The 942,675-nt window shown below is 38.2% G+C and overlaps 2 protein-coding genes, 2 long non-coding RNA genes, 1 other non-coding gene and 1 pseudogene across 10 annotated transcripts; 4 read left to right on the top strand and 2 right to left on the bottom strand.

The window, feature by feature from the left end:
• Positions 1 to 22,840: 22,840 nt before the first annotated feature.
• CPA6 (carboxypeptidase A6) lies at positions 22,841 to 564,212 on the bottom strand. 2 transcript variants are annotated; one of them, XM_019453228.2, is made up of 13 exons: positions 564,084 to 564,212; positions 506,306 to 506,419; positions 427,969 to 428,059; positions 201,563 to 201,638; positions 105,905 to 106,029; positions 99,237 to 99,351; positions 96,921 to 97,022; positions 94,541 to 94,645; positions 68,488 to 68,598; positions 67,930 to 68,020; positions 30,735 to 30,937; positions 26,406 to 26,490; positions 22,841 to 23,474 (listed from the first exon to the last, which is right to left on the bottom strand). In XM_019453228.2, exons 3-13 carry the CDS (start codon positions 428,013 to 428,015, stop codon positions 23,287 to 23,289), a joined length of 1,248 nt encoding a protein of 415 aa, XP_019308773.1. In that variant the 5' UTR covers positions 428,016 to 428,059; positions 506,306 to 506,419; positions 564,084 to 564,212; the 3' UTR covers positions 22,841 to 23,286. The 2 variants fall into 2 exon arrangements, with proteins under 2 accessions (XP_019308773.1, XP_019308772.1); XM_019453227.2 differs by lacking the exons at positions 427,969 to 428,059; positions 506,306 to 506,419; positions 564,084 to 564,212 and adding an exon at positions 355,055 to 355,420.
• Positions 337,007 to 338,476, top strand: LOC109269316 (uncharacterized). The gene is made up of 2 exons (XR_002081018.2): positions 337,007 to 337,106; positions 337,606 to 338,476. It is a non-coding gene; the product is annotated as an uncharacterized LOC109269316 (long non-coding RNA).
• LOC128775392 (U6 spliceosomal RNA) lies at positions 535,610 to 535,712 on the bottom strand. Its single transcript, XR_008420116.1, has one exon. It is a non-coding gene; the product is annotated as a U6 spliceosomal RNA (small nuclear RNA).
• PREX2 (phosphatidylinositol-3,4,5-trisphosphate dependent Rac exchange factor 2) lies at positions 563,755 to 855,887 on the top strand. 5 transcript variants are annotated; one of them, XR_008419975.1, is made up of 41 exons: positions 563,756 to 564,347; positions 633,404 to 633,475; positions 634,856 to 634,978; positions 638,106 to 638,210; positions 644,458 to 644,559; positions 648,197 to 648,358; positions 662,466 to 662,599; positions 668,478 to 668,581; positions 679,503 to 679,652; positions 682,921 to 683,065; positions 687,585 to 687,685; positions 695,432 to 695,535; positions 696,173 to 696,222; positions 698,994 to 699,069; positions 701,011 to 701,083; positions 704,700 to 704,842; positions 704,943 to 705,035; positions 706,715 to 706,863; positions 711,373 to 711,458; positions 714,578 to 714,714; positions 717,211 to 717,328; positions 722,398 to 722,582; positions 724,860 to 725,021; positions 735,034 to 735,253; positions 735,795 to 736,002; positions 743,086 to 743,265; positions 745,533 to 745,627; positions 746,411 to 746,493; positions 747,466 to 747,556; positions 748,202 to 748,330; positions 755,962 to 756,003; positions 761,977 to 762,194; positions 766,608 to 766,710; positions 771,421 to 771,564; positions 781,429 to 781,543; positions 813,131 to 813,197; positions 813,464 to 813,654; positions 838,516 to 838,618; positions 844,566 to 844,633; positions 849,915 to 853,057; positions 854,919 to 855,887. XR_008419975.1 is itself a non-coding variant. In XM_053896466.1 (40 exons), the coding sequence occupies exons 1-40, from the start codon at positions 564,207 to 564,209 to the stop codon at positions 849,958 to 849,960; spliced, it is 4,818 nt and encodes a 1,605-aa protein (XP_053752441.1). In that variant the 5' UTR covers positions 563,756 to 564,206; the 3' UTR covers positions 849,961 to 855,887. The 5 variants fall into 5 exon arrangements, 2 of the variants coding, with proteins under 2 accessions (XP_019308769.1, XP_053752441.1); XR_008419974.1 differs by having other exon boundaries at positions 849,915 to 851,788; positions 852,107 to 855,887; XR_008419973.1 differs by having other exon boundaries at positions 849,915 to 850,910; positions 851,684 to 855,887.
• On the top strand, positions 802,978 to 807,645 carry LOC128775322 (uncharacterized). Its single transcript, XR_008419976.1, has 2 exons — positions 802,978 to 803,701; positions 803,935 to 807,645. It is a non-coding gene; the product is annotated as an uncharacterized LOC128775322 (long non-coding RNA).
• A 59,483-nt stretch (positions 855,888 to 915,370) lies between the features above and the next one.
• LOC109269277 (tRNA (guanine(6)-N2)-methyltransferase THUMP3-like) lies at positions 915,371 to 916,799 on the top strand (annotated as a pseudogene).
• Positions 916,800 to 942,675: the final 25,876 nt, after the last annotated feature.

Here is a 942,675-nt window from a genome sequence, read left to right on the forward strand (position 1 = left end):
TTTGTGTTCTTGACAATGGAGACTCAGGGCCCAAGATGGATTTCTTCCAATAGAAACTTCACTGAGAAGAGGATATTTAGTTTGAGATGAACAAGTATTTGGTAAGGACAAGAAGGACTCATTCCTAAGTTAGTGAGAGCATTATTTGCAAAGGTGGCACAAGAGACACAGGTTTCAGGAACAATGGAAGTCTGACATGATTGGAGCGGTGGTGATGAGGCTAAATAAGTAGACTGGCATCCAGTCATTGAGGGCTTTGCGTACCATTGAGATTATGGAGCATGGCTTTTCATTGTAACCCAACACATTTTGGAGCATTATTTTTTTAAATAAAAGAGTTTCCAAACAACTCTTTGTCTCTATTAGTGTTTATTTTTGAGAGAGAGAGCGTGATAGAGAGCAAGGGAGCTAGTGAGCATGAGCAGGGAGGAGCAGAGAGGAGAGAGAGAGAGAGAAAGGATCCAAAGAAGGCTCTGTGCTGACAGCAGACAGCCTGATGCAGGGCTTGAACTCAAGAATTGTGAGTGATCTGAGCCGAAGTTGGACACTTAACTGACTGAGCCACCCAAGCACCCCTCAGATCATTTTAAAACAGAGGTATGACATGATTGGCTTTTATTTTCTATTATCTGGTGATAATGTAGAGAATGGACTGAAATCAGAGAGAAGTTATGTGAGCCTTTTATTAAAAAGTTCTGGAACAGCTCACTTCTTTTAGTCCTGTAACCCCCTGCATATTCCCCATCTTTTTCTAAGGCTTCCCTTAGCTTACCCTATGTCCCCTTCTCACCTCCAAGAACCTCACACATCCACTTTCATGCCTGGCAGTTAGCTCCCTTCAACTCACATTGGGTGTGCTCAGAAATTTGCTGGTAGGAATATTTCTATTTAATTTGCTGAATTTTACAGTACTTTTAAAGTTGTAAACATGTTATTTTCTGGGAATTCATCCACTATTTTTTTATGTCAATATACTAGTAAGAATTTTCACTTGGCAGAATATAATTTATAAATCCACAGTATAAAAGGTAAATTGAGGGGCGCCTGGGTGGCTCAGTCGGTTAAGCGTCCGACTTCGGCTCAAGTCACGATCTCACAGTATGTGAGTTCGAGCCCCGCGTCGGGCTCTGTGCTGACTGCTCAGAGCCTGGAGCCTGTTTCAGATTCTGTGTCTCCCTCTCTCTCTGACCCTCCCCCGTTCGTGCTCTGTCTCTGTCTCAAAAAAATAAATAAACGTTAAAAAAATTTAAAAGGTAAATTGAAACAAGAAAACCCCACAAAATACTCTATTTGAAATAGTATTTGTGTATTCTAAAAAATCATAAGTATATTTTAAGAAATTAAAAATTACATTAACTATATTGAACACACACACAAAAAAAACCCCACAAAGATACAAGGTGTTTTATTTTCATTGTGATTTTAAGACCCTTGCAATTTTATAATGTATTCTGGGGAAGAGGTGATGGTGATTATTTTTTAAATCCCTTCTGGGAAAGTGTATTAGCTTCCTGTCACCACTGTAACAAATTTCTATAAATTTAGGGGATTAATTCAACAAAAATTTCTTCTACTATCGTTGTAGAGGCCAGAAATATGCAATAATTTTTACTGAGCTAAAAAGTCAAGATGTCAGCATTACTAGCATGTTGGTTCCTTCTGGAAACTGAGGGGACCTGTGTTGTTACCTTTTTTATGTTCTAGGGGCTCCCGTCTCCGTCTTCAAAACATATCATCCGGACCTCCACTCTCCTTATTGCAAATCTCTACCTCTGACTCTGAGCCTCCTTCTTCCCTCTTATAAGGCCCATGTAATTACATTGGGCCCACCTGGGTAACTCAGCATGCTTCCCTTATCTCAAAATCCTGAGCCTAATTACACCTGCAATGTTGCCTTAAAAAGGAACATTCACAGTGTCTCAAGATTAGAATGTAGACATATTTGGGGAGGTCATTTTTTTTAATGTTTATTTATTTTTGAGAGAGAGAGAGAGAGACAGAGCATGAGAGGAGCCAAGAGAGAGGGAGACAGAATCTGAAGCAGGATCCAGGTTCTGAGCTGTCAGCACAGAGCCCGATGCGGGACTCAAACCCACAAACGGTGAGATCATGACCTGAGCCGAGTCAGATGCTCAACCGACTGAGCCACCCAGGTGCCCCCTGGGGAGGTCATTTTTTAAAAAATATAATTTATTGTCAGATTGGCTTCATACAACACCCAGTGCTAATCCCAGCAAATGCAGGGAGGTCATTAATCAACCTACCACAATACCACTTTCCACTGAAAGCACAGTTCTTTTCTCCTTTGGATTTACTTGATTAGGGATCACAGCTGAGGGGGTCACAGTATGTTTTGGAATAAGTTTAGAAAAATATGTTCTTGGAGCTGGAAGCTTCTGAGTGAATCCTCCTTCTTCACAGAATGGCTCATCTTTGAATACATCAGGTGGGTTTGTTAGATTTATCTCTCACTAAATGCAGCAGACCTAATCTGTGCCCGACCCACACCCCCTCATCCTTCCCCCTTCCATGCATCACACCTCCAAACTGCAAAGTGCTGGTTGGTATCTGCATCTCTTTGCCTGAAAGTCACCCTATTCTTGGAGCCTGTTCTGTCTGCTCAGGGTATGCTGCAGAAATTAACTCCCCCAACCCCCCCCCCAGCGGCCATGACTATTGAATGGAGGTGGTTTATAAATATCCCAGGTCCCTCATTTGTTTATCGTAATTTATTTTGTTGACATATAATTCACATAACATAAAACTAGAGTATAAAATTCAGTGATTTTTTACATATTCACAATGTTGTACAATAATCACCACTAATTCCAGAAAGTTTCTACACTTAACAAAAGAAACCCATGATGGTTAACAGTTTCTCCTGAACCTCTGCTCTCCTCTCCCCTGGAACCACTAATCTACTTGCTGTCTCTATAAATTGGTATATTGTAGACATTTCCTTACATACACAATCATACAATATGTGGTCACTCATTTTTGGATGGCTGACTTCAAGGCACATGTTCAGCGCTGGTTCTCAGATATCCCCAGCAGGATTAAACCCTTGGCCACAGTGGTAATGGGTAATTAATTGGCTGCCTTTCCTTTCCTGTCTTACTTTCCTGCTTTCCCAATCCTTGCCTTTGTTAGGGTCTACTTCTGGGGGAATCCAAACTAAGATACCAAGTGTATTAACTAATCCGTTCATAAGATATACACTAAATATTTACTGTGTGCTTGGCACATTGCTCAACACTGAAGATACAGCACAAACAAGTCTGACATCGTCCCTGCTCTCATGGTGGGTGTTTAAGCAGGGAATAAAGGCATTAAGCAAAAGTCAGATGAATGTTATGAGGGAGTGGGTGAGAGAAGGCCTAATAAGGATGGGATCTGAGGAAGGAGAAGGAGTTAGCCAGGTGCAGAGGGTGGGGAAATGTTCCAGGCACATAGATCCACTGTAAGAGAAGCGTGAAGATGGTGCTTTGGGTACTGACAGAAATCCACATGGCTCTTGCAGAAAGACTTGGAGCATAGTTGTGTTAGGCACTCACATGTCCCTTTAAGGAGGAACTTGGTGTCCCGCTGTGGAGTGGGTGGTCAGCAGTCTACAGCTATGAGCTCCTTCAGGTGTGCCTCAGCTCCTGAGAGCCACCTTGCCCAAGGTCATGCCCTTCCTGGAGCTGCCTGCCTCTGGTGACTGGGTAAGACCGGGATATAGCAGCACAGCCATCTGGCTTGGCTGGCAACATTCCTCTGGTCAGTATTTGCCCCACAGCTCCTGGCTACATGTGTTGTGTCTGCGTTGCAGTTCAATTACTTCCTCAGTTCAACTCTGCTTCTGCCTGCTTTATTTCACAGGTGTTGATCCTTAATAAACATCTTACTCAAATACTGTATGCATTAGAATTTGTTCTGTTACTACTCCAGTAACAGGGAAACAGGAAGGCCTCGTGACTCAAGTAATAGTGCAAGGCTTCTCCTCGGACACCAAGGAAATGAGGATCTTTGAGACCTGATAGGGCCAGACTTCACATACGCTGAGCAGGAACAACTTTGAAGACCTCACAGAAGGATCTGCAGGTAAGTTTGCCTTTGAGAGATGCTGGAAGTCTTACAGCAACTCGGGGGGAGTGAAGATTGGTGATGATCATCAACATTTGGGGGGGTGCATTTAAAATGCATTTTATTCTTTGTATTTTTCTAAATTTGTCTCAAATGTTATTTGTTATACTGCGTATATAACTTGTTATAGTACGTATATAACTATGTAAACATTGTATATATCTATGTAAACTAACCCTACTAGTAATACGTCTGCTTGGATTTACATGGTCTTTTATCCCTGGATCCCCCAGGAATGTGAGCAAAAGAGAACATCATAGAAATATTTTTTTCCATAAAGTATAACATTAGATTACATACTGCTGGCATTTAAAATTTTATGTCCTGAGTAGTAGACTTTTAAAATGATAATTAGATGCTACTGGAGTGGGCACTTTGAGAAGCACTAAAATATTAAAAACTTAAATGTTTAACTTACATTCACTGGAACAGGGATCTACACTCCTCTGCCCTTACTTTAGGGTATGCCACTATAGTCTACTCTGTCCCCAACGTATAGAAACAGGAGCTCCTTCCCACCCTAAGGGTCCTGGCCTGCTACAGAGATCTGCCTTCATTGCAGGTATCTTGGAACATATGGGCAGTGGGGTGACCCTGGTCCCTAAATGACTGGAGGCTTGATGGCGAGCATTGCCACGAAGGCAGGGGCAGGTGCTGAGAGGCTGACTCTGTTTTCTACCTGGCACATCTCCCAGGTGCTCTCATGGTACCTCTCACGGCCATCCCTTCCTGAATCCCCTGGCCCCAGTGCCTCTTGACTTGGGGACCCAGGGATCCATGACCTAAAGCCTCCTTTCTTGTCCCTTTCTATAGTTACCTCCTCAGGTTCTGAAGGCTCCCCTGAGACCAGTATCCTTGTCTTCTCTTTGAGGGTGGGAGATGGGGTACTATCTTTAGGGCTTTACAGTGATTTCAGAGGAAATAAAAATACATGATAAATTCCCTGCTATATAGCAAGGTATGTTTGGAATGTGTGAAAATAAAAGCAACTTCATTTACATAAAGTTCTAGAACAAACAAAACTAAGGTGACAAAAATCAGAATAGTTGCCTCTGGAAGGGAAATTGACTGGAAAGGGACTTGAGGGTGCTTTCTAGCGTGAAGGAAATATTCTAAATCTTGCTGGGGTGGGGGTATATGTTTGTCAAAACGCATTGTACTGCATATTTAAAATCTATACACTTAGTTTTATGGAAATTTAAAACGTATACAGGATGGCAGCTCAAAAATGAAAGAGAAATGACTGTATAAAACTAATTTAGGTAAGATTCAGATTTCAAACTTTTTGGCTTTAATTTTCTGACTTAAATGGGGACAGTTATAGGAAAGGACTCATCAGTAGCATGCAGCTCTGTTAAGAGATATAAAAGCCTTTTTTAAAAAGTTTATTTATTCTGAGCTAGCATGCAGGCAAGTTGGGGAGGGACAGAGAGAGAGGAAGAGAGACAATTCCAAGCAGGCTCTGCACTGACAGCAGAGAGCCTGATGTGGGGCTCAAACTCACAAACCTGTGAGATCATGACCTGAGCCGAAACAGAGTCAGATGCTTAACTGGCTGAGCCACAGAGGTGCCCCAAAACATTTTTATTTTATAATATGTTTATAATTAATTATTTCTTATTAGAAACCCAGAACATTTTTAATTTTATTTTAAATTTTAATTAACTTATTCTTTTTAGGAGTGTATATTTTTTACAAGTGCCGTCCCCCACTTCCAAAGATTTCTTAACATCTCCACTGTGCTCTTTTTTAAATTTTTAAATTTTGTTTAATCCAAGTTAGTTAACATATAGCATAGTAATGCTTTCAGGAGTAGAATTTAGTGATTCATTACTTGCGTATAACACCCAGTGCTCATCCCAACAAGTGCCCTTCTTAATACCCATCGCCCATTTAGCCCATCCCCCCACCCGACACCCCTCCAGCAACCCTCAGTTTGTTCTCTGTATTTAAGAGTCTCTTAAGGTTTGCCTCCCTTTCTGTTTTTATCTTAATTTTCCTTCCCTTCCTCTGTGTTCATCTGTTTTGTTTCTTAAATTCCACATATGAGTGAAATCAAATATTTATCTTTCTCTGACTTATTTCGCCTAGCATAATACAGTCTAGTTTCATCCACATTGTTGCAAATGGTAATAGAAATCCAGAATCTTGCATGAAACAAAGTTGTTTGAACAGAGAGAAAAATTGTTTCTACATTTCATAAACTCAAGTTAGATAAGATTTGGTACACATTTCTCTAGCTTTTGTCTTCAGCTAACACCCAATATTTCCACCTATAGGGTGGCCACAAAGTGTGGAAATATAGGTGACTCTTTCCCCCATTGGACCATTTTAAGTGAACACTTATCAGTGTATGCTCTTGACAGTCAAGGGCAGGTCACTCAGAGACCAACCACCACATGACCACAGAGTGGTGAGAGACCAGTGGGATGATAATTTCTAAAACTGGATGAGGTGACATAGCTCTGTGGAGTATGCCAAATGCTGGCCAGATCAGAACACCCTTAAGTATGGATGCCAGAAAAACTCAGGACACAGGATGAAAAATTCAATTTGGATATCAGACAAGCAGCAAATAATCTTTTAGTATAACTATGCATGGGGATACTTCTATATCCCTTTCATAAGTGGGATGTACACACACACACACACACACACACACACACACACACACACACACATATATATACATGGGACATACCTGCAAGGGGCATAATTATACTACAAACTTTTTTTTAAATCTGAAATTCAAATTTAACTGGTGTCCTCCTATATTTTCATTTGCTAAATCTGGCAACCCTATGCTTGGGGTATGCTGAAAGGGCAGGTTTTTGTTTTGTGTGTGTGTGTGTGTGTGTGTGTGTGTGTGTGTGTGTGTGTTTGGTTGGTTGGTTTGTTTTCACTGAAAATCAGAGACACAAAAAAATTTGAGCATGTGTTCCTCAAACTTGAACTTGCATCCAAATCACCTGCAGAGCTTGTTAAAATAGACTATTGAGCCCAACTTTCTGATTGTCTAGGTCTGGGGTGAGTTCCTGTAAATTTTCATTTTTAACATTCCCAGGCATTGCTGATCCCAGGAATCACATCTGAGAACAGATTGGAAGCAATACATTACAGATATATGTGCAGTGATTGCTAGAAATACTGTGTGAATGTGTCCTATTCATTGTCATTCTGTTCAGCACACTAAACTATGCATCACTAATGAGGGGCGACACATCAAACATATCATGTATTGTCATGTAGTATCAATAAACTATTTATTATATATAGTTGCCTGTGTTGCCAGGCTTTATAGCCATTCTATAGGTAAGTGCCTTTGGTGTGAGTGGATTGCCTTTTAACGTGTGACATTAAAATTCCACATTAAAATTAGAACAGAATTAACGTTTCGATAAGCTTGTAAAATGGGAACATCAGAGAACCTTTGCTAAATTATATACCAAATAATTATTCAACAAGATGAGATCCTCAGGAGTTGTATTTGTATTTGATTAAACAGCACCACAATTTCCATAGCAAATTGTGTATTTGCATGCCTTCATAGAACCTCTGGAGTTTTGGAGTACCCACAATGGAATTTCTACACCATGACTTTTGCCAGGAACCTGGTTTTCTTGGAGGAAGATAAAAGACAGACTTGCTTGTACTTTTTGTAGAACTGGAACATAGTGAAATGTTCAAAAAGTAACTTTGAAGCTTACATTTTATATTTCTACTCTTGAAAGATTATTGGGTTTTTGTTTTTTAGCTTTCTTTTGTTAGTCTATTAAAATTGATTTGAATATCCTCTTTTGAAAGAGAGAAATACATAGGGAAAAAATGAAAGAAGGGTACTAGAATATTTTGCTGGGTGTCTGAGTTCTTTGGCCACTATTAGGAAATTGTTGATTTACCATAAATACACATAAAATGTAAGAAATACCCTAACAGATGTATATTGAAGTATATATGGGTGAAATGATATGATGTCTAGAATTTGCTTTAAAATACTGCAACAAGGGGCACCTGGGTGGCTCATTCAGTTAAGCGTCTGGCTTCATCTCAAGTCATAATCTCACATCTAGTGAGTTCAGGCCCCACATTGGGCTTGTGCTGACAATGCAGAGCCTGCTTGAGATTCTTGCTCTCTCCTGTCTCTCTGCCCCTCCCACACTTGTGTGCTCTCTCAAAAAAATAAATAAACTTAAAAAAAATACTGCAGGGGCACCTGGGTGGCTCAGTCGGTTAAGCGTCCGACTTCAGCTCAGGTCACGGTCTCACGTTCCGTGAGTTCGAGCCCTGCATCGGGCTCTGGGCTGATGGCTCAGAGCCTGGAGCCTGCTTCCGATTCTGTGTCTCCCTCTCTCTCTGCCCTTCCCCCGTTCATGCTCTGTCTCTCTCTGTCTCAAAAATAAATAAACGTTAAAAAAAATTTAAAAAAAATACTGCAACAAAATAAAGTTGGAGGAAAGATGAAATAAATTTGGCAAAATAAAATGTTCATAATTGTTGAAACTGGGTGTTGGGAGCCTGGGGGTTTTGACACTATACTACCTTTATAGTACAGTTTTAAATTTCCTATATTACATTAAAAAAATCTAAGGACTTAGCTTATATTCTCAGCTTTGCCACTAATTATATAAGAAAATTGTAATCAAATTACTTAAATATTCTGTGCTTCCATTTTTACAAATGATTGGATAGCAATTAATCAGCATGTAATAATTAAGCTAGTCTTATTGTATAGGTAGCATTCAGATGTTACTATCCAAATTCCCAGGGATGTTGTCAGATTACTGGAAAGTATAACGTACTTTTAAAAACTAAAACCAGTTTTCAGGTACTATTGTCACAAAATCTATTGTTGAAATTCTTTGAGTACAAATGCTTGGAGCACAGATCTGTGGTAAATGAAGGTTCCTGAAGACTTTTCTTTTGTGTGTGTTTTTGTCTGTGTTTAAGAATAGTTATTTAGGTTAGGTATCTGCTGAAATAGCAGAGTGGCTCAGACTCAAGAATACATAAAGGTAGGACAGGCAAAAAATTAAAAAGTAATATATTGCACATCTTGACTCTTTTGTGTTTTCAAGGAAAAAGCTAAGCAATCTTTAAGATTTCTAAATACCATCTGTATCTACTAACAAAGTAAAATAATTGAATTTGGACACTTGCAGTTGATTCCCCCCAAAAGGCAGGTAAATATAGAAGGAAAACTTAAAGGTCATGAATATGCAAGTTTATGTGTCTGCTGTGTGTGCACGAGCATAAAGAATTTAGAAATTTTAGAATGCAATCCAGGCATGACCATGTTCCTCATACAGAAGAGGGGAGATGGTTTCCCCCTTATTTGTGAACTTAAAGCCATGGGCATGGTTCAGGTCCAGAAATGGGTCATGGCCCGAAGGTCCGGGGCCTGGAGTGTGTGACCGCATGTCCAGCTGTCAGTGGAGTGGTACACTGAGTACCCCTGACTGGCACTGAAGACGCAGGAGCAAGTGCAAGCTAGGATGGGAATATGCCTGCACCCAGGGGAGTAGGGTGTACATGGGTGCTATATGAATAGTGTAGGGTGTACTTGCCCTTCTGAATTATTAGAAATTCTTTCCTGAGGTTATTAAGCTATTATTCCCTGCCAGAAGTTGTGTTCTGTGCAAAGAGGGTTAAAATTATTTCATAGAGTGGTGTGTTTAACAGCGTTTTCTCTGTTATGGACTGAATGTTTGTGTCCTCTCCCCTCCCATATGTTGAAGCTATAACCCACTGTACAGATGTATTTGGATATGGGGCCTCTGAGGAAGCAATTAAGGTTAAATGAGGTTATAAGGGTGGAGCTCCATCCAGTAGGATTAGTGCCCTTATGAGAAGAGACACTAAGGTGCTTGTATGCTTCCTCTCTCTCTCTCTCTCGCTCACCATCCCCCCGTCTCCCTCCCCATCTTCCCTCCCTCCTCCCCCTCTTTCTGCCTCCCCACCTTCTGCCTCCCCCATGTGCTCAGTGAAAGGCAAGCCAGGAAGAGAGGCCTTACTAAGAACTGAATTATCTAGAAGCTCGATCTTGGACTTCCAGCTTCCAGAACAGTGAGGAAATAAATGTCTGTTGTTTAAGCCACTCAGTCTGTGACAGTTTGTTATGGCAGCTTGAGTAGACTAATATAACCTCTGATAGCTACATGAGCACACTTCTTCCGGGTTGCACCAGAGAGGTCAACTTGGGTAGGAAGAGGTATGGAAAGGAATCTGGAGTTTGACACCTACAGCTAGCTGACCTTTGAACAATGTGGCATTGTTAGGGGACTGACCCTATTTGAAGTAAAAAAATCCTCACATGGGGTGCCTGGGTGGCTCAGTCAGCTAAGCATCTGACTTTAGCTCAGGTCATGATCTCATGGTTTGTGAATTCAAGTCCCACGTCTGGCTCTGGGCTGAGAGCTTGGAGCCTAGAGCCTGTTTCAGATTCTGTGCCTCCCTCTCTCTCTGCCCCTCCCCTGCTCGTGTGCTCTCTCTCAAAAATAAATAAACATTAAAAAAATCCTCACATAATTTTGACTCCCCTGAAACTTAACTACTAATAACCTACCATTGATTGAAAGCCTTACCAATAACAGTCAACACATATTTTGTATGTTATATGTATTATACCCTATATTCTTACAATAAAGTGAGTTAGGGAAAAGAAAATGTTAGGAAAATTATAAGAGTAAATGCATTTACAATACTGTACTGTAAAAAATATGAATGGACCCACACAGTTCAAATCCATATTGCTCAAGGATCAACTGTATTTGGAAAGGCAGGCCAGAGAAGGGTGCTTCAGCTGGGGATAGTGACGGAGGCTGTGGGATTTCCTGAGGAGTGAGAGGCAGCAGAGGGTAATGTCTATCCAGAAGAGACAGAGACGTCACCAGGAGAGAAGGCGTTGATGCCAACTTTACCTTCTTTACCATTTTGCTTGTGGATTACCTTGGCAGGAGACACTATAAATCACAGAATAGTTGCTCAATAAATCTTTAGATAAATGCACGAACTCCTTTGGGACATGCATTTTTCTTTGGCAGATGGCTTCATCACCACATACACAGAATGGTAAATGTATCCAATAACTATTTTAATCTTGTTGGTTTAGGCTGTTAGGAATAAATCTTTACTATCCTGGAGCATTGAATTGGGATATTTCCCTCCATTAAAGCCTATATTTAAATGATTTCCTTGTTCCTGTAGGAGAGATATTTTTTGAAAAAAATTTTTTCTGAGTTGACTTACTTTGTCAACAGTGTGCTATAGAAAAACAAACAAACAAACTGAATTTCTTGTAGTGAAACAAGGTGCCCAGTAGCTTGAGTGTGAGAAAAGTAGATCAAGGTAGAACCCTAATGATCATTTACCCATAATCAATGAAAATATCTATATGCTTTGATCAGATCAGTTTTTCCCCCAGTAAAAATATTTGCTTGTATCCCTTACCCTATGTTCCTACATATTTGTAAAATTTAGAAAAATTTGATTGGTATGGATGATGTGGGGCTCAAACTCTTCGCTAATAGTTTTCATATGTTACTTTCTTTAATCCTCACAATATACTTGTAGTACAGGTCTTGTTATCCCTGTCTTAGAGATAAAACCTAAAGGATGACTCCTCTGGAGTATCACTTACAGACCCAGGTCTGCAAATCAGAACCTGTTCTCTTTTCTAGAAGTAAAGGCAAACATACTCCTTGTCTCATTCTGTCCTCTGTTTTTACAAGAGCAATTACATTTGAAAATTTAAAAACTCCTTATTCCACAGCGTGCTTATGCCATTTTTGTTAATATTTTAGAAACAAAATACTACTTTGAATTGAAATCCAGTGATTAAAATCTACAAGTCACAGTATCCAGCAAATAATCACTGGGCTAACTATAAAATTAGAGTATAGAAAATTAAGTATGTCTTACTCAACATGTCTCCAGAGGCAAGGGAAACAAAAGAAAAAATGAACTACTGGGACCTCATCAAAATAAAAAGCTTCTGCACAGCAAAGGAAACAATCAGCAAAACTAAAAGGCAACCGACAGAATGGGAGAGATATTTGCAAACAACATACCAGATAAAGGTCTAGTATCCAAAATCTATAAAGAACTTCTCAAACTCAACACCCAAAAAACAAATAATCCAGTGAAGACATGGGCAAAAGACATGAATAGGCACTTCTCCAAAGAAGACATCCAGATGGCCACCTGACACATGAAAAAATGCTCAACATCACTCATCGTCAGGGAAATACAAATCAAAGCCACAATGACATACCACCTCACACCTGTCAGAATGGCTAACATTAACAACTCAGGCAACAACAGATGTTGGTGAGGATGAGGAGAAAGAGGATCTCTTTTGCATTGTTGGTGGCAATGCAAGCTAGTGCAGCCACTCTGGAAAACAATATGGAGGTTCCTCAAAAAACTAAAAGTAGAACTACCCTAAGACCCAGCAATTGCACTACTAGGCATTTATCCAAGGGATACAGGTGTGCTGTTTCGAAGGGACACATGCACCCCCATGTTTATAGCAGCACTATCAACAATAGCCAAAGTATGGAAAGAGCCCAAATGTCCATCGATAGATGAATGGATAAAGAAGATGTGGTATATACATACAATGGAGTATTACTCGGCAATCAAAAAGAATGAAATCTTGCCATTTGCAACTACATGGAGGGAACTGGAGGGTATTATGCTAAATGAAATTAGTCAGAGAAAGACAAAAATCATATGACTTCACTCATGTGAGGACTTTAAGAGACAAAACTGATGAACATAAGGGAAGGGAAACAAAAATAATATAAAAACACGGAGGGGGGACAAAGCATAAGAAACTCATAAATATGGAGAACAAACAGAGGGTTACTGGAGGAGTTGTGGAGGGGGATGGGCTAAATGGGTAAGGGGCATTAAGGAATCTACTCCTGAAATCATTGTTGCACTATATGCTAACTAATTTGGATGTAAATTTTAAAAAATAAAAAATAAAACAAGTTAATAAGATAAAATTTTAAAAATTAAAAAAAAATAAAATTCAGTATGGAAAACTGAACCATATTCTTTTTTTTAATGTTTATTTATTTTTGAAAGAGAGAGAGAGAGAGACAGAACGTAAGCAGGGGAGGGGCAGAGAGAGAGGGAGATACAGAATTTGAAGCAGGCTCCAGGCTCTGAGCTGTCAACACAAAACCTGATGTGGGGCTCGAACTCACCAGCTGTGAGATCTGACCTGAGCCAAAGAGCCAGGCACCCCAAATGAGCCATATTCTTATGTGCAACCCAATAGGAGTTTTAATAAAAGTTTTAATAAAATGCAGCACCAGAAATTGGTGCTGGTTAAGCAGGAAAAAAGTTTATTCTATAGATATTTATGAGAGAACCAACTCAAAGCTGAGTCTGGAAATGATATGACAGGCTTTAGAACTGGCTTGATGAGTTTAACCACAGCCCCCCAATGCTTCCCCATAAGCACTAGGGACACTGCTGCTGCCCCACCCCACCACTGCCATTTCTGCAACATGAACTTGCCTGCCATTTTTGCCATCACGTGGATTCTGTGTGGTGCCTCTTTTCTCAGGTTGCCTTCCTCTTTTCTTCTTCCTCCTCCTCCTTGAAATTTCCTATATTGTTTTTTAAAAATTATGGTAGGGATGCCTTGGTGGCTCAGTCGGTTGAGCATCTGACTTTGGCTCAGGTCATGATCTCATGGTTTGTGAGTTCAAGCCCCATATCGAGCTCACTGCTCTCAGTGCAGAACATGCTTCAGATCCTCTGTCCTCCTCTCTCTCTTCCTCTCCCCCACTCAAAAATTTCCCTTTCTCTCAAAAATAAATAAAGCATTAAAAAAATTGGGGTATGAACATTTGATATGAGATCTGTTTTCTTAACAAATTTTCAAGTGTACAATCCGGTATTGTTAACGGTTGACACCATATTGTACAAAAATCTCTAGAACTTATTCATCCTGCATTACTGAAACTTCATATCCGTTGAATAGCAACTCTCACTTCTGAACCTATTCTTACTCAGGGAGCCTAAATCACATGTCTGTGTTCTGCAGAAGATATTGGCAAACCACATTTTCTGGATTCTATCTTGGGAAGACAGGATTCTTAAGGCTTCATATTCCCTAGACATGGCAAGAACACACAGAGATTATAATAAATGTCTGGTACAGATTTTAATGTTTTCAAATAATGGTATATTTAAAAGAACATGCCCTAGTAATTTCAAAGACTTTGTTGAACACCACAAAAGCAAAACATGATCTTCAGCAACGGTTTTAAAACTCCTTTTCTGTCCTACCCATTGTCCTACTGACTGCAGCTGCCTCCTGCCCTCAAAGTCCCTGGGAGAGTTCCCATTCCTTGTCTAAGGATCCTCTTGCCCTCCTTTTGCTTTCCATCCTAATTCTCCTTTGCAAAAGCTCAAGAACTGGTCTAGTAAGGGTCTAGAACTGTCCTTGGAGGGGGGCAGAGGAAAGAGATTAAGAGAGGCAAAACTAGAATTATCAGAATTATCTTTGGCCCTTAAGGGAAGAAGAGGAAGGGGAGAACACAGTTTTGCACTAAACATTTGTATAGTCACTTTTACTAGTGATATTTAAGAACGACTTAAAATAATTAACTGGTCTTAACAAAATATGCAGATCACTGTAAGTTCTGTGGTTGAAATGTTGATTCTTATTCAAAGAGTCTTCTAAATGAAAGCAGTTTAGCTAAAGATAATAAATAAAAAGGAATAGACTCTCAAGTATTTTAAAGGGATGATAAAGACTAGTGTTCATATTTATGGGTCTAAAAAGAACATTATTTTGATTTCAAGTTCCCAGTACAAAATTAATTTGGTGGTGAGTGGGGTGGTAAATTCTATCAGTTATTATTATCATCACAAATGATTAGTCTATACTTGGACACTCCTGGTTAGCTCAGTGCTACCTCTTTAGGATGTCCTTATACACCTCACATGATAGTTTGTGACAGGTGCAGTGACACTTATTCCAAATATTCATTCTTTTATGAAATTCCGTTGACCCTGGCACAAAGCCATTGAATTGTCTGTTCATGTTTGCTGCTCTACCAAACGAATACCTTATACGATATTTCAGACCAATATTGCTTGAGATAGACAGCTGGATCTAAACACATCCAGCAACACAATTTCTGCTTAGCGGATATCAGTCTCCCTTAGAATATTGAATATAGCTTTATATTACTGAAGAATTCTACCTAGGATAGCAGGGGTCTGTGCTTCTGCCAAAAATATAGCTGTACTAGAAATTCAATAACTGAACCTAACACCGGTCATCGGTTGTTGCAAATTATTTTTTCAGAGCATGTACATTGGACTGCTGGCTCACTTTCATGCAGGGGCTGGGTGTTCCTGTTACCTTTTAATTCTTCCCAACTGGGAAATAATTTACTTTTTTTTTTTAAAGTTTATTATTTAGAGAGAGAGCATGCATGCACACACACAAGTGGGGGAAGGGCAGAGAGAGAGAGAATCCCAAGCAGGCTCTGCACTGTCAGGTCAGAGCCCGACGTGCGGCTTGAACTCATGAACTGTGAGATCATGACCTGAGCCAAAACCAATAGCTGGAGGTTTAACCCACTGACCACCCATGTGCCCCAGGGGAAACATTTACTTTTGAGTCTGAAACTTAGAACGCACTGTTTCAGTGTTATGTGGGGAGCTATTCTCTTAGTTCAATTCATAAATAACCTACAAGGTGAATAGTACTCCAGAGTCTATACACTACAAAGACTTGAGTTATCATTTGATGTGCTTCCCTCACCTACCGTGGGCAGGTGGAACAAGGATGGATGCCCTAGGCAGAACCTTCCTTAGCATCCACTGAGGATAGAGGAAGCAGTCCTAAAAGGCAGAACTGCAGAAACACAGCGGGGAGACTGGCATCACATTGGAAATAAGGAGTTAGAGTCTGCTCTAGAAAATCTTCAAGTTGCCTTTATTTTCATGTGAATTAATCAGATGTCTTAGCAGTTCTCAGTGCAATTTGTTTTGTGAAATATATTAGGTATTCAGTGTGGCTGTTTTCAGGTTTATTATGCAATATTCTGATTCATGAAAATATTCCATTAAATGCAATCGCTCATGTAATTACTTTGCTTAATCTAAAGCATACTTTAATTAACATTGCACAGAATTCTGATTTAATCAATTAGATTTTATCTAGTATAACTTAGCTGTAAATACTTTTTATGATGCAGCAGCTCAAAAGAATTATTGAGAGTAAAGGTAATATATGATGCTACCTAAAACTAACAAATTTCCTGTGTTAAGAAAACTAAATCATAATTTGAGCTATATAATTTTATTATTTGGAAAGTTAACTATAAAGAATAGATTATTATGTCTCCATTAATAGTATGTTAAAAACAATCTCATCAGGAGTGTTAGAATTTAAAAAATAGGCTTTATTGTTTTATGTATTCCCCAACAGTTAGGCTTGAGAACAAAAGATTAATCTCAAGCAAGACTGACCACTTTTTGGCTTTGTAAATAGGCTCATTAACATCAATATCTCGCGATACTTGTCCACTCCTCATGGGTTTTGTTTCGTCCCAAAAAGATATGTTGAAATTCTAACTGCCTGTACCTCTGAATGGGACCTTACTGGAGGCACCTGGGTGGCTTAGTAATTAGGCACCTTATTGGGGGCACCTGGGTGGCTCAGCCGGTTAAGTGTCGACTTTGGCTCAGGTCATGATCTCGTGGTTCATAGGTTCAGGCCTGCATCCGGCTCTGTGCTGACAGCTTGGAACATGCTTTGGATTCGGTGTCTCCCTTTCTCTCTGCCTCTCCCCGACTTGTGCTCTGTCTCTCTCTCTCTCTCAAGAAAGACTAAACATTAAAAAAAAAAAAAAAAAAAAAAAGAATTGGACCTTATCGGAAACAGGGTCACTGCAGATGTAATTCGTTAAGATGAGTTCATACTGAAGTAGGGTGGGCTCCTAATCCAATATGACTAGTGTCCTTCCAAGAACATGGCCATGTGAGGACAAGAGACACACAGGGGGGGAGGCCATGTGAGAGGAAGGCTAAGTTTGAAATTATGTAGCAGCAAGGAACACCAAAGATTGCTGGCAACCAACCAGCAACTAAGAAGAGGCAAGGAAGGATTCCCTATAGGTTTTAGAGGAGGCAGTGCCCTGACCTTCCTTGATTTTGGACTTCTAGCCTCTAGAACTGAGATGACAAATTTTTATTGTTTTAAGCCACCCAATTTGTGGAAACTTGCTAAGGCAGTCCTACAAAACTGATATACTCACTAAAACGATCTGAGAGTTACAACTTAACATAACCAGAATCTGTAAAATTGCTTTTAATAGTAGTGGGGATGGGGAAGTGTCTTGCGAAACTATTTTCAAAAATGCAGGTGCTGTTTTTAGTTTGAAGTTAACTTTTCCATTCCTAAGCAAGTATTGATATAAATAAAACACTTTTTGTTCTCAGCACCCCTCCTCACACATAGCACCTAGCAATGCGCCTTGAACATACATCATCCAACAGTACATTTTGTGACTTAGTTTTAAAAGATTAAAAATGAAAATAGCCTATAAATATTAAAATATCCACTTATAGAATTTGAGCTGTAAAATATATACAGTGCTACCGAAATGCAAGAGTAATCACTGAAAAGAATTTACATGAGGTTCATGAAGGCAAAATTTCATTCTGAATTGATGAGTGGATAATAGAGAAACTATATACCCAGCTGGTCTGTGGATTATTTAGCTTGTATATTTTCTGTTGACCTCTTTTCGGCTTTGAAAAAGAAATACTCAGCACCTGCACTATGTGAAGGGCAGAGAAAACTAAAATAATAATATAAATGTAAGTTCTTGATATTAACTTGCTAATCTACGCCATAGGGCATGGAATAGATGGCAATTAAAAATATAATACAAAATTGATTGGGGGGGTTATCTATAAGTTATTTTCTTCTTCCTGGATATTCAGGAGTTGTTTGTTGTTGGGTTGTTACAGGGGAGATCATGTTTGATGGGAAAGCATCAATAGACACCAGCAAATGGTCTGGATACAGAAAGCTAACAGACTGGGGGGAGCACAGCACGCTCCCAATCAATTGGGAGAGTTTCCTGGTGTCAAGGACTCATGATGGCCAGTGGATGACAGCAGGCAAATGTATGCCTTTTTGTCAGGTGCTTTGAGAAGTAGCACCTTTCCATCGTTGGGAGTCTTCAGATGTTTCGGGCCCTTCTGGTCATTCTGGACATTTTGGTTTTCGCCTGCTCTATGGGTAGAAATAATTAGCATAAAAACAACCCTCCAGTCCCAGGTCATTTGTGAGCATTTACCACCAGACTGGATGAACTGAAGTTAAAATTCCCAGGTATACTATTTCTTAGCAGGACTGAGCCTCAAACCTGCCTGAGATCCATTCCTACAAACATATAACTGGAACTACAAGATAAAAAGATATATTAGATTTGTAAAGCATAGAAAAGATTAGTATTTCCTGATTGTCTACTATATTCTAGGTTCTGTGCTAGGCATTTCACATATGATCTCATTTAATATTTCTCTTAAATTTAGTTTTAAATTTTTATTGAAATAATGTACATTTTATTAACATCAAAAAGACTGGGTGGCAAATAGTTGGGAGTTCACTTTAAGAAACACTTTTCCTAGGACACAAAGAAATGGAAAAACATTCCATGTTTATAAATTGGAAAAACAAACATTGTTAAAATGTCCATACTACTTAAAGCAACCTGCATATTTAATGCAATCCCTATCAAAATATCACTTTTCACAGAGCTAGAACAAATAATCCTAAAACTTTTATGAAACCACAAAAGGACCCTTAATAGCCAAAGCAATTCTGGAAAAGAAAAACAGAACTGGAGGCATCACAGTTCCTGATATCAAGCTATATTACAAAGCTGTAGTCATAAGACAGTATGGTCCTGGCATAAAAACAGACACACAAATCAATGGAACAGAATAGAAAACCCAGAAATGGACCTATAACTTTCTGGTCAGTTAATCTTCAACAAAGCAGGAAAGACATTAATAGACACTTTTCCAAAGAAGACATCCAGATGGCTAATAGACACATGAAAGATGCTCAACATCACTCATCATCAGGGAAATACAAATCAAAACCATGATGATGTACTATGTCACACCTGTAAGAATGGCTAAATTAACAACACAAGAAACAACAGGTGTTGGCGAGGATGTGGAGAAAGGGGAACCCTTTTTGCACTGCTGGTGGGAAGGCACATAGATGCAGCCACTGCGGAAAAGAGTATGGAGGTTCCTCAAAAAATTAAAAATAGAGTTACCCTTAACCCAGCAATTGCACTACTAGGTATTTATCTAAAGGATACAAAAATGCTGATTCGAAGGGGCACATGCACCCAATGTTTATAGCAGTGCTATCAACAATAGCCAAATTATGGAAAGAATCCAAATGTCCATCATCTGACGAATGGATATACATATTTATTACTCGGGGATAAAAAAGAATGAAATCTTGCCATTTGTAACAATGTGGATGGAACTAGAATGTATTATGCTAAGCGAAATAAGTCATAGAAAGATAAATATCATATGACTTTTCTCCTATGTGGAATTTAAGAAACAGATGAACATACAGGAAAGGGGGGAAAAAGAGGAGGGTGGAAAACAAACCGTAAGAGACTCTTAACAATAGAGAACAAACTAAGGGTTGATGGAGGAAATTGCGGGAGGGATGGGCTAAATGGGTGATGGGTATTAAGGGCATTTGTTAGGATGAGCCCTGGGTGTTATATGTAAGTGATGAATCGTTGAATTCTACTCCTGAAACCAACATTGTACTGCATGTTAACTAAAGAATAAAAAAAAAGTGTTAGAAAACTTCCAAAACAAACAAAAAAACACTCTTCCTTTAAAAGGAATATACTTTGTATATTTTTCATAATTAAAAAAAAAGCCAGTCAAATAATAACAAGGTTTATATTAAAAACAGTAGTCCTCTACTTCATCCTTCCTTACTCCCAACTCCCTCTCCTTAGCCCAATAATTCTTAATCTTTTACATTGTTTCTTCTAGAATTTACTTTCTTATGTCTAGGTAACATGCACAACCTGTTATTTCTTGATTTTTTTCTTTCAGTTTTAGATATTGTCTATTGACTTCCTGCTACAGCAGATGAAGATTTAACTCTCCTATACCCCTCCTTTCACATACAGTACTTCTTCCTCCCCTTCAAATATATTTATATCACTGTTTTTGGTTAAATTGATATTTATGGCTAAAATTATTTTAAATATATGAATATTGTTTATAGCTAAGTCATATAGTATATTAATTCTTCTTTTCTGTAGCCATTGTTTTCACCACAATTAACAGCTGCATTTTGTTATTATTTTCTTGGTTTCTGTGCTTTTATTACTAATCCATCCCCAGATTTTCTGATAGAAGTAAAAATTGCCTCTGAACATGTGTTCTGTTTCATGTTTATTTTGGAGAATTTCATCTGAGACTTTAGTTCTCCTTCTATTCCACTTTGGTGGTTCTTTAAGCCTGTTTTGCAGCTATTAGACTTTTGTCTTCACTGTTATCTTGAGATTTTTTCCCCATGCCTTTCTCCTGAATTCCTGATTTCTGAGATCCTATATCTTTTTCTTGGTTTAATCCCTCAAGTTTGGTAGAGTAGATCCCTCAGGATTTTCCCGAGAAAGGTTAATAATTTAGGACCTCAATTCTTTGAAAATGTTTGTATTTCACCCTCACTTTTCCTTATCATTTTGCTGGGTGTAGATTTTTAGGACAGAATGGCCCCTGAAAACTAAGGCATTTCTCCATTGTCTTCAAACTTCAGTGGTGCTGTTGAAAAGTCTCATGTTACTCTAGTCCTCTTTCCTTTGTGATCTTCCCCCCCAACCCCCACTCTTTCTGGAAGTTTTCAGGCTCATCTTTTCATCCTGAGAGGATTTGCGTTTCCTTCTACCAAATTCTTGGAGGGGATAACCAATCTGGGATTAGTCTGAATTAAATTCTTGGCTAGAGGTGTATCAGACCATTTAAGTAATCTGAATTTGGCCCACAAATTGGTGAGAACTGACCTATGATTCAGCTGTAGTTTCTCCCCTCTCTACTCTTGCCAAATTTTGAAATAGTCAATTGTCCCTTGAAGACAGTATGGGGGTTTATTTATAATTTACCCTTAAACTGAAGGTATAGCCCTTTGGAATCTTAGAATTCTGGTAGGAGGAGAATCTGTTATTAGACTTCCCACTTTGGAGTAGCCTTGGGCTTTGTTCTCTGTTCCCATCCTCCAAAATGCTGTGAAAATCAAAGTCTGCACTCACCTATTTTGACAGATGCTCTCAGGATAACAGTGTACCACTTATCTTTCTAGGTTCCTGCCTTCACTCAATGCCTAACTGGAGATTTTCTTACTTTCTTGTTTGATGTCTTAAAGATGATTAAAAAATTTTATTTTGGGGCACCTGGGTGGCTCAGTCTGTTAAGTGACTGATTCTTGATTTTAGATCAGGTCATGATCTCATGGTCATGAGATTGAGCCCTGTGTTGGGTTCTGTGCTGACACTGTGGAGCCTGCATGGGATTATCTCTCTCCCTCTCTCTCTCTCTGCTCCTCCCCTGCTTGCACTCTATCTCTAAAAATAAATAAACATTTTAAAAAATTATATTTTGTCCAGAAGTTTTAGTTATTTCCAGCAGTCCAGACACCTGTCCTGTCACATTCTTGAAAATGGAAATATCGGGGCGCCTGGGTGGCTCAGTCGTTTGAGTGCCGACTTCGGCTCAGGTCACGATCTCGCGGTCGGTGAGTTCGAGCCCCGCATCGGGCCCCTGTGCTGACAGCTCAGAGCCCGGAGCCTGTTTCAGATTCTGTGTCTCGCTCTCTCTGACCCTCCCCCATTCATGCTCTCTCTCTGTCTCAAAAATAAATAAACGTTAAAAAAAATTAAAAAAAAAAAGAAAATGGAAATATCACTTAAAAATTTTTTTTTGTTAATGTTTCTTTTTTTTTTTTAACGTTTATTTATTTTTGAGACAGAGAGAGACAGAGCATGAACAGGGGAGGGTCAGAGAGAGAGGGAGACACAGAATCTGAAACAGGCTCCGGGCTCTGAGCTGTCAGCACAGAGCCCGACGCGGGGCTGGAACTCACGGACCGTGAGATCATGACCTGAGCCGAAGTCGGACGCTTAACCGACCGAGCCACCCAGGCGCCCCTATGTTTATTTATTTTTGAGAGAAAGAGACAGAGTGCAAGAGAGAGAGGGGCAGGGAGAGAGAGGGAGTCACAGAATCTGAAGAAGGCTCCCAGGATACGAGCTGTCAGTACAGAGCCCGACCTGGAGCTCAAACCCACAAACCTTGAGATCATGACCTGAGCCAAAGTCAGATCCTAAACTGACTGAGCCATCCAGGTGCCCCATATATCACTTTTCTAAGTCTCAATTTACTCATCTGAAAAATGACGATGATAGTAGTATCTACCTCATATATTTGAGTAATAAATGAGATTATCAGTATAAAGTTCTTAACACTGTGTCTGGCACCTCAATTAATGTTTACTTCTTCTTTTTTTTTTTTTTTTTGTAAATGGTATTCTCAGAGTCTGAACATGAATGCTTTATCTTGCTGTATTTTTACAGGTATATGAGGCACTAATGCCAGTGATGAAGATGTGAAGCACCTGAGGTCTCGTTAAGTTGTATATTTATTAAGAAATATAGTTCATTTGAAAAGTTTCCATTTCAAATGAAAACCAAGAGATTACACAACATTAGTAGCCTAGATCTTAACTGAGAAAAGGAGATTTATTGCAGTGAAATCCTTAATGTGTACATTTCTTGAGACAATAGAGTTTGAAAATATCCCCTCTCCCCCTTAATCAAATAGAACTCTAAACGTATATAACATGGATGCTTCTCTTACAGCCAATTAGGGTATGTTCAATTTTTTTTCTTTTACCAATTTTTTATTGCCACAGAAATGTGAATTGCATGAGTAGGTCCTTTTAAAGTGCACAGATATGTTCATTCTAAGAAATTGCTCTTCTCTTTAAAAAAAATTTCCCCCACTGCCAGGTGGCTCTTGCACAGAATTAGCTCTCTCTCTGGTGGTTGCCCTGACCCTTGGGCTGTCTCAGGGACATTCCTTTAGTAGGTGTATTGTGATGTTCTTCACAGCCAGCATGGTCTCTGTACAGGTCGGTTTGATGAGCATCTCTGGGAGTAAAAATCCAAAATGTCCAGTGTCACGAAGTTCAAAAGCAAATGTGTAGGGTATTCCATTTTTGTAGGCCCAATCCATTGAGCTACCAGAGCTCACATCTAAAAATAAAAAAAAAAAAAAGAAGAGCCTCACTAAAGAGTCTGCATAACTTTCAAAGCTTATATGTAGTACTTGCTTACTAAGCTATCCTAAATCCTCACAATTAAATACTGTTTCAACAAGAATGATTTTAACAGTGGTTCCTTGGCAGTGGGCTCATGGAACTAAAAATCCTACCTGCCATCATCTTTGAGGATCTAGTGTAAGTAGTAATGCTTTTCTAGTGTGATGATCTCAAGATTTCTCAGCCTCAATTCCAATAACATTTATCTTCACCCACACTTCAGCCCCCACCTCTCCCCCTCTACAAACTAATCCCTGGCTCAGTTTCTTTGCTTTCACTCCTTGAGAGGAAGCTGGAGAAAGTCTTTGCTGTAAAATCACTCTAGTCACTGACAGCCTGTTCCTGGCTCCCTGGAGCCAGCTGCTCCAGGCTCCTTTTTCTAGACCTTCACTTAATGAAGTTTTCTCACGCTCTTATGGTCCTGCCCTTCACTTTACCATTGTCCCCAGGTCCACACAAGGTAATCAGCCCACCACCTCCTCTACTGACACCACAGCCCTCTGGCTTTCTTCCTTCCAGCTCAGAGGAGGAGAGGATGCTTGTTTTTTACAGGTGTCATCTTTTGATTCTATTCATCATGGTCTTCTCTGGTCTCGGGTCTTCTCTGGGACCTCGTTTCATTAATTAAACCACCCTCTCTTGCATCTGCATTGACCACAATATTCAAGCACTGATTTCCTATAGCACTTCCTTCTTATGCTATATACCATCCTCCTTGTCTTGGTCCTTTTGCTTTAGAATGCAAAGAGACTCTATATATGTTGCCTCCGTATCCTCAGCCACTTTCAATCTGGTTCTTGCCTCTACTTGTCTATGAAACCTTAGTTCTTGAAGGTCACCAATGACAGCAGGCCTAATCTCCTTTCTTGTTGTTGTTGTTGTTGTTGTTGGTGGTGGTGGTGTTTTTTTCCCCCCCTCTCAGATGCCACTTTCAACCTCTCAACAACATTTAGCATAGCTGATAATCCACTGGCAACTCTCTCCTCTCTCTGGCTCTTGTGACCTCACATGCTTGTGAGCTTGTCGGCACAGAGGTGAAAGTGCAGGCATTAGAGGCAGACTAAGGGCTCAGGCTGTATGTGTCCCACCACCTACTGTGACTTGTCTGAACCATAATCTCCTCTTTAGAAAACGAGATTATAATACCTGCTGCATGGTGGTGTTGTGGAAATTAAATGAAATAATGTGCTAAGGGACATAAGCCCCTATTATTTTGCATCTTGACACCCCAAAGTGCCTAGTATGTCATTTTTTAGCATAACAGGCTCTTAATAATTGTTTAATAAATTTTTAATAGAAGAATCTTTATATACTTTTTTCTTGAAATCAATATGATCCAGACTGACCTAACACTATTACTATTAAAAAACTTTTCAGAGCATGTTCATCTGCTCAAATGATACCACTTTTTATGCTGCTTCTGTCAGGACAAGTTAGAGATAGATTATTAAGTTAAGACAATTAAATGACTTTGCTGTTTCTCAGGCTCCTCTTGCTTTGGTTAAGGACAAAAGGTAGGCGGTGGCTTCATTGTCCCTCTGGATTAGAGTACACTGGAAGTGCAAATAGTAGTCATAGAAGCCAAAGTCAGAGTCAATATGTGCCAAGAGTTACGTCATGGTGATGTGACAGCCTCATTTCTATGGTAACAGATTGTTCTTGGTAAATATAACACCATGACTGTAACTTCATACCAAGCTTAAAAGGTGAAGTGTAAGATTTTTAAAAATTAATATTAAAAACTAATGTATATTATGTTGGTGATAATTAGGAATATGACTTTAAAAAAAAATGCTATCTTTCCTCCTTCAGCATGGCCGTACTGAAAAACAGTTCTAAAGAGGTCTGCATGAGACCAATGATCATAGACTTTGCAAAAAATTCTAATACATAAGACATTCTCATTATTAGGATAAACTTACATGATAAGCAATGTTAATTGACAAGCCAAGCTTTTCTTCTGAAGGCTCAAGAAAGTGAGTGGTTAGGAATATAATAATGGGTAGGTTAAAGAAATCAAGGAGAAATTTCGTACTTCACTGAAAGTGAGATTGGGTGCCACTCTCTATACATACACATACAACCTGTGTGTGTGTGTGTGTGTGTGTGTGTGTGTGTGTGTGTGCGCGCACGTGCGCATATGTAGACATTAAGATGTATATGATTTCATGCTAAATTTTCCAAGTCATATAATTAATGAATTTTAGAGTTTAAAAGACCATGAGAAATGACCTTGTCCAATTCCTCACTTAAAAGTGGTGGAAACTGAGGCCCAGGATTAGTATCTTGGCCAAGATTGTATCACAGTTAGCAGCAGAATTAGGACTAGAATCCATGTCTTCTGATTCTTCAAGTTCTTTCCATATACCCAGTTGTTCTTTATTTCATATAAAGTAAGAAATATTTTAATTACCTTTTAAGGGGAAATTCAGCTTTAGGTGTTATGTAAAAAACAGAATTTCCTAACAAGAATGGTGGAGGAAAGGAATAAAAGGGAAGCTCTTTTAGAGCTGAGATATTACTTCATTACCTTCTCAAGGCCCATTTCCACCCTTATAGTAGTTACAATTGCTTAAGGAGCCCACTTGGGCACTTTCTACTGTCATAAGATCTCAATTCAGCTTTGTAGTCATTACTACATGCTTAGAATATTCTCTGCTTAGAATTTATTTAAATTGGTACAATGATTTCTGTCATGCAGTGTAAAACTAATCAGATATAAACTCCCTCCATCTTCCTTGGCTAATTTGGTTGTCAAAAATTTCTCTTTAAAGGGGAACACACTTTCTGTTTTTTTAAAGGGAAGTCATCATACAGGATCTTGGTTCAAGAGATGATTCTAAAACAAAATACACAGGAAACTTACACAATGTGCTGGAGGCAGGTCCATATCTATATTGTACCCCATATACCGACCGAAGTGCATTCACAGCTTTATAAGCTGCAGATTCCTGTGAGGGAAAATGGAAAACTTCTATCACTTTCCATCACTGCATTGAAACCTTTGGAAACACTGGCATGTTGTCTGAGCATTATCAGTCATCAATTTGGAGAGCAAGGTTGGGCACATTAGGTAATAGCTATGTTTAATAATAATATTATTCTTCGACACGTGCTGCAGTTTACAATGTGTTTTGGAACACATTATTTGCTTTGACTGATGCTCACACCAGACCAGTGATCAGTAATATTTCCACTTGACAGACAAGAAAAGAAAGGCTCAGCAAGGCTGGGATTACATGGCAAGGAGCGGTTAAGTACCCATATCTTCTGATGCTGATTTAGTGTTCTGTCCTCTTCATTTTTATTCAGAGGCACTTGTTTTTATAAATTACAAAATACTTGATAGGGAAGAACGTCAGTCTTCCTCAAGGCTACATATGCAGTGTTTAGCAATGTGCCTATGTATAACAGATGCTTAATCAATATTTCTTGCATGAATGTTGAATAAGCATAGCTCTGCAAGAGTATCAAGATAATCTTATTGATCCTTAAGTACATACTTCAGTGGCTATGTACAAGGTATTTAAAGCACATTTGCATCAATTAAGAAACCCTTTAGTTCAGGAAGAGTGACTTCTCATATGCTATTCATTTATCCCCAGGGGAATGGGAATACAATTTCAGAATGCTCCATGACTTCTAAGGTTACATATGCCTCTGACGGAGCTCAGGTACTGCTAAGATGTAGAAATTCTGAGGTGGAACTCTTCCAATCAATGCCAAAACTCGGAAGAATAATCAACACAACAAAACTACTAAAATGTGAATATTCTAACATGAACTGAAAGGGTACGGACTACACTTCAAAACATTTTCAAATGGTATAGCAGCATTAGTTTCAATAAGGAGTCAGAGAAGTATTGTATGACCAGCAAGAGGAAAAGAAGTATGTTGAAACCAGTATACAACTCTCCCATTTCAATTTGCCTATGAATAATTTAATACATTAGTTGAAGTACTCTGGGCAACGGGGTGCCGTGTGTTGGCCTTGGCTGCAGCTTGCTGTCCTCATTCACCTCAGGGATGAATAAAGCAGCCTCTGCAGCAAATGCCACTTGTTGTGGGTATTAAGGGGCCAGGCTCCAGAACCTGGCAGACAATTTATTATTGATCTCACTGATGATGAATTTCTCCTCTCAGGAGCCAACAGAGAAGGAATGTAAACACCCTAATACCAAAAACCTTTATGGAGAATGTTCTAAGATTTTAACATCTTCTCCAATGGTTTTAGCAATATTCCATGGCAAGGGCAGATATTTCTACATTTAGAAGATTATTGCATTCTGCTGGTGGGGAGAGTTTTGTTCCTCATTATTCTGGAGGACTAAATTCCCACCCTGAAATCTACTAAGAAAAAAAAACACAACCTCTTGGCCTCTTTGCAAAAAAACCATAGGCATAGCTTTAGCCTTTTGAGCTCCCTGAACTTCTGCCACTCAGGTGCAGGTGCATGTTGGTGAGAGGTTTAGATAGGATCATTCCACAAAAAATGAAAACTTCATAACATTTTCCAAGAATTATTTTCCAGGGTTGTGTAGCTAGACACCTATCTGAAAGAGTTTAAGCAATTCCTCATTTCTTTATTGTTTCCTCTTTCCACTTGTCCCAGGCCTCACTTATTAAAAACATTTTTTTTAATGTTTTTATTTATTTTTGAGAGAAAGAGAGAGACAGAATGTGAGCAGGGGAGGGGCAGAGAGAGAGACACACACAAGAATCTGAAGCAGGCTCCAGGCTCTGAGCTGTTAGCACAGAGACCAACGTGGGGCTCGAGCTCATGAACCGCGAGATCATGACCTGAGCCCAAGTTGGAGGCTTAACTGATGGAGTCACCCAGGCGCCTCCAGGTCTCACTTATTGAACCTCAGCTAAATAAGGATTATGTTTTTTATTCATTTTTTTCCTCTTCTTTTCTTTCTGAGAGAGAATGTGTGAGTGAGTGGGGGAAGGGCAGAGAGAGACTCTCAAGCAAGCTCCATGCTCAGCGGGGCTTGAATTTATGACTCTGAGATTATGACCTGAGCTGAAATCAAAAGTCGGATGCTTGGGGCGCCTGGGTGGCTCAGTCGGTTGAGCGTCCGACTTCAGCTCAGGTCACGATCTCACAGACCGTGAGTTCGAGCCCCGCGTCAGGCTCTGGGCTGATGGCTCAGAGCCTGGAGCCTGCTTCCAGTTCTGTGTCTCCCTCTCTCTCTGCCCCTCCCCCGTTCATGCTCTGTTTCTCTCTGTCTCAAAAATAAACGTTAAAAAAATTAAAAAAAAAAAAAAGTCAGATGCTTAACCAACTGAGCCACTCAGGTGTCCCCAATTATTTCCATATTTAAAGCAGCTTAATGAATGACCTAAAAATGTTAGCAGAAACACAGACTCTACCATATTGATGGAAATGTTTTTGAACAATTTATTAGAATTTAATGGTCTCTGGTTAACATTCAGAGACTACCTAGTTTCTGAGAATTTTAATCTTGGCTGTAATGACTTAGCTTATAGGTAACCTGGTAACAGGATTTCCCAACAATGCCACTATTGACAGTCTGGACTAAATAACTCTGTGCTGTGGAGGCTGTCCCATACATTTAGCAGTATCCTTGGCTTCTATCCTCTAGATGCCAATAGCATCCTCCAGCCTTGTTGTGACAATCAAAATGTCTTCAACCTTGTTCAATGTCCCGTGGGAGGCAAATTCATTCTTGGTTGTGAATCACTGATCTACTCTTTATACGACAACCTCCAACCTAAGAGAAAATTAGAATAGGCTTAACTTCTGATAGCAAGCTAAATTCAAAATATGGAGAACATTCTCATGTAATAGATTTAATATATGGCATACTCCATATTATCTGTTGTGAGACCATAAATAGACATTGTGCCCAATTCAGAAAGGGGTGAATATTTGCCTAGAGAAGCTTTGTGTGATACAGGGTGGTTAAGCTGTCAAGTTAACAACAACAACAACAACAACGACGACGACGACAACAAGTCTGTTGACACAGAGTAGCTGAAGAATAGCATTCTTAAATAGAACTACCACCTTTACAAAATTCCTCAAGAAAGAGAATTTGCTCAGAATTCTTTCTTGGAAGGCCAAGAACAAAATTCCTTTTTTGGACAGAATACAAGCCTTCCCTCAGGCCTTCTTCCTCATGTTCCCCATTCCTTCCAGGTCCTGGACATCTAGATCTGGGATTCCTGCAACTCCAACCAACTGGTGAAGGATTTAGAGTTCAAGGTATAGGAAGAAAGGGGGTGCTTCTCTTTTATCAAAGCTTTTAATTCAAGTTTAACATCCATACAGAATAATATAACAATTTTAAGTTTACAGCTCAATGAATGATCACAAATTGCACACACTCATATAACCAGTATCCAGGTCAAAGAATAGAACATGAACAGCAACCCCAAAGCCCTCTCCCCTTTACCTCTTCCTTCTTCCTCACTCCTCACACTATATATTAGTTTGACCTAGTTTTGAATTTTATAGACCTTTAGATGCTATTGGCTCTGAACGAGACTCACTTTACAAAGAATTCTGCCCTACAGTGGATAGCTTGTTGGGTTTCTGAGATGAGGAGAGAAAGGAACTCTGCTTAATCACTGACAAGTAATCTAATGCTTGAAGGGCTGTTCATTCTGAGTGCTAACTTGTCAAATAGATGCCCAGAGACTTAGTACCATTAAGCAAAGAGCGCTTACAAATTAAAACTTGCTTTTAATTAATGAGAGTCAGACCATAATTTATGAACAATTATTTGCTCAATAAAATTAATTATAGCCCTGAACATGTGACTGAAGCTGTAATACTAATCAAATCCATCCTGACACTTTCCGTATAACCTGTGGTAAGAATGTAAATCGGTTTGAAATGATTGCATTTGAGAAGCAGCACAGCATAGCAGTTAAAAGCGACAATGTTGGAGCTAGATTTGGGGCTGAATCCTGGCTATGGCTCTTAGTAGCTGTATGTTGTTAGTCTAATTGCTTAATTTCCATAGGTTTCAGTTTCCTCATCTGTAAAATGGGGATAATAATAGTTACCTACCTCATATAATTATGAAAAATGAGTCAATACGTAAAGAATGCTTATTAGCATAAACACAATATGTGTTTGCTATACGTCATTACTGCTTAGAACCATGTTAGTGTTAGAAAAGAAGAAAGCCTGACACACACATATACATGGTCAAATACTTACCACACAGCTGAAATTGGGGATTGTTGCATATTTGTAAGAATAGGGATATAGCAACATCTGAGCATATGCATGAAAGGAGAGGTAAGCCCTAATGTGCTTCCTGTGTTTTCGGAGGAAGGTGGCTACAGCTTTCACTTCCGGCTCAGATTCTGGGAAAGGTCCACAGTAGGTATCATCGCAAGGGTGCATAGAAGCTCCTTCATCTGTAAGACAGAAAAGAAAATGGGGTGAGGGAGCGGAGAGACAAGAAGCAAGAGACACAAATGAGCATCGTTAAACTGATTTTTTTTCTTTCATTTCTATCAACATATGGTACTATTAAGCAATTCATCTAATTTCTCATTTATAGGCATCAGTTTTGAAAAATCCAGGGTGGTTCAAGCTTCAATGGCCTGAATAGGAAATAAGTACTGATTTTTTAACTGAGCCTGCATAAACTACTCTAAAGGGATGACTTTGTCAGTGAGAGACCTAATTCTTTATGATCCTCCAGAGCAGGTAAGGCTCCTGTTGTTATACCCACGACACCCTGCACTTTCCCTCTGTAACACTCGACATACTTGTAATTAGTCTGCAGGATTTACCTGTTTAGCATTCAACCAATATTTATACTGTTCTAGGTGCCTGGTATTCAATAAAAAACAATACAGAAAAAAAAAACCCCTGCTCTAATAGAAACTACATTCAGTCTGAATTCTTTATTAAACTCTAGGGCTCTGTGAAAGCAGGAACTGTGTGTCTTCAGCTTGCTGGGCACCTACAACTAGAACAGGAGTATGGCAAATGTTCAACAAATATTCGTTGGTAAGTGAATGTCAGATCAAAAGAAAAGGCTAGACATCTGCACAGGTGTCTGGTAAGATACACACATTGATTAATCAAGAACACGAAGGCAAGACAGAAATAATTCCACAAAACATGCCAAAACAATTTCTATTATATTTTTAGGCAAGCAATATCCAAACTGGTTTGTAAAATGCAAGAGGCTTCTCCAGCTATCTTGGGGGTAAGAATTTAGTTAAGAAATCCTCAACAGGGGCGCCTGGGTGGCTCAGTCGGTTAAGCACCTGACTTGGGCTCAAGTCATGATCTCGTTTGTGGGTTTGGGCTCTGCATCAGGCTCTGTGCTGACAGCTCAGAGCCTGGAGACTGCTTCAGATTCTGTGTTTCCCTATCTCTGCCCCTCCCCCACTCACGCTCTGCCTCTCTCTCAAAAATAAATGTAAAAAACCCGAAAAAAAGTTAAAAAAATCCTCAACACTTGAATTTAATAATTTTTGAATTAACAAATATATATCCCATAGGTCTATGATGGGGAGGAAGGAAAATAACATTCACTGTAACAATCACAAAGTAGTAAAGTCCCAAGACATTTTTACATTTAGAAAGAATTACCTTTTCTACAGTTATTTGCCACTGGCCATGATTAGCCCTCCCAAATGCCCTAGAAAACTGTCTTTTTCCATAAACAAATGGGAAATGTCTGGTGATTCTGTGAGATAGTCTAATTCTACTCAATATGAAAAGGTAACCAAGTCAAATCAGGATAAATCTTGAGGTGATTAAATCTTGTTTGTGTTACAGGTGAGTTAAGATGGGGAATTTATAGCAATTGTAGTTTTCCTCCTTTGAGTCTAATTCTGGACATGCCTTAGAAGCAAGTGGGATATGGATGGAACTCAGAATATAATATGAACACTATAGCTGATACTCTGAAAGGTACAGGACAAATAAAGGGACATTTGAAGAACACTGATGTAAAGCACTGGAAAGGAGAGCTCACAGACTGAACAACTAATTCCAGAGGGAGCAAAACTAATGATCCAGAGAAAAAGGATTTACAATAATCCTAATAAATATTCTCAAGGGCATATAGAAGGGCATTGGATACATTAATCAGGGACAAGAAGTTAAAAGTACCAATCAGATAGAATAGAAATAGAGAACTTAATTCACGGGTTGAAAGAATACGGTTGATGAGTGAATTAATGAGATGGAATATGTTTTGAAACATTCCCAGAAGGCATCAAAAAAGTGAAAGAAAAATTAAAGGAGTATGAAAAATAGAATAACTGTCAACATCTGATTAATACAGGCCCAAATAGAGAAAGAAATAAAAGCTAAATATTTGAAGAACTGCTAATTGAAAATTTCCCACAATCAAGGAAAGGTTGAATGGAATTATTGTATACAAAACAAGAGAGATAAAGAGGAAATGTGTCAACACTTTGACACACTAGGTTGAAATTTAAGAAAAGAAAACAATTCCAGAGAGAAAGAAACAAGTCATCTATAAGAAAAAGGGATTAGATTCACATTTGACTTTTTAATAGCAACACTAGAGTAATATTTCCAAAGTATATTTATAAACACATATATACTTATTGTTCTTACATTTTTATTTATATATTTAAAATTAATTAAATGTTTAAATTGAAGTATAGTTATACATATACTATTATATTAGTTTCAGGTATACAACATAGTGAATGGACAATTATATACATTATGAAAAGCTCGCCACAATAAGTGTAGTTACCATGGTCATCATACAGTGTTATTACAATATTACTGACTCTATTCCCTATACTGTATGTTCCATCCTATGAAACTTATTTGTTTCATAACTGGAAGTTTGTATCTCTTAATCCCCTTCGCCTAGTTTGCCCATCCTCCACCCACTCCTTTCTAGCAAGGGCCAGTTCTCTGTATTTATGAGTCTCTTCTGTTTGTTTTGCTTTTTAGATTCCCCATGTAAGTGAATTCATGTTATTTGTCTTTCCCTGTCTGAATTATTTCATTTAGCTAATACCATCTAGGTTCATCCATGTTATTGCAAATGGCAAGATTTCATTTTTTTACTGGATGAGTGCTGGTTCAATGTGTATATATACCACATCTTCTTTATCCATTCATGTATGGATGAACACTTGGCTCTTTTCCATATCTTGGCTATTGTAAATAATGCTGCAATAAACATACGGGTGCATATATCTTTTTGAATTAGCATTTCCATTTTCTTTGGATAAATATCCAGAAGTGGAATTGCTGGATCATATGGTATTTCTACTTTTAATTTTTTGGGGAATCTCCATACTCTTTTTCCATGGTGGTTATTGTCTTGAATAATGTTCTAGGTGCATTTGAAAAGAATGTGCATTCTGCTCTTTTTGGATGGAATGTTCTGCATGTATCTGTTAAGTCCACCTGGTCTAACGTGTCATTCAAAGTAATTATTTCCTTATTTTCTGGGGTGTTAAACTCTCCTATTATTATGCTATTACTGTCAAATTTTCCCTTTATGTCTGTTACTTTACATAAAATCAGCTTGCTTCTCTGTTGGCTGCATAGATATTTATATTAAGTGTCATATTATCTTATTGGATTATCATTATGTAATGCCCTTCTTTGTCTCTTGTTACAGTCTTTGTATCAAGGTCTGTTTTGCCTGATTTAAGTATTGCTACGGAGATTTTTTTTTTTGCTTCCATTTGCATGGTCTTTTTCCATCCCTTAACTTCCAGTTTACATGTATCTTGAGGTCTGAAGTGAATCTCTTATAGATGATGGCATATAGATAGGTCTTTTTTGTTTTTTTATCCATTCAGTTACCTTATGTCCTTTGATCGGATCATTTAGAGCATTTGCACCATTTACACTTAAAGTAATTATTGATAGACATATGATTATCATTTTGTTAATTGCTTTCTGGTTATTTTTATATTCTCTATTTCTTTCTCTTTTTCTCTTCTACTCTTGTGATTAATCACTTTCTTTAGTCTTATGCTCAGAATTTTTTCTCCTTTTTGTGTATCTATTGCAGGTTTTTGGTTTGTGGTCACCATGAGGTTCATATATAAAACATCCTAAGTATATAGCAGTCTGTATTAAGTTGATGGTTTTGAGTTTGAACACATTTTCAAAGCACTACATTTTTACTCCTCCCCTCCGCTATGTTTTACGTATGTGACATCATATTTTACATCTTTCATTTTTTGAATCCTTTAATTTTTTAAAGGTATAATTGATTTTACTACTTTTGTCTTTTAACCTTCATAATAGCTTTATGTGACTGATTTACCAACTTTACTATATATTTGCTTTTACTAGTAAAGTTTTTTCTTTTAACATTTTTTTTATATCAGTTATGGTCTTTGCTGCTTAAAGTCCTTTCACATTTCTTAGAAGGTCAATTTAATATTGATGAACTCTTTTAATTTTTGTCTGGGAAACTGTCTCTCCCTCAGTTCTGAATGATAACCTTGTTGGATAGAGTATTCTTGGTTGTAGGTATTTTTCCTTTCAGCGCTTTGAATATAGCCTGCCACTCCCTTCTGGTCTGCAAAGTTTCTGCTGAAAAATCAGCTGATAGTTTTACAGGGTTTTCCTTGTATATAAGTAGTTGCTTTTTTATTTCCATCTCAAGATTCTAATTTTTTTAATTTTATTTTTTATTTTTAAAAATTTACATTCAAATTAGTTAGCATATAGTGCAACAATGATTTCAGGAGTAGATTCCTTAGTGTCCCTTACCCATTTAGCCTATCCCCCTCCCACAACCCCTCCAGTAACCCTCAGTTTGTTCTCCATATTTATGAGTCTCTTCTGTTTTGTCCCCCTCCCTGTTTTTATTTTTGTTTAGCTTCCCTTATGTTCATCTGTTTTGTCTCTTAAAGTCCTCATATGAGTGAAGTCCTATGATTTTTGTCTTTCTCTAATTTCACTTAGCATAACACCCTCTAGTTCCATTCATGTAGTTGCAAATGGCAAGATTTCATTCTTTTTGATTGCCGAGTAATACTCCATTGTCTATATATACCACATCTTCTTTATCCATTCATCCATCGATGAACATTTGGGCTCTTTCCATCCTTTGGCTATTGTTGATAGTGCTGCTCTAAACATGGGGGTGCATGTGCCCCTTTGAAACAGCACACCTGTATCCCTTGGATAAATGCCTAGTAGTGCAATTGCTGGGTCTTAGGGTAGTTCTACTTTTAGTTTTTTGAGGAACCTCCATACTGTTTTCCAGAGTGGCTGCACCAGCTTGCATTGCCACCAACAATGCAAAAGAGATCCTCTTTCTCCTCATCCTCACTAACATCTGTTGTTGCCTGAGTTGTTAATGTTAGCCATTCTGACAGGTGTGAGGTGGTATCTCATTATGGTTTTGATTTGTATTTCCCTGACGATGAGTGATGTTGAGCATTTTTTCATGTGTCAGTTGGCCCTCTGGATGTCTTCTTTGAAGAAGCGTCTATTCATGTCTTTTGCCCATTTCTTCACTGGATTATTTGTTTTTTGGGTGTTGAGTTTGATAAGTTCTTTATCGATTTTGGATACTAGACCTTTATCAGATATGTCATTTGCAAATATCTTCTCCCATTCTGTCAGTTGCCTTTTAGTTTTGCTTGTTTGTTTCTTTTGCCATGCAGAAGATTTTTATTTTGATGAGGTCCCAATAGTTCATTTTTCCTTTGGTTTCCCTTGCCTCTGGAGACATGTTGAGTAAGAAGTTGCTGCGGGCAAGATCGAAGAGGTTTTTGCCTGCTTTCTCCTCGAGGATTTTGATGGCTTCCTGTCTTACATGTAGGTCTTTCATCCACTTTGAGTTTATTTTTGTGTATGGGGTAAGAAAGTGGTCCAGGTTCTCAAGATTCTAATTTTAATTTCTGACATTTTAGTTATTGGGGAGCTTGGGACCAACCTGCTTGGGTTCATCTTGTTTGGGGTTCTCTGTGTTTCCTGGAACCGGCTGTTTCCTTCCCCAGGTTAAGGAAATTTTCAGCTATTATTTCTTAAATGAGTTTTCTGTCCCTTTCTGTCTCTCTTATCCTTCTGGGATTCCTATAATGCAAATGTTACAATGCTTGATGTTGTCCTAGAGGTCCCTTAACCCAACCTCACTTTTAAAATTCTTACTTTTTGCTATTCAGCTTGAGTGCTTTCCATGACCCTGTCTTCCAGATTGCTGATGTGTTCTTTTGCATCCTCCTGTCTGCTGTCAATTTTCTCTAGCAGATTTTTCATTTCAGTTATTGTATTCTTCAACCCTGATTGGTTATTTTTTTTCTCTTTTCTATCTTTTCACTGAAGTGCTGAGTTCATTGACTCTTAAGTCTGGTGAGCATCTTTATGAACATTACTTTGATCTCTTCATCAAGTAATTTTCTTATCTCCATTTCATTTAGCTTATTATCTGAAGTTTTTGTTCTTTCAGTGGGAGCATGTTCCTCTGTCTCGTTTTGACTTTTGTGTTTATGTCTATGAATTAGGCAAAACAGCTACCTCTCCCAGCCTTGAAGGTGTAGCTTTGTGTAGGAAAATTCCCGTGTCACCTGTGTGTGCCTGGCACTTAGGGAAAGGGTTAGCATTGGGCAGGGAGAGATAAAGGGACCCTGGGGGAGGCAGGCTGCGGCTGTAAGTGGGAAGCTGAAGAAGGGGCAGGGTTTGGGGGGAAAAAAAGGATAAAGGTATTCCAAACCCACCTGCGCTAGATGCCATGAGTGGAGTCTCACAAACTTTGATAAGTTCCTAATAAAAAGTCAGGGACAAAAATCTTTGTCGGCAACCCACTTGGGACCCCTCTTAGTTTTGAGAGCTTTATACTTTCTCTTGATAAACTCTATCAGTTTGCTTACTGTCTGTTGTCTGTGAGATTCATTCTTTGATTCTGTGAGACAAGGACCAGTGTCTCTCCCACCCTCCTGTAACAGCAGGACAGCTTGAGCAGGCTTGGTTTGGGATGTCCTGGGTGCTCCACACTTGGGTGCCCAGGCAGGATGGCGGCAGCTGGTGGGGCATGGGCCAGGGGTGTCCCAAGGCTTTTCACATTGGGTTGCCCCATTGGGCTGGTGGGGCCCTGGGTGCTCTGGGACAGGGCTGTCCCAGTGGGATGGCTCCAGCAGGGGTGGGTGCAGGCCAGAGTACTCTGGGTGGGGTGGTTGGAGCTGGAATGGGTGTGAATATGGGAGCTGCCTCTGGGGGGATGGTTGAAGGTGGTGTAGACTAGGACTTGCTGTGGTGGCAGGCTTCCTAGAGCACCACGATCCTGCTCCCATCTGTACTATCAAGGTGGAAAGGAAATGTCAGCAATGGTGTTAGGCAGCACCTCTGACATCAGAAAGGATTTCAGTAGCTCCCCTATTGTTTGGCTGATGTTCTAGGGTTAGGAGATGAGTTTCCTTCCCTTATGTCTAGTTGCCTTCCAGACTGTTTTTCTGCTGTGCTCCAGTTGGGTGAATCTGCAGGTGGGCCCCTCAGCGATATCCCTCTCTGCTGAAGTTCACCGCACTGAGGCTGGGGTTCCTATCATTACTATGTCTCTATCTCTCCTTTGTTGTGCAGAAACTGTTTAGTCACCCCTCAGTTTTTCTTCAGGTGAATTACTCTATAGGTAGGCAAGAATTCAGTGTCCAACAGAGGAGCTGAGTTCAGGGTCTCCCTATGCTGCCATCTGAGACCCCTCCCTCCTTATTAAAAAAAAAAAAAAAACTTGCAGAGTGCCTGGGTGGCTGTCAGTTAAGTGTCCACCTCTTGGTTTCAGCTCAGATAATAATCCCAGGGTTGTGGGATCAACCCCTGTGTCAGGCTCTGTGCTGACAGAGCAGAGCCTCCTTGGGATTCTCTCTCTCCCTCCCTCTCTCTGCCCCTCCCCTGCTCACTCTATCTCAAAATAAATAAATAAACTTAAAAAAAACTTGCTGAACAGCTTAGGTGCTTTTTCTAGCCTGTCTTCCAGATGGTTGATTCGTTCTTTTGCATCTAATCTGCTTTGATTCTGTCTTATGTACTTTTCATTTTAGTTATTGTAATCCTCAGCTCTGATTGGTTCTTTTATATATTTTGTCTTTCTTTGTTGAAGTTCATCCACTCTTCTCTCATGTCGTGAGTACCTTTATAACCATTACTTCGATCTCTTTATCAGGTATATTAGTTCTTTTCTGAGATTTTGTCATTCTTTTTTAACATACTCCTCTGCTTCATTTTGTCTGACTTCCTAAGTTTTTTCTACATATTAGGTATGTTAGCTATGTCTCCTGGTTTTGAAAGTAGTGGCTTTATGTAGAAGGCATCCTATGAGGCCCACTGGGTCTACCCACCAGAACCAAAGCACTCCAGGGTATCTTCTGTGTGGGCTGTATGTGCTCTTCTGTTGTGACTGGGCTACAACCTCTGCCAGTGCACTGGTGGGCAGGGCTTGTCCCTGGTGTAACTGGCTGAGAGGCCCAACTGTAGCTGGTGTGGGTTTGCTGGTGGGTGGGGTTAGCTCCCTGCATATTGGGCTGAGAGACCTGGCCATAACTGCTGCAGGCATGCTGGTGGAAAGGGCCGGCTCCCTACCACCCCAAGGCAGGAGTCACTTTGAAGGGGTGCTGGCCCTGGCTGGGGCTGTCTGCCTGGTATGGTGGGGGCAATAGTGGGTTTGGGGGGATGCTGGCCCCAACCAAGACTGCCTGTTGAGTGTGGTAGGGCAGAGGCTGCTTTAGAGGGATGCCTCCTGGGGCAGTTGGGTTGGGTGAAGCAGGTTTGCAGGAGAATGCTGTGGCAGGGTGAATGGTACTAGCAAAGTAGATGGAAAATGTCAGAATTGGCTTCTGCTGGTGTCTGGCCATCTAGGCAGAAGCTGGAACACTATTCTTGTGTAGGCAAGCCGGATGTGATCTAGCGCAAGTCCATGACTCCTGAATCTCAATCTCAAGCTTCAAACTCAGGTATATAATAACCTTCTGGACATTTCTATCTACTTGTCTCAGAGGCTCTGAAAGCTCAAGATGTCCCTAGATGAAATCATTGTTCTTTTTCTTACCCACCAAATTGATCTTTTGCTATGTTTCTTAACCTGTGTTTCCCCTCATTCATCTAGTGGTCTATGTCAAAACTTAGGTGGAACAATTCTAGAAGTTTTCTTCTCCCTTGTCCCTCCCTCCAACTGGAGAACAAATTCTTTTGATTCTATCTGCTCATCTCTCTGTGGCCAATTCTGCCAACAAAGTTCAGGCTCTTGTCATTATTCCCCTACGTTATCAGAACAGTTCCTAGCCTTCAGTCTGGCCTACCTTGAATTCAGCCCTCTCAATATCATTGTAATATAAATAAGTCTGATCTTATTTATTCTAAAAACATAAATCTGATTTGCTGCTTAAAAGTCTTCAATGGTGGTCTTTTGGATAAAGTTCTGAAATCTTACTACCACTTAAAGGCAGAGATAGTGTGATCAAAATGTTTGAATTTGGTAGTGGTAGTTATTATAGTTTATCTTGTATGTTTTTCCTGTCTTAAAAAATTGGTGATTTTGTCCTATTGCTGTACGGATAAGTTTGTGATTGATAGTTTATCACTGACTATATAATTTCATGTGCTTTTCATGGCTTTATAATAGTTTGCAGGTTACCTAGTTCTCTCCTTCCTTGGAATTCAGGGAGTCATGCTCCTTTCCTCTGACCAAATGCTTATGGGATAAACTCCCTCATGATTTGATTTTGGTCAAAATGCTTAAAATTTCGCTATTAGTTTGCTCTAAAACTTCTGCCTTATAGGGGCACATGTACCCCAATGTTTATAGCAGCGCTTTGAACAATAGCCTAATTATGGAAAGAGCCCAAATGTCCATCAACTGATGAATGGATAAAGAAGATGTGGTTTATATATTCAATGGAATACTACTTGGCAATGAGAAAGAATGAAATCTGGCAATTTGCAGCAACGTGGATGGAACTGAGGGTATTATGCTAAGTGAAATAAGTCAGAGAAAGACAGATACCATATGTTGTCACTCATATGTGGATCTTGAGAAACTTAACAGAAAACCATGGGGGAGGCAAAGGGGGAAAAAAAGTTACAGAGAGGGAGGGAGGCAAACCATAAGAGACTTTTAAATACTGAGAACAAACTGAGGGTTGATGGGGGGTTAGGGTGAGGGGAAAGTGGGTGATGGGCAATGAGGAGAGCACTTGTTGGGATGAGCATTGGGTGTTGTATGGAAACCAATTTGACAATAAACTATATTTAAAAAAGTAAAATTTCTGCTGCCTTCACTCCTACTAAAATATTGGTCATTTTCCTGAGGTTCCATATTCCCTTGCCTTTAAGACTGTACATGCTGTTCCCTTCTTTTGAAGCATCTTTTTTTTTCCACAGTCTGATTTTATTTGTCCTTCAGTGTTTCAGAATTCAGTTACCACTTCCTCTTGGCATCTTCTCCAATGCCCCTATGATGGGTTAGGTGCTCCTAACACCCTTCTTTTTCCGCATTTGTCATAAAATTTAGTATCCAGTGTTAAAACTTATGCTTACCCATTTTCTGACTCAATTGAGCCTCGCACCATGTTTGACCAAGAGTGGATGCATAAAAAATAAACTATTTTATTTAATAATTATTATAAATGAGCTAAACTGTATAATATTAAGAAGGGCCACACCTCAATTTAATGCTGTTTGCCCGAGAAGCACATTAGACACTGAAATATTCTATAGCATTTTATGGTTTACTTTATAGATTGGCTTTCTGCCAATGTTATTTATTACAGATTAAGTATTGATTCAGCAGCAGAATGGAATATCACATTCAAAATTCTTTATGCCAATGTTTCTGTGTGAATTTTTGCCTTATTCATCTCTTATACCAACTTAAAAAAAAATCTAACCAGAATCCTGAATAGCAAGGCCTTTAAGATAGAAATAAATTAATTCAGGTGGAAAAAAAACCACTAAAACAATCTAATTTTATTTATAGCCTTTTGGGGGCACTATCCAGGCTTTACTAAAATGCAAAGAAACAGCTCACAAATATTACTGAATAGTAAGTCTCTTTGGGGTTTCAAGTAGCTGTGCTGGATACACAATTTGAAAGGTGCTGTCCAGATCTAGCCTCTATTACACAGATTCTGAGCAGAGATATCTGATGTACTAAAAAAGATCAAGATAGCAGAAAGCTAAAACACCAGGACACAGCATTTCAAGGAAACAAGTAAAAACCACCAAAATGATTTAATATCCAGGAAACAATGATAAAACAGATTTCTAGGGTAAAGGAACAAGAAGCATCATATTCATCCCTCTTTAGGTTTTAGAAGCATGAGAGTCCATAGGTTATTAGTTTTCCTTTAGTTTGCAGGAGCCAATATGTTATTTCTAAAGCTGAGACAAAATGCTCTTTCCCCATCTTTACATGCAGAACAACTGCAGAATATATAACAGATCTCTGCAGTGCAGAATGAAGAGATTCTAGTCTTGTCAAATAAAACAGCACACATCTCTGTTCTGAACGCTTCAGCAATTTAGCTTCCATACCATACATCACCTCTTTAGTTTTTGAGTATTAAGATGCAAAACTCTACAAGGACCTCATAAATCTAGAGGCGAGACAAGATGTGCACCTATGAGGAAATTCGAGGACAAGACAATGTAGGAAATGATACCATCATAAAGTATGTGGTGCAGACTGTGCACAGGAACACAAAGGAGGGAGGGAGAGCAGGGAGGCTTAGGATCCCTGCGGAGACCGTAATGGCAGAGACTCAATGGGATTCAAGATGGATGGAACTTGAAAAAATACAATTTTACTTTAAAAAAAAAAAAGGACAAAAAAATAAAGGCTTTGTTGCTTCTTTGAAACTTAGTCCTTCTGGGTGATAAAATGAGGTAGAACATAGTCTTAAAAAATTTTTTTTAATGTTTATATTTTTGAGAGAGAGGGAGCACACGCAAGCCGGGGAGGGGCAGAGAGAGGGAGACACAGAATCTGAAGCAGGCTCCAGGCTCTGAGCTGTCAGCACAGAGGCCGATGTGGACCCATGAACCAGGAGATCATGACTGAGCCTGAAGTTGGACGCTTAACCCAATAAGCCACCCAGGCACCCCTGAGGTGGAAGATAGTCTGTAGAGAGGAAATGGAGAAGGATGGGATACTAGAGGCAACAATGGACTGAACATGACGAGACTGGGCTCCAGTCAGAACTATTCTACTAATGAGCTCAGGGACAGACATTTCACTGGTCTGACAGCATTTGTCCTGGAATAAGGACCCTAAGCCTGGTTCTCACGTGGTGCTATCAGTTGTGGGAGTTGTCTCGCAGTAGCTAGTTACAGGCTATAAAATTAGTGAAAAAACTGGTTTGATGGTGATAAATAACTCTTAATTTATTCGAATATACTCTTGTAATGGGGGACAGAAAAGGTAAATTAGAGTGGGTGTGCTTGGACTTAACCACAGGTGGTGTGCAGTCCCCATCAATTGGGTGTGTGGTAGTAGGAAAAAAAGGCTGGGAACCGTGGAATTAGAAAGATTGCTGAGACTCTTTAGAGCATTGATAGTTTATGGTTCCAATGAAGATGAAAACAAATTCTAAATGTAATTCCATAATTACTTTTCCTAATGTCTCTAGATTCTGTGCTAAGGAAGTGAGAATAAAATTTAGTAATCAAAGTTGTGTTACTTGATTTCTGGTTTTGTTCTTAGAGGCAGTCTCCAGGAATGGATTGCAATTTCAAACTTAGTTTGCAAGTAAATTGTTTAATTCCCAGACCAAACTTCTGAGGTAAAAAGTTCCCTCCCTGCCTAAGGTCCTCCAACTACCTTCCAAATCTGCTTTTCCTTTTGTATTACAGATCTTGGTGTATGGTACCTGATTGCCAAAACCAGAAATCATTTACTCTATCCAATAGCCTGCAAACAACTGTTAGTGCCATTGTCTTAATTCCTCTTCAGTACATCTACCCCAACTACTACGGTCATATTGAAACTGTCCTGAATTATTACAAGGTTTTCACGGACTCCAGTCTCTTCTTTCACCTATATCCTCAGAAGTCCTAAATTAATTTTTACTAAAATACATATATCTTACCATGCAATTCCCATGCTTGAAACTTTTCACTGGTTCACCACAGACTTCAGGATAAAGGGGCTGGATTAGGGGCCTTCCCTCTGAACCCCTGTGGTAGGCTGAATAATGGCTCCCAAAGATTGCCAGGTCCTACTCCATGAATCTGTGAATGCTACTTTATATGGAAAAGGGTCTTTGCAGATGTATCAAGATCTTGAAATGGGGAGATTATCCTGGATTATCCAGGTAGGTCCTAGATGTAATCATAAACATTCTATAAAAAGAAATTTGACAATAGAAGAGAAGGCTATGTGACAGAAGCAAAGAGAAGCTGAGTCAGAGAGGGAAAATGCTATGCCACTGGCTTTGAAGGTGGAGGAAGAGGTCACAAGGTAAGGAGAACAGGTGCCTACTAAGAGCTGCAAGGCAAGGAAATGGATTCTCCTCTAGAGCTTCTTGAAGGACTATGGTCTTGCCACACCTCCAGCCTGGTGAAATCCATTTTGGACTTCTGGCCTCTAGAATTTAAGAAAATAAATTTGTTTTAAGCCATCAAGTTTTGGTAATTCGTAGAATGGCAATGGGGGAAGAGCCACTTGTCTGTAGCTTCCCCACTCTGACCCCAGTCAGAGTTTCTCTTTCCTTTCTCCTGTTTGTGTGACACTCATGCCTCTATTTATGAGCTTTCACTCAACGTCAAATCATAACAGGTTGTTTACATGCCAGTCTCCCTCACTGGATGCTGGTTCCCAAAAACAAGAATGGAAAATTTGTCCGGCATTGTGCTTTGCTCATAGCAGGGGCTCAATAAATGGTTGAGTGAATCAATCTGCCCTATAGCAAGGTCCCTCTTAGTCTAGCACATCAAAATTCCATTTGTGCTTTACATTTTAAGGTCAGTTTTATTATAATTTAAGGTTACAATAAAAGTTAAGACATTGCACCAGAGCCTGAACAACGTTTTTCTCTACCTTTCTGGCACACCCTTAAAACATGTGCAAATATGTACTTAAGAATTGTGCTTGAGAATGAGAATAAAAAGGGAATCCATAGGTTTGCATCATATTACTACATCTTTGATTGTTGCCCATGTACCTTCTGAATCTAGGGGATGTGAATGAGATGAATTAGTGCTATTTTCTTGCGGAACTTGCTGGAAAGCTACTCTGGAATCTCTCTTTCAGAAGTACGCAGGCTAGAATGGCATGCTACAACCTTATTCTAAATAGGTTCCAGATACTGTGTTCCAATTAAACAGGTCACATTAAAATATTTTTGCTCATTTACACTTTATATTTCTTTACATAATAAAACACGTTCTGTAAAATGTTTGAATCACTGTAAAACTCGACTTTTTCTCTCGATCTATTTCAGTCAACACCTTTAGTAGAGTTATCAAGAGAGATGATGGGGAGACCAGAGGAGTAGAGGGCAGTGCATTGGGTGTTTATTAGACAATACGTAATTAAGTGGGAACTCTGTGTTGACATTTCCTACCCCTACCCCATTTGGTAGGGGTGGTGAGTGTGGGCAATGAGGGATGGTGGTAGAAGGGTATGATTTCCTTATAAACTTATAAGCTGTCTCTTTTGGTACCACTCCCTCCTGTTTTACTAATTATAACTAAGCTAAATAAAAAAGCTAAATAATAAAGAAAGAGAAGAAGTCCTTTGAATGGTGGCAGTGCATTCTGGAGCTTGATTTTAGTTATGATTTTTAGTTTTTAAAGAAAAGAATGTTGACTTATTTTTACTGTTTCTGAAAGGCCAATGGATGTACATGGTTATGCCATGTAAATTGCTCTGTCTAGCCACCTATTTCTTTTCTCCAGAAGCAATCACTTTTACTACCTTCTTGTGTTATTCCAGGGTTAGTCTATGCATTTATAAACAAAAAGCCAGTTTTATTATCTTTTTTACACAAATAATATTCTTTATATATATTAACCTTAAAGCTTTCTTAGTTTAACTGTGTGTGTTTGTAATCCTGGAGATTTTTCCACGTCTGCACATAAAATAGCTATCTAATTCTGGCTGTTTTGTCCATTTCACTGTGTAATTATAGCCTAATTTACTTTACTAGTCCTTTGTTGATGGGCATTTGGGATGCTTCTAATCTCTTGTTATTATAAAGAGGGCTACAACAAACATCCTTATACTTATGTTATTTTCCACACATGTGAGTCTAGCAAGAGGATAAATTCCTAAAAGGAGAATTACTTAGTCAAAAAAAGATGTGTATTTTTAATTTTGGTAGACATTGCCAAATGTCATTGCACAGAAGTTGTACTCATTCACACTGTCAACAGGAATGTATAATATTGCCTGTTTGCCCATAGCCTTCACATTTTTATTCTTCCTGTCTTTTAAGAATATCAATAGGTCCAAGTTAGATGGTCAGAAAATGTATTTTTTATCTAAAGTGTCATTTAAACATAGATAGAGAAAAAGACATTTAAAGAAGAAAATTACAAACTATTTCTTCGATTTGAAGACACCTTCCAAAGTAGCATCCAAACAGGGTACCTGAATATGTTAGGTGCTCAATAAAAACTTATTGAATGACTCCTGTGACTATACACAGTTTTGTTAAATTCTCAGTGATACAGTAGGGTGGCCTAACTTAAAGTCTCATAGTGGCAACAAGATCATACATTTTAAATAGGATTTATCTCTGAAATTCACTTAATTATGCATCTTTTTAAAAATCATGTCACATGATTAGTCGTTTGGCTAACCACTTGTAAGCTATTAGGAAAAAAATAAAAGCAGAATACACACTATGAAAGGTAAATTTGTTCCTCAAAGTGGAATTCTAAACTCTTTTTTTTTTTAAAGACTATTTATTTTGAGAGAGAGAGAGAGAACACACAAGCTGGGGAGGGTCAGAGAGAATCAGAGACAGAATCCCAAGCAGGCTCCACACCATCAGCGCAGAGCCTGACACAGGGCTCGAACTCAACAAACTGCAAGATTATGACCTGAGCTGAGATTAAGAGTCGGTCACTTAACCTACTGTACCACCCAGCCACCCCAAGGTGGAATTCTAAAATTAAGTTTAGAAAACATTTAAAAGAAGAAAAAACACTCATCCTCCAGTTCTAGCATTTTAGTCTATTTTTTCCCAGTCTTTTCCCCTGTGTGTTAGTATATAAATGTATATATATCATACATGTGTGATACGTGCACATATACAATAATCATATATAGAATATACAGTGAAGAAATTACGTAGCCTGAATTAGACTCAGTATTATAAGCTTTTTACTATTTTTAAACGAAACTCTTACCTATTTTTATGGCTTCCTAAAATTCATCAAATAAACATGAATCTATTTAACCATTGCCCTGTGATTCAACATTTGGATTGTACTCAATATTTTATTATGGATTACATTGTGGTCAGCATCTTTTTCTGTTTCCTTTTAATATGTTTTCAAAATGAGATGCTCATACCCAAAGGTATGCACAGCTTAAGGTTCTGCTCTGACTTTATTTTGACTGTTAGTGTGTACCGATCTGATCTGTCCCAGTAGCTTCAACTACTCCCTATGTGCTAAGGACCCACAAGTTCCTATGTTTAGACAAGGCCCTTTTCATTACTCCAAGTCTATAACCGGTTACCTATTGCACATCTTCCCCAAGATGCCTACAAACACTTCAAATCCACTGCTCCAAATTGGACGCTTATTTTCCACCAAATCCTAACCTCTTACTAGATGCCAAATCTTGGTAGATGACACCTCTATCCACCAGTCACTCTAACCAGAAATAGAGTCATCCTACTCTTCTCTTTTCCTTCTGAACGTCCTTGGCTACATCCCACAGCAGTATAAGTGAATGCTGCGGTTTCCATATTTCTCTAGTGTGCTTTTCCTCCCCATCCTTGCTAGTCCCTCCTGGATTATGGTCCTGCTGTAGTTTACTAAACTTTGGCTAAACTGGTGTTCAAGTGATTCTCAGAGACCAGTTATTTTCTTCCCAGCTTTCAGAGCTTCCAATTATTCCTCTATTTAAGGCTCCCAATTATCTACTCTTTGTCAAACTTTTCATCAAAATACCCCTAACAGGAAAAATCAACAAAGACTCTAAGTCCTTAACATTTTGAAATCTTTGTTTTACCTTAAACATTATTTAAAAAATAAACTTCATTTAGAAAATAAAATTGTTAATTGTTTGGTCCACTCAATTATGCATTTGTTTGCTCTAACATAAAATAATTTTCCTTTTGAAATCTTCAAATTACACTGATATGTGTGCTATGACTTTTTGTGACTTTCTCTGTGATGTAACTCCACATACACATAACCTTCAGTTTGACAGGCATGACCTCTAGAATAAAATACGTGTCAGTGCAGCACTGGATTATGCTCTGGGAACTTCTCCTGCCTCGTCCCTCACCAGTCCTTCCAGTCATCCTGCCTTGCAGCCACGCAGGGCCACCTGCCACTGTCACAACACCCCATTCTATTTCATGCTGCATATTTTTCTCAGGGACACACCTGTTTCCCCTACCAGGAATGTCCTCTTGACTCTGAATCATTTCTGCTACTTACTTTTTGCCCTATAGTTTGGTCTACCCAAAGACAAATACATTTTTTATGAGACTGACCTGCTGTGCTAAGAAGGTACCTTCAAATATATGTTTTTAATATTTATATCTACTATTATTTCTTCTATGAAGATTTTTCTGACTTGATCGAGTAGAATTGGCCCCTCCTTCCTTTATATCTCCACTGGACTATTTTTATGTTTGTCTATACTGTATATATTTCTACGTAATATTTAAAAATTTTTTTTCACTTTTTTATTTCCCTTCCCTGTCCCTCCTCTTTCTTCTCTTCACCTTCTCTAACCTCAATGATTTTATTTATTTAATTTTTGAAAACTTTGGAATTGAACTTTTCTTTTTTTTAGTTTATTTTTTAATTTAAATTCAAGTTAGTTAACATAGAGTATAATTATGATTTCAGGAACAGTATTTAGTGACTCGTCACTTAATATAACACTCAGTGCTCATCCCAACAAGTGTCCTCCTTAATGTCCCTCACCCATTTAGCCCATCGCCCCTCCCACCACCCACCAGCAACCCTCAGTTTGTTCTTTGCATTGAAGAGTCTCTTATGGTTTGTCTCCCTCTCTGTTTTTATATTATTTTTGCTTCCCTTCCCTTATGTTCATCTGTTTTGTTTCTTAAATCTCACATATGAGTGAAATCATATGGTATTTGTCTTTCTCTGACTTACTTTGCTTAGCATAATGCACACCAGTTCCATTGATGTTGCAAATTAACCTCAATGATTTAAAACCCTGTAAGGACAGAATCTGTTGGATCTGTTTCTGCTTCTCAAGTGCCTAGCACAGTGCGTGAAATAGAATGCATGCAGTACTTTCTTTTCTTTTTTTTTGAATGAATGAATGGCAGAATGAATGGTGTTGTTGAAGTATCTGGTCAGGTTGCTTTCTAATGTCCCCATTAGAACACGCTGTCCCAGTTTTACTGTTACCATTGCTTAGGTTATCATATTAAGCATTTGGGGGAATAATTTAATAGATAAAATGCTATCTTATTTTAACATTGTTTTTGATTATTAGGAGGTTCCCCATTTTATCATGTTGGTTTATTTTCATGAATTATGACTTTTTTAAAATTTTTTTTTAACGTTTATTTATTTTTGAGACAGAGAGAGAAAGCATGAACGGGGGAGGGTCAGAGAGAGAGGGAAACACAGAATCCGAAACAGGTTCCAGGCTCTGAGCGGTCAGCACAGAGCCTGACGCAGGGCTCGAACTCAGGGACCGCGAGATCATGACCTGAGCCGAAGTCGGCGGCTTAACCGACTGAGCCACCCAGGCACCCCAAATAATGACCTTTACAAAATTTTAACTTCTAGAGTCTGGGAGTTTTTCTTCACATTTTATGTGGACTCTTAAAAATCATTTTTGTTATGTAAGGTTTGATTCTGAAGTGTTTATATCAAAATAATAGTAAAAACTGGGGCGCCTGGGTGGCTCAGTTGGTTGAGCGTCTGACTTTGGCTCAGGTCATGATCTCGCAGTTTGTGGGTTCGTGCCCCCTGTCGGGCTCTGTGCTGACAGCTCAGAGCCTGGAGCCTGCTTTGGTTTCTGTGCCTCCCTCTCTCTCTACCCCTCCCCTGCTCATGCTCTGTCTCTGTCTCAAAAATAAACATTAGAAAAAAATTTAAAAAAATAGTAAAACCTTTCTGCTATATTTATTGCAAAATTTTTCTTGCATGGTTGCTTATCTTTACTGTGGTTTCTTTTAAAAAACACTTAGTTCCACGTATGATAAAAATGAGGCCTTTTTGGTTTGATTCCCAAATTAGAAATACGTATTAAGATTTAGCATCAAGCTTATAATATTTGAATTTTTGACCCATGGCTGTAACTAATTTTTGTAAGTAAATATTGGGTTTTTAAGTATTAAAAATGGTGTCAGTCTCACATGCCCAGCTGGTGACAATGTGGGAAGCTGGTGGGGACTGAGGGCAGGTAGAGCTAGTAAGTGCATGAAGGTGTTCTAATTCAAAAGATGAAAAACCATTCTGTCTGCTAAACATTATATATTCTGAAGGCTGACTGTTTTGTAATCCTTGATCTGAAATTTTGGGTCTGAAACTTATAAAAGAGTTAAATTATAAAATGCTAGCTAGCTTCGCTTTATTATGAAGTAATCTGTTACTTTAACCTTTACATTTTTTTAATGTTTATTCATTTTTTTGAGAGTGTGCGCGCGCACGCGCCAGCGAGTGAGCGAGCATGAGCGGGGGAGGGGCAGAGAGAGGAGGGGGACATCCAAAATCAGGAACAGGCTCCAGGCTCCCAGCTGTCAGCACAGAGCCTGACGTGGGGCTCAGACTCACAAACTGCAAGATCATCATGCTCTGAGCTGAAGTCAGACACTTAACCAACTGAGCCACCCAGGTGCCCCTCTGTTACTTTAAAATTAAGAGGTAAGCATTAAGAAGTAATAAAACAAATACCAACCTAGTTATTATAAATGCCATATACTTAAAATAACTTGTGGTAGCTATTTTTTCTAATAAGTGGAATTTTCTTGATTATAAGTTTATTTTTATTATTTTTTATTTTTAAATGGCCAATATGGTTATGAGTAAGATTTGTGTGGTCAACTTCTGTTCTTTCATAAAACATCAGATAAAAATCGTTTTAGCTGTAACCAAAAATTGAAGTTTTTAAAAAATGGCAGATGTTAATTTAAAAACAGCATATGCTAATTTAGTTTGCTGTATGATTACGGTCTAATGGAAGTTTCGTAAGTTTTCTTTTCTCTTAACTCAGAAAAGTATACATAAGGGTTTTGGAATACGTCTTTAGCCAAGAATTTTATCCACTTACATATGTTTACCAACTTATATAAAGCAAAAAAGAATGTATGTAACTATAGTGAGCAATATAGTTTTGCTCATATTATCTGATGTTTGCCAAAAGAAGAATAAAAGATGTACGAATCAAATTAAAAAAAAAAACTTAGTTCCTTATACAATAAAGGTACATTTACATTTAGAATTTGGTATGGTTTATGCAAAGGTTGTCTAAAGATGTGGATAATAATATTTATAAGTTAGACTTTTTATATTTTGAAAGCAATGCTTTCAAATGGGAAAGTGTAATTTGAATAGAAATATCTGCCCTCAACAATCCCTTTGATACAAAGTAGCCAGAATAGTTGTCTTAAAAAGTTAGATCATGTCGCTTCTCAACTCAGATTCTCATCCCATTCAGAGCAAACTCCAGAGTTCTTAACGCTGGACCTGTAACATCTGACTTCTGACCACTTCTCTGACTTCATCTCCTACTCCTCTTTCCTACCTCACTCAGCTCCAGACAAATAGCCCTCCTTGCTCTTCCTTAGATACATTAAAGATGCTTCCAATTTGGAGCCTTTACACAATCGTTCCCTTTACCTGCTCTTTCCTCAGGCCCCCTTTGCTCTCAAGTCTCGTATCATCAGAATGTTCTTCCTATGCCACCTAAAAACACCTAACCCACACCTACCCCTGGCCCTCTCTATTACTTGCTTAGTACTATATATTTTCCACAGCATGTATAACAACCTGAATTTGTTTTGTTTAATGCAGTTTTCCCAATAACCAGCTCAGGAAATAGTAACCGAATAAATGAATGAATGAATTTAGTCATGCATCTGATAACTTTTGAGATAACTATATAAAATGTATTTGGCATTTTTTCTTACACTGTAAAAGTTTTTCTTACAACTTAAAAATAGTGCCATCATTAGTATTAGTTATTGCTACAGTTTGAATTCTTGTGTCCTCTCCAAATTCATATGTTGAAATACTAATGCCCAATGTGATGGTATTAGGAGGTGGGGCCTTTGGGAGGTAGATCACAAAGGTAGAGCCCTCATGAATGGGACTGGAGATCCTAGAGAACTCCCTACACTTTCCACTATGCACGAACACAGTGAGAAGGTGTTATCGATGAACCAGGAAGCCCTCACTGGACCCCAGAACTATTGGTGCCATGATCCTGGACTTCCCAGCCTTTGGAACGGCCAGAAATGAATGTTTGTTTTTACAGGACACCCAGTCTTTGGTGTTTTGTTATAGCAGCCCAAACAGACTAAGTTATTTTCCAGGCACCTAATAGCTTCTCCTGGACTGCTCAGGTGCTGCAGTTCACTAGGATTGTCTGTGGCTTGGGAAATGACAGTATAAAGGCAAGGTAACTGCCCATGAGTCTCCTGTCATCATTGAGCATAACAGAGCTTTTCAAACAATTACAGAAAGTGGTAGATAAAAAGAGTATCATTGCTTTTCTATTTCTGCATGTAAGAATAGCATTTAGAAGAGATTGTTTAAACACTTTTTTTTTAAAAAAAAGATTGTTTTAATAACAAAAGTGACTTCAAAAGGAGCTTGGATTAATAATAAGCATATGGATTGAAAGGAATTGAGACTCTGATAACAAAGAAAATATTTAATAACATTAGTGACCCGTAAGGAACATAATGCAATAATGCTTATGAGATGTTAAAAACAGTAATGAGGACTGAAAAATTCAAGGCAGCTAGATATAAATGAAATTTATGAAAAAAAAAATAACATGACTTGCCAAATGCAAATGATACAGCTGGAGGAAAATTATCAGAGAGATGTAGTTTGTTTTTGGTGAGCTCAGAAATTAAATAATGCTAAAAAGCAACCAGCATAGTAGAAAAAGAATTAGTAGATAAAAGCTTTAAAAACCTTTCTTGTATGTATGCCCAAGGCAAGACTAGAGGCCTCCTAAAGATGGAGCAGTATGGGAGGGTCACCTGGTGAAACAGATGCGATAAAATTACTGGACTTAAAAAGTCAGTACAAATGAGGGGCACCTGGGTGGTTCAGTCGGTTAAGCGTCCGACTTCGGCTCAGGTCATGATCTTGTGGTTTGTGGGTTGGAACCCCATGTCGGGCTCTGTGCTGACAGCTCGGAGCCTGGAGCCTGCTTGTGATTCTGTGTCTCCCTCTCTCTCTCTGCCCCTCCCCTGCTTGTGCTCTGTCTGTGTCTCTCTCTCAAAAATAAACAAACATTAAAAAAAATCAGTACAAATGAAAAAAATCAGTATCTCAGGAACTGAGGGAGTTATTCTGCCACCTCCATCATGCCTCACTTTAAAAATGTCATTTTTGGGTCACCTGGGTGGCTCAGTCAGTTAAGCGGCCGACTTCGGCTCAGGTCATGATCTCACAGTCCGTGAGTTCGAGCCCCGCGTCGGGCTCTGTGCTGACTGCTCAGAGCCTGGAGCCTGCTTCTGATTCTGTGTCTCCCTTTCTCTGACCCTCCCCCGTTCATGCTCTGTCTCTCTCTGTCTCAAAGATAAATAAACGTTAAAAAAAAATTTTTTAAAAAATGTCATTTTTATATGCTACTTAAGTGACTTTCAAAAAAATAAATTATTTGTAAATGGCTTTTACATTTTGTTTGTAACATCATTTTAAAAATTCAACAAAGATATTTACTTATGATGTTGGAATAGATTTATAAATAAACTGAGATATTGTCCCTCATATGCAAATTCTTATATATTTACCCACAAGAATGATCAGAAATAAAAATATATCGTTTTGTGTGTACACACTATCAGTACTAAACATTATTTAATCTGTGGTTACAAAAGCTCGTGGGTGGGTCTTGTTTCAGGAGTGAGAAGGGTAAAATAGGGAGGTGGAGTTTTGCATATAATCAATATCTAGATTAGAGAAAAAAAGGATGTAAGGATAAATTCACAAATGATAAAATAGCTCTTTTAAGTGGGTGTATTAACTGGAAAATATATGTTTGAACAGCAAGAGAAGAAGATAAGAGCTTTTTGTGTTCTAAGTCTTAGAAGGATTTTCAGTTTAGCTTTTTGATTCTCTATCCTAGAAAGAAGGAAGTTTGCAAAAACATGTTTAAGGTTGATGAGTTAAAGGGGCACTGAAAGGAATCGACACTGCCTTCTTCATACAAGTATTACTAAGGAAATAGAAATAATACGCTAATATGTCTATTAGGCACATTATTTTAAAAACCAAAATAGTATGAATGGTAAATGACTATGACAAGGTGGTGTAGTACCAAAAATGAAAACAAAGAACAAGAAAAATTGCACTGAATATCAGAAAAAGCTTATGAAATAATAGAATTTTTGGCCAAGGTAATAGATGGGGACTAGGAAATGAAATGACTAGAAAACCCTGTGCTGGCCAGGGTTTCATGAAAGGGCACAGAATCCACTTCAGCTAGTTTAAGCTGAAGCTGGTTTAATTTTTTTTTTTTTAAATAAGGTGTTAAATGACTTTCAGAACCATCAGCAAAGAAACTCTAGTTTGAGCCACCTTGGATGACTTCAAGAGGTATGATGCAGGTTACCAGGACTCCTCCCTTTTCAAAGAGGAGGAAGCAGTACATTCAGGTAAGAGTCAAGATGGGGAAGCTGCCTCAGATAAACCACAGACCTCCACAATGGTGCACGACAGCAGGAACAACAGAAGCCACAACAAAATGACCTCCATCTTACTTTCCACATTCTAAGTTTCACATGAGGGCACCAAAAGTGTAGAACCTAAATCATACTCAGATAGGGATCTATCTTTAAGTGGGTCTAGGAAATGCAGTCTATCTTTGTGGTCTCAACAGTGCAGGAAGTCTCTAGAAAGAGGTTGGAATGGATGGATGGACAGTGCCTATCCATGACACTCACTAAAGATTTCATTATAAGAGAAACTTAGAAAATATCTGAAGTAACAACAGAGAGCTGGATCAAGATAGTGGAACAGAAAAATCCCAAGTTCACCTTCTTCCGTGGAAACCTGGAAACTACAGCTACATATAGAACAACCCCTTTCTGAGGATAACCTGAGGACTAGCAGAACATATTTTATATAACTAAGGGTATAAAGAAAAAGCAACATTGAGGTGGGTAGGAGGGGTGCAGATGCTGTCTAGTTGGGGCCCACACCTCTGACCCAGTGGTCTGCAAATGGGAGAGATATCACAACTGTAGAGGCCCTTCCTGAGACATGGGGGGTCTGAGCCCCACATTTGTCTCCCAGATTGGAGGATCTGCATTAGGAAAATGAGCCTCCATAGTGTCTAGCTTTGAAAACCAGTAAGCCCTATTTCCAGGAGAGCCAAAGGACAGTAAGAAATTAAGATTCTGCTTTAAAATGTCATGTGCACAATCTCACTCCAAGGCTCAGCCCAGAGGTAGCAGTTTGAAGAGCTCATGGGTTATATGTAAAGGAGATTCGTTGACTGTGTCGGGGAAGGGCAGAGATATGTTGCGACTTTCTTTAGGGATGGAAGTGCTAGTGGATGCCTTTTTCCCCCCACTCCCTTCTACCTAGCTATCCTGGTGCTGGTGGGCACCATTTTTGACACTCTCCATCTACTACTGGCACCACTCACCCCACCCCAGTTTTCCATTGCAGACTCACCCTGCCCAACCTGCCTGGTAAGCGCTCCCCTAAGAGGCTCTCTGCCCTGCCACACTCAGCAGGCAGCCTTAGTCAGTACCGGTACCCCTCCCAAGAAGCCTCCATGATGATGGGCCAGCCTCCACACACTAGAGCACCTGCAACAGTTCTGATCATATCTCACAGATACATAGCCAGAGGCCTGCCCCACCCACCAATGCACCTGCAGCTGTGGCAGCCTACCTAGCTTTACAGCCAGCTGCCCTGGGGGCCAATCATACACACACCAGTGTACCTACAGCCACTGTGACTAGACCTCACAGACAGCCACACTAGGGGACAGCCCCACACACCAGCATGCTCATAACAAATGCAGCCCAGCCACAACAGGAGGGTGCATGCAGCCTACACAGAGAATACCCTTGAAGTACCTGGCTTAAGTGACCAGGGGGGGTTGCACAGCTGGGCCCTATAGGACACCTTCTACCTAAAGGCACTCCTTCATGACTGGGAGATGTAACTGATCTACCTAAAACATAAAAACAGAGAATTTGACACAATGAGGAGACAGAGGAATGTGTTCCAAATAAAAGAATAAGACAAAACTGCAGAAAAAAGGCTAACCAACATGGAGGAAAACAATCGATCAGATAAAGAGTTCAAAGTAATTTTTATAAAAATGCCCACCAAACTCAGGAGAATAATGGATAGACACAGTGAAAAATTCAACTAAGAGATAGGAGACATAAAAAAAGAAAAAATCAGAACTGAAGAACACGGTAACTGAAATGAAAAATATGTAAAGAGAATCAATAGCAGATTAGATGATGTAGAATGGATCAGCAATTTGGAAGACAGGATAGTGGAAGTCACCCAACTGGACCAGCAGAAAGATAAAAGAATTTAAAAAATGATAGTTTAAGATACCTATGGGACAACAGCAAGTATAATAACGTTTGTATTATAAGAGTCCTAGAAGAAGAGAAAGAGGGAGAGAAAATCCATTTGAAGAAATAATAGCTGAAAATTTCCATAACATGGCAAAGAAAATAGACATACAAGTCTAGGAAGTACAGAGAATCCCAAATAAAATGAGCCCAAAAAGACCCACACCAAGACATATTAGAATCAAAATGTGAAACATCAAAGATAAAGAATCATAAAAGCTGCAAGTGAAAAACAACCAGTTATGTATAAGGAAAACCCCACAAGAATATAAGTTGATTTTCAGCAGAAACTTTGCAGACCAGAAGGGAGTGACACAATATAGTCAAAGTGCGGAAATGAAAAAAATTTACAACTGGGAATACTCTATCCAACAAGGTTATCACTCAGAATTGAAGGAACAATAGTTTCCCTGGCAAGCAAAAATGAAAGGAATTGATCACCATTAAAATTGGCTTTACAAGCAATGTTACAGGGACTTCTTTAAATGGGGGGAAAAAGCCATGACTAGAAATAAGAAATAAAGGAAAAATTTCACCAGAAACAGCATATATAGTAAAGGTAGTAGATCAATCATTTATAAAGCTAGTATGAAGGTTAAAAGACAGAATTGGTTATATCTATGATAATGAGTTAAGAGATACCCAAAAAGATGTAATATATTATGTCACATATACAAAATGTGGAAGGGGGAGTAAAAATTTAGTGTTTTTAGAATATGTTTGAATTTAGGTGACCATCAGCTTAAAATAGACTGCTATAGACTGAGGATATTATATATGAATCTCATGGTAATCACAAGTTAAAAACCTATGATAGATACACAAAAAATAAACATAAAGGAATCCAAAGATAACATTAAAGAAAGTCATCGAATCACCAGGGAAGAGAGGAAAATAAGAACAGAGAAGAACTACCAAAACAACCAGAAACCAAGCAACAAAATGACAATAAATATGTATTTGTCAATAATGACTTTAAATGTAAATGGACTAAATACTCCAATCAAAAAGCATATAGTAACTGGATGCATTAAAAAACAAGACCCATTTCTGTGCTGCCTATAAGAGACTAACTACAGGCCTAAAAAACATACAGACTGAAAGTGAAAGAATGGAAAAAGATATCCCATGCAAAAGGAAGTGAAAATCTGGGGTAGCAATATTTATATCAGACAAAACAGACTTTAAAACAAAGGTTGTAATATGAGCCAAAGAAGGGCATTACCTAATGATAACAAGATTAATTTAACAAGAGGGGATAACACTTGTAAATATCTATGTACTCAACATAGGCGGACCAAAATACATACAGCAAGTACTAACAGAGAGAGAATGACAATAGGATAGAATAGCAGCAAACTTTAATACCATACTTATGTCAGTGGATAGATCATCCAGATAGAAAATCAATAAGGAAAATTGGCTTTAAATGACACATTAGACCGGACGGATATATGGATGGACACACACACACACACACACACACACACACACACACGGAACATTCTATCCAAAAACAGTGGAATACACATTATTTTCAAGCTCACATAGAACACTCACCAGGATAGTTGACATTAGTCTACAAAATGGGTCTCAATGAATTTAAGAAGACTGAAATCATACCAAGCATCATTTCTGATCACAGTAGTATGAAAGTAGAAATCATTCACAAGAGGAATACTGGAAAATAACACAACATGATACTAAACAACCAATGGGTCAATGAAGGAATCACAGAGAAAATAAAAAAAAAAAATACCTGGGGACAAATGAAAATAGAAACACAATGTTCCAATATATATGGAGCAAACAAAAGCAATTATTTTTATTAATTATAATTTTTAAATGTTTTATTTATTTTTGAGAGAGCATAAGTGGGAGAGGGGCAGAAAGAGAGGGACAGAGGATCTGACGTGGGCTCTGAGCTGACAGCAGCAAGCCCCATGTGGTCATGGGGCTGAGCCGAAGTTGAATGCTCAACTGACTGAGCCACACAGGTGCTCCACAAAAGCAATTCTAAGAGGGAAGTTTATAGTGACACAGGTATACTCCAAGAAACAAGAATAATCTCAAATAAACAATCTAAATTTACATCTACAGAACTAAAAAAAGAAGAAACAAACCTCAAAGTTAATAGAGTGGCAGTAAATAAAACAAACAAACAAAACAGAAAAAATTCAATGAAACTAAGAGCTAGTTTTTTGAAAAGATAAACAAAATTTATAAAACTTTAGCCTGACTCATAAAAAAAAAAGATGGCCTAAATAAATAAAATTGGAAGTGAAAGAGAAGTCACAATGAATATTATAGAAATACAAGGGAGAAGAGGCTACTAGAATAATTATACACCAACAAATGGGACAATCTAGAAGAGATGGATAAAAACCATACAATTTCTAAAAATATATGGTGTTATAAGACTGAAGCAGGAAGAAATAGAAAATGTGAACAAACCAATTACTAGTCATGAAATTGAAACAGTAGTCAAAACCCTCCCAACACACAAAAGTCCAGGACCAGACTGCTTCTACCAGGTGAATTCTACCAAATTTTAAAGAAAAGTTAACATTTATTCTCAAACTATTCCAAAAAATTGAAACTATACAAACTCATTCTATGAGGCCAACATTACCCTGATGCCAAAATCAGACAAATACATGACAAAAAATAAAATTATAGGCCAATATTCCTAATGAACATAGATGCAAAAATTGTCAACAAAATATTAGCAAACCAGAGTCAACAATACATTAGAAGGAATATACACTATGTTTAAGTGGAATTTATTACAGGGATGCAAGGATGGTTCAATATCCACAAATCAATCAACATGATACACCACATAAACAAAATGAAGAATTAAAATCATGGTTATCTTGGGGTGCCTGGATCGCTCAGTTGGTTAGGCATCCAACTATTGATTTCAGCTCAGGTCATGAACTCACAGTTCGTGAGTTTCAGCCCCATGTTGGGCTCTGTGCTGACAGTGTGGAGTCTGCTTGGGATTCTCTCTCTCTCTGCCCCTCCCCCTCTTTCTCTCTCAAAATAAATAAACTTTACCAAAAAAATCATAATTATCTCAATAGATGATGAAAACCCGTCTCATGACATTAAACATTCATTTATGATAAAAACTCTCAACAAAGTGGGTTGTAGTGGTGACATACCTCAAAAAATAAAATCCATACATGAGAAATCCAGAGATAACATTATACTTAATGGTGGAAAGCTGAAAGCGTTTCCTCTAAGATCAGGAACAAGACAATGATGCCCAATTTTAGCACTTTTATTTAACATACTGGTTGAAATTCTAGCCACAGCAATCTGACAATCAAAAGGAATGAAAATCATCCAAATTGGAAAAGAAGTAAAACACTCACTATATTTGCAGGTTCCATAATACTATATTTAGAAAACCCTAAAATCTCCTCTAAAAATGATTAGAACAAATGGAGTCAGTACAGATGCAGGATAAAAAATTAACATACATAAAAATAGCATTTCTATACATTAATAATGAACAATCAGAGAAATTAAGGAAATGGTCCCATGTACAATTGCATCAAAAAGAACAAAATACCTAGGAAAAATTTAATCAAGGAAATAAAAGACCTATACTCTGAAAACTATAAAGACACCAAAGAAAGATATAGAAGATATCACAAACAAATGGAAAGATAATCTATGCTCATGGATTAGAAGAATTAACATTGGTAAAATATCCATTCCTTTCAAGGCAATATACCGATTTAGTGTAATTCCTATCAAAATTCCAATGACCTTTTTTTGCAGAACTAGAACAAATAATTTTAAAATTTGTATGGAACCATAAAAGACTGGGTAGCCAAAGGAATCTTGAGAAAAAAGAACAAAGCTGAAAGTATCATGCTCCCTGATTTTAGTAAAAGGTGAAAGATTTATGCGATCTAAAGACAAACCAGAGTATCTCCCTGATTTTAAACTATATGACAAAGGTATAGTAATCAAAACAGTGTGGTACTGGCACAAAGGAAAAAAAAGATACATAGATCAACACAATAGAGAGTTCAGAAAAACCCATGCTTATCAATCAGTCTTTGACAGAGGAGGCCAAAATGAACAATGGGAGGAAGACAGTTTCTCCAATACATGTTGTTGGAAAAACTGGACAACTATATGCAAAAGAATGAACTGCTTTCTTGCACCACATATAAACATAAACTCAAAATGGATTAAAGAGTGAAGCGTTGGTGGGATAGTGGTGAGCATCGCTGTCTTCCAAAATAGATTGAAGACTTAAATATAAGACTGGAAACCATAAGTCTTCTAAAAGAAAACGTAAACAGTAAGGTCTTGACATTAGTCTCAGCAATAGTTTTTTGGATTTGTGTCTGTAGACAAAGGTAACAGAGGCAAAAATAAGCATATGGGACTATATCAAGATAAAATTCTTTTGTATAGTGAAGGAAACCATAAACAAAATGAAAAGGTAACCTACTGGATAGGAGAAGATATTTGTAGATATATCTGTGAAGAGGCTAATATCTAAATATACAAAGAACTGACATAACTCAGTACCAGAAAAATCTGATTAAAAACATGGGCAGAGGACCTGAATAGACATTTATCCAAAGAAGACACACAGATGGCCAAAAGGCACATGACAAGTGACTCAACATCATTTAATCATGAGGGAAATACAAATCAAAGCCGTAATATATCACCTCACATCAGTCAGAATGGATATTGTCAAAAAGATAGGAAATAATAAGTGTTGGCCAGAATGTAGAGAAAAAAATGGAACCCTTGTGCTCTCTGATGGGAAAGCAAATTGGTATACCCACTATGGAAAAGAGTATGGGGGTCCTCAAAAAATTAAAAACAGAAGTACCATAGTTATCCAGCAATTCTGATTTTGGGAATTTATCTGAAGAAAATGAAAACACTAATTTGAATAGATATATGCACCACTATGTTCACTGTAGCATTATTTACAACAGGTAAGGTACAGAAATAATCAAAATATCCATTGATAGATGAACGGATAAAGATGTGGTATGTATATTCATATATATAATGAATTATTACTCAGCCATAAACAAGAATGAAACCTTGCCATTTGTAAGAGCATGGATGGAGCTAGAGAGTATTATGCTAAGTGAAGTAAGTTAGGGGAAGACAAATACTGTGTGACTTCACTTCTATTTGGAATATAGAAAACAAAACAAATGAACAAACAAAACAAAGCAGAAACAGACTCATAGATATAGAGAACAATCTGGTTGCTGGCAGAGGGGAGGGGGTGGGGCTGGGGGAAATGGATGAAAAAGGTGAAGGGAATTAAGAGGTACCAACTTCCATGTATAAAATAAATAAGTCATGAGGTTGTAATGTACAGCATAGGGCATATAGTCAATAATGCTGTAACAACTTTGTATGGTGACCAATGGTAGCCAGACTTATGGTGATCACTTTGTAATGTATATAAATGTTGAATCACCATATTGTACACATGAAACTAATATTTCACGTCAACTACACTCCCCTCAAAAGCAAGTTCACCAAAGTGATGACATTTGAGAGGAAAAATAAAAACAAAACCAAACCAGAAAATTCAGTAAGAAAGAGTTCTTCCCACATTTTAGCATTCATTGTCAGCCCTCCCTAAATATCAGAAGAACTATTACAGAAAGTATTTAAACAAGAACATCTGGGAAAAGAGGTAGTAATACCTTAAAGCTACATACTTTATTTTGAAACTTTCATTTTGAAACTGTGATAGTACTGCTTTTGTGGTATGATTACTTGTAGGAGTCAGCAAATAAGAAAGTAAGTTGCCTGGTAGTGTGGTTGGTTCTATATGAGCAGGTACAGGTAGGATTGTTGCAGAGAATCAGAGTAATGATAGAAGGTCTTAAAACCGTCATCAAGAATTGAGGCCTAAACTAACTCCAACTGTGTTAACGTCTAAAATGATAGTTGGGTTTTCTGGCAATATGACAGAATTGTGACAGACACTGTGATAAAAGCTCCTGCTAGAAACCCCTCTGAATGTTCAATCAATCAATTTAAATACACATGAGAGTTCTGAAAAATACTCCCAAGGGAACAAACATGAAGAGGGGGCTGGAATGACGAGAGCTGAAGCAAAAGCTGCAGCTGTTCTTGGGGTATCTGTTGGCTCAGAGTCTTGTTTCATTCATGTGGTAGAGGCGGGGGATCAGGATTTGGATCTTTAATATGCAGGAAAGGGGAATAAGGCCCAGGCATTCACCTGGGACCTTCAAAGGGTAACACTTTCAATGAAAGTTGCAAAAAAAAGTCTGCCTCCATGGGAAGATACCAAGTTCTACCTGGAGGAAAATGTCTTCCTGGAGAATTCATAATCATATACTCGATATCACATGTAAAGTCAAACTACCTGCATGGTATGAAGTGGCCCAACATCAAAAATAGCACCTGGGAAGCTTCTTCTCCTCTCTTACCATATATTCCCAATTTCCCTGTTGTCTCTGTTGCATAATTGTGGTTAAAATAGTCCCAGTCTTATTATTATTTTGATACCTAAACTATTCTTTGCAACCACACATTGTTTAACTTTTTAACAAAGTGAAATGACCATTCACGACAAGCTGATCCCTAAAAGGTCAGATGTAATGGCTTAAAACAGGGGTTACTGGAGTCAGTCAGACTTGGCTTCTCACTGTGGCTCAACGCGTGGATAATCTGAAGTGAGTTTCCCAATTTCTTAGAACTTTAGTTTCTTCATCAGTTAAATAGGGATAATAATAGCATCTACCAATGAAAGAATAATCTTGAGCACTTAGCACATGCTTGGCTCATAGTGAATCATTAATAAATGTTAGGCATAATAGATATAAATAATAACAATTATATTAAAAACCAGTGAGCAAACCCCATATGATCTAAATTTCTAAATCTCTAGGATTCTATACCCTTAACTTTCTTTATAAGAAACACAACTAAGCATAATGACATATTAATAGATTCCCTAATTCTGAGCCAATCTTGCATTATTGGGATAAATCTCACTTGGTCTTTTAATTTATTATTATTATTTTTTTAATTTTTAGAGAGAAAGAGCATGTATGTGTGAGCAGGAAAGGGGCAGAGGGAGAGAGAGAGAATGCCAAGCAGGCTACATGCAAAGCCCTGATGCAGGGCTTGATCCCACGACCCTGGGATCATGACCCGAGACAAAATCAAGAGTTGGACGCTCAATCAACTGAGCCACCCAGGTGCCCCAGCAGTCACTTTTCATTCCCCTCTCTCCCTAGCCCTTGGCAACCACTAATCTACTCTTTGTCGCTATGGATTTACTTATTCTAGACATTTTATGTAAAGAAAATCTATAATATTATTTGTGAATGGGTTACTTCACTTACAATGTTTTAAGTTTTATCCATGTTGCAGCATGTTTCAGTACTTATTCTTTTTATGGCCAAATCATATTCCATTATATGGGTATACCATGCTTAACTATTCATTGCTTGATAGACATTTGAGCTGTTCCCACTTTTTGGCTATTATAAATAGGGCTGTTATAAACATTTGTGTACACATCATTGTATGGATGAATGTTTTCACTTCTCTTAGATATATATGTAGAAGCAGAATTGCTAGGTCATGGGGTAACTCTGTATTTAAAATGTGACTGATTTTAAGCAGTTTTCCATAGTGGCCACATAATTTTACAAGCCTACCAGCAAGTATTAGAATTCCAAATTTTCCATACCCTTACCAACATTTGTTATTGCCCATCTTTTTTATTATAGCCATTGTAGTGGGTGTGACGTGGTACCTTGAAGTGCATTTTCCTGATGGCTAATGATGTTGAGCATCTTTTTATGTGCTTTTCCCCCATTTGTATATCTTCTTTAAAGAAATGTCTGTTCAAATCATCTGTGCATTTAAAACCGAGTTGTTTCTTTATTTTTGAGTTGTAAGAGTTATTTTAATATTCTAAATAAAAGGTTCTTATTAGATATATCATTTGCAAATACATTCTCCCATTCTGTAGGTTGTCCTAATAGCAATTTATGTTTAGGCAACACTTGAATTACTCAGGGAAAAAGCTTAGGTATGGATGTCATCCAAACTCTTTACCTCTCTTCTGGATTTATTCCAGTTTGGAAGTAGTGCTCACAACATTCTCTATAAGGAGTGCATAGAGGAAGGAAAAAAACCCCACAATGCCCAGTAGAGAGTATGTGCTCAATTAACTTTGGCAAATGAATGAATAAAATTTATGTATTTATTCTTGGTTCCTACCACTACTCTGACTAACTGAATCCCTTTGCTGGATCCACTTTTAGAGCAATGATATTCATTTCATGGCCTGAAGGCCTGCAGGGGGAGCTATGAGGTATTGAAAAGATGTACCTGTTTCCATGTGGATGCTCTCAGCTGTCTGTCTACTCTACATTAAATGCACTGAAGTGTAACACTGTCATATGGGAGTCAACAGATTTTTCATGGTAAAAGGCAGTTTCACGTTCTACTCTTTAAGTTTGAGACTCATGGCCTTAAGAGAAAGAAACAGCTGTTTTTGTCAGTTCAATGTTGACTCTATAGTGTTTTCAATAGTCCTGGGCATTCTTATGTCATTTATACTGTGATTGTTTATTTGGAGCTTCATTTAGGGACTTCACTTACTTCTAGACTCTCGACCTAAGAGTGGTTCCCTCAGTGAGGTTCACTGTTCCTTGGGCCAGGCAAAAAACTGTGGGGAAATGGTTCTGATGCTGTGAGGGAAGAAGGTCACATCTACCTACTTGTCATATCAGTTGAATTCCCTTGGGACACCTTGGGGGAAGAGATGATCCCAGCCAGGCTGTCTGCATTCCCACATCACTTACAACTATCTATCAATGTCATTTTGCAACTTACATTTGACATAATCCCCTTGTACATCTGGAGTGTGGATTCACAGGAAGAATCATAATGATTCAAAAATGGGAAGAATCAAAGGAATTCTAGTTAGGACTGTGGGTAAAACTAAGAAATCAATGAAGGCATATGTATGAAGGAAACAAGCTGAGTAAAGGAAAAAGAACAATGTTTTTTGTAACTGGATATAAACAAGAGTCTAACTTTACACAGGCAGAGTTGGCTGACCTGCTAGTGTAACTGAGCTTAGCTACCCATCTAGTGCACTCACTCGGATGGGGTGACTGTGGGCATTATTTGTACGACATACATATGTATGCAGATACCTGCCAACGAATGAAATAGGACACACTTGGGGCACCTGAATGGCTCAGTTGGTTAAGCATCTGACTCTTGATTTTGGCTTATGGGTTCTGGTCCCATGTGGGGTTTTGTGCTGACAGGACAGAGTCTGCTTGGGATTCTCTCTCTCCCGCCCCCTCTCTCTGTCCCTCCCCCACTCATGCTCTCTATCAAAATACATAAACTTAAAAAAAAGAAATAGGACACAGTTATGAGCATGCAAAGCTGTCACATCAGAGAGGGGGGAAAAAGAGTTTGTTTGTTTGTTTGTTTGTTTTAAATAGTGGTCTTAGGGAGTTAATGTGAAAGAGCTTTTTGTCTCAGTCCAGATTGAAGAAAAAATTTTTTCATTGAAACATCCACCAATAATACCATTTTATAGTATTTATGTGATGCTTTTTCTTCTCTCATAAGTGGGAACACTTTTAAGGTTACCTTATGGCTCTTCATAGCAAAATCCTCCTGAAGGAGAGAAGTACTTTAACAAACAATGGTCCTGCGGTTCAGAGGTCAATAGACTGTTCTGCAGTTTTGGGGAGAAGAGATAGGTCACTGATAATTAGATCTCTGTTTGGAACCAGGACTGAATTAGGCATTAAACATATGTAAATTCCCTTAATTCCTGTAAGAATGCTATGAGGTAGGTGTTACTGTTATAAATTGATGGGTAAAAAAAATCACCCTAATCATTGAGTTAATAATGGTAGAATCAAACCATATCTGTCATATTCTAGAGTCATGCTCTTAATTGCCAATTTTAATTGATTAAGGGAGGTTGCCTGGAGAGGATATGTGGAAGGAGTCTAAGACCATGCCCAGTTGCTCTGTCTAACGTGAGTAGGATGGGAGGAGTGGTATCTAATGCAGAACCCAAGGCATCATAGAATGAGTGATTTGGGGGGACAGGCCTCACTTCTAAGGGACTAACAGAATACTTTCTGTTACACAATGGTCTATTATTTGAGGGAGCTAAGGAAGGACTCTGTGAAAGGAGAGTTCTTTACAACTGTCTTTTTTTTTTTTTTTAATAAAGTAGGCTGCGTGCCCAACCTGGAGTTCGAACTTACAACCCTGAGATCAAGAGTCACGTGCTTTACTAAGTCAGTCAGATGCCCCTACAACTGCCTTTTGATAATACGTTTCCATTTCCGTTCCCTCTCTCCTAGTGAAGGAAACCAGAATGTCACACCCCAAAGTACACCTCTTTGACATACAAATTGTTTTGAGCTAAAGGCAATTAAGCAGCAGCGAATGCAGAGAAAGCTCTCTACCTTGCTCTTTTCTGCCTAAAGAGAGGATATGAATTCTTTCATTGGAGACAGAGTCTTATCATCCCAGAGACAGCACCACAAGAATCTGCCAATAAACCCTACTCCGTTAGTTGCCTCCCATAAATTTACCTTCCTACAGCTTGCTGCTTTTGCAAAGCCCAAGGGCTTCCTTCATCCTGTCATCTCTACAAATTTACCAAAGATGCTATATAAGCTGGAGTTCTAAGTTGCCACTTCCAGTTACCTTTCATGAGGTTTTTTCCCATGTGACATATGCTGCACACGTTAATAAACTGTTTTTCTCTTGCTAATCTGCCTTTTTAAGAGCTTCAGCTGGAAACCCAAGGTGAGTAGAGGTAAAGTTTTGCCTCCTCTATACTAGCTATGGCTAATTATCTCCCTCTTCTCCCCCTCTCTAGTAGTACCTACATGCTTCTGAATTTTGCAAGTTTCCTTCCTTAAAATGACATTCTCTCTTTTCTTGAAACATATTAGTGAAGCATGGAATGTAGCAGAAATATAATTGCCATGTGAGTGACCAATCGACGTATGATAGGTAGATTCTAGACAAGGATTTGGTAGTTTTGATTGTCATAGACAGATGAAGGCAGGATCAGAGTAACTCTCTCAATGAAAGGATGAAAACATTTAACCAGAGTTATATTACAAACCACAGTTTCTGTTTTAGTTTCTGAATGTCAAATATTCCTCAGTTTTCTGCTTTTACATCTGTGTTTAAAGTTTCAATTTTCAGGATTGGGTTGAGAGATTTAAATTGTTGATATTTGCATAAAAATCACTTTCATTTTCTTTTGTAAAGTATAGCTACCATGTGTATATCTGTGTTTTTCTCTATTAGATTTTCACATAAAGAAAAACATTAGCCTTACACTGGAATCCTAATGGGCTCATCATTTTTGAGAGTGAAAGCTGTAGAAACCTCTGGATCTGAATCCCAGTTAGTTTCCAACTTACCGCACCATTTCACTTTCCAGTTACGATTGGCATCAACTCCACGGCAGCGAAACCTTGAGTTCCTTGACCTTGTTTTTCTCCAAAATCGATCCTAGATGCAATTAAGAAAACAGGTGCAGAAAAGAATACTTAAAAGGCTATCCACATACATTTAGTAGCTGTGAATGAATCACAGCACTGCAGGGAGAGTTCCTTGGGAACAGACAAATCCAGGGAGAAGAAAGAGGACTGAATTAGCAACAGAGACCCAGGTTCATGCTCCAATTTCTGTCACACACTTGTTAGCTTCTCTTGGCCTATTTCTTCACAGGCAAAACTGAATAAGCTGGACTAGTGTAGTGATTTTTCACAATTTCTTTGGAAGGAGAAATCTTTACTTACGTGAAATCTTATGCACAAACATATAAACAGAAGGTTGTTTCTATGATGGGAGAGAGAGTGGAGGTCCCTTTTGTAGTTCTGGAATCATTAGGCTGCCTACCAAGCTTCCTTCCTCTTCTATGACTGTTTTCTGTTTATTCCATTTCTCTTTTCAATTGGATAGGCAAAGCGACTTACACTGGTCCAGCTAAAGTGGTATCCATCAACGTTAAATACAGGCATGATATAGAAATACAGATGATTCAACATTTTTCTCATGATTGGGTCACTCCTATATGTTAGAAGAGCCTAAAAGACAAAGGTGATATTTTTCTTACAAACTGATCTCAAATACAGATTTAAAAAAATATATATGAAAATCCTCCCATGGGAAATACCAAATATGTTGGGTTAAAAAGTAACGAGCTAGGGGTGCCTGGGTGGCTCAGTCAGTTGAGTGTCTGACTTCAGCTCAGGTCATGATCTCATAGCTCATGAGTTCAAGCCCGGGTCAGGCTTTGTGCTGACATCTCGGAACCTGGAGCTTTCTTTGGATTCCTTGTCTCCCTCCCTCTCTGCCCTAACCCACTCTCATTCTGTCTCTGTCTCTCTCAAAAATAAATAAACATTAATTTTTTTTAAAAAAATAACAAGCTAATTGAACTATATATATACTCTGTGACATCATATACTTTTTTTTCTAATTAAAAAATTTAGTTATTTTTAAAAAGTTTTTACTTAAATTCTAGTTAGTTAACATACAGTGAGATATTAGTTTTAGGTATACAATACAGTATTTCAACACTTTAAAAAAATTTTTAATTTTGAGAGAGAGAGAGAGACAGACAGAGTGTGAGTGGGGAAGGGCAGAAAGAGTGAGACACAGAATCTGAAACAGGCTCTAGGCTCTGAGCTGTCAGCACAGAGCCTGATGCAAGGCTCAAACTTGGGAACAGTGAGATCATGACCTACACCAAAGTCAATGCTTAACCAACTGAGCCACCCAGGTGCCCCATGATTCAACACTTTCATACAGCAGCTGCTACTCATCACAACAAGTGCCCTCCTTAATCCCCATCACCTGTTTAACCCATCCCACACCCACATCATATATTCTTTATTGAGATTTTTGTCCCAAACTTTTTGTTACTTATACATTTTAGCAAAGGTAGCTAAACAGATTAATTGGGTAGCCTCTAACAGTATTTCAGGACTGGCTAAATTTTAGGCTGATGAAGAAAGCAATTATTCAGACATGCTTTTGTATAATCAGTTTTTTTTAAATATTACATTCCACTTTGGACAAAATAATTACCCAAATATTTTGGTGTCTTTACATGATATTTCATAACAAAAGCTATTTATACATGGCACTTAATTGCTTATGTCTAACTGGGACCAGACTCAAGTCTTCAAATTTATTGCACTGACACTGTTCTCTCCTGATTTAAAAAACTTTTTTTTAAATGTTTATATTTGAGAGAGTGACAGAGCCCGAGTGGGGCGGGGGGAAGGGGACAGAGAGAGAGAGAGGGAGGGAGACACAGAATCAGAAGCAGGCTGTAGGCTCTGAGTTGTCAGCACAGAGCCTATGAACCATGAGATCATGACCTGAGCCAAAGTCAGATGTTCAACAGAGTGAGCCACCCAGGCGCCCCACTATAAAAAGTTTAATAAACATTATAACATCTCTATCATTCTTATCATGGCTGTTTTGAAATCTTGCTCTTATGATTGGGTTTTACTTATATTGTGTCTGGCCCCAAGTCTGAAGATTCTGGACTACAGGTTTGGCCTCAAACAAAAAAACCGAATGTGCTAAGAATACAGACATTTTGAAATATTTTTAAAACAATTCTTTTTGGTGCCTATTTGTCCATGTATAGAGCATCTCAGAGAAACATAGGAAATTTGAAAATGGCTGCCTCTGGGGAAGGGACTCATGGGAAAGAGAATTACCTTTAATATTTTATCTATTTGGATTGTTTGAATTTTTACCATATTAAAAACACAATTCAAATAAGAGAATTCTTAAATTATGTATATACTGCCTTAGAAAATTTAATACTTAAAACTTCAATTTTTTTTTACATATAGTTAGGATTTCTGAACCCATCATAAACAGCATCTGCATTTATATAAGAATACTGTTCAGAGAATAATCCAATATATTAGAAACTATCACTATATTAGAAATAATGAATATAGGGATATGATTAGGAATATAAGAGTTATGGGAATGCAAACTGGCGTAGCCCCTCTGGAAAACAGTGTGGAGGTTTCTCAAAAAACTAAAAATAGAACTACCCTATGACCCAGCAATTGCACTACTAGGTATTTATCCAAGGGATACAGGTGTGCTGTTTCGAAGGGACACATGCACCCCCATGTTTATAGCAGTGCTATCAACAATAGCCAAAGTATGGAAAGAGCCCAAATGTCCATTGATTGGTGAATGGATAAATAAGATGTGGTATATACAGACAATGGAGTATTACTTGGCAATCAAAAAGAATGAAATCTTGCCATTTGCAACTATGTGGATGGAACCAGAGGGTATTATGCTAAGTGAAATTAGAGAAAGACAAAAATCCTAGGACTTCACTCATATGAGGACTTTAAGAGACAAAACAGATGAACATAAGGGAAGGGAAACACAAATAATATAAAAACAGGGAGGGGGACAAAACAAGAGACTCATAAATATGGAGAACAAACTGAGGGTTACGGGAGGGGTTGTGGGAGGGGGGATGGCCTAAATGGGTAAGGGGCACTAAGGAATCTACTCCTGAAATCATTGTTGCACTACATGCTAACTAATTTGGATGTAAATTAAAAAAAAATAAAAAATAAAACAAGTTAAAAAAAAGAATATAAAAGTTAAACATTTTTATTGAATATAATTTAAATATTTAGGGGCTTAACACAAGTTGACAAGTGCTAATACAATTTTCTCTTCTCCTTTAAGGCTCAATTATAATTTTTTGGCCACATAGCTTTGGTAGAACTTTTATACATGCTTGAATTTCTATTAACTGTCTAATGCTTCAAACCAGAGGAAAATTCCTGGTATATGATTGTTAATATCCTAGAATTTTGATTTCCTCTAATTAATGGAAGTTCCCCAATGCCTGGAGGAAGTCTACTGCTGGGGATGGCACAGACAGAGCTATATGGTTAGCTACATTCCTTCCATAAGGTTAGGCAGGTGTGGTTTCTGTGCCACACTAGTGAAGAAGAGAGAAGAGATGAAAGGAGAACTGAGGCAACAAGGCAAGGAAGAAGGTGTAGGAAAAAGTCATGGTAATTTCTCTCCCTCCCTGTCTAGCACTGGGGACTGTAGCTCATTTGTCTCAGTCCAAATGTGGGAAGTCTCACTTTTTCCAAGCATGGATCATGTTAGCACCTCAGCACCAGACTATGGTAGAGACCTGAACGGTAACTTTCTCATCTTATTCTGCCTTCTCCTCTTCGAATGCAAGTGCCCATCGTGCTTTTGTATTTAAAAGAATACTAACTTCCTTCTTAAAAATTACATTTTAAGCAAATAAAAAAAGAACAGAGAATATTACATCTATGTGACCAACTACATTTTGCCATATTTAATCTTTATTTTTTATTTTTTTAAAGTTTATATGTTTTGAGAGGGAGACAGTGTGCATGCGAGTGGGGGAGGGGGAGAGAGAGAGAGAGAGAGCGAGAGAGAGAATCCTAAGCAGGCTCCGTGCTGTCAGCATGAGCCCAATGTGGGGGATTGATCCCACAAACTGTGAGATCAGGACCTGAGCCAAAACCAACAGGTGGATGCTTAACTGACTTGCCCAGGCACTCCTATTAAATCTTTTAAAAAGAAGTTGAGATATTACAGAAAAAACTAAAGCTCCCTTTTTATCATACCCTAATCCCATTCCCCTCCTCCACCAAAGTAATCACTATTCTAATTTTTATGTTATCATTCCTGTACATGATTTTCTGTTTTGCCATGTATATCTATAGATATCTATATCTATATCTATATCTATATATATATCTCTATATATATATTCATATATATATATATATATATATATATATATCCTGAATATATATATATATATATTCAGGAACAGTATATAATATTGTATATACTTTGAAATTTCATGCAAATCATTATGTATCAATCTACAGTCTACTTTTCTCCCCAACATTTTTGACACTTGATTTATTCATTTTAACTGCACAGTGGTATGCTATTATAGATAAATCCACAATATATTGATTCCTCATTTTGTTGATGGAGAATTAACTTGCTTTGTTACAATATTGCAATGGACATTCTTGCACATTTCTCCTAGACATGTGTGGATTTTCCTTTTTTTAAATTTAAATTTTCATCAGTTAACATACAGTGCAATATTGGTTTCAGAAGTAGAATTCAGTGATTCATCACTTATATACAATACCCAGCGCTCATCACCAGTGCCCTCCTTAGTACCCATCACCCATCTAGCCCATCTCCCACCCACTTCCTTCCGTCAACCCTCAGTTCTCTAACATTAAGAGACTCTGGTAGTTTCCCTCTCTTCTCTAGCACCCCCTTCCCATAAGCTCATCTGTTTTGTTTCTTAAATCCCACATATAAGTAAAATCATATGGTATTTGTCTTTCTCTGCTTGACTTATTTTGCTTAGCATAACACATTCTAGCTCCATCCATGTCATTGCAAAAGGCAAGATTTCATTATTTTGGATGGCTGAGTAATATTCCATTGTATATACCACATCTTCTTTATCCATCCATCACTTGGTGGATATTTGGGCTCTCTCCATAATTTGGCTACTGTTGATAATGCTGAACATTGGGGAACATGTACCCCTTTGAATCTGTATTATTGTATCTTGTGGGTAAATACCTAATAGCGCAATTGCTGGATTACAGGAACCTCCATACTGTTCTCCAGAGTGGCTTTACCTGTTTGTGTCCCCAACAGCAGAGAAAGAGAGTTACCCTTACTCTGCATATCAGCATCAACATTTGTTGTTTCCTGTGTTGTTAATTTTAGCCATTCTATGGCTGAGGTGATACCTCATTGTAGTTTTATTTTTCCCTGATGATGAGTGATGTTGAACATCTTTTCACGTGTCAGTCATCTGGATGTCTTCTTTGGAAAAGTGTCTATTCTTGTTTTTCTTAACTGGGTTGTTTTTTGGGTGTTAAGTTCTACATAGATTTTGGACACTAACCCTTTATCAGGTATGTCATTTGTAAGCATCTTCTCTCATTCTGTAGGCTTTTAGTTTTGTTGATTGTTTCCTTGCTCTACAGAGGCCTTTTATCTTGATGAAGTCCCAATAGTTCATGTATCTTATTGTTTTTGGTGCAATTGAAAATGAGATTGATTCCCTGATTTTTTTTCTGCTGCTTCATTATTGATGTATAGAAATGCAACAGATACATCCATGTTGATCTCATATCCTGTAGCTTTGCTGAATTCATGTATTACTTCTAGAATTTTTTTGGTGGAGTCTTTTGGCTTTTCTACATACAGTATCATGTCATCTGTGAAAGTTTGACTTCTTCCTTGAAGATTTGGATTCCTTTTATTTCTTTTTGTTGTCTGATTGCTGAGGTTAAGACTTCTCATACTATGTTAGACAGTAATGGTGAGAATGGACATCCTTGTCTTTTTCTTACCATAGAGGAAAGGCTCTAAGTTTTTCCCTGTTGAGGATGATATTAGCTGTGGGCCTTTCATATATGGTCTTTATAACATTGAGGTATGTTCCATTTATCTCTACTTTGTTGAGGGTTTTTATCAAGAAAGGATGCTGTAGTTTGTCAAATTAAAAAAAAAATTTTTTTAATGTACATCCAAGTTAGTTAGCATATAGTGCAACAATGATTTCAGGAGTAGATTCCTTAGTGCCCCTTACCCATTTAGCCCATTCTCCCTCCCACAATCCCTCCTGTAACCCTCAGTTTGTTCTCCATATTTATGAGTCTCTTCTGTTTTGTCCCCCTCCCTGTTTTTATATTATTTTTGTTTCCCTTCCCTTATGTTCATCTGTTTTGTCTCTTAAAATCCTCATATGAGTGAAGTCATATGATTTTTGTGTTTCTCTAATTTCACTTAGCATAATACCCTCCAGTTCCCTCCATGTAGTTGCAAATGGCAAGATTTCATTCTTTTTGATTGCCGAGTAATACTCCTTTGTGTATATGTATGTGTATATATTTCTTTATCCATTTATCCATCAATGGACATTTGAGCTCTTTCCATACTTTGGCTATTGTTGATAGCACTGCTATAAACATTGGGGTGCAAATGTCCCTTTGAAACAGCACATCTGTATCCCTTGGTTAAATACCTAGTACTGCAATTGCTGGGTCATAGGATAGTTCTAATTTTAATTTTTTGAGGAACCTCCATACTGTTTTCCAGAGTGGCTGCACCAGTTTGCATTCCCACCAGCTGTGTAAATGAGATCCTCTTTCCCTGCATCCTTGCCAACATCTGTGGTTGCCGGAGTTAATGTTAACCATTCTGACAGGTGTCAGGTGGTATCTCATTGTGGTTTTGATTTGTATTTCCTGGATGATGAGTGATGTTGAGCATTTTTTCATGTGTCGGTTGGCCCTCTGGATGTCTTCTTTGGAGAAGTGTCTATTTATGTCTTTTGCCCATTTCTTCACTGGATTATTTGTTTTTTGGGTGTTGAATTTGAGAAGTTCTCTACAGATTTTGGATACTAGCCCTTTATGTAATATGTTGTTTGCAAATATCTTCTCCCATTCTGTCAGTTGCCTTTTAGTTTTGCTGTTTCCTTTGTTGTGCACAAGATTTTTATTTTGATGAGGTCCCAGTAGTTCATTTTCGCTTTTGCTTCCCTTGCCTCTGGAGACATGTTGAGTAAGAAGTTGCTGCGGCCAAGGCCAAAGAGGTTTTTGTCTGCTTTCTCCTCAAGGATTTTGATGGCTTCCTGTCTTACATTTAGGTCTTTCATCTATTTTATTTTTGTGTATGGTGTAAGAAAGTGGTCCGGGTTCATTTTTCTGCATGTCTCTGTCCAGTTTTCCCAGCTCCATTTACTGAAGAGACTGTTTTTATTCCATCGGATAGTCTTTCTTGCTTTGTCAAAGATTAGTTGGCCATACTTTTGTGGGTCCATTCCTGGGCTGTCTATTCTGTTCCATTGATCTGAGTGTCTATTTTTGTGTCAGTACCATACTGTGTCAAATGTTTTTCTGCATCTATTGACAGGATCATATGATTCTTTTTTTTATTATTAATGTGGTATACTGCATTGATTGATTTGTGAATATTGAACCATCCTTACAGTCCAGGTATAAATCCCACTTGATCATGGTGAATAACTCTTTTAACATAGTGTTGAATTGTTAGTATCTTGAGAATTTTTGCTTCCATGTTCATAAGGGATATTGTCCTATAATTCTCCTTTTTAGCAGGGTTTTTGGTTTTAGAATCAAGGTAATGCCAGTTTTGTATAATGAGTTTGGAAGTTTTCCCTATTTTTTGGAACAGTTTGAGAAGAATAGGTATTAGCTCTTAAGTATCTGGTAGAATTCTCCTGGGAAGGCATCTGGCCCAGGACTCTTGTCTGTTGGAAGAGTTTTGATTACTGTTTTAACTTCTTTCCTGGTTATGGGTCTGTTCAAATTTTATATTTTTTCCTGTTTCAGTTTTGGTAGTGTGTGAGTTTCTAGGAATGCTATTTCTTCCAGAATGTCCAGTTTGTTGGCATATACTTTTTCATAGTATTCTCTTTGTGTTTCTGTCATGTTGGTTGTGATCTCTCCTCTTTCATTCGTGATTTTATCTATTTGGGTACTTCCTCTTTTCTTCTTGAGAAGTCTGGCTAGGGGTTTATCAATTTTGTTAATTCTTTCAAAAAACCAGCTCTTAGTTTTGTTGGACTGTTCTACTGTTCTTTTGTTTCTATACCATTTATTTCTGCTCTAATCTTTATTATTTCCCTTTTCCTGGCTTTAGGCTTTATTTGCTGTTCCTTTTCTAGCTCCTTTGGGTGTAAAGTTAGGTTGTGTATTTGGGACCTTTCTTGCTTCTTGAGAAAGGCCTGAATTACAATATATTTCTCTCTTAGACTGCCTTTGATGCATCCCAAAGGGTTTGGGCTGTCATGTTTTCACTTCATTTGCATCCAGGTATTTTTTTAAAATTTTCATTCTTCTTTACTAGGATGTTGACCTCCATATATTTGAGGGCTTTCCACTTTTCCTCGTGGTTGACTTCAAGTTTCATGGCATTGTGATCTGAAAATATACATGGTATGATCTCAGTCTTTTTGTACCTGTTGAGGGCTGATTTGTGACCCAGTATGTGATCTATTCTGGAGAATGTTCCATATGCACTCAAGAAGAATGTGTATTCTGCTGCTTTAGGATGAAATGTTCTGAATATATTTGTAAATCCATCTGGATTGGTGTGTCATTCAAAGCTTTTTTTTTTCCTTACTGATTTTTTGCCTAGGTGGTCTGTCCATTGCTTTAAGTGGGGGGTTTTAACATCCCCTATTATTATTGGATTATCAGTGAGTTATGTTTGTGATTTATTTATTTGGGTGCTTTCAAGTTGGGGGCATATTTATAATGGTTAGACCTTCTTGATAGTTAGACCCCTTAGAGAGTTTATGATAAATCTAGGAATAGATTTTCTGGGCCATGGATTTATACATGCCTTCTGTTTTACTAAATGCTATTTCAAAGTTAGTAAATACTCTCATGAATGAGAGTTCCCATTGCTCTACAACCTTACCAACCCTTGATATTATTAACCTTTTAGTTAAAAAAAAAAATCTAATGGGTTCATGAAATTTTGACTTCACATTTCTCTCATTTCACATTAAATAAATTGAACTGTGTGTGTACACACACACACACACACACGTATGCAATTCTATAAATTGTTCATTTATGCCCATTAAAAAAATTAAATTCTTATTCTCACATTCTGGGTATTAATCCTTTTGTTAAAATGCATCATGAACATCTTCCTTTCTTGTAGCTTATTGGTTCCTATTTTCATCATATCCTTGTTGTACATAAACTTCTTTCACAATTATATGTATACAGTTTTAAGAACTCATCTCTGCCCTATGATCATAAAGACGTTACCCTGTATTTTCTTTAAAAAGTTGTTTTAAAGTTTGTTTTCAAATGTAAGCCTTAAACCTCCTAGAAATAATTTTTTATAGGATGTGAGGTTGGGATTTAGTTTTCTGCTATGGAAGACCAATTGTGCCACTGTACCCATTTGGATGGTTCACTTTTTCTCTAGTGAGTTCATGTTCCACCTCTGTCAAATGTCAGGTTTCATTTGTGCGTGGAATTGCTCTATGTACTTTGGTTTATATTCATTCACCAAAACCACACAATGGTTGATATAGAATCAGGGTCTGATAGGATATGTCTCCTCACATTCTTCAAATTTCCTTGGCTATTTTTGACCCTTCTCCCTTCACACTGATTTGAAATTAAGGTTGAGCACATTAAAGATGTCTGCTCTATGCTGTTTTTTGTCATTAATGAATGTTGAATTTTTGCATGTAATCTTTCTTCTTATATTAACCATAGTTGTTATAATCAATTTTAATTAGTAATTTTCTATTGTTAAATTATCCTTATATTTCTGGGATAAGCTCCTTTGGTTATGATATGTATTATATTAGCTGGATTCAGGTTGCTAATATTTACATCTATATTCCTGAGACCTATAATTTCCTTCCTTATTTTGTCCTTGTCTGGTTTTGGTATCAGAGTTATATTATTATGGGAGAAAACCATCTAGGCTTAAAGCAGAAATTAAATATTAAAAGAAGACACACAGGGAGGAGTGTATCTTTGCTTTGTTTCATTGGTTTCTGCACATTATCCTTTTCAAATCTGAGTTGAAATATTAGTTCATTAATTTGGAGACCTTATCCTTTTGTAATATATTTAAAACTACAAATTCCTCTTCAGTACTATGTTACATTCTATATGTTTTAATAGTTTTGTTTCCATTTAGTTGTAAATATTGAAAAATTTCCTTCATTTATTTAAATCACATTTTTAATTTTAAAACAGGCGAGTTTTCCTTAAATCCCATTTTCATAATTTCTAACAACTGCATTACAGTCAGAAAATATGGTCTATATGTATGGACTCTTTAGTATTTCTTGAACCTTGTTTTGTGACCTAGTGTATAGTCAATTTTTGTAAATGTTTCAGTTGGGCTTGAAAAGAATATGCAATCTCTAATTATTGGGAATGGATTCTATATGTGTTTATTAGATTAAATTTGCCACATGGTTTATATCTATATTCTTGCTAAAAATTTGCCTGTTTTCTTAATCACTGAGAATTGTGTTAAAAACATTTTAAATTTGTCATTTTTTTCTTATAATTGTCAAATTTTACTTGAGGTCATTAACATAGACTCATTTTAAAGCTCTTCATATCCAAATTACGTATTAAATAAGAAAGCTGTTTTCTAGTATTCTATTCTGGAGTGGATTTAATTTCCAAGACTAGCCAGAGCGTGTTCTTCTTCTGAGTGTCATTGTATTACATATGCTATATTTGTGATTTTTTATAACTCTCTAAGAATTACAGCTATTCTCCATCTGGTCAAAGCGGGAATGATCACAATGTAATGGCTGTTCAATCCTGAATAGGACAATTGAGAGACCTTCTTGCCTGAGTGCTTTAAGTAATAGGACATAGATCATTTCTCTTTCATGGTTTAGGTGGAGTTTCTAGAAAAAAGATGACCATATGACTATTTCCTATTATCCTAACATATGATAACCATAAAGTAGGGGGTGTGCTCTCTTTTTAATATGTGGGACTCTTTTTGGCGATAAATTTATACCACCCATACACACAGGAAAGGAGATGCCTACTAATCAAGTGCCATCTGGGCTAAGCAAGCTTAATTTCTAGACTACTATTGTTGCTGATGAGGAAGACTAGTAGTTGTGATCTGAAAGGCAGTCACAATGCACCACATGCCTCAGTGTGGCAGTATTTAGGTACTACACTCACCTCACTTCAATTTATTTAAAAATACTTTGCCAAAATAGATTTTAATTTGAAAATAAACAGAGAAGTTTTGAATATTATTTTGCTGGGAAAATATGTTTGGTATTAGGTTAGGGAATTTCTCAAAAGTGACAAAGAATGATTTCATATTCACCACTCGCCAAAACTATTTTGGTTTTCCCATAAATATATGCATGTCATATACCAAATTCATCAAATAAACTTAAATTTGAAGAAAAATTTCACAACTACTAAAGTCTTTGTATAGTGTGACAAAGTTGGGCTAAAGGGTTTCCCTCCTTTTCAGTTTTTGGATTTGATTGAATATTGCTTTCTTAGACTTACCCCAGGACAACTTGGAATGTCAGAGGTTTTTTTTTAATTTTAGAATTGGTGTTACTGGCTTTAAAAAAGATATCCTTTACATTTTTTACATTTGTTTTTGTTCTAGAATCACTACAGAGGACCTAAGAATAATAACTATATTCAACAAGGGCACACTGGGATAACAAGTCATGTTACAGCTGAGGCCAAAGGAAGGGCAGAGTTACCAGTCAAGCTGCAGAATAGCCTCATCTGGACTGAAGTAAAACTATTTAGGATGGAAATAGTTGTAATACCAACACAGGTGCATTTTAACACAAAGAAAGTATTTAAAATTTAATACGATGGAAATTAATTAGAGGAGTTTTCAAGGAGATTTTAAAAAGGGAGCTTGATCTATATAGATATTTGATGTCACACTGTGAGAAGCTCATTAAATACAAAATGGTAACTAAATAATAGTTTGAAAGCAAAATGAGCAAAAAGGTTCTGTGAATGAAGGATGGAGAATTGGAAAATCATATGCTAATCCTTTAAATTCCAGTTACTTTTATGCTTAATTTATACTCAGAACTACCCAGGGATTAATATAGCAGGCCAGTAATGATTGAAAAATCTATATTTTCTAAGTAAAATATAAATATTTGAAGTGCTCTGCATCACCAGGAAAACTATAATATCAGGTGCATGTCTGCTCTACTTTTTCCATTTACTACTACGCTTCATTTCTAGAGCTTTTATATGAGGTTGCCTAATAACAATGGTTAGTTATACTTAATTACTCAGGAACAACAGAGTAGAAGGCCACGACCAACTCTGTGGCATTATGGAAATCTATATCACAACTTTTTACCTACTAAAAGAAAGTACAGTTGTTCTCAGTTTGTAGGTCTCCAGTATACACAAATTTCAGCTATCACAGTTTAAATAACGTCAGTCCTCCAACAAGTGCAGTTCAAGTTTTAGTCACCACGGCTAGATCTTTCATCTACAAACACTATATAAATAACAGATGTGCATCAAGATCTGTGACCAATTATGCCACTTCTTTTAAAGATGGTCAGTGGGTGGATTGGTCACTGTGTGTCTGTTCTTCAATTTATACACCGACAGCAAAGTGTGAGGCCGTGTTTCCCCCTTTTTTCCCCCACCTACGTGGCATTTTACAAAAATGGATGATGGTAAGAGGGAATGGGTTAACAGATGAAAGTGCAACAAAAGAATAAAAAGTGATAATGTAGAGGTGAAATCTGAACCACTTTTAATGGAGCTATAGAAGAAATGGCTGACCACAGGAAATGTTGACATGGTCACCATTCAACTCTGGATATGCAACCAGAGGAACTTAATGGAGATAAACTTGCGGACAAATATGAGAAAAGTGCTTGTGATGAAAAGGGGGAAGATGATCCCAAAGTAAAGATGCTGTCAATATTTCACATTAAAGGAATTCTTAGATATCTTATGATTTGAAAGTGCAAAGGAAAAAAAAAATTGGAAGCTGATCCAAACTAAGAAAGGAATATGCCAATTTGCCACAGCATAAAAATGATGCTAACTTCATGTAAGTTATATAATGTGAAGGCAAGCACTATCCAAATTACCCATAGCTTTTTTGACAAAGAAACAATATTTTTAATGTTTTTAAGAAAAAATTTTTTTAACGTTTATTTATTTTTGAGACAGAGAGAGACAGAGCATGAACGGGGGAAGGGCAGAGAGAGAGGGAGACACAGAATCTCAAACAGGCTCCAGGCTCCGAGCTGTCAGCACAGAGCCCGACGCGGGGCTCGAATTCACGGACCAGGAAATCATGACCTGAGCCGAAGTTGGCCGCTTAACTGACTGAGCCACCCAGGCGCCCTATTTTTAATGTTTTAAGTCATGGTGTAATAAATACTAGTTTTACTATTTTTTGATCATTTCCCTATGTATTTAAAACAGAGTTTTTAAACTTTTGACAAAAATAAATAGAGGTCACAGGAGAAACCTAATTTTCCCCCATTGATTTTTAAGATGGATTTTTATTGCTTCAGCTTTCATGGTCACTTTTACAGTCCTGCACTACTTGGAAGAAAAGCAAGGACTGTCTGTAGAAACAACGTCCAGAACATTTTCAAATACTGGACAGTGGAGTAAAATGGATGCAATGGATTTAAACTTAAACTGAACATTAACATATCCCCTGCTATGTAGAAGACCTTATAAATTGAATAAAAGGGTGAGAGCTGGGTTGGAGGATGCAAAGGATTAAAGAGTAGATTGGGGAGGATGGGAGAATATGGTGAGTTAAAGGTACTAAGAGGCTGGTAAGCAAAATGTTGTCATTACTTGCAGTGGTAGTGAGCAAAGTCAGACAACCTGAAAATACAGATCATTTTTATAAGATACACTTTTTTTTTTTATCATGCAATTATGAACAAAGGCTTACTCAACTGAACCCATATTTGATCCAGGCTTAATAACCCTCTTAATTACTTATTTGTCCCCTGGCTTCGGGCACTTTTTTATACATACAGTTTAAGTCCTCTTCTCTAAAAGTTTTATTTTTAGTAATACATTTTTTTGAACCAAAACTTTGAGTTTTACACCTACATTTAAGGGTTTATATTTTTACCTTTAGTCACCAGCAAGACATAATGACACTGAAAGGGGTGGTTAGCCAAAGGAGTATTCCTAAGAAAGCTTTTTGATCCTTGGACAAAGAATCTTCCCATTCCGGAAAGCCTTCCCAGTTTAAAGACTTCTCCCACAACCACCAAATCTTCCTTAGAGCTCTGTCCTATACACACAACACACCATAGTCTCCAAATATTTCTACTTACCCTGCCCAGAATCATCTCCTGGTTCTTAGAAAATAACTCCCCCTTCTCTGAAAGTCACCATTCCTATTTTTGGCTATTTGAATTATCTACGTAGAACATCTGAATCACATGCCAGATTTTGGCACCAGGATTAGCCATCACTAGTGCAGCGTATAGATGGGTGGGAATGTGTAATGGAGGTGTATTTGTAGTGTATCGGGCTGGACCTGGAGGGCTGAACTTTTAAATTAGGTAGCAGCAGAGGAATATGGTGGCTGACCTAGGAAACTAAGAAAAAAAAATTTTTTTTTTTTAATTTTTTGTGTGTGCTTTTCACTTTCTGTGACAGGATCAAATTAGATCCACCTGTATACTATACTTCTTCAAAGTCCGGAAGAACTTTCCATTTTAGACTGTTTTTGTCTCAATTTGCCCTTGGATCATCTCACCAATTCTTGTTTTATCTTTGGTCTGCTGCTGAGTTAAATAGAATTCAACCACCTAGAGTACAGGTATTCTAAAATACCTGTAGGAATATATGACTCAAGCATAAACGAGTTTAGTATGAGAATGAAATGCATTCAGTTTTGACTGGGTTAAATTTGTTTTAAAAATATTTTTGTTTTGCTTAATATAGAAAATTTGGAAAATTCAGAAAAACATGAAGAAAATAAAAACCACCCATAATTCTTTTAGCATTTAGCATATTTCTCATGCATATATATTTCAGAGACAAATTTTACCACATTGAAATTATAATATCCATGTCTTTTATTTTTTGATATAGCAAGTCATGGACAGTTTCTTATATCATTAAATACTCCTCCAAAATATTTTTAAGTCAGGGCTAGCAATCATTTCCTTTATGCCTCCCTCCTTTGCTTTTATGCTTGGAAAAGTTTTCCTCAGTTGGAAATCAAATCTTTCTCTGAGTTACCTTCTAAAAATTCCATGAATAAAAACCCTGGCAAAATTTACTTAAGCAATATAGAATTGGAGGCAGAAATAAAGTGCTATGCATAATTCTGAGCCACCTAGGACCAGCCATGGCTTGAGATATCCAATCTGGGAGACAGAGAACTTCAAACTCTCAAAAGTGAACAAAACCCAAACTGCCTCATTCAGTTGGAGATGTTTTGAGAAATGAAGCAAATGAATGATTTTTTCCTTTGAAGTGTATGTATATAAATATGTAAATATATAAATATATGTAAATATCTATATATATAAATATGTGTACCTGTATATTTGTTTCCTTCTCCTTATAGATCTAATTTTCTTCCTTTGATGAATTAAGTATATGTATAGTTCCTCTTGGCCCATGACAAATTTAAGAACACTTTATTATGAACAGGTAGGGTTTCTTTTTTTATTTAAATTTCAGTTTATAGTGTATTGTTATTTTCAGGTGTACAATTTAGTGATTCATCACTTACATAAAACACCCAGTTCTCATCACTACAAGTGCCCTTCTTAAACTATCACCCATTTAACTCATCCCCTGCCCACCACCCCTCCACTAACCCTCAGTTTGTTCTCTACAGTTAAGAATCTGTTTCCTGTGGTGCCTGAATGGCTCATTTAGTTAAATGTCTGACTTTGGCTCAGGTCATGAGCTCACAGTTGATGGGTTTGAGCCCCGTGTTGGGCTCTGTGCTTGTCAGCACAGTGCCCATTTCGCATCCCCTGTCTCCCTCTCTCTCTGCCCCTCCCCTCTGCTCACTATCTCTCAAACAAAATAAAACAGAATAAAATAAAAGTCTATATTCTGGTTTGCCTCTCTTTCCTCCCCTTCCCCTCCCACCGCCCAACACAGGTAGTGTTTCTTAAAGCTCTTTTTTGGTCTCATGGTAAAGGAGCATCTGTAGAACACAATTCAATAGTAGGTCCAGTAAGTCTGCTTCCTCTTTTCCTTCCCCCCACAAAAACCCCCACAATACCATGTATAGAACGTCTGCTAACCCGGTATAGGCAAGCATTTAACAAAAGAAAGATTTTGCAATCCAAGCATACCTGTTTCCCTACGAGACATAAATATTTGTGATATGAATACTAGAAAAAAGGGAGAGGTGGCAAGTATTAAAATCAAAAGTGATGGCTCTATATTTTTCAACATAATTTTCAATTAAAAAAATAAAAACCCACAATCATGTATTTTGCACTTTAAAAATGTCTGCCAACCAGCAGTTATTTGAGATAATGAACTATCAGTTACATGTTGATAATGAATTCAATTTGAACAATTTCCAGAATAACAAAATAATCGAGCCTATCTCCTTATTTAAGCCAGGTAGTTTGCTTTTGTATCACTGTTTTCTGAGCTTTGTGTGTCCAAGATATTCATGGATCCATCTGCTAAATTAGAGTGGGAAGCAGAAGTGGAAGGGGCTCTCAGGGCATGGCACAGGATAATCGATCTGGCCGACAAAAAGGACATATGGAACCAGAGCCACATCTTTATACTTCTGGTGTCCATGGCATAGTGAGTCAGGTCACTTGAGGATTATACAGCAGGGAAGAAAGAGCCATGATAAAACTGCCTCTGATTCTCTAGGCAAGACATAGTACCTGGTTCCAGAGAATGGAATCCAGGAATTTGAGACCTGGGTATTATTTTCATAATAAATTTTTCATTTTGAGATATAATTGTAAGAATACAAAGAAATCCCACGTACCCTTTCCTACTTCCTCCAAATAGCAACATCTTCAGGAGCTATAGCATAATACCAGAATCAGAATACTAACATTAATCAAGACACAGAATTTTCTATCACCACAAGCATCCCTCAGGATGCCCTTTTATGGCCACATCCACTTTCTTCCCATCTCCACCTCTTCTTAACCCCAGCAACTACCAATATGTTCTCCAGTGCAATAATTTTATCACTTCATGAACATTATATGAATGAAACCACACAGTATCTACCTATTTGGGATTATTCATTCAGCATAACTCTCTGGAGATTCATTTAGGTTGCTTTGTGTTTCCATAATTTGTTCCTTTTTATTGCTCAGTAGTTTTCCATGGTATGAATGTACTAGTTTGTTTACCCATTTGGGCATGGAAGGCTATTTGGATTGTTTCCAGGTTTTGACTATTATAAATAAAGCTGCTATAAACATTTATGTGCAGGTTTTCGAGCAAACATAAGTTTTAATTTCTCTAGGATAAATGCCAAGAGCGCAATACTGGGTCATATGGTAGTTGCATGTCTATTTTAAAAAGAAATTGTGTGGAAGTGCTGAATCACTCTACTATACACCTAAAAATAATATTATACTGTATGTTAACTGGAATTTAAATAAAATCTTAAAACAATAAACCGTTAACTGTTTTTGAGAGTTAGCTCTATCATTTTACATTCCCACCAGCAATGTAGGACTGATCCAGTTATTCTATATCCTTCCCAGCATTTGGTGGTGGGGTCTCTCTTTCTCTTATTTCAGTCATGCTGATAGGTGTGTAATGATAGCTTTTTGTAGTTTTAATTTGAATTGTCTAATGGCAACTTTTTATGTATTTTGCCATCTGTATACTCTTTGGTCAAACATCTCTTTAGGCCTTTTGCCCATTTTCTCACTGAATTGCTTGCTTTCTTTGCATCAAGTTTTGAATTTTTATACCTCAAATCCGAGTCCTTTATCAGATATGTGGTTTGCATATATTTTCTCCCAGCTTGTAGTTTGTCTTTTTTGTCCTCTTAAGAGGGTCTTTCACACAGTACAAATCTATAATTTTGATTAAGTTTGATGTCCAATTTATCAACTTTTCCTTTATGGAACATGCTTTTGATGTCAAATCTAAGGACTCTTTACCCTAGCTTTACACCCTGGAGATTTTTTCCTTTTTCCTGAAAGTTTTATAGCTTTACATTTCAGTCAGTGATTAGTTTTGAGTTAAGTTTTGCATAAAGTATGAGACTTAGATTGTAGTTTATTTGCCTATGGAAGCCCACTTTCTCCAGCACCATTTATTGAAAAGGCTCTCTCTCCTCCATTGCATTGCTTTTCACTTGTCAAAAATCTGTTGGTCTATTTCTGGATCCTTTATTCTCTTCCATTTATCTCAGTCTATTTCTTCACCAACACCACACATTTTTGATTATTGTAGCTATGTATCTTGAAATTGGGTAGAATGATTCTTTTGGTTTTATTCTCTGGATTTTGTATTCTTTTTCTATGTTTTTAAGGTGAGAGCTTAGGTTGTTTTGAGACTTTTCCTAATGTATGCATTGAATGCTATAAATTTCCGTCTCCATGGCTTTAGCTGGGTCCCACCAACTTTAATATGTTACATTTTCATTCAGTTCAATGTATTTTTTAAAACTTAACTTGAGATTGTATCTTTGATCCATGGATAATGTAGAAGAATGTTATCTTCCAAGTGTTTGGATGTTCCTGTTATCTTTCCCCTTTTGATATCTAGTTTGATTTCATTGTGGTCAGAGAACAGTCTGCATGATTTTCATTCTTTTAAATTTGCTGAGGTCTGTTCTTTGACCCAGAATATATTCCTTGAATATTTGGAACATAGGCACTTGAAAATAATGTGCACTCTGCTGTTGGTGGGCAGAGCGATTTATAAATGTTGTTTAGATCCTGTTGGTTGATGGTGTTGTTGAGTTTATGTCTTTATTGATTTTCTAATGATTTCTCTGTACATTGGGTGGACTTGTATTGGGGGAGTGGACTCAGTCACAGTGGGTGGGGTGTCATGTCTTTGTGAGTTTACTCCAGGAGTGCTACCAGATTCTCTCAGTGAAGATCTGAGACAAATCTCCTCATCGTTTGAGTAAGAAGAGGAAAAACAAGTTTTGAAATTCACCAGAGTATCCTGTTCTTCTTAATAAGGCCTGCCTTGAGGGTAATCTAGTTAACCTGAGCCTAACCTGGTGGGGTTTTACCCAAGCATAACTGACCTAGGAAAGAGGAACACCCCACTCTGCCTACCCTCACTGTCTTGCTCTCTTGTCCTGCCTGACAGAAATGACTGGGAGCATGCAGGAGGTTACAACCCTCGGGGCTCGGGGGCAGTGGAGACAAGACTGATGGGGGCTAAGAATGCCTCCCTGCCACATACCCAACAGGCTACTACAGGCCTGTCATTTAAGGCAGTGCCTTATACCCAGTACATCATGCCTGGTTCACAAGTAAAAATTTTAAGGCAGACTCAGAGGCAAAAAACAGTTTGCATAGCCACAGAAAGCATGAGAACCAGTCTCAAACACACATAGATGTTGGAATTCTAAGACCAGGATATAAAACAATGATGATTAATATGCTCAGGTTTCTAGAGGATAAAATAGCATGCAAGGACAGATTGACAATGTTAGAAGAGAGATGGGAATTCTAGAAAAGAATGAAAAAAAATGCTAAAGTAAAAAAAAAAAACATGTAACATTGTGAACAACGAACTTGATAGGTTCATTAGTGGACTGCACACAGCTGAGGACAGAATTAGGGAACTTGTACTGGAGAGAGATCAATAGGAATTTCTCAAAGTAAAAAGGAAAGAGGGGGAGGGAGGGAGAGAGAGAGGGAAAGAAGGAAAACCAGAGCAGAACTAAGAACTGTGGGACAATATTAAAGGTGTGACACATTTGCAATGGAATACCAGGCGAAGAAAGAGGAACAAGATTAGAAGAAATAATGGCTATGAATTAAAAGAAAAAAGGACATTAAGTAATAGGTCCAGGAGGTTCAGAGAACACCAAGCACAATAAACACCAGAAAATCTGTACATGGAGGGAGTCTTGCTCCAATTGGAACAGCATGTGACTCTTGATCTCGGTGTCATGAGTTTGAGCCCCACATTAGGTGTAGAAGTACTTAAATAAACTAAAAAGGATCTGTACATAGGAATATCATCAACTGCTTGAAATTAAAGAACAGCAAAAAGGGAACAGGGTCCACTGGGGAAAACCACTCACCTACACAGGAACACAGATGGGACTACAAAAAGACTTCCCTTTAGAAACCATGCAACCAAGGATTGGAGTGGAATAAAAAAGCCACCAAATTAAAAACCTGTAGCCTCTGAAGTTATCCTTCAAAAGTTAAGGAGAAATGAAGACTCGCACAGATCAAAAGTTAAGGTATTGCTGGTACATCTGCCATGCAAAAAGTATAAAAAAATTTCTTCAGGGTGAAGGAAAATGATATAGGCCACCTCCATAGACACTCACCTACTTCCATGAATACATGGATTTAATGAGAAAAACAGGCTCCACTGAACATCCACGAAAATCTCTGACCCTGCCAGTTGTATTGCTTCCTTGTGTGTTGTTACAAGTGGATATCTACTCTCTTGGTTCGTACCTCTGGGGACACCCTTCAGTCTGGTACCCCTGTCCCCACCCACCCATTGACAAAAGACCAGGACAGAGGGAGCCTCAGAGGGAGGAGGTCTCTGGGACCAGGTTTCTGTGAATGGGGGGAATGAGCCTCAATCAGGGATGGGTGCCCCTATGCCTGAGATATGTGCAGAGGAGAGAAATGGTATGGCCCTGCCATAACCCTCTAGAGGTGCTGACTGAGGCCCAGCTCCAGGCTGGAATCAGCCTGTCCACTTCCCCCATGCACTGTGTAAAATAGTCTCCCTTTCTGTCCACCAAACAAGCAAAGGAAGGCAGTAGGGTCTTCTAGAACTTGGGCACGCCCTCCCTCAGTCCAACTGATGTCAGTCCTGGTTGCCAGGCACTGGTTTGTGTTGGAGATGGAACCCTCCTTGGGGTTCTAAGCAGTTACTTGTGGCCCATAGGACACTGGTGCTGGGAGGCAGAGCCACAAGGCCCTTTGGAGCCAGCTGGTGGCCACTGAAATGTCTCCCCAGCTGGTCCTGGAGCAGCTGTGGGCTGCCTTGCTGGTGATGTATGAAAGTATGCCACACATGCCAGGAGACTCTGGGTTTCTCTGGGTGATCCTCATATGCACTGCAGTGATGGTGTTCATAGTAAAGAGTGGACACAGTTTAAGAAGAGGAGAGGGGCTTCTTAGGAGGCAATATGCCCAGAATGAAGCATCTGGGAAAGGTGTGGAGGAGACAGGACTAAAGGCACAAGCCCGTGAAGCTCTCACACCACCTGGGTGGGAGGCCAGTCCTCTCCCATTACAACCCTTGCTCTGGCTGCCCTGAAGGATAAATCTCAGCTGGTTTTCAGAGGAGGACACTGTGCAACTGCTGAAGGAAATTCAAAAAAGCCAGCCCGTAAGACCTTCTCAACTAACTGATGAAAATCCCATCTTGGGAGCATCACAGGAAGATAGAGAACCTTGTGGGAGGAAAATAACAGAAGGCTCAAATGATAGCCCTGATCTGCATGGAAGTCTAGCCCTCCTGGTCCAGAAAACTGGCAGCTGAGGCAGAGAGTGCAGGACAAGGCAGAGGAGGAAGGAAGGCCAGAGCTTCCCAATCCAGAAGTACACCAGGATGCCAGTGAGGATGGGAGCCACTTCAAGACCGTAGGCCAGACCATGCTGAAGTTGCTGCATGTGCTGGAGCTCATTAGACATCACATAGAAGGTTGGGGCTCAGGACAGGGGGGGAGGAGAGTGGAAAATGGTGATGGCTCCATTCACCTGTCAGCAGTCCATCAGAAAATCCATGGCCATGCCACTGTGCCTTGGGCAGGTGTCATGTGGAGAACAAGTTGTCCAGAGAACTGATGGAGGAAAATCAGAGGATTGCGAAGCTCAGAGGACAAATAACAAGCCTCCAAGCTGAGGAAGTGTCTTTTCACATTGAAAATGCCTACCTGGAAAGTGAGATTCAGAAGTTCCAGCTGAAGCTCAAAATAAAGCTTGAGATGTGGGAAGAGCACATCCTGCATCTGGAGAGAAACTCGGCAGAAGAGAAAACACACCTCTTGGAAATGGAGAAGCAACTTCCCAAGGTGTACAGGAGCCTGAATGCCACCCGTCAAACCCTCAACCTCTACAAGAAGATGGCCGAGGACCTGGGCAGAGAATTTCAGAGAACCCCCTCCTCCTTCTATGAGGTCTTTCTGGGTGAGGAGAGGGATCACAAGAGCTGGAGGGTGGCTCTGACAGTGGAGAGAGAGCTCTACCAGCTGAGGACAGAAATCCATTGCCTCAGGCAGAGGCTGGCCCAGTTAGGTCCACAGTCCAGCCTGTCCCACAGGGATAAGCTGCCTCTGCTCATGCTCTTCTGCCCCCAGCCTCCCACTTCCTTTGAGGGTGGGGGCTCCCCTACATCTCCAGGAACCCCAGGAGAGTATGTGCTGGGAGGGCTCTGAGGCCTGGGATCACCTGCAGGTCTGACTCAGCTTCCAAGCAGCCATCAACACCTACAACCACAGCACAACCACACCTGTGCTTCTCCCTCAAGCCATACCCATTGTTCCTTTTAGTTCAGATCCACCCTATTATTTAACTGATACTACATAGTTCTTAGACAAGTTCCCTATAGCAGTATGACTGAGGTAGTATTTTTCAATAAATGTTAAATATAAAAAATAAAATAAAAACACCAAATTACTGATACTACTAGTACTGAGAGTTGATTTTATTAAGTGATTATATGCCAAGTGCTCTATTAATTCTTTTACGTGTATTATATCATTTAATTTTCCCAATAACCCATTATTGGTCACGTATTATTATTACTGAGGTTCCGAGAGGTTAAACAACTTGCCCCAAGATCACACAGCTAGTAAACTGCAGAGCTGGCATTCCAATCCAGGGTTGTCTAACTACTAACTGGTGTGTAAGTAACTTCTATGCAATATGCTATTCTATAAGGATCCCAGAAGGGCTTGATAAATTTTGTCCTAGTTCACATTTGAGTAAGGATGCAAATATTATAGTGGTAGCTGTGGGGAAAGTCCCACCAAAGTATGGTGGGCAGCCTCTAAGGGGTCTCCAGTGATTTGCATGTTTGGTATTCATATTCTTGTATAATCACCATGCCCCCCCCCCACCCCACTTTGAATATGGTCTGGTACTACTGACTCACTTCTAATTAACAGAATAGGGCAAACGCGATAGAATTAGTTTACAAAGTTAGTTTACAAAGAGGTTAGTTTACAAAGAGGCTGTTTTGCTCTCCCTCACTCTCTCATCTACCCTGAAGGAAGCCAGGTGGTGTATTGTGAGCTGCATTATGGAGAGGCCCACGTGGCAAGGAATGAACGTCTATTACTAATAGCCCTGGAGGACCTCTGGCTGCTAGCAGCCATGTGAGTGAGCTCAAAAACAGATCTCCCCCCACAAGCCTCGAGATGACTGAAGATCCAGCTGACATCTTGACTGCAGCCTGTGAGAGACCCTGAGCCAGAGGTACATGGCTAGTCACACCAGAATGGCTGACCCACAGAAACTGTCAGGTTATAAATGCGGTTTTAAGCTGTGCAGTTTGGGGAAAGCATTCAAGAAAGACAGAAAACAAAACAACGAACCCAAACTTTTGGCTTCTGATACCACTCCCTCTCAAGGGATTGAAATTCCAGAGAAATCAAGAGATGGTAGAATCTAGTAGATTGGGGTAAAAATTGTAAGAAAAGTGGACCTCTGTTCTGTTCACCATGTCTCTCTGAGAGGACATCATCTCACTTGACCCTCATATGCCAACAACCTGCAAATACAGGAGAAGACAACTGGCAGTGTGTCATGAGTCAGCCGAGAGAGGGCTGGACACAGCATCCGAGAGCCTCCTAGAAGGCAAAGAGCAAGCTCAGAAGTTCCCTGGTACCCCTAGAGAAGGCAAGGAAATGGGATGAGTTGAGAGCCTGGGACTTGGTCATGGGACTTCTGTGGTAGAGGGGAGGTGGCCTGTGAAAGAGACACTACCTGGAGCCCCTTCTTGGACCAGCAGCCTCCTGCTTATTTTGGGAGGCTGAGAATTTAATAAGGGACTGAATTAGTGTATAAGAGACGATGTTCTAATGCTTAGCATATTTAAAGTTATTTAAATCATTGACATCCCCTTTCCCTTAGTCCCCACTATCGCCATTAGTGGGAATGGTGGCTTCAAAGCAAGATGAGAACATCTCCTATAAGCCTGTAATGTGTAAATGTCAGTGCACAACAGTCACTGCTACCACCTTAGCAGCCCCACTGCTTTCACAAGGACACAGGGACAAGTGACACCTAAGGCTTCTTTTCCCAGTTTCTGGTTACTGCCCTGACTCGGATGGGATATTTAAGTGATTAAGTGGAGGAGCAGGTGGATGGCCATGAAGAAGAGTGAGAGGGGCATGGAAAGGGTAGCAGAGACATGGGAATTGCTAGACCCCCATGGTTTGAAGATGACCTGGTGAAAGAGGGATGAAGCTTTTCCTTACTCATCTTTGGTGAAATGGAGCCTAGACTTAATTGATGCTTCTTGCTCTTGCTCCAAAATCAACTACCCTCGATTGATCATCATTCTATATACCTCATCTTTTTTCTGTGGTTAAACTGTCCTCCTCCTCTTTGGAAACTTAGCTTGGGTTACGGGGCTGCCACATATGGCTCTACAGATTGTGCACTGAAAAAATCCAGGTGGTACCATTTATACCCAATGAGATGACTTGACAGGTCATCTCCCAAAAATCTTTCCACATCATTATTAGTGGATTCTCATTATTCCCATTAACAAATATTTGAAGATTAAATGCCAGGTGCTGTTCTAGGTTCCAAGGACTTAGCAATGAACAGGATAGAGTTTCTGCCATTGGCAGTGGTACAGGAAGAGACAGACCATAACCACATGAACAAATAAGTAAGCACATGTGAGGGTAAGGTAAATTGGGAGATACATTCTTATGTTCTTCAATAATACACAGGACCACAGTTTATAAACAATAGATGTTCTATATGTAACCATGTTTCCTCCTTTCCCTTTTGAAACGTAAGGCAGCAGACAATATGTTGTATGTACTAACAATGGGTATTTACTACAAGTTAATAGAGTTAATCCTTATTAGACTTTATATTTGTCCTACCAGGATATTTTAAGAAAATATGAATTCTTTAATACACTTAGTGGGAATAGTTAAAATTTTTTTATTATATCTTATTTATAAAATTAAATAAACTTATGTGGGTTTGGTAGTGGCAGAGAGGCAGATTTTACAAATTTAGTAAATCTTTGACATTTGTGAGGGACATTTTCCCAAGACTAGGAGTGTTCTCAAAATCACAAACCTCAGCAGGGCACATAATTTTCCCACAAAATACTGTGAAATAGAAGTAAAATATTTAAAGACCTTTTGTATTCTTAATGGTTCCCTATACACACAGGGCTAAAGAAATTTGTAGGGTTATTTTCTAGCTTAGAACCTTTATTTCCTTAGACTTTTTCACTTTTATTACCAGTACTAGTGGTTGATTTTCTTTTTAGAGTTTTAAAAATTACTAGTAAGTGTAAAAATAACCTTGAAAGTCATTGCATTCTTGATGATGGATAGAAAATTTCAAAACATATATCAAGATGTTGGTCCATGAGTTTGGCCCATGCATGAGATAGAGACCCACCTGATACACTAGCATCAGAGGACTTATGATTTAAATGAAGCCTTTGGATAATAAGAAATCACTATGAATCTTCAATCACTAGAGTTGCTGAAAAGCACTAAAACTGAACACAAAATCCACAGATGCCAAAGGTCTTTGGGATTACATTGCAGATCCATAGCAGGAGAGCAAAATGCAATCGCTTGCTCATCCCTTTATTGCTAAAGTATATGTGACATCATTGTGATAAGTGATGTAGACTTTTCCAACTTGGATAGTGTATGAGAAACTTCTCTGAAGCACCATAAATTGGATGTTTATCTTTTTGCAACATATCAGCTACCTGGCTAGTTTCTAATTTGTTTACGAATTCTTAAGTGCTCTGAAACTGATTCTTTCTCTTTAATGAGTGTTGGCAACTCCAACCTCTAAGGGCAGAGGTGAGGATAAACTGAGCCAGGTTATGAGAGGTCTTCAGAAACATGAAAGTGACCGAGCAAAATCAAGGTGTTATTACTCAATCAGGTATTGCTGGCTTCCAGTTGCTGGTTTTGCTCCTTGAACTGAATAAAAACACATTCGAAGCATCGATTAGCTAAAATGGACATTGTATAAAGGGTTTAACTTACTTCTTTTACAAACCACTGACAAAAGGCAGGACCAATCCATTCTCTTGCATGAATACCACAGTCTATCCAGACAGCTCTTTTGTAAGTTCGTGATCTTCTGCCCAGCTGAAAACAAGAGTGTTCATAGTAACCAAGTCAGGCTTTTATTTTTAGATTCACTGAAAAGCATAATTTAATAAGGTTTCAGAATAGTTCTTCACTATAGTTTGATTAATTAGGTAACTCACAAAAAAGATAAAGAGATTTCCTATCTTTCCAGAAGTGCAGGCTTGTTTATGCAGAAACCATGACTTTATTGCCTGAATTACCAATCAAATAACTGGAAAATACACAAAAAGGGCAATCCCTTAAATAGGCTTGCTTCTCCTTTAATATAATTTGTGACTGTTAAGTAAAATGCTAAATTCCCCTTCCTCCCAAGCATTCTAAAACAATCAGCTTCAAAATCCCAAGGAATATTTCTTTAAGTAATAACTATGTTTTATAGGTGGACAAAGTCAAATTTTATTACAACACAAAATGGAAAAGCAAAACAATTTGATTTGTAGAATCAAATGACAGATTTTTCTTTATAATCTTATTATATCAATATTACTTAAGTGTGGTTTCTAACTTAGTAATAAATAGGTAGCTATTAACATTATTTCATAGGGAATCTAGTTTTCATTCATTACTTTACTCAACTAACACTTCAGGAAATCCTTTGGGGATATTGTTCTTGACACTGGAGATTCAAAGAAGAAAAGACAAGGAATTTATATGCTGGTAGGGAGGGCAGACATGGGAACAATTAACCATTATGATGTGAAGATGCATAAGTTGCTTAGGGAACATGGGAGGTGTTACGTATAATTTTCTTGGGGAGTAGGAGAAGGCTTTTCAGACAAGAAACACTTAAGTACTTGAGTAAGACTTGGAGCTGGTCCAGAAGACAAGTTAGAAGAAAGCATCTCAAGCTTGGAAGAGAATCTGGGAACATCCTCTTTGAAGAATCAGCTTTTGGGGTATGAGTAAGAAATGGCAGGTGGACACAGAAGTGTATGCGTATGTGAAAGAGAGACACAGAGGAATGGACACAAGCACACTAACAGCAGTGATGGATGACAGTATGAGACGGGAGAGGATGGGGACTTGAAAGAAAGTTCAGTACTGAGGCCCTTACTGCAATAGTACAGGGAGAAGAGATCCAGAGATAAATTATGGCAACAGCAGGGAAGACAGAGGAGGAATTGGAGCAGATCCAAAAGATACCTAGAAGAAAAAATCGTCAGTTCTTGGTGGTAGATTTAAAGGAAGTGGTGAAAATAAGGCAGAGGAATTTAGGATGATGCTCATGTTTCTTAACTGCAACCACAGCAATGCCATTGTGAGCTTGAAGTAGTTTTGTGAATATTCAGATGAGAAGGTCAAGTAGGCAATGGAATATGAATGTAAAAGTCCAGAAGGTGGACTTCACTGAATATGGAATGATTATTGAGACCATAGGGTGGATGTGTTCATCTAGAAAGGTTGGTGGAGGGACAGCACATCTGAGCATGGAGCCCTAGGATGAACAGAACCCACTGGAAGGGCAGGAGGAGAAGAGCCAGTGAATGACCCACTGAATGGTCAGAGAGACAGGAAGAGAACCAATTAGGAGTCATTGCTGATCTCATCAAGACAAGTTTTAGAGGAGCTTTGGGGCCAAAGGCCAGTGAGTCTGAATGGGAAGTGAAGAAATAGAGACAGTGATATAGGGAAATCTTTTTTTTTAAGCTTTTCTTTCTTTCTTTCTTTCTTTCTTTCTTTCTTTCTTTCTTTCTTTCGAGAGTGTTCACGTGAGCAGGGGAGGAGCAGAAAGAGTGGGAGAGAGAGAGAGAATTCTAAATGGACTCTGCACTGTCAGTGCAGAACCAGATGTGGGCATGAACTCACAAATAGCGAGATCATGAGCCAAAGTTGGATGCTTAACCAACTGGGCCACCCAGGTGCCCCTATAGGAAATCTTTTTAGATGCTTGGCTGAGAAGGGATGGAGAGCTCTGGGTCAGTAGCTGAAAGAGAATGCAGGGTCAACAGCTGGGAAGAATGCATACCTGCTCACAAATTTATGTAGTTTTTCACTGGTTCACCTTGAGTAGCACCAGCTCACAAATAATTTTGAAGGCCATTGTTTTTAAGGGCATCAGTAACTCTGAATATGCCAGAAACAGCATTCTCTGGAATACTCAATGGTAAAAATTAAATATGGCCCAAAAATCTAAGGGAAATTTTTTCTTAAATTAAAACGATGTTAAGTATGAGACCCCGTGAAACACCATTTCTTTTCTTTTCCCCATAAGTCAAACGTGAAAAGGATGAATGTTTAATAAATATTTATTTTGTTAATAATTTATTTTTACCTTTAAAACAAAAAGAGACCTTCCCTCATATGATTTTCCAATAGAGAACACATGAATGAGGCCTGAATGAGTTTTATTCAGATGATGCATCCAATTTTGAATCTAAAATCAGATAAATAAAAACCATGTCAGACTTTCACAATTATGGAGCCTTCAGAGAACAAAAGCTAACAAAAGGCAATAATAGGTCTCAGAACTCAAAGGACATACATGACTATAAAGTTGAACAAAAATCAATTTTGTGTTTTTAATTTTCTTCAAGATACTTAAGACTATATTTTATTTTCTGTCTTTACAAATAGTAGCTTCATGTCTTTATATTGTTCCCCTTTTAGAGCATACCTTCTACTACCATTTGTCATTAATATCTTGATGGCAGAGATTTACAGAAAATTAATCAATGTGTTCTGGGTTCTTTTCAAGATAAAAGTTTATTTCCATTTTCCCCCTAAGTACTTAAGAGGAAAAGAAATAAATCATCTTCATGAAAACCATCCAAACTACTTGAAAGTGTCTATCAAAGTCCTATATATTGCAATTTGTCACTGAACAGAAGATGCTAAGAAAAAGGCATTGTCTTCTGCATTTAAAGGTTATCTAAGCCATCAGAGGGTATTTTTTGAATAATTTCCCTAAGAACAGTGATAGATTTGCATTGATCCAGTCACACACACTTATCTGTCATCAGGAGAAGGAATATTTGAGATGGATGAATAAGGCACTTAGAAATATGGATGACATTTCTGACTTAAAAGCTTTACTACGAATAAGGAAATCACACTGAAGTGTCCCGCTGTTCCATGATGTGCAAGAGAATCTGTGCTGAAAAAGCAGATTTTGAGAAGTATCATTTTCTTTCCTTTCTATTCTTATTGAGTCTAATGAGGATATATATATATATATATATATATATATATATATATATATATATCTTGTGTGTGTATATATATATGTATATGTATGTACATATCTACATAGATATAGTTTTAAAATTTGACTTTTTTCTAGTGCATGTTATAGCACTTCTGTGTTCCAAGTTATCTAAAACTTCCATTGCTTCTAATTTCAAGCTTCTAAAATACATGTTGAAACAAGAAACATGTGAAAATAATTTTGAAAAGAATAATTTTGAAAAGAACTATCAGGAGGACCAAAAATCCTCCTAAGAATATAACAGGATCTCATTAATTCTGTGTTTGACATTCCTTTGCTCAATTCAGGGGAAGCATGGAAAATGTGTGTACTTATTAATTTATTCATTCTGTCATCAGCTACCTATTTGGAGGTCTCTATTTGCTTGCCACTATGGATATAGTGGTGAACAAGAAAGTAATGGCCTGTCCTGGGTGGCTCAGTCGGATAAACGTCCGACTTCAGCTCAGGTCATGATCTCACAGTTTGTGAGTTCCAGCCTCTCATCGGGCTCTGGGCTGACAGTGTGGAGCCTGGAGCCTGCTTTGGAATCTGTGTCTCTCTCTCTCTCCCTGCCCCTCCACCACTCATGTTTGCTCTCTCGCTCTCTCTTTCAAAAATAAATAAACATTAAAAAAAATTTTTAAAAATGCATTTAAGAAATGGCCTGTCCTCATGAAACTTGCTTTGGAACTTGAGGACGACTAAGGCATTAATCAAATAATCCTAAAATTATGTGTATAAAAACTATGATAGATATTCTATCCATGTGCTGTGGGTACATGTAATAAGCTGGGGTTGGAGCTGGGGAGTTCTAATTCAATCTGGGAAAATAGAAATAGCCATCTTTTTGCTTGATCTGATATTGAAGGAGTAACTATTGTCCAGGTGAAATAGTCAAAGATGTGGTTGTGGGAATGAAGTTGCTATAGAATAAATACTAGGAAGAGTAAATAACATGTTAAAAGGCCCTGAGTTTCCACAAATGAAGCCTGGCCTGTGGGAGGTCCCAACCTGTTCAGACGCTGTGGGGCGAGCATCAAAATTCATTCCATCCCTCAACCAAATCATTGCCTTCAAACTCTGACTAGATCTACCTTCCATGCTTTTTTAGTTAAGGTTTTCACAACTGCAATTATAGCAACATTCCCTCGCTTTTACATTGCACTTCCATGTCCTCTGTGGGGTGGGTTGGGTAAAGCAAATGAAATTCAAATTATTTTGCCACTTTTTTTTAAAGGCTTAATAAAGGGATGATTGAACTGAGGTGGCTAGACAATATAAGAGCTATATGTATTCTTCATATAGCCCCTGCCTCTGTCTTTATGCTTCTCTCCCAATCATTAGACCTGAATGATAAAAATGCACTTATTAAAAAGAATGAAAGTTCCCTTGATTACATACTTCTTCTAAGGAGTGATAAACTTCATAATTATATCCAGAAAGGTATCTTCGATTTCTCTGGGTTCGCAAACTGCTTGCCTTTTCCAGTGTTTTCTGAAGATCTTCTATGAGGATCCTGGATTTGAAATGATAGACATGATGAAAATTGAATGGAGAGCATATAAAAATCAGGCAATATCAAAAGAAAATCATGCATCAGTGAAAAAGAATATAGCAAATAATGACATTTCTAAAAATACCAAATGTTGGGAAAGTACTCTCTTTTGGGAAATAGAAACTGTTAAATTGGGTAATGAAAATCTAAAATTAAAGAAGATGGTCTCAAATAATAATAATTACTACCATTTATTGAGCAGCTACAAGAACCGAATGATGGGTATGGGCATTTACATTTATTGAATACCTACTTAGGCACCGTGCTATGTATTTTACGTACACGAGCTTAGTTAACAAACCTATAAGGTAAATTTTACTCTTAAATTTTACAAATGGGGAAAATGAGCCTCAAAAGGGTCAAGAACTTGCCAATATCATCTGCTAGTGAGAACAGAGCTAGAGTTTGAGCTTGGGATGTGAACCTGGATTCTAGTCTTTAGACTCTAAGCGCAGTGTGACATTAGGAACACCAAAAGAAGACAAGGCAACACAATATGAACAGTTTTCAAAGGTTTAAAAAAAATGTTTAAATTTTTGCAAAATTGAGTTGGGGTATATTGGGTTTGCATTATTTTAAGAGTGGACAGACCTTCTAAAAATAAACAAGTGAAACTTGTTTCCACTCAAGATAAGAGCAATTCCTCACATTTATCACCAGAAAGTTAAGAAGTTCTGATGTGGATACATCTGTTTGTTTGGCAGCTCTTGGTAGAACCACTATTGTTCCCTTTAGAAAGGCAGTATTTTCCTAGGAGTTTCAGTGCAAAAAAACTATGCCTCTTAACTGATTCTTAGATTCTTTATCATTTATCATTTATCATTATTAATTGATAAATGACTTAACATATTACTGATCGCATAATGAAATACCCATTCAGAGAATTGTCAAAATAATTCTAATGGAGAATTGCTCCTACAAAAGATTTATTTTAATATTTTCTAGTCAAGTTTGCTAGCATTTTCACCAAAGTAAGAAAATTATCATGTAAAGTTTTTTAGTTTCAAGTTGTATGGAATCATTCCAGTTGGATATTAGCTCCTTTGATGAATAAACTCTTAGGCTTCTCTGTCTCCTTTTAAAATCTCCAAGTGCCATAAATGGAGTTAGTTTTTGGATTCCCTAATATTTGTTTAGTCATTTAGGCCAGTGATTCTTGAGTTGCATTGCTTTAAAGTCACCCGTGAGCTTTAAAAACTATGCCACACTGAGGTGCCTGGCTGGCTCATTTGATCTTGGGGTCATGAGTTGGAGCCCCAGGTTGGGTGTAGAGATTACTTAAAAATAAATAAACTTAAAAAAAATGCCACACTGGGCCCTGCATAGACAAGAATATCTGTGAATAGGTAGAAGTCCTTTTTAAAAGCTCACCTAGTGATTTTAATATATTGTTGGGATATTTAGGCTAATGATCTGGAAACAAATAATTTAGGCTAATTAAATCTGGAAACCCACTGGTATTAGTCCTCTCAGTTTCCATATTAAATACAAATGGAAGAAAAAAAAACAAATGGAAGAGAATATGAGAATATAGCTGACCCTTGTTTCCTTTTTCCTCTCTTGAGTGTCTGTGCTAGATATGGTTAGCTGCCTACTCTCCATATGGACTTCTTGTACTGCAAGGGCTGGGAACCCAAAAATTACTTTTTCTTGACTCTCTTGCAGCTAGGGTCCCGGGTACGAATTTGTGAACACTGGTAAGATAGGAAGTTAAGAAAGGCAGTGGCCATCTCCTGCTGTTGCTGTGACCATGTCAAGGTCAGAAATGTGACTGTTCAGGGAAAGTCGAGGTTGCTGGACTCAGCACTCCAGTGTCTAGTCACCAGCTTTGCAGCAAGAGAGGCAGTTATCATCACAACAGTGAGGGCTGTACTATCACAGCAACAGCTTCTGGACCTCTGGACTGTCGCATGAGGGAGAAATAAATTATACGTGATTAAATCCATTGTGTGTGGGGATCTGTTATGGGTTGAATGGTGTCCCCTTCTCCCTCAATTTGTATGTTGGAGTCCTAACCCCCAGCACCACAGAATGTGACCTTATTTGGAAATAGGATTGTTGCAGATGTAATTAAACTGAGGTTACTAGGATGTATTCTAATCCAATATGACTGGTGTCCTTATAAAAAGAGGCAATTCAGAGGCACCTGGGTGGCTCAGTCAGTTAAGTGGTTAAGTGTCTGACTTTGGCTCACGTCATGATCTCATAGTTTGTGAGTTCTGGCCCCACATTGTGCTCTCTGCTGTCAGCACAGAGCCTGCTTTGGATCCTCTGTCCCCCTCTCTATCCCTTCCCAGGTCACACACATGTAAGTGTGCAGTCCCTCTCCTTCTCCCTCTCAAAAATAAACATTTAAAAAAGGGGAAATTCAGTTTGGGAAAATGGAAAAGTTCTGGAGGTGTATGGTGCTAATGGTTGTATAATGTGAATGCACTTAATGTCACTGAATTGTATATTTAAAATGGTTAAAATGGTAAATTTCATATTGCATATTTTACCACAATTTTAAAAAATGGGGAAAATTACTACACAAAGACACAAGCAGAGGGAAGATATGAAGAGGCAAAGATGCCCATCTTACACACCAAGGAGAGAGGCCTGGGACAGGTCCTTCCCTCACAGACCTCAGAAGGAACCAGCTCTGCCCACACCTTCATTTCAGTTTTCCAGCCTCTGGAATCATGAGACATTAAATTTTTGCTTTTTAAGCCAGCCAGTCTATGGCATTTGTTATGACAGCCCTAGCAAACTAATACAGGTCTCTATTCAATGACTATACCTTAATACAGACCCTAAAAGACCAACCTGAAAGTTAAAATAATTGTGGTGTGGCAGGTCTAGCCTCATTTTCCTTGTCAAATAGTTGACACCAGCAGAATAATGAGAAGGAGATCAAAATGGCATTTGTAAGTGTCGTATTTTCTTAGTCCTTTGTGGTTCATGATTATCCCTACCCTAGGTGCATGTACTATAATGTAACAGCGACCAGAGCCACTGAAAACTTTCCAAGTGATGTCAACATTCAGTGTAAAACCATGTCCCCAAAGCTTCCAGGGTGGGTGAGGCTCAATATTTGAAATTCCACTGCCAATTTTTACAGGTATTTAATTTATAAAATGATTGAATTTTTTATGACAGAATGAATCATCTCATCTTTCATGTCATTGAAAGGGGCTGATTACCTAGGGGCCAGACACATGAGGTCACATTATCTCTTCCTTAAAGATGACTACAGCTATATATTATGTATAGTTGTACAGAGTTAATGATAATCTTTTGGAAATACCCCAGGCTACAATAATAAAAGTCAATTAAAATGATCTCTATCTACTGCCCTGTGGAATTTAATCAACTCTTATGTGTTATTATCTCGGGACCAACAAAATGAATAATTCTAAATGATTGTCCTCCATGAGGAGACAACTGATTTAAAATACTCATTTTTTAGACTCTATTCTCTGTGACATAAAGTGTGATATTTTATTCTATATCAGTTCCGCATGACCTATATTTAATGGCAGGAAATAGAGACTTGTTAAAATAACTGGTATATTCCTTTCTACTGAATTATAATTAATGAAGCATGTGAGTTGTTGCTGAGCACCTATAGATATAATTACTAAGCTCCTTCCTTCCAGGCATTCAGAGAATCAAAGCACGCCTTCAAAGTTATAGTGATGACTAAAATGTGTTCAATATGAACAATAGTTTTATGCACAGCTGTGACTCTACCCTGTTCTAGAAGGACAGAAAAAATACCTTTCTGCAAAAAGCATATACGTACTTTAATAAGGCTGTAATTATCTTTCTGGCAGGGAAGTATTTGTGTGGACCAGGGAGGAATGTCACTGTCACTCTGCACCCTGTGGCTCAGCCTTCCAGAAAGACTAGGGCTTTCACCGTGGACTCACAGAGCCACAGGCCCATCCCAGGCCTTACCAGACATCATCAGGGATCTTTGTGCCAGTTTTGATAGTACAACCACTTGCTAAGAAGTTGGAGTAATTGAGGTTAGTCATTTACAAATATGCTTCACAGCCCTGAAATCCTGAGTTTCCAAATGAAAGGCAGGTCACTCCTTCCCATGTCATTGATTTACTACACTGCACTTCTCTGCCCAGATCCTGCATTGACTTTCTATCTCTCCACCACTTCCTTTTCCCTTGTGTCTGCTGGAATCCTGCTTTCTCTGTAAATAAACTTCCTATATTCTCGTCTCTTCAGAGAACTCTCTCTTTTCATATTCTTGCCCTAATGGAAATGGAATTCTCTCAAGGACAGATTCTTTTGTGGCTTTCTCTTTCGCCACACCACCTATCATGGGACCAGAGGGAAGGAGGTCAGCATTCTCCTGAACCCCAGCATTCTCACATGCTTCCTCATCAATCTTCTAACTTCCAGAAAAAGCTCATCCTGCCTTCAGCATCATGCCATTCCTTGTTTCTTTCCTCTGACTCCTGGGTACTTTCTGATATTACTGTCCCAGGAGCACATCTGTCTCTCCACCTCTAATCTTGTCATCAGCCAATGAAATTCAAAACTGCTATGATGATTCTCTGGTGATTTAGTCCATCCATTCTCAATCACATCAGTCTCAATGATTTACACTCCATTTCAGCCATGACCTCTATGGCTAACACCTGAATCTTGTCACCAGCCATGAATGTTCTACAGCAGGACTCTTAATCTTACCCTACACTTTGTCAAGATTTTCTTCCCTCCATTTCCTTGTTGCCCTCAGTCATGCTGTATCTTCTTTCAATATAAAGATCATTATACCTCTCTTGATTCTTAAATTTGACTACATAATTCCTCCTAGACTCTTTTCTTTTCCTATCCAGATTTGATGCCATGGATGAATACTTAAGCTAGTATCTCACTAGGAACCTCACCTTCTTTGATCCTGACCTTTCTGTGGTCCTAATCCAACAAAATCTCAACTCTGTATGAGTGCTACAATCGACCTTCTTTGCAACAAAAACCCCAGCTTTTCTCTTGGTAACCCTCTTTAGCTCATTTCTTCCCTTTTAGTAGATAATTTTGCTTCTTATTCCACGTAGAAAATTTAGCCCTTAGTTATGATCTCTTTCAACTTGTTGACTCTCCTCTTTATAATCTTAACTAGACTCACATTTACCTCTTCAGTCTTCCCGGATAAGGCATCCTTTCTAGTGCTCAAACCCATTTCTCCATTGGTGCATTCTATCCTGTACCATCAGTGTGTCCTTCCCTACTGGTCCCTCCCTTCAGCCTACAGACATACAAAAGTTTCCCCCTACCCCCTAAAATCCCAAATTTGAAGCAGTCATTGATGCTGCATCTCCTCGTAGTCACTCCTCATTCTCTGCCTCTCAGCTTATTTTAACTTCTAGGAGCAGTACTCTGCTTCTTCATGTTCTCACCTCCTATTCACCTCTCTGTACTTTCTCTGTCTTCTGTTCCTGACAATATAATCCCACCATGAGAGTTACCAACACAATTTTCATTGCCAAATCCAAAGGAAACCAGTCAGTCCTTTTCTTGCTGGATATTACTGCACCACATGGCATCACTGATGTTCTCCCTCCTGAAAGTCTCTCATTTCTTAACTTCTGTGACTATCTTGCATTTGCTCCATTCTTACTATTTAATGATTCCTTAAAAAAAAAAACAACCAAATATCCAAATTTATTTGAATCTGTCTACTCAATCACCTAAGCTAGAAGATTTGAGGTTGTTTTCGATTTCTTCCTTTTCCACCTACATCCAACTAAGTGCAGAGTCCAGGTGGTTTTGCCTATTCACTTTTTTTTTTTTTTGAAAGCTTTCCTTATCCCACTACTCTGGTCCTGACTCAAGGCCTCACAACATCTTACTTGGACTATTGTAGTCTCCTATTGCCCCTCCACCCCTACTTACACATGGCTCCCTTGCTTACCTCTTTCAAGTGTGCAGAACCACATACTAGATAGCCTGAGCTCCTAGCCCTGTACATCAGACTTCCCACAACCTGGTCTTCTCTCAACCTCTCCAGCATTATTTGTTTCTACTCCCTGACTTGATTTTGTACACTAATAATACTGAGCCACTTCAGTTCCCTACACAGGTATTATACTGTTTTTTCCCTTTGCTTACACTGTCCCCTCTGCCTGTAAGTCCCAAGGCTCATCTTCTGCTTAGCAGTCACTGCTCCTGCAGAAAGTTTTATCTGCCCCTGCATTTTTATCCACTTTCTAAGCATTGCTAGGCTGCTCTCCATTCCTCAGAGAAGACCTTCTGTGTTTACAGTGATCACCTGGTGGTAATGGTGAAATGAGAGGTCAGTGTTGTTCCTCCCCACCACCACCTCGTTATTACACTAATAAGCTCCTCAAAGGTGAATATAACTGTGTTACATTCAAGTCTGTTTTCCCCAATTTGAAAAATAGTACCTAAAATGCCATTGTAGGCACTCAATAAAAACCTGAATTGAATACAGCTCTCATTCAGTTCAGTTTAGTACAAATGAATTAAACAAGTGAAAAAGAATGCTTACTTGTACTGGATGTTGGCTTCCTGTAAGAAGGCTAACAGGACTTGGGAACCATTTTTGGGAATATGAACATCAGTAACTGCTCCTTTTGATACATGGAAGATACTGCTGGGCTGCCACAGGTCCACCTATAGTGCAGGAACCAACCTATAATTCATATTCAGTTCAGGTGGGGAAAGATCCACGTCACGGCGTGAAACATGTCACATTTTGGATTTAGACTCAATGCTTTCACCATCAGGGTAAAATTCTTATTTGAATTTGGTCTCCAAATTATATCATATCCACATAGAATTTGATCATCATTTATAAGCAATAAAGACCAATATACAATAAAGTCACAAGGTAAAAATTAGATAAAATAGTTTTAAGTATACCTTTGATATTCTTGAAAATTATTACACAAATCTTTGAATAAGAAAGATATAAATTACCTTATATTTTACTACCCAAGCGAATTATGGTAGCTTGACAACAGCTATCAACAAAGTTTGATAACTTTAAATGGAACAGTCTCCAGGTACTTCTTCCTTCCCCAACACATGCCTTTTACCAATTCCTACTCAGCCTTCACATGGCAATAGAAACATCCCTTTGTCAGGTTGGACTTTTCAGCTAGGGTAGTCTCCTGGTCATAGTTCTTAGAGCAACTCATGCTTCTTTCATTATGTAATTTAATCCTATCAGAATGTAAGCTCCTGTAGGTTACCACCTCATTCTAAGTGCCTAGAATGGAGCCTTGTGCACATCAGCAACTCACGGTTGCATACGTATAGACTCCATGTAATAATTCACTATATGTTCACCACTTGCCCAGTGTTTTGCAGGAAAGCAGGAGCTGTGACTCTTTAGCTTACTGTAGTGTTTCCAGTGCCTTGTCTAATGCTCCATATCTGGTAGGTAGTGCTTTACATTCATTGATACAATTACTGAACGCATCTGGGAGGGAGGAGAGCCCTATCTTCTGCACAAGCTGAGAGCTACCTTTCGATTAGGCACAGTTCACCTTTAAAGTCATGTCGCATGGGATCTTCTCTTTCTATTTCCAGCCTTAGTCTGGTACAGGGCCTTGATCTCTGATCTGGTAAGATTTAGTTACTTTATCTTCTCTTAGGTGTCAGTGTCTTCATTCTTTTAGGGAACTCTAAAAGACCAAAAATACTTTGCGACTCAAGGAAATACACCTCTGGTGGTATAATTTAATCTTGAACAGGGCAGAAAGGCATTTGTTTTGGGGACAAAAAGTCTCTTTTTTTTGTTTTGTTTTTTTTTGTTTTTGTTTTTTCCCAAGCAGCTGACTCCTCCACTAAGCTGCAAGGGCAAATCTGACTCAGCTAACATGCTAGTCCAACAATCATAGAAAAACAGAAGTGTGGGGCTGGAAGGGATGCTGAGAGGTCATTTCATCCATCTGTCAGCCCTTGGGCAAGGATACATCGAGGACTGAACAAACCTGTCCCCAATAGACGCATCCAAACCACATCTTTTAAGTCTCCAAAAGAGGAGAGTCTAAAAAATCCTAGTTTAACTCATATCCATGTTTAACAAGATTGCAGATGTTTTTCTTAATCCCTTACACTGCAGCACAGTTTCATTTTTTCTTGTTCCACTCTTCAATAAGGAATGGCCGGTTTCTTGTCTTTGTGAGATCAAGTACATTGGTATCTTTCACTTTTCTTTATATGATAGATTTTCTGATCCTGTAATCATCTTTGGGACTTGCCTCTAAGCCCATTACAGAGACATATTTTTGATATTAAGGTTTGTTACATCCCTTAATGCCAGTGGAGGTGAGGAAATAGTGCTGTATTTGGAGGGTAGAGAGCCATAAGAACCAAAAATACTGTGAATAGCCACCCTGGAGATTAGTTTGTGTGTCATTTTCCAGGGTACATGCTAAAATAAGACTCCTCATCCAGTAGAAGAGAGTAGCTTTCCTATAGGAGGTTCCATTCAAGGAACATACCCCATAGCATGGCCTGGAGAAGGCTTCCTAGGAAATGGGTCTAAAGGAAACAAAACTAATTCGCAAAATCAGGAATTGTACTGTTGTGATATTAGGAAAATAAGTTAAAATGAATTATCAGCTTTTCTCCAATAATATTTTGGGGAGAGGGTTCTTGGATATATAATACATGGGTATTTAACCTTGGGTGGCAGGCATATGCTTATAACAAGATATAGGGACAGCAATACTCACGTGAGATTTTTCAAGTGCCACCCACTTTTTAGGTATTTCTAATTTTTTCAATAATACCTTGAGGTAGGAGCTAATGGTATATATATTTAAAGAATGAGAAGACTCAGATTTGTAGAGGTGAAGTCAATTTTCCAAGGATGCACAGCTCCAAAACAGTGACACAGGATGTACCCACACTCCAGTGCCCATATGTGCTGACTGGGTTAAGTGTCTTTGGGATCTTCTGAGAATACCCCCAGGAGAATAAGCAACATCCAACCTCCTTAGTGTTTGAGGGGGTTTGGTTGGCAGGTTTCACACCCTGGTTTTTCCTGCCAGGGGTTATTTGCCCTATAAATTGTATGTGGGTATTTCAAAGTTCAAATCAGCCCACTCTGGGCAGGTTACCATCATTTCCTTAGGGTGTTATCCCATCTGGATGAATGGTAAACTGCCTCTGAATGGCAAAGCTGGGTGACACTTTATGATGATGACAATGAAGGATCAGTAACCTTGTCAGGATGGCCTCAGATTGTATGCCAACTATCACAGGGTTTTGCTATAAACAACCATGTGATATTGCAAGGAGAGAACGCTCCTCTATGGAAATTTCTGGCCTTGGAATCTGGTGTTTGTTCCCATGTGTTCCTTTCCTCATATGATGACCAGTCACATACAGTCAGATCTATTTAAGAGGTGGAGGAAATTTAGTGTATGGTCAAAAGCATGGACTTTGGAACCTGATGGCCTTGAGCTGGAATGCCCTGCTAGTATCGGCCGTGTGACTTCAGGGGAGGTTTTTAACATTTCTGAGCCTCAAATTCCTTATCTGTATTGGGAATGTAATTAAAAAGCCTATCTACAGACTTTTCTGTAGGATGAGTTGGAAAAACAGAAGTGAAACACATGGCACGAAGTCTAGCACATAGTGAAAACTCAAAAAATATTAGCTATTTGTTGTTTTTTTTTTTTTCTTTTTGAACACATATGAAAAGAAAAGCTGGAAGCAGTAAAGTTCTACTTCCCATATTTCTGATTAAAATGAAGACGATGAGATTATTCCTTTATTTGGACATTAAAACCTGTAGATGGCTTTAAGGAAGAGAGGAGCCAATAAATACACCAAGAATATGAGTAAGGCTGGAATGTTTCCTAATGCAAAGTCAAACAACTGGATTTGAAACCACTGTAGCATGGATTCTGGAATTCTCTGGATTCCAGAGTCTGACTTCCTACAATTACATTTAGGCTCTCCACAGTTAGCATCTGTGTGATGTAGGGTGAATTCCTTAATCTCTTTGGGTTTCACATTCTTCATCTGTAAAATGAAGGTGATGATTACACTTCCTGGTTGTTGTTGTTATAGATTGGGATTATAGAGACTACAGAAAATGCAGTCATTAAGAGCATTAATTTTGGGATTCAAGGCAGGCTGAGCTTGAATCCTGGTTCTGCCAGCTTATTAGCTGTCTGACTCTGGGCAACTTACTTTAGCTCTCTGTGCTTGTTTCTTCAATTATAAAATGGGCTTATAAATACTATATGTCTTATAGATTTGTTAGGCTTAAACTAATACGTACGAAATGCTTTAAATAGCATCTGGTGAACAGGGGTCATTTGTTAAATGATAAATGATTCAAAATTCAAAAATAATTTCTCTGCAATGAAAAAATATCATATTTTAGTCTAGCACTAATTTCATGGCTCTTTTGGTTCTTGTGCTCTGTTTACTTACTGGCCTGGTCCAGCCTCCATGAAGCATCCACCTGTCTTTCAGGTGACTGATTACATACCTGGTTGAGGTATCACTGAAGGTGTAGTCAGTGTCCCCCAGCAGTTTCTGAATGAGTCCTACATGTGGATATGGGAAGACAGGTGGTATTTCTTCAGCTTGGGAACAGATGGCCTGCCTCCCAGCTGCTTGAAGTAACATAGAAGCATGAGAGAGGAAAGTCCTACTCTGTATTTACTCTTACTTTCTGTTGGTTTGGAAAAGTGTTAGGCACTTATATATCACATAAGAGGTTTCTAAGTAAGAAACCTCAATATCAAGTTTGTGGTCAGCTAATGTTTAATTTACATAATCATATTAATTACATATTAGCACACATAAAAATCTTAATGCACAGAAAACACTCTCTCTTATATACCCTTAAAATTGTCTTTTTGGTCTGGATCCACTTAACCTTCTTGAATCTTCTTTTAGGATCTCTATGACCTCTTAAGACGTTTTCTGACACCCAAGTTTAGGTCAAGTACCTTTGTTACCTGCTTTCGTGTAACTTTTAATTATATCTCATTTTTTACAGTGATTATATTAGTTTCCTAGGGCTGCTATAATGAATTGCAACATACCGGATGGGTTAAAACAAAGAGATTTAGTCTCTCACAGTTTTGGAGGTCAGAAGTCTAAGATCCAGGTGTTAACAGGGCAGCATTTCCTCTGAAATCTCTGGGGGAGGATCCTTCCTTGCATCCTCCAGCTTCTGGGGGCTCCAGCAATTCCTTGGCTTGTAGCCACATTATACCAATCTCCGTCTCCATCTTTACATGGTCTTCTCATCTGTTTCTGTATCTTCTCCTCTTCCATGTCTTCTAAGGATACTTGTCATTGGATTTAGGGCCTGAGTAATCCTGGATGATCTCATCTTGAGATCCTTAACTTAAGGACATCTGAAAACTCTTTTTCCAAATTAGGTCATGTTCACAAGTTCTAGAGACATATATTCTGGGGGGCAATTGTCATATTAATATTAATATCTGTTTTCATATTATCTTCATGAGAGCAGAAACTGTGAAATTCTCCCTTCCATATCTCCAATGCTTGGCCCCAATAGTGGCCCCATATCCCCAGTAGTGGCCACTTCAGCAACACAGTTAAAGAAATGCTTTTATTTTATGGTCATTGTTTGTCCTTGCTCTACTTCTTATGACTTGTTAACATTTCAAATAGCAGGGGGCTGCTGGAAGGTAAACTTAGCCAGAGAATATGGTCTCTGGTAAACCAGACATATGGTAGGTTGTTACAATTGTGGGACTCATTTTACCTAGCTTCATCCTCTCTCTCCTACAAAATGCTAAGTTATCACTTCCCTAAAGCACAGACCCAATAAATACAACAAAAGTCTTCAGGAATTTAGGCACTCATTGTTTCACCACTGAAGAAAGATGAAAATATGTTATTAACTAATTAGGAGTTAAAATAGTCATAAAAATTAGTGGAGGCCCAAGAGTGGGATAAGTCCAAATGAAAGCATTACTTATAAATTTCAGTATAGAAATTAATACTATAGCATGAGTACAGTAAAACCTTCGTTTGTGAGCATAATTTGTTCTGGAAACATGCTTGTAATCCAAAGCACTTGTATATCAAAGCGAATTTCTCCATAAGAAATAATGGAAACTCAGATGATTCATTCCACAACTCAAAAATATTCATATAAAAATGATTATAATACTGTGCTATAATACAAAATAATAGAGAAAAATAAATTAACCTACTCTTACCTTTGAAAACCTTCATGGCTGGTGTGAGGGAGACAAGAGAGAGGAGGGTTATTGTGTAGGACAACTTTCACTATCACTAATGGAATTACTGCTATCCATTGGCTCCATGGAATCTTTTTCTTTTCATGAACTTTAACAAGGAACCTATCCAATGACACTTGCTTTTGTGTCTTTTTGAGGATCTTAACGACATTGTATTGTCATTAAACAGATTTATCACTGCTATGACAGCCTTATTAGGGTAGTGCTTTTCTACAAAATTTTACACTGTTTCCCACATTTTACACATCTCCCTAATCTTGTTTGCAGTGAGAGATTCTTCTGCCTTTTTCTCCTCCTCTGCAGAAGAGATGCAGACATAGACTTCCTATAAAATATTGCAATTTCGGTCACTTTCATTTCTCTATGATTTCCTTCTTAACTTCCATCATAATCATCTCCTTTTTACCGCCTTTCTTTTCAACCTTTTTCTGCATGGGGCCATTGCATATGCTCGCACGGATGTTGACTACAGTACAGTATTAATAAACGCTTGTTATATACTGTATTTAATATAACTGGCAATAAGGCAGCAGAGGAAATGGTCTAAATCTGCAAGCAGCCTGACCTAGTATGAAGTAAAGCATTCCTAAGCTTACTCTTGTATGGAAAAGCAGAGGACTTTCCATAGGTGCTTTGAAGTGACAAAAAATACACTAGTGGCAGTTGTGGGCATCTTCCAATGTTCTGAAAAATCATTGATTTCTGCCAAGCACTGGAGCCTGAGACTGAGCATCCAAGCATGGAAGACGATCAACCACAATCCCAGAGAGAGAGAGAGAGAGAGAGAGAGAGAGAGAGAGAGAGAAAGAGAGAGAGAGAGAGAAAGAGAGAGAGAGAGAGAGATAGAGAGAAACCATTGGCTCAGTTGTGATCATGTAATGTTCTGCAGCACGTACTACTCGTAATGCAAGATATTGCTCACTTACCAAGTTAAAATTTATGAGAAATGTTTGCTCATCCTTCAGAACACTTACAGAACAAATTACTTGCAACCCAAGGTTTTACTGTTGTAGTTATCAGAAAAGCATTATACCAGTGACATCAGGTAAAGGTGGGAAGTTCTGTTTCGGTGTCCATGTTTTCCATCCAATTCTCTTCAAGGCTGAATGCTTATCATCATAATTGGATAGTAAGACTCATTTATTCAATAAAGCACACATTGGAAAAGAAAATGATTTTTAACATTTCCCTGAACTATTAATTGGTACATTCACCAATTTGAAAGGATTATTGAAGCCCATCAAAGATGGAATATATGGGTTGTCAAAAAAGATTTAATTTATTGGCTTGTTTCAACAAGGGGTAATCTCAGAAAGACAAAGAATTTAGGGGATTTGGGCTTTTGTTAGGTGATTTTGTGTAGGGTTTAAGGAACTCAGATTTTTCTCTGGGTTGAATGTTATCAGAATGAAGGGAATTCCGTAACTGAATATCTTGATAATTGTATCTAGAAGGTGAAAGAAACAACTGGGACTATAATTGATAAAGAAGCAGTAGTCATATTAGCTACACACAAAAACAAAACAAAACAAAACACAAACGAAAGAACCCAAAACAAGGGATGTTTTGTCATTTTTCTGGTTTGGTCTATTTTTTGTTTTTCCTGTGTTTAGACACGGTCTTATTTTTATCTTATTTCATGAAGAACATAGAATAGTCTTGTCTGATGCTGGTACTCTGTAAAATGGTTAACACAAGAATACCAAGGTCTGGCTATTCGTGTCAGCCTGGCTTCTGGCTGCCAGGAGCTGCTTTCCCCCATCTCAGGATAATTACTATTTTACTACATTCATGATAACTAATGGTATGCTAGATGAGGAGTGGGAACTCTGCATTATCAGGCCAGAGTGGCTTGGGGGGGTGATTTGAGTACTAGCGTCATTGGGGTTATGGAATGAAGGATGTAGACCTGTGATGGTTTGCCCAGGAGAAATTAGAAACTCAATGACATCTGACTTTGGCACCCTGCATCTTTCTGTAGCACCTGCAGATCACCACATTTTTCATATAAAAGAGTCGATACTACCTTAATTCCTGCCCTCTAAGTGAACATTTGAAGTCTTATAAATACTAAGGAAAGGTTCCTAACTGCTACACTAGAGACTCTGAGAATTTAGCAGCCATTCAGGAAGATGAAGGCAATATTGTTAGATGAAGGCAATATTGTTTCACTATATTTTGCTAGCTCAAAATAATTCTAAAGAATTAAGTTAGCATTTTTAGCCTGGTTTTGTAGAATGGATAAAAATAATCAGAAATTATCTCATGCATCACCTGGATATCCATTAACAAGGACATTTGAAGACAAGAGCCCCTGGACTGCATCTCATCAAGTAAGAGATTTCCCTCCACTTTCTATTGATGATTTATGGTTTTAGCATAGATAATTTTCTCATGATATGTGATTGCTACATCCAGAAGTATTTACTTTGGTGTACTAAACAAGAGTATGCTAATGCATTCACAATAAAATGTTTTTGGCTATTCTCTGGGGTTTAATACTCAGTGGAAAATCGCTTCAGAGTTTGTTATGCATTTATTTTTTCAGATGCTAACTCAAGAATTCTATTATTTATCTCAAAAATCAAACAAAACTCATCTTTGGTTTCATGAAAAAAAATTCTAACTTAGGAAATTAAAAAAATGGTTTCTTTCTGGCTCTTTGTTAAGTTTGCTATGTCATATTCCAGAGACTTAATTTTCTTAATTACAAATAAAGGCCTTAGACTACATTATTTCCAAGTTCCCCTCATACTCTATAAATTCTGTCAGACTCAGTGTGGTTTTCTGAATATAAAGGTTTACATTTCTCTAGGAAAATCTCTTTCAAGTTCACCCACATTTACCTTACTCTCAGAGTTAGAAAAAGACTCTCTCAGGGCGCCTGGGTGGCTCAGTCGGTTAAGCGGCCAACTTCGGCTCAGGTCATGATCTTACAGTCCGTGAGTTCTAGCCCCATGTCGGGCTCTGTGCTGACAGCTCAGAGCCTGGAGCCTGCTTCAGATTCTGTGTCTCCCTCTCTCTCTGCCCCTTCCCTGTTCATTCTCTGTCTGTCTCAAAAATAAATAAATGTTAAAAAAAAAATTAAAAAAAAGAAAAAGACCCTCTCAACAATTTTGCACTAGTATCATCTTTGAGTGATCAGTTATATTGACTTATTAGGTCAGTATGGAAAATGATATATAAAGAAAACTAATTTTTAAAAAGTTACTTTCAAGCATTTTTCTAAAGCAATTAGAAGATTAAATGGAAACCACATAATTTTTTTTCTATATTAGTTGTTAGCTGATGAAAAGATCAGGGAGGAATTCTCAAACTGGAGGGCCAAATGATCAAGCAACAGATCATCATCCTTTGAACAACCTAGAGGATTTATAGATTGTTCTGTCTCTCTGTTGTTTATGAGAATAGGCTGATTTCTAAAAATCAGCTATGGTAACTAGCCTACATCCTTTCACTCTTTACTGAGCACCTACAGTGTCTCAGCCATCAATCAAGCTATGTACTGAGGATGCAATGATGAGTAAGACACAGCGTGGCCTGCCAGGACTAAGCAGACATTACATGCTTAGTCTATAGAGGGAAGACACACTAAGGCTGTTTAATTACATTTGGGAAGTAGTTTGAGAAAAGTTTCCCAGGAGAGGTGTTATTTATACATAATACTGAAGGGTGAGTAGGAGTTAGCTTGGAAAAGGTGGAGGGAAGTGGGGATAAAAGGCATCATTCAGAGGCTTCCATATGAAACGGTTTGTGTCAGGAATGGAAGAGAAATCTTGAAGTTTACCTGAGCCCTGTGATCCTGGAAAACAGTGATCTCACGGCCCCTTTGTATTCTAGAATGGCTTACTGTAAGGAACCATTCTCCCCATATAAATTTGAAAAACCTCACAAATTTCCCCTTTATTTACCTATGACAAGCTCAGACATAGACCCTTAGATTCTCATTCTTTGCTTAATAGTTAGCTGAATTGTTTGTCCCCATTGATCAGTCTAAACAAAATGTCTGTTACTTTGACAAGTGTTAGTTAAGCTTTTCTCTTTCCCCCAGGCCTCAGAACTTTTACCCACCCTCACTTGCTACAGCCTTTCTGTAACAGTCCTTCCTGAGCATTAACTGACCTCAGTGAAACATCCTCTGATTTTACTGTCTGGTCAAGTCCCTCCAGCTTTCTGCCCACATTCCATGTGTTCTTTCTAGCCTTGTTCACACTTCCCCCTAGGAAGAAAAGCCCTTTTCTGCTAGAACTGATACATTAATTCAGCAAAGTTGCAGGATATAAAATCCTGTGCAGAAATTGGTTGCATTTCTATACACCAATAATGAAGCAGAGAAAGAGAAATCACAGAGCTAGATATAACAATCCTAAAATTTGTATGGAACCAGATAAAAACCCAAATAGCCAAGGTAATGTTGAAAAAGAAAAGCAAAGCTGGAGGCATCACAATTCTGGACTTTAAGCTGTATTACAAAGCTGTAATCATCAAGGCAGTATGGTACTGGCACAAAAAACAGACACATGGATCAGTGGAATAGAGAACCTGGAAATGGACCCACAAAAGTATGGCTAAGTAATCTTTCACAAAGCAGGAAAGAGTATCCAATGGAAAAAAGTCTCTTCAGCAAATGGTATTGGGAAAACTAGACAACGACATACAGAATGAAACTGGACCACTTTCTTACACCATACACAAACATAAATTCAAAATGGATGAAAGACCTAAATGTGAGACATGATATCATCAAAATCCTACAGGAGAACACAAGCAAGAATCTCTTTGACCTCAGCTGCAGTAACTTCTTACTTGACATGTCTCAGTAGGCAGGGGAAACAAAAGCAAAACAACTACTGGGACTTCATCAAGATAAAAACCTTCTGCACAGCGAAGGAAACAATCAACAAACTAAAAGGCAACCAAAAGAATGGGAGAAGATATTGGCAAATGACAATGGGATAAAGGTTATTATCCAAAATCTATAAAGAACTTATCAAACTTAACAGCCAAAAAAGAAATCACCCAGTTAAGAAATGGGCAGAAGACATGAACTGACACTTTTCCAAAGAAGACATCCAGAGGGCCAACCGACACATGAAAAGATGCTAAATATCACTCATCATTAGGGAAATACAAATAAAAACCACAATGAGATGGGAATACAAGCTGGTACAGCCACTCTGGAAAACAGTATGGAGGTTCCTCAAAAAACTAAAAATAGAACTACCCTACGACCCAGCAATTGCACTACTAGGCATTTATCCAAGGGGTACAGGTGTGCTGTTTCGAAGGGACACATGCACCCCCATGTTTATAACAGCACTATCAACAATAGCCAAAGTACTGAAAGAGCCCAAATGTCCATTGATTGGTGAATGGATAAAGAAGATGTGGTATATATAGACAATGGAGTATTACTTGGCAATCAAAAAGAATGAAATCTTGCCATTTGCAACTATGTGGATGGAACCAGAGAGTATTATGCTAAGTGAAATTAGAGAAAGACAAAAATCCTAGGACTTCACTCATATGAGGACTTTAAGAGACAAAACCAATGAACATGAGGGAAGGGAAACAAAAATAATATAAAAACAAGGAGGAGGACAAAACAGAAGAGATTCATAAATATGGAGAACAAACTGAGGGTCACTGGAGGGGTTGTGAGAGGAGGAATGGGCTAAATGGGTAAGGGGCACTAAGGAATCTACTCCTGAAATCATTGTTGCACTATATGCTAACTAATTTGGATGTATTTAAAAAGAATAAAAAATAAAATTAAAAAAGACACAATGAGATACCAGCTTACACCTGTAAGAATGGCTAAAAGTAGCAACTCAGGAAATAACAGATGTCAGCGAGGATGCAGAGTAGGGGAACACTTTTGCACTGCTAACGGGAATGCAAACTCTTGCAGCCACTCTAGAAAACAGTATGGAGGTTCCTCAAAAAATTAAACATAGAGTTACCTGATGACCCAACAATTGTAGTACTAGGTATTTATCCAAAGGATAGAAAAATGCTGATTCGAAGGGGTACATGCACCCCAATGTTTATAGCAGTGCTATCAACAAGAGCCAAATTGTGGTAAGAATCCAAAGTCCATTGACTAATGAATGGATAAAGTATATGTAGTCTATTTACAATGGAATACTAGGTCAGCAATCAGAAAGGATGAAATCTTGCCATTTCAACAATGTGGATGGTACTAGAGGGTATTATGCTAAGCGAAATAAGTCAATCACAGAAAGACAAATATCACATGATTTCACTCATATGTGGAATTTAAGAAACATAACAGATGAACATAAGCAAAGGGAAGGAAAAACAAGATAAAAACAGAGAGTGAGGCAAACCATGAGAGAATCTTAAATAAGGAGAACTGGGGGTTGCTAGAGGGGAGGTGGGTGGGGAATGGAATAAATGGGTGACGGGCATTAAAGAGGGCACTTGTTGGGGTTGATGGGGGGTGGGAGGGAGGGCAGGGTGGGAGGGAGGGCAGGGTGGGTGATGGGTATTGAGGAGGGCACCTTTTGGGATGAGCACTGGGTGTTGTATGGAAACCAATTTGACAGTAAATTTCATATATTAAAAAAAAAAAAATAAATAAAAAAAATAAATAAAAAAAAAAGAAAATGAGACACAGAATACAAATATCGTTTAAAACACAGCGGTTGAAACCACTTTTGCCAAGTGTAAATATTTAATTGCAGATTCTTGGGAGCTCCCTTAAGAGTTTATCTGAAACGCTATTTCTTTCCTCAAAAGAGGTGGTTTCAAAATGTCAGTGGGGGGGGGGGGGTGGAGTGGAATAACAATTTACAATAAAAAATAGTCTTTTCAAAAAAAAAAAAAAAAAAAAAAAAAGAGGGCACTTGTTGGGATGAGCTCTGGGTGTTATATATAAGTGATCAATCACTGGGTTCTACTCCTGAAAACAATACTACACTGTATGTTAATTTAAATAAATTAAAAAAAAAATTAGCTGAAGAAGCAAAAAAATCTGAATATACTTAAGAAAACTGAATTATTTAAAAATATATATCCTTCTTGACCCCTTAAAAAAACTAGCAGGTTCAGGGGAGCTCTAACACATATGCAACACATAATATCCAAATCTTATTTTAACTCTTCCACAGTTTAGAGAAATTAAAAATTTCCCTAAAATAATTTCATTAAGCTAGTATAATCTTATTTTTTAGTTAAAAAAAAATGTTGAGAGAGAGAGACACATGTACATGCAAGCACAAGTGGGGGAGGGGGAGAGAGAAAGGGAGAGAGAAGATCTCAAGCAGGCTCCACCCTGAAAGCCCCCAATGGGGGCTCAAACTCATGAACTGTAAGATCACGACCTGAGCTAAAATTAAGAGTTGGATGCTTAACTGACTGAGCCACCCAGGAGCCCCAGCTAGTATAATCTTTAACATGAAAGAAGAAAAAATGCAAGAATAGCATGAGTAATTATAAGCCAAGCTTACTTATAAATGTGGTGACAATCCTAAAAATGTGTATTAGCAAACTAGATATAGAAAGGTTCAAAAATCATGACTGAATACAGTTGTAGCTTAACATTAGAGAAACCTATTAATGTATTTCATCATGTTAATAGACTATTAAAAAACTATGATATCAATACATGCAGAAAAATCACTTTTCAAAATTCTACATCTATTAATTATAAAATATCTGTAGAAATTAATAATGAAAAAGTACATTTTCTGAACCTTTTAAAGGGCATGCACCAAAATCTTCAGGAAACATTTATACACAATGGTAGTGTCAGAACCATTTATTTTCAAGTCAGACACAAAGCAAATGTACTGTAATACCAATTTTTTAGACTCTCATGCTGAGGATCATTGCCAAGAATCAAAAGAATAAAGAACAAAAAGGCCAACAATCAGAAGGAAGAAACAAAATTTTCATTATTCACAAGCTACTATCTACAGAGAAGTCAAGAGATTCCCTACAGGTAAACTATGAAAATTCAAACATTAGCAGCATTTACAGATATAGTATCAATGTAAATATATATATACACATCAATGTAAATATGCACTTGTTGGCCTTGAAATATCTTTACTAAAATAACATTAAATGAAGCAGGTTACAGAATAGGAGGTGTAAGTGATGTCACCAAAATGGCCACATAGGAGATCCCAGTCTCTGTATTGTAACAAAAATCAACAATTAGACAGCTATACATGAACAAAAACAATTCTGGAAGAGCTCTGGAGTCCACTTAAGAAATTTTAGTCACACACTGGAACAAAACACCTGAGAATAACTGCACAAGAAGGAAGACAGCTTCATTTTGTGTGCAACATTCCATCAGCCAAGCTGGCATTGCTCAGGGCCAAGGGGAAACTTCCCAACTAGAAAGAGTTCTTTTATCTGGAAAGGAGAACTAGGGTGAGAAACCTGCTTCCCTACTCTTTTGGAACACTGCATGAATACCCTGCTTCAGTTTCATCCCACCCAGACTAGCAAAGCTGAGATGCAGATAGATGGCTAGGAACAAGAAAGAAAAGCAGGGGCTGTCAATAGCAGCCACACAGTGGGAGTGATCACAGTTCACCGTGACCTGCTCTAAAGACAAAACCAGTAGCTTTCACCACTGAAGAAGGAAGCAATGGCCAGCACAGCTGCCACAGACCTCTAGTAGATTTCACCTTCTTTCGTATCACAGGTATTCATGTTTGCTGATGCCAGCCAACCTGAGTCAGTTCCAACTTCTTCCTGCCTTACTAGAATCTGGGAAACACACTTTTTAAGATGGAAGTTTAGAGTGAAAAACACTTGGATTAGGAAAAAAGATTTCAAATACACAACCTAACTTTATACCTCAAGGAATTAGAAAAAAAACTTAAAAAAGTTTGTTTCCTTATATCCTAAATCAGCATATGGAGGGAAATGACAGAGATCAGAAAAATAATAGAAAAAATTAACAAAACCAAGAGCTGGTTTCTGAAAAAAATAAGTAAAATTGATGAAACCTTTAGATAGGCTAAGAAAAAGGAAAGAAGCATCAAATAAAGTCAGAAAGGAAAGAGTGGACATTATTACTAATGAGACAGAAATGGAAAAGATAATGAGATTACTATGAACAGCTACATGCCAAAAAATTGGACAACCTAGAAAAAAATGGATACATTCCTAGAAATATGCAAATTACCCAGAATGAATCATGAAGTAATAGCAAATCTGAACAGACCAATCATGAGTAAGGAGATTGGATCATTTATAAAAAACCTCTCAACACAAAAATGTCCAGGCCAGATGGTTTCACTGGTTAATTATACCACCCATTTAAAGAAGAATTCATGCCAATCCTTCTCAAACTCTTCCAAAAAATTGAAGAGGTGGGAATACTCCTTTAAAGGAGTTTAAACTTAATTTATGAGACTAGCATTACCCTGATACTATAAGAAAAGTATGAGTTGATATGCCTGATGAAATAGCTGCAACAATTTTCAAAAAAAAATTTAGCAAACTGAATTTAACACATATTAGATCATACACTGTTATCAAATGGGATCTATCTCTGAGAAACAAGGATTGCATACAAATCAATTAATGTGATACACGACAGTAGAACAAGAGATAAAAATTATATGATCTTTTCAATAAACACAGAAAAAGCAGTTGTTAAAATACAGCATACTTTCATGATAAAAACACTCGACAAATTGATATAGAAGGAATATACTCCAAAATAATAAAGGCCATATATGATAAGACTACAACCAACATCAGACTCAAGGATGAAAGGCTGAAAGCTTTTCCTCTAAGATCAACAAGACAAGGGTGCTCACTCTCACCACTCCTACTCAATATAGTTCTGGAAGTGCTATCCAGAGCAATCAGGCAAGAAATAGAAATTAAAGACATCCAAATTAGAAAAGAAGTAAAACTGTCTTTGTTTCAGGTGATATGAACTTATATAGAGAAAATCCTAAAGACTCCATCAAAAAATAATTAGAACAAATTCAGTAAAGTTGCAGAATATAAAAATCGATATGCAAAAATTAGTTGTATTTTTTATACATTAACAGTGAACTATTAGAGAAATTAAAAAAACCCATTGCATCAAAAACAATAGAATATTTAGGAATAAATTTAACAATGGAGATGTAAGATCTGTACATTGAAGACTACAAGATTCTGATGAAAGTAACTGAAGACATAAATAAATGGAAAGATTTTCTGTGTTCATGGATTAGAAGAATTACTGTTAAAACGTCCATACTCACTAAAGCCATCTATAGATACAAGGCATTTCTATCAAAATTCCAATGGCATTTTTCACAGAAAGAGAACACATCATAAAATTTGAGTGGAATCACTAAAGATCTTAAATAGCTAAAGCAATTCTGAAAAAGAATAAAATGGGAGGCATCATACTTCCTAATTTCAAACTATACAATAAAGCTATAGTAGTCAAATCAGTATGGCGCTGAAATAAAAACAGAGACATAGGTCAATGGAACAGAATAGAGAACCCAGAAATAAACCCACATATATATGGTCAACTAATATTTAATCAGGGATCCAAGAATACTCAATGGGCAAAGGATAGTCTCCTCAACAAATGATGTTGGGAAAAGTGAATAACCACATGCAGAAGAATTAAAGTGGACCTTTATCTTGCACTGCTCACAAAAATAACTCAAAATAGATTAAAGATTTAAACATAAGAATAGAAACCACAGAGCTCCTAGAAGAATACATAGGGAATGAGCCCTTGGACATTGATCTTGGCAATGACTTTTTGATCTGCCACAAAAAGCAAAGGCAACAAAAGCAAAAATAAACAGTGGGACTACATCAAACTAAAAAGCCTTTGCACAGAACAATCTACAAAATGATCATCCTACAGAATTGGAGGAAACATTTGCAAATCACATATCTGATAAGTGGCTAATATACAAAATATATAAAGAACTTACATAACTGAATAGCAAAAGGAAAACAAAACCCCAATGATCTAGTTAAAAAATAGGCAGAGAAACTGTGTAGATATTCTTCCAAAGATGACATACACATGGCCAATATGTACATGAAAAGGTGTTTGACACCTGAAGGATCTAGAAAAAGAAAAGACAAAACCAGAAATTAGTCAGATGAAAGGAAGTAATACAGATTGGGGCAGAAATAAAATAGAAACTAAAAAACCAATAGAATGGGTCAATAAAACCAGGAGTTGGTTCTTTGAAAAGATAACTGATAAAACTTTAGCAGACTCCTCAAAGAAAAAAAAATGGGGTCAAATGAAAATAATTGAAACAGAAATAACAACTGACATAGAAATACAATTATGAGAGATTATGAAACAAACAACATATATGACAACAAACTGGACAACCTGGAAGAAATGGATAAATCCTAGAAACATATAACCACCCCAAACTGAATTGGGAAGAAATACAAAATTTGAACAGACCAATTACCAGCAATGAAATTGAATCAGTAATCAAGAACTCCAGATAAGCAGAAGCCCAGGACCACTGACTTCACAGGTGAATTCTACCAAACATTTCAAGAAAAGTAAATATCTATTCTTAAACTACTTCAAAAAACAAAAGAGGAGGGGCGCCTGGGTGGCTCGGTCGGTTAAGCGTCCGACTTCGGCTCAGGTCATGATCTCGCGGTCCGTGAGTTTGAGCCCCGCGTCGGGCTCTGTGCTGACAGCTCAGAGCCTGGAGCCTGTTTCAGATTCTGTGTCTCCCTCTCTCTGTGACCCTCCCCCATTCATGCTCTGTCTCTCTCTGTCTCAAAAATAAATAAACGTTAAAAAAAAAAATTTAAAAAAAAAAAATAAAAAAAAAAAACAACAAAAAAAAACAAAAGAGGAAGGGAAGCTCCAAATCATTCTATGGGGCCAACATTACTCTGATACCAAAACCATATAAAGACACTACAAAAAAAGAGAACTAAAGGCCCATATGTTTGATGAACATAGATGCAAAAATCCTCAACAAAATATTAGCAAATTGAATCCAACAATACATTAAAAAAATCTTTCACCACGATCAAGTATGATTTCTTCCTGGGATGCAAGTGTGGTTCAATATTTGCAAATCAATGTGATACATCACATCAACAAAAGATAAAAAAACAACATAATTTCAATAGATGCAGAAAACTTTTTGACAAATTACATCCATTCATGATTAAAAAAAAAACCTCTGCAAAGTAGGTTTAGAGGGAATATACCTCACTAAATAAAGGCCATATATGAAAAACCCACAGCTAACATCATCCTCAATGGGGAAAAACTGAGAGCTTTTCCCCTAAAGGACAGGAACAAGATGTCCACTCTCACCACTTTTATTCAATGTAGTACTGGAATCCTAGCCACAGCAATCTGATGAAAAAGTAGATGAGAAAGTCTGATGAGAAGTAGAACTTCTTTACCAATTTGGTACTATAGCAGAAAGCTGCTTTCACAGGAAGGAAGGACCAAATCAGGTAAACAGGTAAATTGGGCTACAGACTGCTAGCTGGCTGTGTTGCAGGTGAAGCAGCCCAGAGCGGAGATGATTAACAAAAGTAAATGTGCCTTGTTAACTCTGAGGTCACATGTCCTACCTGTCTCATCCTTTAGGCTAGCTAAGGTAAACAGAGGTGGTGCCTCCTGTAGGCTGTAAACAACCTTCCGCCTGACTGCCCAGAGCCAATATATTTTTTTTAACCCAAACCCCTAACCCCAAGTATCTTCAAAACCCCCTTTCCCTCACATCCACAAGTTAATGTTCACAGATTCATTGTCTCTTTGTGCATGTCCATGGCCATGTTTGTAAGCCTTCTGATCCTAATAAAAACAGGGCAAGGACCCTTATTCGGGGCTCTGGTCTTTGCCTGAACATTAGCCATCTCTCACTTTTTATCCTGCATCCTGCTCATTTGCTGGCTAAAAGAGAACTTTAGACTTAGAGTCTACGACAATACACAAAAATAAACTCAAAATCAATTAAGGAGTTAAATGTGAGACCTGCAACAATAAAAAATCCTCAAAGAGAGCACAGGCAGTAATTTCTCTGATAATGGCCATACCAACATTTTCTAGGTATGTCTCCTGAAACAAGGGAAACAAGCAAAAATAAACTATTGGGGCTACCTCAAAAAGCTTTTGCAAAGCAAAAAAACCAAAACAAAACAAAAACACAACTTACTGAATGGGAGAAGATATTTGCAAATGACGTATCTAATAAAAGGTTAGTATCCAAAATATATAGAGAACTTAAACTCAATGCCAAAAAAATTCCGTTTAAAATTGAGAAGAGAGAACAGTCATTTCTCCAAAGATGACATACAGATGGGCAACAGACACATGAAAAGATGCTCCACATCACTTATCATCAAGGACATGCAAATCAAAACCACGATGAAGTATCACTTCATACATGTCAGAATAGCTAAAATCAAAACCACAAGAAACAACAAGTGTTAGCAAGGATGTAGAGAAAGGGGAGCCCTCTTGCACTGTTGGTGGGAATGCAACCTTATGCAGCTACTGTGGAAAAGAGTATGGTGGTTCCTCAGACAATTAAAAATAGAACTACCAATCTTCAAGCAGTTCCATTACTGGGTATTCACCCAAATAATATGAAAACACTAGTTTTAAAAGATATATGCACCCCTGTGTTTATTGCAGCATTATTTACAATAGCCAAATTATGGAAGCAACTCAAGTGCTCATCACTAAGTGAATGGATAAAGAAGAGGTGGTATTTATCAAGTGGAATATTAGCCATAAAATAATGAAATCTTGCCATATACAACAACCTGGATGGAGCTCGAGAGTATAACGCTAAGTGAAATAAGTCAGAGAAAGATAAACATCATATGATTTCACTCATGTGGAATCTAAAAAACAAAGAAAAAAGAGACAAACCAAGAAACATACTTAAATTTTTTTTTAACGTTTATTCATTTTTGAGAGACAGAGACAGAGCGTGAGTGGGGGAGGGGCAGAGAGACAGAGGGAGACACAGAATTCGAAGCAGACTCCAGGTTCTGAGCCATCAGCACAGAGCCCGACACAGGACTCGAACTCATAAACTGTGAGACCATGACCTGAGTCAAAGTTGGACACTTAACCAACTGAGTCACCTAGGTGCCACATCCAAGAAACATACTCTTAACTATAGAGAACAAACTGATGGTTAACAGAGGGCACACGGATGGGGCAACAGGCGAAACAGGTGAAGGGGATTAAGAGTACACATCATGAGCATAGAATTGAGTCAGTATATTGTACACCTGTAACCAATATGACACTGTTAAGTATACTGGTATTAACATAAAAAAATACCAATTGGAAAATGGGAAAATAAGAACAGGATATTAAAGAGAAATTGCACTCCCATATTCATTGCTGCATTATTTATAATAATATATGGAAATAATCTAAGTGTGTGCCAATGGATCCGTTTATATACGTATGGATAATTTTATCTATATACAAATACATAAAAAAGATTATAGGGGTGTCTGGGTGGCTCAGTTGGTTGAGCATCCTGAGCCTTGATTTTTGCTCAGGTCATGATCTCACAGTTTGTGAGATTGAGCCCTGCATCAGGTTCTGTGCTGACAGCATGGTGCCTGCTTGGGATTCATATTCTCTCTCTCTCTCCCTCCTACTACCTCAAAATAAATAAACTTTAAAAAAGATGATGTATATGTATCTATTAGTTATATATATGATTATATATAAAGAGGGAGAATATATACAACAGATATTATTTAGCCCTGAGAAAGAAGGAAACCCTACCATTTGTGACAATGTGGATGAATCTGGAAGACATCATGCTAGGTGATAGAAGTCAGAGAAAGAAAAATGCTGCATGATTTCACTTACATGTGGAAACTAAAACAACCAATCATAGAAACAGCAAGTAGAGTGGTGGTTATCAGGGGCTGGGGGTGGGAGAAATCTAGTGAGGTGGTCAAAGGGTACAAACTTCCAGTTATAAGATGAATAAGTTCTGGGGATCTAATGTACATTTTGATTATGCTTAACCATGCTATATCATGTACTTCAAAGTTGCTAAGAGACTAGATCTTAAATGTTTTCACCTCCAGAAAGAAATGGTAATTATGTGATGTGATGCAGGTGTTAGCTAATGGTATAGTGGTAATCATTTTGAAATATATATAAATCAAATCAACATATTGAACACCTTAAACTTTTACAAGCTTGTATATCAATTATATCTTAAAGCTGAAAATAAGTGTGACTATAGTATGATGCCATTTTTGCACAAAAAATGTATATTTAAGTACATAACAAATCGGGTGAACACAAAATTGGCGGGGAGGGAAAAGAGCAATAATTCAAACAAGGCCATTTCAATTCTATAAGAGAATGTTGATAACTAGCAGAGAATACTACCTTACTGCCATTTACAAAGTTTCCTTTATCACCTCCTTGTTCCTCTCAACTCTTTCATACATTCTGCTTGAAACCTGCCTGTTCACCAGGGACAGGCAACTGGTAACATTATGGGAAGATTGGTTTAGTCTCCTTTGTAATCAGGGAATTATATATTAAGTCAAAATGAAATAGCAAACAGATGTGAGATTTACAAATATTAAAAATTCTGACAATACCAAATGGAGTCTGGAGTGTGGAGTGATGTAAAATTTCTTACACTGCTCCTGAAGCACATTGGTAGAAACACTTTGGAGAGCACATGCCAATTTCTGGTAAAGAATAAACATGTATTTCTCATCAATTCCACTTGCAGGTATATATCCCAGGCTGTGTTTCCTAAACAGCTGATGCCCTGGAACAATCACAAGGAGTACATAGAGGGTCCATGGGATGTGTAAAATTTTCGAGAGAGAAGACTTCAGAATTAAGTTTTTCAGACCTACCTACCTACTTAAAAGCAGGTGGGTATTTCTTTTGATTTTTTTTCACTTGGCAATGTATCAAGGACGTTTTTCAAGTTACTGCATACAGATTACACTGTGTGGGGGCACCAGTCATTGATGAATTTGGATCCTTAGAAAACTAATGTCAAAAATGCAACTCAGGCACTCTCTGTAATATCTGAAGACAGATTTATTTGTAGCATACTTTTTCTTATATTCCTGAAACTCTTCCAAATTCAAAAGACATAGGCTTGAAGTGATGTTATTTCTGGTACTTGGGTTTTCCCACAGTAGGTTGTTGGTTGCCTATTACATGTTTCTTCTATGTGGCTTTTGTTTTGTTTTGTTTTGTTTTCAGGAATAGAATTTAGTAATTCATCATTTACATATAACACCCAGTGCTCATCCCAACTATGTTGCCTTTCTTTTTAAATGACCAAGCTGTTGGTTCTGTTCTGTTGTTGGAACTTTGCATCCAAAGTACTCTGCACTTGAATAAACCATATACATTCCTAGGGGATAATGGGAGGCTTCACAAAGTGGTGTAGCCCTGATTCTGTTTTTTACCTTGTTGTTGCTGACATCCCATTCTATCTTTCCTGGATTGTTCTGGATGATCTCTGAAGTCCAGGAAAAACCAATGATGATAAACACACATCAGTATAGCCTATAGGCCTTCTAATGCTACAGTGAATCCAGTGATCTGGAGGCCTACTCAATACTCAACAGGGGGATACTGGCTTTGTTAGTATCAATTGACAATTCAAAGAACCTTGTATTAAATACTCCTTGAGCTCACTGGATTTGGGACTGTGTGTGATTGCGTCCTCTTTTCATCCCTCTAAATAAATGTAGGCTCCCTTTAGCTGGCCTGGGTTCCATAGAGTTGTCATTATATTCATAATTTATTGCCCTCCTTCATATTTCTGGTGGTCAAATGGGGACCATGAAATTTTTTTATTGATCTGTTTTCTAAATGTCACGAGAAAAGATGAGTGTTTAATAAAGGAACAAGGCACAGGAGCATTTGGAAATTTTTGAGACCAAACACACTAGATTTAATAGATGTTTTAGATGTATATTTGTAAATTTAGGTGTTTGTACCACTGGGTGTTCTAACTAAACAATGAGTTATTCTAGGTTTAGCAGGGATTAGGGACACCTGGGTGGCTCAGGTGATTGAACGTCTGACTTCAACTTGGGTCATGATCTCGCGGTTCTGTGCTGACAGCTCAAAGCCTGGAGCCTGCTTCAGATTCTGTGTCTCCCTCTCTTTCTGCCCCTCCCTCGCTTGCACACTGTCTCTCTGTATCTCAAAAATAAGCAAACATTAAAACATTAAAAAAAAAAAAAAGGAATTGGGGTCCCTGGGTGGCTCAGTCAGTTAAGCGTCTGTCTTCCGCCTAGGTCATGATCTTGCCATTCCCGAGTTCGAGCCCTGTGTCCGGCTCTGCTGACAGCTCAGAGCCTGGAGGCTGCTTCGGATTCTGTGTCTCCCTCTCTCTCTGTTCCTCCCCTGCACGTGCTCTCTCAAAAATAAATAAAGATAAAAAAATATAAAAAAATAGGAACTGGACTTCATTCAGGTAAGATTTTCCTTAGACAGTAATAGAAATGGTGGTGCCTTTGCTACTCTTATTTATAGTTTAACTGGAACAAAAAAAAAACATTCAGTTGTGTAATTCTGCATGTTCTTAATGGGACTAGAGGAATGGATGACTGCTTGCCCTTAAAACCATACTTCCACCCTTCTATCTTGGAGTAAGTCATCTACCTGGGACAAGAAAATGGCTATAACAGTGAGAAGGTGAAGAACTAGAAAGATTAGTCATACTGACAGCCAAGTGTGGTTCTTCTATATTAATGATAACTTAATTGAAGAATTAAAAACTTCCAAGTGTTCAGGTGATTAAGATTTTTAAACCAATAAGCACACTCATTCTTAAAGTGATAGTTTCATTTGCATGACTCTAACCCCTGAACACTATTAAAAAATTATATTTAAGAAAACGAAATAAACGGCATAGAAATAAAGGAAGAGACAAAAGTATTTACAGACATGATATCATATATAGAAATACCTGAAGACTTCACCAAAAAACTGTCTGAATAAATAAATTCAGTAAAATTTCAGGATATGAAGTTAACATGCAAAAATCAGTTGTGTTTCTACATACTAGTAACTATCAGAACGAGAAATTAAGAAAATCTTATTACAATTGCGTCAGAGAGAGTAAAATATCTGGATATAAATGTAACCGAAATGGTAAAAGACCTGCACACAGAAAGCTGTGAAAATGATGAAAGAAACTGAAGATGGCACAAATAAATGCAAAGGCATTTCGTGCTCATAGATTAAAGTATTGTTAAAAGGTCATACTGCCCGAAGCCATCTACAGATTCAGTGTAATCCCTATCGAAATTCCATTGGCATTTTTCCCAGAAATAGAACAATCCTAAAATTTGTATGGAACCACAAAGCACTCCCAATAGAGCAATCCTGAGAAAGAACAAAGCTGGAGGTATCACACTCCCTGATTTCAAACTATACCACAAAGCTGTAACAGTATGGTACTGGCATAAAAACAGACCCATATCTTATTGTAACACGATGGAGAGCCCAGAAATAAACTGATGCATAATTTACATCATAGGGGCCAAGAATATACAATGGGGGAAAAAGTTCTCTTTGATAAATGGTGTTGGAAAAACTGGACAGCCACATACAAAAGAATGAAACGGGACCCAATTTTACAGCATACACAAAAATTAAAAAATGGATTCAAGACTTGAACAGAAGACCTGAATTTCCTGTCAGGGAATAGATGCACAATGAAAATCAATGTATCAGGTATAACATACCCTAACAGTATCAGGTAGCACTTGCCTAGGTCTATTCTTGCAATACCTTCCCCTGCTTCAGTGCCTGTCATGAAATCATATCAGATTCTCACTAGTACATGCTTTGAAAAATACATTGTTAGACAACTATCTGCACACTATGTCCATTTGTAGTATGTGGCAGAAAACCATTATATTACTGCTTCCCAAAGTTCAAGGAGCATCATACTTAACTGAATATTTTGACAAAATAAAGATTCCTGGGACCTATTGCTAGGTATATTGATTTCAAGAGTCTTAGGTTGGCTCAAGGGAATCTGCCTTTTTAAGAAGCCCACTAGCTAATTCTGAAGTAGTTGGTCTGAGGACCATGCTTTATCAAAGTCCTCTGCATTTAGGGACTGCTCTTTCAAATGGCCATTAATGACAATAATGAAAGTAACAATAGTTTTAAAGATACGGAAATTTTCTCTGCTTACTTTGTACATCAAGAAACCCTTAGTAGCACTTAAGTATTCATTTTCAATGACTCTTGGACAAAGTTTTAGAGGAAAACTCATTAGGCTGCAGAAAAGGGTTTGTATACAGCTAGTGATGCAGGGATAGGAACCAGTCCATTCCCAATTTGTCAAATCTGAATCAAATATACACATTATATGAATTTTTAGAAAATGTTCAAATGTAGGTACAGTGTGTTCTGGGATAATGTGCATTTCTGTAATTCATGTTGCTTCAACATGATTGGTAATTGCCTTAATCTGTTAGGGCTGCTATAACAGAATACCATGGACTAGGCGGTTTATAAACAACAGAAATTTGCACAATTCTGGAAGCTAGGAGTTTAAGATCAAAGTGCCAGCAGATTAGATGTCTCGTGAGAGCACTGTTTCCCGGTTAATAATGCCATCTTTTTATTGTGTCCTCACATGGTGGAAGAGGCAAGAGAGCTCTCTGGGGTCTCTTTTATAAGGTTACTAAGTCCCACTTAAGAGGCCTCTACCCTCATGACCTAACCAATCTCATCAATGCCCTACTTCCTAATACTATCACCTTGGAGATTAGGTTTTAACATGAATTTGGGGGTGGGGGACACATTCAGCAATAGCAGTAATGCACTGTAATATCAAAATAATACTGAATTTGGATTGGTTTATCCAGGATTTTCCCAGTGCACTAATCTTTTACACTGCCGGGCAACAGGAGCTGAGCATAAGATGCATTACTACAGAGGAACACAGCAAGGTACAAAGAAACTCAGGACTGTTCAGAATTCCATCGATATTTTCACTCTTGGCTGTGCTTGGCCACTGCCCTGCCTTAAAAGTCTCCCTTGGGTTTTGCTGATCCTTTTGAATGTTGCCCTTGTTACTACAAAGCTCAGTGGTCTCAACCCTCCTGTTACCCCTTTCCATCAAGCTACTATTAATTCCTGCAACAAATACCTATAGTTACTGTGCCTATATTAACTATGGTAGTTATTCATTAGGGATTTAACCTTTTAAAATATGTTAGTATTCGTTTTTTGTTGTTAGCATTCTGTAAGTAAAATTGCATAAGTTTGAGCGATCTGTTGCTAATCCAAATTTTCTTGCAAGCCCTGTCACGTGTCTTGTGTAATTTTGTAGAATGCAAGGTGTTCTGGAATACATATATTGCATTGGAGCAAAAACACCTATGTTATTTTTTTTTAATTTACATCCAAGTTATCATATAGTGCAATAATTATTTCAGTAGACTCCAGTGATTCATCCCCTACGTATAACACCCAGTGCTCATCCCAACAAGTGTCTTCCTTAATGCCCCTTACACCCATTTAGCCCAGCCCCCCACCTAACACCCCCTCCAACATTCCTCAGGTTGTTCTCTATATTTAAGAGTCTCTTATGTTTCGTCCTCTTCCCTGTTTTTATATTGTTTCTGCTTCCCTTCCCTTACGTTCATCTGTTTTGTATCTTAAATTCCACATGAAGTCATATGATATTTGTCTTTCTCTAACTTTGCTTAGTATAATTTGCTCTAATTCCACCCATGTTGTTGCAAATGGCAAGATTTCATTCTTTTTAATACTCCATTTTATTATACCATGTCTTCTTTATCCATTCATCCAGTGAAAGACATCTGGGCTCTTTCCATACTTTGGCTATTGTTGATAGTGCTGCTATAAACAGGGTATGTGTGCCCCCTCAGAACCACACACCTGTATCCCTTAGATAAATACCTAGTAGTGCAGTTGCTGGGTGGTAGGGTAGTTCTATTTTTAACTTTTTGAGGAACTTCCATACTGTTTTCCAGAGTGGCGGCAGCAGTTTGCCTTCCCACCAACAGTGCAAAAGAGATCCTCTTCTCCGCATCCTCACCAACATCTGTTGTTGCCTGAGTTGTTAATGTTAGCCATTCTGATTGGTGTGAGGTGGTAGTTCATTGAAAAACACCTATGTTCTTAAGAAAAATAGAAATAATCATCTATCTACATGCTGTTTGAAGTCATTGAGGTTTTTGTTTTTCTCCATGAAGAGGAATCCTGAAGAATGGATGGGTTTTGGCTTTGAGTTTGCAATCATTAAGTATTGTTTTTCTGCACCACATCAAGGGGTTTGGTTTATGAATCACCTAACTTCTTACAGTGGCAGATACACAATTCTTTCAGCTGTGCTTCAAACTGTATACCTATCAGTTGAATATGCTGCTCAATTTCTGTCTAACAAACATATAGTTAAAGACTCAAGAATCAAGCCTGGAACCCAAAACAAAAGTATGGAAAGAAAGAGATAGATTTCTTTGAGGGATCTTGAAGATCTGAGGTACTCCTTAGAGGCCTGGGGTTTTTGTGGCATAATACATAATGAGAAATTTTAAACCACCTTAACTATTTTTAAGTGTACAGCTCAGTAGTGTTAAGTATATTCACACTGTTGTGAAATAGATCTCCACAACATCATCTATACCCATTAAACAATTTCCCTCCCTGCTCCTCATTCTATTTTTTTTTTTATTTAAATTCAAGTTAGTTAACATACTGTATAGCCTTGGCTTCAGGAATAGAACCCAGTGATTTAGATCTTACATGTGACATCCAGTCCTCACCCCGCAAAGTGCCCTTAATTCCCATCACCCATTTAACCCATCCCCCACCCACCTCCCTTCCAGAAACTCTCAGTTCACTGTATTTAAGAGTCTCTTATGGTTTGCCCCTTTTTATATTATTTTTCCTTCCCTCCCCCATGTTCATCTGTTGAGTTTCTCAAATCCCACATGAGTGAAATTATAGGATATCTTTTTCTGACTTATTTCGCTTAGCATAATGCCCTCTAGTTCCATCCACATTGTTGCAAATGGCAAGATTTCATTCTTTTTCATTGCTGAGTAGTATTCCATTGTGTGTGTGTGTATGCACATACACACACACACATCACATCTTTTATCCATTCATCAGTCGATGGACATTTGGGCTCTTTCCATACTTTGGCTATTGATAGCACTGCTATAAATTGGAGTGCATGCATTTTTAAAAAAATTCCTGACCATTTGTCAAACATGGGGTGAACTGTGTTAATATCTAAAATCACTTTTAGTTTGCAATGTCATAAAAAATTCAGAGAACCAGGGGAACTAACTTGAACCAGACATGGGACAAATCCAGGAAGAGAGAGAAATATCTTCAATCCTAAGTGTAGAAATGTTGTCAGGACACACTATCAGAATCCGAGGTGTATTAATTCAAAAGTCCCAGCAAGGAACTCTTTGACAGATGTTAAGGGGGCCCTAGGACTTCAATGGCAACTCTGGAGCATCCACTGCTTCTTTCTGTTGTGCTTAGTGGTGCCATGGTCCAGCAAGCAGAGTACTAAATTAGGGGTGTGGTGCCCTGGCAACATCTTTCCTATTAAGTGGCAATGAGTGACTCATGAAGTCTAACAGCACTGCAAAGCTCATGCAACAAAAACAGATGTCCCTCATCCTCAGAGAGTTCTCTCCTTCTGAATAATCTCAGTGAACAATCCTTTGGGGATATTTAGATGACCTTTTTCTTGAGACATCATGCTGCTTTATGCTTTCCTAAATATCTGTATAATTACGTCAAGGCATCAAATCTGTTTAGTGTTCTTTGATGTGGATTACAGATCTAACTCACTGCTTCGGTCATGTTTATCTCGATACAGAACTTTAAACTTTCTTCCATTAACCCCCAACCTCCACCTGGATCCAAGCAGAGCTTACTCTTCCTTCTCCTCCTCACCTACTCTGCTACCTTTCATTTAACAATATAAATGGGGAGTCTTCTGACCTTTTCATCCTAGAAGCTTTTTGCAGGGATTTTAGAACCATTTTTCTAGCCAAAGATGGTGTTAAATTAAAGCCTGTTTGGTTCCATATTTAATTAGCAAGACAGACTTTTGCTTGTATACTTAAATCCCATTTCATGTTTTTTAGAAAGAAATAGTGACTTAATGACTACAGAACGTAATACTTTTTAGAATGATACTGTGTATCTGTAAGGTGCTGGGGTATATATATGTTTTTTTCTTTCAAATATGTAGCTCTTTTCAAAAAGCATTTGTTTAGAATGATATATATTTTAGAATGATATAGAAAAACTTACTGAAAAGGAACTCATTACTTTTTCTGTAAAACTCACTGCTCCTCCATGTATTTTTTGACTTGAGAGGCTTATTATCCACATTATAATGCACCCAAACCACCCAAGCTATAAATCGAAGTCACCTTTAATAGCGCTTCCAATTGGTCTCCAAGTAGATTCTCTCTCAAGTTCCTCTCTCAAAATCACTCCCATTACCTGAACCTACACCTTCAACATTTCCCTCTTGGGCTATTTCATGATGTTCCTGATAACCCTGGCTTTAGTCTCTCCCTTCATCAATCTGTTTGCTTCCACAGTTGCTACAGTTAGCTTTGTTAAATTCAGGCATCTACTGAGGGACCTCTAACGCAATCCATTGTGTAGAGGATAAAGTCCAAACCCCTTGGCAATGAGTCCAAGGGCTCTGGTAATGCACCTTATCAGCATCACCTCCCTGCCAGTTACCCCAGCTCCAGACACACTGACAGACTTAACACTCTCAGCCTCCACTCCCTGGCATACGTGGTTTCCTTTGCTGGAAAGTCATGCTTGCTTCCTTACTATCTCCCTTCTACTGCCAAACATAGCAAGTGTGAGGTATATATCTGGATTTTGTGGGGGACTTGAGGCTTATACAATTTGGGGGGCCCAATATAGGAAAAAGTACACAATTATGTATTCTCATAATTTTTTATAATTAAAAGTAGAGACAGGGCTTTGGAAGGGTGCCAGGCAAGTGAAGAAGTCTGAAGCTTCAGCTTGGTTAGTTTCCCGGTAAAACTGCCTCTGAATTATTGCCTAATGACTTTTATTGAACTATTGTTTATTAAACGTTGTCAGTCTGGCAGAGTGACTAGGATAGTATGTGTATATAAAGATTTGTTTAAAGATTAAAATCCTGCTCACCTCCAAAGTTAGCTCAAATGTCACTTCTCTACGGTTTTCCTTAATTTTTCCAGTTTATTTGCTGTTTCTTCCTTTTTCTAGAGTGCTTTGTAGACACATTTCATGTAATACTTTCCACACTACATGGTAATTGATTGTTTCATGTGAACCAGTATCCTCAAATTTTGGCCTATGTCAGAATCAGCTTGAAGAATTTGTTAATCTCACTCCTAGAGTTCCTGATTCAGACTGGGAGCAGGGTTTGAAGATTTACATTTTTAATGAGTTCCCAGGTGATGCTGATGGGCAAACTGTACAGAAGCTACATCCCAGTCCCATTCATCGTAAGCACATTCCTTGTTTGTGATCGATGCTTAAATATGTGTATACTAAACAGAAAAGCAATTAAGCAGATTATAAAAATTTAACTTTCTAGGGGTACCTGGGTGACTGAGTCAGTTAAAATGTCTGACTCTTGATCATGGCTCAGGTCATGATCTTGCTGTTTGTGAGATCTAGCCCTGTGTCGAGCTCTGTGCTGACAGCATGGCCCATGCTAGGGATTCTCTCTCCCCCTTTCTCTCTGCCTCTCTCCCTCCCTGTCTCAAAATAAACCAAAAATTAAAATTGAATTCTCCAGTAATGTGATTAACTATATTGAGTAATAATTTGTGGTCTTTCTAGTCTTTGATCACATTTTAAAAGGAAAGAAGGAAAATAAGCAGAATTTTAAAGATTCAGACTGTTCCTTAAATTACACATTCTATGTAGTACTCAGGGAAATGTTTATCAACACCAGATTCTTATTCTAGAGGAGGGCATATTATTTTTCTTATTGCAAAGATAACGACCAAAGAATTAAAGAGTATCTATAAGATGGTACTTGATTAAAGTTATACCCATGAGTTTTTAATATTAAGAACATGTTCTATATGGCCAATAAAAATACTTAGTATTAAATTCCATGGGGTTTAAGATGTATACAGTGATATTAAGATTTTGAAAAAGCAGAGGAAAATGACAGAGTGGAGGCAGAGTGGAGCATAATGTTAAGAAACTTTTATGAATAACAAAAGAAAATTTGTTCAACAAGGAAAAAGCTTTTTAAAAATTTAGGGCAACACTTGTACCTACAGGAAATAATCAGAAATACACTGCTTTTATTTATCTAAGGATTTAGTTTTCTGAGGAGTAAAAGGGAGAAAACAGGAGAGAAGAGGATGGAGGGCGAAGTAAGAAGATTTGAAAGATTATGAAGCCCATAATCTTATGAAAGATTTTATAGTATCATTTCGAGAAAGAATTACCACTTTCGACACCAGAAGTAACTGCTCTCACTAGCCTGAAGGGCTGAGATTACTAGGGATTAAGGACAAGGACAATCCAACATTCCTAACGTAGTGTGTTTCTCTGTGTGGAGCTGCAGTAGGTCCCGGAGGATAGGAAACGGGCACCATTGCCCAAAGCTCTGGATCCCCCTTTGGGACGGAACTTGGCATTGGCATTAAAATTGGAAATTGACAGGTAAGGTTTGGAAAGACCATAACCCTAATTTACCATTGGGACCCGTGACCTGGAACAAATAATTTTAAAATTATTTTTAAATTTTAATTTCAGTTTTAATAGCCATAGAAATTGGTTACATCTTGTATATAAAATAGAATACCCCATGGGTAAATTACTTAGTATTTATCTTGGTATGATCAAAGTTTTATGAGAGCATAGAAGTCAGTGAAAAGAATCAAAGCTTCTCTCCACTTTGTTCTGAAGCAGACTCTGGGACAGACCAGTTGTATACTGGGGTTTAATGACATTATTGCTGGGACAGACTGATAGCAATAAATGGTAAAGGATTCCTATGGCAAAGTGAATCTAATGGAAGTGGAATAATCTCCACAGGCTTGATCAAATTAAAATTTCCTCTTTTTTGAGTTGTAATTCCCTTACGGAAATCTTAAAATAGAGCCAGAGAACTGGCTTACACAATATTTCATCATGGAAAGGTGGAGAAGGAGCATGAGGCAGGCAAACCTTCCTGAGAATTCTCACAAATATTCTGCGGGAGGCTAGAGCTGGGCAATTTAAGTATAAGCACAATATTGTAAATTCCTGTTTTAAATGTCTGAAACTCTATACCTATCAAAGAGCAATTGTCTCCATTTCTCCCCCTGGCCTCTGGCAGCCACCATTCTACTTTGGCCCTGTGAAGTTGACCATTTTTAAATGCCTCCTATGTAAGTGGAATCATGTAGTATTCTCCTTCCGGGACTAGCCTAGTTCACTTAGCATAATGTCATCCACTATCATCCATATTGTTTCAAATGGCAGGATTTTCTTCTTTATGGCTGAATAATATCTCATTGTATACAGATATCACATTTTCTTTATCCATTCACCCATCGGTGGACATTTAGGTGGTTTCCATTTCTTGTTCCACTTCTCGGTTGTTGTGAATGATGCTGAAATGAACACGGAAATACAGATATCTCTTCAACATCCTGATTTCAATTCCTTTGGAAATATACCCAGAAGTGGGAAGCTGGATCACATCAGTTCTAATTTTAACTATTTGAGGAAACGTCATACTGTTTTCCATGGTGGTTGCACCAATTACCATTCCCACCAATAGTGCACAAGAATTCCAATTTCTCCACGACACTTACTATATTCATTTTTTTTTAAATCTGGTAATGGTTATCTTAACAGGTGTGAGGTGATACCTCATTGTGGTTTTGATTTGCATTTACCTGATGATTGCCTTTACCTGATGGTGAGCACCTTTCCATTCTCCACTTGGATATTTTATGTTGTCTTTGGAGAAAGGTCTATTCAGTTTCTTATTCATTTTTAAATTGGGTTATTTTTTGCTATTGAGTTATAGGAGTTCCTTATATACTTTGGATATTAACCCCTTATCAGACATATGGTTTGCAGATATCTTCTCCCATTCTGTAGTTTGCCTTTTCACTTTTTTGATTCTTTTGCTATGCAGATTTTTGGTTTGATATGGCTCCTCTTGTCTATGCAGGATAACTTTTTAAAGCTTTTAATTTTGAAATAATTATAGATTCACAAGAATTTGGAAAAAAAAATGAACAGAGAAGTCCTATGTTCCCTTCACTTAGAACAATACAATAACCAGGATAAGTAATATTTTACCAATTTTAGGTGATCAGAGTGTATGTATGTGTGTGTGGTTCTATTCAACTTTGTCACAGATGTACATCTGTGTAACTCCCATCACAATTAGGATATAAACTCTTCTGTCACCGCAGGGCTTTGTATTGCTAACCCTTTATAGCCACACCCATCACCTCACCCCCATCATCCTTAACCCTTGGAAATCACTAATCTGTTCTTTGCCTCTATAATTCTGTTATCTAAATAATGTTAGATAAGTGGAAAAATACAGTATGTAACCTTCTGGGATTCGCCTCTTTCAGTACAATTCCCTTGAAATACATGCAAATAATTACATATTTCAATAGTTACTTCCTTTTTACTGCTGTGTAGCATTCCGTGGCATGGATGCACCACAATTTGTTTAATTATTCACCCACTGAAGGACACTGAGCTTTCTCCAGTTTGGGGATATTATGAATAAAGCTTCTGTGAATGTTTATGTACAAATTTTTGTGTAAACAAAATTTTCGTAGAAAAAATGCCCAAGAATGCAATATCAAATATTGGTAAAAGACCACTTGACCCTTATCTAAAAATAATCTCAATTTCCATATTTAGTATGCAACATATATAACAAACTTTTATTTAAAAAAATTGTGACAGAGGGGGTGCCTGGGTAGCTCAGTCAGTTGATCGTCTGACTTCAGCTCAGTTCATGATCTCACAGTTCACGGGTTCCAGCCCCGCATCGGGCTCTGTGCTGACAGCTCAGAGCCTGGAGCCTGCTTTGGATTCTGTGTCTCCCTCCCTCCTTGCCCCTCTCCTGCTCACCCTCTATCTCAGAAATACACATTAAAATTTTTTTTAAAAAGAATTGTGAAAAAGCATGTACATTAAATTTTTAAAAAATGTTTATATTTCAGAGAGTGCATGCGTGCGCAAGTGGAGGAGGGACACAGGGAGACAGAATCTGAAACAGGCTACAGGCTCAACTGTCAGCACAGGGCCCAACATGGGGCTTGGACCCACCTGCTGTGAGATCATGACCTGAGCTGAAGTCTGGATGCTTAACCAACTGAGTCACCCAGGTGCCCCAAGAGTATGTACATTTAAATATTCTTTTCATGTATTAGGAGCTGCCTTTATGTACATCTGCAGACCACTGGGATTATGTGAAAATCAGTCATACTGCAGATGATGAAATGGTCTAGTGAAGAATTTCAGTTAGCATTTATTTTTTAAAAATTTTATGTAATTTTAATGTTTATTTTTGAGAGAGTGTGAGCAGAGGAAGGGCAGAGAGAGAGGGAGACACAGAATCTGAAGCAGGCTCTAGGCTCTCAGCTGTCAGCACAGAGCCTGACACGAACCACAAGATCATGACTTGAACCGAAGTCCGAACCTTAACAATTAAGTCACCCGGGGGGCCCCTGAGTTGGCATTTCTGATCACCCTCTATGATAAGCAGAACTTTAAAAATCAGACTTTATTCCTTTCATCTGTATACCTTACTTACAGCATACGAAAACTTTTTAAAATACCTCTTTCTTCCAAATCCTTCCAAGTTAAACAAATATGATCACGCGGTTTATAATGAAATCATTTCCCCCAAGCTCTTAAAACAACCAAGCTTTTGAGTGAAGAATTAGAACAAAGCAGCACATACATATAAGTAAACTGAAATTCATAAACAGAACAGGAGCTGGCTACTTACTAAAGCTTGCAAGAGTGTTGCTCACAATGTAGACAAATATTAATGGCTTAGTAGAGGTTTTGCCTATGGCTTAAGGGTCTGAGATGCCACAGGAATAGAAATATCACTTTATCCCCATGGCTTTTAGCAGAATGTTACTGTCTGTACTTAATATACAATAATTGGTTTAATACAAAAACACAGATTAATGTGAAACATGTATTAACACTTTTGAGTCAATTATAAATGAATTAGAAGAACAACCAAATCTGAAGGGCCCATTTCTCAATTACAGGGCAGAATAAAGGTAATTAACTTGGTTAAAATAAAACTCCACTTGTAGAGTTCCATTTTTTGTTAAAGTTTGTTTGTTTATTTATTTAGAGAGCGAGCATGCATGTGAGCAAGCATGAGCTGGATAGGGGCAGAAAGAGAGAGGAGAGAGAATCCCAAGCAGGCTCCACACTCTCAGTGCAGAGCACCATGCGGGACTTGAACTCCCAAACCGTGAGATCAACAGTCGGATGCTTAACTGACTGAGCCACCCAGGTGCCCTGAGTTCCATTTTTATTTGAACTTACGAGTAATAATAAAAGCTAACAACAAATTGAATTAAAGTATATAATTTTTGAGGTTGTAAAATTGTAAAAAGGATATTGAGGGTCATACTCATGGCACCCCTTTATGAAATACATGTGAATCGATATTATAATAAACAACTTAAGGAAAGTAACCTGTTAATACTTCATCAAATTTAATATGTTGTGAGTTTGGTGCTTTCTTGATTTTATCGGGAGGTATCAGTTGAAGATTTTTAAACCTGGCTGGCAGTGACTTAGAGCATTATCAATTTTAAGACATCCCAACTGCAGAGATGTTAAAATGTGAAAACAATGTGCATCTTAAAATAGGTAACACGTGGTCATCAAATAAGCACTTACTGAGCATCTTCTCTAGGAGAGGCACTGTCATAACTCCTGGGCATACAGAAATGAACAAGATACAGTTCATATGCTCAATAAGTTTGAAGCCTGGGAGGAGAAAAGTAGACCAACAATTTCACAGGTAAAGAGTAATGAGCTTATAAGTTCTCAAGTTAATTTTGTTTGAAACACAAGGAGAAACCTTCTGGTAACATCATTACATAAGGGATATTGATTATACCATAGCTAAAAACTACAACTTATGGTTTTATGAGCAAACAGGGAATAACCTGGAACAGTCCTTCATTTTTCAAGCACCTGCAATATCACTTCCCCACAGCCACTTTAAAGTTTGTCTATCTTTGAGACATTAGAGTTCCAAAAACAAAAATCATTTTCCTCTTGAGTATCAAGATTCAGAAATGAACCAATATTCAGCTCATTCTTTTCTCAGATATTTTACCATCCTGCAGCTGAAGTAAAATATAACATTTTAGTCCCAAAGGAGAACTACTAAAAATAAAGATAAAATAATGACTTGGTCTTAAAATAACCCCAAAGACAGTGCGTGTGCTCAATTCAAGTCCCCCCAACATTGCTGAGTAAACAACATAATCATTTGTGATAGAGACCATGGTGATGTGCAAACCTGAATCCTTCACTTTCTGCCAACCATGCTAGATTCCTGAAGAGTGGTGTGTGTGTGTGTACTTAACAATTGTGATGTATTGTGGTATAACAAAAAATAAATACGTGGTCTTTGTCCCTGGTTCCTGTCACAGAGTTCCTAAAACCCTTACAACATATTATCTTTTGTACGCTGATGAGGACTCATGGTGGGGGTGGGGTATAAACAGCTTCAGATAGAGGCTGGTTGCCAGAAAAATCAACCATGTGATTAGAGATTAGAATTTTCAGCCTCACTCCCTGACCTCTGGGGAGGGGAGAAGAGCTGGAGATCGAATTCAATCGCTAAGGGCCATTGATTTAATCAATCACGCCTCTGTAAAGAAACCTCCATTAAAACTCCTGAATGATGGGGTTTGGAGAGTTTCCAAGTTGGTGAACTTGCTTAAGGGCTAGGAGGGTGGAGTGTGTGCTCAGAGAGTGCACAGAAGGGCTCCCTCCCCCATCGCGTGTCCAATACATTTGGCTGTTCCCGAGTTGCAGCCTTTCTAATAACTTGGTAATTTAAGTACTTTCCTGAGTTCTGTGAGTCATTCTAGCAAATCATCAAACCTGAGGAGGGGGTCATAGGCACCCCTGAATTTGTAATTGGCCGGACAGAAGTGTGGGCAGTCTGGGAACTCCAACTGTAACTGAAGGTGGGCCAGTCATGTGGCACTGGGCCCTTAACCTGAAGGGTCTGTAGTAACTCCGGGAGTTAGGGTCAGAATTGAACTGAACTTCTGGACACCCCGTTGATGTTGGAGAACGGAACTGATACGGAAAAATGACATGTATTTGGTGCCAAGGAGAAAACCCACAAACAAATTGTATCACATTCACCCTTTTTTTTCTGTTCAAATGATGCATTTCTGTTGGAATTGCTTTGGCTAAGAAGTGGGAGGGTAAGTGGTAGGAGTCCCTGCCAGGCAGAGCCTTAAGAGCAGTGTTTGGTTCCCTCTCTCCCATCTGTCATGATGACCGGTATTCTAAACAGAGACTGGCTCCTTCAGCCTGGGTCTCAGAATCAGAATCAAGATGATGCCGAACAGAGAGCTGTGGATGAACTGTGAGCAAGAAATAAATCTTGTTAAGGCATAACTTGTCTCCACAGCATAACCTAGCTTATTGTACTAAAGTTCAAGTGATACTGGGGCACCTGGGTGGCTCAACTGGTTGAGAGTCCTACTTGGTTTCAGCTCAGGTCACAATCCCAGGGTCATGGGATTGAGACCTGCATAGGGCTCTGAACTGAGTATGGAATCCGCTTAACATTCTCCCCTCTCTCCTTCTCCCCGCCCAGCCCCTCTTCCCCTTCTTGTGCGTGCTCTCTCTCTACACACACACACACACACACACACACACACACACACACACACACACACAGAAAATAAAGTTCAAGTGATATGAGAAAAGCAATTTATTATAGCAGCTAGACTTTATGCAGTTGTGGGAACTGGGGAACGAGTGTGTCACAGGGTGTTGCCTCTGATCTCCTGGTAAGCCTGGAGCCACTGCAGGTCAGCAGGGCTGGAGGAGGGAGAGGACAAAGTGGAATCTTCCTGTCCCCTACTGCCTCGGGCCTCTACCACGTGGGTATCTGCAGAAGGAGCTGACATTCTATGTTAAAGACCTGCGAGTGCACCTACACAGAACTTGAAGAAGGTGAGGGAGGAGATTCACGGGACCTGAGAAGCTGTGGGCCAGGCTGCTGCCCCATGGACACAGTGAGGGTGAACTGCTACAGGTGCCTGTCCCCCAGCTCAGACCTCAGAGCCATCTGGCTCCTGCTTTACCTCAATCTTGCTTATCTTCAACAATTTTTTGTGGCCAATCCTAACTCAGAACTGGATGGGAATTCTGAGAAGTATAGTCCCAGCTTAGCCTCACTACACATACAAAAGCACCACTGCTATGAACACACTCCAGGGAAAAAAATCATGCTCTACTATAAGCTAGAGTTCTCTTCCCAAATCCTTACCTGGACTCAGACTTTGGCAAATCGAAAGGGGCCATTTTTGAATGTTCAACTCCTTTTGTTTCCATTTTCACAAAACTCAGACAAAAACAAGGCCAATGATCGGTTGCTCAGGCTCTTTGTCATAGGACCATATCTGATCCTGGTACTTGAGATTACCACTTGGACTATGGAAGGAGAATAAGGCTCTTTTCCTGCTAAGGCCTGAAGCTGAGCCACCTTTCTCTGTATGTCCTTACCCATTCCTGCCAGACCCTGCAAGCATGGGGAAAGACAGGATAATTCAAAAGAGCTTTAAATCCCGTTAAGTCCCATTTATGGTTCTTTATCTGTCCCCTTAAGTTTGTAACTCTTTGAGGGCTACATTTTATCTCTGGATCATAAAAGGATTCTTTGCTTTTGGAGATAGGGACAAATAGTGAAGCTTGAGCACCTCCAGAAGTCAGAGTGTCCTGAACAAACTTGATTGTACTGCAGTTAACCAATTGCCAGATTAATGGGCCGTCTCCATGTTCTCTGGAAAGGAAGCGACTAGAGCCCAAGACTTGTTGGATGCTTCAAGCCTGTAGGTTATTCTCTACAAAGGATCTTTGCATCTCTGCTCTCACCATGAGTTGCATGCTAAGAATTAGTCATATTTATTCTTAAACCAGTTTATTATGCTTATTAGACCAACAGGGTATGAGCGGAAGTAATGCGTGCAGCTCCCATTTTACTCCTTACAAATGTAGTTGCTGCCCCTTATGTATCTGTTGTTTCCAATAGTAGTCGGATTCACTCTGCAGTTTTTCCTACCCTATCAGAAACAGTGTCATTGTGAAACTTCAGAATGACCAGCACCATCTGGCAGCAAATCCCTCCATCCTCAGAGATTTGATCTCAGCTCTGCAGGGTGGCTGCTCAAAGCTCCTAGGGTACCAGTATCAGCCAAGGAGTGCCTTTTCTTGGGAGCCTTTCTGCAAACTTCTCAAGTCTGATACACTTGACCCTTGAACAACACAGTTGGAACTGCATGGGTCTACTTGTGTGTGTTTTATAAAAAGACTACAGTACTGTAAATGTATTTTCTCTTATGAATAACATGGTCTTTCTTATAGCTTACTTTATTGTAAGAATGCAGTATATAATACATGTAACATACAAAACATGTGCTAATTGGCTCTTCTTTAGACCACCTCATATCTTTTATAAACTCTTAATGGCTTCTACCGACCTCAAAACAAAAGTCCAAATTTTCATCCTTTCCTCAAGGTCCTGTATGAACTTTCCCAGTGCTGTGACTCTCAGATCTATCTTACTGCTTCTCCCTTCCATTTACTCTATATTCTAGCCAGACTAGCTTTATTCCTGTCCAAACACCTAAGCTCAGATAGGCAAATCTGCCTTTGCACTTACAATGATCATTGCCTAGAATGTTCTCTCTTCAGACCTTTGTATGACAAGTTATAACCTTATCACCTTCTTAAGGAGGACCTTCCTGAACTTTAAAAGAATCCCATTCTATTTAATCCTATTTATTTCTTTCACAGCATTTACCACAGTCTATAACTAGTTTACTTCTTCATTTATCTATTTTCTTCTCCATGTCTAGAAGATAAGCTCATAAGAGCATTCATTTTTTTTCTCTCTCATATTGATTACCCTACCTCTTTAAGTATCTACTGAATAAAAAGTAAATTTAGCTTTTGGTACTAAAATATGTAAATCAATTCAAATTGATTACCCTTATCCTTCAAAGGAACCCAGAAGCTCAAAGACCTAAATATAACATTTTTATTCTTCTGTGCCTACTCTGAGCAAATGGTCAACTATCTTCATAGGGTGGACCACTCATGTGCTATGGTAAGTCATCTTAGAAAAAGATCAGCAGCAGGGGGGTTAAGCATAGTTTAATGCAAGACCTTGTCAGAGCAAAAAAGAGCTGTTGCAAACTGTTCTACAATGTGTTTGATCCTAGCAACACACATCACAAGTCTTGTATGCTTACAGCTGTTCATCCCAATTGGTCACACTCCCATCATGAGCCTAAAAGGGTCTGTAAACATGCCTTGAACACTGGCTCAAAAGGAAAAAGATACAATTTTGTCAAGCGAGCAAAATTTTAATGCCAAGTCCAAGTCAATGAAATTGAAAAAACTTTAATGAAGCCCTGTCAAATTATAGTGACCCAACAAAAGCTTTACTATACTAACATGGACTCCCTTGCTTTTCAAAATATATCTGAGGCCCCCTTGCATCAGAGGGTTGACTATTACAGTGTCATGAAATCAATGTTTGGGCCTGATTTACTATATTATACTTTTTGAGAATTGTGGTTCGTTTTTGAAAAATGTTTATTTTTGAGAGAGACAGCATGAGCAGGGAAGGGGCTGAGAGAGAGGGGGACAGAGGATTCAAAGCAGCCTCTGCACTGACAGCAGCCAGCTGATATGGGGCTTGAACTCACTAACTGTGAGACTATGACCTGACTTGAAGTTGGATGCTCAACCGAGCCACCAGGACACCCTGAGAATTAGGTTTCATTAAGAGTCAGCTGAAATTTCTTTTTGCCCCTATATGTTGGCACAGTCTTGTTGTACCAGAGCTGTACCATCAATCATATTTTTCTAAACCATTTAACGTTTATATACATGTGACTTAAGATTGATAAAAAAAAATTTATCTCATCATGCAGGAAGTGATTTCCCAACTGATTATTCAAGTCTTCTACTTCTTCCACTGAGAGTATTTATCTCCCCCCCCTCCCCAAACACACATAAGTAACTGGGTAGAAGAAATTAACTAGGCAAGTCTCATCTGTAAATTCAATCTCAGGATGATGTTACCAGCCTGACCACAAAACCCCCACTGCTCCATGGCCACAATACCCTACAATCATGCCCTTCTGAAGTATAAGATTTAGATTTCTAAATTGTCTTCAGATTTCTGCTCATGTTCTGTCACTATCATTTTATAGGAACAGAATTGACTTTCTTCACTGTCAATATCCCAAGTCTATTCAAATTTTCCAAGTGTGGAAATACAGGCAAGCTTACTTATTTATTCTGTTTAGATTTCTAAGGCCTTGACAAAACTCAGTATAAATACCTTTTACATCACAGCTTACAACCACAGACATCATGCTTTGAGTCATTTAGAGAAAGAGACAAAATGGGAAATATGTAGTATCAAAAACAAATGATTCTATACTAGGACTTTCTATTGCTGATGATCTGGACCAAAAAATATCCTTGGTTTCCCAGATGTACTTTTGGCAGAACTCTGGTTCTAAACCATTGCACAGCGAGATGAAGAGGACGCTATAATTATGAAACAAATGATGCTTGTTTGACAGTGCTTGCTAGGCTCCATCATTTATGGCATTTAGTATTGCTCATCTGATTTACAGTCTCTCTCAGTAGGACAAAGCTACACTTTCTCAAACTTGGATTTCTCAGACTTCCTACCCTCTAGTATAGGTATGTGTTAGGAAGAAATACAAAGCTTTCAGAAGTATATTAGTTGACAGTACTCTGTAAGGCCTTTGATCTTCCTAGGGGGTACAGAACAATGGCGCCTGTGGAAAGTAAAAGGCTTTTTAAAAATTTTATTTATTTCTTTACAGAGAGAGAGAGAGAGAGAAAGCACGTGTGTGTGCCAGCCAGGGAGAGGCAGAGGGAGGGAGGGAGGGAGGGAGAGAGAGAGGGAGGGAGGGAGAGAGAGAGAGAGGGAGGGAGAGAGAGAGGGAGGGAGAGAGAGAGGGAGGGAGGGGGAGAGGGAGGGAGGGGGAGAGAGAGAGAGGGAGAGAGAAAGGGAGGGAGGGGGAGGGGGAGAGGGAGAGAGAGAGAGAGAGAGAGAGAGAGAATGAGAATGAACCCAGACAGGTTCTGTGCTGTCAGTGCACAGAGCCCAATGTGGGGCTTGATCTCATCAACATAAGATCATGACCTAAACCCAAACCAAGAGTCAGAAGCTTAACCAACTGAGCCCCCAGGCACCCTGGGAAAGCCTTTGTATCATGTAATAAACTATATTGTTAAATGGTGAAGAGAAGAGGCTCAGGGGTAAGGGGCTCTAGAATCACTGCTCATTCTCTTTTATAAGAAGAGGCTCACATGGAGGAGAAAGGGTGGAACTGGAGGAAGTGGAGTTTTGCCAACTTTTGAGCTGTTTCTGACTTTTTCACTTGAGTGTTGACATCCTAAGTGATCATCTCACACCAGATCCTTAGGCCAGGAAATGGACTGCTAGGGCATCTTCCATTTTCCTTCTAGATCCCCTTTAACCACCTGTTTTGTGATTCCGTGCTTTTATGCTACCCTCTGCTCAGTCCTAGACCCTTGTTCACCCAGACATTACAAATAAAAATATTTCTCCACCCATGTTCAAAGCAAATAATTATTGAGACATCTGGGGGGCTCAGTTGGTTAAAGGTCTGACTCTTGGTTTCTGCTCAGGTCATGATCTCATGGTTTGTGAGTTCAAGCACCACGTCAGGCTCAGTGCTGAGCCTGCTTGGGATTCTCTCAAAAATAAATAAATAAATAAGCTTAAAAAAATTAATTTGCTGCATCAAACCTTGATTATTTGAAACCACATTGTAAACATGCAAATATGGAAGATTCTATATAGTTGACCTAATAGTTTCTAAATCTCCTCTTTCAATTCTTATTGTAATTCATCTTAAATTTAACTATCTAATTTTTAACACTTTTGATGTCTCTACAATACCCTCAGATGTATAATTACTACAAATTACTGTAGAACAAAACTCCTAAATTTTAATCTTGGTGATTTAAAGCTCTCTGTTTAGTGAAAAAACACATACCAAGAAATCCACTAGGCATTGCCAAGGATACAAAATGAGAATAAGATTCCTGCTTTCAAAAAATTACAACCTAATTGAGAAAATGTATGTGCAAAAATAACTACAAGGCAGATACATTACTTACGTCTCCTTTGTGGCACATAACAGCTATTATATGTAAGCATTTATTACATGTCAGCACTTCACATCTCTTATCACGAGTCCTCCCAAAATCCTAGAACAGAGACCTTGGTATCTCCATTACAGACAACAATAGCAACAAATTTCTACCAGTGACAGGTGCTTTGTATACATGATCACACTTTATCCCCACAACAACCCTCATTTTTATAAATGAGTGCCAGTGATTTACCCAAGGTCAAAGGACTAGTCAGTGGCGGCTATGGTATGAATGTTTGTAACTCTGTCCCAAATATACAGGTTGGAATAGTAACACCCAATGTGACTGTATTTGACCTTTGGGAGATGGTAAGACCATGAGGGTGGAGCACTCAGGAATGGGATTAGTGCCTTTATGTAAGAGGCCCAAGAAAGCTCTTTAGACCCTTTCCACCAAGTGAGGACACAGTAAAAAGTTGGCAATCTGCAACTTAGAAGAGGCCCTTAATCAGAATGTGACCATGCTGGCACCCTGATCCTGGACTCCCAGTCTCCAGAACTGTAAGAAATAAATGTCTTCTGTTTACAAGTTACCTAGTCTGTAGGGTTTTGTTCTAGCAGCCCAAATAGACTAAGAGAGTGGCAGACCCAAGTTTCAAACCCAGGTCTAACTAAATCCAGTCTTTTTTTTTTTTTTTTTTTTAGACTATGCCATGTGCCTTCTTAGGAAAAAGAGCTCAGAGAAAGTAGCTCATCAGAGTTCATGAGGCTCTTAAGTGGCAATAAGGGCTAAAAGATTTATTTTACTTCAAAGTATATGCTTGCTTTCTTTTCCTCTTTCTCCTATTCCTTTCCCTTCCTGGACAATTCATCGCTAAAGTCACAAGGTTGGGCAAAGCAAGGTAGGAGTCCTTGTTTGGGCACGGGGTGTGAAAATTCAGAACCTGGGCAGGGTCATGAGGGTGTCTTCAGGACATTAAGGAGGATTTCCACATGTTCGGTGGTGGCTTGGCTAGGGTATTAGGGTCCAAATAGAGTGAGGAGGGCATTTGGGATATGTGTTTGTAAAAGCAGGTGAGTGGTGGGAATGGGTTACATACTAGGGAATGGTCAAATAAGTAAATGTATTTCAAGTAATGGAAGTCCGGTTTCTCAGTGCCAAAGGGGCATATAAACAAGGAAAAGGACAAAATAAAAACAGAATAAAATTAAAATAGGTGTTAATATAAACCTACAGTTTTCAATTTAAGTAGATACAAAAATAAATATTCATGTAAATATCAGAATGTATACATATGTTTATGCACATGTGTTTCCTAGCTCTGGTATTAGTGAGCTCACCTGGTACCCAGACCTTGGCTTCTAAATGCCATATTTCCCAATAAGAGGAACCAGGACTTTTTGAGAAATGGCTAATTCCAAGGCTGGGGCAAGGAAAAATACATCATCAGTTGATAACTTCCTTTTGTGCCAGAAAGAAAGTAGCTCAAAAAAATGAATCAACATGTCAAAAGGCAGAGAAGCCAACTTAAAGGGGCTCCCCCGGCCGAATATAGGACAAATTTAGCATCAATTTAATATGATAGCATGATAATAGATTCAATCTATTGAATAAAAATAAGCCATTAATTTCTATTAATGTAAATATGTAGACTGACAAATAAAAGTTTTATGAGAAATGGGACATTATAAAGTGCCTCCCTACAAAGTACTTAACGAGAAAAGAGTGAAGAAGTCTGGCAGACACCTTCTCAATCAATCAGGTAATCACAGTGACCCATCATCAGCCAAGGAACACACTGAAACTCGAACCAGCCGGGATAGAAACATGGAGAACACAGTAGCCTTCTCTGATATTCTGCCAAAGCAGCACAACCATATTCTACTCATGAGGAAACATCAGGCAAACCCAAACTGAGAAACTCTCTACATAATAACTGGCCTGGAATCTTCAAAAGTATCAAGGTTGTGAGGGTCAAAGAAAGCCTGATTTCAGACTGAGGGAAACTAAATCCAGTCATGTGATTCGGTCCCAGGTGCTTTTACTATGCAGAATGTTATTTATTGGGGGAAAACAAGTTGAGTGAGGTCTGAAGTTTCGATGGTGGAAAGGTACCGGTGTTAATTTCTGATCACGAGGGTCCTGTTAGAAAGAATGTCCTTGTTTGGAGGAAGTACACTCTAAAGTGTTCAGTGTAATGGAGCAACTTACTTTCAAATAGTTCAGGGAAAAGACCCTTCGTACTATACTTCCAAGTTTTCTGTAAATTTAAGATTGTTTCAAAATAAAAGAAGCAATTAGAAAAACATACTCTCACTTGTACTATTCTGCTTTTCTTTTCAAAGCAGATGTTACCACCATCTGGTTGGGCATAGAGGTATTGAGTATATTTTATGCTTAGAAAAGTCTTCATGGAGGAGATGGAATTTGGGGAGAATTTAGATAGGTAGAGAGGTCTAGATGGAAACTTTTTTTTTTTTTGAGACAGCGAGCGAGCACATATGCGAGTGAGGGGCAGAGAAGGAAAGAGAGGGAGAAAGAGAGAAGCCGGGCTCACCTGATGGAGGGCTGGAACTCATGAACCAAGAGATCGTGACCTGAGCCAAAGTCTGATACTTAATTGGCTGAGCCACTTAGATGCCCCAAGAAGGAAACTTTTTTATGTAAAAAAAAGCAGTGTGTTCAAACACATTTAGTACTTCTCCACCGCCTTACAAACTAAGTTTTTGAACAGGGAAGTAGGATGTAGAAAAGTTGCTAAGACAGGCACTAGAGTTAGACCAGGATTCAAATGCTGACTTTGTTTTTAATAATGTGACTCTTGACTGTGTGAGCCCCAGTTTCTTCATCTGTAAAATAAGAATAAAGCTGATGTTTGTGTGTTTGAAAATTAATGTAGTTATGTATGTAAAGGGTTTAGCATAGTTCCTGCCACACGGCAGTGCTTGCAATGATGATAACAAAGATGTGGACAATGACGATGTGAACCATGCATTAGAGAAGGTAGTCTGTGTACCATATGGTTTCACTCTTATGTGGATCCTGAGAAACATAACAGAAACCCATGGGGGAGGGGAAGGAAAAAAAAAAAAAAGAGGTTAGAGTGGGAGAGAGCCAAAGCATAAGAGACTGTTAAAAACTGAGAACAAACTGAGGGTTGATGGGGGGTGGGAGGGAGGGCAGGGTGGGTGATGGGTATTGAGGAGGGCACATTTTGGGATGAGCACTGGGTGTTGTATGGAAACCAATTTGACAGTAAATTTCATATATTAAAAATAAATAAATAAATAAATAAATAAAAAACAACAACAAAAAAAAAAGAAGGTAGTCTGTGTTGTGTAGAGGGATTGGGATTGGTTCAGAGTGACCCTGAAAAAGGTGGAGCAGTTAGGAAGATGTTAGCAATTATCCAGATGAGAGTAGTGGGCTGGCTGTTGGAAGAAAAGGATGTGAGCAAGTGAGAATTTGTTCCGGTAAATTCTACAGGTTTAAAACCATTAGATGCCAGGTGGTTGCTAGAAAGATAAAGACTCCTCTGAGATGCAGTGTCTGGCAGAAAGAGGGGAACCGTGTTAGTACTGATTAGGGAAACTGAAAGTCACTGTGGTTCCATGAAGGAGAGCCTTAAGTTCCAATTCTCCCCACCTAGGCCCTTCTGACCTCATTAGTAGAAACGCGTCAATAGACTTACGCCTTTTGGCTTATTATAGCTTCTTTCCTCCTGCTGTACTTGTTTCTTCTCCGTGTCTCTGTTCCTTGCACATTCCACTCAAGCACTCAAAGCCCTATACTTTGCTCAGGACTCGTTCAAAATTCGTGCTTTTTCCAGCCTGAAAAGGATGTGTGATCCAATCACCACTGCCAGTGCTGATGTTTGAGAGTACAAAAACTTCCCGATAAATTGTCCTTAGACCAACACCACTTTCAATGCAGCTCCTTACTCTGCGTGTGTTCATGAATTATACGTGCAGCTGGTATCATGCCTTCTTATAACTGATGTAATATATTGCAATGGTATGGCTCTTTCCTCTCTATACATTGTGCTTTACCCACACGGTGGCAAGTTCTTCTGGGGCAGATGTTGTATTCTCACAGCAACCACACAGTGATGAGCACAGAGTAGTTGCTCAATGAATGTTTATAGAACTGAATGGAGTAAAAAATTAGGTGAAAAAATACTAAAACCCAGTGCTAAACAGCATGTGAAATAATGCTTTCTTTAGTTAAAACAGGAACTGTAAAAATATATGCACTAAGCAACTGCTCCCGTGGAAATGAACTCTGCTGTCTGAGAACACAGGCCTGGAGCCAGCTTCCTGAGTTGCATTTGGATCATTGCTCTGCTGCCTCCTAGCTTTGTAATCCTGGAATTATTAGTAGCATTTCACACTTAAGATTTTTGCATTAAATTAGATCATTTTGTAAAATAAAAAAAAAAAAAAATCCAGAGTGCCTGGCAAATAAGAACTCAAGGGAGGTTAGCTATTACGATTAATTTTATCCCTAAAATTTTTGGATAGAAAATGGGAAAGTATAGCTCTGAAATTCTTTCAGGGAGGTTTTTTTTTTAAATTTTTTTTTCAACGTTTTTTATTTATTTTTGGCACAGAGAGAGACAGAGCATGAACGGGGGAGGGGCAGAGAGAGAGGGAGACACAGAATCGGAAACAGGCTCCAGGCTCTGAGCCATCAGCCCAGAGCCTGACGCGGGGCTCGAACTCACGGACCGTGAGATCGTGACCTGGCTGAAGTCGGACGCTTAGCCGACTGCGCCACCCAGGCGCCCCAGGGAGGTTTTTTTTTATTTGTTTATTTCTGAGATGGGGGGCAAGCAGGAGAGGGGCAGAGAGAGAGAGGATCTGAAGCAGGCTTCCCACTGTCAGCAGAGAACCTGATGCAGGGCTGGAACTCACAAACCGTGAGATCATAACCTGAGCCAAAGTCAGCTGCTTAACGGACTGAGCCACTCAGGTGCCCCAGGGAAGTCATTCTCACTAAGATACTTCAGCTGGGGAGCCTACTAGACTAGTCCATTCAGGCTTCAGGTAAGGAGAAGAAATCATTTTATATGGAGTTCCGTTTCTTGATTAGCATTACACAAGGCAGGCTGTGGAGCTCAGAGGGAGTGGGTACAAAGAGATCTGACTCAGCCTTAAAATCTCACTCCTGTCCCTTAGTAAGGCCACTTCTTCCCAACTTGTTTCTACACCTTCCCTCTAAAGGTGCAATTCTGAATATTTAGCCCATAGCTTTCAGGACTGTCTTTGGTGCTAATTTGAACTGATTTCCACGGCATTCTCTGGGGGCACAGTTAGAATGATTTATCCACTGCCCCTTCCATGACTGAAGCAGTCATCCTGGGGTGGAAGTCTATTTCGTATTTTGGGGTTTGGGGAGCTCATTGGTGAGCCACTTCTTCAAAGCTCTCAGTATGGAGGAGCATTTTATAGTGTTTTACTGGCTCAAATTACTTGTGTTGAATGTCCGTTAAGAGGTCCCAGGGCAGGGGCATTGCCTAAATTGTTCACAGCTGTACCTCCAGTACTCAGAAAAGCATCTGCTACATGGTAAGCGCTTAATGTTGAAAAAAATGACATGACTGCCCCCAGAAGAGTTTATAATTTTGGTGCCAAGACAAATTGTAGGTGTAGAAAACAGAAAAAAAAAAAAAAAACATGCAATTCGTCTCTGGCTCTAGAAGTAAAGCTAGCTGAAAACTATAGTGGTTAAACCCAGATTTCTCTATTTTCTGCCTATTATTCTCCTTTTACTCTCCCGAAGCTTTTTGTTGGGGGAGTGGGACAGGTAGCTTGTGCTTCCACTGTGATGCAAGCTAGTTAATGGGCACTAAAGCTATTTGGGTGTTTTGATGCTTTACAGAAAGGACTGCATTTAAGATGTTAGTTTATTTAATTGAGGCTTCCTACTTGTGCCTCAAGAATATACCCTTATATAAAGCTTAGTTCTTCTCTTACATAAATGAGTTCTCAAGGTCCTAAGAAGATCGGCATAGAGCTGAATTAAATGCACAGAATGCTCTTATAACCACCATATCAGTAAAATGATTATGCCCATTATCCATTAGAATGGATATGTCTGTTTTCAAGTACTATTCTTGCATAAAGTGAATTTTCTAATGTAAGAAGGCTTAATTCAGCTCATTTTACACATTAAGTATGATGCTGATGTATTTTAATTAGTAAAATCACCAATTCTATTTTTAAATGTAAAATGAGCCATAGTGTGGCATTATGCCCATCCTAATTAAACAATGATCAAAACAATCATTGCAAACAAGAGTAATGTTGTCCTTTAGAAGAATTTCAAAAGAATTAGTCGACTCAGTGTCAAAAAATATTTACTGAGAAATGAATTAAGAATCACAGTGTGGTCTTCTAAACATTTAGTATGTAACATTTGATCAGATCAGCCATGCCATATGAATTAAAGCTAGAGACATAGCTAAATCAGCATGACCCCAAAACATATTAAATATATTGGATAATGGAGAGCAGGTGAGAGACAATTAGAGAGAAGATCTGGGACAATGCCATGGTTTTCCCCACCCGCCCTGAGGGATTTGCTCTGTTAGGTACGCTGTAAATGACTGCAGAATCCCCTTCAAAACCCAGATGTACAGACTGTGTGTAAACACTTCAAAGGAGGAAGACTGGAAGAATAATGGGACACAGAAAAACAAAAATGATGAGGAATGTTCTGTCAGCATGTGATTAAAAAACCCCATACAGATCTGGTAGAGTGTACGTATTTCTGAAAATGACACTCACTTTGAAGTCTGTCCTTTAGTCAGTCCTCTATTAGGCTAAGGGCCTCCCTTACTGCTGACAAGATAGTTCAAAGGAAGCACCTTGCACTGCTTATGAGGGACACGGCTAGCACAAGACAACTCCAGAGACAGAAAAACAGAGTGGCTAATGGGTAAGAAGCCACAGTCCTGTACAAAAATACCACTCTCTTTGGTTTTCAAAGGAGAAAACTGCTTTGAAAAAAGACCTTTAGGACTGTAAATTCAATGGTGGTTACTTGCCAAATTGCTATCAGTGTTTTCCAAGGGAAAACAGGATGAACAAATCATTAGTTAGGATTGATCAAACTACCTGGGGGTCTACTCTAAAAATGTGGTTTGGTTTCTAATGCAGGTTTGCCTCAGACACCCTCTCAGGGAGAGGAGACCAGTCTTTGAAATGAAATGTCATCTTCATTTTGACGGAGTTTTCAGAGTATCAGGCTCCTCATGTGCCACTTTAGAGAATGCCTCCCGCAAATACTTAGATAACAAGGGTCACTGTGACAAGTGAACCCTTCCTCAGCTGTTGCCAAGGTGAAATTAAATTTTCAGAGAGAATTTCACTCATATATTGTTACAATTGACTCATGATTTTCATTTCTTTGCCTGACACCCAAATGGCTTTTGAAGAACCTTCCAGGGCAAAAGCAAATTCTCACCTCTGGATATAAAAGAGCTCAAATCTCAAGGGAGAGAAGAGCCAATCGTTCACAGTTCTCCTGCTTGGCATTCTCCCTGTTCCTCACTGTTGCTTCAATACTACTACTCTTTAGTTTTCTTGCAGAAGGAGAGCATCTTCCTCCAAAGATAATGTTATTTGGATGTATCACCATCTGCCTGGACTCACTGCTGCCTTGTACTGACCTTGCAGTCACTTTCCCTCATGCCCTGAGATGGGGCACCTCTTTATAGTCTCAGTACCCACCTTCAGACAACCTTCCACCTTCTCTACTCTCATGACCCAAATCTCCACTCATGGCAGACATCCACTTTAAGAACCATAGCTTCTAACACCTCCAACATCTTAAATTTCAGTTTCCCACTCTTGAACCACAAAATTTGTAACCACACTTTCACCAGTCTGAGTTTTAATCTCATTTAGATATCTAGGCCCTAGATCCCTCTACTTTCTCCAGACTTCCAGCTCCCTCAGCCCCCACTCTTTCTTTACCCAAACTGGACACTGTGGTTGTCAGCATTTACAATAATCTCACCAAAAAACTGCATGCTGTCGCACCCTCACCACCAAACCCCTAACCTTAAACCAATGCTTCAATTTACCTTCTCCATCTTTATACCCAAAGAGCCAGAGTTGCTGGAGAAATTTAGGGAATGTGTATAGTGGTTCCACTAAATGATCTCTAATCTCAGAACACTTAATGCTGCCTTTCAAGCCTCTTTCATATTCATGTACTGGAGATATTAAATGAGATCCGAAATTGCTGGGGAGGCACAGTTTGTTCTTTACATAAGAATGGCTATTGGTTGGAATAGAAGGGTGGCCACTCCATAAGCCACTCAGCAACCTATACAGTGGCCTGGCATGAAAAGGTAAGACCACCTGCACTGATAAGCTGAAACATGAGTGGGAATAATTAACTGGCATCAGAGGAGACAAGGAGGAATAGACATGTAGCGAGTAAGATTCATAGTAACAGTAGAGGTTCTTCTCTACCCACTTCTTTCTTCATAAATACGTGCTTTTATTATTTAGACAATAGGGTAAAGAGAGTGGACAAACCAGGGCATATGGGGGCGGGGGGAAGGATCAGGTGGGTGGGCATGTCCGGGGCAGATCCAGGTCTTGTGGGACCTGAAACTCATAGAATTTTGAGGTGTCCTCTTTTTAAAATGTACAAAATTAACACAGTCAAAAAAGCAAATTCAACTGCATTTAAAAATTGATGATTTGGGGTGCCTGGGTTGCTCAGTCAGTTAAGTGTCCAACTCTTGATTTCAGCTCAGGTTATGATCTCATGCATGGCTCATGAGTTGGAGCTCCACATTAGACTCTGTGCTGAAAGCACAGAGCCTGCTTAGTGTTTAGTATCTCTCTTCCTATGCCCCTCCCCTTCTTGCTCTCTACATGTCTCACAAAAAAAAAAAAAAAAATTTAAAAAAATTGTGGGTACTTTGTATTGAGCTACAAAAGTATGTAATCAAGTCACTTTCATATGGCAATCATTGACTCATTAATGAATAAAGTTTTGTCACAGAAACATCGGTTTCTTCAGGCTGATTAACTCAGTCAGTGGTAGTTTCACAAAACATCTTGTCTGGAACCACCAGACTAACCAGGCCAAAATGTGCTAGGTACACTACTTAGATTGGATATGATACATTGGAATAAATAAAACATATGGCCTCTCACACAAATATACTCATTGTTTGCAGAAGTGCTACAGGTTTATTCTTTGAAAAATAAATTCTAAACATAGAAGTTTTACTTCACTTAATATATATTGTGCATTTATAATTGTATGTGCTTCACTACGAAACATATTCCTAACAGCAGCAAATGTCTGTTTTGACTAGATGGTGAAGAGAAATAAAACTTTTGCTTACAATTACATATATCTGATGATATGAAGAATATTCTTTAGTATAGCATCCGGCTTCATACATTTCAAACCTTGTTCCTTTAAAACTACTTCTGGACCTGGGTGCCATGGGGTGTTTACATCATGTTACGTTTTCCTTTCTGCAAAGTCATTATGTTAGCATAGTGGGTAGGAGACAGCTAGTTGTGACCTTAAGTTATATCAACACAATCCCATTTAACTCAAAGTAAACATGCCCAAAATTTCACTTCCCTTTGGGTATTGGATTCCCTAAAGACCTTTGGCCTTTTCAAAGACAAGAGAAAATGAGAGGTGGAGAGAAAGTCTAAGTGAAATGAGACAGTAATCACAAAAGATTAGTGTTAAAAACCTTACTTTTCTGATACAAATAAAAGCACGTGAACACATGAAGGGGCCTATCCAGGTAAGAGGCCCTAAAGCTTATGCCTTATTATCTTTACAGTAAATTCATCTTTGCAATCTGGGCTGTTAAGTGTTGACTGGCATATAATCTGGAGGTTCCTAGGAGGGAAGGTAGGCTACACCCCTATACTAAATGAAGAACAGGCATCTTCCTAACCCTCTTTGAAGATGACAGGGTCTAAGCGGTATTCGAGATCTGAAGAGTTAGGACTAAAGTGTCTTTTGAGTCAGATGAAATACTAAAATTTTATGAGAGCAAAAGATAAGAAATTAGCTATAACCTGTTGCTAACTCAAGAGAGTAACAATCTTAGGAGAAACCAATCCCACTTAAACAATATGGATGAGGAATACCTGTGTGCTAGACCCACTCTGCATGTTTGCAGCCCAAGAGGCTGTAGCATTCTCTTAAAATTCTGACACCTGTTGGGATGAGCACAGGGTGTTGTATGGAAACCAATTTGACAATAAGTATTTAAAAAAACTCTGCCACCAAGTCATCTCAGGCCTCCTGGGATAAAAAATTTGTAGTCATAAATCGTCCACCCAGTATATTAACTTACTGGAGATGATGTTGTCTTGCAGAGAACATGGTTAGCAAACTTTCTCTGTAAAGGATCGAATAGTAAATTGTTTAGGTGTTGCGTGCCATAGAGTATCTGTTGCAACTACTCAATTCTGCTCTTGTGAAAGCAATAGACAAAATGCCAGTGAATGGGCATGGCTATATTCCAATAAAACTATTATGGATGCTGAAATTTGATTTGTATATTTTTCATGGGTCAAAAAAATATTATTCTTGAATTTAACTGTTAACAAATATGAAAACCATTTTCAGTTTGAAGGCTATACAAAAACAAGTGGCAGTTCAGATTTTGCTGCAGTCTATAGTTTGCTGATCTTCATTCTAAAATGTGTTAAGATTTAGGATTAGCCTGGTGACAGCTTTTTATGGACACTACTTTTCTGTTCTACATTTCTATGCAGAGGGCATTTCTCAAATTAGAGGTAAATCTGTGTATCGGCCATTTGGTAAGTATCATGCTAAAGATCTAAAACACATTTGTGGATTTCCTTCCTCAAAGTGCTCAAAAGCAACATTATGACCTTCCCTGCCCGTGACTTTCAATTGGTTAATAGTTTGAATTGGCTTGCTTATTGCTTTGGATAAAGAGTGTACATTATAAAGACATAGTACCAATGCAGCATCAGGGCCACAACACAGTTTGGTTGCCCAATTGGCAAACAGGCAGCACCTTGATTATCAGGATGGACTGGCCACTCTACCTGTCTGTACCTACTGGCCTCTTGTCATTGTCCTCCATATGGGTTCCTCTTATTATCATAGTCCATAAAGGCTCATTATCATGTAATCCAAAAAGGCTTTTGCACAGAAAGGTTTAGTCTCAGTTACTTATATTTTTAAGAAACATCAATTTGGTAACGGTACATAAATTAAAACATCTTTTTCATTACCTTTTAAAAAAGTATAACAAATATTACTCCTTTTATAAATCTGTATCTAAAGAATTTAACCTTTCCTTCTTTGATCAATGCTTAATTTAAGTTGAACAAAATAAATATCCTCAGTTTATCAGATTTGTTTAAGCATTTTACATTCCATTTATACATGTATTCAATGAACTTTACTTCAAATGCCTGACCAAACTTACTATCTAAACAAATCCTTTCTACATAAACAATGCAAATTAAACTTATGCATTATTCAAATTATAGACACTCTCAAGGTTTTCTAAACATTGTTATTGTTTATAAGGGTCAGTAAATATCCAACTTTCAACTTAAAATCCCATCAATTTTATATTTTAATTGGAATCCCCAACCCATCAGATTATCCCAATGATGATAAAACCTATACCTAAACTTAATTCCAAAAGTGCAGGTAATATGGATCTGCTTACCTTCAATAATTCTTAACTTTAAAGCTTCCTGGGGTAAAAGACTTTACCTTTTATTTAAGTCAAGGGTCAGTAAGCTCCATATAGTCTAGTGCCAAATCTGGTCTGCTTTGGTATAGCCTCAAGAATGGTTTTTACATTTTTAAATGGTTGGAAGAAAATGTATAAACAATGTTCCAGCATCCAAAAATAAAGTTTTATAGGAACACTACTACTTTCATTCATTTATTGTCTATGGCTGCTTTCAGGTTAGATGTCAGGTTGAATGTTTAAGACAGAGACGATTCGGCCTTCAAACCTAAAATATTTACTCCCTGGCCCTTTACAAAAAGTTTGCTGACATACCCATCCCCGACCCCCATCCAGTTTTTTAAGAAGATACAAGTCAAGCTGTGCTGCTTGAATTTCAAAAACCCAAATAAAGGATCATAGAACATTTTCCCTGAAAGTTATTTGGGGACTAAGGGCAAAGAGCTTCTTTTAAAAGCTCTTGTAAGAGAAGAGCTTCTTTCAAAAAGGTTATCATCTTCCCTCTTCCATTTGCCCAGAGAACAGCAAATGGTAAAGACTGAACATAGGAAGGGAAGGGAAAAACCACAACGTACTTTTTGGTATAAGGACAGAAAGATGCCCCTTGTCCCATACATCCCCCTACCTACCTGCTGTGATAGGAGGGATATAAGTCTGAGCATCCTTTTGGGGTTCTCTAGCAGCCAAAGAGCCACAGGGGCACTGCTCAAACTTCCTAGGAGGCAGTGCTCTGGGAGTGGCTTCCTATAATCTTGTTCACCCATCTTCTGTGTATTTTGATTTCTTGCCTTGACAGATGGTTCTAACGAAGTATTTCAGTGAAGTCTGTCTCTGGGCAACATGTCAACCCCCTAGTTTTAAGCTTAAAGTTTTAACTTCTGCTTTTCCTGTCATCATATCATTAAAAATATGTAATATTTGCATGTATGTTTTAAAATGCAAAATAGATGTATATTTGATTCATATAATTTAGACACATAACCTTTCCTCACAAACTATTTCTGCAGCATTTCTGAACCAGAAATCAAGTCATAATTAAGCACTATGTTCACTAGGTGAGAACAGAGAAGGTTCTGACCCTTTGGTTGCCATTGCCTTTCAGTAAACTCATGAAAAGAATAGTTGAAATGCCTCCAGACTATTATTTGGGGTCCATTTTTCATATTCCAGAAAATCTCTTAAAAAAAAGGAAACATATGGAGATAGAGAAAGAGCAATAGAGAGGGAAAGTTGTATGGAGAGGAAAAAGAAGCCTGGGGGATATAATCAATGTAATTCCTAATTATCAAACTGAAATCAAGGCAGGAATCCTGTAGTCCTTCCATTGTTTAAGTAATATTTTAAAAAGAGCTGTATTTTAAAAAGAAGTGATCAATGAATGGGAAACTCAAAATGCCTCTTTAAGTAGAAAATTATTCTCAAACAAAAATCAGAGCAGTTTGTGGATTCTGAATGTCAAATGCTTCTTACTTTTTGAGTTTTCACTCTGGCTCAGCCCCAAAGCGTGATTTGTTTGCCAAGATCGTGACAGAACGTGGAAGACAGAGTTACATCAGAGATCAGCGTTGGGGTGTCATGACTACTGGAAATGTCCAGAGAATCTTCATGTGCAATAGCTAGAAATGTGGTTTTATAATGTGTCAAACATTTTCTAGCCTATTTCAAATTTCTGTAAGCAATATTATTTGCTTTTTGTAACATTTGTGTGTGTGTGCGTGCATGTATGGTGAGAACATTAAGATCCACCCTCTTAAATTGCTGAAGTAGTTTTGATTGAATCTTTAAAAAAAAATAAAATGAAAAAGTCTTTTTTATAAAGGATTTGATCAAAACTAGTTCTGGGAAGCACAGCATCCTCACTTTGGACGGACTTCCTGTGAATGAAATGAGATACTTGCTAGTGAAAGAAAGCAACACAGAGGAAAACAGACAGTAATTCAATATCAGAGAAAGGCCTATGGGGCTGTAGTTTACAGAAAGTCAGATCTTATGAATCTCTGAAAGCACCTACCTGGAGAGGCAGGGTAGGATGTTTAATAAGGGATGGTTGGGAGCTTTTCTAAACATTTTCTGACTCTGAAGCCTACCTAACCTTGTGAGATTCTTCAGGAGTTTGAGGGGCCATTTTATCATTTTTATATGATATATGATAAGAGGAGGCTCACACAACGTTGTCAAGTTTTAAAAACATTTTTTTCTTTGACATAATGCCAAAAGAAGCATACAGTTTAAGGATTATTACATAGTGAAAATCCACGTAACCCCACCTAGATTAAGCAAAACCTTGTGCGCACCCTTAAAGACAATTCCCCTGATTTTTATAGCAAGCACTTGTTTTTTTTTTTTTCTTTTGAGAGAGAGAGAGAGAGAGACAGGGAGCATGAGTAGTTTTGATTGAATGGTGCACAAGCAGGGGAGGGAAAGAGGGAGAGGGAGAGAATCCCAAGCAGGCTCTGTGCTCAGCATGGAACCCGACACAGGGCTTGATCTCGTGACCGTGAGATCAAGACCTGAGCTGAAATCAAGAGTCAGGAGGCTTAACTGACTCACACACAGGCACTCCTCTGTTGTTTTTCACTTGTTTTTTTTTTTTTAATCATTGAACAAATGCTTTTTTAATTATCTCACCCATTTGATGCTTTTTCTTGATATTCTTGTCACTTTGGGGATTGACCTTTTCTGTTCTATTTTTTTCTCTCCATTAGCTTGGAAGTTATACCTTCTCCTGAAGAACACTCTTTAACATTTCTTTTCCCGAGTGTTGCTGATGACTTCTTCCAATTTTGTTTGACATATCCTTCCCTTGTTCTTGAAACATATTTTTGCTGGGTATATATTTGGAGGTTGGCTTCAATAAAGTTAATTTGTATGTTTGGATCCACAAAATGGAGTGTGCCCTAGTGGTCCAGCCCATGTCACAAATCTAAACCTAAGTCACTTTGCACTTACTTGTAATACCCTTCAAGGAAACCTAATACACACCAATCACAATCCTCCAACTCAGCCTTAGCTAGCTCATCTTACCCGAGAAAAGAGGACTTGATAGCCTAATAAAAAAAATCTCTGACCTCCAAGCCAAGCATGGTCCTTCCATGTTGCTCCTTCTAATGCTCTATGAGCTCTATGAAACTCACTTTTGCCCCAAATCCCTCAGGAAGAGCACCCCACTACTTGTGAGATAACCTACTGCTCCAATCCATAGATCTTTCCTTTGAAAATAGGACATTAAACTTCTCACTCAACTATTTTAGTTTTTACATTTGACAGCATTTACTGGTGTGGTTGTTCTGATTATTTTATAATTAAAATCTATCATTCCACTGACTTCTTGCTTACAGTTCTTCTACTGAGAAATAAGGTATTAATCTATTTGCTCCACTAAGTAGAAATATATTACATTCCCCACTCTATTTCTGCTGTTGCCTTCCTCCTTTCAAAGTATTCTGTTGGTTTTTGTAGTTTCACTATATTTTGGTGTGCATATCTTCCCTTACTTTTTAAACCTTGCTTTGGATTTTTAAGTTTGCAGACATGATACCCAATTACTTCATAATACTTCGTATTTTTTTCATTTTTTTTATTTCAAAAAATTTTGGGGGTGTGTGGGTAGCCTGGTTCATTGAGCATCCAACTCTTGATTTCAGCCCAAGTCATGATCCCAGAGTTGTGGGATCAAGCTCTGTGCTGACAGCATGGAGCCTGCTTGGAATTCATTCCCTCCTTCCCTCCTCCCTCTCTCCCCACCACTCATGCCCACTCCTGCTCCCAAAAGAAAACATTAAAAATTTTTAAATTTTAAAATTACAGTATACTTAATATACAGTGTTATATTAGTTTCAGGTGGTAATTGGACTGTTCAAATTTTCTATTTCTTCTTTTTTTAATGATTATTTTTGAGAGAGAGCATGAGTGAGTGGGGGAGGGGCAGAGAGAGGGGGACAGAGGATCTGAAGCAGGCTCTGTGCTGACAGCAGAGAGCCCAATGTGGGGCCCAATCTCACAAACCATGAAATCATGACCTGAGCCAAAGTTGGATACTTAACCAACTGAGCCACCCAGGTGCCCCTCTATCTTTCTGATTCAGTTTTGTGAGATTATAGTTTCTAAGAATTTATTCATTTGTTCTATATTGTCCAACTTGTTGGCATATAGTTTTTCATAATATTCTTTTATAATCCTTCATATTTCTGTGATGTCATTGTTATTTCTCCTCTTTCACTTGTAACTTTGTGTATTTGAGTCCTCTCTTTTTGATGAGTATGGCTAAGGGTTTATCAATTTTGTTGACCTTTTCAAAGAACCAGCTCCTGGTTTTATTGGTCTGTTCTAAATATATGCACCTCTATGTTTATTGCAGCATTATTTACAATAGCCAAATTATGTAAGCAACCCATGTGTCCATTGATAGATGAATGGATAAAGAATAGCACACACACACAATGGAATATTACTGAGCCATAAAAAAAATGAAATCTGGCCATCTGCAGCAAGAGGTGCATCCATATAGTGTCAAGTGAAATAAGCCACTCAGACAAATACCATATTATTTCACTCACATGTGGAATTTAAGATACAAAACACATCAACAAGGAAAACAAATAGACAAAAAAACTCTAGAGAACAAAGTGGTAGTTACCAGTGGAATGGTGGGTGAAGGGATGGCTTAAATAGTTGAAGGGCATTAAAAGTCCACTTATTATTTTATTCAATTAAGTTTTTTTTTTTTTTACATATTTTTTTAAGTATGAAATTTATTGTCAAATTGGTTTCCATACAACATCCAGTGCTCATCCCAGCAGGTGCCCTCCTCAATGCCCATCACTCACCCTCCCCTCTCTTCCACCCCCCATCAACCCTCAGTTTATTCTCAGTTTTTCGGAGTCTCTATGGTTTGGCTCTTTCCCTTTTTTTTCCTTCCCCTCCCACATGGTCTTCTGTTAAGTTTCACTCTTATCCACATAAGAGTGAAAACATATGGTATCTGTTTTTCTCTGTATGACCTATTTCACTTAGCATAACACTCTCCAGTTCCATCCACGTTGCTACAAAAGGCCATATTTCATTAAAAGTCCCCTTATTATGATGAGCACTGAGGAACGTATGAAACTGTTGAGTCACTACTGTACATCTGAAACTAATACTTCACTTTAATTATACCAGAATTGCAAATAAACAAATGAATAAATGAATAAAAACATGTAAGTGAAAGAGCAATAACCTCAAATGTTAGGTAGAGGTGGATTACAATTGTATGATTTACAAATTCTATCAAAGTTAAGTTGTTATCTATAATGAAAAATCCTGTAGTAATACACAAACATGACAAAGAAGTCAAAGCATTCTGGTATGAGAAGACACCAGAACAAAAAAATACAGGACAAGAAACAAGTAACGGCAAATCTACAAACAACAAAACAATTAACAAAATGTTAACAGTAAGTCCTTACCTATCAATGCAAATCAAGAAAAAATACTTTAAATGTGAGTAAAGTTTTCAATTAAAAAGATAATCTCTGCATGAATAAAAACAAAATCCAACAATATGCCACCTACAGAGACTCACTTTAACCTTAAATACAAACGTAGCCTGAGACTAACCAGATGGAAAAAAAAATTAAGCAAATAGTAACTTAAAAAAAAAAAAAAAAAAGAAAAGCAGAGGTAGCTACACTCACATTAGACTTTAACAATGTTTAAAAGGGGGCACCGGGGTGGCTCACTAGGTTAAGCATCTGACTTTGGCTCAGGTCATGGTCTTGATGTTCAAGAGTTCTAGCCCTGCATAGGGGCTCTGATCTTCTGTCTCTCTCTCTACCCCTCTCCTGCATTCACTCTCTCTCAAAAAAACATTAAAAAAATGTTTAAAGGAGACAAAGAACGTCATTGTATAATGATAAAGGATCAATACATCAAAAAGATATAACAATTATAAATACTTATGTGCCCAATATCAGCACACTTAAAGCAAACACTAACAGAGTTAAAAGGATAAATAAGCATAATGCAGTAATAGTTAATGCCCCCCTCTCAACAAAGTATAGATCATCCGGATATAAAATCAACACAGAAACAGTGGATTTGAATAACTCTATATACCAAATGGATCTATAGACATATACAGAACATTCTATAACAGCAGAATACACATTCTTCTCAGCTCACATGGATTGTTTTACCAAATTTATGAAATTTAAATCATACCAAGTATCTTCTCTGACCACAATGGCATGAAACTAGGAATCAGTAACCAGATGAAAACTGGAAAATTCATAAATACATGGAGATTAAACAACACTCTCCTGAACAACCAGTGGATCAAAAAAGAAATAGGGTTTGAGACAACTGAAAATAGAAACACAACACATGAGAATTTGTTGGATGTACCAAGTTCTTTCTGAGGAAAGTTCATGGCAAGAAATGCCTACATTAAGAAGAAACATTTCAAATAAACAACTTAACTATGAATCTTAAGAAACTAGAAAGAGAAGAAAAAATGAGCCCAAAATTCGCAGAAGAAAGGAAATAAGAAAAATCGTTGATTTTTTAAAAAGATAAACAAAGTTGACAAATCCTTAGCAAAAGTAACCTTGGAAAAAAAGAGAAAACGCCAATCAGCAAAATAATGAAAGAGGAGACATTGCAACTCACACCACAGAAATTCAAAGGATCACGAGGCTACTATGAATAACTGTATACCAATAAACTGGACAGCATAGAAAAAAAAAGGGAAAATTCCTAAAAATATACAACTTATGTAGACTGACTCAGGACAAAATAGAAATAGAAAATAGAAAATCTGGAAAGACCATTACTAATAAGAAGATTGAATTATTAATCAAAAATCTCACAACAAATAAAAGCCCAGGACTTATGGCTTCACTGGTGAATTTACTAAACACTTAAAGAAGAATTAACACCAATTCATCTCAAACTCTTCCAAAAAGGTCAGAGAAGAAGTAACATTCCCAAACTTATTTTATAGGGCCAGCATGGTCCTGATACCAAAACCAGAAAGGGATACTATTAGAAAAGAAAACTCCAGGTAAATATCCCTGAGAATTTGACGCAAAAATTCTTGATACTAGCGCACTGAAATCAGCAGCCCATTAAAAATATCATACACCACAATTGAGACATTTATCCCCAGGAAGTAAGAATGTTTCAAGATATGCAAATCAATCAATGTGATACATCACATTAATAGAGAGAAAAGAATCACATGATAATCTCAGATGCAGAAAAAGCATTTGACAAAATTCAGCATTTATTCATGATCAAAACTCAAATTCAGCATAGAAGGAACATATCTCAACAAAATAAAGGCCATATAACGACAAGCCCACAGTTAACATCATACTTAATGATGAAATGTTGAAAACGTTCTTGTTCCTGAGATCAGGAACAAGACTGGATGTTCTTTCTCACTACTCTTATTCAACAAAATACTGCAAATCCTAGCTAGAGCAATCAGGCAAGAAAAAGAAATAAGAGGTATCAATTGGAAATGAAGAAGTAAAATTGTCTCTATTTGCAAACATATGACTTCATACAGATAAAATTCTGACTCAAGAACAACAAAATGTTAGATTGAATCAATCCAGTAAAGTTGCAGGATACAAAATTAACATACAAAAATCAGCATTTCTGTATACTAATGTTTTTTTCTGAATATGAAAGAAATTAATCTCACTTATAATAGCATCGAAAAAGCAAAATACTTAGGAATACATTTAAAGAAATCAAAGATGACACAAACAGAAAGGTACAACATCTTAATGGGTTAGAATAGCTTACATTGTTAAAATGTCAATACTACCAAAGCCATCTATAGATTCGATGCAATTTGTACCAGGATTCCAATAGAATTTTTTTACAGAAGTAGAAAAACACTCTTAAAATTTATATGGAACAAGACTCTGAAGAGCCAAAGAAATATTGAGAAAGAACAAAGCAGGAGGCATCACTCTTCCTTATTTCAAGCTATACTATAAAGGTGTAGTCATTACAACAGTATAGTACTGTCATAAACAAAGAGACCAATGAAACTAAACTGAGGGCCCAGAAATAAAGCCAAGCATATACAATCAACCAATATTTAACAGGGTAGTCAGGAATATTCAATGGTGAAAAGATAGTCTTTTTAATAAATGGTGCTGGGGTAGTTGGATATTCACATGTCAAAGAGTAAAACTGGACCAATATATTATACCACTTGCAAAAATTAATCCAAAATGGATTAAGGATTTAAATGTAAGGGCTGAAGTCATGAAATTCCTTGAAGAAAACAAAGAAACACAGTTCCTTGACATAATCTTGGTAAGGAGTTTTTGGATACGACACCTAAAGCATAGTAACAACAAAACAAACCAAATGAGACTACAACAAACTAAAAAGTTTCTGTACAGCAAAAACAAAAAACCCATCAATAAAGTGAAAAAGAAAACTTATTAAATGGGAAAAAATATTTGCCAAACCACGTATCTGATAAGGGGTTTATATCCAAAACATATGAAGAACTTGTATCACTCAGTAGCACAGAAACAACCCAATTAAAAATGGGCAAAGGACTTGAATAGACATTTCTCCAAAGAAGATATATGAAAGGCCAATAGGTACATGAAAAGATGCTCAACATCACTGGTCATTAGGGAAATGCAAATTATAACTAAAATGAGCTACCACCTCATGCCTATTAGAATGGCTACCGTCAAAAAGACAAGGGATACCAAATGCTGCAATGGATAGGGAATAAAGAGAACCCTTGGGCACTGTTGGTGAGATTGTAAATTGGTACAGCAATTATGGCAAACAGTATGGAATATACTTAAATTAAAAATAGAACTATCATGTGATACAGCAATTCCACTCTGGGAATACACCCAGAAGAAACAAAAACACTAACCTCAAAAGACATCTGCATCCACATGGTCACAGTTGCATTATTTACAGTAGCTAAGACATAGAAATAACTTGAATGTTTATTGATGTATAAATAAAGGAATTGTGATGTATTTACATAAGAGAATATTAGCCATAAAAACTAGGAAATTCTACCATTTCCAATAACATGGATGGACCTCCAAGGCATTATGCTAAGTAAAATAAGTCAAAGACAAATACTGTAATGTGTCAACTAAATATGAAAACAAAACCAAACTCAGAAAAAGAGATCAGACTTGTGGTTACCAGAGGTGGGGGCATGGAGAGGAAATTGTGGAGGTATGCAGTCAAAGGACACAACTTCTATTTGTAAGTACTAGGGATGTTACATGTACAGCATGATGATTGTAACATTGTTGTATGATACATAAACAAGTTTTTAAGAGACTAAATCTTGAGTTATCAAAAGGAAAATTTTTTTATTGTATTTATATGAAAAGATGGATGTTAGCAGAAATGAAAGAGGAAATATTACAACTGATACCACAGAAATACAAAGAATCCTAGAAGACTACCATGAATAGTTATGCACCATAAAATTGGACAGCCCAGAAGAAATGGATAGCTTCCTAGAAATATATAACCTATCAAAGCTGAATCATGAATAAAAAAATCTGAACAGAACAATTACTAGTAAAGGAGCTAGAACCAGCAATCAAAAACCTCCAAGAAACAAAAAGCCCAGGGCCAGATGGCTTCACGTGTGACTTCTACCAAATATTTAAAGATCAATTAATATCTATTCTTCTCAAACTATTCCAAAAAATAGATGAGTATGGAACACTTCAAAATTCACTTCACGAGGCCAGCATTACCTTGATACCAAAACCAAAGTCACTGCACAAATTACAGGCCATGATAACATACATGCAAAAATCAACAAAATATTAGCAACTGAATTTAATACTGTAAAATGATCATATACCTGTTTTATTTATTAAAAATAATTTGTTTCTAAATAAATTGATTTTTCTTTCAGTTATCTGCTAATAGAAGTTTTGGGCTACTCTTTACAAGTTATTTACTATATTTAACACATTACACGTATGGATAATTTATATTACCAATAAAGAAAAAGCAAAAGTAGAAAAGATTGTAATCTCTTTTGTAAGCCTTTTAAAGTAATAGAACCATTATAAAGTATTATATACCATTTTTAAAAAATAACATTTTGCAGTTTATAGATCTGGTGAAAATCTTGAAAATTTTTATCTGAATTGTTATTATAATTCTCCTTATTAACCATATGGTATTTTAACGTGTATTTTGTGCCACTTGGCTTTGACTAAGAATTTTAAAATACAATTTCTTGTATTACATATACATATAACTATATATACGTATATAATTATATGTAAAAATACCAAGAGTAATTGGTAAGTGCTACAGCAGCCAAATAGCCATAGCAAAGAGCTAGTAGTGTGTAGCTAAAACATTAGTGCATCAACAATGTTTTGTAAACTTGGTGCTTTTACCAAGTTTCTGTAAAGCCAATGCTTTAACATCTGCTCTGCATGCATATGCTGGTTACACCTTGTTCTAGACAACATAATACACCTGAGTCACCTTGCCTTGACCACCCTGCCTCTTTTGTTGCTGCACCTCCTTGGGAGAAGTCCTGCTCCTGGGTGTGTTGTTTTCTAATACAAAACAACTAATCTGGAGTCTACACCCCCCCAGTTGTCTCCCTTATTGGGCTCTCAGACTCTACATCACTTTACATTTGTCCTAATTACCCCAGAGTCAGGTATCAGGCAACCAGGAACAGACTTTATGCCTCAGAGCCTGCTCAAATTATCCAAACAAGCCAACCCTACATTGATTTACACTGCCTGACCTTCTGCAGGAACGGAACAAAGGCATTTGCCATTGTACCTCCCAAATCTCCACCATGCTGACCCAAGGGATTCGCTGTGTACCCCCACTGCCCTGTAGCAAAATGTGTACGGTCTTGGGATCTATGCATATAATAAACTATGTTTTCAATCATACTTGTCCCTGGTTTTGATATTAAAATCTATTTAAATACTTATGAGCCAATGCTGATTTGCTCCTAAATAAAATCATTCCAGGGGCGCCTGGGTGGCTCAGTCGGTTAAGTGTCCGACTTCGGCTCAGGTCATGATCTCACGGTCTGTGAGTTCGAGCCCCGCATCGGGCTCTGTGCTGACCGCTCGGAGCCTGGAGCCTGTTTCAGATTCTGTGTCTCCCTCTCTCTCTGCCCCTCCCCTGTTCACACTCTGTCTCTCTCTGTCTCAAAAATAAATAAACGTTAAAAAAAATAAAATAAAATAAAATAAAATCATTCCAAAAAGTCAAACCACTCCAATTCAAGTGGAAAATGTTTGGATATTTATTTTAGTGATAGAACCTAGTGACAGATACCATTACCATGTTGAACAACTTGCAATCTTGAAAGCACCATGATGATATTCCAGAGGTTCTCACGATTGATAAATGTTAGGCTAGAGAGAAGTGCCCTTGCAAAATTCTGCTAGAAATTACAATTTGCAATCATATTATTATACAAAATGTTATGTCAAGAGCAAAGTATTTTTTAACTATAGGTTTAACAGACTGACCCAGAGAGGTAGTAGAAACTATGTATCTTAATCACATTTTTATCACAACAGTTATCAAACCCTGGCTAACTGAAACGAATTAGTAATAACACAAGGCAATATTTCTAAGGACACTTTTCTTAAGAGCATCAAAGAACCATTTTCTTTTAGTTGCCAATGCAACTGATATCAGATAATGTTTGGTATCATAAGAGTATAAGGGAGAGGGAGTGTTTATGCCAGATGAACATCTAATAATACCAATTTAGACATGTTAAATTTTTCTAATTTAATATAACCAAAAAGAATGTTTCCTCAAAGAACCTTTAAGAACAAAGAATTTAAAGAAAAGGCCATAAATAAATACTAAACTTTTGCTGATATTATAGTATTAATCAAATATTTTTTACATAACTGAACAAGGTCTAATACTTTAGAACTTTGCCAAACACCACTTTTTACAGAGAACAGTGAGGCTCTGAAGCATGTGTACACACGTATGTAATACAATCTTGAGAATTTCCTGCAATTTATGTAAGTGGAAAGAACTATTACAAGACATCTGTGACATAATTTATAGTTAAGTACAAGTCCTTATTTGGAATATCAGATGTCTCAGTCACACTTTTGCAAATGCTATATAAATAACGTGTAGTAGACTGGCTCTGCTGGCATATGTAACATACATTTAAACATCACATAAAAATGAATTTCTCACTTAGCAGAACTTCTCTGTAGTTCAACTGTTAATATTACAAACATCAACCCATACATATTTTTGAAATGCCTACTCCAAATGTGGATATATACCTTATTTACTATATTTTTATTTTTAAACTTTTAATTCCAGTATAGTTATTTAATAAACGGTTATAGTAGTGTCAGGTATATATGGGGATTTAACAATTCCATACATCACCCATTGCTCATCACAAGTGCACTCCTTGTTCACCATCACCTATTTCACCCATCCCTCTATGCACCTCCCCTTTGTACCATCAGTTTCTTCTCTATAGTTAAGAGCCTGTTTCTGTTAGCATTATACACTCTAGTTCCATCCACGTTGTGGCAAATGGCTATTATGCTAAGCAAAACAAAACAGAAAGACAAATATATGATTTCACTCATATGTGGAATTTAAGAAACACAACAGATAAACATAATGGGAAGGAAAAATAAGAAAAAAAGAGAGGGAGGCAAACCATAAGAGACTCTTGAATACAGAGAGTAAACTGGTGGTTGCTGGGATGGGCTGGGTGGGTGATGGAAACTGAAGAAGGCACTTGTTGGGATGAGCACTGGATGTTGTATATAAGTGATGAATCACTGGGTTCTATTCCTGAAACCAATACTACACTGTATGTTAACTTGAATTTAAATTTAAAAAAAAATTTTAAGTCTGTTTCTTGGCTTTTCTCTTTTTCCTTTGCTGGCTTCCTTCTTAAATTCCAAATGAGTGAAGTCATATGGTATTTGTCTTTCTGTGACTGATTTTACTAGCATTATAGTCCCTAGTTCCATCCATGTCATTGCAAAGGGCAAGATTTCATTCTTTTTTAAATTGCTGAATAATATTCCTTTCTGTAACTATACCACAATAAAAACTTATATAGTCCCCTACTATTAGGTATTATCATCAATGAGTTTATGTTAGTAATTGATTTATATATTTGGGTGCTTCCAAGTTGGAACATTTACAGTAGTTAGATATTCTGGATGAATAGACCCATTTCATCTTTTGTTAGTCTTTGTTTTAAAATCTAGTTTGTCTAATAGAAGTATGGCTACTCCAGCTTCAACATCAATTAGCATGCTATAGAGTTCTCCAACCCCTCACTTTCAATCTGCATGTGTCTTTAGGTCTAAAATGAGTATTGGGGTGCCTGGGTGGCTCAGTTGGTTCAGCATTCAACTCTTGGTTTGGGCTCAGGTCATGATCTCACAGTTTTGTGGGTTCAAACCTCACACTGGGCTCTGCAGTGACAGCATCAAGTCTGCTTGGGATTCTCTCTCTCTCTCCCCCCCCCCCCCCAACACTTGCACTTTCTTAAAATAAACTTAAAAAAATAAGTTTCTTGTAGGTAGCATATAGATGGATCTTTTTTAAGTCCATTCTGATACCTGATGTCTTTTGATTGAAACATTTAATCAATTTACATTGAGTGATTATTGAAAGATATGAATTTAGTGTCATTGTGTAGAGTTGGTGTTTCTGCTGATGTTCTCTGGTTTCTTGTAGTCTTTGTTGCTTTGGTCTTTTTTCCTTCCACTCAGAGAGCCTCCCTTAAAATTTCTTGCATGGCTGGTTTAGTGGCCACCAACTCCTTTAGTTTTTGTCTGGGAACCTCTCCTTCTATTCGGAATGACAGCCTTGCTGGATACAGAATTCTTGGCTGCATATTTTTCCCATTCACCAGATTTAATATTTCTTGCCACTCCCTTCTGGCCTGCCAAGTTTCAGTGGACAGGTCTGCTGCTAAGCTTATGAATCTACCCTTGTAGGGGAAGGACCTTTTGTCCCTAGATGCTTTCACAACTCTCTCCTTATCCTTGTATTTTACAAGTTTCACTGTGATGTGTTATGGGGTTGAGCTGATTTTATTGATTTTGAGGAGAGTTCTCTGTACCTCTTGACCTTGAATGTCTGTTTCCTTCCCTAATTGAGGTAAGTTCTCAGCTATAATTTGTTCGAATAAACCTACTCCTTTTTCTTGGTCATCTTCTGGGACTCCTATCATGGATATTATTTCATTTTATGGAATCACGGAGTTCTGTAAATCTCCCCTTGTGATCTAATAATTTCCTTTCCCTCTGTTTTTCAGCTTATTTACCATAATTTTATCTTTTATATCACCTCTTCTCTCCTCTTCTTCTTCAATCCTCATTGTGACTGTATCCAGTCGGTTTGCATCTCACTCATAGCATGTTTTAATTTCAGCCTGGCTAGTTTTTAGGTCTAATCTTACAGCAAGGGTTTCTCTGGTGTCTTCTATGATTTTTTTCAAGTCCACTTAGTCTCATGACTGTTGTTCTCAATTCTTGTTCAGATATATTGCTTATATCTGTTTTAAGCAAGTCCCTATATCTGTTTTGAGCAAGTCCCCGGTTGTGATTTCCTCTTGACTCTTCTTTTGGGGAGAATTCCTCCATCTTATCATTTTGGCTGAGTTTCTGTCAAATCTTATGTTTCCTGCACCTAACAGTACTACTGTATTAAAAAGGAGTCATACACTGTCCAGGGCCTGGTGCTTCAGGAAGTAGTTCTGGTGGATGCAGTGTGCACTCTGCTGTTGCATTTTGCCTGCTCTTTCCCACTGGTTAGGCCTCTGCAGAGCTCCTCCTTCGTTGTAGTGGGGGAGTCCTTGGACCTTTAACTAGGTGTGCTTTGATTTGTTGAAGTAAGCCTGGAAAAAAAGGGAGAGGAAGCCTGATACCCAAAAAAGAAAAGGTAAACAACACACCCCCCCAGAGAATAAAAAAAACTACAATGCTGGTTCCAAAGAAAAAGAAAGGGGAAAAAAATAAAAAGAAAATTAAAAAGCCTGGTCCAAAAGAGAAAGGAAATAAAAAAAGAAAAAAAGCTATGAGCCTGACTCCAAGAAAGAAAGAAAGAAAGAAAGAAAGAAAGAAAGAAAGAAAGAAAGAAAGAAAGAAAGAAAGAAAAAAAACGAATGAACAAACGAACTGCCGGTGTTGTTTTGAAGCACTTAAAGGAGAGGGGGAAGATGGCGGTGTAGGAGGATGCTGGGCTCACCGCACGTCCTGCTGATCACTTAGATTCCACCTACACCTGCCTAAAGAACCCAGAAAACCGCCAGAGGATTAGCAGAACGGAGTCTCCGGAGCCAAGCGCAGACGAGAGGCCCACGGAAGAGGGTAGGAAGGGCGGCGAGGCGGTGCACGCTCCACGGACTGGCGGGAGGGAGCCGGGGTGGAGGGGCGGCTCGCCGGCCAAGCAGAGCCCCCGAGTCTGGCTGGCAAAAGCGGAGGGGCCAGACGGACTGTGTTCTGACAGCAAGCGCGACTTAGCGTCTGGGAGGTCATAAGTTAACAGCTCTGCTCTGAAAGCAGGAAGGCTGGAGGACAAAGGGAGGGAGAGCTGCTGAGCCCCCGGACAACAGAGCTCAGTTTGGTGGGGAACAAAGGCGCTCACCAGCGCCATCTCCCCCGCCCATCCCCCAGCCAAAATCCCAAAGGGAACCAGTTCCTGCCAGGGAACTTGCTCGCTCTGCGCAAACACCCAACTCTGTGCTTCTGCGGAGCCAAACCTCCGGCAGCGGATCTGACTCCCTCCCGCTGCCACAGGGCTCCTCCTGAAGTGGATCACCTAAGGAGAAGCGAGCTAAGCCTGCCCCTCCAGCCCCCGTGCACCTTGCCCACCCACCCCAGCTAATACGCCAGATCCCCAGCAACACAAGCCTGGCAGTGTGCAAGTAGCCCAGACGGGCCACACCACCCCACAGGGAATCCCGCCCCTAGGAGAGGGGAAGAGAAGGCACACACCAGTCTGACTGTGGCCCCAGTGGTGGGCTGGGGGCAGACATCAGGTCTGACTGTGGCCCCGCCCACCAACTCCAGTTATACACCACAGCACAGGAGAAGTGCCCTGCAGGTCCTCACCACTCCAGGGACTATCCAAAATGACCAAACGGAAGAATTCCCCTCAGAAGAATCTCCAGGAAATAACAACAGCTAATGAACTGATCAAAAAGGATTTAAATAATATAACAGAAAGTGAATTTAGAATAATAGTCATAAAATTAATCGCTGGGCTTGAAAACAGTATAGAGGACAGCAGAGAATCTCTTGCTACAGAGATCAAGGGACTAAAGAACAGTCACGAGGAGCTGAAAAGCACTTTAAACGAAATGCAAAACAAAATGGAAACGACGACGGCTCAGATTGAAGAGGCATAGGAGAGAATAGGTGAACTAGAAGATAAAGTTATGGAAGAAGAGGAAGCTGAGAGAAAGAGATAAAAAAATCCAGGAGTATGAGGGGAAAATTAGAGAACTAAGTGACACACTAAAAAGAAATAATATACGCATAATTGGTATCCCAGAGGAGGAAGAGAGAGGGAAAGGTGCTGAAGGGGTACTTGAACAAATTATAGCTGAGAACTTCCCTGACCTGGGGAAGGAAAAAGGCATTGAAATCCAAGAGGCACAGAGAACTCCCTTCAGACATAACTTGAATCGATCTTCTGCACGGCATATCAGAGTCAAACTGGCAAAATACAAGGATAAAGAGAAAATTCTAAAAGCAGCTAGGGATAAACGTGCCCTCACATATAAAGGGAGACCTATAAGACTCGTGACTGATCTCTCTTTTGAAACTTGGCAGGTCAGAAAGGCTTGGCACGATATCTTCACTGTGCTAAACAGAAAAAATATGCAGCCGAGAATCCTTTATCCAGCAAGTCTGTCATTTAGAATAGAAGGAGAGATAAAGGTCTTCCCAAACAAACAAAAACTGAAGGAATTTGTCACCACGAAACCAGCCCTACAAGAGATCCTAAGGGGGATCCTGTGAGACAAAGTACCAGAGACATCACTACAAGCATGAAACCTACAGACATCACAATGACTCTAAACCCGTATCTTTCTATAATAACACTGAATGTAAATGGATTAAATGCACCAACCAAAAGACATAGGGTATCAGAATGGATAAAAAAACAAGACCCATCTATTTGCTGTCTACAAGAGACTCATTTTAGATCTGAGGACACCTTTAGATTGAGAGTGAGGGGATGGAGAACTATTTATCATGCTCCTGGAAGCCAAAAGAAAGCTGGAGTAGCCATACTTATATCAGACAAACTAGACTTTAAATTAAAGGCTGTAACAAGAGATGAAGAAGGGCATTATATAATAATTACAGGGTCTATCCATCAGGAAGAGCTAACAATTATAAATGTCTATGCGCCGAATACTGGAGCCCCCAAATATATAATTACATTATATATAACAATTATGAGTATATAACAATTACTCATAAACATAAGCAACCTTATTGATAAGAATGTGGTCATTGCAGGGGACTTTAACACCCCACTTACAGAAATGGATAGATCATCTAGACACATGGTCAATAAAGAAACAAGGGCCCTGAATGATACATTGGATCAGATGAACTTGACAGATATATTTAGAACTCTGCATCCCAAAGCAACAGAATATACTTTCTTCTCGAGTGCACATGGAACATTCTCCAAGATAGATCATATACTGGGTCACAAAACAGCCCTTCATAAGTTTACAAGAATTGAAATTATACCCATGCATACTTTCAGACCACAATGCTATGAAGCTTGAAATCAACCACAGGAAAAAGTCTGGAAAAACCTCCAAAAGCATGGAGGTTAAAGAACACCCTACTAACGAATGAATGGGTCAACCAGGCAATGAGAGAAGAAATTAAAAAATATATGGAAACAAACGAAAATGAAAATACAACAATCCAAACGCTTTGGGACGCAGCGAAGGCGGTCCTGAGAGGAAAATACATTGCAATCCAGGCCTATCTCAAGAAACAAGAAAAATCCCAAATACAAAATCTAACAGCACACCTAAAGGAAATAGAAGCAGAACAGCAAAGGCAGCCTAAACCCAGCAGAAGAAGAGAAATCATAAAGATCAGAGCAGAAATAAACAATATAGAATCTAAAAAAACGGTAGAGCAGATCAATGAAACCAAGAGTTGGTTTTTTGAAAAAATAAACAAAATTGACAAACCTCTAGCCAGGCTTCTCAAAAAGAAAAGGGAGATGACCCAAATAGATAAAATCATGAATGAAAATGGAATTACTACAACCAATCCCTCAGAGATACAAACAATTATCAGGGAATACTATGAAAAATTATATGCCAGCAAATTGGACAACCTGGAAGAAATGGACAAATTCCTAAACACCCACACTCTTCCAAAACTCAATCAGGAGGAAATAGAAAGCTTGAACAGACCCATAACCAGCGAAGAAATTGAATCTGTTATCAAAAATCTCCCACCAGACGTTTAAAGCAGAGATAATACTTATCCTTCTCAAGCTATTCCAAGAAATAGAAAGGGAAGGAAAACTTCCAGACTCATTCTATGAAGCCAGTATTACTTTGATTCCTAAACCAGACAGAGACCCAGTAAAAAAAGAGAACTACAGGCCAATATCCCTGATGAATATGGATGCAAAAATTCTCAATAAGATACTAGCAAATCGAATTCAACAGCATATAAAAAGAATTATTCACCAATTCCTGGGATGCAGGGCTGGTTCAACATTCACAAATCAATCAATGTGATACATCACATTAACAAAAAAAAAAAAAAAAAGAAGAACCATATGATTCTGTCAATCGATGCAGAAAAGGCCTTTGACAAAATCCAGCACCCTTTCTTAATAAAAACCCTTGAGAAAGTCGGGATAGAAGGAACATACTTAAGGATCATAAAAGCCATTTATGAAAAGCCCACAGCTAACATCATCCTCAACGGGGAAAAACTGAGAGCTTTTTCCCTGAGATCAGGAACACGACAGGGATGCCCACTCTCACTGCTGTTGTTTAACATAGTGCTGGAAGTTCTAGCATCAGCAATCAGACAACAAAAGGAAATCAAAGGCATCAAAATTGGCAAAGATGAAGTCAAGCTTTTGCTTTTTGCAGATGACATGATATTATACATGGAAAATCCGATAGACTCCACCAAAAGTCTGCTAGAACTGATACATGAATTCAGCAAAGTTGCAGGATACAAAATCAATGTACAGAAATCAGTTGCATTATTATATACTAACAATGAAGCAACAGAAAGACAAATAAACTGATCCCATTCACAATTGCACCAAGAAGCATAAAATACCTAGGAATAAATCTAACCAAAGATGTAAAAGATCTGTATGCTGAAAACTATAGAAAGCTTATGAAGGTAATTGAAGAAGATTTAAAGAAATGGAAAGACATTCCCTGCTCATGGATTGGAAGAATAAATATTGTCAGAATGTCAATACTACCCAAAGCTATCTACACATTCAATGCAATCCCAATCAAAATTGCACCAGCATTCTTCTCGAAACTAGAACAAGCAATCCTAAAATTCATATGGAACCACAAAAGTCCCCGAATAGCCAAAGTAGTTTTGAAGAAGAAGACCAAAGCAGGAGGCATCACAATCCCAGACTTTAGCCTCTACTACAAAGCTGTCATCATCAAGACAGCATGGTATTGGCACAAAAACAGACACATAGACCAATGGAATAGAATAGAAACCCCAGAACTAGACCCACAAACGTATGGCCAACTCATCTTTGACAAAGCAGGAAAGAACATCCAATGGAAAAAAGACAGTCTCTTTAACAAACGGTGCTGGGAGAACTGGACAGCAACATGCAGAAGGTTGAAACTAGACCACTTTCTCACACCATTCACAAAAATAAACTCAAAATGGATAAAGGACCTGAATGTGAGACAGGAAACCATCAAAACCTTAGAGGAGAAAGCAGGAAAAGACCTCTCTGACCTCAGCCGTAGCAATCTCTTACTCGACACGTCCCCAAAGGCAAGGGAATTAAAAGCAAAAGTGAATTACTGGGACCTTATGAAGATAAAAAGCTTCTGCACAGCAAAGGAAACAACCAACAAAACTCAAAGGCAACCAACGGAATGGGAAAAGATATTTGCAAATGACATATCGGACAAAGGGCTAGTATCCAAAATCTATAAAGAGCTCACCAAACTCCACACCCGAAAAACAAATAACCCAGTGAAGAAATGGGCAGAAAACATGAATAGACACTTCTCTAAAGAAGACATCCAGATGGCCAACAGGCACATGAAAAGATGTTCAACGTTGCTCCTTATCAGGGAAATACAAATAAAAACCACACTCAGCTATCACCTCACTCCAGTCAGAGTGGCCAAAATGAACAAATCAGGAGACTATAGATGCTGGAGAGGATGTGGAGAAACGGGAACCCTCTTGCACTGTTGGTGGGAATGCAAATTGGTGCAGCCGCTCTGGAAAGCAGTGTGGAGGTTCCTCAGAAAATTAAAAATAGACCTACCCTATGACCCAGCAATAGCACTGCTAGGAATTTATCCAAGGGATACAGGAGTACTGATGCATAGGGGCACTTGTACCCCAATGTTTATAGCAGCACTCTCAACAATAGCCAAATTATGGAAAGAGCCTAAATGTCCATCAACTGATGAATGGATAAAGAAATTGTGGTTTACCAGTGAAGAAATGGGCAGAAAACATGAATAGACACTTCTCTAAAGAAGACATCCGGATGGCCAACAGGCACATGAAAAGATGTTCAACGTCGCTCCTTATCAGGGAAATACAAATCAAAACCACACTCAGATACCACCTCACGCCAGTCAGAGTGGCCAAAATGAAGAAATCAGGAGACTATAGATGCTGGAGAGGATGTGGAGAAACAGGAACCCTCTTGCACTGTTGGTGGGAATGCAAATTGGTGCAGCCGCTCTGGAAAGCAGTGTGGAGGTTCCTCAGAAAATTAAAAATAGACCTACCCTATGACCCAGCAATAGCACTGCTAGGAATTTATCCAAGGGATACAGGAGTACTGATGCATAGGGGCACCTGTACCCCAATGTTTATAGCGGCACTCTCAACAATAGCCAAATTATGGAAAGAGCCTAAATGTCCATCAACTGATGAATGGATAAAGAAATTGTGGTTTATATACACAATGGAATACTACGTGGCAATGAGAAAAAATGAAATATGGCCTTTTGTAGCAACATGGATGGAACTGGAGAGTGTGATGCTAAGTGAAATAAGCCATACAGAGAAAGACAGATACCATATGGTTTCACTCTTATGTGGATCCTGAGAAACATAACAGAAACCCATGGGGGAGGGGAAGGAAAAAAGAAAAAAAAAAAAAAAAGAGGTTAGAGTGGGAGAGAGCCAAAGCATAAGAGACTGTTAAAAACTGAGAACAAACTGAGGGTTGATGGGGGGTGGGAGGGAGGGCAGGGTGGGTGATGGGTAATGAGGAGGGCACCTTTTGGGATGAGCACTGGGTGTTGTATGGAAACCAATTTGACAGTAAATTTCATATATTAAAAAATAAAAACAAAAACAAAAACAAAAAAAAAAAAAAGAAATTGTGGTTTATACACAATGGAATACTACATGGCAATGAGAAAGAATGAAATATGGCCCTTTGTAGCAACGTGGATGGAACTGGAGAGTGCGATGCTAAGTGAAATAAGCCATACAGAGAAAGACAGATACCATATGGTTTCACTTATGTGGATCCCGAGAAACTTAATAGAAACCCATGGGGGAGGGGAAGGGAAAAAAAAAAAAAAAGAGGTTAGAGTGGGAGAGAGCCAAAGCATAAGAGACTGTTAAAAACTGAGAACAAACTGAGGGTTGATGGGGGGTGGGGGGGTGGGTGATGGGTATTGAGGAGGGCACCTTTTGGGATGAGCATTGGGTGTTGTATGGAAACCAATTTGACAATAAATTTCATATATTAAAAAAAATAAAATTTTTTTTTCAGTGCACTTGGTGCATGGTGGATGTTGGTTGCGTTGGTCTTCTGGAGAAGAGGCCTGCTGCATTGGCTCAGAGTTAGTCTTGCCCCAGTAAATAAGTAGTTGCCAGGCATGGCGAGCGGGCAGAGTTTGGTGTAAGTGGGTCCTGCCTCTACTGGGGACTGTTGTGTTGCTCTTGCTCTTTCAAGTCCCATTGTGTTGGTGTTGGGGGAAAATGGCACCACCCCAATCTCTCATCCCTGGAGGGTGGATCTCCTCCCCAACCCCTGACATTCAGGCAGCCCTCACAGAATAGCAAGGGCAGTCAGCTTGCCCTGCACCACAACTCTCCTGCGTTTTTTCTTGAATGCACAGCTGGAATTCAAAACCCAAAGTCTTAAAAGACCTGGCAGTGTGTGCATTTGCTCTCCTCCTCTGGAGTAGAGCCTCTCCACACTGTGTTTGAAACCCCTTGTCCTGGAAAAACAGTCCAATGCCTGCACAGTGCATGGACTCTATGGTGTAGCACCACTAAAAGCAGCAAAGGTTATATTCCCTCTGGATGCGCCTCTATCCCCCGCTGATGAAAGGTCTTTGGCTGGTACCTGCAGGGTGTTGTCTTCGGGGAGCTAACATACCCTCTTCCAGAAGTACTTCAGGAAGGGGAATTTCTCTCCCAATGTACCCCTGAGATCCCTAATAGAGGCTATGTACTCCAGAACCAGCACCCTCCACCCCAGGAGCATGTGCCACAGCTCCACTCTGGGGAAAGTGGTGCACTCTCACAACCTCAGAGTTTGAGCCCCAGGTGCTGATTGGGGATTGTGGGGGGAGAGAAAAACTCACACTGTGACACTCAGTACTTCTTGCTCCCCAGTTCATGGTCCAGAGAGGTTTTCCTCTTGTGTAAACTCAATGCTACACTTTCTCAACCCTTCTCTTTCACTCCCCTTTGTCTCTCTGTAGAAAACATTCCCTCTTCTCCATGGCACCACTGTTTTTTCTCTCCCCAAATTCACTTCCACCCATCTTCCACCTGCCACACTCCCTCCCTCCAACTGTGCAGATCCTTCCGCCACTATGCAGATCAATTTCCCGGGTGTTCCATCCAAACGATCCGACCTCAATACAGCTGTATTTGAGGAATAAGGAAAGCCCAGTGTCCACCTACTTCTCTGCCATCTTAACACTTCCCCAACATTTTCTTTATCCATTCATCTATTGATTGGCTTCTTCTATAACTTGGCTATTGTAAATAATGCTCCAATAAACACAGGGGTGTATGTATCCACTTGAGTTAGTGCTTTTGTATTTTTTGGAAATATACCCAGTAGTAGTGTGATTACTGAATTGTAGGGTAGTTCTATTGTTAGCTTTTTGAGGAAGCTCTATAATGTTTTCCAAAGTGGCTGCACCAGCTTGCATTCCCAACAGTGCATGAGAGTTGTTTTCTCCATATCCTTGCCAACACTTGTTTCTTGTGTTTTTAATTTTCAGCCAGTCTGATAGTTGTGAGGTATTATCTCACTGTGATTTTGATTTGTGCTTCCCTGGTGATGGTGAGCATCTTTCCACGTTTCTGTTGGCCATCTGAGATGTCTTCTTTGGAGAACTGCCTCTTCATGTCATCTATTTTTTAATTGGATACATTTTTCACTTAGTTGTATAAGTTCTTTATACATTTTGGTTATTAACCCTTTATCAGCCTATTTGCAAATATCTTCCCTCATTCCATAGGTTGCCTTTTAGCTTTGTTGATTGTTTCCTTGCTGTGCAGAAATTTATTTTGATGTAATCCCAATAATTTATTTTTGCTTTTATTTCTCTTGCCTCAGGAACCATACCTAGAAAAATGCTGCTACAGCCGATGTCAGAAAGTGGCCCAATCTTTCTTGACAGTCAATTGATCATATAATCATGATCGATTTGTTTCTAAGCTCTCTATTCTGTTCCATTGCTCGATGTGTTTTTGTGCCCATTCCATACTGTTTTGATGACCACAGCTTTGTAATGTAACTTGATGTCTGAGATTGTGATATCTCTGGCACTGCTTTTCTTTTTCAAGATTGCTTTGGCTATTTAGGGTCTTTTGTGGTTCCACATAAATTTTCTTGGTTTTTCTAGTTCTGTGAAAAATGCTGTTGGTATTTTCATAGGGATTACATTAAGTGTGTAGATTGCTTTGGATAGTATAGAGATTTAGAACAAAATTTGTTCTTCCAATCCACCATCATGGAATGCCTTCTCATCTCTTTGCACCATCTTCAGTTTCTGTCATCAGTGTTTTATAATTTTCAGAGTATAGGTCTTTCACGTTTTTGTTTAGGTTTATTCCTATATAACTTATTTTTGGTAGATTCCTTGATTTCTCTTTCTACTGCTTATTAACGTGTAGAAATGCAACAGATTTCTGCACATTGATTTTGTAACCTGTAAGTTTCCTGAACTCATCAATTGGTTCTAGTTTTTTGGTAGGCTCTTTAGGGTTCTCTATATAGTGTCATGTCAGCTGCAAATAGTCAAAGTTTTACCTCTTCCTTACCAATTTGGATGAATTTTCTTTGTGTTGTCTGATTGCTGTGGCTAGGACTTCCAGTACTATGATGAACAGTAGTGAGAGTGGACACCCTTATCTTATTCCTGACCTTAGGGGTTTTTCCGCATTGAGTATGATGTTAGCTGTGTGTTTTTTTACATGCGGCTTTTATTACGTTGAGGTATGTTCCCTCTAAATCTACTTCATTCAGAGCTTTTATCTGGAATAGGTGTCGTACTTTGTCAAGTACTTTATGGATATATATTTTAAATACCACATTTAAAATAGTATTCTACTTTTTGATTTATATTTAGATTTTCCTAAAAGTGACCAAATCGTAGTATAAGAAGCTCCAGTATGTTGCTCGGATTCTGTACTGTATATTTGAAAGTTGCTTAGATAGATCTTGAAAGTTCTCATTACATGAGAAAAAACTGTGCAGTGATGCATGTTAACTAGATATTGTGATCATTTTGCAGTATATATAAACATTAAATCATGTACTTCTGAAAGTAATGTTATAGGTCAATTATGTATAACAAGTTTGTATCAACAAAAATTAGAAAATTCATGACTTGAATGACTATTGTATACTATGCTGGCAAGGATGTAGAGAAATAGGAATTCTCATACATTTATGGTAGGAGTGGGAATTCATAAAGTTTCGATGGAGGGCAATTTGAAAAATATCTATAAATCAAAGTACATATACTCTTTGACCCAGGAATTCCATTTCTGAGAACTTGTACTATGCATGTATTTGAAATGACTTTCCAATCAAGTTCTTCATTCCAACAATGTAATAGTGTGAGATTGGAAGCAATCTTAATATCATTAGAAGACTAACCAAATTCCAGTATATCCGTGCAAGAGAATTCTATGCAGCTATTAAAAAAAGAACAGATTTTTTGTGTTTTGTTATGGAAAAATTGTCAAAATATTTTAAGTGACAAAAGCAAGTAGTTGAACAGTATGGACAGTTATAACTTATGTCAAAAGTAAGAGGGGTGCCTGGGTGGCTCAGTTAAGTGTCCAGCACTTGATTTTGGCTCACTCCGGTCATGATCTCATGGTTCATGGGATCAACCCCTGCCTCAGGCTCTGTGTTGACAGCATGGAGCCTACCTGGGATACTCTCTCATCCCCTCTCTTCCCTTCCCCCCATTCATGATCTTTCAAAATAGACATTTCAAAAAAATTTTTTAAAAAGGAAGAAAAATGTCTATCTCTATATATCTATGTATTATGTGTTTCCTTCCTTCCTCCCTCCCTGGATTTGTATCTACTATTTCTATTGGAATCTGGTAACACTGATGGCCTCTGTAGGGGAATGGTGACTATAGGAGAGAAACAGGAAGGAGACTTTTACTATACATCCTTGAAACACTTTGAATTCTGAACATCCATTTATTGTGTTAGGTATTCAAAAATAAACACATCCCACTTTTTAGAAGTCCATTTGAGCCCTACAGATATAAAGACAAAAGGAATTACTCATTAGCAGAATAACACTGATGCACTGAGACCCAATACCCTAAATATTCATTTCCTTTAAAATAGAAACAAAAGCTGCTATCTACTCAAAGGCTTCTTTCATTTTCATTTTATCAAGTTCTGTGTGAAGGTATGGATGACGACAGTTTACCACCAAACCTTAGAAATGACACCAAAATTGGAACATAACTGCTTCACTCAGAAGTGGAATGGAATGGGGTCAGGACATCACCTCAGTCAGGTGTTAGGAAATTGTAGCTTCATTTCAGCTTCAAGAATAACTGTGACTCATTTTTTAGCAGAAAATGAGATAAAGCTCATCACAAACACCATTTGTCATTTCTTTACCTGCTTGGGAGCTGTGAGAATTAAATAAACTAACATTTTATAAAGAGCTTGGAATCCCTTGATAGAAAAGTGTTACATAACAGTTTTATAATCCTGTGCTTTCTGCATCTTTCTTAAAGAAAAAAAAGGTAACGTTCTGATTACAAATGAGAAACTGAGTTGATCTCTTTGGGCAGCCATACTGGCAAGAGTGCAGTTCCTATTTTTGAGGTTTGATCTGGGTTTTGTGCATTATATCTTTTTTTTTAAAAAAAGGTGTTTTTTTTTAAGGTTTCATTATTTTGAGAGAGAGAGATCAGGGAGGGACAGAGAGGGAGCAACCAAGCTCTGTGCTGACAGAGCAGAGCTTGATCCCACAAACAGTATCATGCCCTGAGCCAAAATCAAGAGTTGGATACCTATCTGACCAAATCACGCAGGCTCCATTGTACATTTTATCCTTATACAAAATGCTTTTAGATACAAGGATAGTTTTGTTTCTATGAATTATCCTCCTCAACTTTATGGGGCTTGCATTTTTGAAGTGTTTACAAATCAAGTATAGAGGGTCAATTTTGAGCTTACAATTACACGCATGTACTCTTAACCTCCCATGTTGAGATGGGTGCAGAATTTGTTCCAAACTGTTTTAATTTTAGCAATTCTTCTTAAATCCTTTGAGGAGAAAATTTAGAAATTCATTTAACTTATTAAATTGCAAACATTTACTCATGAAAGAGTTCTGTATTTTATTATACTTCTTTCAGGTTTATGGTTTTTCAAAAGGAAAGAAGGATATTACTAAAAGGAAGAATGGATCTATACATTTTAAATGGATATCAAATGAAACTAAGTCTCTAAAGCATGCCCATGGAGTTTTGTTAAAAAATCTTAAACAATAGGAGATTCTTTGAAGAGTAATGGAAACATTCTAAGATAACCTGGGGTTGTAGTATACATTCAGTAATCTGAACAAGATTCTAAGCAAATCAGAGTTTTCCTTCCACCCTCCTTTTGAGAATAACCAAGGTACATACTTGAATCCCTAAGTGTTAAGTTATCTCTAAAGCTATTCTTCTAACCTCAGATCCAACTGAACCTGTAATTGTTTGGTTTTGCTTTTCTTTTTCCTCCAAACTATCTCACAAGTCTCTCTCTTTTGGTTTCTATACCATCCTATCCCCTTGACTCAGTTATAGGTATCATTAACATTTTTCATCTTTTGGATTAAGAATGTACTATATACCTTCAAAAAATAAATCCTTTGTGTATGAAGCATAAAAGGCAGAATTACTATGTGGAAAGGGTATGTGAGCAGCAGTTTGGTTGGAAAGGGTTAAAGGATGGTGAGAAAATGTCAATTTTTAATATCAAAAAGTTGGGTAGTACAGAGTTACGGCAGAGAGAGCTACAAGTTTTTCAACATGGGTTATCCTTATCAAATTGGTTTGTGGTTCCCTAAAACTCACGGGTGAATGAGAACATGTGTTTGAGTAAGAAAGCCAAAGTTTAAGAACAGACTATACAAGAGAATAATAAAGTTATTCAAAGGCTCAGTAAGGAGAATGAACACATCTAGTTATGACAGTTGGTAAAAACTTCTGATGAGTGAACATCTGAGACTGGCCCTTTTGACAGGTAGATAAGGGAGTTATCAAAAGTAGGGAATTGACAGCCCATCCTTACCTCCTTCAAACCTTTGCTCAAATACCATCTTTTCAATGATGTCTTCTCTGATCATTTTATTTAAAAGTATATCTCATGTCCCCCCCCAGCCTTCTTCCCTACTTTATTTTTCTTCCCTACTTTACAACTATGACCATGATTGGCAAAAACAAAAACAAAAACAAATTACGAGTATAACTTATCTCAATTCATTAGAATAGGTTTCATGAGTACAGATATTATTGTTGCTTTTGTTTATTGCTGTAGCCCTCAGCATCTAGAACAATGCCCAGCACATGGTAGTCACCTAATATACATTTTGGAATACATTCATATATTGTATAAACAAGGCTTAGAGATGGAGACATATGGAACATTTTTGGGGAATAGTGGATAAGCAAGTTTGGCTATATAGTTAAATACGTGTAGGAGATAAATTTGAAATAAATCTGTATAGTTTCTACCAAGTTCTCTTTTTTCCCCCCTCTGGATGGCCTAATGAATATCTCTGAGCTATTTGGTCTCTAGGTCTAGTTCCTATTCACTGCTGTACCCCCAAGGCAGAGTTTAATTCACACAATGCCCAACATACAGTGTTGAATTAAGATCTATTGAGAGAGTGAACAGGTTTATAAATTCTCAAGCTATGCTAGTTTTAAACTTTAAACTCCTATGCTGTTCAGTGGGTTCACAGAGCTTATAGCTAGGAGTTCAAGAGATGGGTCAATCTTAGAGGTACCAGCTCTGTTAAAGTAACACCAGCTTGGTCAACAAATAGACCCAGAGTGTGGACTGGCTCCAACTCAATAGTTTTCCCTCATTTCTGAGACAGTTGTTCCTTGCTGGCAGATGGATTTCTGCCATGTGGTGATTTAGGGACCAGAGTAGAGTGGAAATGTAATCTAAGTCACTTTGCAAACCTGAGAAAATCTTAACAGATCTTTTTTGCTCAAAACCTTTTTTGGTCTTATTTTCTTGTGTTTAGAATCTAGAAGTAGTTTTTTTTTTTTTTTCCTGACCTTTTATACTCCCAATTTCTCATTTGCTTCTGCTTATAAACTGGTAAATTCCTGCCTGATCTTAACTCTTTCTTGTGATACTTTTCTATAAACAGTGAGAAGAACCAAAACATGCTAATACTCTGGGTATTTGCAACAAGTTTCCTTAGAGCTATAAGATCAGTAGGTACTTTGTCTTACAAGTTCAGCTGACAGTGTACCAAATGTTTTGTTTGCATAATACTAGTCTTTTCTTTCCAGATTGTTATATCTATGTTCCTTTCAGCTACTTCCCAACTGCTAAGCTAATGCCATATATATTTTTGTTTTTGTTAAGATAGTACTATAATGCACCATATCTTCAGTGTTAGTTGTGATGCTGCTGACAGGTAAAATATGCCATCCCAAAATAGGACTTCAGGAGTTTAGAACATGCCACCTTAAAGTATGCTGCTTTGATATATGGATTATTTTGAGCTGTAGGCACTATTAAATAGGAACTGCAGGGAGTGGCTTTTTCTTTACTCCCCTAAAAGGATATGCCATAAATACCCTCCCCCAGGAGTTTCATCAACAAGGGAAGACTGACTCTCATCACAGGAGAGATTAGAAATTGATACCACCACCAGATGAACTGTGTCACAAACTGTCATACCTCCTATTCTTCTAAATGCCCATTCATGGGAGATGCCCAGGAAAAAGTGAGTAACTCCAAGGTAGCTTAGAATTCACACTTAAGTAACACCTTAATAGAGAAAGGGAAGAGTGAATATAGGCCTCTGAGGGGAGAGTAAGTAAAGTATGCATTTGAGTAAACTTTTATTTGTTTTTCTTTTGGTAATTTTTTAAAAATTATGTAGTGTCTCAGCTAAGAAATCATAAAGGTAGAGGGAAAATTATTTTTCTCCCCTACAATGGTCAAATACAATAAAATGACTAAAATACAAGAGAAGTTTGTTCCTTAGATACATAACAAAGGTGACATTTGAGGGTGGACAACTTTTTCTTTATGTGGTAATTCAGGGATCCAGAAATTTTCCACATCATGGCTTCATCCTCTTGGGCCCTGTTATTACTATCATTCAGGCAGAAAAGGAAAGAGGATTTGGAGGGAAAACTTCTATAAAGTCTTGGCCCAGAAACAGCCCACATCACTTTTCTGTATATCCCAATGGATATGCCCAATTGTAGGGACATACATAAGTAAATGAAGGGGAAGTTGGAAATATAGTGCTAAGAAGAAAAAATGGAATTTTGTTTTTTAACAGTCTGCCATACAAAGGTCACTCCAGGAATCTCTGAAAGCCCAGAGTCCTTACAACCTAATAGGTACACCAACTTATAGATGTACAATTTTACACTGTTTATAAGGTCACATTTCACTATCATCTTTAATGTTTCCTTTCTGTGTGACTAACAGTCTAAATATTTGCAAGCTTTATTCTGCATTTGTCCTTAAGATAACTAACATTTGTGTTGCTGAAGCTTCTGTTTTATTGAAATTACCTAGAATTCTGATTATAAGCCTTCTTATCCATTGATGCCATTTTCTCACTTTATAGATATTGTCTAGAAACACATTCATAGGTTTGATGAAGAAAAAGATGCTAAATATTATTGGTCAGAGAATTAACTTTTATGGCTAATGTCTCTTACATTTCTCATCTAGGATTAAATCCGCTTGTGATTCTATGAGATGGACCTTATGTGTACAATTTGTTAAGGAATAAATTATTCTAGGCAATATCCTGAGTCCTGTGAAACTCAAAATTTAGTATGTATCATTTATCTTGACCAACACTCCTGAAAGAACTCAGGCAACTCTAAGAGATTTTGTTATTCTACAATCACTACGGTGGTTTTTTTTGCAATCTGTAAAGTGCTCTTCTCAGTATTAAAAAAAAAATGACAAACAGGATCTGTGATAAGTGGAATCAACCTTAGATTTGTTAAAATAGAAATATCATACTCATTGTCAATGTTTCTCCTCCAATCTCTGAGCATCTCTTCCATTATTCGTATTTTTATATTAGAAAAATTTTTAATGTTTGCTGTTGATTTAAATATACTAGGTTAAAACATGCTTAGTTGGTTAAAACACATTATTAGTCAAGAATATGAGCAATCTCCTCTAGACCAGCTCTAGCCTGCTGGTATCCAATAAATTCACCTACTTCTCAAAGATCACCAATACCTACACTGGGTCCATTTTTTCCCTCTGCTAGAATATGTTCCATGCCCTGTAACTTGTCTTTCCTCAAAATTATGATACAGATTCTTAGATCATAGTCCATTTTCAGAATGTGATGGAAATGTGAGAGAATAGAAGAACACTCATGATCAGAGAGCCTCAAAGCAAATGCAATTATCAGGAAAAGATCTAAAAATACAGTTGTGGGACCATGGGAATTTTAATCACTCTACATTTATACAGCTAGAAAAACAAAATGGTAGAAAACAGGAAACTTCTTTAATCAGGCAAAGCCTTTGTGGTTGTGGCTGATGAATATGCAAAAGGTGCTCTGAATTTTTTTTTAGGACACAGAATTGCCATATAGGCATCCCAATAGTTGTTTTTAGGTTAAAAGAAAGGAATTGATTTGTTAATCAAGTATATCAGAGACACACACATTTCTGATTATATAAAAAAAACAAATGACTCCTAAGCAGAACACCTGACCTCTGATTTTCAAGTTAAAATATTTGATAATTAGCATTATTGTATTCGTTGAATTTAGTCAACACCCTAAGGCAAAATTTTAAAGTTACATGAGGCTCTAATGTAAGATTGCATTTCTCAGAGATGGTTCCCTCCAGAAATTTGCCAGGCTCTTATAGAAATCCTACTTCCTCCATAAAACTTCCTTAAAAATTGAAGAGATGGGTAATTTCTCCCTAAATTGCTATTCCTTGATCCCTTAAACCCATCATTGTACAATAATTCTTCCTACCTATATTTCATTGTTTTGATCTTTTGCATATTTATTCAGCCATACATATGCTCTTGATTAGAATCCAAGTTAAAGATGTTTTTATAAAAAAAAGAGGTTAGAGTGGGAGAGAGCCAAAGCATAAGAGACTGTTAAAAAACTGAGAACAAACTGAGGGTTGATGGGGGGTGGGAGGGAGGGCAGGGTGGGTGATGGGTATTGAGGAGGGCACCTTTTGGGATGAGCACTGGGTGTTGTATGGAAACCGATTTGACAGTAAATTTCATATATTAAAAAATAAAAAAATAATAATTAAAAAAAATAAAGATGTTTTTATAATTCTAGGAAAGTAGATGGACGAATTAATTTGTTTGTTCATTCATTTATTCATTCATTCAAGATTTGTTGAGTTCCTACAACTGCCAGGCACCAGGGAAACAGGAGTCAGAAATTGATCCTACCCAAAGAAGAATGGTAAGTAGTATGCTTTCAGGGGTTCCCAATCCAGTAAGGGATGCACAATATGTAAAAAAGAGTAGAAATATGTATGTTCTAGCAATATGCTAGCACAAACATGGAAATGATCAATTCTCTCTGGATTTCTCTACTTTACAGATTAGAGACTGGAGGCATAGAAAAATTAGGTAACTTGTTGACACTCATGCAACTAGGACATGGAAGAGTCTGAATATGAACCCAGAAAGTGTATCTCCAGAGATCATGCTCCTATTAATCACCATGCTAACTGCTTCCCACATTTGACCTATTTAAGACCTCACATAGTTAATAAATGCATTTGGATGGTGATAGTCAATTCTTGTAGGTCATTAATACTCATTTACATTATATCAGTCATCAGGGAAGAACTTATTTCTCTACAAATGCTTGTGCATGGCAATCTACCCTAAAAACCAAGAGCACATTTTACACACTTTATGTTAGCCAATTTGACAATAAATTATATTCAAAATATAAAAATGGTTGTGGTCCAGGTTCCATTCTTGTCACCACCAATGACCTTTGAAAACAAATAAGGCAGTGGAAATCACTCCAAATTTATGCAGCTAGAAAAATATATGGTCAAAAACAGGAAACTTCTTTAATCAAGTAAAGGCTTTGTGGCTGTGGCTGATGAATATGCAAAGGCTGCTCTAAGTTCATGGGTTCAAGAAATGGCACCAAAGTATAGTTTGTATACTTGATAGAAAACTTGTTAGTCACTAAGCCCCTCTCTGCCCCTGAAAAAGGAACGAGCTCTATTCCCATATCCTTGATCACATGGTAATGTCCTTTAAAGTGGCAACGGTGAGAAATTCACATTTGGCAATGAACAAATCATTCCTTTAATCCTTGGTATTTTTCCAGGTGAAATTATGAGAATAAATACAAAGGGTAACCTTTAAAGAACAGGGAAAAAAAAACAAAAGGAAACCTGAGGGGTGGGTCAAGAAGGAGCAATAGTCTGTCTCAGCTGGCTACGTTCCTGGGGTCCTGACTGTGCACATAAACTTCTTTTAGCACCAACTGGAGTCACTCTATTCTCTTTCATCAATGCCTTTCTATTTACTATACACAATTCAGAGATCATTATGTCTCAGACCTGCAAGAAAATCATTTCAGTGGGGATGAAATAGGGGAAAAAAATACTGTAAGCATAAAGTGATATAAATGCTAGGCTATAACTGTCTGTAGAATTCAGTGGGGTCAAAGAATTCAAGAAGTGAATGCTTTAACCTAGTCTTTCAAGATGTCCACCAAGTGGACTAAGAGAAGAGCATTCCAGACAAGAGGAATGGCTTGAAAAAAAGGCACTTAGAGATACTACAAGTTTAGTGTAGCTAGGGTAATTAACACTGAGCCAAGTATAGTGATGGAAGCTGAGAAGTGTTTAAGAGGCAATCTGGGTGTGGTTTTGAAGGGCCCTATGGGTCATGCCCAATAATTTGAGGTCTATACTCCAGGCCAGTGATTTACCTCCCTATGTATTAAATCACCTAGGGAGCTTTTAAAAATATAACCAAGTTTCACCTGAGGAACTTAGTCAATCTCTGGCAGTGGGGCCAAGAGTAATCTTTCCAGAGGATTTGATGTATGGTCAGGGTTGGGAATTCTTGCTGACAATGAGGACACTTAAAAGGTTTTAAGTAAACATGTGATGTGGTCAGTTTTTTATTTCAGAAAGATCACCTTGTCTACAGAATGGCGAACAAATAGGAGTCCTATGTGAGGTGACAGAAAGGCAATTTGGGGAACTGGTGCAATTCAAGCTGAAGAAGATAAGGGCCACAACTGTGGCAATGAGAAAGCAGAGGAGAAGTGAAGTAGTTGCCATCTTCCATTCTGGATCTGGCAACAGACTAGAACAGCTATGTGGGTGGAGGATGAGATGGATTATAAAAATGACCACGCTTTTTCCTTCATGTTTCCACAACTTGCAATCACCTCATCAAGAACCAGAGTCTGTTTTTCCACCCCTTGAATCAGGACTGGCCCTGTGACTTACTTTGGCTGGTAGAATGTGGCAGAAGTGATGTTACTAGAGTTCCAACTTTGGTTCCAGGAACTTTGTCAGTTTTCTCTTAGTCTTGGATCCCCTGAGTAAATAAACCCAGGCTAGCCAGATAGATGATGAGAGACACATGGTCCAATTGTCCTGTCATCCCAACTCACAGCCTGCCAACCACTAGACATGAGTGAAGCAATTATAGGTGATGGCAGATATATGAACCATCCCATCTGAGATCACCTTGTATGGAAGACTGTGCTGGACCTAACCTCTTAAACTGTCTGGTTACAAGAACTTTAGGGATGGCAAATATCAAAAGCAACTACTTTAAAGTTCAAAAACTAGTCTCAAACTAGGTTGTTTAAACATCAAAATTGGAAAGTCTTACAAACAAAGGAAACATAATCAACTTAAAATACTATGGTATTGGCCCAAAGTCATGTCTACTTAGTTGAGTAAAGAATCACTAAGGTAATCATTGTAATAATGCCATGGAAGGTCTTGTACTTTTGAAAGAATGTTTTTAATGTATTCCTATTTTTCCATGTATTGTATTGTTTCTCTTAATATGTTTTGTTATTGAGTTTACTAATTATCACTAGGCACACAGAGAAAACTATATGCCACATCTCAAATTTGTGTTCCTGAGATTTAATCCACAACTACATTTGGACATCTGCCTGGATTATGAGGAACTTTTTCTCTTTCAAAAATCATGCCAGAGAAAGCAAAAGTAATGTTGGTTGATGATTTACAAAGGCTCTAACAAAAAAAAAAAATGGAAATGCTATTTCCTGCCTCAAAGTTTTTGTTTCTTCTTCATTTTTATCTTTCATTATCATTTATAATACTCTTGTGTGTGTTCAGGTAGCTCACCAAGTTACTGGCTGTTTAAGGCCATTGTATTGGATTTTCATTGCTTAATTACCACTGATGTAGCATTTCTGTTTTATCATCTCACCATTTAACCAAAAGTGGCTTGATTTTTTGTTCAGGGTGTCAAAGAGTTGAAATCAAGATGTCAGCTCAGGCTGTGGTCTCATCTGGGACTCAGGATCTTCTTACACTCTCCCTGGTGCTGGTGAAATTTATTTGCTTGTGGTTATACACTGAGGCCTGTCTCTGTTTTCCCTCTAGTCAACTGAGGACAGCTTTCAGCAACTAGGGCCTCCTGAAATTTCTTGCTACGTGGCAGTTCTTAGTACGATGTTTGATTTCCTCCAGGCCAGCAGGAGTGCATTTCTCTGATTTCCTCTTTTGCAACCAGCTAGAGGGAACATTATTTCTCCATGATTAGGTCAGACCCACTGGACAACCTCCCTGTTAAAAAGTGAAATGATTTGGTTCTCTAGTTAAAGCTCCAAAATCCTTTTATAGCAGTACCTAGATTAGTGTTTTATGGGATACCTGGGGGAAAGTGTATATACCAGGGCCAAGAACCTTGAGGGCCATCTTAGAATTCTGCCTACCACACCCATGATTAAGAGATCCTATAATGGCACCATCAGTTACTAATGAAAACGGAAACAAATGACTCCAGTAGAATGAATCCTATCACCCATCCTCTTCACAAGTTTCCCAATCAATAAACTACCCAGTTGCATGTTGGAGCTCTTCAAGGTGTAGAGACCACAAGTATTCCAAAGCTCCTGTAGATCCAGGTGTCTGACTTGAAAGAGCACGAAGGAGGATTACAGAACAGTCAACTTCAGCACAAGGCTGAGGAGGGGGAGTCATACCTGGGAAAGGCAGCTGTGAATTTCACATATAAGCAAAGGAGAAGGGACAATGCAGTTTTTCCCCAAGGAATTTTGCAGTTTTTGACATGGCACTCACTGGCACCTGTCAAACCAATGAATATTTTTGAGGCTATGTTTTAGTTTGAAAAAATGTCAAACTTTTAGGTACAGAAATTTTTTTTTATCCAATACTCTGATGTTAGAGCTGGAAACAAGCATCATTAGTTTTTCTTTTAACAGGATCTGTCAATTCTATATAGAAATTTTGTGGTCTTATATAAGGCCAACTCTGTTCTTTCCAAGCACAAAGAATTTGTGAAGAAATGTAGGCAGAACATAGTGTTCAGACTCTAATTTTGCTCACCTGCAAACTGTCTCCCTTCCATCATAACTTTATTTAAATCATGGCTATGCTCTTAATTAACAATTTAATTGGTTGGTGCTTTCTCATTCCATTTCTCTGGAGGCATGGTTTTCTGTTTAACTTTCTTGTTTTAATTCTTCAGCCAAACCATAAAATTTAATTAGGAAAGTAACCAGCTTTGTAACAGCGGTTCTAGGTCTAATTAGCTATGCTGTAACTGTATCTTCTCAGATTTCACTCAACATGGCATATACATTTTGCATTTGTTCATGTTTCAGATAAGATGCTGTGAATTTATAGCTTAAGCATGTAACCCCAATAACTTTTCCAAAGATGATTGGTTGTAGCCGGTGAAGTCAGAAAAATTAACTTAAAGCATCGATATATGCTATTAAACTAAGGGCCACTGAAAAGCCAGGATGTAGGGTGGTTACCTTACCATGTACTACTTTTATGTTGCTGTTCTATTGCTATAGAGAAAATTACCACAAACTCACCAGCCATTTACCATTTCATAGTTCTGTAGGTCCTAAGTCCAGACACAGTTGACTGGATTTTCTTTTCAACGTCTCACTGGGCTAAAAGCAAAGTACCAGCTGGGCTGTAGCTTCATTTGGACCTCAGGGTCATTTTCCAAGCTCAGATGGTTGAGGCAGAATTCAGTTCCTTATATCTGTAGGACTGACATTCCCATATCCTTGCTGCTTATCAGCTGGGGGTGGCTTTCATCAGGTAGGGTCAGTAGCATTTCTTATCACATGGCTCCCATGGATGGTTCACAACTTGAAAGTTTGATTCTTTTTTGAGACAGCAGGAGCACTTCTTTGACTTCTTCCTCCATGAACAGCTGGAGGAAACACTCTGCTTTTAAATAGCTCATCTGATTAGGTGAGGCCCATCTCAGGTTATCTCCCTTCTGTCTCTCAGGGAGATGACTATCCCATCACATTCACAGGCTCTGGCCACACTCAGAGGAGAGATTATGCAAGGTGGATACACCAGTGGGTAGAAATCTTGGCACCATCTTGGAATTCTGACTACCACACTGTGTTTTAGGGAAAGGAGGCAACTAAAAGCTCCCCTCCCCCTGGAGGAGGTGCATGGAGTGGGGGTGTGAGCAAAGGACCTGTTAACAACAGTACCAATTCCATCCCATCAGCTCCACAGGGCACAAGATGACAGACAGTCATATTCTTTGTTGTCTGCCAGCTGCTTTCTTTGCCTGGCCAGAAGTGCTGTTTTCAGTGGTTCAAGTGGATCACTCGATGACATCATTTGAATTTAAAATGACATCTAGTTAGCATGATGCTTTTAGAAAGAAATTTATTAAACTCAGTGCTCAAGTCTCAGCCCCATAAAACTATTTCTTTAATAAAAAGAAATGAAGAAATGTGCAGAAACAATTAACACAGCAGGCCTGAATCTGCTTTTGTTAGGTCTGCTTGCAAGTTTGGCCATTAGCTGGCATCTGGAAATTCAGGGTGGTAGGATACCTCCTGAAATCTAAGGAGTGGCTCATGCACACCCAGACTGCACAAACTATATAGTTCATGCCGAACACCTGCTTTGCTTTGGAGAATCCGGAATTTTGGTATGTGTTTGGCAGAGGGGGCCTACGTGACTAGGCCCGATAAAAACCCTGGACACTAAGTCTATAATGAACTTCCTTGGTGGACAATATTTCACATATGTTCTCACAACTCCTTGATGGGGGGGAACATCCTGTGTAACTCCACAAGGAGAAGCTTCTTGGAAGCCTGTGCCTGGTTTCACCTGCATTTCATGTCACATGCTTTTTCTCTTTGTAGGTTTTTGCTTTGTCTCTGCTATAATAAACCATAGCCATGAGTAGGATTATCAGCTGAATTTAAGTCTTACAAATTTCTGAACGTGGGGGTGGTATTTGCGACTCAAGGAATAAAGTAAATGAGAACATGACCGTGTGCAGATTGAGTCTAGGCTCCATGGCCCAGCAAAGTTGGCCTATTCCTCTCCACTGAGAAAATGATCAGAGTAAACAGATTAGAGGCAGGAGGCAGGAGGGCTTCACATGGGTTCTAGAGCGTTGGGCACTGTCTAGATGTGTGCTCCAACTCCACACTGTGACCCAGGGCAAGTTACTTAACCTCTGTCTTGCCCAATTTCTTTAGCTGTAAAACAGTAATAATAGTATCCACCTCACAGAGTTGTTCGAAGGGGACAATTTATACGAAGCAGGTGGACTTGGGACTGGCACATAGTGCCCAAGAGGGGCCGGATTCTCTGTGGTGGGGAGCCGCTAGAACATCATCAACATTCTGGTATTAATCCCTGTTCTTCCCTTCAACTCTGCTCCTCTCTTCCTCACCAGCCCCCTCTCCTTCCCTGTCTTTAGTTGTCCTCTAAAGCTCCTTTGCGTCCAAACCATGTCCCCTACTCCCTACTTCCTTTCCTCAAGGACTCAATGAACATACACAGCAATTTTTTTAAGTGTGTACAGAAGTGTGTCCAGAAAAGGGCACAATATCATGTATTCTTAGTGTTCAGTCTGACCTATGCTCAACATCTTTTTGTTCCATCTACTACGATTTACAAGAGATTTTAAGTAACCCTCCCAGCCCTCACTGATGTAATTTTATTGCTTTTGATAATGATATGGGATCATCACATATGTAACTATGCAATTTCATTTTTATAACTTTGTAAGGCCTCCCATGTAAATATATTTACAAATAGGGGGAGGAATCGTTTCACAGATGTTTTCTCCCAAAGTTTGGTTAAGCATATTTGTTCCATGAAATACTGGACTCCATGATGTAAAGTGGCTATTTTCCCGATAGTGTATCTAAAACACAATTTTAATGGAGACAGAAAATTCTATTTGAAAGCTGCTCTGCTTCTTTGCAAATGTTAAGTCCCTGGTGGGCTCTTTAGGTAGTGTTGAGATATTGCTGCTGAAAAGACTATAGTGGGGTTGATGATCATACATGACCAGAGGAAAGTTTGCGTCAGTATCCTGAAGCAGAAATTCCTTTGAGAAGATGAAGTTTAGGACATGCCTGGTGAGCAGTCTCTGGTATTGGATACAATCACTACAGTTTGGGGTGAGCTCCTGCATTTTCACTCTGAGCCCTCGTCATGAGACCCAACATTAAGTTGGACAGTGCATATGTAAAAGCTGGGAGTGAGGAGGAAGGAAAGAAGGGGATAAACTCAAAGTTCCAAACTTCATTTGCAAGTGCATTCAATATTTGAAGGAAAGATGTCAAAGGGAAAAATCAAGTCAAAAAGAAAAGACCGAAAGTTCGATAACTGCATCTCATGAAGACACGGAGACTATCCCTCCTCTCTCATATCCCTAACATCTTCTCCAGGTAGGATTGTCCTGCAGTCATCCAGGACATGTGCTTTTCTATCCCATATTGAAGATTAATGAGGCCTTCTTGGTAACCTGATTTGCTATCCATTAAAATGAAGCTAAACCACTACATATTTTGCAGTCTTGCCTTTGTTCTTCATAGGCATGGAAAAAAAAGCCCATCACCGCACTTCTCATTATAACTTTTTAGCTAAAGCTAACACTCAGTTATATGCAATAATATGGAAATGAGAAATTTTCTAACTCTAAAATTCACAAAATTCATCAAAGATTGAATAATCAGAGCCCTTCAACCTTTGCCAACAGAACTTTCTAATCAGACCCACTGAAACATACCAAAATTAATTAACTTGAATTTTTAAAAAATTTTCCTCACTTCTGCTTGAAGTTTTAATTAAAATGAAGTATAGATGATCAGCAGGAAAATTTTAAGAAGGAAAAGTAAAAGTGAAGCTCTAGAAAATTATAAACTAAATTTACCTATTCATTAAAAACAAAAAACATTTACTGAACTTGTAGGATATTCCTGACACAATACAGCAATGAAAAAATAGATAAAAGCTCTCTCACAAAGCTTACATTCTACTAAGGGAGATGGAAAATAAATGAACCCATAACTAGATAATGGGTCAGATAAATCATATTTTGAGTAACCTTAACTTATTCTTTAAAAAGCTCTTTCAAGTTCTCCCTTAGCATTTTCTTCCCTTGGCTAATAAACTCCACTTACTCAATTCCTGTAGCAAAGCCCTGTAAACACATTATAAGCATTATAAGTGAGCGGACGCTTTTTTACCTTAAGTTGGTGGCACATTTTCTTCAGTGCATTTGCTTCTTCTTCTGTACTGGGAATAAGTCTGATCACCTTATCACTATAAGAAAGGGGAAAAATGGTGTTATTCATCTTCCAAAACTAAAGATTTAGCCATCTCTATCTGCTCGCTTTTTTAACAACTGCCTTTGCAATTAAGAAGAGAAATAGCCAAACTGTGGACTAGACTGACACCAGCAATACCTGGACCAGCAGGTATTTTATCCAGTTATTGTTACTCTCTGATCACATTGGTCTTTTTTCCCCCCGCCTTAGAACTGTTTATTTTGGGGCCCCTGGGTGGCTCAAACAACTGATTTGGTTCAGCTGAGATTATGATCTCAGGGTTCATGAGTTCGAGCCCCATGTGGAGCCCTGTGTTGGGCTCTGTGCTGCCAGAGATGGTCCTGCTTGGGATTCTCTCTCTCCCTCTCTCTCTGCCCCTCCCCATGCTCAGCTCATGCACATGCTCTCACTCTCTCTCTCAAAGTAAACTTCAAAAAAATAATAAAACTATTTGTTTTTTAATCAGCTTTTGAAAATTACAAACTCACACTTAAGCAGAGAAAGTCCAAAAACACAGGGACAGGGGTAACAGGAGCAAGGATTTTCATGAATAGCTCAAAGATACTAAGAAAGCAATTTCTGATGACAAAGGTAAAAGCACTCTTTAAAACTTAATGCTGAGAAGGCAAGTGACTTTCAAGAAGAGAATTTATGAAAGCCATACAACATGGAACCTTTCTTCTGATTTGGATTCTTCCCACTGAGAACAGTAGAGAGAAGCCCATCTCTATGGGCCATCTTATTTCTGCAGTATGGAGCTTTCCAGCTGGCATGGGGGGACAAATTAGAGGGCCATCAATTGTTCAGGTGTCCCGCAAGATGCTGATGGCTATAAAAACTTTTAAGCGATAAAAATTTAAAATTGATTTTTACTGCCATTAAAATTGTACCAAAGCTGAGATGATATTTGAACACTCTAAAATTTCTTTCAGTAAAGATCCTGAATTGTCTGAGAAGACTAGATGAGTCATTCTCTATAGCAGTGACCTCCCCACAAGGTATGTCAAAGAGATATCATTATATCATGATGAGGACAGGTTGGAAAGCACAGCTCTAGTATATAATAATCACAACTGCTCAATGTTTTGCATATAGTTATTTATTAATGGCTGGTATAAAGATCATTGAGAACAATTGATTTCTAGAAATTTAAGTTTCCTGTACTAAATAGGTACAACCAGAATATTTTTCATAAGCCTTTATAGCATTTTACAATGACTGAAGATAAAGATTAATACCATATATACATGTACATATATATACATACAGCACAAAACAAAAACTCTAGCACTTGACCCACAACTTATCTCTCCAGCCTCAAAGGTATACTGGAACAAGGATAGAATTGGCATATTTTTCTATGATTTTACTACTTAGATGAATAGCCGTGTTCAAGGCTAGGTAAGGTTAATATGGAGGTCATTAGACCCCAAGGGAGACTTGCAGATTTGTTGGAAAATTATTCTTTAGGGCTTTGTGTTCATTTCCAATCACTTTAGCTTTGTTATCTCAAAGGATCCTGTTATACCTTCTTTAGGTCTATGAATTAAAAGGCCCTTGACTTGTTGATAATTTAGTATTTTTTAGGCACTACTAACCTAATGTCACTTAGGTTTCCTCAGAATCACACAAAACCACCTCTCAGTATCAATGTCATGCAGTCTATTTTCCCAGGAAAAAATAAAGTACAGGGAAAGAAAAAACCAAGTCACTGTGAAGCAGTTCCAAACATGACTTTGTAATTTAAATGTAATTCACACCTTTTCTCTTTCATTTCTGGTACACAGTTCTCTGTCCTTTATTTTTCCTGGCTTCATCATATTCTGACCTCTCCCACCTGACCCAATATAATTCTTGGCAGAGAAAGGCAACTCCGCTGGGTGATATGGTTGTTTTTGAGGGATGGATCATTTGACAGCTTGCTGAAAAACACCTCCATCTGGGCCCTTATCACCTCCTCAAGACTGCAAAGAAAGCAATCTGAAGCTGTTTTACAGCCATAGGAAGATTTCTTTTTCTTAAATGATGGATAATTCAACCTGGCAATTGGTTCTTCTCCTGTGAGATGGGAGGATAAAAGGATAAAAGATGACCACTTCTGGGACTATTTAATTCTGAGAGTGATTGCTCAAACCCAGCTTTGTCACCTTTATCACAAAAAGTTCACTTCATCATAACTTGTAGAAATTCTCAAGTGTGACTTGAGATATGTGTTTATTACTATTTGATTACTTATCAGAGAAAAAGGAGAATAAGGAAAGTTATTTAGGAAAACCCAATAAATTTCATATATTTTAAACCCGTAAGTTTTATTACACTAACCAGTAACCGAAACCAAAAAGAGTGCTCTATTCAGTGTGCAAAACTAAATGCCCCGCCCCCCCCCCCCCGCCCACCCCAAATGCCCCACTTGTTCAACCAAATAGCTTACTCTCCCTAGATCTGATAGCTAGTCTTTTTTGAAATGGCCAACAATAATCCAGCACTACAAACAGGAAAGTTTCAGAATGTAAAGTAGCTCCTGGAACTCAAAGGAAAAACTAGCTAAACATAACCATTAAAGATGGTTGGAGAGGCTTTCCTTAGAACTGATTTTTTTTCAACCACTAGGTGGCAACATCAATTTAAGACCCCCTTTGCTACCCTTTGGGATTGAGAGAAATCACAGGTCTGAATAGGGGCTGAGGTCAGAGAGCTGACTGGGTATGCACATGTGTTTGTAAATTGGGTATTTCAAGCTCAGGAAATCTATATAGTTTACTTAGAAAGCATAGGCACTTTCAATTTTAAGTATGTCATATAGAGGAAGGATATTCCAGACAGCTAATTGCCGAGTAATTCTATATTCACTCATGATATACTTCAATTTTGCCCCTTACCTCCCAGGACTAATTAAGTTATGTTGCTATAACGCTAGCACCAAGCTGCAAGTTGATTACTGATCCTTATGTACAGTGGCAACCATAGGAATGATATTAAACACACTTAATCAATGTAAAAAGCATTACTAAATGCATAATGAGAACATATGCATCCAGAGAAGAGTATTTAGCAAAAGAATACCTTCTCTACCTTTTTACAGTCTTCCTGGGCTTCAGTTTCCTCATCAAAGGAGTGAGCAGTGAACTAACTCATTTTCCTTTTCAAGTTCTAAAACTATGCTGCTCAAAGCTGATGCCTACCATATTTATTGCTATGCCTTGACTGCAACTCCTATGGGAGAAAGCCTGTTTTATGGGCTACTGGAGAGTCCACAGACTCCTTTTGAAAGACATAGATCTGAAACTCCAGATATTTCCTCCTGGATCCTGGCATAAACTTTCACAATTGATTCCATTATTAAACTCTAGATTTCTTTGTAAGTTATAGAGCCAATTTATAAATCTATGCTTGTAAAAATAAATTATAGCAGATACAAAATATAATTCCCCTCCCAGTTCTCTTTCATGCCAACTCTCCCATTGTCCCCTAGTGGCCACTGTTAATTTTTCTGTGATTCATTCCTGGCTGTCTTGCATTTTCACATGGGTATATTCACATACGATGGTTTCGTAACATCTCATAATTTGCTTTTAATTTTCACTTAATACGCAACTTTTAAAACACTTTTTAAAATAAACAGCTGGATTCTATGTGTTACTGTTTTATTTTAGAGTTTTAGGCCTATATTTATAAGGGAGACATTTTAAAAAATAAGCTTTTTATAAACAAACATGTTCTTTTTGAATCACCCTTTTTTGATTTTTGGTATCATTAAAAGCTAGCCTCACAGAATTGGAAATTTCTCAGCTTTGTAATATGCCTTGACAACTCGAATGGCACAGAAACTGTGTCCCTGATTGTTTTGTAGAATACACCCATAAAGTTACTCAAGGTGAATCAAACTTTTTGACAGTTTAGGGTCAGATATCTACCTTCTGATCTCTTAAGTGGATATTGGTCTATTCAGTTTTCTTCTGGGCTTTTTGAGTTAATTTTGCTAATTTACATTTCCTGAAAAACTTATATAAGTTATAAGATAAACATAATTAAAATGTCTTATATTTAAGGCATCTTCATCTGTGGTGTTGTCCCTTTCTATGTGCTAATTTGTGATTTATTTTTACTTTTTATTATTTTAGAGAGAGAGTGCACAAGTGGGGGAAAAGGGAAGAGGGGTAGAGAGGGATAGGAAGAGGGAAAGAGACAGATACAGAGACACACACAGAATACCTTAAGCAGGCTCCATGCTCAGCAGGGCTCAATCCCAAGACCCTGGGATCATGACCTGAGCTGAAATCAAGAGTCAAAGGCTAAACCAACTAGGCAATCCAGAGGTCCCTGTTTGTGATTTTAAATAAAAATTCTTCAGACTTGGGGTGTCTTGGTGGCTCAGTTGGCTGAGTGACTGACTTTGGCTCAGGTCATGATCTTGCAGTTTTTGAGTTCGAGCCCCGTGTCGGGCTCTGTGCTGACAGCTCAAACCCTGGAGTCTGCTTCGGATTCTGTGTCTCTCCCTCTCTCTACCCCTCCCCCTGCTCATACTCTGTGTGTCTCAATAATAAATAAATGTTAAAAAAAATTCTTCAGACTTTCTAAGGATTAATTGGTTTTTTTCTAAAAAAAAATCTTTCTAAAGATTAATTGGTTTTTTTAAAAAAGATCACTGTTTTGGGGTGCCTGGGTGGCTCAGTCAGTTAAGCATCTAACTTCAGCTCAGGTGATGATCTCACAGTTTGTGGGTTCAAGCCCCATGTCAAGCCCCTCTGAGCTGTCAGCACAGAGCCTGGAGCCTGTTTCGGATTCTGTGTCTCCCTCTCTCTCTGCCCCTCCCCTGTTCACACTCTGTCTCTGTTTCAGAAATAAACTTTAAAAAAAAAAATCATTGTTTTTGTCAATAAATTGTTTTTTGTATGTATATAATTTCTACTTGAAATTATAAATTCTATATGAATTCTGTCTTCTTTAGGTCTATTTTGTTACTCATGTTTTAATAGGTGAATATTCCATTGTGTGTATGTGTATAAATACACATATTACAATTTCTTTATCCATTCATTCATTGATGGTCACTTAGTTGCTTCACTATCTTGGCTATTGTAAATAATGCTACAGTAAACATGGGGTACAGATACCTTTATGAATTAGTGTTTTATCTCTTGATAAACACCCAGAAGTGGAATTGCTGGATCATATGGTAGTTGTAATTTTTAAGGGATCTCCATACTGTTTTCCATAGTGGCTATACCAGTTTATGTTTCCATCAACAGTGCACAAGGCATTCTTTTTTTCCACACCCTCACCAACATTTATGGTTTTGATAATAGCTATTCTAACAGAAGGGGAGTGATATTGCATTTTGGTTTTGATTGGCATTACCCTGATGATTATGTTGTGCACCTGTTCATGTGCCTGCTGTCTATCTGTATATCTTCTTTGGAAAAATATGTATTTAGATCTTCTGCCCATTTTTCAGTTTTTGGCTACTGAGTTGTATGAATTCTTTATTTCAGATACTAGCCACTTATGGAACAGGTGATTTGTAAATAATTTCCCCCATTTGGTAGGCTGCCTTTACATTCTGTGATGGTTTTCTTTACTGTGAAGCTTCATCTCATGTAACCCCAACTTGTTTATTTTTGCTTTTGGGGTCAGATTGAAAAATCATCACCAAGGGCTACGTCAAAGGCCTTATTCATTATGATTCCTTCCAGGAGTCTTATGATTTCATGTCTTACATTTAAGTCTTTAATTCACTTTGCATTAATTTTCACATATGGTATAAGATAGTGGTCCAGTTTCATTCTTTTGCATGTAGCTGTCCCGTTTCCCAGCCTCATTTATTGAAGAGATTGTCCTTTCCCATTGTATATTCTTGGTTCTTTTGTCATAATTAATTGACCACATAGGTGTAGGTTTATTTCTGGGTGCTCTATTTTGTCCCAGTGATCTGTGTATCTGTTTTTATACCAGTGCCATTCTGTTTTGATTACTACACCTTGGTGGTGTACTTTGAAATCAGAGTACGATACCTCCAGCTTAGGTCTTATTTCTCAAAATTACTTTGGGCTCTTTGAGGGCTCTTGTTTTATACGATTTTTAGGACTGTTTCTTCTATTTCTGTGAAAAATACAATTGGCATTTCAATAGGGATTGCACTTAATCTGTAGATCACTTTGAGAAGTATGGACATTTTAACATTATATCTTCCATTCCATGAGCATGGAATTTCTTTCCACTTATTTCTTAATTCTTTCATTAAGGTCTTAGTTTTCAACATACATCTTTTACCTCCTTGGTTAACTTGATTTCTAGGTATTGTATTCTTTTTGATGCAGTTGTAAATGGGATAGATAATTGTGGTTTTTAGTTTCTCTTTATTAAAGAGTTATTTTGAAGGATGTCAAAAAATTTTGTCTATTAAAAATGCTTAATTATGTTAAATTTTTGTCATCGCTAAATTTGACAATTTTTGATAGAATTTTAATATGCTTGCTATTATTTTGGATTTGTCAGTTTAATTTAAAAACTCTTAATTCATGTATTTTAATGAGTAGCTATAAATATTAATGACTACTCTATCTTCTGAATGGAATAAAGCTTTTATTTTAAAATGTTTCTAGAAAATCCTTCTATGGCTCATTTAATACTCTTAAAATTCCTTTCTTGCCAAATGATTGGGACAGTTTTGCCTATATCTTTCTTCTGCTTCCCCCCCCCCACAAATATGGTTCTTGCAAATATAATACTGAATTTTAAAAAATTTAACTAGTAAGATTTTTCTGACTTTTAAGTGGAAAATTTTACTCATTCCCATTAATTATAATACCTAATATGTGTGATTTTCTTTTTATAAATTTAATATGCATAAAAACATAAGGCACATACATTTTCTAGTATTAATACACTTTTACAGGAGATGGAGGTAAGATGGCGGTGTAGTAGGGGGATCCTGCACTTGCCTCATCCCTCAAACACAGCTAGGTAATTACCAAATCATTTTGAACACCCAAGAAATTTATCTGAAGACTGTGAAAACAAACTGCACAGCTAGGAGGAGAAATTAGACCATATTGTGGAAGGCAGGAGGTGCAGACGTGATCATGGGTGCTGCCGAGGGGAGGGGGCCCTGATTATGGAGTGGGGGGGAGAGATGCATAAGGGATCGCATAGAAAAAACACTTCTCCCAAACCACTGACCTGGACAATGAGACACTGATTATCATGAGCTTTTATGAGCAGCAGAGCTTAAAAAATGAAGTTTTTAGAAGTCCGCTCTGTGGCAGGTGTAGAGTTTGGCAAGCATAGGGGTGTTTTTGTGGAGAAAGAGGATAGAAGCCTAGGAGTAGACAGTGTGGTCTGAGGATACCCTGGGTGGCACTGGGAAAGACAGTTCCCTGTCTTGGAGTACATTTGGTAGAGGTTAACTGCATCTCAGGGGACAAGAGAGACAATGGGTGCCATCCCATTGCTCCATTCATTAGCATAGGAGCAGAGACACCTGCTGAGGGTAGCTAATCTAGACACCAGCTTTTTGTTGTGCTTTACCATAAACTCCAAGCCCCTGTGAATTTATGCAAGTGCCCTTCTGGGAAAAACCAGCACCGGCCACAGCATGACAAGACCTTCCCCCATAGGATCAGTGTGGGTCTGCATCATGCCAGATCTAAAGTTTGGAGTTCTGAAACTCCAGTTTATCTCCGGTGTTCTGGAGATAAAACACAGGTGAACTGTGCTGCCAGGTAGGCAGGTGGCCCGGACACAGACAGGGTGAAGGTAGGAATCTGAAGTTTGTCTAGGACACACAAAAGATTGTTTGCTCTTCTGTGAAGGTTTCCTGAATGGTGGTGGGTGCAAACTCCCTCTCCAAGGATGAGAGAGGGGACTAATGCCATTCCATCCCTGTATGTCAGCACCAATAGACTTTAGTGAGCAGTACTGCTTGCACAGTGGAGATTTGAGCCACTTACACCAAGCCCCATCCCCTGCACTCTGCAGGGTGCTTCTGTACTAGGGCAACTGTGCCTGACAGCCAGAGCAACAGCAGGCCCCTCCCCCAGAACAGCAGCACAAATCCCTCACAGGCACAAAACCTACTGACCATAGAGTGCTGCAAAACTTCATTCTAGTGGAAACAGGATCTAGCCTCTTGTAACAAGCAGACCAAAGTATACCTCCTTAAAACTTGCCACACATGGGACAAGGTCCAAACACTCCTCATTGTAGGCAAGGAGAAACTCTGCAGAGGACTGATCAGAAGGAAAGAGCAGCCAAAATGCAACAGCAGAATGCACACAGCATACACCAGAAACACTTTCTGAAGTGCCAGGCCCTGGACAGTATAGGACCTCTTCTTAATATAGCTATTGCTCTCAGGAGAAGGAAACATACCAGGTTTTCCTAACCTAAAGCAGAATGCCAACATGGAAGAATTCATCCCAAAAGAAAGAACAAGAAAAGGTCATGGCCAGGGTTCTAGTTAAAACAGGTAGAAGTAGGGGTGTCTGGGTGACTCGGTTGAGCATCCAATTTCAGCTCAGGTCATGATCTCACAATTCATGGGTTCAAGCCCCTCATTGGGCTTTGTGCTGACAGCTCAGAGCCTGGAGCCTGCTTCAGATTCTGTGTCTTCTTTCTCTGTTCTTCCCCCTCTTGTACTCTGTCACTCTCAAAAACAAGCAAACATTAAAAAAAAACCAGGTAGAAGTAATATGCCTGAGCTAGAATTTAAAATGATCAAAGATTCTAGCTTGGCTTGAGAAAAACACTGAAGATACCAGGGAGTCCTTTAGTACAGAAACAAAAGACCTAAAACGCAGACGGGCGGAAATAAAAAAATGTTGTAATTGAGATGCAACATTGAGTGGATATAATGACAAGGATGGAAGAAACAGGAACAAATTAAGTGATATAGAAAATAAAATTATGCAAGCTAATGAAGCTGAAGAGGGAAATATATATATTGGATCACAAGTGTAGATTTGGGGACTCAGCAACTCCATAAAGCATAATAACATTCGTATCATAGGAGTCCCAGAAGAAGAGAGGGAAGAAGAGAGAGAAAAGGAGGCAGAAGTTTTATTTAAGCAAAATATAGCTGAAAACTTCCCTCATGTGGGAAAGGAAGCAGACATCCAAATACAGGAGGCACAGAGAACTATCAAAATCAACAAAAGCAGGCCATCATCAACATATATTGTAGTAAAATTTGCAAAATACAGAGATAAAAAAAATCCTGGGAGCAGGAGGGAAAAGAAATCCCTAACTTTCAAGGGAAGACAAATAAGGTTCACAGCAAATTGATCTGCAGAAACTCGGCAGGCAAGAAGGGAGTAACATGATATATTCAACATGCTGAAGGGGAAAAATATGCAGTCAAGAATACTTTATCCAGCAAAACTGTCATTAAGAATAGAAGGGAGACAGTTTCCCAAACAAAAACTAAAGGAGTTTGTGATCACTAAGCCAACCCTGCAAGAAATATTAAAGGGGACTCTTTGGGAAAGAAAGACCAAAAGTGACAAAGATAGAAAGGAACAAAGAAAATCTCCAGGAACAACTTAACTGGTAATACAATGGCACTAAATTCATATCTATCAATAATCACTTTGAATGTAAATGGGCTAAATGCCCCAATCGAAAGATATAGGGTATCAGAATGGGGTTTTTTGGGGGGGGCGCCTGGGTGGCTCAGTCAGTTGAGCTTCTGACTTCAGCTCAGGTCATGATCTTGCAGTTTGTGGGTTTGGGCCCTGCATTGGGCTCTGGGCTGACAACTCAGAGCCTGAATCCTGCTTCAGATTCTGTGTCTCCCATTCTCTCTGCCCCTCCTATGCTCATGCTCTCTAATAAATAAACGTTAAAAAATTAGAAAAAAAAATAGTTTTTTTTTTAAAGACCCATTTATAGGCTGCCTATCAGAGACTCACTGTAGACCTAAAGACAATTACAGACAAAGTGAGGGGATAGAGAACATTTATCATGCTAATGGACGTCAAAAGAAAGCTGGAGTAGCCGTATTTATATCAGAAAAACTAGATTTTAAACCAAAGACTGTAACAAGAGATGAAGAATGGCACTATATCATAATAAAGGATTCTACCCAATAAGATGTAGCAATAATATTTATGCCCATAAGTTGGAAGCATGCAAATATATAAGTCAGTTAATCACAAACATAAACTCCTTGATAATAGTAAAATAATAGTAGGGGACTTTAATACCACACTTATAGCAATGGACAGATCATTTAAGCAGAAGATCAACAAGGAAACAATGGCTTTGAATGACACACTGGACCAGATGGACTTAACAGACATGTTCAGAAGATTTCATCCTAAAGTAGCAAAATACGCTTTTTTAAAAAAATCTATTTTGAGAGAGAGAGAGCATGAGCAGGGGAGGGGCAGAAAGAGATTAAGAATCTCAAGTAGGCTCAATCCCATAAACCACGAGATCATGACTTGAGCCAAAATCAACAGCCAGATGCTCAACCAATTGAGCCAACCAGGTGCTCCAGAGTACACATTCTTTTTGAAGCATACATAACATGCTCCAGAATAGATTACATACTGGATCACAAATCAGGCCTCAACAAATACAAAAAGATTGAGATCATACCATGCATATTTCTCTCTCCACAATGCTTGAAACTTGAAGCGAACGACAAGAAAAAAATTGGAAATACCACAAATACATGGAAGTTAAAGAACATCCTGCTAAAGAATGAATCAGTTAACCAGGAAATTAAAAAAGCATTTTGAAAAAAACATGGAAGTAAATGAAAATACGACAGTCCAAAACCTTTGAGATGCAGCAAAAGCAGTCATGAGAAGGAAGTATGTACCAATACAGGCCTACCTCAAGAAGAAGGGTCCCAAAATTTCCTGCTCTAATCATTATGATTTCTATTCTTCTGCTGGCTTTGGGGTTTCTTTGCTGCTCTGTTTCTAGTTCCTTTAGGTGTGAGGTTAGGGTCTGTATTTGGGATTTTTCTTGCTTCCTGAGATAGGCTTGGATTGCAATATATCTTCCTCTTAGGACTGCCTTTGCTGCATCTCAAAAAGTTTAGATTGTTGTGTTTTTTCATTTGCTTCCATAAAGTTTTAAATTTCTTCTTTAATTTTCTGTTGACCCATTCATTCTTCAGTAGGGTGTTCTTTAATCTCCATGCATTTGGAGGCTTTCCAATTTTTTTCTTGTGATTGATTTTAAGTTTCATAGCATTATGACCTGAAAATATGCATTGTATGATATCAATCCTTTTTTTTATTTGTTGGAGATTGTTTTGTGACCAAGCATATGATATATTTTGGAGAATGTTCCATGTACACTCAAGAAGAATGTGCATTCTGCTGCTTTTGGATGGAAAGTTCTTAATATATCCATCAAGTCCATCAGGTCCAGTCTATCATTCAAGGCCATTGTTCCTTTATTGACTTTTTGCCTAGATGATCTGTTCATTGCTTTAAGTGGAGTAATAAAGTCACCTACAATTACAATATTATCAGCAAGCTTGCTCAAGTTTGTGATTAATTGATTTATATATTTGGGTTCTTTCAAGTTTGGGGCATAAACATTTACAATTATTAGCTCTTCCTGATGGATAGATCGCTTAATTATGATATAATGCCCTTCTTCATCTCTTGTTACAGTCTTTAAAGTCTAGTTTGTCTGATAGAAGTATGGTAAAACCAAAGCAGGAACATCACAATCCCGTACTTTAGCCTATACTACACAGCTATAATCATCAAGATAGCATGGTATTGGCACAAAAACAGACACATAGACCAATGGAACGCAATAGAGAACCTACAATTGGACCCACAAAAGTATGGCCAACTAATCTTTAACAAAGCAGGAAAGAATATCCAATGGAAAAGAGACAGTCTCTTTAGCAAATGGTGCTGGGGAGAACTGGACAGCAACATGCAGAAGAATGAAACTGGATCACTTTCTTACACCATACACAAACTCAAAATGGATGAAAGAGCTAAATGTGAGGCAGAAACCATAAAAACCCTAGAGAAGAACACAGGCAACAACCTCTGTGTCCTCAGCTGCAGCAATTTCTTGCTCAACACGTTTCCAAAGGCAAGAGAAGTAACAGCAAAAATGAACTATTGTGACCTCATCAAGATAAAAACTTCTGCATTGCAAAGGAAACAATCAACAAAACTAAAAGGCAACTGACAGAATGGGAAAAGATATTTGCAAATGACATATTGGATAAAGATTTAGTATTTAAAAATCTATGAAGAACTTCTCCAACTCAGCACGGAAAAAACAATCCAGTGAAAACATGGGCAAGAGACATGAATGGACACTTTTCCAAAGAGGACATCCAGATGGCCAACAGACATGTGAAAAGATGCTCAACATCACTCATCATCAAGGAAATACAAATCAAAGCCACACTGAGATACCACCTCATGCTAGTTAGAATGGCTGAAATTGACAACTCAGGAAACCACAGATGTTGGCAAGGTTGTGGAGAAACAGGAACACTCTTGAGCACTACTAGGTTTATCCAAAGGATACAGGAGTGCTGATTCACAGGGGCACGTGCATCTCAATGTTTATAGCAGTGCTATGAACAATGGCCAAATTATGGAAAGAGCCCAAATGTCCATCAACAGACAAATGAATAAAGAAGATGTGGTGTATATATATGCAATGGAATACTACTCAGCAATGAAAAAGGCAATCTTGCCATTTGCAACAATGTGGATGGAACTAGAAGTAATTATGCTAAGTGAAATAAGTCAGTCAGAGAAAGGCAGATATATATGTTCTCACTTAGATATGGAATTTGAGAAACTTAACAGAAGACCATGGGGAAGGGAAGGAAAAAAAATAGTTACAAACCAAGAGGAAGGCAAACAATAAGAGACTTTTAAATACAGAGAACAAACTGAGGGTTGATGGAGGGTCAGGAAAAATGTGTGATGGGCATTGAGGAGGACACTTGTTGGGATGAGCACTGGGTATCGTATGTAAGGGATAAATCATGGGAATCTACTCCTGAAGCCAAGAGCACACTGTATACTATGTAGGTTAGCTAACAATAAATTATATTTTAAAAAGAATAAAGGAGCTAGAAAAGAACAAATAAAGCCTAAAGTCATAATAAGGGAAATAATAAAGATTAGAGCAAAAATAAATGATATAGAAACAAACCCCACTAGAATAGATCAATGAAACTAGGAGCTGGATTTTTCAGACTAAAATTGATGAACCTCTAGCCAAACTTGTCAAAAAGAAGAGAGAGAGGACCCAAATGGATAATCATGAATGAAAGAGATCACAACCCAAACCACAGAAATACAATTAGAAGAGATTATGAAATATTATATGCCAACAAATTGTGCAATCTGGAAGGAATGGATAAATGCTTAGAGACCTATAAACTACCAAAACTGAAACAGGAAGAAATTGCAAATTTTAACAGACCCACTACTTCCCAGGGAAATTCCCAAGAAATTCTTACCAGAATTAATATTTTTTTCTTAAACTTTTCCAAAAAGTAGGAGTGGAAGGAAAACTTCCAAACTCATTCTAGGAGGTGAGCATTACCTTGATTCCAAAGCCAGGCAAAGACCCCACTAAAAAGGAGAATTACAGGCCAATATTCATTATGAACATGGATGCTAAAATTCTCAATAAGATGCTAACAAATAGAATTCAAGAGTACATTGAAAGAAATGTTCACCCCAATGCAGTGGAAATTATTCCTGGGCTGCAAGGTGGTTCAATATTTGCAAATCAATGTGATACAACACGTTAATAAAAGAAAAGAACCATCTGATCCCGTCAATAGATGCAGAAAAACTTTTGACAAAATATAGTATCCATTCTTGTTAAAAAAGAAAGAAAGAAAGAAAAACTCTCAACAAAGTAGGGATAGAGGAAACATACCTGAACATCATAAAGGCCATTTATGAAAGATCTACAGCTACTATCATCCTCAATGGGGAAATCTTTTCCTCTATGATCAGGAACAAGACAGGGATATCCACCCTTACCACTGTTATTTAATGTAGTACTCAAAGTTCTAGCTTCAGCAATTAGACAACAAAAGAAATAGAAGGCATCCAGATCAGCAAGAAAGTAGTCAAACTTACTGTTCACAGAGGGCAAGATACTCTACATGGAAAACCTACAAGACTCCACCAAAAAAATTGTTAGACATGATAAATAAAATCAGCCAAGTCACAGGATACAAAATCTATTGCATCTATTCACCAATAATGAAGCAGAAATCAAGGAATCAATCCCATTTACAATTGCACCAAAACTCCTAAAATACCTAGGAATAACCCTAACCCCAAATATAAAAGATCTGTATTCTGAAAACTTTGAACACTTATGAAAGAAACTGAAGACGAGAAATGGAAAAAAAAAATTGCATGTTTATGGGTTGGGAAAACATTGTTAAAAGATCTATACTAGCCAAGACAATCTACATCTATAAGGCAATCCCTATCAAAATATCATCAGCGTTTTTCACAGAGCTAGAATAAACAATCCTAAAATTTGTATGGAACCACAAAAGATCCAAACAGGCAAAGCAATGTTAAAGAAAAGCAAAGCTGGAGGCATCACAATTACAGACTTAAAGCTATATTACGAAGCCATAGTGATCCAGAGAGTACATTACTGATACAAAAACAGACACATAGATTTAAAAAAAAAAAAACCAGAAAACCCAAAAATGGACCCATAACTATATGGTCAACTAATCTCTGACACAGTAGGAAAGAATATCCTTCAGTCTCTTCAAGTGGTGTTGGGAAAACTGGACAGCAACATGCAGAGGAATGAAACTGGACCACTTTCTTACATCATATACCAAAATAAATTCAAAATGAATTAGGGACTAAAATGTGACACAGGAAACCTCAAAATCCTAGAGAAGAACACCTACAGCAACCTCTTTGATGTTGGCTATAGCAACTTCCTACTAGACATCTCTGGATACAAGGGTAATAAAAGCAAAAATGAACTTTTGGAACTTAAGATAAAAAGCTTCTGCACAGTGAAAGAAACAATCAACCAAACTAAAGCACAACCTACAGAATGGGAAAAGATATTTGCACATGACAAGCTGATAAAGGGTTAGTATCCAAAGTCTGCAAAGAACTTATCAAACTCAATGCCCCAAAAAATAATCCAGTGAAGAAACAGGCAGAAGACATGAACACTTTTTCCAAAGATGACATCCCTGTGGCAAACACATGGAAAGATTCTCAACATCACTCATCATGCAGAAAATACAAATCAAAACTACAATGAGATACCACCTCACACCAGAATACTAAAATTAACACAGAAAACCAAAGAGGTTGGTGAGAACGTGAAAGGGGAACCCTCTTATGTTGTTGGTGGTAATGCACACTGGACAAGTCATTGTGGCAAACAGTATGGAGGTTCCTCACAAAGTTAAAAATGCAACTACCCTATGACCCAGTAATCACACTCCAAGATATTTATCCAAAATACAAAGACTCAAAGGGACATGTGCACCCTGAGGTTTATAGCACCATTGTCAACAATAGCCAAATTATGGAAAGAGCCCATAATGGCTCTGATGGATAAAGAAAATTTGGTGTATATATATATACAATGGAATACTACTTAGCCGTCAAAAAGAAAGAAATCTTGCCATTTTCAATGACATGGATGGAGATAAGGTATATCATGCTAAGCAAAATAGGTCAGAAAAGGACAAATACCATTTGATTTCACTCACATGTGGAATCTGAGAAAAACAGATGAACACAGGGGAAGGAAGAAAAAAAAGAGGAAGGGAAACCATAGGAGACTTAACTATAGAAAACAAACAGGGTTTCTGGAGGGGAGCTGGGTAAGGGATGGGCTAAATTGGTGTTAGGTATTAAGGAGGGCACTTTTGATGAGCACTAGGTGCTATAAGTGATGAACGACTAAATTTTACTCCTGAAATCAACATTACACTATATATTAACTAGAATTGAAATAAAAGCTTGATGTCAAAAAAAAAATACATGTATACACGTATGACCTTGTTAAACTTTTGAGAGAGCAAGAGAGAAAGTGGGGGAGGGGCAGAGAGAGAGGAAGGAGAATCTTAAGCAAGCTCCATACCATCAGCACAGAGCCCAACACAAAGCTTGATCCCATGAAAAGTGAGATCATGACCTTGAGCTGAAATCTTGACTGAGCCACCCAGGCACCCCTATTTTTTGTTATGGGTTCTTGCCTTTTCTCTTCTTGGAGTTCTCCACCAGCTTTTCCTATCTAGTAGTATGCCAGCTATGCATCTTATTTCAATTTAAGTGGTTTCTTATAAATTTTACAGATACTTCTTTCATGTGTAGAATCGAGACTTTGTACATTTCCTCCTTGAACAAGATCTCAAGAATTTTTTCATCTCCCCCCCTCCCTGTTTTCCTCCTCCTTTGCTCCATGCTTTTTTAAAAATCACCTAGGATTTTTGTAGCACATTTCGTCTAAGTGTGGCTCTCTGAATTGGGTCCCCTCAAAATTCGTATGTTGAAGTCCTACCTCCAGTATCTCAAAATCAGTATATTTTGAGATAAGGTCTTTAAAGAGGTAAGTTAAAATGAGGTTACTGGGATGAGGGAATTTAGGCACAGACATGCAAAGGGAAAACACCGTGAAGACATAGGAAGAAGATAGCCATCTGCAAGCTAAGAAAGGCCTCAGTAGAAATCAAATCTGATGACACCATGTTCTCAGACTTCCAGTACCAGAACTGTGAGAAAAATTTCTGTGCTTTACGTCACCCAGTCTGTGGTACTTTGTTTCCACAGCCCTAGGAAACTATTATATAAACTGAAGATGGCAGCTTAATGACTATGTCCTCAAGGAGACATTCCTTGATATCTGAATGACTTTATTCACTTTGTTTCTATATTTTCCCAAAGCTGAATACAGATCTTACCACAACACTTGTTGTGGTTATTCGTTAGGATCTTTATCTCCTGAGCTCTGAACTCCATGTAAGGAACTCCATGCATTTTGGTTTATTCTGTGGGAGTCCTGTGAGAGTCTCTATAAAGTGGTTTGAAGCTTGCCTTGTGGGGTCTAAGGCTAGGTTTGTGTTTTCACTCCAACTTCTAGATCATTAAGAGTGTAAATTAGGAGTCCTCACCCATACATTGGGAGACCTGGGGGATCTGCTTTTTAGTGATCTCCCATCACCCAAATCTCTAGGAGACTAAAACCTCCATTTCGCCAGCTGTAGGGAGTTTTTCTCCACACTTTGAAGTTCCCTACTTTCTCTATTTAAACTTTCTTGCAGCTCTCCATGTCTTCCCTGTTACAGGCATTAGAATCCCAGCCTCAGTCTTGACAGTCCCTTTTCATAGTCCTGACTCCCAGAAGCACATGGTATCAGCTTTTCCTTTCCACTTTAGCTTTGTTTTTTGCCTCCAATTGTTTTTGCGTCTGGAAATGTCCTTTTTTTTCTACAAAGTTACAAAGTTATATACTAAAACAAATGACAGTATGATAAAAGCATTTACTCTGGAGACAGTTGTCAGCAATAGCTGTGGACCTCGGGCAATGCTTTTCAACACCTCACACAGAGTAAGGACTATATAGATGTTTGGTATTATGAGATTTTTATATTTTTGTCAGATTTTCACTTTATCCAGTATTTATGCTTTAGGGTTCCTGACTACAAATCCTCAGTATTTTAAGTTCTATTATACTTTAATATGTTGATTGAAAAAAAAAGGGGGGTAATATTTTTTTAAGAGAAAACTACTTGCAGCAGACATCTGGATAGCCTAAGAATGTATGACTTGTCCACGGTCTCCCTTTGAGTTCTCATTTCACCTAGTACCCTATAACTCCATCCCATGTGGCCACACCTAATCCGACACCTAACTTAAAGGCACTCAGTGGAAGATCAGGTGGAATGACAAGTGAGTCCTGCCCAGTTGGGCTCACTCTACTAGACAGCGACTGACCCCTGATCTAGTCGGATCCTGTCTTTGAGTTTACACTTGAAGCAATGAAAAAATTAGCTTGCAGTATCAGGAGCAGTGGCAGTAGATACAGGTAATAGCTCAGTTATCACAATGATAAAGTTCTTAAGCAAGAAGCACAGGAACTGGACACGCTGCCCTTTGTGAATGTTTTAGGCTCTAGGGACCTGGTTTGGAAACAGTCTCCATTCTTGGATTGCTTATAATAAGCTTTTATCATCTGATCTATCTAGAGCAGGTCTTATTTTAAACCTAACAAATTTATTAGTGCCAAGAATATTTAAACTTAAGGGGAAAAAAACATCCAGTCTCCAAGTCACTGGATTTATCTTATCTATTTCCTCTTCAGGTAGGGAAAGAGAGGAAGGCTGGATTTTAATCTGTGCTCTATTACTTGACTGAATTGCTTAAAGATTTAGAGTCAAGGATTCCTAATTCTTAAGTTGGGGGAAACAGCAATATACTGTTGCATAAGGTTTTTGTTAGAATTATATTATTCATACGCAGTTGTTAAACTTACATTATGTGCCAGGCATGTATGGTGGTAGGTGCTAGGGATATAGCATTTTCTGCCCATGACGGGCTTACAGTCATAGTACCAATCAGACATTGTCTGGGAAATGCCTAACTTATAGCCTTTCAATGCATAGTTACTTTCGTTATTACTTCTACAGGAAAATTTTTTTCTTCTCCTTTAGAACTTAAAGAGCTGAAAGCAGATGGTTTTCCACATATGTTTCACTGAACAGTAGAAACAAAATACTTTTGTTACGGATCTATTTATCTTTTTTCTGTTATTGCTGGTGTTATTGTTTCTTGACCTTTCCATGGGTGTTTGAATCTAGTCATTGATCAGTTTCTTAATTTGTAACTATTTCCTCTCTTCTCAGGCAGCTCTTTGGCATTGAGAATCACACACATTAGATGATAATTATTTTCTGCAAGAGCTATTGACATACAAGACACCTTACCTAAAGTAAAAAGGGAACATTTCAGAGAAAGTTCTGTATACATGTTCTATTGGTGCAAGCTGTACAGTTCAATTTTTCAGTATTTCCAAAGGCACAATTTACCCAGATGAAGAAAAGGATATCTAAAGCTGTTCTTCAGGAGGTATAAGATTAGATGACTGCTGTGGATGCTGTTGGCTGCTCCTCCAAATCTATTTTCCCTTTCTTAGACTCTAACAGAAGGATGTGCTCAGATATTCACCCATCCCCTCATGAGGGATGGGTCCTGATCAGCCAATCAGAGCTTGTAGATCTCCCAGCAGCTTTTTTTTAGTGTGGAGATTGACATGTGTTATGAATTGGCCCAATCAAATTTAAGAGAAGGATTATTACTGAATAGTTGGGGGGTGTTTATTCATGCTCTTGTCAAATGTAAAGAAGGAAAAGAGGAACTCTGCTTGCCACTGGCAGCCGGTGATTAGGAAGGGTATGAGCTGTAGGGTCAATCAGATTCTGTGGACTACTGAGTGGAGAGAACACATCAATGTAGCTCTTGAGTTGTCTTGTTAAATCAGCCAACCGTTAAGCTAGTCCTACCTCTTGACTTCCTGTTATGTCAAGAAAAATGTTACTGCACAGGCCAATTTGAGTCAGGTTGTGTCCTACCCAAAAGCACCCTTTACAATAGTAATTTATTTTTAAGGAATGAGAAGGAAACTATGGAATAACTAAATTTACTGGTTTTCCAAAAAATTTTTTAATGTTTATTTTTCAGGGAGAGCAGAGAGCAAGCTGGGGAAGGTTAGAGAGGGAGACACAAAATCTGAAGCAGGCTCCAGGCTTTGAGCTGTCAGCACAGAGCCTGACATGGGACTTGAACTCACAATGAGATCATGACCTGAGCTGAAGTCGGTCACTTAATCGAGCCAGGCGCTGCGTAAATTTACTGTTCAAGTCTTCACAGGTGGAAAAACACATCAATGTTCTTTCCTCCCTCCCTGAATACCTTTCTCTAAAACACCCCTTTAATTTTGATGACCCCTCAAAAAGTGTGTGTGCTTTCAGAAAGGAAGACTTAGGATAATAGCTAAAACCCATCTCATATTCAAGAGAAATAGGTCAGTTTAAAATATTTGCTGTATTTTCTGAAAGCCTGTAGCCCATGGAAGAGTTAATAACAGGATGTTTACTTAAAAAATATCTCATGCCTAAGCATAAAGAAATCCTTTGTATAATCCCACCTAGATAAATTAATGTTCACATGTAGATTCTATATTATAAAGTGCTTGGGTCTCAGTGCTGCATTTCCTTTGTTGAAAGATTATGTTTTGATGCACATGAAAAATTTCATTAAAAAGCAATAAATAAGAGACAACTTGGCAGAGAATACTTTAGAGAGCTAAATAGATTCTTCTCTTCTCTGGTCATGGTTTATAGTTGCAATATAAAGTAGTTAAAACATCAAGAAGTTCCCTGTGGCAGTTTTCTTAGGACATAAAGATTTAGACTTCACTCTTGGATTAGATAGAAGTGAGGACTTTATTCTCTTTTGGTTGCTGTAGTATTTTAACAGTGGAAAACATACATACACACAGCCTTCAGAAGACTTACTGATGGACTTCACTTTCTAACAGACATTTTCTCAAGAGGTTTCATACCTACCATGGCATCTCACACATAATGGAGGATCAATAAATATTTGCTGAGTTGAATTAAAACTGACTTTCTGTAAACTGCATCATCTTTTAAATTTCTGAAATTGGCTTCCATGGTAAAGTTCTTTTCCTGTTACTACAGGTCAGAGAAGAAAAAAAAAAGCAATAAAACATAACCCACCATTAAATTAATTTCTTACAATATCTTCACTGTGTCTCAAGAATTTGCTATGTATTTTGTCAAATCATTATATGATTCTTCAAATTAGTTCTTGTAGTATTTAAGAATAGGGACTCATGGGGCGCCTGGGTGGCGCAGTCGGTTGAGCGTCCGACTTCAGCCAGGTCACGATCTCGCGGCCCGTGAGTTCGAGCCCCGCATCAGGCTCTGGGCTGATGGCTCGGAGCCCGGAGCCTGTTTCCGATTCTGTGTCTCCCTCTCTCTCTGCCCCTCCCCCGTTCATGCTCTGTCTCTCTCTGTCCCCAAAATAAATAAAAAACGTTGAAAAAAAAAATTTAAAAAAAAAAAAAAAAAAAAAAGAATAGGGACTCAATCTGAGAAAACTTACCCATGATGGAGAACAAAGCATTCATGCAACAGATACCTATGTGGCAATTACTGCAAACAAGTCTCTGGTGGGGAGGGAAAAGGAGAGGAGCTACAAAGCATAAGGAAAGAACTTTCAAAGGCGGGTGCATAAGGCATAAATATTATTATTGTAATATAAGGTAGCATGTGATCAATGTTTTATAAATTATATAGAAAATGTAATTTATTAGGTTTAGCTGGAATGATTAGAAAAAAGTATACATTAGGACTTTGACACTTGAAACTAAGATTTGGTCCCAAGTGAACTGGAAACCACTGGCATATATTAGTTTAGTGGTTTTCAAATTTAAATGTGCATAATATTCACTGCAGAATATATCTGCCAGCCTAATTTGTTGGGCAAAAAAATCCTAAAATCATCTTCCAGTATAAAACACTTCGCATGAAATAAGTCATACAGAGACCGTATGTTCTCACCTTACGTGGATCTTGAGAAACTTAACAGAAGACCATGGGGGAGGGGAAGGAAAAAAAAGTTAGAGAGGGAGAGAGCCAAACCATAAGAGACTCTTAAAAACTGAGAATAAACTGAGGGTTGATGGGGGGTGGGAGGGAGTGGAGGGGAGGGTGGGTAATGGGCATTGAGGAGGACACCTGTTGGGATGAGCACTGGGTGTTGTATGGAAACCAATTTAATAATCAATTTAATAATAAAAAATAAAAATAAAACTTAGCAATACTGGAAGATGCATGCTTGTGTGTGATATATCTTTTAATATGCATGGGTAGGGTGGCAATAGAGTAGGGGGAGGCCTAGGAGGCCAAAAATGCTCAGATAAGCTAACACTGAGACCAGTGGTTACCTGGCCTGATGGTATCATAACAGTCCGTGATGCACCAGAGTCTGCAAAAGGTGGGAATTCAAATCAGAGATAGTCATAGAAACTCTTAAAGATAATAACCTCAAGGAAAAGACGACTAAAAAAATGCCTTCTGAAAGGAGAGTAGAGAAACTTCTCAATTATAGATTTGTTGTGGACAGAGGAAACAAACGTAGAGTCACTGAAAATTTGAAACCACAAGCTAGGAGAGTACAGGGAAGGTGGCAGAGTAGGAGCATACTGACCTCACTTTGTCTCATAGACACACCAAGGCAACTACTGCATACATTGCACCTAACTGTGAAAATGATCAAAGACTGGCAGAACAGATCTTTCATAGCTAGTCATAGACAGAAGACCCCATCAAAAAGGGTAGGAAGGGTAGAGACACAGTTAGGAACCCAAACCCCAGTTCAACTAACCACCAATAGGAGGGACATAATAAATATAGAAAAACAAGGGGATCAGACCCCCCCACACCAATCACACTGGCCACCCACAACCCTGGGGTCCCACAGTGGGATGACAAGTCCCCATAACGTCTGACTTTGAAAATCATCAGGGCTTAATTCAGAGAGTCAGAGCATGATAGGAAACCAGGTCTCCACCTTTAAAGATCCAGCCCAAGATAGCACAAAAGCAGCAGCTTGAAAACAGCTGGGGTATACGTGAAGTTTTTTTGACTAATTTTATGGTCTGTGGCAGAGAAGTAGGGACCTGAAAATTTCTCTAGAACAAAAGTGTAGGGCTGGTGGGCTTTTTTTCTTGCCCTCCCCAGCATAGATAATTGGATGCTTATAGTAGTTAACATCTACATTACTGACATCCCCTGCTCCCCCACATTCTTTCTGAACCTGCCCCACCCAACCTGCTAGGTACTCCTTCCAAAGCAGTTCTTGCCCCATCATACCTGGCAAGCAATGTCAATTGAGACTGGCAACCCTCCAAAGTGATTCCTGCCCTGGGTATGGTGGAGGGGGATAACTCCAAACACTAGTGCCCTCACATTTCCTGCAGCTGGACATCTTAGCTGGTTACTCCATGAACAAACCCTTTGCTTTGGTGTGCCCACAGCTGTCACAGCTCTCAGGAGCAGTCAGGCTTAGTGCCAGCTCCCCCCACCAGTGAGCCCACAGGCCTCAAAAGCTCAGGGAACAAATCCTGTCCAGTGCGCCAGTAGCAAGGAAAGTGGGTCACTACAGCCAGCTGAGGCCCAGTCCCACCCACCATGCCCACAGCATCCACAGCTCATCCAAAACAGAAGGGTGCATGCAAGTCCACATGTGGGACACCTCATGAGTGTGTCTCCAGTTCTGATGATCAAGGATCATTGTGCTACAGGGCACCACAGGAACTCTTCAACACAAGACCAGGACACATAGTTGACCTGCCTAATACGTAGAAACAGACAAAACAAAGAGATAAAGGAGTAGGTCATGAATGAAAACAGGCCAATATCACAGAAAAAAAAAAAGCTAAACAAAATGGAGGTAAGAAATATGCCTGATAAGCAGTTCAAAGTAGTGGTTATAAAGACACCCCCTAGACTTGAGAAAAGAGTGGATTAACACAGTAAACACTTCAACAAAGAGAAAATATAAAAAAGAACCAGTCAGAGCTGAGGAATACTGTAACTAAAATGAAAAAAAAAAAAAAGATACTACAGGCAATCAACAGATTACAGGATGTACAAGAATGTATCAGCAATCTCAAAGACAAGGTAATAAAGAGCATTCAAGCTGAATAGCAAAAATAAAAAATAAAAAATGATAATAGGGTAAGGGACTACTGGAAAAGAAAAAAAAAAAATCAATAAATTTGCCTTATAGTGGTCCCAGAATAAGAGAAAAGGAAAGGGGCAGAAAACTTATTTGAAGAAATAATAACTGAGGGGTGTCTGGGTGGCTCAGTTAGTTAAGTGTCTGACTTCAGCTTAACTCAGGTCATGATCTCACGGTTCATGGGTTCTAGCCTCGCACCAGGCTCTGTGCTGAATGCTCAGAGCCTGGAGCAGATTCTGGGTCTTCCTCTCTCTCTGCCCCACCCCTGCTCATGCTCTCTCTCCCTCGTTCTCTCAGAATAAACATTAAAAAAAAATTTTTTTAAATAATAGCTGAAAAATTCCATCTAGAGAGGGAAGCTGACATTCAGGTCCTGAAGCCCAGAGAGACCTTAACAAGATAAACTCAAGGACAATCACATATAATAATGAAAAATGCAAAATCTGAAGAAAGAATTTTAAAAGGAATAAGAGAAAAGCAAATAGTTACGCATAAGGGAAACCCCATAAAGTTATCAGTTAATTTTTCAGCAGAAATCTTGCAGGTCAGAAGGGAGTGGCATGACCTATTCAATGTGCTGAAAAGGAAAAACGTATAACCAAGAATATTCCACCCAGTGAGGTTATCATTAAGAATAGAAGGATAAATCAAGTGTCCCCCCAAAAAAAGTTAAAGCTCATCACCACTAAATCAGTCTTACAAGAAATGTTAAAGAGAATTCTTTAAGTAAAAAGATAACTAGAAGTAAAAAAAAAGTTATGAAAGGAAAGTTACACAGTAAAGCAAACATATAGTAAAGGCAGAATAATCATTTATACAGCCAGTATAAAGATTAAAATGCAAAAGTAGAAAATCAATTATACCTACAAAAATTAATCAAAGGATATACCAGATGTAAATTATGACATCACAAACATAAAACATGGGCAGGGTAGTAAAAATATACTACTGGGTTCAAACTTAAGTGACCCTCAACTCAGTATGGACTGCTATACACACGTTATACATGTATCCCATGGTAAACACAAATCAAAAACTTATAGGAAAAAAAGAAGAAACCAAGTACAAAGTCATCAAACCACAGGGGAAGAACAAAGGAGAAGTACAAAAATATTCAGAAAATAATTAATAACAATAAGCACATACCTATCAATAATTACTTCAAATGTAAATGGACTAAATGCTCCTATCAAAAGATAAAGTATGGATTTAAAAAAAGATCCATAATAGATTGCCTTACAAGAGAATCACCTCAGACTTAAAGACACATGCAGACAGAAAGTGAAGGAATGGAAAAAGATATTCCATGCAAATGGAAACAAAAAAATCTGAAGTAGCAATAATTATATCAGAAAATATAGAATTTAAAACAAAGATTACATTAAGACAAAGAGCATTACATGATAAGAAGATCTATCCAACAAGACAATACTTTTATAAATATCTATATATCCAACATAGGAGCACCAAAATATATAAAGGAAATATTAGCAGACAAAGGGAGACAATGACAGTAATATAATAATAAAAGGGGACTTTAACACCCCACTTACATCAGTGGATAGATCAGCCAGGCAGAAATCAATAAGGAAATAGTGGCTTTGAATGACACAAGAGACCAGATGGTCTTAACAGATATATACAAAACATTCCATCCCAAAACAGCAGAGTATGCCTATTCAAGTGCATGTGGACCATTCTCTAAGAAAGATTATATATTAGGCCACAAAACAATTTATGAATATTGAGAGTATATCTTTCAACAATGTTATGAAACTAGAAATTAATTGCAAGAAGAAAACTGGAGAAAACCATCGTATGGAAGATAAACATGTTACTAAACAACCAATGGGTGAATGAAGTAAAAAAAAAAAAAAAAAAAAAAAAATACATCGAGACAAGTAAAAATGGAAACACAGTGGTCTAAACTCCAGGACATAGAAAAAGCAATTCTAAGAATAAAGTTTATAGCAAGACCAGCTTATACTAAAAAGAGAATCTCAAATGAAAAAATTAACCTTATAACTAAAGGAACTAGAAAAAGAACAAAGCTAAAATCAGATATACTAGAGTAGAAATAAATGGACACCCCCCCCCCCCAAAAAAAAGAAAAGATCAATGAAACCAAGAGCTGGTTCTTTGGAAAGATAAAATTCATAAACCTATAGCCAGACTCATGAAGAAGAAAAGAGACAACTCAAAATCAGAAATGAAAAGGGTGCCTGAGTGGCTCATTTGGGTAAGTGTCTGACTCTTGGTTTCAGCTCAGGTCATGATTTCAGATTCAGGAGTTCCAGCCCCACATTGGGCTCTGTGCTGGCAGCAAGGAATCTGCTTGGGATTCTCTCTCTCTGCCCCTCCCCCACTCATGCTGTCTGTGTGTCTCTAATAATAAATAAAAAAACTTAAATCAGAAATGAAAAAGGAAAAGTCACCAACACCACAGAAATACAAAGGATTATAAAATAATACTATGAAAGATAATATGCCAACAGAGTGGAAAGCCTAGAAGAAATGAATTCCTCGAAACATACAATCTTCCAGAAAAGAATCAGAAACAAACAGGAAATCTGTACAGACCAATTGCTAGTAAAAAAACAAAACAAAAAAACCAAAAACAATAAGTAATAACAAAATTCCAAACAAAAGTCTAGGACCAGATGGCTTCACAGGTTAATTCTATCAAAAATTAAAAAAAATTTTTAACATTTATTTTTGAGAGACAGAGAGAGACAGAGCATGAGCGGGGGGGGGGGGGGGGGGGGGGGAGGGGCAGAGAGAGAGAAGGAGACACAGAATCCGAAGCAAGCTGCAGGCTCTGAGCAAGCTGTCAGCACAGAGCTCGATGTGGGGCTTGAACCCACAGACCATGAGATCGTGACCTAAGCCGAAGTTGGATGCTCAACCGACTGAGCCACCCAGGCACCCCTATTCTATCAAAAGTTTAAATAAGAGTTAATATCTTTCCTCCTTAAAGTATTCCAAAATACAGAAGAGGAAGGAAAACTTCTAAATTCCGTCTGTAAGGCCAGAACTACCCTGGTACCAAAATTAGGCAAATACACTACAAAAAAAACAAAAAAAAAAAACCAAACAGACAAGTACAGTCCAATATTTCTCATGAACATAGATGCAAAAAAACTCAAGAAAATAGTAGTAAATTGAATTCAGAATACATTAAGAGACTCCTCAGTGGGATTTATTCCAGAGATAAAAGGATGTTTTATTATTTGCATATAAAAATGTGACACATGTCATTAAGAAAAGGAAAAATAAAAACCATGCAATCTCAATAGATGCAGAAGAAACATCTGACAAAAAAATACAACATCCTTTAATGATAAAAAATTAATCTCAACAAAGTGGGCACAGGGTCACATACTTCAACATCATAAAGTCTAGACATGAAAAACCCACAGCTAACATCATATTCAATGGTGATGAGCTGAGAGCTTTTCCCCTAAGATCAGGAACAAGACAAGGATGTCCACTCTCACCCCCTTTATTCAACATAGTACTGAAAGTTTAAGTGAAGAAACCAGATAAGATAGAAGAAGCATCCATATTGGTAAGGAAGTTAAACTGTCATGGGGCACCTGGGTGGCTCTGTCGGTTAAGTGTCAACTCTTGGTTTTGGCTCAGGTCATGATCTCATGATTTAGGAGTTTGAGTCCCACATTGGGCTCTGCACTGACAGTGTAAAGCCTGCTTCAGATTCTCCTTCTGCACCTTTTGTGCACTCTTTCAAAATAAATATGTGGAAAAAAGTTAAACTGTCACTATTTGCAGATAACAGGATACTATATATACAACACCCAAAGACTCTACCAAAAAAACTATTAGAACTGATAAATTCAGAAAAGTTGCAGGATACAAAATTAATAGAAATTTGAAGCATGTCTATAAACTGATAAGAAAAATAAAAACAATTCCATTTAAAATTACACCAAAAAGAAATAAGAGACCCCGGAATAAACTTAATTATGGAGGTGAAAAACCTGTACTCTGAAAACTACAAAACACTGATGAAAGAAATTGAAGATGACACAAATGGAAAGATAGTCCATGCTCATGGACTGGAATAATTCATATCATTAAAAGGCCCATACCACCCAAAGTAATCTACCAATTTAATGCAATCCCTATCAAAATACCGATAGCAGTTTTCACAGAACTAGAACAATCCTAAAATTTGTATGGAACCACAGAACACCCTCAAAAGCCAAAGCAAAATTGAAAAACAAAACTAGCGGTATCACAATCCCAAATTTCAAGGTATCCTACACAAAGCTGTAATCAAACCACTACAGTACTGGCGTCAATGGATGCCAGTTGGTCAATGGAACAAAATAGAGCCCAGAAAAAATTTCCATGATTATATAGTCAATTAATCTACGACAAAGGATTCAAAAAGATGCAACGGGAAAAGACAGTCTCTTCAACAAATGGTGCTAGGAAAACTGGAAGGCTACATGCAAAGAATGAAACTAGACCACTTTCTTACATCATACACAAAAATAAACTCAAAATGGATTAAAGATGTCCATGTGAGACCTGAAACCAGAAAACTCCTAAAAGAAAACAATGGCAGTGATCTTGGACATTGGCTTTAGCAACATTTTTAAAGATGTTTCCTAAGGTAAGAGAAACAAAAAACTACTGGGACTATGACAAAATAATACGTTTTGTATAGTGAAGGAAACTATCATTAAAATGAAAAAGCAACTTACTGAATTGACAGATATTTTCAAATCATGTATCTGATAAGGGGTTAATATCCAAAATGTATAAAGACATAACACCATCAAAATAAATCACCTCATTAAAAAATGGGCAGAGGACCTGAATAGGTATTTTTCCAAAGAAGACATCCAGATATTAATTTGGTAAGGATTGCATTGAATATGTAGATTGCTTTGGGTAGTATTGACATTTTAACAATATTTGTTCTTCCCATCCAGGTGCATGGAATATTTCTCCATTTTCTTGTGCGTCTTCTTCAATTTCTTTCATAAGCTTTCTATACTTTTCAGTGTATAGATTTTTCACCTTTTCGGTTAGATTTATTTCTAGGTATTTTGGGTTTTGGTACAATTGTAAATGCGATCAATCCCTTGATACCAGCATTCTTCACAGAGCTAAAACAAATAGTCCTAAAATTTGTATGGAACCAGAAAAGTCCCCGAATAGCCAAAGCAATCTTGAAAATGAAAACCAAAGCAGGAGGCATCACAATCCCAGACTTCAAGCTGTACTACAAAGCTGTAATCAGACAGTACCATACTGGCACAAAAACAGACACTCAGATCAATGGAATAGAGAACTCAGAAGCAGACCCACAAACGTATGGTCAACTAATCTTTGACAAAGCAGGAAAAAATATCCAATGGAATAAAGATGGTCTCTTCAGCAAGTGATGCTGGGAAACCTGGACAGCAACGTGCATAAGAATGAACCTGGACCACTTTCTTACACCATATACAAAAATAAACTCAAAATGGATGAAAGACCTCAATGTAAGACAGGAAGCCATCAAAACCCTCGAGGAGAAAGCAGGAAAAAACCTCTTTGATCTTGGCCACAGCAACTTCTTACTCAAAAGTCTCTGGAAGCAAGGGAAACAAAAGCAAAAATGAACTACTGGGACCTCATCAAAATAAAAGGCTTCTGCACAGCAAAGGAAACAATCAGCAAAACTAAAAGGCAACTGACAGAATGGGAGCAGATATTCACAAACGACATATCAGATAAAGGGTTAGTATCCAAAATCTATAGAGAACTTATCAAACAACACCCCAAAAAGCAAATAATCCAGTGAAGAAATGAGCAAAAGACATGAAGAGACACTTCTCGAAAGACGACATGGACAGGCCAACTGACACATGAAAAAATGCTCAACATCACTCATCCTGAGGGAAATACAAATCAAAACCACAATGAGATACCACCTCACACCTGTCAGAATGGCTAACATTAACAACTCAGGCAACAACAGATGTTGGCGAGGATGTGGAGAAAGAGGGTCACTTTTGCATTGCTGGTAGGAATGCAAACTGATGCAGCCCCTCTGGAAAACAGTATGGAGGTTCCTCAGGAAATTAAAAATAGAACTACCTTATGACCCATCAACTGCACTACTAGGTATTTATCCAGGGAATACAGGTATGCTGTTTCGAAGGGACACATGCACCCCCATGTTTATAGCAGCATTATCAACAATAGCCAAAGTATGTAAAGAAGCCAAATGTCCACCGATGGATGAATGGATAAAGAAGATGTGGTACATATATACAATGGAGTATTACTCGGCAATCAAAAAGAATGAAATCTTGCCATTTGCAACTACGTAGATGGAACTAGAGGGTATTATACTAAGCAAAATTAGTCAAAGACAAATATCACATGATCTCACTCATGTGAGGACTTTAAGAGACAAAATAGATGAGCATAAGGAAAGGGAAACAAAAATATAAAAACAGGGAAGGGGACACAACAGAAGAGACTTTTAAATATGGAGAACAAACAGAGGGTTCCTGGAAGGGTTGTGGGAGGGGGGATAGGCTAAATGGGTAAGGGGCATTAAGGAATCTACTCCTGAAATCATTGTTGCACTATATGCTAACTAATTTGGATGTAAACTTGAAAAATTAAAAAAAAAAAAAAAGACATCCAGATGGCAAACAGACATAAGATGCTCAACATCACTAATCATTAGAGAAATGCAAATCAAAACCACAGTGAAATACTACCTCACATCAGTCAGTTGGCTAATATTAAAAGACAATAAATAACAAATGTTGGTGAGGTTGGGGAGAATAAAGGAACCCTCATGCACTGTTTATAGAAATGTAAATTGGTGGGAGAGAGAGGGAAGATGGCGGCGTAGGAGAATGCTGGGCTCACCGCGCGTCCTGCTGATCACTTAGATTCCACCTACACCTGGGGCGCCTGGATGGCGCAGTCGGTTAAGCGTCCGACTTCAGCCAGGTCACGATCTCGCGGTCCGTGAGTTCGAGCCCCGCGTCGGGCTCTGGGCTGATGGCTCGGAGCCTGGAGCCTGTTTCCGATTCTGTGTCTCCCTCTCTCTCTGCCCCTCCCCCGTTCATGCTCTGTCTCTCTCTGTCCCAAAAATAAATAAAAAACGTTGAAAAAAAAAAAAAATTTAGATTCCACCTACACCTGCCTAAAGAACCCAGAAAAGGGCCAGAGGATTAGCAGAAGGGAGTCTCCGGAGTCAAGCCCAGACTAGAGGCCCACGGAAGAGGGTAGGAAGGGCGGCGAGGCGGTGCACGCTCCACGGACTGGCGGGAGGGAGCCGGGGCGGAGGGGCGGCTCGCCGGCCAAGCAGAGCCCCCGAGTCTGGCTGGCAAAAGCGGAGGGGCCGGACGGACTGTGTTCCGACAGCAAGCGCGACTTAGCGTCTGGGAGGTCAGAAGTTAACAGCTCTGCTCGGAAAGCGGGAAGGCTGGAGGACAAAGGGAGGGAGAGCTGCTGAGCCCCCGGACGGCAGAGCTCAGCTTGGCGGGGAACAAAGGCGCCAGCGCCATCTCCCCCTCCCATCCCCCAGCCAAAATCCCAAAGGGAACCAGTTCCTGCCAGGGAACTTGCTCGCTCCGCACAAACACCCAACTCTGTGCTTCTGCGGAGCCAAACCTCCCGCAGCGGATCTGACTCCCTCGCTGCCACAAAGCCCCTCCTGAAGTGGATCACCTAAGGAAAAGCGAGCTAAGCCTACTCCTCCTGCCCCCGTGCACCTTGCCTACCCACCCCAGCTAATACGCCAGATCCCCAGCACCACAAGCCTGGCAGTGTGCAAGTAGCCCAGACGGGACACGCCACCCCACAGTGAATCCCGCCCCTAGGAGAGGGGAAGAGAAGGCACACACCAGTCTGACTGTGGCCCCAGCAGTGGGCTGGGGGCAGACATCGGGTCGGACTGCGGCCCCGCCCACTAACTCCAGTTATACACCACAGCACAGGGGAAGTGCCCTGCAGGTCCTCACCACTCCAGGGACTATCCAAAATGACCAAACAGAAAAATTCCCCTCAGAAGAATCTCCAGGAAATAACAACAGCTAATGAACTGATCAAAAAGGATTTAAATAATATAACAGACAGTGAATTTAGAATAATAGTCATAAAATTAATCGCTGGGCTTGAAAACAGCAGAGAATCTCTTGCTACAGAGATCAAGGGACTAAGGAACAGTCACGAGGAGCTGAAAAACGCTTTAAACGAAATGCAAAACAAAATGGAAACAACAACAGCTCGGATTGAAGAGGCAGAGGAGAGAATAGGTGAACTAGAAGATAAAGTTATGGAAAAAGAGGAAGCTGAAATAAAGAGAGATAAAAAAATCCAGGAGTATGGGGGGAAAATTAGAGAACTAAGTGATACACTAAAAAGAAATAATATATGCATAATTGGTATCCCAGAGGAGGAAGAGAGGGAAAGGTGCTGAAGGGGTACTTGAACAAATTATAGCTGAGAACTTCCCTGACCTGGGGAAGGAAAAAGGCATTGAAATCCAAGAGGCACAGAGAACTCCCTTCAGACGTAACTTGAATCGATCTTCTGCACGACATATCATAGTGAAACTGGCAAAATACAAGGATAAAGAGAAAATTCTGAAAGCAGCAAGGGATAAACGTGCCCTCACATATAAAGGGAGACCTATAAGACTCGTGACTGATCTCTCCTTTGAAACTTGGCAGGTCAGAAAGGCTTGGCACGATATCTTCAGTGTGCTAAACAGAAAAAATATGCAGCCGAGAATCCTTTATCCAGCAAGTCTGTCATTTAGAATAGAAGGAGAGATAAAGGTCTTCCCAAACAAACAAAAACTGAAGGAATTTGTCACCACGAAACCAGCCCTACAAGAGATCCTAAGGGGGATCCTGTGAGACAAAGTACCAGAGACATCACTACAAGCATAAAACATACAGACATCACAATGACTCTAAACCCGTATCTTTCTATAATAACACTGAATGTAAATGGATTAAATGTGCCAACCAAAAGACATAGGGTATCAGAATGGATAAAAAAAACAAGACCCATCTATTTGCTGTCTACAAGAGACTCATTTTAGATCTGAGGACACCTTTAGATTGAGAGTGAGGGGATGGAGAACTATCTATCATGCTCCTGGAAGCCAAAAGAAAGCTGGAGTAGCCATACTTATATCAGACAAACTAGACTTTAAATTAAAGGCTGTAACAAGAGATGAAGAAGGGCATTATATAATAATTACAGGGTCTATCCATCAGGAAGAGCTAACAATTACAAATGTCTATGCGCCGAATACAGGAGCCCCCAAATATATAAAACAATTACTCATAAATATAAGCAACCTTATTGATAAGAATGTGGTCATTGCAGGGGACTTTAACACCCCACTTACAGAAATGGATAGATCATCTAGACACACGGTCAATAAAGAAACAAGGGCCCTGAATGATACATTGGATCAGATGGACTTGACAGATATATTGAGAACTCTGCATCCCAAAGCAACAGAATATACTTTCTTCTCGAGTGCACATGGAACATTCTCCAAGATAGATCATATACTGGGTCACAAAACAGCCCTTCATAAGTTTACAAGAATTGAAATTATACCATGCATACTTTCAGACCACAATGCTATGAAGCTTGAAATCAACCACAGGAAAAAGTCTGGAAAACCTCCAAAAGCATGGAGGTTAAAGAACACCCTACTAACGAATGAGTGGGTCAACCAGGCAATGAGAGAAGAAATTAAAAAATATATGGAAACAAACGAAAATGAAAAGACAACAATCCAAACGCATTGGGACGCAGTGAAGGTGGTCCTGAGAGGAAAATACATTGCAATCCAGGCCTATCTCAAGAAACAAGAAAAATCCCAAATACAAAATCTAACAGCACACCTAAAGGAATAGAAGCAGAACAGCAAAGGCAGCCTAAACCCAGCAGAAGAAGAGAAATCATAAAGATTAGAGCAGAAATAAACAATATAGAATCTAAAAAAATGATGGAGCAGATCAATGAAACCAAGAGTTGGTTTTTTGAAAAAATAAACAAAATTGGCAAACCTCTAGCCAGGCTTCTCAAAAAGAAAAGGGAGATGACCCAAATAGATAAAATCATGAATGAAAATGGAATTACTACAACCAATCCCTCAGAGATACAAACAATTATCAGGGAATACTATGAAAAATTATATGCCAGCAAATTGGACAACCTGGAAGAAATGGACAAATTCCTAAACACCCACACTCTTCCAAAACTCAATCAGGAGGAAATAGAAAGCTTGAACAGACCCATAACCAGCGAAGAAATTGAATCGGTTATCAAAAATCTCCCACCAGACGTTTAAAGCAGAGATAATACCTATCCTTCTCAAGCTATTCCAAGAAATAGAAAGGGAAGGAAAACTTCCAGACTCATTCTATGAAGCCAGTATTACTTTGATTCCTAAACCAGACAGAGACCCAGTAAAAAAAGAGAACTACAGGCCAATATCCCTGATGAATATGGATGCAAAAATTCTCAATAAGACACTAGCAAATCGAATTCAACAGCATATAAAAAGAATTATTCACCATGATCAAGTGGGATTCATTCCTGGGATGCAGGGCTGGTTCAACATTCGCAAATCGATCAACGTGATACATCACATTAACAACAAAAAAAAAAGAACCATAAGATCCTGTCAATCGATGCAGAAAAGGCCTTTGACAAAATCCAGCACCCTTTCTTAATAAAAACCCTTGAGAAAGTCGGGATAGAAGGAACATACTTAAAGATCATAAAAGCCATTTATGAAAAGCCCACAGCTAACATCATCCTCAATGGGGAAAAACTGAGAGCTTTTTCCCTGAGATCAGGAACACGACAGGGATGCCCACTCTCACCGCTGTTGTTTAACATAGTGCTGGAAGTTCTAGCATCAGCAATCAGACAACAAAAGGAAATCAAAGGCATCAAAATTGGCAAAGATGAAGTCAAGCTTTCGCTTTTTGCAGATGACATGATATTATACATGGAAAATCCGATAGACTCCACCAAAAGTCTGCTAGAACTGATACATGAATCCAGCAAAGTTGCAGGATACAAAATCAATGTGCAGAAATCAGTTGCATTCTTATACACTAACAATGAAGCAACAGAAAGACAAATGAAGAAACTGATCCCATTCACAATTGCACCAAGAAGCATAAAATACCTAGGAATAAATCTAACCAAAGATGTAAAAGATCTGTATGCTGAAAACTATAGAAAGCTTATGAAGGTAATTGAAGAAGATTTAAAGAAATGGAATCCTGCTCATGGATTGGAAGAATAAATATTGTCAAAATGTCAATACTACCTACCCAAAGCTATCTACACATTCAATGCAATCCCAATCAAAATTGCACCAGCATTCTTCTCGAAACTAGAACAAGCCATCCTAAAATTCATATGGAAACACAAAAGGCCCCGAATAGCCAAAGTCATTTTGAAGAAGACCAAAGCAGGAGGCATCACAATCCCAGACTTTAGCCTCTACTACAAATCTGTAATCATCAAGACAGCATGGTATTGGCACAAAAACAGACACATAGACCAATGGAATAGAATAGAAACCCCAGAACTAGACCCACAAACGTATGGCCAACTCATCTTTGACAAAGCAGGAAAGAACATCCAATGGAAAAAAGACAGTCTCTTTAACAAATGGTGCTGGGAGAACTGGACAGCAACATGCAGAAGGTTGAAACTAGACCACTTTCTCACACCATTCACAAAAATAAACTCAAAATGGATAAAGGACCTGAATGTGAGACAGGAAACCATCAAAACCCTAGAGGAGAAAGCAGGAAAAGACCTCTCTGACCTCAGCCGTAGCAATCTCTTACTCAGCACATCCCCAAAGGCAAGGGAATTAAAAGCAAAAGTGAATTACTGGGACCTTATGAAGATAAAAAGCTTCTGCACAGCAAAGGAAACAACCAACAAAACTCAAAGGCAACCAATGGAATGGGAAAAGATATTTGCAAATGACATATCGGACAAAGGGCTAGTATCCAAAATCTATAAAGAGCTCACCAAACTCCACACCCGAAAAACAAATAACCCAGTGAAGAAATGGGCAGAAAACATGAATAGACACTTCTCTAAAGAAGACATCTGGATGGCCAACAGGCACATGAAAAGATGTTCAACCTTGCTCCTTATCAGGGAAATACAAATAAAAACCACACTCAGATACCACCTCACGCCAGTCAGAGTGGCCAAAATGAACAAATCAGGAGACTATAGATGCTGGAGAGGATGTGGAGAAACGGGAACCCTCTTGCACTGTTGGTGGGAATGCAAATTGGTGCAGCCACTCTGGAAAGCAGTGTGGAGGTTCCTCAGAAAATTAAAAATAGACCTACCCTATGACCCAGCAATAGCACTGCTAGGAATTTATCCAAGGGATACAGGAGTACTGATGCATAGGGGCACTTGTACCCCAATATTTATAGCAGCACTCTCAACAATAGCCAAATTATGGAAAGAGCCTAAATGTCCATCAACTGATGAATGGATAAAGAAATTGTGGTTTATATACACAATGGAGTACTACATGGCAATGAGAAAGAACGAAATATGGCCCTTTGTAGCAACGTGGATGGAACTGGAGAGTGTGATGCTAAGTGAAATAAGCCATACAGAGAAAGACAGATACCATATGTTTTCACTCTTATGTGGATCCTGAGAAACGTAAGAGAAGCCCATGGGGGAGGGGAAGGAAAAAAAAAAAAAAAAAAAGAGGTTAGAGTGGGAGAGAGCCAAAGCATAAGAGACTGTTAAAAACTGAGAACAAACTGAGGGTTGATGGGGGGTGGGAGGGAAGAGAGGGTGGGTGATGGGTATTGAGGAGGGCACCTTTTGGGATGAGCACTGGGTGTTGTATGGATACCAATTTGACAATAAATTTCATATATTAAAAAAAAAAAAGAAATGTATATTGGTGGAACCATTGTGGAGGCAGAATGGAGTTTCCTCAAAAATTAAGAACAGAGGGGTGCCTGGGTGGCTTAGTCGGTTAAGTGTCCAACTTCGGCTCATGATCTCATGGTCTGTGAGTTCGAGCCCCGCGTTAGGCTCTGTGGTGACAGCTCAGAGCCTTGAGCCTGCTTCCAATTCTGTGTCTCCCTCTCTCTCTGACCCTCCCCTGTTCATGCTCTCTCTCTCAAAAATAAACACTAAAAAAAATTTTTTTTTAAAAATTAAGAACAGAAATACAGTATGAGCCAGTATTTCCAATACAGGGGTTTACCCAAGGAAAAGGAAAACATGAATTTGGAAAGATATATACACCTCTATTTTTATTGCAGCATTATTTACTGCCAATACATGGAAGCAACCTGTGTCCATTCAAGGATGAATAGATATAGAACATACAGCATACACACAATGAAGTATTACTCGGCCATGAAAAAGAATGAAATCTTGCCATTTTTTTAACATGGATGGACCTAGAGGATACTATCATAAGAGAGCTCAGTCACACAAAGACAAATACCATATGATTTAACCAATAAAGGGAATATAAAGAAAAAACTAATATAGAAGCAAACCCTTAAATACTGAGAACTGGTTGTTGCCAGAGTTGATGGTCGTGGGAGGGATAGGCAAAACGGGTCAAAGGGAGTGAAAAGTACATGCTTCCAGTAATGGAATGAGTAAGTCGGGGTGACAGAAAATATAGGAAATAGTCAATGAGATTGTAATAGCATTGAAGCTCCACTTGTGACAAATATAGCATAAGGTATAGAAATGTTGAACGACTGCTGTACACGACACTAACATAATGTCAAGTATGCTTCAATAAAATAAATGAAATACAACTATGTCTATGAATATGGATGGATCTTATGAACATAATATGGAGTGAAAAATGCAATGTACAGGAATAGTTCATGTATAATTTTTAATATATTTCAGAAATGTGACTGTCAAAGTTATATTTTAGCAATACGTGTATATGTAGTCATTTTTTTTTAAAGCAAGGGAATAAAAACTAAGGATAGAGATAACCTCAGAACAAAAAGGAGATGGAAGAGGGGTGTAATCAGGGAGGGGTATACGCATGGGAGGATTCAAATGTATTGCCAATGTCTTATATTTTAAACCGGGTGGTAGACAAAAGTTTTGCAATTATTTGTTAAGCCATATATATATTTATATTCTTTTTTACATACGATCTTTCAAAGAAAAACTAACCTGGGGTACTGGTGTAAAATGTTGATTCTCAGGCCCAGCACCATAAATTTTGACTCAGCAGGTCTCATAAGCATCCAAAGCAGATGAGTCTATACACTTCTTATACTGGTTCAGTATAAGGAGGAGGAGTTTCTACACTGAAAGAATAACTATCCTGAAGGAGCAATGAGAGTTGCTTTAATATTCTGAGGGAAAGTGACATCATTAAACTCTTCTTATCAAGATGCAGATTGAAAGAATGGGTGGTATCTTGAGGACAGAATGGCTGTTATTGTAAACCCATTCCAGTACAGCTACCTTGATATTGCAAGCATGTTTGGGGCGAAATAAATGTCAGGTAATGTGTATGAGCTTGCACAACTCTCAAGAGTTGGCTCATACAGAGCTCTTGTGATCTTGTTCTTGTTGCTAGATGTGCCCAAGTTCAGGTCTCTGTGCCAGACTTAAAGATATATTGTAGACTGTGAGGATTTCTAGGTTTTGTGGGGGGGGGGTCACTTGCCCTGATAAACTAGTAGTGTACAAGGGGAGTCTTGAATTGCACGTGTCAAAAGCAATACTTTGTGGGAATGCGTCTATATGGTTAGGCTGTGTTGCCAATTTAGTTCTCCTTCCACACAACACCATCCTTCACAGTCACACACCTCTGCTTTTCAGAATAAATACTAAACCTTATTTCATTCTATATCTTGCTATAATGCATTGCTGTAAGATTGAAAATATCATTCCTTTCCTTGTCATATCATATAAGTAGGATATTGAAAATAGATGGGAAAGTCTATATTCAGATACATCAAAGAGTGAAGGGAAGGAATGATAACAATTTACATCTAGCAACCTCACTTCCTCTATCACCTGTTAACAGCCAAATGTTCCTAAAGGTAAATCCCCAAAGAGAGCATTGGTAAAACACACTGAAGATGAAGGCACATATTTCATCCAGGCAACAAACTTTTGGTCAAGCTTTTATCTTATCTACTCATATATCCTAGAATTCAATTTAAGAAGGAAAAGGGTTGTGAAGGGGCAGTACATAAAAACAAAAGTATGAACTGAAAGATTAAAGCAGACTTTTCTGATAGAAGCCATCTGACTTGGCTGATTGGTTTAACAATGGAGTTTGCCTTTACCAATTAGGTGATATGTCACATGGTTTCCTAAATGAGCTGTGTCTGTAGGTGTAGAGAATATTATTAAAATATGTGATAACATCTTTTTGCCAAATACTATTGTGTTATATTTGCATAGATGTAATTAAGTTAAAAATATTTCAATTTTCCCAAGTCTTTGAGGATATCAGGTTAAACAAAAACAGGACAGGAGTATTATTTTCCAGAATTATTTTGGGGGAATGTGAGTAGAGAAGTTCGGAGAGGACTTCCTTAGGCATCTGGGCTGGTTTCCAGTTCTCTGAAAATATGGTAATGCCTGAGTGAGCAATCCTCTGTGGCAGTGTTGTGGGGTTGTCAGAAGAAAACCAGGGCAATACAGAAACATGTTCTTGTTGAAGGTGAGAGAGGGGCTCAGAGTTTCTCTCTAAAACTGTTCATATTTTGTCTGTTGGGTAAAGCAAATTGTTTGCTCAACTTGTTTCTCTGGGTGCTAGAGAGACAGTGGTGAACAAGGCAAGAAGTTTTCTGTTGTCATCAGCTTACATTATAGTCGGTGGGGGCGGGGAGACTAACAAAGAGTAAACAAATTAATACCATTTCAGATAGTAATGAGAGCTCTGAACAAAAAAAAGAGGTAATTTGAGAGAAACTAGAGTGGGGGTGCTATTTCAGATTGGGGGGTTAAGGAAGAGTCTCTGATTCAGCTCTTGGATTAAAATGTGGATGATCAACCTGCAGGGGATAATTCAGTGGAGGAATGATTTACACACAGCAATTTCAAGTGCAAAGGTCCTGAGTTGGAATATGCTTGGTCTGTTTGAGGACAGAAAGTCAGGGTTTCTGCAGTAGTTGAGAGAACGGGGCAAGTGGAAGGAGGCCAAGTTAGGGAAGAAGGCAAGAACAGATAGTGTGCCTTTTAGGCACTCTCGAGTGTTTGGCTTTTATAGTCAGCACAATAAAAGATCTTAAAGCATTTTCATCAGGAGAATGATATCTGGTATTTACTTTTTAAATGCTCACTCTGGCTGCTCTGTAGAGAATGGACTATTGGGGGAAGGAAAAGTTACGAGTAGGCTGACTGACACGGTATAGGACAGAGGTGGCTAAAGAAGTGGGCAAGAGGCTAGAAGCAGGATATATTTCAAATAGAGTCCACGAAATCCACTACTGAATTTACACAACTGATAGAAAATTAGGAGGACAGAGGACTCCTGTATTTTAACTATTAACTGAGATTGAGAAGACTGCAGACAGATTTGACAGGAAATTTCAGGCTCTTATTTCTTTCTGGACATGTTATATATGTATTTTTAATTTTTTTTTTTAACGTTTATTTATTTTTGAGACAGAGAGAGACAGAGCATGAACGGGGGAGGGGCAGAGAGAGAGGGAGACACAGAATCGGAAGCAGGCTCCAGGCTCTGAGCCATCAGCCCAGAGCCCGACGCGGGGCTCGAACTCACGGACTCACGGACCGTGAGATCGTGACCTGAGCTGAAGTCGGACGCTTAACCCACTGAGCCACCCAGGCGCCCCAGGACATGTTATATTTGAAGTGCTAGGTAACCTCAGTAAGTAATGTAAAACGGTCAGCTGAACACACAAGTTTGGGGCTTATCAGGAAGTTAGGACCAGAGATCTACATTGAGGGGTCATCAGCATGTGGTTAGTATTTAACACTATCATACTCATTTCACTTGTATAGCCTATGTACTGCATAAGCTGTTTAGAGAACAGATGAAACATAAATAGGATTTAGATCTCTTTGAAGTTATTTGCCAGACTTTCCCTTTTCTTAGTTATTCCTTCTGTTGACAAAATTAGGATTTCAGATTTCAATATAAATCATTTGAAGCACCGGAGATTTAGGTAGAGAACAGCATTGTTGCTAAGTCACTAGATACTCCGCATACAAAGAATGCTGTTTTGGTATCACAGTGTCTCTCCCCGTTTAGTTACAAATTTGAGTCTTGATCAAAAGGAAACTAAATCACATCTGGAACACTCACTACAAGGGGTGTGGGATTTTTATAGCCTTTGCTGGTCAGAAAGTGACCCTAGGAGGAGACTGGAATAGATGGTGAAAGAGACAATCCAGTGACTACCCTGCTGGTAAGAAAAATGTGGGCACTGGCTTTTAATGAAGCTTTAGTTCTGTAAAACATTTGAAGAATATTTATTGGAAACTTTTTATGTAGGTTTTCATTCTTATGGTATGTTTAAAAAAAAAAAAAAAGAGCAGCTACAGAAAGCTATGGAAAAGTGCCCGGGAAAGCTGTCATCCAGCTTTCTAAATTAGTCTTTTAATTGTTAACCAAAAGTAAGAGTTGGTGAAATGACAGAACTGGGGGGGGGGGGGGGGATATAATCAGTGAAATTGGGCAAATAAACCAGAATCTGTTTACATTCTTGTCAAATGTGTTGTTCAGTTTGGAAATTTTCTTTTTTGATTTTAAAATATTTTTTAAATTGGTAAATGCACTCATTTTGGTATGTGAATGGTCTTTACATCTTTGGATGTTACTGTGTTTTACTGCTTGAGGGATATACAATTAACACAGAAAGCAAAATTGGGAGTGCAACCTCCCATGTTCATCGCAGTATTATTCACAAATAGCCACAACACTAAAACAATCTAAGTGTCCATCAACAGTTGAATGCATAAAAACATGTGATACACAGTCAAAAAGGGGAAATCCTGCCATATTTGACAACATGAATGGACCTTGAGGGAAGTATGCTAAATGAAACAAGTCAGAGAAAAATATTGTGTAATATTACTGGTCTCTGGAATTTAAAAAAGCCAAACCAACAAAACAGTGATTGTCAGAGGTTGGGCGGTAGGGAGATTGGGGAAACATTGCTCAAAGGATACAAACTTCCAGTTTTAAGATGAATAAATTATGAGGATCTATTTTGTGTCCTGGTAACTATGATTAACAACACTGTTTTATACTTGAAAGCTTATGTGACAGTAGAACTTTAATGTCACCACCACAACAAAATGGTAATTAATGAGGTGAAGGATGTGTTAACTAACCTTATTGTGGTAAACATTTCACATTATAGAAGTGTTTCAAATCATCACATTGTACACCTTAAACTTACACAGAATTTTATGTGAATTACATTTGAATAGAGCTGGAAGGAGGGGTTCAACATGATAGTGTAGGACGACCCTGAACTTGCCTCCTCCCATGGACACCAAATTTACACCTACATATACAGCAATCCCTCCTGAATAAGAATGGAGGATGCACAATAAAGTATAGAGGGATCATACTTACTGTATCTCTGTCTCTCCTGGTGTTTTAACAATGGGAACCCCCAACGAGGGATGGGATACCACTGTAGGGGGGAGGGAGGAATACCACCATGGCACCCAGGTGCAGATATACCCACCCTGGGGTACACCAAAAAGCTTTAGCTGTTTAAAGGGCAATAAGACTGTGGTACCTGGGTGGCTCAGTCGGTTAAGCTGCCAACTTTGTCAGTCTGTGCTGAGAGCTCAGAGCCTAGAGCCTGGAGCCTGCTTTGGATTGTGTGTGTGTGTGTGTGTGTGTGTGTGTGTGTGTGTGTGTGTGTGTGTCTCCCCTCCTCATAAAAATGAAACATTAAAAAAAATAAAAAAATAAAGGGCAACAAGACAATAAGTGAAAGAAAGCCATTTACTAAACAAAGAGGACCTGCCAAATTGTGGGGAAAATGAACTCTCTTAATGACTGGAGATGCTACAGAGCATCATTTTTTTTGTCCCCCTTCCACCTTGATAATGCAGAAGGGAGCAAAGTCTCAGTGTTCTAATTAGCCTGTTGCCTAAGAAATCCTAGGTCCCTAGATCCCCACCTCCAACAGTGTCCACCCCTGCTCCTGGCATCCCACCAGGATGTCATGGTGTGGTGCACACAGGGACACCCCAAAGTGCACCTGCTACATGTCCACCTGTGTTGCTAGGGCAGCCCTGGCACAGAGCACCTGGTATCCTCTTGTCTGCACCCACTCCAGTTTCATCTGCTTTGCCAAGGTGGCCCCCAGGGCAGAGTGCCCTAGGACTCCAGCCTGTGTCTATTTCAGCCAGCCAGCAAAAGCCACCAGGCACACTGAGTCTACATAGAGGATGTTCCTAATAAAGTCCACTCCTTCAAGACTGAAGAGGTAGCAGTTTTGCCTAATTCACAAACACAGAAAGTCAAAACGAGGCGGCAGAGGAATAGTCTCCATATGAAATAAGAGAAATAAATGAAACAGAGATAAGCTATCTATTTGATAAAAAGTTCAAAGTAATGGACACAAAGATGCTCACCAGACTGAAGAGAAGACTAGATGAACTTAGAACTTCAAGAAAGAGAAAACATTTTTTAAAATAACCAATTAAAGTTGAAGAATACTATAATTGAAATGGAAAGTACACTAGAGTGAATCAACAGCAGACTAGAGGATGCTGGCAAATGGATCAGCAATCTCAAAGACAGGGTAATGGAAAGTAATAAAGCTGAACAGTAAAAAAAAAAAAAAAAAAAATGACAGGTTAAGAGACCTCTGGAACGTAAGCATACTAGCATTCACATTACTTGGATCTTAGAAAAATAGATAAAAGAGCAAGAAACTTACATGAAAAATATCTGAAAGTTTTCCTAACTTGAAAAAGGAAACAGGAATTGAGGTTGAGGAAGCATAGTCTCAAACAAGATGAAGGCAAACAGGTCCACACCAAGACACAGAATAATTAAAATGTCAAAAATTAAACATAAAAAGCTGGTTCTCTTACATTGACTGTCTAAGAGTCACTCTGGAAGAAGCAACATGTCCTCTTCCTCTCCACCATCTGATTGGCAACAACTATGCATGAATGCATCTCCATCCATGTTGGCCATGTTGGTGTCCAGACTGGCAATGCTTGTTGGGAGCTCTATTGCCTGGCACATGGCAACCAGCTCGATGGTCAGATGCCAAGTGACAAGACCATTAGGGGAGGAGAGGACTCCAACACCTTCTTCAGTGAAATGGGTGCTGGCAAGCATGTGTCCAGAGCAGTGTTTGTAGACCTGAAACCTATAGTAATTGGTAAGGCTGGCACTGGTACCTAGCCCTCCAGCTTTTCCACCCTGAGCAGTTCATCACAGGCAAGAAAAAAGCTGCCTGTAATTATACCTGAGGGCACTAGACCATTGGCAAGGAAATCACTGACCTAGTCTTGGATTGAATTTGGAAACTGGCTGGCCAATGGACAGGTCTTCAGGGCTTCTTGGTTTTCCACAGCTTCAGAGTGGAAACTGGCTCTGGGTTCACCTCCCTGCTGATGGAAGGTCTCTTTATTATGGCAAGAAGTCCAAGCTGGAGTTCTTTATTTACCCAGCCCCAGAGCTGTAGTTGATCCCTAAAAGTTCCTTCTCACTACCCATACCACCTGGAGCACTCTGATTATGCCTTCATGGTAGACAATGAGGCCATCTATGGCATCTGTCACAGGAACTTTGGTATTGAACACCCAACATACATAACCTGGTAGATTGGTAGGTCAGATTGGGTCTTCCATCACTGCTTCCCTCAGAATTGATGGAGCCCTGAATGTTGATCTGACAGAATTCCAGACCAACCTGGTGCCTTATCACCAAATCTATTTCCCTCTGGTCACATATGCCCATCATTTCTGTTGAGAAAGCCTACCATGAACAGCTTTCTGTAGCAGAGATCACCACTGCATGCTTTGAGTGGCCAAAAAGATGGAGAAATGTGACTCTCATCATGGTAAATACATGGTTTGATACCTATAGTACTGTGGCACTGTGGTTCCCAAAGATGTCAATGGTGCCATTGCCACCATTAAGACCAAGTATACTATCCAGTTTGTGGACTAGTATCCCACTGACTTTAAAGTTGGTATTAATTACCAGCCTCGCACTGTGGTACCTGGTGGAGACCTGTCCAAAGTACAGTGAGCTGTGTGCATGCTGAGCAACACCACAGCCATTGCTGAGGCCTGGGTTCTCCTAGACCACAAATTCGACCTGATGTATGCCAAACGTGCTTTTTTTCACTGGTATGTGGGTAAGGGCATGAAGGAAGGAGAGTTTCCTGAGCCTTGTGACAACATGGTTGCCTTTGAGGATTATGAGAAAGTTGATGTGGATTCTGTTGGAGAGGGTGAAGAATAGGAGAGGAATGCTAAAGTTAAAAATGTCCAAAGGTGCTGCTTTTACAAGGAAGCTTATTCTGTTTTAAACAGAGTTGTGCTCTGTTAATTTTTATGTAGCAGTATATACTCTCATATACAATTACTGATCTGTGCTTTAAAACACCCTTTGTTACAGACCCAAGCTGTCTATTTCTCTAACAGGTTTGAATAAAGTATTCCCTGTCTTAAAAAAAATTAAATATAAAGAAAATTTAAAGCAGCAAAAGAAAAAAACTGGTTACATGCAAGGAAAACCCCATAAGGGTATCAGCTGATTTTTCCACAGAAACTCTGCAGGCTAGAGGTTCGGGAAGATGGTGGCGCAGGAGGACGCGGGGCTCACAGCGCGTCCTGCCGATCACTTAGATTCCACCTACACCTGCCTAAAGAACCCAGAAAACCGCCAGAGGATTAGCAGAAGGGAGTCTCCAGAGTCAAGCCCAGACTAGAGGCCCACGGAAGAGGGTAGGAAGGGCAGCGAGGCGGTGCGCGCTCCACGGACTGGCGGGAGGGAGCCGGGGCGGAGGGGCGGCTCGCCGGCCAAGCAGAGCCCCCGAGTCTGGCTGGCAAAAGCGGAGGGGCCGGACGGACTGTGTTCCGACAGCAAGCGCGACTTAGCGTCTGGGAGGTCATAAGTTAACAGCTCTGCTCGGAAAGCGGGAAGGCTGGAGGACAAAGGGAGGGAGAGCTGCTGAGCCCCCGGACGGCAGAGCTCAGCTTGGCGGGGAACAAAGGCGCCAGCGCCATCTCCCCCGCCCATCCCCCAGCCAAAATCCCAAAGGGAACCAGTTCCTGCCAGGGAACTTGCTCGCTCCGCGCAAACACCCAACTCTGTGCTTCTGCGGAGCCAAACCTCCGGCAGCGGATCTGACTCCCTCCCGCTGCCACAGGGCTCCTCCTGAAGTGGATCACCTAAGGAGAAGCGAGCTAAGCCTGCCCCTCCAGCCCCCGTGCACCTTGCCTACCCACCCCAGCTAATACGCCAGATCCCCAGCAACACAAGCCTGGCAGTGTGCAAGTAGCCCAGACGGGACACGCCACCCCACAGTGAATCCCGCCCCTAGGAGAGGGGAAGAGAAGGCACACACCAGTCTGACTGTGGCCCCAGCAGTGGGCTGGGGGCAGACATCGGGTGGGACTGCGGCCCCGCCCACTAACTCCAGTTATACACCACAGCACAGGGGAAGTGCCCTGCAGGTCCTCACCACGCCAGGGACTCTCCAAAATGACCAAACGGAAGAATTCCCCTCAGAAGAATCTCCAGGAAATAACAACAGCTAATGAACTGATCAAAAAGGATTTAAATAATATAACAGACAGTGAATTTAGAATAATAGTCATAAAATTAATCGCTGGGCTTGAAAACAGTATACAGGACAGCAGAGAATCTCTTGCCACAAAGATCGAGGGACTAAGGAACAGTCACGAGGAGCTGAAAAACGCTTTAAACGAAATGCAAAACAAAATGGAAACCACGATAGCTCGGCTTGAAGAGGCAGAGGAGAGAATAGGTGAACTAGAAGATAAAGTTATGGAGAAAGAGGAAGCTGAAAGAAAGAGAGATAAAAACATCCAGGAGTATGAGGGGAAAATTAGAGAACTAAGTGATACACTAAAAAAAAATAATATACGCATAATTGGTATCCCAGAGGAGGAAGAGAGAGGGAAAGGTGCTGAAGGGGTACTTGAACAAATTATAGCTGAGAACTTCCCTGACCTGGGGAAGGAAAAAGGCATTGAAATCCAAGAGGCACAGAGAACTCCCTTCAGACGTAACTTGAATCGATCTTCTGCACGACATATCATAGTGAAACTGGCAAAATACAAGGATAAAGAGAAAATTCTGAAAGCAGCAAGGGATAAACGTGCCCTCACATATAAAGGGAGACCTATAAGACTCGTGACTGATCTCTCCTTTGAAACTTGGCAGGTCAGAAAGGCTTGGCACAATATCTTCAGTGTGCTAAACAGAAAAAATATGCAGCCGAGAATCCTTTATCCAGCAAGTCTGTCATTTAGAATAGAAGGAGAGATAAAGGTCTTCCCAAACAAACAAAAACTGAAGGAATTTGTCACCACGAAACCAGCCCTACAAGAGATCCTAAGGGGGATCCTGTGAGACAAAGTACCAGAGACATCACTACAAGCATAAAACATACAGACATCACAATGACTCTAAACCCGTATCTTTCTATAATAACACTGAATGTAAATGGATTAAATGCGCCAACTAAAAGACATAGGGTATCAGAATGGATAAAAAAACAAGACCCATCTATTTGCTGTCTACAAGAGACTCATTTTAGATCTGAGGACACCTTTAGATTGAGAGTGAGGGGATGGAGAACTATCTATCATGCTCCTGGAAGCCAAAAGAAAGCTGGAGTAGCCATACTTATATCAGACAAACTAGACTTTAAATTAAAGGCTGTAACAAGAGATGAAGAAGGACATTATATAATAATCACAGGGTCTATCCACCAGGAAGAGCTAACTATTATAAATGTCTATGCGCCAAATACCCGAGCCCCCAGATATATAAAACAATTACTCATAAACATAAGCAACCTTATTGATAAGAATGTGGTCATTGCAGGGGACTTTAACACCCCACTTACAGAAATGGATAGATCATCTAGACACACAGTCAATAAAGAAACAAGGGCCCTGAATGATACATTGGATCAGATGGACTTGACAGATATATTGAGAACTCTGCATCCCAAAGCAACAGAATATACTTTCTTCTCGAGTGCACATGGAACATTCTCCAAGATAGATCATATACTGGGTCACAAAACAGCCCTTCATAAGTTTACAAGAATTGAAATTATACCATGCATACTTTCAGACCACAATGCTATGAAGCTTGAAATCAACCACAGGAAAAAGTCTGGAAAACCTCCAAAAGCATGGAGGTTAAAGAACACCCTACTAACGAATGAGTGGGTCAACCAGGCAATTAGAGAAGAAATTAAAATATATATGGAAACAAACGAAAATGAAAATACAACAATCCAAACGCTTTGGGACGCAGCGAAGGCGGTCCTGAGAGGAAAATACATTGCAATCCAGGCCTATCTCAAGAAACAAGAAAAATCCCAAATACAAAATCTAACAGCACACCTAAAGGAAATAGAAGCAGAACAGCAAAGGCAGCCTAAACCCAGCAGAAGAAGAGAAATCATAAAGATTAGAGCAGAAATAAACAATATAGAATCTAAAAAAATGATGGAGCAGATCAATGAAACCAAGAGTTGGTTTTTTGAAAAAATAAACAAAATTGACAAACCTCTAGCCAGGCTTCTCAAAAAGAAAAGGGAGATGACCCAAATAGATAAAATCATGAATGAAAATGGAATTACTACAACCAATCCCTCAGAGATACAAACAATTATCAGGGAATACTATGAAAAATTATATGCCAGCAAATTGGACAACCTGGAAGAAATGGACAAATTCCTAAACACCCACACTCTTCCAAAACTCAATCAGGAGGAAATAGAAAGCTTGAACAGACCCATAACCAGCGAAGAAATTGAATCGGTTATCAAAAATCTCCCACCAGACGTTTAAAGCAGAGATAATACCTATCCTTCTCAAGCTATTCCAAGAAATAGAAAGGGAAGGAAAACTTCCAGACTCATTCTATGAAGCCAGTATTACTTTGATTCCTAAACCAGACAGAGACCCAGTAAAAAAAGAACTACAGGCCAATATCCCTGATGAATATGGATGCAAAAATTCTTAATAAGATACTAGCAAATCGAATTCAACAGCATATAAAAAGAATTATTCACCATGATCAAGTGGGATTCATTCCTGGGATGCAGGGCTGGTTCAACATTCGCAAATCGATCAACGTGATACATCACATTAACAAAAAAAAAAGAGAAGAACCATATGATCCTGTCAATCGATGCAGAAAAGGCCTTTGACAAAATCCAGCACCCTTTCTTAATAAAAACCCTTGAGAAAGTCGGGATAGAAGGAACATACTTAAAGATCATAAAGGCCATTTATGAAAAGCCCACAGCTAACATCATCCTCAACGGGGAAAAACTGAGAGCTTTTTCCCTGAGATCAGGAACACGACAGGGATGCCCACTGTCACCGCTGCTGTTTAATATAGTGCTGGAAGTTCTAGCATCAGCAATCAGACAACAAAAGGAAATCAAAGGCATCAAAATTGGCAAAGATGAAGTCAAGCTTTCGCTTTTTGCAGATGACATGATATTATACATGGAAAATCCGATAGACTCCACCAAAAGTCTGCTAGAACTGATACATGAATTCAGCAAAGTTGCAGGATACAAAATCAATGTGCAGAAATCAGTTGCATTCTTATACACTAACAATGAAGCAACAGAAAGACAAATGAAGAAACTGATCCCATTCACAATTGCACCAAGAAGCATAAAATACCTAGGAATAAATCTAACCAAAGATGTAAAAGATCTGTATGCTGAAAACTATAGAAAGCTTATGCAGGTAATTGAAGAAGATATAAAGAAATGGAAAGACATTCCCTGCTCATGGATTGGAAGAATAAATATTGTCAAAATGTCAATACTACCCAAAGCTGTCTACACATTCAATGCAATCCCAATCAAAATTGCACCAGCATTCTTCTCGAAACTAGAACAAGCAATCCTAAAATTCATATGGAACCACAAAAGGCCCCGAATAGCCAAAGTCATTTTGAAGAAGAAGACCAAAGCAGGAGGCATCACAATCCCAGACTTTAGCCTCTACTACAAAGCTGTCATCATCAAGACAGCATGGTATTGGCATAAAAACAGACACATAGACCAATGGAATCGAATAGAAACCCCAGAACTAGACCCACAAACGTATGGCCAACTCATCTTTGACAAAGCAGGAAAGAACATCCAATGGAAAAAAGACAGTCTCTTTAACAAACGGTGCTGGGAGAACTGGACAGCAACATGCAGAAGGTTGAAACTAGACCACTTTCTCACACCATTCACAAAAATAAACTCAAAATGGATAAAGGACCTGAATGTGAGACAGGAAACCATCAAAACCTTAGAGGAGAAAGCAGGAAAAGACCTCTCTGACCTCAGCCGTAGCAATCTCTTACTCGACACGTCCCCAAAGGCAAGGGAATTAAAAGCAAAAGTGAATTACTGGGACCTTATGAAGATAAAAAGCTTCTGCACAGCAAAGGAAACAACCAACAAAACTCAAAGGCAACCAACGGAATGGGAAAAGATATTTGCAAATGACACATCGGACAAAGGGCTAGTATCCAAAATCTATAAAGAGCTCATCAAACTCCACACCCGAAAAACAAATAACCCAGTGAAGAAATGGGCAGAAAACATGAATAGACACTTCTCTAAAGAAGACATCCGGATGGCCAACAGGCACATGAAAAGATGTTCAACGTCGCTCCTTATCAGGGAAATACAAATCAAAACCACACTCAGATACCACCTCACGCCAGTCAGAGTGGCCAAAATGAAGAAATCAGGAGACTATAGATGCTGGAGAGGATGTGGAGAAACAGGAACCCTCTTGCACTGTTGGTGGGAATGCAAATTGGTGCAGCCGCTCTGGAAAGCAGTGTGGAGGTTCCTCAGAAAATTAAAAATAGACCTACCTTATGACCCAGCAATAGCACTGCTAGGAATTTATCCAAGGGATACAGGAGTACTGATGCATAGGGGCACCTGTACCCCAATGTTTACAGCGGCACTCTCAACAATAGCCAAATTGTGGAAAGAGCCTAAATGTCCATCAACTGATGAATGGATAAAGAAATTGTGGTTTATATACACAATGGAATACTACATGGCAATGAGAAAAAATGAAATATGGCCTTTTGTAGCAACATGGATGGAACTGGAGAGTGTGATGCTAAGTGAAATAAGCCATACAGAGAAAGACAGATACCATATGGTTTCACTCTTATGTGGATCCTGAGAAACATAACAGAAACCCATGGGGGAGGGGAAGGGAAAAAAAAAAAAAAAAAAGAGGTTAGAGTGGGAGAGAGCCAAAGCATAAGAGACTGTTAAAAACTGAGAACAAACTGAGGGTTGATGGGGGGTGGGAGGGAGGGCAGGGTGGGTGATGGGTATTGAGGAGGGCACCTTTTGGGATGAGCACTGGGTGTTGTATGGAAACCAATTTGACAGTAAATTTCATATATTAAATAAAAAAAATAAAAAAATAAAAAAAAAAAAGAAACTCTGCAGGCTAGAACCAAGTGGCATGATAAATTCAAAGTGCTGAAGGGAAGAATTACAACCAAGAATACTCCACCCTGGAAAAGGTATCATTCAGAATTAAAGGAGAGATAAGTGTCCCACACAAGACTTGAAGAAGTTCATAACACTAACCTGACAAGAAATGTTAAAGGGATTTCTTGAAGTAAAGAAAATCCAAAACTAGGAGAAAACTATGAAGGAGGAAAAACCTCACCACTAAAAATCAAACCTATACTGAAGGAAGTAGATCACTTATAAAGCTAGTATGAAGGTTAAAACACAAAAGTAGTAAAAACAATTCTGTCAAAAAAAAAAAAAAAAAAACCAGAGGGGAAGAAAATGTGCTTCAAAATGTGTTTGAACTTAAGCAACCATCATTTTAATATACACTGCTATGTATGAAACTCATGGTAAATATGAACCGAAAGCCTGTAATAGATACACAAAAAATAAAAAGGAAATCTAAAAGTCACAACGGAAGAGAGAAAGAAAGGAATAGAAAAGAGCTATAAAAACTAGAAAATTAACATAATGGTAAGGAGTACATGCGTATCAATAATTAAGGTAAACGGACTAAATGCTCCAATCAAAAAACATTAGGTGACTGAAAAAAAAAATACCCATCTATATATTTCCTATAAGAGAATCACTTCAGACCTAAAGACACATGTAGACTGAAAGTGAAAGTATGGGGGTGGGGGGAGATATCTCATGCAAATGGGGAAAAAAAGCTGAGGTAGCAATATTTATATCAAACAAAATAGGCTTTAAAACAAAGGCTATAAGAAGAAATAAATAAGGGGGGCTTCCTGGTGGCTCAGGTCATGATCTCAAGATTGGGAAGTTTGAGTCCCACATTGGACTCCCTGCTGTCAGCACAGAGCCCACTTCGGGTCCTCTGCCCCCTTTTCTCTCTGCCCCTCGCCTGCTCATGCTCACTTGCATGTGTGCTCGCTCACTCTCTCTCAAACACTAAAGAGAGAGAAAGAGAAATAAGGATATTATGTAATGACAAAGAAATCAGTCCAACAATATAAAACCTGTAAGGATCTATTCATCTAACATAAGAGCATCTCAATTTATCAAGCAAATGTTAAACATAAAGAACTTTAACACCCCAGTTACATCAATGGATAAATCATCCTCCTAGAAAATAAGGAAACTGGCTTTGAATGGCACATTAGACCAGATGGACTTAACAGATATATACAAAATATTCCATACAAAAATCATAGAATACACATTCTTTTCAAGTGTACATTGAACATTCTCCAGGATAGATTACATGTTAGGCCACAAGACAAATCTCAAATCTAAGAATACTAAAATCGCATCAAGCATCTTTTCTGACCACAATGGTGTGAAACTAGAAGTTGGTTTCAAAAAAAAAAAAAAAAAAAAAAAAAAAAAAAAAAAAGGAAAAACCAAAAATACACGAAAGCTAAACAACATGGTAATAATAGTACTAAATAACCAATGATTCACTGAAGGAATTAAAGAGGAATAAAATATCTAGGGACAAATGACAATGGAAAAACAATGCTTCAAAATTGGGATACAAAAAAAGCAGTTCTAAGAGAGAAGCTTATGGCAATACAGGCCTATATCAAGAAGAAAAATCTCTAATATGGAATCTAATCTTATGTCTAAAGGAACTAGACAAAGAAGAACAAAACCCAAAGTTAGAAGAAAGAAAATAAAGATTAGAGCAGAATGAAAAAAAAAAAAACTAAAAGTCAACAAAACGAAGAATTGGTTTTTTAAAAAATGATAGAACAGCATGGAAGTTTTTTGTGTGTCTTGCATCCATTAAATACAGCCAGACCAACACTAAACCATCCTGCACACCTAGAAAACTGATGGGAGGATTAACACAACAATCTGCACAACCTGAACCACAGAATTCAGCAGGTACGTGGTGTGGATAGGTGAACTTGGGGAGCAAAAAGCTGCAGGAAGGGAGGTGCCTTTGTGGGCATAGAGAGGATGGTGGGGTGGGGGGAATATGGGAAAAGCACCCCTCCCCAAAAGCAGCTGGAAATAAAGTGGAAAATTGGAAACAGCTGCAGGGACTAAACTAAAAAGGGAGAAAGGAGAAAGGACAGGGTTTAAATTCCATTAAGACTGTAAACAAGGGAAGCTCAGAGAGTCTGCAACTCTGCAGCTCAATATCTGGCAGTGCTCTGGTGGGAAGGGCAAATCCCTAGGAACAGAGTGGGGTCCGGGAGGTTCTTGGGCCACATGGGGGAAAGTGGTTCCACTGTTGGAGGGACATTTGATAGAGACTGTAGAAGCCACCTGGTCCCATCAGACCCCAGAAAATGATCACATTCGCTGGTGCTGGAACAAGGTAGTTAAGGGTGAAGGCTGGTGCCAGATGTGTGTTGTGATTTTCCATAATCCCTGAAAAGCTGTTGCTACACGATCTCGCGAACTTTTTCTGGGGTGGTCTGGCACCTGGCCACAGTCTTGGGTCACTGGCAGCAGCAGGGTCCCGCAAGCATTCCTGGATGCAGCTGGCATTAGGCCATTGCTCGGTGAGACCCTCCCACAGAGGGGCAGAATGGGTCAAAGCCGCAGTCCTTCAGAAGTAAGGGGCTGGTGAAAACAGCTACATCTGAGACAAAACTTGGGAGAGAGGTACTGCCTGGGGCTTGGTCATGGACAGTGAAGAAGCATGGAGTGGACAAAAGCTGAAGACAGAGGATGGGTGTGCGACTGCTGATCGGGGAGAACAGAGTTCCGATATTAGAAACTGGGTAGCTGGGTGATGCCATTTTCACCACTCCCATGCATGTGTATATGCACCTACAAGCACAGCAACAATCCACCCCAGTAGGCTGGCATTGCCATCTAGTGGAGAAAAGAGCTATTATACTGAGCCCCGCCCGACTGGGCCAACCTCATTCTTCAAGAACACATCTCACCACCTAGTTTATGGACTATAAAGTGCTTCATAGTTGGACTTCTAAGGGAAACCAAGTAATTTCAGTCCTATTTCAATCTGTTAGCAGGTCTATCCAATTTTCTATTTTTTTCCCTCTTTTTACTTCTTATTTTTCTTGCATAGAAAAAAACATTCATTTTTATTTTCAATTTCTATTAAAATATTCTTTAATTTTTTACTATATTTTACTTTTGTGTAAATATTTTCAAATTCTATTTTACTTCCACTTTGTTTTAGTCTACTACAGTGTTTTCACTTTCTCAAATTTTCAAACTATTTCCTTTTTTCCCCTTTTTTTTCTTCAATACAGAAAGACAAAATTTGTTTTTAATTTTTAATAAAAATATCTTTAATTTTTCCTACTACATTATTTTTGTGTAAATTTTTTCAAATTCTATTTTACTCCCATTTTAGTCTACTTCAGTGTATTCATTTTTTCAAATTCTCAAATGATTTTTTTCCTTTTATTCCCCCCTTTTTTCTCTAATCTGTCAAACCACTTTCAACATCCAGACCAAAACACACTTAGGATATAGCATCATTTGATTTTTGTGTGTGTGTTTTTTATATTTTTTAATTTTAGTATTTTTTTAAATTTAAATTTTTTATTTTTCATTTTTCTACCTCATTAATTCCTTTTTTCCCTTCAAAATGACAAAATGACAAAATGAACATTCACCCCAAAATAAAGAGCATGAAGATGACAGCCAGGGATTTAACTAACACAGATACAAGCAAGGTGTCTGAACCAGAATTTAGTATCACCATAGTAAGATACTAGCTGGAGTCGAAAAAAGATTAGAATCCCTTTCTGCAGAGATAAAAGTAAAAAATAGCCAGAATGAAATTAAAAATGCTATAACTGAGCTGCAATCATGAATGGATGCAGCAGCAGCAAGGATGGATGAGGGAGAACAGAGAATCAGTGATAGGACAAACTTACAGAGAATGAAGCAGAAAAAAAGAGGGAGATTAAGGCAAAAGCACAATTTAAGAATTAGAGAAACCAGTGATTCATTAAAAAGGAACATCATCAGAATCACAGGGGTCCCAGAGGAGGAAGAAAGAGAAATAGGGGTAGAAGGGTTATGTGAGCAAATCATAGCAGAAAACTTTCCTAACCTGGGGAAAGATACAGACATCAAAATCCAGGAAGCACAGAGGACTCCCATCAGATTCAACAAAAACCAACCATCAACAAGGCATATCATAGTGAAATTCACAAAATACTCAGGCAAGGAGAGAATCATGAAAGCAGCAAAGGAAAAAAAGTCCCTAACCTATAAGGGAAGACAGATCAGGCTTGCAGCAGACCTATCCACAGAAACTTGGCAGGCCAGAAAGGAGTGGCAGAATATATTCAATGTGCTGAATCAGAAAAATATGCAGCCAAGAATTCTTTATCCAGCAAGGCTGTCATTCAGAATAGAAGGAGAGATACAAAGTTTCCCAAACAAAAATTAAAGGAGTTTGTGACCACTAAACCAGCCCTGCAAGAAATTTTAAGGGGGACTCTCTGAGGGGAGAAAAGGTGTGTGTGTGTGTGTGTGTGTGTGTGTCTCTATGTATATATATGTACACATATATATGTATGTATACACACATATATGTGTATATACACACACATTTATATATGTATATATACACACACATTTATATATGTATATACACACACGTATATTTACATATATACCCACATGTTTATATATGTGTATATATACATATATATTTACATATATTCACACACATGTATTTATATATATGTATATGTATATGTATATGTATATGTGTGTGTGTATATATAAAATGGAGAGAGAGAGAGAAAGACCAAAAGTAACAAAGATTAGAAAGGACCAGAGACCACCACCAGAAACTTCAACTCTACAAGCATCATAATGGTAATAAATTCATGTTTTTCAGTACTCACTCTAAATGTCAATGGACTCAATGCTCCAATCAAAAGACATACGGTAACAGAATGGATAAGAAAACATGATCCATCTATATGCTGTTTACAAGAGACCCACTTTAGACCTAAAGACACCTTCAGATTGAAAACAAGGGGATGGAGAACCATCTGTTGCTAATGACCATTTGTTGCTAATGGTCAACAAAAGAAAGCCACAGTAGCCATACTTATATCAGACAATCTAGACTTTAAAATAAAGACTGTATCAAGAGATGCAGAAGGGCATTATATCATAATCAAGGGGTTTATCCATCAAGAAGACCTAATAATTGTAAACATTAATGCACCAAATGTGAAAGCACTCAAATACATAAATCTATTAATCACAAACAAACTCATTGATAGTAATACCGTAATAGGAGACTTCAACATCCCACTCACAGTGATGGACAGATCAACTATTCAAAAAACCAACAAGGAAACAATGGCTTTGAATGACACACTGGACCAGATGGACTTAACAGATATATTCAGAACATTTCATCCTAAAGCAGTAGAATATACTTTCTTCTCCAGTGCACATGGAACGTTCTCCAGAATAGACCACATACTGGGACACAAATCAGCCCTCAACAAGTACAAAAAGATCGAGATCATGCCGTGCATATTTTCAGACCACAACACTATGAAATTTGAAATCAGCCACAAGAAAAAATTTGGAAAGGAAACAAATACTTGGAGACTGAAGAACATCCTACTCAAGAATGAACGAGCTAACCAAGCAGTTAAAAAGGAAATTAAAAAGTATATGGAAGTCAATGAAAATGATAACACCACAACCCAAAACCTCTGGGACACAGCAAAGGCAGTCCTAAGAGGAAAGTATATAGCAATCCAGGCCTTCCTCAAGAAGGAAGAAAGATCTCAGATATACAATCTAAACTTATGCCTTAAGGAGCTGGGAAAAGAACAGCAAATAAAACCCAAAACCAGAAGACAGGAAATAATAAGGATTAGAGCAGAAATTAATGCTATCAAAACCAAAAAAACAGTAAACAGATCAATGAAACCAGAATCTGGCTCTTTGAAAGAATTAACAAAATTGACAAACCACTAGCCAGTTTGATTAAAAAAAAAAACAAAACCCAAATAAATAAAATCAAGAATGAAAGAAGTGAGATCACAACACAGCAGATATAAAAATAAGAGAATATTATGAGCAACTATATGCCAATAAAATGGGCAATGTGGAAGAAATGGACAAATTCCTAGAAACATATACACTACCAAAAATTGAAGCCGGAAGAAATAGAAAATTTGAACAGACCCATAACCAGTAAGGAAATCAAATTAGTAATCAAAAATCTCCCAAAAAACAAGAGTCCAGGGCCAGATGGCTTTCCAGGGAAATTCTACCAAACTTTCAAGGAAGAGTTAACACCTACTCTCTTGAAGTTGTTCCAAAAAATAGAAATGGAAGGAAAACTTCCAAACTCTTTCTATGAAGCCAGCATTACCTTGATTCCAAAACCAGACAGAGACCCCACTAAAAAGGAGAACTCTAGACCAATTTCCCTGATGAACATGCATGCAAAAATCCTCAACAAGATATTAGCCAACCGGATCCAACAGTACATCAAAAAAATGATTCACTACGACCAGGTGGGATTTATACCTGGGATGCAGGGCTGGTTCAATATCCACAAAACAATTAATGTGATTCATCACATCAATAAAAGAAAGGACAAGAACCATACAATCCTCTCAATAGATGCAGAGAAAGCATTTGACAAAATACAGCATCCTTTCCTGATAAAAACCCTCAAGAAGGTAGAGATAGAAGGAGCATACCTCGAGATCATAAAAGCCATATATGTAGGACCCAATGCTAATATCATCCTCAATGGGGAAAAACTGAGAGCTTTCCCCCTAAGGTCAGGAACAAGACAGGATGTCCACTCTTGCCACTGTTATTCAACATAGTATTGGAAGTCTTAGCCTCGGCAATGAGACAACACAAAGAAATAAAAGGCATCCATATCTGCCAGGAGGAGGTCATACTTTCATTCTTTGCAGATGACAGGATACTCTATATGGAAAACCCCAAAGATTCCACCGAAAAACTGCTAGATTTGATTCATGAATTCAGCAAAGTTGCAGGGTATAAAATCAACACACAGAAATTGGCTGCATTCTTGTACACCAACAATGAAGCAAGAGAAAGGAATCAATCCCATTTACAGTTGCACCAAAACCCATAAAATACCTAGGAATAAATCTAACCAAAGAGGTGAAAAATCTATATGCTGAAAACTATAGAAAGCTTATGAAAGAAATTGAAGAAGCCTCAAAAAAAATGGAAAAAAGATTCCATGCTCCTGGATAAGAATATTGTTAAAATGTTGATACTACCCAAAGCAATCTACATATTCAATGCAATCCCTATCAAAATAACACCAGCCTTCTTCATAGAGCTTGAAAAAATAATCCTAAAATTTGTATGAAACCAGAAAAGACCCCGAATAGCCAAAGCAATCTTGAAAACGAAAACCAAAGCAGGAGGCATCACAATCCCAGACTTCAAGCTATACTACAAAGCTGTAATCATCATGACAGTATGGTACTGGCACAAGAACAGACACTCAGATGGACCCACAAATGTATGGCCAACTAATCTTTGACAAAGCAGGAAAGAATGGCCAATGGAATAAAGACAAGCTCTTCAGCAAGTGGTGCTGGGAAAACTGGACAGCGACATGAAGAATGAACCTGGACCACTTTCTTACACCATACACAAAAATAAACTCAAAATGGATGAAAGACCTCAATGTAAGACAGGAAGCCATCAAAATCCTCAAGGAGAAAGAAGGCAAAAACCTCTTTGATCTTGCCCACAGCAACTTCTTACTCAAAAGTCTCTGGAAGCAAGGGAAACAAAAGCAAAAATGAACTATTGGGACCTCATCAAAATAAAAGGCTTCTGCACAGCGAAGGAAACAATCAGCAAAACTAAAAGGCAACCGACAGAATGGGAGAAGATATTTGCAAACGACATATCAGATAAAGGGTTAGTATCCAAAATCTACAAAGAACTTAGCAAACTCAACACCCAAAAAAACAAATAATCCAGTGAAGAAACAGCCAAAAAACATGAATAGACACTTCTCCAAAGAAGACATCCAGATGGCCAACCGACACATGAAAAAATGCTCCACATCACTCATCATCCAGGAAATACAAAGCCACCATGAGATACCACATGACACCTGTCAGAATGGCTAACATTAACAACTCAGGCAACAACAGATGTTGGCGAGGATGCAGAGAAAGAGGATCTCTTTTACATTGTTGGTGGGAATGCAAGCTGGTGCAGCCACTCTGGAAAACAGTATGGAGGTTCCTCAAAAAACTAAAAATAGAACTACCCTATGACCCAGCAATTGCACTACTAGGCATTTATCCATGGGATACAGGTGTGCTGTTTCGAAGGGACAGATGCACCCCTATGTATATAGCAGCACTATCAACAAGAGCCCAAGTACAGAAAGAGCCCAAATATCCATCGATGGATGAATGGATAAAGAAAACGTGGGGTGTGTGTGTGTGTGTGTGTGTACACACACACACACACACACAATGGAGTATTACTTGTCAGTCAAAAAAGAATGAAATCTTGCTATTTGCAACTACGTGGATGGAACCAGAGGGTATTATGCTAAGTGAAATTAGAGAAAGACAAAAATCCTATGACTTCACTCATATGAGGACTTTAAGAGACAAAACCGATGAACATAAGGGAAGGGAAACAAAAATAATATAAAAACAGGGAGAGGGACAAAACAGAAGAGACTTTTAAATATGGAGTGTCATGATCTCATGGTTGGTGGGTGTAAGCCTCACAGAGCAGATCCCGTTTGGGATTCTCTTCCCCTCTCTGCACCTCCCTTGCTTGTTTTCTCCCAAAATAAACATTTTTTAAAAAACTTAATAGATGACTCAATCAGAAATGATACAGATGTTAAAACTGACAACACAATTATCTAAAGAATTGTAAGAGACAATGAGAAATTATCAAATTGGACAGTCTAGAAGAAATGGACAAATTCCCGAGAATATGCAATCTTCCAATGCTAAATCAGGAAGAAATAGAAAATCTGAACAGACTGATTATCAATTCAATTTTATAACTAGTAATCAAAGACTCCCCAACAAAAGTCCAGAATAAGTTGGTTTAACAGGTGAATTCTACCAAACATTTAAAGAGGGGATTAACAAGTATTCTTCTCAAATTATTCTAAAAATAGGAGGAAAGCTTCCAAATTCATTTACAAGGCCAGCATTACCCTGATACCAAAAGCAGAACAAGACACTACAAAAAATGACAATTATAGGCCAATATCCTTCATGAATATAGATACAAAAGGCCTCAACAAAATATTAACAAAGCAAATTCAACAATACATCACACCAAAGATCACCCACCATGATCAAGTGATATTTACTCCAGGAATGCAAGGATGATTTAGTATCTGATAATCAATCAATATAATACATCATGTGTATGTTAACATGGTATAACAAAATAAAGGATAAAAATCATGATCTGATCAAATGCAGAAATACATTTGACAAAATTCAACATCCATTCATGACAAAAACTCTCAACAAAGTAGGTTTAGAGGGAACATACCTCAACTTAATAAGTTCCATATATAACAAACCCACAGCTAAAATCATACTTAATGGTGAAAGCTGAAATATTTTTCTCTAAGATCAAGAGTAAGACAAGATGTCCACTCTCACTCCTTTTATTCAACATAATACTGAACATCCTAGCTGCAGCCATTAGACAAAAACCAGAAATTAAAGGCATCCAAATTGGTAAGAAAGAAGCAAAACTGTCACTATTTGTAGATACTACATATAGAAAACCCCTAAAGACCACCAAGACCCTAGAATTATTTCAGTATAGTTTCAGTAAGAAACTATACAGAAATCTGTTTTGTTTCTATATACTAAAAACAAAGTAGCAGAAAATGAAATTGAGAAAACCACTTACAATTATATCAAAAAGAACAAAATACCTAGGAATAAATTTAACCAAGAAGGTGAAAGACCTGAACACTAAAAATTGTAAGATATTGATGAAAAATGAAGACAAATAAATGAAAAGATCAAATCTGCTCATGGATTAGAAGATTATAATGTTCATACTACCCAAAGCAATGTATAAATTGCCAAAGCAATCTTGAAAAAGAACAAAGCTGAAAGTATCACAATCCCAGCTTTCAAACTATACAGCTATAGTAATGAAACAGCATGAAACACAAAAATAGACACGTAGATCAATGGAACAGAATATATCAGAAATAAACCCATGCTTACATGTTTAATCTGCAACAAAGGAGGCAAGAACATACAATAGGGAAAAGATGCTCTTTAACAAATTGTTGTAAAAATTGGACAGCTACATGTCAAAGAATGAAACTGGACCACTTTCTTACACCATTCACAAAAAACAACAAAAAAACCCACCTCGAAATGGATTAAAGACCTAACCATAAGACCAGAAACCATAAAACTGCTGACAGTAAACATGGGCAGTGATCTCTTGGACATTGGTTTTAGCAATATTTTTCCTGATCCATCTCCTCAAACAAAATTAAAAAAAAATATTGAGCCTACACCAAGTAAGAAGCTTTTATACAGCAAAGGAAAGCAACAAAAAGAAAAGGTAACCTACTGAACAAGATATTTGCAAAGAATGCATCTAGTAAGGGGTTAATATCCAAAAAAGATATATAAAAATCTTCTGCAACTCAACACCAAAAAACAAACTAAAAAATGGGCAGAAGACCTGAATAGACATTTTTCCAAAGAAGAAATTAATTGGCCAAGAGATACATGAAAAGATGTTCAGCATCACTAACCGTTAGGGATATGCAAATCAAAACATGAGATATTAACTCACATCAGTCAGAATGGCTAGAATCAAAAACAAACAAGTGTTGGCAAGGACGTGGAGAAAAGGGGACCCTTGTGTACTGTTGGTGGGAATGTAAATTGGTGTAGCCACTGTGGAAAACAGTATGGGGGTTCCTCAAAAAATTAAAAATAGAAATACCGGGGCACTTGAGTGGCTCAGTCAGTTAAGCATCCGACTTTTGATTTTGGCTCTAGTCATGATCTCACGGTTCATGAGTTGGAGTCCCACATCCGGCAAAGCATAGAACCGGCTTAGGATCCTCTCTCTCTCCCCCTCTCCTGCTCCCACACTCTCTCAAACACACACACAAAATAAAAATAGTAATACCACAGGACCCAGTAGTTCCACTTCTGAGTATCTACCTGAATAAAATGAAAACACTAACTTGAGAAGATTATTGTACCCATATGTTTATTGCAGCATTATTTACAGGAGTCAAGACATGGAAGTAATCTAAGTATTTATTAATAGACAAATGGATAAAGAAGATGTGGTATATAAACAATGGAATATTACTCATCCATAAGATGGATGGACCGATTATGAGAGTATTATGCTAAGTGAAGTAAGTCAGAAAAAGACATTCCGTATGATTTCACTTTTATGTGGAATCTAAAAGCAAAACAAATGAATAAAAATACTCAAATACAGAGAAGAAACTTGAGGTTGCCAGAGGTCAGTGAGGAAGGAGATTAGAGGTACACACAAACTTTCAGTTGTAAAATACATAAGTCACAGGAATGAAAAGCACAGTATAGAGATACAGTCAATTATATTGTATTAATTTTGTATGGTGACAAATGCTAAGTATGCTTACTGAGGGGAGTATCTTGTGAAGTATGTAATTGTCAAATCACTATGTTGTATGCCCAAAACTTATAGGTCAATAAAAAAAGGCTGAAAAAATTAGGTTCAAATATTAAATTTTTTTCATGCATAGGCCAAGATAGCTGGATAAAACTTTAATAGCTATAAATTTCTGTGTTTTCTCTGCTTAAGAATTTTTGGGATGTTGACAAAGATGTCTAGAACTTATTAAAAGTCATATTGCAGACCTATGAATGAAATGTGAATATGGAATTATCTGTTTTTGTGAAGAATAATTAGTCCTACAGTTAATTGCCTAAATTGATTAATCTGTGACTACTATGTTTGATGTATTTACTTTAATCCTAAAAATAAATTACAACGCTACCCAATAGCTTTTGAGTTTACTATTCTCAAGCTTTTAAAAATATATTCTCGTTTGATCCTCTTCTGAATTTCTAGTAAATGGCTAAGTTTAAGGTAGTGTATTATTTCTATCTTTTAAGAATTGAAGAAATGGTCAACCAAGGCAATGATTATCTGTATATACACAAAGCTTTGAGAATTAGGGCTGAATTTTTTCAAATGTTATTCAGTGTGTTGGGAGGAGTACTTTGTGGTTGGTCCAAAATTGTTCACTAGGTCTGTAATAGTTGGCATGACAACTGAATAGCTATAATCACCTGTGACTTGTCCCTTGAATCTGAACATTTCTAGAAAACAGGAACCATGTTGAAGGCTAAGCTCACTCTGACAACTCTTTCAATGGCAATGGTGGTGGATATTGTAAAGACTTAAAGGGTAGGCAAAGAAAAGTGGCAACACTTCAAACTGCCCATTGACAGAGAAGAGCACCAGTTGAAGGGAAATGAGGACAATGAATCAGAGGCAGCCAGGTTTTGTCATTTCCCATTGTGACCAAAGAACCAGCAGAGTCCTGAAGCCCTGGATCTGTCTTTGTGTCCTTTATTAAATGTATGTGGTGACTCTCTGAGGCCAGGTAGTTTAGGTCTTGGAGTTCCTTTCCTGGAGGAAAGACAGTTTTCTTTGTTGGCAGTACGACCATCTGGCTCTGTAAGTTTAACCAATTCTGGAACACTTCCACCAGGGGTAAAGAAATATCATTCTGTAATTACCACGTCAATTAGGAGGTTTCTGGTTCCAAATTAATAGGAAACCCACTTCAGACTGTACTGAGCCATTGTGGGAAATCACTTGCTTATAAATAAAAAGTCTAGCAATAGGTCAGCAACATTTGGTCAGGGCACCAACTTGATTTCTCTACAATTTTAGTGGCTCTGCATCCCTCATGTTCATTCTACCCAACTTCCCTTCCAGTCACAGAATGATTGTGGCAGGGTCAGGTCTTCCATTCATATACCACATTGTCTAAAAGAAGAGGTTACTTTTCTTTTCAAGCAACTGGAAACAAAAAAAAGTCCTTAACTAGATGCGGATCAGTTAAGATGGTGAGCTCACCCTTGAACCAATCATGGTGCAAGAATGCTTTGTGCTCACTGGTTCATGCTGTCAAGCCTCACTCCTGCAACTGGGGAGGTAGCAGTGATGCTAGAAGAGGCACCATAGAGCAATCTGGGGCTGCTTCACAATGAGGACATCCTCAGTGTTCATAGAAACCACAACATGACCCCATGTGCACCTGCTCTCGATGATCTTGTGGTCTTTTCCAAACTGCACAGAGGATTGGTGGGATGTCTGCTGGGGGCGGGGGGGGGGGGGGGTGGAATGTGGCAGGTTTTAATGTACAGGGCATTTAATGCACCAGGCAACTTGCAGTGGTGGGAGTGGAGAATAATCTTGTCAGATTCCTATAAGCCAAAGCCTTTTAGAAGAATATTCTGAGGATGCAGACTTTTGGCATTTAACAGTAGCTCAGGAGTGAGTTTAATTAAGAATAATCAGTAAGGGGATGTTATTATTAGCAGTCTAAAATTAACCACACAGAAGCACAAGAGTCAAAGAATTGTCACCTATGTTCAAAGGCAAAAACTAAAATCTATTGCTTTTCTATATCTCCAAAAAGCTTAATGGCTTTGAAATTATATAAGGACCTTTACTCTTCACTTCTTCAGGCTGCATTTTTAGTGCCTTCTTACCGGGCACTTAATTTTCTCCATTTGGTGAATAAAATCCTAGTGGATATAGACTTAAAAAAATTTTTTTAATGTTTATTTTTGCGAGAGAGACAGAGACAGAGTGACCAGGGTAGGGTCAGAGAGAGGGGGAGACACAGAATCTGAAGCAGGCTCCAGGCTCTGAGCTGTCAGCACAGAGCCCAGTGTTGGGCTCGAACTCAGGAACCATGAGATCATGACCTGAGCCAAAGTTGGACGCTTAACCGACTGAAGCACCCAGGTGCCCAGGATGTAGACTTTTTAATATATGAGTAGATGCTGGAAAGAAACAGACTTAACAAGTTGTAAAATTAAGTCTGGAATAGTGGGAGATTTCCAGAATATGAATGGCTTTATTTGTATTGTGCAGCAGGGGATGTGAAAAGAAGCTAGGGCTCCTGATGGCAAATAGCAGAAACCTCAACCCTTTTACTGGCTTCCCCTCCCACTCCACTCCATACCCTTCTTCCTTTTATAGTAAGAGGTGCATCAGGATTGAAGGCAACTAATCAAGAGAATTTTGTAAAGGATGGGTGCCAGTCTATAAAATCTGTGACAATGTCCTCTGAAGCTAGAAACAGTTCTGTGGGTATCATGAAATTATTCTGACACATCTAAACTGGCTTCTTCCTTTTCTACATTACCCCAGGCCTCAAGGGCTTACATTGATAGGTGGCCAGATCCATTTAATTTTCCATTTTTGCACTTTGGATTCTAGTCCTGGCTTTCTATTTCTAACTGTATGACTGGAGGCAAATGATTCCCTCTTTGTGATCTCTAGAAGATATGGGTAATGCAGCCTTTTCATTACAGCCCCATGAGTAGGATCAAATCAGGTAACACACACAATGGTAGAGAATTATTAATGTCTCAAACACCAAAATGGTCTGAAGTGTTGCAACAGTACATTCCTTCAATGAGCCTGAGGTTTCTTTTTAACAGGAATTCTTACTGCAGAGTGATACAGTTTGTCATGCTAAAAACAGAGCACAAAGATGCTTCTACTTTATAAAATTAGATATTGGAAAATAACACACCCAAGTATTTTGGCTACCATCATTCAAGTAGAATGGTAATTAAATCTCATAACAGGGATCCAAGTTCACCATTAGTGTGGTTTCTGTGATTTCACCTGCTCTAATGAGCTGGAGAGAGAGAACGCCCACTGTGAGATACATAAATGTCAAGAGGCAGGATAAATGGATTTTGATGGAAAGACATAAGGATATATGTCCCTCTTGAGCTTAATTCTAAAACCCCTTTGCAGTTGACCACGAAAACATTCAGTCTTTACTCTAAACTGCTTTAAAATTACATTCTGTTCTGCTAGAATTCTTCTGTTCAGCATTAATCAAGATCGATGAAGAAAAGAAAGTGAATCTCCTCTCAACCTAATCTTGCAGGAGATCACAGAGACTGGCTTTGATGCCCGTTCAGAAGTTCCTGAAAGAGAGGAGGATGCACTCAGCTGAAAATGACAGGGAGATCCCTATGTGACTCTGTAATGGGATCATTAAAAAAGGAGTGTTTAATCTCTGCAATCCCTGACATTAAAACAGACACTATTGTGTGAATCTGAAGGCAGAGACACTCACCACGAAGGAGCTCATGGTAGCAAAGATGAAGTATCTGAAAAGGACTTTTAATAAAAAAAATTCTCTTTGCACAGAATCTTTCCCTTCATTTATCCTTGGCTCTGTTTTCCCTTAGGTTATTTCTTATCCATCCCCTTCCTGGACATAAAATATCTGTAACTGATATTTTCAGCAGGCTTATCGGTTTTGGTGTGTGTTAGAATCCTCCTAGTCTCTGTGGAAGCAGAGAAGCAAACAGGGAGAGTAACTGGAGAAATTCTTATTACTACTATTTAGTTTTTTTCCTGCGTTGGTCAGGCTATAAGTGGGGTTGGGTGAGGAAAGTCTGGACAAGTAGGGCTTCTGGGATGTCCTTTGCTGGCCCTGGTCAATTAGAGGCAGAGTGGACTTTCCTCACACTCCTGACTTCAGAAACCATTTTACTTTCCCATGAACTCATAACCTTAAACCCTGTTGAAGTAGTTTCTGTTTGAGACACTTATTTCCAGGATCCCATTCTTCTCCCTCCAAATAGCTCCACAAATGCCATGGAACAGAAAACTTGCATCAGTACAGCAATTACTGGTTAGCCCCAAATCCAGGTCATTTATCACTTATTACTTATGCAGCACACACATGTACTTCTGCAGCACAAAAAACTCTGAGGACTCTTGGTGTTGCCCAGTTTTATTTTTTCAATATATGAGGTTTATTGTCAAATTGGTTTCCATACAACACCCAGTGCTCATCCCAAAATGTGCCCTCCTCAATACCCATCACCCACCCTCCCCTCCCTCCCACCCCCCATCAACCCTCAGTTTGTTTTCAGTTTTTAACAGTCTCTTATGCTTTGGCTCTCTCCTACTCTAACCTCTATTTTTTCCCCTTCCCCTCCCCCATGGGTTTCTGTTAAGTTTCTCAGGATCCACATCAGAGTGAAACCATATGGTATCGGTCTTTCTCTGTATGGCTTATTTCACTTAGCATGACACACTCCAGTTCCATCCATATTGCTACAAAGGGGTGATGCCCAGTTTTAAACCTGACCTTACAACATCCGTTTTGAATCGAAGGAACACTGGAGCTCAGGTCATCAAAATGGGTTTCAAGACTTGGCTCTATCATCCAACTAAAATGGTGACACCTCACCTGGGTAACAAAGCCTTGGGAGGATTGAAGGTGAATGGAAATGAAGGCTCTGTGTCAGTCAAATGCTATATAAAAGTGAGATTCTGTCTGGGTCTATAGCTATCGGGATTTTAAGGATGGTCTTTAGGAGTTTGGTGGAGTTCCTTTTTGGTCCAGAACAGAAATGATAAATGGAAATGTCCTTGTGTCTAGACCTCTGGATCTATGCAAAGTATCTCTTAGTTTGACCTCAAAGGCTGTCTGAGTTGGGGAAACTGAGATCCTATTATTCCATTTCCTCTTTCCTCTCAAATATAAAACCAAAATAGGAAAAACACTGCACCACCATCTATACCTATCTCCTGTGTCCCTACATTTGATTAGATTTCTTTTGCTTAAACACATGATTTTCCGATTCAGACCAGGAAGAGCAGAAATGCTGTCTCACAAGATCATGATTGCAAATCTGGACTGGGGTGAGGAAGATACAAAGAGAGAACGGATTTGGGGATAGAAGCAAAAAAAGCAGGCTTCCTCTTCTATTTCCCTCCAGACAGATTAAACAAAGTTGAAAAGGTAACTTCTAAAGACACTTAATGATAGAAAGTCACTGTGGTTAAAAAAAATCAAGTTCTTTGTTATAACAGACTTGTGATTGTGTGGAAATCAATCATTGTGTATTCTGGAAAATAATTCCATGTTGCTAGAGAATAAATTTAACCAAACAATTTTTAAATAGGACAGAACTAAAAAGCCAGTCAACCAAAGAGTATCTGTGTAATATGTCTAAAAATTTTTAAAGTAGCCTTCTTTCCTTTCTCTAAAAGGTGAGAAATATCAGAAAAGCTGGTTTTAGAAGTCAACAGAAGGTAACTGTTCCACTGGTCTTCCTTGCTAAGGGTAGGTCTGTTCCTCCTGTGATGTTTTACATTAAATGGAATCTTTGACAACCAACTTTACTTCTTGTAGGCATTCAGCAAATATTCATTGAACCAAAGTTTTCTTAAACCTTGGAGGATCTCAAGTATATGTTTGTGTCTGTCTCTCTCCCCATTTGTCCCTGTGTGGGTCTCTCTCTCTCTCCCTGGCTTGCTCTGGGTGTGTGTGTGTGTGTGTGTGTGTGTGTGTGTGTGTGTGTGTGTGTGTGTGTGAGAGAGAGACAGAGAGAGAGAGAGAGAGAGAGAGAGAATGAATGAATGAATATGAATTAATAATGGTAATACTCAGGGTAGTCTTAGCAGCTCTTCCATATACCTGCCTGGTTTCCCTCCTGTTCTGTCTTCCCTCCAAGTCTAATGGCTCAGCTGGTTCTGCAGGAGCTTCCAAGTGGACTTCTACTTGTCTCTCTCCTCAAGCCAATATATTCTCCTAGTAGGAGAATCGCCACTAATATGGTATCTGTGAAATATTCACGCATTCAGGCAGTATTTACTGAGTTTCTACTTCCTGCCAGCCACAATGCTAGGGTCTAAAGTACCCCCCACCCCCTCAGCAACCTTCCATCATGTATGGAATTATGTGATAATCAGCCTCGTCTCCTGCCTCCCTTACCCATCCTACGTGCTGGCTTTTCAGCCATAGCAGAGTCCTTTTTGTTTCAGGAGAGTGGTATGCTGATTCATCCTTTGTCTTTGTTCCCTCTGCAGTGAAAACCCTTCCCCATCTTGTTGGTCTGAAGTATTTCCTTCATCTTGTAACATCCAGCTAAGGGGCTTTTCTGTAAAGTTTCCTCTGATCTCTTTTTCTAACCTAGATGGAGGGCAGTATTGCACACTTTATTTCATAGTGCTACAGTAGTACTTTCCAGCACTTGGTTGAGCGTTACATAAGTGTAATACATAGGTCACATATACAGCACTGGATTGTAATACTTTCTGTCCGTGGTTGTCTCCCTGCCTGCAGGCCAAGCATCCTGAGGCCAGGAGTTAGTTCTAGAGCCTCTTGGCATGCCCAGCACCTCATAAGGTATGTAATATACATTTGTTAAAAGAAAAGCAAAATGGGCTTAACTTATGAAACCAGTTTCCCTGTGGATCCTCCTCCTGTACTTGCCTCTAAATGTTTTTTGGGGCCTTCCTGTCTTTTAACTCCACAGCTCTTTCCAATGCAATCTCAACTAATTCTCTTATTTCAATACATCCGTATGTTGATATCTCCACCAAATTTATCTCTAAAACCGCTCTCAAGTTCCTGCTCATTAGTTTGACTAGTAGTCAAACTACAAACTACTAGTAGACTACATAACTAGTTATCTCTTCCTGGATGTATCCCAGACATCTTAAACATAGTATCCAACAATAAGGTAATATTTTCCTCAAATCCACTTCTCCATTTTGTTAAGTGGTACCCAAAATCCAGACACCCCCAAGCCAGAAATCAGGGTTACATCTTTGAAAGTTCCTTCCTCAGCCATTCAGTTCATTACCAAATCTAGTGCCTTCTACCTCTAATTCAGATCTCGAATCATTCTTCATCACTAGTGCTCTTCCTCTGCTCTTTCTTGCCTGGTTTACTACCAAGTGTCCTAACTGGTTTCTCTGCTACTGTCCTGCCCACACACCACCCCACCTCAATCTGCTTTCCACAATGCAGGCAAGTCAACTCAAAAAAATGCAAATGGCATCCTGTCTCTCCTTGCCTAGAGCTATTCAGTATCTTCCCATTCACACGAAGGTAAAGTTAAGTCTTAGCATGGCCTGTAAAACTCTATGCCAGTAGGCCCCTGCTTTCTTCTCGAGGTTGTTACTGCACTCCTCACTCTTTATGCTCCAGACATATAGCCCAGAATTCTCCCTACTGAATGGAAACAGATATATACCAATTCATATTCAGATTTTACCAGTTACCAGGAAATGCAGATACTCCTGATTAAATTATGGCTGCCAGTCATCAAACTAGTGTAATTGCTATTTAAGAGACAAAGCAATGTATGTGTAACCGAGCGGTACCTAAGGTAGGAAAGGAATATACCAACTTATTTTAGTTAAAATTAGCTGTAATCATCTAGGATATAGTTTATCTTAGGGGAAAAAAAAAATGGAATAGATTAAGTCTTTCTCCCCTGATGCAAAGTACCAACATATCACTTTTCTTCAATGTTTCTTTCAAAGAGTCTCTTAGCACTTGATTATTGAAAATATAAATACTGGAGAACTTCACATCTTTGTTTTAATAAACCAAAAACCTAATTTTATTTGAAAAACTTCCCCAAGGACCTGTTGTGTGTTTCAACAAAGTATTCAACCAACTGAATGCTAAAGGACTTCATATGACCCAAATTGTCCTATTCATGAATTTCACCAAAAACAATTTTCACATTTATCCTAATCAATGAATCACATTATCAACATGCAAAACACTTTATAATACACTGCCTTTTGTTTTCATTTCATTTTATTGTGTAAAGATTTTTCCCAATATGTCAAGATGATTTTCAAAAAAATGAATTGGGAAAGATAGCAACCTTTAAAATATCATTTTTCTCTACTGTGGAGAAGTTTTATCACTATAGTGTTTTAATAATCCAGGTAGTAAGTAATTATAGGTGCTTGATTATTTCAAATCTAGTTCAGTGTCAGCAAAAACAAACCCCAGCTAGTTTTTTTGTTGTTGTTGTTGTTTTTTTTTTTTTTTTTTTTTGCTGCTTTTACTTAGAGCAGCAGTATAGCATCATATAAGGGCTTTGGATTTTGGTCTCAGACAACCTAAGTTTGAATCACCTGGCAGGGCAAATTTGGGAAAATAACATCTTTGTTCCTTAGGTTTCTCTGGATAAGATTACATATACTAGCAGAGTGATGAATTTAAGTGAGCTTAACTGTAGTATTTGACATGTGACAGGGGTTAAAAATTGCAGTTTTAATGAATTGTGATGATATAAAGCTTTTTAACTTCCTTTGATCTTATTCACAAAAGAAAACGCCACAAGATGCCTTTGGTATTCATATCACTGAGTAGTCGCAGTTAATATGAGGACTAATTCTATTGATTTTCTAAAGGATGTGGATTTTCTGGAAAAGATAGGTTAATTTTATCTTTGTTCACTTGTGAGTTTAGTGACTTTGACATTAGTACGATTGCCAATATAGATTAACATGCCTTAAAACTGTCCTAGAATCCTGGGATTATTGTGGACCTATGCAGCTTCCATTTATAATTCCATTTTAAAGGGAAAAAGCTTTTGGTATAGCTCTTAAATTCTTACTTATCTCTATAATCTGTCTCATGTTCCTGCTCACATATTTACAATTTCTAACCAGTCTGGGAAGCAAACACTAGAGTTCATTCTTGTCTTTACTAATTTACTCAAATGTTCATTAAGTGTGTCCCACATACCATTCTAAGCAAGGAGCAAACAGATGATCAAAAATATAAAATCCCTGACATTTCTCCGGGAGGCAACACACATACATAACAAGTAAATCATACAGGCTCCAAGACTGTGAGGAACATTATGGAAACTAGAAGGCAGGGAAGGTTTATACGGAGTATCAGAGGAGGGTCTTCTATTTTTAAATTATGGTGCCCTAGGAGGGTGTAATTGAGAAGGCGATACCTGCACAAAGACATGAGGGAGAGGAGTGAAAAAGCAACAAGAGCTCTGGGGGAGAAATTTCTGGGCAGAGGAAGAACAAGAACAAGGGCCGAGATGCATGCCTGGTGACTGAGGAATAAGGAAGAGCCAGTGCAGCTAGAGAGGAGTGAGCAAGGCGAAGAAGGGGGCAGCATTAGAGAAGCAGGGCCTGAAGCCATTAGGATCTCTGGCTTTTAACTCAAGGGAGAGGGTAAGTCACTAGAAGGTTTTAAATGAAGTGGTGTGATCTGAGTGGAGTTAAGGAATTTGTTCATGAAGCAGGAAGCCTCTTGCTCATATAGTTTCTGCAGCCCACCTTGAGGGCTGGTCTCCTCAAAACTTAAGCATCCAATAGGTTCTTTGGGTATCATGCAAACTTTGGGTTACTACAACCCAACATGGAGACTGTTTGTTCTATTACAATCCCAGAAAGTCTGGGGTAAAAGCAAGAAAAGCAAGTTACATAGAACATGGAATATACTCTAGAAGTTTCTAAGAAATGGAATATTCGAAACAGCAAGCAGGGGTCCAGAGAATAAATATCAGCTATGCATATCCCACCCCCTCACCTCCCTTGACAACTATGATTTTGTTTTCTATGAATCTGACTACTTTACGCATTTAAATGGGACCATTTTTCTTATGTTTGGTTTATTTTGCTTAGTAAAAGGTATTCAAATTTTATCTAGTCTGTAGCATTTGTCAGAAATTCATTTTTTAAGGTTGAGTAATAAAGTATATTGCATGGATACACTTTTAACTTTCAAAATCTACTCATTCAGCCCAACATGAACACCTTGGACATTCCTTCTTCCAGTCAGGTCACCACAACCTCCACAGACAATTTGGGGGGGGGGGGGCTTGCAGGAGGCCGGTAGCTCAAAATACAAAAGAGTTTCACTGAGTAAAGGAGTCCAGGATGACTGCAACTGTATGTAAGTTTAGAGTCAGAGTGGCATGGGAGATCGTTAGCCCTTCTTGGCTTAATGGCTTTCTGGAGTACATCGGGATAGTCAGTCTACAAAGAATGCATGAGGTGACCAGAAGCTGACAACTTCATGGGGCAGTCCATTCCAATTCTATCTCCACTTCAGGTACCAGCACTCATCTTTGAGTTTTGTGGAATAAGTTAATAACTTGTGATACAGCTCTAAAAGCAATGAGATCCCAGACTACATAGCTATTTCTAAGGGAGGGAACATTACTCCTGCACCTAATGATTCATTGCTTGTCTTTATGATAAAATTCTTTGTTGTGTTATTTTAATATACGTGTTAAGGGGACAAAATGCTATGCAGTAGGCACATTGGAAAGTTATTTGAGGTTAGTAATACAGAGGTACATCTCTCCTCTCCCCTACCAACCCTCAGAGAAAAGAAGTTTCTTGACCATCTCAACTAGAGTGGGGTTACACTGAGGTGAGAGGAAGAAGAAGAATGATGGGAGGGAAAATGAAGACCTGGTATGTTTGGAAGGATCTCCTCTGAAAAACGGGTTTGTGTGGCTGATGGCTACTGTTGATGACAGAGACTATTTCCTAACACCTCTCCAGAAGAAGTTGCATCTTCCTACTACCTGTCCTTTCTATGAAAAATTCTTTATTCAGAACATGGGGGGGGGGGGAGGAAGAACGTAAATGTATATACTGCACTGCCTCAGAAGAAAAGAAAAGCTCTGAACTTCAAGGAAAATATAAAACAAAGATGAGGTAATAATTGAAAACTAGTTAAGACCATTTTTCAGTTACAACATAGGCATAGATTTGGTTACACATATATAACTCTTTTAGCCTGTTATTAGCCAGTTATAAGAGTCTTACAATGAGACTCTTTGAACTGCCTGATACAGCAGGTACAATTTTTATGAATGACTTTGAAAGTCTCCATCAATGACCCAGCAATTGCACTACTAGGCATGTATCCAAAGGATACAAAAAATACTGATTTGAAAGGGTATGTGCACCCCAATGTTTATAGCAGCATTATCAACAGCTAAATTTTTGGAAGAGCCCAAATGTCCATTGACTGATGAATAAAGATGATGTGATATGTGTGTATGTAGGAGTAATATAGAATTTACTTGGCCATCAAAAAGGATGAAATCTTGCCATTTACAATGATGTGGATAGAACTAGAGTGTATTATGTTGAGTGAAATAAGTCAGAAGGACAAATATGATTTTACTCACATGCATAATATAAGAAAAAATAGATGAACACAGGGCAAGGGAAGGAAAAAGATAAAAACAGAGGAAGGCAAACCATAAGAGACACTTAACTAGAGAGACTATACTGAGGGTTGCTGGAGGGAAGGTGGGCAGGGAGGATGGGCTAAATGGGAGATGGGCATTAAATAGGATACTCGTTAGGATGAGCACTGGGTGTTATATGTAAATGATCAATCACTGAATTCTAATCCTGAAACCAATACTACACTGTATGTTAACTAACTTGAATTTAAGTAATATCTTGGAAGAAAAAAAAAGTCCAACAAAATATTTTAGGCTATTAAGCAATGGATTTGTTAATCCTCACTGTCTAGGGGGAAATGTAGCTTATACAAAGCAAGTAATGAACACCCTTCTCAAAATAAAGTAAGCATGAAAGGGCTTTTATGGGAAGGATGCTGGGGTATCTTAGAAAATTTAGAACAGGAATCAGGGTACCTTTAAAGTTCTTATTTCAAACATTCATAGACTATAATGGACTGTCCTACAATTGTTGGAACTCAGCTTCTAAGTTCAGATGTTCTCCATTCCAGTGACTAGCAGAAACCAACACCAATTCCACATTCCAAGGTGAGAGAATCTGATTTAATGGTTTTGGGGGAGATGTCAATCCAAACCTCTAACATTTGTGGGAACTGAGTGAAACTGTAAATGGAACCTCTCCAAGAAACAGACTCTTAGAGAGAACAAATTGATGGTTATTAGAGGGGAGGTGGGTAGAGGGATAGGTAAAATAAGTGATGGGGATTAACGAGTGCATTTGCTGTGACAAGCACTAGACATTGTATGAAAAGGTTGAATTACTATATTGTATACCTGAAACAAACACTATACTATATATTGACTAACTGAAATTTAAGAACTTTAAAAATGTGTAAATGTCAGAAGTTACAAATCAAGGTAATAAAGGTAAAATGTTCTATCCTCTTGACAGGCATACCTTCCTAACAAGCCTGGAAGTCCAGGTTCAAATTTAGAATTCTTGGATTCCATAGGGGTACTACACCCAAATGTAGCAGCAGAGAAGGTTGGCTACTAGACTGCTGCCCATCAGCTACATTCTACCCTTGGATTTTGGATACCCTACTCTGTATACCTGAGCTCCAAATACAGCCCACACAAATACCTGCCCCTAAATACCAAATAGGCCTATAGCAGCAAGGCTCCTGAAGGCCCTACAAGTACCTTGAGCTATTTGTGCATGGATCCCAAGGCCCTGGATTCCCAAAGGAATGGGCACACTGAGTAGGGTGGGAGGGGGGTAGAGCAGGAGGAGGAACAGAGGATGACACCCAGGGCATGGGCCCCTGTCACCCAAGTATAGGGGGTGTAACACTAGCTGTAATACCAGAGAAAAATTATCATCCTGGTTGTATTTGTGTTACAAATGGCTCATCCAATTACAAGGCTAGTTAAGTGCATTAAAGAACAAAAAAGAAACTTCATACTCAAACACTTAGTTTCCTGCACGCTTAATCAAAAGAAAAAATTTCTAGGTACTACCTAGCAAATGGGAAAACAAAACAGTAACACAATAAATCATAAGCAATTTATCTTCTTGCGAAGTTAAAACTGCTTATTCTTCACCACGCCCCCCCAACCAAATATTAGCAAAGGTTTCACCTCCACAGGTGAAATGGATTATTGGTAACAGCCTTATGGCTTTGTTCTACAAAATTTCTATTTCTTAGGGAAATGAAATGAACTACACCTGAAAATAGTTCAGATTAAAACTGTGCTAAGCTTTTATTTCATTACTTTCCTTTCCTGGGTCCTTAATAGGCACATCTGTGTGCGACTAAGATCTTCAGAACCTTGCATGAGTGATTCTCTACATGAAGTTGTAATTTCCTATTTTCTGACCTCAATTTCCACTGCTGAAATTGAATAGTAGGACACCAACAGAAGAAATGACACAAGAACATATCTCTTAAGAAATAGGGTGAATATCTCCAACAATAAAGACTGAAAACAGAAGATGGAAAGTACAGTTTGTACACTATTTTGAAAGTCATTTTAAAAATAGAGATGGATCTATTCAGATTAATCACACCTGTAGTTTCTCATTGCCTAAACAACCACGTCCAAATTCATTGAAATTTTTCTCCTTCTGGTCTGCTTTTTTAGCCTCTTGTATACATAATACTCTTTCTGTGACTCTGGTTTTATTACACCATTCCTCTTGTTTTGGAGCTTCCAGTGGGCCCCTGATTTTGATGTCAATGATTCTCAAGGTTGTAGGAAAGTTTGAATGTGAGCTTCAGAATCAAAAAACGGTAGTCCGAGTTCCAGTTCTGCTACTGACAAGCTGTGGGATTCTAGACAAGTTAACCCTTCCAGTCTCTAATTTCCTCATCTGTCAAATGGGGATAGCAATAGTGCCTATCTCATTGGGTTGTGATATAGATTAATTAATACAAATAAGCTCATATGGCAGTGCCTGGCAAGTGTTAAACCTTCCATAGGTGATGCTTAACATCACCCATCATCGGGGAAATGTAAATCAAAACCACAGTGAGATATCACCTTATACCTGTCAAGGTGGCTAAAATCAAAAGACAAGAAATAACAAGTGTTAGTGAGGATGTGGAGAAAAAACTGTTGGTGAGAATTTAAATTGGTACAGCCACTGTGGGGGGGAAAAAAGTGTGGAGTTTCCTTAAAAAGTTAAAAAAAAATAGCAATACCATACAATCCAATAATTCTACTATTGGGTATCTATCCAAAGAAAACATGAACACTCATCTGAAAAGATATATGCATACCCATGTTTACTGATTAATTACAATAGCCAAGATATGGAAGCAACCTAAGCATTCATCAATAGACCCATGGATAAGGAAGATGTGTGATGTTTGTGAACTGAATAACTAAAAGCATAATCAGACCCATAGAGAACTGGGGATTGGCAGAAGGGAGGGAGGTTAGGGGATGGGCAAAATGAGTGAAAGGGAGTGGGAGATACAGGCTGCCAGCTATAGAATAATTCATGGGAATAAATGACACAGCATGAGAAATATAGTCATTGATTCTGTAATAGCACTGGTAAATGGTAACTGCATCTCTGGGGAGCACAGCCTAAGGTATAGTTACTGAATCACTATGTTGTACACTCAAAACTAATGGGACACTATCAAGTTTACTCAAATTTTTAAAAAGTTCAAAAAAAAATTAAACCTAGGTAGTTAGAAATATACTCATCCTCTTAGGGCTTGTGCCCATCCCCATTGGCTCATCTCTTGCTATTCTCAGTCTTATACCTTGCATTTCAGAGCTACTGAACTACTTGAGTTCTGTGAACATGCTACACTATTCTGTGTAGGAAGGCAGACTCCTACTTCCAAGGTTTTTTTTTGTATTTAAGTTTATGAGAGAGACAGCATGAGTGGAGGGAGGGGCAGAGAGAGAGGGAGACACAGAATCCGAAGGAGGCTCCAGGCTCCGAGCTGTCAGCACAGAGCCTGACGTGGGGCTCAAACTCACAAACCGTGAGATCATGACCTGAGCTGAAGTTGGACACTTGACTGAGCCACCCAAGCACCCCTTTTTAAATTTTTTTCAAGCATACTTTCCTTTAAAGACCCAAACGACATGACCACTTCAAGAGTTCTCCCCCTTTCCCAGACACAAGTGACATACACTGCTACTTCTAGCCATAATTCACTGCTATACTTGCCCCGTGTAGAGAATGCAAGATTTGCTCGGCGAGGAGAATCACAGAAGTGGGAAGATTTTCAGCAAGTTCTCTAGAGTGTTATTTATTCCCTCAGGAAAACCAAGGACACCTCAGGTATTGGTGAGAGGCAGCTAAAAAGAGTCACTCTTTCCGGTGGTATCAGTATCTTTCCTGGTATCAGTCAGTGAAGCTGGGTAGACAACCATTTACCATTAGATAATAATGATGTATCATGAGCTAACCAGTTGTCACACTGGCCAAAAGAAGAATTTCAAACTTTAGTTTGTATGGTTTCCGTTTAGGCGTTTTATTATTTTTAATACCGTTTATTGTCAAATTGGTTTCCATACAACACCTAGTGCTCATCCCAACAAGTGCCCTCATTGTAAAAACATTGCCTCTTGGTGAATTTCCATTGCTGCTTTGAGGACTGCTGAAAAACCACTGGTTCAGTGTGCCAAGAAAAGTTTGATGGTGCCCAATATTTCAGATCAAGAATGAGGGCTTCATGTTCAATGATGTCACAGGTGGCTTGGTGACTGGGTTTTTGAGTCTTAGATTTGGAAAGGACCACAGAGCCCACCCTTCAGCCCCCAAGTCCCCCCTCCTCCATACAGATCACACAGGCCAGTGTCACAAAACCAATTATCAGAGCTAGAACCAGGACCCAGGTGTCCTAACTCCAACCCTGTGGGAATGAGACCGATGCCAACATCACCCAAATCTCTTCCAATTTCCCCACGAAAAGGTATAAAGGAATTTTAAAGTTGTGTAAGGCCTTAGAAGACTTTGGATCCACTTTCAAATTTCCTCTTCCTTTACACACTTAAAAAGCAATGCTCAGCAAGTTTAGGTGACTCATCTGAGGGTTAATCTCAGAGTTAGAATGAATCTGGGAGGGGTGTCTGGGTGGCTCAATTGGTTAAGCCATCCAACTTCTGCTCAGGTCATGATCTCACAGTTCGTGGGTTTGAGCCCTGCATCATGTTCTGGGCTGACAGCTCAGAGCCTGCTTCAGATTCTGTGCTTCCCTCTCTAACCCTCCCCCACATGCTGTCTCTCTCTCAAAAATAAACATAAAAAAAGTGAACCTGGGTTTAGATTTCTGAGTCTCCACCCAATTTCTTTGGCCATGGGAATCTGAAATTGGTTTAATCCCAACTGAAGACAAGATATACGTCAGCTTTCAGTGATGTGACACAAATGATGCATGCCTAGCCCTGCATGGCTCAGCAGGCTGCTTACTCTTAGGAGAGCTCAGTGGATGTTAGGCACTTACTAGTAACAGATGGACTAGGATCGTGGTCCCACCTTTCAGGCTGCTGGGAGGACAGGGGCTTCTCAAGTAACATGTGCAGCCAGCCATTGCTGTGACCACAAATCAAAAGGTTGTTCAATGGTATTGACATGCTTCTATTTTGCACCCACATAGAAGGCTCTCCAATATTTGGGTTAAGCTGGCACTGGTCATGCACACAGGATTTTTTTCCACATGTTTATATATTAAAAATCATCCTTTTTGAGGATTACAGAAGATTGTGGATATGCAATATCTGTAACCCCATTAAAAAGGTTTTGCTTAACATGCTTTCCCCCTATAATTATAAAGTTTATTCACTTTATGGCTGAGGTTTTGTGTTTTTTGCAATATACTGATCAAATATATTTTGTCACAGTAATCTCAATCGCTTTGAATGAATTCATCTGTATTTTCTGTATTCACTTCATCAAAGCTATAAAAATAAATTCACACTTCAAAGTTAATATAGGTTTTATATAGAAAGTATATTCTAGGAAAAATGGACATCTGTTGGAAGGTGTAATATCAGTTTGTTTCAGATGTTCATCTGGAGATTTATAACAAAATCCCCTGATATTCACTCAAAAATATTTTTAAGTGTCTACTATGCACCCAGCATTAGATCAGGGATTAAGTATGTAACAATGAAGTAAATAACTAGGAGAGGAAAGTAACACGTAAATTTACAACTAAAACATGTTTGCTAAAATGGAGGTGTTATGGAGTACCACAGGAACAAAGGAGAAAAGGGCACTCCTGTCTTTCTGGGAGGAATGTTTCCGAAAGCAGCAGTGTTTGAGCTAGAATAATGAAGGCTGCTTGTCTGTAGACCGCTAAAGGAGGGGGCAGATGTAGGTCAGGGTGGTCATGAAGGATTATTCCAGTGTTGGTGAAAAGGTGTATTGGAGACAGGTCCTTAAGAACCGGTACAGTTACCCATCAGCTTTCTTTCCCTGCTAACCAAAGATCTATTGCCCAAATCATCTAGCAAATCACTTAGAAAAGATCCTCTGAGTATCTGATTCACTTCAGTGCTAATTGCAAATTAGCTATTCACATTATCACCGTTTTTAAAGTTTTATTTAAATTCTAGTTAACATACAGTGCAATATTGGTTTTGAGAGAATTCAGTGATTCACTTACATACAATACACAATGTTTATTCTAAAAAGTGTCCTCAATACCCATCACCCATTTAGCCCATTCCCTGCCCCGCACATCAGCCCTCAGTTTGGTGTCTATCATTAAGCATCTCATGGTTTGGTTTCCTTCTTTCCCCCACCCTTCCCCTATGTTCATCTGTTTTGTTTCTTAAATCCCACATCAGAGTGAAATCATACAGTATTTGTCTTTCTCTGACTTATTTTGCTTAGCATAATACAGTTTAGCTCTATCCAGGTCAGTAAAGAGTGTCAGTTCCTCTAAAAGTTAAAAATAGAACTACTCTAAGATCCAGTAATTGCACTACTACCAGAAGATACTAAAATACAGATTTGAAGAGTTATATGCACCCCAATGTTTATAGCAGCATGATCAACAATAGCCAAAGTGTGGAAAGAGCCCAAATGTCCATTGACTGATGAATAAACGTGTGGTATGTGTGTATCCATTGTGTGTGTCATAATTTTGGCTCAGGTCATAATGCCAGGATCATGGGACAGAGCCTTACATCAGGCTCTGTGCTGAGCATGGAGTCTAATATTCTCTCTCCTTCTGCCCGTTTCCAGTTCACATCCTAAAAAAAAAAAGGAATGAAATCTTGCCATTTTCATATTATTAAGTTCTTAAGTGTGGTCAATATTGTTTAACAGTATGTAGACATCCAATTATTGTTTGAGATTTCTTTGTATGTGGACTAAAGAGCCGAGTGAATTTTAAATAAGGGTTAGATGGTTAATTTGATGAAGTTATATATGTACACCTACAGAGGTACAGAATCTTTCTACAATCCACCCCAAGAATAAGATGCAAAAATCATTTCCAACCTACCAAGAGCAAGATCAGACTCTATATTGAGGTAATCGAGTTCAACAGGAATTTCTTTGAATTTAGAAATACTAATTAGTGGAGAAACTAGATTACTAAACTAATAACTTCCTTCCCTTCCTCCTTTCCCTGTTGAACATCTATCATTTCCTATCACTATGCTAGAATCACAAGAGGGCAAGAACTCAAAAGGGATTAAAGAGTTTAACAGATATTTTGTGCTTCTTGCTTGTATTGGTGTCATGAAGAGCAGAAACTGTTCAAAAACAGACATAAGGAAAAAAAAACAAACAGTATGGAACATGGAAGCCAAGAGACCTAGGCTTTTAGGCGTCTCTAACAACTAATGATGATTATAATCACTCTTGGTCATAAAAGGTTAAATACTAGCCTTGTGTTCAGTTAGGACATGTTACATTTTAGAATGATTTCCTACTGAAATAGTTAAAACCAAAACATCAATGTTTATATTGTTTTCAGCTCCTAGAAAACTAGTCTATACAGAATAAAATTCTTTGAGGGGGTCTAAGAAAACTCTTCAATTACTCATCTAAGACACAAAATACACACTTATTAGCAAAGTTCCATGTAGTGCTCTTAAAATGAAGGTTGTTTAAAGATTAGATAACTGACAAGCCATTTATTACTGGTGTAGGCAAACCTCATCCTCCCAATATACAGTGCATACTGGATGAGAAACATTATACCAATCTTTGTATGTTGTCTACATGTCAGTCATGATTCTGAATGTTCTCAGAAAGAAAACACTTGTATGTTAATTCATCTATTTATGCAAACACGAACTAGCATGTTTTACCACTTTTGTCCTTTTTGTAATTCAAAATGATGGCTTGGAAGGTATCTTCAGTTTTATTTGGGGAGTAAAAGTAGGATTTTTCCTGTATGTTGACTTGAGTTCTTATTCTGAGCAGTGATTGCAGTTGCTGTGGAGCCCAGGGTTCATTTAAAACATTTTTGTGTGGTCAGCCTTGAAAGCAATCATCTTAATCTTGCTTTCAAACTCACAGTGGTGTCCAGCTCATGACAGGTGTTCATTGACTTTTTGTGGAATCAAAGTTTGCCTACACATTTGTCTTTCAGTTGTCTAACTCTATACCCCCCTCCTCCATCCTGGGTTTTGGGTCCCCCAGCCTCCTTTTATCTTCCTTCATCATGTTCCCTATCTCTCCCCACTGCAGCTTTCTTGGCAGGAGCTGCTTTTCATGAGGGTACTCCTCAGTGGTATCACATTGCAGTACCCACCTGTCTAAAACTAGCAGAGAGATGATGTTTTGGCTCCTTAATGTCAGCAAGCGTTCTATAGGATTCATTGGTGAGGCTAATGGAAATGATTAAGGATCAGGCTGTGATACGAAGTAGATTACATGAAACAAGATAAAAATCCTGCTGCCTCATGTGCCTTCATTCTGGCCTCATGTTTTATGTATTTGTGGCACCAGGTCTGCCAGTTGACTACAAGACTTGATGCCCTTGAATCTAAACTCACCAGTGTGTAGTCTGCTGCAGAAGCAGGAAGCTCTAGGAAGAGCTTTTACGTTTCTATTGCTAAGAAAAACACTTGACATTAGGGCTTCTTGTGCAGTCTAGAAGATTACCACCCAGGTTCCCTTCTGTAGTGGCCTTCAATGATTTTTTCTTACATATACCCTAAAAGAATTTTGAAGAACTATTTCTTCACACATTTTAAAGTTGGCATCTAGTATTTTTCATACAGTTAGCTACAGTGGATATAGTTTTTCAGTGTATTGTAAATATTGGTATTTAAAAAATGTATCATACTTTTAAATGTATCAAAAGGAATATAAACACCGTTTAACAGTGGGAAATTTTACATTTTTTCCTCTTAATTCTTATTTTCATTCCATTTCTTGTGCAAAATTTTCTCCTACCTGCAAATCTCCTCTAACACCCTTTTATACTTCTATGCACATTGGGGCAGCTGGGTGGCTCAGGTGGTTAAGCATCCAACTTTGGCTCAGGTCATGATCCTGCGGTCTGCACCAGGCTCTGTGCTGACAGCTCAGAGCCTGGTGCCTGCTTCAGATTCTGTGTCTCCCTCTCTTTCTACCCCTCCCCTGCTCATGCTCTCTCTCAAAAATAAACATTAAAAAATTTATATTTCTATGTACCTCAAGGCTGTTCATTTTACATTTTGGCCCAATCTCAATAAATGGTATCACTTCTATTCACAATCTCAAGCCAGTAATCTAGAAGTCATTCTTTTATCTTCCTTACTCATCCTGTCCATCAAGTCCTTTTTAACGCTACCTCCAGTATCAAACCAAATCCATCCAGATCTCTCCAGAATCCTGGGGTTCTACCAGCATTCTTGAGAGGTTTGTCAGAGAGCTGTGGTCTAACATCAGCGTGCAGGAGCAAAGACCAGAAGAACTTATCTTTCACTTATAAAGCATCATCGTTAAAATGCCATTAACACAGGCACCAAACCTGTCTGAAGTCCTGCTCAGAACACAACCGAGATACTTTATTCCACGTTCCATAAAGTGAGGTTTTTCTTTTTAAAATTGATGAAATGCCCAGTCTTCTTTAAACCAATATGCACTAATTGCTTCATTTGCTTCAAGCTTATGGGATGCCTTAAGCACTATAGAGCAAGGGATTATTTCACCAAGCTTCAAAAAAAAAAAAAAATCTTTTTTTAAATGTAATAAACTTTGTTTCAAAGGTTGTAGGTGATAGCAACTTGGAAGCTATAGCAGATTTGGCAATAAGGAACAATGTGACCAGGTGTGATTTGAAGGTATAGGCAGGTACACTAGATGGCTAATCAAATGAAACCCAATGAGAACTATAAGAAAGATGAATTTTGAAAAGAAAAAATGAGACACAAAACTTCTGTTCAATGAAAGAAGCAAGGATAGCACACTAGGTCTCAATTCTTTGGTCTTGTTTTTCTTATATCTATTTCTCTTATCTTATTTGGCAGGATGAAAACAAGATCCTCAACAGGCAAAATAAAGGATATTTGAGTTTTCTGATACTAGCATGTAAAACAATTTTGAATTTCATTTTCAATACAAAATGTCTTTCTTTTTTTATCCTGTGAAAACATTCAGCACTTACATGAAACGGAAAAGATTGAATTCATCAAAATTCATGTAACAAAGACATATTAAGTACATTTTATGCACCAGGCACTATTCAAGACTTTTGGAGTCTGGTGTTGACCAAAGACACTAAAATGGAGGCAAAAGACACAAATGGCTTTGTCCTGGAGAAGGTTTTAACAAAATTGTTGTATATAAAGCCTTCTAGCAAGGGTGGCTTTATGAGGTAGTGGTAAGTAAAGGGAGGATATTCAATTAGATAGTAACCATCTATTGGAGTTACTATATGCTATATTCTGTGATATATGTAGTATTTTACCTAGTTCTTAGGACAATCTTATGTGAGACTATGAACTCTACCCTATACTTATGAAATCTGACACTCAGAGGGGTTAAGCTTTATGTCATATAGCTAGCAGTAGAGCTAGGATTCGAATGGAGATTCATCTGATTTCATAGCTCAGGCTTAGAAGGCAGGCATATTACAAAGGCTCACTGAGCATTTTCCAGAAACACTGTGGAGAAGATGCCGACTTCAAATGGAAGATTATGCTAGAACTCCAAGGTTGCTTTAATGCTAAAGTCCCACAGGTGTAATTAAGATAAGTCAATTATTTGCTCAAGGATCTCAATTGAAAGACTACTCTTGCCCATTATCATATCTATAACAAGAATCTGACTCTAGTTAAAAGTCCACTGAAAAACGCAGATGGAGACCATACGACTGTTACTCTTTGCAGATTTACTGAAAGCTTAAAGCTTCTAGACTAAGTTACCACCATAGTGGTACTGGCTTTGGGTAGTTTTCCCACCACACTCCACTCATAGCTGAGTTGGTTGCTCTTCCTGCTCCTGCTGGGACTTCCCCTTGCCCCACAACCTAGGGGATGCCTGCCTATAGTTCTGGCAGCTGTGCTGGAGGTAGCTTTGCCTCTTTCTACTCATTCCATCAGGTCCCACAGCTTATATGCTATGTAAGTTCATCTAATTCAGTTCTTACTACCCTGTTCCCTGGTCTTTTTACCCCTCTTCCACTCCAAAACTGACTAATTGGCCCACTAATTCTCTGGGATCTGATTGCCTAATTAAATGTTTCCATGGGACCCTTTTCTTGGCCATTTGTCTTAAAGCAATTCTTAGCCCACTGGGATTTTTTTTTTTTTTCCAGTGACCATCTAATTTGATGTAAGAGATATTTGTAGAACTGGGGAGGGGCTTTGTGCAAGCTCTCAAATCACATGACTGATACATTGTCTACCTATAACTGATATTGCAGGGTATCCTTGCTCTGAAACACATTTGCTCCTTTGGCAGAGATCGAGGTCTTACTCATGTTAAGATCAGCAAAATCTTATTTTTCTGCTAAGAGCCACATTCCTAAATTATAGTGCTTTCAGAAATGGGCGTGACATAGGGTTAGAAGAGTTAGCAGAGGGTATGGAATAATTATTTAGTCTGCACAGATATTTCTTTTGGACAGTTCATAGGCAGCTAGGCTTTCACTTCCCACTGAGAGACATCCAGAGTCGGCATTTATAAAGTTTGACCCTCATTCAAACAATGTTTGAAAGAAATCAGATCTCATTTACTAAAATATCAAGCTCAGGCAAGTCTACATCTTCTTTTAAACTTAGTCTTAATTATTCTCTGTGGTTGTTTGGACACGTCGGATATTTTATTTAAGCCGATAGTAACTCTGCAGTAACTTCAAAAGGTTTGCCTTGTGTCAGACCACTTTGGGAAAAGGGTTACTGTATTGCCATTCACCTTTCAACTTGGACACTCAGCTATGTCATAAAAGTTTTATAAATTGCACAGAAATAACCAGCACTGGTTACAACAGGTTAATTTTAATTCCTTTCCCTGGATAGGCTTTTACATGCCTAGTGGATATTCCTTTACAGCACTGAACTTTAGCACCAGAAATAAAAGAAGTCTGTGTTAACTTGAAAAGTTCTAGTACAGTATATTCTTTCATTAAAATACATTGCTGTTTAAAATGCATCTAGTATAAAAGCCTTAGAATGTACAAGTTCTTACTCCTGACTATGAATAAGGATAACTTATTCCTGACTGAATAAGCCCAGCAAATTTTGACATTCCAATATTCTAGCAACAATTCCTCCCTGATACGTGGGGAAATGGATGAATAATATGTCTTACACATCTCCATCCCAGCAGGGCTACTGTACTGAACTGTACTGCACAACACTGAGAACATTCATGTTGAGGGGTATTAATGGTGACCCCTTCCCAGGAGTTGTGTAGAATACAATCTTTATAGTTTTTACTGAGAGCCTGGAATCTGACAAAATTCTTGCCTTGCCATGGGAGGTACTTACTAGTTCTGAATTCAGAACATCTGGGAAGAGATGAAGACTTTGTTATCCATGAGTTATTGATGAGAATTACTATTGTTCAATAGCAGCTACTTCACTCCTTCTTACCATTCCTATTGGAGCCCATCTCTTTATTCACTCTCAAAGCACCATTTTATCTTGTTGCAAGTGAAGAGGAAGATGTCCTGGGGTTGCAGAAATGGAATATGATCGCATTTTCCACTATACTGTATAGTAGGTGCCAAGGAACATTTTGTAAGCTGTCCTGGAAATCTATCAATAGCACTGGATTTATGTAGAAGCATAAAGAAGCCAACTCACGAATGTTTGGAATACAGTCTGCACCTTGATACATGTATGTATATGTATCATGTGCACATATATATGTACATGTGTTATTCTTTGGAAGTTCCTGTCATTGTTCTACTAGAGAGAAATAATCAAATGAACAGGGTGGTAAACATCTAGGAAAAAGGATAGCTATATAGAAAAAAAATCTTGACTATTTCACACAGTATACAAAAATTCCATGTGAACTGTAACTCAGAACAAGTTTTTTGAAAAAAAATAGTATCTTCAAATCCTTAGAGTAAGCAAAAGATTTCTTTAAAAAAAAAAAAAAACAGAAAAGTGCTAGACAAAAAAACTTCATGAATTAGACATTAAAATGAAAAAATTCATTTTAATTCATAAGAAACTCATCAAAAGGCACCACACAATAGGAAAGGATATTTTTACGTTTTTACTAATTATGACTACTACGTATTTCCAATAGGAGTTTAGATCCAAAATAAAGGACTTCTATAACTCAAGAATAATCCAATAGAAATATGAGCAAAGGACTTGAATAGGCACTTTATGAAAAAAAAGACATTCAAAATGGCCACAAACCACACCAAATAGCTCATCCATAATCAGAGTAATGCAAATTGAAACTCAGTGCAGTGCCACCGCAAATTCACCAGGATGGCTCAGATGAAAGGCAAATAATATCAAGTACAGCTCACCGTTGAACACAGGGATTACAGGGCACTGGCAACTGCACATTTGAAAATCCATGTATAAATTTTAACTCTCCCAAATCTTAACTAGCTATTGTTGTCTGGAAGCCTTACTGATTGATAACACACAGTCAATGAACACATTTTGTATGTTATGTGGATTATATGTTGTATTCTTACAATAAAGCTAAACAAAGTGTTTAAAAACTTAAGTGAAAATACATTTACAGTACTATTTTAAAGAAGTCTGTATAAGTGGACGTGAGCAGTTCAAACCTATGTTGTTTAAGGGCCAACTGTATTAGCTAAATTGTGCAACTACAATGCTTGATGATCAAAGTGTACACATAAACATTTGGGAAAACTTTATAGCATCTACATCCTCAAGGTACCCAATGACTCAGTAAGTTTCAGCATATACCCAACAGGACTAATCCATACATTCACCAGAAGACATGCAGGAATAGTTATACTAGTAATATTTGTCATAGCCCAAAACTAAAAACAACCCAAGGTCTATCAATAGAATGGATACATTGAGGTAGAATTAATGAACTACAATTACATGCACAAACATGGACACCTCTCCTGAACATAATGTTGAGTGAAAGAAATCCAGACATAAAGAGCAGGATTCTATTTACATAAAGTTCAGACTCAGGTAAAACTAATCAAGAATGTTCAAAGTTAGGATGCTGCTTATCCTTGGGGAGGATTGAGAGGAGCTCAAGGGAGCTTCTAGGTGCTGGTAATATGCTGTATCTTGGTCTATCAATTACATGGGTGTTTCATTTCTGAAGTCATTCAATTGAATAGGCATGGTTTGTGCACTTTGTGTATACAAGGCCAATAAAAAAGTTCACATTAAAAAAATAGCCCCAAACATTCCAAAAACACCAATACCATTTTAATAGGTATTCTATCCATCAGAGTTTATTAAAGCAATCCTTGGTGTTATCCTCCTTTTTACAGAAAGGACATTTTTGTTCAAACATATGTCTGTTAAAAAACCTTACTTGATATTTGGAAAAGAAAACATTCTTGAGACAAAATGTTTTTAGACATCTGTTTTGGATGGATTTCAATGCCTCCAAAAGTCTTTAGTGATAACGTGCTAAATTAAACATTTTCAATTTCAGATCATTAAGTTTACTACTGCTTCTTACTACTAAAAGATCAAATGCTTATGCTAATCAGTTTGATATTTGGGAGTTTAATCTTACCTACCTTCTTGTACATATGGAATACTGTTATGACTGTTATAATGTCCTTATCTGCTTATTCTATCATTGGTGGCATCTGTGGGTCTTTCTATGGATTAATTTTTCTCCTCATCAGGACTCATTTTCCTACTGTTTTGCATACCTGATACATTTGATTTGATAGCAGACATGGGGAATTTTGCTTTATTGGGTTCTGGATACTTTTTGGGAGTTACAGTTGACATGAAATATTAGTTTCAGGCATACAATATGAAACAATGCTTATATATGCTATGAAATGATTGCCACAATAAGTTTGTCTAGTCACCATCAATTACCATAAAAAGGTACAGAAAATTTTTTTTCTTGTAGTGCAAACATAATATCCATGCTCCTGGAAACCTTCAAATATGCTCCACCATACCATGGAGACTGTAGTCACCATGCTCATATCCATTCCAAGGGCCTGTTTATCTCCCGACTGGAAACCTGTACCTCCCTCTCACCCATTTTGCCTACCCACCAAACCCTCTCCCCACTGGCAACCACCAGTCTGTTCTTTGTATTCATGAGGGTTTTTTAAAATTTTTTTAACATCCCAGTGATAGCACGGTATTGGTCTTCCTCTGCCTTATTTTACTTAGAATACCACCCCCTTCAGGTCATCCAGGTTGTCAAATGGCGAGATTTCAATCCTTTTATGGCTGAAGAGTGTGTGTGTGTGTGTGTGTGTGTGTGTGTGTGTGTGTGTGTGTGTGTGTGTGTGTGTGAGAGAGAGAGAGAGAGAGAGAGAGAGAGAGAGACACACACACACCAACCTCTTTACTCATTCATCAACTGACTTAGGTTGTTCCCATTTTGGCTATTCAGTTTTTGTATTCTTAGACATATTTTTGAAGTTTTTTTTTTTTCCAGAAGCTGTGAAATTACTTGGAAACAATTAGATTCTTCTATAACTTTCTTTAAAGCTTTGTTAGTCCGGATTAGAGTAGTCTCTATTCCATAGCTAGTTTAGTTCTACTGAACGCAGACCCTTCTGAGTAGTCTTCTGATGTTATATGAATTACTGGGTTTTTCCACTCTGTCCTTTAAGAGAAGCTATTCTTGCCCTGAGATAGAAGAATTATTCTTTGATACCTTGCTGGTGGTTCTTTCCCCAGTGCTTGGTAGTTCACACACATGTATTAGTATTCTCTCTCCTCACTACCTTTCATACTCCTCCCTGTAAGCTTTTGCTGCCTTGAACTCCCAAGTTATCTCAACTCAGGGAGAGACTACTAGACTCCACCTGGGTTCCCCTCTCTATGCTGCTTCCTGGAAACTCTAGTCAGGAAGCTGGAGCAGTCCTAGTGCTGACTTCGTTTCCAACCTCTGATCACTGTCTTATCACCTGATATTACCTGCAAACCTTGTTTCAAAGGTTTTGTTTTACTTAGTTGTTTTTGGAAGGTTAGATCCAATCCCTGCTACTCCTTCTTCGCCAAAGGTAAAAGTTGCTATGCATTTTTAAACCTCATGTCAATCTTTGTACAACTCATCTATTAGGTCACATCATTTGACACCTGAACTATTGACTATTGTAATTTTTCGAATTACTTTCCCTGTTCTCCATCTCCGCTACAGGCAATTCAATCACTCTAACTCAGCCCCAGTAAATTGAATATATCATGGTTTTCTTCAAAAAAAAAAAAAAAAAAAAAAAAAGTGAAGACTGCCTTTGGCTTCAGAATGCAATTAAAATTTCGAGTCTGGCATGAAAGATCCTCCACAATCTGACCTCCATTTAGCTTTTCAAACTTACATTTTACCATTCCAACCAGGTTGAACTAAACCGGGATTCCCAGCACAGCTTGTGAATATCACATCTCTTTGCCTTGTTAGGATATTCTCCCCATAAGGAACACTCTTCTTTATGCCTATTCAAATTCTACCATTTTTCAATAAAGAGTTTAAGTCTTACTTCCTTTATGGATCCTCTAAGATTCTACTCCATGACTCCATGGTCATTCTCTGTCCTGTTTATGTTTTCTTGCTAAAAATGCCAGTATAAGTTTTCTTACTCCTGATAACCTGTCAGCTCTGCAATGCTTCAAGGAGTAGGCTGTAGGAACTCTTCAAGTTCTTCCCTCCCTTACCATTTTCTCTTCAGGAACAAATTAGCAGCTTCGTATGTGGAGTGATTTTGCAACAAGGTGAGTAATGCCAAAAAATGCCTGAATGCTAATGAAACCACATAAACACCTCAGTCTCTCCACAGCTCAAGACTCTCCTGATGCCTGGGAAATCTGAGCTCTAGGCAAGTCCCAATCATCTCTAACCTTAGAGAAGTAGCAGTTCTTGTTCATGGTCTCAGGAGCTATGGGCATCCAAAAAGCCGGTCCTTTTCAGTTGGGTTTCCAGATATGTCCAACAGTTCCCAGTAACCTAAAGAGAATCTATTCCCTATCTTCTGCGACTCCCAGCCATCCTCATGGTATAGCTAGCCCAGTGGCTTACTTTTTTGGTACTGTGTTTCAACATTTAAAGAATAGAATTGTTAACTACTATGATATAATATTTATGGTGCTTGTAAAAGGATTCACAGTGGTCACTCCCATTGCTACCACCTAGCCTTTTTTCCTTTTTTGCAGTGTTATGCCACCATTCCCTTGAGTTATGAGGTGGTCAAAGGGTACTGATCTCTCCCTTGACCATTTTTTTCAGTCTGGAATGTTCTTCCTCCAGACACAGGCATGGCTCACTTGCAGTTTATTCATAGCTCTAATTAGTCACCATTATATTGGAGCCACCTTCCCCAACCTCCTTTTCTATCTCCTTATCCTGATGGGTTTCTGTAAAGCACTTACAGCCACTTGATACATTTATTAACTTGTGGGTCTCTTCAACGTAAGTGGAGCCTATGTGCCTAGAATAATGCCTGGCACACAGTAGATGCTCAAAAAAGCACTTGTTGAATCAATGAATGGCTAGAACCCCTTTTTCTTTGGTCATGCTCTCATTCATACCAATAAGGCAAAATTCTGTCATGTTCTAGTCAACACAATCATTTTGGTGCCAGCAGAGCTTTACATGATCCCCTTCTAGTCTCCCTTCTCTCATCAGGCAGCATTCACATGAGTAGACAATATGAGTAGCTCAGTTCAACTATCTGAGGTATCACTATGACAGAAAATGAAGCCATTAGGATTTTTTTTTTGGTCACATTTTCCCATTACCCTGCTACTACCACCCATTGTCATTTAATTCTTCAACTCTCATAAAATCTGGTCCAGCAAACAATGATGTGAAAAAAATCATATATATATATATATTAATGTATATATATATATACAATATATATATATATTGTGTGTGTGTGTATATATATATATATATATATATATATATAGCGCCAAAATGGAACAAATGTGTACATATGGCCAAGAAGGAGGCTAGTGGTGGTAACAGGAATTATGAGCTTCTGGGCCTAGGGACTCTTCCCTAGCTGACCACAAACCCACTTTATATTGCAAAAGAACGCTGTTGGAGCCTTGCCTTTATTATGTAAGCTCTCAAGCAAAACTGTAATAAAACAAAACAGAACTTTATTCAATTTTGTGTTTACATGTTTAGTGATTGGGTTCCAAATAGGGATTTCACCATTTAAAACTGTATAAAGGAACAGTTTACATGTTGATGTTGTTCTTAGGGAACATGTTAGTTAAGGAATAAATTTATAGACACAAGTTAAATATAGAAGGGGAGAGGTTGGGAGAATCTTCTCAGAAGGAAATCTTAAAATTTAAGAGGTCAGGGAAGGGAAAATACATAGAACTGACTTTTATATAAGTGTGGGAGAGTTCAGAAAAAAATTGAAAAACAATTCAATTAAACTAAAACGTGGTACATAATGGATACCCACATGTAGTCTTACTTTGGGTCTTCAGAGGCCAAAGAATCTGATGGTTTACTCAAAGTTACCTATACCTGTCAGGGCTCAAATTCCTCCTTTCCTGCCTCTTAAAGGTGACGTCCTCACTCTAGTAATAAAGTAGCTCTTCTAGGAAACAAGATAGCAAATTGGGATACAAAATAAGAATTTTCCACAAGATGCGCTAATGCATATGAGAGTGCAGATTACAGTGACCAAGTCATCCTGGTTTGTCTGCTCCTTTCAAGTTTTAAGACTAAAATTCCCACAATCAGGGAAACCCTGCAGTTCTGGGCAAACCGGAATGGTTGTCACTCTTATAGATAACTACTTGTAGGATAAGCCCCGAGTTATCAGAAAAGACCCCAAAACTGTTTGCTTGGTTTTGTGAAGTCATTGCCTGATGTACCAAGAACAAAACAATGGACTTAGAAGATCTATGCTGGACTGGGGAGTTTTGGAGTCTGGTAGAGATCTTGCAAAGGTCCTACTTTTTGCTGTTTATGAGCCCTATGAGCTTCTGCAAATCACTGAACTGTTTTGACCTAATAGGGCTGCTGGTTCTAAGAACTATAGAAATGTAGGAGTACTTAGGACAGTGGTTGGTATTTAGTATCTACATAATTAATAAGCCGCAGTAGAGGATAGCTTTTTTTTTTTATCATGATCTTTATTGGCAAAGGCTCAGACTCTTTCATTCTCTATTACTGTGACCCAGGCTTGGCCAAGGTCAACTGATACCTGATCAAACAACTTCTGTACAACCAAGTATAAAAGAATGGCAAGAGAGGCAGAGACAATAATGAAGGGAACCCCCAACACTGATGCTGTGAACTGCCATGGGAAGGGGTGGTAATAAGGGCCCCAGGAGCAGACACATCTGCAGATTTGTTCTTAGTACTGCCGTTTGAAGTTCTAGTTGCCCTTTGAAAGCAACTGGCCCTGATGCCCTGCCAAATGGCAGGGGAGTTGCTAGAATGCTTTGTGGGTCCAAAGGGCCAGCAAGCAACATACTTTATGCTACCCCTCCACCCTGAGAGTACAGATGGAAATAGGATCTGGGCACCATAGCTGCTCTACTTCAGAGAGAACTGGGCTCCTACCCCACACCAGCTCCAGTAGTCCCACCAAGGCAGGCCCAACATACTGTGAACACCTCTTTTCAGTGCTCATTATAGCTCCAACTGTTTCACTAAAAGACACAGGCACAAATCATATCACTTCAGCTCCTGAATTTTGGGGCACTCCCAGTGCAAAGAACCTCAGGACCTCTCAGCCCACACCTGCTTTGGATTAAGAAAACTCACCAGAATACCCCTGAGGAGAGCACCCAGTGACACTCTACAGCCTGGGTCCTAGTTCAGCCCCAGTTGGCTCACAAAGCCCCCCCTCCCCCCGCCCCGTGTAGAAAGCTCTGGGAAACTACAGCCCACATTTTCTCAGCTCCAGCCAACCTGCCAGTGCACTCTCTCTGTGGAGTGCCCCAGGGCACTGGCAAATAGTGTCCTCTACATAGAGAGTCCTGGGACTTCCCAGTTTGTACCCACATCAGCTTCAGCAACCCTGCCTGCCAGGGTGCTCTCCTCAGGACCACACCAGTCTGCCCACTTCAGCTCCAGGCATCCCACCAGGGTGAACCCTGCGAGGAGTACCCCAGGACATCTAGCCCACACCAGCCACAGCTCCAGCCAGTTATCCAAAGTCACCAAGCACACAAGTGTACACAGAGGACGATGATACACAAGACCATTCTTTCAGGTTTAGGACAAGTAGCTTTTCCACCTAATTCATAGAAACATACCCAGAAAGTCAAGCAAAATGAGGAGACAGATGTATCTTCCAAAAGAAACAAGACAAAAATCTCAGAAAAAGAAAACATAAGCAATCTACATGATAAACAGTTCAAAATAATCATAGGGGTGCCTAGGTGGGTCGATTAAGGGTCAAACTTTGGCTCAGGTCATTATCTCACAGGTTTTGAGTTCAAGCCCCACATCAATGGTCTGTGCTGGAGCCTGGAGCCTGCTTCAGATTCTGTGTCTCCTTCTCTCGGCCCCTTCCCCACTCACACTCTTTCAAAAATAAACATGAAAAAAACCCAAAATAATAATAAAGATGCTCACTAGACTGAAGAGTCAATCAACTCAGTGAGAACTTCAACAAAGATCTGGAGACTATAAAAAATAACCAGAGTTGAAGAAAAACTGAAGTGAAGAATACACTAGAGGGAAACAAATTAGAAGATGCAAAAGAATAGACCAGTGACTTGGAAAACTGAGTACTAGAAAGCACCCAAACTCAAAAACAAATAGAAAAAACAATCTTTAAATGATGTTAAGGGAACCCTTGGATAACATCAAGCAAACAAACATTTGCATTATAGTGATCCTAGAGAGAGAAAGGGCAGAAAACTTACTCAAATAGCAGAAAGCTTCTCTAACCCAGGGATGGAATAGACATCCCACTTCAGGTAGCACAGAAAGTAACAAGAACCCAAGGAAGCCCACACAGACAGATAATAATTAAAATGGTAAAGATAAAAGATAAAGAGAATTTTTAAAGTAGCAAGGAAAATATTACATACAAGGAAACCCCATAAGGTGATCAGCTGATTTTTCAGCAGAAATTTTAATAGATCATGCCAGTCCGTTTTGGCCTACGAAAATTATATATATAACTCCCCATAACTTTCTCTAAATATGTATCACAAATGTGTATACACAAATATTTTGGAAAAAAGCAAAGGCCATAATTGTAACAAAAGTATGAAAAGAAAAATTTCACCACTAATGTAAACATACACTAAAGCTAATAAAGCAATCACTTATAAAGCTTGTATGAAGAGACAAAAGTAGTAAAATCAGTTACAAAATAAGATAAAATATGACAACATACATAAAATGTGGAGGTGGGGAGGAAAAATAAACTTTATTTACCATGTATTTGAACTTAATACAGATGGCTATATACTTAGGATGTTATAGATGAACCTCTGGTAACCACAAACCAAAAACTTATAATAGATGAACAAAAAATTGACATCAATGAAACCAAGCAGAACACTAAAATTCAATGACCAGAGCAAGAATTACAAAAATAATCAGAAAGCAAAAATGGGAAATACATATTTTAAATGTAAATGGCCTAAATCTTCCAAAAGACGTAAGGTGACTGAATTGTAAACAACACACCCAATACCCATCTCTATGTTGCATACAAGACACCCCAAACGTAAAGATACATACGGATGGAAAATGAAGGGGTAAAACAAAATATTCCATGTAAATTGAAGTGGAAAAAAAAAGGCATTGCATAATGATGAAGGGATCAATCCAACCAAAAGAATGTAACACTTGTAAATATTGATGCGCCCAACATCGGAGTACCTAAACACAAAGCCAATATTGACGTAAAGGACGAAATGGACAGTAATATAGTAATAGTAGGGGACTTTGATACCCCACTTACATCAATGGATTCATCATTCAGGAAAAGAAATCAGTAAGAAAACAGTATCTTTGAACAACACGTTAGACAAGACAGACTTCTATATACAGAACATTCCATCCAAAAATAGAATATACATTCTTTTCAAGTGCACATGAATATACTCCTGGATATAACACATGGTAGACCTCCAAACAAGTCTCAACACATTTAAAATAGAAACCATATCAAGCATTTTTTTTTCTTGCCACACTACAATGGTATGAACCTAGGAATCAATTCCCAGGAGAAAAAACTGGAAAAACAAACATGTACAGGGTAAACAACAGGCTGCTAAACCACCAAGGAGTCAGCCAAGATCTAAAAAAAAAAAAAAAACAAAACAAAAACAAAACAAAAAAACAAAAAAAACAAAAAACAAAAAAACAACCTGGGGACAAATGAAAATGAAAACACAGTAGTCCAAAATGTTTCAGATACAGTAAAAGTAGTTGTAAGGTAAACAGTGAGAAAAATTTATCTCAAGAAATGAGAAAAATCTAAAAACAATTTAGTCTTACACCTAAAGGATCTAGATAAAGTAACAAAACCCGAAAACAGTACAAGAAATAATAAAGATCAGAGCAGAAACAAATGTAGACACTAAAAAGATACCAAAATAGGAAAGACCAGCCCTTCATAAGTTTACAAGAATTGAAATTATACCATGCATACTTTCAGACCACAATGCCATGAAGCTTGAAATCAACCACAGGAAAAAGTCTGGAAAACCTCCAAAAGCATGGAGGTTAAAGAACACCCTACTAACGAATGAGTGGGTCAACCAGGCAATGAGAGAAGAAATTAAAACATATATGGAAACAAACGAAAATGAAAATACAACAATCCAAACGCTTTGGGATGCAGCGAAGGCAGTCCTGAGAGGAAAATACATTGCAATCCAGGCCTATCTCAAGAAACAAGAAAAATCCCAAATACAAAATCTAACAGCACACCTAAAGGAAATAGAAGCAGAACAGCAAAGGCAGCCTAAACCCAGCAGAAGAAGAGAAATCATAAAGATCAGAGCAGAAATAAACAATATAGAATCTAAAAAAACTGTAGAGCAGATCAACGAAACCAAGAGTTGGTTTTTTGAAAAAATAAACAAAATTGACAAACCTCTAGCCAGGCTTCTCAAAAAGAAAAGGGAGATGACCCAAATAGATAAAATCATGAATGAAAATGGAATGATTACAACCAATCCCTCAGAGATACAAACAATTATCAGGGAATACTATGAAAAATTATATGCCAGCAAATTGGACAACCTGGAAGAAATGGACAAATTTCTAAACACCCACACTCTTCCAAAACTCAATCAGGAGGAAATAGAAAGCTTGAACAGACCCATAACCAGCGAAGAAATTGAATCGGTTATCAAAAATCTCCCAACAAATAAGAGTCCAGGACCAGATGGCTTCCCAGGGGAGTTCTACCAGACATTTAAAGCAGAGATAATACCTATCCTTCTCAAGCTATTCCAAGAAATAGAAAGGGAAGGAAAACTTCCAGACTCATTCTATGAAGCCAGTATTACTTTGATTCCTAAACCAGACAGAGACCCAGTAAAAAAAGAACTACAGGCCAATATCCCTGATGAATATGGATGCAAAAATTCTTAATAAGATACTAGCAAATCGAATTCAACAGCATATAAAAAGAATTATTCACCATGATCAAGTGGGATTCATTCCTGGGATGCAGGGCTGGTTCAACATTCGCAAATCGATCAACGTGATACATCACATTAACAAAAAAAAAGAGAAGAACCATATGATCCTGTCAATCGATGCAGAAAAGGCCTTTGACAAAATCCAGCACCCTTTCTTAATAAAAACCCTTGAGAAAGTCGGGATAGAAGGAACATACTTAAAGATCATAAAGGCCATTTATGAAAAGCCCACAGCTAACATCATCCTCAACGGGGAAAAACTGAGAGCTTTTTCCCTGAGATCAGGAACACGACAGGGATGCCCACTGTCACCGCTGCTGTTTAATATAGTGCTGGAAGTTCTAGCATCAGCAATCAGACAACAAAAGGAAATCAAAGGCATCAAAATTGGCAAAGATGAAGTCAAGCTTTCGCTTTTTGCAGATGACATGATATTATACATGGAAAATCCGATAGACTCCACCAAAAGTCTGCTAGAACTGATACATGAATTCAGCAAAGTTGCAGGATACAAAATCAATGTGCAGAAATCAGTTGCATTCTTATACACTAACAATGAAGCAACAGAAAGACAAATGAAGAAACTGATCCCATTCACAATTGCACCAAGAAGCATAAAATACCTAGGAATAAATCTAACCAAAGATGTAAAAGATCTGTATGCTGAAAACTATAGAAAGCTTATGCAGGTAATTGAAGAAGATATAAAGAAATGGAAAGACATTCCCTGCTCATGGATTGGAAGAATAAATATTGTCAAAATGTCAATACTACCCAAAGCTATCTACACATTCAATGCAATCCCAATCAAAATTGCACCAGCATTCTTCTCGAAACTAGAACAAGCAATCCTAAAATTCATATGGAACCACAAAAGGCCCCGAATAGCCAAAGTCATTTTGAAGAAGAAGACCAAAGCAGGAGGCATCACAATCCCAGACTTTAGCCTCTACTACAAAGCTGTCATCATCAAGACAGCATGGTATTGGCATAAAAACAGACACATAGACCAATGGAATAGAATAGAAACCCCAGAACTAGACCCACAAACGTATGGCCAACTCATCTTTGACAAAGCAGGAAAGAACATCCAATGGAAAAAAGACAGTCTCTTTAACAAATGGTGCTGGGAGAACTGGACAGCAACATGCAGAAGGTTGAAACTAGACCACTTTCTCACACCATTCACAAAAATAAACTCAAAATGGATAAAGGACCTGAATGTGAGACAGGAAACCATCAAAACCTTAGAGGAGAAAGCAGGAAAAGACCTCTATGACCTCAGCCGTAGCAATCTCTTACTCGGCACATCCCCAAAGGCAAGGGAATTAAAAGCAAAAGTGAATTACTGGGACCTTATGAAGATAAAAAGCTTCTGCACAGCAAAGGAAACAACCAACAAAACTAAAAGGCAACCAACGGAATGGGAAAAGATATTTGCAAATGACACATCGGACAAAGGGCTAGTATCCAAAATCTATAAAGAGCTCATCAAACTCCACACCCGAAAAACAAATAACCCAGTGAAGAAATGGGCAGAAAACATGAATAGACACTTCTCTAAAGAAGACATCCGGATGGCCAACAGGCACATGAAAAGATGTTCAACGTCGCTCCTTATCAGGGAAATACAAATCAAAACCACACTCAGATACCACCTCACGCCAGTCAGAGTGGCCAAAATGAAGAAATCAGGAGACTATAGATGCTGGAGAGGATGTGGAGAAACAGGAACCCTCTTGCACTGTTGGTGGGAATGCAAATTGGTGCAGCCGCTCTGGAAAGCAGTGTGGAGGTTCCTCAGAAAATTAAAAATAGACCTACCCTATGACCCAGCAATAGCACTGCTAGGAATTTATCCAAGGGATACAGGAGTACTGATGCATAGGGGCACCTGTACCCCAATGTTTATAGCGGCACTCTCAACAATAGCCAAATTATGGAAAGAGCCTAAATGTCCATCAACTGATGAATGGATAAAGAAATTGTGGTTTATATACACAATGGAATACTACGTGGCAATGAGAAAAAATGAAATATGGCCTTTTGTAGCAACGTGGATGGAACTGGAGAGTGTGATGCTAAGTGAAATAAGCCATACAGAGAAAGACAGATACTATATGGTTTCACTCTTATGTGGATCCTGAGAAACATAACAGAAACCCATGGGGGAGGGGAAGGGAAAAAAAAAAAAAAAAGAGGTTAGAGTGGGAGAGAGCCAAAGCATTAGAGACTGTTAAAAACTGAGAACAAACTGAGGGTTGATGGGGGGTGGGAGGGAGGGCAGGGTGGGAGGGAGGGCAGGGTGGGTGATGGGTATTGAGGAGGGCACCTTTTGGGATGAGCACTGGGTGTTGTATGGAAACCAATTTGACAGTAAATTTCATATATTAAAAAAAAAAATAGGAAAGACCACTGAAATAAGTGCTTCCTAGAAAATAAAAGTGATTAAACATAGCAAGACTTGAAGAAAAAAGAGTACTCAAATGAAATCAGGAATGAAAGGAGAAATAACCAACACCACAGAAATACAAAGGATTATTAGACATGATGAAAAATTCTATGCCAACAAATTGGACAACTTAGAAATGGATAAGTTCATAGCATTTATAGCATCTTCCAAAAGTGAGTCAGGAAAAAACAGAAAATACGAACAGACTAATTTACTAGTAACAAAATTGGACTGGTCATCAAGAAACTCCCAAGAAACAAAAATCCAGGACCAGATGGATTCATACCTAAATCCTATTATATTTAAAAGGGGGATTATCTATTTTTTGCTAACTTTTTCAGAAAATAGAAGAGGAAAGAAAGCTTCTAAATTCATTCTATGAGGCTAGCATTACCCTGATACCAAAACCAGACAAACACACCACAAAGAGAAGGAGAGGAGGAAAAGATTACAGGCCAATATCAGTGATGAATACAGATGTAAAAATTCTCAAAAAAACGTTAGCAAAGCATACGTAACACATTAAAACAATCACTCACCACCATCAAGTGAGATTTACTCAGGGAGTGGGGGCGGGAGGGAACGGGTACAAGAATGGCTTAATGTTTACAAAAATCAATGTACTATACATGAACAAAATGAAGGATAAAAATTTTATCTCACGGGGCACCTGGGTGGCTCAGTCGGCTAAGCGGCCGACTTCGGCTCAGGTCACGATCTCGCGGTCCGTGAGTTTGAGCCCCGCGGCGGGCTCTGTGCTGACAGCTCAGAGCCTGGAGCCTGTTTCAGACTCTGTCTCCCTCTCTCTCTGCCTCTCCCCTGTTCATGCTCTGTCTCTCTCTGTCTCAAAAATAAATAAACGTTAAAAAAAATTTTTTTTTTTTTAAAAATTGTATCTCAATTGATGCATAAAAGGTATATGACGAAACTCAACCACTGTTAATCATAAAAACTCAAAGGTGGGTTTACAGGGAACATATACCTTAACATAATAAAGGCCACATGCAGGAAAACCCACAGATAACATCACACTTAATGGCCAAAAACAGCTTCTCCTCTAAGACAAAGAACAAGCCCAGGATTCCACTCTAACCACTTTTATGCAGCATAGTCTGGAAGCTCTAGCCACAGCAATGGTAAGAAATAAAAGCCACCCAAATTGGTAAGGAAGAAGCAAAACTGTCACTATTTGCAAATGACATGATACTATACAGAGAAAACCTTGAAGAATCCACCAAAAAGCATTAGAATGAATTCAGTAAAGTTGCAGAATATGGAGTTAGTACATAGAAATCTGTTGCATTTCTCAAGTAGCAAACAAAAATTCCATAATTCCATTTATAATTCCAAAAAGAATAAAATACTTAGAAATAAACTTAAAAAGACCTACTCTGAAAACTAAAACATTGAAAGAATTGAAGATGACATGAACAAATGGAAAGATATACCATGCTAATCGTTTGAAAGATCCTTGGTAAAGTGTCCACAGTATCTAAATCAGCTGCAGACTCAATGCAATCCCTGTCAAAATACTAACACAGCACTTCTCAAGGAACTAGAACATTCCTAAGATTTGTATGGAACCACACACACACACACACACACACAGACACACACACACACACACACAGACACACACACACAGACACACACACACAGACACACACACACAGACACACACACACAGACACACACACACAGACACACACACACACACACACACTGAATACCTAAAGCAATCCCAAGATCAAAGCTAGAGGTATCATAGTCCCAGGTATTTTCAGATATATTACAAAGGTGTAGTAATAAAATTGTGGTAGTGGCCCAAAAACAAACAGATCAATGGCACAGAATAGGAGAGCCTGGAAATAAACTCACACTTATATGGTCAGTTAATCTATGACAAAGGAGGCAAGAATATTCAATAGAACAAAGATGGTCTCTTCAATAAATGGTGCTTGGAAAACTGGACAGCTACATGCACAAGAATGAAACTAGACCACTTTATTATACCATAAACTCAAAATGGATTAGTGAATCTAAATGTGAGACCTGAAACCATAAAACTCCTAGAAGAAATATAAACAATAATGTCTTTGACATTGGCCACAGCATTTTTTCTGGAGGCAAGGCAAATGAAAGGAAAAACAAGGTACTGGGATTACAAAATAAAAACCTTTGGCACAGCAAAAGAAAACAATCAAAATGAAAAGGCAACATACTGAATGGGAGAACATATTTCCAAGTGATATATTTGATCAGGGGTTAGTACCCAAAATACACTATTCAACACCAAACAATCTGATTAAATGGGAAGAGAACCTGAATACACATTTTCCCCAAAGATGACCTACAGGTGGCCAACAGACACGAAAAAAATGCTCAACATCACCAATCAGGGAAATGTACATCAAAACCATGAGATCAGTTTTTAACTGTCTGAATGGCTATTATCAACAACAGATAAATGCTGGTGAGGATGTGGAGAAAAAGGAACCCTCATGCACATCTGGTGGGAATTTACACTGGTGCAACCATTATGGAAAACAAGATGGAGGTTCCTCAAAAAGTTAAAAATAGTGGGGTGCCTGGGTGGCTCGGCTGGTTAAGTGTCCAATTTAGTTTTGGCTCAGATCATGATCTCACGGTTCGGGAGTTCAAGCCATGCATTGGGCTCTGGCTGACAGCAGGGAGCATGCTTGGGATTCTCTCTCCCTCTTTGTCCCTCCCATGCTCACACGGTCTCAAAAAAAAAAAAAAATGTTAAAAAAGGTTGGAATTAGAGATACCATTGATCCAGTAATTCCACTGTCCAGTATTTACCCCCAAAACTGAGATCATTAATTTGAAAAGGTATTTGTATCCCAATGTTCAGTGCAGCAATTCAAGAGTCCATTGATATATGAAGAGGTGATCTATAGAAGATGTATACACACAAAATATTACCCAGCTATAATGAGATCGTGCCATTTTTAACAATATTGATGGACCTACAGGGTATTAAACTCAGTGGAATAAATCAGACAGTGAAAGACAAATATTGTGATTTCACCTGTATGTGATATCTAAAGAACAGAAGTCAGAAGCAGACCCATAAATACAGAGAAGAAACTTGCGGTTGCTACAGGGCAGTGGGTTGTAGAATATGTACAATGGGTAAAGGATAAAAGAAGTAAGGATAATGTGGAGTAAGTCCTATGGGTAAGAGGTATGATAAAAAGAATATACTCAATGATATTGTAATATCGTGTGGTGACACATGGTAGCTACACTCGTGAGCATAGCATGTAGAGCTGAATCACTGTTTTACTCATGAAACTAATGTAACTATGTGGCCAACTCTACTTCAATAGAACAATTTGGACTTTAAAGTCTACCAAAATGACAAAACACCACCAAAAGACAAAACACTTCTGAAGAGTTTCTCGAGAAGGGCAGCCCAACAGCCAAGGAGACAGAAAAGATGTAGGAGGACTTGACAAGTACTCAATTCCAGGAAATAATGAATCATTTGAGAAAGTTAACTCTAGAATCGTTTGCCAATTCTCCACAAAGAAAGGTAACATCCTTTAACTCTTGAGAGTTTAGGGCAAATAGAAGGTGGTACTCCTTAGGAGCAACCAGCTCACCAGGGCTCATTAACTGAAGATTTAAAGCCTAGAAACATGAACCACCTCACAAAGTTCTAGCTACCTTACTGTGAAATTTTCAGGCATGCATAAATTACAGGCTACACCCTTGAATCTGAGGTCTGTGTGGAAGAACACACATTTGTGATATGAACTTGAGAGTATGACCCAATCTTGAAATTCTTTCCTATCCCATCTTCTAGGATATTGTAGAAGTCTTGTCCTAGTTTGGGTTTTCCATTTGGATAAATGAATAAAAACAATCTTAACATTCATTTGTTTGACCATCCTTTGATCTATCCACCCATCCATTCATCCATTTCTAGAATAAACTCTTGTGACTCTGGTACTATGCTGAACATTAGAGATACAGAAAATGTAGTGTCTAAGGAAGCCCCCATATGCTAGTACAGTTTCCTCAGATTCAAATACACCACCCCATCCTTTGTTGCAATCCTACTCATTTTTTAAAGATCTTATAACTTAAGATCTTCTCTGAAGCAGTCCATAAATTCTGTACACAAAATCAATGACTCCATGGGATTCCCCTATTCTTCCATTTTTGGAAGTTACCCTCATGTCTAGGTCTGTTATAAACATTCATGTATTCACGTATTAGCTTTCGTACCCACCCACAACTTGAATGCAAGCTCAAGTATAGCAATTGTTATTCATGTTTATATTTCCTAGGTACTCAATGTTGATCGAATTTCCTAAAATTTCATTTTGTCAAGACTAGACTGGTCTTGTTAGAATATACTCATATTCTTTTTAGTTACTAATATACTGGAGATTAATATTGAAAGTTTTCAATGGTGACTGATTTACAGTAACATGATTATTAACTACTACCAAAAATTCAAAGTTTAAAATAGCCATCGATAATTATCACATCAGATAAACTTATGTCAAGAAATTTGGTTCTAGCAATCTTCTAGAGAGGTTGAGGCTTTTGGTCACATCTTCAAATGAGCAGATAAGTGCTTAAAGGTAGGTTATTTTAAACCACAAGTGCATGTGAAGCACTGTTAGTGTTGAAGAGTCTGAAGTTACGAAATCAAGAGTCCTATTATATTCTTAAAAGCAATGTAAGCAGCCATATCAACTTAAGATCTCAATAGAGAACACTGTAGAAAGGTTAAGAAATTCCTTCTTTAGTTAGGAGTTAAAAATACAATTTATAAAATACCATAGTAGAGCAACAGCCTTTTTAAAAAACTTACTTCAGTATGTATTTCACTTTTGGATACATTGCAGGGAATATGTCAATTACATATTCAAACATGGGATATATTTCAAGAGACAATAAAATGCCTATGAATACAAATGAGATGGAAAATCTATATTACATGGTTGATATGGTACAAGTTTATCTACAGTATTTTAAAAATATTTGTACAGTAAACCTACAGTACTTAACGATGAGTGACTAATGTCTAACTACATGGTATTCCCTGAATAAAGCTCTGTATATTAACTAAACGTATATTCTGATAACTCCATGTTAATACAGAAAGGAAACTTATGAAAACAAAACAGAAAATGTACACAATAACCAAGTATTTTTTAGAAATAAGCCTTGTTGGCTTCATGTATCTATTCAGAGTCCATGTTATAGATATGTGTAAGTACACAGCTCTATACTGTGATCAAGATTAGTGGTGCTCATCAAGATCTTTATTTTCATTTCCTCCCTTGGCATTCGACCTATTTTCAGCTCCTTCACATCTAGGTGGCCCGGGATGATCAGTCTGGTCAATCACATGTGGGTAGAAGTGATGTGTGCGTCTTTCAGACCCAGCCCCGAAACTTCACTCCAAATCCCCTTTGCCTTCACTTTCCTCATTTCCTGAGATGTACACAGAGGATTCTTTACAAGACTGAGAAGATAGGAGAAAGATGGAAAAGTCTTGGATCCCTAAATGACTGTGGAATGGAGAATTCTTAGCCTATCAATTGTGTTATGAGGAACAAGCAAACCTTTAATACTTCCTAAAGCATTTCTGCACCTACAATTATAATATTTAAATTCAAGATATAGGGACGCTTGGGTGGCTCAGTTAAGCGTCTGACTTTGGCTCAGGTCATGATCTCACTTGCTTCGGGCCCTGCACTGACAGCTCAGAGCCTGCTTCGGGTTCTCTGCCTTCCTTCCTTTCTGCCCTTCCCCCACTTGTGCTCTGTCTCTCTCAAAAATAAACATAAAAAAATAATATTTAAGAGTGTTAAATTTGAGATATAAATATCTTGGTTAAATACTTTACCAAGTTATTTCACACACTTATGTTTTTCTAATTTATTCTCATGTTTTATCTATACAGAACTTTGAAACACTGAATAGATTTCAGGAGATTGACTTCTTGTGAAAATAGCCAAGTTTTATGAATACAGGTTCATTTTAGAAGGAGAGTATTACCTGCAGGGACCAAAATCTGAACTAATTAAGTTAAAACAAAATCCCAAACCTTTGGCACCAATTCCAACACTTTTTTGGTTGATAGAGAATAATTCCCTTATGAACTATGCTGAGTTATTTAATTAACACATCTTTCTGTACTAGCAGTTGTCTGTGCAAGGATGAAAAAGATTTAAAGAACAAGAGAACAGTGAAAATTCAGTGTGATGAAGGCGTTTCCCTTCTTGAAGTGTGAACTGTGTGCTGGCACCTGCTTGAAAATCTATTTTCCTAAGCCTAATAAACTTCATCATTGTACTATTTTTTGTGAAACTTTCCTGTAAAACATTTTTAATGACCAATAGAAAAAAAACCTTAATAGGGAAATGTTTAACAGTGAACCTTATCTTTCTTACCATAATATACTATGTGTAAATCATATTTCTTAGCCATATTACTTCAAAAGTGGGCATGCTAGGCTACTTTCACTAAGCCTGGTATCACGCAGAAATGCTGACCCTTACCCTAATGGGTTTATTAAGTGGCAACAGAATGCATGGTCCTATTAGTGGGAAGTTGGTGTTACTTTACCATTAAACCATATATCTCTAATAAAAATGTTAGCCTTTTTCCATCAAATCAGGGCACAGATAATCGGTACAAAGTAATACCCAAGGTAGTTTAAATGTAATCTTTATTAGCTTATATGCTAGAGTTGTAAAAGTAGATATACATTCACTAAGTTATACCAATCAGCATAAAGTCAGAAGTCTAGGACACAAAGGACTTTAGTGAGAACCAATTCACACAAACAGGAATAGAAACCCGAAAAATCCAACAATGACTTAGACCACCACCATTAAGGTCCATCTCTAGTTAGTAAGGCTGATGGCTGCAACAGTATCAGTGTATTGGTGACTGCAAAGACTAGCCCCAAGCAGGAAAATAACAAATGAAATTCCTTCGGTTTTCCATGCAGCATTTGTAAACTGTGTAACTCAGGATCACCATTACCTTATTCTGCAGCACTATCTTAGGAAACAAATGATAGGATACTTAGAACCATTACTAGAGCCACCCTGTCTTGCATGCATGCACACACACAGATGTCTTTGGCAAAGCCAGCAGATCTAATTAGGGCCACTTTCAATCTCCTAGGGTAATGTAGAGCATACCCTGGGTGACATTAAAATCAAGACCCCCCAGATTATTCCTGGAATTAAGAGAAGGTGGAGTGGGACACCTGGGTGACTTGGTTAAACCTTTCACTCTTGATTTTAGCTCAGGTAATGATCTCAGTTTGTGGGTTTGAGCCCCACATTGGGCTCTGCACAGATTGTGAGTCTTCTCTGCCTCTCTCTGGCTTGCTCTCCCTCTCTCTCAAAGTAAATAAACTTAAGAAGTGGAAGAAGGGGTCTGGCACATTTCAAATCCTCAAATTACTTGTTGAATGGTTGGTCTTGTACATGAGGGAGCTCCTGTTTTAGACAACTTTGAATAAGTTCCTTTAAAAGACTTGTTCCCAAGAACCTGTTTGAAAGCAGATCTAGAAGACCCATAGGGATTTCTACTGGGCTGTCCTCTAAAGGTAAGGTTTCCTAAGCCTTTCCATATCATGAAACAGATAGAAAATTATAGGATTTGTAGGAAACACTGGGTAAATGGATAAGTTTGGAATCCTGGGCAAGGTGGAGGTAACGGGAAACCTGAGGGTTGATGAGATTGATTCTCCAGCATATAGTTTGAAAGCTATAGTCCAGAAAAGTTGAATATGGAGAATCCCATTGAGGGATCTAGAATCTGTTAAGTAACAACAGAAATAGCTGAATACTTACTGAGTACTTATCATATGCCAGCAACTAACTATATCTTATGTTTTATGTACACCATTTCTTAATCCTTAAAATAGTCCTATGGACTCCACTCCTGGTAATGACACCATGAGAAGGTCAGAGGACTCTGCTCCATAGAAAGTGACTATACACTGGACAAAATTATTTAGGACAATCATTTCAAGGCACTGGAAAATACCCAAAGATAGGCAAAAACTTGAGAATTATTAACTTATGAAAAACTGCTAGTACATTGAGTAATAACTAAGATATTGGGGGGGGGGGGGAGTCTGGAAGCATTCCCATACTCTACCAACTGCTTAACATGGGCAGTGAAAATCCAACTTTATCAATTGGAGGTGACAGAGTCAGGAGCAGGCAGCAAAGCAGCGAGAAATTTGAGAGGGAGATTTTAGATGTGAGAGAGCTATAGAGAAGCTGATTCAATTATCTTTCCATACACACCTGGCTGACTGCTAAACTATGCATGCTTATTGGGTACTCCAGGGAACCTAACAAAAATTAAAAGGAGCAAAGAGTGGAATTTGCCACACATCTGAATGCAGACTGAAATCTATACACAACAGAAAATGATGAAAGCCTTACTAGCTCAAAGTCTCTGAATATAATCCTCTGCCCTAGTTATCATTTGGTCTCTGAACTATGCAGGTGCAGGGAGGGACCCCCTACAGAGCCAGGCAAAAGAAAAATCTCTGGCTGGAGATTTCAGTTTGACTCCAGGCATGTTAATAACAAAGCCAAAATCCCTCCAGAAATCAAAACAGATTTCAGAGTCACTACAAGTACATCTTTAAATGTTTTTCTAATTTTTGGCCAAAAATTAGGAGATGTGAAAAGGAGTAGGAATGACCCATATCTAGGAAAAAAGGCAGCCATTGCAAACGGACATTGAGTGGGCTCAGATGTTGATTTAAGACTTCAGCTATTATAAATACATTCAAAAAATTAAATCAAGTTCAAGAAATTACATATTTGAATAATGAATAGTAAATACTAAGATAAGGAAACCATAAAAAAGAACCAAATGGAGAGTGTAGAGCTAAAAGGCATATTAACTGAAATGAGAATATATTGGATAGACTCAGAGTTGAGATGATTAAGAAAAATGAATGAAAAAAATCAGTAGATACCACTCAATCTGAAGGAGCAAAAAATAAAGAAATGAACAGAATCTTGAAGATCTGTGGGTCTAGAGCAAGTATTGCAAAATATAGCACAGCCTGGGCTCAGGGAAAATTATGTTAAAGCTGCACATACACCCTGCCCAGCCATTGCTGCAACCATACTCTACTTTATGCCTCTGGCTGCTCTAGCACACAGCCCCCAGCCACTGTAGCTCTTCAGGGGATCCAGCATAGGACTAGTGACTCAACACCAATTTTGCTAACACCACTGCCCTACTCCCAAGTAGGTGGGAATGCTCCCTCAGAGCTGGTGTGCCTGGGTCCCATTGACACCAGAGAGAAAGTACAGCCCACAACAGGCAGGCAACACACATGGCTGCACCGAAAACAAGAGTGACTCAGACACTCTTACAGCAGGTGTAAGCAACACACACAGGGTATGCTTATGAAGTGCCAGGTTCTGATCAACAGTACACTGCACTGCAGGACATTTTAGGACCTCTTCTTCATAAAGTCACTACTTTTTTTTTTTTTTTCTACATTTTTTTTTTTTAATGTTTATTTTTGAGACAGAGACAGAGCATGAGCAGGGGAGGGGCAGAGAGAAAGGGAGACACAGAATCTTAAACAGGCTCCAGGCTCCGAGCCGTCAGCACAGAGCCCGACGCGGGGCTCTAACTCACGAACTGTGAGATCATGACCTGGGGCCGAAGTCGGACGCTTAACCGACTGAGCCACCCAGGCGCCCCGATAAAGTCACTACTTTCAAGAGCAGAAGACGTAGCTGACTTTAACACACAGAAACAGACACAGAGAGGCAGAAAAGATAGGAGATAGAGAAATGTATTCCAAATGAATGAATAGGACAAGGCCATGGCCAGAGACCTAAGCAAGAAAGATGTAACACACCTGATAGAGAATGTAAAGCAGTGGTCATAAGGATACTCACTGGACTTGAGACAAGAGTGGAAGACAAGAGTGAGACCATTAACACAGAGATAAGGAACAACAACAGAGAAAAGGGCTCAATAAATGAAATGAGAAACATGCTTGATGGAATGAACAGCAGGATAGAAGCAGTAGAAAAGCCAATTAGTGGCCTAGAAGGCCGAATGGTAGATAGTCAAGATAAACAAAAGAAAAAAAAAATTACACAAAACGAGAAGAGACATAGGGAATTCAGTGACTTCAAATGTAATAACATGTATTTGGGACACCTGAGTCACACAGTCAGTTAAGCTTCCAACTTCAGCTCAGGTCATGATCTCGTGATTTGTGGGTTCAAGCCCCACTTTGGGCTCTGTGCTGACAGCTTAGAGCCTGGAGCCTGTTTCAGATTCCGTCTCCCTCTCTCTGCCCCTCTCTCCCTCATACTACGTATCTCTCCATCTCAAAAATAAGCGTTAAGAAAAATTAAGGGCATCCCACAAGAGAAAAGGAAGCAGAAAGTTCATCTGAAGAAATAGATGAAAACTTCCCTAATCTGGGGAAGGAAACAAACATACAGATATAGGAGGCACAGAGAACTCCCATCAAATGAAAAGCAGAGCTTTTCCAGGATATACTGTAATTCAACTGGCAAAATATAGTGATAAAGAAAATATTTTAAAAACAAGACAAAAAAGTCATTAACTTAAAGCAGAAAACCCATACAGCTAGCAGATTTTTCAACAGAAACTTTGAAAGCCAGAGGGACTGGTAGGATACATTCAAAATACTGAATATGGAAAAATCTGCAGCCAAGAATACTCTATTCAGAATAATGGAGGTAAAGAGTTTCCCCAAAGAAAAAAGGTTCATGACCACTAAACCAGCCCTGCAAGAAATATTAAAGGGGACTCGTTGAGTGGAAAGGAGAGACCAAAAGTGACAGTATAGAGGTAGGAAACACAAAAGCAGTTTTGTGAAATACGAGTATCTCTCAAAGAAAAGCAGTTTTGTGAAATACACGAGTATTTCTCTCAAAAAAAAAAATCAACTCATAAGAATATCTAAAATATAAACATACCTAAAATGTGAAGAGAACAGTAAGAATGGGCTCAAAGTTAAGAGACCATCAACTTAATATAGAAAGCTATATACAGAAGAGAATATATATCAAACCTAATGGTAACCATATATGAAAAACTACTAATACACAAAGATAAAGAAAGCCAAATATATCACTCAAGAAAAGCAGCAAACCACACAAGGGAAAAAGAAGGATCAGAGAAAAACTTCAGAAACAACCACATAACAGAATGGCAGTAAATATGTGTCAATAAGTACTTGAATGTAAATGGCCTAAATTCTCCAATCAGAAGAGACAGGTGACAGAATGGATTAAAACAAAAAACCAAAACCCATCTATATGCTGCCTACAAGGGACCCATTTAAGACCTAAAGACACCTGCAGATGGAAAGTGACAGGATGGAGAAACATTTATCATGCAAATGGATGTCAAAAGAAAGCTGGAGTAGTAATACTTATTTCAGACAAAATAGACTATTTTTTAAAAATTTTTTAATGTTTGAGATACAGAGAGACAGAGCATGAATGGGGGAGGGGCAGAGAGAGAGGGAGACAGAATCGGAAGCAGGCTCTGAGCTGTCAGCACAGAGCCCGATGTGGGACTCCAACTCACAAACCGTGACATCATGACCTGAGCCGAAGTCGGTTGCTCAACCGACTGAGCCACCCAGGAGCCCCAAGACAAAATAGACTTTAAAGCAAAGACTGTAATAAGAGAAAGACATAATAATGAAGGGGGCAATCCAACAAGATGTAACAATTGTAAATATTTATGTACCCAGCAAGAAAGCATCCAGATATATAAAACAGTTATTAAGAAATCAATAATTATGCAGTAATAGTAGGGGATTTTAACACTGCATTTACATCAATAATCATATCATATAAACAGAAAATCAACAAGGAAACCATGGCTTTGACACACTGGAATATATTTAACATATTCAGGACATTCCATCCTTTAACAGAATACACTGTTCAAGTGCACGTGGAACTTTCTCCAGAGTAGATCACATGTTAGTCCACAAAACAAGCTTCAACAAATTCAGTATTGAAGTCCTACCATGCATCTTTTCTCACCACAATGCTATAAAACTTGAAGTAAACCCCAAGAAAAAATCTGGGAAGAAAAATACATAGAATTTAAATAACACTACTGAACAATAAATGGGTCAACCAGGGAATAAGAGCAGAAAAAGTACATGGAAACAAATGAAAATTCATTTCAATTCATCTTTTGGGGTGCAGCAAAAGTAGTTCTAAGAGGGAAGTAAACAGCAATATAGGCCTACGTCAGGAAGAACAATCTCAAACCACCTAACCTTATACCTAAGGTAGCTATAAGAATAACAAAACTTAAAAGCAGCAGAAGGGAGGAAACATAGAACAGAAATAAGTGAAATAAAAACTAAAAAAAAAAAAAAAAAAATAGAACAGATTAATCAAACCAGGAGCTAGTTCTTTGAAAAAATGAAATTGTAAACCTTTAGCCAGACTTACCAAGAAAAAAAAAAAAAAAAAAAAAACCTCAAAATCACAAATGAGGAGAAACCACACCACCATCACAGAAATATAAGAGAGTATTATGAAAAACTATACGCCAACAAATTGGACAACCTGGAAGAAATGGATGAATTCCTAGAAACTTAACTACCACCAAAACTTAAACAGGAAGAAATAGAAAATTAGAACAGACTTATAACCAGCAAAGAAATTGAATCAGTAATCAAAAACCCCAACAAAAAGGTCTAGGACAAGATAGTTTCACAGGCGAGTTCTATCAAAACATGTAAACAAGAATATCTCTTCTCAAACTATTCCAAAAAAAATAGAAAAGCTTCCAAGTTCTATTAGGTTAACCCTGATACCAAAACCATAGAGATCAACAAAAAAGTTCTACAGGTTAATATCCTTGATGAACACAGGTGCAAAAATCCTCAATACTAGCAAACCAAATTCAACAATACATCGAAAAACTTAGTCACCACGATCAAGTGGGATTTATTCCTGGGCTGCAAGGGTGGTTCAGTATTTGCAAATCGATCAACATGATTACATCACATCAATAAGACAAAGGATAGGAATCCTTTGATTAAATAGATGCAGAAAAAGCATTTGACAAAGTACACCAATTTATGACAGAAACTATCAACAAAGTAGGTTTAGAAGGAACATACCTCAACAAAATAAAAGCCTTATCTGAAAAACTCACAGCTAACATCATACTCAATGGGGAAAAACAGAACTTTTCCCCCAAGATCAGGAACAAAACAAGGATGTCCACGGTCATCACTTTTACTTGATATAGTACTAGTTCTAGCCACAATCAGACAAAAAGAAATAAAAGGCATATAAACATCAGTAAGGAAGTAGTATAACTCTCACTATTTGCAGATGACTTAATACTATCCCAAAAGACTCCACCAGAAAATTGCTAGAACTCATTTTCAAATTCAGTAAAATCGCAAGATACAAAAATCCATGTACAGAGATCTGTTGCATGTCTATACACGTGTCTATAATTAAGCAGTGGAAAGAGAAATTATGAAATAAATCCCACTTACAAGACCCTGAATAGCCAGAGCTATCATGGAAAAAAAGCAAAGCTGGAGACATCACAATTCTGAACTTCAAGTTATATTACAAAGCTGTAGTAATCAGAACAGTATAGTACTGGTACAAAAAATAGACACCGATTAATAGAACAGAATAGAAAAATCAAGAAATAAACCCACAATTATGTGGTCAGTTAATCTTCTACAAAGCATGAATGAATATCCAGTGGTAAGAACACAGTCTCCAACAAATGGTGCTAGGAAAACTGGACAACATGCAAAAGAATGAAAGTAGACCATTTTCTTACACCATACACCAAAGACATTCAAAATAGAGAACCGAAACCATAAAAATCCTAGAGGAGAACACAGGCATTAATTCCTCTGACATCTGCCATAACCACATCTTTCTAGATAGGTCTTCTGAGGAAACCAAACAAAAGCAAAAATAAACTATTAGGGCTACATCAAAATAAAAAGCTTCTACATAGTGAGGGAACAACAAAGCTAAGAGGCAACCTATGGAACAGAAGATATTTGCAAAATGACCTATCTGATAGTATATGAAATATATAAAGAACTTATAAAAAACTCAAAACTCCATAAATAATCCAATTAAAAATGGGCAGAAAACATGAACAGACATTTCTCCAAAGACCACCTCCAGATGGCCAACAGACATGAAAAGACAATCATCACCATCAGGGAAATGCAAATCAAAACCACAAAAGAGATCATCTTTCATTTGTCAGAATGGCTAAAATCTACAATGCAAGAAACCCAACTGTTGATGAGGATGTGGAGAAAAAGGAACCTTCTTGCACTGTTGGTGGGAATGCAAACTGGTACAGCCACTGTAGAAGACAGTATGGAAGTTCCTCAAAAAGTTAATAGACCTACCATATCATCCGCAATCACACTACTGGGTATTTACCCAAGGAATGCAAAAACACTAATTTGAAGTGATATATACACCCCCTTATGGTTTTAGCAGCATTATTTACCATAGCCAAGATATGGAAGTAGCCCATGTCTATTAATTGATGAATGGATAAAGAAAATGTGGTATATACACACAATGGAACATTACTCAGCCATAAAAAAGGAAATCTAGCCACTCCTACCAACATGGATGAAGCTAGAGAGTATAGTGCTAAGTGAAATAAGTGAGACAAAGACAAATACCATATGATTTCACTCATATACGGAATTTAAGAAAAATGAGCAAAGGGAAAAAAATAGAAATCAAGAAACAGACTTAATTTTAAAGAACTGGTGGTTACCTGATGGGAGCTGGGTGGAGGGATAGGTTAAATGGGTGATGGGGATTAGAGAATACACTTGTCATGATGAGCATTGAATGATGTATGGAATTGTTGAATCAAGGTGTTTTATGTCTGAAACTAATATAACACTATGTTAACTGGAGTTAAAATAAAAACTAAAAGAAAAAATCATTGCAAAATATATGTAATAGAATCCTAGGAGAGAAGATCAGAAAAGAATTCGAGGAAAACATGGCTCAAATCTATCCTAATACGGTGAAAAACATTAATCTACAAATCCAAGAAATTAATAAGCCAAAGGAAACACATCCAAATATATGAAGTCAAATTTTTAAAAACTGAAAGTCTTGAGAACATTTAGGAGGATATGAGTAATGGCTAGCTTCTCACTAGAAACCATGGAAAATAGATATAGGAATGGTATATTCAATCTATATGTGTGGGTGTATGTATATACACATGTATATGCATGTATATAGCATAAAAATAGGAAAGGAAATAAAACTTCCTCCCTCCCAGAGGTAACATGATTGTTCATGCAGAAATCCTAAAGAATATACATAAAACCTACTAGAGGTAATAAGTGAATTTAGTAAGTTGATAAGGTGGGCTAAATGATGGCCCCCAAAGATATCCAGGTTCTAATGTCTGGAACCTACGAATTTTATCTTCTATAGTAGAAGAAACTTTCCAAGTGTGATTAAATTAAGGATCTTAAGATGGACTATTCTGGAATATCTGGATGGGTCTTAAATCATCCATGTCCTTAAAGAGGAAAGCATAAAGAGATTTGACTACAGGAGAACAGAAGGTGATAGGAGGATAAAAACAGGATTTGATGATGGAGGGAGGGGCCATAAGCCAAGGAAGACAGGTGGCTACCAGAAGCTGGAAGAAAAAAGCTTCCCCTTCAAAGCTTCTAAAAGGAGCCAACCCTGCTAACACCTTGACTTTATCTCAGTGAAACTGGTTTCTGGTCTCCAGAACTGAAGATTATATCTGTGTTACACCACTAAGCTTATAAGCAATTTGTTACAATTGACTAGGAAACAGACACAAAGATCGACATGGAAATTTTATTTCTATATATGGATAGGGAAAATTACAAAAATGAAACCATTCCATTCATAGTAACAGCAAAGACAGACTCAGGAATAAATGTAACAAATTATGTATAAAACCTCACAACGCTAAAATATCACATAAAAATTAAATAGGACAAATGGAAATATATACTGGGTTCATGGAAACCTATTAACTCTCCCCACGTTGAAGTGTAGGTTTCAACCAATGCAATTTCAAACAAAATCCTCGTGTTTTTATGAGAAATTGACAAGAATGTCTAGAATACCAAATAATTTTGAAGAGCAGCAAAGTTAGACGACTTACACTACCTGCTTTCAAAACAATATAGAATCATAATCATGTAGTATATATTTCTATTCCTGTGCCAAGAGTAGAGACATGAAAAAGAATGGAGAATCTAGAAAGGCATTTATGTGGTTGATTTGTGGGTTTTTTTTTAACGTTTATTTTTGAGACAGAGAGAGCATGAATGGGGGAGGGTCAGAGAGAGAGAGAGACACACACACACAGAATCCAAAACAGGCTCCAGGTTCTGAGCTGTCAGCACAGAGCCCAACGCGGGGCTTGAACTCATGAACCGCGAGATCATGACCTGAGCCAAAGTCGGACACTTAACCGACTGAGCCACCCAGGTGCCCCTTGATTTTGTTTAACAAACAGGTGGGGGATGCCTGGGTGGCTCAGTTCGTTAAACAAAGGGGAGTATTTCCATAGTGAAAATCTTTGCAACAAGTAGTGCTAGAATACTTGGCCATCCACATGCAAAAAATGAAACTTGACTCTACTATACACAGAAATTAACTCAAAATGGCTCAGAAACCTAAATGAGAACTCATTTTAAAACTATGAAATCTCTAGAAGAAAACCTAGGAAAAAAAATCCATGACCTTGGGTTACGCAAAGGTTTCTTAGATGTGACACCAAAAGCATCTTCTTTTCTGGCTTGTGCTTGTTGTGGATAGAAAAAATAGGAAAAAAAAAAAATAGAAGAAAACTAGTAAGTCCGTATTCTTTAGAAGTACTTTGGTTTTTGAGCACACCATCAAGGAAATGAAGTTACAGGCTGAGAAAATCCCTGAAGAAATATCTAACAAAAGATTTGTCTCCAAAAAAAATATATAAAGAGCTCTTAAAACACATAGTAAGAAAACAATTTTAAATTGGGCAAAATATTTTAACAGACCTTACGAAAGAGACAGATTTTTTCTTTTATGAATAAAGACTCCAAAAAAGACACACATTTAACAAACACTCCACACAACATATGCAATGGCCCACAAGACACAAAGCAGCTAAACATCATTGATCAGGGAAGTTAAAATTAAACCACACTGAGAAAACACTACATGCCCACCAGAATAACTAACGTTAGAAACATTGACAATACCAAATGCTGAGGATGAGGAGCAACTGAAACCCCCATGCACTGTTGGTGGGGATACAAGAAGGGTACAGCTAGTTTAAGAAGTTTGACAGTATCTTCTAACATTAAACATACTTACATGGGTACGAACCTAGAAGTAGAATTGTTGACTCAAGAAATAAAAACCTATGGCCATAGAAATATTTATATGATCATTTGTAGCAGCGTTCATGATAGCCCCAAACAAAAGCCACCCAAATCTCCATCAAGATATGGTAGGTTTACACAATGAAATACTCTTCAACAAAGAGGGATGAACTACTGATACAAGGTACAATGTGTACACCACAAAACGTCATGCTAAATAAAAGATACTAAACACACAAAAGACTACATACTGTTTGTTTCTATTTGCAGGATATTCTGGGAAAAGCCAAACTGTTGTGACTGAAAGCAGTCAAATGGTTACTGGAACCAAGGACAGGAGTTGGGGATTGACTGAAAAGGCCCTTTACTTTATGGGGTGATGCAAAGGTTCTGGAACTAGATTATGATGGCAGTTGCCCAACTAAAGACATTTACCAAGCTCACTGAACTTTATACTTAAATGTAGGGATTTTACTTATGCCTCACTAAAGCTGTTAAAGAAACCCACACAATTTTACAAGGCAGACATTACTCCCATTGGGCAACTGGGAGAAGAGTCTCAGAGATTGGGTAACTTTATTTAAGGTTAAGCAGCCAGTCATGGTCAAACCCCAGCCCACTGGTAATCACTGCTCCATTCTGCTTGTTGGGACATAGGAGACACTGGAAACAGCATGGTGCTGGTGCAAGTTCCTAGGGTTAGCAGATCCCACCCAAGCTGGAGCCACTGGGGACTGCTCCCCTCTATAGGAATGCTCTGCACTGGGAAGTGCCGAGTGTGTCCTGGGCCAGAGACACAGTGTCTAGAGATTCTGCTGCTCTCAGAGAAAGAGGGTGCTATGGGGAAATAAGCCCAGTGCACAGAACAGGGTTAAAACTCTGGCTTTGGTACTTAACAGTCGTAACTTAAGCAAGCCATTCACCTTCTTTCAGCCTCAGTTCCTTAATCTAGGAAAATGACTTAAAGGCCTACCACCTCCCTTACTCAACTGTTGTGTGTTGAAGAAGAGTGAAAAATAAAGGACCAGATCCTTAGAAGCAACTTCCCTTCCTTTTCTCTTCTTGAGAGAAAAAACACTCAGACCTTAAGGATTTAGGTGGTGTTTTGAAAAAAATTTTCACTGAGGAAAAGGAGGATTTTTTTCATCACGAGCCCTTCTGGGCATGAAAGTTATCTGGCCCTTAGAAGTTCTACCCAGAATCTTGCAGTCATGAGGTAAAAAAGTACATGAAACTCCCTTTATTCTTCCCTTGCTTCATTTCTATGAAGTCTGACATATTAGGTTATCAGTAATTCCACAGATGTTTCAATAAAAATCAAAAGACATTATGTGAGTGTATATGACTTACCTGTATGCAAAAAAAACTTGCATTATTTGACATTGGGGGGGGAAGAAGTAAATGTTTGAAACTATATGCCTAAATGGAATCGTAAAGGACTTTTTTAGAAATAGGAAGTGTTCTGTTAGGTCCAGCATATGATAGCCTGGAAGAGGTCACTGTGCAAAAATCTAAGTTTTCAAGTTTTGAGGTTTAAAGAGCTCAAAGCATTTTATTAACGCTATTTGTCTATGTGGCATAAATGCCTTTCTTCTTTATTATGCATGTCCACATGGGGGTTCTCATGCCTGACTGTATAAACATAACCTGAGGTGGTGGTAGAATGTGGAGAGCCAAGGTCCCCGCACCAAAAATTATTTCATATGACAGGGGTAGCACCCAGTAAACAATTGTTTTTTCAAACAAATAACCCCTCATGATTCTGGTGCAGGGAATTCTGGACCATACCTGAAACACATCCTATCTCAAGGTCCTTTTCCTGTCAGGAAAACTTCTAGTAGTCCTACATAAGGGGTCCCTAGTTTGTTTTAGGTAGTAATTGGTGTTATAAAATAGGATTGATGATCAGATAAGCTTGGGAACACACTGATGCTCATTAAGTTTATAGTGACCTTTTATACTTGCTGTATCAATTATCACCTATCAATATTTCCCCCAGTATGTACCAATACTGAATAATTCACCATTTTCTTGTTTCACTCCCTGTTCCAGGTATAGTCTCCTTTCTCCAATTGGATTTTTAAGATCCTCAAGACAGGTATCTATTTCAGTTCTTTGTGCCATATAAAACCTTTGTGATAATTACTACTCAGTAAAGGGAAAGATATGAATATTGATTTTAGCTAAATAATATCACAATGGAATTACCTGGAAAGGCAAGAATGCTGCCTTGTTCCCCGAAGCTTTATTATTACATTCCAGGTTCAGTTCTTTTGTTTCCTGAATATGGCTTTAAGTAAGTTTCCAGAGGAAGCCACACACTGTAACAACCAGAAGCTCATGGCAGGCCACTCCACATAAGGTAAAGCAATGTAAGCTACTGCATAGTTCACAGTAAAAAAAAGAGAAAATCCTGGATAAATGGCATGAATGCCACTTTGCTAGACTAACTTTTCCCAAAAGCTAGACTGTTAGGTTTTCGACACCCACAGCCACACAAAGGTAGTAACAAGGTTAAATAGAAAAACAGGATAATATATATTAAATCCACATACATTTTTAAATCCATGTACATTTTAAATCCATATATTTTAAAGTATTTTTTAAATTTTTTTTTTAATTTTTATTTTTGAGAGAGTGCACGAACCGGGTAAGGGCAGAGAGGGAGACCTAGAATCCCAAGCAGCGTCCAGGCTCTGAGCTATCAGCACAGAGCCTGACGTGGGGCTCAAACCCACAAACCCTGAGATCATGACCTGAGCCGAAGTGGGACACAACCAACTGAGCCACACAGGTGCCCCTATCCACGTACGTTTTTAAATCATGTACACCTGTGCCTAAAAACTGAAGTGATATTTATATTCTTAATGGAGATGGACAAACCTCAGATTAGAAAATCTAAAGTTCTATGTAAAATTTTGTCTGTTTCCATTTTTAGAGGGCAAGTACATAGTGAAGTCGCCTGCTTCACTAAAGGATCCACAACTCCAAAGCAGTTTATCACACTCTGGTCCAAATACTGTATTTTGGCTCATAGAATCATGGAATTTATAAGACCAAGATTCGTCTTGTATATTCCCCTGAACAACATTGAGTAGGTTTTAAACACTCTAATATAGGAGTTTTATTAGAGAGGCACTATTTACAGATCTAAAGATGGGAGGTTCTTGCTGGTCTCTTGGAGCCAGATGTTTATAGATTTAAAGTGGCTCACTGAATAATCCTGGTTCCAAGTTGAACAGAACACATTCTTTCGGTTTTATAAATACAAAGGAGTCTATAAACTCTGAATGAAAAACGATCATTTCTGGCAATTGACTTCAAACCGTATTTGCTAAGGTAATATAAACCACTGTCCTCAATCAATAGAGCCATTTTCTCCAGCCATCATTGGGCAACTTTCTCTGGACAAATGAAGTCTTTTGTGCCACCACCCCCCCCCCCTTTTTTTTTTAAGACTTGCAAGTCAATGGATGTTATAATTCTTATGGTATTTCACACCGATGAATCCTTAGAGCTAGAATTACAACATTGAAAACAATGTGGTACAATCAAATGTGTAAGTTGCAGCAATTTTGCCCTAGGATTTCCATAACATAGGTCACCTGTGTATTCATCTTTCCTTCCAGCAATTTTGGTTGAGGTTTACAGTAAGTATTTTTACTGCCGGGAAACATCAGTTAAACATTGGCAAAAGATTATACCAAGGGAGTTGCATCTTATGTATGTATCCATTATCTCGGAAGAAAAATATCTCAAAATTAAGTGATTTTTGGTAGCTCTGATATTATGTTGGCATTCAAACAAAACTGACTGCCCCGTCTCCCCAATCATGGATTTATGGTGATTTACTTCCATATACTGCAACTAACCTTCATCCAACACAAAAAGACCAGCCATGGGAGTACTCCGTCACAACAGAGTATTTTACTCCTATTAGTGCTGATGAAAACAATTACTTCTTCACTTAGGCACAAAACATGCCAGGGTAATCTCAAAGGAAACCTAATACAGCAGAAGCATGGATTTTGAAAGTCATTTATGTACTGTGGGCCCCTTTTGTGCTGGGGACTGAGAATAGGAAACACAGATATAGTTCCTGCTACCTGCAACTTTATAGCTCCCAATCCAGGGGTGTCACTAACCTTCCTATCAAGTTATTTGCCTAGCCTCAGTTGTCTCATCTGTAAAGGAGAGGGAATCTTAGATACTTTTCATATGTATTCATTACAACACTATTTGTTCGTTACCTAACAAAGAAGTAGCAGAGCTCAATTGTTATTAAACTGCTACTTAGTTTTTAAGTGATAGACAAGTGATAGACAAGACTGAAAACACATTTCAGATCCTTTAAAGAACAAGAGTGCAACAGCCCTAGGATACAGGTTTATCAGAGTGCTCTATAGCCTAATGATATTTTATTTTGCTAAACATCTAACCTCCAACACCCTGCATAGTAATGGAAATGCAAACACCCTGATGGGTTACTTTAAACACAGATGAAAACTCCAATTTAGGAATGTGTGAAACTGTGGCAGGAACCAAACTCGTGGGAGGCAAGCACAAGGAGGCTCATTTGTGAGGCTTTTCCCGAGGATAATACAACTCCCTGTTAAGAGCAAAACGTTTTTACTTCTGCATCAGCATCACTGCTGACACTGAACTAGGACTCAAGACCTGGTTTGGTGTCTCCCAATCTTCTTTGCCACTTAAATACCTTTTATCCCCTCTTCAACAAACTGCTGGTTTGGAAAGATCATGTCAGCAGCACTGGAAGAGTGCAGGCACATCGAAAACGGTGCTTAAGTGTTTGCTATTTGTACATGACTATTTCTGAGTTTAATTTACCAAATGTTTATGGTTAAGCAAAGTTACATATAATGACTAGCTCTCATGAGGACAGAGCATTACCACATCAACCTAGTGACATTTTAGCTAAAAACTCAAGAAACTCAAGTGCTAGTGATGGTGTGCACCTTTATCATGGTAAATAAATGAAGGCCTCTTAGAAACACTGGAGTGGTTGAAGAACATTCAGAATCCCAGGCTATACCTTTAAGAGTCCAGGAAACCCAAGTTCAGAACAACTGTTTACAGTCAAGGTTCCCTTCCCATCTGGGGGAAAAAAAGACATTTTAAGTAGTCTTGTATGAACCATAGGTTAAGTTTTTTGATCATTACTGTTGCCTTAATGTTTAAAAAAACATGAGTGAATGCTCCCTGTAGTGGATACTTTTTAGAGTCTGGTCCAGAGATCCCCATCTCTGTATCTTGTCTGTAGGGCTTGACCCCAGGCTTTTGGTTTGAATTACCTAAAATTATGTCCCTGGCCTTAGCTGGCTTGAACAGGGATAGACACCCACTTCTTGCTCTTCACAATTTACGTACTGTGCTATTGAGGAACTACAAACAGGGTTCCGATAAGCCCAGGGCTCTTGAGGAAAGGTCCACGATGGCGCCTTCAAGCCCCCAGAGACCTGTCTGAATCCTTCCAACAATTTTCCCATTTTGGTCCAAAGTAGCTCAAAATGGTTTCTGTTACTTAGCAAACAATAAACCCTTAAATACACATTTCAAATGCTAATTTTTTAGAAAACCCAGACTATGATAGTTTGGAAAATATCAGATTCATCAGGGTTTCTATGGAGAATTTGAAGCAAACTTGTAACAGCACTCATTTCCAAGGCTCCAGGATGTAGGTGTAGGGGCTCTGTTTGTCCGACAGAAAAATCCAGTGCGTGGAAGGAACTGGGCACCATCTCTCCTAAGGATCTATTTGCATTAACTTTTTGACACAAGCCTGAAAAGGCTTCTGGTTTAGGGTGTGGGGTGGGATCTGAACCCTGTCCCTAACAGGAATATGTATGTGTACAAACCACACACACACCTGAAAGATGGGGGTGGCACACACCTTACAGAAGCCATTTGTCAGAGAGGGAAGTCAGAGCCTCTAGAATAACTTGGGAGAAAAGGAGATGGTATCTGAGTCAGGCAGCAGGGAGTCCTAAATATCACGTGGGAAAGGGTTAAAGAAGACAGTGTGGCGGTACCCCACTCAACACCCCTGTAACATGTTTATCCCAAGGAGAAACTGCCGTGGGCAGAATCACAAGGCCATGTAGTACTTGCATTCCACACTGACCTACACTGGGATGGATTCCAGATCTCCATGTCATCCGAGTCCCTTTGGCCTGATGAATCTGCAGCAGCCCACACAGAGAACACAGGCTTGGGCTAGCACCTAGAGGAACTAAGCAAGCACTAATCCTAGCCCAACTGGTCTGGAGATGGCTCAGCCACAGGAAACCACATCATTCATTTCAGGGCAGAGGGAAGGATGCAGTGAGAACAGAGTTCCCTCACCCAGGCCTTGGAGCAGCTTGGGTAGAGACAAACCGTATGGTTGAACAATTACACGCTCAAGTCCTGGAGGGCCCGGCAACATCCGAAGAGCCAGCAGGCTGATTTGTAGACATACGTTTATACCTCCAGTGAACTGCCAGCTCTGTTGGAGTGGTAGCAGGGAGAATTTGGTCAGAGACTGAAATCAGCATGTAAATCAACACAGCTTTTGAGGCTTTGCTGGCACAAAGCAACACAGGATAGATTAAGTGCCTGTGATCTGCCAGTGTAGGACAGGGTCTTAAATACAACAAGACACAGATCCGCTAAGATCGTTTTTAGGGAAAGTTAAAATGGGAGTACAAATCCTCACAAGGCTATGAAAATTCCTTCTAGAAGGCCAGAGGGGTTCTGGACTTGTGGTCACTGAAATGGAAGTGTTAGGATACTCAAAGCCTTCTCCCAAAAAAGGGAACTCATTTTAGAGATTAGCTACTTCATTAGGCACAATTCACTTTACAGTAGCCACGTTGATCATTTTAATAGATCAAAGGTGGTTACCTCAAGTTTTGTTTTCGTAAGTGAATACAGCCTAAATAGAGAAACTTGGTTAAGTAGCCAGTCTGCAGTGGGCACTTAGCCATGTTTTCTCATTTCAAGTATATATAAGGGACCCTAACAAGTCACTTACTCCATGTAATCAGCTCACGGCTCTGCTTTTCAAGTAAGAAGGGGAAATCATCTTTCCTTGCTCTAGCAATTAAGCTTGTGGAATTGGGCAATAGATACATTGTGTATAACGATATGTAGACCTTAACGGCCCTGGGAAGTTTATAGGCAGCTTGGGAACATTACCATTATTTCTAAGTCACCCAGATTTATAATTGCAGTTTCCATCATAAGCATTTGACGCAATAAGCAATTCTAAAGTGCTTCATAGTCTCCTAATGGCTTCAGTTTTTCCTTAATTCTAAGAGAAGATTGATTTTACAGTATCCTGGCTAGTGGAAGGCTACTTTAGTTTTCTCTGTTAGATTAACTTCCGTACAGCTGCATTCAGTTACTATTTACTTTCTGTTCCTTCTAGCACAGAACTAAGCTGAAATTCGAATGCCCTGGTAATTGTTAAATGCTAGCCACAAATGACCTTTAATCCTGCTGGTTTTATAGAAGGCCTACTTTTGGAATCTTATTTTCAAAATGTCAAGGCTAGAAGTTTTGTCTACAAATAGTTTTGAAGATTAGGGATATTTTGAATATGCCAAATTTCAATTCTGCATAAATGTATCTGATCACACACAATTGAGGGGTGTCATGGTAGGTGCTGGGACATACACCTCCCAGCTCTTCACCCACCTCCAATCTAAAAGATACCCAGAACTACCCCGTGGAGAGTGGAGTATTAGGGTTATATAAAAACAGAAGAAAAAGTGAAGAAGAGGGAGCAATTTGCTCATTTTGAATGAGAAGCAATGTCCAGGTGTCAGCATAGCAATTCCGATGGCAAGGATAGTGCATTCAGGTGTTGACAGCTTCCCAGATATCTCAGGATCTCTTTGAAATCTAATACTGAGCCTTAACCTAAAATAGGCCTTCAATCCCTGTTCATATTTAAAGCTTAGAACTAAGTGTCCTTCTAAGCTCTCTCAATGGTTTAATTGGCAAAAGTGGCAATTCAACTGGGCTTACTGGAAATACTTTATAGAAACAGAAGAGTCACCTTCAATTAGAGACATGTTAAATATTTAATATGCATCCAGCACTGGCAGGATCCTGTTTCTACTCTCAAGCTTATAGTATCATCTGGGAATTCAAAAATATATACATTTTTAAAGCCCAGAGTAAACTAAGCAACTGGAAAAAACTGAAAAGCTATTGCAGGCTTGCATTATCAGAAAGACACCCCCCTGTGGATTAGAGCCTCTTAAATTCACCCGAAAAGATACATTTTGGCACCTAAAATGCCAAGGCATGGTGATTCCAACCATCTCAGGGCCAAGCCATGGAGGCTTTGATTTCACAAAGCTGGTAACCATGAGTAACTGGGCTCCTGTCAGTCTTGCTAATCTACAGGACCAACCCCAGCAGCAGCAGCTCCACAGGGGAGCCTTTTAGAAATGCCTGTTCGAAAATCTCAGACCCCAGCCCAGTCCCACTAAAATCAAAATCTTTATTTTCATAAGATCCCAGGTGATTTCTATGCATTTTTAAAAAACCTGTACAGCCAAGCTTCTAGGATTCATTTCTGTGAAATCTAGGTAATTTCTTTTCGAAGTATATACTTGACTGCCGTCTTTGTTGTCAATGAAAACTAGCCCTTCTCTGCAATATTTAAGATGAATAAAAGATAGATTAAGCAGATTTTAAAACAGATTTCCCACCCCCGTTTTCCAGAGTATTCTAGCCACATGCCCATAGCAGCTGTGTTTACCTCTGATTAGACAGTACAATAAATGCACCTAGTGATAAATGAAATTGAATTAAATGCCTGATTGCATATACATGTTAAAACAGTTGGTTATTTCACCAAAACAATGGGAAATGTCTGTCATGCAAAAAATGCAAAGTAGGGCCAAGTAGACATACTGTAACAGTGAATAATTCTTTAATGTATTTATAGAGGAGTTACGGATTTCCAAGTTTGCCCTTTAACGTCAAGTCTCCTTTCAATGGAAACATTGCTGTCTAATTCCAAGTGCTTGGTTTGCTCAGACCTGTGGACTCTTCAGCCTCACATTTATAAAGAAACTGGATGTTAGAAGAAAGGGACAGGGGAAGTTATTAGTCACCAATGAGATATCCATCTCGAATCTATGATACTGGACTTTGGCAGCTGATTGAGGGGGAACTGGACTTCTTTGGATGTGGCCCTTGTAACTATCCTCAGACAGCTGTTTACAGTGCCTGAAAAACAGCAACTGCTCCAAGAACACAGGTTGTGAAAGTGAGCAAGTGATACAAAGCACAGCAAAAAACCTTCCATGAATGGTAGGGATTTAGACATGGAGAGGAAGGCTAGATTTGTCCCCACATAGGACACACCCCTTGTTGAGGCGGGGAGGAAAAAAAAAAAAAGATCTCAGAGCACAGGTCAAAAAAAAAAAAAAAAAAAACAAAACCTTTCTATTCCTTCCAATTCTTCTGTCCCCTTCTGGAAAATTCTTTCAAGAATTTGAAGGGAGTCCCTGTCTTTAAAGGGAGAAATTAGGAAAAACAGCCTGTAACAGAGGAAACAGCAGGGACTTTGAAGCCTAGCAAATCAGAGTTTGGATGTAATTGCCTGAAGTGTGTTTTCAATCCAAATTGCATAGATGAGTGAAGGAGCAGCTGCACAAGGATGAGGGAGGGGAGTGCTGGAAGGAAGTGCTAGGAAATAAAGGGGAAAGATACCAAATTAGGGCATCATGGACTTACTTTAATATTGCTGGAATTATTTCTCCCCTAATCCTTATTGTTTTATTCCTCAATACAAACGTATCGATTATGTGCTCCTTGTAGAAGAGTAAACTGTCCCCAAAGCATGTAATATTGAATGTGAGAATTCCTGGTCATCCCACTTCCAAGGATAACCATTATTGACCATATTGTGCATATCCTATTTTCTGTTTTATAGGTTGTGTTTTTTTATATATAATACATAATACTTCATATATATGTACATTGGGTGTACATAAAATGGTCATTGTGGTAGGCTGAATAATGGCACCCAAAGTAAACCTTCTAATCCCTGGAACATGTACTGCCTTCCACGGCAAAAGAGGGCATTGCAAATGTGATTGAAAATCTCAAAGATGGGAGATTGCCCTGGATTATGTGGAAAGGCCTTAAAGGCAATCACAAGTATCCTTAGAAGACAGGCAGGAGATATGACATACATGGAGAAGGCAATGTGACCACGGAGAAAGCTTGGAGGGGACCACCATCACCGGAAGCTGCAAGGGAGGAACAGATTCTCCTCCGTAGCTGCCAGAGGGAATGTGGCCTGTTGATGATACTTAATTTCAGCTTAACTGTCATGTTAGTAGAAGCAGGCTTTTGAGAGTTAAACGCTTTGGGACTGAATCTAGAACACTGAAGACAATGAGATGGATGTGCCTAATACTCATGTTTTTTTTTCTGAACTACATTTACATTCTCCAAGCTAGCCTACTTTGGTTCAATCTCTGGGTCCACCATTTTCTAGAATATTTAACCTATTTTTAAAACAATTCCTCACAGTAAAATGTACTATGTCTTGATCTGTCCTAGTTAGCACAATTAATTTTATCTGGAAACTCAGACAATGATTTTTAGGAGTTATGTTTTTGTTTTTGTTTTTTTTTACTATGAATATTTGAAAAAAACTAAATTAGAACTACCCTATGATCCATCAATTTCACTTTTACCTATAGGATAGGAAATACAGATTCAAAGGGGTACATGCATCCCAAGGTTTATAGCAGCATAAATACCACAGTAGCACAATAGCACAATAGCCACAGTATGGAGAAAGCCCAAATGTCCATTGACTGATGAATGGATAAAGACATGGGGTGTGTATGTGTGTGCACGTGCGGGCATGTATATAGAAGAAAGTGATAAAATGGAATATTAGCTAAAGAATGAAATCTTCCCATTTGCCATGACATAAGTGGAGCTAGAGTGTGTTAAGTGAAATAACTAAGAAATACCATATAATAGCATATATGGAAGTTAAACAGATGAATATAGGGGAAGGGGAGAGAAGAGAGACTCAGGACTATAAAGTTTGACAGAGGTAGGTAGGTTGGAGATGGGCTAGATGGGTACTAAGAAGGGCACTTGTGATAAGCACTGGGTGTTAAGTCTAAGTCCTGAGTCACTGAGTTCTACTCTTGAAACCAATATTGTACTGCATGTTAACTGGAATTTAATAAAACTTTTTTCCATTTTGTCTGGAAAAGTAATCGTTTTTAATATTTTTGAAAAGCTAGTTTGGGCTAAAGAGAATACAGCTAGGTAAAATCCTAACTTATGCTTGTAAGACCCAGAAGCACAGAATTTGCAAAATCTTAAGGAAATCATTCTGGTCTAGGCGAACTGCCTCCCCCACGTAAGAAAAGGACCAGTTACTGCCTATGGTGAGTAATACATATGCATCTTCTAAAATCCCCCTAAAGGAATTTTGTCAAACTGGGAAGTTAGAAAATTTCCTTTGGCAAGAATCTCTCCACATCTTCATCTGGGCTACCTCTCCCAGTCCTAGCAGACATGGATTATTTGTAAAGACAAAGGGTCCAGTTCATGGAACTTTGTCCGAACTTTGGGGGAGGGGGTACTGAGCCTAGCTGCCAATATTTTCTTTTGGCTTTTTCTTTCATGGTTTTGGGCAAGTTGGACTGAGAATCATAGTCAAGACAACAGGCCAGTTTCTAAATCTAATCAATAAGCCTTTTGAGCATTTACTATTTATGAAGCACAAGAAGAAGCATATGAAGTAGTTGAAGATACAGGCTTTACACTGAAGGTGCCTCAAGTTAAACAGAAAAGCTGTTAGAGGAGGGCTCTGGGGGCTTGTTTCGTCATGCTAGAAATGACACTTCACATGAAGGGCTGAAGGGTAGGGACATTCCACATGTGACAACACACTGAAGGACAGCACCCTAGGTGATACAGATGGAGTGGATGGAGTAGGAGCATGCTTTGGTAATGCCCTTGAGGAAAGGGGCAGATTCCTCTGAGCAGAAGAGAGGGGAAAAGGAAAGAGCTGTAGAGGGACTTGGATGCCCGACAAAGGAGTTTGAACAGCAGTCTTGAGATTTTGTGGCCTACTGAAGCATTCTGGATCAGTAAAGCTATGTGACAGAAAAGCACTTTGGGAGGATTAATTTGGATAGTGAGGCACAGAACAGAATGGAGGTGGCAAACTGGAAGTTAGGAAGTTACTACGGCCACATGGACATAATGAAGGCCAAAGGAGAGAAATGAAACCCAGAAGAAATTGGGGGGGGGGGGGGGTAGGAGGGAGAGTGGTAGGGCTCAGTGAGTAACTATGTAGGGGAGAAAGAAAAATGAGCCGTTTTAACCCTGGGTGGTTGGATTTCTCCAAAGTGAATGAGAATAGGGTAAAGAGACACAGACACAGAGAGTGTATATGTTTCAAGGAAGTTGGCATCCACACAGGAATGTCCAGTAGCCATTTTCCCATATGGGACTGAAAGGAGTAAGAAACCCAGAGCTGGAAATGAAGGCTTGAAACGCATCAGGACATAGGTGATATACCTTGTGCCATGAAAACAATCAGCACCTTTGGGACAGAACACAGCTTACAGGGATAGCATTTGAATAATGCTATCTCGGATAATAATACCCTATCTGGATAGTCTGTAGGCTTTCAGGAAATAGAACTTGAAGGAGTGGTCTTTGGTCATTTTGTAACTATATCTCTGCATCATGTACCTTGAATTTAACCAATGGTCCTTAAGACTGTTGAATTAGGGACTTTGTACTCCACAGTTCTGCTCTGGATTTTCTTCATCATGTTGACTATCTCCTGACCTCTCCACCAGATAATGAAGTCATTGTGTGTATTTTGTATAGCTTATGCAACTTGAGAGATCAACTGAAGTTGACCTTTCCTTTTCCAACTGCACAATTAGAAGATGCCAGCTAATACAGTCACCAAATATTTACTAAGTAACCTACTATGTAAAAGACCCCTATTAGGAGCTGAACAAACTTCTTATTTATATTCTCCCTTTTAACGCAAAAGGTAAGCATTACAAGTGTTTAAGTAAATCAAACGCAGGCTGGAAAAAGTCTTAAACCTAACATATGGAGTTAATGGTGCCAAGTTGCTTGTTTTTATAAGCACAAGAGCTTTTTAAAGCTGAGCACTCTGGCTACGCCCATTAGGTTCCACAGTCCCCACAGACTTTGTTGTAGGACATCTGGTACTTTACTGCCTTAGAGGCTCAAGAAATACCATGCGTGCCATTTGCTTTGTCTCAGTGTTTCTAAAATGTTCCCTTTCCACTTGATCTTTGTTAGTGGTAATAGTCCAGGGTTTCAGACACTGAAGGTCTGGTGTTAATAGATTTTAAGTACTCCTGTCCGTTCCTCAAAAAGGGAATATACAACTACAACCTGAACATTAGCTTTACTTTCATGAAGCTTTTGAAGAATGATCTCCATAGGACTGAATTTTTGCCCAAAATACATGCATTTGGCTACAGAGGAAGACACAGTCAATATCAGGACACTGAGCGAGTCAGGTGCAGATGAACTAAAGAGGCTGAGGGGAACACTACGGCAAACCCAGTAGGTTACTTTCACAAAAACTCCATCAAGGGCCAAAGGCTCACAGTACAGGAAAATGAGATTTTGCAAGCATTTGAATTTCATACATCTTACTAGCTGTTGAGGAGGGCTTAGCACTGAGAGGTACTTTCTTTATAGAGGCTTTACAAAGGTTTGTGGTCTTCACTGCCTAGGATCGACACTGGCAGGCACCTTAACCCTATTTGATAAGCATTGCCCGTAGTTCACAAACACTAGTCTACGGAGAAGATGCACCAGAGTCCCTTGGTTGTCCTTTTTAAGACGTTCCTGGGCTGTTTCTGGATATTCTGGTTCTATCTATACATTTGGAGTATGCATAAGGCGTATCTGCGTTTGTAAAATCTGCAGGTAATTCTGATGAGCTTTGATTCCACTCACTTCCTTATAAATTAGCATTCTATGACTGGAAGATTCTGGGAAAAGCAAGCTGTAACCCAGGCTGAGTGTACATGTTCCATATGTTAAGTATAGGCATCAATGCACTAATCTCAAGTGAAAAAGCGATGGTCCTTTTCTAGTGGGACAGAACGGAGTTACTAACTTATGAACTTGTAAATCTTGGTATGTAACTATAGCAAATGTAAGAAGGGCAGGAGAAACATCCTGTTCTAGGATTACCTTGAAGCATTTGACATTTCCTTATTTCTTCATCATGTTAGAAGAAGAGATTGGGAATAAAATGATATACCCATGGCACATAAATCAAAACAGAACCGAGACTTCTTTCCTAGTCCAGTTCTTCTAAAATATGCCATTAGGGGAGAAATTTAAGTCTCACATTAGTAGCATTTTAATAGAAATGGGAGAAGATAATCTACCCTCTCAAAAATACTATTGCTATCTTCACCTTACCTCCTAAAAATAACCTAGGAAAACAGCCCTATGATGCAAAAGCATATTAAAAAAAACAAAAACAAAACACATGACTGTAGCGCTTTAATATATCATGCACATTCTTCTAGGTCCACATGTGCCCATAACTCATTTAACAGCTTCATAGTATTCCATAGACCTGTCTTGATTTACAGGATTTTTCCAGTCATTCCCCTATTGGACTTTCAGTTCTTAGTTTTTTTTTTAAATCACTATCAGTGCCATAACAAACATTGCGACACATGCTAATTTTGTACAGATGTTCTCTATGAATGGGATTGACCTGTGCAAGGGTAGGAGGATCTTAACTCTTAGATTCTGCTAGATTGCTTTCCAAGGAGTTTGTAGCAATTTCACACTTCTATCAGCACTGTAGGAGTTCATTTCTTCCAAGCCTCACCAACATTGGTGAAACTTCAAAGGATTTAAAATGCTCAATCTGTTGTGTGAAAAAAAATGGCATTTCATTGCTTTAATTTGCAATTCTGTGTATGAAATACACCTTTTTGTGTATGTTGGCTCTTTGCATGTCCTTTTCTGTGAATGGCCCTCTAGGATAAAATATTCTGCACACCATGTACAAAGGAAATTCCACATAAAGATCGAAACACAGCAAAGTCAGAAGAAAAAAAAATGCCAGAATATTCATATCAGTGAGAAGAGATGCTTGACAGTTTAAACAAGATAAATCTATACACCACAAAAGAATTAAGGTAGATTTGAATTTATAACCATTAAGATTTAGTCTTTTGCCTTACAGGAAAAAAAGGAGATGATAGATTGCATCATATAGTTTTGTGTTTTGTTTTTTTTTTTTTTTTACACTAAATGATTAACATTCCTGATATAGGATTCTCTCAAAAAACAGATACAGTACAGGCAAAAGGAAAAAATAAAAGGCAGTGATTTTTTCCCCACCCTGACTCAGTCTGAGGATTCTAGTGTTTAAAATATAGACAGAGTACATGTTTACATCAGATTGTTGAATAGGAGGTGGGTCTCCTATATGAGGTGCCCCCTCCTCCCATCTGTTCTCTGCCTATAGAGCCTCTTGGCACTTGGGTCTGATTTCCTCAGGTGGTGTGTGGTCTTTGGTAAGCTTCATACACCTACTAATCACATTGTGAGTTTCCTTTTGACATTTCCCTCCAGCCTTCCCTTTCAACTCTGCAGCCAACTCCCAGCAGCCCCACGGTCTCTTCAAGTCCATAATGAATATTCAGAAAATTCTGTACACGGAACAGAGAGCCCCACTGAGCACCATTCACAATTTCAGGTATACCCTACAGTGGAAGGATCACATCCAGTTTTATAGTTTAGAAATTGAGTTTAGGAAAGGCACTTGTGGGGGTACCTGGGTGGCTCAGTCGGTTAAGCATCCGACTTCAGCTCAGGATATGATCTTGCAGTTTGTAATTTTGAGCCCCACATCGGGCTCTGTGCTGACAACTCAGAGGCTGGAGCCTGCCTTGGATTCTGTGTGTCCCTCTGTCCCTTCCCCCTCTCAAAAAAATAAACATTAAAAATTAAGAGAAAAAAGGCACTTGTGTTGCTTTTATATACAGGATTTAAAGCACTTCCTTATATTCCAGTGTAGATGTGGAACACCTGAGAGTTTGCAAGTACTTTGTAAGGCCTAAGGTATTAGATAGCAGTCTTTGGACCAGAATCTTCTTTAAATCTACAGTTAAAAATAATCTGATCAGTGGGAGCATCAGAGACCCCTTGCTCCTTATCCCTTACTTGGAGACAGCACATCTCTTACCAACTACCTTCTGCTATAAAGCTACTTCAGTAAATCAGCATCATTCAAAGTCCTGCCTTGAATAACATCCTCAAAAAGACCTTTCTGCCTTATTAGTTCCCGCCTCCCCTGAATAGGTAGTACCCTAATATTTCTTTATATCACAGTTGTAATTAAGGTCTGCCACCTCAAGTGGAGTATAAACACAATGAAAGGACCACATTTTTTGGTGGTATGCTTAGCACAGTGCTAGGCTCATAGCAGATAATTAACAAACCTACATTGAGTAAGTGAAAGTCACAGTATCTTAGATCATGCCTCTTTGTTCACTCGTACATGGTCTAGCTCTTTTACGGGCTTCACAAGAATTGGGGCTTTGCCCACCTTATTTATTCCTAGGCCTATGGATTCCTAACATCTGGAACAACTTGGGACATATAGGAGCTCAATGAGAATTTGATAAATATAGGTTCCACTATTATGCTTTTGTTGGCAGACTTGAAAGTGGTGATCTCAAAATTCCATCATTTTTCAGAACTCCATGAATGGGCATGCTCACAATAGTTTCTACATATGGTACTCTCCCCTTATCCTTGTTTTCAGTTACCTGCAACCAACTGGTCTGGAAGCAGATAATCCTGACAAATCCTCAGAAAGGTCAGTAGTGTTCATAGTGACTTCACAATGCCCAGGGTCATTGACCCCACTTCAAGTTATCTCAGAGGCAGTTGGTCTCCCATTACAAGAAGGGTGATTACAGTACAGTGTTTAGAGAGGGACTGCATTCATCTTTCATTACAGTGTATGTAATTCAATTCGGTTTATTTTCCACTTCTTATTGTACTTAATTTGGAAGTTTACCTTTATCATAGGTATTTATGTACAGGAAAATAGGTCTAGTATATGAAGGGTTCAGTACGATCTGCAGTTTCAGGGCTCCAGTGAAGGTCTTGGAACATACTTCCACAGACAAGGCAGGTTACTGTGCTTAACTTACCTACATGTCTTTAATACCACTACATTATAAAACATACACAGAAGTTAAAGGATGAGCAAGTGTTGATAGGTGTTAGACCATTTTTTTTTCCTGTATGACAATTTGTTACCCAGAGTTACACTGCAATCAGTCACAAAGTTAGCTGCAAAGCTAATCTTTCCAATTTTCTTTAAGAAAACGCCTGGGTTTTAAAAGGCAGAAATCCCTTTAATCAAGGTTCTAGAATGCAGGAGTGAGAGGCAAAGAAAAATGATTTGCCAGTGATTGAAAAGTAGTTTTTATTCAGACGTTCTTTTTCTTCTAGTTTTCAGGTTGAGATTACTGGGAAGGGAGAGAAACATCCATAAATCAGAGGAGGTCTACTCACAACATGAGAAGCGCAAAGTACTGAAAAGTATGAATTAAGGATGAGGAATTTTGTCTGACAGTGGCATAGAAAAGTTTATGCAAACTTTTCTCAATCCATGTCCTACAGAGACAAGATGAAATAGCCCCCAATCTTCTTTGGCAAATCAGAAGACATTCAACCTAGACTAGGTTCCAGTTATGATCATGGCAGCTTTGAAGAGAAACTGATGGTTAAGAAGACTACTAGCAAGTATTTTTCCTGAGTTTCTTAAGATATGAATGGGCTAGCTCAGTCTGGGAAAAATACATCTAAGGAATAGATCTAAAAAGTATAATGGATTTTCCCTCCAGTCACTTCAAATGTGTTTTTCCTGACCCATTATGTTACCTTCTAAATGAAAACCTAAACACAAATTGAATCCGTGTGGTATGGAGACCACCAAATTTCTATTTGAAAGTCTACTTACACACACATACCACTACGATGCTGGTTGTTTCCGACATTATTCTAAACTGCAAAGTCTCAAGTCCTGCTCCTGTGTTTTCCAGTTTCCTCGGTATCTCTGACACTCAGCAAGGCAGCCGCTTTGGCCATTTAATGTTTCAATACCCAACCATCTCATTTTTGCTCAGAACTTAAAAAATGAGCATGTCCGTTTTTCTTTTCAGTCATTAGTTTGGCACTGAGTGCTGTGTTAAGTGACTGACTTCTGATTTTTATTTGTAATGCTTCTGGAACTGTTTTGGCATAACAGAAGCTGAAATCCTTACTACATTATTGCGGGATGGGGAGATTTACACATGTTAAAGATTAGTTTTTTGCTGAATGTAAGTTGTTCGTACTTCATACAGAATTCATAAATATAGGAAGAAAAAAGTCACCTGTAACACTGTTACTTGGGTCATAACAATCACTTAATATTTTAGGGCATTTCTCCCGAGTTAACCAGATAAGAAATCCTCAACTTGACCTGTTAGAACAGTTCTACATCCTGTTTTCTCACCATTTCAAATTGTATCTTGAACCCTTATAATAGGCACATTCCATAATATGTACTCTAAGTAACCCTTTTCATATTGTTGAAAATAGATGTAGCTTCCTAGGTTTTGATGAAATTGGTGATAAACCTCTTTCCATACACTAAGTATTTACTCACATTTCAGGTTATTCCCTTAGGAAAGCTTGTTAGAAAGGACACTACAGAGGATATATTAGTGTTGAAAATAGCTTATGTTTATGTGTTAGGCTCGGTCCTAAACACTCCACGTATAAATTTAATGTTAGTTCAGTCTTACAGATGAGGAAAATGAGGCACAGAGATTAGGTAACTCTCTAAGGTTACACAGTAAGTGGAAAAGCTGGGATGCTTAACCCCAGGCTGAGGATTGAGCTGGTGGCTCCTAACCTTTATGCTGTATACTCTAGTCACTTAAATAGGATCTGAGCAGATCCTTGGACTTGGAAGGAATAGACCATTTAACTGAATCTCTGCGTGTTACAGAAAGGCCCAGAAAAATTAAGTGACCAAGTCAGATAGCTAATAGCAGATCTAGAATTTACATGTCAACTCCTCATACTGTAGTCCAGAACATGCTATTCTAAGCATGGTCCATGAACCACAGCATGGGCCCCACCTGGGAGCTTGTTAGGAATGCAGAATCTCAGGCCTTACCCCAGTCTTCCTGAAGCCAAGTCTGCAGGTTAAGATCCCCTGGGGATTCATCTGCTCCAAGTTTGAGAAGCTCTGGCAATACACTGTAAACTTGATGAATTCTTGGTATTTCAATGGAAAAACTGCATGTAAACTGCTAGTATTTCCACAGCAAGAAAAAAGTTCTCAATTAAAGCTTATACTAGGTTGAACCATATGAAATTGTTTCAGATAGACAGATATTGGTACCTTAGTGTGGTTCAACTTCAGTGGGTAGAAAAGTAACAAAACTTACAGGTATTGGCAGTTTGTGTAGAGATCAAACTTAAGAGGTTCTTTATTCCCAAAGAATAGGTTACTCGGGAAGGAAAAAAAAGTAACAGACAATTACAGTGCAAAGTGAGAAGTACTACTGAAGAGCATTCTGAGACCTCTGGAGAAAGTTAAGGGATATTCTGGAAAATACACACCAGGGAAGAAAACAATTATTTGCCTCTATTAAAGGCAAAAAAAAAAAAAAAAAAAAAAAAAAGGCAGGCATGCAAGCCTTAGTCAAAGGTTTAAATGGGCACCACTGTAAGCTTCTCAGCCTAATTAAAACCAGTTGGTTAAGAATATAAAGGTGCTCCACAAAGTTTGAGAGATATCAATTACCATTTGAAAAACTAAGGACTATGTTATCCTTCATAGTGATAGCAGGTAAGGAGAGTTTACGCGTCTTACCACTTAGGGTGCATGATTGTCATGGGCCCTGCTTTTGTTTTTATTTTTTGAAGTTAACCGGTATTTTTAGGTGGGGCGAAATGAACTGATTTCCATTGTACTATGAGAAGAATACTAGGAGTAATACTTCACGATGCAATGCATTTACCAGAATCTGAATAACCTATAAATAAGTGGCATGTGTTAAATATAAAAGCCTTTAAGTATTTAAGTCATTTTTTATTTATAGCAATCTTACTGTTACAGAAATGAGACTGGGCCATTATATTGGTTTTGCATCTTTACACTGGTTTAGAAATACTTAATGGGGGAGTTGGGGAGTTGGTTGAATTGGTAATTCCATTTTAGCATTTAACTTTTTTTTCCTCATAAAGAGGCCTTTTCTAGAAAGAACCAACCTACTAGTTGCTGGGCCCATGGTAAGCTATTCATCCTGTAGATGTTCTATAGAGAAGTTTCATTAAAGGACAAAACCAGATGCTTTTTCACATACACATGCACCCACAAAGGCCAAGATGATGGCAAGTCATTTGGCAGGTCATGTTTTCTAGAGAAACCATTTTCACTACTGGAAGGTAATTCTCCAACTTTGGGACCTTCTTACCATTTCTCAGTTGGTCCTCATCTCCTTCTTCCACAACTCCTTAGCTCAAGTCAGACTTTGACAGATACAAATCCTCACAGAGACCAATTTCCTCACAATTTCTAGCTAGACATTCAGATTTTACTAAAACTTGAATACTGCCATGCGAAGCATGCTGAACTCCACTTAAATGCTGTAAATTTGAGGACACTTTGAACCACATGGCATTCTATTTGATCAATTCTGTCTGTTCAAATTTTCATTGTTAGATTAACAAAAAAAAAAATTTTTTTTAACGTTTATTCACTTTTGAGAGAGAGAGAGAGAGAGAGAGAGACACAGAGACAGAGCATAAGAAGGAAAGGGGCAGAGAGAGAGGGAGACGCAAAGTCTGAAGCAGGCTCCAGGCTCTGAGCTGTCAGCACAGAGCCCGATGCAGGGCTCGAAGTCACGAACTGCAAGATCATGACCTGAGCCCAAGTCAGACGCTCAACAGACTGAGCCACCCAGGCGCCCAATTGTTAGACTTATTTTAAAGGAAGCTAACCTGTATTCTCCAGGGCCATTTGGTTTTTTGTGGTGCTTAGAATTTATACAGAGATCTGAACGGGTTAACAGTATAGGAACTGCAAACTTACATTCTTACTGCAGTTAGACAAAGAGGAGCTAAAAGGAAATACATGGACCATAAAATCGGAGATAAATTGGAAGGCCTTTGGTTCACAAAAATTCAAAGACTCAAGAGGTTAAACTCAACATGAATTGAGGACTTAGAAGTCCTGTGTAATTTTAAAGGAGTTCACAGGTTTTCCTTAGAGAATAAAATGACAAAGTCAAGGATTACTTCTCTAAATTTGGTAAAATGGCAATGGCTAACAAAAGTTGACCAGCTGGTGCCCATTCTGGCAACTATACAGGAAATAGCAGCTTGGCCTCAGATCTCCCTAAAATTCAATGCTGTTAAAAACAAATTTTAAGAGGCTGAGAAGCAAAATATCTGTGACCAAAATTAGGTAACCATTTGAGTGATACCTGAAATGCATGGAACAGGGAGACAATGACAGGAGAGTGGGGAATATCACGCAAAGGTACATAGAAGTGGCAGCTCTCCAGATCCCCACATTCCCCCCCCCACCCGCCCCCCGCAGCCCTGAGGGGGCAAATGGTTTCTATTTCTCACTACTGTCTTTATCATTATGAAATCTGGTCTGGCAGAACTGCCTGCAAATGTCAGCAGTTGAATTCCTAAATTTATTAGTTTCCTTCCTTGCCTGCCTTCCCCAATCCTTTCCTACCCCCTTCCATTCACCTAAACTTCTACTGAACATGCCAAATACTATTTAGAGACTGGTAGAATACAAAGGAAATCTAGCACCTTATTTTCAACTTGCTTGTACAACAATTTTCTTCCTTGAAAAGGAAAGATAGGACACCCACCAGAAGCTACTAATACCCAGCAGTCTGTTGGTGATTGCACTCAAGGACAGATCAAGTACTATGGGATCACTGAGGGGGAGCAATCACAGCTGATTGGTGGGATCAAGGAACCCCTGTCTGAGGAGTAGTGTTTGAACTGGCTCATGAAAGGCAGGCAGGCTCCAGAGGGAGGGAAAAGGAGGGATTACCCAGAATTGTGGGTCACAGAGGAAGAGGTGGAAGGGACTGTGAAAGGTTTTACAGTATAAAGAAAAAGGAAAGAGTTATTTGAAAGGGAGGGGCAGGGGGAAAAAAAAAAAAAGTAACTACTACCATCAATAGCTCAGTTGCAGCCATGCCCACTTGGTGCTTGTTTTCCACAGGGGTTCTCAAACATTACGCTTACAATATGTTAAAGCCCATATTGCTAGATTCACCCCAGAAGTTTTTTGTTTTTGTTTTAATGTGGGGCAGATTCTGAAGCAGACTCCAGGCTCTGCACGGTCAGCACAGAGCCTGAAGCTGGGCTTGAACCCACGAGCTGGGAGATCATGACCTGAGCCAAAGTCAGAAGCTTAACTGACTGAGCCACCCAGATGCCCCCACCCCAGGAGTTTCCTCACAGGGAGTTGGGGGAGGGGATTAGTGGGTGACATGAATATCTGCATTTCTAAGTTCCCAGGTGATGCTGATGCTGCTTGTCTGAGGACCAATGTCGAAGGATATATGGCAAACAGGCTATTTGCCATTTCTATTTGCTATTTCCTCTGCCTGGAAATTTCTATCCTCAGATATTCACATGGCTCCTAGGCTTTTATTCTTTTCTCTTGACATTCTTTATCCCTGATCTACACTTTATCTTCATAATCTTTATCTTAGCACTATGGTTTAATTTTTTGTCATCTAATTAGAATGTAAATCCAGGAGGGATTTATTCACTAGTGCCTAAAGCAGTGCTGTCATTCCCAGCACCTAGATTTCTGTGTTCTCAGGTTTTAAAATAGTACTGGGCACATGGTTGGCACTCATAGTGTTGACTAGTATCAAACAAAACCCCTAGAATAAATTTAGTCCAAGAGGTAAAACACCTGTCCTCTAAAAACTACCACTGAATAAAGACACATATTCCATGCTCATGAATTGGAAAAACGTTGTTAAGAAGTGTCCATACTACCCAAAGCAATCTATGGATCCAGTGCAATCCCTATCAACATACTTTGTTTAAAAGAGCTAGAATACTAAAGTTTATATGGAACCACAGAACACCCAAATAGCCAAAGCAATCTTGGGCAGGGAGGGGGGGAAAGGGACACAAAACTGGAGAGATCACAAGATCAGATTTCAAGATATACTACAAAACTATAGTAATCAAAACCGTACGGTACTAGGGCAAAAACGGACAAGAGCAACACAACAGTAGAGAACGCAGAAATAAACCCACACTTACGTGGCCTACAGACAAAGGAGGAAAGAATATACAACGGGAAAAAGATGGGCTCTTCAGCAAATGGTGCTGGGAAATCTGGTCAGCTATTTAACAAAGAATGAAATGGACCACTTCCACTCACACACCCTCAAAAAATAGATTGAGGGCCTAAATAGGAGACCTGAAAACCATAAAAATCTTAGAAGAAAACCTAGGCAGTAATTTCTTTGACGTCAGCCTTAGCAGTATTTTTCTAGATCAGTCTCCTTAGACAAGGGAAACAAGAGCAAAAACTATTAGGACTCCACCAAAATGAAATGCTTAGCGCAGCAAAGGAAACCATCAACAGGAGAAGGCAACCTACTGAATGGGGGAAGAAACTTGCATGTGATCTCTTCCCATTATGTATTTTAGATAGTAACCCATTGAGAATACAACTCCACAGAATCCCAGGATAATCTGGGTCATCTTTGGAGATAAAGAAAAAGGAAATAGAGGGTTATTTGAAGGGGGAGGAGCAGAAAGAAAAAAAAAAAAGTACTAACCATCAATAGCTCAGTTGCAACCGTGCCCACTTGGTGCTGGGATTATCCCAGAATAATCCGATTAAAAATAGGCAGAGAACCTAGATATACAGTTCTCCAAAGATGACCTATAGGTAGCCAACAGACACATAAGAAGATGCTCAACGTGACTAATCAGGGAAATGCAGATCAAAATCACATTGAGAGCTCACCCCACACTTATCAGGATGGCTAAAAATCAAAAAGATGTAACAAGTGTCGGTGCGAGTGTGGAGAAAAGGGAACCCTCATGTGCTATTGGTGGGAATGTACACTGGAATAGCCATGCACCATAGTTTTCAGAAACTATGGAGGGTTCTCAGAAAATAGAAATACCGTATGACCCAGTAATTCTTCTAGAGATCTACTCAAAGAAAAGGAATATACTAAGGAGATAGATGTACCCCTGTACTTATTACAACATTCAGAATAGACCAGATATGGAAACAACCCCATTGTGCATTAAGATGTGATGTGTACACACACAGGAATATTTGTCAAAAAAAATGGAGGAAATCCTGCCATTCACAACAACATGGATGGCCCTAAGGTTATTATGCTAAGTGAAAGAAGTTAGAGGAAAAAAAAGCTGATTTCACTTATGCATTGGAATCTAAAAAACAGAACAGAAACAGATTCAGATACAGAGGACACACTGATGATGGCCAGAAGGGAGGGGTGGGGGATGGGCACTATGAGTGAAAGGGCAAGGCTTCTGGAGGCTTCTGGTATGGAATAAAGAAGTCACTGGGATGACACGCACAGCATAGGGAAATAGTTCATGATATTGTAACAACATGGTACAGCGACAGATGGTAGCTACACTTGCTCTGAAGAGCAGAGCCTAAGGTGTCAACTTGCCAAATCACGATGTTGTACACCTGAAGTTAATGGCACTGTCAACTATACTTTGAAAAAACAGCGTTGACTGAATAACAGAAATGGTCTTGGAAAGAGGTGGGACAGGGACCTATGTGGTTTGAGTTAGAGAGGATGGAAGCTGAGAGAACTCAGGCTCTACACCCACATCACCTCCATCTCCTCAGTAATGCTATGCATCTCTGCTCTTATTAGCAAAAGGTTTGGGGTCCAGGATGGGAGGAAGGGAGGTGAAGTAGAGTAAGGGCTTGAATTAACTGGGGAGGTTTTACAAGAACGATTATGAAGGCAAATTAAGTTCTGAGGGGATGAACACCCTCATTTTAGGCAAAGGAAGCCAGGCAGGCTGTATTTCTCTCTGAAACGCAGAAGTAGTTTTTCTATCCAATGGTCTATTAAGATGATTTTCTACTTGTCATTTGCAGTCATTCCCCTTTTACTGACAGAGACCTGAAAATTCACACGGGGGAGTCCAGTTCCCCGTGTCCTGCTTTTCTGTCCTGTAAGTCAAGGGCATAGAATAAATTTTTTCAGCAAGTTTCTTACTCCAAACATCTTGCTACACAGGCTTGTCCCAAATGCCTCTAAACTTCCATATGTTTAGTAATTTTGATGCCAAGTAAATTGCAATCACATCATCCACACATACCTTCCATGGAAAAAGGACTGATATGGTTAGGGTCTTATTACAGCCTATCATACTACAAACTGTCTTCATTACATTCACAAAAATCTCAAGTGGGAACTTAGACATTTAGAGGATTCATGAATTAGATAAGAAAACCTAGAAGGTAGATAGGGGATGTGAAAACATGGCAAATAAGGTCACAAGTACAAGTGGTCACAGGTGAGGTGCAAAAATAAGCATCTGCTGAGGAAACCTCTATGGTACCACACATTCTATCATTTAGCAGTTGGCAATAGAAGGCTGAAGTGCCTTCTATAAAAATAGAAAAGCCACCTGGGTGGCTCAGTTGCTTAAGCATCTGACTCACAGTTTCACTCAAGTCATGATATCACAGTTTTGAGAGTTTGAGCCCCATGTTGGGCTCTGTGCTTATAGCACAGAGCCTGCTTAGGTTTCTCTCCTCCCTCTCTGTCCTTCCCCCCCACTCACGCCGTCTGGGTCTTTAGAAAGATAAACTTGAAACAAACAGAAAAACAAAATACAATGTGTATGTTAAAGGTCCAGAAAGAGCAGGAAGAGGGTGGTCCACCTGATACAGTCACATTTTCATGATCCATTCACATCATTGGACTAAAATCTCAGCCCTCAAGAAACAGACCCTGCTGCTCACTCTACTTTGAGTACTTCTAACCCTCCTTGGGGATAAGGAATAAGGCATCATTGGTATCGCTGGTACTTGCTAAGCGTAGTGGGAGGAGGAAGGATGGAAGGACTGAAACGATGGAAGAGGACCTCCAATCCTTAGGTAACTGACAGGAAGAGGGAGAAAGGAGCCCCATTTTTTGGCTAAGATGACATGGAGATATTCTCACAGATCTTTCAGTCCCAAGAAGATGAATCAATTTTATAACTGGTTACCTACATGAGAGCCTTTCCAACTAGTATTAGGCAATTTACTTAATACCCTAGTTTATATCCCAATTTACAAAGTACTTCATTTTGTAATATGTTAACAGAGGACACTGGGTAAAGGGTGTATGGGAATGCTCTGCACTATAAAATTTAAATTTAAAAAACAAAACAATCTTTTATCAGGTCATTTAGGTCTTCATAGGACCAGGACTTTAAAAAAAAAAAAAAAAAAAAAAAAAAGGAAAGAAGCCAGCTAACCCAGTGTAGAGGAGACCCAACTCCATTTCTTATGTACAGTGTTTCTCTTCTCATTCCTACCACCTGACATGAAACATGGACATACTCCCCTACCTTTAGTAAAAGCAGGAACAAAACCCGTTCCACTAGTTGTCAAGTCTCTACTCCCACTTCCCACTTCATGGATAGGCTTCTTGAAATTACAGTCTACACTCCCTGATTTTCTCACATACCATTTGTTCCTCAACTTATGCTCTGGATTTCCCTCACCATTCATTCCACCAAGAGCACCTCTAAGGAGAACACGATTTGAGGTCTTTAATGGCCAAGCCAATGGATACTGCTTTGTTGTATTTAATGTGACTGGCCTCACCTTTCTAGAATATTTCCCTGGGTTTCTTTATTGGCCTTTCTATTTTGTTTCTCTGGCTGTCCCACCCCTCAACCCCACTACCCGGTTCCACCTTGGTTTTGGCACTTTGTTCTTCATGTAATGAGTGCTTCCTAGATGTTCCGTTATACACTTGTGGTTAAGAAATTATATTTATACATAAGTTACTGGCATATATTCCACAGCCTAGAGAGCTCTTGAGCTTCAGAGCCATCTATTCAGTTGGGCACTTTATAGTTACCTCAAACTACAGAGCTGAAGTACTTACCTTCTCTGCAAAGAGCTCAGTTCGTTACCCAATCCTAAGGATCATTTTACACTATTTCTGCTTATCTCCTTTAGTTACCCAATTGTGAAAACTATGTAATTATTTAATTGGTTCCCTCCTTTCCTTTTGATTACTGTCAGAAGCCAGGCTCTGCCACGTATTGCTGTGGTTACTAGGATATCCATTCTTTTGGCTCCAAATCTTTAGCTTTCAAGTCTTCCCTTCTCAATGATGGCAGAGGGAGCTTTCTTCAGGAGGAAGAAAAAAAGTCCTCTAAATTTCCTTTGTAAAACTCTTGATTAGCACCCTGTCATCTTTGGGAGAAACCAGAACTCCATATTATGGGACATAAAGGGTTTCATGACCTTGAAGGCTTACCTCACCTCTCCTCCCTCCCAGAGAAATGGCATTTTGGCCATAATTACTCTGATTTTCTAGACTTGGACTGAATGCTCACCTGTAGTTCTTTGCACAGGAAATATATTCTCAGTGCCTCGAAAGCCTTAACCTAATTTCTATTTGTTCTTTATGACCGAGAGGAGAGCCAGGTCCTTGGACTCCCAACCATTCAAAAGAAAAATGTAAAATATCTTGCGTATTTACTAATTGACTTTGATTCCAGATTATCTTAACTCCTCTCACAGCCAAAGAGCCTTTTTTGACTTTCTCCGCTCTTTGTCCTAGATTAAGTGACCCTCTCCTGTACTTGGTCAGCACAGAGTTTTGTCTGTGGGCACAGTGATGCCAGAGTTGAATTGTTTACTTGCCCAAGTTACTCATTACACCATGCACATGAACTGCTCCTTTATCTGTAGTCCCAGATGAGCAGAGGGCCAGATACACTACAAGTATTTATGGAAATGAAATGAAATCCTCCCTCATTAAGCACTTCTCGGCCTTGCCAAATCCCTTTACTTCATCCCCAATAACCCTAGGGAATAGGGAAGACTAAGATTTCTGGATTCACCAAACTGTTTAACAGTTAGGAATGCTACAAGTCCCGCCCAGCTCTGCAAATCTTATTTTGAAGCTGGGCTTCTTCACATATTCAGTAAGGGGACTGAGCTCTTATTTTGTGGTCTCTTTCAGTTCTGACACTGACTTCAAAACCATTTACAGAATAAAAATGCACATTTTGAATCCACGTGAAGTACAGAATTATAGAAGCCCATCTGGATACACTACTTTAGAAGAACCAAGTAGAAGGGAAAATGGGTTGGTAGTTATTAAGTATCAGGGTGACCATGGAGAGATGCTGATTTCCTAGTGTGTTCTCCCCAACACCCCCCTTCTCCACCTCCAGCCATTATTTCATAGTCTTCTATGCAGCCAAAGGCCTCTAATCAACTGTGGCCAGTAGGGAGGGACATTAAATGACTGTTGTCTTAAAGGAGAGTGACTGACCCTTTCTATGGGCCTGCTGGCTGGACTCCAAGAGCTAGAAGATTCACTGAATCACACTTGGGAGTGTTGAGCATGGCAGAGAGACAGGACAGAGAGCCTAGTTCTCTGGTACCACCAACTATACCTGCATGGATTTCTAAAGAAGAAATTTCTTGTTTAAACCATCGAGATTTGGGGTTATAGAAAAAGAAACCTACAACTCAAGAGTATCCTCAATAACAGATAATATTTTACTATTTTCAAAGTACATGGAGAGAAAAAAAAAAAAAAAAACAAAACAGTAATTTTGCCGAAGACAGCCACTTAGAAGTTTGCTTGAACTTTTAGTAAAATCATTTATGAAATTTACTACCCAGAACTACCTGAAAACTTCATAGTTTACATTCTACTTTATCCTAAGAAGCTGATGCCCAGAGGCAAATTGGGCAGGGATGTTTGGCAATGCAAATTCTAATCCTATAAACCAGTCATCTGAGTGCTCATAATGAACATAACAAGTCACAATACATTCTCTGATCAGCGGTTCCATTTACACAGGCAAAAAATTTAATGCTTTATGTAGCTTTTACAATATAGACTGAAGTTCTGAAATAGTAACCTCCTTCCTTGCTTTTCAGGGAGTGGAAGTGATTATGCTTAATGGTATTACCCAGAATGTATCTGGGTGCCATACAATAAAGGCTCCATTATCAGATTGGGCTCCAAGGAGAAAGTGGTCCAGAAGCACATAAAACACTTCTCTTTCTACTAGCTCAGTGACAGAGGGAATGCAGATCCCAGACAGGCAGTACTCCATGGGGAGCTCAGGTCAGAGGAATAGAGACCTGCAGCATTGCAAGCAAAGCAAGAGGCCTCAACACACAGAGGAGACTGCAGGGAATAAAGCTTTGGGTATAAACAGCTGATAACCAGCACCTACAAGTTGCACTTTGATCTAATGCAGAAGGAAAACTAAAGTTATTCTCCCGTTTATAAGGGCCAAGAACTCAAAGGAACTTCCAGAGAATACTGAAGAACTATTTTATTGACCACATGCTGACTTGTGAAGAATAGGTTCAAAACCAGCCTTAAAACCCACTGTACATCCTTAATTCCTAATGCCCCAAATCTGTATCACACACATTTCAATCTATCATTCATGATCTGAGATGGCTCATTCTTGCTTTAGGCCCTCATGATGAATGGAGCCTACCTGTTTTAAGGATGAAGCAATGCTGAAGCTATTTCTCTGACCTGATATAGAAGAGTCTCGAGGCTGAGGAAGAGTGAAATCAAGACAACAGGACCAGAGAGACTGACACAGAGGCCTTGAAGGCCAGGCAAAGGATTCTAGATTTGATGTGGTTGGCAACAGGGAGCCACAGTAGATCTTGGACTAAAAGAGGAACACAGTCTTATTTTAGGAAGATCATCAGTGTGATAATGGACTAGATAAAGGTAGATCAGGAGAAAACTACCTTAATCTAGGCTGAGATAAGGAAATCCTGAACACAACTGGTAGCTGTTGCAAAGGAGGCAAGGACAAGTAGGATACTTTTTATAGGAATATAAGGAGCTAAATTTGCTCTCTGAATAGTTGAGGACATGAAGTAAAGCTCATTAAAAAGGCAAATATAGTGAATAAGAAGGCTGAACCCATGATTTACCATCCAAATAAGGACCCTGCTCAGACTGAAATGGGGCATTGCCAATTACCAGGCCAGAACAGCAGATTGCCAGTCTTGGGCAAATCAGGATTTCTGACCATCCTACCAGAAAAGAGCTTTAACTGCCAACAGAGGAGGACTCAGATTCGCACAATCAATTTGATCTCCAACTCTAGCCCCAAGTTTCTGGAAGTTAAGGACATTAAAATGAAGCCACCATCCAGGGTTAAGAATAAAAAGCTGTGCTGTTGAGACATTTAGGGGAATAACCAGAGAGGTAAGGTGGAAAATACAAGGCCTCTGAAATTCAATCTATGCTACTGAGTCACTGGATTTCTCAGTTATCTCTTCAATAAGTCACATCCCAATTGGGAACCTCCTTGCTTATAGCATTTCAAGGACCAAATGGCTTTAAAACAACCACTACCACCCCTTTATTTCCTTCAAGTCTTCCATCTCCAGATCCTATGTCCGTGAAGGACTAGTGAAGTTGACAAGTTACTAGGGTGGGGGGTGGCAGTGGGGACAACAGGGTTGGGGCTGGGTATGTGGGTATAGCATGGACCCTAAGCAGAATGCACCAGCTGGCTAGTGGGCTGGAACCAGTCCTGCACACATGTACCTATGGTCATGGGAAAGATACTTAGTCCTTGAAGCTGCTCCCCTAAGAGGGGAAATAACCACACAGAGACAGGGGTCTTCAAAATGGGCAGGGCAGAATGAGGAAGGAGTGTGTGAGGTCTTGGCAGGCAGATCAATACCAGTGGGTTCAAGATCTTGGCAGCAGGACATATGCTCTCTCCTCCCCAGCTGAGCTATAGCAGGGCTAGGGGACCAGAAATAGGCAAGGCCTGGAAGAGATTTCTATTCCTCCCTTCTCGGTTCAGAGATTACTTCAATACTTATAGTCTGATCATCCCATACAACATTTATACATGGTCTACTAAGGTTGTGTGTGGGGCGATTTTCTTTACTAAGCTGAAGACCATCAGCATGGACTTTGTTGGTCACGGTTCTTGGCACAAGGTATTACTTGAAGGAAGGCACACATCCCTGGCTACTTTCTGTGCTTTGTAGTGACCATCTAAAATTCCTTCATCTTCCATTTCCTATCCCTTATTAGAAAAGCAGGTAGACATCAGTGACTCCTCACCCTAGATAAGAACCACAACTAAACCTTCAGTTTTATCTACATAATCCACACCTTATCCTGAAACTAGCAGTTCCCCAAACTAGGTTAAACCTTCAGTTTTCCTTAAGAGCAGTTCTTTCCCTCTCCCTCCCCTGTATCTAGACAGGGGATAGTGTGAAATAGAGCTTGTCAGGTCACGCCCAGCTGGGTTAGAATCCGATCTCTGCTGGTATAGTGACTTTGGGTTAGTTAGCTCTGAACTTGGGTTTTACCCAGTCTGTACCTCATTTAGCTTATCTGGAAAACAGGGATACCCAGAATTACATGAGGTTGTTCAGAAATTTTTAAAACAGTTGATATCAAGTATTGGAAAGTATTAGCTACTTTATTACCCTGTTAACTTAGTGTCAAGAACCATACAATAACCTCCTATTGCATTCAATCCTCACGATTTGAGGAAGGTTCTCCGATTATCTCCATTATCCCAGATAAGGAAACGGAGGGTCAGAGAGGTTAAGGAGCTTGCCCCCAGGTAACAGAGCTACTAACAGTGGCAAAGCAGAAATGGAAACCCAGGCAGTTGAACTTCTGGACTTTTAAACGTTACGCTCATTGACTGGCACAAAGAAGATACTGTAGTTCTTAAAATCATACCCACTTTGATTTTACACCATTTCCAGAATTTGTTTCGTGGTCTTAGAGTATACGCACACATGCGCACAGATTTCAGGTGATGCACAAGATACTTGTTTTTTTGCTTCAGATATAATCACAGAACCAATAAGTCTGCTTCCAGGAATTCATGGCAAGGAAAAAAAAAAAAAAAAAAAAGGCAGTGTTGCTTGTGTAGGAATCCCACTGACTGGTGTTAAAGACAGAGATGTTCGACTATGGATTTGTAATCCCTGAAGTCTTCTGACAGTATCCATCAATACCATTTGAAATTCGTGTACTTGGCTTCATTCTTTTTCTACGTATTAAGATTTCTCTTGTAAATATGTAATACAGCTCTCTAAAAAGGTATTAACTTTTGTCAAGTTTTCCTGGTCTAATTCCTCCCCCACCCCCAGATGATTCAATTTGCCACTTACTAAGCATTATACAATTGGCATTACACAACTGTTAATAGTTTATGTAGAAAGAGGACTGAGCTCATTAGCTGCACTCAGGAAGCATGCTGGTCTGCCTGGAGTGTTCTGTTTTATTCAGGTAGAGAGTCCCACAAATGATAATTGCTTATTAGATTCAACCAAGACATACAAAAATGATTTACTAACATTCAAGAAATAGGGGTGCTCCAGGGGTGCCTAGGTAGCACAGTTGGTTAAGCATCTGACTCTTGATCTCAGCTCAGGTCATGATCTCACAATTTGGGAGTTCGAGCCCCTCATAGGGGCTTAACTATTCCACCAGGTCATCCATCAGGTTTTTAGTGTTTTTTAAAAAAAAAAAAAAAAAAAAAAGTATTGCGAGAGGGAGGGAGAATCCAAGCAGGACTCGAGGCTCAATTTCACGATGGTGAGACCCTGACTGGAGCCAAGGTCAAGAGACAGCTTAACAGACTGGCCACCCAGGTGCACCTTCATCAGGTTTTTATTTGCGGAAGAGCTAGACTTGCACAAAGTAGTTCCTGAGTAAATAAAGCAAAATAATCCCAAACCAAAGTGGCATTTCTGTCTTTGGTAAGGAGAGAATGAGAATAAAGCAAAGTTAAAACCCATTTTTGATGGAAGTGTTCTGAGACACTCCTGGTTTTACAGCAACTCTAGGCTTCCACAGTGATGGACAAGGCTACTTTCAGTTTTGAGTGTTTCAGCTTTTTCCTCCAACTTTCAGACATTTGGTAATTTATACATTTGGGACTAACTTACATAGCAGCCAAAGGGAAAACAGCAACTGAGGCTTTCACTGCAGAATAGACAAGGTAGTTCAGCTTCCTCCAGAAAGGTTCCAGTGGTAGTAAACCCTAAAGCCAGGTCTCCACTATTGGAGTCATTTCCTCTAAGCGGCACTTAGGGAAGTGCACACACCTGCTCTGCTGAAGCAGGTCTGGGAACTTGGTCAACACCACATAACTGAGATAATGAAGAACAGGGCCACAGCTGAATGGAGGAGCAATCCTAGGTCACACAGGCCCCAAGATAGATTATCACCTGGTCTGACGCCAGCCAGGAGAGTCGGTAAATTCTACAGCCGGGCCTGTACCACCAGTCATTAAACATGGTTCCCTTGCCCAGATCTCCAAGGGCAATGACACTACAGAATGTAAAGCCTGTACCATGTGTCTAGGAGTCTGGAAAGCAGCCTTCAGATGTTCATGCCTTTCTGTGCCTCCTGGGAACACCCTGGTGTAAAAACTGGGGATTGAGTTATCTATAGCCCTTATCTCAGCCAATGCCTCCACCCCCAGCCTGCACCCCCTAAAATGGAGGACAGCTTTTCTGAACTTTCCTCTGCAAGCACTGTATTCAGGAGACACCGTGAAGGCAGTGCTTAGATTCTTTGAGCAAGGGAAACATTTGCTTTCTCAGGGTCATACTTCTGAACTCTTCTTTACACCATTCCTGTTAAAAACAACTTTGCCTTAAGATCCCAGGCACTACCTGGTCCTAGTCCACATCCAGGTGAAAAACTTTCCTCAACTGGTAGTTATTGAAGGATTGGGCCAAAGATCCTGGTTTTCCTCCTCTGTAAAATGCAGTTGAACTAGGTGAGCCATCGAAGGTTCATTCCTGCTTTAAAAAATGCAGCAATGCCCTAACTTCCAGATTCAAAGAACCACCCCCCCCCCCCCCCCCCCCCCCCGCAAATAGGAGCAAAGCGCTTGCCGTATATTCCACAGCAAGCCTTCAGAATAAAGTGCATAGTCACACTGCTTTATACGCAGCCCTGGGCCTCCTTATGAGAGGCAAACATGAAGTACCCTAACCTGTGTGGGGGTGGGGAGGTACCTCATTGTTTTCCCCGTTTAAGTTCCTCCCTTGAGAAAAATACGATAGCTTCACAATTGGCTACTTTTATTCTGCTTATTTTGAGTTGGCTCATTTGCATTGTTCAGATTTGAAGATCTAGTAACTACTCCGTAGGTTAGCAAGTACGCCCGCACACTCTCGCGCACTCTCGCACACCGTTCTCAATCACTATGGAGTTTCAACCACTCCTGTGTACAATTCTGAAGAAGTCTTCATTTTCAGGTCATAGTTCACATGAAACAACAGCATCTTTCCTACGGAGCATCAACCAAGGCAAACACCGCAAATACTGGCCATGGCTCCTCCAAGGACAGAATCTCATTCAACTGCGGGCCACAGGCTGGCACACTATCAGAAGTATGAAAAGCTACAGTTGGGACCGTCACATTCTCTCAGTGAGCTAAACCCAAGAGCCGGGAGCTGCACGCACATTTTACGTTAGGTGACCAGGAAAGTGTACAGATTCACACAGAAACCACAGACGTGGGGGAAAAAAGTGAGGCATGTTCAGGAGCAAATCAGCCCCCTCCTCCAACTAAAAGCCATATAGGGAATGAAAGTCGCTCCACTCACCCAGCGTAGCGGTTGCTATAAAGGTGGCTGTGCCCTGGTTGCAGAATCTTCAAAAAGAGCAGGGAGAGAGGCAGAAAAGCAGCTGTCCGGCTCCTAGGCTTCCGGAGGAACGTCATGGTGTTACAAGGAGAGGAGCTGAAAGTTACTTACAGCAGTCACCCGAGGCTGGAGGGAGCTCACAGTGCCGCGCCCCCCCCCCCCCAAAGGGCAAATGCTCTCTGGGAGGGGGTGGGGGGAGAGAGCTAAGAGTAAAATGTGACACTTCTTTCCAGCCACAGGGGTGAAAAAAAGTCTAAGCAGCCGAGGAAGGGAAGTTGCTATTAAGACTTGGTCTTGGGACGAGAAGCAGCAGCACGCACTGCCCAGCCCAGCAGCTGAGCCTGATCCTCAATCAGGCTCCCCTAGAAGGGGCTGGGCCTCCCCTGTGCTGACTCATGGCTGGGGTTCCCTGGGTGCTGCATCCTTTGAGTAACTCCTCTCTGGTTTCTTATTTGCCTCTTGCTTGACAGCTTTAAGCCCCTGGCTTTTCTCGGACCTTTCCCTTTCTATTACCTTCCACAGCGCAGGACCCTCCTCTGAATGCAAATGATTTGCCCGAGGATGAGCTAAACACGTAGGCATACGTAGAACATTCCAGGCTTAAGGTTTTGATCTACCATAACAAATTTCTACATGGATTCCACATACTGAAGTGCCTGGTGAATAGCCCTAACGAGTTCGTGCCCAAGGGTAAGCCCAGCCCCTGAACCTGAACAGACAGCCTGGTCCCGGCTCCTACCTGTATGAAGAGGCAGCCGCTTCGCTGGGCTTCAGGAAGCTCTTCCTACCCACTCCCCGTCAGCAGCACCCAGACCCGCCACGATTTCAGAAGTTCTTATAGGGAACAGGAGGCTTCCACGTGCTTTACTACCTTCTCTCACATTTGGAATCATTTAGGAAGCCAGACCATTTAAATCAGAACTCCTGGGGGGTGGGATCAGTAATTTAAAAGCCTCCTCAGGTGATTGCAGTGTTCAACCACCACGTTGGTCTAGAGCGGAGCTTCTCAAACTTTAACAGGCATAGAAATCAAATCACCTGTGGATTGTTGAACTGCAGCCTCTGATGCAGTAGTCTGGGCCTGGGGCCTGAGATTCTGCATTTCTAACAAGCTTTCAGGTGATGCTCATGCTGCTGATGTTTCCACCACATTTTGAGCAGAGCTGTACTTGAGAATGAGGTCTGCTTTTTCTCCTCTCTCTCAAAACTAGGTGGGAATAAAAACCTTTGATGATGAAAAAGGCATTTCTTTTTTTTTATCCACTTGCTCCTACCCAGATATACCAGAAAACCCATCTGGGGGCACGTACTTTGCTCTAGTAAATAAGAACGGCGTTATCTAGAGTGACTCCTGTTATTCCCCATGCCAAGGCCCTGTACTACTCTGGAAGAGAGTGGGAATCAGTGTCTCTCTATACACTCACTCAAACACTTTCCAAATTTCCTGAAGAGTCATAGCCAAGGATTCTGTACCCTCTAATATTATAGCCAGAACACTGTTTAGAAGACAAAGTACCCAATCTTTCCCCATGGTCTCTACATGGGGAGTTGAACCAAACTCACAGGAGTTTGGTTTATAACACAGCTGAAATGATTTTCAGTTAAAATGATTCTCTAAGGCTTTCTTAACTACCCCAGGATTAGTTTAATCTCTTCTCTGTGACCCCCTCTCTAATACCTGTATGTTTTCTACTGTAGGGTACAGTACATTGAATTGAAGTATTTGCCTCGTTCTCTCTCGAGGCTGCCTTCTCCTTGAGTGTAGAACGGTACCCCTTTCATCTTTGTACGCACTTCCTTATATCTCCTAGAGAGAACACAATGTTTGCTGAAGCAATGATCAGCAATGTTTGTTGAGTGAATGATGAACCTGAGAAGGGATTCATTCAACATTTACTCTGTGACTTCTGTATCCACACAGAGGAAAGGATGGAGGCTCTTGAGGAGTGCATGGTCCCAGGTCTCCTGGTTTTGTTTCTTGTTTGTTTCTTGTTGTTTCCTTCCCTCATGACTTTCTGGCCCAATGCTCTGGTCTTTGTAAAGTGGTCAGGCTGTTCTGCAAGGTTCATGGCGATGCTTCCTGGGGCCATTGTGACAAGGTCAAGAAAGCCTGTGTAACTATGAATGAACTGTGGAAATAAGAGGTTATTTTGTAAATAAAACACTTCATTCCTTTGCATTTCATTATGTCAGAACAATGTATAAATCTGTCATATTATATCACAACATTAAACTAGGAATGTTCGGTCTCTGACTGGGGATTAAGCTCATCCTCAAATCATTCTGAAGGATTAATCCAGTGAGCACGTTCAGCAAAGACTCTGCAGACTCTGAGATCAGGGTAATCATTTCCTGGACCATCAAAAATGCAAGAGACCCTGGAGACATCCTGTGGCCTTCCTAAAAATTTCAGATCAAAGAGAAATTCTCAAACAATAGAAGTCATTCCTAGCAATCTTCCTCTGGTTTTCTAAGGACCAGGTTATCTGATCAAACTTCTCCTGGATTAGATAAGCTCCCATAAAATGAGTGATAAATGGAGTCCATTTAGCAAGTGGGAGGGGAAGAGAATGGCTTTACAGATAGATTCAAAGATAAAAGTCCCATTTTTTAGGCACTGAGAGGGAGTGAATTATTAAACCAGTTAGAGATTTGGACATGGAAAGATGAGAATTTCTATTTATTGACTACGCCTTTGTCATATTTTAGTGGAAGAGTGAAATGTTTTAAAAAGAAATACTACCCTACAGAGAAGCAAAAGGAAACTACAGTTGGAAAAGAAAATGTCATTCTTGATTTGGGTGCATTGTTGTCCATGATTAGATAAGTTTTTTTTATTGAAGTGTAGTTAGCACACAACATTATTTTAGTTTCATATGTATAACATAGTGATTCAACATCTATATATATTATGAAATAGTGACCACAATTAGTCCAGTTACCATATGTCACCACAGAAACCTAATACGACATTGACTATATCCCCTATGCTGTACATTATTATTGCCGTGGCTTATTTATTTTATAACTAGAAGTTTATACCTCTTGGTCCCCTTCACCTATTCACCCCCCTCCCTCCACCTCCAAATCTTCCTCTCCTCTGGAAACCATCATTCTGTTTTGTTTATCTGAGTCTGGTTTTGTTTTGTTGTTTAAATTCCACACATAAGTGAAATCATACAGTATTTGTCTTTCTCGGTCTGACTTATTTCACTAAGCATAATACCCTTTGGGTTCATCCACGTTGTCATAAATGGCGAGATTTCATTCTTTTTTTATGGTTATTACTGTTGTATATATATATATGTATGTATATACCACATCTTCTTTATCCATTCATCTATTGACAGACATTTTGGTTTTTTCTGTGTCTTGACCGTTGTAATTAATGTTGCATTGAACATGGGAGTGCATATATCTTTTCAAGTTAGTGTTTTCATTTTCTTTTTTTTTCTTTATTAAGTTTTTAATTTAAATTCTAGTTAGTTAACATACAGTGTTCTATTAATGGTATATTAGGGGCATAATACAGTGATTCAATAATTCTATACATAGTGCTCATCATGATACGTGTACTCTTTAATCCCCATCACCTGTTTCAAACATCCTCCTACCCACCTCTGCTCTGGTAACCATTAGTTTGTTCTCTACAGTTAAGAGTGTATTTCTCAGTGTGTCTTTCTCCCCACCCCCCCCCCCCACGTTACTTGTTTGTTTTGTTTCTAAAATTCCACATACAAGTGAAATCATATGGTATTTGTCTTTCTCTGACTGACTTATTTCACTTAGCACCATATTCTCTGGCTCCATCCGTGTTGTTGCAAATGTTAAGATTTAATTCCTTTTTATGACTGAATAATATTCCATTTTGTATATATACCACATCTTCTTTATCCATTCATATATCAGTGGACACTTGGGCTGCTTCCATGGTTTGGTTATTAAAAATAATGCTGCAATAAACATAGGGGTGCATGTATCCCTTTGAATTAGTGTTGTTGTATTTTTTAGGTATATACCCATTTGTGCAATTACTAGATCATAGAGTAATTCTATTTTTAGCTTTTTGAAGAACCCCCATACTGTTTTCCATAGTGACTGTGCCTATTTACATTCCCACCAACAGTAAGAGGGTCCCTTCTCTCCACAATCTGGCCAACACTTGTTATTTCTTGTTTTTCTGATGATAGCCATTCTGACAGGTATAAGGTAATATCTTATTGTGGCTTTATTTTGCATTTTCCTGATGGTTAATGATATTGAGCATCTTTTCATCTTTTCATGTGCCTGTTCATGTGCCTGTTGGCCATCTGTGTCTTCTTTGGAGAAATGTCTATTCACATCTCCTGCCCATTGCTGATTACATAACGTTAATGCCCTTTCTCAATCTGAATTCTATGATGTTGTAGGGAAAGATTTTGCAAAACATTTTCTTAAGTATATGAATGAAAGCCCTGAAAATTTATTTTGGTAAAGATAAATGGAGGAGAAGTTAAATGGGTATGGTTGGGCAACCCCCCAATTACCTCAGTTGGTTTTGTGCTCATTCCTCAATGCCTTATTAACACAGACCTGTTGCTTGTCAGGCATCTTTTATGGCCTTTTGCTATTGTTCCAACACATGAGGAATTGGCACATGTGATGTTAAGTTACTGCCTTATGCAGTCTTGGCAATTCTGTGAAGAATGTTGTGAAGCTTCCTTTAACAATGCATCACTAATGACTCCCACCCAACTCTCTTATTCAACACCATCAGCCATCCCTTCTTGCCTCTACATCTTTAATCTTTCTGTTGTCAACTATCCATATTTCTCCTATCTTTAAATGCAACCTACCTTTCTTCTATTTCCAGACTTCTCAAAAGCACACTCTTGAATTCTGACAAAATGCTTTCCATCCCTACTTATGATGCTTATTATTATTATGCTTATTAGTATGCTTTCCATCCTGAACACTTATGAAACTTTCTCTTAAAGATCCATGGTTATTTCTAAGTGGGAAACCCTTTGTTGTCATTCTGCATTTGTATGGTTTCTAAGGCTATTTATCACCACCACCACCACCACGCCCCTGCCCCATTTGAAACTCTTCTTTCTTGTGATTGGGGACATTGTCTCCTCTATTCCTCTCTTTCTTAGAGTCCCTCTCCTATTTTTTAACTGCTTACAAAGTTGACATTCACAGGGGTGTTGGCCCTCTCTCTTCTTGATGTGCTGTGGACAGAAATGGCTGGAATAGTTTTGTGGATGAGACTGACTTGATGTGGGTCTGGAAGGGAAGGAAGGGTTTGGCTGTATTGAGATAGGAAAGCTGGAGAGAGGTGGCCATAATTATCAAGGAAACATCATAAACAAATACAAAGGATGTGGTCCTTGAGTTTGTGAAAGTTGGTGCTGGTGGAAGAGCTAGGTAGATAAATAAATACAGAGTTACACTTGGTGGTTGAATTAATTATATGCAAACAAATCACAGATTCTGTGACAGAAAGTTAAGGGGGAGTAGATTACATATGCAGGGTGTTCTGAGGAAGTGGACCTTCAAAGCAAATATGAAGAGCCGGCCATAGCAAGAAAAGGGTGGTGGTGGGAGTGAGGGTGAAGACGAGACCATTGCTCGTAGAGGGAATAGCATAGGCAAAGAAGTCCTGTTCAGAATTTACAGTCCTTTCTCCAGTCAAGACAGGATAAAGAGCAGCATTCAGGGTCCTAAGTTTGGCCTTCAAGGCCCTTGAAAACATTTTCATTTTTATCTTCTTCAATATTTTCTGAATACTCTGTATCTTTTCCTTCCTCTGGGTTGGCTTACATTTATTCGATAATAATAGCCATCTCTCTCCAGCCTTCATGTCTTCTATCCAGCCAAATCCTTCCATTCCTTCTAGGTACAGTTCAAGCCAGTCTCATTTACTGAAACTGTTCCAAGACAATTTCTGTCCACAGTGCTCACCTTCTAAGCACTGATATAGTCATTCATGTACACGCTTATGTTCTGGTGTATATAGACACTTAATTCAGTATTACCATTTATTATAAACTGCTTGAGGGCAGGCACTCTATTGTGTACATCTTCATGTTCCACAGTGCCTGGAGTTCTGCTGGATCCATAGTTGACATCCATTAACAACCAAGTTGTTGGCTTACCTTTCAGCTTAGACCTCCTGGGACCTTTCAACTGTTAAGGGGAGCCCTTGTCTAGAACCCCAGAATGCACCCTTATCCTTGGCTAGCTCTCTCACAAAAAGAGTCTTGCTCACTAGGATGAAAGAGCAATTTGAAGCAAGTGTTATTGATGGACAAACCTATTATTATATTTTTAAGCACTTGTAATTATGTTACAAAGATGTTTTATAGAATTTATGGAGCAAAGCCAGAGTATTCTAATGCAGGAAGGTGGGAACAAGTTCTATCTGCTGAGTCCAAGCAGCCAAAGAGACTTCCCATCTTCTCCCTCTCTTTGCCTTTTCTTTCTCCCCCTCCTTCCCTCCTCTTCTCCCTCCTGGCTCCCCTTCCTTCCTGAGACCTGTCTCCAAGGTTCTTATGAAGAGAGACGGTAGGGAAAACATAGTAGATAAAAATACTTTAAAGATTACTACTTCAAATGACAGAGAAAGGATGTTTGTGTTATACTGTTTGTAACATTAAGTGCTTTAATGAAAATTAAGAAATTTGAGATGGATGGAGCATAAAATAGAGATTAAGAAAGTTTGATTAGAATAAAGTCTAAAGCAGGGCACCAGGGTAGCTCAGTCTGTTAAGAGTCTGACTCTTGGTTTCAGCTCAGGTTATGATCTCATGGTTCGTGAGATCAAGTTCCACATGGAGCCCCATGTCGGGCTCTGTGCTAACACCATGGAGTCTGCTGGGTATTCTTCCTCTCTCCCTCTCCCTCTCCCTCTCCCTCTCCCTCTCCCTCTCCCTCTCCCTCTCCCTCTCCCTCTCCCTCTCCTTCTCTCTCTCCGTCTCTCTCTCCCCTCCCTTTTTCTGTCCCTACCCCGCTTGCACATGCATGCACACACACTCTCTCTCAAAATAAATAAACTTGAAAAAAGGATAAAAGTCTAAAGCAACAGTAAAGCAAATGATTGAAGAGCTACTCTTTTATCCATTTGCCTAGGGCAACAGTTGAAAAAAAGACAAAAACAAATAAGAATGGAAAAGTAATGACAGAAAAGACTCAAATATAAACAAGACTTTTACAAAAAAGATGAGGTAGAGGGGAAATTTCAGATATAACAAAGATCAAGAGAGTAGGTCATGGAATCTGGCCTGAGAAAGAAAAGCCGGGAGTATTGAGGGAAGTCAGGCAGGCAGTAATGCTTTGTGGTCAGACCACTGGACACTCAGGCAGAGGGAGAAGAATGTTTCCCTGGTGCTGAAGGACAGAAAGAGTAAATAGAAAAATAAAGGAGCTCTATTCCAATTAGCTTAGAGATAAATGTATACTTTGAATATCTCTAAAATTCCAAGAAAATATGGTATTTGAGCTAATAATACTTTTAGTGTGCTACAGCTTTTTTTTTTTAAAAGCACTCTTGCAGAAACTCAGAAACATTTTAAGAATCCATGTTCACATAATTAAGGTAAAACTTTGGCAAATAGGACTGAGTAATTTTGGTATGATAACAGCAATATTTACCAATGTTGAATATAATATAAAAGTGCATTTTTAAAATTCTATTTGGGCATGCTTTATCTAAACTTATAAAGGTATACTGATTGTTTATAAAAATGTGAATCTGTGTATTTAAAATTCGTTAATATTCAAAACACTAAATTGAAACTATTTCAATAGGAATCATGTTTTCAAGTATGCCAGCTTGACGATAATTTCTAAGATCTTTAGGGAACTTAACAATAAAAAGACAAATAACAACTTGAAAAATGGGCAAAGGATCTGAATAAACATTTCTTTAAGGAATATATACAAATGACCAGGAAGTACATGAAAAAGATGCTCAACCTCATTAGTCACTAGGGAATTGCAATTAAAAACCACAATGAAATACCACTTCACACACACTGAGATGGCTGTAATCAAAGACAATAATGAGTGTTGGTGAGAATGTAGAAAAATAGGAACCCTCAGACATTGCTGGCATGAATACAAAATAATTCAGCTGCTCTGGAAACTGTTTTGTAGTTCTTCAAAAATTAAATGTAGAGTTACCATATGAGCCAGAAATTTCAACCGCTAGGTTCCACTTAAGAAAATTCAACCGTATGTTCATATCAAAACTTGTACACAGATGTTTATAGAGGCATTATTCATAATAGCCCCGAAGTAGGAACAACCCATATATTCACCAACTGATGGAGATATAAACATATTGTGGTATATTCATACAATGGAATATTATTTGATCATAAAAAGGGAGAAAATTTTGATACATACTGCCAAAAACAAAAGGCCACATGTTGTAGGACTCCATTTATATGAAATGTACAGAGTAGGTAAAAGCAAATAGACATACGGGTAGTATATTAGCAGTTGTCAAGAGTGGGGGAAAGGGGAAAATGGGAAGTTACTGCTAATGGGTATGGGGTTTTCTTTTGAGAGTGATGAAAATATTCTGGAATTGGGTAATGGTGATGGTTGCACAATCTTGTGAATATACGAAAAGCCACTGAAATGTACGTGTTAACATGGGGAATTTTATGGTATGTAAATTATACCTCAATTTAAAAAAAGAAAGATCTTTAGGGAACTTGAAACTTTAGACAGATTGAAGTAAGCTAATCCTGGATAGCTAAATCATTTTTAAGTAAGAACACAGGAACATTGATGACTAAGCATACTTTTGTTTATATGCTTTTGCTTTTAATATGCTACAGATATGCTAGATCTTTAGTAAAGTTTTGCGACTTTCAGAAGGCATATTAGGCTGTAGGAAGTATGTGTCTATAGAAAGCTGTGTTACATGTACTTATGAGTTCTGCTTGTGGGCTAAAATGCTAATTTGTGACAGACTGGTGTCCATTATCCATACCCAAATTTTCTCTGTGAAATAGACTTTAGTTACTTTGGTTAAAACTTATCATTAATATTGTTGCTTGAGACTACTAGGAGCAATAGTGACAGAAAATATGACTACATATGAACTTCTATTTCCAAGGAAAATAATAGTTTTTTTCCTAACACAGTACTTCTCTGTCCACCCCCCCCCCCCTTTTTTTTTCTGTTTTTGTTCTTCAGACCCATTTATACCCTTATACCTTATCAAGGACTCCAAAGAGTGTTTATGTGGGTTATGTCTACTGATTTTTAAATGTATTGGAAACTGAGATCTTTTAAAATGCTCTTTTATTGGTTCATTTGAAGGTAGTAATGATGAAAGCCTTGTATGTTGTTTCTTATGAAATTAGTTCTTACAGTCTTACAATATTTATCCTAAAGGCCCAGTATGTTCCAGAATACTTGAGGGCACAATGAAAGGCCAAAGCTTGGAATGTAAATTTTATTTGCCTTGGTTTATAATACCTGAGTCTGAAAAGCTATGGAATGTTTTAATAGCTTGGCAAAGTTTGCTCAGTGTTGATGGGATTGCTTCCTTGATTTACTGTTTATTGCTTTCATTATAATACGAAGGGTTAATCTTTCTGTGTTATTTGCCTACATAACAAAGATTGTCTTATCAGTAACTTTCTGTGCTTTATGTTGTCTTTATTACATCCTGTATTACTTTTTAAAAAAACAGTTAAAAAAAGAGAAGAACAAAGAAGCTTCACTTCTGAAAAAGCTAACATTTTTACAATTATGCTACCTTCTATGTGTATTTTAAAATTCTTTTGTCTCTTCAATTAAATAGGTAGCAAGTTTTATTTTATAGGCACCCATGGTCTTATCTTAAGTCTAAATCTCCTCCAAAAATATTTATTTTTGCCTTCCCCATATCAAGCTCTCAGTATAGGAAGAAAAATAACATAAAATTTACAGGATAGTTTTTGTACCTAGAACTATATTTGTGATTTCCCAGAGGGTCCCTGCAAAATCACAAAGATTTATTCCTTCATCTTGGAAAGTACTAGAAATAATTAGGCTTAAAAAAAATCTATGTTCCTATTGAGAAGAGCTGTCAATTGAAAAGAGACGTTTATCCTTCCCCTAGGTAAAATTTTTATAAGTGAAATATTATTAATATAAATATTTCAGAAATTTCAACCTGTATATGAAGTTCCTAGGGATTTGTCAATGCTCTTGCTGTCCACGACATGATTCTACTTGGTGCTATTTTGCCTTATGATATTAGGCATCAAACTAAATACTAAACTGTTATTAGTCATAAATTTCAGTTATTATTTAAAATGCTTATTGGCCACAAACTTCTTCATTTGCATCTGATATCTTCTAGGCCAGTGACTCTCAGCTGAGGATGTACATCAGACGGTTCCATGAGGTTTTATAAAAATATGGATGTCTATACACCATACTTATTAGATCTCTTTACTGGATAATCTTGGGATATTCTTAGCATACTATTTGCACATTGTTGGTATGTTTTGTGTATTATGTCTCAGGATTATTGTATCACAAAAGTATTTCCTCTGTATATTCATTTAATTTTATAAATCAGATACAACATCCACTGACTTCTTTGCAAATATGCTTACTCATTCACTGAAGTGTTTTGAAAGGACTCTCTGATCTTGTTTTTCATGCCACGTATTCAGCCAAATTTGCTTGTCAGTTGCACTGTTCTTGTTATGAACTTTCATCAGACCTTTCACATTTGGAAATGATCAGCAATAAATTAACCACAACTATTTTAATTTCTGTCATCTACAGATAGTTTTTGTTTTACTCCGACGCGCTTTTTTTTTTTTTTTTTTTTTTTGCTGTAGGGATGACAGTTTGAAAAGTCATCAGTAATGGCAGAAAAGAGAGTTTGATCCTTCTTCCTCCTTCAGATCAGGACAGAACCTTTCTCCCAGCTTCGGCCATAACCACTGGTCCCTGTCAGTTCCAGGAACACTCCCTTTTCCTTTCTCCTGCCCCAAAGTTTTCCAGTTAACTGGCCTTCTTATGCCTCTTCTTGTCTGGGGACTCTTTTTTTGCATGTTTCTCTCCTTTCTTATTTCTCCTATTCACAATGATTCTTTATTCTTTTATCTACCCCTTCTCTCTGATCAGGGATCTCTCTTTTTCCAGGTTTTTCTTTCTTTTACAATTGCCGCTGCAACTCCTAATCTTTGACCCCCCCTAAGTCGGAACCCTCCTACCTAGTCAGGGCACTCACATCTGATTTCCCTCCCGATTGTGTCCACATTTCCTTCTTTGTGAGCTTCTTATTGCATCATAAGCAAACTTTCGTTTTTCCAGAATGCATTTCTAACTCCATTTACCTGCTTGCTAGAGCAGAAAACTTACTCACAAAATTTTATTGAACTATTTCTGAGTTGCTCTGAAGACATGGGATTCCCAAATTGAAAATCAATCCAGTGCTTCCCTAAGTGCTTTAAGTGCTTTTCTGAATTAAAGGAAAGCATCAAATATCCAACCAGAATTTCAACACAAAAGTTAACAGCTGGTGTATAAAGAATCTCAGAAAGTCTCTTGTTTTCTGACTTAGGTCTTTTTTATTGATCTTTATTTGAAACATGCAACTTGGCATTAAACTCACAGCTGCAAGATTTCTAAGAGAGAAAAAATAGTCTGGATAGGGTTACATCAGCTACAGAAGAAATAAAACCTATCTGTGATCTTAATTCTTCAGGCAGTCTGAAGTGGTGGTAGGAACTGTTTTCAGAGCTGCTTGGAAAGTGTCACTGCAAATTGTCACTGGGGCTGAGGGTGACTCATCACTGGCTCTTTTTCAGTCTGTGCATTCTGGCTTTGCCCACCATTCAGAAGCATTAATCTCTCATAGAGACTTTTTTTTTTTTTTTTTTTGCCTTTGTTCAACAGTTGCTGAGCAGAGCTAAAGATCTACTTAATTTGGGTAGAAGGACCAAAAGTTTTGGTGTGCCAAGTGAGGAAAAACTGATGTAATTATACTTGCCAAGGCAGCCCTTGGATCATGAATAATCAATTTACAATTATTCTGCCTCCATAATTTGTCAATTGCACAGTAATTTCTACTCCCTTTCTCCCAAACCCTGTCCTTTCCCACAAGCTTCCTCAACTTAATTTGTCCCCAAAACCTTTTTTTTTTTTTTTTTTTTTTTTGCTGGCATTGTTCTAAACTAGTGTGTCCTAAACTTTGCTGTATGTGAGATTCAGCTGGGGAGCTTTAAATAAATCCAAATCAGGGGTGCCTGGGTGGCTCAGTTGGTTAAGTATCCGACTTCAGCTCAGGTCATGATCGTGCAGCTTGTGAGTTTGAGCCCCACATCGGGCTTTGTGCTGACAGCTCAGAGCCTAGAGCCTGCTTTTGGATTCTGTATCTCCCTCTTTCTCTGTCCCTCCCCCACTCTCTCTCTCTCTCTCTCTCAAAAATAAATAAACACTAAAAAATTTGTTTAAAAAATCCTAATCAGAATGGGGTTTTCTTTTTGGGGGGTGGGGCTAGGTATCACTATTTTTAAAAGATTCTCAGGTGATTCATTCCAAAATGCAGCAAAGTTTGGAAACCATTGTTCTAAGTGATATATCTATATCAACTCACCATCTTGACCATTACTACTCTGAGTTGTGAGACTAACCTAGATCACATGGGGTGGTCAATCCAGTACTTGATGTTCATCTCACATGTCACATTTGATAATTCTTCATCCTTAAAATATTTACTCTTTCACTTGTCTTCCAGGAAACTCCAGTTGCACTGTTGTTTTCTCTTAGCTCTTGTTTAGAAATTCCCTTTTTTTTTCTTGTCCTCCTAACAAGGATGTGCTCAAGAATTCATTCCTTGATCATTTCTTGTTTATTTTACACCTATTCCCCTTAAAGACCTCATCCAGTCTTGTGGCTGAAAACACTATCTATATGCTGACAGTTCCTATATTCCCGTATTAATATTTCTAGCTCTGAATTTTCCCTTGAATTCCAAATCCTAAATACAACTCTCCATTCAGATCTCTACTTTGATGTTCAATAGTCATGACAATATTGACTGAAAACCAGAATATATGGTTCTATTCTAACCACTCCTCTAAAACTATTCCTTCTAATAGAAGTTTCCATTTGAGTTGATGACAATTCCACTGTTTGAGCTGATCAGACTGAAAAGAAATAATCCCTGGATCACTCTTTCTCTGAGCACACTGAATCTGTCAGAAAATTCTGTTGGATTTCTTCAAAGTATCTCCAGAATCCAACCACTTCTGGCCACTCCCACTGCCTGGTGTAAGCTGGCACCATCTGTCCCCTAGCACCTTCCCCAAGCACTTTCAGTCCCCTAGACCACTCCAAGCACCTTCTCACTGGTCTTCTTGCATCTATCATGCCTCCTTGTATCTCTTTTCAATACAGCCACTGGAATGGTCCTTGAAACACACAAGTTCAACTGTGTCACTACTCTGCATATTTCTCCATTTAACTTATGGTAAAACCCAAGAGTCTCATGGTAGCCTTCAAGGCTAGGTGATTTAGTTCTTAGTCACCTCTCTGATCTCATCTCCAACTACTCCTCACGTTGCTCACTATGCACCAGTATGGTTGGCTAAATAATAGCCCCCAAATGTGTCCATGTCTGAATCATATATATATATGACTTTGCAGATAGGATTAAATTAAAGATTTTGAGATGAGGAGATCATCCTGGATTATCTAGGCAGGCTTAATGTAATCACAAGATTCCTTATAAGAGGGAGGTAGGAAAGTCAGATTGAATAAATGGAGATGAAATAGAAGAAGTTGTAATATGACTTGGGAAAGTTACTAATTCACCAAACCTCAGTTTTATCATCCTCAACATTGTGAATATAATACCCACCTCGCAGAGTCATTCTAAAAATAAATTTAGAAAAACCTTACATATTTGCCTTTCGAACTGATATGAAAATTTTTCTATTTACATTTCATAAATTTCATCTTACTTATTTTGGACCCAGTTTTTCACCAGTCTGGGGAAAAAAAGGCAAAAATCTATTGAAGTATTTATAATTTAATGAATTAATCATGCAATTGAGATTTATGTGCCTTCTTGGTGTCCTTTCGCCATCACTACAGGAAAGAACTAGACCAGATACAAAACCCTTAAAAGCTCTAAGTGGATTCTTACTCATATTTAACATTATTCAACCACCTGTGAATTCACCTACATTAAGCATGCAAATATGCCCTTGGCTAATGGATTTTTTTGAGAAGCTTTTATACTGCATTGCTAAAATCCTGGTACTTGATACCTGTGACAACTCTTTAACTGCTAGTTGGGCAATTCTTTCCCTTTAGTGAACCCATTTGGATTCTATTGATCCCTGACCACCTCTTTGTTTGCTAAGTATTGGAAAGCTATAAATCATTTTAGGATTTTGCTAGGTATAGTTTATTTGTTGTAGGGGGCACCTGGGTGGCTTAGTCAGTTAAACACCTCACTCTTGATCACGGCTCAGGGCATAATCTCATGGTTTGTGAGTTCGAGCCCCACATAGGGAGTGGCAATGTGGAGTCTGCTTGGGAATCTCTGTCCCTCTCATGCTCACTCTTCTCTCTCTTTCAAAATAAATACATAAACCTCAAGTGTATTCATTGGTAGTTTCTTGGGCTTATCTTCTGGAAAAGAGAGGCATTTTTTCCCCTCAAGTCTTAAGATTTTTCTCAATTTCTCTATGATTTCTCAGTAGTTATATATTTGGATCCTTGACTGTACCTGCATATTCCTTTTGTATCCTGAGATATAACTTGGTCTGAAAGTATGGTCATATTTATTGTGACCAAGTACTCTTCTACTCTTCTCTATATCTTGGGATTCACTTCCCTCTTAACTACACTTGTCCTATCTGCACAGTTGGAAGATCATTCATCCCAATGGATGAGGCAGAAATTAACATTGCCAGATAATTTTGTACCCCCAATTTTTAAGGATCAGTTTTCAATAAAGAACTTGGAGTATTGTTTTCTAAAATGACTTCAAGATTTAATTTCACATAGAAAAAATTTATGTTTTTCCCTACAAATTATATTTGTATTCATTAGAATTCATACCTTTTTTTTTTTAAGGCAGGCAACATTTCCCTCCTTGGCTTTATTTTTCTTCTTACAAAAACAAAAATAGAAAGCTCCATTTCACTTTTGGATCCTTTGTATGATAAGAGTGATTTAAGATGGTTAGCATATAGCACTGGAGTTATGAGTTAGTTCCTATATTTTAAGATATTTAGTATCTTACCATATGAAAACATAAAATGTGTACCTGGCACAATTTCCCAGGGGAAAAACTCACTGAAATGTGTTGATGTTCCCCTTTTTCAGCTTTAGAAATAGCTGCCACGTGCTCCTTTACTCTGTGTGTGAAACATAAGCCCTTCCCCTGCAAGAGTCTCTGAGGACATCAACTCTGTCTAATAAACTAACTTCATTAGCTGGACTGCTTGGCTCTTACTAAACAAAGAAACTATGAAAATAAGGACAGAAAAAGAAAATTCTTGTTAATTAGTTCACTCCAAAATTAATGTTGAGACAGTCATATTTGGCATATTGTATTTTGTATTTCCAATAAACTGAAAGCAATTTCTCAATAACCTGTAACTTTCCCATTTTTTGCTTCATAAATAGATATTCAGCTATTAAAAGCACACCCTCCCATTGGTGTGCTTCACTCCATGGGAGGAAACATCTAGAACACTAACTCTTTTAAAAAATAACTGTTTGCAAATCAATGTGATACATCACATTAGTAAAAGAAAGGATAAGAACCATATGATCCTGTCAGTAGATGCAGAAAAAGCATTTGAAAAAATACAGCATCATTTCTTAATAAAAACCCTCAAGAAAGTTGGGATAGAAGGAACATACCTGAACATCATAAAAGCCATATATGAAAAGCCCACAGTTAATATCATCCTCAATGGGGAAAAACTGAGAGCTTTCCCCCTGAGATCAGGAACACAACAGGGATGTCCACTCTCACCACTGTTGTTTAACATAGTGTTGGAAGTCCTAGCCTCAGCAATTAGACAATACAATGAAATAAAAGGCATCCAGATTGGCAAAGAAGTCAAACTTTCACTTTTTGCAAATGACATGATATTCTACATGGAAAACCTGAAAGCCTCCACCAAAAAGCTGCTAGAACTGATACGTGAATTCAGCAAAGTCGCAGGATACAAAATCAATGTACCTGGCACAATTTCCCAGGGGAAAAACTCACTGAAATGTGTTGATGTTCCCCTTTTACAGGTTGCATTTCTATACACCAATAATGAAGCAGCAGAAAGAGAAATCAAGGAATCGATCCCATTTAAAATTGCACCAAGAATCATAAATACCTTGGAATAATCCTAACCAAAGATGTAAATCGTCTATATGCTGAAAACTATAGGAAAATCATGAAAGAAATTGAAGAAGGCACAAATAATTGGAAAAATATTCCATGCTCATGGATTGGAAGAACAAATATTGTTAAAATGTCAATACTACCCAAAGCAATCTACACATTCAATCCAATCCCAATCAAAATTGCACCGGCATTCTTCTCAAAGCCAGAACAAACAGTCCTAAAATGTGTATGGAACCACAAAAGACCCTGAATAGCCAAAGGAATGGTGAAAAAGAAAACCAAAGCCGGAGCATCATGATCCCGGATTTTAGCCTCTACTACAAAGCTGTGATGAAGACAGTATGGTATTGGCACAAAAACAGACACATAGACCAATGGAATAGAATAGAGAGCCCAGAATTGGGCCCACAAATGTATGGCCAGCTCATGTTTGACAAAGCAGGAAAGAGTATCCAATGGAAAAGAAACAGTCTTTTTAGCAAATGGTGCTGGGAGAACTTGACAGCAACATGCAGAAGAATGAAACCGGACCACTCTCTTACACCATACACAGAATAAACTCAAAGTGGATGAAAGAGCTAAATGTGAGACAGGAAACCATCAAAACCCTACAGGAGAAAACAGGCAACAACCTCTTCGAACTCAGCCACAGCAGTTTCTTACTCAACACGTCTCTGAAGGCAAGGGAAATAAAAGCAAAAATGAACCATTGGGACCTCATCAGGATAAAAAGCTCTGCACTGCAAAGGAAATAATCAGCAAAACTAAATGGCAACTGGGGCGCCTAGGTGGTTCAGGCGGTTGAGCATCCAATTTTGGCTCAGGTCATGATCTCACTGTTCGTGGGTTTGAGCCCCACATTGGGCTCTGTGCTGACATCTCAGAGCCTGGAGCCTGCTTCGGATTCTGTGTCTCCCTCTCTCTCTGCTCCTTCCCTGCTCCACACTCTGTCTCTCTCTCAAAAATAATAAATAAAGATTTAAAAAATTAAAAAAAAAACTAAATGGAAACTGACGGAATGGAAGAAGATATTTGCAAATGACATATCAGATAAAGTGTCAATATCCAAAATATATAAAGAACTTATCAAATTCAACACCCAAAAAACAAATAATCCAGTGAAGAAATGGGCAGAAGACATGAATAGACACATTCCTAAAGAAGACATTCAGATGGGTAACAGACACATGAAAAGATGCTCAACATCACTCATCATCAGGGAAATGCAAATAGAAACCAAATTGAGATACCACATGACACTGGTCACAGTGGCTAAAATTAACAACTCAGGAAACAATAGATGTTGGCGAGGGCATGGAGAAACGGGAACCCTCTTGCACTGTTGGTGGGAATGCAAACTGGTGTAGCCGCTCTGGAAAACAGTGTGGAGGTTCCTCAAAAAATTAAAAATAGAACTACCCTATGACCCAGCAATAGCACTACTAGGAATTTATCCAAAGGATACAGGAGTGCTGATTCATAGGGGCACATGTACCCCAATGTTTATAGCAGCACTTTCAACAATAGCCAAATTAGGGGAAAAGCCCAAATATCCATCAACTGATGAATGGATAAAGAAGATGTGGTTTATATATATAATGGAATACTACTTGGCAATGAGAAAGAATGAAATCCTGCCATTTGCAACAACATGGATGGAACTGGAGGGTATTATGCTAAGTAAAATAAGTCAGTCAGAGAAAGATATCATATGTTTTCACTCATATGTGGAATTTGAGAAACTTAACAGAAGACCATGGGGAAAGAGATGGGGAAAAATAGTTTCAAACAGAGAGGGAGGCAAACCATAAGAGACTCTTAAATACAGAGAACAAACTGAAGGTTGATGTGGGCGGGGCAGGGGATAGGAGAAAATGGGTGATGGACATTGAGGAGAGCACTTGTTGGGATGAGCACTGGATGCTGTATGTAAGTGAGGAATCACAGGAATCTACCCTCAAAGCCAAAAGCACACTGTATACACCGAATTTTAGCAAACTTGACAATAAATTATATTTATTGGATATAAATTAAATTAAACTAAACTAAACTAAACTAAATTAAATTAAATTAAGAAATCAATATTTAAAAAAGTAACTGGAGGACCTGGGTGGCTCAGTTGGTTGAGTCATTGTTAATTCGACTCTTGATTTAGGCTCAGGTTATGATCCCAGGGTCATGGGATCTAGCCCCGCATCAGGCTCCATGCTCAGCGTGGAGCCCACATAAGAGTCTGTCTCCCTCCTTCTGCCCACGACTCTCACTCATGTGCTCTCTCTCTCTCTCTCTCTCTCTCAAAAAAAAAAAATAACTGATTTAGGGGTGCCTCGGTGGCTCAGTCGGTTAAGCGTCAGACTTCAGCTCAGGTCGTGATCTCTCAGTCCATGGGTTCGAGCCCCGTGTAGGGCTCTGTGCTGACAGCTCGGATCCTGGAGTCAGCTTAGGATTCTGTCTCTCTCTCGCTCTCTCTCTCTCTCTCTCTCTCTCTCTCTCCCCTTACCCTGCTCACACTCTGTGTCTCTCCCTTTCTCAGGAATAAATAAGCATTTAAGAAAAATAACTGATTTACACTATAAATTTGAAAAATGTTACCACTGGTATTTTCATTTCTGTACGTCTCGTCCTTCTTACTGGGGAAGGTAAAATGGTGTCACTTTAGTAGTAATGGATGTAGTAACCAACACTGAATGCCTTACCATGTGTTAGCAACTATGTACTATATGAAGGACAGGGGTGTCCTTAACATTCAGTCCCTATGGCAGCATCATGTAGCAGATATTATTATAATCCTCATTTTTAAAAAATGTTTATTTACTTTTGAGAGAGAGAGACAGAGCGTGAGTCGGGGAGGAGCAGAGCGAGAGGGAGACACAGAATCCAAAGCAGGATCCAGGCTCTGAGCTGTCAGCACAGAGCCCCATGCGGGGCTCGAACCCATGAACTGTGAGATCATGACCTGAGCTGAAGTGAGACACTTAACTGACTGAGCCACCCAGGCGCCCCAATTATAATCCTCATTTTATAGGAAAAGTGGTAGAGGCTCAGAAAACTTAACAAAATTGCCCAGTTCAGATAGTTATTAACTGGTAGAGTAAATTTTAAAGCAACTTTGCTTGATTTCAAGGCCTGCTCTTATCTACTAAGCGATGCATTTTTTTTTTTTCCCTTCAGACACCGTTAGAGATGCTCCTGGAAGTTCATTTCCCCTCAAGTGACTACTACATTTGTTCTGGGAATATCTGAGATGTGTCCCAAGGGCACTCATTAATAAAACTCTAAAGTTAGCCCTGGGAATCTTCCATTTCCCCACTCTTACTCAATCTTCTCTTGGTATTAACTACACCATTCCTGAGGTCTACACTGTCCTCAAAATCTTCTGAAAGGCCTCTCCACTGCTTTCCCTTCTGGAGGGGGACCCAGACACTTTTTTCCCAATGCTTCTAAAGGTATCAGGCTGTCTACACTGCCTGATAGGGCTGCTCTCCCCACCTGGGGTATGTAGGGCTTCTGGCAAGGGGAGCAGAGCGAGAGGGAGACACAGAATCCAAAGCAGGGTCCATGCTCTGAGCTGTCAGCACAGAGCCTGACGCGGGGCTCGAACCATCTACAGGCAAGGGGAATGGGTCCTGTCTTGGTAGGAGTGGGTGTGCTGGTATAGCAAGAGTCCCTTGAGGGCCAGGGTCTCCCAGACCCTTCCTTTGCCCCTCTGTGCCTCCCAGCAAATATTTTAACAACTTATATGCTCTTTCGTACTCAGAATGCCTTCCTCCCTGCAGCTGTCCTTTACCTGGCAAGATCTTCATCATTGTTTAAGACTCAACTCAGGAGCCACCATTTCTAAAAACCCCTACCCCTGACTATTTGCCACAACTTATTGGTTGCTCTCCTCTGTGCTTCCATAATGCCCTATACTTGTCTTCAATGCTGCCCTGATATATTGTATTATGAATGTTGTATATGTATCTATCTCACTAGACAATTGAGTGCGTTGTGCAATTTGAGGATAGGGATTGTTATTCATCTTTGTGCCCTAGCACAGTGCCTGGCATGTAGTACCAGGTCAATAAACGCTAAATAATAAATAGCTCCTATGTTTCTAGCTAAAATAACTGGGCTATTCTATTATATGGATAACTCAGTAAATCCTCCTTATTAAGTTTTCCCCTGACCCTTCCCCAGTTTATGCCTTTATCATCTCTTACCTGGACCCCTGAAGCAGCTTCTCAACTCTTTTTTATTGTGGTAAAATTCCAGCCTTCACATGGTTTCTGAAATGAACTAAAACCACATCAACCTACTGTTTTAAATCCTTCACTGACTCCCCTTGCCTACATAGTATAAAGCCAATACTTTGGAAATTGTCATATAAAACCATGTTTGCAACTCCTTAGACCTAGACAAGTGTGTTTGTTATAATAGGCTTTCAGTAGATCTATGTGGGATTGCTATGAATATTTATAACTGCCCACAGGTCATCTCTATGGAGATGTCCAGTCACTACATTAAGGTCAATTCATCCCAGATGACCGCAGCATCCCTTAGCAAATTGACTTTCCATCCTGACTTCTTCAGTTTTCTCTTTTCCTAGGTCAGGAACCTGAAAGTCAACTTTGCCTCTCACATCCCACTATTTTATACCCTTTTAGGAAGCTGTGTTTCTTTTCCCTTTGAAATATTTCATGGTTTGCCTTTAATTTCTGCCACTTGCTAGATCTGTGACCTTGGGTAAATTACCTAACCTCTTGGTATTTCAGCTGCCTTATGTGTAAAATAGGATAAAAATAATAATACACACACACATACACACACACACACACACACACACATTTTGATCCCTTAGGCTGGGGTTCTTTTGAGAATAAGTTAATATATTGAAAACACTTAATACAGTACCTAGCACTTCCAGTAGTTATGGAATGAAAAAGTTACAGGGACAAAAGGCGTGGCACAGGGAATATAGTCAATGGTTTATGATAGTGGTTATGGTGACAGATGGCAGCTGTACTCTTAGTGAGCATAGCATAATGTATAAATTTGTGGAATCACTATGTTGTACACTTTAAACTAATGTAACACTATATACAACTATACTTCAATTTTAAAAACCTGAAAAAGAAAACAAAACATTGCCTGGCATATAGGGTTGAATAAATGTTAGATATAATTGTCACCATTCCTATGTCCAACATCATTATATAAATATGGGATGATTACAATACTCTGCTAGCTGTCTTCCTTACCCATCCTCTAACATTCATGAATAAACCTTCCCAGTCATCCTTCTAAAACCACTTGAATCATATATATTTTTTTAAAGTTTATTTATTTTTTTGAGAAAGATAGCAGGTGCAGGAGGGGCAAAGGGAGAGAGAGAGACAGAGAATCCCAAGCAGGCTCCACACTGTCAGCACAGAGCCTGATGTGGGACTCAAACCCACAAACTGTAAGATCATGACCTGAGCTGAAACCAAGAGTTGGGCACTTAACCGACTGAGCCAACCAGGTCCCCCCGACTTGAATCATACTTTTATGCTGAAGAACATATAAGGCCTTCACACTACTTATTTAATCAAGCCTAAATTCTCTGCCTCATTTTTTTCCCACAACATAGCCTTACCTTACTTATTATTCACCATTCATTTATTCATTCATTCATTTATTCATGCATGCCTGCATGCAACAAATATGTGCCAGGCACTGTGCTAAGCATTAGGGATAGGATGATGGATAAGGATAAGACATAGTTTCCCCCAGAAGGAAATCACAGTCCTGTATTAGTAGCTATATTTCATCTCTGATGGAGGCATGTAAGACCCCCCATTGGAACCTTCCTAAGAACACACAGCTGAGCCTGAACTGAGTCTCGAGGTGATAAAGGAATTATCAAAACAAAAATAAGAGGTAGAGGGGGTGATAGATAAGGGTGCTGGGGAGGGTTCAGAGAAGGGCACACCAGGTAGAGGGAACAGCTTATACAAAGGCACTGGGCTACATGGGAAAACATGGTGTGTTCAGAGAATAGCAAGTGTTATGAACTGAATGTTTGTGTTCCCCCTCCCCCCAATGTCATGGTATCTGGAGATAGGGCCTTTGGGAAGTAGTTAGGGATAGATTAAGTAATAAGGGTAGAGCCCAGATCCAATAGGATTACTGTCCTTATAAGAGGAGACAAGCTCACTCACTCTTTTCCATGCATACATGCCAAGGAAAGGCCGTGCAAAGACATAATGAGAAGGCTACCATCTACAACCCAAAGAGAACTCTCATCAGACACCGATCCTGCTGGCACCTTGATCTTGGATTTCCAGTCTCCAGAAATATGAGAAAATAAATTTCTGTTGTTTCAGCCTCCCAGCCTAAGGTATTTTGTTATAGCAACATGACCCAACTAAGACAAGTTAATTCGATAGCTCAGGAGGATAGAAGGTGGGGAAAGGCAAGAGATAAGGCAGGAGAGTAAGTTACACTGTTAAAGGTCTTACATCCCATGACTAGGCTTCCTCGTGGAGGTAACAGATGAGTCACTGAATGATCTTAAGCAGAAGAGTTAGTATTTGGTCAATTTGATATTGGGAGGGTCTTTCTGGGAAGGATGGATTCAAGGCAGACAATAATGGAGGCCAGGAGAACCATTTGGTGGCTGTCACAGGAATAGAGGTGAGCCCTGATGAGGTCTTGAGTTAAGGTGGATGTGGGTGGGGATACAGAGAAGAGGGTGGATTTGAAGTTTGGCCTGGTGAGAGCTACAGCTCTGAGCACATTAGTACGGGCGTGGGAAGACTCTTGAAGATACCAGGAGAAGCCTGTCAGTCTCCCTTTGGAGGGAGCCTCCCCTCTCTGATATGCTTGTCTCTATGACTCTCACCTGTCCAAACCTTCCCTACATTGAAGTCTCCCCACCTCTACAAAACGTCCCAACACTGATGTGAATTCATTTCTCCCTTTGTCCTGCTCTCTCCCACTTCTGTAGTCAAACTCCATAATTCAGCTCTTAATTATACATTATCCACATGGCTATCTGATATAGCCCGCTAGTTATATTATAAACTCCTTAAGGCCAGGAGCCATGTCTTAACTTTCTTGTAATTATCAAGACCTGCACATCATTGCATGTCCCAGGGCACCTGTTCTCAACCCCTCTTTCTCTCTGTGAAATGTAATGTTCATCTATCCCTCATGTAAAATCTGGGTATCACTGTAACTCTATCCTTTTCCATCTCACTCGAGAAAGCAAATCGAAGCACGCCTGGGTGTCTCAGTTGGTTACGCGTCCACACTCTTGATTTCGGCTCAGGTCATGATCTCACAGTTTGTGAATTCGAGCCCTGTGTTGGGCTCTGTGCTGACAGCGCAGAGCCTGCTTGGGATTCTGGCTTTCCTTCTCTCTCTGCCCTTCCCCTGCTCTCTCTCTCTGTCTCAAAAATAAATAAACTTAAAGAAAAAGAAAGCAAATCAGAATGATCCACATGCAACTATAGGGGTGACTATAAATGTGATCTAATTTATAAAAAAGAAAGTAAATTATCCACGATCTTCAGTAGGCCAGTAGTGGTACCCCTGATGGTAACAAATTACTTCGTAACTCGTATACACAGATACCAATATTGAAAGCTGTACTAAGACCGTAAATTCTTAGAGGTCAGGGACTGTGTCTCACTCAAACTTATATGGCCGGTGCCAACCTCACACACACCTGCTGCAGAGGGAAACGCTGTGGACCTGGCGGGTAGGAGCCCAGGGAGAACAACTGTGGCTGGGAAGGTATTTCTGCTCCGTGGCATAAAAGCTGCTCCGGTGCATTCAAAGCTTCAGGACAAGAACATTTTCTGACTTTTTAACATTTCTAGAAAATGTGTAGTTTCTGGAAGTCTGATATAGCTAGCAGAATTTATTTCCTGTGAATTAATTTCAAGCAGGAGAGAATTTTTCTGTGACTGAAACAGTGGTGAGGACTGTAGTAAGGTTGTCATATGTCTGTGAGGGGTAATAATAGGGTTTCTCTTGTATTTTACAGATAAAGAGAAAGAAAAAACAGTTTTGAGGCACCTGGGTGGCTCAGTGGGTTAAGCATCAGACTTCGGCTCAGGTCATGATCTTGCGTTTCATGAGTTTGAGCCCCATATCGTGCTTTGTGCTGACAGCTCAATGCCTGGAGCCTGCTTCAGATTCTGTGTCTCCCTCTCTCTATGCCCCTCTCCTGCTCATGCTCTGTATCTCTCTCTCTCTCTCAAAAATAAATAAACATTAAAAAAAAAAGTTTCTTTTTTTTCTTGTGCCATGCCTCCACGCCCCAAAAGAATTCTGATATGGTGAGCATAGGAAAAAGAGCTGGGAGTCTTCTCTCATATTAGCAGGGTTTAGATTTCAGTGACAAATATCTACATAGGTGGGGTGTGTTTGGCAGGTTTATAGGAAGAAGAGGGCCAGAGTCATTTTGCCTGTTCTTTTACATGTGAGTGTAGCTTGTAACCCATTCAACCTGGAAATGAAGCAGGGAGTCAATCTGAAAGGATGACTAGGAAGGAAAATCCTAACACCAGTCTTGTAGAGCAAGGGCAGGTAGATTGCTCCAGAAGTCCTGATTAGGAAATGTGTAAAATAAAAACAGTACAGGTTGTTGGCTTCCTGGAATGCAGGTCATGAAGACTGGACCCTCTCAGGAAGTGTTACAGACACATCAAGCTCCTGCTTAAATAGCTCTAAGGATGGGGAGCTCAGTTTCTGAGATGTCAATAGTGTGTAATTACAGTCCTGGAGCTTACCGCCCCCCTCCCCCCCACAATTGTGTTTTGGGCTAAAATATCCTAGGAGGACCAAGGATATTTTAAGATGCTATTATTTTAAAAACAACTTCTATCTTAGTAATTGTAATAGAAAGGATTATAGGCTACAGTGAGAGTGGATAAGATCCTGACGCTTCTGAACTTGAAGGAAGTTGGGAAGAGGAGGGGGTCCATGCAACAGTAATTAACAAGAACTGAATTTACGTGTGATGAAGGCTCTACAAATTACCTAGGTGTTGGTACTTTCAGTGCCCAATTTGCTAACACACAGCCCTTTCACATCCATTCTTTTATTTAGTTCATGCACAACAATCTCCAGAGCTATGGCTGTTATTTACATATTTTACACATGAGGAAATTGAAGCCCAGAGGGTTATGATTTGCCCAGAGTTGTTTAGGAGATGAGATTGAATTGCAAAACAAGTTTTCTGACTCCAGACAAAGCTGAGAGCAGGGAGTGGATCGCTGTGTAGAATTTGATACATAGTAGGTGCTTAGCATACATGAGGCAAGCTACAATCAGGGGGTTCCATCTCTAGGTTGTCTCACGGCACTAAATAGCTTCTTACTAGTTCCCTACTCTGTATTATTACTCAGGAGGATAGTGGGGTTTCCTCATCATCGCACCAAATCTCAAGGAGTTGGAGATGAAAGAAATGATGGATTTGGTTGGCCATGTATGAAGCCATGTGTTTGCATGACCAGGAAGTGGTCTGTGATTATGTAGCAAAAGAACAAAAGAGTTGGAAATTTGCCAAACTCTAAGGCAATCTAAACAATAATAAAGAGGCCAGGCAGAAATATGAACTTACTTTAGCAAGGGGAAATACAGTCAAATTTATTATACCATATTTGGAGAAAAGACTATATTGAATTGGTCAGGTTGTAGGGGATCTTAATCTGAATGGATTGAACTATGTTTCATTATAATTGGTTTCATTTATAATCCTATGTATTATTTTATGCATTTAAAATTACTATTCTAAGAAGGGATTCATGGCTTTGTCAGACTGCCAAAGGAGTTGGTGGCCAAGAAAGTTAAAAATTACAGACCTGTAACATCAAAAAGGGATGTGGAAGGCCAGAACTAGGTGACAGTGCTCATCCAAACCCTGCTTAGTAGCAAGGGTGTCCCATCAGGCCTGTGAAAGGGTTCATATGCCAGGCAGAAACCTGCCCATGCTAGAGAAGGTTGCAGCAAATAAACAGAGCCTGATATGACAAAAGGAAACACATACGCTTCACCCCTCTTCCTTTGATGCGTTCAAACTAGGAACCCCTTGGAGTATGGCTTTCCATGCACCTCCCCTCTTGGGAGACCTTGCTAAAGCAGATGTGAATTGCCTGCCACCTGGCGGTGACATTGTTAAGGTAAATTCGTAAACTGACATTCTACTCTAGACATTCATCTATGTGTGTCTGCAAAACAGGCCTAACCACGTGTTGTTGGGGAATTGACCACCCACTGCTATTTTGTGAGTGTCAACTAGCCAGCCCTCTCCTATGAGATGAGAACTGCTTCCATTGCAAACTACAAGCCGTTTCTACCAAGAAATTGGTGGAAGTTCTCTTTTGCCTGCTCTTCATAATGACGTGGGTGTTAACACTTATACTCAAGAGATTACTTTTTGCTATTTCACTGATTTGCAGGTGGGAAAATCATGCAATCACAAATCTAAGACAATGCTGTTCCAAGGCCACATCTACATACATGCCAGACCAGGTGCCTTGACAATCCAGACCTAAGAAGTAGTGACCAGAGTCACACAGTCCGATATGCTTGCAAGGTCCTGTATAAGCACAAAGAGCACTAATGAATTTCTGATGCTCAAGGAATCCACAGTGTAGTCGTGTTGGTGTGAATATTGTAGTGTTATGTTCAGCCAGAATTAAAATCTGCAAGCATTCCTGTTTCTTACAAGTTATTTGCAACGATTTTCCCAAACGGTGACCAATTTTGTCCTAGCACAGTTTCTGACACATGGTCAATTATTCATTTGGTTTGGCAGAGCTGAAATGGAATGCTGCTTTGGGATAGAAGCCTGATTTTCTCCTAGCCGTATACTCATCCATCGTTATCCTATATGTGCAAAGAGAACGTTCCTGAGGGAGATGACTTTCATTTGTGCACATGTGGTTTCAACCCAAAATCTTCTGTGTTCTGTTTTTCTTTTTCTTTTTTTTTTTTTTCAAGTTGCAAGGCACAGATCATGCTCAAAGACACCACATGCTCAGAGGTTTCACAGAAGCATCCTCAGTCATAGGCATTTCTGTAAGGATATGTAGGGAAATGATACCTGTAATTTCAGAGCCAGGCACTTAAGGAAGTGAAATGTCACTCATGGCTGCTCAGGCTGCTTCAGTGGCTGTACCCGAATCAGGCATCCATCCCTCCCTGCTCTCTATTTTAATTACACTGCTATTCTGGACCCTCAATTTCTACTGCTGTGCTTTATGCCAAGCTACAGCTTCTCTGTCACCTCCTACTGCCGTCTTCACTGTTCTCTTGCATTCTATATCACAGTTTGTGCCTGCTCCTGGATGCTTCTGCTGCCTGGCTTCTGCTTCCATTGAGACTTCTCTAGAGAGAATATGTCATTGCACTGCACTGACACTTTTTAGTGCAGAGTGCCTCTGTGGGGCTCTCAGGCCTAACTATGTCGTAGGCTGCTGACCATAGATGCTGGCTCAGACCCCAGGCCCTGACCCATTTGCTTGTGGCCAAGATGATGGGTCACATGATACAAGATATGAAACGTGAGTGAGAAAGTACTGCTGGCTACTAGGAAGCAGGTGGGAGTAGGTGAAGAAGGCATTTATAATTCAGGGGCTGTTCATTACAGTCCCCAAAGCATCAGTGTGGCCTCAGACCAAAGCTCAGTCATATCTGACTCCATTCCAGAAGGTAATGTGCAGCTGAGTACATGCACATTTAGGCATTATTATGAGAAACTGTGTCCTTAATTATAGACCGCATGCTGATAATTTACCGCACCATATGTTCCAAAGCCAGAACTGAAGCTGTCGGTTTCCACTTTGATTCACATGTGGCTCACACTGAATGTTTCCCATGGGACCTGCTGCCCAGTGTGTAGGTGGTGATGGCTCCCTCCAAACCTTTGGATTGTGTAAAGAGTTTCATTTGCTTCTGTAATTACCTATTTTGGGCCTGTCAGAGGAACTGAAAAGCTGGGAAATACTGTTCAGCTGTAAAGTCCATATGTGATGATTTGCTTGTTCCAGCAAAAGTGATAATAATGACAATAAAAATAATATTCCAGGCCTGACATTTCCCATTTAGAATGTATGGAAAATCCTTTAACAAAAGCGTTTCTTGTTGAAAGCTTTTATATTACCTTCCAGGCATCTCTCTTCGGGGGTCAAGTCCTACAGGAATTGTTTGCTGGCTTGAAGGATGACCAGGATTCCTTCCAGCTTTTGCATTCAGGGCTCACCTTGGGCAACACACCGTGCATCGGGCTATTATAAATGAGAAATAAGGTACGTTGTCTTCTTCCATTAAGTGAAGTCAGAACTGTTGCCTAGGGTGTAAACGAGGCCCTATTTCATACAGGCTTGATGATAGGGGTCCATGCTTCAGGTTGCTCTAATCCTTTCCAGTCTGTGTCAAACCAATCAGAGCTCTGATAAACATAAGGCTGCTAAGAGGCACCTTAGTTCCTGTGTTTGGCTGAAAGTGAGGGTGCACACAATTTTTCAAAGGCGATCTCCAGGAAAGATTATCTTTCTTCTGGACTGTGGCCAACTCTTACACCTCAGGGCAACATATTATATGCCGTGACAGGTGGGAGAAGGGGTAAAGTTGCTTACATTTTCATTCTTGAAGTTTTCCAGCCTTACCAAAGTATATGTTATTGGCCAGTGTGATGATTATTCTCCGTCTCCCAAGGCCTTGGCCATTCCCGGTTCCAGGAAAGCCTTGCTCCTCCTACCCTTCAGGCCTGTGGATGGTAATCGTTTTCAGCTGCTGCTAGTCCTTGAGCATGCCTCAACATCTCCTGCTGGTTCCCTTAACCCTGTCTACACCACTGCAAACAATTCCTTCACCAAAAAGGCTTCCTCAAAAATCCCAGCTAATGATGTCATCTGTCCAGTTCCAGGACCTTGACTGAAATATCTACTGTGCAAACATCTTCATAGTAAGATAACTGGATTTCCAAAGTAGGTAACCCCCATTCCCGCCCTGGAGATTTATCAATATGGTAATGTGCATTATCAGCTTAAAATAGTTTAAGTTTTTAATAGTGTATTTATAGAAATCCACTATTTTGGATTTGGCCAGTTTTGATTCTGGCCCAAATGGAATGAATACCTTAAGAAAGATCATTGTAATTCAGTCCCCAAAGGCTTGATCTCCTTTAGCAATATTTTTTTCACTATTTCCTTAATACAAATTAATTACCTATTTGACTCACTATTATTAGCCATTGCACACTTATTTTAAGTTGCACAGAGCAACATAAAAAGATTTAAAAAATCAAGTTTTGCAAAAAATTGTATTAATAGGGGAAATGTAGCAAAAAGTGAGTCAATTGTGTTGTAAAGTTTCATGAATTAGTTACTTTACATTCAGAATTTCTGATTATCATGAAAGGAGCTAAACTAACCTCTTCGTAAATCCATTCTCTACGGCATCCAAGTTTTCAGGACTTCCTCCCGCCTAGGACTCCTATCCTTTCCATGTACCTCAGCTACAACTAGAGGTTCTGTACTTGGTCTTTATAACTGGTCTGTGCCCTGATTTTTTTCTCCCAAACTCCTTGTCTTCAGCCAGCATGGTCCTAAATGATGGCAGTGCCTCTACTCCAGTATACCTGCATACTGGTCTCTTCTGTCATTCCATGAATACATGTTCTATAAGTAAATCATCCACTTCCCCCCCCTCCCCCCCCCCCACCATGAACTGTAGTGGGCATCTCACTAATCTCTTGGTCAAATGGTCTCTTAGTGTGTCCTTCCCTTCTTCCTATAACACCACAGGGGTGCGCAGAGGGGTTTGCATGTTCCCCTTACCCCACTGCCAACTCCAGACCACTCTTCCAATTGAATGGAAATATTTCCGTCACCATTCGTTCCCTCAAGGGCAAGGATGAAAAACAGGCCAAAGGATTTGGAATTGTCGTTTTAAATGGATGTTGCTTGAGGCTGAATAATGGCCTCCAAAGATATCCAAGTCTCAATCTCTAGAATCTGTGAGTATTACCTCTTATGGCAACAAAGGACATCACAGATGTGATTGATTTAAGGATTTAGGAGAAGACGATCCTGGATTATCCAGGTGGGCCCTAAATGCAATCACAAGTATTCTTACAAAAAGGAGGCATAACATCTTAGGGAGATTTGAGACAGAAAAGGAGGACAACGGGACCGCTGAAGTAAGATGCTCCACTACTGGCTTTCAAGACTTTCAAGATGGAAGGGGCCACAGGACAAAGAATGCGAGAAATGCGGCTCTAGAAACTGAAAACAACAAGGGAATAGATTCTTCCCTACGGTTTCTAGAGGAAGAAGGCGCTGCTAACACTTTGATTTCAGCCCAGTGAAACCCATTTTGGATTTCTGACCTCCAGAACTGTAAAATAAACGTGTGTTGTTTTAAGCCACAAAGTTTGGTACTTTGTTATCACAGCCACGGGAGACAAATATGAATTCTTAAATAACTTCTGATAAGACAACTTTGGGAGATTCGTGGGATTAAAGAGAGCTAGTATTTTAACTCTCCTTAAACACTGCTGCTGAATTAATCTTTCTAAAAATATAATACCAATCATGTTCTTAACCCCTTTCAAAATAATCTGTAGGGTTTTTTTGGTGGACGAATGACTTTTAGAAAGTCTAATTAACTTCCTCTATATTCTGGACACACTTCCCATTTGTTTAATGATGAGAGAGAGAGGGAGAGAGAATCCCAAGCAGGCTCTGCACTGTCAGCACAGAGCCCAATGTGGGGTTTGAACCCATGAACTGTGAGATCATGATTTGAGCTGAAATCAAGAGTCAGAAGCTTAAACGAATGGAGCCCCCCCAGACGCCCCCACACTTCCCTTTTAGCCCTAGTTCTCCTCTTTGTCTTTTTGTAGCAAACCAGGCACACCTCTGCCCTGTGCATCCCACATGCAATCCCATCTGCACCTCTGGACCTTTGATCATCTACCCTCCTCTGACCAGTTGCCCTTGCTGTCAGCATACCATGGCTCATGTGTTCATTAAGGCTTACCCAAATGCCATGTCCTCACAGGTTCTTTCCTGGTTCCCTCAGCAGAAGTTACTCTCTTTCCTCTGAACACCTGAAGTGCTTCATGGTTCCTCTCTTCCTGACTCCTATTTTGCTCAACCTTTCCTTACAGTTGTAGCTCATAGTAGTTAAATGCACATAGTCTGGAACCATATCTCTCAAAGTTGATTCTTATGTGAATATTTACTAGATGAGTGACCTTGGGCAAGTTACCTCATATTTCTGTGCTTCAGTTTCTTCATCTAAAAAAAGGAAAACAAGGATAATAATCATGACTAACTTAATGGTTTGTTATAAAGATTAAAATAGTTAATGAAATCAGTGCCTGGCACATCGAAAATGTTGAATAAACATTTTTATTATGCATTATTTTGCCTTTCAATTCTAACTTCCTTAAGGGAAACCTACATTTTAATGTATCTTTGTCTTCCTCATAGTTTCCTATATCACTGTAATACATTAAGTAGGTGCTCAGTAAACTTTACTTTTAATGAAACAGGCAAGATTCCATGCCCTGGTAAGACAATGAATAGATGTCAGAGCCAAAATGCAATCAATATTAAGGAAGAAATAGCACTCTCTTTGTCATGTGCTATATACTCCTCAATGTTTGTAACTTGCTTCAACTTTGCCTGTGCTACCGAGAGGGCCATCACCAATGGCTTCTTTAATGCTGGATTCAAGGACATATTGTAGGTCTTACCTTACTGCTAGCCACTTCCTTTTTCTGGAATCTCTCTTTTCTTTTTATTTTGGTTATATCACACTCCACCCCCAACTTTTCCTTTTCTGGTCCCTTTGTGGGTTCTTTTTTCTCTCTGTGGCTCTAATATTGTGTGCTCAAAGGTTTAAGCTGAGATTCTTATCTCTTTTCATTCTACATATTTTTTTCTGGGAATTGTTGCCACTCATGAGTTTCACAACTCCCCATCTGCCATACGTTGGTAACTTCCATATTCATACTTACAACAGAGACATCTCCTCTGAATTTCCTAAACACAGGTCTGAAAGCTGAGTGGTAGATAGCTAATCCTTGATATACCATAGACATCTCAAATTCCATAGCATTTGCCAACAATAGCATATTACCTTCTTTTCCACTAAACACCTCTTCCTTTTGTATATTTTCATCTCTGTTGGAGATACTACCATTTACTCAGGCTCTGGGAGTTAGGCATGGCTTTACTCCTCACTCAAAGCCCATATCTAATCAATCACTAAGCTTTGCTGATTTTATGAGCTATATGCCTGTTGAATTCATCCTCAAACAGCTGTCCATCCTACCAATGTCTTAGGTCAGCATTGTATCTTACCTGGGCTTCTACATGGATGTTGTAATGTTTCATTTCCCTTGCATCTTTTTCCCTGACAGCCACAAGAAGAGTCACCTATGAAGCATGATCTAAAACCTTGCTTAAAACTCGGCCTAACACTTTATGAATGGCTCCCCATTGCCTATAGGTTTAGGTGGTATTTAACATGGCATTTATTTTCCTGGTTTGGCTCTGGCAAATCTCTTCAGCCTCATTCTCTATGCTCCCTGCCTCAGTTTATGCTTCAGATGGTAGGGCAGCCTTCACTTCCTTCCCACGTGGCATAGGCATACAATTCACGGCACTGTCCCTTCTGCCTGGAGCAACTCCCTCTTCTTTTGGCTAACTCCTACTACAAGACTCAGGCATGTCTCTTGCAGAAAGACTTAGCCAAGTTGTGGGTAAGCTAAAAAACTTGGGGTATGTTCCAGAATCTGGGCACACCTTGCAAACCTAAGGACAGTATTGGATGGGACCTGGAAGGGAGAACTCTTCCATCCCATCAGCAGTGACCAGATGTATTTCTTTCCTAGGGCTGCTGTAAGAAATTCCCACAAATGTAGTGGCTTAAATGACACAACTAAATTACCTTACAGTTCTGGAGATCAGAAGCCCAACACAGGTTTCACTGGGCTAAGGTCAAGGTTTCTTCAGGCTGTGTCCTTTTCTGAAGGCTCTAAGGGAGAATCCATTTCCTTATTCATTCAGGTTGTTGGCAGAATTCTGTTCCATGGTCCTTATTTTCTTGCTGCTCTCAGCTGAGGGCCACTCATAGGTTCTAGAGGTTCATATCCCCTGGCTTGTGGTCCTGCCTCCACTTCTTCAAAGCTAGTAATGGTCAGTCCCCTCTCACACTTTTGTTCTGATCTCCCCTCCTCCTGCCATCTCATCCTCTGGCCCCCTTCCTTCTGTCTCCCTTTTCTGAATTTGAGTTCATGGGACTAGACTAGCCCACCTGGAGAATCCAAAAAATGTCTCCATTTTAAGGTTATTAACCTTCATCATCTGTGAGTTCCTTTGCCATAGCAGGTAACATAGTCACAGGTTCTGAGAGGAAATTATTCCACCTACCACACTAGGTTTGAGACAAATGATCAATGAAAGCCTTAGATCATCTGATTTGAATTCTCTGTCCACAGAATTTGCATTTGGTTATTTCCTTTCTATTGTTTTGTTATTTGAATTTCTAACTTTGGGTCTGTGTTTCGAATCCAAGAGACATGGGAAGGCACTGAGCTCTGTCTAGTTCATTTAGAAGGTACTTCCAGAAATGTTAGGCGTGCAAATACCTCCCAGGGCATTTACCTGGAGGTCTCCTACAAGGAGGTATTCACAGGTGTGCCAGATAAGGAAGAGCACCTGGAAAGCCGTTCGGAAGGTGACTGGAAATCAATGGATGGAGTTCCATTATTTAAAACTTAAACCATTAGCTAAACATTTAACAAGGTTAAATAAACTTCTGAGAAAAGAAACATATTGCACGACGAATAGTCATAGCAGAAAGAAGGGATTTTTTTACAGCAAATGAAAACCACTAAACAGAAGATGTATTGTGTTAGGAGAAATGTTCATTCTTGAGATTATCATCCAATAGAAATTCGTATTTCTTTCCTATAAAATTTATTAAAACAAAAACAATTGAGCTTATTATTTTTTTATGTTTACTAGTGCTTATGAATTTCTTGCTAGGATAATATGTGTTTATCAGATTGTTTTCTTCTTTTAGAAAATCATTTAAGATTCCCTAGATATAAAGGGTTTTGGAAATAATGTACTTTAATTTCCTGCCCTCTAGTGACAAAAATAACACACTCATGCCTTACGTGAACAAGTTGCATGCTTCAGTATCAGAAAATAAAATTATATTAGAGAATTTGGAGACAGAAAATATGAGAAATTCTGGCTGTCACTAAAGTGCTAAATTTTAGTGTAACAAATACCATTTTTGTTTGGCAAAAATTTTTATTCAGAGTCTGATGCATGATTTTAAAATTGTTGGGTAAAAATTGGTGTGTTGTTGCTAGCTACCACTCAGCCATCTTTGACCTGTACCTTTATAATTATAGGGTATACACTATAGAAAACTCTAGTAACAACTAGGAATTTGCTAATTTAATATCTTTAATCTTAAATATCAGAATTGAAGAAAACTTTATTACTTTATACAACCTGTTTCTTGATAGGTAACAAAATAGAGGAGAAACTATTTACTCAATTTTTGGAAATCTTACTTTTGGCTTTTATGAAAATTAGGAATTTTTGATTTACAGGTGATGTGTACATTTAATCCAAACGTGTAACCTCCCACCCCTATCAAAAAGCTATTTTATAAACTCAATGCAAAACATCTTACAAATAATGCCATGTTAGAAGTGAGGGATTATGTGGAAGAAAGATATATGATCTACTCCAAGCAATCATTGTGGAGAAAAAAAATACATCCGTTAAATTTTAAATAGTAAAAATCTCATTAATTTAAGAGAAAATGACCAGAAAGAGAGTCAAGTCCAACACTTATTAACACAGCTAATTAAAATAATGGCAGGAAGTGTTAGTGAAGGGAATAAGAATAAACATTTTGGAATTTTTGTATCCTTAGAAATGTTAACTTTATTTATCACAAGGATTCTTTGATGTAGATTTTATCTCAAGTTTTCAAAAGAAGAAACGAAAAGAAAATTACCCGATGCCACACAGCTAGCAAATGGAAAAACAGGATTTGAACCCAAATTAGTCTGACCTCACACTGCCAGGGATTGAAAGTATGTAAGTGTGTGGGATCCCTTGTGGACTTCTGGTCAATACTCCTGCCAGAGTCAACAATTCTCCTCAGAATCTTTCTCTTTTTGCCAGCCCCCATTTGTCACTTTCCAGGCAACCCCCATCAATTGCCAGAGTTTGCATTGAGCCAAACCCTTCCTGCCATGCCTGTTCCTTGCCTGCTGTCTCTCCATTCAAGTTCACACTGGATGCAAAGACAACATGGTCTTGAGTAACGGAACTCATGATCAGAAGGGGACAGTGATAAACACACCTGCTTCAAAAGACACAGATCTCCCTTAAAGGGAGCACTGAATGTTTAAAGAAAACGTGCTGAAGAACATTCAAGGAAAGAGAAAAGGAGGGACATACTCCATAGACAGCTTTTTAAAAACCAATTCAAAACTGGCACAGGAGCAAGAAATAATGGCAGCAGGGACTTCTGCTATCTGGACATTTGCCAGGGCCCTTTTCCTGCCAAGAATAGAACATCTGAAAAGTTACTGATTTTTTTTTTCTTAATGACAGTTTGAGCTCCTAAAAGCCAGAATAAGCAATTAGAGGAACTGCTGCTACTAATATCATTCTGGCCAATAAGAAAGCTTGTAAGTGGCAGGTCTCACTAATGGCAAATGTGTCTTTCTATCACTGCCTCCCGTTCTACTGCACTCTTGGCATGAAGACCATAGGGTAGGGTTGGGATGGATGTAGGGAAGGTACTTTTGGAGCTCGGAGCACTTCACTAGCAGGAGTGGGGAGGGCTGGAGAGATATTAAATGGGAAGAGAGAATGGCTAAGACACTCTTAACCTATTTAATGTATAATAACAGTAATCTTAAACAAAAGAGGAGCAAACCTCACTATATCTTCTTTGTACCTACTCTTCCCTAAAGAACCTGTTGTCTGGATCTACAGTTTAGGCTGGGCTATTGGAATGGTGGCTTAGGTATGTCATGGCCTGGCTTAACTGGTGGGGTCTGTCCAGGAAATTATCTACCATTTATTTCCACAAGAAGATATATTCTGTGTTCTAATTAGTCAAACTTTCCAATACATTTTTGGAATGCAATCAAGTTTTAAATTGGGAACGGCTGTAGCTCCTTATTGGCATTCCTGTGTGCCAATGCATGTAATCCTATTTAGAATGTAGTTTAAGAAATCATTCAGCAAAAATTTGAAATTCATGTACACTAAAGAAAGTAATGATTTTTATGAAATTTTTGGGGTACTGGGAAGATGCATTGGTTGGGGCTGGTATTTCTGGGTTAATAGAGGAGACTACCTCCATGCAAAATAATGCTAAAGGCCAATTATAATTTCAGAATACTGAATAGCATGTATATTTTAGTTCAGAGTGTCTTTATGTAGCTATGGGACTGACTTTAATTCTGTACTTTTGGAAAGTTCTCATTTTTTTTTCTTCATAAGTTTACCATACATTAATCTCACACTCCTTCCTTTCACTCACTGGCTCCGATTCCTGTGGTTTTTGGCTTAGACTTTCCCATAGTACATAGCTGTGGTTGTCAAAATTATGTGCAATGGTTTAAAAAATTCACAGGGAGATGTATAATGTTAAAGGTTATATTTTGTCACATTACATGCTGGGTTTCCAAGCATTATATTAAAGAAACAAAAGACTCATTACTAACCTCTAAACCACAGTTTTTATTATATACCTTTTATTTTATGCACTTTCATTCTTTTTCATCTGACATCTGCTGACAATCTGTTTGTCAGTTAAATATGAATTATATACTTTCTTTTAGTGTTGTCTATTGATGGGTTTTGCTGTTTCCAAGCAAGAATATTTTTCTCCCAAACCTTTTCATTTAGGTAACATTATACTTCTTTCAGTTGGAAGTATAAGTGCCTTTTTTCAAAATCCTCTGAGAAGACAGAGTTATATAGACTGGAAGATATTTTAAAATGAAATCTTAGGGGCGCCTGGGTGGCTCGGTCGGTTAAGCGTCCGACTTCAGCTCAGGTCATGATCTCGCGGTCCGTGAGTTCGAGCCCCGCGTCGGGCTCTGTGCTGACCGCTCAGAGCCTGGAGCCTGTTTCGGATTCTGTGTCTCCCTCTCTCTCTGACCCTCTCCCATTCATGCTCTGTCTCTCTCTGTCCTCAACAATAAATAAACGTTAAAAAAATTTTAAAAAAATAAAATAAAATAAAATGAGATCTTAAAAATTACTTCCTAAACACAGTGTCAGGACAGGGGAGGGTTAAGTTCTATGCTGGGCTGTGGCAGCTCTCAAGGACCTGCAAGACGCAAAGCATAACCTCAAAGGGGGTACCCCTACAGCCTTCCACTTATAGTTGCTTCACTGGGTCAAGTTATCTTCAGAAAGTAATTGTTTAAATTTTCCACTTATAGGAAGAAAGAAAGCCCTGAATCATTAGGACAACACAGTTTTTCATAACTGGTCTTTAGCTATTATTTGTAGCTTCACTTCCAGATGCTCTTGTCCATTCTTCTCCTCATTCTTTTTTCTGTCCAGTGTCTCCATATCAGTCTTTGCACATTTCCATCATAGCACTTAGTGACACCATGTTTTGTGTTTTCTATTTAAGTGGTGTTTGGCTGGGCACCATTGCTCCTAGCTAGACTGCAACCTTCTTAAATGCAGAAACCATGTTTTATTCCCTTCTGTAGCATGGGGCTGTATTCACAGTATGTACTTAATAGATGTTAGGTCACTAAGAAACATGAAGAAAGATGCTATTTTCTAGGAAAAGTAATATTAATTTATTTTTACCTATTAATTGGATTATAGTTTTTGTCAGAGAAACAAGAAGAGATTAGGGTTCTAAGAGATACAATTGAAATAGAATGTATAATATTGATGGCATGTGTGAGGAGAGGAGAGAACTTTTCTTATTCAGATAACCAGGTGCAACTCAGGAAGGACAAGCCAGATAGGATCTCCTAGTAGTTGCTTTCAGCTATTGGAAATAGCATAAGGGTAGAGTGGGTTGGCAGGGTGTGGGTACCCTGAATGGAAGGAGGATTCTGAAATGTAAAGTAGGAAAAGGCAACCAAAGAGGACCTTACCAACTTCACAGTTTTATCTTGATCTAGTCCTGTCTGCCTGCAGTCTTTCTTTGTTTTGTTTTGTTTTTACCAAGTTTTGTTTTAGGGTATAGTTGGTCAGAAAGCCATAGAAGATGGGGACACCTGGTGTCTGTGCTTATATGTATTCAAATAAAGCAACTGAGGTGGCAGGCAAGATGGCGGGACAGATGGTCGACCTTTGGATGCCTTTGAAGAGGTGGACTGGGCTGCCCTCTTCCACCTCCTATTTCTCCCGGTAAGTTTATGCATTTGTCACGGTGTGAAAAAGGTATGAAAACAGTGTTATGGAGGATCCTTTAATAGGGTTTGAAAGCAGAAATAAAATGATACTCCATAAAACTGTGAACTCTGAAGCCCACTCACTTCAAATATAAGAAAATGCTGAACTTGGATCATACTCTGGCATGGATATTATTACTATGTATTCATTGTGAATTTGAAGTCCTGGGGTCAAATACATGTGTTTGGTATGTAACTATGTGGCTGGCAAAGATAGGGTGGGAAGGCTGCATGTTAGGGCACACTGAAAATTGCCAGCTGTCTTTAAATGAAGGCAGAGAACAAGCCTCTGGTGTCCCATGCTCTCCCCCATGAAACTTCTGATTTGTAGAATTCTATGAGGCTTTTCGAGATGGGAGAAGCATTCCCTTGAATTTCTACCTGTGGAATCTCAATGAGATGTGGCTGGGATATAGGAGAACTGGTGTGAAGGGACGTAGGGACTCTGGGGATAGACAGCAAAAGCCCTAAATTCTAATCCATGGGGCACAATAGTTTAACCAGAAAATGATGCTCGGTAGCAGTGAAAGTCACTGAACCACCATCTTGTTGGGAGGCCTGACAGCTGCTCCTTTACATTAGATGTTTATGAAATGGAGTCAGTCTACTCAGCCTCCTACTTATAATTATGAGCAATCTATAAAGCATGTATTTCTGTGGAGAGTTTCTTAAGGCCAATAATTTAGCTCTTGCTGCAAAAGCCAGAAAGCAGCCCTGTGCTTCTACATTTTAGTGTTCTGAAGAGGAAAATACACAGAGCCATATGTTTTGTTCCTGGATTGAAATGGAAAATGATTCCCATGCTGAAGAAGAAGCAGTGTACTTCATTGAGGGCAGAATGTGTGAGTTATGTCATTCCTTGCAACCTGCTATGAGGCTTAACAGGAGATTGCTTTCTGGATAGAATGCCATCAGAAGGGAAGCAAATCCCTCTGGATAAATTCGTTTTGTGAACCTAACTACAAAGATTGTATGACATTCACTTAATAAAAGCCGACTTCAGTAGTGCACAGTTGTATCAGTTTGGTGTTAGATCCTTTGGAAACTCTTTCAACTCTTACTAAATGACGAAATGTGTGCTTTTCTTATCCCTGAGCAAACAAAGTACCTTGGAGGGTGGCCAGGACACCTAACACTGTGGCATACACAAATGTGACAATGGGACCTGTTGGCAAATGCCACAGCTGTGGGTCAAAGACCTAAGGATTATTTCCCTGTCTGAGTTTTAGTTACTAAGCTTTTAAAATATGGGGCGCCTGGGTGGCTCAGTCGGTTAAGCGTCTGACTTCAGCTCAGGTCACGATCTCGCGGTCTGTGAGTGTCCGTGAGTTCGAGCCCTGCGTCGGGCTCTGGGCTGATGGCTCAGAGCCTGGAGCCTGCTTCCGATTCTGTGTCTCCCTCTCTCTCTGCCCCTCCCCCGTTCATGCTCTGTCTCTCTCTGTCTCAAAAATAAATAAACATTAAAAAAAATTTAAAAAATAAAAAAATAAAATAAAATAAAATAAAATAAAATAAAATAAAATAAAGCCCACCTTGGAGGTCTTCAATCGTTAGGAGATCACACCTAAGTTTCACTGGCACTAACCAGAGAAAGAAGTGAGAGATCAACACCAAATGCTTGAGAACACATTTAATATACTATATAAAAGAGTTATAATGAAATAGATGCTGAATTGATTTTCCTATGAATTATAACATTGGAATGAGGGCTGAACTACAAGAATAAGCCGTAGGAAAGAAACAAACATGAGGGAGGGGAGGGTAGGTGATGGGTATTGAAGAGGGCATCTTTTGGGATGAGCACTGGGTGTTGTATGGAAACCAATTTGATAATAAATTTCATATATTAAAAAAAAGAAACAGAACATGTGAATGCAAAGTAGGTACTCTATTACTTAATCTGACACTCAAAACATCATAAAACATATTTAAAATCTCAAGCACCCCTGGCTTCAATTTGTCAGTCCACTCCCTCTGAGTAAAATACAAACACGCACACACACACACACACACACACACACACAACTGTGGCAGAATAAACATCACTTTATCCAATTTAATATATTATCCAGGTAAGGATAGCCTTCCATAAGCAGAGGTAAGAGAGAAAAATGAGAAGGGAGGATTTTCAAAGGATGCCATTGAGATGATATCCTTGTGAACGTACTTGTTTTGACTGAGCCAAAGATGGAGCAAAGCAACAGAATGGAAGAGACTGGTAGTTCTCAAATTTTAGGGCATCAGAAGAGAGTTTGTGAAAACACAGATGGCTGTGCCCCACCCCCAAATTTCTGATTCTGAATTTTTAATTTAGACCTTTCTGATTCTGACCTTTTGGCCTACAGATAGGTTTGATTAGCTGCCTGGCTTTGCAGATTTTGCTCTCTCCAGACCTAAGACATTCCTCTACCTTCACCACAAGGGGTTGTGGGAGGATGAGTCTGGGACCCAGGGACTGGGCAAAAGAGCATAAAAAAGCTGAAAGAGGGAGAGAGATCCAGTGTTAACTGTTTGGTATTTATTTGATATGTTTGGTATCACCTTCTGAATTTTGAAGTGGTTGTTATAAGATTGTGTTCTTTTATTTCTGTATTTTTTTTCTGCACGATTTTCTCGACACTGACAAGATTAAATACACATTTCTAAAACAAAATATTTTCTCTTCCGCTAGATAGGCAAATGCCTATTGAATTTCTGCTGCTGGTTGCTGGGGAAGGCTTTGGATTGTTGATGTGTTTTGATTGGACCCATCAGTCTCAGCATTAACTCCATGTTCTGTGGAAAAGCCTCTCCTACCTGAAGCAAGTAGATTTCACCACAGGGCTGCATCCTGCACAATTCCAACTTGCTGCAGTTCTACGGGCAGAATGTTTTTCACTATTTCCTGAAAATCTAGTTGCTGTGATGTCCTCTTCTCTTCATTCCCATCTATTTTCTTTCAGTGTGGGTAAAATACCTTCATATCCCCAATACTACGCTGTATAATAATGAACCTGAATTTAAATAAGTGAATTTTTTTAAAAAAGTGATGAATCACTAGGCTCTACTCCTGAAGCCAATACTACACTGTATGATAACTAACTTTGAATTTAAATAAATAAATTTAAAAAGAACCCTCTGATAGCAAACTAAAAAAACTAAATTACAATGAAAATCTACAGCAAAAATGGAAGAAAATAGTTCAAAATGACTAAGTATCATCTCTAATCTATGTCTGGTTTCACAGATGAGAAAACAAGGGCCCTGTAAATATCCATTAAATACATTTAAGACTTATCTATAACATAATTTCAATAGGTATATAGTATACATCCTATATAGATATAATAATTGATTTAATGAATTCCATCTTGTAGGAATTTACTTTTTTTTTTTTTTTTCAAAATCACCATTACGGGCAATTCTCCATACTACTACTATTCATTATAGAGGTGAGATAGTGTTAATTTTATGTGATGGACCAGAACTGCAATATTCTGTTAGCAATGGGATTTTAGAATACCACATTTAAGGCATCAGTAGTCAGTAACATATAAAATATACATAATATTTATTTATACACTTTTTATATAAGAATTACCCTTCATTAGGTGTTCAATCTGAGGCAGGTACTGTGCTAAGTGATCAGTACATAGTAGCTCATGTAATCCTTGTACCTGTCCCAAGACTTAGATTGGATGATTATTCCCAAGTGGCCAGATGAGGAAACTGAAGTTGACCATGGCTAGAAGACTTGCCCCAGATGCACAGGTAGTAAGAGGTAGATTGAAGTGCTAACTCAAGTCACCTAACATTAGAGCCACTGTCATGGTGTCTCTTCTTTCCGTGAAGATAATGAAGCAGAGTCATTAGCAGGGAAGAAATGGAAGTACATGACAATGAGAACATGATCAGAGGGAGAATGCTTATGAGGTAATTTTTTTTCCATTTTCATATTATTTTTAAGAAAATATAGGTATTATATTAAGAAATCAATAGTTTAGATGTTTTGAATACATTTAAATGAATATTAATGTTATTTATTAAAATGTTAATAATTCATTAAGTTATAAATTTAAACATAAAAAGATTTAAATATCAAAAATATAAATTTCAATATCAACCTTCCAATTAAAGGCAAATAATTGCATTTTTCCCAGCTGTGGAATTACTGGGTCAAGGAGTGTTGGTTACAAATGCAGGAATTTCCCAAATGAATTCTGAAACTGGCCTAGTACATGGAGGGCAAAGGAAGACCAAGAAACCAGATTGGTAGTTAGCAGATTTAATAAGCGAGGGAGCTTACATACTTATCTTGGGTGCCACAAGATAAGTAGATCTCCATACCCATCTGCCAGATCTTAAAAGTTTATACACAGACAGATCTTAACTGGGTTCAGTCCTCTATCTAGAAATGTATGGTCTCAACACCACATTAGTCTCTTGAGTTTGCATCCTTGAAACTGGCTCCTACTATGGGAACAGTGGGCAGAATTGTACACTTCAAGGACAGGGGAGAGGGTGAGGAGTCTCCAATTGTTCGGGTCTAGCTCATGGGTCCACCCACAGCCACGCTCTCTCAACGTCCTCCTCCAATAAGGAGATGGGCACAATTTTAATTTTTTAAGTATTTATTGCCAAATTTTCCTTCAAAAAGTTTCTAGCAATTTGTTTTCCTTCTAGTCTTTCTTCCTGATACTCTTGTCATATTGGAAGTTACGTCTCTCTTTTTTTTAGTTCTTTAAAACACCTCTTTTAAAGAAAATTCCTCATAAATACCTCTTAAAATTTTTTGTTTTAATTCTGTGCCCATTTAATAGTGGAAACTGATCTTTCCTGGTTGCTTTAGTTTGAATTTTTGTGATTAATTATAAGGTTTAACTTTGCTGATTATATCTACTGGTACTTGTTCTTTTGTGAATTTCCTATTCTTTGGCTTTACTAAAATTTCTATTGAGGTGTTTTGTATATTTTATTCTTATAGAGTTGTATGAGCTTTTCCTATATGGAAGATATTAACCTTCAGTTTGACATATATATTGCAATCTCCTCTCCCCACCCCAGGTTTGTTGTTTGCATTTTGATTTTATTTCTAGTGTTTTGTCATATAGTAGCTTTATGGTTTTAGCAGTCAAGTGATCTATCTATTCATTTATGAATTTTGCTTTTGTGCACATAGTTGATTTCTGGTAGCTCTTTTACTGAGATCGCTCAAGCCTTCAGTGTATGTTCATTTAAATAATTGCCTTGTCATAGATAATGTTTGGGGGGAACATTCTCTCATTAAAACGACCCGTCAGTTTTCTTTCTAAGGTTCCTGTGTCTGTTCTTCTCAATGAGGTTCACATTTATTAATTTCCTTACAAATGCTCCAATTCCCTGTTGGTCCCAGCAGCATCTTTTTGTAGAGCAATGAACAATTGCTATTCTGCTAAAGCTTGCTGCCTCAAAGTCATTTTCAGATTATAAAAAAAAAAGAAGAAGAAGAAGGAATTTAGTTTAACAAGCTGGACCTCTTTTGGTGAAGATTAGAGACAGAATCTACACAGCTTTTTCTGAAAGGTAATCTTGCCTGAGAGAAATGATAATGACTGAAATAAAAGGCCTCTCTTGCATCTCCTGTGGGCCCTCAGTGCATTTTAATCCTAATTACAGAAGAAGTCCAAGAGAGCCTTTCACAGAAGGAGCCGATTATAACCACAGCTCCATATGGAACACATTGAGGGTTACAGATGCAGCTGTTGAGCATTATAGCATGAGACACACATTGGAAATGTCTCTATATGAAGCATACATTGAAAAATGCTTTATTAAACTCAGCTGTTTGGGAGTCCTTTGGTGTTTTTAATACGAGGGGACAGATTTTTTTTTTAATACCAGGAGGTCCCTCTTATTCCTTTAAGGCTTGCTTATGCAAGTTTTATGCATTGATATTGCATGAAACCATTTGAATTGTTAGAGTGCCCTGGTTGTATCCCTGATAGAGAGCATGGGACTCAGTTTTAGATCCTTATCTTTGGGCAGTGGGCTTGACTTATTTTTGACTAGGGGGAAATGAGAAAATAGAAATTCAGTGGCTTCTAAGTTACAATATGTAACATCAGCTGGGGGCTGATGAAGCACATGGTAAGGGCAAGAAGTGAAAGGGCATTGGGGATGAGCACAAATATCACCAAAGTCTACCTGAGAACAAGATGGCGTGCTAACTGGCATTCACAACAGAGAGATCAAGACCAGGGAAGACAAGAAACTGTTTGTTATTTCAAAACTGAGATAAGGTTTTGGTGTTGGCTTGGCAGCAAAATATGAGTATTTTAATGGTAAGGGTTTTGTCTCCTCTTACCAGTCTAAGTTGCACACAATTTTGCACCAGTAATAACAAAGCACAGCAAAAACCAAAACCAAAGCAAACAGGAGAGAAAAAACACATCACTGAAATCTAGAGATAATCTCACATTCCACTTTAGCTAATATTTTCTGTTCCCACCTTCATTCAGTTTGACTCTTGAAAGCTGTGTGGTAATAAGTGTTAGTCACAAATCCAAGGTGAAGCTGGATGCACATGGAGAATAAAATAGCCAATATCCTGAATGCCCTGCTTTCCCCCTGGCTGCTCAATGTACTAGCAGATTCAAGAGGGAGATAGGCAGAGAGGACACCCATGCATAGCAGCCATGACCAGGAGAACAGAGTGGTTGCTGTCAGCCCTTCTGAGTTCTTGGAGGGATAGTATACCCTGGGGAACATTTTATTTTGCTTTGAGGTTTTGGACCCTAAACCCATTATAGTGTCTGCATCAGTTTGGCACCTGGGAATGTCATGAGTGATTTGTTCAAATAAGGCAGGCCTTGGATGATGCCTCTTTCCCTATGCTACCTGCTCCCTACTTGTCATTCTTGGATAGGAAGGGTCATATGAAAACTTCCCAAATACAAAGTGATTTCCTAATTATAGGTTGGGACATTTTCAAGTAGTCTTGAGATGCATTGCTATCTTTGGTTTATAGAGTCACAGCTGAGAGACATTTGAGAATGGAGGGGGCATACAAGACCCCAAAACAGTTGTGCCTGTGGCCCAGAATATTGTGATGCCACCAATTTCCAAAACATGAAAAGATGAGCTTATAAGACAGGCAGTTCAGATATTTTATGTTAATCCATGAGAAAATGATGGTATTTTATTTTGGTGATAGTTATAAATGGTAAGGCAGGGAAAGATATTCTTACACAGGTATTAAACAGCTAAAGTAACTGTAGAGATTCTAGCCCAAAAAACCTTCTGGCTTTGAAGAGGAGGTGGTAAGGGGCTTGGATGGTGAATAAACCCTTAGGGTGGAACTCATGAGAAAAGTTTTTTGTTCATAAGAATCATATAGTTTTATATACGGTGCATTTTCCAGAAGCAGATAGGACAGCAGAAAGGATAAGCTGTAAATATTAAGCTACATATTACTAAATACTAGGAACAAAAGAGAAAGAGTGAGATTCAAGCACTTGACCAATGTTTGTAGAGCATCAACTAGATACCAGGCTCTGCTCTAGCTATGTGGAATATATTAGTGAACAAAACTGACAAAGATTTCTATTTTTATAGAATTAAATTCTTGTGAGTACAATACATGTAAAAGTAAGTGAATTCTGAAATATGGTACAGGGGAATGAATATTATGGAAAAAAGTGGAACAAGACAGTGGGGTTCAGGAATGTTAGTGGGGAAAAGATTAGGGTGCTAAGGTGGTTGGGTTCTGGTGAGAGGTCTCTTTCTGGCTTACAAACAGCATTCTCTTTTCTATATCCTCACATGGCAGAGAAAGAGTGAACTAGATCTATCTTTTCTTTAAAAGGTACTATTCACAACATAAGAACTCCACCCTTATGACCTCATTCAAACCTAATTAACCCCTAAAACCCCCACCCCCAAATGCCATCACATTGGGAGGTAAGGTTTCAACATATCAATTTTGGAAGGACACAAACATTTAGTCCATAGTAAGGGGTTATTCTTACTTTTGGATGAAGACATGATTCCTCATTTAAATTGGGAAATAGAATGGCAGTGATTCCAGAAGTAAAGAAGGTGTATCAGCAAGTACAGTGATACACCATGTAGATGACTCATCCCACAGGAGGCAGTCCTTCATTGGGCACTATTTGAATGTGAGTGGCTTGAACCACCTATTGGCTTGCTGAACCCTACACTGATACCCCCTTCATTGTACCATCTCATTGTATATTGGGGAATTGTTCTTCTAGACCCATTCTTTTTTTTTTTCAATATATGAAATTTATTGTCAAATTGGTTTCCATACAACACCCAATGCTCATCCCAAAAGGTGCCCTCCTCAATACCCATCACCCACCCTCCCCTCCCTCCCACCCCCCATCAACCCTCAGTTTGTTCTCAGTTTTTAACAGTCTCTTATGCTTTGGCTCTCTCCCACTCTAACCTCTTTTTTTTTTCCTTCCCCTCCCCCATGGGTTTCTGTTAAGTTTCTCAGGATCCACATAAGAGTGAAACCATATGGTATCTGTCTTTCTCTGTATGGCTTATTTCACTTAGCATCACACTCTCCAGTTCCATCCACGTTGCTACAAAAGGCCGTATTTCATTCTTTCTCATTGCCACGTAGTATTCCATTGTGTATATAAACCACAATTTCTTTATCCATTCATCAGTTGATGAACATTTAGGCTCTTTCCATAATTTGGCTATTGTCGAGAGTGCTGCTATAAACATTGGGGTACAAGTGCCCCTATGCATCAGTACTCCTGTATCCCTTGAGTCAATTCCTAGCAGTGCTATTGCTGGGTCATAGAGTAGGTCTATTTTTAATTTTCTGAGGAACCTCCACACTGCTTTCCAGAGCGGCTGCACCAATTTGCATTCCCACCAACAGTGCAAGAGGGTTCCCGTTTCTCCACATCTTTGCCAGCATCTATAGTCTCCTGATTTGTTCATTTTGGCCACTCTGACTGGTGTGAGGTGATATCTGAGTGTGGTTTTGATTTGTATTTCCCTGATGAGGAGCGACGTTGAACATCTTTTCATGTGCCTGTTGGCCATCCGGATGTCTTCTTTAGAGAAGTGTCTATTCATGTTTTCTGCCCATTTCTTCACTGGGTTATTTGTTTTTCGGGTGTGGAGTTTGGTGAGCTCTTTATAGATTTTGGATACTAGCCCTTTGTCCGATATGTCATTTGCAAATATCTTTTCCCATTCTGTTGGTTGCCTTTTAGTTTTGTTGGTTGTTTCCTTTGCTGTGCAGAAGCTTTTTATCTTCATAAGGTCCCAGTAATTCACTTTTGCTTTTAATTCCCTTGCCTTTGGGGATGTGTTGAGTAAGAGATTTGTTCCACCAAAAGTCTGCTAGAACTGATACATGAATTCAGCAAAATTGCAGGATACAAAATCAATGTACAGAAATCAGTTGCATTCTTATACACTAACAATGAAGCAACAGAAAAACAAATAAAGAAACTGATCCCATTCACAATTGCACCAAGAAGCATAAAATACCTAGGAATAAATCTAACCAAAGATGTAAAAGATCTGTATGCTGAAAACTATAGAAAGCTTATGCAGGTAATTGAAGAAGATATAAAGAAATGGAAAGACATTCCCTGCTCATGGATTGGAAGAATAAATATTGTCAAAATGTCAATACTACCTACCCAAAGCTATCTACACATTCAATGCAATCCCAATCAAAATTGCACCAGCATTCTTCTCGAAACTAGAACAAGCCATCCTAAAATTCATATGGAAACACAAAAGGCCCCGAATAGCCAAAGTCATTTTGAAGAAGAAGACCAAAGCAGGAGACATCACAATCCCAGACTTTAGCCTCTACTACAAAGCTGTCATCATCAAGACAGCATGGTATTGGCACAAAAACAGACACATAGACCAATGGAATAGAATAGAAACCCCAGAACTAGACCCACAAACGTATGGCCAACTCATCTTTGACAAAGCAGGAAAGAACATCCAATGGAAAAAAGACAGTCTCTTTAACAAATGGTGCTGGGAGAACTGGACAGCAACATGCAGAAGGTTGAAACTAGACCACTTTCTCACACCATTCACAAAAATAAACTCAAAATGGATAAAGGACCTGAATGTGAGACAGGAAACCATCAAAACCCTAGAGGAGAAAGCAGGAAAAGACCTTTCTAGACCCATTCTTTATGTTTCAGCATGCTTCCCTGAATCTACTAAGCCAGAAACTATGAGGGTGAAGCCATTTAACAAAGTCTCTAGATAATTCTGATGCATATCCAGGTTTAGGAAACATTAGTTTTTACTTGCTGTGGCTTTGGAGTAAATATCGTTGAAATAATATCTTGAACCATTTCGGAGACTTCTGGAAATAGTATCAAAGAAACATTTTTAGGACACTCAAGTAGATCAATTAAAGCCACAGCAAGGATTGGAGAAGTGACTGAGAAAGATAAAGCTTTAGTAGGTCAGTGATCATGGGTATCACTTGTTAAGACCTAGGAATATGCAGACAACACTAATTTAAATGTTACCTTTACTCTGTAATTGATCTCATTTGTTAAAATTTGTGCCTAATTAATATATGTCTTTGGAAACTTAAAAATTGAACTACTAAGTAAAACTGAATCTTTTATAAAAATGAATATTACGTTGGAATAAAAACTGAGAATTATATAGTACTTGATAGAAAAATATATTCTATGTAACTTACTGACTTAAAACTTCTTAAAAAGATCATTTTAAGATATCTTTGATATGATTATTGATAGTATCTCTTTTTCTGTGGCATAAAAACTAGTTAAGCATTACATGTAGTTTTGAAAATATATCATTTCTGGGAAACATATTTCTAAAACACCTGATTTTGTTTTAAATTCATTTGAACAAAAGTGAGGAGAAAGAAAGATCATCATTGTATTAGGGTTCTTTAGAGAAACAGGATCAGTAGTGTGTGATTGTTTGTTTGTTTATTAATTATGAGGAATTGGCTTACACAATTATGGAGGCTGAAAAGTCCCACAAGGTGGCTAACTGCAAGCTGGAGCAACAGGAAAGCCAGTGGTGTAATTCAATCCAAAGTCCCAAGTCCAAAGGCCTGAGGGACAGGGGAGGCAATGATGTAACTCCCAGACCAAGGGCAGAAGATGAGATGAGATGTCTTGGCTCAAGCAGTGAGGCAGGAAAAAGGGGTGAATTCTCCCATTCTCTGCTTTTGGATATATCCCAGCTACTCATCTACGTTGGGAAGGGCAATCTGCTTTACTGTGTCCATGATTCCAGTGATAATGTCATCTGGAAACATCCTCACAGACATACCCAGAAGTGTTTAATATGGGTACCCCCGTGACAGGTTGACCATAAAATTAAACATCGCAATCATGCATGTCAAAAAAATCTCTTTGAAACATTTTACTCTTTGGATTATATGCTCAATATATTTCAAATGAGAGGACATAGGAAGAAAACAGAGCCTTTCACACCAGAGGTACTAAAACTTTCAATTGTCCATACCTAAATTGCATGTTAAATAACTAGAGAATGATGAGTTTTCATGAGAGTAAATTACTTCCATTTTAATAGGAACCTTATGTTGGATTTGACTAGTATCATGAATAATAACAACCCTTCACTGAAAGTCACGACTTTATAACACAATCCAGTAGTATACATATTATCAGTATTATAGTTGTCAACTTGACCAGGTGCTGTGCAAAAAAAGGGGGTGTGTACAGTTTACTTAACTATATTTGCTATATCAAGACAATAACAGCAAAACCAAAATCTAATGGTTGAGCACAATAAATGTTTTGTTCCTGTAAAAGTCAAGTGTGTGTTCGTAGTCAGGAGGCAGCTTTTTCCAGGTGAATTCAGGGACTGAGTCTCTTTCAATTTTGAGGTCCCAACATCCCACATGATCTTCACTCTTCATCTGGCTGCTGGAGGACAAACAGGCAATATCGAAGCTTAATGTGCTTCTGTTCAAAGCCAGCCCTGGTTGATGCTGGTGTACATTCATGGACAAGATCTTGCCGCAAAGTCACACCTTCTCTGTGTATATCTGCAAAGTCATCTGCACACCTGCCTTTCCATCTCAACTCTTCACTTTAGAAAGGAGAGCCTAGCTGCCCGTGGAATCCAGTCTCTCTGTCGCTGCTTGACTCTGGTGGTTTGTCAATGTTAAATCAGAACATTTGTCATCGAGCATACCTTCTGCCCTAGAATTAGCACAGTGCATGTTGTCAATATGAGTGATCATCCTCCTGAGAAAGACTTATGAATATATTGCTTGGGAGGAAATAAGCTTAATTAAATATAATGAAAACAAACTGAAAACTCTTCAAAAAGAATTTTAATCTGAAATGTTACTAAGGACTATAGGTTTCATTTTATTTTTGAGGGAGTGAAGTTGTTTTGCTTCATTTGTTTTCTTCTTCTTGGTTTTACACCAAATGATTACATGTATTTACCCATCCTAAATATTACATTTAGGTATACATGGGTCTTAAGGAATTATTTAGGAATAGTAGTGATGTATTGTGTATAAAGAATTAGCATATCTCACCATAAGTAATTCTAATAGTTAAAATTATGCATGAGTAATTAGTTTATTACAGTTTCCCTGTGTGTTGGGTACGCAACTGAAAAAATGATTTGTGTTGTTCCATAGCCATTTATAGCTATATTAATATCTAGTATGTATTTTTCTAAACAGTAAATTTCAAAGTTTTCTGGCAATATGATATTCGCATTCACTAGAACTTTGGTGACAGGTTCCTACATGCCATGGGTTAGGTATCACTCTTTTGAAATCAGTTCCCACAATAAGGATGGAAAGAGTCTGACATGGGAGTGGGAAAATTGTATTTTGTTTCTATTTTCCTCTCTTAGCTGTAAAATGGTTGAGGGAAAAGGGGGCAGTGAATTACGGGAATAACTATGGCTGTTCTACAATTGTTGAAAAGTGATCCCCAGGTCTTGGGAGCTCTTGAGAACTTTAATACATCAGTGGGATTTCCATCACCTGTATGAACCTAGTAAGTTCATTTGCTATTTTATGTCCAACCTATATGGATTTTTTTCTCCACATGCCAAAGTAAACCCACTGTGAAGATGGTCATTCTTATTCTTTCATTCAGATAACTTTTTCCTTTATTTGATCACTGAAGTGATACATGAAACAATGTTAAGAATATTTTTGGTAATGCCTTCAACTATGGATTATTTTGTTTAACTTCTTATAGGAAAGCTTGAGTGAAATAAATGTTGTCTTTCTGTATGTCAAGAAAAATTATTCTGAAATCATTATGTTTTATATTCATAAAACCCTACACAGACATGTAGTACCTGAAGTAACAACAGATATGATATCCGGGTGACATCCAAATCGCATATTGGTATAGAAAATTTAGACCACAAATGAAGCTCTAAGACATTCAAGACCTCTAGGGGATTCCCCAGAAGTTAATAGTAGTAGTCAGTTTGTCTTTGTAGGAGAAGCCACTTCCAGAGATGAAGAATGAATGAATCTTTCAGGACATGATCTCACATATAGAAAGGTTGTATGAATAAATTACATGGATAATAGAAAGGGTGTAGAGTCAGATCAATGAGAACTAGCACAACTAAGAAAAGCTTTATAGCAAGACTTGGGTCCCCAGGTTTAAAAGAATAGGCAGAATTTGCATATCTCAAAGGGCCAAGTGGGGGTAATGGCCTAAACCTGAAGATCAGAGGAACAACAAAAGAAAAAGTACGGAAATAATAATGTGCATGATAAATTGCCTGAAGTATGAAAAATAATAATGCTTTTTAAAAAACATGATAGTATGTGCTCAACCAAGCACATCTGGGGTTAGAAGTGACTTGGGTGCCAGTTTGCAACCCCTGAGTCAGGAGTGGAATGCAGGCTACAGTTCTGTTCATACTTTGCACATACATGTTAACATTTATAAGGCTGAATTTGTGTACATGCAGGGAAACCAATAGTAACAATTACTGTACAGAAAATTATAAAGAGGAATTAGAGATTCTTCAAAATTAAATATTTACCTTTCTTTGAAAAATCAAGCATTATCCAAAAGATATTTAATTATTTAGTGTAAAAATTCAAGAATATATGAACACAGACGTGCCTGGATGGCTCAGTTGGTTAAGCCTCTGACTCTTGATTTTGGCTCAGGTCATGATCTCACAGTTTGTAGTCCCACGTTGGGCTCTGTGCTAACAGCGTGGAGCCTGCTTGGGATTCTCTGTCTTCCTCTCTCTCTGCCCTTCCCTCAGTCTCTCTCTCTCTCTCTCTCTCCCCAAATAAACATTTTAAAAAAAGAATATATGAACACAAAGTACTATGTGTCACTTTAGTATTATGATGATTTACTGAGCCATAACAACTTCCTCTTCAAGCATGATGTAAATGATATATAATTTCTTTAAAATGTCTGAACTCCCTTAATAGATTATAAGCCTCTTTAGAGGAGGACCTGTCTGATTCATTTGTGTCTCCTCCAGAGCATTAGCACATAGAAGCTATTCAATAAATATATGTCTGGTGGTGATTAGATTAATAATAGCTTTTAAACTTGATAAATCAGTAAAAGATTTGAATTGAGGAGCTGGGAAGGAAGTGCTTTGATTATAAATAATAATGATGATGAATATTAGACAATTTTGGGAGATAGTGTACTTGACAATTTAGAGCACCAAGTAATTTTGCTCAAGAAGGTGAGGGATAGAAGAAATCACAGACCAGGATGAATTTTAGAGAGAAAGAAAGGTAGAAAGAAAAAAATCAGACAGTGTTAAGGGGTAGAAACCACACGGTATGTCTGGAATGATGGAAAGAAAAGTTACTATTATTTTCAAAAGTATGATTCATTAATCAGGTAAAATATGAGAGATAAAATCAAGTTAAATTAATGTTTATTATAATTATGTTTAAAATTTTAGAACTCATCAGTTTAGTTTATATGCACACATACACATACAGACACATCTATATAATTTATATTATAGATATACTATTCACATTATATAAATGAGATAAACTTCTGGTAATACTTAATCATTAAAAAGTCTGTTTGCCTTGGAGTGATCAGAACTCTGTCCATTTTTCCCTTACATAAAGACTGGGAAGTATTTATTGCTTTTTCATTCTCATTTTCACTCTGGTCAAAGCATATGCATTTTCAGTTTTATTTCAACAGAACATTCGTGGACAGCTTGAATTTCTATTTCTTTATCTTTGTCAACATTTTTATTTCCCCAGTGGACATTTCTTCAGAATCCATTTTTACTTCTCTGTGATCAGAGGAACTCTATTGGTCAAATTCAATAACATCCTTGGTGTAATTTCAGGAGGAAATTACAGACAGCACTCAGGTTTACCACTTTCTTGGAAGGGAAATATTAACACCCTCACCTCTTGCTCCCAATATAAGATTCTAGGTAGGAGTGAGTTACTCATTTTCTGAAGAAGCATTAACTCTTTTAGACCTCTCTAGCCACTTGGTAAATTACCTCTTCCATTGCCCAGAACAGTGTTCAGAGATTTCAAAGAATAAATGCTCAAAAGTAGAAAAACGCTAAGAGACCCATTATATGATAGGTTTCCTTCAAACTTTATTTTAAATAACAGTTGTTATATAAGTGCATGTACATATATGCATGTACATGCAGGTATATGTGTGCATGTGTGCATTTGTATTTATATAAAAGAATACTGGAGATTTCAGTTGTATATTTATATTAGTGTTAGGCTACAGGTTTTCTGGCTGTAATAAAAACCCAACAAAATAATGGCTTAAACTATATCGGGATTTTTCAGCCTTGGTACTGTTGACATCTTGGATCATGTAATTCTTGGAAGTGGGAGCTGTCTGGTATATTGTAGGATGTTTAGCAGCATCACAGGGCTCTACCCACAGATGCCAGAAACAACCACACTCTCCAAATTAATGAAACCAAAAATGTCTCCTTACATTTCTAAATGTCCTCTGGGGGCTGGGGTGTGATGGGTAAAGTTGTCCCCTGCTGAGAATCACTGAGCTAGATACAAATGTTTATCTCACACATAAAGAGTCTAAGCTGACACAATGGCTTCATTCTGCATTAGGAACTCAGATTCCTTGCCTTGCTATCTCCAGGACCTGCCCTTATCATATGGGCCCACAGATCTTACTCACATATCCTGATTCTAGGAGAACAGGGACAATGGTGTGTTGGTAAAATGACTCTCTAAAAAAAAAGTCCCCATTTGGGGGATATTGGCTCTGATTTGTAATATTTATGGATTTCCATGTTATAAATACTTCTACCATGACTGATAAAACTACCATCAGTTTAACAACTGTCTTGCAAAATTCCTGCATGTTTAACAATCACCTTTTATAAGGCAGGTTTAGGGGAAAGCAGCATAACACAGACAGAAAAAAGGGGAGGAGTAAGGAGAAGGTATAGCTTTCTGTTTAAGGGTAAAATGAGGTTCCACTTCTGTTCATGACCATAGGACAGAACTTAGTCACGTGCTCATCCTAGCTGCAAGGATGTTGAAATGCCATATTTATTCTGATTAGCATATATTTAGCCAAAGAACAGGTACCAATCAGTAGGAGACATAGGGAGAGAATATTTACTTCAGGAAAAACATCATGCTCTTCCATAGTGTTATTTAAAAATTGACCAGATGCAGCCTCTCTGGAAAACAGTATGGAGGTTTCTCAAAAATTTAAAAATAGATCTACCCTATGACCCAGCAATAACACTACTAGGAATTTATCCAACTGATACAGGAGTGCCGATTCATAGAGGCACATGTACCCCAATGTTTATAGCAGCGCTTTCAACAATAGCTAAATTATGGAAAGAGCCTAAATGCCCATCAACTGATGAATGGATAAAGAAGATGTGGTTTATATATACAATGGAATACTACTTGGCAATGAGAAAGAATGATATCATGCCATTTGCAGCAACATGGAAGGTATTATTGTGAGTGAAATAAGTCAGTCAGAGGACAGCTGTCATGTTTTCACTCATATGTGGATCTTCAGAAATTCAACAGAAGTCCATGGGGGAAGGGAAGGGAGAAAATAGTTACAAACAGAGAGGGAGGGAAGCAAACCACAACAGACTCTTAAATACGGAGAACAAACTGAGGGTGGACGGCAGGGAGAGGGGAAAGTGGGTGATGGGCATTGAGGAAGGCACTTGTTGGGATGAGCACTCGGTGTTGTATGTAAGCCAATTTGACAATTAATTATATTTAAAAAATAATAAAATAAAAATTGACCAGAAATCTCAGCAGAAGAGATATGTCACAGATTTTCTCCAACAGTCAAAGGTTCTTCATGCAGCTAATGTGAGAGAATGCTGGGTGAATGTTCTTGAAATTTCTTAAATTGAGGGTACATGTGTCTCTAAAATTCTATACTTCTCAGCTCAAGGTGTTTGAATTTGAAGTTGGTCACCTATGTTCGTCAACTTTTGGACTCACTAAGAAACAAATATTGGAGAATTTTAGAATTAGAAGAGATTTAATGATAATGATAACAATTATAATAGATAACACATATAATACCATGTGCCAGTCACTGTCTAAATATTTTACATATTTTTATGCTAATTTAATCTTCACAACAATCCCATGTAGTAAGTACCATTATTATCCTCATATTTAGATGAGGAAATTGAGGCACAAATAGGTTAAATAATTTACCAAAAGACACACATACAGCAAGTAAGAAGTGGGGCCGGGATTCTTAGAGATTACTTCTTCTAATTTTCTCTGTGATTCATTTTCATTTCCTTCTACATTTCCTCCTATTTGGAGGAGCTGAAAAGGTAAAAGCTAGATTTCCCAGATTCCTCTGCAGCTAAGGTTCTGGGTGGAGTTTGCCCTCTGAATCATACCTGTGAGGCAGTGTATGTGTAGAAGCAGCCTTAGTAGTAAAAGCAGCTATTTCCTGGCCACATCTAAGGTGGTATGCCCTTAAAACCTAAAATCCAGTGGAAGCTCATCCAGAACTTTCAGATTATTGTAAAGATGAAAATTTCTGTATTAATCTTATTCTGTTTAAATACTTAGAGTGGTTTGTTTCCTGCACTAGGCTTTACAGACAACAAAAACTGAGGCTGCAATGGGATAAGTATGACTGTTCCAAAGTCATAAAAAGCCAGATCTAGCATAAAACTGTTGCAGCACAGTAAGAGTTTCAGTAATACAGTAGAAAGTTGGATTTGAGTTTTAAGCTGAGGTTTGCCACTTACTGGTTCTGGAAACTACCAAGTGGTTTTTTTGTTTTTTTTTTCTCTCTTCAATTTCCTCATTTGTAAGATGAAAATAACAACACTTTCTATTTAAGATTGTTGTGAAGATGTAATGATGTGTTAGGGAGTTGGTTTGGTGCCAATGACAGTCAATTAAACAAGATGGAAGGTTTTTTTCTCTGTAATGCAGAAGTCCCAATACACAGTTCATGCTTGGGATGGTAGCTGTATGAGCCTCAGAATCCAGGCTCCTCTTCTGTTGCTTAACAATTATCAACATTTAGTGTCTAGTCGTGTTTTAAGATGGCTATTTCCACATCCTAGCAGTGGGAGCTGGGTGAAGGGGAAATAGTCTGTGTGGTTTTTCCTTTAAGGACAAGACCTGGAAGCTGGAAGAAGGATTCCTTCCCTCTTTGTCTGGAAATTAGACATATTGTCACACCTTTACTACAAAAGCAGTCTTAAAATTGTAACATTCAGCTGGGCAGTGATGATGTCAGTTAAAATTTTTAACTTGAGACTTGGGAAGATGGTGGAGTAGGAGGACCCTGAACTCACCCTGTCCCATGTTTACAACTAGATACCATCAACATCCAATTCAATAAGCTGGAGAGTAATCTGAAGACTAGCAAAACAAACCCCACAAATAAACATAGAGAATAAGCTTCATCTGAAAGGTTAGGACAGTCAGAAAGGCAGGAGGCTGCCCACAGGAGGGAGGGAGCTGCATAGGTGGAAAGGGCAGAGAAATGAGCTCTGGCACCAGGGAGCTCACACTGGAAAGACTAATCTCCATTAACATTTGGCTTTAAAAAACAGAGGGTTGAATTACCAGAGTTTACCAGTTTTTAAAAACAGTGGGACTTGGAACCTGGAACTTTAAAAGTCAGCTGACTCAGCACTGGACAAGCCAGGAGGGTGAGTGATGGCTGGCAGTGATAAAAATCACTCACCAGTGATAGCTAGTGAGTGATAAAAGTGGTAGTTTACACAACACCAGGGGCAAATGGGAGACAGACCTGTTCATACTGATTTTGAAGTATATTGGGAGACTTCTCCAAAAATGAGGGAGCTGGCAGTTTCCATTTTCCTCCCCCACCTCCCAGCAGAAACACAGAGCAACTTGTGGAAGGCAAGGATGCACAGATACTTGCTACCTAACTTGCTAGCAGCATACCATGCCCACAAGTTATCCTGAGAACTCACCTTCTCCAAGCCTGCTATCCTTGGCCTAGGACTCAGAGCAAATTTTGTTAAAGTTGCATGCACACTCCACACAGCGACTGGGTACACAGCCACTGCCATGCCCCACACTCAGCCACATGCCCCCCGTCACTGCCATGTGCTGCACCCAGCCTCATGCCCTGGCTGCCCTGGCACACAGCCCTGAGCTGTCACAGTGCTTTGGGGGACCCAGTATAGGGCTAGTGTCCCAAAGTAAATTTTGCTAACACTGCCACCCCTCTCAAGTTCCCCAGAGGGCATGCCCCCCCCTCAGAGCTGTCCTCCCTGGGTCCCACTAACACCACAGAAAGCAAGCACAACCCACATCAGGCAGAGAGTCAGTGCACATGACTGCACTGAAAGGAAAAGTGACTCAGACACAACACAAGGTGTAAGCAACACACACAGGATACTCTCTTGAAGTGCCAGGTTCTGGTGCACAGGGGACACTGCACTGCAGGGCACTCCAGGACCTTTTCTTCATAAAGCCACTACTTTCAAGAGCAGAAGACAGAGATGATTTTCTTACCACATAGAAACAGACACAAAGAGGCAGACAAAATGAGAAGACAGAGAAATTTATCCCAAATGAAAGAACAGGACAAGGCCATGGCCAGAGGTCTAAGTGAAACAGATTTAAGTAACATATGCAATAGAGAATTTAAAGCAATAATTGAAAGGATATTCACTGGACTTGAGACAAGAGTGGAAGACATGAGTGGGATCCTTAAATTGAGATAGGAAAAACATAGAAGAGATAAAGGGCTCAATAAAATGAGAAATAAAATGAGAGACATGCTTGATGGAATGAACAGCAGGTTGGGAGAAGGGGAGGAATGAATTAGTGAACTAGAAGACAGAGTAATGGAAAGTAATCAAACTGAACAAAAGAGAGAGAGAGAGAGAGAGAGAGAGAGAGAGAGAGAGAGAGAAAAGAATTACACAAAATGAAAACAGACTTAGAGAACTCGGTGACTTCATCAAATGCAATAGCATTTGTATTGTAGGAGTCCCAGAAGAGGAGAGAGGAAAGGGGGCAGAAAACTTATTTGAAGAAACAATAGGAGAGCCTGGGTGGCTCAGTTGGTTAAGCGTCCAACTCTTGATATCAGCTTAGGTCAAGATCTCACAATCATGAGATCAAGTTTTGGGCTGGGCTCTGTGATAAGCATGGAACCTGCTTGGGATTCTCTCTCCTTCTCTCTCTACCCCTCCTCGCTCTCTCTCCCTCTTTTTCTCTCCATAAGTAAATAAAAATTTTAAAAAAGGAAAGAATAGCTGAAAACTTCCCTAATCCGGGGAAGGAAACAGATATCCAGATCCAGGAGGCACAAAGAACTCCCGTCAAAATCAACAAAAGCAGACCCATCCCAGGACATATTGTAATTAAATTGTCAACAAATAGTGATAAAGAATGCATTTTAAAAGCAACAAGACAAAAGAACTCATTAACTTACAAGGGAGAACCCATAAGGCTAGCAGGATATTTTTCAACAGAAACTTTGAAAGTCAGATGGGGTGGCATGATATATTCAAAATGCTGAATGGGAGAAATCTGCAGCCCCAAATTCTCTATCCAGCAAAGCTATCATTCAGAGTAGAAATAGAGATAAAGAGTTTCCCAGACAAACAGAAACAAAAGAAGTTCATGACCACTAACCATCCTTGCAAGAAATATTAAAAGGGACTCATTGAGTGGCTAAGAGACACCAAAAGAGACATTATAGAGGCAGAAAACACAAAAGCAGTAACAAAAATATTTCTATAAAAAAATCAGTCAAGAAACTCACAAAAAAGGATATAAAATACAATAACATATACTTAAAATATGGGGAGGAGAGGAGAAAAGAATGGGTTCAAACTTAATCGACCATCAACTTTATAGACTGCTATATGCAGAAGAGAATAGATACAAACCTAATGATAACCACATATATAAACAACCACTAACAAAGAAGAAAGAGAAAGAAAGCCAAACTAAAGAATCACCAAATTTGGTGATATCACCAAAGAAAATCAAATCCACAAACACTAGAGAGAAAAACAAGAAATGATCAGAGAAAATATTCAGAAACAACCCAAAACAAGTAATAAAATGGCACTAAATACATATCTATGAATAATTACCTTGAATGTAAATGCACTAAATGCTTTATCAAAAGACATAGGGTGACATAATGGATAAAAAAAACAAGACTCATCTATATGCTGTCTGCATGAGACTCATTTTTAGACTTAAAGACACCTACAGATTGAAAGTGAGAGGACAAAGAAACATCTGCCATGCAAATGGATGTCAAAAGAGAGCTGGAGTAACAATACTTATATCAGACAAAATCAACTTTAAAACAAAGACTATATAACAAGAGACAAAGAAGGACACTATATAATCATTAAGAGAACAGTCCAACAAGAAGATAATACAATTGTAAATACAGTAAAACCTTGGTTTGAGAGCATAATTCGTTCTGGAAACATGCTCGTAAAGAGCACTCACATATCAAAGCGAATTTTAACAACTGTTGTGTCAGTTGTGATCATGTAACATTAGGCATCATGTACTACTCATATTGCAAGACATCACTGGTTTATCAAGTTCAGATTTATTAGAAACGTTTGCTTGTCTTATGGAACACTTGCAGAACAAGTTATTCACAATACAAGGCTTTATTGTATTTATGTATCCAACAGAGAAGCATCCAAATCCATAAAACAGTTAATAACAAACATAAAGAAACTATTTGATAATAATAAAATAATAGTAGGGGACTTTCACACCCCACGTACATCAATGGCCAGGTCATCTAAACAGAAAATCAATAAGGAAACAATAGCTTTGAATGGCACAATAGAACAGATGGATTTAATATATTCATCCATCTAAAACATTTCATCCTAAAACAGCAGAATACACATTCTTTGTCAAGTGCATACAGAACATTCTCCAGAATAAATCACATATTAGCCCACAAAACAAACCTCAACAAATTCAAGAAGATTGAAATCATACCATGCATCTTTTTTGACCACAACACTATGAAACTAGAAGTCAACCACAAGAAAAAATCTGGAAAGGCCAGAAATACATGGAGGTTAAAGAACATCTTACTAAATAATGAATAGGTCAACCAGGAAATCAAAGAAGAAATAAAAAAAATATGGAAATAAGTGAAAATGAACAATACAATAGTCGAAAACCTCTGGGATGCAGAAAGGTGGTTCTAAGAGGGGAAGTTCATAGCAATACAGGTCTACTTCAAGAAGTAAGAAAAATCTCAAATAAACAACCTAACCTTACACCTAAAGTAGCTGAAAAAGAATAACAAACAAAACCTAAAACCAGCAGAAGGAAGGAAATAATAAAGATAAGAGCAGAAGTAAATGATACAGACACTTAAAAAACAATAGAATAGATCAATTAAACCAGGAGCTGGTTCTTGAAAAAAATCAGTGTATCTGATAAACCTCTAGCCAGACTAACATGAAAAAAAAAGAAATGACTCAAATAAAATCACAAATGAGATAGGTGAAATAACAACCAACACTACAGGAATACAAACAATCATAAGAGAATATTACTCAAAAATATATCAAAACAAGTTGGACAACCTAGAAGAAATGGATAAATTCCTAGAAACTACCAAACTGAAGCAGGAAGAAATATAAAATTTGAACAGATCAATAACCACCAAAGAAATAGAATCAGTAATTTAAAAACTCCCAAAACACAAAAGTCCAGGACCAGATGGATTTATGGGCAAATTCTACCACACATTTAAAGAATTAATACCTATTCTTCTCAAACTCCTCAAAAAGTAGAAAAGGAAGGAAAACTTCGAAATTCATTTTATGAGTTCATTATTATTCTGATACCAAAACCAGATAAAGACACCACAAAAAAAGAGAACAACAAGCCAATATCCCTGATGAACATAGATGTAAAAATCCTCAACAAAATACTAGCAAACCAAATCCAACGGTATATTAAAAAATAATTCACCATTATCAAATGGGATTTATTGCCAGGATACAAGAATGGTTCAATATTTGCAAATCAATCCACATGACACAGCACATCAACAAGAGAAAGCACAAGAACCATGTGATCATTTCAATAGAGAAAGCATTTGACAAAGTACAACATCCATTCATGATAAACACCCTCATCAAAGTAGGTGTAGAAGGAACATACTTCAACACAATAAAGGGCATATATGAAAAACCCACAGGTAACATCATACTCAAAGGGGAAAAACATAGAGCTTTCCCCTAAGGTCAGAAACAAGACAAGGATATCCATTCTCACCACTTGTATTCAACACAGTACTGAAAGTCCTAGCCACAGCAATCAGACAACAAAAAGAAATAAAAGACATCCAAATCAGTAAGGAAGAAGTAAAACTTTCACTATTTGCAGATGACATATACTCTATATGGAAAACTCCAAAGACTCTACCAAAAAAACTTATTGAAATGATAAACAAATTTAGTAGAATTGCAGAATATAAAATCAACATGCAGAAATCTGTTGCATTTCTATACCCTAATAATGACGCAGCAGAAAGAGAAATTAAGAAAACAATCCCATTTATAACTGCACCAAAAACAATATGATACTTAGGAATAAACCTAACCAAAGAGGTGAAAGACTTGTACTCTGAAAACTATGAACACTGATGAAAGAAACTGAAGGTGACACCAAGAGATGGAAAGATATTCCATGCTCATGGAACAGAAGAACAAATATTGTTAAAATGTCTATACTACCCAAAGCAATCTACATATTTAATGCAGTCCCTATCAAAATACAAACAGTATTTTCCACAGAACTAGAACAAATAATTCTAGAATTTGTATGGAACCACAAAGACCCCAAATAGGCAAAGCAATCTTGAAACAGAAAAGCAAAGCTGGAGGCATTACAATTACGAACTTCAAGTTATATTACAAAGCTGCAGTAATCGAACCACTCTGATACTGGCACATAAATAGACACCTAGATCAACAGAGCAGAATAGAAAACCCACAAATAAACCAACAACTATATGGTCAATTAATCTTCAACAAAGCAGAAAGAAAATCCAGAGGGAAAAATAAAGTCTCTTAAAGAAATGGTACTGGGAAAACTGGACAGCAACATGCAAAAGAAAGAAGCTGGACCACTTTCTGATGCCATACACAAAAATACATTCAAAATGGATTAAAGGCTTATATGTGAGACCTGAAGCCATAAAAATCCTCCGGTAAATATGGGCAGTAAATACTTCAACATCGGCCATACCAGCTTTTTTCTAGATATGTCTCCTGAGGTAAGGGAAACAGAAGCAAAAATAAACTATTGGGACTATATCAAAATAGAAGGCTTCTGCACAGTGAAGGAAACAATTAACAAAACTAAAAGGCTGCCTATGGATTAGGAGGACATATTTGCAAATGACATATCTGATAAAGGATTAGTATCCAAAATATATAAAGAACATATAAAAGTCAACACCCAAAAAACAAATCATCCAATTAAAAAATGGGCAAAAGCTATCCACAGACATTTCTCTAAATAATACATATAGATGGCCAACAGACACATGGAAAGATATTCATCATCATTTACCATCAGCGAAATGCAAACCAAAACTATAATAAGATCACTTCACATCTGTTAGATGGCTAAAATCAGCAACACAAGATAAAACAGGTGTTGGAGAGGATGTGGAGAAAAAGGAACCTTCCTACCCTGTTGGTGGGAATAGAAAGTGGTACAGTCACTTTCTAAAATCGTATGTTTTTTGAGTTTCCTCAAAAAGTTAAAAAGAGAACTACCCTATGTTCCAGCAATCATTCTATTGTTTACCCAAAGAATACAAAAACACTAATTCAAAGGGATACATGTACTCCTATATTTATAGCAGCATTATTTACAAAAGCTAAGATATGGAAGCAGCCCAGTGTCCACTGATTGAGGAATGGATAAAGAGGAAATACTATATATATACATACATATACAATAGAATATTATTCAGCCATAAAAAATATTGAAATCTTGCCACACTGTATGTTAACTAACTGGAATTAAAATGAAAACTTAAAAAAATGTTTAACTCTTACAAATATGTGTAAGAAAGGTATCATGCATACAGGAGATGACTGAAGTCTCTGCCACAGATGATATGACATAGGCTAAACACTTGGTACATGTATGGTAATAATACACATTAATATTGGCATCCTCCAGTTTATCATCTTACGGTCTTTTATCCCCCAGAGACAATATTATTTCAGATTTTGGTTGTAAATGTAATACTTTGGAATGATGTTACTTGAACATTTTAGGAAGTACTATTTGTCTCTGAATCAAGTTTCAATGTGAAATAGATCCTACACCAAATACTAAGAGAAAGTGTCATTGTCCTTATGACATTTGTGTCCTTATGACATTGTCCTTATGACTTTTTGATCATATTTTTCCTTGCAGAAAAACAGGCATAAGTAATGACATTTTGGAATCTTATTTGGGTGTTATACACTCTCCAAGTCTACGGCAATTTCAGGTGGCATGTTTGCTTTTGCAGAACACGGAAATGTCCAATGATGCTGGTGGCTATAAAACCATTCTAATTATTCCTTTCGAGCAATGAATTATAGACTTAGCAGTAGACCTGATCAGTAGAACATTGTCAGTTTGGTTGAATGGCCTGGTAACTTCTCCAAGGAGACCTTTTAGATCCCACAATTCTGACTTCAATAAGTCAGAAGAGAAGAGGTAAATCATGGGAATTGGAGTGGATTTGCCCTTGGAAAAATTGTGTAGCGAGCCAGCTTGTCTTCAATATTTGCCCACATTCCTATTTAGGTTTCCTTCTTCCCATGGCAGTGCCCAGGTCATTAGGTTTCGGCTCCTCCACGTGTATCTCATTTCACTGTCCTGTTGGTACAGAGCTATTATTACTCCCGCTTTGCAGATGAAGGAACCCCTTATCTCAAAGACGTGAAACCCAAATGCCTGAGAAAAGCGTAGCAGAGGTATTTGGGATAGAAGATATTTCTTTATATCCATAAACTCACACCCTGTTGGCAGTGATTCCCCATATACAGAAGTGGCACCTGGTGAGATTTGCTGGAAGCCAATCATTTCTATTTTTCAGGCAAAATCAGCATGTAATTATAAGGATAAGCAACTAGGCAAGGGTCATTTGTCCTGCTTACTGAGACTTTTACAACGTTTCATAAAATTTAGTGGACCCTAGATTATAATTATTAACACTATTGTTCTTGACGAGGGCAGAAAGAGAAATATCTAATACCTCTCTGATAATTTTCTATTTTTGTAGTTGATTATACCACATGGAGCAGTTTGAAGTCCTTTGCCTAGAGAAATGGCAAAAGCCACAAAAGATATTTAAATGTCTTCCCCTGCTTCCTTCATGGCTCAACACTTTTCAAGTGGGCTCAGGGGTCATTTCTTTGTCCTCAACACGTGAAGCAATAGCTGTAGAACTAATAGCTGATAGCAGATGACATTCTGACATGGTGGGGGGTGGTTTAGAATCCCTCAGCTGTGTCTTAGGCCACACAAATCATCTTAATTTTTTGCTTTAAATTCCACATATTTTATCTAAAAATCTGTTTTAGAAACTGAGGGTGTTGATAAATATTTAAAAAAAAACTTAAAAATCTCCATGTTTACTTGATACATAACTCTCTCTATTCATGTCTCTTTATCCCATCTTTTAGCTCTGGACGTTCAATTATTCACCCAGAGGAAGTAATGATAGAGAAGATGTGTCAATAAAAGAAAAGCTCAAGATGTTTTCAAATTGGCAAATAAGAAGAAAAAGATATCCTCTAATAGTGGAGCCTAGACCCTTCTTACATTAAATTGGCCATCAGATGTGGCTTTGTAGTTTGCAAGTTTTAAAAAGAAGTTAAAATCAGCAGTCCAAATTTAAAAACAAGCAAAAAAAGGATGAAATTCATATTTGTAGGAAGATGTCCAAATTAAAACTCAGTTCCTAAAATCAGTCAATAAACTAAATGAACATAACATTTTGTTAATGCTAGAAGTTAGGGCAAACTCTGGCTTCAAATGTGCATGCAAACCGTTTCTATCTAGCAAAAGAGAAAAACTTGAATTTGGATTGGGCTTTTATTTTCATGAACAACAATAAATAGATTCTTTATTTACCCAAACATTAACAATCCACACTATGATTCTTAAGGAAAATTTTGAGTGGGATGCAGATGTTTAAGACTAAAAACCTAGAGGTTTACTTTGCAATGTGAATTCCTTTTGTTTCAGCCAGAGTGCCGTTCTCGTAGATTTTAATTCTTTGGGAAACATTGCTCTTCTCTGCAAAGATTTAGCCTGGGTACATGGTGTCTACAATGTGGAGATGTGTGTATGAGCAGTCACCCATAGGGGGATGAGGCTGAACACAGGCAGGGGCTTCACCTCACACTGGAGGAAACACACTCAGAATCTCCTGGGTAAACAGCCTGAGACTATGTTTCAGACTTCCCCCTGGAACCTGGCCTAAACATGTCAACAGTCCCATGAAACCCTTTTATAGATGAAGAAACTAGGCCTCGACAGGCTAAATAACGTGTCCAAAGACCCACAGCCAGCAGGTGGCTGTGCAGACCTTGGCACCTAGAGGGTTTGCATCAAGAGACTTCTTCATCCCGTCTGGAGTGGGCACTCAAGTGCACGTAGGTCATGACAACACACCCACGTTTGCTTCCCCCCCACCCCGCCCTCTAAACTAAGCACTCTTGTTTAATTTTTGCCTACTGAAATGGAGTTCAATTGTCAAAAAGAGTTTTGGCTTTTTCCCCCCTGCAATATGATTTCATTGAAGCATTGAAATTGGGCTCATTTTTATTTTATTTTTGGCCCAGGATTGAGGTGCCTTTATAAATGATTCTTAGATTAGCTCCGTCTCATTAAGGATCAGTGCACTGTGATCTAGATTGTCTTTAGTCATTGTGGAGGGCCAGTGTATTATCCTAAGTGTCCATCATTGTCTCTTGTCATTTTTTCCTATCAATTCTTTCCCCTGCTGCTCTTATTTCAGAGATTTCTTTTGGCCCATGAATAAGACTTTTAAATAACTCAAATAACCTAGAAAGGGCTGGGATATACTTGGGGAAGGCAAAATTCGGATCTGATTCTATATTTGGCAAATAAGAGACATGAGCAGAAACAAGTAGGTGTACAGAATGATACCCTATGAAAAAGAAAAAATAAGTAAATATGAACAACACCTGCTTATATTAATAATATGTGGTTATATTTCTGGTTAGAAATTTACTTGTATACATTTTTTACCTGAGAAATGATTTGGCATGATTTATAAAACACTCACTTTACAGAATTTATAAATATGGAAAATAATGTAAGTTTCTTAAGATGTATTCTATTGGATTTATGTCTTTTTGGTTTTGCATTTCTCATCATCTCGTATTTGGAATACCTCCAATACCTCCTGCTGCTAATGAAATGTCTCGCACAATTTTTTCCTCCATCAGAGTACACTTTCTAAAATTTAAATCTGATCATAGCATTCTTCAACTGTTTCCATAAACTTTCCAAAGCACCTGTTGAAACATATATGGCCACCACCCACCTAGCAGACCCCCCCTTTCCCGCCAGATTGCCCTTGCTCAGGCCAAATGGAACTATCTGCAATTTCGCATACAAGCCAGCCTTTTGGCACCTGGCTATATTTGCATTTGGAGTGGGCTCACTGCAGACTGTGTACCCAATAAACTCACTTATTTTAAAAAATGCAAATAATGCCCCTTCTCTGCAATGTCCCCACTTGGAGTTATATGTTCCCATAATAATCCCTACCACTCTCTATTACAACACTTAACTATGGTGTATTTTAATTACCTATTTACCCATCTGTCTTGCCCACTAAATGTTGAACTTCTCAGCAGGACCTTCTTGATCATGTTTGAACCCTCTGTATTTTACATTCTGGTATATAGTAGATGCTCAATGAATATTTTTAGAGCAAGAGAGTGAATAAGGAAATACATGTTGAATATATAAAATTAGACTAGAGTCCAATTTAATCAGTCACTTTCTAGAGCTCCTCTTAATCTGTCTTTTTTGTTAAAGCATTCTGTAAAGAGATTTATCTCAAAGTTCAGTTGCAGCATATTTAAAATGTAACTGAGGCTATTATTATTATAAGCTAAACAGACAATTTCCTATATTCACTTTTGTGGGTATTGAGGGAGTATTTTGATAAGCAAATAGAATATAGAAGAAAATGCATTCTAATGAACCCAAATAGCATGACTTGAAGTGCTGTGTTATCTCAAAATTTCATTAGACTGAAAACATATTTTCAGTGTTCATCAATCTGGTGGTGAATTACTGGTGGAGCAGTATTTTAGAACCCCACTTCTAAAACCCCAGCTAGAAGGAGGCTAGTTTCTGCTGAATGATTTCATATTTTATGTGTATATTTAGAGGACTAAATTGAGCTTAGCTTTAGTCATGCTTACTTTAAAGGGAAAAACCAGTAATTTTCTTCCAGAAATGTCTTCCTGGTCATTATCTTTTCCATGTAATTAGTTACCTGTGAGAGTCCTGTTATTTAGTTGGTATTCACCATAGTTTCCCCGCCCTGAGAAAATCTCATGCATTAAATTCCCAATTTTTTGCATAATGTTTGTTCTATGTTTACCAAAGAAAAATGAGGAAGACAGTTATACCAATGTACCCTTATGAGGAACAGCCCTTATTATGAGGTATATTATCTTATTTATTTATTTATTTATTTATTTATTTATTTATTTATGTGTGTATGTATTTATTTTAACTTTTTTTTTTTTTGAGAGAGAGAGAGAGAGTGCAAGAGTGGGAGAGAGGCAGAAAGAGAGAGAGAGAGAGAGAGAGAGAATCCCAAGCAGGCTCCATGCTGCCGTGGGGCTCAGGACCTGAGCCGAAATCAAGAGTCAGATGCTTGACTGAGCCACCTAGGTGCCCCATGAGGTGTATTATTTTAAAACAACAAAAATGTTACTAAAACAGAGGCAGTGAGAAATTGAGTAGCCACCAAAAGACAGCTAACACTTCATCAAACCACATTCTGATGGAACAAGTCAAACCTCAGCGCACTGGAAGTCAGCTTCCTGTTATCAGAACTTGCTACATCCAGGGGTCACCAGGAGCGGGAGCATCTCAGTTTTACTCTCAACGGGTATCACTGATTTGTGACTTCTGTTTGTAAAATGAGAGGAAATGGTTGCTTGCAGCAGTGTCAGGGCAGTGTCTACAGGAGCTATTTGAGCTTCTTCTGACAAGTATCAAGCCATTCCTTTTGCCCAGAGTGAATTTAGTTAGAAGTAGTAGCAGGTTCAGGGCCTAATGACATGGGCCAAAACGGAAATAAACCGACACTACGGCAAACTCCTGAGGGAGAGCCAAGCTCTGGGGGAAATAAATGGGAACTTTACCTTGACATCAGGTCATTTAAAGACAAGGTAATTTACAAAAAAGTCTTGAGGATTATTATTGAGTATTTACAAGTGAATTTTTAAAGTTTATGTTGAAGATTTAACATCACATTGGAAAGAAAAGCTTATGTATAGATTATTTAAAATAATTTTCAGAGGTTATATCTGACAGAAATCCACTGGAGGGCAGTAGATAGCAAGAGTTATGGCTGGTTGCCTGAAATATTGATTTGTTTCAGAACCTAAACGGAATATCACATTACAGCTTAATTTTAAAAAATGACATACAGTTCTGTTGTCTGTTTTAAAGTTTAAAAAGATTTCCCACATTAGGTGCCTGGATCAGGCTGTGTATTTCCGTTTGGTGTGAAAAATGACGGGGCTGATTGTATGTTGAAAGCATTTCTGTCTTCCTGACAAATCAACGTGTGAATTCAAGTTTCTGTACTCAGTTGAACAGTGATGCATTTCAATCTGGGCAGACCTTAACTTATACTGTTTCCCTAAGGAAAGAAACCAGGTTTCCAGAGATAGTCATCATTAACTGAAGATAGGACACACTGCCTCACATGCCTTGACCCCAGAACATGGAGTCAATGTTCTTAATCATATCAGCTGCCTGTGTAGCACCCACTCCCTAAATGAAATGTATTTAATTTTATTTCTGAGAATTAATGAGATATCTTTGAGACAGAGCTTAGAATTCAAATTGTTCTTTTAACTGTAAAGAAAGACTACAGGTGATGAAAATCAGTCATCTTTTCTTCTACTAATACTTGCCTCTTCACCCGTATTTCCTTCCTTCCTCCAAAAATCCCCCCATTCACTCATCCTCCATTGATTCACTCAGTATTTATTTTTCTCCTACAATCTATGTGCCGTGTAAGTGTGGAAGTTAAAAGGTGAGCATAAAATTTCAGTTGAGAAGAATGGAATGGAAAATAAACTTTCCTCAGAATATTAGCACTTGGTGAGCCTTAGTTGTTCCTCAAATAATAAGAGCAGATGCATGTACAGCAGTCTGAACCAGACACTTATTCTGAGCTCTTTTTGTAACAAAAAGGTTTCATCAGCACCATCATCATCACCATCATCATCTTCACCATCCCATCATCATCATCATCACCATCCCCATTATCATCATCCCCATCATCATCATCATCTCCATTTATGTACATGTACATTGAGGCACAGGAAGATCAAGTCCCTGCCCATTGTCACACAGTATGAATGGCAGAGCCAGAATTTGTGACTTGCTTCAGACCCCATGCTCTGAACAGCTGATCAAGCTACACTTTTCAAGAGCAGGAGTTCCAAGTGAAGCATAAGTCAGCTTGGAAAACAGGGAATTTAAGGATGGTTTTTTGCTTTTGTGAAAGATAAAATGTACTAGACAATTAAGGAAATGTTTGTTCAGGCTATTGTAATAGAGAGAATGTTCATTAATGAATGTCTCAAAGAAGAGGGAGAGAACTTAGTGGCCTAGACATCCACTAAGATGTCTTTACATCTCCTTTAATATCCAGAAGGAACTCTGGCCCATGCATGGTCTACTGTGGTGGTGAGTGCTTTGAGGTTTATACCAAGTCCTCGGGCTTCAGCTCACAGGGTTCTTCATATTCTGAAGGAAAGGGCCAGCTGCCAGAAAACCTAAAGTCCTGATAGTGATCTGGGCAGTAATATAGACAGATTACACAGAAGATGAGAATAATTTTATACAACCACTTCTTAGAGCAGGCTAATAATCCAAGAAAAATTTTCCACTTTAACTGAGAAGACAAAATTCTATCTTTGTACCATTATAATATTTGTCATGAAATCTCCTTTGGAAAATCTTATAAATAAATTCATTGTATTAGGCAGAAAATTGGCCCCTCAAAGATTTTCACTTCCTAATCCCTGAAACTTGTGAATATGTTGTTACATGACAAGAGGGAATTAGTTCCATTGTAGAGGGGAATAAAGTTACCAATCATCTGCCCTTAAAATAACAGTCATCCCTGATTACCTGGTGGACCCAATGTAATCACAATGGTTGTTTAAATGTGGAAGAGAGAGGCAGACAAGTCAGTGTCAGAATGATGCAATGTGAAAAAGACTAACTAGTTATTGCTGGCTTTGAAGATGCAAGGGGGCTGTGATATCAAGGATTCCAGGCAGCCTCTACAAGCATGAAAAGGCAAGAAAACTGATTCTCTCCTAGAACCTGGAATGCAGGAATGCAGCCCTACTATCCTGATTTTAGCCCAGTGGGACCCATTTTGGACTTTTGGACTAAGCTACCTAGTTGTGGTAATTTGTTATAGCAGCAAAAGAAAACTAATACACCCATCAAACTTTAGTCAGCTTTGGCCATTACAAAAAGAAAAAAAAAATCCCTTCTAGCACACCTTCCATAACTTTCTATATTCATTTGGGTTTTGTCTTACATTTTCCTCTTCTTATTCTGGAGCAACCAGTCATTTAACTTTAGGGCAAAACTACTCTCATCTGCTTAACACAAACACATCTCTTATAGTACAATGTCTCAAAGTGGCAAAAAATGAACATCTTCCTTAACAGACCCAACTACATACTCTCTCTGTATCATAAAATAAGAGGGAAAAATATAAATTTAAAATTATGCTTAGTAATTAATGTTTCAGTATTCTGTCTCACATGGAAATGATCTAGGCATCTAGTAAATATTGATTAATTAACTCGATACCAATACAAGGCTTTAAATTACCTAAAAATCTTATTAATTATCTTCAAGTGGACATATTACAAAATGTTAACACTGTTTGCAGTTAGGAGTATGCCTAAATTTATGTTTGACTGCTGACAGCTTTTAAGCCTTAAATCTCCTCCTCCTCTTCTGTCCCACATTTAGGAGAGTTGATAAGAAAAGTCAGGTGCTTCCTCCTTTGCTACTGGTGGTAAGTTTGAATCATACCAAGTCCCTGCCTGTATGTAGGAAACTTTACTCCAGCCCTGCCCCTAACCAACATAAAAGACCCATGCCAGTCTCCTTTCTTGTTTTCTTTCAAGCCTCTTTTGACCTGTTTGGGAGGCTTCCCCTGCTCTCTCCAGAAAGCTTCGTAACGTAAGTAATATTCCTACCTTCTTGGTGTTCCTGTGGCATCATCAGTCTCCAGTTTGAACCACATTTTGGGTGGATGTTCATCTTTTCTTTGCAAGAGTGTCCACAACCCTGTTGGAATAAAATTTGTCAAAATATGATTCAATTTTGGTCATAAATATTTACATATCTCATAAGATTAAACATTTAGTAAAAGTAGTGATATCTTTTCCATTCAGCAACCCTGTGTATGTTTAGGAAAGATATATCTAAATGGAATAAAAGTCTACATATATATTACACTTAACATTGATCTAATGGAAAATATGTAGCTGCTTTTAATGAAAATTTTTTTAATGTTTATTTATTTTTTGAGAGAGAGAGACAGAGCATGAAGAGGGAGGGGCAGAGAGAGAGGGAGACACAGAATCTGAAGCAGGCTCCAGGCTTGGAATTATCAGCACAGAGCCCCACATGGGGCTCAAACCCATGAACTGTGAGATCATGACCTGAGCCGAAGTCGGACGCTTAACCGACTGAGCCAGCCAGAGGCCCCTGTAGCTGCTTTCAATTAAATCAAAATAACGAGTCTTGCTTGCCAAGGATTTACCTAAATTATGTGCACCCGAATTCTTAAAACATTTCTGGGTTCATTTCTATAAGGATACCTCCTTTTTTACATTGAAAATATTTGAGGTTTAATTTCCTTAATATCTGGAAGTTTTTGGAACATTCAGCTTACATAAGTGCTTTTTATCACTAAGCCAATAAGAGTAGGGCTCCCTTAACAGATTTTACAATCTAATTTATTAATACCATGAAGGGCAGGAAAATATTATATACTTACACAATGAGATGTAAAGACCTTTCTGAATTACAGATATATAAACATACAAACAGACATAAGTAGACAGCCTACAACTTTATTCAAAAAATTCATCCATGGGTCAAGCATACACACAGAAATAAAATATCAGTGGCCTAAATTCTATTGGGTTTTATTACCAGTTGGTAATAAATTCTTAGCTGATTTTATCTCAAAACAGGGAAAAAGATAAACAGAAAAGACCAATATACCAGTTTGCTGTCTTTCAACTGAGAAAACAAGATCTGTATAAACCATTCATACATTTACAGAAATCATAAAATGATCAGACCATGAAACCAGAAGAATTGGGCACCAGATATGAAGCAAGTACTCAAAAGGTATTGAATCAAATCTTTATCGTGCTATGAACGGACAAGAGTCCAGAACACAGGATCAGAAACTGAGCTCACTTTTGGATCCTTGGATCACAACATAGGAATGAAGCACAAAGGCTCTGAGGGGGGTGGTCTCATTACCTGGTAGGAGTAAACAGGACCCTGAGGCAAGGACAAATACTATCTGGGTTGTGGCACCAAACCCCGAAAGACAAAAGGCTCCAGAAAATTAAGGAAATAATTTTATTCAGGCCATTGCAACAGAGAGAATATTTGTTATGATAAAGGTCTCAAAGAAGATGGAGAAAACTTGAGGTTTTACAAGGTCATGGTGGTCCTTTGTAGTTAACTGGCTACCTGTTTAGCCATTTTGTCACATCCCAAACCAAGAAGAGTTACAAAAGGATGGGGAGGTTTCTCAGCTGTCACTACTGTCCAGGAGCACAGGGCCCAGATGAAGCTCAACATTGTTACTTTATAATAAGCTCTCTGCTTTACCACCTCTTTGACCATTGGCCCCTGATACACACAGGCAGATGGTATCATCCCTGGGAGGGCTTTCTCTGCCTTATAACTTCTGATACTATATGAACATTTTGTATCATTCAAAACTATTTTTATGTACTACATGATTATGTATTTGGAGATTTTTTTTTAAAGAAAAACATATTTGGTGCTTATAAAAGTTTTTAGAGAGAACATGAAAAGCAAATTACCAAACAGAAAACCATCTTTTAATTGAGTTTTCATTGAACTCAATGGGGTGGGGAATTTAAGTGATTTTAATTTAGTTCTTGATTTTAAGAACAAGTAAACATGTTCCAGAAGCATCTGCTATGACTGAGGGATGAACACTGGCTAGGACTTCCTGGGAATCCATTTAAAATGGGCAATTTTAGCTTTCTCTGAATAGGAGTTTTGTGAAAGGAAGGGAAGAGGAAAACTTTGTTTAGCATCTGTGAGAACATCAGGGACCAAGGGAGATCAGATATTGTGCATAATGGTTTGAAAAATGTTGAACAAGTTAGACTGCACCAGGATGGCCCCTGGCATTTCAGTCTGTGAAGGAGCAAAAACAACTCAGCAAGCTGATAGAAACCACAGAATCCTGCAGAGCAGTGCTTCTGCTGAAGGATAATTCATGATATAGAAGTTTTCCCACACGTGAGGAAAATGGGTATTCTCTAATTGTTGTTTAGGGTTCTATGTATGTCGATTAGATCAAGGTGTTAACTATGACATTCATGATTGTTTACCTATTTTAAAAATCTACTTGTTCTATCCATTATGAGAGATGTGTCAAAAATCACCTTTTATAATGGTGAATTTGCCTATTTCTCCTATTATTTTTTGCTTGTATTTTTGAAGTTATGCTGTTAGGTACAAAAGAACTTAGAACTGTTTTATCCTTCTGGTGAACTGAAACTTTTATCATAACAAAAGCATTTTATCATCGCAAAAGTATTTTTGCCCTAATTTCTGTTTTTCCTGATATTAGTATAGCTACCCTAATTTTCTATTGTTGGTATTTGCCTTATATAACTATTTCTATTCTTTTATTTTCAACCTTCCTTTGGACCCCTTATGCATCACTTCCTTTTTGCATATAGCTGAATACTGACTTCATATATGATTTTCTGCCATTTCACTGAAGAATTCAATTATTTTCATTAATCCATTTAAATTTATTATAAATACTAATATATATGCATTTATCCATACCATTTTATTTTGTGCTTTTTGTTTTTCTTATTTTTCTCTTTCCTATTTTCCTCTTCCTTTGTTGTCTATTTTTAAATTGACTGGGCTCTCTTTCCTCCTTCCACTCCCCCCCCCCCCCCCCCGCCATGTTTACTCTTAAATGCATAACCTGCATATTTAACTTAGAAAATTCAAACATAGTCAATGTTTTTTTTTTGTTTTTGTTTTTTGTTTTATCATTCTGGGTCCAGCCAGGAAAAGAGACAGCACTGTAAGTAAGTCTTTCAGGAGAGGGAATTTAATACAAGGAATTGGTTACAGAGGTGATGGGAATGCTAAGAAACTCTACAGAGGATCGTAATTCAGAGTTGAGTGAGAGCAAGAAGTTGGCCTCTGCTTCCAGAGTTAGAGGAGCACTGGGAAGAGAAGCCCAAGTGATACAAATGGTATAGCTTCACATTAGGTCTTCAATTTCTACTAATCTAGTTTAAGTATCTTTCACCTCTTTCTGTCTATGTTTTCTGCATTCTGGGTAATTTTATCTAATACCTTCAAGCTTCCTAATTCTTATCTCAGGTGTGCTGTTTGACTATTCTAGATAGTTCTAAAATTAAGTTATTATGTAATTCATTTCTAGAATTTCTCTTTGGTTCTTTAAAAAATCTGCCTGTGTGCTTTTTTATAGTCTCCTGCTCCATTTTGTTCCATTTCCCCCTCTTAAACACATTTAGCATAATTATTTTGTATTCTGCATTTGAAAATTCTAGTGCTTTATGTTTTTGCATGTCTGATTCTGTTTTTGTTTTTTTCTGACTCTCATTCATGGTGACTTATTTTTCTTATGGATTTTCATATATTTTTTTAGCGTGAACTTGTACATGTTGGAAGTTTTTCTGAGAATTCTTTAAATCTGGACATGAGTATCTATTCCTTCAAGGGGTACTTAGGTTTGTTCCTACCATTACCTGGGGTATTATAAGCTTGCACAGACTTTATAGTCTTCGGTTTGCAGTTTTTAGGACCACAAAAAGATTGTAAATCATTAGACCCTAAATACACATGAAGTCTGGCCAGTGAGCAAGAATTCTTAGGGGAGACTTTTTCTTTTCCCACCTGTATCTACAACCAAGACAGAAAACTTACTTGACAACTGCTTTTGTGGAAAGGTTATTTTTTCCCCCTAGTTTGTCCTGTTCATTAGAGTATGTTTCCTCTAGAATCTTGATTATAAGTGAGTGACCTTTGATCCAGCTCCCTTCTCTACAGAGGCACAAGGCTTTGCCCCCAGTCCCACTTGTGCTCGGAAGCTCCAGGCTTTGGGGTGGGATTGCTCCTAAGCATCCCACAGATTTGGTGCTCAGTCTCTTCCCTCAACTCATGCTTCTGCTTTGCTCCTCTTCTTCATGTTTTTTTCCCTCACACTTTCTCACAGGCTTATTTGGTCTTCCAAAAGAATTGTAAAAATATATTTTATTAAGTATTTTTAGAAGTTACATCTAGAAGGTAAAAATTCCATTCATAAAATATATTTAAATAACAAATAAATAAGGGAACTTTTTTGTAACCATATAGAAATACTATTCAAAAGGTATTTCTTTGTGTTTATTAATATTTTACTGTCCTTACTATGCACCAAAATCTCTGCTAACTAAGTACTAACCAAGATCTCTGCTAAGATCTCTTGCTAACCAAGATCTCTGCTAAGTACTTTGTATACATTATCTAATTCAATCCTTGTAACAGCTCTAGGAAATAGATATTATTATTATTATTACTATTATTATTATTATTACTATTATTATAACCCTATTTTATACCTTAAAAAATGAAGCTCATCAATATTAAGTAACATATTCCAAAACATGTAAATAATAAGTGTTAGAGATACACTTGATCCCTGGTCTTTCTGACTATAAAACCCATGTTTTTAACCATACTTCTGTGAAGTTGAGTACATAATAGAATGAGTGGGCTGTTCTACACCCAGTAAAGTACTCTTCATAAACTATTAAAGAAGGTTATTTATTGAGCCAGAAGTTTATTTGAGCCAGAAGGTCATTTATTACTTTTAAAATCTTTGATGGAAGAGATACAGTAATAAGACTTTGAAGCTGAAAATTCCAAATCCACTTTTAAAAAGAATTCTATTTATATCAAAGACTGCACCAGATTTTGGTAAGCTCCCATCAACTTTATATCTGCCTTATCTGTCCTTTTGGTCTTTTTGAAACCCTTATCCTTAAAGCATGCTAACTGACAGGTGAATAGGTAAGAAAAAAAAAATAAGGAAGAGAGATGATAAATCAAACAGAATTTTAGATGGCATTAGCAACTCAGGCTTGAGATCCTCTCCTTAGCATCCCTTTTTTGAAAGTGTGATTATGACAGTGACAAGTCTTTTTTCTATGAATGTGAATACAAGTTAATAAATGTCACATAGATAAAAAACAAAAACAAAACAAAACCCACAAAAGACACTGAGTAAGGAGAATGAGAGTCAGATTCTTGAAAAAAAAAAAGTCATTCCTAATCTGAGCTTGAGTTTCCCTGTAGCAAACTTTTTATGTGTGATCATTAATAAGAATTCTGCAAAGCCATAGAAGGCCTGGCTCAAGAACAAATGAGGAAATAAGGAAATGAATATTTAGAAACTTCACACAGGGATTTAAAAAAAGGAAATATGAAATGCAGAACAGACAATATTGCTGATTAATCACTACAGCACGCACAAAGCAACATGCAGAGATAAAAACTCTACAGGAGAGCCTGAGGAGAGATTAAGCCTCTCCAGTTCTTCTTGTACAATGAAAGCAGAATCATCCAGCAATTAAATGGGTTTTGGTCATTACCAAATGTTAAAATTTCCTCTCTACCCATGTCTATGAAGAAAAATAGCTTTCATTTTCTAGGATCTTTCAGTTTTCACAGCCAATGCTAAAAAATTGAAGTGACTCTCATGAAATCCTTAAAGTTTAGTTCAAAAAATAGAATGCCATTACTATGAATGCTTTTTGAGAAATATTCAACCTTCTCCTTAATCTAATAAAGATGTTCAAAGATGGAATATTACTGCTACTGTTATAAAATGACTGTGTGCAGAAGTAATATATAAACAGGAAAAGCAGCCTAGCTTTTCTTGGTAGTTGAATCCTGAGGTTGACTTAGTCTGGGGGTCTCTCTTTTGTATCTAATATTATCTAGTATGGAAGACGAATAGCATCGCCATAGTGAGATAAACAGAGTCTTCAAATGTTCTGTGTGTACAGAAGTACTAGAAAGTGGGAAGACTAAGGGACTGAAATCCTGGTATCTACTTATGATCGTATCATCCTATAAAACCCCTTTATATTCTAAGGTGGTAGAATTGCATGTTGTGATATACCAAGGGATGAACTTACTGAAGAAGCAAAACATTCCACTAGGGAGCTCTGCACCAACCAGAACAACTAACCAAGCACTTCTTTTACTCCATTAGCTCTTCTACCCTCAATGACTTGTGCCTCCAGCCTGAAGTAGAACTTACAACATGGTTCCTGTGAGCCACAGTTCCTACCCAGGGTGCAAAACCTCATGTGCCTTAACACTTGTCCTAAGTAGTAGTCTCACCCTACACCATTCGTGCAGAATTCATGGTGCTACTTATGCTCAATAAAGACAATTACACAAGTTTATTTAACTGAATATTCACATTGACATCTGTCCCCTCCATGCATTCCACTGAAATGACTAAAGGAAATTTAAATTAGAATTAATTTGTGATATCCCTGAGATGAGAGAACAACTGAAGATCAGAGATCAACAACACTTACTGTGGGGAGCATTGTGCAATGTAGAACTATTGATTCACTATGTTGTATGCCTGCACCTAACATAACATTGTAGGTCAACTGTACTTCAATTAAAAAACTGGTTTCTTGAAGATAAAAAACCAAAACGATGATGTTGAAAAATAAATTAGAGCAGAAACTAAATTTCAAAAGAATACCAGAAAAGAGTCTACAGTGGAGGTGGCAGTCACTACCATAGCCACAGAGAGACCACAGACCAAGAGTTGGTAAGAAAGAAGATAAGACTTGGCAGGTGATTTATTAAAGAGTTAGCTAAAGAAGGATTTTGAGCTTGGGCTATCAACCCCATCACTTGCTATCATCTCCTCAAGGCACCGTGAGTTCCTAAGATATAATTGAAGCAATGATCTCTAAAAATGTCAGCTGGTCTGTGTGAGGAAGATAGGGATTTGAGTGTGGATATAGACACTCCAAAGTAAAGCCCTTTTTGTGTTTGGTGAGGATGGGAGTTTAGGGGGTGTATCCTGTCTTGCCAAATGACAGGTAGCACTCACGTACATGGAGACTACAGGTAACCTTCCCATTCAGGTAAAGGAGTTAGTAGGAAAATTAGACTCTACATATTCAGAATGTCCATATTGTATACCACATTAGCATCTCAGCCCTTTATCCATGAATGGGAATGGACAATTAATAATCATTCATTTTCAAGGACAATAAAGACACACACAAAAAAGAAAACTGACCTTGGATAAAACAGACAATTGAGAGATCAGAAGAGAAATTTTTTAAAAATCTTGTTAATGTGCTCTGAGAGATTTTGAAATATACTGATCTATAAGACAAGAATAGATTGCTATAAAAAAGCAGTAAAGAAAAATAATTTTTAAAATTTAAAAATTCAATTGATAGTCTGGAGGTTAATGCTAACCACCTGATTTCAAATCTTCCCATACTCTCTCAAAATGACATAAAATTAACACAAAAGTAAATATAATCATATAAAACTCACACTTTTCAGCATTGGTAGGAGACAGAGAATGCCATGGACATCAAATAACATGTAAGTGGATAAAGAAAACAAATTCTAACAAATATTGGAAATTACTAATTTTCCAAAAATAGGAGATTAGCTAAATCAACACAATGAAGTATTCTCCATGTGTAACAAAGAAGTGGATGATCTCTATAAACTGATATGGAATGATTTTCTGGATTTATTGTTAAGTAAGAACACCAACAAGTAAAAAGGCATATATAGAGCATATGTGCTCTGCTACCTTTAATAAAGAAGGGGAAATTATACATACACACACAGATATATATGTATATATTATACATGTATATATATCTGTGTGTGTATACACACACATACTGTGTGTGTGTGTGTGTGTGTGTGTGTGTGTGTACACACTAGTCTTTACAAAGAGATGCACAGGAATGAAAAACCAGAAAACAATGAAGTTAGTCACCTACAATGGTTAGTACAGGGGACCCAGTTGGAAGAGATTCAAGACATTTTTCTGAGTGTATCATTTGTAATATTTTTGACTTTTGGAACTCTGCTAATGTTTTACATATCAAAAAATAACATGAAATCAACAAAGATGGGAAAGGGAAAAAACTAAAACAGAAAGCAGACTGAAACAAAAGAACCAACTGTATTTCAAATTAATAACATATTGCACTAAAGAAGGGGAGAGATGAATTTCAGTAACTTATGAACACAGTGTTTGACCATGTATCTTCTTGGTGGTGGTGATGGTGTGAAAAAAGGCAAGAAAATACAGAATCACTTTTTTTTTTTTTAATTTTTTTTTTTTTCAACGTTTATTTATTTTTGGGACAGAGAGAGACAGAGCATGAATGGGGGAGGGACAGAGAGAGAGGGAGACACAGAATCAGAAACAGGCTCCAGGCTCTGAGCCATCAGCCCAGAGCCTGACGCGGGGCTCGAACTCACGGACCGTGAGATCGTGACCTGGCTGAAGTCGGACGCTTAACCGACTGCGCCACCCAGGCGCCCCTTCCAGAATCACTTTTATTAGGCTTAGTTTTTATAGTAGTATTGGTGAAGCAATTCTGTAACTATTTTAGTTATATGATAGGATCAAGCAAATAACTAAATGTGTTGATGTTTTTGGGAGCAAGGAAGAAAGGTCATACATGTTTGGAATGAGAGAAGGCAAGGAAGGTCCCTATGGAGATAAACTAGAATGGGGATGTTGGTGTGAACTCATGAATTCTAAAATATGTATATGTATGTGTGCATGTACACAAATGTGCATATGTGTGTGTGTGTGTGTGTGTGTGTGTGTGTGTGTGTTCAGCTCTATCTGCTGAAAGATCCAAGAAGCAGAGGCATTCCAAGAGTATGCGTACCTCTAGTACTCAGATCTTGCTCTGTAATACCTTTCCCCACTAAAAGTACCAGGGCTCCTCAGAGAAATAGTTGTTTCCAGAGCCAGGGAAGGGAAAGTACAAAATGAGTAAAAAGTCTTGTTAAGCTAGGAACAAGAAAATATATACTTTTAAATGATGAAAGCATGTTAAAAGGACACAGGTGCTAATACACATAAGGATGCTTCAACAGATGAAATGTGCAACAATTTGATCATTAAAGTAAGAAGACAATAATGAATTACAGATTCAAAAAACAGGATTCTAGGGCCACCTGGGTGGCTCAATTGGTTGAGCATCCGACTTTGGCTCAGGTCATGATCTCGCCTCTTGTGAGTTCGAGTACTGCATGGGGCTCTGTGCTGACAGCTCAGAGCCCAGAGCCTGTTTCAGATTCTGTGTCTCCCTCTCTCTCTGCCCCTCCCTCACTCACATTCTGTCTCTCTCTCTCTCTCTCTCTCTCTCTCTCTCTCAAGTAAATAAACATTAAAAAAAAAAACACTGGGTGGTCCTGATGATAAAGAGAGTCATGTGATACCAATAATACAAGAGTAACAACAACAACGTCATGAATGCAACTCCTTGAGCTTCTTTCTTGAAAGAAGGTCTCTTCCCTTCCCCTTCCCCTTTCCCTTCCCTTTCTCTTCCTTCCTTCCTTCCTTCCTTCCTTCCTTCCTTCCTTCCTTCCTTCCTTCTTTCCTACCTTCCTGTTATAATACCATGGAGTAAGGAGAAAGGAGAAGTTTTAATTACCTTTTGAGAAAGTTATATTTTCTTCTTAAATTAGACTTTAAATAGTTGTCACATAGAATTTTTTTCATCATTCCTTTAGAAGCCTTGTTTTCAACAAACTACCCTTTGATCTCAATACTCCCTAAAATTCTTCAGAAAACACTAGTGTCTCTTTACCTTTATACTCCTTTTCTATACATGGAAAGGACCACATGACCACTGGCTCTGGACTCTGTGGCCAGTTTATCCTTTTTGCTTCAATATTCAAATGTTTCAACATTAAATCAACCCCACTTTGACTCTGTGTCTCAGTTTTCATAGTTGAGCATTAACCAGCTTTCCACTAGTCCTCTAGTACCAGTAGCCTTGGGCCCTGTTCTTGCTGGGTCCCTTGTGTCATATACCTGCCTAGTGTGCTAGAACCTAGAACAGGTTCTGCCTCACCAGACATAAGATCTACCTAGTGGACTGCTACTTAGATTTCCACATCTTTCTGGTTCCCACATTCACCTTTTGGGTCTAATTTTTTTTTAATATTTTTTTAATGTTTATTTATTTTTGAGAGAGAGAGCGAGAGAGCGGGTAAGAAGCAGAGAGAGGATGACACAGAATCTGAAGCAGGCTCCAGGCTCTGAGCTGTCAGCACAGACCCCGATGTGGGCCTCAAACCCATGAACTGCGAGATCATTACCTGAGCTGAAGTTGAACGCTTAACCAACTAAGCCACTCCGGTGCCCCTTGGGTCTGTCTAATCTTGACAACACTTTTTTTTTTTTTACTTCCTTAAACCATCCTGATGCCACCTACCCACTTAGATTCCCATCTGTTGGCTGTCTTCACCTTCTCTGGAATCCATTCACCTAAAATTCTGAACCTTTCAGAAAATGGGTCTGGTCACCAAATGGGTATTTCTAGCTCCAGACCTGAACTTTTCTGTTTTGTCCAACCTGCTGAAAGAATACACTGATCCTCTCTATCTTCTTTCCCTTTCCCGTAACTGAAACCTGGTTTTCCCTTGGTGATGCCATTGCTTTGTCCCACTTCAGTTGTGACTTTTACCTTGACTCAGTGAACAAGTAGTATAGAGCAAAACCTTTGTCCGTATGGAGGCATTCAGACTGTGTTTCTTCACTATTATTATTTACACCTACACTTGGAAATGCTAAATCCTTGTTCTGACCCTTGTCACCTCAAGCCTGACCTATTGTAATACACTCCAACTTTTTTCTGTACCTCTAATTTTTCTTTCCACATACCAATCCATTCTGCCAGTCTGCCAAAATTATCTTTCTAAAAGAGAAAAACATTTCTGCTGAAAACTCCTTCTCTTGTTCCAAGTCTACTCCTTCTCTTGTTCCAAATCCAATGATTTTCTATCTCTTGGAAGGAATTGTGAATAATCATGAGTAATTCCTTGTCCTGGAGTCAAGGCCCTCCATTGGTTTTGTTACCCGTTGATGCTGACTTAGATCCAACACCTGTAAAATATTATATAAAAATGCCATTCTAGGGGTGTCTGGGTGGCTCAGTCGGTTAAGCGGCGAACTTCGGCTCAGGTCATGATCTCGAGGTCCGTGAGTTCGAGCCCCGCGTCGGGCTCTGTGCTGACCGCTCAGAGCCTGGAGCCTGTTTCAGATTCTGTGTCTCCCTCTCTCTGCCCCTCCCCCGTTCATGCTCTGTCTCTCTCTGTCTCAACAATAAATAAACGTTAAAAAAATTTTTTTTTTTAAAAATGCCACTCTATCCGGGCCAGCCATTGAGAAAGATGGCATGTAAAAATTGTTTGGAGACTTTTGACCATCTCAAATAGCACATATATATTTTGTACTACCAACAATAAACATACTCCTATTTCCAAGGAGACACACTTGAGAAACGACCTTCATTTCAATATCCGGAAACAATGGATCTTGTTCTTTGATCATAGAGCTCACCTCTCACGTCCAGCACATCTCACTGGAGCATCCTGTGAATGCTACATGCCCCAAATTATAAGATCACCAAATTCAGTTAAAAGAGGGGATTATAAGAAGATTACTGAGACCCTCTAAGTCATAAATGCAGTTTGACCATTGTGGAATTAAAGTAGAAATCAAATATGAACAGTTAGTAGCATTGGTAGAAACTTTCTCTTATGCCAGATACTTTATTCTTAAAAATCTAAGCCAGATTCTTAACAATCTAAACCAGATGAATATATATATATATACACATATATTTAAATATGAACCTTACTTTTCTAACCAACTCTGTCCCTGCTATACTTGGTATCAGTTACTAAGGTCCCTGACCAGTATGGTATTATTTTATTGAAGTTGTTTTGGCTGAGAAAAATTTCAATGTATCAGTCATAAATAAGGATAATTCATCATGTCTATTCTGTCTTTCGGTTTGGGCCCTGTCTGAAATATTGCTTTAGTTTTCACTATATTTATCTTTTAAACGAATTTAAGAACATTTGTTAAAATTAGTCATGAATGATCTGCTCAGATACTATATACAAAGTTTTTGATAGATTAGTAGCTCTGAATCTCGAATGCAAAAGTCATGAAGTTGAATGTTTTTTTCTGTTTAAAATCTTTCATATGTTCCTGAACTTGATTTAGAAAATTTTAACTCAGCTCTACTAATTCCATAATTTGGGGGCTTGGTGCTAATTATAAAATTGAAAATAGTTTCTTCTCATACAACAATGCTTATCATACATTACAAAGTAAAAAGAGAAGATTATAAATCAGTTTTTATTTTTTAGTTGAGTTTTATCTTCAACTTTAGTTAGGTACAACTATATACAATAAAATTCACACATTTTGAGGGTATAGTTTTAGGTTTTGACAAATTGTATAAGCACCATCATAATCAAGACATAGAACATTTCTTTTTTTTTAATTTAATTTAATTTTTTATTTTTTAAAATTTACATCCAAATTAGTTAGTATATAGTGAAGCAATGATTTCAGTAGATTCCTTAATGCTCCTTACCCATTTAGCCCATCCCCCCTCCCACAACCCCTCCAGCAACCCTCAGTTTGTTCTCCATACTTATGAGTCTCTTTTGTTTTGTCCCCCTCCCTGTTTTTATATTATTTTTGTTTCCCTTCAAGACACAGAACATTTCTATCATCTTCCCACCTCCAGTCTCAGGCACACACTATTCTTGTTTTAGACTCATTTTTTAAGAAATTCATATAAATGGAGTAACACAGAATTTTAAATTTGGTGTCAAGTTTCTATAAATCAGTTTTTAAATGCTCCAATTTCTTATTTGTTATATAACAAAATATAACAAAATGATTGTTATCTTTTTTTTTTTTTTTTTTTTAATTTTTTTTTTTTCAACGTTTTTTATTTATTTTTGGGACAGAGAGAGACAGAGCATGAAGGGGGGAGGGGCAGAGAGAGAGGGAGACACAGAATTGGAAACAGGCTCCAGGCTCCGAGCCATCAGCCCAGAGCCTGACGCGGGGCTCGAACTCACGGACCGCGAGATCGTGACCTGGCTGAAGTCGGACGCTTAACCGACTGCGCCACCCAGGCGCCCCGATTGTTATCTTTTAATAATGATAGTATACTAGCAAACATCTGTGACTTGTCTCACATTCTCATTCCTTCTCCTTCACTGGTGAGCCCCAGTTCTCATTATGGTGTCAAGCTCTCCATTACTACAGCCCTTGTGCTCTGGGAGATGAGCTTCACCCCTGGTTCCCTGAGTTAGTCAGTGTTGAGCCTATAAGGGATTCAGAGTCAGGCCCATTCAAAGCCAACTCAAATCTGAAGCTTTGGTTTTAGCCATAAGGGTTGCAAAGTCTTGTCCCATGAGATTTGGAACTTTAGAGTAGTTGGAGTGTAGCCATGCTGCAGTCTTTAAGAGGTAGCCCACCTGAAAATAAAGCCAGCTTCATGCATGGCAAAGTCAGAGATGACGAGAAAGGAATCTGGTCCTCATAACATCCTTTGACCTTAAGTCAACTGGCACCTGAAGCTAATTCAATCTCTACTGTTTTCAGTTCTAGTGAGCAATAGATCTCCTCTTTGTTTAAGCAAATTTAATTGCATTTTCCCATTACATATAGTAGAAAGATTCCTAACACTTATAAATTATGGATGATTTTTCTCTTAGTATCTTTCTATATTTTCAATTTTTCTATGATAGACATAATACCTATAAATAGAACCCCTCCCCCCACTATGCATAAGGGCTACACAATTGTTTTTAATTCTCCAAAATAGTATTATCAAATTACTTCCTTTATTTTGGTGTTGAAAAGTATAGTTCTTCTATTAAGTTTGCATCTGTATCTTATTTTGCAGATAAAGAATATATTCCCTTAAAAACTAACTTATTCCTAAAAAAAATAAAATAAAATAAGATAAAATAACTTACTCCTAAATCCTGTTTAAGATATTTTGGTAACTGACAATACCCAGAATGGTTTCAGAATAATCTTACTTTCTCTGAAGCTAACTTATATTTAAGAAAGCCTCAGTTTTCCTTATCTATGTCAATGTATTATAGGCTCCATTTATTATTTTATGTAGATTTCCATCCCAGAATAAGGGAACTTTGACACATATTTTTCTTTTGAAATAACTCTTTGTAAGTAGTTGCTATGCGTATTATTAATACGATGCCCTGTATTTACAAAAACTCTCACAAAATAAATTTGATTATTGAATATTTTCTGAGAAACAGTCTGAGTTCCTGATCTTCTCAGGTTAAATTTGCAGAAATCAGGGACATTGAAACATGGGGGTAGGATGGAGGAGAGGGATAGGTGTCATCTTTAAATAAGAGGAGCCAGAAGCTCTGCATGAAAATCTGGAAAAAATAAATTACGTATTGTCTTAGTACTTGCAGGCTGCTATAATAAACTACCATAGACTGGGCAGCTTATAAAAAACAGAATTTACTTTTCATAGTTCTAGAGGCTGGGAAATGCAAGATCAAGGCACTGGCAGATCTAGTGTCTGGGGAGGATCTGCTTCCTAGTTTGTAGACAGCTGTCTTGATTCTCTCTCCTCACATGATGGAAGAGGCCAGAGACCTCTCTGGGGTCTTTTATAAGGGTACTAATACCATTCATGTGGGACCCTCCCTCATGATCTAAGCACCTCTCAAGACCCTGCCTCCAAATACCAGCACATTGGGGATTAGATTTAAACATGTGAATTGGGAAGTGGGAGGATACACATTGTCTATTGTATGTTATGTTTCAGGAATTTGTTTTAGGCACTAAATATATATAGATGAAAAGTGCCTTCCCATACTCCAGGACCATAGCTATTTAGTGAGTGGTGACATTTGTGTGGTTTTAGTTAGCTCACTCATGTGGGAGACCTATTTGCCAGTTAAGGCTTTTGGTGAAAAGTAAGAAAACTGGCTCTTTAAAACTTAAGCAAAAAGTTAACTTTTGGAAGGATCTGGCATGTTCACTAAATAAAACAGTAGCTGAAGAACCAGGCTGGAAAGGACAGGAAGCAGGGATGCTTTGGGCATTCCACAATAGAGACTAATCTATATAATTTCAAAAAATCAGCTCCATAATTTTTCCCTCTCTTTGTCTCTCTCCTAAAAATATAAAGTTCTAGAATACAAATAATCAGGCTGAGAAGGGCAAAGCATCTTGTCTTGATAAATTCATCAATTCTGCTTTTACCAGAATAATAAAGGAATAGATACCAGGCAGCAAAAACTATAATGTTTACTTACTATATTCAGTTAGAATTTAGCAGTGGGTATAAAACTTGGCTCCTCAACACCCCCACTCATGAGATGGATCGTTCATGTTTTAGGGTTACTCCTTATGGGTACCTCCCATCTTGTGAAATTATTCTGTAAAGTACTCAGCACAATGCTGCTCATATATTAAGCTATCAATAAATGTTGGCAGTAACTACTGCTTTTGTCATTCCAAAATGATGCCTTAGTAAGTCTTTTATATATTTCATTATGTTGTCCTGGGAAAAGTTCATATTAGGCCACTCCTTACAATATCTGAGGATAGTGGCATAACAGTCACTCTACTAGTACATTTTGGAATTAGTCTGGACAAGGAAGAAATTTGACTTTTGACCTGGAATGAGACCTGAATAAGAAGTAGAAGAAGTAGAGCAAAAGCTGGGGAACTGACCTGCCTGGGCTTTAGGGACTGGGCTTAGATATGTATCCTGGTGGGTCAGGTATAAGATTCAGGGTATAAGGAAGCATGCCTGCCCTTATTAACCATTTATGGCAAATGACTTTTTGGTTTCAATGTTTAACTCCCTTGTAGTAGAATTAGACATCTACAAGATTGCCATGGCTTCATCTTCCTGCACCTCAACTTTGGGCCATGTGACTTGCTCTGGCCAATGGGATGTTAGATGTTAATGAGTAGAGGCTTGAAATATACTTGCCCCTTAGGGCTTCTTATTCTGCCATTTCCATGAGAACAGAATGAGACACATGGCCCCACAAAAGACACATGGAACAGAACCACCCAAGCTGACTTTCAGATGCATTGCTGAGAAACAGATGCTTATTGTAATGTGTCACAAAATTTTAGGGTAGCTGGTGAGCAGCATTATTGTGGCAATAACTGAGTGACACACTATTTTTAAAATTATTTTTTTAATTTTTTTAATGTTTATTTATTTTTGAGAGAGAGAGAAACAGAGTGTGAGTGGGGGAGGGGCAGAGAGACAAGGAGACACAGATCTGAAGCAGGCTCCAGGCTCCCAGCTGTCAGCACAGAGCCCATCACGGGGCTTGAACTCACCAGCTGGAAGATCATGACCTGAGCTGAACTTGGAAGCTTAACTGAATGAGCCACCCAGGCACCCCTAAAATTCTTTATATGTAGTTGGGAGATGGAAGATTAGAGGATGTGCAATGATCTCTAGCACAGATCACTGGGAATCCCCAAATTGGCAATGAATTGAAATTTGATGGATGTATTTTCAGATATGATTGTTATAAAACCTCTGTAGTTCACAGAATTGATGTTCCACCATTTTATAATGTAGAATTCACAAAAAATATTTATGACTTAATATTGTTAAAGAAGTTCTCTCTTCAAAATTATGTGGTTCCAACGATTAATGAAAAAATATGAAAATTTTAAGTAGAACTTAATTAGCACTCTTTTAAGTGTCCATGAGAATTAGAAAAGAATAATGACATTTGGAAGCTATTTCAATTTTAAGAAGTTAATTGTTTCATGTCTGAATAGAGTGACAACACAGTCCTAAAAGATCTACTCAATAGAGTATGTAGAAGGCAAGTTCTATTTTTAATGCTATTTAAACAAAAGAAATGGATTAACATTTAAGTGAATAACATTAAATAATAAAAAACAAAGTTTTATACTTAAAATTATTATAAGATTGTCATAATGTGCCTTAATTTTCTCCTAGTGGTGTATTTCTTTTATTCTTTTGTAAAGATACCATGCAAACTTTGGAAATAAAAAGTTTTATTTTCAAGGAGTGGTTTTTTTCTTAAGACTTTTGTATAGTTGACTTTTAAAAGATCATAGTGTTAGTTGGAGTGTTCCTAGAAGCAGATTTTTCAAAAGATCAAAATATGTTCAACTGATCCATAGGGCAAAAGTAAAACCTTTGGGTCCCAAGCTATTTCTGTCATAGATAAAATGATAAAATTTAAATTTACTAAATAACCCAAGTAAATATTAAAGGCTCATCTATTGGGAGGAATATAAAAACAAAATTGAGTATGAGTAATGGTAGTGGTTACTACCTGTTTCAGTTGCCTATTTCTGTAAGCACACTACCTTCAAATTAGTGGCATGCAACAAGGATCATTTATTGTTATCTCTCACAGATATGAGGGTCAACTGGACTCGGCCAGGCATTTTTCACTGATGGTGTCTCCTGCAGTAAAGGTAGACAGTGGCTGGGGCTAGAGGTATCTTGATGGTTTCTCAGCTCACATGTCTGGCACATAGGCTGGGCACACTCAAAAATCTGCACCCACTGAAGTGGGTTTCAATATCTATTTGCTTCCTGCCTGTCCAGTAACATTATAACCAATATTGGTAAATGTTTGCTTTGCAAACCTCCCCAGTGGTCATCTTATTTTAATTAAATAATAGTATACCTATAGAAGGCTGGGAATATGGCAGAGTAGGAGGACCCTAAGCTTGCCTTGACCTACAGATACAACTAGATAACACTCATAACGTTAATAACCCAGAAAATTACTTGGAGACAGGCAGAAGGAACTCCACAATCAAAAGTAGAGGAGAGGCCACATTGAAGAAGATAGTAAAGGCAGAGAGGCGGGGCACCTGGGTGGCTCAGTTGGTTAAGTGTCCGATCAGCTCAGGTCATGATCTCCTGGTTCATGAGTTCAAGCCCTGCATCAGGCTCTGTGCTGACAGCTAGGAGCCTGCTTTGGATTCTGTGTATCCCCCTCTCTCTACCCCTTCCCCACTCACACTCTGTCTGTCTGTCTCTATCAAAAATAAAATAAAACATTCTTTTAAAAAAGGCAAAGAGGCAATTTCAGACCTAAAATGACCATGGCCACCTATGGAGGGGTGGGAGCCAAGGGTGCTGAGAAGGGTGAAAAACAGACTATCACATGGGAGAGCCTGCAAGGGAAAAACAAACACCATACAAAGCCATAACATTTGGCTTTGAAAGTTAGACTGGAAAATTTCTGAATTCTTAGAACCAGCAGGACTTAAAGCATAGAATTCTAAACATCAGCAAGCTCAGCTCTGGGAGAACCCTCAGGGTGTTAAGAAACTGAGTCCCCTATACAGCATAGAACCAGCAGTTTGAAAAATGCTGGGGAAAGACAGGAAGGAGAGTGATTTACTCATCACAGAGCATGTCCTAGAGATACAGGATCTCAGAGAGACTCTTCCAAAATAAAAGAGGTGGTAGACATAAACACATGGCCACCTGCAGGAAGTCAGTGCCCACACTCCCTACAGAAATGCTGGCTCCAAGCCCTGCCCCATCACTTCAGTGGATCCACTCTTCCCAGTTATGCTTGTCTCAGTCCTGGTGCTGCCAGTCCATGCCCCCACAAGACCACTGCAAATCTCCCCAGAACTTCGACCCCTGCCTTTTGCAGGGGCCTCAGCCCTGGCAGTGCCAGCAGCTGCCATACTGGCTGCTGTGACAGAAATGGTAGGCACTACACAAGCCTGAGGCACCCACCCATGTGTTCTTTGCAGAACTATTTAGCCAGCCCAGTCACAATGCAGAGGCTCCAGGTCTTATTTAGCAAGCAGGCAGGTGTGTACCTTGTTAAAATGCACCCTACCCCAGGTGTGGATCAAACACTGCTCACAACAGCCAAGAGAGCCACTGCAGACAATTGGACTGAAGGAATAAGAGTCCATAACAAAACAGGGAACATGCAACACACAGAAGAGTCATTCCCTGAAGTGTCAGGTCCTGGGGAACAGGGAACATTGTGCTACAGGGCACTATAGAACCTCTTCTTCATAAGGTCACTGCTTTTCAAGAGCAGGGGATGTAGATGACTTTCATAATACATGGAAACAGACACAGAGTTAGACAAAAGGAGGAAACAGAAGAATATGTCCCAAATGAAAGAACAGGACAAAATCACAGGAACAGACTTAAGCAAAATGCATATAAGTAATATCCTGAAAGAGAATTTAAAGTAATGATCATAAAGATACTCACTGGACTTGAGAAAAGAGTGGAGGACATCAGTGAGACCCTCAAAAAGAGAGAACAAAAACAAGAACCAATCAGAGATGAATGAAATTAAAAATACACTTGGTTGAACAAATGGTAGGCTTGAGGAAGCAGAGGAAGGAATTAATGAACCTGGAAGATAGAGTAATGAAAAGTAATCAAGATGAACAAATGAGAGAAAATAAGTTATGCAAATTGATAATAATTCTAGGGAAATCAGTGACTGCATCAAATGTAATAACATTCACATTATAGGGATCCCAGAAGAAGACAGAAAAGGGGGCAGAAATTTTATTTGAAGAAATAATAGTTGAAAACTTCCCTAATCTGGGGATGAAAAAGCTATCCAGATCCACGGTGACACAGAGATCCCCCCAAAGTCAACCCAAGGAGATCCATAATGGGACACATAATAATTAAAATGGCAAAAAGTAGTGATATAGAAGAAATTTTAAAAGCAACAAGAAGAAAAGAAGATAGTTACATACAAGTTACATACAAGAAGATAGCCTCATAAGGCTATCACTGGACTTTTCAGCAGAAACTGCATGCCAGAAGGGAACAACAGCATGATATATTCAAATTGTTGAATGAAAAAAATCTGGAGCGAAGAACAGTCTGTCCAGCAAGGCTATCATTCAGAATAGAAGGCGAGATAGTTTCTCAGATAAACAGAAACTACAGGAGTTCATGACCACTAAACCAGTCCTACAAGAAATATTAAAGGGAATTCTCTGAGTGGAAAGGATAGACCATAAGTGAGAGGATAAAAAGCAGGAAACACAAAAGTAGTGAAATAAGTATATATGTAAAATCAGTCAAGAGATTCATAAAACAAAAGGATATAAAAGGATATCTAAATATATATGACACCATATACCTAAAACATGGGGTGGGGAGAGGACCAATAATGGGTTCAAACTTAAGCAACCATCAACTTAATAGAGACTGCTATATGCAGAAGATGCTATATGCAAATCTAATGGTAACCACAAATCAAAAACCAGTAACAGATATGCAAAGAATAAAGAGAAAGATTTCCAAGAATATCACTAAATAAAGCCAACAAACAATGAAAGGGAGGAAAAGAAGAAAGGATCAAAGAAAAACTACAAAAACAGCCACAAAACAAGCAACAAAATGGCCATAAATACATATCTATCAACAATTATTTTGAATGTAAGTGGACTAAATGCTCCAATCAAAGCACATAGAGGGATAGAGTGGATAAAAACACAAGACTCACCTATATGCTATCTATAAGAGACACATTTCAGGGCTAAAGACACCTGAACATTGATAGTGAAGAGATGGAGAAACATTTGTCATGCAAATGGATGTCAAAAGAAAGCTGGTATAGCAATATTCATATCAGACAAAATAGACTCTAAAACAAAAACTGTAACTAGAGACAAAGTAGGCCACTATATAATCATAGAGAACAATCCAGCAAGAAGATACAACAACTGTAAATATTTATGCATCCAACACAGGAAAACCCAATACATAAGGCAGCTAATAACAAACATACTGGAAGTGCTCAATAGTAATACAATAGTAGTAAGGGACTTTAACACCCCACCTACATCAATGGACAGATAATCCAAATGGAAAATCAACAAGGACACAGGGGCTTTGAATCACACATTGGACCTGATGGATCTAACATATATTCAGAACATTCCATCCTAAAATAGCAGAATACACATTCTTTTATTTTCAAGTGCACATGGAACATTCTCCAGAATAGATCACATATTAGGCCACAAACAAGTCTCAACAAATTCAAAAAGATCAAAGTCATACCATGCATCTTCTCTGACCACAATGCTAAAAAACTAGAAATCAACCACAAGAAGGTATCTGGAAAGACCACAAATACATAAAGGTTAAATAACATGCTATTAAAAAGTGAATAGGTCAATGAAGAAATTAAAAATTACATGGAGAGAAATGAAAATGAAAACACAACAGTCCGAATTCTTTGGACTGCAGCAAAAGCAGTTCTAAAAGGGAAGTTAATAGCAATACATGTCTACCTCAAGAAGCAAGAAAATCTCAAATAAACAACCTAACTTTACACCTAAAGTAGCTAGAAAGAGAAGAACAAACAAAACCCCAAATTAGCAGAAGGGAGGAAATAAAAAAAATGAGAGCAGAAATAAAAGATATGCAAACTCAAACAGACAAACAATAGAGCAGATCAATAAAACCAGGAAAAGGTTCTTTGAAAAGATTAATAAAATTGGTAAACCTCTAGCCAGACTCATCGAAAAGAGGAGAGAGAGAGAGAGAAAGGAGAAAGGGACCCAAATAAACAAAATCACAAATGACAGAGGGGATAAAACAACTAATAGCACAGAAATACAAACAACTGTAAGAGAATATTATGAAAATTATATGCCAACAAATTGAACAACCTAGAAGAAATGAATAAATTCCTAGAAACGTATAACATACCAAAACTGAAGAAGCAAGAAGAAAGAAAATTCGAACAGACCAATTAACAGCAATTAAATTGAATCAGAATTCAAAAAACTCCCAACAAACAAAAGTCCAGGACCATATGACTTCACAGGCAAATTCTACCAAACATTTAAAGAAGAGTGTGTACATATGTACACACACACATACACACATACATAGAGAGATTATAATGGTAAGCGAAGTCAGTCAGAAAAAGAGAAATACCATATGATCTCATTCACATGTGGAATTTAAGAAACAAAACAAACAAGGCAATGAAAAGAGAGAGAGAGAGAGAGAAACCACTACACTAGTCTTAACTATAGAGAACAAACTAAATGTTACTAGATTGGAGGTGGGTGAGGGGTATGGGTAAAATAGGTGATGAGGACAAAGAGTACACTTGCCATGAGCATGGAGTAATGTATAGAATTGTTGAATCATGAGATTATATATCTGAAACTATATATTAACTATATTGGAATTTTTTTTAATTTAAAGTTTAAAAAAAGAATATATTATACAGTTACTATACCTGAGGCCACTGCCATAACCTGTCACTATCATATTTCACACATATATTGGAAATATATAACCTAATTTTAGAAAAAAGAAAAGTAAATAAAATCAATGTATATTACTAGAAATCTCAAGGGAGAAACTAGATTACCCCAGCAGGTTATTTTCCCTCTTACTTTTGTATGTTTATTCATGCTTTGAAAAGCAGTTTGTTAAAAAAAAATAGTCTTTCTTTTTTGGAACAGTTTTAGGTTTACCAAAAAATTAAATAAAAAATACAGAGTTCCCTTATCCACCCCCCACTGCCAGTCTCTCCTATTATTAAGATCTTAAAGTGTTTAGTTTACATGTTATAGTTTGTGAACCAATATTGGTACAATATTATGAACTAAAGTCTATAGTTTATATCAGGATTCACTCTTTGGGATGTATAGTTCTATGGGCTAAGAAATGCATAACGTCATGTATCTGCCCTTATAGCATCATGCAGAAAAGTCTCACTGCCCTAAAAGTGCCCTGTGTTCCACCCACCCATTCATCCTTCACTTCCACACTGCCCCAACCTTCTTGCAACTGCTGATATTTTTAATTGTCTCCATGGTTTTTTTCTCTCTGGAATATCATACAGTTGGAATTGTATGTAGCCTTTTCAGACTGGCTTCTTTCACTTAATAACATGCATTTAAGTTTCTTCTATGTCTTTTAATCTTTTTTAATGTTTATTTCTTTTTGAGAGAGAGAGAGACAGAGAGAGACAGAGCATGAGCAGGGGAGGGGCAGAGAGAGAGGGAGACACAGAATCCAAAGCAGGCTCCAGGGTCTGAGCTCTCAGCACAGAGCCCGATGTAGGGCTCAAACTCATGAACTGTGAGATCATGACCTGAGCTGATGTCAGTCGCTTAACTGACTGAGCCACCCAAGGTGCTCCCTTCCATGTCTTTTAATGGTTTGATAATTCACTGAACAATATTCCACTGTATGGATGTGTGGTTTGTTTATCCATCCACTTATTGAAGGATATCTTGGTAAAAACATGCATTTTTATGAAAAGAACTTAAATAGTTCTGGGATGATTCTACAGCGATTCTTCTGATAATGACGACATAGCCAGGTGGTTATAATTTGCAGGAACCTAATAAGACAGCTTTACTGAATGGCTGGGAAGCAAAAACCTGGTAATGTAGTTAAGATTGCCAAGATTTTTCCAACCAAATGATTTTGTGGCCTTCCAACATAGTGAAAGATTTAATTGTCTATGACACTTAGCATTCATAGCAAGAGGAGGAAAAATGATTGAAAAGTAGTTAGCTGGATGATAGCTTAGGTTTAAAATGAGTGTTCCTTTCTCTTTTCTTTGTCCCTCTCTCTGCACAGAGAAAGATGTCTAGGACCTAAGAAACCTGTAGCTATGGTATTTGGTAGACCAGCCTGGCCTGTTCCAAAACACAAAACGCACATCACTGGGGCACAGTGTATGCGAATATCTAGACTTTGTGGCCATTGAAATGTGTGACTGAAGCTAGCCTCCTCCAGGTTCTGCAGGTTAAGCAGAAACTTATTCATCTTCTGGCCAACACAAATCTTGTGAGATAACATTTAACTTTCTAATGCCATTGATAAGGTCAACCTTGCAGATAATTATGCTGCTTCCCCAGGATGGCAAGTATTATTGGTGGGTAGAGTGGGTATAAGGAGCCTCAATCTCTCTTTGAGAGTCTAAACTCAGGGCTTTACATTTTTAAATAATTTAACTGACAAGTTTTTGAGCTCTTACCTGCCCAGTACTTTGCTAAGAGGTTATCATGCATTATCTCTTTTAAACCTCACATCTACTCTTGGAATTGGTACCATTAAAGAGATAAAGGCTGGAATTTAGAGAACAGTTAATTAACTCTAGGGCTAGAGAACAAACTAGGTCTGACTCCCAACCCACACTTTTTTTCCCTATACTAACAGTATTTTAGATTTCACATTATATATATATATATATGTATGTATATATATATATAACATTTATATATGTAATATATACAACAAATATTGCATATAATTATAAAATTATGAAATGAACAAAGCTTAAATATACAACTGTGAAGGAATATACATGCATACAAACACACACAAAACTCTTCCAAGGAATATACACACATACATACACACACATAAAACTCTTCAGCACAAGGTATAAAATATATCACCCCAGAAAATTCCCTGTGCTTCTTTCCTATTAATACTCTCACCAATTCACCATCAACCCACAGGTAAGTGCTATTTTGGTCTTTATTATCACTGATTTATCTTTCCTGTTCTTGAAGAACAAACAAACATAAATGGAATCATACATACTAAGTTATTTCACATCTGTTTTCTTTTTTCAACATAGTATTTGAGACTCATCCATGTTTTTCCATGTATTCATAACTTGTCCTTTTACATTGCTGAGTGATATTCCATTGTAGGACTATACCACAATTCATTTATTCTTTCTTCTAAAGATGATTCTAATTTTCCATTTCCAGTTTTTCACTATTATGATTAAACTGCTATGAATATTCTTGGCAAACATTTTTGTGGTTATATGCACTCATATCTTTGTAGTATATACCAAGAAGTGGGGATAATGGGTCTGAAGGTAGATGTCTGCTGACATTTTTGAGGAATTGCCAGAGATAACACTAATCACTTAGGTATATATTCTATATTCTTCCTGGCCTTTTTAAAATACATTTATATATATGTATATATTTACATTTATGTATATGTATATACATTTATAATATATAAATACATATAAATACATAAAAGTACATACATTTACGTATTTACAAATATTAGATATATGTTTTAGTTAAAGTGGAACCACCATTTTTTTGTTTACCAATACCTCATGAAAACATTGCATATATATTTCACATATGATTCATACATATAGATATAATTTTAAATGTCTGAATATTATTTCTTTGCATGGATTTTAGTAGATGCAATGGGCCCCATCCAGATCCACTTTATCTGGTCAGCACACCCAGCACTACCTGCTAACCCTACCTGTTAATAGCTTACCAGTTCCACTGCAGCTCCAGGAGTGGGCTAGGGGCAGACAACAGGGCTGACTAAAGGCCCCACCCACCAATAAAAGCTTCTCAGAGGAAAACACATGGAAAGTATCTTGCATTTTGGTGGTAATGCATCTCGGCAAATGCCTGGCCTGACTCAACTCAACCTCAAAGTAACCCCAGACTAACCCACTAAAAATACAGGGACCAAACACTGCCCACAACAGGCAAAGAGAACCACTGGAGACAACTGGACTGAAGGCCAACATGGCTCAGCTACAACAGTAGGGATACAAGCAACACACATAGAAGCACCAGGTTCTGGTGAACAGGGGATGTGGCACTGCAGGGCACTATAAGAACTCTTGTTCATAAGACCACTACTTTCAAGAGCAGGAGACATAGATGAACTTCCTAATACACAGAAACAGAGAGTCAGACAAAATGAGGATACAGGAAAATGTGTCTCATGTGAAAGAACAGGACAAAATCACAGCTAGAGAGCTAAATGAGATGGAGATAAGTAATATGTCTTAAGGTATTGGTCTTTAAGATAGAGAACTTAAAGTAATGGTCATAATAATACTGGATACAAAAAGATAGTGGAGGAGGTCAATGAGACCCTCAATAAGAGATAGAAAAGATAAGAACCAATTGAAGATGAAGAACTCAGTAACAGAAATCAAAAATATACTAGATGGAATAAACAGTAGACTACAGAAAGCAGAAGAACAGATCAATGACCTGGAGAACAGAGTAATGGAAAGCAATTAAGTGGAACAACAGAGAGAAAAAAATAATAACAAATGAAAATAGACTAATGGAATTCAGTGAATAACATTCACATTATAGGGATTCCAGAAGAACAGAAAGGAAGGGGCAGAACAATTTTTTGAAGAAATAATAGCTGAAAACTTCCCTCAATCTGGGGAAGGAAACAGATATCCAGATCTAGGAGACATAGAGAACACCAACAAAATCAACTCAAGGAGGTCCACACCAAGACATATAGTAATTAAAATGGCAAAAAGTAATAATGATAAATAGAGAGTTTTAAAGCAGCAGGGAAAAGAAAACAGTTCCACTCAAGGAAAACCCCATCAGGCTATCAGCTGATTTTTCAGTAGAAATCTTACAGGTCAGATGGGAGTGTCATGGTGTATTAAAAATGTTGAATGAGAACAATCTGCAAACAAGAATACTCTACCCAGCAAGGCTATTGTTCAGAATAAAAGGAGAGATAAGGAATTTATCAGGCAAAAAAAAAGTTAAAGGAATTCATTACCACCAAACAAGCCCTACAGGAAATGTTAAAGTAGACTGTTTGAGTTGGGGGGGGGGGAGGGGGGAGGAGACCATAAGTAAGAGTAAGAGAAGTAGACAACAAAAAGGAGTAAAATTAAGTATAACTACAAAAATCAGTCAAGGGTTTCACAAAATAAAAGGATGTAAAGTATGAGGCCATATATCTAAAATTTGGGGAGGAGAACAGAAAGAATGGGTTCAAACATAAGCAACTATCAACCTAATATGGACTGCTATATGCAGAAGATGTTATATACAAATCTAATTATAACCATAAATAAAAAACTGGTAATAAATATGGAAAAAATAGAATAAGAAATCCAAGTATATCACTGAGCCAGCAAACTGTGAGAGAAGAGAACAAGAACAAGAAAGGGCAGAGAAGAACTACAAAAACAAACATAAAAGAAGTAACAAAATGGCAGTAAGTACATACCTATCAATAATTAGTTTGAATGTAAGTGAACTAAATGTTACAATCAAGAGACATAGGGTGACAGAATAGATTAAAGAGCAAGACCCCTCTATGTGTTGCCTATAAAAAAGACTCATTTCAGACCTAAAGATACCTGCAGATTGAAAGTGAAGGGATGAAAAACCATTTATAATGCAAATGGAAGTGAAAGAAAGCCAGAGTAGCAATATTTACATTGGACAAAATAGACTTTAAAACAAAGATTGGAGCTGGAGATAAGGCCGCTATATAATCAAAGGGAATAATTCAACAAGAAGATATAATAATTGTAAATATTTAAGCACCTAATATGGAAACACCCAAATACATAAAGCAGCTAATAACAAACAGACAAGAAGTAATCAATAGTAATACAATAATAGTAGGGGACTTTAGCACCCCACTTATGTCAACGGATAGATCCTCCAAACAGAAAATCAACAAGGAACGGTGGCTTTGAATCACACATTTGACCAGATGTATCTGACTGAGATATCAGAACATTCCATCCCAAAATAGCAGAATGCACATTCTTTTCAAGTGTACATGGAACACTTTCCAGAATAAATCATGTATCAGGCCAGAAAACAAGTCTTAACAAATTTAAAAAGATTGAAGTCATATCATACATCTTTTCTAACCACAATGTTATGAAACTGGAAATCAATCACAAAAAAATAAATAAAAAATCTGGAAAGAACACAAATACATCAAGATTAAATAACATGCTACTAAACAATGAAGGGTCAACCAAGAAGTCAAAAATGAAATTTAAAAACACATGGATATGAATGAAAGTGAAGAAAGTTTATAGGCGTGCCTGGGTGGCTCAGTTGGTTGAGCACTTGATTCTTGAGTTTGGCTCAGGTCATAATCTCATGGTTGTGAGATCAAGCCCTGCATTGGTCTCTGTACCTAGCATGAAGCTTGCTTGGGATGGACTCTCTCTCTCTCTCCCTCTGCTCCTTTCCCTTGCTCTCTCTCTCTAAAATTAAAAGAAAAAAATATTAAAAAATTGGAACATTTGAGCAGACTGATTATGAGCAATGAAAAGGGAAGTTTATAGCAAGTTTAGAGGAGCAAGAAAAATATCAAATAATTAACCTAACCTTATACCTACAGGAGCTAGAAAAAGAAGAACAAATAGAACCCCAAACCAGCAGAAGGAAGGATATAATAAAGATTGGGGTAGAAATAAAGGACCAGATGACCATCATAGGTGAATTCTACCAAACATTTAAAGAAAAGTCAATACCTATTCTTTTCAAACTATACCAAAAAATAGAAGAGGGGCGCCTGGGTGGCTCAGTCGGTTAAGCGTCCGACTTCAGCTCAGGTCACGATCTCGCGGTCCGCGAGTTCGAGCCCCGTGTCGGGCTCTGGGTTGATGGCTCAGAGCCTGGAGCTTGCTTCCAATTCTGTGTCTCCCTCTCTCTCTGCCCCTCCCCCGTTCATGCTGTGTCTCTCTCTGTCTCAAAAATAAATAAACGTTAAAAAAAATAAAAAAAAAATTAGAAGAGAAAGGAAAGCCTCCAAATTTATTCTATGAGGCCACTATTACTCTGATACCAAAACCAGATAAAGACACTATAAAAGTAAAGAACTACAGGCCAATATCTCTAATGAACATAGATGCAAAAAAAAAAAAAAAAACCTCAAAAAATACTAGCAAACCAAATTCAACAATACATTAAAAAAATCATTCACCACGATCAAGTGGGATTTATTCCTGGGATGCAAGGGTTGTTCAATATTTGCAAATTAATCAACATGATACATCACATCACTAAGAGAAAAGATAAAAACCATATGACCGTTTCAATAAATGCTGAAAAAGCATTTGACACAGTACAACATTCATTCACAACAAAAACCCTCAACAATGTAGATTTAGAAGGAATATACCTCGGGAAGCCTGGGTGGCTCAGTTGGTTGAGCGGCCGACTTCGGCTCAGGTCATGATCTCACACTTCGTGAGTTCGAGCCCTGCATCGGGCTCTGTGCTGACAGCTCAGAGCCTGGAGCCTGCTTCGGATTCTGTGTCTCCCTCTCTCTCTGCCCCTCCTCTGCTCATGCTCTGTCTCTCTCTGTCTCAAAAAAATAAATGAAAACATTAAAAAAAAATTTTTTTTAAATAGAAGGAATATACCTCAACATGATAAAAGCCGTATCTGAAAAATCCACAGCTAACATCATACTCAATGGGGAAAAACAGAGAGCTTTTCCCCTAAGGTCAGGAATAGGCAACTTTTATTCAACATAGTCCTGGCAGTCCTAGTCACAGCAATCAGTCAATAAAAAGAAATAAAAGGCATCCAAATATGTAAGGGAGAAGTAAAGCTTCCATTTGCAGATGACACAACACTATATATATATATATATATATATATATATATATATATACACACACACATATATATCTAAAGACTTATATAAATATAAATATAAACTTACATAAGTATAAAACACTATATATATATATGTATATATATATATATATACATATATATATATATATATATATGTATATAACTCTAAAGACTCTACCAAAAAAACTACTACAACTGTTAAGTGGATTTGGTAAGGCCACAGGATACAAAATCAATGCACAGAAAACCATCGCATTTCTATTCACTAATAATAAAGTAGCAAAAAAGAAATTAAGAAAATAATCCCACTTACAATTGCACCAAAAATAATAAAGCACTTAGGAATAAACTTCATCAAGGAGGTAAAAGCCCTGTACTATGAAACACTGAGGAAACAAATTGAAGATGACACAAACAAATGGAAAGATATTTTATGCTCACGGATTGCAAGACATATATTGTTAAAATGTCTGTACTACCCAAAGCAGACTACATATTGAATGCAATCACCATCAAAATACCAACAGCATTTTTCACAGAACTAGAACAAATAAGCCTACAATTTGTATGGAACCACAAAAGACCCTGAATAGCCAGGGCAAACTTGAAAGAGAAGATTGTGAACTGGAGGTATCACAATTCTAGATGTCAAGATATACTACAAAGCTGTAGTTATCAAAACACTATGGTATTGGCACAAAAACAGACACACAGATTTATAGAAGAAAATACCGACCCCAGAAATAAACCCACGACCATGTGGTCAGTTAATCTTTGACAAAGGAAGCAAGAAAATACAATGGAAAAGAAAATGTCTTCTATAAATGGTGTTAGGAAAACTGGACAGCTACTTGCAAAAGAATGAAACTGGAATATTTTCTCATACCACAAAATAACAAACTCAAAACAGACCTAAATCTGAGACTTGAAATCATAAAAATCTTTGAACAGAGCACAGGCAGTAATTTCCCTGACACTGTCCACAGCAACATTTTCTAAGTAAGTCTCTTGAGGCAAGGGAAACAAAAACAATAATAAACTACTGGCACTACATCAAAACAAAAAGCTTCTGCACTGTAAAAGCAAGAATCAACAAAACAGAGAGAACTACTAAATGTGAGAAGATATTTACAAATGATATATCTAATGAGGGATTAGTATCCAAAATATACAAAGAACTTGTACAACATAATACAAAAAACAACAAAACAAATAATCCAATTTAAAATGAACAAAAGCCATGAACAGATATTTCTCCAAAGAACACTTCCAGATAGCCAAAAAAACACATGAAAAGATGCTCAATATCACTCATCATCAGGGAAATGCAAGTCAAAACCATAATGAGATATCGCCTCATACCTGTCAGAATACCTAAAATCAAAAACACAAGAAACAAGTGTTGGCAAGGATGTGGAGAAAAAGAATCCTCATGCACTGTAGGTGTGAATGCAAACTGGTGTAATCACTGTGGAAAACAGCATGGAATTTCCTCCAAAAGTTCAAACCAGAATTACCATATGATTCAATAATCTCACTAGTATATATTTATTTACCCAAATAATATGAAAACACAAATTTAAAAGACTGATTCACTCCTATGTTTATTGCAGCATTATTTACAATAGCCAAATTATGGAAGCAACCCAAGTGTCCATGGATATATGAATGGATAAAGAATATCATGGATACCACATGGTGTATGTGTATGTATACACAATAGAATATTACTCAGCCATAAAAAAAAGAATGAAATCTTGCCATTTGTAACAACATGAATAGAAATAGAGGGTATAATGCTAAGTGAAGCAAGTCGGTCAGAGAAAGACAAATATCATATGATTTCATTGATATGTGGAATTAAAGAAACAAAAAACAGAGAAAAAGAGATAATCCAAAAAATAGACTGTTAACTAAAGAGAAAATGATGGCTACCAGAGGGGAGGTGGGAGGGGGGATGGGTGAAATATGTGAAGGGGATCAAGAATACACTTACTCTGATGAACACTGAGTAATGCATTGAATTGTTGAATCATTATATTGTACACCTGAAACTAATATAACATTGTATGTTAATTATACTGGAATTAAAAATAAAATTAACAAGGGGGCACCTGAGTGGCTCAGTCAGTTAAACGTCTGACTTCGGCTCAGGTCATGAGACAATCGCGGTTTGTGGGTTTGAGCCCCGGTTCAGGCTCTGTGCTGACAGCTTTCTGTGGGGCCTGCTTTCAGATTCTGTGTCTCCCTCTCTCTCTGCCCCTCCACCACTCACACTCTGTCTCTCTCTCAAAAATAAATAAACATTAAAATTTTTTTTTAAGAAAACATGCTTCCCAACTCTAAGATCATACAGACATTCTTTGATATTTTCTCCTGATAGCTTTACAATGTTATTTTTTTTTATAATATACTGTCTTTGTCTTTGCAATTTCCTTCTAACACCTACCATCATATCTCTGTCTGGTTGGCCCTTTCTTGCCATTCAGCTCTCTGCTCAAATGTCACTTCCTTATCTGACCTCTCAATCAGAAATCATTTGCTTCTTCAAATTTATCCTATTTTATTTTCTTCATGGCACTTATTACTCTCTCTGCAATTATCTTGTTCATCTGTTCGTGTACTTGATTATCTTATGTTTCCTCTGAGCCAGATCTAAGTGCCAAGATCAGGGGTCTTTATCTTATTCACTTTGGTTTCTAGAGAACTCTTGAAGCTTGGGTTTTCGGAAAGAAGACACTGAGGCAGAGTTTAACACGCAGGTTGCTTTTTAGAGCAGGCCCTCTGGATCGACACCTGCAGAAAGGAAAAGGCAGAAGCAACATCAAGCAGAGGGAGGAGTTGAGCTGCGATATTGGTCCAGTTGCCTTGCTCTTGAGGTAAAAATGGCCTCTTGGACTCAACCCAGGAGAGGGCAGAATGGTTAGGTCTTTATACCCTGTCTCCATCAGTCATTGAGGTGACCCACCCCAGGAGAGGTGGCTCTGTAGCTGAGGCCATCCCTGCAGTGCCTGAAACTTGGAGGCAAGTCCTTTCTGAACTTGTGTCCATCTCAGGTGACTGGCATGTAGTTAGTGCTTAACAAATATTTATTAATATTCATACCATTCATTCATATTTGTCAATAAACACATCCTGAACACTTAAGCATAAAGTAGAATTTCTGAGTGAGGGGATTTAAAACATTTTAATGGGAGTACTGTAGAAATTCACTCTAGAAATTTTTAAAAAAAAATTTTTTAATGTTTATTTAGTTTTGAGACAGAGAGAGACAGAGTATGAACGGGGGAGGGACAGAGAGAGAGGGAGACACAGAATCGGAAGCAGGCTCCAGGCTCTGAGCCATCAGCCCAGAGCCTGACGCGGGGCTCGAACTCACGGACCGCGAGATCGTGACCTGAGCTGAAGTCAGACGCTTAACTGACTGAGCCACCCAGGTGCCCCATCACTCTAGAAATTTCATGACAAGTCACAATCTAAACATTGGTGTATGTGTTCCTTTTCTGCATGCCAGTGCCCCTCTTTTCTTTCAAGCTTAGCCAATGAGGGAAATTATAAATATATATATATATATATATATATATATATATATATATATATATATATATTTATGCCATATATATATCTATATATAGATATATATAGATATATATATGCAACTTTTAAGTGATTACTAGTAAACATCTATTTTTTTCACTTTTTGTTAAAAGATGAAGACTTCTGCCTATCCAGGGCATTATATTCTCTTCTCTGAATTTCTGCATTTTGACAATTCCTGGAACGACCCCTATTTCATACTGCCTAAACACACATGTGTTAAACTTCTTTTCAATTTATTTGCTGGGTCACCCTTAGCTGACCACCCAGTGACATCTCTGTTTTCACTGCTGCCTCCTTGAACTCTCCTGCCAAAGAATTTGATGCACATAGAACAAAAAATGGACACATAAAATATGAACAAAACCATATCTCAAGGATTACTCATGGGAAGAAGATGGAAGGCACATCAGGTAACCCAGGAATTTGATTTTTTTTTTTAAATTTTGCAATATGTACAATATATTATTAGCATAGGAGGTCACAAATATGTAATTTATACATGGGTGTGCATGCTGCAACAATTTGAAAAATGGAATGCATATTCAAAAAGAAGTTAGTTACCATCAACCATCTCTATTCCTTTCTTGTCATCTAAGAATATTCTTGGTTTATTTAAATTAATAATCTAAGAGCTGTACCCAGGGCATATGATATGCTCTATGCTTAGCTATGATTGCATCTATTATTGTGTTATTGAGATGCTGAGAAAGTTCCTCCTCTGACTCTACTCTGTCTATATAAAGTAGCCATAATTCATTCTGCATTGTTTTTTCATTAACTAATTATTTCTGTGTCTAATTCATGTTCAATGCAAATATTGAAAGTGTAAATGTCTAATGCCCAGTCAACTTGCATGAGTTGGACCTAACTTTCTGTTATTTCAGTTTTCTGTTTTAGGTTGTAGAGTGAAATCCCAAGAATGAAGACCTTATAATAAGGTTTCCTAACCTGAGTTTGGTTTCATTAGAAATGTCACTGAAAATTAGACTGTGTAGGAGTATAGAAAAATCTATCACAGAATAAAAATAGCAATGGTGAAGGAACATAAAAATAAAACCACAGAACATCATCAAAGTTTTTCAACATCATGCTAGATACAGTCTGGGCTTAGAATGAGATTTTGGTCCAACTTCAATATTTTGATATTAAAGTGAATTTCAATTGGTTTCTTATTCTGATATCTCAAGAGGGGATTTTCATCCAATAAATGTCAATAATAATTCTGTGTGCTAGTGAGAGTCTTCTACCATAAAAGAATAAATTTCGAGGTGCCTGGGTGGCTCAGTTGGTTAAGCGTCGGACTTTGGCTCAGGTCATGATCTCATGGTTTGTGGGTTTGAACACCGTCGGGCTCTGTGCTGACAGCTTGCTTCAGATTCTGTGTCGCCCTCTCTCTCTGACCCTCCCCTGCTTGCACTCTGTTTCTCTCTCTCAAAAATAAATAAACATTAAAAAAAATAAATAAATAAATTTGAATTCTAAATCCGGCAGGAAGAAGCAAGTTGGGATAGACTTTTCCTTTTCCAATGAATGTGTGAAGACGTAAATATGGCAGATATAGACTTTACAGAGTTGCAAAGGAATTTAAAAATATGCCTTTCAAATATTTTGCAGTTGATGATGGAAAGGTAAATAAATATCTTTTTGTATATCTTAATCTGTTTCAGATAATATGTAGAATAGACTGATTATAATAAATGGGAATTTTAATATTGTATAAAGGTTTACTATTTTAAATATGGAATTTCTGAAAAAGAAAGTCAAAGTATGAGATGTTCATTTTTCTATACAAGGTAACCAAATCTTCTAAAATATAAGTTAGAATTTCATAAAATTTACTTTTCTTGCTTCATATATCAAACAGTATTACATAGGTCATGTGTGCATGTTAATTCTTGTCAACAATGTTACTTGAGGGCCTATCATGTATATGGACAATTGTGTGTGTGTCTCTGTGTGTGTTTTATTGTGGTAAAAACTATTCATATACAAAATATAAAGTTTATCATTTTAACCACTTTTAAGTGGGTCAATGGAATGGAGTACATTCACATTGTTGTGCAACCATCACCACCATCTATCTCAAGAAGTTCTTCATCTTTCCAAAGTGAAACTTTCTACTTGTGCTGATGTTGTGTCTTGCAACTTTGCTGAATTTGCTTTCTCTAACAGTTTCTTTGTGGACTCTCTAAGGTTTTCTACATATATAAGATCATGTCATCTGCAGACAGAAAAAAATTTACTTCCTCCTTTCCAATTTATATGCCCCCCCCCTTTTTTTCTTCTTGCTTCATTGCTCTGGCTAGGACTTCATGCACCTATATTGAATAGAATATCATTTCTTTTTTCTATAAAGGCCTAAGCAAGTGTGGCCAAAGGAATCAGGGGGCTGCAGGATAATTTTTAAAATACCTGCTAAGTGTTATACAAGAAAAATATTATGCACAAGAACAGACTTTCAACGCTGACGAGACTGGCTTCTTTTACAAAGACGCTGGCAAGCCAACTCATATGACACAAATTGTGTTTCAGATGATAAAAATGTTGGGGCGCCTGGGTGGCTCAGTCAGTTGGACGTCCAACTTTGGCTCAGGTCATGATCTCGCAGTCTGTGAGTTCGAGCCCCACGTCGGGCTCTGCGCTGACAGCTCAGAGCCTGGAGCCTGTTTCAGATTCTGTGTCTCCCTCTCTCTCTGACCTTCCCCCGTTCATGCTCTCTCTCTGTCTCAAAAATGAATAAATGTTAAAAAAAAAAATTAAAAAAAAATGTTGTGACCAGAGGCTCTCAGAAACTTAATGCTGTATCCACACAAAACCCCACAAAGCCACAGTTAAGTATTCACCAATACAGCGCTCACTGCAAGTTAAAAGAAAATAACTATTATGAATAATGAAATTGATGTACTCTCCACTATTATTGCCATATGGGCTCCAGTTCCAATGAACTATTTGTGGATGGCTGTAAACATTTTTTCTGGTATTCTTGCCTTCTCCTCTTCATGTAGACATGTAGATTCATCCATTAAACCTCAGCCACTGTGTGAAATAATAGAAAAAAATATATATATTGGTCTCTGCCCCTGGTTCCTGGCACAGAGCTACTGAAACCTTTGTAATTTCCTAAGTGATAAGAGCACTAGGAGCCTTTGTTATAATATTCAGGGCTTTGACTCTGGTTCCTCACACAGAGCTCCTAAATTCCTTGAAATTTCCTGGGGGAAAAGGAGCATCTTTGGTTCTAACGAGACAAAGCTTGGTGGGCTCCTGGATGAGGGCTGGTCACCAGAAAGATCAAGCCATGATTAGAAGCTTGGAACTTTTAGCCCAACCCCCATCCCCTGGGCAGAGGAGAGGAGCTGGAAATAAAGCTAACCATTAATCATAGCTATGTGAAAAAGCCTCCATAAAAATCCCAAAGGTATGGGATTCAGTGAGCTTCTGGGTTGGTGTACAAAATCACATGTTGGGAGAGTGCTGTACCCCAACTCCCTAGGGACAGAAGCTTCTGTGCTCAGGACACTTCCAGATCTTTTCTTATGTACCTCTTCATCTGGCTGTTCATATACATCCTTAATCATATACTGTGTTGTATAATAAACCTGTAATTGTAAGTAGGTGTTTCCTTGAGTGTGGTGAGCTTTTCTAGGAAATAACTGAATCGGGGAGGGGGAGGGGAAATCATGGGCACTTCTGATTTGTGGTGAGTAACTTGGGGACCTACTACTTGCAACAGGCAAGCTGAGGTTGGGGGCAGTCTTGTGAGACTGTGCCCTTAACTTGTGGGGTCTGCACTAATTCTAACTAGTGTCAGAATTGAATTAAATTGTAGGATACCCAACAGATATGGCAGAGAATTGCCTGGTTTGGGGAAAAAACACCCACACATCTGATGTAAGAAGTGTTATAAGTGTGGTAGTAAAGTACTGAAAGTAGAAAGAAGCACATAAAAGGAGCGTAGTTTTATCCTCTACACTATATAATTCCCAGGAAGTCTTTCGCTGGACCCCCATCCCTAGGTTACTTGTGATATTCCTCTTCTTGTTAATACGCTGTGTGTACGCTTCTATCTCAGCACTTATCACAGCAATATATTGATTTGTTTGTTTTCCCTATCTGTTTTTAAGCTGCTTAAAGGCAAGGTCCATTATATGTACATAATAAACAGATAAAATAGTTTTAAACTATTAACAGCTTATTTCCTTAAATATTTTAACAGTTCCTCTATCCCCCTTCCTTTTCATTTTGAGCTATCTATAATAAAATTTTGCTGAGCAAAAATAAATTTCAGCTTAGTCCAAATGGAATAATTAGAAATTTGGAACATATAATCTGAATTAATCAATTTTTTACTGTGCTCAGTATAATTTTGGAATATTAGAGCCAGAGGAAAGCCTAACTTATTTACACATGTGCTAATTAGGCTCTTCCAGGTTAGCTAAGAAGATAGGAAGGGAAAAGATTAGAAACAGTTCTCACCAGACCATCTGGGACCTGAAAGGAAGGTTATGTGAGGACATCTTGTTTCTGACAGCAGCTCTGTGATTAAACAACTCCTAGCTGTCTTCTGATGAGTGGGCATGCACTGCTCCTGGAGCTGGCGCGGCTGGTATACAGCCACTACTTGTTCCTGGCTTGTTCCGAGTCATTATTTCTATCACTAGTCTCTCCGCCTGCTTTATGCTCCTAGCTAGACGAGCAAGTGCCGATGTTCTCTACAGGTCTCAAATTCAAACCAAACCCAGAGTCAAAGAATCAGGTTCTTCACAGAGTCACTCTCCTTCCTGCTGGGTGGGGATCTTGTTCATGACCACCTACTAAAATACTGGTAACCCTATAAATTAGCTGCTCTTGGGCAAGTGCTTCCTCTTTGGACTAGAATAGTGAGAAGGCATGATCCAGCCTCTTAGAGGCCTGAGAGTGTGGAATGAGCCAAAGTTACACCACTGGGAACTCCTGCCTCATTCAACAGGGGCAGAAACTGAAGCCTAAAAGCTAGATGGATCATTCCAAGAAGGGTTCCGTTGAAAACCTACCCTGATCTAAGTCTCTGAAGCACATCCTTTCCCCCATATTAAGAAACTTTGTCTCTTTGTCTCATTCCTTTTGACCTATTCCAACATTTGGGTTAAGTCTGCAAACGCTGAATTAACAGACATGTTAATGAAACATGGTTTATGGAATGTGTAAACATACTGCCAGTGTATGTTTTATTAGTGTTATTTAGGCTTAAAAATTAAGGATGGTTATGGTTTCCAGTTTGGTATGTAAAGACCTTGGAAGTCACTACTCTGTCCTAACAACAAATAAAAAGCTGCCCAAACTGAAAAATCAACAATTATTCTTAGATTTTAAGAGGATTAAGGTCATAGGACAAACTGCTGCCACCAAGATTGGGAGTCAGACAGGTGGATACAGAGAATTACAAGACACTAGAACAGAAACCTCCCCAGGAACCAGTAATAGGGTAAGGAAATCTGAACTGTTATTGACCAATTGCTTGAGGCTAGGTATGCAGAAATCTGAGATTTAAAAAAAAATTTTTTTTAATGTTTATTTATTTTTGAGACAGAGAGAGAGACAGAGCATGAACGGGGGAGGAGCAGAGAGAGAGGGAGACACAGAATCGGAAGCAGGCTCCAGGCTCTGAGCCATCAGCCCAGAGCCCGACGCGGGGCTTGAACTCATGGACTGCGGGATCGTGACCTGAGCTGAAGTCGGACGCTTAACCGACTGAGCCACCCAGGCGCCCCCAGAAATCTGAGATTTAAAAGCTGTAGAGGAACCCAGTCATAGGGAGCTGCCACACTTCTGTGACTTTACCATCAGGAGCTTGACTAGGTACTCACAGCAAATATCAGGGAAAACTCCCTTCATTCTTCTGGCAGGGGGAGGAGAAAGGAGCCCTTTGGAAATATGCCAGAGCACTCTATCCTTCTTAACATTGTTAGGTTAACTGGTTAAACTAATTAACCACAGCCTAAACTGCTGGAGTTTTCTCAGAGCCTATCTGACCTGGAAGAGGGAAAATACTTCATCCCACTTCATCCCACTCTAGCCATTCTGGAGTCAAAAAATCTGAGAAATACTTGTGAAGTTTATAGTCCAGAGGCACAGGCTCACTAAAAGACTGAGATCTAATCATAGGGCTGTGGAATGTTTCCCCTCTCACTAGACCTTACCACTATATTACCAAAGGCCTATTTACTGCTTTTTATTTTCTCCAGCACATCATATCCAGCAATCAAGAGAAAACCACAATGCATATTAAAAGGCAATAAACACAGTTTGAAAAGAAAGAGCAAGCACCAGAACTGGACATGGCAGGAATGTTGGAATTATTAGACAGAGAATTTAAAACTATCAAGATTGGACATCATGGGAAGGTGGTGGGGTAGGAGGTTCCTAAGCTCATTCTTCATCCCATGGATACAACTAGATAACACCCACATTAGTGTAAATAACCCAGAAAACAACCTAAACACTGGGAGAATAGACTCTCCACAGCTAAATGCAGAGAAGAGACCACATCCAAAAGGGTAGGAAGGGCACAGACACGGTCATGAGCCAAATGGACCTGTGGGACTGTGCCGGAGGGAGGGAAGATGTGAGCTCAGAGAAGAGAGAAGAGCAGACCGCCCCCACCAGGCAGCCCAGTCATGGGGGACCCGGACTGGGAAGGCAAATCACCACAATATTTGGCTTTGAAAATCAGAGGGGCCTAACAATGAGTGGGGCTTACCACTTGGAACTTTAAAAATCAGCAGCTCAGTTCTAGGAGAGCCTGAGGGTGAAAGGAAACTGAGTTCCCACCCTTAAAGAGATAGTATAACAAACACCCTGACTGAGATACAGCATAGAAGTAACAGTTTTAAAAATGCCTGGGTACACAGGAAGATTTATTTATTAATCTCAGAGCATGTGCTGGGAGTGCAAGAATCTTTGGGAGACTTCTCCAAAAACAAAACAGTTAGTGGGCACCATTTTGCTTCCCTGCCGCCCCAGCCCAGATAGAGGGACATCTACAGGAACCAGCACAACACCAAGGCTCTCGCCCTAGCTTGCAAACAGTATGCTCTGCTCCCCACACTCTGCTCCCCACACACTTTTCACACACTTCCCACACACACACTCCCCACCCTCCATCCTAGCCTGACTCCTCAGGAGTTTTCCCAGGTGGCTGCAAGTCTCCTCCAGCAGCAGACCAGCTCCAATCTTGCTGACACCATGTCCCCTGTCCCTGCATTGTGCAGAGCTGCCCCCTCCAATACACCCTTTGTCGGAGCCATCCAAAACAATGTTACAAGCATAGATAGTAATGTGCAAGCAGCACCACAGGAGCCAGCACCACTGCAAAGTGACTCCTGCTCTGGGAAGAGAAGATAATCACACACATCAGTTCCAATGTGGTCCCAGCAGTGGACTATGGGTGGACATCTGGGCTGATGTCCAGCCCCCACCCACCAATGAAAGCTTGTCAGGGGAAAACACGGAGAAAGCACCCTGCAGTTTGGTGCTTCTACATCTCTGGCAAATGCCTCGCCTGGCTCAACTCAACTTCAAGGTGGCTCCACACTAACACACCTAAAACACAGGGACCAAACACTGCCACAACAGGCAAACAGGATACCATTAGAGACAACTGGACTGAACGCAAACATGGCCCAGCCACAACAGTAGGGAGCAGGCAACACACACAGGAGACACCCCTGAAGCACCAGGTTCTGGTGAACAGGGGACGTGGCAAGGCAGGGCACTACAAGACCTCTTCTTCATAAGGCTACTACTTTCAAGAGCAGGAGACATATCTGACTTTCCTAATACACAAAACCCACACAGAGAATTAGACAAAATGAAGAGACAGGAAAATGTGCCCCAAACGAAAGAACAGGACAAAATCACAGCAAGAGAGCTAAATGAAATGGGCATAAGTGATATGCCTCATAGAGAATTGAAAGTAATATTCATAAAAAGAAAAAAGAGTGGAGGACCTCAATGAGATCTTCAACAAAGAGATAAAAAACATAAAAAAGCACCAATCAGAGATGAACAACTCAATAACTGAAGTTAAAAATACCCTAGAGGGAATAAATAGTAGACTAGAGGGAGCAGAAGAACACATTGTGACATGGAGGACAGAGTAATAGAAAGCAATCAAGCTGAACAGGAGGGAGTTCAAGGACAAATAAATGAAAATAGACTAAGGGAATTAAGTGACACCATCAAATGTAATAACATTAGCATTATAGAGGTTCCAGAAGGAGAAGAGCGAGAAAAGGGGGCAGGAAATTTATTTGAAGAAATAATAGCTAAAAACTTCCTGATAATGGGGGCAGAAATAGATGTCCAGATCAAGGAGGCATAGAGAGCCACCAATAAAATCAACCCAAGGAGGTCCATACCAAAGCACAAAGTAATTAAAATGGCAAAAAGTGAAAAAGAGAATTTTTAAAGCAATAAGAGGAAACAGTTACATACATGCTAAACCCCATAAAGCTGTCAGCTGATTTTTCAGCAGAAACTTGCCGGTCAGAAGGGAATGGCAGGATATACTCAAAGTGCTGAAAGAAAAACCCTGCAGCCCAAAATACTCTATTCAGGGGCACCTGTTTGCCTCAGTTGGTTGATCATTTGACTCTTGATTTCGTCACTCTGGTCATGATCCCGGGGTTGTGGGATCAAGCCCTGCATTGGCTACATGCTGAGCATGGAGCTTGCTTAAGATTCTCTCTTTCTATCCGCAACCCCCCCCCACCCGCCCCTCTTTCCTCCTTGCATGTGCTCTGTCTCTCCAAAATAAAAAGTTTGAAAAAATTTTAAAAACCTCTATCCAGCAAGTCTATCATTCAGAATAAAAGGAGAGATAAAGAGGCAAACACAGTTAAAGGAAATCATCACCACTAAACCAACCCTATAAGAAATGTTAAAGGGAACCCTGATTGGAAAGGAAAGACCAAATGTAAGAGTAAGAAAAGTAGGAAGCACAAAAACAGTAAAATTTAGTAAATCTGCAAAGTTCAGTTAAGGGATTCAGTAATTAAAAGGATGTAAAATATGATGCCATGTGTGTGTGGATGGGGGGAAGAAGTAAAGAATGGGTTCATCCTTAAGTGAAAATCAACTTGATATAGACTGCTGTGTGAATAAGATGTTATGAATAAACCTAATGGTAACCAAGAATAAAAAACCATTAATAGATATGCAAAAAATAAAGAGACAGGAAACCAAATATATCACTAAAGAAAGTCAGCAAACTGAGAGAAGAGAGCAAAAGAATGAAACAGAGAAGAACTACAAAAACAACCATAAAACAAGTAACAAAGTATCAATAATTACCTTGAATGTAAATAAACTAAATGCTCCAAATAGGGTAATAGAATGGATAACAAAGCAAAAACCATCTACATGCTGCCTAAAAATGTCTCATTTCAGACCTAAAGACTCAAGCAAGTTGACAGTGAAGAGAAAGCATAGCCTTTATCATGTAAATTGAAATGAAATAAAAGCTGGTGTAGCAAAGCTTACACAAACAAAATAGACTTTGAAACAAAGACTGTAGAAAGGAGAAGTTAAGATAGCAGAGGAGTAGGGGGACCCTAAGCTTATCTCATCCTTCGAACACAGCTAGATAAACATCAAACACCAAAGAAGTCAACCTGAGGACTGAGAGAACTACACATCTACTGGTAGAAAAACAGCCACCTTGTGGAAGGCAGGAGCTGTGGTGAGTTGATTTGGGGGAGAAAAAGAGCTGTGGGCCCTGAGGAGGGGTTGGAGCCCTGATCATGGAGAGAGGAGCAAGACAGAAAGACAGAAAAGAGCAAAAGCGTGCGCAGGGGACTGAACAAGAAATACTCTTCCCCAAACCATTGACAGGGAAAAGGGAAGGAGCCAACTACTGCAAGTTTTTATAAGTAGCAGGGCTCAACGTCTGAAGTTTTATAAGTCCATGGCATCATCAGGGTCATGACTGGTGGGCTTAGCAGTGCTCTGGGGCTCAAGGAGGGCAGAGACCCAAGAGTGGGAAGCTTGATCTGAGGATCCCCTGGGTCACACAGGGAGAAACCGTTCTCCTTTATGGAGTGCATATGGCCACTCTGGGTACAAAAGAATTGGTGGGATCCAACGTGCTGCCCTGTTCACTAGCAAAGGAATAGAAACACTGGCTGAGAGCAGCAAACACTGGTGCTGGCTTTTTGCTGCACTGTACCATAAACCCCAAACTGCTGCACAGTCATACAACCACTTTTCTGGGACAAATTGGCACTGGCCACAGTGTGGGGGTCCCTAAAACTTGGAGTTCTGAAATTGAGCCACATTCCTCAGATAAAACACAGGAGTACTGTGCCCCCTGGCAGGCTTGGACAGCTTAGACACAGAGAGGGTGGAGGCAGGGATCTGACACAAGCCAGGGACACAGAGGGGTGATTATTTGCTCTTCTGTGAGGGCTTCCTGAATACTGGTGCATGGGAACTCCCCACTGGAGGGATGAGAGCGCCAGGCAATGCCATTCACCAACCCCCTCGCCCCCTACTCATCAGCACTGACCAACTACAGTGAGCAACACAGCGCCACCCAGTGGAGGCCAGAGTGGCTTACACCAAGCCCCGCCCCTCTGTGCCCTACAGGTGCATCTCCACTAGGGCAAGTCCACCTGAGAATCAGCCCTGCAGACTCCTCCCCCAGAAGACCAGCACAAACCCCTCACATGTATAAAGTCTACTGACCACAGAGTGTTGCAAAGCTTCAGCTCTAGGGGAAATAGGATCTACCTTCTTTTTTTTCCCTTTCCTTTTTTGTTTTTTTGGATCTAGCTTCTTTTAACAAGCAGACCAAAACACACCTAGTTAACACTTAACACACTGTGGACAAATCCAAACACCCCCTCCCCACCTTCAGGCAAGGAGAAACTCTGCAGAGGACTGACCTGATGGAAGGGACATCCAAAACACAATAGCAGAGGGTACACTCTAAAACACCTCCTGAAGCACCAGGCTCAAGGCAGTACAGGACCTCCTATTAATATAGCCATTACTCTCAAGAGCAGGAATATAATAGGCTTTCTTAACAATCACATAAAAACAGCGACCTAGACAAAATGACAAGAGGTAGGAATTCACCCCAAAAGAAAGAACAGGAAGACGTAATGGCCAGGGATTTAATCAATACAGATGTAAGTAAGATGCCTGCCCCAGAATTTAAAACAACCATTAAAAACTGGGCTTGAGAAAAGCTTAGAAGACACTAGAGAATCCCTTACAGCAGAGATGAAAGAACTAAAAACTAGTCAGGCCGAAATAAAAAATGCTATAACCAAGATGAAAAACCAAATGGATACAATGACAACAAAGCAGAGGAATGAATCAGTGATATAGAAGATAAAATTATGGAAAATAATAAAGCTGAAAACAAGAGGGAAAGAAAAGTATTGGATCATGAATGTAGGCTTAGGGAACGCAACAACTCCTTAAAACATAATAACATTTGTATCAGAGGGGTCCCAGAAGAAGAAGAGAGAAAAAAAGGGACAGAAGGTTTATTTGAGCAAATTATAGCTGAAAACTTTGCTGATCTGGGGGAAAGAAAAAGGCATCAAGAAGCACAGAGAATTCCCATTAAAATCAACAAAAGCCTGTCATCACCAAGACATATCATAGTCAAATTCACAAAATACACAGAAAAGGAAAGAATCCTGAAATCAGTAAGGGAAACAAAGTCCTTAAACTACAAGGGAATACAGATCAGGTTCACAGCAGATCTGTCCACAGAAACTTGGCAGGTCAGAAGGAAGTGGCATGATATAGTCAATGTGCAGACTGGGAAAATATGCAGCCACTGAATACTTTATCTAGCCAGTCTGTCATTCAGAATAGAAGGAGAGATAAAGAGTTTCCCAGACAAAAACTAAAAGTGTTTGTGACCATGAAACCAGCACTGAAAGAAATATTAAAAGGGACTCTTTGAGTGGGGAAATAAAAGATCACCAAAGACAGAGAACATCACAAGAAACACCATCTATACAGGTAACACAATGGCACTAAATTCATATCTATCAATAATCACTCTTAATGTAAATAGATTAAATGCTCCAATCAAAAGACACAAGGTTTCAGAGTAGATTAAAAAAAACAAGACTCATCTATATGCTGCCTACAAGAGACTAATTTTAGACCAAAAGACACCTGTAGATTGAATAGAGAGAAATTTCCTCAAGCTGATAAAGAATATATATATAAAAAAACCCACAGCTAACATTATATTTAATGATGAGAAATTAGAAACTTTCCCACTAAGATCAATAATAAGGCAAAGAAATCCCTACTCACCATTACTTTTCAGCACTATCCTGGAAGTATTAGCTAATGCAGTATGATGAGAAAAGGAAATAAAAATACAGACTGGGAAGAAAGAAATAAAAATGTCTTTGTTTTACATCATTGTCTACGTAGAAAATCCAAATTAATCCACAAAAAAGTTTCTGGAACTAATAAATGATTATGGTAAGGTTGGAAGATAAAAGGTTCATATACATAATTCAATAGCTTTCCTATATACCAGCAAATAACAAGTGAAATTTCAAACTAAAAATACAATACCATGGACCTTTGAACCCTCAAAAATGAAATAACTTAGTCATAAGATTTAAAAAGTAAAAAACAGGGGCGCCTGGGTGGCTCAGTCGGTTAAGCGGCCGACTTCAGCTCAGGTCACGATCTCGCAGCCCGTGAGTTCGAGCCCCGCGTCGGGCTCTGTGCTGACAGCTCAGAGCCTGGAGCCTGTTTCAGATTCTGTGTCTCCCTCTCTCTGACCCTCCCCTGTTCATGCTCTGTCTCTCCCTGTCTCAAAAATAAATAAAACGTTAAAAAAAAATTAAAAAAAAAGTAAAAAACAAACAAAAAAAGAAACAAAAAAGAACAAAAAACAAAAAAATTCTGATGAAAGGAATCAAAGACAAAATAAATTAACGGAGAGATATTCCATGTTCATGGATAAGAAGACTTAGCATTGTCACAATGTCAGTTCTTCCCAAATTGATCTACAGATTCAATGCAATCACAATTAAAGTTCCAAGTTATTTTGTGGATATTAACACACTAATTCTAAAGTTTGTGTGGAGAGGCAAAACATCCAGAAGAACCAACATAATAGTGAAGGAGAAAAACAAAGTCAAAAGACTGAAACTACCTGACTTCAACTTACCATATAGCTACAGTAATCAAGACCATGTGGTACTGGTGAAAGAATAGAGAAATAGATCAAGAGAACAGAAGAGAGAATGGATCATGTAAATATAATCAAATGGTCTCTGGCAAAGAAGCAAAGGCAATATAGTGAAGCAAAGATAGTGTCTTCAACAAATGGTGCTGGAACAGCTGAACATCCACGTGCAAAAAATATATATAATCTGGACACAGATACTACACCCTTCACAAATTAACTCCAGATGGACCATAGACCTAATGTAAACACCTAGAAGATAACACCTAGAAGATAACATAGGAGAAAATCTAGACAACTTTGATTTTTTTTAAAGGTTATTTTTGAGAGAGAGAGAGGGAGAGAGAGAGAATGGGCAGGGAGGGGCAGAGAGAGAGAGGGAGACACAGAATCTGAGGAGACTCCAGGCTCTGAGCGGTCAGCACAGAGTCTGATGTAGGGCCCAACCCACAGACCACGAGATCATGACCTGAGCTGAAGTCGGACGCTTAACTGACTGAGCCACCCAGGTGCCCCTAGACAACTTTGGATTTGGTGATGACTTTTTAAACATAACACCAAAGCACAATCCATGAAAGGATGAATTAATAAATTGGACTTCATTAAAATTAAAAATTGCTGCTCTATAAAAAATACTTTTGAGAGAATGAAAAGAGAAACTACAGATTTAGAGAAAATATTTATAAAAGATAAACCTGATCAAGAACTATTATCCAAAATATATAAAGAACTCTTAAAACTCAATGGGATAACAACAACAACAACAGATTAAAAATAGACCAATGGGGGCGCCTGGGTGGCTCAGCCAGTTAAGCATCCGACTTCAGCTCAGGTCATGATCTCGCAGTCCATGGGTTCTAGCCCCGCGTCTGGCTCTGTGCTGACAGCTCAGAGCCTGGAGCCCGTTTCGGATTCTGTGTCTCCCTCTTTCTCTGACCCTCCCCTGTTCATGCTCTCTCTCTCTCTCTGTCTCAAAAATAAATAAATGTTAAAAAAATTAAAAAAAAATAAAATGTTTAAAAATAGACCAATGACCTTAACAGACATCTCTCCAAAGAAAATATATAAATTGCAAATAAGCATATGAAAAAATGCTCCACATTATATGTCATCAAGAAATGCAAATTGCAACAATAAGATACCACTATGCACCTACTAGAATGGCCAAAATCTGGAACACTGACAAAAACAAGGGCTGAAAAGGCTGTGGAACAATAGGAATTCTCATTTATTCCGGTGGGAATACAAAATGTGGATCTACTTTGACCAATTGTTTGGTGGTTTTTAACAAACAACATAGTCTTAATCACACAGCATAGTAATTGTACTACTTGGTATTTACCCAAAGGAGTTGGAAACTTACATCCACACAAAACCTGGTACCTAGATGTTTATAGTAACATTATTCATAATTACCAAAACTTAGAAGCAACTAAGATGTTCTTCAGTAGGTGAATAGGTAAATAAACTATGATACATCCAAACAATGAAATACGAACATTTTTGTTCAGCACTAAAAAGAAATGAGTTATCAAGCTATGAAAAGTCACAGAGGAAAGTTAAATGCATATTACTAAGTGAAAGGCCAATATGAAAAGACTATATTGCATGATTGTAAGAATATTCTGGAAAGGGCAAAATTATGGAGATAGTAAAAAAGACCAGTGGTTGCTGCAGGTTGGGGGAGGGATGAATAGGTAGACTACTGAGGATTTTAGGGCAGTGAAACTACTCTGTATGATACTACAGTGGTAACTACTCTGCATGATACTACAGTGGTAAATACACATCATTATACACCTGTACACAGATTATACACCAAGAGTGAACCCTAATGTAAACTATGGACTTTGGGTGGTAATGATGTAGGTTCCTCAGTTGTAGGGATGTTGATAATGTAGGAAGGACAAGGGGTATACCTTTCTCTCATATTTGCTTTAAACCTAAAACTGCTCTAAAAATAGTCTTTAAAATAATTAAGACTGATATCATTAGAACATTGAATACATTGGTTTTATTTAAATAAAACAACATATGTTTTATTTTTCATTTTTCATTTAATTTATTTTTATTTATTTTAATCTAATTAAATAAGTTGGTGCCTAAAAATAAATATGTCACACTGCAAATAAAACTGGTATGAAGCTTACCAGAGCTGCTGTTAATGTAGAAGCTCTTAGTATTGCTTTGTTTTAGCAAGGTGATATGGAAAATAGAAATTCATTTAATTGATATTTATTGAGAACCAACTATGTGCCAGGCACTCTACTAAGCCTTGGAAATACAGCTGTGAATAAGGAAGGAAGACATAGTTCCTGTTCTCATGGATCATAAATAGTATATATTCAACACATCTGTTTTCCCATTTTTTTAGAATAAAGAGTTGGGCAAATGATGGAATGAGGATTTAACACTAAGTTGTACAGTCCTGCACCACATTTTCTAATTAAAGTATAAATGAACAACCTTAAGGAACTAAATTAGAAGTGTAAACATAAAACAATGACAATCTGAGGGGCACCTGGGTGGCTTAGTCGATTCAGTGTCCGAGTTTGGCTCAAGTCATGATCTTGTGGTTTGTGGGTTCAAGCCCAGCGTCAGGCTCTGTGCTGACAACTCAGAGCCTGGAACCTGCTTCAGATTCTGTGTCTCCCTCTCTCTGCCCCTTCCCTTCTCATGCTCTGTCTCTCCTCCCCTCCTCAAGAATAAATAAACATTAAAAAAAATTTTAATGACAGTTTGACTCAAATTTTAAGCAAACTATGAGACAGAATAATGCCATATGATATTTCTAATAATTAATGCCCTTGATGCTCATCAGGGTTTCTTCATTTTCCTTTCCCCCCTACTGTTACCTCCCCTGATTAAAAAAGAAAAGTAAAACAAAAAGAAAACTTTTCCAACAAATAACTAGTCAACATCTTAATTATTGGCTTTTATAAACTCAGTGATGTGGGATTATAAACCTTAGGCCCTATAGCCCTCAGCAGTTACCAGTTTACATCACTAAAGACTCATTATTGTGTCAGCCATTGTCCTCCAAGTTCTTCAGAGCCAGGCCAATGGGAAAGAACCTGCCCTACTTTCAGCTCTGATTTACTTTTTCTGCAGCAGAATCATTATAGCTCACAAAACATTTTCCTGCAACCCATTAAAACCCCCAAAATATAGGTTCATGCATGGGATGCTCCTACCTGCTGTTACTCTCAGCACAGGAGAGGACATGATGCCAGTAGTGGAATCTCAAGCAGTAGATTTCTGGAAAGCAGGTCTAATATAATTCCATATTTACCACTCTTCCCTCAGAATTGAAAACGCCTGGGTTCCTGGGGGAAGACGCTGTTACTCAGAGCTTCTAAACCCAGATCTTCAAAACCCAGATCAGGGCCAACAGATGTAGACTACAGCATTCCCCAAACAAAAAGAATACTAAGCCCTAAGTTCAAACATTGTACTGTGCTCATATTTATTATCACTTCATTTAAAGTGGAACACAACTTTACACCTTTGAGCTATCTCCCAACTCTGCTTCTGTATTCTTACATAGTTTGTATTATCTACTTCTTCAACCAGAGTCTCTCCTCATGCCTGGCCCCCTAACCATTAACCTATGTAATTAGTAGATATGCCTTGCCTTCCACTCCCACAAGTGCTCCCAATTTAGATGGTATTGCAATCCCAAGAGCAAATCTTAGCACCCTGAGATACTGGGCCACAGAGAAGTTTCACTGGGAAAAAAAATGCTTCTGATTGTCTGTACTCCTGGAAAATGAGCCAGCAGTTAGATTCACCTAGCACATGTGCTCAACTGCTTGATGGACAGATCAACCTTGCACACTGATTGGCTTATGGGAATACTTAAGTGTCTGGGCAGTTTTATGTCTGCTTTGGTAGAATGGTTGTTGGATTCAGTCTCAGGATAACACATTTATTATGAAATGAAAGAATTTGTCACACTACACTAGTAAGTTTGTAAAACTAGGATAGATTTGCCTAAACTCTTATTCATTTTTATTATAGTAATCTACACTCATATTTAAAAATAATAATATCAATTATTATTGAAGTCTGATAAGTGATTCTATAACTTGTTCACACAGAAAAGTAAACCCTCATGAAACTTAAAGCCTAATCCAATAGTCATTTCAAGTCAACCAGGTGAGTTGAGGTTGACAGGTTTCTATGAAATGAATACATCAAGAAATTTACATATCATTCTCTGGGTTTCATTATTGTAATTTTGGACATAGAAATCAAACAATTTCGTTATCAGAATAAAGGCCATCTAGAAGATCCAGAATATGCCAATCTCAATTTTTTGTTTTTAGATTTTTACCTAAAATAAAACATTAAAAACCCTTCTGAGATATCTGGGCTCATGGTGAATATATGTATAGACCTTGGAAGCTTTGAAAACCTTGTCATAGTTTGTTTCTGCACAATCAAGGGCTCCATCTGTCCCTCCCAGGATTTAGAGATTCCCAATCTTGGTTGGATGGTTATGCTTACAAATCTGTTGCAATTACCAGCTATAATCTTTACTGAAAGGGCTTTCTTCTTGCAAAATATTTTGACATTTAGAAGATTACGTAAAATACTGTCCCTTCTTTCTGATATTTAGCAATCCTACTCTCACCATCTATGTTACATCATAATTATAATAAAAATCAGAATAAAAATAAAATAAAATCCAGTTAAAAATTAGTACCACATAAATCAAAATCCCAGCAAGGTTTTAAAAATGGAAATTAACAATGTGATCATAAAATTTGTATGAGATGCAAGGGATCAAAACATTCTTGAAGAAGAAGAACTAATTAAGAAAAACTACTATACAAATACCAAAACTTAATTCAAAGCTGTAAGAATTAAGGAAGTAACAGTGAAATAAGAACAGAAAAAAGAATAGAAAATAGGAATAGAAAATAAGAATAGACCAATAGAAAAGATGAGCCCCAAAACAGACCCACACATAAAAAGATGTCATCTATGGCAAAAGCAGGTCTGAAAATTAGCGATAAAAATTAGTGATGATGCTAGATCATTTACACAGCCATATAGAAAAGGCAAATCTTGAAATCAATCTTATAACATCTACAAAAATCAATTCCTGCAATAATTAGCTTTAAATATGAATGATAAAAAATAAATCTTTCAGAAGATAAATTATTTTTATGACCTTGAGGTAGGAAATGATTTCTTAAACAGATTACAAAAAACAATAGCTACAAATCAAGGATTTGTTTATCAAAGACACCACTGTGAGGACAAAATGGCAAGTAACAATGGGAGTAAATATATGCAACAAGTGTACCTGACAAAGGGCTCACATTTAGAATATGTAAAAACCTCCTGCAATTTAATCAGAAAAGTCAAATGATCTGACAGAAAAATGAATAGAAGGTCTGAACAGGTAATTTACAAAAGAAGATATCCAAATAGTATTTACTTTCATTAATAAATATATAAGTGCAGGGCACCTAGATGGCTCAGTCGATTAAGTGTCCAACGTCAGCTCAGGTCATGGTCTCACAGTTTGTGAGTTGGAGTCCCACATCAGGCTCTCTGCTGCCTGCACAGAGCCCGCTTTGGATCTTCTGTCTCCTTATCTCTCTGACTCTCTCTCTCTCTCTCTCAAAAGTAAAGTTTAAAAAATGAATAAATATATCAATGCAAATGAAAATCAAAATGAGGTACCACTATATATCCACCAGACTAGCTAAAACTGAAAAGATTGACAACACAGTGTTCACTCTAAGCTCACCTCAACCCACAGATACCACTAGATAACATCACATTGGTGTAAATAACCCAGAAAATGACCCAAAGACTGGCAGAACAAACTCCACTAAACTGAATGTGGAGAAGAGGCCACATGGAAGAGAGTAGGAAGGGCAGTGACATGGTTCCTAAACAGTCCCTTGGGACTGTCCACAGCAGGAAGGGATGTCATGCAAGGAGAGGGGAAACACTGGGGGAGTCTGCAAGGGTAAGACAAATCACCATAACATTTGGCTTTGAAAACCAGAGAGGCCAAATTTCATTAGTACTTATAACCACTGGGACTTAAAGCCTGTAATTTCAAAAATCAGTGAGTTTGGCTCTGGGAGACCCAGGAGGACCATAGGAAACTGAGTCCCTGCCCCTCCCCCTTAAAGAGATAGCACAACAAACAGCTCCATGAGATACAACATTGAAACAACAGTTTGAAAAATGTGTGGGACATAAGAAAGGGAGAGCTGTTTACCCATCTCAGGGCATGTCCTAAAGGGACAAGATCATTGGTGGAATCCTCTAAAAAGAAAGGAGATGGCAGGTGCCACTTCATTCCCCCCATGCCCCAGCATAAACACACAGCCACCTCACAACCTAACTTACTAACAGTGTGCCCTGCCTCCTCCAGCCAGGTCTGCCTCTGCCCCAGGACTGCAGATCCCCTCCCCTAGAAGACATGTGTGAAAACATTGCAAATAGCAGGCATCCTGTCCCCTGTGCACATTGTAGATCCATCATCTATGCTCTTGGCCAGAACCCAACCAAAGTGGTACCACAAACCTGGCAATGTGTAAGCAGCCATGACAAGGGCCAGCACTACTCCAAAGTGACTCCTGCCCAGAGGAGAGGGAAAGATAACTGCATACAACAGTAAGACTGCCCACCCCAGGAGTGGGCCGGTGGCAGACAGCTGGTCTGAATGCAGCATCCACCCACCAATGAAAGCTTCTCAGGGGAAAAGACCCTGCATTTTGGTGCTACCACATCTCTGGCAAATAACTGGGCTGACTCAACTCCAGCCCAAGGTAACCCTGACTAACCCACTAAGACTACAGGGACCAAACCCTGCCCACAACAGGCAGGAGAACCATTACAGACTAGACTAAAAGAAAAAGTGACTCATGCACAATATCAGGGTGCATGCAACACACATAGGAGACACTCCTAAAATGCCAGGTTTGATTAAGCAGGTAACATTGCACTTCAGGGCACCATAGGACCTCTTCTTCATAAGGCCACTACTTTCAAGGAGACATGGATGACTTTCTTAACACAGAAACAGACACAGAGAGTTAGACAAAATGAGAAGATAGAAAAATATGTACCAAATGAAAAGAACAAATGAAAATGAAAATCACAGCAAGAAAGGTAAATGAAATGGAGATAAGTAATATGGCTGATACAGAATTTAAAGTAATGGTCATAAAGATACTCACTGGACTTGAAAAAAGAACGCAGGCCATCAGTGAGACCCTCAACAAAGAGATAAAAAGAACCAATCAGAGATGAAGAGCACAATAAATGGAGTTCAAAATACACTAGATGGGATAAATACAAGACTAGAGGAAGCAGAAGAATGAATTAGTGACCTGAGGACAGAGTGATGGAAAGTAATCAAGCTGAGTGGGTGAAGAAAAAAAATTATGCAAAATGAGAATAGACTTAAGGAACTTAACGACACTATCAAGCATAATACCATTTGCACTATAAGGATCCCAAAAGGAGGAGAGGAAAAGGGGCAGTAAATTTATTTGAAGAAATAATAGCTGAAAACTTCCTGAATCTGGGGAAGGAAATTGAAATCCAAGTCAAGAAGATCCCCCAACAAAATCAACCCAAGGAGGTCCACACCAAGATACATAATAATTAAAATGGCAAAAAAAGTAGTGGTAAAGAGAGAATTTTAAAAGCAGCAAAGAAAAGAAAACATTTCCATACAAGGGAAACCTCATAAGGCTGTCAGCCTGATTTTTCAGCAGAAAATTTGCAGGCCAAAAATGAGTGGCATGATATAATCAAAGTGCTGAAAGAAAAAAACTGCAACTAAAAATACTGTATTCAGCAAAGCTATCATTTAGAATAGAAGGAGAGATAAAGAATTTCCCAAACAAAAACTAAATGAGTTAATGACACCAAACCATCTCTACAAGAAATGTTAAAGGTGACCCGTCCAGTGGAAAGGAAAGATCATAAGTAAGAGTAAGAAAAGTAGGAAACACAAAAGCAGTAAAAGTAAGTATATTTGTAAAAATCAGTCAAAGAACTCACAAAATAAAAGAACGTAAAGTATGATACCATATACCCAAAACGTGATGGGGAGTTGAGGAACAAAGGGGTTCAAACTTAAGCAACCATCAACTTAATATAGACTGCTATATGCAGATGTTGTATACAAACCTAATGGAAACCACTGATCAGAAACCAGTAATAGATAAGCAAAAAGTAAGGAGAAAATAACCCAAGTAAATCACCAAAGACAGCCAAGTTATTGTGAAAGAAGAGAGCAAGGGAAGAAAAGAACAAAGAAGACCGTAAAAACAATTATAAAACAAGTAATAAAATGGCCATAAGTACATACCTATCAATAATTATTTTGGGGGCACCTGGGTGGTTCAGTCAGTTAAGTGTCTGACTCTTAATTTTGGCTCAGGTTTTGATCTTACGGCTCATGAATTCGAACCCCACATTCAGCTCCACACTGGCAGTGTAGAGCCTGCTTGGGATTCTCTCTCTCTCCTTCTCTCTCTGCCCCTCACCCACTCTCTCATTCTTTCAAAATAAATAAGTAAACTTAAAAAAATAATTACTTTGAATGTAAATAACTAAATGCTCCAATCAAAAGACATAGGTATGATGGAATGGATAACAAACCAAAAACCATCTATATGCCTACAAGAGACTACAAGAGACTCATTTCATACCTAAAGGTACACACAGATTGAGAGTGAAGGGATGGACATTTATCACACAAATAAATGTGAAAAGAAAACCAGGGTAGAAAGTCATACTGGACAAAATAGACATGGGGTACCTGGGTGGCTTAGTTGATTAAGTATCCGACTATTGATTTCAGTCAGCTCAGGTCATGATCTCGCAGTTTGGAGACTGAGCTCTGCATCAGACTCTGAGCTCCTTTCTTCTTGGAGGATTCCACCAATGATCTTGTCTCTTTAGGACATACTCTGAGATGAGTAAACTACTCTCCCTTCCTTATGGCCCCCACATTTTTCAAGCTGTTGATACAATGTTGTATCTCATGGAGCTGTTTGCTGTATTGTCTCTTTAAGGCAGGGTGTGGGGGGGGGGGGGGACTCAGTTTCCTATGGTCCTCCTGGCTCTCCCAGAGCCACGCTCACTGATTTTTAAAATTCCAGGCTTTAAGTCCCACTGGTTATAAGTACTAATGAATTTGGTCCCTCTGGTTTTCAAAGCCAAAATTATGGTGATTCATCTTACCCTCACAGGCTTCCCCAGTGTGAGAGTCTGTTTCTCTCCCCTCTCCTTGCTATGGCATCCCTTCCTACTCACTTGTGTACTCGCTCCCTCTCTCAAAATAAATAAATAAGCATTTAAAAAATAGGCATGAAAGCAAAGACTGTAACAAGAGATAAATTAGGACACTATATAATAATAAAGAGGAAAATCCAACAAGAAGATATAGTGAATGTATATATTTATGCACTGAACACAGGAACACTCAAAAACATAAAACAGTTAATAACAAACATAAAGGTAGTAATCGATAGTAAAAGAATAACAGCAGGGGGCTTTAACACTCCACTTACGTCAATGAACAGGTCATCCAAACAGAAAATCAATAAGGAAACGGTGGCTTTGAATCACACATTGGACTAGATCAGTTTAACAGATACATTCAGAATATTCCATCCTAAAGCAGCAGAATACACATTCTTTTCAAGTGCACATGCAACATTCTCCAGAATAGTCACATATTAGGTCACAAAATAAGTTTCAACAAATTCATAAAGATCATGCATATTTTCTGACCATAATGCTATGAAACTAGAAATCAACCACAAGAAAAAAATCTGGAAAGAACACAAATACATTTAGGTTAAATAACATGCTACTAAACAATGAATGGGTTAACCAAGAATCAAAGAGGAAGTAAAAGTACATGGAGACAAGTAAAAACAACAGCACAATGGTCCAAATTCTTTGGGATGCAACAAAAGCCATTCTGAGAGGGAAGTTCATACAAATACAGGCATACCTCAAGAAGTGAGAAAAATCTCAAATAAACAACCAAATCTTATACCTTAAAGATCTAGAAGGGGCGCCTGGGTGACTCAGTTGGTTAAGCGTCCGACTTCGGCTCAGGTCATGATCTCATGGTCCATGAGTTCGAGCCCTGCGTCGGGTTCTGTGCTGACAGCTCAGAGCCTGGAGCCTGTTTCAGATTCTGTGTCTCCCTCTCTCTCTGCCCCTCCCCTGTTCATGCTCTGTCTCTCTCTGTCTCAAAAATAAATAAACATTAAAAGAAAATCTCTAGGCAAGGATCTAGAAAAAGAAGAACAAACAAAACCAAAAGCCAGTAGAAGAAAGGAAATTGTAAAGATTAGAGCAGAAATAAATAAAATAGAAACTGAAACAAACAATAGAACAGATCAATGAAACCAGGACCTGATTCTTTGAAAAGATCAACATAATTGATAAACCTTTAGCCAGACTCATAAAAAAGCAAGAGAGACAGACAGAGACAGAGACAGAGACAGAGACAGAGGTAGAAAGAGAAATATCTCAAATAAGGAAAATCAGAAATGAAAGAGGAAAAATGCAACCGACACCATAGAAACACAAAAGATTATGAGAATATTATGAAAAATTACATACCAACACATTGGAAACCTAGTAGAAATGGATAAATTCTTAGAAACATACAACCTCCCAAACTGGGTCAGGAAGAAATAGAAAATTGGAACAGACTGATTTCCAGCAATGAAACAGTAATGAAAAAAACAACCAACAAACAAAAGTCCAAGACCAGAGGGATTCACAGGTGAACTCTACCAAACATTTCAATACTCACAAATCAAACAACATGATACAGCCCATCAAGTGAAAGGACATAAACCATATGATCAATTTAATAGATACAGAAAAATCATTTGAAAAAGTACAACATTCATTCATTATAAAAACCCTCAACAAGATAGGTTTAGAGGGAAAACACCTCAATAAAGGCCATATATGAAAAAAAACACAGCTAACATCATACTCAGCAGTGAAAACTAGAAAGCTTTTCCTCTAAGGTCAGGAATAAGACAAGGATGTCCACTCTCACCATTTTTCTTCAACATAGTACTGAAAGTCCTAGCCATAACAATCACACAATAAAAAGAAATGAGGCATCCAAATTGGTAAGGAAGAAGTAAAACTTCCACCATCTGCATATGACATGATACTATACCTATCAAACCCTAAAGATTTCACCAAATAATTATTAGAACTGATAAGTGAATTCAGTATGTTTCAGGATACAAATTCAATATACAGAAATACATTGCATCTCTATATGCTAGTAATGAAGCAGAAGAAAGAGAAATTAAGAAAATGATCTTATTTACAACTGCATCAAAAATAATAAAATACCAAGGAATAAACTTAAGCAAGGAGTTCAAAGACCTGCACTCTGAGAACTATAAAACACTGGTGAAAGAAATTGAAGAGAACACAAACAAATGGAAAGTCATTCCATGCTCACATATTGGAAGAACAAATATTATTAAAATTTCCATACTATCCAAAGCAATCTACTTGTTTAATAAAATTCCTATCAAAATACCACAGCATTTTTCACAGAACTAGAACAAACAACCTTAAAATTTGTTTGGACCCACTATAGACCACAAATTGCCAAAGCAATCATGAGAAAGTAAAACAAAGCTGGAGTTATCACAATTCCAGATTGCAAACTATATTACAAAGCTGTAGTCATCAAAACAGTGTGGTGCTGGCACAAAAGCAAACATACAGATCAACAGAACAGAATGGAAAGTCCAGAAATAAACCCATGATCATATGCTAAATTAATCTATGATAAAGGAGGCAATAATATGCAATGGGAGAAAGTCTTTTCAACAAATAATGTTGGGAAAACTGGACAGCTACATGCAAAAGAATGAAAGTGGACCACACTCTTCCACCATACACACAAAGAACCTCAAAGTGGAGTAGAGAGATAAATATGAGACTTGAAAGCATAAAAATGCTACAAGAGAGTACAGGCAATAATTTCTCTGACATTGGCCATGGCAACTTTTTATCTAGGTATGTCTCCTGATGCAAGGAAAGCAAAAGCAAAAATAAACCACTGGGACTTCATCAAAATAAAAAGCTTCTGCTCAGCAAAGGAAACAATCAATAAAACTAAAAGACAACCTACTGAATGGGAAAAGATATTTGCAAATGACATACCTGATAAAGGCTTAGTATTCAAAATATATAAAGAAATATACAACTAAACACTGAAAACAAATAAATAATCCAGTTAAAAGTGGGCAGAGGATAGGAACAAAGAAGATATCCAGATGGTCAACAGACACATGAAAAGATGCTCAACATCACTCATCATTAGGAAAGTGCAAATCAAAATCACAGTAAGATATCACCTCACACCTTTCAGAATGTCTAACATCAAAAACATAAGAAACAACACGTATTGGCAAGGATGTGGAGAGAAAAGTACCCTCATGTATTGTGGGTAGGAATGTGAACTGGTGTAACCACTGTGGAAGACACTATGAAGTTTCCTTAAAAAATTAAAAATAGAACTACCATTTGATCCAGTAATTTCACTACCAGATATTTATCCAAAGGATATGAAAACCCTAATTTGAAAGGATATATGCACTCCTATGTTTATTGGAGCATTATTTACAATAGCAAAATTATGGAAGCAACACAACTGTTCATCAATAGATGAAATGATATATATACAATGGAATATCATTCAGCCATAAAAAAGAATGAAATCTTGCCATTTGCAACAACATGGATGGAACTAGAGAGTATAATGCTAAGTGAAATAAGTCAGTGAGAGAAAGACAAATACCATATGATTTCACTGATATGTGGAATTTAAGAAATAAAAGAATAAAGGGGAAAAAATGAAACCAAAAAAAATAGACTCTTCAGAACAAATAGATGGATATCACAGGGAAGGTGGCTGGGAGGATGAATGAAATAGGTGATAGAGATTAAGAGTACACTTACCTTGAAAAGCACTGAGTAATATATGGAATTGTCGAATCACTATATTACACAACTGAAACTAATATAACACTATATGTCAACTACAATGGAATTAAGACTTTTAAAGAATTATATCTTAGTACTCAGTTATTCTATTCTTTTGGTAATGGAAACCCATGCATATGTACACCAAAAGACATGTACAAGAATGTGTGTGGTCTCCTTCTATGTCTTAGAGAAAAAAATATCTTGAAAACTAAATGAGACTTCTGTTTTCCAACTTGGAAGTCATCATTTCCATTCTCCCAAGAAGAATACAGCTGAACCCATTAAAATCCAATAACTTTTCTTAGATTTGCCAAAATGTTGAGTCACAAGGCAGACCAATGCCTCCCAAGTTGGAGGCACAGGAGAACACAGAGTATCATAACTTACCGGGAGCAGAAGCCCCAGAGAAACTGGCTGCTGGAGTCAGGACCATAGTAGGAAAAGTTAAACTATAATCAACAAATTCCTGGAGCATCAATATGCACAAAGCTTGACAGTTAAAAAATAGGGGTGGGCAGTCTTAGGGGGGCTCACACTTTCATGAGTTATCTCTAAGACCTCCATCAAGACCTCTGAATGAAGATTAGAGAAAAACTGACTCCTGTTTCCTTCAGGGAGGAGAAAGTAACCATTTTGAAATATATTCAGAGCATTTTGAACTTCTTAACAAAAGCCTGCCCTCAAGAGAAATCATTTCACCAGAGCCTAACCACTTTGGGTTTTACCAGAGCCTAACAGTCCTGGGAGAAGATAATCACTCAACTCCAACTTCCTTCAGTCTTCCGGTCTCACCTAAGCAGAGATGGGACATAGCTGAGAAGCACTTTTGAAGATCAAAGCCCAGGGGCACGGACTCACTTAAAGATTGAGACCTAATCATGACACTATAAAACATTTTTCCTTACTCCACTCCTTACCACCACATCAATAAAACTTCTACACAGGGGACTACAAAGGGAAGAACCGTAAGCCTCAGTCTTAATTTAAGAAATTTCAAGGAAAACACAAAGACAGTGAGGGATAAAAAATATGACAACAGATGAAATTTGGCCTTTAACACTTGCAGCTGCAGCAAATAGCAAACACAGCTCATTCCTACCCAGATAAACATAAAACCTCCTGTTAATGGCTTTCGACAAAAATTTACAAGGCATACTAAACAAACAAACAAACAACCCCCCCAACACACACACACACACACACACACACACACACACACACACAGCCTCAAGAGACAGAGCCATCAGAACCAGATTCAGATATGGCAGAGATTTTGGAATTAACAAACTGGGAATTTAAAATAGCTATAATTAAGATAATAAGGGCTTAATGGGAAAGGGGAACAACATGCAGATACAAATAAGTAATGTCAGCAGAAAAACAGGCACTCCAAAAAAGAATCCAAAGGAAATAGCAGAGATCAAAAAACACTGTGATAAAAATGCAGTATAACTTTGATGGGCTCATCATTACACTAGACATAGCCAAGGAAAGAACCAGTGAACTCAAAGATATATCAATAGAAATTTTCCAAACTGAAAAGCAAAGAGAAAAAATAATGAAAGAAACAGAACAGAATATTCATGAATTGTGGGACAATTTAAAAAAGTATAATATATGCATAATGAGAACACCAAAAAGAGAGGAAAGAGAGAAAGAAGAATACTTGAAGAAATACTTAAAGAAACACTTGAAGAAATACTTGAAGCAATGGTTGAGAACTTCCCCAAACTAATGGCAGACACTGATCCACAGATCCAGGAAGCTTGGAGAACATTAAGTAGACAAATACTAAAAAAATCTACATCTAGGCATATTATATTCAAACTTCAGAAAATCAAAGGCAAAATCTTGAAAGAAGCTGGGGGTGAGGAGGAATACCTACATACAAATGAACAAGGATAAGAATTGCATCAGACTTCTCTTCAGAAACCATGCAAGCAAGCATGAAACAAAACCGGCAAAATTATCCTTCAAAAGTAAAAAAGAAATAAAAGCTTTCTCAAATAAAACTTGAGGGAATTTGTTGCCAGTATTTCTGCCTGGAAAGAAATGTTGAAAAAAGTTCTTCAGAGAGGCAGAAAATGATATAGTTCAGAAACTCCCTTCTACATCAAGGAGAGTATTAGACAAGGAATAAATGAAAAAGCTTCTTGTTTCCTCCCTAAGGTAATGGCACCATGACCAGCACCTGGACCCTCTTAATACATGCTGAATAATTTGGACATGGAGCACCAGGGATCATTGACTAAAAGAAGAAAAAAATAGAAGACTTACTCCTTTCACCCATGCTGAAGATATTGTAATGGACACGGTAAGTTCTCTGATTCATGGAAGGGAAGAATGTACTCTAAAGAAACTAGGCAAAACTGTAAATAAAATATGAAAATATGATGAAAGTTTTTTTACCCTCAGCTTTATAGATACAAATAATTTATTTTGTCTTATGCAGCAGAACATTTTGTTATTATATTGTAATGCTAGTTAAATGGTGACATTATTTTGAGATCAATCATTGAGAATTTAAAGAAAAGGGAATTGAATATTTGCACTGTAGACATTATGAACTCTTTAAGAGCCAAAAATTATTACAGATTTTTAAACTGGAAATGAAAAAGTCATAGATGGAGTGCCTGGGTGGCTCAGTCAGTTGAGCATCTGACTCTTGATTTTGGCTCAGGTCTCAATCTCACATGAGATGGACAGCACAGAGCTTGTTTGGGCTTCTCTTTACCTCTCTCTCTGCCCCTCCCCTGCTCACATACTCTCTCTCTCTCAAAATAAATAAATAAATAAACTATTCTTAAAAAGGCCACAGAAACAACATCCTACAGGTTTTAATTTCGAATAAGGCAAATATTGATCACTATAACCCACATAAACAAAAAGCCCTTTGGGTCCTCTCCCTGCCCCCTCTCCACCCCACCTCCTTTTAAAAGTAAAAGGTTATTGAGGAGGGCACCTGTTGGGATGAGCACTGGATGTTGTATGGAAACCAATTTGACAATAAATTTCATAAAAAAAAAAGGTTATTGAAACCAAAAAAGTGAGAAAACCACAGAGGTTTATTATCAACTGTAATAGGTCCTTTTCTTGCTATTGTTATGGAATTCTAAGCAACTACCTAAATTCCTGGCTGGACCTAGATTTTTGGTGTTTCTAGCTTTGAAAGATGGTTTTGGTGACCTGAGAGACTTGGACCATAGTTAGCTTTTTTTTTTTCTATTTTCTTATTTTCTCTACTTTCTCTGCCCCACATCCTTCATTTCTTTCTTTCTTATTATTCAGTTTTCTTTTTCTCCTTTTCTTACTTTATTTTTTTCTTATTTTTATTTCATTTCCCCTTTTTTCTATTTATCTTTCTTTCTTCTCTTTCTCATTTTTATTTTATCTCTACCTTAATATTTTTTTCTATATTTTTTCCTTTTTCTTATTTTTTCTTATTTTTAATTTTTTCTTTATTTTGATTTTTCTGTATTTCCCTTTTTCTCATTTTTTCTTTCCTTTATGCTGTAATTTTTATTTTTCCCACTTTTTAATCTTTTTTCTCATTTTTCTTCTTAAATTTAGTTTGTTACTATTGTTAGTAATACATGCTAAAAGGCCTCTTGCCAATCTCTGCTTAAGAGAAGACCCGTGTTTGGCAACTACTGGCTCCTCAAGACCACTGCCAAGATTACCCTTACCAAAGTGAAATTGGCTGGACACATTGTGGCTGGCTAAGTGGTGGCCGCCAAGATCACCAACGAAAGTCATCAGAACTCCTCCAGGCTCCAAGACTATCCCTTGAAGTTCAGATCAGCGAGTGCTGGACACCAACAGCTGTGGATGAGAGCTGTGCAAGGAGTACATGCTGCTTTGTGTGTATGGCTTGACTGGTCGGTCTATAGGCTACATGCAGTAGAGAAAGGAGGTGTCCAAACTGCTGCGGTCCCTCTAAGGAGCTCAAATTAAGAAGGTATCCAGCACTCCAAGGCATTCAAAAGTATTGTATCCAAAAGAACTGCTAACCTTAAGTTTAAGGAATTACCAGGAGCCACTTGGGAGACAAAAGGCCAGCCAGCCATAGCTGCAAGTTCGTCCTTTACCACCACCTGGGTGAAACTTCAGAGACTGGACTATTTTTCCTAGGGTACTTTTCCTCTTTCCTGCTTTTCCCTTTTCTTCCATGTTTGTGGGGGAGTTGGCTGTATAGAAATAAATGCAATAAAAATATTTAATAGGGAAGCATTTACTATCTTATTTTATGAGTTGCTTTTAAGTGATGGATTATAGGAGATGATTATTGATTTCATTGGTTTTCATATGTATTTGTCTTAGAGAACATAGGCTATCACTTTTTTGAGCTGGTTTTATAGCAATAGTATTAACATCAACAAACAACAATACAATTTATGACTGGCCAAAGATTTCTATACCATTCCAATTATTTTTAGCCACAAATAGCCATTTACCAGACTGGAAATGAATGATGAGTGAAGTTGAGCAGCTTGTTGAAAATCAGAGCTGGTGAGTGACTGAGCTTATATTGTGTGATTATGATCTCAACCTGTGCTATGTGGCCTCCTTTGACTCAGGTCTGGAGGCCTCTAGAGTCCTATTTTGGTAGCCTTTTAAGGTTAGTTATATTGTGTCTCTCAAATGAATACTTGAAAGTCATATGAGAGATCAGACAGCTAATTGCCTTGTGTAGTAATTTTCAGTGCTCTTTGTGAACTAATTTGCCTGTAGTCCCCTAAGTTGTTCTCTGGACAAGCAGGACATAGTCCAAATTCTACTTTGAAAATGTGGAAGAAAACACAGCTGTCCAGAGTGCTGGAAATACTTACAGTGTAGGAAATCCCACACCGTTTAGTCTTAAAGGCCCTTTGGCACACAACTGGGCCTCCCTGGTATTACGGCTTTAGCAGAAGCCTAATCCAGATCTAAATCAGAGGATGGTGTCTAGAAAAGTGGTAGCTCTTCACCTACCTCATATCAAAATTTCTTTTGAGTTAGTTAGCAAATGTAGAATAATGTAGGAAGACAAACATCTCTTATATATTCTCAAATTCATTTATTAAACTAGAAGATCTCCCTTTTCCTATCCCAATCTTTTTCTATTAATATACAAATTAATTTATCCAGGAAATTAATATTTTGACTCTTGTGCAGATATGAAGAGCTGGATATGTATATAATACATATAAAAAAGTACTTCTGAAACAAATACGTTTATTGGCTAGTGGCTATTTTCTTGTATGGTGCTAGAACTAGAAATATGAGTAAACTATAATACTTGTCCTCAAGGAGCTAACATATTAGTTGGGGATTTATTCCTAAGTATTTGTTGCATTGCTTCCAGTACCTAGCACCAACCAAGTAATAAAAAAGTATCTATTTGGATTTATGTTTTGAATGGTGGAAACAACTGTGAAGGAAAGGCACATAATGCAGCCTGGGAGGGACAGGGGTTTAGGTCGCTTGGCAAGTTAGCTATAAAGGAAAGAGGGTAGCAGGGTAGACCTTCAGAGATATGGCACTCAGAAAGCAGAGTATACATTTTAGGGGTACATTTCAGCAGTGAACAGAGGGCTGTGTATATGATGGAAACAGCACCCCTTTCACCCAGACAGGTAGAGCAGAAGAAGTAAATGCTTGGCTGTTGGAGGCTAATAAAATCAGAAAGCACGCTTCACCTCTTTACAGAGTTGACTAAAACATAGACACTTAATTAAGAAGCTTTCAAATGCACAAATTCAACTCTTTTCAGAAGATGTTCTACAGAATACAAGATGCTTTGTATATTAATAAATACCATTTAATAAATAGGTCCAAGGTCAAACTGGTTCAGAAAATGTAAATATCCATTGTGAATCTTAAGAAGGGATAAAGCTGCAGGTTTCCAGAAGGTTTGGGTAGCTTTTCACCTGAGCATCTTGAGAAACCGGTTCTCAGAGTGCTCGCTGGGAAATGCCATGTCAGCACATGGATACTACCTGGCTAGTCTAATAGATCCCATTCTCCCTGAAGACATGCTGACTCTCCTGAGATCACACAAGCCAAAAACAGGCCAGAGGGAGGGAACTGCAGACCTGTTAATGATGGGAAGACCCAAAAATGCAGAGTGAAAGTGTTCTAGATATTTGATTTTCAACTTAAAGCTGCTGTGTGCTATGTGGTAAGCCCTTCAGCTCTCCAAATGCTAGTTTTCTGCTATGCCCAAGAAACATTTCCTCCTGTCTTCTCTCACTTCTTTGCTGACCTCAGTACAGTGAGTGACTCATGTGGATATTAAAGTTAACAGCTGTTTGTATAGCTAACCTATTAGTCAGGAGAAAGTAGGAATTCTTGATAGGGATAGGAGAAGTTGATTGGGAAATAATTTCATCTGTTTCAGTCCCCAGACACTTGGGAAAATTGTGTCTTCCAAAAACTCTAGTTTTCAGACTCCCAAAAAAGGTAGTTAAAATTTTTATTTGAAAGCTACGTAAGAGTCACCCTCTCATCTCTATTGGAGACATCAGGTTATTTGGCAAGGGCTCATCACTCAGAGAGGATCTGACCTACTTTTAGACATCAAAGGGAAAAAAGGTAATAAATTTCTCCTGATTCCACAGAGCCTTGAGTCTTGGATCACCTGCATAAAGTGATCATTGCCCCATTTACCCTCCTGATGTCAGTATGTATCTCCCAAGTGTTAATTTCAATAGGCAATACATATTTTTTGTGATACTCATACACTTGTAAAATCCTATATTTAAAAAGGTCTTTACAGATCACATAGGATAGAGCAGTCAGCTTGATTGTGTTCTTCCACTATTTGTAGAAGTAGCCTTTATAATGCATCTACAAGGATGGAGAAGATCCATATGCAAGAGGAGGAAATGGTAGGCAGAGATTGAGGCCCATGGGAGATGTTGAGGGGGAATAGCTCTTATGCTTGCCTTTCTCTCATGATTGACCATGGCCTCTGTGCCTTGTGTGGGATTAGGTTAGAATAGTACAGTAGTGATAGCGTGAGAGCATTCACACTGGAAAGTATACAGAGAACAATTGTGTATTAAGCTTTGTTATATATACCTCACTCCCATTCTGTTGGGTGTCTGCTGTGTCTAGTTTATACCCTTAGCATCATTTCATCCATATAAAAATCTAACATATAAATGCTTAACTTTTGAAAGTTACATTGTTTCTAAAATAAAATCTGTTTGAATGTTGAAACCTTCAGCTACCATCCTTTCCTCCCTTTCCCCCTAAAGTCCCTCATATATACTGACTTATCCTTAAGAAGTAGCATTTTTTGAAATCATTAGTAAAGATTAATTAGATACTTCCTCAGTTGCTTAGGCATGTGTATTAAGACACAAAAAATAGAGCTACTCAGCATTTATGGTGCAAAGAAATGTGCATTATTTTTAAGTAACTTGGTGTTGAAGCATTGCAGTTTTTGTGTCTCCCATATGTGAGGTAAAAAATCTGAGACATTCATTAGTTTTATAAGTGTCATTTAAAGGGGAAGAAAATAGAGACTTCTGTGCATTTAAGGGAGTGATAATTCACACATGTATTTCTGGCTTGTAATTTGAGGGAATGAGAATAATGTTTTTATTTGGGGCATGTACTTCTAAGAATAAGCACAATATGTTAACAAGGCAAGAGAGACTCAGAATACTACGTTATCCTTCTTTTCTCCAGAATAGGCTAATGACTTACCATTCAGGGCTTTCTCCTTTGCATTTTCCCCGTCTTTGCAGAAGATGTCACAAAGTTTCACAAGCCCCTCTTTGATAATCCACAGCTGTTTAGATTTCACTTGAGTGCACCCGCTCACACTCCCTGCTCAGGGTTTAGCCACCACAATAGATCACCTGAGCTGCAGTGTGCTCCCCTCTGTCCTCTCAAATAGCCCCTGGGCACAGGGGACAGAGATCTCATGTAGCAGAGGACTCGTGAGTTTTTTCAAGAGACAGCCTGCTTGGTGAGGTCACTGAACAGTCCTGAAAGGGTCCTTGATTGAAAACTTTGTGGTATGGTTTCTTTTCGCATGTTCTTTAGACCAAGGAACAACCCTTTTGACATGGACTTTCCTCTCAAATATGTCTAGCACAGTGCCTGAAATGTAAAAGGGCTTGATAAATAGTATCTTTCCTCTTTTTCCTGCAAGAGAGTTATTATTTAAAATAAAAAGAACTACAGGGAAGTTTAGAAAAGCACGAGTCCATGTATAGCTGAGAAATGTACAGAAATGTTTTGTGGGGGGGCGCCTGGGTGGCTTAGTTGGCTGAGCATCCAACTCTTGGTTTTGGCTCAGGTCATGATCTCATCGTTCGTGAGATCGAGTCCCACTTCGGGCTCTGTGCTGACAGCATGGAGCCTGCTTGAGATTCTCTCTCTTTCCCCCCAACTCTCTCCCTCTCTCTCAAAATAAATAAATAAACTTAAAAAGAAGAAATGTTTTGTGGATGAGGCTGAGTTGAGTCAAGCACTGAAGAACAGGTTCACTCATTCATTTGACAGATGCAGGAGCCTACCCACTACATTTCAGGTACTTCTACACATGAGAATATAATGGTGACCAAAAATAAACGCAAGAGTTTACGATTTGGGGAGGCAAACATTCATCAAATGACATATAAATAAATATAAATTTACATGGCAAGCAACCTAAATGCCCAAAAGGAAATGGTGGAAATAAATTATATGTCCTCTTGATTTGATCTTATGTAGACATTGAAATTGTTTCAAATAATGTAAAATGATTACAATAACACTGGATATTTAAAAAGTGGGGCATAAAAGTATAAAGGATAATCCCTATTTTATAGAAACAAATGCATGCTTGCCTATGCATAGGGAAGTTGATTATATACCACATTGAATAGCTGTTATCCCTGATGAGAAGATTTTGAAGCACAGACCGTGTTCTCACTAAAGAGTAACGTTTTGCCAGGAGGCATTGTTATTTATTGTTTGAGTTTACAATTAGAGCCTCTGCATGCTTCAATGAGGAACTAAAGTTTTAACATGCCTTCGTTCCCTTTCACCTGTTTCTTTTTGGTTTTGATGTGTGGGGAGTAAGGTAAAGATCCCTGAGAGAATAAACTTAATTTTTTTTCCTGAGAGCATAAACTTTAAAATTGTAAATAAAACATGCTTTCAGTGGTCTTATCTATGTAATAATGTATTAATAAATTATTTCCTGGAATTTTGTCTGAAAGAACCAAAGAATGTTTGATTTTACCTTAGGAAGAAACCTAGCTTCAAAGAAATTCAGTTTTGGTGAATTTCTCCTATGAGACTTGAATGGCTATGAGAGATACTACTAATGTTCACTGATACCTTGTTCTATTCTCCTTCAGGGGCACACACAGGGGGACTGTTCTTTCCTGACTGCTTATAGTTAGGTGTGTCTCTGTGAAGAGTTTTGGCCAATGGTGAGGATCCTTTCTGATTCAGATTTTACAAAATGCCAGTAAGAGACCCACCAGTTTGGCTCTTCCTTGTGAAGCAAAGGTAGAAACACATGCTGACAGGAAGACTCCTTCAACTTGGGTCCCTGAGTGACTACTGAGCAGAGTCTCCCTACTGCTCCCACCTACCACCACCCCAGGCCCACGTTGGACATGTAATATAAGTGAAAGATAAACCCTTGTTTCTTAAGCCACCGAGATTTAGAGCATTTGGGGTTACCATAGCTAGCCTAACCCAAATGACACAGAAAGCAATTTCAGCTCTTTTTTCCTGGCATTGGCTTCCCCAAAGATCAAAAGAGCCTCCTAAATATCTAAGTTTTCTATTATAACAGATTTCCATGATGCTGCCACTTTCAATGGACAGTGGAACTTTCTTTTAGAACAGAAGACAACATTGTGGGGAAGATTACATGAAATGCCTGGAGAATGATTTCCTTCTGTGATTTCTAAAGGCTGTGTGTATTTAGTGCCAAGTACCCACATGACAAATGAAGAATTCAATCAAATGTCTATGTGATCTCAAGCATCTCTGGATGGTTGGTATCAGACAAAACATCTGGTTGACTGCTGGAACTGGAAAGTTCTGCAGTGGATATTTAGCATTGTCCATAAATAGGCCTAAAGTCAATAATGCAGCCTGAGTTTGGGCATAGAAATCTGTTTGGTGAAGTGGACTAGAAATAGATTTATGCAGAAAACAGACTAGATGTTTTGTTGAATGCCTTACAGCTCTAAAAGTTGGAGATTTGTTCTCCTGCTAAAAGATATCCCTTAATAGTCCACTGTTAGTAATAGACCAGTTTTTTTTTAATTAAAAAAAAAATTTTTTTTAACGTTTATTTATTTTTGAGACAGAGAGAGGCAGACCATGAACAGGGGAGGGGCAGAGAGAGAGGGAGACACAGAATCTGAAACAGGCTCCAGGCTCTGAGCTGTCAGCACAGAGCCTGACACGGGGCTCGAACTCACGGACCGTGAGATCATGACCTGAGCCGAAGTCAGATGCTTAACCGACCGAGCCACCCAGGCGCCCCACAGTTTCTTTTTTTTTAAATACAAATTTCCTCTCTTAAAATGCAACTATGACTGAGATGATCATCAAATTTTGTCCTATACACATGAAAATCTTACAAGGAAAGATTGGGTGTTTACATAAGCTAAGGCAAGCTGTAAACTAAAAAATGGATAATTAGAGAAAAATATAAAGAGGGAAGAAGCAATCTCAGGGAGTGGGCAAGAGCTCTTCAAATTAAGTGATACAGACATCTCCCAAAGTTCTGTTCTTCTTATGGAGATGAAAACTTATTCTTTTTCCTCCTAAAATGGGATTTTCATACAAAATGTGCAGATGGATTCTGGAATTCCTGAGACAGACAGACAGACACACACACACACACACACACACACACACACACACAAACACACAGAGATAGAGACAGAGACATAGAAAGGAAGAATTTTTTTCATAATCAAAGACTCAGCAAGTATGCCATGAATAAGAAAGTTGAAAAAAAAAAAAAGAAAGTTGATCAACATTATGTTTGAAGAAAAAAGCATTGATTTTCATATGATTATTTGGGCTACTTTTCCACATTAAACAATATTTTAGTGCTAGCCAATGATTTCCACTTTTGAATGTACTGTTCTCCAGAAATTGATGCAGTTTAGAGAGGCAGTGGCTGTAATCACGGCTCCATCTCCCCAAAGCAGAGAGTCCCGGTCTGCTTCTTAATTGTCTGTCAGTCTCGTGTCTGCCTGGTGTCAGCTGCATTTGTTCTGGGAAATTTGCTGCTCCATTGCTGTTGGCCTCACAAAAGGATCACAAATACTTCAAGGTCATGTACAGTGTCCTCTGGAACCAAGTGGAGGAAACCCCATTTCCTGCTAGAATCAGTTGAGCTTCTGGTACAAAAGGTCACTATTGGCTACAACCTCTTGTGTGGCTCTGGAACTCACTGAGGGAACTGGTCCAAGCAGACATGGGTGTGGAGCAGGAATTGGCCTGCCATTAATTTACTTGGCCTCATGCTGATGAATAATAATGACTTAGATGTCACAGATTTTTATCTAATGGGAGCATAAAGGATTTTAAATCCCCAAACTCCCATCAACTCCTATGCAACTAATTGAAACTTAAAGCACTGGCATTTTTCTTCCTATTGTTGCTTAGGGAAGCTATTTAATAGAAAATATGTAGAAACGTCTGGATGTAGATAACATTTCAACTGATTTGATTATAATCAGATTCCTGCATCCCTTCCTTCAAATCACTGAGGGTGATTGTTCAGAATGATAGTTTTACATTGTATGTCTCAATGTAGCTAATCCAATCTCATCATTGTTTTAAAGTATTAAAACTCCCAGAGACCGATTCCTCTTCCTCCTCCTCTTCCTGCTTTGTTTTTCCTTGTAAGCAATGCACTGCTGCCTATAGAGCTAAGCTGGTAATAAACATGTGATTACAGTCAATAATCATTCCCCCTCCTTTTTTTTTATAGCCAATGTCAGTACCACTTCTCCACCTTAGGTCATGAGTGTCCTGTTACTTCTGATCGCCAAACTTCAGTGCGTTGTCACTTGCATCAATCATTTTACTCTCTGCCTATTTTGGGAGATAGTCTTATTTGAGTTTCTTGAGTTTCTAGGTCTTGCTGGATGTGCCAACACCCAGGCACATCCCTATGTGGCTCTATTACCCAGGCCTTTTCTCATATTTGTTTATGCAGCTGGTAACTCGTGAGATGAGGTAATATTTGGGCATAGAGCAGGCCAGCTCACTTCTTGCTAGAAAAGCAGTGGATTCCCCAAGTTCCACTGATGCTTGCTGTGCTATGAATAATGAAGTCCTTTGCATCTGACCCAAGATCTTGGGTCTTCTGCTAAGCACCCAGACAACTGTTATAGGCTAACTTTACAGCTTATAAGTCAGATAAAATCAAATCCAGAACCAATAGTCTATACCAACTGGATTGCTTTTATATATGTGCTTTTGCCCCCAAATAGTAAGCCCCTTGAGATCAATAGTCTGAGTCATGTTTGTACTGCCTTTGGTAAACTTAAATAAACATTCAGTAAGTGTTCACTGGCAATGATGATATCAACTTATACCATGAAGAGGTGAAATTTTGATATCAAGACAGCAAGGATATCATTGTGGCAACCTGTAATGCCATAGGATGTCAATTCTTGTTTACTCCTTACTTATCCTAACTCGTGAAGTAGGTAATACTATGTTGTGGAGAGATTTTTCTGTAGGAAACAGATGTGAAGAATTAGACTACAATAAAGAGATATTGAGAATATTGCAGACATGGTTACTCCACACTTCTGTTCCCACCCTAGTGACAAACAGCTTCAGGAAGAGCAGTCATTTGCCATGAAGAAGAAAACTCACTTCAGGGGGAAAAAAGGAGGGACAGAGCTACTAGTCCTCTATATTAATACAGTAGCAAATCTTTATCTACCTCTTTCCTATTTACTGAGGAGAAAGTGGCAGCTTTCTTTGAACTGAAAACCATCAAATGGCTGTCAAAGGAGCCCAGTAGGCGCAAAGATTCTCTGAGTTAATAAGTCACTTTATCTTTTTGAGGTAGAAATCACTCATTTCTCTAACAAGTAAATATATGAACTAATTTCCTTCTCATTTCAACAGACACTCTTGTAATGCTAAATGATGCACCAATATGGTATATTGCTATGCTAATTCTATGCTTGGAAGGTGTTCCCAGGAAAGCAAACTTACTGGTGTGATGAACATGAGAATTCCTGTCTCTTATCTCCCATGGCAGAGAGCATCATTGACCTAAAGCCCCAGCAACCTTGCTATGAAATCCATTGCCATGTTTGCACAAAGTTCATGCTTCTCAGGTGCTGCTCTCACTCAGTGAGTGTGGCAGGAATACGATAGCAGGTCCATTCCTGAAATGTGTCCATGGGTGACTTTGGTTCAGGATGCCCCAACAGCCTTGTGGAACTCCCCTTAAAAGTGAATTTCCACCAACCTTACTTCCTTGTTTCTATTCCTCTCTGGGGATCAGATTTGCACCACAGTCTAATGGCTCTCCTGCCCTTCCCCAGCTCTCTCCCCATTTTCTCCCACAAGCATTAGCCCTAATAAATTTCCAGCATGTTCAATCCTGTCTTGGTATTGGCCTCTTGAAAGACATGGACTAACTAAATTGCCTCAAAAATTACCAATGCTATTTGTTGAAAGTGTGGAGATTCTTAGAGCAGTTTGAGAAGTGCATATTATAATCTGAAATTATGAATACTGGATTTATTCATAATAATAAAACTCTGAGAGTTCCAGGAATTTGAGAGGAAATTATAATAAAATACAATTTATACTGTGAACTTCATATTTCAGCAGTTTTATTTTAAGTTTTTATTCTAACTCCAGTTACATTTATCAGGATAGTGGTCTCCCAAATACATCCTTGGCTTTCTCAGACTATCCATTTGTTTATAGAGATTATGTGCCTGAAATGTGCTTGCTTTCTCTTCCTACCACCTTCATCCCTGATTGTCTTATTTATCCTTCAAGATCAGTTCCAACTGGTTCTGTGAAGACTTCCCAGCCTCTTCCTAAGCAGAGTATTTCTGTCTTTTTCTTGCTTACAAAGAACTATTATTTAGTATCTGACTCATCACAGTCACTTGCTATCATATTTGTTACATTACCATAAGATATTTGTGTTATCTCTTCTGTGGCGGGAGTTTCTTATGGGGGGTTGTGTTTTATGAGTATATGAGTCCTTCTCCTTTCAAAGAGACAGACCAGGGCCCAGCTCACAGTATATGCTCTGAGCACACTTAGAGAGTTGAATGCAACTACTTTCTTGGTCACTGGCTATTTAATAAGGAAGCACCTGAGAGGTTAGCAAGTTAGAGCCCACCAGTGGGGATAGTTCTTGCTTTTTTTTGCCTGTCTCTTGACTGCTGAGAAATAGTGCTAATCATAAAGTTATATAATGTTCCGTACCAATACTTTTTAAAAAGACAAACATTAATGATTTAAGACCAGTAAATTGAATCTTTGAATTTGAAATTATAACTACCCTCTACAAGCAGAGACAGATCTGACTTCTGACTTTTCCCTCAAATTCTTTCCAAAGGGAATGCCAAACTCCATATTCTATTCCCCTCCTCAGTATGTTGCAGCATTTTCTACATTATCTCAACATATTCCCCCTCATACTGGACTTGTTAGGAACTATCAGAATGATTTGTGTTTCTGTGGAGAAAAATCACCTTTTCCTCCCCTGGGATTCACATCTGTTTCTCCTGTCTTCATGAGCCTCTGCCAAAAGGCCCGAGACTGTTAGAGATTTAATATCTGGATCCTTTTGAAGTCAGAGCAGAGATCAGGTCCTGTCCTTTCATCTGGACACATAAAGTTGTGATGTGAGGAGAGAGACTTCTGACTGCTGCCAAATTTTTGTTAGCCTCTAGTCTTTGACTCTTGCCCGTGTCTCTGTGTTAAATTGCACTAGAGATGCAGAAACAGATCAGAGAACTTATCTGTAAACAACAATGTCTCAAATGACCATTTTATTTTATGGCTTTGTAAAAGCATGATATGAACATATCGGTGTTATTTTAAAATATCATGATATAACCCCCTGTGAATGTATTCAACTGTGTTTGATTGCGGGCTTCTGTAGAATAATTCAAATTGGGCTAAGCCTCCAAATTAGGGAATGGTGAAATTTGGGTAAGAAACTTCTGGCCACAAGGTAAGGCAAAGTGAATATAAACTTCTCCTTTGTCTTCTCTATTCCTGCAAAATGTAATAGCTCTCTGTTGGGTGTATACAATTTTACTAGACATAATTGGATATGTTTTGGGCTTGATTTAAAATTCATTCATTGTAATAGAAACTCTGTAATTTTAGGGTGATTTGCAAGGTTTCATGTAAGAAGTTTGGCAGTAACTCAGGCCCTGTGGGAGGTAGGCTCAGCAAATATTTCTAAGGTTCCTCTCTGGTCCATGTGTCTATATATATGGTACGCTATTATAGCCATCTACTTTACTATTTTTCATTATAAGAATGCATGAAACTTTCAGTGGGTTTTACAGAGACCATGAGTAGCCAGGGAGGAAGCATAATACTCATCTCTCTGATTTCAGATCTCCAAAATATAGAATTCTATCTCTTTTGCTAAGAATTAGCTTGGCGGTGTGCACAGATTTCCTTTCCTAAGACTCTCCCTGATCTAAAATCTCCTCTCTAATTCCCTTCCTCTATTGAGCTAGAAGCATTTTATTGGGTATGGAGAAATGGTGTGTTGTAGATGACAGGGAATGTAAGCTTTATCTAATTGAAACTTCGGATTTTTTTTTCTTCTTTTATATCTGAATCTAGCCTTCTGCACTAAAAAGCCAGAATTGTTGCTAACTTTCTTCTCTGTTTCCTTTATTACTCTTCACAGTTTAGAGCATTCATTGATATGTCATTGAACAGAGATGAATTTGTGTGTCTTTGTCGAGTTCCTGTAATAATCCACATGTCATGTGACCTATGTCAAGATATAATCTTCAAAAATAAACAAGTATCTCACAACACATGCAACAATTAATTCAACATGGATCAACAACATAAATATAAGAGCTTTCTTATATCTAAGAGTTTCTTAGAAGAAAACACAGTGATAAATCTTCATGACCTTATATTTTGGCAATGGATTTTTAGATCTGACACCAAAAGCATGAACAGTAAGAGAAAAAGAATAGATAAATTTGACTTCATAGAAATTTTAAAAATTGTGCATCAAACGACATTATCAAAAAAGTGAAAAGATAACCTACAGAATGGGGGAAAATATTTTCAAACCATTTATCTGGTAAGGATTTAATATCCAGAATATATCAAGAACTCCCAAAACTCGACAAGAGAATAGACAAACAACCAATTAAAAAAATGGGCAAAGACTTGAACAGACATTTCTCCAAAGAAAATATACAAATGGGCAATAAACACATGAACAGATGTTCAACATTACTAATCATTAGGGAAATGCAAATCAAAACCATAATGAGATACCACTTCATACCTACTAGGATGGCTATAACTTCAAGAAAATGGAAAAATAACAAATGTTAGGGAAACTGAAACCTTCATCAATTGCTGGTGAGATTGTAAAATGGTGAAGCTTCTGTGTAAAAGAGTTTGATGGTTTCTCAAAAAGCTAGATATAGAATTATCATAAGACTCAGGAATTACACTCAAATCATTGAAATCAGGGGCTTAAATAGATACTTGTATGCCAATGTTCTTTGGAACACTGGAACATTATTCGCAATAACAGAGAGGTGGAAACTACCCCAGCGTCTATCAACAAATGAATGGATAAACAAAATACAGTACATACATAGGATGGAATATTATTAAGCCAAAGAAAGGAATGAAGTTCTGATACATGCTACAGCATGGATAAACCTTAAAAATATTATGCTTAGTGACAGAGGCAGATGAAAAAGGACAAATATTGTATTACACCACTTATATGAAATATCTAGAATAGGCAAATTCATAGATAGAAAAGTAGGTTAGAGTTTACCAAGAGTTGGGAGAACAGGAGAATAGGAATTACAAAATCTCTATTTGGGATGATGAAAGATAGGGGTGATGGTTGCACAACATTGTGAATGTAATTAACATCACTGAATTATAACCTTAAAAATGATTACAGTGGCAGTCAATAAATAAATATGTGGGGTCACAAGGGTGGCTCATTCGGTTAAGCATCCGACTTTGGCTCAGGTCATAATCTCATTGTTCTTGAGTTCGAGCTCTGCATTGGGCTCTCTGCTGTCAGCGTGGAGCCGAGCCCACTTCGGATCCCTTACTCTCATGCTTTCTAGCTCTCTTTCTCTCAAAAATAAATAAACATTTTTAAATTTAAAAAATAATAAAAATAAGTGGTTTTGTTCCCTTATATCATATAGACAAGCCAAATTTGAAAGATGAGTTTAAGCATTAGTTTAAGGCTAGTAGGAACTGATATTTATTCCCAGGAAGATAATTTAGAGTAGAAACAGCAGTGTTTCATAAGACGTGTGAGAAGACATAAATATTTCACCCTTTGCTAGGTTTCCTGTGTCTAGAAAATAATTCTCTGAAAAAAGCACAGAAGGTTCACTTGAACCTTGTTGTCATTGATAGCTGCTGAAGACAATCCACATCAGAGGGAATTTGTGTTGGTGGAAGTTTTCCATTAGCTTCATGTGAGTTTTTCTATAGGAATTAAAATTTTACCTTAAAAATTTTTATATCTTTGTCTTAGTTACTAAATCTAACAGTCTTTGTAAATATTAACAAAACATAATAGATTTCACAAACACAAAAGTCTTTACTCAACCTTCCTTCCTTCCTCTCTTCCTTCTCTTCTCTTCTCTTCTCTTCTCTTCTCTTCTCTTCTCTTCTCTTCTCTTCTCTTCCCTTCCCTTCCCTTCCCTTCCCTTCCCTTCCCTTCCCTTCTCTTCTCTTCTCTTCTCTTCCATTCCCTTCTCTTCCCTTCCCTTCCCTTCCCAACTTCAGAGTTGGTAACTGGATCTACTAATACTCTTAAAATAAATAACTTTATTTCTGCTTGGATGACGACCTGTATTAGGACTAAACCTTCTTAACTGTATAACACCTTTCTTCAGGGAAATCTGAAATCTTTGGATTTATTCCTGTTCTAATTTCTTTTGTAATCTTAACCATTTTGGAAGATAAGGGAGATGACAGAAGTGAAGAGAAAGAATAAGAAGTAGCCAATAAGTAATTTTTTATCCACTTGCATGGTAGCTGACCAGCACATTAAAAAATATCCAGAATTGTGCTTCTTGATGCTAATATACCCTTATTTGGGATTTGCAAAAAAAATTTATGGAAATAAAAAATTATTTGTAATCATATAAAAGCTATGTAATCATATAAAAGCTTCATAATATAAAATGCTATATTAGAGATAAAAATATACACACAAAAACAAACATAGGCACATCACAATCTCAGATTTTTTCTCAAGCTTGTGGTCCTGATATATAGTCTTTGAAGGGGATGTGATAAGGGCCCTGAAGGAAAAAGAGGAAGGGGGAGATATATATATATATATATATATATATATATATATATATATATATATATATTAAAGATAAAAGATACATATGTAACTTAAGGATAAAATATTTGTTATGTCAGAAATTGAATGAGGATAAACAAAGACAGTGACTTTGAATGCTACTAGAAAGAAAACAGCTACAGTGAGCATAAAAGAAGGATGGGTAAAGAGAGATGAGTACAAAAAATGGGGACTTGTGGAACAATGACATAAAATAAGTGGGAGTAGGGACACTGGTGTCTTTCTCACATGCTTTCAAGAGGCTAGAGTGTTGTAGTGCTAGATTACCTGGGTCTTTTGCCTTTCAAAGCTATTTCTTCACTCTGTCACACCTGTAGGTTCAGGAGCCTCCTCATCCTCCAGAATACATAGGCACTCATGTTCATGTTGCTCTAGTTTCTGCTGCAAAATTGTTGAAAACCAGAATGAGGGCTCCATCATATTCTAAGAAGTCAAAACACCTCAAATACCTGGGGGGATACATAACCTCTATAGCAAATTAAACATTTCACAAGATATTTTAACTATTGCAGTCAAAATAACTTCTCTATCAGAAGCAACTGACCAATTTGACCATTGCTTTACATGATCTTCTAAGAAGGCTGTTATAGGTACAGTGTTTTGTCATTGACTCATCTGTTCATTGATTCAAGTACATGCTTTGTAATATGCTACCACCTACCTTTATGAGTACTTAGTTAGTGACTTTTTGATGTAACATGTCTTGAAAAGTTATACTACCTTTCAGACAATTGCTTTTTCCCCCCAGAATAGCAAGATTTTCACATTAAAACACACTGAATAAACATGGCGGTGCTCAGTGGGTTGGCTCAGTGGATGGATGGCTCAGTGGGTTGAGTGTCTGACTTCGGCTCAGGTCACGATCTCACAGTTTGTGAGTTCAAGCCGTGCATTGGGCTCTCTGCTGTCAGCCCAGAGTCCATTTTGGATCCTCTGTCTCCCTCTCTCTCTGCCCCTCCCCCACTTGTGCTCTCACTCAAAAATAAATAAACATTAAAAAAAAAAAACCATGGTGGTATTTCAACATTATGATTTCAGGCAAAGATATGCTTACCAATTCACTCAAAACAAGATTTTAGTGCAAGAACAGCATGTGGAACACATTTAAATTGCATACTGTGAAGGATGTACCCAAAATGTTTTCCTCTGTGTACATAAGACAAGGGAAAGAGATGAAACAAAGCATCTTCAGCTAGTTATTCACATGGGTTGTTCTGAAGTGTTCTGAAGTGTTCTTATGGTTATTTAGTCTTTATTTTGCTCTAAAGGTGTGTTTCTGTGCTGTAAGCTGAAGTGTACATTTGAGTGCCAGACAACTATGAGTCTGAAAATGGTTGAAAAATTGGCAAAGAGAATGATGAAGAATAAACCCTCCAAAGAATGTTTCTCACCCCCCTTTTCTATAGCCCACCATCTGCTATAAGTCTTTTATTGCATTTTAAGTATGAACTATACTTACTGTAAACTATTAATTACAAGAAGTTACTTTCATCATTTAATGCACGTATTTTTCTAAGACTTTATGTATCTAGGGCTTTGGTATTGATAAAGCATCATAAATTTCCCCATCAAATTTAATGGATTTGTATTAAATAAGTTTTTTCACTTCTCTGAGCTTTCCTTTTCTTATCATCTGAGCTTTCCTTTCCTCATCATAAAGTGGCCCTGGGGGTGCTGTGAGGTTTTAAAATAAATAAGTGAATAAATAGAAATAAATAAATAAATAAATAAATAAATATCATAAGTAAATAGTTTTAAGCACTTTAGCAGCATTTATTTATATGCTGGTAAATGTTGTGTGAATCATAAATCATTTTTTTATGCATTAAATTGCCTATGAGGTATTAAAACTTCATTCTTTGAAAATAAAAAAAAATTAATGGAGATCTTCGTTTAATGGCTCTTCACTTGGTGGCAGCATTTCACAAATGAACTAAAGTCATTAAGCAAAGGAATACACTGACGGAATAAAAGAGATGAGTAAGTTATAGCCCCATCCTTGAAGGAACTTGCAATTTTTTAGAGAAGATGAATAGATTTGTACATAAGAATATAAAGTATGTAAAAAGTCATGTAAACTATACAGAAATAGGACTATATTTTTTACAAATAAATAAGCATACCTGAGCTTATACACCCAAACTACTCTTATCTCCTTTAAAAAGTTCTCCTGGAAAGTAAACACTGTCATTTCTCAAAAACTTATTTGATTAAAAAATGAGTTGTGATTATAAAGTAATAGGAATGGTGTCACAGAGAAGCACTGGGATGTAAAATGCCCAGAACACAGATAATTGATTTTTCCAAAGGGATGAATATCCTTAAGGATCTTTCCATGACCTACTTAAAGAAGAATATTTTCCTTTCAACATTTTCTATATAAGACAATAACAAGGTTGAGAAGAGCTGATACAAAGAATTCAATTGCTGAAGTCCCACACAAGAAGTTAGGTTAAGTTCAGATCCCACAATGTGGACATTTTTGAAATGAGAAATAACCAAACACAAAAGGAAGTGACTTCGAATAAGCTGAATAGACTCATTCTAGGAGATATTCTTTTCCTTGCTTAAAACCATTGTGGGAGTCAGAAGTAGTCTAATACCTTTTTATTCCACAGAAACAAGCATTTTCGGAGTATATTTGTGGACATTGAAGAATATTCAAAAGGAGTTTATATGGCAAGAAAAGTGAGGATAATGAATTTGTGTGTCTGAAAGGGGTCCGCAATCAGCCATAAGCATTGGGACAAGTAAATGGTCACCTCATATGAACCAGGTCAAGATTCAAATTAAGTGAAAGGAAAGATAATACTGAGGACACAAAGAAGTTCTCTAATGGCATTCTAGAGGCCTCTGACCAGGCTCTTCAGCGTGCCCTATGATAATGCTAGTTAGCCTCAGTGCCATCAGACCCACTCATACGACTTGCATATTTTTGTATGTTTATTCCATAATGTGAGTTCATTTCTGTTCAACCAATTCTTTTTTGCCCAAAGTTTAATAAAAATGTAAACATAAAGGTTCTGTCAAGGGGAGGTTCTTGGACTGAATGGATATTGTATTTCTGACCTGAATGGACATTGTATATACTCTTAACATTCAGATCTGCTGACAAGCAGATATAATATTGGTCCCATTACAGAGTGAACAGGTCCATTAAGTAAACATTCTTACATTAATTAAATATTATTACACCAAGGATTGTACATGGTTAGTGCTTAAATTTTCTTTCTCAAAATAGACATATAGAGGTTTCTTTAGCACTATACTAATAAATACCTCTGTTTCAACAGTATCATCATCCTAAAAGGGTCACAGCAAGGAACTTCAGACTTTGTAAAGTCCTTGCTGATGCCAGTTACTCTGTGTGTGCCTTTCCTGATAGAGTCTTTGCTCTTTTCCATCCTGCTCCAGCCCTAAGAAACTGACCTGGAAGGACTGCATTGTCCAGGCTGATCTGCCCTCTGGATTTTGGTTGGGTTTGACAAATGCAATGCAGGAGACTGGAGAGTGAGAGGAGGAAGAGGTCAAGGTATTTATTCCTGCTGCTCTCTGCCTGGCTTGGCAGTGTCTGCATTCCTTTACAGATGGCCTCAGCTCTTGTCAGGTGGCTGCTCTCCCAGGGTTACAGCTGTTACCATGCTCCAGTACAGCTCTCCTTCGGGACCGCCTGCTGTCACCGTAACATCCTCTGTTGGTTCCTTATCCTTGGCAATCAACCCTCTTCGATTTCCCCGTTTGAATGCTTTCCTGTCCGAAACAGGTATCTTCTATGTATTATTTTCTCATACATTATTTTTTTCTCATTAACACAAACATTTATTGATACCATTTATATAGCAAATTAGGTTGAAAGTGAAGTTTGGATGGCTCGAATTCACCATTTGTTTGTGCACAAAAGTATTCTCTTATTTATAAATAAACCGTTTTTCTTTGGCATCCATTAGTTTTTTTCCAAATATTGGCCTGTGTCAAATGTTAAAAAATCAATTTAGTTTCTATCACACAAGACTAAAAGTGATTTCACAGACAGTTTGACTGTATGATGACCTAAAACATCTGATGTTAAATGTCATTAAAAACTGCTGTTTGATCACCTTTGTCAGTTTGTGTTAAGACAGAGAAGGCTGGGATTTTATAAATTCCAAGTCTTATGTGAACAGTCCGCATATAAAAGTTGTCTTTTCATTTGGTGAAGTGGTATCCATGAAGCCGTGGACCTCTGCATTCTTGTCTCTGCTGGTCAGTAAGAGCCATCCTTCCAACTGTCATCATTCAGAAGACCAGAGGTTTTAGGAGCTGGCGAGGATCTGTGAGCAGGCTGTACAAATTTACTGTGAGGCACCGGTAAACCCTAGCAGAAGAGGAGAGAATCCAGGCATTCTCAGCAAGTCACTTCTCACTGGGGTTGTTTCTGCAGATTTAGTAGAAGTAGTGCTGTGGATCTTGTTGGATGTGCTGGGACTGTGCTCTGACCCGTGGGAGGCCCACGTGGGGAGGTGGTTTGTCCGAGCCGTGTCATTTCTTTGCTACTGTAAGAACCAGAGCTGTGATTACTAAATGCTTTTATTGGTTGCTGAAAAGCCAAAGGAGATAGTACTGCAGGGAAGTGGAATTAGCTTGGAGAAGATATGGCTGAAGCCTGAGGTTGCATGTGAAGTGTTCCTCCATTTGGCACTTGAAAATTTAAATCATTTCTGTTGCTTTTCACTGAGTCAACCGGCAAATTAGATATTTGGGACTCTCATGCATTATTTATTTATTTAATTCCCACAACGCCACTGTGAGAGTTATCACTCTAAAAGTCACAAAACAGGGGCGCCTGGGTGGCTCAGTCAGTTAAGTGTCCGACTTTGGCTCAGGTCATGGTCTTGTGGTTTGGGAGTTTGAGCCCTACGTCGCACTCTGTGCTGACAGCTTAGAGCCTAGAGCCTGCTTCGGATTTGTGTCTCCCTCTCTCTCTGCCCCTATCTTCCTTGCACTCTGTCTCTCTCTCTCTCTCTCTTGGAATTAAATAAACATTAAACATTTTTTAAAGGTCACAACACAGAATCATACCTACCAAAAAGCTGGAACTTAGATTTGAATCTAGATTTGCCTGACTCTCAGCCCTTGTTCCTTCCACTGTACATAGTTTCTTTCTAGAAGGCTTGTGAGTACTTAGCACAATCATCCATAAATTACTATTATTATTTCCATTTTACAAATGAGAAACTAAGAATCAAAACCATCTAACCCCCGCCCCCCAACAAACATATTTTACCATCCACATTATCATGATTTTACTCTGCCACTGTCTTCATCACAATGTCTTAACTTATTGCAGGAAATTTTTGTCCAGAGAGATAAAAGTTAAAAATGATTTCAATGTTTCTTTCAGGAACTTCCTGAAAAATTCACTTTAATGAACATAATACTGTTTCGCTTTTCAATATATAGCTTCAAACAATTCTTTGCTTTCTATGATTCTTCCATACCCTCACCTCATACCCCTCATTTTGCTGTGCCCACCAATCCTATAGCGTTGTATTGTGACCTTTATCCTAATTAAGCCTCATCCTTTGCCCTGAAAGGCTTGCCTTAAATGAAACCCAAAACCTCATAAATATGACAACTTTTCTCTCTTCCCTCCAAGATGCTACAAATTCATGGTCACAGCAGCGTTCTCCCTTACTGAGGTAAGCAATAAACTTAGATTTAGCTTGTAAACAGGTTATTTTGGTGGCATTTTTGAGGATCCAGAATTTGGCAACATTAACACTTATAGACTTAAATAATCACCCCACTTTATCAATATAGGAAGAGATGGAGTTGAGATTCAAATCCGGGCATTCTGACCCTGGAGCCGTCTCATAAACAACACACTGTTTTGCCTCTGATAGGCTATAATATCAGAAGAAAATGTGACAAGTTATCCAACAGAAATGTTACTATTTGGTCACGAGAGTGTTTAACACAGTCCTTGATGACTTAGTAATAGAGCATTATTATCTTTTAGGTGTTCAGAAATAAAATTATTAATAATTAGTCTTGTTTTATATCTTCCAAAGCTTAACTTTTCAAGGCTTTTGTCACTTAGATTTACAAACATGTCATAGAGGTAATTAGCAAAAGTAATAGCATTTCTTTATATGTCAACTTGTCATATGAAAATGTTAAATTGTGTTTTATCATTACATAAAAGTAAAAAAATGACTTGCCTTTACATGGCATTATGAATTGAAGTACTGATTTCTGGGTTGTCTTCATTGTGTAGCACAGATTATTTTGTCATCTAAATTAAATAGAGCAGAATTGGGGCACCTGGGTGGCTCAGTTGGTTGAGTGTCCAACTCTTGATTTCAGCTCAGGTCATGATCCAAGGGTTGTGGGACTGAGTTCTGTGTAGGGCTTGTGCTGAGCATGGAGCCTGCTTAAAAGTCTCTCTCTCCCTCTCTCTCTCTCTCTCTCTCTCCTGTTCTCTCTCTCTCTCTAAAAAAAAAGAAGTTGAGCAGAATTTTGCTTTTTCTAAAACAAATACGGTTGTTACAATAAAAGTGGACATTTCAATAAAACAGCATATGATTTTACCCTTGAGATACCAAAATTGTATCTCAGATAGACTGAAGTGAGAATTAAACATTTTAAATTACATATTTTAAGGTAATCACAAAAGTAGGAACTGATGAATAAACCAAAGGAACCAAGAATGTTTCTAGAAAATTCTGGAAATAGATACTCTTTCTCTTATTTATTTTGTTTTCATGGTGACCCGTGTCCTTTGGGGACTCCTAAATAAATCTGATACAAACAGATGTCAATGGTTAATGTCTTTTTAGCCTGATGATATGGAGGGCAATTCACTAAGCAGGCTTCCACTGAGCTCTCGAGATTAACTGACTCTCTACCCTCTCTCTGAGAACCACATTGGTTGGCTCCCATAGTGAACTGACCCCCACCACTGCCACCCTACTCCCCATTCTGCCTCTGCATCTGTGCTCCCACCAACTGAGTTGTATGCTTCCCTGGACTCAACTGTGTTTGATCCCAAACCTTGTCATTGTAATACTATAACAACTCCATGTCATACAACTTGACAGCTACATATTATTCAACCTGGCAAGTGTTAAAAGAAAAAATGTTGCTGCTGTGAAAACTAAATTAAATATTTCAGAAATCAAATTGCTTTTTAAAATGAGATCAAATCAAATAATTATAAAGAATTAGGAAAAAAAACTTTAAAAGTCTAGAAAAATTTTGCTTTTAGATTTAAGATCCTTTTCTCACTTGAAACAAACTAGAAAATGTAGATGAATTATGAGTATAGTTTTGTGAAAAAGACCATCTACAACTTCAATCATCAGATTCATACAAAAAAAAAAAGCTTTGGGTCTACTATAAAAGATAGGCAAACAGATGTGTATTTATGTGTTTGATGTAAAATTAAAAGCTTCAGGTCAATATGTATCTCTTTTATGATTGTCTAAGATGACTGATATTTTTGGTTAACCAACTGTGATGGTTAATTTTATATGTCAATTTGATTAGGCAATGAGGTACTCAGATATTTGGTCAAATATTCTGAGTTTAACATTTGATTAGGTAGACTGAGTAAACCAGGTTGCCCTCCCTAATGTGGGTAGGCCTTACCCAATTAGTTGAAGGCCTAAATAGAACAAAAAGGCTGACTCTCCCATGATTAAGAGGAAATTCCTCCTGCTTGACTACTTGAGCTGGGAAATTAGTCTTTTACTGCCTTCACACTCAAACTGAAGCATCAACTTTTGTTGTGTCTCAAGACTGCCAGCTTTCAGACTAGAACTTACACCATCAGGTCTCCTGGACTCACCCTGAAACTGTACCATAGACTCTACCAAGCCTCCATCATGTTGACTGCAGATCTGGTGCCTTGTACTTGAACATTTAAAGCTGATGGCAAAAAAGAGGAAGAGAAAACAAGGAAGACTGAGGACCACATGAGGAAGTAAAAGAAAGACCAGGAGAATGTGGTATCATCTAACCTCTAAAAAAGAGAATTTCAAGGAGTGTCCAGTTGTACTAAATGCCAAAATATCAAAGAGTATGAGGCCAAGGCAATTCCCAATGTATACAGCAATACAGTATAGTTGGTTGTGACCTTTATAGGAGTAATTTCACTAGAATGATAGGAATGAAGCCAGATTATAAGGACTGAAGAGAAAAATTGTATTTCTAGTTAATGAATTATATTAGACACAAGTGGTTACTTTTGCCTGGTTCATAACACACTGAAAAGATAGCAGAAGTTTTTTCTAAAAAGTGATAAACCCAGAAGACCACAAAAACTAAATGAGATTTCAACAAGCTTTTGAAATATGAAAAATGGATAGACCAGGGTAACTGTCTTAGCAGTCTAGAAAAAGGTAAAGAGAATGCAGTAATGGGAGGGGCAGGCAGACAAAGAACAAGATGATTCATTTCTCAGAGCCCTGGAAGAACTTGGGAGCTCGAAGTATTAGGGACCTTTGAAAGATCAGTTGGCAATTTGTTTATGAAACAGTTTTTCACATCTTCACATCCAGTCTTTAGCCAATGGGTATCTTGTCCTCATACCACAGAAGACTGGAACTTTTCTCTCTAGGAAGGTTGAATCTTTCCCCAAACAACATGAGAATTCTCCCAGCTTTATTTATACACACCAGGCAAGAGAATAGAGAATCACCTTTAGGGAAAACTTGCCTGTGGTTAACACACACACACACACACACACACACACACACACACACACACACACAGATCCTGACATTTGTGTGCCCTTCAATGAAAAAGCAAGCTTACTGTTAAGGGATATCCACCACTGACAAGTTCTGCTCATGCAAACAGAGCTCCAAACATGAAGCACAGCAAGAAAAACAAAAAAACAAAACAGCAAACAAACAATTTAGAAAAAAATAGAAAATGTAAGGAGGATCAAGAAACTTCAGAAACTTCAGAAAATATTTTAATAGGATCTTCACAGAGTTACAAGATGATACTGCATCCACAAAACAAAAACAGAATGTGATAAAAAGTGAATTATTAAGCTGAAGAATGGGCTTTTGGATATTAAAAATATATGAGAACCAAAAGAATCAATAGGAGGGGTGAAAGGTTAAGTCAAGAAAATCTTTCTGAAAATGGATAAAAATGAAATGGATAATAGAAGGAAGTTTTTTTTTAAATTTTTTTAATGTTTATTTTTATTTTTGAGACAGAGAGAGACAGAGCATGAACAGGGGACGGGCAGAGAGAGAGGGAGACACAGAATCGGAAGCAGGCTCCAGGTTCCGAGCCATCAGCCCAGGGCTGACGCGGGGCTCCAACTCACCGACTGCGAGATCGTGACCTGAGCTTAAGTCGGACGCTTAACTGACTGAGCCACCCAGGCGCCCCATTATAATAGAAGAAAGTTAAAACAAATTTAAAGGATCTGTGTAGGAGGACCAATATCTGAATAATAAGAGTTCCAGAAAGAAAATAGAAAAGTATGAAAATTCCTTAACCTGAATAAATTCCTAGAACAGAGGGACATGGGTTCCCAGAATAAAATGACCCACTGGATGTCCAACCATACAAATAAAAAGAGGTAAATAAGGACCAAAAAAAAAAAAAAAAAATCCTAAAGACTCCAGAGAGGAAAAAAATCAGGTCATATACAAAAGCTAGATTCTGAATGCCATTCACAGGAATTCTGAACAGCATTAGGAAGCTTTGTGATCTAGGGAAGAACACATCCAATATAGGGGAAAGTTGAAGAGCATTTCCAGATGACAATGGAAATCCCTTCACTGTGGCTGTGTAGCAAGGAAAGAAAGGATATGGAATGTGTCAGGGGTCTTGATTGCTGTAAAACCTGAGGTAAACAGGATTAAAAGGCATGAAGAACTCACTACCAGCAGCAAGATAGGCAGTCTGCCTGGACCTGATTTAGCCCCTGGTTCAGGGCCTTGACCAGCTACTGTTTGTTCCTGCATCTCTACTGAGGCACACAGAAGGGAACTCTAAGCTGATGAAAGTGTATGTTTAAACTACCCTGTGGAAGTTATCCCTACCACGAAATCTTCTCTCAGGTCTATTTATTTTTGAAAGCTTTCTTATACGTGCTCTCCAGTTCCACTGAGAATTTCCTAAGGTGGAAACATTGCCCTCATAGTGACAACTTATTCTACAACTGACTTTCGTCTCAATAATTACAGGTTACATTGAATATTACATGTTATATGACATGTGCTTTTCAAGCAATTGGTAGTTTCCCTTTGTGACAAAGCCACTCTTTTGAAGTACTTGTGTAAATTAGGTCCTGGATTTATTTTCTTAACAATTGGCACCAGAATGCCTTTTGAGGAGGAAACTACCTTTGAGGAAATGACTTGATTAGCCACTGGGTAGAAGGTGGAGCCCTATGGGGTGTGGTGTTCAGCAAAATCAAAGCCAGAAAAAAGCCTGGGTAAATTGCTCTTATGAGAATTATAGACGAATTTCTTTTGTTTCCGAGAGGGAGAGGTGGGGAAGATAGGGAAGCAAAGAAGGGAGGGAGGAGCAGAGTAGAAAGAGGAAATTATGGTAATGTGCTGGAAGTAAAGCAATCAGTGGAAAAATTAGGGTGGCTGAAGGATTTTCTATGAAGAGGTATACTGAAGAGTCAACATAAACTATCTGCATTTCTACAACCAAAGACCCTCACTTGCCCATGCCATATCAAGTCTAAAGCATACCATATTCACAAATGGATATGTAAATTGGTCTGAGGACAGAGATGATTTTTATGCTTCAGTCAGCTTAAAGTTAGACAGCGGGCCCAGAAACAGAATTGACCTCCAAAAATGGGAAGACTTTGGATTTCCACACTATGCAAAATGAAAGTTCAAGAGTTTGGATCTCAGGAGTACAAGTCTCCAGCTGGTATGTAGATTGTATACCTAGTAATGCCTCACAAACATGACAAAGTTTTAAGTGCGACTTTCTTTCCTTTAATGGCTGATTTCCTCTCTATTACTTTAACCTAAAGCATGTTCAGTACAAACCAGAGCTGTTTTCATTTAGTTACTTTCAGAAAACCCTGTGTGAAGTTAATTACATCTAATGAATGGTGTGTTTTTTTGCGAGTTTCCCATGTTTCAAAAATGAGGCCAGCTCCTTATTAAACAAGGTTTTTGAAAAATCTAATTTCATTATGCACAGTTGTCCATTGTTACCCTTATTTTGTGGTGATTATTAGTATTACTTAAAAAACCCTGTTACTCTGTTGCACATATGTGCTAGGTTTGTGCCTCTGTCCACCCTCCTTTCCCCTCGCTCCATTGATACATATATTTTTTTTCCTGTTACCCCTCCATTATCCAGTTTCTCTTCTCCGTAACTAGAAATTTCACATCTTGGCAGTTAGCCCTCGTAACACAGAAGCAAAAGTGGAGCTTAACTGATCTTCCATTTCCTTTTCCTACTTGTCCTTCACTGTCATTTTTCTACTAGATTAATTTTCTTTTCTGCTGACCCTCACAGATTAATTTAAAAGGCTCCTCTGTGTTAGTTCAAAGATTTTCTATAGTTGACATTGCTTCCCTGTGCTTCTGATTAAATTGGGCTCCATGATGAAACTCATCTCTGTTATAATTAACTAATTTTTTAAGATACCAGAAGGCGTCATTTTACTTTTCTTTATCTCCAATATCAGGGCATGTTCTTTTAACAAGTCAATACTTCTGACTGCACTTACCAGAACAATGCCTGTGATAATAGACATCTTCTCTTCTGACTAACCTACCATTTATGTGGAAGATCCCTGTCTGGGCTTCTTGACTTGAAAATTGAACACAGTGAATCTGTGCTTAGAGCTGAATGAGTGATGTCAAGCATAATTTCTAATCTCCTATTTCCTTCCAGGTTTAGTTCATTTGCAAAACAGGACACAAAAATCCCACTAGACTATCTCCAAGTAATGTTGTTAAATAGCATAGTTAATTATTAGAATCTGTACATAGCTGGGGTAATCAATATAAAGGATAAAGAAAAAATAAGACTGCCACTACTTCTCCAGGCACCCAGGTGGCTCAGTCGGTTAAGCATCCTACTTCAGCTCAGGTCATGATCTCACGGTAGTGAGTTTGAACCCCTGTTTGGGCTCTGGATTGACAGCACAGAGCCTGCTTCAGATCCTCTGTCTCCTTCTGTCTCTGCCCCTCCCCAGCTCATGCTTGTGCAGACTCTCTCTCTCTCTCTCAAAAATAAATAAACATTAAAAAAAATACTGCTACTTCTCTAGTTCTTGCACTAGATAACAGATACACTTGCTCTCTGTTTTCCTTAAAAAAAAAAATTGAAGCCACCAGAAGAAACACCCTCATTTCCCTATGTGTGACCATTAGAATCGCCAGCCTCGGCACTCATCCTCTCCTCCTTGTCCCCAGGTCCATTCCTTTCTTCAAGAGCCAGACCTCCTTGTCAACTTGGTATCCCACCCTCTCTCACTTGCTAAAAAACTTTACCCTACTGATTATTTCTTCCTCCTATATTTTCGGTTTTGACCTATCCCATTAGCATTTAAATATGTCCTAATGTTTCCCATCTTAACAAAAATTTCAACCCTGCACCCCCTCCCACAACCATTTTAGGGTTTTCCTGCTTTTTATAGCCAAACTTATGAGAAACTTCTCTATGGTCACTGCCTCTGTTTTATCACATCCTGTTTGTCCCGCCACACTGTCCATCTGGCTTCCATCCCCATGATTCCACCAAAATGACTGTCTCTAAAATCACCAGAGACATTTTCTATTAAGATAAATGCACAATCTGCTGCCTTCATTCCAGCCGGTTTCTCCTTATTCGACCCAGTTTACCATATTTCCTTCTGTAAAGCATGACTCCTGAGGCTTCCATCACCACCCACTCCTCTGACTTTATACTTCTTTCTCTGGCTCCTTCTCAGCCTCCTTTTCCAGATCTTTCTTTATTTTTTTTAAAGTTTATTTATTATTTATTTTGAGAGAGAGAGAGAGAGAGCACGCAAGTGGGGGAGGGCCAGAGAAAAAGGGAGAGAGAGAGAGAATCCCAAGCAGGCTCCACACTGAGCACAGAGCCCACTGTGGGGCTCGAACCCACAAACTGTAAGATCATGACTTGAGCTGAAATCAAGAGTCAGATACTTAACCAACTGAGCCACCCAGGTACCCTCTTCTACTTTTTGATTTAAACTATTTGTGGCAGCTGCTCAGGGCTTGGTCCTGCTTCTTCCACTCCTAATCCTACTCTTCCTCATGCGCTCATATATCTTCAGAGGTTTTACTTCCCATCTTTTCTCAAAAGATTAATTTAAATGGCAGTGAATATAAGGAAGGTTCTGGTGATTCCTATTTCTGGACAGACTTTTTTCTCTCTAGTCAGGGAAACATTCGCAGTAATGGGTATTTGCAGCAGCTGCTTTTTTTTTAATTATTAAGTTTATTTATTTTGAGACAGAGAGAGACAGAAAGAGAGAGAGAGGCAGAGAGAGAAGGAGAGAGAGAATCCCAAACAGGTTCCCAGTGCAAAGCCCAACACGGGGCTTGAACTCACCAATTGTGAGATCATGAGCTGAGCCAAAACCAAAAGTCAGGTGCTTAACTGGCTAGCCACCCAGGTGTCCCTTTGGTTTGTTTTTAATGTTCTTATTTTAGCTTCAAAAAATCTATTTCTTACATTGGATCATTGTTTATTTCCTCCCAAGGAGAGCACATATTTCTAGGCTTTTGATAATATGACTTATTTTTATAACCAAGATACTTGATTATCCCCTAATGTTTCATATCTTAACAAAAATTTCAACCCTGCACCCCTCCCCCCAAGTCCTAGTTTTATGACATGCTAACTATATTTGATCCTTGATGGGAGATTTCTTTAAGGAATATTGACTTCTTCAATTAACCAGTTTAAAATCTCTCATTATAATGAATAACTATGTAGAATGGTAGAAAGGTATGTACTTTGAAACTAGGCCAGCCTGGGGGCGCCTGGGTGGCGCAGTCGGTTAAGCGTCCGACTTCAGCCAGGTCACGATCTCGCGGTCTGTGAGTTCGAGCCCCGCGTCAGGCTCTGGGCTGATGGCTCAGAGCCTGGAGCCTGTTTCCGATTCTGTGTCTCCCTCTCTCTCTGCCCCTCCCCCGTTCATGCTCTGTCTCTCTCTGTCCCAAGAATAAATAAAAAACGTTGAAAAAAAAAAATTTAAAAAAAATAAAAAAAAAAAAAAAGAAACTAGGCCAGCCTAAGTTCAAATGCTGACTCAGCCACTTGTTACCTGTGATACTTACTAGATGATGTAACTTTCCTGATCCTCACTTTATCACCTGTAAATTTGTTTCTTTTTAAGACTTTATTTTTTTTTAGAGCACTCTTAGGTTCACAACAAAACTGAGGGTAAGGTATAGAGATTTCCCATAAACCTAACCTCCCCCATTATCAACCTCATTCATCAGAATGAGTACATTTTATCAAGGATGAACCTACATTGACACATCATAATCATCCAAAGCCCGTAGTTTACTTTAAGATTCCTTCTTGGTGCTATACACTCTATGGGTTTGGTCAAATGTATGATGACATATATCCGTCATTACAACATTATACAGAGTATTTTCACCGCCTTAAAAACCCTTTGTGCTATTCGTCTCCTGTTTCTCCTCCCCCTCTACCCCTGGCAGCCATTGATCTTTTTATCATCTCTATAGTTTTGCCTTTTCCAGAAAGTCATGTAGTTGAAATAAAACAGTATATATGAAGCCTTTTCAGATTGGCTTCTTTTACTTGGTGATATGAATTTAAAGTTCCTTCATGTTTTTCATTGCTTGATAACTTTCTTCTTAGTGCTGAATAATATCCCATTGTCTGGATGTACCACTGTTTGTTTAGCCATTCACCTACTAAAGGGCACCTGGGTTGCTTCCCAGTTTTGCCAGTTATGAACAAAGCTGCTATAATCAGCCACTGCACATTTTTGCATGTGTTTTCACTTCCTTTGAGTAAATACCGAGGAGTGTGATTACTGGATCAAATGGTAAGAGTACATTTAGATTTGTACTGCTTTCCAAACTGCTTTCCAACGTGGACTGTGCCATTTTGCACTCCCAACAGCAATGTCTGAGAGTTCCTGTTGCACCACACCTTCACCAGCATTTGGTGTTGTCAGTGTTCTGGATTTTGGCCATTTTAATGGGTATAGAGCGGTATCTTGTTGTTTTAATTTGCACTTCCCTGATGACCTATGATGTGGAGCATCTTTTCATGTACTTATTTGCCACCTATATATCATCTTTGGTGAAGTATCTTTTACGGTCTTTGGCCCATTTTTTAATTAGGTAGTTTGATTTTTTGCTGTTGAGTTTTAAAAGTTCTTTTCATACTTTATATAACAAACCTTTATCAGATGTGTCTTTTGCAAAAATATCCTTGTAGTAGGTGACTTGTCTTCTAATTCTCTTGAAATTGCCTTTCACAGAGCAGAAGCTTTTGATTTTAATGAAGTCCAGCTTATTATTTCTTTCATGGATCATGTTTTTGGTGCTATATTTAAAAAGGCACCACAACACTTAAGGTCATCTACGTTTTCTCCTATGTTGTCTTCTAGAAACTTTGTAGTTTTGCATTTTACATGTAGGTCTATGACCCATTTTGAGGTAATTTTTGTGAAGGGTATAAACTTTTGTGTCTAGGCCAACTTCTTTGCATGTGGATGTTCAGTTGTTCTGGCTTCATTTGTTGAAGAAACGATCTTTCTCCATTGTATTGCCTTTGCTCCTTTGTCAAAAATCATCTGACTTTACTTATGTCAGTGTATTTCTGGGCTCTCTATTCTCTTCCATTGATCTATTTGCCAGTTGCTTCACTAATACCACATTGCTTTGATTACTGTAGGTTTATTTATTTTTTTATTATTTTTATTATTTTAAATACAACTTATTGTCAAATTGGCTTCCATTCAACACCCAGTGCTCATGCCAACAAGGGCCCTCTTCAATGCCCGTCACCCACTTTCCCCTCTCCCCCACCCCCATCAACCCTCAGTTTGTTATCTGTAGCATTAGAGTAAGTATTGACGTTGGGTAGCATTTGTCTTCCAAATTTGCTTTTATTTTCCCCTTCAATATTTGTGGTGGCTATTTTGGATCTTTTGCCTCTCCCTATAAATTTTAGAATCATTTTGTTGATATTCCATAAAATAACTTGCTGGGATTTTAAATGAGATTGTATTGAATCTATAGATCAAATTGGGAAGAACAAACATCTTGACAATGTTGAGTGTTCCCATTCATGAACATGGATTATCTCACCATTTATTTAGCTCTTCTTTAATATCATTTATCAGAGTTTTGCTTATTAGTTCCAGGACACTTTCATCAGTTCTTTTGGATTTTCAACAGAAAATCTGTGAGCAACAATAGATTTATGTCTTCCTTCCCAATCTATGTCTTATTTCCTTTTCTTGCCTTATTACATTAGCAAGGATTTACAGTATGATATTGAAAGGGAGCAAAAAGAAGGGATATCCCTGCTTCATACCTGATCTTAATGGGAAAGTTTTTAATTTCTCACCATTAAGTATAATATTAGTTAGCTATAGGGTTTTTGTAAATAGTCTTTATCAAGTTGATAAAGTGCCTCTCTATTCTTAATTTACTGAGAGGTGTTTTGAATTAAATTTTTTAATGTTTACTTATTTATTTTGAAAGAAAGGGTGGAGGGAGGGGCAGAGAGAGAGGGAGACAAAATCCCAAGCAGGCTCCATTCTGTAAGAGCAGAGCCCAACACAGGACTCAAACTCATGAACTATGAGATAATGACTTAAGCTAAAATCAAGAGTTGGACGCTGAACTGACTGAGCCACCCAGGTGCCCCTTTTAAATTTCTTAAATCATGAATGGGTACTGGATTTTGTCAAACGCTTTTTCTGCGTCTATTGATATGATGTATTACATTAATTGATTTTCAAACGTTCAACCAGCCTTGCATATCTGGGATAAATTCCACTTTGTCATGGTGTATAATTGTTTTCACACTTTTTTAGATTTGATTTTCTAATTGTTCTTTTTAAAGTATTTGCTTTATGTTCATGAGAAATATTAGGTCTATAGTTTTCTTATATTGCATGATTTGGTATTAAGGTAAGAGGCTGAGTTAGGATGTATTCCCTCTGCTTCTATATTCTGAGAGAGATTGTAGAGAATTGGTATAGTTTCTTCCTTAACTGTTTAGTACAATAGATTGGTGAACCATCTGGTCCTGATAATTTGTTTTGAATAAATTGGTTTTAATTATGCTTGTGTTGTAGGGTTACTGTGATCATTAGGTGAAATAATGGATAGAAAATATCTGGTAGTAATAATAATTATAGTAATAATAATTAAATCCCTGGCCAGGATCAAAAGCTTCCTCTAGTTATCTATGTGCTTCTGAAATGTACATATTTCCAGTTAGATATAATAATAATTAAAATGTGAAGAAGATTTTGCAACTCTTTGTGCATCTATTATATAGTTTTATTCCTTATAATAGTCACCTGTCTGACAGGACTTATCCCTATTTTGGATGAGGAGGTGAGGAGGCAGAGTATGGGAATTGCTAGGTATTTTCTTTAATCTTGCCTACTTAGGTTAGTGCCAGAGTCAGGTGGTAAAATCAGAGTCATTCCCTTACAGTGTATTGACAGGGGTACACCTATGTAGATTGAAGTGAATCTTAGATAAAGTATAATAATATCCAGCATGATGTGTTACAAATAATAAATTTTTCATGACTGTCAAATAAACAAGTCCATCTAGAGATATTACTAAGTGTGGCAGAAACCTAATGCTTCTTTTACTTTTTTATTTATGATAGTCAAAGCAATTAAATATTAAACCTATTTGCAATACAAACTGAAGGAAAGCTCAAAGACACTTATAATGTTTTAAATCATTTTTATTACAGTTGGAAATAACTTCTTTTAAGATAACCAAAGGAGTTTTATATTATGTCTCATATGATAAGTGTTTCAATCTAACTTAATGTTTCTGATACTTCAGGTGGAGTGTTATAGAATTTTGATCATTGCAATATGTCAATTTCACATCCGGCTCCTATGTTAGTGTTTTTAATATCTAGTGTGTAATCAATTTCGTATTTTTTACCCCCGACACACGCACACACACACACACACACTCAGACTTTAATATTTCGCTAACTACTTAGTGAAGCTTTAACCTTTTGTTCAGGGCACAATGTGAGAACATAACTGAAATTAAATTTTTTTTAATGTTTATTTATTTTTGAGAGACAGAGACTCAGAGCATGAGCAAGGGAGGGGCAGAGAGAGAGGGAGACACAGAATCTAAAGCAGGCTTTAGGTTCCAAGCTGTCAGCACAGAGCCAGGAGAACATAACTGAAATTAAAAGCTTTTTGATCAATTGGACGGTTAATTAACTATCCTATTTTTAACTACTATTGCAGTCTGAAGAAAATAACACAAGTAGGAAAACAAAAGGATTTGATTGAGTTACTGTTATCTGGAGTTATTTAAAAATCATTGTGTTGTGGGGCACTTGGTGGGTTAAGTGTCTGCCTCTTGGTTTTGGCTCAGGTCAGGATCTCACGGTTCGTGGGATCAAGCCACATGTCCGGCTCTGCACTGACAGTTCTGGGACTGCTTGGGATTCTCTTATTCCCTCTCTCTCTGCCCCTCCTCTGCTCTCTGTCTCTCTCTCTAAAAATAAATAAATAAACTTAAAAAAAATCATTATGTTGTGTTAGAAAATAGTTTCTTAAAAGGCAAAATCATGATTTTCATACAAATATAAAATGAATTTATGTCAAAGATCTTATCTCATTAATTAAATTAGGATACAAAAAAAGATGTTACAGCTGGTTCAAAGATGCAAAAAAGCAGAGTCATTTACAGATCAAGAATAATGAATGAATATGCAAATGGATGCAACACAGGCTTCCTCCCCCCTCCTCCTCCTCTTTTCTCTGGGAATGGGATTTGGGGGAGGGGTTTCCCTCCACTGAACAGAATTTCTTTGTATATTTATATAGGCATTACTGATTGCACTGCTATCAGTGTTCTACAACTTAAGTTGTAAAATAGCCTAAAGATAATAAAGTCCAAAGAGCCCCCATGGAATCAGTCATTTAACCTTAACCACTATGCTCTGAAGCCTTAAACAGTGCATAGTTTCCCACTGAAGCACACATTTTCCCCTACACTTGTAAAGTGGTGATAGGATCTTCTATGTAATGAAATATTGTTAATAGTCACTGTTTTAGATTCAATGTAGCTTACTTTGGGACAGAAATACTTGTTTACTCATTAGAGCAAACCTGAATGTCAAAAGAATTCATGAGGTTCCATATTGGCATGAGAGAATGGGCGCTAGCTAAGCTTGTATGTTTTAGTAAAGTCATGGAAAAGTTAAATAAGTGATTTGAACCTTCGGACAATCTTTACAGTCTCTTCCAAATCTGTGCTTCTAAGATTTCTTGCAGAGAAATAATTTCTTTGTCCCCTAACCCTACAATATACTGAATCAGTCTTTGCAAGCCGATTGAGAGGTTTCTAGACCTGGGCCCTTTTCCAGCCCTTGAAGAGGAAGTGAGATCCTGAAGAACGTGTTCTAATTTATACATTGCTCCCTGCTGTTCACAAATTTGATACAGAATCTCATCTTGAAGCTAAACAAGATAACATGGTTCTGATTTTAACAAGCATCAGTGACTGGGCCGGTAATGCAGTGACCAGAGGTGTCCCAACAGCACCTACTGCTGTAAAGAGCCTCCTTAGCAGCCTTTGTTTGCAACTGCAAGCAAACATAAAAGGGAAAGAAAAAAGAAAATGGAGATTTGCTACTTTTTGGAGCCTCTGTTATTTGAGGAATGTTGGTATCTTCATTTCTGAGAGCTTTCAAAATTGTTCTGTTTCTCACTATGATCAATGTGCTTGAATAGCTTAGATTATTGCATTTGATGGAGCTTGTATTTTTCTCTTGATGAGAATGCAGTTCTCGTTAGCATTAACGACAATTCCACATTGCTTTTGTCCCAATTTGCCAACTGTCTTTTTCCTTTGGATATTTTCTCTCTCCTAAAACTTCTCCAGCCTTAAACATTTACGTGGATTTAAAATGTGTTTTAAAGCCCATTCTTCTGTAACTTCCAAATATTTCCAAGTTTTATCTTTGAGCAACTTACTTGGTGCACATATGAGAGTAAATAAGTGATGAAAGTATATATGAAATTAAGAATTTAATTTATTTAGAGGAATGTTTAATGCACTCTTAAGAAAAAAAATACACACTGGCAATAAACTCCTTTAGCATGTGTGTGTGTGTGTGTGCATTTTCTCCTACATCTGTTATAGACTAAGATTATTTTTGTATAAACCGTAATTGTCCTCTTTTGGAAATCAATACAGAATAACAAGACATATTTCCTCCAGATAATAGTAACTCTTTAAATGGAAAATAACTTTGGCCATTGTTTCATTTTTTGGAGGTTCAAATTATTTTAGTATGATTAATGAGAGGAGCAGTTCCTGGATATTCTTAATAACTGTATCCTGTTGGCTTAAGACCTCACTTTGCCCAGTTTATGATTAAAATGCTCCACTTATAGTTAGATGTAACATAAATAGTTCTTGCACTTGACTATGATAGAATTTGGAAACTAGTTTTGATCAAACCAGTATCCTCAAGGAGATTAGAGAGCATAAATGAAATATTACTGTAACCTCCTTGATATCTTGCTTTTGCTTCAGCTTCATTGACTAATCTGGGGGTGGTTTTACAGTTTATCTGAAACTCTAAGTAGATTACCGTATGAATCAGTAATTAATAGAATCTCAAAATGCTCCAATGATAATACTGATCGCTTTAAGATCAACACCTCCCTGGCTCTTACTCCCCTCCATCCGTGGTATTCTGAACATGGTTGACCCTTCTGAGGAGGAAGAAAAAGAGCCTGTTCAGGTCATGGCCAGGACCTTCTGCTCTTGCTTGTCTCTGTGATTCTTAATCCTTGGAACCTTCATTTGGTGATGCATTTAGAGTCCCCTCTCTAGCCTCCTGGACTCAGCTCTGTACCTTGCTCTGACTCTAGTTTCCTCAGTGACCCGCCATCTTTCCCCCTGAATTACTGTGGAGGTCCAAATTAATCTTCAGTCTTGTAGTTCTCCACTATTTTCAATGCATCCAGAATAATCTTTCTTAAAACCCAAATTCCAACATGTCATTCTTTGCCTTAGAGTCTTCAGTGATCTCTCTTTCCCTTCAGCTCCTTTGGGAAGAGAGAGAAGCCCAACTTATGGCTTCAGCCAGAGCTCATGCCATGACTCACGACACATGTTATGTTGTAGTCCAGGCATTTTAGTGCAGGGTGCTCCCACTAGTGGCATCAGCACCACCCGGGAACTTGTCAGATATGCAGGTTGCTCAGGGTTCCACCCCCCACCTACTGAATCAGAAACTGGGATGGAGCCCAACAGTCTGTGTTTCCACAAGCCCCCTGGGGGATTCTGAAGCAGTCTTAAGTTTGAGAGCCTCTGCTGTCATCTCAAACACTTAGAATTCTAAAGCACGCTTTCTCTTTCTCACTTACAGAATTAATTACCTGCCCTCCCTCCCCCAACTTGGTTTCTAGTGCTCTACTCACATCCTCTTCATTGGGCTAACTCCTGTTTGTCCTTCAGTACAAGATGAAACTTCACCTGAGTGTTCTGTAAATGCCCATACTAGGTCCCCCATCCTTTTTTTTGTGTCCCCATGCAAAATCTGTGCTATCTTTATGCCAGCCCCTGCCAGCTAACAGCCTGATATTTTGCTATCATGCTTCCTTCTCCTCTCAAGATTACAATTACTACAAGAGTAGGGCAGTAAGCTGATGGTTCATGAAATTCCCTTTTTCTCAGTTGAGCATAATGCCTGAAGCAAAATAGATCAGTAAGTGTGAAACAAATGTTTATTGGATGAATATGTTACCTATTTACTTTACATCAGCTTCTAATTGTCATTTGGAATGACTGATCTCATTTCATACATATATATGAAATGTATATGTTGCCTTAGTTTGATTTTAAGATTGAAAAAGATTCTCAAGAGTACAGGTCACTTTTTTGGTATATCCTCCTTTTTTTTCTTTCAATAATACTAAAGCAACATTTCCTGCCCATGGAATTTCATTTCAAAGCATTACCTGAAATGGCCTACCAGTAAATGCTTAGCATCACTGATTATTATCAGGAGGAGGATGGGGGTGTGGACAGAATGATGTTTGTACCTAGACTAATTTTGAATAAGCCTTCACTATTTATTTTTTCTCATGCATGTTAACATGTGCTGATTAATAGTATACAAAGTCTTTTGGAATTTTCTTGGAAGACTAGACTTATTTCTTTATCTGGGTTTTGAAAGTACGTTCACCCATTGCCAAGGCTGTAGTCTTTTTGCTTAAGTAATAGCATTTATTCCAGAAAAATACTGACAATCAAAAGCTAGTGAGTTCCCTGAATCACTGAATGGTTTCTACCAAAGAAATTCTACCTCAACTAGCACCCCCATGGGTAAGTAGAAGAGTAAACAGAGAAGTTTTTAAGGTATATCTTAATAGCTTCCAGGTTCATGCTTACTAAAATCAGTGGAAAAGTTGAATTTGGGTCCGATCTTACAGACTAACTTCCAAAACTCTAGTTCAGAGATGGTTAGTGAAGATAATCTAAAAAATATTTCAAATATGGAATCACTGGTAATGCCAATACTGTCAAATATAGTTAATCACTTCACTTCCATCTTAAAGCAAGTAAGAAGTACTTATTGAAACATATTCCTTTAAGTGATCCAGGTTCAGTCCCTAGAATATAACGTTCGATGTAGGAGAGAATAAACTTATAATAACATGGGGATTTTAAAAGGATTAGAAGGTCTTACTCTCTTCTTTCTGAATAGAATTGTCTCCTTGCTAACATTTATAAGCTACTTTTGAAGTTTATATGGTGTAAGATAAAGCCAACCTATTGAAATACTTCCTGGAGAGACACATGCCCTGGCTTTTTCTAATTGGAAATATAGGCTTTGCTGTGGGGGTCAGCTATTCACCTTCAAGGATGGACTGCTTTTGAACTTTATATAGATGCAGAAGGTTCCAAAGACTAGATACGACAGCTCAGGATTGTGAAATTGAATCACTATCCTTCATACCTAAAATGAGAGTGTGGGACATCATGATTTCTAAGGATCCTCGGTACTTTTCTAAATAGGAAGGTTGCCTAGTTAAAAAAAAAAAAGGCAGGGAGGGCTTTATGGCCAGGTAGCCTGAGAGCTACCACCTACCGGTTGTGATCCTAGAAAGTTATTCAGTCTCCGTGAGTCCCACTTTGTACACCTGCAAACTGAGAACACCACACCTACATCACAGAAGTACAATTTCATTCATGGTCAGTGAGCCTAAAGTACACAGGACTGCACCTAGCACGGTGAGGATGCTCCTTCATGAGCTACATGAAGAAGGCATCCTTCCACCTCTGCCAACAAGGAAGTGTGTAACTTTAGGAAAGCCACTTAAGCCCAAACTGCTATTGGGGTGCCTGGTTGGCTCAGTTGGTGGAGTGTACAACTCTTGATCTCAGAGTTGTGAGTTCAAGCCCCATGTTGGGTGTAGAAATTATGTAAAAAATAAAATCTGGAAAAAAACCCCACAAAAGATTCCTAAATTGCTACCATCAATCAAACCTTGACTCTAAGGTCTCACAGGAACCACAATTGTGAGGCATTCAACATGTAGAAAGTGCCCTTGGGTGAGAATATCAACCATTTTCAGGCTGACCTATTCTTATTGGGAAAAATATCCCATGGTAATTATTTTGGGGGCGTGATTTACTATTTAAAAATAGATTGCCTTGGGGTGGTGGGAGAAGTGCTGAAAGGATGCATTTTCACAAAATTTGAAAAACAGTTCCATAGCTCTGCACACACCCCCTAAAGCAGTTGCTAAAAACAGTGCTTGGTGTTGTATCCCTTGGCTGAGAGCCTCTCATTTGCCATGGACACACTGAAAATAATACAGGAAATACTTTATTCAAGAGAAGTTAATTTATCCTTTCTTCAGGCAGCCTCTTCTGTGCCAAATCTGAACCACTCTTGAAGGTCTACATATCAAGCTGCATTGGTTGTGTTTTAAGTGAAAAGGATATAATCCTTTGTGTTGGGCTGCAAGACACAAGTGTATGCAGTTGAATCAACTCAAAACTAAAGTCCAGTCATGTCATCCCACTACTCAAAACTACCCAACAGCATTCCACCCCTCTCTAATCCTCACTCTAATCTATAAACCCTGTACAACTGGCCCTCTTTTCCCTGTGACCTCATCTACTGCCATTCTCCCCAACCATCAGCGTCAGTCACAAAAGCCTCCCCAGAAAAACTCCTGCTTCAGAGTTTGACACTCACTCCACCTGTGCTAAGAAGGCTCTTTGCCCAGACATCTATCTATCGTCATGCTTCTTCCCCTTACTTTCGTAAGGCTTTTACATTGTCATTTTTCACTGTGGACTTCTCTGGCTACCCTTTCTGTTACTGCAACCCTCCTATGCCTTCCCCCTTCCATTATTTATTTATTTCTCCTTAGTAATTATTATTAAATAATATTTTAGATATTTTATTTATGTATCTTGTTAAATGCCTCCTCCACTACTTGGTGAGTTATGAGAGAGAAGGTGTATTTTTCTTACTTGCTTTCTTCACTACTTATAAAGTGTTTAAAAAGGACCTAGCCCAGAACAGGTTCTCAATACATTCTTATCAAATGAATGGATAAATGAATGCTGACAGTCTCACTGAGGAGAGGTGATTCGTCAACATAAACCGTCAGAGATCTATCTTACAGCATAAGCTTCCAAAATAAAATACTAAAGTTTTGCTAATTCTCTGCCTCCTCAAAGCTTTCCAAAGCTTTGGATTATAGGGGGCACACAATAAATATTGAATTTATGAAATCAGTTAATTTATTTATTAATGACTTAAGCCTCCTAATTATCATCACAGTGTATCTTAAAACATCACATTATGAGCAACTGGTTTCATATTATAATTTGGCCACCAATTTTGTTTCAGAGCCTTAAATAGATTCCTTATTTCTGAGCTTCAGTGATGACATCTTTAAATGGGAACAATATTATTTTTTAGCCGATGTATCTGAGAATTAGAATAGCTAGGCTTTATACAGTGCCTTGTAGATAGTGAAGTCTTAATAAACATTAGATGCTACTTTTTCCTTTATTAAAATAACTCCAGCTCAACAGTGGCTACTATGATACAATTTACAATTACATTGTTCTCTTTGAGGAAGAATTTAAAATCTCAGCTGCAACACAGCCATCTGTAATAATAAAAGAAATTGTAGATTCATGCTGTCTTTAAGTTCCTCCTAAATCTCAAGCTACACCTGTGCAGGAAGCATTATATCACATAAACAAAGTCTTATTCATTGACTACCATCAAAAAGGAGAAAAAGGGGGAAAAATCTACAACTTCCACAGGAAATCCCAAGCACAAATTCTCACAGCTGCCTCTATTCACTTGTTATTACTGCCTTGACCATTGTTTTAATTACAGCTCAAAAAAAGACATTATTTTCATGGTACTTTTACCTCCTTAAAGCAAAGTAGTATCGCTGCTCTCTAATCTTGATGACTTCAGTTCTTGCACTAGTCAGCCAGGCTGAATTAAGCTAGGCAACCTAGGAAGTCAAAGATTAAATTCTGGAAGTTAAAATTAGAGTGTAAAAAATTACTTCATGTGCCATAAAGTGTATATACAGTTTCTTCAATTATAGCCTGAGAAATCTGTCTCTGTGGGAAGGCACACTTCATTAACTTTCAGCTATGTAGGCCTGGGGCAGATAGGGTCATCATCTTATAAAATTATATAGTATTATGATCATAATGTTCTTCTCATCAGGAGTAGAAGATTTATAAAAGTAATTGTTTTAAGGAAATCTTGATAAGGGAACTAATATTACACTTCAGAGAGGTTTCTAAATTTATCCCAATTGTGAACTTGCCCTATTTATCTAAATTCCTGGAATTTATTTTTGTTTTGTGCTGACCAGTCTTTGACTCATTCATCTCATTAGTACTTCTTTGTTAAACTTTAATTGAGTTCTAAGAGAGGCTCTGGTTAGAAAACAGCACTGATTGTATGCGGTATAATTTATTATCTGAGTCGGTAAAATTGTCAGTTTTGACGATTTTTAGTCATTTTCTGACTCTTCAGAGTAGTTAAAACTTTAAACAAATATTTTTTAAAGTAAATCAGGCAAGTTTCCAATTAAAATAAGCATGGAAATGTTTTCAGATATTATACATACATTTGGGGTAATTTCCTTGGAATAATAATATAATCCACAAAGACTGGCTCTGAAAGATCCTTAAATTCAAATCAAATGGCTTCTCAGTTCCACCCAAATTAATTTTGAGCTTCATGTGGCTACATTTTGTTGAATGTCTGCTTTGGTCAAGACAACACATTGATTCTCTAGACTGATTCTTCATCCCCTTTGGGGAAAAATAACCACACTTTTCATTTGCTAGATTCTCTGGGTTGATTGTTTTCTCTTCCTAGTCCTTTGCCTTACATATTTGCCACCTAATACTCTTAGAAGGAGGCAGATGTGGTATTTAGAGACCTATCTAAACACTGCAGTAATATGTTTAACATTAAAAAAAATTTTTAATGTTTATTTATTCTTGAAAGAGAGAGAGAGAGAGAGAGAGAGAGAGAGAGAGAACATGAGATGGGGAGGGGCAGTGGGAGAGGGAGACACAGAATCTGAAGCAGGCTCCAGGCTCTAAGCTGTCAGCACAGAGCCCATCACAGGGCTTGAACCCATGAACTGCGAGATTATGACCTGGGCCAAAGTCAGACACTTAACTGACTGAGCCACCCAGGTGCCCCTCATTTTCATTTATTTATAATACAAATATTTATTGAGCATTGCTTTACTATCTATTGCTAAATAACAAAGCACTTCAAAACTTAGTAGCTCAAAATAACAACCTGATTATTTTTGCATGATTCTGTGTGTTGACTAGGGCTCAGCTGAGTGGTTATTCTGCTGGTCTTGCTTAGGGTCTACATGTGATTGCAGTCAGATGGCAAATGGGGCTGGATCACCCAAAATGGCTTCTTCACTCACATGTTGGGAACCTTGGGGCTCCTACATGTGGCTTCTCTCTTCAGTGGATTGGCTAGATTTCTTTCATAGTGGCTTACAATTCTAAGAGGCAGCTGGTGGAAGCTATCACTCTTCTGTAAGTCTGGTCTCAAAGTCTGAGGATGTCACATCCACTGTATTTTACTGGTGAAAGCTAATCACAAGATAAGGTGATTTTCAAATGATTTTTATAGGAGAGAAATGAGTGTTTCAACTCAGATTAGAGAGCTGTATAAAACATCTCTCCAACCTCTACAATAAGACAAGACAGGACAAATCATGTACTACTGACATTTTGTAAACCCTTACAAAAACTTAGGTCACTGAACAATCACCTACTTAAAATCTATAGAGAGAGAGGTACCCACAGGGAAAAATAAAATGTAAGCATTTGCTTATCTTGGACAGATACCACCAAACAACATACAAGCTGGTAAGAATATTCAGCTAGCAACTTTTAATGAGTTGCTAAAGACTAACTATGAGCTTGAAGGAGAATATGAAGCCCCAGGAGGCTATAGACATGGGAAGGATTGCATGCCCTTGCAGCTTTTCCAGTTAAGAACTCTACCAGGTGCTCACAGAGAAGACCAACAAGAATTCCAAGAACACTTCCCCAAGGTGCTGGTCTAGGCAGGGAACAGTAGGCACAGCCACAGCTTTACCTGGATTTATCTCCCTTATGGAACAAAAGTCTTAATCCATAGGGGAAAGGACAACTAAAACCAGAGCTTGAGTACTGGTGGGAACCTACTGTAGCTGGGGAAGGGAAACAAGGGGAAAAAACCTTTACCCCTGGTGGAGGGAATGAATATGTGCTAGACCAAATTTAACATCTGAAGAAGATGCAGGAACATCCGTAAAGGGCATACTCACAATGTTCATAGTGCCTGCCTGAGGTTTAATTAGAGCATCAGAAAATGAGCCTCTCTCCCCACCACCACATTAACAATTGTTGAGTATAAGTAACAGTGGAATGTACAGTGGGAAACTAGTACAAAGGAAAGATATGGGGCCAAACAGGGAGCAAGTGTTGAGAAAATCCATGGGTAAATTAACTCATACTGTAAACACAAGATATCACTAGAAGAATCTGATGTAGTAGTGCACTGAGGGTAATCACAGTAGTAAAAAACTTCAAACTCTGCCAACTTCTGACTAGATGAATATAAAACTCCATTCTACAAACCTTACAGAAAAGAGGCAGGCTTATCTCTAAACTTGAAAAAATTATTTACTTCATTATCTAGCGTTTTGTACAACATGGCCAGATTCTAACAACAACAACAACAAAAAACTTTATGAGATACACAAAAGGGCAAGGAAAACAAAGTCTGAAAAGATAAAGTGGTTATCAGAACCAGACTCAGATATGACAAAAACGCTGGAACTATCAGACAGAAAACTTAAAATAACTACGATTAATTTGTTAGAGGCTCTGATGGAAAAGAAAAACGCAAGATAAGAAAGGCATTTTCAGCAGAGTTAGAAACTATAAGATAAAGTCAAATGGAAGTGCCAGAAGTCAAAAATAAAGTAACAGAGATAAAGAGTGACTTTAATGGGCGAATCAGTAGCCTTGACATAGCCTAGAAAAGAATTAGTGAACTTGAAGATAGGTCAATAGAAATTATTCAAATTGAAAAACAAAGAGGAAGAAAATGTGAAAAATCAAACAGACCATATGATATCAAATGGTATAATATCAAATAGTATAACATATGCATAATTGGACTCCCAGAGGAAAAGGAAGAGAGAATGGGGCAAAAAAAAATATTTGAAGAAATGATGACTGGAATATTTTCAAAATTAGTGTCAGACATCAAACCACAGATCTCAGAACCTCAAAGAACACCAAGAAGAATTCATTAAAAAAAACAAAACAACCCACCAAGCCTAGGCACATCTTATTCAAACTGTTGGAAACTGAAAACAAAAAGAAAATCTTAAGCTCAATCTCTGAATACTTACATACAGAGGAATAGTAATAAGATAAACAACAGACTTCTAGTCAGAAACAATATAAGAAAGATGACAGTAGAGGGGCATCTTTAAAGTGCTGCAGGAAAATCCCACATCCAGTGAAAGCCAGTTTCAAAAGTGAAAGAAAAATAAAGTCTTTCTCAAACAAAGGTAGAGGAAAGAAGCTCCAGTCTTCTTTTTTTTTCACTTTTTTTTGTTTTTTTTTTTGTTTTGGAAACAGACACAGGGCATATCATAGGGGGAAGCAGTGTGATGCCTCCTAGCAAGTCTCAGGACAATAGTAGCCAAAGTCAGAGATACCACTGTGGCCAGGCCTAAGACCAACATCACAGAGGTATGAGGAGAGGTTGACCCCTCCACACCAAAAATCACCAAAATATGCAATCACCAAAAATATGGAATGCTTCACAAATTTGTGAGTCATCCTTACGCAGGGGCCATGTTAATCTTGTCTGTATCATTTCAATTTCAATATATTTGCCGCTAAAGTGAGCGTGCTCCACTCTTGATTTAAAAAGTGTCCTGTGCATATAGGGAGAGAAGAAATTGGTTGGAAGACACCTTTAGAGATTAGCTACTAGCATCCACTGCATGTAAGGTAAAAGTTATAGTACTGGGGAAAGTCCATGTTATCTCATTGAAATTAATTTTTCCTATTTATAAGTTGCTGGTATTAGTTTACATGATTTCAATGATTTCTTAAAATTGAACTATTTTTTTAATGGTAGTCGTACATTGTCGTTCATTACTTTATCAATCCGGAGATAGGTATTTTTGTGTGTGATATATAAAAACAGTCTATTTTAAAATTAGATTAATATATTTCTGAAATGTTAGAAGGGTTGGCTACACATAGTAGCTGTGGCTGATTATAATCAATCTATGAAAACTTAACCATCTACACATGAGCTGATGTCTGTATTTTCTTAATTTATTTATTTTGAGAGAGAGAGAGACAGTGAGTGAGGGATGGGCAGAGAGAGAAGGAGAGAGAGAGATCCCAAGAGGCTCCCTGCTGTCAGCACAGAGCCCAACGCAGGGCTCCATCTCGTGAACTGTGAGATCACAACTGGAGCCAAAATCAAGAGATGGATGCTTAACCAACTAAGCCACCCAGGCGCCCCTCTATATGTTAATAATAAATGTCAGTCAAGAGTCAAACTGATTAACAAGGGTTAACAAATGCAATTTCAATTTCAGAATTACCGTTTATTTTTAAAAATGTTTATTTATTTGTTTTTTGAAATTTATTTTGATGGGGTGGAGGGGCAGAGAGAGCTGGGGAGAGAGAATCCCAAGCAGGGATTCTCAGCTGTCACACTGTCAGCTCAGAGCCTGATGTGGGGTTGAACTCACAAACTGTGAGATCATGACCTCAGCCAAAGTCAGATGCTTAACCAACTGAGTCACCAGTTGCCCCTAAATGTTTATGTATTTGTTTTTGAGAGCGAACGAGAGGAAAAGAGTTAGAGGGAGAGAGAGAGAATCCCAAGCAGGCTCTGCACTGACTGCCTACAGCCTGATGCAGGGTTTGATTTCATGAACCATGAAATCATGACCTGAGGCAAAATCAAGAGTCAGCCATTTGACTGACTGAGCCACCCGGGCACCCCCAGAATTATTGTTTATTAAAATTATCTTTTAACTTTCTTTTTAATCTTATATTTACAAAGAAATAACTTGGTTATTCCAATTTGATTTTGACAAATATGTATAGCGCCAATCTCTTCACTTTGTAAAAATGCTAATAAAAATTATTGGAGTCAATTATAGATTTGGTACTCCTAAAATTATTTTACTGAAATTTACAAGGATATTTGTGATATAATATAAAGAATGACTCAGCTGCACAACTTCCAGATAGTGAGTTTGAGTCATGCTTAATACATTTGTGTATGTTTTTTTAAAAAAATATTTAATGATACTTGTTAAAGATGGTGAGGCAGACTGCGATAGGTGTAGGGACTGCTGTAATGGGATTGCACAGTGTGGGAGAGAGATGGGGCTCAACTCCAAATATAGCATGGGCATGTGGGAATTTATAGATTAAGAGCAGGGTGTGGGTCAGTGGATGGAAAATTAGTAAGTGGAAACACCAGAAGTAAAGGGGATTCTGAGTAAACAGGATTCTTGCTGAAGATAGGCCAGGGTGATCAAATATCATCTGAGGGATGGAGAAAGATGAGGAACTTGATCATATATTGAAGGTGATGAGATATTGAGAGAGGAAAATGTTGGTTAAACTACTTGGTGGAGTTCTTACTAAAACTGGATTTTACAGGAGCGCAAACAGATGGGCCTAGGAGAACTAAGGTTTAGCCAAGCAAAAAAAAATCTTTGTCATATTATATCAATTATAACATGATAGTATATATTCAAGTTAGCATTGAATAAAGCAGTGATTCTCAAGTTTGAGCAGGCCTCAGAATTTCCAGGAGGGTTTGTTAAAAACCAGATCACTAAGTTCTACCTTCAGGATATGTAATTCAGTACACCTCGGGTAGAGCCTGAGAATTTGCATTTCTCATAAGTTTCTGGATAATATTATTGTGTTTGGTCAGAGGAGCACTCTTTGAAAACTCCTTGCATAGATGAACAAATATGCTTTCAGGTTAGACACACTGAGTAAAACCCAGATTTGTTACCAATTCACTGAGAGCTTAGGCACAACCTTAATGTTTTAATCTATAAAACGGAGTATTAATAGCTACTGTGTAGTGTTGTTTCTAGAATCCTATGAAGTATTTGCCACAGTCTCTGGGACAGAGGATAAATACTCTGTTGGCACTGTTGATACTGTATTGAATGTTTGATGATGAAGATCTCATTGGAAAGATTGTTATGTTTTTCCCAATACATATATTTAATTTATATCTGCAGACCTATTGAGCAAATTAAGAGGTTGAATATTTTGATCCTGATAACATTAATAGGAAAACTACCTTTTGAATTAGAAGTGACTATTTCAATGCAGTTTCTCCAGAGGGATTTCTATTTCGCAAAAGAAAGATTGATCAGTCAACCAACACTCATTGAGTACCTTTGTCTTCAGACAAAATACACACATATACAGACACACTCACATATACACATAAACTCTAAAGTGAATACAAACTGGCTTTTTCTACAAATTGGCTATTCCATTTTTCTTCCTTTCTCTTATCATTTTATCTCTGGAATCGGTGCCTCTGTTTGCTGGTGGCATTCCTTTGCTTTGTGCCTCCTCCCCCAGGCTTCAACAGAGGCATCTTGCATCAACTGAGTACCCGTAGCAAAAGTAGTTAACAGATGTGTGGGTTCTGTTGTATTTTGGTATTGTAATTTCCTATTACTGAGAAAAAAAAAAGAGAGAGAGAGAGAGAAGTGTCACCAAGGAATCTCGGGGGATTTCCTGACTAGAAATGCCTTTGAAGTTGAAGAATATTTTTAAGACAGAGGTTTTTAATTGTAAAGAATCTTAATCATGTAGAGAAATATGCCTTTGAAATATTTTTCTTTGAACAGTGCATTTACCAGTTCAGGAAGCTCATTTCCATGCAATGATATTTTAATTTTAATACACAACTTCCCTTGCATTGCATGTATTCATAAAGCTACAATTTTATTCTTAGTTTTATTTATTACATTCTGAAAATTAGGCTACTTGCCTTAAGCTATTCTATATAAATGTTTTTATTCCCCAAACCCATTATTTTAGAGATGCAATTTTAGCCTTTAATGGGAGAAAATGATATAAAGTGGCTATGACTGAGGTTTTCTGGGTTTATACTTCTGCCATGTCTGCAGGGGGCTATTCCCCACATGAAAATCTAAGAATTCACACTAATGTTAATTCTGGGTATAAACTCATCAATCTGGAGGAAAAGAGATTTTACTTCTAAATGTAACTTTCCTAACTAATTCCACTTGCTCTACATTTGCCTAGATTGGACTTGCCTTCAAATAGAGATATGATCAGGCAAAAGCTGACACAAGGGGAATGAAAGGCTTACCATTTGTTTAAGGCAGGAAAATGACACTACTCAGTTTATGTCAAAAACACATATGGCCGGGGCGCCTGGGTGGCTCAGTCAGTTGGGCGTCCGACTTTGGCTCAGGTACATGATCTTGCGGTTTGTGGGTTCAAGCCCTGAGTCGAGCTCTGTGCTGACAGCTCGGAGCCTGGAGCCTGCTTTGGATTCCTTGTCTCCTCCTCTCTCTGCCCCTCCCATGCTCATGCTTTGTCTCTCTGTGTCTCTCAATAATAAATAAACATTAAAAAATAAAAACAAAAAAGCAAAAAAACCCCTCACATATGGCCATAAATATTTCATTTCTTTGAATTCGAAGGTAAGACTCTTTGTGTTCACATTCTTAAGTAGTATATGTATCTTATCCAGAAACATATTTTACATCTTTGGCCACAGTAACACACACATACAGAATAAAGACCATCAAAGCCCAAAAAAGATGGCATTCATTAGGAAACCACATTCTCCTGAATTAATTGCCCTTCTGAAATGAAATGAATATTTTACAGTTCCTTTACTTAAAACACAATCACTAATTGCAAATGGATGTGTTAACATCATCAACCTAGCCTGAATGAAATATCTGCCATATTTGTAAATATATTAATAATTAGTATATATATCTGCACATATGTATATTAATACATCTGTGCCCCAGGGGCTCTTAAGATTTGGACTGCAAATTTGGTTTCTAGGATGCTTGTTTTGTCCAGTTTTTGTTTTTAGTAATGTCAGTATTGCCACTGATAAATTTGATTTGACTTGAGGAAAGACCTACTATTATCTTCTTTTATCTTTCTCATAAGTGCATATTGGGTTGAAACCCCTGGATAACTAATCATACTTTCTCATCATCGCAGAAATGTAAGGCAAGGAAGTCTATGTCAAGTAATGCAAGTCCGGTGAGGTGTCTTGAAAAAACGGCAGCAGCAGCCTTACATTTGTGCACAGGAAAACTTATATAGGGTAAACTGGATAGGGAGAGAAAAGCTTGGGGACCCACATAGAAGCTGGGATTGCACTGCACATTTCACAAAATTGAGGAAAAGTCAACTGCATGTCACAAAGAATGGGGGTGGGGAAAAGAATGTGTGGGGTAAGCTGGCGGGGGGGGGGTAGTGGTTGTAGGATGACAGAGATTATAGTTACGGTAAAACTAATATAGAAAGAGGGTAAGAGATATAAATAAAACAGCAAGTTTTAGTGTCAAGAACATTATATTTTTCTTAACTAGGAGGCTTGTGTGCCAAGTTAGTCAATTTTTGAAAAATAAGAACTGTCTGGACTTCCCAAATATGCTTTCATCTTTGCTTTAGTGAGAAACCCAGAAAAAGGCCTAAAGCAGTTTCATAAGACATCATTTTTGGTTAAAAACAAAGAAGCACATTTAAAAAATCCCACACTTCAACCATCCAAAAGTTTTCCTAGAGTCTAATAAAAATAGTATTCCTTTTTTTATTTTATTTAAATTTTAGTTAGTTAACAAAGAATAGTATTCCTTTTAAAATGTGCATTTAAAAAAATCTTTCTTTCATATGACATAAGCTATGGCTGCTATGAAAACTGGTATACCTGAAATTTCTGATCAAAATCAAGGGCGAATTTTCCAAGACATCTAATTTGACTGTATTTTCCCTAATTTTTTTCTTTAAAGAAGAAAGCTTGTACTGAGTATTAGCTATTTCTCAAAGACAGGTCAAAAGAAGCTATAAAATACATTCTCCAATGCCTCTAAATTTTTAAAGACTATGTCAATCATAATAAATATGATGCTTTCCTTTTTAGCAGATTATTTTAAATTCTAGAAAACAAATATAAATTGAAAAATACTTTATTCATAAAGATTAGGGATTGAGGTCAACATTTATAGGTAAGCATCTTTCCTGTGGCAGCAGTAAAGGCATAGTTTGAAATTAAAGCACTATAAAAACATTTTACTTATAAATAGGGCAATTTTGGATCATAAAAGTCAATGGTTGAGGACACAAAGGCTACATTTCTGACACTAATTCCAGTGTATGTACCCTTCGCACACCACAAAGCAATTCTGTGACATCAGCTAAGTGTCTACAATTCAATTCAATTCTGACACTGTGTGGAGACTGTCAGATCCCACAGGTTAAGAGCTCAGTCCTACAAGAAGACTCCCATGACCCCCACCTCAATGCCAATCACAAGTATGGGTTGTCATCTGTGCCTCTGACCCACCATATATTGGAAGTTTCAAGGACCCCCCCCCCCCCCACCTTGGGTTTCATTAATTTGCTAAAGCAGCTCACAGAACTCAGAGAAAGTTTTACTTTTAGTAAATAGTATTGCAAAATACTATTGGTTTCTTAGTAAAGGATACAACTCAGAATAGCCAGATGGAGATGAAGCATAGGGCCCACATGGAGAAAGGGCACAGGGCTTCCATGCCTTCTCCAAGCATGCCACTCTCTCAGCACTTCCAAGCATTTGCGAACCGAGAAGCTCTCTGAACCTCATACTTTCGGTTTTTATGGAGGTGTCATTATGTAAGCATGCTTGATTAGATCATTGGCTTTTGGTGATAGATTGAACTTCCAACCATTCTCCCCTTCCCAGGGTGGTCAGGAGGGTGGGAATGGAAGTGTCAACCTTCCATTCAGTGGTTGGTTACCCTGGCAACCAGTCCCTATCCTTAAGCACTTTCCAAAAATCACCTCATTAATATAAACTTAGGTGTGGTTGAAAACAGTTTGCTATGAATATCAAGACACATTTATTGCTCTTATCACATAGGAAAATCATAAGCAAGATCTAATAAGAGTTCCCAAATTTGCTGACCACTCTTAATAAAAATGGAACCCTTGAAATTCCATAGAATTTTCAGATTCTCAACAGATGCTAAATATAGTGTGGCCACCTTTGTTGGTAACTGATTCAAATGAGTCCAAATCATCTAGATTTTTCAGAACTGTTTAGATTTCAAATATTCTATTTGTTGTGCCCTTATTTGTCTCAGAGTTCTGATTTTAGTAGAAAAAACATAATTTCTTTATCCATTGACCTGAATGGCTTCTGATTCTGCTTCTTGGAAAATTTAAAATAAGTGTAAAAATAACCCTGAGCTTAAATAGTCAATTAATCTACAACAAAGGAAGCAAGAATATACAATGGAGAAAAGACAGTCTCTTCAATAAGTGGTGTTTGGAAAACTGGAAAACTATACACAAAAGGATGAAATTGGACCACCATACACAAAAATAAACTCAAAATAGATTAAAGATCTAAATGTGAGACCTGAAACCATAAAACTCCTAAAAGGAAATACAGGCAGTAATCTCTTGGACATCAGCCTAAACAACATTTTTCTGGCTCTGTCTCCTCAGGCAAGGGAAACAAAAGCAAAAATAAACTGTTGGGATAAAAAAAAAAAAAGATTTTGCACAGTGAAGGAGACCATCAACAGAATGTAAAGGCAACCTACTAAATGAGAAAAGATATTTGCAAATAATATATCTGATAAGGAATTAATACAAAAATATATAAAACACTTATACAACTCAATGCCAAAAAACCCAAACAGTAAAAAATGGCCAGAGGACCTAAATAGGCATTTTTCAAAGAAGACATACAAATGGCCAATAGATACACAAAAAGATGGTCAACATCAGTCATCATCAGAAAAACGTGAATCAAAACCACAATGAGATATCACCTCATACCAATCATAATGGCTAGTATCAAAAAGACAAGAAATAACAAGTATTGGGAAGGATGTGGATTAAAAGGAACCCTTGGGGTGCTTAGGTGGCTCAGTCGGTCAAGCATCCAATTCTTGATTTCAGCTCAGGTCATGATTCGGGGTTCATGAGATCAAGTTCCACATTGGGCTGTTTGCTGACAGCATGGAGACTGCTTGGGATTCTCTCTCTCTCTTTCTCACTCTCTCTCTTCCTCTCCCTCTCCCTCTGCCTTCCTATGTATGCGCGATTCTCTCTGTCTCAAAGTAAATAAGTAAATTAAAAAAAAAAAAAAGAACCCTGGTGAGAATATAAATTGGTGGTAAAGCCACTATTGAAAATAATATGGAAGTTCCTCAAAACATTAAAAATAGAAATACCACACAATCCAATAATTTTGCAGCTGGGTATTTATCCAAAGAATACAAAAACATGAATTTCAAAAGATATATGCACCCCTGTGTTTATTGCAGCATTATTTGCAATAGTCAGGATATGGAAGCAACCTAAGTATTCATCAATAGATGAATGGGTAAAGAAGATGTGGTATATACACGAACTATTACTCAGCCATAAAAAAGAATGAATTCTTGCCATTCACAACTACATGTATGGATCTAGAGTGTATTATGCTAAGTGAAATTAAGTCAAAGAAAGACAAATACCATATGATTTCACACGTGGAATCTAAAAAGCAAAACAAATGAGCAAACAAAGAAAACAAAAATATACCCATAAATACAAAGAACAAAATGGTGGTTGCCAGAATGGAGGAGAGTGGGGAGAATTAGTGAAAGGGTTCAAGAGGTACAAACTTCTAGTTATAAAATAAATAAGTCACAGGGATGAAAAGTATAGCATAGGGAATGTAGTCAGTAACAGTGTAATAACTTTGTATGACGACAGATGGTAGCTACACTTCAAGTGAATTGTCAAATCACTATGTTGTACACACAAAAGTAATATAACATTGTATGTCAAATATATGTCAATAAAAATAATAAAATAAAATAAGAGACACTTAAGCTGGTGAAATTAAAAAAATTTTTTTTTAATGTTTTTATTTATTTTTGAGACAGAGAGAGACAGAGCATGAACAGGGGAGGGTCAGAGAGAGAGGGAGACACAGACTCTGAAACAGGCTCCAGGCTCTGAGCTGTCCTCACAGAGCCTGACGTGGGGCTCGAACTCACGGACCGTGAGATCATGCCCTGAGCTGAAGTCGGATGCTTAACCAACTGAGCCACCCAGGCGCCCCTGCAATTTTGACATCAAACAGAAATTCAAAATTTTTGTTTAAAATGATGGCCAAAAATGTTTATGTCAAGGAATCAAGAGGAAGTTTCTTTTCCAACTTTCCTTCCTGTCTAATGTTTCGGTTTTCTTTTCCTTCTCTGTCTCTGTTTTTAGTGTGGAAGTTAAAGGTGAATACAAGGAAGGTGTGAGATACCATCTTTACCTTTTGGATGATCTATATTTCTTTGGTTTCATTTATTTTTGTGAGATGCTCAGAAGAAGTCCACTTCCAGCTCAGATTCTTTCCTTCAGAGTTTCCCCTAGCAACCTGCTAAATGCTCCTGTAAAATACAGGTTTTGGCAGAGTCAACATAATCACTGTATTCAATATTCTGCTTAGTAAATCACACAGATCTTTTTATGAGTCATTCTATGAGATGTTAGTTCTGGAAATTACAGACACACTATTAACTTTTATACTTAGGAACTAAAAATTCTAAATGAAGGTATAAAATTAGTATGAAAATACATAGAAGAGAGAAAGGTACTATTGTGGACCAAATGTTTGTGTTCCCCCTCCAAATTCATAGGTTGAAATCTGAACCCCAATATGATAGTATTATTAGGTGGCACGTTTGGAGTTAATTAGGTCATGAGAGTGGAGTATTCATGAATGGGATAGTGCCTTGTAAAAGGGACCCTAGAGAGATCTGTTGCTCCTATGCCATGTGAAGACACTCAGAAAAGGGCAGTCTAGGACCTGGAAGCCGGTCCTCATTAAAACCTGACCATTCTTGCACCCTGATCTTGGACTTCAGTTTCCAGAACAATGGGAGATAAATTTCTGATATTTATTAGCTGCCCAGTCTATGGTACTTTGCTATAGGATCCCAAACTGAGTAAGATAGGTACTATATAATTTATTCAGTAACAAGTGAAACAAGTAAAAAGTAGCCTGATTAGATGAATTTGAACTCTTTTCATGAAAGAGGGATAACGAAGTTAATTAAAGGGATGTGGGAGAGTTGATGCATTCTGAGTTATGACTGCCTACCACAAAACATGGATCTATAGTCCTTTGTGAAAACATTGGGAACTACTGATCTGTTGGACTCCTTTTTACAGTACCTGGAAGGCGTAGAAACTCAATTAATGTTGCTTAACAACATTGAAGAGAGAGAAGAGAGAGAAGATGGCATAAGGAAATAAGGTGGGGAATAAGGTTTTTTTTTTCTGTTCTGGGGAAATCTGTATAGGTCACCTGGTCTGAGCATTAGCAGAATATTGCTGGAGAAAAAGACACATGACCAGACTGGAGTCTTTATGGACTCATGGTTTCCAATGTCATGTAGAATCTCTATTCTCTCCTTCGTATGACCCTACAACCAACAGATGAATTCACATCTTACGTCATAGATAAGCAACCATCAGAAGGAACTCTTCTTGACCAAATATGTCCAAACAGATCTACACACATCTGTGCCTACTGTTTTCTGTTACAATAGAAAAGGTGTTTGTAATCTGCTATTTCGTCCATCTGTGCTTTGTATCCCATATCCCTGCCTTCTCAGAAAAATGTTTCTATCAGTTTTTCTCCTCTCTCCTCTACCTTCAATCCCTTCAACTCCCCTCCCCCTGACTCTCATCCCCAACATACAAAAAACTTTACTTTTAGTCTAAATACACAACATCCTTTCTTGTCCTTAGGCTTGTTCTGATGATACTGCCCCTGGTTGGGTCATTCTTCCTTTTCACTCGACCGTCCTTCCTTAGTTAAGCCTTTCTTACAATCCCATTATGAAGGCCCCACCCTGATGACCTCATCTAAACTGAATTACCTCCCAAAGGTCCCATCTACAATTACTCTGGGGTCAAAGGTTCAATATGTGAATGTTTGGGAGATACATTTCAGTCTACAGCACTGAGCTTCTTAGATTTATATGTTTACAGGTTTCACCAAATTTGGAAAAACTTCAGCCACCATTTCTTCAAATATCATGTGTCTCCCTGATTCTCCTCTTTTCCTTGTGATTCCAATTACAAACGTATGATAGGCTGTTCATTCCATAGCTCATAGTTCACCTTCTATTCGATTTCCATTCATTGTTCTGTTCTGTTATTGTTCACTGTTAAGTTTCTCTTTGTGTTTTATTTTGTATACTTTCCACTGCTATGTTTCCCAGTTCACTAGTATTTCTTTTTGCAGTGTCTAATCCGCTTTTAATTCCCGCCAGTGTATTTTCTCATTTCACATAGTATCTTTCATCTCTAATATGATTTGGTTTTTCTAATATCTTTCCTTTCTCTCTTCATCCTCACGCTTTCCTCTATCTTCTGGAATTTATTTATAACAGGTGTTTTAACAGACTTGTCAACTAATTCTAGTGTGTTATTTCTGGCTCTGCTGATACTGATTGATTCTCCCCTGATTTATGGGCCAGTTTTTTCTGCTTCTTTGCATACCAAGTTAATTTTTTATTGATGCCAGACATTGTGAATTTTACATTGGTAAGTGCTGAATATTTTTGAATGCCTTTATTTTTGGACTTTGTCCTGAAAAAAGTTAAATTATTTGGGTTCAGAACAATCCTCACCTAGGGATAACTGACCCACTACTAAGCAATCTCTGTCTGTGGACTCTGTACCAAATGATGCATTTACTAGATCTTTCTACTTTGGCTTGTGGGAACATAAAACTCTCCCACATGAGATGTGAGGATCTCCCTACTCTTCTCTGGTGGTCTCTCCAAGCCCCAGGGAGTTTCCTCACATGCACCCAAAGATCAGTCCAAGGACTTGAGAGGGACCCTCTTGCATTTCTCTCCTCCCAGACACTCTACCCTGAGAATGATAGCTGCCTTGGCTTTCTAAATTTGTCTCCTTAGTCCACGAGGTTGCTGAGCTGTTTGAGCTCCTCTTCTTAGGCTTCAGCCTGAAAAGGCTCTCCAGGCAGTGAGTTAGGTCACTCATCCAGTCTCATCTTTCTTGTTTCCCCTTTCTCAGGAATCAGTGCTCTGAGCTGCTTGAAGTCCAATGTCTGAAAACTGTTGTTTCATGTATCGGGTCTGCTTTTCTAGTTGTTTAAGATGAGAGGTTCAATCCAGTCCCTATTAATCCACATTGGCCAGAAGCAAAGGCCTCATTTTCCAGTGACTCTTCTTTTAATTTGCAACTATTTATTTAAATTCAAGATAGTTAACATCCCTATTACATTTGAATACTGTCTTTGTTAGATACTGGATTTTTGCATATATTAGAATGTACCTATTGATTATTCCCCATTACTCTAACAGAGTTCCCTATTCATGTGCTAATATCACATTCTTTTGATTATGGTGGCTTTATGTGAAGTTGTACTGTTTGCAAGGCAAATATCTCCCCTTCTTTTCAGACATTATTTTACTGCTCCCAGATATTTTTTTTTTTTAATTTTTTTTTTAACGTTTATTTATTTTTGAGACAGAGAGAGACAGAGCATGAACGGGGGAGGGTCAGAGAGAGAGAGAGACACAGAATCTGAAACAGGCTCCAGGCTCTGAGCCGTCAGCACAGGGCCCGACGCGGGGCTCAAACTCATGGACCGTGAGATCGTGACCTGAGCTGAAGTCGGATGCTTAACCGACTGAGCCACCCAGGCGCCCCTGCTCCCAGATATTCTTAAATGATATTAAGACTTGCTCTTTTTAGGCCTTATATGACCTCAAATAATGGATAATTATATTCAACTAAGCCTTTTATCCTTGTTAGAAATAAATCTCATGGTTCTTAACTATATTATAAATGGAAATATTTCACGTTTCTGTTTATTGCTCGTGATTCCCAGCATAAAGCTACTAATTATTGCATATTTATCTTTTAAAAGGAAATCAAGTCTTCTTGTTAATTATAGCATAAGTCATATAACAAAAAGATAATTCATCTCTTCTTGTTCCAATATTTACCAGTATTTTATTACCTAACTGTACTATATTCCCTAGAACAGAAGAATTAATGTTTAATTATGATAGTGGAGAACATTTCTTTCCTGTCCCTGATTTTGATAAAAATGGCTTTAACATTTCACCATTTGAAATATTTGTTGCTGGTTTGGAGTATACAGCTTTTATTATATTTAAGCCATTTATTTCAATGGCTTCTTAGGCTTTTTATTATAATTGCTACTATCTTTTATCAAGTGCCATTTCAGAACATACTGAAATGATGAAAACATTTTCTTCTTTAATGTGTTAATTAGGGAATTATATTAATTGTGGTATTTCATTCCTAAAATAAATCCTACTTGCTAATTTTGATACATTGTGAATGGACTGAATCTGTTATTAAAAGTCAGATACTGTTAGATTGATTAAAAAAAACCCTAGAAATATGTTCATTTCAAGAATTACTCTTAAAGCCAGTAAGAAAAAATGCTGTGTAGAGCAAAGGATGCTAGAAGAACATAAAAATATAATTAATTGTGGTGGGAATTTTAATGCAGCTTTTTTAGAATTTGATAAAATAAGAAAATAAAAATTAATTAAAGATAGAATGCAATTAAATAATACAGCATAACCTTAATTTTATGTATATATAATGTTATACTCTTTATATTGAGAATAAACATTTTTTCCACATGATCATGGCATGACTGTTATAAAAAATCATCATATAGTTTGCCACAAATAAATAATGATTTTTTTTTCTTTAAAAGCAGAGATCCCTAACCATATTTTTTTGAGTTAGAAATGAATATGAAATATATGAGCCAAACTAGTGACTTGGAAATTAAGAAACATACTCCTGCTAAATAACTGTTGGATCAAAGAAGAAATCAAAATAGAAATTACAAACTGCTAAGGAAGCAATGTAAAGAAGAGAGTTAAAAGTATTGAGATGTATAATAACTGTGCATAGGAAGATGCATAGCCTTAAAGAGCTTCACCATTAAAGAAAAATTACTGATCACACAGGATTTGAGTAATTATCATAGAAAATTAGAGAAACTGCAGCAAGAAAAAGGTGAACAAATAGGAAAATAAAATTAATAGAGACAAAAATAATTAAAGAGGAAAAAATTATACAGACTAAAAATTTCAAAAGCTAGATGCATTTACAGACCAGTAAAACAGAAAACCCCTCAAAAACCTGGCAAAGAAGAAAAAGACATGGAACAAATATATAAAATATTAAAAATAAGAAAGATGACATTAACACTGATATTGGAAAGATTAAAATATGATATAATTACGTGGCAACAAAATGAAATACTAGGAAAAAAGATTGTTGAGCAAAATATAAACTACACAAATTTTCCACGAGAAAATATACAGATTGCAAGTTAAGTTAATCTCTACTATTTAAACAGGTACCAGAACTGGATGGGTGGTTTTATAACAGACTTCCAGCTCACCTTTAAAAACAGATAATTTCAATGTTATTTAAACAATTCCAGCCCACAGATTTTTCTAGATGAATTCTCATTCATATTAAGAATTCAGTTTAATAGCAAAGCTTATTAAGGAGAGCACAAAAAGGAAAACTATTCATCCATTGCTTTTATGAATATAGATGCAAACTCTAAAAAAGAAAATAGTATCAAGTAGAATCCATTAAGTTGGCACCATAGTTTGAAAAATAAAATATGACTTGAAAGCATACACATGTGTGAGGGCACAGTGTAAGAACTGTGAGAAATCTGCCTGGTATATGCATATCTTTTGGTTGTTTATGGATAGCATTCCCTTCCTCTTTTTCTTTTACAGTCCTCCCTCATCCAGGAGATGCACATGGCAACCTGAGCTGGGCCACAGCTGCAGAGCACTTTTACAGCAGCCAAACCCAGGAAGTGGGAATGTAGAGAGCCTCCCAGGGCTTAGCTGTTGTTCAAGTGAGAAAATCCTCTCTGGCGACTGTTGAGGGCATGTATGAATGAGATTCTGGAGGTGAAGAGCCTCTCTTCAGAGAGAGAGGCTCTCCAGATGTGTGACTCTGAAGGCAGGCAGCTGTGGTGAGTGTCCTGGAACTCAGAGTACTTCCTAAAACTCTGGCTCCTCCACTGGGCATCAACTTTTCTCTCCTTTGCAGCTGATTCTGCAGTCAAAGCTGTTTTTGCCACCCCTAAAGCTGCTGAACTTTAAAAAAAAAAATTTTTTTTAATGTTTATTTATTTTTGAGGGAGAGAGAGAGAGAGAGAGAGAGAGAGAGAGAGAGAGAGAACATGAGTAGAGGAGAGGCAGAGAGAGAGAGAGAGAGAGATGGAGACACAGAATCCAAAGCAGGCTCCAGGCTCTGAGCTGTCAGCACAGAGCCCGATGCGGGACTCAAACTCATGAACCGCAAGATCATGACCTGAGCCAAAGTCAGATGCTTAACTGAATGAGCCACCCAGGTGCCCCAAAGCTGCTGCACTTCTAATAGAAGTGATATGCAGCCTTTTCCAGACCATCTATGAGTCCCGTACCTTTGCAACCAAGGTGGGACCAGATATTCTCTTCCTTTTATGTCTGCCTTATGTCTGCCCTTGTCTTTTATGTCTGCCTCATGTCCTTTGTCTTTCCAACTTTGTCTTTTTGGTTAGACCCTTGCTATGCACTGTTCTCAGTTCACTTTAGGCTGGAAAGCAGTCCAGCACTTTGGCACTGGTTGTGGCTCATGCTGAAAACCATGATCACCCAAGCTGTGGAACAGCTTTATAATGTTGGCAGCAATGGCATGAAGTAATGGCAGCAGCTATTAAGCAGACTCAGAAGTGGCAATTCTAATGGTGGCAAGTTGGGCAAGGGTGGCAGAAGTTTCCATGGTGACAATGTTGGCTTCAAGAGACACAACAATGAATAAGGATCATAAACAGAAATTTTTGCATCGTCAGTTACTAGCCTCCTCCTACCTATCATAGACATTGTAACTGTCTCTGTAGAATCCATTCCACTCCTTCTCCATTAGCTTGACTGAGATTGAACTCACCCTCAGTGTTAGGGATAGGATCTGGTTTGACCTAAGCCAATCATGACAATTTCTTGCTATAAAAACTAGTTCAAGGAAAAGCAAAAATTCATACCTAAGCCAATCTGTGCACAGAGTTCCTTTACCTACAACGATTGTTGAAGGAATGATTTTGTGCCATTTAAATTGTCCAATTAGAGGGGCACCTGAGTGGCTCAGTCAGTTAAGTGTCCGACTTCAGTTCAGGTCACGATCTCAGTTTGTGAGTTCGAGCCCCACATCAAGCTCTGCACTGACAGTGTGGAGCCTGCTTGGGATTCTCTCCCTCTCCCTCTCTCCCTTTCTCTCTCTTCCTGTGCCCCACTTGTACTCTCTCTCTCTCTCAAAAGAAAAAATAAACTTAAAAAAATTGCCCCAATTAGAGACAAAGCCCAAAACTTCTGTTAGATGTGGTTTCAGTAATCCATTGCTCAAGAAAGAAAAACACTCCAAAATTTAATGTCTTAAAACACCAATGATTTATTATTTTCTTAATTTTGTGAATAGACCATGTGAGTGTTTCTTCTTCTGGTCTTGCCTGAGCTCACTCAGCTCAGTGACAGCTCACTGGGGTTGGGAGAGTCCCAGATGGTATTACTCTCATGTCTGACAACTTGTTGTTTGACAAGATGCTTTGGCTTTCCTCCATATGGCTTCCTATTCTACTGTAGGCTACTCTGGGCTTTTGTCTAGATGATGGTCTCAGGTTTTCAAGAAGGCAAGAGTGGAAGTTACAAGTTCTTTTAAGGTTTAATCTCTGGAACTTATGTATCACTTCTATCACATTCTGATGGAGAGAGCAATTCACAAGGTCAGCTAACATTTAAGGTAGTGGGGGGAAAAAGACTCTATCTCTTAATAGGGGCAAAGAAATTGTCAAATTACTAAATGATGTGGATACAAGGGGTCATAATTCATTAAGGGGCATTATCTACCCACAATGGTTGAATGAGGCTAGTTATGCCATGAAAGTTACAACATGTTTTGTAACCTAGTATCTAGTATTACCTTAAAAATTTATGTCGATTCCTCCATCTAGTGTATTCCAGTTTTTATAACTTTCCTTTACAACTGGCTATTTGTTCTATCACATCTCTGTGTGTGTACCCTTGTTTTAGTGTATGTGCACATCATTAATCAAGATATGAAGATACCGCTAGTCCTTTCTTTTTGATAATATAGACCTTTTTATTTAAATGTTCCACTGGCAACTGTGTTACATAGACTTTGAAATTTCTATTTAAAGATGGTATAAGATAATAGGCTGAGGATGTGTATTTTTCCTTAATTTTTTCAACCTTCCTACCATCATTAGATAACAGTAAAAGAAAACACTCACTGCCACAAAGATAATGAAACAGAAACATGAGCAGGAGAGAGATTTCAACACATTTCTGAAGGATAAAAAGAGGATGGAAGCATTTTGACAAAAGAGTGAGGCAGGTATAGAGGAGAGTAACTGCAAAAGACTGACCTAGAGGAGAGCTAGAAGATGTAAAGGCAACATGAGTGAGAAGAATGGCTTATCTGAGAAGGCTATCTGCATAGGAACTTACTTCTTTCTTCCTGATACACTTTTTTTTTTTTTTGCTTTCCTTCTCTGTGTTTTCTGATGCTTAGTGTAAAAATCAAGCATCAACCTCAGACTAAAAATACCTAAGGATTCTTCTCTAATAAGATGTAAGTATCTGCACAGGCAGAAGTAGAACTCTTGGTGCCAGCATCAGAGAAAAGTTCTCTTATTTTGGCAGTTGGAACTTCCACAGCTAGAGACCTGGTACCTGCCTGCTCCCATTAAAGCTTCATTTCATTTAGACAAGTCCTGAACACCTACATAATATTTCCAGCAAAGATCTCTTAATGAGAGATTAGGCAGGAAAACAGACCCACATACAACAAAAGAGGAAACACATCCTTTGTTACAAAGAGAAACAACCCCATTCCCTTTTTAAATAGAATGAATACTCTATTAACATCACAAAAGGACAAAGGGAAGGACAAGATAAAAAAACAACAGAAAAAATGTCTCTAGAAGAAACAAAGAAACTTCAGAGAAAGATTTGAGAAGGTAGTATCCTCAGAGTACAAGAACAGAATGCTACAGAAAGGAACAACAAGGAACAAATTAGAACAATTATCATGTATATAATCATATGCCAAGTGACAAATTAAAAAAGGGTTAGAATAGGGTCACCTGGGTGGCTCAGTTGGTTAAGGGTCTGGCTTCAGCTCAGATCATGATCTTGTGGTTCATGGGTTCGAGCCCTGTGTTGGGCTCTGTGCTGACATCTCAGAGCTTGAAGCCTGCTTCAGATCCTCTGCTCCCTGCTCTCTCTGCCCCTCCCCTGCTCATGCTCTCTCTCTCTCAAAAATAAATAAACATTTGAAAAAAAAAATAAAGGTTAGAATATAAAGTGAGTAGGTCTCTCACAACCATAAAGAAAAAAAATCAACAGAGATTGAACAAGACAAAGGCAACAACAACAAAACAAGGAGATTGAACACTTGAAAAAGATAAGATATATGGAGTATAATTCTAAGAGATCCAACTCAACTAACAGGGTTTCCAAAAAAATGGGCACATGATAACAAAGGCAAAGAAATTTTAAAAAATAATACAAAAAAAAACTTTCCCAGAGGTCAGAAGATACTACTTTTGTGTTTGAGTCTACTAAGTTCCTAGCAAATAGTTAAAAGAAGATCCACATGTAAAAACATGACTGAAATCTTTGTCAGAAAACAAAAGAAAGACACTTGCTAAAAAATTTCAGATAGATAAAACACACCATCAAAAAGGACAGAGAATCAAAGTAGCATTGGACTTCTAATCACTAACATATTGGTAAGAGAAAAAATGAGCAATGGTACTCACAATTCTAATGGGTAATAATTCTGAACCTAGCATTTTATAAAATTTTATTTTAGAGAGAAAGAGAACACAAGCAGGGGAGGGGACAGAGGGAGAGTGAGAGAGAGAATCCTAAACAAGCTCCATGGTCAGCATGGAGCCCAATGTGGGGCTTATCCCATGACTGTGGGATCATGACCTGAGCCAAAATCAAGAGTCATATGCTCAACCAACTGAGCCACCCAGGCATCCCAAACCCAGCATTCTTATACAGTGAAATTATTGATAATGCATCAAGGCAAAATAATTATATTTTAGGCATTCTAGAATTCAGATAATTTGCATCTCATGCACCCTAAGTCACTTGAGATATAATCCAGAAAAATGAGTGTAGATATCAAGTATTGTCATTTGAATTGTGTGTCCTCAAAGGATTTTGTAGTTCTTATCCCCAGTACCTATGAATGTGACCTTCTTCGGAAACAAAGTTTTTTTTCAGATGATCAAATTAAGATGAGGTCATTAGGGTAGACCCTAATCCAATATGACTTTGTCCTTCTAAAAGGGGGTAATTTGAACACAGACATGCATAGAGGTAAAATAATGTGAAGACAGAGGGAGAACATCATCTATAAGCTAAGGAATGTCTGAGGATACCCAACAATATGACAGAGGCATGACCAGATTCTCCCTCATAGACCTCAGAAGAAACCAACCTTTTGATATCTTGATCTTGGACTTCCAGGTTCCAGAACTGTGAGATATTAATACTTTGTTATGGTAGCCCTAGAAAATGAATATACCAAGAAAGAAGATTCTGAAAGGAGAGTTGGTGGAATTCAACTGAAAGCCTTGGAAAAACAATCCCAGGATCATGTTTTTGATCAGATAATTAAGCAATCTGTCCAGACTGGGAATGAAATCAGAGGGCTCCATGAAGAATGAAGAGCAGAATAAAAACAAAAGAAAGCAATAGATAGTACCTAAGGGGCTGGAGAATGTTTGACTTTGTGAAAAAAAAAAAAAAAAAAAAAAAAAGGATACATTTCTTCTTTTCACAAAAAAATTAGTCTCCACCAAAAATGAAAATAAAACCAAAATCCTAAGACACTGTGTAATAAAGTCATGGTTCAGATATGATGGAAACCAGGAAATATCATGCATGTTTTTTAGCAATTGATGGTGTGTTATGAAACAGAATCCATTTAACCTAGAAGTGGTTCCTGAGTGTGCTGAGGGTTTTGAATTTGGAACTAAAGAGAATGAAGTACAATTTTATCACATTACTTATGTCTGCATTATTGAAATAGTCATATAATATATAATCTATTTATTAAGTTTAAGTTTTTATAAATGTTTATTTATTTAAAAAAATAAATATTTATTTTTGAGAGAGTGTGAGTGGGGGAGGGGAAGAGTGAGGGGGGACAGTGAATCTGAAGCTGGCACTGTGCTGACAGCAGAAAGCCTGATGTGGGGATTGAAGTCACGAACCGTTGAGATCATGACCTGAGGTGAAGATGGATGCTCAACCAACTGAGCCACCCAGATGCCCCTGATTTTAAGTTTTTAAAGAGAAACATGGATGTTTTAAATTCAGTTACAGGGGCGCCTGGGTGGCGCAGTCGGTTAAGCGTCCGACTTCAGCCAGGTCACGATCTCGCGGTCCGTGAGTTCGAGCCCCGCGTCAGGCTCTGGGCTGATGGCTCGGAGCCTGGAGCCTGTTTCCGATTCTGTGTCTCCCTCTCTCTCTGCCCCTCCCCCGTTCATGCTCTGTCTCTCTCTGTCCCAAAAATAAATAAAAAACGTTGAAAAAAAAATTTAAATTCAGTTACACAAGATAAATATTATCAACCTTGACAATCAAAACTAAAGATATGGCTTAAAGTTAGAAGCTGGAGAGTCAGAGAAAGAAAGAATTGTTAATAGTCTCACGTAATATAGTGGGTGGTCAAGAGACACTGTATAAATTTTCTAAAACAGGAAAAACTAATTTAAGTGTGTTCCTTATTTGTATGGATGTTATCAATATAAGAATTAAAATCATTATAAAAAACGGATACACCTTTTCTCACTTGATAAAGAACATGTAGGAAAATCTACAGCTAGCATCATACTGAATGGTGAGCAACTAGAGGCTTTCTCAGTGAGATCGGGAATAAGCAAGGATATCTGCTCTCACCACTTCTGTTTTACTTTGTATTGGAATGCCTAGCTAATGCAATAAAACAAGAGAAGGAAATAAAAAGTATACAAATTAGGAAGGAAGAAATAAAACTGTCCTGGTTGAAAGATGACATAACTGTCTATATAGAAATGCAAACAGTAACAATAAAAATCTGAAACTGATAAGTGACTATAGCAAGTTGGCAGGATACTGGGCTAATATATAAAGAGCTAATTGCTTTCTTCTATACTAGCAGTGAACAATTAGAATTTGAAATAAAAAACCAAGACCATTTATTTGGTAAACCTTATGTGCACGCAAAACCCTGCACCCCAATGCTTATAGCAGCTTTATTCATATTTTTAGTACTAAAAATTATACTTAGGTGTAACTCTAATAAAGCATGTGCAATATCTATATGAGAAACATTTAAAAACTCTGATGAAAGAAATCAATGAAAATCCAAATAAATGAAGAGATATTCCATGTACATGGGTAGAAACACTAAATATTGTGAATATGTCACTTCTTCCCAACTTGATGTATAGACTCAATGTAATTTCAATCAAAATCTTAGCAAGTTAATTTGTGAATATTGAAAAAATGATTCTGAGTTTGATACAGAGAGGGAAAAGACCCAGAATAGCCAATTCAATATTGAAGGAGAAGACCAAAGTCAAGAGGACTAACTTCAAGACATAGTATAAATCTAGAGTAATCAATATTATGTGGTACTGAGGAAAGGACAGACAAATAGATCAAAGTAAGAGAATAGAGAGCCCAGAAAAAGAACCACGCAAATATAATCAACTGATCTTTTAAAAAGGAGCAAAGGCAATTTAATAGAGAAAGGACAATCTTTTCAACAAATCATGCTGGAACAACTGGCCATCCATATGCAAAAAGAAAACAAAACAAAACAAAACAAAAAAAAACCCCAGAAAACCAAAAAACCAAAAACCAAAACCAAACAAAACAAAAACCAAATCTAGACACAGACCTTACATCTTTCACAAAAATTAACTCATGGATCATACACTTGAATGTAAAATGCAAAACTTAAAACTTTGAGAAGACAACATAAGAGAAAATATGGGTGACTTTGGGTTTGGTAATGATAAATCCAAACATTTTTACATAGAGCATCAAAAATCTGACGCATGAAAGAAAAACTTGATAGTTTGGAGTTCATTAAAATCAAAGCCATCTTCTCTGCAAAAAGACAATGTCAAAAGAATAAAAAGAGAAACCACAGACTGGGAGTAAATATTTGCAAAAGGCATACCTTGATAAAGGATTATTGTATAAAATATACAAATAGCTCTTAAAGCTCAATAATCAGAAAACAACCTAATTAAAAAACAGGCCAAAGACTTTAACAGACACATTATAAAAAAGATATACAGATGGCATGTAAGCATATGAAAAGATATTCAGCCTTATATTTATTTTATAACTAGGAAATTATAAAATAACACAATGGGATGCCACTATATACCAATCAGAATGGCCAAATTCCAAAGTCCTGACACCACCAAAGGCTGATGAGGATGTGGAAGCAATACAGACACTCATTCACTGCTGGTGGGAATGAAAAATGACTCTCACTTTGAAACCGTTTGGCAGTTTCTTACAAAAACTAAATATACTCTCATCATATGATCCAGCAATTGTGCTCCTTGTTATTTACACAAATGAGTTGAAACCTCATGTCCATACAAAACTTGCACACTAATGTTTACAGCAGCTTTGTTCCCAATTGCCAAAACTTGGAAGCATTCAAGACATCCTTCAACAGGTAAGTTGATAAAATGGCAGGTACATCTTGATCCTGGGATTTTACTCAGTGATCAAAAGAAATGAGCTCTCAAGCCATGAAAAGACACGGAGAATACTTAAATGCAGATTGCTAAGTGGAAGAAGTCTATCTGAAAAGACTCATAATGTAGGATTCCAACTATATGACAGTCTGTAAAAGACAAAATTATAGAGAGAGTAAAAAGGACTTCCAGGGTCTTGGGGGAAGGGAAAAAGAGACAAATACATGGAGTACAGGGGACTTTTAGAAACTATTTTATATGATACTGTAATGGTGGATATATGTCATACATTTGTTAAAACCCATAGAAAGTGCAACACAAGGAGTGGGTTCTAATGTATGGAATAGACGTTCATTATTTTTTTTTCATTTTTTTTTTAATGTTTATTTGTTTTTGACAGAGAGGGAGAGACAGAGCATGAGTGGGAGAAGGGCAGAGAGAGAGGGAGACACAGAATCAGAAGCAGGCTCCAGGCTCTGAGCTGTCAGCACAGAGCCCGACACGGGGCTTGAACTCACAGACTGTGAGATCATGACTTGAGCCAAAGTCAGACGATCAACCAACTGAGCCACCCAGGCGCCCCTAGACGTTCATTATTAATAACGCATACATACAGGCTGATTAATTGTAACAAATGTACCACACTAATGCAAGATACTAACAATAGGAGAAACTGGGTTGGGGAGGTAGAAATAAGGGGATTTATGGGAATTCTCTAGCCTAATACATTATACATCTGTTTTCAGTAAACAAGTCTAAACAAAGACCTATCTTCATTTAGAGATAGAATGATTAAAGTCTGGGAGGCCAACAGAGTTCCAGTGCATTTCATTCATTCATTCATTCATTCAATCAACAAATATCCATTTAACTACAACTGCATGTCAGATTCTGGAGAGGCTCTAGAGCCACACAGATAACAGTCTTTTCCTTCAAGACACTGTGGTCTGGGAAAGAATTCTATCAATTGAGGGGCGCCTGGGTGGCTCAGTCGGTTAAGCCTCCAACTTCGGCCCAGGTCATGATCTCATGGTTTGCGGGTTCAAGCCCTGTGTGGGGCTCTGTGCTGACAGCTCAGAGACTGGAGCCTGCTTCGGGTTCTGTGTCTCCCTCTCTCTCTGCCCCTCCTCCCTCACGCTCTCCTTCAAAAATAAATAAACATCAAAAAAAAAAAAAGTAAAAAAAAGAATTCTATCAATTGATCTAGCAATTATAATAAAGTGTAACTGATGCTGTCATAGGGAAAAAGGACTATGCTACAGAGCTTGGCATTGTGAGAATTCTGAAAATATTCCCATGTGGCTGGGGTTCATCTGCAAAGGAGGGAGTGGCATGAAATGAAGCCAGAGGGGCTGGGTCATAAATGATATTTGCCCTTATCATGAAGGGTTTGAAGCAGAATCAAACCCCTCTTGTATTCCAGGAAAAACTCTCTTGACATCTTCTCTTACTCTTGATGACCATGGATGCTGTTCCTCAAATGCTCAGAGCAACTTAATACAGGAACAATTACCTTTCTTGCTTCCTGACTCCAAATCTTATCCACGAAAACCTCTAATCACTCATGCATGGGTAACATGCAAATACAGGGTCCCATGAATGCCTAATGGGGCAATCCTTGACCAACTGGGAATAGGAAATGATGAGTAAGTGCTTCCCTCTTTCTTCCCCCAGGACAGTTCTGAGATGTATTTATTTCATAAGACTACTCAGAAGGTCCTGTAGAACAGCCCATCTAGCTTCTCATGGGATGGTCAACTCTATTATGCATTCTTGTATTGGTTTTCCCTCTTTCTCTTTTCCATTCTTTCTTTTCCTCACTCCTCCTGCCTAGGATCACATTACCATATATACTGTCTTCACATTAAGTTTGGTCTCTGCTTTCTGAGGAAACCAGGCTAAGACAAGCAGGCAATGACATAAACATATATAATTTGTATAAATTATCTATATTACATATAGATATTAGATATTGATAATAATCAAATAACACACACACACACACACACACACACACACACACACACACATTAGAATGCTAACCCTAGAGAACACATTAGAGGATGTTAATATAGGAGACAACAACCAGGTAGAAGTTTTTATAGGGAGGAGAGATATGTGAGGTTGGAGAGGATTTTTAAAGAAGGAAAGGCTAAGCAGGCAGATGGCACAATGCAAAGATGACATTCTTCTGAGACTAATCACAGACAAAACCCGGCTGTTTATTTTACAGGGATGGTTGTAGGTTAAGTTTCCATAATGAGGAAAGCGATTATCCATTCCATGTTAGATTATGGCCATGAAGACAATTTGGAGTTGATCAAGCTAGTGCCCACATCTTTAAGAACTTTACAGTCTTCCTAAGATAATCCTATTCAAACATTTATTTAGTTTGCTATGCCATAAACACTGTATATAAAATTAAAATATAGCTATGAAATTGTATTTTGTCCTTTTAGGTAATACACATTCTAAAATCTTTGAATTGGTGTGATACAAATAATTATGTGCTCCAGTACATGCTATGCTTGTTATAACTACAACATAATGAAATTAAGAAGTATTTCTAGAATGACCTCTTATCGAAGACTTGTATTGTGCTTTATACAGCCCCAATGTATCTATAATATTTTTATACTAATATAATCTAGAATCATCTACTTTAGGCCAGAGTAGTGAAGGAAATGCCAGAATCAAATAAAAAACAGTCTGACTCTTAGAATTCTCTAAGGCCATGCAATCAAGCAATCTTTTTCCTCTTCTTCCCTTCCTTACTCTTTCCTTCTTTCTTTCTTCCTTTCTTCCTTCCTTCCTTTCTTTCTTTCTCTTTCTTTCTTTCTTTCTTTCTTTCTTTCTTTCTTTCTTTCTTTCTTTCTTTCTTTCTTTTCCCTTCCTTCCTTCCTTCCTACCTTCCTTCCTTCCTTCCTTCCTTCCTTCCTTCTTTCTTGTCCAGTGCTATTGTCTTTCAATGATTTCCACATCCAATTTGATTTATTACTTTACCTGGGCAAATGCTAATATTGGATTGGTAGGGAAGCTACAATGATCTCTATAAGGAATATAAGTTATATACAATGTATATAGATATTGATATCTATAAGGGAACTCTCTTTTTGTAAAGAGACCACCTTGGATTCTCTGTCCAGGAATTGTTATTCTCTAAACCTGATCAAAGAAAACCTACTGTGCATGGTGCTTTGGCCTCTGAATGATAACAGACTCTAAACACACCAAGTTCATGCATATGAAATAAATTTAATGGCTGAGCCAGTTTACTACTTAGCCTTTTCTCACTATCGTCTTTTCTACCATCTCCTTTTTATTGGATGCTTCAACCTCATTAGTATTTCAGGAAAAAACTGGATTCTGTCCATCATTTTTGTTGTTGCTTCCCTTTTCCTGGCAGGCAGAGCTTAAAGTTTCAATTGAGGAAGCAGGGAGGGATACAACACATTCAGAGTTTATGAAAGACCTTATTTACCATCAAAGTGAAGGTTTCCAGATCCTCTGGCCCTGTTTTCTTATGCTCTTAGGTCTTTGATAAGGAATTAAGAACTCCTGCCAGGGCTACAGAAGACACTGAGAGCTGCCTGGCAGAAGGCACTATATAGTGTTCTGAAGCTGTTCATTAATTACAAATGATGTTGAAGAGTAGACTGAGGAACAGAAGAACGAGCAGAAACTGTTAATATCATAATAATTTCTACATAGGCACTTCTGAGAGACATCTGAATCTGCACACTTGAATATTTTTCTGCTAGCTTCCTTGTACTTTTTTTGTTTTTAGCAAAGCATGCCTTGCAGTTTTCCTTTTAATACATCACTTATATTTGTAACACTCTCTTTCACTCAATTATAATTCCTTAGAATGGTGGCTCTCAAATATTACTGTGCCTAAGAATAATCTGAAGACCTTGTCAAGAGAATTTGGAGCTTACACCTCTGAGATTCTCATTTAATAAATTTAGGATGGGGCCCAGAAATGTTTAACAAGACCTCAGTGTAATGGTCTGTGAACTACCTTGAGAAATATTTGCTTAGAGATCAAGGTCTCTGGAATCCTCAGGCCCTAGTGCCTTGCAATACACACAGAGGTACTCAATACGTGTTTATAGAATGGAGGCAAATGCTGTGGGTATTTAAAACTCCACTAGTGATTCAAACTCATTTTATCATTCTCAGAGGTGAGACTGAAGCTCTAATGGGTTGTAGACAGCCTATTTTTTTTTTATAGGATAATTGCATCAACAGTTCTGAAATAGGGGGTCATTGGGAAGAAATGCTATTTTATCTAGGACAACAGCTGATGGAAAGCCTGATTTATTTGTTTACTTTTTACATGAGAGAAGGGTACAGACGTAAGGAGGAGGAAATGCATTCATTCCTTGCTGCCTGTAGCACAATGTAAAAAGCCTCAATCATGTTTGATTTCCCCATTCATCACTGGATGTGCGTTTCCTTTGTCTTCCGCTTGTTTCTTTTGTTTATTGTTTACTAGGGGTTGTGAGGTCTGCCCTTTAATGTGCCTTGTCCTTTGTTCTTTTGTCATAAGGTGTGAAGCCATTTACCTCTTTGTCCTTTGCTCACAGCCACCTCTAGTTAGCCATCCACAAAACAAAGGAAAATCATATCTTGCCCATCAGCTCCTCACACATCATTCAAAAGCTGTGCTCTTAATGAAAGATGAAAATGACCGTCCCTCTTTGCTCTTTGAGACATGCAGTGAAACCATGTGCTGAAAAGGTGTCATCTGGCAAACTGGAAATTATTTTAATGTAAGTAATGTGGAAAGCATCTTCATTTTTCAGAGTTGGACTAATGCTTTCAACTATTGGAAAAGATTAACAGGCTATTTTCTTGCATCCAAATGATTTGTTCTTCCATTTCTTTAAATGTTATTAGTGTGGACCGTTTCAAGTTCTGAGTAGGAAAGAATGACACTGAAAATTTAACGTGGTTATTATCAAGACAAAAATATACATGGATTGTTTTGCATGGAATTGTAAATACTCCGTGCTCATTAGCTCCTGACTCTGTTTCCAAGTGAGAAAAGGTAACAAGCATAACCATCACAATCAGGACAGGCTCTGTGTTTCTCTCCCTTTGCAAATCCTAAGAATGTATCTGTATCCATATACCTATAACTGTATCTATGTATCTTTTGATAACTATACAATAATAGCTTTGTTCATTTAGTGACACTGTCTTAAATCATAGCAGCTCTTAGAAACAAAACAGGCACACATATTCTCGCCTGATTCAATTTACATACTATCTTGATATTGAAAAACAGTTATAGACATGCAAAGCATCTCCCTCCAAAGCACCACACTGCAGTGGTGAAGCTTATTGTATCTGGAGTTTATGGTTTGGGCCAGGCTGTCACTTTCCCATAGTGTCTTCATTTATTATGCTAATTGACTTTCCAAGTGCAGGCGGGAGGGTATCTGCCCTGTGAATTATTCTCAGTTGGGGGCTTTTAAAAGCAAACCTATTTTGTGCCTAAACAAAACCAAAAATCAATGTGTTTCTTTTCAAAGACGGGAGGGTCAATACCATGGTTGTTTTGTTCCCATCCAGTTATGTAACCGTGGGGACTTGTTTCTTTGCTTTCAGGATTTGTACAAAACACATTAAAGCTAAACAATAGGCGGGAGTCATAGGAGCAACCCTCGAGCTGTGTCTTGCAGTACGTCCTCCTAGGTTTGGGAATCTCCAATTAGTTCCATCTCAAGTGCTGACTCTGTGTGTGTGTGTGTGTGTGTGTGTGTGTGTGTGTGTGTGTGTGTGTTTAGTTAGCTGGCACGCAACACACTTCCCCAGGGTTGTTTCCTTTTTCCTGAGATTTGGCGAAGGGTAAAGGGTCGGAGTCACATGGATACAAAGCATTTGATTAATGTCCAAGTCACCGCTGTGGCTGCCGGAGCCGCCTCCCCTCCAGCCCGGGCCGCGTGAGGCCGGAGCCGTGGGGCCGGGCGCGCAGGTCCCGGGCCGGCGCCCCCTCTCCCGGGAGTTGTCTCCTCAAAGCCTCGCGCCTCCCGCGCCGGAGTTCCAGCGGGCGCCCTCCCCTCTCCTACCACCCCAGACTCTCCCCAGCATGTAAAGTCGCCCGTACCTCCTCGGACTTCTCGGAGGCGCAGCAACTTTTCCTTTCTGGCCGCGCGGGGCCGGACACCAGCCGGCGCGCGGGGCAGCGCGCAGCGCAGCAGCCCCGCAGCCCCGCGTCCCGCCGCCCACCATGAGCGACGAGAGCCGCGGGGACGGCCGCGCGGAGAGCGCCAAGGACCTGGAGAAACAGCTTCGCCTGCGCGTGTGCGTGCTCAGCGAGCTGCAGAAGACCGAGCGGGACTATGTGGGCACGCTGGAGTTCCTGGTGTCGGTGAGTGTGTCCCCGCGCGGCGCCGCGAGAGGCGGCGGGCGGCGCGGGGCGCGGACCCCGGGGAGGCGGCGGGAAGCGGGCGCGGCATTGTCTGCGGGGGTCGGGGGCACGGGTCCCGGCATCGCGGGAACCACGAGCCCGCGCGCCGACGCCGCGCTCGTGGGCGCGAGGACCCCCGCGGCGATTGTTTCACGCCTGGACACGCGCTGAGTTCCTAGGGCCTTGGAGAGCCGCGGGTTTGAAAAGTTAGCTCCAGTGGGAGAACCTCTTGTGCAGGGAATCCCTGCTGCCCCATCTTTCCTCTTTCTTCTTTACCCCCGTCCCGGCCTGCATTGTGTAATTCCCCCCCCTCCCCCCCCCCCTTCTCTTCCTTCCCTGGGATTTTATTTTAAGGCTTTGGCTTGGTAATTCAAGTCAGTCCGCTAGATTCAGGTACATTTAGTTAAAAAAATAATGAATCCGTGATTCTTTTGGAACTTGAGTTCGTTCTTCAGATTACATGGCAGCGAAGTCCCTTTAGTTATGATAATCTTTGAAACATGGGATTCTGGTGGGGGGTACAGAGAGAGGAGCGGGGTTATGATCTCTAGCAGCTGTTGGATATTAAAGCCACATGTGGTGCTCACCCCATTCTACCCCTACAGTCTTCTACCCCCATCCCCCCACCCTGGGTTTAAATTTGCTCCCTGCTCAGCTCCTGGGTTCCCTGTTCACACGGAGCCCAGGAGAGCTGTTATCATAAAACTTGTGTCAAATGGCTTCAAGATTTCATAGAACTGGCAGGAACTTTGTTTCAAAGTTTCAGCTTGTGGCATTGGAAGCCTGTTCTGGAAACGTTTCATTCATTTTAGAGCCAGAAGGGGCAAAATTGAGTGAAAGAAACTTTTGAGACATCACTCAAAAGTTGAATTTTCCTGTTCACTGTTGCAAAGACAAAGCATTTGAGGATTGGCTTCTCTCCACCCAGATGCCTGGGAGAGCATCATTTAAAGACCCGAGAGACTTTAGCCTTTGCAGTCTCACTCAAATCTTCAAACCTTCTGCTCCTTTTACCTCCCTGTTCCATACCCGCCCTGGTCCCAAGGGAAGTGTTTCAAAGGCCAAACTTCCTGCTTAGGGTTTAGTAAGATGTAAACTTTCTGCTTATAATTACGGTAGAGGAATTTACTTCTTTGCTATAGCAGGGAGAGAACAGTATCTCAAGGGATGTAAGATGCACAGGTTGACTTCTGTTTGACTTCTCAAATTAAAATCAGTGTCCTTGAGCCCCCAGGGGCCACATTCTTTGGAAAGGCTGGATATTTGAGAATATATGGGTAATCGGTGATAACTGGATTCCCATGCACTTCCATGAAGTTTGCTTCATGGAAGCAAAAAAAAAAAAAAAAAAAGCATATTTTTAAGGAGATGACTTTTTTTTAACAAAGTTATTACAATATTATTGACTATATTCTCTATGCTGTACTTTTCCATGACTTACTTATTTTATAACTAGAAGTGTGTACCCCTTAATTCTCTTTACCTGTTTCACCTGTCCCCCCCGACTTCCCTCCCCTCTGGCAATTACTAGATTGTTCTCTGTACTTATGACTCTATCCCTTTTTGCTGTTGTTTGTTTCCTTGTTTGTTTTGTTCTTTTTGATTCCACTGTAAATGCAATTACACATTGTCTTTCTGTCTGACTTATTTCACTTAACATAATACTCTTTAGGTCTATCCATGTTGTCACAAATGGCCAGGTTTCTTTTTTCTTTTTCTTTTTTGGTGGCTGTGTAATATTCCATTGTGTATACCACATCTTCTATATCCATTCATCTATAGATGGACACAAGTTGCTTTCCTATCTTGTCTATTGTAAATAGCACTGCAACAAACATAAGTGTGCATATGTCTTTTTGAATTAGTGTTTTTGTTTTTCCTGGGCAAATACCCAGAAGTGGGCTTACTGGATCATATGGTACTTCTATTTTTAGTCTTTTGAAGAACTTCCATACTGTTTTCCATAGTGGCTGCACCAATTTGCATTCCCACCGACAGTGCATGGGAGTTCTCTTTTCCCCAAGCCTTTGCCCTCCCTTTTAATTTCTTGTTTTTTGACACTAGCCATTCTGACTAGTGTGAAGTGGAGAGTTGACTTTTAATAGCTTCAGATTTGCTTTTCATGAAACTTTATTGGTGACAAAGTCCTTTGGCTTTTGAAAAATCTTAGTCACTTCTTAAATTGCATTAGTCACTCCTTTTTGGAGGCATATGAAAAAAGTACTGTGCAGAGTCCTAATTTATAGAAACGGACAGCTAACCCAACCTATATTAAAAAACCAATTTATTATTGATCTTTATTTATCATATCAGGTTTTCTTCTAATCTTAACACCTGATTATTAAAATTGAAAACTTACTGCTATATTGAGTTGGGTAAGAAGTTGTGGGAGGTATGAATAAATTGTATGTACCTATTTACAAGTCATTTAATAATTTCATTCTTCTTATTTCATTTGGAAATTAGGGACTCTTCCACTTTTACTTTTCTTTGTCCATTATTTGTGCACAAACATGCAGTGTTTGTGCACATACCTGTTCACACACACGCAAACACACTCATTGGCCTGAATAGCATCCTAAACAAAAGTTTACCCTGACTTCCTTTTGGACAAAACCATCAAAACCTGAGATCTACTTTTAATACACTTTTTAGGTTTTCTTTTTGAGTATTTCTTTTTTGAGTTTTACTTATAGCAATGCTAAATACCCATGTATTTTACTTGGTCACCTTCAGTTAATGTAGTCAATTTAGTTTTCATTTTAGCCTAACCTGATAATGTGCCAAGAATTTTAAAAATATTCAAACCCTTTGGCCTGGCAATTCCTCTTCTGGGAGTCCATCCTGAAGGACTGATAAGAAATGTAGATACACAGGGGCACCTCAGTGGCTCAAGTCAGTTAAGCATCTGACTTTGGCTCAGGTCATGATCTCACTATTCTTAAGTTCAAGCCATGCATCTGGCTGTCTGTTGTCGGCATAGAACCCTTTGGCTTCCGACCTGCTGTCCTCCTCTCTCTCTGCCCCTCCCCTGCTCCTTGTCTCCTCTCTCTCTCTCTCTCAAAATAAATAAACTTTAAAAAAAAGAAATGCAGAAAATAATAAAAGTCATTAAAAAATAGCTGTAGTATTAAATAAGTGCAGTGTTGTACGTTTGTTGAAAAAATTGATAGTGCATTTCTATATCAAATGTAAATATTTGTCAGATTAGTCATTGTTTTAGATTTCTGTCATTGTTTCAGCCATTAACATGGATGAAGGGTACTCTTATCTTTATTATGAAGAGATAGAAAGCATATTGTTAGTTTTACCAAGAACATATTTTTACTTACAGGTCCATAAATAATCAAACAAAATGATATTTTTTCCTCTTGGTTAAATGATCATATGAGCTGAAGGGGAAAACGTTTCTTACTCTGTGAAAGTTTTATGCTTTTATACTTCTTTTGTACCTCTGATCCCTCTCTCTTCTCATTTCCAGCTCTTTGCCTTTTTAACTTTTTAAGGAGAGAACAACTTTCCCCGCTCCCACCCTAGATAGCTGTCCCCTAGAGTGGCTCACTCCTTCCATGGGCTCTCAGGTTTCTCTTGCTCCTTGGTAGCCCTTACATCCTTTTGCATTCCTGCAGGGCCTTCAGGGCTCCCTTCCTTCAGGAAACTGCCATGATCGTATCCCTTCCCTCCCCACCAGGCTAGAGGACTCACTGCTTTGTACCACTCTTCCCTGTAGTTACTTCTTATCTCTCACCAAAGGGAAGCTTATGCATGTATTTGTTTACCTTTGTCTCATTCTACTAGAATGTAAACTTCTTGAGCACAGGCCCATATTTTACTTGTCTTTTTCCCTAGAATTTTGTGCAGTGCTTGTGACATTGCAGGTACTCAGTAAATACTTGCTGAATGACTGGATGAATGAATGAATCAATGACCCATCCTCTAACCTCCCACCCCATTCTTTTTTTAAAAATGTTTATTTATTTATTTGGAGAGAAAGAGAGAGAGAGAGCACGAGTGCACGAGACAGTGAAGGGAGGGACACAGAGAGAGAATCCCAAGCAGGCTCCACACTCAGCACAGAGCCTGATGCAGGGCTCGATCCCACGAACCACGAGATCTTGACCTGAGCCAAAATTGAGAGTTGGACGCTCTACTGACTGAGCCACCCAGGTGCCCCTCCCACCCCATTCTGAAAGACAGTTCATCATCCTTCAAATTCTCAGTTTTGTTTTTCTTCTATTTGGTTGGTATAGATAGTAGAAATTATTTAAATTTCACTCAGTCACATAGGAATTTATGTAACAAAAAGTTTTAAATTAAACATGTAGTACCTGCATTTAAAACAGAAACAGTATTTAAATCAGGCATTGTGGTATTAAAGACTTTGTAAGGCACCATTATGTCAATTCATTGTATTCTAAATTTTCAGTTGATATCCTGGGTAGGTTGCATTATCTGGATTAGTTATTTTTAGGTCATAGATAAAATGCAGGGAGTGCCCAAATTTGCTTGAATGCATGTTCTTGTTTTGCTTGGGAGATATAATTTTGTGCTTTATTAGAAGTAACACATTTTGTCAAAAGACGTGATTTTATGGACCTAATACCCAGTATTTAATGTTCCAAGCCTGGACAATAGTGGGTTGCAACTGGTTTCCTGTTTGCAGTCCTCCTAGGGCATACCAAGATCAGGATGGCTTCTTAGACCCATTCGAGTGGACAGGAAAAGGGCAGAGCAGGGCCGACTTCATGGGTGTGTATCCTGTGCAGTTTGCACTGGCTTCATGCTCCAGATGACCTGGAACTTGGTTCAATGCTCTGCTAGCACCATCTTGAAATTTGTGCTAGTTTAATCTCTGAACTTGTGTTTTACGAGTGAAGTCCACTGGGACCATGGAGTGTGAGTAGAGCAGATACAAGAAAGAAAAAAAGCTTCATATTTCAGTACCTCTAATAGCACTTTTTTCCTGCCTTTTGAGCAAAAGGCCTCATACTTTTACTTTACACGGACCTGGAAAATCATGTAGATACACTTCACTATGGCATTGAGGCAGGATGGTGATACACGTTTTGTCTAAACTGGGATACTTCTTTTTTTTTTAAATGTTTTATTTTTTATTTTTGAGAGAGAGCATAAGCAGGGGAGGGGCAGAGAGAGAGGGGTAGAGGATTCGAAGCAGGCTTTCTGCACTGACAGCAGCAAGCCTGACTAGGGGCCCGAACCCATGAACTGCAAGATCATGACCTGAGCCGATATTTGATGCTTAACTCGCTGAGCCACCCAGGCGTCCCTAAACTGGGACACTTCTGAGAGTGAAAGGGAGTGGTTACTAATTACACTGGGAAACAGATATAAACCCGGATTGTCCCTGGCAAATCAGTGTGCAATGCTGTTCCACACTGTAGGCACATGAAGACAAAGACTTTGGGCTACATGCCTCGTCATAAACAACAGATTTTGATTTTGAAACGTTGTTACCTGGGTAGGCTTTGACTTCAGATACCCCAGAATCTGAATCCTGTCTCTAATTTACTAGCTAACTTTGTGCGGGCTCCTAAACTTCTCAAGCACCATTTACTTCATCTGTTCAATGGGGAAACAATAACATTTCTCAAGGTTGCTTGAAGGATAGGATGTAAGCCTTGGGCTCTGCCCAGTCCCTGGCTCACAGGGGGCGGGTTCTATCAATAGATCTTCTGATGTTGTAGTTGTTACACAGAGCTACACACGCTGGTCATCGTTAGTGTATAATTTTTGCCTGCATGGTTTTCTCCTTTACACTTTCTCTCTCTCTCTCTCTGAGTCTCTTCTGTACTTCCTTCCCTCGTGATTCCTTTCTGTCCATGCAGTCCTTCTTCCCGTGATATTCTTGTAAATCCTCCGTTGACTTAAGACTGTGACGACACTTTGTATTCTATGTAACAACAACCATAGTATGGTGTTTTACAGTTGACAGTAAAAAATTGCATATTTATGATCTGATTTGGCTTAATATATAAGTCTCTTAGTTCTTTCGAATAGTGCCCCCTAGAATTCCAGGGTTCTGTGGTTTGGCTTCAGGGGCCTTCACAGAGGGTGAGGGGGGAATGAATTATATGGCTTCAGACTCTCCACTCGGCCTTTCCTAGCATAACTGCACCTTCTTCTGATTTGCGCCTTTGCTAAAGCAGTTAGAAAAGCCACTTACCTGAGAGTAAACTCCCCAGAGAATAAGAATGGTGTATTTATTTCCTGGGTACAATTTTCTTGGCCTAAACATAGTGCTGTGTAAATAGCAGGTGCTCAAGGAAACAAACAGGCAAATAAAACAAAAGCAAACACCACAAAGTCCAAAAACAACTTCTTTCAGTTACGATCTAACTTTTCCAGGCAAGGATAAATTGATTCAACACGTTATGCTTAGGCTTATGTTACAGGCTGAATTGTGTGACCCTCAAATTCATATGCTGCCATCCTACACCTCAGTATACAGGTAATCACAGTGCCATGTGGGAGGGGCAGTGATAGGGTGAGAAGCAAAGTTGCGTGGGGGCGGGCATCAAGGGACTCCTTCAGTCTGGGGTCAGGGGAAGTTTAGGGAAAGAGGTGGTAGATGGCTTCTGAAGGATGAGGACAATGCCAGCTGCCTGGGAAGACAACTGCCCATGTGGAGAGAGCATCACGTTCCGTGTGACCCTGGTACGGCATTCTGGGTGTGCTGGCACGATGTCGTCTGGGGGATGCGGAAAATTCTTCGCTGATGGAGACTCAAAAGTTCTGCATGCTTTTTGAGTATTTTGGGGTATTGATAAGGGGATGGAGTAAGTTCAGTCCAGTTGGAGAAGGATTCTGTTTTTAACAATTCTGAATTTAACGAAAGGTAGTGGGAGGTCAAGCATTATGGGACACCTTCTCTCTTAGTAACAATAAACAAGATTGTGACAGCCAGAGTTGGCACTGGAAAGGCATATCCTGTGGGAAAAAGTTGCCGGGCCAAGATTTCCTGAATCCATGTCTCTGAGTTTCACCTTGGGATTCCTTCCTCTTACACCCTGTGCCTACCCCCTCACTGGTCCTCAGCATAAGCACACAGAGAAGACTTTTCCCTGCTTCTCTAAATCTGAGACGGGTTGTAATCTTCAAAACATTATTATTTACTAGGGAAGAGCACAGGTCAGTAATCCTAGAGTCAACATGAAACATAAACATAGTCTAGCTTGTAAAATAATAGATTTCTGCTTGTACCAAAGTGGTCTTCCTCTGAGGGTCTCAAGACTCTGATCTCTTTTTATCCTAAGCCCTCAGAGAGGTCTTAATTGAGCCCTCTGGCTGGGCACTACTTAGGCTGATTTGGCAGATTTCTTTGTTTTCTAGCCATTAGTTTGAATGTGTATACATGAGGATGCCTCAGGAAGCTGCCCTTAATGTCTTGACTCTTGTAGTGAATATGTCATAGTTCATTCATAATTCTGATTTTTGGAGTTAATCATATGGCTAGAGCCACTCTTTTGTCTTATGGTTTCGTCTGCATAATTCTACCTTATCATGAAGCCGTTAATATAAGAAGAGTATCTATGGAGAGTAGCTTTGTTTCTCAGCAAGAGAATTCTGTCAGTGGGATTGAGGAATAAAGACTGGAATCTAGTTACCCATTAGGAGTTTCTGCCATTGCATGGGTCCAGGTAAGAAATGTGGAATGTCTGATCGAAGGTAGAAGAAGAAGATAAACAAAACAATAAAAACCAAACCACAGACAGACAAACACCCAACAACTCTGAGACGGTCTTGGGTAGAACCCTTGGTATTGGTGCTCATTCATAAGAAGAGGAGGTTTATGTAGAAGGGAGGAGACAGGGTGGGTGCTTTGGTCTGTAGTTTGAAGACAAGGTGGGTAGTGTCATTAACTGAGAAATGGAATGCAAGGGACAGAACAGTGTTGGGGGGGGAGAAAAGTGAATTTCATTTTGGACCTGCCAAGCTGCAAATTCTGCTGATTTTTGAAGATAAGAATATGAAAGTTAAGAAAGAATTTGGGGCAAAAATTGGAGATCTAGCAATTAAATAATCATATGTGTTGAAACCATCAGGTGGATGAGATGCCATAAGGGAACAACTTGAGGAGGGGGCAAACATACAAACCAAGGGTAAAGGGTTGGAGAGCCAGCATTTAAAGGGTAGAGGAAGAAGTATGGTGCACTGGTGTCTAGGACTGAGACATCAAAGGTTGAAACAACCAGGAGAGAGGGATCTCTTGAAATCCAAGGAAGGATTTAGTTCCCAGAAGAAAGCATTCTTTAAAGTGTCAGAACTCGGGGTGCCTGGGTGGCTCAGTCGGTTAAGTGGCCGACTTTGGCTCAGGTCATGATCTCGCAGTCTGTGAGTTCGAGCCCCGCATCGGGCTCTGTGCTGACAACTCAGAGCCTGGAGCCTGTTTCAGATTCTGTGTCTCCCTATCTCTGACCCTCCCCCATTCATGCTCTGTCTCTCCCTGTCTCAAAAATAAATGAAAGGTTAAAAAAAGTAAAAAAAAAATAAAGTTGTCAGAGCTCTTTACAATTTTTTTTAAGTTTATTTATTTATTTTGAGAGAGGCAGAGAGAGCATGAACAGGAGAGGGGCCGAAAGTGAGGGAGAGAGAGAATCCCAAGCAGGCTCCGCACTGTCAGCACAGAGCCCGATGCAGGGCTGGAACTCACAAAACTGTGAGATCATGACCTGAGCCGAAATTGAGTTTGACGTTCAACCGACTGAGCCACCCAAGTGACCCATATTTGAGAAGTTGGTAGTGTGCAGACTGAAGAGGCCACTGGCTTTGACAATTAGAATGTCATTTGGGATTAGCTCCAGTAATGTGTATGACCAGAAGCCTCACTGAGGGATCTGAGACATCAGTGAAAGCTGAGTTGGTGAAGACTGATGGAAAAACTACCCAGAGTTGGTGGTAAAGTGCAAGGGGAGAAATAGGTTAGTAACTTAAGGGGATGATTTTGTCCAGGGATGTTTGAGGAAGATGAGCATAGCCAAGGGGAGGAGACAATGAAAAGGAAACAGAAGCAGCTACAACAGATCGTTGTGGAAGTCTGGTGCATCTTCCTGCAAACCATGGCGAGAACCCCCATGTCACTGGGAGATAAGGAAGAAACTTGGCAAAATTCACTGCTGTGAAACACCCACAGCAACACGTTTTTGCAGACTCTGACTCTAAAGAATGAGCCAGCTGTCTCTCGTATATTTTTGAAATTCTGCTTCTTCTCTAGTCTAGCGCTAGCAGAACTGCTGGGGTGGCCTTTGTACCTCCTTGTGAACACTCACCAGCCACGCTGGGACAGTGGGCTGAAGTGCACGTACAGAGCATGGGTTTAGGGAATCTGATGACCTGGGTTAAAGTTCTGGCACTGAAATTTACAAACTGTGTGACCTGGGGCAAATTGCACAGCCTCTTTATGCTTAGTTTCTATTTGGAAAACACATTCAGTGACATCTGACAGCCTGGCTTCAAGTTCAAAGCAACTTCTATAGGTGAAGTCCTGATAGTTATAAGCATTTCTTCTCTCTTTTTTTTCCTCCCAAACTTCTACTTTATTTCTCTTTCCCTGTCTCTCCTACACCACAGACTGAGTCTGGCACTTTCTGAGGCCACCTAGCCTGCTCCTGAGCCCGTTGTCTTCTAGCCTTGAAACATGCTGGATGCTTTAATAGATAAAGAAAGGTCCTGAGGAAGCCAGAGGGGGCTTCAGGAATGCAGGGGAGGTGTGGCCTTGGGGAGTTGAGAGTCAGGTTGTGGGTGGGGGGGGTAGGGGCTGGGGGTGGGGGAGGAAGGAAAGGATGTAGTTCCCAGGATTATTTTAGAGGTGAGGAAAGTTGGAGTTTCTACCTCGTGGCCTATATTTCTCTATGAAATTGAACTATTGTTTTCTTTGTGTTCTGTTTTTGTTTTGTTGTTTGTTTTTGCTGAGCGTAAGGAACTGTAAAGTCAGTGGTTAAGATTTGGAACATACCCTTTTGAGAATAGTAAGAGGAATTGAACTTAGGTATCTGAGGTTGGATGTTTGATCATTTTTGTATAATCATTCTTTTAAGTGTACATTCTTAAGTGTAACATATAAATTTAGAAGTCAGAGTACAGAAGTGGCGTCTCGTGACTTCTTATATTTATTATGACTAGGTTCAAATCTTGGAAATAATGACATAATCATTTTTTAAACCATGATACAAATTGTGTGGAACTTATATATTCTCACATTTAATGCCCACAGCCATTACTGTGCACACTTTTTAAAAAGAAACGATTTATCTGACAACATTTTGGTATCATTTCAGTTTTTCTTAGTACTTGTCTTTTAATAATATTCTGAGTGCTCTTTTACTATATACAGTACCTGGTTTATGTTTTAATGCCAAATAAAATTGTTATGTTTGAGTTTTGAGTACAATTAGTTTGACCTAAAAAGATATTTTTTTGTTTACGTGTATTCTTTAAAAATCTTATTTATAATATTTACTTTTCATAATGAATTTTTATTCTGAACTTGTTAAAATTTCATGAGCTATATTAAAACCAAGATTTCTTTGACTTATGACATTGTATTTGCCTCAAACCATCAAAAATTCAGGAAAAACACCCCTTAGTAAGTGTTTCTTTACTTAAGAGTATGGTTGGGTCACTTTTCAAGTGGTATTAAGTATAATCATTCAAATCCTGGTACATCTTATAAAAACTTTTTTTTCTAATTTTTTTTCCATTCTCATGAATGATTATTGCATTTTATCCAAGAAGTCAGTGATTATAATTTTAAGAAGTTCGGTACGTTGAGATTATGATTTTTAAACATTTCTAGTTAGTATAGATGACTTCAGGCATTGATTCCTTGAATAAACCTATGGTGTTCTAGGCTTGCCATATAGCTAAGCACAGTGTACAAAAAAGGACCTGTGTTGTTCAAGAATATCTAAGCCAAGGACATTATGTTCTGTCATTAATGTGAAATGAGTATTTTCCTTTAAAAGGCAAGCCCTTCACTTGAAAAGGTTAAATGGTACAATACTTAAGGAATGACTGCAGCTGGTTAAATTTAGAATACTGATATAGAAATATTCTCTGGGTTAATAGCAAAAATACAGCAATATAGAATATGAACGAGTAAAATTTTTATTCATTTTAAAACTTTGTTTCTCTGGGAGAGTCACATAAAGGTTGATGTCTATGTTTGATTTTGCTTTGCTACTTTTGTTACTTTAATTATCTATGTAAATTGTCTTCTTGCCAGTAGAAGAGGCTTTATAGATGGTGTCACATTTTTAGTGATTGTACAAGAAATATTGATGTTTTCCTTTGATGCCTTCTAATGCCTCAGCTTGGCCTTGATTTTGTGCTCCTTTGGATTCTAGTTTTTTTCTTACTTGAGACTATTGCCCCAAAGAAAGTAATCTTAGGATTCCAGAAATAATATCTTCCATTCCAAAGTTTTATTTCTGTCAGTAGTAGTACTTGGGGAAGAGCTATGGAAAGACATTATATCACCCAAATGTTAGCTTCATACCCACATATTCCAAGATTGATTTAATAACTCATTATTTCCCCAGAGATGAAATTATGAAAACAAAGTGGATTTTCATTTTCTATGCTGTATATCTATGTGTTGGACGTTGTATAACTTTAATATATTTGTATATGTTGTATAGAAATATTTTTGTATTCATATATTTATTCTGCAAAAAATTTTTGAATATTCTAAACACAACTTTATCCTAATTTTTCTTGTACCTCTTAATAATGAGACCCCTGGCAGAGACTTCTAATTGCTCCCAATGTCCAATATTCTTTTCTTCCATAGTGATAAAAGTTTTACCTCAAGGCATGCTTGTCTAATTTAGGACTGCATTTCTCAGCCTCCCTTACAGTTAAGTGTGGGCATATGAATAGGTTCTGGGCAGTGGGATGTGAGCAGAAGTGGCATGGGTAGATTCTAAGGTGTACCTTTATAATGAAGGAATATGTGCTCTCTTCCTTCCCCCTGTCTGGTATGAGGATGTGATGGCAGGTAATGAGGCAGCCATTTGGGACCGTGAAATGGAAGTCACATGTTGAGGATAACAGAACAAGAAAATAGAAAGAGTCCATTTCCTTATTAAAGCAGTTTAACTGGTATCCTATAAAAAATGGCCCTACAAGATAAATCAGTATTTACTTAACTCTGTCCTAGCATCTTTTCTGACATCTCACATTGTGCTTCAAATGTTTCATTGATTTATGCTAATTATTAATGAATTGGCAAACTTTAATATATTTTTGTCTTTGTCTTAACTGGATAATCTTAATATTTTAAATTTATTTTTAGTTTTTCTTTAATGAAAGCTCACCAGTAATTTCCCTAGGCTGCTAAAACTACACTCTCTTTTGCTGTTGGTAAACTTTCATTTTTTTTGTTAGAAAAAGAATAGTGTTGGGCTGCCTGGGTGGTTTAGTAGTAGAGCGTCCAACTCTTGATTTTGGCTCAGGTCATGATCCCAGGGTCATGAGATAGAGCCCTGCGTCGGGCTTCGCACTGAGCATGGAGCCTGCTTAAGATTCTCTCTCTTTTTCTCTCTCTGTCTCTTTCTCCCTCTTTCCCTCTCCCCTGCACATGTGTGCATGCTCTCGCTCTCTTGAAATTTAAAAGAAAAAGAATGGTATTATTTTTAACCTATACTTATATATTTTTTATGAAGACCAGAATTTTCATGTTTATTATGTTTATTTATGAGCATATTTGTTCAGCTGCTTTCACTGAAGCCAAACGACAGTAGTTTAAACAGCACTGTTTGTTTGTGAATAAGAAAGCCGTATGTAATCAACACGGCTTTTTTTGTGTGTGTTCTTGGAGCTCCTCTTGGAGCTCTGGTTATTTAATTTTTCAATGTGATTGCCTAACAGTGTTTCAGGGGAGTAAGCAGCTCAGCTCTGTCAGGCTATTCAGAGTCTCCTGTTCCTTCTATCTTACTGCTCCAGTATCCCCTAGGACCCATTAAATCAATGTCTGTAGGAGAGAGAGCCAGACACCAGTGTTTCATACAGTTTCTCCAGGTGGTTCCAGTGTGCAGAAGGCTGGGGAACCAGTACACTAGGGTGTGCTGGACCACATGGTTAAGGCTGGCCTACAGACCCCTTTCACGTTCCAGCCCTAGGGGGACAGAGACGAATTCCACACTTTGCTTTCACTCTCATCCCCTTGACCAGAGTGTCATAACACGGCTGAACCAGCTGCAAGGGAGACTGGGAAATGTGCTACCTACTTGGGCAACCAGGTACTTGAGGTGTTCTGTGCTAAAATAAGGAAGTGGAAAAGATGGGCAAGGTGTATTTTTTTTGCCACACTTTGGGCCCCAGGGATACTTTGGGCTTGTGTTCTCAGAAAGTCATTTATATTAATACTTGGATTCCTTTACTGTAAGAACCTATTATACTCAGCATATAATTTGGGTTATTTCCCTCTAAAATAACATATTCTGGTCCATCTGGAAATCTAATATTTATCTATCTCTTCACATATGTTTATAAGAGCTACCTAAAAGGTTTTTTTTTCTGACTTTGTTTTTGTTTTTATTTTTATTTTTTATTTTTTGCCTTCAGTGCAGGAAGAGTGAAGATACGGCGATATGGAGATTTTGTGTAGTTTAAAAAAATTTTTTCTGAAGTCTCAAACAAAACAGACCCAGGAAAATATGGAAATCATTTAATATGTGCTTGTTGTGTGTCAGGCACTGCATATTCATGCATAACTCACAACTCACAACCCCTACAAGGTTTGTGTCATTGTAACACAATGTATTGTAACTTGCAGATACTCTAGTCAGTTCCTCAGTAGGAGGGTGAGGATTTTGAGTTGGCCCATTGTGCAGCGGCTATTCTAACACCTTCTGCTGGTGATTCACTGGCCTGAGCATTTCTAGATCGTGGGAGCACTGTGATTAATCAGGCATCAGAAAACCAAGGCAGATGTTGGGATCAGGACGTAGAACACAGAAGCTAGAAGTCAGGAAGCAACAGCAGTTGGTTTCGGGCAAACCAACGAGAGAGAGCAAGGGAGCAACAAGAAGATCATGGTCAATCCAAGATAGGGGTCAGAGCCAGGCAAGCACTCAGCAGCCAACAGTTACCCAGAAGTCATGAGTTTCCAGCACAGAAATGAGAAAAGGCAATGAATCACTTAAATTTTTTTAAATGTTTATTTACTTTTGAGAGAGAAAAAGAGACAAAGCTGAGTGGGGGAGGGGCAGAGAGAGGGAGACACAGCATCTGAAGTAGGCTCCAGACTATGACCTGTCAGCACAGAGCCTCAGGCTGGGCTCGAACCCACGAACTGCAAGATCATGACCTGAGGTGAAGTCAGATTCTTAACCGACTGAGCCACCTAGGTGCCCCAGCAATGAATCATTTAAAAATAGACAACCTTAGTTCTGTTGGTTATCTCTTAGTGTATATCATTGCTAAGACTATTTTCAGTGTAATTTAATTCCTCTTGGATTATTTTTGTATCTCTAAGTACTTATTTACTTACTACTTTATACCTGGTGAACTCTTGGTTTTATGTGTTAAATATTACTTCTATGTATCCTATATATGATTAGATCACTTTATGTTTGAAGCAAGGATTAAATACGCAGATGCACACACATACACACACCTTTTGCTCTCCAAAATGTATGTATCGCTCTGCATTCAGTGGATACTGTATAATTTGCTTTGATGTAATTTAAACACGAATGAGGTGAACCATAGTTGAAATGATTGTTACCCCTGGGAGTGTTCTACTTGCCAGGACTTCTTTTGATAGGATAGATAAGGGAGAGTAATTGGCATTCTGGTAGTCCCAGGATGATCTTTGATAAATAAGCCATGTTCTATAGACATGGCCATTTTTCTCAGCTTCTAGCAAGGATAGTTAGCATAGCTGTGTAATCTTAGAGTCCAAAAGGAATCATGCTATGGATAGATGAATATAGCTTTCAAGTAAAATATGAATTTGATGTTTCTCCTTCGTATTTTCAGTGAACTAATAATTCTCACATATAAATTGTATCCTCTCTGTATAGTGGAATTTTTTAGGATACCAAATATTTTTTGGGCTTTAAGGCTATTTTTTATTAAAAAATTATATTATACTTAAGAATGACTTAATTATAGGGAATATAATGAGTTAGATGTCCAGAAATTTTGAAAGTTTAGTTGATACTTGAACAGATACTTAATTTTAAACCTTTACCTTTCTATAGTTGAGTGTCTGGGTCAGATTCAACTTTAATGCCATCAGGAAAATACAAGTAAACCTGAATGAGGGGTCCACGTAGTCAGCCAAGATATTTGAATAAAATTAAAAAAAAAAAGAAAAACTCTGCTAATTAGATTTAAAAGAAAATTGTAGCTTTACTATATGGTATCATACATTCTTTCTACAAACCATTTCTTTTCCAGCCTGTCAGAATTCAAAGTTCTAATTACTCTGTGATATTCTAGAATTTTCTTTAGTATTTAATATGTGCTAAGTGAAATTTGCAGTAATTCTGGAATAAATAAAGGCAGAATGAGACAATCTGTAAGCAAATATGTGACCGCAAAATGGAATCAGAGTGATTTTTCAGTTTACTTCAAAACCAATGTATTTGTGAAAGACCTTACTTTTGACATAGTGCAATTTATATGTTAGGTCAATGTTAAAAAATACCTCTAATGTATCAACCTTACAATTTAGTCTTTCAGTAATTGTTTTCAAAAACATAGGGTCTAGATATTTTGATTGTTTATATTCCAGGGCAGGTTCATTGAGCACATACTGTGTGCCAATCACTGTTCCAGGCTGGGAGGCTATATGCGGAAATTAAATATCTCTGTTTCATGGAGCTCCCTTTCTAAAGTGGGAGACACAAGACAAATGAGTAAAATGTTTGGTGTATTAGTGAATTTAAATGGCAAGGAGAATGAATGAAGCAGATGGGGAATAAAATTCTGTGTGTGTTTTGTTTTGACATTTTATATAGGATGAAAAGACAGGAAGTCACTCTGTTCTGCAAGTTTCTAAGAATATTTGAAAATGCCTTTTTTTTTTTTTTTTTTACTCTTACCTTAATAGACCTTATGCAAGAGGAAAGTGCTAATCAGGTCTCTTGTTCAACTCTTCAGTATAATTATAATTTAGAGGTGAAATTAAACCCAGGTATGCATAGCTAATAAAGTTAATGGAACAGATTAGCAATAGCTTAGTGACTCCAAGATTTAAGGCTTTAACCAGTTAATTCTTGAGCTGTCATTTTTCAGTACACTGACTTTAGTATAGTAGGCATATATATTTTTTTGGAAGTGCAGCAAACTAAAAATATTTGCTACCTCACTCTGTCACTGGTGTATGTTTATACCATTGAGGAGCTTATTTTGCAGAGTGTTTGCCAATATGGTTTCACATCCCAGCAGCATTGCGTCTCGTGGGGATTACAGCCAAGGTTAGAATCCACCATTGTGGGAACCAGCTATCTGAGTAGTGCACCACCTCAGAGAAGCTTCTGCTGAAAATGAAGTGTCCTCCAGCCCTGAGTGGACTGAAGCATTGAACAAGGAGGGTGGGGGTGAGAGATTGGGGATCCTGAATGTGCAGCAGGTCTAAAGCCAGTTTTCTAAGTGCTACTTTAGATAATCCCAGATGAGTTAAAAGCTAAGGTATGGAATGCTTTCTTTGTCACGTTTTGCTTATTCGAGGTCTTTCCCTGAGAGAAAAAAAGGAAGGGTAAGAGTATATCCTGCATCCCCTTCCCCACTTCTTGTTCTGATGGTATTATCTCCCTGATGGCCCTCTAAAGCGACTCCCTTGAGAAGTGTGGACAGCTGAATGCAGCTCCTTTGTGGCCTATAAAGTGTTATTGGGAGCCACAGCCAGAGACTGTGGGGGAGGGGAAGGGTCACTTCAGGACTGTGGAAAATATTCCCTTTCCCCTCAGCATCCTGGGGCCTTGTTTCTTGCCTCATTGTTAATAGAGTCTGGGAGCTCGGATTCTGGTGCTGAAATTTTTTTCAGGGTTGGTTCTATAAATTATATTTTTAAGCAGGCTTTTGTGGAGCTTCATTCTTTAGTTTACTGAATTTGTAGCACAAAGGAAGGGTAAGAGATTTATTACTTTCATCATTACCAACTTCAGTATAGAAATTGGTGAATAATACAATTACATTAGACTTTTAAAAAGTGTAACTGAAGGGAAGGGATTTAGCTGGCTGTATTTTTTGATAAGGTTATGTACTTTCCTCTTCCGTTTCGCTTTAGAGGCCATTCTATGGCTAACACATCATAAAAGTTAAAAGGAAGTGCAAACACAATTACCACAGAAAGTTGAAATCTTTTCCATTCACTTCTTTATGCTATTTGTGACTTGTCTGCCTGATTGTTTCAAAGTAAGGAAAAACTTATCTGTCATTATCAGTGGCACTGGTTTTGAGTGTGTTTGTGATTCTGACAATGCTGGGACAAAACCAGCCTTCATTGTACCACACTAACCACAAGAATGTGTACAGAATATATGCAGTGAGCTTTAAAGGCAAGCACCTTTGTCTAATGAGCTAATGTGAGATACAGTGCGAGGAGGGAAATCAGATTCAGAATGAACATCCCTTTACCTCCGTAACAAAATGTTCAATGCCATCAGTAGCTCTTACCTGGGGGCTTTGAGAGTTTCTGCGCCTCTCTGCTCCGTTTCTGAGGATGCATCCAGTTCCAACGTCCCTGGAGGAGGTGCTGAGTGCCAGTGGATGGTGTCAATCAAGTGTGCGGTGAATGTGGGTGGGGCGATCCCTGGGAAGCAAGGCTGGGTTTAGAATTTGATCTAAGATAACATCTGGACATTTCGGAGGTCATGAAAGGAACTGGGGTCAAGGGTTACCACAGCAGAGGTCTGCAGTGTGTGTGACACAGAGCCCAGGGAGCAGCTCAAAGGGGATCTCTGCCATCTTTTACACTTGAGAAAGGTTTCTGCTGCTTAGCCCCTTCCCGTGGACTCTGGTGGACTCTGGTCTAGTCATGCCCTGCCCCTTTCACTTTCAGGAACCTCTCGTAGATACAGTTTTTCTAGACTGACTTTAGGCTTATGATAACTTCTGAGGGATGGATGGTCCCAAAATAATAAAGATTAGGACCAATGTTTGTAATCCAAGGGGAGGTAGATTTTGACTGCTTTCATTGAATTTATTTCCTTAGACGATTAGAATAATCACTTAAGCCAGTTGGTTCATAGTTACTCCCTTCATCCATTTTTTTTCCACCTAGAAAGGTTTATTAATGTTTTATGATTATTGTGTAACTTAGAAGAATATTTATCAGACGCTAGGCCCTTCCTTAATAATTCAGGTCTGATCTCATGTAAAAACTGAGCCATTTGGAAAAGCTTGAAACTTTCCTGACAGCTTGTTTGAAGTTTACTGTTGATTTGGATCAGCAGGTTCACTTGGCTTCTGCTGTGTAAACATTCGGAGGGTCTTTTTTCAGTTCACTTATGGTCCCAGGTGGACACGGGATGAAATGAGTTGCTCCAAACAAAAGGGACAGAGAATCTTTTGCTTATTATCTGAGCCTGACTTGTCTTAACATCAATATCTTAATATATCTTAATATAATTCAATTTTCTGTAGTTCTGTTTGTTCTAATTCCCAGGACCTTTAATACTTCTCATCCTTGATTGTTTATACTGTTAAAATTTGTTTAGAAATTCAGAAAGTATGGAAGAATAGTGAGAGAGAGAAATCTGTTTGTCTCCATTTTGGGAAATTGAAGAGCAGCGGTTTTGTTTGTTCACTTGATGTTGTATATTTGAGTAACACTTGCTGAGGGTTAAGCTCTTTTTCATGGAGTCATAATCTCTAAATTTCATATAAAACAGTATTAGGTCCAGATACAGTTTAGTCTTCAAACTGCCACCCCAAACCAAAGGGAAATATGAATTTAAAAACTCCAAACCCCACAACCTGAAATGAGAGCTATTCCTATTCACAGGAAGAAATACTGTAATGATCATCAGCCTTTCAACAACATGGGATTAATTATCCCAGTAAAAATAACAATACTCCTAATCTATTTTCACGCTTCTATGTCTCTGATGGAACCAATTTACAAATAGAGTCTGACATTTTATTTTGCAGTTCTCAGCCCCACCAGTCCCCTGCAGAGATTGGACTGGGCTGCCAGTTTGGGAAAATACACCAAAAATACTTGGAGTTAGGAGTTCTCACACTAGTAGCTACAAACTCATGTTTTCTTGATCCAGAGGTAATCCTCTTTTAACTTCAGAGTAAGAAATGTGAAATGTATCAAGAGAAAATCATTCACCTCTTCTGAGAGTATGATGCAATTGATGTCATACACAAGGCTACTCAGAATCTGCTAGAGGAGAGCCTGAAGGGCCAGGACAGAGACGAGTGGTGCAGGGCTCCCTTCCTCACCAGCTCACACAGCAGAGTTTTCACTATCTGAAGCATTTATCAGTTATATTCTTATATTAATTTACCTAATGCAAGCAGATTCTCTTTCATCTGTCATGCTAGTGACTAAGAGTAAATGGCTGTGGTTTTTGGGTTTATTATACTTTTGATGGGAATTGTTGGAAAGGCAGTCTCATACTATGGTTTTGCTTTTGTACAACAGTGATTAACGTGATTTGACTGAAGGGTTGATGTAGGGGAGTAGTGGGTGGCCTGGGGGTCAGATGGTTGAGTGGCCTTCAATGCCAGAAGAGTAGTTTAGAACTACTGGTAGATAGTGGAGAGGTTGGTGGTGGTGGTGGTGGTGGTGGGGGGGGGGGTGGTTTGAGCAAGAGTCTCAGAATTGAGCCTTGATTCAGGAAGAGTTCTCTGGCAGACAGGCTTTAGCAATAGATTATAGGAATGGCTTCTTTGGTCACAGGTGAGAAGAGACCAACCCATTAAGCCCAACACATATTGGAATCAGTGGGGAATATGAAGAGGCCCTCCCTCCAGACCAGCTTAATTAGAATCTTAAGGGGAGAGAGAGTGGAGAGTCAGGAATTAGTATTTTAAAAAGCTTCCTAGCTGATTGTAATGCATATGTAGGGTTGAGAAATACAAGGCAATGAATAAAATGGCATATATATATATATATATATATATATATATATATATGTATGTATCAGGGATTGAGATGAGTAATGGTTTTCCAATATACTGCTAAACAGTTGATCAGTGTGGTTTAAATTGTGGACATGCTTTCTTGAAAAGTGAGAGTGTTCTGAGACCACAAAGAGGCAAACAGCACAAGTTGAGAATTGGAGTGCATTATGGAGTAGCTTAAAAACCATGACCAGAAAGGCATTATTGTGTTGGCCAAAATGATCAGAAATGGGGCAAAGTGATCACAATCATGACCCAGAACAGGCTTTTTCTGCAGTTGAATATGCCTAGGAATTTCATTTCTACCCTTCCATGCTTTTCTCTAGTTCTCCAGATACATAAACCTCTAGAAGAAAAAAAGTAGGTTTTGTTTTGCTTTTTAAGTACTATGCAGTGGGATAGTTAAATTGGCTACTTGGTACAGTGAGATGTGACTTCTGGCCCTTCTACTACCTACTGGGAAAGGGGGAAAGTAACTGATGTGTGCCAGTCAACTCACATACCATGGGAATTTATATACATTATCGTTAACCTGCACAACAGTCCTGTGATATGGGGATTAACCTCCCAGTTTTATGGGGAATAAAAGGAGGCTCTAGCTTCTGAAAGAGTGCACATCTACTCTTGCTCCCAGGCCTGTGATATTTCCCCTGTGCTGTCTCAGCATACCTAAGAAACAGTGGCAATAAACTGTGAGTGCAAAGATCAGTGTTATTATTGTCATTGTCAATTATTATAGAGATAACCCAGATGTATAGCTCATTCAAGGTTACATGAAGGTAAATGACAAAGGAAAATATGTGCAGAAGAAAACAGAGTTCATGTCTGTACCCCGAGAACAGAAAAGTTAGGCTGACGACTCTCTTCGCATTTTCTTTTGAACCGAACCCGGTTGGCTTTTATTCTATCACTCCACCAAACATAACTTTGTCCCAGTCACCAGTGATATCCGTGTTGCTAAATCCAACGGCCAGTTTCTCAGTCTTCATTTTGCTTGACCTAGAAGAATGTGGATCTTCCCCTCACTGAAACACTTCCTTCCAGGACAGTACACTCTTGACTTTCCTCCTGCCTCTGTGCTCCATCTTCTCAGTGTCCTTTGCTGGTTGCTCATCTTCTCCATGATAAGTAGCTGTTGGAGACACACGGTGTGTATGCTAGAGCCACAGCGTTCTGACCATTGCTCTATTTTGCTTCTCTGCCTACATTTATTCCTTTGGTGGTCAGCCTGACTTTAGTCTTGAATGTCTGTGTCACTACATGGATGTTTAATAAGTGTCTCAAACTTAACATGGCTAAAACCAAACTCCTGATTACCTCCCCTCCCTGCATTCCACTCTCTCCCAGCCAAACCTCATCTTTCTGAGATCTTACTCTTGTCAGTAAACAACAACTTAGTCTTTTCTCATTGACCGCATCTAATAGTGGCAAATCCTTTTAGCTCTATTTTTAAAAAATATCCAGACTTTACATCCATTCATGATGAAAACCCTTAACAACGTAGGTTTAGAAGGAACATACCTCAACATAATAAAGGCCATATGTGAAAAACCCACAGCTAACATCATCCTTAATGGGGAAAAGCTCTGCTTTTCCCCTAAGGTCAGGAACAAGACAAGGATGTTCACTCTCACCACTTTTATTTAACATAGTACTGGAAGTCTTAGCCACAGCAATCAGACAACAAAAAGAAGTAAAAGGCATCCAAATTGGTAAGGAAGAAGTACAACTTTCACTATTTGCAGATGGCATGATGCTATGTATAGAAAACCCTAAAGACTCCACTGAAAAACTGCTAGAATGGATAATAGATAAATGAATTCAGTAAAGTTGCAGGCTACAAAATCACTGTACAGAAATCTGCATTTCTATACATCAATAATGAAGCAAGTGAAAGAGATATTAAAAACAATCCCATTTACAACTGCATCAAAAATAATAAGATACATAAGAATACACTTAACCAAAGAGGTGAAACACCTATACTCTGAAAACTATAAAACACTGATGAAAGAAATTGAAGACAACACAAAGAAATGGAAAGACATTCCATGCTCCTGGACTGGAAGAATAAATATTGTTAAAATGTTTATACTACTAAAAGTAATCTACACATTTAATGCAATCCCCATCAAAATACCAACAGCATCTTTCACAGAACTAGATCAAACAATTCTAAAATGTGTATAGAACCACAAAGGACCTTGAATAACCAAAGCAATCATGAAAAAGTGAAACAAAGCTGGAGGTACCACAATTCCAAATTTTAACCTGTATTACAAAGCTATAGTCATCAAAACAGTATGGTACTGGCACAAAAATGGACACATAGATCAATGGAGCAGAATGGAAAGCCCAGAAAGCCATGATTATGTGGTGAGTTAATCTATGACAAAGGAGGCAACAATAAGCAATGGGAAAAAGACAGTCTCTTCAACAAATAGTGCTGGGAAAACTGGATACCTACCTGCAAAAGAATGAAACTGGACTGCTTTCATACATCATACACAAAAATAAACTCAAAATGGAGTAGAGACCTAAATGTGAGATCTGAAACCATAAAAATCCTAGAACAGATGACAGGCATATCTCTGGCATTGGCCATACCAACTTTTTTCTAGATATGTCTCCTGAGGCAAGGGAAAGAAAGCAAAAATAAATTAGTGGGAAATAGTTTACTAAAAAACTTCTGCACAGCAAAGGAAACAATAAAAATTAAAGACAAACTATTGAATAGGAGAAGATATTTGCAAGTGATGTATCTGATAAAGGTTAGCATCCAAAATGTGTTAAGAACTGTACAACTCAACACCAAAAAAACAAATAATCCAGTTAGAAATTGGCAGAAGACAGGAACAGACATTTCTCCAAAGACATCCAGATGACCAACAGACACATGAAAAGATGCTTAGCATCACTCACCATCAGGGAAATGCATATCAAAATAGCAGTGAGATATCACCTCAGACTAAAGACAACAGAATGGCTAAAACAACGAAAGAAACAGGTGTTGGCAAGGATGTGGAGAACAAGGAACCTTCTGGCACTGTTGGTGGTGCAGCCACTGTGGAAAAGTGTATGGGAGTTTCTCAAAAAGTTAAAAATAGAACCATGCTATGAACCAGCAGTGGAACTACTGAGCATTTACTGAAAGAATAATAAAACAGTAATCCAAAAGGGATACATGTATCCCGATGTTTATAGTGACATTATTTACAGTAGCCAGGATATGGAAGCAGACCGAGTGTCCATCGGTTAATGAATGGATAAAGAAGATGTGCCTCTGTCTCTCTCCCTCCCTCTCTCTCTCTCTCTCTCTATATATATATATATATATATATATGCACACATATATATACACACATACACATACACGTATATATACACACACAATGGAATATTATTCAGCCATAAGAAAGAATGAAATCTTGCCATTTGCAAGGGCATGGATGGAGCTAAAGAGTATTATGGTGAGTGAATAAGTCAGAGAAAGACAAATACCATACGATTTCATTGATATGTAGAATTTAAGAAACAAAACAGATGAATATAGGGGAAAAAAGAAAAAAAATGGGGGCAAACCATAAACCCGACTCTTTAGAGAACAAACTCATGGTTACCAGAGGGAAGGCAGGGGTATGGGTGAAACAGGTGATGGGGCTTAAGAAGTGCACTTGTTGTGATGAGCACTGGGTGATGTATGGAAGTGTTGAATCACTATATTGTACATCTGAAACTAATATAACACTGTGAGTTAACTAACTGGAATTAAAATAAAAACTTAAAAAAATTCAGGCTTTAACTACTTTTCGCTACCTCTGTCCACTCCTATTATCCTGCTATAGCAGCTTCCTACTTGGTTTCCCTGGATTCCTATAACCAGGGGAGTAGGGGTGATTCTTTGCAAACATGTCAAGTCATTTCACTTTTTTTTGGTTTAAACCCTCCAAATACACTCCTTCCAAGTAAAAGCCAAGGTCCCTCTAATTGCCTGTGAGACCTTGTGATCTACACTCTTCTCTGTTACCTCTCTGTCTAATTTACTGCTTTTCTTTCATGCGCCTTCCTCTGACCACAGTCGCCCCTTTGCTGATCTTCAGTTGTGCTGGGCATGCTCCCGCCTCAGGGCCTTTGCACTGTTGTTTACTTTGCTTGGAATGCTCTCCTCCCAGGTACCCTCATGGCCAGGTCCTTTGCTTTCTTTGGATCATTGCTCAGGTGCTACTTCCCAATGAGGCCCTCCCTGACCACTTTATTCCAAGCTGTATCTCTTCCCTTCCAGCCCAACACTCCTCATCCACTTTTACTGCTTTAATTTCTCTGAAGCACCTGCTGGCATACTAAATACCTCACTTATCTTGTTTATTTGCGTCTGGTTCTTCTCCCACTAGAAAGTGAGTTCATTAGGAAAGGGAAGGGATTTGTGACCATTTGTTTTTGGCTACTTGCGCAACTCCGAAAACAATGCTTAGCACATAGTAGGTGTTCATAAATGTTTTGTGAACGGATTGACATGACTCATACTCAATATCATAGTAAGGCATATAAATGTTTTTTGAAACCCTTTGTTGAGAAAAATTCTTAAAACACTCGCTATGTATTGGAAATATGTTGGAAGTCTAGTAAAGGCTACAAACTTGAATCAGATCTGTAAGTGGTAAGAGTTAAAGTAGATATTGGTAACAAGGTGATGAGAAGGGATATATGGACAAAATTAACTTAGAAAACTAAGAAGCAAGTGAATATTGAAGAAGAAGCTAAAGAGAAATGAAATTGCTGGGAGACTGCATTTATAATAGGGAGATGTCATTCAGTGATTGCCCAATAATACTTTTTAATAGTGCTGAGGAATACTGGTAGTGGAAAAGATATATTGTTAAACTCTTGGTTTATCTCAGAAAGCAGTCAACTGATTATCTTGCACGTGTCTGAGCAATGCAGTACGACAACAGTGATTAATGGCACGTGCTTTTGGTGTGGGAAAGGAAGTACACTACTTTGGGAAATAAGGACGTTGTAGAAATTAGTATTTAGAAGTCTTAGGAGGATTCCCATAGGGGACTGATATACTTTCCAAAGTCTTTTGTTGTGATGAGATATGGAAGGTTATTTTCTAAGTACCAATTTGTGAACATAAGCATATGCATACCGAGGGAGACTTGAAATGCAAGGTACTGATTTATGTGAAGCCGCTTGTTTGATGTGATGTCCTTAATGGTTTGATTTTGTTTTCATCCCATACCTTATGTCTAAACGTATAATTAAAGTTCACTGTTGTGAGAGGCTTGGGTGCCCTTGCTTTGGGCAGTAATAGTAGTAGTTTGATTTCCATTTGCGAGTGATTCTTGTAAATGAATTCCACGGGTGATCTCCACAGAACTTAGGCTATTGCTACATATGAAAAGGCAGAAAAAGTGTCACCTTAGTTTATTTCTCTTTATGGGATTACTTTACACTATCAGATTAGGCAGGTCTTTTGTGTTGAAAATTATGAGTGAAACCTGTGAATCTTATTGCCTTGTGTAGCTTCTGTGGAAATTCTCTCCCAGCGCTCTCAGACTCTTTGACCACATTGTTGCACTATTTACTATTGCATTTACTGCTTCCTTGCCTTCTTTGAAGCCTTTCCCAATCTTCTTAACCCTTTTCAGAAGAAAGACTCCTAACATTTTCCAGTGACCATCTTTTAACCATATCTTTTAACTCTGTCCCAGTTGGAACTCCCTTTGTCTCCTTGTGGCATTTGACATTGCCTATTAATGTTACTTTTTTGAAATTGCCTCCTTGTCTGGTATCCCTTGGGTTCATTGATGAAACTCTGCACTTACTCCCTTTGATTCCTATTCTCAGCCTTGACTTTTCATTCCCATTTTTTTTAATGTTTATTTATTTTGGGGGGGGGGTTGCACACATGCACATGCACAAGTGGGGGAGGGGGAAAGAGAGAGAGAGGTTGAGAGAGAGAGAATCCCGAGTTGACTCCCTGCTGTCAGCCTGGAGCCTGAAGCAGTGCTCGATCCCACCAACCATGAGGTCATGACCTGAGATGAAATCAAGAGTTGGATGCTTAACTGACTGAGCCACCCAGGCACCCCTTTTCATTCCCTTTTTTACACAAATTTAATTTTTCTTTTTAGTAAGCATATCAACTCATCATGGCCTCTACAATTACCTTCACATAAATAGAGTTAAAGTCAAATACATCGCTCCAGTTAAGGTCTTGAATACCAAAGTCATGTCTTCACATAACAGGACATTGCATTGTGTGTCTCACTTTTGCCTCCAACTCACTCATTATTTTCCCTCTTTTTGGCCCTGCCTCCTTTCTATAATTGGTATTCTCCAATCTCCCTGCACTGGAAGGTTCGATGTCATCCTTACCTCCTTGTCTTTTATCCCCTATCCTACCAGTCTTCATGCCCTATTGATTTCCTCTTCTACTTGTCTTTAGACATTTCTAAATGTCCACAGGACTCTACTGCTTATTTAATGAATTGATCTCCCTTTGCTCAGGGGAGAGGTAACAATGAGATAGTGATAACCAGCCAACAAACATGCCCAGATTAATTTTCCTAAAATAGTATTTTCATCTTTTTATTTCTTTCGCCACAGACCTCACCTCCTTGAGGCTCACACACCATAAGTTCTCAAGTTGACATTCTAGAGCCTTTATAAAAAGTTCCCTACCATATGTTTCCAAACTTACCATGGCTACTTCTGAAGAATCTCTCCTATAGGATTAGTTTGATCTCAAGTAATCCAATCAAACATCTTTCTGACTTACCTAATTTATGCCTCTGCTTATGCTGTTCTTTCTCCCTCTTCTTGAATATTCATATTCCACTTGCCTTGTAAGACTTGATTCAGATGTCACTTCTCTATAAAGACATTCCTTCCTAATATGTCCCATACCACTCTTCCCTTCCATCACCTCCAAATGTTTTATTGTTAATAACACAAGTTTCATCATTTCAATGCTACTTGCTTTGCATCACCATTTATTTGGGTTTTTTTTGTAGTAATTATTTGTGTGGACATCACAGTTTACAAAGCATTATCACCTTTGTGTCTGGTAATAAAGCAAATCAGACATTTTATATTTGGGATCAGTAACAGTAGTAAGAGCCTCAGAACACACAGATAATGGGAGTTAAACCTGAATTGGAACTGGAACCTAAGGATTAATACCAAGTGTGGTGCTTTTTCAATTGTTCTAACGTTCAGAATGCTTTTACTTATTGTAAAACTTAACCCGTTTTTTAATTTATATTTTCCATAGAACCTAGGCTATGTCTGTTACATAGTAGGTGTTAAGTATCTTAATGGCTGATTGAAACACATGCTATAAGTAATCAAGAAATTGTTCTCTGAATTATAAAATTGTATTTAGATATTTACTTTCCTGCACTTAGAGCAGATTGAAAAAATTGGAGGAAAGGTGAATTATAACTAAAAATTGCTTTGCTGTGCTCTGATAAACAACTTTCTTAAAATAACTCTAGTTATAGGAACCTCATGTTTAAAAGCTCCTTTCTCAGAGTGCTTTCATGATACTACTCTGGACTTGAACTGATGAAATATAATTTTGCCAGTATCTTGGTTAAGAAGAAAAAGCATGATTGGTATATTGAAAAAAAAACCTGTAGAGTTTTTAAAGCATTGCATTAAATTTGACTTTGAAGGTATCAATTTATGGGCATTTTGTATCATGTTCTAAAATAATTTAATATGTCACATATCTATATAAATATATACAATTTACATTTATTTAATAGATATATTTTAGAACATGGCATGCGATCAGTTAGCTAAAATCTTACCCAGAAATATTCTACTTATTAAGTTTTGGAGTTAATTTTCCCATATAAGGAATAACAAAAAGATGAATGAAAGGGAATTGATTTTTTTTTTAATTGTTCCTGTAGTAGATTAAAATAGTGTGGTTGGCCAACTATGAGATTGACAAAATGTTCCTACTATTACATGAAAATTCTGGGAATTTGTTTGGGACTGGATGTACAAAACTAACACAAAGAAATGACTTAGCTTTTACTGCAGTGAATAGTTATAACAGTCAGTTCTCCTAACCAGAGATAATATAATGATATCATTTTAACAATAATTGTTTCAAGTCCATTTATTGCTTAGGTTTCTTTCCGTTTTACTGACTTCTTCAGGTAAGGGGCTAAACAAGTGGATATGAAGTTAGTTGTCTAAAGAGGTATAAAAAGGACGGTTTTTGTGTTCACCTCTGGTCTCTAGTATCCTCAGTGTCTTAGAACTAACTTTGGATTCCTTTGCTGCTGGCTATGTCTTCTATCACTCCCTGGTCTTGACCTTTGTTTCTCTTTCTGGAGGTTTCTGGACTAGTTTCTGCATTTATTCTCTCTCAGTCTTTCCTGCATTGCTAAGAAATTAAATTTCCTAATGAATGTATGGCTTTTACTTTATTCCTGCCTTTCTCAAAAATGTATAATGGCTCACAGTGACCTACTGAAAGCCAGTCCAAACTCACGGCCTCTTCGGGTGGGAGCGTCACAGCCTTTTAAACTATTATGAACAAATGAACTGGTAGATCTAATTGATGTTACCTGTGTGTAGCCTGTACTTTTTTTGTTAATGAGTTTTATTTTAAGTTTATTTATTTATTTATTTTTTGAGAGAGAATGTGTATGCATGTGCAAGCGAGGAAGAGGCAGAGAGAAAGGGAAAGAGAGAGTCCCAACCAGGCCCCACATTGTCAACACAGAGCCCACTCAAACCCTTGAACGGTGAGATTATGACCCCAGCTGAAACCAAGAGTCGGACACTCAAGTGACTGAGCCACCCAGGCGCCCCAGCCTGTACTTTTTTTGTCTCTGTGTCTCACTCATTGTGTTTTCTCCAAGCGTCTCTAAGCAGGAACTGTGCCTTTTTCCTATTTTTATTTTCTGTAATTAATTCCTAATGCACTGCCAATCCTATAGTGAACTTAGAGAATGAACGCGTGAACAAATGCATTCATAGTGCAACAAATAAATGTCGGTATACATCTTGTTTTTTTAATCTCTCGCATTTTGAAATGCATCATAGTCTCTGAAGAAACTGAATAGAGGAAGAAATGAGGGTAATGGAATTGAACAAAGAGTTGGATAGATACTGTCACAGATAGGTAGTATGGCAGGGAAGCGGTACCTATGTATTACATGTTAGCATGCAGTTATGTCTTTTCAACCATATCTTACTCATTTAATATTCTTAGTATTTATCAGGAATTAAGTAACTGGTTTTTGGTGAAACGAATACACGAATTCTTTCTCATATATTTTTAAGTGTTTGATTAAATAATGATACACTGCTGGTTTCCAAAGTTGTCTCCCCGGGGAACCAGACCTCCTAGTGGTCACACCTCTGCAGCACCGTTTCCTTGACTCTGAGCTGGCCTTGTAAATTGCTGTTGATCAAAGACACCTAGGGCTCGGTCATAAGAAGCTTTGCAGCTTGAAGGAAGATTTGCTTTGGGATGCTTCTCCTTGAAGCCAGCCAGGATGTAGGAAATGTGACTATTCTGAGACCTCCATGCCGTGAGAAGCTTGAGACATGTGGGGAGGTCTTGAAGCGTGAAATACTGTGGGGAGAGAGGAAGGGGCGGGGAGGGGAGAGGCAGGCCAAGGTACACCAAGATGCCAGACATGTGAGGGATGAAGGGATGAAGTCATCTTAGCAATGGATCCTGCAGCCACTCTGGCTGACGCCACGTGTAGCAGAGATGAAGTATCTGGCTGAGCTCTTTTCAGATTCCTGACCTACAAAATCATGAGCAAAATAAATGGCTGTTTTCAGCTACTGAATTTTGGCACAGTTTGTTATGTAGTGACAGATAACTGAAACATAACATACAGAAACATGTAAATCGTCAATAAATCTCACAAATTGAACACACCATATAACTAGCACCCAGATCAAGAAACAGAGTACTGCCAGCACCTTGGAAGCCATTCTCATGCCCCCTTCCAGTAACAGCCTTCTCCAAGGGTAACAACCGCTCTGACATCCAGCACCCTAGATTAGTTTTGTCTGCCTTAATACTTCATGTGAATGGATTTATCCATTACAATGTATAGTTGATCCTTGAACACTGCAGGGATTAGGGGTGCTAACTAACCCTCAGCACAGTGAAAGATCCATGTACAACTTTTGACTCCCCTAAAAGTTAACTATTAAAAGCCTACTATTGACCGAAAGCTTTATTGATAAGATAAGCAGTTGGTTAATACACATTTTGTGTATATGTACTATATATTATTATGTATTATATATGTATGTATTATATATTATTATGTATTATATATTATAGATTATATTTACAATAAAGTAAACTGGAGAAAAGAAAATGTTAAGAAAATCACAAGGGGGGCGCCTGGGTGGCTCAGTCGGTTAAGCGTCCGACTTCGGCTCAGATCGTGATCTCAGGGTCTGTGAGTTCGAGCCTCGCGTCAGGCTCTGTGCTGACAGACCCTGGAGCCTGTTTCAGATTCTGTGTCTCACTCTCTCTGACCCTCCCCCATTCATGCTCTGTCTCTCTCTGTCTCAAAAATAAATAAACATTAAAAAAAATTAAAAAATCACAAGGAAAAGACAATACAGTACTGTAAAAAATCCACTGAAGCACCTGGGTGGCTCAGTCGGTTGAGTGTCTGACTCTTGGTTTTGGCCCAGGTCATGATCTCATGGTTTGTGGGTTTAAGCCTGCATTGGGCTCTGTGCTGCTGGTACAGAGCCTGTTGGGATTCTCTGTCTCCCTCTCTCTCTGCCCCTCCTTTGCTTGTTCTCTATCCCTCCCTCTCTCTCTCTCTCTCTCAAAAATAAATAAATAAATAAATAAATAAATAAATAAATAAATAAATCAACCAATAAATAAATAAGTAAGTAAATAAATAAATAAACGTTAAAAAAATTCACCTATGAAGAGACCTATGCAGTTCAAACTCATGTTGTTCAAGGGTCAACTAGATACTCTTCTGTGTCTTATATCTTTCACATATCATTACATTTGTGCAATTTATCTGTAGTTGTAATTTTAACATTTTTTATTGCTATAAAGCGTCCCATTCTGTGGATGTATTATCACAATTTATCCATTCTATTGCTTTTTTAATTTTTTAAACATTTATTTATTTTTGAGAGACAGGGAGAGACAGCATGAGCAAGGGAGGAGCAGAGAGAGAGGGAGACACAGAATCTGAAGCAGGCTCCAGGCTCTGAGCTGTCTGCACAGAGCCTGATGTGGGACTTGGACTTACAAACCATGAGATCATGACCTGAGCTGAAATCGATGCCTAACCGACTGAGCCATGCAGGTGCCCCTATCCATTCTATTGTTGATGGACATCGGGGTAGTTTCTGTTTGTCGACTAATATGGACAGTCCTGCTGTTGATGTTCTCATAAATGTCTTTGGTAAACATATGTATACATTTCTATTGGGTGGTTTTGAATTGTTTTATGGCTGTTTTGCCCTGCATTAGTTTTGTCTCTATAAGTAGCCTATATGCCATTTTAGAGTTCAGTGAATGATTAGGTTATATACTATTTTCTTTCTCATCATAATGCCTACCAAGCAGTTTAATTATTCAGGAACTATGTGTTGATTGTTCATTTAGAAATTTTAAAGCACATATGCTTGACTTTTCCCAAAAAAGTTGTAAATTAATCACAGAGTTTATACTCTAGTCTTTAAGTACAAAAAATAGGGAATATCTTTTTAAAAAAATTTTTTCATGCTTATTTTTGAGAAAGAGAGAGAGAGACAGAGTGTGAGTGGAGAAGGGCAGAGAGAGGGAGGCACAGAATCCAAAGCAGGCTTCAAGCTTTGGTTCTAGGCTCTGAGCTGTCAGCACAGAGCCTGACGTGGGGCTTGAACTCACAAACCGTGAGATCTTGACCTGAGGTGAAGTCAGATGCTTAACTGACTGAGCCACCCAGGCACCCCGGGAATATCTTTTTACTTAGACATTCGTGTTGAATTAACAGCAGTTTGTTGGAAAATATTTCATCTCCCCAGAGCTATTGTTTATTGTTTTGCAAATAGCATGAGAAAGAAAATCATTTTTGTCTTAGAGTGGTAAAGAAAGTATACTAATAAACCACTGAAGTTTCTGTGTACTACTATCATACCTAAAGGTTATAAGCTTCAGTGAATCACTTGTTAGGATAGAAGTAATAAGTTATATTGGTTTGTGTAACTTGAAAAGAGTCCTAGAGTACAAATTGTCTGTCCGATGAGTTCTGTTTTAGAACTGCGTCGTATCATTTACTGTAGTATAAATTAATGGGGACTAAAACTATATTGTTTTCTTCACAACTAATCAGCTTGAGGAATTTTCTTATTGTTTGCTTCTTTGCTGTAACATTTGGACTATTTACTTTAAAAATTGCTACGATATGGGGCGCCTGGGTGGCTCAGTCGATTAAGCGTCCGACTTTGGCTCAGGTCATGATCTCACAGTTCATGAGTTCGAGCCCCACGTCAGGCTCTGTGCTGACAGCTCAGAGCCCATAACCTGCTTCGAAATCTGTGTGTCCCTCTCTTTCTCTCTGCCCTTCCCCTGCTCGCGCTCTTTGTCTCTCTCTCAAAAATAAACATTAAAAAAATTTATGAAAATCATTAAAAAATAAAAATAAAAATTGCAACAGTAAGACTATTCCAAATAGGCCACATCTGATTACTTTCCATCCTAGCAAATTTATTTAAGTGCCGATTCCATATGGAAAAGTTTGACTCCAATATGCCAGATTCTTTTTTTCTTTTTTGGTAAAGTGTAGCTCTTGGACAAAAAGGAAAAAAAATGAGTGACATAGAGATTCAAATTAATTTCAGATGGTTTTACAGTTTGTGGTTTGTGGTTGTTAATGCTAAAAAATCAGGATATATAAAATATTAAAGAAGATTTTCAACCACCAAGCTTAAAATATATGTGGTCATGAACAAATGCCATGCATTTTCTTAGTTTATCCTTGTTCCTTTAAGTGCTAGTATTTTTTTTAATACTATGATGTCTCTTGCATCCCATTCATGTATTTATTCAGCAAACATTTACTGAGTGTTTGTTGTGGGGAAAACATTACTCTGGGCCTTCCGTTTTCATAGACATGACTCTTCCCTAGAGGAGATGACAGTCTACTGGGAATACTAGCGATGTAGAGAGATAACAGTATGACATCCAGTAAGCATATGACCAAAGTAGGATCAGAGCAACTCATGCTGCCTAAGAGGGTGCAGGAAGTATGACACAGCAGATAAAATTGGAACTGAGACATGAAGGAAGTAGAAGGATTTGAACAAAGAAGTGGAAGGAAAGATCTATGTGAAGGGAGTAGTGTAAGACAGAGGCACAGAGATGAAATAGGTTTGACGTGTTTTGGAAACAGTGGTAAATTGCCATTTTCTTAGAGCTCAAGGCACATTGGGATGCAGAAGAGAGGGGAAGACTTGGGAGAAGGAAGGTTACCGTTCCCACTGCCAGACATAAAGAGCTCAGTTTTCCTCCAGAGAGTCCCCCTCCTTTTTATCTTGGAACAGCACAGTAATATGGGAACTAGTAAGCTTTGGTGCAATTAGCAGGAGTTGAATAAAAAGTAGGCTTTTGATCTGCAAAGAAAATAGGATTGGGTGTTCCAAAAAGCCAAAAAAGGATCTGAAAAATGGGAGAAAACCTCAGCATGTTCTCAGAACAGTAAGTAGATCAGTTGGATATTCCTAAAGTACAGGTGCTACAGATGAAATGGAGGGAAGCCTCCATTAGAGCGCCACAGAGCCCTGAACATGTTTTTCTTTATTTCTTTGTCTGTATTCATCGACCTGGGTGAAATCGTGGAGGGCAACTTGATGGAATAGATGCTAATGTGGTTGATAACAGAAGCAAGCAACAAAATGATTTTTGACAGAGAGATATGCTGGCCTGAAAATAAGAAAGTAAAATTTAAAGGCATAAATCCAAATTTCTACAATTCTACAAATAACTGGGGAAAAAAGTTACGTGTTTTAAACAAGTGCCTAAAAGAAGGGAATAGTATTAGAGGCTATTAAGAAAGCATATGTGGTCTTACCAGGAAGATATGGGTAAAGAAGAGTGAAAATGTCTTTCTACCCTCCATCAAGGCATATCATTTAGTCCTGCATGCAATATTTTAAGAGATAATTACAGAGAAGAGAATGGCCAGGGAAGGTGGCCAGGGTGGTTGGTGAAAGGTCTGGGAAGAAGACTGCAGGCAGAAGAGACAATGAAACTGAAGCTATCAACCCTCCTATTGAATAAAGGAGATAAGACAGTTATTGAAAGCAAGAATTGTCTAGAGGGAAGGCAATAGACGCTAACTGGAAGTCCAAGGACTAGATTTAGTTCTACGATGAAATGATCTTTCTAACGATTTTCATTGTCAATAGGGATGTAAACAACTTGGAACAAATACCTCTCAGATAATGAGTTCTCTGTGAATTGGGAGTGTTCAAGCTGTGATGGGTGCCAACTTGTCAGTAACGCTGTGATTTGTAGGCATTTTGCCTAATGACCTTCAATGTCACTCGAAGATATCTGAGAATGTAAAATACAACACTCTAGATAGACTTAAGATGTATGTGAACCAGATGGCCTCAGCTGGATGCATTTAGGAGCCCTGATGCCAGCGAGCCCTGGGTGTGCGGTAGGGCTGTGTGTGAGGTTTCATTGGAGGTCTGACTGGTGGGAAATGACCTAGTTGCTAAATTGAGATGAAATAATAATTGTAGCCATTAGGAGATGAGTGCCTGTTAGCGCTCGATTCTCAGCTGGGTACTTTATACACACTATCTGTCTTAATCATCACAACAAACTTGGGTGGTGGAGTTTATTATCTATCCCTTCTTTTACCAGTGCACAAAGGAAGATTAAATAGAATGAGTCTAGCTGCAACATTTGCCAGCTGTGTCCCTTGGAGAGTTACATATCTCCATGCCCCAGTTCCCCCATCTAAAAGTGTGGATAATATGGGGCGCCTGGGTGGCGCAGTCGGTTAAGCCTCCGACTTCAGCCAGGTCACGATCTCGCGGTCCGTGAGTTCGAGCCCCGCGTCAGGCTCTGGGCTGATGGCTCGGAGCCTGGAGCCTGTTTCCGATTCTGTGTCTCCCTCTCTCTCTGCCCCTCCCCCGTTCATGCTCTGTCTCTCTCTGTCCCAAAAAAAAATAAATAAAAAACATTGAAAAAAAAAATAAAACATTAAAAGTGTGGATAATAAGAATGGCTGCCACATAGGTGAGGGTTAATAGTAGACGCTTAGTAAAAGTTTGCTATCATGTTTTAATTTTTATTATGGCTCCAAAGCTCATGCTGTTTGCACTGCAGCATTTTCCCTCTGGTAGCAATGGATGGAAGGGAATATGACAGTAAAAGAAATACTGAAAAATATTAGAATCCTCATTCTTACAGGGAGTAAGAATCATTCCTTTTGGGAGTTTGGTAGAGAACCAGGTGGCAGTTGATGATCACATAAATAAACTTACATTTTTATGTGTATTTTGACTCTCTATATCCTTCCTCATGTACACAACCTTTCCACACCAACCTCAAATGCTACTTACTTTATAAACCTTTTTTCTGGGAGCACTTGGGTGGCTCAGTCTGTTGAGCATCTGACTTCGGCTCAGGTCATGATCACACGGTTTGTGTGTTTGAGCCTCGCGTTTGAGCCTCACGTCGGGATCTGTGCTGGCAGCTCAGAGCCTGGAGCCTGCTTGGGATTCTGTGTCTCCCTCTCCTTCTGCCCCTCCCCTGCTCATGCTCTATCTCTCTCTCTCAAAAACAAACAAACAAACATAAAACATAAAACATTTAAAAAATAAATAAAACTTTTTCCGATCCTCAGACCAGAATGGGATTATATTTTCCTTTAACCCCCCACAGAACGTTCTTGCTTATTATTTCCTGTCTTATATAATGGTTACTTGTGTGCTTGTTTTACCCTCTCCAAAGGACCTGAAGCTCAGTTTCAGCATGGCCTTTAGCGTCTTCTTTGTGGCATTTCTTGGAATATCTCAATTTTGGTAGCAGTTACTCAACTCTTTGTGTGAACTGAACCGCATTATAAATCTTTCGTTTTTATCCTTTAGACAATACTGAAAGGCATCTTTAGATTTGCTTTATGTAGGCCATAGAGATTCTTTTTTAGAACAGATATGCTAATACCTAAAATTTTAAGTTTGTATGTGTCTTTAGAAACAAACATCACTTTACTGAAAACAGATTCTGAATCTTTGGTATCTGTATACCAATGATTATGAGTTAATGGTGGAGGAAACAAACTTTGTTTCACTCTGGTGCCAGAGGGCTTTTGCACAAAAAGCTGAAATGCTCCCTTACCTGACTCAGTTGCACAGATGCATGGTCGCAGACGATCCCCTGCATTGCCCAGCCACACAGGTGCAGTGAGGCTTGAATGTACGCTCAATTTGCAATGTCAACCATCTCTATATCCTCACTCTTGCTTAGCTTAAATTCTCATACCTGACCTATTGTCATAGCTTCCTCAATTGAGGTCCCTGCCTCGATTCTTGACTCAAGTAAGTCCCCGTTCTTCATCATAGTGAAGTTTTTATACACAGAGCTGACTGTGTTCACTCACCTAGAATGTCCACAGGAGAAGTTTCAAGCAGTTGAGCTGGCCTCAAGGCCCTTCTGAAATCCCTCCCCATCAGATTTCCAGTGGCACCCTTTCCCTGTCCTCTCCATTCTGCCAGAGCCCTTGGATTTTATGTCCAGAAATACAAGTTAGTTTTTTTTTGTTTGTTTGTTTATTCACTCTTTGATTACCCATTAAATGTTATTGTGTGCCTTCTCAGTCGTGCACTCTATCCGCATAGTCTGGCTCGAAGCCACTCAATCATTGAAGATGTTCTTTTTAAAAAATGTTTATTTTTGAGAGAGAGAGAGATAGAGTGTGGGCAGGGAAGGGGCAGAGAGAGAGGAAGACACAGAATCCCAAGCAGGCTCCAGGCTCTGAGCTGTCAGCACAGAGCTCGGCATGGGACTCAAACTCACGAAACGTGAGATCATGACCTGAGCCGAAGTCGGACGCTTAACTGACTGAGCCACCTGGCACACTGAAGAGGTTCTTTTTTTTTTTTTTTTTTAATTGCTTTTTTTTAAGTTTATTTATTTTGAGAGAGAGAGAGAGAGAAGACAGCATGAGCAAAGGAGGGGCAGAGAGAGAGAGAGAGAGAGAGAGAAAGAGAGAGAGAATCCCAAGCAGGCTCTGCACTGCCAGTGCAGAGCCAGACATGGGGCTCAATCTCATGGGGCTCAAACTCATGACCTGAGCCAAGATCCTGAGTCAGACACTTGACCGGCTGAGCCACCCAGGTGACCTGAAGAGGTTCTTAATTTCTGTCTCCTTCAGCTTTCAGAACTGTAAGATGGGGATGATATTAGTGCCTAAGTCAAAGGATCGTTGTAAAGGTGGAGTTGCTACAGGTAAAGGAGTACATGAGTGTACGTGTGTGCTCAGTCCTCTTCTGAGAATGCCTTTGTTCTGGCTGTTCTCCCTGTCAACTTAAAGAATTTCTGTCCATTCTTTAGAACCTTCCTAAGGCATCAGCTTCTTAGTAAAGCCTTTCCATATCATCCTCAGGAAGATCTGATACTCCATCTTCTATTCTACTTCTGTACCTTGAAAATACATTTATATGCAACATCCTTTAATGCAATTATTTTTATGTTTACTAGTGTCCTCTACTGGGTCATAAATTCATGAGATCATGTTGATATGTCATTGATTCCTTAGAAGCTAGCTCAGTGGCAGGCACATAGTATTTAATAAATAATTGTTGGACTGTTTTTTTTTTTTTTTTTTTTAGTTGAACAGCAACACATTTTACGACAAAGTGTATGATGGTATCGAATTTCAAGATTTTGGACTTTGGTCCAGAGCATGGTGTCACCGTGTCCTACTGATAGACGTAGATACATATCTATATATGAGTGGTTTGATTAGTTAATATAATCATTACAATAATTACTGCCAGTTGTCATTTATTTAACTACTTCTGGTAGTTGACAAGAAATGAAGCTCTGTGACTTCCCGTGTGGGAATGCGAGCCAAGAGTAGTGGTGGTTCAGTGCCAACGATCTGTTGCTGTTCACCTGGAAGACTTGTCCTCTGGTTCAAGCTGTGCTTTCATAAACACGAGCTCAAACACTTTATGATGGGAAGTACAGCTGAGGACTCTTTCAAGTGCACAAGCAGATCATGCTGAATGCCTTTCTAGGTCATGTTCATTTCATAAAAACAGTCAATTCCCAGCCTTCCCAGAAGAGGAAATGCTGAAGGTCCCTAGCTGCGATGTGGGGTGAGGAGGAAACCAAGGACGGGGCGGGGGGGTGGTAAGGGCCCCACTGCCTGTCCTTTACTTGGCGAGGAACTGGCAGGCATGGAGCCCAGTCACACAGGTCCCCACACAGCAGCTTTCGGGCTGAATCTGTGCTGCTGCTTAAATGTAGAAGTTTTTTTTTCTTTCCTTTTGCAGCCACCACATAGTTCCAGTGACCGGAGCAACATGACATAGAAGCAGAGAAAACACACTAAGTTCTTGCCAGTTGCTAGGCAAAGAAAATGCTTTTGGATGTGTGAAGTATGCTTCCCATGTTGATTTCCTAATCATGACTTGTTTTCAAAGCCAAACACAATAGCATCCTGAACACTCATCAGCATTTGGTCTGCTTTGCTGCCAAGCTAATTAACAGATTTTGATTTAGAGGGATGAGAATAAAGGAGATGCTTTTGGTAAAGAAGTAGCATCGTGGGAAATTTGATTTTTTTCCCCTATTTAAGGATTGTTATTTGTAATTTCTGGACATTATGTTATAAATATTAATTCTACTGGCCATGTTTGTTTTGATTTTAATACACACAGTTTATAGATTATACTTAACATTGATGCTAACACATTTGCAATGGGTATTACCAAGTTATCTTTTTAAAATTCTGATGAGTTATTGAGAAGGTGCTTCACTTTGGATCTAAATGCCGGGATTAGAGCACTTGGTGTGATGACTTACTTGTCACTGACAAAACTGAATTTTCCTTATCATCAGGGATGGGAAAACAACTTTTTTCTCCGGAACACCAGACCTCTCATTGCTAAGCAGGGAAGCCCGTGAATCCTGAAATCAGAGGCAGGGAATTCTGGGGAGGGCTGCGGAGTCGGCAGAGGTGAAGGGGCTGCTGAAGGGGGATTAGGAAGGGGACTCTCTTCCCTAGCATGGCCAGATGTTTGGAAGAAACAGGAGTAGTGAGGGCATTTGGGCTTGGCTGGTCCTGACGTCCACCGTTTCTCTGGGGTGTGGAGCTGCTCCAACCTTGCATGCAACCAGAGGTACCCACCAGAGATATCCAGAATGACGTGTCTTTAATTCTGTTATCAGGACCGTGAGGTTTCTAGCAGGGGGCACAGCTCTACTTGAGGCTTTCAGGAAGCTTTGTGACTAGGAAGGCATATGTAGTGGTGGAAAGATCTCAGGCAGCTGTCACTTGGGGGATGCAAGTTCAAAGTTAATTTCACTTGGTTGGCAGACGAGTATTAAGAGAAAAGTTCATTTTCATAATGCTTCTTTTGGCTGGAGACAGGAGAAATGTGGAAAAGGTTAACGTTTTTTTTAGGATCTCTTTCGGGCTAATCGGGTTATACTCATGAAAATGATTTAGTGTGCAAGGCACAGTACTAAGTGCCTTGTGTATGTAAGTCCTTTTAATTCTTGTAGTAATGCCACGTGGTAGGCATTCTTATTCTCCCTTTCTTACAGATGGGACATTGAGGCAGCGAGAGATTAGGCAACTGCCCAGAATCACCCAGCTAGTAAGTGGCACAACTAGGGACCAAGTCTTGTGGCAGAGCCTCTGCTCTTAGTGCGCTATACTGCCTGAGCATGCAGGGAGCATGGAGATCATCAACAGTGGGATTGGTCTCTGAGCTCTCTGTAACACTTCATGGAGCACTGATTTATCTCGCTGGGTTTAAGTCACCGATTTACGTTTATATCACTTCTGTCCTTGTGTCGCCTTCTAAAGGCAGGGGTTTGACTTTGTATCCCCGGTCCCAGCCTGCACCCTTGGCACCTTATGAAGTTGTAGGCCTCAGTGCCAACGACCTGGGGGCTGAGAGGAACAGCAAGGTGGGGAACTTCAAGTGACTCCGTGACGTTTCAGCTCTTGTCAGTGGAATAGAGATAATGTGTCAGACTTTAGAATTCACTGAAACCAAAGTTAAAGATGAGTAAAATCATTCATTTCTGGTGTGTTTATGTTTGCTCTCTTTATTATCAATACCTTCATCTTTCCAGAACTATGTAAAGCCGCTCAACACTCCCTGAAAGTTAAGCTAGCGAGACATTTAGCTCACAATGCTAAATACATCAATTCAGAGCCACCATTGGCATCTTCAAGCTCGATTCTTTTTCTTTGTCCTGGCTGGGCACCTTTAGAAAATTCTGGAAATATCTCTCCATGGGGAAAGCTATGTGCATTGGGAGCAAAGATTCAGTTACCAAATGCATCAGGAATGTAGTCACAGACTGAGAGTTCCTCTCCAAGTAACATTTCAGGTTCATCTCCTGCCTTGTTCCCCCAACACCCCCAACTCGTGCACTGGACTGACTATCCCCAAACAGACCCCGTAGCTTCTGCCTCTGGCCTCACATGGTTCCCTTTGCAAGAAATGCCCATTACCCCATATCTTCCTCTGTATTGAAACCCTTCTTGGTCAGTGATGCTTAAATTCCCCGTTTTCTAAGCAGCTGTCCAGGATTCCCTCACCTGCATTTGGCTTCTCTCTTCCCTACACTCTGATAATCCTTATTTCTAGATTATTAATTTAGGCAAGTCTCCTGTTAGGTGTTTGTGAATGGGTCTGTCTTCCTCATTGGGAATTCTGGAGGACCAGAAATTGTGTGTGTGTGTGTGTGTGTGTGTGTGTGTGTGTGTGTGTACATGTGAACATTCCCATGTACATACATACATACGTACAGTGTTTTTGTAGTCCCCATAAGGCAGAATAGCAGGTACTCAAAGATATTTTTTCAATTTGAATGACCACCCCTCATCTTCCCTTTCACGTTTTGCCTCCTCACATCATGGATGCCTCATCCTGATACCGCCAAAAATATTTGAACACTCTGCCTTCTAGTCATACAGTTTGGGTTGTCTCTCTTCCCATTCTTTTAATTTCTAAAATGCTACAGAGTCCACAGCTGCCTAACATCTGCCTGCCCTCAGTTCTAGCTGGTTCTCCTCCTCCTCCTTCTCCAGGAGTGGAACTAGGGCTAGAGTCAGAGCAGTAGGATCAATGGTGACAGAAGGTTGGAGAGAGTTAACGCACTCCACACTGAATGCTCTTCTGGCAACTCTTATGTCGTTCCTTCAGTAATGTTGCTTCCAAGGAAGAACCTGGAGCTCATGGAGATGATGGAGTGCAGCTGGGGTTCAGAGCCTGATTTCTCTCCCGAAGGTCTCATGTTCTTTCCCCTACCACTCCCTAAGTCTTCTGAGCCCTGTCATGTGCATGACACAGGGCACTCATCACCCTAGTGAGTCTTCACCCCAGTCCTCTTCAGAGAGAGATTGATAGCTCCACTGTCCACAGAGAGCAAGCCACCACCCAAGATCGTATCCTGCCAGTGTTAGTGGTGGAGCCCATGATTCAAGCACAGGTCTGCCCAACTCTTCTTTTTCCATTACCACACCATCTCCTGGCTTGCTCAAAATATGTATAGGAGACTTGTCCTGTCTTTTTTGTTTCCCAAGGTTCCTGCCTGCCATTCACGTTTCATCTTCTGGGTTCCCACCCTAGTTGTAGAGTCTTGGGCCTGAGTTAGGGGGTCTCTTGATTAGTTTATCCTTTTGTGAAAACCTTGGAAACTCAGAAGCTTCCGGAAGGTAGGCAGGCAATGTATACATGACAAGCAGGTGGTGGTAACTGGTAAGATGGAGAGATCCTGTGCCCCATCCAAAGGGGCAACGATACCTTCAACCAACTGTTGCTAAGGAGTGTGGCCCCAGTGTTCCAAGAGCTCCTGCTTTTCCAGAATAAGCTCAAATCCTGGATTTTTATCTGAGTTTTCCAGCAGAACAAGCAAACCAATCATGTGTATGGATCAGATTTCCAGGCTACTATTTTGGGCCTCTGCCTGGGAACCTGACTGCCTGCCACCACTTTGCTGTTTTATATGATTCCCCTGCCCTGTAAGATATCTGGGTTTGTAACCCTCATTTGGAGGAAAGGAGAGAAAAATTAGTAAATGAGATATGGATATGGATATGGAAAAAGAGACAAAAGAAAGCTAATATTTGGTTTAAAAGATGCATGCTTAAATAAGCAGAGTAAGTCTAAATTTACATTTAAATACTAGTGGAATTCTAATTTAGTGACTACAGAGAATATTAGATTTCCTCAAAATAGATTTTTTCCAAAATTAGTTATCCCTCTACCTAAATTTTGCCTAAGAATGATCGTTAAATTTATTTTAAAAACATCTAAATCTTAGATATTTTAATAATTAAAAATTTCCAGATCTGATTAAATATAGACTACTAAAGAATAAAACTAATATTTTATTTTCTATAAAACTATAATTTGATAAGTATTTGAACTGTTTAGCCAAATTAGCACAGAACTTACACATATATTAGCAACGTGTTAATAATGTTGCTCTATATTTTTCCTGCAAAACTATTGATGATATTGCCATTTTTAAGTAGAAAACTGATTTCACCATAGCGATTCAAAGTTGCCTCACTATTAAGTTAAATAATTTTATCTGTCATTCTGTAATTACTTAATGTGGTATTGCTAAATTCAGTCACCTTCTGAAGATCCAAAATTATTATCCCTCAGGCTGTGGAATGCACTTAAGCAGGCATTTAAATTTTGTGTAGGGGTACAATAATTCTGTAAACAATTATCTCCATATTTTTAAAAATATGTTAACTCACATAATCCAAAATTCAGGCTTGTTTACAAAATGAATATTTTCTGCCAGATGAACCAACAATTTCTGGATGTTAACGCTTCCTCAGCTGCTTATCTGTAAAAATGTGAACTTCTGCAGTAAATCTTTCAGAGTCCTGTACGTCCTGAGTAGGTATGGTGCTATGCATGCCATGGATCAGAGATTCTCAAGCCTGCCTGTACATTAGAATCACCTGGGGAGCTTTAAAGCTCTATCTAGATCCACTCCAGTAGATCTGACTTGTTTGGCTTGGTGCGGGGCTTGGGTATTCTTTTCTTTGGTTTTTAAACTCTCCCTAGGTGGCTGTAATATGTAGCTATAAGAACCATTACAGGCCTGGGGCACCTGCATGGCTCAGTCGGTTAAGCGTCTGACTCTTGATTTTGGTTCAGGTCATGATCTCACGGTAGAGAGATCCAGCCTCATGTCAGGCTCTGTGCTGATATCATAGAGCCTGCTTAAGATTTTCTCTCCCTCCCCCTCTCCCTCCCCCTCCCCGTCTCCCTCTCCCTCCCCCTCCCCCTCCCCCTCCCTCTCCCCCCCTCTCCCTCTACCTCCCTCTCCCTCTCCCTCTCCCTCTCCTCCTCCCCCTCCTCCTCTCCTCCCCTCCCCCTCCCTTCCCCCTCAGCCTCAAAACACTTATCTCCCTCTCTGTCTCCAAAAAGATCAAAAACAAAGCAAACAAAACAAAAACATCACAGGCCACAGAGAAGAAGCCAACCATAACTGATACAGTGCACTGAGTTTCAGCACTCATTTCTACCTCACTTAAGGTTCCCAGTAGCCTACCTAGATCATACTACTGGGGCCGTGGGCCTTGCTCCCTTGGCCTAAGGCTGAAAGCCTCACAGAGGTGATAGCTCTATGCACCTAATGTAGTGAAATAGAGGGAGTTTTTAACCTAACCCTACTTGTGTGTGTCATTTTCCTTAATAATAAGTATACTTATAGATCAACTGGGTCATGTGCTTGATGTCAGAATTATATTTCATTTCCCCAACACCTCTACAAAGTAGTTAAAATTATGATAACTTTACAAGGAAAAAACAGAAGAACAGAAAGACAAAAGAAAGTACTATACCCATGCTCACACAACTCGTAATGTTGTTTTAAATCCAAGTAGACTAATTGCAGAGTTCACACGCTTAACCTTCATACTAAGGGGTTCAAATAAAACACTCCTGGGGTGAGGCAGAAATAAAAGTGACCAAAGCTGTTCAAGGATAAACATTAGGGAGTGGTGAGGACTGGGGAGCCCCAGGAGGATAGTACCACTCCGCACTGGCCAATTGCTGCCAGGGAGTGTGTGTGGCTCCCAGTGTAGACAGGACATCTAAGTTTTTAAGAGATAATCTAAAAAATCTGGAATTTTTAATACGAATCTTTCTTAACTTTTAAACATAGCATGCATGCGTGCCAGTTGGGTAGGTTTAGAGAGAGAGAGAGAGAGGGAGAGAGAGAGAGAGAGAGAGAGAGACAGAGAGAATCCCAAGTCAGCTTGGTGCTGTAAGTCCAGAGCCCCAGGCGGGACTCGATCTCACAAACCCTGAGATCATGACCTGAACTGAAATCTAGAGTCGGATGCTTAACCAACTGAGCCACCCAGGTGCCCCCAGAGTGTTTTATAATATAAGGAACATTGCTTAAAATCTGATTTAATCAGGGCCTCCTCGATGGCTCAGTTGGTTAAGCCTCTGACTTCCACTCCCGTCATGATCTCGGGGTTGGTGAGCTCAGGCCCCACATCGGGCTCTGTGCTGACAGCTTAGAGCCTGGAGCCTGCTTTGGATTCTGTGTCTCCCTCTCTTTCTGCCCCTCCCCCGCTCGTGCTCTGTGTCTCAAAAATAAACATTAAAATTTTTTAATTGATTTAATCAGATATTGAGCCTTCTTAAATAACATCTAAGAGTAAGGAATATTAGAAGTGCCTGAGTGGCTCAGGTACTCTCTTTCTCTCAAAATAAATAAATAACCTTAAAAAAAGAGACTAAGGAATTTTAACTATAAGAAATTTTTAAGACACAGTTTTCTTCCTTAATTTTCTAATATAGTATATAATAGTTTACACATTCTTAAAACAGTACAGTATTTTCCAAGAAACATCATTGTTAATGGCACCATAACCAAAGGACCCAAATGATAGCACTTTGATTTAGAAGCAGTCAAAAGCTTATTTTTCATAGCCTCTATAGTAATGGTCCAGATTCCATTAGTTTGTGTTATGCATCTGAACATAATAGGAACTGTCTTCTTGTTAGAGGATCCAAACTGAATTCGTTCAGAAGATGTAGGGGGTCATAACTGGTACCTTAGAAAAACAGGGCAATATAATTTGTTATTCCTATGGAAAAACTTCCGCTGAACACATTTCTATGGGAAAATCTGAGGTTATGAAAAAAATTGTATTGTTTACTTTAAAAAATAATTGTTGGGGCGCCTGGGTGGCTCAGTCGGTTAAGCGTCTGACTTCAGCTCAGGTCACGATCTCGCGGTCCGTGAGTTTGAGCCCCACGTCGGGCTCTGGGTTGATGGCTCAGAGCCTGGAGCCTGCTTCCGATTCTGTGTCTCCCTCTCTCTCTCTGGCCCTCCCCCGTTCATGCTCTGTCTCTCTCTGTCTCAAAAATAAATAAACGTTAAAAAAAAAATAAAATAATAAAATAAAAAATAATTGTTGAAGGTCATGGACTCTTTATTTCAGAACTTGAACTACTTGAAATTTTCCTTGGCTTAAGTGTGTAAGCAGATTTCAAAATGTTTTTTTTTTCTTTTAATGATGAGGAAATAATTAAGATGTTTTCTAGATTTGTAAGTATTTAGAGATAGGTGTTCTGTTGTTTAAGAATTGTTTCTTTTAAATACAGATAATTTCTCAAATCCTTGCTTTGACTGTACTTTCTGACTGTACAGCATAGTTTGTTAGACTGTGTTCTTTTTCCAATTTGTAGTCATAGGATTGAAGATGAACTGTTCAGTTTATATTTATAATTTTAGTTTCTTAGACCACACAACTGCTTTTTTGAGAATTTAGAATATTCAGGTCAATAGCTATTTATTGCACATCTTATCCAGTAAATTCTACTGGTGATATAATTAAGAAAATATATATGGGCCAAAGGATGGAAGAAAATCTTCATGAAGAAAGTGGGTTTTGATTCCTGAAGGATGTATTGAATTTATGTAGAGTGGTGGATGCAGTTCTTATCGTTAATAACACAGGTGATCGAAGGAGGAAGTGATTGGAATTACAGGATGACTTTCAGAAGATAAGTGGCTGAGAAAAAATATTTAAAAAGGTAAATTAAGTTCTGTAGGAATGATATGTAGCAATTTTATATAACTTTAAACTGATTATTGCTCATCTGCTATCACCTGATCCTGGGCGATTCTGCTGGTTAAAGCATACATCTAATGCAAGCCAGATCATGCTTTCTTCTCTTCCAAGGCTATGGACATACTGTCTCAGAAATATGCCACATTGGTCATCAGGCACGTGGCTACTAACATGCACCCAGAAGAAGCTTGCATTAGCCTAGCCCAGGAATGATCTTGTTTGCATTTGACAGCTATTTCACACTGGCGTAGACACTGCAACAAAAATTCAGTTATTGAAGTTTCCTTAATATTGTTACTGAATGTGTTATTCTAAGTTTTCCAGTAGAGAAGAGAGGGTATTCTTTCACTGATTACAGCTTTTGGATGTCAACTAAGTAATGTCAGCTAATTTTCTTAAATCTTGAATGAAATATCTTCCTGTACTTGAAGGAGATATTAAAGATGATTATGAGTTATTTACATATAATCCTATAGTAAGCAGTTGGAAAATTTGAATTCAAAAAAGAGCACTGGCATAATGAAATAGTTATACCCAATGAATTTAACATTTTTTTAAAGCATCTATTATGTGTGAGATTCTGGGCTAGATTCTTGATTTCTGCTCAGGTCATGATCTCATGGTTCATGGGATTAAGAGAGCCCCACGTTGGGCTTTGTGCTGACAGTGTGGAGCCTGCTTAGGATTCTCTCTTTTCCTCTTTCTCTTCCCTCTCTCTCATGCTCTCTCTCTCAAAATAAATAAATGAACATTCTTTTAAAAGAATCTTACCAGTAACTATCTTTGTTAACTAAATATTCAGGAGAACTATTTCACCATGAAGTCCACATGATGAGTTAACCCATGTTCATGGAACTTATGCTGTGTGTCAGACAGTTGTAAAATCTAGGGCACATTAAAAACAGGCGCTGTGCCTGGGGAGGACACAGGGTTTAGATCCTAGAAGATAGTTTATGCTAAGGAGACCCTACACAGTTTTAATACAGTTTGAATAGATAAAATTCTATCCTAAAACTGAATTTTAAGCATTTTGAGGGGAAGAATTCTGTTTCCTTTTATGTTTTTTCTTTTCTTTTCTCTTCCCTTCTCCCCCCTCCGTAGTTTTCTCCTCTTCTTTTAGACTAATTACTTGGTGCACTCTTTATATCTACTGCCCTCCATATATAATGAAACGTAATAACAATTTTATGGCTAATGAAAGTGTAAGTTTTTAGAGTTATTATAAAGCTACAGAATAGAATTTGCATTCATGGCTTTTTATGATTAAAATTCCTTATAATTAGTATAACACATAACATTTTCTTATAAGCCCTTTTATTATTGGTTTTAATTATTTATTTTTACTAATTTATATCACAGACTGTGGTATAAATTCCTAGTTGAAGATAATTGATGATTGGCACTTTAACTCATTTTTAGAGTATCATTGGTAGTCCTAGGTAAAACCAGATATATGTACTTGATTATATAATACTGCAATTTGAAGATAATTCTTTTACAACAGATAGACAAAATTAGTTTTTCCTTTTACAGTGCTTTGTTATCCAAGATACTACATCATGTGGAAACTATTTTCTTTTTGAGAAAATTATATTTACATCGCAAACTTCCAAATTATCAACATGAGTGAAAAGCTGAGTTGTCTTATTAGATGATATGTAAATATCTACTTTATTAATTATATCTTAAAATACATCTTAATGGATAATATATATGAAAAATGATATGCTCACAGTGTTTATAGCACACAATGAGAACATAGTTTGTCTGTCCATTTACCACTTGATAGACATTTAGATTGTTTCTAGTTTTTATCTCTTATGAATGAAGCTGCCATGAATGTTGTAACATGAGTCTTTGGGTTGACCTATGTCTCCCTTTTGCTGGAGTCAATTCCATGTAGTGGGATTGTTCCGTCATCTGGAAAACGTAAGTTTAATTTTATAGGAAACTGGTTTTCAGAGGCTGTACTTAACTATTTTGCATTCTCACAGGCGATGAATGAGAATTCCAAGTGTTTCACACGCTTGCCAACACTTGGTATTGTTAGTCTTTATATTTTTAGTTCATGGTATTTAGTTAGTGTATTTTATTCTCATTTTAATTTGATTGTTCCTGATAACTAATGATCGTAAGTGCCTTTTCAAGTGTTTATTGGCATTTCTATTATCTTCTTTCTGATCAAGGGTTTACTCATTAAAAAATAGTATAGTGTTGGGGCGCCTGAGTGGCTCAGTCAGTTAAGGATCCGACTTCAGCTCAGGTCATGATCTCATGGTTGGTGAGTTCAAGCCCCGCACTGGGCTCTCTGTGGGCTCTCTGCTGTCAGCGGGGAGCCTACTTCGGATCCTCTGTTGCCTTCTCTCTCTGCGCCTCCCCTGCTTGTGCTCTTTTTTTCAAAAATAAACATTAAAAAATTGTAATAGCGTTTCTTTTTTTATTGATTTGTAATTATTTATATATTCTACATAAGAGTTCTTTGTCAGAAATATGTATTACAGATATTTTTTTTCCCAGACTGTGGCTTGCCTATTAATTTCCTTAATTGAGGGTGTTTTCATGGTGGCAAAACTCACATTTCACATCATAAAGGGAACAGTTAGCTTTCTAGAGAGTGCTTAGTATAATTATTATCATTATTAACTCCATTGGTCAGCTTCAAAGGAGATTTTCTCGCTACTTTGACTTCATTAGTACATTGTTCTTAAAAGATTTCTGAAGACTATTTCAGGGTTGTATCCTATGTCCTAAACCCTAATAAGCCCCTGTATTCCTCTCTGTAGTAGTATTACAATAATTTTGGAGGGAAACAAGGGAGCCCTTTAAGTATCTAAATTCCTCAGATGGTGAAAGATCAGTCAGATGGGGACACATTTCCTACATTTCCTAGGTGAAACTAGTGAGTAGTATGCTAACCAGGAAGTCTTTGGTCTGCCCCCGGTAAGTGCTGGAATTTGTTAGCTGAAAGTCGGTATGCAGTTGTATTGTGCTCTTTAATGTGGTCTTAGCTTACATGCTATAATTAGGGTAAGAGGAAGGGATTTCCGGACAATTTCCTTCTATAAGCAATATTGTGTTACAGAAATATAAGGTTACTCAAATTCTGTGATTTTTGTTCAGTTAGAGAAAAAGTCAATACAATCAAAGTCAAGTAGCCCTAAATAGAGGAGACTTATCTGATTTCTGTGCTAAAAGATATGAAGGAATGGCATCCTTTTCCAAAGCAGGGATAGGAACTTTGGAAATGAAATTTAGAAACTGAACATAATTTGGTTTCTGTTTCAGCCTCCATATGAGGTCTCCTGACCTGACTATTTTAATTTACCTGTGGGGGAGTGTGGGTCTCACAATCCAGTGAGGGGCCAGAGAATTGGTGCTGAGTCAAACAGGGATTGAATCCAGCCTTCCTCATATCTTGGCTGCTTATCCTTGGGGAAGTTACGTCACCTCTTTGAGACTCAGTTTCTCCATTGTTAAAATTCAGCAAAGATTATATCCAACCTTATAGGATAATTGAAACATTAACTGAGATAATTTTTTAATAACTAGTGAAAAAATTGGACACTTTATCATTTTTTCTCTGTGACAGAAATAGTAAGTTTTTACAGTAACCTTAATTATTCTGTAACTGACTTTCTTTTTCTGGCCATTCGGCAATGGGTAATTATATTATGTCCATTTATTCATATCTGCTTTCATTTACTTAATAAGTAAGTGAATGGACATCAAATCAGTTATGCCTGTTTTTACTTGAGCCTACTGAGAATTCAAAATTGTTTATATTTCTTGCCACTGAGAAAAGGACCATGTCAATCTATATAAAATAATCTACTTAATTTAGATTTTTTAGTTTAATATTGATGCAATTGATTTCTTGATTAAAATAACGTTTAATAGTTTTTGTAAACATTAACAATCCCTATATAAATATATGTGTATAATGCTTCTCATTTCTTTAAGTTTATTTACTTATTTTGAGAAAGAGAGAGAGAGAGAATGAAAGTGAGAGAGGAGCAGAGAGAAAGGGAAAAAGAATCCCAAGCAGGGTCCATGCTATCAGCATAGAGCCCCACAAACCATGAGATCATGACCCGAGCTGAAATCAAGAGTAGGACACTCAACCGACTGAGCCACTCAGGAGCCCCAATGCATCTCATGTTTGAACCCATATTCCCTCTAGTATGTATTTTTGACACTGGCATTTCATCACTCATTTACGTCATTTTGGAATAAAAAAGAAAAAAGTATGGCCATGTCTCATTTATTCTTATTTAGTGAAGTAGTACCTAATAAGAAAGCAATTGTTGACACTATCTATTAGTAATATTTTTTGATGGCTTCCTTAATTTAGTCTGTAGAGCAGAAGGGAATATTTAAAAGAAAAAGATAAACAGAAAACAGAATTGTCATGCAACTATTCCCTAACTGCCATTTTAAATAATTTTCAGAGATAACAAAGGGGATTACTTGGATAGGTATTTATTAATCAAAATTGTTTGTATGTGTGTGTATGCATGTGGATGTGTGAAAAACATTTTTAATTATGGAGGTATTAACAAAATTCATTTCACCTAATAAGAGATGCAGTAGCTTCATAAATCATCTTCTTGCTTCTGACTTGCATCCCATTTTTCATTATCAATAGACTCCATCTAAAACATAGGCCAAGTCCTGTCACTTCTCAGTTCAAAACCCTTCCCATTTCACTATGAGTAAAATTGAAAGTCCTTATAATTCAACAAGGCCCTACATATTTTCCCTGTTACCTCTCTGATTTCATCCTCTACCTCTTTCCCTTCTCCATAAGGTGATACTATTTTTGGCCTCTGTTTTATAGATGAAGAAAGTGAAACCCAGAGATTCCTTAATCTTGCTGGCATTCAGACTGTTGTTCATTTGTCAAACATAGAATTCCTACTATGTGCAAAGCACTGGCCATTGTTTTGGGTATAAAGGCAGTTAAAACATTGTGTTTATTCTCAAGAAGCTTCAGGCTAGCGGGGGAAATGGGTGCGTAAATTCAATACAATCAAATAGTGCATGAGGTACAATCATGAGGAGAGAAGTGCATGGGGCAGGCATTTTGGAAGACACAGGAGCAGAATTGTGGAAGCCTATAGAATTAATGCATGGCTACCTAGAGAAGAGGATACCTGAACCACTGTTAAAGAGGAGTAGAAGTTGGCTGAGTTTGGAGTGAAGAAGCATTCGAGGCAGAGGGCAAGGGGTGAAACAAGGTGATGAATGGGGAGACTGGGAGAAGGTGAGTGTTTCAGGATCATAAACTTAACACAAGGCAATGAGCAATAAACAGACCAGATCACGAACACTTCAGTGTTCTTTTTAAAAAAAAAAAAAATTTAACTTTTATTCATTTTTGAGAGACAGAGACAGAGCATGAGTGGGGAAAGGGCAGAGAGAGAGAGGAAGACACAAATCTGAAGCAGGCTCCAGGCTTCAAGCTGTCAGCACGGAGTCCGATGCGGGGCTCAAACTCACGAACTGCGAGATCATGACCTGAGCCGAAGTCAGACGCTCAACCGACTGAGCCACCCAGGCGCCCCTCAGTGTTCTTTTAAATGCCCTTATCTTTTTTTGTCTTGCCCCTTTGACCTCATGTTTGACTTCAGAAAAATTAGCATCTATAAAATGTGCATTTAAAAGATAAGTTCAATTTTAATAGTTTATGAACTTTTGTTGCCTAACATTAAGGCATTAGCTATTTCTTTCTACCCTTTCCTCAGCCTGGTTGTTTCTGTCCTGTTGCTTATGTATTACCTTAATAAGATAAGAACTCTTGATGTTTTTCTCCAACCCTGTCCTGCCCTGGTCTTTCCCATACCACTAAATGGTACCAATGTTCACTCATTTGCTCAGGTCAAAAATTTAGGAAGCAACCTGGATTTCTTTCTTTTGCAATCTACATCTAATTCATCAGCAAATCCTGCCAGCAATGATTTCAAAACATAGCCAGGTTTTTCCACTTCTCACCACCTCAAGCCACAGTATCATCACCTCTCTCCTGTCTTATTTTAGTAGAAGTCCAATTGGTCTCCTCTGTAGTCAACATTCCACACAGTAGCTATAGTGGGCTTTAGATCAACTCTTCTGCTTACAACACTTCAGTGGTTTTCTATCACACTGGGAATAAGATGCCACATCCTTACCATGACCGCTGGGCCTTCTGAGATATGTCCTTGCCTGTCAACTGTTTCTCTTACTTCTCTTCTTCTCCCTTATACCACTTTACCCACTCTGCCCCTCCCATAGGTCCACACACTCCTGCTTTATCTGCATCTGCCTCTGCCTACTGTTCCTTCCTAGATGTTTCCATGCCTTGCTCTCTCAGCTCCTTAACGTCTGTCCTCAAATGATACCTTTTCAGAGAATTCTTCTCAGCTACCAGGTCCTCACTCTTCCCATCACCGTGTTTTATTTTTCTTCATAGTACTCACCATCACCTGAAATTGAATCCTGTACTTAGTGGTTTATCTCTTGCATATCCAATCTATGGAATACATGCTCTTGAGAGCAGGGAATTGGTCTTCTCATCATGATCTACCTAGTGCCTAGAGCAGAGCCTGGTATACATTAGACATACCAATGACAATCTCCTATCATAAGGATCATGTTCCTACTTGTCCAGTGACAAGAGGTAAAATTGTGAATATTCCAGGACATGTGAATTAATTTCCAAATGGGATGTCCAATCCCAGTAGATTTCAGGATGCATTGTTGAATTTTTGAAATCTGGTTGCTGCCGTTATTCTTTGATCAGAATGTGTAATTTTACAGTTGACATGGAGGAAACAGCTCATTCATGGTTTGCTGGTCCTCCAGGATCTGTGTCAGCCTCCCCAGTATCTCTGAGGCAGCCCTGGCCAAGCTAGAAGGGAAGGAGGATCCCTGTTCATTCTGGGAAGCCAGCTCTAGAATTAGTTTTACTCTTGGAAATCCAGTGAACTGGGATGAGCAGGGACACCAGTCCGTGAGCTTCAGGCTGATAACCTACCTCTACAGTACACCTCCACACTATAAAGTTAGGTTTTACTTCATTTCTGATTTTTATTCCAGTTCTTTATCAGGCCTGGGGTCCAAACCTAAATCCCATTGCATTTGGAAGAGGTCATGACAAGGAAAATTATTCCCTGGTAGATGCCATTCTCCCTTCCCACCTCCTCTTTTCCCCATTCCATCTCAAGCAGCACTTGTATATAGGTGTAACTTTCAGAGCAGTTACAGTGCATCACATGCTCCCATCTCCCTGAATAGTATCACTGCTGCCTGAAGTCTACTTGCTGGGGGCGCTTAGGACTTCCAGACATACCTCCAAATATTGGGTGTAGTTCTGATTAGGTTTTAATTTATTGTTCAGTTTGTTCTTTATATTATTTGCATTTTCAAGCTCTGAGGTCTGCAAATAATTGCCCTAAACCATGTTAATTATGTGCACTCAGCCTAGGGACAATTTCATTTACATCCCCAAAAGGCTGCATTTTGAGGATCTAGGATGACTTAGAGTCTTCGGAAACCAAGAAACTGCCGATATTAGGGCATATTTGCTGTTTTGCAGCAGTTAAGCAAATCTGTTGCAACTTTGTGGTTATATAATGAAATTCATAAAGTTTTGAACAGACATTAGCTTTTTCTTTGTTATTTTACACAACCCAGGTCCGAAAAAAAAATGTGTAAATTTGTTGTGGTTGTTGTTGTTATTGTTATAATTGCTTTTTTTCCTGTAAGGGAAGTTTTCTTATTTACCTGCACCCAGCGTGCTTCATGAATATTCAGCTGTTGATGGAGCTGCAAGCTAATATCCATGGAAATGAACTCATTAATAGTATTTTGCTGGCTCCTTCTTGGTTCATGAAGTATACAGAAGTACTTATAATATTTCCTATTTTATATTCCTCTTGGTTTTTGAAACATAATGGGATTATTGATAATAGTTGTTATCCCAGATTTTCGTAGTTATTTTTTCTCATATTTCTTAAGCAAAGGCTTTCAGATATTTGACTTTTTGCAGATTGTTAATGTAATTTTTACAAAGCAGATTATGAATAAAAATTATAAATGGCTTAAAGACAGTTCTCAGATATTTTACATATTTATACACATACAATACCTAATCCTCTTACTAATGCTTTGATTATAACTTGTATGGATGTTGTCAAAAAGAATGAATCTCCTTGAAGGTCTTCCTTCAGAAATTAAATGTGCTGTCATTTAATGAAAATAGCATCTGGCGAGTATATTTGGTGATCTAAAACAAAATAGGAAAAATAGCAATAATACCTAACAGTTATATATTGGTTTTTGATGTAAGAGTTGCTTCATGTATATTAATTTAATCTTTGCCTCAAGTCCATTTGAGTAGATACCATATTACTCTCATTTTACAGATGTCAAGACTGCATTACAGAGGTAAAATTACTGGTCAACTGTTGTATATCTAGTATTTGGTAGAGCTGGGATTTGAACCCAGGCAGACTGGCTCCAAAGTTCAAGGTTTTAACTGCTTAACATTCTTCTGTTTTATTCTGACAAAGTCTGCAAACTGGACTACTTATTGTCCCAACACCTGTGCATTCCTTCCCCACTAAAATACCACCTATTTCAAATACCAAATTCCCTGCCAGTTAAGTTAAGGTATTTTCTGGGCTCTCTTCTGTTCTGTATTAGCCCAACACTAACTGTTAACATTACTATACATTAGTTCCTTTAAGGAATAGAGTTCAAATAGAATGAAAAAGGAAAGGAAACAAAGCTACAGCTAGGAAGTAGATGGTATATCGAATATGTAGGCATGAAAAAAAGAAGAGAAAGGGATATGGTAAGTCTGAATGGGCAATAGAATGTTGACAGAAAAATCATATGTGTTTTAAAGATAAGAGTGGACAATTTTAGGAGTCATTCCTAAGGGTGAAATAGATATATAAACTTCTCTGTGAAAAAGTTCTTTGCATTAGTTGAAATAGAAATTTATCATGAAGCGAAATGTAAAAAATCTTTTTTCTGTACCTTGTGGGATTTTACAGCCAGCTAGATCAGAGTGTGAGAAAAAAGGAGGGTATGGATGCCAGGAGGAGACCCATCTTCGTGTTGGGGTCCTCATTCATTTCTCTGGGTTGTTTTCCAGCATAAAATACTTTTCCTTCCCCCACTGCTACATTTCCTTTTCATGGGAACTGAATTCTCAAATAACGACTTAAACAGGAATAGTGTTCTGCATTTTAAATTTGGGAAATGACCAGTTTCCTGTGCCAGAGAAAAATTTGTGCTTGAGAATATTATCTATATAGTGTGCTTTGTACTTCCCGCTTAGCCCTTTCTTTCCTTGTGCTGTGTTTTTAAAGTTATCAGATATCACTGTAAATTCCTGAGCAGCACAATATGCAGTATTATATTAGAGACACAATAGCCTGCTGGCATCTCTGAATAAATATTTATGTAATATTAAAAATAATTTAACAGACACCTTTGAGAAAAATTTTCACAAGTATGTTCATGTAAGCTTATGACCTGCCTTTAGAAATTCATTTTATCCCATATTGATCACCAACTGACAGCTGAAACATACTTTTATCTGAAATGCCCCCCAAAATTCTGAGGTATTTGAAATATTTTTTTGTTGTTGTAATTCTGAATGTAATGAAAAGTTCATTTTTTTATCTCACTTTAAGCTTTTTTACAAATATTATGACTTGTAACATATAAAGGAATAGATTTTCATTTTAATTTTGGAACCTAGCCTAACATTATCTTTGTCTAATGGTTCTGTCAGTGCTGTAAAGAGTTGATAGCATTCAGAAGAGCTAAGGCAACTTCAAGAATATAGTTTTGCTGTACCTGATTTTCTGTGGTTGTTCTCAGATTGGCCTGTCATTCTACTTCATCAGCCTGTATGATTTTTGTCCATACCAAGATCATGTAGCAGTTCATGGAAATCAAAGCCATGGTCTGGCCATATTCCACATACGTTGTTCACTTTTTATTAATACTTTATGCTCTAAATCCTCTCAAGGCTTAGAGATGGGCTGCAGTCTCTATTAACACCGTACAGTTGGATATCCAATAAATTTTTTCTACCTTCTACTATGGGTTAATTTTTTAACTTTTGGAGTGTTTACAAAATATGAATTGAGAGACTAACATGAACCATATTTGAGGGCAAACCTGGAATTCTGAGCAGAAAGGATCCAATGCAATGTAACAATGTGGAATATACATATATTTTAATAAACAGTAGATTTTTTCCCCTCACAAATGCCTCAAATTATTTGTTTTGGAACCAAAGGATTCTCCCGAAGTTAGAGTTACTTGGATTGATTTACTGTTAATAGAGGAGCAGAGAAGCGGACACAAGGGGCTTACCCTTTAGTTGTGTTCTCTCTAGTATTAGGAATAATTGAAGCCACAGTAGATATTATAGAACTAGGGTTGTAGGTGTAGCAGTAGTAGCAGAAATATCAGTATTTGGTCCTGATTATGCACTGTGCAAAGTGCCAACAAAAATTACCTCCGTGAATTCTCGCCTCTCTGTGAGATAGGTACTATTATTTTTAACCTAATTTAATGAATGAGGTAATTGAGGCTTACTTCGAACCTTGGCTACACTCCCTGCTGTGAGATATCCTGTGTCTTCATAGATGTGTGGATAGGTGTTTCTAGGTGTGTTGGGAAGAAACATGGAGGATTAATTTAGAGGGATTTCAAAACAGCTGATGATAAACATTCGGTGCTTCTTAATCTTACTTACTTTATTTAGTTGATTTTTTCCTAAAGTTTGGTGTATCCCTAACCATTCCGGAAAGAGACATCAATCACCCAAAACAATACAAGGAACACAAGATTATCATGAATCAAATGATATTTGGAATATAGGAGCCAAGAAAAATTTATTGCCCAAAAGCTACTTTATTAAAAAACATTTAATAGTTTAAAATAAAGGATATAGAGGTTTTTTCAGTCTTTGAGAAAACTAATCGTGTACATGGTTTTCAGAGTTGTCTCTAGAAAATATCACTTCTAGAATTAACATCTAATATAATCATGAATTCCTTGGGAAACTAGCGTTAAGTAAATAGGCACCAAAATTTCTTTCTTTCTTGTTTTTTTTTTCCCCATTTAAGTTTTTTCTCCTCTCATCTTGGGAGTACTTTCTTACTCAAACACATGAAGACCAAATGACATTTTAAAACAGAACTCTGGAATGATCAGTATTAAGAATTTATAAAAGCCCAAAGGGCCTTTGCAAAACCCCAAGATTATATGCTGAAAATTAAAATGGCTACAGAGATTTCTAAGTCACAAAAATGAGTAAATTGCATTTTATGTAAAAAAGATGATATTAGTGTGAGAATAAAGAACAGTTAACATTTAGCTCTGGTGTAGGAGGTAAGAGGGAATAGTGATGACTGTAGCAAGTGAAAGGAACATGTGGCTGCCTTTGCTCTAGTCTATGGCTACTATTCAGCAATGTGGGTCCTGGGTTGATTTTTTTCCTTGTGTTTGAAGAGGGACCATAATTACTGATTTTTATGTAAATGTTCTTATTTCCTTAAATGGCAGTTGAAACAATGTTTTAACCATTTGTGCCATGTTAAAAAATACTTCTACTGCTTTTGATCTCTGCTTTTGACTTAATTCATGGCTCTTTCACACTCTCAAAGAGATATAAACATTAAAAAAAATTAAAAAGAAAAGAAATTGCAAAAGCACATAAGAAAAAAACCAAAAACTTAACAAATAAAAACTTTCAAAATTGACAAAACACACTTCAGAAAAGTTTGCTTTTATTGTAGTTTTTTTTGTAATCTCAATAAATTTTCTAATTTTTACTTTCAATAATTTTATGCATAACTAATTCCATTGAGAATAGTTCTAATTTCTCTTTCATCTTCTGTCCATTTTCACTATTGACTTTCCAGCCATCTACTATTAAACATCTTTAAAACCTGTGCCTGGTGTGTATTTAGTGTACTGATCACATGCTGACCCAGTATGAATTCTTTCCCCTGAAAACTCCTGAAGAACACAATTCTGTCATGCTGCCTTTTGGCATGTTGAGGTCAAACAGAAGACACTAAATAATGTTTTAATTATCCTTAAATGCTGGGAAAGTTTCAGCCAAGGAAGTTTAAAAATTATGGATGTATGTTGAAAAATTATCTTTACCTAGATAATGGTGATGTTAATTTTGAATGAATAGTTTTTCTAAAAAAGAATAAACCATCTTTTTGTGGGAAACTGAGCAGATATTCAAAGGCTCTCAACAAGTATGACACAATAAATCCTTTTGGTTCTGAATCATGAAAAAACATCAACATTCAAAGGGTTTTTGCTGGGGATATTGACATACTGTTTGGTATCACTGTGATCTCTTTCAGCATCTATCTGAGTAATCCATGGTGGCATATATTTTCCTTTGATGGTTTGTAGAGTGATAGATGCCCATGAGGGTGAGTCTTCAATGCTACTGAACTGACAAATGATTTATTATTCTATCAGTTTTTGGAGTTTCGTATGGATGGAATGTTGCCATGGCAGTCTAGGGACAAACTGATATCTGTTTCAAAGATGAAAACATGCTGCCCATACATTTTCCATAGGGAATACAGTCTGGTGGAGAGCAGACATGCAAACTAACGGTATTTTGTCATTGTTCACTGTGTCTGAGTTGAAAAGACATGACAAAGGGAGCTTTTAAAAATCTACTCAGTTGTTTGAAAAGAGATTTAAACAAAAGTTCTACCTAATTATAATTTTTATAAAAATGTGTTGAACTTTTTATTCATAATCTAATAAAAGTATTGAAATAAGGAGATACATGGAGAAACATGGGACTTTGCTAAAGCTCAGGAAGACACGGAAAATCACTTATTGTTATAATGTAGCCCAGAGAGGTTGATAATACAAAAGTTTTAGCCTCAAATTTGTGCATTTAGTTAGCACTGCTGTAGGTATTTTGGGATTCTATATGCCGGTGGTGCTCAACTGTGGGGGTGTAGAGTGGGCTTTTGGCAATGTATAGAGACATCTTTGGTTGTTACAACTGGGGATGGTAGTAGCTATTGGCATCTAGTGGGTATAGGCCATGAAACTCTTAAACATCCTGCATGTACAGGACAGCGCCTACAACCAAGACTTTTCTGGCACAAATGTCAAGAGTGTTAATGTTGAGAAACCCTGGTATATGGTGATGGAAAAGATAAAGATTATATGATATTATTATATTCTAAGTTGCTGATGGATATTTGGGAAGATAATATACTAGGGAAGTTAATACTACACAGTCTTGTGGTCTTTAGAAACAAAAACCATCCAGTGAAGAAAAAATTCTTCACTTATTCCACTGAAGTTTATTGAGAGCTTACCAAGCTCCAGGCATTGTTGGAGATGCTGGGGAAACCCGACTGAGCAAAACAGACAGACTCTGCCTTCTTGGAGCTCCACTACTAATGCAAGGTACCAGTAAATAAACAATTACATAAAACAGGAGCAGGTAGTGCCACAGGGTAAATGAAGTAGAGTAATAGAGTAGGTAGGGCAAGATGGGGTTGGGATAGGGAGAACGTTAACTGGATGGTCTAGACTGGATGGCCATGAGAGACTGTAAACTAAGAACTGAGTGACAGCAGGAGGCAGGCAGGTGAAGAGTGCTCCAGGCAGTAGGAAGCAGGTTGTGTAAAGGTGTTAAGGTGGAAATAAGTGTGGCATGTTGAGGAGGACCTGGAAGGTGGTTGTGGTTAGGCGGTGGTCCAGAATGGGGAAACTGGGATGAGGCAAAACAAGAGAGGAGGGAGCGGCTGGATCATGCTCATTTCTTTTTAGGCTGAATAATATTCCACTGTTTGTATTTATCCATTCACCTACTGAAGGACAGCTTGTTCACTTCCAAGTTTTGTCAATTATGAGTACAGCTGCTATGCTATGAACATCCAGGTGCAGGTTTTGTTATGGATATAAGTTTTCATCTCATCTAGGTAACTTCTGAGAAATATGATTGCTGGATTGCATGGTAAGAACATTTATGTTAAGAATATGCCAAACTGTCTTCCAAAGTGACTATATCATTTTGCATTCCTACGAGCAATGAAGGAGAGTTACTGATTACTCCACATTCTTTGGCATTGTCAGTATTTTGGATTTTGTCCTTTCCGATAGATGTGTAGTATCTTGTTGTTTTAATTTGCAATTGCCTAATAATGTACTATTTGAATAAGTTTTTATATGCTTATTTGCCATCCGTGTATATTCTCTACTGAGATGCCTGTTCAGTTCTTTTGCCCATTTTTTAATTTGGTTGTTGATTTTATTGATGTTGGAGTTTTATGAGTTCTTTGTACATTTTGGACAATAGTTCTTTATCATATATGTCTTTGGGAAATATTTTCTCTCCCAGTTTGAGGCTAGGATTCTCATTCTCTTGTCCTTCACAGAGGAGAAGTTTTTAATTTTAATGATATCCACTTTATCAATAAATCTTTCATAATCATGCCTTTGGTGTTTTATCTAAAAAAGTCATCACCATACTCTTCTAGGTGTTTTATAATTTTGCATTTTACATTTGGGTCTGATCCATTTTGAAGTAATTTTTCAGAAGGATGTAAGGTCTGTGTCTAGATTCTTTCTTTCTTTTTCTTTTCACATGTGAATATTCAGTTGTTCCAGCACCATTTATTGAAAAGATCATCCTTTCTTCATCATATAACATTTTCTCTTTTGTCAAAGAGTTGACTATATTTGTGTAAATCTGTTTCTGGGCTCTCTGTTGTATTCCATTTATTTGTGTGTTCTTTAACCAATTCCACACTGTTTTGATTACTGTAGCTTTAGAATAAGCCTTGAAGTCAGGTAGTCTCAGTCCTCTGAGTCCTCTGATTTTGTTCTTCTTCTTCTTCTTCTTCTTCTTCTTCTTCGAGAGAGAGAGAGAGAGAGAACGAGTGTGAGTGGGGGAAGGGCAGAGGTTGACAGAGGGACAGAGGAAGGGGGGGAAAGGAGGGAGGAAGGGAGGGGAAGAGGGAGGGAGGGAGGGAGAGAGAGAGAGAGAGAGAGAGAAAGAGAGAGAATCTTAGCAGGCTCTACACCCAGCACAGAACCTGACATGGGGCTCAATCCCACAACCCTGAGATCATGACCTGAGCCAAAAGCCAGAGTTGATGCTTAGCCAACTGAGCTACCCAGGTTCCCTGTTCTTATTCTTTAATATTGTTTTGGCTACTCTGAGTCTTTTATCTCTCCATATAAACTTATAATCATTTTGTTGATATCCACAAAATAACTTGCTGGAATTTTTATTAGAGTTGTGTTAAATCTACAGTTCTAGTTGGGAAGAACTAGCATCTTGATGCTATTGAGTCTTCCTATCCATGAATGTGAACTGTGTCTCCATTTATTTGGTCTTCTTTGATCATTTTTATCAGAGTTCTGTAGTGCTCCTCATTCAGATGTTATACACATTTTTTTAAGGCTTATACACAAATATTTCATTTTTGGAGGTGCTAATGTAAATGGTAGTGTGTTTAATTTCAGTTTCCACTTGTTCATTGCTGGTATAGAGGAAAGTGATTGACTTTTGTATATTAATCTTGTATCCTTCAGCCTTGCTATAAGATCTTATCAAGTTCCAGGAATGTTTAGGGTCAATTCTTTCAGATTTTCTACATAGACAATCATATCATTTATGAACAAGGAAAATTTTATTTTTCCTTTCCAATTTATATACCTATTATTTTCTTTTTTGTCTTATTGTATTAGCTAGAAAATTCAGGACAATGCTAAAAGGGAATGGTGAGAGGAGACGTTCTTGCCTTGGTCTTGATTGTAGTGGGAAAGCTTCTAGTTTCTCACCATTATGTATGATGTTAGCTGTAGGCTTTTTTTTTTTTTTAAGATTTTTAAAATAATGTTGAGGACATTTCCCTCTTATTAGTTTACTGAGAATATTTGTCATGACTGGGTGTTGGATTTCTCAAATGCTTTTTCTGCATCTGTTGATCATATGGATTTTTCTTCTAAGACTGGCGATGTGTTGGATTTCATTAATTGATTTTAGAATTTTGAACCAGCTTTTCATACTTGGGATAAACCCCCCTTGGTTGTGATGTATAATTGTTTTTATAGGTTTTTGGCTGTTGTTTGTCAATATTTTGCTTAGAACTTTTGCATCTATATTTTTAAGAGATATTGGTCTATAGTTTTCTTGTGAATTCTTTGGTTTTGGTATTAGGGTGATGCTGGCCTCATGGAACAAGTTAGGAAAAATTTCCTCTACTATCTTCTGAAAGAGATTGTAGAGAATTGGTATAATTTATTCTTTAAATGTTTGGTAAAATTTACCAGTGAACTGATTTGGGCCTGGCACTTTCTGTCTTGGAAGGTTATTAAATATTGATTCAGTCCTTTTAATAGATAGAGTCCTGTTCATATTATATTACTCTTTGTGTGAATTTTGGCAGATTATGTTTGTCAAGGATTTGATCCATTTCATTTAGACTATCATTTGTGGGTATAACATTATCAGTGTAAGATAACTACAAAAATATCTGTAGTTGGGGGCACCTGGGTGGCTTAGTCGGTTAAGCATCCAGCTTCAGCTCAGGTCATGACCTCACAGTTTGTGAGTTCAAGCCCTGCACTGGGCTCTGTGCTTACAGCTCAGAGCCTGGAGCCTGCTTGGAATTCTGTGTCTCCCTCTTTCTCTGCCCCTCCCCTGCTTGCACTCTCTCTCTCAAAATTAACATTAAAAATTAAAAAAAAAATCTGTAGTTGGTAATTTCCTTGTGTTTTTAATTTTGTTTATTCCCTTACCCAAATGAGTCCTGAGTGCTTGGCAGTAAAAATAAACTTGAATACTTCCCTGTTTTTGGAGGTATTTGGAAACTGTAGATGGAGGCCGAAGAGTCCCATCCCATTATTAGTCTTATGCATAGAGTGGGTACTGAAAGTAATAGGGCAAAGTAGAGACATAAAAGGAAGGAAAGGAGAAGTGATGCCATGAATGTACAAGAGAAAAGTCAAATATAATTAAGTAATAGAATTGAGTGGTATAGATTTATGGTGATAAATTTTGGGCTCTGGATTTCTGAATCTCTGGAGAGCTTTGGAATCATTGCGAGGTGTTATATTTTTTTTTCAAATATGTGTAGATCTGTTTTTATTATCATAGTAAGTTCATTGCTTACTTTTAACACCTGGCTTCTAATGTGCCAAATACATTTATTATATTTATTGTATATTATGCCTCCCTCTACTAGAATATAAGCAGAAATTTTTGACTATTTTGTTTATTGATATATCCTATATGCCAGAACAGTGCTTTTCAAGGTGTGCTTTGCAGTCTTTTAGGGTTTTGTGAAATCCTTCCAGGGGATATGTAAGGTGAAACTATTTTCATTGTAATACTAAGACTTTATTTGCTTTTATTTTTTCTGTGTGGATGCTTGCACTGATCGTGCAAAAGCAATGATGTGTAAAACTGCTGATGCTTTAATGTGAATTAAAGAGTGCCACTAAAGAGTAGTGGCACCAAATTGTACTAGGTATATTTCACTGTATATTTCACTGTCACTCACTCGTGGGGGAAGGGTGGTAGAGGATTCCTGTTTCACCTAAGAGTGTTCTTGTGAAGCTGTAAAAATTATTAATTGTACTAAATTGTGACTCTTGAGCACATGCCTTTTAATATTCTGAAACAGGAAGTACACCTAAGTACTTCTGCATACTCAAATATTATGGTTGTCCCATGGACAGAATTTGTGATTGAGTTGCTATGGAACATTATATTTACTTGAAATAACAACTATGAGGTAAACTGTGGTTTTAGTTTCAGGGCACTGGAGTATTTGGCAGATAGTTTATTCAACAAAGAAAGAAGTGAACCTGTCACTTCAAGGAAAACAACCGATAGTATTTGTTGATGATGATAAATTCAAGCTTGCGAGTGAATTTAGAGTTTTGGAAAATTTACGTCTGTGAGCTGGATAGCCTCCTAATACTTAAAGACTTCTCTAGTGAGTTGGATACTGATAGTAACTAATGTGATGTGAGTTTTTTTGATATCGTATAACAAGACGTGTTAATATTTTGAAGATATATATAATTCTTAGTGAAGCATTGTTAAAAAAATTTACAGCATCAAGCATAGATAAAAGATCCCTTCAAATTTCAAGATAAATCGATTGTTTTTTTAATTTTTTAAAATGTTTATTGATTTCTGAGAGAGACAGAGTGTGAGCAGTGGAGGGGCAGAGAGAGAGGGAGACACAGGATCCGAAGCAGGCTCCAGGCTCTGAGCTGTCAGCACAGAGCCTGATGCGGGGCTCAAATTCATGGACCACGAGACCATAACCTGAGCCGATGTGGGCTGCTTATTTAACCCACTGAGCCATACACGCAGGTTTTAATGTAGCAGAGTATGAAAAGTTCACTGATATGGTTGGTTTCAGATTAAAAATCATTCATGACTAACCTTTAAGAAACTACCACTTACTGAGTTTTGGTGTTGTATCAAAGAAGAATACCCACAACTATCTGGAAATGTTATAGCAATGAACATATCTGTGCATCTTTTGAGAGTTATCTACTATGTGTGCCTGATGTAAAGAGTGGGGAGGACAAAAATGAATTGAGGGAGATAATTTAGTACACTGAAATCATAAACAAGTGCATTCTGAGAATAAAATCATGGATTTTATCTCATCATGGATTTGCCTTTCCTTTTGAGTAAGTGGTGGCCCAGATAGACAGACAAGGAAGAAGGGAATAGCTGTCATCTCCCTCTTACATATAATCTCCTTCCCTCTTTTAATTTATTGGTTGCAAATTTGTGACATTTTTAGCTCTCTTAAGCTTTAATTAATGTATGGCATTTAACCCGTTTTACCAAATACATGATAGGAAGGAAACAACATGGAGCAAATTGAAGAGAAGATAAAGAGTTCTGCTGTCTGTGTAGGAAAACAGTAGTCCCTGACTGTAGTGATATCTCGGAATGTGTTGTGTAATCATTGCTAGGGGAATCCTGGCAAGCTGAACTGCCAACACACCTGCAAGCTGGAAGGTACAAGGAGGGGCACCTGCAAACCTCACTTAGTCTGTCTTATCTCGCTAGTCTTTGCATCTCCCTAGCCTTCAGAGAGTATTATGACCCATTTATGCAGATTGTGATTTTCATGGTTGGAGGGAGGGTTTTCTTGTGGAATAGCAGAAACTCCAACTGGTTGAGTGAGAGGGTATTGTGCATAGGGTTGGAAAGCCAAGAAGTTTTCTCCATTGAGACCCACTGACTTGTTTCCTCAAAGTCTTCAGTCTTTGGAAGAAAAAAACATAAAGAAATTTTCATCAGATGTAGTCTCAGGACCAATTGCATCAGAATCATCTAGGGAACTTACTCAAAATACAGATTTCTGGGTCCTCAACCAATCTGCCAAATCAGACCTTCTGGGGATAGGGCCAGGGAATCTGCATTTAGAAATACTCTCCAAGTATTATACACAATAAAAAGTTTGAGAACCACTGGCATTTATAAGCCTTTTTCCAGTATATTTGCATCAAAATGAGGATGATCTAATTCTGATGAAATTCTGGACCAGTGGGAATAAATGAATGCAGAGGTAAAACAGCATATTAAATCCTTCATGTATTTTTGTATTTAGGGTATTAATGCTTCTTTGACTGATAGGAAAAAAATTAAATGCACTAATTACTAAAGTCTGAAAGGTTGTTAAAAGACAGTTCTGAAAACAGGTTATTTTTCTTTATATTGAGGAAGGAAGACTTTTAGGTTTTGTCAAAAATGTCTGTTTTCATGATTTTGCGTTCTGGGCAAAGTATCTGAAATCTGCCTTCTCTGTGCATAAAATGAAGTTCTCAGGAAAATAAATGCTTGATCAGAAATGCTAACAAGTTCCAGGTTCTATTTCATTCACAGTTAAACAAAAAGTTCCATATTGTCACAGAGGATAAGAAGATAAAAAGTCAGATGAAGATATAGTTTACTGTCTCAGTTTGTATGTTTCCTTCTAGCTCATATTTTGATTCATTTGTACTACCTCCAGACTTTCATTTATCAGCTTCAGAATGTTACTGAGTTCAGTTCATGAAGAAAAATGTTTATAAATTTAGAGGTGAACGTTTAGTTTTGCTTGTGTGAGAGGTTACCTGTTTACTATGTGGTCAACGTGAAATGTAAACTAGGCAACTAAACTACCATGTTACTTTAAGACTAAGTAGAAAGAGCTAACAGACGATTTTTGGTATGAATACATGGAAAATATTCAACAAAACCAAAACTAAAATTAAAAATAAGACTCATACTAATTAAGATGGGCAAAGTCAGGAAATTCAGAATCTCTGTAGGTTGCCAGTTACACCTAACTATAGATAATAGTTCAAAACTCACATCGCATATCATATACACTTTCCAATGAAAGAATTAAGGTGACATTCAGTACTTTTCTATTCAGTTTATTTAATTCAGCTGACTTATTTCATTCAGTTGGATCTACTAGTACTGATGTGGCTTTGTTGTTACAGACTCTGAAACATGAACTGGTGTAATCGGGAATAGAGATGGGTCTGAAGCTAATGCTAGGAATGACATCCTGTGGCTCATTTGTTTTGTTTCTGTTAAATACTTTTGTTTTTCTTTTCACAAAAGTTATAATATGCTCGCAGCCAAATATTCTGAGCATAAGAAAGTGTATAAAGGTCATCTTTAACCACTGTTTGCATTTGGTATATGCTACATATTTTCTCAGTATGAATGCACACTACCATTACACATGTATATTTATGTGTGTATAATGGCATGTAATATGTATATGTGTGTACATATATGTCAGTACATTTCAAGTATGCTGATTAGTAAATTTTTCACCAAACAGTATTTTATAGACATCTGTTTTATATGCACATAATTATATGTAATTTATATCACATTCTATTTGTTATTATACTTCTGCATGGTATTTTATAATTTGCATGTACCATAATATATTAAATGATTCCCTTATTGATGGGCATTAGGTTGTTTTCAGTGTTTCCACTTTTGTAATCCATATACTGTAACCCCTTGTCTGAATTTTTTCTTAGGATAGATTCCTAGAAGTAGAATTGCTGGGTTAAAGGAAATGCCCATTTAAAAATTTGAGATATATTGTTAAGTTGTATTGTCCCCACAAATGTGCCATTTTATACTCTTACTAGCAATGTCTTGAGGATGGTAACTTTGGAACATTTGAACAATACTGGGTTGTCTTAGTCTCTTAAATCTTTGTAAGTATACCAGGTCAAACATGGGATTCTTGGGGTGCCCGGGTGGCTTATTCAGTTAAGCATCCAAGTCATGGTTTCAGATCAGGTTATGATCTCACAGTTTGTGGGCTCAAGCCCCATGTTGGGCTTTGCACTGGCAGTGGGAGCCTGCTTGGGATTCTCTCTCTCCCTTTTTTCTCTGCCTCTGTCTCTGTCTCTGTCTCTCTCAAAATAAATAAATAAACATTAAAATGGGATTCTTACCTTAATCTTCATTCGTTTGATGTAGTTTCCAGAGACTCCTTGGAGCCTCTGTGTATTCTGGGGATTGGTGGGCTATGCAGTCAGACCCTGACTTGGCAGGTAGTGGCTGAAGTTCTTAAGACAAACAGGGAAGGCAGTGATCTCACCTGATCACTAGATAGTTAATGAACGATGTCTTAAAGACACAAACCAGATTTGCTGGATGGAAAGTCACTTCTCCTTTTCCTTCCAAACCTTCTCTTTTAAGACCCAGTGTAAACAACTCTTTCTGCTTTTTTCCTTTGCAAAAATAATAGTGTATTTAGTCATGAGTCCAAGCTTAATGACTTGTCAAGAAGGGTCCAGATCTTTGAAATACTAATGAACTTATTTGCCTACCATAGGGCTATGGAGAGCCCTGACCTGATCCCAGGAATACCAAATCCGTCTTTCTAAAACTTGGGGGAGGGAGTAAGAGAGGAAGAGAAATCCCTCCATTCCTTCTTGAAGAGTCACACTCTCTCTTCCTCTTTCACTGACTATCTCTATCACTTCCTCCCTACCTCCTTCTTTCAATCTCTCTCAGTTCCAAAAAGGTCACTGGAATTTCTGACCCTTTGTTTTTTATCAGAAATCTCATTTTTCATTAGAGTTTGGTCTTGTGCTTCATAAGACTTAGAAGTTTAGGAAACATTTGACTCTTTTTTTCCCTTTCGTGTATTTATTTACTTAGAGCACACAAAAGTGCTCATGTGTAAGTGGCAGAGGAACAGAGAGAAAGGGAGAGAGAGAGAATCCCAAGCAGGCTCCCCGTTGTCAGCTGAGAGTCCGTTGTGGGGTTCAATCTCACAAATCGTGAGATCGTGACCTGAGCCAAAATTAAGAATCGGACATTTAACTGATTGAGCCCCCCAGGCTCCCCCAAAACATTGGACTCTTAAGTCTAATAGTTATTAGAGTTTTAAACTTTGGTTTCCTGTAAAACAGAATTAGTTCTCTTCAACACCCTGTTATTTTATTAACCTAATGTCAACTTCAAAATATCTTTTTTTTTGTTTCATGCAGGCGTTCTTACACCGAATGAACCAGTGCGCCGCGTCAAAAATTGACAAAAATGTAACAGAAGAAACAGTGAAGGTGAGGAGTTGCAGTTTGCCCTCAACACAAGCACACATTCTCCTCAGATAAGATTTTATCTGTGGGATGTTACTTGAGTGTTCTTCAGCTTACTGGTACCAGTAGAAGCTCTGTGCCAGGCACTTGTGTGGGCGACGCTGAGAAAAAGGGAAACGATGTCGGGAAAAGAAACAGAAGGTTATGATGATGACATAGAAGACATGGAGACTTTTTTTCTTTTTTGCCAAGGCCTTAGGGCAGTTTGAAAAAAGGAAGGAAAACAAACCCAGACTGAGAACCTCAGAGTCCGTGAGAGGGAGGGAGCAGAGTTGTGTGTGTAAGAGGAAGGCAAGAGGTGGACAGATGCAACTTCCAGTCTCTGATCTCTAAAGAACAAATGATTTGGGTGGTTCATTGGTGCAGAAAAAGTTCGCATAATATCTTGGACTCAGAAACAAATGGATAAGAATTTCCTGTTAAGCTGCAGGGAAGGAAAATTATGAGGAGGTTTGTAAAGGGGGAGGAGATACATGAAAATTAATTGTACTATTGTTATTACTCATTTAAGTTCTATAAATCATCATTGATGTTTATTTTTGGTGCTGATTTGCTGTTTTACTTTACTAAAAATAGAAAAAAATCCAAGGATTTTTTAGGCCCTTCTGAGTATTTTTTTCATAAATTAAATACTAACTTTCCAATTCTCCTCACCGTGGGAGTATTTTAGTTTGTGTGCTTTTGGTGGAAAGCAAAAGACAAGTGTCTGTATTATTCAGATGGCTTGAGGATGCTTTGTCTCTCGTATTGGGAAACTCCAGACAGAAAAAAAGGTTCAGGACCTGTGGCTCAGGGAGGTCAATAAGGTTGCCAGGTTCTCTGTACCTCTTCACTCTGACATCCAGGTTATCAGCTTGGCCGTGGACTGGCTCCTCCCGCAGCTGCAAAATGACCCTGTAGCTGTCCCAGCTGTCACTTCCAGACACAGCACCTTTCCAGAGGGGGGAAAAGGGCGGTCCATTCCAGGATGCCTTTCTAGAGAGCAAAGAAACCCTTGTCCCACACAGCCTGCCAGCAAATCCGCCTGCACAATTTTACCTGCCGCCCATTTTCGCTAATAGGGTGGGGACTGTCCTGCTTGGATTTAGTCACTTAGGCTTTTCCTGAGAGCCAGGAATAGGTTCCTGATTCCCAGAGTTGTGTGGGGGTGGAGAGGATGTCCAGACAAAATTGGCACTCTGCTGACTGGCTTGCTATGCCCTGAAGTTTTCAGCTTGGAAATAGAATACTGTACTCTTACGGACTGGTGTGTTTTTTTTGGTTTTTTTGTTTTGTTTGTTTGGGTTTTTTTTAGTTGTTTTTGTTTTTAACCTGCTTCACTATTGCACTTACATGTATTTGCAGATGCTGTTCTCAAACATTGAAGATATCCTTGCAGTACATAAGGAATTTTTAAAAGTCGTGGAAGAATGCCTACATCCAGAACCTAATGCTCAGCAAGAAGTGGGAACCTGCTTTCTTCACTTTGTAGGATAAATTTCTGTTTATTTTAAAAGCTCTTTCCCCCTAGATTTTAAGGTCTAGCGTTTGGCACAAGGGAATGTGGGAATTCAGCATTAGAAGCAAAATGTGACACCAAAAGTTTGGGGTCTTTTAAGGCCAATGAAATCTTCCACTTAGAGCCAGAAAGGGGTGAGGGCCTCACATCATCCATTTTATTCAGTGAAGAATAAACAGCCTTTTCTTTTCCCCAACAAGTTAGTTCTTCGCATGCTCTGTAGCTTTGAATTCTAATGAATATTCAGGCTGTTCATAATGAATGGATTTTTATGTTTCTCTCAAACATAGAGCATTTCCCTTTTGAGGCAGAAAATCCTTACTCTTATAATGGCGTGATGAGCCTTTTGTTAGTCAGAATGTTCCCTTTTTAATCGACTGGTGACAAACCTGCGGGTGGACAAACCTATTCACTCTAGGTACACATATGCCTGAATCTGAGTTTTTCCCAAGGATGGTTCCTCAGAAGGTTGTACTGAGCCGTACAGAAGAATAGCCAGTCAGTATTCTGGTGTTTCGAATCATACGTCATGATTGTGTGATCATTTCCATCCCTCTGGACACGGCAGTTGAAATTATTTGTGCAATCAATTTGCAAAGTAAAAAGTCACCTGAAAATGAAAATTGTTTTTAGAACTGAGGGCATTCATACTAAAAATAAAAATAGTACTGCTATATATATATATTCCACTGATGCTTATTTTCAGAATACCAATCTGAATCCATTTATGTATCAAAATGTCATATAATTAATGTTTTATTTAAAAATATCAAAGTGTTTTGTCAAAGAAATCAATTTTTGTTTATTTTTATTTCTTTTTTTAAAGTTTATTTATTTTTGAGAGAAAGAGAGAGCACAAGCAGAGAGAGGGAGAGAGAGAGAATCCCAAGCAGGTTCTGCACTGTCAGTGCAGAGCCCAACGTGGGACTCGAGCCCACAGACCATGAGATCATGACCTGAACCAAAACCAAGAGTCAGATGCTTAACCAACTGAGCCACCCAGATGCCCCAGTTTTTGTTTATTTTTATTTCTATTTAACCTTTGGGGCGCCTGGGTGGCTTAGTCAGTTAACCATCAGACTTCAGCTCAGGTCATGATTCACAGCTCGTCAGTTTGAGCCCTATGTCAGTCTCTGTGCTGACAGCTCGGAGCCTGGAGCCTGCTTCGGATTCTGTGTCTGCTTCTCTCTCTGCCCTTCCCCCACTTGTGCTCTGTCTCTCTCTTTGTCAAAAATAAACATTAAAAACACGTTTTTATTCCTATTTAACTTTTATAAAGGTAACCATATGTAGTTTCTAGATCTATATTTCTATATGTAGTGAGCAGACTCTGCATATGTTTTTTTAATAATCAGGATATATTTCATAAAGATAATGATATTAAAAGGAGAAGCTCCTTGGACATAGCAAGATCAAGCTGTGCTTTCCTTGGGCATGACTGGAAACCACGCATGTTTGTGTCCACTTAATCCAGACTGTTCCTTTTCATGAAAGAATTCAAATCTTCTGCCAGCTGGAGTATTTGCTCTTTCAGTCCAGTCCTGCACATGGGAATCTTGCACTCTGACATCCATTTCCTCAGTAACACACTATGAATCTGTCATCTGTGAATTTACTCAACTATTTCTGAAGCTTGTTTCATTCTGGGTCATATCATCTCTTGAAATAAGTAATTCAATACATTTTCTACTGGCTGTATAAAATAACACTCAGTGTTGCTTTCCAGATGCCTGTCTTTGAAATTTTAGAGGATATACTCCTATTCTAATATAGATCAACACATTTTCTGTGTCTTCCTCTTATTGGTACTGCTTTGATAGATACGAATCATGGCCACTTGGAGAAAAATCTAGTGATGGAAGGATACTTAGAGATCATGATGGTGAAAAGACTCCCTTTTTGACAGTATCCCTTTGTAGCAAATATGAAGGTTGTTTACATTTTTTTCTGCTCGACCACTTTCAGTGACAGCTCTAACCATTAGAAAATCTTTATGCTTTGCAACTATGTGGATGGAACTGGAGGGTATTATGCTAAGTGAAATTAGAGAAAAAAATCATATAACTTCACTCATATGAGGACTTTAAGAGACAAAACAGATGAACATAAGGGAAGGGAAACAAAAATAATATAAAAACAGGGAGGGGGACAAAACAGAAGAGACTCATAAATATGGAGAACAAACTGAGGGTTATGGGAGGGGTTGTGGGAGGAGGGATGGGATAAATGGGTAAGCGGAACTAAGGAATCTACTCCTGAAATCATTGTTGCACACTATATGCTAACTAATTTGGATGTAAATTAAAAAAAAAATTTTTTTAAAAGACCAAAAAAAAAAAAAAAAAGAAAAAATCTTTATGTTAATCTTGAATCTGCCTACCCACTGCCCATCAGTGCCCTTGCAGTTTCTACCCAGTGGTCCTAGTTTTATGTTTAGAGTTGTAAATCCTTTACAATAAAACAGCTATCTGAAAGTAGCTACCATTTCCTTACTATACTAACAAATACCTCTTTTTGAACTGACCTCTCATACGTAGTGTCTTCACAGTCCATCATCACTTGTTATCTTAGTCACCTGTTGCTGAGTATTTTCCTGTTTGTCTGTGTCCCTCTTAAACACGACTGTCCAGATTGGTGCATATGAACCGCAGGGTACTACGTTTCTTTATTCCTATATAATCTGGCACATGCTTTTCCCTCTATCCCAAAAGCTTCCTTCTCTCTCCCTGCCTGGGAATGATGGATTCATCTCCCTGGACCTTGCACAGATACTATTTTTTTTTTCTTTTTAAAGCTATACCTGAGTCCTCTCAGTAAAGCTAAGTACTCTCTTCTCTGTAATTGCTACCATTTAGTTCATTTACTTCTTATTGCATACATCATATTGGACTCTGGTTAATATAACCTATCCTTTTCCTTAGGCTATTCTTTATGGGTCAGAGAAAATCAATGAATAGAATGTATTTATATATATACACACAGTAGAGCTCCCAAAATATAGTAAACACTATAAGTTTGTTCATAAACATCACACAGAGTTAGTATCTTAAAATGGCTAATAAAATGACTCTAACTTATCCTTACTCAAATTCACAGAAAGACAAGTTTCGTATCTATGATGAATACTGTAGTAACCATGAGAAGGCCCAAAAATTGCTTCTTGAACTTAACAAAATAAGAACAATCCGCACATTTCTTTTGGTAAGTATATATTTAAGTGTTACCACATGCTGTGATTTGTTGATAGGCTCACTAAGAGCCAAGGGCTAGCACAAGTGTAGTATAAAAACTACTTGTGGGGCAATGCTTTAAACACATCCAGGCTAGGAGGCTAGAGTCCTTTGATAAACGTAAGAAGTGAGACTTGGCAGTAGCGTATGGATGGGAAAACGTTGATAATACCTTCTCCTGGTTGACTATGAATTGTTTGTGAGAACCACAGGTTCCTAGCGAGGAAAACATTTATGCTAGAGTTCATCATTGCTTTTATATCCCTCAACTCTGTAGGGTTTCATTTACTTCTGCTAAGGGAGCTATAAGTAGGGCAGTCACAGGAAGGAAACACATCATGGGTACGGTGTAAAAGACATTTAAAGATTGACTTTTCTCCTATGTGCATTCCTTATTCACTTTATTTAATTTCTTTACAATAGCACAAATAAATGCATATTTTGGCAATAATTTGGGCAACTTAATTGCCGGGGAGGAACACACTGTAAGTGTTCAATTCAGTAATATTCAGCAAATTGTAGAGTGGGGCATCTGTCCCATTACCCACTTTTAGAGATTCCCAGCACCCCGGAAAGTCCCTCATGCCTGTTTACAGCCCATCTCCACAACCACCATTAGCTCCAGGCAGTTATTGGTTTAATTTCCGTCTCCATAGATTTCCCTTTTCTAGATATTGCATATCAATGGAATCCTACAATGTAATGTTTTTTATAGCTGACTTCTTTTACTGAGTAAAATGCTTTTGAGATTCATCCTTGTTGAAGCATATATACATATTCCATTCATTTTTATTACTGAATAGTGTTCTGTTGTATGGATATACCATATTTTGTTTATCCACTTGCCAATATGTGACCATTGGGTGAACAGATGACTGTGATTAACGATGGACCTCGAAGATACTACATGTGAGACATCATTTCAGAGAGAGATATTTGTTAGTATAGAAAAGCCAGGAAATTCAGTTTGGGCTATTGTAAACAATGCTGTTATGAACATACATGTACAAGTCTTCATCTGGATATTTTCATTCTCTTGGGTAGATGCTAAGAGTGGAATTGCTAGGTCATAGTAAGTTTATGTTTAACTTTAAGAAGCTGCCAAAGTGGCTGTGCCATATCCACCAGCAATGTATGAGAACTGCGGTTTCTGTCTTTGCCAATACATGGTATTACCAGTTCCAATTATAGCTGTGCTAGTGGATGTGTAGTTTATCTGAAGGTGATTTTTATTTGCATTTCTCTCATGACCAATGATATCAAGCATGCTTTCATGTTCTTGTTAGCAATCCACATATCCTGTTTGGTGAAATGCTTATTCAAATCTTATGTTCATTTTTAAGTTGAGATGTTTCCCTTATATTGAGCTATAATTGTTTTTTATTTTGGATACAGCTCCTATATCTGATATGTAATTTGTAAATGTTTCTTACCAGTGTGGTTTGTTCATTTAAAAAATATTATCTCTTGAAAACCAAAAGTCTGACATTTTTTTGAAGTCCAACTTATTAAATTTTGTCCATATGAACATGTTTTTGTTATATTTGAGAAATCTGTATTCAGGTCTTATACTTACTTTGTTAAGTTAATTCCCAAGTATTTTACTCTTTTTGATGCTGTTGTGATTGGAATTGTCTTAATTTCATTTTTGGATTGTTCATTGCTGCCACATAAACGTTTAACTGTTATTTAGTTTTGCTCTATGTATATTTTTGTATCTTGTGGTTTAAAGTCATGTGTTAGTTCTAGTAGTTTTTTTTTTTTGTAGATTCTTTAAGATATTTTACATATTGGATCATGTCATCTGAGAGTAAAGACAGTTTTACTTTTCCTTTTCAATATGGATTCCCACCCCCCCCACCCAAAACCTGGCTTTTTGCACTGACTGGTTAGAACCAGTATATTGTTGAATAAAAGTGTTTAGAACAGATACTTCTGCCTTGTTTCTGATTATAGGGGGAAATCATTCAGTTTTTCATCATTAAGTATGTTAGCTGTAGGTTTCTTCATAGATGTCCTCAGGTTGAGGAAGTTCCATTATATTCGTAGTTGGTTGAGAGTTTTTTATTGTGACCTTTTTGCCTTTTCTAATACAGGTGTTTAAAGCTAAGAATTTTGCCCTGTACACTGCTTTAGTTTGATTCCATAAATTTTGACACATGTTTTTATTACTCAGTTTTTGAAAATGTCTAGTTTCCTTTGTAATATCTTTAGTCTTTTTTAAGTTTTCTAAAAATTTTATTTATTCTTGAGAGAGAGAAAGCATGCGAACATATGAACAGGGGAGGGGCAGAGAGAGAGGGAGAAGGAGAACCCAAGCAGGCTCTGCACTGTCAGTGAGGAGTCTGTGGCTGGGGCTTGAACTCCCGAGCCGTGAGATCATGACCTGGCTTAACTGACTGAGCCACCCAGGCATCCCTAGTCTGTTCTTTATTTAGAAGTTTGTCTTGGGGGATAATTCTGCATGGAACTTGTGTTTCTGCACATTTTCTGAGCAATGGAACTGACTGCCTTTGTTTGGGCCTATCTTTTAAAAGATGTTTGTACCATGAACAGCCGCAGAAGGTAGAGATAGTCTCTTTGTCCTCAGCAGTGGGCAGTGATGCCTGCTGCCATCATAAGAGATGCATGTTTCATAGCCTCAGGTCTCCCCCTCGTGTTATACATGTGCATGGGTCATCTGGTCTTCTTTGTCTTGCATGTGGGAGCTGGGGCTTGGGAAACTGGCCCCAAAATAGTGATTCTCTGGCTCCTGGTATTGTTGTAAAGAAGAAAAAAAAAAGGTCCTATATCGCTGTCCTAGGAGTTTTATGTGTTCTTCTAGCATCCATAAATATGTGGCAAGTTAACTTTTTAGCTTGCAGCTAGGGTAAAATCTTAGAATCATCACAGTTTTACCATTCTGTTATTTTATTTCCCAGTATGGGAATTTTTCAAATATCTTCCTGTAGTTGATTTTTTTAAATTTAATTCCATTCTGGTTAGAGAACATACTTAAACCATTTAAATCCTTTTAAATTCATGAAGACATTTTTATAGCTTAGCATATGGTCTGTCCTGGAATTTCTTTTTTTCTCTGTATGTTCCATGTGTGCTTAAAAATGGCATATTCTGCTGCTTTTGGGTGGAATGTTCTATAAGTGTCAGGTCATTTGGGGCGCCTGGGTGACTCAGTCGGTTAAGTGTCATCCAACTTCGGCTCAGGTCATGATCTCATGGTTCATGAGTTCGAGCCCCGCATCGGGCTCTTTGCTGTCAGCACAGACCCTGGAGCCTGCTTCAGGTTCTGTGCCTCTCTCTTTCTCTGCTCCTCCCCACTCATGCTTTGTCTCTCTTCCACTCTCAAAAATAAATAAACATTAAAAAAATTTTAAATGTTAGGTCATTTATGTTTGTAGTCCTTTCCTTTAGGTGTTCAGTCAATTACTGAGGGTGGGATATTGAAATCTACGGGTATAATTATTAAATTGTCTATTTTCCTTTCAATTATGTCAGTTTCTGTTTTATATGTTTTGGGGCCCTGTTTTTAAATATGTATTCATTTAAAGTGCTTGCATTTGTATTTCTACTTATCATAAAATGTTTTTCTTTCTCCCTAGCGGTATTTCTTTTCTTAAAATCTATTTTGCCTGATATTATTATAGCCATGACAGCTCTCATACTGTTTGTATGTTATATCTTCTTCCGTTATTTGACTTAACAAGATATTTGTGTCTTTAAATCAAAAACATGCCTCTGAGAAACAGTATATGGTCAGATCTTGCTTTTTTATCCAGTCTGACAATCTCTGCCTTTTGATTGGAGATGTTCAGTTCATTGACCTTCAATGTAATTATTGATATTATTTGTTGATATGTACCATTTTATTGTTTTTTCTATATGTGTGGTGTTGTTATTGTTCCTTTGTTCCTCTTTTACCTTCCTTGGTATACTGTTTTACTTCCTTTGTTGGCTTTTTTAAACTACATTTTTTAAGTTTTTTAGCAGGGAAGTGTTTGCTCTTACAACAGTATGTTCTTACAAATCGTGATTTATCAAGTCTATTTCCTAAAGTTGGTTATTTTTGTTTTGTTTTGTTTTTAGTAACTTTCCTTGACTTAATTTGAGAACCTGTGACTCTTTCGTGACTCTTGGCTGTGCAGCTGATATCTCTACCCAGTTTTATGTCTTATAAGTTAGCCGTTCTTTTTAAGAGTCCTATGCCACTGAAATCTTAGGGCTCTTTATAAAGTGTTAGAACTCTGCTATCTTACTAAATCCATTCTGTTCTCAGCGCAGTTGACTCTTTGTTCACATTGGTCTAGTTTATTGTTTGAATTGTGTCAAGCCACACCAGAAAATTCTCAAGAGTTCTGGTTTTAGATGATTCTACAGCCATAGTCTGGTAGGAAACCTGACTTTTTTATAATTCTTGCCCTGGCACTGAGTGGCCACTAATTATCTGAATGACTTTAGGAAATTCATTACATCACTGGTGTCATGTTCCATATCCATAAAATGAAGATAATAGTAATTATCCTTTGAAAAACAGGTAAGAGTTTACAGATTTGTTGATGGTATTATTTGGGGCACTTGAATATGCTGCCACCTCAGTAAGTTTTATCAGGGAAATCTCTGGGAGCTCATTTAGGAGACATTCTTTGTGTATATGTTAGAAGAGAGCTGGCTTTCATAAGCCAGTCAAAAGTGGCAACCAACCCCTGCTATTATGAAGACAGTTCCTAATCCGTACAGTACAAATAGACAAGGAAATAAAAGTGCGTTAGGCAGTCATGAGTTTCTTAAGGTACTTCAACCCAGAGCTAGGAAAAGGGGGTGGCCACATTTATAGGAATGCTAACTCCTACTGGAATACTGACATCACTGGAAATCTAGTGAGATGTACATAGTTGTGTTTCATACAATTGCTCTGGGGACAATGTCATGCCAATAGAGTTCCATTTGTCCATTCCAATAGAGTTGGAAACAATATTTTGATAAACTGATTGTAATAGGGGATGAAGCCCCTCCAAGAGCATGCTTGAGTCAGAACACTTATTTGCTGTTCTGACTTCTAAACTGTCTGGGGGAAGTTAAAGTCATGGCATTAGTTGTGCTGACTTGAATACACCAATTGGAGCTAAAGCCAAGTTGTTCATGACAGCGGGCAGGGGGTTCTGCTGTTACCCTCAGTCTTTCCTTTTCATCCTTTCCTGCTCGGCACTTGGTCTGTCTTCTCGATGAATACAGGACAGTAGTTTTAAAATGGTAGTATAAAGGTAGCTAAATGATAATAGATATTTGAGGGGCCCTTTTCTCCCTTCATTACATATTTATGCCTGTTTTCTCTATGCCAGTTACTCTGATAGACGCTGCAGAAACAGGTTTTGGCATCAATTTCAAATCTTTTTTTTTTTCTTTTGGTATTGATACTTAAACCATTAAATAAAGACCAGATGCTTAAGAGGCTATAGGCTTTTTTTTTTTTAAATCAGAGTTGATTTCCTCTTCCCTTTCATCTTCCTCTGATTGCTAATTTTGAGAATGTCCCATTCCTCTTGCCTCTCTGGAGATCATATCTGACCTCCTCTGCGACTGGCTGGCCAGTGTCATTGGTGAGGTAGTATAGCTAACAGTGACTTAGCAATCACTGGTTGAAAACATGCCAAGTTTACAGACAGGAAAACTAGCATTCTGAAATCAGCCCAAGTTACATCACTAGTCAGTGGCAGAGCATGTGTAGAACCCAATTGTCTCTAGGCCTGCTCTTTACAACACAACACCACACCATGACTCAACTACAACACAACTCCCTTTATAAGCAGGATTGATCTCTATGTATACTTGTGTCTGTCTACCTATTATTTATTCACCCATCAATCCATTCATCCCTCCATCCATCCATTCATCCACCCATCCACTCACCCATCCATCCATTCCTTCATTCCTCCATGTCTATCCTATTTGTCTTCAGACTTCATACTCAGAAAAATATATATAAATTAATTTCCAAGATATGTATTCAAAACACATTTTGGTTTCTATAACCAATATGAAATGTGAAGTATTTGTTTTTGTCTTCTGTAAATGTTATTTGTGATTGCATGGGCTCATCTCTGAGAAAGAAGCTATGTAGAGATAAGCTTTGACAAAGTTTCAGCAGAAAATTTTATGATAGAAGATCGTGTCACAGCTTTGACTTTAAAAAGTGTAATTAATTGTTTTTATTTCCACTTCAGAACTGTATGCTACTCGGAGGACGGAAGAACACAGATGTTCCCCTGGAAGGATATTTAGTAACACCGATACAAAGAATTTGCAAGTATCCTCTCCTTTTGAAGGTATTTTATGTGTTTATTTCACTGTAGAATTTTCCTTGTATCTGCATATTTTGCAGATGGTATTTAAAAGGTTTTTCTTTTAAATAATCTGACTTTTGTTTTGTTTTCTTTCTTTCTTAATTTCTTTTTTTTTTTTTTTTTTGAGACCAAGCACATGAGTGGGGGATAAGGGCAGAGGGAGAGAGAGAGAGAGAGAGGGAGAGAGGGAGAGAGAGAGAGAATCTCCAACAGGCTCCATGCCCAGTGTGGAGCCCGATACGGGGCTCAATCTCAAAACTGAGATCGTGACCTGAGCCAAAATCAAGAGTTGGGCACTCAACTGACTGAACCATGCAGGCACCCCTAAATAATCTGACTTTCTAAAGAAAAGGCAGATCATAGTTATTGGGGGAAAATGGCTATTTTGTCACATATATATGGAGTAGGAAACAGATCTTTTGGCAAAAGAGACTTTGTAGACTACTTTATAGACTTTGCTCCTTGTAGAAAATATATTTGTTTGAGTTTTATTTAGAGTTAATGCGTTAGTTTCAAGATAATCCATTAAGTACCTTATGACCAGTTTATATAGCACTTTATGTACAGGGTTCTTTATCTTAAGTAAATCCACTGTGGGCATATGATTTGATAGTCCCTAAAAATGATGACTTCTTGATACTAATGAAGTTAAAGTCAAAGTTACATAATTTCAGAGCTTGGTATTTAAATCTATATTACAGGGAATGGTGTGGGTCACATGGGACAATAAATGATAGGAATGACAGTGATAAGCAAACACTACCTCTGGAAGACAGGACATGCCCCATTAATGGTTGTAGGTCCATTGCCTCATTATAATGACCCAAAGTTTTATTCTGAAAAACATACTATAATGTCCTAATTATTTGTAGTATTAAAGTATGTGAATAGATTTGTATGGCAATTCTGAAAATGATGCTTTTGGAGGTACAACATCAGGAACTACAACTACAACATCAGGATGCAGTTTGGGATGGTGGTTGAGCACATGAGTTCTGAGTTCAAATCCTAAGTATTCTGCTTACTAGCTGTGTACTGAACACATAATCTAACCTCTTAAAGCCTTGGGTTTTTATTTATGAAATAGGAATAATTATGATGAAATTATAGCATGTATCTACAAGAATGTGTATATGGATATGCGTATCCATATATTGTGTATACATATATATGCATATCGAAAAGGGATTACATAGTAACAATAGTTGAACTATTTTAGGCAAATCATTTAACACAGTATGTATTCCATATATATTAGCTATTACTACTCATATATATTTGTTTCTGATTTATTTTAATATATTAATCACTACTTGCTATCTAAATTTTAAAAATACTCCAAAATGCTATGCATATATTAACTGGTGTTCTTATTGATTAACTCTTTGAGAAATAAATGTAAGGAATTTTAACTAAAAATACATTTTTAAAATTTATTTATTTTGAGAGAGAGAGAGAAAGAGAGAGAGAGAGAGAGAGAGAGAGAGAGAGAATCCCAAGCAGGCTCCATGCCATCAGCATAGAGCCCAATGTGGGGCTTGATCTCATAAACTGTGAGATCATGACCTGAGCCAAAATCAAGAGTTGGATGCTTAGCCAACTGAGCCACCTGGGTGTCCCTAAAAATACCTTTTTTTTAACTACAACTTCTGTTAGTTGCATAAATTGGGGTTTTGTGTACAATTTCTTTGAAAACAATTTCTCCTTATAAAAAAACAAAGTCCATTGAAGTTGCTCAATGAAGCCCTAGAGAGAAGGTAACATGGGGATCTCCAGTTATGCAGAGCTTTGGTGTGGTCCTCAGAAGGTGGGAGGATTGGTGCAAAGGTGACTTATCTTTGTGAGAGTCCTTTTAGATGCCTATTGTGGTGACCCAGATCACTTCAGCTATCCCTGGACCTGGCTTTGGAATGTAGGCATTTGTTTAAGAGTCAGAAGGGATAGTGATATTAAGAGAAATACGCCATGCCAAGTAGTTGTTCTAAATCACTTCTGGTTACGGATGGCTGCTGGTTAGGGTTGGTTGATCTGACCTCTCAAAAGATGGAATCATGGACACATCCTTGCTTAGGAAGATAAATAACTCGCGGTACCTTCAAGGAGTGAAAAGATGTCATGTTTCCCCTTCTTTGGATGATTGTCTTCGCAAAGAAACGTGAAGAACTATTTACTTGTGTAGTAGGTATGTTGGTGTTGGTGGTTTTCTTTGTTGTACTATTGTGCTGATAATCTCTTTGATTTTGGATGATTTTATTTACTCAGAAAGACATTAGGGATTAGGCTGTGTGTTAAAGAAAAGATATATTGGTCTTATTTGTGGAACTTGAAATCAGCACAAGGCTCATGGAAAGTAACTGACAGAGATTATTACTAGTCATTCATCTTGCTATTTTACATTATCTAAATTCTCAGTTCCACAGGTACTCATTGGGCACAGTTGCATGGGGCCCCAAATCATAGCCTGCGGACTGACTTGACCACTTCACATAATTTACAAATACTTCTGCACTTTAGAATTTCTAGAGAAGCCAGCATGTCTCTTCCATGGATTTGTGTTCCAGCATAACTTTTTAAATCTTGTCTTGGGAGTGATGTAATGTGTATTCTTTTGGTGCTAGCTCTGCAGAACAGAGTGTGAACATATTGAATGCAGGGTCAAAGTTTATGGCAAAATTTTCAACAATAACAGACCCCAGGAGAATATAACAACTGCATACTTTCCCACTGTATGTTAAGAATTAAGAGAATTCTTTTAAAAGACTTGCCTTAGGATTTCTGTAATTGTGTTAGTTACATGATGATGGCAACTGTAGTAAAGAAACAAATGACTAATTAAAAAGCAATGTGGTTACAACTGTCTAGACAGTGGGTGAAGATGTTTAATTTTGTGCTCCTAAAAAACAAACAAGACCTTTTAATATATTTAAAAGATTAAAGATTACTCTTGTTCTGATATCCTGAATGGAAAAAAACCATAAAATGCCAAAAAAAACCCAAAAAACAAAAACAAAAAGAAAATTATTGAGAGGCATATGGCAATTCATTCATTACAGAGAATGAACCCAAGTTATTGGTGAAAACAGCATAAATTTCCCCTTTAATGATGGAGTATTGTGGAATTTACACATCATTTATTTTGCTGGAGTGTAAGACATTATTTAAAATTTTTGCTTTATGTATAGCATGTTTTTATAGCTTCTCAAAAATTTATTAGAAAATAAGGCATTTAAATTATTTCTGAAATTTTGGGCTTACTATTCTGTTAAAGACTTGAGGAAAATATGTAAAGTTATATTTCTGGTTGGAGCAGAGGTCAAACTTATAAAACATTTCATGCTGCAGGTGAGATATTTGACAGTTTGAAAGGAGAAGTCTAATTTAGTTTTTAAAGACAATAACTTTAAGGAAAAAATTAAAATCACTGCCAAATGTGTATTAGGGGTAATGCACATTCATTGATTCAACCTTTTATTTCTGATCTTAATCCTAGTGGAGTTTGTGATGTCACTTCTGAAAGTGGCTCTCACGATCTTTGCAGTTTTCATTTCCTGGTCAGTCTGAACCTGCTGTACCAGAAAGCAGAAGATCAAAGGGCGATTTGTTTTTTGTGTATAAACAGGAGTTGCTGAAGCGGACTCCAAGGAAACACAGTGACTACGCAGCAGTAATGGAAGCCCTCCAAGCCATGAAAGCCGTCTGTTCCAACATAAACGAGGCCAAGAGGCAGATGGAGAAGTTAGAAGTTTTGGAGGAGTGGCAGTCTCACATTGAAGGCTGGGAGGTACATTCACTCTACTCAACAATGGAGCTTAAAATAGTTTTGTTATGTCTTAATACTGTGAATAGAATTGTTGACATTGGATTGAACCATAAATGGTCATTTTCACAGATAATGCCAGAGGGCTGTAACCATTTCTGAAAAGTGCTGTCATTATTATTTTTAAATATCCATAAAGCGGCAGTTAATTGACTTAGTGACAGCCTGAAAGCTTTGTGATAGAGCCACCCAACACTGTGTGGGTTATAAGCTTTGGTATTTCAGTATTTGTGCATCTCGATTATCCTTTTTCCTGACTGCCTTTGGTCAACAAGTACATAGCTTGAATCCTGGAGAGAGTTAAGAAGGGGGTTCCGCTCCATACGTGTTCTGTGATACTGTTATTTTCAGATTCTAAATTAGGTGTATGGTGATGGATTTCATTGTAAGCCCACTTAATCTCTCTAAACTTGAATTTCCTCATTTCTAAAATGAAAGAACTATTATGTGATTTTTCAGGTCCACTGAAGACAAAAAGTTTTACTGATTTATGATTAATTAGAGAAAGATTTTTTTAGATGATAAAAAGGCAAAAGAGTGATATTCAGAATCTGTAATACGTTTTCGTCTATAGTAACTTTGAATCCCCATCATTTCATGGGGTTGGAGCCCCGTATTATTTTAGTGCCGTATAAAGAATAAACTAAAATTTTGTCTTTAAATTGCCTTAATTGAGATGAACATGAGCTTTCTTTCAACTAGGATAATTTGTTATTATAAAGTAAGCAATTAGTATAATTTTTAAAGGCATAAAGAAGATTTAAAATGTTTCCAGTCAAATACTATATTACACAAATTTCAGTACATTGCTTTTTATCTAAAGATAAAGATAAAGGCTTTAATAATTGACTGGTTTTTTTCGTATCTTCGATATGTTGATTTCTGTTTAGATCTAAAATTGTCTATTCAGATTTGCAAGGAAGCCTCAAACAGTGACCTCTGGGAATTCTCTTATTTATCCACTTTTCACCATGAAACTTTTCAAATGCTAGCTGAGATTTAGTCTTTCTCCTCATCTATATTCTTTCATTTCAAGTGTCCAGGGTGACCTCCCGTGTCAGCATGAATGCTACTTATTTCAGTCAATTAAAATGGTTGTGTGTTTTAGTGTTGATTCATGATGATAATTCCTTTCCTGGGGAGCGGTTGTCCTGCTGGGATGAGAAAAATGGACTGAAGTTTACTTTTGTCATTCTGTTGTCAATTGAGCATTAGAAGAAAAACTGAACTTGCTTTGAATTGGAGGGTTTCTCATTGCTATCTGCCAGGCCTTTTACCAAAACAAAACTTCACAGATTCTTCTTGGTACTCTAGGGAAATGGAATCTGTCATTTTTTCTCTCCTCATGTATATCCTAAAAATTGAGTCTACTGCAGGAATAAGAGATTCCTGAAAAAGCATTGATATTTCTTGCACTGAACATGCAAGTTGCTCAAAGGAAGAATATGTGTGGACCATAATGTGTCATATACAGCCCATAGCAGTGGGTGCCTCAGTGTCACCAGCCTTGCTATATTTATAACAAACAGTTGGAGTGTAAGAAGGAAATGGGGCATCAGGACAGAAAACAGGCTGCAGGAAATCAGAAATGACTACAGTTCCAGCATGCACAGAGGAGATAATACGAATGTTGGGTTCCTAAGAGGGCAGCAACATAAATTCTACTGGAGCAGGATTTGAAAATGATTGCGTAAGACACAGCCATAGGTGCTTTGGGAGGTTTTGGGGTCTTGAGGGAATGCACGTTGGAGGAAGGCACAGCCAACTGGTTGGCAACTTGTGATTAGAACCTGATTCCCCATCTCAGTCCACCACCTCGGAGAGAGTGGGAAAGGGGTCATAGTACTCAAGTCTGGTTCCTTCCGGGAAGTTTAGGAGAAACTGCGGGTAGGATTCCCAAGGTAACACAGGACAAAGGGACACAATTGTGCAAGATGAATGCAGGTTCTGGGAGGGAAGGGGAATGGTTAAAGAGCTTTCTCTGAATTGCAAACAAGGATTACTGCTCAGCTTGCAGACAGCTTTGTGTTTGTTTCGAGTGGCTCTAGTGGGGTTAGGACAGGGCCAAGGGCAGATGTCAGGTGGCATGTCAGCTAGAGAACACAGAGATCCTTAAAGAGCTTTTGAGGTGAGGAGCCTTGAGCTGAAGTTGGGAAACCTGTCCAGCTCCTTCCCTGAGCTTCCTCAGGTCTTTTAGGACCACCTTAGAGATGCCACTCTTTCTCCAGTGACCAAAATTTCTTGAATGGGCTCCGAGTCTGATACACCATGAGTTTGCACTATTTCCACTTGAGGTGGATTATTTATTTCAAATAAGTCACTTAATTTTCCAGGGTCTTATTTTCCCATTAATCAAATGAAGACTTTTTATAGTAAAATCTGTCAGGTATCTTGCCTATCTAGTATTTTGCATTATAAATTATCATTACATTCCTTTATGTTAGGCAAATAAGTGATTGAAATTTATGACTCCCAAATCAGATGACAGAGTGAAAAGACCTGGTTGTTGTTCACTGTTAGACTGGACTCTAACCCTTGGTTTGGGGATAATGCATCAAACCTCTCATGAGAGAGGTTAGTGCCGTGTGGGTTAGTGCAAGAGTCAAATGAAATAAGTGGAAGTGCTTTGACTACTGTAAAATGCTATGCAAATAAGTAGTATTTTAAAGCTCTGGTTCAGTGGTAGGGTTTTACCCTTGAGAAATTCCCGTTTGTCTAATATATGCACCTGTCTACTGAAGGTGTTATATCACTCCAGTTAAGGTTAGATAGTTCCAAGCAACAGAAACTAAAAGAAAAATTAATTTAAAGGATATGGGGTCATTCACAGGATCAAAAGAAAAGCTATATTCTCAAGGGTGTCTAGGCAGCCAAAGCTGTCAGGCAGGACCTTCAATGCCTTAGCTAAAATGGATAGGCTCTAATAATTTTTTCCACCCTTATATTATGTCACTCAAGATTCAAGATCAAGATCTAGGATTCCTCTAACTTGCCTGGCTAAATTTGCTTAGGGGAGGACAGAGGTCCTTGATTGCCAGTCACCCACTTTACTTTTGAGGAAATGCTGATCTTCCATTGTATGCAATCTTGGTGAGTCTTAAATAGTTTGCTGAGGTATTATAATCCCCATTACACAGATTTTCAAAATGAGGCTATATAACTTACTCAAGTTCTTATGACTAACGGATGGCAAAGTTTAGTACGAAAATAAACAGACTGGTTCTAAAGCCTATATTCCTTGGCACCATGTAATATTATTTATACCCATCAGATAAAAATGTAGCTAATTTGTGGGGCACCTGGGTGGCTCAGTTGGTTAAGCATTGGACTCCTGATTGTAGCTCAGGTCATGATCTCACAGTTCATGGGATTGAGCCCCATGTTGGGCTCTGTGCTGACAGTGTGGAGCCTGTTTGGGATTCTCTCTCTCCTTCTCTCTCCGTCTCTCCCCAGCTCATGCTCTCTCTCTCTCAAAATAATTAAATAAACATTACACAAAATTTGTTTTAAAAAATTAAAATTATTATCTAGATTAAGTTGGTTGCTTGCCCTTTAAAAATAAATTGATTGTATGGGGCACCTGGGTGGCTCAGTTTGCTGAGCATCCAACTTCAGCTCAGGTCATGATCTCCTGGTTTCGTAAATTTGAGCCCCACATCTGGCTTGCTGCTGTCAGTGCAGAGCCCGCTTTGGATTTTCTGTCTCCCTGTCTCTTTGCCCCAACCCTGCTCTCTTTCTCTCTCTCTCACACACACATACACACAAATCTCTCTCTCTTTCTGTCAAAAATAAACATTAAAATTTTTTTTAAGTAAATTGATTATAAAAATTAGGTTTTTGTCAGCATTTATGTAGTGACAGACACCACAGAAGATCTGTGGGTTAATTGTTCATATTTAATTACCTTTTATTAGCATAATTTATTATATCTCAGTTTTATGTCTTATCTTACATTCAAAACATTCCACGGGATATTCTACTGAAAGTAATTGTAGGACAGTGATCAGTGTGGTTGGGAAGGAAGTTTATTAGCTGTTTAAGCAGAGCCACTGATTCATTCCATAGAACAGAACCGTTCTTGATGTTGGTGGGCTTTTTGACTGATTGATAGTGTAATGATCACTGTAATCTTTGGAGTCAAAATGGACTTTGTCAACAAGGGAGTATCAATCAGCATTATGTCATTTGGTAGTTTAGCTTTACATTCTTCATAGGCCTGTTTGGGATAGATCTCTTAAATCTGAAAAAAATATATATTAAAAGATAAGGGGGAGAATTATTAATATATGAAGGTGTTGGGAAAAATAAGATCAAAATAATTATTGTGTTTTAGGAAGTAAAAACAATCAGAATAGAAATTTGACACCTCTTGATTACCTTTTTACATGGAGAAATATAATGGTACAAGACCATTTTAAAATCACCTGTTGCTGCTTTACGTTTGACTAAGTTTGTGTCTGACAGTGTATTGACTTCAAGTCATGTTCTCTTATTTTATGAGTGTGAGTCTAACAGAGGTTGTGATGAGACCTGTTTCTTTCATCTTCTCTGTAAGGTGATTTCGTAGATACACATTTGTCTACTGTCTTGAAGCAGACTTGATTCTTAAGGATAAGTGGTTTGGGAAAAAGACCATTGAAAGTGAATCTACGTAGAAAGGGGAGCAGAATTTCCTAAGTGGGAGTGGGGGGGACGTCTGATTGGGACTTCATTTTGGTTAAATGAAAGTTTATGTTATTAATTTGTTTTATCTAATATATATGACATAATTTGGCTAATAACTTCTGTTAATAAACTGTATCTCAGAAAGAGTGAATCAAATGCTGACTCTTGAGGGGTGGGGGAATACATCTTACGACATTATGTGATTACATGATGTGATAGTCTTCACTTAATGTTTAACTTTTCTAGTATTTTTAAAAGAGTTTTTGAAAGAATATTCAAATGCTTCATTAATTTTCTCAAGACACTCCTTTGATGTTGAAACCACTCTCTTTTGAAACACCCATCTAGTTGTCATTCTTGTCACTTTTCTTTTCTTCCACCATGAATGGGTCTAGCTCTGCTAAATTATCATCTGTCAGTGCTTTGCATATGATTGGGGAAGTTTCAAGCCCTCCTGTCATCTTTCATCTTTGCTAAGTTTATGCCCTTCTCTCTGCAGTCTGTGTTTTTCTGATACTGACATTCAACATTTAGTTGACATGATGAATGAGGTAGACTCTGGTGTTAAGCAGGGAGAGCCGATGATTGGGTCAGATAATTATGAATAGTTTCATTTTATAATGGTTTTTGCCACCTCATTGCTGCAAAGAATCAGTAATGAACCCTTATATAACATATTAAGAGAACTTGTTAACATGAAAAGATTTATGCTTTCAAACGGTCCAGATAACAGTTTAGTGATGATATTTTTATTGCGTTTATTCAGAGGATAGGGATTGTTTTATTATTGCAGTGTTTCATAAGTCATGATTTTAACGTTTGAAGAAACACTAGCAATTAGAAAAGGAGCCATAAAATAAATGTACATGCTTCTGTCTTTTCTGGCTCTTGTCATTTTCTGAAAGCATGCTTTGGCATCTAACAAGTGCCCACCTATGAAAATTCATCCTATTTACACATCAAATTCTTTAATGGTGCTTTGACATTTAATAGTTTTTCATGTATGCTGGCTATCTAATTGACAGCTGATTATATACCTCAAATTGTAGAATCAAAATTATTCAACTTTTAACACATTAGATTCTGAATTGTTATTATTTTCTTGCTGGTTCTTGTACCATGAGGCACACACGTTGAGAAGGGGAGCCATTGGTGAGCAATGTTGCGGACACAGATTGCCTCCAGGTCCTGCTCTTAATGACTTAAGTCATTGTTTGCTCTATCCGTTTCAGACTGATCTCTTCACCATATTGGAAAGTGGTATTTAAATAGTGTACTCCATCAAGTTGACAGTGAAGAATGATTGAAGCCTAAAACCACAACATGGAATGAACTATAAAATTAATTATAAACATACATAATCATAAACATACAGCTCTCCCTGATAATCATCACTGTTAACTCACACCAACTCGCATTTTATTAATGTGTGGTGATTGCAGTGATCACACTGCATTTAATTCTGTGTTTGCATATCTGTTTCTTCCACTAGTATATGGGCTTCTTGGGAACAGAGGTCATGTCTCAAGGTCTGAGTTTACAGCATCTAGGGCAGTGTCTGATGCATAGTGGGTTGGGTGGTAATTAAATGCAGATATAATTATATGATAGTTATGTATTCATTATCAGTGGCTTCTCACTATTTTTTAATACTTTTGGCCCTTTTGGATAGTGGCAGTGATTCTGACCCGGTTCTGTTATTTGTTTCATTTTTATGCTTCTTTGATGATCTCTTATCCTCTTTAGCATCCAGTTTTGGCTTATGGTTCTCAAATGTATACCATGGGGGAGTTTTTACTTCCTCATATTAGAGTTGAGCACTGTAGAGTTGTTTGAAATTCAGTCTTTGTGAAGGGGTTTCCATAGTGCAGGTTCTGTTTCTTTTGTCTAAGGGCAGATGCGGGTGGGCTTCCCTCACTGTATTTCACTTTTGCACTGTTGGGGGCCATGGTGAAGGACAAAGGATGAGGTAAGTTACCACAGGTTGGAGTAGAAAGAGAGAAGCTTTTGGAATGAGAAGGACGAGATGAGTAGACTCCCACCCCTGGTCACAGGTATTCACTTATGGTTACTTCTCACCTTGAACCGTCAGCCACCTTTCCTTTCCTGATCTAATAAAAGCAGTCAGGGTTAGAACCATCCATGTAACTTCATTGCTAGGGTTTTGCTGTATTTAATTCTATAGACACAATTCATCGAAAGCATGATTTTACATGACAAATGTAGCTTCCTAAGTGGAAATGCACATTAAAAACGATAAATCATCTAGATGATAAAAGTACATTATTTTGTTTAGTTTTTTTTAAGGGATTGCTAAGACAACAGAACTCTGAATAGTATGGGTAAACACATTATTTAAAAGTATCTGCATTAATTTGTACATATACATATTATAATATGTGTAATGGCTTTAAAGTAGTTCAAATTAATGATTTATGCAAGCCCTCTTACTTTTTAAAAATAATTCTTTTACACCTTACCTCTCAAATATTAGTTTATGACTGTGATATAGCACAGTACTGTTAAAGTAGCTTATTTTCATGGGCGGTACTTTTTTCACAGTCACATGAAATTCAGGCTTTGTAACAGTATTTCTATAGTTAGACTTTTTCAGCTTTTTTTCACAATAAAATAATTTTCTGCCTTCAAACATCTACATGATGACCTATGAAACAGTGTACAAAGCTGATTTAATTAAGTGTACATCTTTCCCACCCTCCCTCCCCGTTCATTCCTTCCTCCTTTCGTCCCTTCCTCCTCTCCTCCCTTCCTCCCTTCCTCCCTTCCTCCCCTTCTCCCCTTCTCTCTCCCTCCCTCTCTCTCTCTCTCTCTCTCTCTCTCTCTGTCTTTGTAAAACTTCAGGAACAGAGAAGCCAACTTGCTACAGATTGATACCAGGAGAAAAGTGTTTAACACATTGCCTGGCATGTTGTAGAAATGTTGAAAACCTGACTTTAGCATTCATCTAGAGAAAAGCATTTATCGTACATGGCTGTTCAATGACTAAATATGGATTTGTCAAAAAATAGACATCTAGATTTAAAAGTTGGCATCAGTAATGCTAGATAAAAGATAAAATACTAACAGGTCATGTAACATTATGCAGGTTTATAATGAATATTCACCAGTGATGAAATACATCACAGGTGTAACTGTGACCTGGGCAGAGATCTGTGCTCACCTTTATCTCCATGTCAGCAGGCTTGCTATACTGTGCGCTTGAGCACCTGGACTCAGGTACTCAAAGCCTCCAAAGCACTTTTGCTTAGAGTGTCGAGAGAATACCACATGCGTCAGCATTTGTTGGAATGGTTTGGGACCCACGCCAGATTCACTCAGGTTCAATCTCTGAGAGTAGTGCCAGGGAACCTGAGGATTTTAAGAAGCCCATCAAGTGTGTCCCCCAAACTCTAAAATTTGAGATCAGTGCCCTAGAGGCTTTGCTCTCTTCTGACGATATGCCTGGCTTGTTTTATTGCTTCCACATTTTTTATTTTCTAGTTCACTTGTCTGACATTGTCATTTTGATAGACTCTTGTGCTCTTGACTCTTACCTAGCAGTCTGATGCTCATAGCCGTACTTTATTTCAATTTCTCCTGTGAGTTTTGTAGCTTGGCTTCTTTATCACTAACCCCGGAAACTCTCCTGGTATTTCTAGGTAAATGAAAAAAAAAATTACACATAATTTCAAAATACCATAAATTTCATTTGCTTTAAAGGTGAAGTCATGAGATTTTTTTTTTTTACTACAGAGAAAGGCAGATTTATCATGTATGTGAGGGGGAAAATGCCACATCATTTTAGAAAGAGACATATATTAAGTGTCTACTTGTAGGTGGGATGGATTTGAAGTGAGAAACATATCATGACTATACGGGAGACTGTATATATACACTTGGCCAAATTTTCTTGAATATTGATAATATCATATGTACCTGTGGTTGAAAAATTCTTAATGATTTCTAGCTGCTATAGTCACAGAAATAATGCACAGATTTGGAGCGCCTAATTGGCTCAGTTAAGCATCTGACTTTGGCTCAGATTATGATCTCACTGCTCATGAGTTCGAACCCCACATCAGTCTCTGTGCTGATAGCTCAGAGCCTGGAGCCTGCTTCGGATTCTGTCTCCATCTCTCTGCACCTCCCCTGCTTGCTCTCTGTCTTTGTCTCCTACTCTCTCAAATATAAAATAAAACATTAAAAAATTTAAAAAAAAGAAATAATGCACAGATTCAATCATGGTAAATCAAGAGCATCAGGTTTTTTTTTTTATTATTATTAGCTAAGAGATACAGATGGTATAAAGAGAAATGCTATAAACCTTTCTTTTAGAATGAGTTTGTTAGACAAATGTATACATTTGACATAGATTCCTTTAAGTACATAAGCACTTCTCTGGGAATTAAGTAATTATTCACTGAAGAGATTTCATGTGATGATAGTAGATTACTATGATAGAAGATGGTAAAGGCAGATACTGTACTAATTCTTTTTTAATGTTTATTTATTTTTGAGAGAGAGAGAGAGAGAGAGAGAGAGCACAAGTGGAGGAGGGGCAGAGAGAGAAGGGAGACACAGGATCTGAAGCAGGATCCAGGCTCTGAGATGTCAGGACAGAGCCTGATGTGGGGCTCAAACCCACAAACTGCGAGATCATGACCTGAGCGAAAGTTGGACGCTTAGCTGACTGAGCCACCCAGGCGCCCCGCCCCTGTACTGATTCTTAAAGCTTGCTATTAAATATTAAAGACATCTCATCCCAATATGATTTAGTAAAATAGAATATGAGTGATATTATATTTATATTGTGAGATGGACTTTGGAGCATAACAAGATGGTTGGGCTTGATGTCATTACCCCATAAAATGTCATTAATAGGTAATTAAACGGATACTTTGGGTTATTTATGAAAAGTGTTGACCTCAGGGGGGTGTGGGTGGCTCAGTCGGTTGAACATCTGACTTCAGCCTAGGTTATGATCTTGTGATTTGTGAGTTCTAGCCCCGTGTCGGGCTCTGTGCTGACCGCTTGGAGCCTGGAGCCTGCTTCAGATTCTGTGTCTCCCTCTCTCCGCCCTTCCCTGCTCATGCTCTGTCTCTCTCTGTCTCTCAAAAATAAATAAATGTTAAAAAAAATTTAAAAAATAAAAAGAAAAGTGTAGACCTCAAAGAAGTTAAATCTTATTCTGAAATTTGACCAGGAGCTATGAGGTAATGGGAACTTATGGTAATGACTTATACGTAATGTATTTGTATATTAGCGACAGGTTTGGGAGTTTGCTATGATACCTATCTGGATTAAATGATTCAAAAGTCAGACTATTTAAGTAGAGGATAGAGGAAAATGATATAGGTGCTTGTACTATAGGGGCACTTGGAATTAGTTGTAAGATGGGATTGCCATAAATGTGCTAATACGATCTTTTGGCATCTATATGATTTATTTGCCCACTCATATCTGAATGGTTGTGTTCACTTCTGGAGATGTTACATATTAAGAGAGACCCTGACAAACTGGAGAAGGTCCAGAGAAGATCTTCCAGGATCTTGCAGGTTTCTGAAACCAAGCCATAGGATGAATGGTCAAAAGCAATGATGTTCTATAGTTTGGAAGGCAGAAGGGACATATTAGCTATGTTCAGATATTGGTGGGCCAGGTCTATCATGATGAAGAGGGTGTCCCTCTACTCCCAGGAAGCAAAAGTAGAGTCAGTGAGTAGAAAGAGGGTTAGAGTTTGGCTCTACAATAAGAAAAATATTTCTAATAATTAGAGTGACTCAATCAATAAATTGCCTATCTTCTGAGGGAATGAACTTCATTTTATAAGAAGTGTTTAAGAATAGGCTGGACAGCCATTTTTGTCAGCAAGGGTCAGTGTTCTCTGAGGCAACAAGATGTGTCCACCCTCATTAACCTGAGAATAAGAGAAATAACATTGTCTTCAAAAAGTTAAACCATAAAAATCCAACATAGAGTAAGCCACAGCAGAGATCAGAAATCAGTGAAGTCCCCTTGCAGAAGAGTATCACCTTTAAAGCTAGCAATGATAATTGTCCCAGCCTTTATTGAGTCCTTTTATGTGCTAGGCATCATGCTGGGAGTTTTACATATATTGTCTGTTAATACTCTGTTTAAATTAAATACTATTATCCTTTTCTACGGTGGTTTGAAGGCATGAACATGGCTATAAAATCAAAGGAGTCATTCAAAAGTGTGATTTGTTAGTACCGAAAGCAGAGAAGAGAGAGCAAGGGCAGCACACAGAACGACAAATGGACTGTGGATGGTCTTGTCCAGGTGGTAGATAGATTGTGCTAGCTCATTGCTTACAAACTGCTCTAATTCTAGTTACCAAAATTTCCCTCCCACCCTCCCTCCTTTCCTCCTTCCTTCCCTTCCCTCCTTCCTCCCTCCCTTCCTTCCCATGCTCCTCCTATTCTCTTGGTACATAAATGAGCAATTCCAATTCCACCTATAGGCGCTGTTGAAAGCTTTCCTTCATCCTACTCTAATAGTCCAGGCATGCCTCTGACTTGTCTGATGCTACCATCTGAGAGAGCTTCCTGCTGTAAAATTAGCTTTTTATTAGAAATCAAAGGTACAGCTGCTGACAGGGAGTACTCAGCCTCTCCAAAACCTAACCTATGAGAATGTTTGGCTCATTAGCTACCATGGCCCTGCTATTCAGTTCACTCTGCTGTTCACAGGACTAGAGACAGTTTCTCTCAACTGGGGAGCACGACTTCATTGGAAAGTCTTTGTGGCATTGACAAGACAAAAGATATAAACGAACAAGAATTTGATGGGACAATTCAAATAACATGCAGACAGTTCACAGGAGGACAGAAACAGGGAAAAGGCAGGGGTTTCCTCAGTGGTAAAACTAGGAGTGGTGGGCAAAAATCATGTCCTTTCCTCTGTTATTGTCTGGTTGTGAGTTTGTTACTTGTGTAAAGATTCTTTCTGATTATGATACAGCTTTCCAAATAGGTACATTTACAAAGGAAGATTGCGTTGGCCATACTTATGGGAACATTCAGTGTGTACATCAGTTATTTTTATTATCAAGAATAATATATCCACTTTCTGTTTTACTTTACACATTAGTTCCCATGAGTTCTTCAGAGCTGGTACAATATATCCTGTGAGACTGTGTAAGAGGTTGGACTAAATGGCCCCTAGCCATTATACTTAGCTCAAATTTACATTAAATTCTTCTTGTATACATTAATAAAGATGATAATCACAAACAAGTCAGGAAATAAAAGGTTAAGATTTTGGTTAAATAGGAATGCATCCATCAATATTAATTTTGGGAGCTTATTTGGAAGACTAGTTAATATGCAAATGAGGATAACATCTGCAGTTACCCTTTCATGAGATAACTTCCTTGTGTGGCTTTCTTGGGCTACTGTATGAAATAGTCTAAGGCGAAGCGTTTTGTACCTTTTGTGAAATTGCTATCAATATAGCCACTTTCGTAACATTGTACAGGTTCCTGTGCAAGAATCAAAGTGATGTTTCCTTGTTTACATTTTTAAATGTCTTCATTCTGTCTTAATTTTTTTTTTCCTGAGGTAGGGATGGTATTTAGTATAAATAAGAAATCATTTGTTACTGGAATTGGGATTTATGTTCTTATTTGATGACAGTTTTTACTTAATTATCACGTGTTGAAGGATATGACTGTGTACATTTTTGATAGATCTTCAGTTATATATCCACCCTTATGGCGGAAGGAAAGAAGAAAGGGATCTTTCTAAAATTTAAAATGTTTGTGTAACTGATGGTCGCCAGAGGGAACGTGGGAGAGGGGAGGGGTGCAATAGGTGAAGGGGGTTAAGAATGCACTTGCACAGTGAGCCCTGGGTAAGGTATGGAATTGCTGAACCACTGTATTGTACACCTGAAACCAGTAGAACACTGTGTAGTAACTATCCAAGAATTAAAATAAAAAGCTTAATAAACAACAAAAAAAATTTAAATAAAACATAAAAGCAAAAACAAAATGTGTTTGTAATATAGACACTCAACATAATCACATTCTCTTAACTTCCCATTTGGAAAGTCTCTTATTGATAGATAGGAGTAGTCATTGTAATTAAACTTTTTACAATAAATGAGAAAAAACTATATCACTGATTATTGTGGAAGTAGGAAATTTAAAATTAATGTTTTGAGTTTTAAATATCAAAAGTAAAAGTTAAAACATTCAGTTTAAAAAGAATCAGAAATTTATCATCAGATTTAAGGAGACCAGACATATTTAAAACAAATACTCATTTTAAAGAGCACAATTTACAGATATCTACTGAAAACTTTTTTTTTTCCTTTTTTGTCCAATTTGGTGCATTTGTTATGATAGTTCAGGTTGTAGAAACAAATAGACTACAACATTTATAATGGCTCAAAATAGGTGTTTATGCTCAGCTCACACAATAAGCCAATGCATGCATTCTACTTTAGTGGGTAGCTTTGTCCTTTTGATGATTCAGGCCCCGTCCATCTTGTGGCTCCTCTCAATGGTTAGCCCTTGTGTTAAGACTCAGTTTTGTCACTAATCATATGACCTTAGTGTGCACTCAATGAAGGCTTATTTAATGAATGAGTGTGCCTATGCTAACTTTCATAAGGTAAAAGGCTCTATGGAAGGTCGCTGTGTTTAAATAAGGTTTTTTTTTCTTTTAATTTCTTCTTTTTTCTTCCTGTCCATCCTAGGAGAGGAGATATAAATTGGGATGTGCTAAAAATTTGAAGAATTTCATCTACTTTATGATATGTCCACAGAGCTCTTTTCCCATCCCAAGGAATGAGAGGAGGAGCAAAGGAGTAGTAGAGACATGAATGTTTTTGGGGTTTTAAAAAAATTTTTTTTCACGTTTATTTATTTTTGAGAGAGAGAGACAGGTGTGAGTAGGGGAGGGCAGAGAGAGAGGGAGACACAGAACCTGAAGCAGGCTCCAGGCTCTGAGCTATCTGCATAGAGCCTGATGTGGGGCTCAAACTCATGAACCATGAGATCATGACCTGAATCGAAGTCAGATGCTTAACCGACTGAGCCACCCAGGCGCCCCAGGATGTGAATGTTATGAATCAATTTGAAATCATCTCCTTTTAAAAGCACACAGGTGACATGTATCATCCATGTTTATGCACATATGTGTAAGATAGCTAAAAGGAGGCACACAATCTCTTAAAGGTGGTTGTAGCTGCTGACACTGATGAGGAGGAGTCTGGAAGGGAATATTTATATTCCCAGTGTATAAATATTTATAGTGTTTGAACTTTTATCCTGTCTATATACTGTATCTTAAAATAAAAACAGACTTTTAGGGAAAAAAAGAATCACACACAAAGTTTCTATTAAATAATCAGGCTTTCTCTGCATTTTTTTCTGACCTAGGGATCCAACATTACCGATACCTGCACTGAAATGCTAATGTGTGGAGTCTTACTGAAAATCTCTTCTGGAAATATTCAAGAACGGGTGTTTTTTCTTTTCGATAATCTTTTGGTGTATTGCAAAAGAAAACACAGGTAAGGGGATAAACAAGTACTAGTTCAGAAATTATTTATCCGTCTCATAGCCTCAACCTTTTCCTCAGTGCTCCTGGGAACTCAGGATCTCCTCAGTAAATCCCATAGTCTCTTCACCTGCAATGATTTTCTCCTTCATTATACCTGCAGCCCCTGTCCTGTCGACATCCCTTTACTTCGTCAACACTCACAGCTATAAAAATTGAAATCTAAACTTTAAGCATCCCACTCTGCTTCACTAAGCTGCTCCTGTCAAAGTCATCATTCCCCTCTGTGTTTTCTAATCACGTGGTCACTTTGTTTTATGTGTTTCCTCGGCAGAAGAAGTAGATGAGCACTTCCTCCTTCTTAAAACACTTTCTTCTCTTTCCTTTTGTAACATCACACTCTATTGGTCAAATATTGGCCTGCTGCGTGCTTCTGCTTTCCACTCCCTTTGCTCTATCGTATTTATCAACTCTGCCTTAGTGATTTGATTCAATCCTGTGGCTTCCTGTTCCACCCACCTCCACGTGACTTGCTCAGAAATCTCTAGCCCAGAATTATAGACTCATCCTTCCTACCTATTTGGTATCTCACTTGTGATGGTTGTGAAGATTTTCAACATGGAAGGAATAGAGTTCCTGATTTCTCTTAATGGTGCTCCTCCCCCAATTTTCCCCATCCACTGGTTTCCCTAATTTCAAAAGCTAGGAGTTAACCTTGGTTCCTCTCTTTTCCTCAACCTCCCAAATGTAATCCATTAGGGAATCTTACCGATTCTGCATTTAAAACATATGAAAACCTCCCCACATCTCTCCATCTATCCTAGTCCGGTCAACCAGCGTCTCCTCCCTGGCTAACAGTGGCTGGTCCCACCAGGTCCTCATTTACTGCTCTAAAGTTTATGCTCTATACAGACACCAGAGCAACCTTTGTAACGCAAATGAAAGCACATTATTACCTATCTTGAAGCTATCATTGGCTTCCCGGAATACATCGGAATACAATCGCAACTCCTTATCCTGGCTTGCAGATTTCTGCATGACCCAGCCCCTCCCTACTTCTCTGACCTCATCTCACCCCACGTCTTTTTTTCCTGTTCCTTGATTATACCATTTGCATTTCCTTCTTAGGGCGTTTGCCCTGCCTGTTTCTTCCCAGGATGCTCTTCCGTCTGAGTTTTGTTTGGCTAGATTCTTCGTGTCTTTTAGATCTCACTTAAGTATCTCTCTTTCAGAAATATCTTCTCTGACCACCCCATCCACTGTAGCCTCCCAGCCATTCTCTATCAAGAAAGTTCTTGCTAGTGTTTTCTTCATTATTTATTTATTTGGTGCCACCTTCACTAGATTAGACTGTAAAGTCCTTGAGAACAGCTGTCTTGCTGCTTAGTCTCTGCTATTTCCTCAGAGGCTGGACCTGCCATGTAATAGACAATCAAGAAGTATTTCTTGAGGGTTGATGGGGGGTGGGAGGGAGGGCAGGGTGGGTGATGGGTATTGAGGAGGGCACCTTTTGGGATGAGCACTGGGTGTTGTATGGAAACCAATTTGACAGTAAATTTCATATATTAAAAAAAAAAAAAAAAGAAGTATTTCTTAAATAAGTGAATAAACGAATGAACGAAACCCAGCCAAGTCCCTGGTATAGCTTAGCCACCATTAGTTTAAATAATCTTACGTATCCTTGTTATTAATGTAATGCTACTTGTCTTAAAGCATGGATATAATTTTTCTTCAGAAGGTGCTTAATTTGTAGGATGTTTTCTTGAACTCTTGGCAAAAAGTTTTACAGGTTGATTAAGCAAAATAGTAGGGCTGCATTTAATTGGGAAATTTATATGCTTCTTCCTAACCATATCTAGGTAACATTAGTTTCAGTGAAATGGTACTACGCGGCTTCTCTAAATTTAAAGGTAAAGCAGGTGGTTGAGAACGCAGGGTTTGAGTGAGTGTTTATTCTAGATTCAGAAATTAGGAAATTATAGCCAAACATTTTCTGGTAAAGTAAGAATGAGAAACTCAAAACCAACGGAGGCAAGATTAAGGGAATGTCCTTCTTTATCTCTTGAAACGGGACTCCCTAAGTCAATGAACAAGATGCCCAGTGTAAGTTTGAGAAAAGTTGGCAGCTACATTGATGACATGGCTGTTTTGCCTTTTGGACTGTGCTATCAGAATTCTCTAGTATGAGACATTAATGCGGAAATATAATGACTTTAACTGAGAAAACATAGAACTACCCCATGTGCCTTGATGAAACGGAGCAGTTTAGGATTAAAGTCAAAGGATAATTAAATTGTTTAAAAAAATAATTACATTGTCGTTATCTCTGTCTTAATGAGTATTTAAAAAATTCTTTTTATTGTATATGAAAATAAACTTGTCTGGTTTTTTTAGAATGCTTTTCTGAAATTCTTTGTGTTTTGAAGCAAGATTGAGATGAATAGAAGTAGGCTTTAGGAAGACTGTTAATTTTACGTGTACGTAACTCATTAAAAAATTGTAATATGGGGCGCCTGGGTGGCTCAGTCGGTTAAGCGTCCGACTTCGGCTCAGGTCATGATCTCATGGTCTGTGAGTTCCAGCCCCGCGTCAGGCTCTGGGCTGACGGCTCAGAGCCTGGAGCCTGTTTCAGATTCTGTGTCTCCCTCTCTCTCTGCCCCTCCCCTGCTCATGCTCTGTCTCTCTCTGTCTCAAAAAAACAAAAACAAAAACAAAAAAAAACAAAACAAACAAAAAACCAAACCATAAAAAAAAAATTGTAATGTGATTCAAATTGTTTACGTGCAGTTGTTTTTTCCAAGCTTTACTGAGGTATAATTGACAAATAGAATCGAAGGATATTTTAGTTCTACAGCATTATGATTTGGTATACATCGTGAAAGGATTTCCTCCATGTAGTCAATTAACACATCCATCTAGGTACAGTTATTAAAGGCATCCATTTGAGAATGAGATCTTTTTTCTTTATTACAGTTGATCTCATACTTATATATATGCCCGCCTTCAAGTCCAAAGTTTTTGCACAATTAGCAAAAGTTTTTGTCCACATTATACACACATTGAAGACATTTGCTTAAAAATCACAGGCTTTTTCATTTTTAACGTTTATGCATTTGTGAGAGACAGAGAGAAACAGAGCACGAGCTGGGGAGGGGCAGAGACAAAGGGAGACAGAATCCGAAGCAGGCTCTGGACTCTGAGCTGTCAGCACAGAGCCTGACTTGGGACTCAAACCTACAAACCTGAGATCATGACTTGAGTGTATAATGATGATGTCATTTATGGTCTCATGGCTGTTATTGTTAAATAGCTAAACAACAGGAAACATTTGTAAAATTAAAAGCCTGCAGTTTTGGGGGCACCTGGGTGACTCAGTCGGTTAAGCATCTGACTTTGGCTCAGGTCATGATCTCAGCCACTGATAGGAGAATGAATATTATCCCAATAAGTTAATAACAGTTACTTATTCATTCTCCTATCAGTGGACTTTAGATTTTTATTTGTTTTCTTTGTTGGTTTTAGTTTTTCTGCTATTATGAACATTCCTGCACATGTATCCTGGTGACCATTAAAACACATACTTAGGAGGGAAATCATAGAATTGGGATATGCAAAATAGTCAACATTACAATATAAAACAAAATTGTTTTCAAACCTGAGGCTTTTCAGTCTATGTACTTTAATAGAGCCATCTTCTGAAAGGACCAAAGATCTCTCTGTCTGAGTGAAGTGTTACAGTATTGATCAAACACTTACTGAAATTTCATATTGAGTGTTACTATCTGCAGGTCAAGAGAAATAATAGAAACATGTACAGAGTTCACAGCAGTATCACAAAGAAAATTAATACTTTGAAAATACGACCCAGTGAATGATTCCATGCCATGGTTCTCTGACTGTGACTAAAACTGTTACCAAGTATATTAAACTTTTAAAACAATGTATGATGTGTCAACTTACAAGGAATTCTTTTTTACCAGACACCATGATACTATATCCTACCTGGGAGAATGTTCAGGTACCTGCATATTAGACTGCTCTGCATTCTTCTCTGTCCTTGGCTGACTCTGATGCCAACTTGCCTACTGCCTGGCCCGAATCCCTAAATTGTAGCATTTATGTAAGGTTATTCACAAAGGACATTCAGAGGTCACTTTCAAAATGAACACGGGAGTGCAAGATGGTGAAGATCTGGAACTAATAAATCCTAAATCAGGTTAATTAATCTATTTAGTTAGGTTTCTTTACTAGTGGTGAAGGACTACTAAGTTTTAATGAGAGTTTAGACAGATAAGCCAGGAAGATATACTCTCTTCCAAGGAAGAAACTCAGAGACCATGACAGCACCTTGTGACCCCTCTCAGCACCTGCCCAGCACTTCTCAGCACTTCACCGCCTCTCAACACTTCAGGACTGATCTCTAACTGTAGGAGAGAGGAGGAGAGGGACATTGAAGCTGGTAAACATTTACATCTCCACTTTTGCCACATGTGTCTGTATAACACAATAAGTGAATAATTATTTCAGTATATTAAATTATTTGCTAAACTTTTGTCAATGAGTCAAATGGAATAGTTCAGGTTAATTGAAATCTTTTGAGTGGCTAGGTGTTCTTAAATCCTCCGGAATCATTTCTTAGAATCTTTCTTCTTTAGGGGCACCTGGTGGCTCAGTTGGTTGAGGGTCCAACTCTTGATTTCAGCTTAGGTCATGAGCCCAGGGTCCTGGGATCGAGTCCCATGTTGGGCTCCGTGCTGAGCTTGGAGCCTGCTTAAGATTCTCTCCCTCCCTCAGCCCCTCTCCCCCACTCAAGGTTGAAGAATCTTTCCTCTTTAAGAATTAAATTAGTTAATAATTTAAAACATAATTTTAAAAAGTTTTTAAAATCAACTCTCCTGAATGTTCAGTGATTCCATTACAAACATACTTAACCACTTAATTCATGTGATAAATGTTCACCTGTAAACCTTTGTATTACATGCTTTTTTAGCATTAAAGACTGGTAATAGGCACACTATATACAAAGTTTTGGAATGTTTTCAACTTCTTTTTAAAATAGAAGAAATGAGACCCTTATAAAGGATTATAAGTGCATTAAGAGACTTACTCAACAAGCATACAATTCTCATATCATAAAAACAATCTAGGGAAAATATTTTCAGCTGGATGACACTCAAGAATTCCCAGCACAGTCCGTTTCTTTGCAGAGGGATCATAAGTACTAACCGAATTTTACCAGAGCTTGAAAAGGTGGAAATTACCAGCTAGTTACTGAAAAACGAGAAATGAAAGTGAAATAAATCAGATGAAGTTTTAAAATAACTAACTTTTAGTGTGTGTCAGACTTTGATTGGGTACCTTTGATTTCTAACTTGAGCAAAAATATGTATTTACCCACCTACCTGTATACTGTTCTTAGTCCAAAGCTTCCATTTATCTAAATTATTTAATTTAATTTTTTTTTTTTGAGAGAGAGAGCATGGGGGAGGAGCAGGAGAGAGGGAGAGGAATCCCAAGCAGGCTCAGAGCCCCATGCGGGGCTCGATCTCAGCACAGAGCCCCATGCGGGGCTCGATCTCACAAACCATGAGATCGTGACCTGAGCCAAAATCAAGAGTCAGACGCTTACCTGACTGAGCCACCCAGATGCTCCAATAACTTCCATTTATTTTAAAACACTAGTCTATAAGTTTCAACTTGTAAAGCAACCAGTGCTGTTATGAATGGGAGGACACAAATAAAAAAACAAACACCAAGAGCCTAACATTTGGTGTCATTGATTGCATCAATGTCTGTTTTTTTTTTTTAAGACTAGCTTAAGTTATATTGTTTCAATACTGTTTTTTATTAAGTTTAGTAACAAAATTTTTGTGATTTCATTCCATCACAAGACGGTTGAAGAATAGCAAGGCATCTACAGATGGACATCGGTACCTTTTTCGTGGCCGAATCAATACAGAGGTGATGGAAGTGGAGAATGTGGACGATGGCACAGGTAGGTAATTAGTGATTTTAAAAATGAGACGCCAGCTCCCTCATAAGACAAACTTCTCACCTGAATACTTCTTTTGCGGTACATTAGAGCTTAGGAAAACTTTGTTAGGTAGAGCAGTTGGAGGAGAAAGGCTTGATAAGGAAGAAGAGGATTCTTGTCAAAGTGGAAAATTATATTTGGCTGAAATACACTAGCATTCAACACAGAGATACAAAGAAATTGCTGAGTAGGAGTGACATACACACTCATATTTCCTGGTATAGCCAGCATGAGTGCAGAAAATAATGAATGAATTTATTTTCTTTTTAAGTTACACTATCTTTTATAAGTATATGTGTGATTGTTTTCATATATTCTATTGTATAATATATATTATATTTCATGTAATATATTTTATTCTACAATATAATATATAAAACCCTAGATTCGTTTTAGCTAGATAGCCGTTGTGTGTAGAAACATGTCAGTTTTCTTACAGAGAAAAGTTGTGGATGAAGGTGGTTTGTGTATTTTAAATGCTCATTTTAAGTACTTTATTACTTATAGATGGTACATTTTTGCTCTGCAGATCTGAAGGTACAGACATTGATAAGTAAGTTCGTGAAATCACAGTCACAAACATTAAATAAAATGAAGTTACATAAATTATTTTTATTTGAAAAATATATGGATCCCATTATGTGGTTATGTACTAGTCTATAATATGAATGTTCAGGAAATTGGATCACATTTTCCCCCGATGATTTTAATTAGATTTCAAAGATATGCTTCTAGGAGCAAAAGACACGATGAAATAACATATATTAATTGTTGCTAAATGACTTTAATTCCCATATGCAGAAGTGTTCTGTATAATACTTCATTTAAACTGGGATTGGGGCACAGGTCAGCTCCCCTCTACCACATACCTTTGTTACCATCTTTTAGTCCCAGAGGGGAGAAGAATGTTTATCCTTTGCAGGGGTGAAAATTTTCAAAAGTGCTCACCTGTGTGCCATTTCTCTATCCCATTGTCAGTATCCTAAAAATTGTCCAGAATATAAAATAGTAAAGCATGATTGTTTCAGGTAAGGGGGAAGGGACATGCAATGAGCAAAACTCAGGTGTACTGCCTGGGAACCAAGTCGTCTTGTGGTGAGGTTCCTCATGGACTAGGGGAGAGATGGAGTGTGGAGCTGTCTGACAGGTGACACAGCTAAAAATCCCTTTCTATAATACAGGTGCAAATACATTCTCACATGTGGGACCTAGTAGGCTATCTTTCCTTGGCAGGATGTGCACAATATTTATTTTTTCAAATTTTTTGATGTTTATTTATTTATTTATTTTTGAGACAGATAGAGAGCGAGTCAGGGAGGGGCAGAGAGAGAGGGAGACAGAGAATCCCAAGCAGGCTCCGCATGGTCAGCGCAGAGCCCAATGTGGGACCTGAACTCAGGAACCATGAGATCGTGACCGGAACCAAAGTCAGACGCTTAACCGACTGAGCCACCCAGGCACCCCCACCGTATTTTTATAAGGTGGCATTAATTCATTTTAATGCTTTGAAAAGAGACTAGTGACATTAGGAAGTTGCCTGTCTAAAATGTGAACAGCTCTCTCACTTCAGTAACCCTATTGCTCAAGAGAATATCCAAAAGCCCACGTACTTGAGGTCGGAAGAAGTAAGGCAGGGGAAGGCACACTCAAAGCTCTACTCTGTTCCTTCTTGGCCTCGTCTGCCCTGGTGGAACCACCTGTCCCCTGTTGCTTCAGCCTTCTCTTTGTTTTCTTCATAAAGCTCCTGTGTCTCACTTCCTTTCCTCTCTCCCAGATGGTGTGGTTGTCTCCATTTGTGCCATCTGCATTGGTAATCTAAGTGAATTTTGGTAAACTGTGTTGAATTTTGATAATGATTACTATGCTATGGGAAATTGGGGCATAAGATAAAGAAATGGAAGGAGCCCAGGGCCTTTGGAGGCATGGGCATAAAATAGCATCTTCAGCGTATCTGTGTCAGATAGGTATATGGGGGTGAGCCTATGTGGGGTGATGGAGCTTTAATGCAAATTGTCTTTGGATTCAACCCCATGAAAAAGTTCTTTTAGCATTGGTAAGATTTTCACCTTCAGGACCTCGGCACCTGAGGGACAGGGGCATTATAGAAACAAGGCCTCAGACCCTGGTAAATACAAATTATTGGGGAAGACTAATATTAGTGATAAAGTGTCTAATGACAGATCTTGACGCAAACTTCCAAGGCTCAGGATTCATTGAAATATGATGAAGAAATTAATTACACTTGGTATTATTCAGTTAAGGTTTTGTTTCCCCCTTAAACATACATATGCAGCATGTTGCTGAAATTTGGCTGCAAATACTTGCTACAACGTCACTTAAAGACATTTTAGGCTCCAGCTGGATACCTTCCCTTTGCTTCCTGCAAAGAAAATTTGGTTTTCTCATAAGTGTGTGTACTAGGTCTTTTGGGGGAGTATGTGTCCTCAGCCAGGACATGGAAATTTAAAAATAGAATTTCTGAAGATGAATAGGATCTTGAAGATCAACTCATATACCCTGGTAACATTTCGGATGATGGAAACCAGGCCACACTTAAGAACTAACTCATCCACTTTTACCCAGCTGTTTAGTATGGAGCTGGGACTGGAGTGAGGTTTCTCAGGTGCCTGTGGCCATACCTTGAGAAACATGGAGCAGCGACTCCATATGAATTTTAAATCTATAGGGACCAACTGGAGAGCAATGAAGAGATAAGGCATTAATGTGTAGAGATTGACTTTGGTTGTTTGTTTTGAGAGACAGTCTGGGTGCTGCACCAACTTTCTCCTTTCCTGTTTTCTTGGTCATTTCCATCATGGAATCTCTATTTTTGATGAGCTCAGGTTTTAAGTGTTCTTTAAAAAAAAATTTTTTTTAACGTTTATTCATTTTTTGATAGAGAGGGACAGAGCGTGAGTAGGGGGAAGGGCAGAGAGAGAGAGAGAGACACAGAATCGGAAGCAGGCTCCAGGCTGTGAGCTGTCAGCACAGAGCCCGACGCAGAACTCGAACTCACGAACCGTGAGATCATGACCTAAGCTGAAGTCAGACGCTTAACCACTGAGCCACCCAGGTGCCCCTAAGTGTTCTTACTTTATACTTATAAATGGGAGCTCTGATGCTGATAGATCTCAGCAGAGCTGATCAGTGTCTGTATACCAAGTTCTTCCCACGCTAGGACCCTGGATAAATTCAGTAAGGGATGGCAAATACCATCAGGCTTTTGTGTTCATTGCCAAAACCAGAAACAAACAACAACGATACCATATTGTGGTATAAATAATAAAAATTAATTAATCAAGATGTATTTTTAAGCATGCTTAGAAATGTCGATGAAAAATTTAAATGCTCCCCCATCTATTTGAATATATTGTAGAAATACTAGGTATTTTTGTATACTCTAGTTATAAGTAAAATGCTTTTCTTTTCTAAGGGCCTCCATCAGACAACCATTTGCACTAATTTAGCTCAAAACTTGCAGAAGTAATTGCATTTGGAATGAGACTAAGCTTTTAGCCAATGTGTAACTATCTGACATCTTTTGAAAAATAAACATGATTCTACTTTTATTTATAATGTTTAATGAGTTGGATTATATCAGTTATATCTCAGAATACAAAAAATTAATGCAATGATGATAAGACATGCAGAAATGTAAAAATCTGTGTATTTGTTTTAATATATCCGCGTTATCCATTACTTCTTATGTTCAACAAAGATGGTAGCCATTGAGTATGTGGCCAGATTTCCATTCCACCATTCTCTATAGTTTTAATTTTTTTTAATGTTTATGTATTTTTGAGAGAGAGAGAGAGAGAGAGAGTGTGTGTGAGCTGAGGAGGGGCAGAAAGAGGGAGACAGAATCTGAAGCAGGCTCCAGGCTCTGAGCTGTTAGCACAGAGCCAAATGTGGGGCTCGAACTCACAAACATGAGATCATGACCTGAGCCGAAGGCTGATGCTTAACTGACTGAGCCACCCAGGTGCCCCTCCATTCCACCATTCTCTAGATCCGACTTCATTTGGGTGAATTCTAATTTTTTTTAAATGTTTACTTATTTATTTTGAGAGAGAGAGAGAGAGAGAGAGAAAGAGTGAGTGAGTGAGTAGGGGAGTGTTGGAGAGAGAGAGGGAAAGAGATAAAGCGAGAGAGACAGAGACAGAGACAGAGAGAGAGAAAGAATCCCAAGCAGGCTCTGCACCGTCAGCAGAGCCCGACATGGGGTTCCATCCCATGAACCATGACATCATGACCTGAGCTGAAGTCAAGAGTCGGCCACTTGACCGACTGAGCCACACAAGTGCCCCTGGGGGATTCCTCTAATTTAATTCCTCTTCTTTGTTTATGAGTATATCAGTTTAAACATGATTCATAAAAAGTATCCAGCTTAAGAGCTATGTAGGAAAACTGTCAAACTTTCTACAGTTAAATTTCTTTGTAATTTTCATAGTATATTCTTGGAAATTCATTCAAAACGTAGCCCCAGGAGCACCTGGGTGGCTCAGTCGGTTAAGCATCTGAATTTGGCTCAGTTTGTGCTCTCATAGTTCACAAGTTAGAGCTCCACCTCGGGCTCTCTGCTGTTAGCCCAGAGCCTGCTTCAGATCCTCTATCCCCCTCTTTCTCTGCCCCCCTTCCCTGTGTGCTGTCTCTTTCTCTCTCTTTCAAAAATAAATAAGAAAACATTTAATAAATATTTTTAAAAAGTATACCAGATCATTTATAAATTCTTTCTTTTTTCTTTTTTAATTTTTTTTAACGTTTATTTATTTTTGAGACAGAGAGAGAGACAGAGCATGAACGGGGGAGGAGCAGAGAGAGAGGGAGACACAGAATCAGAAGCAGGCTCCAGGCTCTGAGCCATCAGCCCAGAGCCCGACGCGGGGCTCGAACTCATGGACTGCGAGATCGCGAGATCATGACCTGAGCTGAAGTCGGACGCTTAACCGACTGAGCCACCCAGGCGCCCCTGTAAATTCTTTCTTAAGAACAAGTTTATTTGTGTAGTTGGACAAAGGGCAAGAATGGTGACCTTTAGAAAATGTGATCTGTAGTTCAATGTCGGGCAAACCATAGATTGCAGGACAGTAGTCAAATTTGAATTAGGTAAGATGGAGAATTTTTATTCTTTAAGGTGTTCCTGAAAGTGAACAGGATTTTTAAAGAAAGTTTCAGCTACCATTTTTTATATAAATATTTGAAACCATTCAAAGATATTGAACACATTGGGTTTTTTGAAATTAAATTTTGCTTATTAAAGAAAATTTTGGGGGTGCTTGGGTGGCTCAGTTGAGCATCTGACTCGGTTTTGACTTGGGTCATGGTCACAGGGTCATGGGATCAAGCCCCATGTTAGGCTCTGCACTGAGTGTGGAGCCTACTTAAGATTCTCTCCTTCTCCCTCAGTGTCTGCCCTTCCGCTGCTCTCTCACATACTGTCTCTCTCTAAATAAATAAACTTAAAAAAAATAAAGTAAATTTGAAAATAACAAAAAGTTGAAAATATAAAGAGAAGTAAAATAATTTTAATACTTCCTTCAACTTTTCTTTTTATGCATAGATTTTCAAAAATGTTTCAAAACATGAACTCTAGTTTTATATCCTTTTTTCAATTAAATAAAATCATTATGTGAATTATAGTCATCTTTATTTTCATGTCTTATCACCACATAACATAGTATTTATTGTTGCTTAATAGTCAAATAGATAAACCATAGTTACCTTATCAGCCATATTTATTGTTGTGTAACCTGAATTGAATACATTCTTTTTTTTTTGTTTTTAAATTTTTTTTTTTTAACGTTTATTTATTTTTGAGACAGAGAGAGACAGAGCATGAACGGGGGAGGGGCAGAGAGAGAGGGAGACACAGAATCGGAAACAGGCTCCAGGCTCTGAGCCGTCAGCCCAGAGCCTGACGCGGGGCTCGAACTCACGGACCGCGAGATCGTGACCTGAGCCGAAGTCGGACGCTTAACCGACTGAGCCACCCAGGCGCCCCTGAATTGAATACATTCTTAATTAAAAAGTAGGATAACTTTACAATGTTGAAAAGACTAAGAGTATAAGAGTTCTTTCCTGATACACTTACATTTTCAATATGTTATTAATTTAAAGGAGTGTTCTTGAGAATTAAAAAAAAAAGGTCAGGGGAGCTATTTTTAGTTTCAAAAGGAAAAATCAGACTCTCTCTTTTTTTTAAAGTTTATTTATTTATTTTGAGAGAGAAAGTTCTCAAGCAGGGCAGAGAGAGACAGAGACAGAGAGGATCCCAAGCAGGCTCCGTGCTGTCAGCGTGCAGCCTGGTGTGGGGCTTGAACTCATGAATCGTGAGATCATGACCTGACCTGAAATCAAGAGTTAGATACTTAACCAACTGAGCCACCTAGGCATCCCTCGAACCTCTTTTTTTTTTTTAAACTTTTAACTTTTTGCCGTAAGTAATGGCTAATGCTATTTTGGATGCCAGAAAATTTTCTTCTATTATTTGATAAAATCAAAGATTTATTCCAAAAACTAATTTTCTCAACATTAAATATTCATAATGTAAGTACATTATAATTTTTTTAATATGAAATTTATTGTCAAATTGGTTTCCATACAACACCCAGTGCTCATCCCAACAGGTGCCCTCCTCAATACCCATCACCCACCCTCCCCTCCCTCCCACTCCCCATCAACCCTCAGTTTGTTCTCAGTTTTTAATTTTTAAAATTTCTCTTAAAAATTTATGCATTCACACTGTTGATCACCAGAATAAGAGTTAAATACATTGTTTAGACATCAGTTTCTTGATGTTTTGGATAATATTTTCTGGCAGTTTCTTCTGTTTCGTAGCCTGAGTATATGGTACTTGGCTAGCTTCCATCTCATTAAAACTCATGCTATTGAAAGGATATCAGCATTTCCACTGAGAGTTATAGTAGTATCAGTTTTAGCAAAACCTCATCTCATTATGTAAAACTATGCTGGATTAAGAGTGAGGAATTTGCAAACTGTATAGCTTCAAAGTAATTAGTGAGTTGTTCTCGGCTGACCCTTGGATTTTTCTCTTTTTGGAAAAACATCAGCGCCTGGAGACTTGAATTTGGATATTCTACACTTAATGAATGACAATTTTCCATTCCTTTTTAACACTTCCTATAGAATTATATTTTAGATATAAATATAAGTGAAAATTCCTGCACTTGCCATTAATGTTCTTTCAGTAAAAACAATATTTTTAAATTTCTACTAAGGAAAAGCACTGCTAGGCTTTTCCATGATCTTTATGTGGCTGTTCTTTATAAATAAGTTCAATTCAAATTTATTGTTTAGAGTGAAGTTATTGGGGGGTGCCTGGGTGGCTCAGTTGGTTGAATGCTGACTTCAGCTCGGATCATGATCTCGTGGTTTGTGAGTTCGAGCCCCACTTCAGGCTCTGTGCTGACAGCTCAGAGCCTGGAACCTGCTTTGGATTCTGTGTCTCCCTCTCTCTCTGCCCCTCCCCCCTCCCCGCTTGCAGTCTGTTTCTCTCTCTCTCTCAAAAATAAATAAATATTTTTTAAAATTATAAAAAAAAGAATGACGTTATTGAGAAATGTGCTGTGATTGAAATTATGAAGCCATTTATATATCACTAAATACATCATATATTTCTTTTGAAATAAATGAGAATCAATTGCTTATTTTTTATAACATTGATAATTTGGTAACTGATATCATTATGATATTTATACTACATTTTGATACATATGTATGCATATACATATGTATGTACTCACATATTTGTATATATGTTTAAAATTATTTATGATTTTTAAAATTAGTGTGATAGTAGTTAGCACATAAACTTTAAAAAGTGACATTATCCTTCCATTTTAATTTATTAGGTGACATAAGCTCTTCTTTCAAAATATTATATTGGAACAGAGATGTACCTATCGTTTGACATAGTAGATTTTACAGTCAATTAACAGTCTCGCTTTCTGTACGTGAAACAATAGCCACATGCCGTCATTTGCTGACCTGTCTGGTTTTGAGTTCAGTCATACATTTTCCAAGGGAAGTTTGAATGCACAGGTTGTAGTGCTTAGGCAAGGCTTCATGGAAGATGCAGGTACACTTTAAAGAGAAGAAAGAGTTGCTGAGGCAGAGAGCAGGGCTGGTGGCTTGATGAGAGCCTCAGCCTAGAGAACAGGTGAGAAGTCACAGCACAAGGAGGAGGAAAGCAGCAAACAGTGGCAGGGCCACAGGGGAACACAGTGGAAATGGCATTGTTCGATAGGGGTCAGTTTAAAGAGAAGCGCTAAAGCAATCCTCTATGTTTTCCCCTGATTCATTGGGGAGATAACAAAGGTTTTTGAAGTCAGGAATGGCCTGATGAAAAATGTTGAAGGAAGAGTCAGCAGGGTGTGAAGAGAGCAGTGCCAGACTCAAATAGTCGAGGGAGGGAAGGAAGGAACACCCAGGTTGCAGAGGTGTCTGTCCCAGGGCAGGTGGTGCGCAGGGTCAGAAGCATCACCCTGGTAGATGAACTTGTGTTCCTCTGTGTTCTGTGGAAAGAATACACCATGTTCCTTTTAAAATAAGCCCAATATTTTATTACTACAGGTTACATGTGGCTATGGTGATTTTCTTTACCTGGGGTGTGGGTAAAGGGTAATATCATTAGTGGGAATGTGGGGTCTTTTAGGCTGCAGTGCTGGGTTCTCTTAGCTGATCTCAGTCTGATTGTGGAAGAAGGGAGAGTGTGAAAAGCCTATGCTTGTTTCTGATATTGGCCCTGTAAAGTGACCCATGCGGGGAGGGGGGTCTGTGTGGACATGTGCAACTTGATCTTTTTTTCCCACCAATTTATCCTATTTTCTCAGTTGGTTATTTTTATAAGTAGTAACAAGGGATTATGGTATAATTATGAACTAATAATTTTTACTTCCTTACTAATTCCATTGATATTTATGTGACATGTATTAAAAAGTTCTGCTACTTTATATAGGATATGAACATGAACTAAATGTGTAAAGATAAGAAGAAAAGTACACAAATTCCTTTTCAAAACAGATGGCAGGGCGCCTGGATGGCTCAGTTGGTTGAGCATTCAACTTCGGCCCAGATCCTGATTTCACGGCTTAGGGATTCAAACCCCTCGTGAGGCTCTGCACTGATAGCTCAGAGCCTGGAACTTGCTTTGGATTCTGTGTTTCCCTCTCTCTCTGCCCCTCCCCTGCCCCTCCCCTGCTCTCTCTCTCTCTCTCTCTCTCTCCCTTTCTCAAAATAAATAAACATAATAAAATAAAAATAAAACATATGGCAATTTCCTGATGGGGGAAATCTTCTGCCATTTGAATCCTTATTTTATCAGAAATTGTTATTATTAACAGGATTATGGCACACACACGCACACATATATCGTATATATATTATATATATATTATAACATATATATATATTATATTATAGAGTAATATCTAACATAATTCTCTCCTGGCTCAAGTATAACTTGGACTTTTTTAAAGTTTATTATCTATTTTGAGAGAGAGAGAGAGAGAGAGAGAGAGAGAGAGAGAGAGAGAGCAAGCAGGGGTGGGGCAGAGAGACAGAGGGAAAGAGAGAGAATTCCAAACAGACTCTGCACTGTCAATGACGAATCAGATGTGGGGCTCGAATTCAAATCGCGAGACCATGACCTGAGCTGAAGCTTAACTGACTGGGCCACCCAGGCGCCCCACTATAAGTTGGAATTTTTAAAGACCCTCAATATACAGAATCATTTGAGAATGCATTTTTGGAATAGTCAATCTGGTCACAGATACCTTGTGGTGATTTTGGAGCTAAAAAGACTACGGGCATCATGTCTGCCTCTACTCAGAACTCACCAAATAAAATAAGGCCATTTGAGAAAAAACAAAGAAACAAAAAACAAGTACAGTGCCACAAAGTCATTTCTCTAAACCACCTTTCACGTTTTGTGTCTCACCTCCTGTCCACCCACCATTACTATTTAGTGACTGTCAGGGAGATGAATGAAAAGTGTCACTTTAAATTGGTGCAGGTGCTGACTCAGGCCTTTGTCATATGTTTTTTCATTTTGAAATCTTTGCTTTGCAGACTGTCATGCCAGTAAATGCTGGATACAAGTAACATCACTATTCCCTACCTGCTATTAGGCAGAACTGCCGTAGAGGGTTTCCTGTTGACATTTTCAAATCTAGCATGACAGTGTAGCCAAAATGATGGGGAGACCTAAAAAAAGACAATGTGAATTCATACTCAAAGAAAAATTTCTTCTTCCTATATGGAATGATGTGGTTTTAAAGAGTGCACATTTTTCAGGTTTTCATGAGCAAGGATAATGGATTGACATTTATTTGTACCTTTCCATTTATTAAAGATTAGGTAAATGTGCTCTTGGTATGTTCCATTGATTTGTTCTGATTCTTCCTGTGTGGTTCATGAGACAGCTGAAAATTGTTCGGTGGGGATATACTTTGCTTTTGAAAGCTAGAATAATATTTCAAATGAGTATTAGAAAGGCAAAATGAATCTGACACCTTGGATATTTGATTATTGAGATGAAAATTCTTTTAAACGTTCTTCTTTTATTGCTTTAGGAACTTTAACAATATTTTTGGACATAGAGGAAAGGAATGTTAATACTTCAGATGTTTAATTTCATGTAATATATTAATATTAAGAGTTAGAAGTGTTTTATTCCTGAGCACTAACTGCATTTCATATACAAACATTTGATTTTTTATTTTTATGTTCTTCATTTCACACATTTAAAGCGAAGATACTTTTAAGAACTCAGTGGTGTTGGGACTTTTGTGAATTGAATGGTTGTGTTGATATAATTTATATATTATATTTGTTGTTCACCTTTACCCCCATTAATTTCCAGCTGATTTCCATAGTAGTGGACACATTGTTATCAATGGATGGAAAATACATAACACAGCAAAAAATAAATGGTTCGTGTGCATGGCAAAAACACCTGAAGAGAAGCACGAATGGTTTGAAGCTATTTTGAAAGAAAGAGAACGGAGAAAAGGTGGGTGTATGAATTGGCCACTATTACACTTTTGTGAAGATTCTAACTTAGGAAGAAAGCAGACAATGGGCAGAAATTATGAGAAAGTAAAAAGGTGTGTGATGTTCACCTGGATTTTCCAAGTGAGGTAAGATCCATGCTAAAATACTTTATGGATACTTCTAATATTATCACTGAAAGAAAAGAAAAACCTTGTATAGTTAGTGAAATAATTATATTGTGGCCAGCAGTGTCTTTTAAATACTATGTTAGTCTGTTGAGGCTGCTATGACAGATACCACAGACTAGGTGGCTTATAAACAACAGAAATTTATAACTCACAGTTCTGGAGGCTAGGAGCCCAAGATCTGGTGTCTGGGAAGAGCAATTTTCCAGTTCCTAGATGGCCATCTCTTCACTGTGTCCTCACATAACAGCAGGGCAGCAGATCTCTCTGGGGTCTTGTCGATAAGGCCATTAATCTCATTCATGAGGACTCCACTCTCATGACCTAATCATTTCCCAAACACCTTACCTCCTAACCCCAGCACAATTAGATGTCAGGTTTGAACATACGAATTTGGGAGGCATGCAAACATTCAGTCTACAGCAAATAGTTTCGTTTGCTTTAAAAGTTGTTAAATTTTCTTTGCACCTTATTCTCGCCATTTCTAAAGCATCATCTCAGAGTTTTCCTGTAAGAGACAAACTTCCATAGTATAAGGCAGTGTTGTAGGGCCTCCAACAGTTGTTCTCTATATATGTAACAGTACAGTGAAAATCTCTAGACCAAATATGTTAGTGTCCTAATTATAGAATAAAGCACTTGGGATATACATTAACTTTTTACAATGCCGTTGACTATAATGCAAGCCAATAAGGAGTTTGTTCACATGAGGAGGCCGGGTTCAAAATTGCTTCACGTTTTTAGCAAGATTCGCAAAAGGCACTTGATCTGGCAGTATTCAGTTGTGTGACGTTTATCTGCAATTATGCACATTCCTTTAATTCAGCTAAGAAATAGAAATGCTTGTGTTACTACTAATTTCTTTACCCAATAATTGATAAGAAACAAGACAGTATGTATTCCTTTTCCCAGAGACTTAGGAATAAAATATCCCATTGCTGATGAAATTTTGAAGCACAAAGAACCCTTTCTTCGATCTTCAGAAATTTTTCCTTGAAGAACATACAAAGCTCCTATTTCGATTAAAATATTCATAGCACACACATTTATATGAGCATTTCCAAAGCATTTTCAAATACTTAACTCCTTTGATTGATCTTGGATGGAGAACTAGTTAGAAAAATTTAAAACATAGATTGTGAATACCGAATAGCTGATTCTTTCCATTTTGTTGAATCCAGCAATCAATTCAAATAGCATAGCAAGTCATTTAAAAGGTAAAATAAATTTTTCATCAAGTTGAACCTTTATTTATTTTTCAGAATGGCTGTGCATACAGATAAACCTAAGGTGAAAAAGGAAGGGAGGAAGGAAAGGAGAGAGAAAGAAAGAAAAGCAAGCAAATAAGCATGTTGTGTAAATTTGTTTATGTGAACAGGTTCTATTCTTGATGGAGTATTCCCTATTACTGACAAGTGGTAATTGCCCCTCCATTGTAAAAATAAAATTTTCATAAGAAAATTTGTAGCCAGAAAACTAAAAATAATTCAAGTATTTCTTCTTCTGCAACAGTTTGTCAGTCCCGTCCAAATGTCCCAGATTGTGGGCGTTCTCAGGCTTTCAGCTTTGACACTGCTCTCCGCTAAGATAGCTCCTTGCCTGGGTTACCCGTTCCCACCAGATCCACATCAACATCTACACTGCCACTTCGTCCATCTCTCCTGAGCTTCATACGCATGTGTTCTGCTGACTCCTGGACTCTACCTGAACGTCCAAATTCAATATGCACAGTATTGGACGCCTCCTTATCTGAATCCCTTTTTCAGAAATGCGTCTAACCCCCCACTCTCCAGTTCCAGGCTCTCAGGTCAAAAGCCTAGAAGGCATCCTGATCTCTCTTTTCTCCATCGTGCCTGCATTTAACCCTTTGCTGTATCCTATCAGTATTGCTCCCTAGATATGTCTCAGCATCATTCTCTTTGCCCTGTAGCCCCTGCTATTGTCTTCAGGGTTCAACTTGCCTGAATTTTTGAGGCTTCCTCCTAATGGTCTCCCTTTTTTTAAACCCTGCCCCCTTCACTTTGTTCCTGTATTGTCATCAGAGCTTTGTTTCTGAAGCAACAAAACTTTCTTTCCTGTCCTGCCCTGCTTTACCCCTCCCTCTGGTGGAAACCCTTACATGCTTCCCTGATACCTCAGGGATGAAGTATATGGAAACTGCAGTTGAGCAAGGTCCCTAACTAACCCACCAGTGTGTCCTGTCCTCTCATGTAGGGCCTGGAGCTGTGCCCCTGTGTTGCTTCACCTCAGGTAGCTCTTGTTAACTCTCTCTCTTTCTCTCTGGAAATACCGTTCACCCCTCTGCTTTTAAACATTGGTCTTCTGTGAAACCTTTCTCTCTTTTTTTTTTTTTTTTTGTTTAAATTTTTTTTTTTAACGTTTATTTATTTTTGAGACAGAGAGAGACAGAGCATGAAAGGGGGAGGGTCAGAGAGAGAGGGAGACACAGAATCCGAAACAGGCTCCAGGCTCTGAGCTGTCAGCACAGAGCCCAACGCGGAGCTCGAACTCATGGACCGCGAGATCGTGACCTGAGCTGAAGTCGGACGCTTAACCGACTGAGCCACCCAGGCACCCCCCTTCTTGCACTTTTGATGGGAATGCACACTGGTGCAGCCACTCTGGAAAACAGTTTGGAAGTTACTCAAATACTCAAAATGTTAAAAAAACATTTTGACTGAGCCACCCAGGCGCCCCTGAAACCTTTCTTAATATTTCTGTGTAAAGGCAAGATCCTCTGAATATGCCTTTATTGTATCGCAGTTTCTCCTTTAAGGCTGTTTCCAGGGCCAGCCGGTCCACTTGTGCCGATCTAATTCTGCAGAAGGGGTGCAGGGAGCTTGAGGTACAGCTGCTCTTCCTCCAGTGGCCAAACCATGTGCCTTTGGGCACAATTTACATAAGGTGCTATATGGCCCTCGAGATCCTGTCTTGACTGTCTCCTTGGTATCCCAAGAGCTTCTTGAAAATCAGGGCCTAGCGTATGGAGCTCTGTGTCTGCAATCCCCTGCATGTGGTAGACGTGAAATAAATGTTTGTTTAATGAAGGCATGGGTGAGTGAGGAGACTTTCAGTACCTGTCCTTTGTTTCATTTCTGATAGGTTTAAAATTAGGAATGGAGCAAGACACCTGGGTAATGATCTCCGAACAGGGCGAGAAACTTTATAAGATGATGTGCAAACAAGGAAATCTGATCAAAGACAGGAAAAGAAAACTGACCACGTTCCCTAAATGCTTCCTTGGAAGGTAAGGTTGGTAGTCTAGGTGCATGTATTTCTTTCATGTTTCCACTATCTCACGTGTTAACTTTCCTTTAATGATTTGTTTTTCTTTAACAAATATTTCTCTAAGCATTTTTTAATATTTCTTTGCTATCAACATTTCCTGGACCGTAGTGGGGTGAAGGAATGGATCTAGGGCCAGAAGTCATACAAAACTTAAGACATCTATCCATTCATCCATGACTTCAGCAGTTTTGGATGTACTGTGTTCCAAGGGCGAAGCAGAGGTTGGGGTCAGGCAGGGGCTGGCAGGCAGGCGGGTTTACCTATAGGGGACAGAGTCTGGCAAGGATGTGAGTACAGGGCCTACGAGTCAGAGAAGACTGGAGAAGTGAAGACAGTCTAAGCTGGCAATTAATTCAAAACTTTGACAGCTGGGCTCAGCATGAAGGCCTATCGATGAGGAGTCTGGAAAAGTAGGTCATGCAGTGAGCCTGGCACAGAGCAACAGGCGGGGAAGTCACCTGAGCTTTTCACATAGATTGGCTGTGTGTCCTTTGGTTTCTCCAGACAGCTGTATGTGGGAATTCCTGCTGGGTTCGGCCTGCAGGACTGAAGGGAAGGGCGGCCGCCTTCAGGTACCGCTGCTTAGGCCAGGCCCTATGCTGGCTTCTTCCTATACATTATTTCTAATCCTCAAATACATACTTAAGAGGTAAAATCTTTATATTTTTTAAAGATTCAAAACCCAGCCATCAGGGAGCATACCGTGCTCACATTCATATAGCTAGTATATGCCAGTGTCAACTCTCTAAAAGTAGTTCAAAGCCCAGACTTCACCATCAGACTGTCTCCATGCAAATCTGCTCCTACCTCTGGCTAGTTGAGAGATTTGGGAAGTTTAAACTTCCTTTTCCTCTCTAAAAATGGAGATGATTGTAGTGCTTACTTGCAATACATACCAGAATGCCTTCTTGATTAATTATGTAGACACAACAAAATAGCCATAGGCCACGCCAGCTCCCAACCCCATGAGAAGAATATAGGCCAGGAAACCCTGGCCTGCAGGGCAGCATGGGGTCTCTTCTCCAGTGAGCATGGTCCTCACAGCAGACCACCCAACTGCCAGCAAGCTAGTGTGGCTATCATTGGTAGGCCCCCAGGTGACAGCTTTGTGCAAGAGAAAGAGCAGATGTGAGCCTACCTTCACTTGGAAACCTCAATGCTGCAAAGAAGACTTTCCTTCCTTCCTTCCTTCCTTCCTTCCTTCCTTTCCTTCCTTCCTTCCTTCCTCCCTCCCTCCCTCCTTCCTTTCCTTCCTTTCCTTCCTTCCTTCCTTCCTTCCTTCCTTCCTTCCTTCCTTCCTTCCTTTCCTTCCTTCCTTCCTTCCTTTCCTTCCTTCCTTCCTCCCTCCCTCCATCCTTTCCTTCCTTCCTTCCTTCCTTCCTTCCTTCCTTCCTTCCTCCCTCCCTCCCTCCTCTCTCTCTCTCTCTCTCTCTTTCTTCTTTTTTTAATGTTTATGTATTTTTGAGAGAGTGCAAGCAGGGGGAGAGGTAGAGACAGGCACAGAGGATCTGAAGCAGGCTCTGCACTGACAGCAGCAAGTCTGACGTGAGGCTTGAACTCAGGAACTGCAGAAGTCGGACACTCAGCCTGCCAACCCAGGTGCCCCACAGAGACACTATTTCTTATTATAACCTTTTAGGCATAACTTCCCACTTCTCATAGGGACATGCCTACTTATAAGAGTGTCACTTCAAGCTATGGCTTCTCACCAGGTGTTTATTAATATTCCATTTACCCGTCGGGGGTCATTTTTACCATAAGAATGCTGCCTGGCAACACAGCTGATGCCCTGCCTTCATCAGGTCCTAGGAAACAGAGCTAGAAAGTTAATCCAGGGTCATGTTTTCCTAATTGAAAGAGCAGGGTTTTGTTAACCCTTTACCCTGACCATAATGCATGTTAGTTGCAATGATTGATTGTAAGCCTTCTCCAGAGCGCCTTGTACATAGGAGAGACACAGTAAATTTTAGCTGTGTTCATTGTGGCTTTTCCCACAACAGTACGCTACCTCTGTGTTACAGCCCAAGGTGGAGATTGTTTTTGACTGGATTACAATCCTTTTGCAGAGCGTTAATGGGATCTCCTTGTGATTTGAATAAGTCCCGCAGTAAAGCCACCCATTAACTTCCTTTCGTACCCCTTCTCTTTTTTTATCCTATGCTCCTAATTTATAGAAATACTTAGAAAGTGCTCTTTTCCTAATTTTTTGACACATTCAGGAATCTGCTGACATCAGAACAAAATGATGCTTTAGCTACATACCAAACAGCACAACTCACCTGTCAGCCACTGACAGTTAATAAGCGCTCAAAATGTGCCAGGCACTGTGGCCGTTATCATTTATCAGCTCATTTAATCCTGTGACAGTGCTATGGGGTTGATATTCTTACTATTTTTGTGCTATTGAGGACAAAACCGAAGTTTTACTTCTGTTTAAACTTTCTTTTGGATGGCTCCTATTTAATAAAAGAATTAAAAGCATTTTAACAACTTCTTCTGCCTTAAAATGTACTTTTTAGTCTAGATACCCATGTTTAGAATTTCATGTCCCTCAGTTATTTGACTGCAGCCATATGCATTGCTTTTGGTTTTGAAATAAATGGAAAAGTAATTTTCGACATTTTCCATAGCTTGGCTTCTCTGACCTCTGTGCAAAATTAAAACCATTCTAAAATGTATCTGTGACTTTATGTAAGAGTTCAAATGTTAGGTTTTAAATTTTTTTTTTTTTGACATTTATTTATTTTTGAGACAGAGAGAGACAGAGCATGAACGGGGGAGGGTCAGAGAGAGAGGGAGACACAGAATCTGAAACAGGCTCCAGGCTCTGAGCTGTCCTCACAGAGCCTGACGTGGGGCTCGAACTCACGGATTGTGAGATCATGCCCTGAGCCGAAGTCGGACGCTTAACCGACTGAGCCACCCAGGCGCCCCAAAATGTTAGGTTTTTATAACATGAGCACCATAAAATATTTCATTGTAAAACGTTTCTGTATCTAGTGTTCTCCTAATGATACCACATGGCCATAACAATTACCATGACCCAGCTGGTGCTCTCCTGTATTGCAAAGCATCATCCTACTTATCTGTGATATCTGGGGCTCCTCTTCCCACCCCAAAATGGTGACAGATGTGAGCTGTGATCCTCTCTGTCCTTCACAGCCACAGTAGATGTATGCGGTGGACAGTTCTGATGGATTGTTTCGTGCTGGAGTATTCCTTTTGGATGACAGTTTAGATACAACAGTGAATTTACTAGATAATTTTTACATTTGAAAACAGTATAGTAAGACTCTCCTATGGCTTTTGGTGTGTATTAATTTTATATTGCTGCAAAATAAGTTACCACACACCTAGTGGCTTGAAAAAACTGCCATTCATTAGCTCATAATTCTCTAGGTCAGAAAGAATTCCAGGTGAGCAATACTGGGTTGCCTGCTTAGGGTCTCACAAAGCCAAAATCAAGGTTGTGGGTTGGGCTGAGGCTGGGCCCTTACCTTAAGGCTCTGAGAACAAATTCACTTCCAAGCACATTGAATTTGCTGGCAACTTCAGTCCACAGAATTCAGTCCTCTGTGGCTGTAAGTATAAATCCTATTTCTGTGCTGACTGTTGGCCAGGACCACTCTCAGTTAGAGAGTCAGCTGACTTGGGATTTAAATTTCATATACAAAATCCATTCACAGCACTACCTAGATTAGGATTTGATTACAAAACCAAGGGATGGGATTCTTTTTTTTTTTTTTTTTTAATGTTTATTTATTTTTGAGAGAAAGAGAGAGCGAGCGAGCAGGGGAGAGGCAGAGAGAGAAGGAGATACAGAATCCTAAGCAGGCTCCATGCTTTTAGCTGTCAGCACAGAGCCGGACGTGGGTCTCAAACTCTCAAACCAAGAGATCATGACATGAGCCGAAGTCATACATTTAACCAACTGAGACACCCAGGCGCCCCAAGGAATGGGATTCTTGATGGGGGTGGGGGGTAAGAGGACATGTTTAGAATTCTGTCCACCATATGGGATATGATTTTTTTATTTTTATTTTTTAGTTTTTAATTTTTAGTTTGCCTTCTTGGAGTTTCAAACACACTGGTTCTCTGTGCCTGAAAAGCCACATTCCAGACAGTCTGTTTCTTATATATTAAATCATTATTATTCTGTCCGTTGGATATCTTTAGGGTCTCTTATATTCTCTTTATAGTTAAAACTACTCTAAAATTTTCCATTTGTGTTTATTAGAGGTCTCAGTAAGTTGAATAGTTATTAAGTATAGTTTAGGTAAGCTATGGACATTTGTTTCCTAGAATAGAGTAAAATTTAAATAATTTTGGGCTTTGCATATGTGAAAAAATGCATGCTGAAATGCACTGCAAATATTTTTTTTATATTTGAGACTCCTTCCATAGCTGCTTGATGAAAGCATGGTACAAATAGACTTTCAGAGGAAAAAATTAACTTTTTCACTGGATTTCTATTGCAGTGAATTTGTGTCATGGCTGTTGGAAATTGGAGAGATTCACAGGCCTGAGGAAGGGGTTCACTTAGGACAAGCATTGTTAGAAAATGGAATCATCCACCATGGTAATTCTTTTATGAAATTATTAATTATAAAATATTAAGAACTAAATTATTCTGTTTATCCACAGATTGCATGATTTCATTAATCAATTTAACGTAGAGCAAATCACCACATTATAGGATGCTTATGTGTTTTTAACAACATATTTGAGTGACTAATAAATACAGAACTACATTTCAGGGAGTATGGGGTATGGTGATATATTTGCTAACTTTAACACGAACGACTACAACACAGGCAAGAATTAGAAATACAGGTAAGTGCGGGAGTGTGGAGGAAGGAATAGCAGGTTCTCACTGGAGTATTTGGGACTGCTTCATGAGGGAAAGGGCATTAAGGTTGCACAATGTAGAGAGTAGAACTCTCACGGGGACAGAAGGACAGAAGGATGTCCCACCCTGAGGAATGGTATAGGTGCTCAGGCATGGGAGTGAAAAAGTTCATGGTGGCCTCTTCAGGAACTAGCACAGAATGTCACATGGCAAGAGAGTATACTTCATGGATGAATATATGGAGGGAGGATGTGGTGAGAAAGGTAGGCACCTCTGATCCCAGAAGATGTTAACTCTCTGGCTGTAATATGGGGGGCATATTCTGAAAGAGGTGAGAAGGTGATGGACACTTTTAGGCAGAAGAGTGGCCAGAACTTGGCTTTAGAGTCCTCAGATACAGCAGCGTGGAACATGGAATGAAGACACTTGGGACACTGCGGAGAGCCCCTTCCACCAGGAGACCCCAGCCTTTCCCGGCAGTGGGAGGTTGAGGGCTGTGTTCTTGGGCACGATGAGAGTGGTCCATTGGGGAGATTCTGGTGAAGCTGAAATAGCATGTCTGATAACTGTTGGATGTGGGAGATGAATGAAGAGCAAGATGAGGTTATTCTGAACTTTCTATCTAGATGACAGGGATGATTATTCAGGAGGAGGAGGGTGTGGAGGAGATAAAGGGTTTGCAGCAGGTTGGGTATAAGACATCCACAGGGGAGTGCTCAGTAAGAGGTTGGGAATGTGTGTGTAAAGCTCAGGGTAGAGAGAGATCCAGAGACAAATTTGGGGATCATTTTGAGAGAGCACCAGATTGCTGAGAACATCAATAACAAAGAAGAAAGCAGTGATCATGGGAGTAAGAAGTAAAGCCTGAAGAATTTCTTAAAAAAAGATTTTTTTTTAATGTTTATTTGTTTTTGAGAAAGACAAAGTATGAGCAAGGGAGGGGCAGAGAGAGAGGGAAACAGAATCCAAAGCAGGCTCCAGGCTCTGAGCTGTCAGCACAGAGCCCGAAGCGAGGCTCAAACTCGAATTGTGAGATCATGACCTGAGCTAAAGTCAGACGCTTCACTGACTGAGCCACCCAGGCACCCCAAGCTTGAAGAATTTCTAATGCAAAATGTGGGAGAAGAGAAAAAGAGGTAATTGTGAATAAATACGGCTATTAAGCTAAGGTATTTCAGTGTTCATTTTTGTTTTTAATTAGAGTGGGGTGAAAATGAGCTAGATTCTCCCAGTTTTTCCCCACCGCACTGGGTGCCACCGATGTAATGTGCCACCATCTATCCAGATAGAAATCATCTGGAATTCCTTTTTATCCCTCATGCCCTCAAACCCTGTGAACTCTACCACCAATATAGGTCCCGAACCAGACCACTTCTCTCCCTTCCAGAATCCCACCTTCCTCCCAAGCACCATCTTCTCTTTCCTGGCTTCCACTTTCGGCCACTATCCCTATTGTCCTCCTCTTCAGATAACAGCTGAAGAGACCTTTTAAAACAGATGTAAGATCAAGGCATCCTCCTACTTATAATCATCTACTGGAGTCCCGTTAAACTCAAAGAGAAGTCCAGAACCTCTTACCGTGGTCTAGATCTCTTACCATGGGCCATAAGGCCCCACATGATAGGGCCCCTGACTTCCTCTGTGAGTCAGCACATGGTATTATACCTAACTCATTACACTGTGGCCACTGCAGCTTTCTGTCTCTCCCTTGAACACTCCAAGATGACTGTATATTTAGCAACTTTGTTCTTGCCATTCTCATTCAACAATTATTTATTAGTTCCTAATATATGCCAGGGACCTTTCTAGGTGCTAGAGATAGAGCAGAAAATGAAATGATAAAAGTCTCAGTATTCATGACTCATGTCTTCAATGACATTCTGACTCATCCCATTATTCCAATAAACTGCGTTTTTAATTTTTGAAATTTTCTTCATGAACTTATCACTCGCTAAAATTATCATGTTATTTTATTTATTTATTACTTCTCTCTTTGTCTCCCATACCTACTCTAGCCACCAATCACAATATAAGTACCATAAGAACAGGAGTCTTGTTAGTTAATATATAGTAAATACCTGGAGTGCCCATCACATGCAGATGCTCAATAAATATTTGCTCAGTAAATGAATCAATGAATAATTATATTTTGAGTAAACAGATAATACCGATAAATTATATATGATTTTGTACTTGATTCTTTAACACTATGAAATCACCCTTTAGTATCTAGTATGCTAAAAAGCATCATCCAAAAACTTATAAGTAAATATCAAAAAGTGTTGAGCTACATGACTTTCCTCTCTGCTGCTGCTTTTTCCTTTCATCAAAGCCCACGTCCGAGTGTATACTTGGGTCAAGAAGGGAATGTGTTTGTTTTGTCCTGTCGTCCATTGAAGCTCAAGTAGGTGGAACGTAGAGAGGTTTTGCATACAATCATTGACCTTCAGAAATCAGGAGATTCCTTTCTCATTAGACGGCGTACTTCCAGGGACTGTGTATTACCAATAGAACAAAGAAGGGAAAATCTGTTTATGATCACCTTGGTTTATTTTTTTCCTTACCAACTCTTTCCTTCATTCTGCATGTAAGATACTCTGCTACGTGCTCTAAGGTATGTAAACATGAACTAATGACCTTTATTTCTTATGGTCTAGTAGTTTTTTTAAGCCTATCCTTTTATCCTCTTCACCAGGCAATCCAGCTATTGACCTATTTCCTTTCAGAAAGGCAGAAATCTAATAGGATGGGAAAATTAACTTTTTTTGTTTTGCAGAGAGCACTGAGAAGGAAAAGTATTGGTTAACACTAGCTGCTGTAACAAATAAGTTTCAATCTAGTGGCTTACATTCTAGAAGCTACTTTGTCACTCAGGTAAAGTCCAGTCTTTGGTAGATGAGGTTGGGTGTTCTCCCCCACACAGGGTTTTGGTGTTTGATAGAGGCTCACTGATCTTCAGTGCAAGGCTCTTAAAGGTTGCCTTGAAGGAGTGGTGGAGTTTTGTTTTGTTTGTTTTAAATGGGCCTGTACACTTTCCATTGTGCCTTTTGTGTGCATGTCCTTGGGTGCAATTCAGTTATGTGGCCACTCCTTACTTCTTGCAAGAGAAACTTAGAAATGTAGTGTAGCTGCATGCTCAGGAAAGACAAAAGCTAAACCAATTTGTTAAACAGTGATCCAATTTCTGCCGCTGAGGCATAGCTCCCAGATCAATATAAGATCTATGGAATTACATTAAAGACAGAGTAATCATTATATAAACTTGTCATTGTTTTATGATGATGTCAGCATGTAATAGTCATAAAAATAACTTTCAAAATTTCTATTTCAGTGGAGGTTTTCATGATTGTTAATTTAAGTTGTTAATTTGAGTGACTTCAAACCATTATGAACTAGAAACAAAAGAAAAAAAGATCTTAAAGTTATCAACAATTGATGTTGCTATTTAAATTTGTTTAAAAGACTGTTTTAAAAATGCAACATTTTTTACTTCTATGGGATTATTACTATTTATTTATTTATTTATTTATTTATTTATTTGGAGCAGGGGAGGAGCAGAGGGAGAGAGAAAATCTTAAACAGGCTCCACACTCAGGACAGAGCCCAACTGTGAAATAATGACCTGAGGTGAAATTAAGAGGCAGAAACTTAACTGACTGAGCCACCCAGGTGCCCCAGATTATTACTATTTTTTAGAGTTACACACTAATTTTGTCATGTTTTCCTGTTTTGACTATGAGGTATCTTATGATAGATTAAAGTATGTTACAGATTTTATTTGCAAAGCCGGAAGGAGTTAAGGTGTGCGGAGAGGATGTCCTTTGAAAGGAGCTATTAGGTTATTTTCAAGCCATCCTTCCACTCTTGCTTTCATCTTTCATCAAAGGTGATCTAGGAATTGTATGATAATTAGTTACTTATTTGCATAGTTCATTGGGTTCTGGAAATTGAAGATATAACTCTTATGGGTGGAATTTTACTGACTTTACAATGACAAAGCTGTTATTACTTTGCCTGAAGTCATGAACAACTACTCAAACATGTTCATGTTAGTTGTAAGTTAGTACAAAGTAGAGTTGAAATAATATTTATTAAATATCTTTATGAACAGTCTTTTTGTGTCTTATCTGTTCTTCAGTTCAAAACTGCTGGAAGCTCTTGAAGGAGTTACAGAGTTCCATAGAGAGGGAACCACCCGTATTTATTCTGTTAAAATGCTTCTCACAATATTTTTTTAAGTTTTTTTATTTTGAGAAAGGGAGAGAGAAAGAGAGAGAGAGAGCAATCAAGGTTGGGGCAGAGAAAGTAGGTGAGAGAGAGAATCCCAAGCAGGCCCCACACTGTCAACATGGAGCCTGATGCGGGCTGAAACTCAACAATCCATGAGTTTGTTACCTGAGCTGAAATCGAGAGTTGGAGGCTTAACTGACTGAGCCACCCAAGAGCCCCTCTCACAATATTTTTAATCGCTTCCCTCTAATGAGAAAAAACACCAAGAGCATAAGATTTTTTTATAAGGGATATCAGAATGAGAGAATTTCAGTCCTAATCAACTTATCCCCCAACTCAGACACCACTTTTCTCCAATACCATTTTGAAAAGGAAGAAGGAGATAAATTCTGGATTAAAATTTATTTTGAAATTTCAAATGCAAAGTTTGAAATTATAACAATTGTTTGACGCAGTTTGATTTTAGTGGCCTGTACTATTGTTATCAGGATTTGGTCAGTGGTGATGTTAGATTTGGCATACAGAATTTTTGTTGCTAAAAGTAATCACCCTTTTTAAGTGTCCGAAATTAACCTGTACAGTCCCCCCCACAACTAGGGGTAAGAGAACATATTATGCGATTTCACATTAGTAATTTTATTAGAATGGAGAAATATGAGCCATACGTGCTAGTTTTATTGGTATGTGGTTCCAGCTGCATTCTAGTGGAAATAGAGTTCCTAAAATAAAGTTGAATAGACCATCTGTTTTAAAGAGAGCATGCAAAAAGAGTTGACTGTTATTGCCATCATTCACATTGCTTATATTGTTGAGAACTTCATAAAAGCAAAGCCCGGCTATACCAGGAATTATTGGGTTGAGGCAGCATATGCTTTCTGTATGATATGCTGATAATACTTTCTTGTCTGAGTCTACTATTTACATTATAAATGCTTAAGCAAGAATTCAGAGACCTCATTCATTATATCCGGTGGTGTGTGAAGTTGGCTTGTACAAACTTAAGAGAGTTGGTAATTAAATTTCTTAAAAATTTGCAAGCTCGTTGTGAGGCACAGCTATTATTAAAAATTAAATAAATAGTACATAAATTGTATTAGAAACGAAGTTCATAAATTATTTTAAAAATCTTTTAGTGTTTATTTTTGAGGGGGGGCGGGCAGAGCACAAACAGGGGAGGGGCAGAGAGAGAGGAAGACACAGAATCCGAAGCAGGTTCCAGGCTATGAACTGTCAGCACAGAGCCTGATGTGGGGCTTAAACCCACGGACTCCAAGATCGTGACCTGAGCCGAAGTTGGATGTTTAACCGAGTAAGCCACCCAGGCACCCTGAAGTTCATATATTATTAAAACTCATCACTTCTTAATTGTTGTACTACGTTTTCTATGTTCTTGGTGTTATTTTTCTCCTATCTGTTATTGTTGGTGTTATTTAAAATCTATTATTTCTGTGTGATGGAAATCGTAAATAATAATGTATCACTGCTCGTCTAACTCTGTGTTCAGTGACTTTATTATGGTAGTTTGAAATTGACCAGTGTGGGATTATTTAATACCACAGAAATTAGTGAATACTACAAATCAGCACTTCTTCTCTCCCACCATCAAGAAAGCCAGGTGTTAAACATTTACCAGGGTATCCCTAGTAATACCACTGTATCGCATAGTTGTTTAAAAGATGGCATTAAGCAACCTTCCCCATAAGATAACTTGAACTCTCAACAACTCATAAACTCATTTTCCATGTTCAAGAAGTTGGGGGAGTGCAGTTGAGTGCAAAACTATTCGCTGTTTTTTTAAGGCAACAGCTAAGAGTTGCAAATTAACCCAAGATGAGTTGTCAAGGTCACAAGAGTTTGCCATATAACAAAGCACTCCATTTTGAATAGAAATTTTAAACCACCACTTCTTTTATTGTGGCAGGAGACATTTGGGCCCAATGTTTCCTTGAATTTTGAAATATCTAGACAATCATTTATTTCAATGAATCTTAGGAGATAAAAATGAGAAGAGGTAGATTGCTGAGAAGAAATAAATAACTGGTCCTGAAACATGCCATAAGATTTCAAAATATGTCTCTCAATATTATTTTTCTTTCACACATGCTTTTTTCTTTTTGGCTTGATCTGGAAAAAAAGATGCCAAAAGGCTGTGTTGTCTTTCTTTCTTTGGCAGCAGTCCTGTGTCGATCTGATGGCTGCAAGCCATGCACATAGTTTGGATAGGTTGGGGTAAAATAGCTGAAACTTCACGTGTGTATGTGTGTGTGTGTGTGTGAGATAAGTCGTTCGGCTTTCTTCTGGATTCACCAAATGTAGTTCATGGAAATTAATTCTGACAACTTTTTCTCCCCCTTCAACATTTTTAACAAAAATAAAGGTCAAAGTCTTCCATCTAATCGTGAAAATAGAGCTTGTTGCAGCAAATTATCTCTTCTGCAAATGTTGCATTCCCTGTAAATAAAACATTTAAATATAAACTCTTTGAGGTTTAATTTGAGGTTTTTTCTTTCCCAAAGAAAGTCTTTGTTAGACTGTGTGTAAAATAATTTCTCCTAAAAAGAAGAAAACTTGAAAGGAAGTTAAATAGGAGTCTTTAGGAATATGAAAGTCTTATCTCAAGGATGAAAGTGAAGGATGACCGTTGTCATTTCTGCTGAGAAAAAAAAAATAAATGACATGTAAGAATAGCATTTCTCAGCTTAAGAAAACTGTTGAAATTTTGGGATAAGGTACATATTGAAATTATATAATCTACTCCAGAGTTCCAAACACAGGATAAATGGTCAAGATTGGTGTATGTGTGGTCTTGGCCTGTTTGCTGTGGGGTAAAACACATAAATACTAAAATTCACTTCTAGGACTCAGAATTGAATTATAACCCACAAATTAGATTATCCACTCTTTAAAGGGCCCTTTTTGCTTGACTTTGTGGCATTGTGGAGAAATAGAAAATATAACTTTGTATATTTATATAAATAAAGTAATACACTGTACACGTGCAGCATACTATGCTAGTTGAATGTTGCTAAACTCTATTTCCTAAATCATTATATGGAAACTATAAATGTATCATATAACAAAATCTTATCATGAATCTTACTGAAATAGTATTACTGTGTTAGGAAAACAAAAGTTTTTGGTAAAACTCCAAGTTTCAATGTTTGGGAATTTGTATTTTATAAATTTGTTTGTATTTGCCACTTTTTATATTGTCAGTATTTTAATATATTGTTTCTATGTTCTTAGTTACTGATAAGCATCAATTCAAGCCAGAACAGATGTTATATAGATTTCGCTATGATGATGGAACATTTTATCCAAGAAATGAGATGCAGGATGTGATTTCAAAGGTAACATCCTCTCCCAGAACCTTTTATCAATAGCAGAATTCATGTCATACTTTACCAGGATGAAATGCTTTTGAGAGACTTAAAAGAATTCTTATGCCATAGAAAATGGCATAGGTAAGCAAGCCTCTCAATTCTTCTTGCTGTTTAAAGAGTTTTAGGGTTCAATCACTTTTTTTTGTTCTCTTCTGTAATTCTAAATGGAAGTAATGAAATTGCATTACTCAGAAGATCGTATACATTGAAAACAATGTCACATGTAGTAACAAGTGGCCATTATACTTGAATAAGTTAAAAAATAATGTACATATATAAAATTTATGTGACAGTTTTGTTTGCACACTTGACAAAATTTATATTGACATGTAATGAATGTGTAGTATGAGGTATTGCTACATAGATTTATTTTCCACTTATGTCTGTAAATTTTACATTTTAAGAAAAATAGTTTTAAAAACCCTTTTTATTGTTTCAGTTATATTATTTTTCTGATGTAGTATAATAGTTGAATAACTTTCAAATTGGTAGAGATTATATAGTGATTCCAGAATGTTTATGGTGAATTTATTTGTCTTACAATTTCATTGGTCTGTCTTTGAGTGATCTTCCTTGTTTTTGACATATCTTTATTTTATAATAGGGAGTGAGATTATATTGCCGTCTCCATAGTCTGTTTACTCCAGTGATAAGGTGAGTCTAACTTTTGGACAACTTACAGGGAAATATTTATGTTACATATTAGGCAAATATCCTTCAGTTGGAACCTCTTGGCTTATTTTGTTTTTCTTCCATAAGTGAAAAGTTTACTTTTAAAGATTATTTTAAGTAATAACTTATCTTAAAATAGTCCTAAATTTTCTGAAGCTCTATTTATGCAGTTTCTTCCATTCTTTTTATTCTGATTTCTAAAATTATTTGCCATTAATTCATACTAAACTACAGGTTTGATAGTGAAATAATCCAGAGTTAATATTTAGTAAGTAATAGTTGACTGGGAGAGGATTTGGAAATACTATGATTACTGTATATTGTTTTTTTTTCATTAAATTGTATAATCGAAACTTGGATGTGTATTTTCATAATATTTCCTTCTAATACTTTTTTATCCAAAGAAAAGATTTTGTACTTGAAAATTAAAAATTATTTTGGAGTTAATAAGTAAAATTTTATAATTTTGTTCTCAACCATGATTTTCCTTCTGAAGAGATATGCCTGTCTTTTTGTAGTGGAATCATAATTAATTTTCAGTTTATGTCTTTAAAAAGACAGCAGAAAACTGAGTTTTTTATTGTTACTAATAAAAACGTTCAGGAGTATTATTGTATTTTTGTAACATATACACTTAAAGAATGTAGTGTAATGTTACACTAATTTCCGATGGGCAGATATCATTCAGAGTTTATTAACTGAAACTTAATATTCACATAGAACAAAAAAAAATGGATGTATTATTTCCACAATGAATGAAGAGGCTTTTCAGTTCGTGGCTATGGAATCCAAATGTTTGATGTGCCATGTTTCTATTTTTCATTCTGGTTTCCAATTCCAAAGAAACTCAGAGCTTAAAGAACAAACAAACAATACAATTCAGAAGTTGCTGTTTATGTGTCATGGAATGCCCACTAATGTTTTATAGAGAACATGGTGCAGATCCTGGAGGAAGAAACGGAATCTTGCCCATCACTTCTGAAAGTGCCCTGTTCATGTTCACAAACAAGTTTTGTGAAGTGAAAAGAAGTGAAAACGAACCCATATTTATGGATTCTCTGCTAGGTTTCTAGCAGACACCCTGCAATTATTTTGGATAACTTAGTACTAAAAGATGGTTACTTCACTCAGTACTAATTGGCTACTTAAATTTGTTTTCCTGCTAAACTAATAAAAAGCAATAGTGGTTACATTTTTCATGTCACCTGTGTACCTAGGTACATTTTGTATGTGAGAAAATGTACTCTGAAAATATCTCTTAGCCGTAGGGGACGTCTTATCAAGAAGGTTACCTTCCGTACGAGCTGATATGAAGGAATTGTTCTCTGGCTAGAAATGACAATTGTTTATGAGTTGTCAAGGGAGAATTTAAAGGAAAAAAAAGCCATAAAACGGATGGAATGTATGATAGTCATGCTTTTAATATGTGTGAACTCCACTTACAAAAAGAAAAATTGCTTGGGTGAATTGTGCAGGTCCACATGTGGTTTGTAATAGACTGAGTACCCTTTTCCTTCTTATTGATGCTTATGGAAACCAAAATGAAATGGGTACTGAGGTATCAGAAACATGGAGATAGATTTTAAAAGAGTTTTTTAATGTTTATTTATTTTTGAGACAGCGTGTGGGCTTATGTGTGGGGAGGGGCAGAGAGCGAGGGGAGGCAGAGGATCTGATGTGGGGCTGGAAGTCACAAACCGCAAGATCGTGACCTGAGCTGAAGTTCCATGCTTAATCGACTGAGCCACCCAAGCGCCCCTAAAAGGATTTTTTTAAAAAAGAATCTGCTGTGATTACTGGCTAACCTAGTGTTTTTATTACTAAAATCTCAGAAATTTCAACCATATTTCAGGGACTTTTTTTTTTTTATGAAAGTGGATAAAATGAGGTAAGTATTAATTGTAAATTGCTGACAGGGGCTGAAGAACTGTGAACAGAGCTAGTAATTATTTATCACTTCAAGTTGTTTGAGGTTCGGATCTTTTGACATTTTGAAAAGACTGTCATTTTCCCTTTGATCCAGCCCTGCAAAATGAATGAATTATAGATTTCTGCCCTTGGGGCCCCATTCTGATCAGGAGCACTTTGTTGGTATCTAACTTAACTTTGAGTGATTTCTCAGATCTGAGAAGTCTGCTGAAAGGATAGGCTGATGTACAGTCGGCTGGTTCCCTTGGTTCCCTGGGGATGTGGTGTCACTTGTCCGTGCTCTGATCAGACAAAATGAATGACAGGGTTCTCAGCATGTTTACCTCAGGACAGCCTTGCTATCTGCCACTGCAGCTGAGCCAAACGAATAATCTTCTGGTGCAAATCCAGCCTTCCTGGAAAATTCAGGAATAAAAGGATTGCTTTATTCTCTACATTTTGAGGACTTGTGTGTGTGTGTGTGTAGAGTATATCTTGTTTTAAGGGAAGAAGTTCTATTTTGTTATTCTTTTATTAATGAGATATTATATTTCTAGCTATGTTATTATCAGATAATAAAACAATAATAATCTACTTGGTATATAAGAAAATGTCAAAGAAGAAATGTCCTGCTTTGATATCATTGTGGGTCTCTTCTGATACGAGCTAATGGAGGAGTTTTCAAGTGTTATATATACCTTGTAAACCTCTTTTATTTGCACATAATTTGGACAATAGATTCAGATTGTATTGAATCTTCTGTTGCACACTGATATTAAATGAAATGTTTTCCTGCGCTTACTTGTCCTCTTGCTTAATGGTTTTGGCTTCTGTTTCCTTTGTAGAGATAAAGACTACCATTTAAGAACCTACAAATCTGTAGTCATGGCCAACAAACTGATAGACTGGTTAATTGCACAGGTAAATAGATAAATAGAAGTTGCTGAGTTACTTTCACTGCTGCTTTAAACTTTGAGATGGTTTAGGAACTTTTTTTTAATCCCAGATAGGACGCAGTGAGATACATTGGCCAAGCGTATACAGCTAATATGAAGCAGAGTTAGGAGTTGAATCTAGTTAATCTGACTTCAGAGTCTTCAAACTTGATTTTTATGTTATATGGTTTCTCAAGAGGAAGATGTTCCTATTTTTAAAATATCAACTGAGAGCCATCAAGAAAACTAAATGTAATTTGAGTATCACTGAAGTGTACCTATTCACATACACTGAACTTTCATGCAAGTGTGTATTCTATTTTGAAGTTAAGATTTTAGATTAAACTAAACAATTACCTTTAGATAAAAACTAATTCACATATCCAGTGGGCTTACTAGAGTCAGAGCCTTTTATAACATTGTGGTCAATACATGTCATTGGAATTGGTTCTGTACTTGGTATCAGAATTAGGGTTTCACATAGAAATTATAATCTCATAGAATTCCCATGAACTTGTACTATATGTTGACTCTGTGAGAAAACTGAAGAAAGTTGTTTTGTTTTGAAGCAAAATTTGGTGCTTAATAAATAAAATTCTGACTCCATGGAAATCAATGAGCAAACTATTTCTCTTTTTGGCTTTTTTTTTCTTTTTTTTTTTACTTTTCAAGTGTGAGCATTAGAAGAATAGAATAAGCTGCTCAAAAGCTGGCCCAGGTTGCAATTATTTTTTTTCTTCAGATTTTCCTAAGGGTCTGTTACAATAATGTCTTTAGAAATTATATGTAGTAGAAATTGGGACAACGGACTGGGACTTCGGTAACCTAGCATCTGATGATGGTTCTGCTGATACATAGTTTTGCAAAGTTGGACAGGTCACTTAAACTCTCTGGATTTTATTTTCACAAGTGTTTATTACTACTTACTGGAATTATTATCTAACAGAGAAACAGGCACAGGGATATTAGAATAACTTGTTAGGACCGACAACAGATACTTTAAAACAAATGAGTGGACAAAACATACAAAACATGCATTGTAGGTGAATGATTAGAAGCGTGAAAGCAAGGATGAAAATAAGCACAGAGTTCAGGCAACAGTAAGGGGCCAACCTGACTAGGAAGAAATAAGATGAGACAGCACTTTATAACCACAAAACTTACAACTGTAAGGTTTATACACACACACACACACACACACACACACACACACACACACACACGTATTCGTATATATGAATATATTCTTAATATGAATTACATACTTAATATGAATAAACCAGAAGTTTTCTAGATAAAAACATGAGAAGGTTGTATTGGGCTTTCTTTATTGCTTCAGTTGTATGATCTGATTATTTTCTCTGCAGGATAGTGACAGAGAAGCTTGCACGTATAGGCTCAGCCAGACACCCTACTTTCAGTGTCTTACAAGTCATCTGACAGTAGTTGATTTCTTTAGGTGTCCTTAAAGAACAAGGCCAGGAAAGTGATAGCACAGATCATGCACAATGATTTTTCATTAATTTTATTTAGTGTGTTTTCAGTATTTGGTAATTTTCTGGCTGCACAGTTGGTGTACAAGATTGAAAAAATAAGAGAAAGGGATCATTTGTAGTAGCAATAAATTTAAGTTAACTTATATATTTTCATATTTAAACACTGTGGTTTTTCTCAGGAAATATTAAATCTTTGCTTTTCACTTAATGTCAAAAAAAGGTATTTTCATAATCAAGTGGATAAATATATCTATCTATAAATCTATATAGATCTATAGCAATTAGGTACATTCTGGGCCTACAAAAGTAATGTATGGTGTAATAAATGAATGGCTTTGTCAATGTCATGCTGGGAATGTCAAATGAGTTAAAGACAGAACAAAGCCTTTAGTTGCCTATTAAGTTGTGGTGTATTTTTATGTGGTTAACAGGGGGATTGCCGTACCAGAGAAGAGGCAATGATATTTGGCGTCGGACTGTGTGACAATGGATTTATGCACCATGGTAAGGGATTTTTATCCTAGGAGCTTACAGATGTATTTCACTGTTTTGTTTTTGTTAGGACCCTGGGAGTATCTCAGTATTAAGGCATTTCAAGATGAACCAGCAAAACTGTGTGAGTCTTGCCACTTGTCCATGCTGGATCACCACATCTGCATTCAATTTCACCACTGGTGCCATTGTTACATCTAGTTACTATTATCTACCAGTTGCCATGACTTCCCTTCTGTTTTTCTAGACTGATTCCAAAAAAGCAAAAGTTTCAACTAGAAGTTTTGTTTTTTTTAAAAAATAGCTTTTTTTAAAAAATGAAATAATTTTAGATCAGACTTGTAGTTCTTTTGAATGCCAGTATATTTTTAAATAATTAAATAAGGGACACCTGGGTGGCTCAGTTGGTTAAGCATCAGGCTTTGACTCAGGTCATGATCTTGCAGTTTGTGAGTTTGAGTCCTGCGTCGGGTCCTTTGCTGACAGCTCAAAGCCTGGAGCCTGCTTCGGATTCTGTGTCTCCCTCTCTGCCTCTCCCCAGCTCACACTGTGTCTCTGTCTCTCTGTCTCTCTCTCCCCAAAATAAACATTAAAAAAATTTTTTTTAACGTATATTTATTTTTGAGACAGAGAGAGACAGAGCATGAATGGGGGAGGGTCAGAGAGAGAGCCGGAGGCACAGAATCTGAAACAGGCTCCAAGCTCTGAGCTGATGGCACAGAGCCCAATGCGGGGCTTGAACTCACGAACCGCGAGATCATGACCTGAGCCGAAGTCGGACGCTTAACTGACTGAGCCACCCAGGCGCCTCCTAAAAAAAATTTTTAATGATTAAATGAGAACCTGTATGGTGGGTAATTATTGTTCTTTTTAGAAAAAAATATTTTATTTATTTGTTTTAAATGTTTATTTATTTGAGAGAGAGAGAACAAGTATGTGAGTGGGGAGAGGCGAGAGGAGAGAGAGAAACCCAAGCAGGCTCCTCACTGTCAGTGCACAGCCCGACGTGGGGCTTGACCCCACCAACTATGAGGTCATGACCTGAGCTGAAATCAAGAGTTGGACACTTAAACAGCTGAGCCACCCAGGCACCCCGAAAAAATGCTTTTAAAATTATCTCAGAGAATAAAATTCTAAATCTCTAGGAAAAATCTGTTTCATTTTGTCTAGTAATTAAAGATTTTCTTTCTTGTTTGATGACTTCATTCCCCCTAAATTTATAAAAATAATGAGACTTAGTTTTCCCTCTCTGTTCATACCGTCTTACAGATTCCACAAACCCAAACAATCTCTTTCACTGCTTTTATATGTTTATAAACGGATACTGGATAACACTTCTGCCTGTTTGTCAGTTACTTTCAGAAGGTTATCACCTTTTTTACGAAGAAGGAAGGATAGCAAAAGTTTCAGTGATGTTGAGAGCATCTTTGGTTAGCATATATGCATTTGGGAATTGCATTATATCCCACTATCTCTAGAACACTGTATGAGTTGTGAAAGAGAAATACCAGTCCATGAAGAACAAACTATTGAATGAGGAAAATGACATTATTATAAGGACTTAAAACTATAGTATCAAGCTGAAAACTTTCAAATATTCTAATTGTTTTTCTCTTTAAAGCGTCGAGGAGCAGTAATTTTATCTACATATTTTAAAGTATTGAATTTAAAAAATACTGAGTTAAAAACAAAAGTTTTCTCTACAAAAGTCAATGTTGGTAAAGCACAACCAATTTGACTGCTGCCTGGCCTTGCTGGTGTCTTTCTCACTCCTGTTAGACAGACTGTTTGATGGAGGAAAACAGCAGGAGCAAAATACCATGTACATTTTGGGAAAGTGCTTAGATCACATAGTCAAGACCTAACTTGATCTCAAGTGTATTCTCATTTGTATTGTCAACTGTGACTTGTGTCACTTTTTAATTTGCGGTTGATAGCTTCATTTGCCAGCCAATCTTCCATTCAAAGATCAATACATACATCATCCAGTCAACAGTTATTATGTGGAACTCTGTAAAAATAATGAAATAAAATAGCTATCATTTTTTAAAATGTATATTTATTTTGAGACAGAGAGAACAGGGGAGGGGCAGAGAAAGAGGAGGAGACAGGAACTGAACCACCCAGGTGCCCCGAAATAGCAGTCATTTTGTATTGCTTTCTATATGGCAATGTAATCACACTTATTACTTCATTTTAGTTCTGTACATTATGAAGAAGGTTTTATTGCCCCCATTTTACTGATGAGGAAACTATGGTTCAAAAGTTTAAGTAACTTCTCAGGGGCTCCTGGGGGGCTCAGTAAGTTCAGCAGCAACTCTTGATTTCGACTCAGGTTATGCTCTCACAGTTTGTGAGATCGAGCCTTGCATCGGCCTCTGTACTGACAGCATGGAGCCTGTTTGGAATTGTCTCTCTTTCTCTCTTTGCCTCTCCCCTACGCTGTCTCTCAAAATAAACATTTAAAAAAACAAAGAGTGGAAGCAATTCTCCCAATGTTACACCCAGAATCAATCCCAGACCCGGAGGTCTGTTTCATCATAAAGACAAACTTTCTACAGTGCCATGGGACCATTATCTTCTCTTTAGCTTCCCGGTTCAATGAATCCCGCTGTTCCAACAAGTGCGCTTCAAAGTACTAAGGATAGATAAATAGAAATAGAGAAGATTCCTCTTTGAAAACATTTTGCCAGCTGTCAGGATCTCACTGAATATAAATTCTATCAATATTTAGCCTTTTTAAAAATTTTTTTAAATGTTTATTTATTTTTGAGAGAGAGACAGAGACAGAGACAGAGCACGAGTTGGGGTAAGGGCAGAGAGAGAGGGAGGAAGACAGAATCCGAAGCAGGCTCTAGGCTGAGAGCTGCCAGCACAGAGGCCGACATGGGGCTCAAACTCCAGAGCCAAGAGATCATGACTTGAGCCAAAGTGGGATGCCCAACCCACAGAGCTAGGTGCCCCTAGCCTTATTTTTAAAAAGGTCAACAAAACATAAACCCTATATCCTCAGGGCACGCCAGGAATCTTAGGGACTTTGGGTGGAAATATGAACATTCAGATAAAAGGGAAAAAACTGACCTTTATTGAAATAAGAATATTTGAGAAAAATGTTTTTAAACAGAAAAGAACTAAGAATTAGTGGAAACTAAAATCACATTTCACCCAGAAGATACAATTCTGGTTTGAAGTGTTGGAACAAAAGTGACCACAGTGGGAATTGCTCACACACATAAGAGTAACATTTACCCATTTGAATTTTCCCATAATTGTTCAGGATATTAAGAACATATTCCAAATGTTCACTACAAATTCAAAACACTGTAGATTTCTATGTTTTGGATTGCATACATATTTTGATTCAATATAATCTTTTATTTAAATTTGGATTTTAATCTGGAAAGTGACAGACGGGTAAGTACAAAAAATTCAACATTGAAAAAAATACTCAAAAATTCAAAATCCTTAGCTAATAGTAACTTAAAGGAAACATCAGCTTGAAGGTGTAGAAATAGAACAGTATCGCAGGGATCTCTGTGAATGTAACTTGTTCACTGAATGTCTATGAGTATGGAAAATAATTTTGGTTTTTGGATTAATTGGAACAATTTGAATCTGTTTTTTGTAGTCCTTGAGAAAAGTGAATTCAAAGATGAACCCCTACTTTTTCGTTTTTTTGCGGATGAGGAAATGGAAGGATCAAATATGAAGCACCGACTTATGAAACATGATTTAAAAGTAGTGGAAAATGTTATAGCCAAATCATTATTGGTAAGTTAACATGCTATATAAGTTTTCTTCTTTTATTCTGTTTAATTTGTACTTGTTTTTGTAGTTGCTTTATGAATAATGTTAATATTTTGCATTTCAGATTAAATCCAATGAAGGCAGCTATGGTTTTGGGTTAGAAGACAAAAATAAAGTTCCAATAATAAAGTTGGTAGAAAAGGGGTCTAATGCTGAGGTAATGTAAATTAGCATTTTTATTTAAAAAATATAGAAGTTCCAAACAAGTTGAAATCAGCTTTTCAGTATCTTTGTTGAAAATAGTGTTACTGAATGATCTTATTCTGAAGTTCTACGAGATGCTCTTGGGATTTGTGACAGAGTCCATGCACTCAAAGAAAGCTGGATGGAGATTTTGTAAGGATCTATAGCTATGAACTTCATGACATCCTAGAAGGCCGCTGGGCTCATTCCATGGCCCTGGGACTTCCCTGTGCATCTTTCTAGCTTGGAATGCTGTGGAGACTGCATCCAGTGGGGCTGTATTATGTATGTGAGATAACTCTTCCACTAGATCAAGGGCTAGGTCTTTTCTTTACCTGTCACTTTTGACTCATAAATATGACTTTCATCAGTAGAGCACATGCTTCGACTTCTTTTCTCATTAGGTTAATGCTGATTGATGTTCTCTCACCTCACCAGCCTTTTAAACAGAGGAATCTCCCGATCATTTATTCATTCATTCAGAATGATTTATTTAGTACCTATTATATGCTAGGCAGTGTTCTAGTCTCTGGGAATACAGCAGTGAACAAAAGATAAAATTTCCTGTCCTCATGGAACCTACTGGGAGTGTTATATCCTAAATATATCAGATTTAAAATATTCTCACCTTGCTGCCTGGCTTGTACAATGCCTTAATCCTCAAGAAAATGTCTAAATATATAAATCTTAAATAAAGCCTGTGAGAATGAATGAAACATGGCTTTAAACTTTGAATCTATTTAAAGTTGGTAGTAAACTGCCATCCATCCTCCTATCTGCTAATGCCCAAGGTTTCTGTCTTTTACCAAAACACAGACTCATGCAAGACAATGTTTTATGTACACCGCATTAATTTCAAACAAAATAACTCTGGTCAACTCATACTTAGTGGGCTTGGCCAACAAATGACTATTTTTAGTAATTTTCTATGAGAAGGAAATGTTTTTCCCAGACATTTTCTGAGGGTGTTCTTAGGGCACAGCTTCATCTGTTTATGCCATTAATTAAATATCCTCTGCCAGGTTTTCATCATTTAGCTGATAATCAAAGCAGCATGTAGTTTATAAGCAGTAGAACTGGTTAAGAATGGTGGCCTGGTTGGAGAGATAGTGTCTTCCTTGTCATCTTTTCAGCCTCGGGCAATCTGGGCTTTTTGGAGCTCTTTTTGTTGAGTTCCAGGCCATTCCTCTCCTGCCCTGAAGATACTTATGCTATATCATGCTGGTGATGCATATTTGGTTGTCATTGACGGCCACATAGAGGTTGAACCTCTCTGAGTTAATTGGATATAAAAAGAAAACCCAGTAAAAAAAAATTAACCTAGTGTTTGATTGTAGTTTAAAGGATGAAATAAGAAAAAGAACTATAAGATACAATAGAAAGAGGGTCACAGGAGGAGTACAAAGTTAAAACATAGAAGAAAGGGGGTGGGTTTCAGTACAAATGGGTGATCAACTTTAAAACTATGTCAAAGAGAATGATAAGTGTGTTATCTCCCCCACAGTTCTGTTGTGTGAAGTTGTATAAAAACATTGCAGGTGTGTTAAAATGTCAAAAATCTGTATGTTCTGGGTCTTTTCAGTTTCTAATTCTGTGAAAAAAAATAGATTCCTTATTAAAATATAATTTTTTTTTTTGCTATTTCTCTCTTAGATGGCTGGCATGGAAGTTGGGAAAAAGATTTTTGCTATTAATGGTGACCTAGTTTTTATGAGACCTTTCAATGAAGTGGACTGCTTCCTGAAATCATGCTTAAACAGCAGAAAGCCACTAAGAGTTCTTGTGAGCACAAAGCCAAGGGAGTAAGTTGTATGATTCATGTGGGATTTTTAAAAAAATTATACAAAAATGAATAAAATAGAAAATTTAAGTACATGTCAAGAATTAAGTATCTTGTTGCTTAGAACATTTAAACCTTACCAGCATCACTAATACTGGTATTTAAATGTTGGGAAAAACTGCTTTGCTTATAATACTAATGCTTGCTACTCAAATCAGGTAGTTTCAGTGGAAATAATGCTTTATTTTTGTGGCCCAAATTTTCCTGGTCTGGGTTGGGCTGACTTTGATTATAAGTGAAGAAAATTAGTAGAACAATTGATAATAAAGAACTGCATTCCCCATGTTCAGCTCTAAGAATTTCAGGTCTATGAGTTGGTTGATACCATTTATCATTAAATGTTTATAAGAAATGGTGAAGTTGGTGAAGTACACTTGTGTGTGTGCGCTTGTACTTAGTAATATGTCCATTCTTTAAAAAAAAAAGGTCTATCCATCTACCTATGATTAGAAAAAAATCATGTTGGTTATAGCAAATTTAGAGGATAGAGTTTTCTAAATAAAGACATGTTTCTTATAATCATATCACCCATAAATAACCATTGTTATTTTTTTGAAATTCAGACAGTTGATTTTTCTAAGTACTGATGCAGATTTACACAATCCTTTGTTTATAAAATGGGATTGTGCTTTATAATCTGTTTTAGTTTTTTTTTAACTTTTATTTATTATTATTGAGAGACATAGAGACACAGAGTGTGAGCAGGGGAGGGGGAGAGAGAAGGGGTGAACAGAAACTGAAGTAGGCTCCAGGCTCTGAGCTGTCAGCACAGAGCCTGATGCGGGGCTCGAGCTCAAAACTGCGAGATCATGACCTGAGCCGAAGTCAGTCGCCTAACCAACTGAGCCACCCAGGCGCCCCTATGATCTGTTTTTAAAATTAATAGGGTATTATGTATATTGTTGGAAGATGTTGGCTTTTCTTCTACAAATCACTTCTGGTCTAGTGTTCCCGTGTCACATTTCCATGATTTGTTTAACCAAGTAATTAATCAATATAATGCATATCAAGGTCTAAGCATCATGTCTATTTAAAGTACTATGATTATATCAAAATTACTGTTTAAAATGTAATTATATCATTCGTTAATAATGATAAACAACTTCATTAATTTTCAGGTAAATGAAGATTACCACTTTAAAAACAAAAGGTTTATTTTAACTGCTTAAGAAAATATTCTTAGTATGTGTAGTATAGTATTCTTCCCTGCCTTAATATATATATATTCAGCAATAGCTGGCAGCACTCTTTATCTTAGGAGTTGAAATGTGATGCAATGAGATAGATTCTGTAGCATTAAGTCAGCCAGGTTGCTGCTAAAACTTACAAGGAAAGAGTGAGATGACTCATTAAAATTACTAATTTAGGAAGACTTTGGGCTGGAGGGCAGAGAATAACCATAACAATGTCTTCTCTCTAAACCTAATTTTGATCTATTACTCCCCCTTTATCCAACCCTGTCTGGGATAAGGCTCACCTAGTTGCTTACCTCTGGACACTTTGAGGTCGCTTAAAAGGAAAAGGGCAGACTAGAAGGGTATAACGGAGTAATAGTCCAAAACAGTCATTAGAAAACATAAAGGTCCTCCCCATGGCCCTACTACCCCCTGATTTAACCCTGCAACTACTGATTCACTGGTCCTAGGCATTTCAGCAGTCAGATCACTTCAGAAGCCCTCAACTTTCAGACTAAGTAGATAGGGGCAAATTGTCACTCCCAGTACTAGCCACTAGATGAGCAGCATTGGAACCTGTGTCCTCTGACTTCTTCCTTCAGTGTTTGTCATACAGTATCTGGAACCCAGTATTTCTGGTCCAGGTTCAAGCTTCTCTTCCACAACTTGCTTGCTTATTGTGTTGCTTCAACACCCCCATCCATCCATTAAAAAAATGGAGATGAGAAGAGAACTTGCTTGCTTATTGTGTTGCTTCAACACCCCCATCCATCCATTAAAAAAAATGGAGATGAGAAGAGTATCTATGTCATGAAGATGCTAAGAACATTAAATAAATTTAGGTTAATAAAGAACTTAGTTATCTGTTCAGCACATAGTGTGTACTCCAGTGATGTTATCTGTGATGCTTACCTATTCTCTCATTTCATTTTTTTTCACTGCTTATTTATTACATCAGGAGCCTATCTTATATTTTGTTTCAAAACTATTTTAAGAATATTCATCTTTAGGGCACCTTTTGGGATGAGCACTGGGTGTTGTATGGAAACCAATTTGACAGTAAATTTCATATATTAAAAAATAAAAAAATTAAAAAAAAAAAAGAATATTCATCTTTTATCTTTTACTTTTAATTTGCTTGAAATCGATAGCTTTTCCTTTATGTCTTTATGCTAATATAAGATTCCTATAAATCATTCTGTCATATTTTCTTACAATAGCTACTTATACTTGATGTAGTCTCCAGTCTGGGGGTAGAAAAGGCAAAAATATGAGAGGTAAATACAAATGAAGTCTTGCTTTGAATCTAGCTGTATTTTACACTTCATAGCATCAAAGGGTTTTTCAAAAAGCTTTGTAGCAGATTATTTAGTGCACTTACTTCCTCCAAGAAACGGAATGTTCCATTTGTATGAATTTAATTCTTCCTTTAATAGACAATATAGTGGTCACAGCAAGGAAGCGTATTTTCCAAAGATCATTTTATGAAGAGAGTCCCAGAATAAGACCAAAATGCATTTCATAGTGTTTTGTACAAAAGTTTTAAAGAAATATATAATAATCTTGAAGATTAGAGTCAACCTTCCCTAGCAATATTAGAAGGATAGAAGACCTTGCTCAGAAAGAACTGAGAGACTGTTATGAATTCCTCACAATCCAAAAGCAATAATAACTCACCATGGCCTGAAAGCTCTAGGTCATTTCAGCAAAAGTGAAATCTTATTCATAATATATAGAAGCATGGGCTACTTCTATGTTTTTGCTTCACGCTTAGAAAATGTATTTATTCCTTTTTCTTTTCCTTAGTTATCTTCCATTTTCATGTGTCTTTTTTTTTTTCTTGAAAGATACTAGTAACAAAGTGCTATTCAAGGGAAGTGCATAGAGCCTTTTACACCAAAAAGTATATAATTAAGGATAAAGGACAAATCAGTTCTTTGACCTATACTCCAGCAATGCACAGATCACTTCTTAGTATATAATCTAATTCATAATAATACTTTCAAGTTTTCCTAGAATAGACAGTTCACATTTCTATCACCGATGCTGGTGTGCCTGCCTAGGTTATATTTCAGATAGCAGTACCAGGCTCTGCCATGAGGTGTAAATGCTGTACATTTGTGGCTTTCTCAAGTGTTCCAGGCGCAGTGTTGCCCAAAGTGCTCCAGTGGCTATTTTATAAGCTTTAAGTAAGTTCCACTGTATGTAACTTCAGACTATGTCTAACGTGCCCTTGAAGGGCTGCCGACATTTATTGCATGATTAATTCATCATCTTTTGGAAACAATTTTATTTCTTGGGCATAAGGGCTATCCATCAAAATTTATTGCATTGTATTCATTTGTCTTTGCTCTGGACTGCAATTTACGATACTCATTTTTATTGTTATGATGTTCTGCCTTATCTCATGTTCTCTGCTTTTCATTGTTGCTCTCTGATCTCTGGCTTCCTTCTGTGGAGTAGCTCACTTCTTAGTACCAAACTGGATATCCCTCACTGGTTGTCCTAACAGTTTACTCCTCTTCTCCTTTCCTTCATCTTCTTTTCCGTGGGGATTCGTTGAAAATATTTCTTTTGTTATTCAGGTTCTCCTTTTGATGTACTCTTCTTTCAAAATTTCACTGAGTAAATGCTAAAGTTAATCACATTCTTAAATTATTTTGGTGTAATGTTTGACACATCTTTTTAACTAGCTTTTTGTTGTTGTTCTTTGATGAAGTTCCCAACGGGTAGAAATGTATTAATTCTGTGTTTCTTTTATTACTTTTAACAAAGAAGTGTCACAGTGCACTGTCTTCTTTATAACAGTAAACTAAGGAGAGAAGCTTCCATTTTATTGAAGTGACTACTAGTTCATAGCATGGTGCAGGGCAGTTAACAAAGATTTCTCTTTTAATCTCCACTGACACCCTGCAAAGTAAGTTTTACCATCATCTTTTTGTGGAAACTCAGGCTCAGAGAAGTGAAGGCGTTCATGCAAGTTATTCAACTATCTAGTGACTTAAATGAGGATTTAGAGCTAGTTTTGTCTGACCCCAGAGCCTGTTCCTTATTCACCACGTACCATGCAAATGACTGTGCTCAGTTGAGGAAGTCTTTCGTGCTTGGCTGCTGTGTGCCTTTGTGAGAGCATGCACCCTTTTTGTCTCCTGGTTTCTAGCCCAGTCAGTGTCTTTTACACAGTAGACCTTCAATAAATATTTATTGAAAGAATGAATAAAGGAATGGACACTATTGTTTTAACCAATTGTGTGGCATGTTAAAGTCTTCTCACCTTGTTTTCTGATTGATTTTAGGACAGTGAAGATCCCAGATTCAGCTGAGGGACTTGGATTCCAGATCCGAGGATATGGCCCATCGGTTGTACATGCAGTAGGAAGAGGTGAGAAACCCATCCTGTAAAAACAGCTTTTTAGAATGTATGGATATTGCTTGCTAAACAAAAATATATTCAGAACGTGCATGCTCATGTTGTTATGAAGTTTCTCAATCATATTTTTACTTGATTAGCTCAATGGTAATATGTTTCTAAAACAATATTAAAAAAAAACTCTTAAAAATCGGGGCACCAATTGAGTATCCAACTCTTGGTTTTGGCTTTGATCATGATCTCACAATCCGTGGGTTCAAGCCCTGTGTCGGGCTCCACACAGGAAGCAGTGTGGCTGCTTGGGATTCTTTCTCTCCCTCTCTCTCTGACTCACCTTCCCCCCTCTCTCTCTGTCAAAATAAATAAATAAACTTTAAAAAAGAAAAAAAGAAATGTGGAATCTTAGGACCCACGCAGGACATACTGAGTCAGAATCTACATTTTAACAATACCCTCAGATGATTTGTATGCACACCCAAGGTTGATAAGCTCAGCCCTAGAATAATGCTCTAATAACTTCTATTTTGTCATGACCTAACTTCCTGAAATGCTAGTCTGTGTTTTCAGCTGTGCTTCTTCACTTCCTATTTTAGTTTTAGCCCATTGCTGTAGACATCTCTCCTCATCTTCCACCCATGTCTCCAAAGTCTGTCTTATAGAGTTATCATGGACTTCACTGGAACGTACGGTAGACATTGATAACCTTCATATTAATTGAGCTTTTCTGTGGCATTTGTTTAAACTGACTACTCCTGTTTGCTGAAAATGTTCATCTCCTGATTTCTAAGTTGGCACTTGTCAGATTTTTCTCCTCTGCCAGCTCCCTTCATCTGTCAACCGCTTAACTGTTGGCTCCCTCTTTTCTTCTCTACCTTCTTGTTCTCTGTAAGAAATCTTATTGATCCTGTTCCTGGAGATTTTTAAATCTCTATCTCCAGCTTAGATCTCTTTCCTGAATTCCATAGTCTAGATTTCTTTCTTTCTTTATTTCTTTACTTACTTTTTAATGTTTATTTATTTTTTAGAGAGAGAGAGACACAGAGCGCGAGTAGGGGAGGAGCAGAAAAAGGGGAAGACACAGAATCAGACAGCAGGCTCCGGACTCTGAGCTGTCAGCACAGAGTCTGACACCCGGCTCGAACTCAGGGGTGGTGAGATCATGACCTGAGCCGAAGCCAGATGCTTAAACAACTGAGCTACCCAGGCACCCCTAGATTTAATTATTGATTAAAACTCTCGCCTAAATGCCCCTTTGGCACCTTACAACTCAGTATTATTTCCAAGTGGACTTTCCATCTATTCTCTGAACTTGCTTTGCCTTCTGTATTCTCTTTATTGAAATGACTCTATTTACTCAGCACTGAGTCCAAAAGCAGAGGAGTGATCCTGGGGACTGTAGCCTCTTCATGAACTCCATCATGAGACATCAAATACGTGATCTCATTCTCCCCTTTTGTAACCAATGCTACTTTAGTTCTAGCCTGGAACATTGCAGTAGATGCTTGTTGTGATTTTGATTTTTGACTTAAGTTCCAATGATTCGTCCTCGGTTCTGGGGGTCATGTCACTTCTCTGCTTAAAATTCTCAAATGCTTTTCCTCGTGCGTAGATAGTAAGGTTGAGGCTGTTAGGTGTTCACATAAAGTGTGCAGACACTTCGAAACCTGGCTCCTCTTCACTCTCCAGAGTCTTCACCCACACTCCCATTTTAAGCTCATACCAACTGCTCACATGCTCCCAAATGTCCAGGTTGTTTCTCGACTCGGTGCCTTTTTTTAGGCTATTTTCCCAATGGGGAGTGTCTCTTTTCCCTCCAAGACCTACTTTAATCCAGAAAAACCACTTAGTATTTCTGGGAGTGAATGTTAATGAGAAGAAAAATACATACTGTCTTCTTGAATATAAATTATGTTCTCTAAAATGTTTAATAATTCCTTCATGGGAGAAATTGCTTATAAAGAGAGGCTCTTCTAACATAAATTTTGTAATCATTTGTATTAATTATATTCATTGTATTTATTAATGGTGGTGCATAAGTGTTGATCGGCTCGGAACATCATATAATAATAATTGAAAGTTTCTGAAAATTTTAACTCACTGGAGCAATATGCCACTTCCATATTTAAGTCTATATCTATGCAAATAAATGGACAGTTGATGTTACCTGATTAATTTTATTCTTCACAAATTCTGTGGTTCCTTGACCCTTTGTAGATATCCTGAATGCTTATTTTACTTAGCAGAGCCAGTCAATGGTAGTTGCTAATTGACTGATTTTTTTAAAGAATTTCTTTTAACTGTTCGCATTTTTAAAAATGAAAGTGAATATAGAATTGATGAATAATTATATTTTGCACCTGAAACCAATATAATGCTATGTGTTAATTATAGTTGAATTAAAAAAAAATAAAAAGAAATAAGACTGAAATTTATAAACTATTACAAATTTCAAAAATGTCCTTGCAATAAATGTTACTGAGAAAAATAAATGAAAGTGAATACTTTTCTAATATTTAGAGATTTTTATAAAGAAAGGTAAATAGGGCATACATTTCTGGCTTTCTCATTTTGCTTTTATATTTGTATATGTAGAATATTAAGACTGATGAGACATTTGAAAGGGAAAATAACTGATTAGCGTTGTAAAGGTCACTTTAAAATATCCCTTCAGGGGTGTCTGGGTGGTTCAGTTGGTTAAGCGTCCAACTCTTGCTTTCAGCTCTGGCCATGATCTCTCGGTTTCATGAGTTTGAGCATCGGGCTCTGCGTTGGCAGCACGGAGCCTGCTTGGGATTATCTCTCCCTCTTTCTCTGCCCTTCCCCCATTCATGCTGTTTCTGTCCTCTCAAATAAATAAGTAAACTTAAAAAAATGTGAAAAAATATCTAAAGTATTCCTTCAAACTAATTCTCAGGGGTATGAGAGAATATTCTGTTAGTCACTGTTTGAATGGCCAGATTAAAAGTAGAAAAATTTTGAGAAGGCATTACTATCAGAACCAAGTTTATCAAGAACATACTAGCTAGATCTCTTATTATGTTTTAAAATGGCTTTCCATATTGTATATGTGATAAAAATGAATCTCATTCCTAAAGTTATTTTTTTGGCCGTTGTCTCATTTTTATTTGAAGGGACTGTGGCTGCAGCTGCTGGTCTTCACCCTGGACAGTGTATTATCAAAGTAAATGGTATCAATGTCAGCAAGGAGACACATGCCAGTGTCATTGCACATGTCACAGCCTGCAGGAAATACAGGAGACCAGTGAAGGTAAGCTGCCCTTGGCTTATCTGGGTCTCGCTGCAAACTTGCAGAGGAAGCCCAGGGAAGGACACAAGATGGTTTCTACTTTTAGGTTCACATTTAAGCACATCATTGTAAATCTCATGATGATTGTTTTATCTGCATAATTAATCATGATCAATTCTGCTTAAATGATTGCATTTTATTGTTTCAGTATTATCACCTGTTTAACAAGTGCTCTGGGGTGTTTTCATTTGCATTGTGATATGAGTTTTCAGATACCTAAATGTTTATCACATTGAAATCCAAAGGTTTGATTTGTTTTTTTGACCCTTGCTATTACTTTAGAATATGTAATGGTCCTTGTGTGTCTGTGAAGGTTTTTTTAGGGTCTGTGATTGAGTTTTGTATATATTTATTTAAGTTACTGGATTTAGCTCTTTAAAGAAAATACCAAAATGTACTTGTCATTGCTTAAAATTCTAACCACTATCCTCTGATTAAATTTCAAGTGCCATAGAAAAATAAAATTAGAATCCAAATTTATAAGCAAAGCTTATCCCATGAGGTACAAGTGAATATTGGGCTATAAGAGAAAATTCTCTCAAATTAATCAACTAAATGCAAAAGCAACTTTAGAGGAGAGGCTTTGTATTTTTTCTGCCATACGCAGTCAGGTACTCTTCCAGATTTGAGAATATGACTTGTCCAAACCAGAAAGAGCAATGGTTATTTTCTCATAGGCCAGGACTGACAGCCTATAAAATACTGAACCTACAAGAAACTGAGCTCCTCAATTTTGCTTGTTAATAAGGTCAAACTAGCGTAGCAAATTGGAATTCACGCACAGATTCATAGGTTATTCTGGTTGGCAATATTAACAAATATTTATTGAACTATATCATTGAATGAATTTTTTTAAAAAGACACTTCTGAAATTATCAAACCTTTCCCCTTCAATCAGAATTTTAACAAGTAGCCAAACTGATTTGAGTTTCATTCCTTTTCATTTTCCTTGACAGTCTTCCTAGAGAGAAGTTGGTTAGTAACATGATTAAGAAAAGCAATAAACAGAAAAATTCACTCAGTGAGTAACATGCTGTATCCCATATCCATTGCCACAAAACAGGCTGTTCCAAAACTTATTGGCTTAAAACAACAGTGATTGATTATTTCTCTTGATTCTGCGGGGTGACTGAGTGTTGGCTCCTGTGAAGGCACTGATATAGCAAAGTTTTGCATGGAACAGCTGGGCTCTGCACCTCCCCTCCTCATGGCCTTCCACTCCAGAGCTCCTCCACATGGCCCCCTTTTCCAGTCTAGCAGATTGTCCTTCCTGCATGGCATCTGGATTTCAAGAGGGGATATTATAAGCGATCAACTGTATTTACATCATGCTTGGAAAAATCAGATCCCATGACCAAGCCTCAGGTCAGTGTGGGAAGGAGCTACACCAAGGTGTGGATACCAGAGTGTGTGGTTCCTTAGGGACCACAACAGGCTACCAAGATGTATTTGACTGATCAAATGTTAACTAGCATTGTAACGGTGTATAGCAATATAATAATTAAACACAGTTGTGAAGTTAATACATGCAAAAATGGAGAATGGAAATTGTAGTGCACTTCAGTAGTGCAATTCAATTTATCATCTTACCTAAGAAAGGAGTAAACTTTCAAGTGATGGAAAGCTGAAAGCATTTACTTGGTAGCCATTTCCTCTCTCTCATTTATCTAGATAAGACTGCAACTGCTATTTTAATTAAAAATAGGATGAGTTATGATATGGAAGGGTAAAAATATAGTTACATCACTTGGGAACGCAATGAAGTGAAAGATGTTCTTTCAACTTTCTTATTGGTTTGATTCAAAAAAACATTAATTGGATCAAAATATAGGTGGTAGGAGAGCATTTAAATGGTTTATATCCTGATAAATGATTCATTCTTCAGAAAACTGTCCATCTAACATTTATTTATTTAAAAATGGAATTTAAATTTTACTTTAAGATATACTTGAGGCGTTTTAAGTAAGACACTTGGGAAATACATCTTATTTACAAACATCTTTGGAAGGGATTCTTGCTTGGCTCAGTCAGTTGAGCATCCAGCTCTTGATTTTGGCTCAGGTCATGGTCTCACAGTTCGTGGGTTCAAGTCTTGAGTCAGCCTGCACCCTGACAGCACGGAGCCTGCTTGGGATTCTCTTGCTCTCTCTCTCTGCCCCTCCCACGCTTGCTTGCATGCTCCCTCTCTCAAAGTAAATAAATTGAAACAAAACTCAGAAAAATCTTTGGAAGATAAAATTTCAATCCTAAAAAATTAGTTTGTTAAGCAATATAATTGCCATTGACTTTTTATTAGTCTCTTATGTTGATTTTCTGTCTCTTTTAAATTTGGTTATCTTTAAAAAAACTAGAAGAATAAGTTAGATTGTCAATCCTCCTAAAGCAGGTTTATGAAATGGATATACATTTTAAGAAGCACTAATATTTCTAAGGTTTCATTTCCCCTCCTCATTCCAGCAAGACTCCATACAATGGGTTTATAATAGCATTGAGAGTGCTCAAGAAGACCTTCAAAAGGCTAACTCTAAACCCCCAGGAGATGAAGTAGGGGATGCATTTGACTGCAAAGTAGAAGGTGGGTTCCTTCTTTTCCTCCTTGATAATGATTTAAAGTGTTGGGATTTGCTACTGATGGCCAAGAAAGAATTCTTGAGACGTCTTCAGTGCAAAAAGGTGGTTTTACTAAAGCATGGAGACAGGACCCATGAACAGAAAGAGCTGCACTGGGACTGTGAAGAGTGATTATATATACCTTCAGTTTGGGAAGGGCTTAGGGATAGCTTACATCTCTCAGATATTTTGGAAACATGGTTTCCAGGACCTTGAGGGGCTAGCTGCTGTTAGGAAAAGGTCATTTATTTACCATTCAGGAAAAATTCAGTCATGAGACCCTTCGGACGTATATCAGTGGGGCCATAAGCTTGGAGTATGATTGCTAACCTGTATCTTGGGCGGAGGGGGGGGGGGTGTAAAGATAAAAGAAGCTTCCAAAGCAATTTATTTATTTATTTATTTATTTATTTATTTATTTAGCTTATTTATTTATTCATTTATTTTTTTCAATATATGAAATTTATTGTCAAATTGGTTTCCATACAACACCCAGTGCTCATCCCAAAAGGTGCCCTCTTCAATACCCATCACCCATCCTCCCCTCCCTCCCACCCCCCATCAACCCTCAGTTTGTTCTCAGTTTTTAAGAGTCTCTTATGCTTTGGCTCTCTCCCACTCTAACCTCCTTTTTTTTTCCCCCTTCCCCTCCCCCATGGGTTTCTGTTAAGTTTCTCAGGATCCACATAAGAGTGAAAACATATGGTATCTGTCTTTCTCTGTATGGCTTATTTCACTTAGCATAACACTCTCCAGTTCCATCTATGTTGCTACACAAGGCTATATTTGATGCTTTCTCATTGCCACGTAGTATTCCATTGTGTATATAAACCACAATTTCTTTATCCATTCATCAGTTGATGGACATTTAGGCTCTTTCCATAATTTGGCTATTGTTGAGAGTGCTGCTATAAACATTGGGGTACAAGTGCCCCTATGCATCAGTACTCCTGTATCCCTTGAGTCAGTTCCTAGCAGTGCTATTGCTGGGTCTTAGGGTAGGTCTATTTTTAATTTTTTGAGGAACCTCCACACTGTTTTCCAGAGTGGCTGCACCAATGTGCATTCCCACCAACAGTGCAAGAGGGTTCCCATTTCTCCACATCCTCTCCAGCATCTATAGTCTCCTGATTTGTTCATTTTGGCCACTCTGACTGGCGTGAGGTGATATCTGAGTGTGGTTTTGATTTGTATTTCCTTGATGAGGAGCGACGTTGAGCATCTTTTCATGTGCCTGTTGGCCATCCAGATGTCCTCTTTAGAGAAGTGTCTATTCATGTTTTCTGCCCATTTCTTCACTGGGTTATTTGTTTTTCGGGTGTGGAATTTGGTGAGCTCTTTATAGATTTTGGATACTAGCCCTTTGTCTGATATGTCATTTGCAAATGTGTTTTCCCATTCTGTTGGTTGCCTTTTAGTTTTGTTGGTTGTTTCTTTTGCTGTGCAGAAGCTTTTTACCTTCATAAGGTCCGAGTAGTTCATTTTTGCTTTTAATTCCCTTGCCTTTGGGGATGTGTCAAGTAAGAAATTGCTACAGCTGAGGTCAGAGAGGTCTTTTCCTGCTTACTCCTCTAAGGTTTTGATGGTTTCCTGTCTCACATTCAGGTCCTTTATCCATTTTGAGTTTATTTTTGTGAATGGTGTAAGAAAGTGGTCTAGTTTCAATCTTCTGCGTGTTGCTGTCCAGTTCTCCCAGCACCATTTGTTAAAGAGACTGTCTTTTTTCCATTGGATGTCCTTTCCTGCTTTGTCAAAGATGAGTTGGCCATACGTTTGTGGGTCTAGTTCTGGGGTTTCTATTCTATTCCATTGGTCAATGTGTCTGTTTTTGTGCCAATACCATGCTGTTTTGATGATTACAGCTTTGTAGTAGAGGCTAAAGTCTGGGATTGTGATGCCTCCTGCTTTGGTCTTCTTCTTCAAAATGACTTTGGCTATTCGGGGCCTTTTGTGGTTCCATATGAATTTTAGGATTGCTTGTTCTAGTTTCGAGAAGAATGCTGGTGCAATTTTGATTGGGATTGCATTGAATGTGTAGATAGCTTTGGGTAGTATTGACATTTTGACAGTATTTATTCTTCCAGTCCGTGAGCACAGAATGTTTTTCCATTTCTTTATATCTTCTTCAATTTCCTTCATAAGCTTTCTACAGTTTTCAGCATACAGATCTTTTACATCTTTGGTTAGATTTATTCCTAGGTATTTTATGCTTCTTGGTGCAATTGTGCATGGGATCAGTTTCTTTATTTGTCTTTCTGTTGCTTCATTATTAGTGTATAAGAATGCAACTGATTTCTGTACATTGATTTTGTATCCTACAACTTTGCTAAATTCATGTATCAGTTCTAGCAGACTTTTGGTGGAGTCTGTCAGATTTTCCGTGTATAATATCATGTCATCTGCAAAAAGCGAAAGCTTGACTTCATCTTTGCCAATTTTTTTTTTAATTTTTAACATTTATTTATTTTTGAGGCAGAGAGAGACACAGCATGAACGGGGGAGGGGGGGCAGAGAGAGAGGGAGACACAGAATCGGAAGCAAGCTCCAGGCTCTGAGCCATCAGCCCAGAGCCCGACGCGGGGCGGGGCTTGAACTCACGGACCGCGAGATCGTGACCTGAGCTGAAGTCGGACGTTTAACCGACTGAGCCACCCAGGCGCCCCCATCTTTGCCAATTTTGATGCCTTTGATTTCCTTTTGTTGTCTGCTGATGCTAGAACTTCCAACACTATATTAAACAACAGCGGTGAGAGTGGGCATCCCTGTCGTGTTCCTGATCTCAGGGAAAAAGCTCTCAGTTTTTCCCCATTGAGGATGATGTTAGCTGTGGGCTTTTCATAAATGGCTTTTATGATCTTTAAGTATGTTCCTTCTCAAAGGAATTTTATATGTTAAAGTAGACTTCCAGGATCCTGTGGGGGGTCAGGCTAAGATTCCCTTTGCCCTTAGGAAAGTGTCATCATTGAGGCAGCTGAGCCAGAGGAAGGTCACTCTGCCTATTCCAAGGACTTGTCAATAGGCTGTAGGCAGTAAGGAAGTGTAATATTTCATTTGCTTTTGTTTCCCACATCACTCCTTATTTGCTTACAGTAGTAATTGTTTTTTAATGTGCCTGTGCCTTGTCCCAATTATTGAAAATCTTGTATGTTCAAGCCACTTTCTTAAGTCATAATCTCCAAATAGATGTTATGTGAAATACATAAGTAATAATAGTTAGTCACTAACACGTCATAGCTACTGCACTTTGTTTGGCACTTTATTAAGTGTTTTACATGGATTATCTCATAAAGGCATTAAAAAGGAAACTCTCAAAAAAGTGTTAGTGTCGTATCCTTATTTTAACCTAACCCTTAGCCTAAGGGACTTGCCCAAGCCAGTAAGTGGTAGGATGAGGATTCAAACCCAAGTTAAAATGCGTTTTCTTGTTTTGAGTTTAAATGTTGTGTAGACCTTCCTAATCCAGTGTGGTTCACAGACCAGCAGCAGCAGCAGCATCACCTGGAGAGATAAAGAATCCTACCCCCACCCATCTACTGAATCACAGTCTCCATTTTGACAAGATGGGATCTGTATGCATGCAAAAATTTGAAGTCCTAGTTTAGAAAGAAGGTCTATAGTCCCTTTGAAAATGCTTTCTTGATTCAAGTAACTTTTACTATATTCTAACATTAATGGTACTGAGGCAAACTAATAATGTGAAAACATTATTAGAGAAAGAGAAAGATCTTTTGATAAGGACTCCTATTGTTTCTGTTCTCTCAGTGAAACAAACCAGATACAGATTGTTGGAATCATTGGCTTCTTCGCCAAGGGTAAAGGGATGGAAACAATTAAATTTATGTTTGCATTTGACAAATACCTTGAATTATTGTTTCAACACTTTTTTCACAGAAGTCTTTGAATCCTCTCTTAAAGTTTCATGATATCTTTCCATTTATATTATTGGTAGGTATCGTTGGACATTTTTATTGTACTGTTAGTTTCTTCCAACCAGCATAGTTACATAATCCCCTGTACTGATCATACGGGGGTGGTCAACTTAGGGAAAGCTGTGTTCCCTCCACTCCTGGAAGGAACCACTCAGATCATGGACAGTATCAGAAATATTTCAACCACATTGGAGCACCAAGATTGTTATGACACAGTAACTTTCTTATTTACTTAAACTAGGACAAATCTCAGGACATTATCTTGAGCCCTTTATTCCTCATTTAGAGTTAGTTGATTTTTGCTCATCGTTGTTGGTGCCACAGTGAAAGGGTTGGTGAGATGCTCTGATAATTGGTTTCTAGCTATTCTGGGACTCCATTATTTTAAGATAAACCATTATTCTGCCTTTGTCTATTTTTACTATTTCTACCATCCTAGGACTTAACTGTTTTTATCTAACTAAGATTCTGTTTTTGCTAATTTAATATTTGTTGTTAGGTTTCTCAGTGGTTTCTTGCTTCAGATTTTTGTGTTTTTATTATCAGCGGATTGATCGTAGGCCAAAAACCTGTAGGAAGACATTCCAGATGAAAATGTTATTATAGCAGACAATGACAAATCTTCTCTATGAGCTATCTGCAGAAGATGGTGTTTGGGAAAATTCAGGGATCCTGTCTGCTGAAATAAATGATTAGTGCATCTCCTTTCTGCTTCTTCCGTATGGCTTTGTGTAGTTTTTCCTCCTCTGAACAAGTATTCGTTCAATGTTTGAGGCAGTTTTAGGAACCCTGACTTGAAGTCATGCATGCTTTTAATAAAAATTATAAAATTGTATGTATAATGTTTATATTGGTATAAATAGGCATACATATGGTTGATAGATCAAAATGGATGTGCAAAGACTAGTCATGTTGGAATGGTGAGATTTGGATCATTCAAACATATGTTTTTTAAGTGCTCTTGTTTCAGAAATGTTAACAACAATATTAGATTTATCCATTCTTTAAAGAAATCTTTAAACATTATTCAGAGACACTCAAATTATTTGAAGAGACTCACAAAACCCTTCCTGAATTTGCTGAATGAAAACTGTCCTTGTTCCAGAGGTGATTGACAAGTTTAACACCATGGCCATCATCGACGGGAAGAAGGAGCACGTGAGCCTGACTGTGGATAACGTCCACCTGGAATATGGTGTTGTGTATGAGTATGACAGCACAGCCGGGATAAAGTGCAATGTGGTGGAGAAGATGATTGAGCCCAAAGGTTTCTTTAGCCTCACTGCCAAGGTATGAGTGATCCTGGGAAAACAAGGGATTTTGTTCTAAATAAAGTAACTGGAACTCTCCCCCACCCCCACTTCCCAAAACGTAAACAGCTGTGTATGCTTCAGCTGTCAGCTCATTCAACTTTCTTTTCTGTTTTCCCCCCATTACTCAGTATGCATACAATCTTCTTTTTTTATTGATCTCTTTTGGAGTACAGTGTTATGTTAGATGGGACTCTTGCCCAGGCAAATGTTAGTTGATTTGGCAAAGGCTTCTCTACATTTAGCAAGTTTGCTACATCTGTTGATTCAGTATCATGAATACCTTTCAGATGGTTTTCATGACAGGTGGTGCTTTTTTAAATGTAGATAATCCTCTGAAAAGTATTTGAAGTCATGAAATGTATTATAGGAAATTTCAAATTCTCCAAGTCTCATGTTTATTTCATATAATTTCACAAATCTCAGTGATCCATTTATGAATAGATCTTCAGACATTTATGTGATTCTTAATTGGGAAGGATATCACCCTTAGTCTTTAGGCTAAAGCAAGATAGGGAGTAAGAGAGTTTTCATCCAAATGGATAAAACATGTGGTTAGTGAAAGATGGGCATGTGCTTGCTTTTCATGATTCTTTCACCAGGTGAATAAATAAAATTCCTATTGGATACTCCCCAGGTCTGAGTTTTAGTATTTCATCTGTATTTATTTATTTAAATGTTTATTTATTTTGAGAGAGAGAGAGAGAGAATGAATACTAAGGTTAGTGCAGAACCTGACATGGGGCTCAATCCCACAAATGTCAGATTGTGACCTGAGCCAAAATCAAGAGTCGGATGCTTAACCAACTGAGCCACCAAGGCACCCCTGCATCTGCTTTTATATCACCTTGTGAGGATTCGGGTATTACAAGTAAGAAATATGACATATAGCTTCACTACTTTTATTTATTCACATGTCACTTCTTGTTTCATTATGTGTGTGTGTGTGTGTGTGTGTGTGTGTGTGTGTGTGTGTAGCTGAGATAGATTTAGCATTAATAGTATGTATTTTTTAAAATTTTAGTGGCAGAAAATAATGTAGAAATCCAAATGCACTGTTTCAAAAATACTTACTTTATGTTTTTTGTTTTATATTCTGAAAGTCAGCTTCCAAAACAATTGCGTTATTCTGATGACATTGTACCACTCTATCTTTCGATATAGCATCTGTATGTTCAAAATGCCACCTCTGCCCAAATATGTTATATTATCAAGGCAATCCATGTAAGTTTGGACCCAGGTTATTATTATTTTATCCATTTTCTAGCTATTTCAAATTTGCGAAGTTACATGGATTATTTTATATATGACAACTGTATAAGTACTGAAAATACTTCTATTTCATATTTGAAGAAAAGAGTATCAAAGAAATTAAGAAATTGAACCAAGATCACACAGCTAATGATAAATTGAGCTCTACTTTCTAGAGTAGTGATTAAACCAAAAACTCACACTCTGTATTCTGCAAGACAGGGAAGTGGAGCTTCCTGTGAGGGAGCTCAAATAAACATAGAATCTATACATTGTCTCGTACAGTATTATGAAAATGTCAGGTAAGGGTGCAATCAACCCTTGCAATCTTTGAACAATCATAAATATGACACATAATTCTCCATTCATTGGAAATTCCCAGTGATCAGTGGTAGGTACAGACACAAACACACACAAATGCTGCCTTACAATTGATTCAAATGTTCAAAAGGATTTACTAGTTAAAATATCACATGGACGCTTTTATCTGATGTGTTTATCAGCTGGGTGCTCAGATACCGCAACTGACATTGATTTTACGTTAGTAAGAGAATTTCTTCTCATGTATTCATTTCTTCAGCAAACATTTGTTGTCTGCATTCTCTATACTGGGCTCCCAGTAGAAAGTAAGGATGCCATTCTATAGGTTTTCCTTAGTTTTTGTTGTTCTACTACCAAATTGAGGGGGGAAAAAAGTTCTGAGTAACTGACTAAAATATAGGCAATGTGTTCCCACATCAGAGCATACTGATTTGTCCAGCAGGCAGTCTTTGAAGTCCACTCACTTCCCTCAGGTAACCTTTTATAGCCAGCAGAAGGCAAAACACGAGGGGCAAACACACAAGTCCCTCACTTCGCGGTGAGAGTTTTACTGAACATAGAAATACCAGGCGGTGAAAAGAAGTGTGCTGGGGAATGTCACTCTGTGTTCTAGACTTGTGAAAATTGTATTTGGCTAATTTTGAAGGTTTTCTTTACTTGTGTGTGTGTGTGTGTATTACTACAGATTCTTGAAGCCCTGGCTAAAAGCGATGATCATTTTGTCCAAAACTGCACCAGCCTTAACTCTTTAAATGAAGTGATTCCTACTGACCTTCATAATAAATTCAGTGCCTTTTGCAGTGAAAAAATTGAGCACATATGTCAGAGAATATCCAGTTATAAAAAGGTAAAACTTCTGTTTCCTTATTTGACATGTATATATTATTTAAATAATTTAAATGTCCAATTTAATTCACTTACTGATATTTTCATTACTTATTTGTGTACCAGTTTATTGAAATAATAACATATAACATTTTATTTTTTTATTTATGTAATATTTTAGAGTTTAGAGTTTTTAAAATGCCTTTACATCCATTAACCTCATTTGATCTTTGCAAACCTGAAAGCTAGGTCATTATTCCACATTTTCGACATGTAACTGAGGCCTAAAGAATTCAATTACTTGCTAGCAAAAGATAGAGTTGGGATGTAAATCCAGGCCATGTAATTATGAAGTCAATAGTTCTTTTCTTTTTATCTCAACAGAGGGAAGAGAGCTCTCAATCAGAAAGTACACAGAACATAGTCTGTTTGAAATTGACTGATTTGTACATTTATTTGACATATTTATTGAGTACATTTTATATGCCAAGCACTGTTCTTGGTGCCAGGAATATGGCAGCAAAGGAGAGAACATCTTCCCTCTCGGGGTATTTATATTTGAGAGGGGTAGGCAGCAAAGAAGTAAATAAAGTTCACCTGCAGCTCCAAAGTGGGGAAAAAAAAGCAGCCAGGGTGTCAGGGGGAATATGGCCAAGTCATAAGGTTGGAGGCTCAGACAGGGACCAGGAAGAAGCGCTCTGGAAGCTTTTTACCTTTTGGAACTTTGGAAGGAGTTTGGATTTTCTTCGCACATCAACAAGAAGAGTTGGAAGCTTTTAAACGTGTGTGACTTCATCTGATTTAGGTTTTTAAGAGATGGCGCTGCCTCCTCTGTAGGAATGGATTGCTAGGAAGAGATGAGGCATAGATATGAGGAGAAAGCTCTTGGAATAGTCCCAGTGAGTGATGATGATAGGTTGGCCTGTGGTGAAGATGGGGAGACAGAGAAAGTTCGATGGATTTGATATAATTTAGAGATAGAATTAGAAGTTGATGTCCAAAATATATCCTACAGTAAGTTTTTTTTCTATTTTTGTCAGTAGACTAGCTAATAAAATTATTTCCCTCAAAATGAGGCTGGTTGTTTAAAATTTGGCACAGCCATCCGAGGTAATTTTATTTATCTCAGTGTTTCTGAATGTGAGTTAATCTATATGTTTTACACTCCTGATATATTAAGTAAAAGATAAGCCCATGTATGTCCAGATAGGGCTATATGAGAATAGGGAAATGTAGAAATGAATACTTGAACACTGGTTACCTCAGGTAGAGTGGGACAAGGGGAAGAAGGATCACCATATTTTTCTTTAGGACTTCCCTGAGTGTTTATCTTGTGAAGTTGAATATGGGTTGCTATTTTGATTTTTTATAAATCCATTCACATGAAGAAAAATGATATTCAAGATTACTGCTTAATTGTCACATCTGTTAATTCTCTTTCCATGATTGTTGAGCTCAGTTCGCCTATTTGATTTCAGGAAAGATTCCATGAATGCTTTGTTGTTGCTGAAGAGCAGAAGATTCTTTTTATTTCTCCTTTTTCTCTAAGATAGGACAGTGTTTGAGGTAAAATTTAAAAGGTCGAAACAAATGCAAATTAGCATTCCCTTTTGAACACATTTTGAAAAGAGAATCATTCTCTTTCAGAAATGGATCTGTATAAAGTATGATAGGCATTGAGACAGATTCTAGTTGTCAAACTTGTCAGTGTTTGGGGGTCATTTCTTTTTCTGTTTTTTTTATTTTATTTTCTTCCTACTTCTCTCCATTCATACAAAAAAAACAAAAGCAGTAGAAATATCTTAAAAAATATACATGAAAAAAGTAAACTATGTGAGTAAAAACAAAACATCAGGATGAGGATATATTAGATAGGGTATTGATTCAGCTGCTGTAAGAAGGACCAAGATAACATGGGCTTAAAATTGAAAGTTGATTTTTCACTCACATGAAGGTTCAACGGGCTGGGAGTCCAGTGGGGACTGGATTGACAATCTTCTAGGGCTGCTTCTATAGTTTTGCTGTCTCTCCTAAGACATTGCCCTCTTCCACAAGGTCAAGGTTGGCTGATCAGCACTATGTCTAAGTTATAGCCCCTCAGGACAGAAAAGAAGTGGAGAGCAAAGAGTTTCCTGTTGAGGCCATGACCTGGAAGTTGTACACATCACTCCTGTTCACATGCAATTAGTCATTTAGTGAAAGCAGACTGAGAAATATTGTCTCAAACTGGACATCCATGTGCCCAAATAAAACTCAGAGAATTTTATTAATAAAAGAAGAAAGAGAGAATGGATATTGACAGAAAATTAGCAGATACATTTATAGGTAAAGTTATATTACAATAAATGGTATAGACCACCAAAAAGGTGATAAGGTCAGCAAGTGCTAAAGCTAGTTAGTTGCTAAAGTGGAATATTATATTTCACCTGCAGTTTCCTGATAACCAAAAAATAAATAAATAAATAAATACAGTCTATCACATATTTATCAGCATCCCTATAATTTATACATGTTTCTTAAGAGAAGCAAAGCTTTTCTTAGACTAAGTTCTAAAAGAAATCTCTCACGCTGAATTTCAAAGAGGCGACACCAGGAAATGTCAGGGCAGTATCTGTAAACATATCCCTGAAAAAGAAGCGGCAGTTTGTTTTACGTGCAGATATTTTTCATACACTCTTTATTGAAAGCCAATGGCATGCGTCAAAAACTCAGCTTCACAAAAGCAAATTTATTGCAGGTTGGGGCGGGAAGAACAGGTAAACGTTTACTAAATGCATACCTGTTATGTAGGCAGTAATTGCTTAAGGATGGCTCCCCTCCCACACCTAAAATCTATATGGAAGACGGATCAAAATACATGAAGTAAGTAATAATAATACTGACTACTTAACCTATTAGGAGGTGCCACGATGACTGGGTGAATGTGTTGGCACCCCATACCCTCTTCTCTATGATGGTGCTCCCTGGAGTTACGCAGCACACATCAGTTTATAGCAATCTGCTGTCATATCAGGCATTGCATAGATATTTTACAGTTTGCATATGTTGTATAATTTTATCCACACAGTGACTTGAGACACATTATCTATTTCATTGATAAGTGGCTGAGGCTCAGAGTGGTCAACTTGCCCAAAGGCATGCAACTGAACACAGCTGTGGAATTTGAACCTTGCTTCCTTTTATTATAAATCTGTTTTTTGTTTGTTTACCTGCAATTTGACACTGTACTACACAGTATATATATTGTTCAAATTCCACTGCTAAATTTCACTACACAGCTAAACAGTATGGGTCTGATTACTACAGCAGTGGCAGTTCAGTAAAGGAGAAATCTTTGTGGATTGAATAGTCAGCAGATGTTAGCTGCTGTAAGTTGGAAAGATTTCTCAGAGTGAAGAGGAGTAGAGGTGGCACTCAAGTAAAGAGAGATATTGTAAGTGAAGGCCACGATGTAGAAATGAGATTGATTTTATTGATGAAGAATTGGCATGTTGCCTACACTAGAAAGGATTGGAGTTAGATACCATTAAAAGGAAAACTGACAAAATCTGAGTTTTCCAGTGATATTTTAGAGTGGCATAAGAATCAGATTTGTTTGTAAGAAGTACGAGTTGATGGTGACTTGGTCTCATGTAGAAGCTTTGGGGATAGAGAGAAAAGGATCAATCCAAACGATACATAGCAGGTAAAATATATATAGCTCTATGATGGGTTGGTTATGGTGGATGAAGAAGGTGTTACACCTTGGTTTTTAACAAAAATATGGTTTGTGATAAACTGGAGAGTGTTATGTTGGGAGTAGGATTAGAAGCATAAAAGGAACAGGTTTTTCCCAAAATGTTGGGGATTCTCAAAAACATGAACCTGCCGAGTAAAAAATTTCTTACACTTTCTCAGAAGTAACTGACAGCCCAGAAAGCTTTTAAAGCAGAGATGGACAGGCTAATGGGCAGTGATTTTAGATGATAAAAATAATATCACTGAATTGTGGGAAGTTCTTCTATGTACATTATTGTTGTTTGAGCCTCGAAATAGCTGTATGTACTGAAGAATCCTACCATCTGCTTCTTTCTCCAGGAGATTAAGAATTTGCTTAAGGTCACTTAGCTGGAAGTGGCAGACTAGGTCCAGTCCTATAGAATGCTGTCTCATTTATTTTTCTTTTTAATTTTAGAAGTAAAGAGAAAATTATATTCAACTAGAATTTAAACACCTTCAAAGGTATCCTTTTCAGCATCCCTTATTGACCATAAACACATTTAGAATAATTGACTGCCTTTCTCACTAGATAGACAAGCAAGGTTAGCATGAAAATATTTCAAGAATATTTTTAATTTGAACAAAATTTAGATACCTAACACAATAATAGCCTTTCTAGGTTACATAAGGTTAGCTCCATTTATGTATCAAATGCATGTCAACAGAAACTATAGCATTTGTGAATGTATATTTTTAATTTTCATGTATTTACTTTGAAGCTATTTTTAGTAGCATATTTTTCTTCCAGATGAAGGCTTCAAACACCCCTCTTTTTTTGTAAAATAAAATGTATCCATAGAAACTAAAATTTCAAAGAGGCTGGCTTTCCTTTATTTTGACTATTAAAGTTTTAGGTTTTAAAAATAGAAACAAGTTGATTTCTGCAGTTTCTATAGCCAGGCTTCCCCAATCATAATTGATTTTCTGCCCAGCTGTACAGGCCACAGATGTTTTTTAGCACATGTATGAGACAAGTTTCAGACCTTACTGGAGAGTGAATCCTAAGCAGGCATTTAATCTCCTTGGGGCAGGATGTGTGGGTGATCCAGACATAAAACTATGCACTGTTTGGAGAAACATTCTTATCCTAAATTGTCCTTGGGACCCTTTTTAATTCTAGATTCATTCTCTGTTGTAGAGTAATTCCATAATTGGGTTTATTCTGTGTATTAGGGATGTTTCCTCCATATAAATATTTAATGAGCTTTCAAGAGATAGTTCCTGTTTACACAAAAATATTGCATGTAGGAATCCAAAGTCTTACTTTAAATATTCCAAGTGCCTTTAGTTATTAATGCCACAAAATCCTCAAACTGATTGATACATGGGTCTGGAAAATTTGTGGTAAAAGCTTCCTGATGTCCCCTTCCTCTGATACAGAATTTTTATAACTATGCCAATAGAGTTTTACACTTAATTGAAATGGGAGATTATCTTCAAAATAGTAGCCTACCTTTCTATGTTTTTTCACTTTTTGTCAAGTGAGTATAATTGGATTTTAATGTATTGTCATGGTTAATAATTCGTGAATTAACTACCAGTGCATTAGAAACCTGAAGTTCCACTTCCAAGAATTACTTATTCTTATCAATATACAAATACACTTTAATATCATCTAGATTTAAAAAGTCAATATTTCCCTTGACCCCCAGACTTTTCTCTACCTACTGTTTCATTTCTTGAACTCTATCCTGTAAAACAACTACCTATACTTGCTGTATATACCTGTTGTCTCACTCGCTTGACATTCTCAACACACTCAAGATGGGCTCAAGTACCCTCCATGTAACTAAAGTGGCTCTTTTTTTTTTTTTTTTTTTTTTTTTTTTTTTTTTTTTTTAAGAAAGAGAGAGCACCCAAGTGGGAGAGACGCTGAGGGAGAGAAAAAGAGAGAGAGAGAGAGAGAGAGAGAGAGAGAGAGAGAATTTCAAGCAGGCTCCATGCCCAGTATGGAGCCTGACACAGGGCTTGATTCCACGATCCTAGGACCATGACCTGAGCCTAAATCAAGAGTCAGATGCTCAACTGACTGAGCCACCCAGGCACCCCTGAAATGGCTTTTTAAGGTCATTGATGATGATTTGATTTTGCCAAAGTTCATTTACTGTCATCATCTTATTCCTTGTTTTAGTAGCATCAATGCAGTTGACTGTGTATCTGGTTTTGTCTTTTCTGGGTGGCTCAGTCACAGTGAGTGTCCCACGTTTGTTCATCCTTTTTTCTCTGATCTCTTCATGCTGCAGAACTTGGGATTTGCTCCCCTACTCTCTCTCTCTCTCTGCTCTCCATCCCCCAGTGATCACATTCAGTCTTGCCGTCTGACCTCTCCATTTGAGTCTAACAGATACCTCAGACTTCACATGTCCAGAATACAGTCCTGGTCCTGCCCCTCCAGTTTGTCATATTTGCTGTTTTCTCCACCTCAGAATGAGACCCATCCTCCCGCATTGCTCAGTCTTAAAACCTCGCATACATTCTTTACTCCTCGTTCTCACATACCATTCTCTTGGCTGTACCTTCACCACATGCAGCCTTTTCTCACCGCTGTGATTGCTGACAGCCTAGGGTGAGCCAATGTTGACTCTCCCAAGAGTGGTCTTCCTGCTTCCACCCTTGCCCACTGACGGTGTGTTTGTTCTGAGGGGCTGTGGATCTCAATCACAGTAAGAACTAAATCTTTCCAAAGGCCTGTGAGCTCCTGTTTGAGCTGCGCCCTCCTTCTACCCATGATCTCCCCATTCCTGTCTGTCACCTTTCCCTTCCCCTTTCACTGTGTGCTCTGACCACACCAGTCTCCCTGACATGGAACACACTTTCCTTGGGGCTTCTGCATTGAATGTTCACCCTGCCAGGCAGCCTTCTCTTCCTAATACCCACATTCCTAACTCTTCCTTCCTTCAAGATTTTGCTTAAATGCCAGATTCTCACTGAGGCCTGCCCTGACCACCCAGATTACAATTGGCAGGGCATTCTTCACCTCACCTCTGAAATTCCCAACCCTCTTTCCCAGCTCCATTTGTTTTCAGCTATACTTATCATGTTCTAGCATGGTGTAATTGACTTGTTATGTTTATTGTTGGCCTCTCCCTTCACTAGAACATAACCTCCCAGAAGGCAGAAATCTGTTTCATTCACTGATGTTTCCCAACTTGCCTAGAATGGAGCCTGATTTAGAAAATCCTCGATGTGTAATTGTTGGATGGATGAATAAAGGTGGGGATAAGTGGGCTACGCTATCCATGAGAGGCCTAAAATGCTGTCCATGCCAGCTCACCTTCCCCTAAACCCTGTATATTTCTTTATTGCAAAATTGCAATTTTTGTTTATGGAAAATAGTGCTTTTTTTTATCTTTCTTTGTGTGCTTCTCCAAAGCAGATTAACGAGTTCAGTGTTCTTTTTGATGTTTCCAGACAAGACGCCAGGTTCATGTTGGCAGGGCCACTTACCACCGTGTGGCCAGGCTAGAACACATTCCCGTGCGCGTTCTACAGTCACAGGAACTGTGCCTTGCTCACTTTAGGTGTGTTACAGGAAGGTGTCACAATTAAATATTAGGGCATGCCCTCTAGGAGTACATTTTTGATGTATTTAGCACATTTCTAGGACCCATGACTGTGGAGTGCCTCCTGCACCTCCCCCTTTCCTAGGGACACCCTTGGATGGAAGACAGCACTGCTTTCATAAGCCTCTTTCTTCTCTGAGAGAGGCAAGCAAAGACGTTTCCTCTCTGACACTCTTTGAAAGAGTTCCAGCCATTTGGGCATGGTTGCACACCCCTCCTGAGTGTATGGGGAGAAGAAACAGACTGTGTCCACGGGCGTTTGTACTGCGGTGCATGTTGGAAACTGGTTGCACTAGAAAGGCAGCATTCCCCCTTGTCTACCTGATCGCTCTAGTAACACCACAGCCCATCGCTCTGTTCACTTCCTTCCTAGCACTTACCAAATTTCTAATTGTCCTGGCTATCATATTTATTATATAATTGTTATAGACGCATATAGTTGTACATATATTTATACATGTACATTACATATACTTGTAATAATATGTTACATATAAGAATATTATATTATTTTCACCTGTGTCCCCTACTAGACCATGAGCTCCATGAGGGCAAGGGCTGTGTCTTCAGCATTTAGTGCGAGTCTGGAATAGATGCTTCTCTTTATATTTTTCAATAAGTAGGTAAAAGGTTAAAGTGAAAGAAGGCAAAAGAAGCATATCTATCTATTATGGTCGATGCTGTGCCACGATAAAATTGATTTCTGTGCCTTTGTGTGTACCGTGGGGCCTTATCCCGCGACTGCAACAGAAAAGACCTTCTCACTGCAAGTTTGCGTCTTTCCCAATTTGAGGTCTTTCCCAGATGAGTCTTCAGGTCACAGTTTTTTATTATTAAAGTGAGGGGATAGAACATTAATTCTCTAAATTACTTCCACTCTTTTAGTGGTTAGGATATTATCACTATACCATTATTATCAAGTTTGTTACTAACTTTGTTGGCAGTTTTCTGCATTTCAGTCCACTTCCATTTTAATTGCTACTGTGTGCTTATACTTTGCTGAGCTACATAGCTTCAGACATGTGATTTGAAAGCACAGTTTAATATGTAGATAAAATAGTTCATATTCTGATGATGAGCTTGTAAGTTGTGATTTTTGGTATTATGTCTTTATTTTTTAATTTAACCTAGAAAAGTTGCATGGTAACCAGTGTTAGTCTTAATTTTTAATCTTTCAGTGCCCAAATTACTACTCACTAGTAGTATAAATAAATAGGATCTGCTTATTGTTTTCAAGCAAGAAGAGAGCACAGAGATTATTTTATCCGTATTCTTTATTTTACTAGGAATGGTAAAAGGACAGTGACTTGCCCACCATCACATAAGTTATAAATAACCTAAGTGTAACTAAAACATACGTAGCCGGTGGCTCTCCGTCCTTTGATTTTGAAAGTATAATCCAGTTCAAGTCCATGAGGTGCACAAGACAGACATAGGTATAACCCTCATAGAATTTACCACCCACTGAGATAGAGATAAGAAGATTATTCATAATTGTAAGGAGGGTTACAATGTGCTATAACCTAGCCAAGGAAGTTGGACCTAGATGAAGGCTCATGGTAGGCCTGCTGATTTCATAGAACTTGAAAATGCATAGAAGTAAGTTTGGCAATGAAGGAAGAAGAACACTCTGGGCACAGTACTCCGAACAGTCTGTACAAAGACCTAGAATGAGTAGATGGTATGTAAGAAGGCCTGGGTGAAGGCAACAAGGAGCCCAGGGAGCAAGGGGAGAAGAGCTTGAGATGATAACCTAGGTGCAGATCAGACTTTGGGTGGCTGTATAGACCATGGCAAGAATTAGATGGATTTGAATTACAAGGTTCGAAGTTGTGGAGTGGCAGTTCTTGGAAGTCATGCAGATCCCTTGAGTGTCACTTTATTCAGTGGCATAAAAGCAGAGTCCACACCAGTCTTCAGGCTGATCCTGACCCAGGTGCTCAGCAGTTCTTAGCAGGAGATATGGGAAGTATAGTTGTTTCTGCCTGTTGTCCCGACCTTCTGGGTCAACACCACCACACCTGCTGTCTCACCTGTTCTGAGACTCAGGTTTGGACTGGCTTTCTGACAATGTTTGGAATAATCCACTCTTCACCTGACAGCTGTCCTCTTCTGCCGCTTTGCCTCACTTTAAATATTGTGTTCCTATCTGCATATCCTTGGATTCCAATATGATTTCTCTGTCGGATTCTCAGCTGCTAGCAGTCTGTGGATCTGACTCCTAGTAAGTGGGATTGGTCACTTAAAATTTATTTCTTTTAGGGGCACCTGGGTGGCTCAGTCAGTGAAGCATCTGACTCTTGGTTTCAGCTCAGGTCATGATCTCACAGTTTCATGAGTTGGAGCCCCACATTGGGCTCTGTGTTGATGGTGTGGAGCCTGCTTGGGATTCTCTCTCTGCCCCTTCCCTGCTCACACTGTCTCTGTCTCTCTCTAAATAAATAAATAAACTTAAAAAAAAAGTCTCTTAGCATCTAACTTGTAATCAGAGTTTCAAAAGAATCCTATGCATTTGTTGCCAATATTGCTTTGCTTTATTATGAATGTGCGGGTTTTAAAATAATGACTTCGTTTCCAACAACGTAAAATTTGTTTCACTAATTCCACTTGACATGATTTAATTTTTTAATATTTTGTTACATATGATGGAAGTGAAGTGTTTGAGTTGTTGCTGTGTGTTCAACTGCTTTTTATTTATTCTTTAATTTACAGTTTTCACGGGTACTGAAGAATAGAGCCTGGCCCACCTTTAAACAGGCCAAATCTAAAATTTCCCCATTACACAGCAGTGATTTCTGCCCTACCAACTGCCATGTCAACATAATGGAAGTTTCCTATCCCAAAACATCAACCTCTCTGGGGAGTGCATTTGGTGTTCAGCTGGATAGTAGGAAGCATAATTCTCTTGATAAAGAAAATAAATCTGAGCAAGGTATGTTAGCTTTTGAGATTTTCTTAAATCATGAAAAGTACTTTAGGCAATTATTAACTATTCCAGCATCCCTGAAATATGATAGATTCCTCTGTGTGCAAACAAGTCTGAATTTTATAAAGACAGGAATCCTCTCTATTTTCATTTGGATAATTATACATAAGCATTTATCAAATGAAAATGGAGTTATTCATTTTTATTATTTTTTCTCTAAGAAGAGTGGTTGTTCTTGCCTTCCTCACATGTATGATAGACACAGCTTATCCTGCTGTGAAAATGACGAGTCTGAAGTGGCCCCATAACTGAGAAAAATACAGGAGGAGCTGCTTCAGCCCAGGGCCACTCCACACCGTCACACTAGGGTATGAGATGGAATCATATTTTAATCACAACTCCCAGAAGCTTTAATTCCTGAATTAAATTCAGCATCGGATTGGCATTTTATTTTATGTTAGCTTGGGTATCTAGAATGAATTGCATTGGATCGTTACTGTAAGTCAAAGGTCATAAATATTGTTCTGGAATAATGTTAACTCCTCAGGGAAACTGAGCCCTATGGTGTACATTCAACACACAATCACAACAATGGCAGCCCCTTCAGGTCTGTCTCTGGGACAGCAGGATGGACATGGGCTCCGATATTTGTTAAAAGAGGAAGACCTAGAAACTCAAGATATTTATCAGAAACTGTTGGGCAAACTTCAGACTGCACTGAAAGAGGTGGAGATGTGTGTTTGTCAAATTGATGAGTAAGTATTTTATTTACTGTACTTTTAACTGTGCCTAATAAAATAGCTATAGAAAATGTGACTTTTTTGAACATCCATCATTCTCTTTCATTTTTAGAAATGTACGAGTGTGTGTGTGTATGTGTGTATGTGTAAATCACATAGATCCTCTTTATTCCAATACCTTAAAAATGATATAACATGATAAATATATAGATATATATTTTAAGGAAGCATTTAATACCAGAGAAGAGATGAACAAAATCCTGTCTTCTAGAAGACACTAAATAAATCTCAATGTGCAAATAGTAAATTGAAAAATAATGATTGAAAGAGTACCAACTCGGTATAGGGATCTCCTTGTATGCTTTATGGAACAGAACACGGTATTTGATATATATGCACTCAATAGATGTGTATGGAAAAATATAAAATATAACATCTTTAACATGCCTGTTAAATAAGTAAATGCAAAATTATGTATCCATAGGACCAATGACCAGCAACCTTTTTTTTTTTTCCTTCTGATTGAATTAATGGTTTACTAAGCACTAACTCAAATAGCTATGCCGGTCATTTGGAAATTTTTACCAAGAAACAGAGAAACAGAGGTAGTTAATTAAAACTTTTCCAGGGGTGCTTGGGTGGCTCAATCGGTTAAGTGTCCAACTTCAGCTCAGGTCATGATCTTGCAGTTCATGAGTTCCAGCCCTGTGTCAGACTCTGTGCTGATAGCTAAGAGACTGGAGCCTGCTTTGGATTCTCTGTTTCCCTCTCTCTTTGCCCCTCCCTCCCTCTTTGCCCCTCCCTCCCTCACACTCTGTCTCTCTCTCAAAAAATAAATAAACATTAAAAAAGTTAAAAAAAAAACTTTTTCAAAGAGGTCAACTCCGATTCTTATTTTAAAATTTGATGGTTGGACAATTGCCTCAACTCTGTGGGATGGTCTCGCTGTGTGATGATGCTTCACAGGTAGTCAAGACAACTCTGTATGGTCAAAACAACATGGGCTTTGTGATAGCTTGGTTAGTCATGTGTTAAACAGGATGAAGAATAATAACACATTACAAGTTTGTGATGAAAATTATAAAAATTAATACAAAAAGTCATCAGGCAGTGCTTAACATCATACTTGCTCATCTTTCAAGGAGTTGAAATTGCTGAGTATATCTGAAGTTAGTAGAATTCTGAAAATGGTATAGACACATTATCCCCTTCTTATTGTACTCTCTTTATTAGGTTATAGATTAAGATTGCTATTGGGTGTGTATTGTTTAATCTACACACACATTATCCCACACTTCCTTGGATAATTCAGTTTTGACATAAAATATTTAGAACTTATTCTAAGCCTTTTTTTTTTGGTCATTGGACATTATACTAATACAATCTTAATTGACATGATCTCTTATATCTTTGAAATTTAGAGATAAGGATCACCATATGAGATGTATCATATTTCTAAGGTTATCTTTAGATAGTTACTATTTACTATGCTGCTTTGTTCTGACATTTTTATGAGTTAATTTAGACTGGAAATCCTGCCTTCTTGTGTCTAATACACTAGTTCTCAAAACTACGTATAGCACTGGTGTATTATATTGTGACTGTCCCATTTACAGATGAATTAAATAGTTTGGGGTTGCTAAGAGAATGGGTGGTTATTTTTAGGGAATGGTATCATACTTTGGATTGTGTGAGAATCACTCATGTGACACATAAGTTAATATCTTAGGGCATTGTATTTTGTTTTATTTAATAAATGGAATTTTATTATATGATATGTTGTATTTTAGAAACCAGTTTTTCCCCCTTAAAGTATTTAGGAAGTACACAGAGTAAGAATCTTTGTTAATAAAGCAATAAATTGTGGCACTGAATCACGAATCCTAGCTCTCAGAGGGATTTTAGGAGAACATCTGGACCGATCCCATACTGCCAGTTAGTCCAAGAGTGATTATTCCTGCTCTTCAGATGAGTCCTTTACCAATGGCAGGAGTATTGATGTGCCTACGTGGACACTACCTTGGAGACGAGGCCTCTAATGCATTGACTACTCAGCACTTACTGGCAGTTGTCCAGACTTCATCTGTCTTTGTTAATTTACTTTTTTTTTTTAACTTTAGCTAATGTGGATACATTTTTAAGAAAGTGGTTAGAGCCAAAGGGCTCCCTTTACCTGGCTTAAAATGCTTTATATTTAAAGCACTCATTGAAGAAAGAAGTTAGGCTATTTTTATTAGCCAAAACTACTTAAAATAATTACTTATTTTTACTGTTTTTCTTAAGATTTTCCCACTCTAAAACCCTTTACCTTACTGTGCGTGTTTATTAGGAAAATGACATGAAATGAGTAAGTGATTTGAGAAACTTCCTTGGTCTTCTCTGTGTGCACCATATAATTTAATTCTAAATATAAATATGTTCCATGTAATTCAATGTGCAGCATAATCATTTTAAAACAGTGCAGTTGTCCAACTGCCTGGAATCCCTGTTGCCCCATTCAGAGATACTGCAGTGCAGTCGAGCTTGACAAATTATTTGAAAAGCTAGTTACCCAACAATTTTCTCACCATGTAGTAATTATTCTTGGTCAGACAGAGATGCCTCTGCAGAGTGGAGAAGCAGATCTCTGATACTTTGCCAAGTTTTAAGAGGAATTGCCTCATAACACCTCATTGCTGGCCTTTCTGGAAATCATTCATTCCTGTGAAAGGGCTTGGTACTGAGCTTGTCTGCTTCCCCTGCCACTTGGGAACCCTTCTAGAAATAAAATTCTCTTCAACGCATAGACATCCCAGTAAATGTTCCTACTTCAGTCAGATCCAGAGATGGAACTAGAGACATATTTGTTGTCTATAAACATGAAATAAGGTAACGTTATGAACTTATTCAAAATTCTGTGATTCCTGTCTCATTGAAGCTAAATGGCCATTGCATGGGCTATTTTCTGACTAATGACACGTAGGTATGAGACCTAAGTAAAGGATAATCTGCGGATAATCCAAACCATCGTCGGGACTTTAAGATGCAGGGTTTGTGTATTCTGTCAGGGAAGGAATGAATAAAGAGTACTGAGGGCTAGTGAAGATAGGAAAGCTGAGAACAGACTGCATTTTACAGGTGCAAATGCCCCAGACTGAATGATCAACAAATGGCATTGTGGGACCCTTAATGAGCTGGGCCTGCAGGTAGGCATGGTAGGGCCGACAGTGGAATTATCTTTGAGGTTTTCCCAAGCATTTTGCTCTTAAATGTATGAAAAGAGGGCATAGCTTCATGAGCTCTAACGTGTATTGTAGGGGCTTAGGTGCCAGGCACAGTTGTATTAGTATACACACTGTTTGATTTTATTCCCACAGTCCCTCTGTAATGTGGGTTATGAAACACAGGGACATATCACATTAAATCTCTAACTTCAGTATGTTTCCAAAACCGAATTCTAGATTTCCTGGTACTAAACCTACTTTGACTCCTTCCACATGAGAGTCTTCCCTCTTCTCAGTCAGGTATTCCCCATGTCTGCAGGCCTGCAAGCCAGAATCTGGGTCTTACCTTTGATTCTTCTCTTTCCTCCCGCTTCGCCTGTAGTACCTTGTCAAGTTCAGTCAGTTATACCTCAGAATGTATCCGCTCCATCACCTTAGACTGGGGTCACCATTGTCTCCTCACTAGCGTCCACTGTGGGAGTTTCCAGCTATGTCCCTCTCATGCATTCTACGTTCAGCAGATGCCAGAAGGATCTATAAACGTAAATCATGCCAGTTCCTTGCTTAAAACCATTTAATTGCATTGCAATGCCATTAGCATAATATCAACTACATCACTGTGGCCTGTGTAGCCCTCCACAGCCTGCCCCTGTCAGCCTGTCCAAACCCATTTCCCCGAGTTCCAGCTGCTCTAGCCTTTTTCTGATCCTGGAACATGACAAACCTCTGCCTGGTTAGCACTGCTCCTGAGGTCTGCAGCTAGCCTTCTAGGCATTCAGGTGTCAGGCTAAAGGCCGATCTGTGGAGATCAGCTTCCCCAGGATAAAGTAGATACTCCTGTATCCCAGTCACATATATCATTCTTCCAGATATCTGCCTTTCTACACAACTGGTTTTTTTTTTTCTGATGCTAACAAAACTCTAAAGCCCCACGGACTTAAAGCGAGAGGCTTTCTCTCCATGCTCATCTGGGTCACAGGGTTTCCACTCCACGTTGACCTCACTCAGAGTTCAGACTGACAGAGCCCCCATCAGTAGGAGTGACTCTGATTGTCACACCAGCAAGAGGGAATGAGGTAGGCTGCACACTGGCTTAAAGACCGGCACCTAAAAGGGACTCCTGGCACCTCCACTTTTACACCATACTGGTGGAAACCAGTTACGTGGTCGTTCTTACCATCATAGGGTAGGGGAGGCCACCCAGTCATGTGTCCAGGAGGACTGGGATGTGGTGATCAACACTAATGACCCCCTTCCTCCCTCCAGCATGTATAAATGATATGCAGGGAGGGGATGTGCTTCTTAATTTGCACAGTATATGTATATAAGAGTGTGTCTTACTCACCCCATCTCTAAAATGAGGATCATCATCATCATAGTAATACCTACTTCATAAAGGAGTTTTAGGATTGAATGAATTTAATACCTATTAAGTTCTTAGCATGGTGACTGGCATAAGAGCTCAACAAATGTTAGGTCTGATGAAAATGATACAGATGATGATATTTAAGTCTCAGTTTAACAGAAAAACACACAGGTTGATGCCAGATAGTATATACAAAAATCTTTATTCATCAAGGGTGTGAGAAGGAGATTGGCCTGCTTGAGACTTTAACTTAGAATTAATGGACCTGTACTAGGTAGCTTAATATCGTATATGAGCAAAAGCAAACTATTTCCATATGCACAAATATTAAAGCTTTATGCGTTATTAGTTTAAGGATCTAGAAATTTTATGCAAAGACGTGGTGTCAGAAACACAGGTTTTCTGTCATTTGTTTGTTAGCCTAACATTTGTTCCCACAGGGTCAGTGCAGGCATCACTGCAGCTGTTTAAAATGAAGAGCAAATATGTGGATATAATTCATATGACTTTGAAAAAAAATGAGTATGCTCAGCCCCATGACTTTTAATTTAAAAGATACATAAAGCACAGAGTACTCCTTGCAAAATGAGAACTCCTGCATCTCCTTCCTCTTTAGTATTCAGAGTTCATCTGTCTGTGCAGTATAGGCTTTGGGTAATTGGAGTTAATCTAATGTTTTAAGCTTTTGGGTAGAAGGAGTGAATAAATACACATCTGTCTTCCAAGACATAAAAGTATCTTTGCAAATAAGAAAACTCTGTTTAAAATAATTTATAGCTTCACAGTGCCTACATTGAGCAATGTAACCCAGCCCCCTGATTTTCACTGGTATCTAAAACGTATAAAATGCCAAAATATTATTCAAATGTCATATCCCAGTGAGACCTTCCCTGACTACACTATTTAAAGTTGCAGCTCCAGCTTCTTCCCCTTCTTTATTTTCCTTCTTAACATTTGTCACCATGCGATACACTATATAGTTTACTTGTTTATAGTTGGTTTCTTCCCAGGAGAACCCAAGCTCCAGGAGGACAGGGGCCATGTTTTGTAAACTGCTGTATGCACAGCATCAATAACAATGCATGGTACAATAGATAACGTCTAATTAAGTAATTAGCGAATTCTCTTAAGTATTTACTCAGTGCATGGCACTGTGGGTTATCCATGGAAAGTATAAGACATTCTCATAGTCTTGAAATAAAACAGCCATGACCTTGCTATGGAAAGATGAGCGTGAAGATCTGTACATTTGTGCTGTTGATTAGAACAGAATGCCATCACTACTTGGCGAGAAGATGATTGTTGGCTGCGGAAGCCATGCAGGAGCCCTTTCATAAGATATGGTTCACTTCGTTTTGCAAGTTTTACAGCATTTTGTTTGATCACAGATTGATTCCATGTTTTCATAATTTTGAGTGAGTACTAACAGAAACTTTTTACAGGCAAACATTCAAGTCTGGAGTGATGGAATCCGTGCTACTCAAAGTGCACATCAAGTATGATGCCAGTTCAGAATCTGGCATCTCCCACTTGGCTCAAGGTTGTGTTGTTAGTCTTGAGCCAAGTGGGAGAACTTTTCATTTGGGTAGATTCGTGATGCATCATCGTGACTAGAGTGTGGATGATATGGGGTAGCCCCTGCTGCCTCCTATCCTTATATTGTGTGTGACTCTGTTTAATGTCTTATGACATTATCACTTGTATGAACAGTGAGAAAGGATTGACCACACGATATTCTCTCTGTCAAAAGAGAGAAAGCCTGGGAGAAGCCCAAGGCAGGGGTAGATGGATAGATGGGTTTTTCATATCTGAGGGAAAGCCAGTGAGGATATTTAAGCACATTTAGTGTTTATTTTAATATTTGGGTAGCACTGTAAAGTTTTCCAGGTATTTTCAGGTGGCAGCAATAGTGGTGATAATGGCTAGGGGAGAGAGGTGACACGCATTATGTACAGGAACATATTCTCATTTCATTTGGGCGAGTTCTTATTTTCCCCATATTGTGGATGTCAGAGAGAACTATCCTAGTTTTTCTGTGGTAACAAAACTAGTGAGTGGCAGAACTGGGATTTGAACACAGTTTTCTAGTCTAAATTGTGTGCTGTTTCCATTATTCTGAGAAGAAAAAGTGAACTTCGTATGAACTTTAAAAAAAAGTATCTATTTGAGAGAGAGAGAGAGAGAGAGAGAGAGAGAGAACGTGCACTTGCACACACGCACAGGGAAGGGCAGGGAAGTTGGGAGAGCGAATCCTAAGCAGCCTTCATGCTGTCCGTATGGGCCCCATGTGGGGCTCAGTCTCACAAACTGAGATCATGACCTGAGCTGAAATCAAGAATCAGACACTTAACCGACTGAGCCACCCAGGCACCCCGTGTGATCATTTTTTTATGCAATCAAATACTTATTTTATGTGAAACAAACAGCTTAGAAGTGTTTGTAAGCCTATCATATTCAACAAGTAAGGAGGTTATCCGTAGCAGCCAGTTTGAAAACATGCACTTATTTTTTCTTAATATCACATTGCAGCCTTCTGTCTTCCATAACATATTCTCCTAAATTAGAACGTAAGACATCAGAGTGCACAGGACCAACAGACAGTGACAACGAGAAGGGAGAAAGAAATAGCAAACGAGTCTGTTTTAATATGGCGGGAGATGAGCAGGAAGATTCAGGTCATGACACCATCAGCAACAGAGACTCTTACAGGTAATTCATTAATTCCTCGAACTCATCTCATCAACACAGTCAAATATGGTTCTGTATTTTCCACAAAGATCTTGAAAAAACTTTTTGTCGTTTTTATTTATTACCCTCACAAAATAACCGCTGGCTGTTACCCACCCCAGAGAAAGCATAGGGATTCCACATAATCTTTCAATTATTGGTTTTTCATAATCTTAGTAATTTGGAAAAAGCATTTTTTTCTCCAGCTCTGTGGACCTAACTTGGCGGACTCGTTTTGTTACAGAGTATGTAATATGTATAGCAAATAAGCCAATTGAGCCTATGTTAACTTTTTTTTCCAAATATCTGTTTCTGATTATTGGACTATTGGATAGTGAATAGGAGTTCTTCTTGTTGTATTTCTCCCCTTGCTTGTTATATTCTAAATTCCAAGCTAATTGGACTAATTTCACCTGCTCACCTCCATGACCAGCTTTGTGTATTTTTTCCTTCCTTGCACGCTTTCTGCATAATCTTGGTAGGTAGGACTGCTGTACCAAAGTACCAAGGACTGGATGGCTTAAACAGAAGAGGTTTATTTATTTATTATCTGACAGTTCTGGGGCCGGAAGTCTGTGATCAGGGTGTCAACGGGGCCTTCCCTTCTATGGGGGTCTATGGAGGTCTGTGGAGGAAGGATCAGGTCCAGGCCTCATTCCTTGGCTGTAGATGGCCGTCTTTGCCCTATGTCTTTGTGTGTGTCCACATTTCCCCTTCTTCTAAGGACACCAGTCATACTAGATTAGGGCCCACCTTAATGACCTCATTTTAACTTAATTATGTCTGTGAAAACCCTCCTCCAGATAAGATCATATTCCTGGGTGTGGAGTGTTAGACTTCCAGCTGTGAATTTTAGGGAGAGACACAACCAACCCTCCAAAGTCTGTCTTCCTACCAGACTCCAACATGGCTCCTACAGTGAACTTCCTTAACTGGAGTTGCTTATTCTTTCGATCTTTGTGTCACCTGACACCTCATTGACAGCTGTCCTAACCCACCACATGTGCCACATGTGCCGCTTCAGCATCCCCTACCTTACTTACCTTAATCGAAGACAAAAACTCTTATTTGCTGTTATATGTTATGCAGTGGTTTACAATGAAAAGACACTAAGTAAGTATTACTAAAGCTATTCTCCTCAGAGATGTTTAGCACAAACTAACAGCTAACATTAAAAACATTTTCACCAGACACATGGGGAAACAAGATGATTTCACATAATTCCCACCATGGCCTGATGTGGCACATTCTCCTATTAACTCCATTTTACGTGTAAGGAAGCTGAGTCCAGATGAGTTATATAATTTGCCTGTGAAACCAGGTGGTCTGGCTCACAGTTTGTCTCTCAGCCAGTGTACTGTCCCAATTTCTACGTGAAAAGGATTTTAATGAATATGTAAGAGTTAATTATTCCTAGGGATTTAATAATATAGAACCCAGATTAACCACTTTTACCATTTCATTCACTTTTCGCTTCAAAGGATACCAGTAGGCTGTTTAATAGGAACCTGTGGTTGTTCTCCAGTGGGAAATTACAGATCTGAAAATAGTTTCTTACCTCAATTTCTAGTTATCAGATAATTGAAATTACCCTCAAAGTCTCCCTCTAGGCTAAAATAGAAATTTTGAATGTAAATTGAAAGTTCAATAAGTCCTTTTTACCAATTCTGAGAGGAAAAAGATATTTTGCCTCGTGGACTCTTTCCTGAAATCTGTAACGTGTCCATATTCACACACCAACCTTTTAATCACTCTTTCCTGGGACAGTGATTACCGAGCACTTCCCGGGTGTGGCAGCCCGTGCTGAGCTCTGAGGTGGGGACAAGGTGTGGGTCCTCTCTGGGGTTAGCTCAGGGTGCAGTTGATGAGTTAGAATTTAAAGCTCCCAGAAAGAGTGGAAAGGCAGAGATCAGGAAACAGGACCTTGTCTCTATCAGCAAATTAACTACAGACACATAGCGTCAAATAGATTATGAAGAGTTTGAGGTGCAGCTGGACTCCTCGTTTTCTAACTTCCCATTTAAAAAAGTTCATTCAGGAGTAGCTTACGCGGCATAAGACATCTTGAAGTATGACTGCATTGGAGATTTTTTTTTTTCAACGTAAGATAAAACGCGAGTTGAACAAAATTTCTCTTTCTCGTAATTTTCTGTTAGACCTGTCAGTAAGTAGAACTGTGACGGGGTGCGTTTCTCTAGTAAGAGCTGGCAGATGTGCCCCGAAAGTGACATGTGCCTCCTTCTTTCCAGCGACTGCAACAGCAACAGGAACTCTATCGCGTCTTTCACCAGCATCTGCAGCAGCCAGTGCAGCTCGTACCTCCACAGCGACGAGATGGACTCAGGTGCGTCCGGCCGCACCTGGCCACGCTCGGCCTCCGGGGGGGGGGTACTTTTAAGGGCTGGAGTCCTTGGATCGGCTTGCGTTTTCACCGTCTGTCAGGCATTCTTGGCTGTCGCTCTACTGCGTTTCAGTCGCACGTGTTCGATAAAGTTAACGTCGCGGGCCCATGGTAAACAGTGAATTAAAAAGAGATGAGAGAAACAAATGGATTCTGATCTGAATGTGTATCTTAGGAAGTTTCGTGGTACTGTGAAGGATGCGAGGGTCCCTGGCAACGGGTTGTGCTAAAACGTTAGGCGTTGATTGTGGGAGGAGGTGGGACGGGCTTTGAAAGCGAGGACTTCCGAGACAGTAGATGCTCCTGAACTGGCCTTGGAGGTGGGTGGCGGGGAGACGAATGGTGAGGAAAACACTGAGAGTTAGAAATACCCTGCAAATAGCTTAGTTGGAGTGTGGTAAGAACAAAGACCTGGCGCCCGGTTAGGACACATCTTAATTTGGAAATACGCAGTTTATTTCAACTATGTAACCATTAGATAACTGCACCGTTTGAAAGAATCGTTGACATGGGATATACAGTGTTTGTTCCTGTGAGGCACTCTGTTTCCACCTGCATTTCAAAGAGCATTCATCTGATACTCTAACTGCTATTGAGTCTTTTGGGACTCTTATCTGAATATAAGAACTTGATGGAATAAGAGCTCATGTTGAAAGATTATTTTCTTATTTTATTTATATTAAAATATTTTAGCATGTTAAACATAAGATTTATCTTTATATCCAGGTGATGAGCTTCCCCTCAGTGTTCGCATTTCTCATGATAAACAGGACAAGATACACAGTTGTCTTGAGCATCTTTTCAGCCAGGTATGATTTTTTCTTTTTTTCCACAGGCCAAACTGTCAGGAGTCCCTTCTGTAGACAGAGTAAAAAGAACTTGGAATAAAAATGGAAAGGCCTCAATCTGTTCCTCTGCCCCCTGTACCTCAATTTCCACAATTTAAAATGGGAATAAAGATTCTTCAGCCAACCAACCTAAAGGATTGTTGTGACTATCAAGTATTTTATGGTTCTTGGAAACGTTACAGTTATAAACACAGGCATTATTCTTTTAGTATATTTTATTTATTTTCAGAATTCTTCATGACATTTCTTGCTTAACTTTATTCCTAATTTTAAGGAGCGCAAGGTTGTTGTAGTGCTTGTGTTGGTGTTTTGCATTTTTAAAATTTGTTTAAATGTTTATTTATTTGAGAGAGAAGGAGAGAGAGAGAGCAAGGAAGGGGCAGAGTGAGAGAGAATCCCAAGCAGGCTCCATGCTGTCAGCACTAGGCCCAACATGGGGTTCAGTCTCATGAACTGTGAGATCATGACCTGAGCCAAAATCAAGAGTCAGATGCTTAACCAACTGAGCCACCCAGGTGCCCCGGGTGTTTTGCAATTAAAAAAAAAAAAAAAAAAAAAAAAAAAAAAATATATATATATATATATATCCATCCATAACCAAAATTCATAATGTAGAAGCTTTTACTGCTTTGAGAAGGATTATGATGACTTTTAGGGTTTTTTTAATAACTCTAGAAATCTCTTTTTGTAAAGTAAACATATAAAATATATTTATACTTTATATTAATATATGGTGTGGTAGGAAATATTGCAAGTATTATCTGTGAGTTTATTCCAATATTTTATTCAAAGGTGGATTTTTGCAAGCATCCTGAGATTTCAAAAATAATTGTGGCTCTAAGACAAAGCTGTTTTACAAGAGTTACTCTTGGAAATGTATACTATATATTATGAGAAGTATGTAACTTTCAGAAATCTCTGCTGTTATGATAGGTGGATTCGATTACCAATCTCCTAAAAGGGCAAGCTGTTGTAAGGGCCTTTGAGCAAACCAAGTACCTCACACCAGGGCAAGGATTACAAGGTAAGGTTTAAAAAAAATCATTATTAGAAGCAATTGGGAAACAAAAGTGGGAAATAATATAGTCATGAAGCAAAAGCATAGTTTAAGAAGACAATGGCTGCTCATGCTTCAAAATCTCCTTAATATTAATTCAGTTTAGTTATTTTTGAATGTAATAAAAATGTCAGTACAGGACCTTTTAGTTTCTTTGAAAGTTTAAAATGTTCAATTCCTATAGGGACTAGAATGAATAGAAATGAGTTAATTGAAGAGATGTTGCACTGCTTTTGCTGAAACCAGCATAAGTGCCTACTTAGTTGTAGCCCATTGGTGGGGGAAGGGGTTTCTGGAATGTGTGTTGGCAAACAGAACAGCCAAACAGACCAAGATCTAGAGCCACCACTTTCTGACCTCTAGTTTTGGACATTGAAAACAGAATTTTTAATCTAAACTGTTCCCTTGGTTTAAACATTTGTAAGAAAATAATTGTAAGGTTTGACTTTTTTTTTAGGTTTAACCAATTTTCTCCTGTAATGTAACTAGAGAAATTACCACCATGCTAATAATCCAGGATGGCAGGAATGAAAGAGAATTCTGAAGCTTACCGGTTTATTAACTGTTTGCTAAATGGTTGAAACTTATAAGAGCTTTTCTGTGTTTATTTAGAATTTCAGCAGGAAATGGAACCAAAGCTGAGTTGTCCAAAAAGGTTAAGGCTTCACATCAAGCAAGACCCTTGGAATCTTCCCAGCAGTGTCCGGAATCTTGCTCAGAACATCAGAAAATTTGTTGAAGGTCAGGATGAAAAGCAAAGAACATTGTATAGCATTAGCAATAATCATTTATGCCCCCAAAACTCAGTAGTGCCCTGATTACTTTTTGCAGTATTTCATGTTATGAGGAAAATAAAAGAACTGGAAAGGGTGAGGTAGGAGGAAGGAAAAAGGAATAGAATTATAGAGCCTCATGCTCCAAGGATCTAAACAATGTGGAATGAATCATGAAGAATATTTTCAGTAAATAGAATAAGAGCTCATACTTAAGAAGAAAAGTGGAACAAGGAGAGAGTTTCATATTTTATAATATGAAACAATATCAGAAAAATTTCTAAAAGATTCACAAAAGTCATGAAGCTAAGTTTTTTTTTCAATATATGAAATTTATTGTCAAACTGGTTTCATACAACACCCAGTGCTCATCCCAAAAGGTGCCCTCCTCAATACCCATCGCCCACCCTCCCATCCCTCCCACCCCCCATCAACCCTCAGTTTGTTCTCAGTTTTTAACAGTCTCTTATGTTTTGGCTCTCTCCCACTCTAACCTCCTTTTTTTTTTTTCCCTTCCCCTCCTCCATGGGTTTCTGTTAAGTTTCTCAGGATCCACATAAGAGTGAAAACATATGGTATCTGTCTTTCTCTGTATGGCTTATTTCACTTAGCATCACACTCTCCAGTTCCATCCACGTTGCTACAAAGGGCCATATTTCGTTCTTTCTCATTGCCACGTAGTATTCCATTGTGTATATAAACCACAATTTCTTTATCCATTCATCAGTTGATGGACATTTAGGCTCTTTCCATAATTTGGCTATTGTTGAGAGTGCTGCTATAAACATTGGGGTACAAGTGCCCCTATGCATCAGTACTCCTGTATCCCTTGGGTCAATTCCTAGCAGTGCTATTGCTGGGTCATAGGGTAGGTCTATTTTTAATTTTCTGAGGAACCTCCACACTGTTTTCCAGAGCGGCTGCACCAATTTGCATTCCCACCAACAGTGCAAGAGGGTTCCCGTTTCTCCACATCCTCTCCAGCATCTATAGTCTCCTGATTTGTTCATTTTGACCACTCTGACTGGCGTGAGGTGATAGCTGAGTGTGGTTTTGATTTGTATTTCCCTGATAAGGAGCGACGTTGAGCATCTTTTCATGTGCCTGTTGGCCATCCGGATGTCCTCTTTAGAGAAGTGTCTATTCATGTTTTCTGCCCATTTCTTCACTGGGTTATTTGTTTTTCGGGTGTGGAGTTTGGTGAGCTCTTTATAGATTTTGGATACTAGCCCTTTGTCTGATACATCATTTGCAAATATCTTTTCCCATTCCGTTGCTTGCCTTTTAGTTTTGTTGGCTGTTTCCTTTGCTGTGCAGAAGCTTTTTATCTTCATAAGGTCCTAGTAATTCATTTTTGCTTTTAATTCCCTTATCTTTGGGGATGTGTCGAGTAAGAGATTGCTACGGCTGAGGTCAGAGAGGTCTTTTCCTGCTTTCTCCTCTAGGGTTTTGATGGTTTCCTGTCTCACATTCAGGTCCTTTATCCATTTTGAGTTTATTTTTGTGAATGGTGTGAGAAAGTGGTCTAGTTTCAACCTTCTGCATGTTGCTGTCCAGTTCTCCCAGCACCATTTGTTAAAGAGACTGTCTTTTTTCCATTGGATATTCTTTCCTGCTTTGTCAAAGATTAGTTGGTCATACGTTTGTGGGTCTAGTTCTGGGGTTTCTATTCTATTCCATTGGTCTATGTGTCTGTTTTTGTGCCAATGAAGCTAAGTTTTATGGGAAGTCTAAAAATTGTGAATCCATGAGAATCAAAATAATAACACGGGTTTTATCACTGTTTTTCAAGTTTCCTTTTTGGAAGTGTTTGTCTAAGTTTATTGTTATTAGCTACCATGACATTGCTTACTCAACATCCTATAATTGGTACAGCCTACAGTTGGAGATGTAACACTTCAAGATCATTCTAGTGAGTCTCATTTCATGTTGTTTAGGGCTAGAGTATTATGTAGGAAATTCTGAGGGTTTCCAAAATGATTATAGTGAAATAAAATGAAATGAGAAATATGTTTGATTTTTTTAAATGCCTGATTCAGTGGTTGTCTTCCCAACATTGGACCAGTGGTTGGAAATGTCTGGAGATATTTTTTTTGGTTGTCACAATTGTGAGTGTGCTACTGGCATCTAGTGCGTAGAGGCCAGACATGCTTCTAAATGTTGTGTGGTATACAACACTGTCCCTCACAACAAAGAATTATTTGGCCCAAAATGTCAATAGGGCTGAGGTTGAGAAACCTCTAGAGTAAATAAGTATATGCCTGCATTTAAATTTTTATCCCTCAGTCATTTGGATACGGTAAATAATATTCAGCAGAATAACAACATAACCCCAGTCACTACCATTTGTTTTAGGGTGAAATAGAGAGAGTTGTATACTTTGCCGACAAAAGAGAGCTCTTAACCAGATAGAGTCTAAGCCTGTGACATAACTCTTGGGCCTCAGTTTCTTCATTTACCAAATGACAGAGATGTGTGTGTGTTCTGGGATTACTAAATTTTCCACCTAGAAATGTACTCAAATATAACATCTTAGATATTGATTACCGATCAGTAGAAGGAAAAAGTTGTATAGATATGGAGAACTCCATATAAATCTCTTGTGATGAAATCTCTTGTTTTTGACAGCTGGATTTCTTGGCTATGTTATTAGTTTATAGCTAAATATAATGGGTACTTGTTACACATAACATCATATTTAATGAAAAGTCTGAATTTAAAACCCCCCAAAATAATGAATATCAGAAATGATAAATATATTTTTTTAAAAGCTTCCAGGTTTAAAGGAATTTAAACATACATTTTACTGAGTAAAAGGTAATTTTTCTTTGAGGAATAAATGCCAGTATCATAACACTCATAGAATTTGTAAATGCACTTGTTCTCATCATCTTTGAGGGTTCTTCCCATCTTATAATTGTTTTTAGACTAAATGCAGTATCAAGAACAGAGAAATCATTAAACCTTTTGTTTTTTGAGGAACTTTATCTTTAACATTTAAACACTTTCTAATGCAATATAAAAAGCTTAATTTTTAGTGATACTCACTTAAAAAACCTTACATTTTTGGGGCACCTGAGTGGCTCAGTCAGTTGAGTGTCCAATTCATGATTCCAAGACCGTGGGATCGAGTCCTGCGTCAGGCTCTTTGCTGAGCACATGGAGCCTACTTAAGATTCTCTTTCTCTCCCTCGGCCCCTCTCCCCTGCTTGCTCTCTCTCTCTCTCTCTCTCTCTCTCTCTCTCTCTTTCTCTCTAAAATAAATAATTAATTAATTAAAAATATTACTTTTCATCTTAAGTCCTCACCAGTTTATCATGAATTCATCCTATTCAACTTAAAGGTAATTTTCTATTTCCCATTTGTCTTTATATAGGGGATTGTTTAATGAAGGGTTAGGTCTTGGCTAGAAATTCAACATAATGTCAGCTTGCCAGCATTTCATGGTTTACATAAGTAGCTGGGATAACCCCATTCTGATGTTCCTGTAAGGGAGGAAAAAGGTAATCTTTTTCTTTCTACCCTTCTAGGTTCTCTGGCTGGGATCCTATAAATTAGTCAAACAAAAAAAACAAATGAAAAGCATATACATTTATTTAGTATCTTTTACATGACATGGGAGCCTTTGTAAGGAAATGAAGACCAGAAAAAAATGGTTAAACCTGAGTGCTTTTTAACTAAGTTTGATGAAGGGTAGAAAATTTTGGGAAAATGGAATAGGACAAAAGGGTATGAACAAAGGGTAATAAACTGAGGGAAACTTAGCAAGGCCTGTTCCTCTCAGTATCCCTCCATGTTCTGAGGTAAGGATGTTTTTTCCTCTGGGATTAAGAAGGCACTCCTCGCATGAAGGTTTTATGACCTGCTTCAGGGGAGAAGCAGAGAGTCCTCTGTACATCTGCTGTTCCTCAAATTCCTTCATGTTAAATTTTCAGTATGATAAATTGTCATATTTTGGGATAGTGTGTTCTGAACCTCATCATTCATTCATCTCTGATTTCAAAATATCCTATCAAGTATATACCAAAGATGATATAAAAACATAACAATTATATGATCTTTATATAGGAAACACTGTTACAGTGTCATTCCTAAACTACATCACACTGTGTCATTCATCCATTTACAGCCTGCTAAACTGAGGGTAGAAGAGAGCAGAAAAAACAGTAGACGAAATGGTGGATAGATTCATTGTGTAGTGTCACAAAGTTGATGCCTGTCTCCTGCTTAAACGCTACACTAAATTATGGTCTCAAATTATCAGCCAACTGAAGATATTTTTGCTTGATTAGTCCACTGTGATATTGTGATTTACAATAAGAAATATGTAACTGGTGTTTGACCCCGTCCCTGGCAGATTTTCTAAAACTCTTGGAATTTCTTGTGAGGAGAACAATAAAGGTGTCTTTTGTTCTGTCAGTGAGGTGACTTTTGGAAAACCTCTACTGATGGGGGCTGGTTGCAAGGAAGCCAACCCTGTGATTAGGGGGTTGGAACTTTCCAAATTCCAGCCCCCTCCCCACCTGGGGGAGAGGGCCTGGGGATTTAGTTCAGTCAACAGTAACTAATGATTTAATCAATCATGCCTATGTAATGAAGCCTCCATAATATCCCAAAAGGATGGGATGCAAAGAGCGTCCAGGTGGGTTCTAGAAGAGTGGTGCATTGAGAGAACATGGAAGTTCTGCACCATTTCCCCATGCCTTCCTTTCCCAGGGCATCTCTTCCGTCTGGCTTCTCCTGAGTTCTATCCTTTTATAATAAACTGGTGATTTAGATGTTTCTCTGGGTTCTGTGAGCCACTCTAGCAAATTGATCAAACTTAAGGAAGGAGTGGTTGGAATCTCCAGTCTGTAGCTAGTTAGTCAGAAACACAGGTGACACCTGTTGACAGGTGGCACCTGAAGTGTGTGTGTGTGGGGGGGGGGGCAGGCAGTCTTGTGGGACTGAGCTTTTGCCCTGTGAGATCTGATGCTGCCTTTAGGTCGATAATGCCAGAACTGAGTCGAATTGTAGGATACCCCAAGAGTGTTGAATAATTGCTTGGTGGTATGGGGTGAAAAAAACACACACGGAGATTAGTGGTATAATTGGACCCATCATCACCTTAAATTCAAATGTTTATTAGCGAACACATTTGCAACTCTTGCTCCCTACAAAAATTGTACTTTTCTCAAAATCTATCATTTTTTTCAACAACTTACTTTTTTCCCCATTTTTTTCTCTGCTGTTGTCCCAAATAAACTAAAGAGCTTCTTCTCCTTTTTTTAAATCATAAGTCTCCATTTCCCCCTTTTTCTCCTTACCTCAGTAATTAGAATAGTTTTCTGGTGATTCCCCTGTCTCCATCTTTTCTGGGTTATATATTACTATATACTATATTCATCTTCCTAAAATATCATGTTAATAATCTGGTACCCTGCCCCAGAACCTTACAGTGATTTTTGTTAGATAAGTCTAAACTCATCAACCTGATGGTAGAAGCCATTTTTCAGTGGGGCTATCTAACTATATCCCAATCTCAGTCTCTAAATTATATAATAAAGTCTTTTCTATTCTAGATTGTTGGAAATTTGGTATTCATTCTTTACTGTATTCTCTTGCTAGCACTCTTTCCCACTCTTAGGCTATGTACCTACTCCCTTGACAATGTAACTTTCAAAAATGTTTAAAAACATTTCAGGACTCACTTAGAATTCTAGACAACTTTAGCTAGATCCAGATTATAATAACAATAATGCTTCACAGGTACACGGTTCTTTAAATAGTTTTCCAAAGCTTTTAATATATATCCCTTTTTATTTTTTTACACAGGCTCCTGAAATAGATAAGATAGGTGTTATCATCACTTATGAATGAGCACATTGAAAGTCAAAGTACGGTTGGCCATTGAACACCATGAGGATTAGGGGCTCTAATTTCCTACAGAGTCAAAAATCTGCATTTGACTCCCCCCACTCTGCCATCAAACCTAACTATTAATAGCTTACTGCTGACCAGAAACCTTACTGATAACATAAATATTCAGTTAATATATATTTTGTGTGTTATATGTATCATATACTATATTCTTAAAATAAAGTAAGCCTGAGGAAAGAAAGCGTTAAGAAAATCATGAAGAAGAGAAAATCCACTTACAATACTGTACTGTATTTATTGAAAAAATCCACATATGAGTGGACCCATGCAGTTCAAACTTTTGTTATTCAGGGGTTAAGTGTACTTTAGCAATTTTCTGAATACCACAAAGCTGGTACGCTTTCCTTGGTTTCATTAACCCTTAGTCAACCACAGTCAAGAAGCAGAAGATCGTCTTTCTGACTTATCATCAGAAGGTTAGTAGTAGCTTGACTCTACGTCACAATGCCTACTTCATCTCATCATGTAGGCATTTTATCACCTCACATCATCACAAGAGGAAGGTTGAATACAGTACAGTAAGATATTTTGAGAGCGAGAGAGACCATATTCACATAACTTAATAGATTATTACAATTGTTCTATTTTATTATTAGTTCTTGTTGTTAATCTCTTACTGTGCCTAATTTGTAAATTAAACTTTGTAATAAATATGTATGTACAGGAAAAAACATCGTATATATAGGGTTCAGCACTATCCATGGTTTCAGGCACCCACTGGGGGTCTTAGTCCATATCCCACATAGATAAGAGGGGATGACTGTAAGAGATGGTTCTTCTGACTCTTTCTCGTACTTTCCTGCCTCTGAAATTCTCGTGTTATTATCTTCTTTGTAAAATGTAACGTCCTCTCAAGTATTTCCTACATTTCTTATCAGGTAATTTTGTCACTCTGACTCTATTGTGAACCTGTCTGGAATAGGATGCAACCTAACCTTCTTTTATTTCCCATAATCTTTAGCACATGAAGAAGCTTTGAATATTTTCATATTTCCTTATTGCAAGTAAATTGTTTACCAATTAGAAGTAAGGCAATGAGTATGAAGTTAATACACATCATTTATTGAACATTTGTGATTGCCCTCATTTGGAGATGTGTTGTGAAAAAGAGTATTTGGAAATATTTAGTATTGTTCTGCACTTTAGGACAGTATCTTGACATACAGATAGGAAAGGAAGTCTATATAGAGAGAGATTATATAGATATACATTATATAACTTACAAGTATAATCTGTATAATTAATTTATAATTCTAATATATAATGTATAATAAAATATGTATATTTATAGATAAAGTTTATAAATGTATATACGATATTTAAAAGTTTAAGTAACTAAGAAGAAGTGCCATTTGAGAGTTTATTGATCAAGACCACAATAGCTGTAGAAGTTTAGAGAACACCACGGAAACTACAGCAGCTAAGGGTGACTTACAAAGGATGAAGCAGAATTTGAAGGGTGTTTCACAGACTAATTTAATTTGGAACTGGAAGGATTTTAGCATCTTGAGAAATGGATAGAATTTATATAGGCAGATAGGAAGAATAGCATGTCAAGTAAATGGGATTTGTATTATCTAATGGAGTAAGGTTGTGCTATTTTTTACTACACAGTTAAAATGTGGTGTCAATGGCAAAAAAAGACTGAACAACTAACTGCTATGTTTTCTTTTTCTGCAGAGGTGAAGTGTAGGATACTCCTGGCTCTTCTTGAATATTCAGGTAATATTTCTCATTATTTTTATTATTTGAAATTATTGTAGGCTGAGACCTTAGAAGTGTCATGATATCACAGCAATGCCTTTAACAGATTAGATGGAAATATGATCCATACTTACTCTAAAGCCTTGCAAAGATTTTTAAAAAATACTTAGTTTTAATAAAAACACAAAACATTCTCATCTTCAGTTATAGTACAAACATGAAATGTATATAAATATATATTTAACTAAACATAGAGCCACCATACAATCCAGCAATTGTGCTATTAGGTGTTTACCCAAAGGATACAAAAATACAGATCCTAGGTGGTACATGCACCCAGGTGTTTATAGCAGCATTATCAACAATAGCCAAACTATGGAGAGAGCCCAACTGTCTGTCCATTGACTGATGAATGGATAAAGAGGATGTAGTATATATGCACCATGGACGGTTACTCAGCCATCCAAAGAATGAAATCTTGCCATTTGCAATGATGTGGATGGAGACAGTAAGTACTTTGCTGAGAGAAATAAGTCAATCAGAGAAAGGCAAATACAAATACCATATGATTTCACTCATATGTGGAATTTAAGAAACAAAACAGATTAACATATGGGAAGCGGGGGGAGAGACGAGAGGGAAGCAAACCACAGGAGACTCTTAATGAAAGAGAACAAACTGAGGGTTGATGGAGGGAGGTGGGTGGGGGATAGGCTAGATGGGTGAGGGGTATTAAGGAGGGCACTTGGGATGAACGTTGGGTATTATGTAAGTGATGAATCACTGAATTCTACTCCTGAAAGCAATGTTGTACTGTATGTTAACTAAATAAAATTTAAATTTTAAAAAAGGAGAAAAATAAAATACAAATCTCCTTTTCTCTCCCTCTCTTCCTCTCCCTCTTCCTCTCCCCCTCCCCCTCTCTCCCTCTCTCTCTCCCTCTCTCTCTCCCTCTCTCTCTCTCTCTCACATATAGATGTATGTATATATATACACACACACACATATATATGTATATATATATACACACACACAGACACAGAATATAATTAAAAAGGAGGAAGGAAGCAGGTTTTGGTAAAGTTAATTGTGTACATGGCATTTATTGTGAAACTGGTCTAACTTTGGTTTATGAACAAAGAGGTAGTTGGGCTAGATTCAAGGGGTGGAGAAGTGGACTGTACTTAGAAGGAGAGGTCTTTTACAATCTATCATACCTGGAAATTTTAAATTATAAGTGAATGAATGAGTCAAGTTAACCAGAGGGCTTTTTTTGTTTGATGGCTGATTTTTGCTTTAATTAAAGAAGTGTTGTTTTGTTTTTTTGACTGAGTAATAATAACAAAATATCTTATTTTTTTTAGTTTTCCTAATAACCACACAGTTGATATACCTCATACTTATGGATTTCCTTGGGTCCTCACAATCACTCTGTGAGAATATTATTTTTCCATAGTTTTAAATGTGGAAAAAAATTAACATTCAGGCTAATTAATAATAACTGGTAAATGTATTCATTCAACACATATTTTTGAGTATCTGGAAGATTAGATGCCTTATTGAGTAAATGCATTAATAGTAAGTGGCAGAGGAAATTCAAACTTAGTTATGCCAATTCCAGAAGTAGTCCTGGAACACATTGCTTTGTTCATTAGTATTTAAATGGCTGTTCTTATAGATCCTTATTTTGATTTCAATTTTATTTTTCTATTCCCATCATCATTCTCCTTTTTCCTACTTTATTTACTCACTCTTCTTTTCCCTCATATATAGGATAGCATCAGAATGCAGAATGCAGATTACTCCATGTTGTCGGCTGCAGAATTATGTTCTCCACAGGTGAAGGGTAGATTGTGTCTGCTAAATACTGTGGTTTTTTTGTTTTTTAAATTTATTTTAAAGACAGAGACAGGGAAGGGGCAGAGAGAGGGAAACACAGAATCTGAAGCAGGCTGCAGGCTCTGAGCTGTCAGCACAGAGCCCGACGTGGGGCTCGAATTCACGGACTATGAGATCATGACCTGAGCTGAAGTCAGATGCTTAACCGACTGAGCCACCAGTAGCCCCTGCTAAATATTGTTTTTAGCTCACTTTTATTACTTTCTCTTTCTCTCTGTCTCTTTCTCTCTGTCTCTCTCATCTCTCTTTTATTTCTTTGTTGTTACTTTTTTTTTCTTTTCCCTACAGTCTCAGAATAATGACTAGGATTACTTGTGTGTCTAGAAACCACGTCATTCTTTTTTAGACCAGCTATGGAATTTGAGCTTTTTAAACAGTGGAGAGTAAATTAAGTGTTACTATTTTAAAACATGTTTGTAGAAGGTGAATTTAAGTAGGTGCTTAAATCCTGGAATGAAACAGAAGCCTTTGATAAGTAAAACATCCATTTGTTTTGAATGTATTCCCACTACAAGAGAATTCTTATTCTGCAAAAACAGTAAACAAACTGTCACCAAAAAAACAGCTCTCTGTGCCTTTCTTCTTTTGTAGAAGCAGCTGTTGTTGTTTTTGCTGTAATTCTTATTGATAAAAATGAGGAATGAGAATAGTTTTGGGGAAGGATGGACACTTGTGAATTTTGAACAGCTGCGTAATTATAAGAAAAGACCTGTTCATTTTTGCTGGGAGTTTGATTATTTTGGTGTCTTTGCTCATCGTGTGGTTCCTTCCCTATTTAGCAATAGAACTGAGCTCCACTCAGTGCCAGGCACCCTGCTAGATGCTGGAGAAAAGAAGAATCACAATAATCATGCTGTGCAATTTCACTTTGATAAGTGCTTTATCTCGTTTATCTTTATTGTAGGTCTAAGAAGTAGAAATACCTCATATTATATGTAGGAATCTGATACCTAGGATTATATGGTTTAAAATGGATGGAATGGGTAGATGAAGTCAGATTATATGTCTCTAGGTCCATGAGCATAATTCACATTATATGCCACTTCTGCTGGTCTTGATGTGCTGATGGTCTCTTGGGGAACCCAAACGTGTAAACAAACTCTCACACCGCTGAGTAATTAGCCGTCTAGTACAGGGATGCCCCTGAGCCTGTGGTGGCAGATCAAGAAGTGCAGGATACTTCCTGAAGGAGAGGGGAAATTTCACCAGGGGAGGTAATATTTCCTAAGTTCAATGGGTTTCAGTAGTTCAAGGATTTGACTCTTAAAGATGACTTAAAGTTTGCTAATGGAAAGGGTGAGAAAGTGTCTGCAGCCAGAAGACCCCAAGGCGTGAGCTGTAAGAGCATTTAGCATTTGAGGAACCTGAGCAGTAGTGTGTGGCTCAAAGAGGAGAGGTCTGTACAGCCAGGGTCCTGGCTGCTTTCAGATACATTGATTTATCGTATTCTCACAACAGGCCTGTGAAGATTGTTGCTGGTGTAGGGATGAATGGAGGGAAGTAATGCATTTATAAGCTGTCAACCTAACTTGAGGATAGATAGATTGTAAAGACCCCTTTCTGCCACTCTGAGTTTTCTACCTTTGTTACTCACCAGGAAGCGATAATGTGTAAAAGTTATTTGAAAATCTCAATATGATGTGCATATTGAAGTTTATGCAAACAAGTTATTTACTCTTCTGAAAATAGGAAAGTACAACTGAAAATCACCTCACGAAGTAGTAAACATTTATAAAATATTTTTTATTTAAAAATCTGTTGGTTTGAAATTTAAATGGCTGGTGGTCCAAGGGCATCTTGCATATCAACTTCTGTGACTCTACTGTGAGCACAGACATGGCCGAGGCCTCAACTTGGATGTCTTCATACCCCCAGTGATTGGTGCCATGTTTAATTCCTGTGGTGTATTTAGTGTGAAAAGTTTGAATTAATGAACAAATACAACTTTGTGTGATCATTATCTGATTTGGTAATGAGGTTGAATGAAAATTTTATTTGACTTTAAATGCATATACAATATAGTAGTGGAGTGTAGAATAAACATCTGAGTATTCTTTCTAAGGTTAAAAAATGGGAAGAAATTTGAGCATTGCTTCCCAAAAGCAATTTGAAGATAATTATTTCTACTAGTGGCAAAGTTATTAACCCTTGTGATCTCTTCTAAAGTTCTCAGTGGAACTGGATCCTTCCTTCTCTAGACCTTAGCTTTCCATTCTTCATATAAAGCATTTCTTTCCAATTCGGTTTTTATTGTGAAATTATTCTCAGGTTATAGGTGAGAGTATTCCTGCTAAAATTACTAGTATTTTTTTTTAATTTCCCAGATTTTCTGCTTTACTATAGGACAACAGAAAAGCAAAGCAAGAATGTACAAGAAAGATACAGGGCAATTTTATGTAGTTTCTGTCTTGAACCCCGTACCACAGCTACACATTTGGCTCCCAAACCATCTGAATTATCCTTTTAGGTTAAACTAAATCCAGGCATTTCAAGAAGTCAGAGAATGAGCTCATGCATTTTCATTTCACTTAATTGGTTTCTTAGTTGCTCTACTGGTTCATCATTTTCATTTATTAATTCAGTAAATAGTTGCTGAATGTCTACACTTTGTTTAAAAGTGCACAACACTTTTAAAATTGTGCACAAGAAAACAAGTGTTTTGCTTTTTTCTTAATTGAGGCTTGGACAGTTTTTTCCCAGTTTGGCTATTTCACAGTTACCTGTAAAACCCTCTTTTCCATTTATTTGAATGAGACACATGGTATATAATTACTTAAGGGAAATGTCTAACACATGTTGTTGATTAAGTTAAAAAGTTGAACCATATGGAATTGCCATATTCAACCATTTTGACCTAGTATAGCAGCAAGTTTGTATAGTTCAACATAATAAGTGGATATTTTCATTATAAAATTAAATATTTTAAATACCCAATCCTTTTTCTCATAAATTTTTTAAGAGTAGCTTTTACTAATAGTGAAACTAGGTAATACATAGCAGTTACATTATGTGTTCACATGCCTTTGATGGTTATTAAAAACATATGATCAGTGTTCTTGTTAACTTGAAATCATGCCTTTTTATCAAAAAAGCAAGAACTCATTAAATAATGGCAACATTTATACCTATGTTTTACACTAATACTGACAATGCTTCTTCATTTCAGAAAATTCTGAGCCCTTGAAATATTCAGTACATTTTTAAGAAAATGAGTATTTTCACTTTTATTGTTCTTCTAGTATAAGCGATTTTTCAGTGCACAGAATGTATGGCTTATATTTATATAGTTCATGGAGTTTGTATGTATCCAAACACCCAAAGAAGTGAATCCCTGTGATCAGGTTCTCAGAGGCAAGCTTGTTTCCACTTGGAAAAAATGGTGGCCCAAGAGTGGCAATTCACAGGGTAGACATACCTTCAGTGTGGGTCCATCAAAAATCCAACCAGTTGCATTATAAGAATCCTGGTGAAAATCAGCATATGTTAAAACTGTAAATACATTACTTATTTCAAAGAAATATAAGAATTTATAAACTGGACATGTTTACGACTCCTGAAGTTTCCTTAGGTGAATCTAAGAGATCCAGATTTGCTTATTGTTATAAACAATCAGATATCAATACTCTTTTCCCCATGTGCATATCATGTTAACAAAATTAGAGTAAGTTTATTAGATCATTTAAAAAATTTGGTATTAATAATGTATTTCATTTGCCAGCACAAACTGGAAAATTGAACTTTGAATTTCCTTTAGGAAATATCATGAAACAAACAAATCATGTTCCATCAGAAAAAAAAACACATCAATAAATAAAGCCTTTTTTTCCCTTGGGTTTTGTAGAACAATTCAATGATTGCAAAATAAAGTCACAATATCAATTAACAAAAGTTATTTTAATGGTTTTTAAATTTTTTTGGTGTTTAGCATATTTGCTAAAGTGTATGCTCATTAGTAGAGTTCAGATTCACATTTTCCACATGGTTTGAGTATAGTGAAAGGATGAAATAACAGCAAATATAAATGCTTAATGAATTGGTTTTATTTACCTGTGGCATTTTTCAAAACTGTCTTTATGTTCTCCTGGGTTACAGACAGTGAGACGCAGCTCCGAAGAGACATGGTTTTCTGCCAGAGTCTTGTGGCCACAGTCTGTGCCTTCTCTGAGCAGCTTATGGCAGCCTTAAACCAGATGTTTGACAACAGCAAAGACAATGAGATGGACACCGGGGAGGCCAGCAGAAGGTGGCTGGACCAGATAGCGAATGCAGGTGTTCTTTTTCACTTTCAGTCGCTCCTGTCACCAAACTTGGTAAGGAATCACAGTGTCTCCCACTGCCTATGACAACCATAACATACCTTGTAACCCATTCCCAAATAAGTGGTTATTCATTATATATTAGCAGGCAGTCAGCTACTTTAAAAGAATTCATTTTTCCATGGGCAAATATGGTTTTAGTAACTATGTAGAAGGTATTTCTTCTTTCCTGATTTTACGTATTCTCAGGCTGCTGAAAGCTGAGAAAGCCTCCATCTGTTACTAATTCCTGTATCCCTAAGCAGTGATGGAGAAAGATCATCAGAGGAAAGAGGGTCTTTATGCTGTGGTTCCTTATTTCCAATCCAGAAGTGCCACGAAAGCCAAGCTCCCACTGAGGTTGATATTCTGGAGCCTGCTTGATAGACAAGATCTGACAACTTTCATGCCTTACTATCTGACAATCTGCTTAAAATTTGTGTATGTTAAATGATTTTATTTCCTTCCTTTGCACGCATGTTTGTCCTGTTAAATGTAAGAACACTGCCTTAATTATTGTAGAATAATCCATATTTATGTGTCAGTTTCCCTCAGTGCACATGAAGAAAGCATCACAAAATATTTGATAAATCAAAGTAGTCTTTTAACATATACTTTCTGTGGTTCTGATAGTTGTCATGATGTTCAAAAAGACAAATATGTTCACTCTTAACGTATAAGCTGAAGGTGCTCATCAAATAGAATTGTGATTTTAAATATGAGATCCTGTGTCACCTATTAAACTAATATATGTGAGTTTATATATCAAAATGTTTTTCTTTAATGATAATGAAGATAGGGAGGTAATTGCAATACTGCACAGTCATAAAAGGTTCTGAAATAAGGTAAGGAAGTCTGCCTCAGTGTACTTCAGAGAAACAAAATTAGGTTCTTTTGAAAAGATTCCATGCGCTCCATGTGGGCGACCGGTTTCTTATTTGATTGCTAATAAAACTCAGAAAGATTTAACTAATGAAAATTTTGAAATAAGGCACTTTTGGAAATGTTTACAAACAAAATAAGTATTAATTATTTCCTATCAAATAGAAATGTCGTAAGAAAGCAAGCCCACTTCCTAACACATTAAGTATTTGTTAGATGGGTGAATGAATGAGCCTTCATTTCTATTCTACTCTTATTTTAAAACTGACGTTGTTTAATCAAGTGCCGGTACTTTTACTTTAAACTTAATTTTGTTCCAAATCCCAAGGAATGGGGGAAAATATTTGAACTTATATACCTGATAAGTGACTTATATCCAAACGCTAGAAAGAATTCTTTATTTTTTAATTTTTTTAATTTATTTTGAGATTGAGAGAGAGAACAAAAACAGGGGAGGGGCAGGGAAGAAGAGACAGAATCCCAAGCAGGCTCCACAGCCCTCAGCACAGAGCCCAATGCAGGATCAAACTCACAACTATGAGATCATGACCTTGGCTGAGACCAAAAGTTGGACACTTAACCAGTTGAGCCACCAAGTGTCCCAAGACTCTACGATGAATTCTTAACACTTAATAAAAAGACAACTCGATTAAAAAAGCACACAAAGGATTTGAATAGGTGTTTCTTGGAAGAAGATATAAAATGGCCAGAAAACACATGAAAAGATGATCGACATCATTAGCCATTGGGGAAATGCAATTCAACACTACAATAAGATACTAGGACACATTGAGATGTGGATAACTGTAATCCAAAAGACAATCACAAGTGTTGGTAAGGAGAAATTGTAACCCTCATACATTGCTGCTGGGAATGTAAAATAGTGCAGCCGTTTTTAAATTTTTTTCCATATATTTTTTATTTGAATATAGTTGACACACAATGTTACATTAGTTTCAGGTGTACAACATAATGATTCAACCTCTCTATGTGTTCTGCTACCCTCACCACAAGGCTACCATCTGTCACAATACAACACTATTACAGTACTACTGACTATACTCCCCATGCTGTGCCTTTTATTCCCATGATTGATTCATTCCACAACTGGAAGCCTGTATCTTCTACTTCCCTTTATCCATTTTGCCCATCCCACCACCCCCTTCCCTATGGCAGCCATCAGTTTGTTCTGGTATTTATAGGCCTGATTTGTCTTTTGTTGGTTTATTCATTTGTTTTGTTTTTTAGATTCCACATATCACTGTAATGTAGGCCCATCTATGTTGTCCCAAATGACAACATCTCACCTTTTTTATGGCTGAGTAATATTCCTGTGTGTGTGTGTGTGTGTGAGTGATAGAGAGAGAGAGAGAGAGAGAGAGAGAGAGAGAGAGAGATACATCATATCTTCCTTGGATTATCCATTTGTTGTTGATGGACACTGAAGTCAGTGCAGCCATTTTGGAAAACTATTTAGCACTTCTTCAAAATGTTACACATAGAATTCCCATATTACCCAGAAACTCTACTCCTATATAATATACAAGAAAAATGAAAACTTATATTTACACAAAGAAAAATGAAAACTTATATTTACACAAAAACTTGTATACAGATATTCTCAGGCTACAACATGGATGGAGGTTGAAAACATTATGCTAAGTGATTATTGCTGTAAAAGATATATATTATTTGAGTCCATTATTATGTAATATGTGAAATAGGCAAATTTCAGAGACTGAAAGTAGGCTAATGGTTGCCTAGAGCTAAGGACTGGAAGAAGGGATATGGGGAGTGAATGCTAATGGGTACTAAGTTTCTTTGTGGGGTGGTGCAAATATTCTAAAATTAGACTATGGTGGTAGTTACACAACTCTGAGTACACTAAAAACCCCTAAGCTTATACACTTCAAATGGGGGACTTTTATAGGATGTGAATTATATCTCAAGAAAACTGTTTTTTTTTCCTTAGTCTTTTGAAACCCTTAACATTATAGAATTGATTAAAAAAATCCAAAGGTGGCTTTATAAAAAGTGAAAGAAACCCATATTTTTTCTGTCTCTGTAACAAGCACATACAAGCCTCCTAGCAATGTGGAAGTTTCTGTGGGAGGTGCCAGCACTGGCAGTCTGTGTGTCCCTGAGCTCTGAGCACAGTCCATGGTCACTTGCATATCACTTTAGCCACATCTGCTGGAGCATCAGGACTTGCACTATAGCGATCAGAGGCCTGCCTGTTTGGGACACTTCTTCCTTGTGTGTATTCTTCTCAGTTAAGAAGATGCTGATTCTTCAGCCCTATCCTTCCAATTCCAGGTTCATGGCATACTTTTGCTGCTTCAAAGGACTTTAAAAAATAACTTTACTAAAATAAACATTTATCCAGCACTTACTGTGTACCATACATGTATTAAGTACCAAGCCAAAGTGCAAAGGTGATGATTCTCTTAACTTTTTGCTTTGCATGCTATACATCTTTGGGATCTGGAGTTTGATTTAGTGATTCTTTTTCACACAAGGGACATTCTTTACTATCTCCTTCACCCTCTATTCATGCTGCCCCCTCCCCAAAATGGCTGTGTGCTTACAGCAACTTTTAAAAGTGTGTGTAAATCTTGTTAAAATCATTATTTAAAAGGATCATTGATAGTCTTAAAGAAACAAATGTTACCGTTAAAAGATAATCTGTGTATGATAAGGCTAATTATTCCTTCAGGAGGAAATTAATAAAAGACTCTAGGTCATGCACAAAACTGGTAATAGGAAAGCCAGAATTTAATACTAGAAAGATAATATTGCTGAGACATGCACAGAACTCGTTACCGTGGCTGGGCCTTACCTGCTTCAATGTGAAATAATATGCTCTTAGAATGAAAGGAATGATAAAAACAAATCAGATTTCGTAGTCGCAAGACTCTAGATTAAGGCCCCATAAAGGCAAGTGAGATAGAAACGATTCTTGTACCCAAGCTCTTTGGAAGAAAAATCACTGCATACATGCAAATTGCTTTCATCACAGCTCTACAAGGTTGCAAAATGAATAATGCATCGGCTTTCTTATTGTAAAACAGGATGGAAACTGTGTACTGTGGCTTTTTAATAAAATAGTATTCTTGCCTTTTAGCTGTTACACCTTTAAGATTATAGAAGTTTGGAGACAGATAGCATGCTTATTGTATTATTTACACATTTGTTTGTAAATAATAAAAATCAACACAGTTTGAATATAGCTACAAAATAGACTGAAAGATTGTGTAGAACCATTTAGGTAATATGGAAAAGGAAAAATATAAAACTATGAAAGAGACTTGTAACTTTGAGGGATTTGTTAATTTCATTGTGGACAGTAAATTCTTAGATAAGTGTTGATAATTTGGTTTGCATGTAAATAAAACACAAATGAAGCTAGTTTTGGTCTGGAGATGTGATACAGTGTGATGTGATGTGATGTGATGTGATGTGATGTGATGTGATGTGATGTGATGTGATGTGATGTTCTATCCTTTGCAATCCAATCATATTTTGTACTATTTTCTTTCTTTCTAGACAGATGAACAAGCCATGTTAGAAGATACACTGGTTGCACTATTTGATTTGGAAAAAGTTTCTTTTTACTTTAAACCATCAGAAGAGGAACCACTGGTTGCAAGTACGTAGTTAAATATCTCATAGGTGTTTCATAGAATTTTTTGACATCAAACAAAAACAGATGGCATAACTTTGATATTATATTTGATATATAGTTCAAATTGTTTTATATAAAATATTATATTTAGGGTAAAATAAATAATAATAACCAACTGTGGAAGTGATAGAAAATATATGAGAAGAGGCTTATACCAGACCATTGAAAGAACCTCGCGTTTCTAATTAAGCCATGGGTCAGAGGAATGACCTGATCTGGCTTACCTACTGAAAGCTGCCTCTGATTGCAGTGTTGAATAAAGCATTACTGGGGACAAGGACAGAAGCAAACCAGTGAGGAAGCTACTTCAGTGACCCAGGTTGAAAGATGATGGGGACTTGACCTTGAGGGTAGCTGTGGAGATGATAACAAGTGGTTGATTCTGAATGTATTAAATTATGAAGGTAGAGAGAACAGAATTTTATTAAAGTTTCATCTTCACTGATAAATGAGAGAGAATGAGAACATGAATTACAATGTTAAGGATTTAGATTATATTCAAGGGAGAACTTGGCGAAGGGGATTAATTGATTAGGATATTATTACTTGAAAAAATTGTATGGTCTTCTGTGGGCATGTATAAAACAGAATATATTTTCATTTACTTTAGTCATGTGGGTATGATTTTTTCAAAGGCAGAGAAACTCTTATTTTCACAACATGACCTGTTTTTTTTTTTCTTTTAGATTTTGCTTTAGGGGCCATAAGCTCACAGGAGTACTGTTTTCCATGGTTCAAATACAACATTACTGGTGAATGGTCTGTTGAACAAGCAGGCAGGGGACCCGTGTTATAAGCTTGATAAAACAGTTACTTATTGCATAGCCACCATGAGAGGTTTAACTTTAGCACATTGAAAACTAGTATAAATATTAGAGATAATTAAGACCACATAAGCAATATTAGCATGTAAATGTGTACATATCTGTGACAAATATAAACATTCATATAATTCATATATATTTTTATGAATGTCCCCAAAGCATAACCTCAACTTCTGAAAACAGGTCCCTAGGGCAAGGTCAATTCCAATGCTACACTAATAGATATTCCAAGCAAGTCATTAACAGTGATGGTAGGAACATACCTAAGTATATTCAGGAAAGAAGAGAATTTTTTAATACCCAGTGTCATCACATCTTATTTAAGTGGTATAAGGAAGCTAGAGCTTTATTATTAATTGCATGTGATTTGATCTTTCTGTAAGGTTACAAACAGAGGAGTCAGATGGACAAATTAATTTGCATCACTGTAGTGAAGACTAGTTTGGCTGCTTGTCTTTGAGGGAAGGACTGAGCACAGAGGGGAGGAAACATGAAGTTATAAAGAGAACAGTGCTTTGAAGATAAGAAACTTGAGTTCCAAACTTGTGCGACTCTTATCCACAAACATGGGAGTACTAGCTTTCCCTCACTCATGGGGTCATGAGCCTTAAATAAGATAATGTATTTGCAAGTCCCTAGCCTTGCACATTCTCTCTCTCTCTCTCTCTCTCTCTCTCTCTCTCTCTCTCAAAAACAAATAAACATTAAAAAGAAATTTAATGAAAAAAACAAAAATTAAAAAAAGGGGTGCCTGGGGGCTCAGTCGGTTAAGTGGCTGACTTTGGCTCAGGTCATGATTTTGTGGCCTGTGGGTTCAAGCCCCACATTGTGCTCTGTGCTGACAGCTCAGAGCCTGGGACCTGCCTTGGATTCTGTCTCCCTCTCTCTATGTGCCTTCCCTGCTTGTGCTATCTCTCTCTCTCTCTCTCTCTCTCTCTCTCTCTCTCTCCCTCTCAAAAATAAATAAACATTCAAAAAATTGAAAAAAAAAAAAAAAAAAAGAAAGTCCCTAACATTACAAGGCTCGTGGTAGTATTCAGCAAATATTTGAACCCATCCTCCTCACTTTATTACTCTGCATTCTTTTTAAAGAGCTATGTTTAGCGTTATTTATAGTCGTATTTTTGCATTAAAAAATAATGAGATTCTGAAGAAATAGGGCTTGCAAGCAAGTTGAACTCAAATGTCTGGATTGAAGACATTTTATTTTTCTTTAAGAAATACTAGGTATATACACCATGCTAACTGCTGAACTAAATTCCCGAGATACAATAGTGACTAAATAAAACAAAGATCCCATGGGCATGAAGCTTAGAAACTAGTGAGAGATAGAAAGGAATAGATGGACATTGTAACCCACTGTAGTATAGGGAAAGTACGAGATCCTTTCTATGTCATGTTAGGTAATTAGTGAAGAAGGAATAAGTGAGCTAAATGATTAGGTTGTATAAAATTAAATATATTTTATGGAAAATCTTCATGTTTTTGGAGAATAAAAATATAATGATAGCAAATCTTCCCCCCTTTCAATGGTGATACAGGTAATTTTACTATAATGATTAGCAGAATGGATATTTTTGAGCTTTCACTTTTTCTATATGAGCCAGGCATTGCACCTGTAACCGTGGATGCCGTGGTGAATAGGACAGACACCATCCCTATCTTTATGGAGCTCACAGCCTACTTGGGAGAAAACAAAGAAGGAATCAACTACAAAGATGATTAGGGCCATGATAAATCCTATGCAAGAAATAAGCAGTGCATAAAGAATGAGGGTACGGTGGCTCTTTAAGGAATCAACAAGAAAGGGCTCTCAGCAGAAATAGCTTTTAAGCTGAAATCCAAAGGGTGATAAAGACCCAGCCCTGCAGAGGGTCAAGGAAGAGCAATTCAGGCAAAGGGAACTAACAACTTCTTGGAGACTTACCTTCAAATTCATGGGCCTGTTCAGTGACGGAGGGCCAAGTTTACCGGGATGGGATGCCACGGTTGGAATTCCTCTCTGGAATAAATACCATAGGAGAGAACTTTTCTTCGTGCAATAATTTTTTTGTAGCCTTTAATTGTTACATAGTCCTAATCTTCGATTTTTTTTCATAGTAGATAAATTTCCACAAATAAAAGGCAGCAATTTCAGCTCCACATTACTATGTGCTTTTACAGGTATACCAATTACTTTGAGAGAAGGTCATTCTTTTACTCTTAGCTTTAACTTCATTTTAAATTTAATATACTTGATAATTTTCAGTCATTTTCACTTTCTTTCTTCCTAGGATAGCATGTTTATTTGTCCTATAATGGAACTCCAACTGCTGCATTATTATCTTTCTTTCAAAAACATTTCGTGCCAAAGAGTAAACAAATGGAGTTTTAAAAATTGAAATACAAATGAAAGACATTGTATGTAAAGGGGAACTAGAAAATACAAATACTTAGTATATACTTAGTATATATACATTTTCTATAGTGTCTGTGCATCCTTTTTCTATTATAGAGCTAAGGAAAAAACGGAGTTTCCCAATCATTAAAATCCAGTTAATTTCCAACTCTTCAACTGAGAAATGTCTTCTCTTTTCTAAACCAAAATCCTTTATACCTCCCATAAGCATATAGAAAGGGACTCCTAGGTGGCTCAGTAAGAGTCCAACTCTTGATCTTCGCTCAGGTCAAAGCCCTGCATCAGGCTCTGCGCTGACAGCATAGCATGGAGCCTGCTTAAGATTCCCTCTCTCTCCCTGTCTCTCTGCCCCTCCCCTGCTCCCTTTCTCTCTCTCTCTCTCAAAGTAAATCAAGTTAAAGAAACTTTAAAAATATAGAAAGAAAAATAAAATAAGCATTATTATATGGCATAAAAGAGACTTGTAGATGTTAATGTAATACCTCTGCTATTGATATGCATAATTACCTACATTTAATGAGAAACCTGGAATCTCTCTTCCATAATGGATTTAACCTTGAACTCTACTTTTATACATAATTTTATTCAAGAAGTAGGTTAGAACTAACAAATATTGAGCAAGAACTTGTATTAAAATTTCTACTATATTTTTGCCTTAATTTTTAACTTGGTTAATATGACTATTCTAGCTTCTTAGGAAGATCTTACATTCTTTTTAAATGAAATGAAAGTTATTTGTCTTGGATAAGTAACATAAAATGAGAAGTATTTATGATAGCACTATGAAATACTCCTGCATCATTTTAGCTTTTCAAATTGGTTGTTTTTTGGGTTTGGTTTTTTGCTTTTGTTTTTGAGTAATTAAACTTAAGATCTTTGAGAAAACTAAAAGAATTTGGACAGATAATTTCTAATGACTGTAGGGCATCAACAGAGGTAATAGGTTTTTGATCTGGTGCTCAGGGAATGGAACTTGCAAAACCCATGCGAATTTTGATAATGGTTGCTCTGTACCCAATCTCTTGTACACTACTTAAGAATTGTACCCAAAGGACTCATTTTGACTAAAATATGAATGAGGCAGCTGCCCTGGGAGATTCTGATTCCAAACCATGTGTAACTAAACTTCTCATTTAGTTAAGTGAGACATCTGGTGTGTCAAAGTGTAACGGAGTTTCCTATTGTAGAATTTTATATACAGTACAGTAATAAATCTGTTGCTTTAGCTAATAAGAATCTGATTTAATACTTTCACTGAATAGCGCTGTAAGTTTGCCTAACCTGAACTCGAGATATATGTCAAGTATATTGTATGAGTATAATACATTATATATAATATGCATATATTTATATTAGTTTCTAGTAATTTTCAAGATTTTTTAAAAAGTTAACAAATACACTTTATAACATAACCTGACTTTTGGAAATAATGTAATATTAAATGTCATTTAGATGTTCCTCTTACATATCAAGCGGAAGGAAGTCGGCAGGCTCTGAAAGTTTACTTCTACATTGATAGTTATCATTTTGAACAGCTGCCTCAACGTTTGAAAAATGGAGGAGGGTTTAAAATTCATCCTGTTCTTTTTGCACAAGGTAAACTACTTTTTTTAATACATGTACTTAAATTATGTTATCTTTATTTTTAAAAATACGTGTAATTGTAGCCATCATATTTGTTTTTTCCATTAATTCAAAAATTCCTTCGCAGTACCTAGGTAATGTATTTACTTCTGCGAATGTTTATTAAGGAAAGAATAACATTAGTTTTAAATATTTACCAAATAGGACTGCAACAGTATTTATAACGGAGAAACAAGACATGAGTGCTTTAAATAATACAGATAAATTAATTTGGCTCAAATAAATTATGGTAGAGCCATTAAAATTATATGGTTAAAATTTTTTTATGAGATAGAAAAAGATTGGCAATGTACACATGCAAGTTACAAAAAATTTATATTCCATTCTCAATTATGTAATCCAAGTATGTATATAATCAAATGTATATAAAATGTTTTTGGTATCATTGGGTGATTAAATTGATGATGATTTTTTATTCTTTGAGTTTTTACCCTGAGTAAAAATATATTCCTTTTATAAATAAACAAATTGTTTTGGCAAATGAACAATGAGTTTTTTTAACTGCAATAGAAGAAATTAAGGTTAACATGAGTAAGAGTCTTTCAGTGAACTGGTTCCCAAGGAAAGATCCTGGATCTTTTTTATTTCCAGAGGCACAAAAGCAGCCCCAAACTGATTAGAAGTCCAGATTATTCTAGTGTAGTTTCTTCTAGTCTATGATTTTTTTTTTTTTAACTCATGCTGTGGTCACAAGATTATATCAATTTCTCTGAGCAGGTCCATGGAGGATTTCATTTTTTTCTTCTATTGAGTTTTCAAGAACTGCATCAGTTTTGCTGTGGAATTTTTATGTTCTAATAAAAAATGAGAAGAGTAGAGAAATAAAATTAATCTCTGTAACTGAAGAACAGACAGGCAAATGAAATCAAAATCTATGGCCAAGTGAAAATTCTTGTACCATATGCATATTGTAATTCTAAAAGATAGATTGCCCTTCCTTTGATTGCCATAGTTTAAAAACAATGGCTGCCTCAGATACTTGGTAAGAATACATTGAAGCAGAGGAAATTGTCAGTGCAGAGATCTTAGGAGTTTATTAGAAGGTATTTTCATTTTTTTTTTGGAGGACTGTGGTAGGGTCCATATAGACAATACAAGAGTCTGTAATGGAAAGGAATGGGGGAATAAAAAGAAACTGAGCAGAAATAGACCTTTGGAGCTACCTTGGGAGGATAGTTTAGCCTAAAAGGTTCTTCACTTCCTTTCCTTTACTCCTCTTTTTAAAAATTCTGCCTTTGAAATCATGACTGAGATGACAGATGGCATTTTGCATCTTTTCTAAAAAAATTATTACATTTGTGACACATCAGCCATAAATAGCTGAATATTCATACCCAACAGCAAATGTTCATAGGAAAAGGAAGAGTATTTTCCATGTAACCTCTCTTTTATAATTATGACTAAGTCTAATTAAAAAAAAAACCCCTAAATACATACTAGTTCAGTGAAAAGAGTATTGCTTTTTAAAATGTAATGGAACACTAGCTAACATTAGGTTTTAATATTTACACAGCAATGAACTATGAAAAAGCAACAGTGGAAATACTATTGCAGTTGAGGTCACAGATAGGTAAAGAAGACTGGAAAACAGCTTGTCTCATTAGAACAGTGTCAGTGATAAGGCTGCTTATTTAAAGGGGCTGCCGAAGTTCCTCTGCACTTCTAAAACTCCCATGAGGATTCATTATTAGTCGCTCTGACTATTTTCATCAGATTGAGAGAAGCCCAGGAAATTCAACACCAGCTTGAATAGAGATTACCATCTGGTAATTGAAAGTGGTGGTAAATGAAGAGATTCCAAATGGCGTCTATTCCGGAGATGGAAGTTTATTCAAAGGGTTTTAGCTTTAGGTGTACATATGTACATTATTGGTCTTTGCTAGCAAATACGAAAATTAGAAAAATGAGACGAATTTGAAAGCCTCCTGGGAAAATTATTTCTGTCAGCCCTTGTGAAGTTGTCGGTTGTACCATATACTTAGAACAGGAAGCAAACATACTGCTTTCTTCCATTTTTCTTGCCTGAATAGACCTTTTGGTGAAGGAGGGCACTCTGACTGATGGGGCTCGCTGCAGAGATGGGACCAGCTATGAGATCAGGAATTCTAGTGCCAGAAGCAAGCAGGATACACTTTAAGGAACGTGTATCACTCAAGGGGAGACCCGCAGGAGAACAGGAATCGAGGCAGACAAAACAAGTGATACAGATTTACAAGATAAAGATCACAGAAACAGCTAAACAGGAAAGCCAGCACAGAGCATGAGCAAAATGCTAGAAGGAAAAGATCACACAAAAGCAGTCTTCTCTAAGTACTTCCTGCAGGCCAGGGAATTAACTCTGGGGGGATCCCCAAGCCCTTGATGAGATAAAGCAAGTGACTATAAACTTGGTGAAAATGGGAGTAAGGAGGATAGACAGATATTCAGGGTCACTTCCTCTGCCCATTTCCCATTGGCTTCTTTGGTTGCTGCTTCTCACTGGTTCTCAATACTGGCTGCACTTTAATCACCTTGGGGAGGTTTTAGAAAATACCCAAGCTTGGTTCCACACCAAACTGATTAAGTCAGAATCTCTGGGACATAAGGCCCAGATACCAGTATATTTTAGAAGCTTTACCAGTGATTCTTTTTTTTTTCTTTTTAAGTTTATTTACTTATTTTGAGAGATACTGAGACAGCATGAATGGGGTAGGGGCAGAGAGAGAGAGGGAGACAAAATCCCAAGCAGGCTCCACACTGTCATTGCAGTGCCCGATACGGGGCTTGAACCCAAAAAACTGTGAGATCGTGACTTGAGAGCCAAAACCAAGAGTCGGACGCTTAATCGACTAAGCCACCCAGGTACCCCTTTAAGGTGATTCTAAAGTCCACCGGGAGTGAGGAAGCACAGGTCAACGTAGATTATGAAGCACTGTGCAATTATCCAGTTAATCCTTGCTTAATTAGATTGATCCATTTCACAAAGGTTCAACATTTCTAGATATGGGGAGACCGGGCGATGGGGTAGGGCCTTTTCACTTCTGCATTGTTAAGTCATGAGGAGGCAGGCTGCCTCTAGGAGATAATGATTTCGGTGGGACAGTTTTCTTCAGCAAAGACTGAAGATTCCCTAAAGAGCTAATGGCTGAGGGCTGTCTTCTGGCAACCACAACAGCTAGGCAACAAGCCCATCCTTTCTAAAAGGGAATCTGAGTGAGCGACCTGCCATGGTCCACCCTGTACCCTCAGATCCATTTGGGTCAAGAGTAGGAGTGTCTCCTTTGTGACTCTGATGGGCTCCCTTCCTGGGGAAGAAGCATGGTAATGGGATGAGAAATAACCCCTGCTGCTGCAGCTGGTCTTGGAGCTGCCAAAGATGCCCATTTTCCCTCTTCTGTATCCATTGTGGATCATCCTTGCTCTCAGCCTCAACTTTCTGGTCCCAGTGGCATGACTAAGACTTCCATCCCCGGGGGGCCTGACCCTCCTGTTCATTCTGCCCTCTTCAGGCCAGGGTTGCTGCATTTGTCCATTTACCGTCAAATTTAGACATGGAAGTACCAAGAGGGACCCAAGTGGATTACTGGGTGCCAAACATGTTCCTTCCTGCCCTCATTATATAGCAATAGCCCTACTTCCTTATGTGTTGCAGACTATGAGTCTGGAGTTCTCTCTTGTCCGGCAAGAGAGCAGATGCAAAATTGAATATGAGAGAGGCTAATGTCCAGGAGGAGACAAGAACCCCAAACAGGGGTTTCCTCTCCATATTTATTGAGTGCACAAGGTCGTACACACATGGTGAAAGTGAAGAAAATAAGATCTTACACACGTGGTGAAGGTGGAGAAAACAATCAGACAGTTATCATTAACTTGTGTGTGTAAGAAGCAAAGAGTCTAGGGGGCAAGTGGCGTTTGTGATCAAGGTATATGGGCATCAGATGGAAAGTAAGTTCCTGCAGGTGATACAACAAGTTGCTCGTGATCCCAGTACAATATCTTGATAGCTCACCTGAGACACTTTCACCCCATGGTGGCGGCTTTCCACACTGTTTTTTTTCTAACCCATTTATATAAGTAGAACCTACTTCCCCACAATTAAGATGATCAGAGTTGACCAGCCTTGCCAAGATGGTGGTCTCTCTTCCTGGATGCCTTGGCACCAGGGGCCTACAGTGCTCAGGTGGTAACTGTAGCTGATGTTCAGTGGGACCCCTGCCTTGTCTTCTAGGGAAAGTGGGCTACTTTGGGGATCAGGACCTTTTAAACCCATGGAGCCAAAGTTTCAGGGATGGGAAGCACACATCCCTAAGTGACGCACTGGGACTGATGTTGTATTAGTTTCCCAGCCCTGCCGTAACAAATTACCACAAACTCTGTGACTTAAAACGACAGAAATTTATTCTGTCATCGTTTTGGAGGCTAAATGTATGAAATCAAGATGCCCGAAGGCCATGCTCCCTTGTAAGACTCTAAGGAAGAATCCTTCCTTAACTTTTAGCTTCTGCTGACTGTCAGAAGTCCATGGCATGCCTTGGCTTGTGACGCAAGAATTATAGCCTCTGCCTTCGTCTTCACACAACCTTCTTCCCTCAATGTGTCAGTCTCTGTGTCTCTGTCCCAATAAGGTGGACACTTATAAGAACGGGAGTTGTTGGATTTGGGCCACCCTAATCCAGTATGACATCATTTTAAGTAGATGATATCTACAAAAACCCTGTATGAAAATTAGGGTCGCATTTGCAACCACCAGGGGTTAGGACTTTTGTTTTATCTTTTTGGAGGACACAGTTAAACCCTCAATAGATGCTAAGCAGGGACCTTTCTACTTCCACTCTTGGTTCCCACACCCATGTATCCTATGTACTAGGGACATGGCATCACATAAAGGTCTTTGATGTTAGTTATACTGTGCCCTAGAATATGGCATCTCTTCTTTGTAAAGTAGTGATAAGTACTTGTTTCCTGGGTCTCTAATGGTGGTTTTCCTTACACTAGATAGGACATACCATGCCAGTCCTTTCTCCACAAACACTCTTGTGTATATTTGTTTTTCAGCCCTTATGAAAAAGGCTGGCACCACAAACTGTAAATGCTGACTTTTACTTCTTTACAGGGTGTCCTTCTGTTCTCAGAGAATAATTAAAATCAACCAGAAACTTGAGGATTTTCTCTTCTATTTTTTTAAAAATTTAAAAAATATTCCAGTATATAGTGTTTTCTCTTTTATACTGTTTTTATTTATTTTTGAGAGAGAGAGGGAGAGACTGAGTGTGAGCGGGGGAGGAGCAGAGAGAGAAATAGACACAAGAGTCCAAAGAAGGCTCCAGGCTCCGTGCTCTCAGCACAGAGCCCGACGTGGGGGGTCTAACCCACAAACTGCAAGATCATGACCTGAACCGAAGTCAGATGCTTAACCGACTTGAGCCACCCAGGCACCCCCAGCATTTCTCTTTTAAACAAAAGGGAACATTTTGTTACAAATATTGTCATTTTTCTAATCTGCCTTCATTCGAGTATATTTTTTTTTAGAGTGTTTGCAAAACCCTACTCTGGGTCCTTTAAAAGATGAATCCCTTTGTATTCTCTGTGGGTTTTATACAGTATTTGAAATTGAAACATTAAATAACTTTTTCCCCAAATTTTTAATTAAATTCTAGTTAGTTGACATACAGTGAGTGCAACACTGGTTTCAGGAGTAGAATTCAGTGAGTCATCACTTACACACAACACCCAGTGGTCATCACAACAACTGCCCTCCTTAATACCCATCACCTATCTAGCCCATCCCCCCACCCACCTCTCTCCATCAACCCTCAGTTTGTCTCTGTCTTTACAAGTCTGTCATGGTTTGTTTCCCTGTCTTCCCCTCTCCTCCAACATGGGAGTAAAATCATACGGTATTTGTCTAACTGATTTATTCACTGAGCATAATACACTCTAGCTCCATCCACATTGTTGCAAATAGCAAGATTTCGTTCTTTTTGATGACTGAGTAATATTCCATAACATGTGTATATTATGTACATATATATGTATATACACACACGCCACATCTTTTTTATCCATTCATCAGTGAATGGACATTTGGGCTTCATGTACCCCTCCAAATCTGTATTTTTGTAACCTTTGGATAAATACCTGGTAGTGTTATAAATGAAGGAACAGTTCCCAGAATTAAGATTTCCTAAATGTTAGAATCGGTCTGTAAACATGTGAGCTCACCCCTCTTTAAAGGGCAGTACAGGAAACCAATTTGACAATAAATTTCATATATTTAAAAAAATAATAATAAAAAAATTAAAAAAATAAAGGGCAGTACAACCACATGCTGGTCTCAATAGGATTGATAAAACTTGCTTTCCTCATGAAAACTGTGACCAGTTCTGAAGAATTCTGACCAACTGGGGCCGGTGCATTTGTCGTGTATTAGTTAACCACTGAAGTGTCATCATGCTGTCAGGAAAGAGTGTTAGTTTGTTGAAACAATTCTTAAAATTGTTCTTCAGATATTCTGTATTTTTCCTGGTCAGTCCCTTTCTTGGAAAAGCCTTGAAAGGTATTTTGAGTGAGTAGAAATTCAGTTCATTTTCAGTCTTAGAATAATTTAATTTCCATTTTCCTGACCACCTAAGTTTGATGGGATGATTTGCTTCCTCAAATTCGGAAGGGGTAGAAGGAAAACAAGCAAACAAAGAAACTCATCGTATTTTCAATACTGCTTTTAATTAAATGCTATTAAATATTTATTCAACCAAATATGTCAATACTACTACTAAGAAATATATTGTTCTTTAGATAGGAATTAAGGAAACTAGACAAGCAAATGCTGACAAGAGGCCAAACTTGGAAATTTGGACATTATTATGTATTTAACATACTTTTGCTGAGTGTAGAAATTGAATTTGGCAAAATATTATCCCATTTTCTTGTATTTATAACAATAAATAACCAAGGTATTCATCTAAAATTGAGAATGTTTTTCTCCTTCCTCTTCTTTGCTATACAGTTTAGTTTTTAAATATAGAACTCCTCTTTTGTCATTGTTCATTTCCTCACAACCCTATACATCTGCCATAACATTTTGCTGAGACTCGGCAAAATTGTCATACATTTTCCCCATTTTTAAAAAAGTTCTGTGTAATTGTTAATTTTATCTGTTGTTAATTTGGAAATATTGCCAAGGAATGTCATAAAAATGCCAGTTTGTTTTTAGATGGCAATAAGATTTTAGAGTAGGACTGGACATTCTGGCCAAAACTGAGCCATTAAGAACTTTATAGGGGCACCTGGGTGGCTCAGCTTGTTAAGTGTCCGACTCTTGACTTCAGCTAGGTCATAATCTCATGGTTTGTGAGTTCAAGCCCTTCATAGAGCTCTATGATGACAGTGTGGAGCCTGCTTGGGATTCATTCTCTCTCTCTCTCCCTCTCTCTCTCTCTCTCTCTCTGTCCCTCCCCACTTGTACACATGTGCTTGCTCTCTTTTTCTCTCAAAATAAATAAATAAACTTTACAAAAAATTGCTAAAAAAAAACAACAAAAAATGACGTTTGTAAAAATTAGACCCCAGGTGTTTTCTTATTCATCCCACCCCACCCCTGACTGCTACTTTCCCTGTTGCTCCTTCCTACCATACCCTTTCCAGTCTTTCTGATCTTAAATCACAAATTGAAGTGTCCTTGCATGGACCCTCCTCTTAGTTCCCAAACCTTCCTGTTTGGCTAAGCACACTCATGCATAATCTATATCTCCTGGAAATTGAATTAGATATTGCCTGTGGGGCATTGGGCATGTTGCCTAATATATAAAACACAGTGAGTAAATGAAAAGAATAGTCATGGGTTCTCTTAATGCTATTATTTCATTTATTTATTTCCCAAGAATCATAGTTAGTAAGTACTCTTATTTTCCATTTCACAAATGAGGAACCTGAGGATCTTGGATTTTAATTAACATGCTTGAGGTCACACAGCTACTAAGGAGTGGAAGTGGTGGTTTTACTTCAATGCAAAGATTCTCATTATTAGCTCTACAACTAATAAGAGGAATTCACATTGAAGGATGACTGAATCCTCTGAATATTTGCCTCTCACAAATAACATCTCATTAATGGAAGTGAACATGGCATTTATGTGAGGATTGTTTTATCGGGAAGACTTCCTTTTCTTTCTTGTGTGTATTCAGGACCAGAAGCTTGCTGAACCACTTGCAAATATTCTAATTAATGCAGAACTCATAAGGAAAAAAACACGCAATCCTTGAAACAAGCTCCCAAATTGATATCATGTAACTGAAGCAAATGTAGTCAGCATTCTCACTAATTTTCCATAAGTGTTTTTCTCAATTATAGGCCAATAATGCCATTTTTTAAATTTCAAATTGAGCAATACTCTAAAGGTTTGTTGTTTCTTCATTGCTGTGGAAATCTGACTAGTTGAGAAAGCAGCACAGCAAAAATTAGCAATGAACTTGCTGGGATTGGCACTGGGTATTATATGTAAATGATGAATCACTAACTACTCCTGAAACTAATATTACTCTATATCTTAGCTAACTGGAATTTAAATAAAAGCATGAACCATTAAAAAAAGTTAATAATGAGTTTCCTATTTTTGTCCCCAAAATGGTGATAAGTTTCTGTCAATTTGAAGAAATGTATTATTTAATTTAGAAGCTATTGCATTTAGCAGTTTGAAAGATTATTTTTTTTTATCAATTTTGAAACAGTCTGCTGAAAACTGAGGTTTATCAGTGGCAATAATCTCAAGGGGAAATCATTTAAATTTCCAAATTGGATCCATTGCCATTCCTGTTGCTGGCAACCTCTCTGTGGGAGATGTTGTATTTCTAGGCACTTCCTTGTGATTCATTTCTTCTGCAAAAGTTAAAAGTGCCATCACAAAAAGTTTAAAGGAAAAAGAAATACTTGAGGCGCCTGGGTGGCTCAGTCGGTTAAGCGTTCGACTTCGGCTCAGGTTATGATCTCATGGTTGGTGAGTTTGAGCCCCACGTGGGCTCTGTGCTGACAGCTCAGAACCTGGATCCTGCTTTGGATTCTGGGTCTCCCTCTGTCTTTCTCTGCCCCTCCCCCACTAGCGCGTGCGCGCATGCGTGCTCTCTCTCTCTCTCTATCTCTCTCTCTGTCTCTCTCTCAAAAATGAATAAATAAGTATTAAAAAAAGAAATACTTAACCAAAAATGTTAGTTAAGAAAGAAATCCATATTAACCAAAAGATGTTTAAAATTAATGGAAAGTTATATATATGTTTATGTTTATTAACTAAATTAAGCATTGTAGTAAAGCTAGTATTCTAAGATTATCTATGCTTCTGATTTATTACACTAATATTTCATGATTTAACTGCAACTACAAGAGAATGTGAATAGACACGGAGAGCAGCAGTTTCAACATTTTTACTCTTATGTATGTTAATACACAGTTCTGCCTCTCATACATATGCACGTATATATGCAATGTACATAGGTATGTGTGTGTATGTACATATATATATATACATTTGTGTGCTTATCTATATAAATATGTGAAGTTTGAGTTTAGCTTCACAAAGAATGTATATAAAATGTTTTAAAAGTAGAAGACAATTTAAATTACAAATTATCTTTGCCAACTTAGATATAATCACCAAATGTTTGATATTTATTTTTAGAGCAGAAGAATGATTTTCATTCAGTTTTGGACTGGTGAAAGATAGTTTCTTTCATGTGTGGTCATATTCAGTGTTTTAAATACATTTACTAATAATCAGTAAGATTAAAGTAAATGTGGAGAAACTGAGTTATAAAATCACGTTAAAAAGTAATTTACTTGTTTACACAGCACTGGAGAGCATGGAAGGGTATTATTATAGAGACAATGTTTCGGTGGAAGAATTTCAAGCCCAGATAAATGCAGCCTCATTGGAAAAAGTCAAACAATATAACCAGAAACTCAGGTATGTAATCTTTCAGTTTTTTTTTAAAGTAAGAAGGTAAGTGTTTGTGTTTTGACAAGAGCAGAGCAATAGAGGTCTTGACATATGCGTTATTAAATGATTGATGATGATACTCCTTCTGATATGATGTCTTTTTATTTAAGGTTTAATATTTCAAATATTCTAACAAGTACACTTTTTGAAAATAAAATCGAAAAACAGTGTTTGAAAATTTTCATGCTGTTGTCTTAATTGCTGAAGAAGATCAAAAATTAAATATTTATTAGATCATTAGCAGGGAGGGAAAAAGCATTGATATTTTATTCTGGTGTCCCCTAGGAGGTTTCAGTGAATTAGGGGCAAATAAAATAGGGCTCCTTTATGTACCATTAAACACCTGGCATCCTGACAGTGAGAGAAGAATGTGGTTAACACAGAAGCTATGTCACAGCATGTACTTGGTATTGGAAAAATATCTACTTTCAAATACATATATTAATGTTTCGATTTTGCTGTTTTCCCCCCTCTAAAAATAGTGTTACTGGCAAAATAACCAATGGCAGGGAAGATTAGTCACAGTAAGTGAAAGGGAAATGTGTTACAATTCAAACTTTAACTTTCAACAAATTATTAGCATATATAACTCCCTCTTACCTGATGAATTATTCCGCGAAGAGATTATCTTTTTAAATTACTTACAGATTACAGCTTTTATTTTTAAGAGAAAAAATACTCTTGTTCTACCTTAAGCCTTAATGATTCAAAAATCGTTTTTATATTATGTTTTATTTCGTATTACATTATAACTATTGTAACATTTTTTTGGTTTTGTCCACAATATGGCGAGACTATGAAGATAAATTAATTCCTAAAATTCCTGACAGGAAGAGGTATTCGTTCTCGTTGTATGAACGAAGGGTAGGCTCTTTCACCACAGATGTTTTCTCTTGCTTCCCCTGCCTCACACAGTCCCTTTCCGTAGGTTCTTTACTTTTCTTCCGTCACGTTAATCACTTCTGAAGCTCTCAACCTCAAAACCCCCAGTATCTTTTTGGCTTCTCATTTTCTCTTCCTTCCTAAAATATAGTTGGAGATCCTGATGAGTCTGACAGAAATGTCTCTTGGACTGCCCCCACTTTACTCTCTCATCTAGGTCACTGTTTCTCAAAGACATATAATGTACTGACTCCTTTCACAAGAAAAAACAAACAAAAAAGTTCATCTTAAATTCTTAAATGGTGTGTCCACTGAGTAACACTGCCCAGTCTTGGTCAATCTGACCAATCTCCTGTCTCTAAGACCCCATGTTGTTTTAATCTCAGGATTTTGCTTCCAGATAATAATTTTAAGTTATCTATCTTACTGTGTCACTCTTCTTGCTCAAAAGATTTGGTGATTTCTTATTGTCCCCAAAAGGACTCACAACCTCCTTACACTGGCAGTCAAGATCTTTCATGACTTGACCTGAGATTTCTTTTCTCCGCCTGTGCTCCAGCCATGCTGTACTCTCCTTATATCCAATCATGCACCGTAGTCTCCTTGTTCCATGACTTTTCACCATCCACCTAGCATCTGGTCTTCCATCTCCAGCTGCTTATAAAGCTACTATTCCAATGATTCAATGTCCAGCTCTAGTATGCTCTTCTTAATAAAATATTTTTCTTTTATTATTGGGCTAGGATGAGGCCTGGGCATTAGACTGTCTAGAAATCTCCTAGGAGTTTCTGATGTGCAGCTGGAATTGAAAACCAATTCCCTAGATCCCAGAGTTCTGTTTATAAAAAATATTTTATACTACTTTTTTTCCTTAAGTTTATTTATTTATTTTGAGAGGGGGAGAGAGGTAGGGAGAGAGGGAATCCCAAGCAGGCTCCACACCTTCAGCATGGAGCTCGATGTGGGGCTCAAACCCACGAACCATGAGATCATGACCTGAGCTGAAACCAAGAGCCAGATGCTCAACTCACTGAGCTCCCAGGTGCCCTAGATTCCAGAGGTCTCAAAGGATGACCCCCCAGGCCAGCAATGTCAGTGCCATCTGCAAACTTGTTAAAAAAAAAATCTTAGGTAGACCCAGCAGTCTGGGTTATAATAAGCCTTGCAGGTGATTCTCACACACACTCAAATTTCAGAAGCACTGCCCTTGGCTAAATAAATGTCCAACCACTCTGCCGGTCTTTCATTTTACTTTATTTATGACTACTATGGAATTCTGTTTTTCTCCCTGATGATACCGTTATGTGTATAGATCTCTCATCTTTATTTTATGATTAGCTCTTTAAGATGAGGGATACACTGGGGCTCCTGGGCAGCTCAGTCGGTTGAGCATCTGGGGCTCAGGTCATGATGTCATTGGTTCGTGAGTTTAAACCTGCTTTGGGCTCTGTGCTGACAGCTTAGAGCCTGGAGCCTGCTTGGGATTCTGTGTCTCCTTCTCTGTCTGCCGCCCCCCTGTGCACTAGTGTTCTGTCTCTCTCTATCTCTCTTTCTTTCTCTCAAAAATAAATAATAAAAAAAAAGATGAGGGATACATTTATCTTGGTGTTTCCCATGGTGTCTGTCAAAGTATTTTGCATAAGAAGTTCTCCAAAATGTATGTTGAGTTGCATGAAATTATTTAGATACAACAAGCCAGAGAGAAGTGGGGATGTCACCTAACATTCATGCCCCTGTGGATCTTTGTATTTTTAACCAGAATTATAATGGATACTCACATATAACAGGTACCTGATGTTTAAGATTTTTTATGAAGATAAACAATATGTGTATTAATGCATGCTATCCTCTTCACATAAAACATTTTCATGTATCTTTTCTAGAGAAAACATTTTCAAAAGCACAAACCCCTCAGGACTAATTGGTGCTCTTGTCAGTAATTAGCTGCTATATATCCTATTTGTTGCATATTAGATTTCCTTTGCACAGGAAGACAATTATTTTCCTCTTTACTTCCAGTAATGCCTTCTCTTCCTGCCTATTTCTTGAATAAGGCTGTTAATTTCTTCCTTAATTTTTCCTGTTACTTTGTAATCATAAATACTCTGAAACTACTCTTGGGCAATCTTTTTTTGGTTTTGGGGGCTACAGACCAACGTTGACCATTTCTTTAAAGGGGCTGTTACTATCCTTTGTAGAAAAATAACCCCCAGGTGTCTCTAGTTCATTATAACCCAGAGCCTTTTGAACACTTTCACTGAAAACCATATCATTCTTGATGTTACTTTGTTTATTTGCTAATTAGACCTCAGAAAAGGCCTTTTTTTTTTTTACAACAAACCAACAAACATAAATAAATGAACTAGTGTTTTTTTTAGAAAGCATTCTTTAGATTACAAGTTTCAGAAACCAAACTCAAACTGGTGTAAACAAAATAATGCATTGGCATATGTAACAGGTATATTCAAGGCATGTGGCGCTGGCTGTGTTAGGCACAGCTAGATCCAAGGATATGGTCTTGGGTGGGGGGCGCGGCTTTCTTTCCCTGTCTCTTAGTACTTTTTTCCTCTGTGTGGGCTTCATTGTTGTTACACATTTGGGTAAAGATGGTCACTGCAGACCAGTGTTGCAGTCAAAGAAGAGAATGTGTCCACCCCCGTTACTCCTCCACAGAGAGTTCCACCAAAAGACCCGAGGAGGCATTCATTGGCCAGACCCAAGTCACGTGCCCATTCTTGGGCGGGCTCAGCATCACAGAAGTCCACACCAATCAGCTGTCACAAAAGGAACAAAGTAAGGATGCTCGACAAGAGGGAATAATGGATTTCATTCTAGTTATAGTCTCTAGAACAACAAAGAACAGGTGCAAAAATTTACTACTTTAAAGATGATGATAGCCATAATACCTACCAATTTTTAAGAATATATTGAGTCGGTCACAATTCTAGGTGAGTTATGTGGATTATTTAACAAAACTGGTAAGTTCCATATTATCATTTCCATGTTAAGGGAAACTTATACAAGTTTACCCAGATAATAAGTAGTAAAATCAAAATTTAAATCACAGGCCTTTTTTCTCTAATTTAGAGTCTATACTATTTGTTCTGTGTTAGGCTGGCTTAGTGACTGGAGTGAACATAATATGCTGAAAACAAATTCTCTGTTACTAAGTTTTGGTGTCCGGTACTATCAAGTGCCCCCAATTGCTCTGAGTTTGTACCATCAACTGTTCATTCAGTGTCCATGAAGTTTCCCTTTTCATGAAATTGAAAAAAACAGAAAATGAACAAATGAATCCATAAACAAATTATTGGAGATAGTCAACAGTTCAATGAAGAACTAAACTATGGCAACTAAAACAAGTTGCCATACTAGGAGGTCGGTCATGTAGAGGAGGTAGTTAGGGATGACTTAATTATTAGGTGGTATTTGAACAGAAGACTGAATCAAAAGGAGACAGCCTTGCCAAAATCAGGGGGAAAGTCTTTCTCAAAACTGTGAACTGATGTACATAAATCATGAGAATTAACTTATCATGTTTGAGGAAGACAAAGAAGGCCAGGAGGATTCTAGTCATTAAGAAGGATGATGCATGAGGGTGCCTGGGTGGCTCAGTCAATTAAGCATCCAACCTCAGCTCAGGTCATGGTCTCACAGTTCATCAGTTTGAGCCCCACATCAGACTCCACGCTGAGAGCATGAAGCCTGCTTTGGATCCTCTGTCTCCCCCTGTCTCTGCCCCTTCCCCCATGCTCTTGTGCTCACTCTCTCTCTCTCTGTCTCTCAAAAATAAATATTAAAAAAAAGAAGGATGATGTATATTGAGAGATATTTGTAGAGACCTGGTTATGTAGGGCTGTGGGCCATTGTAAGGGGTGTAGATTTTATTGTAAGTACAATCCAGGAGTCTTTGGAAAGTTTTTATTTAGTGACTGTTGTCCATTTGTATCTCATATTTCTGTTGCAAATAATATCCAAAATGGTTGAAGCTTCCGTGAGGCGGTAATTCATTACCAGCAGGCTGCTCTGGCCCTTCTTGTTCGAGTTTCTGTAGGAATACAGATCAGCCAATGCACTTGGGGGGTCTTTGCCATATGCGTGATAACCCTGATGCTGGTTGCCTAAAAACACCCTGATTTAGCTGTTACCCCCTATGAACAAGGTAGAGGCAGCAGAAATGTCTAATAGCTGTGTCTAAAATATACCCTCCAATGCCAAGTCAGACAAAGTTCTTGACTGATTTCAACCTGATTATTAGGAAATAATACCATGTAACATCTCCCTGATGTCTTCTATGATTTTCTCAAGCCCACTGAGGCAACTTGTGGAATGGGAGAAGATATTTGCAAATGACATCTGAAAAGGGTTAGTGTACAAAATATTTATAAAAAATGTATGAAAGAATTTATAAAACTCACACCCAAAAAAAGCCCAAATAATCCCCTTAAAAAATGAGAAGACATGAATAGACATTTTTCCAAAGAAGACATCCAGATGGCCAACAGACACATGAAAAGATGCTTAACATTACTCATCATCAGGGAAATACAAATCAAAACCACAATGAGATACCACCTCCCACTAATCAGATGGCTAAAATTAACAACACAAGAAACAACAGGTGTTGGCAAGGATGTGGAGAAAGGGGAAGCCTCTTACACTTTTGTTGAGAAGGCAAACTGATGCAACCACTCTGGAAAACAGTATGGAGGTTCCTCAAAAAGTTTAAAATGGAACTACTCTGAGATTCAGTAATTGCACTACTAGGTATTTATCCAAAGGCTACAAAAATACTGATCCAAAGGGGTACATGCACCCTGATGTAGATAGCATCATTACCAACAATAGCCAAATTATGGAAAGAGCCCAAATGTCCATCGACTGATGAATGGATAAAGTTGTGGTATATGTATTTACAATGGGATATTACTCAGCCGTCAGAAAGAAAAGAAATCTTGTCATTTGCAATGATGTGGATGGAGCTAGAGAACATTATGCTCAGCTAAGTAAGTCAATCAGAGAAAGACAAGTACCATATGATTTCACTTATATGTAGAATTTAAGAAACAAAGCAAATGAACATGGGGCAGGGGAAAGAGAGACAAACCAAGACTCTTAACTATAGAGAACAAACAGGGTTACTGAAGGGGAGGTGGCTGTAAGATGGGTTAAACAGGTGACGGGTAATAAGGAGAGCACTTACGATGGATGAGCACTGGGTATTGTATGGAAGTGCTGAATCACTAACTTGCACACCTGAAACTAGTGTTACACTGTATGTTAACTAACTGGAATTTAAATAAAAATTTGGAGAAGAAAAAAAAAGAAATAAATAATAGCATATAAAGTGTTTGACTCTGAAATTCTAATCAAGAAATTTAGGAGGAAGGGCAATCTTCCTTCCTACCTTCAACATCCTCATGCTATTTTATTCTCTGTCTTCTACCTCAGGCTTTCCTTTTTATTCCCTCTGGCCATGAGCCATCTTCCCCATTAGCATCATTTTTTCCTGCCCTACATAATTATAATTTATCATTACCAAACCCTTTCATTTTGATGTATCCTGCTTATTGGCAAAAAATACCGCACTGCTTGGTGACCAGTGAGACAAAGTGTAATATAAATGTGAACAATATTTTGTGTATTTAAGTACTCCTTTCAGTTTGAGGGGGTCTAGATAATTATTTTTTAAATACTATTTTCAGTATAAAGTCAACAGTAAAATATAACAAAAATAAAAGGAAGCAAGTTGTATATTAGTTATTGAGATCATGTATTATGTTTGTGAAGTGATAGCTTTAGACTGAATTTTTTTAGGGCTTATAATCTTGGATATCTAAATGTAAATACATCTCTTTAGAGAAATAAGGCAAGAAAATTTTTTAAAGCATATATTCTCTTAAGGTATACCTCTGTGGATAAAGAATTTTCTTTAAGGAAAGCAAGTTTTTTTTAAAGCCAAAATGTATTTTATATAACAAGCAGAAGGAAAATGGATATCTTATTTTTGTTGGGAAAAAAATGCTATGCGAATACCAATCTCAATGCCATATATTTTGACCAATTTTTTCAACTGAGAAATGCCCGGCGAGAAGTATGTATGTGTTTGTGTATCCCCATGATAGCACCTCCACGAAATGTGTCATTTCTCTCTACCTCTGAGGAAGAAAAATGTCAGTGAATATGTTCTCCTGGCATAAGATAGATATGAAGGGTGGCATGGACTCACTGCCATTTTATGTCTTTAAGTACAGCTATCAAACAGCCTAAGAAAATAAAGAACATTGGGACCTAAGCCTTTACACCCCATCTGTGCTTATAAGGACATACCCTAATTCCTATTTCTTTCTTCCCTCAGAGCCTTCAACCCATAAAACACTATTTCCTAGTCCTTGTTTAGATAGCCAAAAGTATATCCAGGCTTGAAATGGAATATTTTGGTTGTTCTATCAATAGAACTGTGGAAGCTACCTTAAATCAACAGGAATATGGATTTAATAAAATCTGAGAGAGACAGTAAGAGAGAGAGGAGGGAGAGCAAGAGAGACAGGCAGAGAAAACACTGAATAGAATTTAAATAATGCCTTTGTCCTACAATTGTTTTTCTTTATAAAGCTGCAGCTTCTAGAGTTATTAGGTGATGTGATTTCTTTTTTGATTAACTGGAAATATTCCAGATGAATATTTATCTCCTCTGTAGCAGTTACATATTTGTTTTTCATTCTGTTCTTCAACCAAATTTCATTTTTTAATATTTTAGATGCAACTATATTTCTGTTTCTCTAAGACAAGCTGTAAACTAAATGTGTATATTCAATTTTTTTCTATTTTCAGATTATGAATACAGTTTCCAGGCTGTAAATTTTGTTTCATATTAGAAGTGATTCTTCAATAGCAGGAGAAAACATCTAAGTCTACAAAAAATTTGAAGTCATTTATATGACTTAAGCATTTTCTAGACTCCTTTTCTATATATGATATGTATACAGGATTTAACATGTACAGAATATAAGTTATACTTAAGTGCCAGATTCTCACACAGTGTAAATCGAAAGAAACTGCTGGACGTTTATTCGACAAATCCAGTATGCCCACCAAGTACCAGGGACAGCGCTTCACATTGGGGGAATCATAGTAGACAAGATTGCAGCCTTCCAGGAAAATTTTGCCTGTGGGTTATGATAAACATGAAAAAAAATTTTACTAACAATTTATAGCAATATGTAAAAAACCTTGTAGGGAATGTGTAAGGTGCTATGCAAGTGTGTAAGAAGGGAATCAGTCTTAATTGGATGGGAAGATGGTTGAAGGTTTCAGGAATGAATGATTTGAGGAAGTGACATTTATGCAGAGATCTGAAGGAGGAGTTGGACTTGCAGTGTTTAGTGGGCAGGAAATGAGAGATAAAGGTGTGCAGAAGGGGTATTTCCTAGCAGAGGGAATAGCATGTGTAAAAATCCTGAAGGGGGAGGCAGAAATTATATAGTGTATGGAGGCTGGAATTCAAGAGGGAGAGGGGTGTGAGACAGTTGTGTGAAAAGAATCCCTTCTGTACTTCCTTCACTAACAGTTCTTCCTCAATTTCTTTTAAGCCAGCTGTCACCCAGGGCATGCTTTAGCTCGGTTTCCATGTGTTGAAAGTGTATAATTATTTAAGACCCATCTGAAATTTATCTTCCTGCAGGAAGCCTTCAGTTATAGCCTTAGCTGAAATTAATCACTTTCTTTTTTAAAACTTAACAACTTCTTTGATTTCATTTGTTTTATTCTGACTTGAGGGTTATTTACCTGCCTTGCTCAATACATATGAGGGCAACAAGGTCTTAGTTCTCCACTGTGCTTGGTACATAGTAAGCACCGTAAAAATGGTTGAATTGAATTGGAAATCAGGTTAACTGCAATATAATGGTCTTCTATTTTTGTACAATTAGCATTTTATTGAATTTATTCCAGTCTCCAGTCTACTTCTTTTTATATCCAAAAAATGTAGGGCCATTTGAAGGGTACAGATGCTGACTCTGTTGGAGACTTCTCTCAAGAAACTCATCAGCATAGCCAAGGTTCATAAATTTCACATGGGACAAGAACAGATAAGTTGAAATTACAATGACACTTTTGAGAACAACATATCATCTCTTCTTTATTTGAAAAATACTGTAATTCTATTAAACTTTGCCATCAGTAACTTCTGAGAATGTGATACGACTGAATATATATTTATGCATCTAGGTTTTAATTTATCTGGACTGTACTTATTCTTGTCTGTATTCAGATGAGTTCATTGTTCTTGAGAAGTTGTAATTACATCTAATTATTTTTATGTTATGTTAAGGGAATTTTTAATGCAATTTTTTGATAAGGGCAGCAAATGAGATTAGGATTAACTATGTGTTTTCACATTTTTATAAGTCCTTCATTGTGATAATATTTATCAAGGATGAATAGATCTTTTGGATGACAAGTAGAAGCAGATCATCTTTAAAATCATCTTTTAAAAATATTTTATTATTATTACTATTTAATTTTTTAATTTATTGCCAAGTTAGCTAACATACAGTGTATACGGTGTGCTTTTGGTTTTGGGGGTAGATTCCCATAATTCATCGCTTACATACAACACCCAGTGCTCATCACAACAAGTGCCCTCCTCAATGCCCATCACCCTTTCCCCCCTTCCCTGCCACCCCATCAACCCTAAGTTTGTTCTCCTCATTCAAGAATCTCTTATGTTACCTCTCTCTCTGTTTGAAACTGTTTTTTCCCCTTCCCTTCCCCCATGGTCCTCCAGAATCTTTGAAGAGAATTCTCTCTATCTCAAAGTTAAAAAAAAAAAGAAAAAGAAAAAGCTATTGTTTTCATCAAAGCAAAGGGAAGATCAAAGTTCCTTTTCCTTTTGCTCAGAATTTCCTTCTGAATAAGTGAGAGTTGAAAGTGTCACAAAGAAAATCAGTGTACCCTGAAGAATCAGTTAGGGAAATATACTCTGTGAGGAAGAATTTGTCAGTGCTTATGGAAGCAAGATTGATTTTTATTTTTAACCCTGCTGACATTTCTAGCTCATCACAAGGACAGTCTTTAAAAATTATATTCAAGGCATTCTAGTCAAGCTCTTTCAGTGATTTGTTTCCTATTGCTTTTGTTCAGTTCCTTTTTGCTGACATTTCATACTTCTTTTGCTTGGTGGATGTACCATAAGGTGGTGAATGATTGAGTATAAGTTACCCATTCAAAGCTTTGTCCCTACAGCAGTCAGGACATTTAGTGTGGGCCTAGAGCTTTTCATTCAGAAGACATAATCATGACTTAAAAGGAATTAATGTGGATTTAAGGAGATCATGATTTGTGTGAAGAATAGAACATTATGTTTATAAAATTAGCTGTCTAGTTACATGGACCACCCAACTTCAACTGAGGGCAAAATTCTACCTTCTATAGAATTTTATCTTCTATAGTTTGTGACATTCTGTTGGTCATTCAGGAAGAAAACCGAATATATTTTTGCTTGGTTTTTGCTAATTTCAGCCAGAATGACTCTAATTTACTAAATTGCTTTGGCCATTTCCTATCCATCTTTCCTGGCACACCTCAAAATTCACCCCTGCAAGAGGTCTTCCCACCTCCCCTGAGTTAGTTAACATTTATCACATCATGCATTATGTATCTGTTTCTCCTTTTCACTTTGTCTTTTTCTTTTATCATTGCTGATAAGGTACCTATTAATAGATGACTAACGAGTGTTTGTATGTGTGAAAATTTGGGGCAACCAAATCAGGACGCAGAATATAAATGGTGGTGGGTTCCTGACTGACATCATGATGACTTCAACAGAACATTTGGAGAATGGCATGGACTGTAATGTCTGTGTTGAACGGGTCTTCCTAGCCACTCCCATTCTGTTTTGAGAATATTCTTAATGGTTCAGTAGTATTTATCGTGCACTTATACGCAAGTGCAGGAATGTGTATAGCATTAAGAATACAGAGATAAACCAGACAGTATGCTCTTGAGAATCTGAGGGGAGAGGAAGAGTGAATGTGGTAAATAGGCTATTTTGAAATACCCTACTAAAACCATGGGGGAGGGAACAGGATGCCCAGAAACACAGACTAGGAGCACGTAGAAGAGACTAAGGAGCTCAGGATGGGGTAGTTCTGACACAGGACGGCTCCTGAGCCAGGTGAAGGAGGGGAGGGAAGCTTTCTCAGTGAGAGGGACCATTATGAACAGAGACATTGCAGAACCATAATGGGGCAATACAGCAGGCAAGGCTGAAAAGAGACAGGAGGCGTGGTCAGGAGGGGGACCAGAGATGCCAGCTGAAGAGCTTAAGCTTAAGCATGTAATTGGGGTGCTTGTGAGTTCTAAGCAGCACAGGGGGGAGCCACTGAGGGGTTGCATTTGAAACTGAGCACCTTGGTGGTACCATTGAAGATAAATTAGGGGTGAGAATAAGATTAGAATCAGAAAGCTTGGTTAGAAAGCTACTAAAATAGTTCTGGCAAATGATATTAACCCTAAGAAGATAAAAATGGAGATGGAGAGGAAGGCATAGATTTTAGAAATATGTGGAAAGTAAGTAAAAGGTTTTCCTCACCGAATACGTATAGGGGGGTTGGAGATACACTGGATTGGACACCTGGATCATTAGTTGATATAGTGAGGAAACAAGAGGAGAAGCTTCTTCAGGATTGAAAGTGGCAACATACTAAATTGATTTGGATTTCATATGGAGGATTGACATTCAAGAAGCTCTCTATCCACTAGGCTGGAGGCACTCACATAGAAGTAAATAGTTAAAAGCAAACTAATGCTTGAGATTTCCCAGGTGATAGTACCATACATACATTGAACTGCTCAAAGTCAGGCAACTGGCAATGAGGGGCAAAGGCTCAAACTAGATATTTCCAGCTCCAAAGAGTACGCTTTTGTTGCAGTGCTCCATTGATTCTCCGAGGTAGCAAATGATCTCAGTATTAATGTGTGTGGCTTCAGGAAATGATTTAATGCGAGTTTAATTACTTACAATTAAAGAGTTAAGTACAACACAAACATGTGAAATCTTCTTTGAAAAAAAAAGGGAGAATTTTGAAGTGACAAGGAGCATTCTGGTTTGTTTTCTCTGCAAAGGGATGTGTCCATAGCTGTAGGACTAGAAAAGAAGATATGACAAAGACCAGAAGGGAAGAAAAAGGCAAAAGGGACTAAAATAGTTGAATCTTATTGCTACTTGAAAACGAAAGGAAGTATCTCTAGAGAATCAAACTCACTAATGTAGTTTTGCCCTTGTAATGAATGCACCTTGTCAAATATTACATACTGTCAAGGAAGGAGAATTCATCTGCATGCATACATTTTAAAAGCCATAAAAATGCATTATCAGCCATGTTCTTTGCATCAAATTTCAAAGTAAAGTATTGAAATATATATTATGTAATATTATACAAAAAATATATAATTAAAATTATATAATTATAATAATGATACATTATAATTAAAGATAAAATATTTTAGTAGAATAATACTAACTTAGGATATTTTCATTTGTCTATTCAGATTAAGACTAGTTATGCAAAATTAAATGCCTATAGTTTTGTTCCTTTCATAGCATATTTCATACAATTGTGTATACATTAATAAGTTAGCAGCTTCTTAGATACACTTCAGTTTGTATAAACTTTGAACTTCACCTACTTGAGACATCAGTGAACTCAGATATAAAATTAGACACATTCAGAAAACACAATGGAAGTCTTAAGATCTAATGTCTTTAGATCTAATGACATTCATTGCATTTCCTATAAGCCAAATGAGAAAAAAACAAATATTCTTTTAAAAAAATTTTTTTTTAATCTTTATCTTTGAGAGAGACAGAAAGACCGAGTACAAGTGGGGGAGGAACAGGAAGAGAGAGGGAAACACAGAATCCAAAGCAGGGTCCAGACTCTGAGCTGTCAGCACAGAGCCCGACATGAGGCTGAAACTCACAAACCATGAGTTCATGACCTGAGCCAAAGTCAGACGCTTAACCAACTGAGCCACCCAGGTGCCCCAGAAATATTTTTTAGTGTTTATTTATTTATTTTGTGCATGTGAGGAGCAGAGAGAGGGGGAGAGAAAGAATCCCAAGTAGTCTCTGTGCTGTCAGTGCAGAGTCCAACTCGGGGCTTGATCTCATGAACCATGAGATCATGTCCTGAGCCAAAATCAAGAGTTGGACACTTAACCGACTGAGCCATGCAGGCACCCCAAAAACAGAAATATTCTTAATAGACTAAGTGACACTTGGGCCATAGGACAAAGAATTTTGGTTAGTTTAAGTAAATATGGGATTTCTGCACTAATATGAATAAGAAGAAACAGAGGGCTACTGATCTTGGAATTGTCTTTTTCATTAATATACCAGAAGATGGAGAGTCAGTTAAACCTGGATTCCAATCCTCCCTCTTCCCTTGACTAGTTGTATGACTTACAGCAAATTGTTAATAACTCTGAGCCTTGATTTCCTTCTTTATCCACTGGAGATAGTGATGCTTCATCAGCTGTTGTATTACCTGAGAGGAGGTTTGTACAGTCTTCATTATTTGCTTAATGTAAAGAGTAACAAATATCATATCTGTAGGAAACCCATTGGTTTCTCCAAGGTCCTCTTGTGTTGGGGCAGCTGACCTTACCGCCCAATGTGGGAGGAAGGAAACTGTCTCCCAATGAGACAGAGAGGGAACTTGCCTAAAATAGCTATGCACAATGGAGCCAGAAGAGCCTTATTTGTGCACAGAAATACTCCTGAGAATAAACCAGATAACTGTATTCGATTTCACCCCAGAAAACTAAGAGGATAAGAGGCAATGGTGGAAAACTATCCAGAAGGATGTATAGCCTCTGCTGTGCTTCCAGTCCTGGATTGAACCCAAAGGCAGAAAAGATGGCTGCCCAGTTCTGGTGTGGACAAGATGGCAGAACACTTCTAAACACCTTCAATGATAGTAATAGAAGCAGGAACTTTTTATACACTGCGTAATTAAAAACTAAATGGAAAGTATGGCATTCAGCTCTGCCTTACTACAATCTTGAATGCTACCAGATTCTTTAGGCAGGTAGTAAAGGCTTGCTGGTAAAGCCATTCTTGTTATTCTGCAATCAAAAATAGAATTTATGAGTGAAATTGTGATTTCCCCATATTCAATGTCTTTATGTATACTTTGAACAACACTGCATATACTGATATTTAAAGCTTTTAATGTGAGAAATGAGCTAGTTTCTTGCTTAGTAACTAATCTAGGTTGGAATGTCAGTGTAGTTTGCAGGGGAAGATGTACACCTAAACTCTTTCTTTGCCTGTTTTAATACACAGTAGAAGAAAACCAATCTCGCAGAGATATGCTGATGGAAAGAGAAGACAAGATTTAAGAGGAATTTCTTAACAAAAATCCAATGAAATTGTATTGTCTGTATCATCTGTAAATTATGGATAAATATTACCAATTTTATTTTTCTGATTTAATGTTAAACCATCATTTTGATTAATAATTATAATAACCATAGAGATGACAAGTTTTGAATAAAAACAAATTCCTGCATTTGTTTTCAATTTTTATACACTTTTGGTTCATAGTTGACAACCTAACCTTCAAATGGCACTTATTGCTGTGTGGCCATACTGTGCATGACTGTTTTGTGACTCACAGCACATGTGACTTACTGCACTGGTCTGTAACCTAGTCAATATAACAAATGCTCTTGAATGCTTTGGGTGTTGAGACAATGTAAATTGTTATACAATTTCTAAATTTTTGCTGACAGATTCTTAAGTCTGCAGACCACATTTTGAGTGGCACTGAGCTAGAGTACATAGGCTGGGATTTAAAATAATTACTAGTGTAGGATATAGCTTTTGCCTTTCAAAAGTTCCCTAAGCAAGGTTGAGAACTGGAAAGTGAGCTGAGGGCAGATTCTGAAGGAGGGAGAGCAAGCTTGCCTTGTGTCTGGGTGAAGAAATGTCGTTGAAAACAAGATGGGGACAGGTCCGCACTATAGTAGAGAAGCAGATGTAGGAAGAGCTGGCATTAGGAGTTTCTGTTTTCCCACACAGAAAGCTTGCTGGAGTCAGGTTCTTCAGACCGTTAACAGGGAAAGAAAGTCAAGGCTACACGTAATGCATACCAGAATGTAGGTTCCCTGAGGGAACTTGTTAATGACTGTATCCCTAAAGCATGGAACATTGATTTATACCCAAATAGTTGTTCAAAGAATATTTGTTGAAGTAATTGAATGAAAGTATTGATAACACATTCTTATGTCCAGAAAACTAAGTGTAGGATTAGTATTTTGTTTTGTTTTGTTCTGTTTTTTACTCTCAAGTCCCTTATTGCCACAAGGATTTCAGGAGGTTTAGGGAGATTTCCAGTAGTTTATCAACAATAAATCTTTAAGTTTCATATCATTTACCCCTTCTCTTCTAATACAGCATAGCAGATCCATGACAAATAAGGGATAAGGCCCTCTCTCTCTCTCTCTCTCCCTCCCTCCATCCCTCCCTTCTCTCTGTCCTTTGTCTGCTTCTCTATCTCCTCCTTTCCTTCTTTACCCTCTTTTCTTTTCTTTTTTCTATCCCTTTATTTTTCTTTCATTTATTCATTCATTCATTCATTCAACTACTGTTTAGATCTTCTCAGTAATCTCCCAACTGCCATTTTTCATGCCTTCCCCCGTCTCCAGAGGATTAAATAGCTTTTTACAGACTTAAGTTCCATGATCTCAATAGACTACTCTTTTTTTTTTGTTTGTTTTTTTTGCACTCTTAAGATTCTCCTTATGCCTTAAAACCCTTAATTCCCTTTGTCCTAATGCTGACTAATGCGCTAAAACTTTTTAGGTCACTTAGCACACTGGACTGTAATTACCTGTTTATTGTCCTCTTTCAAACATAGGTTCTTTGCAGGTGAATAATTGTCTTCTTTTTACCCTTCTATCCACAGTACCAACTTTTTATTTGTTTATTGAACAAATGAACAAATACACAAATTGGGAGTTTAGAAGTGTGCTGATGTGAGGTCTCTTAGATGAGAAAAGATGACCCAGGAGAGTGTTCAGAGCAAGAATGGTGAGATGGAAGAGAAAACAGATTCTGGTGGAGTAGGTAAGAAAGAGAAGCCCATGGGGGAAGCAGAAGAGGCTAGCGTAAGTGAGTGTGTGAAAACAAACAAAGCACCTGGCCCATTCAGAAGACTTAGTGGATAGAGAATTGGAAAAGGTGAGGGTGACCGAGAGCACTGTATGTAAGAAGAGATTCAGAAAACAATGCCTGGGAAATGTCCACTGGATTTGGCCAGTGTAGAGTGATTGGCATAGACGTCATTAGGGAGAATGGTTTGAGGAGGGTGGTGCATGGAGGTCTGGCTGCAATCTGCTGGGGGGAGTGGGTTGAAGATTTGGAAGTGGGATTAGCAAATTAGACTTCTTTGGGAGAAATTTAAATGGAAGAGGAGGGAGATTATCAGACAGTATCTAAAAGATACAGAGTGCAAATTTATTTACTTCTCATTAGTTCATCCAGTTAAGAATGAAATTTGATCAAACTTATCCTTTGTGGGAAGGACTCAGTAGTGCATGATATTATTCCTTGTTAATCAATACTTATTCTCATTTACCCTTAAATTCTGTGTTTACTGCTCCATTTAACAAATTTTTACTGAGCAACTGCTTTGAGTCTGGCAGTGTTTTAGGTTGGTGGAGGGCATAAGTGAAATATGATGTAGTCCATCCCCTCATGGAGGTTATATTCAATTCCAAATAGTGCTTTAAAACTTACCTTTGATCTGTTTTCTCATCTGAAGAATGAAATTACCAAAAGACAGTCCCAAGGGAGCTTTAATTAGTTAATGCATTTTGACTTACCATATTCTGCTAATGACATCTTTCTAATTTCTTTATATCCATATTTCTAGTTCTATTAAATTTTCCCTGCCCTTCCCTCTGAAGCAGATGTCTACAGTTATTTATAAGATGAGACTCATTTCTGAATAGTTGTCTGCCTTAATGTCTTAGAAGACAGTGACAGTTCCACACTGCTTCAGTTGATTTTAATTAAGCACTTGGAACGTTTAAGATAGGGCGGTGACCTCATTGGTCCTTTTCATACAGTTATCTCTTTCCAATTATAAGTAAGGTTCAAAAGCAAAATAGTGAGAGTGTATGTATTTTTTGTGACGGAGGACATTTATTATGATTGGCAATTTTTTTATTGACCAATAGCTACCATTCATGATGGATGGTTTCCAATTCTTTTTGACACAGTTTTTTTTTTTTTTTAAAGAAGGCACATTCTCCTTGGAAATGGTCTAGAGCTGTCATTTGTCCATGAATTTAGGAAATTTAATTTAGGAAACTTAAGAAGTTTATTCTGCTAAAATATATTGAATACTCACAGTTGTGGGTGTTACTGTATAAGTTAATTGAATAATAAAGATAACCTGTACATTGTCTTTGTCTTCAAGGTGCTTATAGATTGGGGGGAAAGAAACACGTAAACAAATCCTTGCCCTACAGAACAGTGGATACTGATGTTAAGGAATGTACCAAGTGATAGGGAAATGGAAGAGCCTCTGATTCTGAAGATACTTTGGGAGATTGAGACAGGAGGTGATACTGAAGATGGGTCTTAAAGAATAAATAATAGTGGGAAGTGATGCCAGCAAGATGATGGTATTGCAGTTTCCAGTGTTCCTCCACTTACAGAAACATTAATTTGAACAACTATCCATGAACATAAATATCTTCTTCACAGGAGCAAAAGATTATGTGTAAGGGCTTATAGCACCTGGGTGGAGCATGGAAATAAGAAAATATGCATTGACGATGGTAAGAAAGACAGTTTCACATTACTCCTATTACCCTGACTAGTCCAGCATGAAGAGAAACACACTCCCCGTGGGGAAAGAAGAGTGCAGTGAGCACCCAACTTCACTATAGACCCCAGAATCAGGCCTACCTACATCAGTGCCTGGTCAAGCCCTATAACCCCAGACTCCAGGCTGGCTCCTGTGGAACCAGGAACCAAACCAGTCCCTGAGGACCCAAGCACAAAGCCTATCCACCTACTGACCAAGGTATCAGACCTGTTATAGACTTCACCAGATACCTGCTCTCAACCCCAGAATCTCTGGATTGGCTAGCTGGTAAAAAGTTTTCCCCGGTGGAGCCAGTCCATGAAGACTGAAAGAGTTACCTACGTCTTCAAATGCACAGACACCAACACAAGACCACAGGGGTCATGAATAGTCAAGGAAGAATGGCACCACCAAAGTAAACTAATAAAGCTTTAATAATAGCAGACTTTATTAGTAAACTAAAAAACTAATAAAACTGACCCTAAATGATGGAGATCTATAAAATGTTGGACAAAGAATTCCTAATAGTTCTCTTAAGGAAATTCAGTGAACCACAATACAAGGAAACACAGACAACTAAATGAAATTAGGAAAACAATGCATGAACAAAATAAGATGTTCAAAAAAGAGATAGAAACCATTAAAAAAATCCTAGAGTTGAAGAATACAATGAATAAACTGTGGGATTTAATACGGGGGTCCAACAGCAGATTCAACCAAGCAGAAGAAAAAAATCTGTGCTCAAAGACAGGATATTTGAAATTATCCAGTTAGAGGAACCAAAAAAAAAAAAAAAAATGAAAAAGAGTGAAGAGAGCCTACATGAATTATGAGATAGCATTAAAAGACACAACCTTCTGTTACTAGTGATTCCAGAAGAAAAAGAGATGGAGAAAAGGGCAGAAAGTTTTTCTAAAGACATGATTGCTGAGAACTTCCCAAATCTGGGGAGACATTTGGACATCCAAGGTTATGAAGCTTATAGGTCCCCCCAAATTTTCAACCCCAAAAGATCTTCTCCTAGACACATAATGACTAAATTGTCTAAAATCAAAGACAAAGAAAAGTTTTAAAACAGCAAGAGAAAAAATGTTCCTCACATACAAGAGAATCCCCCATAAGGCAATCAGTGGATTTCTCAGCAGAGACCTTGCAGGCCAGAACAGAATGGGATGAACTGGAGGACATTATGCTAAGTGAAATAGGCCAAAGAGAACTGCAATATGTCTCACTTATGTGTGGAATCTGGAAGGAGGAGAAGGGGAAGAGGAAGGAGTTTTACTAATTGAAACAGAGTAGATCAGTTACAGAGGATGGGGTTGGGGGGAGGGCAGGGCAAACTGTAAGATATTGGTCAGAAGGTACAAATTTGCTATTATTTAGGACAAATAAGTGAAGAGATGTATGGGCATGTGTCTGTACTTCATAATACTGTCTTGAACAATGAAAATATGCTAAGAGTAAATTTTAGATGCATTCATCACACACAAAAATGGCAACTGAGGAGATATGTTAATTACCTTGAATGTAATAATCATTTCATTATGTATATGTATATCAGATCATCATAGCATATGTCTTAAGTGTATAATTTTTATTTAAAAATTTTAAAGAATGAATAATTATTATGATGTTAGCTAACACTGAGTGAATGGCTATGTTAAGTAGTATACTAAGGGCCTTGATTTTTACAAAATAAAGGGAAGCACAGCTTTTTTTTATAGGTTCTAGTGTAAAAGTATAAAAGCTACCTGTGAATGTCTTTCTCTTGATCATAGTTGTCTCTCACCTTCTGAAGAGGGATTGTTAAACACCCTTCCTCTAAGTTCCAATGAGCGTTAAATACTTTTCTTTAAGTCTTGTGCTTCAGTGTTAATTGAGATGTAGCCTAGTATTTATGAGCTTAAAAAGAAACTTTCCTGCCAAGAATCCTTCTTAAAATGTGCATAATAATTATTTTATTTTTAAAATTAAGATATTTAATATATTTATTTTCTTCTATTAAGTCACATATGTATTTGGCTGTTTAAATAGTATGGTAACTCCCAACTCCTTTATAGCTGGAATGAAATAAAGTTCATGTATCAGATGCAGGCTTTGTGTTAGGCACTGTCTTAGGTTATGGGATTAAATTGTTTTTTCTCAAGTTAGTTAACGTACAGTGTAATATTAGTTTCAGGTGTAGAATTTAGTGCTATTCAACACTTACATACAATACCCGGTATTCATCAGGAGTGCCCTCCTTAATCCCCATCACTTATTTAACCCATCTCCCCACCTACTTCCCCTCTGGTAACCATCACTTTGTTCTCTATAGTTAAGAATCTGTTTCTTGGTTTTCCTGTCTTCCCTCCATGCTCGTTTGTTTTGTTTCTTAAATTTCCACATTATAAAACTCAACACCCAAAAAACAAGTAATCTAGTTAAGAAATGGGCAGAAGACATGAATAGACATTTTTCCAAAGAAGACATACAAATGGCCAATAGACACATGAAAAGATGGTGAGGGGTGTTTGGGTGAGGGAAGAGATAGTCTGTCAAGCATCTGACTTCTGATTTTGGCTCAGGTCTTGGGCTCACCATTCATAGGATTGAGTCCAGGGTCAGGCTTCACTCTGATATCGTGGGGCTCGAGTGGGATATTCTCTCTCTCTCTCTCTCTCTCTCTCTCTCTCTCTCTCCCCCCCCCCCACCGCTCCCCCTTGGCCCCTCCCCCACTCATGTGCACATGCTGTCTCACTCTCTATCTCAAAATAAATACAAAAAAACTTTTTTTAAAAAGATACTCAACATCACTCATCAGGGAAATACAGATAAAAGCTACAATGAGACATCACCTCACACCAGTCAGAATGGCTAAAATCAACAACACAGGAAACACGTGTTGGCGAGGATGTTAATTAAGAAGCATATAAGAATAGTTACACTATTGGTGGGAATGCAAACTGGTGCAGTCACTCTGGAAAACAGTATGGAGGTTCCTCAGACAGTTAAAAATAGAACTGCCCTGTGATCTAGCAATTGCACTAGTAGGTATTTACCCAAAGGATACAAAAACACTAATTTGAAGGGGCACATGCATGCCAATGTTTATAGCAGCATTATCAACAATAGCCAAATTATGGAAAGAGCCCAAATGTCCATCAACTGATGAAGGGATTCTCTGTCTCCTGAGAGTATGCAGTTTAGCAAAGATGACAGAATGAGTGTGACTCTGGTCTCGTATAATGAGATAAATTTGTTTCAGTTGGGGAGTTCTCAAGAAGATGTCATATTTGAGCAGGGTTTTGAAAGATCAGCAGAATTTTCAAGCAGATGAGTGAGAGGGGATTCTAGGCATGGAATCATATGAGAGAAGAAGAAGAATACGAGAGAAAAATTTCCTGTGGGTGGCTGGTGTGTTGGGGGAATCCAGCATGAACATGGCAGGACAAAGAGGGCAATAAGAGATGGGAAGGGTAGTCTTGGTAGATTGTTAGGAGAGTCCTTGAAGGCCCAAATTGTAGACTTTGGATACCAGGGAAATCTGAATGACTTTAAGCAGGGTAATGAAATGTTCGTCTCTGCTTTAGAAAGGTAATTTTGAAGGCCGACTGGAGTCATATAAGGAATATAGAGAAGGATATGGAGGAGGAGAAGCTGATCTGTCAACTTAATGTTAGTTGAGCCCTTTATGGCTTTAAACCTAAATAGACTTATGATTTTAAACCTAAAAATTATCCTTCAGTATGAAGGTGCCAAACTTTCTTGAGACTTAACTGTTACCAAATTAAACAGAATTAGTTTAAAAATAGAAATATTACTTGACTTTACTGTTTTTCTTGGGTGTACTAGATGTTTTTTTCTAATATGGTTCTATTCTTCTAAACTTTTTTCTTGGAAAGGCCTGTTTTTTAGGATATGCTTTTTCTGTCTTATTTCCACAGAAATTATGTTCTGTAGTAGCAGAGCATGGTATTGCCATTGGAAAATATATACATTTGCGCATATATTAATAGTAGGAGTGCCTGTGGTGATATATATGTGTTGCAGGTGTGAGAAAGAAATGGCCCCCTAGAAGACTCCTGTAAGGAGGAACAAATCAGAATGGAGTAAAGAAGTAAAGTAAAGGAAAAGAGTGATAGGAAGTTATCAACAACAATAAAGACTGGCGGGGATATCTCCACTACCATAATTCTCTTTTCAGAGCATCAGAGAAGTCTCAGAGAAATCCTTTTTTTAACATGGGAAGGTCTTGCCCTGTGTGGTCACATAGACTTTTTTGTTAGCCTTCCAGGATTTTTTTTTTTTCCAACACTCAAGTAGAAATGAAGCTGGTAATTGATACCAGGCAGTTCTATAAGGACTGTAACCTTAGGTGTTCCATTTTTTTTTTAATTTTTTTTAACGTTTATTTATTTTTGAGACAGAGAGAGACAGAGCATGAACAGGGGAGGAGCAGAGAGAGAGGGAGACACAGAATCCGAAACAGCCTCCAGGCTCTGAGCTGTCAGCACAGAGCCCGACGCGGGGCTCAAACTCACGGACCGTGAGATCATGACCTGAGCTGAAGTCGGACGCTTAACCGACCGAGCCACCCAGGCGCCCCAGGTGTTCCATTTTTGACAAGGCAGAAGACAGCTCTATCCAGGAGAATCCAAATTTATCTCATTATTCAGGATTTCTCTTCATGTAACTTTTAGTAAACCACCTTTCAGAAAAGTCAGGGCTAATGCTTGTGACCATGAAAGGTGGATAGGATAGAGGTACAAATTAACGTTCTCCCACTCTACTTATCCTATATTTTTTACCCATGTGTGGACACAGGTTGAACCTACCTGGTGATTTTTCATTTATACAAGAAATCAGTGTCTTTCAATAATATTTTCTGTAGAATTTTTTTCCTAATTTAAGTGCTATGGTAGACAAATGCAGCTTAACAGTAATACTCATTGGACACCCAGTCACAGCTGTAGTCAACTGCTGAGCTATTGTAATATTGATATATCTAACCATGCCTATGACTAATACCCATAATTGAGCAAATATTGTTATAGTTCCTTTTCAAAATGCAGAGTAACTGCTAAAATCCAAAAGCTACCATATACAGTTTAGAATATTTTAAGAGAGGACATGATATTACAAGAAGTATAGATGAGCCTGGCCAAGTGAGAAATTTTCATAAATTATTATAAATAAAGAATGATCTCATAAGCAATGATCTGGAGAAGAAACAATACTATAGAGAGCTGAGCTGAATACCGTAGCTATTCCTCCTTATTTATAAAGCGGCACTGGCTCTTATGCCTTAATCAGTCTCTCTTGGAAATTGAATATTCTCCAACATGCCCAGAAAAAGTGGGGGGGGAGGGGAATGGAAATGGTGCCAGATGAGAAGAATGTCACTTTTGTCATTGATTTAACCTTTGTGTATTGCTTATGACAAACTTAATAGGTTTAAATATTTTACATCCAGCTGTTGCTATTTTCGTTTTTTTCACACAAAGAGACAACCTGACCATCATTGAACCACCAGCCAGACCCTGTAGGGCTATGTCCTAATTCTTTACCCATTTGAGAAAGCACTTTCCTAATTTTTGTATTAGTATATTAACTTGCATAACTCTACATAACATCTAAGCATGCCCCAAATTCATTTTCTTTCTCTTGTGGCCAACATCAATTCCCTGTTTTCATTACCATGGTCTTATTTTGTTTGTTTCAAGTGTTTATTTAAATTCCATTTAGTTAACATATAGTGTCATATTAGTTTCAGGAACAGAATTTAGTTACTCATCACTTACATACAACACCCAGTGCTCATCACAATAAGTGCATGGTCCTATTTTGAATGCTAAACCGTTGTTTCCATTTCTAGGATCTGTTGCAGCTCCACATTCCCTAAATGTTCATATCTTAAGTGTCATGTATTTTTTTCATTTATTTTTACTTTTTTACCAGTAGTTAAGCATGTGCTGTGTAGTGCTTCCCTCCACGATTTAACAAATGACTTACAGTTCTTTCGCTTGCCATGTAATTTCGTCCCAGTATGGATCCTGCCTACTTGCACAACATTCTCTCTCCCTACTCTACATGAACCTGCTCTCCAGCCAGATTGGCTCCATCCACTTCTATATCTATTCTGCTCTTCGTGGTGTGTTTCCTCCTTTGAAATGCTTTCCTATTTTGACCTGTCCAGAATCCCATTCATCTATCAGAGTGCAACTCTTATGCCATATCCTTATTTATATGGCCTTGCTTCTTCCTCATATGGATATATCCCAATAACTTTGTTTCACCTTTTAACTTACCTATCCATTCTACATTGCATTAGAGATACCTGTGTACCTGTCTCCCCTATTAGATCGTATGAGAGAAATGCCTAAAATTAGTTTCACTGTAGATATTTGATTTGTATACATTTATACCACTATATAGTGTAACTTAGGACATTATCACCCTTTTCATTGGTATTTGATTCTATAAGGACTAAATGAAAAAAATATTATAATGTATCAATTTTATATGGCAGAGTTAATCTACAAAGTTGACAACGAAGTCTGATGTGTGCCAGCATGAAAGGAAACTTACTATCCAGCCTGTATAATGTTGCAGCAGCACTTTCAAAATGGTCTTAATAAGATTTGCTATACAAGACAAAGGACCATGACTTCATTCTTACTAAACTCAGAAGCGTAATAAACTATGGTCAGTTTGGGCATTAATCCAATTTTACCATTAACTTGCTCATAAATTTTGATTAAGGGGCATTGTAAGACTTGCATAATTAACGGAAGTGCATTAGAAATTTATTTCCTGTGAACAGTTTGTCATATTCTCAAAAATACTGAAGTTATGTGAATACCTGTAAACCTTAGGGATGGTAAAATATCTGGCTGAACACACTTTTTTTCTGATGGGGAATATCTAAAATTAGTTGTAGCCTCAAGTTGAAATTTTTATCATAACAATCGATTGAATTAAAATCTCTGTTGGCTATGTAAATTTCATACGAGTAACAAAGTGGCTATATTTCATAGTTATTTCCTCTAGACTTCATCAGCACATAAATTTATTTTATAATGATTTCTTGCTTTCTTTAATGTTCGATTAACAAATATTAACTATTCGTACAAGTCTGGATCAGTAAATACATTTAATGCTACATTTGTAGGAGCCATTTACCTTCTAAGAGTATTTTCAAGGGTGGAGTTCTATCATTAGATGCTGTATCTGTTTTTGTTCTCCTATATAGCAACTTGAAAAAGATGAGATTGTTTCTGAATAAACTTCCACTTGATGTGGGCATTTATGCATTCTAAATCTATAAAAGTTATTTTTCTACTGGCTGTCTTCATAAAATATGTTTTTGTTGTTGTTAAGGATTTTGCTCCATTGAAAATTTTAAGGTTTCTGCCAAATGAATTAGCATCCACATATTCCTGCTCTTAACTGGCTGACCCAGTGACAAACTTTTTTTTTTTTTTTGGCGGAACATCTGTTTCCAAAAGTAGGAAGACTGTTCAGTGTGGCCAGCTGTAGTGGACGTTTCTGTAGTGAAGCTTTCCATAGGTTGTATTAATGATCTGTGGACTGCCTCTACAGCATAGTTTCTTTCCCAAACGATTCAAGGTACAGAGGAGCTGAAGTATCTACAACGAAGGTACCTGATGGAGCCATTTAAATGACAATCTTTTTTTAACCTAAAGATAGGCTCCGTTGATTAAGTGGCCAACTTCAGCTCAGGTCACGATCTCACAGTTCGTGAGTTCGAGCCCCACATTGGGCTCTGTGCTGACAGCTCAAAGGCTGGAACCTGCTTCAGATTCTGTGTCTCCCTCTCTCTCTGCTCCTCCCCAGCTCACACTCTGTCTCTGTCTCTGTCTGTCTCTCTCTCAATGATAAATAAGACATTAAAACATTTTAAAAAAGAAAGGTTCTTTTCTGTTTAGACTTGAACCTCTACTTGTGTCCTGATCATGGAATTATATAATTCCAAGTACCTACCTGAATTTTCACTTTTTATAAGTATCAGAAAATATTTTAGATGGCCTTCAGGAAAAGCAGGAAGTTCTGGCCTTACTTTTATTCCTTGTTGTGCCTTAAAAATGCTCCAAGAGGGGTGCCTGGGTGGCTCACTTGGTTAAATGTCCAACTTTGGCTCAGGTCAGCTTGTGAGTTTGAGCCCCACATTGGGCTCTGTGCTGAGAGCTCAGAGCCTGGAGCCTGCTTCAGATTCTGTGTCTCCCTCTCTCTGCCCCTTCCTCAGCTCACACTCTGTCTCTGTCTCTCTCAAAAATAAATAAACATTGAAAAAAATTTTTTTAATGCTCCAGGAGATGCCTCCCACTTTGCACTTGAATAATAGTTATTACTCTTGAGTCCTCTTTGGTTACCACAGTACTGAGTACTTATGTATTGATTAATATTCAACATTATGCTATATCAATGTTAGACATTTTTAATATATGTTGTAAAAATGAGGTACTTGAGACCCTGGAAGGCTAAATAATTTGTCCATGAACTTGTGTATGTGTACTCTTTTTAACTGCATTACTTTCTCTACTAAGCACACTTGAGGAAAGGCATGAGGACATCTGGTCAAGGTATCTCTGGTTTCTGGCATTAAAGTACCACCTTATTCCAAGCATGTAGCAATGCTAGATAAAATACAAAGTCAGAATGTAAAAGTCACAGCTGAGCTCATAATTTATCATGTCAGTGGCCCACAAATCAAAGGAAAATGTAAGTGATGAGGAGTTGTAAGCTGTGCTGAGGCCTCTGGCTTGCTGGCCTCTGAGGGGGTTGTGGGGGGACCAGTACAACTTCTTCAGGGTAATGAGAGGTTAAAGTCGTTCTACACTAGATGGAGATCCAGAGCCGTCCTCGCAGTCTGAAACCAGGACATAGAGAAGGACTCGTTTGCTGCTGAGTAAGAGTCAGAAATCTGCCCACTACCCTGAGACTATAGTTTTTGATGCCAGGAGAGGCTTATGATGGCAAGGAGAACGTGACACAGCTGGTAAACTGGGAATTGAACCAGGTCACTCACTGGTTCAATGATGTGACCGGAAATAATCCAGATGTCAGCACAAGGTAATACTTACATTGCCAGCATGAAACTGATCGTACATGGGTGGTTCTGGGTACAAAATGAGTTGTAAGAGAAGGATAATGACAGGGGATGGAGCTGTATCAAAAAATTAAATGAAACTAAAAAAATCTTCCCACTTCAAATGCACTTGCAAAACAAAATTCCAAAGCACAAATCCTAACACTAGGAAAGAGCCAATGAATTTGACCATCAAAAATAAATTTGACTAGAAGAAATTAAAATATTGAAACAGGCTAGGAAAACATATTTTTAATTCTCAAAATATAAACAAAGGATCGCCATTCATAAAAAAAGGTATAAAACCCTGAAATCAAAATAGTTCAATTATCTATTTATTTACAAATTCTTATTAAGATCATACTATGTTCCATAGAGTCTTATGGGTGCCAGAGATACAGGAATGAACCAAATAAGTTTGTTTATGTTATTTATTTATTTATTTATTTATTTATTTATTTATTTATTTTGAGTAGGGGAGGAGCAGAGAAAGAGGGAGAGAGAGAATCCCAAGCAAGCTCCCATCTGTCAGCACAGAACCCAATGAGGGGCTCGATCTCACAAACCATGAGATCATGACCTGTGCCAAAATCAAGAGTTAGGTGCTTAAACCAAGCCACTCACGTACCCCAGTTTATTTATTTATTTTGAGGGGGGTGGCGAGAGAGAGAGAGAGCACATGTGTGCATCTGCGAGCACAGGTGGGGGAGGGGCAGAGAGAGAGAATACCAAGCAGGCTCCACGCTATCAGCACAGAGTCTGATGCCAGACTTGAGCCCAGGAGCCTTGAGATCATGACTTGCATCAAAATCAAGAGTGGGACATTTAATTACCTGAGCCACCCAGGTGCCCCTGAACCAAAGTAAATAAAATCCATATCCACATAGAGAATTTATATTCTCGTAGGGAGTTTACCTGTTAGTGGTAAGAATGAAATAAGGATAGACAGAAATCTTGGAAGTGGGAGATAGTCATTGAAATAAAATTCCCAGTAGAAAGGATAATCTCTAGACTTGAAAATGACAGAATTTTTCATTTGGAAGACCGTACTTAGGAAATCACCTAAAATGCAGTAATGGGAACAATAAGATTTTTAAAGTGTGTGTGTGTGTGTGTGTGTGTGTGTGTGGAGAGAGAGAGAGAGAGAAATAGAGAGAACACATCAGATTACGTGAAGAAATAATAGCTTAGATTATTTTATTTATTTATTTTTTAACGTTTACTTATTTTTGAGACAGAGACAGAGCATAAACGGGGGAGGGTCAGAGAGAGGGAGACACAGAATCTGAAACAGGCTCCAGGCTCTGAGCTGTCAGCACAGAGCCCGACGCGGGGCTCGAACTCACGGACCGGGAGATCATGACCTGAGCCAAAGTCGGCCACTTAACCAACCTGAGCCACCCAGGCGCCCCGCTTAGATTATTTTAGAATTGAAGACAATACTCCTCAAGTTGAAAGGACACTCTGAGAACCTTATCTGGATAAGTAACAATAAATCACTGCCTAAACACTTTGTGGTAAAACTTTAGAACATCCAGGTTGAAAAAAAAATCTAAACCAATCAGAAAAAAATGTATAGACTAGCCCCAAAGCAAAGAAAACTAGACTGAGAGCAGACACCAAGAGCAGTATTGAGGGGGGAAGTGTACTGTAATTTGGATTCTAGAATTTAATGACAACATATACCACTGACACACTGATCAAACATATTAATAGAATATCCAGCTTTTAAAACTGAATATTTTGGGGGGCGTCTGGATGAGTCAGTCAGTTAAGCGTCTGACTTCAGGTTAGGTCATGATCTCACGGCTCATGAGTTTGAGCTGTGGGTCGAACTCTATGCTGATAGCATAGAGCCTGGAGCCTGCTTCAGATTCTGTGTCTTCCTCTCTCTGCCTCTCTCTCTCTCTCTTTCTCTCTCTCTCAAAAATAAATAAACATTTAAAAAAACTGAGTATTTTTGATGAAGCAAGCCTAGAAAAAGTAATAACTAATTTCTGTGTTAAAAAAAAAAAGTAAGACTACACAAAGGAATGAAATAGCAACATGCAATAAAAGAAGACTATAAATGGCCAGCAAATACATGCAAATTGAAAATAAAAATACCAAAGGTTGAAATTTTAATAACATCAGTGTGAACAAGGATGTGGAAGAATGATCACAGGTATTCTTTGGTACCTCCACTTGGGCCAAGTGTGTGGGTGACCTCATAAAGCATGAAAGTGGTAAATGCCAGCTTCTGGGTAGTGTTTACCTTGGGGAGGGAGAGTTTGGAAAAAGAGTGGGACTGGAGAAGGGTGAGCAACAGGGGCTCACCCATATCTGTAATATTTTATTTTTTTAAAAGGTGAAGCAAAAGTTCCAAGTACCAGGATCTATTAAAGCATGGTGGTGCATACATGGGTTTTATAGTATTAGCCTACATATGTACCTGTGTAATTGCAATGAAAGGATACTCAGAACTTTCAGGAGAACATGAATGTTTATGCACGACAGTAAGGTTTATAAATAGCCAATCTTCTGGTAATGAGGCCAGTTGAAACCCAAAGTCTTTATCAAGGTCTATAAAGCCCTACAGAGTCTGCCCCTCTGACCTCTTTCAGTTGCTCATTCAGTCTAACCTAACTCCATCCCCATTGTGTGGTTTTGGACCTCACACAAGTCAGACTCGTTACCTCTTCTCATACCAGCAATACTCTTATATTATTGTTACCTCTTTCTGATACTGGGGAAAATCTAGAAAATTTAAAAATATCTCCATACATTTGATTTTGCTATTGATCCAATGCTGTTAGTAGATATTGACTCAACCAGCTAAATGGAACTGTATTTGCTTGGCCCTTGATGGATATTCCTGTTTGCAGTGGTTCATGCCACCATAATTCAGTCATTGGATGCAAACACTGCATGGGGTCACTGGAGTCCCCATACTCCTGGCAGCATCATGTGCTCAGGAGCAACAGGTAGCTGTGGGATTTAGGCTGAGGCAGTAATTTTCCGTGGAGTCGTGTCCTCTTTTCCACCATATTGCTTTTTCCATCAAGCACACTTGGGGAAAGGCATGGGAACATCTGATCAAGGTATCTCTTTGCGTTCCAGCTTTGAGGCACCATCTTTGTTCCAAGATGGTATGTGGAAATCTCCTAGGAGTTCAAAGTGAATTATAATGAATAACAACTAAGTTTGGATCTGGAACTGTTTTAAAATTTTTGTTATTGTTTGGATTTGTATGTGAGAGATGAATAAACTAATTCACAGTATGAATGAGCATAATTTTCATTTTGGAAGTTATTCTTAACGTTTTGTAGTTTAAAGTATAAAACTTGATTAATGCATGCTACTTTAAAAGACAAAAATAAACGTCACTGCTAGCTACAGTGGGCATTGGAATGGCTGTGTATGTGTGTGTGTGCGTGTGCGTGTGTCTGTGTCTGCATGCACATGTGTGCATAGTGGGACTCTGGTCATTAAGTTCTCTCTCACTGATTTTTCCCACTACAACACATGCATTTGATAATAATCTGCCAGTATTTTGAAGTTCTAAAAGGTGCTCCACAACATCACTCTAATCAGTTTTATTTCAGTATCTTGTTGGACAATCATTCTAATACTATGGAACTTATTTTGGTATGTCAATATTAAGCGCTCAAATCTTGAAAATAATTCCACCTCATCAAAAATAGATAGTAGATTAACTATAGCTTAAATGTATCCTGTCTTCATGGGTCATTTCCTTACAACTTCAGTTTAGTATTGAGCCAAGAGCTGAGCAAACGCAGCAATAATTCTTTGGAAATTGAGCTTAATTATTGCAGGCCACTAGGATTCAACTTCATGTATTAGAATACTTGTTGCCATATTGCATTCTGGTGACAGAAAGAGCAACTGTATCCTCAAAGAGGGTCTAATTCCCAATTTGAGCATAGTTAGTGGGTGAAAGAATTCAACTCACTATTCTGTTTAAAATTATGGTTTTGAGTATTGCTTTTATAATCTTGCTCAGTAAGTGAAAACTAGATAATGTTCTCCAGTAGGCACAAGAAAATACATTTCTTCAGCTTTTTTTTTTTTAACATTTATTTATTTTTGAGACAGAGAGAGACAGAGCATGAACAGGGGAGGGGCAGAGAGAGAGGGAGACACAGAATCTGAAACAGGCTCCAGGCTCCGAGCTGTCAGCACAGAGCCTGACGCGGGGCTCGAACTCACGGACCGCGAGATCATGACCTGAGCCGAAGTCGGACGCTCAACCGACCGAGCCACCCAGGCACCCCCATTTCTTCAGCTTTTGTAATAATATTAATTATTGAAGTATTGAACGTGTTAACGAGCACTTACTCTGTGCTATGTACTGTTCTAAGCATTTTATTTGCATTCACTTATTTAATCTTCTAAGCAGGCTTGTGAAGTAGAAGCTAATGTCATCCCTAAATTACAGAAGAGGAAATGGAAGCACACACAAATTAAGTAATCTCTCTGAGGCCGTACGATACGTAATGGAGCTGGTGGTGGTGGCTTCAGTCATTTTTTCTGAATGGAAGATTATGGACTTTTTTTGCCATCCCACCCATCCTAGTTTCAACACTTATTTATTTATTCATTTGTCTTTAACAGGACGTCAGCGAAACTTGCATACCTTCATGCATTTTAATTTTTCTAACAATAAATGATCATTTATTGTTTGGATTCTTACAGGGCGTTCTACTTGGACAAGTCAAATTCACCACCTAACTCCACATCCAAAGCTGCCTATGTAGATAAGGTAAAAATAGATGATTGCATTTATTGATGCTTTGCCATTTACACACCTTGCTTTTTAAAAAATTTTCTGCTGTTGTCTTCAACAATTTGTTCTTAAACAAATTATAAATATTTGTAGTCTCCAACTCTGTTACTGCCACAATGAAAATATTTTAGACTATTCATTAAAAGTTAGAACAACTATGAATCATATGCCATCTAAAAGCATTTGTTCCTACTAAATGTGCTGGACTTTATGCCCATGACTTTTTTTTTTTTTTTCTGCAGCTAATGAGGCCTCTCAATGCTTTGGATGAACTTTATCGACTGGTAGCCTCGTTTATCAGATCCAAGCGCACGGCCGCCTGCGCAAACACAGCTTGCAGCGCCTCCGGGGTCGGTCTGCTGTCCGTGTCCTCGGAGCTGTGCAACAGGCTGGGGGCCTGCCACATCATCATGTGCAACAGCGGCGTGCACAGGTACGTGAACCACCCTGCCCTGCCTGCGGCTCTCATACTGAAGTTCGTTCATAGGTTCTTATTTCTATTTCGGTTACGTGAAATTATAACTGGAAACATGCAAAGGACTCAGATGTATTTGGAATAAGATTTGGGAAATCAGGTCATTGTTACACAGTTTTTTCTGGCTTTAGTGATATTTTCAGTGACTGTTTATTCATATACATGAATGCAATCCTATATTTATATCACTGTATCATATCTGCCCAGATGCTCATCACCCTTGTGTTTATATTCTGAGATTTATACTTTAGGTACAAAGTTGTGCACCAATTCTGTTCACTGTAGGAACTTGCCTGGTAGGAGCGGGCCACTAGCTAACCAAAACTTTTTTCACTACAGTTGATGGACATTCCACTCTTCAGTGGTTTGGGTTTCTGTACCCAGTTGTTGTGAGATAGGCGCTGCCTTGGGGTTACTACTGTCTTCCTACTTTGGGCAAAATTAAGTCCAGGAGCCCATACAATATGCGTTCCTGAAAATGGAATGGAAGATTTTACATGGGTCCAGTTCCAGTAGTTTGTCTTAGGCAACTGTGCTCAGTCTGGGGCAGCCAAGGTGGGTTGATGATCTCATACAGTTGTATCAGCTGCAAAATGTGGGTGGAGGACCCCATGTCAAGTCCTTCTCCATAAGCATGTACTCCTCCTCTCTCATCTCGCCATCTTCACAAGGAGGTGAAACCGTGTAGTAAAAATAAAAATAAAGCAGAATTTGGTCCTCATTGTAATCTGAGTGGGCAAATAGTGTCCTGTCACCCATCATAGCCTCTTCTTAGAACTGGGCCAGTTGGATTTTGAGGATGGTGGTATTGTTTAGTCAGATATACCTGGTACTTCATGTATGCAAAGGGCTGCAGTGTTATGTCATAAAGTGGTGATGCTCATGTTAGAAACATAAATACAGCATGAACAGCCAATGACAAAAAATAATAAGGTATCATAAGAGAGCATAAGAAAAAATAACAAAAATAACAAACCTACATTGCAAGAAAATGTAAATGGCCTAGGAAAGTTACAGCTAAAAACTAAGATTCAGAAAGAAAACAGATGTTTGAGATGGGTAGACCTTTCCAGAGAAGGTGATATTTGAACTAGGTTCTGATGGGTCCAGGTGAAGGGTAGAAAGTGAGAGAAAGATGATCTGAGACAGCAGGTTCTCATCTGTGAAATTCCATTTCAGTTTGGTGTACCTGAAATTCTAGTTTTCAAGTCCTACACAGTGTATTCTTTCTTATGATGTATGGCAAGACCTTTTTCCTCTGAAAGGAGCATTATATTCCGTGGTTGACAGAATACACAGAATTTCCTCCTTTATTTGAATGGCTGTGTACTTTGTGCTCTATTGCAAGCTTTAATAAGCTTAATTGAAAATATCATCTGCAACCAAATGAATAAAATATTACTTCATAATTTGTTTACTAGCAGCAAAGTGATCTCTCCCTTCTGATCAACTCATGTTCACTCCTTCTGTTCCCATTTATTCATTCATTCATTTATGTATTCATTATTCATTCACTCGGTAAATATGCACTGAGCACCAATTATGTGCCAGCACTGCTCTAGCTGCTGGGGATCTAGCATTGAAAAATTAAAGTTTCTACTCTCAAATAGTGTGCATTGTGTTGGGGGGAAACTGATGATTAAGCAAACGAATATGTAATGGGGTAGATGGAAAAAATAGAAAAAAGACAGGAGTCAGAGAGGTAGAAGGTGTGACAGGATGGAAAGGATGAGTAGTCCCATCCAACAAGGGATTTCATCAAAGATTTGTATGGAATGAAAGAATGATTTATGCAAATATCTCCAAGAAAGAGCATTTGCTCCTAGGGAGCAACAATGCAAATGTGAGAGCTCATGTGGGAGTGTGCATAATGTGTTCAAGAAACTGCACAGAGGGCCATGGTGGCCTCAACAAAGCGTCACCACCTTAGTTATTGATGTTCTTATGTTACCCTGGTGCAAGGTCATACGTAGTTGTTTGAGAACTTGATACACTATGACCCCAAAGGGGACACCTCAGACTTTGAAACTACAAGCCTATGTTACCTCCTCATTAGTTTACTGAAAGTTAATTCAGTTAAATCTGCACTTAATCCTAGAATTATGACCAGGTTGTCCAAATTATTCTCTCTGCTATCCTGTGAGCAGTTTTAAAATTTGACTATTGTTACATGGGAGACATAGATTGATACCCCATAACAGTTTTATAAGTATCATATTCATTGATTGGGGTGTTAGGACCACAAGTAACACTGCAATTTCAAAGTGGTTTGACTTTTTCCATTTCTACTATTCAAAATAGATGTAGCTTTAGTTAGTTCATTTCAGAGTCATTTCCTGAGGTGTAGGCAAAAATACCCCATGACAAATGCTGATTTAAAGTTGAAACTATTTGAAAATGGTACAGCTTTATTTTCCTATTATGCAGAATACAATGGGAGTTTAACATTATCTTTTAATCTTTCAATGAAGGCTATGCTTACACTTTTCATGACAATAAAATGTACTAATTTGTATTAGATTTGGAAATCTCACATAAAGACTGTTCTTAAATTAATTCTTTAGTATTATAATTCAAATGGCTAGAGAGAAACCCAAGCACATCCACACCTGCACTCAACCTTAAACATGGAGGTTTACCTTCAGGTTCTGACAAACAGGAGAAGTCCACAATGTGAAGCAGAATAAATGTCGCACCAACTATTTTTTTATCATTGACTTCTAAAATCGAGATGAGAAATGCACAGCAAGATGGTATCCACATCAGATAGTCAGTTTCCTGATTTTATTTACCAAATAGTAAAAGAATCTAAAGTCTTTTTAGAGTATTGAATTATACTTGAATTGTACTGCATATGTTTGATATTAAAGAGAAGAATGTAGGTTTTCAGAACGAAAAGGCAGATTTAATTAGCATTAATGTCTAGATGTTTTAATGCCAACCTGAATCGGATGGCAGAGCTGCATTCAACAGTGAATGCGAGATTAGCGGGAAGAGAATTCAGAATGAATTATTAAAATCTTCTCATAGCGTTTAGCCTGGCTTTGTTTTTATTAAATTCTTTTCGCTAGGGTAATCCTTTGTGTGTATTACAATTCTACTGATGAACTTGCCTGCCCACACTCTTAACTATTCACTCATGTCAGTTCTCTTCATTGCTACTGAATGGTGAGAGAAGAATAGGACTGTCTCTTCTTAAAAGCAGATGTTTGCCTTTTAATCAATATCGACTGATGTTAAAAGGTAGTTTCATAAGTGAAAATGTTTTATAATTTCCTATCCTGATCAGCCTTTTTTCATTTTCACTCTGCATTCATCCGTTGCAACTTCCATCTAACAGCACACAATTGGAACATAGTTGTATTGGTCCATACAGCTTAACAATCTGCTTTATGCTCATAACAACTGTATCTGTGTCTTCAAAACGTATGCATAGACTTTTTCATTATCACTTTTATTTGTCACATAGGTAGTCCAGCCAGTTGCTCTCCCAGAGTTTACTAAACGATTAGTTGAGTGGTTTATCTTCTCGTCTATTGTGCATAATGCCTACAGGGAGGCTTCTTTCATTATGTAGCTGTTCAGATTTCAATTTGATCTCCCAGTACGTTAAAAGAAAACAAAAATATCCTCCGGATGGAATTACTGTGGCAAGTTTAAACCTATGTGGTCAGTATATTATTGTTTAAGTTCTCAAAAGGATCGTGCTTGTGTATAACACAGCCAGAAGGTTAGTTGTGTGGCACTTTGACCTCTTCCTGGTCTTGGGAGAGATCGAATCCAGGTATCTACTGTGCTTCTCTGCTAGATATGCAATGATATTTCAGTAGTGCCTCAGTTTATACTTCTTTGATTAACAAATACAAACATGTGAATTGAGTATTTTTTGAATTTCCTTTTCTACAAAGATTCATACAAAGACTGTGTATATATCTACTTTATAGGCAAATTGTTTTTTGCCACATTGAACATTTTTGCAGTATTGAATCGGCCCTATGACTTTTAATGTCCTCTTTTGTACTCATACCAGTCAGCTGTTGCAGGCAATCCAAAAGTATGCTACAGGGGACCTGAATTTCCCCTCTATTTCTTACTGAAGCATCCTTCCATTAAATGCAATGTTTCATTTTGTTGTGGTTCTTTATCCCCCCCCCACAGCCCCCACTTAACAGCCAACTGTTTTTCTTGAACCAGTATAAATCAGTGTGCTGCAAATGTTATAAAACCTGAATCATGAGTCTTACTGTGTCCAAAAGCAAAGGTGTCGTTTTCTTCCCACTACATTAGCTTCTGCTTGCCTTGCCGGTGGGAACAAGTGGGTGGAAATTTCCAGAGGCTACCTGAAACGATTTGTCAAAGAAATTTCTAATGAGGGCAGGAAATCTGGGATCACAGTTTTTCCCTCTAAGGACTTGTTCCAAAGAGTTTTTGTCCGCTTAGTCTCAGTATTTTTTAATAATTGGTTTTCAGTGGTTTCAGAACCCTGGTATGGCCCTGCAGGAAAGTGCGTGATTTGAGCACAGGCCTCATGTCTAACTCCCCTTTGAGCCCAAACCTTGGAGATCTGTACACATAAATTACGTTTTATCTTCATGCTTTGTTGTGAGGATGAGTCTCTTACAGGAAACAAAACCTTGCATTTTTTTTTAAAGATTTCTTTAATTTTTTTTTTTTTTATTTTGAGAGACAGAGTGTGCATGCAAGTGGGGGAGGGGTAGAAGGAGAGGGAGAGAGAGGGAGAATCCCAAGCAGGCTCCATGCTGTCAGCACAGAGCCTGCCACGGAGCTCGAACACCTAAACCAAGAGATCATGACCTGAGCTGAAACCAGGAGTCAGACACTTAACCAGCTGAGCTACTTGGGCTCCCGAAGGGCTTGCATTTTTAAGTAACAAACCTCGGGTTCACTCATTGATTGGAGGCTGTGAGCAGCACGACCAAGAGGGGCTCAATGCATCAGAGATTCACTGGCACCCAGCATCAGTCAATGTCTTGTGTTCTGGTTAGAACCCTGCATAGGTATAAGAAGGAAATAGTCTGTGGCAAAGGCCCACCTGTTTTTGTTATTTAAAAACATATTGAAAAACATCAAGCTGGCTACCATCTATGTATTATGGTGGTAAATTTCTTTTTTTTTTTAGTACATTGTAGAAATTAGTTTTAACATATATAAAGTTTTAGGAAATAAAAGACCATATGTATTTGAATCTTCTAACTTAAGAGGGGTTTATTCCCAAGATGTGTTCCTTAGTTGGTTATTTGGAAATCAAGACATATTTTCACATTTGACGGTAATACCAATGGTGTTTGAATCTTCAAAGTCAGCCCTCTCTCTCTTCCCCTTCCCTGACAAGCACTTATATAATCTATAATGTGACCATGGTATAGGACCCAAAGTATGATTATAAACATTTGTTAGGGAAACGAAAGCCAGGGGGCACCTGGGTCGTTCAGGAGGTTAAGCATCCCACTCTTGAGCTCAGTCCAGGTTCCACATTGGGCTCCACACTGGTCATGGACCCTACTTAAAAAAAAAAAAAAAAAAAAAAAAAAGGAAAGCCAGGAGATAAAAAAAATAAAAGCACTGAAGACAACTATGTATTACTAGTCTGGGTAATGGAACAGTTTTTTTAAAAAATGTAGACGAACATGTAATGACTCTTGGTTCATATAAACAATTAAAAAAAAACTTCTTCAGGTAACTATCAATTAGCAATTTTAGAAACCACTTTTGTTCGAACTTTGAAGGACTGTGTTAGCACTATTTTATTCTGTCATAACCATGACATTAAAGGACAAATTGACAAATAGGCCCAGCTAGAGGAAGGCAGAATCTTATAAAAGTGGATCATTCAAGGTAACCTGACATAGGTAATCAGAGTCCTAATAGGGCGGATGATAAAGCTACATCGTTTTCCGTTGCGCACTAAAAACATCAAGTAAGACGAGTAGATTTACTCTGGGGATTTCCATATGTAAGTTAGATTCTATGTATGAGACAGAAAAAATAAATTACCATACTAAGCAAATGAAGGTTTCAAATATATCCCTTTATCTTTTGTTCAAAAATGACTTGAGAGATTGAATAACAAGATTAGTGGGAATACTTGATTTTCAAATCTCCAGAAAGACGGCTACATAGAACACAAGAAACATTTCTGCTAGCTCATGATCTCAGAATACCATACTTTCCCAACAGAAAATTCTAAAATTATGTTCTGTAAGAATCTGAAGCATGTGAGTCTAAAACACTACTTTTATTTTTTTTTTTTTTTTAATTTTTTTTTTTCAACGTTTATTTATTTTTGGGACAGAGAGAGACAGAGCATGAACGGGGGAGGGACAGAGAGAGAGGGAGACACAGAATCGGAAACAGGCTCCAGGCTCTGAGCCATCAGCCCAGAGCCTGACGCGGGGCTCGAACTCACGGACCGTGAGATCGTGACCTGGCTGAAGTCGGACGCTTAACCGACTGCGCCACCCAGGCGCCCCTAAAACACTACTTTTATATAAGGGCAGTAGTAGCAAGGACAGAAATGACATTTAAAATTGCCATTAAATTTTGCTGCAGTTATGATTATTTTTATTTGACATTATTTTCTAATAATAATATGGTTATTATTCTTTGATATAATTTGATTATATCGATGCAACTGTTCTCATTTGTTTGAACTCTAATAAAATCAATGAATCAAAACAATGAAACAAAAACAAATGTGAAAATTTAAAATTGTGCTATAATCCTTAGAAGAGAAAAAATAAAATTCTATTATAATAGGATTCTGGGAGAAAGACAAAGTATATCCTACTCATGATAGGATAGAAGTATAAATCTTAATAACTCTGCCAAACTTCTAAGGGCAGAGAATAGAACGATGGTTACCATGGGCTGGCAGGAAGAGAAAATGGGGAGACATTGGTCAAGGGATACAAAGTTTCAATTATACTAAGTTTTAGTGAGTTCTGGAGATCTAATATGCAACAGTGTGACTGTAGTTAACAATACTGTTTGTATACTTGGACATTTGCCAGGAGGGTAGATCTTAAGTGATTTCACCACCAAAAAAAGAAAAGAAGGAAGAGAAAGGAAAGAAAGAAAGAAAAAGAAAATGTTTAACTGTGGGGGTTGATAGATAGGTTAATCAACTTGATTGTGATGAATACTTCAAAATGTGTGTATATAAATATATAAAATCAAACTATATACCTTAATTTTTAATTAATTTTTAATTTTCAATTATACCTCAGTAAAACTTGGGGAGGGGAAGCAAATCGAGAATTTCAAAGTATGTGGAATTGTAAAATAGGCAAATAAAACTCCACAATTCACCCTAATTTTTAAAACCAGGTAAATAATATAGGTATTTTTTCTTAAAACTATGAGAAATCAAACATTTCAAACATGATAGAAGTTTCATTCTTTTACTTTTCTTTCACTATCTATGAACAATAGATAGATAATATTAAATTATTCTGTAATTTTAAAATGTCCATTGTTTTCTTCAAATTAGATTACTCTGAAAGAAGAAGACAGTAATTATGAGAGTGAGTTATTGCAGTGGTTTCTAGTTCTGACCTCCAGTTATCACATGATGTTGACCAGACAAGCCTTACTTTCAGTACATAAAAAAGCGAGAGCTTATGCATGATTGCCTTTCATCATTAAAATTGGAAAAGTCTCAGTAATCACAATACATTAAACATATCTTAATAAAAAATAATCTAGAAGAGTAGTTTCTAAAAATTATTTTTAATAATAAGCTCTACACCGAACACGGGGCTTGAACTCACAACCCCAAGATCAAGAGTCACATGCTGTACCAACTGAGCCAGCTAGGCATCCCAATAAAAATACTCTGAATACATAATTATTAGTTACATTTCATTAGTATTTGCCAAACCCAGTTTCACTAATTGACCATATTATTAAAATTTATATATTTGTGTTACAAAATTGTATTTGTATGTAGCTATTTAAAAATGAGAAATACAGTATCTACTATAAAAACATCAAAAGGGCAGGATTCTTCAAATTTTATTTTAATAAAATGAAGTTATTGTTTTTCCTACACCTGCAAAATTCTATTAAAAGCAAAATCAAATGCCACTTTCTGGGATGTGTTCCTGAAGGCTTCATGGTTAGTGATTTTCTAACCACTCTCATAAATGTCATAAGCCAAATTTTCTATCCCTCCAGAGGAGGGAAGAAATATGGGTGTCTCTTCTATATGAACCTAGAGCAGAAGAGCAGGTGACATGGAGAAAGGTTGACAGAAGGAAGTAGCAATTTCTGCCTTTATGATGCTAATCTTAAATTGGTAGTAGGTCATTTGACATAGTCTGGAAGAAGACAGAGGTGTTAGATTGCAATCCTGTTAAGCAGGAAGGGTGTATGTAACACCTGTTTTAGGTTTTGAAGCATGAATAGTGGTTGGCAGGTGATGGAAATGAAGAATGGTTCTGTGGAATGCAGTCAGATGAAAATACAACACTGAGGTGTGAAATAGCACCCTACCTGGGGACAGTCACCATAAAGAGTTCCCTGCTTCCTGGCAATGAAGAGAGAGGGAAGCGTGGCAGAGAGATGAGGTCAGAAGAGAGATGGGCATTGGAGAATGGAAGGCTCTAACTGCTAAGTTAAGGATTTGGGACTCCCTCCTGGGGACCCCACGCAGCCAGTGAAGGGTTTTCAGCCTGAGTGGCTCAGTCAGTTAAGCGCCTGACTCTTGACTTTGGCTCAGGTCATGATCTCACGGTTCGTGAGTTCGAGCCCTGCATCAAGATCTCCGTTGACAGTGCGGAGCCTGCTTAGGATTCTGTCTCCCTCTCTCTCTGCCCCTACCCCGATTGCTCTCTTTCTCTCTCTCTCAAAATAAATAAAACTGAACTTAAAAAAAGAAGAATCTGATTAGATGTATTTTTTTTAAGATGGCTCTCATGATCTGTGATAGAATGAGAATGGAGGTAGAGAGACACCTAGGACTTCACAATGTACAGGAAGAGATGAGGAGACCCCCAAATCAAGGTATTAACACAGAGGGTGGAAGGGAAAGGGTAGATGTGAATGGTATGAAATGGAAATAGCAAAACTAGAAGTTCGGTGAGAAATAGAGCTGGGGGGCGGCAGGGGGAGATCTTGATGATTGGAGCCATCCAGTTTGGGAAGTAGCGTGGAGGGGGCTGCCATGGGGAAAATATACATATTTTTTTTTAGGGGATTATGGAGAAGGACTGTTATGTGTTGAGTTTTAGATGTCCATGGTATCTTATATGGGGATGTTCTTTGACAGATTTGTAGTTAGCAAGAACTAAAGGGGTGTGTGTGTGTGTGTGTGTGTGTGTGTGTGTGTGTGTGTGTATAAAGAAATACAACATAGAGGTGCCTGGGTGACTCAGTTGGTTAAGCATCTGACTCTTGATTTTGGCTCAGGTCATGATCTCAGGGTCATGAGATCGAGTCCTGCTTGAGATAATCTCTCTTTCTGTCCATCTGCCCCCTCCCCTGCTCACATGCTCTTTCTCTCTAAAATAAAAAAAAAATTTTTTTAATAAAAAACAGGTATAATGCAAATGGGTATATACATACACACACAGATGGCAAAGAGGCTATGGAAAAACAGGTAGGGTGATTCGTGAGTACAGGAAGATTGGAGAAGGAAATCACATCAGAGAAGGCTTCACATAGATACAGTTGAGTTAGGTTTAAAACATTACTAAGAATTTTCTGGGAATATACTTCAGGTATTAGGAACAGGGGATGGGTATTCTAGGAAAAAGCACAGAGGTATGAGAAAAGAGTAATCAGTCGCCAATCACAAACAATGAGAAATGATCACTTGGGAACACATTTGGAGTGTTAATATTCCCTAGTTCTCCACCTCCCCATCCTCTGTGAGCCCTGAATCAGAGGAGCAACATAGGAGGAGCCTCAGAATAAAATACTGAAGGATCTACTAGAAAGGTATGAAAAATACTGAAACAAAGCTCTATTCAGTGTCCTGGGTAAACAGATCAAAGAGGAAACAGTTATGGTACAGTGTCAAAAAATTGGGGAGAGAGCTGAAAATCACAAGCTGAACACCACACCCTGAAGTGTTGATGTCCTCAAAGAATCTCTGGAATCGGGACAAAAGGCAGATAGCAAAGTAGAGAAGATGGGAATAGGGAGGTAGCATTGAAGAACTTTGGGCAGCTGGGAAAGGTACCTGACGTATTCAGTCAAATCCCCAAAACAAAACAGAAATGAGATAAATAGGCAAAAGAGTCTGGGCTGAAAATCTAAAATGCAGAAAAGCAGATTCAACCCTGGTGGCTATGGTAATTAAGGTCGTAACTTACACACAGATGTTTCATATTCATACACATTTTTAGCATAGCAAATACAACCTTACGTGCCTAAGCGCTCATTCCCCATCCCCACAATTGCCTCTGTACTAACCTCAGCGGTGAAAAACCACATCAAAGAAAAACACACCTTAACAGGCTTGACTAGAAAGGTATGAAGGATATGGACTGTTTTGCCTGGCAGTTGATTTTTAAGCCTAGGCTTAAAGATACATGCTGAGAACTTTGAGAAAATGTATTGAAAGTTGCAATAGAAAGTCCCATTATCTTTAATGGGACTTTCATGGCTAATTCCCTGTGCAGCGCTGAAAATGTGCCCCTTAGACTTGATTGCTTTTTTGCCTTAAGATATATGGAGTTCGTGGAGTATTCAATTTGGCTGTGCTTCTGCTGCCAGGATCTCGCTCTAGCTGTTGCCCATCACTTCTGCATTCTGTTCGGTTGTTTTCCACCGTGCACCCCTCTGCCTGCCGTCTCTTTGCCTTCTTTTCAAATACTCATTAACCCCTTGTCTTTCAGCTCTCAGACTATGACACACAGGAGCCCAGTATGGTCATGGGAAGATTTCATCAGTCCTCTCTGTTTGACCAGAGTCATACAGTAATTTTGAAAGCATCGATAGACATCCAGAGGGTATCCCTATAAAACACACTGGAAATTTGCCTGAAAGATTACTGGCTTTTGGATTAGAGCTATTATCGGACTGCCATTTACATTTTCTTAAAGGGAGAGTGTAAATGTGTAGTATTATACATGCATATATAAGATGAGTGAATCCTGTAGTATTGAAAACAAAAATCGGTTTGCCCTTTTTTGACGTAAATGTATTTATGTGTTTCATTTCAAAAAACGCCTTCTCTCTTCAGGGGAACAAGGACATAGGTGTTAGGTTTTGGAAACCCCTGTTGACTTGTGGCAGTTTTCTCAAGCTTTTCATTTGTCACAAACACTTTGCTAAGGGTGACCAAAGTGGGAAAGATTCATAGGTTAGCAGGGGGCCTTTCCATATTAATTTTTCAGAGGCTGCCTGGGTGGAACTGTAGCAGCCAACTGGGGATTGCTCAGTGTTTAACGTACTGCATTAGCCCTCAGGTGTACAATTCTTCCTCAGTGCAAGGTAATAAAAGGGAGCAGGGGAAAGAAACCACGTTAAACGATTAGTTGCTTCATTCAGGTGCTTCATCCTGGTTGTCAATAGACTTTTCACAGTAGTGCTCTGTGCTCAGTAGTTAAAAGTAATTAGAAGCCAGAATAAATGAGATCACCGCGGGAAGGAACAGCTTTACACAGAACAGTGCGTTTTATGTAGAAAAGTACGAATCTGTAGTAGAGAAGGACTGCCATCTCCCTTCAATTTATTTTTGCTACTTGATTGCTTTACAATCGGTGTATTTCCTTAGCATGCTTCAAATCTAGATCCTTTTTAATCGTGAATGCATTTTTGTATGATGGGGTCTACATTCATAGTAAGTAGTGTGGGCTGGCTAAATTAATCTCTACCAACACAATGCATTTAAAGTATAAATGTTGAGACCAAGATCGTGATTGTTGAAGTATGGATGTGGGGAGCTGGAACTTTCTAAATGCAGTAATCCACGTGATGTGATTTTGGTAACATGGAAAGAGCCCTGGACTTTGAATCCAAAAAAACTGGTTTTGAATCCTATTACTTATTTACTGTGTGACCGTGATTACATCACCCGGTCTCTCAGAGACTTATTGGTGAAGTGGGAATAATAATTTCTTTCTGAAAAAGATAGCAGAAGGAATCAATGAGCAATGTATGTGAAAGCATCTACCGCAAGACCTGGCATTGGTGAACACTGAGTTTCTTCTATCTTAATCTGTGTTTCTGATAGTGAATCCACCTTCCCATTGCAGAGTTAGAAATATGAAATGTTTCTGTTTTAAAATAACTAGATCAAAAATTGAGCACTATTTCCTGAATTCGCCCATTCTGTTCCATCCTTATTGGCATTGCCTTTCGTTGGATCCCCTTTCCCACCCCCACGAACCCCCTCCCCACATGTGGATTGCTGCAGCAAAGCTCCTGGTCTTTCCATCCAGTCTTGTCATTCCTCTATTTTCCACACCCGCTTCCAAGGCAGTACCTTTGTTTTGTCTCGTTTTTCAGATTAATCTTTTCTAGATTAGAAATCTACTCATGTTACTCTTCTGCTTAAAATACATCACTGAGGGGGTGCCTGGGTGGCTCAGTCAGTTAAGTGTCCGACTTCGGCTCATGATCTGACAGTTCATGGGTTCAAGCCTTGCGTCCGGCTCTGTGCTGATAGCTCAGAACCTGGAGCCTGCTTCTGATTCTGTGTCTCCTTCTCTCTCTGTCTCTCTCCCCACTCATTCTCTCTCTCTCTCTCTCTCAAAAAATGAATTAAAATTTTAAAAAATATTAAATACTAAATAAATAAATAAATAAGTAAGTAAGTAAGTAAGTAAGTAAAATAACTAGATCAGGGGCGCCCGGGCGGCTCATTTGGTTAAGTGTCTGACTTCAGCTCAGGTCATGATCTCGGGGTTCGTGGGTTTGAGTCCCGCATCCAACTCTGTGCTGACAGCTTAGGACCTGGAGCCTGCTTCAGAGTCTGTCTCTGCCTCTCTGCCCCTCCCCTGCTCACACTGTCTTCTGCCCCTCCCCTACTAACATTCTCTCTCTCTCAAAAATAAATAAACATTAAAAAAATTTTAAATAGCTAGATCATGCCTACTAAAATAGGGGAGACCTTGCAAGAACTATTTCAAACATTATAGTTAGATATGAAGTAGATTTTAAATGTTCTCACCACAAAAAAAGAAATGGTGGGGCACCTGGGTGGCTCAGTTGGTTAAGCATCCGACTCTTAATTTCGGCTCAGGTGATGGTTCTCACAGTTCATGGGTTCCAGCCCCACATCAGTCTGTGTGCTGACAGTGTGGAGCCTGCTTAGGATTCTCTCTCTCTCTCTCTCTCTCTCTCTCTCTCTCTGTCTCTCTCTCTGCCCCTCCCCTACTTGCACTTGCTCACGTGTGCTCTCTCTCTCTCAAAAGTAAAGAAATAAACATTTTGGAAAAAAAAGAAATGGTAATTTTGTGGGGCAATGCAGGTATTAGCTAACCCTATGGTGGTAATCATTTTGTCACATATAAATGTATAAATGAACATGTTGTACACCTTCAACTTGCAGAATGTTATATGCCAATTATATGTCAACAAAACTAGGAAAAAAAAATCACAGTAATGAGTCATGATAGGATGAAAGAGGGGTGTGAAAACTACAAGAGTTAACTCCTCTGAACTGTGAGAAATAGAATACACAAAACACTGGGCCCTATTAGAGCTTATTTTTAGAATCCTCCTTTGGTAGCTTGTAGAAAGTCACTCAAGAGCAGCAGAACAGAATCCCCTTGAAATCAAGGACAGGAAGTTTTCTTTCCTGGCCTCAAAAACCAAGAGTATGGGTTAGAATAGACACAGATATTTAGGACTTGAAAAGAATCAGATGCCGGCACTTGTTTATTCATGCATTCACTGAAGGGAAAAAGAAAGGACGGAGCACTGTTGTGTGGCCCACACCGTGCTCTCCCAAACCAGAGAGGTAAGAGGGTCACAGTGCTTACAATCTGAGATCTTGACAAGGGACCCACATTGGAAGCCAGGCAGCCATACTATGGAGCATGAGTATACTTTAGTAATGACAATAGGAGAAAGATGGTCAGAGGATTGACTTTTTAAAGGAAATGTCTCAAGGAATAGGTTTATCACTTTCAAAGTGCAATAGAGAGGAAGAATATATAACATGTCATGTTGACAGTGAAAACGGATTTTGTTAGGGTTTCAAATGTTTTCTTCAGAACCCAGAAAATATTGGCAAATGATAACTGGACAATTGTGATGAGGGAATAATTACCAGTTAATGAATTAATATAAGAATAATTAATCAGAATATTATGATATATATTTTCCAAATATTACCAAAACTCAGCCAGAGTTGTTAATCAGAAGACCTGGTGTGAACAGTGATTGAACCCAGAGAACGGGAAGTACAAGCCATTGTTGAAGAAAGAAAAGCCATATGCCATTTATAAGCCACAAGGAAGGAAATCTGATTGTATTTTTACCAGTATTTATTGTCCTTATAATGCATTTATTACTTCATCAAATATATTTTATCAGTGATCACTTCCTGAACAAACACATAGATGGCATACAACACATACAATACATGGAACAAATGCAGAATATAAAGAAATGAATCTTTTAGGAGTGTACATATAAGACCTTTGGCACACATTAAGAATTCATGTCAGTTTTTTCAGTAAGTCTATACGGAATGCTTACTGAGTCCTGGGAAGTATGTAAGGTCTAGGAAGGCTACAGTCAGTTCAGACACCAGTCCAGACTAGTGATGGTGGTAGTGGTAACAGTATTAATATCAGTGAAAATTGCCAACATTTGTTAAGAATATACTACATGCTATCCCCTGTGTTAAGTACTAAATGTGAATTATTTCACGTAATCCTGGGAACAACACACTGAGGTGCATTTATCATTGAACTCAATTTACAGATGAGGAAAAAGAGTTTCAGGAGCTTCAGCAACTTGCCCAAGTTCACATAGTTATTAACAAAATCCAAGATCCAACTCAGGAAGTTTACCTGCAATGCCTGTGTTCTTTAACCCTACACCTTTCACACAAGTATGATACAGCATGATAAGAGGTATGATGTGTGACCTTAAACAAGCATTATGAGATCCCATACGTGAGGGAGCAGCACATGAGAAACAATAGAGGGAGTGATTTCAGAGAACTGTACACAGTAGAGTGGAAGAATGAAGACGGAAAACCAGGGACCGTATTGTGCACATTTTGTGTTGCACGTTAAGAAGTGGGAAGCCATTTGATGTTTTGCGCTTTGATCTGCATTTTTAAATGATCACCTTTGCTATGGGGCAAAAACAGTGGGAAGAGGCAAGACTAGGAGAGTCAGAGTGAGGTTGCACCAAAATAGGCAAGAGATATTAGCAGCGTACCTAAAGAGGAGAGATTTATGACACAGTAAGAAATAGGAAATTAAATAAGCATGAAAGGTACTAGAGTTAGGTATGTTAACATGTGGAACTGCACAGTCCATTCATCCCTTATAATGAATGAGTTTAGTTTGATGGCTTGGGGGCTTGTAACATTTCTCAGTCCGGAGGTGAAACAGTGGGCAAATGACAGATAACTAGACAAACATTTTAGGGAAGTGGTGATTTTAATATTAACCCACAATCTGGGAAGGTTTTATGAAAATGGGAACATTAAAGATACTAAAATGTAATTTCATAATAATACTTTAAGGAATTAGATCATTTCTACGTCTTATTTCTTCTAAGTGCTTTCTTTTTTTTTAATATGAAATTTATTGTCAAGTTGGTTTCCATACAACACCCAGTGCTCATCCCAACAGGTGCCCTCCTCAATGTCCATCATCCACTTTCCCCTCCCTCCCACCCCCCATCAACCCTCAGTTTGTTCTCAGTTTTTAAGAGTCTCTTATGTTTTGGCTCCAAACCACTTTCTTATCAGGGCCGATATCAATGAGAGAACCTCTAACTCATCTATTTCCTACCACTGCTTGTTTTGTGACAGCTGAATAAGATGGGAACATGAGAAAAGCACAAAGAAGAGCTAAAAGCACTCGGAAACTGAGCAGAATCGTTTGTATTTTTTCCAACAAGGAGAAATGTATCTTTAGTTCAAAGATTGTTGCAACTAATCTGCCTCAGGCCGCCCGGGACAGAAGTTCAGATGATGCCGTGGAGTGCATCAAATCAGGCAGTCGCAGAACCTTCCATCTGTCATAAAAAGCTTCTGTGTATAAAAGAGTGGTGTGCAAATAGCAGAAGTGGCTGCTGCTGCTCCAGCTTATTTCACCTCCTTTGTTCTCTTGGGATTGAAATAGTCATTATTTCTCTGCAAATTTCGAATGCTGCCCAGGTAGTCAGCTTAGTGAAGTATCACAGAAAACCACAGCTGATTAGAGTCCTAATAACTTGTTTGTGACAGTCCCTTGAACAAGGATAATGGGCCTGGCTTTTAATTAAAGGAGAACAAAAGAAGACATTTATAGAAAAGGGGGAAATTATTTCACGTTTTCAAATCTAAATCTGTAATACTCTAAATAGACATTCCTATAACCGTAAGAAAGCCCTATAACTCATGTGAAGAATATTATCAAAATGATAGGTTCCTTAGGATGTCCTTATAGATAGACTCTGAGTGATGCATTTGCACCAAGGGAATTTTCTCCCTCTTGTCTCCAAGACTAAAGGCAGCATCATATTTATAAAGGAGGGTGAAAATGAGGCAATACACCTGGAAGTCCCAAGCTAAAAGAACAAAATCAGACTCTGATTATTATGTAGAATTGTACATTGGGACAAAACTCACTGATTTCAGAATTGTTAAATATTTATTTCTTCTTTTTTTCTTTCTTTTTTTTTTTTTAATGTTTATCTTTGAGAGAGAGTGAGAGAGAGACAGAGCATGAGCAGGGGAGGGGCAGAGAAGGAGGGAGACACAGAATCTGAGGCAGGTTCCAGGCTCTGGGCTGTCAGCACAGAGCTCAACGCGGGGTTCAAACTAACAAACCATGAGATCATGACCTGAGATGAAGTCGGATGTTTAACCAACTGAGCCACCCGGGTGCCCCCATCCTGTTTTTCTAACAAGAAATTATTCTGCTAATTATACTGCATGAGCACAAAAAAAATAACATAGTTATCCAAATGCCTCAATTCTATTACTTTTGCACAAAATAGTTAAAATCACTGTTCAAGTAGCTTTTGAAGTCACAATGTGAATCTCTAAATCCAGTGACTCTGGTGGGTTTTGTATGGGGGTAGTTTTCAGTTATAATTAAGTATGTAACACTATTGAGGAGTACAATAGAAATTTTCAAAGTAATTACGTTTGGCCTCAGTTTTAAAAATATGGGGAAATAAAAACACACTGACCCTTGCATTTCCCGTTGTAATGTTTTTCACTTCATCGTCTACATCGTGGTAGTTTATGGCAAATTGTGGTGACTGCAGATCCAGAGCTCTTCATCACATTAGTGTTGCATGTATTTTATTTGTGTCAGAATCTGAATGACCCTTCTCCACTAGTAATAGGGAAGGTTGGGGTCACCCCCAAGAGAGAGCATCATAATGATCAGATTCCTGACTGTGAGCTAAGAGTCAGCAAATAAATCCACTGTTGGAAAACAGAGCTGAAAGCCATAAACCTCACATGGTTCTGGTTTCTCACTTCAGTTTCCCAGTGAGTCATTGCATAACCCTTGTGGCCCAAAAGGGGTGACGCCTGTCCCCAAGTGTTCAATTTAATGCATTTCAACCCTTGGGAGATTGGCTTTCTTGTTCAGTGCAGTTTGAATCAACATTAAATAAAGCATTCAAGCTTGGGAGGTTTTAAAAGGTAATTGGGAGTAAAACTGATGGCCTTTATGAGGCCATTTTTGTCTGGGATCATGGTAAATGACCAAATATGTAGAAGATCCTTGGGTTTTGAGAATCTTTTATGTAATTTATTATAGAAGTGTCACGAATCATCTTAAGGAGAAGCATTAACAGGTTTTTTTAAAGGACTAACATAAGTTGTTTCAAGATTTGAAGTCTTACAAAGTGAACTAAATATAGTGTAATACAGTATGATTTAATAAATGGTTGGGGGGGCGCCTGGGTGGCTCAGGAGGTCAAGCCTCCGACTCTTGATTTTGGCTCAGGTCATGATCTCACGGTTTGTGAGACAGAGCCCCGTGTCAGGCTCCACGCTGACCCTGCTCCACTCTCTCTCTGCCCCTCCCCCCCCCCCAAGATAAGTAAAAGCTTAAAAAAATAAAGAGTTAAAAAACAATATATCGCATTTAAGCCCATTTAGGAAAATAAGCTTTGTCTCTTCAGGAGACTTAGTTGAGGCAGAGGTTTGGACGCTGATTGTGTTGTGCCCCTACCATCTAGAAAATGGACTGGCAACTGGGAGACTATTTCACATGCTTTTGCTGACCTTTCCCTCTACATTTTGACATACAACATAAAATTGATACCTGATGTCCAGAATCCGTTGGGACAAACATATGAAATAAAAATCCCAAAGAAACATAGGAGCAAGTGCAAATTACAGTTGGGTGAAGTCTATTTCTACCAAGCCCCAATTTGTAAAAGAGATAATGGTGGAAGTTTGTCATTCACTTCATGAATTTATCATAATGATATAACATCATAATTTTATAAAATTAATAAAATTCTAAATTTTTAAAAATTAACCACAGGGTTATTTCAATGACCAGCATTTAAAAATAAGTAGAGGGGCGCCTGGGTGGCTTGGTCGGTTAAGCTTCCGACTTCAGCTCAGGTCATGATCTCACGGTCTGTGAGTTCGAGCCCCGCGTCGGGCTCTGTGCTGACAGCTCAGAGCCTGGAGCCTGTTTCAGATTCTGTGTTTCCCTCTCTCTCTGCTCCTCCCCCGTTCATGCTCTGTCTCTCTCTGTCTCAAAAATAAAATAAAACGTTAAAAAAAATTAAAAAAAAAAAAAAAGTAGAAAGAGGTTTTGTAAGTAGTTAAAATATAATGGGGTTTGGGAAATGGGATTTATGAAAGCTCACATTCCTCAAATTTTCCAAGTGATGTGTTGCTCATAATGAATTCATATAGACAGACTTACAGTGTGAGTGCAGTAGCAAAGTGGGGTGGAAATAGCATTACCACAGGCGTGGCTAAGTGTCACTTAAGGTAATTCTTATGGCAGTTTATGAGGCCACTATGCCAGCTTTTATCATTTCACAGATTAAAAAATTGAGGCTGAGAGAGTTGAAGTAACCTGGCCGGGGACCTACAAAGACATCCAGTACCCCTGGTTATGACGCCCATGTTGTCAACTGCTATTCTGTATTCGGAAAGGTTTTGTGATATTTTGAAAGACACTCCAAAAGTGGACAAACATTCCTTACGCGGGGAGAGCTTTGTGCAGTGGTACCAAATGTTGACCAAGCAGAAAGAAGTTCTGGGTAGAGGGGCAGGATGGAATAGCTGGAGTGCTGGGAAGATGGAGCAGAAAATGGGAGAGCAATTGGTAGAAATCCTTAAGCATCAGGTGAAGAGTTTGCTTTTGCCAATATTGCCTGGAAAGCAACTGAAGATCTTTTGAGTACAGTATTGATAGCATATTAAGGACAGATGCTTAGTAAATTATTTTGGTAATTTGCTTCACAAATTGCTATCTTACATCATATAATGTAAATGTTGGATTTTTTTTTCATATCAACCAAGGAAATAAGGGCCTCACTTACTCCTAAACTCTGATCCTCAAGGCCATGCATCTTGCGGGCCCAGACTACTTCTCTAACTTCATCTCCTCCTCTCTGTGTGACCCTGCACATCAAGCTTCACACTTGCTCTTAAGCAGACAGAAAATGCATTAACCTCAGGGCCTTTGCACTTGCTCTCCCTGAAATGGTCTTCCCAATAGCAGCACTTTTCTCTGCTGTTTCACCCTATTCAGTTTCTATTCCCTTAAAAATTTTTACTTTTCTGGATAACTTATCACCACCTGATATCCTCTATTTGCTTCTTTATTTTCTTTTTTCCTCCCCTTGAAGTTTAATCATCAAAAACGATGGTACTTTTTTTCTGTTTGCTGTTGCATCCCCAGCACACTGAAGTGGATAAAGATTTTAGGGTCTGAAGTTAAGTGCCCTATTTAAGAAAAAAGAATAGAAAAATTACAAAATGAAATAGAAGTGAAACAATATTTATTTATTTGGAATGCAAAAAAATTTACAAGATTTAAAATGCTGGCAAATACCACAAGCATTATAAAATCTGAAAAACAAAAGACTGCCTTTTTTTTACTTTATTGCCTGACCCACCTCTATAATTCTTCCCTCCACGGTTTTTGGTAACATACTCTTTGACTGCCTCTTCAAATTATAATAATTTTGTAATATAATCTACAGAGAGAATAGGAAAATAATTTTGTTCTATCTCTAGCATAGCTGAACAAGTTTTTAAAAATATATTGATTAGAAAAACCTTTTAATTTCAACATTATTGCTAAATCTCTTACACATTTTAAAATTGTTGTTGAATATGAAAACCCTTATAAGGTTCTTTAGCATATGAACCATAACGTTTGGAAGAATATTCCACAGACTAGCTTCTGGCTCTGTACATTTCTAGCCTGGTTTTTCCCAACACCACACACAGCGCCGGGTGCCTCAGGGTATGAATATTGCATTGAGCAATATTGAGCCCTGCCCCTCCTTGAGCCTTGCCCCTCCTTTTCAACAGTAGGTAAGTGAGTTGCACAATGGACAGTACAAATACTCTGGGATCCATTTCTACACGAGAAGACTACAGTAGCCTAACTAAAATGGAAGTGACTGCAAGTCATATACATAGGTTCCAGTCAGCCTAGCCTAAGTGTGTCCTAAGTCTACTTCCCGAGGGAAGTTGGGACAGACATAATTAGGTCAGCAGTCCTAACTATTTGCAATTAAAACATTTTGCTTCAGACAGGGCATCTGGGTGGCTCAGTCGGTTGAGCATCCAACTCTTGATTTCAGCTCAGGTCATGATCTTACGGTTCATGGGATCGAGCCCCACTCTTGGCTCTGCTCACAGTGCAGAGCCTTCTTCAGATTCTCTCTCTCCCTCTCTCTGTCTCTCTCTGCCTCCCTGGCTTGTGCATACCCACGCTCTCTCTCCCTCAAAATAAATAAATAAATAAATAATAAATAAATAAATAAATAACCAACCAACCTTTTGCTTTTGCAAATTTATAAAAGCATGTGACTATGTGAACAATTTGCTAGGGATCCATATAAGTAAGGGACCCTGACTTTCAACCTTTTTTAGCTTGTTAGTAAATCAGCTTCCTCCAGCACCTAATGGTACTTGTGGGTACAAAGTAGACACTCAAAAAATATTTGTTGAGTGAATGAAGGAACAAAAGTTACTCCTTTGTGACTCTTCCCATAACATTGTTAAATCAGAGTGCCTTTCAAATTAAATTGGACCCATTAACTACAGGTTACATTTATCATATTAAAACTCTACTATATCTCTGATGTGATGTAGGATCTATTCTTAATACAAAATATGTCAAGAAGATTTATTCATTACAAGCACGGATATATTGACCCTTTCCCTTTTCTTTCTGTGGGGAAATTCACAATTTCTGCATAATTTTATAGCCCTGTCAAGTACATTTTCTCAGGAGTATGCCCTAAGCAGAGCTATTATTGGAATGTCTTCCTACTAAAATTATGGAACAACTTTCCTCAGTGTCTATGTTATATTTGCCTTTTTATCAAGGACAAATTCTACTCTGTGATCTTTATTTTTTTTTATTTTTGTGACTCCCAGGGAAGAGTTGTCTAAAATTTAAAAATGATACTACAACTAGAAAGATCTGAAAACTGAAGGCCCATGATTTCCAGGATGGAGTAGAACTATAGGTTTAAATTTTAATTTAACTGTCTAATATGAAAACAGTTATAGTGCTAGAAAGGAAACTGGTGGGTCAGATAAGAACTCTTGCCCTGAACGAATTTGCTTAGGCTTCCCAGCCTTTGGTATGCTGTCTTCATTCTCTTGTCCAGGGTTAGCAAAGCTGTCTCACTGGCAATCAACAAAGTACCTATAAAACCAAATGATTTCTTGTCAAACCTGACTGAGTATATACCTTTATGTACCGTTGCAAAACCATGTGCCATTTCTGGATCTAGAATCTTCCCAAGAATGCTAGAAGCAGAAGTCTTCTTGCAAATGCTGAATTTTTCCATTTGACATTCAGATACTGATAGCTGAGAGAAGAGAAAAAGCTAGGATGCAAATTTTGGTATATTAACAACAAAGTTGTGGGCTTACTGCTGAGCTTTCTTCCACATGCTTAATTCAGGAGAATGGAATCCTGTGATGCCATGATAGAAAAAGTAGGCTCCCACTGGACAAATCAACTGTGAGTCAAACACAGGCAATACTTCCCACAGGGACCTGGTTGTATCTTTTTAAGTGTTTCACTTTTTTAAAATTTCAAATTAATCTCGGGACCTAATTGGAATATACACAGTGGTTAGTATGAAAAGACAGATTAGAAAGACAAAGCCATCTGGTTTTGATATGCTAGTGAAAGAAAATATATGTATCCATTTTAAGGTAGATTTTTCTGTTAGATGATGTGTGTGTGATTGATTCTAAAAAGGTGACACCTGAAGGTACCCTCTCCGAGAGCATATTACTGGACCACATTGGTTGATCGGGAGATTTTTGAAGTCTCTAGCAGATAATTTGCTGCTGTAGTACTGTTTACTACAACTTGAACTAGGGAGAAATAAATCGGTTTAAAAAGATTAAGAAAATGGATAAAAATTATAGGCTGCTTGTTAAAAATCCTTCACAACCAGTAAGTGTTTGTTATAAATAGAGGAAGGCAAGTCATGTTTTATCTAAAAGAACAGACATATTTAAGTTTATTAGAAGAAGATAAAGATTTCTTTTAGTGTCATTCAGCTAGTATAATGAGTGTTATTGATTAAAATGTTGGAATCAATAAGGACTTAAAATTGGAGTAGAGGAGACCTTAAGGAGGTGGAAAAGGTTATGGCCTGTCAAATAAGCTGACAATTAAATGCTTTGTAAAAAATTGATTTTTTTTTTTTAAGCGTGAACGGTCAACTAAACTTCTTGGCTTTCGTGGGCGTACGCTGTTCTACAGCATGTGAGAGCATATGAAAGTGCAACTACATATTATTATCAGACTCATACACTAAATGTTTGTAAACATACTACCGAAAGCTAATTGTAAAACTTTAGCCCATCTGAATATGTTATTAATGCTGTGTAAAGAGGTCATTTAACAGCCAATGAAACTTAACATGTTTCTCCTTAGAATCCAATCATGTATAATAAGGCAGTAACTCATCAGGTTCTTTCTAAAATGTCAGCAGTAATGTTTTAAGCCCCTTACTCTTCTTTTTATTAATTCATCAGTATCAAAATCTAGCAGATGTATTGGATTTCTGTAGTTCAGTCTCTTAACCAAAGATAAGTGAGTTAGATATTCCTCACAGAGAAGCGATTGCATAGTAGACCTTTCATTTGTAAGGAAACACTGAACAGATCTAGAAAAATACACGTGTAAAAAAAAAAACCAACAAAATACAGGAATGTAAATGCAAAAATGGAAAAAAGACCATCAAAATATCCATGAATTGAAAAGTGCAGTAAGAGAAAATCTGCTCATGAATTTTACGAAAATTCAGAGACCAGCACCTGAAAATGTTAACAAATATGCGTAGGTTCTCAGAGCTGCCAAAGAGAAAAACGTGAAAGGACGTAAAAGGAATTCCTTAAAAGGGAAGGCAAAGGACAAAGGACAAGGAGAAAGGCACAGCAATTACTGAAATCAGGGGCTGGATTCTGAATTTTCTCCCGGTTGCTCTGGGCATCACATTCCTGTCTAACTAATTATAAGTTCCTTTTGAAAATTTTACAATCTCTTCTATTGGGTCCAAGAAACATACTTAAAAAAAAATCAACTCTGATCTTAGTGGATATTAATTTCACTGTTTACTTTTCTAAGCCTTTTGGCATAAATTAGTGTAAATCTATTAACTATCATATGTAGACATGAATGAAAAATATTAGGAAGTCATTTCTTTTAAGTTACATGGAATATCAGTAAGGAATAATGTCTGATAATTAGATTTTATTATAATTTTTTTAAGTTTAGGTATATAAACTCATAAACGCAGTTCATTATGAGTTTGTTAAATTTAAATACTTAGGACCCCAGTCATGTAGCTCTCTAATCTATTTTTATTTTTATTTTATTAATTTTCATTTATTTATTTATTTACTTCTTTTTAATGTTTAATTTTGAGAGAGAGAGAGAGAGAGAGCGCATTCGCATGAGTAGGGGAGGGGCAGAAAGAGAGGGAGACAGAAGATCCCAAGCGGGCCCTGCCCTGACAGCAGAGAGTCTGATGTGGGACTCAAACTCACGAACCATGAGATCATGACCCGATCCGAAGTTAGATGCTCAACCGACAGAGCCACCCAGGCACCCCTATAATCTATTTTTAAGTAGGTGTTCTATGTAGAAATATCAATGGTTCATTGTCCAGTTGCTTCCATTTTGGCTGGCAGTTTTGATTTTGACATTAGTCTAGGGGAAGAAAAATAATTTTCCTTCTATCCTTCTGAGTTCTTAGCTGAGACCCCTATAATAAAATATTAATGAGAGAAAAACAAACAGTTTATTAACGTGTGTACCTTATGTATACATGGAAGATACCCAAGGAAAAATGAGTAACTCTCTGAGGAGGCAGATTTTGGGCTAGCATATTCTGTTGCCCTTCATCAGTCACCCAAAGCGTTTTGAAGTCCTTAATGGGAACTGGTGGCATTTGACTTGCTTTTGCCTTTGCACACAGGTGCACCCTGAGCGTGACACTGGAGCAGGCCATCATTCTGGCCAGAAGCCATGGACTGCCTCCTCGCTACATCATGCAGGCTACAGATGTGATGCGGAAGCAGGTAAGTCACACACACAGTTTAGGGATTGTTTTACAGGACCGTTTTTTTTTTTTTTTTTTTTACATTTTCAATGTGTATTTATTTTTGAGAGAGAGAAAGAGAGAGAGAGGAGGAGGAGCCAAGAGAGAGTGAGACACAGAATCCGAAGCAGGCTTCAGGCTCCAAGCTGTCAGCACCGAGCCCAACTCGGGGCTTGAACTCACAAACTGTGAGATCATGACCTGAGCTGAAGCCGGAGGCCCAACCGACAGAGCCAGCCAGGTGCCCCTACAGCACCTGGATTTGAAGGTTCCTTTTAATCAGGATTTATCAGGTTTAATGAGGATTAGTCAGCATTTATCAGGTGTCTGATTAGTGCCTGGATGTGGGGGACACTTTTTCAGGCTCAGAGAGTAAGTGTGAACAAGAAACACTCCCAGGGACGAAGGCAATACAGACATCTATATGAGGATCCTCCAAGAAACCAACCCAACCTGGAAAAAAGGATGTGTAAGAGATAACCAGAAGGAGGAAAGGGGTTGGCCAAGTGTAATGGGCAGGAGTGGATTTGAGGCTTATGTAAGGAGCAAGGGCAAAGGCTACATGGCATTTTCTGGGGATCGCAGGTGATTTAGTAAGGCTCTGGAAATAGAATTGAGGAAGAGGGTGGGGGCAAGGAAGAAGAGGAAAGAATTGAAGGCCCTTCTTGCTCCTGGAGCTCTCAAAGTGAAGTCCAAGCCATGCTAAGAATTTGGTGCATTATTCTGAAGATAAAAGCACATATCTCAAATTTTCCTTCAGAGGATGAAGAGTAGTCTTTGGGATGTCGTTAGGTCACTGAAGTATTTATAGGTGGGAATAAACTCCCATAAAGAGAATGAGCCTTTGATACAATACCCGATGGTATTTTAATGTGATAGTTTGGTTTCTAACGCTTAAAATTCTTTTAAAAGGTAACAAAAATGCATTAACCTCCAATTTATTATTAGGAAAATGTGCCTTATATAATAGAAAAGACACAACTTATTAGAAAGACAAGAGTTGGAAAATACCAATTTTATGTTTTATTCTGCCACAGTTTCTCAGGGTAACCACAAAAAATTGATTTAACAAATATTTATTCTTGCTGACTTGGTTTGAACTGCCCAATGATAGTAAGTGATTTAGTTTTTAAGATATGCTTTTGTAGTTAAAACTTATTTGTTTACTAAAGACTTAGTGTATAACTCTTACACAAACATACTAATCTCTGTGGGTTTGCTCCCAAGATATACTACAGAATGTAAAAAAAAAAAAAAAAAAAAAAAAAAAATCCATGGAAGCAGTCATAAGTGATACCAGCACCGGTTTGGGGTCTGTAATTCAGGAATAAAGTACAATGAATGGATATACATTGGAGCTTTGAGGTGGGAACCCTGGAGCTGGAGACTGAAAACCAAGATCTGACAAGGTCTAACAGGGATTTGCTAAGTAAAGGTTAAATCCACAAGAAGCACAGGGCACAGTATGGTTCAGCTAGAAAAGGGCAAATACAGATGCAAATGCCATCAGATTTTGGAAGGATTTTTTGGACGGATATAATACAAATTTGGTTTTAAAAAGTAGACCAAAGTAAACTTGTGATTATTCATTTCAGGGTTGGGTTTGGGATGCCAAAAGTACAGAAAGACACTAAGCATTCTGTTTCACTCTCTTACTGTTAGAATAAGTTTGAATTAAGACTTGGAGGGGCCATCTCGAAATTATGGTTTATGGCAAGACTAAGAGACTGATTATTAGCCTGTTTTAGAATAATCTAGTACAGGAGTAATGATGAATTCACTAGATATACATTCTTACTATATGGACTTCAGTAATCAAAAACGTTTTAAGTTCTTACACGTGAGAACGGACATCTATAAACTAGAGGGGGGAAAGTAAAAACCGTATTATGTAAGCCTTAGTGACTTATTTAACCAGTGCAAACCTTTTTGAAATACAATATACATGCTATATTTACATATATTATTATATGTATTATTATATATTTATAAAATGTAACTTAAGGAAACTGAAAAGTTACGAAGCTTCTTATAAAATTTCTAAACTGCAGTTTTTCAGTATTCATCACTTCTTCCTTCTATTTTTAATAAGTATATTTAGAATAGGTAGCTACCCTCCTTTGTTACTGGTTTCTCTGCTGCAAATATGGCATCTCCAGGTGGATCTGAAACAAAGAACTGATTTCTGACTTCCGTATGGAAGATCAGAGAGCCTGGGGCCCTCTCTCTAGAGAAAGTGGGTTAAACTGGTGTACAGGGGGATTTTTGCAGCATTCCTTCTGCTGCCCATCCTCTCTCCAGTGTCCCAACTGTTACAGGCAGTGGAATTAGTGGCTAGGATCCAGTCTGCAAGCCAGCTCTTACCTACCTGTGATCTAAGTAGTTAGAACACAAATGGGGATCAAAGATCTGACTTTTCTGTTCCTTTTGTTTCTCAAACATTTAGACTCAACTCTCCAGAGACTGAATGGTTGAGATGTTTGCCAGATTAATGAGTAATATTTTCTAAGATCTTTAGTTTCTTTTTTAGGGAGAAGCGCTTCAGCATGATTTATTGTATGGTTTTCATGTACAGCTTTGTATATCTATTTTTCACAGACTTGTTTAATGCTCTGGTTAGTTAGAAAGAAAGCTGAAAGATAGAGGGAAGGGTACTATGCCCCTTCTAATTTTTTTGATAATGATTATAATAATCCTAGGCAGCACTTTTACATAACCTAAGATCTGATTAATACAACGTTTGAGGGAGAAGCTTTCATTTACATTAGAAACAAAGTTTTCTATCCTACAAATTATACATTCCACGTATTATTGGGTGGAAGACCGCCTCAATTTTTTTTAAATAAAACTGGAATTTCAGAGAGTTCTGTCTCCTTACCTACAATATCAGGACATTATACTGGGCACAGTAATAAAGGCTGAAGAAGATGTGATTCTTCCCCCATCTTATGGTGGCCATACATAGGCAGATCATCATGATACAGGTACCAATAGACAAGTGGTATACAACCTCAGTGTTTTCGGACATAAGACAGGGAATAAATAAATAAGTGAGTAAACTGTGAGCCTCTCAGTGGCTGGGACACTGAGTATAGTTTGTTTTGGTGGGCATAGGTTTCCAGAATAGTACCTAGCAGAGAGTAAATGCTAAATGGCGTGTGTTCAATAGTTCTAACTGGGATAACCAGAAAAAGGCTTCATGCAGAAAGTGATATCATGATAGTGATTTAAAAGCATAGATTCTTGAGCCAAGCAACCTCAGTTTGAATCCCAACTCCAGTGTTTACCGTCTGTATCATTTGGGACAAGATTCTAAGTCTCTCTGTTACTTAGTTTCCTCATTATTAAAACAAAGATTTTAATAGTACTTGCCTCGTAGTGTGGCGAGGATATACTCAATGCACTTAAAACAATACCTGATATAGCGAATGACCGATTAGTTATTAGCCAAGATGGTATTTGATTTGAGCCTGGGAGGATAAATGGGAGTGGACAGGTCGGGAAGAGGAGAGAGGAGGTCCTTGGGTAGAGGAAACAACGTAAACAAGGGTGGAAAAGTGCAAGTACCTGGCATGTTGAGTATATGAAGAATTATATAGTTGAATTCACTGTGGAATACACCAACAGTTGTGTTCAGCATGATGAACATCGGTGTGATTTGCAACCTTTGAAGAAAGCAAAAGCCTTTCTACAGACTACTCAGTGGAATATTATGAGACTAAAGACAAAAGTAATTATACACAAACACTATACCCTAGCCTAGTAAATCTATTTCTCACAGGGATATGATTTAGAATTTCTAAAACCAGCTTCTGTGTATACTAGGTTTGAAGAGATAAGTAAATATATTGTAAGTAATGAGAATAAAGTTTCTTACTGTCAGAAAAGGAAGTTACAAATAGGGAAAGGGAGAAGGCTATAATCCAGAACAAATCCTGTGGTGTGGATTGGGATCAGAGGTAGCAATTTGAACTGATGGATACACACACACACGCACGCACGCGCATTTAGAAGTAAATATAGATGTTTGAGTATGTTTGCCATTAGTTAAATAGCTCTGTCTACTCAGACGACCTAGAAGCATTTACATGCCAATGGTAGCAGTGAGCAAACCCAGTGTTCAGATCTTGGGTTCCAAATATAATTCTCCATTGAAAAGAGCCACAGTGCTTGGAGAAGTGGTTAATCTCCACAACATAATTATTAACTACAAAAAGAAAAGAAGTAACTTTACAGTGGAAAAATCTGGCGGACACCGCTTGAACCGAGTGATGACAGTTACTGTCACCGATAAGATGTAGAGAAGTCATGTGATATGGTGATGGTCAACATCAGTGGTCTCATGCACTGAGGAGGCACAAAATCACTCTTGTCCAAAATGCATGTCTTCTATCTGATCGTGAGGAAACAGCTGACAAACCCAAACAGAAATATTCTCCAAAATAGTGACCAGTACTTAGCAAAAGTATTAAGATCATAAAAGACAAATCAAATCCAAGGAAATGCCATGGATCAGAGGACCAAGGGGACAAGAAAACAAAATGTAGTATGGGATCCTGGGTTGGATCCTGGAATAGAATCAGGACACGAGGGGGAAATGGTGAAATTTGATTAAGACTTACAGCTTTATATGAACATAGATTCCCTGGTTTTGACCATCATACTCTGGTCAAGTGAAGGGTGAGCATTAGAGAGAGTTTACATAGCTGAGTTAAGTATGTGAACTTTCTGTTCTGGTTTTACAACTTTTCTCTAAGTCTAAAACTACTCCAAAATGAGTTATTTTTTAACTGCTTAATTATAATTCCTCAATTCCTTCCCGTCTGTCTTTTTGCCACCCCCACCCCTTTTCCCTATTTGCTTTCCTTTATTTGGTCCATCTTGAGAGGATATATTCTTTTGTTTTCCTTTCTTCCTTTTCTCCTTTTCTTTCTTCCCTTCCCTTCCCGTAGTTCAGAATTTGGTAGCAAGAAAGAGAGTTTCAGAGGTTTTGTATTTCTTTATTTTATTTTTTAAGTTTACTTATTTATTTCGAGAGAGAGAGCACAAACAGGGAGGGGCAGAGAGAGGCAGAGAATCCCAAGCAGGCTCTGCACCATCAACACAGAGCTCAACACGGGGCTCAAACTCCCAAACCGTGAGATCGTGACCTGAGCTGAAACCAGTCAGAAACTTAACCAAGGCACTGAGATGCCCTAGAGTTTCTTTAAAACCACTCTCTTTCATCTGTTCTCAGCCCCAAACCCTGGTGTTTAGTTCTATGTAGTAACTAATTCCCATTAGGAACTGAACAATGATTATAGCTTCATTCATGAACTTGACAAGTTGTGAAGACTTTTTCATTGCTAAAGTGCATTGCCTTTGTACTATAAAGTTTGGGGCAGAATTCTTACATTTCAGAGATCCACACGCACATGCCTTGTCCAAAATTGCTTTAGAACTATTTAAGAAAATATTTTCTTGATAAATACTATGAACTTTAAAATAGCTGATTATTCAGCTAAGGATAAAACAGGTTTGTGAGTGCAATAGAACTGTGATTTTCTGTTCCACGAAAGTGAGGACACAGCACATATTTGTAGCCTTCTCGTTTTTTATTTTCAACATCTAAAGTATTGCTTGCTTCTAGGAATAAAGACATAGATGAGATAGTGAACAGGAAGCTGTGATTTAAGTTTATTTTGAATGATTTAGATAGCTATTGAAATAAATATCAACCCTTTGGAAAAATATGTCAGCATATTTTGATACTTAAAGCATTAGTTTTGAAAATGCTCAGATGATAATTTTTCTCTTCTACTTCACCTCATCTCTCTTGATATTATATACATTGTTGGAATAAATATTCTACACTCAAATGTTAATGGTATGCTAAATAATTACTAATACAATGTAGAGCTAAAAATGATTTTCCCTACTTCTCTCAGGGAGCAAGAGTTCAGAACACAGCAAAGAATTTGGGAATCAGAGACAGAACCCCACAGTCTGCTCCAAGGTAAGTGACTCCCCAGGTCTGCTCTTTCCCAAAGGGCTTACCGCCACTTCCAAGGCAGTGTCACTTACATCTAATGCACCTGCCACAGTACATGCCTAGTACAATACTGAATATAATCATGGAAATTGGCCTCGTAAACACCCTGTGGCTAAATGTGACTAGTCATAAGTGTTCTCTGAATTCAATCAAATTTTAAGGGAAGCAAACTTAGAGGTAGCAGGTAGAAGTCTTGACATTATTCTGTTTTCCAAGTTCCATCATGAATTCAAAGACAAAAGTCCACACAGGTACTACTAATATTTGTAACCCAAGTGTACCGAACTACCAAAATGCCATTTTCATTTATTTTTCTCTGCCTGCACATGCTGTTCCCTCTGGCATGATTGCTTTTCCCATCTGTGTCTGTATGGAAAACCCCTACTTACCCACAAAACCCTTTGTGTCCTTTTCTCAATGCCCTTTTCTCTTTGAAGTCCTGGCTGAGTTTTCTTCCTCTTTGTGCTCCCTTAGCATCTTGTGTATTGGTCTTTTATAGCTCTTTTATAGCTCTGTGTTACAATATATTGTTCCATGTCTCCTCACCCAACCTGAATGTGGATTCTCTGGAGGCAGAGAATATGTTTTTTGGATTTTATTCCTGGCTGATCATAGTGCTGTACAGTAGACACTGAATATCTGAACTGATTTCAAGAACGTGCGAATGAACAAATGAATGAATGAGCTTTTTGTTTGTGATCATATCAAATATTCACAGTTCACATATCATAACAAGAAAAGACTCTAGGGGCACCTGGGTGGCTCAGTTGGTTGAGCGTCTGACTTCAGCTCAGGTCATGATCTCATAGTTCATGGGTTCAAGCCCCACATTGAGCTCACTGCTCTCAGTGCAGAGCCCTCTTCCGATCCTCCCTCCTTCTCTCTCTCTGCCCCTTTCCTGCTCATGTTCTCTCTCTCTGTCAAAAATTTAAATTTTTTTAACTTAAAAAAAGAAAGGACTCTAATTCACCTTTAGAATAAATGAACATGGAGACAGCCATCAAAGAAATGTTAATTTCATTTCCCTGGTGACAATAAGGTAAGCAGCCATCTATCTTGAAGTGGGGAAAAATTAAATAATCTCTTTTACATTTGATTGTTTTTATACGTTGGCATTTTAACAAAAAGGAGACTCCTCCAGGCACTGTCACAGACAAGACACTTTCGTTTTCTATTTACAAAGCAGTTACCAGAGTGAGAATCATGACAGCAGCATTTATGAAGTTATATTTCATCCTAAAAAACTCTGTGGGCAGTAGAAGTACTTTCACAAGGGAAAACATATTTTCCCCCTGAAAATGGATGGAGCACTCATGTTCTAATTGTGTTTATTTTTAGTGCTGGCTCCTAACTTATTTAATCCTCAAGTCTTGTTAATGTTATCTTTCATAGTTGATTAAGTTAGAAAGACTCTGTTCCTAAGGAGTCATTTCACATAGGCATTCTCTCTCTGGCACCTTGAGCCGATGTGGTATATTGTGATAACGGACCCAGTGAAGTGTTAAAATTCCAATAAGAAAACAAGATAATGGTTTAGCAAGGTCTTCATAGCTAGAGCTTATAAACACTAATAAACAGAAGGGTTAAGATAAGACTTCAGCATCCTGATCAATAAACCAATACGCAAGCGGAATACAAGAAAAGAAACTGATGAACTCACTTTTTTCTTTATTGTGTTGTGTTTTAAAACTCTTGAACTGAAACACAATAAAATGTGCCAGCTGTAAAGTTGACATTTTTATAAGAGAATAATAATCCCCAAAGAGAAATCTAAAGTAATTTTTAATTTAATCCTATTTATTCTTTCACTCACTCTACAAATATTTATTGAGGACTTAAGAAATGCAAAGCATCCTGCTCTGCTTCATGGAGGGTAGAAACGTGAGATGAAAATAGAACCATCCCTCAAGGACCTTTCAGTTAAAGAGATGAGATGAGAAAACATAACTGGAAGGAAAGGTAGAAAATAAGAAGCAATGTGTGAGGGGTGGGATCCCACCCAGCTGGGAACCAGGGTTCCTGTCCCAGAGACAACAAATTTAAGAACAATTTGCTAGAAGAAGAATATTCTAGGATGACACCAAATCTTTGGGTTGGACAACAATGGGCAAATGGTTCCAGTCACTGAGAAAAATAAGCACGTGTAGGGAAAGGAGGGTGAGCTCATGTTGGTGACATTGGGACTAAGGATCAATGGGACACCCAAATGGAGATGGCTTTGTGGGCAATACAGTGTTCTTCCTCCTAACTTTCATACATTGGATCTTCAGATTAATCAACTTATCTTCATCATGAACCAAATATTACCTTTCAGATATAAAGGTACACTGGTCTTATTTTCTATTAGATCACAAAACCTGGGAACTATTGTGCTACGATAGCTTGATTTATTTTATTTGTTTAATTGTGAAGCAGCATACTGAAGTGGTTACACGTGAAAAACATGATTTTGAGTCCCAGCTCCTGCTTGATGACCTTATTTAGTCAGATTACTTATTTTCTCTGAGACAGTTTTCTCATCTTTAAGATAGGGAGAATTGCCTTGGGACAGATTATTATTGACACTGTAGCCTTGAAAATGTCTCTTTTGCCATGTAGAAGGATGAAGGGCATGATCTGTAGGTTGAAGTTTCAAAGTTCTGCTCTCAGCAGATTTGGATTTGGGCTGGAAATACCAGCTCCAAGATGGCTGCCTCAGCCCAAACAGGAAAAGAAGAAAGTGGAGCCAGGAACAAACCTTTTCATGCAGGGGCACTGGTGTGCATGGGTGGAATGAAACTATGACAAGGGCCCCAAGGTGTTGGGCAAACCAAGGCCTTCTGTTACCTAACAATTTAGCTGACAAAAAAACAAATGCCTCAGTGCAAGGTAAAAGCCCAACTCTTAACTATTACATTTTACTTCCCAACTCTATCTGCCTGTTCTAAATTCCCAAAGCCCCACGATTTCCATTACAAATGTGTCTGAACTCAAATAACCCTGAGTCACTTCCAAGAAGCCTCACAGAAGCTGAATCTGCCCAGTTCTGCAGTATCCAGAGCTATTATTTCATTAGGTGATCACACGGAGTAGCCTTTTGCCAATTTGCAAGGCAGACGTTTCAAAGACTTGCCTACACAGTGGCATTAGTTCCATTATGTGGAAACGTGCAGTGCAAGGTAATGGAATGTGATGGCTCAGCCCAGATCTCACGGGGTAGGACATTTGCTACCCAGCTTACTGTTTGTGTTCTACCTGAGTAAGGCCACTGCCTTTCCCTTCATTAGGCAGTGCTGTAAGGAAAATGAAAGGATCGAAATTAAAGAGGAAAAGAACTTTCCGATCATTCCATTATTCCGGCACTGGGAATGCATTTTGAAGCAAAACTGTAGTTTTTTACTGCAAAGGCAGCTTTGAACTATATCAGCTCAATTTAATGTATTCTTTTCTCTGGGAAAGATGAAATAAGCTTTTCTGATGTGAGATGTCCTTATTTCAGTATTCATTTTCTTCCATGGAGATTACATGCAAAGCATTAAGCACCTTTCAGACTTGAATAATCTCCAAAGGCAGTAACTTTTTCCTGTGTGTTTCCAGACTGGGAAAGTTTATGTTGTTAACTAGGTTTCTAACTCAATATTCAAACTTTGTCATTCTTTTCCCCTTTGATTTAGAATTAGCATGGGATTAAATGTTGAAGGAGAAGGAAACATAATTTGCTAAGTTTGTCAACAACTCCTGTAAACTGTGTTCAATTTAATTTGTAAAACAAGGGAATCACCATGCTACCCCTATCCCTGAGTTTGGAGTACTTTTGAAAAGGAGCAAAGTTGAAACCTGTACTTAATGTTATTATTTTAGGGTTTTTTTTTAATTTTTTTAATGTTTATCTTTGAGACAGAGAGAGAGAGCGCGCACAAGCCAGGGGAGGAGCAGAGAGAGAGAGAGAGAGAGAGAGAGAGAGACAGAATCCAAAGTAGGCTCCAGGCTCTGAGCTGTCAGCGCAGAGCCCAATGCAGGGCTCGAACTCACAAACTGAGAGATTATGACCTGATCCAAAGTTGGACATTTAACCGACTGAGCCACCCAGGCGCCCCTGTACTTAATATTTTTAGATCACGGATGAGGCTCTCAAGTAGGGCCAGCATGGCCATGGAGCTATTAGGACTGTGAGTATATGTAGTCTAACATCTAGCCACCTCAGTCAGCTGATCTTCTCTCAGACTGTGCTTTTAATAATGGGTGTTCCCTGTCTGGTCACTGTGGCTGTCTTGCATCTATTTTATTTAAATATTTAGAGAGAGAGAGAGAGAAGGAGACAGGCAGAGAGAGAGGAAGAGAGAGAAGTCCAAGCAGGCTCTGTGAGGTCAGTGCAGATCCCGGCATGGGGCTGGAACCCACCAACTGTGAGATCATGACCTGAGCCGAAACCAAGAGTCAGGGACTGAACCGACTGAGCCCCCCAGGTGTCCCTGTCTTGGCAGATATTATGTTCCCCTTAATTTGTTTCAGGAGTTAGGATGTTCTGGAGAATGTGGAGCTCTGGAGCTTGTACAATCCTAATTCAGTGCCCCGAGCTTTGCCTCAAGACACCCAGACCTGGGATGTCAAGAGGGAGCCCTTCTTGGCATCTCCACTAGTTCAAGTAGATTCCTTGAGCCACTTGAATCTCCACTTGATTCTGCTGGCAGATGAATGGGACAGTGGGCAGAGATGGGCAGATATTCCCGAGGAAACACCGGATAATTGTGCCTTTGAGATTCAGGCCTCAGGACTCTGCCACATCAGCCTATTCGTAACTGACTGCACCCAAGACACGGTACAGAATGAAACAAATTTCGAAAACTAGTCAGGAAACCAGTAGACCCCTATGAGAAGGCACTGTTTTGCTACAAATTAGTCATGATAGACAAGATGGTAATTATCACTATAGTATCATCTCCTAGAACTCAGAGAATCAGTTTTGCTGCCAGCAAGGTGAACAGTCAGGGCAGGCAGCACTGGAGCAGAAGCAGCTGGTGTGGGAAAGATGACATTGCGTAATCAGTAGTCGTCTCCACTTACACAGAGACATTGGTGTTTTCTGAAAACTAGAACTGAAGTTTTGGAGTTTGCTAATTCATAAGTAATTTTTAGTAAAATAGGCAATATGATCATGGCTCCTGAACCAGGAACTTATTGTCAATATATTTTTTGTACCAGTAGAAACATCTCAGGTAATGGCAATACGCCAGGCTGCTGTCACACTCTTCCCTGCCTTTCCTAGGCTGTACAAGCTGTGCGAGCCGCCTCCCCCTGTTGGAGAAGAATGAGGAGAATCCCCAAGGAACCAGGCAAGCAGAAGCTTCTGAACACTAGACAAAAGACATGCTGGCTAAACATTCTTCATTCAAGATAAATAAATGAAATTTTTTTCTCTAGCTCCTTCCCCATGGAGTAAATAACCAATGTTCTTCTTGTACGTGGACACTTGTGCCGGAAATGGATGAGAGATCACTCAGACCATCTGTAGCTTCACAAACTAATCTGTCTATGTATTGACACTAACTATTCATTTTTAGGGTAAATTTTGTCCTTGGAATTTATGAAAAAAAAAACAGGTAAACAATGAACCATTGTGCCTCCTCTCCCATTAGTTAGAATTATTTCATTGTGTTTGTTTTCATCTTCTCTGAATGGAATCATGTGATAATGGAGATTTCCACTTGAAGAAGTCTTTCACTGAAGAAAGATGGACACACTTTTCAAATCATCATACAGAAATGTTACAGACCACATAGACTGGGTGCTATTGTAGGCATTCGGTCCCCTACCTGCATCAGAGAGAGTATGATTTGTGAATGGTGAAGAGCATGCTTGACTCTTTTTCCTACGGGTTTATTTCTCAGTAACAGAGAAGAGAGCTGAATGAGGCTTCTACCAAGACTTTCTTCCCACTGCTTGTGGTGGGAAGCACTGCTTTGTGCTCGTGGACAGTTCCAGCAAGTGGGTGCTGTCATTGGTCTCTGAAATGGCATGGCTTCCTAGGGCCATGTGTACTGGTGCTGTGCCACAGGTGGCCAGGGGGTGGAGAGGGGTGGAGAGGGGTGGAGATCAGGGAGGTACGGGAGGGGAGAGTGGGGTAAAGGAGGAAATTTAAGTCCATTTAAAAAGTCAAATTTTAACTTAGAAAGATACCTAAAATTCTTACTTTTATTAAGACTTCCATATGAGATGTGAGACTCTGGAGAGAATACACCGTGCTGAGTATTTTTCCATCAAGGTATGTGTACAACAGTGAAAATAAAGCATTATTTGTTGAACTGTACGAGGACTATTAGAGACCTTGATAATGTATGGAAGCACAAGGTGTATTCTATTTTCATTCTAAAATACACGTCATTTTTATCATTTCTAGGTTGATAAAATAATATTGTTTTTTAGTGTAATGAATACAGTAATATTGATTTTGAATCTATAATTCTCAAAACAGTTAAAATGCCCTTCCTGTGATTGTGACGAGTATATGGATTTGGACTAATTTAGTATGTGAAATGCTTTTCCATAACTAAGGTATATACAGATGATTATTACATTTTAATTTATGAAATTTGATAATGATTTTCAGATGATCATTAAAAATCTTCACTGCCATCAGTTGTGTATTGAATAACAAAAATACTGTGTTATACATATACCAGTTATTCATACACTGGTCAAGCTGATAAAAATTGTTCTTTGGCACAGAAGCACTTAAGATTTTTGCAATAAGTCCTTATATATAATAAGAGATAAACTCAAAGTTTTCAAAGGAAACGTTGAACACTTTGAATTTAATGAAGATATTACCTTAACACAAATACCTATATTAAGTATATCTTAACTTTCAAGGATTTAACATTCTTGATATTATTATCAACTGATCCTGAAGGTCCATGACATTAGTATTTTGCGATTTTCCTGTACTGAAAAATTGATTACTTTCACTGTGGCTAATGAGTGAGCAAAACTGATCAACTATCAAGTATTTTTCATATTGTCTTTACTGTTTTCTAGTCACCATCCTAGAAGCCTTATTTCTCATTAGAAGGATGAAGGGGTCACTTCAACACTTCAGTCATACTTTGCTATGTTTCATGGAGGAAATTATCTGCAATTATAGTATGTTTAAAATAGCATATTTTTAAGGGTCTATTCTCTATATAGTAGGATGTGCTTAATATTTTAAGGGTTAAATGTAGTGTAAGTGTACCAACCTTCAGAGTGCTTGGTACTTCTTGAATGCTCCAAAGTTAGTAATGATTTCTATTCTCATCAGTCCCTGTCATTTTTTAATTACAATAAAAATTGTAGTTAACATTTAAGTAGTTACTATGTGCCAAGCGGTACCTCCAAGTGCTTTATCCCTATTTGTTGTTATTGTTTCACTAATCCTCACAAAGACTGGGATGGTGTCTTTTCATCATCCCCATTTCACAGTTGAGGAACTGAAGCAAAGAAGGGCCCAGTGACTCGTCCAAGACCACAGGACTGACAAGTGACAAAAGTAGGATTTAAATCCAGGAAGTCTGCCTTCTTAATGCATCACCCTGCTTCTCCATATTCACGTAAGAACTGTTGTAATATTACCCATTATTTGTTAGTAAAGTTGTGACATGTGTTGCCGTTAAGTTATACATTTTACATTGAGTAAAAAATGGATGGAAACATATAAAATGTCTTTAATATGTGAAAATCATAAGATTTCCTAGGCATTTTACCATTCTGGATACACATTTTGAGGCAACGCAGTGCTGTTGCAATCTGAAAAAATAGATTCCTCATAATTGAAGGTAACAATTTTAGGTATGTTTTGAAATTCTGGAAAAGTATACCATATAAAATTTGACTACGATTCCAAAACAGTGGTAGCAGTAAAAAAAAAAAAAATGTCCAATGAATGAATGAATAAAGATGATTTTTCAATATCATAACGTGCCTCCACATGACACTGGACACTTAACTGGCCATGAGTTTTTAGAATGAATTTACCTAAATGCTCACATACTCCTCTACAACTCCTTGAAATGTTGCTAAAGCCCTACCAACAGTTCTTCCAAGTTCTGAGTTTGGACATTTGCTTCTCTTCACCTAAAGGGGAAGGTCATGCATAGAAATTTTGGTTCTTAAAGTAGGATCTAAGTCAAAAATAATTGCTAACTAGTAATCCATAGTCAATACATCTTAAATATTCCATTATATCTTATAAAGTTATCTAATATAAAATATAACAAAACTTAATATAATGTTAACAGAATGTTAACAGAATGAGCAATTTGAAGAGACTAGAATTTTCCATCTATTTCCGTTATTGTTTAACAAGAAACAAAGAAACGAAGAATTCCTGTGCTAGCTTTACTTCTATTGGATATATAAAGTTGAATTTAGGAGGTAAGCTTTATTTTATGAACTAATATTCTAATCGTAGAAGTCTCACACTATGTTCTGTCTCTCTTTTTTTTTTTTAAGGTTTATTTATTTGTTTTGAGAGAAAGTGAAAGAGAGCAATCAGGAGAGGGGCAGAGATAGAGGGAGAGAGACTCCCAAGCAGTCTCTGTGCTGGGCAGAGGCTGACGCGGGGCTCGATCCCAAACCATGAGATCATGATCTGAGCCGAAGTCAAATGCTTGACTGACTGAGCCACCCAGGCGCCCCTATTTTCTGTCTCTTTAAATCATATTCTTCCAGTGACCTAGCTTCCCTATGCATTCAGTGGTTACTCTTCTTGTAGTAACAATGTTTAATTTAAAATTACGCTAATATCTTATGACACTATAATATATATGAGATTACAATGATACTGATTCTGACCCTATTGATTTAAATTTTATGATAGTTAACTAAGTTCAGAATGAAATGAAATTAATGTTGGTACTAACTATAAAAACCAAGAAAATAAATAGTTAAAAACAAAATCCTGAGGGACATATTAACTAATTTAAAAAAATAAAATAAACTATTTGGGGCACCTGGCTGGCTCAGTCAGTGGAACATGTGACTCTTGATCTCAGGGTTGTGAGTTCAAGACCCACGTTGGGTGTAGAGATTACTTAAAAAATAAAATCTGTAAAAAAAAACAAACCCAAAAACAAAGAAAAGAAACTATTTTCAACCCTCTGAACACATACATTTTATAGAAAAAATAATATTTAGTGACATGGAAGCTTTTAGTTGAGAGTTAGTTACTCTATATATTTGACAATAATGCATTTGTATGTAAAGTACTAAAGTATTCCTTCATTAGTTCATATAGATCTTTTCCCATGTAGCATGAGTTAAGACAGATTATAGGGCGCATTTTTACTCACTTGTATTAAAAAAAAATAATACTGAAGTTTAAAATAGATATCAAAACTTTAAGTCATTTTACTTTACATTTTACTTTAAAGGACATATTTAGATTTTTTTCACTAGTGGTATTTACTAATATTGAAACTAATGTTTGGTATGTGACTAAATTGCTTCTGAATTTTTGGAAACTGTGTTTGATTCTTAAAGACTTATTTTTAAGTGGATTAACATAGTAAATTATACTTCCCCAAAGCCAGTGGTAGTTATTCATTAACGTGTTGGTATATACTTGTGTTTGTGCTGAATTTGCTGAATGAATAGTCAGTTGTTCTGCTTAAGTATAAAGGCAAAAGCTTTTGAAATAGTTTTGAATAATCTAAACTCCAGTTAATAAAAATATTCTGTACTCTATCAGAGTTTTGAGGTTTTAATGATAAGCCTCAGAAAAATTTCACCCTACATGAGACAAAAGAGGTGGGGAAAAGTCATGAGAGGAATCTGGGCCAAAAATGGGCCCAGGCTAATTCCTTTAACATATAGTGGTCACAGTCTTCCTAGGTGCTGCAATTCTGTAATTGTCATTATAGTTAGTCTTTGCTTTAAAATTTTTTTTTCTACTTCGAGCCTTTGCCTTTAACAATGATCTCAGCATTCATATGGCCACATTGCATGCATGGAAGACTGTACAAGTATGGCCTGTGCATGCCCTAGCTGTTGTCCCATAGACACTTGGCCTACTTCACTCAGGATAGCCTGCTTCTCTCACTGAGAAGAGACATCTGAAGTCTACGAAGATAGATGTAGAGATACCTGTATCTCTGTATACATTTTTATATACATATATATTTGCTTTTTGTTTTTATGATAATACATTATAGACGTGACTTAGATTCTCATGTCTTGTTTTGGATGAAGATATGAAATACGGGGTTGTTCAATATATAGAATATTTGTTCTATAGGCATCAGGTTTGTCGAAATACACAGGAAACATGCCTGGTAGGCCATCTTTTGACCACTGACAGTAGTTTTCTACTCGATCTGGAGTCAATTTACCTGACTTTGCCATCCAGAAGAAGTAGCTGGTTAAGAATAAAATTATTGAATTTTCAAATGGTATTTCTACCAGAAATAGAAAGCTTTGGATACTTTCGAGTGCAGATAACAAAATAAATGTCATCCGTGTACTCATTCCACAAATATGTTTGAGAATTCACTTTGTATAAGGCACAGCCAGTGGGCCTTTTTTTGTGTGTGGGATGTGTTTGGTTTGAAAACTTTCACATTATCTCTTTTGTGTTAATGGACACTTGTGTCTTTTACGTGAGATGACATTATTTGTAATTCAAACCTATTCTAATACCTTATAGGTATATATACTGTAAGAATTCAAGAGTACTAAGTTGGTAAAATGCTTTAGAAAATATACATTTAAATTTGAATATCTAATGCCACAAGCAAATTTATTAGAGTTTCAGATGAATATGTATTTTTGTAACTGCCAAGTAAATGAGTAGATCATAGCTTTTGCTTAAAAAATATTTTTATAAGTATTCAGTTGATAGTTGCTTTATGTATTTGAATATAATTTACATTTCATTATTTTAAATAGTGAAGTATTTTACTATTTTAAATAGTAAAATATCAAATTTGTTCTATAAACAGTAATTCTTTTGAATATATTCATATTTAACATTGTATAACCTCCAAAATGCAATGATATATTTCACCTGAGTGTATTATTGTAAGAGTCAATTTTTCCTTTGTAAAAGATACATGTAACATAGTTTCAATCATTCAATATTTTGTGAATGGTTAAAATGACCAGTGTCTTATGTATTTCATATCATTTAATTTTGTGTGGAAGACTAGAATAGTAGCATTGTGTTATTAGTGTCAATAATAAAGTAAAATGTAGTATGACCATTTTAGCTACTTTCCGTTTAAATTTAGTAAACCAATTATGTTTTCACCTGTTTGGGAGACAAAAATCCATGGAAACACAGATTTTTACCCCTTAAGAGCTCACAAGCTCCATAGGAGAAACTTGATACACATATGAAACAAATCTACAAATATGAGCCAACGTAAGTTATAGAGGCAGTAATTTACCAGAAGAGGACAGGAAAAGAAGTTTAACATGGGCCACAGCATAGGAGGGCTTCATGGAGATACAAGACTTGTGCTATTTCTAGAATTAAGTAGCCAATCTTCCAAGATTTATTCAGTACATACTATGTACAAGCCCTTGTCCTAGTTGCTGAGGGTGTTACAAATGCATATAATTCCCAAATTCTACAGTTAAAAGAATTTGGTATATCTATTTTATAACAATGATAGAGAATTACAAGGGCACCTGGCTGGCTTAGTCAGTAGAACATGGAACTCTTAATCTCAGGGTTGGGAGTTTGGGCCCCACGGTGAGTGTGGAACCTACATAAAATATATGTGTGTGTGTGTGTGTGTGTGTGTGTGTGTGTGTGTGTGTGTATGGAATCCCAGTGAGGAATTTGAAAAATATGTATGTTGTTGACTGCATAGGTAACCTCAGAAAAGTCAAAAGAAATAATCATTGAAGGAAACAAAAGTCAATAACTAGATTTTCCTTTTTTGGAGATCGCTGGTGTTCCCCAAGTTTGCAAAACTTAACACAGTCATAAGAAAATGGAACCAGCAAGCACAGCCTATTTGTTTTAGAACAGCATTTCAGATATTGGTGTTCTAGAGATGCTATTAAGTGAGACATACACAAAGTATTTTGTGGTCAAAATAAGGTTAAGAAACACAGAATTAAACAGGCGTTTTCATCATAGGACTTCTCTGACCTTTTAATGTACCTTTTAATCATGACTTTAGAGGAGAGAGGTGATATGCTATGTTTTCCAAACTTACTAGAGGGTAGGACATATTTCATAAAAGATTTGTTGATATTTCCTTGGGACACATATATTCAGCAAAGTGCGATATGGTAAAACTATTCTAGAAATTTCATGGTAACATGAAGAGGAAAAAAGGTAAATACATTAATAGGAGATAATATAGCCCCGGAGTACCATCAAGGCTTAAAGGAAGAAAGGACGAATATTGACATAAATAGTAACAGTGGATTGGGATTAAAAAGCAGGTTGTTATATAAAGTTTTTTTCTCTTTCAATTGATCTATGTTCAGGATATTAGGGGGCAAAGAAGAGCTTATTTCATACAGGATTACAAATGTCTTCTCCGTTCTAACCACGTCAGCCCTGTAATATGATCAGATGTTGGAGTAGAGGACACTATTGTGTTAATCCTTGGCTCCAGTGTGCCATGTTTTCTGAACTAAATTTGTAATTTCCGACGGCTCTGTCCAGGGTGTCTTGAGTTAGATGACTTGAAAGTAAAAGATGAATTTTCTCTTCACAAAACATGTTTTAAAATATGCTAAGTGTAGGGTTTCATGGACTGACATTGATTAGTCATTTGAACATGATTTGAATGCATTAATACAAACATCTCACTGGTTTTTTGAAGGTAGGTCTTGATAATGTGAACACCCAAACCATCTCCAAGATTCCTTGGGATGAGGAATTTTCCTGATGTAAATGTGGACCCCTTCACTATTAATTAAAGAGGATACATGAGAGGAAGTTTCAGCATAAGACTGTCTAGAAATTTAGCAAGTTTGTAGACATTCTGCCCTTGTCTCACTATGTTGCTTTTATTTAGGAGAGATATATGAACTCCTTGCCAGAAAAGTGATAAAATATATTATTCCAGGGCTGTGAGCTCAGAGAAAAAAGGCAGTGATCACCACATGATGTAATAGAGTGTTCGGTTTAGGGCACCTTAGTTCAGAAGGATAAAGACAAGTGAGGGTATAAAAGATGGTCAAAGAACGAGTAAGGACATGCAAGGATTGATTGCCAGGAAATATTAGGTCCACTAAAGACTACTGCCACTCTAACTGCCCACATGTTGACTCACTGTTAAAAATGTTTACCTCAGAGTTCAGACATTAGGATGTTCCCTAATTTTAGCAATGAGGGACCTGGAAACTGTAACCAAACACAGAGAAAATACGTTCAATGATTATATGAAAGGAGGCTTTTATATACTCTTTGAAAAACTTGTTTGAATTGTGTAAAATATTATAGTTGGAAAGTAAGCTAAGATAAGCTTTGTTTTCCCCACTTTTTAAAACTGAAGTGAGGGGCACCTGGGTGGCTCAGTCGGTTAAGTGTCTGATTCAGCTCAGGTATCTCGCTGTTTGTGGGTCCGAGCTCCACATGGGGCTCTGTGCTGACAGCTCAAAGTCTGGAGCCTGCTTTGGATTCTGGGTCTCCCCCTCTCTCTGCCCCTCCCATGGTCATGCTCTGTCTCTCTCTGCCTCTCAATAATAATAAATAAATGTTAAAAAAAATTTTAATAAAAAATAATAAAATTGAAGTGAAATTCACATAACATCAAATCAACCATTATAAAGTATACAGTTCACTGGCATTTAGCACATTCACAGTGCTCTGTAGCTGTCACGTCTGTCTAATTCCAAAACATTTTTATCATCTCCAAACAAGCGTTTTTAATTCAAATTATTTCAAGATAATCATAGATTCACATTTTTTACAAAGTTGCGAAAGCAATTCAATGGAAGAAGGATAGACTTTTCACCCAGTGGTGCTGGGACAATTGGACATCAGAAGCATAAAAATGATTCTTGAACTCGATATTATGCCTCAGACAAAAATTAACTCAGAAAAGATCATAGATTTAAATATAAACATAAAATTGCAAAGATTTTAGAGAAAAATAGAAAAGAAAATTTTCAGGATCTAGGTCTATATAGAGCTCTTGGTCGTGACACAAAACACATGATCCATAAAAGAAAAAGTTGATAAATGAGACCTTATCGAAATTCAAGGTGTTTTTCTATTTTAAGATCTCTGTGAAGACAGACAGTGAAAAAACAGGTTACAGATTGGGAGAAAATAGTTGCAAACTACATATCTGACAAATCAGTGTCTTAGAACATGTAAAGAACTCTGCAAATAGTTGCAAAATGTTTCATACTGTATGATTCCATTTACATAGCATTCTTAAAAGGGCAAAATTATAGAAAATTCCGGAGAACAGATTAGAGGCAAATGGACAGGAAAGAAGTGTGTGTGGCTATTCAAAGGCAAAGAGTGATCTTTGTGATGGTGGAGCATTCTCCCATTTAACAGTATTCAGGTTGATAACCCAATTATTAAACTGTACTATTGCTTTCTTTTTTTTTTTTCTTTTGAGAAAGAGCTAGTGGGGGAGGGGCAGAGAGAGAAGGAGACAGAGAATTCCAAGCAGGCTCTTAGAGGTCAGCACGCAGAACCTGATGTGGGGCTCGAACTAAAGAAACCGTGAGATCATGACCTGAGCCAAAATCAAGAGTCCGACGCTTAAACCACTGAGCCATCCGGACACCCCTGTGCTATTTTTTTCAAGATGTTACTTTTCAAGGAAACTTGACAAATGTCAGATTTCTCTGAATTATTGCTCAAAACTGCATGTGAATCTACAATTATCTTAATAAAAATTTCTATTAAAAATTTAGAATGCATTTTAAATGACTTTCCAATCGTAGTTTTAAAGGTAGCTTTATTAGTAAGGAAAATGTCTTCCTGAAAATGAAACCACATTTTGAGATAGAGGCTAATAAACGTGATGATTTCCTTTTATTCTTCCTCCCAGCATTCATTTAGTCAGAAAGTCAGTTGCTCACATTCAGCACCCACGGTGTGGAAGGCTTAGTATTGGGATTGAGTACCCTGTCCACTGTTCAGGGGCCCTTGAGGAGCTCGTATTTTAGATGTGTGGCAATCTAGTACTCTGATTTAGAGGCCCCCTTCAGCCCTTAATAGCTCTGTGACCATGGACAGGTTACTTCTTTGACCCTCCGATTCCCAGAGCTGTAAAATTGTAATAATAATACCACTTACTTCACAGGGCAGTAGCATGAATTAAATGAGATAACGTAGGTTAAGAATTTAACAGTGAGTCTGACACCTGGAAGCACTCTCTAATGTTCACTAGAAAATAGACTAGTAAGTGTCTTTATGAAATTGAACTAAGATAAAAGTAGGAGGAAAGTCTTACTCTGGAGAGATTGTTTCCTTCAGACTGAAGGCTTGACTGGGGAAGAGAGAGATGAGATCAGAGGGGTTACCTGCTATTTTGAAAGCATGATATGCCATGTTAAAGAGTTTGTAGTTTATCTGGTGGGCAGTGGTGAACCTTTGGAAGTTTTCAAGCAGGTAAACAAATGAAATGATCAAAATGGTTATATATACAACAGTGCAGTTAGAAGGCTGTTGCAATGATTGAAATAGTGTTTCTCAAAGTGGGATTCTCAGGCCACGTTCATCAGACTCTCTTGAAGGATTATGCTCAGGGATTTCATTTTTAATAAGCTTTATGGGTGATTCTTTTTGCATGCTTGGGTTTGAGAATCATGGTCTAAAGGAGAAGTGATGGGATTCTTAAAATAATATCAGAGATTTACAGAGAAGAGAGGGAATTTTGAGAAATATTTAAGGGGTAAATTAACAAGATTTGTTAATGCATAGGATGTGGGGAAGTACATTAAAGGAAGAATTAAGGATGTTGCCAGAGTTTCTAACTTGGACAACTGATCTTCATAATAAGGGTCTAGGGACTGGACAGCTGAGGGTAAAATTCTGTCACACTAAAATTTAAACAAAAGAAAAGATGCTGTGGATTAAATCCAGAAGGACTATTTGAAGTGGTTGAGAGGAGATTTCAAGCAACTGGGTGGTTATGGAAGTCAAGAAAATAGAGTTCAAAGAAGGAATTGTCAAATGATTCAGGGATCGTAAGTAAAATGAGAGGTAAAAAGGGCATTTGGCTGTTGAGTTACTTTTATTTCTTTGCCTTTGTTTTTAGTTGCAGACATTTTATGAGCTTTTTTGTAAGATAAAAATTTTTTTTTTTAATTATAGCAATTAATAATCCCAACAGAGTGCCTAGTGTCTGGCACCACTACCAACAATAGATGATACCTGTTAGTCCATTTCCTTCAGTATAAGTGATAGAACCAAAGTCTGACTGCCTTTAACACCAAAACAAAACATAGAAAGGATGAGGCAGGGACACCTGGGTGGCTCAGTTGGTTGATTTCAGTTCAGGTTGATCTCGCTGTCGGTGAGATGGAGCCTGCATCAGGCTCTGTGCTGACAGCAGGGAACCTGCTTGGGATTCCTTTTCTCTCTGCTCCTGCCTCTCTGTCTCTCTCCCTCTCTCAAAATAAATAAACAAACAGTTTAATTTTTAAAAAAAGGATGAAGCAAATGTAAATGTAGGTGGATCTTTGGAGCAGGACCAGTCATTAGGGTTAAAATGTCACTCAGATATTTCTCATCTCTTCATTTTGCTTTTGTTTGTTTTTGCCCTTCTCAGACCAGCTCTGCCTTAATGATAGCAAGTTGGCCACCAACATCACTGAGCTTTTAATTCAGTTTACTGATACCAGTGGAAGAGAACTTACCAAAAGGTGCAGCAAAATTCGTGCTTGCTTCTGATTGGTCTGGTCAGAGTCATGTGACTTCCCTTAAACCAATCACTAGAGCCAGGCAGATGCTGTACTCTCATTGGCAAGAATTACATTGTCCTCTCTTGCTTAAAAGGAAGAGTTGTCAGAGGATTCCCAAAAGAAAAATCAGAGTGATATTACCAGAAGCAGAAATGGATTCTGGGCAGGCACAAACAACAGATGGCCAGAGGAGTACTAGAGTATTCATGTGCCAATCTTAATTACATGCTTTATCTTGCATTGACATGTTTATCAGTGTATTTCCAGTTCTGTGAATTTCCTGATCTTTTAAAGCTAGAACAGGAAAGTAGTAGTGGTTATCTTTAAAAGAGATACTTGGTCTAAAAGCAAGGTTATATATGATAGATTATATGTTGAGCAGATGAGGAAAACGAACAAAGTATAAATAATTTTTTCTATAAAATTGGTAGGAAAGGAAAAGGAGAGAGCTGGAGCTATAGTTTGAATAAGAGGCAGTATAAAGTGGGTTTTTGTTTTTTCACTTGTAAGCAAGGGATCAATGGAGAATTATTTCTCTATTAAGAATGAAAATGATTAGTTTTCTTTTTTTTCTATGTAGCTATTAGGTAAAATGCTTTTCACAGTAAGGGTATGTAAATACACATGTGTTGACTTTTATTTGGCTTTGACCCTTAGAGATATATTACTCAACTGTAAGTTTCCAATGTGATGTTAACCTTCGTAGAGACCATGTTATTTGGGAAAATGGGTTTAGGGGGTCACAATGCATATTTGACAGATTGATGATCCAAACACGAACTCCATATTTTGGTTTTGTTTTGTTTTGTTTGTTTGTTTTTTATACACAAACACACACACACACACACACACACACCAAATTTTTTTTATTCACTCATCTATTGGACATTTGGGTTACTTCTACCTCTTGGTTATTGTGAATTAGTGCTTCTCTGAACACAGGTATGCAAATATCTATTTGAGATCCTACTTTCAATTCCTTTGGATATATATACCCAGCAGTGGGATTGTGGGACCATATGATGCTTCTTTTTTTGTTTGTTTGTTTTATTATTTTTTTTAATTTACATCCAAGTTAGCATATAGTGCAACAATGATTTCAGGAGTAGATTCTTTAATGCCCCTTACCAATTTAGCCCATCCCCCCTCCCACAACTACTCCAGTAACCCTCTGTTTGTTCTCCATATTGAAGAGTCTCTTATGTTTTGTCCCCTCCCTGTTTTTATATTATTTTTGCTTCCATTCCCTTGTGTTCTGTGTCTTAAAGTCCTCATATGAGTGAAGTCACATGATATTTGTCTTTCTCTGACTAATTTCGCTTAGCATAATACCCTCTAGTTCCATCCACGTAGTTGCAAATGGCAAGATTTCATTCTTTCTGATTGTCAAATAATATTCCATTGAATATACCATATCTTCTTTATCCATTCGTCAGTCGATAAACATTTGGGCTCTTTCCATAATTTAGCTATTGTCGACAGCACTGCTATGAACACTGGGGTGCATGTCCCCTTCAAAGTAACATACCTCTTATCCATTGGATAAATACCTAGTAGTGCAATTGCTGGGTCGTAGGGTAGTTCTATTTTTAAGTTTTTGAGGAACCTCCATACTGTTTTCCAAAGTGGCTGCACCAGCTTGCATTCCCACCAGCATTCCAAAAGAGATCCTCTTTCTCCTCATCCTCACCTATTGTTGCCTGAGTTGTTAATGTTAGCCATTCTGACAGGTGTGAGGTGGTATTTCGTTGTGGTTTTGATTTGTATTTCCCAGATGATGTTGAGCATTTTTTCATGTGTCATTTGGCCTTCTGGATGGATGTCTTCTTTGGAGAAGTGTCTATTCATGTCTTTTGCCCATTTCTTCACTGGATTATTTGTTTTTTGGGTGTTGAGTTTGATAAGTTCTTTATAGATTTTGGACACTAACCCTTTATCTGATATGTCGTTTGCAAATATCTTCTCCCATTCTGTCAGTTGCCTTTTAGTTTTGCTGATTGTTTCCTTCGCTGTGCAGAAGTTTTTTATTTTGATGAGGTCCCAATAGTTCATTTTTGCTTTTGTTTTCCTTGCCTCTGGAGACGTGTTGAGTAAGAAGTTGATGCAGCAGAGGTCAAAGAGGTTTTTGCCTGCTTTCTCCTTAAGGATTTTGATGGCTTCATGTCTTACATTTAGGTCTTTCATCCATTTTGACTTTATTTTTGTGTATGGTGTAAGAAAGTGGTCCAGGTTCCTTTTTCTGCATGTCACTGTCCAGTTTTCCCAGCACCATTTGCTGAAGAGACTGTCTTTATTCCACTGGATATTCTTTCCTGCTTTGTCGAAGACTAGTAGACCATACATTTGTGGGTACATTTCAGGGTTCTGTATTCAGTTCCATCGATCTGAGTGTCTGTTCTTGTGCCAGTACCATACTGTCTTGATGATTACAGCTTTGTAGTATAGCTTGAAGTCTGGGATTGTGATGCCTCCTGCTTTGGTTTTCTTCTTCAAGATTGCTTTGGCTATTTGGGGTCTTTTCTGGTTCCATACAAATTTTAGGATTATTTGTCTAGCTCTGAAGAATGCTGGTGTTATTTTGATAGGTAATGTATTGAATATGTAGATTGCTTTGGGTAGTATTGACATTTTAACAATATTTGTTCTTCCTATCCAGGAGCGTGGAATCTTTTTCCATTTTTTTGTGTGTTTTCTTCAATTTATTTCATAAGCTTTCTATAGTTTTCAGTGTATAAATTTTTCACCTCTTTGGTTAGATTTATTCTTAGGTATTTTATGGGTTTTGGTGCAATTGTAAATGGGATCGATTCCTCGATTTCTCTTTCTCTTGCTTCATTGTTGGTGTATAGGAATGCAACAGATTTCTGTGCATCGATTTTATATCCTGCAACTTTGCTGAATTCATGGATCAGTTCTAGCAGTTTTTTGATGGAATATTTTGGGTTTTCCATATAGAGTATCATGTCATCTGTGAAGAATGAAAGTTTGACCTCCTCCTGACCGATTTGAATGCCTTTTATTTCTTTGTGTTGTCTGTTTGCTGAGGCTAAGCATTCCAATACTATGTTGAATAACAGTGGTGAGAGCGGACATCCCTGTCTTTTTCCTGACCTTAGGGGGAAAGCTCTCAGTTTTTCCCCATTGAGAATGATATTAGCGATGGGTCGTTCATATATGGCTTTTATGATCTCAAGGTATGCTCCTTCTATCCCTACCTTCTTGAGGGTTTTTATCAGGAAAGGATGCTGTTGTTTGTCAAATGCTTTCTCTGCATCTATTGAGAGGATCATATGGTCCTTGTCCTTTCTTTTATAGATGTGATGAATCACATTGATTGTTTTGTGGATATTGAGCCAGCCCTGCATCCCAGGTATATATCCCACTTGGTTGTTGTGAATAATTTTTTACTGTATTATTAGATCCAGTTGGCTAATATCTTGTTGAGGATTTTTGCATGCATGTTCATCAGGGAAATTGGTCTAGAGTTCTCCTTTTTAGTGGGGTCTCTGGTTTTTGGAACCAAGGTAATGCTAGCTTCATAGAAAGAGTTTGGAAGTTTTCCTTCCATTTCTATTTTTTGGAACAGTTTCAAGAGAATAGGTGTTAACTCTTCCTTAAATGTTTGGTAGAATTCCCCTGGAAAGCCATCTGGCCCTGGACTCTTGTTTTTTGGGAGATTTTGATTACTAATGCGATTTCCTTACTGGTTATGGGTCTGTTCAAAATTTCTATTTCTTCCTGTTTCAGTTTTGGTAGTGTATATGTTTCTAGGAATTTGTCCATTTCTTCCAGATTGCCCATTTTATTGGCATATAATTGCTCATAATATTCTCTTATTATTATTTTTATTTCTGCTGTGTTGGTTGTGATCTCTCTTCTTTCATTCTTGATTTTATTTATTTGGGTCCTTTCCTTTTTCTTTTTGATCAAACTGGCTAGTGGTTTATCAATGTTGTCAATTCTTTCAACAAACCAACTTCTGGTTTCATTGGTCTGTTCTACTGTGTTTTTGGTTTCAATAGCATTAATTTCTGCTGTAATCTTTATTATTTCCTGTCTTCTGCTGGTTTTGGGTTTTATTTGCTGTTCTTTTTCCAGCTCTTTAAGGTGTAAGTTTAGGTTGTGTATCTGAGACCTTTCTTCCTTCTTTAGGAAGGCCTGGATTGCTATATACTTTCCTCTCATGACCACCTTTGCTGCGTCCCAGAGGTTTGCGGCTGTGGTGTTATCATTTTCATTGGCTTCCATGTACTTTTTAATTTCCTCTTTACCTTCCTGGTTAGCCTATTCATTCTTTAGTAGGATGTTCTTTAGTCTCCAAGTGTTTGTTACCTTTCCCAATTTTTTTTCTTGTGGTTGATGTCGAGTTTCATAGCATTATGGTCTGAAAATATGCATGGTATGATCTCGATCTTTTTGTACTTGTTGAGGGCTGATTTATGTCCCAGTATGTGGTCTGTTCTGGAGAACATTCCATGTGCACTAAAGAAGAATGTATATTCTGCTGCTTTAGGATGAAATGTTAAGTCCATCTGGGCCAGTGTGTCATTCAAAGACAGTTTCCTTGTTGATTTTCTGTTTAGAAGCTCTGTCCAGTGCTGTAAGTGGGGTGTTGAAGACCCCTAATATGATGGTATTATTATCAATGAGTTTCTTTATGTTTGTGATTAATTGAATTATATATTTTGTTGCCTTCAAATTTGGAGCATAAATGTTTACAATTGTTAGGTCTTGGTGGATAGACCCCTTAATTATGATATAATGCCCTTCTGCATCTCTTGATACAGTCTTTATTTTAAAGTCTAGATTGTCTGATATATGTATGGCTACTCCGGCTTTCTTTTGTCAACAATTAGCATGATACATGGTTCTCCATCCCCTTACTTTCAATCTGAAGGTGTCTTTAGGTCTAAAGTGGGTCTCTTGTAAACAGCATATGGATGGATCTTGTTTTCTTATCCATTATGTTACAATACAACTTTTGATTGGAGCATTTAGTACATTGACCTTTAGAGTGAATACTGAAAGATATGAATTTACTGGCATTATGTTGCTTGTAGGGTTGGAGTTTCTGGTGGTGTTCTCTGGTCCTTTTAGTCTTTGTTGCTTTGGGTTTTATTTAGTTATTTATTTTTTTCATCTTTTCCCCCCTTAGAGAGTCCTTAAAATTTCTTGCAGGGCTGATTTAGTGATCATAAACTCCTTTGATTTTTGTTTGGGAAACCTTTAATCTCTCCTTCTATTTTGAATGACAGCCTTGGTGGATAAAGAGTTCTTGGCTACATATTTTTCTGATTCAGCACATTGAATATATCCTGCCACTCCTTTCTCGCCTGCCAAGTTTCTGTGGATAGGTCTGCTGCAAATCTGATCTGTCTTCCCTTGTAGGTTAAGGATTTCTTTTTCCCTTGCTGCTTTCATGATTCTTTCCTCTCCAGAAAGAACAAAAATACTCTCCGGAGTATTTTTTGAATTTGACTATATATGTCTTGTTGATGGTTGGTTTTTGTTGAATCTAATGGGAGTCCTCTGTGCTTCTTGGATTTTGATGTCTGTGTCTTTCCCCAGGTTAGGAAAGTTTTCCACTATGATTTGCTCTCATCACCCTTCTACCCCTTTTTGTCTATCTTCATCATCTGGGACCCCTATGATTCTGATGTTTTTACTTTTTAATGAGTCATTGATTAATTCTTAAATCAAGCTCTTTTGCCTTAGTCTCCCTCTTTTTTCCTGCTTCATTATTCTCCATGTTTGTCCTCTCTATCACTGATTCTCCGTTCTGCCTCATCCATCCTTGCCACCGTGGCCACCATTCGAGATTGCAGCTTAGTTATAGCATTTTTTATTGCATCCTGACTAGCTTTTACTTCTTTTATCTCCGCAGAAAGGGATTCTAATCTATTTTCGACTCCAGCTAATATTCTTATTATCTTGATTCTAAATTCTGGTTCAGACATCTTGCTTGTATCTGTGTTGGTTAAGTCCCTGGCTGTCATTTCTTTGTGCTCTTTCTTTTGCAGTGAATTCCTTCCTTTTGTCATTTTGAAGGGAGAAAAGTAATTAATGAGGTAGAAAAAAGTTTAAATAAAAAAATTAACAACAGACACACACACACAAATTAAATAAATGATGCTAGATCCTAGGTGTGTTTTGATCTGGGTGTTGAAAGGGGCTTGATAGATTAGAGAGAAAAAAGGGAATGAAAAATTAAAAGGAAATCATTTGAAATTTCAAAAAAATGAATACATTGAAACAGAATAAAATGAAATGATGGAATAAAATAGAACTTGAAAAAATTTACACAAAAGTAATAAATATAGTAGAAAAAAGTTAAAGAAAAATAGTTTTAATAAGAATTGAAGATAGAAATAAATTTTTTCTTTGTGTATTCAAAAAAAAGAAAAGAAACAGAAAAAAAACAGAAAATTGAATAGATGGACCAGAGAACATACTAAAATACGATTGAAATTACTTGTTTTCCTCTAGAAGTCAAACTAAGTGCTTTGAGTCTGTCAACTAAGCAGGCAGAGAGATTTGTGTTTCTGAAGAGCAGGGTTGGCGCTTAGTGTAATGGCTCCATTCTCCACTAGATGGCGCTGCTAGCCTACTGAGGTGGATTGTTGTGGCGCTTTTAGGTGCGCATGCGCATGCGCAGGAGCAGTGAAAAATGGCGTCGCCCACCTACCCCGTTTCTAGTGTCGGAATTGTGTTCTTCCCCACCAGCAATCTCCCACCCATTCTTTGTCTTCGGCTTCCTTCGACTCCCCACTTTTATACTGTCCGTGACCAAGCCTCAGGAAGCACTTCCCTCCTGAGTTTTGTCTCAGATGCGGCCGTTTTTCCCGACCCCTTATTTCTGAGGGACTATGGCTTTGACCCCTTCCGCCCCTCTGCAGGAGGGTCTCACTGAGCATTGGCCGAGTGCCGGCCACACCCAGGAACGTTGGTGAGACCGTGCTGCTGCCGACACCCAGAGACTGCAGCTGGGCACCAGCCTGCCCCAGAAAAAGTTCATGCGATCGTGTAGCAGCAACATTTCAGGGATTTTGGAAAATCACAACACACATCTGGCACCAGGCTTCACCCTTAACGACCTTGTTCCAGCGCCGGCGAATGTGGTTGTTCTCCCGGGTCCACTGGGGCCTTGGTCTGTTGTGGGGAGCCACACAGCATCTACCAGATGTTCTCCCAGCAGTGAACTGCCTCTCCCTGCCTGGCCCAAAGACTCCCGGACCCCACTCTGCTCCTGGGGATTCGCCCTTCTCACCAGAGCACTGCCAGGTATCGAGCTGCGGCGTTTCAGATTCTGCGCTCCCCGTTTATAGAGTCTTAATGGAATTTAAACCCTCTCCTTTCTCCTTTCTCCCTTTTTAGTTCAGTCTCTGCGGCTGTTTCCACTTTTCCACTTTCTCTCCAGCGCTTTTGGGAGGAATGCTTTAACCGTATTCCCCACCCCCCCCCCCACCCCCCTGTCTCCATCCTCTGTCCACAAGCAAGCAAAAACAGCTCCCTGCTCTTTGCAGCTTCTCTCTCCCCCAGTTTACCTCTCTGCGCCGTCTACCTGCAAGAGTTCTGTGGTTCAGGTTGTGCAGATTGTTGTGTTCGCCCTCAAATCAGTTTTCTAGGTGTGCAGGATGGTTCAGTGTTGATCTGGCTATATTTCATGGATGTGAGACACCCGAACTCCATATTTTGTTTCAGACATCCTCTGAATGTTGAAAATGCCAATAAGGCTATCTAAATGATGCAGACTTTTATACTTAAATTACACACATTATTGTCCACAGAATGAAAGTATTCTTAAAAAGTAAACAGATTAAAGAAGGTTTCTGACACACTATTTTGAATTCAGATCTAAACAGTGGATGGAGTATTTAATTCTGAGCTTATCCCTGACCATTGCTTTTGGGATAGAATAAAAAATCAGAAGTAGAAATATTAGATGATTATTACTAGGTTTGTAATCATAAGCTAATAAGTGTCAGTGGTCTTGAATTTTAACTTTAAAACTGAAATCCATAAAGAAATGTATCTTGTGCACTCCAAGTGAAAGAGGATGGAAAGCCATTACATAGTGTTTTCACATCTGACGTTATAAATCACAAAGACATGTAAGAGGCATTGCCTGCAGCTTTTCTCACGCCTCTAGGATACATTTCAAGCATCTTTTGGAGTGCCTTTAACCCACTGTCACTTTATTCTTCAACCAGAGGAGAAAAGGGAAAAGACTGTTATTAAGTTTCATTTTTCCCAGGACCATTTCATCAAAGTCTATGAGATCACTGAACAGAGTTATCAACTGCCTGAGCCCAGGGCGACAGATAGCAAATGATGCCAAACTCAGCTCTAGGGAAGAAGCAGAGTGAAAAGTTATCTGAAACATCTTCTATTAGCATTTATATGGACATTAGTTAAGGGAATGGTTGAAAAAAGTCAGTTTTTTGAGAAAACTGAAGAAGAGGAAGCTTGATTGCAACTCCTGCCAATGCTTCTGGGAGTAACACCATTTAAATGTTACAAGTTGAATCACATCTCCGGCTCCAAAATTGTAATTATTATTATGTTAAATATAGAGACAATGGAAAATGTCAGAGAGAAAGGAAATATACTAGGGGATTTTCTACATAGAAGGCAGTGCTAATTCTTTCTTTTTTTAATGTTTATTTATTTATTTAATAGAGGAAGAGTTGGGGAGGGGCAGTCAGAGAGGGAGAGAGAGAATCCCAAGCAAGTCTCTGCACTGTCCGCTCAGAGCCCCACACGGGGCTCAACCTCACAAAATGTGAGATTATGACCCGAGCCAAAATCAAGAGTCAGATTCTCAACCAACTGAGCCACCCAGGCGCCCTGACAAGACTAATTCCATGGTTGACAGAATAAATGTTTCTGATCACTGTGGGGAGCCCAGCAGGTAGTATTAACCATGGCTTTTGTTTTCTGTGTTCTGATGTTTTGACATCTGGGGCCTTCCTGACTCTGGAGGAACTGCCCTTCACAAGGTTACCCATGTCCTTGCTCACCAGCTAGTGTGCTTTTCAAATGTCAACCAACCAATCCAGACCCCACCTCCCCAACCACCTGCTATAGCAGGATCTCACACTCTGGGCTACTACCTCCCTGCTCTAATCATTTCCCAGGCCAGGTACCAGACAACCAGGGACAGCCCTACAGCCCAGAGCCCGCTGAAATTATTTCAGCTAGCCATTCCCAAATCTGCTGATCCTACTTTGCCTGTTTGTCCCACAAAAACCACAATAAAGTCCTGCCCCCATTTTTCCTCCTCTTCCTCTGCCTCCTAACTATCCCCGGTGCTTCCCCATGTGACCCCCTGTGGCCTGGCATGCACCCTCCTCTTGGGAATTGTGAGTAACGAAATATGGTTTCAATGGTAATCATCTCCCGATCTGTTGGCCTCGCCATACCTGCATAATACTTAAACCTATTTCTAAGCAGGGATGGGGGTATGAGAGGGACAGGAGTAAATTTCTTTTTAGAATATCCGAAAAGCTGACAATAAAGTTCTATTGGATGGTCAGATTGCCCCCCAAACCATTTTGTAATGGTCCTAGGTAGAGACTCATTTTCAGCTGTTTGAAGTTTCCTACTTAGGGGCCACCCAAGCTCACCAGTATCATCTACTGCTCTTCAGAGCCCATAATTGGCTTTACTGGTTAGGTAGTTACTTTTAGTTAGTTGGTTGATTAGTATGTTGCTAACATGCTCACAGCTTTGGGCAGAGAACTGGATGAATTTTCTCCAAGAGGGCAAGGACGCATTCACTCTTTAAATCATGTGATAGGTTTGTCTGTATCTGCAGAATAGGCGTCAGGTGGTGGTTCCTAAATCTGGCTGACCCTGAGACTCACTCATAGAAGACATAAAATGAACCTTTTCCCGGGCCTCACCCCAGTTTTACTAAGTAATTCTGGTGACCTGCCTGGTCTGGAAACTCTGAGACAGTATAGCTTAAACCAGCACTTCTTAAGCTTTAATGTGGGTATGAATCCGCTGGGAATCTTGTTACACTCAGATTCTCATTCAGTGGCTCTGAGTGGGTCCTGATGCTGCGTTTCTAGCAAGCTCTCTGGAGCAGTCACCACATTTTGAGCAGCAGGGCCCAGGACACAGTGCACCTGGGGGTTCTGATTCAGCAGGGTGGGCTGGACCTAGGAGTCATTGCAGGTAATTTTATCATCAGATTATGTTATCATTTAGGATATACCAGCCTAAGGCAAAACATCTGTCGCGTAACAATGACAACACGATAACAGAAATGTGTTCATTCAAGTGATGCCTATTATCGTGCCATGCTATGCACTTCACTGTGCCAGGATGGGGGGCTACGGGGATCAGTGAAAACAGGAATTCTTGCTCCCATGAGGGAGATGGCAACTGCAAGAGTAAACTCCCCAACAGCGAAGACAACACCACAGAGTGGTAAGTGCTTTGAACACTATAAAGCCTGGTAAGGAGACAGCGGCTCAGAGAATCACTGCTGGCTTGATAAGAGCAAGAGCAACAATAACTGTGATCACCAGGACAGGTGGCTTGTGAGGAGCAGATCTTACAGGTCCGAGAATGTTGAGGTATTTTACATGGATGATTCTGTTTCCTTCTCACACCAAACTTATGGCAGACCTTTTCTTCTCTTCATTTTACAGGTGAAGCAGGTGAGGTTTACAGAGGTTTAAAAACTAGTCTTTTTAAAATTTTTAGTAAAATTGTATTTTTTTAATGTTTGTTTATTTTTGAGAGAGAGAGAGAGAATGCACACAAGCAGGGGAGGGGCAGAGAGAAGGGAACAGAGGATCCAACACAGGCTCTGCGCAGACAGCAGAAAGCCCAAGGTGGGACTCGAACTTACGGACCATGAGATCATGACCTGAGTTGAAGTTGGACACTCAACCGACTAAGCCACCCACGTGCCCAAATTGTATTTAAAATACACATATAAAATTTACCATCGTAACCATCTTTAAGTGTACCGTTCAAAAGCGTTGAGCACATTCACACCGTTGTGCAACCGATCCTCGGAATTCGTATAAAACCGAAAGTCTGCACCCATTAGACACTAACTCCCCTTTCCCCCTCCCCAGCCCCTGGCAACCATTACTCCCCTGTTTCTCTGAATTTGATGACTCAAGATACCCCCTGTAAGTGGAATCATACAGTATTGTTTTTTCGTGACTGGTTTATTTCACCTAGGACAATGCCCTCAAGATGTAGCATGTGACGGAAATTCCTTCCTTTTTTAGGGCTGAATAATATTCCATTGTATGTATCTGCCATGTTTTACCTCTTCATTTATCTGTTGATGGACACTTGGGTTGCTTCCACCTTTTGGCTATTGCAAATAAGCTGCTAAGACCCTGGGTGTCCTAATGGCTCTTCTTGCTTGTTTTCAAAAGCACCAAACTCACCAAGGCCCTTCTTGCCCCAGGGCATCAGGAAGATCTAGGAATGCTCTTCCTCAGATATTCTCACAGTTCAGTCTGGCACTCGGCTCAAATATCTGCTCAAATATTACCTCCTAGGGGAAGCCTTCCCTGATAACCCCAAAACCCCATCTGAAATTCTGCTTCGTAGGCACAGCTCACTGTGCCCTTCCTTACCTTGCTCTATTGTTCTTCAGAACACTTGTCAGTACCTGGCATTATATTATGTGTTGAATTTATTTGTTTGTAGCTTGTCTTCCCCTTTCAATATAACCTCAAAGAAGACTGTTCCTATAATGCTCTATCTTCTTTGCCTAGGATACTACCTGGTAGTGAGGAGGTGAAAATATTTATGGATGAATCAATGAATGATGGAAGGAAGGAAGGCAGTGGTGAAATCTGGATTTGAATCCAGACCCTCTGTTTCCAAAGCCCTTACAGGGTTGCTGCCTCACCCAACCCCAGGGGTGCTTAAGTGTCTGATTGGATAGATAGAACATGGGAATGGAGTTTCTGGGTGGAAGAAAACTTGTGGTGGAGGAGGGTGGGAAGCAATCAGTGTGAAATTCTAGAAGTATTATCTGGATGCTGAAGGTAGAAGAAACAAGATCCAGTCATAACTGAAACAAGGTCTTTATTGTGGGATGAGTACTGGCCCCCAAGAGATATGTCCATGTACTAACCCCTGGAACCTGCAAAAACAACCTTATTCGTAGAAAGGATCTTTTTTTTTTTTTTTTTTTTTTTTAGTGTTTGCTTCTTTTTGAGATAGAGCATGAGCAGGGAGGGGTAGAGAGAGAGAGGAAGACAGAATCCAAAGCAGCCTCCAGTCTCTGAGCTGTCGCAAAGAACCTCACACGGGGTTCAAACTCACAAGCCATGAGATCATGACCTGAGCTGAAGTCTGACACTTAACCAACTGAGCCACCTGGGCACCCCTGTAAGAAGGATCTTTTATTTTTTATTTTTTTATTTTTTTAAATATATGAAACTTATTGTCAAATTGGTTTCCATACAACACCCAGTGCTCATCCCAACAGGTGCCCTCCTCAATACCCATCACCCACCCTCCCTCCCTCCCACCCCCCATCAGCCCTCAGTTTGCTCTCAGTTTTTAAGAGTCTCTTATGCTTTGGCTCTCTCCCACTCTAACCTCTTATTTTTTTTTCCTTCCCCTCCCCCATGGGTTTCTGTTAAGTTTCTCAGGATCCACATAAGAGTGAACACATATGGTATCTTTCTCTGTATGGCTTATTTCACTTAGCATCACACTCTCCAGTTCCATCCACGTTGCTACAAAGGGCCATATTTCATTCTTTCTCATTGCCACATAGTACTCCATTGTGTAAACCACAATTTCTTTATCCATTCATCAGTTGATGGATATTTAGGCTTTTTCCATAATTTGGCTATTGTTGAGAGTGCTGCTATAAACATTGGGGTACTAGTGCCCCTATGCATCAGTACTCCTGTATCCCTTGGGTAAATTCCTAGCAGTGCTATTGCTGGGTCATAGGGTAGGTCTATTTTAATTTTTCTGAGGAACCTCCACACTGTTTTCCAGAGTGGCTGCACCAGTTTGCATTCCCACCAACAGTGCAAGAGGGTTCCTGTTTCTCCACATCCTCTCCAGCATCTATAGTAGTAAGAAGGATCTTTTAAAGTGTAATTAAGTTAAGGATCTTAAGATGAGATCATCCTGAATTTTGTGGGTGGACCCTAAATCCAATGATCCATGTCCTTGTAAGATAAAACCAGAAGGATATGTGAGACAAGGCAGCCAGGGAACTTGGGGAGGGGGGAGGGGCACCAGAAGCTAGAAGTGGCGAGGAAGGACTCTCCTTTAGAGCCTTTGGAGGAAGCACACCCCTGCCAACTCCTTGGTTTCAGGCTTCTGTCCTCCAGATCTGTGAGTGAAAAATTTCTGTTGCTTTAAACCACCAATTTGTACAGCAGCACCAGGAAACTAATACCATGCTAAACTTAGCAGCCAAAAGAGACAGGAGAGAGGGCTAGAGTTTGGTGTTCCTGCTAGATCTAGGGCCCAGCTTAGACGCACTGAAGACACATGTTAGGGCACAGGGTGTTCTTACAATCCCAGACCCCTCATATGCATCTGGATCGGCTCTGGCACTGGTCAAGGCTACATCGGGCAACATCATCACTGTGTGCTTCTGGGTGGGGTAGGGTGTGGAAAGCCAGCAAGGGCTGACTGCACCATACAGTGGGCAAAGCAAACCAGATGGTAGAGAATTAAAAAATGCTAAAGATGCATAGCAAGTAACAAAATATTGTGGGTATTGGGAATACCTGCCCCAAAAGTCAATTCTTGTCCAAATGATAAAAAATGTTTCATTTCTAAGCCTTTATCAAATATACCCAACCCTTTGCTAAAGGAAGATAGAGACTTTCTGTCCTTTTAGAGACTCTGAAGAAAAAATGTTTATTGGGATGAATTTAAATGAAGTCCTATCCCAAGGCTGGAAGATGAATTTAATAACCTACTATATGGTCCTGATAGTCTTATATTTGTAAAATTTTCTCCGTGCCCATTTGTCCTAACCCAATGTTTTATATAAAAACTTCAGGCTTTTCAGAGCTGTAATCACATCAAATAAAGCTGTATATCTTGTACATAGTCTCGGTATTTCATGTAATAACTTTTAATTCCCAAACTTTATATTAACTATTAGAATTAAATTTTAATTTCCTTTTACACTTATGTTATTTTAATAATAGTATTGGGATTATAAATCAGTAGCAAAAACTCATTACAATTTTTATTTTTATTCTCAACTTGTGAAATTCTCCCAGCTTTCTCCTCTCTGTCCAGCCCTTGGGTTTGTATCGTGGCAGTTTGCTGTAGACTCCAGATGCAGTTTGCTGCATCTCTCCAAAGTTCTTATGTTGAAACTTAATTCCCAGGATTTAGAGGGAGGGCCTTTGGGAGTTGATGAGGTCATGAGGGTGGAGCCTTCATGAATGGGGTTAGTGCGCTCCTAAAAGAGACCTCAGAAATTTCCTTCATCTGTCTGCCATGTGAGGACGCAGCAGGAAGATGGCCATCTGTGAGCCCGGAAGCAGGCCTTCCCAGACAATGAATCTGTTGGCTCCTTGATCTTGAACATCTCAGCCTCCAGAAATGTGAGAAATAAATTTCTGCTATTTCTAAGCCACCCATTCTATGGTATTTTGTTAAAGCAGCCTAACTGGACTAAGACACAGTTCTACTTGGTCAGGGCCAGACACGCAATGAAAGCCTTGCCCATTACCAACATAGTTCCCATATTGCCCATGTTGGTTCCTTGGGAAAATGGTCTATTTTGCATCTTCACGCAGACACTCTGGAATAGTGGAAAGAACAAACATACATAAATACATTTGACAAGAACTGTCGGCCAGCACTCTCTACTACCAACTAACCAGATACTTTGGCCAAGTCTACCTCTTAAACAGACACTGAATAAATGACATAAATGACTTAATTCTTGGCACATAGCAGCATTTAATACATGCTACTTTGCTCTAATACATCCATTTTCCCTTTTCCATGATAATTTCATTTCCCTTTTCAACTTCTGGGAGAGTAAGTTGTATTCTTACTTATTTGTATATGAGGGGTGTTTTCAGGAAATCCAAATTTTAAGTCTTCTTAGCCCAGACTTTCATTTAATATCAGCTAAGTTCTAACTTCTTGTTTATCAGCAATGTCTAGCCTGTCAGCCATCCCCATCTTAGAACTCTAGTTGTACAGCATTAGCAATATTTCCTCTATTTTCTCCACATAGTTAAGTTTCAGCACAATAGGTAGCAGCAAAAGCAAGTTCCACCAACCTCAAAATATCTATGCTTATTCATGCTGTTCCTAGTGCAAGGGTCCATCCATCTCCTACGATGCAGCAGATGGAGCAGTCACGGTGGACCGATCTGAGTAGGAATTTTTCTGAGTCAGTTGTGAACTTGGCTGGGGCTTGAAAGATGAGTATTATTTTGCTAGATGTAAGTTGATAAGGAAAAGCAGACAGGATTTATGCTAAGATGTTCAGAAAGTATAAACAGTAAGGCTCTGGTAGAACAACGCTGCCTTGACTCTTGTCATTATGTTCCCTTTTGTAAGGGGTTCTGAATCAATCTTTGCTAATAATGGCACATGAACAACGAGGTATGTTAACAAGTTAAAAAATAGAGCAGGCAGCAAGGTGGTAATGGGGACTTGGAAAGTACTGTGGGGGTCATGGAGAAAACATACTGCTGCAGAAATGCCTCTTCAGCCTTTATTTAATGCTTCTACCATAAAAGCTGTAGTTTAGTTTAGAAAAAAGCTTCTCTTTGGAGATTAATGTCACCATGATGTAATCAGCTTTAAAGTGCTTTACAAAAAAAAAAATCTAGAATCAGGGTGAATATATCCAAGTTGCAGGACAGTAAGAAATGTCTTCAAATATTATAATCATTAATACAGATGTATTTCACTGTAAGCATCTGATACACGAATGCCCTAATTTATCAAAATATATATATATATTCATACTTATATTTATATGTATATGTAGAGAGAGAGAAAGCATAAGCAATTCCTTATTGAAAGTTTGACAGTAGTTTGAAGTTCTAAGTATCCCTACTGTGATCATTTATATTTACTAGCATATCCATACATCCATCAGGTGAGTTAGAATTCACAGCTGGAAATGGTGAAGTTGGCCATCTACCTTAGGAAGGTGGCATTGTCCAGGAGAAAGAACACAGGAGACTTGACTTGTAGGCTCAGGTCCTCCACTGAGTAGAGTCACCCTGGGGGATGCCCTATATGCTTTGGAGCCCTGTTTTCTCATGTTGAATCAGAGAATTGGATCAAATCAAATATAAGGTAGCTTCTGGTTCTAACACTATATAAAAGAAAGTGATCTAATGTTCAGGAATCCCAAATGGGATGAGAAGACAAATGCTTCCTAGAGAAGGTAGAATTAGAAATAGACAATGAAGGATACATAATGGAAATCAGTTATATTGGGTTTGCGTTCTGGGGAAACAAGTCTGTAGGTATGAAAGTTGGGAAATTTGGAGCCTTTAGAGGAATAACAAGTGGTCTAGTTTGGCAAGAACAGGAAGGACAGGTAGAGAACACATTGAACATGCAGATTGGGACCATACAGTTTCTTTATTCAGCAAATTATTAAGCACTTAATATGTCCCTGACACCATCCTAAGTATAAGAGAAAATGGTGAATATGGTAGGCAGCATTTCTTTAGGGGAACTTATAATCTTTTGGGGAAGAGAGACTATTTAACAACTATGTTAGAAAAGCATATGGCAAGAACATCTAATCCAGTCTGGAGTGGGACAGTCTTTGAAGATGTCATATTTAAGATGAAACCTAAAGGTTGCATTGATGTCAGCTAGGTACTACTTGGAAGACTGTTCTAGGGAGTGAAGTATCTGTCTTCTCTAACCCTTTAGGTCTAAATTCTTTTATCAGGGGTGCCTGGGTGGCTCAGTCAGTTAAGCGTCCAACTTGTGGTTTCACCTCAGGGCATAATCTCATAGTCATGGGATCAAGCCCTAATCTGGCTCTGCACTTGGTGTGAAGCCTGCTTGGGATTCTCTCTCTCCTTCTCTCTGTCCCTCCCCCCCCCCTTATTTGTGCTCTCTCTATCTAGAAAACTAAATAAATAAACATTTAAAGAATGAAAAAAATAAATCCTGTTATCAGATTATGCACCATGTGTTCAGTAGCAAATATAAATGAGTCACTGACACTCTAAGCAATTGAAATTGCAATATTATACCAGATATAGCAAAGCGCCTCTTCATTTTTAAACACAAAAGTAAACTTATAGTTTAAAAGGTCTCACAAACATGGGGTACCTGGGGAGCTCAGTTGGTTAAGCATCCAACTTCAGCTCAGGTCATGATCTCATGGCTCATGAGTTTGAGCCACACGTTGGGCTCTGCACTGCAGAGCCTGCTTGGGATTCTTTCTTTCTCCCTCTCTCTCTCTGACCCTCCCCCACTTACATGCACACACACACTCTCTCTGTCTCTCTCTGTCTCTCAAAATAAATAAATAAACTTTTTAAATAAATAAATAAATAAATAAATAAATAAATAAATAATAAAAGCCCCCACAAACAGTATTTGTGAAAATTAACAAATAGAACATTAACAGCAATCTATTCATTTAAGCTCAGCCAAATTTTAATAAAATTAGATAATTTTAAAAAATAATAGGTGGAACTTGTGTGGTAAAACAGTTTCTGATTATGTGTTCAATGCTTGATGAAAACCCAGAGGTAGGAGGCTATAAATTTTAAGTTGTGAGTTTCTGTATCAAGATTAACCAGTTGGAGTATATAATGAAAAAGGGCTATTGGTTGAATTCATCCAAGGCTAAAGTTTGACAGACAAAAAAAGGATTAATGGCAATTGTAAGAAGGGGTGTAGGCAAGACAAAAAAATGATAGAAAGTCAAAGGGCTGCTGACCCAATGGGGGAAAGGGAACTGACAGTCTCAGTATGGATGAAGAATGCATCAGGAGTGAGGGGAGACAGCAGTGAACGTGGCGAGGCAGTAGGATACTGAAATGTAAAATGTCAGAAAGGGGGATGGAAGGTTTAAGGGGTAGTCACGGGAGTAGGGGCTGAAAGAAATGGAAAAAAAAATAAACTAAGAGGCCATGATTTTGACTGAATGTTCACATGGCTATTTAAGTCATCCAGAACAATAATGAGAATAAGAGTGGGGTCAAAACTTCAAGCCCTAATGCCAACATTTTCAAAGAATGTGGGTAATTTTTATCCAACCTGGAAGCAAAAGGGAAGTCGATCCCAGTAACACCTGCAATCATCAACCTAAAAGCCCTGGGGGATGAGGAACAAGAGACTGTTGAGGAGTGATAGAGTGTGAGGAATACAGCCATGTGCTCCAGGATGACCACGTGTAGAGGAGGAGAGGTGAGGTGAGGCAGTGGATTGAAGAAGAGTTGGATTATACTCGTAGTGGGATTTTGGTGTGAGTATGGGACAAAGAGGTTAAAGGTGTAAGGTGGGCACAATGGAAAGAAATAGACATGATCAGGATGTCCTGAGCATGAACTAACAAGCAAGAACAAAGGTGGGTTTGGGAACCCAAGGCTGAGGATGAGAATTCAGAAGTGGGAAAGCTTGGACTTAGGACACTAGTGAGCAGTGGCAGGGATAAAGGTCTTGAGCTGATGTTAAAACTCTTGGATGAAAACATGTTTCCCGCTGATGCAGGCCAGGAGTACTCGGTTATGCCTGAGGCCAGACAACAATCTCTGCCCTGTGGCTGACTTCCTTAAAAGATCTTCAAAGATCAGCTGCCCTAGTTGAAAAGGTAGCATAGCCTGGGCCGAGCCACCATGACCTCACTCAGAGTTCTTCTGTGAAGACACAACAGGCTTATGGGGAATGAGAGTGGCATCTTATTTACAGATTACTAGGCAGGGTGAGTGTTGGCATTAGCTGAAGCAGTTGGGGTTCACAGGCTTATCCCGGTTAGAATTCAGGACTGGCCTCTGTGCTCAGCATAGAGCTGGGATGGAAGCAAAATTGACCCATCAATGGTAAAAAGGGGAAACTTGGAGTGCACAAAGGGAAGCTAAATTGTCTTGCAGCTTCTTGCTCACACAGGACACTAAGACTTCCTCTAGCCATGGAAAGTCATACATGCAGGAACCAGAGTCCTGGCACTTTGGGCAAGATTTCCTTCAGCATTTCCAAGTGTAGCTTCCTTTGATTACTAACTGGGCGTGATGCAACAGGACAAGTGAATCATGGACCAACCCAATCATGGCTGTGGACACATCGAGAATGGAAGCCACTTGAGGGCAAAGCCCTTGGAGGATTACTTGTTCATCAGTACGTGAATGTCAATGACAGGTTATGGAGCAAAAGAGGAGCAAGTTCATCCCTCCTCTGGAAAGTGAAGCCTAAAGCAGACATGTTTTACCTGTCCTCCTATATGCTTTCAAGAGCAATCTGAAAAGGCTGGGGGTGAACAGCAAATGTGAGCCATATCCTGAATCAGATGAGGACACATGCGTGTTGTCTTCAACATATACATCAGTAGGGTCATCAAGACACATCTCTTTGAAGCATCCTTAGGATGGGTTTTCCACTCGGCGTAGAATCCATCAGAGCTCAGCAAACCAAACCAATGTCCTGGCTGACATTTCAAGAAAGAAAGGAAGGGCAAACCTGAAAAAACCTAAATCAAAATTGACTTTGGAATCTAATAAAAGCTGAATGTGCAATATAAAGGCTAAATATTAAAGATTCAAAAGCAACCAATTGTTACCCTCTAGAGGACATTGGCGTCTGATATTAATAATATACATAACAGACTGGGAACATAGGTCAGGTTTTCTTTATGAGAAGTGATTTTTTTTCTTGGCTTTTATAATGCAAGAAGATGAGTTTGTAATTCTGTGTCTCGATTGTAGCTTTTCTTTCTGACTTAGTCGTTTAAGGCAATCTGCACAGGTACCAGTATTATTCCACCAATATTTTAAGTAGTAAAAGATTGGTGGGAAAAAGATGTGATCATAAAACTCCAATAGTTGATGTCAGAATAAAGTTCACTTTCCCTTTTCTGGGACTATCTGTAGCTTTTAAATTTCAATTCATATTTTGGCTGTATGAAGTTTATTTTTTCAAACAAGAATAAAAGTATGCAGAGAGCTTTATGTTCTCTCTCTCTTTTTTTTTTTTAATTTTTTTTTAACGTTTATTTATTATTGAGAGACAGAGAGACACAGAGCATAAGCAGGGAAGGGGTAGAGAGAGGGGGAGACACAGAATCTGAAGTAGGCTCCAGGCTCTGAGCTGTCAGCACAGAGCCGGACGCGGGGCTCGAACTCACAAACCATGAGATCATGACCTGAGCTGAAGTCGGATGCTTAACCGACTGAGCCACCCAGGCACCCCTCTCTCTCTCTTTTTAAGTGTAAACTGAGAGAGGAAAGGCTCAAGGAAAACACTGAAGGGAGAAGTCACCACTTCTCTGTGCTCCTCCATCTTGTAAGGTAGCTGACTTGCGTCTCCCCGCCCCCCACCTGTCACTGCCTTTAAGATGGGCTTTCACTAGAAAAACTAGAACATCTTAGTGAAGTGAAATGAGGGTGTGGGTCAGGAGAGGTCCTCGGTCAACAAATAGGATGGATATCTGCCTTCCAAAGTTTCAATCTTGTGCAAAAAAATCATGGCAGCCAAAATTCTGACCCATTTTAAAACATTTCCATGGAAATGTGTTAAATATACTTCATATATATAAAGTTAAACATGCTTTATTTCATACAGAAATTTTCCTATATTTAATTTATACACTTCCTTCCCCTTATTCTTAATCATTTTAACCTAGTTCTTCCAGATGCAAATAAAGTCTATTTCCTCTACTTGGGTAATTAGAGAAATTTCCTCTATGTAGGTAATTTGAAAAAAGAAAACACTGCCAATGTTTCCTTCCTAGACTGCACATCTTTACTTACCAGTTCTTTTAATAATGTGAATGAGAACTCAAATGGGAAACTCCGCAAACACAGACTATTATGTGCTAACCTCAGTTTACTTCTGATGCATTACTCAGGTCTCTGTTTTTAAAATGTCAGTTAACTTAGGAACTTGAAAAATTAGTTCTAACTCCTATCAACCCTCAGCAAGGTTGATGTGTTAAGATCCACTGAAGCTAGCGTTTTGACTACACAAATTCAAACGTAGTTCAATCAGACCATTTGATGCTTGACATAAAACTTTATTTAATACATTTTCCTTTTCCTACTGCCTCTTACAGTGCTATTTATTTTGAGGTCTTCAGGGATCTCAGGCATGTGTACTCCAGGCCCCAAAGCTAAGATATGCACTAGGGTTGATGTGCTTTTTGGAGACAAATCTTTTCTAAAGTCTGGCTTTATCCAAGATTCTTTGCTCCATGAAGCTGTAATCATGAAATACTTTTTCCAGTAAAAAAAATCCTACAGTTATGTATCAGGAGTTTTACCACAGTTTATTACTATGGAAAGAGGTCATTTAAATCCAATAAAGCACCATCTTCGCTTAATCTCTTTTATGATGAGCTGAGCTTAGCTATTATAAAATTTCTTTCCAAGTTTGCCCTTAAAAATAATTATGCAAACAAATAAAGATAGACCATTGGATAAGAGCATGGGATTTGCATTTAGAAGGTTTGAATGTCTCTTCTTTTCTTTACTAAGCTGCCTAAACTTGGGAAAATTAACTGTTAACCTCTCCCACTGAGAAACAGAGGCCTATGGAACACCTAGTGGTTCTTCTGAGGAATAAATGCCAAATGTATATAAAACACCCAGTGCAGCAGCACTGCAAGCCCCCATGGGGGGCGGGGGGGAACTCTTTGTATTAATTGGGTTATATGAATTTGCAGTTGCAACCTTTCCTCTTTTTTCCCCACTTCATTTATAAAAATAGCCCCATGCAATAAGAACTTAAGCAATGAAAATAGGAAAGGTTACTCTCTGAATTTGTAAAAGAAATCAAAAGATAGGATATTTATTATTTTATTACATATTACAGACAATTATAACTACATATTTTACACATACATATTTATATGTTTAATATTTAATAAAATTATAAATTTTATATATTTAGGTGTGTAAATTGTATGTTTTATTTAGCCCACAGCAATGTATTGATATTTAATTAATTTCCAAGTGGCTTCTCATAAATCAGATGACACCATAGTACTTCCAATTCATAATACATATTTTACATTTAAGATTTTCTGGACACAGAGTATGAAAACAAAGTAATAATCCTATTTGCCCAAGATTGTACAAATTACAAATAGATAATTGCCCAAGACATAAATGAAGTTTTGTAGAACATTGAAATTATTTGCATTTACCTCAAGACTCATTATTACTATGATAATCTGTGCTTCCCACAGCCACATGGATTGAAGAGATCAGGAAGCAAACTATAGCAGCTGAGACGGCAGAACGCATGCGGTGGCTCTTCAAAAGTTCTCCCACAACCCCACACCAGGCTTTCTTGCTGAGATACCTGGGAGCTCTGCTAGGGAGTGCTGGGGGTCAAACCTGGAAAAGCAAAATCTGTAATCAAATCCAAAGGGTGAGGTGCAAGCCAAAGGAGAGACCAAGGCTAGTGAGGGTTAAAAAATGAGCACCAGGAATGTGGCAATGAACAAGGTCAATATGAACTTATCAAGTCCAGTCTAGCAAGCTCATTTACTGTAAGAAGACTGAAAAGCAACTTGCTTTTTTATTTTTCATTTTTTCTATACAAAAATTAAAAAAAATTTTTTTGAAGTCGAGTTGACATACAATGTTACATTAGTTTCAAGTCTACAACATAGTGATTCAATCCCTGTATACATTGTGCTACCCTCACCACAAGTGTAGCTACCATTTGTTACCCTACAACACTGTTACAATACTATTGACTATACTCCCTGTAGTATACCTTTAATCCCCATGACTTACTTATTTTTTAACAGGAAGCCTGTATTTCCCTCTCCCCATTACCTATTTTGCCCAACCCTCACCCTTCCCCTCTGGCAATCATCAGCTTGTTTGTGTGAATGGGTCTAGTTTTTGTTTTATTGGACACACTGCATGTTGTGTAGTGACATAGGGCTGCTCTTAAGGTAGACACTTTCAGAAATGCTCATCTGGCATCAAAGTATAGTGGGCTCAATCTCAGGCCAAGGTTGCTCGGTTAAAAGCAATAATTCTAGAGAGAAATAGTCAAAGGTTGACTCAGGGAAATAAATATAGAAATGGAAAAGAAGGGAAAATAAGGAAATTTATCTTCTTAGTGGAATTGGCATACATCGACAACCGGTTAGATATGAAAGATTTCTGATTAATCTATTTTTTCATAATTCTTAAAACCACATTCAGTAATTGTGAAATATGCTCTAGGAAACTTTTCATCTTTTTACCTGTTTAGCCAAATGCTCCCCTTCCGGTTTTGAGCCAAGAGCCAAGACTCTAAATTTTATGATATTGCACTATGACCAGGTGGTAAGTATGCCACAGGTATCAAATACACAGGTATCAAATGCCATCAGCATAGAAATCTAGAAAGAACAATCAACGTAATACACAATTTAATATGAAGTCAACAAAGTATATGTAGTATTTCCTCTATTTCCCCCTCCCCTTGCCACCACATTTTTGGTTTTGTGATTTATTTTTGACATCATTTGGGGTGCCTGAGGCGAGAGCCAGCTTTCCACTCTGTTTTTTCAGCATTCCTGTTTACTGTCCATATCGTCACGGGCTCTGATCCCCACAACTGAGACCCACAGCTGTGCAGCTTCTAACTGATTTCAGCCGTGTCTCTCCAATACTTTAAGACGCCACATGAAGCCCTTGCCAGTTTCTGACGTTGTGAGCAAAATGGTATCCTAGTTTTATTTTCTCATCATTGCTGTCATTTCTCCACCTCTCTCTGTGCAGCTTTGGCCCTTGGGGATGGAGTCTCTTCCATTCACTTTTTGTAGATTTTGACCCCATTTAAGCTTTCAAAGATTTCTCTGCCCATAAACTCCATTGCCACTTCTTTCTAGCCTATATAATTCTTTACCACACTTAAAAATAACCGTTCTCCTCCCCCTACTGTCCCCCCGCCCCGATGCCCCTGCCATTTATAATAGTTTATCAAGCACCATTTGGTTTTGGAACTGAAATCAATGAAAAACATGTCCTGCTTCATAGGGAAATGAAAACTAAGTTCCAGGTTACTTAGGGGATGTGGTCCAGGGAGTTGGCCGTCCCCCAGGAAGGCAAGGCTGCAGGAGGCCAGAGGCAGCCTCCTGCCATTGGATCGGCACCTCTGTGGATGGTTATGTTGCTCACAGATGGTGCCTTGATAGATGCATGTTCACTGTGGTGTTGAAAATGTTGTGAGCACTGAACCACAGGCAAGTTTTCATTCTCCTTATTTCCAAAACAATACAGGAGATCCTCTGAGACTAGTTCAATCCAACTCTGACCACTTTAGATTTTCACTCTTAAGAAGTGTAACTACAAGTTTCAAGAGACCATTTTCTCTCCTCCCCATCCCTTCACCCCCTGCCCCCGTCTCTAATAATTTTGGGAAACCACAATACAGTTCTATATTTATTATAACATTTGGCCTGTGGGATATTTTATGTTTCCTAGGTGAGTGGAAAAGTGAGAATAAATGCATACATACTTAAAATACGTAAAGACATCATTAGTAGTAACTGGTTTGGATTGAAATGTAATTTCTATGGCCAGGAGCAAATAACCACCTGTCTCAAAGAAGTGATACCAAATTCTATTCTAGCAGAAATAGGTAGGGAAGGCTAAAGATGTATAGCTCTAAAATAGAGTTTATTTTCTTTGTTCCTTCCCAAGGAGAGCAGTTTGAAGAAGGAAGGGTTGGGCAACAGAGCCCAGGTCTTTTTCATTTGAAATATTTTGTGGATATTATTTTGCATAAAATTTGTTTCTCAGACTTCTTTTAAAAAGTTTTGGCAGAATGGGGCACCTGGGAGGCTCAGTCGGTTGAGCGGCTGACTTCGGCTCAGGTCACAATCTCGCAGTCCGTGGGTTCCGGCCCCACTTCGATCTCTGTGCTGACAGCCTGGAGCCTGTTTTGGATTCTGTGTCTCCCTCTCTCTGACCCTCCCCCGTTCATGCTCTGTCTCTCTCCATCTCAAAAATAAATAAACGTTAAAAAAAAAATTAAAAAAAAAAGTTTTGGCAGCAAATTATGGAAGGAGCCTAAATGTCCATCAACTGACAAATGGATAAAGAAGATGTGGTTTACATATACAATGGAATACTACTTGGCAATGAGAAAGAATGTAATCATGCCATTTGCAGCAACATGAATGGAACTGGAAGATAAAAGGTATTATGCTGATTGAAATAAGTCAGCCAGAGAAGGACAGATATCATATGTTTTCACTCACATGTAGATCTTGAGAAACTTAACACAAGACCATGGGGGAAGGGAAGGGGAAAAAAATAGTTACAGAGAGGGTGGGAGGCAAACCACAAGAGACTCTTAAATACAGAGAACAAACTGAGGGTGGATGGGGAGAGGAAAATGGGTGATGGGCATTGAGGAAAGCATCTGTTGGGATGAGCACTGGGTGTTGTAAGTAAGCCAATTTGGTAATAAATTATATTAAATCAATCAATCAATAAATAAAAATTTTTGAAAAGAAAAAAAATTGGCAACAGGGGCGCCTGGGTGGCTCAGTCGCTTAAACGTCCAACTCTTGATTTTGGCTCAGGTCATGATCTCATGGTTCATGAGTTTGAGCCCCCCAGGGGGCTTGAGATTCACCCTCTTTCTCTGCCCCTCCCCCACTCCCTCACTCAGTCTCTCTCAAAATAAATAAATTTTAAAAATTTGGTAGCAGCATAGTGAAGTATTTTATTTTTGCCTTCAGAAACCTTGGAACAGAATAAAGAAAGGATCAGCAGCTACAGATTCTGCCCCTTTGTAGCTTTATTGTTTATTTTGGGGAGTGTGGACCAAGTTCATGCATTTCCCAGAACTTTCTTCCCTCTCATCTGCACATAAAATGTTTTGTTTCTGCATCAATATTCTTTTAATGCTTCATACACATAAGATCCATCACATCATGTCCCAGTTATCTGCTTATACAGAAGAGCCTAACTAACTGCTTCGTGTAGCATGGGATTTATAAATGAGATAATTCTCTAGCCTTAATGACAGTATCCAAAATAATGACAGGAAAAACCATTTTTTATCCAGGGTTCAAGACTAATAACTGGCATTTGTCCATTCAAATTTGACTATAAGATGTTACATAATTCACTGTTAATATATATCTATGATTTTAAGAGCATTTCTGTCCATTTTATAAAGTAAAGCACATAATTCAGAATTGACATCTGCCCTATAATACAGATTTGAGATTTATTAAAGAATCGCTATCACAAATAACTGTAGTTTCACCTGAAGAACACTAAAGTCAGTGGAAAAACCTGAATCTAAATCTCAATTCTTCTATTTTGTGGCTTTGTAAATGTGAGTGAGTTCTTGAGGCTTCATTTGTTCACCTTTAGAAGGAAACAGCCATAGGATTAATATAGGGATTACATGACTTGACAGAAAGTGCTTAGAAACATAAAGTATTATACAAGTATTTGTTGTTAGAGCAGCTGAATAGGCATGGGTCTTTGCCATCATGCTTTGCAAAGGGGATCTAGTTCTTAACATTTCCTATGATATGCAAATAAAGTTAATCTTTCAGGAGACTACATCTCCAAAAAATAATCATTTCTTTACTCAGAAAAGTAGATACAATTTTCAGAAGTAGTTAAGGGAATGTCAACTTTATTAAAATTACTAGGTGATTGTGATAATTCAATGATTTATATATTCTACCTGTAGTTTTCTGCTCAGTTTCACATCCAAGCAGATATTTAGAAAAATGGAAGTATGTTTTTGTTTGATTTTGTTTGTTGCTTTGGATTCTGTGTCTCCCTCTCTCCACCCTCCCCCACTCATGCTTGCTCTCTCTCTCTCAAAAATAAATAAACATTTAAAAAAATTTAAGTATACATTTACCAAATTCAAAATCAAATGGTACCATAACTAAGAATCTTTCCTTAGGCATTCTTGGCCGAAAATGGATTTTACTATTGCATATATATACATGTTAATTTGAATATGAGTGTCATTGTTAAACTCACACAATATCTTTTGTCCCTAAGCTCAACCAAAAGAAATGCTATTTGATTTTCATATAAAGATATAAGCCAAGTGGAACGTGATTATTTTGAAATTATGTTTAGTTTTAGTTTTGCTTTGTTTCATTCACAGCATTGGGGTGAAGAGCATCTTTTTGTCGGTTCAGCCTCATATTACTCTCCTTCAGCCTGGTCGATTTGCGGTGATGTGCTGTCTTTCTGTCCTCAGCAAGAGGGTGAAGAGCAACCACAAATTGCTCTTATTCAGTTTATAAAATGCTCAGTGTTGCTCTGAGCTAGGAATCAAATTACAAAGAACACAAAGACCTTCAGGAAAATTCTAGGACACGGAGCACGGTACCAGCACTGAACCAAAATGAAGCCCCACCCAAGATGCTAAGAGACGATCCCATATCACCATGGCGATCCGGTGCCCCCTTTTCCAAGGTGACCACTACCGTCCTAGACCCCTCCATCTGCAACCTTTCTCAGTCTTTGTTGTTTCTGATTTCCATGGGACAGGGCACTGTGGAACAACCTCTTTTTTTGAAATGACTTTGTCAGTAATCTTGCTGTGCATAACGCTTCAACTTTGGCCTCTGTGAAGACTTCCAAATCAAGCTGTGAGCTCCTGGAGAACAACTTCGGGGGGATAATTTTAAACTACAGAGTCAGAAATCAATGTACATAGTTGAGCACTGAGAAGTGCACATGGTACAAATAGTAATAGCTATAGCTCTATAAATTGTCACAAATCAAAAAGATAGTTGCTAAGTACAAATGGCCACAAATCAGAAGATGATTTCTGTGTACAAACAGTGCTTACAGCTATTCTTCTGATTTGTTTGTCAATAGTCATTTTCAAACACAAAAAAGAAGCCATATTCTTAAATGCTTCAGAGTGAAGGAGTGTTTTCTATCTTTTTATCCTAGGCCCAAAGCATAGGTTGAGGTCAACTTTTAGTATGAAGCCCAAGTTTAACTGATGGTGGGTCAGGGTGTTCAGTCGGTAACACAGACAGAATCTCCAACACGCAGATATTTTGTAAGATATTCTTTTTGTAATATGCTCCATATGACACATATCTGAGCTCACAGAAATGATGTAGCTCTCTGATTTCTGACTTGAACTGAAGAGTGGAAAGCTTTTAGAAAACATAATATTATTCCCTCCAACCAACATAAAAATCCCTGTAATTGTGATCGTTTAATTAATATATACTATGTGGATAAATTCTAGCAACTTATATTTACAAGCCATGAAATTTTTAATGCCTTTAACTGAAAGGTTTTAAAATGCTGTTGGGACTGAAATATTCTCTGAACTATAATTCAGTTAGCTTTGATTGTTTATGTAAGGAATGTTGAGAAACTAATTATCAACCCAGATAATGCTTTTATCTCTAGGAAAGCATAAATTCCTTATTATTAAGCAACTGGAAACTTGCTTTATGTGTTTAATGATGTGGCTGTTGTAAAACTAGATTGAGTAAACTGCCCATGGTATGTTTTCTTGTGAGGTGGTTTCATTTAGAACAGTTATAATTGTATGTGTGATGATGTGATCAGAAATGGTTCTCATTCAAATTAATTGTGAAGTGTTTGAGTAACATACTATTGGGGAGCATGGCACCTATATTAGAAGCGTGAGTTACCAGTCCTGGATTTTAAGCAAAAATATTTTCATTATGTCTTTTTTTAAATTTTTTTTTTTTCAACGTATTTTATTTATTTTTGGGACAGAGAGAGACAGAGCATGAACGGGGGAGGGGCAGAGAGAGAGGGAGACACAGAATCGGAAACAGGCTCCAGGCTCTGAGCCATCAGCCCAGAGCCTGACGCGGGGCTCGAACTCACGGACCGCGAGATCGTGACCTGGCTGAAGTCGGACGCTTAACCGACTGCGCCACCCAGGCGCCCCAACATTATGTCTTAATTTAACTTTGCATCTTTAGCTTTTTCTGTAGTGTAGCATTTTTGAATTGGCTTTTTATTGGAGACATGAGTTCTGAAAATCTGTGAGCTGTAAGTTCCAACTGGCCTTCAACATTAAGTAAATCTCCTATTTTTTTCTTCCACCAAACTCCCTCTCTCATTCCTCAGAGCTGTCTTTTCAGCACATCACCATTTCCTCAAGTTCCCTTTTCACTCATTCTTGTGCCAATAGTTTGGCGCTTACTATTAACCCATTTTCTTTATATTTAAGGTGTATATTTAAAGTGCAAGTTGAATCTTGTTTTAATTTTTTTATCCAGCGTAATAATTTGTGTCTTTTGAGTGTTTAATCTACTTGCACTTTAAGTATTGATATAGTGTGGTGCCCGGGTGGCTCAGTCAGTTGAGCATCCAACTCTTAATTTCAGCTCAGGTCATGATCTCACCGTTTGTGGGTTTGAGCCCTGTGTCAGGCTCTGTGCTCACAGCACAGAGTCTGCTTGGGATTCTCTCTCTCCCTCTCTGCCCCTCCTCCACTTATGGTCTCTCTCTCAAAATAAAAATCATTTTTTAAAAAGTATTGATATAGTTGGTTTAATTCTATTTTCGGGCTATTTGTTTTCTACTAGTTCCATCTGTTCTTAAGTTGATGTTGTTTATTTTTCTTTTCCTGACCTCTTTTGGATTAATCAGGTAATTTTTAATTATTATCCTTTTTTCTCAACTGTTGAATTTTAGTACTACTTTTTTGTGCTTTCAGTAGTTGAATATACATTTCAAGATGCATCCTTGACTTACTGCACTGTACCTTAAGTAAATACTGGTACCAATTCCTGAATGATACAAGAACCTTATGACAGTTTCTCTTCATTTGCTTTCTTTTGCCATAACTGGGGCGCTTTTGAGAGTAAAAACGTTCACTGTTAGTAACGGCGTTGCCAGAAATGGCATAAACTAGTTGGACCAGTTCGACACATAGGAAGACCCTGTTTATGTAGCCCTTCTCTTCCTAGAACATACTCCCTCGGAAGCTGCCGCTGTTTTAAAAAAAAAAGCAGTGCGAGGTAATGATTAAGGAGAAGGCTCTGGGGGGGGGGGGGGTGGTTACAGGTCATGGGCCCAATCCTTGATCTGCCACTTTCTAACTGCATCATTTTTGGCAAATTAATTAAACTGCGCTTAGTCTTTTCATCTGTATAAAACAGAGGTAAAACTATGATCAAATGAGATCAAATTCATATGGATGTTATGAGGATTTAAAAACAAAATGCTGGAGGGCACGAGATGCTGCCTGGCATATAGTAGTTGCTGAAAAAAGACCAGTGATTATTTTTTTTCCCATAATTTCCTTCAAAAACACACGCTTGCCTTGGCTCAAGTTTATACTTTGCGTTTTTTTTGAGAACCTTTTCTGATGGTTACAATAGATGGAGGGTATCATCTCACCATCTTTGCAGGAATGGCCTTAGTCTGTCCCTGCAGCTAATCTTTCCAAATGCATGTGGAGCATTCCTTCAGCCTGTAAGTCTTGATGGTTGGTGATCACCCAAGAATCAAGTCCAAACTTATTAGCATAGCAAAGAATTTCCAGAGTCCTTCCCTGCCACTCCCTCAATACAGTCTGTATTCTAAACAGTTCAACTCCTTGCTACTCTCTGCTCAAAAAAATCATGGCTTAGGGCCTTTGGTCAGGCTGCCTGCAAAATGCTTACTTCTTCACTCATCCCTTCTTCATTGTTTAGGTTTCTCTGGTCTTTCACAATTGAGTTAGATTTTCCCTTTTTTTGTGTGATAACTTGGTATGTGTCAGCAGCTGTGAGAGCAGTATAAAGAGTATTTTAAGAGTTAAACTAATACATGACATCAGCATGACAAAAAGACTCTACCTAGAGAGAACACTTCCCCAACCAGAATAACGAAGAAATACAACAGTGGTTCTCATTCCCAGAGGGACTTTGAAAACATTTGTGGGATGTTTTTTGTTATAGCAATGACTGAGCATGCAGTCACTTCTGCTATAATGCTTGTTTTGAACCCATGAATTTGTTCCAAGACAATTAATATATCAGGGAACAAACTGAGTATAATGCAAATTTTGAGTTTGCTTTTTGCAAAATTTCATCCATAGGAAACACTAAGGTGAATGCAGAAAACTGGGCTGAGATGAGCCCAACTGTATGAGAATACACAAAATATGCCACTCACTGGGGGAAGCAGAATACACACCCACCCCCCCACCCCCCACCCCCACCCCCCCGGAATGTGCCACTTTGCCGGTGTGTTATTTTGAGCTAAAGACTATCAGTGCCCATCAGACTAAGGAAGAGCTTTTTACCTCCCCATTAAAAGCCTAAAATGCCATTAAATGCCTAAAAGAACTTAGATAGGTGGTCTGTTCCAGGAGGAGAGCTATTAGGAGAGATAACTTTTATATCCACAAAGACTTATCTGCATGGCAAGGCAAACTTTTGCTTGCAAAACATTTGCTCTTTTCATTTTCCTATGAATTGTCTCCCTCCCTTTTGAAGCCTCAGACACCTACCTCCTTCCACTTAGCTCAAGATGGTATATAAACCTCAATACCTGACTGCTGGGGAGTCTCATATTTTTTAAAATGTTTTGTTTATTTTTGAGAGAGCACAAGTGGGGAAGGGGTGGGGGGGGGGGGTTGGAGGGTGGGGACAGAGGATCCGTAGTGGGCTCTGCACTGACAGCAGCCAGCCCAATGTGGGGCTCGAACTCACGAACCACGACATCATGACCTGAGCTGAAGTTGGATGCTCAACCGACTGAGCCACCCAGGTGCCTCGAAGTGTCATATTTTTATGGGGCTCTTGTACTTATGAAATTTGTTTTTCTCCTATTCATCTGGCTTATGTCAATTTATTTATTAGACTAGCCAAAGAACCTAGAAGGGAAGAAGGGAAACGATTTCCACCCCACAACACTCTCTGTCTTTCTCTCTTCAAGCTATCTCAGCTCTTGGTATGTGTTATCCTACAAAGTTATGTTTTATTATTCTTTTGTATTTGTGAAATTTTATATCTGAAACAAAACAAAACACTTATGCCACATCCCAAATCTATTTAAGAATTCTGGTTCAAAACACCAAGTAGTGCTTAGAAAAGAGAAAGCACTGGAGGATCCCAATGGAAATCATCCAATCCTTCTAAGGATCCTTTCGGTGCTAGTAGTATCAGGTTTGTGGTGTCTAAATGGGGTATATCTTGGTTGGATGCAGCCCCAGATGTGGGGCGATGATGAGGTAGGAGCCGGAGGTGTGGGAGGTAAAGGAATTCACTTAAGCCAGAACAAAGGAGAAGGGAGTTTATTGAATATGCCGCAAGGGAGTGGCAGGCAGGACAGCAGAAGAGAGGCTGTCTGCCAGGAGCTAGTGGGAGGGGGCTGCTTCTAAGGAGGAAAGGTGAGGGGGTAATAGCAACATATGGAATTTTCCCTTTTTTGGTAACCGTGCCTGGTTGTAAGTAGCCCATTAGTCAGTCAGGGCCTGTGGATATTTTGAGGCGGGTCACCCGCTGGGCCTGTCTGTATTTAGCTAGGTGGGCACTGTGGGCCCTTTCTACATTCCGTTGCTCAAGCCTGTTTTCCTGAAAGTGGCCTCCACAAGTTTTAGTGGTTTCCAACATCACCACTATTTCCAACATCTTCAGCCACCAGGTGAAGCTCCTAATGCAGATGGGAAAGCTGAAAAAAAAAATGTCCAGCAGCGAGGTGGATGTTAATTGAAGACTAAGGTTACACTATTGAATCAAAATTTCAATTTTGATGAAGTAGGTATCTAATATAAACACATGCTCCAAAAGATCTACATTTCAAAGGAAAAGGACGTGCCCCGGGGAAGTAAGGCTGAGAGAGATCACCAACAGGAGGACAATGAGTCATACTCATCCACATTTGATACTACAAACCCTCCCCCACCTCATTTTCAGAAATGATCACTTCATAATAACTTGAGGGCTAAAGCCCTTCCCACCCTCACTTCCCCAAGCAAACTCCAGGTCTTTTGCAAGGCTAAGTGCCGTATTTACCCTAGAATGTATATACTTACTAACATTGAACACATTTAAAATTTTGCTACCATTTTTATTAGGTTTCAATATGTCTTTCTTAACACATTGCTGACAAAATTTTTGAGTGTTTTGCCTGTAACTTCATTTTCCCCTGCCATAAGCCCTGTGTTTTTAAAAAAAAAAATTTTTTTTTTTAACGTTTATTTATTTCTGAGACAGAGAGAGACAGAGCATGAACGGGGGAGGGTCAGAGAGAGGGAGACACAGAATCTGAAACAGGCTCCAGGCTCTGAGCTGTCAGCACAGAGCCCGACGTGGGGTTCGAACTCACGGACCGCGAGATCATGACCTGAGCCGAAGTCGGCCGCCCAACCGACTGAGCCACCCAGGTGCCCCAAGCCCTGTGGTTTTTTAATTGCAGGACAGGTGTTTTTAGGAGTATGTCACAATCCAGAACTGACTCTACCACTGTGTCTAATGGGCTGGTGCTAGGAATGCTAGGCAGTGCCATGCGTGAGAAAAACCAAGAATTTTCCTCTGTTGGACATTACTTTCCATGTCTCTGTTGGCATAAACATAGAGGACAAGCTATAATTAGCTAAGCCTAGAATCCAATTCGGTTTTACACAGAGACTCAAAATGTTTTTGAACGCTTTATTATTGAATATATACTGAAATCTCAGGAAAGGTCATTACCATGCAAAATTTTTTTTCTAAGAATTTTGGGGAAGGTAATCCCCTGGTTACAATGCTAATTAGGATATTCTAATCTCAAAAAAATAAATAAATAAACCTATACAAAGAAGCAATAAATGAAAACCCCCATCAGCATCAGTCTGCTCTTATGCCATTCTCACAGTGATTCTATGTATTCATGCAAAGATCTGATCATTTCATTACATCTTCTAGTGTAGTCATGCCTGAGCATCTGTATATTGAAATACATATTATAAATCAAGTTCTTTTAATATTTAGGGAACAATGTTGTACCAACCGTGTCTTTCCATTTTCTATATTCTAAGACAGAGGGTCTTGCTGACCCTATTGGGATTGCCCCTCTCTGGCTTAGCCAGTCGCTAGAGATAGTAAACACTTTGCCTGAAGGCATGCTTTTCAAATACAAGCCAGCCAATCCAGAGCCTACACCCCAACCATCTCCTTTATAGGCTCTCCCACTTCAGGTCACTATCCATCTGCTCTAATCACCCCAGGACCAGGTACCAGACAACTAGGGGAGCCCCTGTGCTCAGGAGTCTGCTGAAATTATTCAAACTAGCCAGTCCTAAGTCTGCTTACCCTGCCTCACCTTTTCTTTCCTGTGGAAATAACAGTAAAGGCTCTTTCCATAGTTCCCCACCCTCCACTTTCCTCTGCCTCCTGATCAACACTGGTGCTCCCTGTGTGGCCCTCCATGACATTGTATGCCCCCTCCTCTTGGAAACTATGAGTAACAAACTCTTCAGTCACAATTGTCTCCTGATCTGTTGGTCTTACTGTACCTTAATTTTCTATTAATGTACTATATATTAAAGCAAGTATTTATTTTAAAGTATGGACAGAGTTTGGCTTTATTTTTCCATGTGTTTTATGATTATAAAGGGAGTATTACAACTAATTGTTATAAAATAGTAGCATCACATCTGATGAGGTTGAAGGCTACCTAACCAGTACTCAACTACCTTATGAAGAGTATTAGCATAGTTTTAGAAAGACTATCTCAATCAGAAGTTAGTTAGCCAACTTTGAGGTGAAACAAATGGCACTTTTCTTCTGTGTCTCAGGATGGTGAGTGGAATATTTTGACAAGCTCACGCAAAGTCTGGCTTTTTTCTGTGGCATATAGGGTGCATCTGGTGGAGTACAATACAACCAAAGACTCAAATCAGAGCAGTGACTCTCTCTGCCTGGGCCCCAGGATTAAACTTACAACATTTGGCTTCAAATATAATGTTTCGTCAGAGAGAAAAAATGACAATCAGGAATGAAAATTCTTATTTTTTGGCAATTAAAATTTTCTATATAAATTAAAAGCTACAGTTGTGATTTAGACTTCTAGTCCTTGAGCTTCTCTAAAGAAGACATCCAGATGGCCAACAGGCACATGAAAAGGTGTTCAACATCACTCCTCATCAGGGAAATACAAATCAAAACCACACTGAGATATCACCTCATGCCAGTCAGAGTGGCTAAAATAGACTTCTAGACCTTGAGAGTCTAGTTAGCATAAGTCAGCTCCCCAAATTTGATAATCCCAAGATAGCACCAAAGCCAAGCAACTAATCCTAAAAGGCTCTGTCAAACTTTTAGGGGCATCCTAGACCTTTTAAATTTACCAGAAAACCAGAAATAAATCACAACTGATACTGGAATTGTAATTCAAGTTCATATGTCTCCTTTTAATTTAAATTGTCATTTTCTTTTGTCGATGTGTTTATTTTTTAAATTTAAATGTTTGTCTATTCTTGAGAAAGAGAGAGAGACAGAGAGAGAGAGAGGGAAGGGCAGAGAGGTGGGGAGACAGAGGATCTGATGCAGGCTCTGCGCGGACAGCAGCGAGCCTGATGCCGGGCTCAAGCTCACGAACAGCGAGATCGTGACCTGAGCCAAAGTCAGAGGCTTAACCAACTGAGTCACCCAGGCACCCCTTGTTGATATGTTTCTAATTCTTATTATATTTACATAGCTACTATTTGCTCTGTTCAACAGCAGATTCTTGAAATTGTACCTTCTCTAGATTTAGATAAACATAATGCTTACTGACTGACAAATAGGAAGTGTTGAATGAATAATGTAGATAAAGCTATCAAGTTATCAATCATTACAGCTTCATTACTGGGAAGGTAGAATAACATATTGAATATCACTATGTCCTCCAAGGCTAGATGGTTCTGAGGTCAAGACCCAACATTGCCACTTAACAGCTGTGTGTTCTTGAGTATGTTCTTTAAAGTTTAGTTTCAATATCTCTGTAAACTGAGAATTAACATATCACTTACATTATAAGGTTCATAATTACTTAAACATGTAAAATGTTTAATGAAAGGCAAGGTCTCATAAGTTGTCAGTAAACTTTAATTTTCGTTACTATTATTGTTTCTGTTTTAATTATTCTTAACCCTTTTATCTTCTGTCTCATCAGAACTGATAAGCTGAATTATTTTCACCCTTACCTTTAGAATATGTGTAATGCAGAAAGTAAGACTGATAATTTGGATCTGGAATCTAGCATCTAAAATATTTAATAACACCAAATTGCCTCACCTCTGCTCTATTTTCTCAAATCTGATCTTTGGGGAAAATGGCTTTTGCCTGACATGATAGTGTTTTAACTAAAGGAATTTTGTTCATATCATCTTGATAGTTTTGACTAAAAGCGTTAGCCATATGGATAATGAAGGATAATATTACATTATGACTTGATATTAACCTAACTAAATGGGAAAATATCAGGTATGGCTTTCAGAGGAAACTTAATGAATAGAAGACTCAAAGGTAAATCACTTAACTACATTCATGTGCATAAGTGTTCTCCACTAGGATCTGGCTCTTTTTTTCCTTCATTTATTTCTTCCTTTTGGCTCTAAGCATAGAAACAATCCATGGGAACAAAAACTTCCATGAATTCCCAATTCTAGGATTACTTAGGTAAAACAGAAGCATACAATTTGTGTTATTACAGAAAAATGTTATATAGGGACAAGTATTTTAAAATTAAGAGAAACTTACATGCCAGCAACAAAATTTTGAAACTTTTAGTTTCATATATTCACTGGAAGAGCACAAAGTCACAAATTTTGATTCCCGCTATTCTCTTAAACCACAGGGCCAATTTCCCTCCATTATATTCATTAAAGTTTAATGTAGGCTCAACAACAAATTTGGAGTTCTATGCCAGCATTTCCTAGTGGTGCTACAAATCAATTCCAAAAAATAATTATGTTGGAAACACAATAGTCAACAGAAGTACAATCCAATATTCACTGGTCATGTTGGCAGGTTTCCACATAGAAGTACCCTGTGAGAGTGGGGATAAACTTCACTGCTAAGCAGTCATTGGTCATTTCAGTCATTAGCTTTCAAATACTGTGACATATTGTAGAGAGAGATCCCCAAATTAAAAAAAGGGTGAAAAAGACCTCAAAATATGGAAACAAGTGAAATACTCATCTCTATACCCTCCAATAAAATAACATATTTCTGTTATACAGTGAGAAGAATCATGACCATGTGAGGTCAAAAAAAAAAAAAGTCGCCATGTCACTAAGGTTTTTGGTTGATTTCCTACAGCTGGTACATTTGTGATTTAAACCCTTTCCCTGGCCGCTTAAATTGTCCAGGCTCTCAATTTTTGTTTTTGTCTAGTGATGTTGGTGGAACACCTCTTAGATTCAGGAGGATCAATGAACTTACCTGAGCTGTTCCTTCTGTTGCTAGACTGGGTATCAGGAAACACCAGGCTTAGGTGACTTTCTTCTGTTAATTATGGGATGAGGCCATTGTGTTATTCCTCCAGTCGTGGGGGTCCCAAACCAGTTCTCCTTCCTCTTGCCACCTTTCAGAGTTCTCCTTTGGCTGCCTATTGTATTCTTTCTGGGGTTTATAATTGTACTAAGTCAGGAGGAGCAGAGAAAAAGGAAATCTATGCCATCTTATCTGGGCTAGAAGTTCTAAACTGACTAACAGCATGAATTTTAAAATTTATGAGTGTTATGTTTCCAAATTAGGTGGCTTTCTGTGAGTGTGTCTGTTTTTGCACCCTATTTTGTTTCATCGCTCTGTGTTCTGATTAATCAAGTTTGCTTCTGTTCTTCATCAGTGCAAGTTATGCCTCTGCTCACTGCCTTGTAAAACACCGAGTTACAGTTTAGATATATTTTTGCTGCTATTGCTGTTGCTTGTCTATATTCAGCTGATATGTTCTTGAACAAATCAAATTGTTAAATTGTCTTCTGGCTCATTTTCCCATCTGTAAAAATAGAGAGATTCATTGAAAATATGTCTCTGAAAACCTGTTACCCAATAAACTACTGAGGACATGAAAAATGTAAACCAGCAAATGAGGCAAAGACTCTCATGAGAGTGAGAGTTTAAACTAGAGATTTCTTCACGTTTATTAAATAAATACTTGCTTAGAATGTTTCACCATGTGACTTTAGGCTTGGCACTTTCTCTCCTTGTTAATTTGCTATTCTGTAATTAAACTTTTTTTTTCAATGGATCTCCAAAGATTCTTCCAGTTTTCTTTGACTCTTGTAAGATCTATTCTGGGCATTACATTGGACACAATGATTGAGATAATCCTAGAAGTGTTTGAAATATAGTTACAGATGTAAGATCTATACCCGTAAAAAATAACTACCAAGACATATTATTAGAATCAAAATATGATAGATTTACCCTATGACCCAGCAATAGCACTGCTAGGAATTTACCCAAGGGATACAGGAGTACTGATGCATAGGGGCACTTGTATCCCAGTGTTTATAGCAGCACTCTCAACAATAGCCAAATTATGGAAAGAGCCTAAATGTCCATCAACCGATGAATGGATAAAGAAATTGTGGTTTATATACACAATGGAATACTACTTGGCAATGAGAAAGAATGAAATATGGCCCTTTGTAGCAATGTGGATGGAACTAGAGAGTGTTATGCTAAGTGAAATAAGTCACACAGAGAAAGACAGATACCATATGTTCTCACTCTGATGTGGATCCTGAGAAACTTAACAGAAGACCATGGGGGAGGAGAAGGAAAAAAAAGTTAGAGAGGGAGGGAGCCAATCCATAGAGTCTCTTAAAAACTGAGAATAAACTGAGGGTTGATAGGGGGTGGGAGGGAGGGGAAAGTGGGTGATGGGCATTGAGGAGGGCACCTTTTGGGATGAGCACTGGGTGTTGTATGGAAACCAATTTGACAATAAATTTCATATTAAAATTTAAAAAAATAAAAATAAAATAAAATCTTAAAAAATTAAAAAAATAAAGATAATAAAAGCAGTAAAAAAAAAGACTCAAAATGTGGTCAAATATGTGAATGAAAGCCTGCTAGAATATAAGCTCCATGAGGGGAAACACTTGAGTTGATTTTTATGCACTATTTATCCTCAGTGTCTAGAGCAGAGGGTCAATGAATATTCATTGAATTAATAATGGGCAACAGAAATAAAATGTTAAAAGTTAAAAATTGATACGGCATAATTTCCAGTGAATAAAAAAATATAGCTATGATCAATCAGAATGGATGCTGGCTGGTGTGTGGCACCATTGTGTGCTGAGTATGACCCGTGGATGCAGATCTAGGAGAGGGAGAGATTGTTGGGTGGCTGGGAGAGGTGCCACTGGAGCGGATCAGTGCTTGAAAGATTTGTAGATTTCAAGGAGGTGGGGAGGGGAGAGAATATTTAAGTGGGGGAAATTATTTGAGTAATAGTGCCAAGGGGTGAGTTCTAGAGAATAAGAAGCAGAACCATCTGGCTTATTGGAAGAATAGGGCAAGGAATATTTAAGCTTACTTATTTATTTGTTTAGAGAGACTGAGAGAGAGCAAGCTCACATGAGCAGGGGAGGGGCAGAGAAAGAGAGAGAGAGAATCCCAAGCAGGCTCTGTGCCGCCAGCACAGGGCACGATGTGGGGCTCAAACTCAAGAACAATCAGACATGAACTGAGCTGAGGTCAAGAATGGAACACTTAACTGACTGAGCCACCCAGGCGCCCAGGACAAGGAGTTTTTAAAAGTAGTCTGAAGTCCAGGGGCATCTGGATGGCTCAGTCAGTTAAGTAAGTGACTGGCTCTTGATTCCGGCTCAGGTCATGACATCACAATTCTGGAATTTGAGCCCCATATTGGGCTCTGGGCTGCTGACACAGCCTGCTTGGGATTCTCTGTCTCCCTCTCTCTGCCTCTCCCACACACTCTCTTTCTGTCTCTCTCCAAAATAAATTAATTGATTTTAAAAAAAGTAGTTTCGAGTCTGGATATCAAAGAGTCTAATGGTTCATTTTTTAAAACTCATGTCTAAATATACAGGGCTCTTTTTTGCTTCAAAAAATAATAACAATAAGACAAAAATATCTGAGTATATTTTTGTGTCACCTTCCCTTTCATTATTATTCGGTTAACTAGTTCCACATAATTTTTAGTTTAGTTAAAACTAAATGAACCATTAACTTTTAATACATAGCATTAAAATGTAATAATGACAACAAAATGTAGAAATAACTTCATGCATTATAGCAATGTTTAAATATTCTCATACAATCAAATGAAACCTATCACTGATTGATATTAAAAAAATGGAAAGAAAAACAAGGTATCTCTTGACCGTATTTTTCTTGGAGCCTGTGTGTTTGGTTAAATCTTTTCTATAGGAGGAAATAAAAACAACTAGTAAATTTTTTATATGGCATGAGTAATCAGAAGAGCAAGAGGGTCACCTTACATGTGCATAAATAAATCATATTAAGATGCCTTCATGTGTCCTACAGCCTTCCTCCACCCTGTCCTGATCTGGGAAGCATTGATGAAAACAGGGAGTCAGAGCCATTATTTAGTTATACAAAAGAAAGGCTAATAAGTACTAACTCCACTACTTGCCTCTCTTCTCTCCTTATGTTTTCTCAGCATTATTTACTGGGACCCAGACTGTTTTCTATCAGAATCTGGAAAAGTGAGGGAGATTTAATTGCTGATTAAAAAACATGTATCTAAAGGAAATATTATTATTATAGAGAAACAGACAAAAACACACATTTTAAAATTTGATCGGAGCCTCGAATCTCATCTTATACACTGTGTCTACTGACAAAGAATGCATGTAACAATAAATGAGGTATCAGAATGCGATTCTGGCTTAAGCCACAGACAGGAAGAGATTCTAAGACCAGACCACACTACTGTGTTTACTCCACCCAATTGCGAAAAGCCTTCCTTCTAGGAAAATAAAAAGATAAAGGGATGCCTGCCAATGATGAAAATGCATATATGATATGAAGTCTTACAGCAACCTAAATTCCCTTCTCTTACATTGGCAAAATTTGACCCACTAACATAACACAAAGCATTGACCTTGAGAATTGGTTTTACACCTTTAAAATGTTAATTCATCACCTCCTAACTAATTCAACTTCTCCCTCTGAAGGAACATTGCAATTTATTGAAGGAGCACACCGAAACATTTAGAAGCCTCCCCTTCATTAACTTTAAAAGATGCTAATCTCAATGATCTCCATAGGCCAATTTGTTAAAAGAAAAATTAGTTTAACACTGGGTGAGTGGAACCTCAGAGTCTAAATTAATCAGTTCAGCACCGATGTCATTGTGGTGGGCTAATTGCAATCGTCTTCCCTTTTAAATCCTTCTCTTATCTCCTGTATCTTCCCAAAGCTCTTTAGCATTCTGTGATTTTCCACTTTTGGTTCATCCTTTCCTGCGTCCTTACATGCACTACCTGAAAACTTACGCGGCTCTTCATGTCGTTGTTACTTTTTAAATTTAATCATATTTGTATTTAACTAAACAAATCCCAAATCTTAATCATGTTAAAATGTAATCCACATAAAAATGAGTAATGTGTTTTATATTCTTGATTTGGACTGAGTGTTCAAAATCCAGTTATAATTTTACATTTACAACACATCTTGATTTGAAAGTTAAATTTTATCAGATGTATTTCATCTGTATTTCAATTTTATTTTTTAATTTTTTTAGGTTTATTTATTTTGGGAGAGACAGAGACAGCGTAAGTGGAGGAGGGGCAGAGAGAGAGAGAAAATCCAAAGCAGGGCCCATGTTGCCAGCACAGAGCCCGATGTGGGGCTTGAACCCGCAAAGCTGTGAGATCATCACTTGAGCTGAAACGAAGGATGGACGCTTAACTGACTGAGCCACCCAGGTGCCCCAGTATTTCAATTTTATAACATTCACAGTTGAAAAAGAATAGTCACATACCTAGGTTGTTCCAAAGATACCTTAAAATTTTTCAATAACTGAATCAAATGTCAGTTTTTAAGGTTCAATTTACACTAATGAAAATTAAATCAAATAAAAACTCCATTCTTTTTATTGCAGACTAGTATCCCAGTGTACCAATGGGCTACAGTTTGTTTATTGATTCGTCCAATAAGGATATTCAGGCTGTTTCCAGATTTTGGCAATTGTAATAGAGCTACTATAAATACTTGAATATAGGTTTGTGTGTGGGCATAACGTTTGATTCTTCTAGGGTAAATATCCAAGAGAGAATGCTGGTATATGGGTAAGTCTATGTTTAACCTCATAGAAAATAGTTTTCCAGGATGGTTGTATTATTTTGCATTCCCACCAACAATATAGGCATGTTCCAGTTGCTTTGGAACTGGAACTGGAACTGGAACATTCTCACCAGCCTTTGGTTTGGTGAGTAACTTTAATTTGGGCAATTCTAATGTGTGTGGTGTGGTGCATTTCCCTTATGGCTAGTGATGATGAACATCACTATGGGTTGAACTGCCTCCCACATATCCTCCTTGGTGAAGTGTCTGTTGGAGAGTCTACTCAGGTTTCACAATTGATAATTTGCATCCCTGTAGGAAATAACTTTGTTAACTAGAGTACAGTGCTTTTGTGGAGGTCCCTTTGCCTTTGATCTTTCAGACTATTGATTTCCAAACTTACTCAGGTTATCTGACTTGTTTCATACATTTCAATCCCCAGTGAGTTTGTTTCATACATTGTAGAACTGTTAGACTGAGGCATATTAAACATCTTAAGAGTTTATTTGAGCAAAATCCATTTGAATTGGGTACTTGCCAAACTGGAAATGTTGGAAGTGGTTGAAAGTGCTCCTCCAACAGGAGCCAGGGAAACACTTGTATAGAGATGAGGTGGAAGCAGGGGTGCCTGGGTGTCTCAGTTGGTTAAGGGTCCGCCTCTCGGTTTCAGCTCAGGTCATGATCTCAGGGTTCATGGATTTGAACCCTGCATCCAGGTCTGTGCTGGCAGTGCAGAGCCTGCTTGGGGATTCTCTCTCTGTCCTTCGCTCTCTGCCCCTCCCCTGCTCCCTCACACATGCTCTCTCTCTCTCTCCCTCAAAATAAATAAATAAACTTTAAAAAATAAAAAGAGAGATGAGGTGGAAGCAAAGCAAGGAAATGATTTGATTGCCTGTAGCTTAAGCAGTTGCCTTATTTGGGAAAGCCCAGTGGCTGTTTGTGATTGGTTGTCCTTAGGTTTTGATTCCTGAACCTTGAGGCATTTCAGGCTTAGATTTGGGCTTGCTTACATGGGCTCCTAAGACGTTAAAGCCACCTCGGTTTAGTGGCCTCCTTGTTTAATTAATTTAACATTTCAGTTAGATTATTTTGTCATCATCTACATTTCATTGTGAGATCTCTGAACTGCCTAAATCATTTTCTAAACTGCATATAGTAAGGTGCGTTCTTGGGCTGTAAAGTTCTAATAGGTTTTTACAAACATACAGCATGATATGCCCACCATTATATATCATAAAGAATAGTTTCACTGCCTTAAATAAATCTGTGCTTCACCTCTTCAACCCTCCACAGCCCCCATCCAAACCCAACCACTGATGTGTTTACTGTCTCTATAGTTTTGACTTTTCCAGAATATCATATAATTGAGATCATAAAGCATATAACCTTTTTGTACTGGCTTTTTAAACTGCGCAATATGTATTTAAGATTCATCCAAGTCTTTTTGTGCTTCATAGCACATCGCTTTTAATCATTAAATAGTATTCCGTTGAATTGATTGAAGAACAGTTTAATTACTTCTAGTTTTTGGCAAATGTGAATAAAGATTCTATAAACATTTGGATGAAGATTTTTGTGTGAACATAAGTTTTCAAATCAGTTGGGTAAATACCTAGGAGTACAATTGCTGGATCATACGGTAAGACTGTGTTTAGCTTGGAAAGAAGCTGCCAAATGGTCTTCAAAGTGGCTGTATCATTTTGCATTCTCAGCAGGAATTAATAAGAGCTCCTATTGCTCTGCATCCGCATCAGCAATTGGTATTGTCAGGCTTTTTTTGGATATTAGGCTGGAGCCTTACTCTGCTATTACTGCTGTCTTCATAAGGAGAGGAAGAGACACTAGGGATACATGCACACAAAGAGAAGACCACAGCCATCTGCTCCCCAAAAGGAGAGGCTTCAGGCGAATCCAAACCTGCCAACACCTGTTCCTGGACTTTCAGCTTCCAGAACTATGAGAAAATAAGCAAATAAGTAAATAAATAAATTTCTGTCATTTAAGCCGCCTGATCTGTGGTATTTTGCTTCGGCAGCCCTAGCAAACTAATCCACTAGGTTCTGTTGGTTTTTCTCTTATGTTTTCTTCTAGAAGTTTTATATTTGTAAATTTGATATTTAGGTCTATAATCCATTTTGAGCCAATTTCCATGACAGGTATAAGATCTTTGTCTAGGGTTTTGTTTTTTTTTTTAATTTTTTTCGTGGATGTGGAATTGTACCAGCACCAATTATTGAAAAGACTATTCTTTTTCCATTGAATTACTTTTGCATCTTTGTCAGAGATCAGTTGACTATTTCTGTGTGGGGTTATTATTATTTTAATATTCAAATAAGTAGACATGAATTAAAATTTAAAATTAAATATCTCAAAATACGGTAATGATCTACTTAGTTCAATATTGACTACAAGGCTATAAACTGATCTGTATAACTTATTCAATCACTCAACCTGCCTTGAATTCTTTTTTTTTTTTTTTTTCAAAGAGAAGGTCAGACTGATCTATTCCTTAGAAGAGAACATTTTAACTTAGTACCAGTTATTTAGATTGGCATTTGGGGAATCCAGCTTCAGGCCAAAGTTTTATATGTGATCTTCCAGGTCCCACCATAGGTGGCTGCAAAGCCCTTACCTGAGACACTTTATGGGAGAAAACTGCCGTCCCCACACTAGACTCTGGTGCACAGCCAGCGCATTCCGTCTTAAGGGGGTTGCAATCAAGGACTCGGTCAACGCCCTGCCCCCAATCCTGCCTCCTGATAGCTACCCACTTACTATATCTGCCTATGTTCACCAATACAAAACTTTAGCATGTTATAATTGTTTTGATCATGTTTTAATCATTTTTTCCTGTTTCTTTGATTCTCCAGATTCCATCTGGTTAGGTAAACATTCTTGTGGTTTTAAATGTTCATTTTCTTCACATGGGGTGAGGAAATTTGTAAGAATTCTCAAAAAATTAGTGGCACACTTATTTTCAGAGAAGTATTTCACTCGAGTGTTATGAAATGTACTAGATACATTTAAAGTGAAGACAGATTCCTTTATCATTTCGCTTTTGTTTATTTCCAGCATGTCTAAAGTTGCTGCTTAATGTAATCTTATTACATCTGTAAGAGCATTGTTTTCTTTATCATGTCACATGTCTTGATATGATATGAGGTATTGCATCTATTCACAATCCTCAAAAGCTACAGAATTTTAAGCTAAATTTACTTGGAGAATATTTTTTCCTAATTCTTCAGTAGATTCACAGAACAGCTGCTGGGCCCTCCTGAAAACAGTTTAGTAACATGAAGATCTGGAAAAAGTGCTGCTCAGGGCCCACTCTATATACCAGGTCTGGGGTTTGTCATTTACAATTGAAACATAAGCTTCCGCAGATTATTTTATAAGCAGTGATTCCATGTCTATTGTGTAAAATCTATAATACTTGAAAAAGCTGTTCTATAAATTTATCCAGCTGACACCTGCACATATGAATACACAATATTCAATATTTCAAAATGGAAACATATTGCAAATTCACTACACAAACAATCATCTCTCTTATATTAAATTCCACCACAGAAATCATAGTAGATAAAAGGGCAACAGACTCTGTGCTACCTGTAATGCATACATTTGAGTTTGCAGAATGAGGCTCTAAGTTTTCATGGGTTAGAATTTAAAATAGCTCTAGGTAATACTTTTCTAAAATACTGATAATGACACACATATACACACACACATGGCCACACGTGTGTGTGTGTATGTATGCATTATTTTTTAACTAAATGCTATTCCATAATAAAAGAATAAGTTCTCATCTGGGGTAAATTGATTCTTGCCACAGGACAATATTAAATGTGATTCAGTATTGTGGACCTCTTTGGTCATTAGTGGAGATGCTGTTAGTTGGTAAGATGATTTCATTAAATCATGTGAGTTGTTGACCACATGGAGTTAAACTAGTAGGGGAGACATATAAACAAAGTCATTAAAACAGAAATTAATAAGTATTTTAGTAGAGGCAGATGCGCTGTTTCAGTTAGGTATAAAAGGGATGAAGAAGTCAGAATGTACATTCTGGAAAAGTCAGAGGTCTCACAGAAGAGATCACTATACTGGATATTGACGGAAAGTACCAGTTCTGCAACCAAACAGAGAGAGAAAAGGAACATTTGAGGAAGAAACAGAGAGAGAAAAGGAACATTTGAGGAAGAGAGTGTACTCTCTGTCATGAAAGTCATGAAAGCGTGAGAGAGTAAGTTCTGTTTGAAAGAATATAAATACTTTCGGTTGGTTGTAACATAGAATGCTTGTGACAAAGCCTCTCCTGCTGGAGATGAAATAAAATTCCTAATGAAAATAAGGGGTGATTGGAATAGGATGCCATCATCCAGCACTTAAGCCAAACTTTTAAGATTTGAGGGAGTTCTGCTTGCCTGGTTCTTTTTCATATGCAAACTGAAATATTTAATTCAGCATTAGGCAAGTGTTCACTGAGAAAAGCACAAGAGAGTACAAGTATATTATATTATAAAGTATATTATATTTGAAGAAAGAATTTTTTAAAGATCTATGTCTAATATGATTGACCACCACCTGATTAATGTCTTTTCAGAATGAAAATGATTTCTAAGATTTTTGACTATATCACTGACCAGCCCCAAAAGAAAGGCACGTAGATATGCACATTTGTTGGTCCATCATCAAAATAATGAAAAAATCTTGGCAAAGTTACCTTGAGGGAAGTACAGCCAGCCACCAGTGTGGATCTTCTAATCTGCCTTTTAGTGGGGAACTGGGTGGCTCAGTCAGTTAAGCGTCTGACTTCAGCTCAGGTCATGATCTCATGGTCCGTGAGTTCAAGCTCCATGTCGGGCTCTGTGCTGACAGCTCACAGCCTGGAGCCTGCTTTGGATTCTGGGTCTCCTTCTCTCCCTGCCCCTCCCCCACTGGAGCTCTGTCTCTCTCAAAAATAAACATTAAAAAATTTTTAATCTGCCTTTTAGCGTGTCACTGTTAAAAAAGAAAGTGCAACCAATGGTTAGTTAAGTACAGTTTTAATGTTGGGGCATGTGGGTGGCTCAATTGGTTAAGTGTCCAATTCTTGGTTTCAGCTCAGGTTATGATCTCATGGGGATCAAGCCCTGCAGGGGGCTCCACACTGACAGTCCAGAGACTGGTTGGGATTCTCTGTCTCTCTCTGTCTCTGCCCCTCCCCAGCTCTCTCACTCTCTCAAAATAAATAAGTAAACATTAAAACAAGAGACAAAGAACAGTTTTAATGTGAAAGAAAGGGACCCAAATGAATAATGGAAGAATTCTTAGAAGAAAAGAGGGAAGTTAGAGAACAGTAGGAAACTTCAAAAATAAATTACTGGGGGCACCATTTCCTTTCCACTGACAAAATATGAGAAACAACTGTATCGCTAACTAATGAGTGAATGAAAGCAAAAAGATTCTGGAAGGAAGTGGGCATTTGGAAGAAGGGACCCCTCTGTTTTAAAATGGCTTTTAGCCTAAGAACAGCCTGATGTTGGCACCACATTGAGTGGCTAAGATCCTGAGGGAAAACATGTACTTTTTCTGTCCTGAATAAATGAGAACAAAGTTCAGAGCTACCTGAGACAAAGGAGAGTCTTGGAGGCAATCCTGAAAAGGTGAGAGAAAGGGAGGGGTATCCTCTAATTTTGTGTTTAAGCTTTGCAGAAAATTCCTGGCTGAACCTTATCCATGTAAATGGGTAACAGACTCCAAACAGCATTGAGTTCAGTAGGAGACCAGCCAAGTTAATCAAAACAAAATTCAACCATTTTGAAGGAATAAAGCAGAAACCAGAGTTCCTAAATTATAGAATTCATGATGTGAGGCTACAATACAGAATTACTCAGCAAAGAAGAACAGGAAAATATTACCCATTCTCTAAAGACTGAACCCCAAATGTCTCAGCTGTTGGAAATAGCAGACAGGATTTTAAAATGGATTTTACAGCTATGCTGAACAAGGTAAAGGAAAATGTACTCATCACAAGTGAAAAAATAGAAATTATCAGCAGAGATATAAATTTAAATGAAAATTCTGGATTTTGAAATTTAATATTTGAAGCTAAAATTCAGTTAATGGATTTAGCAAAATGGATGTGGCAGAAGAAAAGGCAAGTAACCTTGCAGATAAATCAACAGAATTTGTCTAATCTGAAAAAGTAGGAGAAACAGAGGAGAACATAGGATGAGCACCTCAGGAAACTGTGAGACAATAGGAAAATGTCTAATATACATGTGTAATTGAGTCCCAGAAGGAAACAGAGTATAGGAGATAAAAGCATAGAGGAAAAATACTGGCTGTGACTTCCACTTCTGGCCAATATGGAATAATACAGACCAGATTTACTCTCCTATGAAAAGCAATAACAAAAAAAATTAAACAAGACACACGCAACACTTTTTAAGACACTGGACATCAGACAATAAAGGACAATGATGCCTAGCGATAGGAAATGAGGTTAGTACTATGTTTGCTCCAGCTTACTGCCTTAAGAGAGTTTCTGGGCTACACTGAGGGGAAAAGGAACCCAGTTAGGCCCAACCTCTCTGAGTTGATGAGACAGAGCTCAGAGTGTGAGAACAAAAGACTTTGAGTTTGTAGGACAGAATATTAAAGAGGAAAGCGTTACAGAGAGAGATTCCTGGAGATTGCACAGGGTCCTCTTTAGGGTGAGCAGAGAACTGATAGGTGCATGTATGTGGTGAGGAAACTATATGAGGCCAAAGAAATGATCAGAAAGGGTTTAGAGGGAACAGTGTCCGATACTCACACAGAACCATGAATAGTGTCTGACCTTACTTCTGAGTTATACTCTGAAAAGGAAAAAGATGTTGCTGTGAGAAATTAAGGAAGACCAAAACACATGGAGAGATATGCTGTATTCATGGCCAGAAGACTCAGAAGACTCCATATTGTTACGATGTCAATTCTTCCTGAATTTGCTTACAGATTCAGTGCAATCCCAATCAAAACCCCAGCAGGTTATTTTGCATAAATTGACAGATTGACTCCCAAATCCATAAGGAATGTGAGTACCTAAAATAGCAAAAATAAATTTGAAAAAGAGGAAAATTGGAGGATTAATGCTTCTTGATTTAATGCTGATTATAAAGCTACAGTAATCAAGACAGTATGATACTGGCAAAGAGATCAAAGGAATAGATTGAAGAGTCCAGAAATATATCCATACATAATTGAATAACTTATTTCTAGAAAGATGCAAAAGCAATTCAGTGGAGAAAAGATCATCTTTTAACATTTTTAATCTTTGAACATGCTGATGGAACAGGTGGATATCCACACATAAAAATGACTTTTTATCCATATCCTTCTGCCATATTGAAAAATGAACTCAAAATAGGTCATAGACCTAAATGTAAAATCAAACACTACAAAATTCAAGGAAAAAAACTTATGGGAAAATCTTTGTAATCTTGAGTTAGGTAAATATCTTTTAGATATAATCCCAAAAGCATGATTCATAACAACAACAACAACAACAACAACAACAAATCAGCAAATGGTATGGTGGTTGCCAGGGGCTGAGGGGAGGAGGAAATGGAGTTGTTAATTAATGGGTATAGGGTTTTAGTTTTGCAAGATGAAAAAGTTCTGGACGTTGAGTATACAACAATGTGAATGTACTTAACACTAAATTGTGCAGATAAAAATGATTAAAATGGTACATTTCATGCTATATGTATTTTACCTTACCAGATTTTTTAAAAAGTGGAAACCTAGAAAGAATCTAACAGTCCAACAATAGATAGCGGACATGAAATGAAGTATGGCATTGCCATATGATGAAAACCTTTATAGCCACTAAAGTTAAGACATTGTAGGAGAGTTTTTAATGACTTCAAAAACTCATGATTCAGTATTAAGGGAAAAAAGTGGCTTAGGAAACAATGTGTGAACTGGAATCCATTTTTTAAAACAAGTGTTTTATACCATTAGGTTCTTTTTTTAGTACTATAGCATTAGGTTCCTTTATTATTATTAAATAAGAAAAGACCTACCAAATCAAATGTTGATAAGGATATGGAGCAAATGGACTTCTCAATGACTTCTGGTCAGAATGTGAGATATAAAACCTGTTTGGAAAATACCAATAGTTTATTAATTTTTTAAAAAGGGGTGCCTGGGTGGCTCAGTCAGTTGAGTATCTGACTTCAGCTCAGGTCATGATCTCATGGTTGTGAGTTCGAACCCTACATTGGGCTGTCTGCTGTCAACACAGAGCCCACTTTGGATCCTCTGTTCCCCTTTCTCTCTGCCCCTCTTCTGTTGCACTCTCTCAAAAATAAGTAAACATTAAAAAAAAGTTAAACACACCTCCGTGTGACCCAGCCATCCTAGTCCTAGGTATTTACCCAAGGCAGATGAAAAGATTGTGCATGAATGTTCATGGCAACTTTATTTGTAATGGCCCCCAAATTGAAAGAATGTGAATGCCTATTAATAGGTGAATGGATAAATATAAAGCATATCATTATAGTAGATTACTACTCAGCAATGCAAAGCACTGAACTCTTGATACACACCATAGCATATGAATCTCGACATAGTTATGCTACTGAAAGAGCTAGACAAAAGAGTATAAAAAAATTCTAGGAAATACAAAGCAATGTAGAGTGTCAGGAGGGAGATCAGTGGCTCCATGAATGGGATGAATGTGGGATAAATTACACAGGCAGAAGGAAACTTTCTTGGGTAACAGACATGTTCATTGTTTTGATTGTGTGATGGTTTCTGGAGTATGCATGTATGTCAAAATGTATCCCCAAATGTACACTAGAGTATGCCCCGATTTACTGTATGTCAATTATACCTCAGTAGGCTGCTTTTGAAAAACGGGAAAATTTGAAATAAAACTGACCTTTGACTCATCATAATAAAATACTGAACATCAGATACAGAGAGAAAATCTTGAAAGCATCCAGAGAAAACACATTCTTTATATACGAACAAGATAGAAAAACACATATTTAGAGTTCTGAAAGAACAGAAAAAAAAATCTGACAACTCAAAATTCTATATCCAGCAAAAATGAAGAAGGCTAAATAAAGGCAATTGTAAGTAAGGAAAAGAGAATTTATCACCAGCAGACATGCCCTTTGAGGGATGCTAATGGAAATTCTTCAGACTAAAGGGAAATGACACCACACTGAAATTCAATCTTCAGGAAGGAATAAAGAGCACTGGAAATAAAGAGAGACTTTTCACAATGCCAAAAGAGTCAGTTCTTCAGAAAGACATAATATTCATAAATTTTTTTTTCTCTCATAACACCTTCAAAATTCATGAGATAATAATGACAGAATCAAGGGGAAAAATAAACAATTCTATAATCATTGTCGAACTTTTTTTAACACTATTTTTTAGCAATTGATAGAACAAAGAAAATCAATAAAGACATAGATGGAGCTGAACAAACTATCAACCATCTTGACCTAAATGATATTTAGGTATCATTTACATTTAGAACATTGGGCTCAACAATTAGTTTCATAATATATATTCAAGTGCACCTGATACGTTCACTGAGCTAGATCATATGCTGTCCCTTCCAACAAGTCTTAAGTACATTTAAAAGGATTAAAAGCACACAGGATCTGTTTTCTGAGTATAACAGAATTAAATTGGAAATCAATAACATGACATCTCGGAAAACCACTGAAGTTATAGAAAACCCCTCTTATTTCTTTAGTGAAGAAATCACCAAAGAAAATGTAAAAAAATTCTGAATTAGATAAAAATGAAGCACAAAGCCAGAAAGCTTAAAAATTTTTCTTTTTACATTTATTTATTTTTGAGAGACAGAGAGAGACAGAACGTGAGCAGGGGAGGGGCAGAGAGAGGGAGACACAGAATCAGAAGCAGGTTCCAGGCTCCGAGCTGTCAGCACAGAGCCTGTCGCAGGGCTCAAACCCACGAACTGTGAGATCATGACCTGAGCCAAAGTCCGGTGCTCGACTGATGGAGCCACCCAGGTGCCCTTAAGCTAGAAAGCTTTTAAGGGGAAACAGGGTAATATCTTTGTGATTTTTGAAAAGCAAAGTTCTGAAATGTAGAGCAATCACCATAATAGAAAAAATTGATAAGTTTGACTTATCAGAATTAAAAACTACTTAACAAAAGGCATTAATAAACTGAAGAGGCCTGCCACAGATCTGAAGAAAATATATATTGTGAAACATGTATCTGATAAGGGACTGGGATACAAATATATAAAGAGCTCCTACAATTCAATAATAAAAAAAATAGCTTGAATTGAATAGACACATTAACAAGCACATGAAACAGGCATGTGAAACTGTGGTCAACATTGTTGGTCATCTGGGTAATGCAAATTAAGACTACATAGACATACCACTACACACACATCAGAATGAAATGATTAATATTAGAAAGATTACCAGAACGAAATTTTGGTAAGGATGTGCAGAGACTGGAAATCTCATACATTTTTGTTGGGAATGTCAAATATGACAGCTATTGTGGCAAAAGATCTAGTATTTTCTTGTAAAACTAAATATACATGAACCTATGATCCAGCAATTCCATCTCTAGGTATTCATTTACTTAGGAGAAATAAAAACATAAATGCACATAAAAAGACTTGTATAAAAATATTCAAATTAGCTTTATTCATAATGGTCCAAAGTGGAAAATATCCTAGAGATCCTAAAATAGGAGAATGCGCTTATTCATACAGTGGAATACTACTCAGCAATGAAATGAATCAACTATTGTCAGGCAACAGTATGACTAAATCTCAAAAACATTATGTTTAGCAAAAGAAGCCAGGCACAAATTGTACATACTATAGTATTTTATTTTTATGAAGTTTTAAAACAGCCAAAATCAATCAATGATGGAAGAAAATTTGAACAGTGTTTTTCTTGGAGTGGAATTTGTATTGGTAATTGGAAGGGACTCGGATGATCTTTCTGGAGGGATAGTGATGTTCTATACTGATGGGCTTTGGGTTATACAAGGATTTGCACTTTTAGAACTCGGAAAAATCTGTGCAGTACATTGTATGTAACTTTTACGTGAAAAGAAAAATAATATTGAACTCTAGTTAATGACAGAAATGCTGAAGTACTTAGGGGGACATACACTTATCTACAAGTTATCTTAAAATGCATAAAAGCATGCAATGTATCAATGTAGGAATAAATATGCAAAAAAGCAGGTATAGTAAAATGTTGACACTAGAATCTGGATGATGGGTATATTGGCATTCACTCTAAAATTCTTTCAATTTTTGTATGTGTTTCAACATTTTGCTAATAAATTTCTTGAAAAAAGTCCTATACCCAAAATCTTGAGAGAGAAGAGAAAACATAGCATTAGGGTATGCCTGTGGGGTGCTGGAGCTGGAAGGGTCTGTTCTGGCGGTCAAGACGATGTTATAGATAGATCTTAGAAGAACTGCCAACATGTCTGAAGTTCAAGAAACCACTAACCGCTTCTTGGATGTGAACCTTCATGAAAGAAACTGGCCTCAGAAGTGAGTCTAAGCATCTCCAAGTCACTAGTGGAGCCACTGAACCTACTGGTTTTGAACAAATGGCTGCAGATGAAATGAGAGAGAAATTGAGCTCATCACACAAACTCTGCAGAAATGAAGTGAGGTATATTCTGACATTTCAGTGAAAGTCTGGCTCAGGCTTATTGTCTGAGATCAGTTGATCACTTATTTGTGGTTGTTCATGAGTTTGAAGATTACCAGTTCAAAGAAACAAAAGAAGAAGTGTTAAAGGATTTTGAAGAATTGGCTGGAAGCTCCCATGCTCAGACCCTTTAAAAATATGGAAAATTAACACCAGTTTCAAGGGAAAAAATACATAAAAAGATAAATCAGAATTCAAGTAAAGGTAAGATTGATAATGGATGAGGAGACAAAACAGATGACAAAGATGTTAAAAGAATTCGATAACACTAGCTTAGATTCACATACCTTAGACTATTATGAAAATTCAGCTATCAAAGAGATACCAACATTAGTAGGTAATGACTTGGCATCTTGCAAAGATAAGACTGATGAAAGCTCAGAAAGAGAAACTGATCCTCAAGTGTTAAAGTTTAGAGTTATATGCAATAGGGCAGGAGAGAAACACTGCTGTACCTCAAATCAGGCTGCAAGAAATTCTAGGTGTGCTGTTCAGGATTAATTGAAGTAGAAAGCTGACATGACCAACTTTGAGGTGGAGATTCTTGAATATCCATGGTAACCAAATCTTTGTAGGCATTGCATTGACAGAAGAGAGTGTCCACCAAAGAAACAGCTCACATTTTGGAGCTACAATTCAGATCTACTCTCACCTATGGGATGCTCAGTCTCTGTGTCCTCAACCTACTCATTTAATAGTTGAAGGGATGTATGGAACAGAGGCAATACCAATAGAGGGGGCTACAGAATGGTTTAATGGTTATATTGCTGGTGATAACAATACATTGGCTGTGAATAGGGCAGCCAATAATATCTCTTCTTTATTGACCAAGAGCTGTTCAATGGGATATCTGGAATTCCTCCCTGAGAACGGGCTCTGTGGATATTATTGTAACAGATATGCCATTTGGAAAAAGGATAGCCTCCAAGAAGAGAAACTGATCTTTATCCAGCTTGCCTCCAGAGATAAGCTGTATCTGTAGACCTGAGACAGGCAGGGCTATACTACTTACTCAGGACAAGAAATGCTCTCTACCAGGGCATTATCTCTGAAGTGACATGTGTGGCAGAAGGCACATACTGTCTGGGTGAGCATAGAGGGTCTTCATGCAGTAGTTTATGTTCTGAAACATCTATCTCAAGCTGTTGATTATCCTTCAGGAGAAGAAAGAGAAAGAGAAATTGTCTGGCAATGAAAAGAAGGAGGATGTTTAACAGTATTTGTACTTCCCAACACTGGAAATGTCAGCATCGAGAACTTACACTGAGAGAAAAATAGTATTAACAAAAGTGCAGTTTGTGCTATTTAAACCGGCCTAAGGCTCTTCACCCTGGTTAGCAGAAGATGTGAATGGAATGTGATGGAATTGAACAAAAGCATATGAAGGAGCAGAGCTTTTCTTTGGATCTGTTCTGAAGAGGGAGCTGGGTGTTTAGTACTTTCCTTAAAATGCTTCAAAAATGCCCATAGAAAAGCCTACTAAAATGCTTTGGGATTTGGGTTTAGAACAATTTATTTTCAGGTTTTACAGCAATAGCTGTTTTCCATTGGCCAGGTAGAAAGCTACCCTGGCCTAAAGGAAAGGGAGAGAATATAATGAGAGCATCTGAGGCCATAGCTCATTGCTTGTGTAGCTTGACTATTTTGTTGCTCAAGTTTTCATTACCTCAACCTTAAAACACAAAGTCCATGACAAGGTGAAATCTCACAAGATCTATGGGAAAGTTTGCCATCTGCCTTGTAAATTAAAATAGGCATCTGTTATTCAGATTAATACAGAGAACTAAAATAGAGGACTGGATTCATCAAAGGAATTGCACACTTTACTGTCAGTATAGGACATTTCCATTTTTAAATAGTAGCAAATGTACTGATAGATGAAGTATGGGACCAATAAGCCAGATTAAAGGAAAATTTATTTTCTTTCAGTAAAAGAAGAGAGAGAAAACAGCATTAAAAAAATAAAGACAAGATGCTGTAAACAATGAGTATTCAGATAGCAAAAATCTCTTAAATAGTAGATCCTATCTCCTAAATACAGACAAAATTAACAGGAGGATGAGAAGGATGGGAAGCGATCTCCCCCAAAGTCTCCCCCCAAATCTACCCCAAAGTTGGAAAACTAGAACAAAGATAAGAAAATTATAGAATTAGGCAACATTAACTCAGTGGTATTTCAGGCAGTGAGAATTGAAAACATGTGACAAAGGAAATTATCAAAGGAGGAGGAAGAGGAAACGTGGGGGGAGAAGGTGAGGGAGGAGGAGATGACAGAAGAAAATTTCCAATAACAGGTTGAAAAGAATGTGCTTTCCTCAACCGAAAGACTAAGTGCCTAGCACAGTTACTAAGAGAAAAATAAGTTACCACTACCAAGAAATTTCAGAATAGTAGGAATAAAGATATGATTTGGAAAACGTCTAAGCATAGTTCAGGGGAGGGGCTGGGGTATGGGATGGGATGAGGAGGGGATCAGAAGAAGTTGTCACAAGCCTGGGACCACAATGGAATTTGACTCTCAACTGCAATGCTGTTGTCAGGAAATGATGGAATTGTGCCTTCCAAATTCTGAGAGAATTATTTCCAATCTGGGATTTTATGGTCAAATAGTCAAGTGGTGAGATTAGAATAAAATATTTTAAAAGATGCAACATATTGACCTTCGTGCACCCTTTCTCAGGAACCTACTGGGTGTTCAAGTAAATTGAATTTGTAGACCAAGAAAGAAAAGATATGGAGTTTGGGAAACAGAAAAACCTAACTAGAGAGCCAGGTGAAGTAAATTCCTAACATGATGGTACAGGGAAATCCTAGAACCGCGGCAGAGAAGCAGGACCAGAAAGCACACTTGCCCAGTTAGAAAAAGAACATCCTGGGATTCTGGAAAGATTGTTCTAAGAAACAAAAGAGCCACATTTACCTATTGTTTATGAACATATTCTGGGGAGCTTTATTCACACTAATGGGAGGGAGTTTAGGCATCAAACAGTGGAAGCTACATAAGAAATGAATTAAGCAAAGAAGAGGCATTGATTGAAGTCAGGGAAATAAAGTTACACAAGGAAATGCTTCCTTCATTAATGAGTACATGGTCCAGCTGTGATTATTATATGACAATATTAATGTCAAATTGAATATTAACCTAACATGGTACAGAACTACATTAGAAAAAGAGAGAAAGGGTGTATTAGGAAACTAAATCCTCATCTTTCATAGTATGAAGTCAATAGATATTAGTATTGAGAGAGTCACACATTAGTATATGTGGCATAAATTAGGAATATGATGGTAAATGCCAGAAGAAAATGAATTTCATATCTTTCCTCTGGAAAGCACAGATCAGGGGTGAAAAAGGGAGCAGAAGACAATTTTTTTCCATTATAAACTCTAAAGTGACTTGACATTTTAGTAAATAAATAATAAAATAAAATTTAATATGCAGTGATACGAAATTATATCATTCAGATGACTCTGTTTTTTGAAAAAATGTATTCCTCTAGGTCAAAATATATACATACAGGACTACTATATTTCAAGGCCCTTCCCCCCCACCTTTATTGAGTTGGCAGATACAGTTATATTTAAAGTGTACATTGGGATGATTGATATATGCATACATTCGAAAGGATTTCTCCCATCCATTTAATTAACCAGAACATTATTTTATCTTAACAATTAAAAATAATTAAAATTCTTTTACCTTAGAAATCAACTGTCTGTTAACCTTACATCTCTTTCTGAGTCATGAATGATATGTAGTAGGAAAACCATTGAATTAGTAATTGACGTGTCCATCATATAGATTAAACCTGTTTTGGTAAGAGATTTTTTTTCCTCTTCATGCTTGAAATAAAGTAATACTCCTCCACTCCCCTGTAAAACTATAAGCGAGGTTTAAAAGTTTAGTCAAGTAGGAGCACCTGGGAGGCTCAGTCTGTTAAGCATCTGACTTCCACTCGGAGCATGATCTCACGGTTCCTGGGTTCAAGCTCCGCATCAGGCCCTGCACTGACAGCTCAGAGCCTAGAGTCTGCTTCAGATTCTGTGTCTCCCTCTCTCTCTGCCCCTTCCCCCTGCTTATGTGTATGCTCCCCCTCTCTCTCAAAAATAAATAAGTAAACATTTAAAATAAATAAATAAAAGTTTAGTCAAGTAAAATGTGGGATTGCAAACAATATTGCAAACAAACTTTTCCAGTCAGTCTTTGAGTTATGGTGTGAAAAAAGGAAACAATGTCTTTTATTAACTATGTATTATTACTAGCAGAATACACAGCTTTCTGGGCATGATAAAGCCCAAAGTGGTCATAAGGTAATCACCTCCCATCACTGCCCTCCAGAAGAGAAGTGAATTTGGGCCTGCCTTGTGGAGAATGGACACTGCAGAGACCGGAAGCTAACTGGTTGTCATGTTATATTCAAATCCATGTTATTGTGGGATGTTCTTGCCAGGTTTGCTGTATGGGCTATATGGTGAGGCTTAATCAGTTTATGTCAATTTAAATGACGTGTATTTTGTATTTGCTTAGTACAAAATATTATGATGTGTGTGTGGCATGAAAGAATGTATGACAACACCCGACACAATAGTGGAATAGATAGTGTCACATGGATTTTTTCTTAAGGTTTCATTCTAGTGTGGGGTCAGGTCCCTGAGGCACAGTTCCTCAGAGCTGGAACACCCTCAGACATGCAAATTGTCTAGACTAAGAGACAGTTTTTTGCAGTATTTTGCTCAGATTGCCTCTTTGAACCTAATCAAGCTGAGGGGCCTGTGAGCTGAGCAGGCAGGAAGTTGTGTGGCTGAAGCAGGGAGGGCTTGAGGAGTCATGGGGGAGGGAAAAGTCATCCTCCCCCTCCCCCTTCTCCCCCAACCCGCCAGCACTCTGGCCTTGTTCCACGTTGGGAAGAAGAATGTATCTGCATTTCTTTTCTCCTTCTTCATGTTTATTTTCTTCTCCATCTTATCAACTCTTAACATCCTTGCTCACAGCCCATGTAAATGCTTGGTTAGGCAGGTAATTTTTTTCCTGTGCCTGGGGCACAATGGACAATGACAATTTTGCTTGTATTCTGGGGCACAGAGATTCTTTTTTTTTTTTTTTTTAATGATTATTTATTTATTTTGAGAGAGAGAGGAAGAGAGAATGTATCAGTGGGGGAGGAGCAGAGAGAAGGAGAGAGAGAATCCCAGGCAAGCTCCCCACTGTCAGCTCTGGGGCATAGCGAGTCTTTTAGGTAAAAACCATTTAGTACTAGAATCATTTTTAAACTTAAAAGAAGAGCTATGATGTTGGAATCGTCAGATGGTCGTGCTGGGGACTGAAAGAAAAAAATCATTATTTAAATATTCATGGGTAATACAAAAAAAAATTCTAATATTTATTATCCCATTTTTTATTTGTCACATGATTACATGATACATGCTGTGTGTCAGATACAGTTCTAAGCATTTTTATAAATATTAACTCATTGGATCATTATACTAACTCTACAGGGTAGGTTCACTTTACCTGAAGAAACTGAGGCCCAGAAAGATGAAGTACATTGCCCAAGGTCACAAAGCTAGTGAGCAACAGAGTTGGGAATCAAACCCAGGTAATCTGTAGAGTCCCTACCATTTATTGTTATTCTGTGCTGCAGTGTGGTGACTACTGAATACATGTGAAGAGAGTTGAGTTGCTCATCATAGTTGCTAACTTGATTTCACTTATTTTATTTATGATGTCCAACATCTGGGAAGTTTAAAGTTTAAAGATTGCTCAGGTGCTCAAAATGTTGTCAGGCATATAAGGGTCTGGCAGTACAGATAACCTGAAAACCCTCCAGCTACAAACACCAGGAATTGCTCAATAAATTATAACTAACATCCTTATAAATGCATGGCTGAACTGCTAAGAAAGGCAGGGAAATTGCCTTGGGCCAGAAATGAAGAAGGAACTGAAAATCAGGACAGTGAACTGCGGAGTTAACATTATGTCTGCCATGGGGTATTTATCACATTTGATCATATAGGGGCTTGAATTTAATACCAGTACAAGGAGAGAGAGAGTTGGGGCTGAGAGCCCCATCTTTATGGTGCTACTCCTTCAGTATGAGTGAGGATTCAGGCAAAGGGAACTCTCAAAAGTTGTGGGAAGAATTATAAATTTATACAACCACTTTAGAGAGCAATGTGACAATGTCCCGTGTATTTGAATATGTGCATCTTTATGACCAAGGCAATTCCTTTGCTAGGTTTATATGCTGGAGAAACTTTAGACCATGGGAAAAATCAGACATGGATGAGAATTTTATTGCAATGTTGTTTGCATTAGTAAAAACTTGGAACAGGAGAGTGGATAAATGAATTGTGCTATATTCGTTTAATGGAATGCACAGAGCAGTGAAAATCAATGTACTGTAGACATGTATCATCAGGGATAATTCTCAAAAGCTTCACTTTTGTAAAAAAGAAAGACAAATTGCAGAATATTTGTGGCATTAAACCTAAGAGCTGAAATGCAGAGAGTGAGAAAGGATAAAAAATAAATTGTCATTTTTAACCTCAAGTTGGAGACCAAAAAGGACTTCTCTTAAAAATGAAAGTCACGCCAGCATTGCAGATGTCATTGGCTTCCATTTGGCCCAGTGTCTACCTTGCAGACCAGACCTTCCAAACAGGGCCTACAGCATGGCAAGAAAGATAAAGTGGTGGCTTTACCAAATAGGAAATACTTTCATATTCTCATTTATTTCACCAAAACTCAAATCAACTCAATATATCTGTAACTCTGCTTTCTCTCCACACTACATCTTTGCCTCTTTCTGGCCTCACCAAGTGTCTCTCATTTCCTGAATTCACACAGAGATGCACATGGTCTCAAATGTGGGCAAAGTCATGTAATTTCCTTTTGCTTTTAAACTTGCATTTTTAGGGGCACTTGGGTGCCTCAGTCGGTTGAGCGTCTGACTTCGGCTCAGGTCATGATCTTGCGGTCTATGAGTTCGAGCCCCACGTCGGGCTCTGTGCTGACAGCTCAGAGCCTGGAGCCTGTTTCAGATTCTGTGTCTCCCTCTCTCTCTGCCCCTCCCCCGCTCATGCTCTGTCTCTCTCTCTCTGTCAAAAATAAACAAACATAAAAAAATTTTTTTAACTTGCATCTTTAGCCCATCATGCTATTCACCAAATAAAGGCAACCTTTTTAGAATCTGTTTACAACTGTGTGTCTGTTTTATAGCAATATTTTTCTCTGTCACAAACAATTAAGAAAACAAAAACACAACAGGAGTTCAAGAGGACCTTAGAACCAACAAAATTTAACAATTATTGTTATTCCTTAAAATAACATCTTTATTGAGATATAATTCACGCAGCCAACAATTCACCTGTCTAAAGTGTACAGTTGAATGGTTTTTAGTATAATCACAGAGTTGTACAACCATCAGCACAATAAGTTTTAGAACATTTTCATCCCCCTATGATAAAGCCCACATCCACTCTCTTTCTGCCGTCTACTTTCCCCTCCTCAACCCTACCTCCCCCTGCCCCTCCCTCACTGCCTCCTGTTTTCTCTAAGCCCTAAGAAACCATGAATCTACTTTTTGTTTGTATGGATTTGCCTATTTTGGATACTTCATATCAGTAGAAGCATAGAATATGTGGTGTTTTGTGACTGATTTCTTTCACTTAGGGCAAATGTTTTCAAAGTTCATCCATGCGGTAGCACATATCAGTATTACATTCACTTTTATCACCAAATCATATTATAGTGTATGGGCATATCACTTTTTATTTAGTCTTTTATCAGGTAATGAATATTTGAGCATTTGGATAATTTCAGCTTTTTGGCTATTATGAGTATTGCTGCTATGAACATTCTTGTGTAAGTTTTTGCGTGGTCATGTGTTTTCATTTCTCATGAGTATACATCTAAAGGTGAAATTGCTGGGTAGTGTAATTCAATATTTAACCCTTTAAGGAACTAACTGCCAGACTTTTGTAAATTGGCAGCACCCTTTTCCATGCACACGAGCAGTGTACGAGGATTCCAATTTTTCGACATCTTGGCCAACACTTGCTATTATCTATTTTTGTGATTTTAGTATAGCCATGCTCATGGGTGTAAGTGATACCTCCTTGTGGTTTTGATCTGTAATTCCTAAATAGATAATGATGTTAGTCACCTCTTCATTGTTTATTTGCCATTTGTATATCTTCTTTGGAGAAATGTCTGTCCAGCTCCTTTAATCATTTTTTTTTTAACTGGGCTATTTGTCATTTTTTATTACTGAGTTGTAAGAGTTCTTGATACACGTCCCTCATCAGCTATATGACTTGAAAATATTTTCTCCCTTTCTGTGGGTTGTCTTCTAAATTTCTAGTAATAGTTATTTTTATGCTTTTAGATCTTACATTTAAGTGTTTGATCCATTTTGAGTTAATTTTTGTGTGTGGTGTGGTAGGAGTCCAACTTCATTCTTTTGCATGTGCTGTCTGTACCAACACCATTTGATGAAAATGCTGTTCTTTCCTTTTTGAATTCTCTTGACACTCTTGCCCAAAATCAATTCACCATAAATGTGAGGCTTTGTTTCTGGACTCTCAACTTTGTTCCATTGATATATATATATACACATATACACACACACACACATACATATATATATACACACACACACATATATATATACACACATATATATATACACACACACACATACATATATATATACACACATATATATATACACACACATACATATACACAATATACATATATATATATACAAAATATATATATATATATATATATTTGTGCTAGTATGGCACCATTTTTATTATTGCAGAGCTTTGTAGTAAGTTTTGAATTCAGAAAGTATGCAAAATTCCAACTTTGCTCTTTTTCTTCAAGATTATTTTTTGTTATTCTGGTTCCTTTGCATTTCCATACAGATTTTAGGATCAGCATGCCAATTTTTGCAAAGAAGGCGGTTGGAATTCTGCTGAATCTGTAGATCAATTGGGGAGTATTACTATTTTAATAATGCTGTCTTCCAACCTATGAACACAAGATACCTTTCACTTTATTTAGGTCTTCTTAATTTCTCCAAACAATGTTTTATAGTTTTCAGAATATAAGTTTTATGCTTTTATTAAATATATTTATGTGCTTTATTCTTTTTTTATGCTAATAAATACAATTGTTGTGTTCATTCCCTTTTTGAGTTGTTCATTGAAAATTTATTGAAATAGAATTGGTTTGGGGGGTTCCGGAAGATGGCGGCGTAGGAGGACGCGGGGCTCACAGCGCGTCCTGCCGATCACTTAGATTCCACCTACACCTGCCTAAAGAACCCAGAAAACCGCCAGAGGATTAGCAGAAGGGAGTCTCCGGAGTCAAGCGCAGACCAGAGGCCCACGGAAGAGGGTAGGAAGGGCGGCGAGGCGGTGCGCGCTCCACGGACTGGCGGGAGGGAGCCGGGGCGGAGGGGCGGCTCGCCGGCCAAGCAGAGCCCCCGAGTCTGGCTGGCAAAAGCGGAGGGGCCGGACGGACTGTGTTCCGACAGCAAGCGCGACTTAGCGTCTGGGAGGTCATAAGTTAACAGCTCTGCTCGGAAAGCGGGAAGGCTGGAGGACAAAGGGAGGGAGAGCTGCTGAGCCCCCGGACGGCAGAGCTCAGCTTGGCGGGGAACAAAGGCGCTCACCAGCGCCATCTCCCCCGCCCATCCCCCAGCCAAAATCCCAAAGGGAACCAGTTCCTGCCAGGGAACTTGCTCGCTCCGCGCAAACACCCAACTCTGTGCTTCTGCGGAGCCAAACCTCCGGCAGCGGATCTGACTCCCTCCCGCTGCCACAGGGCTCCTCCTGAAGTGGATCACCTAAGGAGAAGCGAGCTAAGCCTGCCCCTCCAGCCCCCGTGCACCTTGCCTACCCACCCCAGCTAATACGCCAGATCCCCAGCAACACAAGCCTGGCAGTGTGCAAGTAGCCCAGACGGGACACGCCACCCCACAGTGAATCCCGCCCCTAGGAGAGGGGAAGAGAAGGCACACACCAGTCTGACTGTGGCCCCAGCAGTGGGCTGGAGGCAGACATCGGGTCGGACTGCGGCCCCGCCCACTAACTCCAGTTATACACCACAGCACAGGGGAAGTGCACTGCAGGTCCTCACCACGCCAGGGACTCTCCAAAATGACCAAACGGAAGAATTCCCCTCAGAAGAATCTCCAGGAAATAACAACAGCTAATGAACTGATCAAAAAGGATTTAAATAATATAACAGAAAGTGAATTTAGAATAATAGTCATAAAATTAATCGCTGGGCTTGAAAACAGTATACAGGACAGCAGAGAATCTCTTGCCACAAAGATCGAGGGACTAAGGAACAGTCACGAGGAGTTGAAAAACGCTTTAAACGAATTGCAAAACAAAATGGAATCCACGATGGCTCGGCTTGAAGAGGCAGAGGAGAGAATAGGTGAACTAGAAGATAAAGTTATGGAGAAAGAGGAAGCTGAAAGAAAGAGAGATAAAAAAATCCAGGAGTATGAGGGGAAAATTAGAGAACTAAGTGATACACTAAAAAAAAATAATATACGCATAATTGGTATCCCAGAGGAGGAAGAGAGAGGGAAGGGTGCTGAAGGGGTACTTGAACAAATTATAGCTGAGAACTTCCCTGAACTGGGGAAGGAAAAAGGCATTGAAATCCAAGAGGCACAGAGAACTCCCTTCAGACGTAACTTGAATCGATCTTCTGCACGACATATCATAGTGAAACTGGCAAAATACAAGGATAAAGAGAAAATTCTGAAAGCAGCAAGGGATAAACGTGCCCTCACATATAAAGGGAGACCTATAAGACTCGTGACTGATCTCTCCTTTGAAACTTGGCAGGCCAGAAAGGCTTGGCACGATATCTACAGTGTGCTAAACAGAAAAAATATGCAGCCGAGAATCCTTTATCCAGCAAGTCTGTCATTTAGAATAGAAGGAGAGATAAAGGTCTTCCCAAACAAACAAAAACTGAAGGAATTTGTCACCACGAAACCAGCCCTACAAGAGATCCTAAGGGGGATCCTGTGAGACAAAGTACCAGAGACATCACTACAAGCATAAAACATACAGACATCACAATGACTCTAAACCCATATCTTTCTATAATAACACTGAATGTAAATGGATTAAATGTGCCAACCAAAAGACATAGGGTATCAGAATGGATAAAAAAACAAGACCCATCTATTTGCTGTCTACAAGAGACTCATTTTAGATCTGAGGACACCTTTAGATTGAGAGTGAGGGGATGGAGAACTATTTATCATGCTCCTAGAAGCCAAAAGAAAGCTGGAGTAGCCATACTTATATCAGACAAACTAGACTTTAAATTAAAGGCTGTAACAACAGATGAAGAAGGGCATTATATAATAATCACAGGGTCTATCCACCAGGAAGAGCTAACTATTATAAATGTCTATGCGCCAAATACCCGAGCCCCCAGATATATAAAACAATTACTCATAAACATAAGCAACCTTATTGATAAGAATGTGGTCATTGCAGGGGACTTTAACACCCCACTTACAGAAATGGATAGATCATCTAGACACACAGTCAATAAAGAAACAAGGGCCCTGAATGATACATTGGATCAGATGGACTTGACAGATATATTGAGAACTCTGCATCCCAAAGCAACAGAATATACTTTCTTCTCGAGTGCACATGGAACATTCTCCAAGATAGATCATATACTGGGTCACAAAACAGCCCTTCATAAGTTTACAAGAATTGAAATTATACCATGCATACTTTCAGACCACAATGCTATGAAGCTTGAAATCAACCACAGGAAAAAGTCTGGAAAACCTCCAAAAGCATGGAGGTTAAAGAACACCCTACTAACGAATGAGTGGGTCAACCAGGCAATTAGAGAAGAAATTAAAACATATATGGAAACACACGTAAATGAAAATACAACAATCCAAACGCTTTGGGATGCAGCGAAGGCGGTCCTGAGAGGAAAATACATTGCACTCCAGGCCTATCTCAAGAAACAAGAAAAATCCCAAATACAAAATCTAACAGCACACCTAAAGGAAATAGAAGCAGAACAGCAAAGGCAGCCTAAACCCAGCAGAAGAAGAGAAATCATAAAGATCAGAGCAGAAATAAACAATATAGAATCTAAAAAAACTGTAGAGCAGATCAACGAAACCAAGAGTTGTTTTTTTGAAAAAATAAACAAAATTGACAAACCTCTAGCCAGGCTTCTCAAAAAGAAAAGGGAGATGACCCAAATAGATAAAATCATGAATGAAAATGGAATGATTACAACCAATCCCTCAGAGATACAAACAATTATCAGGGAATACTATGAAAAATTATATGCCAGCAAATTGGACAACCTGGAAGAAATGGACAAATTTCTAAACACCCACACTCTTCCAAAACTCAATCAGGAGGAAATAGAAAGCTTGAACAGACCCATAACCAGCGAAGAAATTGAATCGGTTATCAAAAATCTCCCAACAAATAAGAGTCCAGGACCAGATGGCTTCCCAGGGGAGTTCTACCAGACATTTAAAGCAGAGATAATACCTATCCTTCTCAAGCTATTCCAAGAAATAGAAAGGGAAGGAAAACTTCCAGACTCATTCTATGAAGCCAGTATTACTTTGATTCCTAAACCAGACAGAGACCCAGTAAAAAAAGAGAACTACAGGCCAATATCCCTGATGAATATGGATGCAAAAATTCTTAATAAGATACTAGCAAATCGAATTCAACAGCATATAAAAAGAATTATTCACCATGATCAAGTGGGATTCATTCCTGGGATGCAGGGCTGGTTCAACATTCGCAAATCGATCAACGTGATACATCACATTAACAAAAAAAAAGAGAAGAACCATATGATCCTGTCAATCGATGCAGAAAAGGCCTTTGACAAAATCCAGCACCCTTTCTTAATAAAAACCCTTGAGAAAGTCGGGATAGAAGGAACATACTTAAAGATCATAAAGGCCATTTATGAAAAGCCCACAGCTAACATCATCCTCAACGGGGAAAAACTGAGAGCTTTTTCCCTGAGATCAGGAACACGACAGGGATGCCCACTGTCACCGCTGCTGTTTAATATAGTGCTGGAAGTTCTAGCATCAGCAATCAGACAACAAAAGGAAATCAAAGGCATCAAAATTGGCAAAGATGAAGTCAAGCTTTCGCTTTTTGCAGATGACATGATATTATACATGGAAAATCCGATAGACTCCACCAAAAGTCTGCTAGAACTGATACATGAATTCAGCAAAGTTGCAGGATACAAAATCAATGTGCAGAAATCAGTTGCATTCTTATACACTAACAATGAAGCAACAGAAAGACAAATGAAGAAACTGATCCCATTCACAATTGCACCAAGAAGCATAAAATACCTAGGAATAAATCTAACCAAAGATGTAAAAGATCTGTATGCTGAAAACTATAGAAAGCTTATGCAGGTAATTGAAGAAGATATAAAGAAATGGAAAGACATTCCCTGCTCATGGATTGGAAGAATAAATATTGTCAAAATGTCAATACTACCCAAAGCTATCTACACATTCAATGCAATCCCAATCAAAATTGCACCAGCATTCTTCTCGAAACTAGAACAAGCAATCCTAAAATTCATATGGAACCACAAAAGGCCCCGAATAGCCAAAGTCATTTTGAAGAAGAAGACCAAAGCAGGAGGCATCACAATCCCAGACTTTAGCCTCTACTACAAAGCTGTCATCATCAAGACAGCATGGTATTGGCATAAAAACAGACACATAGACCAATGGAATAGAATAGAAACCCCAGAACTAGACCCACAAACGTATGGCCAACTCATCTTTGACAAAGCAGGAAAGAACATCCAATGGAAAAAAGACAGTCTCTTTAACAAATGGTGCTGGGAGAACTGGACAGCAACATGCAGAAGGTTGAAACTAGACCACTTTCTCACACCATTCACAAAAATGAACTCAAAATGGATAAAGGACCTGAATGTGAGACAGGAAACCATCAAAACCTTAGAGGAGAAAGCAGGAAAAGACCTCTCTGACCTCAGCCGTAGCAATCTCTTACTCGGCACATCCCCAAAGGCAAGGGAATTAAAAGCAAAAGTGAATTACTGGGACCTTATGAAGATAAAAAGCTTCTGCACAGCAAAGGAAACAACCAACAAAACTAAAAGGCAACCAACGGAATGGGAAAAGATATTTGCAAATGACACATCGGACAAAGGGCTAGTATCCAAAATCTATAAAGAGCTCATCAAACTCCACACCCGAAAAACAAATAACCCAGTGAAGAAATGGGCAGAAAACATGAATAGACACTTCTCTAAAGAAGACATCCGGATGGCCAACAGGCACATGAAAAGATGTTCAACGTCGCTCCTTATCAGGGAAATACAAATCAAAACCACACTCAGATACCACCTCACGCCAGTCAGAGTGGCCAAAATGAAGAAATCAGGAGACTATAGATGCTGGAGAGGATGTGGAGAAACAGGAACCCTCTTGCACTGTTGGTGGGAATGCAAATTGGTGCAGCCGCTCTGGAAAGCAGTGTGGAGGTTCCTCAGAAAATTAAAAATAGACCTACCCTATGACCCAGCAATAGCACTGCTAGGAATTTATCCAAGGGATACAGGAGTACTGATGCATAGGGGCACCTGTACCCCAATGTTTATAGCGGCACTCTCAACAATAGCCAAATTATGGAAAGAGCCTAAATGTCCATCAACTGATGAATGGATAAAGAAATTGTGGTTTATATACACAATGGAATACTACGTGGCAATGAGAAAAAATGAAATATGGCCTTTTGTAGCAACATGGATGGAACTGGAGAGTGTGATGCTAAGTGAAATAAGCCATACAGAGAAAGACAGATACCATATGGTTTCACTCTTATGTGGATCCTGAGAAACATAACAGAAACTCATGGGGGAGGGGAAGGAAAAAAAAAAAAAAAAAAAAAAAGAGGTTAGAGTGGGAGAGAGCCAAAGCATTAGAGACTGTTAAAAACTGAGAACAAACTGAGGGTTGATGGGGGGTGGGAGGGAGGGCAGGGTGGGTGATGGGTATTGAGGAGGGCACCTTTTGGGATGAGCACTGGGTGTTGTATGGAAACCAATTTGACAGTAAATTTCATATATTAAAAAATAAAAAAAATAAAAAAAAAAAAAAGAAATAGAATTGGTTTTTGTATTTTGAGTTTCTGTCTTACAACCTAGCTAAAAAATTCATTTCTTAGTTTCAATAGTTTTTTTTTTTTTAAGTGGATTCCTTGGGATTCTATATGTCTAAGATCTGTCATCTACAAATATAGTTTTACTCCTTTTCTAATTAAGATAACTTTTATTTCAATTTCTTGCCTAATTGTGCTGACTAGAACTTCCAATACAATGCTGAACAGAAGTGGTAAGATGGTTTTTTTTTTTTTTTTTTTTTTTAAGGCTGTTTCTCTCTGATTTTTTTTTCTTATTATTAGTGGTAAAGTACTAAAATCAAAGAGCTTGTGTCTTTTTCTTACAAGCAGTAAGGAAGGAGTGAGTTGGAGGAAATCAAACACTGTCCTATAGCTATTGACTGAGAACAACTAAAAGGGAGAAAAAGCAGGGGTGACCATTAACAATATGAAAGGAAGAGAGCAATGGGCTCTCATGCCTCTTACAGGAACCAAAAAGAGTATGGAAGACTGGTCTGGGCCTGAAACATGGTCTTGGGTATTAACAGATGAAATCTTGTGGAGGTTTCTTATCAAAGTATACACCTTATTCTTTTTATTTTTGTTGATTTATTTTTTTAATGTTTATTTATTTTTGAGAGAGAGAAAGTGTGCACAGTGGGGGGGGGGCGGGGGGCAGAGAGATAGGGGGACAGAGGAACCTAAGCAGTCTCTGTGCTAACAGCAGACAGCCTGATGCTCGAGCTCGCGTACCTGGGAGATCATGACCTGAGCCAAAATCTGACACTTAACCAACTAGGCCACCCAGGCATCCCAAAGCTTATTCTTTTCAGAATATGTATCAATGTATGTAGGATTATCACACAATCAAGAGTGCTTTAAAATAATTGGATCTTAAAGTTTTGGCTGGAGGAAAAACTTCATTTAAGAAAAACCCTAAACTTCTGTCAGTTGTTTTTGTATACTTCATGTACAACAAAAACCAAATCCATCAATATCAGGTATAAAATGACCTACGTACTTCTTACCTATGACAAAGGAATAGGATATATTGTCTTAAACTAGGCCCAGGCAGCTTATGTTATGTTAATTTTTCTTTGAGTTTGGTAATGAATATATGTCATTTAATAAAAATTTAATAAATATATGTCATTTAATATATTACACTGTCAACAACAACTTTCAAGTTAGGGCTTATTTTTTTCTTCTGCATTCCTTCCCTTTCTGTTTTTAATATTGATATTTGAAATCTATTTAAATATTAAATTCTGACTAATAAAAATAGATCATTTAAATCCCTAATTTTTCATAAGTAGCAGAATGGTGAAAGAGGAGCTATTTTAGACTAAAAGGTAAGGTTAATGAGAAAGTTAATTTAGTTTTTTTGGCTAGTCATTGCTTACCTTTGAAATGGGGAAAATGAGGGGCGCCTGGGTGGCTCAGTCAGTTAAGCATCCGCCTTGGCTCAGGTCATGATCTGACTGCTGGTTGGTTCGAGCCTCACATCAGGCTCTGTGCTGACAGCTCAGAGCCTGGAGCCTGTTTCAGATTCTGTACCTCCTTCTCTCTCTCTCCCCCTTCCCCACTCACACTCTGTCTCTCCGTCTCTTAAAAAATAAATAAACATTAAATTTTTTTTAAATAAATAAAATGGGGGAAATGAAGAGGAGGAAATAGGGATTATTTCTGAAATATCTTCTAGTATAATCAACAATAACAATATAGTTAATATTTATTCAGTACTTATTCTTGACAGGCGCTGTGCTAAGTGCTTGACATATTCTCGTGGAGCCTCACAACAACCCTATAGTACGGTTTATTAGTATTGTTGATGGTATGTGTGAGGCAGACGATGCTTAAAATCTACAAAGTATGTACTAAAACCATGATTCAAATTCTTGGAAGTCTGTTCTATGTTCTTTTATGATATTGTCAGTCAGATTAGGCCACAGGAGCAGACACATAGAGGCTCAAAGTTCATTATACTCGCAAGTCCTCAAGACTGGAGGTGTGGCATACCACACAGGGCCCTGTGGGGGTGCCACAGGGTGGTGAGAAGGCAGATAGGAGGAGCAAAGGGAAAGCTGAGGCTAGAACACTTATTGAGAGTTCCAAGGAAAAGTCAAGACAGGACAGGGTAAACAGTTTAGGACTGGCTAGTTTCAATAATTTCCTTGGGGAAATTACAGGGGTGGTCCTTAGTTGCCTGGTAGCTGGCCTTTGGATGGTTAAGGCAGAGGAATATTGCCTCTTGGGAAGGTCTGTGCCAGATTGAGAAGGTCAGGCTCTGGATTGGCTAGTTTGCATATCAAAGGCATGCTCCTGGCTGAGCTCTTTGTTATCTAGAAATGAATGGGCTAGCCCTGAGAGGAGCAGTCTCCCCAGGCTGAATGTTTTTTTTTTTTTTTTTTAATTCATTTTATTTTATTGTTTTTACATTTGGACATTTTTTAAAATTTGGGACAGTAAAGAGAATTTTTTTTTACATTTATTCATTTTTGAGAGACAGAGACAGAGCACAAGCAGGGGAGGGGCAGAGAGAGAGGGAGACCCAGAATCAGAAGCAGACTTCAGGCTCCCAGCTGTCAGTACAGAGCCAGACTCAGGGCTCAAACCCACAAACCGTGAGATCATGACCTGAGCTGAAGTCAGGCACTCAACCGACAGAGCCACCCAGGTGCCCCCAGCCTGAATGGTTTTTAAAATGACAAAATGCCATAATATAAAGAAAATAAAAATACATAAACAATGCAAAGTCTAACTCCAAGTCCATATTTTTAAACATTCTCCAATATTGCCTCTTTTATTCTAAAAACAGTTCCTGCAAAAAACTGTATTACCATGCTCAATCACATACCTCTCCCAGTTGTTGAAAAATATGAGTTGATCAGTTGCATTACAAGTACATTAAAAGACATTAATGAATATTTTCCAGGTAGAAAGTAAATAGAAAGCTTTGAAAGTAAAAACATTACAAAAATAATAGAGGTAATTGAGGCGTTCACAGGTATTCAAAATATTCAACTGCAGTTGAAACTAGTCCCCAGAAATAAAATGCAAGAACACATGCTTTGGAATAAGATACTTAGATTTGTATTTTGGCTTTTCCATCAACTAATATATGTTATCCAACAGCTATTGGCCTTGGTTTCCTCGTCTGTAAAATGCAGAGTGATAATGACAGGTAATCATGGTCATACAGTTGTCAGTAAGTTTAACTTCAGGTTTGACACCAAAGACAGTTTACCTTTGAGAAATGCACACTCTGAGGGAAACAAAAATGTCAAAGGACACTTAAACTTGTAGATAATACCTCAAATACTGAACAAAGAGACCAATTATCCTGGGGAGAAGATAGGACACGTTAGAAAAATTTAGTCTCGCAAATTTCATTTCATAAGGTCCCAGTCCATTACTACCTAATTGTAACTTTTTATTGGAGGGAGATTAACATTTAACATCAGTGAAATGTACAAGCTTGGACATATATCTTCGTTGCCTGTTTGAATTCTGTAATATTCTGTCATTGCTTCATTAAGACTACAAGTTTTTGCTATGATGCCATTTTATTAAAGATAATGACATGAAAAAGAGAAAAATGTTTTTCTTTTGAGAATATTTTTTGGAGCAAAACAGTACGTGAGTACTCTCAGTATATGATGAGAGTAAGAAATAAGTGTCCCAAGACATATGAAATCTTGTGTTCAGTGGCAATGATTTGATAATAAAATGTGTCTAGGGATATGACTGTCAATGGCAAGCATTTACAGACAAAAGGTTCTTAAAATACATTTTAAAAACAGGTGTAGCAGAAAACATTTGTTATCAAATCTAGTCAATTGGTTTTCACCGACCACTGACAATTGTTTCAGACCTAGGCTGCAAGATGAACAACATGCTTTAAGATTAAAAAAAAATAATAATAAAAGACAAAAGAAAGAAAGTGGCAAATTGAAGAGGAGAGGCTCAAGAAATATGTAAAGGCAAATCAATGCTGCTATCTTACTGAAAAACTATATTTAAGTACCTTATAAACACTTAGAAGAATATTCTGTTGAACAAAATCAATTAGAAATTATTATGTATGTAGAAAGGGGATTTGATTATAGATGGCCGACAACCTGGTTATTAGATATGCTTCATGGTTACCTAATGAATTACCAGCATTTTATTCTTTCTTTTTAAAATTCAATTTTTTCTTTCAATTACTCATCTATTCATTCATTCATTCATTCATTCATTTAATTTTTGGTTTCCTAATACTTCCAGGCAAAATTAGTAAGTTTAGCTGTTGTTCCCCATGAACTCATCATAAATCTTAGTGTTAGATATCTAGTAAGTCAGTGTGATTCTTTGTTTGTGGAAGCTTAGCATATCCTTAGACATCACAAAATTCCCTCTCAGGACCAAAACTATCCGAAGATTGGAGGGTAGGTGTTATCCAGAGGAAATGGACCAACATTTGCTTTGGAAGGAGAGAACTTGATGACTACTGTTGGGCATTATGGTATCCACAGTGTTTTTGTAGAAAACTGCCATCCCACCTTTTTTTTTTTTTTTTTTAATTTAAATTCACTCTAGGTAATGGTGATTCTGTAACTGAACCAATGTGAGTTTGTTTCTTGGTGAGTCACAGATACAGTAGGTGTTGTCCCACAAAGTAAACTTTATTTGCATCCAATGAGGAGGTCTCAGGGGATAACTTCCACAGCCTGACTCCCTGAGCAAGGGGGATTCGATTCTTTTTATTTAGGATTAGGGTGAATATTTAGGAAGGGGACCTTATCATCCTATGTAGAGGCAGACATAGGCCATGCATATGTCTTAAGGAAACATGCCTATACATGCATTTTATGTTATGTAAGTGATGCTGTGCTCCTTCTTGGGCAGAGATTTTAGTATTATAATGAGGCAAAGGTTGTTGTTGGTCATTCTAGAGGTCACTTCATGGTCCATCTGAGCAGGTACAAGTCAGGGGTTACATTCAAACGGGTCTGGGTAGTCTGGGCTGGCTGGAGATCTTGTCAAGGCAGTCGTTATGAGTTGAGGGCTGATTTGGGTTTTCATTTGCCTAAGTTAAGAGATACTCTGGAAAGAAAACCTGAAGGCAAAATGAGGGACAACGGTTGGAGAGTATAAACAGGTAGGCAGTAAAAGCCAGGTCAGTTCCACTAATTCTGCTAAAATGTACTTTTAACCTTTAGTGCTGGGGTTGTTGAGATATGCTGCATGACTGAGCATTGGCTGGCATTTACAGAGATGCATGTTTGAGAAGTAGGTCCCATGTTACTTACTCCTTGATAGCTAGGCTGGAGCTGTAGCACATCCTGCCCTAGGCAGAGTGCCTGGTTCCCCAGAGTGCCTAAGTAGAATTGTTTCTCCTTACCAGGTCGTCTTTTGTTTGCTTGGATGCTCATATTTTCTCCTTTCTTTCAATGCATTTAGTATCATGTTACAGTATTCTGTAACATTTCTCATCGTTGACTTTTTAGCTTTTTATTCCTAACAAAGACACTCACTAATTGGGATAAAAAAATCAAGACAGCATCATTTTGGAAACGATAAGCAAAAAGCATGTCAGAGTTAACAGTTTATTGATGATTAATATGAAAGTTATCTACACAGTTTGATCTCTGTAGATTTCTTTGAGTGATTCATAATATGATTCATATAAACAAGTGATAAAAAGATATTGACAAACAGTACTTTAGATTATTGCTTATAAATATGCCACAGTCTAAAAATTAAATATTAAAACCCAATATTTAAATGTGGAAATTGAAGACAGAGGAATATCACTTGAGAAAGCTGGATGGTGAGACTTCACAAGCTGGCAGAAATATTTGAATTCTGATGGTCCAGTAAGTCATTAGTGCAGTCAGAATCAGTCCCAGTGTGATTGATTCTCACTGTTCAAACTCACAAGAAAGACATATACATACAAGCCAGTTTGTCAGTGTATTAATTTAGTATGAGGCCAGAAATTTACCACGGTATCTCCCCCACCAACCCACCACCTTTCCCATATAAACACACGAGGGAAGTAAAATCCGTGGTCAAAATACCTCTTGGTTGAAATGAATTCAAAGCAAAAGGAAGTGGTAAGCCTGGGACATTGGTAGTCAAGACTTTGGGAGGAAAATGATGTTTAAGAAGCTACCTTGGCTCAAATATGGACTCTGCTACTTATTAGCTGTTACCTTGTACAAGTTAACTTACCTCTGTGTGCCTCAGTTTCCTTACCAGAAAAAGTGGACCTAATAGTAGTACCTACTTCATGACAATGTTTTGAGAATTAAATGAATTAGGGCAGTGGATAAAGTGCTTGAAACGTACCTGGTATATATAGTAGATGCTGTATATGTGCTCATCATTTGCATTTGTTGTGAGAGTCATTTCAGGCAGAAATGAAGAAAACTAACTCTCTCTGACCACCCTCATTCCCCGAAGGACCAGATTACTCATATGTGCTGGGTCCTATAGCTTTCTGTCTTAGGAGACAGGCTTGAATAATCACCAAAAATTTCTATTGTCTTCCATTTTCCAGACTTCATGTACAAAACTTTCTTCCCTTATTATGTAATTTCTTTATGCAGAGTAATACCATTGAATAGATCATTTTATGTTATACTCTATACTTATCTTACAGCTCTCTTTTTGTATCTAGAAAACCTCCTTTCAATTAGGGGACTATTAACTCTGTCTTACTGCTTTGATTAGCAAGATACTCTCTCTACCAAGGACATCTTCAGGTAATTGGTTTAACACAGTTGATGCAAATTTTGCAAGTCTAAGTCTGAAGGTATTGACGATGATGATGATAATGATAATGACATGATGACAGTAATAACAACATTAACACTACCCTTTATTGAATCTTTTACTGTGCCTGGACCTGTACTGAGTTCTGCCTGCATTATCTCATGTAATCTTCATGATAAACTGATGAAGTCAGTACCATTTATCTTCAGTTTACAAATGAGGACATCGAGGATAGAGAGGTTAAGTAGCTTGTGAAGATTACATACCCAGTAAGTGCAAAGCCTAGATTCTATCCCATGCTAGAACTCCAAGGTCAGTATTCTCAATAATTCATGCATAATGGATTCCCAAACATGTCCCTCCCTTTCCACTGAACTTGAACTACCACCCAAGTAAACAAGAAAACACGTTCTAAATTTTCCTGAGGAGCTACTGAAAAAATAATCAGAGTTAAGGGACACCTAAATGACCCTTCACCCATACACAGATACGAGGCCTGGTGGTAATCACAAATCTAACACTATGTTGAAATTAGTATCTTTGTAACAAAGTATACTATATGAAATGATAATAAATACTCTTGCATTAGCATCAAAATGTATACAGGCATCTTCTGAATTGTTTCCTGAAAGATAAATATTGAAAGTTTCCATATATAGAATAGCCCACTATGCTATCGTCAAAGGTGGTTTAAACCATAATTACCATTCATTTTTGACAATTCAGACTTGAAAATCTAAATACGTTAGGGAGGGAGGTCTGTCACTTGGGACTATTCCATGTTCTCACTTTTCTGCTTTATCTCTTCCAGAATCCCCTTTATTTCAGTCTCTGACACAGCCTCTCCACCCAATAGCTCAAAAATAAAAATCCTGGATGGTTCACTGAATTCTCTATGAAGATACTTGTCCCTGTTTGTTGTAAAGTGGAAAGTGAAAGCAATACAGGAAAGGGGCACATATATTTCAGGGTTAGTAGTCTAAATTCAAGGAACCTGTATACATTTCTCTGCTCTCTGATTTTAATATTTAATTAATTTCAAGGGATTATATTGCTAATAATTCCTAATTAGGTCAACAGGCTTTCACCATTGTTCTCTTGTCTCATCAAAAATCATTTGGTTAATGGGGCACCTGAGTGGCTACTTCGGCTCAGGTCATGATCTTGTTGTTTGTGGGTTCGAGTTCCACTTTGGGCTCTGTGCTGACAGCTCAGAGCCTGGAGCCTGCTTTGGATTGCGTCTCCCTCTTTCTCTGTGCCCTTCCCCTGCTTGTGCTCTCTTTCTCTCTTTCTCTCTGAAATAATACATGAGTAAACTTAAAAAAATCATTTGCTTGAGGAGCTGTGCAAGGTATCTTACAAACAGAGTTAGAAGAGAGCTTTAAGTACATCCCATAAACTGGATTCTGTATATTTGTAAATTATGCTGACAGGCACTCCTATAACACAATGAGGCCAAATCAGTCTCACCAAAAATGGCCTTTTCATGCTGTACACAAGCCAAAAAAAAAAAAAAAAAAAAAGGAAAGGATCATAAAAGTACCATATTTATGTGTGCAGAAGAAAGTTGTTAAATTCAGTCAAAGACAATGGGTGCTTTTCAGCTAATCTTAAATGGACTAAATGAAACAAATTCTTAAATGTACAGCAATAGGATATTAATTAAATATGTATTTATGAAGAACATACTGTATGAAATAAATACTATGTTACATGCTACAAAGCGTAAGAGAATTATTAAGATATAGTTCATGATTTTAAAGGGTTTGCAATTTAAAAGAGGGACCAAGATATACATACAGTTAAATGGAATAAAACAGAACATAAATATCATGTGTTTGAGGCAAAGTTTAGCCTGAAAGAATATAGCTGGATTGAATAGATCTACTAAGATTTAATTCACTCATTCAACTGCTATTGATTGAGTACGTACTAGGTACCAGGTCAAGAGATACAGCCCTTCTCACTAAGGGATACTGATACATGCAAATTAGACTCTTGACTAATTTTCAGGATACAGGGTAGAGAATGGAAATAGCCTTGGCTTTGGAGTTAGAAAAAACTGAGTCAAACCCTATCCACTAGTCATAAGGTGACTTGGGCAAATAATTTATAATCTTTTAGTTTCATTGCAGAAATCATAGGGTCATCTTTGATTCTCTCTTTCAACCTCATCCTTCCATATAGTTCATTAACAAATTAGTCTTTAAACATTTCTTGAATACATCCTATTCTCTCCGTCCCTGCATCCGCAGTCCCTAAGCCTGGCTCTCATGATTGCTAATGGATTCTGTAAACCAAATTGGCTTTCCATCTCCCTTTTATTCTTTTTAAATCGATCATGCATCGTGTAACCACAGCAATCTTTCCAAAACTTTTACCTCACCATACACTTCTCTGCTCAAAATTCTTTAGTCACTTCTCAATGCCCAGAAGATGCAAATCTACACTTCTTAACAAAGCATTTAAGACTTTTTTTGATGTTTATTTATTTTTTGAGAGAGAGAGCAGGGGAGGGGCAGAGAGAGAGAGAGAGAGAGAGAGAATCCCAAGCAGGCTCCCCGTTCAGCTCAGAGCCTGACATGGGGCTCAATCCCACAACTGCAAGATCATGACCTGAGCTGAAATCAAGTCAGACATTTAACTGAGTCACCCAGGAGCCCCAAAGCATTTAAGACTTTTAATGAGGTAAATTCTGCTCACATTTTTAACCTCACATGCCAATATTTTTTCATATAGACCCTATGTTTCTCTAACCACCAGCCTGTTGTGTGCTCTGTGCTTTTGCATATGCTATTTTTTTTTTTTTAACACCAAAGCCTGAAATATTACCCCCATCCCCACGCTACCAATCCCATCTGGAAAACTTAAAAATTGAAACCTTAAAAATTTTAGTCTTCCTTTAAGATTTTGCTCAAACACCATCTCTTTTGTGGAGAATTCCTTGAGGATCTCAGTACAGGTAATTTTTACGTCATCAGTATGTGTACAGCATGTTTTATATATCTATATTAGTACAATGCATTCAAATGTCTTATTTGTGTATATACCGATTGCCTCAACAAGATTAAACACCTGAGAGCAAAGACAAGGCTTTTCATCTTTGAATCCTCAGCTCTCACGTAATGTCTGCCATGGAGAGTCTGTGTAATAAATATTTATTGTAATAATGAAGTCAGGTTTGGGGATCAGTGGAAAGAACCAAGAAATGCTTTTAGGAGAAGATAGTATGTGAGGTTGGCCTTGAAAAACTTCTGAAATATTTCCTTAATTTAAAAAAAGTAATTTTGAGGGGCGCCTGGGTGGCTCAGTCGGTTGGGTGTCCGACTTCAGCTCAGGTCATGATCTTGCAGTCCGTGAGTTCGAGCCCCGCATCGGGCTCTGGGCTGACAGCTCAGAGCCTGGAGCCTGTTTCGGATTCTGTGTCTCCCTCTCTCTCTGACCCTCCCCTGCTCCTGGTCTGTCTCTCTCTGTCTCAAAAAGAAATAAATGTTAAAAAAAATTAAAAATAAAATAAAAAATAAAAAAAGTAATTTTGAGATGTTCAGTGTTTTAACACACATAAGGTATTATATCTTCATGATTCTCCCTTTAATATGTGTTTTGCCAGCAAAGCTTTCTTCTCTTTTCTTTGGGTGTCTTTTCTTTCTTTCTTTCTTTCTTTCTTTCTTTCTTTCTTTCTTTCTTTTCTTTTTCTTTCTTTCTTTCCTTTCTTTTCTTTCTTTCTTTCTTTCTTTCTGTCTTTCTGTCTTTCTGTCTTTCTGTCTTTCTGTCTTTCTTTCAATTCAAGGCCTAACTGCAGTTGCTCTGAGCATGTATGTGGTATCAGAAGTACTGGACTTTTTAGCTGGATCATAGATGGCTCTACACCATACCTTCTAGCAAATAGAAATGCTGATGTTCACTATGTATATTTAACTTCTCCTGAACATACTTGGAAATATATAAGTATACCTTTGATCCATAATGGAAAACACATGAGATCCCAAGGCACGTCACTGCTATTCCACCTACTTCATCCGGGCAGATCACCCAAGTCTGATTGTGAAAGCAATATCCGGGGGATCTTTTCATTGCAAATCCTGTCTGTTTCAAGTTGGTGGTGGTGGTGAAGCTTTTAGGAGTTCTAGCAGATTTCTTACATGAATTATTAAATGGAATTAACAGTAGCTTCTGGAATCTTCCACTCTTAACTATTGCATGTTTCCACATATGTAGTTCTGCTTAAGTAGTCACACAGAAGAAAAAAACATCGATACCAATAAACAAATTATGAATTACAGAAATCCAGAACACAGAAAGAAAACTAAGTCTAGACTGTTGCAGTCTGCTTTAAGTACAACTATTCCCTTCATTCCAAACCTTCATATTTACCAACACAAATCTTTATTTTGGCAGCACGTCATGGTTTAGGAGCCACAGAGATCGTCTTTGGAGGCCTCAGTGCGTTTTTCTTTTCTCCTTCTCCTCTTCTTCTTCTTCCAGTGTTTGTTTATTTTTGAGAGAGAGAGAGAGAGAGAGAGAGAGAGAGAGAGAGAGAGAGAGAACATGACCAGGAGAAGGGCAGAGATAGAAAGGGAGACAGGGAATCCCCAGCAGGCCCCATGCTTTTAGCGCAGAGCCTGATAGCCTGATGCGGGGCTTGATTTCACAAGGGTGAAATCATGACCTGCGCTAAAATCAAGAATAGGACACTTGACGACTGAGCCACGCAGGTGCCCATCAATGTGTTTTTCAGGAGAACTGTCTGTAGATCTTCAACTTGGGAAATCCCTGGATAGTAAGAAAGGTATTGTCTAAATTTGAGGATCTCATGAAGTGTCTAGAGGAAGCATCTTTAGGTGGAATAGAGTAGTATCTGGCGTGTAGCTACAGACATATTAAGAACATGTAGATTATAATTCACGTAATTATACGTGAATCAGGAATTCAGATTTGCAAAGGAGGGCTGGCTTGCTTTTATCTCTTATTCCTACCAAAAGCTAAAGGGTGGCTCCCAACCTTTGGGTGTCTGCACTTAGGGAGTTTTCATCTGGGTTCCCAGCCTATAGATGGGCGCCAAGCCAGACATTCTAAAGGAAGACAACTTCATTTTAGCGGCA

This window comes from Panthera pardus, unplaced genomic scaffold, assembly GCF_024362965.1.
Source record: "Panthera pardus isolate Hobbes unplaced genomic scaffold, ASM2436296v1 HiC_scaffold_7, whole genome shotgun sequence".
Taxonomy (NCBI): domain Eukaryota; kingdom Metazoa; phylum Chordata; class Mammalia; order Carnivora; family Felidae; genus Panthera; species Panthera pardus.

What these genes read in the sequence shown, in the direction of transcription:
- PREX2 (XM_053896466.1), top strand. Translation starts at nt 564,207, where the DNA reads ATGAGCGACGAGAGCCGCGGGGACGGCCGCGCGGAGAGCGCCAAGGAC. An exon ending in AAATGGAATCATCCACCATG is followed by an intron (nt 687,686 to 695,431) that starts GTAATTCTTTTA and finishes CTATGTTCTTAG; the next exon opens with TTACTGATAAGCATCAATTC. An exon ending in TTATAGCCAAATCATTATTG is followed by an intron (nt 704,843 to 704,942) that starts GTAAGTTAACAT and finishes TTTGCATTTCAG; the next exon opens with ATTAAATCCAATGAAGGCAG.
- CPA6 (XM_019453227.2), bottom strand. Translation starts at nt 355,170, where the DNA reads ATGACGTTCCTCCGGAAGCCTAGGAGCCGGACAGCTGCTTTTCTGCCT. An exon ending in GAAGCCAACATCCAGTACAA is followed by an intron (nt 99,352 to 105,904) that starts GTAAGCATTCTT and finishes TTTCAAATCCAG; the next exon opens with GATCCTCATAGAAGATCTTC. An exon ending in TCCCCAATTTCAGCTGTGTG is followed by an intron (nt 26,491 to 30,734) that starts GTAAGTATTTGA and finishes TTTCCCTCACAG; the next exon opens with GAATCTGCAGCTTATAAAGC.